At 42.2% G+C, this 1,069,871-nt stretch overlaps 12 protein-coding genes, 2 long non-coding RNA genes and 1 pseudogene across 32 annotated transcripts; 9 read left to right on the top strand and 6 right to left on the bottom strand.

Moving 5' to 3' along the window:
* Positions 1 to 15,974: 15,974 nt before the first annotated feature.
* TXK (TXK tyrosine kinase) lies at positions 15,975 to 48,913 on the bottom strand (the record flags this gene model as incomplete). Its single annotated transcript, XM_084625759.1, has 15 exons — positions 15,975 to 16,043; positions 17,732 to 17,889; positions 19,071 to 19,189; positions 21,174 to 21,238; positions 22,653 to 22,869; positions 23,499 to 23,670; positions 24,607 to 24,681; positions 25,384 to 25,511; positions 31,543 to 31,622; positions 33,847 to 33,901; positions 35,222 to 35,287; positions 37,514 to 37,725; positions 39,194 to 39,293; positions 39,509 to 39,560; positions 48,886 to 48,913. The coding sequence occupies 15 exons, from the start codon at positions 48,911 to 48,913 to the stop codon at positions 15,975 to 15,977; spliced, it is 1,596 nt and encodes a 531-aa protein (XP_084481885.1).
* Positions 48,914 to 55,037: 6,124 nt separating this feature from the next.
* Positions 55,038 to 148,267, bottom strand: TEC (tec protein tyrosine kinase). Its single transcript, XM_084626413.1, has 18 exons — positions 148,187 to 148,267; positions 132,151 to 132,333; positions 94,350 to 94,454; positions 92,980 to 93,061; positions 85,377 to 85,505; positions 83,373 to 83,413; positions 81,673 to 81,854; positions 80,693 to 80,758; positions 78,739 to 78,793; positions 78,480 to 78,559; positions 77,538 to 77,671; positions 75,328 to 75,402; positions 71,859 to 72,030; positions 71,485 to 71,701; positions 67,818 to 67,882; positions 62,855 to 62,973; positions 62,318 to 62,475; positions 55,038 to 56,697 (listed from the first exon to the last, which is right to left on the bottom strand). The coding sequence occupies exons 2-18, from the start codon at positions 132,286 to 132,288 to the stop codon at positions 56,620 to 56,622; spliced, it is 1,896 nt and encodes a 631-aa protein (XP_084482539.1). The 5' UTR covers positions 132,289 to 132,333; positions 148,187 to 148,267; the 3' UTR covers positions 55,038 to 56,619.
* A 61,584-nt stretch (positions 148,268 to 209,851) lies between these two features.
* Positions 209,852 to 270,624, top strand: SLAIN2 (SLAIN motif family member 2). Of its 2 annotated transcripts, XM_084626422.1 has the most exons (9): positions 209,852 to 210,523; positions 226,425 to 226,573; positions 240,722 to 240,886; positions 242,090 to 242,251; positions 243,499 to 243,855; positions 246,943 to 247,080; positions 252,981 to 253,058; positions 265,666 to 265,987; positions 267,834 to 270,624. In XM_084626422.1, the coding sequence occupies exons 1-9, from the start codon at positions 210,159 to 210,161 to the stop codon at positions 267,898 to 267,900; spliced, it is 1,803 nt and encodes a 600-aa protein (XP_084482548.1). In that variant the 5' UTR covers positions 209,852 to 210,158; the 3' UTR covers positions 267,901 to 270,624. The 2 variants fall into 2 exon arrangements, with proteins under 2 accessions (XP_084482548.1, XP_084482549.1); XM_084626423.1 differs by lacking the exon at positions 252,981 to 253,058 and having other exon boundaries at positions 209,860 to 210,523.
* LOC311519675 lies at positions 245,950 to 313,931 on the bottom strand. The gene is made up of 6 exons (XR_014711341.1): positions 313,822 to 313,931; positions 258,988 to 259,179; positions 258,089 to 258,269; positions 256,815 to 257,557; positions 248,190 to 248,307; positions 245,950 to 246,999 (listed from the first exon to the last, which is right to left on the bottom strand). It is a non-coding gene; the product is annotated as an uncharacterized lncRNA (long non-coding RNA).
* Positions 306,251 to 312,394, top strand: SLC10A4 (solute carrier family 10 member 4). The gene is made up of 3 exons (XM_084626424.1): positions 306,251 to 306,802; positions 308,824 to 309,034; positions 311,380 to 312,394. The coding sequence occupies exons 1-3, from the start codon at positions 306,357 to 306,359 to the stop codon at positions 311,893 to 311,895; spliced, it is 1,173 nt and encodes a 390-aa protein (XP_084482550.1). The 5' UTR covers positions 306,251 to 306,356; the 3' UTR covers positions 311,896 to 312,394.
* On the top strand, positions 313,068 to 316,097 carry ZAR1 (zygote arrest 1). The gene is made up of 4 exons (XM_084626425.1): positions 313,068 to 314,164; positions 314,341 to 314,433; positions 314,513 to 314,587; positions 314,905 to 316,097. The coding sequence occupies exons 1-4, from the start codon at positions 313,355 to 313,357 to the stop codon at positions 315,046 to 315,048; spliced, it is 1,122 nt and encodes a 373-aa protein (XP_084482551.1). The 5' UTR covers positions 313,068 to 313,354; the 3' UTR covers positions 315,049 to 316,097.
* Positions 316,098 to 323,532: 7,435 nt separating this feature from the next.
* FRYL (FRY like transcription coactivator) lies at positions 323,533 to 740,220 on the bottom strand. Its single transcript, XM_084625954.1, has 64 exons — positions 739,950 to 740,220; positions 715,537 to 715,750; positions 590,695 to 590,894; positions 537,473 to 537,526; positions 534,004 to 534,143; positions 533,332 to 533,428; positions 529,455 to 529,534; positions 528,788 to 528,868; positions 527,517 to 527,685; positions 521,301 to 521,393; positions 518,820 to 518,918; positions 517,452 to 517,553; positions 514,878 to 514,922; positions 505,346 to 505,449; positions 505,086 to 505,194; positions 504,298 to 504,384; positions 503,039 to 503,210; positions 501,507 to 501,639; positions 501,104 to 501,211; positions 499,263 to 499,500; positions 497,363 to 497,548; positions 497,170 to 497,256; positions 488,886 to 489,154; positions 488,225 to 488,420; positions 483,408 to 483,532; positions 478,149 to 478,206; positions 476,140 to 476,231; positions 473,051 to 473,223; positions 472,417 to 472,577; positions 471,681 to 471,791; positions 469,603 to 469,757; positions 468,722 to 468,821; positions 467,401 to 467,569; positions 456,217 to 456,476; positions 452,129 to 452,269; positions 449,153 to 449,321; positions 445,465 to 445,549; positions 437,350 to 437,462; positions 423,138 to 423,288; positions 422,674 to 422,777; positions 420,161 to 420,346; positions 417,375 to 417,579; positions 416,013 to 416,134; positions 415,278 to 415,468; positions 414,292 to 414,386; positions 411,563 to 412,170; positions 410,926 to 411,023; positions 407,302 to 407,472; positions 405,959 to 406,099; positions 399,518 to 399,715; positions 397,879 to 398,040; positions 397,482 to 397,556; positions 390,958 to 391,134; positions 387,116 to 387,319; positions 381,454 to 381,624; positions 359,820 to 360,073; positions 352,262 to 352,469; positions 348,763 to 348,912; positions 347,362 to 347,460; positions 335,719 to 335,787; positions 329,932 to 329,949; positions 328,864 to 328,974; positions 325,879 to 326,075; positions 323,533 to 325,435 (listed from the first exon to the last, which is right to left on the bottom strand). Exons 3-64 carry the CDS (start codon positions 590,812 to 590,814, stop codon positions 325,177 to 325,179), a joined length of 9,105 nt encoding a protein of 3,034 aa, XP_084482080.1. The 5' UTR covers positions 590,815 to 590,894; positions 715,537 to 715,750; positions 739,950 to 740,220; the 3' UTR covers positions 323,533 to 325,176.
* Positions 665,254 to 665,682, top strand: LOC311519456 (small ribosomal subunit protein uS19 pseudogene; annotated as a pseudogene). Its single transcript has one exon. The product of its transcript is annotated as a small ribosomal subunit protein uS19 pseudogene (transcript).
* Positions 740,221 to 754,363: 14,143 nt separating the features above from the next.
* OCIAD1 (OCIA domain containing 1) lies at positions 754,364 to 780,530 on the top strand. 6 transcript variants are annotated; one of them, XM_084626402.1, is made up of 8 exons: positions 754,365 to 754,570; positions 756,562 to 756,646; positions 760,083 to 760,136; positions 763,031 to 763,078; positions 770,297 to 770,426; positions 772,694 to 772,899; positions 776,166 to 776,318; positions 780,352 to 780,530. In XM_084626402.1, exons 1-8 carry the CDS (start codon positions 754,508 to 754,510, stop codon positions 780,387 to 780,389), a joined length of 777 nt encoding a protein of 258 aa, XP_084482528.1. In that variant the 5' UTR covers positions 754,365 to 754,507; the 3' UTR covers positions 780,390 to 780,530. The 6 variants fall into 6 exon arrangements, with proteins under 6 accessions (XP_084482531.1, XP_084482528.1, XP_084482530.1 ...); XM_084626404.1 differs by having other exon boundaries at positions 754,366 to 754,525; XM_084626405.1 differs by lacking the exon at positions 760,083 to 760,136 and having other exon boundaries at positions 754,364 to 754,570.
* Positions 780,531 to 783,659: 3,129 nt separating this feature from the next.
* OCIAD2 (OCIA domain containing 2) lies at positions 783,660 to 807,108 on the bottom strand. Of its 2 annotated transcripts, none has more exons than XM_084626409.1 (8): positions 806,570 to 807,108; positions 802,237 to 802,385; positions 795,231 to 795,327; positions 794,320 to 794,373; positions 791,525 to 791,572; positions 789,140 to 789,245; positions 787,468 to 787,555; positions 783,660 to 785,713 (listed from the first exon to the last, which is right to left on the bottom strand). In XM_084626409.1, the coding sequence occupies exons 2-7, from the start codon at positions 802,294 to 802,296 to the stop codon at positions 787,474 to 787,476; spliced, it is 447 nt and encodes a 148-aa protein (XP_084482535.1). In that variant the 5' UTR covers positions 802,297 to 802,385; positions 806,570 to 807,108; the 3' UTR covers positions 783,660 to 785,713; positions 787,468 to 787,473. The 2 variants fall into 2 exon arrangements, with proteins under 2 accessions (XP_084482535.1, XP_084482534.1); XM_084626408.1 differs by having other exon boundaries at positions 806,685 to 807,107.
* A 21,518-nt stretch (positions 807,109 to 828,626) lies between these two features.
* On the top strand, positions 828,627 to 851,379 carry CWH43 (cell wall biogenesis 43 C-terminal homolog; the record flags this gene model as incomplete). Its single annotated transcript, XM_084625758.1, is given in 13 exon segments — positions 828,627 to 828,677; positions 828,730 to 828,842; positions 830,677 to 830,832; positions 832,171 to 832,280; positions 832,494 to 832,537; positions 832,541 to 832,573; positions 835,276 to 835,305; positions 835,309 to 835,381; positions 838,906 to 839,041; positions 844,290 to 844,434; positions 845,086 to 845,147; positions 846,298 to 846,453; positions 849,249 to 851,379. Coding segments are annotated over 13 exon segments (1,206 nt in total). The 3' UTR covers positions 849,346 to 851,379.
* A 33,278-nt stretch (positions 851,380 to 884,657) lies between these two features.
* On the top strand, positions 884,658 to 958,243 carry DCUN1D4 (defective in cullin neddylation 1 domain containing 4). 6 transcript variants are annotated; one of them, XM_084626297.1, is made up of 11 exons: positions 884,658 to 884,768; positions 900,876 to 900,946; positions 912,749 to 912,788; positions 923,341 to 923,455; positions 937,660 to 937,751; positions 943,305 to 943,375; positions 948,338 to 948,429; positions 951,139 to 951,247; positions 953,406 to 953,510; positions 953,834 to 953,936; positions 954,030 to 958,243. In XM_084626297.1, the coding sequence occupies exons 1-11, from the start codon at positions 884,744 to 884,746 to the stop codon at positions 954,083 to 954,085; spliced, it is 879 nt and encodes a 292-aa protein (XP_084482423.1). In that variant the 5' UTR covers positions 884,658 to 884,743; the 3' UTR covers positions 954,086 to 958,243. The 6 variants fall into 6 exon arrangements, with proteins under 6 accessions (XP_084482423.1, XP_084482424.1, XP_084482422.1 ...); XM_084626296.1 differs by lacking the exon at positions 900,876 to 900,946 and having other exon boundaries at positions 884,666 to 884,768; XM_084626299.1 differs by lacking the exon at positions 912,749 to 912,788 and having other exon boundaries at positions 884,737 to 884,768.
* Positions 885,416 to 892,585, top strand: LOC311519624. The gene is made up of 2 exons (XR_014711328.1): positions 885,416 to 885,621; positions 891,987 to 892,585. It is a non-coding gene; the product is annotated as an uncharacterized lncRNA (long non-coding RNA).
* Positions 958,244 to 991,293: 33,050 nt separating the features above from the next.
* On the bottom strand, positions 991,294 to 1,001,773 carry SGCB (sarcoglycan beta). Its single transcript, XM_084626401.1, has 6 exons — positions 1,001,548 to 1,001,773; positions 997,577 to 997,786; positions 996,119 to 996,304; positions 995,797 to 995,988; positions 993,813 to 993,944; positions 991,294 to 993,136 (listed from the first exon to the last, which is right to left on the bottom strand). The coding sequence occupies exons 1-6, from the start codon at positions 1,001,584 to 1,001,586 to the stop codon at positions 992,936 to 992,938; spliced, it is 960 nt and encodes a 319-aa protein (XP_084482527.1). The 5' UTR covers positions 1,001,587 to 1,001,773; the 3' UTR covers positions 991,294 to 992,935.
* A 23,425-nt stretch (positions 1,001,774 to 1,025,198) lies between these two features.
* SPATA18 (spermatogenesis associated 18) lies at positions 1,025,199 to 1,069,222 on the top strand. 6 transcript variants are annotated; one of them, XM_084626396.1, is made up of 14 exons: positions 1,025,199 to 1,025,625; positions 1,033,832 to 1,033,937; positions 1,034,056 to 1,034,171; positions 1,035,919 to 1,036,037; positions 1,045,029 to 1,045,124; positions 1,055,989 to 1,056,123; positions 1,056,876 to 1,057,113; positions 1,058,261 to 1,058,419; positions 1,058,999 to 1,059,174; positions 1,061,579 to 1,061,702; positions 1,062,060 to 1,062,149; positions 1,064,546 to 1,064,591; positions 1,066,830 to 1,066,871; positions 1,068,700 to 1,069,222. In XM_084626396.1, the coding sequence occupies exons 1-14, from the start codon at positions 1,025,539 to 1,025,541 to the stop codon at positions 1,068,753 to 1,068,755; spliced, it is 1,590 nt and encodes a 529-aa protein (XP_084482522.1). In that variant the 5' UTR covers positions 1,025,199 to 1,025,538; the 3' UTR covers positions 1,068,756 to 1,069,222. The 6 variants fall into 6 exon arrangements, with proteins under 6 accessions (XP_084482522.1, XP_084482521.1, XP_084482524.1 ...); XM_084626395.1 differs by having other exon boundaries at positions 1,066,830 to 1,069,222; XM_084626398.1 differs by lacking the exons at positions 1,066,830 to 1,066,871; positions 1,068,700 to 1,069,222 and adding an exon at positions 1,065,097 to 1,066,058.
* The last annotated feature ends 649 nt before the right edge of the window (positions 1,069,223 to 1,069,871 follow it).

Raw genomic sequence — 1,069,871 nt, 5'->3', positions numbered from 1 at the left:
CTACTGCTTCAGGGAAGAAGAAGACGACTAGAACTTGGAGGTGTGTTTTGAAAAATCAGAGAACCGGAAAAACCAGGGAGACCCTGCCCCAGCAGGGAAGGGAGACTCCCTTCCTCAGTGTCTAAGGACTGAAGGTACCCCACCCAAGGGGGAAGAGGGTAAGAACCCACAGAGGCTGGGGCTCAGAGTGAGGAGCAAACCCAGAACCCTCCCCTACTTCCCTCCTCTACCACCTTCCCGGGCCACTAGCGGGGCCCTTGGTGCCCCAAAGAGCAGGGGGAAAGGGGTGGCATCTTAGCCCCTGCCAAGAAAAGCACAGGACCGACCATACTAGCACTGGCTATCTTGTCACAGAACACAGACACCAAGAGTGGAATGGACAAGAACAAATGGATACCAGTAAATTTAGGTTTGAAATTAAATGGTGGTTTCTAACCATCAGAGGAATGAAGCTCTAGAACAGCCTTCGAAGGGGAGTTGTGGGGGCAAAAACCCTAATATGTTTTAAAACTGAGCTTGATAATTTTATTGGAGGGGATGGTGCGATGAGACTGCCTACAATGGCATATGGCCCATCGATGACAGCTATTAGCAAATATCTCCAATGGCCAGAGATGGGACACTAGATGGATAAGGCTCCAAGTTACTACAGAGAATTATTTTCTAGGTATCTGGCTGGGGGGTCTCGCCCACATGCTCAGAGTCTAACTGATCACCATGTTTAGAGGCAGGAAGGATTGCAGATTGGCAGAGACACCGGAACTTTTTCACCTTCTTCTGTAACATGGAACCCATGTCACTTGCTGGTTTGCACTGGAGAAAACGGTGGATTCTCTGTAACTTGAAGTCTTTAAATTAAGATTTGAGGGCTTGAGTAACTTAGCTAGAGGTTATGGGCCTACTTCAGGAGTGGTTGAGTAGATTCTGTGGCCTGCAATGTGTAGGATATCAGACTAAATGATCATGGTAGTCCCTTGTGGCCTTAAAGTCTATGAGTCTATGCACAACACTTCTTTAAGAACAACAGTTATGGAACAGGTTACTAACAGGTTTTTTTCCTAGCCTGTTGCTATGACCCTATCACTCCTCTCTTTGAATCCTTCCACTGGCTCCCCCTTCTCTAGTGCATCATACATAAGCTGCTTGTATTTAGCTTCAAGTTCCTTCACAGTCAATTCTCATGCTACCTATCCTCTCTCATTTGCTATCAGGCTGCCAATGCTTGCCTCTGATTGGGCCATAATGCCAGTCTCTACTGCCCCCTTGTTAAATTTTCAAACAAGCACCTCAGTGCTTTATCCCAGGCTGCCTCACACTCTTGTAAACATCCAAAAAACTACCTCATTATCCACCTTCAAATCCCTCCTCAAAACTCTCCTTTGGTGTGACAGATACAAATACAAACTTGACAACAGTTAGGTTGCTGGTATGCTAAGATCACAGCTCATCATTCTGACTAGTATTGTCTCATTGTTTCCTTGTACTCCCCCATATGTCTATATCCAACTTTTGTCTCTTGTCTTATTCTTAGATTGTAAATCCCTTGGGACAGGGAAGGTTGTTTTGTTCTGTTTGTACAGTGCCTAACACAGTTGGTTCCTGATCAATGACTAAGGCTCCTAGGCAGTATGGTAATAAAAATAATAATAAATAATTATAATACTTGGTCCAAAGCACATTTTTATATAACTATGTTGAACTGTAACTGAGTTTAAGAAAATTGTTGTTTTGTAGATAGAGGAGGCAAAGCTCCCTTGAGTTCCATTATAATCTTCTTTATTACTACCTCACCTTAATGTACATACTCCTTATGGCTAAGAGGACCTTTCCACAAGAAACCCAAGATAACAGTAGTATATCATTGGAAGAGAGTAGCTGTAACTAATAGATTGGTAAAGTTCAGCATCAGGGCAAACACTGTAGAATTATGATTTCTTAGCTTGTAGTGCACCCATGAATAAGCCATGGGTGATCAGCTTGTCCCATGAGTCATCCTGTATGTCTCCATTCCATGAGTAATTTTTGTGTCTGGACACAGGGCGTCAGAACAAAGGGGGCTAGGAGGCCATGCCCCCCCCTTTTTATTTGCCGTAAGGGTGAGCGACGGGGGTGAAAGGGTGGAGAGGAGTGAGCAGGGGATGGGGTCATGGGGAGAAGAGCTGGCGTGGGAGCAGGGGCCTAGGGGGAAGAGGCAGTGCGGGAGCAGGGGCCTAGGGGGAAGGGGCAGCATGAGGGCAAGGCCTCAGGGGAAAGGGATGGTGTGAGGGCGGGGCCTTGGGGAAAAGGGGTGGTGCAGGGGACGAGTCCATGGTTTGGGCGCCCAGGGCCCCCCCACTTTTAGAGAGCTTCTGCTGCTCCTGTCTGGACATTTTTATTCTCCCTCACCCCCCATGTCTTATCTTTTCTTCAACTGCTGCCCTATTAAAATCTGAAATCATTGTTAAGTGAAGGCATTGACAACAGAAGTAAGGACACACTACGTATTTTAAGGGTATGTGTTGATCAGGTTGTGGTTAGGTCAGGGTTGCCTAATCCCAATTTAAAATCAACCTCTCTTCCAAATCTACAGTGAGTAGAGAGGATGCATAGGCATACTATGTTTTTTCTGTATATTGTCTTATTTAGAATCAGAATTCAGAAGAATTCACTGAAAACTTGGTTTCATATTGGAATCTAAAAGAATGTTGAAGAAATTGTGCCATTTCTACGGAAATCAAAATGATTCATTCCCCTATGAAGCAATAATCATCCATGTATTTATTTCAAGTCTATATTTACTGCATGTTCTGTGTAAATGACAACCTGGATGAATAAGTCATTTTCCACCTCCCCCAGTAGAGCTTTTACTATCGAATTAAGTTGCTGTTGTGTGATATCACCAAAGGCAGGTCTTGGATGTTTAAACATCTGCATCTCTCACAGTAACTAGAGTTCCATTCCAGCCTTTCAGACAGGGTAGGAGATCTTATTTTCAAAGAAAAAGGGGAAAACACGTTTCTGATAAATATAGAGCCGACTGAATTTTCTTTCCTTTAAGACATCTCAGTATAACTGGAAATCGTCAGCCCAGGAGGAAAAGGCGGACATTTACAACAAGGAAATTTCAAAGGTATGAGAGAATATATATGTTTTTCATTTTAACTTTTTTCCATCCTGCTTTTTCTTGATCCTTACTGGCTGATCAGTGATTTTGCTTCCCAGGTTGCTCTGAAACCATGAGCCATAAGAGAAATTAAATTGCTAAATAATTTACCTTAATGAACCATATAGAAAAGATATTCTGTCAGAGTAGAAAGAAAAGGAGTACTTGTGGCACCTTAGAGACTAACAAATTTATTTGAGCATAAGCTTTCGTGAGCTACAGCTCACTTCATCGGATGCATCAAATATATGTTTATGCTCAAATAAATTTTTTAGTCTCTAAGGTGCCACAAGTACTCCTTTTTCTTTTTGCGAATACAGACTAACATGGCTGCTAGAGTATATTTTCCCATGTTAGTTTCTATCATCTATGCTTGTCTGATTCACCTTAAGTGGTGAAATATGAATAAATTTCTTAGGGCAATAAAAGCCATAAAATGCAAAAGTAAATCACTGACTTCCACTGTTGCGAACAGCCTGTGAGAAATCTCTGATGGCCCTTCTTTGTATTAAAGTGGTATTCCTGCTTGTAATCTTTAACTCATTTTTGACAACTCTTCTCAGGACACCAAGAACTGTAAGCCACTGTGTTACCCCTCTGCCTCAGCAAGGGAGAGCTTTGCTGGGGCTTGACTGTCATCTCCCTGACACACCAGTCTGTCTTCATTGCCAACAAACTGCTCGAGACTCTCCCAGTCTAAACCTTGCCTTGCAGGTAACAGTCAGTGAACCCAAGTTCTAGTCAGAGAGTTCCCCAGAGATGTCTGACTGCAGCATCCAGTTCCTCTCACTAGACACTCACAGAAATTGTTTTCTGCCTCCGGAGTAAGAGAGCACGCACCAGTCTGCCAGTTTAGCTGAGAACTCACTCCATTCTTCAATATAGCAGCATTGAGATGGTACATAGTAAAACTAAGAATAAGTTTATTAATAAAGAAAAGAGATTTAAGATACTAACCAAGAGAAAAAGAGGGGTATGTTTACAAACAAAACATAATATGCTTTCTGGTGACTAAAACTTAATCTTAGCAAGTTATAATCTTTGCCTATGCAGTTTTTTCACTTACACCAGGATACCAGCATCTCTAGCCCTCCAGGGCAGAAGATCCAAGTTTCACAAACTCAGAGGGTGCTGTCCCCTTTGTTTCCTAAGCAATGGATAATCAGAATGTCTTTTTGTTCCCCTTATATTTCCCAAAGTCCATTGCCTTTACCTCAAGAGCCAGGAAGACCTCCTGGAGATTCAGACTTCAGTTTGTCCCCTGGTGTGATCACCAAGCTGCCACTAGTTAGCTTGATTGCTTTGTTTCAGAGTAGCAGCCCTGTTAGTCTGTATTCGCAAAAAGAAAAGGAGGACTCCTCTAAGGTGCCACAAGTCCTCCTTTTCTTGATTGCTTTGTTACCTTATATGTGAATGTATTTTCATTGTCCTCTGGCTTACAAAGCTTGACCCCAACAAGTACATCCACATTCCTTTGTCTGAGGCAGGCTTGTTTATCAACTCCACAACATATTTTAGAAACATATTTGCAGCAAACATACATAACCATTTATACGCTACCTGTACATACCCCAGGCAATGATATTCATGACCAGCATTTCATCAGTTTTCATAAAAGACCTTACTCAATACACATTTGTAGTACAATATTATTGTATTGTGATCAGTTGATTCAAGTGCCCGTTTTTTCTCCTAGGGTGTCTGGACCCTGATTGTCCACTCATCCATATCCATTTCACTACCATTAACCAATTACATTTGTAGCTTTATATTATGTACTCTGGACTCACATTATTTGGCAATTGCAACCCTCCTGTAACAAGATGTTTTTCCAAAACATTTCTTTTATAATGAATCCCCCTCCCTGACAAAGGGGCATTGAACAGACAAATTTAATATACTACACTTAAAGCTTTGTAAAACAGATACTGGAGGAACAGATACAATAGTAGAGTCAAAAGAAGTGATGACCTATCCAGGAACCATTAGTCTGAATATAAATAAAAATAATAAAAGTTATAGCAATCAATAGCCATTCCTTACATAGTTTGGACTCTGAGACAAATAGACCTTTATCAAATGCTGTGATCTGGCTTTGAGTGTACCTATTTCTATTTTGCCTATCCACTTTCATATGTCACCAGCTCCCATTGAAAATAATGACTCTAATCTATGTAAGGCATATGAATTCAAGATCATATCTTTTGGTGTGATATTGCCTTTTGTAACCTTTTGCATTCTGTCATTCATGCATAGGTTTAACTTTGCCCTGGAAGTAAGTTTCAGTCATGTGGTTGGGTTCTCACTCTCTCAGTTGTTGTTTGGTCCCTGATCCAACTCTCATTGAGTTCAGTGGTGTGGCAAATTGCCGGTACGATTATGATGGGTCCCACGCTTCCTCTTCTTTGAGGGCAGGGGGTTCAGGGTGCAGTTTCCTGCCCCTGAACTAGGGTATCTATGGTCCCACTAGTAACCCAGAGAAGGGTAGTGGAGAGGAAGGGACCCAGGCCTGCCCTCTACTCCGGGTCTCTGCCCAGGGTCCCTAGGGATAGTGGTAAACCACTTGAACTAGTGCTTCCTTCCCCCGGGCTACTTCCCTCTCCTGCTCTTCAGCTTGTGGGGCTTCCTGCCCACCTCCCCCTCTCTGCACAACCTGGGTGTCTCTTTACCTAGGGTCTTGGTCTTCTAGCCAGCCACAGCACTTCTCCAAACTCTCCTCTACTTCAACTCCTTCAAACTGCTCTCTGCTTCAACTCCTTCCCCTGGCTGATTGAAGCAGGGGGGTTTTATCAGGTGACAGGCTTCAGGTGCTTTTAATTCATCTATAGAAACCTTTCTTCCCTCTACAGGGAATAAGGCTTCTCCTCATCCTGGGACTTACATATCTCTCCTATATCACTCTCCTGCTGCCTTCTGGCCATGCTGTATCACAGTGGTCACATATGACTTAGAATCATAGAATATCAGGGTTGGAAGGGACCCCAGAAGGTCATCTAGTCCAACCCCCTGCTCGAAGCAGGACCAATTCCCAGTTAAATCATCCCAGCCAGGGCTTTGTCAAGCCTGACCTTAAAAACCTCTAAGGAAGGAGATTCTACCACCTCCCTAGGTAACGCATTCCAGTGTTTCACCACCCTCTTAGTGAAAAAGTTTTTCCTAATATCCAATCTAAACCTCCCCCACTGCAACTTGAGACCATTACTCCTCGTTCTGTCATCTGCTACCATTGAGAACAGTCTAGAGCCATCCTCTTTGGAACCCCCTTTCTGGTAGTTGAAAGCAGCAATCAAATCCCCCCTCATTCTTCTCTTCTGCAGACTAAACAATCCCAGTTCCCTCAGCCTCTCCTCATAAGTCATGTGTTCCAGACCCCTAATCATTTTTGTTGCCCTTCGCTGGACTCTCTCCAATTTATCCACATCCTTCTTGTAGTGTGGGGCCCAAAACTGGACACAGTACTCCCAATGTCGAATAGAGGGGAACGATCACGTCCCTCGATCTGCTCGCTATGCCCCTACTTATACATCCCAAAATGCCATTGGCCTTCTTGGCAACAAGGGCACACTGCTGACTCATATCCAGCTTCTCATCCACTGTCACCCCTAGGTCCTTTTCCGCAGAACTGCTGCCTAGCCATTGGGTCCCTAGTCTGTAGCTGTGCATTGGGTTCTTCCGTCCTAAGTGCAGGACCCTGCACTTATCCTTATTGAACCTCATCAGATTTCTTTTGGCCCAGTCCTCTAATTTGTCTAGGTTCCTCTGTATCCTATCCCTGCCCTCCAGCGTATCTACCACTCCTCCTAGTTTAGTATCATCCACAAATTTGCTGAGAGTGCAATCCGCACCATCCTCCAGATCATTTATGAAGATATTGAACAAAACCGGCCCCAGGACCGACCCCTGGGGCACTCCACTTGACACCGGCTGTCAACTAGACATGGAGCCATTGATCACTACCCGTTGAGCCCGACAATCTAGCCAACTTTCTATCCACCTTATAGTGCATTCATCCAGCCCATACTTCTTTAACTTGCTGACAAGAATACTGTGGGAGACCGTGTCAAAAGCTTTGCTAAAGTCAAGAAACAATACATCCACTGCTTTCACTTCATCCACAGAGGGTGCTGAGAGGGTGCTGCTGGACGCTCAATATTTTTGAAAATTAAGTCACTTATTTAGGTCTCTAAATATGGACTTAGACCAAGACTTAAAAAGAAAAAAGAGAGTACTTAAACAGGGGGTCCTAACACAGCAGTTTTCTCTAGCATATAAGTGTCCATTGCCCTGCAGCTTGTGAAGTCAGCTACAGTGCCAACATCTGCATATGGCAGCTGGTTTTACAATCTGTAGAGTGAGGGATGTCATCTTTTTGAAAGGCAGAACTGAGCCACAAATGTTCAATAACCTAGTTTGTTTTTTGTTTTTTCCTCTCAGGGACGTGAATTCTACCCAGGAAAAAGGAACCTGCTCTTCTGAATTATTCTGTGACACTCACTCTCTCTCTGCTGTATGGAGATAAATATCCTCTTTACGTGGTGCCTGTGTGCCAAGGTAAGTGTGATGCAAACGCCTCCAGTCCAGCTCACTGCACATAAGAATGACCATACTGGGTCAGACCAAAGGTCCATCTTGCCCAGTATCCCGTCTTCCAACAGCGGCCAGTGCCAGGTGCCCCAGAGGGAATGAACAGAATAGGTAATCACCAAGTGATCCATCCCCTGTTGCCCATTCCCAGCTTCTGGCACAATCCATTCCAGAGTTTAGCTTTTTACTGATACGGACTATGTTAGGGCAGAGGGGAGTTTCTAAGACAACAGGAAAGCAATAACAATAGCACCTGTTAGTTCCTAATAAAAACAAACCTTAAACAGTCTTACTGTGGCTCACAACAAAACACTGTAGTAGCGCTTGCTTTAAAGTGTGAATGTGACTGTTGGGGACTTTCCTGCATTAATGCCACAGCTGTGTTTTTCCTGTTTCATAAGTGAAACTACTAATGTATAAATAACTAGCAAAAATAGGTCACCTTTAAAGGTGTTAAATGTATTTTTTAATGTGAAAAGATGCTATGACATAGAACTGCTTACACAAAGGAGACAGCCAGAGATGGATTAGCTAGCTGCTTCTTCCACAAAACATATGTTTTCTTATATAATAGGTAGCATAAAATGAGATTGGTATCAATGTAATACTAAATCTTAACCCAACGTGGCCATTAAATTGTGTCTTTTGTATAACTGGGAAGAACTTTTCATTAGCCAGCTAAGTGTTACAAATAGTCTATGGTATTTCTGTTCCCAGTGTTGAAATACATTTAAGTCTGTATTTAAAATGTATATTAGATAAATTACTTTACTGTATCTGCATAGAAATAAATGTGTATTGTATAACATTTTAAAATACCAAATGTGTGTTTCTTCTTTTCAGGTCTAATATATATGTAAAAGAATTATGATGATAAAATTAACATTAAGAATGTCACCCGTACTTCAGCTTCGGTAATATGGTCACATGACCATTGTACCTGTCCCAACGAGTTTTACAGGGTAATATATTGGCCCAGTTGGAACAGCATCTTGTCTGGTGTTTTGCAACAGAATTTTCACCAGGAGGAACTTATACCTTTTGAGCCATGACTTCTTGACCTTGCAGAGGCAAACACCATCTACAAAGTATATCCTGTGTGTTCCGTTGCCAGGGGATAGAGCCTTCTAGAGGTCAGTGTACCAATTTTCATGCAATGGCCAGAGATGCTGTGTTTCCAGCCAGCAAGATGATTGACCTGGCTATGGTTATTTGGCTCATCAGCAGTGTCCTTTTTATCATACTAGCCATTGTACTGCTCTATGGATGCCTTAGAATGTGGTGCAAGAAGTGTAAGAACACCTCAAATGGTCCTGGGACTTCAGAACATATTAGTGGTCATGCAGAAAATGCCCATTCCTGGAATGGAGTTGACATTGAAACAACCCAAATCAATGAATTTCCTACATTAATTGTAACTGATATGTTTCCAGAGATTAAACCAGAGAGAATTATTCATACACCACTGTTTGGAACAATGGCTCTGCTCTCCCACAGACTGGACTCTCATAAATTAGAAGTCCTGCCCCTAAATGGTTCTGGATAACTATAAATATTTATACTCCATGATTTTGAAACTCAATATCCTTTTAGTATTTTCAGGGACCTGAAAATACCCCTCAACAATAGACCAGCCTTGAAAGGCATATTTTTCAAAGGAGGACACAATGGGTATAGCTGCAAAAATATGGATGCACCCATTCCCCCCTCAAAATCCCATAAATAGACATGCAGATTGGCACTTATACATAACTTCTACCCAAGTATGTTATGGAGGTGATGGATATGACTCCATAGTTAGGATTTCATTCTAAAATGGGATATAAATTAATGTTTTTCTCTAAAAGTAGATAACCTATCTGTGGAATTTCACCCAGGGACAGTTTTTATGCCCTTTGAATTTTCTGAGTAGCTTTTGTTTGGTTTTTCTTTATAGTATTTAATAAGAACTCTTGAAAATTGGGCTCTGGATGAAATTTGTCTGTGGCATTTCTACTTCTCATTGTTGACTGACTTGTTTTAAAAAAAATGTTATCTACACAAAACCTGGTAGAGAAGTGAATCCTGAGCAGAACTGGGGCAACTGGTGAAGTTTTTTTCTTTAACTGGGATTTCAAGTGACTTTCAGCAATTATTAGTTACAGCTGAATATATATATGCTGTGCACCTAAACCTGATTGTTTTGGGCCATGTGCACATAGCTCCTCCTCCGTCAGGAGCTAGAATTTTCCCTACAGCAGAATTACCTAAGCATCATGTGGAACTGCTGATGGATAAAATCTTCCCTGTCAGTAGCTGTATTTCTCCCTCCTCATAGATCCATCCATATCAGGCCCTGCTGATCTCAAACCCCGGGTTTGTGGGGTTCCTGAGAGTCACCATACTCCAATCTTCCGCCCAGCAGCTCAGAGACAGCAGCTGGGAGCCAGGTCCATGAAGCCCAACTGAGGTACAAGCCTCACCTCTAGTCTCTGACTGGGGGAGCTCCAAGGCTCCTGATTGGGTCACAGTCCTATTTATGCCAAAACACTAAGTTGTGCATTCAACTGGACTTCATCCTGCTGTGGACCGCTGGGCTGGTGTTTACTGGTTCCTGCCCTCAGATCCTGACCTCCTGGTATCCTGACTCTTAGTAACTGTCTCCAGGTGCCTGCCCTCTGGTTCTGTCACCCTAACCTGACCTCCTAATATCCTCAATTGGCCTGATTCATGGTAACTGACCCTTGATCTCTGCCCTTCAGGTTTGATTCTCACCTTCTAGCATTCCAGCCCGGCCTGATTCCTGGCAATTAGCTCTTGGCCCCTTACCCTTCAGCCCGTGCCTGATGCTAACCCCTAGGCCAGGCCACCCATGCCCTGGCCCTGATGGTCCACCTCTTGCTCAGCTTCTCTTCCGCCCTCAATTTTTTTAAAACAAACAAATAATACACACACAAAAATTGGTTGGTTGTGAAGCACTTAGAGTTCCTATACACATAATGTATCTGACACAAAAGCAAGGACATGAAAAGTTATGCTACCTTGACAGTAATAATTTCTACCCCTTCAATTACAAGCACACATTTACTACAACTACTATGCAGCACAGGCACACATTGCATCCTTAACTCTGGCCCCCCAAAGGAATGCCATTCTTCCATCACCCCCTTTAACTGCCCTTCTGCACACATCCCTTTACAAAACAACCCTCTCCTTCCACAACCAGCTGCTGCACCAAACATCTCCAACTCCTAGTTTTTTTTGCGGGGGCAGGAAATAATCTGGTAAAGGAGTGTGTACAGAAGAGCAGGCTGAGGGGGGAGCCTGGAGGGTGTGGTACTTGGAGCATGGTGAGCAGCAGTTGCAGAATTGATAGTGTGGAGGAAATGAGATGAAAGTGTGTACAGTTAGGTGGTTTTACTTCGCATTTACTTGTTTTTGTGGGTTTCTGTCAAGTAGAATGAGTGTGGCAACCTTAGCTGCTTCCAAATTAAAGTTTTTGTATATTGAGATGGTTTCTGAGACACAAGTTAATGGTCAGAGGAAGATACTGACAGCAAAAACTCTAGCACTTGTACTGTCACTTAACTGTGATAAACTAGGTAAGAGGGATTTGTGTACATGACTTATGAGGAGAGGCTGAGGGAGCTGGGGTTGTTTAGCCTGCAGAAGAGAAGAATGAGGGGGGATTTGATAGCTGCTTTCAACTACCTGAAAGGGGGTTCCAAAGAGGATGGCTCTAGACTGTTCTCAATGGTAGCAGATGACAGAACGAGGAGTAATGGTCTCAAGTTGCAGTGGGGGAGGTTTAGATTGGATATTAGGAAAACCTTTTTCACTAAGAGGGTAGTGAAACACTGGAATGCGTTACCTAGGGAGGTGGTAGAATCTCCTTCCTTAGAGGTTTTTAAGGTCAGGCTTGACAAAGCCCTGGCTGGGATGATTTAACTGGGAATTGGTCCTGCTTCGAGCAGGGGGTTGGACTAGATGACCTTCTGGAGTCCCTTCCAACCCTGATATTCTATGATATTTCAGTAGCTTTTAGGAGATCCTGTCATGGACCAGGACCCCATTGTGGTGGGCGCTGTACAAACTCAGAACACAGACTGTCCCTGTCCCAAGGATCTTAAAATCTAAGAAGATATGAGACAACAGATCGGTGCAGGCAAACTGGGTAGCACAAGACAATACTGGTCAGCATGATCGGCAATGGTCTTGCTATATCAGCTGTCTACCCATTGGGTTTTTTTGGGGGTGGGAGGTTGGTAGGCATCACCGCAAAGGGGAGTTTTAAGTAAAACAATAAGTTCTGTGGATGTTTACAGGGAACTCTTCCCATGCAAGAGGAGAAACATGGGAGAAACCAGGACGGTGCCTATCTGAAAATTTTAACAAGAGGACAATGAAAGCTGGTGTCAGTTGGTATTTGCCAAAGGGAGGCTGGAACTGACATATTAATAGCATATGATAGATGGTGGGGGAAGGGGCTGACAAGTGAAGATGAGTAGTTGCTAAAATCACACACTGTAATTTGGTTATATTTATCTAAACAACTACTTTCTCCCCTCCAAAGTTTCAGGATGGGTGTGCCCTGATCAGCTCTCACACAGAAAATGATTGCAAGTTCATTGAGTTGTGAATATGGGAGCCTCTCATAAAGTTAGCTTGGACTTGTTCTCCAATTTAACTGCTTCTAGTCCCTTGCAGTCCAGTCACCTGGTTTTGACCTTCCACACCATCTGTGGGCAAAGCTCAATTGCTTCAGATGTAGTGACGAGTTATGCTGCAAATGACAATAAGTGGGGCCTTTGTTGACTCTTTCCTTTGTGGTCATTTAGAAGATGTAGATCAGTAGCTTTCAACGCGTGGTCCACGGACACCTGGGGGTCCGCAGACCATGTCTAAGATTTCCAAAGGGGATTTCCAAACTTCACATGGCTTTCCAATACATCCTTAAAGTTATATTGCTAGCATTTTCAAAACTCACTTTACCCATTTTCATGAGCTAAACATAAATACAAAATTAAAGTAAAACAGAATAAATAAAGGGACAGATAGTTGTAGTCAGTTATTAGCTGCATATGTGTGTTCTTCCTGTTTGCTGTGCTGGCTCTGTCCAGATAGCAAACCTAGCTGACCTCAATTGAACTGCCCCAAAAGACCACAGTCTCAGTTCTGTAGTGAAAGCACTCAGACAGGTTTATTGCCGACGAAGCACAGTACTAGCTCCTTGGATCAATGTCTAACATTACACTAACACATGTATGCCCATGACAATGGACTCAGCTCAGAGAATGACAGGACTTTCCATTTCCCCCCTCGGCTGGACAAAGACCCCTCTTTTATACACTGATACAAACATGTTACATATTGCCCCTCCACCATGGTTAATTACCACCCTTTACCTTGTACCAGTGGGTTCAATCAAAACGTCTCTATCCATCACCCTGTCATCCTGACCTTTTCTTTAAGAGGGGTCAGTGTGTCCTTGTAGAGTGCGTTTGGTGAGTGTGTTTACACCATAAACCTGTATCGGGGTGTTCTGGCACTACCCTTCTGGAATGTATTTACAGGAATACTTAGTGCGTAGGAGTTCTTGTGTTTTTGCAACGCCAGCCCTGTTCTTGCCAAGTTCATGTATTGGATAGTGAACCTGCAAGCAAGCATCTGCTTTGTAACTGGGCAGGGCCTGAGTTGGCCTGACTCTTGCTAACTGTGCTTTGTATTAGCAGGGCTTGGCTCTGTTTGGGCCTTAGGCCTTACACTAGGCCTTTTATACCAGGCCCCACGGCTCAGGCTCTCTCTTTCTGCAACAATAGTCACCTTTTACATTACTTTCCAATACTGAAAGGGTCTAAGGACCACTAAGCAAACTATAGTTCAGCATAACAGAGAAACATGCTTGGAAACGTTTGAGCAATTTGTATGTATTCACTGTGGAGCAATCACAGGCTCAGCTTTCAGCTCACAGCCCTCCCACTGCTTATCTTCTTTGCTTTCATAGTTGAGTGATGTCTCCTAGCTACATATTGGCATGCAGTAACAAACACATAGCAAAACCACTTCAATACAATCTCTTAGAGAACTTCTCATGCAATTTGCAACATATTCGTATACTTTGCACTATGGATATCATTTATTTGTTGTGTTTATACAGCAACACCTGCTGAAAAGAGTAGCACATCACTGGAGTGGGCAGAAGGGTTGCAATAATTAAATGGAAAACTTGCACCCAGTGTGCTCTTACAGGCACACTACTCTTTTCTCCTGACTGTAGTGTATTGTACCAATCTGTATTCAGACATACTTTTGATATGGAATGAAATATGTACTATGAGTCAATTCTAAGAGCAAACAGTGGTATAACTTGGTTAAAATTCTTTTAAAAGGTTATATAAAGGAACAAGGAAATCTAGTTTCTCTTGAAACTGAGATGCTTTCACAATGCAGCCAAAAGAGCTGGCAACTTTCCACAGGCGTACACGAAGTAATTAAACATTTCCTCTTCCTCGTTGATGTTTACATTCTTCAAATAACTGCAGGTAATTACGTTGCTTAAAAATATCTCACACTATTATCATAAGTGGGAGTTACCCAGGCTTACGTCAGGTCTGAATTTAGTCCAGGATTCTATCATTGGGCATAATTCCAAAAATTGTGACAGTTTGTTTATATTTAGAATAAAAAGGTAAAACTGTAGGAGTCATGCAGAATCTTCTTCAATCAATAGGTTTTAAATATTTTGTCTCCCTACAAGTTGCTGTAAAATACAAATATATACATGCATCTATGTATAAATAATACATATGATTATGTATGCAGTATGTGAGTTATTTAGTTTTCCTTTTCTTTAGTGCTCTGCTATTTCTCTTCCATATTATAAATTTAACAGATGGTACAGCTACAAACAATAACCTTTTCTCACACTAACAGTGGTCACCACAAATATACGACGAACAAGGAAAAGTTAAGTTACCTATGCAATTGTTGTTCACAGCAGGGTTCCAATTATAACAGGTATTAGTTACACAAATTGGATAACTTATTTTTGCCATGATTTTGCAAAAAACTACTTATGGCACACATATAGAAAAAGGTGCCATTTTCCATCTCTTCAGCTTGTCTATTGGCACACCACAGGAGGGGGCTCAGTATAGCTGACTGAAGGAGGGCATTAGTTAAGTATGCGGCAACAAGAGGCAGAAGGGCAGCATGGGAAACACTGCTTGGAGAAAGCAGGCACAGGCTTGCCGGAGATGGTGGTTGATTTCTCGTGCTCCTAAGGAACACAGGCAGGCACCTTCACCAGCTATGCAGTTCCTAAATTGTTATAGAGTGGCATTCCATTCAGATGGGATTTAAGAGCCTGTAGGGTACCTTCCTCTTCCTGCATGCCTTCCCACCCCTCCTCTAAGAGGAATGTATAGCACACAGGCAAAGTAGGTTGTGTCTCCCTTTAATGGCTGGTCTGCTAGATGACAAAAGCTTACTATTTCTACAGTCTTAAGTTGCTCTTTTAGCTCAAATGACAGAAGTCTGTGTTGCAGTGCTTAAGGTCCTGTTTTCAAATGTGTCTGACGACCTATATAGTGACCTGAGGAAGAGCTCTCTGTAGCTCAAAACCTTGTCTCTTTCACCAGCAGAAGTTGGTCCAATAAAAGATATTACCTCACTCACCTTGTCTTTCTAATACCCATATAGAAGTCCATTATGGGTGCTTAAGTCTCTTTTGCTGCCACCTGTCCCCATTCCCCAATCTATGAGCCAGACCATTATCAAATGATTTCTTAATCAATGGCATTGTTGCAGAATTTAAATCTGCCACATAGAATCATAGAATATCAGGGTTGGAAGGGACCTCAGGAGGTCATCTAGTCCAACCCCCTGCTCGAAGCAGGCCCAATCCCCAACTAAAGCAGAAGCATCTGTTGTGCAGTTTAGACCTATGTGCCATGTACTAGAAGGAACCTCGCTTATTCCTCTCCAGCATAGACTTGATCATCATGAACCTGGTCTTGATTTGAACTAGCAACCTTGAGGCAAAAAGGTTAAGAGCCTATCACCAGTCCCCTGAACTATCCATTTCCCCAAAAACACTAAAAATGTGATGAACCCTGAAAATGAAAACAGACTAAACCGCACGGATTCCTCAATATTTACAGTGCTGCTGATTGATGTAACTAGCTAAGACTGTAAAAGACTGAGAATTACCACATGAGGGACTTCATACGATCTCTGCAATGAGAATACATATGTATGGAAAGTCTGATTATCCAGTCTCGGCTATATCTGTGAGGGTCTGGAGTAACTCAGCAAAAGCAGGGCGACCTGCAGGTTTCTGAAAAACAAAGCAGAGGGCACCTCTGTAGTACAGGCTGATCTAACATAAGAATAGACTTTTAGAAGCAGACTACCCAGAACACTGTTACACATGTACGTTTGCAGAAAGAAAAGTTGTATGTTTGTCATTTTAAGAAAAATCCTGGCTTCATCATGTCAGTATGTTAGCTGATGGGGGTGCTTTCTGAACAACAGCATCATGAGCATAAACACCTTTAAATGTAAATCTAAGGGCAAGTCTACACTCAAGTCCTACATCAGCGCTACTACACCGTGAGAGGTGGAAGCTATGTTGGCGGGAGAATGTCTCCCACCAACATAGCATCAGTGTGGACACTGCTTAGGTCAATGTAACTTATGTCACTCCGGGGGGGTGTATTTTTCACACCCCTGAGCTACTTGACTTAAGCACTAGAGTAGACCAGCCCTAATGCCTGTTTAGGTGATATTCATTTCAGCCCTGCATTGGGGGTTGTCTATAGCCACACCATTCCAATAGGGCTCTGAGAAGCAGTGTGCCTCGGAATCACAGTGTCTACCAGCGCTCTCTGGAATACTGTGCTCCCACACTCAGAGCTACACCATTGCAAGGGATGCAGTGTATGTTTCCCAGCACAGTCAGCCAGCAAGCTCCAATGGCTGATATAGGGAAGGTAAGGATGGCATGTGGCTAGCATCCCAGGAGGCATCCTAGAAGAGAGCAAACTATGCATTTTCTGTCTAAATCCCTTAAGATATAGTAGCTTTAACTTAGAAGTACTGTAGCTATCAAACACCTAGAGCAGATATTTTATAAGCTGTTAGATACACATTAGAGAGGAGATGTGGGAAGGAAGGACAGAGTTATAGCAATAAGATCACACTGTTACTCACTTTAGGCATATGCCTATTTAGATGGAATAGTAAAAAGTACACCTGCAAAAGATTTTATATATTTAAAATGATAGACTTCTGTGGGCACCATGGGGGAAGTGGGTCTTACAGAGGGATTCAAATTACGAGAGGTTAGTGGCTTAGTGGGCCATATTAGGAGGGAATTCCACATAAAGAAGCAAGTCTAGAAAAAGGCACAGACAATTGTGGGAGAAGCAGATAAACATAGCCTCAAATCAGGAAACATTAGCAGAATAGAGGGGATGGAATAAGAGAGTAGAGCCAGGTTCTTTGCTTCCCTGTACCTTGTACAGTCATTAACAACTGTGCAAAGTGGATGTAAAACACTACTAAATCAGAATGGTAGTTGTCTGTGCACACTTTGCACATGTTTTGTACTCACATAAATGACTGTACAATGCACTGGACAACAGAGAACCATGCCCCAGGTTCAACATATAAGCAGAGAAATAGTTATATAAAGCCTTGATGCTATGGAATAGGGAGAAGGGGATGGAGAAGGGAAAGATCATGGAGGGATTCAGACAGAGGGTCAGGCAATCAGATTGACTGGTGAATGATGTGTTGCAAGTCATTATTTATATTTATTGGTTTTAATGGTTAAAAGAAACAGAAGCTTCTAATCTTAGCCGGGATATATGAAAAACACATTAAAGATTCTGAGGCTATCACAAATGTAAAGTAGGTATTTAATTTCCCTGCTTTCAATGATTGTCTTTAACTCCACATTTAGAATGAGGATCCTGGCGATGGAATATCAATATACAGAACAGGAAAATAAGAGAAACACACCTCATGCCAGCAGCTGTACATGATTTTGTACACAGTGAGCGATGCCAGATATGGTTGATAAAGTCTGTAACCTTCGGAAATCTCATGGACAACTTCAGAATTTGACTTATTTTCAAAAGGCATTTTGCCCTCTGTAAAAACTTCCCACATTAAAACTCCTAGGAATAATCCAGAAAATGTAATGTTCACAAAATTATTCCATAATATTAAGAATCATGAACACTAGAGATTTTGTGTCCTGGATAATACAGGAGACAACTGTACATCTGAACTGTATTGAGAGAGAGGACCAGGTCGATCCTCAGATGATGTAAATAAGAATAACTACATTGCCTTAAATGTAGCGGCACCAATTTATAGCAGCTGTGGCACGGTCCCAGTGACATGTTGATAAATTGGAGAGGGTTCAGCACAAGAATGACTAAAGAATTAGAAAGCAGGACTTATAGTGATAGACTCAAAAAGCTCCATCTATTTAGTTTAACAAAGAGAAGGTTAAGAGGAGACTTGATTACAGTCTATAAGATCTACCTGGGTAACAAATATTTAATAACGGGCTCTTCAGTCTAGCAGAGAAAGGTATAACATGATCTAATGGCTGGACATTGAAACAAGACAAAAACGGGAAATAAAGCATACATTTTAAAAAGTGAAAGTAATTAATAATTGGAACCATTTACCAAGGGTTATGGTGGATTATTCATCACTGACAATTTTTAAATCAAGATTGGATGTTTTTCTAAAAAATATGCTCTACGAATTATTTTGGGAAAGATCTATGGCCTGAGTTACACAGGAGTTCAGACTAGATGATCAAAATGGCCCCTTCTGGCCTGGGAATCTATGGATTTATGAGATGAATGTGGATTTTGATAAGTGGAGACTTCTGACTGTAAAAAATGCACATTGCAGTCATAAGCTAAATTCAAGTAACAAGAGGTTAAGATAAAGCATTGTGGTCTGGTAGACAATAACAACGGAACTGTAGAACCATGGATCCTGTATAAAGGAGTGGAAACATCAAATTTCAGCTCATGGAATTTCTTGGGAATCCTTCCATTGGGAGTCCTCAGTTTCCAACTCGTGGAAAAGGCTGGTTATTCCATCCTCTCAATTTTTGGATCATGGCCTCCTGCCTCCCTATCCCAACCAAGAAGCACTGCTTTATTCAAAATGGACAGACTCTTGCAATTTAGACAAGATTGATAGTATGAAACGGACTCATTAAAACTCATGATAGTTGTAACTGTGTAACAAATAATTTACTATAAAAGTTATGTGTTGCAGTTTTTATGAGCAAAGTGATGTGTGGCGAATTAGTTTAAACTGACCCACTCACCAAATGACCAGACATCAGACTTGCTGCTGTACTTGTTGAAATGAAAAACTTCAGGAGATGACCATTTGACTGGAAATTTGGTACCTGAAGAGCTGATATATTCATCATCTAGAACATATCTAAAGAAACCAGTTAACAAATATATTTAATCTAAAGTATTGGGTAAATGTTTTAGGTGACATATCCTTAGATTTATGATTATGTAAAAAACACTTTCAGAAATATTGTGTCCATATGGAAATACCTGTTTCTTCCAAGAATTCCAGAGTGGATTAAAGACACAGATTATGCACGACCAATAATCACAAAGATGTTCTGGAAATTTTTTTTAGATATTGCACTTCCCGGATCTCATTGATACCAGCTGCCATACCAGTGAGACACATAGTATGATTCTCCTTACACTTTATATATTGTAATTGTTATTACAATATATAAAATATTATAATTGTTTTATTATAATAACTCCATTGTCTTTAATGGAGTTACATGTGATTTATACTTGTGTAAATGAATGAAGAATCGGGTTCGTAATCTGTGATTTCCTGGTGTCAGAACTCTGGATTAATTCAAACAAGATTCACTATTAGCCATCTGTGCTTAATTTTTCTGTGAGCAGAATTGTGCATGTTTACCGCCACAGCTAACTAAGCTTACAGATACCACAGAGATAAGTACGATGTAAATTCCCAGATAGATTAGTTAGAACTACAGTAGCACTTTTTTGGTCAATGACTCGAAATAAAATGGTGAAAATCCCTTAGAAAATAATGTATACCAAATCATATCATACATGATATACACATAAATCATGTGAGTAAAAAGCTTTATATTAAATGTGTGAATTGAATTGCACATGGACACATGTCCAAATAAGTGCCAATACAGCCTATGAGATTCACCAGGAAAGGTGTAATTCAATCCCCCTGATTATGCAATACTAGAAGTAGTCCCTGTACTCTTGGCAAGCAAGTCAATAATAAATTAATTATTCTGTCTCTTTTTAAATAGACTTTGTTGTACCTAACAAGGGGTGGCAGGAGACCATGACATAAACAACTTGTTAGTGAAATCCTCTACCTAGTTTCATAGTTAGCTGTAAGGTATGTGAGTTCTGTATATTATTGCAGATGCGGTTTGGGGGGAGGGCCCAGAGCAAAATCTGAAACTCAGGCCTGCCACCCTTCCAGAAAATGACCTTGGCGATGAAAGAGTTTAAGAAGAATACTCACAAATCATTAAACCAAGTATGCAAAAACACTGAGAGGAGGCCCCAGGGTGGTCGGGTTGGAAAGCGAGCCTGCCCCACATTCACCCTGCAGCAGTGGCTTCTGTCCCATGGGGCTGGGCCCAGCTCCCCACTCTGGTCATTGCAACCTGGCACAGGGCAGCACAGCTCCGCTTAGCTTTGGACTGGCCACCCCTCCATCATAACAAAGGTGTGGCCAGGTTGCAATGTCACTAGTTTTGGGACCCCCTCAAATATGGGGCCCAGAGCAAATTGCCCCTTTTGCTCCTCATTACCTGCCCTCCCCTCACCCCACAGACAGCCCTGCAAATTAGACTTGAATGGGAACCTTTATGGTGTGCATGCAACAGCCCTGCCAGGTGAGCTGGAAGGGTGATTCCCTGTAGACAAGCCCACAGGAGCTGTGCTAAGATTGTCTTAGCTAGAAGCTTTTAGTATCTGACACTTATGATAAAACCAAATTTTAAAAGGGCCCTCAACCCAGCTTTTGTGTGTGCACAAATTTGTGTGCGAATACCATTGCATTAACTTTTCCAACACTAAACTACATGAGCAGCTGAAAGATTATAATACCTGTGAGCAAAATATTAACGCTTGAAGAATGCACATGCACGGATCTATGTATGCACAAACAGAGGTAACTTTTAGAAAATGTGCTCCTTAGTGTGTGCACCAAAGTACAAGGGAATCAAAGAGATGAGAGGTAATTCCATTGGCAGTATCTACATGCAAAATAACTGGTACTGGCAGTTTTGTAAACTAGGAGGTTAATTCAAGGCCTCATTATTGCTAGTTGAAAATATTTCCAATGTAGTTAAGATTCAACACTGTTGTTATACACAATTGCTGCATACCTTGTCATTCCAAAGTCAGATATTTTAACTATATTCTTGGCATTGACTAAACAGTTCCTTGCAGCCTGCAGGAAAATGAGAAAAACATATCTGAAATCTAACTAAAGCATCCTGATAAAAATGCAACTGCTCACTAGTACTTTACTCATACAGTTTGCCTTGTTATTTTAGCCATGTTGGTCCCAGGATATCAGAGAGACTAAATTTTGTGTTGAATACCCCCCACAACATGCCTTTCAATATCCATGGGTCCCACACATGCCTATCACATGTGGTATCTCTCATCCAGTGCACTAAATGCCCCAATAACAACTATGTGGGTGAAACCAGACAATCACTATGCTCTCAAACAAACTCACACAGAAAAATGATCAAAGACAAAAACTTCATATCACCTGTGGGTGAACACTTTTCACAAAATGATCACTCCATATCTGACCTCTTTAGTCCACGTCCTTAAAGGAAACCTGCACAACACCTTCAAAAGATGAGCCTGGGAGCATAAATTCATAACTTTGCTAGATATTAAAAATCATGGTCTTAATACAGACACTGGATTTATGGCTTATTACAGCAACCTGTAACTCACTAATCCCACATTTTTGTCCTATGATTGTAAAGGTGTTAAGGGACCACTTCACTATGAATGGTCTCTTACAATACATGTTAACCATTTTTGCTAAATAATCTGTTCTATCTTGTATTTAGCTGTGATACTTAGAGTACCTTTCCAAGACCTGAAGAAGAGCTCTGTATACTCAAAATCTTGTCTCTTTTCACCAACAGAAGTTGGTCCAATTAAAAATATTACATCGCCTCCTTATCGTTCTTATTCATACAGTGTTTATCTGCTTAAATGTTCCTCTAGATGTCTCACATCAAACATAGCCCAAACTAAAGCAAAGCTAAAACTGAGCCAAAATAGTTTTGGCAGGATGTTCTGATGTTGCACTAAGATGTCTTCTGTTATAGCACAAGATCAGTTGATGATAAGGAGGTGTTAAGACAACACAATATTTGGACATCACTTTCAGATAACATGGTTACTTTCTCTGACTCCATTCAGTCACTAAGTGTTCTCTAACTCTTCATGCATGAATATCTTTTGTTTAAAGGGAGTTGTAATACAGTAAATAGTGTGTAAATTTTCAGCAGCAGCAATTGCCTACAGAACTTAAGAACATTTATAGTAAACAGTTCAAATACATTAATTTATGCAGCACATCACACACATATGCACATTTTAAGGGTTAATACCTTAAATAGAGTGTTACAAAATCCACAAACCACAATAAAAATGAGTGAGCATCAGAAATGTTTCCCTGTCAGAATACAACCTTCATCAAAATAACACACTGTTGGTCCATCGGATCCTGCAGTAGTTAAACCACACTTACAAAATACATTAGTGCCCATAAGGTATAATGACATGTATTTTGTTACTGTCACTACAAATTACAGAGGACCTGCTGTACTTACTAAATCACGGTGAATAAATCTATTTCTTTCTAGATACTCCATCCCTTCGCAGACATCCTGGCACATGCTTAGTAGCATTTCTTTCTTAAGCCTCCCCTGTCTTTGCCGAAGATAATTGAGCAGGCAGCTATTTTCCATGAACTCAGTCACTATGTAGAGAGGCTTGTTCTGTATGCACACTCCATAAAGCTGTACCAACTTTGGGTGGGATAATTTCCTGTTAACAAGGTGCATGTCAGTAACTAGACATTTGCCACTGACAAACAGTTAAAGAAGTTTTGATTATTAGGATGATTTTAGAAAGTATTTTGTGAAATGTTAATATGATATTTAAGTGTATGATATTCAACTGCAATGGACATAGGACCTGTTATGTCATCTACTACCATTTCTTAATTCAAATCCTTCCTTAAATCACCTGTCTGTATGAATTCTTTTAGTGATAGTCCACTGAGAAATTAAATATAATAGGCACTGTATCAAGATTGGACCTTTCAATTCCTTGTCTTCCCAAACTAGATTATGCCTGGCTTTGTGCAGTTGAATAGATAGAAAGGAGCAGCTATCAGTGTACTTTCCCTACTCAGCCTTCAATTAAAAATGGAAGTGACCTAACGATACAGTGTTGCACCCAGTGTACAATGTGTGTGTACTATGAAGTTAGTACAGTTTTAATTGTAAACTCATGGAGCATGGTCTATGTTGTCTTCTGTGCATTGTACAGTGTCAAGCACAATCATAATACCCATCAAATAAACCTTATGAAAACATCTTTGACTATATTTGTTTCTTATTACATCTCAGTTTAACCCTTTCCACCAGGCATGAAACAGCTATAGTACTTACATCATGACTTTGGCTTCCTCAATGAAATCATCTTCAGACATTGCACCTTCATTGATCGCCTTAATGGCAACTTTGACAAGTGCTCTCCATTTACCCAGATGAACTATTCCAAACTGGCCACGCCCAACTTCTTTCATGAAAGTCAGCTCAGATGGGTTTATCTTCCACTTCTCTGTGAAAGTGAGCTCAACATGTTATAATAGCATGGTACATGCCAGCTGCCCTAACCCCTATTTATGGTGCAGGAAAAATGCCCCATTCTCTGTAGTATATACACAGAACAGATAATCGTTTGTTAATTTTATCCATCGCCTGTTATTTGCTATGAAAATTTTCATCACCCCTATTATTTGAGATATGGGATAATCATCTAACACAGGAATGTTTGGGGCTTGAAGGTAGGACAGATATTTAATTATCCACTACATCTGAGAACATCATGGGAACACTTCAATATGCGTTGTCCATCACTCTCATCCACCTCCAGACAGCGATGTGATATTATTGATTAGCTGGCTCTATTGTGACATCCACAATGATTTTTGCCTTTCACAAGTAGTAGTTCTAGGAAATATATTAAATATATTAATTCTCAGCATACACTTTTGGAGGGACTCATTCTAGATGTGTATTCGCCAGCCAGGTGAACTTCATTTACTATCATATATAAACCAAAATTATTTGTATTGCTCTTTTATGCACTGTTAAATGCCACTCTTATTTCTAATAGTTGCATGATTGGCAAGAACAGTCTTGATCTCAATTGATGTTAACATTAATTGAGATATACATTCAAATAGGCTTCAATGGCCCTTAAAAGGCTATGGAGTCTTAGGTCTTTGTTCACAAAATGTGAGAAAATTTAGAAGCAATGTTAGTAATGTGAATGAGACCATTCTTCTAAATGATACATGCCCAGTCAGGTATTTCACTGAGTTTTGGATCCTGAATAAGAAATGGATAATTCCTATTGATGGACATGTGTTTTCATATATTAATTATTACAGGGATAATTTCTTAACATACCTCAGATACCAAGATGATAAGCATGGTATAAAAACCTAGGAAGATGTCTAAAACTCTACCAAAACAATACCTCAAACTTTACCATAACTAAATCCTGCCGTTGCTGGTAAACAACTTCCCATTGATCCAATTGGATGTCGGAGGCGAGTGATGAGACCTATGGGTGACAAAGTGATAATATTCTTTAGAACAATTATCCTGTTATCCTATGCATCCATCTTAGCTTCCTAAAACAAAACCTATTTTGTTTTCCTCATTCTTACTCACTGAAGTTACTTTTTTCTATATTATTTATGACTTGTTCAGATGTAGCCCTGGTGAAAAGGAGTAACTGAGGGAAAAGCATACTCAGTCCTTGGATAGATAGGGTGAGAACACTGGCATTTTGCAGCTTGCCAGATAAGTTAATAGGTCGGAGGACAAATATATTACACAGTTTCCAAAGGCCCACAGGATTCAGCTTGTTTATTAGTAGTAGTAGTAATTATTTATTATTTGTATTACTGTAGCACTTTAGAGCTCTAGTGATGAATCAGGACCGCATTGTGCTAAGAGTTCTTCAAACGCAGAACAAAAAGATCATCCCTGCTCCCAGGAACTTACACTCTAAATAAAAGACAAAAGGCAACAGATGGATATAGACTCAACCCCAGTTTTTGCACCGTACAAAACTACTGATCTGGCACAAGGGATGGCTAAGAAATTGAACTTTTCTCTTCAACATTTTGCAAACCTGTCTCTTTTTAAAAAGACAGAACTTGATTCCAGGAAGGGTTATTCCTGAGCTCTCAAAGTCGTATCTGCAATGAGCTTCCAATCATCATCAGGATTAAATCCGTATTTGGTTAGCTGCTGTTACCTGCTGCATTATGCTGGTGATACTGGATGAGTTCAGGAATGGATGGAAAGAGGTGCTTTTCTGCTACATAATACTGTTCTGAATGATTTTGCTTAATTTGATAATGTCGGATATTTCCACTGTGGCTTCTGAAATCAACAAAACATCAGTTACTTGAAAATAACCATATTTTGATAATATAAAGCTGCCTGATTTAAATAATATTTTGGACAAGAATTACTATTACACAATAAGATCTATGGGGAGGAAATACAATTTTCCTGTTTAAAATTGCTTGGTAGAATTATGATTGGGATAATGTTTCAGGTGGAAAAAACAGAGCTTATCTGAATACTTCTCTGACCTCTGGGGATGAGATCTATGGGCTCAGAGTTAAAGAAATCTATAAAATAAAGAAATAGGAATAGCCAGGGATGCGAACCAAAAGCTCCTCTGCTCCCTTTCCTCCCTACAGCAGACATCCCTTTTGTAACCATTCTGCAGTCATTTACTAAAACCAGTGGAGGGCAACCTGTGGCCCATGGGCCACACGTGGCCCGTCAAGGTAATCCACTGGTGGGCCACCAGACAGTTTGTTTACATTTGCACAGCTGCTTGTAGCTCCCAGTGGCTGCGGTTCGCTGTTCCTGGCCAATGGGAGCTGCGAGAAGCAGCTTGGGCTGCAGGGACCTGCTGGCCGCCATGTCCCGCAGCTCCCATTGGCTGGGAACGGCGAACCGTGGCCATTGGGAGTTGCTAACAGCCATGCAAATGTAAACAAGCTGTCTGGCAGCTGGCCAGCGGATTACCCCGATGGGCCACAGGTTGCCCACCACTAACTAAAACATTTTGACATCCTAGATGTCTCTGATGGCCAAATCGTGGTAACTTGTAGACAAGAGTGATTTTTACTATTGACTCCAACAGGATTAGAATTTGGAACCTATATGAAAAATCAGCTACTATTCTATCTTATTTTAGTCTCTCAATCAATATGTATCCTCTGAGATTGTACCTCTTCTTGCATTATGGGAGTAATAGATATAGGGAACACTTCCATAAATTCAGGTGCCACTGCCCATACCTAGGCAAGAGTGCAAATAGATACAAATGCCCTATGTTTGCTGAAATCTTTATTCATTCTTTAATAAATTCCTTTCTGAACAACTCCTGTCCCTCCCCCCCCCGTACCTCAACTCCTGTAATTTCTTCTTCTGTGTTTTTCCTAAACCCCAAATTTCAGGGGGTCCAAATGGCATGGCCACCCATACTATTCTGTCACTTCAGGAGAACATGTGATAGCATCAGCCCCATTCACTGTCACTGGTGTCCTTGCATGATCCTTCCAGTTTCTCTGTGGCCTAAGCACTTCCCATAAAACCTGTATCTAGTATACCACTTCTTATCACTGTATCTATAGAAATTACCTGAATGATATACTAGGTAAACTATGTAATGCTCTAGTTTCCTTGCATCTATCTAGGCTTTTCTAATGATACCTATCACCAGGTATTTGAGCACCTCCCAAAGAATTAAAAAACTAATCCATAAAAAATGGTCCAAGTCCCAAATTTCCTCTCTATTTCCCCAAAGGCAGTCAAGAGACTTTTTTCATTTGAGTTTTTATTCTTTCATTTCTTCTACCCACCCCTCTTTTTTCTTCACTGCTTTTTCTCCTGTTCCACCTCCTCTCGTCTGTACTGTTTTTGTTTTTTAAATTATTAATTTTACCAAATACAACCACTATACCAAAATTTCAGATTCATCATAATACACAAAGGAATTAAAGGGGTTTAGGACAAAAGTGGGGGCTGGGAAGTGTCATATCTATCTTCAGGGTTTACTTTAATCATAGACCCCTAAAAAGGCAGTCCAAATTGCTTTGAATTTTTTGGGCATTCCATTTCTGTGGAATGCCAGTCATTTATTAGCTGTATCATCCATATTACAGAGACAGACATCAATATTTGGTGGGGATCAACCTTTGCATTTTTCAAGGATTAATTTTTTAGGGACCAAAGCTGCACATTGGAACCATGCTGCCTTGTTACCAGGTAATCTCCAGGTATCAGGAATATATCTGAGAATGAAATCCATTTTAGCATCCAATATCAAACTGATCTTTGACCCACCTCATACCAGAAATTCTTAATACAGGGACACTCCTAAAACATATGAGCTAATGTAGCACCAAAGGACTGCCAACAGCAGTCAACATTTATGAGGTCTATTACTATTAGCTTATGTGGGGAAAAAGTGTCTTTTGGTGAATAAGCTGTAGTGTCATGTCTATAGTTGCTTTTTAAATATTAGATACAATTGTATTCCATTGGGTCAGAAATCGTTGTATAACGTCATATATCTATTCCAAGCAGCTCTCAAATTATCATTCTTTAGCACAGTTTTTGGGGCCAGAAAATTGTAACAGGATACCGCTGGCCAAGTATATCCAGAATGTTTCCTCCAAAATAATAAACGTTCTGGAGGTTCTGTAACTTCCAGTGCATCCAGTCCAAATAAATTTATAAGTCAATGCTTTAGCTGGAGATATTTCCATGCTATGTACCAGGGCGAGCCAAATTGTTGCTGAAGAGCTACAAAGTGTTTAAATTTATCATCAATTAGATTCAATACAGTCATAATTCCGCTGTCCATCCAATCCATCCACACTGATTTGCCACCAATTTTAAGGGTAGTATTGCTCCAGTAGGACTGGTCTCTACTGATTTTAGTTGTGGTTGTGAGAGAGCCAAGTTGGACAAATGAGGTTTACACTTTGTTTTAGAAATGGTGAAGCTAATGAGGATTCTGAACTTTGGCAATACACTCCAAGTGTTAGTATAGGTCTAGTTATAGGGAGGGAGAGGAGGCATCTCCCCAACCCCAACTTTCAGATGGAATGGGGTGGCTAATAACTAGGGTTGCCAGGTGTCCGGTTTTCAACTGCAACGCCTGGTTGAAAAGGGACCCTGGTGACTCCGGTCAGCACCGCTGACCGGGCCATTAAAAGTCTGGTCGGCTGCGCAGCATGGCTAGGCAGGCTCCCTGCCTGCCATGACTCTGTGAGCCTCCCAGAAGCAGTGGCATGTCCCCCCTCCAGCTCCTACGCATAGGGGCAACCAGGGGGCTCCACATGCTGCCCCCACCCCAAGCACCAGCTCTGCAGCTCCCATTGGCTGGGAACCACAGCCAATGGGATCTGTGGGGGTGGCACCTATGAATGGGGCAGAGCATAGAGATCTCTGGCTGCACCTCCACATAGGAGCCAGAGAGGGGACATGCCACTGCTTCCGGGAGCTGCTTGAGGTAAGCGCTGCCCGGAACCTGCACCCCTGATCCCCTCCCATGCCCCAACCCCCTGTCCTAGCCCTGATTCCCCTCCCACCCTCTGAACTCCTCAGTCCCGAGTACTCTCCTGTACCCCAGACCTCTCTTCCCCAGCCCCATCCCAGAGCCCACACCCCCAGCCAGAGCCCTCACCCCTCACGCCCCAGCCCTGATCCCCCTTCTACCCTCTGAACCCCTCGGTCTGAGCCCAGAGGATCCTCCTGCCCCCCAAACCTCTCATCCCCAGCCCCACCCCAGAGCCTGCATAGACCCCTCACCTCCCCCCACCTGGGCCCCAACCCCTGCCCCAGTCCTGATGCCTCTTCTGGCCCCCAAGCCCCTTGGTCCCAGACCGGAGCACCCTCCAGCACCCCAAAACCCTCATCCTTAGCCCCACCCCAGAGCTCGCACTCCCAGCCGGAGCTGTCACCCCCCAGTGCCCCAACCCCCTGTCCCAGCCCAGAACCCCCTCCTGCATTCCAAACCCCTCAGCCCAAGCCCTGAGCCCCCTCCTGCACCCCAAATCCCTCATCCCCAGCCCCACACCAGAGCCTGAACCCCCAGCTGGAGCCCTCACCCCCTCCTGCATCCCAACCCCCTGAGCTAGCCCAGTGAAAATGAGTGAGAGAGTGAGGGTGGGGAGAGCAAGCAACGGGGGGAGGGGATGGAGTGAGCAGGAGGTGGGGCCTCGGAGAAGAAGTGGGGCGGGGTAGGGCGAGGGTGTTCCGTTTTGTCCAAATAGAAAGTTGGCAACCCTACCAATAACAACAACAAATTCTGGTTGGCTGTGAAGAGGAAAGAGGGGTGGCAGCTGAGGAAGTGGAGAAGAAAGTTTGAGGCTGCTTTGTCAGCAGCCATCCTCACTCCTCCAGGGCTGTCTAAAGCAGCGGTTCTCAAACTTCATTCCATCGCGACCCCCTTCTGACAACAAAAATTACTACATGACCCCAGGAGGGGGCACCGAAGCCTGAGCCCTGCTATTCTGGGAGATGGGGTGGAGCCAAAGCTCGAGCCCCACCACCCGGGGTGGGGGGTCCGAAGCTGAAGCCCAAAGGCTTCAGCCCCAAGAAGGGGGCCTGTTACCTGAGCCCCGCCACCCAGGGCTGAAGCCGAAGTCTGAGCCCCACTGCCCAGGGCCGAAGTCCTCAGGCTTTGGCTTTGGCCCTGGGTGGTGGGGCTTGGGCTTTGGCCCTAGGTCCCAGCAAGTCTAGCACCAGCCCTGACAACCCCATTAAAAAGGGTGGTGACCCCATTAAAATGAGGTTGCGACCCACTCTGAGGTCCCTACCCACAGTTTGAGAACCCCTGGTCTATAGGGTTGCCACCTGTCTCAGTTTTCCTGGAATCATCCCTTTTTTAGGTAGCTGTCCCAGGAAATCTGTAAGCCTTCCCAGGACATTAAAAGTCCTGGTTTTTATTAGTCACACACCCTCTGATTCCCCAGTCCCTAGTGGCTGTAGTGGGGGGAGCTGGGGTACAGCGAGGCCTGTGTAGAAGGAGCTATCACTCCAGAGTGTCTGGGAGCTCCAGGAATCAGTGGCTCGGAATCATCAAGTGGGACAGGGGGAGTTTGGGGCTGGCAGTGCCCAGTCACCACCATGCAAGTAACTGCTGCGGGGTTTGCCATAGGGCAAGAGCAGGGTAGATCCAGCCTCTTTCACGAGATTGGTGCCCCCAGGAACAGGAGCTCCACAGGGGCTGGTGCCCTCTCCCATGGTGGGATGGGAAGGCAGTGCCCAGGATTATATGTGATGAGGTATAGGGGGCAGGTGAATGTGCCATTGTTTTGAACCTCAGAGAACTGCAATTACATCCTCCTGGCAGCAGGGGAGCCCTATGTCCTCCCTGCTGCTATTGCTATGGCTACTGTGCACAGCCACTTTCTCTCCTTCCTTGCCTGGGCCCTGCGCTTGCTGGCTCTGAGGGTTTGCCCAGCTGGTGGGGGCTTGAGGGAGCAGCAGGACTGGAGCAGCAGCGTCTGTCTCCCCTTCCTCCCCACAGGGTGGCAGGGACAAGCAAGGGGATACCTCTGTGGGGAACAGGCACAAATTGGAGTCACAGCTATAGATGGGGCAGACACAAAGGGGAGGGCAGGGTTATGGAGGAAACAGGCCCTAGGGAGCAGCTATGAGGGGAATCTATCTAAAGAGACAAGATGGCATGGTTGAGGGGATGGGTAAGAGAGGCAGCGTGGGGAGGGGGTGAAGGAGAGATTTGGGGTGAGGGAGGGAATGAGGCAAGTTTGGGGAAAGGAGAGATTGGGAGGTTCTTGGAGAGGAGAGGCTTGTGAGAGAGGGAGGAGGCTATAGAGGTGTTTTTGGGTAGCAGGAGAGGCTGGGTGGGGGCTTCCCGTGAAGGGGAAGGAGGAGTGGTTGGAGATGTAGCAGGAGGTCAGTGCGCTGGCTACAGCATTGCATGGGAGCCAGCCAGTCAAGGACTGCACCATAGGACGAGAGGCAAGAGGATGCTACAGTAAGTCTTGTTTGCTTATTATTTTAATTGGATGGATGAAAGGGACTTATGCTGGAACCTTTTGGGTTTCAGGAAAATGCAGGTGATCTTGTCGTGCTGCATGGGAACGTTTGCATCTGCCGTCCCCACCCCACAACTTTTGGGGCAAAATTACTCCATTGAGCATTAGTATTGGTATGTACCTTTTAATTAACTGGAAGGATTGTAATTTGCAACAAGGTTTTCAGTATTCCCTATACACAGTATGGACAATGCTGTACAATATTGTACTGTACATGTATATTGTGCAGCAAGCAAGCCACTTTCACAAAGAATTGTAATTAAGATATGTTTTCATCTGTTTATTTAAATTCTTAACCATTCAGAGCAGCAATTACTTACCCACTAGATCGTGAATACACAGACATTGTGAGGGCTCCCTTTTGACTTGAATCTCTGACCATAAATGCCCCTTCTTTGGACTGAAAAGCAATTCAGATTTAGTTTATCCTTTCTTTTGTGTTTGACAGAAAATTCACATGTGATAAGACATTCAGCTGATTACAAAATACTGTTCAATGTTTTATAAAGGAACCAAAGAAAGCTAAAGGTCAGGAGGTCAGAGCAGATGATGTGGTGGTTCCTTGTGGCCTTTAACTGTATGACTAAAAGAACAGTAACTTCTAAAAGGAGGTAATGTACTTAACACTTGTAGTGTATTGTACAATGCAGGTGATATCTCTTTTTTACAGCAGGAAGCTAAGTACTTTTCTGAGAACATCTTAGAGTAAATATGAATATATAAATGCTGAGTCATTCACCTGTGTGTGGATCACTGTTGGGTGATTCCAAGGATATTACTTAATGCAAGAGAAGCATTGATGCCTTTTGACTGTTGGATACTGATGTTCAAACTGTTCAAACTTTACTAGCATGGTTTATGATATTAGAACACAAGACTTATATAGTAACATAATACTCTAATGATCTCTACCTAACCTCCTAATTTCTACAGCCATAGAGCTATTTACTATTTCTAGTTATTGGGGTCTTTTTCCTATATGGAGCTATTTCATTGCTTTATATCATTGAACTAAGTACACAAGCCTGGTGATATTATATGTTATGTTTGTAACACTGTGTTTGGAGACTACTTGTGCTGTACTGTACATTTTCTTATACACTCAGTACACCAGATGAATGGCACAACACCATGGATATAATTCACTGTTATTCATTAAAATACAGGTGACTATCAGTGGTAAGTTGAAGATAACTCATATTTAACATCTTAAATATATTGAACATTTACATTTAACCCAGTCCACTGTTTCTGTGAATGTTTATACTTCACTATGCTCTAATGCGATACAGACCCTTGAAACAATTAAAGAATAAAGAGCTAAAACTTCATGGCTATTTGGCATCTGTGGAAGGCCCAAAATGTAGTGGAACCACTGTGGTGCTTCGTGCTTCTGTTCAGGGGACCAGGAGGAGAAAGGCCATAAACCCTGGCAGTTCATCTTCATATTAATGTGGAAGGGGAATTGTGAGTGGGACATCTGCATGATAGACCTCTGGCTAGCTGGAGTGTGACCTGTGTAAATCCTGTAGTCACAACCCTGTGTAGCAGGTTGCAGTAAGCTTTAGCTGTACAGTGTAGTTTAAGTGCTGTAGTCATAGCCATGCCATTGGCTGGAGGAGCAGAGTTAAATATCTGACTTGGTTAACCCAAAACTAAAGATAGGACATACAAATCTATAAATATTTGAAGGGTGATAATGCCATGGTGACTAGGAATCATTTACAGTGATTCATGGGATTATAACTAATAGTAATGGAATGAAATTGAGAAATGGAAATGGAAAAATTAGACTGAATATCAGAAGAGTTCTCAGAGTTAAATATATTTGAATACTCTCCCATGGGAAGTGCTGGAAGCTCCATGTTTGGAGCACTGAAAAATAGACCACACAAATCACTAGAAAATATACTGTAAAGCAGGGTGGTAGACTGGATTATATAAGAGCTGTTATTTTTCCTCTTTAACACCTATAATTCTGTATGTTTCTGTGCACTCCCTCTGGCTGAGCTGTATTTTATCCAATCCCTGTGTTGGCCCCTGAGCAAAACTCTGTTATTCTCTCTAAAATAGTAACAATTTGAAGTCATAGATACAGTTGTATTTTATATTGACATGCACTTTTCTTCCCAAGGGTTCCACATTGCTTCACACAAAATATATAAAATAGCACCAATAAAACACAATTGCCTATGGGCAGGACTAAGTGGGCCACAACATGCTGCATGACAATAAGAGGAGTAGAAATTTTAGTTAAGGATACTGGGGCAAACCTCTATGTTAACTAAGAGACTGTGAGATTTTTAATGTTCATACAGAGCAGACAGATTTCAGTTTTTAAAGTCTCACTCAAAAGACACGCACAGTAAACTGCATAGAACTCAGTTTATCTAATATGGAAGTTAGAGACCTAAACAGAACAAGTTCTACGGAGTCTAAGTATTCCATACCTGATGTTTAGACCACCAAGACATCCCTTCATTTTAAAGTACTCTATCTTATTGTACAGTTAGCTCTGGATTTAATGGCTGAACTCTTCATGATGCGTCTTGTAATACTGACAGAATAATTTAGATTGTGGGTAACTTTACAAACAATGAAAGTTTATAAACCAACTGAATTACCTCCTGCCTTAGTAGAAGTTCTGCCTGATTTCTGGTTATGTTTTTACAGTACCACCTACAATAAATGACCAAGAAAAGACAGCTAAATTATGTTCTGATTTCAAGCTGTTTTAATAAAAATACTTATCGACTCTATTGTAAAGAGCAACACTTCTTAACCATTATACTATTCCCAAACCAAAAACGTGGTTAATATAAAGCTATGGTTGTAAACAAACAGCTATTAATTTTAAACCACTTTATAAGACCATCTCCGCTATAATAATAACACAAACAAAAACAAGATATTTGTGAATGAGAAAATTCAGAGCTAAGGTTAAAAAAACAATGTTGAAAAGTGAAAATGTTAAAGTCATAGTTTAAAAAATCAAAATGTCAGAAAGTCTGGAAATATTTAAAGTTCCACTACCAGTTTTAACTTTGCCCCTTACTATCACTCAGCTCGCCCTAACTAGTGAAAGAACCCCATTAGCTTCCTCATAAAGTAAGTGTTTCCTGTTTCATAGTTATATTTTTAAAATGTGCCTATCCAGCATTCTGGGTCTCACTCGCTAATTTATTTTAAAAACTCCTACACAGTAACAATGTGAAGTGTGGTGGTTTCTTGCACATGCCATAAGAGTTGTTAGAGGGTCCAGTCTTCTGCCTTTGATAAATTGGCGGGTTTACAGTCCAATGTGTAGAATTTTTGCTCATATAGTGTCTCATAATTGAATATGTGATGGGATTGTGGTTGGGAAAAGAGGGCAGCTTTACTGGTGTCAAGTCTAGCCTGATGATTTTCAATATTTTTTCCCATTTGTTGTGTTTAAAGTTGAGACTAAGTAAAATCCTGGATATAAACACCCAGAAGTTTGGGAAATTTTGCATTTACACTTGGTGTCTCAGGCCCATCTCTGGCTAGAATATTTGAGAATTTTACTCTTCCTCACCAGTCAATGAACCTTAAATATGTTGAAGTGAGTACTGGCTATTCATTGAAATGTACAAAACAGGAAAAGATCAGAGTATAATAGTATCTGGCTGTGAGTGCTAGCAAATAGGAAACATCCAGATTGTGACATCTTGACTTATGCAAACAGATGCAGTTATACTATTTATTGTTTATGAGCTACCAGTGTTTATGACATTCTAGTCTCATAGCAAACAGCCATTGATTTGAATAGAGCAGAATCATGAAAACTGGAAGACAAATGGTGAATTCATTTTTAGGATGATGATTTATAAGAAAAAATAAGGGACTTAGTCCTGCAGTCGTTACTCAGGCAAATTCCTGTTGACTTCCAGTAAGGACTGAAAGATCAGGACCTAAAAATGTACAGTCCTAACCAATTCTCAGGGAGGAGACACAATAATCATTTTCAAGTGTACTTACTCATATGCTTCTAAATTATTTCGCTCGTTCTCAGTTACATAATTGCTGGGAATTAGGCCTTCATTACTAAAATAAATACAAATGAAAGATATAACACAATGTAAAGTATTACTGGGATTAAAATGTGAATATTCCTTTCACTTAAGAAGAAGGCAACTAACGCTTTGGCCACATATTAAGTATGAGTTATGCTTCTGTGAATTCAGACAGTCATTGAAGGAAGACCCCAAGATTCTTCTTATCAACCTGGTGATTTTTCAAAGGGCAGATGATGGGCAAATACTGACTGTATGAATTGTTCAGTATGGGACTGTTCTCTGGAAAACCAGAAAATGGGTGAATTTGTGTTGCCAGCTCTGCATAAGACCCACCAGGTGGGACTGAAGCCTAGATTCTACCTTTGAACGCATACGCATGGCCAGTGCACACATTAGAAAGTAGATTGAGTTGTATTATATATATATATATAAAACCTACATTTTACATAATTGCCAATTATTTTAAATCCCACCTTCAAAAACAACCAGTGCGTTCAAGGTTATTATGTATTTCAGCAAGCTTGTCACTGTACAGTTCCTAATTTGGACATACACTGCGGTTCAGATGCACAGTACACCAGATAACTGTCTAATCTCTGAACAAGGCAAATTCTTTTTATGTATCTGGTGGAGTATCACTGAGCCTCTAGGAAGAAGTGTGTTTAGAGGTGGGATTTGAATTAGGAGGGGATGGTTATTTGGCACATAAAAAAAAAAGCAGCTATTCCAAACATAAGGGGAGGAGGTGTGGATGAAGACATTAAGCTGAGAGAAGGGGGACACAATGAAAGCATTACTGTAGGAAGAGGACCATAAGTGAAGTTCAGATCCAGACTTTTTTTAAAGTTCAGGGGTATTTGGATCTAGGATTTTGGTTCAGGCAGACCTAACTCCAAAAACAATATTTTACTGAATTACATACCCTTTCTACAATTCTGCTCTCAGCCACAATGGTGCAACCCTAGTAACTTCAATATATCACTGTATGAAACTAGATGGGAAGATAGGCACAAGTGTGACTGAGAGCAGAAATTTGCTTAATTGTCGTTCATCTCTCTAGCTCAGAGGTGGGCAAACTACGGCTCACAGGACTGTCCTGCCTGGCCCCTGAACTCCTGGCCCGGGAGGCTGTCCCTCCTCCCCTGCAGCCACGCCGCTGTGCGGTGCAATGCTCTGTGCTGCGTGGCGCGGCTGCCTCTCTTGGTGCAGCCGCACTGCCAGCCACCGATTCTCCAGGCAGTGCGGTAAGGGGGCAGGGAGTAGGGATGGGGTTGGATAGAGGGCAGGAGAGTTCAGGGGGTGTCAGGGGCATGGATAGGGGTCAGTGTGGTCAGAGGGTGGGGAATGGGGGTTGAATGGGGGCAGGGGTCCCAGGGGGGCAGTCAGGAAGGAGAGGAGGGGTTGGATGGGGCAGCAGGGGGCAGTCAGGGGACAAGGAGCGGGGGGGTGGGTGGGGCAGGTGTTCCACGGGGCTGGCAGTCAGGAAGGAGAGGGGGTTTGGATGGGGTGGCAGTTGGGGCAGGGGGTCCTGGGGCTGTCAGGAGACCGAGAGCAGGGGGGGTGGGGCAGGGGTCCTCGGGGGGCCGTCAGGGAACGGGGGGTTGGATGGGGCAGGAGTCCTGGGGGGGCTGTCAGGTGGCAAGAAGCAGGGGGGTCAGATAGGGGGCAGGGGCCGGCCATATCTGGCTGTTTGAGGAGGCACAGCCTCCCCTAACCAACCCTCCATATAATTTCAGAAAACCGATGCGGCCCTCAGGCCAAAAAGTTTGCCCACCCCTGATCTAGCTACCTATATGACTGTAGTTGCTATTTTATCTGAATGCCATTCCGTCACACTCACATAAACTTTCTTCTGATTCACTGTATTGTAAAATACTTTACAAATTAAGTATGAAGCACCAGATTTTCAAAAGAGCTCGGCACCCAACAGGTCCTAAATGAAGTTGCCAGGTTTCCAGAACTGCTCAGCAGCCAGCAACTCACTCTCTTCTCAAATTCCCAAATACTGTTCTTGTTTAGCCTGGTGTGTGTCTGTCTAGATTCTAGATTCCCATTATTCTCAATGGGAGATGCTGTGTGCTGAATGTTTTTCAAAATCTGGCTGCTTCATATAGATGCCTAACTGGGAGCTGAACACTTTAAAATCGGGCCCTAAAATATATTTATGCCTCTAATTTTTGTATTTTTGTTTTTTGGGGTTTTTTTTAGGAAGATAAATAGAAACAAATGGGTCCAAACATGCCTCCTCTCTTACCCGTACTGGTCTCTTGCCTTCCACCAGTGGGGGTCATACTTCTCAAGGATAATGTATTCTTCTGATTTCCTGAGTGTTAAGTCACAGGGTCCTTTGGCAAAAAAATCATAGAGTGCAATGACTCTGATTTTCTCTTCATACTCTCCAGGGATCTGTGGGGGTAACGCTGGTGGTGGCTTCCTTTTTGATTGCTGAACAAATTGCCTGTCATGCTGTTGAGAGAAAAAAGTATCATAATTGGTTTGCATTTCTTTCCCTGCTTATTATTAGTATTATTATTAGTAGTAGTATTTTATTTTATTTTTATGTTGTCTCTGTTCCTGAAAGAAACTGATAACGATTCCTTCCTCCCTACGCCTTATCGTCCGGTCAGTTGCACTTGCAAGAAGGCAACAGAGTACTGTTGATTGCACTTGGATAACTGTTACTCAAGCCAAAGTTACACTGACAAATAAATAAATAATATGCATGTAGTGTTACTGTAGCCAAAGTAGAGCATTTCCCCCACCAAAGTGCTTGCAGTTACATTAATGCGGTATGAATTCTGGGACAGCTCCTCAGCTGATGTAAATCAGAATAGCTCCATTGAATTACACCAGCTGGGTTTGGAGAACACTGCATACATGCTTAACATATCAGCAGGAATACAAACATTTTGTTTTGCATGAACATAGGGCCTGGTTTTGCGCTCAGTTACACTGTTGTAAAGTTGGGAGGAACTCATTGAAGTCCGTAGAGTTAGGCCAAATGAAAGTAAGACCATACTCAGGTCTTTCGTGTCTGGAAAAAATACATAACAATGTAAATCTTCTAAATCTTTGCACTCTTATTAAAATACTCTTTACAATATTTATATGAAGTATGTATTACTGCAACTTTAAAGATTTGGCAGGGAGTTAGTTACACTAGTGCAGTGGTTCTCAAACTTTTTTTTCACGGACCACTTGAAGGTGATCTCAGTGGAGGGTCTCAGTGGACCACTTAATGATCTTTCCAAATGTTATTTGTACCGTTAGCTAACTATTGTAAAGCACTTTGGATAAAAGGACTATATAAAAAAACCCTTAATAATAATTAACTTTTTTTGTTCTACAAATAAAAGCACACAACTCATATTTTAATATCAGTAGTCTTACCTTTCTGTTGCAATAGATGTGCCTTCTCTCCCCAGCCATGGCAGCCCCTGAGCTGGGGCTGGGAAGAAGGGGGGTCTCTCCCCCACCACAGCAGCCACACAGCTGAGGCTGGGAAGGAGGGCCGTCTCTTTCCGGCAGCTGGAACCCTGGAGCTGAGGAAAGTCGCCTCTTTCTCTGGCCGCCGCAGCCCTGCACGTCCCAAATTCCCCCCACCCCTTCTATTCACCCCACTGCCCCCTCCCACTTACCCCCATTTCCTCCAAGGCCACCACCTCACCTTACATGTGTGTCTTCTCCAGGGTCCAGGCACCTACTAATTTGGTGGGTGGCCCTTCATTTTCTTGTGTGCAGCCACCCAGGCATGCACCTTAGAAGGAACTATCCATGGACCACCTAAATGGAGTTCATGGACCACTATCCATGGACCACAGTTTGAGAACCTCTGCACTCGTGCCTGCTCTGGCATATATTCAGTGTCTGGACTTGGATACGTCATTTAACCTCTTTGTCCTTCAGTTTCCTGAATCTGTATGATTTTACTTACTCTGTGCTTTTGGGTAGACACATAGGAGAGCTGTTGTGACATTGAGTATCCAGCCATCAAGTCTTCATCATTGTCCAGGCTCAACTTTGTCCTCACTGCTCTAATTTTGGAGAATAAAAACAGTGCTTATGAGAATATATATCACCAAACAGATTAGCTGTGGGAGAGGGAAAAGGTCTGTAAATGTTTAAAATTTCAGCAGATTTACTGAAAACTGACGGGTTTTAGAAGCTTTTATATGTGACTAGTTTGAAAGCAAATGACTTATTCTGATTAGCTTAATTACTGGCGAGTTGAAGCTAAACTTTGAGTTACCTTTTCTGCACCGAACAGCAGCAGCAGCAAAAAGCAGACTGGATGGTGTGATCTGAAAAGAAGAACATTTCTGTATTTTTAGTACTGTTTTTGGTTTACTGCACTGAAGTGTGTAATAGGTTCTCTGCTGTGGACTTGCTGTGAGACTCTGGGCTAGTCACTTTGGACCAGATTGTGGAACATTTACTCATGGGAATAGTCCAACTGAAACCAGTGGAACTACTTGAGTGCTTGCCAGTGTAAGGAAGGACTCCACAATCGAACCCCTAATCTCTCTGTGCCTCAGTTTCCTCATCTGTTAAAATTGAAGTTATCAGTGCTTTCCCACTTCTGTAAAGCACTTTGAGATCTACAGATGAAAAACACTATACAGGTGCTAAGTATTATTCCTATTTACAGATGGATAAATTATTAACCACAGTGAGCAGTACAATAATAAAATACTGATTAGGATATTTTTTCTTAATGAATACATAGCACCAGAAGAGCCTCTGATGTTACAAATGTCCTCTTGTGAGGTGTGAAAAATCTGAAGAACCAACCTGGCATCCCTACACATTTTTTATGTTGAGCTCCCTATTCATGTTTTGCCATGTTTTGCTTGTAGTGTAGTCACCGTTCTTGGCTAAGATTTAAGAGAAACCCTGTGTGATGATACTCGATTGTTTTAATCAGTGTGGTAGCTAGATATCCAAGGAGTGCTACAGGTTCCTTCTGTATGCAGCAGCAACCTTTATATCCTTCACAAGTGAGTCCTGTCTCTTCTTTTCCACAGTGAACACTACATTCTTGTCATTAGAAGATTCTCTAAAGACACATATTAGGTAGTGTCCCTCCCTTAGGACTGAGTATTTTTCCAAGTTTATTTTTCATGCGTGTTCTTTTCAAAGTCACACTAACGTGTTCAGTTTTTTTATTCCCTCTTCACCATTTTTGGTTTGTTTATACCCCCTATCTGGGATGATGACCCAGTTTCATTTAATTAACATGTGAGGGATTTGGATGAAATATTTCGGTGTAAGTAATAAGAACATCCATTCTCTATGTAGTCTAAGTCTAGATAAGAGAGGAAGTATAGTATAATGGTTAGCACATAGGCCTCTGAGTTAGAGCTCTTAAGTGTTAGTCCTAGCTCTACCATGTTTTCACTGTGTGAGCATGAGCAAGTTACTTATAAGTTAACCTCTCTCTGCTTCATTTTTTCCATCTCTAAAATGGAAATAGGACATTGTAAGAATTAAGTAATGTTTGTAAAAGAGCTTTGGCATCTTTTGCTGTATAATCTCAGTGCAAATCATTATTATAAGTCTTTCAGGTATAGAAAAACAAAACAAAGAGCTTTACAAAAACAAGAGCTCAAATCTGATCTCAAGAGTTAGTCATGCATTCCTATTTATCTTGTATCACAGTTGCTGTGTTTATGCAATTCCTCATATGCTGCTTGCAAATGAACAAGTGGAGAGAAGACACCTAATGGGGTCAGCTGCAGCAAGACAACTGACCTTTACTCTGACCTAATTTCTGGATGGATGACACCTGGGGTGGGAAAGGGGCTTTAGCTGGGTTTCTTGGGTGGAGGTTGCATGACCTTTAGGCAGCTGAAAGAGAAGAAAAAGTTAGGCAGCTGAGATATGGCTGGGATGTTCCCATAACCACAAGGTTGTGGGTGGGTTAGGCAGCTGTTTTGGAACTGGAGGGAGCTGCTTGAGTTGGAGTCATTTTAAAGATGAGTATATGTTAGCATAGCACCGCAACAAAGTTTACTAAGAATCTGTGTAGCATAGCATTCAAAAGGTTAAGTGGCCTTATTACACCTGGTGAAACTTGAATTATTTGACCAATAAAGAAAGATACAGTATTTAACAAATCTCACACTATAAAAAGGGAAAGAGAAGGGCAAACTTCAGGGAGATAAGATCAAAATTAGTTCTTAGTCAGAAGAGGAAGAAACCTGTGGCTTATGCTTGTTTTGCTTTGAAAAGTTACCAGTGAAGCTTGTGGGGGCAATTTGCCATCGACCATGACATCCTGTGAAGAGCCTATGGTGTGGGACTTTGACAAGCCCATTTTAAATCACAAGATATCATAAACCGCTTGATAAAAGTTTCCAGTGACGGCTATGGAAAATATGAGGATTGGAAATGCCCAAGCCAGCTGACATTAACAATTTTTTTAAAGAAGCCAGACTAAAAAAGGTACGTGCAGTGTGATCAGTTTGCTGCATTACTTTCCATTGTACATGAAGCTATCACCTCGCCATATAAAATTGTTACTGTTTAGCTTTGCCAGAATGTGCTTTCTCCTACTGGTGCTTGCTGTAATTTCTAGTCCATTTACTGTATTTTCCAGACAAGGAGCTATAAACAAGAAAAAAGAAAAGTGTTTTCAACTTTCAGTATCTTAATATCACTGGTCTATGTTTACCTGCAAAAGAAGAAATTCAGAGGGAAAGTCTGAAATAGTACTGAATTGATTACTGGAATGGCATTAGATGGCAGTTGAAATTGCAGGTGCTGACTTTTGAATGAGGTGAACTGACATTTGGCTATTAGCGATCTCATGGTCTCTTTCATTAGAGGAAGGATGTTTAAATTCCAACTTGGGTAATTACATACTACTTACCAAAACTACCCGAGGTGTTTCAGCTGGGAGCAGTGTTTGCCCCTGACTTAGATAGTGTATTGCAACCATGCACTGTTAAAGAGCTTCTGCGTTCCACTACAAAGGTGTCTACATTTCAGTGATGGGTCACATAATCCCTGTATATCTTGCCTTAGTGCTGTGAGCCTCAATGAACATTTGTTAAGTACTTACCAGAGATATTTAGATCAGGTGCTGTAGAACTTCACGTATTATTAAAACAACATTCTTAAGTACACTGAAAATCTGACTATAACCACAAATGCAAATGAATTCAGAGTTCAGGCTGGTTTGAATAAAGGTGGAATGTCAACCCAGGAATTTTCTGCCTTCACTGAATTTCAAACTCTTTCTGTAAAGTATAGGCACTTTCCACACTTGAATCTACTTTGCTAGGTTAAAAGAAACCAGCAGTAAATGAAATGTCTGTAATGCATTTTACATATATCCTAATCATATATTTACCAGCTAGTTTCTTATAGTGCCTAAGGAATCATAACAAACTTTGGGCTGAATCAGTAATTAGGGTGTTTCATGGTATGCAGTGTAGGTCCCTGTTCTGCACTCCTTACTTGAGCAACACTTTCACTGAGTTCAGTGTTTTGACTGTAAAAGAGTGCAGAATATGACCCATAATCCAATAACTGTGACCTAGAAGATTACCATCTCTTGCAGAGAAATGAGTGTGAAAGACTCTGAGATGCAGGGTGTTTCTGTGAGGTTTGCTGCCCTTCTTTTTTCTTCCTACCCTACCATGTTCTCCTCTGGTTCTGTGGAGTTCACAGGGCGTGAGGTCCTAGGAAAGGGACATCCCCAGCTTTGTAGAGGCAGATCTGTTTGCATGCATAGTTCCTGATTTGGCTGGCTGTCTCTCCCTTGCAGCACAGCTTCTGAAGGAGTTATTTTGTCCTTGCATTGATTCCCGCTTTGGCTGCTCAGTAGCAGCTGTAGAAAGACTCAATGGGAGTTAAAGCTCTGAAATGTATTATTGAAACACCATATTTCTGTGTGGAAATCTGACAAATCAGCAGGGGACAGCATCATGAAATAAGAAGTACTGTGAGAGCTCTTCAGAGACTACTGAGAGTTGCAGGTTTTAGGATTTGATTCCATGGGGCCTATTCAGGTGGTCTGTAGGCTGTCACATCTTGTGAATTTACTTGTGAGCCTGCTATTTATACAATACATGTGACACTACTTTCTCATTCTGATGTCCTTGATTAGAGAATCACAGACCACTAAAGTGACAGAATAACTCATAGTGACTCTGCAGCCTCTATCAGGAAGAGAAGATGACCCATACCTGTACATCTAAAGTACCCACCACAAATGTCAAATTGCTTGGCTCTCCGTGTGAATAACTCAATTAGACTTGCTCACATCATAATCTTGTACTAGCAAGACAGGAAGTTATATACACACAGAGCTGACTCCAAGTATTGTAGCAATGATTATTAAAGTGGTACAGGAAGCCTGCACTTCCTGACAGAAGCTCATGCAGCATATTGCCTCACATAAACATCTCCACACTCTTTATTACTTAATTTTCTTTCTTTTGAATGGAGGGATTTTAAAAAAAATAACTTCATTTGGATACAAAAAGCCAAATTCGGTTTTCTTTAATGTACATGAGATACTTGCGAGATAAAGAAGAATTGATCACAGAACTAAACATTTAATGGTAACTGTGATGCTTGCAGACCAGATGCCAGCCTATGTCAAGGCCTCTTGGCATGGGCGGCAGGTGAACCTGACTATAACCACAAATGCATACCGCTTTGGGGAGGCTAGCCTGCCAGCCCCACCCCTTCCACCCAAGGCCCCGCCCCCTCACGCCAGACCCCTGAAATCCCCCTTCTACTGTGTAAAAGGAGAAGCCCTGACTCTGAGGGGCTCCCGCGACCAGAGGAGCCCTCGCCCGTCTGCCCAAGCCATAAATTGGGCTGAGCCGCTGCTGCCGGCCCTCCTGACCCCCCGCCCCCCGAAAGCGCTAGGCCGAGCCATCTTCCCTCCTCCCCTTCCCCCCACCCCCACTGCCGGCCCCAGGTGTGGGCTGAGCCACCAGTCTCCCTGAGTGCCAGGCCAGCCATGGCGCTGGGCAGAGCTACCGCCTCCCCCCCTCCGCGCCCCCCCAGCCCGCAAGTGTCTGACAAGCCAAGTCGCCATCCCCTTTCCAGAATCAGGCCAGGCTGAGCCACCATCCCCCTAGAGCCAGTTCCTCCTGCCCCTGAAGACCCTGCCCCCCATCGAGCTGCTGGCCCCAGTGCTCAGCAGAGCCTCACCAGTCTGCCGGCTCTCTGTATCCCTCCTCACTCTCCTGTTCCGAGGAGGAGGGGGGACATGGCAAGCAGCAGGGACCTGGTGGGGGGGACGTGTGGAGTGGAGGAGGCAGTAAGGGTCCCGGGGAAGGGCTGGGGCCAGGTGTCTGGTGGCAGGTCGGTGTCATCATCAGGGAAGGCAGAGCTTTCCCTGGCGTATTATACCTACTGCCCATGCCTCTTGGCCTCAATTGACAAATGCATAGCTGGAATTCAGTCTGGCTCTCATGAGTGTTAGTAATGCTAAAATATATATTAGATTCATAAAAATGTGTTTCAAATTTATGAAATGCTAGTAGGTTGCTACATACATTAATCTCACTTTTATAATTAAGGCTGTGAGTCTGTCATGGAGGTTGTGGAAGTCACAGATTCCATTACTTTCCCATGACCTCCATGACTTCTGCAGTGGCCAGTGTGGCTGACCCCAGGGCTGCCAGAACAGCGAAGATTTAATCAGGGGTATTTATAGTAGGGTTGTCTCTGCTCAGCTGCAGAAAGGTGGGGTGGGCAAATTTCAACAAGATAAAGACGTCTCAAATGGATGATGAACTGCCCGTGAAGGAAAGGAAAGAACTGTTTAACTCCACTGTTCTGCTAGCAATGATATACAGAGCAGAAAGCTGGTCAACGACGAACACAGAGGAAGAAAAATTTGCTGTCACCCAGAGAGCAATGGAAAGGTGAATGTGCAAGATATCACTCCATGATCACATACCGAATGATGCGATCAGAAGGCGTACAGAGGTTACCGATGTAGTGCAGGCAATGTACGACGCAAAACAAAGATGGGCAGGTCATTTAGTGCACAGGCAAGACAATAGGTGGACAACCGCACCAGTGACTGGATCTCCAGAGACCACAAGTGACCACTGGACAGACCAAAAATGCGCTGTGCCAATCCCATGACAAAACTCTTTGGCCAGAAATGGAAAGAACATGCCTCGCAATTAAATAGAATGATGTGGCATCGACTTGCGTTTGTGGAGGGATGGACAAGGACAAGCCAGACAAAGGTGACAAAAGTGATTTATAGTAGAAGCCATGGACAGGTCAGGGGCTGTGAATTTTTGTTTATTGCCCATGACTTGTCCATGACTTTTTCTAAAAATACCCATGACTAAATCATAGGCTTACTTTATAATATCTGTATCCCATTTATAAGGTAATATTTAAGTATTTGCTCTGTGACTGCAAAAGTGTGCGTTTGTTCTGAAACCACCAGTCGGGAGAGAAGCATGTCCAAGTGTGAAATACTAGTTTTCCACAGAGGGTGTTATGTCTTCCCCACTAAGAAGGGTCATTGGAACCAAATGAACCATTGTGAAACATCAAAGAACAAAGACTTTGTTGATTGCTCTTCCCACCGCACACACCCATGAAGAGGAGATATGCAGGTGGACTCATCCCATCAGTTTGAACTCTGGGGGAGAACTGTATGTCTATGTTGCTTGTACTTGGAGAGAGCAAGATTTCTAAGCATAAACAAGGGATCCCCAGTGCCTGGCCTGGGTGAACCTTAGGAGTACTTATGGAGTTTGCATATTATAGCAGCTTCTATTCTTTTTTGGGACCTAAGACTGTAACTCATTTGTGTGTGTGTTTATCTGCTTTAACCTTGTAAATAACTCATATTTCTTGGATAATAAATAATTAGTTAATTTATTACAGAATTGGCTAGAAGCGTTGTTTTTGGTGTAGGATCTAAAGTGCAAGTGATCTGGGATAAGTGACTGGTCCTTTGGAACTGGGAATAACGTGAACATTGTTGTGATTTTTGATGTAAGGGACCATCTATCAGAAAGGCAAGCTTTACCTGGGTGGCAAGATAGGTTGGAATACCCAAGAGGACTGTCTGTGACACCATGTTAAGGAAGCTATAGTGCCTGAGGTGTTCACACTTGAAACTTGGTTGAGGAAATTTAAGTATAGAACTCACAAGCAATTTGCGGTGAGTGCCCTGTTTCTCAATAGTGTGCACTGGGGTTGGTACTCACACTCCTGAGCCACTACAGACATCTTGACAGTAACTTAGGTACAGGTGATCATGACTTGATCACATTTATAATGTGCAAACAGAATCAAGTCCACACCTGCGATATATATATCCTTCATGCTTTATGAGGGCCACTTTCACAAGGCTGAAAACAATTATGAGCCAAATCATCTGGGAGGAAGAATTTAATCATAAAAATATGAATGATAATTGGGAATTGTTTAGGAATATTTTCCTAGATGCCCAAAAAGCCATAATCCCACAATCGAGGAAGAAGCCCCTATTGATTAAAAACAGACATGGTTTAGAAGGAAAGTAAAGGTAATATATTACAAATGGAAGAAAGGGGAAGTTCATAGTAATGAATATAAATCAGAAAGTAAGAACTGTAGAAAATTGATAAGGGAAGCAAGGAGACACAGGGAGAAATCTATGGTCAACAGAGTTAGGGATAATATGAAGGAGTTTTTCAAGTATATGTGGAACAAAAAGAATCCTAACAATGGTCTTGGTCCATTACTAGATAGATATGGTAGAATTATTAATAATAATGCAGAAAAGGAAGTGTTCGATAAATATTTCTGTTCTATATTTGAAAAAAACAGATGATGTAGTCATATCATATGATAACACTCTTTCCATTCCACTAATATCTCAGGAGGATGTTACACAGCAGCTACCGAAGTTAGACATTTTAAAATTAGTGGGTCCAGATAACTTGCATCCAAGAGTTTTAGACGAGCTAATGAGTAGATCATTGGAATATTAAAGTTGATTTTCAATAAGTTTTGGAACACTGGAGAAGATCCAAAAGACTGGGAGAAAGCTAATGTTGTGCCAATATTTTAAAAGGGTAAACAGGGTGACCCAGGTAATTATAGGCCTGTCCTTCTGCCATGGATCCCAGGCAAGATAATGGAGCAGCTAATACAGGACTTGATTAATAAAGAATGAAAGGAGGGTAATATAATTAATGTCAATCTCAACATAGTTTTATGGAAAATAGATCCTGTCAAACTAACTTCATATATTTTTTTTGATGAGATTACAGGTTTGGTTGTACAAGGTAATAGTACTGATGTAATATACTTAGACTTCTGTAAGGCATTTGACTTGGTACCATGACATTTTCATTAAAAAAAACTAGAATGAAATAAAATTAACATGGCACACATTAAATGGATTAAAAACTGGCTAACTGACAGGTCTTAGAATGCCATTCTAAAGGAGGAATCCTCATCGAACTGGTGTATTTCTAGTGGGGTCCTACTGGGATTGGTTCTTGGCCCTACACTAGTTAACATTTTTATTAATGATCTGGAAGAAAACAAATTCATTACTGATAAAGTTTGCATCTGACACAAAAATTCGGGCTGTGATAAATAATGACAAGGATTGGTCACTGATACAGAGCAATCTGGATCGCTTGGTATACTGTGCACAAACAAACATGCATTTTAGTATGGTTAAAGGTAAATGTATGTATCTGGTAGCAAAGATTGTAGGCCATAATTAAGGCTAAGTTTTTGCCACTGATATTTTTAGTAAAAGTCATGGACAGGTCACAGGCAAAAACAAAAATTCACAGAAGCCTGTGACCTGTCTCCAGCTTTCACTAAAAATATCCCTGACAAAAGGGGTAGGCTGGTTCAGCGCTCACTGCTGCAGGGGCTCCCAGGTCCCCCACTGCTGTGGTGCCTGGGAACTCTGGGGCCCCCCTACCTGTGGGGCTGGGCTGCTGTGAGGGTCTGCCGTCTGCCTGCGGCAGCTGAGCAACTGCAAAATCCCCCCACACCAACCCAGGGGATGGGAGATGCATGGGCGGGGCTGGCTTGGAGCTGCAGCTCCAGGGCAGAAAAAGTCATGGAGGTCAATGTGACTTCTGTGACATAATCATAGCCGTAGCCATAATTACATGATGGGGGACTCTATCCTGGGAAGCAGTAACTCTAAAAAAGATTTGAGGGCCATGGTGGCTAATCAACTATACATGAGCTCCCAGTATGACATTGTGGCCAAAAGGTCTGATACAATCTCGAGTAGGAGTAAAGAGGTTATTTTACCTCTGTATTTGGCCCTGGTGTGACCACTGGAATACTGTGTCCAATTCTGGTGTCAACAAGTCAAGGATGTTGATAAAATTGTAGGGTTCCAAGAAGATCCATAAGAATGATTAAAGGATTAGAAAACATCCCTTATCATGATTGAAGGAGCTCACTCTTTTTAGCTTAACAAAGAGAACGTAAGTGGTGACTTGATTACAGTCAATAAGTACCTACAGGGGGAACAAATATTTAATAATGCTCTCTTCAGTCTAGCAGAGAAAGGTATAATGTGATCCAAAGGCTGGAAGTTGAAGCTAGACAAAATTGGAAATAAGGTGTACATTTTTAACAGAGTAATTAACCACTGGAACAACTTACCAAGTGTCATGGCAGATTTCTTCTCCATCAGTGACACTTTTAAAATTGGGATTGGATGTTTTTCTAAAAGAGATGCTTTAGGAATTATTTTGGGGGAGTTCTATGGCCTGTGTTATACAGGAGGTCAGACTAGATCAGAACAGTTCCTTCTGGCCTTGGAATCTGTGGATCTCTGAAATTGAATTTTGCCCATTGACTCTTATAGTTTAAACATTGTTTTTACACATTTTCTTCCTGAATTCATGTTGTGCTAGGGCATGAGCCAAACCCACTGAAGTCAATGCAAAGATTTTGGATCAGGCCCCTAATGGAGTAGCTTGCCCTTTGGAAAAACCCTTTGCATACACCAGAGGAGGTTGCTGAACAGTAATGAGCGATACTCACATACATGCTGCCTGCCTGCCTCTACCCTAGTTATGTGGTTCCAAGATTTCACAGTTTTTATCACTAATTTTTGTTGATTTCAGTGGGAGTCTTGCCTCCGTAAGGAATCCAAGAGTTGGTCCTAAATGCATTTTCCAAAGGGAACGTGTAGTAGCTGTTGAGATTTGAAATATTGTAGCTCACACACAAAATGGGACAGGGCACTGGAAAGAAAATGCCCTTTGCTCCTTTTGCTGTTAATACGAAGATGTATTTTGCGTGTGACTTGTTTTCAGTAAGTAGTTGTTTGGGAATATGTCTGCATAAAGCAGCTGTGGTGACAGCACACTTTTCAATCCTTACTTCTCTGAATGCTGGGCTTTCACTTAAGCTACCAAAACATAGTCAATGATTTAAAATTTATGCCAGCTGAGGATCCAGCCCTTTGGCTTTACATCTTGTCATGCATTTTGTCTTTGGTGGTAATGTTAAGAATCTCATTTCTCCAGCCATGATGTAGTTGGTAGTCTGAAACAAAGCTCCGTGTTGCTCCCAGATAAAAATAATCACAAGGGGAAAGTCAACCAGTCTTATAGCTTACCCTCTCCTCCCCAAAAGTGGCTGGAAGGAAAACACCTGTCATTAAAACAGTGACTAGTTATATGTATGTTCTATATATTATATGAAAATACCTGAAGAGAGATAGGTGCAGGAGATGTAATAATGGGAAATGAGTAACCGTACCCTAAGGCATAGTTAGTTGACATGCTGAGCAGCTGCCATCAGAGTAAACAATCTAGGAAAGGACCTGCAACTGGCTCTAGCTATGCACAGCAGAAGAGTGGTGTGCTGGGTGCCAGAGGAAGGGAGAGGGAAGAAAAAGATGTCTGTGGGGAGGAGGAGAGGCAGGTTGCTTGAGGAGATGCTAGAGAGACAGTTCTGTGAAAATTAAAGGTGGCATAATGAAAGTGCAGGAACCCTTTGATCTTTGATATGTTCCCATTGCTGCTAAATTCTACACTGGAACCACAAGCTAAGATTATAGGTGCTGCACAAAATTTTAGGACCCATGGGTGCTCTTTAAATTGATATAGCTGCCCACATATGTGGCCGATGTACGCATAAGAATGTGTACCACTTCCTTCCTATCTCCTAATAAAAATTGCTCTAATTAGAATGGAATCTGTTAGCTAGACAAAACCAACAGCCAAGTCAGAAATTTGTTTTTCTTGTCACTTGTCTTTTATAATCTAATACTCCGATTTTTTTTATTTTGTTTTGCTATTTCTGATAGATTGATGCTAAATGTTGATAATTAGTCTGATTCTAAGCAATTGTGTTCTTGTACCAAATTCTGAACAACACTTTGTTTTTCAAGCAGATTGAGTTACTTGTGTACATTGGCACATTGAGGGGTAGTCCGCCCACCTAACCTATCTTTGCTCATCAAAAACATCTCATTTGTGACATATAGAATGCCTGACAATTGATTAGAAATTGCTTGCCTTTCATCCAGACTGAAAAAAATTATAAAATCATGTCCTGTTGGAAATCAACAGTATAGTTTGCTCCTAAAACTACATACTTTTTTCCAAACCAAATGTTGTTTTTCCACTAATAGAAAAATATTGAAATTCCTGAAGTTTTATCACTTAGCTCTTTATTGAGCTGAACTCTTCATAATCAGAAAGTTTGCCTATAATTCTGTTAAATTTCCCTGTCATGTCTATGCATGACACACTCTTAAGGACAGTCCTTTGGTTCCTGATCCTCTTGGGTTCCCCATTTGTTGTGTTCGCTAGTCCGTATGTTGGTAACAATAGTAGCTTTGCTGAAGCCATCATAGCAATTTTGTGAAGTAATTTGGAAAGTTAAAACTAACAATTTTAACATGCGTATTAGTATGACAATTTAAGAGCAGAATAATTGGAAAATATGGTGATATTTATGCAGCTCATTACTAACTAGTGTACAAAACAGAACATAAAGCATAAAATATGTGGCCCACATTACTTACAGGTAGAAAGAATCATAGTTGATTGTCTGCTTGTATTCAAATAAAAATTTGATCCTTTCTTCTTCAGTTGTGTCGGTAACAGTAAAATCTCTCTAACTGAAATCCTAGCTCAGAAGAGGTATGGTTTAGCACAGGCAAAATTTAACCCCACCTACTTTCCTGTTTTTAAAAAAAAATTCAGAGGCTTGATACTAACCTCACACCAGAAGTATTTCCACTGAAGCCTTGTTCTTGTATCACATTTTGCTCTACAACAGAATAACTCAACTGAAATCTAGATATCTAGTCTACTTTAAAAAAAGTCTGAAACTAGAAAGAAGAGCAGACATATACCAGAGGATTCAGTGCAATTCAGGCAGATTTTCTGTGCCTATTGTTCTATTAAACTAAGTTTTAACAATAAAAAGAATAAGAAAGGAGTTTCTGAGGGTGATTAAACTTGTCCAGGGAAAATTACAAGACATCATTTACAGATTTCCTTTCAGAGTACTAAAAAGTTGAACAAAGCAACGGACTATAATGACAAGCTGACCCAATCCAAAATTAACAATTTGGAGCCCAGACTATATTTAAATCAAGTGTTTTGACGGAGGACAGCACTGGGAATTAAATCTTTACTTTTTAGATAAACTTCAGTAAAAATACATATTTTAAAGTACGTTAAAATAACATAACTTTGATTGCAAAGTCACAAATCAAAAGTTAGGAAATGCCAGATCTACAGTTTCCTATGAAACCTTAAGTCTACTCCTTTGTGTCCATCCTTTGCCCTGAATTTGGCAGGGATCCTGTGGGGAAAATAGTATGGGATCATGTAATTAAAGACTATCAAAACAAAAGCTAATCAAAATACAGAATTTCTGATTTGCGGGAAATTTCAACATTTAAAAATTTCCTGACAAATGGAAATTCCATACAATTTTCATTTAGAAAACTGACACATGGTGTTTCTGAATTGAATCACAGAAATATAGGGCTGGAAGGGACCTCGAGAGGTCATCTAGTCCAGCCCCTTGCAATGAGGCGGGACCAAATATACATAGAGCATCCCTGGCAGGTGTTTATCCACCCTTTTCTTAAACATCCCCAAAGATGGAGATTCCGCAACCTCCCTTGGTAGCCTAGTCCAGTGCTTAACTATCCTTATAGTTAAAGTTTTTCCTAATAGCCAACCTAAATCTGCCTTGCTGCAAATTAAGCAAAATACTTCTTGACCTATCTTCAGTGGAGAGCAATTGATCACTGTTCTTTTAATATATTTGAAGACTATCAGATTTCCCCCTCATCCTTCTTTTCTCAAAACTAAACATGCCCAGTTTTTGTAACCTTTTCTTATAGGTCAGGTTTTTTAAAACTTTTATCATTTTTGTTGCTCTCCTGTGGCCTCTTGTCAGTTTGTCCACAATTTTGGCTGTCGTCTGGATTCTCTTCAATTTGTCCAATTGTTTCTTTAATTGTGGCATCCAGAACCGGACACTTTACTCCGGTTGAGGCCTCACCAGTGCCAAGTAGCGCAGGACAACTACCTCTCATTTCTTACATAGGACACTCCTGTTAATATACCCCAGAATGATATGAAATATTCTCCCAGGATCATGGCAGGTGCTAAATGAAATTGTCATGATTCCGGTGGGGTAGCCCAGAAGTTGCAGACCCTGGAAGTCCTGGGGCTCCCTCGCCTAGAGACTGTCCATATGGCAGGGCTACCTCAGAGCTGTGGCTCCTAGAGGCCCTGCAGTTCATCAAAAGTGAATTGAACCCAATATGTTTTCACAAAACATTTCAGGTTCAACGATTTGATATTGTCTGACAAATCCCTATTTTGCTGGAAATTCCCCAACAACTCTAATTCTGCACTAACTAAATATAGCATTTTCCAACTTTCATATGCTTGACTTTGCAACCAAATAACTTTCTTTTAACTTGGTATTTTGTATGTAATTTCCTGGGTTTTTTATTTTTAAAAAAGGAAAACTCCCCTATCATGCATCATCTGAAGGGTCTGAGCCCTGTAACAGAGTGATTTGCCTCTATGGGCTGGCGGTTTACAGGATGAGCTGCCTGAGAGGAATCAGGTGATTGCAGTTTGAAAGGAGTAGGACACTGCAGTGAAGAATGGGGGGTGGGCAGTTTAGGAAGCTGTGGCAGAGTCTGAAAGCTCTCTGTGTAGGGAAGGGGACTGCAGAGCTCCCCAGGCAGGGAGGCCTGGGAGAACCCCAAATCAAGCAGGAGGTTAACTACAAAGGCCCCAGGCAGGAATGCTCGGCTTGGGAGAAGGAAGAGAAACATTGGATTGTGTGGATTTATAAACTGACTTTCATATGAGAGTTTTGAGTTTTATTTACAGTTTATTTTATATTAATAAACACAGTCCCCAAGGAGGGCTATTGTAGACCAAGAAAAAGCTTGTATTTAAGTTTATTTGAACAGTCCAAGAGGGGAAACTGAGACAAGTTGCCTGTAGCATGACTGTTGGCCACAAGGGAGCGCATGAGATACAGTTAGCCGAGTTACAAGCTCCAAACCTTCAACACAGACTACTGTCACTTAGCAAGCAGCACCCAAAGGATGTTATCCCAGGGAGGAGATGGCAACTGACACTATGTACTGGGTCTGGGACATTTACAAGGGCCTACTGAATGCCCTGTCTTTCTCTTCTGCCCTGAGAGTTGGAGGCGCTCCTGTCCCATGTGATGCCTTCATCACATAGGATGGAAGGGGTGGGATTTGGGATATGGGGGCCATGTGCTGGGGGTGGTTGCAGGGCAGGGTAAGCCCAGCTGCTACAGATGCTCTGGCAGCTCCCAGGCTTTCACAGTATAGTATGTGCTGTTGCTCCTATTTTGGTGGCTGTTTGGGGCTGGGTCTTTAGAATATTTGTGTTTGCTTATTATTTTTTCATGCGGCCATAATTTTTCTGAGCAATGGTAACAAGAGAAGTTTTTCAACAGTTCACAACTCTGTTAAACCTGAATGGAATTTCATGGGATAAAGAAAAGCCTCCTCTCTAGTCCAAAGACTTTCTCCCTAACAAATGTAAAGGCCCTCAGCAAACAACAGGGGGGGCTAGACTTAAAAAAAAAAAACACAAGAAACCCATTGCAAGAATCTTTTTATAAGGTAAGTGTGAGGCAACCTAAGTACGGGGTTCACTACCAACTTCCCCTGTAACGACTTGGTTTGAAATGTAATTGACCATACTGTTGTTCTACATGGAAAACTCTCAGTAACTTCAATAGGAAGGACTGCTGCATTAGGCCTTAATTAATAATCCCCACCAATTTATCACCTTGTATGCATATTACATATAATTTGCATATGGGGACCTTTGGTGAGGGTTAAAGGAGCTCAACCCTATATAGCAGCCCTCAGCATTTTGCATGATCAGACGCATCATGCTTTTGTAAACCATGTCCCACAAACCATATCAGCTGTACATCTGCTGTAATCCTTACTTTTATTCAAATAAAATGTCTAAATATGTAATATTTCATAATGTGGCTCTGGGCTGTATGTACCATCTGTATATATCCTCTGATACTGAGTCTTGCTGTAAGTAAATTAACATACATATCTCAATATGTTCAGTCCTGTACATCCCTGACGTAACTTCATGGATGTCAACAGTTATACCAGCAATATGTTTGGCCAGAAATCATTATCCTACAACAAATCAATGACAAACTGTTGTTCAAGTTTCCAAACAATTAACATTTGGTTTATTATATACATACTGTAGTATAACATTTGCTATTAAGACTATAAAGCTTATTTCACAAATAACCAAGGACAGAATGATAGAAAATCTAATTCATAGTATGTTTTCTTTCATCCACAGATGCCATATGTCACATTGTATGTGTAACATATAATATAGAGCAACTTGTTATTCTTTAACATTTTCAGGAACAAAACACTTACATTTCATAAATAAATGTGTACAGTATACAATTATAGTACATTTAGTATATAAATTACTTAACAGTTAATCAAATTCAATGTGCTATAGTCCACTGAAAGTCAGCTGTGATGTATTGTGCATGTTGTTTATCGCTATGATTGGCCTCAGGACTGGCCCCAGATGCTCTCTGGGTGAAAAATTCCCAAGAAACACTTCCTGGCATAAAATAAATTAGGGCTCAATCCTACAGTGAGGGCTTTGAGTGCTGCACTTGAGCCACTGGTCTAGGCTGATGACCATGGTGCTTTGTTACACACAGATGAGAGAAGTAAGATGAGGGGAGTGGGTAAAACAGATTAATGACATAGCAAGAATACTGGCCCCAGTATATGGCCTAAAGCAGTGGTGGGAAACTTGCAGCCTATGGGCTGCATGCGGCCCATCAGAATAATCTGCTGGCGGACCGCCAGACTGTTTGTTTGTTTACAGTTGCACAGCTGTCCGCAGCTCCCAGTGGCCGCAGTTCGCCATTCCCAGCCAATGGGAGCTGCGGGAAATGGCGGCCAGCATGTGCCTGCAGGTTGCTCATCACTGGCATAAAGCATTAATCAACAGGCTGTGACAAATAAATATTTCAGGAGAACCTTTGGAAGCATTCCTATGGGAGTAGGTGGCCCTCACCAAATGACTTTGCTTTTAGTTTTTAAGCAAAACTCTTACGTACACAAGCAGCTCCTACTACTGTCTGGCAGCAAGAATAAATGAAACTCATAAACATAGAAACTACATACATCATTTGCATTTACTGGATTGCACTTAAGTGTCTGCACTTTTGCTGTGTCCTATAATTTGCTCCATGCATTAATCCCAATTTTTTACTAACCCCAGGGTAACTCTTCAGAGAGGGCACAGGCATGGGCAGTGTGTCACGGAGGCTAAGCTGCCCCAATCCTCTGCTAATGCTCCCTGCCGCAGCCCTGGGACTGGGCTGTGGTGGGGCTCAGAGCTCCTCTGGGAGGCCCGGGCTCAGGGCTCGGCCCCGACCAGCCAGCCAGGGTTCAGGGCTCCTCCAGACTGCTCCAGGTGCCAGCAGGCCAGCCCAGGCACAGGACTGTTCTGGGCACTAGCCAGGTCGACCAGCCGGTCGGTGAGAACAAGGCATTGGGTGGGGGCAGGGCCTTGAGCAGAAAGCGCAGGCGGGGGGGGCTTCTCTGAATGGGGCTGCACGCACAGCTCATGTTGGTGAATATATTGTGCATGTTTCTTTATATTACGTGGAACTTACTCCGCATGACTGCTGAGAAAATGGTAAGTGTTAATGCTTAGGCTCTCCACACTTCATTCAGCAACACTCAGAAGTTTGCAGGATCATGCTCTTAAAGAACAATGCTATGTCTCTTGAATGTTGATTCTTTGCTGTACTATAGCATTCTTGTGCCTCTGTTCCTCTTCTTCAGAAAGCATCTTCACTCTCCACTATCTCATCAATTATATGCAGCAAATCTTCAAATGTAGGGCGTCCCTCAGGTTTCTAGGAATTAAAATGCTTTGTTGTACTGTCAGTTACTAAAGTCACATCAGAAAGATTTTATTTTGCTGAAGCTATAATGTTTACAAAATAAAATAGCAGGAAAACTTTATGTGCAAAAAGATAAAAATGCCGTTAAATTTAAGCAGATGAGAGGTAGCAGAAAGAAACGTGACAGGTAAATTTCTATTAACCTAAAGTATTGCTAGGACATCTCAGACCCGGTAAAGCCATAAAATGATGTTGTATACTATTCTATTTCTTATTAATCTAAAAGCACTAGATGCTTCAGAGGAAGGTGCCAGAAGCCTCTCATTAGGCAGAAGTGAGAATTTGCCCCTCCTTCTAAATCCTTTAGAGATTGGCCTAAACTCTGCAGTGTGAAATTTAACATCCCTTCTAATATTTGTTAGCCTTAGCTATTGTAACTCTTGTTATCACTATAAATATCCAATCCATTTTTGAATGGAAAAATTCTTGGCCTCAACAACGTCATGTGTCAATGAGTTCCACGTTTAATTATATATTGTGTGAAAAAGTATTTCCTTATATCGGTTTTGAATTTACCACCTTTTATTTTCATTGAGGGTCCCCTTGTTCTAGTGTTATTAGACAGCAAAAACAGAAGATCTTGATCTACCTTTTTTATACCATGCATTATTTTATACCCAGCAAATCGACTGATTCTCTATCAGGCTTCCTGACTCTGATATGCTTAAAGAATGTCTTGTCATTTTTTAAAATACCTTTTGGCTAGTTGTTATTCAAAAGCATTTTGTTCGATGTTGCTGCCTCTGATCTCTTTCAATGTTATGCACTCAATATCCCTTTCTTGATCTGGAGATTGTTAGTATAGGCATACTAATATATTTATATTCTTACAGCTTGGGATTTGTATCCATAGATTCAACTGCATGGTCCTCTCATTGGATTCTATGGAATATTTTGGATTCAGCACTACACCCTCACCACTTCAACGTTGCTTGTCTGTCTATATAGTTTATAGCTAAGGCTATGTTTTAGTCATGGGTATTTTTAGTAAAAGTCATGGACAGGTCACGGGCCATAAACAAAAATTCAGGTGCCTGTGACCTGTCCATGACTTTTACTAAAAATGCCGCCCTGACTAAAACTTGGGCAGGGGGCAGCAGGTGCTCTGGCAGGGATGGTCCAGGACGCCTGCTAGTACTGGGGGAGGAGGAAGCCAGGCCGTGGCACGCAGCCCAGGACCCCTCCTGGTGCTGTGGGAGATTATGGGGGGCTGGCTGGGGCTTCCTACCTGGTTCCCCATCCCTGCAGCTCCTAGCTGGTGGAGGCAGGGGCCAGGACAGGGAATCCACTGCTCCCGCCACAAGCGCCAGCTGCCGCAGATCCCATTGGCCGGGAACTGAAGCCAATGCGAGCAGCGGGGGCAGGGCCTGTGGGTGTGGGCAGTGCATGGTGTGGAGACCCCCACCCCCCACCCCTCTGCTGCCTAGGAGCTGCAGGGGGGCCATGCCAGTGGGAGCTGGGGAGTTCCCCACCCCAGTTAAGCGCCCCCCATGCACTCCCCAACCCCCTACCCTAGCCCTGAACCCCCTCCCACACACCCAAACTGCTGCTGCTGGGACAGGGACTGCCTGGCTTGAGCAGCCCTGAGCCAGCACCAGCTGCTGCAGAAGTCATGGCGGTCATGAAAAGTCACAGAATCTATGACTTCCGTGACCTCCTTGACAGACTTGCAGCCTTATTTATAGCCAGGTATTACAGTATCCCATTGATTTTTGTCATTTGACCATGTTTCTGTAATGCCTGATACATCAAGGTCCTCCTCTTCTGTGAGGCATTCTAGTTCAACTATTTTTGCTTTTATGCTTTTTGCATTTGTGTATGGATTTTGTAACTTTTACCAGCTGCCTGTTTTTATTTAATTCCTGACACTGACGCTCTGCTGATTTCACAGATGTTTCCCCTTTGGTCTTTTCCTGTCGCTGCTCTCGATCAATTATAAAGCAAAAGAGATCTTTTCCCCTAAGAAATAAACATGAAAAGTTGAGTGAGACAAACTGTGTCAGAAAGTCATTGGAATAATACTAAAAGTTACCAAGTCACAGGGCCCAGTCCTGGTTTCAGTGAAATCAATGGCAAAATTCATATGGATTTCAGTGGGAGCAGGATGGGGCCCATAGTCAATGAAAGAAAGTTTTCAGTTTGCATGGGTGGGGCGATTTCAGGAATGTGTGTGATCAGTTGATGCAGAAAATCCCAACATATGGCTTTAGTGCCTTCAACCGCTCTTTGTGGAACATCATATCTTTTGAACTACAACATTTAATTTTGCTGCTGTTTGTCATTTCTTCCTACTTTTCTCTCTATTCTCATTGGTACCCTTATTGACCTGTTTTCACCTTTTAGTAGTTCTGCTCTCTGTTAATAACTGTATGTTAATGTTTTTTCTCATCACTTTTTTCTTTTTATTTCCCTACCTGTGTAACAACCTCTGGGCATCTAACCACCTTCTTTATTTCAAAGTGCTCCTATGTGGTCACTCCAATACCCATCTCTCCATCCTCCATGTAACTCATGGCCACTAAAACCATCTTATTCTTATTCCCTATTTGATCTCTCCCTGTCTTAGTCTTCTTCCATTGGCTCCTCCTTTGACACTCTTCAAATTTTAAGACTCACCTTCAAGAATAAACAAAGTTCCAACCTGGCCTAGATTTCTCATCTCATTTCTTATTACGTTCTGCCCCTGCTGATCCATCAACAATAGCAAAAAGAAAAGGAGTACTTGTGGCACCTTAGAGACTAACCAATTTATTTGAGCATGAGCTTTCGTGAGCTACAGCTCACTTCATCGGATGCATACCGTGGAAACTGCAGTAGACATTATATACACACAGAGACCATGAAACAATACCCCCTCCCACCCCACTGTCCTGCTGGTAATAGCTTATCTAAAGTGATCATTAAGTTGGGCCATTTCCAGCACAAATCCAGGTTTTCTCACCCTCCGCCCCCCCACCACACACAAACTCACTCTCCTGCTGGTAATAGCCCATCCAAAGTGACCACTCTCTTCACAATGTGTATGATAATCAAGGTGGGCCATTTCCTGCACAAATCCAGGTTCTCTCACCCCCTCACCCCCCTCCAAAAACCACACACACAAACTCACTCTCCTGCTGGTAATAGCTCATCCAAAGTGACCACTCTCCCTAAAATATGCATGGTAATCAAGGTGGGTCATTTCCAGCACAGATCCAGGCTTTCTCACCCCCCCCGCCCCCCCCAGAACACACACACACATAAACTCACTCTCCTGCTGGCAATAGCTCATCCAAACTGACCACTATCCAAGTTTAACCAGAACGTCTGGGGGGCGGGGAGGTAGGAAAAAGCAAGGGGAAATAGGCTACCTTGCATAATGACTTAGCCACTCCCAGTCTCTATTTAAGCCTAAATTAATAGTATCCAATTTGCAAATGAATTCCAATTCAGCAGTTTCTAGAACAACGCTTCCTCAGCTCTCGTCCCCTAAAGCCCCTACTCTACTTGTGCTATATTAATGACATCTTCATCATCTGGACCCATGGAAAACAAGCCCTTGAGGAATTCCACTATGATTTCAACAATTTCCATCCCACCATCAACCTCAGCCTGGTCCAATCCACACGAGATCCACTTCCTGGACACTACAGTGCTAATAAACAATGGTCACATAAACACCACCCTATACCGGAAACCTACTGACCGCTATTCCTACCTACATGCCTCCAGCTTTCACCCTGACCACACCACACGATCCATCGTCTACAGCCAAGCTCTGCGATACAACCGCATTTGCTCCAACCCCTCAGACAGAGACAAACACCTACAAGATCTCTGTCAAGCTTTCTTACAACTACAATACCCACCTGCGGAAGTGAAGAAACAGATTGATAGAGCCAGAAGAGTTCCCAGAAGTCACCTACTACAGGACAGGCCTAACAAAGAAAATAACAGAACGCCACTGGCCGTCACCTTCAGCCCCCAACTAAAACCCCTCCAACGCATTATTAAGGATCTACAACCTATCCTGAAGGATGACCCAACACTCTCTCAAATCTTGGGAGACAGGCCAGTCCTTGCCTACAGACAGCCCCGCAACCTGAAGCAAATACTCACCAACAACCACATACCACACAACAGAACCACTAGCCCAGGAACCTATCCTTGCAACAAAGCCTGTTGCCAACTGTGCCCACATATCTATTCAGGGGACACCATCACAGGGCCTAATAACATCAGCCACACTATCAGAGGCTCGTTCACCTGCACATCCACCAATGTGATATATGCCATCATGTGCCAGCAATGCCCCTCTGCCATTTACATTGGTCAAACTGGACAGTCTCTACGTAAAAGAATAAATGGACACAAATCAGATGTCAAGAATTATAACATTCATAAACCAGTCGGAGAACACTTCAATCTCTCTGGTCACGCAATCACTGACATGAAGGTCACTATCTTACAACAAAAAAAACTTCAAATCCAGACTCCAGCGAGAAACTGCTGAATTGGAATTCATTTGCAAATTGGATACTATTAATTTAGGCTTAAATAGCCACTCCCAGTCTCTAAGTCATTATGCAACGTAGCCTATTTCCCCTTGCTTTTTCCTCCCCCGCCAGACATTCTGGTTAAATTTGGATTTAAACTTGGAGAGGGGTCAGTTTGGATGAGCTATTGCCAGCAGGAGAGTGAGTTTATGTGTGTGTGTGTTCCGGGGAGGTGCGGGGGGGGGGGGGGGGTGAGAGAGCCTGGATCTGTGCTGGAAATGACCCACCTTGATTACCATGCATATTTTAGGGAGAGTGGTCACTTTGGATGAGCTATTACCAGCAGGAGAGTGAGTTTGTGTGTGTGGTTTTTGGAGGGGGTGAGGGGGTGAGAGAACCTGGATTTGTGCAGGAAATGGCCCACCTTGATTATCATACACATTGTGAAGAGAGTGGTCACTTTGGATGGGCTATTACCAGCAGGAGAGTGAGTTTGTGTGTGGTGGGGGGGCGGAGGGTGAGAAAACCTGGATTTGTGCTGGAAATGGCCCAACTTGATGATCACTTTAGATAAGCTATTACCAGCAGGACAGTGGGGTGGGAGGGGGTATTGTTTCATGGTCTCTGTGTGTATATAATGTCTACTGCAGTTTCCACGGTATGCATCTGATGAAGTGAGCTGTAGCTCACGAAAGCTCATGCTCAAATAAATTGGTTAGTCTCTAAGGTGCCACAAGTACTCCTTTTCTTTTTGCAAAGACAGACTAACATGGCTGTTACTCTGAAACCTATCAACAATAGCAGCTTCCCTGCCTTGTTCATTTTCCCCCCCACACACACACACACCTTTCTCCGTGTTTCTTTCCATAGTGCCTGTATGCACAGAATGCCCTGCCTATTCTGATTCACCAAGACACTACTCTCTCCACTTTGAGTTCCTCTGGAGGAAAGAATACAAGGAGGGATCCTCAAGGCTAATTCATGGTTAAGCAGGGTGGTTTTGAATAAAATGCAATCAGAATTTTACACTGGTAATTAGGTTTGGTAACAAAACTCAGCTTTTGGGTGGTAAAGAAAGGACAGAAAAAGAAATGTACCTCATGCCAGCACATCACCATCACTTCATACACATTCTTGGTAGCTAATTTTGGCCGATAAAGACGCTGTCCTTGGCTAACCATAGTTACTACTTCATAATTTGTGTTTTTCTCAAAGGGCATTTTACCTTCAGTAAATACTTCCCACATTAGAACACCTGGAAAATGAAAGGCATGAATAGATTGTCAAGTAAATTAACAAATACTACTTTGAAATACATGTATGCCACTAACTGTGGATTTGTTTTTTGAATGGTAAGTGTGGTCAGTAAGGGCCCTATCCTGAAAAAGCTCAGTCCCCTAACTACCCAATGGGCCTAATTCACCTAACATCTGTGTAAATAAGAAGTAACTCCACAGACTTCAATGGAATTACATCAGTGGAAAACTGGGGCAAATGAGAGAAGGATCAGGACCAATGACTTCACTGAGCATCTCCTAGGAGGTTTAGATTCTCCTTGAACAACTGGACACTAATTGCTTATTGGTGAATTGAAAAAAATAATTTTCTTATTTAATTGCTAAAGAGTGTCTTACCAAATGACCAGACATCTGATTTGCTGCTGAATCGGCTATAATTAAAAACCTCTGGGGGACACCACTTTACAGGAAATTTAGCACCTGAAGAGCTTGTGTACTGGTCATCAAGGACATACCTAAGAAACAAAAGCATGTGATATTTCCAGTCTGATTCCGTTTCTGAAATCACCATTTATTTAATAAAAAAACAAGGAGTATTTGTGGCACCTTGGAGATTAACAAATTTATTTGGGCATAAGCTTTTGTGGGCTAAAACCCACTTCACTGGATGCATGCAGTGGAACATACAGTAGGAAAATATATACACAGAAAACACACAGAGATATAAATACACAGAGAACATGAAAAAATGGGCGTTGCCATACCAACTGTAACGAGACCAATTAATTAAGGTGGGCTGTTATCAGCAGGAGGGAAAAAAAACCTTTTGTAGTAATAATCAGGATGGCCCATGTCAAACAGTTCACAAGAAGGTGTGAGTAACAGTAGGAGGGGGAAAATTAGCATGGGGAAATAGTTTTTACTTGGTGTAATGACCCATCCACGCCCAGCCTTTATTCAAGCCTAATTTAATGGTGTTCAGTTTGCAAATTAATTCCAATTCTTCAGTTTCTCGTTGGAGTCTGTTTTTGAAGTTTTTTTTGTTGGAGAATTGTGACTTTTAGGTGTGAAATTGAGTGACCAGGGAGGTTGAAGTGTTCTCCGACTGGTTTTTGAATGTTATAATTCTTGATGTCTGATTTACGTCCATTTATTCTTTTGAGTAGAGATTGTCCAGTTTGGCCAATGTACATGGCAGAGGGGCATTGCTGGCACATGATGGCATATATCACATTGGTAGATGTTCAGGTGAACGAGCCTCTTAGGTGTGGCTGATGTACCATAGCAGTGCTGCTATATACACCTTCAAGTCAGTGGCACTGCTATGGTACCCACATGGCCCCACAGTATGCCAACATTTTTTGGCTGACTTAGAACAATGCTTCCTCAGCTCTCGTCCCCTAAAGCCCCTACTCTACTTGCGCTACATTGATGACATCTTCATCATCTGGACCCATGGAAAAGAAGCCCTTGAGGAATTCCACCATGATTTCAACAATTTCCATCCCACCATCAACCTCAGCGTGGACCAGTCCACACAAGAGATCCACCTCCTGGACACTACAGTGCTAATAAGTGATGGCCACATAAACATCATCCTATGCCGGAAACCTACTGACCACTATACTTACCTACATGCCTTCAGCTTTCATCCAGACCACATCACATGATCCATTGTCTACAGCCAAGCTCTAAGATACAACCGCATTTGCTCCAACCCCTCAGACAGACAAATACCTACAAGATCTCTATCAAGCATTCTTAAAACTACACTACCCACCTGCTGAAGTGAAGAAACCGATTGGCAGGGCCAGAAGAATACCCAGAAGTCACCTACTCCAGGACAGGCCCAACAAAAAGTAACAGAACGCAACTAGCCGTCACCTTCAGCCCCCAACTTAAACCTCTCCAGCGCATCATCAAGGATCTACAACCTATCCTGAAGGACAATCTCTCACTCTCATAGATCTTGGGAGAAAGGCCAGTCCTCACTTACAGACAGCCCCCCAACCTGAAGCAAATACTCACCAGCAACCACATACCACACAACAAAAACATTAACCCAGGAACCTACCCTTGCAACAAAGCCCGTTGCCAACTCTGTCCACATATCTATTCAAGGGACACCATCATAGGACCTAATCACATCAGCCACACCATAAGAGGCTCGTTCACCTGAACATCTACCAATGTGATATATGCCATCATGTGCCAACATTGCCCCTCTGCCATGTACATTGGCCAAACTGGACAATCTCTACACAAAAGAATAAATGGACGTAAATCAGACATCAAGAATTATAACATTCAAAAACCAGTCAGAGAACACTTCAACCTCCCTGGTCACTCAATTTCAGACCTAAAAGTCACAATTCTCCAACAAAAAAAAACTTCAAAAACAGACTCCAATGAGAAACTGAAGAATTGGAATTAACTTGCAAACTGGACACCACTAAATTAGGCTTGAATAAAGGCTGGGAGTGGATGGGTCATTACACAAAGTAAAAACTATTTCCCCATGCTAATTTCCCCCCCTATTGTTATTCACACCTTCTTGTCAACCGTTTGAAATAGGCCATCCTGATTATCACTACAAAAGGTTTGTTTTTTTTTTCTTCTGCTGATAAGAGCCCACCTTAATTAATTGGTGTTAGGGGGCTTATTCCTTCACCCACTTACTTTCCTGGTCCTTCTCGCATGAACAGAGAGCAACAATACCTGAAGTCCAAAGGTGCAAACAATTCAATGTTTATTGGGATGAACTTCCAGCGAGCATGATTCCAGCTTCCCTCCTTAGTGTCCCCCTTCCCAGTTCTGACACTACAGAGCCTTACACCTGTGTCCCTGTTCCCATTCCTGCCCTTAGTCAAACATGATTCCAATTTCCCCACCCCCATTCACTGTTCTCATTTCACCCACCCACCCACACTTCCTGATTGACTGCAGACTATATAATAAAACTTGAGTTCTGCTTTGCTATACCTTAACCAATCATTTTACTGAAATTTAACTAACCAATCCTAACATATTGTAACATGATTATGTAACCAATTACATCCCACCACCTTAATTAGTTTACACCCAGCAAAATTAATTATACAGCAGCCAGGAACAATCACAGAACCAGACAGAGATTATACAGACAAACAATAGCAAAGTGGGAACTATAATGACAAATACAGAAGTGAGGATTTCACATCCAGCTATTGATAAGTGAGTTCTTGCCAGACAGGATGCTATCAAACTAAGTTGCCTCTTACATTTTCTAGGCACTTCCCTTTCTCTGGAGGCAATGAACATTATCAGGACAGGATTTGCAAAAATAAAAGGAGTACTTGTGGCACCTTAGAGACTAACCAATTTATTTGAGCATAACCTTTCGTGAGCTACAGCTCACAGAATTGTATTCCTAACAGCCCAATAGCACCTTATTTCAATGTGACTAGTTTGGAATGTGAGGAGGTGACCAGTCGCTTCCCAGCTTATGGCTGCCTCTGTTACTTAGCCAAAGGCCTTAGCCTAAGAACAGGGCCTCAGACTGTCACAGTAAGAGAAGGACCTTACACTGGCAGACAGTGATTTTGATTCTTTCTTTCATACCTCTAACTAGCCAAGTAATAAGAATACACCTAAATTCTTAGAGTTTGGCCTTTATGGACAGGCCTGAATATCTATATCCTAACAATTGGTCTCGTTACAGTTGGTATGGCAACACCCAGTTTTTCATGTGTATATATATCTTCCTACTGTATTTCCCACTGCATGCATCTGATGAAGTGGGTTTTAGCCCACGAAAGCTTATGCCCAAATAAAATTGTTCGTCTCTAAGGTGCCACAAGTACTCGGTTTTTTTGCTGATACAGACTAACATGGCTACCACTCTGAAACCATTTATTTCAAGGAGCTCACGTTGCCACCTAGTGGTTAGTGATTGTTATTATCATAAAGTATATTTGAAAATAACTTCAGTAATAGTGCTAAGGTTTTATTTATGCCTCTGTTAACTTTTCTCATTGTTGCATAGTCTTCCCTTGTAGTTATTAGTTTCATACTGTAGGTCAGGGGTTCTCAAACTGGGGGTCAGGACCCCTCAGGGGGTCGTGAGGTTATGACCTGGGGGGTCGCAAGCTGTCAGCCTCCACCCCAAACCCCACTTCACCTCCAGCATTTATAATAGTGTTTAAATATTTTTAAAGTGTTTTTTAATTTGTAAGGGGGGTTGCACTCAGAGGCTTGCTGTGTGAAAGGGGTCACCACTACAAAAGTTTGAGAACCACTGCTGTAAAATGCCAATTTCTTACTCAACAGAGATCTGGTGCTCATGGGACAGTTTGTGTTCAGATATCATGTGGGTGCACAGGTTGAGTAGATGGGAAGGGTGAAAGGAGCCAGGCACACTGAGAGTGCCAGTTGTTGTCAAACTGCAAAGTCCCTGTTCTCAGATTGCTTCCTCATAGTGCCCCCACAGGGACCCGTCAGTGGAGCTGGCAAGAAGTGTAAAGAAACTCCAAGAGAAATTGTACCACCCTGTGGCACTGTGCCTCCCAGCATTCCTGCGTCACTGTTTACTCAGATCCAGGCTATCTGGGGCCAGTGTGTCCTGTTTTCTTTATTTGCAAAAATAAGGTGTTACAACTGCTAACCCTCCAGTCTGACTACATCTACTGAAGACTAGATTCTATTGTGCTTTGTGCATCATCAACATAATTTTCAGATTCTGTTTAGAGAATCTTCTATCATAAGAAGATTTGGAAAATGGCAGGAGCCAGAAATGTGAAGGTTTTCTTTTTTTTTTCTGTTTTTTTTTTTTCATGAACAAATTTTGTCCAACTTTATTCCTTGAGATAGTGCAAGAAGAGAGAGCCTAATTGTCCAAATGTGTCTGAGTTCTCATAATAACAATACTTCAAGAATTTCAAAACACTTTACAACCAATTATGTCCCATTATACCCATTGTTAAGAAGCCCAGTCTCCATAAGTGATGCACAACAAAGGGTTGAGCCTAGTCTGTATATTCTGTTCAGAGCAGGGTGGAAGCTACAACTCCTTCCTCCATCTATATGTAAGATGTGCTAAACTGCATGTCACAATAATGCACCATAAAACAAGTTGCATCATAGTGCTGTTCCTATTTTTTTAAAAAGTAAGAAAATATCACACTGCAACCACAAAATAAGTAAGTTTTTGAGAGGGAGAAATTTACAAACCACTGGAAATAAGAGAAGTTAGTTACCTGGAGAAAGAAATGTCACTTTTGTCTGTAATTTTAAAGTGATGTAATGTCTCAAGTGCAAGAACACATGTTATGCCAAATCCATTCAAAAACCATTGCAAATAAGTATGTCAACTTGGCTATACCTTGTCATTCCAAAATCAGACACTTTCACCACTGCTGACTCATTCACTAAACAGTTTCTGGCAGCCTGCAAAGGGAATAATTATGTATATTAATGATGAGGAAAAATCAAAATAAGAACATGATTAGATGAAATTCTGTTTATTGTATATTGGGATAAATTCTGCAATCACTATTCAGAGAAAACTCACATTGAATTTGATAGCAATTCTGCATGAATAATAACTGTACAATTGGGTCTGTTGTTGTGAAGCCCAATCATAATTTATAGTGAGAAAATAAACACAATGCTTGCATTATTTGCATGTTCATTTTCTCTATGTAGTGCCTGATCCTCTTTTCACTTATGCTAGCATAAATCAAAGTCGAAGTCAGTGGAGTTACACCAGTATAAATAATCAGAATTTGCTCAGAAATTAGACACCTACTGGGTGACATGATTTATCTGCTTATATTCTTTATTATTTTATTACTTCATTTAACTAAAACTATGGGGGCTGAGTCTATTAGATTAGAAATTAGACGAAGGTTTCTAACCATCAGAGGAGTGAAGTTTTGGAATAGCCTTCCGAGGGAAGTAGTGGGGGCAAAAGATCTATCTTGCTTTAAGATTAAACTCGATAAGTTTATGGAGGAGATGGTATGATGGGATAACATGGTTTTGGTAATTAAATATTCATGGTAAATAGGCCCAATGGCCTGTGATGGGTTTTTAGATGGGGTAAGATCTAAGTTACCCGGGAAAGAATTTTCTGTAGTATCTGGCTGATGAATCTTGCCCATATGCTCAGGGTTTAGCTGATCGCCATATTTGGGGTCGGGAAGGAATTTTCCTCCAGGGCAGATTGGAAGGCCCTGGAGGTTTTTCGCCTTCCTCTGTAGCATGGGGCACAGGTCACTTGCTGGAGGATTCTCTGCTCCTTGAGGTCTTCAAACTACAATTTGAGGACTTCAATAGCACAGATATAGGTGTGAGGTCTTTTTTAGGAGTGGTGGGTGAAATTCTGTGGCCTGCATTGTGCAGGAGGTCAGACTAGATGATCATAATGGTCCCTTCTGACCTAAATATCTATGAATCTATTCTCCCTTACACCAGTGTAAAGCAGGAATAGTTCCTCTGAAGCAATGGAATTACATAGGTATAAACTCAGTGTGATGATCACAATCAGGACCCCTGCTGTTTAGCATTTTGTTCATTTCTAGTGCATCAGAATCTTTTCAGGCCCTAGTCTCTTTTGCCACATGTTCTAACTCATTTCAGTGGTGTTGCACCTGATTTATGGGTATAAGTGAGAAGAGAATCAGACCCTAATATCTTAATGATATAGCAAAGTTCATCATTCTGAGAAACACATAATTTTGTTGCCTCCAGTGAAAATTACCATTAGTATAGCTGTCATTCATATTCATACAGTATACAACAAAGGAAGACCAACTCTAATGATCTGATTCTCCCTTTTATTAAAGCAAGCAGTGTTTCAAATGCAACAGTTTTTTAGAGCAGTGGTTCTCAACCAGGGGTACATGTGTAAGCAGAGTCAGGATGAGCTCTTCCTGACATCTGGTGGCGAGTTGTGGAAAAGAACTTCAGGGGCTGATCTCATTTGCATAGGCACACCCACCCTGCCTAGATGGTCACTTTGGCTGCTGTAGGAGTCCCAGTTTCTCTGTTATAGAGGCAGAAAGAATAAACTGTTATTATCCTGATTATGTGAATCAAGGACAGTGGAACTGTACTTGGCCTTTTGTTATGATGGAGGGACTCGCCATCAACTAAGCAGCACTTGCTAGGCAACAGTCATGGGTTCAAATTCCCAGTGAATGGAAAGAGGCTGGGGACAGGCATTAGTACCTGGTGGTATGAGCCCCTGGTAAGGGCCTGAAACACCAATTGCACCTTCTCCTCTCTCCATGGTGGAATATCAGAGCTAATTTTGATTCTATTAGGAGTCTTGTTACAGGATGCTGAGCTGAATTCACTTTGGGCTAATGGTGCACCAGCACTGAAGCTCCCCTACTACAAGCTGAAATCACTAAAGAGCTAAAATTACTAAGAGCTGAAGTTACTGAGTGCTGTGTTAAGTTGGGGGGGGGTCTGAAGATATATTACAGGATAGGTGGAGTGGCTCACGGGATGGCTCATGGAGCAGAGCGGCTAGCGGAGCAGAGCAACTTGTGGGACGGCTGGCGGAGCGGAGCCCCACGGAGAGGCAGGGCAGTTGGCTTTGGATCACATAAGGTACTCTTTAACACACACACCCCCATTTCCACCCAGGCTGGGAGGTAAAACTCTGCAGATAAACTTTCAAACTCTGGGGCTGCACTTACCAGGGACTTTTGGGTTGTTGGACTTTTGGGACTTTGGGTGACTTTTGGGTTGCTGGACTCAAGAACCAAAGGGAAAGGACATGGCGCAATTTGTTTGGGGTGGGTTTTTGCTCATGGTTTGTGTGATGAGTCCTGTTGGTGGTGTTTCCCCAACATAATGCCACATTGTTTCTCTCTCTGTTATTAAAAGGCTTTTGCTACACTCGGACTCTGTGCTTGTGAGAGGCGCCCCGGTTGGGTGGTATATATTTGTCCCAGGTCACTGGGTGGGGGCTTGAGCCGGTTTTGCATTGCGTTATTGGAACGGAACCCCTAGATACTGAACCCGGCCCTTGTTGCTGCCAACTCTGACAGGCAGATGGGTTACACGTGTAACCCTGGGGATATGCCGAGGTTTTTCAGGGGGCACATCAACTCATCTAGATATTTGCGTAGTTTTACAACAGGCTACATAAAAAGCACTAGCAAAGTCAGTACAAACTAAAGTTTCATACAGACAACTTTGTATATACAGTTCTATATACTATGCACTGAAATGCAAGTACAATATTTATATTCCAATTGATTAATTTTATAATGATATGGTAAAAATTAGAAAGTAAGCAATTTTTCAGTAATAATGTGGTGACACTTCTGTATTTTTATGTCTGATTTTGTAAGCAAGTAGTTTTAAGTGAGGTGTAACTTGGGGGTACGCAAGACAAATCAGACTCCTGAAAGGGGTACAGTAGTCTGGAAAGGCTGAGAGCCACTGTTTTAGAGGAACAGTAGTATATTACTTATCTTAGACTCCTACATGTTATCTAAATCTGTGTCCTATTAGAACCACTGTGTAAGATACACTAATATAGAGAGCTTTCCAGACCTCATCCCATTGCTCACCAAGGTACATGTTTCATTAAGATCAGTCACGAGGTCAATGATGAAACAGAAAAGATGTAAATAAATTCTTTAAGTGCAAATATATTTGCTTACTGAGACAGACATATTATAAAATGAGCAGGAGAAATTACTTTGTGGTTAGTAAGAATTCTGAATAATGAAATTAATATACTAGAAAGCATAATTTTCTGTGCAGAATTGACAATAATAATTTTATTAAAACACTTAGGAGGTTTTTAATACACTGCCCATGCAGATTCAATCATTCCTCCCTGTCCCAGATGGGTCAATTTTGTGGATTTTGCTTAATATTAACACAACCAGTTAAACAATAGCATATATTTTTGAGAAAGTTATGAGTAACTGAAACAGAGATATGTTTAGAATAGAAACAGTTTCTTACCCTTAACTATTAATGCCTAAATCAGAAATGTAGTAAAGAGGCTGATATGATATTACCAGATCTCTGTGGATAAAGCTGTTTCTCTCCAAGTACTCCATCCCTTCACATACATCCTGGCACATTGTCAGCAGGGTATCTTTATTAAAGTGTCCACGTTTTTGTCGAAGGTAATTCAGTAGGCACCCATGTTCCATGAACTCTGTCACTATGTAAATAGGCTTCTGCTGTGTACAGACCCCATAGAGCTGGACTAATTTAGGATGGGTTAGCTTCCTGAAAAGATTTAAAACATATCATTATTGTAGCTTTCATCCCTCCAAGAAGTTATACAAATCTCACCTGGCTAGAATTTTTTATTTATAAAGAAGTGCATATGTACCAGAAACCTGGGCCCTGTGGTATAAGTGCTAAGTACTATATAGCAACTCACATCATTACTTTAGCTTCTTCTATGAAGTCCTCCTCATACATTGCACCTTCTCGGATTGCTTTGATGGCCACTTTATATTGCGCCCTCCATTTGCCAAGGCGCACCACTCCGAAGAGACCACTCCCCAATTCTCTCATGAAGGTCAACTCTGATGGATTAATTTCCCATTTCTCTATAAGAAAGAAAAGACAATGACTGTTAAAATATAATAGGGAACATATTAGATCTAAAGTGACAGAGGAGTGTGTGAAAATACTACTAGTAAATTTTGAGAGTTAGGTGTACTTTAAAACCACTTTAAAAATCTTTGTATCTCATAAATTGTGAAACAGCCACAGCCTACAACAAATTTTAACCAAAACAGAGGTCAAAATCAGACTCTGTTTTTTAAACCATTAATTAAATACTAGTCACCGAAAGTTCATGCTCTTGCATGGGTGTCATTCATAAAGTTGTGTGCTTAAAAAAGCCAAGAACTTACAAATTGGACGGTAACAGACTGTGAATCCCAGTGATGATTAAACCTGGTCATATTCTTTCATAGATTTTAAGGCCAGAATGGATCACGGTGATCATTTATCCTGACCTCCTGTATAGCACAGGCCATAGAACATCCCCAAAATAATCCCTAGAGAGTATCTCATCTTGACTTTAAAATGGTCAGTGATAGAGAATCCACTGTGACCCTTGATAAATGGTTCCAATGGTTAATTACTCTCACCATTAAAAATGTACACCTTATTTCCAGTCTCAATTTGTCTAGCTTCAACTTCCAGCCATTGGATCATGTTATGTCTTTTTCTACTAGATCAAAGAGCCCATTATTAAATATTGTAGATACTTATATTTCTATATAGATACATATCCCCAGGGAGATACTTATAGACTATAATCAAGTCACTCCTTAATCTTAACTTCGTAAAACTAAATAGATTGAACCTCTTGAGTCTGTCACTATAAGGTACATTTTTCTAATCCTCTAACCATTCCTGTGGCACTTCTCTGAACCCTCTACAATTTATCAACATCCTTCTTGAATTGTGGGCATCAGACCGGGACACAGTGTTCCAGCATCAGTGCCAAACCCAGAGGTAAAATAACCTCTCTACTCCTATTTGAGATTCCCCTTTTTATGCATCCCAGGATTGCACTAGCTCTTCTGGCCATAGCATCATACTGGGAGCTTATATTCACCTGATTATCTACCACAACTCATGCATTTTTTTCAAAGTCACTGTCCTCTATCCTGTAAACCTGGCCTATGCTCTTTGTTCCTAGAGGTATACAGTTACATTTAGCACTTTTAAAATGCATACTGTTTGCTTGCATCCAGTTTAGCAAGCAATGTAGTTCATTCTGAATCAGTGTCCTCTTCATTATTTACCACTTGCTCAATTTTTGTGTCATCTGAAAACTTTATCAGTGATGATTTTGTGTTTTCTTCCAGGTTATAGATAAAGATGTTAATTAGCCAAGAATTGATCCAAGTTGGACCCCATTGGGAACCAAGCAGCTTGATGATGATTCCCTATTTAAAGTTACATTTTCAGACCTATCAGACAGTTTTTAATCCATTTAATGTGTGCCATGTTAATTGTATACTGTTCTAGTTTATTAATCAAAATGTCATGTGGTACCAAGTCAAACACCTTACAGAAGTCTAAGTATATTATGTCAACACTATTACCTTGTACAACCAAACTTGTAATCTCATCAAAAAAAGATCACGTTAGCTTGACAGGGTTTATTTTTCATAAATCCGTTCTAAACAAAAAGAACTCTCAACCATGCTTGTAGCTGTTTCCATCACTTCACACTGACTCAAACAGACATTCTAGGCTTCAGGGTGGTGTCTGAGGTTATTGTGTGTAGTGGTTGTGTTGCTGTGTGGGTGGCTGCATTGATTTGTGTGGGGGTTGTGTTACATTGGGAGAGTTGTGTGGATTTGTGGCGAATGAGGGGTATGTGCTGAAGAGAGGGGCTGTGTGTGTTTGGGTTTATCGTGTATGCTGGTTGTGTTGTGTGGATGCTTGTTTTGATTTCTTGGGTGGTGCTGGGCGATGTGTTGATTTGTGCAGGTGGCAGTTAGGTACACAGCTGTGGCAGTTGGACCAAGTAATCCACATAGTTTAGTCTCTTGAGGGCTGTAATATCTTGTTCTAATTTCAGGGATTATTGTGTGGGTGCTGGGCGGTGTGGTGACCTGTGATATACAGGAGGTCGGAGTAGGTGATCTGGTGATCCCTTCTGGCCTTAAATTCTATGACCTTAATCCACCATTTGTGCAATCTCCCTCATACAACCAATGAAACTGAGGCATGCAAATTAGTTGTAGAGTAAGGATGGTGGTCTATTGAGTTACCTCTGACATCACAATGGTCTAAGAGGGTTGGCATGGGATAGATGCAGGGCCATACCTAGGGGGGTGCAGGGCCCAGGACAGCCCCGCCACCCTCTGGCCCAAACCCCGCCCCCACTCCATCCCTTTCCCCAAGCCTCCGGCCCGCCTCTTTCCAGCTTCCACCCCCTCCCACAAGCGATGCCGAGAGCAGGCAGGGTGGAGCAGGCTGGGGCTGGGTTGCTCACTGCTGCTGGTGCCATGCCCCCCTCTATCCCCCTATGCCACCCTGGACCCTGCATCCCAAAGTGTGAGGGCCCCCCAAAGTGTGGGATCCGAGCCAATTGTCCCGGTCCGTCCTATGGACGGGATGGCTCTGCATAGATGTACTGGTGGAATTCATAAAGTTAAAGTGACTGAGAACTTAAAAATTGGATGGTAGCAGACTGCAAAATCCAGTGATGATTGAACCTGATGGTTTTCTGAACAAAAAGAACCCTCAACCATGCTTGTAGCTGCTTCCATTGTTTCAGACTGACTCTCTAAGACATAACAGGCTTCAGAGTGATACAGAGTGCCAATCCTGGACTCCTATTATATAGATTGACATTGAATTATCACTTGTATTAGACTTGAATCAGCAAACTGCTCTAAACTAAAATTTTGTCAATTCATCTAAGCATCATAAACTAGAGATGCACAATGTCTGATGTGCTAAGTATGAGCCAGATCATTCTACTCCATCCCACCCCATGGAAAGCTAAAACAAAATATGGGATGGCCAAATTTAAGTAGTAGAAAGAGTTTGAGGGCCTGCAAAGGAGGAAAGGGCATGACCCTCTAACCATGCAGATCTCCAGGCATCCCTAGGGGCAATAGAGGGGGGCAATGAATTCTTGTGGAGGAACAGACCCTCCTACCACTTTCTTCAGGAGCACTGTAGTCCTTGCATTTACTGACACACCTGGATTCCATATCTACTCTTCCTGTGAGGCTTTAAAACATTAATGCAGGCAGTCACAATATAAAATTAGAGATTTCCATCATTTTTAGTATATATTTTGTCAATTTAGATTTACACAATGTCACTTTCTAGGAAATTAGTGTATATTTATGAAGGTGTGTTATTACCGTAGCTGAACCCAGCAGTAGTTGGTGCAGGCTTCTTCTTTGGAGTCACTGGGTATCGCAACCGTGTAACAAGACCTAAAATTTGGAGAAAATTTATAAATGGAACATAGTCTACCCCAAAATAGTGTTAGGCAGCAAGTCACTCATATTTTTATTGTGCATTATAATACTGGATAACCATGAGAATATAGTAGTTGTAGTCATGTTGGTCCCAGGATTAGTGAGACAAGGTGGGTGAGATAATATCTTTTATTAATCCAACTTGTGTTGGTGAAAGAGACAAGCTTTTGAGCATACACAGAGCTCTTCTTCAAGTCTAGAAAAGGTACTTTGTGTCACAGGTCAATGCAAGTGGGTGGATAGAATATATAAATAAATAAAAGTGAGAATATAGTGACAGTACTTTCTTCTAGAAAAAAAAAGAATTGAACTTATTCTTGATGTATTGTATACATCTTCGCTTTGTCTTGATCACTTGATGATTACCTGTTCTGTTCATTCCCTCCGAGGCACCTGGCATTGGCCACTGTCGGAAGACAGGATACTGGGCTAGGACCTTTGGTGTGACCTATTATGGCCGTTCTTATGTTCTTAAAAATTGAATCTGTCAGCATTCATCCCCTCTGAAAATAAGAACTCTTAAATGTGGCCTACAAGTTCTCTGTATTTTTTATTGCTAAAATAATGTACATTTAGCATCTAGCATGTGGACACTCTTAAATCAATTTGAATGTTTAATATTAGCTTAATAAATTGAACACCACTGGCTATTGAGGAGGGACTGCACCTACTGTAGCTTAAGTTGGAAAGGTATAGTCTCATCAGTATGTTTGGTGAGTAGTGCATGCAGCTCCCATTTATAACAACAGGAATCACTCACATAAAATCCCTTTTATTCAAACTCCGTTTTGACTAAATATTCTCCTAACACCTGGTTAGGAAAAGATAATGACATTAAATGAATAAAGGATAAAATAGAGGGAACAATAACCAAGTCAATTTTTTTAAAATGAACTAAAATTATGATGATAAATAAGAATCATTTTTATGTTTTGGAGGAGAGGAATTTGCACTTATCTTGCTTCCAGATTTATTATTTTAGAATTATTTATATTCAAATAATATAACCAAACTTCCTCAGATAATTCTCAGGGGATCCCAGGTCCCTTCAAATTTCATGTAAGCATCTTGCATCCTTTGCCAGATGTAAGCATCCTTTGAGATGGGATCAACCACTGTCTGGACTTGAGGGAAAATCACTGTATTGTTTTAATTTCTGTACACTGGTCAAGATTCTGGAGTGTGCGCTAAATGGCCAGTGGATTCTGTCTGCTAGCATAACCAGCTACAGGATCACCACAGTGCCAGCAGGATCATCTGGTGCCATATGGCTGGTGTACAGGTTCCTAAACCACCCCTTCCTGAGTGCTGGCATAGACAGTGTTGCTGGGATATGTATATACCAATTCCCAGCTGCCTATTCAGACCCTTGAATCTGTTAGTACCTTGTGTTGGCTGAAGCCCTCAGGTTACTCTGGGGTACTAATATTGCACAGAGCAGCGTCAGGATCAGGGGAGTGCAAAGGTGAGCTTTACAACACATTTGGAGCCCCTCCATTGTCTTATCGGTCTGTTCCTAAACCTTAGCCAGGGATCTAGTCCACTGTGTAGTAAGTTAATGAAAGATATTGGATGGATTCAAAATTTAATGAAAAGAGAGTACAGTAAAAAGAAACAACTATATAGTTCTGAACACTCCCTAATTATGAGGAGTTTATTCAATGTGTAAAATTTAGAGGTTATTCATGAACTGGAAAGAATAATTTTTTTAACAAACATTTTCGAGTGACACGATAAACAGAAAATTTTGTAAAAGGCAGTGTCCCATAGTCCCTTTAAAGGGCATTTATGGTCTGAAGAGAAACTATGTTAAGATGAAAAGGAGTACTTGTGGCACCTTAGAGACTAACCAATTTATTAGAGCATAAGCTTTCGTGAGCTACAGCTCACTTCCTCAGATGAGGTGAGCTGTAGCTCACGAAAGCTTATGCTCTAATAAATTGGTTAGTCTCTAAGGTGCCACAAGTACTCCTTTTCTTTTTGCGAATACAGACTAACACGGCTGTTACTCTGAAACCTATGTTAAGATCGCATCATCTTCCTATTCAATTTGCTTCTATTTACTTGACAGAAAAATCAGATGCATTTACCTGCTGCATTATGTTTATGATACTCAATTATCTCTGGAATGGTGTTAAAAAGATGTTTTTCTGCTAGATAGTACTGCTTTGGTGATGTCATTGTTTCTTTTATATGGTAGTGTCTTATTCCTGATGAACCTTCTCTAAAAAACAAGAATTAAAATATGATGGCATTTTTAGGAATGAATCCTGAAGAGAAGTACATGGTAAATAGGAAATAAAATCACCTATACATATAAAACTGTATCTATCCCTGCCAGATGGATAAGAGAGAACAAATGGCCACCTGCTTTGTCCCCCCATACAGCAGCCGGAAACAATCACTTTGGTCATGGAGCTCAAAGACTGTGTAAAGTTAGCACCCACAGTGGCAGTACTGTGTCCAGAAGAAGCAGTGATGAGTGGGCTCACCCCTATGTATTGCTCAGTATCACTGGTTCCTTGGGATTAAAGCACGTGTACCCACTTCAAAGGTATCACTGGCTGTGCTCTCCTTGCCCTCCCTGAAGCTCCTGGAGGCACTGCAGTGCTTTTAAGCACAATGTGTCTCAGAGACCCTTCTGGCGCAGTAGGAATTTGCACCACTCCCAAAGTGGGGCTTTGTCTTAAAGGCACTATCAAGGCTATAAAATTTAGGCCAAAACTTCCAAGTTGGATACCTAAAGTTAGCCACTTCAACAAATGGTCCAATTTTAAGAGGTGCTGAGCACTTTCAACTTGCACTGATCTCAATAACAGTTGTGGGTGCTCAGCACCTCTGAAAATCAGGTTACACAATTAGATGCCTAACTGTGGATTCAGGGGGCTAATTTTAGGCATTCACCCTTTAAAATATTGGTCTTATTTCTTTGTTGAACAAATTAATCTCCTTTTTGTAACTTATGAGCCCGTGTATCTATGCAAATCAAATTCAAACAACAGAAACTGTAATTAGTGGCAACAGTAACTTACCCTCCATATTTTGTATAAAGGGATACCGTATACAGACCCGGCTGACTAGAATCTCTCACCACAAAACCACCTTCTTTATCCTGAAATCCAAGCACAATGACAATTTTGGCTCCAAGCCTTTCTTTTTACTTGTGCTCCCTGATATTTGCATGAGTCAGAATTAACTGATCATTTCATTTTTAATAAGAGGAGCCAGCTTAAGAGAATTCCACTTGTTAACAACTTTGTGCTGGATTGATACAATAATACAAATACTTACCTCATCTCTGAGAAGTTGCTCTGCCTTACTTCTGTTCAGATTTCTGCAATACCATCTGAAAAAAAATTCTAAACTCTTAAAGATATTAGCAATTAAAAAAAAACTTACAAAAAACAAAGTGTTATGAAGTTACTAAGACAGGAAGTCAGAGTCAACATATTTTGCAGTACTTGAGAACAAGAACTGAATCTATTGAACGATAGTGAATTTACAAGAAGGTTCAGTCATCATTACATTATGTAGTTTATAGACAGAACAGTTCTGAAATAAACCCAATAGGCTCTCACAAAAGCATGGAGCGCAATAACGTTCAGTTAATATAACTCACTTTGCAACCAGAATACCTGTCAAATATGTGTATTAACAGCTGTCATTTCAGTAACATACCGTAAGCAACTGAAAATCTTAACTAAATCTTGAACAGGCTGTTTACACACCAATCATCTAGTTACTAAGTGGGCTTATTAAGTTTTTTTTTAATTCAACAACTGTATGAGTCTGTTGGTTAGATTTTGGAGGGTGACTGATCTATTCAAAGTGCAAGTCAGGAGTGAATCAAAGTTTACCTTTGCATACCTTGATCTTGGTGTTAGCTCCGTGCACAGCCAATCCTATGTGCTAGGTTAGAACAGCCAAAGGGCTGTTCAAATTTATGCCAGTAACTGATGGTCCACAGCAGTCAAAAACACAGCTGGGGATTGGCATGGTATGGCGTGTCCCGACTATGCCCCCTTTCTTCTGCTACACTGGGAATAGGTTGGGGAAAAAGTAGCAAACAAGCCTGGCCCCTACATCAGCTCTGCAAAACTAGAAAGTAATACTACAAGGCCAAATCTCTAACAGCTCTATCTTTTGCACCAGAGTAATGCTCCCTGAACTGGTTAGAACCAGACTACAGCATGCAGGTGACGAGGTGCAAAGTCGTTGCACCAGAGAATTCAGCATGATTTCTTCCTATCTCTCCTTATTAATTTCATAGCACAGAGCAAGGCAAGACTCTCAATAAAAGTCTCAAAGATCAGGAAGTAACATTGGAAAAGAATGAGTAACATCTAATAAAGATGAGAAAATGAATCCCTAAAGAATATCTATCTTTGGCCAAAAAATAGAAATGTGAGTCATAAATAATTTTTACCAAAGTTTTGGAATTAATAATGTGGTTTTATAAACTGCTTTACATATCTTTTCTTGCAGTTTGATTTTATTTAGTATAAGTTCATATGAAACTTTAGTAAGTTTTTAATAGATCAGCACAGTAGTTTATGCCTGCTCTTGTTCATAACCTGATATTTTAAAACAAAACTTTAATTTGAAGAAACAGGCTTACAGAAGAGCTTCATAACTTCCATCCTCTCAAGTCTCTCATAAGTAGTTCATAATCACCCATATTGTTAGTAAAATGCTTGTTGTATTTCAAGTTGTTTATAGTTGATGAGCTGATTGAATGCACTAATGTTTAAACTGCACACGGATATCTCTTGTTCAAATTTGGACTTATTGGTCCAGATTCTCTGGTCATCTACATTCATTGTGCTGCTTATGTTCATTGCTTGGGTACAGTGGAGAATAAAGGACTCTACTTTATTCTTTTACAGTCAAGATTCCTTTCAGATGACCATACCACTTCACATTAAAAATTCAACACAGACTTATAACAGATGAAGTTCCTTAAATGTTTCCCTTGATCTAGCAATACTTCTTTGCTGTTGCTCAAATTTGGACTCAAAAGTACAAGCCTGAATCTCCTCTCATTTCTATCATTGTAAATCAGGATATTCACCACTGTGAAACAGTGACAGAGAAAGAAGAAATCAGAAAAAAAAATGTATTTCGAATCTTTTAAATTTATTTCTATAAATTTATACAGATTTATTTTTAAAATATATTCTTGCAATTGCTAAAGCTTAAGGTTTATTTTATCCTATTCCCCATTTTTATGCTACTATTCACTTACTCATACTGATCAAGGTTGTTGGACTTCTTTCCTGTTACATAATTGCTTGGAATATATCCTGTACTTCTAGAAAGAATAAGAGAAACATTGCGCCATAAACTTTAATCACGATACAATCTGGGTAACAAAATACAGAATGCATGCTTAAAACACAGTTCTTCACACTGCTAATTAGTAAAGGTCACCAGCACTCTTTTACCTTATCATTGACCAGTTCCGATTCTCATTATATAGAGGGTTGTGGGTTTTTTTATTCTGACTCATCTTCCCTGCATCTAATGAGGGTACACTGAATGCAGAAGGGTCAAAGTTAAAATACTGAGCCAAGCCACTCTTCCTGTAGAAAAAGCAGCAGGAGGGGACAAAATGAGAAGCCCTATGCTTCCATGCCAGCTTTGTGCTTTGGTGGTCCTAGCTCCAACCCTGGGGATATACTCTGACTGAGATTGTCAGGAGAATTGAGATGCCTGCTGTTCCCCAAAATATATCACCACAACAACCCTGCTGTCTTTCACTAACTCAAAATTACCCTGAACAATTTGCAATATTGAAGCGGTGAATGTTGGAGCATGAAGAGTATCATTAAGACAATGTGAGATGTCTAAAACACCTTTAAAATAAAGGGAAAAGGTGTGGGGGGGGTGTTTGTTTTTCTATAAACATTAAAATTGAGTACATTTTAGTTTAAAAATTCTGACATATCGCAGGAAATTTACTCATAAAAGCCCCCCGCTCTGCAAACTGGTTTGTGCAGAGCCCCACTGGGTTTAAAGGGATTCCGTGTGGGCATAAAGGTCGATGAACATGGATCAGACTGTAGGATTGTGGCTCAAAATCAGATATGGGCAGCTAAACACATCTAGTTTTTAGGTACATTATTCTTGTTATTTAGTAGGAATAATCAACATAAATTACTGCAACAAGGGAATAGTCTTGCTCAATAGTGCAGTGGGTGCAAAAAGGATGGAAATGCATCTCACCCATATTTATCTCTTGCTTTCCACCAATGAATGTCATTTTTTTCAATTATTGTATATTCTTCACCTCTCTCTAGTCTCAAATCATGAGACTCTGTGGGTTGAAAATCATACATTGCTACTACTATTTCCTCATCTTCATCTTCATCTTCCTCAGCTGGGGGAACAGGTGGTGGAGGCCTTCGCTGAAAATGAGATAAAATTACTGGTATTCCATTCAAGCAAAGCAAAACACTCATTAAGACATTGAAGATGAAGGTCGGGTCAGTTCTGAGCTCGTTCAATAACTAGTTAGCTGAGCTGCAAGGCCCTACACTCAACTTGAAGGCATTTGGGTGCAACATCATAACTTCTGAATGCCAGAGGTGATCAATTCCAAAATGTGAGGGAAATGCTGTAGACGTCGATGAGCAGAGCCCTGCTGATTTGGGGGAAAATTGAAAAATTTGAAGGGGGAAAATGGGAAACGTAGCCCCTGCCATCTGTTCAGCACAGCCAAAGCTTCAAGCACCTCTGCAACTCTCTAGAGAGCAAAAAACTGGTTGATGTCACCCATTAAACATCTCTAAGCATAACAATACTCTAATCTCAGTTCTGCTTATCCTCCCATTAGAGTTTAACCTGTTGCCATCCCAGGTCCCCCAGTGACTTATCTTCCACATAGAAAGAAGAGAAAAAATAATGGTGGGGAAAGAAGAATTAGGGGAGATCCTGGCATTGGGTGAGGGGGAAATGGGGGGCACCCAACCACTATCATGATGGGAATGCAGGAGCATGAGGAAAGAGGGAGCATACAGAGCTCCTGGCATGAGAGGAAAGAAAGATGGGGGCAAGGGTAGAAGGGGGAAATAGGGGACCCTGGTATAAGGAGAGGAGGGATACTGAGCCCTTGGCAGGGGAAGACTGAAGGACTCTGGCAGGCAGAGAAAGGGATGCACATCAAGCCTGTGGCATGGGGTGGGAGGAGAATGGAGGACCCTGGTATAGGGGGAATGGGGTACACACAGAACTCCTGGCATGGGGGAAAAGGGAATGGATGGCACATAGAAGCTGTGGCATGGGGAGAAAGGAGGAATGCAGGGTGTAATGCGGAGTCCCTGGCATAAGAGAAGGGGTGGAGCTTGCAGCAAGCCCCTGAAATAGAGGGGGATGAGTGGGTGGCACACTGGAAGCTTATGGAGAGAATAGAGTGATGCAAGGAGCCCCTGGTATGTGCAATAAACTCGGCCTAAAGAAACAACAAAGTGCACAACTCTCTATTTATTAACAGACAGCTGAATATTTAGGTGTCCTGTTATAGAAGAGGGTTCTCTTTACATGTATGGTATTGAACAGTTTAGGCAAATTTGTTTAGCATTTTACATACTGGCTTATTTTTTTTAAATAATAGATGAACTATAAAAGGGCCCAATCTTATAAACATTTATCCCCAACCATAATGGCTACTATGGTGAGTACTCTAATTCAAGTCAATAGGGCTATTCAAAGTAATAATCACTATGGGCCAATCCAAATCCCACTGTAATTAATAGAAAGTCCATTGATGTCAGTTTGAGCTGGATCAGGCTCTATGCCTGGCAGTGCTTGCAAGATTGGACCCTAATCCTTGAAAGAAACATATTATAGTGAGCCTAAGTACTGTATACAAAACCCTTCTCAGTCAATTGCAGTGAACTACTCAGTGTTCTGAAGATTCCACCTACCTTATTTGTATCTGGTAATGAAGAGGGTGATTTCCTTATGCCTAAAAGCAATGCAGTAGAAGTAACTATGTTACATTTATAAATATACTGATAATAATATAAAAGATTTTAAAATTCAGACAAGATTTTTAACATCTTAACCAGCCCTCCAATTAGTACAAACTTTTAACTCCTAGAAAACAAAAACAGCTCTGACAAAAAGCTCTGTAAACCCATACTTAGTATGACAAAATGTAAATTGAACTTAGTGGAAAAGTGCATGCCTGGCAGACCTAAAGACTGAAGTCTACATCTATCCACAGAAAATGTAAAGTCCATCTCAGGAAAAAAATCATTGACATTAAAAAAAAAGTTGACATTAAAATTGTGAGTATACAGCAGTAATTTGAAGATAAAAACTAAAAGGAATTTCTTTTTAAAAGCCTAAAACCCACCAAAAGAATATTCAAAATTAAATTTAAAAGAAACTTCCTGCCTGCACAGTTTAGGTGGTGAATAGGAGATGATCTCCCTCCTGAAGACCTCAGGAGATACTCAGAGGCATTGGAAGAACTCGGTACTTGAGCCCTTTTTTAGTGTCTTTATGATATATAGAGAAGGCTTGAAAAGATTTATGTCTGTTCACCGCCACTGCTCCTTCACCCAAAAAGAGGCATTTTTTTCTTTGTTTTTTTTACATTAAAAACTCAGTCCTGTTTAGCCTGGAGGACACCACTGTACATATGTCAAGGCAGGGATTATTATCTTCCTGTTTGTATAGTGCCTAGCAGAATCAGGCTGACCATGATCCTGACTGGGGCCTTTTGGTGCTACAGTATAAATAATAATAATTTATTAATCAGGCCTTACACATTTCTAAATATGCTAGACCACACTGTTGCCATTTAAGGCCCTAATAAGTCCACTGACTTCAGCTGGACTTAAGCACGTGCTTAAGTGCTTTCCTTAATATGGATGCTTTCCTGAATCAGGGTCTAACTTAATTCTATACATACAGATGTAGTATTTACTATAGTTGGGGCCAGTTTGCACGCCAGATTGCATCTATACTGTTGTGCAATCACAACCTATGATTTACATGTGCAAACAGCAACATGTATATGGAAATCAGAGTTCAGCTAGGTTTGGGCACACAAAGTCTGGTGTACACATTTATGGAAATTTTGTCCTATTTCCCTACATCTATTGGTCCTGATTCTCTTCTTCTATCATTTTTACACTGGTGTAATTATACTGACTCCAACATAGTTATTCTTAATTTCCACTGGTTTAAGTGATAAAAATATCAGGTTCATAGAATCATAGGACTCGAAGGGACCTCAAGAGGTCATCTAGTCCGGTTCCCTGCACTCATGGCAGGACTAAGTATTATCTAGACCATCCCTGGCAGGTGTTTGTCTAACCTGCTCTTAAAAATCTCTGATGGAGATTCCAGTGCTTAACCACCCCGACAGCTAGGAAGTTTTTCCTGATGTCCAACCTAAACCACCCTTGCTGCAATTTAAGTCCATTGCTTCTTGTCCTATCCTCAGAAGTTAAGGAGAACAATTTTTCTCCCTCCTCCTTGTTACAACATTTTATGTTCTTGAAAACTGTTATCATGTTTACCTTCAGTCTTCTCCAGATTAAACAAATCCAATTTTTTCAATCTTCCCTCACAGGTCACGTTTTCTAGACTTTTAATAATTTTTGTTGCTCTTCTCTGGACTTTCTCCAATTAAAGGGACTTTGTCCACATCTTTCCTGAAATGTGGCCACCAGAACTGGGCACGATACTCCAGTTGAGGCCTAATCAGCCAGAAGTCTTGTGTCTTTCTTACAACACTTCTGCTAATACATCCCAGAATGATTGCTTTTTTTGCAACAGTGTTACACTGTTCACTCATGATTTATTAGATTTGTTTAATAAGGAAGGCGCTCAGATACTATGATAATAAGGGTCATATAAGTAGATAGATGAAAATCAAGCTAAAATGATAATATAGGAAAAACATATGTACTTACTGTTTTCAAAAAGATTGTATTTTTCACAGCCAGGTGCTAACTTTTCTGTTTGTCTGCAACATTGATAAATTCCTTCTGTCCAGAATTTAGGATGGTACTTTATCATTATATTACTATTTTTCTTTATTTCTATAAAAGGTAAATAGTAAATAGTTTAAGGCACGAAAAAGCTCTAATAATAATTTCATGTTATTAATTCATAAATACTACAACACTGAACATAAGGGCATAATCAATACTACTTCTGGTACTTATTGCAATGTTACTACTCTTGAGAGATTCATTACAAGTTAATGTGGATGTCATACAGTCATTATGTAGGTGATAATTTCATCAAGCTACAGGATGACTTCTCCACAAGAATGCTTTTGGGGGCCCAGACTATTGTTTAAGAATTCACTTTAATGGAGCTAGGTGAAGCATTCCAGCATTTTAGGATAGCTTTATTATGAAGAGCATCAAAGTAACAACATTGCCTATCTCAAGATTTTCTGATATGTGACACAGTGAATGCCGCTGAGTGCATTATCTAATCAGCAAAGTATTGCTGCCACCAGTTTTTCTGAAGCTCTGAATCTGAGGGGTTCAGTTTCAGAAATGTACAGCTAGCAAATAGCCCAGAAGAAAGGCCAAACATGATGTAATGTGAGCGGCTCTCACAGGAACCTACTTTATCGACCTAAGTCTGAACGTAGTTAACCTGTACCATCAATAGCTCTGCTTACCTTTAAAAAAATAGCAAGACATAATATTACAACTCATATCTGCATTGACAGGGACACAGGGTAATTGGTGGCCCCTCTGACAACATTCTGCAGAAGCTGATTTTTTCATCAGGCCTTTTACACAAACCTCTAGATAGTCATATGTTTTACTGCACCTACAGTAATTGTGATTATAGTGCATGGAATGACATAGACCTGAAAGCACAAAAGAAGTTAGGTACCTAATTCACTATTTTAAGTGCCTAAGACCTGGTTTTGGCACCAGTTCGATGCACAAAACTACCTGCCAAACCCTGTAGGCACCCAAACTCAGTTGCTGCCTAAGTTTTTGCAGTAAAAGTTCCCTAGGCACCTATGTTTCTGTCTCTGGGCATACACACTGCTGCCTCCCACTAGGTATTCAGGCACCTATCTCCCTGCCTGTGTCCAAGAGTAATTTAAAAAAAAGGGGAAGATAGGCTTTTCGTTTGGCCACCCAAGTCACATATGGGGTCCAAGCCGGTATATGTTTGAGAAGCCACCTGCTGGATTGGGCCCCTCAGGTGAGTTCACACAAAACAGCTGTGGGAGGGGAAGACCTCTTGATATCTTTTAGCCCAGTGGTTAGGGTTCTCACCTGGGATATGGAGGATCCATGGTTCAGGTCCATGCTCCACCTGAGGGGGGTGGGTGGGAAGAAAAGGATTTGCCAACTCTCAGGGGAGTGTTTTAACCATTTGGCTACAGGATATTCTGATGAGAGGCTTCATTATTTCTCCAGTTGAAGCTGTTGCACTCTGGATAAATAATTAGAATGTCTAGAGCAGAAAGACTGGATCCCAGGTCTCACACCTCCTGGTTGAGTGCGCTAACCACCAGACTGTGGAGTCATTCTCATCCCTGTGCTCATGGGTTGGTTGGTTTTTCCTCTCTCTCTCTCTCTCTCTCTCTCATGTCATTTGGGCCAGAGCGTGAGAGAATGCACAAGCATTAGACACAGCTGGTATAGCTCAAATGCTTGGAAGCTGGGGCAAAGAATCATCTTGTTTACAGCCCCCACTGTTCCTCCAACACATGCACATACTGCTGCAGTGCATAGTTTAAGCTGCACACTAAAGCAAATCAGCCCCAGCGTGTCCAGCTTACAGGGATATATCTGCTTTTTAGTACTTTACTGCTCTACTGAAATATTTCCAGCAGTAGATTTGTAGAGAAAAACTATTTGAACTTGAAGTAGCAAAGTCAAGAAAGCAGTAGCACTGCAGTAATTAATTTACAAAGTGATTTGCTCGTTAAAGGTCTCAAAGCGCCTTAGCAATTTAAATTGATATCCAAACTACTCGTATGGATCATATCACCTATCACCAAAATTGTCTGCTGCTGGATGAAAGCAGCAACTCTTACACAGTACACAGAAAAGCTAAACAAAATTTAGGACAGGAAATTATACATAATATCAATGACACTGCAAGGAGAAATTTAGATAGGCAAGACGTAACTGCCAAAGATAGAATGTGGGCCAACCCACCAACGTTACCAAATCCTTTTCTTGCAAAAAAGTAGCTTTGAGGTCTTTAATGATCACAAGTGGTCAAAACTTTAGTTTTACACATCATCCAAAAGATAGCACCTACAGCAGCACAGTGCTTCCTAATATCTTATTGAAGAATTGGTTCAGTGTGATTCAGAGATAAGCATAGGTTTCAGAGTAGCAGTCATGTTAGTCTGTATTCGCAAAAAGAAAAGGAGTACTTGTGGCCGATAAAGTGAGCTGTAGCTCACGAAAGCTTATGCTCAGATAAATTTGTTAGTCTCTAAGGTGCCAAAAGTACTCCTCTTCTTTTTAGAGATAAGCATGCTATACATTGAATAACAAATAGCACTTCCTACAGTAGCTGTTTATTATAAGATTTCCATGTTCTGACCCTTCTTATCTTGTGATAAATGACAGGATTGTAGCATAAGGTATTCTTAATTTCTGCCCCCAGGGACTTTACAAGCTATCTTTTTGTTCTGTGTTTGTACAGAATGTAGCATAACAAGGTCCTGATCTGTCCTGGGCTCCCGGGTGCTACCTCAATACAAATAATTATGGCCCTACCAAATTCATGGCCATGAAAAATGTGTAACGATCATGAAACCTGATCTCCTTCGTGCTAGAACTAGAGCTACTGGTGGAGGAAGTGAAACGAGATATTATAGGGATAACAGAAACATGGTGGAATAGTCGTCATGACTGGACAACAGGTATTGAAGGGTATGTGCTGTTTAGGAAAGACCAAAATAAGGTAAAGGTGGTGGAGTAGCATTGTATATCAATGATGAGGTAGAATGTAAAGAAATAAGAAGCGATGAAATGGATAAGATAGAGTCCGTCTGGGCAAAAATTACATTGGGGAAGAAAACTATTAGAGCCTCCCCTGGGATAGTGCTTGGGGTGTGCTATAGACTGCCAGGATCTAATTTGGATATGGATAGAGTCCTTTTTAATGTTTTTAATAAAGTAAATACTAATGGAAACTATGTGATCATGGGAGACTTTAACTTCCCAGATATAGACTGGAGGACGAGTGCTAGTAATAATAATAGGGCTCAGATTTTCCTAGATGCGATAGCTGATGGATTCCTTCATCAAGTAGTTGCTGAACCGACTAGAGGGGATGCCATTTTAGATTTGGTTTTGGTGAGTAGTGAGGACCTCATAGAAGAAATGGTTGTAGGGGATAATCTTGGCTCAAGTGATCATGAGCTAATTCAGTTCAAACTGAACGGAAGAATTAACAAAAATAAATCTGCGACTAGGGTTTTTGATTTCAAAAGGGTTGACTTTCAAAAATTAAGGAAATTAGTTAGGGAAGTGGATTGGACTGAAGAACGTATGGATCTAAAGGCAGAGGAGGCCTGGGATTATTTTAAATCAAAGCTGCAGAAGCTATCAGAAGCCTGCAACCCAAGAAAGGGGAAAAAATTCATAGACAGGAGTTGTAGACCAAGCTGGATGAGCAAGCATCTCAGAGAGGTGATTAAGAAAAAGCAGAAAGCATACAGGGAGTGGAAGAAGGGAGGGATCAGCAAGGAAAGCTACCTTATTGAGGTCAGAACATGTAGGGATAAAGTGAGACAAGCTAAAAATCAAGTAGAGTTGGACCTTGCAAAGGGAATTAAAACCAACAGTAGAAGGTTCTACAGCCATATAAATAAGAAGAAAACAAAGAAAGAAGAAGTGGGACCGCTAAACACTGAGGATGGAGTGGAGGTCAAGGATAATCTCGGCATGGCCCAATATCTAAACAAATACTTTGCCTCAGTCTTTAATAAGACTAAAGAGGATCTTATGGATAACGGTAGCATGACAAATGGGAATGAGGATATGGAGGTAGATATTACCATATCTGAGGTACAAGAGAAACTCAAACAGTTTAATGGGACTAAATCGGGGGGCTGAGATAATCTTCATCCAAGAATATTAAAGGAATTGGCACATGAAATTGCAAGCCCATTAACAAGAATTTTTAATGAATCTGTAAACTCAGGGGTTGTACCGTATGATTGGAGAATTGCTAACATAGTTCCTATTTTTAAGAAAGGGGAAAAAAGTGATCCGGGTAAGTATAGGCCTGTTAGTTTGACATCTGTAGTATGCAAGGTCTTGGAAAAAATTCTGAAGGAGAAGGTAGTTAAGGACATTGAAGTCAATGGTAAATGGGACAAAATACAACATGGTTTTACAAAAGGTAGATCGTGCCAAACCAACCTGATCTCCTTCTTTGAGAAAGTAACAGATTTTTTAGACAAAGGAAACGCAGTGGATCTAATTTACCTAGATTTCAGTAAGGCGTTTGATACTGTGCCACATGGGGAATTATTAGTTAAATTGGATAAGATGGTGATCAATAGGAAAATTGAAAGGTGGATAAGGAATTGGTTAAAGGGGAGACTACAATGGGTCCTACTGAAAGGTGAACTGTTAGGCTGGAGGGAGGTTATCAGTGGAGTTCCTCAAGGATCGGTTTTGGAACCAATCTTATTTAATCTTTTTATTACTGACCTCGGCACAAAAAGTGGGAGTGTGCTAATAAAGTTTGCGGATGCTACAAAGCTGGGAGGTGTTGCCAATTTAAAGAAGGACAGGGATATCCTGCAGGAGGATCTGGATGACCTTGTAAACTGGAGTAATAGTAATAGGATGAAATTTAATAGTGAGAAGTGTAAGGTTATGCATTTAGGGATTAATAACAAGAATTTTAGTTATAAGCTGGGGACACATCAATTAGAAGTAACGGAGGAGGAGAAGGATCTTGGAGTATTGGTTGATCATAGGGAGCCGCCAATGTGATATGGCTGTGAAAAAAGCTAATGCAGTCTTGAGATGCATCAGGAGAGGTATTCCCAGGAGGGATAAGGAGGTTTTAGTACCGTTATACAAGGCACTGGTGAGACCTCACCTGGAATACTGTGTGCAGTTCTGGTCTCCCATGTTTAAGAAGGATGAATTCAAACTGGAACAGGTACAGAGAAGGGCTACTAGGATGATCCGGGGAATGGAAAACCTGTCTTATGAAAGGAGACTCAAGGAGCTTGGCTTGTTTAGCCTAACTAAAAGAAGGTTGAGGGGAGATATGATTGCTCTCTATAAATATATCAGAAGGATAAATACCGGAGAGGGAGAGGAATTATTTAAGCTCAGTACCAGTGTGGACACAAGAACAAATGGTTATAAACTGGCCACCAGGAAATTGAGACTAGAAATTAGACGAAGGTTTCTAACCAACAGAGGAGTGAAGTTTTGGAACAGCCTTCCAAGGGAAGCAGTGGGGGCAAAAGATCTATCTGGCTTTAAGATTAAACTTGATAAGTTTATGGAGGAGATGGTATGATGGGATAACATGGTTTTGGTAATTAAATATTCACGGTAAATAGACCCAATGGCCTGTGATGGGATATTAGATGGGGTGGGATCTGAGTTACCCAGGAAAGAATTTTCTGTAGTATCTGGCTGATGAATCTTGCCCATATGCTCAGGGTTTAGCTGATTGCCATATTTGGGGTCGGGAAGGAATTTTCCTCCAGGGCAGATTGGAAAAGGCCCTGGAGGTTTTTCGCCTTCCTCTGTAGCATGGGGCACAGGTCACTTGCTGGAGGATTCTCTCTTCCTTGAAGTCTTTAAACCACGATTTGAGGACTTCAATAGCACAGACATAGGTGAGAGGTTTTTTGCAGGAGCGGTGGGTGAAATTCTGTGGCCTGCATTGTGCAGAAGGTCAGACTAGATGATTATAATGGTCCCTTCTGACCTAAATATCTATGAATCTATGAATCTGGCTACTGTAGGGGAGGAGCAAGTCTGAATGTGCCCCAACTGGGGGCTTCTACCATGGGACGAGCTACAGCTGCTAGTCCCAGCCGGGCTGGGGAGGGACTAGACTTCCTGTTCCCCTGCAGGGGTCGCTCCTGGAGCCAGGCCAGACCCATCTCTGGGAACCTCCCCCGGCTGCAGGAAGCTCCACAGCTGCTAGATGGGAGCCCAGCTTTGAAGGCAGCACAGAAGTGAGGGTGGTTGTTAGTCCCAACCTGGGCGGGAGGCTGTGACTCCATCTGTCAGCCCCTGACCCAGGTGGAGACGCTGCTGGGAAAACCTGGGCATATGGTAACCCCTCCCCCCATACCCGGTGAGTTACCCTCACTTTTGCACTGCTGCTGGCAGTGGCACTGGCATCAGAGCTTGGCACCTGGCCAGCAGCTGCTGCTGTCCAGCTGCCCAGCTCTGATGGCAGCGCCCCTGCCAGCAGCAGCAGCACAGAGGTAAGTAAGGGTGGCAATCCCACGACCCCCCCTACAATAGCCTTGCACCACATATACCCACGATCCCCTTTTGGGTTGGGACCCACACAGTTCTAACACTGTGAAATTTCAGATGTAAACATCTGAAATCATGAAACTGATTATTTTTACAATCTTATGACCACGAAATTGACCAAAACGGACCGTGAATTTGGTAAGGTCCTACAGATAATAGACTGTAATCCTACTAAGGGGGTACATCTGAAAATCTTAGTCCAGGGTTTCTCAAATGAACTGGGGTTTCTCTTGATCCAAATTTAGGTTGCCAGAATGTGTCAAAGGGTCATATGGGAAGCCCGGGGTGGGAGGGATCCTGCCAAAGAGGATGGAAGGTCCTGGAAGCATGTAGGGGAGGTGATTGCAGAACCCACACTACACTCACCATTCCTGTGGATCCACTCCTGCAGGGCTGGCTGGGTTCAGCTCCCCACTCCAGGCATTGGGACCTGGTGCACAGAGTTGCAGGTCCTCTCAGGTTTATTCTAGCTGCCCCTTGTCATGATGATGAGAGATCATCTGGGCCAAATTTCAGTGAGTGGTGTTGTGACCCCATGCGCCAGGTTGCACTGCCACTCACATTTACCGGGATGGCCCCCCATTGGGGCTGGGCCAAACCTGAGCTATGCCGCAACCCTGGAGGTCAGAACACCCAGAGCAGGGAGCCAAACCCAGCCAGCCCCACAGAATATGAGTCACAGGAGTTACCACGGTGTGCTTGTTTGGTATTAAATTATGTTAGTACTAGTATTATGTTGATGTACACTGATGTTGTGGCTAAGAAATATTTAATAAATCAGATATTTTTACACGTTGTTCAATTACAACGGTGCAAATCAAGAATAATTTCAGTGACGTCATTGAGGTTACTTCATATTTACAGAGGCATGATTGAAGCAGAATGTTGTAGTGTATGATATAAACCAATGCAGAATTTGTCCCAATACATATATAAGCCATTAAACAAACAGCATACAAGTTTGTGCTTCATATTTTCTAGTTCAAGCAATTGCCTTGCCTCTTAAAGGCTTCACATATTAACCTTAAGAAGTTGTCTTTACCTTCCTTAAGATTCCTCACCCACTGATCCCTGCTGTGCGCATTGGGCGCAAAAATATAAAGTGTATTAGCATCATATACAATCTGAAAATAAATCAAATGAAATATAAATAATGTTTATATGGCAATAATTTTAAACTTGGTTCTTAGTAAATACCATCTAGTATAAAACATATATTTCTTGGCTAACAGGCTCAGCAAAACTAACAAATCTGTATTCATCAGCCAAAATGAGTGAAAAACAAAAAAAAAAGCAAAAAACATAAATGGTGAAAAATTAGACTTAAAAATTCTTTCACTTTTAATAATCTAAATTGCTTTTAGGACAAATAAGGAATTTTAAATTATGTGTTATAGTCACAGTGTTCCTTTAACCATTTGCTTGGCAATTTCTTTTGTTTATTCTTCACCCTGGGGTTTTCTTTAAAAAAAAATTACCTAGTGTCATTTTGTAATTAAACGTCCCTCTGTACATGTCACTTTACAACTTCTTATGATTCCATATTGCCCTATATAACTTCTTGCACTGTCTCCTTCATCTGCATTGGCATTTTTAATTTTTCTTGCTTTCATTGGTAAAAAGTAGGTATTACTGTTAGGCAGAAGAGGCCAGATTCTCAGTTATACTAGTTAAAATCCAGAGTAATCCGGCTAGGATTAAAACTACGAGAAGTCCGGTGGCACCTTAAAGGCTTCACATATTAACCTTAAGAAGTTGTCTTTACCTTCCTTAAGATTCCTCACCCACTGATCCCTGCTGTGCGCATTGGGTGCAAAAATATAAAGTGTATTAGCATCATATACAATCTGAAAATAAATCAAATGAAATATAAATAACGTTTATTTATTTATTTATTTTACCAGATGTGAAGAAGATGTGAAGAAGTGGGTTTTTTACCCATGAAAGCTTATGCCCAAATAAATCTGTTAGTTTTAAAGTGCCACTTGACTCCTTGTTGTTTTTGTGGATACAGACTAATGCAGCTACCCCTCTGATACTTCACTAGGATTTACACTGTTGCAAATGAGAGAGAATCTGACCCAAAATAATTTGTTTAAACTTTTCCCTTCTGAGCCCTTTCCTTCCATTGTGAAATTAAATGAAGTAAACAAATTTTCTGAATTATTCCAAAACATATGTTGAATTTAAAAACCTAAATGGACCTGATTCTCCCTGACACTAGTGTCAATTGGGTTAGCTACAATGAAATTATTTAAAACAGGTGTAAGTGAGAGAGAAATCAGGCCCGGTATCTGAAGACAGTTCATTAAAATCATCAGAAGCAAACTACAAGATAAATAACAAATACAAAATAACTGAGCTATGTTGAAAAACAGAGTATTACATTTTAAATAAACCAAATTAACTTACCTGAAATGGATATTTATTTTGACAGGGAATAATGGCACCATCGTTCTTCACAATTTCAACACACTTGATTTTAGCAATATCAACAGATCCCTTTCTGTATTTTTTCTGTTTTAAAAAAAACCAAGCCATATGTGATCCATTGTGAAGCAAAAAAGAAATGTGCTGTAGGGTTGCACCACCAGAGATTATGAACCTGTTGCAGGAGTGACTGAGGTTCTGTGGCTTGTGATGCATAGGAGGTCAGACTATATGACCATGGTGATCCCTGGTGGTCCTAAAGTCTATGAGTCTGTAATCATGTACTCTTTGGATCACATGACCTTTTCCATAGCCAGCTGTGTTGAAGAATATAAAATTTAAGGTTCTTCGCTTTAAATAATTTGATTCAAACTACTATAAAGAAAGCAAAGATTCACAGAGCAATTACAGTCCAGGCAGTGTCCTTCTGAATATTTTTACAATCAGTGAACAGAACAGATGCAAAACTCTGTAGGTTAAACACCTGTAGTTTTATGATACTGTAATCTAAGGGCTTGTCTACTTGAAAATACTGTTCACAGCAAATTGAAATCTACCATGCTTTGAAACGTGAACAGACTGAAGTACACTACGGAACTTTTAGTGTGTGGCAGCAGGGGTCACAGGGACACTTTGTGTGGGGCAGGTTAGTGCAGAATAGATTTACATCCCAGTTTGCCATGAACTAAGAGTTGGTGTAGACAAGCCCGTAGTGAAAAAAAATTTCAAAGTTTTACTTTACTCTATAGCATTCTGTAAGACATTTGTTCAATAAACTCAAAGACACTACTTTCCAAGAGTTCAACTCTCCAAAGCAAGAATATATATTTATGCTTTTTTTTGAAGTTGTCTCCTTACAGAAGAACTATATACCAGCAGGGTCACTCTAGAAGAAAAGAGTCTCCGGGCTTAATTCTGCTACTATAGTAAATTGTGAGTAGTTAACAGAGTTACACAAGTGTAAAACTGATGTAAAAGTAAGAGTAGCATCTAGCCTCAGTACAAGTAGTTTAAGAAATATCTCTTATAGACCTTAGAGTATACACATATAAACCTGCTGTATCCTCAACCCTAGTATGAACTGAAGGGAAAGGATTGGGCCACATGTCATTCTGGGAGAGGCAGAGACTTGGTTCTGTGTTTAGCTCGTAGAGTACTATAGCCTATAGGATCTAGCAGCTGAAGAGCTTTCAGCACTTCCCACTACATCATGATGTGCATGTGTCATTCATTACCGTGTATCTGAGCAGGCTTGGTTTATCCAGCTCACTAATTAAAATGCTTTAAACCAGGAACTATTTTAATATGTATCTGTGCAGTACCCACCAAAGTGGGGGTACCTGATCTATTTGGAGTCTCTGGGTGTTATAGTCATCAAAATAATACAAAGTTTTTGTGATGTAACTTTGTTAAAAGAATTTTAAGGTTGCAAAGTCAAACATTCAAAAGTTATGAAATGCTAAGGGTGCCTGTGCAGTCTTAATTCACCCCGCATAGTATTTTCTCTGCAGAACCCTTGCCTCGTTCAATGAATAAGTAGTTATTCAAAATATTTTTATCCTCCTCATTCAGTGTGTGGCTCCAGGCATTATTTACCACACACCATTCAAACCCTGAACCAAATGGAATATTTTTAATAAAAAGCTGCAGAAAACTGCTTTTCCTGACTCAGAAGTCACCAGGAAATATGCCTAGGTGTGCACAAAGATGACAGCAATTATCAAAGAGATGGCAAATGACAGTATGAACTGCCTAGCAGAAAGCATGCATCAGTCCTCATTTATTCTAGCCACCAATGGCAGCAATGAAGCAGGCATCAGCAAACTGCTCCCACTCATTATTCAACATTTTGATGACAGCAAAGATAAAATGATCATCTTGTTGCTGTACAGGTTGGGAATTAAAGCTTTTGAATTAAAATATGGAGGCCAGGAAAATCCCTTTGTTAAACAGTTTGACTTTTGGAAGTGACAATGCTTCTGTCATGATGGTCTTGCACAAGGGTATTGTAGCATTTATTTGAGAGCAACATTATCTGCTTTTCTTGTGGGTTGCCCATGTCACATGGTACACATCACGGCTGAGAGAAGTGTGAAGTCCTCACCTGCCACCACAGATGAACTCCTGATTGATATCTACTGTTATATTGACAAGAACACCAAGCATCACTCGGAGCTCATTTTGTCAGAAGCTGTCCTACATAGAGGTCTATAAGATACTGAAGCACACACTGGCTGTCACTTTGCCTATGTCTGACTCGGCTCATCCAGCAGTGGGAACTACTGACCACATTCTCCGGCTGAAGCAGCTAAGTCCAAAGGAGTTCATTCATGCAGCACCAAGTGCAAATCTAAGCTTGTCAGTCTTCACCATCCTCCTTTGCAGCAATATAAAACTGACACAGGTGCCAATAAGTCGTGTGCTAAGGTGACAAGCCAACAAAACCAGACTATAAGTGACAACCTATTGAAAATCACACAGAGCAGAGATCTGCAACACCAGCCAAACCAATCAGGTGTAGCCATCATCAACTGCCAGTCATCAATGTCAAAACCATCACTGCAAAACATGGATCATCCAAAAAGATCATCACGACAGCAAGCCTACAGAGCAGGCTGCTGATGCCAAACATGACAAATTAATGAAACTGACACTGGATGCCATCACTGTGCTGAAACAAACTGCAGAACTTGGCACTGAAATTTTTTGTGGTAATATAAGACACTTACTGATTTTTTCACAAACAAACTTTATTGCCTATTTTTTGACTACATGATCCTGATCTCTGACAAATTCATAGAATCATAGAATCTCAGGGTTGGAAGGGACCCCTGAAGGTCATCTAGTCCAACCCCCTGCTCGAAGCAGGACCAATTCCCAGTTAAATCATCCCAGCCAGGGCTTTGTCAAGCCTGACCTTAAAAACCTCTAAGGAAGGAGATTCTACCACCTCCCTAGGTAACGCATTCCAGTGTTTCACCACCCTCTTAGTGAAAAAGTTTTTCCTAATATCCCATTAAACACATCAAATGCAAAAAAGAGAAATCTCTGATTCAGATACCAAGACAACAGCTGATCAGTCTTCTGAACGAACTTCTTGTCAGATTACCAAGCCATTAGTGATTGTAGAAGCAAAGTGAAGTAGAGTACAACCTCACTTCTAATCAGAAGGCTGGCAAGGATATTATGACACATGATTTTTATCAGAGACAACTCAGACACCCAACAGTCATCAAGTCCTACTTCTCTTTCAGAGAACACTGTGAGGCTGATAGACATAGACTTGGAGCCATTCTTCTATTCAGTTCATTGGTACCACCGAGAGGTGGACACATACATAGCGCAGAAACTGCTTCTGCTTGATCCTATACTACAACATGCAGAAGTAGCTAACATTGCATTCAGAATGATGGCTACATACAATGATACTGCATTTTTCGTGCAGCACCTTCCATCTCTGCTGAAGGATCAATTTCAGCAAGACACAAAGCAGGAGCTCGGTACCAGGTTGATAACATGCCATCATCTGTTCTGACATGCATCAGTTGTGATAAACAGCAGCATATCATATTGTAGATAATGGACACTATGATGTTCTGGCCTGGATAATGAAAGTAACCCTTCCAATACCTAACAGGAACTCTGACTCGGAAAGAGTATTTTCCCTCGTGTGCAAGAACAAACTGAGTTCAGACCAAATCTTGGTGATAAAGGTTTGGAATCACTTATGATCACCAAAGCGGACATACTCGGTCAACCCTGCCACTTGAGAAATCCAGACAAGATAATGCTGTGAAAGGCCAAGCAAGCAACCTGTATGGTGCTTGCAAAGGAGTTGCCAATATCATGGTTGGAACTGGTCATGGCTATTGATGTTACTAAGTAAAAAGTTACTTCAGCTTGTATCACTTTTGTTATTACTGCAATATGCACAGAAATGCACTGCAACCTTTCAAGCACCTACCCCAGACAACTATCTGTATTTGGCTTCGCACCTTTGGCACTTGCACTGGTCCAAAAAACTTCCCTAATTTTTTTCATAAACATCTCTAAAAGTCTCAGAGCAAGGCTGGCATTTCTGGATTCTCAAGTGTCCACTAATTTTGCTTGCCCAACATGAAACAACTAGACATTAATTTACATAGTGCTTAACATTTTTATAACACATATATTCAAAGGACAGTGTCTACAGACTCCAGGTGCAGTTATGAGTGCTCAGCATTTCTCACATTTGGCACCCAGAAAATGAGGAACACACAATTAGTGGCCAACTGTAAACGTTCTGATTTAAGTGGCTTGTCCAGCATAGAAACTTTGTGGCAGAGGCAGGGACAGAATCCAGTTCTCCATGATCTAATTAAATTTCCTTAACCATCAAACTATCCATCTCTTCCTGCTGTTCCCTGCCTCATTCACTACACACCTTCCAACTTCTACAAAAAAATGATGGAGGGCTCATACCAAGTCTCATTTGTTGCACAACCCTGATTCATTCCCAGAGTATGATGCATCCTGTGCCCTGACAGGCAGGTGTTCAGTAAAAAAATAATATTTTTATCATATAATTAAATATTATGTTATGCGTATGCACAAGGGGACCAATTTAAGGTTGCATGGGCAACCTTAGGTATGAATTTCCTAACTTTTGTGTGGTTGACTACCAACCTTAATGTAGTTTATTGCATGCAATTTCCTAATTTCAAACAAACAAACAAACAAACAAAAGAAAAACTGAAATTCTGTCATATAGAACAATTCTGATCCCCCTCTTGGATCATCAGCAGGTTTAGCTCTTTGTAATTAGTATCAAAGGTTTGGATCTTTAAGTTCACTGCACAGATCTCTACCACTTGAGCTAACACAGCAACTGGTAGTAGTAGTAGGCAGTTATCCTATGTGTCTGTGGTCCCCAAACTTTTTATGTGGTGCATCCCTGACCTGTAATGTAATCTGTCTGCACACACACCCCGGGAGCAGGGCTGAGGCAGCAGACAGGAGCAGGGTCAAGGCCGGGGCTGGGGCCAGAGCTGCAGCTGGGGTCGTGGAGCTGGGGCTGGGGCTGCGGCCAGAGCTGCAGCCAGGGCCATGGAATCATGGCCAGGGCTGAGACTGTGGCCAGGAGAGGAGTCGGGGCTGGGAGCGGGGCTTATGGCCGGGGCAGGAGCCAGGAGCCGGGGGGGGGGGGGGAGTCGTGGCTGAGAATGGAGCCAGAGCCAGGAGCAGGGGCCATGGCTGAGGGCCAAGGCTGGGTCCAAGCCACAGTCGGGAGACAAAGCTGGGGCCTTGATTGGGGTCAAGGCTGGGGCCGGGGCCAGAGCCAGAGCAGAGCTGGGGGCAGATTGGGGCTGGGTGGTGCTCCCTCCCTGCCCCCCGTTGGGGCTGGCCCATGCCCCCCCAAATGTTCCTCTTCACCCCCGTCCACAGTTTGGGGACCACTGCTCTATGTGGATCAGGCAATAATAGGGATGAGACACACACTGTTGCCAGAGGGTTTCACAGCTATTTGTTAACAGCAAAGGAAGATAGGGACTCAGGACTCCTGGGTTCAATTCCAGGTTCTGGAGAGGGATGTGATCTGGTAGTTACAGACACCTCTGTCTTTCTATCCACCACTAATGCCCCCTGATTCTTGCCCCCTTCCCTTCTGTTCCTGCCGTCTTCCCCACACTCACTGTCTGTATACACCCCAGACTCCTCCCCACCCTCCCCTTTTGCTCCTGTCCAACCCCACCAGCTCCTGTCCCCAACTTTCTCCTGTCTCCTACTGCTCCTCCTTGCTTACGGTTTCTGCCACCCCTCCCCTCTGCTTCTTCCCATTGTCTAACTTCTGGAGGCCTCTTTCCTCATGTCCACATCCGCCCATTCTTCACCTCTCTGCATTCTAAATCAGGCTGATTCTTCCTCACTGCTTGGGTGACAACAATGAAGGCACTGAAAGGACAGGAGAGACAATTTCCCTGCTCTCAGTTCTGGTGCCTAGCACCACATTGATCCAGAGAACCATTGCAGGAAAAGTCCTGCTTAGCCCCTGCAGCCTTAGGCTGACCATTGAAGCATGCTAAGTTGGTCTGTGGGGATGGTCTGCAAATAGGAGCTGTGAGGGGCTGGAGCATGCTCAGTGCACACAGAATCTTCTCAGAATTTAGCAGCAAAACCCTAAGTCTCTGCTGAGTATGTGCGAACTGAATTTTTTCAGGGGTCCATATCTTGGCCAAATTTGGATGGTTTTTCATGGGAACAGAAAAAGGCACATCCCTAGCAGAGAGTCCACACCTACAGCTAAATTTCAAATCCCTGTTCCATAGCATGGAGGGGTTACAGCATCTAAAAAAATAATTCAGTTCATTTGTTAACATGGGCAAAACAACATATTGTCCCTAATTTCATTATCAGAAATGGCTGGAACACTTTTGCTAAAACTTTCACAACAAATTCAGCCTGAGGCAGACACCTGGCATGGAAAATTTGATCCTGAATCATTAAAGTTTGGCAAAATTATAAGCAACTGAAAACAGTCTCTTAATGGGAAGTGTAATAGAGGCGTCACTACCTGTACCACATACAATAAATGATAACTGTAACAGTTATGTAGTCATGGAAAACCTGAAGGCCTAAGACACCCTTTTAATACCCTGTTACTTTTAGTCTGCTAACAGTTACAAAGAAAGCAGGCATAGAAATTGTGTCTCAAAAGCTTATGCTTCAGTGGCCAGGCATCAGGAAGAATGACAGGATGTTTAAGTCCAGATAAATCTATAAATATTCTACAACAAAGACAAACAAGTTTTTTTCTCAACATTAAAAAAACAGAATTAGGCACATTAGTAATCTCAACTTTCAGTACAGAAAGACAGATAGTGACACTATTACATTTTTTACTACAAAGCTGCCGAACTCCAGTGTCCTTTACAGTATTAAGAAATACTTTGCACTTAGCAAAACCTGGGATTTTTTTTTTACCAGGAAGTTGATTTTAACAATTCTTTATTATTTATATCAGCATCCCACCTGCCCTCTCTGTCACTGAACTGTACTGTCCATATGAACACGTTTATTAGTGTGAATGACAAAAAATAATTTGTTGAATCATGTAACACCTGGTACAGAAACAATCTCTGATAGATACTTTGTAATGGTCCTTTTTGCAGGTTTTAACTGTACTACCACTATTTCAGCTTGACAACTGACAGACCAGTCAAATTAGAATGTTAGGGCCTGAATCTACAAACACTATAAGTCATAGTGATCAAAATGTTATGTAATTCTGGTGAAACAAATGGGCTAGGTTGCCCCTCTAGATCTGTGTGTGCATAACAAGGACTCTTTGCATACACGTCTCTTCACTTTGAAAGAGAAGCTTACCCATGGCCCCGGTACCATACACCTATTCTTCTGTACCCTGCAGAGGCCTCTCTGCCCTGTTTGGGTTCTCGCTAGGGGTGTTTGGGTGATCTGGGTGAGAGGCTAGAACAGAGGTGGGCAAACTATGGCCCGCGGGCCACATCCAGCCCGCAGGACTGTCCTGCCTGGCCCCTGAGCTCCCGGCCCCTCCCCCACTGTCCCTCCTCCCCCGCAGCCTCAGTGCACTGCGCTGCCAGTGCTCTGGCCCGCCGCTCTTGCTGGGCAGCATGGCAGCATGGCTGGCTCCGTCATGGTAAAGGGGCGGGGAGCAGGGAGTCCCGGGGGGGGGGGCAGTCAGGGGACAGGAAACAGGGGGGTTGGATGAGTTGGGGGTTCTGGGGGGGGCAGTCAAGGGACAGGGAGCGGTTTGATGGGGTGGAGGTTTGGGGGTGGTGGTCAGGGGACGGGGAACGGGGATTTGGATAGGCGTGGGAGTCCCAGGGGGCCTGTCAGGGGTCTGGGGTGTGGATAGGGGTTGGGGCAGTTGGGTTGGATAGGGGGTGGGGTCCCGGGGGGGCAGTTAGGGGCGGGGGTCCCAGGAGGGGGCGGTCAGGGGACAAGGAGCTGGGGGGTTGGATGGGTCAGGAATTCTGAGGGGGCAGTCAGGGGGTGGAAAATGGGAGGGGACAGATGGGGGCGGGAGCCAGGCCATTTGGGGAGGCACAGCCTTCCGTACCCGGCCCTCCATATAGTTTTGCAACCCCGATGTGGCCCTCAGGCCAAAAAGTTTGCCCAGCCCTGGGCTAGAAGGATATATACTGTTTTTCTTCTTTGGCCTCATGGAAATTCCTTGAAGAAGATGATACAGCCTGAGACTGTATTATCTTTTCCGGGAGAACTGTCCCTCCCTTCTGTGAACTCCTTCACACCAATCTGGCACTCAATGGATGTGCAAAAGGAGTGTAAATGATATGTCAACGCAACTGCAGCAGGATAAGTATCTAACCTCACGGGGTAAGAGAAAACTGCCTCTGCAGATAAACGCCTTATGTCACTACCTGTGCCACCTATAATAAATGGTTGCATTTCCTCATTTACCACATTTTACCATTTCAGCATCTAGGTTACTCAGTTTGCACATCCACTGTGTGCCAAATCAATCCAAGTAATTTGCACTGCTTTATCACTTGACCACAATTTAATGTTTTGGAAATGATAAAAACACTGGAAAAAAATTAAATGTGGGGAATTAAATCTGAATTCCCTCCTCTCTGGCTCAAAATATTCCTTCAACAACAAGACTTATTAATTAGTGGCCACCAACTTCCAAAGTGCAAGTTTGCTACTCTATTTCCCCTCAGCTTCGCAGACCACTAAACCCCTTTGCGGTAAAGTAGAAGAGAGTGACTTAATACAAATGCAGTAATTGCCTACTACATTTTATACCTGTCCCCACTTACGAAGCTCTCCTTTATAATGCTATACTTCAGACACAGTCTCCTTGGCTCCTAGCCATGAGAACCCACTCATGAACATTCTTTTCATATGTGACCCTCTATTACAAAAGAAATGAAATTGTTCTTTTAATTAGTTTTCTAATTAGAGAGTTGCACTATTTGAATAAAATCCTTTTAGAGATTGGCACAATTAATCCTGTGTCCATTGAACTTTAATATTAAAACAGTAGCTTTACTTAAAAAAATTAAAGCTGGTTGCTAAATGTAGAGAGTGCAATCTGTCTCCAGTTATAGCCAATGGGAAATCTCTCACTGAAGTCAGAGACAGCGTGAGTAACCCCACAGTATAAGTCCCTTATAAATCATTGTTCGTCTAGATCTAAATGGGAAACTTACTCTTAAAACACTGCAGAGTTAAAGACAATATTAGACACCTTTTCCTTCCCTCCTGATAAGATAATGGACTTTCTGAAAAAGAGACCTATTGTTCCATTAGTTTTTATGCAGAAGTTCCCATTAGCTTCAGGTGGGAGTTTTGATTAATTAATACCTTGATAAGGCCTCAGGACATGTTCTTATGCATTTCCTGAGACTCTCACACTGTAGCCGCAGGTTATAACCACATTGGATGAAATCTTGATCCCTCTGAAATCAATGGCAAAACTCCTGTTGACTTCAGTGGGGCCAGAATTTAGCCCCCCTATAAGTTAAACTGGGAGCATTACCTCATGGCACCTTTGATCTCCCATTTTCTTCTGCAGTATACTATCATGCTTCCAGCCAAAATTTTTAAATCTTGACTAAACTTTGAAAGCATTTATGAGGCTAAAGAAACTAACTGCTTTGACCACGGCATAAAACAAGAGAACAAGAATTCTAGGTCACATTGGTAATTTTCTCTCACCACAAAACTCAACAACCTTCACCACAAAAATATCCTCCACCAGAATTCAGTCAGATCTTTTGACCTGCCTCTCACTAGTAGAGAGAACTCAAAGCATTCATGATTTTGTTGTTTTCCTGCTTACTTTCAATTCCTGAAAAAAACATTAATTTAATTAAAAACTTAATTTTAAAATAACCAAAACATCTACTTTCTAATAAAATCAGAAATTCAAAGTAATATTTTTAGATTGTCAAGTCAAATCCAGCCTATCATGGAAGTGAGTGAAAAGTCACTACTGCCAAATGCTTGTTCATAGACCTAAGAATAATGAGTTTATTTTTCTCAGTACTGGCAACCTAATCATGGACACAAGTGGGTCCAATTCATCTAGTTTTAATTCTCTCATCTTCTATACACAATAATTTCCACTTTATATTTTATCTGTATTGTTATGTTGGGGTGAGGGAAGTAAGCATTGCTGGTTACTGTTAGTCTGAGGAACTCAGCTGGGACAAACCATGCATTAAGCTAGTCACAAAGTTTGTCTCAGAGGTATGAGAGAATCATTAGGAATATTAATTCAAGACATAAGGTGGACTCAAAGTAACTACCATTAGTGTGATAGTGGTGAACTTTGTATTTTAGAGAACCCATTTGTAAATGGATAATTGCAGGGACCACTTAATATTCATTTTAGAGTTTGGTACAAGTAATGAGCTGACTGGAATTTATGTTAGATTTGTAATAATTAGCAGAGCACTCAGATTGCGTATGGGCACTTTTTATGGTTCTAAATAAAAAGAAAATACAAATAAATATTACTCATGCATGTTAAAACATAGATTTTCAAAGAATAGTTTTGAATAGCTAATGTGTTTTGTAACTTGAACTTAAAAAGTCAAACAGCCATAAGGGACAGATGCTTTCTGGGACACGTGATCAGGACACACTGAACTGATTATGTGAGAGAGGGGGCTTTTTATTGCCAGGCTTTAGGCTGGACATTATTCCATGGTTATCTAACCAAGTTTGGTGCCAGTCTAATGATGCTCTTCCTGGTCTAACATTTGCTCTATATATTACATCATTATAAGACTGTTGTACTATTGTACATATACAGTATCTCTGTCCAGTAAGATATAATGAGCTAAGATAATTATGGAGTAAAATATTATCTGCCAACATAGGTGACAGTAGTGAAACAAATATCTCTCAGTTTTCAAGACCTCTACCTCCATCATTGGGCCAACTTCCATCACATATGGTGGAATGATTGCTATTTGACTTGGCAAAGAGACTACTACAGTTTCACCTAACTTCCTTTATGAAGAAGGATGAGAGTTCCTCCTAGTATGAGGTCCAAAGGTCTGCAGCTGGCTAAGAACACTCAGGGTTTGTTAGACTGTCAACTATCCAGAATAGTTCCACAGGTCAAGATTTAGCAGTTTCAATCAATGATTCCTTAACTCCAACCCCACCTCCAGGGGAGAGCTTGGGAGTCACCTGATTGAAATCAGTGTGAACAAGCACTCGGGTTACTCACCTTCTTGTAACTGCTTTTCTTCGAGATGTGTTGTTCACATCCATTCCAATACCCACCCTACTTCCCCTTTTTTGGAGTAGCCAGCAAGAAGGAACTGAACGGGGATTGGGTCGGCAGGGTCATATATTGAGTGCCATGAAGGCGTCACCCCAGGGAGCTCCCTAGTCGACCCGATGTGAGTTGCTAAGGGAAAAAGTTTCTGACGACCGTGCACACAACACGCGCACACCTGATTGGAACGGATGTGAACAACACATCTCAAAGAACAAGTTACAAGAAAGTGAGTAAACGTTTTTTACAATATCCCTGATGTCTTCCTCTGTCCTCTGGTGTCCATGCCTTGTCGTGGCAGGACAGCTTGCACACTCTAACAATCCCCAAAGTCTGTGTCGGTGGGGGCTTTCTGCTCCTGGTAGGCTCAACCATGCCGGATTGGTCTGTCGGGGAGGGGACTGACAAAACAGACACTCTGGTCCTCCAGGTTGGGGGTTAGGCACAGGGCTAACAACCCTGTCCCGTAAAAAACAAAATATGTTACGGAAACAGCGACAGAGAAATGAACCATTACTGTGTGTGATGGCCTTTAGGAGTCTATGACCTGTATGACTGCCAGTGGTGAAAGCCAAAAGGAAGCCACTGGCATGAAGACTGAAGTGCTCAACACCAAGATAAAAATCAGACTTGGTTTTTGGAACGTACGGACAATGTATGAAGCAGGGAAGCTAGCTCAGGTCACAGCAGAGATGAGATGCTACAGCTTAAACATCCTGGGTGTCAGCGAGAGCAGATGGACAGGATCAGGCAAATTCAGCCTCAGGAGAAACTTTGCTGTTTTCTGGATGGGATGATGGACAACACCATGAGGGTGTTGCCATCCTTTTGAAGAAGGGAGTGCAGCATTCCCTGCTTCAATGAAAATCCATCAGCGGCAGACTTATGAGAGCCAGACTGAAGGGGAAACATAATATCACCCTGATTCAGTGTTATGCTCCGACAAATGACAGTGATGAAGTAGTAAAGGACAAACGCTACTTTGCACTATAGGTGGAGTTAGAGAGAGTACCATGCCACAACCTAACTATTGTCATGGGAAACCTGATAAGGACAAAACAAACAACGGCAGAGCAATGGGAAAACATGGGTGTGGCACTATGAATGAAAACAGAAAGGTTTCTTGATTTCTGTAATATGAATGACTTGGTCATCAGCAGAACCCTATTTGAACATCGTGAAATTCACAAGCTGACATGATGTTCTCCAAAGGGCAGAGATAAGAACCAGATTGACCATATCGTGATCAATGGCAAATGGCAACGCTCACTGACAGATGTGAAAGTGAGAAGGGGTGCAGATGTTGGCAGCAAGACAGTCTCCATCAAGCTAAAACTGAGATGTGTGAGTCCACCAAACAAGGGACATAGACATTATGATATTGACAAGCTAAAGTCGCTTGAAATACAGAAAGCCTTTGTTCTGCAGTTAAAGAACAGGTTTCAAGCACTTGAAGACCATGATGAAGAGGAGGGGAATGCAGATGAGGAGATCAACAAGAAGTGGGACAAAGTAACAGCAATTTATAAACAGAGCAGTGAAGCCTGTCTAGGCTACAGGCAGAAGAGAAGGAAAGAGTGGATTACACCCAGCACATGGAATGCCATAGAAACCAGATGAGCCCTGAAGAAAAAAGTTTTAGACAAAATCCCAGAAGCTAAAGGATAAATACCATTAGCAGAATAGCAAGGCACACCAGGAGGTCAAACGGCTTGTGAGAGCGGACAAATGGCGTTATATTGATAATCTGGCAACACAAGCAGATGAATCAGCTGCTTGTGGTGAACAAGGAACTGTCTACAAAATGATGCGGCTTATCAGTGGTAAACAGCAGACACCAGCAAACACTCTCATCAGGAACAAACAAGGACCACCTACTAACAACCCAAAAAGAACAACAAATGCACTGGATAGAGCATTTCAAAGAATTGCTGAACAAGGAGCCACCTAAAGAGGAAGCAAACATCCAGGAGGCAGAAGAAGATCTTGATATCAACACAGACACCCCAACAAAGGAAGAGATCATTCAAGCCATCAAATCCTTTAAAAAATGGGAAAGCTCCCGGCAAGAATAACTTGAATGCAGAATTGTTCAAGGTAAATCCTAAATTAGCAGCATCTATCCTGGCCCCTCTATTTACATCAGTCTGGGAAAGGGAAAAAGTGCCAGATGAGTGGACCAATGGGGTTATAGTGAAGATATCAAAGAAAGGACCTCTCAGTGATTGTAATAACTGGCATGGTGTCACACTTTTTATCTATGCCAAGCAAAGTATTCTGTAAAATCATAGTCCAGCATATATCAGAGACAGTTGATAGCATTATCAGAAAAGAGCAATCTGGTTTTTGGAAAGGGTGTGGATGCACAGACCGGATCATCACTCTATGAAACATAATAGAACAGTGCTTAGAATGGCAATGGCAACTCTACATAAGTTTCATACACTTTGAGAAGGCTTTTGATAGCATTCACAGGACCAGCCTATGGCGCATTCTGCGGGCATATGGAATTCCTTTCCATATAATCAATGTCTTCAAAAGCTTCTATTTCAACTTTACATGTAGTGTTGATCACAGTGAGCTCAGTTTTGAAATCAAAACAGGAGTACGTCAAGGGTGTGTCATGTCTGCAGTCCTCTTCAACATTGCCATCAACTGCGTAATGCGGCATACAACAGAAGACATGCCAAGAGGCATTAAATGGACACTCTTCTCTTCCCTTGAAGACCTGGACTTCGCAGATGATGTCACTCTCCTATCACATACCCTACACCATATACAAGAAAAAACAACTCAACTCAATGCATTCAGCCAGCAAATTTGACTGAAAATCAACCATAATAAGACAGATATCATGACATTTAATATTGTCTCACCATCACCAGTATGGATAGAGGATTATGGTCTCACCAATGTAAAAACACTCACATACTTGGGCAGCACCATCAGCCAGGACAGTGGAACAAGCCAGGACATCCAGAACAAAATCAATAAAGCCAGAAACACCCTCAGGAGCTTAAATACAGTTTGGAAGTCATCAAAATACAACATCAAGACCAAACTCAAGATTTATCAGAGCTGCGTACTTTCAATACTATTTATGGTGTGGAATGCTGGGGACTGAAACAGTATGACATGTCCAAACTGTCTTCATTCCATACAACCTGTCTCAGAAAAATCCTCTGTATCTTTTGGCCCAGAACAATCTCAAACCTAGATCTATTGACACAGTGCAGCCAAGAGGATCTGAGCACCATCATTGCCAGGAGGCGTTGGAGATGTATCAATCATGTGCTTAGGATAGAAACTGATTCCATCACCAGAGTAGCAATAAGATGGACACCTGAAGGCAAGCAAAAATGTGGCCGCCCAAAAACAACATGGTGAAGAGCTCTGGAAGCCAAGCTGAAAAACCTGGGACACAGCTGGGGAACCATTGAAAGACTTGCCAGAAACAGACAGGAGTGGAGGAACCTTTGTCACTACCCTAAATGACAGAGGCGTAATAGGAACATCATGATGGTTTTCCTCAAGAATGACAGAACTAAATTTTAAAAGCAGATTATGTCCAGTTAACACAGGAGTGAACTTGCCATGTAGAACTACTATAAAAAGCTCCCCAGAATGCAAAATGTCCAACATAGTTCGTATTTCCCCATACACCATGAGTTTGGTTTACTGTCTTGCTCCCTGCACTGCTGGGGAATAGAGAAGATATCCAATTTAGGTGACTAATTCAATTTCCATACACTGAATGTGAGTAACATTTAGAGGCTACAGTCAGGATTGGGGCTATACAAATTCATATAAAGACACAATTCCTACCCTGGAAATCTAAGATGACAAGAAATGTACACAGGGTTGAGGAAGAGGGATACAATCAAACAAATACAGTTTTATAAACATGAAATTGTCTCGTGAGTGAATAGTAGCAGATTTGGAACTTTTCACTAGGTCATTTCCCGGTTGGAACAGAAACTCATGATTCAGCAAATTTTCTTGTGCTATTTATTAACTTACAAAATGTACAAAAGTTCAGCTTATCTTAAAAAGTATCAAAAAAAACTGCACACAAGCCACTCCAGTTGCAAAAACCTCAGCTAAACCTCCGTGAGTCCCTGTTGCCAGGAAGTAGCTCCATTCTCCTTCATCCTTGGTCTCTATCCCTTTGCTTTTAGTATTGTCTGTTCTCTCCTGCCTGTGCCCTGTACTTTACACCTGGGAAATCTCATGTCACCAGCCTGTTTCCATATGGAGCTTGTGTTCCAAAAACTAAGCATGAACCTAGATCAAACTAACCTTTCTTTTATACAGCTGGTCTGCAACATTCAGGAACCTCAGACAAGTTTGGCTATCCCCAGTATCTCCTGGAGCCAGCTTCTTTATTAGGGTGTGATCCAAACCCATTAAAATCAGCAAGAGTCTTTTCATTGGATTTCAGATGAGGCATTGGAAAAGGCTGTGAAGCCCAGATTCTCAAAGGCATTTAGGCTCCTAACTACCCATTTTAAATATCTTTGAGGTTTTGGTCCTAAATCCCTAACCAGATGAGTGCTTAAACTGTGCAATCTCTATAACAATCATCCAGGTGTAGCCAGCCTGTGATGTGGCCTCATTTTCCTTTCCTTGCTTGTCAGTTTCTGTTAGTTATGCTGAATGTCTAGAAACCCTAAATGCTTCCAAGTAAAAATTTTTATGTGTTATTATAAATAGAGCAAAGGCCAACTAATCTCAATTTTCCCCTTCCGTCTGAAATGGCTGACAAAAATGAGAGTTTAAGATAAAAGATGACTAACAAAAAGTGACAGGATTTGCTAGTAGAACTCTATGGGGTAAATAGCAAGAAAAAAACTGAGTGAAAGAAAGTGTTTAGGTTTCATCCTGTCCAACATAAAAGTGAGCATTCATTACCAGAGACAGAGCACAGTTGAATGAGAATGAAGGAGGCCAACTGCCAAGGTAAGAGAAAGGAAAAAAGCATATCCACCCTATTTTCAAAGCAGCAATGGCTGATGCAATTTTCTAACCATTGCTGCAGCATGATATCTGTAATTTATTCTTCCTGTAACTGAGAGGCAGTCAGTCAAATGTAAACAGTCATACTCTGCATACATTGTTGCAATCATATAAGGCATTTAAATAGGGCTCTGTTTATTCTGTGTCATGCATGACCTAACTTTTAGATGCACCTTTACCTCTTGATTTTTCCAGCACATTTGTGCTAAATTCTGCAACAATTTGAAATGGATGCAGCTGCATGAAATAAACAGCAACAAGGAAAACCCCAAGGATGTTTTAAATATATAAAATTACAATATGAATTTTTAGGAGGATTTCCATAGTTTTCTTTTTGACTCTTTTTCCAAATCATGCACAGCCAACAGTGGGAGGTTTTGCTGTAGAATGTATTTTTCCTCACTTAGGGTCAAACTCATCCCTGTGAAGACGTGCATGTCAAGGCAAATATGTACCACTCTATGTCCCACTTAAGCCATTTTGAGTTCTTAAGTAGTCCCTTGTGCAGGCCATTTGCACAGGGATGAAATGTGCCTCATTCCCCATCTGTAAAATACTTACTTCCTCCCTCACATCCTTTGACCTTTTAAGAATACAGCATTTTGAGGCATAGACTCTCTTGCTATGTGTTTGTTCTGCACATAGCACAATGGGTGTGTCTAGGCACTATTGTATAAAAGAAGAAAAGAGAAAAAAGAAGGAATAATTATATAAACTCCATTTTGGCTAACATTCTAGTTCAGTTATTCTTTATATTTCTTCTCCCCATCTTGGGCAGTGGCTCTAGCAAGTTGAGTTAGCTTTTTAGGTTCACTATTTTTTATTAAAGCAACTATGCCAAGGTGTTATAAATGTTGTGACAGGGTTGGGCCAGGTGGCTACAGGAGAGTGATAGAAGACAGATATATTAGCCCCAGATTAAGCAGATCCCTTTCCCTTGGGTAAGGTAACAGGGGCGGTTCCAGAACAATCAAACAGGAACTTGCTGGAATCAATTAAGACAGGCAGGCTAATCAGGGCACCTGGTTTAAAAAGGACCTCATTTCAGTCAGTGAGGGCGCGCAAGGAGCTGAGAGTGAGAGGGCATGCTGCTGGAGGACTGAGGAGTACAAACACTATCTGGCATCAGGAGGAAAGTCCTGTGGTGAGAATCCAGAAGGTGTTGGGAGGAGGCCATGGGGAAGTAGCCCAGAGAGTTGTAGCTATCACACAGGTGTTACACGAAACACTGTGGACAGCTGTGATCCACAGGGCCCTGGGCTGGAACCTGGAGTAGAGGGTGGGCCCAGGTTCCCCCTATTCTCCCAACTCCCTATTGGATACAGGAGGAGTTGACCTGGAATGTGGGTCCCACCAGAGGGGAAGGTCTCTGGCCTGTTCCCCGACCCACTGGGTGGACCAACAGAGACTGCGGGGTTTGTTCTCTTTCCTTTTCCCCATGCTCGCCAGTGATGAGGTTAGCTGAGTGAACGACAGGTTTGAGCCACTAACAAAAGTGGCCAAACTGAGGGCTGCCATGAATCTCTGAGGCAAGCAGATCCGCCAATAAGCGCAGGACGCACCAAGGCAGAGGAACTTTGTCACAACTGGTGTCAGGGGTGGGATTTGTTGTGCACAGCACGGCAGAAGAAGGAGGGTGTTATTATTTTTTAAAAAAAAGGAAGAGGGTTTATTTTTTTTCACCACAATGGATGATGTAGTGCAGGCACTGATACAAGCCATGGCTGCCCAGCAGGAGGCTACCCGTGTCCAGGCAACTTCCCAACAGGAGGCAGTGTGGCTGCAGCAAGAGACCAATCGCCTCTTGATGGACCATGCTGCTCAAGACTGTGCTATATTGTGGGAACTGGTAAACCAGGTAAAGGCCCTTACAGAGCTGAACCGCGGCCATGATGGGACGCATATCATACGGGCCAGCAATTGGCTGCAGAAAATGACACGGGAGGATGACGTAGAGGCGTACCTCCTGGGCTTTGAGAGGACAGCCATGCGGGAGGCTTGGCCCTGAGAACAGTGGTCTGGCATCCTCGCCCCATTCCTGTGTGGGGAAGCCCAGAAGGCCTACTATGATCTGTCTGAAGAGGTTGCGGCAGACTACCCCCAGCTGAAAGCAGAGATCCTGGCCAGATCTGGGGTAATGACTGCAGTGCAGGCCCAGCGATATCATGAGTGGAGGTACCAGGAAAATGAAACCCTGCGGTCCCAATTATATGATCTCATCCATCTCATACGAAAGTGGTTACCAACTGAGTCCCGGAGTCCGGAAGACATACCAGAGGTTCTGGTCATCGACCGATACATGAGGGGACTACTGCCAGACCTTCATGCCTGGGTAAGCCAGAACAAACCCTCCACCTACGACGAGGTTGTCGCGCTGGTAGAGAGGTGAAGGATGGCGAGGGAGCTGACCCGACCACTTAAGGAAGAGACACCCTGGGTTAAACTAGCAGCATCAAGCCCCAAAGCTCAGGCGACTGGGCCCCTAGGAGGGCCCAGGTGGAAAAAGAGAGAGGCTGAAGGCCCATTGGAGGCCACAAAGAGTTGGAGCACTGAGGGGAAAGAGGATAGTGTCATTAGACTGCCCAAACCGAGAGACCAGGGAATGCCTAGGGCCCCATACAGATGCTACGCCTGCGGGGAGTGGGGACACATAGACACACAGTCCCAATGCCAAGGAGCTTATGCAGTGCAACCTGGCGAACTGGGCAGACCCATGTTCCCTGATTCACCTGGTGGGGGTCGTACTAACCCCGCATATGTACACCAGACCAATAAAACTAAATAGGGCAGAAACCACGGCATTGGTTGATTCGGGGAGTGCTATCACGCTTATTTCAGGGAAGCTTGTGAAGCGTAGTCAGCTGCTGCAGGCAAAGTGCACAGGGGTAACATGAGTCCATGGGACAGTTTAGTTATTACCCCACCATCCCGGTAAAAACTGAAATCCAGGGGAATACTACTGAGATGTAATCCCTAAACTCCCATATCCGGTGCTCATAAGGAGGGACTTTCCAGGTTTTGGAGACTCACTCCCGGGAGGGGGATTGGAGAAAGGGGGAAACCCTGAAGTTAGTGAGACATCCACAGCAGACTATCAATCCCCAATCTTCTCTGAAATATCCCCAGATTTGTTCTCCACTCCCAGGCAGGGTAGAAAGACGAAAAGGGAAAGAAGGGTAGTTAAGGCCTTGGGAACCCGAATACTGACCCAAAGCCAGAGGGTAGCTCTCGTAGGTAGGCGGACCCGAGCAGCTGAAAAGGAGGCCGCCCAGGAGGGAGAAGCACCCGAGCCTGACCCCCACCCGAATGCCTCTGAACCAGTAGAGGCGACAGAGACTGGGCCCCTAGATCTTGGGCAGATTACCCCCAGGAAAGAAAATTTTGGATGGGACCAGGCTGAAGACCCAATGTACGACAATATTAGGAAGGAGGTGACTGAAATAGATGGGGTCCTTGTGGAAGGGAAAATGCAGGGACCAGGACCCTACTTCATAATGAAGAAGGATCTCCTGTACCGGGTTGCACCAGTACAGGGGCAGAAGGTACAGCAGATCCTAGTACCTCAAAAACACCAGAATGCTGTATTAAGTCTTGCCCATAGTCATCTTTTTGGGGGGCAGAGAAGACCCTGGCACGGGTCCTACTACAGTTCTTCTGGCCCGGAGTACATGAAGAAGTGTGGAGATACTGTGTGTCCTGCCCAGAGCGTCAGCTGCACAGTCCCCGTCCCCACTTGAGGGCACCTTTAGTACCCCTTCCCATCACAGAGGTCCCCTTCAAGCGAATAGCCATGGACCTAGTGGGACCCCTGGAGAAGATGGCTCGGGGCCACCAACAACTTGTTGTTTTGGACTATGCTACTCGCTACCCAGAAGCCGTCCCCCTGCGGAACACAGCCTCTAAAACGATAGCCAAAGAGCTAGTGGGAATCTTTGCCCGAGTGGAGCTACCAAAAGAGATATTAACAGACCAAGGAACCCCATTTATGTCGAAGCTAACGAAGGACTTCTGTATCCTGCTCCATATACATACCTTGAGAACTTCAGTCTATCATCCGCAGACTGACGGGCTGGTAGAAAGGTTCAACTGAACCCTCAAAGCTATGATAAAGAAGGTGACGGGAAGGATTGGGACACCCTACTACCTTACCTTATGTTCGCCATCCGGGAGGTACCTCAGGCCTCAGCCGGGTTTCCCCTCTTTGAGTTATTATACGGGCACCACCCCCGTGGCATACTAGATATCGCCATAGAGATTTGAGAAGAGGAACCCAATGAGGGGAGAAATATAACTGAACATGTGTTGCAGATGTGAGATCGGATAGCCCGGGTCACCCCTATTGTACAGGAACATTTGGAAAAGGCGCAGGAGGCCCAGCAAATCCATTACACTCGCCAGGCAAAAGTCCGACAGTTCCAACCAGGGGATAGGGTGATAGTATTAGTACTCACAGCAGAAAGCAAGCTTTTGGCTCAATGGCAGGGACCCTATGAGGTGGTTGAACCTGGGGGGGCGGGGGGGAAGTAACCTACAAGGTGCGGCAGCCCGGACACTGGAAACAAGAACAGCTTTATCACATTAACCTCTTAAAACTTTGGAACCCCTGACAGGCGTGTGTAGTGGCCCAAGAGGCCCCGAATCAGGGAAATAACCTGCAGGAGCAGATCAGGATATCCCCTGATCTGACACCAAACCAGAAAAAGTTGGTTTTGGAGATGATCAGCCGGTACCAAGATGTGTTTTCAACTAAACCAGGCCAGACCACTGAAACATATCATCCCATTATCACAAACCCTGGGGCAAAGATAACACAAAGGCCCTACCGCGTCCCAGCGGCAAAAAGAGAGGCGATCAAGGCTGAGGTAAAAAGGATGTTGGACTTGGGAGTCATTGAAGAGTCCCATAGTCAATGGTCAAGCCCGACTGTGTTGGTGCCCAAACCCGATGGCACCACTAGGTTTTGTAATGACTTTCGCCGGCTGAATGAGATATCCAAATTTGATGCATACCCCACATCCCGCATCGATGAGTTAGTTGACTGCCTGGGCAATGCCCGATTTTTGTCCACCCTTGATTTAACAAAGGGATATTGGCAGATCCCCTTGGTGGAGGACACAAAAGAAAAAACTGCATTCTCTATACCCAAAGGACTGTTTCAATATACTGTTCTCCCTTTTGGACTGCCTGGGGCACCTGCCACTTTCCAGCGTCTTATGGACTAGCTCCTGCGGCCCCATACCAGTTATGCAGCTGCGTACCTGGATGATGTGATTATTCACACCCCCAATTGGGAGACCCACTTGGAAAAGGTGGAAGCGGTGCTGGACACCGCTAAGACGGACCTGCCTCACAGCCAACCCAGCCAAGTGTGCTATAGGCTAGCGGAGGCTAAATACCTTGGCTACATTGTAGGAAGGGGCATGGTCAAGCCCCCACTAAACAAACTGGAGGCTATCCAAAATTGGCCCCAGCCAAATCGGAAAAAGCAAGTCTGGGCATTCATGGGTGTGGTGGGGTACTACTGGCAATTTATTCCCCATTTCCCCACCAGAGCAAGTCCACTGACAGACCTGATAAAAGACCGGGGTCCAGACATAGTGAAGTGGACAGATGCCTCAGAGAAAGCATTTACGGATCTGTGGACAGCCCTCTGCAGTAACCCCGGGCTTATAGCCCCAGACTTCAACAGAGAGTTCATTTTACAGACGGATGCATCTGAAGTAGGATTGGGAGCTGTCCTATCACAGATGGTTGGAGACGAAGAACACTCAATCCTCTACCTCAGCAGGAAATTCCTCCCGAGAGAGCAGAAGTATGCAGTGGTTGAGAGAGAGTGCCTTGCTGTGAAATGGGCCATGGAAACACTACGTTATTACCTGCTGGGATGACGGTTTACCCTTGTGACCGACCATGCACCCCTCCAGTGGATGCAGAGAAATAAAGAGAAGAATGCAAGGGTGACCAGATGGTTCCTGTTCCTACAACCTTTTCAATTCACCATACAACACCGGGCTGGAAGCCACCATGGCAATGCAGATGGCTTGTCACGGATACACTGCCTGACATCCCAAGTTGCCCAACCCCGTGGTGTTGAGCAGAGAGGAGGGATATGTGATAGGGTCAGGCCAGATGGCTACAGAAGAGTGATAAAAGGCAGATATATTAGCCCCAGATTAAGCAGGTCCCTTTCCCCTGGGTAAGGTAACAGGGGCGGTTCCAGAACAATCAGGAACTTGCTAGAATCAATTAAAACAGGCAGGCTAATCAGGGCACCTGGTTTAAAAAGGACCTCACTTCAGTCAGTGAGGGCGCGCAAGGAGCTGAGAGTGAGAGGGCGTGCTGCTGGAGGACTGAGGAGTACAAACGCTATCTGGCATCAGGAGGAAGGTCCTGTAGTGAGGGTCCAGAAGGTGTTGGGAGGAGGCCATGGGGAAGTAGCCCAGGGAGTTGTAGCTATCACACAGGTGTTACACGAAACATTGTGGACAGCTGTGATCCACAGGGCCCTGGGCTGGAACCTGGAGTAGAGGGCGGGCCTGGGTTCCCCCTATCCCCCAACTCCCTATTGGATACAGGAGGAGTTGACCTGGAATGTGGGTCCCACCAGAGGGGAAGGTCTCTGGCCTGTTCCCCGACCCACTAGGTGGACCAGCAGAGACTGCGGGGTTTGTTCTCCTTTTCCCCATGCTCGCCAGTGATGAGGTTAGCTGAGTGAACAGCAGCTTTGAGCCACAAACAAAAGTGGCCAAACCGAGGGCTTCCGTGAATCTCTGAGGCGAGCAAATCCGCCAATAAGCGCAGGACCCACCAAGGCAGAGGAACTTTGTCACAATGTGTATAAAGATTTTTAGGTGATGTCTACACTAGCAAGCTTACAGCAGCACAGCTGTACTGATGCAGCTGCACCCCTGTAAGATTGTTCTGTAGCCGCTCTATGCTGACGGCAGAGAGCTCTCCCATCGACATAATAAAACCACATCTACGAGCAGCGGTAGCTATGTTGGCGGGAGAAGCTCTCAAGCCAACATAGCGCAGTCCACACCGGCGCTTCTGACAGTGTAACTTATGTTGCTTGGGGGATTTTTTTTCACACCCCAGAGCGACATACGTTATATCAACAAAAGTGGTAGTGTACACATGGCCTTAGTTTAGAAAACTTTTTAGAAGGATTAGCTTCCGCACATTCTTTTAGTTGATGGTTACTGAGATAGAACATACAAACCCCAAAACTTGACAGGAAGGGGCTATGAGCTCAGACATCCTGACCCCACCCATAAGGCATTCCACACTTGGTGGAAGAGCTTTAAGAGGCAGAAGCCCAGCTCCAATAGGGGCAACCCTGGTGGGGTGGGCAGATGATTTCTCCCAGAGGGGCACAGTAGAGAACAAAGCTGTCTGAGATCTCCTGTGAACATGGCGTGATAGTACAAATGGCTGGAGGCCTCTTGCAAGACAAAAGGCATATTAGAGAGACAAGGTGGGTGAGGTAATCTCTTTTATTGGACAAACTTCTGTTGGTGAGAGAAACAAGCATTCAAGCTACACAGAACCCTTCTTCAGATCTGGGAAATGTACTCAGAGTGTCACAACTAAATACAAAATGGAACAGATTGTTTAGCAAGGTAGTTAACTCATATTTCAAGGAACTATTCAAGGTGAAGTGGCCTGTTAATACCCCTCCAGTGATAGGGCAAAAAAGGCAGATGGGATGGGGGGTTGTTAGTGGGTTATAGATTGTTATAATAAGCCATAAATCCAGTGTCTCTCTTCAGTCCATGATTTTTAGTGTCTACCAGTTATAAATTTCCCAGACTCTTTTGCAAAATCTTTTGCGAGTGTTAAGCAGGTTTTCTTTGAGTATGAGGACTGAGAGGTCAGACATAGAATGATCACTTTGTAAACAGTGTTTACCCACAAGTGATAGGGTGCTTTTGTCTTTTATCATTTTCCTGTGTGAATTCATTCATGAGCACAGTGATTGTCTGGTTTCACCCACATAGTTGTTATTGGGGCATTTAGCGCACTGGATCAGTACACCACATGTTGTGACATGGATGTGTAAGACCCAGGGATACCGAAAGGGGTGTTGATCATTGTAGCAGTGGAAATATGTCTACAGATTTTGCATCTGTTGTTCTCCAGGGTCTGCTGCTGCTGCTTTGAGTTGGTGTATCCTGGGGTGTGGGGAGCTCGCTTCTGATGATGAACTTGGAGAGGCTGGGGGGTTGTTTGAAGGCCAGAAAGTAGGGGTTGGGGGGTGGTTCAGGAAAGATTTATTTCAGAATAGGGTCCTCATTGCATATGGGTTGTAATTGTTTGATACGCCATATGGGTTCCAGCATGAGATGATGGTAGGTGACAACGAGGCATGTGCAGTCAGAGGGGGGTTTATTTCTGTACTGAAGCAAGTTCTCTTGGGGTATTTAGGTGATAGGCCTTGCCCATCTGCTCAGGGTCTAACTGATCACCACATTTGGGTTGAGAAGGAATTTTCCCCTGGGTCAGACTGGCAGAGACCCTGGCGGGGTGGGACAGGAAGGTTGCCTTCCTCCGCAGCACAGGGCACACATCACTTGCAGGTTTAAACTACTTTAAACGGTTGATTCCCTGTAACTTGAAGTCTTTAAATCATGATTTGAGAACTTCAATAACTTACCCAGAGGTTAGGGGTCTATGACAGGAGTGGGCAGGTAAGGTCCTATGGCCTGCAATGTGCAGGACATCAAACTAGATCAGGGTTTCTCAAACTTCATTGCACTGGGACTCCCTTCTGATAACAAAAATTACTACATGACCTCAGGATGGGGACTGAGCTTGCCCAAGCCCTGCTCACCCGGGTAAGTGGGTGGGCAAAGCCCAAGCCCCACCACTCAAGGCAGGGGTGAGAGGGCAAAGCCGAAACCCAAGGGCTGAAGCCCCAGGCAGGGGGCCTGTAACCTGGGCCCCACTGCCCAGGGCTGAAGCCCCACTGCCCCAGGCCCCAGCAAGTCTAAGCCAGACCCAGTGACCCCATTAAAACAGGGTCCCAACCCACTTTGTGGTCCCAACCCACAGTTTGAAAACTGCTGGACTAGATGATCATGGTGGTCCCGTCTGACCTTAAAGTCTATGATGCGATCTACTTCTCTGGTGGAGTGTCCTCCTTTGGTAAAGGCAGTTTTGAATGTGTTACAGTATATATCCTGGACTGGTCTCTGAGCTGTGTGAATAAAGAGGTTTGACAGGGTGCTGAATGGGGAGCACAGGGGGAATCAATGAAAGGACAGAAACTAATTGTCTTTGCTTTTAAGGCTCTTCAAATAATTCCTATCCTGCCTATCATTTCTTATATGCTGTTCAGATGTAAATTCCTACCCTCACACCAGTAATGCCAGCCTTCATCACCCATTTGTTAAATATTTAAATAAGCACCTTTGTGCTTTCTCCTATGCTGTCTCTCATTCATGGAAGGAGCTCCCTGTAAACAAATGTCAAGCCTTGTTTCCCTCCTTCAAATCTCTCCTTAAAACTCTCCTCTTCCTTGATGCCTACTGTTTGATGCCCTTTTGACCTGAGTAGCTATCCAATATTTGGGGTTTTGCAGGTTATTCCTGTTAAAAGGAGAAACTGACAATGGAGTCAGGTATTTCTTTGATGCAGTGCTGTTTATTTACACAAATATACACAATGTTTTGTTTCTCTGAACACAGTAGGAATCAGACAATAGGAGAATTTCTTTGCTCACAATTCAAAGCCTCTTTCTCACCAGCAATCAGCCCAAAAGCTCTCTCTCTTTCTCTTAGCTTTTCCTCCACATCTTGCTACAAGTGCTTCTGTGGCTGTCTCTGGGGCTTTCTTATTGCCTCCTTTCTCTGCTTCTGTTGTGTCTGTGCTACTTTTCTCTCACGTCCACACAGCTCCATCAAATAATACCCTACCTCCTGCTTTTACATTTAGTCCCCAGCCAAACCCCTCTGTCCACACAGCTCAGAAAGCAGCCTTGGATATATCCTATGTTTTGGGTAGATAGTGTGACACTGGCAGACCAGGTGCCAGCTCATGTCAAGGCCTCAGGCTTTACTGACAGATGCATAGCTGGAAACCAGTCTGACTTACCTGTGGGTTAGTACAGTTAAAATAGAAATTAGTGTTATAAGAATTTGTTTAGACTTTATGGAAAGCTTGTAAATTGCTACAGGAATTAATCTCACTTATAACTTCTATATCCCATGCTATAAAGTAGTGCTTAAGTGTTTGCTCTCTAACTGTAAAATGTTTGTTCTGAAACTATGTAATTAATCAAATGAAAAACCCTTCACCAACTGCAAAATGCTGGATTCCTACAGAAAGCGTTATCTCCTGCCCATCAGGCAAGACTATTGAATACAAATGGATCATTGTGGAATGAAGGTTTTGTGGAACGATTACTTCCCTTACAGCCCAGAAGAGGGTAAGTGTCCAAGCCCTCCTCCCATCACAGCTTGAATGCTGGGGTAAGGGAATAAAAGTGCCTGTTAACGAGAATTTATTATTCTTTTGTTGTTTGAACTCTGAGGGGCGAGGATTTCTAAACATATGCCAGAAGTCCCCAACTGTTTTGCCTGAGTTAGCCCCTAAAGCATATACAGACTTTGCTTACTGTAGAAATTTCTATTACCTTTTGAAACCTGACTATAACTCATTTGTGCGTGTTATGCTTACCTGTTTTGACCTTGTAAATAACTATATCTTTTTCTTAGTTAAGAAGGTCTGGTCTATACTACAGAGTTAGGTTGACATAAGGCAGCTTACGTTAACCTAACTATGGAAGTGTCTACAATTAAAATTTCGCTTCCAGCGATGTAACTGCCCTGCTACGCCAACTTAATAACTCCACCTCCATGAGCAGCGTAGAGTCAAGGTTGATGTAGTTAGGTCAACACCGTGTCAGTGCAGACACTGCGTTGCATATGTTGACTGTTACTGGCTTTCGGGAGCCATCCCACAGTGCCCCACACTGACAGTACAATCAATACAAGTGCTCCTGATGAGGACGGGCACCGCTGACAGAAGGGACAAAGTGTAGACATGCAAGAGACATATAATTTCTGTGGCGGCTGTATACCAACATAAGTTAGGTCAAAATAATTTTGTAGTGTAGACATGACCTAAATCCTGAGTTAGTTTATTATAGGATTGGCTACAATTCACTGGGAAAGAATTCATAGTGCTGCTGATCTTACTGCAGCACAAAAGAGTCATAGAATGGGCCCCCAGGACTCCGTGTCACACATGGGGCAATGCAGAACCAGTGTGCACACAGCAGCATGAGTGTTATTCCAGTGTGGTTGCTTTAACTATCTTGAGAAGAGTAATGCAAGTGCAGCCTGCAAAGAAGGGTTAACAGCTGCTTTGCGTCACCAGAGTGATGCAAAGCAGCTGCAGTGTACTGGTGAATTTGATCCTTTACGGTAATTATTCCTCTAAAATTAAACTGTTGGATCAAAATTTTCAAAAGTGGCTTCTGAGTTGGGGATGTTTGTTTCTGGGAGTTGAACCTGAGACATCTTAGGGCCTGATTCAGTAGAATTACTGAAAATAGTGCCTCTGAAAATCACATCCAGAATATCTCAAGATGTATATGCAAAATTGGAGACTCCCACAATCAATGGCCACTTTTGAAAAATTCTGGGGCTATACACATGTGAAGCTATTCCCATAGCTTCGTCTTGGGACATCAACCATCCACTCTCCTCAAAATTAACTATATTGTTTGGAAAAGGACTTATTAAAACAACATTTAATTAAATAGTTGTCAGCAATAAAAAACATTGGTAATGTTTGTGTTTTATTAAATATTTTAATTCTTGCCACCTTTGATTATCTGGGAGTAGCAGGATTATTTCAGAAGAGCCTAACTAACTCATAATATTAATCTTTGATTGATTAAAAAAATTGGCTTACCTTAATAAACAAGACCATACATGAAATATTTTATTAAGTATTTTGAGTTTCAGTCCTCTGTGGATTGTGAATATATATGAGACTATTTAACTATTTTCATCATAGAAGCATCTTAGTTGCTCTTGTTTTTTTCCTCATCAAAACACATAAAAACGGCCATACTGGGTCAGACCAAAGATCCATCTATCTCAGTATCCTGTCTTCTGACAGTGGCCAATGCCAGGTGCCCCAGAGGGAATGAACATAACCAGTAATCATCAAGTGATCCATCCCCTGTTGCCCATTCCCATCTTCTGGCAAATAGAGGCTAGGGACACCATCCCTGTCCATCCTGGCTAATAACCATTGATGGACTTATCCTCCATGAACTTATCTAGTTCTTTTTTGAACCATGTTATAGTACAAATGCTATACTGTATTTTCAGGTCATCTGAAGACGATATATAGCAGTCAGTGATTCCAGCTGCAGTCTATAAAACATAATATAGTAACTGTCTAGACCAGTGTTTCTCAAATGCAGCCACCATGGCCACATGCAGCTACCAGGAGCTTTTCTTGTGGCCACATCCTCCTGGGCAATTACTGGGAAGTGGCAAAGCAGTGGACCTTCCCCCAGAGGGGTTGGACCCTGCTCCCCTCTGGAGCCACAAACTCTGGAGGAGCAGGCCACCAGTGAGTTCCCCACCTTCCCAGAGGTGGTGAGGCTCGGCCTTTAGCCCAGGGGTCGCAGGCTCTGCTCATGGGGCTTCTGGCTCTGGATCCCAGCTTTGCCGCACGGGGTGGCAGCCCTCAGCTAACCCTCCCCACCCCACCCCCGCCTCAGTGGCTCCCCATCGCCCCTTGCCCCCACTGTCTTCCTACCCACCTTCCCATTCAGGGCTTAGTTTGTCCCCTGGCATGCAATGGTTGACTAAGTCTGCTGTGAAAATTGGTATTTGTATGTTTGTTAATAGCACTTTTCACAGCTTCCCAGCTAGCTAGTAAGTCTTGTGAAAAGTGATATTAGCAAACATACAAATATTACTTTTTACAGCAGCAGACTTACTAGTTAGCAAGTCTTTTTTAAAAAAGCAACCTAAAAGCAAAAGAAACAAGAACAAAAAAAACCAAGAATGTGCAAAGTACCTTATTTGTGTTTCTAGTCTGTGTAGGTCCAGTAAAGAATAGACAACTGTACATTATTTTTATTATTGAGTCTTCAAAAAAACCTCTACATGAATAAATTACAATGATCTGGTCATGTACAGGTGCATATTTATTTGTTTTTCCCTAAAGGTAATTGAGTATTTTAGGAAAAATTGTCAAAGCGGTGAGCAGCAAGAATTGGTGGCCGCACTCTGAGGCCACCAAAAATTTTGCTGTGGGAACCCTGACCTAGATTAAAACTTCAGCTCATGCAGAAAAGTGTACCTTCCCGTGAAATGAGGTATTAAAACTGAAAAATGCCCAATTTGGCCTTGACATCACTAAGTCCAGCTCCATTGAAGCAAAGTTCCTTCACTTATGCCAGGGCTGAATTTACCCAAGAGTATTTAATTCAATGTTAGCTGAGCCTCCACATTAATAAGATGCTCAAGAACAAGATTTGCTTTTACCCTGTTGTTCTATTACACTCAGGAGCCCTGATTCAAAGGAAGGGAGTGTCCAGCTACCACAAGCCAAATTATTTTGCACTTAAATAAAAACTGGTCTGAGAATTTCATGATTTGCTATTACTAACTGTCATAAATATAAAGGGAAGGGTAAACCCCTTTGAAATCCCTCCTGGCCAGGGGAAAGCTCCTCTCACCTGTAAAGGGTTAAGAAGCTAAAGGTAACCTCGCTGGCACCTGACCAAAATGACCAATGAGGAGACAAGATACTTTCAAAAGCTGGGAGGAGGGAGAGAAACAGAGGGTCTGTGTCTGTCTGTATGCTGCTCTTGCCAGGGACAGAACAGGAATGGAGTCTTAGAACTTTTAGTAAATAATCTAGCTAGGTATGTGTTAGATTATGATTTCTTTAAATGGCTGAGAAAAGAATTGTGCTGAATAGAATAACTATTTGTCTGTGTATCTTTTTTGTAACTTAAGGTTTTGCCTAGAGGGGTTCTCTATGTTTTTGAATCTAATTACCCGGTAAGAGATCTACCATCCTGATTTTACAGGGGGGATTTCTTTATTTCTATTTACTTCTATATTTTTTATTAAAAGTCTTCTTGTAAAAAACTGAATGCTTTTTCATTGTCTCAGATCCAAGGGTTTGGGTCTGTGGTCACCTATGCAAATTGGTGAGGCTTTTTATCCAACATTTCCCAGGAAAGGGGGGTGCAAGTGTTGGGAGGATTGTTCATTGTTCTTAAGATCCAAGGGTCTGGGTCTGTAGTCACCTAGGCAAATTGGTGAGGCTTTTTACCAAACCTTGCCCAGGAAGTGGGGTGCAAGGTTTTGGGAAGTATTTTGGGAGGAAGGACGCATCCAAACAGCTCTTCCCCAGTAACCAGTATTATTTTGGTGGTGGTAGCGGCCAGTCCAAGGACAACGGGTGTAATATTTTGTACCTTGGGGAAGTTTTGACCTAAGCTGGTAAAGATAAGTTTAGCAGGTTTTTCATGCAGGTCCCCACATCTGTACCCTAGAGTTCAGAGTGGGGGAGGAACCTTGACACTAACATATTTATTTAAATAAAATAACAGCAAACATTTAAGTAGAAAGGACTTCTCCCTACAGAAAGTTTTACTGAATTCTTCACTGTATTTTACTGTATTACACTGATATGTCTAGGAGATCTATTCCTCCTCTCTGTTATAAGGGTAGTTAACAGAGTGCTGTTAATATCCTCTCTCCTCCCAGGCAGAAGGGGGGGGAATTGAAACTGGAAATTGAACTGGGCTAAAAAGTTATAAAGTAGGCAGTGCTGTCTCTGCCACTACTACCACCTACTAGTTTTGCATGGAGAGAGGGGTGTCTCCCTTATTCTCACAGCAAACAATTTAGGCCCCTAAGCTACCTGAGTCAGAGTGGGGAGTTGTGGATGACAAGCAGAGATAGGCAAAACCTAGAATGTGGCTGTTTCTGTAAGAAGGGCACAGATTGTGACACACCCCTCTCCTGTGCATTCCCCATTAGCTAGCTTTCGTGGCTCCCTGCCTGCATGCTGGCTTTCGTGGATTGCATTTTTTTATGCATCTAACTCTCCCCAAAAAGAAAAGGAGGACTTGTGGCACCTTAGAGACTAACAAATTTATTTGAGCATAAGCTTTCGTGAGAGTGAGCTGTAGCTCACAAAAGCTTATGCTCAAATATATTTGTTAGTCTCTCAGGTGCCACAAATACTCCTTTTCTTTTTGTGGATACAGACTAACACGGCTGCTACTCTGATAACTCTCCCCAGGCCTTGTATTGGGATCCTAGATTTGTGGATCCTAGCATAGTTACTATGATTTTTGAGGTGTCTGGAAGTTAAGCATTGCAAAAGTCAGCCCTGCAATGTTTAAATCCCATTTTGAATCCTGGCCAAACAGCTTTTCAGATTTTATGCCATGCCTGTGGTGGAGGCAAAGGCAGCACTTTTTCCTTCATTCTTGTATCTGCAAAGTCATGATCAGCCCTGGGGTCCAGAAGGATAGCAAAAGGGGGGGGGAGGGGGGAAGCACGGAAGAGGAGGAAGCAACCAAAATATCTCAAAAATTCCTCCCCCAACACACCCCAGACCTTTCCACAGCCCTCAAGGAAGTCCCCACCATCAGTCCAACCCCTTACAGAGCTCCGGTTCCCCCCCCCCCACACACACACACACACAACCATTCCTTCCCTTCCCTGCCCTGCTGGAGGGCCCCTGACCGTTGGGTGACAGGTCTGCTTCCTAGACCAGGCTGGTCTCCAGTGCCAAGAGGAACCACCACCATGGTTTCCTCAGCTGGCAGGTGAAGGCCCAATATGTGGCACAATGCAGGTCCTGGCTGGCATACTGCAGAGCAGGCCCTGAGTGCCAGCTGGGCTGTGTTGCTCTCCTTCCCAGCCATGAAATGGTCTGCCATTTCACATTTGAATAGGAGAGGGCAACTTTCAGCAGGGGCTCCTGCTGAAAAAAGATTTTTTGAAGGTTAAGCTGTAAAAATTTGTCTGTTTCAGGAGCATTTTTTGTGATTATTTCCTGTATCACTCAGCTGTGCCTCCCACCTCCATACAAATCACCTGCAAGTGCCCCCCACCCCAAAGTGCCCTCACCCCATACTCACCTCAAATCACCTGGCAGTGCCCCCCACCAAGCAATGCCCCTGTGCTCACCCCCAGATCACCTAGCAATGCCTCCCACCGCTATACTCTACCTCAATCACCAGGCAGTGCCCCCATCAGATAGCTTCCCTCAATCACACATCCATAGAGAGAGCAAGGGATGAAGGGGGGTCCTCATTCCACCCCCTCTTCCAAGCAGTCTGACTCACCAGCTACAAGTACACAGGGTGCACTGATTTACTTGTGCCTTGTCCCACCCAGAGCGGCAGTGCCTGACAGCGCTGTGGGTCAATCACAGCTCTTCTGTGAGAACAGGGCTCTGAAGCAACCCTGGGGTCCACTCAGAGCACCAGCAGGCTGCCTTCATGCTCAGGTGAGCCAGTAGACAGTTCATTTGCAACCCAGGACTGCTCCTCAGGGGAGCAGCTGCCCGCCCCCTCTGCACTGCCTATCTGGTATCCCTGGCTGTGAACATACTCAGGTTTTTAAAATGAGGGCAACAGCCATTTCCCTACCTCCATCTCCTGCACCTGTTTGATGAGCAGATCTCTGGAAAGTTTTTTATCTTTACAGATTAGATCAATCATCTTCAGCTCTGACTGGCCACTTTTGCAATGTAAAAATTGACTGTAAGGATTCTTTCCACAACAACTTAGTGAGGTTTTGGGGATTTTAATCCATCACTGATTCACTTGTGCATCTTCTTGTTAGTACAATCCTGTAAGGCAGTCACGCGATCTTTCCAGCACCCACACAACAGTTTCACAGTATCTGAGCCAAAAATGGAAGTCATCTTTAACCATAACCTCCTTCTTCTCTCACTAGTTCTTAAATTTCTCACCACAACATATTGAGCTAAAGTTATCCTTGGTATCTACCTCCACTGTTGAGATTTTTTGGTGTCCTTCTTTTTCCCTTGTTATCTTTTATAAAGCTCTTTGTTCTCCTTGTTTTCTGTAAAAGCAGGATATTTTGAAGAAATTAAACCTTTAAAGATCCTATCTGTTTACCAGGAACACTAAAATTCCCTGGGTACTATTCCTAAGTCTGAGGCTTTGCCCCAATGTACTTGGCCCAAATTTTCCCTCCCCAAAGTTTCGTGCAGTGTACTGTATGTGGTTTCCCTTTTTAAAACCTGGCTGCTGCAACTAAACTGCAAAACACTCCCTCTTTCCTGGTGATACAGATTTGTTTTACTGATAAAGCACTCATTTTATGATTAGTGTATGAGTGAAGTGGGGGAGGGCTCTCTGGGAGCAGGAGCAGCTTTGGTAAGACAGTGCTTTGAGTATGCTCTTCAGTGACCATCTCAATATTTTATTTATTTATTTATGGCAGGTCTGTGGACCCCCCCCCCACACACACACACTTTAAGCACTGCATATCATCTCTGTTTCAACAATATTTCACAGTGTAAGCTTCTTCATTACTAGTTTTACATTGTTAAGAGGACAGCAGAATCCAGATTCACCATGAATACCACCTTCCTGATATGTCTGTTGTGACTAAGTTGCTTAAGGATGGATATAAAGAGACAATTAGCAGGTTAAGAACAAATTATTAAATAAAAAAAGTGTTTTAATGTATTGTTCAATCACAGCTATTAGACAGCTTTTATTATTTAAATAGCATTGTGACACATTATCATAGGTAGGACATGTCAAACCAAGAACAGAATCTGTGTTCTGCACAGCTTATGGTGAAAAGGATCAGTCCTACTCCAATTGATGATTGCATACAGTACAGTTCATTAGAATACACACTTGCATTACAAGAATAACATTTCTCTATGTTTGGCTCCCTTTTGTTGTTATAAATATATATAATATTCCACTTCTGTTACCAGACATACTCTGTATCTAATTTTGTTTCTTTACTTACAGTCATGAACCACCCACCATTTCTCTTGTGCATATTAACTAATTGAGTCCATTTTAATGGATTGGCCCAGTTATTGAACTAAGGTCAAGTCCCGGGCTCCTCATTCATTTTTTACTCAGTTATTCCTCAGGCAAACACTGCGTCAGAATTTCAGGCCTCAGCTTCATTGGCTACATGGGGAGTTGTGCATGTGCATCCAACAGCAGAAGATGGCCCAGTGTTCTTAAATATGTCACATTTGACGGAGACTGGTACCACTGCAACTGAGCGTATAAGGAGATACCCTGGTATCCTCTTGATAATTTCCCAGTCTTACTCATCAACCTTAACTGTAAACATCAGCCCTAACCTGCAGTTTAGCTCTATGCCATATCCATATCTATCCTTTATTAACAATGCCCAAAAACTCAACCACTGTACTTCAACCAGATAACTGATTGAGCAGAAACCCTTCAACTGTTCTACTATAATACAGTAAAGATATAAGAACCAGAGGCACTGTGACTACTTTAGTATTGAATCATCAGGTTTGTCTACATGATCTAGTTCATAGATATACCATCAACTAACTTACTGCAGATAAAAATCTACAACCTCTGCCAGAAATCTAAAAAACAGACTCTCTTCCATTTCACTTATTCAGTGACACAAAGGACCACTAACATCAGTGTTTCAGAGAGGCCTTCATGTGTCAATCCTTTCTATTTACTATACAGCAGAAATATTGTTAAAATGAAGTTATTGAAAAATATATACCCTGTCTCACCAAACTTAGTACCCAGAGAGAGAGAGAATGCAAAATTGCTTCAGATAATACTCTGAGTCAAATCAATGGAAGCCCAATTAGCATCCAAAAGAATTTCAGTCAAAAAAGAGAGATTCCTCAGGGTGGCAGTGAAAAGGTGTTAGTTAACTTCACCTTTATTTTGAGCCATTAGTTAACTGAGACAAGACATGCATGGTTAGGTAACTGTTCCAAGAAGCTTTTGAAACCAAAGCCATGTGCACAGAAAATTGAGGGATTAATTCATGTCCCAAGACAAGTACACCTGTGAACTCTGTAGTCAATATAGTAATACAAGTATACATCTGGGCCTTGATCCTCCACTATGTCTAAGCTCTGCTCTCTAGTGGAGAGTGGTGGCTACTGGGATCCACTTGCATCTCTCTGATCTTTGGCTGCATGCCCCAGCGGAAGTTAGAGCAGCAAGGGGCCTACTCTAAATTCTACAACTGGTATAAACTTTGTAATACACTATTATCCAGTAGAGAATCAGGCACAGTGGCACTCTGCTCCACCATGCCCTGTTGTGCCCCTCCTTCCCCTTATGCCCTGGATGGGGCATCTGACATAGGAGGCAAGAGAGCCACCTCCACCAACTTTCTGCAGGTGGAAGCACAGAAGGAATTCTCCACTGGCTATCTCCAGCCATTTAAGGCTAGTTTCTGCTGCTTAAACTGCACAAAGTGGTCTTAGTGGAGCAGAGAATCCAGCCTTTGATTTTGAGGATATTTTTGTCCATATCAGGTGTAGGTTGTCTGATAAAAATGATTCCAGAGCTCACTTGAGGGTGAGAGAATTTGTCTATGCTACAAAAATTACTTATTGCTGACCATAGCTGAATTGGTGCTCACAATGATTCAGCTACCAGTGTAGCAAAGAACAAGCTTGTGTTCTGCTTCATTTCAGTAACCACAGTTAAATGAGTAGACCAGTGTAAAGGAGAGAAAAATTTGGCTTATCTTGAGTTATTCACATCAAATACTGTTTCTCCTGTGATACAGCAGGGTCAGGGAGTACTAGCAGAGAGGTGACATATAAACCCTAGGATAACCAAAGCGTAGTTCCCTATAGCCTAGGAAAGGTTACTACGGTTAATTGGAGCACCTGTAGTCAATTAAAGCAGTCAGGGGTTGTAAGGAAGGAGAGAGGACTGGAGTTTGGAGGTTTGTTGCTTAGAGGTGAGAGGTTAGAGTCAGAGGAAGGGAGACTTCTGAGGACTAGATGATCTCCTGAGGTCCCTTCCAACCTTGATATTCTATGACTCTGCCCCAGCAGGACAGAGAGACTCCCTCCCCCAGTGTCAAGGACTGAGGGTAACTCTACTGAAGAGGGTAAGAAACCTGCAGGGATTGAGAGGGACTGAAGCTCAGAGTGAGGGGCAAACCAGACCCCTTCCCTCCTCTACCACCTTCCTGGGCCACTAACAGGGTCCTTGGTACCCCAAGAGCAGCAGCAAGGGGTAGTGTCCTAACCCCCCCCCCCACCACACACACACACACACACCAAGAAAAGCTTGGGTCCCAATATTGGCCATTTAGCCACATTCCTTACATTTACATGAACTAAATTCAAAGGGAAGTAAAGTCTGCAGATAAGGGGGAAAAGGTCTACATGGGGTTGTACAGTCGACAAGGCTACAAGCAATTTTAATCCTGGCCTTTCTTAACTTTTGCAAAATGCTAGATTTTTGCAATCTCAATGTTCTTGTAATGTAGTCTCTTGTATCTAATAATGTATGAAGCAAACACAATATTGTTGCTGTAATGTAGCCTGACTGTGTTCTCTGTCTTAGTGTATGCTACTGGTTCCTGTCTCTTTGGGTGTGTCTTTGCTGCAGAGTTAGCCTGGGTGTGAGCAGTTATACTGCAAAGTCATACCCAAGTTACTATGTCCTCACTAGTGCTGTGCTCGACAGTGTGTGTTGCTAAGATTCTGGGGGCATAATCCATGGTTCTTTGTGCTGAACTCTATAGTTCTTTCACAGTGATCTCTGAGAACTTGTCAGTCCTTCTGGGCACAAAGTGGAAATTGTGGGAAGGCACTGGAGGAATATCAGCCCTTGAGTGATTTAGCTAGCGTGCTCAGTGAAAAGTGGGCAGGTTACCAGCCTGATCAAAGGCAGAAGCCAGGCTCTAACCCTTATCCTGAGGAGTGTCTGCTAGCCCAGGTTGAAAACACCACCTAACTCAGGTGGGAGATATTAATGTGTGCACGGGGGGTTGGAGGGAGTACTTGCATGAGTGCCTATACTAACATGTGGGAGTCTTAGGCTCAACAGGGGTTGTAGTACTCAACAGCCCTGTAGGAAATGGTACCTTTAAACTTCCTGCTGTAGCTCAAGCCTTTCTAACACAGTACTCAGGAGGCTGAGATTATCATCCTGGCTTAAATACTTCTCAGAAAGTGGTATTAAAATCATTTTATGGATTAATAGTTGACAGAGACTTTGGTTAGATCCTTGTTTACACTTGTTTTTGAATGGATTGATCATTTAAGTCTCCATAAATCTGTGCTATCCATCAGGGAAGTGATGGATAATACCCATTCAGTAGCACCCACAGCTATCACACCTCCCAGAACAGAAAAGATTCAATATATTACAGGAAGAAAACCATTAATACAAAAAAGCAAGTCTTTTTCTCAAGAAAGAACAAAGGCAATGGAATATAAAACCTTATCTCCTACCTCTGCTCGACCTTCATAGTATGTCAACATTGATTCTGTAAGCACGAAAAGCCTTTCTTTGTAATTTAAGGGAGAAGTTCTTTTCTTCTGTTGTGATCTTTTAATCAGAACCTCCTCTAAGATAGGGTTCACATTCATTTTGGCCACTTGATATCTCTGTTTCCAGCCATTGAATATCAAATCCTGTAAAGGGGGAGGGGGGAGAGAAGAGAGCTTTACTATACTATATTAGACTTTTGGGTGAAAAAGAGGCCTATAGATTAATATAGACTGTTTGTATTGTTGCATTGAAAAGGGATGGTGGTAGCAAGTGAAGCTACCTGAAAACTTTGGAAAATATAACTCTGATCCAACATCCTGGAAATTAACAAAAGTTAACTATTAGACAGGAATGTTCAAACACTGTTCAACTGAGGGCTACATTGGCACATTGCCAGGAGCCTGAGGGCTGTACCTGACTGACAAAAAATTAAGTTAATTGCAGCACCCCATATCTTGTGTATGGATACCATATGGATCAAAATGGAATATCACATGCTTAGATCTACAGTCTCCATGAGCTACAATTCTGTATTCACTCTTAAGGCTAGGCATGAATTTTATTTAAAATTTGGACTGTACATCAGAGACTGTTAATCAGCCAAGGCTGGTGTAAGAGATCATATGCAGAGGATTGGTGTGTACTAGAGGCTTTACTGAGATGTTATCTCTAAATAACTCCCCATAAACCTTGAGAAATACTTCAGATAAATAACCATTTAAAACTGTTGCACAATAAGAAGTCTATATGAATAACAGTTCCTTCCTACTGTTCCTATGACAGTTTCAGCAGTTGGGGAAAAAAAATTTCATGCTCATTATTTTTATAACTCTCTCACGGTTCATATTTTTTAATAGACATCATAAATTCAACAGGAAACTATTGTTCAGAGGCAGGAATTCAAGATAGGGATACAAGGCAAAAGAAAAGTGGCACAATCGGTACCAATTTGTTCTGACATTTATTTTAGATACACTGGGCCACATTTTCAAAATGGCCTCCATTTGTGCACATGTAATTTTGCATATTATTTGTATGCATAAATGGTAATATACAAAAAGTGAATATGTAATAGAGATCATGTTTTGAAAATTCACCTCAAATTATATTGGACAAGATTTCAGAAATGATTAGTGATTTGGGGTACATCAATTTTTGGGTGTCCAATTTCAGAAAGTGCCTAGTACCTGGTTCTCATAATCAGGCCCCTTTAAAAAGTGTCTCAAATTGGGCACCTAACAATTGGGGCACTCAGAATTGCTAGTCACCTTTAAAAATCCTTATCAGTGAACTCACACAGTCTTTATGTAGATATCAGACCTGTTTAATAGTCTTCCCACTGTAATTGGTACCAGTCAGATGGAGTTGTGGGTGTTCAATGTCTCTGGAAGTTGGGTCTTCAATATCTCAAGTTGAGCGCCCCAAAACTAAAGCACCCAATATTAGTGGACGTGTTTGAAAATTTGGGCCAAAATGTCTTGTGAGGTCTAAGATTAAAAATGAGCTCTCACATGAGGCACTAGTGACTGGAAATGTCAAAGTTTGGAAAAAAAAAAAAAAAAAAAAGCTCTAGGCAAATACTGAAAGTTCCCCAAATCAACAAGTGAGAATTTTTCCCTTCCACCTATAAACAGGTGTCTTCAGCTTTCTAAAGGTTCTAATTTATGGCTGTTATTTATCATGTGCCTGGAGGCAAAGGCCTTCCCATTAATGAGAAAGGGAGTTCAGTGTCCAAGTCCATTAGCACATCATTGCACAACTGAATGTTTCAAAATTCATTCAGGAAATATATGTAAGTTTGTCCTTATAAATTCTTGGTGAACTATACAGATATAGAATGGATAAAATGACCAATCTCTCAATACTGTGCTAAAAATATTCAAAAAGCTACAAACCCTCTCAAATATTACATTATAATAATTTTAAACAAAATTTGGGTGCCTTCTATGTCACTGCCCAGTCCACCTTTTGCTTTAGTCTCCATCTAGACCCAAATAGTTAATAAATTTTAAAAATTGTTTAATGTTACATCATTTATGGTGACAGCATGTGAAATTATAACCTTCACCTCTTCTCCTAGTCTGGTCCTGTCACTGAGTGTCCCTTGTTGTTTGTTCTACCAGCTCTCTTACCCCCCTCCCCATACATCTCTACCTGCTCACCTGCACAGATATAGATTCACTCACAGCAGCTATTCCATCCTCTCAAAGTACTGTATATTTGTGCATCTACTATAAAATGAGTCCAGGGTTTACATGTAAATTTAAAAACTATGAAAACAGATCAGAAATTTACATCTAAACGGTGATAAAAGTTGAAGTGGTACTTTTTTATATTCTTATAAATATATAGCTGGCTAAAGAGTAACAAGAACTTTCTCCCTCTCTCACTCATGCATGCACAGGCATATATATGAAAAGTGTGTGTGTGTGTGTCATATATATGTGTGTGTGTGTATATATATATATATATGACACACACACACACACACTTCATTTTGCTGATCATTTGATAAAACTGCTTTCCTGTGGTGAAGAAAGATTATTATAGCTAGCACTCGTCTTATCTGCTCACATCACTTACTCAAGCATCAAATTTGGGGATCAGTTTGACACTCCTTTTTAAAAAAGAAAAGATCAGACACAGAGTTGATAGGAGAAGGATAGGTAAGAAAATACAAATTCTTCAATGACTTAAAAAATATTCAGTGCTGACTGCAGTCCATCTTAAAATATTCCTGTCTACAATTTCTTCCTCCCTTTCCCAATTTCGGTGTGTCTCTCTCTCTCTCTCGCCTCCATTGTGTTCTGTTAAACTAATTGCTGTTCCAGATGGCAGGTGAAAGTGATACCAATCAATATTTGCCTCAGTTTGTAATCCCATAATTCTATTCTATTTTAAGCATTTAAAACCTACAGAGGCATGTAAGACAAAAGCAAAATTAACTGGGATTTCAAAACTGCATTGCCAGCCACCACTAAATCAGAACAGTCCTAAACCACAAAAAATACTTTAAACAAAGACAATGCATTTTTTCTAAAAAAGATCAGTCACTGTCAACCCTGTGGAAACACAATCCTGTTTGCTACTGGTGATTATTTACACAAACATTGTTTAATGCACACCCCTATAATTGGGAACCAACTCCCTATTATTCTAACAATATATTACTATTTGAGGAGCTTAGCAGGATCTATTGTAGAATCTGTAGCTGATTACATAACTGTACATTTTTCAGGCAGCGGGGGCTTTTTATCCACAACTTCCACTCCTAAAAATGAGTCAGCATAACTAAACCCTCACACGTTATTTTTAAACTTTCCTTTTCAGAATAGTAATAGTTCTTAGAAGAGTCCACACAATCTAACTTACTTGTAAGGCACCAAAATATCAATACCTGTGCTTCATCACTGCAGGTTTTGATTCTTCCTTCTGCAACTTCGTTCAAGCATTCTACTACTTATTAAATCATTATTTAGAAACTGAAACTGCCCTCCGATGACACATCACTCATCTTGTTCCAGCCAGTTGTGAGTTTCAGGTTGCCACCCTTCCCGATTTTCACAATACCTGTTGTCAAGGATCTGCCCCAGTTCTTGCAGGCCTATCTCACGTGGTAGCAATTATAATCTAATTTGCAGAGTTTGTGAGTACCCACAACTACCATAGAAATCAGTGGCAGTTGCAATGCTCAGCACCTCTGAAAAATCAAGCCATTAATACCTTCCAACTTTATTTTAGGTGTCAAAACTTTGTGTCAATATGCAATGAGTCAACTTTACATGAGGCAGACATGCAAGTGTACTGGCATGCCATCACAACATGCTTATTTGGTTCCTCATAACAAATACCAATAGGTGAGAACCTTACTCCTAAATCTGTCAATATACATGTTAAATACTATTATACAGCTCTTGTCATCTGTAGAGATCAAAGCTCTTTACAAAGATGCATATCAGCATTCCCCTTTTCCAGATGGGGAAAAGACATGGAGAGAGTGAGAAATCTGACTAGTGTCATGTTACGAGTCAGAAGTAGAGCTGGTCCTGGAACCCAGATCTCCTACTCCCATTCCCAAACATTGAATTGTAGTCTCTCATTGAAACAATTATTCACTGTGAGCTTGGTGATGAAACTTAAAGCATTTATACCAGCTGAAGAAATGTTTTCAAAGTTTAATGTTAAGCTTCATAGGGATGATAAGCATTTCAGAGTGGATGTTCCAATAAATAGCAAGGGGATAAGGCAGCCAAATCTGGCCTGCACCTTTTTACATCTAAATAATGTCCTACTGGATTTTCACTTTTTGATGAACCATACAGACATTTGTGCAAGATGAAATCTGACAGAATGGTTCAGAAAAACAGTGGAAATAAACCTTCCACCAACAATCTCAAATGTTACCGGAAATATGTTTGACACAAATCTGAATGTCATTAGCCAGAATAGCAAAACCAAAAATAAAACCCAACTGAACTCTCTATATTTTTTCCAAGTTTTGACCCCACCTTAGGTATGATAACATTTATCTGGTAGGTTTTGTGTTAGTCTGTATCAGCAAAAACAACGAGGGGTACTTGTGGCACCTTAGAGACTGACATGTATTTGGGCATAAGCTTTTATGGGCTAAAACCTACTTCCTCAGATGCATGGAGTGGAAAATACAGAAGGCAGGTATATATACACAGTACATGAAAAGATGGGAGTTGCCTTACCAAGTGGGGGGTCAGTGCTAACGAGACAATTCAATTAAAGTGGAAGTGGGCTACTCTCAACAGGAGGAAAAATCACTTTTGTAGTGGTAATGAGGCCAATGTAATCAGGGTGGCCCATTTCAAACAGTTGACAAAAAGGTGTGAATAACAGTAGGGGGAAATTAGCATGGGGAAATTAGTTTTTGTAGTGACCCATCCACTCCCAGTCTTTATTCGGGCCTAATTTGATGGTGTCCATGAAACTTCAAATTTTCAAATTAATTCCAGTTCTGCAGTTTCTCGCTGAAGTCTGGTTTGGAAAGTTTTTGGGTTTTTTTGTTGAGAAATTGTCACTTTTAAGTCTGAGTCTCCAGGGAGATTGAAGTGTTCTCCGACTGGTTTTTGAATGTTTGAATTCTTGATATCTGATTTGTGTCCATTTACACTTTTGCATAGAGACTGTCCGGTTTGGCCAATGTACATGGCAGAGGGGTACTGCTGGCACATGATGACATATATCACATTTGTAGATGTGCAGGTGAACAAGCCCCTGATGGTGTGGCTCATGTGGCTAGGTCCTATGATGGTGTCCCTTGACTAGATATGTGGACAGAGTTGGCAACGGGGTTTGTTGTAGGGATAGGTTCCTGGGTTAGTGTTTTTTGTTGTGTGGTGTGTAGCTGCAGGTGAGCATTGGCTTCAGGTTGGGGGCTGACTGTAAGTGTGGACTGGTCTGTCTCCCAAGGTCTGTGAGAGTGAGGGATTGTCCTTTAGGATAGGCTGTAGCTCCTTAATGATGTGCTAGAGAGGTTTTAGTTGGGGGCTCTAGGTGATGGCTAGTGGCGTTCTGTTACTTTCTTTGTTGGACCTGTTCTGTAGTAGGTGACTTCTGGGTACCCTTCTGGTTCTGCCAATCTGTTTCTTCACTTCACCAGGTGGGTATTGTAGTTTTAAGAACGCTTAATAGAGATCCTGTAGGTATTTGTCCCTGTCTGAGGGGTTGGAGCAAATGCGGTTGTATCTTAGAGCTTGGCTGTAGATAATGGATCGTGTGATGTGGTCTGGATGAAAGCTGGAGACATGTAGGTAAGTGTAGCAGTCAGTAAGTTTCCGGTATAGGGTGGTGCTTATGTGACCATCACTTATTTGCACTGTAGTGTCCATGAAGTGGATCTCTTGTATGGACTGGTCCAGGCTGCGGTTAATGGTGGGGATTTAGAGACTAAATTTGGTAGACTCTAAGGTGCCACAAGTACTGCTCATTATTTATCTGGTAATTCATGTTCTGTGGAGCAAAGCCACTATGCTTAACTGATGAGCTCCCATCCAGAAACTGGTTTTTAAATCTCTCCTCCTCCTATCCTGCACAACTGTTCTTCTCCAAGCTTTGTTTTGCCAGTCAGACAAATGAATTGCTTGAAAGTACCAGCAGTCTGGGACTGCTGTTTACATAATAGGCTAAATATTATGTTTATCATGTTAACTTTCCTGCTTCAATTTAAAGAATTGATTTTGTAGAAAGTTGGGATGGGTACAGTTTCATAGCACGTACAGATATCTCAATTCTGATCCCAAATCTGCAGCCCTTACTCAACTGAGTAGTAGTTACTCATGAGTAGCCAGTGTGGGATTAGTCCTGTGAGTAACTACCACTCATTATGAGTAAGGATTGCAGAACTGGGTCCTATGTTAGTTAAGAGGTGAAAAGCAGTAAGCCTTCTACCTCTGTACTCAGTCTGCTAGTATATTGTATGAAACCGATAAACAAATTTTAAAAAATCTATTAAAGGTAAATTTCATATAAATATAACAAACTGGTTGTTACCGAAGTCTGTCATATGATTTCAAAAGTGGAAACAGGAAAAAAAAATGCACAAAGGGAGATTTTAAGTGTATTAATGCTACCAGAAAGGAGAAGTCGAAACACGTTGGTTTGCTTTTGATGAAAGCAGAGACTCTCAAACTCCCACTCCTCTCTGACACGTGCTAGTTTTATTTTAAACAGCAAAAATGTGACTCAGTCAAATTTTAAGACAGACTTCAAAACTGTACCCAAAGATGTGCAAAATCTCAATCTGTGTGAAAATGGGCCTGTGTGTAAATTGGATTACTAGATATAATTGTCCATAGTACACATGAAATGCATTATTTGCAAGGGCAACTTTGCCTCTAGCAGATTCTCTCAGATGAGTGGGATTTCAGGGTGAAAACCACACTGTTCTTTGTGATGGCAAAACGCAAACACACATTCCCAGGGAGTGGGGCACTATGTTTTTCACAACTACACTTTTTTTGTTTTTTAAGCTTGTGGTATGCTATATACAGACTTGAGGAGATAAACACATGCCTTTGAACGCCATTGAAGTACACGGGACACAGAGCCCTGGTTCTTTTCTCATTTAATTCAGTGTAAATCAGGAGTAACTCCATTCAAGACAATAGTCACAATCGAGTAAAAATAGCTCAAGATCCGATCCAGGCCAAAGAGCTTTTTCAATTATCAGAGGGGATAAATAGCCAATGCAATTCTGAAAATTAGAGGTAGTCTCTCTTAAAGAGTCAGGCTGCATGGATGTGTTTCACCTTATCAGACTGGACCAGTGATTCATCATATCCAGTATCCTGCCTCTAACAGTGGTTTACATTACTTGCCTCCATAAAAGGTGAAATATATCCACACTTAAGTGGGAAAAGCAATATGGAGGTTCCCTCTTGATCCCTGAAATTAAGAGTTTACACTTGATAGCATGAAATGTGATTCCTCTTATCTTAGCATGTTTAATTACAAATGGTCATAAATTTATCCAGACTCTTTGTTGTTAAAGCCACAACTCTTGACTATGACCTCCTGCAATAGGTAATAGGATTTCCCCAGGCTGACTACAAGTTATTCTTTCCTCTCAGCTCCCTAGGGTGCCTTCTTCATTTTGCCTCATGGATGGAAAATACTTTGGGCTGAGAACTGAGTGTCTTATTTTGTGCCTTCTGCAGCACCACTCTCATTGCCACACTTGAAAATAAAGAGAAAATAATCATCATGTATGAAGTTTTTCTTTTTGTTTTAAATATGCCTGCTATTAACTTGGAGCAACCCTTGTTTTCATATTATGGAATAATGGAAAAAGGAGGGACTGATCAGATTTTATTATCTCAATCTTTTTTTAAAAAAGAGTTCTTACTCATTCTCTTTGGGCTAAACAATCCTAGTTTTGGCTTTCTTCTCACAGGTAAAAGCCCTGTAATATGTATAAAGTTACTCGGACTATTTTGCCTTTAACTGCTACGTTCAAATCAGATCCCCTTTTGTATTTGTGATATTCTTTACCTACTTGGTGCAAAAAATTAAAAACCAAACAAAACAGTCAGGTACATAGAAAAGTAGAAGCATGAAAAATATTCCCCGAGAGCTATACTATTAGCAACATTTTTCTCATCATATTGTTCTTTATGGTTGCTAGAATCAGCTGATCTATTTCAAGAAGATGAGTTTGTGAATGAGTCTAGTGCTTATGAAAGAGAGGGAATCATGGCTCTTTAACAGTAGTGTCAGGAGTAGTAAATACTGCTGGTATACAACTCTTGCATCATACTCTAGTCCTGATTAACCATAAATCCCCTTGTTGTTCCAGTCTTTCTCAAGCAGAGACCATTATTCACAGTATATTGTGTAGTGGTCATGTGGCATGCACAAGGGAAAACTAGGAACAGATTATGTGAGATTTGGAATCAATATAACCCCTGACCCCAATAGCTCTGTTTTTTGTACCTGAACTGTTCCTCTAATGTAGCATTTCTCACACTGGGGGTCCCGACCCAAAAGGGGGTTGCCAACCAATTGTAGGAGGGAGGGGGTCATGGTACTGCTACTTTACTTCTGCACTGCCTTCTGAGCTGGGTGGCTGCAGAGTGGCAGCTGCTCGCCTGGTGCCCAGCACTGAAGGCTGCGCTGCTGCCAGCAGAAGTAAGAATGGTATGGGGGAAGGGGTCATCACTACTTTTTTTTTTTTTCGTTTGGTGGGGGGTCATCAGAGCCTGAAATATTTTCAACGGGGGTTCCAGAAAATAGTTTGAGAGCCCCTGTTCTAAAGTATGTTTACAATAACTTTCAATAAGTTCCTGCTTTTAGACTAGTTCCTGGTGAGTGAGCAATTCACCTTAGAGAACTGGAAAGAACTTAGAACTGAAGCTCTGCCACTTAAAAGGTGTCATGAATACCTTGGTATGGCTGTGAGCACAAAAGTGAAGAAAGAAAACAGTTGTTGACTATCAATTTAAATATTAATCATACACATTGAAACATTTAGACGCATACCATACATCTGAGGAAGTGAGCTGTAGCTCACGAAAGCTTATGCTCAAATAAATTTGTTAGTCTCTAAGGTGCCACAAGTACTCCTTTTCTTTATACCATACATGGTGTGTGTAATCTTTAAAATAGCTTAAGAAATATTTTATATTTATTGTTCATGTCATTGCCACACCTCTTCTGCAAATAGAGAATCTTACTTCATTCACAAGAGTTATTTCAGTCCACGTCTCTATCTAGAAACTAATTTTTAAGATCCTGTTAAAGTAACTTAGTGTCAGCAGTAAATAGTCTACTACGTAATATAGGATTAGCAGGGCAGTATAGATATATAGAGAGATATAATAAAAAAAAATTTTAACTCTCACAAATAACATTTTGCACTAGATTGTAACTTTTCATGGAAGGACTGTCTCTTACTCTTTGTTTATATAATGCCTAGCACAATGCGGCCCTAATCTCACTGATGTCTTCTAGAGAAATCTCCTTCATCAGTGGCCAGAATTATGTTACTCACTATAAATTTGAGAGAGTTGTCAATACTAATTGTCTCTCTCACATTTGAAGTGGGCAGGGGAGCTCAAAAATCAGGAGGTAGTAAAAAAAAAATTGTCTAAATTTTTTAGGCACACTTATGATTTTTTTTTTTAACTTTTGGGGTTGGCTTTATTCCTACAGTAGCTATGCGTTCACTTTGTCATATTGGATTTTGCCAGATCCAAACCCTCCCAAAGTATGGAAAAGCTTCAATCTGAACTTTGCAGCTTAGACCCATTTCTAATTAATACACAAAGTATAGTACAAACTCAACACCTTTTTTATTTGTCTACTAACAAACGTTAACTTTGTGTGATGGGAAAATGCTCATCTGGGACGCAGAAAACCCTGGACAGCTGGACAGGGACTATCCAAGTAGAACCAAGACCAAAAGCAGGTTTTCCATTTCAGGCCTGCAGGGTTAAGGAATCTGGGCAGGAAGAGTTAAATTGCTGTGAGAATAAATGGGGCTGAGGCTCATTCCTTTTATATCTGTCAGCAGGACCCAATAAATGAAAGACGCATTTGAACTAGTAAGAAGATTTTGTTGCATTTGTGGGTAAATTTTATTTGTTCATTCACAATCAAGGGGAGACTATATTTATTTTGTTCTAGGACCTATTTTCATTGGTAAAAGAGGAGAATGACTGTTAGCACTAGCATGCATATGGACGTGAGCTCACCCAGTAATGGCACTTTATTGAGCTAGAGAAACGTAAGATGGTAGGGAGCAGAGTCCATTGATTCTACTGAGCGTAGAGCAGCCAGAATTTATCAGCTCTGCAATTCTGACCATACAATTTAATCAAAGACAGAATTGCTACCTCAGGGTTTCTTCTACTACAAGTTTCTCTTGATCGGGAGAGCAGCACTCCACAGGCTTAAAAAGTAGGTAATGTTGAAATTTGGGAGGAGAACCTGGTGATCTTTGTAGCAAGTTCCTTTTTCTTGTATGCTGCTCTGGTGATCAAGAGCTAGAAAAATGTCTACTCTGATAAACTAGAGTCTGCAGTTTTGTTCCTTTTGGGAATTCTAAAGGCTGTTTGCACAGTAGCAATTGGCCTACTGTTCAATATTAATTCTTGTTGCACGCTTGGAAGGTAGGGAAGTTATTTCCTGTAACAGCTCCACAGCTGGTTTTCTCACTAATTTTATATTGACAAAGAACAAAGGGCCAATTTAAATCTTTCTGACACTTTGGGGAACATCAAACAAATGTCATACCAGAAGCAACATTTGGGGCAAGATGTAAATCTTCAGAAAAACCACTATCTCAAATCGACATGGGGATGGCACTCCCTATTTGTAAACACTTTTTTAAAAATTATTTCTACCAAAGGTAGATTGTTTGAATCATCTGTTTACTCAAGCCCTACTTCCTTCTCTTCACTTAACTATTTCTGTAGACCAGCACTTTAAACAGCATAATCACTGATCTTTCTACTCTTATACAGAAATCAGACCACATCCCCAAATATTTTTAAAAACTCATACCACATGCAATATCAAACTAGCAAGAGTGCCAGCGATACGCACATTTTACCACGGTGTTTCTTTATACAGTTTTCGGTATGACATAGGCTTTTTCCTCTGTACCATCTGTTCACTCCTCTAAATTGTTCACATAGTTTGAGAGAGCCAAATTGTGTCTCTAGCAGCTACCTGGATACAGTCTTGTCTTTCCAGTGCAAATCTGTGACTAAAAGAGCTAATGCAAGACTTGGATGTATAAACAGGGGGAATCTCAAGTAGGAATCAAGAGGTTATTTTACCTCTCTATTTGGCACCGGTGTAAAACCAGTTCTGCTATCTACAATTCAAGAAGGATGATGATAAATTGGAGCGGTTCAGAGAAGAGCCACAAGAATGATTAAAGGATTGGAAAATATACCCGATAATGACAGACTCCAGGGTCCAGATCCACAAAGGGCCTTAAGCTGATCATTGCACTGCCTAACTTGTAGGTGCCTAGAAAACTACTGGAACAATGGGATCCACAAAGCCTGAGTTGGGCACCTAGGCTCCCTACACAATGAAGGGGACAGGAGAAATAGGCGCCTGAGAATGCAATCTTCAAAAGCCGGTATCCAAGGTGGGGATCTGCCTAAGCTAGTCCCTGGGGAGATACCTACAAGAGGGGTGTGTCCTAAACCCTACCTGTCTCACAAAGATAGTCAGGACTGCAGGCAGGTGCCCATCTCTGCTAGTGATCCACAACCAGAAACCCTTCTCTGAGTCAGACAGGTGCCTAAGCTGTTTCTAGTGAGAATGAGTTAGGTACCAACCTCATTCTACACAAAATGGCCAGAGGAGGAGTAGGTTGTGGTGCCCACCTTATAACATTTAGCCTGGTGGTTAGAGCACTCACTATGAGATTAGGCCAGAGAGAGTGATTCTACGGCCTGATGGCTAGGGGACCCACTTAGTAGGTGGGAGACCAGGGTCCAATTCCCCTTCTCTATTTATCCAAAGTGGAACAGCCTCAACAGAAGAGAGACCCACATGAAAATATCCCATAGTTCAGTAGTTAGAGCATTCTCCTAGGAAGTGGGAGATCCCTGTTAAAATCCATCAGACACAGGGCTGTATTGAATCTGGGTCTCTCACATCCCAGGTGAGTGTGCTAAACCATGAGCTAAAAGTAATAAGGTGGGTGGTGCCGTGGTGCCTCCTCCAGAGAGTTTTAAATGGGACCCAATTTGGTAGGCATACTCAGAGGCTACCTACCAGATCAAGCTCTACGGGTCAGATAGATGTTCCTCTGCTTATCTGGTTTGAGGATCACATGGGGCCTTAGGTGGGAAGTGGGCATCTGGATGCCTAGAGTGAGGCAGCAGTGCACATTTCCAGAGGCAGAAACTTGGGTACCTAGGGAACTTTCACAGCAAAAACTCAGGCAGCAAATAAATTTTTGGTGCTTACAGGGGTAGGCAGCAGCCAAGGGTTTTGTGGATTGCACAATAGTACTTAAAACTGGGACTTAGGCACCTAAGTACCTTTGTGGATCTAAGCCTAGGAGTTCAATCTATTTAACTTAATAAAGAATATTATGGGGTAATTTCGTCATAGTTTATAAGTACCTGAACGGGGGACAAAAATTCCATAATAAAGGGTTCCTCAATCTAGCAGACAAAGGACTGATTAGATCCAACAGCTGGAAGTTGAAGCTAAATTAATTCAGACAAAAAATAAGGTGCAAATTTTTAACAAGGATAAATAACAACTGGAATAAACTACAAAAGGTTGTGGTAGATTTTTTTTTCCATCACTGGCAATTTTTTTTAAATCTAGATTGGATTTTCTTCCAGAAGATAATGCTCTAGTTCAAAAAGGAATTAATTCAAGACAGTCTTATGGCCTGTGTTATGCAGGAAGTCATGTCAGATAATCACAATGGTTCCTTCTAGCCTTATAATGAATAAATTATTTAAAATAGCTGGATCTCCCATGCAAAATTATAATCTACAGTTATTCAGAGTCTAAACAATCTATCCAATTTTCAGTTGTTCCAACCATTTACTAATGAAATATCATGCAGATGCATGGATGAAAAACAAGATAATGCCAGGAACTTCCTCTATACACACAACTTAGTATAAATGTGTAAGAAGCAAGAAATGCAAAAGGACATTAAATTTCTCTCTGTCATTTTTGAGGATTAATTCTGATGAAGATAAATATTTCTCTCCCCCTTAACCAGAAAATATTTTATTAGATAAAACTGATATTGCCTCAATCTGATGTTCAGGAGCTAGATAGTTTATTGACCTTGGCCCTAAAAGGATCTCTGATGGGGGTCATCTATGCCAACCAGAGTACCCTTTTTCCCCTCTAAAGATTCATCTTTTCTCCCCAAGTACCTAGGTAGTTGGGTGGTACAATACGATTACCAAGAGCAACCTCAGTAAGGATGTAGACCCTCTCTACATTCAGGAATTCCTCTCTAGGCCTCATTTCAGTAGACCTCTCACTTTTTAGGGATTCTGCCATCATGCTTTAGCAGGCTCTTTGCTGTATTGGCCTCTACAGCGAGGAACTATAATCTTCCTTGATACCCATCTCAGTCCATCCCACCCTACTTTCAAGAAACACCTGAAATTGTTTTTCTTTTTCAAATGCATGTTTTATTCTGACTACTGTCACCCCTTGTGTGTAGAACCTCCTCTTTTCCTCTAGTCCTGTTGTAAAACCAACCCTTATTATTTGTCATCGTTTTAGTTCTGGGTAAAGCTTTATATGGCATGGTGTTTTTTCTGCTTTTATTATCCTTACTGTAAATAATTGTCTGACAGGCTTAGTCTGAGGCAGAGGGTGACTTATAATTCCCAGCATGAAAGGGTGATAATCAAATAAATAACCAATCACTGCTATTTGGTTCCTGTTTTATCAAAAAAGACAGAAATGACATACACATTCCAGCTGACTCTCCGCGTTCCCACTCTGCCAAATATAATTTTTTACTTTTTTATATTTCTAGTCTAAAATGTGTATAAAAATCGAGTGGGGGGGGACGGGGGACGACAGGCTATGAGAAGGATACTCTGAGGTGGAAATGCCTATTTATTGAACAATAGGTTTTATATGAAGTTTTGAGGCCAAATTCAGCATTGGTAAAACAGGTGCAATTCTGTTGACTTCCAGAGGGTTGTCCAGTTACACAACCAATTAATTTGGCCCCAAATGTATACAGGGCCCATTGGGATGAAGAGAAGAGGGCCAAATTTTGGTCCCTTTATTGTCAGTGGCAGCTCTGTCACTTACTTCAGTGGGATAAGGATCTGGTCTCTTGTATTACATAAAATACTACATGTAGCAGCATGCCATGGTTGTTGACAGCTTATACAACGTGACTCTATTGGACCACTTTGTCCATAGGTTTTTAAGAAAAGTATATACTAGAACTAAACTCTAGGATATAAACACCCCATATTTTGGGACTACTTGAATCAACAGTTATTGTTTGTGCCCTTCTACATAGTAATGAAAATATTTATGCCACAGATGCAAACCACACAGCAGCTCTTAGTAAAGTCATTTGCATTCCTCAAAATGTTCAGACAGGAAAATCAGGCCTTTTTCATCACAACAGCCGTTAATATACTATTGTCTTGATATTTCTTCCATGTTATCTGGTTATCTCATTTCTGCAGCAGAGCTAATTTTTTTGTGTGTTTACATGCTAATGTTAACTTTTGTTACAAACAAAAGCATGCTCTAGCATTTTTAAACTAAGGCTTAAATTTCAGCAGTGAGAAAAGAAGGGGGACCAAAGAAAATAAAGGCAAATGAAAACAGCAAACAAGTAAGACCTCACTGGCTAATAGAAGTTAGGAATCTTATCACAATCGCTGACTAGACAGCATGAAGTACAAAGTTGCATTGTCTTACACAAGACATTTTCTTTTTAGATTTGAAGATATAAACATCTGCATAAAAAGTAAAACATTTTACAGCTTATTGTGTTTACATGGTTTAATTTTATAAACAATGTACATTGACCAATCCTAAAACTACACACTTTAGTAATTTTAATCACTTTTTATATAGATTTTTTAAAAAATAGTGTGTCCAAAAGGTTCTGCAATGATGTTGGTTCTTTTCTTAGTTACTTGATAAAAATCACAAGATAAAATAATATCATGACATCCCACCCACTGACTACAATGTTGTTGCAGAGCAAGACTGTTAATCAGTTCTATCTTATTTCCATTTTTAGCCATTGTAAACAACCATCCAAGTCTGATTTCTTAAATTAAAAATACACTGTATTTGTTGGGTATATTTTAGGTAATATAAGAGACAATACACACCGCTGTGATTGCTGAGGGTGTTGCAGTGAGACAAATTTAAAAATGCATAGATAAAACCTTTCATCTACATTATCCCAATTTGTGAAACTAGTGTTACCCTTATCAGAAGCAGAAAACTCTCTTGATATTGCTCGCTTATGAAATGATCATGAAAGTCTATCAGGCCAGGCAGATAATTTACCTGTCTGCCTTTTTCCACTGACTGGTGGGATATATCACTTATTGTACTTATTTGTTTACTCCCTTGTCTTCGCAGACAACGGGGGGGGGGCACATTAACAGCTAAAATGAACTATTATTTCAGATGAATCTATCACTGCAGAATCTAGGCGCATTCTACACGATATGAATTAGGGCCAATTACCCCTTCCTTAGCTCTCCTGGATATGGCTCAGCCATCAATCAGCCTTGGTGTCACAGGTGCCCCAAGCCGGAAAGAGAGAAACCTCTAGGTAAGAGAAGCACACACCCTGGGAGTTGCCTCGGCAGAACTATTTCTTCCTTGTTAGAGCAGCTCCCCCACGTTTGCCAGGGGATGCAAACTGTCCGCTTCCTCCACCTAAGCCCCTCACCTCACCACCTCGCTGCCACCCCCTGTACCAGCAGGTGGGAAAAGAGGAGCCGCCCAACCCAGCAGCGCTGCCCGTACCTGCGATCGCGGCTTGAGCCGAGCGCTGCTGCTGCTGCAAGAAGCTGAGCCCTGGAACTGGCGATGCAGAGCGAGACTGCCTTGAAGCCTAGCCCTCCCGGAGGGGGGGGGGGGGGGGAGAGGGGGAAGGTGACCAATTAGATGCCCCCCCCCCTTCTCTTCCTCCTCCCACTGCCCCGCCGGAGAGCGGAACCCGGCAGCCCAGCCCCCTGGTGGGGCTTATGTACTTTCATTTTACAAGGCGGCTACGCTGAGGGAAAGGAAGCTGCAAGTTTTTCCTATATCCTGTGCGCGGTGCAGCCTCCTCGGCCAAGTTTTCTGCTCTGCCCTTTGGATTTACTCACGAACCACCTGCTTCTTGAGGCTTGTGCAGCGAAATCTTACTGCACAGTGACAGGAGGGAAAACAGGGTTTAATGATTTGGGGGGCACCTAGTGACCCTGCATTTTCCCAAACCGTTTATCATTTCCCTCCCCTCTCGCAGTCTGTCACCCATAAAACCAGACTCTCCAATTACCGTGGAGTTTAGAACTGTCCTTGCTCAGAGATCTCCAGTGCTGGCACGTGGAGGATGTTAGAGACTGTGTTTTGAAATGACACATTGGCCCAAATCAGGAGGTGTGGAAGTAAAAGCAAACCCAGATCTGAACTTCCCCAACATTGAGTTCGGTTTTGGGTTTCAAGTCATTATAAACAGGGGTGTGAGCCACAAAATTCAGAGCTGGATCCATACTCTTTCCCCGATCCCCAGTCACTGGTTTTTGGATCTGGTAGACAATTTAGGATCATCTCTGTTTAAAATGTGAGCTGTTTCGCCTTGTGAGCAGGCACACCTTTTGTCTCCTAAGGAGAAGGCTAGCAAGCTCCTCTGGGAGCAGACAGCACTAACCAGATATCTATAGGCTTGTTCTGCCTGGAGGGGGAAGTTTAAAAGGGGGGGGGGGGACCCTTCCCCAGGAAGATGTGGTGACTACTAGGGAGATGGCTGATTACAAAGATTGACCAATAAGGAGAAAGTCTCACACCTTACATAAGATTAGGCATACTGGGTCAGACCAAAGGTCCATCTAGCTCTGTATCCTGTCTTCTGACAGTGGCCAGTGCCAGGTGCCCCAGAGGCAATGAACAGAACGGGTAATATAAAGTGATCTATCCCCATTGCCCATTCCCAGCTTCTGGCAAACAGAAGCTAGGGACACCTTTCTGTCCCTGAGACTGCGTGGATCAGGTATGAATTTAGGATAAATAAAAGGAGAGGCTGGAGACAGACTTTAACCTTGATTTAAACCTAGAAATAAGCCAAACCCCAAAAGGGTGATGAAAAGACTGGCCACTTTTGTCTTTTTCTCTGATTCTATATCAAGGGAAGGAGTGGGGAAAGGACCTTTTCATTTTTATTTTGTTTGGAGAATCCCTTGTGTGCCACAAATGGGAAGGATTATGTAAATAGCTCAGATTGTGCTATCTTGGGGATTCAGAGGAGCCATTCACCATATGCCCCCAATTGTGTTTTTTCAAGATCATGTTATAGATTTGGGTGGGAGGCGAGGGAAGGAGGAGTGAGGGTGTTGTACCAGACAGGACCTGTATGCAAGTGGTGAGTCTGTGTCATTGGTCTGCTCCAAAAGTCTATTTATACACTCTAAAGCCACTTCTGCAGCTGCTGTTGAATTTCACCTCCTGGGTTACTGCTTGTAAATCCAAAGGAGTACTTGTGGCACCTTAGAGACTAACCAATTTATTTGAGCATAAGCTTTCGTGAGCTACAGCTCAGTTCATCGGATGCAGTGAAGCTGTAGCTCACGAAAGCTTATGCTCAAATAAATTGGTTAGTCTCTAAGGTGCCACAAGTACTCCTTTTCTTTTTGCGAATACAGACTAACACGGCTGTTACTCTGAAACCTGTACTGAATTAGAAGCAGTTTTGGGTCCACAATTCAATTGCAGGGTTACTCTTCCTGCCTTTTTTGCCTTCATTTTAAAAAAACAATTCCATATGAGAGAGGTTTGGTGTGTATTTAAAAAAAAAAAAAACCCAACACACACATACTCTAGGATTTTAAGAAACTCTTCCCTCTCTGTATCATCTAAAAAAAGGTATTTTTTCCTTGAACTGACTTTTAGGTGTTCCTTCTTCCCGTGGTTGGTCTGTGTGACCTGGGAGTGGTGAGTCACCATGGAAACCATCATTTACAAGCAGGTTTCAGAGTAACAGCCATGTTAGTCTGTATTCCCAAAAAGAAAAGGAGGACTTGTGGCACCTTAGAGACTAACCAATTTATTAGCGCATGAGCTTTCGTGAGCTACAGCTTCACTGCATCCGATGAAGTGAGCTGTAGCTCACGAAGGCTTATGCTCAAATAAATTGGTTAGTCTCTAAGGTGCCACAAGTACTCCTTTTCTTTTTGCAAATTCAGTACAATTTGTGCTCACATGCAATGACATAACATAAAGCTCAAAGTTAGCGGAGTAAGAAAGGGACAGAAAAGAATGATGGAGAGTAAATGGAGAAAGAGGAAAAATGTGAGTGGCTATACTGGGACAGACCAATAATCCATCTAGCCCAGTATCCTGTCTTCTGACCGTGGCTGGTGCCAGATGCTTCAGAGGGAATGAACAGGGCAATTATCAAGTGATCCACCCCTTGTCATCCAGTCCCAGCTTCTGGCAATCAGAGGTTTAAAGACACCCAGAGCATGGGATTGTGTCCCTGACCATTTTAGCTAAAGCCATGGATGGACTTATCCTCTATGAACTCCTGTGATTCTTTTTTGATACCAGTTATACTTCTGCCCTTCAGAATGTCCCATGGCAATGAGTGCCACGGGTTGCCTGTGCATTGTGTGAAGTGCTTCCTAGTGTATATTTTAAACCTGCTGCCTGTTAATTTCACTGGGTGAGCCTGGGTTCTTGTGTTATGTGAAGGGGTAAATGACACTAGCCTAGTCACCATCTCCACACCATTCATGATTTTATAGATCAGTGGTTCCCAACCTTTTTTCATTTGTGAACCTCTTAAAAATTCTGAATGAGGATGAGGACCCCTTTAGAAACATTAGACATAGTCTGTGGACCTCCAGGGGTCAGCAGACCACCACTTGAAAACCACTGGTATAGACCTCTACCATAGCCCCCATAGCAGGGGTGGATTTACCATGAAACACACATTGCCCTGGCACAGGGCCCCCCAACAACAGGGGATCCCAGGGCCAGTCACTCAGGCAGCTCAGCACTGGCACACCCCCTGCAGGGGGGCTGCTCCACAGGAGGGTGGCTGTGGGGGTAGAAGCTATGGGAGCAGGGAGAGAGGCTCACCTGCAGCCTCAGGGGAGCAGGCTCCATGAACCCCCAGAAGTTCTAATGTCAGGAGGAGGATGCATATTAGAAGAATTTTGAATGGCCACAACTCCTCTCCCTCACTACCATTTATGAAATAGAGTTCAGTGAAGGAAATTAAGAGGAGTGCATTAACTCTCTTTTTTTATGGCAATTTGGGGTGAGGAAGAGATCGAGTTCTCTGTCAGATTAATGCCTTTTCTGTAAAACATGCACACCCCCTCCAGACTGGGCACTGGGGAGGTGCCTAACATCAGTAGATCTGCAGATGGAGGATTGCTTTGCTCTTTAGACTATGAACCAGGGAGCTCATTCACATGATGTTCCAACCCCCACACAGTTCTGCAACTGTCTGGTGGAAAGTCTATGACTGGCTCTTAGGAGATTAGCCCTAGGAACAATACTTTCCACATTTATTGTTAAAATGTCAGTATTTCATTACACTTCTCTTCATTAAATGCATGTGCTTTTGACATCAGATGCAGGATACACGTCCTGTGGTATCAACTATTTTGTCTGAAGCAAGGTACATTTTACAAGGCCCTGATAAGATCTCCTCTGAAATACTGTGAACAATTCTGGTCACTTATGTTCAAGAGAGACTACTTTGAAACTGGAACAGGTGCAGGGAAGAGGAATGGAGAACACGGTAAGAGAGCCTGGCTTCTTTAGACTAGTAAGGGTATGTCTACACTACGAAATTAGGTCTAATTTATAGAAGTTGGTTTTGTAGAAAGCGTTTTTATACAGTTGATTGTGTGTGTCCCCATACAAATGCTCTAGGTGCATGTAGTCGGCGGAATGTGTCCACATTACCAAGGCAACCATCGACTTCCGGAGCGTTGCATTGTGGGTGGCTATCCCACAGTTCCTGCAGTCTCCGCCGCCCATTGGAATTCTGGGTTGAGATCCCAATGCCTGATGGGGCTAAAACATTGTCGCAGGTGGTTCTGGGTACATATCGTCAGGCCCCCGTTCCCTCCCTCCCTCCGTGAAAGCAAGGGCAGACAATCGTTTCGTGCCTTTTTTCCTGAGTTACCTGTGCAGACGCCATACCACAGCAAGCATGGAGCCCACTCAGCTAACCGTCACCGTATGTCTCCTGGGTGCTGGCAGATGTGGTACTGCATTGCTACACAGCAGCAGTTTATTGCCTTTTGGCAGCAGACAGTGCAGTATGATTGGTAGCCGTCGTTGACGTAGTCCTGGGCGCTCTTTTAACCGGGCGCCTGGGCAAACATGGGAGTGACTCAGCCAGGTCATTTCCCTTGTTTCGTCTCATGGCGATTGAGTCCTACCGGCAGTGCACTGTCCTTTAACCTGCAGCTAGTAGAAGATGATGGCTAGTCGTCACACTGCACCGTCTTCTGCCGAGCACCCAGGTGTTGACGATGGCTAGCAGTCGTACTGCACAGTCTGTTGCCAGCAAGATATATAAAGATAGATGAAGTGGCTCAAAACAAGAAATAGACCAGATTTGTTTTGTATTCCTTTTCTCCTCCCTCCCTCCCTCTGTGAAATCAACGGCCTGCTAAACCCAGTTTTGAGTTCTATCCTTGAGGGGGCCATTCAGTTTCTCGCAAAGCCACCCCCTTTGTTGATTTTAATTCCCTGTAAGCCAGGTCATCAGTCGACCCTCTCTCAATCAGGGCAACGGCAAACAATCGTTCCGCGCCTTTTTTCTGTGCAGAAGCCATACCACAGCAAGCGTGGAGCCCACTCAGATCACTTTGGCAATTAGGAGCACATTAAACACCACACGCATTATCCAGCAGTATATGCAGCACCAGAACCTGGCAAAGTGATACCGGGTGAGTAGGCGACGTCAGCGTGGTGACGTGAGTGATGAGGACATGGACACAGACTTCTCTTAAAGCACGGGCCCTGGCAATGTGGGCATCATGGTGCTAATGGGGCAGGTTCATGCGGTGGAACGCTGATTCTGGGCTCGGGGAAACAAGCACAGACTGGTGGGACTGCATAGTGTTGCAGGTCTGGGATGATTCCCAGTGGTTACGAAACTTTCGCATGCATAAGGGCACTTTCATGGAACTTTGTGACTTGCTTTCCCCTGCCCTGAAGCGCAAGAATACAAAGATGAGAGCAGCCCTCACAGCTGAGAAGCGAGTGGCAATAGCCCTGTGGAAGCTTGCAACGCCAGACAGCTACCGGTCAGTCGGGAATCAATTTGGAGTGGGCAAATCTACTGTGGGGGCTGCTGTGATGCAAAAGTAGCCAACGCCATCAAAGATTTGCTGATATCAAGGGTAGTGACCCTGGGAAATGTGCAGGTCATAGTGGATGGCTTTGCTGCAATGGGATTCCCTAACTGTGGTGGGGCCATAGACGGAACCAATATCCCTATCTTGGCACCGGAGCACCAAGCCGGTGAGTACATAAACGTAAGGGGTACTTTTCAATAGTGCTGCAAGCTCTGGTGGATCACAAGGGACGTTGCCCCAACGTCAACGTGGGATGGCCGGGAAAGGTACATGACACCCGCATCTTCAGGAACTCTGGTCTGTTTCAAAAGCTGCAAGAAGGGACTTTATTCTCAGACCAGAAAAACCATTGGAGATGTTGAAATGCCTATAGTTATCCTTGGGGACCCAGCCTTCCCCTTAATGCCATGGCTCATGAAGCCATACACAGGCAGCCTGGACAGTAGTCAGGAGCTGTTCAACTACAGGGTGAGCAAGTGCAGAATGGTGGTGGAATGTGCATTTGGACGTTTAAGCGCGCTGGTGCAGTTTACTGACTCAGTTAGACCTCAGCGAAACCAATATTCCCACTGTTATTACTGCTTGCTGTGCGCTCCACAATATCTGTGAAAGCAAGGGGGAGACGTTTATGGCGGGGTGGGAGTTGAGGCAAATTGCCTGGCTGCTGGTTACTCACAGCCAGACACCAGGGCGGTTAGAAGAGCACAGGAGGGCGCGGTGCACATCAGAGAAGCTTTGAAAACCAGTTTCATGACTGGACAGGCTACGGTGTGAAAGTTCTGTTTTTCTCCTTGATGAAACCCCCCACTCGTTGGTTCACTCTACTTCCCTGTAAGTAACCCTCCCTCCTCCCTTCGATCACCACTTGCAGAGGCAATAAAGTCATTGTTGCTTCACATTCATGCATTCTTTATTCATTCATCACACAAATACGGGGATAACTACCAAGGTAGCCCAGGAGGGGTGGTGTAGGAGAGAAGCACCAGGAGGGGTGGTGGAGCAGGGAAGGACAAGGCCACACAGCACTTTAAAACTTATTGAATGCCAGCCTTGGGCAATCCTCTGGGGTGGAGTGGCTGGGTGATCGGAGGCCCCCCCACCACGTTCTTGGGCATCTGGGTGAGGAGGCTATGGAACTTGGGGAGGAGGGCGGTTGGTTACACAGGAGCTGTAGCGGCAGTCTGTGCTCCTGCTGCCTTTCCTGCAACTCAACCATACACTGGAGCATATTGGTTTGATTCTCCAGCAGCCTCAGCATTGAATCCTGCCTCCTCTTATCATGCTGCTGCTACCTTTCAGCTTCAGCCCTCTCTTCAGCCTGCCACCTCTCCTCCCAGTCATGTTGTGCTTTCCTGCACTCTGACATTGTCTGCCTCCACGCATTTGTCTATGCTCTGTCAGTGTGGGAGGACAGCATGAGCTCAGAGAACATTTCATCACGAGTGCTTTTTTTTCGCCTTCTAATCTTCACTAGCCTCTGGGAAGGAGAAGATCCTGTGATACTTGAAACACATGTAGCTGGTGGAGATGAAAAAAAGAGACAGTGGTATTTAAAAAGACACATTTTCTAGAACAATGGGTACACTCTTTCACGGTAAACCTTGCTGTTAACATTACATACACAGCACATGTGCTTTCATTCCAAGGTCGCATTTTGCCTCCCGCCACCACGTGGCTAGCCCCTCCCCCACCCCATGGCTAACAGCGGGGGACATTTCTGTTCAGCCACAGGCAAACAGCCCAGCAGGAACGGGCACCTCTGAATGTCCCCTTAAGAAAAGCACCCTATTTCAACCAGGTGACCATGAATGATATCACTCTCCTGAGGATAACACAGAAAGATAAAGAACGGATGTTGTTTGAATGCCAGCAAACATACACTGCAATACTTTGTTCTACAATGATTCCTGAGTACGTGCTACTGGCCTGGTGTGGTAAAATGTCCTACCATGGTGGATAGAATAAAGCTGCCCTCCCCAGAAACCTTTTGCAAAGGCTTTGGGAGTACAGCCAGGAGAGCCGCAAATGCCAGGGCAAATTAATCATTAAACATGCTTGCTTTTAAACCATGTATAGTATTTTAAAAGGTACACTCACCAGAGGTCCCTTTTCCACCTGGCGGGTCCGGGAGGCAGCCTTGGGTGGGTTCGGAGGGTACTGGCTCCAGGTCCAGGGTGAGAAACAGTTCCTGGCTGTCGGGGAAAACTGGTTTCTCCGCTTGCTTGCTGTGAGCTATCTACAACTTCATAATCATCATCTTCCTCATCCCCAAAACCTGCTTCTGTGTTGCCTCCATCTCCATTGAAGGAGTCAAACAACACGGCTGGGGTAGTGGTGGCTGAACCCCCTAAAATGGCATGCAGTTCATCATAGAAACGGCATGTCTGGGGCTCTGACCCGGAGTGGCCGTTTGCCTCTCTGGTTTTCTGGTAGGCTTGCCTCAGCTCCTTAAGTTTCATGTGGCATTGCTTCGGGTCCCTGTTATGGCTTCTGTCCTTCATACCCTGGGAGACTTTGACAAATGTTTTGGCATTTTGAAAACTGGAACGGAGTTCTGATACCACGGATTCCTCTCCCCATACAGCGATCAGATCCCGTACCTCCCGTTCGGTCCATGCTGGAGCTCTTTTGCGATTCTGGGACTCCATCATGTTCACCTCTGCTGATGAGCTCTGGCCGGCGTGGCAAGCTGCAGGTGACCATGCAAACAGGAAATTGAAATTCAAAAGTTTGTGGGCCTTTTCCTGTCTACCTGGCCAGTGCATCTGAGTTGAGAGTGCTGTCCAGAGCGATCACAATAGAGCACTCTGGGATAGCTCCCGGAGGCCAATACCGTCTAGTTGTGTCCACAGTACCCCAAATTCGACCTGACAAGGCCAATTTAAGTGCTAATCCCCTTGTTGAGGGTGGAGTAAGGAAATCGATTTTAAGAGCCCTTTAAGTCAAAAAAAAAAGGGCTTCATTGTGTGGACGGGTGCAGGGTTAAATCGATTTAACGCTGCTAAATTCGACCTCAACTCCTAGTGTAGTCCAGGGCTAAGATGAAGGCTGAGAGGATATAAATACTCTGTATAAATAAATCATGGGACGGGGCATCAACACCAGCGAGAGAGAAGAGGTACTTAAGCTAAAGGACAATGGTAGGATAAGAACAAATGGGTATGGACTGGCCATGAATAAATTTAGGTAGGAAATTAGAAAGTTTTTAACCATCAAAGGAGTGTGACTCTCTGGAGCAGCCTTCCACTAGGAGCAGCAGGGGCAAACAATTTAGCTGTTTTTCAGGTGAACCTTGATAAGTTTATAAGCACTGATATAGAATGGTAGGGGACTGGACTCAATGACCCAGGTGGTCCCTTCCAGTACTACATTCCTATGTACATTAAAGCATATAAATTAATTTATTAAATATTAGTAATTCATCTTGAGTTCATTTTAGAGAGGATCAGAGATTATTGACAAAAAGGCTACAAACAAGTGTTTAGCTAGTTCATCGTAACACAAAAAATGTTTTTATTCCCAATGTTGGTTTTACATGCTCTAGACTAGCAGGGTGTAAGTGTGCTCTGGAGTTAGTATTGTTAGCAGCAAGGGGAGAATAGTGTCTGGCATCACACTTCATATGTAGCCTGTTCAGAAGTTGTGGTGACTGGTTCCAGAAGGAATCTCATCTAGTCCTCCTCCACGAAAGAGTTGTCATTTGCCAAATAGGAAGTTTATGAGGGATCTGAAGACGGGCTGGGCTTAGCCAGAGTAGCAGACAAGGATGCCTTGCATTGTGCCCAAGGTATTTCTGGGTGTGTTAGCCTTGAAAGAAATGGGTTGGTAAAAACCAAGTGGAGAAGTACCAGTAGTTACAGCACAACCTTGATTTGTTGTGATTGTTGATGGGAAGAGGCACATGGGGCTGAACATTGGACTTCCTGCGGATGATGAAGCAGAGCAGATCTGTTAAGAGGCCATTTGTTGTGGACCCCCATCTACAGTGTGTGTCTGATCTCTAGCACTAATGGGGAGGCACTTTGTTCAGCCAGCACGAAGATAAACTTCAGCCACTACCAAAAGGAAGTGGGTCCTGAGTGACTTGATCCCAAGGATGTCTCTCTGCGGAATGAGTTGTGCACACTCCTCTCAAAGATCCAGCAGCTACTAGAGATCCAGCTTTAGTGCAGCATCAGTGGGCCAGAGCTGCAGAGACACTAAGCTCAAGGTAAGAATAGCAGCCATCCAATAATCCAACAAAAAATCCTGAGAACCTGCTGCTAGAGTAGGAGAGGCATCTCTTTAGCAGAGATGGCTAAACAGAACAGTCAGTTGGAACCACAGGACCTTGGAAGATGTTTTTCATATCAGGAGGGTTTGAATTGTGCCAAAGATTTTTCTGATTTGCCAGAAATAATTTATGAAAAACAGAACCCTGCTCCTTGCTGTTGAAGGTGGGAAAGGAGCTGTCACTAAGAAGCAAGATGATAGTTCTCCTCTTCCTTCTCTGAACTATCAGGTATTCTCCTCCTCTCAGATTTCAGGCCTCTCCATTTTCCAGCTGGCTGACTTTTCAGCCTTTCAGCAATAACTGTTAACCCTCAGACAACTATGGGCCAAATTCTCTGCTGGTATGTAGAGTTGTATCAGCAGAAAATTTGGTCTTGTATATCCAGAGCCTACCTAGGCATAATAAACCAGAGTCTTATTCCAGTACAAGGAAAAGTAACTGAGAATGATGATACACCTACATAACTATATGTTAGGGATAAACTAGCAAGGCTCTGTAAGGGACACTCATGGCCTACTGACCTAAGGATGGAAAGCCAGTGGAAATGTTTTATTTCAGGCCAAATTTGGTCCTCAGATATGCGTGTGGAATTCCCACTAAAGTCAGTGGGATGGGCTCATGTATTTGAGTGCAGAATCTGCCCCTTAAACTTTCAAAGATAAAGTTTCTCACAAAAGGCAGTGGGCTTGATTGTGCCCAGCCTGAGGCATAACTACATGACTATCCCTACCTGTCACTTATCATCCTCTTCCCTCCCCTACTCCCACTGTTTCTTTACTATACCATCTTGTTGCATCTTCTCACAATTTAGATTGTTCATTCTCGGACAGGGACTCTGTCCCAAGTATGGCAGGGCCATGCTCTGACTGGGGCCTCTGTCTGCTACTGTAACTATTTTTATTTGTTGTTTTTGTTAATGTCTATGTGGGCATGGAGCATAGGGAGTGAAAGGAACCTTTATTCACCCATCCATTATTCTTCCTGGGCAGGGACTAGCGCAATCCTATTGGGGAGTGCAGGCAGTCTTTGCTGCCAGCGCTCCTGTAGGTACTAGCTATCAAAAAAGACAGGGCAGGAGAAGTAGGAGGGGACAGGAGAAATAGGATATTGGGTTGCTCTGCACCAGCCAGCATAGCTGACTGGGCTCATGCCACAGCATCTGAAAGGGTCATGGAGCTTCTTCTATAATATGCATGTTACAGGAGTCCCTAGGAAGAATTCTGCCTGAGTCACATTGCAGTGCAGTTTTCAGCACTCCTCTAGCATGGGCTGTGGCTTAGAAGCCACAAGCTTCCCCTCCCCCTCCCCTTCCCCCCCACTTAGGAAACATGGTAGTACATATTTTAAGAGTAAAGGCTTCTCACAGTTTAAAAGCTGGTTTAGTGAGTCAGTCTTCATGCTGATTCATTATCAGCTGGATAAAGATGTCCTTCATGGAATAATAGTGCACAGCTAGGCACATTATAGGGGATAGATTCCAAGCTTAACTAAACCAGTGTAAATCTGGAGTTACACCAGTGACTTTAGTGGAATTAACTACATTTACAACAGTGCAATTGAGAGCAGAATTTGGACCAGGATGTGGTTGGCTTAAAAAGAAAATAAAACTGAAATCAAAGTGGTCAGAGAACAATTTTTGTCTTGTATACAAACTCAAGTGAAACGCTATATAGATTTGGCACACAAAAGAAATGACTGGCACACTGAATGTAACATTTTATTCTCAATAGGCCAAATTCTCTTATTTACATGGGGTGTGTATAAAGGTGTTACCCGGATGTAAATAGGAGAATAATTTGGTTCATTGTAATTAGGAGTGCCAAACCAAAACCCCAGATCTTAATATAAGCACAGAGTCTGATCTAAGCTACACTAGTGTATATCTGAAATAATTTCATTGATGTTGCTCTGAATTTACATTGGTGTAACTGTTCGGAATCTAGCTTTTAAAATCAGCACCTTGTTATGGAACTTCATTATTTTTCGTTCATTTCGGCATAATTCTAAGGCTGTGAATGAAATCTGCATCTAACTTCTGTAAATCCCCTTGATAACATCAGATTTCCTTCCAAAGCCCTTTCAGATGGGACCACCTTCTTTTCTGCACATGTCAGATTCTGATCTCAGTCATATGATGAAAATCCAAAGTAACTGCCCTGTAATTAATGGAGATCAGAATCTGGTGCAGTGTCCTTATTTTGATTCTCTTCTCTCATCCTAATAATTCTGTTTCTACTTTTTTGTTTGCCAGTCATTTTGTTTGTATTTTCAAAGGAGTTTAAATAAATGGCATTTGTTTTTAAAAAATGCTTCATGCCCAAATGCCTTTGTGCACATGTGTGACAGATTTGTTACCAATCTGCCTGGGGTGTCAGGTAATCAGGCTGAGGCTGCAGGATCTTTAAGGAGGTGAGGAAGGAACACATCACATAACTGAGTTTTAAAGCTTATTGATAAAATAATAAAATAACAGAAGAGCATGATGGGTGCTCCCTCCTCACTCAGAGGAAGGAAGGAAGCATTAGTGCCCCAAGCCCTAAACCACATTCATACTCTCACTATGGGCTGGCCAGGCCTGGGTGTAACGTAAGAAGGAGGGAGGGGTGGACGGGAGTTCTGTCCTGTGTGCACAGGTCGTCCAGGATTCGCTGCCAATCTCCTAATTGCTCCAGCTCTCAGGAGGGTTTTAAGTCCTGGGCTCCTTTGAGGGTGTTCCATTCCGTGACCTCTGTCCCTGGTGCTCTTTGTGCCAGTCCAAACCAGCTTTCTGTGGTCGTCTTCGCTTTCCCAAAACACAACGATTCCAGGGACGCAAAGCTCTGCTCCCCCCCCACCCCGTCATCTCGCCTGTGTTTTCTATCTCTGCAGCCCTGGTTTTCTCATGGCTGGCTGTGAGACCTTGGACTGGGGCCAGCATCTTATTGTTGGACTGAGCTTGCTAGCTGCAGTGTTGAGTTAACCCGTTCTCTGCTCTTTCTCCTTCCCCCTTTGGCTTCTTGCAATCTACAAAAGAATCTTCCACTCCCCACTCACACCTTTGACCATCCCCAAAATGCTTTGCGATGCTTGCAACAGCATTAGCAACCTGCAGTGCTGATCTGCCTTTCCCAGGGGAACCCCTGAGGTTGTGACACATGCAGTGTTCACTAATGTCCACTCGGCCTTTTAAATGTTTTAAATAATTAGATGTGGCTGTAGAGCCAGCAGGAGGAACAAACCTACTTTGTAGGCCTAATTCATCCCTGGTGTAATTCCATTGTCTTCAGGGAAATTAAAAGGGATTAATTTTGTACCTCCTATAAAAAGTGGATACAGTCTGTGTTTGCAGGTGTTCTTGATGTAGATATTTTAAAAATTAAAGGCCAGATCCTCAGATCAGGTGTAGTCCTCCTTGTGTACTCAATCATTTTAAAGATGAGGTAAGGGGAAGCTGGGGACTATATTTTTAGAGGACTCCCCTGGTAATATAAAACCAACGTAACTGGTTTTGTGCCACCTGTTCTATCCCCCCTGCTACTCTCCCCTAGTTCAGGGTTCATGAATGTAGGTTAAACTCAAATCAAAGCTATTTTTGGAGTCTTGGGTATTTCAGGTCCAACACTTGGTACAGTTCTAGTCTGGAATAACCAGCATCAATTGGCTTTGATTGTAAATCATCCAGGGCAGAGATTGTCTCTCTTTTCTATGTTTATGCAGTGCCCAGCACAATAGGACCTATGCGCAATTGGGCACTACCATAATACAAATATTTAGAGTAATAATAACAATAAGAGAAATGGTAGCATTGTGCATATGTAGCCTCACCCATTCCAATAATGACTAACCCGGTTGGGGTATATTTTTAGAAGTATTTGGCCTCCAACAAGTATGCCTAATATGTTTATACATCCATATATGTATGTATAAACATGTATTATGTCTCTCCAAAGAAAGAGTTCAAACAGCATCTGCCTCAACACTTCAGATGGCAGCAGCGTTAACAAAATATACAGCTTCTGTTGTGGTCTTCACTCCTAGCAACCATGGCAGTTAAGGCTGCAAAATGGCTTCCATTATAACCCTGAAATTTTCAGAGAACAGAGTTGGTAATACAATAGTAGCAAATGCTATTAAGCTGAAGGGTAGTTTCTATGTTTGATTCTTAGGAAATACAATTGTGATGAGGGTAAAAAGGTGTTTTCTAAAAAATAAAACTCTTTTGGAAAAGACCTAGAGTTTTCCAAAAGCTTTTCTTGCCAAAATGCTTATGAGAAAGGAATAAGACTGCAAGAAATCCCTCATGGTACATGTTTCAATATATAGACCTGTCATTGGTAATGTGACTAGAAATGGGACAGCCCATTACTATCTAGCTTTGCCTTTGACTTGTAAACAATAGTAGGAACCTAGCCCATAGGAAATATCTCACTCTTGCCAGCCTGCCACATTGTTTGAGCTGGGAATTCTTCTAGAAAAATGAACAGCAACATTCTTGGTTAAAATAAGATTGTGTTTCCCCCTCTCCCTCTCTGCTTTGAATTGTCCAGAGAGCAGACTTTTTGTCATTTGGCACATCATTAAGATACATATAACAATACTTAGCTCTAATACCATGCTTTTCATTTTTAAGAGTGCTGTACAACACTGGGACAGATCCAAAAAGACTGGTACTGGTAAGTGCAGTCTCCCACCAGCAGGTACACATCTTCCTCATGTTCCAGTTTGGGGACTTACTGCCAGGGGCAGCTTTAACTTGGTTCAAATTTATCCCTTGTATACCTCTGACAGCAGAGATTACACCAGAGATTATTTGGCTCCTTTCATTTTATATGATACCCCCGCCCCCTTACAAATATTGTTTCTGACCTTCCACCAAGCAGCAGTGTCCTTTTTTTTTTTTTTCTTTTCTTTTAAAAATTGTTGATGTGCTGAAAACAGTGTTTCAAACTGCGTTTGTAAGCGGGACCTGGTTCAGCTGTATATATGCAGAGTACCCTAATAAATCAGTGGGACTGCAGTTAGCATCCGTTGACTACTTCTGTGCTTAAAGTTAAGCATATACTTAAGTGCTTTGCTGGATTAGGGCAAGTAGCTTATAGGACTGAACCCACAGCTTGGACATGTCAGAGAAACATGTTCATACTTCAAATGATCAGAATAAAGCCCTTAGTTTCTAACCAATAATTCATTCCATTTTCAGCAGCATGCCTTGAGTCCTTGCTAAATGTTATTTGTACAGTGCTAGAAATGCACTAGACACTTTACAGGTACCTGTCCAAAGAGCTTACAATTTAAAGAAGAATGTATAGCAAAGGATGATATGCAACAAAAAGAGGGCAAATGAGCAGTGAAGCACAGCATGTTTCTTCTTGTCTCGATTCCATTCTAGGTGTGTAGTTAGCCATTAACTTAAGTATGAGGTTAGTTTGGTAATTACAGTCCCAGATGGGACTTCCCACCCAGAGCGGGGCATGCCCCTTTCCCTCGGCTTCAAACCATGCTCGTCATGCAATAAGCCAATGCCTATTAGTGAACCTCACGACAGCTGTGTGAAGTGCTTGGGGGAGTCCCATAGAAAGGACCAGTGCAGGATCTGTAAGAACGTGTGCCCTAGAACCCAGAAGGAGCGGGATATCCACTTGTGGGCCCTCCTTATGGAGGCTGCGCTTCGTCCTGAGTCAGAGCCCTCCTGCTTGGACTCCACTCCTACCTCGGCATCAGTGCGGAGCGCACCACCAGCACCGGGCCCTGCCCAGCACCATTCCCCCTCACTGGTGCTGAAGAAGTGGCAAAAGAAGAAGGGCTCCCCTGGCATCAGAGGGGAAGGGGGCTTTGGGAAAAGGACCTATGTCAGGCCATGTTCCTGTCCCAGAGCTTCACAGGGGTACTGCTGCAGTCAGAACTCCTAGCCCAGCCAGGCATCTGCCTCCAACTTCCAGGAGCGGCAGGGGACCTCAGCTTCTCCTAGGGCCCTCATTACCTGAAGTGTCCCCAACAGCTAAAGAACAAGTAGGCCGGCCAGCACCACAGACCCTGTGCCAGGCGCCAGACTTGGCTAAGACCCCAACATCCAAGGGAAAACCAGTCATGGGACCTCCCATAGGGCAATGGAGCATCCTTGGTCCCTTGACCAGAGGCGTAGATCCCCATGGCCGCAGCCTAGTACTCCGGCACCGCAACATCAGTCTCCAGTTAAAAGACCCAGGTCCCCAACGCCACACTCTCCCCCTACAAGGCATGGGACACCGGAGTTGAGGCACCAGGCCCCATACCAGTGAGTTTCCTGCCAGAGATCAACACCGCACAGGTCACCATTGCCTACATGGTCTCCCCGGCGTCGGTCCCCACTGGAGTGGGATCACTCCCAGTCGCAGCACTGGTCTCCACCTCCCTGGTACCACTCGTTGGGCAGGCACTGATCCTAGCCCTCTTCGCATTGGTCACCGACAAGAGTCAGTCGGCAGACTCAGTCCTCCATGGCTCTGCTCTGGTCACTAGGAGGGCAATGATCTGAGTCAGTGCAGGAGCTTAGCCCCTCACTGAGGAAGTGTGAATCACTGCCAACCCACAAGAACAGCAAGGCATCCTCAAAGACGGTGTGGCAGCAGGAAGAGTGGCCCACTCAATGGCCTTACTAGAATCCATGGGGCCTGTTCGTGAGGCCGGCCCCATATTCCCACCTGTCTTCCCTGGCAGCTTCAGATAAGCCGCTTCCGGCACCAGAGTCAGAACAATGCTGAATCCAATGCGGGGGCAGCACAGCAGGCTCCAACACATAAGGGGCCATCCCCAGATAGGGAAGGAAAACTTGCCCTCCCCCTGCGGTGCAATTGTTGTCTCTGGACAAAGTAGTGGCGGGCCCCTCCCAAATGGGCAGTCCCCATGATGACTTCAAGGAGCACCTGACCCTCCTTAAAATGGTGGCTACCAATCTGAATTTGAGACTGAGGAGTTGGCAGAGGAGTCAGATGACCTCTTTAACGTTATATCCACTACCACCTGAGCCTGGGTCACCCGGGGTCCTTAAGATTGCAAAGTTGCTGTGGCAGACCCCCTCTTCCATTCTGCCTACTTCTAAGAAGGCAGAAAAGAAGTACTATGTCCCTGCAAAGGGATTTGAATATTTGTACATGCACCCTACAGTGGGGTCATTGGTCATGTCCGCTGTTAATGAAATGGACAGGTGAGTGGCATGCTTTTAAAAAAAAAAAAAAAAAAAGACGCCAAGAGACTGAACTTGTTTGGCAGAAAAATTTATTCAGCAGCCAGCCTGCAATTTTGGGTGTCTAACCACCAGGCCCTGTTCGGCAAGTAAAATTTTAATTTGTGGGACTCCCTTAGCAAATTCAAGGAGGCCCACAAATTAAAATTTTACTTGCCGAACAGGGCCTGGTGGTTAGACCACCGCAGGACCGAGCCCAGTAGTTCACTGCTTTAGTGGAGGAAGGCAAAGCGGTAGTGAAAGGTGCCCTCCAGATGGTCTGGGATGCTACAGACTGGGCGGCCAGGGTTGTCGCCCCTGCAGTGGTAATGAGGCACAGCTCTTGGTTACAGTCCTCCGGGTTATCCCAGGAGATGAGACTATCCTACAGGACCTCCTGTTTGAGGGAGCAGGGTTCTTCTCTGAGTTCATGGATGCAAGGCTCCATGACCTTAAAGACTCCTGGGCCACCTTCTCCTCCTTGGGCCTTCATACCCCTCAGCAGGCTAGGAAGCCATTCTCTCCTCCGCCTCCCCAGTCTAGATCCTGGGGGACTCCCCAGCTGAGCAACTATAGGAAAAAGGACAGAGACAAAGGATTTAAGTGGCAGCAACCTTCGTCTTCCTGTTAGTCTGTTCAGCCTGTCCCTTCCAGAAACCAAGGAAGCCAGAAACAGGCATTTTGAGAGTGCACTCGAGGATGGCACTCCAGTCACATCCCAAGATCCACCCTCCTACTCTTTCCTCACACCCAGAAGTGGCCAACCTGAGCCTGAGAAGGAGCCAGAATTTACCAATGTACATTGCCAAAGAGCCACAGTAATATATCAGCAGCCCCCTCTCCCACCCACCAGCTGCCCCGCCAATCAGTGCCGCCTCCTCCCTCCCCGCACCTCCTGATCAGCTGTTTCGTGGCGTGTAGGAGGCTCTGGGGGGAGAGGGGGAGGAGCAAGGGCACAGCAGGCTCAGCAGAGAGGGCGGGAAGGGGTGGAGTGAAGTCAGGGCCTGTAGCAGAGCCAGGGGTTGAGCAGTGAGCAACCCCGGCACACTGGAAAGTTGGCACCTGTAGCTCCAGCCCCGGAGTTGGTGCCTATAAAAGGAGCTGCATATTAATATCTGAAGAGCCGCATGCGGCTCTGAAGCCAGTTTGGCCACCCCTGCACCTCTTCCTGTTGGCCTGGTCACGGCTGACCTCAGACCTTTGGGTGTGAGATATAATATCTTCAGGTTACACCCTGCAGTTCGTGGCTGACTCTCCCTCCCTCCCACCCTCCTTCCCCGTCCCTCTTCAGGGACTCTTCTCACAAGCAACTCCTTGTTCAAGAGGTTGAGAACTCCTGCACCTGGGGGCGATGGAGGAAGTCCCTCAGGACATGAAAGGAAAGGGGTTCTACTCCTACTACTTCCTAATCCCAAAAGCAAAAGGGTGTCTGTGATAAATGAGAGGAGGGGATAGCTCCCTTTTGTGGATACTCAGCCAGTCAGTTGGCTATGGAATCCCTCTTGGTGGTTGTTCTCTACATATTTTCACTGTAAAGGGTTAACAAGCCCCCAGGTAAAAGGAAAGGAGTGGGCACCTGACCAAAAGAGTCAATGGGAGGGCTAGAACTTTTTTAAATGCGGGGGGACTTCCCCTTTGTGTGTGTGGTTCTCTGGGAAAGAGGGGAACAGGGAGCAGTTATGCTATGAGAAGCTTTACGCCAGGTATGATCATAGATCATACCTAGAACTACTTATTTGGAACCCCCAAATGTGTAAGTAGATCAGGAATGTTGAGAAAGACATGATTAGTTTTATTTCTTATGGGTAGTGGACTCCTCTGTGCTGACCCCAGATGCTTTTGTTTGCTTGTAACCTTTAAGCTGAACCCCCAGGAAAGCTATTTTGGATGCTTAATTTTTGAAATTGCTCTTTTAAAATCTAGGAAAAGCATAAGTTCCAGATGTATTTTTTCTTTTTTGTTTTTAATAAAATTTACCTTTTTAAAGAACAGGATTGGATTTTTGGTGTCCTAAAAAGTTTGCATATATTGTTTAATTAGCTGGTGGCAACAGCTAATTTCCTTTGTTTTCTTTCTCAGCTCTTCCCCGGAGAGAGGGTGGGGATGAAAGGGCTTGAGGGTACCCCACAGGAAGGAATTCCCAAGTGCACCTTCCTGGGTTCCAATAAAAGGGGTTTTGCATTTGGATGGTGGCAGCGTTTACCAAGCCACGGTCAGAAAAAAGCTGTAAGCTTGGGAGTTTAATACAAGCCTGGAGCAGCCAGTATTAATTATTTAAAAATCCTTGCGGGCCCCCACCTTCTGCAGTCGAAGTGCCAGGATGGGGAATCAGCCTTGACAGGGACTCGGGGCCCATTCTGGACGGCATTGCCTCAGCAAGTCTCTCTAGAAGTTGAAGTTTCACATGGTCTCCCTGGCCTCCATCATCCCTTTCCTGGATCCCCAGGAGACTGGTACGCCGCCCTCAACTTGAAGGATGCATATTTCCATTTTCCCAGAACACGGATGCTTCCTCCATTTTTGCGTTGGACCAGCGCCATTTCCAATTCACGGTGTTGCCATTCGGTCTCTCATTAGCTACAAGAGTGTTCACAAAGTGCATAGAGCCAGTGGCCACTTACCTTGTTCCAAGCCATGGCAGATCTGATCTCCTGCATGTAAGCTCATCCTCTCACCACAACTCACATTTGCCTGTGATTATTGGGCCACATGGTAGCCTGCACTTACGTGGTCCGGCACATGCAGCTCCACCTCGGGCCCCTGCAGGCATGGCTAGTGTCCGTCTATGTCCCCAACAGACACAGCATGGATCATGTAGTCAGGTTCAGAGGAGCACATGGCTCGGACAGAGACATATCTTAGGGAAGGATCTATTAATGGAGATTCTCTATGTCCTAGTAAGGAGGAGAGGATAGAAGATGATAAAATATGGAGAGGCTCTGATGAGAAACTGTCAAATGAAAGAGAGGCCCATTCAATTACATCATGTAATGGCAGACAGCTAAAAAGTGACAAGTTTTTAAAGGCATATATACAAATGCTAGAAGTCTAAATAATAAAATGGGTGAACTAGGGTGCCTCATATTAAATGAGGATATTGATATAATTGGCATCATGGAGACTTGGTGGAATGAGGATAGACAATGAGACCCAGTAATACCAGGGTACAGAATATATCGGAAGGATAGAACAGGTTGTACTGGTGGAGGAGTGGCACTATATGTGGAAAACAAGTGTAGAATCCAAATGAAGTAAAAATCTTAAATGAACCAAAGTGCACCATAGAATCTCTATGGATAGTAATTCCATGCTCTAATAACAATATAGCAGTAAGGTTATATTACCGACTACCTAACAAGGATGGTGATAGTGACTGTGAAATATTCAGTGAGATTAGACAGGCTATAAAAATAAAAAACTCAATTTATTATGGGGAATTTAATTATCGCCATATTGACTGGGTACATGTCACCTCAGGACGGGATGCAGAGATAAAGTTTCTTGACACCTTAAATGACTGCTTCTTGGAGTAGTTAGTCCTGGAACCCACAAGAGGAGAGGTAATTCTTGAATTAGTCCTAAGTTGGAGCACAGGATCTGGTCCAAGAGGTGATTATAGCCAGACCGCTTGGTAATAGTGACCATAATATAACTAAATTTAACATCCCTGTGGCAGAGAAAACACCACAGCAGCCCAACACTGTAGCATTTAATTTCAGGAAAGGGGACTACACAAAAATGAGGAAGTTAGTTAAACAGAAATTAAAAGGTAGAATGCCCAAAGTGAAATCCCTGCAAGCTGCCTGTAAACTTTTTCAAGACACCATAATAGAGGCTCAACTTAAATGTATGCCCCAAATTAAAAAAACATAGTAAGAGAACCAAAAAAGTGCCACCATGGCTAAACAACAAAGTAAAAGAAGCAGTGGGAGACAAAAAGGCATCCTTTAAAAAGTGGAAGTTAAACCCTAGGGAGGAAAATAGAAAAGAGCATATACGCTGGCAAATTAAGTGTAAAAATACAACTAGGAAGGCCAAAAAAGAATTTGAAGAACAGCTAGCCAAAGACTCAAAAAGTAATAGCAAAATATTTTTTTAAGTATATCAGAAGCAGGAAGCCTGCTAAACAACCAGTGGGGCTACTGGATGATAGAGATGCTAAAGGAGCACTCAAAGACCATCAGGCCATAGTAGAGAAACTAAATGAATTCTTTGCATCAGTTTTCATAGTTGAGGATTTGAGGGAGATTCCCAAACCTGAGCCATTCTTTTTAGGTGACAAATTTGAAGAAGTATCCCAGATTGAGATGTCATTAGAGGAGATTTTGGGACAAATTGATAAACTAAACAGTAATAAGTCACCTGGACAAGATGGTATTTACCCAAGAGTTCTGAAGGAATTCAAAAGTGAAATTGCAGAACTACTAACTGTGGTTTGTAACCTATCATTTAAATCTGCTTCTGTGCCAAATAACTGGAGGATAGCTAATGTGATGCCAATTTTTAAAAAGGGCTCTAGAGGTGATCCCTGAAGTCAGGTTTACCAGCCTGTAATTGTTGTATGGGGCAAACTGGTTGAAACTACAGTAAAGAACAAAATTGTCAGACATATAGATGAACGTAATTTGCTGGGGAAGAGTCAACATGTTTTTTTAAAGGCAAATCCTGCTGCACCAATCTGCTAGAATTCTTGAGAGGGTCAACAAGCATGTGGACAAGGGGGATCCCGTGGATATATAGTGTACTTAGATTTTCAGAAAGCCTTTGACAAGGTCCCGTACCAAAAGCTCTTAAGCCAAGTAAGATGTCATGGGATAAGAGGAAAGGTCCTCTCATGGGTTGGTAACTGGTTAAAAGATAGGAAACAAAGCGTAGAAATAAATGGTTAGTTTTCAGAATGGAGAGAGGTAAACAGTGGTGTCCCCCAGGGGTCTGTACTGGGACCAGTCCTATTCAACATGTTCATAAATGATCTGGAAAAAGGGGTAAACAGTGAGGTGACAAAATTTGCAGATGGTACAAAACTACTCAAGATAGTTAAGTCCCAGGCAGACTGCAAAGAGCTACATAAGGATCTCTCAAAACTGGGTGACTGGGCAACAAAATGACAGATGAAATTCAGTGTTGATAAATGCAAAGTAATGCACATTGGAAAACGTAATCCCAACTATACATATAAAATGATGGGGTCTAAATTAGCTGTTACCACTCAAGAAAGAGATCTTGGAGTCATTGTGGATAGTTCTCTGAAAACATCCACTCAATGTGCAGTGGCAGTCAAAAAGCAAACAGAATGTTGGGAATAATTAAGAAAGGGCTAGATAATAGAACAGCAAATATCATATTGCCTCTATATAAATCCATGGTATGCCCACATCTTGAATACTGCGTGCAGATGTGGTCGCCCCATCTCAAAAAAGATATATTGGAAAAAGTTCAGAAAAGAGCAACAAAAATGATTAGGGGTATGGAACTGCTACCATATGAGGAGAGATTAATAAGACTGGGACTTTTCAGTTTGGAAAAGAGACAACTAAGGGGGAGGATATGATTGAGTTCTATAAAATAATGACTGGTGTGGAGAAAGTAAATAAGGAAATATTGTTTACTCCTCTCATAACACAAAAACTTGGGGTCACCAAATGAAATTAATAGGCAGCACGTTTAAAACAAACAAAAGGAAGTATTTTTTCACACAGTGCTCAGTCAACGTGTGGAACTCCTTGCCAGAGGATGTTGTGAAGGCCAAGACTGTAACAGGGTTCAAAAAAGAACTAGATAAATTCATGGAGAATAGGTCTATCAATGGGTATTAGCCAGGATGGGCAGGGATGTTGTCCTTAGCTTCTGTTTGCCAGAAGCTGGGAATGGGCAACAGGGGATGGATCACTTGGTGATTACCTGTTCTGTTCATTCCTCTGGGTCACCTGGCATTGACCCTGTTGGAAGATAGGATACTGGGATAGATGGACCATTGGTCTGATCCAGTATGGCTGTTCTTGTGTAGTCAGGGTCCTGGACCACATACTGTCGTCACTCATATGGTGGCAGAATCCTGCATCGGTGTTGGCAGGAATTTCCTTGATGGCTCCATCCCCATCGGTGACCCTCATCTCTGATGCCTCAGACCAGAGGTGGGGAGCCCACCTGGGGAATCTCAGCATGGAAGGTTGTTGGTCGAATCTTGATCGCTCCCTACACATCAATGTCGGGGAGCTCACAACAGTTCGCCTGGCCTGCCAAGCCTTCTGACCCTCACATAAAAAGCAGGGTGGTCAAGGTTCTGATGGATAATACAATGGTTATGTTCTATATCAACAAGCAAGGCGGAGCCAGGTCGTCTTCCCTTTGCCAGGAAGCCTTCAAGCTCTGGGACTTCTGTATACAACACGACATCCACCTTGTAGCTGCAGACCTCCCTAGGGCCAGGAATGCTTTGGCAGATTGCCTCAACGGGTCCTTCTTGTCTCACCACAAGTGATCCCTCCATCCAGAAGTGGTCAGTATCATCTTCCAGATGAGGGGGACTCCCTGGGTGGACCTGTTCACAGCCAGGCAGAACAGGAAGTGCTATGTTTTCTGTTTGATTCAGGGGATTGACAGAAGCTCCCTGTCAGACGCTTTTCTGCTCCTGTGGTTGAGGGCTCTGATGTACACCTTTCCTCCAGTGCCATTAATTCAGAGTCCTCATGAAGATCAAGTAGGACAGGGTGAAGGTGATAGTCATAGCGCCGGGCTGGCCATACCAGCACTGGTTCAGCATGCTGCTGGACCTCTCGGTGGCTGCTCCGTTACAGCTACTGCTCTGGCAGGACCTGCTGTCCCAAAACCATGGCAGTCTTCTGCATCCGAACCTGCCAGCGCTGCACCTGACGACTTGGCTGCTACATGGTTAATGCAGAGGAGCAGGAGTGCTCAGTGAGTGTCCAAGTCCTGTTGGGCAGCAGAAAGCCCTCCACCAGAGTGACCTACCTGGCCAAATGGAAGCGGTTCACTTGTTGGACCACAGATAGAGGCATTTGGCCCAAGCGGGCCTCACTGCAGCTAATCCTGGATTACCTTCTGCATCTCAAGTTCCAAGGCCTATCCCTTTCATCTATTAAGGTCCACTTGGCTATCTCAGCCTTCCATCCGCCACTTGAGGGTAGGTCGGTTTTCCCCCAGGACATGACTGCCAAGTTCTCCAAGGGTCTCGAGCACCTCTACCTGCACGTCAAGGACCCTGTCCCTCCATGGGACCTGAATCTTGTGCTGTCACGGCTCATGGCACCCCCTTCAAGCCTCTGGCTTCCTGCTCTTTCCTTCTCCTTTCCTGGAAGGTCACATTCTTGGTTGCAATAACATCTGCCCATAGAGTCTTTGAGATTAGGGAGCTTACCTCAGAACCATCCTACACGGTCTTTTACAAAGACAAGGTCCAGCTGCGGCTTTCCTGCCCAAGGTGGTCTCACAGTTTCATATGGGTCAGGACATTTACTTACCTGTCTTTCTTTCAAAGCCTCATAAGTTGGAGGAAGAGTGTAGGTTGCATTCCCTATATGTCAAGAGGGTGCTAGCTTTCTACATTGAAAGAACCAAGCCATTCCACAAGTCGATGCAATTGTTTGTCGCGGTGGCTGACAGGATGAAAGGTTGCTCAAAGACTTTCTTCTTGGATCACTGCCTGCATTCGCTGCTACTAGGATGAGGCTAAGGTGCCCCCTCCTGGAATTGTAACTCCCACTCAACCAGGGTGCAAGCCTCTCTGGCAGCTTTCTTAGCCCAAATTCCTATCCAGGACATCTGTAGGGTGGCCACCTGGTCATCCGTCCACACGTTCACGTCTCATTATGCTTTTACATAGCAGTGCCGCAAGATCATGAACTCCTAGCCCACCTCCGAGAATATTGCTTGTGAGTCACCTAGAATGGAATCGACATGACCAAGCACTTGAAGAAAAAACGGTTACCTACCTTTCCGTAACTGTTCTTCGAGATGTGTTGCTCATGTCCATTCCATTACCCATCCTCCTGCCCCTCTGTCGGAGTTGCCGGCAAGAAGGAACTGAGAGGCCGTAGGGACGGCGGCGCCCAATATGCCAGCGTATGAGTGCAGCACTCAAGGGGGTGCCGCAGCTGACCCTATGGATACAGCTAAGGCCAAAATCTCTGATGACTGTGCATGTGGGCTCGCACACATCTAGAATGTTGTGAACGTGAGCAACACATCTTGAAGAACAACTGTTTTGGAAAGGTAGGTAATCGGTTTTTCCTTAGTTAAGTTACTTATTTTGTCTTTTAAACTTTATGAACAGGTGTTGCTGTTTTTTAAATCACTCTTAATAAGCTGAGGTTTTACTGGTGACATAGGTAAAGAAATATGCTTGTTTGCATGTGATTTGAAGCTGATATTGTCCCTTCAGTCATTAAACAAATACAGGGGGTGTTCAATCATCCAATCATGAAGTAGAAACAGTACCACAGGATTTTGGTGAACAGAGTCACCCATTATAAATAATAAATAGGGTATAGGGAATTGTTACTGAACAAGCCATAGTCTGAAGATTATTTGGCTAAGTTATTTGATGGATACTCATAAAACTTGAAGAAAGAGCAAAGAGTTCTCTAACCACAAAATGAGAGAAATTCATAATGAATATTGACTATATCAAATAGTTCAAACCATTACTATATAAGCCATCCAAACCTGCAGTTAGAATCCTGGTCCTCCAGACTAGAGGGAGCTTACTACTGGGGTTTCTCAAGGATCAGTCTTGGGGCCAGTCTCATTCAACATTTTTATGGATGACCTGGGCACAAAGAGTAGGAGTATGCTAGTGAAATTTGCTGATGATACTAAGTTGGGAGGCAGTATCAATACAGAGGAGGATCAGATTATTATATATAAAGATCGGGATGACCTTGAAGACTGGAGTGACAGAAATGAGATAAAATTCATAGTACAAAGTGCAAGGCATACACTTCGGATCTAATAATAATTTCTGCTACAAGCTGAGGCCTCATCAGTTCCAACCAATAGAGAAGGAGAGAGACCTGGATGTGTGGGCTGACCAAACAATGACTCAGCCACCAGTGTGAGGCAGCTTCGAAAAAAGGCAAATGTGATCCCAGGATGTGTAGGCGAGACATTTCCAGTAGAGAGAGAGAAGTATTAATGCCATTGTAAAGGCACTGATAAGATTTCGTTTGGAATACTGTGTACAGGTCTGGTCACCCATGTTCAAGGAAAAGATCATTTAACGGGAGCACGTACAGAGAAGAGCTACTAGGATAGTAAGTGGAATGAAAAGCCTTTCTTTTGAGAGAAGGCTGGAAGACCTTGTCTTGTTTAGCTTAGAAAAAGAAGGCTGAGACATTGTATGATTGCTCTCTGTAAAGACATTAGAGGGGTAAATACCAGGGACAGAGAAGAGCTATTTAAGATAAAGGGCAATGCTGCCACAAGAACAAATGACCTTAAACTGGCCATGAAAAAAGTTCAAGCTGGAAATTAGGTTTTAACCATCAGAGGGGTGAGGTTCGGGAGCAGCCTCCCAATAGGCATTTTTGTGGCAAAGCAATTACTTAGTTTAAAGAGAGGTTTCAGCTTGCTACTGACTGGGGTCTACTGCCATGTCCCCCCTTTCCACTATCTCTGCTCTTCAGCATGTGGAAGGGAACTTTGAGCAATTGCAAAAAACTTGGGGTGGGCAGGGATGGACATTTGCCTGCCCTCCCAGTCTCTCCTCTTTGGCGCCACTGAGGGGGAGACCGATTGACTACAATGGGAGTTCTATCAGGTCCTTATACATTACTGACTGTTAGGAGTTCAGTACAAAAAGCACACAAGTGAGATGCTAGGGCACAGAAGGAAGGAAGGAAAGAATACTGCTAATAACAGTCTGACTGTAATGTGAAAGGGAACAGTCACTGGCACAGCCATCTAGCGGTCAGAGTGGAGTATGGCAGGTTGTCTTCCTCCCAGGTCTTTCCCTTTCTCACTGTATTTCTCACTGCTCTGCTGTCTGTCATTTTTAGTGACTCAGACCTCCAGCTGGGTTGCACTTTCAAGTTCTCCCCTTTTGGGATACACAGAGTGAAGACTTCCACATTACTGGACTCAGAAGTCAGCAAGGGCTTCAGGGCTTTCCCTTTGGGTCAGTCTTGGGATCAGGACACTGGCACCTTCAGGATCTTCCCCAACTAGGTTTCCCCACTGAGTGAAAGACTTCTGTCATTGTTTCCACTTTAGAAGTTAGCAGGAGGGTCCAATGGCAGACACCTGAGAGCTGTAGCTTGGCATGCTATTCAGTTGCCTCCCTGGATCACTTCCTACCAGTGGCCCCTCTTCCCACAGGGTAAAGTGAAGAACTGAACACAAAATTAAAGTTTGACTTTCAAAAGTCAGCATTCCCCCTGTGCAGGCTTGGCCAAGTCAGTATCTCCAAGCCTCAGACAGCAAGAGCACCTGTGGTGCTCCTTTCCAGAGTTCAGAAGTCAGGTCCCCTGTCTGTTTGTGTCTGAGCTACTCTGCTTCCATTTTTTAAGCTCTATCTCCAGCTTGTGCAGGCTTTGCAGATATAGTGGGGTGGGGAGTCCGTGTCGAGAGCAGCTCTTTAATGCTGCCTTCTCTAGTGTGGCATTTGTATACCCCTTCAGAATGACATATCAGATGGAAAACCTTACCTGCCCTGCAGCTAGGAGGTCAGACAAGGAGTAACTTTTCCCAAGGAACAGATTGTCTCCTGTATAGAAATAATGAGTTAAAAATAATGAGGGAACAGAACAGCACATTCTATGAAGTTCCCTCTGTGGAATTTCCTCAGGGGACAGAGATCTCCCCACCATCTATGAAACAAGCAGGCATTGTTCAATATCTTCATCAATGATTTATATAATGGCATAGAGAGTACACTTATAAAGTTTGCAGATGATACCAAGCTGGGAGGTGTTGCAAGTACTTTGGAGGATAGGATTAAAATTCAAAATGCTCTGGACAAACTGGAGAAATGGTCTGAACTAAATAGGATGAAATTCAATAAGGACAAATGCAAAGTACTCCATTTAGGAAGGAATGATCAGTTGCACACATACAAAATGGGAAATGACTGTCTAGGAAGGAGTACTGTGGAAAGGGATCTGGGGGTCATAGTGGACCATAAGGTAAATATGAGTCAACGGTGTAATGCTGTTGGGGGAAAAAAAGCAAACATCATTCTGGGATGTATTAGCAGGAATATTGTAAGCAAGACATGAGAAGTAATTCTTCCTCTCTACTCTGCTCTGATTAGGCCTCAACTGGAGTTCTGGATGCCACATTTCAGGAAGGATTTGGAGAAAGTCCAGAGAAAAGCAACAAAAATGATTAAAGGCCTAGAAAACATGACCTGTGAGGGAAGATTGAAAAAATTGGGTTTGTTTAGTCTAGAAAAGAGAAGACTGAGAGGGGACATAACAGTTTTCAAGTATGTAAAAGGTTGTTACAAGGAGGAGGGAGAAAAATTGTTCTCCTTAACTTCTGAGGATAGGACAAGAAGCAATGGGCTTAAATTGCAGCAAGGGAGGTTTAGGTTGGACATTAGGAAAAACTTCCTAATTGTCAGGGTGGTTAAGCACTGGAAAAAATTGTCTAGGGAGGTTGTGGAATCTTCATTATTGGAGATTTTTAAGAGTAGGTTAGGCAAACAGCTGTCAGGAATGGTTTAATAATTAGCCCTGCCACAAGTCCAGGGGACTGGACTAGATGAGGTCCCTTCCAGCTGTATGATTCTATGGTTGTCCTTCCAAACCACCATATCCCCCAAGATCTCCTCAGGGACCTTGTACCTCCACAGCCATCTGGGCCACCCATAGCTCTAATTCAGTACAGCTCTGTTAGAGCCATGCTGTCAGGAACTATTCGACATTGGTGAGGCCTCATCTGGAGTACTGTGTCCAGTTTTGGGCCCCACACTTCAAGAAGGATGTGGATAAATTGGAGAGAGTCCAGCGAAGGGCAACAAAAATGATTAGGGGACTGGAACACATGAGTTATGAGGAGAGGCTGAGGGAGCTGGGATTGTTTAGCCTGCAGAAGAGAAGAATGAGGGGGGATTTGATAGCTGCTTTCAACTACCTGAAAGGGGGTTCCAAAGAGGATGGCTCTAGACTGTTCTCAATGGTAGCAGATGACAGAACGAGGAGTAATGGTCTCAAGTTGCAGTGGGGGAGGTTTAGATTGGATATTAGGAAAAACTTTTTCACTAAGAGGGTGGTGAAACACTGGAATGCGTTACCTAGGGAGGTGGTAGAATCTCCTTCCTTAGAGGTTTTTAAGGTCAGGCTTGACAAAGCCCTGGCTGGGATGATTTAACTGGGAATTGGTCCTGCTTTGAGCAGGGGGTTGGACTAGATGACCTTCTGGGGTCCCTTCCAACCCTGATATTCTATGATTCTATGATTCTAACTCTTCTGCTGGCTGCTCCCCTGTCCTCTTCCCCTCAAGGCAGGTTCAACAGTCTGGAATCCCTGTGGGCCTGGTGGGAGTGACAATACAGATAATGTCCATCCCCCCACTTTCCCTTCCCAGCCCCACACATGAATCCCTGATGAGTAGGTGTGACAGGTTTGGTCACAGAGACCCCCTTGGGACTGTCACCTGATGTGCTGAATTTACCTCTGAGCCCATTTTCCCTGCCAGCTTGGGACTCCAGAACCCTGCCTTGCTGAGCCAGACATGCTAGCCTGCTGCAACACAGACCCAGGTCTGGTTCACGCCCCCAAAGCTGCAGACTTTAGGTGACCTGCTGAGCAGTTTTTGGTTTATCTCCAGCACCCAGACACCCAGTTCCCAATGGGATCCAAACCCCAAATAAATTTGTTTTACTCTATATAAAGCTTATACAGGGTAAATTCATAAATTGTCTGCCCTTGTAACGATGCTGGTTCTGGCAGGACCCAACTGAGAGTGCCAGTACAGGACAAATTGCTTAAAGCAGGACAATTACAGTCCAAGGCTGGGGTTTTTCCACCTCTAAGGCAAACCAAACCAGACAGACAGAAAGGACTTTGGTTTTACCCCACTGGCTAACCACAAGTCACACAAGCAACTCCCTTAGACACTCCAGTTTCCCAGTATCACCACCAGTGCCACTTGTTATGGGGACATATGGTTATGAAAACCAATACCCAAATAAAAGAAAAAAGGTTCTCTCCATCTCAAAGGATCAAGCCCCAGACCCAGGTAAATATACAAATCAGTTCTTACCCACAAATCATGCTGTTGCCAATCCTTTAGAATCTAAAATTTAAAGATTTATTCATAAAAGGAAAAAAGATATAGATGAGAGCTAGAATTGGTTAAATGGAATCAATTACATACAGTAATGGCAAAGTTCTTGGTTCAGGCTTGTAGCAGAGGTGGAATAAAATGTAGGTTCAAATCAAGTCTCTGGAGTACATCCACAGCTGGGATGGGTCATCAGTCCTTTGTGTAGAGCTTTTGTTTGTAGCAAAGTCCCTCTAGAGGTATGAAGCAGGACTGAAGACAAGATGGAAATAAGGCATCAGCCTTTTATAGTCTTTTCCGGGTGTAAGAACACCTCTTTGTTCTTACTGTGGAAAATTACAGCAAAATGGACTGTGGAGTCACATGGGCAAGTCCCTGCATACTTTCCTGAGTCACAAGGCGTATCTGCCTTCTCTCAATGGGTCAGTTGTATAGCTGATGGTCCTTAATGGGCCATCAAGCAAGCTAGGCAGAGCTGACACCAACTTGTCTGGGGTTTCACCCAGAAGCATAGCATAAGTTTGAAATATGGACAGTATAGAGCCAATATTCATAACTTTAACTACAAAAATGATACACACATATAGACAGCATAATCATAACCAGCAAATCATAACCTTGTCTTAGACACCTTATTTGACCCCCTTTATACAAGATTTGGTGCCAGTACAGGACCTTGGTGGCAACAATGATCTATACGGTCCCAGATTATGTCAATAAGGGCACAGCCCTCTATAACACTGATAGAGAGATATGCACAGCTGATTGCTCCCCCAGGTATTAATCACTTAGTCTGGGTTAATTAATAAACAAAAGTGATTTTATTAAGTATAAAAAGTAGGATTTAAGTGGTTTTAAGTAATAACAGACAAAACAAAGTAAGTCACCAAGCAAAATAAAGCAAAAACATGCAAGTCTAAGCCGAATACATTAAGAAACTGATTACAGGTAAAATCTCACCCTCAGAGATGTTCCAATAAGCTTTTCACAAACTAGACTCCTTCCTAGTCTGGGTCCAATCCTTTCCCCTGGTACAGTCCTTGTTAGTTCCAGCTCAGATGGTAACTAGGACTTTTTTCATGATTGGCAGCCCCCTTTGTTCTGTTCCACCCCCTTTTATAGCTTTGGCACAAGGCAGGAATCTTTTGTCTCTCTGGGTCCCCACCCCTCCTTCTAAATGGAAAAGCACCAGGTTTAAGATGGATTCCAGTATCAGGTGACATGGCCACATGTCCTGTGAGACCTCATTCTTCATTACCCATGTGCTGGCCAGCATATACACCAGAAGGCTTGCAGGTAAATAAACCTATTCACAACCAATTGTCCTAGTCAATGGGAGCCATCAAGATTCTAAGCCACCATTAATGGCCCACGCTTTGCATAATTACAATAGGACCTTAGATTTCAGAGGGGTAGCCGTGTTAGTCTGTATCAGTAAAAACAAGTAGTCCTTGTGGCACCTTAGAGACTAACAAATTTATTTGGCATAAGCTTTCATGGGATACAACCCACTTCATCAGATGCATGGAGTGGAAAATACAGTAAGCAGGTATAAATATACAGCACATGAAAAGATGGGAGTTGCCTTACCAAGTCGGGAGGTCAGTGCTAACAAGGCCAATTCAATTAGGGTGGATGTAGCCCATTCCCAACAGTTGACAAGAAGGGGTGAATATCAACAGAGGGGAAATTACTTTTTGTAGTGCTAACAATGCCAATTCAATCAAAGTGGATGTGTCCCATTCCCAACAGTTGACAAGAAGGTGTGAGTATCAAGAGAGGGAAAATTATTTTTTGTAGTGACCCAGCCACTCCCAGTCTTTATTCAGTCCTAATTTGATGGTGTCAAGTTTGCAAATTAATTCCAGTTCTGCAGTTGCTCATTGAAGTCTGTTTTTGAAGGTTTTTTGTTGAAGAATGGCGACTTTTAAGTCTGTTATTGAGTGTCCAGGGAGATTGAAGTGCTCTTCTACTGGTTTTTGAATGTTAACGATTCTTGATGTCTGATTTGTGTCCATTTATTCTTTTGTGTAGAGACTGTCCGGTTTGGCCAACGTACATGGCAGGGGGTCATAGCTGGCACATGATGGCATATATCACATTGGTAGATGTGCAGGTTAAGGAGCCTTTGATGGTGTGGCTGATGTGGTAGGGTCCTATGATGATGTCCCTTGACTAGATATGTGGACAGAGTTGGCAACGGGCTTTGTTGCAGGGGCTGGTTCCTGGGTTAGTGTTTCTGTTGTGTGGTGTGTAGTTGCTTGTGAGTATTTGCTTCAGGTTGGGGGGCTGTCTGTAAGAGAGGACAGGCTTGTCTCCCAAGGTCTGTGAGAGCGAGGGGTCATATTCTACATATTCCTAGTTTAAAGTACAAGAAGGATACATTCATACAAATAGGAGGAACACACTCAGTAGATTATATCTTGTAATGATACCTTACAAGAGATCTTTTGCATAAAGCATATTCCAATTACATTATATTCACACTCATAAGCATATTTCCACAAAACATTATGGAGTGCAAAGTCACAGTAGGTCCAGGGAGGAACTATCCTACTGGGGTTTATCTCCTCTGCATCTAGGCCAAATAACGACTTGATTAGCCAGCAGAGAGTTCTACCACGCTGATTCACTGCCTCGCATTCTAAAAATGACATAGCGCCAGATTTTTAAGTGGGTGTTACATGCCTGTGAGCTGGTGTGCTAACATGAAAGCATGTCCTCTGGTCAGATGGAGCATTGCACGGAGTCCACTCAGTATGGCAGTCAGTCATCTCCTCTTGCCTGAGTCCCTGTGGTAGTCCCATTCTGAGCAATAAAGGTATTAGTCTCAGTCCCACTGTAGTGTACAGGTTTACCCTTATACTTGGCAGGACTAATTGGTCCTGGTCCTCAACGGGTCTAGAAACCTTTTTGGTTCTTGAGTCTGAGAGATCAGTGGCCTATCCACTCCACTGGGTTCCAGCTCAGGGCCCTTAAACCAGGCAGGCAGAATCAGGCCTTAACAACTCCTCCTGCTGTGCCCTGAGCTCCTTCCTACCTCCCTTGTTTTTGTAGGCTTTTCCAGCCTGTAGATCTGGTCATCCCTTCTCTGGGGGTATGTCTACATTGCAATTAAAAACCATGGCTGGCCTGTGCCCTCTGATGCTGGCTCACAGGGCTTAGGCTGTGGGGCTGTTTAAACGCAGTGTAGACATTCAGGATCGGACTGGAGCCCGAGCTCTAGAACCCTGCAAGGTGGGAGGGTCCCAGAGCTTGGATTGAAGCCCAAGCCAGTAGTTAAATAGCCCCTTAGCCCTGCAAGCCAGAGTCAGCTGGCATAGGCCAATTGCAGGTGTCTAATTGCAGTATACACATACGCTGGATGGCTTTTTGCCAGCTTGCTCATAGGACTTTCTTTCTCCAGCCTGCTTGCTTCTCTGGAAGCCATCCTTCCCCTCTGCTTCCCAGCTCTTTTATTCTCTCAGATGGAATGAGGCTGCCAGTCAGTGCTGACTGGTGGTTGCTGTGTTAACTCCTTGATTGCAAAGCCAGCATGGGGTCTGTACAGTCTAAAGCTGCATTTAAGCTAAAGCACCTAACTGCATCTTTAGGAGGCTAAACACCTTTAAAAATCTGGCCCATAGTTCCTTATTATTTAAGTGGTTTTAAGTAATTATTTTTTGGTAACTGGTAAATGTTGGTAATATGATTAACTTACAGGCTGATATTAATTGCATTTTTTATGTTACTGTTGATTAAATGTTGAATTTACAACAATATTTTCTGTAATTCTCTTCTCTTACACTTTTTAATGGGAGTATTTAGGTGGGAGTGCCTTACTTGAAATCTCCTAATAACAGAAACCCTACTTCAGAAATATATTCAGCCCATCACCAAAACCAATATAATCTAATTTCCAAAACTCACTGATGCCAAGAATATCTCATGCTCAAAATAAATTTTTTTAAAATGAAAGCAAGTTTTATGCTTGTATTAATTTCATGGCCATACAGTCACACAGTATAGTCTGAGCATTGTATTACTGGTATTATGAGATGTAGCCACTAGATGGTGCTTGGTTGCTTTTGCATTCTATTAACTTTTTTCCTGTGGAAACAGCTTATATATGCATCCGATGAAGTGAGCTGTAGCTCAAGAAAGCTTATGCTCAAATAAATTGGTTAGTCTCTAAGGTGCCACAAGTACTCCTTTTCTTTTTGCGAATACAGACTAACACGGCTGTTACTCTGAAGCTTACATAATACAAGTCTATGGAATTTAACGATGAAAAATCAGTAAGGTTGCTTTATAATGAAGTCTGTAATAATATAATCACACACTATTCTCAAATACAACATCATACATTTTTCTACAAATGTAGATACTTGTGGAGCATTTTAGAATATATTTTTAGTTATTTTCTGCTTGCAGTGTGTTCATTGTCATAATTCTCCACTAAATTTTTACCTATAGACTTTTTATGACACCTTCTCTCCTAGGTTACAAATCGTAAGAATTTTGTCAGAATCAATGTACTGTACATTTTCTCGTCATTCAGTAGCATAGCTTTTATTGGGTACAGTTCACGGGAATAGTTAAAAGTATGAAGTTAATTTAGCCGGTGACTTAAAAATATGCTGACATATATATCTTTTAGTCTTCCCTTTTTATATACAAATTTCTCATTAGTTGGAGGGTTTTTAAATGTAATTAACTGGGAATTTTCTTTATCAACATACATGTAAATTCAATATTTGAAACTCCCAGTATGTTGAAAATAGTTCATTTTCAAGTATCGTGTATTTCATACAAGATCTGATGTCGTTTCCTGCTATTAAAGAAAATAAAGGAAACTTATCTTAAGAACCCTAATGAAATCTTTTACTAGAAAATCAACTTCATTAAGAAAATATGGGACAGAACTGTACTTAATATATTTGAAGACTCTTTGGGGTGTTATAAGAGGAGATTGCCTCATAAGGGTGGTGTCTTGTACAGGTTTCCCTGTATATTACAATGCCTGAAATCATTTTTGTACCCTACAAACAAGCCTATAAATCATTATCTTCTTGACAGCTGAACAGTTTTTTCCCAGTGATCTTATTTACTTGACTCCAACCATAACATTTGTCTTACACTGCACTCAGAATGTCAGTAAATGATAATGATAACTCCAAGATAAAACTGAAAAACTTTAATTTGTTGTGTGAATATACTCGTATACATATCAAATAAAAAGGGAATCCTTATACAGGTTACTGAACAGTGAACTTTTTGAAGAATATATCTGAGAACTTTTAACTAGTCTTCTTTGTGTCCAACATACAAGGCTCTGGATCAAAGGAGAATCTGTATCTTAAAAAAATTGTTAATTACAAAGAACAATTCTTAAATTTATTTGAGCATAAGCTTTTGTACAGCTCACGAAAGCTTATGCTCAAATAAATTTGTTAGTCTCTAAAGTGCCACAAGGACTCCTTTTCTTTTTGCGGATACAGACTAACACGGCTGCTACTCTGAAACAATTCTTAAATTGTCCTTGGTAAATTATTTCTCATTCACTAAGGGGCACTAGAATGATTGTTAATGGACTGTAAGTGAAGACTTATAAAATTACTTCTCCTAAGAAGTAAGATTGTAAAGCAAAAATGTGGAAGGTGCTAGATACCACACTTATAAGTTCTGTGCAAATACCTAGAGCGATTAAATAGACATGTTGGAACGAAAAATCGTTAAACTAGTCAGCTTCATACTAATCTTTAAAAAGAACCATAAACCTCAGTGAATTTAATTCTACAATGGATAAAGATTGGATTACTTTAATGTGCATATGAATACTGGCAGTATGATGTGCCGTGAATGCTAGTAGCTATAGAAAAAAGAATGAGTACTTGTGGCACCTTAGAGAATAACAAATTTATTTGAGCATAAGCTTTCATGGGCTAAAGCCCACTTCACCAGATGCTTGCAGTGGAAAATACAGTAGGAAGACATATACAGAGAACATGAAAAAATGGGGGTTCCCATACCAACTCTAACAAGACTAATTGATTAATATCTATAAAAACCTTCATGGGCTCAATAACAATAATATTTAATTACAATACTTTACAGTATGGCTCTATTCTAAACAGCTAGCTTACTTAATTAAAATCATAGTGCCTAGGAGCCCCAATCATGGACCAGGAACTCACTGTGCTAAAACATGCTTTAGCCCAAAGGTCTAGATGCCTTCTACATAATCATATTAGACATGGTGGTGACTGAACTATTAACATAGGATTTGGGTTTTTTTGTTTGTTTGTGTTTTGTCTTTCTTGCTGGAAAAGAAAAAGCACATTAAAAAGAAGTTACAGAATTATATATTAGACTTGATAGCTACCAGAGTTAAAACCTGGGCCAGATTAACACATAGGCAAATTATGCACGTGCCAAGGACCCAAATTTGGGACCCAAAATGTTTTTTGTTGTGTTATTTACATATGTGGATTTGCACACAAACTGTAAACTTCACTTAAATGAGTGGCATTGCTACCTGGCAAATGGGGTCACACTACTACTCAAATTTGGCCTGGACACCTCTTGTCATGATGGAGGGGTGGCTGGGCCAAATTTGATTGGTGTTGTGATGCCACTCACGTAGAGTTGGCCCAGTCACCCCTCCGAGTTGTGACCCCATGTGCCACATTCCAATACTGATTACTCAAGTGAGTGATGTTCTTTCAGTTTGTACACAAATCCGCACCAGTCATGAGTGGGCAAAAATAGACCTCACGCACAGCTGAGCCTTACTTTCCTTGTCTCTGCTGGGAATGGAGGGGAGGGCACTGGATAAAGAAATGCTTTGTTTTTCAATAGCAGTAAGTGAGTAGGCTGGGATGGGAATTTGTTGCAATGGCACATATGGGAGGGAACATCACTGAAGTATCAGAAGGGTAGCCGTGTTAGTCTGGATCTGTAAAACCATCAAAGAGTCCTGTGGCACCTTATAGACTAACAGACATATTGGAGCATAAGCTTTCGTGGGTGAATACCCACTTCGTCAGATGCATGTAGTGGAAATTTCCAGAGGCAGATATAAATATGCAAGCAAGAATCAGGCTAGGGATAACGAGGTTAGTTCAATCAGGGAGGATGAGGCTCTCTTCTAGCAGTTGAGGTGTGAACACCAAGGGAGGAGAAACTGCTTTTGTAGCTGGCTAGCCAGTCACAGTCTTTGTTTGTTTAATCCTGAGCTGATGGTGTCAAATTTGCAAATGAACTGAAGCTCAGCTATTTCTCTTTGAAGTCTGGTCCTGAAGTTTTTTTTGCTGCAGGATGGCTATCTTTAAATCTGCTATTGTGTATCCAGGGAGGTTGAAGTGTTCTCCTACAGGTTTTTGTATATTGCCATTCCTAATATCTGATTTGTGTCCATTTATCCTTTTACATAGGGACTGTGCAGTTTGAAGTCCCTTCTTTCCATTTATTGGCTGTTTGTTGCTATTCATATCAGAAGGTAGGGGCCCAAAGTGTATGTTTGACTAGGGCCCAGTGATGGGTTAATCTAGGCCTGGTTAAAAGACACTTCCATGCTCTAGCTCAGTTATGTTCTATCTACACTACTGATTGCTACCATATTATAATCAGGTAAGAGGACCATAATGTTGAAGCCAGGTCTCCCTCATATGACTGTAGTGTATTACTGTAGTGTAGACAATGCCATAATGTTCCCCTAACAGTTATAAAGGTGTTAAGTCATGAATTATGCATTGAACGCATTCACACTACTACAAGGCCCTCTGCCATTGAAAGGATGAATTTCATGTTAATTAAAGGGCAATCACTGAAAATGAAATTTTTCAGAGTTATCAAAACTCCTAGGCCCAGACTCTCACCAATGAAATTTGGGTTTTTTCCTCATTGAAGAGGTCTGGGTGAGGGCTGAGGAATCTCTTAGGAATGGTCAGCTGACTTGCATTGTTTACTTTTTTTGTTGGAACTAATTTAACAGCTTCAGAGTGGATTTTAGGAGAGAGGTCTCTGTTACTCCACTGTGTGAGCAACATTTGTATGTACTGTATACTGTGGTGACTCGTACTTTCCATTTTGTCAAGGGTTTTGCTGTACACTTGTGCATGTGCAAGAGCACGTATGGACATGTTGAACACCTCTTTCTGGAATGTTGGGAGGCAACAATTTCTTCATCAGAAAACAAAGCTTCTTCTAAATAACTCCAACTTTCTCAGCTTGAAGCTGAAAGCTAGTTAGAAATCTGTTCTACCAGCCTTCATGTTCAACGACTTTCCTAGGAGACATACTGCCACTGTGACTCCCTCACTCTGCCCTCCTGGGTGAGGAACGGAGTTGAAGCTCAGAATCCAGTTACTGCGAGTTCCATCAAAATTACAACTGCACCGAGCTACTGCTGAAATGTGCACACTTCAGCAGGGTGCATACCCTGGAGAGCTGTTGTTCCTCCAGTCAGTGTCCCCCCTGACAGAACCCCAGCCATGCTGTTCTTGTACAGAAGTGCTTCCACAATCTCTGTGGCTGTGTCTACACTACGAAATTAGGTTGAATTTATAGAAATCGTTTTTTTAGAAATCGATTTTATACAGTCGATTGTGTGTGTCCCCACTTAAAACCATTAAGTCAGCAGAGTGCGTCCACAGTACTGAGGCTAGCGTAAACTTCCGGAGTGTTGCACTGTGGGTAGCTATCCCACAGTTCCCGCAGTCTCCGCCGCCCATTGGAATTCTGGGTTGAGATCCCAATGTCTGATGGGGCAAAAACATTGTCGCAGGTGGTTCTGGGTACATATCGTCAGGCCCCCCTCCTTCCTCCCTCTGTGAGAGCAACGGCAGACAATCGTTTCTCGCCTTTTTTCCTGGGTTACCTGTGCAGACGCCATACCACGGCAAGCATGGTGCCTGCTCAGTTCACCATCACAGTACGTCTCCTGGGTGCTGGCAGACGCGAGACTGCATTGCTGCACAGCAGCAGCTCATTGCTTTGTGGCAGCAGATGGTGCATTACGACTGGTAGCCATCCTCGTCATCTCCTGGGTGCTCTTGGCCAGCCTCGGTGAGGTCACTCGGGGCACCTGGGCAGATATGGGTGCTCCTGGCAGACCTCGGAGAGGTCTGTCAGGGGTGCCTGGACAGAAATGGGAGTGACTCAGGTCATTCTCTTCTTTAAGTTTTGTCTAATGGAGATTTGGTCCTGCCTGGAATATTGGCAGAGGGATAGCTCAGTGGTTTGAGCACTGGTCTGCTAAACCCAGGGTTGTGAGTTCCCTCCCTGAGGGGGCCATTCTACCTCAGGCTGCTCTCCCAGCCAGCAGCACCGCGCGCACCCAGGAAACAATGACAGCTAGCAGTCGTACTGTACTGTTTGCTGCCAGCCTACCCCTTGCAACGGCCAACAATCATTTCGTGCCTTTTTCAGTGCGGGCACCATATTGCTGTCAGCATCGTCATCCACCCACCGCTTCCACTGCCACTCTGCTCTCCTGCAGACGCCATACCATGGCAAGATCACCATAGCAGTTATGACCGTTCTAAACACTACGCGTATTATCCAGCAGTATATGCAGAACCAGAACCAGAACCTGCAAAACCAGGCAAGTAGGTGACGGCAGCACGGTGAGGAGAGTGATGAGGACATGGACACAGACTTCTCTCAAAGCACGGTCCCCAGCAATGTGGACATCATGGTGGTAATGGGGCAGGTTCATGCCGTGGAATGCTGATTCTGGGCCCAGGAAACAAGCACAGACTGGTGGGACCGCATAGTGTTGCGGGTCTGGGATGATTCCCAATGGCTGCGAAACTTTCGCATGCATAAGGGCACTTTCATGGAACTTTGTGACTTGCTTTCCCCTGCCCTGAAGCACAAGAATACCAAGATGAGACCAGCCCTCACAGTTCACAAGTGAGTGGCGATAGCCCTCTGGAAGCTTGCAACGCCGGACAGCTACTGGTCAGTCGGGAATCAGTTTGGAGTGGGCAAATCTACTGTGGGGCTGTTGTGATCCAAGTAGCCAACGCAATCACTGAGCTGCTGCTACGAAGGGTTGTAGCGCTGGGAAATGTGCAGGCTGAGCAAGTGCAGAATGGTGGTAGAATGTGCATTTGGACGTTTAAGAGCATGCTGGTGCAGTTTACTGACTCAGTAAACTTGCGAAACCAATATTCCCATTGTTATTACTGCTTGCTGTGCACGCCACAATATCTGTGAGAGAAAGGGGGAGACGTTTATGGTGGGGTGGGAGGTTGAGGCAAATCGCCTGGCTGCTGATTAAACGCAGCCAGACACCAGGGCAGTTAGAACAATACAAGAGGGTGCGGTGCGCATCAGAGAAGCTTTGAAAACCAGTTTCATGACTGGCCAGGGTACGGTGTGACAGTTCTGTTTGTTTCTCCTTGATGAAACCCCCCGCCCCTTGGTTCATTCTACTTCCCTGTAAGCTAACCACCCTCCCCTCCCCACTTCGATTGCTGCTTGCAGAGGCAATAAAATCATTGTTGCTTCAAATTCATGCATTCTTTATTAATTCATCACAAAAATAGGGGAATAACTGCCAAGGTAGCCCGGGAGGGGTGAGGGAGGAGGGAAGGACAAGGCCACACTGCACTTTAAAACTTATTGAATGCCAGCTTTCTGTTGCTTGGGCAGCCTTCTAGGGTGGAGCGGTTGGGTGCCCGGAGGCCCCCCCACCGCATTCTTGGGTGTCTGGGTGAGGAGGCTATGGAACTTGGGGAGGAGGGTGGTTGGTTACACAGGGGATGTAGCGGGGGTCTGTGCTCATGCTGCCTTTCCTGCACCTCAGCCATACGCCGGAGCATATCAGTTTGATCCTCCAGTAGCCTCAGCATTGACTCCTGCCTTCTGTCAGCAAGCTGACACCACCTATCATCTTCAACCCACCACTTATTATCTTCAATCCGCCACCTGTCCTCATGTTCATATTGTGCTTTCCTGGACTCTAACATTGTCTGCTTCCACACATTCTGCTGGGCTCTTTCAGTGCGGGAGGACTGCATGAGCTCAGAGAACATTTCATCTTGAGTGCGTTTTTTTCGCCTTCTAATCTTTGCTAGCCTCTGGGACGGAGATGATAGGGGGAGCGCTGAAACATTTGCAGCTGCGGGAGGGGAAAAAAAAGAGAAAGTAGTAGTTAAAAAGACACATTTTAGAGAACAATGGGTAGACTCATTCAGGGTGAACCTTGCTGTTAACATTACATAGCACATGTGCATTTGGTACAAGGTCACATTTTGCCTCTTATATTGAGGGTCTGCCGGTTTGGTGTGAGAGATCACACACACACACATAGGGCCAGCGGGCAACAGAAATCGGCTTGCAGGCCGCCATGATAAGCCACAGTCTTTTGGTTTCTTTAACCTTCATAACATGTGGGAATGGTTTCAAACAGCAACACCCTCATTTCCCATGCCAAACAGCTGTTGGGTTGGCAATTTAAAAGCAAACAGCCCAGCAGGAACAGCCACCTCTGAATGTCCCCTTAATAAAATTACCCTATTTCAACCAGGTGACCATGAATGATATCACTCTCCTGAGGATAACACAGAGAGATAAAGAACGGATGTTGCTTGAATGCCAGCAAACACCGGGACCATACGCTGCCATGCTTTGTTATGCAATGACTCCAGACTACGTGCTACTGGCCTGGTGTGGTAAAGTGTCCTATCAAGGAGGATGGAATAAGGCTGCCCTCCCCAGAAACCTTTTGCAAAGGCTTTGGGAGTACATCCAGGAGAGCTTTATGGAGATGTCCCTGGAGGATTTCTGCTCCATCCCCAGACACGTTAACAGACTTTTCCAGTAGCTGTACTGGCCGCAAATTAATCATTAAACACGCTTGCTTTTAAACCATATATTATATTTACAAAGGTACACTCACCAGAGGTCCCTTCTCCGGCGGGTCCGGGAGCCCACCTTGGGTGGGTTCGGGGGGTACTGGCTCCAGGTCCAGGGTGAGAAACAGTTCCTGGCTCTCGGGGGAAAATGGTTTCTCCGCTTGCTTGCTGTGCGCTATCTTCAACCTCCTCCTCCTCCTCATCTTCCTCATCCCCAAAATGCGCATCCCTGTTGCGTGATAATTCACTGACCAAGTCAAAGCATAGGGGTGGGGTAGTGGTGGCTGCACCCCCTAGAATGGCATGCAGCTCATCATAGAAGCGGCATGTCTGGGGCTCTGAACCCGAGCAGCCGTTTGCATCTCTGTTTTTTTGGTTGGCTTGCCTGAGCTCCTTAAGTTTCACGCGGCACTGCTGTGGGTCCCTGTTATAGCCTCTGTCCTTCATGCCCTTGGAGATTTTTTCAAATGTTTGGGCATTTCGTCTTTTGGAACAGAGTTCTGATAGCACAGATTCGTCTCCTCATACAGCGATCAGATCCCGTACCTCCCGTTCAGTCCATGCTGGAGCTCTTTTGCAATTCTGGGACTCCATCATGGTCACCTCTGCTGACGAGATCTGCCTTCACCTGCAGCTTGCCACGCTGGCCAAACAAAAAATGAGACTCAAAAGTTCGTGGGCCTTTTCTTGTCTACCTGGCCAGTGCATCTGAGTTGAGAGCGCTGTCAAGAGCGGTCACAATGGAGCACTCTGAGATAGCTCCCGGAGGCCAATACCGTCAAATTGCGACCATACTACCCCAAATTCGACCCGGCAAGGTTGATTTCAGCACTAATCCCCTCGTCGGGAGAGGAGTACAGAAATTGATTTTAAGTGCCCTTTAAGTTGAAGTAAATGGCTTAGTCGTGTGGAAGGGTGCAGGGTTAAATCGATCTAATGCTGCTAAATTTGCCCTAAACTTTGAAAGCACTACTTTCTCACTGCATGTTTGAAGGCTTTTCTGACACATTTTGTTCCTTTCTTACAAGATAGTGGCAGAAAGCATGTACTCAAAATGCAACTGTTCAAAAATATCTGCAGCAGCAGGTTTTCACTTCATGTGAAAATCCACTCTTCCTGCTCTTGTGGCAAAGTGGAAAGGGTGTTTTGGTTATTTGTTGGTTGTTTTTTGTGTGTGTGTGCATATTCAGGATAGATTGATTCTTAAAGGGCAATACTTGAATTTTGTCTGAGTTCAACGTCCTTTATTCACATCAGAAATAGTAAACTATTTAGATCTCAGTAAATGTTAACAGTCCTTAAATTACAACTTTGTGGGTCTGTTCCTGATGTAGTGGTCTTTTACTTTTTTTTTGTTTCATGTTTACCAAAAGTTGACAGTCCTTGCTTTTAACTTTCTATCTCTGAACTCCCTCACCTCTCCACTCACACAAACAGTATTGTAACTATTACTACAATAATCTTAATTGTATATTACATTTCATCCAAGGATCACAAAGCATTTTACAAATATTAATGAACCATCATTCTAATACACTCTAGATTCATACCATAAATATTCTGAATTAGAATAAGGTCTTTAATATAGACTGATACAACATCAACTCCACTAAATTCCCCTTTTTGATTAAGGATGAATCCCAACTTCAATTCTTACACCCTTTATTCTATTGTTCAGATTTCCTTTGGCTTGTGTACAAATAGTGTCCATACAAAGTGTGGTGTTTTGTATTTTGGATTATGAATTTCAACATGCTAAATTCAAAGAAGCTGCCTAATGACACTTTGTTACTCCTGAGCATTTTGAAATATGAGCACTTATTACCACCTCTCTCTTGATTTAGAAGCCAGGTAACGGTGAAACCACTTCCACTGAATTTCAATTATTTTTTAATGAAAACTTCACACCAATATTTTTTTATGGAAAGTAACATATGTACCTCCTCGTTAATTATGTCCATATCAGTGTCTGTATTAGCAGTATACCTTCCCAGTACACCTTCTCCTCCCTCTGAGCTGGGACACAATGCATGTTTTTCTTGTATGCTCAGAGCATCTTCACTTAACAAATTCTTATGTATTCATTCATGAGAATTAATTTTCAAATAGTGGACAATACTGACATTGACAGTTTATAACCAAACACACAGTCAGCTTTGTTTTTCTTATAAGCTTCTCATTGTTCATTTTCTATGCTAGCTATCACTATCAAGCTGCACTTTGTCAAGTCAAGGGTGGCTGCAGAGCCCATGGGCAGAGAAGCCATTAGTAAGAAGCTAGAGCTGTGCATCGATTCCTTAGACCTCCACTAAGCATTGGGGCACTAGTAAACATAATCAGTGATAAAGTGGCACCACCATCAGTCACTTACAATTAGAATTCAACAAATGCAAAAATGTGAGTGTAGCTGGCCAACGGGGTGCCATATCATAACACCAAGGATAGCAGAGGCACTGACTGGGACAAAAGAGCATGACTAGGTTGTTCCAACAAAGGTATTTGGCACTAACCTTACCTGTTGAAGAGTGATAAGCCTACAAGCAAGTTCACAAGGGGTTGATACCAAGAATATTTGGTCACGTGTGTTTGTTCCTGTACCACCATCAGTATTCACTGATCGTGGTAGCATGAGGATTGCTGAGGCCAAGTCTAACCTAAAAAAGCAGCTGCAGACAGTGTCAAGTATACATACTTCACAAGAAGTTACCTGCACAGTCATAGATGGTTCTGCAGTTCTTTGGATAATACATTGGCTGGTAAGTAGTATCATCCAGGAATTTGTGACCAATTTCAGAAACTACACTGAACACATGCTAGCAGCAGGTGATATATACCTTGTCTTTGAGAGGTACAAAAACTTCAGCACAAAGAGTGTCACAAGACAGAACTACAGGAGCAAGCAGAGTGCATCACTTGAGTACAAGTACACAGCTACCTCCAAAGAAAGTTGTCTTGATAGGTACTAGGACTGGCCACCAGGGCCGACTTTAGGGGAAATGGTGCCCTGGGTGAACTTATATTTTGGCACCCTTTGTTTGAGTTTAAATATGTAGTAGTATTAGTGAAGGTAATGGAATCTTTGCTTGAGTAAGAACTGCAACATCAATACCCAGATCGCTATTCAACCCTGTATGAATACAGTCACAAAATAAAATGACAAATTGTATCAAAATGATATTTTTTTACAAAGTGATAGGACCATCAGTGCTTTCCCACTCACTTTCCATGTTCAAGCCAAATACTTAAAAAGCAAAACTAACACATTTCTGTGTGTATGTGTGTTTGTTTTTTCTGAATGGAGGGTAGCTGACAACCCAACTTCTTGTTGAAACATCCCACTGACAGAGGTGATGTTTGGGAGAAGATAGGATTAAAATGCAAATCATTTGCTAGCCAGCATCTTGGCATAAGGGTGTAACCCAGAATACACAATGTCCATCCTTCTCAGAGGGTCTCTAGCCAGGAACAGAAGCTCTTGAGTGAGGCCCTGTACATGTGCCTTTGACAGACGGACACAGGGGATCAAACCCCATAGTATGAAACCCTTTCTTGGGTGGATTGTGGCAGGTTCAGCCAGAGCCCGAAGGACTCAGTCTCTGTTCCCCTTTGGTTATGTTGGTGTAGCTTGTCATGCCAAGACAGAAAGAGTGAGTGGGACTGTGCATGTGTCTACACACATGTGCCTGTGTTTGTGTGTGTCCCTATCTGTGAGGGTGAGAGAAATGTGAAGGGTGTGAGAGGGACTGACCCAGCGACATGTGTGTCTGAGCGTCCACCCATATATATGGCACATCTCACACATGCTGAAGCCAGTTCCCTGGCTCGCTGGCTTTCTCCCCCCACCTGGAGTGGTGGGGGCTCCTGTGGCTGCGGCACGCTGACCATTACCGGGGCTGCCAGTACTGGGGGGGCGCTAACTGGGGGAGAGTCCCAGCTGCTGTCTGCTGCTGCTGTCTGCTGTGACGACCTGAGTGCAGGAGCTGTGGCTGCTCCAGCACCAGGTGCTGCAGCTGCTGGGCTTGATGCCACCATTTTTTTGGTGCTTCCTGGTGCGGTGGCGGATGATGCTCCACTACTACACTGCTACAGGAGGCCAGGCTCAGGAGCCAGCAAACTCATCCTTGCACATGGCAAGGGGGTCTAGCTGTCACTGCCTTCCTCCTGGGGCTGCTGCCCCCACTGTATCTCATAGTGCGAGAGGATGCTGCATGCTGGGCTCCCATTTTCCCACCACACTGCACAGAGACACACCAATGAGGGCTCCACTGGGGCTGCCAACCCACTGGCACCCTGAATTACTGGGGGGCGAAAGGTGGAGGAAGTCAGGGGGAAAGAGGGCTGAAGGCTGGGGCCCATCTTAGTGTATTAAGTTAAATGCACCAAGCCTCGCCCTCTTCACCACGACACCCTGGGCAATTGCACACATCACCCACCAGTAAGGCTGGCCCTGCTGACCACCAGCATCTAGTACTGGCCACTGTCAGAAGACAGGAAACTGGGCTAGATGGATCATTTGTCTGACAGAGTATGGCCATTCTTATGTTCTTATATACTGAAAATAAGAGGCAGCTGATTGACATAATTTGTAGAGAACTCATTCAAGACAAGAAGTTTCACCAACAACACACACAAAAGCATGTCATCCCAGGTGGAGACAACACCCCAGTTGAAATACACCAGAGAGGTGTGGTAATCAACAGAGAAGATATGGCCACCTCGCATGAGGAAACTAACAACATCCTTGCACAACAACTAGTGATGATTGCGAAAGAGAAACTGGTGGGAATATCAGTATTATGAAATGACACTGATATATTTGCCTTTAATCTTTCACCATTACCTTGAACAGGACTTAACATCCTCAGTGATTATGGAACCCAGCCCAAGAGAGAGAACTGTAATAGAAATCTGTGATACTGCAGAGCAACATCAAAACATTGTACCAGGCCTGTTAGCTGCCCATGCACTTTCAGGTTGCGTTACACTAGCTTTCTATTTTGGCCTCAGCAAAGGCTCTGTGTTGAAGATACTGTGAGCTGAATACTTCCTTTCTCTGCTTGGTGACATCAGTGCCTGATGTTACTGAACAGGAAATCAAACTCATGGCTGTGTGCTACGGACAATCAAACTGTGCCACCAGGACGGAAGCATGGCAGAAATCATGGACAATGAAAATGGGTAAAGATTACCACATCAACACCGAAGCTCAGCTCCTTACCACCAACAACTGAAGCATTTATAGAAAATATAAAATGAGCACATCTTCAGGTATGTGTGTGGGAAAAGTGCACTGGCTCTAGATGCACCACCACTTGATCTGCTGCAGTATGGATAGATATGCATGACAGTTCCTTCCAAAACTCTGTTTCCAAAAACTGGACCAGATAATGTCACGCTTGCTCCTCCAGATATTTTAAATTAATCAAGTGCTCTTATGAGAATGATGCACCTTGTAAATCTATGAGCTGTGGGTGTAACGGTGCCAAACTGCCATCTACCATATTTTGTGTGTGCAAGAAGGTGTGACCTGACAAAATCATCTTCAGCATTTGCAGATGAAAATGGCAATGACAAGAAACAACTTCTATTGTGAGGTAAGCCCTCAGCTGGAGTCTGCAATGACTCATCCCTTGGCCAGAGCCTGCAATGACTTATCTTTCAGGCATGCTGCAGCAATCAAACCATGAGCAAGGACTGGGTCAGATGACGCCCGGGAACAATTACTTAATTGCACAGGAAGAGCAGCAGCAAACCAGTCTGTGCAATGTCACCATTCAGCTCTTCTGGTGTTGCAAACTGCCCCAGGCTTACAGCCTGCTCTGACCATTTTGCCCTACACTAATAATCAGCTAGACCTGCCTGAGCTGGCTCTGCCCAGCCTCGGTGAGTCGCCCAGTGACAATTTCCATAAACTGCTACACCTAGCTCTGGGTCCTAGATGGAGCTCCTGGGCACTTCAGCTCTGGAGGCGACAACTCTACTCTAGAGTCTTCATAATCAAGTTGCCCAGCTGCAACTGGAAAATGCCTCCCTCCAAATGCAAGTACAGACCATTTCACACCCTGTGGGATAGGCTGCAGTTGGAACCCTGGAGCATGGTCTGAAAGTTCCATTGCCAGACTGGTTTGGTGACCCACAGAGGTTTTGAGGGTTCATTAACCAATGCCACCTGCTGTTCATAATATGCCAGCCATTTACCCAAACTTCCAGGCAAAGGTGGGGCTCAGCTAACTGACAGGAGAAGCTTTGGACTAGGTGTCACCCCTTCTGGAATGGGCGGACCCAATTCTTGGCCATTTTGAAGAATTCATCCAATCCTTCTCACTCATTTTTGGTTACACTAACAAAGTTCATCGCGTCAAAGCTGCCTTGCAGTTCCTAATGCAGGTTTCATAGTTCGTTTCTGCCTATGCAACCCAATTCCAGAATTTGGCCACTGACACCACCTAGAATGGGGACGGCAGATTTATCACTTTCACTGAAGGCTGAATGATGCAATAAAAGAGGAACTGGCTCCAATTGACCCTTCTCCCCTGCCGAGTTGTTCTCCTACCTGGAGCTCTGTGTCTAAATTGATAACCAGCTGCTCAAGTGACACCCGGAGAAGAGAAGGTCTAACACTGGACCCCAACCTAGTACTGTGACCCCTTGAGCATGCACTCTGCCCAGTCCTGCGCAGAGCCCATTAAAATCAATGCCACTCAAAGACACCTTACAGATTGAAAGAGTGCCGGTACCAGAATGGCCTCTGGTTTTACTGCTGAGGGTGTGGCCCTTTTGTTTCAGGGTGGCCCCACAAGTTCAACCCAGCCACGGTGCCAGGAAATAACCTTGTCCAGCTCCAATATAGGGGTCATGGCGAAATGCAACAAGGGGATCAGGTTCCCCAAATGGACCTTCTCTACTATGTGTGCTCCTGCATCAGTGGTTCCCTTCCAGACCCATCTGCAAATCCAGCTGTGGTGCTAGGCCACAGCCTTACCCAAAGTAAGATGCGCCTCACTCACCTTGATTGACGCCGGGGCATCTAGCAACTTTAGGGACTTGGACTTTGCCTGCCCATACAGAGGAAGCTTGACCCAGATTGGTAAGAACATGACCAAGGACTTCATCCAGCCCTACACATTCCCTGCTGGAGCTCCCATCCTGTTTGTCAAGAAGATTAATGGAACACTGTGCCTCTATGTCAACTATTGGGCCTTGAATAACATTACATCAAAAACCAAGTACCCTCTCCCACTGGTCAATGAACTTCTGGAATGGGTTGATGCAGCTAAATTTTCACCAAGCTTGACCTGCATGGTGCATACAACCTAGTTGCATGCAGGAGAACAATGACTCAAGACAGTTTTCCATACCTGATATGGCTACTCTGAATACCTCATTATGTCCTTTGGCCTCACTACACCCTGACTACATTCCAACACTTCTTGAACAACATCTTCAAGGATGTTCTAGACCAGTTTGTCATAATCTACTTGGACGACATTCTCATCTTGTCTGAAAACCCAATTCTGCAAAACTATCATGTCCTACAGGTACTGGAACACCTCAGGTAAGTAGCTTATATGCAAAACCTGAAAAGTTTGATTTTAAATGAACCTAGGTTATGTCATCTCACCTGATGGGATTAGTATGGAGCCCCAGAAGATCTCTGCCATCATAAACTAGGTCACACGAAAAACCACCCGTGATATCAGTGCTTCCTGGGGTTCGCTAACTTCTATTGATGGTTCATCAAAGCGTTTTCCTGAGTGGTATCCCCGATGATGCAAGGCTCCAAAAGAACTCTGTCTTTGGATGCCAGAGGCCCAACTGGCTTTTGAACAACTGAAGAAGGCCTTCATCTCAGCACCCATATTAATGCACCCAGACCCATCCAAGTCTTTTGTTGCTGAGGTAGATGCATCTGCTTGTGTAAATCTGGGCTGTGCTGTCACACCAGCAGGGCATCTAATATTCTCCATCCTTTAGCTTCCTGTAGTAAATTGTGGACACCCAGAGAACAAAGCTACGAAATCTATGACAAGGAGCTGCTGGCCATCAAGGCTGCTTTTGAGTAGTGGCAACACCATCTGTAAGGCATATGCTTACCTGTTCAAGTGTTCGCTGATCACAAGAACTTGGATTAGCTGCATTCCACAAAAGCCCTTAATCAACACCAGATCCAATGGTCCCTATTTAGTTCCTATTTTTGAGTTTACTCTATACTACTGGCCTGGGGGCTGCAATGGCAAGCCCAACACACACTCCCACAAAGGGGAGTACCTTGACATCAGGAAAAGACCCTCCATTATCTTGAATCCCTGCCATTTTGCTAATGTACAAGTGAACACTGACCTCCAGCTCTTGTGAGATCTTTGCTATGTAATGACACATTCGCAGCAAAGTGGCTCAGTGCCAACATCAATCTAATATTCTCTATTAAAAATGGGGTATTCTTGTTCAGAGACTGTGTTTATGTCCCAGAAGGTCCCTCTTGCATCACAATTCTTCAGCTGTGCCATGACTTACCCCTAGTCAGCCACTTTGGGATGTGGAAGACAATAACATTGATTTTGTTGTATTTCTGGTTGCCAACACTACACGCCTCTGTTAGGTCCTACGTCAACTTTGCGAGGTATGCTGCTGGACAAAGGTCCTCTGCATGAAACCTCTTGGAACCTTGGTCCCACTGCCTAGTCCTTCCCAACCCTGGGAGTCCCTATCAATGGACTTAATTGTAGACCTCCCTAATTCCCAGGATCACACAGCCATACTAATAGTCTTGCTTCATGCCCTGTTGAAAGATGCCCACCATGGAAATGACAGCCCATTTCTTCTTCAATCACTTTTTCAAGCTCCTCCAACTTCAGTTCATCTCTCACTTCTGGCAAGTTATTCCACCTTTTGGATGTTGACTTGTGCCTCTCCACAGCATATTGTCCCCAAACAAATGGACATTCAGAATGGGTGAATCAAATTTTGGAACAGTATCTGTGTTGTTTTATTAATTAGCATCAGGATTACTGGGTCCAACTTCTACCCTTTGCAGAATTCGTTTATAAAAACTCTGATCATGAATCCACTCACCAGAGTCCTTTCTTTTCCAGCTATGGCTTTCACTTCTGATTCCACCCAAACCTGCAACTGATTTTCCACATCCTTGCAGCCTCTGACCTGGTTAAACAGCTCCACCACTTCCAGGAGAAACCGAAATCCTAGTTGGATACTATCAAGAAAGACTAAACACTTCGCTGACTGTCATCATGAAGTTGAACCTCCAGTTACTATTGGGGCAAAAGGTCTGGCTCTCCTCACAACATTTGAACACTTCTTGTGCTTCCCACAAACTCAGCTACCGGTACCTTGTTCCCTTTTTGGTCGTTCAACAAACTAACCTTCCTTCAGCTGCTCCCCATGATGCAAGTGCACCGTATGTTTCATGTCTCCTTTTTGAAGAAGGACATGCCCAACTCGCTCCCTGGGTGAACACAGCCTCTTCCCACTCTAGTCATGGTGCAGGGACAAGAGGAGTACCTCATAAGGCAAATTCTTGATTCCAAGATTCTTTGGGGAAAGCCTCCTATACCTTGTTGAATGGAAGGGGTATGACCCAGAAGAACACTTATGGGAACCAGCTAGTAACATCCATACTACGAATCTGCTACATGAGTTTCACTGATCCCATCCTGACAAGCCCGGTCTGAAGATGCCTGGGAGGTGTTCTTGGGGGGAAAGTACTGTGAGGTAAGCCCTTAGCCAGAGCCTCCGATAACTCATCCTTCAGGTGTGCTGCAGCAGCCAATCCATGAACAAGGACTGGGTCAGATGACCCGAGGGACAGCTACTTATTCCTACAGGAAGAGCAGCGAGCCAGTCTGTGCAGCATCACCATTCAGCTCCCTCTGCTTTGTGGTGTTACAGACTGCCCCAGGCTTCTAGCCTCCCCCTGTCCCTGACCCAGGCTTCCAGCCTGCTCTCACCAGTTGGCCTTACACCAGCATCCACCTGCACCTCCCTGAGCTGGCTCTGCCCTGGCCTCGGTGAGTCACCCAGTGATACCCTGACATGCATTACTCAGATTAGGACACTCAGCTGTAGTTTTGAAGATGAGAGAACACTAGTAACCATTTATAATGATTCCATAGTGCAGTATTTAGTTACAATTATTATTTTATTTATAATTTGTTGAATATTTTTCACATTAAAAAGAATGGTCACTGTATCAAATGAAAATTAAGGTCTGTGCTATACACCTACCCTCCTCATATACCCTTATTATTCATACATGTATTATTGATTGACGTTTCAAATTTTAAATACACATATTTCATGTATTAGAATTCTTCTGCCTTCATTCTGTATACCCCAAATAATGCAAACTCTTACTGATTTGGGGTGGTGAGGGAGGGATGAAATGTCGATATTTCAAAATGCTCAGCAGTGATAATGTCATCAGGCTGATTCTTAAAAGGTATGGTCTTGAGATATAGATTCCACATAAAAAAACCCAACACCCTTGTATGGACCCTAAACCAATGTTGACCAGCGTGGCTGAAGGACTAAGGAGTAACTGGGTATAATTCTATCCCCTGTGTTATACAAAAATTACTACATGACCCCAGGAGGGGGGGAGCCAAAGCTTGAGCCCCCATCACCCTGGGCCAGGGGGGCCAAAGCTGAAGCCCAAAGGCTTCAGCCCCAAGAAGGGGGCTGTAACCTGAGGCCCGCCGCCCAGGGCTGAAGTTGAAGCCTGAGCCCCACTGCCCAGGGCTAAAGCCCTCAGACTTTGGCCCCTGGCGGTGGGGCTAAAGCTTTGGCTTGGCCCTGGGTGGTGGGGCTTGGGTTTGGGCTTTGGCCCCGGGCAGTAGGGCTTGCGTTTTGGCTTTGGCCCTGGGCCCCAGCAAGTCTAACACCAGACCTTGTTACCCCATTATAACAGGGTTGCAATCCACTTTGGAGTCCTGACCCACAGTTTGAGAACCCTTGGACTAGATAATCTAATGGTCCCTTCTGGACTTAAAAACTGAGTCTATTAAAGCAGTGGTTTTCAACTTTTCCAGACTACTGTACCCCTTTCAGGAGTCAGATTTGTCTTATGTACCTCCAAGTTTCATCTCACTTAAAAACTAATTGCATACAAAATCAGACATAAAAATACAAAAGTGTCACAGCACACTATTACTGAAAAGTTGTTTACTTTCTCATTTTGTCTGTATGAAATTTTAGTTTGTACTGACTTTGCTAATCTTTTTTATGTAGATTTTTTTACGTACATGTATCCATGGTTGAGAACTGTATTAAAGTATCCAATGAGAGGGGCTGCTCAGTTGGTGTCACCAAAGATATAGTTTGACCTGCACAAACTTTATTATTGATGATGATGTGCAAGAATGAAAGAACTCATTTTGGCTCCCAGATTCCACGCTGAGTTTGCAGAGCTGATAGTTAGCAAAACTATATGTTTTATTTGTACACAGAACTTTTTATCTGGGAGTCATGAAGAGAAAATAAACATGACACCTTACTTTGTCATTTTTTAGAGAGTTACTTTTTAGAGTAGAATTGCACTTCAAATTCTTTGAAATATGTAGGTAGAGGTAGTGATAAAGGCATGTGTGAGATCTATAATCAGCTGCCCAATCTTTAACTGGTTGCCCAAGTATACCATCCCTACTCAGCCGTAAAGATAACCATAGGTATACCAAATATAAAAAGGGAGCATGTGATCCCTGTGTTTCAACACAACAGTGCATAGAGTTTAATCTACATTTGATTGAAAACAGCCTTTCTTGCTGCATCAAATTACATCATTCCAAGTGACTGTTAAGAGGCTCCGTTCAAGGGTGGGAAAGAGTGTTAGGGACAAACCCAGATCTGTTCTCCATGGCTGTGGTGGGTCCATTTGTGGAACTGGGTGCTGGATGTGGGGGAACTACAGCCAGCGACAAACAATGGGGATTGGAGGATTCACACAATGGTGGATCCTCTTGCCAATGCTTCTCAGTGGGGCGCTGCCTAAGTGCACCATATAGGCAACATCAGCCATTGGACAAGTAGACTGCAGAACAGTTACAGAGCTGCTATGTAGTCTGGGATGGGGGAAGACATTTTGCTCTTGGGCCTCTCCTCTCTGTGTAATAATCTGGTATATTATTAATTTTTTGAAAAGGTAGGGTTGGATGGAGTTCCCTTCAAGGCCACTCCTTCATGTGCTGGAGAGAGATGATTGAGCAACTTGAAACTCTCTGTCCTCTCTTTCCTAAGCATTGATTCCTCTCCTGATATTCTCTTCTCCGTTTTCTGTACCTTTTCCTCATCAGTTTCTTCCTCTTGACTCTTTCTTCTTTTCTAGCTTCTCATTCCTGTGGTCTTCTGTCTCCTACTTACTATTGTTGAAAATATATAATACAAATTAGAAATATGTTATTAATGTTTGTACTGTAGTTTGGTACAGAGTCCTTAGTCAGGCCTGGGTTCTAATTGTACTAGCACTCTAGAAACACACATGGAGACATGGTTCCTGGCTTCAAGAGCCTATAGTCAAAAGCTTCAGTCTCTGTCAATCCACAGGGATCTCTGCTCTTGCAGAGCTCCATTGAAATTAATGGGGCTGTGCATAGGCACAAGGGTCCACCTGTGTAGATCAAATTTCAGGATCAAGACTTTATTGATGAGTTCATTCAAAGGATAGAGGATACAGCTCATGAAAGCTTATGCTCAAATAAATTTGTTAGTCTCTAAGGTGCCACAAGTACTCCTTTTCTTTTTGCGGATACAGACTAACACGGCTGCTACTCTAAAACCTGTCAAGAATGACCTATAACTTTGTACTCTTTAAACTGAACGAGAACCTGAAAATGGGTACTTCTGGTATTCTGCCTTTTCCAATCAGATAGAGAGCAGAGCACTGTGGTAGCTAACCCACTGCACAACTCACCACCTTCTGCAGCTAGGAGTTGTGGGAAGGCGGAGTGGGTTGCAGACCATCATGAGCGTGGGCTCAACATCCCATGATGCAGTTTTTTCTGTCCTATTATTCTAGGGGTTTCTATGTTTCATGCCACTTTTCAATGGCCCTTGTTTACTATGCACCCGCCATCTCTGTCTGAAAGGATGGATCCTGCACTGCTCTCTACTGTTGTGGTCAGTGTTATGAACACAACATGGCTGATCATGCAGTATATCATGAGCTCCAAATCTGAATAGGAATCGCTGGTGTCTGCTCTGCTCCGTGCCATGAAAAGAAACAACACCAGATTACTTCTGGCATTCACGGATCAGCTGCACATGGTGGACCGTTGCTATTGGGCTCAGGAAAAAAGCACTCAGTGGTGGGATTGCATCATTATGCAGGTATCAGATGACGAGCAGTGGCTGCAAAACTTTCAGCTGTGCAAAGCCACCTTCTTGGAACTGTGTGTGGAGCTCGCCCCAGCACTGCAGCACAAGGACACCAAAATGAGAGCTGCCCTCTTGGTGGAGAAGCATGTGAGAACCACTATTTGGAAGCTGGCAACTCCAGACTGCTACCGGACAGTCGCAAATCAGTTTGGAGTCAGGAAATCCACTGTTGAGGTTACATTCATACAAGTGTGCAGGGCCATTAATCGCATCTTGCTACGAAGGAATGTGACTCTTGTAAATGTGCGTGAAATAGCAGATGGCTTTGCAGCACTGAGATTCCCTAACTGCGGTGGGACGATAGATGGAATGCATATCCCAATTTTGGCCGTGGACCATCTTATGATGGAGTACATCAGTAGGAAGGGGGCACTTCTCTATGGTATTGCAAGTGCTTGTGGATCACCAGTAGTATAGCAGGGGCTATGAAAATGATACAAGGAAATATGTCCTTACCACCAGGGTCATTTCACTGATATCAACACAGGGTGATCAGAAAAGGTACATGATGCTGTGACATTTCATTCCATATTCTTTATAAAAATATGCTTATGATATGAATATGACATAACTGAGATGTACTTTATGCAAGATGGGTCCTGTAAGATATTGGAAAGGTTATAATTTACTGAATGTGATTATCCAATTTGTATGCCTGTGTCAAGGTTCCTCCCCCACTCTGAACTCTAGGGTACAGATGTGGGTACCTGCATGAAAACCTCCTAAGCTTACTTTCACCAGCTTAGGTTAAAACTTCCCCAAGGTACAAATTAATTTTATCCTCTGACCCTGGATCTCCACTGCCACCACCAAACTCTAACTGGGTTTACTGGGAAACGTAGTTTGGGCATGTCTTTCCCCCCAAAATCCTCCCAACCCTTGCACCCCACTTCCTGGGGAAGGTTTGGTAAAAATCCTCACCAATTTGCATAGGTGACCACAGACCCAAACCCTTATGGATCTGAGAACAATGAAAAAGCATTCAGTTTTCTTACAAGAAGACTTTTAATAGAAGTAAAGGAATCATCTCTGTAAAATCAGGATGGTAGATACCTTACAGGGTAATTAGATTCAAAACATAGAGAATCCCTCTAGGCAAAACCTTAAGTTACAAAAAAGACACACAGACAGGAATAGTCATTCTATTCAGCACAGTTCTTTTCTCTGCCATTTAAAGAAATCATAATCTAACACATACCTAGCTAGATTACCTACTAAAGTTCTAAGACTCCATTCCTGTTCTATCCCTGGCAAAAGCAGCATACAGACAGACAAAGACCCTTTGTTTCTCTCCCTCCTCCCAGCTTTTGAAAGTATCTTGTCTCCTAATTGGTCATTTTGGTCAGGTGCCAGCGAGGTTACCTTTAGCTTCTTAACTCTTTACAGGTGAGAGGATTTTTCCTCTGGCCAGGACGGATTTTAAAGAGGTTTACCCTTCCCTTTATATTTATGACAGCCTGTATCATTTCTGTATCTGAAGTTAGCAATATTGACTATGTATCTGTATCTCAGCTATGCTACTTTGGGTGATGCCCACTGCTAACACTTCAGGTACAACAATGGAAAAGACAGACAGGGCTGATGGCCCATCAGTGATGACAATGGACTGTGAAAAAGTTGTGTGGATGCTCCATGCTGCCACTGACTCATGGATGTTGTGACTCATGGATGCTACAGAGTCAGGTGGTCTTGTCACCTGATACTAAACATTACCTGGGACTTCTTGTAACTGGATGGGAACGGGGGTCAAGTTTGGGAAACAAAGGATTCCCGCCTTATGGAAATCCTATTTAAGGGTGGGGAGGAAGGCAAACGGGACTCCTCCTCCTCTCCATGGCCTGTCTGCCCAAGAAGAAAGACTGCTAAAGCCACCTGAAGGGAAGGCAAGGCAAGGGAGGAGTCCAGACTGAGACAAGGGTCCAGTCTGAAAAGAAATATAACTGGAACTCTAAACCACAGAAACTTTGCAACCTGCCTAAAATAACGTTTAGGGTAAGAAATTACATTTTGTAACCTTTCTTAAGTATTTCGAGCTTACCTTGCGTACTTTGTTTGATTTGCTCAGTAATCTGCTTTGTTCTGTCTGTTATCTCTTATATTCACTTAAAATTCACCTTTTGTAGTTAATTAACGTATTTCTTGTTTATAATAAAACCCAATTTATGCAATTTCTAACTGAGGGGGCAAGAAGTTGTGCATATCTCCCTCCACATTGAGGGAGAGGGCAAATTTCATAAAATGTTTGGGTTTGTACCCCTTAAAGGGAGTAGGCACCAGAGTATTGGGTCGAGCCCCTAAGGCTGAATCTTTCCAGAGCAGATCTCTGTCTCTCTGTGCAGCTGGGTGTGGCTCTGCCTGTGTGCTTGGCTGGAAGAGGCTTTTGAGCCTAATCCAGCAAGGCCAGGCAAAGGGGTGACCCAGGCTGGCAGAATAGGCTGACTCAGTTAAACGCCAGCACAATAGGTGACACCCCAAAGGGCCCAAACCCATCACAGACACATGGATCTTCAGGAACACTGGCCTGCACAGAAAGCTGCAAATAGGGACTTTCTCTCCAGACTAGAAGATTCCAATGTGGGATGTTGAAATGCCCATACTGATCCTGAGAGACCCAGTGTACCCCTTACTCCCATGGCTCATGAAGTCTTACATGGGAAACCTGGACAGCAGGAAGGAACACTTCAACAATAGGCTGAGCAGGTGCAGAATGACCACTGAATGTGCGTTTGGCAGATTAAAATCTCACTGGCGCTGTCTTTATGGCAGGTTAGACCTAAATGAGGAAAATATTCCCCGGGTCATAGAAGCCTGCTGTGCGCTGCATGATATTTGTGAGGATAAGGGTGAAAAGTTTCCCCAGGTGCAGCATGGAGGTGGATTGCTTGGTGGCTAATTTTGAGCAGTCTGATACAAGGGATATTAGAGGGGCACAATGGGGGGCTATTGAATCAGGAAGGTTTGAGGCACCATTTTGACAATGAGTACCAGTCATGTGTCTTTTTATAAAGCATTCTGCCATGCTTTGTTAACTTGCTACCTTGCATGAAAATTTTTATGACTGCTTTCTGACCGTGAGTTGTAGTCTGCAAATGTGCCAATTGCCACTGTGTATTAATTCCAGCAGCAACCACCACGTGTAGGAGATAAAGATTGATGATCTTTCACCGGGTATTTTTTCATTAAATAGCAACAAACACAAAAAAAATGCTTGGTTGAAAGGGAGATAATACTGAAGGGCGCTCTCCTGACGGAGGCTCTCACAGGTGTGTGTAACTTCAGCTATCATTTGGAAGGTGCGATCAGGGTCTGCAGCATCTCTGTTTGCTCCTCCATCACTTTTATCATCTGCTCCTGGACCACTAAAATTCACTCCTGGCTCTCTTTCCTCTCCTGCCTAGCTATTTTAAAAATTTCATTAGCTACCTCTCTCCAAGACCCGTGTTCTTGTTCTGTGGCGACAGAAGATTGTAGCACCTCCCAAAACATGTCCTCCTTGCTTCTCCTCAGCAGCTTCCTTAGCTGGTGGAGGTGTTCTGCTGGTGTGTAGGGAGTTCCCACATCTGCAGAAGCACAAGAAACAATAAACAGAAGCATGATTGTTAGTGCACTCACCGCATCTAATCGTAAGAGTAAAATACCCCTCTTTCACACTGTCCTTTGGCATGCACACAGCTCAGCAAATGCTCTAAACATGGTAAATTTGACACAGGGGTAGGGTTTCAAGATGGCGCAAAGGGTTACAGTGAATTTTTTTAAGGGGATCGCTGCAAGCAACTAGGGACAATATTGTAAATTCTGCCACCATTTTCCATAGGTGAGGTCATTGAAGCCAGTATCTCATTCCTGAGGGTAAGGTTGAAGGGGTGCATCTCCTGCATGCGTACGGCTTCAAAGCAGGCTCTTACGCTCCTCGCCTGTATGCCGCTTTGGTCCCTGCACAAGTGATTGCTGATTGGTGTGCGAAAGTTTCCTACAATGGGGGAAGGAACAAACCAGCTTTGACAAGGAACCTTCGGCAGAGGATTCATAGATATCAAGGTCAGAAGGGACCACTATGATCATCTAGTCTGACCTCCTGCACAATGCAGGCCACAGAATCTCACCCACCCACTCCTGCGATAAATCTCTCACCTATGTCTGAGCTACTGAAGTCCTCAAATCATGGTTTAAAGACTGATGAGCGAGTACCTCCAGGAAAGTTTCCTAGAGATCTCTCTGGAGGATTCTCATTGTATTAACACAGAGTCCTGGCCCACTGTGTATTGCACAGGGGTATGGGAAGCAGATGCAGACTCAGCTAGTCTTTGTACATTTCTTTCCCTTAACCCAATTCTAGCATATAAAAAGCAAAGGACAGCTCTGCCTCATGTAGAGCAGCATCAACTCAAAATGTTCACTTACCAGAAGTCCCCTTTCCTGCATCATGTGCATCACAGACAGAGCACTAGGACTGGCTCAAACCCTCTACTATTGAGAAGAGACCCTGGCTCATCACAGTAACAGACGAACCAGTTGTCTGTCCCATCTCATCCTCCAACCTACTTCTTCGTCCTTGGGGTTGAGTCTGCTGGCCGCTATCTCCATCCCTGCTGAAGTAGCCATGGGGCTCTTGGTGATAGGGTTGCCGCCAAGGATGGTGTCCAGGTCCTTATAGAAACGGCAGGTCTTCGGCACAGTACCAGAGCAATGGTTTGACTCCTCTGCCTTCTGGTACACCTGCCTAGCTCCTTGATCTTCACACAGCACTGATGCATATCCTGTTTGTAGCCCTTATCCATCACACCACAAGAAATCTGACCATAGGTATCAAAGTTCCTACAGCTGGAGTGAAGCAGGGACTGCACAGTCTCCTCTCCCTACAGACCCAGCAGATCTAATAACTCTGGTGTGCTCCGGGCCAGAGAGCTTTTGCTGCGTGGAGCCGCTATGGTCAGCTGGGAATATGCAATGTTAGCTGTCTACACCGAGCAAACAGAAAGTGGAATTTCAAAAATTGCCAGTCCTTTAAAGAGGGAGGGGCAGATGCCTGTGTACCTGGATGCAGGGCAGCAGAGTTCAAACTGCTGACCAGAGCAGTCAGAATGGGTATTGAGACACCTCCTGTGGGCCATTTATGACAACATCACCAAGCTGAGTGTCTACATTGATACTTTGTCAATCTAAGTTTGCCACAAAATGCTCTATGCCTCTTGTTGAGGTGGTTTTATTCTCAGCAAAACAGGAGTTTTGTTCTAAATAAAGATGAAAGATGGTTTAGGTAGTAGAGCTTCGGGATGGGACGAGGCAGCATTTCCCAAAGCACTGGAAAGGGACCATCGTGCCAGAGTACAGGTCTGGATGATGGGATGATGCTACTCACTGATACCCAATGGTGAGTGTGGTTTACCAGATGGGGGACAGGGAAGCAATGTGTGGTAAAGGGAACATTCAGCCCTTGGGTGTGGAACTGAGTTACACAGACTACTGCCAAAGTTACCTCCACCCAGTAAAAAGAAAAGGAGGACTTGTGGCACCTTAGAGACTAACACATTTATTTGAGCATAAGCTTTCGTAAGCTACAGCTCACTTCGTCGGATGCATGTATTTTACTTACTCATTTAGATACACCCATCCACTTTTCTTTTTCCTCTTTCTCTTAATAAAGATTTGTTTTCTACACAACCTCAATGCTTGGGGACAGGTGGCAAGTACTTGTGTGATCCCAACAGTTTTGGGTGGGGGCTGAAGCCCGTCGCGTTTGTTCGTTTTAAAACGGGCCAGTTGCTCTTTGAACTCGACCCTTACTGCCGCCGCCAGCCCCGGCAGACGGGTCACAGGGGTGGGTAGCAGAGCCGCTGCTCAGGGACGGGATGGGGCACTAACGAGGCGCCGCAGCAGCAGCGGACACTCCTTGGCCCAGGGCGGCTGGCCCCGGCCACAGGGTGATGTAAGCGCCCCCATCGGCTGGCTGGCGGACGCGGGCTCGGGCAGCGGCAGGAACCGAGGCTGATCCGGGCGCCGCTGCCTCGGGATGCCGCCTCCGCTGCCCAAGGCTCCGCAGGCGGCTGTCAGCCCCGCCCGGGGGGCAGCGGGAGCGGCGGCTCCGGGCCGGGCCCCTGCTGTGCGCTCAGCCCCTGCCATTGTGCCGCTGCGCTTCCGGCGGCCCGAGCCTCCGTCCCGGACCGGGCCGCGTGCCGGGCGCGTGCGTGACGCCCGGCTGGGGGCGGGGCGCAGGGCAAGATGGCGCCGCTGGCCGGATGTGTGTATCTCCCTCCCACCCTGGGCCGCCGGCGCAGCTGACGAGGCGGCGGCTCCACTCTAGGCCGGGCCCAGCCCCGGCGCAGTCACAGCGGCGCCGCCTCCTCCAGGCCCGGCCATGTAGAGGCGGGCCCTGGTTGCTTCCCTCCCCCCCCCCATCCCGGAGACGTGACCGGCCCGTGAGGTAGCCAGCCCCGCGCGCCAGCGAGCCGGCGGCCGGGCGGAGGGTCCCGCCGCCGCCGCCGCCATGGAGGACATTAACTCCAACGTGAACGCGGACGCGGAGGTGCGGAAGCTGCAGGAGCTGGTGAAGAAGCTGGAGAAGCAGAACGAGCAGCTCCGCAGCCGCTCCGGGCCCCCCGCCAGCCCCAAGCGCCTCCCCAGCGGCAGCGGCGCCGCCACCCCTTCCCCGCGGGGGGACCTGCCGCTGGGACTGGAGAGCCGCTGCCTTAGCCCCAGGGCCGGGGCCCGCCAGCCGCCCGCCGAGGAGACGCGAGGCGGGCCGGCGGCCGCAGCAGCCGGGGAAGGGGGCAGCTTCCTGGACGAAGTGGAGCCTCTGAGGCCGGACGAGCTGGAGCGCTTGGCCAGCTGCGAGGAGGACGAGACAGGCTGGTGAGCGGGTAGGGGGCGGGCCTGGTCTCTGGTCTCTGGGCTGTGGGCTGTGCCGCCAGGTGCTGGGCATCCGGGGGCCCGGTCTCTCCACCCCCCGGGCCCGGGCCAGGGCCTGGAGCGCGCTGTCGGGAACAGCCCTCCCGGGATCCTGCGCTGCTCAGGGGACAAAATGCGGGGAGCTGAGAGAGGCTATTTGTTTACTAAACAGGGATTAAAGTGAGCGTCGTTCTTCCCCGACGGTTTGAAAGCGGTCTCGCCCTCTGAGGCTGGAGGGGAGAGGCTTACTTCCTTAGAGTCAGTGACACGTAGGAAACTCTCTGCTGTCAGGGGCAGACTTTAAAACTGCCTGGTGAATCCCAGGTGGGGTTGTACGCCTCTACTTAGCCATGAAAAAAGTGGTATAAGGGGTTATCCAGGCTCTCAGTGGAGATGAAGACTATTAATGTCTCTGGGTCAGAGTTGGTAAATCAATGTACCTGTCCAGAAACTTGCTGCAGTGATCCACTAAGGGTATGTCTACACAGCAAAGAAAAACCAGCATCTGGCTTGTGCCCGCTGACTGGGGCTGTGGGGGTGTTTGACTGCTCCGTAGACTTTCAGGCTCCGTGGGATCCTCAAACCTCACAGGATAATAGAGTTCAGCTCCTGTCTGAGCCCAGACGTCCACAAGCAGTGAAACAGCTGCACAGCTGAAGCCCTTCAAGCCCTAGTCAGCTGGAACAGGCAAGCTGTGAGTCTCTAGTTGCTGTGTAGACATACCCAAAACGGGCACACAAGTTCTATCAGTAGTTATGGCAACATTTCAGGAAAGGTAGTTATTTAAATTCCTTGATCTTTGGTATGTCAATCACTTTGATCATGCATCTTTTATCCCATGATGTATTGCCTTGCACATCTTCAGAGTTGTTATTAAATGGCAAAAAAATTTAAGAGTTAAGGTTGCATGGTGATAACTTATGGCCTTCCAGAACATTGAGTTCAGCAAAACTCAGGGGAAAAACAGGAAATACAGAGTTAAGGTAAATGTTCACGTAGCCTTAACTCTGCCCCTGGAGCTGGAAGTAGCAAACAGGAATTACCTGCATGCTCTCCAGTTGCTTTCTGTTTTCGGTGTAGCTGTACTGAGTGGTGGAGGCAATAGGTGCAGCAGGTTGTTAGAAATCTGTTTTGATATGAGATCATCAGGGAATTAGTTTGAAGTGTGTCAAAGCGCTGTGATTGTGATATGAAGAGATCTGGGTCTGAATCCCCGCACAAGTGTGATCAAAGGAAAGAGGTGCATTCATATCTTGGGGTTCTAGTTTGCATCATTTCAGTACAAAATTGTGTAGGGTGTCATAGCAGGGCACTACAGTCATCTTCTCAGGGGTACTGTCAGTAGTGAAATGGGACATGAAAGCAGTCTGCGGATTTAATGATGGGTAGGGAAAAGTATAGGTTTAGGTAGTATCCTATGTGGAAGTGAGAAGGAGCTGTAAAAGGATATGAAGTGGCTGTTAAATTTTATAAGTGTGGTATTCTATTAAGGAAGTAGGCACAGTGTTTGAGTGATGGGGAGGTGCAGGTAATGCAGTGAAAAGGCAGAGTGCGAGAATGTGTAATAGGTGTTTTGGAACATCACTCACAGGGAACCTAGCTAAAGTTGCATGAGCATTTATGTTAACTCTGTATTTTCTAGTTTTCAGAAGTTTGAGGTTTGCTGAACTCAACATTCTGGAAGGGTATAAGCTCACCAGGCAACCTTAACTCTGTGTTACCAGACTTTTTTTTGCCATTTCAGTTTAAAAAACTAGAAAATTAAATAAATGTTTGTTAGTAGGAATTAGTGACCATTTAGGCAATTATAGTTCTCACCAGAGTTTGCAGTTAATATGCTGCTGTAGCTAGGTGGTAATCAAAATACCTAAGTTTTATGTAGTGCTTTTCATCAGTAGATCTCAAAGAACTTCACATCATTATCCCCATTTTACAGGTGGGAAACCAAGGCACAGAGGTGTGGTGACTTACCAGAGGTCACCCAGGAAGCTAGTGGCAGAGCTAGTAATAGTCCCAGTCCAGTGGCCTTTCCGCTAGGCTGCACAGTTGCTATGTGATTACTAAGTGCTCCTCACCCCTCCTATATATTTTGTTATCGAGAAATGGGGTTAAAAGTCATGCTTTGAAATTTTTCCAATGTGCAGTTGCTAACAGGGTCAGTGAGAGAAATCTAATCCATGGTCTGTGTCCCAAAATCTTGACAGTTGTATAACATAGTGGTTGGTTACAGTAATGTCAAGCTTGTGAGAAAAGATTGGTGTCGCTCCCCTCTGGGGGTTGGACCCGGGGAGGGTTGGACCCGGGGAGGGCGGGACCATGCTGTCTGGAAGGGGCGGGGCTGGAGGGCTAGTCTCCCTAAGCCAGGGGTTTCACCCTATGCCCATGAAAGGGGATGAATACAGCCTGAAACAATAGCTTGTGATGTGTGCACTGCTCCATTCCTTTTAATGGGGTTTCCCCCACAACCCAGTGTTGTTAATGTATATGCATCAAGCATGTCTTTTCTCAACTCGTCCCAGTGTCAACAGTGTGCTCTTGATTCTTGCTCTGAGCATGTTTGTTCTAAGTTCCCCACCCAGAGAGGCAGGGGTTTCCCACATCTTGTCTCACAGAGGTGGGGTGCAGAGAGGGGTTCAGACCCCCATAGCAATACAAGAAATCCAGGATCCCAGCTCACATGAGGGGGAGGGAGGGGGGCTTAGACCTGCCCAGAAAGGCCAGGGGGTTAGAGAAGAGGGGGTTAGACGACCCACCCCCCGAGGTCCTGGTGCATGCACACAGGTAGGGGGAGAGGCTCGGACACTTTAGATCCTCGGACATACACACGTGGGGAGAATGTAGGGCAGACAAGTGACCTGCCCTATTCTCCATCAGTCCCTCTTCCACATATGCCTTACCTCCCCGATCATCCATCCCCATTTAGTTCTTTCCTTCAGTCCCCCTCTGCATCCTCGAACCCCTCTGCCTGTTTTCCTTCCTTCACCCTCTAAAATGTCCTGCCAGCAAACATTTACATGTCTAATATTTTTTACAAAAATACTTCAATTGCATTCTGCCAAAATTTAAAAAAACAAAATGAAAAACCCCACCAGATTTTAGCAATCTGCCTTCTGACCTTTTCCAGATTTTTGCCCAGAGTAGAACTCGAACTGATACTGGTTGGGTGTATAAGGTTAAAAGGTACTGCTTAGCCTGTTGAGCCCATCCAGCTGGTGTGGAACATTGAAGGCTAACAATCCTTTTAACTTCTCTGTCTGCACATGCTCAGTGCAATCCAGTTGGCATACCAACCAGCACTTCAAAAGCTACTGCTCCAAACAGATAAAATCTTTGGTTAATAATTAGTCATTTGATTTCCCCCAGTGGTCTGTTGGATTGCATGCAGTCCATCTTGGTAACTCTCAAGTGTTTGAGTTCCAGGTGTGAGGATCTAAGCCCTGCTTTGATCTCTATTTGTGATCAAAAAATTGTTGCCAGAATGTGACTATTAACTTAAACTGTTTTAGGGGGGTTGTTTTTTTGGAGTGGGGGGTGTATTTCAGGAATCCTTTCGGTCAAATGGCCCGAAATTTGGATCACTGACCAAACCTGATCCCTCACGAGGCGCACAAAATTTCAAGGCAGTCTGAGAAACCATATTAATTTTAGAGCTCTTAGAACAGTTGAGCTTTAAACAGAAAGCCATCTTAACCTTAACTTAGCGGAAGTGCCACTCCGGTATAATTTAGAGTGCCACTTTAAGGACCGTAAGAATTAGACATAGCCTTAGAAATCATACCCCTGTAGAGTCATTATCACACCATGTAGAAAAGTCGTATAATGCACTTTGCCAATCTGTAGTCATTTGGATTAAGGCAGGATCTATTTCTAGCAATTCATGTCCAGTCAGTGAAGTTACCCTTTTGATTAGTGAACTAAGTTACTGCTATACTTGAATCTGATATAGAAGACAAATATTCAGATGTCCTCTCTATAATTATGACATTCCAATTTGTATGGCCTGAGCTCCCTTTGGCACTAGCTTTTTATGATTTGGAAATTGTGTCGGAATGAATCATGAGAAGCATGTTGGACAACTTCACTGGGATGTAGAACCCCAGTTTCCTTAGTGATCAAATGGAATCTGAGACATAATACTGTAAACTAGTACAATACCTGATAGTGCTACCCATTCAGTTGCTAAAATCGAATTGTACTGATTCTCTCAGTTTCTGCATTGTGACCTAATAAACAGCAGTTTGTCTTTTAATCAGATAATATGTGGTACAGTAACGGAACGTGAACTTGCCTTAACATAGAAGTATCTATTTCAGAGGGATTTTTTTTTCAAATTCAGATAATGGCTAATCAAACCATAGTTGTAATAAGGTATGAAGAAGTACTTGTGACAGCTGGTCTTAGAGGGGTACAATAGTTGCTTTCAATATTCCAGATTAAAGAAGTAGTACCACCAAGTAACTATATTACATGGGAGTTTGCAGCTTGTTAACTAAATATTATAACTTTGTTAGGAGTAAAATAAATGTGTGGAGACTGTAGCAAGAATCCTGAGTAAAAGCAAGTTCCTGTTTTTCTCTTTAAGTTCTTGTATTGCACCCCTCATAGTATCTAAATGCATCTGATGTTGATATATCATGAAATTATCAATGTGCTGTCCAGTCCATAATGGAATTTTTAAATAGAATTGTTAGCTATTGCCTTAATTATAGAATTCTTAATATGCATTTCACACTGTTAGGTCAGCTTGCATTGGCGCTCATTTTTTTTAGTAGATTTAGAGCTTCCTTTCTAGACCAGTAGTTAAGCAGATGATCTCCTTGAGGAGCCCATACCTGTGTTTAAATAAATTCATGGAAACCTTTCACAGCTTTTTCTTTTCATTTCCATGAAAGTAGTTATAATATCTCCTTAGTTAAGAGGTTAAGCCTACAAGAAGCTGTATACGTTTTATTATGGGAAAAATATTGATTTCACCTGCTTTTCTGCAATAATCAGGTAACTTTTGTGGGGTTCTTCAAACTTTACATTCAAAAGTACTATTGATTTATTAACCTCTACAAAAGACTTCTTAAATATGCAACTCTATTTTTGGTAAACTTTAGCTTCTGCTACAACTTCAATAGACGACATGATGGGTTGCTTCACAGAAACCCCTTTGGGACTGCCAACCGATGAGCCAAGACTACTTCTGCCCCTGCTTTCCCTGCCAGCTTGGGACTGCAGAGCCCTGCCTGGTTGTGCCAGACACGCTTGGCGGCCACAAACAGAGACCCAGGTCTGAACCATGTCCCACAAACTGCAAGCTTAACTGAAAGCAGCTTAAAAAGTGTTCCTGTCTTTAATACTTAGATGCCCAACTCCCAATGGGGTCCAAACTCCAAATAAATCCGTTTTACCCTGTATAAAGCCTATACGGGGTAAACTCAAAAATTCTTCGCCCTCTATAACACTGATAGAAATGCACAGCTGTTCCCCCCCTTCCCCCCCAGGTATTAATGCATACTCTGGGTTAAATAATAAGTAAAAAGTGATTTTATTAAATACAGAAAGTAGGATTTAAGTGGTTCCAAGTAGTAACAGACAGAAAAAAGTGAATTACTAAGAAAAATAAAATAAAACTCGCAAGTCTATGCCTAAAACTAAATGCAGATAAAACCTCACCCTCAGATGTTTCAATAAGCTTCCATCACAGACTGGATGCCTTCCCAGTCTGGGCACAATCCTTTCCCCTGGTACAGCCCTTGTTCCAGCTCAGGTAGTAGCTAGGGGATTTCTCATGATTGCAGCCCCCTTTGTTCTGTTCCACTCCCTTATATGGCTTTGGCACAAGGCGGGAATCTTTTCTCTCTCTGCCGCCCCCCCCCCAGTGGAAAAGCACCAGGTTTAAGATGAAAAAAGAAAAGGAGTACTTGTGGCACCTTAGAGACTAACCAATTTATTTGAGCATGAGCTTTCGTGAGCTACAGCTCACTTCATCGGATGCATACCGTGGAAACTGCAGCAGACTTTATATATACACAGAGAATATGAAACAATACCCCCTCCCACCCCACTGTCCTGCTGGTAATAGTTTATCTAAAGTGATCATCAGGTGGGCCATTTCCAGCACAAATCCAGGTTTTCTCACCCTCCACCCCCCCACACAAAATCAGTGAATTTAAAGGGAAGGATAAACACCTTTAAAATCCCTCCTGGCCAGAGGAAAAACCCTTTCACCTGTAAAGGGTTAAGAAGCTAGGATAACCTCGCTGGCACCTGACCAAAATGACCAATGGGGAGACAAGATACTTTCAAAGCTGGAGGGTGGGGAGGGGAGAAACAAAGGTTCTCTCTGTCTGTGTGATGCTTTTGCTGGGAACAGAAAAGGAATGGAGTCTTAGAACTTAGTAAGTAATCTAGCTAGATATGCGTTAGATTCTGTTTTGTTTAAATGGCTGATAAAATAAGCTGTGCTGAATGGAATGTATATTCCTGTGTTTGTGTCTTTTTGTAACTTAAGGTTTTGCCTAGAGGGATTCTCTATGTTTAGAATCTGATTACCCTGTAAGGTATTTACCATCCTGATTTTACAAAGGTGATTCTTTTACTTTTTCTTCAATTAAAATTCTTCCTTTAAGAACCTGATTGCTTTTTCATTGTTCTTAAGATCCAAGGGTTTGGGTCTGTGTTCACCAATGCAAATTGGTGAGGATTTTTATCAAGCCTTCCCCAGGAAAGGGGGTGTAGGACTTGGGAGGATTTTGGGGGGGAAAGACGTTTCCAAGCGGGTTCTTTCCCGGTTATATATCTGTTAGACGTTTGGTGGTGGCAGTGATAAAGTCCAAGGGCAAAAGGTAAAATAGTTTGTACCTTGGGGAAATTTTAACCTAAGCTGGTAAAAGTAAGCTTAGGAGGTTTTCGTGCAGGTCCCCACATCTGTACCCTGGAGTTCGGAGTGGGGAAGGAACCTTGACAGGCTGGATGGCGCGGCTGCCAGTCCTGGTGCTCTGAGCAGCATGGTAAGGGAGTGGGGAGGGGGGGGAGAGGGAAGGACCGGGAGGCCATCAGGGGATGGGGAACAAGGTGGGTTGGATAGGTGTGGGAGTCCCGGAGGGTCTGTCAGGGGGCGGGGGTGTGGATATGGGACAGGAAGCAGGGGGTGGAGTCCCAAGGGGTTAGTTGGGGTAGGGGGTTCTGGGAGTGGGTAGTCAGGGGACAGGGAGCCGGGGGGGGTGGATTGGGCGGGGATTTTGAGGTGGGCAGTCAGGGGATGGATGGGGGCGGAGGCCAGGCTGTTTGGGGAGGCACAGCCTTCCCTACCCCGCCCTCCATACAGTTTTGGAACGCCGATGTGGCCCTCAGGCCAAAAAGTTTGCTCACCCCTGCTCTATATCCTTTGTGTGGATTATTTTATCTGTTCAGACTGTCAACTGTCAATTTTATTCCAGTGATTTGCAAATCTACCTTCACTCCTGATTTGTGTCTCAATCCAATCCAATGTTTCAGCCTCTCTGACATCTTTTGGATGTTTTGCTATCAGTTTGTTAACATGACTGAACAGAGCTAACTTGACTCCAGGACCATTCTCTTCTCCACCTCCCGTTCTTTGTCCCCTTGTCCCCAACCACCCTCATCCTAAAATTGCTATATTGCCGCCACTACATTTGTGAAGAGCCATCTGGGTCATGGTGGCATATATACAGGTGAGGAGTAATCAGGAATAAATCCATCTTGAAATAAACTCTTCTTTTGTTCCAGTGGGCAGAGATCAACTGGGCGTTGTGTATCCTGGGTATTCTGAACCAACAGCTGATTGACTGAATAGAAAATTGATGAATCCCAATTCAGAACTCTTGATATGCTAATGCAAAAATGCATCTATGAAGCTCACTCCTTAGTCTCCTTTTTGTCCTATGCCCCTGCCAGGTTTTGGGGAGAAAAGAAGAACCAAAAAAGGTTTCATTTTAAAATCAATCATGGCAAGTGATTATTCTATTGTAGTTTAAGTGCCTTTGGCAAATTTTGAGAGAAATAGATAGTTGAACATTTTAAGGTCTTAATCCTAAAGCTGTAATGCTTAGGCAGGGTAACCAGAATGGCATGAGTGTCAAAAGTTGAGATATTCTGTACCTAATAGCACCACGTAGGAGAGAAATACAGTTGTGACAAACACTGCTATATGTCACAATATGCAAGTATGGCATAGGGCAGCGATTCTCAAACTTCATTGCACCATGACACTCTTATGACAATAAAAATTACTACATGACCCCAGGAGGGGGGACCGAAGCTAGGGTTGCCAACTTTCTAATCACACACAACTGAACACCCTCGCCCCACCCCTTCCCCAAGGCCTCACCCCCGTCCCTTCCCTGAGGCCCTGTCCACTACATTCCCCCTCCCTCGATGGCTCACTCTCCCCAACCCTCACTCACTTTCACTGGGCTGGGGCAGGAGCTTGGGGTGCAGGAGGGAGTGAGGGCTCTGGCTGGGGGTGCTGGCTGTGGGGTGGGGCTGGAGATGGGTTTGGGTGCAGGACGGGGCTCCAGATTTGTGGGGGGCTGAGGGCTGGGGCACAGGCTTACCTTGCACGGCTCCCGGTCAGCAGCGCAGCGGGGCTAAGGCAGGCTCCCTGCCTGTCCTGACGCCACGTTGTGTGTGCACTGGAAGCGACCGCCAGGTCCGGCGCTAGTAGGCAGGAGGGGACAGGAGGCTTGGTGCGTGCTGCTCTCGCCCGCAGGCAGCGCCCCCCAGCTTCCATTGGCCGAGAACTGGCTGATGGGAGTGCGGAGCCTGTGCTCGGGGTGAGGGCAGCACACGGAGCTCCGTGGTCTTCCCCCCCACCTAAGAGCCAGACCTGCTGGCCGCTTCTGGGGTGCAGCGCCATGCCCCAGAACAGGTAGGGACTAGCCTGCCTCAGCACCGCAGCACCACCTACCGGACCTATAATGGTCTGGTCGGCAGTGCTGACCGGAGCTTCCAGGGTCCCTTTTCGACCAGGTGTTCCAGTCGAAAACCGGACACCTGGTCACCCTAACCAAAGCCTGAACCTGCCCAAGCCCCACCACTCCAGGCGAGGGGAGGAGGGAAAGCTCGAGCCCCACCACCCTGGGCTGGGGAGCCCAAGTCCAAAGGCTTCAGCTCCAAGAAGGGGGCCTGTAACTTGAGCCCTGCCACCCACTGCTGAAGCTGAAGCCTGCTGCCCAGGGCTGAAGCCCTCAGGCTGCAGCTTTGGCCCTGGGAGGTGGGGCTCAGGCTTTGGCCCCGGGCCACAGTAACTCTAACACCAGCCCTGGCAACCCCATTAAAATGGGGTGGCTACCCACTTTGAGGTCCTGAACCACAGTCTCACACAACTGCTCCCTGTCCTGCAAAAGTTCATGCTAAGTTTTAACCTAACATGAAGCTAGGGAGAGATGACATCAGGCAAGTAGTAGAAATTTTATGTTGCTGCTTGCTTCCCTAAGATGTTAATTCCAGCTTTTGTTTTTTTATTTAGGCCATGTCTACACTACAAGTGCTACAGTGGCACAGCTACAGCTGTCCTCTGCAATGGATAGTGTAGATGCTTTCTACAGTAACAGAAGGTGTTTTCCCATTACTGTAGATATTTGACAGGTCTTCAAAGGCATAGTGCTGAGGCACGCACTTGAACATGTGATTATGGGGTCTTTCATCGTAAACTTTGAGTTAGATCTACAGTAGGCTGTACAACATGAACTTTTGCAGTTGCCATATTTCTCTTGATTGATAATGCCACATCCATTCCTAGAAGTAGCTTCTCCAGAAGTATTTGGGGGAAAAAACAGATCATATAGTTATATCATATGATAATACTCTTTCCATTCCAATGATACTTCAGGAGGAGGATAAACAGCAGCTACTGAAGTTAGACATTTTTAAATCAGCAGGTTCAGATAACTAGCATCCAGGTGTTGTAAAATATGTGGGTAAGCAGCTTGCTGGACTGTTAATGTTGATTTTTCAGTAAGTCTTAGAACACCAGGGAAGTTCCAGATAACTGGAAGAAAGCTAATGTTGTGCCAGTATTTAAAAAAGGTAAATGTGATGACCTGGGTAGTTATAGGCCTGTCAGTCTGACATTGATCCTGAGCAAGATAATGGAAGAGCAACTGATACAGGACTTGATTAATGAAGAATGAAAGGAAGGTAATATAATTAATGCCAATCAACATGGGTTTCTGGAAAATAGATGTTGTCAAACTAACTTGATATGTTTTGATGAGTTTACAAGTTTGGTTGATAAAGGTAATATACTTAGACTTCTGTAGGGCATTTGATTTGGTACTGCCTGACATTTTGAATAAAAAATCTGAAAGATATTAAATGGATTAAAAGCTAGCCAAGTCATGGTTCTCAAAATGTAAATGTAAATGGGGAATCCTCATTGAACAGGTGTGTTTCTAGAGGGGTCCCACAGGAATCCGTTCTTGGCCTTATGCTGTTTATCATTTTTGTTAATGACCTGGAAGAAAATACAAAATCATCACTGGTAGTTTGCAGATGACACAAATTGGAGGAGTGGTAAATAATGAAGAGGATAAGTCACTGCTACAGAGTGATCTGGATTGCTTGGTAAGCTGGACGCATGCAAACTGTATACGTTTTAATATGATTAAATGTATACATCTAGAAACAAGGAATGTAGATCAGACAGGATGTGGGGGATTCTATCCTGGGACTCAGCTACCATGATCCCCAGTTTTTTTTAAGTATCACTATCAGCTGAATATGTGCTTCCAGTGTGACTTTGTGTCCAAAAGGGCTAATGTAATTCTTAGGTGTATGGATTGTGATAGGGCAAGGCCAGATGGCTATAGAAAAGTAGTGGGAGACAGATACATTAGCCCCAGGCTGAACAAATCCCTGTTACCAGGATAAGTAAATGGCAGCTGCTCCAGGTCAATTAAGACACTTGAGGCCAATTAAGATCATGCGTTACCTAGGGAGGTGGTAGAATCTCCTTCCTTAGAAGTTTTTAAGGTCAGGCTTGACAAAGCCCTGGCTGGGATGATTTAATTGGGGATTGGTCCTGCTTTGAGCAGGGGGTTGGACTAGATGACCTCCTGAGGTCCCTTCCAACCCTGATATTCTATGATTCTATGAAGATCTTTCCAGAAGGCAGGGAAGATAGCCAGGTTGATTGGGACACCTGAAGCCAATTAGGGGCTGGCTGAAATGAATTAAAGCCTCTCTGTTAGTCAGCTGGGTGTGCATGTCAGGAGCTGTAGGAGAAAGTCACGCTGTTGGAGGAACTAAGCAGTACAAACCATATCAGGCGCAAGGAAGGAAGCCCTGAAGTAATGGTGAGGGAGATATTGGGTGGGAGCTGCTGTGGGGAAGTGGCTCAGGGAATTGTATACTTCCTATTTCCAAAAAGTCAGCTACCATAGCTGCTACTATTAGAGTCCCTGGGCTGGAGCCCGGAGTAGAGGGCAGACCTGGGCTCCCCCCTCCCCGATTAATCACTGACACTGGGAGACAACAGAGACTGTGCGAGGGAGGATGGCTTCTCCTCACCTCCCTTGCTGGCTTATGATGAAAATGGCTTAGTAGGCTGTGACCCTTGCCTCTAGAGAGAGAAGGGTCACAGTGAGCCTCTGAGGCTAGCAAAATCCTCCAGGAAGCGCTGGACCCACTGAGACAAGGACAGAGCTTTGTCACAGCATGTATAAGCAGGGGACTCTTGGATAGGAGTAAAGGTTGTATTACCTCTCTTTTGGGGACTGGTGCGACTGCTGCTGGAATATTATGTCCAGTTTGGTGTCTACAATTCAAGAAGGATGTTGATAATTTGGAGGGGGTTCAGAGAAGGGCCACAAGAATGATTAAATAATTAGAAAACATGCTTTATAGTGATAGACTTAAGGATCTCAATCTATTTAGCTTAACAAAGAGATGGTTAAGGGGAGACTTGATTACAGTCTATAAGTACCTGCAAGGGGAACATGTATTTAATAATGGGCTCCTCAGTCTAACAGAGAAAGGTATAACACAATCCGATGGCTGGAAGTTGTAGCTAGACAAATTCAGATTTGCAGTCAGGCATAAATGTTTAACAGTGGGTGTAATTAACCATTGGAATAATTTACTAAGAGTCATGGTGGATTCTCTGTCACTGACCATTTTTAAGTCAGGATTGGATGTTTTTCTGAAAGCTGTGCTCTAGGAATTATTTTGGGGAAGTTCTATGACCTGTGTTATACAGAAGTTCAGACTAGATGATCACAATGGTCCCTTCTGTCCTTGGAATTTATGGAAACTGGCTGAAGCATGTTGACAAAGTGGCAAAAAGCTTGTGATATTAATTAAGGCCACAACGTCTTTACATTTACAGTGATTATCCCCAGGGAAGGGATGTATCAGATATTAAACTGAATGGTGGTAGTACACAGTTCATGGCAATCAGAGCTGTGATTAGAGCACAAGAGTCCTTTGTTCTCTGTCCTATGCTATGCTGCTTCAGATGATGTTGAGGTGTCCTTTATGGGCAGAGTGGGTGCTAGCTACTCAGCTGTCTAGCAGAGAATTACAGCAGCTATAGTGCTGCCAGTGGTTCCTGCACCCCTAATAATCACTGATCTGAGGCCCTCAACTCAAAAAAAAAAAAAAAAAAAAAAACCTTTTGCCAATGCCTTTACATTTATAGAACCAGAAGTCCGCTCTAGTGGGTAGTATGAATCCTCTGTAAGTATACCATATAGTCACGGAATTGATGGATTCTGTGACTTCTTCGGCTTCAGCTCCTGCAGCTGGGGCTGTCAGCCCTTGCGGTGGTCAGCCTCCTCAAACCCACCTGCGCCCTGTTATTTTTAATTAAAGTTACGGACAGGTTGCAGGCTTCTGAGAAGTTTTGTTTAATGCCCACGACCTGTTCATGACTTTTTCTAAAAATAACCATGACAGAACCTTAACCTTAATCATCTGTCACCTTTAGGAAGATCAGTGATAAACTCTTAATCCCACCTAGTGTTTAGAAATGCATATTTTAACTCTTACTACTTTCTTTCACAAGGAAAAGGGTTTAGCCTTTTTTTTTTTTTTAAAAAAAAGTCCTTATTTTCTCAGCCCATATCGGCACAGCTTTCAAGTCTCAAATGTTGTCTCTAAACATAGAATCTTTGCTTAGGAATTAATTTGAGACTTACGTTAATGTTTATGTAATAGCTTGTCACTATCGCCTGAATTGTCAGTCTTCACAGCATCAAGTTGTGATGTCGCAAGATTGATATTAGATGGAGAGCAACTTTGATCTCGGTCTTTCCCTTTTGTAATTTAGGATTAATCTACTGACAGTGATTATGCCCAGAGAAGGCATGTATCAGATATTAAACTGAATGGTGCTACACATTCATGGCCATGTGAGAGACTTTCCTTTTTGATCTTTCATCTGGTAGAGAAATATAATGTCTGAGTTCCTTCATTTGTAAGTTTAAACCAGTCCACCAGGATGCAGAACTTTTAGTAAATGAAATGTAAGTTTTGACGTTCAGTATTCAGGGTATTAATTAAAATTAAACACTGAGTATAATCATGAACAAAATCATTCAGGAGACCAAAAGAGCTTGTAAAATAGAATATAAAATGGCCCAAGTAGTACATAGCTACAAAAATAACCCTCTTTTGGTAGTGCCAACTGAGCATTTAGAATCTCGGAAACTAGCAGAACAGTCAAATCAGTTTTTGTATTCTCTCTCTATTTTGCAGTATACCTGTTTTATATAAATGTAGTAAATAACATCACTTCATAGGAAAGGGACCTAGTACTCCTTCCCTTCCCCCCCAAATTATGAACAACTGGTGGATAACACTGATGTTTACCCTATTGTATATGAAAAAACAATTAAAACATTTCTGAGGGAGAAGTGGCTTAAAGCATGCTTTAAAAAAAATTGGTCTGCTCATTCATTAGTGAGGGTCTTTTGTACCCTTCTCTTCCTCCCGAAAATCATGTCCCTTCAGAAGGTCCATATAGGGAATGTCAATTTCAGGATAGTAAACCTTTGTAAAGTTCATCAGCTCTATTCAACCAAGTTTTGAAACCTTGGCTGAGTCAAAATCAGTTAATTTCACTCTTCTTCTAGAGCTATGGAAAGTAATTACTGTGTTGCTGATGTGTTTGGCACAAAGGAAATGGGAATTTTTGACCATCTGTTTTGTATAGAGGAGTGGCTAACTTAGCTTGTCATATGTTCCTAAACTACAATACTTAAGTTGGAATCCTGTTTAGTTGGAATTTAAAGGCTATCATTAGATGAGTAGTTGATGGTAATACAAGCCCTGATTCCATTATTTATTTTTGTGTGCATGTATTTAGAGCTCTTGCAGCATCAAAAGCTAGAGTTAAGGTTGCAAATTGGCTTCTATCGATATTCTGTACTTCAAACTTTCTCTTTTCTTTAGGGCTAAAACTTTCAAACTTTGGTTTTAACCTAAAGATGAGATGAGATGTTGTCTGATTTTAAATCTTCACTATTTGGGGTACATGTCTGGGAAATACCATTTTCCCTTAGGAATTTTTTTGGGGGGGAAAATACTCAGATGGCTGAACTTAAAAAATTCAAACTTGTGGTTAGTCCTCAGTGAGGAATAGTTGTAGCTTCAGTTCAAATAGAGAACGTTAAGGTTTGTTTATATGAAAACATAACTGAACATTATTTTACGTACAAGGGCACTACAATAGTTTATACATTAGCTATTTACCTTTGGTGCCATGGTGCCCAACTTTATAACCTCACTGTTTGGTTATTCTTGTGGTTACCAGTTGCTGCAGCTTAATGTATGGAGATGTATAAAAGCAGCTCCGCAACTCCTTGATGCTCTCTTTCCTTTCTCTTAAAGTTAATGCCACTTTAAGGCCAAAACCATAAATGCATAAATCAGGATTTCCATATCACAATTAATATGCCCACATTACTAAACCTGGTATAAAGATAGATTTTTTTTTTCTTTAAAATAACTGGAAAATGTGTGTTTGGTTTTTAAAAGATTTGGAAATTTGACCTGGTTATAAAATGGCATAATTTGTATGCAATTCCTTGTACACTAAGTTGGTATAAAAAGTAACAATGCCTCTGATTTTCAGATAACGGTAGAAATTGGTGGGAGCTACAAGTGCTTAGCATATCTGAAAATCAAATCCAGTATATCTGTATGTTATCAACTGAGCTTCTATTATGTAATATGAATTTCACTTTCTATACTACAAACCTTTTCTGGCATTGCTTTGTTGATCATGGGTGTGAAGAGGTGTGATCTTGGACTAACACAGCTGTGCTGGCAAATGCCCCTAGAGTAGACACAGCTATACTGGGAAAACTGCACTTCTTTTGTCAGTGTAGCTCATCTTTCTTGGAGGGTGGGAATGGGGTTAGGGGTTGGAAAAAAGCAATAGAAGTACAGTTTTGCTGGTATAAACCATGTCTACACCAGGAGCACTTTGATAATGTAGTTAGCAAAGCACTCCTACTGTAGACCTGGCGAAGGTTTATCGGATACCCCTTTTACACCACTTTAAGGGGTACAGTAAGTACTTACCATATTTTTTGAAAATTCTTCCTGCTTATTTTTTTGTAAGCTGGATAACTTTCCTCGGATTTATTTGTATGTTGGTTGTGATTGTAGTGGCTGTGCTCTTGGGTATTGGATGATTCTCTTTCTTTAGAGTATTTGGAAGAGGGCTGATGAGAAGAACACCACATTGGCTTTACGAATGACCAAAGTAAATGTGCAGTTTGTCTACCAATGTTGACTTTTGCTCCCCTTTTGGTAGCTGAGAACAAAAATTGCATAGTACCTAGTATTTTCTTAAAATGTCCAATCATCTGTCCACTTACCTAACATCATATAATTTTTCCTCTCTTAGGTTATATACATCACCAAAGAAGAAACTGACTCCAGTGCAGAAATCTGTTAGTCCATTAGTTTGGTGCAGGCAGGTACTTGATTATCCAAGTCCTGATATTGAATGTGCTAAAAAATCACTGATCCACAGGCTTGAACAGATAATGTCAGGTGAGTTCATGCATCAGCGCGTGTGTTGACATTGTGTTTTACATTTTAACATAAAACCTTGTTTTAGAATAAATAATACAATATCTCTATTCTGCTAGTGATTTGAGGGTTGGAGGAGTTTCTTCAGTCTTAAGATTTTTTGACGTTTCTCAGATGGCAATTCACTCTCTACTTATGTTTTGGGCCAGGTAAATAGAAGAAAGGAGGAAGCAATAGACCATGTGAATCATGATTATGCCTCCTGAGTAGTGATATTTTGGCCAGTTTCTGCTTCCTCTCAAGCCATAAAACTTTTTTAAAAAGTCCAGCAGCTTAATCTGGAATGTGTCTGCTGCCTTAGTTAGACATTTAAACTCTTGAGGGGAGAACAAACTTATCAGGCTGATAAACTCTGTGCATTTACCCTTAATACATTTAGCTATGTAGTTTGACTGTGCTAAATCAGCTGGGAATTTTTTTTGTTTGGTTGTTGGTTGTTCTTGGCTAAGGAGATGGAGACTGAAGTTAGTTAATAGTTTTGGGACACTGAATGGATTTTTCAGTGGATTTGAGATCTTGGTTATTCCTTTCCAAGATGATAGAGACTAATATCTTAAATGATATAATTGGCCCTGAGATAAAGGAGCCACTTAACACTCAAAACTCTGGCTAATGTCTGAGTGCCTGGTCCTGTGAAATGCTGATGGAGGTCCCCCCTCATGACTCCTGTTGATGTCCTGGTGGAAGTTAGGTACTCAGTGCCTAGAGGGAGGTACTCAGCTGCCTGAGTCTGTCTTTAGTTCTCTCTTCTTTGCCAAATTACACTACTTTTCCATTAGAATACCATAACCCTTGGCACTTATTTGCAACCTTTAACTCTCTCCTAAACTCCTCCTTTCTCTTCTATCTCCATGTGGGATTTTGCTGATTTTAAATAAAATATCAACAAGATCTATAGTTAGAAAGAAAGGTAGGTCACAACAATAGTCTTCCGCCTCCAGGCCCTGCAGAGGCTCCTTTATAGTGCAGGTAGTCCAGCGTGGAGTACCTTGGCGCACGCCTTCTTCCGCCGCCTCAGAGGGCTCCGATATGACCGGCAGCTCTTTTTTCTCCATCTGAGAGGCCTTCCGCGAGACCTCTCCGAGCTGGCGGTCTTCTACCAGGACCTCCTCTGGACCTGGAAGCTTTTTTCGGCGGCCAGGTCATTTGTGGCCACTGAGGGAGCGGACCTCCTCGCGGAGCCCCTGCTACACAACCTCGACCTCCGTGTGCAGGTGGTGGAGTCTCCCGCGGTGTGTCGGAGGTTGGTCCTTGCAGAAACCACCAGAGTCAGAGACCTCCTGGACTACGACAGGGGATTGGGTAGAGCCCCGCGCGCTCGGACAATACATGGGGCTTTCCACCCTTCCCACCCCTGGGCGCGTACTCCGGGAGGTGAAGGCCGCCTTGTCACCCGATTCTCTCGCTTTCCTGCAGCGAGCCCTGCGAGAGGGCGTTCCCCGCCCAACCCTCATACCTGGCCCTCCGGACATATTTCTTGGGCCCCTGTACCGCGAGCCCCCCCCCGGCCTCTCCATTCCCACACTCTGAGCTGGCTGCTTACCCTGCAGCCAGTCTGGTTTCGAACCGCGCCCAGAAACCATCTATACATGCTCATGCTCCATACGTTACATTTCCTCACCCTTGTGTCCCGCTCCGACACCAAATGGTGGGACTATCTTCCACCTAAAGAGGGTGAGGAGCCCTAGTGGGCTAGCCTTTATTCCACCTTGGTCCCACGGCCTGCCGAGGACATTAGTTGGCGGCTCCTTCATGGAGCCATGAGCACGGGCGTGCACCTGCCGTGGTTCACCCCTACATCTGAGGCCTGCCCCTTTTGCGGCGTGAGGGAGAACCTGGCACACGCCTATCTCAAATGCGCCAGGTTGCAGCCCCTATTCCGGCTCCTCCAGAACTTCTTGTTGAGGTTCTGGCTGCACTTTTCCCCACACTTGTTCCTTTTTGCACACCCTATCCGTGGCCCCACGAAGTCGCGAGACCTCCTCGTCAACCTCCTCCTGGATCTGGCCAAAGTCTCCATCTACAGTACCAGGAGGAGGATGTTGGACGAGGGGGTGCTCTGCGACTGCGGGGCCTATTTCTGTTCCTCCCTAGTTTCATGCATCCGGGCAGAGTTCCACTGGGCAGCGTCCACCGGCTCCCTCGACAGCTTTGAGGAGCAGTGGGCGCTGTCCGGGCCGGTTCTCTGCTCGGTGTCTCCATCCGGCATCCTTATTTCGAACCTTTGACCCTCACTCCCGCCCCGTTTTTCATTAGTTGTCCCCCGTAATCAGTTGGTCCCTGCGTCCAGTGGTCCCTCCCGCTAGGCTGGGGGAGGGGCCTTTAGCAATGGGTGGGCTTGCGCCCACCCACTTCCCGGGATTTTCCAAAAAAAAACAAACCAAAACCTTTCCTCCTGCCCCCTCAACCTCATCCCCTCCCACTTACAAAGTTTAAACTCATTCTCCTCCCCTCCCTTTCTTTCCACTGGCGGCTTCAAATTAAAGTTCTTTTCTCTACCAACCTCAAAAAATCCTCATCCTTTATCACACCTGCCTCTCCAATTAGCAGCTCATCTCCTTTTGCCTCTACATCTCCAAGCACACTGAATGTGCCATTCCCTAGTGTTGCCATGTTCCTCTTTTTGAACTCCACCCTGGATCTCTTCTAACCTGATTTCTGCTCTCTTGATTTCATTTTGACTTTCTGGCTAAAATCTCAGGGGCCTGGATTTCATTTTGTCCTCTCTGCTGCATTTTACAATCAGGCACACCCTCCTTCCTGATATCAAGTCCTCTCTGGGCTTTTATGACTCCTTGTTTGCTTCCTACCTTTGATAGTTGATGTCTCTTGGTGGGCCATTGCCCTTGTCTTTCCTGCTTTGAGACCTACAGAGCTTTTTCCTCAGCTACTATCCGTTATCCTTTTATACGCTTTATTTGGGGCAGTCTGATCTGTCTGTTTTTCAGCTACCGTCTTAACACTAACTCACAAATCCACCTTTCCTTTCTGGACAGTCTTCTCTCACTACATCCCACATTTCTTTCTCTCCCTCCCTCCCTCCCTCCATCCATCCATCTCCTTCTGAAGGTGTTGCTGTTAACTTAAACTTTGTGACCCAATATAACTTTCCTCAGTTCTCCGCATTCTGTCACTTTTGACTATACTACCATTATCCCCATTGCTGTCTTTAATATGAAAGTCTTGTTTCACCCCTCCCTCTTTCCTGCCCTTTACAGATGCTATCTTGCTTTTTAGCTAAATATTCATCTTAGCAATTTAGGAAGGCTATTTCTTTTGTTAATTTAGTGCATATCTTGTGGAAGGCCTCCTACACTGAAAGAAAAAGGTTAGACTGAAATTCTGAACACTGAATTGTGCTCAGATATCACTGGGATCTCTGAACTTGTGCTATTGCATATCATGGATCCAAATTGAAGAAGTTTTCAGGAAACTACATATTTCGGTTAAGCTGAATGTAGAGGGCTAAATTCAGCCCTGGAATAAGCAATCACAATTCCATTGTCCAGGCCTTGAAAATTCTCCTTGCCAGTGATAAGCAGTTTTCCTGTGAAAGTACCATCAACTGCTACAGAATTTAAGCTTTCATTAAAATAAATAAAATTCTAGCCCTGCTTGCGTGCATGAACCTTCCCAATATAAAACAAGCATTAAAGCTAGAAGTGTTGTCTTGCCAAGGACACAGCCAGGCAGTTCTGCTGTTAAAGTCTTGCTAAGTTTATGAGAGTGAAAACTAATCAGAACCCTGTGGGTAGCAGTGAAATTCAAAAGAACCATGTCAGTTTCACTTTGGTGTGCGGGGGAACCATGAGCAGCAGCGGGGACTTGCACTAGAGCAGTGGTTTTCAACCTTTTTTCATTTATGGATCCCTAAGAAATTTCCTTTTGCAGACCCCTTTGGAAATTTTAGACATAGTCCGGGGACCCCTGGGTTGAAAACCACTGCACTAGAGCTATTTACTGAAGAGCATTGCTTAAAAATGGAAACTGGAGGAGTTACAGTAATGAAGACACGTACCCTTCAGCTAAGCCAGAAAGTGACTGAGCAGTAGGATAGCAGAAAACTCCATCACAATGTGCAGGAATCTGGGAGAAGAGTAGTATGGCCTCTCCTCCCAGCCCATTTGGAGGTTCTTGAGTGGATGGGGAACACACAATGTTTCTCCCTTAGCAGTCAAATGTGTTTTGGGGAGAATAGGGGTCATAACATTTCAGGCAACTCCTAGCTCAAAAGGCTATAAAAGATGGAGAACTCCCTGAAGTAGGAGTCAAGGAATCCCAGTACCTGCTCTTTTCTTAATAGCTAGGGTGGGCTTCCCTATTCTGGACATCTGTATGACTAATTACACAGCCTCTAAATGCCTTACGATCTTGAATGTATTTATCCTCAAACATCCCTGTGAGGTAGGTAATTACTGTTGTTCTAGTTCTACAAAGGGAACTGAGGCACAGACTAAGTGACTTGCCCATGGTCACACAGGAAGTCTGTTGCAATGCTGGGATTGGATCCTGGATTTCCCAGGTCCCAGGTTAGCATCTTAACCACTGGACCATTGTTGGTGTTGTCCTAGCCTTGAGGTGTTCTTCTTATGTCTGTGGCTATTGGTGTGTTCAGGTCTTGTGTATAGATGTCAACTGCTGTTGGGATAGGCAGAAGAAAGATTAATGTAATTTAGAGAAGTATGGTAAATTTGAGGGGAGAGGAAAGGAAAAACAGGAAATGTGGGGGAAATAAATTTTGTATATGTATCTTAAAAAAGAGAGAGAGAGATGGAAGGAGAGAAGGAAGACGCTGAGGACTCTATAGGAGATACTTATAAGAAAAGTGAATTAAATCAGGAAGGAAAAAGAATGTAAACCTCCCCAAAAGAGGGATGTAATAGTAATATTTAACCTTCCTGATTGCACTCTCATTTCAAATGTATGTGAAATTATAGGCAGGGCTGTTAGTATCACCTATTACTAATATTGCCCAACACTTCCCAAAACTTTAACTTTGCTACACTTTAACAATTTGATCTTAAATTTTCCATTCTGGGTGTCTGCCTCTAGCTAAAATTTTGAAATTGGTGTGGTGGTGGCCTTTGTATCAGGGATGTGGTTTTTTGTCATCCCCATGAAAATATGAGTATTATTTGTTCAAGTTACACACCTTTGACAAATGTCAGTTCACATTTGCTAAATAGAGACTACAATCTCTGCAGATTCTATCCTCACTGAGCATACTTGAGCCCCTCACAGCTCCAAGTGCTTACTGAATTGTGCATATTCCATCCCCACAGAGTAACTGAGCACGCTTCCTCCAGCGCAGGGCTATAGTGGCACAGCTGGACTTTTCCTGTGGTGCCTGTTCACAGCAATTCTGGGCTGGGGTAGGGCCTGGTACTGGTACTGAGAGCAGGAAGCCTGTATCTCCTATGTGCGCAGTGACCCCCTTCTCTTCCCCCACCCCGCTCCCCTTGTTGGCACCTTGGCAGCATGAAGGAGGAAGTTGGATTGAATGCAGAGGGGGACAAAAGCTGAACTAGGGAGACAGAAAGGAATAGATGGGGACAAAGAGTCTAAGACTGGGACTTGACCGAATTGTGGGCAGAGAAACTGAGACTGACTGGACAAAAAGACTGGGAGAGGAGGCTGGGGAGAGGAATTCTGGGAACTGGTGTGGGAGGGAATGGTGACTGGGACTCACTGGACAATGGGACTGGGTTTGGGAGCCAGTGGAAGGGAAGAGACAGGTTTTATAAGGAGCTGGGATTAGGAACCAGTGGGAGAGAGGGAAGACCGATCTGACAAGGAGCTGAGGTGTAGTGGGGGAACTAGGATTGGCTGGGCAAAGTGATTAGGACAAGGAGCTAGGGACTGGAGAGGCTGAGATTGGATCAGTGGCTTGGGGAAGGAGACTAGGACTGAGAAGCAGAGGAGAGATAAGATTGGACAAGAAGCCAGGAGCGGGAACTGGGATTGGCTGAGCAAGGACTGGGGACACAGCGTTGGGACAGAAAGGGAAGCTTGGGACTCAGAGCCCAGAGTGGAAGATCTGGCTTGACTGAGCAGGGAGACTGGGATGAGACATCTGGAGGAGTGGAGTTGGAGACTGGGCAGGGGATTATGTCAATGAGCTCGTTGTGAGGAAGAGACAGGACTGGGTCAGGGACTGGTTGCAGTAATGGAGGAGGAGAGTCTGTGTTCAGTAGAGCACACCCCCCTCCAGACCCTGGAATGGAACCCAAGGTTGCTGAATCTCTCCATGCCTCTGCTGTCAGCAAATACCTGTGAAACTCTCAGGCACTGTGTGTCTCATCTCCTTCTTGTCTAGTAGCAATGTTATATGCGGTGGACCTAAAGGTTCTAATCCTGCTGATGATCCAGGTAGGGGTCAATATGGTGCCACAAAATGGAATTATTAAAAATTCCATTTGCTTTTTAAAAAGCCTAGGAAATTGCACACACAGTATGTTTAAAGAACATTATTATAGAGTTTCAAAATCAAGAACTCCAAAGTTAGGAAATGCTCGAATTAAGGTTGCTTGTGGAACTTTAATGCAGCCCCCTTGGGCAATGTAATTACATGTGATTAAAGACTATCATAATACATGATTACATGTACCGGGCATGGACAACTTCTGCCCCAACAGTTTATTTGATAAAGTTATAAGCAACTGAAAATGGTTGTATAATGGAAAGTGTTAAGCAACCTTAGTAGGCAGTGCTACTAGCCTCACCTATACTCTATAATGTGAAATCATCTATCCCTACATTGTGTATTAAACATATTGTGATTTTTTTAAATTAAAAAATGGCTGGGGAGTCTTTACTGGTGTATGTTTCAAGGGTGTTTCACTGTTGGGTTTCTACATGACTGCACTGCATGAATGTCACCTGCTTGGTCTTCTCTCTTGAAACAGGTTTCAGAGTAGCAGCCATGTTAGTCTGTATCCGCAAAAAGAAAAGGAGGACTTGTGGCACCTTAGAGACTAACCAATTTATTTGAGCATAACCTTTCATGAGCTACAGCTCACGAAAGCTTATGCTCAAATAAATTTGTTAGTCTCTAAGGTGCCACAAGTCCTCCTTTTCTCTTGAAACATGGTTCTGTTTAATGTATTCTATCATTACTTTGCTCATTAAAACGGGTCATGCGGCTAGAGTGGAAAGGCTATCCAGGTGTCCTTGCATCATGTTCATGTAATCCAAAACAGTCCTTGTGGGATTAATTTAAGACTACTAAGTGATTTCCTGAGCCTCTAAAACCAGGAAGTAAAACTGATTCTATTTTTAAAAAAACTTGAGTCATTGCCTGATAATAGAATGTTGGCATCTATTTGCATTTATAAAAACCTGTCACTTTTGCCTCTTTTTTTGGGACATTTTTTCAAACAAAAAAAACAAACAAAAAGGGGCAGGGAAGAGGTGGTATGGCAGTTCGGTGACAAAGGATGCAACTTAAATTGTGTTTTCATTGTGAAATCTTCGGGGCAGTCTGTCAGCTTTGTACAATGCTGGGTATGTTGTCAATGCTTAAATATTTGGCATAAAAAGCATGACTAGTATATAGTTTCTTATATTGCACAAATCACTCTGGATATATGCATAACAAGAACTATTACCATGTCACTGATGGAATGGAAAATCCATTTTTGAGTAAAGCAATGACCTTGTTTGGGGCCAGCTTTACACTTAATGACAGATTTTATTTCTAGTCAGTTTGAATTACTACTGAGGCTGCCAGAATAAGTTTGCCATCTGTGATTTTCATTAAATTAAAAAGTTCTGGATTTCAGAAAGGTTGGCCATGATTCTGAAAACTGATCCATTAAAAAAATTAGCTTAGGCATGAAGTGCTAACGTACTTGGAAAAGTCCTGTTGGGAACCTCATGATTTTTGCCAGAAGAAGGGAGTAGATCAATTTGTTAGTGTTACCTATCAAAAATAGTTACTGTACATTAGATTATGAATGTTTCCAAATGCAGACTTTTCTTTTCCTTGGGGAGACAGGGATGGGGAAAGACTATAGATTGTTCTCTGGAATATTCTGAAAGTTCATGTGGAGCAGTATCATTCATCCTGGATAAATTGTGACATGTATTAAAAAGGAATTATAGGTGGGTCTGGTAGCACTGCTTATTAAGGTGACCAGACACTTCCCATTATAAAAAACTGTTTTCATTGTAACCAGAATATTTAGCATTATATAGCACTTTCTGTGTTCAAACCACAGTTCCCAAGGCTTCAAGTCAGTTGCAGCTTTGAGTGCTCAGCACTTCTGTATATGAGACCTTAGGTCTTCAAGTCGCGCACCAGAACATTGAGGAACACACTGTGAAAAGTTTTAAGTGACTTGCTCAATATTGCCTAGGAACTCTGGCAGAGGTAACATTAGAATCCAGATTCCCATGGTGGCATTCAGCTACTTTAACCATGAGATCATCCTTTATCTTCCTGCAGTTCCCTGTTTTATTCACTGACACCTTTCAGCTTCTATAACCAAAGAAGCAGGGGCCCTACAGACAGGTTTCCTTCACTATCCAACCCTGACATCTCCAGAGTAGGTTCAGCCTGTACACCAGAGTTCCTCAAAGTGTGGGGCGTGCTCTCCCTAAGGGGGCATGGAGGACCATTCAGGTCGGGGGAGACACGGCTGGTGCCCAGTCCAACCCCCACAGGGGTTGTGGGGGTCCACCACACAACTCCACTCCTGGCCCCAGCTGACAGTGCTGCACCCAGAGCGCCCCACCCCCACCCCCCATGAGCTGCGGTCCTGCTCTCAGCCATGGCCTGAGGGTAGGGGGGAGTGCAGAAAGATATAAGCGGGGGCACGACCCTGAAAAGTTTGACCATTGCTGTATACAGAATGAGAGATTCTGTGGAAAGAATAGTATGTGACTGTGTAATTAAAGACTGTATCGTAATGCATATGCGCAGGAAGGCCAAATTAAGATTGTGTAGACACCCTTAATTTTGACATTTCCTAATTTTTGAGCTCTTGATTTTTGCAATCTTAACATTCTTTTAATATATCTTTGTGTGTATACAGTATATATATGTTATACTACAGAGCACGCCTGTTTTTACCATTTTGGCCTTTTACAGATGCACAGGGGGATTGGGTTCACCCTTGTCATAAATATAAAGGGAAGGGTAAACACTTTTAAAATCCCTCCTGGCCAGAGGAAAAACCCTTTCACCTGTAAAGGGTTAAGAAGCTAGGATAACCTTGCTGGCACCTGACCAAAATGACCAATGAGGAGACCAGATATTTTCAAAGCTGGAGGGGGGGAAAAACAAAGGTTCTCTGTCTGTGTGATGCTTTTGCCGGGAACAGAAAAGGAATAGAGTCTTGGAACTTAGTAAATAATCTAGCTAGATATGCGTTAGATTCTGTTTTGTTTAAATGGCTGATAAAATAAGCTGTGCTGAATGGAATGTATATTCCTGTGTTTGTGTCTTTTTGTAACTTAAGGTTTTGCCTAGAGGGATTCTCTGTTTAGAATCTGATTACCCTGTAAGGTATTTACCATCCTGATTTTACAAAGGTGATTCTTTTACTTCAATTAAAATTCTTCCTTTAAGAACCTGATTGCTTTTTCATTGTTCTTAAGATCCAAGGGTTTGGATCTGTGTTCACTGATGCAAATTGGTGAGGATTTTTATCAAGCCTTCCCCAGGAAAGGGGGTGTAGGGTTTGGGAGGATTTTGGGGGGGAAAGACGTTTCCAAGCGGGCTCTTTCCCTGTTATATATTTGTTAGACGCTTGGTGGTGGCAGGGATAAGGTCCAAGGGCAAAAGGTAAAATAGTTTTGTATCTTGGGGAAGTTTTAAGCTAAGCTAGTAAAAATAAGCTTAGGGGGTTTTTCATGCAGGTCCCCACATCTGTACTGTAGAGTTCAGAGTTGGGAAGGAACCTTGACAACCCTTGTTTAAAAAAATAAAAAAAATAAATAAGTGATGTGGTCTGTGCTACATCCTTTTGGCATGAGGATCAAGGTTTAGTTGGAACATAAGGGAGATCAGTTTTTACACTTGGACCAGAGTAGATTCAGTACCAAGAGAACTCTGGTCCAATGTTATCAGAAGATAATCTTAGAATTCCAGATGCTGTTCTAAATTAGATGCTTTTTGTAATACAACTGCATTTGTTCTGTTCTAAACATTATATTCTGTGAACTTGTATACATAGACTGGAAATATTTTAAAGATAGATATAAAAATATATTTAAAGATATATTGGCCTCATAATTCTGTAATCTCCAAGTGATATTTGGCACTATTGTGATGTGAACTTTTAAGAATACGAACCTTGTGTCCTCGCACTTATTCTGAATACAACTGACAGTTTATGCATTTTAAAGACTTGAATGCTATTTTAATCCTGTGACACCAGGTATGGGAAAATCCTTACTGAGTCACTTGTAGCGCCTCCTAACTTAAACAAGACATTGAGTAAAAGGAAGTAAACAAGTCTGAATCAAGCAGTTCAGTGCATTACAGCAGAGAGTCAACCCTTTGCCCAAGTCCTTCATCACCACTGCCATATTAGTATATTGATCACAACTGCCTTTCTGCCTTTCACAGTTTCAGCAGCAGCAGAATGGTATGGTTAGATCTTTGAGGGACATGAGGACTTTTACCCATGCCTTTTAAAAGATCCTATATTTTTCAAGATTTTAATGTCTGTATAACTGTACTAGGATCTCACAAGTCAGCACATTGCTTGCTGGGGCCATCTGCTTGGCTGTTTTGCAGTGTATATATATATAGATTTTTTTTTCTTTTAATTAATTGATTGTAACCTTTCTTTGGCAAGGGTGCATAACTCCAAGTAGCCAGCTCAGTTGCAGTTAAACTTAATTTAAAACTATGCATGATGAGATGCTCTTCACCTGCTATACTACGCAAAATGAACAGTTTTCTTTAGGAAAGTTGATAATTCCGTTGTACTTTGACATAAAATACCTTCAGTAGTCAAGGAGCTAGCTTTAATAAGGGAAGTCAAATTTGCTTTTTTTCCCTTAGAGTTTTCATTCATAGTGTAGTAAGATGAGTTAGGTTAGAAGATTAATTTCCTAATCAAGGTATAATGCATGTATTAAACTACAAATAGACTATCCTTTTGAAGCAGACACACTTGAACAGTTATTATAGATCAGTCTGAAGTAATCATAGCTCTGGGATGTTTACATCCTGTTTTTCAGTGACCTGAGATGTAGTGCTATCAAAGTAGTTAAGTATACTGTGAACTTAATATAACCTTGGAGCCACTTAAGATCAAAACTGAAAAAATTAGGCTAAAAAGCAGGGACATAAGAAATGTCCTAATAAGAACTTCTAGGTTGTGGAATAACCTTGCAACAATAGAGGTGGAGCCCTATTGACTGGACAAAATATTAAAAACAATAGAAAATACACAGTAGTGAACAATCCTGGACTACTGGGAGAAAAATTTTATCATACTCGTCTAAAATATTGCTGTAGCGCTATAAGCTACAATATGTTCAGCAGCTAATGTAGGCTAACTATAGTGTGATAACTTTGATATGTTAAACGTTTACTTGCCCTCATAAGCAGAGAAACTTTCTGAAACAAGAATAATAGCTTATACAATTTTGCTATTTAAACTAATATTGATCACAGGTAAACAACCATTTGACCTCTCTGAATGAAGCATTTCACCCCAAAGTATTACAGGCTTTCACTCATTCCTCTTAATATTTTAGCTCCACCAGCATACAAAGGAAGTAACGCTGGCAGCAAGGAGGACTGTTCACTCTAATTAAACAATATGTTTCAATGTAAATTTTGCTGCTGTAGCAGTGCACTTCAGTTATTTCCACAAAGAATCTGTCTCTTACCCCTGGTTATATTGTTTCTGATACTGAGGTATAATAGTAGAATATCTTCATCATTCAGCTTTATCCAAACATTTGTCTTTTGTGCAAAATAAATCAATAAATATTCAGATAGACTTGAGCAATACTAAGAACAGTGTTTTGTTTTGTTTTTTTGTTTTTACAGTAAAACATCTGGGAGTTAACATGTTAGTTTTTTAGATATACATGGTGCCACAAAACTCTGGAGACCTCATTTGAATAATTGTGAATCATCTTGCTTTTCAGCCAAACTATTTGCAGTTTTATGGTCTCTCCAGATTTGAGTGACACTTGTGTCACCACAGCCTTATTTTGTCACTTCTATAACACAAAGATACTTTAAGCCTCAGGTAGGGTAGAGATCTTCATGGATGACAATTTAATGGCAGTTCTGTAGTGTGGGTCATGCAAATACTACTTTTTAAAATATTCTGTGTACGCTTCTGAAGCGTTTTGAATTGTAGTCAAGTCACTTTGCATCCTAGACAAAAGTAGACTTGATTGAAGAATTTTCCCTTTAGATCAGATGATGATGCTATCGTGTTTAAGACGATGATATTGTGTTTAAGAAGTAATATGTCATCACTAGGGGAGACAAAGAGCTGTGTTGTCTCAATGTGCATATAGTTTGCAACTGTACATCTTTTATCATACCCAGATGGCTTCATTAATATACTATCCGAGTGACTAGCTAAGGCAGGCATGGGCAAACTACAGCCTAGGGGGCCACATCCAGTCCTCCAGATGTTTTAACCTGGCCCTTGAGCTACTGCAAGGGAGCAAGGAGTGGGGCTTGCCCTGCTCCAGTGCTCCAGCAGAGGAGTGGGGTCAGGGGCTTGCCCTGCTCTGTGCAGCTCCTGGAAGCAGCGACATATCCCCCCTCCGGCTCCTGTACATTAGGGTTAGCCAGGAGGCTCTGCACACTGCCCCTGCCCCAAGCGCCGCCCCCACAGCTCCCATTGGCCGGGAACTGCAGCCAATGGGAGCTACAGGGGTGGCGCTTGCGGGCGGGGCAGTGTGTAGAGCCTCCTGGCTGCCCCAACACATAGGAGCCGGAGGAGGGACATGTTGCTGCTTCTGGGAGCTGCTTGAGGTAAGTGCCATCCGGAGCCTGCACCCCTGCCCCCTTCCCGCGTGCCAACACCTTGCCCCAGCCCTGATTCCCCTCCTGCCCTTGAACCCCTCGGTCCAAGCCCAGAGTACCCTCCTGCACCCCAAACCCCCAATTTTGTGAGCGTTCATGGCTTGCCATACAATTTCCACACCCAGATGTGACCCTCAGGCCAAAAAGTTTGCCCACCCCTGAGCTAAGGACTTGTATAAGAGTTAGCTGGATGAGGCTCAACTAGAATGAAAATAGAAGGTTATTCTGGTAGGCTGTCATTGACTCCTTCAGCTGAGGTATCCTATTACTCACTTTGCTTCTGAAGGTCTTATTATATACGTGCAACTGGGTTTTTGTAGAGCTGTAGAGTAATGACCAAGAGGACTTTTTCTTTCCGAAGTACAAACAGGAAAAAGGTCACACTCTTCTTGTCAATGGGAGCATGTTTTGGCAGTCATAACTTTGTTCCTTCCCAAGTGCATCATAAATTGTGTATGGTTGCTTCAGAAGCCTGCTCAGCTAGTACCAAATGCAGTTGGCCTCTTGCTTAGCAGCCCTCTTTGTGTGGGTATCTGCAGTGGCTTCCATTGTGCTTATGTGTAATTCAAGTTGGTTCACCTTAATGTTTTCTGTCCTGAATGCCTTAGAGACTGCTTTTATGTTTGATACTATGGCAGTTAACAAAAGCCAAGGTGCTTGAGCCTGTCCTTTAAAAGGGGGAAGCCTAGAGTTTGGTATTTTATGGAGGAGTTTGCTTCGCTTTTCCTTTCCACCCCCACAGTCTGAGCTATAGGGCACTCTACAAGGCGTATCTACTACTCTTTTTGAAGTGGGGGTGGGGTGGGGGGTGAGTTAAGTGGTGTTAAGTGGACTAAGTGAATTTAGTCCTATTGAGTTGGGTGAGGAAAACTTGTGGTGGTCTCTTATTTTTTGTGTGTACTTTTTGATTGTATGTGTCTGGAACTTAAGATAGGCACTTCTTGTAAATGTAAAAACACAAATGTTTTTCTGGTGACTGAATTGTTTTACTTGAATTGTCTAGTAACTTAATCATGTTGAATTACTTTAAATACTACTGTATGTATGTTGAACTTCACCAATTCCTTCAATGTAGCTTTTTTCCCCTTTTCATACAGTCCTCAAGAGACCAAGTTTGTACAGTAACCCTTTCAGTGCGGTCAGTTACACAAGCCCTTATAGTCCAAATGCTAGTAGCCCCTACAGCAGTGGTTTCAACTCGCCTTCCTCAACACCAGTGAAACCTCCTTTAGTGAAACAGCTCGTATTTCCTGGTAGCTCAGGTAAGTGTCTGTTCTAAAAACACGGTGTGCTCTTGAGTTGTAGGATGGACTGGCAAGGAATTGAAGCTTATGTGGATAAGAAGATATTATACTAACAACTTGAGTTTCAGTAGGAAGCCTGCATCATATGTGAGATACTAACTTTGTAGGAAAAGCATTTGGCCAGCTTATTTTGGCATGAGTTATGCTGTTTCCCTCTGGGTCTTTTCTGTATTAGTCAAGTAATGTTACATGGACAAATAATGCATGTAACTTACTTGTATGGATATGAGTCATATTGCGTTTATTAAAAGGTTTGGTACAGCTTTTTGTAATATACGTTCATAATGGTTATCTGCACTAGTATGGCTGCAAAGCCTACAATTCTCTTATGCAATGAGGCAGTATAGCCAGCATCCGTGCAGGTGGTATAGAATCTTGTGGTACCAACAACCATATAACCTTGGTGTGAAAAGTGTGTGTATGAAAGGTGTGTCTTGAAACTTCACAGTCTGACACACATACAATAACCTTCGGCAGTGTTTTTTGCCTTTATCTTTGGCTTTTTGACTCCGTTTCTCTGGGACATCAGCAGACCTGTTGGGGAATGGGGAAGGCATCAGAAATGTGAAAGACTTTCTAGCAGCTTGTATAATTCTGCAAATGTTGATTAATAAAACCACTTTAAACAAATAGTATGGGTTACTGGATATATAAAAAAGATTTTTTTTACCTAAGTTACATAAGTATTAAATTCCAGTTACATATTTAAGATTGTAACTTAACACGTATATGCAGTTATCCAATGGATCAACAAGTCTCTTGAAGTTTATAAATTCATAGATTCTAAGGCCAGCAAGGATCCCTGTAATAATGTAGTGTGCTGTCCTGTATAACACAAGCCATAGGACTTCCCCAAAATAATTCTGGTTTAAACTAGAAGGCATCTTTTAGAAAAACATCCAGTTTTGTGGAGAATCCACCACAATGCTTGAAAATGCTTTAAATGGTTAATTACCCTCTGTGTGTGTTTGTTTTTTAAAAGCCTTATTTCCTGTCTGAATTTGTCTAGTGAATTAGCTGTTTTGATAGATAGTGGGACACCCAGCCTTTCATCCACTAGTAGCCACTGAACTACTATGATACACTAGTAGCTACTGAGCTATTAAAATACAGTGCAGTGTATTTTGTGGGTTTTACTTTAATTTCTTTATTCTTGTACAGGTCATTTTAAGAGTTCAGCAGATAGAAATCCTTCACTAAGCCCACAGTCCTCTATAGACAGTGAATTAAGTGCTTCAGAAATGGATGAAGATTCTATTGGATCAAATTACAAGCTAACTAATGTCACAGATGTGCAAATTCTAGCTCGGATGCAGGAGGAAAGTAAGTACTTTGCATACTGAAAGGCAACTCTTCTTTGATTACATAATTCCTTTAAAGTTCAGCTGCAGACATTTTTAACTTTCTTATGCAGCAACTGGGGAAAGAATGGTAGAGGAGCGAGCAGGAGTTGCTGACTTATCAAATAGATGGCCCTAGTAGTAAAGTTAGAGCATTTAGAGCAATGAACTACTACATGGGAAAACCAGGGGTTTGAAATGGTCACCCAAACTTGTACTTTGGGGCAGAAGTCCTTAAAAAGGTGGGTGAGGCATTGTACTCTAAGTTGTTGGAGGGGATGGGGATGGAAAATAGGTACAGGTTATATGCAGTTCTGCAAACTTCGGCACTTTCTGTAACATGACTGACTGACCCTTTTGCCCTCTGGTTAGAGGAGGATAAGGTTACTGTAAGGAGTTGGATTTAGAGGTAAGGAGCAGAAGAAGTACTGGCGGACAGGAGAGGCAAATTGATGGCCCACAGTGGATTTTTTTTTAAAATGCTAGTTGGACTCACCTAATATCCTAAGTCCCTTCTTCAGGGAACAAGTAATTCTTTAGCATACATCTGTCTTGGTGAGCTCAGTGCTCAAAGCCTGGAGAATAAACTTTTGCATTTGTCCACAGAACAGGTACAGATGAGAAAAGCAGCCATGCACACTTTCTCAGTTTTGATGTAGCCTTTGTTCAGCCATTTGTCTATTTTGTTTTTTAGCTTCTGCGGAGATTGCCAAAGGTGCTAATTATCATGGTTACTAATCTACCAGAACAGTTCTCAAACTGGCTTGTGGACCACTTGCTGGTGGTCTATGTGTAGAGCAAGCTGACCATACAGTTCTTCTTACTTCCAGTTGCTTAATGGTGCTGCTAGTAAGAGACATTTAATATTCTTCCTAATATTATTTTTCTAGGTAAGTAATTGCTGTAGTTGTCACAGTGTTATGGTGCAGATGTGAGGGGGAGGTGAGCAACCAAAAATGTAAGATGTGGTCTACACTATGGAAAAAACAAGATTGAGAAACCCGTCACAGGAAAGGGCCTGAGATCAGCTCCTTATTTCACATAGGCTACCAACCATCAGATAACTTTGTTGGTACAGATCTGGGATGAAATGGAATCCTCAAATAAGAGGGACTAGGATTTGCTAAATATGACTTTGAACTTGGGGTAGGTATTTGTATACACTATCTATATAGTATTAGCCATGTCTAGTCTAAGATAATCTGTAAACAATGTTTTTACTGTTGTCAGGTCTCCGGCAGGAGTATGCAGCCACTACTTCTCGACGTAGTTCTGGTTCCTCTTGCAATTCTACAAGACGGGGTACGTTTAGTGATCAGGAACTTGATGCACAGAGTTTAGAGGATGAAGAAGAGAGTACACATCATGCAGTGCATCCAGCTGTTAAGTTCTCACCATCGCCACGCAACTCGCCGTGGCCTTCACCAAAGCAATCTCCCAGGAATTCTCCTCGTTCTCGATCACCTGCTAGGGGCCTGGAATATAGCAGAGTGTCACCCCAGCCTATGATTAGCCGCTTACAGCAACCTCGTCTTTCGCTTCAAGGCCATCCTACGGATTTACAGACTAGCAATGTCAAAAGTGAAGGTAAAGAGCTCTGTCTCAAATGTGTGCACTGAGCACTAATGCAGTAGTATAGTGTTGTAAATAAATGTAGTGATCAGTTTGCAATGTGAGTGATCAATAACTTGTGGCAAACCTGGTATACCTAAGCTATCCAAAGAAAATATAAAGGCTCTTAATGGATACCAATGAGACCCTAAGAGCTCTCACACTTGTAAGTTTTTTTACTTCAATCCAGTAGACATGAGGGATTATATACCTATTTCCTGCATCTGACTAACTGTATTTCTTCTAAATCAGGATGGCCCAGTGAACAGCCACTCATCCTGATAAAACAGTTGTCCCCCGACTCCCATCTAAAGCTATTCTCACTTGGATGAACTCCCAGCATTACTTGGGAGCAGCTACTGAGTTCTGTCCTAATCTCTGCAGAGTATAGAACAGGGGTGGGCAAACTTTTTGGCCTGAGGGCCACATCGGGTTTCCAAAATTGTATGGAGGGCTGGTTAGAGGAGGCTGTGTCTCCCCAACAGCCAGGCAGCCCGGCCCCCGCCTCCTATCTGACACCCCCCCACACTTCTCGCCCCCGTCCCCTGACGGACCACCCGGGACTCCTATCCCATCCACCACCACCTGCTCCCTGTCCCCTGACCACCCCCAGACCTCCCCCCCGCCGCCCCATCCAACCCCCCCTCTCATTCCTGACTTGCCCCCCGGGACCCCTGCCCCATCCAGCCCCCCTGTTGCCTGCCCTCTGACTGCCCCGACTCCTATCCACACCCCTGCCCTCTATCCAACCCCCCTGCTTCCTGCCCCCTTACCGTGCTGCCTGGAGCACCGGTGGCTGGCGGTGCTGCAGCCACGCCACCCAGAGCACTGGGTCAGGCCGCGGCTCTGCAACTGCGCTGCCCAGCCACCCAGAGCGTTGCGCTGGTGGTGAGATGCGCTGAGGCTGCGGGGAAGGGGGGAACAGTAGGGGAGGGGCCAGGAGCTCAGGGGCTGGGCAGGAGGGTCCTGCGGGTTAGATGTGGCCCGCAGGCCGTAGTTTGCCCACCTCTGGTACAGAAGCTCCACAGGGACAAATAACCAAGGTGCTGTGATACTTAAGTAATGGATGCGGTATTTAAAACCTAGCTAGAATCCCCAGAACAGGGAAATGCCATGTGTTGGGAAGGGAAGGTCTTTCCCAAATAAGCAGCAATCCTTCTATTCAACAAGTTGGCGGCGGTGTGAGTATGGGCATTCCCTGGAAGAAGACGGTCTTAAACTATGGCCCTGTTAAATTGAGTCTGATGTACAGACAATAAACACTCACTTAGGCTGTGTCTACACTGTGCATCTTACAATGGCGCAGCTGTGCCGCTGCAGCCACACTGCTGTAAGGTGCCCAGTGTAGCCACTCTTTGTTGCCACGAAAGAGCTCTCCCAGCTACAAAATAAAACCACCCCCAGTAACAGGCAGTAGCTTTGTCGACAGGAGAGTGGCTCCTGCTGACGAAGCGTTGTCCACACTGGTGCTTTTCGTTGTCAAAATTTTTGTTATTCAGGGGTGTGTATGTGTTGGTTTTTTCACATCCCTGAGCGACAGAAGTTTTAACGATGAAAGTGCCAGTGTAGATGTGACCTTAGAAAGCTGTCAATTGTTTAAAATGCAGATTGGAAGCCTGTGTAAGAATATGCACTTTTGTGTAACGTGTTTAATGGTTTGGACTTTCGTTTTTTTAATTTTAAAGATTCCATGGTGCTCTTTGCAAAAACACAAGTGCTCACCATGGCATATGGGCACAAATTCCATTCTGGATAATTGTGCCTACCTAAAACTATTTTCAGTTAGGTACAGTGAGTCTTGTCAAAATAAACTGTACTGTTTCATCTCAGATGATTGCATGTCAGTAGTAGTGGAATGAATTTTTTTTTTTAATTTATATATCGAGAGATTGAAAACTGTGTAATTATATAATACTTTTTCAAAGACTGTTACTTAAGCTAAATTGATGGAAAAATTATTATGGTCAAACATCATGTAATATGTAGTACAAAAAATGCAGATAATCTTTCACAATGCAGTTCACAATGCAGATAATCTTTGAGAGTTTCAAAATTGGCTATATTTCTGACTTTCCATAGCATACAGCAAAATGGCAAAGTAGTTATTTGGGAAAAAAATACATGCAGAATATTTCATATGCAAGGCATAAGAAAATAATTATGTAATCTGTAGAACAGTAGAATGATCTAAATCAGTGGTTCCCAAACTGGGGTTCACGGGAAAAAATTCCCTAATGGCAGACAGAGCTGTCCCTAGGGATGCCAGGCAGCACAGGGCCAGCAGCCCAGAGCCGCTGGACTTCCAAGAGCTAAGCAGATCAAAGCAAGCATATCTATCACACTGAGGAGATATAAACTTCAAGACTCCTTATAAGAAATGGAAAGGGAGGTGGATATTTTTGCTGTTTTTAAAATTAAATAGGCAGCTAGTATTGTTTTTAAAATTTTTATGAAGAACAAGTTTAAGCTTTGTTGTAACATGCATTGTTTGCCTGGACTGCTCAAGACCTGATTGCTTGTGTAGGAGGAACTCTTTGAGTTGGCTTCTTAAATACCTTCATGCTGTTCCACATCAGATACTCCTTGATGAAACCTAGGAGTCTTGTCTTATAACAGGCTTATTCAAAGTGATTCAGTCTATGAAAGTGAGATCTTGGAAGCGTGTTGCCGTTTTCATAATGTAATAAAAATACTGTAATGATGAATAATAAATAATAAGTAATGTGTAATAAGCATGTCATAAAAACAAATTTTATATTTCCAAGAACACTGTTTCTATAATTTATACTTGAGTAAAGGAGAAAATCTCTGGAAATACTCATTTTTAGGAGGGGGTTCGCGAAACCTGACATTTTAGTGAAAGGGGTTCACAGGTTGTTAAAGTTTGGGAACCACTGGTCTAAATAGTATTTAGTTTTGCCACCGCATGCTTTTGAATTGCAGTGCAGTTTTGTACAGCAAAATTAATTTTCATGTCAGTTTTTGAAGACCATGAGACCATCAGTTATGTTGTCAGTCTTCTGCATCAGATTGTACGTTGTCTTTGTATTGTTTTTTATACAGAAAAACTAAGGCGTAGTCTTCCAAACTTGTCCAGGACATCTAACATCCATGCTGAGTCTGTGAAAAACAGCAGAAGTGATTCAAATTTTCAAGTGCCAAATGGAGGAATACCTCGCATTCAACCTCAGGCCTCAGCCAGTAAGTGTCTTTATGGTGATATTGTAAACACGTATTTTGGAATTAGATTGAAAGCAGTAGCATGTGTTTACAGTTTCATGGTAAAGAGAACCATTTCATAAAGAACTACACATCATATTAGCCTTGATGTTTAGTCAAGTCTGAGATCAGGTTATATATAAATGCCAAATCTGACAGGAAAAAAACCAACAGATTGTTTCCAAGTTTAGCACTTCTCTTCCATTAAAATTATGTATGTGCCTACTATTGTCCAAGTTATCTTTCATAACTTCTTAATATTTTCCCTCACCCTCTTGAAGTTTCCACAGAGTTTTCCCCTCTTTTTCCCTTAATTGTGTGTGAGATTGCTTGTAATTGTTGAAATGCAGTATTAGTGCTGTATTTTCCTCTGTAAAATAAAATGAATACTGGCGAAGAATTACATGAACTTTGAACTGATGAGAAAACATCAGTTGTTACTTGTATACAAAATATGACCAACCCTTTTTTTAAAATGATATATTTAATATTTTGGTATATTCTGGTATAAGTGTTTAGTATACATACACTTCAGGCTAGAGTATTGTGGAAACCATTTTTATTTACTATAATTAGAGAACTTGTACAGTGCTACTTTGTACTGTTGCATTTTCTTTTCAAGAGTTTATGAAAACTAACTTTCTGGTTTTCTTCACCCTTTAATTATATTGCAGTACACAAAAATGAGGTAAATATGGTTTTTAAAGGATGCTGAAAGCTGATCTGAAATTATATATATTTGTCTTGTTTTGGCTCAGTCATTTATCTCTCTTCCTCTGCCCTATCAGATGGGTCTCTTCTTTGTAAGCCAGTGAAGTAATGAAATGCAGGATATCAAAAACGTAAAAATCCATGCTCAAATGCAGGATTCTTGCAAGTTTCAATACCTTTCAAGTAAAGGATGAAATGACTTTCAAATCCCTATTATGTGCACATACATTACTGTCAAGCAAAACCAACTTAATGCTCTGAGTTAAACTGCAAGATTAGATTTGTATTCATATTGCAGGCCTCTCCTTAAAGGACTCACCATGTTAAAAAACAAAACAAAAGCAAATGTATTTTAAGGTGGATGTCTAGGAGTTCTGTACCTGTATCTTTTTAGTCTTCAAATATTCATTCACAATTGGATTCTTCTAGGATAATGTGATGACCATCTTTGTCTAAGCATTAAAGGTTTTAATGTGTAGATTTTTAGTGTGTGAAATTCTAAAGGAAGCAAAACATGATCAAATGGTTAAGGAAGAAAACATGAATTATTATTTCAAGTTGTTAGGCAATAAAAGCACACTATTAGATACAAGCTTCTAAAATATGTGGTGTATATCCTTACTGGATATTAATAGTTTGACTTAACTGAGTTTCTTGCTTTAATAGTTTTAAGAACTACTTCCACTGTCAGACAAACTATATATAAAATCCCATTAAAGTATGTATTATCATATTGGTCTACAGTAAGTTAAAAAACCAATTTGGTAGCAGCTCTCCTAATGGAATATTTCAAGGTAGTTTTAATTGCTTAAGAATGTTGCATATTCGTAATAATTTAAAACAAAAGCAGGGTTTTAGCAAACCCGTATCGGTTACTTGGGGGCAAATGTTTTAATATTGTGCAAACTTGAAGGAAAGACTAAACAAAACTTACTTGGCCAGAACACTTTCTGTTGTTTACTATACAAAAGTTAAACTTTTCACAGCCTAGCTTGTACTGCTTAATCCTGCCATGAAGTCATAATATTGTGACTTCAAGTTTAGCATGGTAATTAGACTGCAGGATCCAAAGTAGGTGGATGCCCCTGTTTAAACAGTGTAATTAACAGACAGATAAGAATAATGGAAATCATTAGGTGAATTTGATTATATCCAATACTTGAATATTTTTTCAAAGCACGAAAGTTCCTGTAGATAAATAGGATTTCATGAATAAAGCCCAGACTTTTACCCCTTAACAGTTTCCTTGCTCTTGTTGATGTCAGATCCTTGCTATTGAATATACAAACCAATGTTTTTTTTTTTTTAAGATTTAGATTAGAACATGAAGTAAATCTATTTCGGATGGTTTTATGTATGTGTACATACAAACAGCCAGTGTTAAGCATTGAGTTCCTGGAATTCTGACCATTCCTGTATTTGAACCTCCATTTTTTCCCATTGACTTTGTATTTAACTGTTTCACTTTGGACAAATGCCATTGTTAAATTGTTGCGAAGTTTGTCATATTTTCCTGTGGCAAGGACTTCTTGGGTTTTGAGATCCAAATCTTTCACCTGCTGGTCTTGCATGAGCTTAACCTTGCAAGGTTGCTACATTTCTATCTAAGGTTGTTGCTTTTTCCTTGTCAAAGGCTGCTGTTCACTAGCTAATGAACATGCTTATTTGCTATGGCTGCATTACTAATGTGCTGTGGATGCTGGCAATTGAAAATTAGTTGGGAATGCAGTAAGACCTCTAAGTTGGCAACTGCTCGGATGTGTGATTTGTTGAACAGGCAACTTTAGAGATGTCTAGTCTAAGTGTAAGTGGAAGAAATGTACTTCCAGACATGATCTTCAGTGTGTGTAGTGTATAGGGTATAAAGACAGTTACTGTGATAATTTTTCAGTTGGATTACAGTTAAGAACTTATTTTCAGTCTGATGCAGTCTAGTGTAAAGTCACTGCTCAATCAGTCCATCTATAAGTAGTGGATTACAGTTTCTGTTTAAAACTGGCTAACTTACATGCTCCTATTTGTAGCGATTTGAAACTCCTGAGTGATATGTAAAAAATCACTTTGAATGTAGATAAACTATTGAACTCTTGAGTCTCTTCTTACTAGATCTTAACTATCCATATTGTAATACTTAAGTTCCATATATCAAAGAACAAGCTCTTACAAATACCTTTGTTACATTGGATTTTCAAATATTATATAAGTGTATGGACAGTGTCACACATTCCTTTAGAGTTTGTCTCCCAAGCCATGCAAATCTCTGAAAAGCTATTGGGAAAACTTTTAGGGGGACCTTCCAGATGGAAGACAGATACTTCTATTAAATCAAGTACATAATACATATCCTTTCACTTATATCAGTGTATTAAAATTCAGATGTACTAGGTGAAATCCTAAAAGTGGAGTTAAACACACTTGGCTGTTATTAATTCAGTTGGCAGCATTTACGGCCTAGTTGCCTACTTATCTTTTGATAAAGTGGCTGAAATCATTAATGGCCAAGGTGAAGCTCTGTAGCACGGAAAGAGGATAAAAACAAAAATCAAACATTCTGATGCAAATAATGGCCTACATTGCTATAGTTTTTGTTGATTTGAAATATTGCTTTAAAAATATTTGTTATAAATCTGCATTGCACTTCAAGAGTGTGCCCTGTATGGCAGAGTAAGTTTAATAGTATTCGTAGCATTTTACAAGTAGCATAATTGTAGGTGTTATTGTTAAAGTTCAACTTTATGTAACCAAAACTGATAGAAGTAGATAAAATATCTTAAAACATTTGCATTGGATATTATATCCTATTACATTCTGCATATCCACCAAAGGGAAACTAGTTGTTTCCTCAGCTTTGCTCCCCTCTAATGCCCAAAATTCTTTTCAGTGATATTAGTGCAAATAATTATGTAGTTAGAGAATCTTCATGAAGTATAGCAGAGAATTTGATCTGTAAATGGGACATCTGTTTTAAAATCTTACATATTGATCCACTAACTTCACTTGCAAATGAAATGTAAGTGTCATGATAGAAAAATCACTTAAAAACTTCAATTCTAGTACCAGATCTTCATTCAAATCAGTTAAGCAATATCCGAGAATCAGCTAAATATGCTGGAGCAAAATTAATGGGTGGCTTCCTTACCCAAATATAAATAGGTTGAATAGTATATTGGGACATGGGTTTGAGAAATAAATCTGCCTTTTAAATTCATTCTTGAGAAACTTTCTTCTGGAGCATACAAGAAGCCTCTCTTGTCTTTGAGTGGTATTATTACAGCACAGTGAGACTAGAAGTAAACGTTACTGAATCAATAAGAAACCAGTAGGCAGAGGCACAGGTAGGCATGTTGGACTAGTGGTCTGTTACTGTGTAATTCCTAGATATGATCATTTGGAAGCTTTTGTTCATTTCTACAATTAAAACCATTGTGTGCTTTGATATCTTTTCACTTTTCTTGTTTGTGTTTAATAGGCTGTAAGTGGGGGTACATTGTACAAAAATGCTTTACAACTTAGAAATTAAGTTCAGCAAAGGATTCTCAGTGAGTTTGTACATCAGAAGTGGTGATGAAACTGTGTAGAGGGTGTGTGTGGGTGTGTGAAGCTACACACTTCTATCAAAGAATGGTGTTCAGACTTGTTAGGCTCTATCTGGTACAAAGTATCACCACTGTTCTTTGTATTTATAAATTACAGAGCTAGCTAGTGTTATATTTATGAGCACTTCATTATTTTTTACTATTTTATGAAAGAATAACAATTCGGAGTAAACACTTTTTATTATAGCATTTAAGACCAAGACAAGCAGACATGCCAGCCAGCCATAAATTGAGATGAGGAAAATTGTGCAATTTTCTGTTCTCTCCCTCCCTGCTCCTCAAAGCGCTATTGTACCTTTTGAAGTGGAAGAGGGCCCATGGAGATAATCTTACATTATGATTGAATATGAATGATTGTAAAGTTGGTGAAGTTAAAAGTATTTTTAAAATGTTACTAAGGTGCTAATTTCCCCCCCCCCCCCCCCCAATCAAAGTGCCTCCAATTCTAGTGTTCGACTTGATGTAGAATGCTGTGGGGCTTGGTGTGCAGGACAGGCCTTGTATTCATAACTGTCCTCCCTCAGGGGTTATGCTGAGGATAGTAACTGAGGTCTATACCATTTTAGTACTGGTATAACTGTCAGGTGGGTATGTGTTTTCTCCCCTACCCCCCACAATAGTTACTTATACAATTCCTAGTGTGGATGCAGTTACACCAATGTAAAATTGCCATGTACTGGTACAGCTTATTCCCATTCCTATATAACTTATACTGATATAAGAACTTTGGTATAACTGCCGGACACAGTGTACCACTTCATACCAGTACAGTGAAAATGGTGCAATTTTTGTGTGTAGACAAGGCCTTAGGCTCCAGTAGAGGCTACTCCCAGCTAGTGAAGATTGCTTTGAGAGTATATTGAATCTGTCAGTTCCTGGCATGTTCCTTCCTGCCAAGCATCTGGTGCTCCTAGAACTTTGCTGGCTGGTTGTTGGCAAATGGTGGGTTACAGGGACCCTTTAAGGCACTAACAGGACTAGTTTTTTTGCTGAGATCTATTCTTGCAGAGCCAGCAAAGCCCAATAATTCTGGAACATATCTAAATTTGATAGTTGGCAGTCTTGAATTTGATTTTGATAATTAGCTTGCATACGTTTGTGTAAGTTTCAAGGGAAAGTCACCTTTTCTGAAAGTTGCTCTTTGCTTTAAAAGGAAAATTAACCTTGTTTTATCAAGTTAAATCTGACAGTCTTAGTTTCTATCTTTACTTTATATCTAATCTTGCACTGAGATTGCTGTGGCATGTTTGCTGGTGGCTTGTTCTCCCTTTGGTGTGTTTGTTTTGCCTTTCTGGGTTTTTAGCCCTGTAAGAAACTTCTTTACTATTAAGAAATATATGCATTTTGCACTACAAGGTTTTTGACACTTTCCCTTTGCAACCTTTTAATGCAGCAAGCACCACTTTAAAACAAAACACTTCACTTTTTATAGAGCCATAACAGCTTTTGAAAACTGTTGCTCACTTTGCTAGCTGCTTGTTCCCTGATGCTTCACAAGCAGATGTGGTTCTATATCCCAAGTGAATTGAGTTGTTGTCTTTCTAGACAAATATAACACTTCTTATCTTTCAACAGCTATGCAAAGGCAGAAAAAATTGCCTCGTGCTGCCTTCAAAACCAAACAGTTTCTTCAAACTCCATCTACAAAAGGAGGTAACTAACTTCCAGCCTCTTACCAAGTGCCAGCAAAACTCCGAAAACTGTTCACCTGTGTTAAATCTTGTACCTTTAACAAATATGAACAATTGCATGTAGAGATTAACAGTAAATTGAGTTTAATATATCAATATAGCACAATCATGTCTTATCTGCTGTGGGCAGAAAGGTTTCTTGAGGGATGGATATTAACTTTTGAGATATGATCCAAGGACTTTTGACTTCAAGCATAAGAAATAAATGAATAAAAAATCAGTTCTGGATTAGCAAAGCTGATTTCTAAAGCCATATTAATTAAGGCTGCATTTGTGAGATTAATTTTTAATCACTGCATTGTGTTTTTTTTAAACATCTCTTCTCCCTTTGCAATGGAAAATGTCAACAATCATGCATGAAAAATTGTTACCTTACACGTCAATGTTAGAAATAGATGCTAGCAAGTTAGTTAGTTCTGAAAAGTTCAAGTATAGCAGCAATTCTAGATGTGTTGCAAAAATAACAATAATTATACATTTTTAGTTAGGAAAATAGTCTAGAAAATTAGTATAGGGTGTCTGGTTGTTTATGCTATTAATGGCTCATGTACATTCTTGCCAGAAGAGAATCAAAATTTAAACTTTAATCCAACTGGACCAAACTTAATATCTGAGCCCTAATCAGTTGTTTTAAATTCTGGTGGGCTTGTACAAGACACTATCATCTCACTGTGAAGGTATAAACAAAACATACAATTGTATGAGTCTTCACCTTAAAATTAAGTACATTAGAGAAGTCTCTCTTGCAAAGTCACTTATTTTATATCCATGACTGGAATTTTTTCATACCAAATACTCAGATTGATCTTAAAACATATCTCTGATAATTAATAGTCAATGCACAACTTAAAGCCACTATCAAGTTACTTCATTGTATACAGGAAATTTTACTGTCTTCTGCCTTCCCCTTATTAAGAGCACTTTCATCAACCTAATAAAATAAAATTTGGTCCAGATTCTTGTGGTTAATCATAAATATGTCTGTAACTGATCTGTTCAGAACACTTCCTAGCAATATCAGGAATTTCACTCAGTCTTTTGGATAACTAAAGAATTGAACTCTTTTTGCGAGACCTATTTAGTCAGTCACCTGAATTGGAATAAAACTACCAACATCTCCTGAACAAAAAATTTTAATGCAGTCTTTCTGGCTAGCCATTTCCTTTTAGTCCTAATTCTGGATACTTCCCAGATTTTCTAGGGAGAAGTGGACAGAATACTTATCAATCTGGAAATGTTGGAACCTGTAGAGGAATTTAATAGCTTCTCTTGCTTGGGTTTGAAGTGGTTTCTTTTCATTAGACTCTCAAAAATAAAATTCTAAAGCCCTAGAAAAAAGAAAAGGAGTACTTGTGGCATCTTAGAGACTAACCAATTTATTAGAGCATAAGCTTTCGTGAGCTACTCAGCAGGGAGGGGGGAGTGTTGACCTGGGAATGTGCCCTGGGGATGGGAGACCTGAGAGCCTGTCACCTGAGCCGGGAGGGGGAGGTAACATCTCTGCCCAGGAATGTGAACAGAGGCTGCAGCAGGGAACCTGCTGGGTGAGTTTAGTTTCAGTTTGGGGCTGGGTGGAGGAACACAGGGAACCCCAGGGCTGGGGTCTAAGCTCCCTGCTCCCCCAGAAGGACGTGATTGAGGGGTCCTGGTTGTACCCACAAGCTCTGTTTTGGACTGTGTTCCTGTTGTCCAATAAACCTGTTTTACTGGCTGGCTGAGAGTCTCAGTGGATCCCAGGAAGAGGGGTGCAGGGCCTGAAGTGAGCTGTAGCTCACGAAAGCTTATGCTCTAATAAATTGGTTAGTCTCTAAGGTGCCACAAGTACTCCTTTTCTTTTTGCGAATACAGACTAACACGGCTGTTACTCTAAAGCCCTAGAGTGTTTTAAACTTCAAGTTATTTATGCAGTCTGTTAGTTTTGATCTCTTTGCATAAAGATCCTAAAATGCTATCTTCAGTTTTGGAATATAGATTTTTTTTTTTCCAAGTAGTGTCCCTATGGGTACTCCACTGTAGATGTATCTTCACCCCTACGCCTCTGATCGGAGATTTTAGGTAGCAGTGTCCATTCAACCCACATGTGCGCTGTCTCTCTCCCTTGTGGTCTGCCTCAAGGCTGTCTAGTGCAGTGCGAGGGAACCCCCCTCAGTTCCTTCCTTTGACCTCAAACTGAACGAGCAGTTGTCCCTTCTTTATCTGCCTCATTAGCATAAGTAGTAGTTGTTTTAGGTTCTTTTGTTCTTAATAGTTAGTGTTTCATTACCCTGTTGGGTAAAAAAAAAAAGGAGAGAGGTTTAGTTTACATTTTCCCCCTTTTTTTTTGAGGATCCGCCTCTTTCTTCTCTCAGGGTATTTAGAAGACATTCTAACTTCTTTCAAGTTAAAAAAAAAAAAAAAAAAAGGAAGGAAGAGGAAGAAGAGGAAAGAACATCTTTCTTCTGTATTTTTCACTGTTAGAGAAAATGCTCAGCTCTCCTAGCTTGAAGAGGTGCCTTTCCTGCAAGGAGTTGATTCCAGTAATGGACGGACAGACTCTCTCACTGTGTCTGAGGTAGTCCCATTTCCCTCAGAAGCGCTCCCTCTGCCAGCAGCTAAAGGCAAGGTTTCGTAAAAACCGGGAGCTGAAGTTAAAACTCCTCCTTATGAAAAAGGCACTTAAGCCAAGAGGAGACTCTGGTGCCAACCCTGGATCATCCCCTGAGCCTTCTACTTCAAAAGGGGTAGAGTCGCGAAAAAACCCACAGACTCCTCCTCCTCTCCCCTTGAGCTCAACAAAAAGGGCTCCCAGGTCTCAAACCAAGCTGTGGACCAGCTAGAGGGGTTCCCCAGCACGATTGGCCATTATGGCACCAGCAGCTCCAAAGTGTAGTACCCAGAAGGGGGCCTCAGCTATGAGCTCAGCTGCACTGTGTAGAGACCCCAAGGGCTCAGGTTCTGAGGCAGCAGTCCTGCCCCTAAGGAGGAGAACAATTACTGTACCGTCTCTAAAAGAGCAGCACCGAGTAAACCTTCAGTACCGGGTATGACAAAGCTCCTGTGTGTGGAAAGCTCCGTGCATTTACAGCAATCGGTACCAACAATATGCCACAGACAGTCCACTGCGGAGGAAGACCTAGTGAGCCAACAGTACTGCAAGAGTTCTGGTACCCTAGAAACCTGAAGGTCAGGGAAGAACCACAATCTTCATTACTTGGTACTGCGGCCTTGGTTCCAATTGCATCCTGGCTCCTGGAATCGCCCTCAGCACTGGGCTGTGTACTGCCAATATCCCAGTCAGTGCCAGCCTTATCCTGTGCTGAGTTGGAAAGTGACCAGGAGGATGTCATTTTCCTGGCCTCTTACCGTGGCCTGCTGTCACTATACAAGGGGCCTCCCCATTTCCTTTGAGCTGAACTGCAATCATGGTATGCGCTTCCTTGGGCACCCCCACTACCCATGTCCTTTCCTTCCTAGTGGCCTTATTCGGATCTTTGGGTGATGTACACAACCCACAAGCTGAGTGCATACAGTGTGTCTCAGAGAGAGTTCACCAAATGGTCCCCTACAGCCTCACTGTCCAGAGCTCCTGAGCCAGAGGTGGAGGAAACTTTTGAAGACCAGGAGAAAAGGCTCAAAGGGGAAGCTACCCTACAGCAAACTTCTCATCTTTCCCAGATGAGTCTGTAATGCCTCCCCCTCCATCACTAGGTGATGATTATAAGAACTTTCAGGATCTTACCAAGAGAGTGGCAGATGAGCTGCAAATTCCCCTGCAGGAGATAACAGACATGCATCACAAGCTGGTGGATATTCTCCATGCTGCTTTCTTGTCCAAAAGTGCCTTCCCAATTAATGAGGTGATTCTAGATCCTGCCAAAGTCATCTGGCCAGACACCAGCCTCCATCGCATCAACCTGCAAGAGAGCCAACAAGAAGTACTACATCCCTCCCAAAAAGGCAGGCTTTGTTTCAACATTCGCAACCCAACTCGATTGTAGTGGATGCGGTTAATGCATGGCAAACATCATGCCAAGTCGACCCCATTCAATTGGGATTGGAAGAAGCTCGATCTCTTTGGGAGGAAGGCATATTCGTTGGCGACATTGCAGCTTAGAGTCATGAACTACCAAGCTCTCAAGGCCAAATATGGTTTTATTAATTATGGAAAACACAATGAGTTTGTGGAACATCTGCCTGAGGCACAAAAGGATCAGTTTCAGGCCTTTGTCAGAGAGGGCCATTTAGTAACTAGAACTACCCTATGGATACTGGATGTGGCCGATACAGCAGCCTGCTTGGTCTCTAAGGTAGTGAAAATGAGGTCGGCTTCCTGGTTACACCTTTCAGGGTTGTCCAAAGAACTGCAGACAATGATGGAAGATCTCCTGTTTGAAGGGCCCAAGCTCTTGGCGGATAAGACAGACTCCACTCTCCGCACCCTGAAGGATTCCTGGGCCACATTATGCTTCCTGGGAATCTACACTGCGGGACAAAAGAGAAGATATAGCTCTCAACCTCATCACAGGTCACAACTTCTTCAGAACCCACCCTCAGTGCTATTATGAATCTTATCGCAAAACGTCCAGAGTACAAAAGTGGAAGCAGTCAGCACTCCAATCTGCGTCCCTTCACCTCTCCTCCACTGAGCACTTTTGACAGTTTGGTTGAGGGCCCGAACAGTTATTCCTTGCAATATCAGCTGCTTTCTATGCACCTGTCATGTCCCTTCAGAAGTCACTTGGCCCTCTTTCACAACAGTTGGAAGAATATCACCTCTGACAGATGGGTCTCGGAGATTATTTTTAAGTGTTACGCCATTCAATTCACATTCCTCCCTCGCTTCCATCTCCCTTCCCCGTCCCTCTTCAGGGACCCTTCTCACAGGAATCTACTTCATCAGTAAATAGATTTGTTATCCTTTAGGGCCACTGAATCCAGTCACTGTCTGGGGTCAGTACCGATTTTCTGTATGTTGAGTTGCAGGCCCAGCTGCCCAAATGTGCACATGCTCACCTGGATGGCTTGTACTGCGTCCTCGAATGAAGGAGCCCTGAGGAAGCACTTGTCCAGATACAGGTAGATAACAATATCCAGTGTTCGCAGGTGTGCTGCTATGACAGAGAGAACCCTGGAAAATATCCTGGGTGCAGACGAGAGGCTGAATGGGAGCACTCTGTACTGATGATAGTCCTACCTAAAAGTTAAACCATAGGAATCTTCTGTGCGATGGTTGTATTGAGATGTGGAAGAAGATATCTTGTAGGTCAAGAGCGGAAAACCAACCTCCTTGCTCTAGAGCTGGAATAATGGCTGCAGGAGTGACCATATTGAACTTCTGCGCCTTCACATATTTGTTTAGTGCCCTTAGGTCTAGAATAGCCTGCCAATCTCCCTTCATTCTCAAAAGTGAAGGGAGATTGGAAATAATGGGACAGACAGTACAATCTTTGTTTTACATAAATTGCCAGGGGGTGCCAGATCTCCCTCTCTCTGCATAGAGGCACTCAGCTGGTGCTTTGGAACTGGTGCATCCATCACAACGTGCTCATATCAGCCTTCTACTTACTAGAGATGCAGAATGTGACAGCTGACAATCTCAGGCAGAACTTTTCTGAAGACGACGAATGGGAACTGAACTTAGAGGTGCTTCGCAACATATTTGCCCTTTGGGAAACCCCAACTACAGATCTCTTTGCTACTTTGCTGGCACAAGAAATGTCCTCATTAATGCCGGAGCCATCAGGGGGAAACATTCACTGGAAGAAGCCCTCATCCTCCCATGAGACATTGACCTCTTGTATGCCTTTCCCCTGTTTCCTCTTGTATCCAAAGTCTTGTTGAAAATGCAACAAGATAAAGTGAGAATTATTCTGATTGTCCCCTCTTGGCCAAGACAAGTCTGGTTCTCTTACCTGGCACAGATGGCAGTACGTCCTATGGTTCCTCTTCAGCTCATTCCTCACCTTTTCTCTCAGAGCATCAGGCGGATCCGCCATCTCCATGCTTTTCTCCTTCTTGGTTCCAAGACTTAAAGGTCGAATGCTCTGATGAGGTGAAAGATTGTGTTGCTACACAGCCGAAAGTCAACCACTTGACATACTTACCTATAAAAATGGAAATGATTCAAAATTTGGTGTCATTCTAAGCACATAGACCTGGCCTCTTCCTCCCTCTGTTTTTATATTACATTTTAGACTTCAAAAGGTCAAAACTTTTGCTCAGCTCCCTTAAGGTACACCTCGCAGCCATAATGGCCTTCCATCATCAAGTAGACAGATACTCTGAGTTCATACCTGCTGATACATAGATTCCTTAAGGGCATTGGGAATATCTTCCTGCATGTGAGACCACTTGCTCCAACCTGGAATCTTAACCTAGTTCTCAGACCTCTGACTAGATCTCCCTTAGAGCATGTCGCCATGGACTCATTCTTACACCTGTCCATGAAGACAGCATTTCTAATTACTATTGCCTCAGTTAGGTGCACAGGAGAAATAGCAGCCCTGATGACACATGCACCATTCAAGAACTTTTTTAAAGATAAAGTAACTGAGGCCATATCTCAAGTTTCTACCTAAAGTTGCCTCCACTTTCCATATGAATCAACAGATCCATCTCCCTGTTCGTTTTTCTCAAATCACATTGTGACAACAGGGAGGCGATTCTGCATATACTAGATGTTAGAGCACTAGCGTTCTACTTGGACAGGACTAAGGACTTTAGGAAATCCCCTAAGCTCTTCCTTTTGTTTGTGGTAAGAGCCAAAGGTTCTGCAATATTGCCTCAAAGACTATCCAAATGGGTCTCTGGTGGCATTCATCTCTGTTATCAAGGGCACAACCTGTTGTCTCTGTCTGGAGTCCATATGGACTCCATGAGGTCAGTTTCTACCTCAGTTGCATTCCTTAAAGATGTCCCTAACTCAGAATCTATAGAGCAGCAACTTGGGCCTCTACCCACACTTTCACAGAACATTATGCAATTGCTGGAGATTCGGCCTCTGATGCCATCTTCAGCTCATCGGTTCTCTCTGTAGTAACAGACTTCACTCTGACATCCTAGCCCTCCAGGAGGGATACTGCTGTGAAGTCACCTAGAGTGGAGCACTCATAGGGATACTACTCGAAGAAGAGGAGGCAGTTACTTGTCTTGTACAATAATTATGGTCCTTCGAGATGTCTCCCCCTATGGGTGCTCCACTACTTGCCCTCTTTACTTCGGAGTTCTCAATATGGGGCTCTGCAGTAGAGAAGGAACTGAGGGGTTTTTCCTGCATGTGAGACTAGATAGCTTCGAGACAGACCACAAGGGAGGGACAGTACATGTGCAGGCTGAACTGCTACCTAAAATCTCCGATTAGAGGTGGCAGGGGCACAGATGCACCTACAGTGGAGCACCAATAGGGAAACACATCTCAAAGAACCATCATTACTGCACAAGGTGAGTAGCTTTCTCCTCCCAGAATGTCACTTATTTTAATAACTATTTAGGAAGTTTTAACAGGTGTATAAATCATTGTCATGTAAATATCAGAACCAGAACAATCATTACAACCGTGAGCTTATTTTTTGTTTAGAGAAACATTTACTGACAATGGCACTTTTTTTAAATCACTTTTCTGATTGTCTGTACTTCAGAGGTCTTAAAAGGACAGTCTGTTATTTCAAAGTGCATAACATAACTATAATACCTCTTTGTGCAAGGATGATCTCAGTGCATTATAGAGAATAAAATCAACACCCCTGTGAAATAGCCAAGAAATTGTATTTAACAGTTAAACTGAAGTAGTTTATACAACTTGTTCAAGATCCCATAGCAAGCCAGTGACTGTCAGAACCCAGGTTCCTGACTGTTCCTATTCTAACTAGGTGACACACTGTTCTTTCATGCTGATCAGAATCTCTTCCCATCAGATTCTTATGATATATTGATCTTTACCTTTATGGACTAGATTCAATTTTCTGGAGTGTATATAACACTGAGTGTCTTTCATTTGACTTCAGCATGACTTAAACAATTTTAGCCTCACAATATCCCGGTGAGATAGGTAATTATCCCCATTTTATGGAAGGAGAAACTGAATCCCAAACTAAGTGACTTGTCTAATGTCATACAAAAAGCCTCTGGCAGAGCTGGAATTAAAAGTATGTCTCCTTACTCCCAGACTGGAGTGGCTTCATCCTTGTGCTGTAGTTAGAAGTTCTAATCATATTTTTTTAGAGGAATGAAGTTACTTATTTGTAAGTAGAGTTCTCAAACACTTTCTTCTTTTGTTCAATTTAACTGCTTGTGTTAGTGGTGTGTGTGTGTGTGTATATATAGCACTTGAATTGTATATGCCCCACCATTGTAGAACAAGCAAGTCTTATTCATTAATCCAAGAGTTTATTCCTTTGTTCTTCAGCGAACTCTGCTTACAGGTAAGTCTCCTTTCTATTCTAAAGATGCCAAACTGACCTTTTTTGAACAATGTTCAAAAGTGTTCTCTAGGCAAAGTACTTTTGCTACATGGAACAGAATTATTAGGCCATCTGCCAATAATTACCAGTATGTCATGCTGGCTGTGGTTTGGAGTTAATCAAAGAATGAATTATTTAAACCAAGTGCTTTGCCTTGTTAAGAACTTCTGTCTCTCAAAACAAATACAACTGTTAAAAATAAGTGGACAGTGTAGTGTTGTGGTGACTGAAGTATTTTATGAATTCATAGCTCAGACTGGAAGCCTATTCATAATATTGTAGTTCAGAAGAAAACTGTCTTTGGAGAATTGGGAGGTTTACATTATTTTATTGGCTACATATCTCTACTGGAAACTTGCAAACTATCTCTAATTATGTCGTATTCTTAAGAATGTTACTACTTTACAAGTCCCATAGTTTGCCTAGAAACCCTCTTCCTTTTGTGCCTGCAAGAGAGTACCTCAAACATCATAACAAACCAAAACTAAAGGCCATTTAGTGTGATGTAAGAGCAATGATCCTTGGCTGGTTTAAAACGGTGTAGTCAAGGTGATGAATGTGATGTCATATATGTGTTCTACAACTGGATGAGATCTATCAAAGACTGTAGGAACATTTTATGTTTAAACTATTGCATGACTTAGACCTTTTGCAATTTCAGTAAACACCCTTAAGTTACTAGCAGTATTGCATCTTTAAAAAATAGAAATCTTTATTAGTTAAAACCCAGTCCTGCAGATTTGTGCCCCTTCTTGGGTCCATGCAGACTGTTGCTGCTAAAATAATCTTCCTGTCAAGTCATTCTGGCCACAGCACTCTTTTTTTTTTTTTTTCCCCTTTGAATCCCTCTTCTGGTTTCTTCTTCTCCACTGATCAGTTATAATCTGTTCCTTGCCTTTAAGGCTGTACATGATGATGTAGCACCTCCTCTGTTTATCTGCTCTTGTAGCTTATTGCATTGTCCATGTCTAATGATGCTAGGCTCCGCCACTTATTTGTCAGTTTCTTGCATAAGCAGCTTCATGCTTTATTCCTCGCTACCCCTTCCTTATTGAGAGAGCCACTATCCACTGCTTCAGATCCCTCCTCAAGACCCACTTCTGCTATGATGTCTATGGAAAATGGCCAATCTGGAGGCTGGTGGAAATATGGAGATCATATTTTTGTGTGCATATAATATTGTATTAAATATAGTTCATAAGCAGCAACTTGCAACCTACTGATTGTGTATCTAACTAATTTGCAACCATATGCCCCTATTATTATTTTAGTTGTTCCCTCCCTCTGCTTTACCTCCTTTGTTTGAATTGTCAAGTGTTGCCTAAAAGAGAGATTAATAAGCTCTGTGGGGTAGGAACTATCTCCTTCAAGTTTGTACTGCATCTATATCACAATGCGGATCCAACCCTGATTGTGACCTCCAGCAGATACAAATGATGACAAATTGGTATAGTATATTCACTTGTGGAACACCAAATTCACAACAGCTACATTCACTTCTTGAACACTCATTTTACTGTTGTATTTTTCTGAATAAATTTAATCTGTTAATTTCCTATGTCTACTTTATCACTGAATCCACCTAACAAGGTGATGATAAGCTACTTTTAAGGCTAGTGGAATTCTATTAAGATCACAAGAAAATAGATTTGGTTCAAATATTCTGTTTTACTTTTTTAAACAGTATTAAGGCTTAATAAAAACTAGACTGTATTATTAATAGCTTCTAATATTTTATTTGGAGACTAAAGTTTAAGATGTATTGTACAGGTGGTACACTAACGCACTACTAAGAATGATTTACATGCATTGGTGACACTGGTAATTTAAATATCCTTTAGTCAGTATCTTTCTATCAATAAGGCAGATGACAAAAATGTATTGCTAAATGTCAGCAACATGCTATTTAGTGTCATATGATGCACAAGGGAACTCTTGTTAGGGTAACTCCCATTATACTAGAAGTTTCAGGGAGAATGCTCCCTTTTTAACCCATATCAGAAAAGCAAGTTAACAGATGTTAATACTGTCTACACTATGCTGGCATAGCCACTTAGTATAGACTACTGACAGAAGGGACACCATCTCCCAACGTTGTTAGCTATGTTAACAGAAGCACTCTTCTGCTGGCATAGCTGTTCCTGCACTGGGGGTTTTCATACCCCTCACCAACGTAACTATGCCAACATGAGTTTGTTTAGACCAAGCCACTGTGTGTAAACTTTATGTAGCTTCTTGAACACCAAGAGAAGTAAGGCATAAAAGTATTGCTTGTCTAAATGATTAAGTGAAACAAACTGCAAATGGGGCTTCCTTGGCTTGCAGATTTTCCCAGGAAAAGTTTGATAAATATCTTGTTGGGAGGAAGGCTGTTAATCATAGTTTTCTATCTGTACTTTACTAAATACTCTAGTATATTTGCTTTTAGGCTCACGTTCTTATGTTTATGGTAGCTCAGACTTTAACATTATCAAATCAGTATGCTTGGTCTTTACCTGTGGTTAACGGACTAAGTTAAGAGGCAAGGCTTAAGAGTAACCTTTAGGATCCTTAGATTTTTCCTTAGCAAAGTCTCATTGCATCAAAATCAGTATACAGAATTAGAAATGCATGTGTAACTAACCTTCAGCAATAGTACAGCAACCTAGTATCTTCAGAACTTCCATTTAGCAATGTGCTTTTTTAAAATTTTCTCACTGAGGAGTGCAACACTTCCATTTAAACAAATCTGAAGCAACTGAGAGTTGTCATAAATTTATTCTTAACAGATACTTCTATTTTAGATATTGTTTTGAACAGAATACTCTTGCAAAACTAACATAACTCAGGTACAAAATCTTTCTTGGCGTTTACCGTGATTGATAAAGAGAACAGTCTTGTTCATGAATCCAAAATAAAAATTGTTCACATAAGGTGAGTGGAGTTACAGGCCTGAGATGTCAAGATCTTTAAGTACTACACTTTGGAAGGAAAAATCAAATGCAAATAAAGAACTGAAATAACTGACTAGGCAGCAGTATTGCAGAAAAGGATAGTGGATCACAAATTGAATAAGTCAACCATATGATGTTACCAAAAAAAAAAGGAAGTATCATTCTGGAATGTGTTAACAAAAGTGTCATTTGTAAGACATAGGTGGTGATTGTTCTGCTTTACTTGGCAATCTCTGTCCACTTTTGGGCACCACACTTTAAGAAAGATATGAACTAATTAGAGGAGACTCTGGAGGACAGCAACAAAAATTGAGGTTTGGAAAACCTAACCAATGAGGACAGCTTAAAAGAATTGGTCCTGTTTAGTCTAGAGAAGAGAAGACTGAGGGCGGACCTTAATAGAAGGTATTAAGGTAGAAGTATTAATTGGCTTAGGTTGCAGGAAGGAAAATGTAGGTTGGATATTAGAAAAAATTACCAAAGTATAAGGATAGTAAAGCACTGGAACAGTTACCTAGGGGAAGGCTTGGAATGCCTATCTGTGTAGCAGCTTCAGAACAAGTTAGACAAGCATCTGTCGTGGATGGTCTATATATACTTAATGCTGCCTCAGCATGAGGAGATGAACTAGAGCCAGGAATTCTCAACCCTTTTCTTTGAGGCCCCCCCCCACATGCTATAAAAATTCCACATCCTGTCTGTGCCATGACAACTGTGTTTCTCCATATAAAAGCCAGGGCCAGTGTTAGGGGATAGCAAGCAGGGCAATTGCCTGGGGTCCCATGCCACAGGGGGCCCTGTGAAGCTAAGTAACTCAGGCTTCAGCTTTCTGCCCTGGGCCCCAGCAAGTCTAATGCCGGCCCTGCTTGGCGGACCCCCTGAAACTTGCTCGTGGGCACTGGACCCCTGGTTAAGAACCACCGAACTAGATGACCTCTTGAGGCCCTGTCCAAGTCTACATTGCTATAATTCTACAATTTCTAAAAATTGCAGCAATTACTTGATACTAGCAGGTTATCTGACCTCCCCTTCTCCATGCTGTTTTATTGGCTACATTCCAATACATGTACTATTTTGTTGTATCTACCTTTTCCACGTGAAAATTTGCATTCCCTTTTATTAAACTGTCACTCATAGCCATAACTCAAGATTACTTCTAGTGAAAGTGATAGATTGTTTTGTGTATGTCATTTTCCAGTACCATCTCCAAGTAAATTCCGCTCCCCTGCGGCACCATCACCTCTGGCTCTCCGACAGCCAGTGAAAGCATTTAGTAACCATGGACCTGGTTCTGCTGCTGCTCCTCCAGAAGCTACACAACTGACACACAGCAGTTCTTCACCAGGGCCTCTTGCAGCTCAGAATTCAGGCTCTCCAAGCCCTGCCAGCAGTATCAATAGTACTACTCTTACCAGACCAGCAGGGACAACAGGGGTGAGGAGTGGCTTGCCTAGACCAAGTGCCCCTTCTGCTGGGGGCATACCAGTGCCTCGCAGCAAACTTGCACAGCCTGTTCGCAGGTGAGTAATCTGAGGGAGGATTTTAAGTTCTGTATTCAGAAACTAACACTTTCCTTAACTCTATTTTTGTATCTTGTACATTACTACAGAAGGCTAGAGTAACTATTAACTTTAAAAAAGAATGGGAACATATAAAGATAACCCAGGCCTACTGTACTAAATTCTGCATAGTCCATTCTCCTGTCATAATAAATGATACTCCCTTCCACCCCTGCAAAAAGAGCTTGTATCAGATGTAAAGCTGATAGTATACTTGGATTGTATTACTGAATGTAGTTTAGAACTGAAGTTCTTTAATTTTAAAAGTGAGTATTTATCCACACAGACAGACCCACATATTAAAGGTACTTCCACTAGACAGTTACTTTCAGAAATGAGTAAAGAAGTAAAAGGTAAATTCAAAAGCAGTGTTCAAGTTTAGAAGATAGATCTTTTGGTGCATTCTGCTAAACAAAAAATTTTCATCTGCTAAACAATTCAAATAAATCATGTGAAATACATTAAGATGTCCATAATGATGCTCGTAAAGTAGTTCAGTTCTTAAACCTGTTTTTTATTCTGCAGTGAATGTGCAGTTCTGTTTACTATTATGTAAGTTCAGATGCCAATCGTAGTTAATTATTTGAATAGAAACAATGTGTTCAGAGACTTGTATTCAGTTCCAAGTTATCAACTATTGAGCCCTTAAAAGGAATGGGCAATCTATGCAGATTTTATTAATACTTGGCTCTTTTATGGAGCTTTTCTTAAATCATCTCAAAGTGCTATACAAACAGAGGAAACCTCACGTACAAAGAGGAAGTAATTGCCCAAGTTTTCACAAAGGTCAGTGGCAGAATTGGAACCAAGAACTGAGATCTCGACTTGTAAGTCCATTGTCCTCCCCAACAGGCCACACTGCCTTAAGTGAAATACTGTAGTGATTTAGATATTTAGGAAGAGGAACACACCTCAGCTGTTTTTGCTTATTTCTAAAATCTGTGGTCAGGGTGCACAGGTCTCCTCACATGTGTGTTAGAAAATAATTTAATTACCTGTCTTGCTGAAAATACATTTCTGCTACTGGGTACAATGGAAGTGAAGTGTCAGACTGTGTTAGTCTGTCTTCAGTATTTATTTAACAATCTTAAAACGTAATAAAAGGCTGCCTTATTTCTGACTGCAAACTCTTAATACTAGTCTTAACAGTCTCTTCTTAATGGCTCAGTCACTACTGCATAACTGATCTCACTTTACAGCAAGATGTCCATCCCCCTTACCTAATCAAATGTTTATTGTATCTACACTTTAAAATTATTTTAGTGTTTTTATGGTGAGAAGGTGATTTTCTTTTTGAAATTTTGTATTACTGGGCTGAACAAAATGGATGGAGTTGTCCTTTCATCAATAAGGTTTTGCCTGCTTTACTGTAAAACAGATGCATGTCATCAGATCAGATTCAAAGTTCCACAGTGTGTAGTTTTATGAAGTTCTCTACATTTAACCATTTACAGATGACTAAACACTGTATTAAAAACAAAAGGAGGACTTGTGGCACCTTAGTCTCTAAGGTGCCACAAGTCCTCCTTTTCTTTTTGCAAATACAGACTAACACGGCTGCTACTCTGAAACCTATATTAAAAATGTAAGTTGTCAAAATATAAAATGTTAAGCCTTGAACTTAGTATTTATTTTTTTAAGTGCAATGTAATACAATGATGCTTCTGAAACAAAATGATTAAAGCACGTAGTTTAGTTTTCAAGAAAAGAGAATTCTACTCTTATGTTAAGTTCATGTATGTTAATGATTTGAAGCTTGAACAAATGAAGTACAAACCAAACTGAAATAAATCTCATTTTATTTTAGATCGTTACCGGCTCCTAAAAGCTATGGCAACATGAAAGACGAGAGTTGGAAAGATGGCTGCTACTGAACTGCAAAGCTTAAAAATGCAAAGTTCAATAGTTAATGGACACTCCTTCACCAAGCTAAAAGACAGCTTGATATGCAGACTGTTCAGATGTGACTTTCAGGATTTGTAAAATCCCAGACCTCTGTCTTTAATTAGCACAAACTGGCAGAGATTTTAAAGCAGCACTTTAATGACATTTAACATCATATATTTGGTGATCATACAATCACTTTTACATGGAATCACTATCATTTCTAGGGTTTTTTGGTTTTTTTTCTTGCTCGCTAAAAATTGTCAATTTGAGCATTTATGACAATGGCCAATGTTTGGACAAAAAACCTAACAAATGCCAAAGAAATGCCCATCTTGAAAAACAGCAAGTAAAATAGAAAACTCCAATTGTTCAAAACTTCATATTGAGGCATTTAATTCGGCAGAATGATTCATTGATGAATATGTACTATTTAAACATTAGCATGTTAATCAGAGCCAACATTCTGATTGCGGATCACTATAGTGCTAATGAAACACCTGCTTAAAACAATTGTAGAAGGTTCTGGTTGGAAAAAGTGGTACATATATCCTTCAGAAAGAATCCAGCAGTTCTCTCTGGAGGTATCCTAGAGTTGGTAAATAGTAGTAATGGCATTGTTTTATCATTAAAGGTTTGGATGTAGCAGACATACACACATTCAGATACTGTAGGTTGCATCCTTTTTGTTTGTTTGACATATCGGTTTTATGTGCTCTTATATTTTGATTGCCAAAAGGGCTTAGTATCAGTTGTACAATCTTTCTAAACCTTATAGTTCCTGGCTCAGGAAAGATGGCCTTTGCTATAGTACCACACTTTTAGCACACTGCTCACTATTTAGGGAAACCTTTTTTATAGCAGGTTTCCTTAAAAAGGAAAGAGCAGCTAGTAGTATCCATTTGTTCTGATATCATCACACCACAATGCTTATAGCCTGGAACACAACTGTATATGCTAATAGTTAATGAGAAGGAAAGACAACTATGCACTTGTAACATACAAATTGTAAGGAAATGAGTTGTATTGTTGATGCCAAATGATATTCATTTAAGTAATATTTCATGGTATGAGGAAGATTTCTGTATCCTACTTTTTACTTTTATCCATTTCTTAAATTGGTTTATTTTAAATTGTAAATATTTTTGCAGATGATATTGCCCATGTTAGTGTTTTAACTATGTACTTTGCCTTACATATCTGTATCTTACCTTGTTTGGTGACAGAGTATGAAATCTGCTACATATGTTTACAAACTATTAAATTCCTCTAGTGGCTCTCAGACTTACCTATTGACATTTATATTGTTTTCACCTATTAGCAATCTTGCTAACATTTTACTCAGTGGAAAAATTCTTTCTTACAATTAACATACAGACTGCTTTTTCTGTTCTATTTTCGAAGATTTGTAATATAAAGGTTTAAAACTAAAAATGTGTTGGGAGGGTCAGTTAAACAGGGAGTACTGTTTTTTGCGTGTAGAATTTTTCAGTACAAGATTTCTGGATGTGTAGTTTGCAGCAATGGCTAACATGATGGTATCTTTTGTACAATGACTGGAGAACACTAAAAGCTTTACATTGGATTGGATGGTAGGTAGCTTTTAACCCCATTAGTACCAGCACTTTGAAGTGTAAGTGCATTTTGACTCCCACCACTAAGAGGATAATTGATCCTGGAATTCCAGAGAACTCTGGACTTTGGAGCCAGTGTTAACATTACTGGATGAAAAGCCATGCAACACTACTTGAGATGGGAAAAGCCAAACAGAAAATTTTAGGGACTAGACTGTAACTGTAACTACTCAAGCAGCTGCAAGCACAACTTGTATCAATAATGAAAAGACTTCATACCATGGTGACTAAGATCTCTCAAGTGTGACTACCCTCTGAAGTCAGGGCATCAAATATACTGTAATTCAGCAGGAAAACTGCAGCAGGGGTTATAAAAGAGCTACCTTGCACTATTCGACCAGTACATGCTACTGATCTAGCCTTCAGTCATTTGCTGGCATAGAAAACGTATTCCGTTAGTGGTATCTCATGTAACTAGTATGACGAACAGAAGATTGGATCAAAACTAACCAGCCTCACTAACAAAGCCCAAACATTTGTTTAAAATGTTACAAAGCAATGCTGCAGTCTTCAATAAAAGAGAAGGAATTTTAATTGGTGATTTTTATTATGAAAATATTGAATTGACTTTTTTTAGTTTTGAAAATCAGAAAATTCAGATGAAGATATTCAGGTTAATTTTTTAAATAAAGGCTGCATCAGAGTATTGTTCATTGTTTATTTTTTTAAATTCCAGCAATTACCTTCATCACTTATTGAAGGTATGTTGTGCTTAAGTTACATAAGCATCCTTTTATCTGCTGTTCTACTCCCACAGAAATATAGCTAATAATTTCCTGAAAAGAGACAGTCTGTTTACTAGGAAGCCTTTGTGCAGTACCAGTTTCTCAATATCAGGAAATCCTAGATCTTTCTGTGTTTAGAGATTCAGATATATTGCGGAAGTGTGGAAATATGGATTTGATAAACTAGTGCCTATGATTTACTTAATTTATGTTTGATATAGTAGTAAGGGTTTTATGAATGTGGATTTTTTTTGTGCCAACAGCTTGGAATTGTATATGTATGTAGGCAGAAAGACTTGAATTCTGCTTCCAAAGTTATTTAATTTTTCTGTGTTTGTGTTAATAAAAATGTAAAAATGGGAAAAATATAAATAATTCTTACCACAAAGCACTTTTCTTGTGGATCGTTTTTCTATAAAACCTATTTGTTTGAAAGTTTCAACTCTCTCGAGAGCATTCTAGAAGTGTATGAAGTTGCCAAACTCTGGAAATCAGGTTGTAAAATTGGGGATTAGTAGTTTACTTTCTTAAAAATTAACTTTAGATTTCAGTGGCTCAGTAACTAGTCCTATTGCTTATTGGCTCTCTTAATTAATGTACTGAGTCTAATTAGTTATATATTTGGCCCCAGTCCTGTTCATCTGTCATTTTAGTACAGAAGATTGAAATTAGACTTCTATTAAATGTGAAGGCCTCTGTTTTTGACCTTATGCATTGTCCTTTCAGATCACATGAAACTGGATTCAGATATTTATCCAGCCTGAATTGTGCACGTGCAGGTCCAGATAAATGATCTGGAAAAAGGGGTAAACAGTGAGGTGGCAAAATTTGCAGATGATACAAAATTACTAAGGATAGTTAAGACCTCAGCAGACAGCAAAGAGCTACAAAAGGATCTCTCAAAATTAACGGGGCGACGGGGCAACAAAATGGCAGATGAAATTAAATGTTGATAAATGCAAAGTAATGCACATTGGAAAGCATAATCCCAACTATACATATAAAATGATGGGGTCTAAAATTAGCTGTTACTACTCAAGAAAAAGATCTTGGAGTCATTGTAGATAGTTCTCTGAAAAGATCCACTAAATGTATAGCGGCAGTCAAAAAACCGAACAGAATGCTGGGAATAATTAAGAAAGGGCTAGATAATAGGACAGAAAATATCATGTTGCCTCCATATAAATCCATGGTATGCCCACATCTTGAATACTGTGTGCAGATGTGGCCGCCCCATCTCAAAAAAGATATACTGGAATTTGAAAAGGTTCAAAAAAGGGCAACAAAAATGATTAGGGGTATGGAACAGCTTCTGTATGAGGAGAAATTAATAAGACTGGGACTTTTCAGCTTGGAAAAGAGATGGATAAGGGGAGATATGATTGAGGTCTATAAAACCATGACTGGTGTAGAGAAAGTAAATAAGGAAGTGTTTACTACTATGCATAACACAAGAACTAGGGGTCACCAAATGAAATTAATAGGCAGTAGGTTTAAAAGAAACAACAGGAAATATTTCTTCACACAATGTATGGTCAACCTGTGGAACTCCTTGCCAGAGGATGTTGTGAAGGCCAAGACCATAAGAGTTCAAAAAAGAGCTAGATAAACTAATGGAGGATAGGTCCATCAATGGCTATTAGCCAGGATGGGCAGGGATGGTGACCCCCCCAGCCGCTGTTTGCCAGAAGCTGGGAATGAGTGATGGGATGGATCACTTGGTGATTACCTGTTCTGTTCATTCCCTCGTGGGCACTTGGCACTGGCCACTGTTAAAAGACAGGATACTGGGCTAGATGGACCTTTGGTCTGACCCAGTAGGGCCATTCTTATGTTCTTCAATACATAGTGTGCCCTTAATTTTCACTGTTGAATTGGCAGTAAAACTTGTAGCTAGTGAACTTCCTTGAATAGTCCAGGTTGGCAAAAGATGTATCCAATTTCCACGCTGTGGAAGCCAATATCTTTTTAGTTAACCAGGTCCAAATTACATTAGAATTCTAAACATATGGAACCTTATGCACCAGGAGATGACTAGCCAGGAGCTAACATTTATAAACCCAGGAAGTACATTGATTTGTATCTTTGCTGCTTGTTCCAAACAATCCTTTTTAATGTATTAACCACTTTATTCTGTTCTGCTCCACCTATTTGTGACTCCCTCTTCAACATACAGTTAAGGCTTCTTTCTGAGTTTGGGAATTTTCTCCATGTTATACATTCTGGTGCAGGTGAGCATACGTAAAACCCCATGTACAGTACAAGACCAAACTCTGCAGCAAAGTTAATTTACTGATATACTGTTAATATCCTTCATTTGCATCTCACCCACAATTAAACATACTCACAATGATGGCTCATTTGAAAATACTCATTCTGGAGCAAAAATACTGAATTGGGTGGTATCTGGTGAAAAATGCCAAATTCCATCGCAGCACAGCCACCATAGCCAGAGCGCCCTGAGTATCATGACTGGAGCAATTTACATCTCAGAGCTGTTTCAGGCTCGTTGCAGATGCAGGGAATAAATCCAGTCAACAGTTCAGAGATTTGCAACCATCAAACTAGAAACTTAATTTTAAAAAATGAAAGTGGGTGTTCTGGATCACAATTCTGCTGCGCTCTGGGTATATTTTGTTACAAATTCTGCAGTTATGCAATACAGGAACCCCAGGGTATATGCAAGTTCCCCTTATAATGCCATCTTTTTACCTTGTTTCTGGCATCAGTATATGAAAAATCCTATATATTCCATCTTTTCTCCAGCACTGTACAAAAGTGTGATAAATCATTCATAATTTCTGCATCACACCAAAAACTCAGCTCATTTAGGTTGCCCTCAACACTTTTCTAGTTGTGTTTAAAATGGTGACTTAGAACTGTTGTACTGTCTTCCAACTATTGGAAGGGTTTATGATGCTGGACTCTACCTTCTATATGTTACACTCCTAATATCTGATTTATAGCCCACAGTTTGTTACTAAACTGCACAAACTCTTTATAGCCCTTCGGAATACTCTAGCCCCATTCCACTGAATAATTTTCCTATCCCTCTAATTGTGTCCCCTCAACTCATTTAGTCGCTTGATGTTGGATCTTCCTTCTTAGTGTTATATGAGGATTGTAAAGAAGTGATGATAACTCATACAGCATTCCCCACTTGCTAATTTTAACTCAGCATCCTACAAACTGGGTAGTTTGGGGGGTGGGGATTTTTATCTGTAGAATCAGGCTGGTTTAACACCTACCAGCTTCCAAAAATCTTAACATGCTGTCAAAAAAACAACCACCCACCTTATACTTAGTGGGGTACAATGCTAGATTTAAGAAACTGAAAGATAAAAATCAAGGACTTTGTTAAAACTGGACAGGTAATTGAATACCTCTCCCACTTTTATCTGGTCTGTGTTCTGTAACTTATGTATATAAACTAGCCATGGGTACCTTAATCTAGTATTTACATACTGCATGGTGAAATACAAAAACACAGCAAAAACTACAGAAACAAGTTAATCTCTTATTTGAGGGGAATCATGGTAATTCTGTGCTTCCAGTAAAAACACTGGCCATTTATTTACACTTATCTCCAAAACTGAGTACTGCTATTTAGTTGAACAGCAAGGAGGAGGATGTATCCCATCCCTGTGATCGCGCCTCTGCCTCCTCGTCAGTAAAGGCATTCTAAAATGTTTACTGTCCCTTTCTCATTTTTTACAATGAAAGTAGGTGTCTGTCTAGCTTTCCATAGAGTTGACCTGTTCCTGCATCTTACCATGGGTATGTCTACACTATGAAATTAGGTTGAATTTATAGAAGACGTTTTTTTAGAAATCAGTTTTATATATTCGAGTGTGCGTGTCCCCACAGAAAATGCTCTAAGTGCATTAACTCGGCGGAGTGCTTCCACAGTACCAAGGCAAGCGTTGACTTCCGGAGTGTTGCACTGTGGGTAGCTATCCCACAGTTCCTGCAGTCTCCGCTGCCCATTGGAATTCTGGGTTGAGATCCCAATGCCTGATGGGGCTAAAACATTGTCGCAGGTGGTTCTGGGTACATATCGTCAGGCCCCCGTTCCCTCCCTCCCTCCCTCTCTCCGTGAAAGCAAGGGCAGACAATCGTTTTGCGCCTTTTTTCTGGAGTTACCTGTGCAGACGCCATACCACGGCAAGCATGGAGCCCGCTCAGGTAACCGTCACCATATCTCTCTTGGGTGCTGGCAAATGTGGTACTGCATTGCTACAAACCAGCAGCAACCCCTTGCCTTATGGCAGCAGATGGTACAGTAGGACTGGTAGCCGTCATTGCCATGTCCAAGGTGCTCCTGGTCGCCTCTGTGAGGTCAATCAGGAGCGCCTGGGCAGACATAGTCGCAGGGACTAAATTTGGAGTGACTTGATCAAGTCATTCTCTTTAGTCCTGCAGTCAGTCCTATTGAACCATCTTCCGGTAAGCAGGCAGGCGATATGGATTGCTAGCAGTCCTCTTGTACCATCTTCAAACTGCTGAATTGGAATTCATTTGCAAATTGGATACTATTAATTTAGGCTTAAATAGAGACTTGGAGTGGCTAAGTCATTATGCAAGGTAGCCTGTTTCCTCTTGTTTTTTCCTACCCCCCCCCCAGATGTTCTGGTTTAACTTGGATTTTAACTTGAAGAGTGGTCAGTTTGGATGAGCTATTACCAGCAGGAGAGTGAGTTTGTGTGTGTATGGCGGTGGGGGGGATGTGAGAACCTGGATTTATGCAGGAAATAGCCCAGCTTGATTGTCATGCACATTGTGTAAAGAGTTGTCACTTTGGATGGGCTATCACCAGCAGGAGAGTGAATTTGTGTGGGGGGGTGGAGGGTGAGAAAACCTGGATTTGTGCTGGAAATCACTTTAGATAAGCTATTACCAGCAGGACAGTGGGGTGGGAATAGGTATTGTTTCATATTCTCTGTGTATATATAAAGCCTGCTGCAGTTTCCACGATATGCATCTGAGGAAGTGAGCTGTAGCTCACGAAAGCTTATGCTCTAATAAATTGGTTAGTCTCTAAGGTGCCACAAGTCCTCCTTTTCTTTTTACCTTCCAAGTTGACGCTGATTATTTTTTTTTTTTCCTTCAGCAAACTACAATGTGTGCTTGGACCACATTCGAAGTGTTTAAGTTGAGTGATCACTTCTTAAGGAAATAGACACTTGATACCTTCTTTTCTGGCAAGTATGTTGCAATAGGAGTCTATATTCTTCATTTTTGTTTTTCCTTCAGTGGGAGTTTCTGTTGGTCAAGCTGGATGGTCATACAGAGACAAGGTGGAGGAGGGAAGTGATGGGTTTGTTTTTTTCTAATTCTACATTAGTTTTCCTAATCTATCAGTTTATATTTCCTAAAACAATGTTCCTTCCTGTGTTTTATAATTTAGATATATAAACTACTTCATGGTTAGCCTTGATTCTAAAGGAAGTTTCTGTACTAGGTATTGAAACACTGACAACAATTCAACTTTATGGCCAACAGTCAGGTGTGACTGAAGTATGGGTTAATTCCAAAAGATGGAAACATTGGACCTATTTATACATTTATTTTTGAATATATTAAAATTTAAATGTTAAAAATAGGATGTTGACACTTCTTCCACTATATCAGGTTGCTTTCATTTAAAGTTAGAGGGCAAAGAATTTTCAGGTACTCTCAGTTGAGCACCTACTGCACACTTCGTGCTTTATACCTGTGTAATATTTAACATGCTCCTATACAAAAAGCTCGTCCAATGCTAGAGTGACATCTACGGGCAGTTTAGCTGTAATCTCTTTTCAAGAGGACACGTGTCTAGTTCAGTTGTGTCTAGATCAGGGGTTGTGACCCTCTCGGGGGGTCATGAAGTTATTGCATGGGGGGCGGGGGTCATGAGCTGTCAGCCTCCACCCCAAACCCTGCTTCGCTTCCAGCATTTATAATAGTGGTACTCTGAAAACTACTTTTTAAAGTGGTTTTAATTTCTAAGGGGGGGTCGCATGCAGAGGCTTGCTCTGTGAAAGGGGGCACCAGTACAAAAGTTTGAGAACCACTGGTCTAGATGGAATAGGTTTAAGGTCTACATCACTGTGACCCAAAAAAGCTATTCATTCATCCCTCAATCTTGCTGAATTCAGTATTTTCCCTATCTGTCCTCAACCTGTATTTAATGGCATTTTCAAACCCAAAGGAAGTTTCAGTACTGAATTTGAAGGCTTAGTTCAAGTTGCTCCACTACAGTGTATTTATCAAATACTAAAATTTCATAATCAAATTCTAACATCATCTTTTCTCTTCTCCTCTCCCCACAAAAACTTTGTGAAAAGAAACTACCATCACACGACAATGCTACAATTTAGGGTGCAGCAGAGAAAAACATACTCCCCTTTCTTCCCACTTCACTATTCCAGGCTGGTGAAGCATATCTATTGGATGAGCTTTACAGGTTGGATGTCCAAGCCATCAAGTGACACCTTTGGTGTGAAATCAGTTTTCCTTTTCCTGATGAACCCCACCAAGACTTATTTTAAGGTGTTTTTTATTCGCTTTGACATCTTTGTCATGGGGCCTATGTAGCAGCGCCACCAGCTACTCCACCATCCACTGTTGACATGGGGGTTGATCTGACATTGCTTATTGAACATTTGCAGCTGTTCTACAGGATTATTATCTACCGGATGTTCCCCTATCCACCACCTACGGATGTGCCTCATGGGAGCTGATTGCTCCTTCACAGGCAGAGAAAAACATACCAGTATCTTTTTCTTCCTGGTATGTTCAAATGAGAAATGCCTAGTGTAGGTTGCATACCACTCCTATCTGGAGACAATTATACCACTGAAATTTAGCTCAGGCCCATCAACTATCTGCACAGGTTCAGTGTGTGGAATTCACAAAGGGGACTTAGGCAGTCTGTGGCCTAGTGTAATTTACAACCCTAAGTTAGGTGCCTAAGTACAATATATGGAAAGTTAGGTGCCTAATGGAACTCTTACAAGCCAGCCAGCAGCTGCCTAATCTAGCTAATAAGAAGTGCCAAGGAGCATGGTGTGGCCTAAGCCCGACCCCTCTAAGGCACCTAGCCACCTGTGTCTACTCAGGATCCAGAGGCATGAACACTCCAAGTGCCTCAGCAATTCCGTCCTCTTTCAAGCAAAACCAAGGAGGTGCTGGTACCACCCTTTTAGCCTTTATCCCAGTCATCAGAGCACTTCCCCAGGATGTGGGAGACTGGGGTTCACTTCTCCCCGCTGATGTGGAGAAGGTCTCCCAGCTCCCAAGTGGTTGCCCTCATCCTCCTAATACAGGGATGTCCCAACCCTGCTCACTTGGCCTGCTATGGCACTTGGGGGAGGGGGATAAACAGCATGGTTAGGGCCCTACCAAATTCATGGACATGAAAAACATGTCACGAACTGTGAAATCTGGTCTTTTGTGTGCTTTTACCCTATACTATACAGATTTCCTGAGGGAGACCAATGTTTCTCAAATGGGGGGGGGGGAAGGCTGACCCAAAAGGGAGTTGCAGCAAGGGTAGCATGGTTATTTTAGGGGGTTTGCAGTATTGCCACCCTTACTTCTGCGCTGCTGCCTTCAGAGCTGGGCGCCTAGCCAACAGCCACCACTCTCCGGTCACCCAGCTCTGAAGGCAGCGCAGAAATAAGGGTGCAATAGTATGGTATTGCCACTCTTCTGCACTGCTGCCTTCAGAGCTGGGTGGCTAGAGAGTGGTGGCTGCTGACTGAGGGCCCAGCTCTGCAGGCAGCAGCGCAGAAGTAAGGGGGGCAATCCCATACCGTGCCCTCCTTAGCTCTGTGCTGCTGCTGGCGGTGGCTCTGCCTTCAGAGCTGGGCTCCCGGCTCTCAGTTGCCGCTCTCCAGCTGCCCAGCTCTGAAGGCAGCGCAGCCGCCAGCAGCAGTGCAGAAGTAAGGGTAGCAGTATCACAATCCCACCTACAATAACTTGCGAGCCCCCACAACTCCTTTTTCAGTCAAGATCCCTACAGTTACAATATCGTAAAATTTCAGATTTAAATAGCTGAAATCTTGAAATTTATGATTTTTAAAATCCTATGACCGTGAAATTGACCAAAACAGACCGTGAATTTGGTAGGGCCTTAAGCATGGTGCAACAAACCCTATCTCAGCCTCATCCAAAGGGAGAATCAGCCTCATACTTACCCTCACTGAGCTGCTCAAACCAGCTTTAGAGCCAAAGGTGTGGCCCAAATCAGATACACCCCAACAGAGATTCTGGCTCTGTATACACAGAGTTATGTGTTTCCATTCACTGGCACCTACTCCAGCATCTCTGAAAATGTGAACAAGGGCAGAAAGTATATTTAAATAAGGCAGATTACGTTCTCCTCTTCTCGCTTCCATAGTTCACGAATGATAAATTCTTTGTCCTTGATGCAACACTGAAATATTTGTACTGGCAAGGAAAAGTGTCCAGGCCACTGTAGGGGCCTCCAACAAGGCCCTTGATTGTGGTGATCTCTATGCTCATATCCGTATTTCCTTTTCTTAGAACAAGAGTCACCTCTGCACCTCTTCCTGATTTCCTTCACTCCCCCTGCACTATTTTGGTTGTTTCCTAATCATTCCCTATAAGCAACTTGAAGGCTTAGGCTCAGCATTGCAGCACCTAATTTTTAGGGCCCCTGCCACTCAGTGGAATTCACACCCATGAATTAGGGTTCCAGGTTCCCTTTATGGTGCAAGGGGAGGACTAAGTACCTATGGCTATTTCTACACTACAAGTGCTAGAGCAGCACAGCTGTAGCTATGCCACTGTGGTGTGAAGACTGCCCGCACTGATGGAAGGGGTTTCTCCACTGATGTAGTTAAGCCACCTCTCTGAGACGCCGTAACTAGGTGGACAGAAGAATTCTTCCAGGTGCATCTGTACTAGGGATTAGGTCAACCTAACTACAGAGTTCAGGCACGTGACATTTTTCACAGCTCTGAGCAAGCGTGCTAGGTCAATCTAATTTTTAGGCGTAGATCACATCTAAGACTGGGATTCACAGAAGCCAGCAAGCTAAGCAGGGAGCTGCCTAAACTAGCCAGTAGCAAATGCTGAGGAGAGGAGTGGGCCTTAAACCCAAGTAAATGCACTAGCCACACTAGGCTATTGACTCATTTTTTCTCTCTCTGCCCCAGTGGGTGGTGATAGTATGGTGAGGGCCACTGGGAAAGAGGCTTCTAGTGGACTGAGGCTGCTTAAATGTTTAGCTAGTTTAGGTGTACACAATACAAACACATTCTTCTGTAGTTTTGTCCTACTTGGCTTTATGCAGATGGGAGAGAAAGTTAGCTCTAAGGGTTCCTTGTTTATTTTTACTACTTAAACACTTTTACTACTTCCCATTTCCTCACTCCCACCCCTTTTCTTCACTTGTCTCTTTTGAAAGATGAAATCTTATTAAGCATGGGTAAACCTGTTCGTAAAAGAAAAGGAGGAATCAGATCAAACCTCAGCTCTTTACCCACTCAAATCCTAACCTCTCAGCCTCAAGACCTTTTGGTAGACCATTTCCCTCTGAGGTAATTCACTCAAAACCTCAGCTTATAGCCAATGCGTTCCGTTGGGTTTGTTTACGCCTTGAGGTATGCATGTACATTACAGTCACACGTAGCGAACATGGCCAATATCACACACTGTTGTTGTTGCCACCATTATGAACTGAATAGTTTTAAAAAAAATTAAGATGACCTTGAGTCTCTCTTGCTTTTTTGGCAGACACCTTGATATCAATGTTCGTACTATGGCAGCACACATATGACATGTTCCTCTACAGAAGAAAAGAAGGCCAAGGATGCAACCTGACACCTAGCGGCACCAGCAACTAGCCACAGTTTAAGCCCACACCTACCATGTCCTTCCTCTGCAGCAAACACTTGGATGTGGACTAAGAGCTATCCGGGATTGCTGATAACATACAAGAAAAATCACTAATGCATAAGCTGCACTAATGACTCAGTATACAGGGAATACTGCAGAAACAATGGGAAGGAAATATAGTCCAGTGGTTAGGACCACTAGATTGGGTGACCTAGATTTAATTCACTGCTCTGCCACAGTTGTCCTGTGTGAGCTTGGGCAAATCAGTTAGTGTCTCTCTGCCTCAGTTCTCCATCTGTAAACTGGGTATAACCGCACTTCCTACCTGACAAGGGTGTTGTGAAGCTAAATGCATTCAAGATTGTGAGGTGCGCAGATTAAAAAAAAAATCTAGAAAATAAAATAAGAATACTATTACCAATGGAAAAACTGTTACGGTATCAAAATGTTATGAATGGCTAGCGGTAATTGCCACTGATTAGTGCAGAAGCTGCAGGAAGAGACTTTGAGCCGCCTCTCTTGCATGAGACAAGGTATTACATCATATGTATGAGTATAATGGAAACAGAAACAGATACAATGAAGCTCCATGAGATTATAGTTGCTAGTCTCAATTTGGCTGTATACTTCTTGGGAGCTAACATGCTGTGTGATAACCAAACACCTGTCTGGAACTGCTATATAATTTTGTCTTCCAGGTGGATGGCAATATTGGTCTCATCTTGCAAAGAGATTTACACATGTAGCTTTGCAGCGTCCCATTGAGGTCCGCAGGAATAAGGGCCCTTGTGGCCAAACCTTTATGGAGGCCCTCGATTGTAAATTATTAGTATAACTATATCAGTAATGTTTATTATTAAGATGCTCAGATACCATGGTGAGGCGTGTGATATTAAAAAAAACAAAAACAAAATCACTTGGGGCTAGATACACAATGCGTAGGAGTGGCAATGCTCAGTATCATCATGCCTAACGTTTAGGCTCCTGGAAAGTCATCGGAGTTCACAGAGGCTGAGTTAGGCTTGCTGTACAATGACTGGAGGAAGCTAGGTACCTCAGAATGGGCTTCACAAAAACCAGCACGCTAGGTGACACCTTGCCTAAACTAGCCAGTGCAGGACGCCAAGCTGAAGTGACAGGTGCCTAAGTCCAAGCTGCTGGGAGGTGCCTCCCACCACTTGGGAGTCCCAGCTGCAAACCCGCTCCTGGCAGTAGGCACTTATGCTGTTTTATAACAAGAAGCCAGGGTGCTGAAACTGTTCCACTGTGACTAAATAATGTCACATTATGCCACAGCGAGAAAAACCTGAGCATAAGAATGACTTGGTTGGGGGGAAGACCATGAGACAGTGCCCCTTTGCCCCATTACTTTAAAAAATTATTTATCCGAAGTGGAACAACTGTAACAGGAGACTGAGGGAGCCCCACAACAAAGGGAGGTGGCGGATTACAGTTCAAATCCCTTCCCTTCTCCCCCTCACACCTCAGGTGGAGGGGTATTTGAATTGCAGTGTGGTGAGTACACTGACCCCTGGTTCTCCTCCTCCTCTGGCATTCTGTGTAAACTCACCTATAGGGGCCCGATCCAGTAAGCGAGGGCTGAGCCCGCTTACAATATCAGGCCCTGCTGCTGAGTTAGATGGAGCAATGCCTATATTTCCCTGGTTCATGCAGTGCTCTGGGGCTTAGTTGTCTGGATGCCAGCTGTGCTGCTGCAGAGTGCATGTTCAGAGGCAGAAATATTTGTGGCAAGGGAAGTTTTATGGAAAAAAATTAGGCACTGAGAGAGTTTAGGTGCCTACAGTATTCAAGGGCAGCTGATTCTGGGATCCAGGTGCTTAAAGTGGCAGTTAGGCACCTAAGTCCTTTAGTGAAGCTAGGCCTTAGATAAGATGTATTGAACTTCCTTGTCCTCCAATTACAGTCCTATATACTAGTTTCTCCCATCTCCTTAACGTTATCTTTTTTGATCTCCTATATTTTAATGTGTTCTTTCTCACCATTGTTCTCTTTAGTTTAGCTTTTGTATCATGAATGTGCACATGCCTGGGGAAAAAATGGTTACTAACCTTCATAACTGTTGTTCTTTGAGGTGTGTTGCTCATGTCCATTCCATGTTAGGTGTGTGCGCACCATGGCACTGTTGCTGGAGATCTTCCCTGCAGTGGTAGCTGTAGAGTCGGCTCTAGTGCCCCCTTGAGCCCCGTGCCCAGGCACCAGTATAAGGGCCACCACCAGCCCCGCGCCCTTCCAGTTCCCTCTTGCTGTTAACTCTGATGGCGGGGTAGGAGGATAGGTCATGGAATGGACATGAGCAACACATCTCGAAGAACAACAGTTACGGAAGGTTAGTAATGTTTTTTTCTTCTTCGAGTGCTTGCTCATGTCCATTCCATGTTAGGTGACTCCCCAGGAGTGCCCTTGGAGGTGGGCTAGGAGTTCACAGATGTGCTGATTGCAACACAACTCTCCCACAACTGGCATCATCTTCAGCCTGTTGGGTGATGACATAGTGGGAAGTGAAGGTGTGGATTGATGACCACATTGCTGCCCTGCAGATGCCCTGGATTGGTATCTGCACCAGGAATGCTGCTGAGGACACTTGCGCTCCTGTAGAATGGGCTTTTGTGATAGCGGGGGTGGGACCTTCGCCTGTTCATAGCATGCCTGGATGCAGGCTGTGAGCCAGGACAAGATCCTCTGGGATGACACCGGGAGTTCTTTCACTCTATCCGCTACAGTGATGAAAAGCTGTGTCGACTTGTGGAAGGGCCTAGTACTCTCAATACAGAAGGCCAGGGCCCTTCTAACATCTAAAGAATGTGAATGCTTTTCCTCATATGCGCTGTGAGGCTTCGGAAAGAAGACAGGCAGAAAGATGTGTTGGTTAATATGAAACTGTGACACCACCTTTGGTAGGAAGGCTGGGTAGGGGCACAACTGGACCTTATCTTTAAAGAACACAGTATATGGAGGCTCTGATGTCAGTGCTTGAAGTTCTGAAACTCTCCTGGCAGAAGTAATTGCCACCCTGAATGCAACCTTCCATGAGAGGAGCCTGGAGAAAACGAGGTTTAAGTCCCAAGGAGGATTGGGTTGTGAACCTGCAGGTAAAGTCTTTCCAACCCTCTGATGAACTTACTTGTCATTTCATAGGCAAAGAGTGGTCTGCCCAGGACCGGAGGATGGAAGGCTGAGATGGCAACCAAGTGGACCTTGACTGATGACAGCACCAGACCTTGGAATGTCAGATGAAGTAAATATTCTAAGATGGACTGCAGGGAAACTTGAGCCAGGCCAAGGTTCTGTTCGGCTGCCCAGCAAGTGAAGTTCTTCCACTTAGCCAGTTAGGTAGCCCTACTAGAGGATTTTCTGCTACTTAGCAAAACCTGTTGGACCTGCTCCAAACAGGCCCACTCCTCAGGATTAGACATGCAGCAGCCATGCTGTCAGGTGCAGGCAGGCGAGATTCGGATGAAGCAGTCATCCATGATCCTGCAAGATCAGGTTTGGCTTGAGCGGGAGTGCCAACAGGGCTGGAACTGCAAGATCCAGAAGCATGCCAAACCAGTGTTGACAAGGCCAAGTTGGAGCAATCATGATAACCTCTGCCCTATCCCTCTTGATCTTCAGGAAGACCTTTTGAATTGGTGAACTGGAGGGAAAGCGTACAGCAGGTCGTTGGTCCACGACAGCAAGAAGGCATTGGATACGGAGCCTTTGTCTTGACCATGCCTAGAACAAAACTGAGGACATTTCCCATTCTGTGCAATGGCAAACAGGACCACCTGGGGAATTTCCCACCTCTGGAAGGTGAAACTGGCAACCTCTGGGTGGAGAGACCACTCATGGCAAGAGGAAAAGGACCTGCTGAATTGATCCACCAGCACATTCTGATCCCCGAGGAAATGTGATTCTTCCAGGTGAATGCAATGCTTCACACAGAAGACCCAGAGCCCAAGGGCTTCCTGGCAGAGGGCCACAGAGTGAGCCCCTCTTTGCTTGTTGACATAGAACATTGACTCCGTGTTGTCCATCAAGACCTGCATGAATTTGCCTGAGAGTCGGGAAAGGAACACCTTGCAGGCCAAGTGTATTGCCCTGAGTTCCTTTACATTTATATGCAGGGATAGTTCTTCCTGTGACCAGAGATCTTGGGTCCTGAAGTTGCTGAGGTGGGCACCCCATCCCAGGTTCCATGCATCTGATACTAAAGTCACCGTGGGCTGTGGGGTCACAAAAGGTACCCCAGCCAGTACTGAGTCTGGGTCTAACCACCCTGTCAGGGATGCCAGAACTGGCAATGTAATGGTGAGAACAGAGTCCAAGTTGTGTCTGCTCAGGCAATAGACCAATGTGAGCCACATCTGAAGTGGCCTGAGGTGCAGCTGCGCATACTGTACCACACAGGTACATGCCACCATGTGACCCGGCAGCTGTAGACAGACATGGGCGGTTGTCAATAGGTGAGCTATAACCCGGGTGATTAGGTCCACCATAGCTTTGAACCTAGTCCTCGGGAAGAAGGCCTAGGCCTGAGAGGCATCAAGTACTACCCCTATAAATTCTAATCTTTGCACCGGGATCAACACTGATTTCTGCTAATTTATTAAGAGGCCCAGTGCCCAACAGGTGGCTCATACTACACTGACGCTGTCCTGAACTTGAGTTCACAAGTAGCACTTGATCAGCCAATCGTCGAGGTACGGGTAAATCTGTAGGCTTCAGCACCTGAGGTGGGCTGCAACTACTGCCATGCACTTTGTGAAAATTCACGGAGCCACCAACAGGCCTAAGGGAACCTCTGTAAATTGATAGTGGTTCTGGCTCACCACGAACCTTAGGAATCTCCTGTGTCCACGGAAGATGAAGATATGGAAATATGTGTCCTTTAAATCGAGGGTGGCATACTGGTCTCCTGGATCTAAGGAGGGGATTATGGAGGCCAGGGAGATCATGCGGAACCTCAGATTTTTGAGATACTTGTTGAGGTGTGGGAGGAGGTATTTTTTCATATTCTCTGTGTATATATAAAGTCTGCTGCAGTTTCCACGGCATGCATCCGATGAAGTGAGCTGTAGCTCACGAAAGCTCATGCTCAAATAAATTGGTTAGTCTCTAAGGTGCCACAAGTACTCCTTTTCTTTTTGTGAATACAGACTAACACGGCTCTTACTCTGAAGTCTAGGAAGGGCTGTAGGTCCTCTTTTGCCTTGGGGATCAGGAAATAACAAGAGTAGAATCGCTTCCCTCTCCATTCTGAGGGAACTACCTCCACAGCCCCCACCTGCAGGAGGGTTTGCACCTCCTGGATGAGAAGTTGCTCGTAAGAAGGGCCCCTGAAGAGGGACAGGGAAGGGGGGTAAGGTGTAGGGATAGACAAAAGTTGAAGCATGTGCCCCTCTGCTATGGTACTGAGTACCCAAAGGTCTGATGTGATTGATGACCATGCAGGGAGGTAGGGCGAAAGGTGGTTCGAAACCAAAGGGGGGCATGGATCTGGGAGCGAGACTGGTAGGTCATCCCCAAGCGTGCTTTCAAAAGGACTGCCTGTTTCTGCTCAGGAACTGACTTGTGCCCTGCTGAGGTGTGGAAGAGGAAGGCTGGCCCTGATGGTGTTTATAACCTTTCCCTTTTCTTCTACAGGGCTCATATCTGGGATGCCCTGAGAATCTGGGTGGCTGTTGCAGTCTAAAGTGTTTCCTCAAGGCCGACGGTGTGTAGAGACCTAAAGATTGCACCATAGCCCTGGAATCCATGAGGCCATGCAGCCTGGTGCCTGCCTGTTCAGAGAACAGATCTTCAAGGGGAGATCTTGTACCAACTGCTGAACCTTGTGGGAGGGTCCCAATGATTGGAGCCACAAACTATGTCTCATGGTGACTGCCGATGCCATTGTCACAGCCACCGAGTCTGCCGCATCCAAGGCGGCCTGGACTGAGATTTTGGCCGCTGCTTTCCCTTCCGCCATGATGGCCAGGAATTCCTGCTTTGACTCTTGACATACGGAGTCCTTAAACTTAGCCATTGAGTTCCAGACATTAAAATGTCTGCTGGTTGGAGATACGAAGTTGTTAAATAAACCTTCCTACCAAATAAATTGATCCGTTTAGCATCCTTATTTTTTGGTGTGGCACTTGCCTGTCCCTGTCTGTCTGATCATTAGTAGCAGAAACCACCAGGGACCCCAGGGGAGGGTGGGAATACATGTATACAAACCCTTTGGCTGGAACATAGGACTTGGATATTGAAGGCAGAGATGATGGGGTCTGGCACAGTGCTGTAACCAACTTCACCACCCCATCATGTACTGGCAAGGCCACTTTGCAGGGGGCTGCTGCAGCCAAAATATCGAATATGCTGTTTGTGGGCTCCTTTAGCTCCTCCACCTCTAAACCCAGGTTCATAGCGACTTGTTTAAGGAGCTCTTGGTGAAACCTGAAGTCGTCCGGCAGCAACAAATTAGTGGGACCTGTGACCATCTCATCTGGGGATGAAGAGGAGGAGGCCACCACTACCAGAGGGTTCCTCCAATTTCACCAGGGCTTCCTTTTCCAGGGGTGGCGATGGAGTCTTGGCACCGGTGTCGGAATCCAAGCCAGGATCCGGAACTGGTTTGGGTGGGGCTGCAGCCCGCCTCTCGGAGACCGCTGAAGATGGGGGCTGAGAATATGGCCTAGATACCAGCAGGAATCCCTATGGTTTCAGTACTGCCATTGTACCGGCCACTGCCCGAGGCCATGTGCTCACAGATGGCCCGGCACCAAAATCTGGTGCATAGGCTGGATGATGGTGCCTCCTCAGCAGAGGGATGAAGTCCAATGAAGATTTCCCACCTGAAGGCCAAGGCTATGGCGGGAGGCCGGAGAGCAGTGCCTGGATGGGAGATGCATGTCGTGGCGACTGATGCTTTGGCACTGGAGACCGGTGCTGGAGATCGGTGCTGGGCAGCCGGAGACTGGCATGGTGTTGGAGACCAGTTCTGGGTCAGGACCACTGTGGAGGGCCCATGGCAGGCTTCCCTCTGGAGGGGGTCACCTTTGAGGGCTCCGAGGGAGCAGGCGGGTGGTCCCATGGGGTCGGCGGCATCGGAAGGGCCATGAGGGCCCTTCCTGCCTGAAACACCTCCAGTGCGGAGGGGACTCTCAAATGTGAAGTGCCCTGGCCACTCCCAGGAGTGGGTGGTGGGTCCCAAATCGGGTTCGCACTACGGGTGGACTCATCGCCACCCTGAATGCAGCCCTGGGGAGGACAAGTGGCCTGGCATGGGTCTTGCCTCATCAGCCCCTCCCCTCTTGTCCCTCTTCAGCAGCGGGGAGCACCCTTTCAGTGCACTGCTTCTTGTGCCACTTTCTCAGCACTGAGAACGGAGAATGGTGCCGGGGGGGGGGCACAGTGCCAGAGGAGCACTGCACACTGAGGCCGACGTTCTCGGTGCCGAATCTGAGCAGCTCAGCTCCAAATGCAGCTTCCATTAGCAGGGCCTTCAAACAAATGTCCTTGTCCTCTTGGGTTCATTGCCTGAAGCTCCAGCAGATTTTACACTTGTCCTTGATGTGAGCTTCCCCAAGGCTCTTTAGGCAGCTTGAATGAGGGTTGCTCACTGGCATGGGCTTATTGCAGGCAGCACATGGTTTGAATCCCGGGGACCGGAGCATGCCCTGTCCCTGGGACGCGTCCCCTGATGGGACCATTATCTAACTTCACCAACTATATCTAACGCTAAGATTAACTAAGTACAAAAAAACAGTCAAATTCAACCACTGGAGAAGGCTTGCAAATGCGAGAAAGTTGTTCCAGCAACTGTCACAGCAGCAAGAAGGAACTGGCAGTGTGTGAGACCAGCAGTGCCCCTTACACGGGCGCATGGATGTGGGGCACCAGGGAGAGCTAGAGCCGGCCCTACGGACAAAACTTGGGGGGGAGAGGAATCTCTGGCAACAGTGCCCACAGTGTACACACACCTAACATGGAAAGGACAAGAGAAAGCACTCGAAGTTAAAATACAATGCCCTGTTCCAAACACTGGAAGCAGCCCTTGCGTCCTCTGGTTTTACTCTATTTTATAATTCAGTTACATGTTGTTCTGCTTCATTTCACATTTTCAAATAATTAGATGGTATTGTCTGGAATGTACACAACATTTTATATATTCATCAGAATAATATGATGATTTAACATCTGTATTAACGTTAGGCATGCTCCATTATAAAGGTTTGATTCTGATCTTGGATGAGTGAGGGAACATGCAGCAGTACACAGCACCACAGAAAAAAAAATCACCTATTACACTCGCACATATAATGCATGACTTCATTCCATGCAAGTGAGAGGATCAAAGGTCTTAATATTTCTTCCTGCAGCTAAAGGACTAATCATTAATGTTGACTCATAGCCATTCATAACATTTTGATATATTTACAGCTTAACTTCCACTGCTGATGGCATCCTTATTTGATTTTCTAGATTTTAGTTAAGGTCTGGGACAGGGACTGTCTCTTTTTTATGAATGGGGAAAGTGCCATGCAGACTTGTGGAGCTATATTTGTAATACCACCATCACATGTCAGGATTAAATGTTTTGTTAGCTTACTGAGCTCAGTATCAGTTTGATTCAAACCATCCAAAACATGAAATTCAATATTTGAGAAAGAATTCTGAATAATTTTTTTTTAAAATGCTCAGCATAATAAAGAATCACAGGAGTGAAAGAACTACAGTATTAGGTCAGTCCAAGGGACAAATCTCCCCCATCCCCCAAGCAGGTCATCTTGAAGAGAGCCTACGTGAGGGGGAGTGATCAGGATCTGGAGATGCTGCATGAGTGCTTCTGTAGAGTCTAGTTCAATGGGCGGGGGGGGGGGGGAGCGGGAATTGAGAGTGAGCCACTAGGTGAGCTCTGTCAGTCGTGTGTGTGTGTGGGTAGGGTAGGAGCACAAGTAGTACAGAAATTGGTTCAGCTCTGAGGCAGGAGCAACAGCTGCAGAGTGACACTATTTCTGCTCTCCAGCTTGAGCGGGAGGACTGTTCCCCTTGAAGGCACAGCTTGGCCTCATGAGCTTTTCACCTGAGAAAGGATTTGGGCCTAAGAACAAATTGCTCTTAATTAAGAAGATACACTAAATTGGTCTGGAGAGGCTTAATTTGTGATGTGCACTGTCATGTAACTACCTTGTGTCACTCCACAGCAATCCCATGATAGAAATGAAGTACTTGGAGTGGGAACCCTGCCCAATCCTCTTCAAACTGGGGGATGAAGAAAGCTGTATGTAACAGGAGGCCATGAGGAGAGGCAAAGTGAAAGGTCCTTGAGGGCTCCAATAGAAATGCAGAGCTTTCTTCTCCCTAGGAAACCTTATTATTATTTGCATTAAAGTGGTGCCAAAAAAACCCAACCCCGCATCAAGATCAGGACCCCAATGTAGTAGGTGCTGGATAAACCCCCAGTAAGAGACAAATAGCTTACAAACCCCAAACAGCTTACAAGGTAATCAGACACACAATGAGAGAGAGAATTATTATCATCCCCATTTTAAAGCTGAGTCACAGATTAGCTGACTTGCCCACAGTCACACAAGAAGTCTGTGGCAGAGCTATACAGATATCCTGAGTTCTAGCCCAAAACCTTAACCACAAGTTCATCTTTATTTGGCCCTATGTGGATTATAAGTGGCCACCCCTAAAAGTCATTCTTTAGGTCAACACTCTATCATTGGGATCCCTTAATCACAAAAATTGGACCAGTCCTGAGCATTGTTTCCACTACTACACAACAGCCCTAGAGTCAATTCCCAGATCTGGTCTCTGTCTCTTGCTTTTTGAGCCAGAAGCACCAAAACAGTGCTGAAATTCTAGTGGGAACAAATGCCTTAAATCTCCAAAAAAAAGCATGAGTCCTACTTAAGCAGAGCATTCAAGATGAAGAAGACTTTTCTCACTTACAGCAAAATAACAATGTTTAGGTGGAAATGTATATTACACTCTTCACCATGGCGTCTAAGCATTTAATTCCCTAGCTGGCGAGTTCTTTATCTAAATTCTTGCAACTCTTCCCCACCCCCCATCCCCCACACACATGGTGGGGGGACGGACCCTAATCTGTTCCCTTATAATTCATTGGAAGTTTTGCCACTGACTTTAGTGGGAGCAAGACTGAACCTCTTTAAAATCCATAAGATTTTTAAAAAACAAAAAACATTGAGTTATTTTTCTCTTTTGTTTTTTGAGCTTTTAAATACACTTGGGCCATGTTTTCAAGCTTTTCTCCACAACCTTAGGGCTAGAAACTTACCTGTGTTTTTAAATGAAAGCTGAGATTCCCATATCATCACAGGATTCCTGGAGATGGGGCTTTATGAAAAACACCAAATATTGCAAGACTTGTGATAAATATCACAAGAGTTGGCAAATTGAGTCTTATTTTCTATATCTTAAAGCAGCTATAAATGAATCATTTTAGACATTTTCTAGGGTTATATCCAACACCCAGCCCATCAAGTAATCAGAGCTCAGATCCAAATTATTGAATTATAATATCCTAGATGAAATCTTATGAACAAGTTATAGTTCTGGTCATTTTCTGAGGAAAACAGACAGCCTAGCTTCAACCACCCTTATTGAGGTCCTGAGATAATTCTGCCCTAACCCCAGACAGAGGAACCTCTTGGATCAAAGCCTAGAAGCAAGAACTTGTCTTCCCCTTAATGAGCTAGTCCTACTCCTCCTTCTTTCTTCCAGGCACACTAGCGTTCTCAGGGCAGGTCTACACTACTAATTTACATTGGCACAGCTGCATCGATGCTCTAAGCTGATGGGAGAGAGCCCTTTTGGCTTAATAACTCCACCTCCGTGAGAAGTGGTACCTATGTCAGAAGAAGAAGCTCTCCGGCCAACATAACGCTGTTTACATGAGGGAGGAGGGTAAAGGTCAGTATAACTATGTCACTCACGGGTGTGGATTTTTCACAAGCACATCTAGGGTTGCCAATTCTAGTTGGACTTATTTCTGGAGGTTTCATCACATGACATAATATTTAATTAAAGATTAATCTTTAATTCCTGGAGACGCCAGGACAATGCTGGAGGGTTGGCAACCCTACCTGAGCAATGCAGATATACAAGTTTAGACCAAGCCTCAGACCCAAGGCATCCAGTTCCTTCCAGGCTTAAAACAGAGCAACACTCCCTATCCTAGTACAGTCAACCCTCTGTAACCTGCTTCATCCCTTTTATCTCCTTTTTCCTACCTACTTATTTCTTACAGCTGTAGTATCCTCCCTCCAGGCTTGACAGTCATAGCAGACACTGCAAGGGAGAACTGATTGTAATACCTATCTGCAAGCCAGATATTTAAATAATTTCTGTGCTGACCCAGAGTGGGAGGTTGGCATATCCTATCACATGCATCAAACATCCATATATGGGGTACTTCTTCAGTATCCAAAGGGAACAAATAGTTGATACTGTTATTCTGTTATTAAACCCTGAAAGATTTTAATCTTTCCTGTCACGAATCCAAAATGTTTAAAATATCTAGTGAATTGGTAATATCTAAAATAGATACATTAGATCCCTGTCCTGCAATAAACTCCACAGGAGTGTGTACCCCCATTGACTTCAGTGAGGGTTCTTGCAGGGTCAGGGACCATTCATGTGGATCCCTTTATAGGATCAAGGCTTTAGCTTCTTTCTCTGTCACTGTGATTGTTCTAGTCACATCACCCTTCAACTGGGAAATGTGTGATGCACATGATGCTGCATGATTCAAAGATTTTAAGGCCAGAAGAGAGCACTATGATCATCTAGTCTGACCTCCTACTTAATACAGGCCACTGGATTTCACCCAGTAATTCCTGCGTCAAGTCCAAAAACTTCTGGCTGAGCTAGAACATATCTATTAGAATGACATCCAAACTTGATTTGAAGACTTCAATAATGGAGAATCCACCACATCCCTTGGCAAGTTGTTCCAATGGTTAATTACCCTTATGCGCCTTATTTATAGTCTGAATTTGTCTAGTTTCAGCTTCCACCCATTGGATTTCATTATGCCTTTCACTGCTAGATTAAAAAGCCCCCTATTACTAGAAATCTTCTCCCCATTTAGGTACTTATAGACCATGACCAAGTCTCCTCTTAACCTCGTCTTGAATAAACCAAACAGATTGATCATCTTTATTCTCACTCTGTAAGGCAGCTTTTCCAGACCTCAGACTATTCTTCAAGATTTTTTATGAACATATTACTATGTTTGTCAACATTCTTTTTTAAAGTGTGGGAACCAGAACTAGCCACAGTGTGCCAGTCATGGACTTATTAATGCCATGTACAGTGGTCATATCGCCTCCCTACTCCTAAGTAACATTCCTCAACTTATACATCCAAAAGGAAAGGAAATGTTTTGTTTAATAATAGGAAAATTCTTATATTCCCAGATATATTAAGGGACACCCATGACACTATTCACCAGGCTTCATCTTTGTTGCCTACAAGCCTGGCTTCTCTCCGTCTACTCATCAGAGCTGGGCAACATCAACTACAGGTTGACAACTCCGGCTAAGGTTTTGGACTCTCTCATCTGGAGGACAAAACTGGAGAAAGTTTGGGTGGGGATTCCTTTCCTCACAAGGCAAACCACGAAACATATAACAACTCAATGCCTGATTCACAAATACGAAGGAGGCATCACATCAATACTCTCTGCTATTCAAGACACAATTATCTGGCTTAACCATCTGTATGTAAAATTATGGTTGTTACTCTACATTTACAACAGCCATACAAAGAAGAAGAAAACCATCAGAACCAATGTCAGAACCATCAGACCTATACCCTTGCATGTCACCTTCTCGTGCTGAGAAGATTTATTCGGTTCCTAAGTTCTCAGTGCCCATGTCTGCAGGCTCCTCTAACTTTGATGGGGGTGGGAAGGGAGCCTTTCTCTTTAGGGCAGTTTTTGATGGAGTTGTCCTTATGTCTATGAGAGTGCCCCTTACTCTTACGGGAAGCCCTCTCCTTGGACTTAGCAGTCTTAGCTTCTGTTTCTGAGCTCGTGCTTGGGGGGGCACTGCCTGCTTGCTGAGAGTGATGTACATGAGGTCCCTGGCCCAGATCTGATTGGGGTCTCATTGCCTTCTCCATCAGATATTTTCTAAGTCTCAGTTCCCAACCCTCATGTGTTCTGGGGGGAAAGGAGCAGCAGATGCTCTACTTGGCAGACATGTGAGCCTCACCCAGGTAGTAAAGGCAGCACTGATATTTGTCCCTCACAGAAAAGGAGTAAGGGCAGGACACATAGTTTTTAACCTAGGACCCTGGGCATAATCCCAGACATCTTGCGGAGGGGGGGGGGGGAATTTCCCTGAGTGGAAAAGAAAAGGGGGAAAACACTATCTAACTATACTATGATAGACTATACTGTAAAATATTAAAAACTACTAAAAACTAACACATACAATATATTTACAGCAATAATGCAGTAGAAAGGAGCTGAGGACAATGAAGATTCTGATTCAGACCATGTGGCAGTAAGAAGGAACTGGAGAGGCGTCGGCCCACACCACACTTTATACTCCCGGTTCAGAGCATAAGGAGAGCAACAGTACATTTGTGGGCCAATGGACACTGCTTGTGAAATAATTCTGGACTCAGGTGCATGATGCACATATGTACCCACGTGTGGAATACACCTAGGGACCATCACCTGAAGAAGAATGGATATTGCTGCTTCAGTCCTCTAGTAAAACTAAGTGTATACAAACTCAGAAACAATATGTTCTCCTTGACTCTGGTGATGGGAAAGCTTTTCTGCTCTTAGATTCAAAATCAAGAGGATTGTTTAGGCAACTTGGAAATATCCTGGTTTATCACATTTTAATAGGTCTATATAAAACATACAAGTGTCTATTAAGACTATGTCATTAAGATAATACCTTCTAAAGCATTCACTATATATCTATTTAAGATGTTCAAGTTCCATATTTACTTCTTCTCATCTACGGTAGATTTTTTGAAAACTTTTTTCCTAGCAAAACATTTACAATACGTACTGACATGACTATTTTGAAGGGTTTTTTAAAATTTTGTTAATTCATTAATTGATTTGATGTTATCTGATTTTTAATTAGATTTTAAGGTCATTGGGACAGGGACTATATTTTTGCACTGTGTCCGTACAGCACCTACACAATGTGGTCCTGGACCATGACTGGGATTCCTAGATGTTATCAAAATACAAATAAATAACAACAAAATATATTTTAAATAGCCTAATTAATGAGGCTCTATAAAATATAGATTGGATTCACAGACAAATGTTATATTTACTTATTTTCGTGATGAGGGAACACCATTAGCAATCATCTCCTTTAATGCAGAAAAAGCCTCTCGTTGAAGGGGATGGTGTTACTTTCTGTAGGGGGCTTCTTTCATTTCCTGGGTTAAATTATTATACCATATCATGAAACAGATTCAGCTACAACTACTACTAAATCTACTTCTACATATTTTAAATTTAAGCTGGGCCACTGGACAAAATAACCCTTGCCTCACTTACTCTGATTTGGCACTTTTCTGGCAGTACAACAAACACAGATTTTAAAGGTATGAAAGTAAGCCAGTATGAGACCAAAGAACTTCTCAAGGACCATCACCTGTTCAAATTTATCACTGAGTTTTCTGTACTGTCAGTCCATAATGTATTGCAGTTAACACATTAATTTGGTTTACTATCAGCCGATAATTATATAAATGGGATTTGGTCAGAACTAGTACCCATGTCCTGGTATATGTTAAAGCTTTATTTACCTCAATGTAATTTGAAATAGTTTCCTAAAGGATTACAACATCCATGAATGTGTCTATCCTCTAAACTGCCATTAATTTCAATTTAGGCCCTTTCAGTTCACTCATTTACTTGTATTTAGATAGATGGATTCTTCCCCTCTCCCTATGGGGTACAATTAATACCTTAGAAAGAAAGAAATGGCCCACCTTGATTATCACTACAAAGGGTTTTCTCCACTCCCCTCCACCACCCCCCCACTCTCCTGCTGGTAATAGCTCATCTTAAGTGATCACTCTCCTTACAGTGTGCATGATAAACACCCGTTTTTTCATGTTCTGTGTGTATATAAATCTCCTCACTGTATTCTCCACTGAATGCATCTGATGAAGTGAGCTGTAGCTCACGAAAGCTTATGCTCAAATAAATTGGTTAGTCTCTAAGGTGCCACAAGTCCTCCTTTTCTTTTTGCAAATACAGACTAACACGGCTGCTACTCTGAAACCTTAGAAAGAAATATTGTTCCTTGGGTCCTTTCACTTATTTCCCATTCTTTTTCTTCTTTTATTCCTGGACTGCCTTATGTATTTACAACAGTTCTTCAGAGAAATAGCAACCTTCCCCCCATCACACACATACACTTCTGTCTCTCAACAATTTTCCTCCTTTTCAGTCAAAGGAAAGAGTTTCAATTTCCCAGTCTTCTCTATTCACATGCCATTTCCTTTTTCTGGGCCCATCCTTGATTCCTGGTGTACCCAAATGTCTCCTCAATTTCAACAGAAATTTAGTATGGTGGAGGAATGAAGGAGTCAACCCTTCCACCTTACTGCATACTTTGGACTGATACCTCTCCTAAAGAGACAGTGGTGTTCAGTCTGTTGGAAAAAAGGTTGCCTCAGTCAAGTCCCTCTTTCATTTGCATGTAACACTCATTATGAAGAGAATTATGCCAAATATTTATACTGTATTGGATAACAGACTGACTTTTAAAACTGAGTGTATTTCTTCAGAAGAAAGAAAAGGAATACTAGTGGCACCTTAGAGACTAACCAATTTATTTGAGCATAAGCTTTCGTGAGCTACAGCTCACTTCATCGGATGCATAAGGTGCAAAATACAGTGGGAAGATTTATATACACAGAGAACATGAAACAATGGGTGTCACCATACACACTGTAAGGAGAGTGATCAGGGAAGATAAGCTATTACCAGCAGGAGAGCCGGGAGGGGGGGAACCTTTTGTAGTGATGATCAAGGTGGGCCATTTCCAGCAGTTGACAAGAACGTCAGAGGAACAGCGGGGGGTCGGGGGTCGGGGGGGGGAATAAACATGGGGAAATAGTTTTACTTTGTGTAATGACCCATCCACTCCCAGTCTTTATTCAAGCCTAAGTTAATTGTATCCAGTTTGCAAATTAATTCCAATTCAGCAGTCTCTCGTTGCAGTCTGCACATCTACCAATGTGATATATGCCATCATGTGCCAGCAATGCTGCGCTGCCATGTAAATTGGCCAAACTGGACAGTCTCTATGTAAAAGAATAAATGGACACAAATCAGACGTTAAGAATTATAACATTCAAAAACCAGTCAGAGAACACTTCAATCTCTTTGGTGACTCGATTACAGACCTAAAAGTGGCAATTCTTCAACAAAAAAACTTAAAAAACAGACTCCAACGAGAGACTGCTGAATTGGAATTAATTTGCAGACTGGATATAATTAACTTAGGCCTGAATAAAGACTGCGAGTGGATGGGTCAAAGTAAAATTATTTCCTCATGTTTATTCCCCCCTCACCCCCCACTGTTCCTCAGAAGTTCTTGTCAACTGCTGGAAACGGTCCACCTTGATTATCACTACAAAAGGTTCCCCCCCCCCGCCCCCGCTCTCCTGCTGGTAATACTCACCTTACCTGATCACTCTCCTTACAGTGTGTATGGTGACACCCACTGTTTCATGTTCTCTGTGTATATAAATCTCCCCACTGTATTTTGCACCTTATGCATCCGATGAAGTGAGCTGTAGCTCACGAAAGCTTATGCTCAAATAAATTGGTTAGTCTCTAAGGTGCCACAAGTCCTCCTTTTCTTTTTGCGGATACAGACTAACACGGCTACTACTCTGAAACATTTCTTCAGAAGCAGGCAGTGATGTGAAGAGAGATGAGGCTGACTGAATGTAACTCTATTTTTTTTGGTTCTCCTGGACTGAGAGAGGCATTGCTCATTACCTCATTTATTTTATGAAGAATTTTCATCCTTATCCGGTTGATAACTCGGCTCTAGATTATGGATTAGATCAAAAGCTATCAGAGAAGATAGTTTTAAAGCTGATGTTATTTCTATTAAAGTTGATTTAAACAGCTCCAACATCAAACATCTGAGATTTTATTTAAAGGGCAACATGAATTCCTAACTCCCTCAAGCTACTTCTTAATTTCTGAAAAATATCCTTGATGTAGCCTTTGAGTACATATTACTAATAACAGTTAATACAATGCTAAAGGTACAACTGTCTCAACATTTGTCATCTAGCAACTAAAGTGTAGGAGTATTCTATATCCCACCCTGAAGCCAGATAGATTCACTTCCTGGAGCAGAGGCTTTTTCACCCTGTGCTGATTCCTGACATACTTCTTTATTTCATTTTTTAAAGTTGTGGAAACATAAGGCATTAAAATCCTACAGGCTCAATGCTGCTCCCAATTAATTCAATGGGAATTTGGCTATAGACTTGGAAGGAGGATTATGCAGTTCTAAGCATCTGAGGCTAAATTATAACATGTTGGAACACTGGCACTTGGATCACAATGTTCTCATTTGTTGATTAATGGTCTTCATCATAAAGAAAAACACTGAGCAGTGGATGTGCATTAATTATTATTTCTACTGTTTATTACTTGTATAGCACCAGCAGAATACTAGGTGCTGTATAGCAAGGCAGGACAGCAAGATCCCTGCCATAAAGAGTTTACAGTCTAAATAGACAATGTACAAACAAAGGAAGGGACAATGTGGCTAAGCAGAGACGTTAAAACCCTTTTTAGTTATACAAGTTGTGTCTCAAGTTTTCCCCTTCTCCCACAACCTTTATAATTAAATTGTATCTAAAGCTTATGAACATCAGGACATTTCTCTGTAGGGGGAAATAAGGACAGACCAGAGTCAGATAGGTCTGTTGGAAGAGGTGCAGTTTGTGAGAGGAAATTGAAGGAGAAGAGGACAGAGGCATGGTGGATTGGGTAAGAGATGAGAGTTTCAGGAAAAGAGATGATGTTGAAGTGAGCCTGGGAGAGGAGAGAGGGGGAAGAATGTGAAGGGATGGTTATTCTTGCCACCTGGACACAGTGAGAGAGGGAAGGGAAGAGGAGAAGGAGTTTTGGGAAAGCCAGATTGCGTGAGTTTGAAAGAGAGGACAAGGAGCTTGAGTTTGAGGATGGAGGCAAGGGGAAGTCAACAAAGGGATTTGAGGATGAGCTAGGGTTGGTTGGGAAAACAAGCTAAGTGGATGATTTCTGTAGCAGCAGCATTTTGGATGAATTGAAGAAGGGCGAGATGGGACTCCAGAAAGGAGAAGGTCGCAGTTCTGGAGACAATCAGGCAGCAGTGCAACTATTAAAAGGGTTGCAGGTAGCAAGAATGTATATTTTGAAGCTGTGTTGCAGAAATGTTAACAGTAAAATACTGGGATAGTGTACTGGTGTCCTGCTTTCCCCCTCCAGTGGTTGTATGTGCAATTAGGTCTCTGGATTAGGGTATTATTGGTGGTGGGATAAAAAAAACAGACAGATTTTTTAGATTTATATAGGAAGAGCCAGCAGGATTAAACTGCAGACTCAATATAAGGGGAGAAGAAAGAGGACTAAAAAAAATACGCATAGGTTGGAAGCCTTTGGGCTCAGAGAACTATGGAATTGACAGTAGTAATGGAGACGGGCAAGAAGAGAAGTTTGGGGGGAGAGAGGAATTAAGATGTAGCCAGTTTGCTTAGTGGTGGACAGTTGCGGATACGTTATTTAAGGAGAAAAGGCATGGAATTAACCAAGAATGTGTCTCTTATCACCCTGATCACTTTGCTTCTCTGTTGTATCTCTTTCCCCAACTCTCTGTCTGTTTTTGCCTTTTAGAGTGTACACTCTTTGGGGCAGGGGCCATGTCTTCCTATGTATTTGAGCAGCACCTGTTTTATGTGAGCAATAGGAGGCTATTTTAGGAATAATTTGTGCTATTTAATGGCACAGCTCCAGGTTTTAGCACCTCAGCCTGTCTCAAGTACAGATTCTTATTCTGTCTTATTCTGGGCTACATTCTGATTTTAATTACATCAGTGTAAATCCAGATTAACGTATTTGACTTCAGTATTGCTAACCCTCTGTAAGTACCTAAGGGTCAGAATATGCTCCGTTACATCAAAAATAACAAATTAAAACTCTAGCTGTTTGAGTCTGATGCACAAGTTGTAAAGTGTCAAATTGATAATAACTGACACTTTGTGTTCACCATTCATTGTCAGTTTGGGCTAGATCGGGGTTCTCAAACTGGGGGTAGTGACCTCTCAGGGGGTCACAAGGTTATTACATGGGGGGTTGCGAGCTGTCAGCCTCCACCCCCAAATCCTGCTTTGCCTCCAGCATTTATAAGCGTTAAATAAAAAAAAAGTGTTTTTAATTTAGGGGGGGGCGCACTCATAGGTTTGCTGTATGAAAGGGGTCACCAATACAAAAGTTTGAGAAACACTGGGCTAGATGGCAATGCAAAGTAAAGTCACTTCTCACACTGCTGTCTGTGAGAGAGGGGCATGAATCAAATAGATTTATAATTCATGAAAGGAAAGCACCACCAGCTACAGAGGCAATCATGAAAGAATACCCAAAACAGTTTTCCTTCAGCAACATGTGTTCTGCTACACTGTATTCTGCCTTCCGGTAAACCAGAAGAGTAATCTCATACTCAAAAAGATAATATAGGCTAAAGCCACAAATAATAATGGGACACATGCTATCTCTACACAGGTTCTACCATGTAGGGGACTGGAAACTGTAGGTTTCTACTCATGGAGTTTTGTCCCAATATGTTTATTCCCCTAACAATGAAGATTTCAGTATATCTACAGGAGGCCGGGCCTCTGCATAGCACACTGGGCTTCCTCTTTCCTATGGCAGCACAGCTCACTTTCTAGATAAAGCAAAACTCTACCTCAGGTGTGGCTTGCAACTGTGTACAGAGATTTACTGCTAGTCTGGCAACCAGCATCATGTGGACAAGTTTTCACAGCAAACAGAATTCTGCCCAGACAACAGGGAAGCATGTGATAGGGAACAGTGGTTCTACGGCTCATCTCCCTCCCCACCACTGGGCTCCAGGTCCCTTAAACTCTCAGAGCCCAACCCCCAATTTTGGTGCATTTTGGTACTCTCCACATAGCAGAGAATAGCATATGTCCCAACAAAACAGAGTAAGCGAACAAGAGATGTTTACATACAAAAGAGGGTTTATTGGTTGATAAGGGCAATTAGCAGAAACCCAATTTAAGTGTATGAGATTATATTTCCCATGTAGGATCTTTAATGAGTGTGATGCCCACTTATGGAATATGTTTGTTTAAGAGTCCTACCAAAGTTTTTGGATAGAATGAAAAATAGTTTTTCAGGGTGCAAGACTTCCAATTCTATTTCTTACATTGTCTTGATTTTGAATTTTATTTCTATTTAGAACTAAATAGAAATTAACTTAAAATATCTGAAGACTGACCATGTGTGGCTGAAAACTGGGAATGACTGTTTTCATAGCCCTTGTGATGTCAGCCTGACAACTGTGTTTTGTCCCAGTGTTTGTAAAGAACACCACCTCCTGAAGAAGTCATCCCCAGCAGAACAGGTAAAAGTGACAACAAGCTAACAGAATGCAGATGTCTCTCAAGGACTCATCCCCCACAGGCCTGTCACCTGTCAAGACCTTCTCTCCCAACCTCCAGCATGAGACTATAAACCAGCCCACTCTAACATGTCACATCAGATCCACATGGAGTCAGAGAATTACTGAGTGGTCAATGCTGACAGCCTATAGCAGCTCAGCTTCCCCACCACCTGCAGATTCTGGCAGAAAATACAATAAAGAGGTTAGATAGTTGGAGGAAACTGAAAAGGGACTAGAGAGTTAGGAAAGTACAGTTTTCTCTCACCTACATGCTCTTTAACATGTCCTAGTTTTCAAGCTGAAATAGCAGAAAGGTGGTAAGGGGAAAGTGGGCATCCTTTGCTTTCTCATCCCCTCTCCAGCTATCTATTTTAGGGTTTTCTATAGTTTTTGTCATCATAGTAACTAAGTGTTTAGATACTATGGTGATGTAAGAAACCCTAAGAACCCCTCTTGCCAACACTCTCCTGTGTACACCTCACTGACGGCCACCACAACCAAGCCCTGCCACAACCATGTGACAGGTGTTGAACAAAAGTTAAGTCCAAAAACTCAGGGGTAAAACCCAATTTCCAAGAATGTCCATATTTAAATGTAAAGTGGAAACCTGGTGGCATATGCGCAACAACCAAAATTTTGTGTTGTTCCTGGAACACATAAGATGCTTTCACAGTCCAGTGTGAGAATCAAGTGACCCAAAGTCCCTTTCACCCAGGTCTCTCACTTGTTAATACAATATGCTAATATCTGAGTAACTGGCAAAGCTTGTTTAGCATGTTTCTGGTGGTATACTCAGCCTTCATTAAAAGGCTCTCCTTTCTCTGGTATCAAGGCTCTGTATCTTTGTTTCAAGTTACATTAAGAAAAGACACACACTTCCTAATGCCTGAAAAATTTCAATACCATGGATGGTGTTATAAAGTGGATTTATGTCATTTACATTCTGCAATAGAATTCAAACCTCACTAAAGAAAAATGCAGTCAGTACCATGGCTGACAGGTATCATAGGCCAGGGGAGGCTGTGCCTCCCCAAACAGCCTGGCATAGCCCTGTCAATGCTCTACCCCCGAACCCCTCCTGCAGTTCCTCTGTGGTCCAGGTTGGCTGCCGCTTGCGGTGCTGGAACCACCCCACTCGGCTCTCCGGTGCTCCAGGGCTGGAGGTTGCTCAGGGGCTGGGGGCGCTGCAGCTGTGCCACCCACCCACCCACCCGGTGCTCAGGGGCTGAGGTCTGGGGCACTGGGACCGCACTGCTGCCCAGTGCTCCAGGGCTGGGGGCGCTCGGGTGGCTCGGGGTAGGGCCAGGGCCACAGGAGGGAGTGCTCTGGGCTCCTGCAGGTGAGGGGGGCAGAAGTGGAGGGGGAGCAGAAGGGCCTCGGGCAGAAGGGAAGGGGCCAGGGCTAACCTCCCACAACGGCCGGTTCACCAGCTGCCCATGGTCAGTGCCACTTATAAAAAACTGCACCTACTTTATAACACTAAATTTACAAGAAAGTATTTCCAGGGCACCATTTTGCCCCACAATTTTCAAATTGGATTTTTTCCAGTTTATAAGAATTGGTTTAAAAACCACATATCCATTTAGAAAACATTTACTAATGTTTTTTAGGGTCGGATGACCAATTTGTCACTCCCTGTAAAAGAGGTCAGTCAGTGTCATTTTCTCCCTTGAAAGAAAATGGATAATTCATGTATCTAGCTTACATACTAATACAGTTGTTGTGGTAACATAATATGAAACCCTGAAGCAATTTAAAGAGACTACGCCAAACAGAAAGTACAAAGGCTGGATAGGCCTTACTGTACCTTCTAGGTATAAGAATACTTTTCATTTGCTACATACGGTGCCAATGCTGACTGTATAGGGAATTAATAAAACACAAGAAGTTAAATTCAGATCTGGCCTAAGTAACTCGGTTTATCTACATGGAAGTCAATGGTACTGCTCCTGTTTAAACCAGAATTCAATTTGAATCTTAGTTCTTAAGTAGCTCGTATAAATTTTAAGAAATATCTTGTGTTTATTTGTTACAATACACCAGAACCCTCTTACAGCTACATCATGTTTTTTCCATAAGCTGAAGTTCTCAGTAACTGGAATCAACACAATGTAAGGCACTGAAACAATTTGAGATTTTCATTCTTCTTCGCTGTTAACAGAGTCGTCATTATATCCAAGTTCACTGTAAGTGGATTGCACTATAATTGATGCAAAAATATCTTTCTGTGAACATGCCTGGTTTTAGGAGTCATGTTCATAGATAAGAAGGGCAGTTCTCTTCTGCTCTCTTCACTGCCTACTTGATAACCAGCCTGCTTTTGCTCTTTGTGTAACTTATATTCTGTTCATAGGTGCCAGAAGAGAAACTATATAATGGGTTACTAAAAAAATAGAGGTATAATAAGTGAGGAAAGAATGTGGTGTGAGTATATAAGGGTAAAAATGAGAAAGACACAGTATATACTAAATTTGTGAGCAATCTAAACACACTGTAAAAATTTTTCAGTACAAGTAGATTTGCAAATTATTTAGTTTCAAACAATTCTGTTGGCTCTCAAGGCCAACCAAACACTGCACTTCAGTGTTGTCCCACCTAAAAGCATATATTGCCTTGTTTTACCAACAAATTAAATCACTGTCTGGACTAGGTTGTAGCTGTCTGTTTAACACCTATGATACAACTCATCCTCTCTCCCTATCCTATCTTCAACTAAATGACCAGGAAAAGAAAATAGAATAAAACCATTCACAATGGTATTACTACACTGTAGTACTACACTGTATCCATTACTTTGTCCCCTGGTGGTATACCAAATCTTATCCCATAATTTGGTAATTATGGATTTAACAAATGGATGGTACTCTATTGCTTCTATTGGGTCACTAATAGTGTCTGCTGGAATATTAGGGGTTTGTTGTAGGCCTAGCTGTGTGCTTCTTTAAGAGCAGTGAATGTCTCCACTGAGACAAGTAGTGCAATCTGAAATTTTGGAATGTAAGGCTCAGTTAGACTCCCATTTTACTTTGGGTTTTCAATTTTTGTGGAGGTACTCTTTTAACAGTTTTGGACTGGCAGACAGAACTCTAAGGAAATTTCACAGGAGGCTCCAGGACTTGGATGTCCTGGAAGACTCATTCAATGACAGACTAGGGACAGATTCCAACTAGCTGTGGAACAATATCCGGGGTGGAAAGGGGCCCAGGGCCCAAGAGAATTTAAGATGCACAGACTTGGGGTGGGTGGAGGTGAAGACTATTGCTGGAGAAGCTTAGGACCAGATGGCACAGGCAGTGGGGATTTAAGTAGCTTGGGACCTGGCTCTAGCTGCCCTCTATCCATTCTTGTGTTGGAATTTTGTGCCCCACCATGTTATGCATTATGAGGTTTGATCTGAGACACCCCATAGTGCACAGCACAGTAGTGCACTAAATTTAAAAACAAAAGGCAACAAAGGAGAGGGCACCTCATGTGATAGGCCAAACTCGGAGGCAGCTGGTCCCACCAGAGAACCACAACATGAAGCATGGACAGTGGCACGTCCAAGCCTTTTGTGTAGCGGAAGAATCCTTATCCCTGAGGCCCTGCGTGGCACTCGACAAAGCATGAAGCACCACAGCCCAGACCACCCACAGAGGCTCCTCTTCTCTCCTTTCCTGCATGTCCTTGTCTCCCAAGTCCTATTTGTCTTTTAATATGGCATTCTGTTTTTTAAAGAAACAGACAACATAAAATAATGAATAAATATTAAAAAATAAGATATGAGAAAGGTGGCAATTTTTAAACACCATTTTAAAACCCATCTGACGCCAGTAAATTAGAACAACTTTGGAAAATTAGGTTTTTCCTGTATACATTGCTTGAGTGATGGGTAAGAGAGATCCTCACATACTGATGAAATCCTGGCCCCACTGGGTTTGTCTACACAGCAATTAAAGACCTGCAACTGGCCTGAACCAGCTGACGCGGGCCAGCCATGGCTGTGCCATGGGTCTTCTATTACAGTATAGACATACCCATCGAGATCGATGCCAAAACTCCCATTGATTTCAGTGGGCCCAGAATTTCACCCACTACATTTAGAAACCTTCATCCACTTAAATGGAATGGACAGGATAGGCCTCTGTCACCTTCTGGCTGGTGCGCTGTCACTTGCATATCATATAGACCACTTTTACTAACAGATTTTTTGGAGTGTCTAGCAAGGGTCTCTCCTCTAGGCAAATCAAGAATAACATCATAAAATCTGTATAGTATTCATCTCTACTCTATAGATTCCAGGGTTATTCTGAAAATTACATTGTGAGGCTCCAGTTTGGAAAGCAAGAGGGGGAGTGATCACCCCTATCTAGATCCATGCAGCAGTAGAAAACCATGTGATTTATTGCTATTAATTAATTCACATAGTTTCTTGGTTAAACACAGTTTGTTCTTTGCTCATTATTGAAGCCCAGCATCAGCAGAAAGTGGCTCTAATTTGACCTGGCTAAAGAGCTTTTCATCATTCCTCACCCATGCCACAGCTTTTACTCAAGTACACTCTTTCCATTAGTGGGAATGACCTTGGACCTTCCTTGAATGTATCAAAGGTAAAGCTGACGTTGCTCACTTAGGAGGACACTGTGATGATCAGCTCATTTTGCTTTAGGATGCTGAGCCAGATTAACCACCAAAAATCAGAAAATAATATTAATATTAATATTTAACGGTAGACTGTTGTTGTTTTTGTCATGAGCATGCTTGGAGTGAAACTGAAATGTGTCTGCTCATAGTCCATCCCTCCAAAAGTCTCCTGTCAAGCCTTTATCAGTTGAAAATATTTGTTCGACTTCTTTGGGTGGGGGGGGGAAATAGTGGACAAAGGTGACCCAGTGGATACCACTTGCTTCTCTTTTCAAGCATTATGGTCTTTCACAAGAGACTACCAGACAAAATAATCATAGCACAGGGTTTGTGTTTGTTTTTCCACTAGACCTGCAATAAAACATTTTTTATTATTGGTTGACTGCTGACATGGAGCATGGCACCATGACAGACACAAAGGAAGACATGGGCCCTGCCTGGAGTAGCTTCTTAAGAGGATGTCTGTCTATGCCTGTGGGTTAAGTGTGTGACTGAATGCACCCTATATAAAGCAGACACAAGACACACTGGATACAAAAAAGCAAGCATTCTTGTGTAAGAGACAGAGGGAACCTAATGTAGTGTGCGTATACTGGATGCAGTGTGTCTAGCTGTAGGTGCTCTATTGTGTAGGGCAGATTAATTCAGTGTGTGTGAATGAGGGCTGTTGTGCTTGGCTGTAAGTGGAGGTGTTTAGGGGGTGGGGAGGAAGGGTCTGAGGAGGGCTAAGACGTGCCCGTGCTTCAGCCCAGTGACTGACTGACTGACTGTCTCCTCAGCCTCTTCACTGCCTATCAGTCCCCACCTTGTGGGGCCTCCCGGCTCCTCCAGTGCTTGGGCAGGCGATAGGGACCTGGCAGCTTCTGACTAGATGCTCAGCTGCTGACTGCCAGGCGCGCACACACAGTGCACAGCCATGGACAGCTCCTGGGTGGAGAACGGGACTCTTTCCCCCTTCGCTTCGCTCTCCCCGGAGCCCGAGAACAGCAGCAGCGGCAGCCCCAGCCCCTCCAGCCGGGTGCCGCAGGCAGGCAGGGGGCCGGGGGGCAGCCCCCCGTTCTGGGACACCCCTCTGAACCAGGGTTTGAGCGTGTTCGTGGGGCTGGCGCTGTGCACCACCATGCTGGGCTTGGGCTGCACCGTGGAGCTGAGCCAGCTCGGGGGGCAGCTGCGGCGGCCGGTGGGGGTGCTGCTGGCGCTGCTCTGCCAGTTTCTGCTCATGCCCCTGCTGGCCTTCCTGCTGGCGCTGCTCTTCGCCCTGGACGAGGTGGCAGCAGTGGCCGTGCTGCTGTGCGGCTGCTGCCCCGGGGGGAACCTCTCCAACATCATGTCCCTGCTGGTCGACGGAGACATGAACCTCAGGTACCCAGCCGGCCGGGGCCGCTGCCGCCGCGGCGCGCCCGGCTCATCTCCCTCCCCGGCGGGGCAGGCGTCGCTCCTTGGCGGAGGAAAGGACCCGCAGAACGCGGTCCGAACCCCGCTGTGAGAGGGCGGCAGCCGGGGGCCTCGGTGTGCCGGGGGGGGTGGGGTGGGAGGAAGGGGCAATGTGGATGGGCCGGGGTCACTAGCAGTGCGGGGGGGTGGATGTGCCGGGGAGGGGGGGTGGGAGGAAGGGGCAATGTGGATGGGCCGGGGGTCACTAGCAGTGCGGGGGGGTGGATGTGCCGGGGAGGGGGTGGGGTGGGAGGAAGGGGCAATGTGGATGGGCCGGGGGTCACTAGCAGTGCGGGGGGGTGGATGTGCCGGGGAGGGGGGGTGGGAGGAAGGGGCAATGTGGATGGGCCGGGGGTCACTAGCAGTGCGGGGGGGTGGATGTGCCGGGGAGGGGGTGGGGTGGGAGGAAGGGGCAATGTGGATGGGCCGGGGGTCACTAGCAGTGCGGGGGGGGTGGATGTGCCGGGGAGGGGGGGGTAGGAGGAAGGGGCAATGTGGATGGGCCGGGGGTCACTAGCAGTGCGGGGGGGTGGATGTGCCGGGGAGGGGGGGGTAGGAGGAAGGGGCAATGTGGATGGGCCGGGGGTCACTAGCAGTGCGGGGGGGTGGATGTGCCGGGGAGGGGGTGGGGTGGGTGGAAGGGGCAATGTGGATGGGTCGGGGGTCACTAGCAGTGCGGGGGGGTGGCTGTGCCGGGGAGGGGGGGTGGGAGGAAGGGGCAATGTGGATGTGCTGGGGGGTCACTAGCAGTGCGGGGGGGTGGATGTGCCGGGGAGGAGGGGGTGGGAGGAAGGGGCAATGTGGATGGGCCGGGGGTCACTAGCAGTGCGGGGGGGTGGATGTGCCGGGGAGGGGGGGGGTAGGAGGAAGGGGCAATGTGGATGGGCCGGGGGTCACTAGCAGTGCGGGGGGGTGGATGTGCCGGGGAGGGGGTGGGGTGGGTGGAAGGGGCAATGTGGATGGGCCGGGGGTCACTAGCAGTGCGGGGGGGTGGCTGTGCCGGGGAGGGGGGGTGGGAGGAAGGGGCAATGTGGATGTGCTGGGGGGTCACTAGCAGTGCGGGGGGGTGGATGTGCCGGGGAGGGGGGGGTGGGAGGAAGGGGCAATGTGGATGGGCCGGGGGTCACTAGCAGTGCGGTGGGGTGGATGTGCCGGGGAGGGGGTGGGGTGGGAGGAAGGGGCAATGTGGATGTGCTGGGGGGGTCACTAGCAGTGCGGGGGGGTGGCTGTGCCGGGGAGGGGGGGTGGGAGGAAGGGGCAATGTGGATGGGCCGGGGGTCACTAGCAGTGCGGGGGGGGGTGGCTGTGCCGGGGTGCGGGTGGGTGTGGACGGTGAGTGTTGCGGGAGGACTCTCCGTTTTACGGCTGTTTGAAATATTTGCTATTTTATAATCAGGTCTGTGCCAGCCTTTTGGTGCCCCTGTTCCGGGGCGCAGCCTGTGGGTACCGGGACAGAGGAGCCGGTTTCAGGATCTCATCAGGGGAATTTTGGGGGGGACAAAAAGAAGTTGAGCTCTTGCGCTGTCTCCCGCGCTGGCTTTGGGAGATGGGGGGAGCCCAACCCATGCTGATTATTATCGGTTTGTGCTCCAAGACACGCCACGGCATGCAGGTTTTACATGCAAAAATATAATTTTCTTTTCACAAAAAACACAGCTGGCAATACCCCTCCCCTTCCTAAAAACCATATTCTGGCCAATATCCAATCTGCTCGGTAACTGAAGGGAAATTCTTGCAATCAGACAGCTACTTGCGCCCTGGGCGACTCTTGTCCGAGCTCCTAGAGAAGGGTTTTGTACAATAGGTTTGTGGCTCGTTACACGAAATGGATTTGTACCGCCAGCTCTTACTGGAGCCCGAGGAGGTACTGTTCCCCCCACCCCAGCAGCTGATGGAAGAGCGGCTCAAGCTGACCCGCCGCCTGTTGTTCTGTCCCCTCCCTCCTGCAGTATTATCATGACCGCCTCATCCACCCTGCTGGCCCTGCTGCTGATGCCTCTGTGCCTGTGGATATACAGCCGCGCCTGGATCAACACGCCTCTGGTGCAGCTGTTGCCCCTGGGGGCCGTGAGTCTGACCCTATGCAGCACTTTGCTCCCCATCGGCGCAGGAGTTTTCATCCGCTACAAGTACACAAGGGTCGCCGACCTCTTGCTCAAGGTAACAACAGCTGCGCCGGGTCCCGCTTCTACATACACAGAGGCGCTGAGCACCACTCGAGAGCAGGCCTCTGGGAGCTCCTTCTCGCTAGGGTGGTCATAGGGGTGTGGGGAAGGGCTTTGCTTCTGGGAGCCGCACCATAGGCGCTGCTGCTTTAGGATACAGAGTGCACATGGTCTAGTTAAAGGATAAGAAAAGATGCCCATGGGGGAAGATTTAACAGATCTACAATAAAGAGACGGGTCAAGCTTGCCAACCCATATAAATATTGCCCTACGTCGTGAGTACTCCAAAGAGTAGAGGAGCCAGCATTAAGAGCAGCGTGCATGGTACCTGTTTTCATCAGGACAGCATGTCAGTGTAGAAACTGAGCACTTCCCTGTATTGTACTGATATCACTCAAATCATAGGATTAAGGCTCATCACATAAACGCCTGTAAACCCTCAGGACTTGTTCTGAATTCTAAACATAATCTCTCTCTCTGTTTTCCAAAGAGGAAGTATAAGCGCCCATTGTGGTCAACTAGTAATAAAATACTGCCGGTGGGTGACTGATTTCTGTAAAACAGTTATAGGCAGGATTAGAGTTGACTACAAGTAACGTTTTGTTAAAAAACAAAATTGCTCCCTCACAAAGACCAAAGGATGAAACACTATTTCCCTACAGTAACATTAAATAAAAGGTAAGGTAGACAATGCCATTTCTTCGATGCAACAAGAGCAGATCAAATCACAAAAGAAATGCTCAGTATATTTCTAATTATCAGATAACATTGCTAAGCATGTGCTTTAAATAAATAATGTTATAAATATAATCAGGTACTATATCCACATTAAAACTAGTAGCTTCAGTCCCACATGCAATAAAATCAGTAAATTCCTCACAAAAATAGTAACAGGAACAACTACCTTAATTTGGAAAAATTAAAACAAAAAGATAACAACAGTTATTGTTTTCTAAGTTATTTCTTTGTTTGGAAATATACAAATTTTCAATAAGCATTTTTCATCAATTGTGGCACCACCAATTTCTATATTTCTAACTAAACCTTCAGCATACAAGCAATTTGTATGGCAGTCAATAAGAAAAATAACATTAAAGTACATTTATGTGCATGTTATTTGAAAATAATTTCGAAGGTTCAACAAAATAAACAAAGGTACCAGGATTTTACCCAGTGTTTTAGGGAAGGATGAGGACAACTAAAAAAAAAAAAAGGTCTCACTGAACAACAGAAATGTACAATCCTATTATCTTTAGCTAACATTACCTGCAAGGAAGGGGAAGAGAAAGGTTTCAGGAAAGGGAATTCATGGGGATAGAAAAGTGAAACTACTAAACATAATTACCTGACTGAAGTACTATCACAAAAGTCTTTAAACATATATTTATGTTGAAAGCAATAATTGTGAAATGAATATTTCTGTTAAACAAAATATGGAAGTTAAAACTTAAGGTAAACTTTCAAGCAAAACATGCTCAAAGGTAAAGCAAAGGCACTCAGCACACACAATACTGCAAAAATCAAACAATGGCTGCAGCATGCACAGAATACACTAAACTAAAAAGACCCAAACTCTAGGCCCAATCTTGCATCAATTAAAGTAAATTATATCACTGCCATTTAATTCAATGGGATCAGACCTTATCTCAGAACTGGTACCATCCTTTTTAACTGTCAGTTTGGATGGTTTATATCTCCTTTAGGTTTAAACTTGACATACACATTGTTAGGCAAGATGAAATTTCTTTAAATAGTTTATCCAATTTACCCTTTTAAGGTAATATTTTAAAGTATTATAGCAAAAATAAGACTTAGCTTCATTTTCTTTTTTAAATGAAAATTTACACACATTAATACAGATTGTTACTATCTTTCTGAGAAAGTATCTCAGTTATACTGTTAAAAACTAATTAAGAAACAGATTTCTTCCACCCTTATTCACCTTGGGCCTGATTCAAAGCCCACTGAAATTTTGGATCAGGTCCAAGGTAAGAAAGGGTAGCAGAATCTGTCCATCAGTGGATAGTTTAAAAGAAGCTCTATGTTAGAAATGCTAAAGGTATGACAAACTCAAGAGCATTTGGGATTAAGCAGAGTGGTCTTTTCAATGTCCTTCAATCACATTTTGTCTGTTCACTATTCATATAAGGAAAAGCTTCCGCTGTAACAGCTGCAATAAAATGTGCTGATTTTTAAAACAAATATATAGTTTAAATTCTTTCCTTGTTATACTATTTTAATATTTGTGTATGTAATTAATTTGCTTTTAAACAACTCTAATGTAAGTTTTCCCTTCTTTTTTCTCTGACATATCTGATTGTGATTATTCATTATTGCTAGGTTTCCTTGTGGTCCCTTTTAGTGACTTTGGTGCTTCTTTTCATTCTGACTGGCACTATGTTGGGACCTGAGCTGCTGGCAAGTATCCCTGCCTCCGTCTACATAGTAGCACTCTTGATGCCCTTAGCAGGCTATGCCTCAGGATATGGCTTAGCTACTTTATTTCACCTGCCACCTCATTGCAAGAGGACAGTGTCTTTGGAAACAGGATGTCAAAATGTCCAGCTCTGCACGGCTATACTAAAACTAACCTTTCCACCACATCTCATAGGAAGTATGTATATGTTTCCCTTGCTTTATGCACTTTTCCAGGCTGCAGAAGCAGGACTTTTTGTGTTAGTGTACAAGATGTACGGAAGAGATACCTATAAACAAGATCCCCTAAATGAAGATGAAGACACAGATATTTCTTACAAGAAACTGAAAGAGGAGGAAATGGCAGACACCTCATACGGCACGGTGACTACAGAGGAACACAATTCTATTCTGATGGAGACTGCACAAACTGCACTGTAGATGGACAACAGTCAGAGCAACAGAAGGGGACGCTTGAATTACTAATAGTATATGGTATTTGCAATATGTTTTCAGAGCGAGTAAAACAGGCAGCTGGGGTACTGACCAGCCTCGATAATCAACCGAACTACTCCCAGTGTATAAGATGACCATACCTTTATTATTGTGCCAGTTGCGAATATTTCCTCAAACATATAGCCTTATATGTACAAAAATCAATGTGATGCAACGAGATACATTTACATCTTCATAGGAAGACACTCTTTGGTGAATTAAGTAAGGCAGGGACCGATACCAGAAACCAAGGAAGCATTTTGTAGGAAAGGGTTAATTTGTGTATCAATGGTGTGAACAAAGGAGCAAATTAGATAATATTTGTAAAGTGTCGTTCAATTTCATGCATCCTATTAGTTGTAAAAAAATCCTGTTGATTGTTCTGATTATAAATGTGTGGAAAAGATGAATTAACGCTGTATTAGTCACCAATTAAAATCCCTCCAAAGATAACTAAAAATTAAAAGGAAGTGCAAGTAACGGTCTAGTTTATCTGGAGATGTATCTAGCAGCGATTTATCTGCAGGGAAGGTAAATCCTCCCTTCTTAAACTACCTGGTCCCTGGCTCTTATGTTTAGTAGCAGCCTAGGCATTCACGCGTTCCTTCCTCCTCTACAGATTCAGCCATAGGTGCTGGAACTGGGGGTGCTCCCGCAGGGTTGGGCTTGAAGTGGTTTCCATCATACGCAGGGTTTACAGTTTGGTTCAAGGCTGTCAGCACCCCCACCATACAAATGGTTCCAGCGCCCCTGAATTCATCCGCCTGTTGTTTCTCTCACAGACACCCCGCTATGACTCTTTGTTTGCGGCGTACAGCCTCTTGCGTGCTCCCGGGGGAATATCACCGATCAATCAAATGTACCGGGTCTGCTCAAGAGAAAACGCTCCACAGCCTCCGGCTGAACCCCTCAGCTCAGGTGAACGCTGCACAGACTCCAGGGTCCCCACAGGGCGGTGATACGGGGGGCAGATACAAGAGTTGTCAACCAAGTGAAAGAGGAAGGGAGACTCAGGACATTTAATAGACAGAGAGAACCCAGGAGGTTGTACCAATAAGGGGTTTACTTGCTTCAAAGACCTGCCTGAAGCTCTGCGTCCCCGCCGCCTTGGTTGCCTTGTCACCTGAGGCTCCCCGCTGGCTCCCCTCCCTGGCTCTCACCTCTGCTACGTTCCTTGGACCCCGGGCTTAGCCGGCTCTTCCCATCCACCTGCTTTCCCCGCGGGCTTCCGGGGCAGCGATCCCCGCCAGGGAATCCGCGGCGAGGCGGTTCATTGCCCCTCCGCCAATGGAAACAGCCCCGCTCAGGTGGCGGTGGGGGGACGGGACGTGCAGCTGAGCCTGCCCCTCCCCAGCGCGGGGTATTTAAAGCGGCCCCCGCGAGCCCAGCTGCCGGGGCAGACGCCATGGCGGACGAGGCCATGGATAGTTACCTGTACTCAGCCTACACCCCCTACTCCTATCGCTACCAGCCGCCCAAGGGCAAAGGGCCCCCGGGCGCCTGGCGGCAGCGGGGCACCTACTTCTCGGGCTATGGGGACACGGCGGCGGCGGCCGCGGCCGAGTACTTCGATAACTACCAGCGGGCGCAGCTGAAGGCGATCCTGTCCCAGGTGAACCCCAGCCTGACGCCGCGGCTCCGCAAGGCCAACACCAAGGAGGTGGGGGTGCAGGTGAACCCGCGGCAGGACGCCTCGGTGCAGTGCTCGCTGGGGCCCCGCACCCTGCTGCTGCGGCGGCGGCTGGCTCCCGGGCTGCCCCCGCTGCGGCCCCGCGAGCAGGAGCAGGGCAGCTCCGCCACCACCAGCGGCCGGCCCGTCCGCTTCCCCAGGACCATCGCCGTCTACTCGCCCATGGCGTCCCGCAGACTCACCACCTTCCTGGAGGAGCCCGAGGAAGCGGGGCAGGAGGCGGCCGAGGAGGAGCCGGAGGAGGCGGCGGCGGCGGCGGCGGCCGAGGAAGAGGAGCAGCAGCGCACTGAGGCGGCCGCCGTGCGGGCCAGCTGGGAGCAGCCCCCGGGGAGCAGCGCGGAGCCGCAGGAGCCGCGGCCGCCCCAGCAGCAGCCTCCGCAGCAGGAGGTAGCGGAGGAGGGGGCGGCGGCGGCAGCTGCCCCGCCGCAGGAAGGCCAGCAGGAGGCCCCCGAGCGCCCGGCGGGGCAGCCCCAGGCCGCAGCCCCTCAGGAGCCGGAGCAGGGCAAGACCCGCCTGCGCTTCCAGGTGAGGGCCGGCGGGTCGGGTCACCGCGGGTGGCGGGAAGCCCGGGGGCGGGGCCTCAGGTGACTGGCCCTGCGGCGGGGTCGCACTGCGGCCAGCAGGGTGCGGGAGCTGGGCTGGCCTGGCCGGGCTGGGAGCTGGCTCCCTGCCCGTGGCTGAGTCGCCCTTGTTCCCCCTAGTTTCTGGAGCAGAAGTACGGCTACTACCACTGCAAGGACTGCAACATCCGCTGGGAGAGCGCCTACGTGTGGTGTGTGCAGGGCACCAACAAGGTAGGCCTGGTGCCCCCGGGGCTGCCCCTCTGCCCCCCGGGCTCTGACCGCCACTGACCCGCCTTTCCCCTTCCTCCAGGTCTACTTCCGGCAGTTCTGCCGGACGTGTCAGAAATCCTACAACCCCTACCGCGTGGAGGACATCACTTGCCAGGTGAGCACAGCCCCCTCAGGGCCTCGCTACAGCTAGCGCACTGGGGAGCCCTGTAACCTGGCTTCCCTCAGGGAGGGCGTTTGGCGGGGCCTTCCCCACTGTTCTTTCCAGTAAGCCTGGGAACTCCAGCTGTGCTCTAGCACCCCAAGTGTGCTGGAGCTTTGTCAGCAGCCTCACTCCTCCCTGCACTGAGCAGCCTATAATCTAAACTACTGCCGTTAATACCGTGTCCTCCCCTAAGCTTGCAGATCTCCTGCCTCCCCTGTATCACTGCAGTTCAGGTATTTTCTCCTCCAACATCCTTGCTTCTTTTCTAGAGCTGTAAGCAGACCAGATGCACCTGCCCCGTGAAAGTGCGCCATGTGGACCCCAAGAGACCCCATCGTCAAGATCTCTGTGGGAGATGCAAAGGCAAACGTCTTTCCTGTGATAGTACATTTAGTTTCAAATATATTATTTGACTGGGATACTAGTTTAAAGGATCCTGGTGTAAAATTGCAATCAAAGCAGTTTTTCTTTTGAAAGAATATATAATATGGTGGGGTGTACCTGGGCAAACCTACAAATAAAGGTATGGCGAAGCACTGTTATAACTGATAAGGCATGCTCATGTCTACCTTATTTATGAGTAGGGAAGCTGCAACATTCCCCATTAGGAATGGGGGAGAAGGCACTATCATTCTGTCAGCCACAGAACTACTCTTCCTTGTATGACTTATTGTTATGATGACACACCTAGCAGTGTCTGCTTCTGGAGGAGGTAGACATGCTTTCCTAGTGACCTCCTATGCTTCAGGAAGACTTCTCTGGGGAGCAACTCAAGCAGTTGAGTCTCAAACAGATTACTGGTAAACTCTACCTCTATCGCTCTATGTAGAGCATCCACCTCATTTAACACAAGAGTGAAAATCCAATAGCATCCTTCCACAATACAGGCAAACACTTAATGTCTGATCGCAATTTAACTAAATGTTCTACAGTCACTAACTAGTATAAGAGTACATAAACAGGAAGAAAGTTGCATATCTACCAATCACTTCTAATACCTGAAAGTTAGTAATTCTTAAATAGGCAGAGGGCTAGTCAGATCAGCTCAAGCCTAGAATTATGTTTCATGAAGACAAGTAGCCATTTTTACAATTAAACTAGCTACTACTAATCTGGGGCTGTTATAGCACTATCGTTAAGGAAACCCCCCAACCTAAAAGGGGCATGTATTCCAGGTGTGCATAGCTATGAAGGGGAGAAGGTCAAATTAAATGGCTGTTGCTAATAGATCAGGTAAAGATTTTCAGTGTCTTTTTTTTAATGTGTATAGATCACTTCTAATTGATACAGATCAGTGTAGCTATTGATAACTGTAATGGCTGCATTTCTCACTTTGGAGCCTACAGTGAAATAGCTTGCTTCTGTTCTAGCTGCTTTATTAGCTAATCTGATAGTGACTGTTAATTTTCTCTATCTGTGTATTTTTCAAATTGTGTAGACAAAAGCTTGTTACCAAGAGTCAGTAATGTGTAAATTTTCTGTGAAACTCTCCTTTAAAGATAACACATTGCTAATAACCAGCCTTCTTTGTGAATTGATAAATAAAATGGGGGGGGGGTGTATATTGTAGCAATTTCAGAAGGAAGTTGCTCTAAGAGGAAACTGTTACATCATTTTAAACAAATCTTTCTTATTGACCCACAGCCACTATCCTAAGATGGAAAACGTAAAGTAGGGCTGTGTAACTTCCAGAGGTGCCTATTAAACTCTACCAGATAGCCACAGTACTTGGCTTATGCCTGCTTGCATGTGAGCCTCCCCTTCTAACTGTGAAGAAAGTCCTTAAGGTATGAGTTGTGGCATTTTTGTCACAATGGCACAGCCATGAACTGGAACCACAGTATAACAGTAGGAGTAAGTAGAACCAGGGAATTGCTGTCTTCCTAACCCCACAATAGCACAGTACTGGCCTGAGGCCATTGCTGCTATAAGCTATGTTGACCGTCTTGTTGGAACCAGCACTTACTGGGGAAAGTTACTCATTTATTAGTGAACACCAATTTCTTATCAAAGGTGGTGTCTACTTAAAGGACTACTCTCAATATTTACCTCTAATGACAGTTTGATGTCTGGAATGTAGCTTATAAGCAATTGGGTGAAAACTATAGTATGTATCTTCTCCACTACTTCCTTCCACTGTGTTCATCAAGCTTCTCAGATTCCTAGAGCAACAGTGGTACTATATACTGAAGACTTGAAAAACCTCCAATTTTTTTTTTAAAAAGCACTGACACTTTTGGAAAGACAGAAGACCTTCCTTAAATAAGTGTTCTTTTTATTTTTATTTATTATGAATCAAACTTAGTATGTCTATACCTAATAATGTATGGCCTTCTGCAGGCAGTTACTATGAGGTTTTTCACATATTTTTAGTGAAAATCCATTAAATCTGTCACTCTGGCTTTTCTCAGTGAAGATGGGAAAGGGCATACTACATAAGGATGCAAACCTTTTTTTTACAGTAAAGATAGACAGGAGATAAGAATTTCTTCTAAAGTTATGGACAGAATTCTAGTCTACATCTATTAATGCAAACCTTTATTAAACGTTTGCCATATAAAATACCATTTAAAGCAGTTGGATAGAAACACAACCTTTAACAGAAGTAAGGATAATCAGTTTGTAAAACCAGACATGGATTGTCTAATTTCAAAAGATAAATGTACACACATTCCTCCTTGCTATTTTGTTTGCAGAATGTTCATCCTTTTAATAAGTTTGTATTCTGCAGCTTGTAGGATTACATTCTACATCCACCCTTTTTTTTTTTTCTTTCCCCCCTTCACAAACTTGTTTCTAGGTGTGCAGATAAATGTTACAGCTAGAGTCACAGTGGTGACCAACTAGCTTTTAATATGCCCTTCTGACCTAGTTGCAGTAATCCAGATTCAGTACTTTAACACAGATTTGTTCCTAGCATAAATGTAACTTGTTTTGCCTCTTCCTATTATCCATTTCTGCCCAACTGTGTAATTTTGGAAAAATGTAGGCAACTTTACTGCCTGTGAGTATGTGGGGTATTTTCCACATATGAGTTCTGGGATTTTTAATATTTAATCCTGGAGTCTATCACAGAACACAAGGGCCACTTTTTGTGGAAACCTATTTATAAATTTAGGATGTTGAATTATTTTGCTGGGTCCTAATGCACAAAACCAAAACAGACCAGCAATCCTAATCCTGGAGCAATCTGAAGTGGTATCTGAAAAATGACAGATTGAGTTGTTGAGGTTCATAGACCTATACATTGCCAAATTGATTCCTCTGATGGGATGGATGGAGCTGAAGCCCCAACTCTATGCTTGGGGCTTGATACTATTGGATTAGTGTAGATAAGGAATGGCTGATCAAGCCCATTTTCTGGGGGGGTGGGGTTGAAGCTTGTCTTGTCAGAGCATCAGTCACTCTGGCTAAGAAAACTACTAAAGCTTTGTGAAAGTTGGCTACTATTAGGGATTATTGGTCCAAGACTCCCAAATACAGTATTGGAAGCGTACCTATCCATCTCCCACATCCAACTGCTGGGTGTGGTTAGAAACACTCCTAGAAGAGAGCTGAATAGCAACAGCTAAGGTAAACAAGGCTAGAACTTTTCAAGACCTGGACCCTGTAGGGGGGGGGGGGGGAGAGAGTATTTTTGTTTGCCATACAAGGAGGAATTCACTAAGAGAGCCCCAGCCAGCAGAGCAATCTTACCCTGCCTGATCCTTGCTGGTGAAGCAGCACAAAGTGATTTGAAAAGGACCAGACTGCTCCTGGAGTATGTTCTTGGAGACTGAAGGAGGTGGAGATGTCTGGCTCAACAGGTAACCTTTAACAGACCTCCAAGCTGACTTATTGGATTTTTTTTTGTGTGTGTGTGTGACTTCTGTGAAAGTGATGGAAAATGCTAGATCAGAGTTTGGACTAAAGCAGCCACATTTCCATTGTACCAGCTTAAGACTCCCAGTGAGGAAGTATGCAATAGCAGCTAGTATGTGAAACATATCCCAGATAAGGGATACATATTACCAATATTTTGGTAATAGGAAAGAGGAAGAGTGACTTGTCCTTTGTCCAATTCATATTAAATAAATGCAGGGGATAACTTACAATTGTAGGGAAATGACTAATACCGGTGATAAATTCTACTTTCTCCCTTAAGCAATCTAGACACCTGTCCATTATCCATGAAAGTTATAGCTCATCTTCCCGCCTACCAGTTTAACAAATTGTAATTGTGCTGAAAAAGACTAAGAACTGAACCAAACAGCACAGGAAAAAAATGTAAATAGCCTTCCCCTTCAAAACTTGAAAGTCCAGCTGTGACATGAAGTGTAAATGTAGAACACAGGTGGACTGCTTATGCATGTGAATAATGTTGGCTTGCATCTCTGGGTATCCAGAGAGGTCATAACTCTCAAGGTGGAGACTGACAGAGGGAAAGAGCTGAGTCGCTGTATTGGGGGAAGAATGCAGCAGTAGTGGTGTTGGTATGCAAGGACAGAAATGACATGAAGTGAGCTGTAGCTCACAAAAGCTTATGCTCAAATAAATTGGTTAGGCTCTAAGGTGCCACAAGTCCTCCTTTTTCTTTTTGCCATGGTGGAGACAGTGAGCTTGTGTGGTTGTCCAGCTACTGCTTTCTCTTTTCTACCACATTTCCCTCTTGCTCTGGTTTTGGTGCCCTCTTCTTGTCTTCTCTCCTACTCTTCCCTTCCCAATACTATTTCAAATTCTTGGAAGGACATCCTGGTTCATCTTTCCTCTCAGTACAGTCAGCCTGAGATTTTCCTTCTGGGTTCTCCTTTTTCTCCCCCCCCCCCCCCCCCGTGTGTGTTTTTGTTTCCCCCCATTCCCCTTCCTAGAAGTGATCCGAGTAGCAGCTGACTACTGGCTTCTATGTAGCTATAATACTGGCCACCTATTTCTAAAGTGAGGGTGTAGAGTGCCAGTGTGAGAAGATGAGTCTTTAAATGTGTTTGCTGTACACCAGAATCTGGCTTAATCACATCTGTGGAATGATGGAAAATTTTACTTAATTTCTTTCCCCAATCCATTACTACTGAGCTGTGCTTTCTCTGCACAGATTGGAGAGGCAGTCCACATTTCCATCTGCCTATCAAACATATGGCCAAACCTTTAGAAATACTTATTACTAACAACTTCTTCAATTCATAATCTCAGTTTTGACCCAGGTAGTTATAGGCCTGGCAGCTCAACATTGATCCCAGGTAAGATAAGGGAGTGGCTGACAGGGGACTTGATAAGGAATTAAAGGAGGGTTACATAATTTAATGCAAATCGACATGGGTTTATGGAAAATAGATCTTTTCAAACTTTTTTTGAGGTTACAAGTATGGTTGATAAAGGTAATAGTGTAAACATACTTAAACTTTAAGGTGTTTGATTTTGTATAATATGACACTGATTAAAATACTAGATATAAAATTAACATGACACATTAAATGTATTAAACTGCCTAACTGATAGGTCTCAATGTAATGGGGAATTGTCAGCGAGTGGGGTTTCCATTTGGGGTCTCACAGGGATTGATCTTGAGCCTTGCAATAACATTTTTATCAATGACCTATAAGAAAACACAAAGTATACAGATGACACAAAATGGAGTGGTGAATAATGAAAGATCATGGATTCAGAGCAATCTAGATCACTTGATAAACTGGGCATAAGTCAATACTATGCATTTTAATATGGCTAAATGTATACAGCTAGGAACAAAATGTAGGCTATACTTACAGGTTGGGGGAACTCTATCCTCCACAACCCATAAATCTTTCTCCTGAGAAACAAACTGGAATCAGCTGAATATGAGCTTCCAAGTGATGCTGTGGCCAAAAGAGCTAACATGATCCTTGGATGCATAAACAGGAATCTTGAGTAGGAGTAGAGAGATGAGCCTGCTGTTGGAATATTACATTCAGTTCTAGTAGCCACAATTCAAGAAGAATGTTGATAAATGGGAGAAGGCTCAGAGAAGAGCCATGAGACTGGCTAACGGATGAGAAAACATACCTTCTAGTGATAGATGAAAAGCTGATTAAGGGGTGATTTGATTAGTTTGTAAGTATCCACATAAGGAACAAATATTTAATAATGGGCTCCTCAGCCTATCAGAGAAAGGTATAACATGATCCAAGGGCTGGAAGTTGAAGCAAGACAAACTAAAAATGGAAATGAAGGCAAATAACCATTGGAACAACTTATCAAGGGTCTTGGTGGAGTCTCCATCACTGCCAATTTTTAAATCAAGATCAGATGTCGTTCTAGAAGATATTTTCTAAGAATTATTTTGGGGAAGTTCTATGGCCTGTCTTAGAAAAGACGTTGGACTAGATGATCACAATGGTCCCTTCTGGACTTGGAATCTGTCTTTTGTATGAGATTAAAGAACTGTTTGACATATCCAAAAGGATGTGTTAGACTGAGGGAAAAGATCAGTTCTAGAAAGGAAATGATCAGCTAACATTTTCCCTTCTAGCTCCTGACTTTGCTGCTACCTTGCATCTCTAATACGATGAAGAGTACTATGGAAAATAGTGGGAAGGGAGATCAAAGAGACGAATCAGAAGTCAGCCAAGTATTTCCACAGTCCCTGTCAGGGAAGGGGGAAAAAAATCTTTATAGACTTCTCAATAGAATATCTTTCTTCCAAAGGAGACCTATCTGGAAGAGAACAAGCCACTCTTGGACTGCTTAATGAAAATACTAGAGGATAATATAGCCAACTTCTTAATTTATTGTAAGGTGACTGATACCCCTTCAACCCAGAGAGCTACACTAGAATGCATTAAATGAACCTTGGAACCTGTGCACCCAAGGCAGTGTATGCATTTCTAACACATCTTATCTATCTGCCTATGGATAAGTTATCTTGGCTGAGACATTTTGGATGGAAAGATAAGTATGCTGATTTTTCAAAAGCAGTCCATGTGTTTGAGGTATATCTTCATTGCTCTGTGGACATCAGAAAACTTTTCCTTCCTGGAACAGTAGACTTGATCAGGAGGTGAAGACTACGGCCTGCAGGATATGAAAAAGTACATTTCCCTCAGTTACCTAAGAATCAGATGTTTGTAAGACTACTTTGTTATTGAAGATGCAATAGTGTAGGTCAGTGTTACACTCCTCAGAATGATAAAATTCCGTGACAATCATAGAACTATAACACACAGAAAGACACAGTTGTGTGCTGCTTCTAATTTTCTTCTCTGAAAGGTTACTTTATATATAGACTTCAAAGTTTACCTGCATGCAATTCATATTTTCATTACATAAAAGTTTAAACTATTGCCATAACAAAGGCAGAGAGCTGTAGTATTTCCTACAGTTATCACCACGCTTCTTTTGAAAACAGTAGCTACTTCCACCACATCCTCCTACATCACTGCAGGTACTGCATCATTGATGAGGCAAGAGCCTGGATCTTAATATAGCTTGAGAAGTGGGCTTGCTGGATGTTGCCTCACTACAGTGGCCGGTATTAGTCAGGTCAATGCTACAACTAGGAGCAGTAGGATGGGGATAACAGCTGGTTTCCACCCTCCCTGGCTACTGTTTCTTCCAGCACAATAACAATGGTACAGTCTGAAGTCTCACTTTTGGCAGTTGGAGGATTGAGTGTTTTTGATAATGGCAGTAAAAAATGAATCCTGTGGGGTGTCCATCCTCTGTAGTTCTACACTCTAGTACGTTTTAAACACGTGGTAGGCAGTCCCACTTCATGTCAAATGCAAGAACTCCCTGTCTCCATCTCAGGCCTATGCTAAATGCAAACTTCTGTTCTCATAGCACACAGCACCTGTTGTGGACACTGGATTGTGTAATTTCAAATGGGGTTGCAGGGACTCCTACAAAGCTCTTGAGTATGTGAAATAGGATTGAGCTTGGTTTGTTGTTAAAAATCTGGACCAGTTCTTCAAAGAAAATAGAAGTTAATGGGGCCTTGCTTGCTGGATCCCAGGTTGCAATCTTGCACTCAGTCCTTTATTGCTTTTTTCCCCATTTGCATTAGTTGATACTCCAGGCACCAGCATATTCAGCAAATCTCATGATTTCACTTGGCTAAACCGTAACCGTCTTAAGTACACCCCTTGCTTCAGAAGGTAAACAGGTCATTGACCCCAGTATCAGATCAGGTGCTTGTTCATCTAGGATAGCAGCTAGCACAAGAATCCAGCTAGTTATAAGAAATGGATGTGTAAATGCTTGCTCCTGTTAGCAAAATAAAGTACACTTAAATTGGCATACCACTTCCTTGTTATGTGGTTGCATGGAGGGCTGGTGTGGGAGAAAAGAGTGCAAGGAAGACACTGTGTAGTGCATTTTGAGATGATGTTCCTTCAGATGCTTGGGAGGAAGGTGGATTGGGAGAACACCCAGATTAGGCTAAACTATAAAGTAAGAGAATATTGCTGGGACCCAGGTTAGTCTTGTAATTGTAAGAACAGAAAGTTCCAAAAACTGTACACATTAATGGTTAGGAATTGTGCACTGGAATTTATAATTAGATGTGGATGTGAGACATATGTAGTATAAGCCATATTACAATCTGATTTGATGCACACTAAAATGCTGTAGCATAGACAGGACGTATGAGAAGAAAACATGGAAATTATTTGCCAATTCATTGCTGAAATTGTACAGTATGTTAACTGCTAAGAGATATTTCCACTTCAGTGTTTACAAACTTCTAAAAATGATACTTATGTATCCTTCTAGCTTGCACAGAATACACATGATGACAGATACAATGTTTTTATTTTACAAAAAAAAAGGGGGGGAGCTGGTAAAAGATGATGTAAATAAAAGTGTAATGCGCCACTAAATAAAACTACATATCCCCAGTAAATACTTATTAAATAATTAAGAACACCAGCTACAGTACCACAGAAACATCAAAATAATTCAATTTTATCAGATCAAAAAATACAGTGATTATGAATGTGCCTTGACCAGTTACAGAGCTTGTTAAGGTATCAACTACTGTCAGCAGTCCAACAGGGTGCACAGTGCCTTCAGTTAATGCATTTCAGCATAATTACATTTCTAGTGGGGTCCACTTCCCCAAGAAAAGGCAAAGCTAAGAATTTCATTTGTACATTCTAAACTCTGGAATTACAGAGCCCAGTTTAAAAAAAAAAAATCATCACAGTGGGTAAGAGAGATGCATATAAAAATACTGGGTGTTCCTTTCAAATCACAGGAATCATGGGACTACATTCACGTATTTCTTTTACAAAATGCTATTTTCAACAGAATCCAGTTCATTTTATGCTACAGTGAACAATGACTATGAACTATAAGTATATAGAAGTATATTGCAGGTTTTGATAGTCAGTTTCCTCTTCCTTTCATTTTTTTCCCCTGTAGTCCCAGTTCGTGAGTTATGAAGATACGTGTAAATGCATTCACACCTCTTTTCTTGAACTCAGCATATGCCGACTGCAAATCATGTATTTTACTACTAATAGCCACTGTTCCCCTTCCCCCATTAGCTTTGTACATCTATTCTCATATAACAGTGCATTGCATGAATGTACAAGAAAAATACTGGTTTTGCACTATACACTTTCTAGAATATATACAGAATAAAATAAGTTAACTTTCTTCTAATGAGAATTGCTGATGGGCAGCATATATCTTTAATATACATTTTAAAGTCTCTGCAGGCAGCTACTTTTTGGTTAGTTATCAATATTTGTAACATAAGCACTGATCAGAGAACTGAGCAGCATTCCAATAGTTTAACAGATATATTATTTCTTTTAGAAACACTGGGGAATCCCAGTTTAAAATATTATTAAATGTCCTAACATTTACACACTATGAGGATTAGAGCTAATAAAATAAAATTTCTCCAAAAATAATCTTGCATTGCTCTTTTAGGCATGCTCTGAGACCTCATCAACAAACATCCATACCTTCAAAATGCAACGGTCATATATCCATACATTTCAACTCTCACACATAATTCCTCATTACAGACAAAACAAAAAGCAAACAAAACATTGAGAAATCAATGGTTTTTGCAAAGTCTTTACAAGTCCTTTTTCTGCTCATATATGACTGCACATTCTTCATGACATTGCAAAATGTGTCATCAGGCAATTAGTTGATGATTACATGTACTGCTGTAAAACCAGGAAATCTTGCAGGTCTTCAGCCAAAATAAATCAGCCTTGATTTTAGCCTCATCCCACCTGCTTTACTTGTCTCAACATCTGGAGGCCATTACTGCAACAGCACTTACAATTCTGTTTCTACAGAAAATAATGCATGTATATGCATTGCTTTTAGCCCTTTTCCTTTAATGTAGTTTATATCTATATAATTAAAAAATCATTACCGCCCACACAACTGTTGTGTGTAGAAACAGCAGTCAGTAAGATGTTAACTCCATTGGTTTTTAGATCTTTGTTTTTTGATGAAATGTCTTGCTATGTTAAAATTCTGTATTGGTCATCAGTTTTTTTAATGAAAGGTGCTTGATAATGTTCTGAGGCATCCTTCGCTTTGTTTCTCTACTAAATGAAAGCTGTTCAGAATCCAGTGCTCACCATATTTCCTACAGGTTTGGCTTTTGCTAGAAGCTGATAGGACTGAACCATGCGTAGAGACTCTCGAATTTCTAGATTAAGTTCCATCAGTTTTGAGCTGGCTTCTGACATGTCTTGGTTAGAGCCTACTACTGCAAAGCTACCAGTCTGGCCCAATGTCTGATGACGAAAATATATATGCAACAGTGTCTGGACTGGGTTATCTTCAGAACTGCCAAATATGTCATTGGGCCAAACAGACCTGTGAACATATAATTTAAATATTTAATATCTTCTTTCAAAAGAAAACAAAGCAATTAATTATTCAACATGACTTTCGTTTTTGTTTTAAAGAATATGTATTTATAAATTAAAAGAATGTGAGAAGAGAAAGAAAGAGAAAGTTCTAAGGTGCTATTCCTATACTTATTAATAAGACGTCATTTTCTTACAGGATAATATTACAATAAATTTATTTTTCAAAGGATACAAACAGTTGTTAAAGATCAGAACTACCCTTCTTAAATGGTGAACATGCACAGGAGAAAAACACATAAAAACAACCAATTTTGTCCTTTTCAACAAGGACATCCAGCAAGAGTTGGAAAAAAACTGGAATCAAGCCTATGTTTAAATTTAAAAAGTCCATTAGGAAACTGAGTGCTGCTCTAAAAGCATAATAATTTAAATCATTTCACATTTTACCTGAAAACCTTGACCTGTGCTACTGCTGATATAAACTCCTTGCTTCTCAAGGTTTCAATGAGAGAATGAATGGCAGTTTCTGTGCTAGCTTGGGAAGCCTCTTGTATTTCAATTTCTTCAATACCACTGTCTGAAGCAGATTCAGCCTCTTTCAAACAGCTCTCCAGCTGGGCAAGTTCTTCTGACATGTTTATAACCTAAAAGAAATATGGAGAGTTGAGCTTTTCTGGATCAAAAACTCTTTTCAGCCAAATTAAGCGTTGCAGGAAGATAGGGATGTGCACTTTCTCTCCCTCGGAACTGTGCATGAGGACACACAGACAGGGGCACCAGTGTGGCCACTTGGCCCAAACATTGATGCATGTGGATGATTACATGAGTCAAGTACTTGTAATGAGCATTTGGGCTTTCCCATAGTCTGTCCTTAGTCAGTTCTTTAGAATTCCTTGCAGGAATTCTCACCTCGCAACCACACTGTCATTGGTGGGCCATGAACCCTTCCACCTGTAGCCATGTATAAAATCAACCTAAAGAAGTAGCCTCTTTTGGAAGAATGAAATAAAGCTGAAGTGATTCTATTACAAATAAAGAAAATCTGAATGTACAGAAAGAAAGAAAAAGTCCAGTAGACGTATATAGCAGTGGTGACCCAAACACAGTAGTGTGGTCCAGCCAATGCACATACTGCAGCGCTGTTCCTGAGCTTGCTCTCAATCTACCATGGTCTACACAGAAAGCAAAACCAACATCATAATTCCCCAGACAGGACAGGTGGGAAAAAAAACTCCTTAGCCAAAGAGCATGAGTAAGACACGAGACCTATACTCTGAAGTGCTTCTATGACTGACATGCTGATTGAGCAGCCAGTGGGGATAAAAATGCATGACCAGTTGCCATAGCACCCGCTGACTGGGAGACAACTTCTTTCATCAGCATTACCCACGGTTATCAACAAATGTGCATACTGGGATCTCAAGAATGAAAACATCCAGGGGCCCATTATGGGGGATGGAGGTGGGTGTGTTGGAATTGGAGAGAGAGGTAGGGATGTGTGTGACTGATAAGGAGTGTGGGAAGGGTTTGACGAGAAAGAGGGTAAGTCTACACAGCAAAAGCTGTGCACAGGCTAACCTACCTGAGCTAGCTTGAGTCACCTAGCGAGGGTAAAAGGAGCACTGAAGACAGCGTAGCATGGGCTTCAGAGCAGGCTAGTGAGCTGAATACATACCCAGGGTCTGTGCTGAACTTGTACTAACTGCATCGAAGTCTGCCCTGTGCTGTCTTCACTGTTGTTGTTACCTGTGGTAGTTGGAGTCAAGCTAGCTCGAGAAGGCTTGCCAGTGCAACTTTTGAGTGATAGCTTGAAAACTGCTTCCTCTTCATTAAGTGCCCAGCTGCCCTTTCAATGCAGCTGTAAAGGTTCCTCCCCCACTCTGAACTCTAGGGTACAGATGTGGGGACCTGCATGAAAAACCTCCTAAGCTTATCTTTACCAGCTTAGGTCAAAACTTCCCCAAGGCACAAAATATTCCACCCATTGTCCTTGGATTGGCCGCTACCACCACCAAACTAATACTGGTTACTGGGGAAGGGCTGTTTGGACGCGTCTTTCCCCCCAAAATACTTCCCAAAACCTTGCACCCCACTTCCTGGACAAGGTTTGGTAAAAAGCCTCACCAATTTGCCTAGGTGACTACAGACCCAGACCCTTGGATCTTAAGAACAATGAACAATCCTCCCAACACTTGCACCCCCCCTTTCCTGGGAAATGTTGGATAAAAAGCCTCACCAATTTGCATAGGTGACCACAGACCCAAACCCTTGGATCTGAGAACAATGAAAAAGCATTCAGTTTTCTTACAAGAACACTTTTAATAAAAATAGAAGTAAATAGAAATAAAGAAATCCCCCCTGTAAAATCAGGATGGTAGATATCTTACAGGGTAATTAGTTTCAAAAACAAAGAGAACCCCTCTAGGCAAAACCTTAAGTTACAAAAAAGATACACAGACAGAAATAGTTATTCTATTCAGCACAATTCTTTTCTCAGCCATTTAAAGAAATCATAATCTAACACATACCTAGCTAGATTACTTACTAAAAGTTCTAAGACTCCATTCCTGGTCTATCCCCGGCAGAAACCAGCATATAGACAGACACACAGAACCTTTGTTTCTCTCCCTCCTCCCAGCTTTTGAAAGTATCTTGTCTCCTAATTGGTCATTTTGGTCAGGCCAGCGAGGTTACCTTTAGCTTCTTAACCCTTTACAGGTGAGAGGAGCTTTCCCCTGGCCAGGAGGGATTTCAAAGGGGTTTACCCTTCCCTTTATATTTATGGCCCTCCAGCCTCTTTTAATCAACCTTCTGTTCTAAAAACCTCTAATAGCTAATTTTTTAGAAATATCACTAATTTTGGGTGCTTCTTTTTTGTTTCCAACATGAGACACCGTCTCCCTGATTTTTAGTTGTGCTGAAGACATACTACTTCTTGTACAGATATGCAGAGATAGGTTATAGTCACCTGAAACTTGAATATGGCTTTAAAGCTGTAACATTAATTGCAAACTGACTATACAACTATGTACAGATGATGAGACTCAGTGGAGGCAGAAAGGGTCTTCATAACAGAATCTTCTTGATTCGAGTTAATGTACCTCATTTACAGTTTGATTGGTATACACCAACAGTGACAGAAACATTTTAAATCCTTGCTTTTTTTAAGATCATTGGGCTCCCTGCATCACATTGTATTAAAGAGCTTTCAAGTGGTCCAAGGATCAACACAGATATAATACAATGACTGAGAAAATAATTGCAAGTTCTAATTAAACCTTTTATCTCTTGGCTACAAAACAGCTGCTATACACACCTCCATTTTCAAAAGAGATGACCCACTGAAAAGAAAAAATTATAAAAAGGTAATTTTTAATGGGTATTGCTTTTGAACACCAATAACAGATAGCTAAATAATATTATTTCCTTTACCTCTGCCTCTTTTTTGATTGTATCTACTTTGCTGATAAGTTTGCAATAGGCTTGGAACAGAAGCAGCAACTGGAAATGCAACTTGTATAACCTCCGACACAACTCCAGCTCCTAAAAATGTAAACGGCAACATTATCTTAAATTCAGGGAGTGCTAATCAACTAACATATGACACAATCAGACAATAAAATCATAGCCAGTTTGTCCAGCACAGAATTTACAATATTAAAAATATTTATTTGCTTACTGCAGAAAAGGAAATGTCAAGAAGATTTACAAGCTAATGTAGTGAGAAGCTGATGAAAGCAGATGAAAGCTGCATTCAGGACTAGACTGGTAATTAAAAATAAAGTAGCATTACTCTGGCAGGTTAAAAGTTTATCTTTTAAGAAAGGCAATCACATTTCCAACAAGAAAAAAGGGGATTCAAATGACATTTCAAAATGTCATGCTCCAGCAGGAAATATATAGATCGCTTTTAGTTCTTTTGGCTGTTTTGTCAGTTTAAACAGTAGATCTGATACCAAACAAACAATTGTGATTTATGAGTATGGCCTCTTTTCCCAATGATAATAAAACAGGTAAGTATGCTATTAACCCTAGACTTACAGTTACAATTGCATGATAGAGCAAGAGGAAACTAATTCAATTCTTAGACATAAGAATGTTTCCTTATGAAAGCTCGCTATGATTTTATTTTAAGAAATATCAGATGGTATATTCTTATTGGAATGGAGCAGCAATATTAACTTATGCATCACTTTGTTTGCATATTTTTATCTAAAACATGAATTAATGAGGAGGCAACGTTAATATTGCTTTAGATTTAGACAGAGAAGCTACTGCTAATGGAGTCATCTACTATTAACTTCTATTAACTACAGGATCATATTATTTACAAAGGACCACTAGTTCATGGGTTAGGACTATACAAAATTGAAGCACGCAGTACTTTTATAATAGTCTATGACAAGACATTACTATGTCACAAATGGACAAGAAACAGATGGAGACCAGTTTGACGACTGTCATGGGTAAGTATTCAATAAATCAAGAACCATCACTTACTGCTAGAATTTCCATTTGCTAAGCAAGAAGGTGAGCGGGTCACAAAAATACAAAGGAAGAAAAAGATCAAGAATTAGTGTAGGAAATTATTTTAATTAGGGTCATAGATGCCCCAGGCAAACTAGAGGAAGAAATATATCTACCGTTCTCAACAGGTTCATTGAGTGGGAAAAATATCAGGCTGAATTCAAAGTGAAATTACTAAACACTTGTTGATATAACTGACAAAGAGTAACTTTTTTTCTTGCTGTCCTACCCATTAACAAAAATATACTTCAGCAACAACACTGCTATAGGAGGGGTCTGCAGTTATATATGTGTAAATATTTATATAAACCATCAGAAACAAGAACAATTGGGGTTTATTATCTGTACAATCCATTTTCCTTAATCCATGTAATCATATTTGAACATAGGGGGAGAAAAACAACAAAAATGACCCCCCCCCATTACTTTCCCCATGAATTTAGGGTGTTATGTCAATCTGGATTTTGAGTCAACTCAAGAAGTCTTTGTTTTTGAGTTTTTAATTAAGACCTTTACAATACTTCAAGGCAAGATTTTCACAGTCGAATTTCCCTCTAGGATTGTGCATACAGTATTTTAGAAGAAGAATGGGCGTGTGTGTGTGGTAAATGTCAGGAAAGCCTTTTTTGGCTATATCTACACTTACAGTAGCATGTGGAGTACATACACACTGCATGCACCCCTAGAATGGGTATAAATAACAGTGTAGACAGTGAGGCACTACTTCGGTGAGCAGAGTAAGGACACACCAGAACCTTAGAGTACATATCCTACACAGCTCTCTTCACACTCACTGTCTTCGCCATCTACACCGCTGTCTTTAGTAGTGTAATGTCCCACTACCTTCCTGCTGCTGTGGCAGGGAAAGGCTCTGGCGGGAGAGGCACTGGGGAAAGGCTCTGGAAGCTCCCTGCAGCAGAGAAACGCTCCCAGTAGCTACACTTGGCAGGGTGGAAACAGCTTGCTTTTCACTGTGGCGTGTACTACACATATCCTACATGCTGACACCAGTGTATACCAGGCCTTAGAGTGTAAGTTATTTGGGCCACGGAAGGTCTTTACTTTTGTGTTTTGTACAGTGCCAAGCACGTTGGTGGCACTTAACACATACATTAATAAGCATATGAGAGATGATGCAATCAAAGTGACTCTTCCACACAGGAGCAGTTTATGCTTCAGTACTATGTAAATACACAGAATATATACAATGCCTATATTTTATTCTGTAGTTTGTACTCACTAACACCTAATAGTAGAGTAATTAGGCAAGCAGCAACTACTGGGCACAGTGCAATTTCAGGAGATTAAACCCTGATCCCGAACCGTTAAAATCTATGGGAATTTTGCTATTGACTTCAATAAGCACAGGATCAAAGCCCTTAGGGTACGTCTACACAGCAAAAAACTAGTCCCATGGCAGTGAGTCTCAGTCATGGGGCACGTGCTGTGGAACTAACAGTTTAGACATTCAGGCTGGAGCTTGTGCTCTGAGACCTTCCACCCTTGTTGAGTTTCAGAGCTTGGGCTCCATCCTGAGCCCGAACATTTACACTGCTATTTTTAGCCTTGCAGTGGGAGCCCCATGAGCCTGAGTCAATTGACCTGCACTCAGACCTGCTGCTGTACTTTTTTTTTTTTTTTCCTTCCACGTAGACATACCCTTAGTGACCGGCAGAGAAGAGCTGATTTCATAAACTTCAGCCAGTTATTAAGTCCCAGTACATGCCAGGCATGGTCTATTATTACTATTATAAACCAAAAATGAAAAAAAAGACATGGATTTCTACAGGGAATGTAAGCATAAACAGAGCTATTCTATAAGTTGAAGTGAAGTTCTACTCTGAAAAATGGTATTGTGTGGTTTTATATTTATTCTCTCGCCATTACTTTTACATCAAATTTACTCAGTTTACAGATCACATAATTTTCTAACTGCCAGTCCTGAAAACTCAGATGGGGATCTGACAGTCAAGATGCTTTCTTTCTGGCTCACTTGCCATCACTACTGGTAAAGATTCTGTAACTGGATTTAGTTAACAATTCTGTTGATGATGCATGTGCCAGAAGAGAATTCAGCTTTGTTCCCTAGCTGTATTGTCGGCAGTGCTAAAAAGTAGTCGGAGAATCTTATTTATGTCAATGAACTAAGCGTTTCTGTTGAATGAGATGCCATTTTTCTGACCATAGCAGAATGGTCAGTACATTAGTCTGAACCCATTAGTCTGAACCTGTAATGGTCTGTACATTAGTTGATTACTTTAATAATCTATCAACATTCCATTCCACTTACAAGGATTTCTGAAACAAGTACCACATTCAGTAATCCACAATAGTTCCTTCAAGTCATTTCTAAATGTATTTAGAAAGTCTATAGAAGGTGTATTTTTTGAAAACTCCTTAACTGCACTTTCCTGTCTTTGTGTGAGTGAGCACATACTATATTTTTAATTTTTTAAAAAATTTAAATAAATGTATGATCCAGTGAAAGGGTCACATTACTAGGAGCCAGCTTTGCCATTAACTCAATGTGTGGGCTCAGGCAAGGCATCTAGGCTGCATGTCTTCAAAGGTGTCTAAGGGAGTTGGATGCCCAACTTCCACTGAAGGTCAATGTGAGCTGGGCATCTAACTCCCTTGAGCCCCTTTGACAATCTCATCTTTAACCTTTTTGGAAAAACTCTGCCTTTCTTCAATCCTGTGCACCATTCACTGGTTCTAACAGGTCTGTACAGGTTTGAAGTAAACAGGGGCGCTGGAATAATTTGTATAGTGGGCGTGCTGAGAGCCACTGAACCAAACGGCAAACCCATATGATGGAAAACACTTCAAGCTAGTGGGTGCGGCAACAACCCCAGCACCCATATTTCCAGCACCTATGGAAGTAAGGACTGAATTTGGCCCTTCCTCCATTTCTCCATCTATAAAGCAGAAATACTAATACTCACTGCCTTCATGAGTATATTGGGAGAGTTAATTAGTGTTTATATAGCATTTTGAAAATGTAAGATGATATATAAATACAGAGTACTATTTTATTATTATATAGGTAAAGTATGTAATAAATCTTTAGGACACTGTAGGGAAAGTGTGCATGCCTACATATGTCTATTATACAATGGAACACATGTCAAGCAAGATATTAGGGTGCAAACAATTTTTAATATGCATTAAATATCCTATGAACAGTATTTAGCTTGTGTGCTTAGCCATTTTTCTGAGTTTAAAATATTGGCCATTTTAAATTGTTTTTCAGAATTCTTAACACACAGCTATACATAATAATCTCGTGCTCTAATATTGTTTTAATCTAAAAACATAACCAAAAACATCTGAATTGGGATTTTTTTTTTAAAGAGACTTGTATAGTTTAAATAGGTCCAAATAAAATTTTGTGAAAAATGGAGAGAAAATTCCTTTCTAGGCTGAAACTGTGTGTGCAAAGTGGAAATTTTTACTGCTGAAAATAAGATTTCTTTTAAATAAAAATTAATGACAGACATAAGTATAGCATCACCAACAGTGCTACTGTACGGATTTTGTTTAAAAAAAATCACATTCTTATAAACAGATTTCATAGTAGAGTAAAAAGAAGAAAATGCTTCCCATTTCTTGGGTTGCCAACTTTCTAATCGCACAAAACCGAATACCATTGCCTAGCCCCTGCTCCTTCACCGAGGCCCCCTCCCCACTCATTACATCCCCCTTCCCTCCATCATTTGCTCTCCCCCACTCTCACTCGCTCATTTTCACTAGGCTGGGGTAGGGGTGCGTGCTGGGGTGAGGGCTCTGCCTGGGTGTGCAGGCTCTGAGGTGGGGCCAGAAATGAGGGATTCAGGTGTGGGAGGGGGCTCCGGGCTGGTGCAGGGGGTGAGGACTCTCATGTGGGGCCAGGGATGAGGGGTTTGGGGTGCAGGAGGGGGCTCTGGGCTGAAGCCGAGGGCTTTGGAGCGCAGGAGGGAGCTCACGTCTGGGGAAGAGGGTTGGGGTGTGGGAGGGGGTGTTGGTTCCAGGAGGGAGTTTGGGTGTGGGAGGGAGTTTGGGGTGTGGGATCTGGGCAGCGCTTCCCTCAGACAGCTCCCAGGAAGCTGTCAGCATGTCCCTCTGGCCCTTACGTTCCCAGCCAATAGGGGCTGCAGAACTGGCGCTTGTGGCGGGGGCAGGGCGCAGAGCCCCCATGGCCTCCCCTATGTCTAGGATTTGGAGGGACATGATGGCAGCTTCCTGGGATCTGCGTGGAGCCAAGTAGGGAGCCTGCCAGCCTCGCGCCAACTGGACTTTTAATGGCCCTGTCAGCGGTGCTTGACTGGAGTTGCCAGGGTCCCTTTTTGGCTGGGTGTTCCGGTCGAAATCCGAACACCTGGCAACCTTACCCCTTTCACCTGACTTGGGTTCAGAATATAGACATCCAATAATTCTTACTGCTTAGGTCTGACCTCTGACATATAATGCCCCTCACTTCAGATATTGAAAAAACGGATTCTCCACACACTTATTTTTCAAGATACATAATTATGAGTGATTCATAAGACTGGGCAGGATCAAAGTCCATGGCTTTTTCTACACTGTGAGCTAGGGTTGTGATTCCCCTGCATACACATGCTTGCACTAGCCCTCTTTGAGCTAGCATGAGTATAAATAGCAGTAGCACAGGTAACAGCAGCAGAGGCGTGCTGAGTTTGTATTTGTCTAAACCAGTGGGTATTCATCTAAGCTGTGCTTCTGCTATCGATGCTCCTGAAGCTACACTGCTATACAAGCCTGAGGAGAGCTAGCACAAGTATGCACACATGAGGAAATCACACCCCTAGCTCACAGCGTAGGCATAGCCCAAGAAGTTTTTGTGTATGCATTCTGAATTACCCAAAGGTGGGGGGAATCGTATTCTTCCTTTTTACCTTCCCTGTCAAATCTGCCTATGAAAGTGATTTTAAACAAATCTATTCTAATTCTGTCTTTCATCAATTTTATTACACAATCCTAGAGGGCAGAATCAAACCCATGTACCCAACAGTAGCAAAACAATGTATATGCTTGGATTCCCACCCCCACCCCCCTGCCATTTTACAGTACATTTAGTGAGAATATTATGCATATATTGTTTAAGAAACAAACCTTGTCTCAAGTAGACAAGGCTATTACAACAATTAGTAGTGTTAAAGACACGGGTGATCCTCATGCAATGTATGCATGCACGTTTTTTACAAATAAGTACAACATTCAACTAATAACAATGGGTTGTTTCATATTAGATAGTAATTAGCAAAATAACGTTTGACAAAGTTTCTGTCATGCTTCTACTTTAAGAATAAAACACAACAATAAAGCAAAATATTGTTCCAGACAGGTCATACATATGTATATGGTACTAATTATATTAGATTCAGTACAGCTTTTTGGTCAGACAATAATCTATCTGACAAGCACAGAAACAGAATACTAATCCTTTTTCTTCTAGAAACATCTGCATAAAAGGCAGACTTGCTTTGGTACACAGACAGTATCTACCCTGCTTATCTAACTCAATGTTATTAAGCCCTGAACTGAGACTGGTTGCTCACTTTCATAAAAGACAGCCCTTTATTATTAGGCCAATACTTCATAAGAATCTAAGTTTCCAAAAGATGGTTTGATAACTGAAATGAAAAGCTTTACCAACATACTTTAATCTTTAAGAAGATCAAAAAAGGGCTTTTGTGCAGAACACAAGTTTTTTACTTTAATAAACTATATAAAAAGAATCCACAAGAGACAGTCACCTACCTGAGCATCTGTATTGGTTCTGTGTATGCCATCATCAGCACCAAATGTCCTTTTGCAGTCATCTAGCCACTACAAAATAAATATAAGTAATTAAAACTACTCTGCAACACAGAGCAAACCAAAGACTGTGATAAAAATGACAAAGACATGTATTGCTATGAATACCTTCCATACACCCAGATCACCATCAGTGAAATTATTTAATTCATACATTTTGATATTCTCATTTTGTTTAATTCTAGTTAAAGCTGTCTTTCACATGCCTGATACTTGGCACTTAATTTCTTACCAGCACTGACCTTGCCAATGAATGTCACTCTTTGTTCTGCTAAGAAAAAATGCTATGTAGCAGTTACCCTGTTCCCTCCACTGGAAATTTCACATAAGCTTCATTATCCCACAGTATGGAGTACATGCTACCTTTAGTGCTTTCATTAAATTTGGTGATTGGGGATGGATGGCAGGTGGGGGAGGAAATAGAAAATTCCTTAATTATATATGCTAAAATAATTTTCATTCAACCTGCTTTTGGAAAGATTCATTATATTATCTCTCAATACCTTTAATGCTAAAAAGATGTGTGTCTAAAGAACACTTTGAATAAAAAGTTGATTCAGTTTAGATAAATGAAAGGATAAAACCTGTTACATTTATTGGGAAATAGTATGATCAGAAAATGTAATTCTCCGGTATAGCCACATGTACAACAAATGTATTCTATTGATTTCAATGAATGTTTTGTGTAAGAGACAATCACTATCTTGTAGGACGTAAAAAGTGAATATAAAACATACATAAAAACAAGTTAACAGTCTTGATGTACAGTGCATCCTTTTAGCCTACACAGCACCAGGCACATTTTGGGCATTACTGTAACACAAATATCATCAATAATGCTGAAGTAGAGTATTACTGGAATAGCAAAGCACCATGCTGAGATAAAAGTGAAAATTATCCCCTGTAACACAGAACAGGCTCAACACAATCCATGGAAGTAAATTTAGCAGAATGTGTGCTGTATATCATGAGTCTTATTGGAAATTTTAGTGACCTTTTCCTAACCTTTGTCTGATGCAAGAAAGGGAAGAAAAAAATGTGATTTCCCATCTGCTCAATTTAATAAAGGCTACTTAGTGAATTAACTAGGCCTGTGTGCTTATCAGAAGGAGAAGTGGAATTCTCTAAACACTGTGGTGTCAGTTTCAATTAGTGACATGGATCCCACTGTACATTTTAAATCTTGTTTTTCTTTTCATCTGACAGCATCCATCAATAATAATGATATAGTTTGCATCAGAAAAAATGACATCAGAAATTGGGAACCTAATATCTAGTTTTCACACTCTGTCTGATGTCTTCTTACACATTTTACATTTTTGAAATCTTAAAGAGAAAAAACAATATTTTTAAATATTAGAGATCCCTGCAGTTTTTACATGATACTTGAAGTGCTCTATTTTCTTATATTCTCCTTTGATTCAATGTTTTAGTCTGTAATACAGATATGAGCACAATGAAAGCCTTAGTACAAGGGAACAGAACAGTAGTTTGGAAAAGCAAAATTGGACAACATGAACGATCCTGGCCCAGCACTACAAAAGGGACATTGGCTTTTTGTCACTTGCTCCCTTTATGCGCGTGCCATAAAGCGGCATGCTGGGGACCATTCCTACTAGTGTAAGTTAGAGAAGCCCTGTGGATGTTTTGACTTGCACTGGTAGGTGGTTTGGCTCCCTGCTAATACCAGGACCAGTGGAAGCAAAAAGAGGTGGTTACTCACCTTGTGCAGTAACTGAGGTTCTTCAAAATGGTTGTCCCTGTGGGTGCTCCACTTTCGGCACACTGTGCTTGTAATCAGAGATTTATAGTAGCAGTGCCCCGGTTGGCTGCGCACGTGCGGCAGCCATCTCACACCGCTCCGAGCGCTTACCTACTGTGCACAGGCAACCGTCCCCAATTTCCTTCTCCACACCAGAGAATCGACGTGAAACTCTGAAGTAGAGGGATGGGGGGTAGTGGAGCACGCACAGGGACAACCATCTTGAAGAACCTTAGTTCCTGCACAAGGTGAGTAATCATCTTCTTTTTCTTCTTCTTTGAGGAGTGTGCCTGTGGGTGCACCACTTTAGGTGACTGTTGAGCAATGCCCCTCAGTGGAGGGGAGGGGCTTCAGAGTTGGTTTAGTGACCGTAGATAGCACTGAGAGTCCACACTGAGCATCTGCAGCTGATTGCTGTTCTAATGTGTAATGTTTAGTAAAAGTATGGGCAAATGCCCAAGTAGCTGCTTTGCAAATGTCCGTGATGGGTACATTATTGAGAAAGGCCACCAATATTAATAATGGTCTGGTGGAGTGAGTGCAAACTCCTGGCGGAGCTGGTAGATTGTTGTTTTGGTAACACAAATGGATACAACTTGATATCCATTTAGACAATCTCTGTTTCGAAATAGTTTGACCCTTGGAACATTCTGTTATAGAGAGAAATAGTCTAGATGACTTCCTGAATGTTTTTGTCCTTTCTAGGTAGAAAGCTAGCGCTCTGCAAACATCTAGCGTGTGAAGTGATGCCTCCCTGCGGTCGGCATGCGGTTTCAGAAAAAACACAGGTAAGCATATGGGTTGATTTAGGCGAAATGGGGAGGCCACCTTGGGTATAAATTTGGGATGTGGCCGTAAGATCACTTTATCTTTGAAAAATGTGGTATAAGGTGGGTGTGCCATTAGGACACCTAATTCCCCCATCCGCCTTGCTGACATGATGGCAATGGGGAAGGCCATCTTCATGGATAAGTGTAACAGAGAACAAGTTGCTAGGGGGTTCAAACGGTTTCCCCATTAGACTGCGGAGAACAAGGTTAAGAAAGATCCCATGGCGGCAGGGTCTTTTAGGGTGGGATAAGTGTTTTCTATGCCCTTTAGGAAGTGTTTAGTAGTTGGGTAAGCAAAGATAATGACTCCGTCCACCTTGTTGTGGAATGAAGTGATGGCGGCCAGGTGTACTCTGAGGGAGCTGTTAGATAACCCCGATTTCTTAAGGCCCAGTATATAGTCCAGTATCCTGGGTAGTGGGGTCGACTGTTGAGCAATATGGTTGTCCTGTCACCAAATGCAGAACTGGGACCACTGCTGTGTGTATATTTTTCGTGTGGTTAATCTTCGACTGTTCAGTAGGACGTCTTTCACTTCCTCAGAATAGTTTTTGTAAATCCCCATTAGCCATGGAGTAACCCGGCCTTGAGAAAGAGAAGGGATTCGTTGGGGTGATTGACGTGTCCTGAGTCCTGCGTCAGAAGGTGAGGTATTATTAGAAGGGTTTGAGGTGGCTTCACTGCCATCTGTCTCAGGTATGGGAACCAGGTTTGTCTGGGCCCTGTGGGTGCGATGAGAATGATCCTGGATTTGTCCTGCCTGATCTTGTGAATGACCCGACTCAGGAGTGGGATTGGAGGGAATGCATACAATAGTGGTGTTTCCCACTTTATTAGGAGAGCGTCGCCCAAGGAGTGGTGTTCCAGTCCGGCTCGGGAGCAGTATTGAGGGCACTTTGCGTTCTGAGTTGTTGTGGCTAGATCTATAATGGGGAACCCCCATAGGTTGAATATGGCTGAGAGAGTTGAATGATCCAGCTCCCACTCATGGGTTTGTGAGAAGTCTCTGCTCAGTTGGTCCACTGTCGTGTTTGGACATCCTCGCAGATAAGATGCCAAAATGTCTACGTTGTTGGTGATGCACCAGTTCCAGAGGCATATTGCCTCTGTGCACAGAGAGTATGATTGCGCTCCCCCTTGGCGATTTATATAGAACATGCATGCAATATTGTCTGTAAGGATCTTGACAGTCATGTTTTGGATCAAGGGCAGGAAGTGCTCACATGCATTTCTGACAGCCCTTAGTTCCAGTATGTTTATGTTTAGGTTGGATTCTACTGGAGGCCAGCGACCCTGGATGGCGTTGTTGCGTAAATGAGCTCCCCATCCCACAAGGGAGGGGTCCATAGCGATCGTTGTAATAGGAGCTTTCTGTTGGAAGGAAACACCTGTGCAGATGTTCTGTGCTTGTGTTCACCATGTGAGCAAGTCCTACGGAGCATAGTGAGACGTCTGTTGAGAGAATGTTTATGTGGTATGTAGATGGTGCAAAACCAGGCCTGTAAGCATCTCATGTGTAGCCTGGCATGCTTTATGACAAATGTCATTTCAGCCATGTGCCCCAAAAGCTGTAAGCACATTCTGGCGGACGTTTGTGGACTGTCTATGATCGTTGTAATCAAATTGGTTAAGGTGAGGAAGCACTGTTGGGGTAAACTTGCTGTTGTGGTGAGGCAATCGAGGGAGTTTCCAGTTGTTGGACAGGAACCATGGTGGACTTCTCCACTTTTATCTGTAGTCTGAGATCTGTAAAGAGGATTATCGTGGTTTGTGTGGCGTTTAGTGCTGCACGTTCTGTCGACGCCCTTAAAAGACAGTCGTCCAGGTATGGAAAAATCATCACCCCCAGTTTTCGGAGGTGAGCTGCAATGACCGTGAGGGCCTTGGAAAAGACCCTTGGGGCATATGACAGGTCGAAGGGGAGCACTCTGTATTGGAAATGTTGATGTCCCAGGGTGAATTTCAGGAATCGTCTGTGCGCCGGGTGAATGGTAACATGAAAGTAAGCATCTTGTAGGTTGAGGGCTGAGAGCCAGTCTTCTTTCTCTAATGCCAGAATTATCATGGAAAAAGTCACCATTTTGAAAAGTTGCTTTCTCACAAATTTGTTGAGCTGTCCTAAATTAATGATGGGTCTCCATCCACCGGTCTTTTTCTGAGTGAGAAAATAATGGGAATAAAACCCTCTTCCCCTGTATTGATCTGGTACTGGTTCCACGGCCCCTGATTGTAGGAGGTGGTTTATTTCCTGTTGTAACTGGGGCTCATGAAAGGGGTCCCTGAAGATGGACAGAGAAGGGGGGTGGGTAGGTGAAAGAGAGATGAAGGGGATGGAGTAACCCTTCTGGATAATTTCCAGAACCCATTTGTCTGTAGTGACAGTGTTCCAGACTGGGTATTACGGTGACAGTCTCCAAAAAGGGCTAGAGATTGGGTCTAGTTCTGGGATCAAAGAACGTGGAGGTCTCATGCCCTCAACCAAATCTTCAAAATGATTGTCTGGAAGTAGATGAGTAGAAGTAGTTGAGACATGGAAGGCTGATCTTGGTTCTGCCTGCATCTTGTCTGTTTATGGCATTGGTCACACTGTCTTTGCAGCTGGGTGTTTGGGGTAGTTCAGAATCACTGGTTATAAAATCTGCCCTGTTTCTTTTTGTTCACAGGTACACAGATACCCAGGGATTTTAAGGTGGCCCTGGAGTCCCTCAGGATATGTAAAGACACATTTGTGTGTTCCACAAAGTTTCTGACCCTCAAAGGGTAAATCCTTGACTGTGGCCTGGACCTCCCTAGGGAACCCGGAAAGGTGAAGACAGGATGCCCAAAGCAGGACCACAGAGGTAGCAATGGAGCATGCTGCCGTATCTGCGGAGTCGAGAGAGGCCTGTTTTGGCAACGAGACCCCCTTCAGAAATGTTAGCCTTGTATTGTTCTTTTTTGTCATCAGGCAAATGTTCAATAAAAGTTGACATTTTAGAGAACAGGTTGTGCATGTATTTAGCTAGTAAGACTGAATAATTAGCTATGCGAAATTGGAGCATGGCTGAGGAATAGGCTCTCTGTCCATAGGTCTAGCCTTTCCCAGTCCTTATCGTAAGGGTTCGTTCTAGATGGTGTTGTTTTCCCCTTTGATTAACAGCCTCAACCACCAAAGAATTTGGTGCAGGGTGAGTGAACAGAAGCTCGGCCCCTTTAGCTGGCACATAACACTTGTCAGATCTCTTACAAGAAGGCGGGGGTGTGGCAGGTGTCTGCCTGATTATTTTTGCAGGATCCATTATGGCAGCATTGATAGGCAGTGCAATTTTTACTGATGGAGATGCCTGGAGGATGTCTGTAAGCCTGTGTTGGGTTTCTGGTAGCTCTGCTAAGGAAATGTCCAGGGATTCAGCTACCTTCTTGAAAAGATCCTGGAATGATTTGAAATCGTCCCGATGTGTGTGTGGGGGGTGGTATTACTGTTTCATCCAGTGATGAAGATGAAATGTGGGTGGGCGGCAGGGTATCACCCTCGGGCTCCTCTATCTCCTCCTCCCATGTCTCTGAGGGAGCTGGGGCAGGTGGTGAAGGGGATCGTGTTGCTCTAGACCTTGGTGGAATGGGGAGAGGAGGGGGAGGCTGAGGTCCTGAGGCCTATATAATGCCCATGGATCCCAGTATGCCCAGTTGGGTGGAAAAGTCATTGGAGGTGGCACTCACAGTTGAGCCTGCCAGCCTCATACGTCAGCAGATGTGTAATGCTGAGACGGTCCTGGCTGAGGGACGGAGTGGTGAGGGGTGCATGTCCCTGCCTCATCCTCTTCTTCCTCATCGCTGGAGATGGCTGAGCCAACGGGAGTAGCCACCAGGTTTGGTCCCGGTCTCGCTGGGGTACCGTCGGTACTGAACAGGAGCGTGCCAGACTTTGAAGTAATCATGAGGTTCGCCTGTTGCATAAATTGCTGTGGTACTGGAAGTCTCGGTGCCAGGGACGTCAGAATGCTGTGGCATGGGAGCAGAGTGAGAGCTGTTGGTACTGATGGCTTACTGTATTGCGTAGGTACATCAGGGGGCGCCATTACAGTACTCGGTGCCGAGGTTTTCTTCAGCTCCGTTGGTGCCAACCTGGGAGGTTTGGTTTTCGTGCACGTACCTCCATGAGAGCTTGCCCACACCAGGTCCTTAGCTCCTTGGGAAGTCTTGGTACCGGACGTTCCTGGTGCCTCGTGGTCCGATGCTTTTGGTGCCATTGGTACTGCGGCAAATTTTCCACTGGGAGATTGCTTTCTTTTGTGCAAATTTCACTGTGGGGAAGAGCAAGACCGCTTTTTAGCAGCCTTTTTGGAAGCAGGCTCCTTACCAGCCATTTTTGAGGTAGATCCCCTGTCAGATGCTGCTGCTGGTGACTGCTGGCCAGGAGGCATTCTCGACTCGGGGTTGGAGGCTGGCCTGAGAGATTTCTCCATCTGGAGGTCCCTAGCCTTCCTTGTCCTAGCAGACAATTTTTTGCAATGTCGACACTTCTGAGTAATGTGGGTCTCACCAAGGCAGCGGACACAGTGTGCGTGGCCGTCTGCTACCAGTATCGAAAGTCTGCAAGTCAGGCAGCGTTTAAAGCCGGGAGAGCCAGACATGCCTGAGAGGATACTCGTTTTGAGAAAGAAGGAGAATAAGTCCATATTTGGGTCTCTGTTCTTGTTGTTGAAGCCGGCGACCCACCTAGGAGGTGGGGGGAGGGGGGAAGAGGGATTGAGGGGAACAGCTAACCAAAAAAAATTTTTGGAAAGATTTTAAGTAAAATATAAACTAGAGGATAAATAATGAAATTAAAGTCTAATACATCTGGGAAAACAGAAAACTGCTGAGGTATGTAAGATTAAGAGAGGCACTGCTGTCGCTCCAACTCAAGACAAAGGCAGTACAAAAGGAACTGGGAGACGATTGGCTGCACATGCTAAGTAACCACTCGGAGCGGTGTGAGACGGCTGCTGGGTGTGCACAGCAAGCTGGGGCACTGCTACTACAAAACTCTGATTACAAACATAGGGTGCCAAAACACCTAACGTGGAACACCCACAGGGACACTCCTCGAAAAAGAAAGGTGGCTTACAAACCCCTTTGTCTCCCCCACTTCAGCTCTGCTGGGTGTGAGTTCCATGCAGCTACAACTAACACTCCTATTTTTTACATGTGCAATTCAAAGTCTAAGGAGGTTAAGACAACATACAAATATCACATACAATACACTTTTTCAGGATAAAGTTTGTAAAAGAGGTTTACAGTTTGGCTCATAATTCTTGGTTTGATTCTAGAGACCAGTAGTTTAATATACCACACAGATTGCTTTTATACAATTATTACCTATTAGAATATAGCCAACCAATTTTACTTCAATCACTTCCTGTATGTCTCATTAGCTTTTGTTAGCCAATACATATATGTTAGGCATAGTATGCACCATGTTAAAAGTTATTATGTGCATGGTATTAATATAAGAAGTGTAGGGAAGTTATTTTAACGGAATGTAATATGCTTTTCCTACAATTCTGTTCACCCACATAATGTATCCCACAACACTTTGAAAACCTGAAGTCAGCTTTGGTATTACAAAACAGGAAACTTGCCAAAGCAAAGATGCAAGAATACTTTGTACCAAGTATGGTTAGGGGAAACTTTCATGGCTCATCAGTACTTGGAATGGAATATTCAGATGAGTACAGGGAGGTACCTTTATGGACCAGTACCAGGAATGCTAGTAGCCAAACTAAAAATAAGGAAGGTACAGAACAACAAACTAAAGAACTGGTATGAACTGGTGAACTGGATTTTAGTGATGTGTAAGGAGTTTTGTAACTTGTAAAATCATCCAATAAATACTGCTAGCTGAAATGCACATCTCTGAAGCACGCAATCTGTATATGGTGAACACTCTGTGAGAATTTGTATGTCTGTCTCCCTTTTGTCTTGTACTGCTTTGTTTTTAGACAATAAATTTGGCTAAGTTAGGTTAATTGGTCTTTTGAACATTTTAAAGAATGAACAGCAACTGCAGTCAAACAATTGGCTACACCTTTGGATCAATATTTTCTTGTGCCTTGTTTATTTAACTTCACTGTGCGTTCGCTCAACCCTTCTGAAGACTCCCAATTCTCCATTCCTTGTACAATACACAAACGGTGGTGAACAAAGAATGACCATTGAAGAAATGAAAAGAATATGTTTTAAAACTGTAGAACAAGAACATTTTTTGGAGAAAATTAGCCACTGATTTCTAAATTAAATTATATTATGCTAACTAAAACTGATAAAAGTTTTACCATCTTTTTCTTTCTTGATGCAAATTAAAAAAATAATAACCAAATCTGCCTTAGGCTCTCAGTTGTTTCAGAACAATTTCTTTGACCCAATGAAACCTTTGCCCTGCCCTAGTCACTCACAAATATTGCAGTAGAAGACAGGCTGAACACAGAAACAGTCCTTGGGCAGTCTTTTGACAGCATCACTACAGAAAACATGTGTGCTCCACTGTGATATATTGACAGAGGCCATCATTAACTTCCATACACCAGATTCCTTTATATAAACAAAATGCAGACAACTCAAAGAGATTCTGCATTATCTTTATGCATAGAATAATCTATAATAAAAAATGAAAATATAAAAATATAGTTGAAAATTTAAAGTGCATTTATGGTTAGAAAGGTGACTAAGATTGCTACTTTCTTATTCACCAATTAGAAAAAAAAAATCACATGTGTATAATGGGCAATTAACTCACTGAGAAACAATCCACATGGAGAGAATCTCACAATGCCATTTTGCATAGTCACTTTTCAGAGTATAAACACATACCTAGGTTCAAGTCCCTACTCTGCCTCAGACTTCATGAGTGACCTTGGGCAAGTCACTTAGCCTCTCTGTGCCTCAGTTCCCCATCTGTAAAATGGGGAAAATAGTATTTGCCTATTTCACAGGGATGTAAGAATATATAAATTACAGATAGTGTGGCACTCTGATACTGTGCTAATGGGGGCATCCCTAAAATTAGATGAGATTTAAACTTAATCAGAAATATAGTTAGTGCAAGACACTTATACTTGTGCTTCTCATAATCCAATTATTGTTTAGGATTTTTCAGGTTTTTAAAAAATGGAAGTAGTGATAAGAGTAAGGGTAACAAACTAATACTAACACACAAGCAGACCTTTTTTATTTGAGCCATCTACTAAACACAAAGTCAATTCTCTTGATTTTGGCTGCCCTGGTAACTTTGAAAAGACTAAGATGAAACCATGTGTTTCATTTATGTTTTGATTTAGTCTCATCTCAAACGAGAAAAGTGTCGTGGCTGAGAATACAGTAGCCTAATAAACCTAATTGAAATTTCTGTCCCTAAGTGTGTATTTAAAAGGACAATGCCAACTAGAAAAATCACCTCTGTGTGAAAATTTAGGATCTATTATGGTGTGACTTCTAATATTGCTGTAACTGGAGGAGATTATGGTGAAAATAATGTCTCTTTTTTACAGTTTGTTTACTTTGTGCATTTGATAGAACTTTGGATCTGATCCAACTCCCACTGAACTCAGTGGCAGTCTTCAATTAAAGTTAGATCAGGTTCTCTTGAGCATAGTCAGTTTCACTGTTTCCTCTGTATAATCAATTTTTTCTCCAGCTAAAAAAAAGACCTTATTAACATCAGAAACAGGACAAGAAAAGTCCTTATTAAAAATGTTAAAAAAGACTTTTTAATAAAATTCAGGAAACATAATTTAAAGACTCTAATAAAAACTAGAGTTTTCAAAAATGTTTCTCCAAGAAGTTCAGACTGATGGAGTCTCATTAAGTATGGAGATACTTTACCCAGGAAACTGGATACGTCTTGAGATTCCTTCTAACAAAAATGTGGCAGCATGTCTGAACCATTTGATAGGTGATTGCAAGTGTGATGTGTTTATGGTCATTACATACTTTGAGTGGTGCAAGATTGATGTTTACCACACAACCCGATGCCTACATGAATCTATTAGGGAAATATCAAAAGAGACCATTTATATTTTCAAAACAGAAGAGCCAGAAAGACTGAATTCAGAGCCAATGTCCCAGGCTCACATCTTTGGATATACCAATGGATGCAAGCCCTTAGGGTAAGCCTGCATGGAACTGATTCAGCACATTTCCTGAGCATCTTCTGACAGACTTCTGTAGATCACCAGCAACATTTGCAAAATGTCCTCTCCTAATGGTACCCCAAGGGGTCAGTGACAACAGTACCAGCACTGCCCTTCCCAGAGACTGATCCCTTTTCTCGACAACTACTCCTATACAGGTGTGTACAAATTGCATCTCTTCCTGTGACTGCAGAGGTGAATCTGGTTCCATATTTTCTTTTAGTTGGTGAAAGGGTAATCTGTTTGAATTTTCTGAAGTTAGTATCCTTCTAAAGTCAGTTTCAATACATTGGTTCATAAAAACAAGCACACATGCTTTGCTGAAAGTTCAATTTTTAAACCTACTGCCCTTTGCACAGAGGATAGGCATTAAATATACCTTCAGGGTCTAAACTATTTCATCATATTGTCTAAATGTCAACTTTATTTTAAATCTCAGCATCACAGACCCTCTCTACCCCATAGTACTTATATGAAGGAGTAAAAAGCCTACAATGAGTTCAGCATTGATGCTAAAATTCTCTTTTACCTTTTGAACATCTAACAATTACCCATACACACAGTAAAAAGTAATAGTGTGTAGGTAGGTGCAACAAGCATCAACTACCCATAGCACAAACAACTCTTTCAAACTATACACAACAGAGAATGCTAGTAACAAAAGGAAGCAAGCTATTCCACCAGTATGCCACAGCAATTTCTTTTTTAACTTTAAGTCTACTATTTTGTTTGAGATACAAGACAGACATGTAGCTTTTTAAAATCTCCTTGATAATCTTTTGAAATTCTAGTATTTTTTAAAATTCTGAAACAGGTATCAGCCTATGGAATAATGCAGACTCACCTGCTCTGCTGCCTCTCTTTTGGCATTATAGGTATCTAGATGTTCTTGAAGCTCTAGAACGCTGAACTTCAACATTTCTAGTAAGCCACAGGACATCAGCTAGAATATAAAAATATTTTTTTTCTACTAACAAATTAAACACTTAAATTGTTAGACCACATTTGGGATATCACATAAAACTAGCTGTTCTGCACATCACAGTAAAACCTCTGTTTTTAGCTTTAAGCAAACATTTGCAGCCACACCACCCCAAGCTGAGATCTAAGCAGATCTTGTAAGGTAAGCAGGGTTGTGCCTAGTAGAACTTGGATGAGAGATCTCAAAGGAACTCCTAAGTGCTGAAGGAAATAACACTTGTGATTCAACTTGTGGTACATTTCCATCTAAGAGCTAAATCATGAGTTTGCAATCTCACTTACAGGGAAGGACAATGTGTTGTGTTGTCCCAGAGCAGCTTAGGAGGGAGACTGTGACATTGTGACACCCTATGTCCCTACCAGTCTCCATGCTACTCAAGGAAGGGAATAAACTGTGCTGGGTCTACAGCTGTTACAGCTTATACTATTTGGAGCACTGAGGTAACTAAGCTGCCAGGCATGTTGGTGTGGGGGGGATGAAATCATGGTCTGTCAACTCTCCTCCCTTTCCTGCTCACCTGTGCAAGGGACAAGCAGTGGCTCTGTGGAGTCTGCTTCCATCCTGCATGCAGCCCAACAATGCAAGGGAGTAAGTGGGCTCCTTGTGCCCCTTGTACTTCCTTATGCCAGTGTGCAGAACAGGCCACAATCTAGCCCCAAGTCAATATGGAACCAGGATATTGTCAGAGGTACTGTTCTGCTGGAAATACTATGATTTGGATTTCCCTGTGTAGATAAGCCCTATGGCAGACTCAAAGTCAGTAAGGAAGGATAGCAGAATCTGACCAGGATATTGAATGCCTCCCCCCGCACCATTTAGTTTGACAAATGAAACCTTGTAAAGAACAGTGAGTGAAATTAATTGATATCTACTATCTAAATCCACTGTTTGTCCTTACCATATAGAAGTTATTTGGGAGAAATAATTATATTTAACAATTTTTGTATAATTAGAAAGGGCTATATTTCACAACTGAACTTACAGCTATAAACTATTGTTTTAATACTATTCTGTTTCATTTATACAAATTAATCTTTTTATTTTTAAATACAAGTACTATCTATGCTGCTGCAATCACTGACAATGGGAGAGATTTTCAAAGGCACTACTATCAGTTGGCTGTCTGCCTGGAATTTTGAAAAAAATTCCCTCAATATTATTTTGCAAAGGTTGAACCATAAAACATTCTGTGTGCCTGCAGGAAGATTACTAAATACATAGATATTTTAATCTAACCGTGTATTGCTGCACATGAGATTTTACCGTTTCAGCATCAACAAAGACTGTTGGGCATTCCGAACACATCATCATCACCTCCAGCGAACTTTTAAATTTTGTTCCAATACGCTGTAGACCTTCACCAAGAAAACTGATTGCATCATTTGTTATAGTCCCAAACTTTCTTTGAATGGTCTAGAATAATAAAAAATAGAAAGAAATATTTACTTTGCATTACTTCCTTTTTTCTTTTCTTTTTCCTGATAAAGGAAAGCTTTTTTCTATTATGACAAAGAATTTCTATGTAAACTACTGTCATTTATGACAACGCACTTTTTTTTGTCATTATTAAATTATACACACACTCACAAAATATGGACTGTTTGCATAATAAAAGCAGTAAAACACTATAAGAAGGGAAATAGTTCCCAAAATTATGGTACTATATATTGCCTTGAGTCAGGGATGAATGCATTATTTAGGAGTAGTAAAGCCACAACTTAGATTGTAAGCTCTTTTGGGGCAGGGATTCTTTTTGTACAGTGCCTACTACAACAGGATCCTTGTCCATGACTGGAGCTGGTAGGTGCTACGATAATACAAATAAATAGGACCCTAGCAAATTCATGGTCCATTTTGGTCAATTTCACAGCCAGGGTTTTTTTTAAAATTAGTCAATTTCACGTTTAAAGATAGTTACATCTGAAATTTCACAGTGTTGTAACTGTGGGGGTTCCAACCCAAAAGGTGGTCAGGGTGGAAGGGCTGCAAGGCGATTGTAGTGGGGCATGGGACTGCCACCCTTACTTCTGCTCTGCTGCTGGCAGGGGTGCTACCTTTAGAGTTAGGCAGCCAGAGATGAAGGCTGCTGCCTGGGAGCCCAGCTCTAAAGCCAGTGGCAGCACAGAAGTGAGGGTGGTAGGGTACTGGGGGATGGGTGGGGGACAGAAGGCGACAGCTGGAGCTGCGGCTTCCCCACATGGGGGTGGGAGGGGGAGTGACAGCTGGAGCCACAGAGCTTCCTGCTGCTGGGGAAGATCCCAGAGGTGGGTATGACCCACCCTAGGAGTGGCCCCTGCAGGGGAAGAGAAAGTCTCGTCCCTCCCCATTTCCGGTTGACTAGCAGCTGGAGCCCTGTGCAGGGTAGAAGACCCCATGAAATCTGGCACCTGGCTAGGGAAGATTAGATTTCACGGTCCATGACATGTTTTTCAGAGCTGTGAATTTGGTAGGGTCCTACAAATAAATGATAAGTAGCGATTTATGCAGGTCACTGTCAACAAGTGCCAATTAAAAAATTATGCCTGCAAACACCATTATATATTTGATACAACATAGTTAGAAAATAATATTTCAGAAAACTTTTTGAATTATGTTTATTCATTTTTTTAAAATTAAATAGGTTTATAAGTCTATGGTTCTGACCCAGTATGCTCCTATAAATTCTTTTTATAATACCTGAAAAATTACAAATACATACAAAAGATCTACATTCAAATAATGTTAGTAAGATTGCAAAGTCAAGCACTCTGTAGCTAGGAAATGCCAGGATTAAGTTTGTCTGTTCAACCTTCATTCTGCTACTTGCACTTATGCGTTATGATCACGGCCCCCTATACTCTGAACCACAATGGACAAATTGTATGCCAGGTACTCCTTAGTTCAGTAGCAGGAAACTCTCAATTCCACAGCAGTACTAATTAGTTCAATTTGTTGATTTTTCATAATATGCTGCTGAATTCTCTAAATTTTATGGAGCCTCTGGGTAACAGAGAACAGTTATTCCCAACATAGCTAGATGCTCAGGGACACTGTGAAAAGAGCACTCAGCTTTTCTCTGTCATTGCTACTCCAAGTGGGGGTTTGGGGCTATGGTGCAGGAGTGGGGTATGGTCACAAAAGGCCCCTTACCTTCTTGTGGTACGCCTATGGCCCCCAATTGCCTTAATCCAGTCCTGCACATGTCAGAGCCTGGGTGAGATGGAAATCTCCCCATCGCCTGCAACCCAATGACTTGGCCTTGGTTTGCAACATTCCCCCCAGGGCACACACCTTCACAGCTAGTCAAGGGTTAGTCCTCATGAGCCAGGGAGAGCTGTTGCTCTGCTTTCTGGCTCCTCCTTTTATGAACAGCAGGGAAAGAGAAAGTGCTGTTTACGTAATGCATTTCCGCTTGTGGTAAAAGCAGCACAGAGAGAGGAAGCTAAAGCCAGGTCAAGGTGGAGCAGGGAGGACTAAAATGGCAGGTATCTGGCTGAAGCAAAATGGCTGATTCTGTAGCCAAAGCGCGAAATTCCATAGCATATGACAAAATGACAAATTCAGCAGAGAATCAGAGTACATGGGATACTAATTGTGATACAGTCTTTAATTTCAAAATCACATACTTTTTTCCCCACTTGACCCCTGCCTCATTCAGTGCACAGGATGGATGGTGATCAGGGAATGAATGAGGGTTATGTAGTGAATGAACCTGTTGTTTGAACCATCCTTTCTTCATTTGTTGCAGAATTTGGAATAGTGAATGAGGCAGGGGACTGCAGCAAGAGAAATTATGGTTTCCTGGTCAAGGCAGTTGAATGCCACCCAGTAGGACTGTGTTGTATCATAACCTCTGTCACAGACTTCCTGTGTGATGCTGAACAAATCACTTAAATCAACATTTTCACAAGGGGATACTAATAGTTTGTTTCTCTTCTTCTGGGCGCCCAACTTCAGACAGCTGTGGTCTGATTTTCAGAGAAGCTGAGCACTTGTAACGACAGCTGAATTAACTGGGAGATGATGCTCAAGCCTCTGGCAGTAAGGCAGTGTTGTCTGGAGGAATGAGCACAGAATTGGGGTCAGGAGGTCTTGAATTTTAATATTTGTTCTGCCACTCACTCACTGTGTGGCCTTGATCAAGTCACTTTGTCTTTCTGTGTCAGTTTCACTGAGGTAATACTTATCCACCTCCTCACAGGATAGTGAGAGGATTAATTAATTAATGCCTAATTTGCAGTGTTTAGAACATATTAAGTGCTATAAAAATGCTAAGTACTCTGAAAAAATCAGGCCCTAGCTGGGTTCCCAATCACTGAAGCAACCTAAATTAACAGAAATTTTTTAACTTAATCTCCTAGTATATCAATTCCCTTTCTGTGAAAAACCTCCTTACCTCATGGGGTTTTGTGAAGACAAACTCACTAATATTTGTTAGGCTGGCATACTTTGGTGATGAGTGCCACAGAAAAGCTCATGAAGAAATCAATAATTCTGCAAAGGGTTTGGATGATATTCAGTAAAAAACAAAGTGTGTGTGGGATGGGACACACAAATGATGAGGATAAAAAGAAATACTGAACAGATGCCTTATTTCCTGCACAATATCCATCCTTTGAATTAAATGAGGCAGGGTCCTGTGGAAAAAATACTTCATGATCATATAACTACATTATTTTAATATATTTGAATTTTTTATGGTAGTGTCAGGCCTTGGAAAATTAATTAGAAAAATGAACGGTTTGGAAAAGGGTCAGAAACTAATTAATAATGAGTCACTGACCTGAAATAACCTGGAGAACACATGAAAAGTATAGACTGCACAAGATCCATCAGTGTCTGACAGCATCTGATTGACGTGGCAGCGCCAGGCCTCCTCTTCATCATCATATGCCACTGGTTGAAAAGCTGCCAATATGTCAGAAAGAAATGGTGAAGGTGGTGGGGAAGTCTGTACTTCTGGAAAACCATCCTGTTCTTCCTCATCTTGGCTGTAAATAAAGTAAATGATGTAAGCTTGTCAGTAAATACTATGAGGAAAAAAAAGAAACAGTTTTCACTAATTTAATTTATTTTGAAAATTTTAATTAGAACATGCAATACAAGTGAGTCACTAAAATTAAAAATCTAGAGAGAATTCTGTTTTGTTTCGAACAAAATGCAATCTGCAGTGAAACTATAAACAATGAAGCAGGAGAAGATTAAAAGGCTTTTGTAAGTAAGGCGTTTGCTGCTATAATATAAATGTTGATACAAACAGCCCCAAATATCCAATAACAAAGTAAACATATATTATGCTGTTTCTGTTTAACATTTTTATCTATAGAACATTTAAGAAAGGGACATATTTTCTTGCCAAAAATAATATAATTGAATCCTTGACTATCTGATCATCTGCAATGTAGCAAAGCTCTAGCTTGTCTTGGGAGCAACCCAAAAGCTCTTGCTGCAGTATACCAATTTTTAAAATTATCTTAAGTAATATCTATATGTGGATAGAAATAGATTGGAACAGGTCCACTTTTATGGACAATTTAACAAGCTGTTGTTCAAAGAATGTCCTACAGATGGACTTTTCATCATGTATCAATGCTCTGATAATGCTGTTACTTATGAGACAGATTAATCAATGCTGATACTCAAAGTCACTAACAATTTTAAAAAAACTTCTGTATTAGAAGAAATTATATTTTTACACAATTATTTTTCTTGATGCTTTATTACACAACGAGCTTACTATTTTATTTGCAATTAGCAATGTTTATAAAAAACTTTATAAAATTTACATGATTTTTTCCCCCACAGTACCAGCCTCCCTTTCAAGAGGCACTTAAAGCACATTTTAAATAAAACTTATCCATTTAACACAATAACATGCCCACAAATTTACTTTCTTCTTGATGCTAACAATTCTAGTAGTAGATTGTAGCAGCTAAACCATGCTTGGTAGACCAAATTCCCCCTGCTTATTTTCCCAGTCCTTGACCAGAGAAAATCTTTTGAAAAACAATATTGTTTAGACTACTCATCACAGCAATCATTTACAACATGACACTGGAAAATAAGTTGGTTTTGTAATATTTGCATGTGTTCAGTTCAGTAGTGCAATGCCCATAAAAGCTACAAGTAAAGCAAGCCTTTGTGAGCAGGCTAGAGGCAGGCAGTTTCTCCCATAATCTACAAACAAAGTCTGCAGCATTTACCAGACACCTATTAGTCAGAGGACTAACCCTAAAAGGTTATCTTCATCACTGTTCAGGCTAGAACTAATTTTTTTTTAATGTAAACACATTGCAAGAACAGGTGAATTTTAATTAGTACATGGGAAATCAAACTGCTACTGACTGGCATCAGCCTTTAATTTTTGCAAGGCATATTACAGTGACCCAATATAAAAATCTACAATGTTCAGCTTCTTCTGTTCCTCTCTCATTGTGATTTATTCATCTTCAAACTCGGTCTGTGCTTTCTTGCTCTCCCTGAACTGCTAAAGCTTACCTTCTGTGGTCCCCAACCTTCCCCTGCCCCCATGCTGATGGGTTTGAGCCAACTGAGGATTCTTGTGTGACGCTGCTCCTCTAGGGCAGCTTTTTATGTGCTATGCATTGTTCAGAAGTGCAAAGGAGATAGAGCTGGGCCCAGGACTGACCCAACAGTTCCATTTCCTGAACGGAATAAAACTGTGAGGTTACTTTCCTCACAGTAAGAGTGGTTCTTCAAGATGTTTTGCACTTACAGGTATCTATGTACCCCAGCACAGGCGTTTGGAACATTTTCACTAGTCATGTCCATCAGGGGTCACACGTGGCCTATATGCCCTCATGCCCCTGTTCCCAAGGGCTTAAGGGCATAGCGACCACACTGCAACTTTGTCGCTCAGGATCCACACTCCTAGTTGCAGGGACAGAGGGTGTTTGTGAGATGCACATGTGCAGAACATCTCAAAGGACCACAGTTACTGTGAATTAAGCAACTGTTCTTTCTTCTCTGAGTTAGTGCACTTGTGGATCCCACTTATGGTGATTAGCCAGAAGTCACCATTTGAGGAGGTGAGGGGCATGAGTTATTTGAAAAGAAATGGCAAAACTGTCTTTCCAAAATGGACATCGGATATTGAAGCAATCACTAATGAATAATGTTCATAAACATATGCACTAATGGCCAGGCAGCCGCTCTGCAGATTTTGGACACTGCTATTTGAAAAGGAGTACTTGTGGCACCTTAGAGATTAACAAATTTATTTGAGCATAAGCTTTCGTGAGCTACAGGTCAAAGCTTATGCTCAAATAAATTTGTTAGTCTCTAAGGTGCCACAAGTACTCCTTTTCTTTTTGAGAATACAGACTAACATGGCTGCTACTCTGAAAACTGCTATTTGACTTAGGCATATTGTCCACATGGCTTGTGCTCTGGTAGAGTGAGTCCAAATATTTGAAGGAAGATTCTTTTTATTAATGTTGTAAGCAGTCGTAATACCATCCAATATTCATTTTGAGAGTCTTTGTGACAAAATAACCATCCCTTTGGATTTATTACCATAAGCAATGAAAAGTCTTGGAGTGCTACAAACAGATTTTACTTCTACCTAGGTAACATCATAATGATCTTCTGACATCTACAGTATGTAATTTAGGTTAAACCAATGTGAATGAGGTTTCAGAAAAAAGTCTGGTAAGTGAATAAGTTGATTGATATGAAAGTCTGACCATACTTTCGGATGTGGTCTCCTAGTTACACTCTCCATATGAAAAACTGTGTAGGGAGAATTTATCATTAAAGCTTGCAATTCATTTAATTTTACAAGTTAATATAAATGCCACCAAAATTGACAATAAATGAATTGGACAATTTGATAGAGGTTCAAAAGGAGGGTCCATAAGTGAAGAAAATACTAGATTTAAATCCCATGTTGGAGTGATCTTTCTCGCAAGAGGAAAACACGAACACCTCTCATAAATCCGTACACTGATTGATGAGAGAAAACAGAACCTCCTTCTACTGGAGGATGGAATGTGGAAATAAATGCCAATGACCTGCAATTGAAACAGTAAACAAATAATTGGAATAGAACACTGACATGGAACATAACCCTTAGATATTGCAGATAATGAAAATAATTTCCATTTTGCAGTATATGTAATCCTAGTAGATAATTTCCTGCCCGGAAGAACATTTTGTACCTCCAAAGAGCACTGACTACTTAGGACATCCTGATATCATCCAAACTGTGAGACACAATGAAGCTGCGTTTGGGTGAAGGACTAGACTGTGATACCATGTCCTTCTGAACTGGGAGTGTGATAAATTAGTGATTTGACAAAGCAGTATGTCCAAGAACCAAGACTGACGAGGCCAAGCAAGATCCATCAATATAATGCGAGTTTTTTTCTCACTTTACATTCTGTAACACCCTTGGAATTAGCGGAAATGGAGGGAAAGCATACATTGAACTGTGTGACCAACAAATGAAGAAGGTGTCTGCTAGAGACCTGGGATACTGTCCTGCTTGAGAACAAAATATTGGACATTTACTCTTTTGATCTGAAGCAAATAAACCTATTTGGGGAAACCCCCACTCTTGGAAAAGTCAGTCTAGTAAATGATTTTTTAATTCCCATTCATGGGATGAGGTCGCTTTCCTGCTTAGGGGGTCTGCCAGCCCATTACTCTCTCCCAGGAGATGAAGAGCTGTCAGACTGTACAATTCTGAATACACCATTCCCAGAGTCTTATGGCTTCTTGAGAACAAAGAAGGTCTGACCTTGCACCTCCTTGCCTGTTTACATAATAGGCTTCTGTGAAATTGTCCATGAGAGCTTGGATTAAAGAGTCCTCCATCATAGGTAGAAACATTGTGCAAGTTAGTCTAACTGCACTGAATTTTAGGATGTTTACATGCATTGTGGATTGTAAATGAGACCAAAAGCCAAGAGTTGAATGTGATCTATATGTGCTCCCTAACCCATCTGGGATACGTCTGTTATCAGAGCTTTGGATGCTATGGGAGAAACAAACTGAACTTCCATATATACTTTTCTTTTATCCTCTGTCAGTCCAGAGAAACTAGAATCTGGTCCAGAATCACCACCTTTAATGACATGTCATGAAGCTTTGGGTTGTAAACTGACTTGAATCCAAGTATGAAATAGTATCGGACATAATCTGGCAAACAGAGTTACAACTGTAAATGAAGCCCTATGGCCTAGAAGATTCAGACACATCCTGACTGTTTTGGAGGATCAGATTCTTCATTATCTGAAATTTGTCTGGGGGGAAGAATGCTCTTGCTGCCACCAAATCTAGGAGAGCTGCAACAAACTCTATAGCAGCGGTCGGCAACCTTTGAAAAGTGGCAGGGGCCAGCGGACAGAACCCCAGACGGGCAGTGCAGGAGGCAGACGGAACCCCAGACCGGCATACATTTTGCCATACATTCTAATATTTCTTGAAAGGTTTTAAAATCATCAAAGGGTAAAACATGTAAAATGCCTTCATCAGGCAAGGAAGAACAATGTAGATGATCAGAAGGATCTTCCTGATGAATAGGTATTTCCTCATCATTAGTATCTTGTTGTTCCTCTGTCTCTTGAACTTAATGAGGACAGTGATAAGATTCACAAAAATTTGCAACAGGCTACTTACATGTAGACCACATATATTGTGGGGAAACTTGTCCTTGAAAATGTGGATATTATGGCCCAGGATGTCTGATATGACCATGGTTGCTGATCATATGGAAAAGAAAAATTTGACCAATTTTGGGGAAGCCAAGGAGTATACTGAGGATTTAAATCCTTAGGTTACAGGAGGTTCTTTCCTATATCCCTCCCTGACGTTATTTTCCTTTTGTCTATATACTTTCCTCTTTGGAAGGGATCTCTTGTCAGAGTCTGAGGAGGAATTAAGAATCTTTGGATGCAGAAACATCTAATATTGGAGTCATATAATAGGTGACTGCAGGATCTGAATGGAGTTCACATTCTTAATCATACTGCCATGTTTTCTCAGATACATTTTCATCATAGGAACCTTGTTTCTTTCTAGGAAGGAGATCTGGCTAGTACCAAAATTGGGGAAAACTCTCAGGATTGGGGAGTCAGGTGTTAGAATTACCCTGAGATTTGGCGAGGACCTAAAAGAACCTCTCAGAGATGAGAAATTGTTTGGAAGAGAAACCTGTGCTGAGGATGCTGTCGCTGTCTCCCTCTGCAATGAGGAATCCTCAGAGGCTGGGACCAGTGCAAGTAGCAAGCAGGATTTAATTAATAATGATGGTTGTTACAGGGTGTACCTACAGCACACTGGTTCAACACGGGATAACCACACTCTGTAGGGTGAGGAAGCCACGCCCCCTCACCCCTGCTGGGCATGCTCCAGCTGGACCCAGCATATAAAAAGGAGTAGCTAAGTTCAGTCTGAGCTGGCCACCGACAAGAGCAAATGTGTGTTACAGGTTCCTCCAGGGACACTGCCAGAGCTCCAGGACCCAGAAACCAGCTAGGCTGAGGCTCCAGTGGACCCCCAGCCGACTGTCACCAAAGGAGGAAAGACAGCAGAGGCCACAAGATTACCAGCTTTGGATGGAAGTGTAGGAAGTGCCGCAGGGATCTGGACTGAGCTACTGGGTGAGCTAGACTGATTGTGGAAACACTGGTTCCCTAGGGCCACACAGCAGGACTGCCCCATTGACCTTAACCATTGGGTCACGCTGCCATGTACCCAAGGGCAACTGTACTGACTCTGGCCACTGGGCTGTGGTTACACAGAAGGCTAGGCCACTTGGACTGCTAAATTTCTACTTTGATTCCCCCAAGACCTGACGCCCCACAATGGGGTACACTTGTGACAATGGTACCAATAAAGGCAGTGCGGAGTAGACAATGCTGAGTGTTGCGGTGTTGTGACGGATAGTGCTGATAAATCTGATGCCTTGGTGGGGTATAATAAACACAACTTTGCATTCCTGTGTCTTTAAGCCCTTGTTATCAAAGAAGATCTCTGTGCTGGCTCTTCATTATGGTGCAGCAGTGAGGGTTCTGGTCCCACTTTTTCCCAACCCAGCAGAAAATGATTCCTTTGAGGAGCCCATCCTCTTACTTTGTCAACTTGGCATTTAAGATGTCAGTCCTTGGACAACAGAGGTTCTTGACGACTATGATGAATTTTTTTTTACTCTCTTTCAGTTTCTTTACCGCTCCTGTGCTCAGTGTCACATTTCTAGGGACAGGAGCACTGGAAGGATGAGTTGGGAACAAGAAGTCTCTGTGCTCAGTCTCTACTTCAAGGCCAGTATAATGCTCATGGATTTTTCCATAAGAAAAAAAAAAAAAGAGGAGAACCCTTCCCCCCCCACCCACACACAGGAAGGATGTGATTTGAAGCTGGGAGATCTAGGCTCTGACATAACTAACCCTGCTCCAATCTGCTCTCTCTCTCCCTCTTCTGCCAATGGCTAAATGAAACAGTAACAACTACACCTCCACCCTGATATAATGCGGTCCTCGGGAACCAAAAAATCTTACCATCTTATAGGTGAGACCGTGTTATATCGGGGTAGGGAGAAGAATCGCTCCCTGCCCCAGCTCACCTCCGCTCTGCCTCCGCCTCCTCCCCTGAGCATGCCGCCGCCACTCCGCTTCTCCCTCCCTCCCAGCCTTGCCACGCCAATCAGCTGTTTGGCGCAGGAAGCTGGGAGGGATGGGGGAGAAGAGCGGCGGTGCGCTCGTGGGAGGAGGCGGAAGGGAGGTGAGCTGAGGCGGGGGGGGGGGGGCGCAGCAAGTAAGTGGGGGAGCAGAGGAACTGCTTGAGCTAACACGAATTCAGATATAACGAGGTAAAGCAGCCCCGCTCCCCGGAGCGCTGTTTTACCGCATTATATTTGAATTTGCATAATATCAGACCACATTATATCGGGGTCGAGGTGTACAACTAACTATAAACAAATTAATTATAAACTTCTACTCTAACAAGTAACAAAATCTACAAAAAGGACACAGTTTTGTTCTGACTCACTGCCTAAAGTGGTTAGAAAGAACTGAGTGGAATTTGGGCATACAGGGTGCATGCACAACCCTTGCCAGACACTACTAGTGAAAATGCTCCAAACTCCTGTTCTGGGGTACACCGACACCCGTAAGTGGGATCCACGTTGGGAGTAACTTGAAGAATGAATCAAACATTTATTTGATGTGCTTATTTTAAAAGTTTGTACTGTTAGTAGATTTCTGATAATAAGTATGAGAAATTCAACCAGAAAAAGGGTTGCTTTACTTGACTAATGTGAAAGCTAGAATATACAAGTGGTACATTATTTCTGAAGTTAAAATAAAGTGTACTCTTACCTAGATAACCCAGAGAAGTCAGCTTCTTCTTCTTCACATCTCTCATCTAGCTCTTTCAAAGCAAGGGTGACATCCTCTTCACATATAGATTCAGAATAGCTCTCAGGAGCTGGCAGTTCTGGCATTTCAGGAATTTCTTCCAACTCTAGAGGTTCCTGACAGATTAGAGATTCTTGTTGTTCTTGTAATACATATGATCCAGTGTCTTCACTAGCAATGCTAACCTGTTCATCCTTGACAGCTGAACTGCCATCCTGCAAAGCAAGTATATTTTTCATTGCTCTTACAGAAGGGACAGATATATATCAACTTCTTTTAAGCTACAGGAATCAATGCTTAAAACCAAAAGTATGTTTACATAACCCAGTTTTATTTTAAGTATTCAGATATCTGGATTCTTCATATACAGAATTATACACCTTTAGTTATGCTTCAGTCATAAAGAATCTTTCTTTTTAATGTTTTCCAACTTCTGGTTAGAATACTCCTCAATTTTTCTTTCTAAAATGCGATTTGTCATGTATAGCAAATGTAATTTTCCCATTAATGTCAACTAATGATGTTACAAGAAAGCCCTCTCATGAAAATGTGTGCAAATACTTTAAATATTTTTCTAGACAAAACTAATATGATCAAAACCTTCAAAGCTTAACTTTTGAGTGAACAGATCAAAAATTATTGGCTCATGATTGCCTATAGCATCAAACTCCTACTTCCAGAATGACTATGAAAAAACTTTTCCCTTTCCATTCTCCTTCTTCACACAGTTTCCCACCACAAACAACTGGCAGAATGGAAGTAATCACCCTGGGAAACAGATTTTGCATAATTTGTCTTAATAAACTGGAGTTATTGTTAGAACTCTCATTTTTAACTCTGACCAATTAAAACTATATACTACGTCATAGACTATCATGAGTAAATCGTTCTGATATATAATGTTAGACTGTCCTGTACATTTTTCCATTGTAAAACGCTACAACATTAACATCACTATACTAAACAGATGATGGGTTTTGGACTTATCTAATATATGAATGAACCCAAACACCTGAAATATTTATTAGATTTTATTTCCACAATAAAAATCAACTTCCTTATAATTGTTGTTCTCAGAAAGCAATTTCCTATATAGATTAGCACTCTTATGGTGATGTTATGTCTCCTACACTGGGACACACAGGATTGCTCTCAAACTATTTCAGAGAATTTCTACCGTGTGTGCGTGTCTTTCTTTTCAATATAAACTAACTGAACGCGTATTAAAGACTGGACAATCCCTGAATAGCAGTACATCATTTACTCTCCCATTGGTCCTGAAGCTATTAGACCTTCACAGTGATACGACAGGCTGTGAGTACCCAGTTCCTTATAACAACTGGCTAATGACATCACTCCTGAAGTACCTCTTTTAGATATTAAATCTCAGGTTCTGTCACATAAAATAGCCATTTTGTCCCACAGACCAGTTAATGCGCATGGGCATGCCAGACATTTTTAAAATAGGTGTAGAAAAAACAATTTAGGTCTAAATAGTGGCCCATTTCTAGTACAGATTTTTTCAAATCAAGGTCAATGGATGAGTCCAGATCTACAACGAACATAACGGAGAGAGATCATTAATAAGATAAAGTATTCTCTAGATATTCTTCCAGATAAAAAAGGAACAGTCAAATGTGTGCAATTGTTCTTCTGAATATTGTTGTCTGTGTTAATATGTGCTAAATGTGTCTTCTCGTTGAAATTTTCTAGACTCCTTAATAGAGAAGTGCTTTCAGTTAAACTGTATGTAGTAGAAGAGCATAAGGAACACATGGGAAATGGCATAATTTTTCAGAAATCTTAATGAATCTGCAATGCCAGTAGTGATGCAGACTGATGTTGTATCCTTCCTTAAGAACGTGCTTGATTGTTGGGTATTCATTTTCGTAAGGAAGGCATGTCTACACTGCAGTTGGGAGGTGTGACTGCAGCATACATAGACATAACAGAACTACTGTTAACCTAGCTAGATCAAAGCTAGCTCAGGTATGTCTACATGTGCTCCCTATTGCAGTGTAGACATTCTCTGATGCAAAGGAAAACTTAGCATATTATTTCTACGCTCTATCTGCTTTTAGGAAGAAGGGATTGACAGCTGGAGGCTTTGACACAGAATACTACACAGAGTCCCTTTTGAAACTTGCAATTTATAATTTGGGGTGGGTATTTCTGGAAACTGCTGGAATCTTTTACTTTCACTTCAGCATCCACATAAGAGAACAAAGAATGTTTAACCAGGTACAATAAACTTTTTTCTTTAGAGTACAAATATTTTCTACAAGAATGTATTATTCCCTTAATTCCATATGTATAGTTTTGCTCATATTTTATATTAATATAATCTATAAGCAAACACAGTTTGCAGATAACTGTCAAGGTAAGTAAAGAAAAAATCTTCATTAACAATGCAGTCACTTTTCCATAATGCCTCATCTTTAGAGCACAGATTTAGAGACTAGGTTGTGCTGCAATGTTATAAAACTAGGATCCTGTGACAGAATGGGAGTAGCTTAAGGCCAACTCACCACTCTATAAGCTTCCCAAAGGGGCCAAATTTGGGAGATAATTAAGGACTGGGTCATTAACCAGTTAACAAGGTGATTCAGCTTGTCAGCTGGGGACAGTTAAAAGGGAGACAGGAAAGGAGGAGGCAACGGCTGGAAGGAAGAGCAGACACCCAGGGTCTCAGAGAGATGAGATCTCTCTCCCCATCGCACCCTGTGCCTATGGATTAGGTAGAGCTTGGGGGAAGTCTTATGCTGTGGGGACACAAACCCGTATAAGACACTGTAAATAAAGCATGCTGTGTTGAACCTACAGGGGACTATGTGAGGACTGTTTGCAAAGCAAAATGCATGGGGAAGGGGAGCCCAGTTCCTTATACAAAGTAGTCTCATCTTCAAAGGGTTTTCAGGATGGTGGCCCTGAACTGTAAGCAAATTCAGAATATGGAAATTAGGTTAAACTTCTACATTTAGAGACAATTAATAATCAGATACTCGAATCTTAGAGAAAAAAATGTTTGTATGACTGAACTGAGCTACAGGAGAAGAGTTGGAACAGTCTTTTAACAGATTATATTAATATTCCGTTTTTTACCACCTAGTGCCCCAATCCCACAACTGGATCTGTGCAGGTGGACCCTTGCATCCATGTAGAGCAGGGGTCTTAAACACGCGGCCCACGGAGTTATTTCCTGTGGCCCGCCATAGGCACCGACTCCGTGGGTGCTCTGGGGCTCGAGCACCCACTGGCAGCCAAATTCCTCCCCTGCAAGCATGCCGCACCCCTGCTCCTATGCCTACCTCCCAGTGCTTCCTGCCGCCAAACAGTTGTTTGGCGGCACTTAGGACTTTCCAGGAGGGAGGGGGGAGCAGCAGGGATGCAGCGTGCTCAGGGGAGGAGGAGGAGGAGAAGAGGCAGGGCTGGGGCAGGGATTTGGCGAAGGGGTTGGAATAGAGACAGGGAGGGGGCGGGGACTTTGGGGAAGGGGTTGGAATGGGGGCAGGGAAGGGGAAGAGTGGTAAAATATGAATTAACGGATCCTTGCAGCACAACTACATTTAGCGTTTCTTCAGCAGTAATTTAACAGGGGATGTAAAGAATATAATTTGCACTGATGTCTTTGAACTACTCATTGGGGGAGCAGATTCTTGGGGCAGCGGTATGAAGGAGGTAAATGGATTCATTCTTGTGAATGATGTTAGTTACTTTAAATCTGTCTGTTCTGTGGAACAGGACAGGAGCTTTCTTCTTTATGTATGACTCAATTCTTTTCTTCCCCCATATCAGTGAGTTTCCCTCATTCTGTCTCTTCCCATTCTCCCAGTCACTTTCACTCTGCATTTTGATTACTCTTCCAGTCACTTACTTTTCAAATCCCATGGTCTGATTCTCAGGGCCATTTCCAACAAGGCCTCAAGTGAGAAAGAGATGCAATTTTAGACCTTAGGGCTAAACATGAACACTGCATACAGCTGGGCACATCATCGGCTGGTATAAATTGCCAGAGTTCAGTGGAAGTCAGTGGAGCTATGGCAATTTACACCAGCTGAGGATCTGCCCCAGTATTTCTATTCTGTAGGGCTATTATAACATATCTAAGGTTTCAGTGATGTGGCTCTCGGGCCAATGTACTAGGCCTCATGTGGACCTCGTGGTGATTTGAGTATGAGATCCCTGATGTAGAGCTTCACTGATTTTATTAGAGTTCTGTGCAGGTGCAAGGATCCATCTGAGCAGTCAGTTTCAGAATTTGAGACTATGTCCTTATATGGACATTGTAAACTCATGTAGGTTTAAAGAACAAATTCAAAATGGCAGATCAGAATTTCTCACCCTTGCAAAACGTAGCATTTTATTTTATATAAATGAGACAAAATTAAACATTTTAATAATCCAAAGAGAAAGACACTTTGGATTCTAATTATTATGGTTGTGACTACTAACTTTTAAAATCCATAAATCTGTCCCTGGAATAAAACAAACAAGAACTTGCAGCACAAGAAGATCAGCAAAACAGAACCTTTGCTAAAGGAAAAATGCTGTATTAAAGAGAAGTTACTTACCTTGCACAGTAACTGGACTTCTTCCAGATGTGTGATCCCTATGTGTATTCTACTGTGGGCACACATGTGCTCCATGTGCCTGAGACTGGAAGATTTTTGGTAACACTGTCTGTTGGTCCACACATGTATCCTTCCTCTCCTCACTCTCCAAACAGAGTACAAGAGGTGGTGTGGACCAACCATTTCTCCAGTTCCTTCTCTACTGCAAATTGTAAGAGAAAGATCTGAAGCAGAGGGGAAGTAATGTGGGTACTAAAATACAACAGGGACCACTCATCTTGAAGAATGCCAGTTACTATACAAGGTAAGTAACTTCTTTCTTTGAGTTCTGATCCCAATGTATTTTCCACACGGGTGACTGACAAGCAGTAGTCATTGAAGAGGGTGGCAAGGACCTCTGCTATATCAATGACAGGTGTACTGCTGTACTGATAGATGCATCAGCTGCTGAAGCCTGCACTAGGACATAGAGTCTCATGAAGGTACAGATCAAACCCCACACATAGTTGCATTACAAATTTTGATGACAGGAATGCCACAAAGAGGGTAAGTCTACACTGCAATTAAAAACCCATAGCTGGCCCATGCCAGCTGACTTGGGCTCACCAGGCTTGTGGCTCTTTTTACTGCAGTGTAGACTTCTGAGCTCTGGCTGGAGCCCAGGTTCTAGGACCCTGGGAGGTGGGAGGATCCCAGAGCTCAGGATACAACCTGAGCCCAGAAGTCTACACTCCAATTAAACAGCCCCTTAGCCTGAGCCTGTGTCCACTGGCACAGGCCATCCGTGGGTTTTTAATTACAGTGAAGACATACCCAAAGAGGCTACAGAAGTGGCCTGAGCTCCAGTGGAGCGAGTGCTCACTCCCTGTAAGAGAAGAGCAACCCATAACACAGGACAATGCATGCCAAAATCGACGTGGAAAGTCTTTGGGAAGAGGTTGCTTCCCCTCTCTGTTCTGTGAATGATATACATAATCTAGGCAGTTTCCAAAAGGATTTTGTTCTTTGCAGGGAGAACACCATGGCCCAACAGATGTCCAATGAATGAAGTCTACTGTCTTCACTGGCGGCGTGTGGCTTTGGGGAAAAAGGTAGGCGGAGTGTCTGATGAAAACCCAAGACCACCTTGGTGGTAAATTAAGGATGTAGTCTGAGAGAAATGTTATCCTTATGGATTGTATACGGTGGGTCTACCATAAGGGCCCTCAGTTCACCTACTCTTTTGGCTGAGGTGACGGCTGCCTAAAAGGCCACCTTCATATCAAGTAGACTAAAGAGCATGAAGCCATGAGTTTGAATGGCGCACTTGTTAACAACGAGAGGACCAAACTGAGATCCCATGTTGGGATAGGTTTGATCATGGGAGGAAAGGTTCTGACCAGATCCTTCAGAAAATATACTGTCACAGGATGGGTGAAGATTGAATGGTTATCAATCAGAGGATGACAGGGCTGATAGCTGTAAGTGGACACTTAGGGAACTAAGGGAAAGACTTGTTGTCTTTAAGGATAGGAGATATTTAAATATAGGAGGGACATTGGATTCCTCTGGAGTTATCTGGTGACACTGTAACCAGATCGAGAACTTTTTCCGCTTAGCTACATAGCATTTCCTCATGGAGTCTTTCCTAATATTGTTAAAGATGGTCTGGCCTGTCTGTGAACATGACCTCTTTAAGTTCGACACCCTTCCAAATATTAGACTGTCAGGTGGAGGGAGCTGGACTGGGATGTCTGACCCTGCCCTTGTCTTGGGTCAAAAGGTCTGGGAAGATCTAGATGCTGATATATGGGCGTACTGACATCTGAGGAAGTCTGTCATCTGAAGAATTGTCTTGGCCATCTGGGAGCAGGCAGAATGATCATTGCCCCATTTTGTGCAATCTTCCTGAGAATCTGAAGTAAGAGGAGGATGGGTGGGAAGGAGTACCTTAGTTGTCCTGACCAAGTAACTAGAAATGCATCACTGCTGGAGTCCTGACTTACGGCTACTCTGGAGCAGTAAACTGTGCATTCATTGTCTGTTCTGCTGTGACACAAACAGTTCCAATAGAGACCCCCTATTGATGGAATATATTCTGTATCATGGAATCATGCAATTCCCATTTGTGGTCTGGTGACAAATATCTGCCACAGCGTTGTGTATCCAAGGGAGATGTACTGCTGACAGGGTTATCTGGTGTCGAATACACCAGTTCCACAGATTGACTGTCTCCATGTAGAGGGAGATGGATCTCACTTTCTCGTTTGTTGACGTCGAAATCTGTTGTTATGTTATCTGACATCACTTGACTATGCATTGACTGAATGACTGGGAGAAACTGCTTGCAGGTTTCTTGGACTGCCTGCAGTTTTAATATGTCTATGGGAGCAGCAAAGTATCCACTGATTGTTCTGCTCATGGGGACAAATGATACTGCTAGATTCTTGCTAGGATGCATCAAGGAAGACTATGCCAAGCTGGGGAAGATGCTTAAAGGAATGGAGGCTCAAGTGATCTTCAGTGGGATTCTACCTGTTCCTAGAAAAGGAGAGTGAAGAAAAGACAAGATCATGATGCTCAACAGATGGCACAGGCATTGGAGGGCTTTGGGATGTTGGACCACTGGGAGGCATTCATGGACAGAGGACTGTTCTCATGAGATGGACTCCACCTAAGTAGGGAGGGAAATAAGACTTATGGGATGAAGACTGGCAAAACTGGTTAAAAAAAACTTTACATTACTAATTCAGGGAAGTCGGTTGGGGGAATGCTCATGTAATTTCTACACCTGATACTAATTCTGAGTGGGAGGAGATTCAAGTAAAAAGAGGATACAGCAATGAAGAAAGGAACAACAGAAGGCAGGAGAATGGACAAGAGGAAATAAAGTACCAACGGCAGTAACAGACCAGTTAGACATATACACAGTGAAGTAACTGTACTTAATCAAGTGAAGAATCTGGGTGCAGTCAATCAGAAACAAATTAGATGTCTGTACACCAGTGCAAGGAGCCTGGATAACAAAACGGAGGAACTAGAACTATTGGTTCAGGAAGTGGAACTAGATATTACAGGGTGTGACAGGGTCAGACCAGATGGCTACAGGAGAGTGCTGAAAGGCAGGTATATTAGCCCCAGGATAAGTAGGTCCTTTTTCCCTTGGTAACTGAACAGAGGTTACTCTAGGTAAATTAGAACACCTGGGGCCAATCAAGGGCCTGCCAGTACCTGTTAAAAGCCTCCCCTCCAGCCAGATAGGCACGCGATAGGAGTTGTAGGAGGAAAGCGCGCTACTGGGGAGCTGGGCGATGCAGATGCTGACAAGCACCAGGAGGAAAAACTGCACACGTACAGAGGTGAAGGGCAGGGAAAACCCTATCTAACAGGGTGAACAGTCCTTCTGGGCCCTGGAGGTCCGAGGGAAGAGATCTTGCCAGAGAGGAGAGACTGAACTGGGTGCCTGGTTTGTTGCCACCACGCCTGGAGAGACTACCACAGACTAAGAGGCTCCCTTCCCCCTCCCTGTCCCCCATCAGGGAGGCCGGGAGGAACCCAGCTCAGGCAAGGTATGGACAGCAAGCCCAGGGGCGTGGGGAAATTCTGAGGTAGAGAGGAATGCCCCAGCCCACCACTAAGTGGAAGCGCGGAACCCACTGTGGCAGAGAAGGAGCTCTATCACAACGGATAATGAAAACATGACGGAATAGTACTCATAATTGGAACACCAGTATTGAATTCTCTGTGCTGTTCAGGAAAGACAGAAATAAAAATAAAGGTGGTCAAGTAGCATTGTATATTAATGATGAGGTAGACTGTAAAGAAATTAGAAGTGATGGATTGGTAAAACAGAATCTGTTGGGGTTAAAATTAAGGCTGTCGATTAATTGCAGCTAACTTACGCCATTAACTCAAAAAAGTTATTCGCGATTAAAAAAATTAATCGTGATTAATTGCAGTTTTAAATCACATGTTAAACAATAGAATACCAACTGAAATTTATGAAATATCTTGGAAGTTTTTCTACATGTTCATATATCTTGTATTCTGTGTTGTAACTGAAATCAAAACGTATATTATTTTTATTACAAATATTTGCACTGTAAAAATGATAAACAAAAGACATAGTTTTCAGAGTCGTAGCCATCTTAGTCTGTATCAGCAAAAACAACGAGGAGTCCTTGTGGCACCTTAGAGACTAACAAATTTATTTGGGCATAAGCAAGTGGGTTCTAGCCCACGAAAGCTTATGCCCAAATCATAGAATCATAGAATATCAGGATTGGAAGGGACCTCAGGAGGTCATCTAGTCCAACCCCCTGCTCAAAGCAGGACCAATCCCCAACTAAATCATCCCAGCCAGGGCTTTGTAAAATAAATTTGTTAGTTTCTAAGGTGCCACAAGGACTCCTTGTTTTTTAAAAGAAACAGTATTTTTCAATTCATCACATACAAGTACTGTAGTGAAATCTTTGTTGTGAAAGTGCAACTTACAAATGTAGATTATTTTTTTACATAACTGCACTCAAAACCAAAACAATGTAAAACTTCAGAGCCTACAAGTCCACTCAGTCCTACTTCTTGTTCAGCCAATCGCTCAGACAAACAAATTTGTTTACATTTACAGGAGATAATGCTGCCCTCTTCTTATTTACAATGTCACCAGAAAGTGAGAAGAGGCATTTGCATGGCAATTTTGTAGCCGGCATTGCAAGTTATTTACGTGCCAGATATGCTAAACATTCGTATGCTCCTTCATGCTTCGGCCACCATTCCAGAGGACATGCTTCCATGCTGATGATGCTAGTTAAAAAAATAATGCATTAATTAAATTTGTGACTGAACTCCTTGGAGGAGAATTGTATGTCCCATGCTCTGTTTTACCTGCATTCTGCCATGTATTTCATGTTATAGCAGTCTCGGATGATGACCCAGTTCATTTAAAGAACACTTTTACTGCAGATTTCACAAAACGCAAAGAACGTACCAATGTGAGATTTCTAAAGCACTCGACTCAAGGTTTAAGACTCTGAAGTGTCTTCCAAAATCTGAGAGGGACGAGGTGTTTTGTTTCAGAAGTCTTAAAAGAGCAACACTTTGATATGGAAACAGAACCCGAACAACCAAAAACGAAAATCAATCTTCTGCTGATGGCATCTGACTCAGATAATGAAAATGAACATGTGTCGGACCGCACTGGTTTGGACTTTTATTGAGCAGAACCCGTCATCAGCATGATGCTTGGAATTATGGTTGAAGCATGAAGGGACGTATGAATCTTTAGCGCATCTGGCACATAAATATCTTGCGACGCCTGTGCCATGTGAATGTCTGTTCTCACTTTCAGGTGACATTATAAACATGAAGTGGCCAGCATTATCTCCTGCAAATGTAAAGAAACTTGTTTGTCTGAGCAATTGGCTAAACGAGAAGTAGGACTGAGTGGACTTGCAGGCTCTAAAGTTTTACATTCTTATTTTTTAAAAGCAGGTTTTTTTGTACATAATTCTACATTTGTAAGTTCAACTTTCATGATAAAGAGATTGCACTACAGTACTTGTATTAGGTGAATTGAAAAATACTATCTTTTTTTTTTACAGTTCAATTACTTGTAATTTAAAAATAAATATAAAGTGAGCATTGTACACTTTGTATTCTGTGTTGTAATTGAAATCAATATATTTGAAAATGTAGAAAACATGAAAAAATATTTAAATAAATGGTATTCTATTAAAGTTTAACAGAGGATTAATTGCAATTAATTTTTTTAATCGCTTTACACCCCTAGTCAAAATCACTTTGAAGAAGAAAAGTAACAGAGGCTCAACTGCGATACTGCACCTGGTTTGCCCAGACCCCTATGATCTCATTTGGATATAGATAGCGACCTCTTTAATATTTTTAATGAAAATAAATACTACTGGGTATTGTGTGATTATGGGAGACTAATTTCCCAGCTACAGATTGGAGGGCAGGTGCTACTAATAATGGTAGCGCCCACATATCTTTGGATGCAGTAGCCAACAAATTTCTTCACCAAACAGTCACCGAACCAAGAAGAGGTGATGCCCTTTTAGATTTAGTATTGGTAAGTAGCAAGGACCTCATAGAAGAACTGGTTGTAGAGGACAACCTTGATTCAAGTAATCATGAGTTAATTCAGTTTAAATTGGAAGGATAAACAAAAACAGGCCTGCAGCTAGGGTCCTTGATTTCAAAAGGGCAAAAACTTTTTAAAAAATGTAAGGAATTAGTTAGGGAAGTGGACTGGACTGAAGAAGAACTCAAGGATCTGAATGTGAGTCTTGAAAGTAAAAGTCAAAGTTGCAGAAACTATCTGAAGCCTACGTTCCAAGCAAGGGGAAAAAAATCATAGGGAAGGGTTGCAGACCAAAGTGGATGGAGAAGCATCTCAAAACAGGTTATTAAGAGAAAGCCTATTAGGAATGGAACAAGGGATGGATCAGCAAGGAAAACTACCTCTTTGAGGTCAAAAAGTGTAGAGAAAAAGTGAGAACTGCGAAAAGCCAGGCAGAGTTAGACCTTGCAAAGGAAAGTAAAACCTATTCTAAAAGATTCTTTAGCCATATAAATAAAAAGAAAACCAGGAAAGAAGAAGAGAGACCACTAAACACTGAAGAGGGGTGCAGATTAAAGACACTCTAGGTATGGCCAAACACCTAAATGTATACATTGCCATAAATGAATACAGGCCCATTAGTTTGACCTCAGTTATATGCAAGGTTTTAGAACAAATTTTGAAAGACAGTAGTTAAGGACATAGAGGTAAATGGTAATTAGGATAAAATGCAACATGGTTTTACAAAAAGTAGATCATGCCAGACCAACTTGATCTCTTTCTTTGACAAGATAACCGATTTTCTAGATAAACGAAATGTAGATCTAATCTACGTGGATTTCAGCATTTCACCTGGATTAAAGCATTTGATAAAGATCCACATGGGAAATTATTAAATTGATGAAGATGGATGACAAAATCATTAAAGAGGAGACTGAAACAGGTTATGCAGAAAGGTGAACTGCCAGGTGGAGGGAGGTTACTAGTGGAATTCCTCAAGAACTAGTGTTGGGCCCAATTTTATTTAACATTTTCATTCGTGCCCTGGGCATAAAAAATGGAAGTGTGCTAACAAACTTTGCAGATGACACAAAGTTGGGAGGCATTGCCAATATGTAGGAGGACTAGAATGTCATACGAGAAGATTTGGATGACCTGGAAAATCGGTGTAACAGAAATAGGATGAAATTTAATAGTGCAAAGTGCAAGGTCATGCCCTTAGAGACTTACAACAAGAATTTTTGCTATAAGCTGGGGACGTATCAGTTGGAAGTGACAGAGTACGAGAAAGACCTGGGTATACTGGTCAATCACAGGATGACTATGAAATGCCAATGTGATGCAGCCATGAAAAAGACTAATGCAATCCTAGGATGCATATCAGGTGAGGTATTGCCAGTAGAGATAGGGAAGTGTTATCATCATTATACAAGGCACTGGTGAGATTTCATTTGGAATACTGTGTACAATTCTCATTCCCTATGTTTAAGAAAGATGAATTCAAACTGGAACAGGTGCAGAGAAGGGCTACTAGTATGATCAGAGGAACGGAGAACCTAACTTAGAAGAGGAGACTTAAGGATCTTGTCTTGCTTAGCCGAACAAAATGAAGGCTCAGGGGAGATATGATTGTTCTCTAGAAATACATCAGAGGGATGAACACTAAGGAGGGAGACGAGTTATCTAGGTTAAGGGCCAATCTTGGCACAAGAACAAATGGATATAAACTGGCCATAAGTAAGTTTAGGCATGACATTAAATTAACCATCAGAGGAGTGAAGTTCTGGAACAGCTTTCCATGGGGAGTAGTGGGGCAAAAATACCTACCGTATATACTCGATCATAAGCCAAATATTTTTGGTAAAAAAGTGATGCATCAAAGAGCGGGGGTCGGCTTATAAACGGGTCTACACCAAAATTTGATGATTTTAAACTCTATGAAATCATTGAATTGAATATCTAATGCATTGTCATTTTGTTTATCTGGAGTGTCTGCAGGCATGGAGCCCCTCAATTCCCTGTGGCCGCAGTTCGCCGTTCCTAGCCAATGGGAGCTGCGGGAAGTGGTGTGCCACTTCCCGCAGCTCCCATTGGCTGGGAACGGCGAACTACAGCCAAAGGGAATTAAAGGGCTCCATGCCTATGAATGCTCCAGGTAAACAAAACATCCCGACTCGCCAGCAACCCCTGACGAGTCGGGATGTTTTGTTTACCTGGAGCATTCCCGACTCGCCAGCAACCCCTGACGAGTCGGGAGCCAAAGTTTGCCAACCCCTGAAATATAAGGTCGGCTTATGAAAGGATCATACAGTTTTTACTATTTTTACCTATCCATCTTGGGGGGTCGACTTATAAATGAACAGGGTGATGTGACTGGAATAACGGAGACTTGGTGGGATAACTCGCGTAACTGGAGTACTGTCATGGATGGGTATAAACTGTTCAGGAAGGACAGGGAGGCCAGAAAAGGTGGGGGAGTTGCACTGTATGTAAGGGAGCAGTATGACTGCTCAGAGCTCAAGAATGAAACTGCAGAAAAACCTGAGAGTCTCTGGATTAAGTTTAGAAGCCTGAGTATCAAGGGTGATGTCGTGGTGGGAGTCTGCTATAGACCACCGGACCAGGGGGATGAGGTGGACGAGGCTTTCTTCCAGCAAGTCGCAGAAGCTACTAGATCGCACGCCCTGGTTCTCATGGGCGACTTCAACCATCCTGATATCTGCAGGGAGAGCAATACAGCGATGCACAGATAATCCAGGAAGTTTTTGGAAATTGTAGGGGACAATTTCCTGGTGCAAGTGCCGGAGGAATCAACGAGGGGTGGAGCTCTTCTTGACCTCCTGCTCACAAACCGGGAAGAATTAGTAGGGGAAGCAAAAGTGGATGGGAACCTGGGAGGCAGTGACCATGAGATGGTTGAGTTCAGGATCCTGACACAAGGAAGAAAGGAAAGCAGCAGAATATGGACCCTGAACTTCAGAAAAGCAGACTTTGACTCCCTCAGGGAACTGATAGGCAAGATCCCCTGGGAGAATAACATGAGGGGGAAAGGAGTCCAGGAGAGCTGGCTGTATTTTAAAGCATCCTTATTGAAGTTACAGGGACAAACCATCCTGATGTGTAGAAAGAATAGTAAATATGGCAGGCGACCAGCTTGGCTTAACAGTGAAATCCTTGCTGATCTTAAACACAAAAAAGAGGCTTACAAGAAGTGGAAGATTGGACAAATGACCAGGGATGAGTATATAAATATTGCTTGGGCATGTAGGAATGGAATCAGGAAGGCTAAATCACACCTGGAGTTGCAGCTAGCGAGGGATGTTAAGAGTAACAAGAAGGGTTTCTTCAGGCATGTTGGCAATAAGAAGAAAGCCAAGGAAAGTGTGGGCCCCTTACTAAATGAGGGAGGCAACCTGGTGACAGAGGATGTGGAAAAAGCTAACGTACTCAATGCTTTTTTTTTGCCTCTGTCTTCACGAACAAGGTCAGCTCCCAGACTACTGCACTGGGCAGCACAGCATGGGGAGGAGGTGGCCAGCCCCCTGTGAAGGAAGAAGTGGTTCAGGACTATTTAGAAAAACTGGATGTGCACAAGTCCATGGGGCCGGATGCGTTGCATCCGAGAGTGCTAAAGGAATTGGCAGATGTGATTGCAGAGCCATTGACCATTATCTTTGAAAATTCATGGCGATCGGGGGAAGTCCCGGAAGATTGGAAAAAGGCTAATGTAGTGCCCATCTTTAAAAAAGGGAAGAAGGATGATCCTGGGAACTACAGGCCAGTCAGCCTCACCTCAGTCTCCGGAAAAATCATGGAGCATGTCCTCAAGGAATCAATTCTGAAGCACTTAGACGAGAGAAAAGTGATCAGGAACAGTCAGCATGGATTCACCAAGGGCAAGTCATGCCTGACTAATCTAATTGCCTTCTATGATGAGGTAACTGGTTCTGTGGATGAAGGGAAAACAGTGGACGTGTTATTCCTCAACTTGAGCAAAGCTTTTGACACAGTCTCCCACAGTATTCTTGTCAGCAAGTTAAAGAAGTATGGGCTGGATGGATGCACAACAAGGTGGGTAGAAAGTTGGCTAGATTGTCGGGCTCAACGAGTAGTGATCAATGGCTCCATGTCTAGTTGGCAGCCGGTATCTAGCGGAGTGCCTCAAGGGTCGGTCCTGGGGCCGGTTTTGTTCAATATCTTCATTAATGATCTGGAGGATGGTGTGGATTGCACCCTCAGCAAGTTTGCAGATGACACTAAACTGGGAGGAGTGGTAGATACGCTGGACGGTAGGGATAGGATACAGAGGGACCTAGACAAATTGGAGGATTGGGCCAAAAGAAATCTGATGAGGTTCAACAAGGACAAGTGCAGAGTCCTGCTCTTAGGATGGAAGAATCCAATGCACCGCTACAGACTAGGGACAGAATGGCTAGGCAGCAGTTCTGCAGAGAAGGACCTAGGGGTGACAGTGGACGAGAAGCTGGATATGAGTCAACAGTGTGCCCTTGTTGCCAAGAAGGCCAATGGCATTTTGGGATGTATAAGTAGGGGCATTGCCAGCAGATCGAGGGACGTGATCATTCCCCTCTAGTCGACATTGGTGAGGCCTCATCTGGAGTACTGTGTCCAGTTTTGGACCCCACACTACAAGAAGGATGTGGATAAATTGGAGAGAGTCCAGCGAAGGGCAACAAAAATGATTAGGGGACTGGAACACATGAGTTATGAGGAGAGGCTGAGGGAACTGGGATTGTTTAGTCTACGGAAGAGAAGAATGAGGGGGGATTTGATAGCTGCTTTTAACTACCTGAAAGGTGGATCCAAAGAGGATGGATCTAGACTATTCTCAGTGATAGCAGATGACAGGACAAGGAGTAATGGTCTCAAGTTGCAGTGGGGGAGGTTTAGGTTGGATATTAGGAAAAACTTTTTCAGTAGGAGAGTGGTGAAACACTGGAATGCGTTACCTAGGGAGGTGGTGGAATCCTCTTCCTTAGAAGTTTTTAAGGTCAGGCTTGACAAAGCCCTGGCTGGGATGATTTAGTTGGGATTGGTCCTGCTCTGGGCAGGGGGTTGGACTAGATGGCCTCCAGAGGTCCCTTCCACCTCTGTTATTCTATGATTCTATGAGGGTAATGAATGACTATATATGGTAATTTGTTTCAAGACTGAGTTTGATAAGTTTATGGAGGGGATGGTATGCTGACATTGTCACAATGGCCCATCCACTACTAGAAACAAATATTTCTAAGGGCTGGAGATGGGAAACTAGATGGAGAGGGCTCTGAGTTATTACCGAGAATTTTTTCCCAGGTGTCTAAGCTGTTGGACTGAGCCCACATTCTCAGGGTCTAAGGACTGCCATATTTGGGGTTGGGAAGGAATCTTCCTGGGTTTTTTTTGGCCTTCCTCTGCACCACAGGGCACAGGTCACTTGCTGGTTTGAACTACAGTAAATGGTGGATTCTCTGTAATTTGAAGTCTTTAAATCAAGATTTGAGGCAGAGGGTATGGGCCTATTACAGGAGTGGGTGGGTGAATGTTCTGTGGCCTGCAATGTGCAGGAGGTCAGATTAAATGATCATGATGGTCCCTTCTGGCCTTAAAGTCTATGAGTCTTTGTGCATCCCGGACTCCTGGGGAGTCCACGTGTCTTGCACTGTATGTTCATCCAGGCAGGCACCCCATCTTAACAAGGAGGCATCTGTGATAATTGGTGGAGGAGTAAAGGGCACTCCCCCACACACTTCATCCCTATCCTCCCACCAAGCTAGAGAAGCTAGCTGTGTGGGAGTGAGACAAGCTTATCCATACCTTGTTTGTCTGCCTGCTACGTATACTAATCGAATCCAAGCCTGTCAGGCAATGGAGACAAGTCTCATGAAGGGGATCACATATGTACAGGACACCATGTGATCTAAAAGGATGATACATGAATGAACTGATGTCTGCGGGATCAGCCAGAGCTGACTGACAAGTTCCTCTATGGACTGGAATCTGTCCTTTGGCAGGTACACTTTGGTCCTGACAGAGTCCAGAGTCACTCTGATAAATTCTATAGTTTGTGCTGGAACTAAAATGGAGACTTTTCTATGTTTACGCAGAGTCCCAGTGATAGAAGACTGAGCAGGAAAGTGGTTGCTGTCAATACCTCCTGCTGAGATTTCCCACATAAGTAGTGAGATGTCGAGGTAGGGAAAAACTGATATCTGAAGTAGGCTGCCACTACTGGGTGTATTTTTGTGAATACCCTTGTGCTGTAGCAAGGCCAAATGGGAGCACCTTATATTGATAATGGTTCAGGCCCACCGCAAACCTTAGAAACCTTATGTGTGGGGTGGATGTCTATATGGAAGTAGGCATATTGAGAGCTGCAAACCAGCAGCCTTTATTTCACTGGGGACAGGTTGACCATCCTTAAATTTGATTTGTGGATGAAGACATTTAGTTTTGAGGGTTCCAAGATGGGTCTCAATCCTTCCTTTTTCTTGGGGATGAGGAAATACTTTGGAGTAAAACCCTTTCCATAGATGTGGGGTAGGTATGCATTCCATAGCCCCCTGTCAAAGGAGAGTGCCCACCTCTTGAATGAGTATCCTCTAATGACAGTGGTCCCTGAAGAGAGATGGATAAGCAGCTTTTGGAGCAGATAGGGGGAGAAATTCTATAGTATAGCTTGCATGGATGATGTTAAGCACCCATCTGTCTGTTATCTGCCAACAGATCTGTTAAATTACCTGTTTTCTCACTAAACAGATTGTTCCTTTCAAAAGGCAAATCTTCCACTGTAGATTGGATTTCTTTGGGGAATCCAGAGGAGCAAAGCCACCATGCTCGATGCATGACAACAGCTGTCGCCATAGACAGCGAGGCCATGTCTCATGCATTGAATGCAGCTTGGAGGGATGACCTAGTGATCAATTTTCCTTCCTCAATGAAAACTTGAAACTGAGTTCTATCTTCCTGTGGAAGTTTGTAAATTCTGCAATCACGGAACAGTTAACGAAGTTGTATTTGGAGATCAATGCATGGCAGTTGGCTATACGGAATTGTAGGGTGGTTGAAATGAAGACATTTCTGTCCAGTAAGTCTAAACGTTTAGCATCCTTGTCAGATGGAGTGGATTGGGTTTGATGTTGTTTGCTCTTCTCCAAGGCAGCCTGGATGACTGATGAGTTTGGGACAGGGTGTGTAAATAAATATTCTGCTCCCTTGGATGTTACATAGTATTTCTTCTCTGTCCTCTTTAGAGTGGGAACACACATTGCTGGTTTATTCCAGACAACAGTAGCAGGCTCCAGGCTAGGCCCCATAGCTCTGTAAGATGTCTAAAAGTTTGTGAAGTCTTCTATACTGTCTCTCTACTGAGATTTGGAGTGTCTCTGCAAACCTCCTTAATAGATTCTAAAATTGCCTGTGATCTCCAGATGGAGAAGATGAGGCCAGCACAATTGCCTCATCTGGGGAAGATGATGACGTTCTTGTTGGAGCCAGTGGTTCCATCGGTTCCAGTTGCTCTTCCCTCTTCTATCAGTTTCTGAGGAAGTTCAGGTTCCTCTCTGTGAGGGGAGGGATGGCGTGATTTCTGATGGGAACATACAGATTCTGGGTAATGCACATATAGATCCCATTGTCCCCAGTAGGGCCAGTGAAATGAGTCGAATGTTTGTTGGGATAGCATAGGGTACCACCAGTTCTGAGTTGGGGACCCTGATTTATGAGAGCAGGAGAGCAAGAGTCTGGATCCTCTATCTGGGCTAACCTCCTGCCTTTTGGGGGGGGGGGAGGGATGGACTCCCTCACATTGTCATCTGATTTGCCAGAAGAGGCAAAAGTAAGTTCCAGTGCAGACGGTACCATGGATCTTGGGATCCGCCTGCTGGTAGAAGGCATGAAAGAGTGGATTTCTCTCTCATGCCAATCCTGGACCAATGGTGTCAAGATCTCTCTTGAAAGGACTGGGTACAACAAGATGGGGGGGCGGTCTCTGGATCTGGGTGGGCAACAATGTCCTCACAGGCTGTATATTTATCTGCTGACTGAGGAGATGTCGTGTCTGCCTGGACCAGTGGAGTCAGTCTGGTGAGAAGTTTAACCATCAGTGAAGGGGGTGCTTTGTGTTTATCCAACAACAGTGTTTTTCCGAGGATGGCCCCACTGCTGCTGTGGCAGGTGCTGGTCTGGAGGCACTTTTATTCTTTGGAACTCAGGGGTCAATACCATGTCCCTTTTGAACACCTGAACTTCCTGTAATGGGGATCACTCAACTTGCATAGTGCAGGGGAAGAAGTTTTCCTCTTAGAAGAGGATCTGCAAGGGGCTCTCTTTCCTTTGAAGAGTGTGCTTTTCACTCTCTTGTCCATGCAAGGAAGAGGAGTACTGGTTTCTATTCTTTTCAGTCCATGAGTCCAAGGTCCCTGTGCTAGGAACCATGCCTCTTGGCACCTCTGACCACTGTACAGGTGGCTCTGCCCAGTCTGGGTCAGATTGGGGCCTCATGGACCAATCTGTTGACTAATGTATACTGTTGTTTGTGTATATATATTTATAGTTAATAATATGTACTATTTGCATCATATGTTTATATATTTAGGCTATATAACTGCTATAATACTTAGTATGTATTAAGTATAAATATTATAGCAATTATATATCCTAAATTGGCCTGTTCCTTTTCTATAATCCTGTTCTCTTATGCTAAGTATCCAATAAACCAAAATTTACTTCAGCAAATGCAAAGAGTTAAGTAAATAGGGAAACTGTCAGGATTAGGACAGATCATTGTTTTACCATAACAGGTAGGGAGTTATTCTCACAGACCAGTATCTGGAATGTCTCAAAGGAAAAAGAGTACTAACTACTTTAATTATCAGAACTAAGAACTGGCTTGGTATTTAAAACTAACAATATATTTAAAATATTTACAGAAAGAGTGGAAGAGAGACACTCCATGAACACTGAGGAAGTTCCATCTCAGACTACACAGTGGTAGAAAGGAACTACAGGGGTGGTTAGTCTGCACCACACCTTATGCCCTCAGTTTGAAGCATGAGGAGAGGAAGGGCACAGGCACGGACCAACAGACACTGCTAGCAAAAATCTTCCTGTCTCAGAAGCATAGCGCGCATGCATGCCCACAGTGGAATACAGGTATGAACCAGCATTCAAAGAAGAATTTCAAGTTTTCTTACAGGGTAATGCAAACAATGGAGCAGTTGACAGGTTTCATTTAGATGAATTTGTATGACTTTGAAACACAAATGTAGCATTTTAAGTTGTGTCTTACTAGTATCAAATCACTGGCTGCTGAGAGGGGCCCTTACGTATAAAATTCCAGTGTTTCCATTTTATTTTCTATCAGGACTAGCACAAACGATATAAATTAAACAAGTTGTGATAAAGTTTTAGGGTCCAGACCTACAACTGGCTCATCATGGGTGGACTTTTGTACTCCCAAGGAGCCCCGCTGGCCTCAATGGGGCTCATGTGGGTAAGCATTTACCTGCCTGGATCCACTTGAAAAACAGGGGCATTAATATGCTGGACGGGGAATTAGTCATACACCTTCAACTATAACAGCAATACAAGCTGTTCACCTAACTGATCTCTCCACCAATGAAGGGAAAGCTCATCCAGCCAAGCAGCTGTGATGTCATGCTTTCCACTGGGCAGTGCAAGGTTGCTGAAGTTGTCTTACAACTCAGTTTACACTCCGTGTATCCATTCAGGGTTTTAATAAGAAATAGTTTTAGACTTGAATAAAAGGATATTTCTTTTGGTAGGGGTTTTCAAATGATTACAATATACGTCTTTTAACCAAGTGTTGGGGGTGGTGAGAAGAACACAGTAAACAAAAGTAAGGGGGATAGGAAGGGCTAAAGAAAGAAGTAAGAAAAAGAAAAATAAGCTGCGTCTGAGACTGGACCAGAAATGGAGAGCAAGGAAGCAGAGGACCCTGCTCTGGTGAATCTTGTTCCAGGAAGATGCAGATCCACTGAGCCAGGATTTACTTTCCTTCACTATAGTGCCCCTCTGTCCCACATCTAGCTTGGTATGGTGGAGAGATTAGTACTGCTCCAAGAATATATAGTCCCCTCATTCCCCGTTAACCAAATACTATATTGGGAGAGTTTACTTTTCCATAAGAGCTGACAGAATTTGTTTTTGTTTTTTAGACAAGCAATAAATAATCCAGTGCTTTTCCAATTATAATGGAATTGAAAATTACCCTGGTAATCTTTACTAGACCTAGAAATTACAAAAGGCAGCCTAAAACAAGTCAAGTTCACTTTCCAGTCAAATAAAACCTCCATATATGAAGTTTTCATCTAAAGATATTAGGTACTGTAGAAACAGTAGCAAGTGAACTAGTTTTGTTTTAAAATTAATTTTGTTATCTTAAATCAACCAAGAAACTAAAATACTCACAGATTTCTGGGCGGCTATTAGCTGGAATCTGGCTTACTCCACACAGGGCTTTCCAAAAAAATACACCACTAGAATTCTGAGATCCTTTTTAAAGGCTTATTTGATTGAATCAACTACTAACACAGCTGACCTGAGGTTTTAATCCCAATCCATAGCACCAAATCACATAAACCCAAAGAAAGCAAAAAAGCAAAACGTTTTTAAAAGAAAATATTGCCACAGAAAGATTTTCACCATACCCAGGAAAAGCATCTCTCACACAAGCCTATTGTTATTCTTCACCACAAAATGCTCATTAATAGTACGTCAAGAATATTTTTAATCTGTGGTAAATTTCCTGAGTCCATCATAAGAGATTTTCATTCCCAGGAGAAATTTTCTATTCAATAAGAAAGGCCAACAGGTTAAAAATATTGAAGATAAATCAAATAATCAGTTTAACAGATGAAAATTCTGTTGAAAAGAAAGCAAAAGCTGCTATGCAGTGCTAGAAAGAGCCCAAATCAGTCATGCACCAGCCCACATTTCTCCCCACCTCAGGCAGCTGGTTGCTAGAGTTATCTAGAGGCGAAGCCTCCAAACTTGGGGTCTCAGCTCTTATTTGAAGCACCTCTTCTGTTCCCATACTGCTAGTGGAGTCTTGAGACTGCAATAATGAACTTGCACGATCTGATATTGTTTCATCTATGGCAGAATCACTGTTTAACTAAGAGAGAAAAAAAACAAATGTGAAATATTTCAGTGGATGACTGGAACCGTATAAGCTAAAGACAACAAGAAATTAACTGAAGTTTGTTTGAAAATAGTTTGCTTCAACCAAATAAGTATTATTGTTTATCTGCACATCACAGAAAAACCCCCATATATTAATAAAGTACTCTACATCGCCACTCAAAACATTATGTGCATGTCTCCAACATTTAACTTTCCTTCAAAGGGAGTTTAAAGGTCATTTTTGGTACACAGAAAATGTTCTCTATTTTGTTAATAAAGATTTTTTTGTGCTTCTGAAAGATGCTAGATTGAAATTCTTTGGCCTGGGCAGTGATAGTGCAAGCTTTTGCATAAATGTGCCTCACCTATGACTACCTCCAAGGATTTGTTTCTTTTTTGAGTCTATAATTTCTAATTTCCATTTTTGTACGGTAACAAGGTGTCTTTATTTCCTCTTTTTGAATAGGTGTCCTAAAAGGAGGAAGATAATTAAGGAGGATGGTAGTAGAGAAGATTTTTTCCAGCCAATGTCACTGTAACACCAAAGTGATGTAAAGAGTAGGTTCCCTCTCTCTTCCCAACCAGCATTACTGCTTTTGAGGCAGTTCAACTAGCTAGACACAGACTGCTAATACAATTCTAATAGTTACACTAAGAGCAATTTTTGCAGCAATCCAAATTATCTGAATTTTATTAATATAAAGTTGGATTTGGTTTCATTGGTGATATTAATATAAGGGCATCACATATTCCAGAATCTTTATTAAAGGGTCAAGTTATTTGACAAGTATAATTCGTATTGAATTTCTTGGCCAAATTTGTTCCCCACTATACGGTCTAAATATATTTCATATACCTCTTATATATCCTTCAGATATATCACTTCATCTGTGTCAAACAGAAAGGTCACAGGCAACACCATAGGACCTAGAATATACTATGCATACCGTGGTTATGCCTACAATTAAACACCCATGGCTGGACTGTGTCAGCTGACTTGGGTTGTGTGGCTCAGGTTGTGAGGCTGTAAAATTGTGGTGTAGACATTTGGGCTCAGGCTGGTGCCGCGGCGCTAGGTCCCAGGTCCCAGATCTCAGGCTCCAGCGCATGCCTGAATGTCTACACCACAATTTTATAGCCCTGCAGCCTGAACCATCTGACACGAGCCAGCTGACACGAGCCAGCTGCAGGTGTTTAAGTGCAGTGTAGACATACTCTATATGAAGAATATAGGGTAATATACTGTTTTAAAATAAAAGTTTTAATTTTTCCTGGTATCTGAAGAACCCATAATCATATTAGAAAAATACTGACATTATCTCCTAAATTCTTTTAATTATCTAAGCTTTTATGTTGTTTCTTGTGAAACAGAAATTTTCTGAAGATCAAAAAAACCAAAAATGTTTCTTTTACCTCAGCTATAGTGATGATAGAGTCTTCCTATTGACATAATGACGCCAAAAAAAGCTAATTTAAATGGGGTGCTAATCAGGATAATTTAAATAGTTCTTTGCTACCTATGAATAGCTATGTTTGATTTCTGGCTCTCTTTACAGCTTTTTTTTAAAAAAAGTATAGTTGATGGTAAAGTGATTATTTCTGTGCTATCATTTTATGTATACATGATCAATTTAGTGAGGTTTTTTTTATTTGGGATGGGGTAGAGTAGACAATTTCTTGTAATAATGAGAAATCTTGTAATACTTAAATGTTTACCTGGATTAAAATTATTGTAATTTTATTAAAAGAATAAATAAAAATAAAAAGTTGTTTTGATTCCACATCCACTCAATCCTTTGTTTCTCTGCTAAGGATGAAAATTTAGTGCCAATTATGATTGTGGTTTTTGTGATGTGGATACCTGTTCCCAGAACTGTACCAAGACCTTGGAATTTGCACTACCGAACAAGACAGAGAAGGCTTTATAACCCATTACAAAGTCCCTAAGTTATCCTATCTCCAAAGGTATAGTTTATATCTTAACCTATTTTCAAAATTTAAAAATGGAAGATGATCTTAGGTGGTATATCAACACCTAACTGTAAGGGAAGAAGACCATAACAGGAAGATCATTCTTTTCCTACAAGAAAAACTACTACTGACAACCAATATTTGTTTTCACATTACAAAATCATCTAGAATATCATCACAGATTTCTCTAGTATGAATATTTAGACCTGCAAATAGCTGCACTGGAGAAAATTTAATTTAATCCTGTGATAATTTATACAAATGAGACATACATAGGAAGTAGTATTGCATTAGTCTATTTTATATAGTACATAATGAATGAGAATGGAACAGATTAGCAATTTTAAAGGTGGAACGCTAATAGAAGTCCCATAAGATCTGTGGCTGTTATTTATTTTTGCACTTCAATTATTTCAGCTTGCAAATGAGGAATCCAAGCTTTCTTTTGTCAAAAACTACAAAAACATAGATTTCAGAGTAACAGCCATGTTAGTCTGTATTCGCAAAAAGAAAAGGAGTACTTGTGGCACCTTAGAGACTAACCAATTTATTTGAGCATAAACCTTCTTCAGCTAGAACCTACTTCATCAGATGCATGGAGTGGAAAATACAGGAGCAGGTATAAATGCATGAAAAGATGGGAGTTGCCTTATCAAATGTGAGGTCAGTCTAATGAGACAATTCAATTAACAGTAGGATACCAAGGCAGGAAAAATAACTTTTGTAGTGGTAATGAGAGTGGCCCATTTCAAACAGTTGACAAGAAGGTGTGAGTAACAATAGGGAGAAATCAGATCAGCGGCACTGCTATGGGTACCTGCATGGCCCCTCAGTATGCCAACATTTTTATGGCTGATTTAGAACAACGCTTCCTCAGCTCTCGTCCCCTAAAGCCCCTACTCTACTTGTGCTATATTGATGACATCTTCATCATCTGGACCCATGGAAAACAAGCCCTTGAGGAATTCCACCATGATTTCAACAATTTCCATCCCACCATCAACCTCAGCCTGGTCCAGTCCACACAAAAGATCCACTTCCTGGACACTACAGTGCTAATAAACAATGGTCACATAAACACCACCCTATACCGGAAACCTACTGACCGCTATTCCTACCTACATGCCTCCAGCTTTCACCCTGACCACACCACACGATCCATCGTCTACAGCCAAGCTCTGCGATACAACCGCATTTGCTCCAACCCCTCAGACAGAGACAAACACGTACAAGATCTCTGTCAAGCTTTCTTACAACTACAATACCCACCTGCGGAAGTGAAGAAACAGATTGATAGAGCCAGAAGAGTTCCCAGAAGTCACCTACTACAGAACAGGCCTAACAAAGAAAATAACAGAACGCCACTAGCCGTCACCTTCAGCCCCCAACTAAAACCCCTCCAACGCATTATTAAGGATCTACAACCTATCCTGAAGGATGACCCAACACTCTCACAAATCTTGGGAGAGAGGCCAGTCCTTGCCTACAGACAGCCCCCCAACCTGAAGCAAATACTCACCAACAACCACATACCACACAACAGAACCACTAACCCAGGAACCTATCCTTGCAACAAAGCCTGTTGCCAAATGTGCCCACATATCTATTCAGGGGACACCATCACAGGGCCTAATAACATCAGCCACACTATCAGAGGCTCGTTCACCTGCATATCCACCAATGGGATATATGCCATCATGTGCCAGCAATGCCCCTCTGCCATGTACATTGGTCAAACTGGACAGTCTCTACGTAAAAGAATAAATGGACACAAATCAGATGTCAAGAATTATAACATTCATAAACCAGTCGGAGAACACGTCAATCTCTCTGGTCACGCAATCACAGACATGAAGGTCACTATCTTACAACAAAAAAACTTAAAATCCAGACTCCAGCGAGAAACTGCTGAATTGGAATTCATTTGCAAATTGGATACTATTAATTTAGGCTTAAACAGAGACTAGGAGTGGCTAAGTCATTATGCAAGGCTTCCATTCTTTGTTTCCTAGGAAGGATTCTCTATGCACTCAGTGATCCCTCATTCCCATTCCTTTTAGCTGAAGACTTTCTAGGACTCATGTTCAAGCCCATCAACGGTACTCCTTAGACAGCTGGATGCCAGAAGTCACCTAATACAGGACAGGCCCAACAAATAAAGTAACAGAACGCCACTAGCCGTCACCTACAGCCCCCAACTAAAACCTCTCCAGTGCATCATCAGGAATCTACAACCTATGCTGAAGGATGATCCCTCACTCACAGACCTTGGGAGACAGGCCAGTCCTCACTCACAGACAGCCCCCCAACCTGAAGCAAATACTCACAGGCAACTACACACCACACAACAAAAACACCAACCCAGAAACCAAACTTCGCAACAAACCCCAGTGCCAACTCTGTCCACATATCTATTCAAGGGACACCACAACAGCCACACTATCAGGGGCTTGTTCACCTGCACGTCTATCAATATGATATATGCCATCAGCCAGCAATGCCCCTCTGCCATGTACATTGGCCAAAATGGACGGTTTCTATGAAAAAGAATAAATGGACAAATCTGACATCAGGATTGATAACATTCAAAAACCATTAGGAGAACACATCATTTTCCCTAGTCACTCAATAACAGACCTAAAAATGGCAATTCGTCAACAAAAAAAACTTCAAAAACAGACTCCAACGTGAAACTGCAGAATTGGAATTAATTTGCAAACTGGACACCATCACATTAGGCCTGAACAAAGACTGGGAGTGGTTGGGTCATTACAAAACCTAAACCTAATTTCTCCCTATTGTTACTCACACCTTCTTGTCAACTGTTTGAAATGGGCCACTCTCATTACCACTACAAAAGTTATTTTTCCTGCCTTGGTATCCTACTGTTAATTGAATTGTCTCATTAGACTTACCTCACATTTGATAAGGCAACTCCCATCTTTTCATGCATTTATACCTGCTCCTGTATTTTCTACTCCATGCATCTGATGAAGTAGGTTCTAGCCCACGAAAGCTTATGCTCAAATAAATTGGTTAGTCTCTAAGGTGCCACAAGTACTCCTTTTCTTTTTGCGAAAAACATAGATCTTATATTTAAACAAGAATAATCTTTATAATGTTTTTTAAAAATTGTACTACATATTTAATGAGCATTGATGGAAGAAAGAACACTGCACTGGAACCTCAACAGTAATGTATCTACTGCTGATAGAAGAGTTCTTTTGCTGAGTTGAGATTGTGAACTCACTTCATAGGCTTCAGAAATGCCTCCCCAAAAGCTGAACTGCACTAGTGCAGCTGCATCCAAGGCTTTCTGCGACTACGGGTGGAAGGTTTGAGCAGTATTTGCCTCTAAAAGATGCAGGTGAAGATTTAAGTTTGCAGCTGTCAGTTTTTATAACAATGGCACGAAAAATGTTCTCTGAAGAGATCCGTTGATAGACTCATTTAACTAAAGCTTAAATAAACTTGGGTTATAAACTGATTCTTTTCACAGAAGAATGACTTACCATCTGTGATCGGGATAATATCTGACTTGCAGTCAGGGCTGCTTCCTCTTCTGAGGACTCATCAGTATCCTCCTGATTGGTCAAGTTCAAGCTGGGTGTGCTACCAGAATACTGACATTCTTGAAGGGATGGTGTGTCTCCCTTGTCAATACTGTCGAGTGAACGCCTACGGACTCCCCAGTTGAAGTTGTCCATACTTTCACCCTGTAAAATAAAATAAAATCAAAAGGAAGTTTATGCTAAATATCTCAAATATATAATAATGAAATGATCACACCAAGACAACACAGAAGACACAGGAATACTGAATGCACTGTGAACAGAGTTTCAATCAGCCCTTCAATTTTATTGTAATTTTAAATATATTAAGTGATGTTTTTACTTTAAAAGATTAAGATATATGGCAAATGATCTGCAATTCGCATAAAATGAAGTACGATTCTCAAATTTCTCTCGAATATCTTGTATTGGGGTCTCACTAAATATGTTGTCTACAATCACATCTGTACCAATATTACATGTATCTGACTACAAAGCACAGACTAACACACCACAGACAACAACAGATTAAACAAGCCACTGCACCAGGCTGCAACTTACCTGCAGCTCCTGGTTAGCAAAAAGGAAAACACACATAATTAGAAAGAACGAGGACAAACACTTAAGATACACTATAACCAGGGGAAAAGGTTCTATTATGTATGATTTGCCAACTGTAGAAGACTGATTCAAGCTCTGGAAAAAGCTTTTGTCAAAAAAGCTAAAAAAATTTTAACTTCTCTTTTCATGTAAAATTGGTTATGAGACAAAACACTTAAAACAACATGTCTATGGTACATTTTCCTTGGTGTAACATGTAAAACAACTGTTTAAACAAGCAGTGAATGAAATCCTTGAACTTCAACACAGATGGAATCTTAAATTGACTTTAACTGTCCACATCCAGTTGACAAAACATATGAAGTCATAATTATACTCATATTGGAGGAAAACTTTGACATATTTTTAACTAGACATTCTGAAAGATATTAAGTACTTTTCAACATCAATATTTATGAAGAGGACCCTAAACACAAATGTATGGATCCTCCCTTTTCTCATTTTCCAATTGAGATATGAAGGATGGTGTGTGGTTTTGAGTGAAATCTATATTTTAGTCACTATTTTTCCATTCTAAGTGGACAGGTAAGATCTTTGGCTTCTTCTGGGGACTTTATCAATCCTTCAATGATATAGCCAATAAGATTCCTTAAGAATGGTTCTCTCAACCAGCCCACAGGTCTAGTCTCCTCAAACTTGACAATACCAATTCCAAAGTTACTCCAGCAACTGGTTGTCTCTCATGGAGATTCAAAATGTTATCAGTATGCAAGCATGCATATTTTCCAACTTTTTCTCAGTGACTTTGTTTGCTCCAGAGAAGCGGACAGAGTATTTGCATGCAAACGTAAATGAAGAGCTAGGGATTAAAGCACTGAAAACATCCTTAAACTAATCTATTTTTTCCTCAGACTGTTAATATTACTAACATTTAAGTATTAGCAAAAAAGCATGCAGGATATTTTAATATAAATTCTAATATAAATTACTATATTTCCATTATGTCACATATAAAAGTGATGTCCTACACTTAAAAATTTTGTGTTTTTGTTGGTTAACTCTCCATATCATATATTGGTAACAGGCAGTGCACAATTTTGACATAGGGCTGGGTGAACTGGTTGAGCTAGCATAAGAACTGGCTGTACCTCAGCCTGATCTATTAAAATTGACATTGAACCACATTTTGAAGTTCAAGAAAAGCAATACGTATGCGGCCCACAAACCCGTCTGTTTTTTAGATGTTAAAATTGTAGGGCCTGCAGTTGTGGCCACTTTTCTATTGGGTCTTAATGCTTTTGAATCTACCTCTTCTCAACTGTTCACTTATTCTCAGTTAATTTAGGGGGATCAGATATAGGACAAAAGGGAAGGCCACAGAATACCAGACACCTCGTTGGTGTGTGTGGGCATACGCGTACTGGACAAGTAATTTGCCCCGGGGACACGAGAATCAGCAGAAGGGAGAGATGTAAGGCGCTGGAGGCCTCCGGGGAAGGGAGAAGAAATCAGGAAAAAAGAGATCAGGAGCCTGCAAAGAGGGATAGAGAAACCAGGGATGCAAAGAGAGAGCATCTCAAAGTTCAGATGAATATCTAGGCTTTTTTGAACTCATCTGAATCTAAAAACCTTCCAAGGTTCTTAATTAATTTAATATTTTGTAGGTACTATAATAACCAGATGTAACAAGGGTGAATTACAGACAGTACTGATTTCTTTTTTCACTCTCACTCCCTTCTTCACACTCCTTCTTTTGGGGGTCAGTTTAAGACCTTTAAATTATGTTGTGTGCATACAATGCCTAACACAAAGGGACCATGATCCACAGTTGGGGTCTGGAGGCTCTACCACAATACAAAAAATAAACAAATATGAATTATTATTATTACTGTTAACTTTTAAACCTTTTATTACCTAATTTCATTACTTTAACAGAATGAAAAATGTGAAAAAAGAAAACAAATGCACAAAATCAGATACAATATGAATGGCAAAGGTAAGGGCAGCTTTATAAACGTATAAATATATATAAATATAAAACTTGTGTGATAGGGTGTGTGACGGGGCAAGGCCAGATGGCTATAGAAAAGTAGTGGGAGACAGATATATTAGCTCCAGGCTAAACAAATCCCTGGTTCCAGGTTAAGTGAAATGGAAGCTGCTCCAGGTCAATTAAGACACCTGGGGCCAATTAAGAACTTTCCAGAAGGCAGGGAGAATGCTAGGTTGATTGGGACACCTGAAGCCAATCAGGGGCTGGCTGAAACTAATTAAAAGCCTCCCAGTCAGTCAGGTGGGGATGCATGTCAGGAGCTGTGGAAGGAAGTTGCGCTGTTGGAGAGGCTGAGTAGTACACACTATATCAGGCACAAGGAAGGAGGCCCTGAAGTAAGGGTGAAGTGGAGCTTGAGGAAATGAGGGCTGCTGTGGGGGAAGTAGCCCAGAGAATTGTACATGTCATGTTTCTAAAAGGTCAGCTACCATAGCAGTTACTATTAGGGTCCCTGGGCTGGAGCCCGGAGTAGAGGGTGGGCCCAGGCTTCTCCCCCCCACCTTTGCCCCCTGATTAATCACTGAGACTGGGAGACAACAGAGACTGTGCAAGGAAGGATAATTTCTCCTCACCTCCCTTGCTGGCTTATGATGAAAATGGTTCAGTAGACTGTGACCCTTGTCTCTAGAGAAAGAAGGGTTACGTGGAGGGTCACGGTGAGCCTCTGAGGCTAGCGAAATCCGCCAGGAAACGCAGGACCCACGGAGGCAAGGACAGAGCTTTGTCACAGGTGGGATAGTCTGACAATTCATTGAGATAGTATTCCATTTCAGTATATACTATTGCTATCTTACTACTTGAAATTCTGGAAATGTAGAAACGCATGAGTACCTAACATTGCGTGCATTCTTAATATGCTATTCCATCGCACCAGACAGCATTCTTACACAGTGGGCAAAGCTTCACAGTCTTAATAACAAAATCTTATGCTGTCAAAATTATTATTTCCCTGGCTACAAAACATATTCTTACAGAATAAGTGGGGAGTTAAACCCAACTTCATAAAGACAACTGGGACCTGCATCGGACATTGCAAAATTTGTAGTCAAGGTTTTGTTTTGATGGAAATCAAAATCAGTGAAGTTTTGGGACTGCTGTCCAATCCTTAATATTGTACCAACATAACCCAGCTTTTAAAACATTCTAAAATAGAAACCCCAATTCTAAAAAAGAAAGTCCAGGGTCTCACCTCTGCATCTTCCAGCTCAACATCTAAAAAGTCAAAATCTTTAAAAACTCCAAACTGTTGTTCACTGCTGTTATCTTCCACAGCCACTTCCTCCTCTTGAATTACTTCTTCTGTTGTTGAAATAAGGCTTGTTTGTTGATCCCCAACTTCCAAGTCTTCATTAGAAGAAAACACAACCTACAGAAATAGATAATAATGGAAATAAACATGGCTTAAATAACGTTAATAGATAACATACAGGGAAGCCTATGAGATGGAAGATACAGTGTTACTAGAAGCCTTTACTCTTAAACTATACAATATGTAATTCTCCTGGCAATGCATATAATTAACTGGGAATTTGAAAGATGCAATAAGGGGAGAAGAAATCTCCAGGATTTAATTTCTGGAACCATGAGATAAACAGATATTTAAGGCCAGAAGATTCTACTATGACGATCTAATTTGACCTGCATAACACAGGCTACAGTGTTTCACTCATTAATTCCTGTAGTAAGCTCAATAACTTCCGCTGATCTTTTAGAAAGATACCATATTTTGATTTAAGTGATGAAGAATCCATAAAAGATGGTTACTTATGTGCATTGCAACTGTTATTCTTCACAATGTGAGTGCAGACACGTATTTCTCTCAGGTGTGCACATGCCTAGTGCACTGAAGCCAGAGAACTTTGCTTAGCAGTACCTGTCATGGTGGCACTTGCAACTTGTGGCCCTTGTAGCCCCTCCTGTGGCTACGTAAGGGTGGTGCCACCCTGACCCCCTCTCAGCTCCTTCTAAGACTGGAGATTCCAATGCAGAGGGGACCGAGTGCAGGACGTGGAATACACATCCGCACCGACATCTCAAAGAGCAACAGTTACAATACAGGTAACAGTCTTTTCTTCTTTGAGCGGTTGCAGATGTGTTTTCCACTCAGGCAACTCACAAGCAAGTTCTGATAGGTACTGCAGTTTGGAGTCTGCATAAACAGTGACTGCACAACTGTTCTCCCAAAGCTTGCACCTGACCTAGATGTTGCAGTAATAGCATAATGTTTGGTAAAAGTATGCACAGAAGACAATGTAGTAGTCCTGCAAATGTCCAATACTAAAACATCTCTGAGAAATGCGACCAACATTGCTTGGGCTCTTGTTGAATAAGCCCATAATGTTTGTGGGGACATAGTCTGAGCTACTCCATAAACTGTGATAATACAGGAAGTTATCCACTTGGAAATTGTCTGTATGGAAACCAACAGATCTTTTATGAAATTCTATTAGGAGACAAAAAGTTGAGGTGATGAATGAAATGGTTGAGTCCTTTCCAGACAGAACACCAAGCACTGCCTTACGTCTAACGTATGGAAATGCTCCTTATCTACATATGAGTGCAGCTTAGGAAAGAATATAGACAAGTAAATACCTTGGACAAAAACTCTGGATGTTGACTTAAGGACATTGTGTCTTTGAACTAAGTATATGAAGGTTCTGCCTTTAAGATTTGTAATTTGCGGACTCTTCTCCGAAAGTCGATGTTAGCCACGGTACTGTGGACGCACTCCACCGACTTAATGCACTTAGTGTGGACATACGCAATCGACTGTACAAAATCCATTTCTAAAAATTGACTTCTATAAGATAGATTTAATTTCGTAGTGTAGACATACCCTTAGATGTGCTCCTCAACCTAGTGTGGAGGCATCAGTCACCAAAGTGGACGATGGGCAAAGGGAACACTCTAGCATACATTATTCTGTTCTGCCCGCCACTGTAGAAAATCCAGAATCTCTGGAGGCAATTGGACAAGCCTATGACTTGCAGCTAGGGGGACAGACCAACTTCAACCATGCCTGAAGAGGATGATGATGCAATCTTTCATGCTGAATCACATAAATGCATTCAGCCACATGTCCTAGTATCTTTATGCATACACAGACCATGGTCAAAGAATGAGACTGGAGATCCAGATAAAGGCACCAAATTGTCTGGAATTGCTTGTGTGAGAGAAAGACCTTTGAATTCATAGACGCGAGAAGGGGGGACAAAGAACTTGATTTTTTTAGATGGAGTCAATATCGACTTTATTTTTTTTGAAAAATCACCCCCAGTTGATCAAAGCGGTCCAGTGTGAACTGGACATGACTAAGGACTTGTTCTTTAGATCTGCTTCTCACCAGCCAATCATATAGGTACAAGACGACATGAATTCCCCTCCTTCTGACATGGGCTGCTACCGCCTTCGTGCATTTGGTAAAGACCTGTGGGGCTGATGACAGGCCAAAGGGAAGAAACATGTACTGACAGTGTTGACTGACAACAAGGAATCTCAAGAACTTCCCATAGCCTGGGAAAATCACCACAGGGAAACAGGCATCCTGAAGATTGAGAACAACAAACCAGTCATTGTAATTTCAGGCAGGAAGAATAGTAACCATGAGAAATTTGCTGAGACTGCAGAGATTGAGGATCCATCTCACCCTCTACCTTGGACTTAGGGATCGGGAAGTACCAAGAGTAGAATCCCTCTCCCTGATGAAGAGGAGGAGCCTCCTCTATAGCTCCTAGAGCACACAAAGGCCAAACCTGCTGAAGAACCTCCATCCTCCTCCTCTTCAGGCATGGTTGAAGTTGGTCTGTCCTCCTACCTGCAAGTCACAGGCTTGTCCAATTGCCTCCAGAGATTCTGGACGTTCTACAATGGTGGGCAGAACAGAAGGCTCATGAGAGGAGTCCTTGAAAAGGGATAGGTAGGGAAGTAGAATTGGGGGGATAGACAGAAATTGTATGGTGTAACCTAATCAGACAGTGCTTGGACCATCTGTCCATAGTTATTGTTTCCCAAGAACTGTAGAAGTGAGACAATCTATCTCCAGACTGATGAGACAGGTTTGAAACGTTCACAAGTGGTATGCTGTTCTTGATATAAAAGTCAAATAGGTTGCTCCTCCCTGAAGATGGAGGAGAGGCTGACTGAGTAAAAGTAGAGCCAGAAGATTTTTGCCTCTTTAATTTATGTCCATTTCCAGATAAACTTTGCTACCTAGCAGGGTAGGACAACTGATGAAAGTATCGCTTAGAGAAATATTGCTGGTGATGTTGTTGACCTGCAAAATGACATTCTTATGGCCTGGGCGTAAACACTGAAAGACCATAAAGTAGATCTGTAGTCCTTAAACGAATGTGAAGTCTAGACAGTTTTCTCAGAAAACAAAAACTGACTGAACGATAAGTTCTCTATGGCCTGTTGAACTTCAAGAACTATGCTAGAGTTCTATAGCCTCGAGGCCCTTCTCATCGTCACAGCTAAAACCACAGATTTACATGAAACATCTGCCATATCCAGTGCTAACTTTAAAGACATCCTGGCCACCAAATGTCCCTCTGTAATAAATGACTCAAACTCTTCCCTGGAGATTCACGGAACTTATCCATAAATTTGGACATGGAGTCCTAATTTACAAAGTCTTATTTAGACAATAATGCTTGCTGGTTGGCAATGTGGATTTGCAATGATCAGGTTGAATACACTTTTCTCCCCATCAAATCTAACCGTTTAGACTCTGTCTTTAGTAGATTTATACCTCCCCGCCAGACTCTCTTAGTTTCTGCAGTCACAACCAGGGAATTAGGAGGTGAATGCAAGAAAAAACACTCAAAAAAACACTCTCTTGCATGAGGACGTTGTCAGGATGGGTCGTGGGCAGACTGTGTGCACTGGTTAGCTACTAAGTTGCAATCAGGAGTGAAGTAGCAGGGCTGAGGGGGAGCAGGGTCACAATGTCAGGAAGTCTGGGTCAGGCACCAAGTTGCAGGCGAATAGCAGAGTTGGGGTGAACTGGGTCAGGATATCAGGAAGTCAGGATCAGGTGCCAGGTTATAGACAGCAAGCAAATAGTTGAGAACCAACCGGAGTCAGAAGCCAGAGTCTAGGGTCGACAGCAACAAGGTCTGGAATGGAGGCAGGCAGGCAGTGCTGTTGCTCAGACAGATCCCCATGATGGGTTTCTGGTTTAAATACTAGCATCAGCCTATCAGTGGGATGTTAGTGGAAGCCATTCAGGCCCTGCTGGGCAGTACTTTCTGCAAAGCCTAGCTCAACAGCGTCTTCCAGTGGAAATCCTAGTGTAAACTTCCAGTGGCAATGTGGAAGTGTCAGTAGCCCAGAACCCGCATGGTCCCAGGTCAGAACACATACCTACAGGTGCTATAGATGCTGGCATATTCCACAGAGATTTGGCAGGTTTCAATATCACTTTATGTTTAGGGAGAAAGACTCTCCCAAGAGTTGAGAATTGAAGAACAGCCATTAAATTATGGGTGTTCTGAACAAACAGCCCGAATACCCAGTGACGATGTCATTCATCTCCTCTGGTACTGGAGATGAGGACTCAGGCACCATAGCATTATCTGATGAAGAGGAAAAAGAGGAAAGCAGAATCACTGGAATCTCATGTGGTCACATATGTAACTGTATCAAAGGTTCAGGCTGTACCAGGTCAGAGGGAGCTCCCTCAGACTGTAGCTCTAGAACAGGTGGTCCAGGTGGAGAGACCCCTGTAGGAACAGATGATCTGGCCCTGGACTGAGTCGATGACTGGGACCTTGCCAAATGAGAAACTTCTTAGGGATTCCAAGGAGGTCACTAGGGATAGGGATATGAGATTGGTGGCTAGTAGGAGCTAAGCCAGGATGCTTTTTCCCTACTGCGGGAGCAGTAGCGATATGCAGGAGGTCTTGACAAATCTCTAAGAGCAGTATCGCGAAGGAGATGGAGAGATTTCCACATTTGATCCATAAGACCCTTCCAAGTAGTCTGGCAGTAATGAAGGAGCCACTCCAGATGGAGCCAATAAATGGCCCACATCATCTTCAGTCCACTATGCCAGCCTCATTGGCACCGATGACGGTACAGTCGAAGGCACTTTGAGTACTGGTACACACTACTGAAATAGGCATTGGAACTGAAGAAGTTGGTATCAGACCCGCAGATACAGAGTGCTCTAAAATTGTTGTCAGTACCAAAAATAGCATTTGCACTGTCAGTCCTCTCAGTACTGAACAGGAAGTCAGCAGTAACCCATGAATGATGGGTATGACGTGATGCAGACAACAGTGCCATCAACAATAAGTCAGCCACCAATCCAGGAAGTGCCAAGGACACCGAAGACAAAGCCACCACAGTCAAATGTTCTTGAAGTGGTGATTCACGAACAGACAAGCGCAGCAAGTCCTCTGCTGTCTGATACTTCCCCATTTCTGCTCAGTATTCGGCTGTTTATATATTCATGTTAACCTGAGCCACAGCCAACTCACTGGGAGGTTGTGTTCAGTTGGGTAGCCATGTTAGTACTATGACAGAGGTTTTCAAACTTTTTTTCTGGGGACCCAGTTGAAGAAAATTGTTGATGCCCGTGACCCAACGGAGCTGGGGATGAGGGGTTTAGGGTGTGGGAGGGGCTCAGGGCTGGGGCAGACGGTTGGGGTGTGGGAGGGGGTCAGGGCTCTGGCCTGCGGGGTGCAAGCTCTGGGGTGGGGCCAGGGATGAGGGTTTGGGGGGGGGTTAGGGCTGGGCGTTGGGGTGCAGGAGAGGGTTAGGGCTCTGGGCTAGGGGTGCAGGCTCTGGGCTGGGCTGGGAGATGAGGAGTTTGGGGTGCAGGAAGGGGTTCTAGGTTTGGGGGGCTTAGGGCTGGGGCAGGGGGTTGGGGCACAGATTTACCTCTGGTGGCTCCTGGTCAGCGGTGCAGCCAAGATACAGAGGCAGGCTTCCCACCTGTCCTAGCACCATGGACCGTGCTGCGCCTGAAGTGGCCAGCAGCAAGTCCGGCTCCTAGACGGAGGCACGCAAGTGGCTTTGCGTGACTCTCGCCCGCGGGCACCTCCCACCCTCCCCCCAGTTCCCATTGGCTGGAGTGCGGAGCCAGTGCTTGGGGTGGGGGCAGCAGACGGAGCCCCATAGCCCCCTGCTTAAAAGCTGGACCCGCTGCTGGCTGCTTCCGGGGCACAGCGAGGTGTCAAAACAGGTAGGGACTAGCCTGCCTTAGCTGGGCGGCACCGCCGACAGGACTTTTAACGTCCCAGTCAGTGGTGCTGACCAGAGAGACTTAGTGCCTGACATGCCGTGCGACCCAGTACTGGGTTGCGACCCGAAGTTTGAAAAACACTGTACCATGACAACTAAGTCCCTCTCAGAGTTGCTGCTTTCCAGGGTATAGTCTACATTCTTTGTTCCTAGATGGGATGACCTTTCATTTAGCAAGCAACCCAATCTTTGTGTCATCTGCAAACTTTATCAGCAATGATTTTATATCTTCCTACAGGTAATTGGTAAAAATACTGAATAGCACTGGACCAAGAATGGACTCCTGCTGTACTTAACTGGAAGCACCTTTGATGATTCCTCATTAATAATTACAATTTGAAATTTATTAGCCAGTTTTGTGAATTTCTGAACTGCAATTATGACAAAATATTTTTTGTTTTCTTATTAATACTATCAGACCTGAACATGCACTAGTATTTGCTACTGGAATTTAGAAATACTTACTGATGGATTTTTGGGGAGACCAGATTCTGGACCACACAGTGAGAGCACATTCATTAGCTTCTCTCTCGTTCTTCTCTGAAAATAAATAAATAAATAAATAAATCACATAGCATAATACTTATTAGAAATACAAAATCTTCCAGGCAGATTACAAGTGTAAAACATCTGATACTTATAAGCAGATATCTCAGATGTTGAGGTCTTAAGAAATATCTTTAAAGAAAAAAGATTTTCATTATGCCAATACAGTTATCATTGCAAAATAGTTAACTAATATTCAGTAACTGTTAAGACATACTGTTGATTCCAAATTATATTTCAAACACACACACTATATACATTACACTGTACTTTTTATTGAGACACATGGATTTTGCTGTATTTTCATATAATGTACCTGTGACAGCTGCGGCCTTTTCCAGCTGACAGGGACCAAGGCATTGGAATTGGACCCAGATGAAGTTGAAGAAGTGCTCCGAGTGACAGCAATGACTTTTGGCTTCCCATTTCTGCCAGCTGCACTGTGCTGATCACCATATTTATTCCCAATAATTGGGGTCTGCCAGATGAAAAATAAAATAAAATCAAAGAATCAGAAATACAGGGCTGGCAGTGACCACAAAAGGTCATCTAGTTCATCCCCCCTGAACTAAGGCAGGATTAAGTATACCTATTCCATCCCTGACATGTGTTTGTCTAACTTGTCTAAATGTTAGTTTCAAATTCAAATATTTATTAGTAAGACATTATTATCAATTTCAGAACTACTAGTAGTATTACACTAAAACTCAGTTTACTAATTTAATTTCGTAAGCAACAGCAGAACCTCATATGTGATTATACTAAGCACCCACACACCATAGGTGCAGCATGAGCCAGAATACGAAGAACATACCCATATTTTGCATGAAGTTGTATCTTGCATATTTGCTGCCCCCCACTCCTGTTTAAAAATATGTAAGCTTGACACAGGAAAGCCAATCTTTTTTCAAATCTCATCTTAAAATATATCTGGGCCAACACCAGAACACAGGATCTGAACTCTCTCAAGCTTTGGGAAGTTGGTTATGGCCTGTTAATGTACTCTTTTTTGCCCCCTTTTTTTAAACTGGCCCCAAACTCTACTATTGGCTTTATGACTAAATGAAGGATTTTGTGAAACAGTTTGTTTGAAATGCAAAATATGTAACAAGGTGTGTTTATAAAGTATAAAAACACATTTGGTCTAGTTTGACAACCTAGTGACTTCAGTGAGAAATGTACATGTAAAACTTGCACTCTACTCGTTAAACAGTCAGAGAAAATACATCAAATTCCACAAAAAAAAAAATCTGAGCTTGTTTAATGCAAAAATTACTGCCCATTTTACTGTTGATAACCACAGCCCAAAATGAAAATTCTAATGCACTAAAATTTGTGACCCGAACTCTGTCCCAGTTGGAATGTAATCTGAATCACAAAATAATTTATGTACAGCTGACATTTTTGGTTTGTATATATGCACCATATTATTTTCCACAGATAGCTGAAGCCCTTTTAGGTCAAAGTTGATGCTACTGGTAAGAAAGATGCAATCTTGACTGAAGTTTAGATAGGCTGCTTTATGACAAGACTGGAATACACTGGATAGGATTAAATTATTTTTGAGATAAAAATGGAATATACAATTCTTGGCAAATTATGATGATTAAGGGCTTGGCAGTGCAACCCTTATATTGGTGACCACTTTCTCATGTGAGTAGTCCCATTGACTTTAATGAGGCTACTCCAATGAGGAAGTGCTCAAAGAGGAAGGATTACACAAATTGAGCCCAAACAGGACCCAAAGTTCACTTTTCAGTAGTAGTCTAATTTAATTAAGTCTGACAAATAAACTACTTAGGAGTTTAATATTATTAAATCTTAAAAACTGGTTTGTATTTATTTTTTTTCTAATTACATCTTTCAAAACTCTTGCATTATAAACATGAGTAATAAGAGAATCTCAGATTGTAATATGATGTCATTATTACATTCCAATTATAGATAAGAATTACCTCTGATATATCAAAATGAAAATCTAAGGTCTTCCCAGGTAGTTCCTTGGAGACATTATTAAACATTTTTGTGAATGAGATTTCAGGAGAACCTATATCACCTCCATAAGATTTTGGAATATCATTAGGTACAACGAGACTTGCTGATCGAGACACCACCAGTTTCAAAATATTAAGGGCCTCCTTCCAGTATGGACTCTACCAGAAAATAAAATGTACACACATTACAAAATAGTTACTTCCAGTAAATGTAGCAATCTATAGCACACAGCAGACTTTGTTCATGATACTTTAGGTGGACAGGTGTTAATCACAGATTTTTCCGTTTTAAAACACGTACAGAAAAGCTCACCTCTTTCAATATCAATGTGTACCCTTTGTATATATAAGTCTGGAAGGCACAAAGCAAAATATGGCAAAATTTCAGCTGCCATGTTCACTCCAGGCAATGAATAGCATAAAACTGTCATTATACAGTGCATTAAGACATTACATGAAGGAATGTGCCTTGAAAGTGTCTGATGTATGTATGCATTGTGATAAACACAATTGTTAGAATGTGTTAGTCAGATATAAAAAAAAAAATTTGTGATAAAGAAATGAACTTTATATAGTGAAATAATACTTCCTAACATTTCTACAAACAACTTGTCCCAGTGTTCTGTATTCTAGATTAAGGCCTTATGGTCTGTAAGGGGCAGAGGATAGTAGGGATGGGGATATACCCTGCATTCTGCTTCCTCCTCAAGGAGAGAGACAATAAAGTGGAGATAACAGAGCATACAGGAAAGCAGGTAGTAGAGCAAGGAAAGTGAGAAAAGGAGACTTTGGAAGTAGCAGAAGGGGAGGCATTGGAGAAAAGGTGCATAAGGAGGGAATGGTAGCAGCATGAGGGTGTTCCACGGCTCTGCACATCCCATGAGGCTCGCTGCCTTCTCTCCTGATTAGCCTTGGAAAGGGTCATCTGGGCATCACCCAACTGCAAGCCTTAGGAGACGTGTTGGGGACCGTTATTAGACTGCAGATTAGAACAAACCCAAATAGAGTAGTTGGCCTCCTTTCAAGCCAAAATAGTATAATTGGGAAACTGACAATCTTATTTAGACTTCTCATTTGGTTGATGATCCAATTTTAGCTCACAAGGCTTGTGCATGTTTTGGGGAGTAGGACTTTGGTTGACACCTGAGGAATATTCTAAGACACCTGAGGGTGATGATTGAGGGCCCCAATGAGGATCCTAATGCCTATAGGATAGTGGTCTCCAACCTTTTTACACATAAGATCACTTTTTGAATTTAAGTGCAACTCAGAATCTACCCTGCCCTTTCCCCAAAGCCCCACCCTGCTCACTCCATCCCTCCCTCTCCCCAACCCTCACTCATTTTCACCGGGCTGGGGCTGTGGGTTGGGGTCCATGAGGGGGTATGGGCTCTAAGAGGGAGTTTGGGTGCAGGAAGGGATATGGGGGTGCTGAATGGGCTCCACGAATGGGCTCAGGGCTGGGGTGCAGGCTCCTGCCAGGCAGCACTTACCTCAGACAGCACCCAGTCAGTGATGCAGCGGGGCTAAGGCAGGCTCCCTGCCTACCCTTGCCCCATGCTGCTCCCGGAAGGGGCCAATGTGCCCCTGCGGGGGTATGTGGCTCCACACACTGCCCCTCTCTGCAGGCACCACTCCCGTAGCTCCCATTGGCCACAGCTCCCCGTTCCCAGCCAATGGGAGCTACAGAGGTCGTGCTTGCAGGCAGGAGTGCACAGAAACCCCTGCTCCTCCGTCCCACGGGGCTGCAAGGGCATGCTGGCTGTTTCCAGGAGCAGCGTGGTGCCAAGGCAGACAGGGAGCCTGCCTTACGGCAGCCCCGCTACACTACCAGACTTTTAGTGGCCTGAGATTGTGATCAACAGGGAGAGTCTCCAAGATCGACCAGTCAATCACAATCAACCGGTTGGTGACCAATAGGGGGTGGGGTTTGAGTACATCTCAGTAAACATCCTATTTACCCAGTTGGCGCTCTAACTCCTGTGTTCCTCTTAAAGTCTGCAGTAGTGGGTCTCACCCTCCTGGGGACCTCAGGAGATTTACAGGAAAGAAAGGAGCAAAGCTGCAATACATTGAAGGGGCTGATTTTTTTTTTTTTTGGTTCATTCTCCCACTTCCTGCAGACTCCACGAGGTTCCCAGGAAGAGATATCCTTGCTTCTACTTCTTAGATTGTATGCACGAGTAGGGTTCTCTTCCTGCGGACTTCAAAGTCAGAACAAGAAGAATGTCTCTACAAACTCACTGCTTTCCAAAATTTCATATTAGGTGTACTTTAAAACTAAGGAAATGCCACAGACAAAATCTTTATTAAGATGGAGACAAAGCTGCAGACAGATATCAGTTATTTAAATATATATCACCTTTCAAGAATGTATGAATTAGAAAACATTAGAAAGCAAGCAAATTAGGTGTTAAAGTTAGTGCTCTCATTAAGAAGTGCATCTCTTATTCAAACAACCACCACTGTTGTGTCTTTTTTAAGAATGACTTAATGCGGATATATTTAGATAAGGTTTAAGAGAGAAAAAGTAATTAATGTAAGGGTTATGACACTTGCCACAAATAATAGTTGCACCATAAAAGTATCCTTAAGGTATTTAATTAAAAAATTGTTTCTACGTGAATTTTTAGGTTAAAGCTGACATAATTATTTACTGGACAACTGATGTATTAGGTAGTTAGCTTTGTATGTTTGCAAATCTTGCAGACTGAAAACAGATGTAAGGGTGAAAAAGAACTCCAAAAAATATTATTTTACAACGGGGGTATCTATATGCAGAATGGGGATTATAATATTTGAATATCAATTTGCTTTTGTTTTCTCTGTACTTAAATCACAGCTATATTTACCAGCAATTTTAAGTACATACTGAAAGATTTTGTCAAGAAATTGTATTTTTTATTTTATAAAAAATTATTAATAGAGCAATATTGCAATTAACATGATAAAATATTTTTTAAAAACCTAAAAAAAATAGGTAATTCTGGATATTGGATAATACCCCTTTAAAAGAGACTACTGTCTAGGAAAGAGATTACAGAAGCTTTCTATATATTTAGTATGTGTGTGAATTTGAGAGTGAAGTTGGCCCTCTTCTATTATTTTTATTTATTTGTATTACTGTACCACATAGGAGCCCCTCTCATGGACCAGAACTCCGCCCGATTAGGCCGGGGCATAGCCACGAGTGGGCCTGGGTGGGCAATGGCCCACCCACTTAGCATCCAAGACAACCACCATCCTGCCAGGCTCTGTTCCGGCCCCAGTGCTTGCCCCGCTCTGCGTTGCAGTGGGCAATGGACACACTGGCCAGAGGGCCCCCAGGGGCCAAGGCGCACATCTGGGGAGTGAGTTCAGGGCGCAGGGGCTTGCCCCACTTAGCCTGCCCGGCACTGCAGCCGGGGAGCGTGGTTAGGGTACGGGGGCTTGCCCGCCCACAAGCCCCCGCATCCCAACTTCTCTTCCTGGCTGGAGCGCCTTACAAGTGGACAGAGTGGGACAAGCCCCACACCCCAACCCCGCTCCCCGGCTGGAGCACCGAGCATATAGGTGGAGCGGGACAAGCCACCGCACCCCAACCCACCTCCCCGGATGGAGTGCTGGGCAGGCAGGCTAAGCAGGGAAGCCCCTGCACCCTGACCCCACTCCCCAGATGCACGCATGGGCCCCCAGGGACCCCTGGCCAGCATGTCCATCGCCACTGCAAGGCCGGCTGGAGAGGGTGAGGGGAAGCAGCTCCGATCCCTCCTGCCCCTCCCTTGCCCCCCTCAATGCCCACCCACCCACCCAAAGTCAGGGCCCACCCAGGTGTCCCATCCTAGCTATGCCACTGTATTAGGCTCTGTACAAACCCAGAACAAAAAGATCATCCCTGTGCCAAGAAGTTTACAATCTAAATATAAGACAAGAGACTAGCTGGACACGGACAGATGGGGGGAGTACAAGGAAACAATGAGACAATATTAACCTGCATGTAAGGCAGTGGTCTCTGCCCATGAGTGAAATTACCCATTGTGAAAATTTGTGTAGGCATCAGAGTTTTGAGGAGGGATTTGAAGGTGACTAATGATGTGGCTGTGTAGAAGCACTTACCAAGTGTGTGGGGGCAGCATGGAAGAAAGCATGAAGGTATTTGTGCTTCTATATGAAAAGTAACCAAAACCACTGAAGCAGTTTCTATTGGAACAAACATTTTAAAATTATGTACTAAGGTAATATTGCCTTAGTCGTCCAAAGGATTGTATTGTGAATTGGTACTTGAAGTAAGGAAGCAGTTTGCTCAAATTTAAAAGTGCTCCAGGAAAGTGGCTCTATTTTCCTCTTCTTCCTTCTGCCATTTCAGAATTCAAGCAGCTTTACTGAAGTCTTTTTTCAAATCATCCAAAATTGTTAATTTCATTTTAAACAGCAAGTTCACAACCAAACAGCTGAACTAGATGGATTTTTGCCAAGATTGTTGCTTTATTTGTTCTAATGCTATTTTAAAAGCGATTCAGCAAAATTTTGAATAGATGATATATCTTCCTGCAGCTTTACTTTAACTATTTAGACTTCAGTGCAGGTTAAATTTAACAATATATACATAAAAAAGGTTTTATTCTTTAAATCAGTTTCAGACACCCCCCACATAAACAAAGCAGAAGCATCTACAAGCATTTTATATGGGGTCAGGCTGAAGCAGCCTTTGAAGTAATCAGGACAAGAGTACGAGAACACAACAGGAAGCATATGGGCTAAGTGCACTCTCTTTAATTGAATACTGATGGCCTTCAAAATAGTGAGCAGTTCCAGCTGGGAAGATGGTGGGGGGAGGAGAGGAGAGAAAGCGAAAACACATCAGAAGAAGCATATCAGCAGGGTGAGCTTTTATGTTGCTCAAAGTTTTAGGATTCTCCCTGACTGAAAAAGCTTCAGTCTTTGAAAATATATACACAGTTGCTAAACAACATTTAAAAATATGGCAATCTCTTTATCAACAGTATGTTTCACACCTTTGTAAAAATGATTTTTTCTTAAATAAAATAATAAATAAAAGTTACTTTTTAAAAGTTACTATTTTATAAGATAAACAATCACTCTCCAAATTGTAGTAATAACTGAACCTTTACTGGTAATGGATATCTGTTGGCCTTCAGTCTTATGGTGTGCCCAATGCTTGTGTACATCTCACTACAAATGTACGCAGTCTTGGGTAGTTCTTTACTAAATTTAATTATTAACAGTAGATTCTCACTGTAGAGTCCTGAGAAACTAGCCAATCCTACCATATCTAAAGCATCATAAAAATGTTTCTTTTCTTTTCCTTTTTCACTTCGTGTTATTGAAAAGAACAAATTCTACTCTGCCAAAGCATCCAGCTACGACTATGTACTTTTCTTTCATTACCACCAGCATTCCAACAGCTAATTTCTTCTTCACATAAATTACTAATTAAGATTATATTCAACAGAGATAAAAAAAAGTGTTCCTAAAGAAGTTAAAGGTGAAGAGAGCAGATGTCAGGCCAGCAAACTATGGTTACATTGATCATCCAGTTATGCCTAATGTCTCCTGACAAGAGGACAATAACTAAAGTGCATATCTATCATAACAAAATTTCCAGAGAATACTACTCTTCCTGGTTAATTACGATTAAGCCATTTTGTGGAACTACATTTCACAATAAAGTTGAGGGATAAAGAAAAAAAATCAGAACTTTGTAGATTGAAATGATTATACACTTCAGGCATTTTTGTGAAGTTTTTCTATAAAAAGCCAAAATTTCTTCCAGGGATTACATTTTCTATAAACTGTGTTGCAAATGTGAAACAATGAATTACCAGAGGCATAATTTTGTCATGGTTGCTATCATCTAAAGAAATGTACTTGAATTTCATGAAGCTGTACTTTAATGTGTCTGTGTCTGTGTCCAGCTGAGGAACATTAATATTGGTGCAAGTAGTTCAAATAAGCATTTAACTGTGAAGCTTCTCTTTGAAAACAAATATGCCTAAAGAAGGAATTTCTGCAGTATTTGGATGTAAACATATTCCCTTATTCACAAAATTGCACTCTAATAGCTGAAAGCTCATATTTTGTTATCACTATATACATAGAGGCCCAAACCTGTAAATAGATATTTGTGTAAATTTACTCTTGTAAGTAGTTCCATTAAAGTCAGTAAGTCTACTAATGTGAGTACAGTTAAATACATAGGCAAGTGTATACAGGTTTGGGTCCACTACTTATAAAACAAACACTACTGGATTTCACTTAGCGCTGTCATCTTAGTAAAGTCAAGTGACTATATTTTTCAATAATCTGCATTCAAAAATAGTGCTAAGTGCATCTGCATGAAATTTTTCTTGACTTCATAAATATACAATGTTTTCTGGTTATTTACATTTTCAGAATACATACCTGAACATATTTACCAATAACCTTTATGATCTCCAGATTAAACTGCTTCACTGGTGCTGCAGACAGGTCAATATGACTCAGAAGACTGTAAATGATTTGCAATAAAGATTGCTGCATACTGGATAACCCTTTCTCTAACAGCTAAAAATAAAATTGAAAAAGTTCATTTTAATCAGGTTGCTTGATGGCAGCACACAGTACAAAGGTCATAATATAATAATAAATGCTAGCTAACTTTGATACAGATTTCCTTTTTCCCTTTTATATTTATGTGGTAAATTAAAGATTTATTTCAAAACTTCAAGATCTGGCTTGGAAAAGAGAATACAGCAGAGTACAATAGAACAGTATGTTCTAATCCAGTATTTTTCTTCTGTATTCACATCTTTCATTCATTAAGTAATATAATTTTGGTGATACTTTAAATGTTAGCACAGGCCTAAAGGACCTACAAGCAAAATATTTCAGACTAAATAAAACAACTCTTCTAAATCCCAAAGCTCCCTGAATTTATATGTATGTTTCTTTAACAATACTGTACAAGAACAGGAAAAACTGCAAATAATGTTATATACAGGACTTTTGATCTATAAGGCTTACAGAAGTTTGATCCATACAATTGCTATGGTCTTTATCAATAAAATATTCACAAAAACTCAAAGATTCATACAGGGGAAAATAAAAATCAAGAGATACTGGGGTTGTCAGTTTTAAGCAATGCATTTTAAGGGCCAGTTCTGGTAAGCTCTCCATGCAGAGCACTTACATTAGAGGCAGTTCTGCACATGGAGGGCTTGCAGAACTATTCACTAAATTTTGTGTGCTCAAAACAATTAGAAAAATATGCCACACAATATTTACTTCTTTACTCTCTTATTAAAATTTATTTTCTACTGAGAGCAACTTTAAATTACAGCTTAATGTGGATCAGAAAATTTCTTTTAATATATATTCTAAATATATTTCTTTAAAACCGAAATATATGTACTTTATCGAGACTTTGATAGGAATGAAAAAGAAGCAAAAGCAGCTCTGTGCCAGTAACTGATGTAAAGGGACAGAACTTAAGATTTATTGCAAAATATTACTGCCATAAAAAAATGGACCTGCCATTGGCGGGACGACCATTTCAATTTAAAAATTCAGATTCACTACTCAAAAATGGTTTTAGCCACCCTCTCCCCTCCAAATCCTACTATCTTTTAATATCACTTTTATTCCATAGAAGACTTTCTAAATATATTTTAAAAATTTTCAGGTGTGAAAAATAAAAAATGTGTCATCAATAAAGGCATGGTTTAAATCAGGCTGTCGAAATGAAATACATTTTCAGTAAAATTTACCTCTGCAAGATAAGTTACAAGGTTAAATGTGGTATCTGAGAAGGAGTCATGCAAATATCTACACACTACGTTAATCCAGTTAGAACAGTCTCTGGAATAACTGTGTGTACTGTATAAACTCATCATATGCGCCAAATTGGCAAGGGTTGGTGACTTCTCCTCTGTACAAACCTACAAAACAAAAAAAGACATTAATTTCCTTCACCCACTAAATTATTGAGTATATGGAATGTGTAATACTCTTCTCAAGTTTTAGGATTTATTTTTCAGTAACAGCGAGGACAAAGTAACCACAAGAACATCTATATTTTACAAAGTCAGGCTCAAGAATTTGAATTTACTGTAAAAATAATATAGAAAACTGATGAAGATTTAAAATTACTATTCAATATAAAAAAATGTGCAGAGTATTTACACTGTTAAAATAACATAACCACCTAGGGCTAGAGTCATGCCTTTGGGGGTAGCTGTACTGGAGGGGGTTTCACTAAGAGAGGGCAGCTGTAAAATCTGATCAATGAAGGCTGACTGGGAGGGGGTACATCTCCTGGCAGGCCTGGCTCTGTCCCCGCCTAGGCTGCACCTACTTTTCCACTCCACGCCATCCATACTTCTGGAGCTCTACAGCTTAGTTACAGGTTCCCTAGCAATGTGACAGGCACTCTGAGTGGCTTGCACCACGGCATCCATGCTTCAAGTTAAGTCTGTTTTAAACCAGGGAAGTCCGGACAGAAAAACTGGCACATGATGTTCCTACCGGTAACCGTTAAACTTTTTTACTGGTGGATAGTTCTCTGAAAACATCCACTCAATGTGCAGCTGCAGTCAAAAAAGCGAACAGACTGTCGGGAATCATTAAGAAAGGGATAGATAATGAGACAGAAAATATCATATTGCCTCTATATAAATCTATGGTACGCCCACATCTTAAATATTGCGTGCAGATGTGGTCACCCCATCTCAAAAAAAGATATATTGGACTTGGAAAAGGTTCAGAAAAGGGCAACAAAAATGATTAGGGGTATGGAACGGCTGCCATATGAGGAGAGATTAATAAGACTGGGACTTGTCAGCTTGGAAAAGATGACTAAGGGGGGAGTATCATAGAGGTCTATAAAATCATGACTGGTGTGGAGAAAGTAAATAAGGAAGTGTTATTTACTTCTTCTCATAACACAAGAGCTACGGGCCACCAAATGAAATTAATAGGCAGCAGGTTTAAAACAAACAAAAAAGTATTTTTTCACACAACGCACAGTCAACCATGCTGATGATGCTCGTTAAAAAAATAATGCATTAATTAAATTTGTGACTGAACTCCTTGGGGGAGAATTGTATGTCTCCTACTCCGTTTTACTTGCATTCTGCCATATATTTCATGTTATAGCAGTCTCGGATGATGACCCAGCACATGTTGTTCGTTTTAAGAACACTTTCACTGCAGATTTGACGAAACACAAAGAAGGTACCAATATGAGATTTCTAAAGATAGCTACATCACTCGACCCAAGGTTTTAGAATCCAAAGTGCCTTCCAAAATCTGAGAGGAACAATGTATAGAGCATGCTTTCAGAAGTCTTAAAAGAGCAACACTCCGATGTGGAAACTACAGAACCTGAACCAACAAAAAAGAAAATCAACCTTTCTGCTGGTGGCATCTGACTCGGATAATGAAAATGAACATTCTTTGGTCCGCACTGCTTTGGATGGTTATCAAGCAGAACCTGTTATCAACATGGACACATGTTGTCTGGAACAGCAGCCGAAGCATGAAGGGGCATACAAAATGTTTAGCATAACTGGTATGTAAATACATGGCAATGCCGGCTACAAAAGTGCCGTGTGAACGTCTGTTTTCACTTTCAGGTGACGTTGTAAATAAGAAGCGGGCAGCATTATCTCCCGTAAATGTAAATGGACTTGTTTGTCTTTGCGATTGGCTGAAGAAGTAGTACTGAGTGGACTTGTACACTCTGAAGTTTTACATTTTTTTGTTGTTGCTACATAACTGCATTCAAAAACAAAATCTACATTTGTAAGTTGGACTTACATGATAAAGAGATTGCACTACAGTACTTGTATAAGGTGAATTGAAAAATACTATTTATTTTGTTTGCCATTTTTACAGGGCAAATATTTATAATAAAAATAATATAAAGTGAGCACTGTACACTTTGTATACTGTGTTGTAATTAAAAATCAATATTTTTTAAAATGGAGAAAAAATCCAAAAATATTTAATACATTTCAATTGGTATTCTATTGTATAACAGTGCGATAAAAAGTGCGATTAATCATGATTAATTTTTTTAACAATTAATTTTTTGAGTTAATTGCGTGAGTTAACTGCAATTAATCAACAGCCCTACTAATAAAAGTTCATATGTATTTTAACTGCCTTAAATGAAATAAGCGTTTGTCCTTTTTGAAAAAAAGTTAATTACATTGCTCACTGCTGATCTTCATTTAATCTTCCCCTCCCATCAGTTCTCTTTCTCTATCCTCCTGCTCTTCTGCATATACTTTGCTGTTGCCTGCACCCTTCTCCTCCTCTCCCTTGAACATGCCCTAACACCTAGTCCTTTATTCTATCTGTTCCCCTGGACATATATCTAGCTGTCTTGTTCCCTTCTTCTCGGGACATTCCCCTCCCTCTGGTAACTGGCAGCTCCATTCACACTATGGATCCTGTGCCTGAGGGCAGTTTTGTTCCTCTCCTGCTCTTATAACAATACCACTACCTAGCTCTTACATAGCACTTTACAAAATGAGGTCAGTATGATTATCCCCATTTTACAGATGGGGTAACTGAGACAGATTCTGGAATAGAACTCAAGTCTCAATCCAGTGTTCTATTCAGTAGGTCACACTGCCTGCCCTATTGTATAGCTGCCATCTTATTTCCATTTCCATGCTCTTCTTTCCAATGAAGTGCTCTGGGGACCACCAATAGACCATGGATTCATTTGGGAACTGCTGGTGCATATTTTACCCCACTTTCATAAAGAATACAATTTAAAAAGTCATTTAAATCAATTTTCCACAAGATAATCATTGTTTTCAAGTAACAAAAACTGTACATTACTTGTTTTTCCAAAACACACCAGTCTCAAAGGTAAGGACCATTTCCTTACTAGAATTAAACTGTGAAATACACTTGAAAATTAAAAATTATAAATGTGATTTAAAGAAATTAAGTTCACTAGCTGTGACAACCATCTCTTTTTTTTTAATTTAAAAAAAAAAAAAAAAAGAGTCTTTTGCAACACTAGCAACAGGAAGAATTGCTTCTTACCTTCCCAATTTATAGGTTGAGCCTAATGGCTACTCTGATCCTATAGAGGAGTACTTAGAGCCTGATCCAAAGACCACTGATTTCAGTGTAGATACTCCCCCTGACTTCACAGAACTTTAGATAAGGCCCTTAGAGAACAATTACTTCTCATTAACACAATTATTATAGATAGGTCTTAGACATGGAAGAAGAAAATTTACTGGAAAAGCAGCATTGTACTACTTTAGAGAGATAATTGGTATGAAAGGTACATCTCTATTTTGGCTGTAAAAGTGAAAGTCTAAGTTGTGAATAATTCCCTGAATGTTATTTTAAAAATATTTACATACCTTCGCTATCCTGTCTGCTGTTTCTTTACAGAACTGAGTTGGGTTATCAAAATGTTGGATTAGATGAGGCAGTAAGCACAAGATGTTAAGAGGAAATCCTGCAGACAAACAAATGGTGCTGAAGTTATGTGAGCACACAACGAACTTTTAGTATTTTAAAAATAAGATCTCTGTAACCAAAACTGCTTTATTATTTAAGATGGAAGTAGAATGATCACCTAATCAGTTAAACAAAATTACTAAGTAACCTGCTCTTATTCAGCACAATGGCAAGCTCTTAAGAGAATATGCAAAGGTTTAGAACAGCACTAAACCAAGGCCACTATGACTAAATGGTTTCAGAAGGAAAAAACTGATATATGTTCTTACTTACTTTGGAAACAAATTTACTATAATGTAATATACAATTCCAATCTTCCAGTAGGTTTCCTCAAAGAAACTCTTTGCACCGGGTCTCTAGACAAATGATCATAATCTACACTGTACCTAGTGTAACAATGCTGAGGCCCACGGGATTTACTTTTGCTCTTCACTGACAATGTATATCACTACTGATTTTAATACCAAAGATTAATTTATTTTTCAGTTAACCTACTACCAAATTCAATATGGTTACATATAACTTCATTAAAGATACCTGCTAATTGGGAGGGATCAACCAATGTATGTTTGGAGACCGTGATGAGTTTACTGAGGAGGTGAACAGTCATTTCCTGTGTAGACACTGAGGTAAAGCCCTTAAGGAAGAGCTGCTGAAGACCTGGAAAGTTATTCCATTTCAGTTTACTCTGCACCTTTTCTATCTTCTCCCGACTCTCTGATTTATCAAGAGACAAGTGAATAAGCAGTTTGTTGAGCAGCCTGAGAGCCAGGAGGTATTCATATTCATAATCCGATTCTAGCAAGGATGCTGCAATCCAAAATATGGTGGCCATCAGGTTGATGGGATCAGTAGTGGGCTGCACATCATGCATTCCTCCCTCTCTCAGAGAGGAGAGGCTTCTAGTCCTTGCTAAGCTTCCACCATGGTTTATTCTTCCATCCATTATATCCAGTGTGTTGCTCCGTCGACGGTCACCTCTCCGGTCACCAATTAAACTCAGTCTCAAAGAGTTACTCCTTGCATTGCTGTAATATCCCAAACAATTGCCACTACTAATAGGACTTGTGCTTAGATTTATCTGTCCAGTGCTTTTTCTGTTAGCTGCGTACTTGTTTCCCATTACAGGATCATAATATGAGGTTCTAAAATAAAAGCAATGAAATATATTATTGCATGTAAAACATCAGACCTTCAATAATGTGCATCCTAAAAAATAAGGGCTCCAAAAAATCAATCCTCCAGCACACGCAGAGTATATTTTATTATCAGTGAGTAGGTCTCCGGAAACACTTATATCATAATGAAGTTCTTGGAGAGAGGGAGACTGCCTTATTACTTCAACACCATAGCTAGGGAAGAAATGTTTTCCAGACATAAGAAATTACCAAGATAAGAGAGCCAACCAGGGATCTAGTACAATTAGACATATTGGTCAAAACTTGAAAAATGTCAGCTAGGAATGAAGATTTGGAATTCTCATCTATTTTCTTACAGATGAGGAAAGGGAGGGAATTAAGAAATGAGGTTATTTACATGTCCTTATATTTCTCTTAAGGTAGCATCCTAGACAGATCCATATCTTCAATGCCTTTCATACTGAGACTCAGGAGCATTTACGAAAGATATCAACATTTTCTGGAACCCATTTTATGTGGATATACAGTATAAATGCCACATTGTAATCAATAACCTTCGAACTAAGCCTAAATTTATACAGAGGAACCCCAATAACCTATTTAATCTTTTGAGTAATAGAGGGGCATGTGAGTATGGATTATTTTTTCAGTTTATAAAACACATCTCTCAACACTAGTAGGCATATATATTAGATCCTAGAATACATCTCATTGCTCAAAAACACCTCCTTATACCACCCCAGAAATTCAACCCCTTGTAGTACAGGCCTTAAGTCCAAAACCCGAGTGAAAAGACATGGGTAGCAAATGCCCCAAAATTGAATAAACTTTTGAGCTTCGCCAGACCAGTGGGGAAAGCAAATTCCAGTCGGGGCCCTCCAAGGACAATGCCTTACCATCAGCTCCTAAAGTCTGGGACTTCGAGCCTGAACCTGTGAAGTACTGAACACCCTCAACTCCCATTATGGCCAGTGTTCAATGGTGAGAAATACTGTATATTTGCCAGGATTAAACACAAACAGAAGCAGTTTCTAAGCCTTTATCCAAGACCCTGACTACCTAGGGCTAACTCTTTGAATTGTACCCAGAAGCCAAATGGAAGTTAACACTGGCTACAGATCATATTTCATGCATCAAGTATCTCAAAGTATATCGGTAGCTGCATTCTGCACTAGATGAAGTTTCCAAGTTCTATTCAAGTGTACACATTTCAGTAATCCAATCTTGATATGAAAAAAAGCATGAATAACTGGCAAGAGCCTTATGTGAAAGTAACATTTGTAGCATAATATATAATTATGCTTGGCCAGGCTCATTTTCCTTTTAATACAGCAAGTCCTTGGGGGCAAAGGGAACCATAATATTTACAATGTAATTTTTCAAGTCTGCTCTCAGACACAAGATGAGAACATTTTGAAAGTTTGACACAGAATGGGGAAGAAAAATTACAGACCTTTATTTACACTTTATAATAAAAAGCAACAAATTTGGAATGCCGAGTAGGCAGCTCTAAATGTGGTCTAGTATCTGCTGCAGTTGAAGGAATTTGGTTTACAAATTATTGTAATCCTAATTAATATAAATAATAACTACCATGATATAGCAATTTTCATCCAGAGATCTTATAGCACTTAAAAAAATTTAGTATCACTACTTACATTTTACAGATGGGGAAACTGAGGCACAGAGTGCTTATGTGACAACCACAGTCAGATAGGGTCTGATCCTAAAAGATGGTGAGTGCGCTCATTTCCACGAAAGTTAATCAGAACTGAAGGCACTCAATGGTTCACAGAATTGAGGTCCAATAGTTCAGCAGCACGGATGTGAACAAAACCCAGATCTAACAAATTTGATTTACAAATTCTCCCCTTCTTAATTGAGAAAAACACACTGATTTAGAAGTGCCTAATTTGCTCTATCACCTAGCAATAGAAAAAGTAATGAGTAACTGACATCAGTTTCAGGAAATTTGACTAAGAGCCCAAAGATATGAACATTTGAAAACAGCATGCTGTCCTTGTATTAAGTCTAAATTGAAATGATGGCAGAAACGTTTTTGATTATGAGTAATAAACAACTAATAGTTCCCATGAATACTGTACTTTGACTAGTATAAGTACTTACTGAGAAAGTGCAGATATAAGATCATAATGCTTCATGGTTTCAGCCAATGTATCAATGGCAGATTCTAGAGTCAGAAGTAGCTCTATGACAAAACCCTGAAAAAGGTCCAAGGTTATTATATGTTATAGTATGTACAACAGTGCAGATTGCGTAGGACCTCTTGATTGTGATATACAAATAGAACAAACAATGTTAGGGACTGATTCATAACTTTCTGATCTAATTTCATCATGATCCTAATGAGGCACGACTCAAATTAATGGTGCAAATTCAATATAAAACAAAGAACAGTATACAATTTAATTTTAAACTAGTTAATGACACAATCAAAATTTATTTGTGTTATATTCTCTGGTCCAATACTTCTCACAAGATAACTATCAAGTTCCATTATTCCACTGGGTGTATTTATACTTTATGACTTAGTCCCTCTTTTTGTGGTTTGAATAGGATAGTCAATTTCTTTTGCAAGGAGTGACATAGGATAAACTGTAAAGATACAATATATTGCTGATAAATCTAAATATCGGTACACACTAAAATTGTTGTTTCTTCTTTAATATTATATTGTTTTATTTTAAAATACTTGAGGCATATTTTGAATTATAAAAAGTATGGGTGCTGCCAGGAAGCCGATTACTTCACCTCAGACATCTAGTTCAGAGTGCAGAGTCTCTGAAAGTAAATGTTTGGAAACTACAGGGTTGCTTTTGAAAACAAAGTGCTCAGCATAACCACGAATTATTTTTGTTTTGTTCTTCAAAAGTGAAAATTCAAAGTGTTACAGAAGTTAAATCCGATTCCAGTCACATCACTTTTAATACCCCTTTCTTCTTCATTTAAGGAGAAAATGCAGCTAAGCCCATCATACTGCTTTTATCTTTTATTATGGTATTAAAAATACAATTAAAATATTGTTTAATAAAATGGGAAAATTGTAAGTGAGATGGCTGCAGGGGAGAGAAAATAAGAAAATATGCGAATACCTGTGCTTCTTCTCCTGCATCTCCTACAGTTTCTACAAGCCTGGAGAGAATGTCAGAAAGCGTAGATGCAGAAAGAGGCTGCTTCAGAGCCCTGAAAATCTGAAACGATCTCCCAGCATAGTGTCGAGAGGAGCAAGAAAGTGCAGTTTGCAAAGCAACTTCACTAAGATGGTGCTCCAACTGAAATCCTGCTACGAAAGCAAATGTATGTCCAAGTAACACAGCAGATTTAAAAAAAGAAAAGAAAGTTGTAATTATTACATACATTACCAGTGTTATTGCACACTTCTTTTTTCTACTGACAAGATTATTATAGCCACCTCTGTGTTGGCTTCTAAGTTAGTTTTATCTACTACTTCTTCTCCCTCACCCCCTTTGCTAAATTGGAATCCCTCATAAAGATCCATCCAATCACGTAACAGCTTTCCCAAAAACTTAAACAGAAGTATTAAATATTAAATTAGACAGATGGAAAGAAAGACACAAGATTTAAACAATAAATATCTGCAGTAAGCTTGTAATATACATTTTCTCTCTCTCCAAGCACACGTTATGTTGACATATCCAAGTCTGAACACAGTTATGAACTGTGTCACATAAAAGTGCAACACCTACTGGGTGAAAGCAGAAGCCTGGAAATCTATGTATATTTTCTTAAAGAGACGTTCTTATTTATTTCACAAAGATTTTTATCTTATTAAAATTCTACAATGTATTAACTCTTTTCTAACATACCTGAACTTGACTGCTTAAACACAGACACCACATGTTTTAGAAACACAGTTAACTGCTCAGCACTCTTTATACTAGGGTTCTTGGCTGAAACATCCTCATGATTCCAAAGTGGCCCTCTTTTCCTAGAAATATAAAACCCAACATATAACATAGCATAGCATAAAAGTATAAAACATTTTTATATTTATCTATTTTATATTGATCTCTATTATCATTATCTATTTATACAGTGCTTTTCACCTAGAAGAATTCCAGAAGACTTTATCAACTACATACAGTATACTGAAACAGATTTCTCAGGAATGAAATATGGCAGCTGTTAAAAAACGTGCAGCAATATTATATAGCAATTAAAACAAAAAACAAAGCAACATATTCAATCCAATTGAAACTGCAGGAGGAATTTAGGGAGGGGGGAATGTGTAGTTACCCTAATGGCAAGTGATTCTAACTTACGCTACACATTTGCAAAAATACCACAACCCAACACCACATTATTGTAAAGTTCTAGGGCTGTGTAAAAACTCTTTTTTAGTTTCCACAGTTTCTGCAAACCAAAATCTAGTTTTTGACCACTAAGTTCTATTTAGAGTTTCAGGTTTATATGTTCAGCCCTGCAAATCTGTGGATATCTGCTTTATACCCATGGATCATTTTTGCAGATTGCAGATCGGATGCGGATACAAATTTTGTATCCTCTCGGCTCTATTTATATGACTCTGAAAGCACTAAACAAATTATCATATGAAAATAGGAACCCTTTGAAAGTTGCCAGTTTTAGAACTAAACTTTGCCACCAATTCCTACTTCCCCAGTCAACACACAAGCCCTCTCTTTCTCCAGGCCACCTTGAAGATCCATACAAACCCAGGTCCCACAACAGCCTTCAAGACCCTCTCTGATCAGACCTTTAAGTATCTTCTACAGGGAAGGATATGGGACTCTATTAAGCATGTAGCATATTCTGCAGCCCACCAAATCCCAGAATGTGATTCAATTGTCTTTAAAGGAAGCAGTTGTGAGACTGGAGTTGCTGAAGAGAGGAAAGGGTTTGAAACCCTGAAAAGCTTTCCCTGGGGAAGGGGATCCCCAGATCAGTGGGGAATTCACCAATCAATAGCCTTTTGAAGTCTCAGGAGGAGAGATGGCCAATCAACTGCCCTTAGGATGTAGAGAAAGTAGAATGGTTTGAAGGCTATTATATATACAAATAACACGCACATAACAAGAGAGTATTTAAGATCAAATTTAAGATCTTATTGATGATAAACAGAAGAGAAAAATAGTCAACTTCATGCCAAATAATATGCCATTTTGCCATATTTCCATACACCTTGACCATGGTTGATCTTGAAGTGTTACCTCGAGGTAATAAATTCCATGAGTGTTTTCACTTTTTCATCCTGCTCTACTGGAATGTCAACTTCATTGAGGATGGTGGTGTGCAGATGAGAAATGGCAGCGCTGGTATTTCCTAAACTGATGCTAGAAGAGGTAGAACTTGAACTAAGCCCTGAGTCTGTCATTGGGGAGGGCTGGTAATCAGGTATAAAATCATTAACACCTGCTGAAAGAAAAACAACTATGATTATATTATAGTTTGGCATTTTCACATCAGACTTCAAAAAATGTATTAGTATGATACACTGGTTCTCAAAAGATGCACTTTGATTAGGATAATTAAAATATTTTCAAACTGAATATACAGGATGCTCCTTTTCACCTTCTAGGCCATCAAAATAGTATCTGTTTGCAATGCCAACACTGAAAACATAAATTTTAAAACAATGTCATATGAATTACCCATTTTATGAGATAGGTTTCAAAAGAGTTTTCAGTATTTTACCAGTAAAGCCCTGATCTTGCAAACACATATATGCTAACTTTATGCATGCAAGGAGACTCAGTGAAGTCAACAGGCATGCCTAAGGTTAAGCACATGTATAAATTCTTGCATAATTGGGGCCTAAATAAATAATAACGAATAACCCATCCATAACTACAATCATAGTAATGACTTCATTTTTATATTAGTATTCTGGTGAAGTGACAACCCATCAGTCCCTGTACTTGTAGGCATCACATCCTTAACAAGTTGATTCAGTAGTTGAACTTGAAAGCATTACAACACACATGCTTGTAGAGTAGAAGTCAAGAGGACAAGCTGTTTCCTGATAATGCAGTTTGGCTTTTTGATTGAAATGTAATCTGATCACAAATGAATTTAATTATTAAACACTAATATGTAAGGCTGATTCACCAATAAGTTAGAGATGTTTTATGCCACTCTAGATGCATAAAGCTGCTCTAAAATCAGCTTAATCTGGCTACTGGCACATTCCCTCTTCACATGGGAACCATCTGCAAAATACAACCTGTATAGCTTCTATACCACCATTCTCCCAAGTACTGTAACAGGTAATGGAGCCAAGGAAAATGAAGGCACGACCAGAGTTTGTCTGTGTCTGACTAGCTGATGTCTGCAGTTGGAGTGCTGAGGGCCACTAGCACCCGATGTAGATCATTAGCCTTTGCTGTGTTCTGGACTGATGCATGCACAGCTGCAGGATTGGACTGTGGCGGGGGCAAAAGTGGCTTAAAGAAAACTTTGCAGCCAACCCCTGCATCAGTCCCCCAGCTTATGCTGAGCACTGTTCAGATGGAAGGAGAATTGGGTCATATATGGATAGTATTTCTCCAGTCACTGTTACTTTTATAGTATCTGTGTCCCTTAACTACATATTTAGGATCTGACCCCGCAAGTATCTCTGTGTGAATAGCCCCTGTATTCACATGGAGTCCTATTTAGACCAACTGGGTTCCACAAAGAGGTCTATCCGCACTTAGTATCTTGTCAGATGAGGGCCTTTGTCTCATCAAAAAGATGCAATCTATTAAAATTGTATAACTTGCCATTTTAATCAATTATTTAACCAGCATTTACTAGATCTGCTTGCAGGATTTAGTCTTAATATAGTTTTTAAATTATATAATGTTCTACTGCAAAATTCAAAAAGTATCAGTGATTCATGAAATAAAGCTGATATAGGATATTTTATTAAATTAATCACCTAATTTTAAGTTAAAAACATCACTATTATAATATTTTGCTTACTCCCCCATGTGGGGCTAATCTCTTGAACAATACTGTTTCAATCCTCAATGTAGACAGAACCTAAAAAAAAGTTTGCTGGCCTTCTCATCCTGATCTCTAGTGAATGTTTTTTCATGCTACAAACCCAACTTACATAACGTGTCTCTGGCCAGCTCTACTCAAGAGCCCAAGAACTAGAACAAGAGTGGTTTTATAGATCAGAACTGAATTGCATTTGGTAAAGTTCTATGGGTAAGTTTATACAAAATACGCCTGCAATATGCCTGGCTCTACCCAGTCCTCATATTCTCGACAACCAAATTTACATAAGAATTTACAAACTATTTTTTCTTCACGTAACACAAAACTACTTCCCAGATACAACAACATTGAAATAATATGTTGCATGGCAGGTGCTGCCATCTGCTGAAGAGAATATGAAATATCACGAGTCAACAAAATTAATCCTTGTTCACATTTTCCACAAATCTATGATACAATCAAAAGTGAAGTTTCATAAAAAATGTTTCCAGTGAAATTTACAGATCTCTCCTACTATATGATCATTTCAGATGATATATGTTTTCTCATATTCTTTGCACAACAATAAAAGCAAAGATCATGCTAAAATCTTGTAATATTTTTAAGGTATTCTATTAAATCATACAATGTCAAATGGCTTATGTCCAAAATTGAAAGTTTCTATAATGCATAGAGGAAATATCTCCCTATTTCTCCTTTAAAATCACAAAAAAGTAGTTGCTATTTTATATGACCAGCTGACAGTTTCCTCTGCAGTTTCCACAGCAGCAGCAAACCAGCAATTAACATTCAGCTGTGCCGCTACTGCTGATGACTGCGCACAAAATGTTAACATTTATACTAATTTTAGGTTAATGAAAAATTCAAGGAAGAGAGAAATTTTATCCAACTGGACAAAACTGGAAGTGAAATAAATTACAAACAATGGAGATTTTAATATTTAAATCCAATCAAAAAGTGACCTTCTGTGTTGTTTTAATTAATGAAACATGAACAATGTTGCTGTGGTTACCTGTGAAAGTATAATCTAAATGTGCAGTTTGCTTGACAGTAAGCACCCTGGGTTCATTAAATTCCCTGTTCCTGAGAAGGACAGAAGCAACAGACTGGACATTACTGTTGGAGCCCATCACTATCAACAAATGCAAAAGCAGGCGTTTACAATGCTCATACACTTCAGGGTGGTAGTGGTCAAACCCTAAAATTAAAGAGGAAAATAGAAAGGTTAATCAATTAAATATGCAGTTAACTAAAATCAGCAACAGTCCTAGTGGTCTATATCAATCTCTACAAATGATATCTATTTTTGGTAAAGAAACATTCACCAACAACAAATGAAAATGATTTAGATTTTGGCTATTTGGAGAAACAGAGGATATGCTCCCTTCCATCTCCCCTTTTATTTTTTCTATAATAACTTCAATATATTAAAACTTTCTCTGGCTTTACTGTTTTAAAAAACATTACCAAGCTGAGCAAGAGGGTGTTTATATATTATGTTTATTTCATATAATAAACCAACTAGGCCAGGGGTGGGCAAACTTTTTGGTTCGAGCGCCACATCGGGGTTCCGAAACTGTATGGAGGGCGGGGTAGGGAAGGCTGTGCCTCCCCAAACAGCCTGGACACTGCCCCCTATCCGCCCCCTCCTACTTCCTGCCCCGACTGCCCCCCTCAGAACCCCCGACCCATCCAACCCCCCTGCTCCTTGTCCCCTGGCCACCCCCTCCTGGGACCCACCCCTTGAACCGTGCCCCTCCCCCCCGGGATCCCACCCCCTATCCAACCCCCCCACTCCCTGTCCCCTGACTGCCCGACCCCTATCCACACCCCCGCCCGGCCCCCCGGGACTCCCACCCCCTATCCAATCCCCCCACTCCCTGTCCCCTGACTGCCCGACCCCTATCCACACCCCCGCCCCCGACAGGCCCCCCCGGACTCCCACGCCTATCCAAATCCCCCTGCTCCCTGTCTCCTAACTGCACCGCCCCCTATCCACACTCCCGCCTAACTGTCCCCCAGGATCCTACTCCCTAGCCAACCTTCCCTGCTCCCTGTCCCCTGACTGCCCCGATCCCTATTCACCCCCCCTTGACAGTCGTCCCCCCCCAGACTGCCACGCCGATCCACCCCCCCGTCCCCTGACCGCCCCCACGCCCCAGAACCTCCGCCCCACCCAACCGCCCCCTGCTCCCTGTCCCCTGACTGCCCCCCAGGACCCTCTGCCCCTTATCCAATCTCCCCGCTCCCTTACCATGCCGCTCACAGCAGCAGGAACTCGCAGCCCCGCCACTCGGCCGGAGCCAGCCACACCGCCACATTGCCCGGCAGAAGCGGTGGGCCAGGGCACTGGTGGCGCAACGAGCTGAGGCTGCGGGGGAGGGGCCAGGGGCTAGCCTCCCCAGCTGGGAGCTCAAGGGCTGGGCAGGATGGTCCCGCGGGCTGTAGTTTGCCCACCTGTGCACTAGGCCATATTGTGGATGATTCCTGCCATTGCACAGGTACTAAAAAAAACCCACCATTTTTATTCAAACAAATTGAAAGACTCACCACACTGAAATATATGGAGCTGAAAACACAGGGAAGAACAACAAGAGAAGCACTGAGGACATTAAGTGTATTCCAGGCTAATTGCACGTTCTATACAAGAGGAGAAGGACAAGTGGCCCCAATGGACAGTGCTTTGTAAAGGAGTCCAAACTCTCATGCCCACTTGTATTTCCTACCTACATGTTTGTCTCAAGAAATAAGCAACATTAGGAACATGAAAAGATTCTCTGGTCCAGCACACTTGTCTGATTAATTGTACATGCTCAGAAGAAGAAAAAGCCAAATCAAGTGGGGATACAAATTCACGGCAGATGTATGCTGCCCAAGAGAGGCTGGGGGTGAAGGGCAGCAATGGACTATAATAAGGTGGAAATATGGCCAAAAGAGTACAAGAGAAAGGAGAAAAAGAGATGCACTAGTTTGTTTCCTATCACACAACAGACCAAATTTAGCTCTGGTGCAAATATGTGTAACTTCACTGAAGTAAATGCAGTTGCACTTGCTTACATCATGGCTGCATTTAGCCCAAAATGTTCTGCTTACAGGCATTTAGTATGTTTTAGCTTTTATATATTATCCACAGTGTTAATTTTAAAGAAGACACTTATTAGTATTGTATTTATATAAACCAAAATGACTGGGAAATGTTTTTTTTAAAAGTGGATTTTTTTCAACTTGAAAAAGTATTCTTCCTTTATGTTATAGGAAGACAGTTTTTAAAGTCAGATTGTCACAACAATATAGAAGACAGTAATATTTCGTACACCAGAGACCCTTTCTGTACTTTCTGCAAAGATTTTATTGATAAATAAAGAATAAGAAATATTAAATCTCATTCAGCCTTGGAAAAAAAGACTAGTTATGTCAAAAAAGGCTGTTATTTTTAATTACTATAATCTTCAAAGCCAAGATTACAAGCTGCTGTTTTCCTCGATTTAAAAAAAAACCATGATATTTCAGTAATAGTTTAGTTACCTATAAAAATTGCATGAAGTAAAAGATGGAGGTAGCCTCCCCATTCCACCTTCACACTGTAGTCAATTATCAAATCAGTCAAAAGGATCACTGCTATGTTACACCTAAAGAAACAAAAAAATTGTTAAGAGATCAGAATACAACTGTTTACATTTTGAAGATCTGTAGGAGTTTTAAAGATACTCTTAACTAATATCCCCTTTTAAGACTATGAAAGTCTTAAAGGCAAGAAAGAAAAAACATAAAAATCACAATAAGCCACACAGCAGATGAGAAAAGCTTTAGTCCTCAAAATCAAAAGGTAGCTAAGACATCATAACTTCTTGAATTCTGAGCAACCCAGGAAATGTAACAAATAAGGAAAGGCTATTCTTATTTTACACAGCACATGCATGAAGACAGTAGTTTGATTTAAACTAATATGAATTGAATTGCTGTCCCTTTCATGTAATGTTAGTATTTACCTGTGAAGAGACATGCCTGGAGATGAAGTTTCAGGTAAATAATCCACCAGTGGTGACCAACAACCCCCAGTAGGTGGAAAGGGTAGAGGCTCTCCTTGATTATGCTCCATCACTTTCAGTCGCCAGTTAGAATACAGCGGCATTGAATCACCTATCAAAATACATTTATTTTTACTTTTCTTTTTGATTTGTCAATCCAAGCAAAATGTACAATTTACTAACAGTAATCTTCCACCTAATATTCTACATAGTAATAATTTAAAAAATGCCCCAGGATTTGAAGCTGTAGGTCCTGGGAAACAGAAGTGTCCAGAAGAGAAAAGCCATTCAGACAAAAGTTAAAACAAAGAGTAGTTTCTTACCCTATAGTCAATGTGGATCCCACTGTAAGTGCACAAGCAGCACATATGCAAGATTGGAATCTTTTGAATAAGGGTGTCTGTCAGGGTCATGTACACTTCCTGTGTCTCCTTATCCTCCCATGCAAACCCATAAAAGGCAGAACAACTCTAACCCCTGCTCAGTTCCCTTACAATTCAAAGTCCAGGGAAGCACAGAACTCCAAAAATGGGGATGGAGGGTGGGTTATGGGATCCATACTAACAAGACCTCAAAGAACCACAGTTATTGTAGGTAACTTCTTTCTTTGAGCATTTGTCAGTGTGGATTTCACTGTAGGTGACTAGCAACAGTACCCCTTCTGGACACTTAGATTAGGAGTATCAACTGCATCAGTCCAACAGGTTTGTAGAATTGCTCTCCCAAACTTGGCACTTGCTCTGGCAGCTCAGTACAATGCATAGTGCTCGATAAAAATCAGTGGGTTACTCCCTTGCAGATCTCTGAAACTAGCACATTTCTGAAGCAGGCAGAGGATACTGCTTGAGCTCTGGTGGGGTGAGGCTTGGCATTTGGTGGGAGAGCTACACCAGCTAACTGAAAAGACAGTGAGATACATTATGTTATCCACCTTAGATATTCTTTGTAATGAGATGGCCTGGCCTTTGGAATGGCCAGTTATAGCCAGAAATAAACAGAAAGACAGTCTGAACAGTTTGGTTCTGTTGATGTAGTAAAAAAAGGCTCTGGAAATGCCCAGTGTGTGCTGCTGCTTCTTTCCCAATGAAGAGGAGTTTTACTGCAAAGAAGAGAGGCATGTTAAATGATTAATTCAGATGGAATTCTGAGACCACCTTAGGAATTAATTTAGGGTGAAGTTTCAGGATCACATTAACCCTATGAAATACAATGTGGGGAGGGGATCAGCCACAAGTATTTGGCACTTACTCACTCTTCTGACTAAAGTCAACTAGGGAGACTGTCTTCAGAGCCAGATGAAGTACAAAGCATTCTGAAAGGGGACTCCATGAGTCTCAAGAAGATGACATTGAGGTGCCAGGCAGGAGCAAGTTCCCTGACCAGTATAATGTAGGTAACAGGCCCTTCAGGAACTCTGATACCATTGGGTGAGAGAAGACCAAGCATGACTATCCATCGATGGCAAGCTGAAACTGCTGCAGCTTGGACCTTAGTGGTGCTAAACAAAAGCTGTTTCGGATGCAGGAAGTAGTTGGGAGCCTTTGGTACCAAAGCCTGCATAAGGTCCAGCCCATGGTGGGTCACCCCTATTGAGAACCTCTTCCATTTTGATGAAAAGGTCCTTCTGGTAGATATCTTCCTGTTCTGTATCAGGATGTCCTGGACTTGTCTAAAGCAAACGCTATCCACGGTACTTAACCAGACAACATCCTGGTTGTCATCCAGGTGGGTCTGGATGGTGAATCTTCCTATGGTGCTGTGAAAACTGGTCCAGGCAGTCTGGGAGCTGAACTGGTGGTTGAATGAACAGCTGTAGCATTTTCGTCAACCAAAATTGCATTGGCCAGTGCAGAGCTATGAGAACAATAATGGCTGTCCCTTTTGAATTTTGAAAATCAGCATGAAGACCAAGAGAATGGGTGCAATAGCACAGAAGAGACATAGATTCCACTGCAGAGGGAAGGCCCCAGGCTCATATCCTCTCTGCAACAAAATTTCTGGCACCTGGTGTTGTCTTTGGGGGCAAACAGGTCTATCACAGGAAACCCCCCCCCCCCCCCCGCCCGATTAGTTCTATGATAGAACTCTGCAGGGATCACTTGTGAGTGGTAACATATCTGCTCTGGGGGGTTATCAGGTTGTTGCTGACTCTTGGGAGGTGATGAGCCATCAGGGTTAATTTGTATCTGTGGCACCATGTCCAGAGCTTGTGCCTCCTTGCTTTTTTTTGTGGTGCTTTGCTGACATGATGTTCATCAAGACCTGCATTGTGGAACTGTGAAGAACAGGAAGGAAGGACATGCGGGCTAGCCTTGTGGCTCTGACCTCCATGACATGGATGTGGAGCACCATGTCTTCCAGGGACCCTATTCCTTGCATTTGTAGATGGTCCAAGTGGATTCCCCAACCTATCTCTGAGGTGTCTGTGACTAAAGTCATTGTTGGGGAGGGGGCAGAGAACAGTACCTAGCCACGCATATTCTCAGTTTCCTTCCACCATTTCAGATCTGTGAGGTATGAGTAGAACCATGATCTTTTTGCTCATTTGGTGTTTCACTGGGGAACAGAGCAACCTGAACCAGTGCTTGAGTGGTCACAGGTGAAGTGTGGCAAGCAGCATCATGTACATCTTTCTGTGATGGTACTCTGGCTGACAGTCCCAGAAGTTGGATAATGTCCTCTGTGCCTCTGCTGGGGCTGGTTTCCTATAAGGGGCCAGTGTGTAAATTGCCAAGGACCATACGGTGGCGCAAGTCCTTGAGGGAATGGAGCGCTCCGTCTGTACTCTGGCGGAAGAGCTCCATTTCCTCAAAGGGCAGGTTCCCTATAACATCCTCTGTCTTGCATGGTATGCCAGACATCTAGAACCATAAAGTCTGCCTCATTGTGATAACTATGGTCATCGACCTTGTGGCTGTATCAGATGTATCTGTGGCCAACCTGACCTTTCCCTTAACATTCTGACCCTTTGATTGTTTATTTCAACTCATCCCTGTACTCCTGCAGGATTTTAGCTAGGAAAGGAGTGACCACCTCCCACGTGAGAAAATTGTACTTGACAAAGAGAACACAGTAATTTGAAGGTCCTCTGGGTAGCCAGGACTGTGAATCACTTTGTAACCCCCCTGCCTCCACTGAGAGGAAGACTGACTTTAGCTTAACTGGGTGCCAGCTTCCTGACACCACCAGCCTATTAGCCACCCAAACAATGTCCTCTGGGCTATGCAAGCCCTTACTTTGCCTTGCAGGTTAAGAATAGGTGCACCACAATCACCAAGCCCCTGTGAAGTGTTCCCCTGAAGTGTCCAGCTCCTTATCCACTGAATGCTCACAGGTTTCACAGTGCAGCTGTGTTAGTCTGTATCAGCAAAAAGAACGGGGAGTAGCTGTGGCACCTTGGAGACTAACAAATTTATTTGAGCATAAGCTTTCATGGGCTAAATGCTCACAGTAATACCAGGTGTGCAGTCCCCAAGGGAACAATGTACACACCAGCTTCAATGATTCAACTCAGAATCAACTGCTTGTATAATACATCAGCACTGAGATAGATTTATAGTGAAACCAAGAAGTTTAGTATCAAAGGTTCAAGATTCAAGAGATAGTGAGAAAGTATAATAGAAACCAAAAGGGTTACATATTTTTCAAAAAATCAATTTCTAGATACTTAACAGGCTAACTTCCATCCTAAAGTGTATCTCACCCCAAATATCCTTGGCAGCATTTCAACGAAGCCTGCTTGAGATCCTGTCTTCATGAATGTAATCACACCACCCAATTACTTCCTAGGTAAGGGATTAATGGGTGTTTTCCTTTCCTTGCCTTCTCATTACCTTCCCCAAAGTTCACTGTCTGTACTGTATCAGAGGGGTAGCCATGTTAGTCTGGATCTGTAAAAGCGGCAAAAAGTCCTGTGGCACCTTATAGACTAACAGACGTATTGGAGCATAAGCTTTCGTGGGTGAATACCCACTTCTTCAGATGCATGTAGGGGAAATTTCCAGAAGCAGGTATAAATATGCAAGCAAGAATCAGGCTAGGGATAACGAGGTTAGTTCAATCAGGGAGGATTGCCGCCGTCTGTACTGCAGAGTTAGGATAACACTCCTTCCCCTTATAACTTATTCTCTGGTGAGCTACTTCCCTTTTGATTTCACATCCCACCATTGACTTCAAATAGGGCTTCCACCGGGTTGGCTTACATGCTTAATTTACACATGGACCAAGGGACAGATGAATAAACACCTTTTGTTGGGCAGAAACCTGTTTGTCAACTCTGCCTTGACACAGACTTTAGGAACATATTTTTAGTGTACATACATAATACTGTGTACAGTACCTATACATACATTTTACAACAATATTAATGACCAGTGATACCTTGGCTTTCATATAAGACCTCACTCAATATTCTTTGCTGAAGCAGAATGTATATATTAGGATCAGGACATTCGTGTAACTCCCCTAGCAGTTGGCATTGAGAGGTTCTTAGGTCACAGGTAGTTGGCCACCCAAAGTTGCACTGAGGTTGATGAATATGACTTGCATCCAGAGAGGTCCAACTTTTTTTAATCTTTGTTCTTAAGTGCACCTTTTGTGGACTTTGCTTTTTCCTGAGCTGCTCAACAACTCAGGGACCCTGGGTTTGGATGGGTGTAGAAGCATTCAAAGCCCTTTGGGGGCACACCTGATATCTCTTCTCCACTCATTTATAAATGGGAGGAAGAGTGATTGGGGCTTCTCACTATCCTTTGGTGGGTTCCAGGATCTTCTCAATGGGGAGGGAAATTCTGACAGGTGGGGCACTCAAAATATCAAAAAGAGTTTATGAGCCTTCTCTGGTATAAATGTAGTATCAGCATCCGTGGATTCCACAATATGAGACCAGAGGTCCTGAAAAGTTTTGAAGTTATCAATTGCCAGCATGGCAGCTGGTGTCACTACTTTGTCTGTTGATGAGGATGACTCTTTTGGGGGAGATGAAGGTTGCTGTAGTCCCTTTGCCTTTTCTTGCTCCTGGTGGATCACGTTCAGTTCAAGTGTAAACAGCCTGGCTAATGATGCCACCAGGGCATGGGATCTCCTTTTTTCTGGAAGCATGAGAGGGGATCTGCTTCTGGACAGGTGAGATGACAGTCCCCCTGTAAGGCCAATTTGACTAAGGTAGTGTGTCATATGGGTATTGGCTTGGTTGGGGCTGGCCTAGTGCCACTCATATTCCCCATCTGGGATGGAGGGCTGAATAAGAGCTCCCTAATAACTTTCTTGGGGTCAATTTTTAAAGGTAGAGGAGAGGGATCTCTGCTTGATGCTGGAGAGAAAAGTACACAGGTGACAGTGAGGAGTATTTCTCCCTCTTCAAATGGTGGTGCTGTAGGGTGATATGGTTCCAGGGCCAGTTCCAGGAGACACAGGAAAAATGTCTCCAGAAATGATCCAGATTCCTCCCAGATGTAGCTTGGGCTCTTGCTAGACTCCATTGTGGATACCTCCAGGAAGACAGCACCAAGATTAGCACTGGGTCTCTCATTCTCTGTGCCATTCTTGATCTGATTGAGGACTTGGAGGATCTGTTCTTTGAGAAGTGTTGTTTCGTTACATCCTTCTAGGACTTCCCTTCATATTTGGAGCTATATGTGGGCTCTGTTCAGCTCAATGACTGAGCATCACACTGAACATCACTGTGTGGACACAGATCCTGATCTGCAGGTATGATGTGTGGTCAAGGGAGTGCTGGCTGATGCTGGCTTTCCAGCCTTGCTCTGCTAGTGACTGTCACCTTTGGGTATGAACAGACTTGCATGGACTTCTCTAGCAGATATGCCTCAAGCCAAGAGATCTGGGATTATTTGCAGGTCCTGAAGGAGAAGAACTTGAACACAGAGGACCTATCCAGGGCACAGCTCTCCCCTGGGCAAAAGAATCATCATCTGTGTCCATCCTAGATGGGAATCAGTGTGTCACAGGACAGCCAGGGTCCGAACCCTGAAAGTTTAGTTTGCCAAAAGTACAGCACTTCACCCCACTGTACAGGGGAAACACAGGTAGTTTTTCTTTTTCTTTTTTTTCTTCTTCTTTTCTCTTTTGAATGTCCAATTCAATGGGAATGTGAAGATGAAACTTTCTTTTTAACATTTTAAAGTCTCTAAGAAAAATAGTGGTTGGATGCTCGCTAGGTTTTGTCCTCTTGTCAAAAGCATAAGAGGGAACTAAGGAAGGGTCATGACCGCTCTGGATGCATGCATGGCCCCAACAGACAATGCTATTTAAAAGAATCTAATCTTGCATGCATGAGGTGCATGCATATTTACAGTGGGATCCACTTTGACACATACTTGAGGAACAGTAAATTAGATTCTGTCTCCGGGAGACCTAAAAGCTGGAAGGAAAATGATAGTGGTGAAGGCAGCATATCACTAAATCACACTAAAATAACTGTCCTAATAGTAAGGCTGATATAAGCAGGAAAAATCATGTCCCTAAGTGAAGCCTGAGGACTTGGGTTTGATGGAACTCTGTATCTTAACTGTAGGTGAGGTGGAGGTAGCTCCATCATTTCCGCTGCTACAACAGTCCACTAGCTATAAGTGGCAGATCCAGCCTTCTGAGCACCCTGTACTAACCCAGTGAATACACGTTTTACTGTTCTACTAGCCATTTTCCTACCACTCCACGAACCACATGCAAATACTCTCTTCTCTTCTATGGCAGGCAGGGCAGTGCGGTTCTACATGGTCTGTGTCCCAGCCCACGTTTGCAGTGGGAACCTACCATTTCTATGGTATTTGGGAACTTGTGCACCTGTGGTGGGGTATACTGAATTTCCCCCTTGCTTCCAAGAGTCTCAGTTGTTTTCGCAACTGATGCAGCGAATGTGGGTAGGTTACTTTTTAGTTTAAAAAAAAAAAAATGAAAATAAGGTATGGCTATGAGCAAAGCACTCCTGAAATTTTACAGTTAAAATACTGTTTTTTCTTCATTGCTTTCAACTTCTAATTCACATTCCATCAACAAAATAATAATTGCACATTAAATATCCCTTGGTTTACCATTCATAATGAGATATGTAGGTTAAAAGTGGTATAGCCACAGATGAAATCAAATTGAAACCTACAAACATTAAAACGCTGCTCTATCATTTGTACACAGTACCAAGAAGCATCTGTTTTTGGTAGATGATCAATTTGCATTTAGGATCTGGCAGATAAATGACAAAGTAGATGAACATTACGATTTGCAAGGATAGGCAGGGTACAGAGAAGTCACAAAATAGCCAGGATTGGTGTTTGCAGGGAGGATGAGGAAAGGGGGTTCTTGTTGACGGAGGATGGGAGATTGTGGCTTAAAGTATACAGTGCGTAGGCAGGGACTTCAGACAAAAATTAAAGAGTCTAATAAAATAATGCATAAACTTTAAACCAATAGGCAAATTAGTAAGGATTGAAGAGGCCATAGGTTCAGTATTCAAACAGAAAATTATCCCACAGACAGGTTCAGTAATGCTGGTGAACAGAAAAACACTCTTTAATACACGTAGGAACCAAAGATATTATTCCCCCCCCCCCAAAAATAAAAGTATGCAGTACCCCTAAAATAGCTTAGGATTTTGAATTTGTGACTCTTGTTCACATCGTACCCATCTCCTGCCTGTTTGGTCTTCCCTAATGTTGTCATAATTATTTAAATTAATAAGCACTTCAGGGCAGAAAACATTACTTTTGGGGAAGTATAAAACCAGTCACAGTTGGTGTGCCCATACTCCAGAGCAAGCACCCAAACCAGGCTGGGGTTGGAGAAGGGATTTTCACCCCTTTCCTGCTTTTTAAACAGGAAAGAGCCAAACTATCATAAATCTAAATTAATGATTAAAACAGCCTGTCATAAATATAAAGGGAAGGTAAACCCCTTTAAAATCCCTCCTGGCCAGAGGAAAACTCCTCTCACCTGTAAAGGGTTAAGAAGCTAAAGGTAACCTTGCTGGCACCTGACCAAAATGACCAATTAGGAGACAAGATACTTTCAAAAGCTGGGAGGAGGGAGAGAAACAAAGGGTCTCTGTCTGTCTATATGCTGCTTTTGCCGGGGATAGACCAGGAATGGAGTCTTAGAACTTTTAGTAAGTAATCTAGCTAGGTATGTGTTAGATTATGATTTCTTTAAATGGCTGAGAAAAGAATTGTGCTGAATAGAATAACTATTTCTGTCTGTGTATCTTTTTTGTAACTTAAGGTTTTGCCTAGAGAGATTCTCTATGTTTTGAATCTAATTACCCTGTAAGGTATCTACCATCCTGATTTTACAGAGGGGATTTCTTTACTTCTATTTATTCCTATTTCTATTAAAAAAGTCTTCTTGTAAGAAAACTGAATGCTTTTTCATTGTTCTCAGATCCAAGGGTTTGGGTCTGTGGTCACCTATGCAAATTGGTGAGGCTTTTTATCCAACATTTCCCAGGAAAGGGGGGGGGTTGCAAGTGTTGGGAGGATTGTTCATTGTTCTTAAGATCCAAGGGTCTGGGTCTCTAGTCACCTAGGCAAATTGGTGAGGCTTTTTACCAAACCTTGTCCAGGAAGTGGGGTGCAAGGTTTTGGGAAGTATTTTGGGGGGAAAGAAGTTTCCAAACAGCTCTTCCCCAATAACCAGTATTTGTTTGGTGGTGGTAGCGGCCAATCCAAGGATAAAGGGTGGAATATTTTGTACCGTGGGGAAGTTTTTGACCTAAGCTGGTAAAGATAAGCTTAGGAGGTTTTCATGCAGGTCCCCACATCTGTACCCTAGCGTTCAGAGTGGGGGAGGAACCTTGACACAGCCTTTTAAAATAAATAAATAAATACATATATACATAAATGAACAATGCTAGGTCCCTAATGTTTTTTTTTCTTCTATCATTCCTTAACTTTTATGTTCACATTTTTTCATGCCTTTGTTTTTCCTCAGTCTAAATTTTCTACAATTTTCAATTAATGTTTCCATCTACTTTTCTTTGAAACCTGCTCTCTCTGTATTCAATACACCTTTTCCCCTTTCCTTTTTATTTTCACTTTTTTTTTTTTACTTCTATTCATCCTCTTCCCCCCCCAACTCATCCCATGTTCCCTCTTTTTTCTCTCCAATAGCAATCTGCCCCAGATTTTTACACTGCTCCCCAGTTTGGCTTCTTGTCTCTATTAAGTCCCTTCTGTAGTATTTGAGAATGGCTGTTTATGAGGTGTGGCTCCTTTAAGAAACCAGGAAGTGGAGCCAAGAATAGGAACATGGGTTTATGGAGCGGATTTCATACCTACACTTGCGGGAGCACCTCCTTATGGAAACAGATTCCCTGACACTTCACAAGGCGGTAGAGACTGGCTATCAATTTGAACTTGCAATTCAAGAGGCTTATTCTGTTTCCCAGACCCACATCCCTCCAGGTTCTTCTTCTTTGGGGGCATCTACCACTGTAGCCATCCTAGTACAGCATATTGACAGGGGTTCAAGTAACTGGGTAACTGGGAGTGTCCAGTTCAGGGACAAAGGGGTCGACAATGTGGAAAACTTAACCATTTTGGTTGTTGTTCTGCCCCAGCCATCACATATATGGATGACCAGGGAGGGAGGAAGATTCCATCCCTTAGGGGATCATGGAACCGGGACAGTTTTAAAAGCTACCTCTGCCATTTAGTGGATGTGAATATACTGCTGAGCATGAGCACTGGAGCATGAGTCTCACTCATAAACTATACCATATATCATAGATATTTTGCATATTTCACCTTGCAGCCAGTACAGTCCTCACTATATGGATATGGCAATGTGAAAATCACTTTGCAGAGGATGGTGGATCTCCCCATGACGTATTGTCAGCAAGAAGTGGGAGCGTTCCCATTTTACGGCCAACTTTCTCGGGCTGGATCTGTTCTGGACACTGGGCTTTAAAGTATTAGATTAAAAAAACACAGAAATCTGCCTTGTGGAGAATGACTGAAGAGATGTACTCCCCAAGGTCTCTTCTGGACTTGGATGTTGTCATAGGTATGAGCATCGTCCATGAGTGGATCTACTGGCCACCCCAATTATACAGCCATTCTGCCACACCTCCCTGGGTGTTAAAGCCTGTCTTAGCCAGAGATTTCTCGCTTGCTCAAGGAGGACATTATAGAAGTGACTGACTTTTCGCTGTGGTTGTTAAACCTTTTCGTAGCAAAAAAGAAGGAAGGGAGACTACTTACATGTGGACCACTGCCAAGTGAACAAGGTAGTCATACCTGACTGCTATCCTTTACTGATCATGGTTCAACTGTGCTCACTAAATTGGATCTACACTAGGGATATCTCCAAATAATGTTTGCCTCTTACTCATGGAACCTCAAAGCTTTTCTCACCCATATGGACTTTTTTCAATTTAAAAGGATGCCTTTTGGTTATCTTCGACCCCTAGAACATCAGGCTTCAGTGTTAGCAGACATTCCTGAGGTGGTCATCTATGAAGATGACATCCTGGATCGTCTCATTCTGACCATGATGCTTCCCTACATGTAGTACTTCCCTGATTTAAGGACCATCATCTGATCCTGAACATGGAGAAGTGTGTTATTCATTGGGATCAACTGGATTTTGTGGGTCATCATCTGTCGGCACGTGGAAACTCTCCATTGCAGTCCAAAATATGGATGTACAAGTCGGAATTTCTATCATTTCTTGGGATAACTATTATCTTTATTTTGTGCAAGATTATGGACCCTGTTACGCAGCAATGTGGTCTGACACTGGACTCCAGTGTGTTCACAGCCAGTATGCCAGCTCAAACGACATATTATATCAGCTTCTGCACTGGCACACTGTGCCTTACGAGCCCCTGCTGTTGTCACATATGATGCCTCAGCTGTAGCTCTTGGTGCTGTTCTCTCCCAGATCCATTGCGGGGGGAACAACCAGTGGCATTCACCTCCTGAGCGCTCTCCTCAGCTGAACATAAATACTTGGCAGGAGTGCAGGAGGAGGCCCTAGCATGCATATGGGTATGAGAAAGGTGGCATTATTATTTGTATGGCTGCACTTTCACATCACGCACCAACCACCAGGTGTTAACTACACTGTTAATGCCATCCAGCCCAGGGCACTAACACCTTCATATTCACAGACGGCCTGATCGTCTGCATCAGTGCAATTCCTCAGTACTGAACCACCCAGGTAAACGCAATCAAGGGGCTGATCACCTGTCCTGGGCTTCACCTGACAAATCCACAGAAAGGGGGATTATGAGCCAGGAAGAGGATAATAATGCCTTGACTGATCTCTATTGCCACTCCCAAATCATTGTTAGAGACACTGCCCCAGGATGTACTGTTACAAGCAGGGCCATCCCTAGGGTGGTGCGTGGCCCAGGACAAAGGCGCTGAGTTTCTAATCTGCTGAGGGGTGCTCCCCCTGGTTCCGCCCAGCCCGTGCCCCCACTCCGCCCCTTCCCACAAACTCCACCCTGCTTCTTCCCACCCCCACTCTGCCCCTGCCCCGCCTCTTCCTGCCCAGTTCTGCCCCCTCCCCTAAGCACGCTGCGCCCTCGCTCCTCTCCTCTCCCCCCCAGCGCCTCCTGACACAGCAAAACATCTGATCTGCCACAGGCGGTAGGGGCTGAGAGGGACGGGGAGGTGCTGATTGGTGCGGGCTGCCAGCAGGCAAGAGACAGTGGGGAGAGGGGGAGGTTCTAGCAGAGGGGCTCCTCCTCGCCCATCCCCGCCCGCCACTCACCTCCCTGTTCACCTCCTCACCCTGCTCACCTGCCCACCTCCTGCCTCACCTCCCCGCCTGCCTTTTGGGGATTTTATCTTAGAGCGGGACCCCCCAAAGCGTGGCGTCTGGGGAGGTCTCCCCGATTCGCCATACCCAAGGGATGGCTCTGGTTACCAGAAAGTTCTCAAATATGTTTGTCAGGATTGGCCAGAAACTATTATCTGGGGGCTTATTTTCATGTGAGACATGAATTGTCAGCATGGGGTGATCAAGGTCTACTTTGGGACTCATAGGTGGAATTTCCAGAGGCCATGCAGACAGAGGTGCTGGCCATTGCCCACAAAAGGCACCTTGGGATGGTACATATTAGGTAGAGGTGTCACATGGCGGTATAGTGGTCAGGAATTGATAGTCACATTGAAGAGATGTTCAGAAATAGTGAACCACATTTACTTAGTTGTAAATCCTATAAGCAAGCCAGTGTACCCCTGATTCCTACCCTGCTGCCACCTTGGCTGTGACAGTCCACACAGCTAGCCTTATGTGGAGAAATGATTCCCACCCCGCAGCATCAGTGATTTCTATAAGTAGCTTAGAATCTTTTTACAAATGGTCAGAGGTAACAGCTAGCAGCCTAGTACCATTACAAATTGTCTGTGATCAGCTGGAGGAGTGGTTCTTTAGGTGGGATTATACCTTAATGATAATTACTGATAACAGACTGCAGTTTGTTTCTGCTTGTTTCACTCAATTCCTAGCAGATAAAGAGATCTGGCGTGTCTGTAGTCCCAGCTACCATCCTCAGGCGAATGGGGGTGAAGAGAGATTTAATCTCAGATTGAAGAACAAACTTTGGGCTCATCTAACCCAGGGTTTGGCCTTTCTGCAAGCTCTCCACCCATTATTACAGCATTACTGGGCTGTTCCCCAGAGATCAATAGGTCAGTCCCCAGCTTTCCTGATGATGGGGCAAGAGTTGTGCTTATCGTTACGTATTAAACCCCATTTTAAAGATCCACAGCATATAGGTGTTATACATCAGGTTCACAACCACATACGGAAGCAGCAGGCATGATACAAAGGTTACACAGATGACACAGAGGGCTAGGGTGAAGACCCTGGTGGTGGGGCAATGGGTACTTGTACACAGACTATGCAAGGGGGTCCAAGTTTGGATCACAGCTTTCATTTCCAATGCAGATGTCTAGGAGTGGTAACATACGAATTGCAAGACGGGTCCCATTGACATACCAGTAATTTAGTGCATATACTGGAAACCATCATAGGGGAAAGGGGGAGTGGAAATGCCCACTGCACCATCTGCTGCTGAAGGGGTACTGCCTGCTCCAACACAGGCCAGGTCTACATTAGACTTATATCATTATAACTGTGTCACACAAAGATGTGAAAAATCCACACCCCTGAGAAATGTAGTTATACTGAACTAACCCCCAGAGTAGACAGACCTATGTCAACAGGAGAGCTTCTCCCTTCAACATAGCTATCTCCTCTCAGGGAGGTGAATTAACTATGCCAACAGGAGAAGCTCTCCCATTAGCATAGTAGCATCTTCACTAAAGCACTACAGTGAAGCAGTTACACCAGTGCAGCTGTGCTGCTGCAATGCTGTATGTGAAGACAAACCCAGAGTCTCCACTGTTACTTCCAACCCCGCATCTGCCAGCTGTTGGTGTCCCAAGGGTGATGCATAGACCTTTACGCTCCTGTGGGCCCCCATGTTGGCTGAAGGACTTTGTGGTGTAACAACCAAATGAATTACTGGCATTTTGAAGGTTTAAATTGTATAATTTGTTACTGTATGGTTGTACAAAAAAAACCTGTTTGGAGGTGGAAAATGTACTATTTGGAAACGGCTGTTTATGGAGCATGGCTCCTTTAAGACACCAGGAAGAGGAGCCAGGAAAAGGAACGGGCAAGGCTCCAGTGAGCACCATGAGGAAGAGAAACCTTGAGGGGGTGCAGCCCTGGAATAAAGTTTGTTCTTGTTTGCATTTAAACCTGAGTGGCCTTCAAGTTATTGGGATATCACACTTTCCTTTGCTGATTGGTGGCTATTTGAGAAGGAGGTGGAGAGGAATTGGGAAGATGAGAAACCAAAAACTGCTGCTCACACCCCACTTTGGAGAGTAAGAGGAGGAGAAAGCACTACAACATATGGTTCCCCATCCTGTCCTGCATCCTGCTGTGGAAACTGAGTATCTGTTTTATTAGTTGCAATTTCAGCAGCAAAATTAGGACTGGGAGATTAGGGCTAAAGGATGGGGGAAAGCTCTTTTGGGCTGGATGCATGAGAAAGCAGCCTGCCTCATCTCTTGTTCCCTGCAGTCCGTGGTCATGCTCTTTGAATGCATGTGAATTTGTCCTATAATCTTTACCCAACAGTTTTTAATATTTGTGAAAATTTTAGGCTATATTCACTCAAATATTTTTAAAAATATATTACTTTTTTCCTCTTCGTATGATCCTCCAGAGCTGCTGCTGTAGCGAGATTCTAGCCTGTGGTGCTGGCGGTTCAAATTACTATTCAACCCACTGTAGATGTCTAGATGAACATAGCTGAACAAATGAATACATGAATGTTAATATCAGGCGTGTTTCGTGGTAAAATGATATAGCAATTCAGTGCTTTACACAAGGGTTTCTTTTAAATGTAACTATCTGAGACAATCTGTTGCAGTAGTATATTTCTTTAAAACACCTGCATTAATATCTAGCTGAATACAATGTTTATGTACATATTAAATAACACATTCATAATACATAAAACATGATAGAGAAGTAAATATTGAAACTGATAATAGTTATCTCAAAGGGGAACAGAATAATTATTAAGAGCTTGAGTGTTAGGCACCTATATAAGAAAAAGTCCGAATAAACAGGACTGTCCCTATAAAAACGGACATCTGATCACCCTAGTTATGTTTGTAAAATGCCTATTACCCCCCACCCCCATCTTGGTTTTTCACAATTGCTATCTGGTCACCCTAAACATAACAAGAGTGGTTCTCACCCCAAAGGAGCTTACACTCAAGTTGATCTTATCATTCACCAAAACTTAAAGTCAATATATGAATTGACACAGATATTCACAGGATGAGATCCTCACGCCCCACTCTGGCCCCTTTTTGCCATAGAAAATGGTCAGAGCAGAGTAAATGAGCCTTAAAAGCAGAGTAAATGAGCCTTAAAAGCCTCTTTTCCAGCCAGTACAGGATTTCCCTAGCACAAGAACTGTGGAAGACAGCCAGATGGCTGCTTCCTAAAGACCCCCCAGCCCACTTGCAAGCCTGGGTGTAAGGTACATATTTTGAATGTGGTGGCAGCGTGCACACCTGCAGAGGTTCTGGATAGGGCTGAAGCTCAGAAGTCAGCCCAGGGGGACTGCTGTAACCCAGATAGGCCTCTAGCACTGTCTATTTTAGCTGGAGTCTTCTCCAGCCCCAAGAATAGCTGAAGACTGGGAAGGTGCAAAGGTGGCTAAAAGCTACCTGAGCTGCCCAACCTCCTGGGCTCCAAGTTCTGTGTTATATCTCTTAGAAAAGACAGTTACCTTTTCCTGGTGTTCTTCGAGATGTGTTGCTCATGTCTATTCCACAATCAGTGTATGTGCTCGCCACATGCACTAGTGCCGGAAGTTCTTCCCCTAGCTGTACCCGTAGGGGGGAGTGCCCCAGCGACCCCTGGAGTGGTACCTCTATGGTACGGTATAAGGGGAGCTGAGCGCTCCCCCCACCCTCAGTTCTTTCTTGCCAGACAACTCCGACAGAGGGGAAAGAGGGTGGGATGTGGAATACACTTGAGCAACACATCTTGAAGAACACCAGTTACGGAAAAGGTAACTGTCTTTTCCTCTTCAAGTGATTGCTCATGTGTATTCCACAATAGTTGATTCCAAGCTATATCTGTTGGAGGTGGGTAGGAGTTCACAAATTATTGGGACGGAGTACAGCCCTGCCGAACCCGGTGTCATCCCTGGTTTGGGAGACAATCGCATAGTGTGAGGTGAACATATGAACCAAAGACCAGGTGGTAGCTCTACAAATGTCCTGGATGGGGACATGGGACAAGAAGGAAGCAGACGAGGCTTGCGCTCGACTTGAGTGCGCCTTCACAATCGGTGGCGGGGGGATACCCGCCAGATCATAACAGGTACGGATGCACGAAGTGATCCGGTTGGAGAGCTGCTCAGTGGAGATTGACCGACCCCTCATGCACTCAGCTGAGGCGATGAACAGTTGAAAGGACTTTCTGAACGGCTTGGTCTGCTTGAGGTAGAAAGCCAGAGCCCGTCACACATTGAGCGTGTGGATACGGCGCACCTCACTGGATGCTTGGGGCAGAGGACCAGTAGAAAAATGTCCTGACCCATGTGATAGGCAGGAACCACCTTCGGGAAGAACTCAGGGTGTGGACGGAGCCGGACCTTGTCGTTATGGAAAGCCATGTATGGAAGCTTGGATGTCAGGGCCCTGAGCTCCGAGACCCACCTGGCCAACATGATTGCGACCAGGAAGGCCACTTTCCATGAGAACTTGGACCAGGAGCGCGTGGCTAGTGGCTCAAACGGGAGTCCCGTGAAACAGGCCCACACCAGGTTTAGGTCCCACTGTGGGACCGGGAGCCTAGCATACAGGAAGAGTCGGTCCAACCCCTGGAGGAACCGGCCAGTCATAGCATGGGAGAATTCTGTGTGACTCTGCACTGGTGGATGGAAGGCTGATATGGCCACCAAGTGGACCTTGACTGACGAGGATGCCAGGCCCTGGGCTCTAAGGTGGAGAAGGTAGTCCAGGATAAGCTGGAATGGGGCAGACACCGGGGAAATGTCCCGCTCATTCGCCCATCTGGACAACCGGGACCACTTTGCTGAGTAGGTGCGGCACGGCGCGTGGAGGGCTGCCTGCTTTCTAGGAGGACGCGTTGAACCCCTTCTGAGCATGTCCTTTCCTCCCTACCTAACCACTGAGGTGGAGAAAGCAGCCCGGTCCTGGGAGAGCAGGTCCAGGCGGAGTGGCAATGGCCCTGGCAGAGCAACCGCCAGGTCCATGAGGGTCCCGTACCAATGTTGCCTGGGCCATGCTGGAACAATCAGAAGGACCTGGGCCCTTTCCCTCTTTAATTTTTCCAGGACCTTGCTGATCAGTGGAAACGGAGGAAAGGCATAGAGAAACTGGTCTGAGCAGGACAGGAGGAAGGCATCAGAGATAGCGCCCCATCCCAGCCCTGCCCTGGAGCAGAACCAGGAACAGTGCCAGTTCTGTCGACTTGCGAACAGGTCCACCTGGGGGGTCCCCCACAGTCAGAAAAGCCTGTGGGCCAACTCCAGGTGGAGAGACCACTCGTGCTGAGAGGAGAAGTCCCTGCTCAAGCAATCTGCCCACACATTCCAGGTGCCCAGTAGATGGAAGGCCTTCAGGTAGATGTCATGGGCTATACAGAAATCCCACAAGGGTTTCATGGCAGAGGGGAGAGGATCAGGACCAGCCTTGCCTGTTGATATAGGACATCGAGGCCATGTTGTCCAGGAGGACCCTGACCACCCTGCCCTCCAGGTGCGAGTGGAAGGCCACGCACGCCAGCCATACTGCCCTGAGCTCCTTGACATTTATTTGAAGGGTCAGATCCTGAGCCGACCATAGACCTTGGGTCTGAATGTTCCCCATGTGGGCCCCCAACCCAGGTCTGACGCATGGGACACCAGTTCCAGCGGTGGGGCCCTATCCCTGAATGGGACCCCTTGGAGCATGTTGCTCGGGGCGGACCACCACCACAGGGAAGTAATCACAGAGTAGGGTATGGTGAAGACTTTGTCTATCCTGTCCCTGGCCTGGGAGAACTCTGAGGCCAACCAGAGCTGCAGGAGCCTCACCCTGAGTCCAACATGACAGACCACGTACATGCACGCCGACATGTGACCCAAGAGCTGGAGGCACCCTCTGTCTGTTGTCACCAGGAACCTTGTGACCGCATTGATGAGCCTCTTCAGAGTCTTGAACCTGTCCGGTGGGAGGGAGGCTCTGGCCAACGAGGCATCCAGGAGCACCCCGATAAACTCTCTGCGTTGAACCAGGACTAACGTGGACTTGGTGTTGTTTACCAACTGGCCCAAAGCGGTGCACGTGGACAGGAGGAGCATCACATGATCCCTCACCTGTTACCGGGAGCTGCCCTTGACCAGCCAATCGTCCAGATAGGGAAAGATCTGGAGTCCCCCGTCACCTGAGGTCGGCCGCTACCACCGACATACATTTTGTAAATACCCTGGGGGCAGTGGACAGGCCAAATGGGAGGACCGTAAATTGGTAGCGATTCTGCCCCACCGCAAAACAGAGGAAGTATCTGTGCCACTCGAATATACGAATGTGGAAGTACACGTCCTGCAGATCGAGGGCAGCGTACCAGTCCCCGGGATCCAGGGAGGGGATGATGGAGGCCAGGGAGACCATGCGGAATTTGAACTTCACCATGTACCAGTTCAGACCTCGCAGGTCCAGGATGGGCCTGAGTCCGCCTTTGGGATAAGGAAATAGCGGGAGTAGTACCCCTTGCCTTTGAACTCCCCGGGCACTACTTCCACTGCTCCTAGGCCCAGGAGCCGCCCCACCTCCTTCTTGAGCAAAGCTTCGTGCGAAGGGTCCCCCAGGAGGGATGGGGGATGGTTGGGCGGGGAGGAAGTAAATTGGAGGGTGTAGCCCCGGGAGATGGTGTGGAGGACCCAGCAGTCTGAGGTCAGCCGCGCCCACTCCAGGGGGAAAGCACACAACTGATTGGAGAAGGAAGCTTTATTGAGGGTGGATCCCTGATGAGAACTGGTAGGGCACCCCCGAGCATCCCATCAAAACCTCCTTTTCCCTGCCTGCTTGCCCTGGAGGGCACAGAGTGGGGGGCAGGCCGAGACTGTCTCTGAGGGCACCTCTTGTAGTCCCGCGACTTCTTATAGGCGGCCTCATATTTTGGGTCAGTGGCCTGAGCGGGAGTCTGCTGAGGCTTGAATTTAGATTTAGCCGGAGCCGGAACTTAGAGACCCAGAGTCTGGAGGGTCATTTGGGAGTCTTTCATGCCATGCAGCCTTGTATCCGTTTCAAATGGGAGATCCTGCATGGAGGTCTGCACCTCGCTGGACAGCCCAGAAAGCAGGAGCCACGACGTCCTTCTCAAGGACACCACGACGGACCACCATGTCCGTCGCATCCAAAGTTGCCTGCAGGGTTGTTCTGGCAGCCACTGTACCCTCCTCCACCAGTGCTTTGAACTCCTTCCTATCATGCTCCTGGAGGGAGTCCTTGAACTTGGGCAGGGAGCCCCACAGATTGAACTCATACCAGCCCAGGAGAGCCTCGTGGTTAACTGAAAGCTCGAGGACAAATAAATTTTTCTCCCAAAAGAGTCCAGCCTCCACGAATCTTTATTTTTGGGGTAGGAGCTGGCTGGCCCTGCCGTTCCCTGTGGTTGTCTAACTCGACCACCAGGGAGTTGGGCGCCAGGTGGGTGTATAAGTACTTGTGTCCCTTGGCAGGTACAAAGTACTTGCGTTCCACCTTCTTGGAGACGGGGGCCAACGAGGCCAGTGTTTGCCACAGGGCATTTGAAATTTTTGCCACTCCTTCATGGAGAGGCAAGGCTACCCTGCCCGGTTCCGAAGAGGACAGCACATTAAACAGGGAGTCCACCTCTTTCTGGAGGTGGAAGTTTGATGCCACCCTTTTTAAGAGTTCTTGGTGGGCCCTAAAGTCCTCCTGTGGAACGGAGGGGGGCGGAGCCATAACTGCCTCATCTGGGGAGGACGAGGAGGCCAGTGTGGTACTCTGGGTGTCCGCGAGCACGGAAGCGTCCACCACCTGGTCGGTCTCCAGGCATGGTGCCGAGGATGTATGTCCCATCGACTCCTTCCTCAGAGGTCTGGAGAGGGAGGCCAACGGTGCTTCAGAGGCCAGGGTGCCCACTGGTACCATTGGGCCAGCCACAGGGCCCAGTGCCACTGCATCTGCTGCAGCACCGGCGGAGCCGGTTGTTCGGCCTGGCTGGTCTGGCTTATCGATGGACGACTACGAATGGAGGCTGGGCTGACATACGACCTGCCGCTGTCCCTGGACCGGGAGTGATGCCCACATTGGGATCGCGGTCCCATGGTTGAGGACCAGTACTGTCGGTAACGGCTGCTCTGCGATCGGCTCCAATGGTCGGACGTGCAACGGCGAGACACTGGTGATCAACGCCTGGGGCTGTGGAGGCAATGCCTTGGCAGGGTCTTGGAGCGGGATTCTGAGCAGGAACGGCGTCAACACCCACGCTGTGACCGGCTGCGATAACCCCTCCGAGACACGGACCTTGGGCGATGTCTGCCTCGGTCCTGTCAGTATTCACTCCTCGAGGTGGAGCGGTGCTGAGAGTCTCGGTCAGATGGAACCCAACCAGCCTGGTGGGAGTCGAGGGCGATCCACATGGACTTTGCCCTGAATGGTTGCTGGGCAGCGAACGGCATCGGGAACGTTCCCTCGACCGAGACTGGTACCGAGCCAGGGGCGACTGCGGAGATCCCCGCGGTGGCTTGCCTCTGGAGCATGGAGCCAACGTCGGTGGTGCTCCTGGTACCAGCATGGACATAACGTCCCGGGCATCTGGCACGGAGGGCATCTGGACATCCGGGGAGGCCTGCTCCAAATGGGCCGGGCTACTCCGCTCGACCTGAGTCAGAGGCCTAGAAGCCGGTGGGGATCGAGGACTGCCCGACATGGGTCTAGCCTCTGTCCCGGGTTTACTTCAGTGCTGCTGCAAAGAAGAAAAGGAGTACTTGTGGCACCTTAGAGACTAACCAATTTATTAGAGCATAAGCTTTCGTGAGCTACAGCTCACTTCCTCAGATGCATATCGTGGAACTGCAAAGAAGGTGTCTTTGTAGCCCTCTTGGCATGCCCCGTGGATGGGGAGCAGCTCACTGGTTGATGGCACCGGGGGTTGCCGCACCGCTGACCCCGACTCCATCAGAATAGCCTGGAGCCTAATATCCCTTTCTCTGTTGGTCTGAGGCTTAAACGACTTGCAAATTTTGCAACGATCGCTGATATGGGTTTCTCCCAAACAGCGCAGACAGTCCGCGTGTGGGTCACTCCTTGGCACAGACTGCCAACAAGTGTCGCACAACTTAAAACCCGGGGTGTGAGGCATGCCCCGGCCTGGGCACTCTAACTAACTGAACTAACTGATCAGCTAACTAACTACAGGTACTAATACTGAACGAACAAGCAGTTCTGGGGACAAGCTACAGCAAAGCTGGAGCAGAGTAATTCTGATGCACCTTCACTGGCTGCAAGAAGGAACTGAAGGTGGCGGGAGAGCACAGCTCCCCTTATACTGCGCCATGGAGGCGCCACTCCAGGGGTCACTGGGGCGCTCCCCCTATGGGTACTGCCAGGGGAAAAACTTCCAGCACCAGTGCAAGAGATGAGCATGCACACCTATTGTGGAATACACATGAGCAATCACTCAAAGAAGTGAAGTTCAGAATGTTGCACAGAATGCCTTCAACAAAAATATCTGGAGAACTCTCCTTTAGCAGAGCCACACAGAGAGGATCCAGGGCAAAATCTGAAACTGTTTTTGTACTCGGGGGGGGGGGCCCTCAAACACTGAGGGGAGGGCTGGGGGACGGTTGGAGAATGAGCCTGTTCCACATTCACCCTGCAACAACAGCTCCTGTCTCAGAGGGCTTGGCCCAGCTCCCTGCTCTGGTTGTTGTGATCTGATGGGATCACAGTGCCACTCAGGTGTGGCCCTCTTGCCCCTCTGTCATGACTGGGGACAAGGGGTCGGTGGGCAAAACTTCAATGAATAGCACTGTGACCTGGAGTGTGGTGTCGTAGCACCACTCTGTCTGGGGTCCCTCTCAAACAGGGGGCCTAAGGCAAACTGCCCTCCAGACAGCCCTTTCCATTAGACGTAAAATTTTTTGTTTTGTTTTGTTATAACATGGGACTTGTCTGCTTCGGGAAGTTTATCAGCATAATTATGCCACAATTATTATAAGAATGTAGCAATACCAGTATAAAACTCTGTGTGGACACTCTTATTCCAGAGTAAGAACACCTTTTGCCACTTTAGCTTATGCTGTTTTCAAAATGACAAAAACTAAATCAGAAAAAGGCACTTTTATAGCGGAACAAGAGTGTCAACATGGGGAGTTATACCAGAGAAATTATACAGATATAGTTCTGCTGGTAAATTTCCCCAGGTAGGAAAACCTTCAAAAACAAACAAAAAAAGCCCCACAAATCCTATGGGGCTGATACTGTAGCAGCTCTGTTTTTATATCTCAGATAGCTTTAAATAGGAGGGCCACATAGGGAGCATCCACAAATCTGGAAGAGTAAATTAGAGGTCAAGAAATATATGCATTGTTGGTTCCTAATAAATCAATCAGGAAACAGAGATTTGAATATGTAATCTGATTGGCTGCAACAATAATATAGTGTAAACTGAGAAATCGATCAGGCTGCAGTTATTTGCACTAGTTATCAATAGTCAAGAACTCAGTACTGTTGGTCTTTGAGGAGATACTTACTTCTCTTCAATACTATCTTTTGTATGCTTATTGTCAAGATTGCCATCTGTGGGAGCAACCATTGTATTGCTACTGGAAGTGGTACCTGTAAATTAAGGACAAAGAGAAAAATAGCTTAGGATAGGTAAATATATTGAAAAGTTTATGCAATGTATGAATTTATCTGAAAATCCTGGATCTATATTTTCTTTGTACTAAAGCAATACTGTATAAGATCTGCAGGGATATGTTTATACTGCAATAAAACACCTGCGGCTGGCCTGGGTCAGCTGACTCGAGCTTGGGGGGAATGGGGGTCTAGCTGTGTGGCTATAACATAACAGTGTAGATGTCTGTGCTACGGCTGGAGCTCTGGGAATCCTTGGGGGTCTTAGGGCTCCAGTCCAAGCCTGAACATCTGCACCGTAATTTTATAGCCCCACAATCATAGCCCCATAAGCCCAAGTCAGCTGACCCAGGCCCACCTCATGTGTTATATTGCGGTGTAGATACTACCTAAGTGTTCATCACACTTTGTCGCAATATGTTCAAATAGAAATTGAGGACTATTTATTCCAATTTAAAAAACAATAATTATAATTTAGATTTAAAAATATGGGCTGCTATAAACAAACATTTTCACTTGATAGAGATCTTGAACGTTTTTGATAGTAAGGTCACTAATGCTTATGAAATAGTGTTTACTAATATGTTTAGTTTGTTTGTGTATATAAAGGATTTGTGTTCAAGTCTTTATGATGTGCATTTAGTAGAAAGTTAATTTTTTGTAAAAGGTTTTAAATATGTATTTCTTCCTTTCCTATATGCTGCATGCCACACATCTCTAAGGGTATGTCTACACTTACGGCGGTGTTTAGAGTACAGACACTGCACACCTGGTTGGCATGAAGAGCAGTGTAGATGGTGAGGCACAGCTTATACGAGTAGAGTGACCTAGATGCCTGAAACCTAGGGTATATACCCCACACAGCTCCCTACACTGCCCCATGTCTACACTACTATTTTTAATTGTGTAGTGTCCACTGTCCCCCTGATGCCGGAGCCTTTCACTGTGGCAGGAGAAGACTCAGGCAGCTCCCCTCTGCCAGAGCCTTTCCTTGCTACAGCAAAAAGAAAAGGAGTACTTGTGGCTCACGAAAGCTTATGCTCAAATAAATTGGTTAGTCTCTAAGGTGCCACAAGTACTCCTTTTCTTTTTGCGAATACAGACTAACACGGCTGTTACTCTGAAACCTTGCTACAGCAAAATGTTCTAGCAGGATGGAGGCAGGGAGACGAAAAGCTCAAGCAGCAGGGAGCTGCCAGAGCCTTTCCCTGCTGCCTCTCTCATCAGAGCCTTTTCTTGCTTCAATGAAAGGCTCTGGCAGTGAGAAGCTGCTCCCCACTGCTGCCCCCCTCCGGAGCCTTTCACTGCAGCGTGTAGCTACATATGCCAGTGAATGTAGACACAGCCTGTCTTTCAGTGCAGCGTGTAGCTATATGTAGCCTCCACAAGTGCAGAAATTGTCTAAAATGTAGGTTTTAGGGGGTCTGACATACGTTAATTCACAAGGTAAACAAATGAGAAATTAGAGTGCAAAAATACTATCTTTGTACTGTAGCTAGTATTAGCTATTTCTTTTTAAGACAAACTTGCGAGCAATATATAAAATAGTGGGCGGAAAGTGTTAGGCAACTTTAATATAAGTGCTTCTGCCACTCCACCTAAAATGAAGTATATCAGCACTTCGGATTTTTGTAGTTTGTTTCTTCCCCCTGCACGTCACATTTTTATAGTTTGCTACACAAATGCTTATAGTTTATTATTGTTTAATGCTAATGTAAGTGGGATGCTTTATAGATGGACATGAAGACAAGGGTAGATTCTGTGCTGCAACTCGAAGAGGCACAGCACAGAACTTGCAGCCCAAAGGGAGGGAACCAAAGGTGGCTGGCCTGGGCATTTCAGGGCCTGGACAGGCCCCAGGCATAATTTGTGGGGGCCTGCTTGTGTTATAGCAGACCCCCTGGCTGCCAACTAGCCACAGTGATGTCTAGAAACTGCCTAGAAACTTAAGCCTATGCCATGCAATAGCGCTGGCAAGGGGATTTTCAGAAAGAAGCCTTATGGCTGTCTTCCACACTTCCAGAGCCAGGGGAATCTGCCACAGATCCATGGGTAGGGTTGCCAACTTTCTGACTGCAGAAAACCCAACATCCTTGTCCTGCCCCTTCTCCGAGGCCCCACTCCCACTCACTCCATCCATCGCTTGCTCTCTGCCCCCCCTTCACTTACTCGCTCATTTTCACCGAGTTGGGGCAGGAGGTTGGGGTGTGGCAGGGAGTGAGGGCTCCAGCTGGGGGTGCAGGCTCTAGGGGGGGTTGCGGATGAGGGGTTTGGGGTACAGGAGGGGGCTGGGGCTGAGGAGTTCGAAGTATGGGAGGAGTCTCCTGGCTGGGGCAGGGGGTTGGGATGTGGGAAGGGGTGAGGGCTCTGGGGTGGGGCCAGGGATGAGGGACTTGGGGTACAGGAGTGGGTTCCAGGCTGGGGCCGAGGGGTTTGGAGTGCGAGAGGGTATGCGGGGTGTGGGCTCTGGGAGGGAGTGTGTGTGTGGGCGGGGGCTCAGGGCTGGCGCTTACCTCAGGCATCTCCCGGAAGGAGCTGGCATGTCCCTCTGGCTCCTAGCCAGAGGGGTGGCCAGGGGGCTCTCCACACTGCCCCCGTCTGCAAGCGCCGCCCCCACACCTTCCACTGGTCACAGTTCCTGGCCAATGGGAGCTGCAGAGACTGTGCTTGGGATAGCACCTACGCTGCGGACAGGGGCAACATGTGGAGCCTTCCTGGCTGCTGCTGCGCCTAGGATTCAGAGGGACATGCCAGCCACTTCTGGGAGCCATATGGAGCAGGCCATTGTGACTAACCAGACTTTTAGTGGCCCAGTAAGCTGTGCTGACTGTACTCCATGGGTTCAGTCCTACAAGGTTCTTAACTTAGAGTATGTGAAGTCATTGAGACTATTTATTTGTTTAAAATTAAGATGCTTAGGTGTTCTGCTGGATCAGAACTTGAGTGCTCAGCAAGCTGCAGGACTGGGGCACATGGAAAATACAGTGTCCTTTTAAGTCTTCAGGTTTGCTTGGTTTTTTAATTTGTAGAAACCAAGGCCTTTGTCTACACACAAAATTTGCACCAGTTTAATGAATATTGTTTTTAATGGCAAAGAGTCCTATGGCACCTTATAGACTAACAGACATATTGGAGCATAAGTTTTCGTGGGTGAATACCCATTTCGTCGGATGCATGTCAGTACAAATTCCCATCTTGAAACTCTTAAATAAGTTTACACTTTCATATATAGATTTTGCTTATGTCAGTAAGCTACAAATTTACACTACAGCAGTATAAACCTGTGTTAGTAGATTTAAAAATTCCCATCAGTTTAACTAACTTGATTTAAAAACTCACTTTAGTTAAACCAGTGCAAGTTTTGAGTGCAGACAAGGCTTAACATACACATAGTTTCACGCAATCTGACATTTAATGGTATCAATAAGTCTGGTTATTTTTAAAAAAAAATTTAAAAAAAAAGTTTTATTTGTTTATATTAAATCTATTGTGCCTGCACTGCATTTAGATTTTCCAATTAACTCATAACAATAGAAAATAACAACTGAAACACAGTAATAGCCTAGTCAAACGAATTCTCACCTGAAGTGACAGAAGGAATTTTGTAACTGGAAGTGATGCGGTAATATGGTGGATTATCCATGTGAGTGACTCCAGAGCTGACTGGATCTGTAAGCTGTAGTTCATTCACCAGTTCTTCCAATAGTTGCATTGTTTTATCTCTACCCAAGTAAACAATAACCTTCTTCACCTGCCATTAAAAACAGAAATATAAATAAGAGATTGAATCTGTTTTTTAAAGATGAGGAAAAAACAGAAGGTGAACTGTACATCACAATCCTTTGCCTTTAGATACAGACCATTTACTATTCATTGCATGTGAAGATTTATGTAATCTATTCTAGTTCTAAGAGAAATCATAATGTCTTAAGTATCTGTCACTAGGAGTAAACATCAGAAATATAAACAAAGATAGTATTCCTTACTGAGATATCACGAAGATAAAAAAATTCCTTAGCATTGTTATAAAAAACCCGTTAGATTATTATTAAAATGCAAATATTTAAAAATTGTACAGACTTTGATATTCACCATTTATTGTGATTGTTTACTTTTTGTATTTAATTTAAGTTGGACAACGAAAATGCAAACTTATAAAGTTTCACTTTTGTTTTTATCCAGTTTCACTTTCTGATTCTCATACATTACTATAGCTGCATGTTTGTTGTGTACGCTGCCATCACACATTTAAAAAAATAATGATTTCATTGAAACACCTTTTAAAAAACAATGAAACACATTTCAATTAGGTTTTGTAAAATCACGTTATAATAAACCTACACTTTTGCCCTATACAGCGTCCTTTTAATGCTGATACAGTATGAACTTTATTTTACTTATATTATTTGTACCACTTTTCTTGTTCAAGTGCTAATATTGCAACATAGCATATGTTTAAATCTCAAGACGATGGAGTCCTTCATATGTTTTAACAGGATCTTAAACAACTAATTAAAAGAAATATTTTACTATTAACTGCATATTAAGTCTATGTGGGATCTATATGAGGTCTTATTTCAGTAAGTTATATTCTTAAAGAAATAAAGGAAGAAAAAAAGTACTTCGAACTCAATGCTGAGAAACAGAAGATTGTCAATGGTTATCCTGGTTAGGAATAAAATGACTGCTCATTCTTTTACTACTCAGCAGCCTCTGATAACATAAGAGATGCCAGGTGTCTGGTTTTCAGCTGAAACGAAAAAGGACCCTGGTGGTTTCAGGCATTACCGCTGACCAGGCCATTAAAAGTCCGGTTAGCGCGGAGTAGGGAGGCTTCCTATCCGGCTCCACGCAGCTCCCGGGAAGTGGCCAGCATGTCCCTCCGGCTCCTAAGCGTAGGGACAGCCACAGGGGCTCTGGACACTGCCCCCGCCCCGAGCACCAGCTCCACAGCTCCGATTGGCCTGGAACCATGGCCAATGGGAGCTGCGGGGGTGGCGCCTATGGACCAGAGCAGCGTACAGAGCCCTTCCCCCCCGCCCCACCTGGGAGCTGGAGGGAGATGCCAGCCGCTTCCCTGGAGCTGCCTGAGCCCAGAGCCTGCATCCCTCCCACCCTCCCACACCCCAACTCCCTGCCCCAGCCCTCAGCCCCCTCCCACATCCAAATTCCCTCCTGCAGCCCGCAGCACCCTACCCCAACCCTGAGCCCCCTCAGGCAACAAACTCCCTCTCGGAGCCTGCACCCCGTATCATCTCCTGCACCCCAACCCCCTGCCTCAGCCCTGAGCCCATTCCTGCACTCCGAACCTCTCAGCCCCAGCCCAGAGGCCCCTCATCCAACCAAAACCCCTCATCCCGGCCCCACCCCAGAGTCCGCACCCCCAGCCGGAGCCCTCGCCCTCACCCCTTCCTGCACCCCAACCCCCTGCCCAAGTCCTGTGAAAATGAGTGAGTGAGGGTGCGGGAGAGTGAGTGACGGAGGGAGGGGGGATGGAGTGAGTCGGGAACAGGGCCTCAGAGAAGGGGTGGGGTAGGGGTGTTCGGTTTTCTGCTATTAGAAAGTCGGCAACCCTAAATAACATTGATCTTGAATTTATCTTGGGGCATCTAGAGATCCTGGAAACTGGATGGAGTCACTCATCAGTGTCTCCATTATGATTTTTCTGTGTGAACTCAGAAGTTAGTGGCAAACAGTTGCTCTGTGGGCTCTCTAATGCAGAGTACCATAGAGGGTTATTTTGTCATTGCTTTGGTTCAACATGTATATGAGATTATACTGGGTTGTGATGTGAGGTGGTTGAGCTGGAATTCCCTCATTAAAAGTTGGAAAGAATTATTGGCACCATGTTCCTTGTTATTAATTACTCCACAAAATTCTGAACAGTGCTGCTCTTCTCTCAGAACCCATTGGTAAAACGGGCCTGCTCACCCTGTAACCCCTTGTTTCTACCCACAAATAATTCCTATGCCCCTCCATTCTTGGAAGGTTTCCACAATTCTACAGGTCTGTAGGTAGCCCTTGCAGTATTCCATCATTCATTTATTAATTTATCAGTCATGAAAAATACTTATCTTTTTAATCCCTAGTCAAAATAGAGTTTTCTTTTAAAGATACAGTACTATATGGTGGTGCAAGAAGAAAGAATACGGTAACACGATATGAGAAGAAAGAGGGAGTGAAACATAATATTAAAAATCATCATGCATTTCTGAACAGAGGAATTCATTTCTAAAAATACAACCATGCCAAAAAGGGGAAGTCTTCTCACTGGGAGAACATTTGCATTTTGGAAGATAATTTGAAATAGAAAATACTTGTTACCATCAGAGACTGCAAAGTAGGAGACATTGAATTTGAACTGGTCACAGCATTGAGTTGTTACATTGTGACACAATGGGATGGCATTGGCCTCATGCTGTATTAGAATGAGATATCATGACCCTTTATGTTACTATTCATCTATTTAGTGGTCTTCGATAAGGAGTTGCTAAACACATAAAATACAATTTTAAAGAAATAAGGATGTGAGGGAAGACTGTAGCATCAAGTACTTACATAAGGCAAGAGGCTGGGTTCGCTATTCACTCCACAAATGCTGATCAAGAAGTGCAAAATTATTTTCAGATTCTTTGGCCAGCTGTCTGCTAGAGTAGTCCAGACATTCTCTATCTCTGACCATGCCACTTCATCACCATACTAGAAAACAAAATTAAGATATCCCTTTTGTAAAGTTCAATAATATAAATAACTTCAAGCAAGGATTTTCTATTGAATAAGTTTAAGAGGCTTGAGAAAAAGGAAACCTAAACCTTATGAGCAGCTGCTATGTTTTATCCATTTCTATACACTGAAGCTTTTATGAATGCTCATCCTCTTTAATATATTCCCCAAATACAAGTAATTATCTCAGGGTCACTACAGTGAGCAAAGACTAACAATTTATAGTAAAAGCTGTGTTATCCAGCACTTTATCAACCAGAAAGCTCTATCATCCGGCATTTCTAATATCTCCCAAAACAAATCTTTAATCTAGTAACAGGGACTGGTATACTGTCCAGGAGGTTATGCAATTGCACATTCTACACTCTACTTTTATGCAAAAGAGGCAGAAGACAAGTAAACAAGTGGATACCATGGATTTATTCAAAAAAGCAGGTTCCAGGGTGTGTCATAGGGTCATTACAGATTCAGCCCAATCTCCTACACCTTCTACATCTACAATGATAACTGACTTTGATAATGATGACCCTGAGGCACTGCAAGAGCCTGAAGTGCCTTTTGAATCAAAGAAAGATTAAATTATTAAATTATCAGTATAGTTTTACTGTTAAGTGTATTTTTAGTGATCTTGGTGTACGCCATGAACTGCCCATGGTGATATGTAGTGTCATAAGATAACCTACTGTATAGAAAACTTTACCTGTATACACTTAAGTGCTTCAAGAAACCAACCACTCTGCAATGCAGTACTACTGGATTGGTGAGTACCTGTAAACTTTATTCATTTTATTGTATTCTAATTCTTTGAAAATTGGTATTCAATTGGTAAGTATAACTCTTAGTTAACTGGAATTTGAGACTAACCAGCACTCCTCATTCCCCCAATGTGCTGGATAAGCTTGTACTGTAGTTTGGAATGCATACTTGTCAGCTATGCAGATTTAGCTGCCACTGCTGAGGTTTTACTAATGCATCCCAGCTACTGACAGTCCTACACAATGTCCTAGAAACCATTTACTACTGGAATTTTTTAATTTAAAAAGCTAGCCTTTCACCACTAGGAGCCACTGGGCAGAGGACCAGGCACTCTTACCCTCCCTTTTTCTCTGCTGTCATACAGAAAATAAATGAGACAAGGAAAGCAGACAGCCTTCAGTCAGCTACCAGCAACAGGATTAGCCCACACCACTACCATCTCTCTCATATCCCACCCTTCCACATCACTCTCAGAACTTCCGTGTCTAAGGAGATAAAAGGTTAAGGATAATCTAGGCATGGGCCAATATTTAAACAAATACTTTGCCTCAGTCTTTAATGAGGAGCTTTGGGATAAATGGTAGGACGACAAATGGGAATGAGGATATGGAGGTAGATATTACCACATCCGAGGTAGAAGCCAAACTTGAACAGCTTAATGGGACTAAATCGGGAGGCCCAGATAATCTTCATCCAAGAATACTAAAGGAATTGGCACATGAAAGTGCAAGCCCATTAGCAAGAATTTTTAATGAATCTGTAAACTCAGGGGTTGTACCATATGACTGGAGAATTTCTAACATAATTCACTTTCCCCCCCCCCCCTTCTTAAAAATAGGATCTGGGTAACTACAGGCTAGTTAGTTTGACATCTGTAGTATGCAAGGTCTTGGAAAAAATTCTGAAGGAGAAAGTAGTTAAGGACATTGAGGTCAATGGTGATTAGGACAAAAGACAACACGGTTTTACAAAAGGTAGATCGTGTCAAACCAACCTGAACTCCTTCTTTGAGAAGGTAACAGATTTTTTAGACAAAGGAAATGCAGTGGATCTAATTTACCTCGATTTCAGTAAGGCATTTGATATGGTTTCACATGGGGAATTATTAGCTAAATTGGAAAAGATGGGGATCTGTATGAAAATTGAAAGTTGGATAAGGAATTGGTTAAAGGGGAGACTACAACAGGTCACAATGAAAGGTGAACTGTCAGGCTGGAAGGAGATTACTAGTGGAGTTCCTCAGGGCTCGGTTTTGGGACCAATCTTATTTAATCATTTTATTACTGACCTTGGCTCAAAAAGTGGGAATGTGCTAATAAAGTTTGCGGATGACACAAAGCTGGGAGGTATTGCCAATACAGAGAAGGACCGGGATATCATACAGGAAGATCTGGATGACCTTGTAAACTGGAGTAATAGTAATAGGATGAAATTTAATAGTGAAAAGTGCAAGGTCATGCATTTAGGGATTAATAACAAGAATTTTTGTTATAAACTGGGGACGCATCACTTGGAAGTAACAGAGGAAGAGAAGGACCTCTGAGTATTGGTTGATCACAGGATGACTGTAAGACGCCAATGTGATATGGCCATGCAAAAAGCTAATGTGGTCTTGGGATGCATCAGGCAAGGTATTTCCAGTAGAGATAAGGAGGTGTTAGTAGCGTTATGCAAGGCACTGGTGAGACCTCATCTGGAATATTGTGTGCAGCTCTGGTCTCCCATGTTTAAGAAAGATGAATTCAAACTGCAACAGGTACAGAGAAGGGCTACTGGGATGATCAGAGGACTAGAAAACCTGTCTTATGAAAGGAGACTCAAGGAGCTTGGCTTGTTTAGCCTAACTAAAAGAAGGCTGAGAGGAGATATGATTGCTCTCTATAAATATATCAGAGAGATAAATACCACGGAGGGAGAAAAATTATTTAAGCTCAGTACCAAAGCGGACACAAGAACAAACAGATATAAACTGGCCATCAGGAAGTTTAGACTTGAAATTAGACGAAGGTTTCTAACTATCAGAGGAGTGAAGTTCTGGAACAGCCTTCCAAAGGAAGCAGTGGGGGCAAAGGACATATCTGACTTCAAGACTAAGCTTGATAAGTTTATGGAGGGGATGGTATGATGGGATAGCCTAATTTTGGCAATTAATTGATCTTTAGCTATTAGCGGTAGATATGCCCAATGGCCTGTGATGGGATGTTAGATAGGATGGGATCTGAGTTACGACAGAGAATTCTTTCCCGGGTGTCTGGCTGGTGAGTCTTGCCCACACGCTCAGGGTCTAGCTGATCGCTATATTTGGGATCAGGAAGGAATTTTCCTCCAGGGGAGATTGGCAGAGGACCAGGGGGGGTTTCGCCTTCCTAATCAGCGTGGGGCACGGGTCACTTGTTGGAGGATTTTCTGCACCTTGAAGTCTTTAAACCACGATTTGAGGACTTCAATAACTCAGACATAGGTTAGGGGTTTATTACAGGAGCGGGTGGGTGAGATACTGTGGCTTGCGTTGTGCAGGACATCAGACTAGACGATCATAATGGTCCCTTCAGACCTTAAAATCTATGATTCTATGACAAGAAGGGAGGGAGAAAGATGTAATTTACTAAATGGAGAGGGAACAAAGAAAACCTATTGTTTACCTGGAGGCAGGAAGAAACAGAATGACAAACAAATCATCCAGGGAGAATGAAGAAACAGAGAAGACAAACACAATCTGAGCAATCCCTTTGAGGTTCTCTCACCACTAGTTTTTAGGTAGGCTTGTTGGGTTGTTTTTTAAGTTACACAAGGAAGTTATCTATCTAGATATCTAAATTATGGGACAGCAATTTTAAGCCTGTGATCATTAAGACATTCTTATTGAAAATAACCTGTTATTATTTTATAGACTCAATAGCATGCCATGTGCTTCTCCTAAAATTGCCCAGAATGTTCATTAAACTATTTGGTAGCTCCCAGACCCACAAGTAATTTGGAGAACTGGCTTTTGAAAATTTTTGCATAAGTTGACAACCATGCTAATGAAGAATTTCATACTGCCTAAATCAGCTTGCTAATAAAAGCTCACTAACTGGTATCAGTAGCCCTACACTTCCCCTCTTCCCCTTCTGGATTTAACAATTCTCTGAATCAAACAACAAGAAACATCAAAAGACTGGTTTTACCTGTGCTGTCATATACATCAGATTGTTTAAAACCATAGCAGTAGCCTGTGGTGATCCCCAGCCTTCTCCTCGTAGCCAGCGTCTGCTGTTTACCATCATTTCTCTGTCTTTTAAAGAATCCTCTTCATCTTCATCTTGATGCCGTATTGTTGGCAAAGGTTTCAAATCTACCAACTCAATATTATTCATCCACGGTAGCAAATAGTGCAGCATCACCTGTCTCCCAGCAGGGCGTGCTGTTTGAATTCTCTGGCTTACCTCTGTTTTTCAAAAATAAATACATACATAAAATTCAAATTCATAAATATTACTAGAAAAGTTTCTGTAGTAGTATATTTATAGTTTTAGTATTTCATACAGGAATAAATTAATACTATTATTAGGGCTGTCAATCACAGTTAACTCACGCAATTAACTCAAAAAATTAATCGTGATTAAAAAACGAATCACGATTAATCACATTTTAATCACGCTGTTAAACAATAGAATTCCAATTGAAATGTATTAAATATTTTTGATGTTTTCTACATTTTCAAATATATTGATATCAATTACAACACAGAATACCAAGTGTACAGTGCTAACTTCATATTATTTTTATTACAAATATTTGCACTGTAAAAACGATAAAATAAATATTTTTCAATTCACCTCATACAAGTACTGTAGTGCAATCTTTTTATGGTGAAAGTGGAACTTACAAATGTAGAATTTTTTTTGTTACATAACTGCACTCAAAAAACCAAAACAATGTAAAACTTTAGAGCCTACAAGTCCACTCAATCCTACTTCTTGTTCAGCCAATCACTAAGACAAACAAGTTTGTTTCCATTTATGGGACATAACGCTGCCCACTTCTTTTTTTACAATGTCACCCTGAAAGTGAGAATAGGCGTTTGCATGGCACTTTTATAGCTGGCATTGCAAGGTATTTATGTGCCAGCTATGCTAAACATTCGTATGCCCCTTCAAGCTTCGGCCACCGTTCCAGAGGACGTGCTTCCATACTGATGATGCTCATTTAAAAAAAAAAAAAAAGTGTTAATTCTCCCGTGAGGGAGAACTGTATGTTTCCTGTTCTGTTTTACCCGCATTCTGCCATATATTTCATGTTATAGCAATCTCGGATGATGACCAAGCACGTTATTCATTTTAAGAACACTCACTGCAGATTTGACAAAATGCGAAGATGGTACCAATGTGAGATTTCTAAAGATAGCTACAGCACTCGACCCAAGATTTAAGAATCTGAAGTGTCCTCCAAAATCTGAGAGGGATTAGGTGTGGAGCATGCTTTCAGAAGCCTTAAAAGAGCAACACTCCGATGCAGAAACTACAGAACTGAATCACCAAAAAAGCTAGTTGCATCTGACTCAGATGATGAAAATGACTATGCATCAGGCCGCACTGCTTTGGAATGTTGTCAAGCATAACCTGTCATCGGCATGGACGCATGTCCTCTGGAATGGTGGCTGAAGCATGAAGAGACATATGAACCTTTAGAGCATCTGGCATGTAAATATCTTGCGACATCTGCTACAACAATGCCATGCAAACACCTGTTGTCACTTTCAGGTGACACTGTAAACAAGAACTGGGGAGCATTATCTCCAGCAAATGGAAACAAACTTGTTTGTCTTAGCAATTGGCTGAACAAGAAATAGGACTGAGCGGACGTGTAGGCTCTGAAGTTTTACATTTTTTTTATTTTTGCGTGCAGTTATTTCTTGGTACACAATTCTACATTTGTAAGTTCAACTTTCATGATAAAGAGATTGCGCTACACTATTTGTATTAGATGAATTGAAAAATACTACTGCTTTTGTTTTTTACTGTGCAAATATTCGTAATAAAAAATAATATAAAGTGAGCACCGTACACTGTATTCTGTGTGGTAACTAACTGAAATCAATATATTTGAAAATGTAGAAAACATCAAAAATATTTAAATAAATGGTATCCTATTATTCTTTAAAAGTGTGATTAATCACACGATTAATTTTTTTAATCACTTGACATCCTTATTATTGAAGATATTTCTTATTTAACTGAGAACAAATTTGTCCTCACAATCCAAATGAAGGATACAGATTTCAACTGAATAAGCCTTTTGCTGAACAAAATTATATTGCAGAATTGGAATGCTGATAGTGCAGGTAGTATCAACTGATACATTCATATTTAACATTAAGTAAAACTTAAATTGTCAACTTATAAGAAGGAAGCCCATACTTGGAAACTCTCTTTATTAAAAACAGTTAACTATGTATCCATTTCAAAAACAATTTAAACTGAAAACCAAATGTATTAGGGTTAAATATTTCATATTCACTAATCTAACAGACAAGATAGTCAGTTATAATACAAAAGGATCATGTCAGAAGTTGTCTGGTTAAAAGAAACTACTTAAAGTGTCTTTAAAGTTGTCTGAGGCACTGATCCTGCAAAGACCTATGCATGTCCTTGAAGTCTCAGGGTGACATTCTGGCCCCAACAGAAGTCAATGGCAAAATTCCAATTGACTTCAGCATGACAAGGATTTAATCCAGCGTGTAAAGTCAAGCAAGGGTTAAATCTTTGCAGGACAGGGTTCTACTGAGTAGGTTATGACTTCAGCCATTAAAAGAAGAACTACCCCTTCTCTACATGGCTGAAGAGCACACAATACCATTTTTTAACATAATGAGCGACTGAAGGAATACCAGATCATTGCAAGACTAACATATCCAAAAAGTCAAACCACTACATGCTCGGGATTTGGCACTGACAGGACATAGGGAATGCCTCTAGCTGTTCCAAGTCTGCCTGTAAGAGTCCAGTTTCTGACCCATTTAGCAATACAGGGAGCACACAGGTTTGACAGATCTTGAACTCTGTCTCAGCACAAAGATGTTTTTGCATCCGTACCTGAGACATGGACTTCATTCAGGAGCTGACATCCATCAGCTGAAGAAGAAACAGTTACTAATCTGCTCTGTAACTACTTTGCTTCAAATGTGTTGCACATATCCATTCTACCTCAGGTGTGGGCACTCTCAGGGCATAGTTGTCGGAGATTTTTCCCTCAGCAGTACCTGGTCAGGGTGGCTCATGTGCCCTCTGCTGCCTCATGCTGCTGCATGATGGTGCTGCGCCACCCCTGACCCGCTTTCTCACTGCTCATGACAATTGTTGGAATGTGTGCCCTTGCTAGTGAAAGTTTTTCCTCTTATTTGTATATAGCGTGAACCTGTTTCAGTAGTTTGTTTTTGGTTAGTTTTAGATATAAGTTTTCTTTTGAAGCGTTTTCAAACACTTCAGTTCCTGTTCCTGGGTACTGGTACTGTTGCATTCCTCAGTCACCAGGGTTTAAACCCTGCCAATTTTGCAAGCTGCCAATACCAGTGAATGAGCCACACTCCAGCTGGCTGAAGTGTCTTGGGGAGACTCATATCAGGGTTCAGTGTCAAATCTGCAGACTTTAAACCTAGAATCAAGAAACACAGTGAGGTCAGGCTTAAGTTTCTGCTGATAGAGGCAAAGCTGAGCCCACATTGGAGTCTATTTGTTGAAGAAGAGGAAGTTACTCACCTTGTGCAGTAACAAGGGTTCTTTGACAGGTGTCCCCCAGTGGGTGCTCCACTTTAGGTGTCGGTGTGTCCACTTTTTGGTGGCAGTGCTTGGTCGGGGTGCGCGTGCACAGTAGTCATCTCAGAGTACCATTGGCACCTCATTTAGCGTGCGTACGACCTGACCTGTTCAGTTCCTTCTCTATCGCAGAGCTCAAGGCATGAACTCCGAAGTAGAGGGGAGGAGGGTGGGTAGTGGAGCATCCACAGAGACACACATCTCGAAGAACTCTCGTTACTGCACAAGATGAGTAACTTTCTTTTCTTCTTTGAGTAGTGTCCCTGTGGGTGCTCCACTTCAGGTGTCTGAAGAACAGTGCCCTGCTGCGGACGGTAGGGGCTTTGGAGTCGTGTGTTGTTGCAGAGAGCACAGTAAGGCCTAATATAGGACTTGTCTACACTGGCAATTTACAGCGCTGCAACTTGCTCATTCATACTGCCAGGCGCAACAGATAAGGGAACCAAGTCTGTCTGGACCACACTGGAACAATTAGTAAGATATGGGCCTAGTCAGTCCGTATCTCGTGAACGACTCATGAGATTAGAGGTATTGGTGGGAATGCGTACATGAGTGATGTATCCCCTAGTGACTTGGGTGCTAGTCCCACCCTAGAGCAGAAAAGTGGGCACTTGTGGTTTGTTACTGATGCGAACAGGTATACAAATGGATAGCCCCATTTTTGGAATACCAATTGGAGGACACTGTCGTGTATTTCCCACTTGTGTTCCTCAGAGAAGTGTATCTGCTTAGTGTGTTCACCATCATATTCTGACACCCCAGGAGATAAGATGCTGAGATGGGTACGTTGTGGTGAATGCACCAGTTCCACAATTTCAGGGCCTGGTGCAGAGTGAATGAGAGAAAGCTCCTGTTTGACAATTGATATCGAACATGCATACTATATTGTCCGTCAGTATGTGGATTGATTCGTTCCATATGATTGGGAGGAAGTGCCTACGTGCACTGCATACTGCTTGGACCTCCAGGAAATTGATGTGGAGCTGAGTTTCCATTGGTGACCACTAGCCTTACATGGTGTACTGGTCTAAGTGAGCTCCCCAGCTTATGAGTGATGCATCGGTCATGATTATTAGTGATAGAGGATCCTGTTGGAAAGAAATCCCTGTGCAGGTGTTTTCTGGTTTCAGCCACTACTTGAGTGATGCAATGACCTTTGAGGGTATTGTCACTCTTTTGTTTAGACTGTTTGCAGGGAGTGCACACAGTGCTCAGCCAGCCCTGTAGGCACCGCATATGCAGTCTCGCATGTCTCACCATGAACATCATGGCTGACATGTGACCCAATATCTGTAGGCAGGTTCTGGAGGACATTTTAGGGCTGCCAGTGACTGTCGAGATGAGGTTGGCATTGTCATGAATCTGTGATGGGGCAACAGTGCCCTGGCCTTTGTGGAGTCGAGGTAGGCCCTAGTGAATTCCAGTTGTTGCACTGGGTTCAGTGTAGATTTCTGTATATTTATCTGCAACCCTAGTGTCTGGAACAGCTTGATGGTTGTCTTCTACACCAGTGGTCTCCAAAGTGGGATGCGTGCACCCCAGTGTGTCCGCAAGACCATCCCTGGGGGTGCGCAGTGGGAGGAGCGCCGCCGAAGGAGCGCTGCTGGCACACCGACAGCAGCTCAGCTCTCCCCGACCTTCGATTCTTCGGTGGCACGCCAGTGGCAGCATGGCTCTCCCTGCTCTGTCTTTGGCTGTACGCCGGCAGCAGCTTTTTTTTTTTTTTTTTTTTTGTGCTTCCCTAGAGCTGGCCCTGGCGGTGCATGATCCAGAAAGTTTGGAGACTGCTGTTCTACACCATGTGTGTCATTTCTTCCCGAGTTGTGCCTTTCAGTAGACAATCATCTAGGTACGGGAAGATCATCACTCCTCTCCTTTGTAAATGGACTGCCACTATGGTGAGGGTTTTTAAAAAAACTCAAGGGGCAGTGGAAAGGCCAGAAGGTAGTATTCTGTCTTGGTAATGGTTGACCCCTACCAAGGATCTTAAAAATGGTCTCTGCACTGGGTGTATGGTAATATGAAAGTAAGCATCTTGGAGGTCAAGGGCTGAAAAGCAGTCCCCCTTGTCTAGAGCTGGAATAATTGTGGCCAGTGTGACCACTTTGAATCTATGATTCCGCACAAATTTGCTGAGCTTCCAAAGACCTAAGATGGGCCTCCATCCACCGTTTTTCTTTTTGGTGAGAAAATAATGGGAGTAAAAACCTTTCCCTTTGTATTGAGCTGGAATTTGATCCACGGCACCCAATTGTATGAGATGGTTCACTTTCTGTTGTAAGAGGTGCTCGTGAGAAGAGTCCCTGAAGAGGGACGGGAAAAGAGGTAGGGTAGTGGGAAGAGCGAGGAAGGGGATGGCATTACCCGATATTATAATCTGCAGTACCCATTGGTCCGGTTTCATTGCTGCCCAGGCATGGTAGAATGGGCACAGGTGGTGGCCAAAAGGTTGGGTAGGAGTATCTTATAGAGCTGTATCGCGGGGGAGATCGTTCAGACCCTCGACCAAGACTTCAAAACTGTGGGTTGGTGGTAGATGGTTGTGAAGAGGAGGACTGAGTTTGAGTAGCCCTACATCTTTGTGAACATTGTTTATTTCTGTTCTGGTCAAACTGCCATTGTTGTGGATGGTGGAAAGAGGTGTCTCTACCCTTTTGGTACAGTTTTGTTAGGAGACGTGTCTATGGCTAAGGTGCGCAGATTGGCACTAGAGTCCTTCATAGAGTGAAGAACTTTGTCCATTTTTACGGAGAAGAGTTTCTCCCGGTTGAAGGGGAGATCTTCTACCTTGAGTTGGAGCTCTTTGGTGATCCCGGACGACTGCAACCACAAAGCCCTATGCATTATGACTGCCATGGCCATTGTTCTCGCTGCAGTGTCCGTTACATCCATTGAGGCCTGTAGGGCTGTCCAGGCAATTAGCTGTTCCTCCTTCATGATAGCATTGAACTAAGGATGTTTTTCCTCCGGTAAGGCATCAAGAAATTCTTGCAATTCACTATAGTTGTCGTAGTTGTACTTGGCTAAAAGGGCCAAATAATTGGCTATCTGCAAGTGGAGTGTAACTGATGAGCATACTTTTCTGCCTAAGAGGTCTAATCGTTTATGTTCTTCGTCCTGTGGAGTGGACAGGAATTGGGGTTGTTAGCTGTGATAGTTAGCAGCTTCTACCACTAGAGAATTGGGTTATGGATGAGAGAACAAAAAGTCCACCCTTTTAGCCGGGACGAAGTACTTTCTGTTGGCAGGTGGTATGATTGCGGGGGTCTGCCAAATATTCTCTGCCAGTTCCATTACGGCATCATTTATTGGTAGTGCAATTTTGGATGTAGTGGATGTCTGTAAAATTTGCAGTAGCTTGTACTGGTTTTCTTGCACCTCTTCTAGGGAGATGTCTTGTCTGGCAGATACTCAGTTCCTGAAATTGTTTCAGGTCATTAACTGTGTTTGGAGGTGGTGGTAAGACTGCCTCGTCATGGGAAGACAATGGGTTGCGGGCTGGGGAAATGTCTGCATGGTCCAAACCTTCTTCCTCCTCATCTACCATGTACTCTGGTGCTTCTGACGTCTCTCTGATTGGGGAAGTTGGAGAACGAATTTCCCTTCAGGCTGGGGTTGAGGGCCTTGTGTAGTGAGCCTTATATACCACCCATGGGTCCCAAGGGTGGCCACTGCATGGGAAAGGACATCAGAGGACACATCCAGGGTTGCCTGTACTATTGCTGTACCTCGCGAGGTTGGCGAGATTTGGTTCTAACAGATTCACATGGTGGTCTTCGCCGCATGGGTGAAGAGTGCTGGGAGGAGAAGTAGCTCCAATGTACTTCCTCCTCTTCATCACTGGAGATGGGCTGGGGAGCTGCAGAAGTGGACTACTGCTCAGTTATTTGTTCCAGAGATCCCTCGGTACCGCGCAAGGGTGACTGCAGCACCGAGGAGACCGCTATGTTCTTGTGCTGTAGAAACTGCTGCATAATCGCTTGTTTCTGTGGCGGCGGTGCTGCTGGTGCAGATGCAGTTGGTGCTTTTGTGGAGACGGTCGGTGCCGTTCTCAGCCTGTCTGTCAGTGCCGATGACTGAGCTGGTGCTGGGCAGCATTGCCTGTCTCAGTGCCCACTCCCACACCAGAGTGGTTGTTGCGGGGGAGGAGGAGGATATCAACTCCATTCCAGAGTGGCGGGGCTCGGCAGAGGTCCACGGAGGGAGAGAGATGGAGGTGCCCGGAGCCTCAATGGTGCTCACTCTACTTGAGCTCGGCACTGTGGATAGCGACCTTGCCAGGGACCTCTTCTTTCTCTGAGTGTCCCTATTAGGGGAGGTTGTGGCTTGCTTCCTAGACAATTTGGAAGACTGAACACTCCCATTAGCAGAGCTTTTGCTCAGGGAACTATCTGCTGATGTCAATTTTGCTCCCTGAGGAGGAGGCTGAAGGAACTTTTCCATCAAAATCACTGTGAGGCAGAGAGCTCGACCACACATTGCCCTGACTTTAAGACTGCTGCAAATGGCACATTTCTGAGGGATATGGGTTTCCTCCAAATAATGGACACAAAATGAGTGGCCGTCTGAGACTGTCATTGCCTCACAACAAGAGTCACATCATTTAAACCTGGGTGAGCCGGGCATCGTGGTCATTAAAGTTTCCCAATGGGAAACAGTGGGAAAAATAAAAAATATATCTATAAAAAAAATTTGGGGGTTGGGAGTAGGGGGGAAGAACAATAAACTAGACTTACTAAACTACAGCTAATCTAACTATTTCTATAAAGAGAAAAATGAAGAGGCAGCACTGCCACTGAGCTTCGTCTGCAGCTGAGGATGGTTGAGAAGGAACTGAACTGGACAGATTGTGCATGCTACATGAGGCACCAATGGCACTACGAGACGACTACTGTGCACTCGTGCCCCAACCGAGCACCACCACTGAAAATCTGTGATCTGTGGCACAGGGACACACCAACACCTAAAGTGGAGCACTTCTTCAAGGGACACTACTTGAAGAAGAACATTTGGTTTACTGTGACTGTTTGAACTCTGCTTGCAGCCTAGGTAGATGAATTCATCAGCACTCTCCATGGTACTCAACCCCACCTGAACTGGGGATTCTGGTGTCCAAGCTACAAGACTCAGGACATTGGTTTTCTGCCATGAGAGATCTGACCCCATCTTGTGGATGGCATCTTGGAGACCTAGGAGTGCAAGGCTGAAATTCTCCCACTTCTCTATAAACAAGGCAGTATCGTCAGCCTTGATTATTTGACTTGAAAACACTTCTTGACGAACCTTGATTTTGATGCATGGAGTGGAAAGTCCTAATATACAGCTAATAGCTCAACAGAACAGTGCCAGGGCAAGAATGTATCCCTGCCACATACCTGAGGATGTGTAGAAATGCAGCAAAAACTGTGCCCCAAAGCATACTCTTGCACAAGTTTCAGTGTGAAGATCATGCACCAGATATAACAGAACATTTGGAACACCAACTCCTTTCAGTGCGACCCAAAGTGCTAATCTGTCAACCGAATCAAAAGTTTCTTTGATATGGAGGTGTGCCACATGAAGCAGGTGGTTAAATTCTCCATGCAACTCAACCAGAAGCTGGAGGGTAAGGACAGTGTCCATTGTTGACCATCTGCAGTGAAACATGATTGCTGACAATATTGTTATGAAATAGCTGCATCCTACCAGCCAGAATGTGAGCGAAAATCTTTCCAGGGACCAATAAGAATGAGATTAGCCTGTAGTTCCATACTCGGTGCAAGATCCTCTGCCCTGATTTATGGACATATAATGCCCTCTTTGCACTCTGCTGGTACTTTGCCTGATGTCCACCTTTCTAAGAACAGGTTATGTAGGCCCATGCGCACTGGTTCCAAGGCACCTTTGAGTAGCTTGGTTAGAATAGCATCAGGTCCAGCAGCATGCCCATCCTGTAACTTTTGGATGTCCTTTCATGCTTTCTTGAATGACGGAGGATCGGTGTTCATCCCTGGATGAACAGCTGTGTAGTTTGCCAGGTCATGTAGCTCTAAACAATCATCAGCAGGACCATGGTTCAGCATGCTTTCATAATGTGTTTTCCATCTGTCCAGGACATCATCCATCAATGAGCAGGGAGAGCTGTCTGGTTTCATAATGAGGATTTTAGAAGGCTGCCAGCCAAGGAGGTGATGGCACTGTATTCAGGACACAGATTGTTGTTCATTGGCAGCCTTATATCTCTGCAGAGCTCTGTTAAAGTTAAAGGGTCTCCTTAAAGATGTTCACAGATGGATTCTTTTGAGGGATTTGAGTTTAATATAGAAATAGTCTTCATGCATTAATCTATTCATATTGATGCAAACTGAAAATCAAGATTCTTTCCATCTCACTTCAGACTTTTATAAAATATTTCACTTGATTATGGAGCCAAGAATTGCAGGATAAAAAAGGATTCCAATTTTGACTTTCAATTATTATTGTACTTATTTTGGTGTTTAATTTTGACTGCTGGTAGATTAGCACATATAACTCTCTAAAACAATTATTTTATTAATTTGTTAATTCTGATTGCATAAATTCAAGCAACATTGGTTGTTTCAATGAAACAAGTTTTAAAAAATATGCAGAAGTTTAAAAAAAGGTTTGTTTATGATATGCATGATTTATTCATAAACTAAGTGGAAGCTTGTACATTAAGCAATTTACCACACTGCTGCTATACACTACCAAAGAGTGAACCACAGAATGTGAGAACAGGAAGTTACATGGGCTATATCTTACAGTGAACAGAATGTGTCGGCATGTGAATTTTCTTGTCAGTCTCTTTCAAGTAAATCTGTCATTTCATGTTTTTTTGGTGTTTATTTTTTAAAACTGATTCTTGTACAATTATAGTCAGTGTTTTTATCAGCTATTTTGAAGTACAAACTGAAAAACGAGATCTTTAAGTGTAGAAAAACTTTAACCAGATTATTAAGTTTAATCAACATGCTAGTGTCCCTTTAATTAATCACTTGAAAGTGAATTGAAAACCTAAATTCAATTTTTTTTTAATTTTAGAAAAATGCATTAATTGACTCTACTAACTAGACCAATAAGAGTTAAAATGATTTTTGTGTTGAATAACAAATGGTTTAAAATTCTGTCACTTACCAATATTCTCCAAATATATCTTTGTTTTCTTAGATATCCGAGAGTAAGTCATTCTGTGAACTGTAGTACCAAGAATATCACTACAATCTATTCAAGCCACTGTATCTAAACTGTCACAAATTGATGTGTTCTAGGATTTCTACAGCAAATAAGGAAATTATAAGATGAGGAAAGGGCAGGGAATAGAGAGAATTTTTAAAAACATAGTTAAAACTTATGTCTGTGATGAGTGATCCCTCACAGGATGTTCAATGGGGCAGTCAGAATAATTTTCAGGGTTTCACTCCATTGTTTCAAATCTGAACAAAACATAACAAAAACTCAACACAAAAACTTATTGACCTACCTGTAATTAGATTACTTAAAAGAAGGATTCAAAATTTCTACGGACTACTACCAGCCTGGTTAAGTGCTCTACTGTACCTGAGAAGACAGCAAGAGTTAGCTCAGGGTACGTCCTTGCTAATTCCTCCGACAGTTGATAATATGACACAGAATACAGGTGGGGCAAAGGAGAAGGCTGACCCAGTACCCCATCACCTCTCTGAATCTCCAATTTGTGAGCATAGCGAAACATCTTAGGTTCCAAGATCTGCAGCAATAAAATTCAGATATTTGAAGCTAAATACAGAGCTGGGATAACATGGTTATCTTCTGAGGAAACATAATATATATTGTGCCATCATTTAAAGTGTTGCAGCTTAGTAGAGTCATAAATTCTTGGCCATCTGGGACTCATTCCATTTGAGAGCCAGTCAAAGCTGTCAATTTCAAAGTTCTATTTTCACATCCTATTGCATTAATTATAAGCTTCCATAGTGAAAGCTGAAGTAATTCAGATCAATATTACCTTAAAATTATTCCATGAATAATATAATTCCTGCTCAGAAATGACCTAGGACTGGACTATCGGGGCAGTGCAGGTCAGGTTTGAGGTGGCAAAGCTGTGCAAAGCTAGTACAGCAGCTGTTGGTACGGTTTTATTTTAGTTTGATTGATCTTAAGCACTGACATTCACATAGGAACAGAGGGGAGAATCTCAGAAGTGCTCAGCATTGGCCTAACTCTGCTCACACTGATGTCAACAATAAAGTTCCCATTGAATTCAATAGGAATAGTGTTTAGGCAACAGTGAGACCTCTTAAAAATCCCACCCATTTGTGGGCTAGGCCAGGTGGCCACACAGAGGCATAAGATAAAGTAAGGCACCTTGCCTCCAATGCATTGCCTCCCCAGATCTTGGGACTGGAAGCATAGGGGTAAGTAGATGTTGCTATTGTCCACACTATTCCTTCCTCCAAGTAGATGAGTGGGGAGTAAGCAAAACCTTGGCCTGACGCTAAAAACTTGAGGCAAATTACTAGCCTACTGGCAAAAGTGGGGTGCAGGGAAAGAATTGTGCTTTCCCTGTGATAATCCTGGAATGGCACTGCTACACACTATCCCTTTCACAGGGCCAACTTGAAAACCTTAATCTAGCTTTTATATTTTAAAAAGATGCTATGAAACAATACGGCCCAGATCCTCAGCTAGAGTAAATGGCCAGATAGCTCCATCAAAGTCAATTTACCTGTGCAGATTCACAAAAGAAAATGATCTGTCCCTAAATCTTTACTAAAAATGCAACAAAAATAAAAATAAAAAAAAATGTACTCTGCATTTCATTGATGAAGATAAAGCTGCATGATACCAGAAAAATCTTTTTTAAACATACAATATATTAAAATGAAATTTTCTCACAAACCTGTAATAGTTGCATAGCAACTTCATAGATAGCCCTAGCAGAATCAGCGGCTTTAAACATTATCAGATTTAGGATGATCACTGTATCACATTGGTAATCCCTAGAGAAGAATCGTAAATATCAGTTAAAATAACATTTTTTAAAATATAGTTAAATCTGTTTTATCTGGCATGTTGGGGAATTGGGGGGGTTCAGGTAAGTGAATAATGCCAGTTAACTAAGATGGAGAGAGTTTGGGTGCGGGTGGGGGTGTGGGGCTGGAGCATTGGCGGGCGTGTGGGATGCGGGCTCTGGGAGGGAGTTTGGGTGCAGGAGGGGACTCGGGGTGCCAGATCTGGGGAGCAATCACCTTGGGCTGCTCCCCGCGTCGACCAGTTCCGCTCAATGTGAGCGCCCCCCAGATCCAGCACTCCAAGCCCCCTCCCGCACCCCACCCCCCTTCCCCGAGCCCTCTCCAGCACCCCAACCTCCTTCCCCACACCAAACCCCTCGTGGCCAACCCTCCACCTAGGACATGTTGCTGTTTCCTGGGAGCCATGTGGCACCAGGTAGGGAGCCTGCCGGCCCCACGCCAACCGGACTATAAATGGGACTTTCTCCAAAGATTAGAAATGCCCGTTTATAAAGCTTCTGGTTCGTACAGAGCCAGATAACAAAGCTTTCACTGTATATTTAGCTATTTTAACCATGAATTAGCTAAGCAAAGGTAAATTCATTTAGTTTAAGTATTGTATAGGATAATATAGTTCGATGCTTTGAAATGTTTAACATTGAAAACAATATGGAAAACATGTTCCATTTAAGAGAAAACAAAACATTAATTCTATTTAAAATTGCAATTTGGGAATCTGAATTGTAAATTTAAAAATTCTCTTTTGTACCTGTTCTGAAACACACTGGCTATGGCTTTAAAACAACCAGCGGCAACCCGCTTGGAACCTGTGTAACACCGATCCACAGCCCAATACAGGAGGTTACTCTGGTCAGGGTTGAGCTCCAACAGCAGCATAACTGCCTCACAGCCTAACTGATGCACCTATAGACCAGACAACAGTTTAAACAATTTAAAAAAACAGTAAAAGGCAATGGTTTACAAAATAATTTTCACAAGAACAGCTGACATTTAAAACTAACGAGTTGCAATAAGCAAGATTTAATTTTTAAAAAATAAAAACAGTAAACCTTAAAAATATCTATTTAACAGTTTTGTAGAATTAAGTTGCGAACTTTATTGGACCATATGACTGCATAATATCATGCATTTTATCAGGTTTCAGAGTAGCAGCCATGTTAGTCTGTATCCGCAAAAAGAAAAGGAGTACTTGTGGCACCTTAGAGACTAACAAATTTATTTGAGCATAAGCTTTCGTGAGCTACAGCTCACTTCATCGGATGCATGCAGTAGAAAATACAGTGGGGAGATTTCATATACACAAAGAACATGAAACAATGGGTGTTACCATACACACTGTAACGAGAGTGATCAGGTAAGGTGAGCTATTACCAGCAGGAGGGAGGGAGGGAGGGTGGGGAAACCTTTTGTAGTGATAATCAAGGTGGGCCATTTCCAGCAGTTGACAAGAACATGTGAGGAACAGTAGGGGGGCGGAAATAAACATGGGGAAATAGCTTTACTTTGTGTAATGACACATCCACTCCCAGTCTTTATTCAAGCCTAAGTTAATTGTGTCCAGTTTGCAAATTAATTCCAATTCAGCAGTCTCTTGTTGGAGTCTGTTTTTGAAGTTTTTTGTTGAAGAATTGCCACTTTTAGGTCTGTAATCGAGTGACCAAAGAGATTGAAGTGTTCGCCGACTGCTGAACTGGAATTAATTTGCAAACTGGACACAGTTAACTTAGGCGTGAATAAAGACTGGGAGTGGATGTGTCATTACACAAAGTAAAGCTATTTCCCCATGTTTATTTCCGCCCCCCTACTGTTCCTCACATGTTCTTGTCAACTGCTGGAAATGGCCCACCTTGATTATCACTACAAAAGGTTTGGGTATTTTTACCCGCCCCCGCTGGTAATAGCTCACCTTACCTGATCACTCTCGTTACAGTGGGTACGGTAACACCCATTGTTTCATGTTCTCTGTGTATATAAAATCTCCCCACTGTATTTTCTACTGCATGCATCCGATGAAGTGAGCTGTAGCTCATGAAAGCTTATGCTCAAATAAATTTGTTAGTCTCTAAGGTGCCACAAGTACTCCATTAATTTTATCCTCATTCTCCCAAACCCTACCCTCCTATTGTTTGTTATTCTCACTTGTTTTATGTCTTGACCTGGGCCATGTCCTGAAAGCACAGGATGCAGGACAGCAGTTAAGCACATGCTTAATTCCACTGATTTCAGTGGGACTTAAGTGATGGACTTTCCTTAAGCGCTTTCCTGAATCAGAGCTCTAGATTGTAAATTCTTTGGGATAAGACTCAAGTCTTTCTATATGTTCACATATTATCTAGCACAATAGGCCACCTAGGAGCTACTGTAATACAGAGAAATAAAACCAACAATAATTTCCCTTTAGATTTGAGAAGCTTTGTCTTCATAATTCCCTATGCATGATACAATCTCACTGAGCTGATGCATAAAGTCCCTACCCCAGCCATCTTTAATTCTCTCAGAGACCCACTACTGCTGTGCTGCTGCTTACAGTGAATCAACTGATTTGTATATAATTTGTCAGTTGTTGTTCCTGTTCCCTTTCACCTGACTTCTGTCTACTTGTCTGCCTGCTCTTAGACTGCGAGCTGCTTGGGAGCAGGGACCATCTTTCTTGAGTGATCAGATAGTGCCTAGTGAGCACCACTGTAACTAAATGCATTAATAAGTAATAATAATAAAGATGTATAAGGCGCAAGCTGATCTAGAACATTTGTGCCAATTTGACCTCAAGATTCTTAAATCACACACTGATGGTTAACAAACATTTACTGATTCTGCCTACTTTACCTTTTTGTCTTGTGAATCCAAAACATTATCCAGCCATTTGTACAAATAACCATCTGATGAGAGTCCTACGTTATCTGCAACAGGGCCACAACACAGTACAGCAGACATAGCCTTTAGAAAGTAATTGAAAAAACAACACGTTTGAATAATCAGATTGGGCTACAGCAGTTATAGCTAATCCTTTAAAATACTATCAGAGGACTCTAACATCTATTCAGACCACTGCCAGGAGCAAGGCCACCAGGAACTCTGTTTAACATTTTGTTCAAGGAATCACAGAACCAACCCTACAGCTCTGAATTCCCAGACAGGAGAAGCTATCTGTTCTGAAAAGTTTACCTTTGTTCCATAAGAGATAATACATTAGTTTGGCTGGTGCTATACTGTAATGCACTCTGATTCAGAAGATCGTTGATCTGAACAATACTAAAATTCTATCTGGCTGAGCAATTAGGGGATGAGGGCATGGGAAGCTTAGCACTAATATCAACTTGTACTTGCTGCAGGACCATGCTGAAATTACAGCAGTGGGAAGGGGGCAGGAGAAGTTCTGATTAGAATGTAAAAATAATTAATCCAGGAGTAATTTTGGGCTGAGATAACATTTGCCTACATCAGCCAGGACAAGGAAAATTCCATGTTTGGACTAATGGCAAAGAAGTGCAAACTGGCAAAAATGTTTAAGTAAGGACAATACAGGGAAATAATTTCTCAAGTTCAGAAAGTGTTAAAATACCTTCAAAGCACAGTACTGGTGTCTGTTTATCTGCATATTCCTATCACTGTATCTATCCAGGGGGGTAAACATGATGCTAAATGGACCTGCCCAGTGACTGAACAACATAAAGAGACTGTGACGTAGGCTCTGCTGAGGAAAGACACTTCTTCTCTGGTGCACTGTAAGAAAAGCACAAACAGTGTTTGACCAATTTTTCACTACAGAATTTGTACACTAAACTTATAAGACAAAAAACAAACAAAAAAAATTATCCAAATGCCTCCCCAAATGAATTAGAAACAAGCACGGTACTATACAGGCAAAGTTCAACAGCATAACGGCTTTTTAAAAAATAAGTTATTATATCATCGAATGAATGTCACTGATATGAAAGAACAGAAGCAGTACACAAGGAGTTTAGCAATTATTAGCCCGGAAAGAAATATGTTCAAACTTGGTAACCAAGTCTTTTAGTAACAAGAATTTAATTTTTAGATTTAAAAATACTATCAGTGATCACTTCTGAAAAGTTCATATTGTCAGTTTTAAATACCATTTTTAGCATGGTAAATTTCTATAACTTCAGGAACAATGTGTATTTCTGCTGTACTAAAATAAGTCATCAAAACCTATTAAAGTGTATTGAGCATACCTGGAACATTTTGAATGATATTTGCCACTAAGGCACTAAAATGGCATCGGATATCTTTCAATGTGTCAGAGTCCTTTTCATTTTCTGCCTCCAGGAGTTGTCTAGTGAGATCGACATACTCCAATAAAGTGTTGTTGAGGGAATGTGTTTCATTATCAAGGCCACCACTTGCACTTAAAAATAAAAATGAAATGTTCAGAGTATTATGATAAGTAGAGACATACTATATATTTCTTTAAAAAGCTTCAAAGGATATGCAAAATTCAAGAACTTTCTTTTAAAAGACTTTTTACTAAACCAAGTCATTTTACCGGTATTTGGTTCGAGGCCCTTTCTTACCACATTTTTGTTGTCTTAGCAAGAAAAGCTCTAATGAAACCGGACCCAATAACCAGCCCTTGTAAATCAGGAGCATCTCTAATACTAAAACAGAATCATAATTTTTTGTTCAGGGTTATGGTTTAACACCCCCTACCCCCTGAAAATGCTTGCACATTATAAACGAACAAGGTACACACCTAAAATAAATGGATAATTTCAATGTGCTTGGTCAAAAAGTAAATACTTTATTTTCTGAGCCAGAGACAAAGGTCCTCAGTATTTTATGCTATACTGCAGAGTACTAACTGGAAACAGCAGCTATATACTCTATTCCAAATAAAAAGAAAAGGAGTACTTGTGGCACCTTAGAGACTAACAAATTTATTAAGGTGCCACAAGTACTCCTTTTCTTTTCATGGATACAGACTAACACGGCTGCTACTCTGAAACCTATTCTTAATAGGTTCTTATATCAGCCTCATTACTATGGCATCTGAGTGCTTTCTAGTAGTGCTTTAAGTAACGTGAGTAACATCTGTCACATGTGGTTGATGCTCTCTCATCTTGTCCTCTGGAAGAGAACTGTGCATGCAATGGAATGTTTTGTACTGGTAGGATTTTTTTTCTTTAAATGTACACAGTGATATGTTTATATTAGAGAAGGCAGGTCAAAGAAGTGTGCCTTGCCCTTGGAGCAGAAAATGGTGAAGTTTGCAGTAGTCCTCAGTTCCTGTAAGAGTTTGTTCCACAGACTCAGACTGGCAACAGAGAAAGTTCTGTCTCCTGCACAGTCAAGCAGCAGAGTTGTCAACAACAATCCTCATCCTGGAGCTCTAGCCTACTTTTTGATATGTTGAGCGCAGGCCAGTGAGTACCTTGAAGACAAGGACTAAGACCTGAATATTACTCATATTCGATGGCAAGCCAGTGTATAGAGTGGAGGACAGATTTGATGTGCTGGCAGTAGCCTATGTTGCTGAGGAGATCCTCTACTAGCTGGAGTTTAAGGGCTGATGGCTTCATACGCAGGTATACTGCATAGTCCAGCTGGGAGGTGACAAAAAAAACAACAACTTATTACTGAGGGCAGGTCATTGTCCACCAGGATGGGACAAAGTCTCCTAGTCACTCAGAGATGGTAGAAGGTGTTACTCATAGACGCTGCTGCTATATAAGAGCTTAGTGTTACCAAGAAATCCTAAACTTCTAAACTACAAACTGAATTCACCAATTGTGGGTATATATCTTCATCAAAGGAGACTGCTCTGCGGCTGCAAACTGCTTTCCCCTCTACCCACAAACATAACTTTGGTCTTGATCCGCTTCAACTTCAACCAGTTGCTCTTAATCAGTATAGCCAGCTAACAGTTATGCATGATAATATGACAAACACTCGTCACTATCATAAATTTGTAAAATAAAGATACTTTCCCCTTGAATTGAAGCTGTTGAAATGTTTAGTACCTATCACTTTTGCATATCTACTTTAATGATCCGCATATAATTGTATATGTTAACCGGCACTATAAAACTTTCTATTATAATATGGTGGCGACATCAGCTCAGACAACAGAGCTGCCAGGGTTTATACTGTGCAGAAGCTAGAACATACAATAGTGTAGTGTACAAAAGTTTAAGTCCATTCTCAATTTAGCTGTTTAGCAAGAGAATTTTCGAAGGCCATGATTCTGCAAAGGCTTCCACGCACGTGGTACTTTATGCCTGTGCACAGTCTGATTAGCCTCAGTGAGAATCTTGAGGGAATAAGGTGCTATATAGATTTTTTGCAGGACTGAAATCAAAATGTCCCTCATTTTACATAATATTTTACTGGATTTTTTTCCTCTTTTAACCTTTAGAATCAAAAGTCAAATTATTTGGCACAAAGTTACACAATAACAATGGCAGATACATTCACCCTTTCACTTTTTTACCCTCCCAATACTCAAAATTTACAAGAGACTATCATCAAAATTATGCTTGATTTATAAAAGTGAATTATAAAAGTGATACCTTACATTTTAGAATACATTAACAAACGTTTATATTCCTACCTCCCCTGCCACCCCATGTTTTATTTTAAATATCTCCAGGGGGTTCAATATTAATAAATCACATTTTCTTCTTTTCACAGGACTCATTGTATAACATCAGGATGTTACTGCAGGAAGAGCCCAGTTAGAATATCTGTCTCCAGCTTGGGATCTCAACTATAAAAGTAGCTCAAGGGCTTTATACTTGATCCTGTAACTTAACTCATTCACTACTGACAAGGTCATATACAAAAAGAACACACATGCAAACACAAACCTGTGTGTCACACTTACGCATCTCATTGAAAACGTGAGATGTTCCATGGCATTTCAGATAAAATAGAGTGGTCAGAAACTTAACAGATGTAAATGTATAGATATTGATCAGCATATCTTTTTGTTTTTAAAATTAGTATTTACAAACTCCTTATGGATTTTTGTTTGTTTGCTTTATTTGGTCTTTAAAGAAAACATGGGAACAAGGCAAAATATTGATTATTCCAGTATGCTATTATAATAGTGAAATGTTATTGTCATTGAAATCCTCCTACAAGACTAATGGGGAATAATCCCTTACGGGGATTATTGTGTATTATGCTGCTCTAAATTAATTTTAAGTGATTGTTCAGTTGTACCATAAGGTGAAACAGACAAATGTATACAGAAACTATTGTCTCTTAATTCAGAAGTTTGTTAGGGAAATAAACAATGCCTTCTCATCAACTCCACACCTACCTGTGACTAATAACACCAGCATCTGCCAGCAGTTCAAATATTCGTACTAGCTGTACTCGTAAAATATCTCGACGCCTGCGTCGTTTCATATTCTGTTCAGTGGAAAAATACAAAATTACATGGAGCAGTGGAATAAATAAGGATAATATCAGTTGGGCCATAGGGACACAAAGAGAGTCATGACTCCACTCATGTCGGTACCACTACAGCTTTCAGTAGTGAGTCACAGACTTTTTTTATTTAAACAGTTAACAGATTTACTGTACAATTTTAATGGACTAGATAACGGGTCACATTCATTCCTTGTGTAACCTCTCAGACTTCCATGAAGAACACTATTATTTACTTCTTCAACTGGGTACAATGGAAAAGTATTGCTCCATGATTTAGATTGTTAAGAGAGAGTGATTCAGTTATGGGCTTCTGTAATAACATGTCGTAAATCATCAGAGCACACATTAAAATAAAAAAGAATGAAAATAGGAGAGTTTTGGTCTGATTTACTTTATAATGCTTTTTGAATATCTCAGTTTCTACAGGGCTTGAACTGAGCAGGGACTAGCTGGAGTAAGAGGGACAGGTGGAAACTGTTACCCTAACTAAAATAGGTTGTTTAGAGTCAGATTTTGCCCCCACACCAATCCCTGGGACTACTTGTGGAATAAGGAAAAGGGTCAGATGTTGGCCTTCAACAAAGCTAACAATCTTTTAGAACCAAGCTCTGCCTCCCTTACTCACATGAGTAGCACCATACTCTGCCAGAAGTCCCATTTAAATCAATGGGACAACTCAGCCTGAGTAGCAATGGCAGAATCCAGGTCTCAGATTGTAAACTCTTCAAGGGGGGCAGTTATATTAAAATTTGTGTCTTATATAGCAAACACGTTGTGAAGAAAAGAAGGAAAACCATTACTCTCATTGTTTACCATTTGATCCCAATGGTAACTTTTAGTTCTAAATATAGTACAGTCTACTTATTCCAATGATGTGCCAATTGAACTCAAACCACTAAGTTATACATGAATAACACCACATGAATAAAGTTCTCTGAAATTAAATTTGACATGATCTTCTGTAATAGCATATTGCATCTTTACATTTCACCCCACCATACTGTAAAGTACAGACGTGTAAAGACTGGCATTTGTATGACTAGCATAGGTAAATGTAGGACTTTGAAAAAAATGCATTATGGCACACAGTTGTGTGACTGGATGTTCCTATCAGCTATACTTAAAATATAAAATTCAGAGCAAATGATCAAAAATAAAACAGTTATTATCTAGGATACCTATCAATTGTCTTTTACTCTGTGTTCATACAGCACCTACCACACTGGGGTCTTGATGCTTATTAAGGACTTTCAGCACTATCATAGAACAAATAATGCACTGTTTTGTGTCATCTTTTTGTTTTCCTTTGAATATACTGACATCCAGGCTCACTGCAGGTTAAAAGCACTTGTTTGGTTCCACACTTCAATATGTACCATACATACTGGTGATATGCTATCCATCAGAGAAGCCTTGTTCATAGGGCTGGAAGAGGTCAGGTAAGTTCATGTTTTCTCCAAAAATTGTCCTAGTTAGAGAAACCATATTTTTCTCACTCCTATGTGCAGTGCACACTGAGCCTCTCTGACTGATGGGATCTCACCAACACAACATTCTGAGCAAAAGCAAACAGACTGCATTTGACTTGGATACCGGGACATAAAAAATAAGGTGGAAAAAATATTTTAAACTATTGTCTATTACTAACAAAATTACTGTGGCAAGTACTTCAGTACATAGTTCTAAAGTTAAGGATTTGATTTAAAAAAATAATTAATATATATGCAAGTTACCTTGAAAGGAATAAAAAAAGTTTTGACAATTTTAGTTATTTATTTAAGCTACATTATTTTATGTTAGCCATCACCATTAGAGAACAGATAGTAATATTTTTCTACGATGTTTGTGGAAAAATAGTTATATGATCCTGAGCACAAATAAAAATATCCTTATTACCTCTGGTCTTCTTTCAAGTGCTTCCTTAATTATAGGATGTAATTCTTCTATTAGTTCCCTGGATAAAAATGATAGACCAATCACTGAATTAGTAGTGAAGAAGCAAAATGTCTTACAGAAACAAATGTTGTAAAACTCATATTAAAAATGAAAATATTTCTAGTTTTGCTTTCATTGACAGTGACATTATGAAACAAATTAATATTTAAAAGACAGGACACAGACTTTGCTAATAAGGAAGACAGAACATCCATCTGACATTTCTCAAACTAATAATAACCGAAAAGGAATTTACCATCTATTACAACACCAGTATCTGAGACAGCACAGTATAACAAGCAGCCCCCAGACTTCAGATTTGGTGGCATGTGGCCCGACACTTGTTATTAATAGAATCCCCGCTAGTTCATAGCACTGAGAATATGGACAGTCTGATACCCTTGATGAGTCCTTGAATAGAAAATGACTGATCTGTATTCTGCTACAATCTAAGAAGATGTTTGAAAGAATGGCTTTATCTTGGTCAGATGGTAGCATAGCACTTTCTTATATCTAGACTATAGGCCAATCATCCCTGGTAGTGAAAGGGGTTTGGGCAAGCTGACTGATTCTGGAAGAAGTCAGGGACCAATTTAGATAAGAATTTGGGGTGATGACAAATTATGGCCTTATTTTTATGGAATATAGTAAACAATGCCCCAGCCATTAATGCCTGGATCTTTCAAACTCTCCAGGCTCCCAAAGAAGAATAAATATGTAAAATAGAGTCTTTAGAAAAATCTTGTCACTATAAGATGAAAGAATTCAGGAGAGACCTGTCATTGTGAAGAAAATGCCAAAATCACAAACTGGCGCACACACACACGGAGTTGAAAGAGAGACCAGGTCATTCAAGGTGAAACTGGTAGTTCAGAACAAAGGGAACAGATGACTGGAAGAAGAAGATATTTACTGTCTTGCCCAGATGGAGAACCATTTCCATTTCAAACAGTAGGAGTTTCTGGTGGAAGGTTTCCTGTTCTCCAGCAGAAGTTTCTGGACTTACCCAATGCAATCATGTCCAAAATGCTCAACAGCCAGTTTCTGAGCCTCAGCTCAGGAATCAATGTACAGAATCTGGCTCTACTCCTAGTGCAGATCTACTGAGCTGTGTGGAACTAAAGATTAAAGGATCAAAAACCAAGTGAAGTAAGTCAGAGTGCCATAACTGAAGGGGCCATGCTCAGGTTACAAGAAACACCATGATGCTTTCTCATCTGCTTTTCTGCAGCAATTTGTAATAAGAAATATTGGAGGGAAAGCACAGATAAACATATGACTGGAGCAATGCATCTATTAAAGATTTCAGACGTCTCCCTCCTGAAGCAGAATTGCTTGCACTTAATATTGCGTTCTGTGGCAAACAAGTCCATTCCATAGTCCATCATGCAAGCAGAGTACTGGTCATCGTCAGTTTGAGGGAATCTCTCCTTCTGGGTGCTTAACTTCCTGTGGTGGCTGTTTTCTTCTTCTGGAAGATGGAGAATTGCAAGGGTGACATGGTGATTGACATGAGTTCAAAAATTTCATGGCTTCCTGATCCAGAAGCATTGAGCCCACTTTCCACTGCAAATTGATATAATACAGAATGGTTGTATAGTCTGTTAAAATCTGAAGAGAGGTGACCTTTGGTTGCAGAATTTCTTGCACGATGGCTAGACGAGTCTTAATTCCATAAGAATAGCTATACTGAATCAGACCATCCAGTCCAGTATCCTGTCTTCTGACCATGGCCAGAAGGAATAAGCAGGTCACAGCAATTATTGAGGGATCCATCCCCTGTCATCCAGTTCCAGTTTCATGCATTCATAGGTTAGGGACACCTAGAGTATGGGGTTGCGTCCCTGACCATCTTGACTTATAGCCACTGATATACCTATTCTCCATGAACTTATCTAATTTTTTTAAAAACCCAATTATACTTTTGGCCTTCACAACATCCCATGACAAAGAGTTCCACAGTTGGACTTGGTGTTATGTGAAGAAGTATTCCTTATAATTGTTTTAAACCTGCAACCTATTAATTTCATTGGGTGACATCTGGTTCTTGTATTATGTAAAGGCATAAATAACACTTCCTTAATTCACTTTCTCCACACCATTCACAGTTTTATAGACCTCTATAATATCCTCCCTTAATCATCTCTTTTGTAAGCTGAAAAGTCTAAGTCTTTTTAATCCTCCTCGTATAGAAGTTGTTTCATATCCTAATCATTCATTAGGATATGAAACAAAGTGCCACAAAGTGATTGTTTATTCCTATTGCCTCCTCTTCTTCATTCTCTGTACCTTTTCCAATTCTAAAACATCTTTTTTGAGATGGGGTGACCGGAACTAAACTCAGTATTCAAGGTGCGGGCATACCATAAAGTACTATGGATTTATATAGTGGTATAATATTTTCTGTATTATCTATCCCTTTCCTAATGGTTCTGTTAGCTTAGATGCCCTTAGCTTACCACTTAGATGGTACAAAATGTTTCTTTGTCTTCTACAGAGCAGGGGGTGCAAGTGGCTGGTGTATGCCAGACCATCTCAGCTGGCTCTAAATATAGCCTCATTGATAAGAAGTGCCACCGTGCTAGTGCCAGCACTCTGGATGATATCTAGCAAATTGTGAGTGGAGTCCTGGATTTCCTCTAGAGGGACTGGAGTGCATCCACAATTCTTCTCAGAATCCATCCACAATCCTTCCTCTAGAGGGACTGGAGTGCATCCACAATCCACTCTGGTGGTGATGGTGAGGCTGGTGCAACTGCCTCCTCAGGAGATGAGGATAGTGCCACAAAGTGATTGTTTATTCCTATTGCTCCTCTTCTTCATATTGCTCCTGAAATAACTATGGTTTATCTCAACGAGGCAATCTCTCTCTGAACTCTTGCTCTGATCCCCTGAACTCAGGGGTCTCAAATATAGGTCCAGGAATCCTAATAGGACAAGTAGAAGAAAGGATGTGGCCCCATGGAGAGTTTACCTAATTGTCCTGCACTAGATATGTCATGTGGAAGGAAAGAGGGAGGAGTCTTGCAGAACCTGAAACCCCTATATGGGCTACTCTTGTGCCTCAGTGCAGACAAGGGAGTCAGAGTCTTTATCTGGAGTTCATCCAAGGAATGTGTATCCTCATATACCATAATTGGAGCTAATGGTACTGGATGCCTGGTAGAGCAGTGGTTCTCAATCAGGGGTCTGGGGCTGCCTGGGGGGCCATAAGTAGGTTTCAGGGGGTCTGCCAAGAGGGCTGGCATTAGACTTGCTGGGGCCCAGGGCAGAAAGCTGAAAGCAGAAAGACTTCAGCACCAGGGCTCCAAGCTCCACCACCCAGGGCTAAAGCCAAAGCCTGAGCAACTTAGCTTCACGGGGTCCCCTGTGGTTTGGGGCACCGAGCAACTGCCCTGCTTGCTACCCCCTAACCCTGGACCTGGCTTTTATATGCAGAAAAAACAGTTGTTGTGGCACACGTGGGCCGTGGAGTTTTTACAGCATGCTGTTGGGGGGGTGGGGGGGGAAGCGTGGCGTGCACCACTCAAAAAGAAAAAGGTTGAGAACCCTATGGTAGAGTCGTAGCTGGTTGACAGTATCGGTGAATGCTGCACCAAAGGAGTGGGTACGTGTCTCGTGATCACTGGTTATGACGATATCAGTGATGTCCAGGTCATATAGAATGTAGTACCCAGCGTTAGAAGATAGGGAGTCGGAAGGGCTTCTGCTTCTTGGTGGATCCGATGGTGTCTATTTAGGTTAGATCGGGGGAGCTGATACTGCAGAATCCTCCTTTTACCATGAGATGGTATTGCTGGTATAGTCAGCAGTCATTGCCTTCCTCATCTTGCTGGGGCCACTCACTTCAGAGCACTCTTGGCTCTCAGTGCTAACAGTGCAGATTCATGCTCCCTGTCTGCTCCTGACACACCTGTACCAGAGCATGGAGTCTCACCACATCTGAATGTAGGGGATTAAGTCCTCTTCTTAGATGAGGACTTGGGAGCTGTTTTTTGCTTGTTTTTTATGCAAGTGTTTGCTCACACTCTCCTTCCATCTGCGCTGTCTGCTGGGGTCTTCAGTTGTGACCTCCAATGATCCAGAGTCAGGGAGTAGTGTACTCAGAAGGGCACGTCTTAATGCCTCCAGCCAATGTACGGGGGGGTCTGATAGCTCAGGGTTGCTGGACTGGGGTCTCAAAGAGGACTACATCAAGAAAATTCAGAGCAAGAATACTCAAATGTCAAGTCCGAGAGAGAAAGGCATGACAAATATTGCACTTGGAGGGAATATGTGACTCCCAAAACCAACATAAACAAGTATTGTGGAACTTACTAACCAGGAAGACCAGGGACAGGCCATGCATGACTTAATGCCAAGGATCTTGGGCATGCTTCATATCCCAGGAACCTCCAGACCTCTGCTAAGACTAACTGACTGACAAAGAGTAAAACTAAATTAACTATAAGACAAAGGAGAACTATTTACAACAAACCTGAACTGGAAGCAGGAATGCTAGCAAAGCTGCAGACATTGGAAGAATTCTGTCTCAGAGCACGAACAGTAGAAAGGAACTGAACAGGTGGTCAGTCCACACCACTCCTTATGCCTTCAGTTTGGAGCACAAAGGTGCAGGTGCAGACAAAAGGATGCTCCTAGTAAAAAATCTTCCAGCCTCAGGTGCATGGAGCAGATACACACATCGAATAAAATACATATAGAGGAGCATCACTCGAAGAAGGAGGGCCCATTTTGCTGCTTTGATTTATTGGCTTAGTCAATTCTCTATGAGTATTTTTTGCTGCTGGAGGCTCATAATTTATGAATGTAAATTTAATTAACAGTTAGGGTGCTGAGAGCTTTTTGTATTGATGGTTTTTATTGTTATTTAAATATAAAAAACAAACGTCAAATATCACAGGAGGCACAGTGAGCTGTAGGACCATGTAACTGAGATGAGGAAATGTACTGTTCTAACCCAAAACTACAGCAACAACTACTGACTGACCTTGAGAGCTAGTGTGATTTGGGCTTCAAGTGCAGTCTGTGTATCTATTATTTCAATATCTAGCAACCTTTGTCACATGTCTAACGGCTAACAAACAGGATCTATTCATTGGAGTTTTCAAGCCTGTTGGATATTTCTTTGTGTGTGGTTTTTAAAAGTTAAACTGAAATCAGAGTTCAGAACACTTTCATGATCAATTAGCAATAAAATGGTTAGAGCACAAAAATTACCTAAAAGCTCCTGGATTGGTCCTGCCAAGTCCCAGCACAAGGGATTCTGTAATTTCCATGCTCTCAGAGCGCATCATTGGAACTATGTGCTTAAACAAGGATGAAGGGGACGGACTGCCAATAATCTGAAGGAGAAAACAGAATATTTTTTCTAGAAAGTAGTTATACAGTATCCAGCTGGTAGCATTAAAAAAAGTTTAATTTTATTTTAAATTATTTCCAAACTGAGAAGTTACTTGAAATAGTTATTATGAAAGGGAAACTTTTGCTCTAAACCAGTAACAAGAGTCTCTCTGCATCATATTTTCATATCTTTATTAGGATGTTTTGTCCTTCCCTCACTTGTACAAATCTCATTTTCATTTGTAGACTGATACTTCTGGTTTTATATCAGGGTTTCTTTCTTGAGAGGATTAGCATAGAAACAAACATCTCCTCTACTTCTTTGGAATACAGGATCTCTCATATTGCATAAGGCTCCAGACCAAGTGCACAGGTTTCAGTGACCTCCATAATATTGACATTATCTTCTTCCAGGCTGTACCTTTCGCCTGGAAAGCACCTCAAAAACCTGTCAAGCTGATACCTTTCCCTCATTCAAATCCCTCCTAAAAACTCACTGTGACACAGAAATCTCTTGTTGCCATCTGACAGAGGACCCAGGATGCATAAGGATTACAGGGATTCCCGGGTGTTTGGTATCTACATACTAGATCACCAAAGTATGTCATGTAAGGTCTCTACTGAAAGCCCATGTCACGTCAGCCCTCATAATCATTGTGAAATGTTATGTAAAGATAATAGGTAAGGAGCTATGTATAGATACTGAAAATTATGTTCTTAAGGTCTGTGATTTGGGGCTGGTCACCATAAGGTGAGAAGCATGATTCTTTCAGGCATGAAACGTTTATGTGTCTGTCTACAAGTAAATTGCGTATTGTATGGTTCACAATGGAGACCCATTTACAGTCGAGTCAAATGCTAACCAAGGGATTGTGAAATCTTTCAATGAGGAAATCTACAGGAAGAAATAAACCAGCAGGAGGGAGTCCTATTTACAAGTGATTTTTGTATTATAACTGTAGGTACAGAGCCGGTCTGCATCCTGTACTGAGGGGACCAGCTGAGAGTGTGGCTTGTTTTGTGAAAATGGGATCACAGTATAGCTGGCTGAAAAATGCTGGTAAGTAATACTAGGTTCTAGAATGCATGTTATGATCTTATTTTATATGTAACCCTTTGTTTAATATTTCCATCTACTTGCTATTACCAGAATCTCTCTTTTTTTTGGTTAAATAAAGTCCTTATTTTCACTATAAACATATCAAAGTGCTGTGTGTTTAGCGGAGTGGTGATCCTGAGGTAAAACAGGTAAACTGGCATGTACTATTCCTTTGGGAGTACTGAATCTGTGAATTCTGTGAGTGCCCAGTGAAACAGAAGCTGGACACTCCAGGGGGATGTCCGTAGGACTTGGGGTTGGAGTGTACACCTGTAAAAAGAAAGTGGGGCCTGAGGACACCTAGAAGGCAGTGCTTGTGTGGCCAAAGGCTGGAGGTGTTGGGGAACTGACCCACAGCAAGCACAGACAAGGCTTCTTCACACTAAAGACAGGTGATAGTTAGGTGTCTCACTATTCTGAATACTCCCAGCAAGGATCGCTCTCACTTCAACTGTAAAGTCTATAAAAAATTAACTTATTAATTTTCATTATCATCAAATGTAAAGATTTTATTCACAACAAAGAGGACATGCAGTAACCACATCAGAGCATAATCTTTTTTATGTAACTTTCCTTTTCCCTTCCTGTCCCCATCATGTTTATTCTTTTTCTCACTGGCTGTATCATATCTAGGTTCTAGGTTCTAAACTCTTTGTTGCAGGGAAATACACCTATTTGCTTTGTGACGGACCAGGCACATCAGTAGCGAGCAAGAAGGGCGGACTATAGAATATACATTGACAACACATCTTGAAGAACCACCATTAGTACAAGGTAAGCAACCATTTCTTCTTTTCCAAGTGTGTGTCCATATATATTCCACTGTCTGTGACTCACAAGCAGTGACCTAGATCACTGTAGGTGAGTTCAAGAGTCTACCTGAACGGTAATTGCAAGACAGCCTTCCCAATGTGGGCATCAGATCTTGATGCTGTCTCTATAGACCACTGTTGGGTAAATGCTCTATGTATCTCTATTATTGAAACATTTCTCAAGAAGGTTGTAGAAGCTGCTTGAGCTCTCACACTGTGGACAGTAATCCTCAATGGTGGGTCTAACTTGGCTATTTCATAGCATAACTTAATACACATAGAAATCCAATTAAAAAATCTCTGCTTTATATAGCCTGACCTTTCATCCTATCTTGAGATAAGCTATAAACAATCTAGGGGACACCCTAACTAGCTTAGTCCTGTCAAGGTAGACGGAGAGTGCCCTAAGTAAATGTACGGTGTAAAGCTAGCTCCTTCTTTGTTGAATGTGGACTGAGAAAGACTACAGACAGATAAATTAGCTGGTAGAGATGAAAGTCAGTCAGAGACTATCTTTGGTAATAATGGCAGATAAAATCTCAAAGTCATTCTGCCTTTAAAAAATATAGTGTACTGAGGTCTTATCATGAGTGCTTGTTTTTCTGCCACCCTTCCAGCAGATGTTATTGATACTAGAAAGTTGAATAGATGAAAGAAGGAATATGTTTCTTAGGGCCCAAGAGGTGGCCCCATCAAACCCATCAGAACAATGTTAGATCCCAAGGAAGCGGAGGTCTCCTGACTGAGGGATACATCAGCATAAGGCTTTTCAGCAAGCTCTGAGAGGGAGTTTGGGTGCAGAAGCGGGCTCTGGGCTGGATCAGAGTGTTGGGGTGCAGGGTGTGGGCTCTGAGAGGGAGTTTGGGTGCAGGAGGAGGTACAGGATGCTGGCTCTGGGGGGGGTCAGGGCTGCAGCTTGGGGTGCAGGAGGGAGCTCAGGGCTGGGGTGCAGCCTCCTGCTGAGGAGCACTTACCTCCGGCGACTCCCAGTCGGCAGTGCAGCATGGCTGTCGCTACGGCAGGCTCCCCTACCCCAGCTCCACACTGCTCCCAGAAGGGGCCAACATGTCCCTGCAGCTCCGGGAGGGTGTGGGAGGCACATGGCTCCACGCGCTGCCCCTCTGTAAGCACCACCCCCACAGCTCCTATTCGCCACAGCTCCCCGTTTCCAACCAATGGGAGCTGCGGAGGCAGTGCTTGCAGGCAGGAGCAGAGCATGGAGGAAGACCCCGCCCCATGGGCCACGTGGCTGTTTCCGGGAGCAGTGTGGGGCTGAGGCACGCAGGGAGCCTGCCTTAGCAGCAGCCCCACCACACCACCAGAGTTTGCAATCGACTGGGAGATCCTCTAGGATCAACCAGTTGATCATGATCGACAAGTTGGTGACCACTGCCCTATAGCAACCTACTCACCACAGATACCAATTGAAATTTCTATAGCAAACCACAAGTCTCTTCTGCTCACTATGTTAGTGGTAAAGAAAGTTGAAGAGAACGTTCAAGCATTAAAGAAAATTAGAGGCTAGCATTACGATTTCCAGTTTTTTCCTGGTGATTCAGAAACTTTTAGGGAGAGCCTTCTTCAGATCTGCCAGCCAGGTACTGAGCTCTCAATACAAAGTACCAGATGAAATAAACTTAGTTAACAAGTCAATCTTTCTCAAAATTGTACTCTAGCATTTTTTTTAAATGGAATTTTTACAGCCACTGTCCATCCATTGTAATGGATTTCTTTTTAACAACTCAGGTTATGGCAGAGGCCACTAGCAGTCAAATAATTCCTTTGACTACACCTACACAGCCTGTGGATAGGGAATAGTTGGTCTGTAATGCAGCTGTATTCAGGGCTCTTACCTAATGTTCTCCAAGTCATTACAGGTAGAGAGCATTTTTTTCTACCTTTTCCCTTAGGAGGGAAAATGCACTATGGGAGTTTTGCTGACTATCTAAATCACATTTTTATATTGGGTTAAGTAAAGTACCTTAAACTTCTATGATGAGAAATTCCCAATTCTGCAAGGCAAACTCCTTGGATTAAGAGGGCCTTGGATGTTTTACTGTATTTGCCATTTTTAGAGGAAGAAGGTAAACCTTCTGGGGACCTATGCTCTGGCTCCATGTGGAGTCTCAAAGAACTTTAAGTTCCTGTCAATGGGTGCCCTCCTCCCAACTAGGGAAGAGGTCCTGGTAACAGAAGGAACAAAATAAGAAGCTCCCTGCCAGGGAAGAAATGTGCTCTACAATCCAAAAACTGCCTTCCTCTTCTCTTTAGGGGAAGCCACCATGTTGAAAAACTTTTAAGAACAAAAAGATCCATATCTGATGCAAAACAAAGCAAAAAGATGACGGGCGTCTCTGGTTGGGGAAAACACTGAAAAGTGTCAAAATCCTGAAAAGTAGATTGATTCAATCACTGGAATGAGATTAGTTTATTAGCCTAAAACTGCAGAATTCTACCTGCCCATTTGCTTGAAGACATAACTCTTTAAAGATAAATAAAGTATCAACTTTTTTCATCATCATCAGAGCAGACTTTATGCCTTGACAATTTTGGCAAGATTTAGCTTTAGATTAAGGGAGGTTAAGCAGAAAAAAATAGGTATAATTTGCTGATATGTCCCATTTCATTGTTTTTTATTTGACAAAAGCAAGGTGGTAGTAGCATAACAATGTTTTTTCATAAATCAGAAAAGCATTTTGAAATAGGGGATGTGCTATAAGTCTTAAACATTTTTATGTTACTGAAATATTCAGAGCCACTCAGAAAATGTCGGAAGAACCTACTTTTGAATCAATGCTATAACCACTGTCAGGAGTGGACGCCAGCGTCTCAGGAGGGGAACATCTCACAGAACCTGCAGATGTGGAAGAGGATGTGGAAGTTGCTGCACTGCAGCAAAGAATCAGGTAATTTCTCCAGAGCCCAATATATGAATCACTACTTGTAGTAGTATTTACTTTCTTGGCATTGATAGGGCTGCTATAAAAAGAAAAAAATAGGTGGAAAAATAACACAAATTTAGAAAATGCAATTTACACACTTCATTTTATTCTCCGCTGAATTTTATTTTTTAAATTGTGTATATGCCCTTACGTGTGATCCTTAACATTATATTCTCTACTCTGATTTAATTAGTGAAGGCTGGTGCTATACAGCAAATTGAACTATAAAAAATATGCATTATTGCTAATATACATCACTGCTAAAGTACAATATAGTCAAAAGGCATGAATTAATCTTTACAGAATACTATTTCTCCTCTAAACCCAATCATTTCATTTAATTTTCTGTTGTTAATATTAAAGCAAGATTAAACCATAGGAAATAATAGTGCTGTATATCTACATAATATTGAAATTTAATGGGTATTGTAATTTCAATAAATGTTAAAAAAGAGGTTTAATATACTGTGGTATATTCAATTAACTTAAGAAGTGAACTTACTTAATGTCAACCTGTGGAGACAACAGTTGGAGTCTTGTGTAAGCAAACATCCAAGCATAGCTTACAGCTGTTGGGCAGTGTTTTGGAAGATTTTCCTGTTTCATAAAACTGGAGAGGCTTACAATCCATGGATCTTGGCCCTGGGTCACATGTGCAAATATCCATATATGTGATGGACTCACCACATCAAACTGGTGGCTGATTGGGGAGGAGCTCCAGTCAGCTAATGTTTGTAAATCTATTGAACTGCGGCAATACAGTAAAGTAGTCTGTGTACATAAACAGAGCAAACAGACATTTAATATACGTATCCGTTTTTTTATTTGCATAACTGAATATCTAAAAAAGCTTTAAGTCATAAAATGAGCACACACAGTGAGTAGACTGATAGATTATTAAGGCTGCAATTCAGTCCTGGTAATCACGGAATCCGTGATTTCCAAAGACCTCCATGACTTCTGCCAGCACCAGCTGGGAGCTGCAGGGCCCCCAGCTACCTATGGAGGCAGGGAGTTGGGGGGTACTCCTGCAGCTCCCGGCCACCATAGAGGACAGGGGGATCTGCCTCTCCCAGCTGCCATGGGCAGCCAGGGGGACCCCCGCCACTCCCGGCCGCCATGAGGGGCAGGGGGCATCCCCGGAGCTCCCAGCCATGAGGGGGAGTAGGGAGAATCCCCACCGCTACAAGCGGCAAAAGGGACCCTGGCAGCTCCCAGCCACGTCTGGGAGGATCCCCAAAGCTCCGAGCCACCGCCGGAGGCAGGGGGGACCCCTGCAGCTTGGAGCCACCAGTGTAGGGGGACCCTGTAAGCTTCCTCCCCCCTGCTAGCTGCCCAGACTACCCATTTTGTCATGGCTATTTTTAGTAAAAATGAAGGACAGGTGATGGGCTTCTGTGAATTTTTCATTATTGCCCATGACCTGTCCTTGATTTTTACTAGAAGTATCTGTGACAAAAACTTAGCCTTAATTATTATTAATTTTGTCTTACAAAAAAACTGCTAGAGGGCACCAATACATAGCTAAGCTGTTTTCTCTTTCTCCGAAGAAAAGGAATTGGCCATTAGACGCGATCCAGTTTTATATTCAGCCTTTGGCTCATTAATGACCTACTTTTTTGGATGATATTAAATTCTGAAATCTTTAGTAGTGATCTCCAAGTCACACACCAGAAGCTTCTAAACTGAAGAGGAGAGAAATCTATCCTTGATAAATCATTTTTTAAAGAAACAGAAATCTATCACATTCCCTTCGTAGAAGGGGATCAGAGGATTCCCCAACAGTGCCAGAAGAGCAGACAACATCTTGCAAAGAAAAGGGAACTAATCTGAGACTTTTTACTTTTTCAGACACCTACACAAACTGTATTGTTTGTTTATAGGGGATATATCTTGCACAAAAAGAAAGCAGTTTTTTACCACGGAACATAAAGATAAGCACATTTGGATTCCAGACGTGGGTGTGCATGTGCGCAATACACCAGAGCTGTTTCTAGTAGTGTTCGTTGACCTGCACATGTGTCACCTGAGGCTTTAAGAGGCTGTGTGGGTCGACACTGCTCCAGGTCCCTCTCGCCAGCAAGTGAGAGAGCCCACAGCAGAGGAGATGGAGGGCGGGTATTGGAATCCAAATAGGGACCACGCATCTCCAAGAACCTCCAGTTACAGTAACCCCCTTTTCTTCTATGAGTGATGGTCCGTATATGGATTCCAGACATGGGTGCAGAGCAAGCAGTGCTCAGTGCGGAGGTGGGTGTGAAGACTTGCAGGAAGTTTCAGTCTGCAGGACGGCATGGCCAACTGCCGCATCTGCTGCCACTGGTGGGGTGATGGCGTAGTGAACGTAAAGATATGGACAGAAGACCACATGGCCATCCTACAAATGTCCTGCATGAACATCTGTAAGGAAAACCAATGAGGTGGTATGCACCAATGTGGAGTGAGTTTTATTCCAGGGGGTGAAGGAACATGAGAGAGGGCGTAGCTTTCCTCGATGCAATGGGAGATCCATTTGGAGAGACATTATGAGGAGAGGGTGTGCTCTCAACAGCACTCAACAATGGCGAGAAATTGTTTGGGCAAGGCCTGGAAGGCGCAGGTGTGTTGGAGATAAAAGGCCAGTGCATAGTGGACATTATGAGAATGCAACATGCGCGCCCTAGGAGAGGTGTGCAGTTTGGGGTAGAATATTGAGAGATGGACAGATCCTTTGAGGTGAAACGGAACTGCCACCTTGGCAAGAAACTTGGGGTGCAGTTGCAGGGGGACTTTATCTTTGTTGAAGACGATAAAGGGGCGGGTCAGTCATCCTGGCCGCCAGCTCACTAACCCGACTTGCCGATGTGGTGACCATCAAGATCACCTTTAGAGAGAGGTGGGCAAGAGATCAGGTTGTGAAGGATTCAAAGGACAGCCTTGTGAGGGCAAAGACAAGACTGAGGTCCCAAGAGGGAGCTGACTTCTGCACTGATGGGAAGACATCAAGTAGATTGCAGAGAAAGGAGGCAATGGTCGGGTGGAGTGAAGGTAAAGAACCCATCCACAGGAGGGAGGAAGGCGCTGAGCGCTGACAGATGGACGCAGACGGAGGAGTGGGCAAGGCCTGACCGCCTAAAATGGAGAAGGTAATTGAAGAGATGGAGATGAAATGGAGATGGAGTCCAGAGGTTAGTGTTGGCAGTGTGGCCAAGCGCCGCCATTTTGCTTGATAGCAGACCCTGGCAGATGGTCGTCTGCAGCACATGAGGACGTCGCATACTCACATGGAGCATGCCTTGTCTACACATGAACCCTATTAAAATATCAAGCTGTCAAATGGAGCAGGCATGGATTAGGGTGCTGCAGATAGACATGTGACTGTGTGCGGAGGTCTGGGAAGTGAGGAACTGGATCGGGGGGCAGGCAGAGAAGTGGAAGAGATTGGTGAACTAATATTGGTGGAAGCAAAAGGGGGCTACGAGGATGAGCCACGTTCAATCTCGCTGAACCTTCTGCAGGATTTGCAGCAGCAGGGGATGGGCGGGAAAGTATAACGGAATTTGGTGGTCGATGGCAGAAGTGCATTGCCCTGGGAACACACCCTGAGGACTCCTCTGGAGCAGAAGAGAGGAAGCTTGTGGTTTGCAGTGGTCATGAAGAGGTCCCAGTGCAGCATGCCCCACTGGCAAAAGACCGAGCAGAGCATGGGGTTGTGTAGCTCCTGCCATAGGCGCCAATTTTTCCCAGCGCCAGTGGGTGCTCGCCCCCGCGCCGCCCCCACCCTGCCCCGTCTAGCCCCTGCCCAGTTCCCATTCCAACCCCTTCCCCAAATCCCCGCCCCAACTCTGCCTCTTCCTAGAGTGAGCCACATTCCTCCTCCTCCCCCCCCCCCCCTCCCAGCACTTGTCGCCATGAAACAGCTATTTCGCGGCTGCAAGCACTGGGAGGAGAAATGGGGACACGGCACGCTCTGGGAGGCGGCGGAGCAGAAGTGAGCGGGGGTGGAGAGCTGCCAGTGGGTGCAGAGCACCCACCAATTATTCCCCGTGGTGCTCCAGGGCTGGAGTGCTCCATGGAGTCGGCGCCTTTGGCTCCTGCTTATGACTGGTGTAGAAGGACCTGCTGAACATGTCCTCAAGGGAGTTGCTGTTACCCGGGAGATTCATGGCATGAATGGTGACTCCATACCTGAGCCACCAGTTCCAGAGGTGAATTGCCTCTGGGCAGATGGAGGGGGACCTGGCACCATCCTTCCTGTTGATATACACATATGTTGTTGGATAGCAGTTGAACATGCCAGAATCTGATCGGGGCAGGAATGCCCGAAAGGCAAGGTGGGTAGCCTGCAGCTCCAGGATTTGATCTGCATCTGAGCTTCTCTGGACTGTATGAGCACTCCACCCGATGAGCGAGGCATCTGTGGTGACAGTGATGCGGGGAGTGGGACAGGTATAAGGGATGCTGGCCAGGACTTTGCATGGGTTGGTCCACCACATGAGGGAAGCCAGGATGGAGGGTGGGAGCAGGACTGCCTTGCCAGGTGATCCATCTGCAGTTTGCAGACTGACCGGAGCCAACGCATATGCAGATGGACATATGGAGTCACAGAGGTGCAGGTCGCCATGTGGCCAAGGAGGAAGAGACACTGGCAAATACACATATGTGGATTGCAATGCAGCTGTGAGATAAGCGAGATGAGGGCAGGAAAACCATCTGTGGGAGAAAACCTTGGACCGTGAGAGAGTCCAGGCATGCCCCGAGGAAGGTGAGCATACAGGTAGGGATGAGAATTTACTTGTCCTCATTGATGCAGATACCCAGGCAAGCAAGGAGGGTCTGGATCATGGAGAGGAAACAATTGCGGGATGGCACAACAAGGAGCCAGTCATCCAGGTAAGGAAACATGGAGTGGCCAAGACAAAGCATTTGGGTCGCAATGACAGCGAAGATCTTTATGAACACATGAGCGGCAGTGGCGATACTGAAGAGGAGGACCCGGGGGAGGACTAATCTGACAGTGAGAATGTCCCATCGTGAAACAGAGGAACTTTTGATGAGCTGGATGGATGTCTATATGAAAGTATGAATCCTTCATACTGAAAGCCATAAACCATACCCCCTGGCGGAGGGATGGGATATTGAGAGGGAGCGTGACCATCCGGAACCAGAATTTGTGTATGAATTTGTTCAGGGACTGGAGATCCAGAATGGGGTGGCAGCCATCCCCCTTCTTTGGCATAAGGAATTAAGGGGAGTAGAACCCACAGCCACAGTAGTACTGCGGGACGCATTCTATGGTGCCCTTCCAAAGGAGGGTGTCCACTTCCTCTCAGAGGAGATCACATTGGGAAGGATCCCCATGACCATCATGAGATGGGCAACAAAGGGGGAACGAGAGGAACTCTATCAGATACCCCTTGTGAACAATGTCCAGCACCCATCAATTGGTAATAATCTTGCTCCAATTGCGGCAAAACAGGGGAAGATGACCTGGGGCAAAGTGGGAAAGGTGGAGGAAGGTTTGCGGGTCTTGGGGAGAGCCAAAATGGCTGCTTTGAGGGATGTTGCGAGAAGGCCGAGGTAGCAGAGGTGGCAGTGGCGGAGTAACAGGGTTGTTAGGTGCACAGGCGATGACGAGACTGCTCCTGTGGGTGTTGCGAATAGGGCTGGTAGACAATGCGGGGATGGGGGGGCAAAGACTGCCTCTGTTGCCTGCTGGTATATGGGTCACTGGGCATCAGCGTGCTTCGGAGCTAGTGGAACCAGCCTCAGCAGAAGGGCCATACGGCCATTCAGCAGAAGGGCCATACAGCAGAAGGGCTGTTGGTGGTAGGGCAGTTGTTGCCAGCAATCCAGGCTATAGGATCACACAGAGGAGAATAAAGGGGCTGGCTCAGAGGACCATTCAGATTCCGAGAACAGATCTGGCAGTATGAGGCAGAGCGGAGCAGGGCGCTATGCAAGCAAGAGATGTTCATCCACCCAAGATGGGAACCCCAAGATGACTGGGGAGCCAGGGCACCAAGGAGAGCTAGTGTACGGCGCATCAGTTCGGCTGTGGGCATCAGTGGAGACAGGGGTCCCAGCGTGCGCAGGATCGTGCGTGAGAGTCTCGGTGGGGGAGGGGAGCGGGAGGCATCAACAGTGCCAGAGGTGAAGGTAGTGTACTGTTGGCCATGACTGGAGGTAGTGCCGGCGGGTCACAGCACTTCTTGGACTTATGCTCCGTGCAAGGCTTCTTAGGAGGCAAAGCAGCTGGGTCGACGTGAAACTTCTAACCCAACCTGGGAGCCAATGCTGTGTTTAGAGGCAGTCCATGTCAAGAAGCCGCCCTTATATCCATGCCCATACTTCTCATGCTCACGGTGCGGCTTCGGCAGTTGCGGCAGTACTGTGGGTGCCAGCACACGAGCAGGGATCAGGGGAGTGCTCACCGGTGGTGACAGGTGTTGCTCCAGCAGATCCACTCGTTCTGGATCCAATTGAGCATGTGTGTGCATAGCCTCCTCCATCAGATGTTTGCAGAGGCAAAGTTCCTTAGCTTCTCAAGTCCGAGATGGGAACAAGCGGCAGCTGGAGCAATACAGACAACCTGGGTGTTCGTCGCTCACAGAGAAGGAGCATGTGCACGAAGCACAGCTTTTGAAGCCAGCTTGCCGGGGCACATCATAGCTGCTAGTTCACAGACCTGTCTGGCTGAAGTAATGGCTACCAGGAGTATCATTTTCATCAAAAGGTGGGAAAGGGAGCATGTTGCCAGTGGCTTAAGGGTGGCTTCATGAGGATAGAAACAATGAGATTAAGGTCCCACTTCAGTACTGGTGGAAAGGCATTGAGTAAGCCCTCCATGCACTACAAGGTGGGTAGAAAGCTGGCTAGATTGTCGGGCTCAACGGGTAGTGATCAATGGCTCCATATCTAGTTGGCAGCCGGTATCAAGTGGAGTACCCCAAGGGTCGGTCCTGGGGCCGGTTTTGTTCAATATCTTCATAAATGATCTGGAGGATGGTGTGGTTTGCACTCTCAGCAAATTTGCGGATGATACTAAACTGGGAGGAGCGGTAGATACGCTGGAGGGGAGGGATAGGATACAGAAAGACCTAGACAAATTGGAGGATTGGGCCAAAAGAAATCTGATGAGGTTCAATAAGGATAAGTGCAGGGTCCTGCACTTAGGACGGAAGAACCCAATGCACAGCTACAGACTAGGGACCGAATAGCTAGGCAGCAGTTCTGCGGAAAAGGACCTAGGGGTGACAGTGGACGAGAAGCTGGATATGAGTCAGCAGTGTGCCCTTGTTGCCAGGAAGGCCAATGGCATTTTGGGATGTATAAGTAGGGGCATAGCGAGCAGATCGAGGGACGTGATCGTTCCCCTCTATTCGACATTGGTGAGGCCTCATCTGGAGTACTGTGTCCAGTTTTGGGCCCCACACTTCAAGAAGGATGTGGATAAATTGGAGAGAGTCCAGCGAAGGGCAACAAAAATGATTAGGGGACTGGAACACATGAGTTATGAGGAGAGGCTGAGGGAGCTGGGATTGTTTAGCCTGCAGAAGAGAAGAATGAGGGGGGATTTGATAGCTGCTTTCAACTACCTGAAAGGGGGTTCCAAAGAGGATGGCTCTAGACTGTTCTCAATGGTAGCAGATGACAGAATGAGGAGTAATGGTCTCAAGTTGCAGTGGGGGAGGTTTAGATTGGATATTAGGAAAAACTTTTTCACTAAGAGGGTGGTGAAACACTGGAATGCGTTACCTAGGGAGGTGGTAGAATCTCCTTCCTTAGAGGTTTTTAAGGTCAGGCTTGACAAAGCCCTGGCTGGGATGATTTAACTGAGAATTGGTCCTGCTTTGAGCAGGGGGTTGGACTAGATGACCTTCTGGGGTCCCTTCCAACTCTGATATTCTATGATTCTATGAAACAGATGGTGGTAGGGTGCATAACACTAAGGTGCCATCCATCAAACGGGATGACCCAAAATTAGTAGTGTTGGTGTCCACCCCAAAAACAGAGAAACTTGCAGTGGGCTGGGTGAATATCAACATGGAAGTACACATCCTTCATGTTGAGAGCCGCAAACCAGGCTCCCTGGGGAAGGGAGGGAATACTCAATGCCAGCATTACTATGCAGAACTTGGACTTTCTGATAAAAGTGTTCAGCACCTGAAGATCTAGAATCAAGTTCTTTTGGAGGTGGAGCTCTCAAGCTTCCCAGGTTCCAGGCAGGAAGGACTTGAAAATGGAGCAGCAAGTCATAATATGTGCCTCGCTGAGGCAGTAAAGGCAACTCTGGTGCTGTGTGCTCACAGAGAATGAGTGCTGGCAAGAGATGCAGTTTTTAAATCCCAAAATCCGGAGCATAGTACCCCGGAAGGGGAGGGACCCGACACGGGGAAATAACTACACTAACTTATCTATCTACACTAAAACAACCACGACTATTTACAACTATATACACTGAATGAAGAATAGCCAGTCTCTTAGCAAAAACTAAGAGCACGAAGGAACAGGGGTTCTGACTCAGGCCATGCAGTGGTAAGAGGGAACTGGAGAGGCACTGACCTGCACTACTTATTATACATCGCCTGGGAGCATGAGGGGATGCCCTACATATATGCGGGTCAACAGACACTGCCAACAAACACTTTCAGACTCAGGCACATGGTGCTCATGCACACCCCACATATGGAATACACATAGGGACCATCACTTGAAGAACAAAATTTAGATAAAGATACTCATGATTAAGTTGAGTCCAAACTAATTTCCAGAATAATTTTATATTCTCCACAAAATATTCTCACCTGATCTGCCCCAGTGAGATGTATGAAACTCTCAAGAATAGATGAACTCAGTCTGTCCATCACATCTATTGCCAGCTCATCATCACCCTAAAAAAGGACAAATACAATGCATGAGAATCTCAAAGTTCAAGAAAGGACACCAAGCAGTACCCTCTCAGTGAACAGTTATATATGACTACCTCTTAGCTCTTACCTTGGAAATTTCTAAAAGGGTGAACAAAGCCCGCATTTCTCGAAGAATGCTGACAGCTAATCTTCTGGTTGCAGGCCTCGTGCTACAAAGAATGACCAATGCAAAGCCTTCCACAATATGAAATACGTTGGAGTAAAGGGTCCTCTCCAGGGGAAGAGTATGGGCAGTTCCATTAGAGGCACCACGCTTAAAAAAATTATACAGGTGTCATTTAAATTAACAGCAAAGAAAACACTATTGAGCTATATCGGTTCAATTATTAGTGATAGGAGATAAACATTTCATGACATTGACTCTCACAAGATTTCTAGCATTTTCTGGTTTCGGCCAAAACAAAAATATCATAGGAACAACCTTTCCTGTTCACTTTTGAAAATTCCACTTTTTGCTGAGACCAGTGGAGAGGCATGCAATTTTTTTTAAAACAATTTACCAAGCTTTTTCAACCTCAACAAGAAGCATTTGACAGGTTTCAGAGTAACAGCCGTGTTAGTCTGTATTCGCAAAAAGAAAAGGAGAACTTGTGGCACCTTAGAAACTAACAAATTTATTTGAGCGTAAGCTTTCGTGAGCTACAGCTCACTTCATCAGATCAAGTGAGCTGTAGCTCACGAAAGCTTATGTGCAAATAAATGTGTTAGTACTCCTTTTCTTCAAGAAGCATTTGGTTCACTTTAAAACTTCTGAGTGAAGGATAAGGTAAATTCTTGCTAGTTCAAACCAGCTCATTCATTCCTATTAATTATATTTCCAACTACACCATGAGACCTTCACATAAAAAAGAAGCAGTAGATGACTTCTTTGTATGGAACATTGAGTACTATTTTACCACTGACTTTTTGGTTCATAATTATTTTAAAATAAACACAAAATGCAGCAACAAATACACGGACACACGTGTATATACAAAAATATCTCTCTATAACATAAACAGAATAAGCATATTCCAGGGTGACACTGGCACTCTAAGAGAGAGCAGGGCCAGTGCACCAGCTCTACCCAACTGGATTGACAAGAAGGCACCTGGGCACAGGTAAGAGAACCAACAGAGACCTTGTGAGTCAGAACTACTTGAGAGTCAGGAAAGGGCAGGTAAGAGTTGTGTGGGAGTCAGAGGGACTGTGGAAGGTCCTAGGAGGAAGCTGCAGTTGGTTCCTATGAACAGGCTGAAGACAAGAGAGCACCAAGAGTGGCTTGCTGGCTGACCTACCCAAGCCAGAGAGCCATGGCCACAGAGAGGGCTAAGACTACGGAGAAGCAGAGTCTCGCCTGCTGATGTCTAAGCCGGAAGGCCAGAGCAGACTTAAGGCAGGGGAGCAATGGAGGAGCATACTCACTGATATCTCTCAGGCCAGACAGATGAACCCAGGGGAATAATGAAAGGACCATGGAGAGTGAGGGATGCTCTCCTGGTAAGGATGATCTCCCAGCAGAGGGGCCGGGGGCATTCCCTCTGGGAAGAGCAGGGTTGCACACCAGCTGGAAGGGATGGGGTGTCAGACCAGGCAGAGGTACAGAAGGGAACCAAGAAAGAGTCTGCATGTGGTGGAAAATGCCGGAATGTGACACATTACGTCAATAGGCGAGCTGTCTTGGGAATTTAAATACTTGCACTGGGGTGATAAATGGGCAGTTTTAGGACTTCTAGTTTGGACTATCTGCACATTTTGTAATAAGCCAGGCTTAAGGAGGGGTATTCTATTGAGGTAAGCGAGCCACAGCAGGGGCTGCCCTATGACAGCATAGATTACAATAAAAAAAAAAAAAGCTATGAATCAGATGAGGAAAGCAAATTGCTAAAAACTAATTTTAAGAGAGAAAAAGTGTTTTAATTTCACAGTAGAATTTGTTCAGTTACATGGAATTGGTAATGTAAGAATTTCATGCAGCATTACAATACCTGAGAATCTTGGGTTTTATTGTGCATTTGGGCTGCTTGTTTCCATTGATTTATTAGCTGCACTAACATCTTTACTGCACTGTCAAGAAGGGTTGGATGGACATCAGTCACTTCACGCACAATAAAATAAACAAATCCTGAAAGAACATCTTCCCGCCAGTCCGGAAAATCAAGCATTAATGCCTGTAGAGTATTGAAAGCGAGGGCACGGAGTTCTTCATCCATGTGAATTGTCAGCCTGTTAAGAGAATGTACAATATTGTTAAAAAACTTCACCATCCCTTCAAATCCTCACATTCTCAACTGGACAAAGGCCTTTTACCAGTTATAAAGTGAAGTCAATTTATATCGTTGACTATACAACATGAAGCATCTATGTGCTGGAAGGCTGAGCTAGCTATGCTCCCAGCCTGAAGATATGACTCGTACCTGAACCATTAGTTCTAAATCCATTTGAAGCTACAACTGGATTATTAACAGCAGGTTGTACGGCTACAGCAGTTCAAAGCAGTAGGCTTTAACTAATTAAGAGGGTAATCAAATAATTTGAAGAGAATGGGCCATACTTTCAGGTATGCAGTTTTGCACATACCTGAACAACGTCTGCAAATATTTCGAAGTTCTGGATGGACATCCTTTGGTATGGAGTGCTTCCCCCCCCCACATAGACTGAACTCTAAATAAATAGCTATGTTTATGTGCAAACCGGAGCTCATCTCAGGGATGTGCAAAAACAAGTGTACAATTTAGTATGCACTTTTGAAAATATGGCTCAGCTTTTTAGACTAGGAGGCACTTATCAAACATACTATCAAATACATCCATGATATGGTTATTTTAATGACATTTTTGATCATTAGAAAAAATACTTGTGTTTTTAAAAGATTTTACTGTCTCACAACACCATCTTCTGTTCCTATTTGACTCCAAAACCACAGGAACAAACATCAGCCATAGACTATACTGTAGTCCTGCCATTAAAGCAGACGTGACCTGTGTTTAAAACTCTACTGGTTCCCACCAGACACTGTCCTTCCCACTCTTCTGCCCCTAAATCTCCTGCTAGTTCCACCTGTCCAATACTACTTGCTCAGGCCATTTCAACTAACTTGTTCTTCTCCCCTTTCTTCATAAAACATGGAAGGAAAGCATTAGAGGGATTTATTTTCTTTCATGTTAATACATGAAAACTCCTCGGCTCATAGCTCAGCTCCCTTTCCTGACTTTGTGTGCTCTAACAGACTTGCAAATGCTGATAATTCCACTGACTGAAGGAGAGGAGGGGGCCATGTGTGTTAAGGTGGGCAGCACTCACATTCTGCATGCAGGAACAGGGAGATCATAATGAGAGGAATATGGACAGGGTTGGAGGGAACTAAGAAGAAAGGGTCAGAAAAAGCAATATAGAAGAAACAAAATCCAAATCTCCCTCAAAATTTTGGCTGACATTTGGCAAATTTAATTATGTCAAACAACAATGCCTTCACAGTATGGTCAGCAAAAGAAGATGGAGCTATGAGTGAAAGAAGAGTCCTGTACAAATTGCAAATTAACTAAAATATGAACTTTTAAAGAGAGGCCCTATATGAAAAAGTATAAGTCTGGTCTTGTGTGCAAGATTCTCTCTTTTAGAATCTACTCTGCTACTTTTCTGGGTCTGCTGACAACTATACATGTCACAGTGTAAAAAAAAAAAAAAATCAGACTCTGTGCAAATGGAATATTAGTATCTAATAATATATTTCCAATAGTTTTTGGCCTCGGGTTTCTGAAATACTACTTGAAGCTTTTTTTGTTTTTTTTTAGGACCTTCATTAAAACTAGGATTTAATTTTCCTTACCTTGCTAGTAATTCAATAAGGTCAGTCCTGCTCATGCCATCTGGAATCAGTCTTGGGATAGCAGCAATACAAGTTCTGAACAAATCAATCTTAGGTTTTCTCTCTCCCCTACAAAATCAATTTACACAAAACAGAATCACAGGGAAGCCTATTTTATGGTATTTTCAGTATTAAATACACATAAGTTTTCAAAGAGCCATTCAACTCAAATCTTCATAATTAATCTATGAATCAGTACAATCATCATATCCTTTGTGGACAAATTTTAAGTATCCTAGCATTAAATTAAACCTAAACACATTTAAATGGATTAATAAATTGATCTCTGAATTACTTTTAGGTACAAAAAATCAATTACAAGGATATGACAGTAAGAATGATTAAACTATAATTTGCTACATACGTGATCATGTCCTCAGGTTCCTTATTTGACATCTGTACACTAGTCATGCACATTGGTCTCCCAACTTCTTTGTCCAGATGCCTAAGAATGCTGTCTAGTGCTTTTCTTACTTGAGGGTAGTATATTGACATTCCTGAAGAAGTGAAGCACTCAAAGTCACCTCTTTCACAACTCAGTATTTTTAAATTTTATTTTCACCTTAGTTGTCTCTTATTTGATCACTGGTTTAGGACCAGTATCTTCTTGTACAAAAGATAAGAAATCATATACTAAATTAATTTTAACGGAACCATATTTTAACTGACAAAATTTTCCTTTTTTAAAATTAAACAGGATGTGTTATATAAAAGTATACAATTCTTTTTGGAGGAAAAAGAGGAAATAAATGGAAGGAAGTGACTAAGCACTTTTTCTATTTCCTTGACCCTCAGGCAATTTTGGTCCCCAGCATATTTAAGAGTAGCCTATAGTCTACAGCAGGGGTGGGCGACCTTTTTGGCCCGAGGGCCACATCTAGGTATGGAAATTGTATGGCGGGCCATGAATGCTCATGAAATTGGGGGTTAGGGTGAGGGAGGGGGTGAGGGCACCAGCTAGGGGTGCAGGCTCTGGGGTGGGGCTGAGGGGTTTGGGGTACAGGAGGGTGCTCTGGGCTGGGACTGAGAGGTTCAGAGGGGGCAGGAGGGGGATCGGGCTGGGGCAGAGGGTTGGTGGGCAGGAGGAAAGCAGGGGTGGAGGCTCTGGGCGGCACTTACCTCAAGCAGCTCCCAGAAGCAGCAGCCTGTCCCCACTCTGGCTCCTATGTGTAGGCACAGCCAGGCGGCTCTGCGCGCTGCCCTATCCGCAGGCACCGCCCCTGCAGCTCCCATTGTCCGTGGTTTCTGGCCAATGGGAGCTGCAGGGGTGGTGCTTGGGGCGGGGGCAGAGTGTGGAGCTCCCTGGTTGCCCCTACGCAAAGGAGCCAGAGGAAGGACATGCCACTACTTCTGGGAGCCACAGAGAATGGGGCAAGCCCCGTACCCCGCTCCCCGGCTGGAGCACCAGAGTGTGGAAAGCCCCAAACCCAGCTCCCCGGTGGGAGCTTGAGGGCCAGATTAAAATGTCTGGAGGGCTGGATGCGGCCCCCAAGCCATAGTTTGCCCACCCTGGTCTACAGCCTATCCTTCCATCAGCCAGGAATCAGTGGAGCACTATGGTCGTGGCCTCAGTCACCTTGCCTTCTTCTAGGACTGCCCTAGAATGCTCCCTACACCAGGGGAATGCCTGGGTGACTCATTGGGACAGTTTTCAGGCTGCTTTGCACTGCTAGATGGAGGGGCAAAGATCTGGTTTTATGTGCCAAATTTCACATTGCTACTGTAAATAAGTGGGAACATTTAAAAAAAAACTTCACAAGTACTAGACACTTTATAAAAAAAAATTTTAATTACAATATAAAATCAAAACCCACATAAAAATACTGCTTCAGTATCAAAGTATGAATGTGTATATTTAACCTGTTAAGGTTCTTGCAAAAGAATACCTATACTCACCTATAACTTTTGCTTCTTCATCTGTCAGAGTTTTATTGAGAAAAATTTTCTTGACACGCAGAGTGTTTCCTGAGGGAAGAACAACTCCTGTTGTTGGCATTGGTGGTTCACCATCTTTCTGCTGCAAACTGTCAGCTATCACAAGGAAGACTCTGAGGCCTATATTCATGCGCTTCAATGGTAACGGGAAGGGGAAACAAAAGAATTAGAAACCAGGAGGAATTGCAAACTTGCAACGTTATATAGGTGGTGCAAAATAAACACTAATATATATTTCGTTATCCTTTCTTTAGGGACAGATCAAAAGAGCCCTACTATGGTAGACATATTTAAATGTTACATTTTAGAATACTTCTAATAGTAAGATAAAACGGTTTGATCCAGGGATGCAGCTCCTCACCTGATTCAGTCAATGGGATTTGGGAGCAGCTCATCACCGTCCAAGAGGGAGTCAATAACTTGAAGGACAGAGCTCTAAATGATTATTATTACTGACATGAATCTTCACAGAGTAACATGCTGCCAGCAGATATCAAAGTATATAGAAAGTTACCTGTTAAGGCTCTAATTTCGCAATTCATTGCTTGTGCACAGGCTGCTGAACTCAAAGAACTGCAAGATTGGGGCTTTCCTACATACTAAACTGAAAAGGGCTGAGAAGGACTTCTCTGAGAAAAGGATGCTAATTATAGTAAACACCTGCACACACACTTCCCGGTTTGTTTAATTTTTTGTTGAAACTAGTGAAATGTTACCTTGTTCCTGCCCCAGCTACTACTGGCCAGAATTGAAAAAAACACTACTCCACATCTACAGCTGTTTCTTTGGTTTGATCCACACTGCACTCTTTCGATATATGGACCAACCCATCCTCACATGCTTCCCTAATAGTTCATTCTTTGCATACTTATTCATTGTAATTTTCTCATAATTTCCCATTATTCCTCTTGGAGGAAGCCACAATTGTTAAATCTTTGTGCTGGACTACCTCTACCCTCTCTTCCTCTAAAACATGGCAATAGTCATATGAAAATAATGATTTGTTTTGAATGCCTTGGATGGTATAGATGTTGTGCGGAGGCTTAGTGTATGTGTGAACATTTCTACTTCAGTTGGGAGAAACAGCAGCACTGCAAGGCCCACAGGTGGGCCACTTTGCCTCAACATGTTGAACAGCTGTTTTCTACTCTTTAACATTCTTTGCTATGTATAAATCTGTACACTGTTTCACAAACAAACAGCTCTTCAGGTGACTTTACCTCTGGATTAATAGTGAAGGTTTTAGGTGATTTTCCAACACTGAGAAGATCAAATATTATTTCTTTCATTGCAAAATCCAAGCGTTCCTATGAAGAAAAAACATGCCTACATAAGACTCACTTTGTATTAGCACATACACAAAGCCAAGAAACTGAATATCATGTCTAACTATCTTATAATTAACAGTCATAAAAAAATATTCCTCTTTGCTAATGATTCCTATGGAGTAATTGTCTCAGTTACTTTACTGAAGCATTCTTTGCATTATTCTACAGTACATACTACTGTAAACTACACTAACATTAGGAAATGCCATTAGGCATTAATTACCTGTACTAGATTACCTGTACATTAATTACCTGTACATTAATTACCTGTACTAGAGTTAAGGTAGATTAATTCCTAATTAATTCCTAATTAATTAATTATGCCTTAATTCTGCCATTAGGAAATGCCAGAATTAAGGTTACCTTTGCAACCATAATTCAGCCCCCTTGTGCATATGCAATATAATGCAGTCTTTAATTACATAATCACACATCATAAGACCCTTGCTTCAGTGACTGCACATGATGTTCTGTGAATGAATCAGGGTTGTGTAGTGAATTTAAATTTGGTTACTTTCTTATAAGTTTATGGTCTAATGTCATTCCTAATGTGTACCTCTACAGGTTTCAGTGAAAGTATGTCAGGGATGGACTTGGTAGTTTATCTTTAATTTTTTTCCACAAATTATTTAGTGTACTCTCAGACCTCCATCTAAAACATATTATAGTAGGGAGCTTACCTGAGCAATGAACTGAATAATCTTCACAAATATATTTAGAGGTGTGTCTCGAGGGACCACACTACGTGAGCCTTTGGGGAAAAGTGCTGATACAATGCTCATGAGACGGCTACAAAAATTTAGAAAAACATGTGTTAGGAACAAATCCACACAACTTTACAGAAAGGATTTCCACAGAGAGAATTTTTTTAATTAAAATGTGTTTGTCTTAAATTAATTAAAACAGCCTCACAATAGTTTTAATTACATAAGGAACTTACCTTTGTGTTACAGTGTTGCTTTCACATTTTATTCTAATAACATAAACCCAGAGTAATCTATAGAGAGATTCCAGTGCAACTCGGGACATTTTAGGATCTTTATTCTGTTAAAAAAAATTAAAATGCAGTTACTATCACCTGTGAAACTATCCCTAATTTACTTGTTTCCTTTCCTTATAAAAACCTGTAATATTTCAAGTTTATGTTTGATTGCTTTAACCCAGAAGGCTGATCTATTTAATACCCTGAATATAAGTTTAATTAAAAACAAAAAACCTCAATACAAAAACCTCTCGATTACATATGTACAGTATGTATTTAACTGCATATTATCGATTATTTTGTATGCTTTTGTCAGTTTGAAAGCAAAGTACTTTCTAACAAGCAGATATTTCTCTTGAGGTGAACATCAAGATTTTATTGTTTTACTGTATATATTTAATTTATTCCTACAGTGCCACTGGAAATGGGCAGAGTCCTCAAAGTGCTGTCGGAATACAGCCCAAACAAATATATATGATTAATGTCCAAACCCACTCCTGCAGTTAGCCTTTTGTATTAACTTAAACAACAGAATTAACCTTAGCCAAAGTTTTCTCCTGAGCTTGGCTTCTTCCTAGGATTTCTCCCTGCACTTCTGCCTAGGGTGACCAGACAGCAAATGTGAAAAATCAGGACAAGAAGTGCGGGGGTAATAAGAACCTATATAAGAAAAAGACCCAAAAATTGGAATGGTCCCGATAAAATGGGGATATCTGATCACCCTACTTCTACCCTTCCCTTAGTTCTCTCCTCCTACTCAGAGGGGCATGTAATCTGTCTTGGAGCTGAAGAATTCTACCTAGTCTGGCTTCCACCATAAGCCAATATGAGACAGAAGAATTGTCCTGTCTCTCCCCAAAGAAACGCTGACATCCTGTCACAGCCATAAATGCCATGGCATTGAACAGACAAACAACATCTTGGCTCCCCATCGGATAACGATGGAGGGAAAGAAGAAGTAGAGAAGACAACAATGGTTACCTGCAGTAAGATTGCATGGCTTTGCTGATTAATAACGCTCACTTATTTGAAGTTCAGGAATTATTTTTGTGTGTTTCTTTGAAGTGAGGACTAGAATTTATAGGCTTCATAAAGAAGTGTGTTTTAAAGAAGAACTTGAAGAAAGCTTGAGGTACATGGACTGGGCTACTACAAATCATACTTTTCACTTTTATCAACATTTCTCTCAAGAGACAACAGATCTTTATGTTCACAAAAATAAGTCAGTACATACATTCTGAAAGTCTTTAGCAGAAATACAATACTGAACATTCTCTGTGAGCATTTCTAAATGTCTTTAGTATAATATATATTGTGACAAAATGGCCAATGTTGGTGTGGTGGGTCCCGCATTTTCCTTGGTGGGCGGGGCTAGGATGCCACCCCTAACTCCTGCTCTTGGGGTGCCCAGGGCCCCACTAGTGGCCTGGGAAGGTGGTAGAGGAGGGAACCAGGGAAGGGGTCTAGGTTTGCTCCTCACTCTGAGCCCCAGTCATTCTCAGTCCCTGCGGGTTTCTTACCATCTTCCTCTGGGTAGGGTTACCCTAGATCCTTGATGCTGGGGGAGGGAACCTTCCTGTTCTGCTGAGGCAGGGTCTCCCTTCCTCCGGTTCTCTAGTCTTTCAATTCTCAGCAACACCTCCAAACGCCAGTCCTCTCTCCTTTGTCGCTCCACCCTGTCTGCCTGAAGCAGGGTTTTTTTATTGGGTTCCTGACAGGGCCTTAATTGACTACCGGTGCTCCAATTAATCTGTAGTAACCTTCCCTAGTCTACAGGGAACCAGGCCTTAATTAGCCTAGGGCTTATATATCTCCCCTCTACCACTCTCCCACTGCTCCCTGGACCTGATGTATCACAATATTTAAAAAACCCTAATATTCTATGGAGAAAATGAAGTAGGAGGTCCAGAAAAATCTATTATTGGCCTCCAATAAGCCAGTCAGGAAACAGCGTTTCAGAAAGCAGAGATTAGTAAAAGTTGGTTAATGTTCCAAATCTTACTATTGTTGATATGGTGAACCATAAATTTCTTCAGCTGAGGAAGTTACTCAACTAGTGCAGTAACGATGGTTCTTTGAGATGTATGTATCTATGGGTGATTCACTGTAGATGTGTCTGCGTCCCTGCACTTCTGATCAGAAATTTTTGGTAACAATGTCTATTTGGCTCACACATGCTCTTTCCCTCCCTTATGTTGTGCCTCGAGGCTAATTAGCACTGTGAAGGGGAACCACCCTCAATTCCTTCTCCACCATGAAGCCTCCATTGAGAACTCCTGTCATAAATATAAAGGGAAGGGTAACCACCTTTCTGTATACAGTGCCATAAAATCCCTCCTGGCCAGAGGCAAAATCTTTTCACCTGTAAAGGCTTAAGAAGCTAAAGTAACCCCGTTGGCACCTGACCCCAAAATGGCCAATGAGGGGACAAGATTCTTTCAAATCTGGAGGGGGGAGAACAAAGGGTTTGCTCTGTCTGTGTGATGCTTTTGCTGGGAACAGATCAGGAATGCAGCCTTACAACTCCTGTAAAGTTAGTAAGTAATCTAACTATAAAATGCATTAAATTTTCTTTTGTTTAATGGTTTGTAAAATAAGCTGTGCTGGAGGGAATGTGTATTCCTGTTTTTGAGTCTTTTTGTAACTTAAGGTTTTGCCTAGAGGGATTCTCTATGTTTTGAATCTGATTACCCTGTAAGGTATTTACCATCCTGATTTTACAGAGATAATTCTTTTATATCTTTTCTTTAATTAAAATTCTTCTTTTAAGAACCTGAATGATTTTTCATTGTTCTTAAGATCCAAGGGTTTGGGTCTTTGTTCACCTGTACAAATTGGTGAGGATTCTTATCAAGCCTTCCCCAAGAAAGGGGGTGTAGGGCTTGGGGGGAATATTTTGGGGGAAGACGTCTCCAAGTGGGCTCTTTCCCTGTTCTTTGTTTTAAAAGCTTGGTGGTGGCAGCATACTGTTCAAGGACAAGGAAAAGTTTGTACTTTGGGGAAGTTTTTAACCTAAGCTGGTAAGAATAAGCTTAGGGGGGGTCTTTCATGCAGGTCCCCACATCTGTACCCTAGAGTTCAGAGTGGGGAAGGAACCTTGACAACTCCAAAGTAGAGGGGAGAAGGGTAGGTTGTGGAGCACTCATAGGGGGACACATATCAAAGAACCATCGTTACTGCGCAGGTGAGTAACTTCCTCTTCTTCTTCTTCTTCTTCTTCTTCGAGTAATGCCCTAGGTAGGTGACTCCCGAGCAGTATCCCCAATGGGAGGTTGGGGCTTCAGAGTCAAGTCTGTTATGGATGATAACACTGCAGAGCTGAAGATAGCATTGGAAGCAGAGTCTCCAGTAATGGCACAGTGTTCTGCAAAGGTCTGAACAGATACCCAAATCACTGCCCTACAGATTTCCGAGATAGGAACATTCCTGAGGAAAGCGACAGAAGTGGAAACCAACCTCGTTGAGCGTGTGCGGATTCTGGATGGAGGTAACACATTGCGAGCATGATAGCAATGGTTAATACAGTTCAAGACCCATTTGGAGAGACTTTGGGCAGCTATTGCTGCACCTTTTGACCTTTCTGCGATGGAGAGGAAAAGCTTAGGAGATTTCCTAAAGGCCTTCATCCTGTCCAGATAAACGGCTACGGCTCTCCTAACGTCAACCATATGCAGTATAGCCTCCCTGTTATCACAGTGAGATTTAAGAAAAAAGGTCAGGTTTGTTTATGGGAAAAGAAGAGGTCACTCTGGGGGTTAACTTTGGATATGGCATAAGAGTAACCTTTTCTTTAAAGAATACTGAGAAGAGGGGAGGGGTGCCATTAGTGCCGCTATCTCCCCTATTCTCCCTGCTGACATGATAGCCATCAGAAATGCCGTTTTCATTGACTGGTATGTAAGTGAACCAGTGACCATAGTTTCAACTGGTGATCTAGTTGGGCTCTGTAAAACTAGATTTAGGTCCCAAGTTGGAGTTGGGTGTCTGGACTGGGGATAAAGGTTCACTATGCCCTTGAGGAATCTCTTTGTAGTTGGGTGGCAAAAACAGACTATCCCTCTATTTGCTGATGGAAAGCTATTATGGCCACAAGGTGTATTTTGAAAGAACTGAGGGATATCTCTGACCTCTTGAGATCCAGTATGTAGTCCAACATCACGGGGAGGGTGGAAGATGCCAGGGTAATTCTTCTGAAATTGCATCAAACCTGAAACCTAATAACTTTTGTAGGTAAGTGTGTCAGGTAGCTGATTTTCTACTGTGTAGTGCACTTCCTGCACCTCACTGGAGCAGTATCTCACTATGTTTTGGAACCATGAAGGAGCCAAGCCTTAAGCCAGAGGATCTGCAGGTTGGGATGGAGAGTTTGTCCCTCGTTCTGTGAGAGGAGATAAGGGATGGGTTGAAGTGGGATTTGTGGACGCATCGCCTCCTTCATCAGGTATGGGTACCATGTCTGTCTCGGCCAGGTGGGAGCAATCAGTAGGATGTTTGCTTTTTCTTTTTTTGTCAGGACCTTCAGCAGCAGAGGGAACTGGGGAAAGGTGTATAGGAGGGTCTTCTCCCCAAGGAGAAGGAGAGCGTCCCTAAATGGATGTTTCCCGAGGTCAGCTCTGCAGCAATAGAATGGGCATTTCCTGTGCAGGTAAGTAGCGAACAAGTCTATCACTGGAGTCCCCCACTGATAGAATATGCTGTGAAGCACTGTTGGATTCATTTCCCACTCATGGTCATGTGAGAACTTGTGACTGAGACTATCTGCTGTTATCTTCTGCCCTCATGGTAGGTAGGCGGCTGATATTAAAACATTGTGGTGAAGGCACAAATTTCATAGCTTTAGCGCTTCCATGCATTGGGAAGATAAATTAGCAAGGGGGTGCCAAATAATGTAATACATGTATACTATGTTGTCTGTCATAATTTTCATGAGTGTTTTACTGATCAGTGGAAGAAAGTGAGCACAAACATTTCTGACCGCTCTGAGTTTGAGGAGGTTACTGTGAAGCGTCATCTCCATGGGCGATCACCTGCCCTGAGTCTTGAGGTTGCTGAGATGGACTCCCAAGCCAATTAGGGATGCATCCATAATTAGAAGCCACGTTGGAGGGAGGGGTGTGAATTTGTTGGTTCTTTCCACCAATCCAGGGAGCATTTGACCCTGGAGGGCATCGAGAGAGGTTTGTCTACCCTGTCTTTGTTTGGTCTGTAAACACATCTGAACCATGCCTATAGACACCTAATGTGCAGTCTAGCATGAGATATTAAAAACATGCCTGTCGCCATGCGTCCCAGAAGTTGGAGGCAATGTCTGGCCAATGTTTGTGGGCTGGCTTGAATTGTCTCTGAGTGTGGTCAGCTGTGAAATCTCTCTTGTGGGAGGCATGCTCTCACTTGCAGTGAGCTGAGATAGGACCCTGTAAACACAAGTGCTGTACTAGAGTTAAGGTAGATTTTTGGATGTTGAATTGGAGACCCAGCTTTGTGAATATGTCCGCAGCTCCTGAACAGACAGTCACCCTTTTGTAGGTTGGTATGACCAAGGCTGATGTTTGCCATGCAACTTCAGCCAGAACCAAAAGCAACTTGTTAATCAGGAGAGTGATCCTCCCTCCATCAATAGTAGTTTCAACTTTAGTTCCCAGGTCTTTTGGGATCTGGCTTTTAGCTGCTGGCAAAAAGTACACTTTTCATAGAATCATAGAATATCAGGGTTGGAAGGGACCCCAGAAGGTCATCTAGTCCAACCCCCTGCTCGAAGCAGGACCAATTCCCAGTTAAATCATCCCAGCCAGGGCTTTGTCAAGCCTGACCTTAAAAACCTCTAAGGAAGGAGATTCTACCACCTTCCTAGGTAACGCATTCCAGTGTTTCACCACCCTCTTAGTGAAAAAGTTTTTCCTAATATCCAATCTAAACCTCCCCCACTGCAACTTGAGACCATTACTCCTCGTTCTGTCATCTGCTACCATTGAGAACAGTCTAGAGCCATCCTCTTTGGAACCCCCTTTCAGGTAGTTGAAAGCAGCTATCAAATCCCCCCTCATTCTTCTCTTCTGCAGGCTAAACAATCCCAGCTCCCTCAGCCTCTCCTCATAACTCATGTGTTCCAATCCCCTAATCATTTTTGTTGCCCTTCGCTGGACTCTCTCCAATTTATCCACATCCTTCTTGAAGTGTGGGGCCCAAAACTGGACACAGTACTCCAGATGAGGCCTCACCAATGTCGAATAGAGGGGAACGATCACATCCCTCGATCTGCTCGCTATGCCCCTACTTATACATCCCATTTTATACATTTTGTGCAAGGTGGGCCTCTCTGAGGCACTGACACAGCGAGAATGTCGTCTGTAACCGGTATGGCTTCCCTGCAGGTGAGGCACCTCTTAAAACTGGGGGAGCCAGGCATGTCCCTTACAGAGGGCAATCCCCAGGGGGCGGGGAAAAAGGGAATAAAGTAAAAACTAGACTTTTATTGTATTTTATTTTTAAACAGGGAAGAAAAAACTAAAGGAAACCCCATAAAAGTAAGAAGAATAGGCAAATAAAAACACTAAGAATATCTAAGAAAACAATTCTAAAGACCTAAAGTATCCGTGAATGGACTGCTAATCGCTCTGTCTCTAGCCTGGGATAGTTGAGGAAAGAACTGAGGATGGTTCGCCTGGGCAATGCTGATTAGCCTTGAGGCACAACACAAGGGAGGGAAAGAGCATGCCTGAACCCAATAGACACCGCTACCAAAGACCTCTGATCAGAAGCACAGGGACGCAGACAAACTGACTGTAGAGCAGCCATAGGGACACTACTTGAAGAAGAATTGCTATTTTCAACTAATTAGGAGGAAGATTTTCTGTTTGCTTGTATGAACCACAGACAAATCATAAATCTACCATCACTGCAAATGTAGAATCAGGGGCTGCTCTAGGGGGAGCTTGTAGAAGCTATAGCCACCCCAAAATTTGCCTTACCCCCTTGTAGCCACCGCTGCTCTCTGGCCACCCAGCTCTGAAGAGCTGAGAGAGTGGGGACTGGACTTCTTTTCCCCCCTGCTCACAGGACAGTACATGCTTCCCAGAGCTGTGTCCTTAAAAGCACAGGGCATCCCAACGCCTAGACACACCCGCCCGCTCTTCCCTATCCGATATAATGAACTGAAGTGCTAAAGGAGAATTGATTCAATGAAGTATTTTACATACACCAGCAAAAACCGCGCGTCACACATTGAATATTTAAAGGAATCCCTTATCAGTTTATGTGTGTGCATAAAGTCTCCTAGCAGATCACAAATTTGTCTTATCTGCCGCTGTGATTCCCTGAATTGCATTCCCTTTCTTGTAATCCATTTTAAATACATATAGTTTAGCTCCTTATAATTCTTTACTTTTTAAAATGTTATTTTATTATTCTTAGCACTTCATCATTTACCTTTGTTAATATTATGCAGATGGATGACATTGTGCTATTTAACTTATAATTTAATAGCAAATAATCATTGAAAATATTTATAAGTAAATAGTTGCTAGTAGTTTTAACAATGATATCTGTGTTTCTAGTATAGCACTTCCAAATGAAAAATTACAGTGAAAACATAGGAATTTTTAAATCTAAATTTTTCTTTTTCTTTTTATAGCACAAGTTTATTCTGTTGATTGATGCCCTGTCACAATTTCCTACCTGAGGACCAGAGGATGGGAAAGGTGAAATGAAATTAATAGGCAACAGGTCTAAAACAAACAAAAGGAAGTATTTCTTCACACAACACACAGACAACCCGTGGAACTCCTTGCCAGCAGATGTTGTGAAGGCCAAGACTATAAAAGGGTTCAAAAAAGAACTAGATAAATTCATGGAGGATAGGTCTACCAATGGCTATTAGCCAGGATGGGCAGGGATGTTGTCCCTAACCTCTGTTTCCCAGAAGCTGGGAATGGGCAACAGGGGATGGATCACTTGGTGATTACCTGTTCTGTTCATTCTCTTTGGGGCACCTAGCATTGGCCACTGTCAGAAGACAGGATACTGGGCTAGACGGACCTTTGGTCTGACCCTGTATGACTGTATGGCTGACGCAGTATAGCTGTTCTTATGTGAGAGGTAGCAAATTGTGATGGGCAGCATCTGTAACTGCTACTGGTAGCAAAATCCATTGGTAGTGGTTTTTGACATTACTCCTGGCACTCAGCTCCAGCAGCAGCAGAGAAGTAAGCTGTCTTGTACTGCTAGGCATTTGTACTTTCATTCCGTCCTATAACTAGATGTTAAGTTAGACAAATGTGCTTAAAGGAAATGGCTTTTTTATTCTATTTTATAAAAATTATGACATATTTAATGTCAAAAAGGTTTACATAGTAAAAGGCTTTTCTCTTTTCTCTGAAACGGGTATTTACAGTATGCTACAAATAAAAATCTGTTTAACTAAACATATTGACATATTCCAGTCTTTTGGCTAATATATGTCAGGTCTTATTTGACGCATTTTGATCGTGTATTTTGTTTCAAATATAGCTCTGTTTTAATTCCTAAAATTTTCCAATATGGAAGAATCTGTATGGATTAAATATATCAGCAGAGTATAATATAAACTGTTAAAAATCTAACTGGATATATAAAGGGTTACAAAAGCAACAACAACAAAAAAAGACAATGAATCTATGCTGATCTAATGGGACACATTAAAATGATTTAATGAAACAAATATCTTGATGAAGGCAAGAAACAAAACAGCATTTTTTCCATGTTAGTCAAATGTAATCACTTAGTGAAGACAGTACTTTTTAATATTGTTAAACTTTTCTTCTGTTCTGAACTAAAACAATTTCTATTTTCTAAAACCTGTAAAACCAACAATGTAAATGTCTTTCAAGTTACAGTAAAACCTGCCCTAGATATCACCTCTGAAGAGAGACTACTTGTAATGAGTGACTACTTGCAGAGGCCACGGAAGACCACCGCTCTCTGGTGGCAAACCTTTGAAAAGAAAGACCACCTCTTATAAGCAACCACTTTTGCTAACTCCCATGCGTGGTCACTCTTGGCAGGTTTTACTGTAGTTCACTGCAAGTTATCACAATAAACCAGCTTCATCTTTTTTATTGTGAAAATGTTTCCAAGTTAGCTAACATGCAAGACAATTTTGTATGAAATAAATGTAACAGAAATAACCAAATATTTGATGTAGATATTTTAGCTCCTACTGTAAACATGCAATGCTGTTTAATGAACTGGGCTGTTCAATTGTTGCTCAGTCTCACAAATCTACCTTTCCTCAAGCAAATTGGTATCAGATGATTTACAGTACTCCCTCCTTTAGCAAACCTTTCAAATGTTTTTTCAAAGATGCTTCTTTGTGCTGTTGCTTCTTGATGATGCCAATAGCAATTTTATAGAACCACACAAGACACAAAATGCAACAACACACACCGAAAACAAAATACGCAGTTACAGAAGACCAAGCGACCTTTCACCATGTTATTACAACATATTAACTCACCTGGAGTGTTTCTATTTGTTTTCTGATACTGTTGTTAGATGGCATCTAAATAAAGCAATGTGAGACAGCAAAACATAACAAACATGAGAATGGAAGGCACATGCATGTTAGATGAAAAAAAGCACAAAACAACAGGTAGCCATATACTAAGGACTCTATTCACAGAAATAAGGTTTTTCCTGGTTACGGCTTTGAATGCTCCACTAGCTTCAATGGTTTAGTGGCAATGGACACTAATTAATTTCCTAAGGCAAAAAATTATCTTTTCCCAAGAAATACCTCGTCTTCTACTCTACACTTCCCTTCCCACTTGTGCAGACTCTTTAAACCTTTTTCCTCCTTGTCCTTAAGAAGCAGAAGTAGGATCAGAGACCTCATCCTCAGACTCAGGGAAGCTGATAATCTCCTGACCAAGCCATTGAAAATTAACTGTACAGTATCCAAAATAATGGTTTAAAATATTAGCCAAAAACTTGAAAATACTGATACAGTTACATGCTACTGAATCAATTCACGGAAATATTTGTTAAGTGGAATATATTACTCCTGTGCGTCGTAATCTCCAATGAATTTCTATTGGTTTCTAGGTGAAATTTAGAGCTAATGCTATGACCAATAAAGCCCTATACATTATACCAAGAGACCACTTCTTTCTCCATAACATACTGCCACAGCTGTGATCAGCAATGTTACAAAGCCCATCTTTCTCCCTAGCCTTTGGAGGAGGGAGGGGAGTTATAAGAGTAATTAGTAGTATGAGAATGTTATTGTTTCAATTTTTAATTTTTGCCTGATTTTTGCTAGTGGAGGTCAGATGAAACCTGCTGATATTCTAATTAAATAATTTTGATAATTATATTTTAAAGGATGTCAGAGACATTTAGAGTGAATAGGTACTTAATCTTTATTATGCTGCATATAGCTAAATAATTCAAGCAAATGCATAAAAATAAAATATTATGGTGAGACCAAGTAAAAAATGAGGGAGGAGGCGAAAAAATAAATCTAGAAAAGCACCTGCTGGGCAATTAACTACTCATTTAGTTAGCGCCAACATGCACAGAGAAACAAGCTTAGCTGAAGCAAAATAAAAAGATAACTGGGATGGAATTTGAAAGATTCACTTCACCCAAGTCTCAATCCATGGCTAGATAACCACAGAAAACAATAGTGAAACTGCAGTCCAAATGACTTAGTGGTCTACCAAATACCCTGCTAAGTCCCTCATCAATGTACAGTACCAAAACTTCTATGTTCTGCATTGCAGAAGCTCAAATATAAAATTTCTGCTGAATAGAGCCCTAAGGTAAATGTGTGAAGTTGTTAATGGGCAAGAAAAATATTCGAAGTAAACAATGCATGCTGCGCAGTTACTGCTTAAACTCGTTGGCATTGATAGTTTTAATGCATCAATTGCCAGCTATGGACGGTATGCCAGGAATATCTGACTTCAGGATGCAAAAGAAATTCAGCTTTTTTTTTTTTTTTTTTTAAAGGAAAGCTTCAATTGCAAAACAAAAAACAAAGCAGACATTGAAAAAATTTGAAGAATGTTAGATGAAAAAATATACAAAAAACCCAACAAGCAACAGAAACATACAAAAGATGTCATGAAGACAAAAGAACCTTCAAAAACATCAAAATCTGTGTTTTGCTTTAGCAGCTTTCACCGTGGTTTACATAATTTAAATCATAAGCATGTAGACAAGATTTGGAAATTGTTACACATAGCTAGCCAGAAACAATGCTAACAATAAGGTGAATCCATTACTTTGAAAATATCAAAACCAAGATGTTAAACAAAACAAACATTACTAATAAACCACATTAATAAAAATTTATGAAAGAGTATATTACAGTAAATAATTTAAGCTTTAAATTAGGACAAAACCCCATAATTTCAAAATATCAATGATCTGTGTCATTTATTAATCCAGTAATATTGACGATGCTATCGAATTCAGTCAAGAGTTAAAAGGGACACTAAGTTTTATATTCAAAATTTACACAACTTTAAAATTTGTATAGGATGTAGAGATCATTTCCCCTCCAGACTACATATTTAGTTTCTTTTTTAATCAACTAATTTATCAAACAGGAAGATATATTTTGAAATTACTATTTATATTACTTAAGTGTGAGAGCACGCACACATACACAGACCTCCCAGCAATAATTTTTATGTGATCAAAAGAGTTATTGTTTGTGCTCTCTGCTGGCTGTAGAACAACAGCTGAGTAACAAACACTGCTCCTAGAGCTACGCAAACATGAACCAATGAAGCTGATGCACAAAGATAGCATCAAATGGACCTAAATGAGTTAAAACAGCTACCTTTTGCATTTAAAAAAAAAAAGTGCCATGCCAATTCCAGCACCACATAAAACACAGGAAACACATTACTAAACAATGGAGAATTAAAACATTCAAAAGGTTTTTAGAATAATTATTTGACAGTGTTCTTTTAAACAGCTAATTATTTATTTTGCTTTAGTTGGTATTAAAATGCTTAAAGTTCATAAGACTGAATGCTACTGATTTGTGACAGGTTTCTGAACTAAGAATGTTTCTTACCTTTAAATGTGACAAACAGTTCTGCAGGAAAATGTGCCAGTTATTTAAAAAAAACTGTTTCTGACTGACACACAACAGGCAGGTGATCAATGGATACAGAGCCTACAAGGAGGGAAAAAAGAAGAACTGATCAAATTGCTCTGTGAGAAATACATTCAGGAACAACACAATCACCCCAGTAAAACCTGAGTAAGGCTTTGGGTGCTCAGGAGCACTGCCTTTTCCCCTGTTCTACCTTCACAGATTTAATACAGTTTGTAAGTACTTGAGCCATGGTGCCTTCTTCTGCTGGAGACAAAGTGCTGTAAGATTTGTTAAGGTGTTAAAAGTTTTTCAACAGAAAGTATACTGGTCCTTAATACAAAATTGGTCTCATTCACAGTCATTTTGGTATAGGATGAAAGTTAGGGAAGAGAAATACAACCTAGTTAAATAATAAGAATAATGCAACAATGTTTCTGACTTTAAAAATATAAAACTAAATGTCCTCTCAGCACCAAGTTTGACAATGATATCATTACATTCTTGTTACAAACTAGTGTTTAAAGGTCTATAGTGACAGCCATTCCTTAATTCTTGGAATCCTAAAATAGGATAGCAATGGAATCTCTATTGTACTCAAAGCCCTCCATATGTGAATGTAAGAGATTATTTTAAAGTAATTTTAAAGTCAATTTAATAAAAGTACAAACCACAGACACAAAAATTAGCCTTGTGCCAGATGCAAAGTGAGACGAATTCACTTGCATTATAGGAATGTGAATAAAGGGAGTGACAAATACTACACCAAAAAAAATTTTAAAAATAAAGAAAAGTATAGTTAAATCCTTGAAAGGAAACACACTTTTAAAAAAATCCATGAGCTAAGCTTGGGGAGATAAACAGATGCTGGGAAAAGCTGAAACATGTGGGCAGAAGAGCTAATAGATAAGAGCAGAGTAGTAAACAGGCAGCTGGTCTGCTGCAAAAAATATATGGTCTGCCACTTCTGCCCTTTAATTAAATCCACATTGAGATTCTGACTGAACAGAATTTATACTATCAGAGGAGATATCAGGGAACAACAACTCCACATCACAAACCACTGAAATAATTAAAAAAAACTGTCAGTTTCAGGAAAGGCTCGGGAATGAGAACAGAGGTAGAATTACTTTTCATTCACAGGGAGAACAAATCCTGCACAACAACACCGACATCAAAGATCAAGCAGAAGCAGTATAAAAAAGCATAAATTTAATCCTTGCGCTGCCTTTAGGAGTTAAGACTTTATATTAAAGAACTCCCTTAACTTTCCTTGGGTAAATCATTCATCTAAAAATATAATATATATCAGTAAATATGTGAAGAACTGAAATATTTCTTTAATACCAGTGAGTGCTTCTTTCTTGAGCTCAATTCAAAGGTAGTCTGGTAGAGCATCTCCACAAAATTTTTCAAACATGGCACATTCACTTCATTTTTAACAGCCTAGTGAAAATAAATATAAATAATTGAGTATAGAGATCTAGGCAGAAAGAAAGAAGTTAAAATATATTAAAAGCGGAACTATACAGGCATATGAAAATTCAACATTTAGATTATCTTTAAGGTTAGTGAAGTATCAAGTCTTTCTGTATAAGATGTAATGGGCAGCACATGAAATCAATGTGTCATATAGCACAAACATCTAGTAAAACAATGAAAATGTTGCGACTAACAAAGTGCAGAAACATCTGTTCTGAATTTGCATGCTTTAACTAAGGAAAAAGAGTCTTATTTTTAAACACATGCTAAGTGCGTAAACTATTTTACTATAGACAACACCAAATTCTTAGACAGAAGTTTCTTTTAAACTGTGTGTATTTTTTTGTTAAAAGAGGTCACTCAACTTTTCTCACTGTTACCCTTTTTCCTTAATGCACAATAAATCTGAGAGCTGGGACTCAATAAGAATGGGGCTTATTACTGTGTACCCTATCATAAATGCAGTGTCTTCATTTGGTTTCACAATTCAGGCGCAAAATCACCATGGATTTGTTTCGATGCATGAATGTGCGCACACACTCACACACTCTAAGGGCTTTCCCACTCTGTTCTACAAACCCAGAAATGCTGCCTTCCCATGCACCCACCCTCTCCCCATCAATACATCTCTCCTAGTCCATATTTAGGCTTCCATTGCTGACCAACTTCACTGTGTGTTCTCTCACCTTCACACTTCATCCTTTAATGTTAGTATTTGTCCAATTAATATTGTAAGCGCTTCAGGGGAGGGACCTGTCTAAACTATGTGCTTTGTAAAGAAACAAACACATCAAAGGTGTTACAGAAGTAGTCCTAATTAGTTTGATTTTACACTGGACAGACGCACTGAACTTCACATTTGTAGCAACTGCAAGTTAATAATTTCTCTCTAGTCCTTCTATATAAAAGGTAACTGAATTTCTTAACTTTTATTATTTCGTTCATAAAGCAGTCATCAAAAAATGGCAACCCCATTTTGCTCAGTGCAATAGTCTGAATGTTTACGTGATGAGAAGCAGACAAATTGTGAAATGCATTTGAAAAGTATTTGAGCCAACAAAGTGGCTCTCTTGATATAAAAAAATAACCTTTAGGGTATCATCAATGTATTAAAGTGGTTCAAAGAGGCATAATTGGCTCCATTTTACATTTAAATCCAAGTTGGGTTACTGTCTGTGATACAATGAAAGCAGTATAACACAAATTGGAACGAACAACACTGTCTTCTCTGATTGTAACAAAGTGAAGGGTCCTGAGCGTAATGACAGAAGTCCTTTCAGTCACTTGATGAATGGACTCAGGACCCACCATTCTTTGGGAGGGTACTTTGTTTACCAGCAACGTATTGTGGTCTGGCATTTGCTAATGAAACTATCATTTGACATAACCATCTCACCAACTTCTACAAAGTTTCTAAACTCATTTTGTGGAAGTTTATTGAGAAAGTGATGGCTGGCCAACATCAGACACACAATTTCCTTTAATCTTTAGGATACCTATCATCCAGGCTTCAGGCTTGGATGGCACAGAGTCTTCTTGACTTACAACCTCCTCAGGGAAGGAGAAGTGTTATGGGCTGCTGTGTTTTCAACATGCTGATGATACTCAGCCCTGTTTCCTATTCCTTTAGCCTAGGCAATGCAGTTTTCCTTTGTCACTGTCTGTTGGAGGAATGAACTCAGATGAAAGCTGTTTAGCTCAAATTCAACTGCGTAAGATGCAAATGATACTTACTGGCAAGAGAAATCATTCTAAGAAAATGGCAGAGGCTGTGACTTCTCCCTCAAATGAGGGGTTATGCCCACCAAACATCAAGGTTGTTCACAAATTCAGAGTCTTATTGGACTCACTTAGCCAAAGGACTGCATCCTTTTCTTTTGCACAGAAAATCATTTTTGAGGTCTGCGTACATTTCAGTCACCTACAGGCTATAACAGGCAGTAACATGCTACACTTGGGGCTACATCTGAAGGCTGCTCAGAGGCTTCAGCTGGTGAAGAGCAAGCCAGTGAGAGCTTTGCTTGAGTAAAGACTAAATAAGAACTGCAGAATTCAGCCTATCACAATAAATATGAGAGATAACAGTTATGGTGAAAGAGCAATTACTCTAGGCCTAAAGACAAGTGGGAAACCAGATAATAAGTAGGAAGTACTGATATGCTTGCTTTCATAGGAGCACTTAGGTACTGATAGGTAAATTCTTGCCTCATTGCATTTGCCCAACAGCTTTTATGGGTCTGCACAAATTCAACCCAGTGAGGATTTATTGAAAGAATTGCAGGAAGAAAAACTAATCAAACTCACGCGCCGGGGAGGGTGGGGGTGTGGGGTGTGGAGACTACTTACAGCAGCCACAGGGATGAGAATCTCCACAAACAAACCAGCAAGTGCATGTTTTATATCTTTATCTTTTACTTCCAGGAAGTACTGAGCACATTCCTTTACAATCAAGTGTTAAAAAGACAGCAACAACAAACAAAAACAAAAGACAAAAATAAAGACATTTTAAGTTTTAATTTGTTGTATAAGAACATCACCAACTGTCCTACACTGGCAGCTACTTAAAATTAATAATTTTAAAAATAAAAGTTAGCCCATTCCTCAGCAGCATCTGAGACTCATTCATACCATTATCAAAGGTAAGGTTTCAAATTCTATGCCTCTACTCCCAGCAATTTTTTTGAAAACTAAAAACAGTTGCAACCGCAGTTGTCTTTCTGTTATGTCTTTTCCCCATAAATAGAATTATAAGGTAAATCTTCCTGCTCAGATTGTTTTAAAATATCTGAAAACATGCGGTACTCTTATGGTCATTACTAGAAAATTTTTAGGCATTAAGAATACTTAACATTTATAAATGTTACTATGTACTATCATAACTTATATACAAAACATAATTTTAGAGAAAATATTTACAGTAAGGGCTTGATCCTGCAAGACTATGAGCACTATAGTCTCAATCCAGCAAGGTATTTAAGCATGTGTGTAAGTCTTTGCAGAATCAGGACCTAAACTGGTAACTGACTGCCAAAAATATTTAGCTTAGTTTGGAAGAAGCTCTAAGTCACTGATTAATATAATGTTTAAAATATATAGAAATAAGATGTCTCAAGAGAAGAGTAAAAAATACCAAGTTGTTTTTGTACTGGGCAACTTTGTTAGATTAAAATAGTTATTTAATGTTCTTGCAATTATTGTTCTTTGAGACGTGTTGCAGATGTGCATTATACTGTAGGTATGTGAACACTTTGTGCTCTGGTACTGGAGAATTTTTCCCTACTGGTACCCACAGGAGCAGCCCAGCCCACAGCCGAGTTCCTTGTTTCTCAAGTGAGTGTATAAAGGGCAAAGGTGCCCCACCTATCCTCCAGTTCCTTCACACCGGAACCCAGTGGTAGACTCTCATGCATCAGGGAAGGAGGATGGGTCATGGAATGGACATATGCCTCAAATCCTGAAGAACAAACCATTACAAGAAGGTTAAGTAACCATTTTTTCTTCTTCAGGTGCTTGCATATGTCTATTACACTGTAGATGACTCCACGGCCCACGTCCTGAGGTAACAGCTTGGGAATCTCTTCTGAAGAGGGACTTCCTCACCTACATTTGCTTCTTCCCTTGAAGTGGGCAGACAGTGTGTAATGTATGGTGGAAATATAGACCAAGGACCCATTGCTGCTCTACAAATGCCTAGATTGGGGACGTGCACCAGAAACGCAGCTGATGTTGAATGTGCTCTGAAGCACACACTGAGACTATCAGGAGATGTTACTCTCTTAGCAGTATAAACCATTGCAATGCAGTTGGTGATCCATTTGGAGGGTGTCTAAGGCTACATCTACACTAGCAACTATAAACAGTTCCATGCACATGGTTGTGCCATAACCCCCTTATTATCCACATCTAAACCTCAGAAGCACTTTTGTCAGACGGCATGAATACAGGGCAAATAAGCTACCTGCTTGAGGGGTGTGAGTAAGTACATGCCTCAGGCTGTGGCACAGCCTCATACCCATGCAAGATTTGCTGTGTGGACAGGGGTAAGGGGCATGTACCACATTTTGAGTTTCAATAGTCCTCTGCACCCAATTACACAATGCACTCAACCCCTTTGTTCCTGTCCCTTACCCAATCCATAAAGATCAGTCTTCCCATTTTCACTACTAGTAGTAAGCTGCACTTGTCACACCAGAACAGCTTTCTGCTACACTCTTTTGATCAATATAGGTGAACCTGGATCCTGCTTTGCAAAGAGCTAATCTGGCCTGCTAGGTGCTGGTCAATGTGTGGTTGGAGTACACAGTCTTTAAAACTTCTCCTGGAGTGGCAGGAACATACACCTACACCCAGAAATTTCACTGAGGCTGGAGCAGGAGGGTACTGAGCTCAGTGCCAGGAATGCATCAAGCTCTTGAGGCTTCTGTACAGGAGGGCAAAAGACTCCAACAATCTCTCATCGTACATGTCCCTTCTATGATGAATGGGACCAGGTGGTGTCAAGAGCTCCCAGTACACAGCCTAAAGTTGCTCAAAACTCCCTCCTCAACCCCACCTCACTGTCCAATGGGATGTCAATGAGGGCCAGGGCAAAGAGGCAGCAGTGAGCATGGAGGATACCCTGGAAGACCTGGAGGACAAGAAGCATGTTTCTACACCTCTATCTGGAGAAGCAAGTTGAGGAAGCAACCCTTTTACAAACCGGAGGAGGGCACTGAGCCATGACAGGAACAGGAACCCAAGGCTGGTAAGTTAAAATGGAGACCCATCCTCCCCGCCAATATCCCCTCTTGCACTGTGCTACATTCCTGATTTTAAGCACAGCCCATGCTCTGCTTCAAATCTTAAACAGTCCCTGAGAAAGACAAGGGCATAAGTCAATGATTTTATAGATTTCTGATGAACCACTTGTGACGGTGCCCCCCATAAGGCTCTATGGAAATATGTTTATGAATGTATATATGACATAACTGGAATATGTTTTATGCTACATATGCCATGTAACATATTTATGTAAAGGTTATGATCTACTGAATCTATTCATCCTATTTGTATGCATGTGTCATCATTGTATTTGAAGTTATGAATATTGGCTGTATACTGGTTTGATTTTAAATAACCTTAGTAAGGCATTTGGTCAGCTTCTTTAGAATGGACACTTAACTTGCAAATTCCTATCAAGAAGCACTTAACGCACAATGGATCTTGAAAGGCTCCAATCCACATAAGTCTACATGAGGACATTCAAGGTAGCATGTGGACAATGGCTGCTGCCTGTAAAAACTGAGTCATGCATGGACATGTGACTTGCCCACGTGACTCCAAAATTCCATCTTGGAGCTGGACTTTGCATAGGAGAGAGGAGGGGGTCTCCACCCACAAGAAAACGTTTATTTAAACCCTTGAGAAACCCCTCCATTTTGTCTTCAGCTGGCTCAAGAGATAGCCTCTCGACCCCCCAAGAATACCTGAAAGAAACTGGAAAACAGGACAGTAACTAAAGGGGGTGTGAGTGACTGCTGGACCCAGACTAGAAGGAGACTAGTCTGTAAAAGGAAGCTTACTTGGAATTCCTCTGAGGGTGAGGTTTTATCCGTATTCAGTTTTATTAGACATAGACTTGAGTGTTCTATTTTATTCTGCTTGGTAATTCACTTTGTTCTGTCTGTTACTACTTGGAACCACTTAAATCCTACTTTCTGTATTTAATAAAATCACTTTTTACTTATTAATTAACCCAGAGTATGTATTAATACCTGGGGGCGGAGAGGCAAACAGCTGTGCATACCTCTCAATCAGTGTTGTAGAGGGCGAACAATTTATGAGTTTACCCTGTGTACGCTTTATACAGGGTAAAACGGATTTATTTGGGGTTTGGACCCCACTGGGCATCTGAGTGTTAAAGACAGAAACACTTCTTAAGCTGCTTTCAGTTTAAGCCTACAGCTGTAAGGAGAAGTGGTTCAGACCTGGGTCTGGGTTTGCAGCAGGCTAGTGGGTCTGGCTCAAACCAGGCAGGGCACTGAAGTCCCAAGCTGAGAGGACAGGGAAAGCAGGGGCAGAAGTAGTCTTGGCACATCAGTTGGCAGCCCCCAAAGGGGTTTCTGTGATCCAACCCATCACACCACTATTATGCTTTTGGCAGAAGCTATAGAACAGATTATCAATGAACAGTCACTATGCCCATGTCTGTGCATTTCTCAGCTAGCACACCGGAAGTGATGGGCCCAGGAGAGTTTGGACCAAGGGAAGGGAGGAGACATGTTTAGAAAGTTCCCAGCTGGGAATGGGACAGTTGTAGAAAACTTACAGTAGTTTGTCTAAAGTTATTAACAGCTGGTTTTTGTCCCATTGAAGATTATAGTTTCAGTGCTTCTCCTACCCACACCAATCTTACTATCCCCTTACAAATGGGAGCCATGCACAACTGTGGGGGATAGAGGGAAAGAGTTGAGGTGGAGTTAGGTCCAGAAAGGGAACACTTTGGTTAACTGTGGAAAAGTTGTTGTTGTAACTGTGTCAGTCCCAGGATATTATAGAGTCAAGGTAGGTGAGATAATATTGTGACATTGTACTCCATATTCTTTATGGAACTATGCTTATGATATGGATATGACATAACTGAGATGTACTTTATGCAAGATGGGTCTTGTAAGATATCATTGGAAAGGTTATAATTTACTGAATATGATTATCCAATTTGTATGCAAATATAATTTTTGTATCTAAAGTTAGGAATATGGACTATGTAACCATTACAACTGGGTGTCTATTGGGAAGACACCCACCAGATGACAGGCCATCGAATTTGATGAGCCATCAGGCGGGCACACCAAACCATGAAGACACTAATCTCTCTCCCTCCTGGGAGGCATCCAGGACATAACTGTGACACTACTAGGTCAGGTGGTCTTGTCACCTGATACTAAACATTACCTACGACTTCTTGTAACTTTCCACTGGAAGGGAAGGGGGAGTCAAGTTTGGGAAACAAAGGCCTTATGTAAATCCTATTTAAGGGTAGGGAGCAAGGCAAACAGGATGACTCCTCTCCATGGCCTGTTTGCCCAAGAAGAAAGACTGCTAAATCCACCTGAAGAGAAGGCAGGGAGGGAGTTCAGACTGAGACAGGGGTCCAGTCTGAAAAGAAATATAACTGGAACTTTGAACCACAGAAACTTTGCAACCTGCCTAAAATAACATTTAGGGTAAGAAAGTACATTTTGTAACCTGTTTCTTAAGTATTTTGAGCTTAGCTTGCGTGTTTTGTTTTATTTGTTTAGTAATCTGCTTTGTTCTATTATCTCTTATATTCAGTTAAAATCCACCTTTTGTAGTTAATAAACGTATTTTGTTTATTATTGAACCCAGTTTATGTAATTTCTAACTGAGGGAGGGGGGCAACCCATTACAAACATCTTTTATTGGACCAACTTCTGTTGGTGACAGAGACAAGCTTTCAAGCTTACACAGAGCTCTTCTTCGGGTCTGGGAAACTAAATCAAAGTGTCACTGCTAAATACAGGACTTGAACATGATTATTTAGCATAAATATTTAACACACATTTCAAAGGACCATTCAAGGTAAAGTGGCCTATTAACACCCCTCCGGTCATATGGGGGGAAGGGGAAAGATGGGGGGGGGTTGTTAGTGGGTTATAAATTGTTGTAATAAGCAATATTAGTGTCTCTATTCAGTCCATGATTTTTAGTGTCTATGAATTTAAGCTCCCAGGCTCATCTTTTGAAAGCATTGTGCAGGTTTCTTTTGAGGATGAGGACCGATATGTCTGAAGGATCGTCTGTTGAAGAGTCCCTCACTCTAAGCTTTGAGGCAATGGATGCAGACTTCTGCTTGTGCTTCTGGGGCCTGAGCTTCCCTTAGATGACTGAGAGGGCTCCAAAGCTGATCTAAAGATATACCAGAGGCACTCCTCCAGCAGCTTTTTCCTAGTCTTGAAGCTGTGACAGATAGAGCAACTATCTCTGATGTGGCCCTCACCCAAAACACTTGAGGCAGCAGGAGCAAGGGTCACTAACAGGCATAGGCTTTTTGCAGCCTGCATAAGATTTGAACCCCAGGAGACTTTGACATATACTCCCCACCCCCGTAGGCTGGATCCAGAGACCTGACAGACTGAAAACAGGACAAAAGGAGGACTAAATCAAAAGAAACAAACTTAAACTTATAACACTAAAAGAAAAGAAAATGAATAGTCAGAACTTTTTGAGTACCACTAGGTAGATCAAATAGTTGTTCACATGGAACACCAATGTGCTGATCATGGATGGTAAGAAGGAACTGGAAGAGGGACAGGGTGTCTCCACCCTTTATACCCTTATTCACAGCACAAGGGGCTCAGCGGTAGGCAAGGCCACTCCTTAAATTTCTGCTAGGGAAAAAGTCTCCAGCACTGATGCACAAGAAGCTCACACACCACACCTACAGTGCAGTGTACATATGCAAGCCATCAAAGAAGACAGAACCTTGCTAACGAAGACACACAGAAGATAAATCTAGTTTCAAAATGATGTCTGCTTTATTTCCAGGTGGTGCACATTTACCTGCATGAACTGAAATGATGCTTCAAAGTCTTCTACAGGATACATTTTTACTCTGAAAAACTTCATCCCCATAATTAAGCTGATGATACTTTGTACTACGTGAGGACTCTGTTCCTTCTGCCGCAGTTCCTTTAATTCAGTGACAAACTTCTTCCTAACAGCCTGAAACCTGGATAATTTACACACATAGCAAACATTGATATTGCTTAATTCAGTTTAATTTATTTCTATTTTAAACATATTTTTCAAGTAACTTTATCTGACAATGATATTGTAGCTACAGTTAAAGAGACACAGTTAAGGTAGACAGATTTTATTTCTTGTATTTGATGTCTAGATACTGTGGTGATTAGCATATTAGAAAACATATGTAGGCAGAGCAAATAACATTTGAGGGATGTCAGCTTTCTATTTACTCCATCTATATACCTAAAAAATGGCAGCATCTTCTTAAAAATCTTCCTGATGCATAGTTTTGTTGAATAAATGAGCACTTAGCTATTTTAAAATTACAATTACACTCACCGGCCTTTACACAAAAATATCTGAGGCATGTCTCTGTAACTGCATATAGACAGCATTTTTCTCATTTGAGTTGTATCTGTTCCATTCTTTGAAGGAGGAAATACAATGTAATTTACAAAAAGCTGCTCAGAGAGAGAGGATACCTATGCATTTCAATACCTTACAGGTGCAAACATGGAGCAGATAGGCAAACCAGAGAATAAACCCTGAATACACAAGTACATAAAATGTACCTATAATGCAAGATACACTAGGTCTTATTTTTAAATTAAACTCATTAGCTTTGAAAATATTTCTTAAATGTCTAATCTGTAAAATCGTATTAAATGATAGAAATACACAATATGCATCTCATGAAGTTATGAGCCATTAACACTCCCATTTTATTCCAACCCTCATTGGACAGACTTGGAATTGTACTCAAGCTAATGAGAGAGACTAGTAATGAGAGAGAGGAAAGTGCCATACTGAAGGAAGCACTGTGCAATAGAAAGATGTATAATTTATGTTTCAAAGAAAGGACAGCATTTCTTACTTTGTTAGACTATGGGAATGATGCACAACAATATGTCTGCTATGCCAAATGTTTGATTAGTAGCTGACTTCCTTATGTACAACTATGGAAAAGCTTCCAGTTTGCTAACATTATTAATAAATGTGCTGTAAGTAGTAGTCAGGGAGGATAGTTTTACCTTTTGGAGGAAAAAAAAAAGACGGAAAAGGAAGAAGTGAAATATCGAGCTTACTTTGATTGAGCAAGAACCCCTATCACTTCTGCATATAAATCTGCAATAATATGCACATTCCCAGTGTTGGTTCCTGAATACCTATGGGGAGAAGAAAAGAACAAGGATGTGCTTTTAGAAAATATTATTTGAACATATCAACAGTGTGCTCAGCGATATACAAAACATAAAAGGTGCTCCATGCAATGAGGAATTCCAATCTGAATAGAAAGACCACACTTCACTGGGAACTCTTTCAGACCTACATTCTGTTTTTAAGTTTAAAAATGGATAACATCTGAACTGGTGTAGGTTAATTTTGGTAGGCTTACTGGATGCAATACATTTTAAGGTAGAACTGTATATAGCACTCTACATGGGAAGAGTTTATTTATGTAACCTGACAATGAACTTCTATTTTTCTTGCCCTTATTGTGCAAATTAAGCTGTATATTTTAAGACAAACAAAATAAGCCTTCTATTGCACACAGCTGTCTTTTTTAAACAGTCATGATTTTTAGCTTCAAAAATCAGTATTAACTACATTTTTTGTGTATTATCGCCAAATCTATTAGGTGTGAGGCAATCAGAACAGAAAACCTATGCAGTCAGTCTGAAAACAGCCGGATGATAAAGCACTGTGAATTAAAACAAAAAATATTATGTGCATGAATTAAACTTGACTTACCCTTCCTTGTGTTTAAAGTGCTTAAAAGCCAAATTCAGAACTTCATGTACTAAAGGATCTGGCACTGGATGAACAGGTATCTGAAATATAGATACAATTTCACTTTATTATATCAGTACATAAATACCACTGTACTACGCCCCTTAGAAATATTCAAGAATAGATTAGGAGGCAGATCCTGAGATGGCGTAACTGTCACAGTTCCACTGACTTCAGTGGAGCTGTGACAATTGAAACCAGGTGAGGTTCTGTGCCTAGATATTCAAGCACTATGACTCCACATCAGTGATGTGTGGCATTCTGTTAAATAATTTGACTACTGAGTTTAAGTAATCAAAAATGGCACTCAAAAATTAAGTGATCACATCATTATGTGCATATCATGAATAGCTATGAGTCTAGATTAACTGTTTCATTTCAGACCTCACTAACTGATGTGGTCTGACCATTCCAGATTTAACCTCAAATGTAGGGTAAAGATATTCATGTCAGGGAAAGGAGGCCAAAGGCATCAGTTTAAAAGCTCATCCATCTGGTTAAGAGCAAAGAGAAAAAGCAAGAACAGAGAAGAGGAGTTTATGCCCAGTTTGTATCACATCAAAGGAGGTGACAAATGTGTAAGGAAATGGTTGAACACTGGCCCCAAATGCACAGCCCACCTTTGCCCAGTGTGTATGTGTGTTTTTTTTTAAACTGTCAGAAATCATGTTTCTGAAGCTTTTTGATTATTAAAGTATTTTATAAGTACTATATATCAGAGTGGCCACGCACACATCAATTTCTTCCTAAGAATAAAGTAGATTTGGTGTAGAGATCAGGTACAAACACATCTAAGTGGGCCAATCTCACAGTGGCTCTGTTTAGTATCACATAAAAGGTGTAGAGGTTTTATATTTTGGATTCAATGGAAGAGCTTTCCTTTTTAGCCTTTCAGCTATGTTTTCATTTTGCCTCCTAAGAGTCAGCACCTAAAAAGAGCCAAATATATTCTTTAAAAGGTCATTTTTGTTCTGGATGTACACCCACTTTTTACTATTTATTTAACTAATCAAATCACATTACACTACTTTAAATGTTTAAACAGGCTAGCTTTGTCAAATAATTAAATTTTCAAAGACTACTAAAAGTTATTTTTATTTCAGAAGTATCCTCCAACCCCCACACAACCCCCCCAAAAAGAATTTTATGATTCAAGTACAGAGAATGCAATACACCTCTCTGTCCTGGGACTTTCCTCCTGTAAAATTTTCTATTATTATATTTTATACATGAATAAATGTGAAGTTCAATCTAATGCAAATAATGTCGAGTGTTAGCATGCAGCCAACTCTCTTCTGCGAAGTAGTAAGTTGATGATTGCTGATATTGATGCTACTGAGAATGGACAAAAATGAAGAATCTGTAACTGGGGTTCTTTGAGATGGACAGTGCATATTCAGAGTTGGGTTGCACCAGCCGGTGGAACCTTCTAATAGCAGTACCCGTTTAAGCGCTCACACTCCCTCCTACCCCTTCTGATAGCATTCCCGAACACTCGGAGGGTGAGGCTATAGAAGGGGGTCAGATGCCCTCTGCTGTCTCAATTCCTTCTACTTCTCCACGGCCTAGAGTCAAGTTCTATTAAGACTCCGTGGAGTATGAATACTGAAGCTCTCTACCCACTTTCCCCTCTTCTTCTGAGTCCTAAAAATCTTGACTTTAAGAAGAATGTTACTTTTTGGGTACTTTGTTGATTTAGCGTACTTACAGCAAATTGAATCCTGAGGAGCCTCTTGCATGGCAGAAAAGCCCTACCTTCCTATGTGTCAAGAACTGCTCGTATGAAGGGAATTCTCTGTGCAGGACAGATGTGGGACTTTTTCATATTGATCAAAAGTCCTAATCTCTCATAGCTTGAGAAAGCTCTTTTGAAATGTGAGTTTGAGGAGCCCCATCATCTAGATAAGGGTAAACAAAAATACCTTGCCTTCTCAAAGGGGCTTCTACAGCAGAAAGGTATTTTGTAAAACTCAAGGGGCAGGAGACAGGCCAGAAGGAAGGTCCTTATACTGGAAATGCATTAGCACCATAAAAGCAGAGATATTTGTGGTGATTTGGTCTGATACGGTATCTACACAGGGATAAAAGACCCGCCGCCTGGCTGTGGCTGGCCTGGGTCAGCTGACTTGGGCTCATGGGGCTCGGGTTCTGGGGCTAAAAATCGCTGCGTAGGGAATCTGGCTCTAGCCTGAGCCCAAATGTCTACACAGCGATTTTTTCAGCCCTGGAGCCCAAGCCCTGCAACTCTGAGTCAGCTGACCCAGGCCAGATACAGGTTTTTTATCCTTGTGTAGATATACTCAGAGATACAGAAATAAGCTACCACAATAACTGATGTAAATATGTGAATCTGTGAAGAAGAAACTTGTTGATTCCATAACTAACTTTGGATCTGTTAGATGAAATTTATGAAGGAATTTACCCTAATGAGCACTCTTCGCTTTCAGTTTAGGATCCAATGCTGACAGATCTGGAGCCAATGAATCTCCTCAGTGTAACGTCACACCACTAACAGGTGCTTTTTTGTCTTTTGCCATCTTTTTTGGAACACAGATGGACAATCTAATGGCTTTTCTCTCACCACTCGCTTCTTGCCTCAGAGGACAGTGACAAGGGAGTCTCTGGAGCTTTCATTGTTGGCTCAAAGTTTGAGAACAGAATGTGCGGCAGTCATGGAACTCTATCCCAGAGCCAAAAATCAGACCTTCCATCATAGTACTCTTTTTCTTCGAGTTAGCTGTACGAGGTGATGACACCCATCTTTTTAACTTGTGCTTGAATCCCTTAGAGTTATCAATTCCAAGCAGCTTTGCCAGAAAAGCTTCTTGAAGCAAAAGGGCTTGCTGTCTGTTCAGATGCTCCTTACGTGCTCTCTGAGTGAACATACTGTAGATAGAGCAAGTCAAATAAGAGTGGTAGTCACCAAGACATGCCAAGCATCTGACATGGGTGTCCAGTTCCAGGAAGACTACCAGGCAAGATGCACACCTCTTAAAACTGGATTGCTTTGCCTTTGGATCTGCCATTTAGCCAGTAGATGAAACTGATTTTAACAACTATTTAGCTACACTAAAAACAACAACTGACCTAAATAACTAATTATTCTTATCCTAATTATACTAACTATACTAAAAGTAAAAGGCTATCCAGGTCACTAAAAAGTCTTGAGAGAAGGCTCTGGATCCAAGAGATCTGGAGACATCCACATCTGTCTGCTGCTGTAGTTGGAAGGAACAGAGATGGCAGAGGGCAACACATCCCCTTATCCTCAGATGTTTGGGAACATTGAGGGGAAGGATAGGATGGACATGCAAGTACTGTAATGGGTGCTGCTATGAGAACATTCCAACATCTCAGCTGCACCAGCCACCATCAGTTGGAATATGTGGAGAACACTCAAAGAAGAATTATGTTTCCTCATTCTGACTTTTCTTCGCATTAACATAGTCCACTTCAAACAGGATTACCTCAATGTGAAACAGGAACCTTTTTGTACACCCCACAATGTCTACATAGGGGATTTTCAATACAGAACTTTGGTGTGTACTGCTAGTCACATCCCCATAGTCCAAACTGTGCGGCAGAGTAGACATGCCCTCTAAGAGATTTCAATAGAGAAGGTATAAAGAAGGGATGGAGAGCTGAGGAGAGAGCAAGTAGGAGAGGCGGAAAGCTTTGTGCAGCTGAAAGAATTATTGTAACATCACATGTACTCATCCTGTACTGGCCTGAGTCTTATATAAAAAAACTTGAAGTAGATGACAAACATTTGGATGTTAACAATTACAAACAAAAGATTAACAGCAAGCACACACCTTGTAGAAGCTAAAGAGCTTACCTGCTTTAGAACTTCTACTAAAACTAAACAAAAAATGAAATCTACAGCTAAGTCCCTCCTTTCAAGTAGATAATCTCTCTCACGCTGTTGCTCATCCCTAAAGGAAGAAATTAAGAACAAATATTGTATGTAGGACTTAATTCAGATACATAGTATAAGAGTTACATATTAGTGCTTGGTTGGTTGTTTTAAAGTAAAAATAATCAGATACATATCCAATACAGTACATGGTTAGGAAAGAATTATAAGTTTGGAGGGCAGCAGGATTTTTGGGGGGGGGGGGGATTGTTTCAGGAGGCCAGAAAATCTTTCTGATTTTTTTCTTACTGCTTCCATGCCTCGTTTCCCCCCCCCAAAGGTAGCCAAACCCTCTTCCCCCCCCAAACAACCCAACCCCCACTCTCAAGAGGACATGAACTAGTTAGGAATCACTTCAGAGTGCATCAACACTGCTCCATAAATTAGCCCGAGGAATCATTAAGTTATTCAAGGTGTTACTTCTCCCCAGGTTAAGGGCAAAATCTGAGAAACTTTAGCCTCTTCTGACCCAGGAAATAAGACCCCAAAATATTAAATGTTTTGTTATCCAAAAAGTACAACTACACTTTTATAGCAATAAACATATGAACCAAATGCTGATTTGCTGAGGGGAAAAAATCCAATGGCACTTACCCCTTTGATTTTGTGCTAGATCGAGGTCTGTATTCATAAGATTCATCTTCAGTTCCATTTTGACGCCTGTACCAGTCAAACAAGGTGCGTAGTAAGGAGGGGAGACAGTGCTCTGCTACTGAGCTCATAGAGCTTATCAACTGGAAAGATAAAAAAGGTATATTGGTTAATGTAAGATTTATAATTTAGTTACTTCAAATCATCCTCTCTTCTAGATTAATACTGTCTGAATAGTTCTATGTTATGTTAGAGTAATTTTTGTACAAAATAATCTTTATGTTCATTCAAGGGAATTTTTGTAATCACAACATTCTAAATCAAACATAATGAAAAACGTATGATAAAGAAACAAGCAAATATTGTAAAGTTAATCTGGAGGTTTGAAATACTCTATATAGGCAACCATGCTAAAATTAACTAGAAGATGCTAGATATTTTAAAATAATGTACCTGAATGCTGTCACAAAGCAAATTCACATTTAAAGCACACGATTATTTCACAATATAAATTATGGAAAAGTGATATTCTTCCCAATGTGTTTATGCACGCACTTCTCTTCACAAGTCTTATGAGGTTGTGTCAGGGGTTTGTGGCTCCAGATAAAGTGGCTACTGGAGTGCTCCTAGATGAGGCATAGTCAGACGAACTAGCTCCAAGCAGACTAAGATCAGAGGCCTGGCACAGTGATCTTTCAGTTGGGAACATTTTAAGTTTAACTTGAGGTTTCCTAGATCTCTGGGTTTATTTGCAAAATGACTTCCAAATAGCACACTCCTCAGTGATGTGCCCCTCATCTAGGCAAATTAAGCACTTACCCTAACCATCATTTAAGAGCATTTCTGTCTCTCATACTGGGCAGTTTTTGCAACCTAGGGATGAGTTCACTTTTGACTGAACCAGTACTGAGAGTACTTCCCCAGTAAATAAACAAGAATAGTTTCTTCAAAAAGAAATAAAAGGAAACACTGTAAAATTCCAACATTAACCTAACTAGCTAGCTAGTACTTAACTGCTAATTACATAAAATTTAGAGGCAGCCACTGAGACGTTCAATTCGTAGCCATGAGCAGTGAGAAGGAACAGAGGGAAAGTTGGAACACACTTGCCCTTTTTGCCCTCAGCTGGAGACACAAGGACACTAAGGGTATATGAGTCATCCCATCGGGTACTGCTGATCATAAGTCTCTAGCTTGAGTGCACAGGACACACGCGTACCAACATATATGTGGAGATGCATTCAAAGAAGAAAGAAGTTTTCCACTGCCACACTTTCTTCCTTTTCCTTTCTGATCACTGGTCAATGCCAGTGATTGGAAAGTTGTTTTTAAAACAGGGGTGGGCAAACTTTTTGGCCCGAGGGCCACATCGGGGTTGCGAAACTGTATGGAGTGCCAGCTAGGGAAGGCTGTGCCTCCCCAAACAGCCTGGCCCCACCCCCTATCCACCCCCACCCACTGACTGCCCCTCTCAGAACCTCCGACCCATCCAACCCTCCCCTCCCCACTCCTCCCCCCGGCTCCTTGTCCCCTGGCCGCCCCCTCCTGGCACCCCCCCGCCCCTAACCTCCCCACCGGAACCCCACCCCCTACCCAACCCCCTCCGCTCCCTGCCCCCTGACCGCCCCCCAGCTCCCCTACCCAACCTCCTTCACTGCCGCCCCCTTACCATGCTGCTCAGAGCGGCAGGAGCTCGCAGCCCCGCTGCCTGGATGGAGCCAGCCGCGCTGCCTGTGCAGCGGTGTAACTGCGGGGAAGGAGGGGCAGTGGGGTAGGGGCCGGGGCTAGCTCCCCAGCCAGGAGCTCAAGGGCTGGGCAGGACGGTCCTGCAGGCTGGATGTGGCCCGCGGGCCATAGTTTGCCCACCTCTGCCTTAAGGTGTGCTAGGACATTCACACTTTAAGATTTAGAAAGAAAATAATGCATTAAAGCAATCAAGATGGCAACATAATGTAACATTTTTTAAAAACTAGGCAAAATACTATATTTTTTTATTATTTTTCAAATATTGTGGTTAACAATCTATCCTATAAAACATACTTCACTATTTATAGTTTTTAAACATGATCAATTTTGCAATCCTGTACTTTGTAAAGACAAACTACTCACTCTTCATAATTATCTTTTTGACCCAAGGACAAGAAGTCATCTTTAACAGGAGTAGTTAGACTTTATCAGGAGGAGGAAGAAAGGAGGAGGATAACCTAAGAAAGGAAACTCTAAGACCCCTTCAATTTGCAACCTACTTTCCCTCTCTCCAGACTGCCTTTTAGTGTTTTTAGCCCCACTCAATATCCTACTTTATTTACTATTCCCCTTCGTCATCTGTTCTATAGCCTCCTTCTATATTCTCTTTCCTCATGCTGAGTTCAGCTTCTCACTCCAACATAGTGCTGTTCTGACTGGAAAAGGTTTAGAAAGGTAGCCTCCATGGTTCTTCTTCCCCCACACTCCTACTCAGAGTCTCCCTTCTCTCTCCACCTGGGCTGTCTACTCTGCTTCCCCTTTGGGTCTCTCCTTACTTTCTTCTCTTCTGCTGCAACAGAGCCAGAGCTCTGACAATGCTGCTGCAGGAGCTGCTGCAATGCTGAAAACCACTTACGTTGCAAAACAGCTCCCTCTGCATATTGGCTTTCAGAGACACTTACTTCTAAATAACATGTTCTCTCCAACTCTGGACATCACATCAAATAGCAGAATCAGAGATGGGGACACAAAAAACACAACCACATGCCATACATTGAGTAGCAAGGCTGTAAATTCAATTATGATCAAATATGTCTGAACATCCATCATTAACTATTGTCTCCTTCTTAGTCTTTCAGCTTCCCACCTTGGGTTTGCCTAGGATCGTCTGCACCTCACCTCATGGAATTTTCTTATTTGAGGACACCTGCATGAAATTTCCTAAACAAAAGTAATCTCAACAAAAGCAAGATTAATAATAGGAAATAGAATTAAAACAACAGAAATGGTTTGCTTAACATATCTCAAGTGAAAACAGACCAGGTACTTTCACCTTAGTTACCGAAGAAAAAAAGAAAAAAGTGATTGGTTTACATCCCCTGAAAGCAATCCCATCTCAGACTATTCTAGTCCACTTGTCAGTACTGCAGTGATGTCTTAATACCAACTCCTTTTCTGTGTCCCCTGTCAAGTTGCTTATTAAATCCTAGTTTTCTGAAGTCAAAGAGATTCAAAAACTGTTCATGAAACAGTATCATTCTCCACCTTCTAGGCAATGGTCCTTGAGAAAATAAAACCCTTTAATGATTACATTTTAGAGTAGGTAACAAAAATCGGACTTATTATCTCTGGTAATTATTTAACATAAACCAGTACACTAACATTCTAAGTTAATCATCTGAACAGTAGAACTGTGATCCTCTGCTTGAATGGAACACCTTAATTCCATAAAACCTGAAAAAACAAAAACAGACAATGCAGTATCTTAAATGAAAGTGTTTCCTACCTGATCAAATTGAAGATCTTCACCTCTTTGAAGAGATCTTGACAAGAGCTTTTCCTAGAAACAGAATAAAAATCATTAGAGAGTATGAAGCATGCAATTAACTAAAAGCAAAGCATTGCAACAAGCAAAACAAGCAAATGTGATATAACACAGGTGTAAAAAGCAGGAATCAACATACTTTATGAAAATGTAAAGAGGCATAGATCAGTCTCAACTCCAGCTATATTTTCCAGCTGGAAAAAATTTTTAAGATGTGAACTGAATACAGAAAAGATCAGAGATGAACAAGCTAGTTTGGTGGCTTAGTTGTCGCACTATACGCTGTCAATCACAAAACCTGGAATTTCTGAATTCCAGAAGCTGTCTAGGTCTCATTCCTCAGCAGGGGCTTAAAAAGATCATCATGCTGCTCCACCTGGATAGCTGGTGATGAGTGACAAACTGACTTCTTACGGAAATCCTATCTGGCCCTCCTACACACAGCATATTCATGATCATGGGAGACAGATATAGGGAGAAAGGAAGTTGTAAGAGGGGTAACAATAAGGCCTTCATGAAAGTAGAACCTCAATCCAATCCCCATCTATTTTTTTGCCCCTCACTTTCCCTACTGTAAAGGAGAGAGAAAGTGATGTATAATAACATTAAGATACCAGTTATAAGTACACTTACATTTGAGATAGCCATGCAGAGGAAAAATGCAATATTAATATCAGACAAAAGTTACAAGTTTGTATCAGTTCCTCATGACTATTAATCATTGTAAAATATACTGGATTGAGCAAATATATTCATGATAAAATGATGAAATAAATATTAAAATATTAAAAGAAAAAATGTTCAGAAACTTGAACAAAAGTACCCATTTAATATACTTCTGAGTATTACACTATTGTGTTTGATTTATGATCTTCAAGATTACCCAAACTCATTTTATCAAAAATACAATTTTAAGGCTCTTCCCATGAGACCAAGCCAAGAAAGAAACAGACACAAATTCCTTAGTCCCACATTATTCTGTGGGCCATGATCTACTAGTTAATTAGGGCTGCCAACCATCTAATCACAAAAACCCAAACACCCTTGCCTGCCCCTACTTCACCCCTGCCCCGCTCATTCCATCCCCCTTCCCTCCATTGCTCACTCTCCCCCACCCTCATTCACTTCCACCGGGCTGGGGCATGGGGTTGGGGTGTGGAAGGGGGTGCGAGCTCTGGGCTACAAGGTGGGACTGACGGGTTTGGAGTGTGGGAGGGGGCTCCGGGCTGAGCCTGGGGCAGGCAGTTGGGGTGCAGGAAGAGGTTTGGGGTGCAGGCTCTGGGAGGGAGTTTGTGTGTGGTAGAGGGCTCAGGGCTGGAGCAGAGGGTTGGGGTGCCAGAAGGGATGAGGGATGTGCAGGCTTACCTCAGGCGGCTCCCAGAAGCGGCCGGCATGTCTGGCTCCTAGGCTTAGGAGCAGCCAGGCAGCGATGTGTGCTGCCCCTGCCTGCAGGCACTGCCCCTGCAGCTCCCATTGGCCATAGTTCCCAGCCAAGGAACTCGGGGGCGGGGGGGGGGCAGCACGCTTGGAGCAAGGCAGCTGTGCCTTGGAGCCAAAGGGATGTGTCAATTGCTTCCGGGAGCCATGCGGAGCCAGGGCAGGTAGGGAAACTGCCTTAGCCCCACTATATCGCTGAGTGGACTTTTAGCGGCCTATTAAAATCTCCCAGATTGGTTTCAGTAGCCACCAAGAGATCCAGAAGACTCCCAGCCAATCCGGGAGGGTTGGCAACCCTATAGTTAATACTCTAAACCAAAGCAAGGTTCCACAGTAATGGACATAAGTGGGAAGTAAGAGTCATAAATAAAGTGTGTTGACAAATTTTCAGTAATTAGAGAGGAACTTTAAGGTTAATTCGCTTTTTATTTTTAAATAAACAGAATCAGCAAGTAGGTCACTGATTTTTATGAACAATTTAAACTTCAACCACTTAAAGGTTATTATTTAACAAAAAAGAAAATGCTCTTGAAAAAATATTTTTATAGTTCAATTAGTAGTCTTTCCGCCTTAGCTAAAGATTTGAGATCTGAAAAAATGAAAACAAATCAGACTAAACCACACCACACCCTTCAGAAATGGTAAGTGACTAATTGCACAGGTCAACAGAAAGGTAACACTGGTAGCCTGATGGAAAATGGATTACAGCTACACTAATTACATGTAAGAATGCATAACTTAAAACAAAAAAAAGAGAGAGAGAGAGAAAACATTTAATCAAGAAAAATACAACCTCCAAATTTTACTGGCAGAGAATAATAAGAAAACAAATCCCAACCACTTCTTACATGGTAATTCCTAGAAAAAATAAAATGCACGTATGCCATTCTAGCATGTGCGCACAGCTCTATTTGTACAAGACAACACTGAATATTTTAAAATTATCTCTGCAGTGATCAATCTGGATTAAAAAACTAGGATGTGGAATCACGAGGCTCAATGCATGGGTATATGGAAAATAAACCCTACCCTGTCAAACTAACTGGATATTTTTTTTGATGAGATTACAAATTTTGTTGATAAAGGAAATAGTGTTGATGTAATATATTTAGACTTCTGTAAGGTGTTGACTTGGTACTACATGAGATTTCGATTAAAAAAATATTAGACATAAAATTAACACAGCACAAATTAAGTGGACAAAATATTAACTAACTGACAGATCTCAAAATGTAAGTGTAAACGGGAAATTATCATTGAGCAGATATATTTCCTGTGGGGTCCTATAGGGAGCGGTTCTTGGCCCTATACTATTTAACATTTTTATTAATGACCCAGAAGAAAACAAAATCATCACTGATAAAGCTTAAAAATGTCACAAAAATTGGGTTGGTGGTAAATAATTAAGAGGACAGGTCACCTATACAGAGCGATCTGGATTGCTTGGTGAGTAGGATGCAAGCAAACAATGTGCGTTTTAATATGGCTAAATGTAAATGTATACATCTAGGAACAAAGAATGTAGGCCAGATTGACAGGATAGGGAATTCTATCCTGGAAAGCAATGACTGAAAAAGACTTGAGGGCCATGGTGGGTAATCAGCTGAATATGTGCTCCTACTGTGAAGCTGTGGCCATAACAGCTAATGTGATCCTCAGATGCGAAAAGAGGGAAATCCCGAATAGGAATAGAGAGGTTATTTTACCTTGTGTATTTGGCAGTGATGTGAATGCTGCTGGAATACTGTGTCCAGTTCTAGTGTCCACAATTCAAGAAGGACGTTGGTAAATTAGAGAGGGTTTAGAAAAGAGCCATGACAATGACTAAAGGATTAGAAAACATCCCTTCTAGTGAAAGACTCAATGAGCTCAATCTATTTAGTTTAACAAAGAGAAGATGAAGGGGTGACAATCACAGTTGATAAAAACCTACATGGGGAACAAATATTTGATAAATGGGCTCTTCAGTCTAGCAGAGAAAGGTATAACACAATCCAATAGCTGGAATATGAACCTAGACAAATTCAGAGTGGAAATAAGGTATACATTTTTAAGAGTGAAAGTAATTAACTATTGGAACAATTTACCAAGGGTTTTCATGAATTCTCCATCACTGACAATTTTGACACTTTTCTTGCAATAGCCTTAGTGCAAAGACCATGTTGATAGTTGATGTACTGGCATGGAAGCTGCACTGACTCTGGATATACACGTTCAGCAAGAATTTTCAGTCTATTGAGAATAACCCATGCAAATGCCTTGCCAGCAACACAAAAAAAGAGATTCCTCTGTAGTTGTTGCAATCTCTCATCTCCTTCGTTTGTATACAGTTATGATGTTGCAACCTTCGTGTCTTTTGGTGTCTCTCCTTCCCTTTAGCAGGCAAGCAAGACATTGTGCAGATGTTTAAGTACAACCTGTCCTCCTTATTTCAGTACTTCAGCCGTTAAGAGAACTTCTTTCTGCCGATCATGCAGTATTTTTCGCACACAGCGACAAGGAGCTCCAGCAACTTTGCAATCGCTTTGCACTAGCCTGTGATGAATCTGGAGTAACCATCAGTCTAAAGACAACAATGATTTTGATACTAGATGTTTTGATGGCACCAGAAGTTTCAATAGTTAGTACCATGCTAGAAGTTGTGCATAAATTCTGCTATCTGGAATCAACTGTATCGGAAAACAGCAGCAGGAACTATGAACATAGATACCAGAGGAGTAATTCGGATCCAAAGACAGTAGGGGGTGATGATGGACAGTTAGCTCGCTGAGCAGGCAAGTTCAGCCTCTTCCCCTCTCCTTTTCCAAACATGTCATCAGTGCCCTATTACATACCGTTTATACCACACATTTACATCCACTAAACCAGCGGTCGGCAACCTGCAGCACATGTGACAAAGGTGGCACGCGAGCTGATTTTTACTGGCACGCTGCTGCCAGCTGGGATCCTGGCCGCCACCCCTGCTCAGCTTGTTGCCGGTCTGGGTGAACGGAACCCCAGAGCAGCGGCAGGCTGACCGGTGTACTGTATTAAATTTCTCCCCGTAGGAATGTGCTACTTGCGGAGCACCAGGACTGGCAGCCGTAAGTAGTACACCATAAGTAGCACATTCCTAAGGGGAGAAATTTAATACACTACACCGGTGTAGGGAAGGCTGTGCCTCCCCAAACAGCCGGCCCACTTCCCGCCCCCTGACTGCCCCCCCTCATAACCCCTGATTCATCCAACCCCACCCACCCCCGGCTCCTTGTCCCCTGACCACCCCCTCCCAGGACCCCCTGCCCCCTGACTGCTCCCCTCAGAACCCTCCACCCATCCAACCCCCCCTGCTCCTTGTTTGCTGATCGCCTCCTCTTGGGAACCCCCACCCCTATCCGCCCCCCCGACCCTACCCAAGCCCCCTTGCTCGCTGATGGCTCCGACCCCTATCAGGCCCCCCGGGACTCCCATGCCTATCCAACCACTCCTGTTCCCCGTTCCCTTACCATGCTGCTCAGAGCATCAGGACTGGCAGCCGTAAGTAGCACACCGTAAGTAGCACATTCCTAGGGGGAGCAATTTAATACACTACACCCGTCCATGCTCAGCCCGCTGATGGTCTGGAATTCTCAAAATATGTTCTCTCACCCCTTATCAAAAATTACACTACAATTAGATTAAAAACTTGAAAACTTAAAAACTCTGTATATTACAATGATTGTTAAAAAATGTATAATGTTAATAAATACATAGGTTTGATTAAACAAAGTAGTTGTACTTATGTGCCTGTGCTTAATTTGTGTTTTCGATGATTTACCTTCTACAAAAATCTCACGTCTCGCACCCCTAGAAAGGGCATCTCGCACCCCCAGGGGGTGCGTGCAACGGCCAGGTTAGGAACCACTGCACTAAACTGATAAGATCTGCATTTTAATTTAATTTTAAATGAAGCTTCTTAAACATTTTAAAAACCTTGTTTACTTTACATACAACAATAGTTTAGTTACATAACATAGACTTACAGAGAGAGAGACCTTCTAAAAATGTTAAAATGTATTACTGGCATGCAAAACCCTAAATTAGAGTGAATAAATGAAGACTCGGCACACCACTTCTAAAAGGTTGCCGACCCCTGCATTAAACAATACTAGGATAATGTAAAACAAAATTATATGCAACAACGTATTTATGTCCTCCTTGCATGCCAGGGGCTGTATGTTCCCCCTTGCATCCTCCCCATTCCAGGGACTCAATATCCCCTTGTCCATACTAGCCCTCCCACCCCAGAACCTACTGCCCTCTCTTCCACCTAATGCTAGAAGTCCTACATCTCTTCAAACCCCCTTCAAATGTTCCCCCCTCCCATATTTCTCCGAGTCTGGAACTTATGTCCCCTTCACCCCTCCCAATACCAGAGGCTCTTTATCTCCCCAGTGGGGGAAGGGAATGACACTGTCTATTCACAGTACTCTTCCCCCTTCATTCGGAATGGTACCAGCACGCATATGTGTTTATAGGCTTGTGTGGTGGCACCATGTTGGAAGAAGGAAGCTCTCCTTGGCCTTCTGGCTCCCCCTTCTGGAACACTTCTCTCCATTCACCAGTTATTTGGTATTTCCCCTCAGGGGAGGCAGGAGTGTTTAAAGTGCTCCCGCTGTTGCGGATATCACTTCCACCTCTGAAGCGGAGTTCACCTCACCTCTCTTCCTTCCCCTCCAAACCAGCCTGAAAGTTTGGTGGGGAGTAAGGGAAGGAATTGCATCCTTCCATCTCTAAAATTCTGCTTGTGATAGTCTTAGCCTTAGCTTTACCTTTATGGTCCACCACTATTGTGCTTCATCTGAATATCTAACAATATAGAACTTTTATTTTTAAAAGAGAGAAAGAATCAGAACAGAAGACTGGCCTACTGCCACTACTTGAAAAGAATTTGATTATGCTAAATAAACTAAATACTTCCTACATGAATTTTCATGAATTTCAGAAAGTATAATTATCATAGTAATTGCAATATCAAGTATTTAGCTTTCCTGTCATCTGTATTATTGTGTTTATTGAATGGAATAGCTGCATGCTATACACCCACTCTTACATGGATTATTGTCAATTTTAGAATAAAAATAGTGAAAATGCCTCTAAGGGCTTGTCTGGGTTTAAGCTGCAGCTTTTTTTGATGCATGTCAAGTAATGCACAACACACAAGCCTAACTAATAGTGTGCACATAGGATGGTGCACCCTCTTTCAATGTGCATCAGTGTGTAAGTAGGGCAGTAGCTTGCTGCTTACTAACAGCTTGGCATTCTCAAAGGGTAGACCATGATCCTTTGCTTTGCTGCTGAATAGTGTGCATTATGGGATTTTTCTCAGTGTGCATTGTGGGATGCATAGCAGAAGCCAGGTAAGTTCAAGTTTTTAAAAAATCCTCCGTTTCCTCATCTCTGCCCCATGCTTCTCCTTTCTTGGCAGGTCAGTGTCATTTTTTTAATTGCTGTCAGACAGCATGAACCCAACAGTGATCTATAGTACTAGCTGGCAACCTAAAATATTCAAGGGTTGCTTGGGCTGTATTTTGGCATTCAAAGCCAGGTGAATTTGGCTTTGGACTTCACTCACCACTATCAAGCAGACGATTTGGTGGAAGCAGCAGCAGGAGCTTCAGTGGCGGAGGAAGCGGGATGAGGACAAGGAAGAAGAGGAGGACATCAAGCAGCTGACAGGTAGAGGACAGATGAGAGAAGGGGAAAGGAAAACAGGTAAATGGGCATGTGCTCTCTGTGGTGTGGGCCTAAAACCAATCAATAACCAGGACTTCAGCATGAGACAGAAACTGACTGCCCAGCCAGAGCAGCCATCATTTTGGAAACATGTACAGGGGCAGGCGAGGGCTGAACAAACACCATAGCCTAAAGGAGGCAGGGGAGGCAGGGGAGCCTCAGATTCAGACAGGCTCCTAACTCACACCCACCTACAACAGCTGTGACCATGGGGCACCCAGAATAGAAGGCAGCACAACAGAATAGCACAATAATAAATTGTATAAAAAAAACAAAACAAAACAAAATGGTTACTCACTATCTCGTAACTTGTTCTTCGAGATGTGTTGCTCATATCTATTCCAATTAGGTGTGTGTGCGTCGTATGCACAGTCGTCGGAAAGTTTTTCCCTTAGTAGCACCTGTCAGGTCAGCTGCAGAGCCCCCTGGAGTGGCACCTTCATGGCACTCAATATATAACCATGCTGAGCTGGAGCCTCCTCAGTTCCTTCTTGACTGTTACTTCAACAGAGGGGAAGGCGGATGGGTTTGGAATGAATATAAGCAAAACATCTCGAAGAACAACAGTTACGAGAATGTGAGTAATTGTTTTTTCTTCAAGTGATTGCTCATGTTGATTCCAATTAGGTGACTCCCAAGCCTTACCTAGGTTGTGGGATCAAAAGCTGCATCATCTCTGGCATGCTGGATGATAGCGTAACAAGAGGTAAACGTATGCACCGAGGGCCAAGTTACCGCCCTGCAGACTTCTTGGATTGGGATCTGGGCCAGGAATGCCACCGATGATGCCTGTGCCCTTGTGAAGTGTGCCGTAAGTGCTGGGGCTGATGTCTCAGCCAGCTCGTAGCACGTGTGAATGCAGGATGTGATCCAGGAAGATATTCTTTGAGATCAGTCTAGTAGGCCTTTCATGCAGTCTGCCACCACTATAAAAAACGGGTTCAATTTCCTGAATGGCTTGGTGTATTCGATATAGAAGGCTAACTCTCGCCCAACATCCAAGGAGTGCAGCCTCTGCTCATGGCTTCTGGTATGAGGCTTTGGATAAAAAACAGGCAGGAAAATGTGTTGGCTGGTATGGAAATGTGATTCCATCATAGGCAAAAAAGCCGGGAGGTCTGAGCTGCACCTTGTCCTTGGGGAAAACTGTATAAGGTGGGGTGGAGTTAAGGGCCTTTAACTCTGACACCCTTCTTGCTGATGTGATGGCAATTAGGAAGGCTACCTTCCATGATAGATAGAGAAGGGAGCAAGTGGCCAGCAGCTTGAATGGGGGCCCCATTAATTTGGAAAGGACCAAATTAAGGCCCCTTGCAGGAACAGGCTGTCTAATCTGGGGATGTAGCCATCCAGACCCTTGAGGAACCGTCCAACCATGGGGTTAGTGAAGATGGAGCATCCAGAGACTCCGGGGTGGAAAGCCGAGATAGCCGCTAAGTGTATCTTTACGGATGACACTGCCAGGCCTTGCTGTTTCAGGTGAAGAAGGTACTCCAGAATAAGAGGTAATGGCACCTGAAGTGGGGGCGAATGACGCTGGTCACACCTGCAAGTGAACCTCTTCCACGTCGCCAGATATGTGGCTCTCAAGGAGGGCTTTCTGCTGCTGAGTAAGACCTCCCTTACCTGCTCTGAGCACAGGAGTGCCATAGGGTTCAGCCATGAAGTTTCCAAGCCGTAAGGTGGAGGGACCAGAGGTCTAGGTGATGAAGACGACCGTGGTACTGAGTGATCAAGTTGGGGAGGAGCAGAAACTTGCTCAGACTGTCGACTGACAGATCCAGAAGCGTGGTGTATCAATGTTGTCATGGCCACACTGGCGCCACCGGAATTATCTCTGCCCCGTCTCTGCAGACCTTGAGTAGTACCTTGGGCATGAGAGGTATCGGGGGAAAGGCATAGAGCAGACGGCCTCCCAGGGTAGCAGGAATGCATCCAGGATTGAGACTGTGCTGCTTTTCTGGAAGGAGCAAAACACTGGGCACTTCCAGTTCCTCCAAGTGGTGTATAGGTCAACCTGGGAAAACCCCCACCTCTGTAAGATGGAATGGATGTCCAGCCGGATGGACCACTCATGGCTGTGGAAGGACCTGCTGAGGTGGTCTGCCAGTACGTTCTGGACTCCGGGCAGATATGATCCTTCCGGGGGAAAGGAGTGGGCTATACAGAATTCCCAGAGCCTGAGAGCCTCCTGACGGAGGGGTGAAGACCAGGTTCCATCCTGCTTGTTGATGTAAAACATTGCAGTGGTGTTGGCCATCATGATTGCCATGTGCTGACCTTGCAGACGAGACTGAAAGGCCTGGCATGTGAGTTGAACCGCTCTGAGTTCCTTGATATTGATATGGAGAGAGAACTCATCCTGTGATCAGAGGCCCTGCGTTCGGAGATCTCCCAGATGTGCGCCCCAACCTAGAGCTGATGTGTCCGTAACTGGAGACAAGGACAGCGGATGGCTGTTGAAGGGGACTCCTTCGCAGACTATTCAAGCATCAAGCCACCACTGGAGTGACTCTAGCACCTGCTGTGGCACCGTGACCACTAGTCCCAGGCTGTCGCACCCCGGGCAATATGTCGAAGAGAGCCACGTCTATAGAGGCCTGAGTCTCTCAGTCTGGTGTGTCAGACCACGTACGTGCAGGCCGTCATGTGACCAAGGAGACCGAGGCAATTTCTTGCTGTAGTGGTCAGATACTGTCTCATGCATCAAATGATGCTTGCCATGGCTTGGAATAGGGACTCCGTAGGGCTTCCTCGTGCCTGGACGGAGTCCAACACTGTTCCAATAAACTCTATCTTCTGAGTCAGAGACAAGGTGGACTTGTTCACGTTGAGGAGGAGACCCAGTCTCTTGAATGTGGATGTGACTAGATGGACCTGCAACTCCACCTTTTCTCTGGTATGCCCCCTGAGCAGCCAATCATTGAGGTAAAGGTATACCACCACCTACCTCCTTCTGAGGAAGGCTGCTATCACTGACATGCACTTGGTGAACACTCGTGGGGCTGTCAACAGGCTAAAGGGAAGGACCATGAACTGATAATGTTTTTGGTCGATCATGAACCTTAAGAAGCGTCTGTGTGCAGGGCAAATCGCTATGTGAAAGCGTGCATCTTTCATGTCGAGGATGGCGAACTAGTCTCCTGGATCCAGAGAAGGGATAATTGTAATGAGAGAAACGATGCGGAACTTCAACTTCACCATGAACTTGTTGAGTCCTCACATGTCTAGAATGGGTCTGAGACACCTTCTGGCTTTGGGGGATTAGGAAGTAGTGGGAATAGAGCTGTGGAGGGCAGAAACCCAGAGCCCAGTTCTGGGGCTGCTGCAGCACGGAAAAGAGGGTGGTACAACCTCACTTCTGCGCTGCCTGTGGAGGTGGGCCTGATGCAGGTTGCAGTCTAAGTGCTGCCTGCATAAGGAGCTGCTTCAATCTAAAGTCCTGCTCCTTCTTGGTATGGGGGCAAAAGCAGTTACAAATCCTGCACTTTTCTGACTGATGTGTTTCCTTCAAACACTTTAAACAAGTGTCATGAGAGTCGCACATTGGCATGGGCTTTGTTGCAGGACATGCAGGGCTTGAACCCCTGGGACTTACTCATGTAAGTCCCGCAAGGAGAACGCAGTCAGGGTGGAGGGTAAACCCCATAACACAACAGCTAACTAACTACTAGCTAGAACTACAATAATTAAGAACTAAACAAACAGTCCGAAAGAGAAGCTTGGGAAACATGAAGAGCTTGCAGAGCAAGACACCACAATTCCAAAGACTGTCACTGGCGGTAAGAAGGAACTGAGGAGGCTCTGGGTCGGCAGGGTCCTATATTGAGCGCCATGAAGGCGCCACTCCAGGGGGCTCCATAGCCGACCCGACAGGTGCTGCTAAGGGAAAAACTTTCCGATAACTGTGCACACAGCATGCACACACCTAATTGGAATCAATATGAGCAATCACTCAAAGAAGAATAGATATATCCTGGCTTTCCGGGGAGTTCTCTTCATTGGCATCCTCATGCTCATGCTCCAGTGAGTCTTTCTGGTTGTCTTTGTAGTGGGGGAAAGAGATCAGGTAGCAGGTTCCACAACCTTTCTGGGTTTGGTGATCATGTAGTTCTGCAAAATCCTGTCCAGCACTTCCAAAACCGAACAAGTTACATGTCCCCTGTTTACTCTTTATTCAACACCGGTTGGCATTCTAGATCATGACCTCTGACTAGCAACGTCCACAAAAAGAGCTCTATCCCAAAAATGAGTACTTGTGGCACCTTAGAGACTCACCAATTTATTTGAGCATAAGCTTTCGTGAGCTACAGCTCACTTCATCGGATGCATACTGTGGAAAGTGTAGAAGATCTTTTATACACACAAAGCATGAAAAAATACTTCCCCCCACCCCACTCTCCTGCTGGCAATAGCTTATCTAAAGTGATCACTCTCCTCACAATGTGTATGATAATCAAGTTAGGCCATTTCCAGCACAAATCCAGGTTTTCTCAACACCCCCCACCCCCAACACACACACAAACCCATTCTCCTGCTGGTAATAGCTTATCTAAAGTGACCACTCTCCTTACAATGTGTATGATAATCAAGGTGGGCCATTTCCAGCACAAATCCAGGGTTTAACAAGAACGTCTTGGGGGGGGGGGGGGGAGATGGTTAGGAAAAAACAAGGGGAAATAGGTTACCTTGCATAATGACTTAGCCACTCCCAGTCTCTATTCAAGCCTAAGTTAATTGTATCCAATTTGCAAATGAATTCCAATTCAACAGTTTCTCGCTGGAGTCTGGATTTGAAGTTTTTTTGTTGTAAGATAGCGACCTTCATATCTGTGATTGCGTGACCAGAGAGATTGAAGTGTTCTCCGACTGGGTTATGAATGTTATAATTCTTGACATCTGATTTGTGTCCATTTATTCTTTTATGTAGAGACTGTCCAGTTTGACCAATGTAAATGGCAGAGGGGCACTGCTGGCACATGATGGCATATATCACATTGGTGGATGTGCAGGTGAACGAGCCTCTGATAGTGTGGCTGATGTTATTAGGCCCTGTGATGGTGTCCCCTGAATAGATATGTGGGCACAGTTGGCAACGGGCTTTGTTGCAAGGATAGGTTCCTGGGTTGGTGGTTCTGTTGTGTGGTATGTGGTTGCTGGTGAGTATTTGCTTCAGGTTGGGGGGCTGTCTGTAGGCAAGGACTGGCCTGTCTCCCAGGATTTGTGAGAGTGTTGGGTCACCCTTCAGGATAGGTTGTAGATCCTTAATAATGCGTTGGAGGGGTTTTACTTGGGGACTGAAGGTGACGGCTAGTGGCGTTCTGTTATTTTCTTTGTTAGGCCTGTCCTGTAGTAGGTGACTTCTGGGAACTCTTCTGGCTCTATCAATCTGTTTCTTCACTTCCGCAGGTGGGTATTGTAGTTGTAAGAATGCATGATAGAGATCTTGTAGGTGTTTGTCTCTGTCTGAGGGGTTGGAGCAAATGCGGTTGTATCGCAGAGCTTGGCTGTAGACAATGGATCGTGTGGTGTGGTCAGGGTGAAAGCTGGAGGCATGTAGGTAGGAATAGCGGTCAGTAGGTTTCTGGTATAGGGTGGTGTTTATGTGACCATCATTTATTAGCACTGTAGTGTCCAGGAAGTGGATCTCTTGTGTGGACTGGACCAGGCTGAGGTTCATGGTGGGATGGAAATTGTTGAAATCATGGTGGAATTCCTCAAGGGCTTCTTTTCCATGGGTCCAGATGATGAAGATGTCATCAATATAGCGCAAGTAGAGTAGGGGCGTTAGGGGACGAGAGCTGAGGCAGCGTTGTTCTAAGTCAGCCATAAAAATGTTGGCATACTGTGGGGCCATGCGGGTACCCATAGCAGTGCCGCTGATCTGAAGGTATACATTGTCCCCAAATGTAAAATAGTTACGGGTAAGGACAAAGTCACAAAGTTCAGCCACCAGGTTAGCCGTGACATTATTGGGACGGTGTTCTTGACGGCTTGTAGTCCATCGTTGTGTGGAATGTTGGTGTAGAGGGCTTCTACATCCATAGTGGCCAGGATGGTGTTATCAGGAAGATCACCGATAGATTGTAGTTTCCTCAGGAAGTCAGTGGTGTCTAGAAGGTAGCTGGGAGTGCTGGTAGCGTAGGGCCTGAGGAGGGAGCCTACATAGCCAGACAATCCTGCTGTCAGGGTGCCAATGCCTGAGATGATGGGGTGCCCAGGATTTCTAGGTTTATGGATCTTGGGTAGTAGACAGAATATCCCAGGTCAGGGTTCCAGGGGTGTGTCTGTGCGGATTTGATCTTGTGCTTTTTCAGGGAGTTTCTTGAGCAAATGCTGTAGTTTCTTTTGGTAACTTGCAGTGGGATCAGAGGGTAATGGCTTGTAGAAAGTGGTGTTGGAGAGCTGCCGAGCAGCCTCTTGTTCATATTCCGACCTATTCAGGATGACAACAGCACCTTCTTTGTCAGCCTTTTTGATTATGATGTCAGAGTTGTTTCTGAGGCTGTGGATGGCATTGTGTTCCGCACGGCTGAGGTTATGGGGTAAGTGATGCCGCTTTTCCACAATTTCAGCCTGTGCACGTCGGCGGAAGCACTCTATGTAGAAGTCCAGTCTGCTGTTTAGTCCACCTAGAATCCTTCTTTTTGTAGTGTTGGTAGGGAGGTGTCTGTGGATTAGTATGTTGTTCAGAGGTATGTTGGAAATATTCCTTGAGTCGGAGACGTCGAAAATAGGATTCTAGGTCACCACAGAACTGTATCATGTTAGTGGGGGTGGAGGGGCAGAAGGAGAGGCCCCGAGATAGGACAGCTGCTTCTGCTGGGCTAAGAGTATAGTTGGATAGGTTAACAATATTGCTGGGTGGGTTGAGGGAACCATTGCTGTGGCCCCTTCTGGCATGCAGTAGTTTAGAAAGTTTAGTGTCCTTTTTCTTTTGTAGAGAAGCAAAGTGTGTGTTGTAAATGGCTTGTCTAGTTTTAGTAAAGTCCAGCCACGAGGAAGTTTGTGTGGAAGGTTGGTTTTTTATGAGAGTATCCATTTTTGAGAGCTCATTCTTAATCTTTCCCTGTTTGCTGTAGAGGATGTTGATCAGGTGATTCCACAGTTTCTTTGAGAGCGTGTGGCACAAGCTGTCAGCATAGTCTGTGTGGTATGTAGATTGTAATGGATTTTTTACCTTCAGTGGTTAGTCTCTAAGGTTCCACAAGTACTCCTTTTCTTTTTGTGAATACAGACTAACACGGCTGTTACTCTGAAACTTATCTAAAGTGAAAAGAAAAGGAGGACTTGTGGCACCTTAGAGACTAACCAATTTATTTGAGCATAAGCTTTCGTGAGCTACAGCTCACTTCATCGGATGTATACCTGTCATTATCTAAAGTGATCACTCTCCTTACAATGTGTATGATAATCAAGGTGGGCCATTTCCAGCAGGAGGGTGGGGAGAAAACCTGGGTTTGTGGTGGAAATGGCCCACCTTGATTATCATACACATTGTAAGGAGAGTGATCACTTTAGATAAGCTATTACCAGCAGGAGAGTGGGGTGGGGGAGAGAAAACCTTTTGCAGTGATAAACACCCATTTGTTCATGGTTTGTGCGTATAAAAACAAACATCTTCTGTATTTTCCACAGTATGCATCTGTGATGAAGGTATGATGAAGTGAGCTGTAGCTCACGAAAGCTTATGCTCAAATAAATTGGTTAGTCTCTAAGGTTCCACAAGTACTCCTTTTCTTTTTGCGAATACATACTAACACGGCTGTTACTCTGAAACCTATCCCAAAAATATCTCTCTGGCCACAAGAGCTTCCTGCACCGATGCTTCTCAACAGATAGCAATAAGATCCAGGGTCCCAGTACTGCTCCAAGCAGCTGCATGAGGTATGTCATAGGACTTTGGAGTATTATTGCAGCAATTGCAGTGTACTCAAATCCAGGAGCAAACAGGCAAAATCTGGCCCCACGCCAGCTTTCAACAGGGGACAGTACATCCAGTAAACTTGACACCAGACAGTAGACCGGCAAAGCAATATGAGACCACCTAATGGAGGACTAACAAGCAGCAGCACTGCATGCAAATGAAGAATACACTGAACTAACCTGATTCACTGCAAAATCAGTTCACTTTGAAAGCGAACTCCAGAATTTGCAACAAACTGGAGTTAGTGTGCTATTAGGGATCGTGCCATGTTTGCACAAGCATTTTCAAACCAAATTATCTTGATTTACTCTGTTTTAACCGCCACTTATAGACAAGCCCTTAGTTTCCTCTAATTAACAATACATTCCAAAGTATTAAACCCTCAGCATCAAAATGCATCTCAAGATAAACCAGTTCTCTTGAAAACTTCAGAAACAGACTTCAAAGAAAAACTGCAGAGCTACAATTCATTTGCAAATTTAACACTATCAATTTGGGCTTGAATAGGGACTGGGAGTGGATGGCTCACTACAAAAGCAATTTTCCCTCTCCTTCCTCCTCAGTTACTGGGATTGGACCACATCCACCCTGACTGAATGGCCTTTAACATAGGTTCTCCACTTGTAAAGTAACTCCCTTCTCTTCATGTGCCAATAAATATTTATGCCTGTATCTGTAATTTTCACTCCATTCATCTGAAGAAGTGGGGTTTTTTACCCACAAAAGCTTATGCCCAAATAAATCTGTTAGTTTTTAAGGTGCCACCGGACTCCTCATCAGTTCTCTTGGTTCAGGATTTAGCTTTGCCTTAAGTCAGAGCAAAAACTATAGGACTTAAGAATGTTTAGCTCCATGGGCTTCCTTGACAACATAACACAAAACATGTATCCCTAGTTAAGCAGATCATCCATCCCAAATGAATGGCAAGTCAAATGCAAAGAACTTTCTTAATGAGGAGTTAATACTGAGTCATATAAGTAGGGCCCTACCAAATTCGCGGTTCACTTTGGTCAATTTCACGGCCACCAGTGTCTTAAAATTGGTCAATTTCACAATTTTGGCTGCAGGAGCCCATGGTGGGAGGAAGAGAGACAGCAGCCCTGGAGCTCGGGTAGGAGCCAGGAGTTGGGGGATGGAGGTCAGCCCTAAGCAGGGAAGAAATTGTGGGGGATGGAGCCCATGGGAGATGGCAGCCCGCAGCCCAGGTCGCTAAGCCCAGGCATGAGCCACAGGGGGTAGAAGCCCAGATGGAGCTTGGAAGGCCCCAGCCCCCGCAGAAGCCGTGGCAGAGAGAGCAGTAGTCCCGAGCCTGGGCAGAAGCGATGGCAGGCAGCAGCTCCCAGCCCCAGCCAGAGCCACAGGGGGCAGAAGCACAGAAGTGAGGGTGGTACATCCTCATTTCTGTGCTGCCTGTGGAGGTGGGCCTGATCTCCCTCCAATAACAGCCATGTGGAGGAAGGACAAGTCCGGCTGACTTCGTGGAGATCAGATTTCATGGGAAAGGGCTTATTTCACGGTCTGTGATATGTTTTTCACAGCCGTGAAACTGGTAGGGCCCTACACATAAGGGCAATGTGTGTGCAATCACCAGCTGACACTTGCTCTCAACAAACCCCTCCCGTTTGCCAGACAAGCTGCAGGGACAAACCTGAAGGATTACAAAAGGAGGGAGGACAGAAAGGAGCAAGGCAAGGAGGGGAGGGGGATCTTGTGAAGCCATCATCATTGTCAGCTGTGGATGCAAGGGCAAACCTTACACTGACTGAGGGTGGCTAGTGTGGACACACTCAGTTATCTGTGATTCTATCAATGAACTTTGTTTAGTACTTTCTGGTTCAATATTTTTTTTTCCTACCAGAGTCTTAAAATTTGCCCCCAAAATCACTGTCTTACAAATGCAGAATATTTCCCCCCTCAGTTAGAACGGCTTTTAAAAGTACATTTGCAATCATAATAAAGTGATAAGAACATGAAATATTGTAATTATCTCTTTAGTATAAAATCTCTTTTTACTGCTTATCACAGAAAGGTTACAACACTATATGTTTATTTACTCTTTTCTCCTCCTTTGCTCAAAAATAAAATACTTTTACAGAACCCAAAAGCAAGATAAGACACTTTACAGAACAAGACACCTGAAGAATTTTGCCCTTTAATTTTAGATGAGACTCTGAGGGCATGGTACATAACAGGAAATTGGGGTAAATATGGACAAGAGCTATAGTAATAAGCTCCGATGGTTACTCAGTTTTAACATGTGAGCATCTTGGAAGCTCTTACTGAGGGAACTGAATGAAGTCAGGGTAGTGGCCTGGCACTAAGAAAGTATTCTATGTATGGGGCAGTGTGATTCCCTTTTAAAAATGAAAAAGCAAAAACAACCTGACTTAAGTTACACTAGAAGTCCAAATACGAATATTAATAATAGTCGGTCAAATCCTGGAGTCTTATGTTGCTCTTACTCAGAAAAAATTCTCAGTGAAGTAATCAGAAGTTTCTAATGAGTCAGGAGTTATTAGAGGACTGCAGGATTAAGTCCACTAGTCCATTTTTCATTATTGATGCTAGTCTTACTTGTATCTTATTAAAAGCACCTTAAAAAGTGTTAAGACAGAAGGTTCACACAACTTCAGTTTATGTAGCAGCCATTAAGGTTTCACCTGTGCAAGTGAATGCATACTACATTTTATAGGCAAATAGGAGAAAATCAATATACTTACTGCATAGTTAACATCAGTTGTTTATAAGCATGAAGGTCAGCAAAAACAGTCATTAATCTGGGACTCCAGGAATCAAACATTAAATACTTTTAATACAAGAGATGATGAAACACTTACTGCATATCTATTACAAAAGGCAGCATCTGATGAGCAAGCAAATCTTCCAATCTTTGTTCAAATATCCCATATAAACTGCACAGGTTGGGATTCATTCAATATACCTTTTCTCAAATCAAAGTTGAAACGAGAGACTGTAATAAGCTCTCCTAAAATTTGTAGATACTTTTTTGAAAAATGACATTTGTATAGCCCAACTTACAGTCTCATCTAAAATGTACAAATTCTAACAATTCTGCAGAAAAGTGCAGACAACTTTTTTAGTTCCCAAGTAAAGAGAAGTCAGAGCCTGGGGGCAGCAGAGGGGAAGGGAGAGAAAGAATCCTTAAAATATTCAGTTTCAGAATTAAAATGGAGATTACTACAAAGCATCTTGTCTAGGGAAAGTAACTTTTGTTCTTTGAGGCTTGCCCTGTTCATTCCCACTGTGGGACTGGCACTACAGACATTCAGCGTGCATAAACTCCATCTAAACCATGTCCATTACAGCTGCATCTGCATTCCTTAGGGCTTGTCTTCACAAGCTGCTGCAATCAATGCAGCAGGTGTCGATTTAGCGGGTCTAGTGAAGACCCGCTAAATCAACAGCAGAGTGCTTTCCAGTCGATCCTGGTATTCCACCTTTCCAAGAGGAGTAAAGTAAGTCGACCGGAGACAATCTTTCGTCTACACAGTGCAGCGAAGACGCCAGGGTAAGGCGACCTAAACTACATCGACTCCAGCTATGTGAATAACGTAGCTGGAGTCAACGTTGCTTAGGTCAACTTACCCCAGTAGCGAAGACAAGCCCTTAGTGAGGTCAGCCTAAGGGAATGCAGTTCCAACCACCAACATTCTTTCTGAGCTGCAGAGTCCCATGTTTTAAGAGAACTGTGAGGAAGAAGAGAAAGTGGACAGGAAACATGATTGCACAGCCAACTCTCAAAGAGCAGCAGTTACTAGTAAGTAAACCATCTTTCTTCATCAAAGGCACTCTTAATCTGCCCCAAACAGAAGGTGACCAAAGGAATTCTTAACTGAATAAGGACTGAAGTGTTTCCCTCCCAAACCCACTATCCAACTGGGACACTAACTCTAAGGAGCAGTGCTTGACAAAGATATGACTCAAACTGCAAATGGCTGCTCTGCAAATTTTCTTGATGGCACCCTCCTAAGACATGCCATAGAAGTATCAGTAACTCCAGTGAATCAGGCCCAAATGCCTTCTGATATAGAGATTTTGGCAAAATTGGATCACAAGTCAATCCAGGGAGTGCACTTCCCCAAGCACACCACGCGGCAAAGATGAATGTCTCACTCTAAATAAACTACTGGACAAGTGGAAGACTCTTTTAATCCACTGATTCAGGCTATCAGTGGAGAACCAAGACAAATCTTCTAAGTTCTGGTGAGGGTACTGGCAATTTAAAAACAAAAAACTCACTAACACTAGCTAAAACAACTATAGGATTAAATGAGCTACCTAAAATAAGGGGGTTCACCCAGATTCTCAGAGGCAGACATATCACAGCTTCCTAATGCTCCTTGTGGTGGTGGTAAAGGAATTGATGCAATCAGGGCCTCCACTCCCTTAGATAGGCTCACAATCTGAACAAAGGTGTCAGTAGGATGCATCATATAGCCTCAAAGGGGACAGTTTTGATGGAGGTTCCATGAGCTCAACACCAAAGCCCAAAAATCCCACACGTGGGAATGCGCATAGGCCCTCAAAGAAGACCATCTGTTTGTGTGGAAAAAAAAGGAAAAGCAATCAGCACCTGGGTTGTTACAACTCTTGTAAAATTCACTGTTTGCAATGATATAGTAGTGTATGGGCTAAATCTCACAGCCCTTACCCAGATGCAAAAAACAAAAACAAACAAAAACCACAACCAGACAGCTGCAGCAGCACAGAAGCCAACAAACAGAGCTGTAAACAGGGGAGCTTGAGTGGAAGTTTGCAAGAGGAGTTTGGGGAGAAGACAGCCAGGCAGAGAAACAGACAGGCTAGTGAAGGAAGTGTGTGGTTTTCTGGCAGTGTTTTGGTGCTCTTTTGGGGGTTTATTTTGCTGTGGGTGGTGGTGGTTTGGTTTGGTTTGTGTTTCCCGGACTAACAGGACTTAAGTGAGAAGGCTATGACAGATACAGAGGCAGCAGTGGTAGTGACCCAAGCAGTGGAGGATACAATGAAGATGACTGGATGTGGAAGCTGTGGCATGTACATGATCCTTGAGGGGTTACCTGAAAAGAGTTTTGTCTACATGAAGTGCCGCCTGATAGAGCTGATGGAAGAAAAGATCCGAGGATTGGAGATGCAGGTGGAAACTCTGGTTGAGTTTAGAAGGGGGTTTGGGCAGATGATGGAGCAAAGACATGAGGAGGCTGAAGTGAAAAGCTCAGACTTGCAGATGGAAGTAGGACCAAAGAACTCTGAGGGGAGACTGCTGGGTGAGGAAAGTGGACAGTGGAAGCATGTGACTAAGAGAACCAGGCAGAGGAAAAGATGGGCTAATGAAGGAGAAACAGAGCTCAGGAACAGGTTTGCGGAGTTGGAAAATGAAGAAGGGGCACAGCAGGTGGTCACTGAAGGTGAGAGGGCAAGGAAGAAGAGAAGAGCAGATAGTCCTATAGGAAGAGGGCAAGAGTCAATGGAGATAACACCACCAAATATGAGCCCCAGGAGGATACAAGATGGGTTGCAGAGGATTGCAAGGGACAATAGGAATCGAGAGGACTTGTAGCCAGAGGGAACAGGGGATAGACCGGAGAATCGCACCATCACCAGGAAGAGGCAGGTCTACCCGATTGGAGACTCCTTACTAAGAAGGATAGACAGGCCTGTAACCAGAGCTGATCCAGAGAACAGAAGGGTGTGCTGTCTGCTGGGTGCTAAGAGACAGGAAGTGGATCTGAGGATGAAGAGGATCCTAATGGGAGAGGCAAAGAATCCACTGATTGTCCTTCATGTGGGAACAAACGATACGGCTAGATTCTCACTGGAATGTATCAAGGGAAACTATGCCAGGCTGGGGAAGACACTTAAGGAAATCGAGGCTTAGGTGATCTTCAGTGGGATTCTGGCTTTTCCTAGAGAGGGGCAACAAAGGTGTGACAAGATTATGTTGATCAACAGATGGCTCAGGCAATGGTGCTATAAGGAGAGCTTTGGGATGTATGGCCACTGGGAAGCATTCATGGACAGAGGACTGTTCTCTTGGGATGGACTTCACCTGAGTAGGGAGGGAAATAGACTTCTAGCATGGAGGCTGGCACAACTGATTAAGAGCTTTAAACTAGGAATTTGGGGGAGATGGTTGGGAGATGTACACGTAATCGCCACGCCGGATTTTAACATTGAAAGGGAAGAAAACAAAGTAAGAAAGGATACAGGTGTGGGTAGGAGAATGGACATAAGGAGGAAGGGTAGCGTAGATACCAGTCTAATAGGTGATACTGGTGGTAGAATGTGTGTGTCTAATTGGGTAAAGAATGTGAGCGAAGCCAAACAGCAAAAATTAACATGTTTGTACACTAATATGAGGAGCCTAGATAACAAAATGGAGGAACTAGAGCTACTGGTGCAGGAAGTGAAACCAGATATTATAGGGATAACAGAAACATGATGGAATAGTCGTCATGACTGGAGTACAGATATTGAAGGGTATGTGCTGTTTAGGAAAGAGAGAAATAAAGGCAAAGGTGGTGGACTAGCATTGTATATCAATGATGAGGTAGACTGTAAACAAATAAGAAGTGATGGAATGGATAAGACAGAGTGTCTGGGCAAAAATCACATTGGGGAAGAAAGCTACTAGAGCCTCCCATGGGATAGTGCTTGGGGTGTGCAATAGACCACCAGGATCCGATCTGGATATGGATAGAGCCCTCTTTAATGTTTTTAATGAAGTAAATAACCTAATGGGAATTGTGTGATCATGGGAGACTAACTTCCCAGACATAGATTGTAGGACAAGTGCTAGTAATAATAATAGGGCTCAGATTTTCCTGGATGCGATAACTGATGGATTCCTTCACCAAGTAGTTGCTGAACCAACAAGATGGGATGCCATTTTAGATTTGGTTTTGGTGAGTAGTGAGGACCTCATAGAAGAAATGGTTGTAGGGGACAACCTTGGTTCGAGCGATCATGAGCTAATTCAATTAAAACTAAATGGAAGGATAAACAAAAATAGATCTGTGACTAGGGTTTTTGATTTCAAAATAGGCTAACTTAAAAAAATTAAGGAAATTAGTTAGGGAAATGGATTGGACTGAAGAACTTGTAGATCTAAAGGCGGAGGAGGCCTGGAATTACTTCAAGTCAAAGTTGCAGAAACTATCAGAAGGCTGCATCCCAAGAAAGGGGGAAAAATACATAGGCAGAGTGGTAGACCAAGCATCTCAGAGAGGTGATTAGGAAAAGCAGAAAGTCTACAAGACGTGGAACATGGGAGGGCTCAGCAAGGAAAGCTACTTTATTGAAGTCAGAACATGTACGGATAAAGTGAGAAAGGCCAAAAGCCATGGAGAGTTGGACCTTGCAAAGGGAATTAAAACCAATTGTAAAAGGTTCTCTAGCCATATAAATAAGAAGAAAACAAGGAAAGAAGAAGTGGGACCGCTAAACACTGAGGATGGAGTGAAGGTTAAGGATAATCTAGGCCTGGCCCAATATCTAAACAAATACTTTGCCTCAGTCTTTAATGAGGCTAATGAGGAGCTTAGGGATAATGGTAGGATGACGAATGGGAATCAGGATATGGAGGTAGATATTAACACATCTGAGGTAGAAGCCAAACTCAAACAGCTTAATGGGACTAAATCGGGGGGCCCAGATAATCTTCATCCAAGAATATTAAAGGGACTGGCACATGAAATTGCAAGCCCATTAGCAAGAATTTTTAATGAATCTGTAAACTCAGGGGTTGTACCAAGTGACTGGAGAATTGCTAACATAGTTCATATTTTTAAGAAAGGGGGGAAAAAAAGTGATACAGGCCTGTTAGTTTGACATCTGTAGTATGCAAGGTCTTGGAAAAAATTTTGAAGGAGAAAGTAGTTAAGGACATTGAGGTCAATGGTAAATGGGACAAAATACAACATGGCTTTACAAAAGGTAGATCATGTCAAACCAACCTGATCTCCTTCTTTGAGAGGGTAACAGATTTTTTTAGACAAAAGGAAACGCGGTGGATCTAATTTACCGCGATTTCAGTAAGGCATTTGATACGGTTCCACATGGGGAATTATTAGCTAAATTGGAAAAGATGGGGATCAATATGAAAATTGAAAGGTGGATAAGGAACTGGTTAAAGGGGAGACTACAACAGGTCACAATGAAAGGTGAACTGTCAGGCTGGAAGGAGGTTACTAGTAGAGTTCCTCAGGGATTGGTTTTGGGACCAATCTTTTTATTATTGACCTTGGCACAAAAAGTGGGAATGTGCTAATAAAGTTTGCAGATTACACAAAGCTAGGAGGTATTGCCAATACAGAGAAGGAACAGGATATCATACAGGAAGATCTGGATGATCTTGTAAACAGGAGTAATAGTAATAGGATGAAATTTAATAGTGAAAAGTGCAAGGTCATGCATTTAGGGATTAATAACAAGAATTTTTGTTATAAACTGGGGAAGCATCACTTGGAACTAACAGAGGAGGAGAAGGACCTCAAAGTATTGGTTGATCACAGGATGACTATGAGCCGCTAATGTGATATGGCCGTGAAAAAAGCTAATGCGGTCTTGGGATGCATCAGGTGAGGTATTTCCAGTCGAGATGAGGAAGTGTTAGTACAGTTATACAAGGCACTGGTGAGACCTCATCTGGAATATTGTGTGCAGTTCTGATCTCCCATGTTTAAGAAGGATAAATTCAAACTGCAACAGGTACAGAGAAGGGCTACTAGGATGATCCGAGGACTGGAAAACCTGTCTTATGAAAGGAGACTCAAAGAGCTTGACTTGTTTAGCCTAACCAAAAAAAGGCTGAGAGGAGATATGATTGCTCTCTATAAACATATCAGAAGGATAAATACCAGGGAGGGAGAGGAATTATTTAAGCTCAGTACCAATGTGGACACAAGAACAAATGGATATAAACTGGCCATAAGGAAGTTTAGACTTGAAATTAGATGAAGGTTTCTAACCATCAGAGGAGTGAAGTTCTGGAACAACCTTCCAAGGGGACCAGTGAGGGCAAAAGACATATCTGGTTCAAGACTAAGCTTGATAAGTTTATGGAGGGGATGGTATGATGGGATAGCCTAATTTTGGCAATTAATTGATCTCTGACTATTAGCGGTAAATATGCCCAATGGCCTGTGATGGGATGGGATCTGAGTTACTACAGAGAATTCTTTCCTGGGTGTCTGGCTGGAGAGTCTTGCCCACATGCTCAGGGTTTAGATGATCGGCATATTTGGGGTCAGGAAGGAATTTTCCTCTAGGGCAGATTGGCAGAAGCCCTGGGGGGTTTTCACCTTCCTCTGCAGCGTGGGGCATGGGTCACTTGCTGGAGGATTCTCTGCACCTTGAAGTCATTAAACCATGATTTGAGGACTTCAATGGCTCAGACATAGGTTAGGGGTTTGTTACAGGAGTGGGTGGGTGAGATTCTGTGGCCTGCCTTGTGCAGGAGGTCAGACTAGACAATCATAATGGTGCCTTCTGACCTTAAAGTCTATGATTCTATGAAACTCACTGGGCCTGAGTGGTTAGCTTCAGTTGATTGAATTTAGTTTGAGATTACCGGAGAACTTTACTTGACAAATTGGAATAACATTTAATTCTATTTATTTGTATTTATCTATTAATTTGTTTTATAAAATGAATTAAAATGGTGCCTATCAAACTCTAGGTGCATATCACAAATATTTAAAACTACAAAAGGATAAATAATCTCAATCATATACAATAGTTGATTCAGTCTTCTAAGAACAGAACAATATAACCTTTCCTCAAAATTATGCCTAAAGGATCATCCCCCTATTCAAAACCCCTCTAGCCCTGTAAGAAGTTGAGTATTGTAACATGCCATTACACAACAATAACAACACCTTGGATGATGTAGTGAAGAATATGATTACAAAATTTGTGGATAACACCAAGATGGGAGGGGTTGCAAGCACTTTGGAGGACAAGATTAGAATTCAAAGTGATCTTGATAAATCAGAGAACTGGTCTGAAATCAATAAGATGAAACTCAGAGCAGCACTCCACTTAAGGAAAAAAATCAAATGCATAAATACAAAATGGGGAATAACTGGCCAGGCAGTAATTCTACAGAAGAGGATCTGGGGGTTATAATGGATCACAAAACTAAAGGAGTCAAAAGCATGAGACTGTTGTGAAAAAGGCAAATGACATTCCGAGTTGTATTTAAGACAAGAAGTAAGTGTTCAGTTCTACTCAGCACTGGTGAGGCCTCAGCTGGAGTATTGTGTCTGGTTTTGGACACCACACTTTAAGATGCGGATAAATTGAGAGCCCAGAGGAGGGCAACAAAAACGATAAGACGTTTAGGAAACCTGACCTACGAGGAAAGGTTGAAGGAACTGGGGAATGTTCAGTTGAAAGAAAAGAAGGCTGAGGGAGGTGGGGCATGATAACTGTCTTCAAATATGGAAAAGATTGTTATAAAGAGGACAATGATCAATAGTTTTTCAAGTCCACCAAGGGAGGGCAGAAAGTAATCAGTTTAGTTTGCAGAAAAGAAAATTTAAGTTAGATATTAGGAAAAGCTTTCCAACTATAAATATAGTTAAAACACTGAACAGGTTACCTAGTAAGGTTGTGGAATCCCCATCACTGGAGGTTTTTAAGGACAGATTAGGCAAACACCTGTCAGGGATGATATCGGTATTCTTAATCTGCCTCAGTACAGGGGGATGGACAAGAACTCTTGAAGTCCCTTCCAGCCTTATATTGCTATGAATTTTATACCAAAAGGCAAAAAAAGTTGGTCTATTTAGGACCACAAGTATGAAAATGAGAGGAATACATTTAAGGATACATAAATGTTTCATTTCCTGAGAGGTCATCTGGTAGAGGTGCCCCCTAAATATTATAAAAATCAAGAAAATGTGTTCAATATGCCAGAAGGCTATATTTATTTCTGCTGGCGAATCAGCCATCATATATCCATTGTGTATTCGAAAGCTAAAACAGGAAACGTTTCAATTACTGGTAAACCAGAAAGATTTTTTAGAATTTAAGTTGTATGCATCTTAAGTTTATTAGATTTAGAATATCAAACTATTGTTATGAAAGTTATCCACCTTCCCCAAGAGAGGATTTTATATTTTAACTACCACTTGGCTGTTTGAATTATGCCTATTTTTTGGTGTAACCGCTCTACAGTATGTGAATTAATTTTATTATCAGCGATATGGTTCATGATCTAACGTACAGCAAACAAAGAGCTATAAGCTTACCTGTAAAATGAGAAACATGGTGAAGTACTCCACCCTAAGTAAACACCATAAATGACTGAATAACTGCAAGAAAAGTCAGTTGGAAAATCATTTCCCAGAAGGGACACAGGTGACTTTCCCATGAAACAAAGGTTAAAAGGTAGGTTATATAAATATGCTTACATGTATATGCATACATTTAACATTTTTACTGCAGTATTGCTAAACACCAGTGTTAAGCAGGTGAACAAATAGGGGTTTTATTGTATCTACTGATTTTGCACAAAACAGAAGCAGACGGGCAATGGAAACGTCATTATTGTCACTGAAAATCCTGTCAAAATTCAGCGTCTTTCAAAATGCAAAGTCTCCACAACCTGTTTTTATCACTAAGATAAAGAGTGAAGTCTTGATTCTAGAATCTTTATACAATAAATTGACATGGATTTCAATGAAAGTTAAGTGTGCAAAGGACTTCAGGATAAGATTTATAGTTTCTTACATTTGTTTAATAATATTCTATACCAGTCCAGATACTTTCATATAGAAGCTAATTCCATATATATGTATATTTTTTTCTCATTGCAATCACTGTAACTATACTAAAATACTAAATAAGTTAAATGAACAATGCATTATTCTAGATACAGGAATTACTCACACCTGATAGAATGCTATTTTTTTCTATTTTTAAATTTATTTATTTGAAATATGTTTCCCTAATGCTTCTTTGTCACTTTCTCCACTCTGTCTCACATGGGATACCAAAATACTGTTCTTCCTCACTAATGTACCCCATAAAAGGGCAGGCTAAAGTTCTAGAAGAATTTCCTTTTAAGGATTAATCTAGGGTTTCACTCAAACCTAAAAAAATTGATTCATTTTCCTGGCATTCTAAAGTTTAGGGTACAGAGATGGAAGTACTATGCCTTTGCCCCTTATGCTAATATTTGCATTTGTACAAAGTGAATGAAAACACTATCAAATTAGACAAGTAGCATTTTACATCCACTCTATACAAGCACCAGCAAAGCAGTGGGGAATTGGGCACACCACCATTGTTTTTTATGAAAATATTAACTTGTAACCCCGATCTGATCTTAGAGTATAAAATTAAATTATATATCATGTGGTAAGGCTTATTAAAGTTCTTTAAGATGGTAAAGCTATCAGAGATGTAATAAAAGTAATAGGAAACAGGAAAACATAAGAATCTGTATAACAACTAAGGAAGGCTTAGCAACAAACTGAGGCCTACTGGGATAGTTAGTAGTTTTAATAGTTAGCCTAAGTAGCAAAGGAGTTAACATGACTGATTAACATAAGGTTCTAAGATTTAGCAATATTTTAGCAATAAGTACTTTATTAAAAAAAACACAAACAGTTTATGCTTGAAATACTGGATTTCTAGGGAATTTTTAGTGTGTGTAACCACAAGAGGTTGACCCCACTAACATATTAGAAACATTGGTAAATATATTAACAGAGTATAGATTAAAATAGCTTATGTCAGCAATTGAAACCCCCAACTGTGGGTACCTAAATCAACCCAAAGCTACAAAGGATAGAGTTGGCAGAAACACTGGCCTGATCCCACAAGGTGCCAAACTTTCTCAGCTTGAACTCAGGTGGACTAATGGATAGAATGCAAGTGAGCTGGTCATAGGTACATGATAAAAAGAATTTATCACATGGCTATCACCACCACATGTAAGACACTGATAAGTTTTTACCATTGCTATTCAGGCAGCAGTGCAATTGACATGTCCATTTCACACTGCTGTTGATTGGAAGAGCTATGAGCTGCAGAAGCAAAGCCACACAGTGAAGCTATTCATAGCCCCCAAAAACAGAGGCTGGAGGAAGAGCAGCGCCCTCACTCCACCCGTGTTGCTTCTTTCCTCCTAGCCAGCGGCTGATGTGAGATTGGTAATGTTTTCAAGCCTGGAGTTAATTAAAATGATGCTCTGTTTATTATATTCATGGATTTTATAGCAGCTTTTAAACCATGCTGGGTGGGATTTTCATATCCATTCAGTACCAGCTTTCTCTTTTGCCATTAAAATCAATTGGAAGTATATCCCAACAATGAGTGTGCTTTTTAAAATCTCACCCCTTGTTTCTAAATACAGCTCAGTTCCAACATACACTTTTTAGAAGTGTATAAAAACTATTTTATGCTAAGACTGGATTTTTCAAGTCAGGACACCTTTCCTAATCAGTTACTGATATTACCCATTGCCCCAGCAAGTTGTGAGCCGGGTATGACTAGGTGTCATCCCCCTCCAGTCTCTTTTCTTGCCAAAAACTGCCTGGAAACCTTCTTCTGGTGAAACACCTTCTATAGTTTATTTACAACACACTTGTGCAGCTCTGTATTTACAAGGTTACAATCCTTCACTCACTCAGCCATAGAGGGTGGAGACAGAAGGTTTCTTCCCCCGAGAGATCTCTCCTGGCTCTCAAAAGCCTGCCAGTCTCTCTCTTCCCTCCCACAAGACTTTTCTATTTTCTAGTCTACCAAGCTAATTAGCTTGTGGGGCTTTCCTGGGCCCATCCAATCTTTCAATTAGGCCCAGCTTTGCCCCTCAGGTTTATTCTGGGACAATTTCATTGGTGATCCAGTCATCTGACTGCTGATACACTTGCTGTTGCCAAGCACTCTGTCACACAGAGTAAATCTGCTAGTCCTGGAAAAGACAACTTGGGTCAGGTCTACACTACAAACCTACACTGGTATAATTACATTGCTTAAGGGTGTGAAAAATCCACACCCAAGTAACATAGTTACACCAACCTAAAGCCCACTGTAGACAGTGCTATGTCAATGGGAAGGCTTCTCCCATGGACATAGCTACTGCCTCTCATGGAGGTGAATTAACTGCACCAATAGGAGAAGCTCTCCTATTGGTGTAGTAGCATCTTCACTGAAGATGGCAGTGTTTAAAGTGAAGATTTGTCCTCAGATACTCGTATCTCTTTTGAGTACCAATGGTGGTACTTTCTCTCTAAAAAGATGTATTGTTGTAATAGGATAAGAACATTTGGTTCAAAAGTTTCAAAAGCATTTGTATCTTTAGTTTGTAATTTCTGACATATTTAACATTTTGGTTTTTTGGAAACAAGAAGCTTTTTTGGCATTCATTCCAATTCTTACTGTAGGTATTTGAATTCAGTATTAGAAATTATTACATTCTGATAAACTTAATACAATTAATTTCAGAGACCTCAAGATGTGCAAGATTTTAATACATTCAAACAAGGAATTACAAAATTGCTTCACTGAATCAGTCCAATGAGAACCAATGCCTCCTTGTTGCTCAAAGGAAAAAGGAAAAAAACCCATAAAAATCTCAAGTAATAAAAAGAAATCCCCCTTCCAAACTCAGTTGCTCAAGGGAATGGATTGGAAACCCCCTTTACAAAAGAAATGCAGACAAGACACAAAGGTAATCCAGAAATGCCTTCTACCATACCTGGAAGTGTCTTCCTCCTCTTGTCTTTTAGTCAATCACACCATCTTAATTCAAATCCCTCCTCCAGCAAAACCACAGACAATTCTTCCATAAGGCCTTTCAAGAGCAATCCACTGAAGAATAAAACTTACTGGCATAACCATGGTACAAACAAAACTAACCTGAAAGCCAGTCAGTGGTATCTGCCTGACTCTCATTAACTTGATTTTGTAGGTAGGTGATATTTTGTCTCTCAGTATTGAATCAGAGGAGTAATGGAGGTGGGGAAAATTCTCTAGTGCTGAAACTAAGCAGGTGAGGAGAGGAATAAACTAGAGTTAAGAAAGCTGAATATAGGTAGGCAGGCAAAGAAAGATCCTTTCAACAAACTAGGGGATACCCAAACTCTGTTCCCCTAACTTTAGAATAACCTTGTTTTCTTTCTTGGACATGCCTTACAGTTATAGGGAGGGAGGGAGGGAGGGAGGGAAAGAAAGAAAGAACTTGATATGAAGAAAACCTCCATCTGCATTAGAACCACACTTCAGAGAAAATATACACTGAATGTCAACTGCCAAATATATTATTTAGGGTTAATGGAATTTCACATGCCAGTGTTGTTATTAAATAAGATCATCTTAAGTATTTGCACATGCCCTACAAAATAATCAAAACTGAACAAAAATCCCAACATATAGGTTTCTTAAAAATTACATAAAATTCTGATTCTAGTATAAGAACACCAAACAGATGAGACTTTATTTGAAATACATGATAGGTCTACAAAGAGAGCTCCTCATTCAGTGACTCAAGAAAAAAAAAAGCAAAGATATGCTGGCTACATGCTTAGTAAAAATCTATACTGTACTCAATAGTCTTGCATGAAGAGCCTATTTAAAAATCTGGTGTAATCACCTGTAGCACATATTTGCAGTACTGCTCTTAGGATTCCTAAAAAAATATTGCAAATGATTTCCCCTTGATTTGCTATTTTCATTCTCTCCCCGAGACATCAAAAACCTGACAGTATTTTTAATATCCCCAACGAAATATTAAGAAACCAAATCAGAAAATTATCTCTCTTCTCCATTAATAGGATTGCAAGTCCCTAAAATCAGCAGTTTTGGAACTAATATGTGAGTGGGGAAAATCATTTGCAAACTTTTTGTAGTTCAAATGTAAGCTAAACACTGCTGCATGCAATTTAAAATCACCACATGATAGCTTCTTTGTGTAATATAAGGCTCTAGTGTGAAAATAAAAAGGTGTGTAGTACTTAAGGAAATTAATTTGTAATCAATTTCACTTACCAAAATATGCTTAACTCACTGAACAACTTAAGTACACAGTGAACAGCTTATGACTTTCCCCCACCCTTTAGATTTATACTTGTATAATCAAGAGCAACCACCAGTATCTTGTTACCCAACATTTATAGCTCACCATTTCTTTAGGTGAACTTCCTTGTTCACATGGCTTCAATTATCATCTACGTGGATCACTCACAAATCTCCACTCCTGACATGCCTCTCTTCATCCAAGACCATGTTGTACTGGGTCTCACCAACATCTTCTCCTAAGATGTCTTGTCATCAACTTAAACCTAAGATGGCTAAAACTGAAATCCTCATTTTATTACCTGATTCCTACTCACTCAACCATTCCTGTTACTGGTGATAACCAGGGCTTAAAGTCTCAGAGTATTTCCTGCTCCTCTCCCCCCACCCAAATGCTATAAAAATTCCATGGGGGTTGAAAATATTTACCGGAGTGCTGCTCTGGACAGCTCTGGCTGAATTTAAGCCCTGGGGATAATACCACTAATTTTTCAGTCACCCAGGTCTTCAACTTGGTAGCCATCTCCAACTCCGCTGTCACTTAGCTCATACATTCAGGCAGAGACCAAATATTGCAACTCCTGCCACCATAACATTACTAAGTTTGGACCTTTACTTTCTATCCTTACAGCTAAAACTCTTGCCCACGGCCTTGTCACTTCCTGTCATGGTAACTGTAACCTCCTTCTACTCCTATATCCCCCTCCCTCCCCACACACCTCTCCATTCAAAATGAAACCATTAATCTCTTTGTTGCCTGTCATTCTGACAATATGTTCTCTCTCCACTTCGGATCCCTCCACTGGTTCCTACTTTTCCACTCCATAACATTAAAGCTTCTTGTCCTTACCTTCAAGGCACATCAAACTATGCTCCCCACACTTCTCTGCCCTTTCTTCTATTGCTTCTATACCCCCAAGAACTTCCACCTCCTCTGCCCATCAAAGACCATCCACGTGCCCCATTTCTCCCACAAACATTTCTGAGTTTTCTGATCCAATCCTTCCCAAAGACCTACTTTTTTCATAATGTCTACAAGAAAATAACCAATTAATATATAGGTTGAAGAGCTTACAGGTACACATGATGAATATTATATTTTTCTTGTAATAAATCATGTATATTAAATAGGTATATTTTATTAATTAACATATTACAATTATATATATTTTAATTATTTACCTTCCCCTCATCCTCCATATGTTCCTTATCTTGTTGAGGGAAGGTGCCAATGAGTCTGACCCTGTTACTTACATGTATCCTTATCTCCTTCCATTTCTTTTTGTCTTTTTACACTGCCTTTTACTTCATGTTTGAACCGTACCTAGGACACTGGTGCCCCAAGCCTTTTGGCTTCCATGGAATTGCTTATACAAATAAGGACTTTTTATGCAAGCGACAGTTGCAGGCATAGGGCCCATTAGTTTACTTGCCTTTCAGCCATTTCAAGAATGAAAGAAAAGTTAGAAAATAGATTTCAGAGTAGCAGCCATGTTATTAGTCTGTATTCGCAAAAAGAAAAGGAGTACTAGTGGCACCTTAGAGACTAACCAATTTATCTGAGCATAAGCTTTCGTGACTACAGCTCACTTCATTGGATGCAGTGAGCTGTAGCTCACGAAAGCTTATGCTCAAATAAATTGGTTAGTCTCTAAGGTGCCACTCGTACTCCTTTTCTTTCTAGAAAATAGATTTTCTCCTCAGCAGTTGCTTCCTCTCACAGTTTTTGTGAGAGGCAGAACAACTGACCACAGGATGTCACAAACAACAGGATTTACAGAGCATCAAAATAATTACTGCTATAGCTGAAAAAAACATGAATATAATGTTTTTGTCTCTTTCCCACCAGTTTCGTTCTCATTATGGTGTAGGGTACACAACCAGGATTGTGGCAACAGGAAACAAATGCCAAAAAATTCATGAAAATTAATTCCTGGATAATTACTCAACTATTCAAGACATCCAATATGTGCCAAAAATGCACCAGAATACCACAAAAAGTATTGTCCTGAAGTTATCTGTGATAGTACTAGATTTCTGACATGAATCTGTAGCCTTTTCCACTATTTTTCTTTGTAAGGGTACATGGATCAAATCAGAATACAAAAATAAGTTGTTAGCCCTTATTTTTCCCCCACTTATTTTTTCTACAATACTGTGGTTCCCTTTTTGATCTTTTTAGCCCCTTCAAGTTCTATCTCCCTATTACATGTTATTTCTCCTTTCCTTATTGTTCCTTTTTTGTCCCCTTTACCTATTATATAGCACTTCCCAGTTGATTTTCTGCCTTACTTCCAAAAGGAAGGATTCAAAATTCTCTTTTAAATGGGGTTATAGGTTTTAAAAAAATTAAGCTATAAGGCTACACACCCTGAAAATACCACTGTATCACTGCCAACCATCTACTTCCTCTGTGTCTCAAGAGTAAGATATAGTTAGATTACGGCTAAAGTATGCAAGGGTAGATATGACAAGATTTAAGCAGAATACAATAAAATACATAGGCCTATTTTGAGACAAAAGTTTATGTAAACAGACCCTGTTGCACCCAAAAAGCTGTTATAAATTATGTGTTGATCCAATAAAGAAGTATCCTATTCACTGCTAATATATTGTTCATTAATAATTAAAACAATTATAAACATTCTGCACAATTTATTAATAAAACCTCTGTTCTCTTCTGGTTTTCTTTCTACCATGTTCTTTAGAAATTACACAGAACAGAGGGGAGGGAAGGAAAAGAAAGGCCCAAAGATTCTGCCCTTTTCTTCTCCTCTTTTCCCTCTGCTCCTTCAAGGGAATGACTTTCAGTGGCAGTTAGGTGCCTAGATAATTTTTGCAAATCCCACTGTACACCTATCTGCATCTTTATTTTCGACGTCTCCGACTCAAGGAATATTTCCAAAATACCTCTGAACAGCATACTAATCCACAGAGTTCTCCCTACCAACACTACAGAAAGAAGGATTCTAGGTGGACTCCTCCTGAGGGTCGAAACAGCAGACTGGACTTCTACATAGAGTGCTTCCGCCGACGTGCACGGGCTGAAATTGTGGAAAAGCAGCATCACTTGCCCCATAACCTCAGCCATGCGGAACGCAATGCCATCCACAGCCTCAGAAACAACTCTGACATCATAATCAAAAAGGCTGATAAAGGAGGTGCTGTTGTCATCATGAATAGGTCGGAATATGAACAAGAGGCTGCTCGGCAGCTCTCCAACACCACTTTCTACAAGCCATTACCCTCTGATCCCACTGAGAGTTACCAAAAGCAACTACAGCATTTGCTCAAGAAACTTCCTGAAAAAGCACAAGATCAAATCCGCACAGACACACCCCTGGAACCCCGACCTGGGATATTCTATCTACTACCCAAGATCCATAAACCTGGAAATCCTGGGCACCCCATCATCTCAGGCATTGGCACCCTGACAGCAGGATTGTCTGGCTATGTAGACTCCCTCCTCAGGCCCTACGCTACCAGCACTCCCAGCTACCTTCGAGACACCACTGACTTCCTGAGGAAACTTCAATCCATCGGTGATCTTCCTGATAACACCATCCTGGCCACTATGGATGTAGAAGCCCTCTACACCAACATTCCACACAAAGATGGACTACAAGCCGTCAAGAACACTATCCCCGATACTGTCACGGCTAACCTGGTAGCTGAACTTTGTGACTTTGTCCTTACCCATAACTACTTCACATTTGGGGACAATGTATACCTTCAGATCAGCGGCACTGCTATGGGTACCCGCATGGCCCCACAGTATGCCAACATTTTTATGGCTGATTTAGAACAATGCTTCCTCAGCTCTCGTCCCCTAAAGCCCCTACTCTACTTGCGCTATATTGATGACATCTTCATCATCTGGACCCATGGAAAAGAAGCCCTTGAGGAATTCCACCATGATTTCAACAATTTCCATCCCACCACCAACCTCAGCCTGGTCCACTCCACACAAGAGATCCACTTCCTGGACACTACAGTGCTAATAAACAATGGTCACATAAACACCACCCTATACCGGAAACCTACTGACCGCTATTCCTACCTGCATGCCTCCAGCTTTCACCCTGACCACACCACACGATCCATCGTCTACAGCCAAGCTCTGCGATACAACCGCATTTGCTCCAACCCCTCAGACAGAGACAAACACCTACAAGATCTCTGTCAAGCTTTCTTACAACTACAATACCCACCTGCAGAAGTAAAGAAACAGATTGATAGAGCCAGAAGAGTTCCCAGAAGTTACCTACTACAGGACAGGCCTAACAAAGAAAATAACAGAACGCCGCTAGCCGTCACCTTCAGCCCCCAAGTAAAACCCCTCCAACGCATTATTAAGGATCTACAACCTATCCTAAAGGATGACCCAACACTCTCACAAATCTTGGGAGACAGGCCAGTCCTTGCCTACAGACAGCCCCGCAACCTGAAGCAAATACTCACCAACAACCACATACCACACAACAGAACCACTAACTCAGGAACTTATCCTTGCAACAAAGCCCGTTGCCAATTGTGCCCACATATCTATTCAGGGGACACCATCACAGGGCCTAATAACATCAGCCACACTATCAGAGGCTCGTTCACCTGCTCATCCACCAATGTGATATATGCCATCATGTGCCAGCAATGCCCCTCTGCCATATACATTGGTCAAACTGGACAGTCTCTACGTAAAAGAATAAATGGACACAAATCAGATGTCAAGAATTATAACATTCATAAACCAGTCGGAGAACACTTCAATCTCTCTGGTCACACAATCACAGACATGAAGGTCGCTATCTTAAAACAAAAAAACTTCAAATCCAGACTCCAGCGAGAAACTGCTGAATTGGAATTCATTTGCAAATTGGATACTATTAATTTAGGCTTAAATAGAGACTGGGAGTGGCTAAGTCATTATGCAAGGTAGCCTGTTTCCTCTTGTTTTTTCCTACCCCCCCCCCCCCAGATGTTCTGGTTTAACTTGGATTTAAACTTGGAGAGAGTGGTCAGTTTGGATGAGCTATTACCAGCAGGAGAGTGAGTTTGTGTGTGTATGGGGGTGGGGGGATGTGAGAAAACCTGGATTTGTGCAGGAAATAGCCCAACTTGATTGTCATGCACATTGTGTAAAGAGTTGTCACTTTGGATGGGCTATCACCAGCAGGAGAGTGAATTTGTGTGGGGGGGTGGAGGGTGAGAAAACCTGGATTTGTGCTGGAAATGGCCCACCTGATGATCACTTTAGATAAGCTATTACCAGTAAGACAGTGGGGTGGGAGTAGGTATTGTTTCATATTCTCTGTGTATATATAAAGCCTGCTGCAGTTTCCACGATATGCATCTGAGGAAGTGAGCTGTAGCTCACGAAAGCTTATGCTCTAATAAATTGGTTAGTCTCTAAGGTGCCACAAGTACTCCTTTTCTTTTTCCAAATACCTTTGTAAATCTTAGCCCATATCATCGTATAGCTACCCAAGGTGGGGAGTGAGGTGGGTGGAGAAGGGAACAGACAAAATGCCCATGGTGCTACAGCTGAAATTTATGAGACTGTATCACAGGGGTGGGCAAACTTTTTGGCTTGAGGGCCGCATTGGGTTTAGAAAATTATATGGAGGGCTGGTATGGGGAGGGGGTGTGTGGTCCACCCCCCCCCAACTGCTCTCCCCCCTGCTTCTCGCCCCAACAGCCCCTTCCCCCACCCCCAGACCCCTGCCCTAACCAACCATCCCTTCTCCCTGTCCCCTGACTGCCCCTGGTACCCCTGCCTTCCCCCCGCTGCCCCATCCAACAGCCCCCTCTCCTTCCTGACTGCCCCCCCCGGAACGCCTGCCCCCATTCAACCCCCCTGTTCCCCGCCCTCAGACCACCCTGACCCCTATCCACTCTCCCACCCCCTGACCACCACCCCGAACTCCCTTGCCCTCTCTCCAACCTGCCCTGCTCCCTACCCTCTTACCGCGCAGCACAGAGCACTGGATCAGGCCGAGTTCTGCAGCTGCATTGCCCCAGGAGCTCGCAGCCCTGCCACACTGCCCAGAGCATTGTGCCGGTGGTGCAGTGAGCTGAGGCTAAGGGGGAGGGGCCGGGGGCTAGCCTCCCTGGCCAGAGGCTCAGGGGCTGGCCAAGAGGGTCCCGCAGACCGTAGTTTTCCCAGCTCTGCTGTAGCATGTCATCCAATTCTATTCAAAATGCAAACAACCATATGTTTTTCTCTCTTTAGAATTCCTATTGAAATGCATGAGAGTTTACAGAAAAACAAAAAAATTGTGGTCAAGCTCTGCCATTACTGTACTACCTTCCTGAAAAATGACAGAATGCTTGTTTTAAAATTGAAAACAATCTCTATAGAAAAGGTTCGTCAAAAGACAGGCACACATTTATCAAAGAAACCATCTTGGTCACTGTTCAAAGGAAGTATCAGAAACAAGTGAAAATGCAGCACCACTTTAAAACATTTTTTCAGCTTTAATGCGAGCTCAGTAAGTATTGAACCATTCCTGAGCAGAAGGCAAACTAAGTTGTTCTAAATGTAAAGGCTTTTTCCCCCCCCCTCCTGAGGGTGCAATTCCAGTCCTCCAATGTGCAGCTTCTCTGCCTTGAGAGAATAGTGTGGCAATTATTATACTTCTGACAAAAAAACTGAGCTAAGGAAACAGTAGCCTTGATAAGCATACAGTAGTTGCTGTTGAGTGACACAAGACTCTTCCTTCTCGAAGAAGAACGGTCCTATACTGTGAAGAACTAAAATCAAAGGGATTTGGATGTATTCATAACCTATTAGGATCAGGCTCCATACACTGCTTCCACAGTACACACACACTGAAAATCAAAAAGAAAAGGAGTACTTGTGGCACCTTAGAGACTAACCAATTTATTTGAGCATGAGCTTTCGTGAGCTACAGCTCACTTCATCGGATGCATACCGTGGAAACTGCAGCAGACTTTATATACACACAGAGAATATGAAACAATACCTCCTCCCACCCCACTGTCCTGCTGGTAATAGCTTATCTAAAGTGATCTGCTGGTAATAGCTTATCTAAAGTGATCACTTTAGATAAGCTATTACCAGCAGGACAGTGGGGTGGGAGGAGGTATTGTTTCATATTCTCTGTGTGTATATAAAGTCTGCTGCAGTTTCCACGGTATGCATCCGATGAAGTGAGCTGTAGCTCACGAAAGCTCATGCTCAAATAAATTGGTTAGTCTCTAAGGTGCCACAAGTACTCCTTTTCTTTTTGCGAATACAGACTAACACGGCTGTTACTCTGAAAACTGAAAATCAAGTCACTCATCTCCCATATGATATAAGTAGTAAAGGAGTGGGGAGGAAATATTACATGCATGTTTATCTAGATGTACATATATTTATATAACATAAATACATGTGTGAAAGTAGAATGAATTATATTGAAATTATAATTCATTAAAGAAATGCTACTTGAAGGGTTTGTTGAAATATAGTTGTCAGGAAGAGAAACATTAAGGAGTGGGAGACAATGGGTCCTCAAACTAATTAACTTAGAGCTCCTACTGAGCTAGGAGATTGGTAAACGTTAGTATGCAAATAAGATATGTATGTATATTTGTCAGTTTCTGCTTTCTTTTGTCTCTTATGTTAAATTGGCTTTGGCTTAGCTGTATAAATAAGTTATCTTGAGCCTCAGAGAGGGGCTCACATCTCGGTGCATTAGCAAAGAGCTTTGCTAATAAACAGAGTGGTCTGACAAATTATGTGAGTCCTGAATCTGACTTTGACACATGCTTGACCTAACGTTACTAAGCCCTGGTCTACACTAGGACTTTAGGTCGAATTTAGCAGCATTAAATCGATGTAAACCTGCACCCATCCACACGATGAAGCCCTTTATTTCGACTTAAAGGGCTCTTAAAATCGATTTCCTTACTCCACCCCTGACAAGTGGATTAGCGCTTAAATCGGCCTTGCTGGCTCGAATTTGGGGTACTGTGGACACAATTCGATGGTATTGGCCTCCGGGAGCTATCCCAGAGTACTCCATTGTGACCGCTCTGGACACCACTCTCAACTCAGATGCATGGCCAGGTAGACAGGAAAAGAACCGCGAACTTTTAAATCTTATTTCCTGTTTGGCCAGCGTGTCAAGCTGCAGGTGACCATGATGGAGTCCCAGAATCACAAAAGAGCTCCAGCATGGACCGAACGGGAGGTACGGGATCTGATCGCTGTTTGAGGAGAGGAATCCGTGCTATCAGAACTCCGTTCCAGTTTTCGAAATGCCAAAACCTTTGTCAAAATCTCCCAGGGCATGAAGGACAGAAGCCATAACAGGGACCCGAAGCAGTGCCGCGTGAAACTGAAGGAGCTGAGGCAAGCCTACAAGAAAACCAGAGAGGCGAACAGCCGCTCCGGGTCAGAGCCCCAAACATGCCGCTTCTATGATGAGCTGCATGCCATTTTAGGGGGTTCAGCCACCACTACCCCAGCCGTGTTGTTTGACTCCTTCAATGGAGATGGAGGCAACACGGGAGCAGGTTTCAGGGACGAAGATGATGAGGAGGAGGAGGAGGTTGTAGATAGCTCACAGCAAGCAAGCGGAGAAACCGGTTTTCCCGACAGCCAGGAACTGTTTCTCACCCTGGACCTGGAGCCAGTACCCCCCGAACCCACCCAAGGCTGCCTCCTGGACCCAGCGGGCGGAGAAGGGACCTCTGGTGAGTGTACCTTTTAAAATACTGTACATGGTTTAAAAGCAAGCATGTGAAAGGATTACTTTGCCCTGGCATTTGCGGCTCTCCTAGATGTACTCCCAAAGCCTTTGCAAAAGGTTTCTGGGGAGGGCAGCCTTATTCCGTCCACCATGGTAGGACACTTTACCACACCAGGCCAGTAGCACGTAGTCGGGAATCATTGTAGAACAAAGCATTGCACTGTATGTTTGCTGGCATTCAAACAACATCCGTTCTTTATCTCTCTGTGTTATCCTCAGGAGAGTGAGATATAATTCATGGTCACCTGGTTGAAATAGAGTGCTTTTCTTCAGGGGACAGTGAGAGGAGCCCATTCCTGCTGGGCTGTTTGCCTGCGGCTGAACAGAAATGTTCCCCGCTGTTCGTCACGGGGAGGGAGGAGGGTTGAGGGGGTAGCCATGCGGTGGGGGGAGGCAAAATGCGACCTTGTAACGAAAGCACATGTGCTATGTATGTAATGTTAACAGCAAGGTTTACCCTGAAAGAGCGTAGCCACTGTTTTATAAAATATGTCTTTTTAAATACCGCTGTCCCTTTTTTTTCTCCACCAGCTGCATGTGTTTCAATGATCACAGGATCTTCTCCTTCCCAGAGGCTAGTGAAGCTTAGAAAGAAAAAAAAAACGCACTCGCGATGAAATGTTCTCCGAGCTCATGCTGTCCTCCCACACTGACAGAGCACAGACGAATGCGTGGAGGCAAATAATGTCAGAGTGCAGGAAAGCACAAAATGACCGGGAGGAGAGGTGGCGGGCTGAAGCTCAAATGTGGCGGCAGCGTGATGAGAGGAGGAAGGATTCAATGCTGAGGCTGCTGGAGGACCAAACCAGTATGCTCCAGTGTATGGTTGAGCTGCAGCAAAGGCAGCTGGAGCACAGACTGCCACTGCTGCCCCTCTGTAACCAACCGCCCTCCTCCCCAAGTTCCATAGCCTCCACACCCAGACGCCCAAGAACACGGTGGGGGGCCTCCGGCCAACCAGCCACTCCGCCACAGAGGATTGCCCAAAAAAAAGAAGGCTGTCATTCAATAAATTTTAAAGTTGTAAACTTTTAAAGTGCTGTGCTTAAAGTGCTGTGTGGCATTTTCCTTCCCTCCTCCACCATCCCTCCTGGGCTACCTTGGTAGTCATCCCCCTATTTGTGTGATGAATGAATAAAGAACGCATGAATGTGAAGCAACAATGACTTTATTGCCTCTGCAAGCGGTGACTGAAGGGAGGAGGGGCGGGTGGTTAGCTTATAGGGAAGTAGAGTGAACCAAGGGGCTGGGAGTTTCATCAAGGAGAAACAAACAGAACTTTCACACCGTAGCCTGGCCAGTCATGAAACTGGTTTTCAAAGCTTCTCTGATGCGTACCGCGCCCTCCTGTGCTCTTCTAACCGCCCTGGTGTCTGGCTGCGCGTAACCAGCAGCCAGGAGATTTGCCTCAACCTCCCACCCTGCCATAAACGTCTCCCCCTTACTCTCACAGATATTGTGGAGCACACAGCAAGCAGTAATAACAGTGGGAATATTGGTTTCGCTGAGGTCTAAGCGAGTCAGTAAACTGCGCCAGCGCGCCTTTAAACGTCCAAATGCACATTCTACCACCATTCTGCACTTGCTCAGCCTGTAGTTGAACAGCTCCTGACTGCTGTCCAGGCTGCCTGTGTACGGCTTCATGAGCCATGGCATTAAGGGGTAGGCTGGGTCCCCAAGGATACATATAGGCATTTCAACATCCCCAACAGTTATTTTCTGGTCTGGGAATAAAGTCCCTTCCTGCAGCTTTTGAAACAGACCAGAGTTCCTGAAGATGCGAGCGTCATGTACCTTTCCCGGCCATCCCACGTTGATGTTGGTGAAACGTCCCTTGTGATCCACCAGAGCTTGCAGCACTATCGAAAAGTACCCCTTGCGGTTTATGTACTCGGCGGCTTGGTGCTCCGGTGCCAAGATAGGGATATGGGTTCCGTCTATGGCCCCACCACAGTTAGGGAATCCCATTGCAGCAAAGCCATCCACTATGACCTGCACATTTCCCAGGGTCACTACCCTTGGTATCAGATGATCTTTGATTGCGTGGGCTACTTGCATCACAGCAGCCCCAACAGTAGATTTGCCCACTCCAAATTGATTCCCAACTGACCGGTAGCTGTCTGGCGTTGCAAGCTTCCACAGGGCTATCGCCACTCGCTTCTCAACTGTGAGGGCTGCTCTCATCTTGGTATTCATGCGCCTCAGGGCAGGGGAAAGCAAGTCACAAAGTTCCATGAAAGTGCCCTTACGCATGCGAAAGTTTCGCAGCCACTGTGAACACTATGCGGTCCCACCAGTCTGTGCTTGTTTCCCGAGCCCAGAATCGGCGTTCCACAGCATGAACCTGCCCCATTAGCACCATGATGCATGCATTGGCAGGGCCCATGCTTTCAGAGAAATCTGTGTCCATGTCCTGATCACTCACGTGACTGTGCTGACGTCGCCTCCTCGCCCGGTATCGCTTTGCCCGGTTCTGGTGCTGCATATACTGCTGGATAATGCGTGTGGTGTTTAATGTGCTCCTAATTGCCAAAGTGAGCTGAGTGGCCTCCATGCTTGCCTTGGTATGGCGTCCGCACAGAAAAAAGGCGCGGAACAATTGTCTGTCGTTGCTCTGACGGAGGGAGGGGCGACTGACAACACGGCTTACAGGGTTGGCTTCAGGGAGCTAAAATCAACAAAGGGGGTGTCTTTACATCAAGGAGTATGTCAGGCAGGACTTCACGGAGGGTTCCAATAAGAAATGGTGCACCTAAGTTATTGTTCTTATTGGAACAAGGAGGTTAGCCTGGCCTCTGATTGATACATGGCTAGATTTACCTCGCTGCACCTTCTCTGAGAGTGACTGCAGTGTGACCTAGAGGAATGAGTCCCCTAGACAGGGGAGGAGGTAAATGAATACAAAACAAATCTGGTCTATTTCTTGTTTTGATCCACTCCATCTATCTTTTACATCTTTGGCTGGCAGCAGACGGTGCAGAAGGACTGCATGCCATCCACATCTCATGGCTGCTCGGCAGAAGATGGTACAGTACGACTGCTAGCCATCCTCATCTCTTGCCTGCCCGGCAGAAGATGGTACAGTACGAATGCTAGCAATCCGTATCGCCTGTCTGCTCACCATAAGACAGTTCAATAGGACTGACTGCAGGACTAAAGAGAATGACCTGGTCAAGTCACTCCAAATTTAGTCCCTGCGACCATGTCTGCCCAGGCGCTCCCAGCCGACGTGGCCAGGAGCACCTCGGACACGACAAGGACGGCTACCAGTCGTATTGTACAGTCTGCTGCCAGAAGGCAATGGGTTGCTGCTACTGTGTAGCAAAGCCGTACCGCGTTTGCCAGCACCCAGGAGACATACGGTGACGGTTACCTGAGTGGGCTCCATGCTTGCCATGGTATGGCGTCTGCACAGGTAACTCAGGAAAAAAGGCGCGAAACGATTGTCTGCCCTTGCTTTCATGGAGGAAGGGAGGGAACGGGGGCCTGATGATATGTACCCAGAACCACCCGCGACAATGTTTTAGCCCCATCAGGCATTGGGATCTCAACCCAGAATTCCAATGGGCAGCGGAGACTGCGGGAACTGTGGGATAGCTATCCACAGTGCAATGCTCCGGAAGTCGACTCTAGCCTCGGTACTGTGGAAGCACTCCGCCGAGTTAATGCACTTAATGCACTTAGAGCATTTTCTGTGGGGACACACACACTCGAATATATAAAACCTATTTCTAAAAAACCGACTTCTATAAATTCGACCTTATTCCGTAGTGTAGACATACCCTTAGTTGGAGACTCTGCATTCAGGAGTAAGGGTATGCCTTACACTAGCACTTCTATTGGTATAACTTATGTAGCTCAGGTGTTTTTTAAAAAAAACAAAAACAAACACACACACACACCAAAAAAAACCACCACCCCTCTGAGCAACGTAAGTTATACTGACAGAAGAACCGGTGTAGACAGCACTATGTCAGCAGGAGACGCTCTCCCACTGACATAGCTACCGCCACTTGTTGGAGGTGGTTTAATTATGTCTCCAGTCAGCATAAAGCAGCTACACAAGCACTCTTATCGACTCCGCTGTGTGGCTGTATCACTGTGCCGCTGTAAGCTCGCAAGCATAGACATGGTCTAAGCTGCTTCAGATACTTCTTCCATGTAGCCTTTCAGAAGTGACCTTTATAAGATTCCTACAGTACCTCAAAACTCTTTGCATGCCCAATATACTTTCTCTGCCTAACTATTTTGTCTGAGAGCTCAGTGGGACAGAGACTCTCTCTCCTTACATGTCTATAAAGCAATGAGGCACACAATCTACACCAAAATTAGTACGTGACGTATCCACATTTGCAAGAAAGGAAGATCAGTGTGGTGCTAGAGAGGATACTCTTGGTCTGGAAGATGACTGGATTGTATTCAGTCTTATTTCGAACATTTACAAGATATGGGAACAGAGGACAAAAGATAACCCCAGAGTACAAGATTATATTCATTTGGGACTGTTGCTAATGTCATAACAGCAGCAGATGCCTGAAAGTAAATTTCAGTAAAAGGAGAAAATTAAAGATTGAGATTTTAATTGTCACTTTTCATTTACTGACATCCACGAAAGGCTGTAAAAGATCATTCACAATAAGGGTATTGTAACAGTCCTCTACTGACGTCAATAAGCTGTTATACTCTTTCACTGACTTCAATAAAAGATTGTAATCCACAATGAATAAACCAGTAACTAACATATTACATAATGATAATCCCATGTGTTGAGTGTTCCATCAGCAAATAACAGTTGCTTACCCCACAGTAATTGTGGTTCTGCAAGATGAAGTTAACAGTGTGGATCCCACTGTAAGTGTGCATGGATCTCATGCATGCAAGGTCAGAATCTCTCCAATAGCAGTGTCCAATGGGGCCATGCATGTGCCCTGTGCCTCCTCCTGTGCAAGAGCATAAAGGATGGAGCAGTTACGTTGCAACTCAGAAATGAATGTTAGCTGAGGACTCCTAAAGTGGGGATAGAGGCTAGGTTGTGGGATTTATACTTGAAAAAAAACAAAAATAGTAAGTGTGGGGCAAATACCCATCCTCTCTTCATCAAATAGATATTAATGTTGATCCTACTGTAAGTGACTGACAAGCAGTATCTTATTCAGGAGGGTGAGCATCAGCTGCAACAGTCAAACAAAGACTGGAGTACAGCTTTTCTAAACTTTGCATACCAGTTAGCAGCCATTTCACAACATAATGCTTTACGAATGTTAGCAGATTGTTCCATGTAGCAGCCTTGCAGATTTGGGTTATTGGCAAGTTGCAGAGACATGCTCAAAATGCTGCTTGACCTCCGGTGGAATAAGCCCTAACTATCAGAGGGACATCAGCCACCTAGTAGCACAGAGAGATATACATTATCCATTTTGAAAGTCTTTGGGATAAAATGGCTTGACCCTTTGGAGTGGCCAGCCATAGCTAAAAATAGATGTTAAGACTGACAATGATTTGGTCGTGTCTATGTAATATCGGAGAGCTCTGGATAAATTGTAGGTGTAGAGCTTTTTCTCCACTCACACAGAACAGGGTTTTGGGAGGAACACAAGCAAGTTGATTGATCCAAATAGAATTCCACAATCACCTTGGGGAGGAATTTTGCATAAATGTCTCAGTACCACTTTATAGCTATGAAATGAATTACATGGAGGTTCTGCCATGTGCACCTGCAGCTCACTAACTGTGAATCTGTGAAAGAGGATACTGAGGTCCCACACTGGAGCAGGATCTTTAACCAGTGGGTAGGCATGCATAAGGCCATTAAGAAATTCAGATACCACTGGATAAGAGAAGATTGAAAAGGACTACCAGTGAATGATATGAAAATATTGCCGTCAGATGGACTTTAACTGAACTGAGAATCCAGAGTGTTTTAATTGCAGCAAATAGCCCAAAATCCTTGGTATCGGGATTGGTATTTTGCACCACTTCTAGGCCATGTTGGGCTGTCCATATCAAGAACCTGTTCCGTTTCAAGGAATAAGTTTTCCTCACAGATAATGCCGTGCTCTGTGCCAGGATCTATGAAACATGTGAGGGGCAGTCCACTTCCATGGCACTCAACCAGACAACATCCAGGCCATCAGCTGCAGAACTTTGGGTCTAGATGGAATACTGGACCCAGATCTTGCAATGTCAGGTCTGGCCAATCCAGGAGCCTTATCTGTGATTGTACAGACATCTGCAGTGAATCCATCAGCCAGAATGGTCTCAGCCATAGGGAGCTATGAGGCAGAGTTTCACCTAACCTCATCTAGCTTTGGCAACCATCCTGAGGATTAATGTGATCAGTGGGAAGCTGTAAAGAAGGCCCTAATTCCATGTCAAAAGGAAGGCATCTGGTAGAGATCTCTGGATCATGCCTCCACTGGAACAGAAGTTTGGACATTTAGCATTGTCCCAGGTGCCAAACACCAGATTTTCCCATTGGTGGAATATCAAGCTGATGATGGATTCAGCAGTGACCACTCATAGTTGGTGACAGATTGCCTGCTTAGGAGGTCTGCCAGGTCACAGTTGTCTCCCAGGGCTGTTGGAGATATACAGTGTGGGGAGCATGAGTGTGACAGCATGATCGCATCATTGCAAGAGGAGGCAGAGCACAGTCACCCTTCTTGTTTAGGTAGTGCATTGTGGATGTACTATCTGTCAGTATTTGCACTACTGACTGTCTCAGGACTAGGAGGAATGTCATGCATGCCAGTGTGATGGTTTTGAGCTCTAAGTTGTTTATGTATTTTTTAATTTCTTCCAAGAACCAAGCCTCTGGTATTTGCAGATGATCCATGTGGGCTCCCCAACTTGTACCAGAAGGGTCCATAACTAATGCTCTGGACAATAACACACTAATGCTCTGGATAATAATAGTGACACAATGGCACCCCCTTTCTAAATGTTTTTTGGGAAGCAACCACCAGATCAATTTTGCATGTGCACATGCAATGGAACCACAACTGACTTGCTAATCTGATGCATTGAAGGAAAGTACATCAAATATGAGCCAGAACTGTAGGGGCCCCAGCGAAGGCTAGAAAGCAGTACGTACACACAGATATATGGCCCAATAATGTAAGATAGGTCTGTACCATCACTACTGGATGTGAAATCACAGTCTTCATGAATGATCAGAGAGCAAGAACTCTGTCTTGAGGTAACTAAGCCCTTGCTATGGTAGACTCGATTCTGGGTCCTATGAACTCCATCATCTGGGATGCAATAAAAGAGGAATTCTTGTTGTTCACAAGAAGGCCTAACGGGATGAACAGAAAGAGGGCACAGCTAAGGCTTGTCAAAACTTCCAGCTGTGATATGCCTCTGATCAGCCAGTCATCCAGATAAGACAGACAAATGGATGCCCTTCTTCTTTATGTGCACCAGCACCACAGCTAGGCACTTCATAAAGAATCAATGCTATAAAGAGCCCAAAGAGTAGTACCTTGTACTGATAGTGATTCCGTCTCATTGTAAATCTCAGGTACTTCCTATGGGCTGGGAGGATGCTGATGTGGAAGTAAATTGAAAGCAACAAACCAGTCCTAAGGTTGAGGGGATGGAATAGAGGAGGCAAGTATTATCATCCCATATCTGAGTTGGAGTATGTATTTCTTGAGTATCCAGCATAGGATGAAGACCCCCCTTTTTCCTCTGGAATGAGGAAACATCAGGAACAGAAAACTTTCCCCTATAATCCTGCATAACCTCTTCTACACCTCTTGACAAAGTAACAAGGCCACTTCTGTTTCCAAAAGGCTTTCATGAGAAGGGACAGGGAAGAGAGGCAAGAGAATGAACTGGATGAGTAGCCATGGGCAATAGAGAGAAAAGGTGTGGCCTCCCTCTGAAACTGATGGGGAAAGCCGCCACCCATCCCCTGGTGCATGGAGCCAGGACTGCCAAGCAGAGGGGCGGGACAGGAAGTATATAAGGCAGGCCCTGCAGCTCAATTGGGCTGAAGTCGTTGAGGGAGACAGACGCCTCCCACCCGCTGCTAGAGCGGGAGCCTGAAGAGGACCTCTACAGCACTGAGGACTCACCAGGATTACCAGAGCTGCCAGCCAAGGACGCCAAGATGCTGAGATTGCCACTGGCGACATAACCCAGGGAGACTGAGGACAATCCCGAGGCACAGGTACACAATGAGGTGAGTGTAGGAAGTAGACCAGGGACACCCAACTATAGTCTAGTTGTGTTGTTGCCTGAATCCAGGTCAGCGTGTTTCGGCTGCATCTCCACTGAAAGAGTGGTGGGACCATCTGCCACTGTTGGGCCCTGGGTTGGGACCCGGTGTAGTATGGTGGGACTGGGCTCCCCTACCCCTGCTACCAACTCACCCCTGTGGTGGCAGCCTCCCTACCTTTGGCCAAGAGAACTGTGCTTGTCTGCTGCCTCCCTGAGCTAAGACGTTAGGTGATAGACTGTTTGGTGCTCTGCCATGCCTGAGGGCCTGAGACCCCTAGACTATTTGGTGCTGTGCCCTGCCTGCATGCCTGAGCCCTAGACTGCTTGTTGCTTCACCATGCATGAGGGCCTGAGCTTGTTAGACCATTTGTTGCTCAGTCCTGCCTGAGGCCAGATCCCTGCCTGGACCACTTGCTGCCTGGCCCTGTTTAGAGGGCCAGGTCCACAGAGATTGCTAATCCCCCAGTAACCCTTGTCTTGCCAGGGGCCCAAGAGGGAGGGGGCTTGGTCTTCCTCCGAGGCTGATGGGGAAGTACGGCCACACACTCCTACAGGCAACAATGTCCAATACCCATTTGTCATCTGTGATGTCTATCCATGCCCAGTGGAAGAAGTCAAGGCAGTGTCTGAAGGTCAACTTTGGACTGGTTTTGGCATAGCTCTCACTCATCTTGTCAAACCTGCTACCTCTGGGAGGGAGGTTGTGTGCAACAGAGCATGATGATGGGCACCTCCATGAACAGCAGAGTTGCTTTCTGGGTGGATATTCATGGTGGTAACTGTGAGAGAAAGATGGCGTTCTCTGTTCCTGAGATGGTTGGTACTAGAAGGGTTTGCGGTAAAGTGATAGGGTACAAATGCCCAATGATCTGAGCGGTGCCCTAGAGTCACAGAAGGAATGGAGTACCTCCTCCATTAGTGAACTAAATAAATTCATACTCTGAAAAAGTAAGTCCTCAATTCTCACCGGGACTTCCTTTGGTATTCTGGATTCCTGAAGCCAGGAGGCCCAGCACAATGTAACTGCTGTGGCCATAAAACATGTAGTTGTATTAGATTCATCCATTGCCACTTGTAGCGCTATCTTGGATACCATCTGCCACTCTTCCATCATGCCTTTTACTACTTCACAACTTTCCTGCAGTAGTCAAAATAGGAAAGGAGTCACCTCTCCCCAAATCAGAAAGTTTTCTTTCATGAACAGCACTTGATAATTCACAATGTGGAAATGGGGGGATGCTGAAGAGTAGAAGTTCTGGCCAAAATGGTACATCTCCTAAGGTTCCTTATCTTGACGCCCTTGGTGGATCTGGTCTCCTCCTAGACCAGAGATGACAAGTGACCCCCAGTGTCAGATGAGCATAAAAGTGAAAGCAGCTCTTGGGCAAGAGCTGGTAGGGGGTTTTTTTTCATCCATTTGAGGTCTGGGAGGATGTCTCTACTGGAGCTGAAGCTGCCTTCATGGATGCTCTAAGAGGTGCTACTTGAGCTTTGCATCTCCAGATTTCCACATGCGGAAAGAAAAGGAGTGGCAGATGGGATGTTCGTCAGAGGATGTTGTCATGTTTTCCTGGGATCTGTGCTATGCCCCAGCTTTTAAACAGCCCCTTGGAGAAAACCTTTCAGTGGGCAAGACCGCCCTCCCCACCCCAAGTGTCCCACTCTACCTTCCGTGTAGGACCCACAGCCTCACTGCCTCAGATACTGAGCACCTGGGCTCCTGCATTTCTGTTTCATACTGTGAACTCTGCCCAGTCAGTCCAACTGAGATAATCTCCTACTGAGATTTTTATACTCTTCAGGGATCAATGCTCCTCAGCAAGTATTTGCAGTGACACCAGGAAGCGTTTTCAAAACAGAGTAGAGTTTATTAGTCAACTAGACGTGATAAATCAACCCCCGCTGGATCGATCGCTCCAGAGGTAAGTGTAGACATGCCCTAAGTCATCAGAGGGAGAACAGGGTTTAAATCCAGTGGGTTTTGAGTCTGCCATAGCTAAAGGTAGGTGTGAAGCACCTCACTCTGCTGTACTGGGGGGGGACCTCCTCCATCCATTCTCACTGCTTTCTTCTTCTCCCCGCAACTTTTCTTTTTGGAACACCCAAAAGCTAAAATGAAGCAACTAATAAAAAGGAGAAAAGAAGAAGCATTTCTTCACTGAAATGAGTGCTGAAAAATCAGATGCAGGTCAGACACAACCCAGTTCCATCTTGCTGCACATGGAAAGAGGGAACTGAAGGAGGGTCAAGCCACTCTACCCCTTTATGCTCTCTCACAAGTGCACTAATAGGTACAAGGTGCATGCTAGATGCTGCTATTCAAAAGATTCCGATCTCACGCACACATGGCATATGCATAGCTACAATGGGATCCACATTAACATGTACTCAAAGAGGAATTAACTGTAGTTACCCTTTCCTTGTAACCTTAGGAAAAAAACAAATATTCATTTAAGACAAATATTTTATCAAGGACTTTGGTGAGGAATGTAGGAAATACTAAGTGCAAGTCTTGTAAAAAAAAAAAGTCAAAAAGTTATTATACATCAGGAAAAAAAAGCTATTTTCTCTTACATGCTGTTTCCTTAACTTTTCTGTCACCAGTACATGCAAGATATGAATTTACATCATACCCATCACCACTGATGAGCTGCCAAAATCTTAACAACCACTTCCCTCCCCGCCCCCCAGGACTCCTGCCCCATCCACCCCCCTCCCCTGACTGCCCCTGGAACCAGGCAGGAGGGTCTCGCGGGCCATCGTAGTGGGTGCCCACCCCGCCCTGCCCCTAAGAGCCAGAGGGACCTGCTGGGGAGTCCCGGTGGTGCTTACCTGGGGCAGCTCTCGGGAAGCATCCGGCAGGTCCCTCTGGCTCCGAGGGGCGGGGTAGCGTAGCTGGGGGGGGTGGGGGAAGCAGATCACTGATCACATCAAAAGTGGCACCTTACGCGCCGACTCTGTGGGTGCTCTGGGGCTGGAGCACCCACGGGGAAAATTTGGTTGGTGCAGAGCACCCACCGGCAGCTCCTCTCCACTCTGCCTCCGCCCGAGTTACGCTCCGCCCCACTCTGCTTCTCCGCCCCTCCCCCTGGCTTCCCGCGAATCAGCTGTTCGCCTGGAAGGGCTGAGAAGCAGCTCAGACCCAGGGAGGCAGAGGTGGAGGTGAGCTGGGGCGGGGAGCGGTTCCCCGCGCGCCCCCCCGGTTACCTACTGCAGCGCGGGCGGCCCTCCTCGCGCCCCTGCCAGCCCAGCTCACCTCCGCTCCGCCTCCTTGGGCCTGAGCGCGAAGCCACTGCTTGCTTCTCAGCCCTCCCAGGCTTCCTGTGCAAACAGCTGATTTGTGGGAAGCCCGGGGGGTTGGAGAAGCAGAGAGGGGTGGAGCGTAACTCCGGGGCGGAAGCGGAGCAGAGGTGAGCTAGGGCCGGGGGCAGGGCGGGAAGCTGCCAGTGGGTGCTCTGCACCCACCAAATTTTCCCTGTGGGTGTTCCAGCCCTGGAGCACCCATGGACTCGGCGCCTAAGGCGCACTTTTGATGTGATCAGGGGGGGGAGTGGCTGCTCCCCACCAGCTACGCTACCCTGGTTCTAAAAGGGCTTCTAAATTTAACAACCGGTTCCAGTGAACCGGTGTGAACCAGCTTCAGCTCACCACTGCCCATCACTTTGGTACCTTGACAAAATCATAAATACTAACAAAAGGTCTTTCTTTATTGCTCATAAAAAACAGAAATAATTCAGTCTAAGAATGGAGGTAAAAGAATCATAGTAGGAGCCTTAAGACATTCAGTGTGGGCAATTCTTCTCAGTTCCCCACCTGTGCAACCTTGATTCAGCCCCCTGCAGCCTTTGTAGTATGTTGCAATCTTTAATTACATAATTACATACTAATTTCTTCACAGAACCCCTGCCTCCTTCAGTGCACAGGATGACTGTGCACAATAGTAAGAACTGTAAATGATGCCACAGGAACTTTGTTGTAAATGTTGTCTGTAGGACCCCAGCCTCAATCGTTGCAGAAGCTGGAAGGTGCATAGCGAATGAGGTAGGGGACTGCAAGAAGAGGGACTCTTATAGTTATGTCAACTGAATGCTACCCAGGAGAACTGGATTTCCAGAACAAAGCCAGGTTCCCTGACCGAGACATGAGGCCACCTTAGTAAATATTAGGACAATAAGTAAGAGGTAACAACACAGGGTCAAAAGAGTTAAGGAGTTGAATGAAGGCAAGAACATTAAAAAATTACACAATCATATGGTAGGCTAGCATATATATGCTGGTGGCTACATTTTTTTTTTTTAAACAGCAGTATTATTTTTGATTTAATGCAAGCCTCCAATTAAGTCCATGTAACCAAAGAACAGATGCACTACACATTTATCTGTCATGCTCACAGAGATTGCCACCACAGTTTGGTGTGTTTCTATCTCCCGTTCAGTTTTAAGAAAGCAAGTCACTCAACCAGCTACACAGTTTTCATTGGACAATTAGTTTTCAAACAGACAGGAATTAAGTAATTCCAGATACCCCAGGTTAAATGTTCTGTTTGTTTATTTCAGCATCCGCACATCTGAATCTTTAAACAGGTTTTCAGGTTTAATTCATTTGCAATATACATTGGTCACCCACTCTCTTGTCCAGCTGCCAGAGCCACTGCTACTCAGAAAAAAAACAAAACTCAGCTTTAACATACATTTTCAAAACATTCTTCAAAAGGAATTTCAGGAAGAAAAATGTTAGGCAGTGTTAATGTAAGATTGCTTTTTTGTTCCATTCTGCACTTTTACAGGACTTATAAATACTAAGGGGTTTTGTGTCAATATGTATTCTGGATCCTTAGCAACAGTTTTAGTGAAATGCAGTTAAAAAAAATCCAGTTAGCAACCCTGTTGGCACAGGGCTTTTCAAACCTACCCTCCAAATGACAACCACTATGAAAATTCTTCAACTACAGTATCAGTTCCAGTTCTACATTCATCATTTTTTTTTATAAATTTCTAGTAAGATATTAAATTTCAGACAAACGAGCAATTTAATTGCTACTAAAACAAATGACTCACCAAGGGTTCAGCCATTACAACTTCAATTTTCTTTTCAGCTTGAACAGCAAACTCGGCAAAGAGGCTCTTGATGACATACTCGCCAGGTTTGACATCCGGGTCAATAGTAATGTTAGACATGATGATGCTTCTCTTTTCCAATGCGGAACTGATGTTGGGAGAAACTCTACGTTTACTTACACTGCTGGTGGGTGCTGAGGCTATAGAGAAAAGAAACAAAACCCAAAATTAGTAATAAAGCAATAGACTATCAAGATTTTAAGCACACCATACTACACACAGCACTTCAGGAAACTAGAAATAGAAAAATATTACCTCTATCCTCCACTAAGATTTTCAATTTGTATAATATTAATTTGATTCAAATAAGGGAGTACGGAAAATATAACTTCTCATTTTTACCACTGAAGTGTAAAATCACTCAAAAGGGACACTCAGAATGGTTGAGGGTTACTTGCCTGGATGACTCAGGTGACCAATAAAGGATACCAAGTAAAACTTTGAATATCTCCAGTGAAAGCAATTCCCTAGTATTATTGTATATACTCATTCCTAAGCGGTCACTTTTAATCATACATGTGACTTGCCAAATTTATTATTTCCCTCCCCAAACTCTCCTAAATGTAAGTTTGTTTGTGTTTATATGAGGTATCTAAAATTAAATAGAATATTTCAAATGGGGTCATACTAACACAGATTTTTATTGTTATTTAACACTTATATGCCAAATAGAGCAGATACCTACATTGCTTGTTTTGCACAAAATCAGCCAAATTTATTTCTGAAGAGTCCCTTGAAGTTAGACTTTCACTAGGGAAAAAAACTGGCCCAATACTTCTATTAGTATATGCCAAGACAGCAGCTGTCTTTTTTTTTTTTTTTTTTTGGCAACATAGTTTCAGTGATGACCAGAAACTTTTGTCTGCTATTATTTCACAAGCTGTATATCCTTATTTTGTATTTGTGCATCTGATTAAGAACAGCAATTCTGGGTCAGACCAATGGTCCATCTAACCCAGTATCCTGTCTTCTGACAGTGGCCAATGCCAAGTGTTTCAGAGAGAATGAACACAACAGGCAATCATTAAGTGAACTTCACCTGTCATCCACGGCCAGCTAGGGACACACAGAACATAAGGTTGCATCCCTGACCATCTTGGCTAATAGCCACTGATGGACTTCTCCTCCATGAACTTCTTTTTTGAACCCAGTTGTACTTTTGGCCTTCACAACATCCCATAGCAATGAGTTCCACAGGTTGACTCTGCGTTGTATGAAGAAGAACTTCCTTCTTTTTGTTTTTCAACATACTGCCTATTAATTTCATTGGGTGACCCCGGTTCTTGTGTTATATGACAGAACACACACACACAATTCATGATTTTATAGACTTCTGTCACATTACTCCTTAGCCATGTCTTGTCCAAGCTGAAAAGTCCCAGTCTTTTTAATCTCTCCTCACACAGAACCTGTTCCATACCCTTAATCATTTTTGTTGGTTTCTTCTGTACCTTTTCCAATTCTAATATATCTTTTTTGAGATGGGGCAACCAGAACTGTACACAGTATTCAAGGTATGGGCATACCATGGACTTATATAGTGGCATTATAATATTTTCTGTCTTATTATCTATTCTTTTCCTAATGGTTCCTAACACCCTGTTAGCTTTTTTGATTGCCACTGCACACTGAGCAGATGTTTTCAGAGAACTATCTACAGTGACTCCAAGATCTCTTTCTTGAATGGTAACAGTTAATTTAGACCTCATAATTTTATATGTGTAGTTGGGATAATATTTTCCAATGTGCATTACTTTGCATTTATCAATATTGAATTTCATCTGCCACTTTATTGCCTAGTCACCCAGTTTTATGAGATCCCTTTGTAACTCTTCAGAGTCTGCTTTGGGTTTAACTATCTTGAGTAATTTTGTATTGTCTGCAAATTTTGCCACCTCACTGTTTACCCCTTTTTCCAGATCATTTATGAGTATGTTGGAAATCACTGGTCCCAGTGAAGATCCCTGGGGGGAACACTATTTACCTCTCTCCTTTCCAAAAAATAACCATGTACTCCTAACCCTTTGTTTCCTGTCTTTTAACCAGTTACTGGATTAATGTGAATTTCTCCCTATGCAAGTTTCTCTAAATTATTCTTTATTTAAACTAATTCTAAATATTTCAGACCAGTTTGTTTCTTTTGCAAAGTTTTAATTTTGATTTTAAACACTTGCTTACAAGTTAACTAATTCTATGAGCTTTTTATCATCCACATCTTTAACTAGAGTGTATTCTTTTTCTTCTTTGAAGCCATTAATGAAAATACTGATTACTACTGGGGCTAGACTTTTTGGTAACCCACTTAATAGCTTCTTTCTATGTGACTCAACAACTAGTAACTACGGTACTCTGTCCAATTTCAGTAAATTACATTTCTATGTAATCCACACTTCTGATCACTTCAGCATGCTACTATTATCAGATAATGAATTCATTTCACACAGCCTGGTGTAAAGCTATCTCAGGCAATTTCCTATTCAACTAGTATTCATATTACAATACATCAACAAAACTTACATTAATTAGCAAACTTTTTGATAAATTCAATATTCGGCACACATACAAACATACTTCTTCAATACATACAACTACATCTCTCTTATTAGCAAGATTTTAAAAGCGCTCCTGAAAGCCATAATTATTTAGTAATTCTTAAAAAATATATGACAACCATGTTCTGTGTCTGAAGTGACTGGTTTTATAACTGTGTCTGAAGTGACTGGTTTTATAACGAATACTGCTAGTGCATAAATGAGAAAGTAAACAAAAATAACCACAGTACGTTTCAGCTCTCTTAGAAATAGAGAGGAAAAAATAAGCCAAGTGGGGAAAAAAAGGATGACATTGTTAGGAAAGAAGTGTTATTTTCAAGTATTTAAGTGCGTTCCAAACAATGACCAGATGGAAAAAAAACCTTTAAATAAACTGTGACAATAATGCTCTTTTAGGCTTATATGGTTATCAGGGAGGGTTTTTCCCTCTTTAAAAAATTAGAGCTTAAAGTATGGAAAATAATACTGTATGACCTTCAAAATAAAAACTACAGAAGTTGCAACAGCTATACTTTTTAGTGAGATTCAATATTCAACATCCCAAAGAAAAAAAGCATTCATGAGAAATTTAATTTATAATCTTCATTTTAAGGGTCTTGGTCATTTTACATAAATTCTTATCAGACTAAACTATTAAGTTAAAGACTAAAGAAGAAATGTGGTGTTAACTTTATACTGTAAGTCAAAGAACCTATTCATATGAGTTTTTTCTTAATTCAGTGCAGGTGAAAGGTACAAGGTTGACACCAATAAAAAATAAGAATCTGTGAGAATGCCAATATCACAAGCAAAATTACTTCAGCAAACTCTAAGGAATCTTTTCAACAAATGCCATCGTTCTAAGGTAGTGGTCCCCAAACTGTGGGGCATGCCCCCTAGGGCGGTGCAGAGGAAAGTTCGGGGAGCACGGTGGGGGCGGGGAGGGAGCGCCACCCAGTCCTGCTCTTCCCCCAGCTCTGCTCCAGCCCTTCCCCCGGTCCCAGCCCCCAACCACAGTTGTGGTCCCAATATCAGTGTTCCAACATCAGTTCCAGGAAGCAAAAAACTAAAACAGCAAAGCCCAAGCCAGAGTTATCAATGACATCTTGGTTGTCAATGTGAATGATCAGAGGGAAAATACAGAAGTATAAACCAACTCTCCCTCAGAATATAAATCAGAGACTATTTTGCACTCTCTTTGAGGAAAAGCTTTAGCTAGGGTTTACCCCACTTGAAGAACAGACGATGAAAGACAGAGTGCTTGAGAGACGGCTTATGCCATTGACTGAAAATCCTATTCTGTTTTCTCCCGTAGGTGAAGAGCTCTTGGAGTGATCTGATGGTGGATGCTGTACTCCAACAAAACAGTTTCCTAACATAGCGGGCTGCACTGAGCATCACGTTAGGAGTTGGTATAATACATAATCTTAGTCTGTCAGGATTAGGACATGTTTCGATTTCATTAATGGGAAAAAGCTATACAGGTTACATAAATAAATCTCAACTGCAGAACACTGATGTGGAGCTTCATCTCCAGTAGAGTCCACAAACTTTAAATAGTGCAGTGAGCTAGATAAGCTTCCAGCCCACTGCAGATAGTGTCGCAGAAGGCAAATGACATAAGAAGAGAACTCCTGACAGCCAAATTCCTGCTTCACCTCATTCCCACCCCCAGCATTCTTGAATATTCTGTATCATTGTAGCTCAGATACCCCTAGCAACAAGACTTCTGGGCACCAAAGCTTTGGCTCTTCCAGGAGAGGAGAAACAATTGAAAGATCCCTACTAGGCTGAAGCCACCAATACTAACAGATGCACAGCTGGAACTGGTTCCTGACTCCTCATGATGTTGAAGGGAGAATCTGCAGGGGCCATTGCTGGAACCTCTACACACCTCTGTGACGATGACAGAGACGTCAAGGAACATCTCACCTAAGTACCTTTATTGTAGGAAGAAAGTGTGTCTTAAAGCTTTGGTACTCTCACTATGAAGGAAGAGGAAGGACCTATCAGAACTGTACCTTCATTTCTCCTTCTAGCCAGAAAACAAATCTGGATGGTGAGACACCCATGTCAAGTTCGAACCTTGAGACCTCTTAGCATAGTTCAGTACTGTAGGGCTCCAAACAACTACTTTCATACCCCTGTTCAACCAGGACCAGATTAGCCTCAGCAAAGAATTGCTGAATCTACATTTTATGACAGGTTTCAGAGTAGCAGCCGTGTTAGTCTGTATTCGCAAAAAGAAAAGGAGTACTTGTGGCACCTTAGAGACTAACCAATTTATTTGAGCATAAGCTTTCGTGAGCTACAGCTCACCACAAGTACTCCTTTTCTTTTTACATTTTATGAGTGGATCTTCAGAGTTCAGATGGCCATCAAGGGTGCTAGACACTCAGTACTGAACTGTCAAGTTAGACAAGAGTGAGGATTGGGACTGTTAGGCCTAAAGTCACTTTGGCAAACAGACCTCAACAGTCCAGTTGCTTCTTGAAGTCAATGATGTCTGAAGAGACATCGCCATAAGTAGACATAGCTCTCCCAATACTTCAGCTGGAGAAGACTATCAGATCTAACACGTCAGCACTGCAACTTTCTCCCTAATACTAGGGGAACCAAACATGGGTGTCTAATGGACATCACAACATTAAGTGGAAGGACTCCAAAGACTCAAGATACAAAGAGTAACTTTTCAATGGGGCCGGGGGGGAAGGGGAATCAGCCTAATGGCACCAACATTAGGGAAAAGGGAAGCAACTAAAGAGGCCCGGGCCTCCAACAATGCATGGTATGGCATGGACACTAACATTTATTGTGGTTTTTTAAAAGAAAAAAACTAAATAAAAAAAAAGCACCCACCCCCTTAAAAAAACAACAATATGAGAATCATCAGGGATACCAAGTGTGCTCTGAACTCAATGCACCTTCAATGGTCAAAAAGAAATTAGGGGCAATTAGGGCCACTCTCCCCTCATTTCATACACTCAGAACTCTGCATCATGTAAGGATAAGTGGCCCTAACAGGCATTCTCTAGAAAATTCAAAGTACCACGGGCATTTTTCCCCTAAAAACTGGCAATTCTCAAAGGAGAATATAATCATTTGTTGGAAGTGTTCAGTTCGATTTTTCTTAGTTTATATAATCAAGCTATTATTTCTTGGAACCTTTTTTTCCTTGCAACTGTTTAAAAAATAAACTTCCAAGCTCCTAATGATTCCATCTGCTACAGGAACTAAATGCAAAGATAGAATGCAGATCCTTTCCCTTTGAAATATGTTGTAAATGAAAGGCACATTAAAGGACCAAATCCTTGCTTTGAAATGTACGAGACTATATTTTGAAAACGATTCTCAAAATACATATTAATTTCAAAAGAACTAACAGAAACAGAACTGAAAAATTCCTTTGGCCTCAAAAGTTTAAAACCTGATTAGTTTTGAAACTTGAGGCATGGAGCTTGTTGTTACCTTTCAGTCAGTTCTCTAACTGCCAGAACAGCTGCACAGGAACTGACTTGTAAAAGGTATACATGTTTTGTACACTGTGAAATGAGAGGTGTAGAGAAGAAACTGAGTTCTGATGTGCATATGTATCAAAAGCATTATTATATTTTATATTAATATAGTGACTTTTGAGACAATTTTAAAGTTGCTTTCAACACTCCTGGAAAGTATTTAATATTACAATCATTTAAAATGGAAGCACAGGCAGGTTAAGTGACTTTCAGTCACACAGCAAGTTAATGTCAGAGCCCGGAATAGAATCTCGAAGTCCTGACTCCAAGATTATCTCTAATTATTGATCTATTGGTTCAAATAAAATGACAGAATACACCCTTTTCCTGTTCAATGTGCAATCTGGGTGGTGTACAGAGAATGAAGCACTGCTAAGTATAATTCTCCTGGTTTAATATAGGCTCCCATGCCCTATTCATTGCATGCCATGCAATATAAACAAGGGAGTAATGATAGCAGTAAGGAGGTGATTTTACCTCTGCAGACAGCATTGGTAAGACAGATACTGGAATACTGCATATTGTTCTGATGTCCACCAGTTCTGGTGGCATTGCTCAATTAGATTATCCTGAATAAGGGGAATATCTCTTATTGATTTAACATATAAAATATCAAAAGGAGCCTGGGTCAAAGATATTACCTGAACGCGTGTGTCAATTTGGAATTTTTGGTGACTTTGGCTGTTCAGCTTGGGGAACCCAAACAAATGTGAGAAGAAAAATGGACATTTCAGAATGCAACATTTTTAAATGTTTGCCTACAGATGACAGTAACATCTTTCTTTTAAGATTACACTGAGAATGTAACTATCTTATCTTCAGTAAAAATCCCAATGCAACTTACAGTCACTACTGATGATCCCAAAATGTATGACATTGTTAATGGTTCATATTGCTGGTTCTCATCTCATATATAGTAATGTTTATGTTCTATGTGTTATGAAAAATTAATAAATAAGTTTTTAAAATTTCTGGGAAGGAGAGGAGGCAGGAGTCTGTGTGTCTGCTTATTTTTAATAAATACAACAGATTCTAAGGCTAATTTATAATCTATTACTAGATTTCTTAACTGTGTTAAGCAGCATGATTATTTCAGATATTTATATTAAATGATATCCATTTAGTATTGAATAAAAGTCATGAATTTAAATTTTGATATGTCTGCAAAAAATATGGATTTTAAACTGCATATTCAAAGGCATCTCATTATAAAAGAAGTAATATATCTCTCTCTCTGTAGCTCTGCTGCCACCAAATTAGAAAAACTGTATGCCATTCTGGGTAACTCATTATCTAAGAAAAAAGAAAAGGAGGACTTGTGGCACCTTAGAGACTAACCAATTTATTTGAGCATAAGCTTTCGTGAGCTACAGCTCACTTCATCGGATGCACTGAGCTGTAGCTCATGAAAGCTTATGCTCAAATAAATTGGTTAGTCTCCAAGGTGCCGCAAGTCCTCCTTTTCTTTTTGCAGATACAGATTAACACAGCTGCTTCTCTGAAACCTGTCATTATCTAAGATATATTAAACTACTTCATACGAAAGGTCAAGTATGCAACAGACTACACGATGATAAAATATTGGCTACAATTTTGTTCCAATTCCAAATTTGTCATTCTTTGTCCTACTAGCAAAAGTACATCTCTTGTCCTAGCAAGAATTACTGCTTGTGCTACTACACTGATCAGATTCTACCAATGATACCTACAAAATTTTTCTGATACTCTTAAAATAAGGAGAAAAGTTATGTCAAGTACCAAATGTGTTTAAAAGTATTACATTACTACAGAATGAAATCTGGAATTAAAACCATATCACTCACAATAGTACAAAAAACAAAATACTACATTCACAGTTCTTTGAACACACTGAACATTATTCATTTAAACAATGTCCTGTTTGTTTATTCTGTTTTCATGATCTAACATTGTGAGCTGCTATGTGGGAAATCTGTGAGCAAGTGCCCCTATCGTGCTGTAGAAAGTATCTGTAAAACAGCTTGTTTGGTTGCTAGGGTCACTCCAAATTGTTTAGATAATTTCAGGGAACAGTAAAAATATAAAAGATAACTAAACATACATATATTGTATGTTTCGGTTTCAGAGTAGCAGGTTCAAGGACAAGGCAAAGTTTGTACCTTGGGGAAGAGGTTTTTCATAGAATCATAGAATCATAGAATATCAGGGTTGGAAGGGACCCCAGAAGGTCATCTAGTCCAACCCCCTGCTCAAAGCAGGACCAATTCCCAGTTAAATCATCCCAGCCAGGGCTTTGTCAAGCCTGACCTTAAAAACCTCTAAGGAAGGAGATTCTACCACCTCCCTAGGTAACGCATTCCAGTGTTTCACCACCCTCTTAGTGAAAAAGTTTTTCCTAATATCCAATCTAAACCTTCCCCACTGCAACTTGAGACCATTACTCCTCGTTCTGTCATCTGCTACCATTGAGAACAGTCTAGAGCCATCCTCTTTGGAACCCCCTTTCAGGTAGTTGAAAGCAGCTATCAAATCCCCCCTCATTCTTCTCTTCTGCAGGCTAAACAATCCCAGCTCCCTCAGCCTCTCCTCATAACTCATGTGTTCCAGTCCCCTAATCATTTTTGTTGCCCTTCGCTGGACTCTCTCCAATTTATCCACATCCTTCTTGAAGTGTGGGGCCCAAAACTGGACACAGTACTCCAGATGAGGCCTCACCAATGTCAAATAGAGGGGAACGATCACATCCCTCGATCTGCTCGCTATGCCCCTACTTATACATCCCAAAATGCCATTGGCCTTCTTGGCAACAAGGGCACACTGCTGACTCATATCCAGCTTCTCGTCCACTGTCACCCCTAGGTCCTTTTCCGCAGAACTGCTGCCTAGCCATTCGGTCCCTAGTCTGTAGCTGTGCATTGGGTTCTTCCGTCCTAAGTGCAGGACCCTGCACTTATCCTTATTGAACCTCATCAGATTTCTTTTGGCCCAATCCTCCAATTTGTCTAGGTCTTTCTGTATCCTATCCCTCCCCTCCAGCGTATCTACCACTCCTCCCAGTTTAGTATCATCCGCAAATTTGCTGAGAGTGCAATCCACACCATCCTCCAGATCATTTATGAAGATATTGAACAAAACCGGCCCAGGACCGACCCTTGGGGTACTCCACTTGATATCGGCTGCCAACTAGATATGGAGCCATTGATCACTACCCGTTGAGCCCGACAATCTAGCCAGCTTTCTACCCACCTTGTAGTGCATTCATCCAGCCCATACTTCCTTAACTTGCTGACAAGAATACTGTGGGAGACCGTGTCAAAAGCTTTGCTAAAGTCAAGAAACAATACATCCACTGCTTTCCCTTCATCCACAGAACCAGTAATCTCATCATAAAAGGCAATTAGATTAGTCAGGCATGACCTTCCCTTGGTGAATCCATGCTGGCTGTTCCTGATCACTTTCCTCTCATGCAAGTGCTTCAGGAAACCTAAAGAATAAGCTTAGGGGTCTTTCATGCAGGTCCCCACATCTGTACCCTAGAGTTCAGAATGGGGAAGGAACCTTGACATGGTACAATATATGGTACACTAAAGACCCCCTAAGCTTATTCTTACAAGCTTAGGTTAAAAACTTCCCCAAGGTACAAACTTTGCCTTGTCCTTGAACCTGCTACTCTGAAACCGAAACATACAATATATCCTTAAGATCAAAAGGCAAGGCAGGCTATTAGTAAGTTAAAACTTAAAGCTAAATTGTATTATTTTAAACTTAAGAAATACACCATTAACATTTTAGTGTTTGCTATCAGTTTATATTTTAATCAAGATCTTGTAAGACCAAAATGAGGCAATACCTTTAATATGAAGATTTGTGAGCATGCTTATCTACTTTGCAGTCTCCATCTACCATGTACAGCATCAATTCAGTAATATATTTGAGCGCAAGATTAATCCCACCAATTTCAATGGAACTACTACATGCTTAAAGATAGGAATGAGCTTGAGTACCTTGCTGAATCAGGACCTATGCCTGCTCAGTTCTTATGACCAGGCAGGCAGAAATATAAATAACCCATTAATGGGAGCAATCCTCTTGGCTATTGCTATGTATAATAGCCAGTATTGCTAACCTCTAAAGATCAAAAATCTTGAATCAGAGCGCAGAAAATCATGCGATTAGTTAGGCCAATCATGAGTTTTTATATACATCATCAAACCATGTTTTCTAGTCTGCCTTTTGACTTTTTAACTCCCTCTACTCTTCTAGCTATGTGTGAGAGATAATTTCAGGTTGAAAAGTCAACCTTTAATGCATACAAAAACTTATCTCCTTGGCTGCTCAGATGGAGACTCCACCTACCTTCTCCTCACTTCTAAGTTAGGGAAACTGCCAAATATTTCCTATTACTGTCTCTTCCTATCCACTCCTCCCCTGCCTCACTGCCATCCAGGGCTTCTACTTGACCTGGATCCCAAGTACATGAGCCCCTTGAACTACAGAGTGGCAGCCATTTTGCCTGTGGGCATGGCTTCAATCTCACTGAAAACGGGGGGAAGTTGCAACCAGTTTTATTAAGGGACAGCTTTCTTTCCACATGCAGATAGACTGTAGAGAAATGGCAGCCATTTTTCTGTCTTTATCCCATTTGACAGCATTTTGAAGAAGAGAAAATGTGTAAGTTGGCAGCCTTTCATTATGTTTTCATGAGAGGGGGGGCAAAAAAGAAAAAAAAATCTAAAACCAGTTGGCAATAGCGAATACCTAACTGATCACAAGAAGAGGTCACATCGAGCTGTTCATGAAAAAATGTTTACCTTTCCCCAGATAGATCTGTGGCAGGAAATTTGAGAATTTCAGGAACTCTGATGTTAACCTTTTGGAGGTGCCTTCCGACCTTTCGCTAGAGAGGGCAGAGCTTCAAGGCTTATAATACAAAACACTGTCTAGAAAAGTAAGTTCTCCTTGTCAGCCTATGCTCATTGGCAGCTCAGAATCCTACTTCCAGGACTCCGAAATTTAACCATGTTCTCAGCCTCACATGTACTTAGTCAGCACATTATATCCAGTGTTTACTGCATTAACTTAACTTTTGTTTATATAAAATGTATGTATATGCATTTGACCCTTCTAGCATGTTGAATGAATTTTTGTTCATCTGTAGCAATTGTAATCTATAGTCATTTTAAATTAAGATAAAATGTAATAAAGTAAGCTTAAATAAAAATGTACAGATCCAGCACAATGTAGCCCCAATCATGACTGCTTCCTCTACATACTACTATAATATAAAGGTATAACAACAACAAAATTAAACAAATCCCTGACCAGGTAAAACAAAATGACATGGAGTTCTTATTGAGGCCCTTTGTATATGCAGAGAAATGTTTTAATTAGTGTTAAGCTAGTTTTTATGAAGTACTTCAAATATAAAAGGCATTATAAAATACATCATCCCCACCAAAGCAGACCTCCATCAGCAGGACACCCCTTACATTGTAAGTGTTGCTCTCAACACGACACCTACACATCGTCCCCAAGGAAGCTGGACTACTGATATCTCAGCCCATTCCAGGTCCTCCAACAGATTAATCTGGTGGCCTTCAAACTCCAGCTATCCAATATGCTGAAGGTGCATCCAGTGTTCCATGTTTCCATACTGAAGAAGTACAATGACTCTTCCCCTGGACAGATACAGCCATCTCCTTCTCCCTTCATGGTCCAAGGACAAGAAGAATACCTGGTGAGGCAGATCTTGGACTCCAAGGGAAGCCCACGAACCTCGTTAACTAGGAAGATTCTGGTCCAGATGATCATTCGTGGGAGCCAGTCGGCAACATACATACACCCGACCACCTACTTCAGGAACTCCATTGGTCATAACCCGACAAACTGGGCCCAAAGACATCTAATAGGCATCTTTTGAAGGGGAGTGGGGGGAGGATGAGATGAGTTATCTGAGCCTGAACCCGCTTAAACCTGGTAAGTCATCCCTGAGTCAGAGAGTGTGATGAGTCATCAGAAGCAATTATCTGTAGGTCTTCTCCATGTAAGTCTACCAGAGTTCAACCAATCCACAGGCAAGGCTCCACCTAGATGATCCCAAAGCCAGTATATAGGCTCCTAAGGGAAGGAGCCTCTCCAGCCTGCTCAGCGTCACTACCTAGCCAGGAACAGTATTGCCAGCAATTTCAATAGACTGCCCTTGCTCCTGCTCCAGCCTCTCCAGCTCCATCCTGTGCCTATTTCCATGCTAGCCAGACCCTGTTCCAGCCTGCATGTGCTCCTGCCTCAACGAACCACCTGTTGATTCTGATAACTTGCCATTTATTATACTATGACTGTCTGGGAAGGGAGTAGTTTTCGATAGCATGCATAGGTAGCCTACTTTCTTGGTGGCAAAAGAGGATAACATGAAATCACAAACAATTCAAATTTGGGGAATTCTACCAATTATGACTGGGTGTACTGACTAAATCAACCTGCCTGTCACCTTTACAACCTGCATGCTATGCTTACCTTCAAAATAACGTGAAGCATTGGAGACAATGAATTCTAAACATCAGACCCCATAAATGCTTAGTAAAATATAATACTTGAATATTGTGTAACACCATATATTTTGGAAAAGTATCTAATGCTCAGGCTCATTATTATTCACATACCATATGTACTCGTTCGTTTATAAGCCGACCCCTGCCCCGCAAGATGGATAGGTAAAAATAATAAAAACAGTCTGACCCTTTCATAAGCCGATCCTATATTTCAGGGGTTGGCAAACTTTGGCTCCCGGCCTGTCAGGGTAAGCCGCTGGCGGGTCGGGATGTTTTGTTTACCTGGAGCGTCTGCAGGCATGGAGCCCCTTCCCGCAGCTCCCATTGGCTGGGAACGGCGAACCGCAGCCACAGGTTGCTGAGGGGATCCATGCCTGCAGATGCTCCAGGTAAACAAAACAACAATGTATTAGATATTGAATTCAATGATTTCACAGAGCTTAAAATCATCACATTTTGGTGTAGACCCGTTTATAAGCCGACCCCCACTCATTGATGAGTCACTTTTTTTACCAAAAATATTCGGCTGATGAACGAGTACATACAGTATAAATATTTTTCCCTGTGTTTTGTTTTAAAGCCAGAAGGAAACACCCCTTATAGAGCAGCATGAGCCTATTGGCCTGATTGGTGCTGCCTCCTCAAATATAGAAGTCAAACTATGCCTATGGTGCCACTACAAAAAATGAAATCAAGAAGAGGAAAGAAGCAGACAAATGCATACCACTGTGTCGTAACTTTGAAAAAACAAATATCCCATTAACCAAAAACGAAACAAAAAAACATTTCACAGCAATAGCAAGCAGCAACATGAGTCATACCTCACAGGCAACAGCACACTGAGCTGTCAACAAAGGAAATGCCATCAAAATGAACAGTATAGTGAATAAATAAAACAAAATTCTGTAACTTAACAGTGGGCACTTGATTCTGCTCTGTTTGGGGAAAAGCGCTTAACTCCACGATAGCTGGAACATGAATAGGGCCTTACCAAATTCATGGTCCATTTTGGTCAATTTCATGGTCATAGGATTTTAAAAGTCGCAAATTTATGATTTCAGCGATTTAAATTTGAAATGTCACTGTGTTGTAATGGTAGGGGTCCTGACTCAAAAAGGAGTTAGAGGTGGGGAGGATTGCAAGGTTATTGTGAGGAGGTTGTAGTACTGCTACGCTTACTTCTGCATTGCTGCTGGCGGTGGCACTGCCTTCAGAGCTGGGTAGCTGGAGAGCAGCGGCTGCTGGCCAGGATCCCAGCTCTGAAGACAGAGCTGCCACCAGCAGCAGCACAGAAGTAAGGATGGCATGGTATGGTATTGTCACCCTTACTTCTGCACTGCTGCCTACAGAGCTGGGCCCTTAGTCAGCAGTTACCACTTCCAGCTGCCCAGCTCTGAAGACAGCAGCGCAGAAATAAGGGTGGCATTGTATGGTATTGCCATCCTTAATTCTGCACTGTTGCTGGCGGGGTGCTGCCTTCAGAGCTGGACATCCAGCCAACAGCCACCGCTCTCTGGCTCCCCAGCGCTGAAGGCAGTGCAGAAGTAAGGGTGGCAATGTCGTCCCAAAATAACCTTGTGAACCCCCAGCAACTCCCTTTTGGGTCAGGACCCCCAATTCGAGAAACACTGGTCTCCTCTGTGAAATCTGTATAGTATAGTGTAAAACACGGGTCAGCAAACTACGGCCTGCGGGCCAGATCCGGGTTTTGGATCTGGCCTGCAGGATTGCCACCCCCATGGCGCCCTGGGCCGCCCCGCTGCTCCCAGAAGTAGCTGGCACCATGTCCCTGTGGCCCCTAGGGGATAGGGGGCAGAGGGCTCAGAGGGCTCAGAGTGCTACCCTTGCCTGTGTGTACATCCCCCGAAGCTCCCATTGGCCAGGAACAGGGTAAGCGGCGCCGGGTTGGAGCCCAAACACCTCCTGCACCCCGCCCCCCAACTCCCTGCCCTGAGCCCCCTGCCAGGACCCCAACCCCCTGCCACACCCTGCACCCCAACCCCCTGCCCTGAGCCCCCTCCGGCACTCCTCCCTGCACCACTGCTCTGAACCCCCTCCAGCACTGTGCACCCCCTCCTGCACCTCAACCCCATTCCCTGAGCCCCCTCGTACACCCCGCACCCCTCTTCTGCCCCAACCCCTTGCACTGAGCCCCTTCCTGCACACCACACCCCCTCCCACACCCTGCCCCAGCCCTACATGTATGGGCCTGCATGCACTTTCCCCACCCTGATGTGGTCCTCAGGCCAAAAAGTTTGCCCAGCCCGGTGTAAAAGCACACCAAAAAGCAGATTTTATGAGAGAAGACCAGATTTCACGATCCGTGACGTGTTTTTCATGGCCATGAATTTGGTAGGGCCTTAATCATGAAGCACTATAAACCAGTGAAAATTATATCATATATTGCCCTTTTCTTTTGAATCTTTGACAGACTCACTGAAGTGTATATAATAAAATGAAAATAAATGCCTTACTCTGGCCATTCAATCCAGAAACATCTTATTTCAGCATTTCTGTACTTCAACAGAAGGTGCGATTGCAGCTCAGATAGGCATACCCATGCTAGTTTTAATCTAGCGAGCACAGCTAAAAATAGCAATGAAAACGCAGCAGCATGGGCTTCAGCGAGGGATGTACAAGCCTGCCTGGTTCTTCTTGGTACATACTCGCATTGCTAGCCCGTGCAATTGTGCATTCACTGCTATTTTTAGTCATGCTAGGTAGATTAAAGTTAGCATAGGTATGCCTATGCGAGCAGCAATCACACCTTAAATTACAGTGTAGATATACCCAGAGAGTCAGAACTGCAGAGTTCTATTCCCCACTCTCCTGCTAACTTCAACTACCTTGATCAAAAAGAATAAATAAGGACAGTACAGAGCACTTACATAGCACTTTCCATTTATTTATTAATTAAGCCTAAACATTTTTGTGAGGTAAATTATTTAATCTCTCTATGCCCTATTTAACCTATTTGTAAAATGGAAACAGGAGGATTTGTCTATTTCAGGGTGGTGTTGTGAAGTTTAATGTTTGTAAAGTCCCACTGTGGATGGTTCTTTGATTACTTGCACATTGAGAAGAAGCTGTCAAAACAGCTAACCGGATGTAAGGAACCCATTAGGAAAGGGATAGATAATAAAGACAGAAAATATCATAATGCCACTACATAAAGCCATGGTATCCCCACATCTTAAATACTGCATGCAGTTCTGGTCATCTCAAAAAAGATATATTAGAACTGGAAAAAATAGAAGTGGAAAAAACAGAAGGGCAACCAAAATGATTAGGGGTATGGAACAGCTTCCATATGAGGAGAGATCAGACTTTTTCTCTTAGAAAAGAGATAACAAAGGGGTGACATGATCGAGGTCTATAAATTTATTCACTTATACACACCATTCATAAGTGTTTATTTAGCCCTTTACATAAACACACAAACCAGGTGTCATCTAATGAAATTAATAGCAGCAGGTTTAAAACAAACATAAGGAAGTACTTCTTCACATAACGCACAGTCAACCTCTGGAACTCGTTGCCAGAGGATGCTGTGGAGGCCAAAAATATAACAGTTCAAAAAAGAATTAGATAAGTTCATGGAGTATAGGTCCATCAATGGCCATTTGTCAACATGCTAAGGGACGTAAGGCCATGCTCTGGGTGTCCATAAACCTCTTTGTGCATGAAACTGGATGACAGGGGATGGATCACTCGATAATCGCCATGATCTGTTCATTCCCTCAGAAGCATCTGGCACTGGCCATTGTCGTAATACAGAATGCTGGGTTAGATGGAGATCTGCCCTGGTACGGACATTGTTATGTTCTTAAGGAGTTTCATGTGTGTTTATAGTCTAGCCAAGGTCTGGAATAAATTACAGTAATATAAACAAAAATAAATGAGTATGGTATCAATGTACTGCAGATATGCTTATTTCAGATGAAAGCGCATGAATGCCTAGAGTACATTTCCCAGTGAGTCAAATCTTGAGGATGACTATATTAAATCAAAAATATCTCAAACACATTTTGGAAGCCATTATGATGCTAGCACAACAGATTATCCAGGGGCAGCTATTAGCCTCCCCTCAAAATACAGACTATTCTACTGTTCAGTGACATAATGCTTGTGTATATTCGAGGAAAGTTTTAAAATCTATTGTATGTCTGTTTTTATTTGCCATTTCAAGTGCCCCATATTTTCTCTCTTCCAACCTTTCTCTCATTTCTTCTTTCTCCCTCCCCTATTTTCTACTGCTCTCTTTCTCTGAAAAATAGGTACTCCTATCTCCTCTTATTTTGTTTAAGACAGGAAGAGTCTCTTGTTCTCTACAAAAAGAAAAGGAGGACTTGTGGCACCAAGTGAGCTGTAGCTCATGAAAGCTTATGCTCAAATTAATTTGTTAGTCTCTGAGGTGCCACAAGTCCTCTTTTTCTTTTTGCGGATACAGACTAACATGGCTGCTACTCTGAATCTTGTTCTCTGCTTTCTCTCTATTCTTCTGCATTCCACAACCAAAGTGAGTGGCTGTAATCCTTGTGCACAATACCATGAGTCAGCCACAATCCAACTCATTTCCCACGAATTACCCAAAATTCAAGTAAAAGGATTGTTAATGTAAACCTCAGTATTTATTATTTCATAATGTAAATAATTACATCATTTTGTTGTGTGTATGCCTTAAATAATAGTGAGGTATACTTATATTTGACTAGACTGATCAATATAACTGTATGATAAATGCCTATTTAAATTACAGACTTTGTCCAGACCCACTAAAGGGCATAGTGGTAATTCTAAGCTATCTAATACCATAAAGAACTAGACCAGATAACAGTCTTGGAATAAATAAGTGAGCTGTTGCAATTTATTTTTTGTATATTGTAAGCGGGGGAACAGTCCCGCTATTGTGAGGAACTTTCCTGGCTTCTGCACTACCCCAGTGAAGTGGGCTAGCAAAAGGATCCGAGTCCTCGCTCCCACTTCCTTTACCCAGTGGCCTCCCTGCCCTTGAGGACTCCCCTTCCACTCTTCTGTCTGGCAGAGTCCTTGTAACCCCAATAAGGCTGGGCCCAGGATTCCTGGGGGGCTCGATCCCCAACCCTGCTGTGGTCACCTAGAACAGGGGCTAGGGTGTCCCCACTCCGGAGCAGTCTCTCTGCACTGGGCACTTCTCTGACCATTACATACAAGTTAAAGCAAATGCAAGTTATTTAATCAACAATTAATTTTAAAAAGAATAAGGAAAAATGGGAAAGGTTAAAGGAAACACATCAACCCGCTCTGTGGCAGGGAACATCACAAACAGTGTCTCTGGAAAGTCAGGGCAGTTCAGTCTGTTCCTTGTAAGTCCCAGGCCTTCTTCTCAGGCCCTGGCTATGCTGCAGGGATGCTGTGGATTGGACACTTGCTCTGGTGGTGGTCACACGCTCTCAGGCTCTAAGTGGTAGGACCCTTCTTCCCAGTGTTGCCCCCGCCCTGTCGGGGTTATGATCCACACCTGGCCTGCAGAGCCCCTTGGCTGAGGTGTCTCCCTCTGCTGGGCCTGCTGCCCAGGGTCCCCCTCGGCCTCCCCAGCTGCTCACCGCACCCAGCTCCAGACTCAGCTCCACCACTCTGTCTCAGCACTGCTGCTGCTGCTGCTCTGCCTCCAGCTCCCTGGGCTGCTTCTTTGGCCCCTCTGCCTCTGGTTGCTACAGCTCTGCTCCCAGGACAGGTCTGCTCTGCAGGCTGCTTCTGTGACTCTGCTCCCAGCACTGACCTGCTTCCTGGGCTGCTTTTCTGGCCCCTCTGGCTCTGGTTGCTGCAGCTCAGCTCCCAGGCAAGTCTGCTCTCTCGGGGCTGTGCCTCTGGCTTTGGGGCTGCAGCTCTGCTCCCAGGACAGGGTCTGCTCTCACTGGATCTGGCACAGCTCAGCTTGGGCCCCGGCTTTCTCCTTAGCTCGGCCCCACTCTGTCTGACTCACGGAAATCCGGCTCACACAGAAGACGGGACCTCCCTGGCATCCTGACTTCCTGATTAGCCTGCCTGCCCTGTCATTCAGGCTGACCTGGAGCATTGGCCTCTCCCCATTGTTCCTGGGAACTGTCGGTCTCAGGGTCCTGATTTCCCATAGATCCTCCCCCTTTTAGTACTGGGAGCTAGCCAACCAAAACACCCCCACTGACTGTTAGGAGGCAACAGTCCCCTTACATATTCATAGTACCTAGGAGCCCTCGTCATGGACCCCATTGTACTAAGTGTACAAACAAACAAACAAACGAGTCTCTGCCCTTACAATTTAAGTAGAAGACATGAGAAAACAGACTGATATAGACAAACTAATACAGACAAACTGATAAGAAAGAATTAGACTATGTCTACACTACAGAGCTTACAGCAGCACAGCTGTACTGATGCAACTGCACCACTGTAAGATCTCGTGTAGCCACTCTATGCCAACAGGAGGGCTCCTGTTGACATAATTAAACCATCCTCAACAAGCAGCAGTAGCTATGTTGAGGGGAGAAGCTCTCCTGATGACATAGCACTGTGCTTTTCTCATACCCCTGCGTGACATAAATTTTGCCAACATAAGTGATAGCGTAGACAAACTGTTTGACAATATTTATCAGCATGATAGGCAGTGGTCTTAGCACAACAGCAGCCTAGCCATTGTGAAGCTTTTTTTGTAGGCCTCGCAGTGAAGGACAGTCTAACGTAGAGATTTGAAGGAAAATAATGAAGTGACTTTGCAGATGTTTACAGAAGGTCCTCCTATATGTGAGGGGCAGCACAGGAGAAAGAATGAAAGTAGTCATATAAAAAAAGTGCCAGTGGATGCTGACATAATGAACCAATAGGAAGTGGGAGTCAAACTCTCAATACTGAATGAGAGATCACAGGTAGGGTAGGGATAGGCTTGAATGGCTCTGGAAGCAAAGACAAGTAGATTATCTTTGATGCTACAGAAAAGAGCAGTGGTGCCCAAACTTTCCCTGTCCAACACACCCCCAGTAATGGGATCTGTCCGCACCCCCTCCCTTACTGCACAGTTGGCTCAGCAGAAGAGCTTGGGCTGAAGGCAGAGCGGGGGGCAGAACTGGGGATGAGGGAGGAGCTGGGGCTAGAGGCAGAACTGGCCTGGTGGCAGAGAGGGAACAAGGGCAAAGCTAGGCTGGGGAAAGCCGAATCTGGGGCTGGAGCTGGAAGCAGAGCTAGAACCGGGGCCATAGCTGGGGGGTGAGGCTGGGGCTGGGAGTGGAGTCATGGCCAGTAGCCAGGGCCAGGGCTGCAGCTGAAGCTACAGCTATAGGCGGAGCTGGGGCTGGAGCGGAGCTGAAGCCAGGGCTGGAGAGGAGCTGGGTGCAGTTCCCTCCCCGCCCCCTATGGGGGCTGGCCTGGGCCCCATCATGCTCCCCTGAACTTTTCTCCACACACCCCTAGGGGGGAACGCCCCATAGTTTGGGGACCACTGGAGAAGTGGGAGCCAGGGAGGGATGCAAAGAGAGAGGTGACATGGTCAAAGTGATGGGCTAAGAAAATGATCTTTCCATCAGCATTTTGAATGGATATGAGTGGGACAAGACTGCATTTGTCAAGGCCGGAAAACAGCATGATGAAGTAATCAAGACACAAAATGATGAGAACCTGGACAAGAGCTTTTAGCTGTGTGGATGGATAAGAAAGAGTGTGTCGTAGAAATGTTATTCAAAAAGAATATACAAGACTTAAACATAGCCTCGGTGTAAGGACCTAGAGAGAGGTCTGACTCAAAGATGATGCTCAAGTTATAGGCCTGAGTGACAGGCAAGGTGATGGTGGTGTCCACATTGATCAAGGAGATAGCGAGAATGGCTTGTCAGGGGAAGGGGAAAGTAAGTGTTGCGTTTTACCCATGTTGAGTTTCAGCTGACAGCGAGGCATCCACAAGGAGATCTAAATAGCAAGCAATCCATCCCTGCATTGGAAATTCGTCCTCAGAGCAACCCAAGGTAGATTTTGCCTCCAAAAGACAGAGTAGCCTTTTTCTGAAGTACTCTAGTTTGACAAAGACTCTAGCATCAGAGCGTTTTTGGTTTTGTTTTTTGTAATTTGAACTGTTATTAAATAGATTGAAGAACAACATCCTAAGGAATGAAGGGCTAGAGGCAATGTTAATTTACTTATTTTGTCTTCTCTGACTGAAAATCTGCTGATTCAGACCTGCAATTGCTTTCTCCCTCCACACCCAACTTTTTCTAGTTTCAGAGCAGATATGTTCCTCTTTCCCCCGCTCCCAGTACATGCTCTAATCTAAATTACCTTGAATGTGTACAGTCTTCTGCCTCTATGCTCAGGGTCAAGGTTTTCTCAGCAGCTCTCCTGCAGGAGTCTTTTCTTGACATCTTTTTTTGCCATCTTCTCCCTCCCTCTTCAGGGTGGTCTCCAATTTACAGAGACAGAGCCTTTGAGGGAGCACTTAGAACACTGCAGACTCTCCTATCCTCGCAATACATTCCCAGCAGCTTTAGTGGTTGAGCAGAGCCCAGCTAACAAATGTTCTAATTTCCACACTTAGTAGCCCCCTCCACACTTCAGTTTTATAACTTTCATTTTGAAGTCTCAAAACAAAACTATCCATCTGTCATTTTCCCCAGAAGTTCTAAGCCTGACATAACATTCTATTTCCATGATAAAGAAGAAAATTTCACTAGCTGTAATTCAGATCCCAAATATACAACAGGAAGATTATTTTAATACCCCTCCTTCCAAAACTAGCACCAGGAGAAAGAGGAAGTGGGCTAGGAATTTCACTAAGTCAGCTCAGCTCTGGCTGTATTTAAGAAGCAAAGTTACAGTAGTTCTTGGCCTACCTTTTTAGATAAGGGAGTGAGAAACCTCAGAATTCAATAACACAGCCCTGGCCTCTCTCCCTGAACACCCCTCAAAGATGTGGGAAGAAAGAGGAATAATGGCATTACTGATGAGTTAAGAAACATCAATGGAATGGTTATCACTTGACAAGATTCTCTTTTGAGTTCAGAAAAAAACACAGTGATCCACTAGAAACAGCTAGCAAAATGACTGGTATGTAAACCCCTTAAATCAATAAGAGAAAAAGTTCCCTATTTGTAAATTGTGCTTCAGCTGGAAGATAGATTGCCAATTTATCTAACTTACAGGCACTCAAGCCAGATGCGTTATCCATTTTCCAAATCTCCAGAAACAACTTGACAAGTACTAGCCCTAAGAAACTGTAATGGTTGAAAAAAAGTCAAGACTGAGATATACCAGGCTAGGTCCGCCACCCAAAATAGCAATCTCTACCTATCAGGCTGTCAATGAACCAACAAAGGCTCAGACTCTGTCCACTAACCAATAGGCTACAAGTCTAGAAAGGATTTCCACAATCTAGTGCACTGAAGTATGGGAACTGATGCTGAATGCTCATCTGACTTCCCAAGAAAAATGCTTCCAATCTATTTAGTATAGGAGGTTCAGAGGACAGGACACGCTACCTATAGGTGGGCTGCTACCTTTAGAATCCAGAAGTTGAAAATGAAACAAGAGAGACAAAGACCTCACTAAAATTTAGGACCAAATAGGCCTTTTTTATTCTTAATTAGGTAGTAAAAGCAGTTGCTTCTACCTTCCAGGGACTGGAAATCGAGCAATTTCAGCCAGCAAGCCCTTATATAAAAGAATCACATCTCATATTAGTTTCTTTGTCTGAAGGTACCAAAAAGCAAACTCATGAATGTGAACTAGTATTTGTTGAAGCTGGAGAAATGCATGAATATCTACATTGGACTGCATGAGGAAAAGACAAGAGAACAAGGCCTGCACATAAATCTGAAAAGTGAAATGATGAATCAGGGAGGGAGGATTGAAAAAACTTGAAAGGGGTAGGTTTCTTGGGCCAATCAGTTTTGAGTCCTGATCAGCAATTCCTGATTATGGCGTGACACCAGGAAATCTTGACCACTAAATGACAAACCATTAAAACCTTGTTTGACATAATTAGCTTCCTGCAACAATAGCCAACACAAATCACACTAACGCCTTATGTAAGCAACTTTTATGAAGAGAACACTATTTCCTACGGACTTGGAATGATATCAAAATTATTGTCAAGAGCGCTTCAGGTTACAAATATAATTTGGCATTGTCGACTTTACCATTAGCAAACTATGCTCATGCATTATTATGCACAATAATGGGGGGGAATGATCTTCTCAAAAGAACTCAGAGGATAAATTACCATATATACTCATTCATAAGCCGAATATTTTTGGCAAAAAAGTGATGGGGTCGGCTTATACATGGGTCTACATCAAAATTTGATGATTTTAAACTCTAAGAATCATTGAATTGAATATCTAAAACATTGTTGTTTTGTTTACCTGGAGCATCTTCAGCCATGGAGCCCCGTCCCGCAGCTCCCATTGGTTGGGAAAGGAAAACCACGGCCACAGGGAGCTGAGGGGCTCCATGCCTGCAGACACTCCAGGTAAACAAAATGTCCTGACCCGCCAGCAGCTTACCCTCACGGGCCGGGAGCCAAAGTTTGCCAACCCCTGAAATATAGGGTCCGCTTATGAAAGGGTCATACAGTTTTTACTATTTTTACCTATCCATCTTGGAGCGTCGGCTTATAAACGAACGGGCTAATGAACGAGTATATACAGTATTTATCCTTCCTCCCCCACAACCCATCCATAATACGAGTCAGATAGCATGTTCTAGAGAAACTCTAAGACCATAGCTAAGCATAAATGGAGAATTTTCACTCTCAATGCTATTAGCAAAATTCCCAATACTAGTCCTCAGAACAGTAAATGCATTTTGAGAAAGTTACAGAACTACTGTAAATTTCAAGCTCAGCCTACAACTATGTTTACAGCACATGAGATTTAAATAAATATAGTTAAACCATGCTACCCAGTATCTTTGTAATTAACATTTTGGTTTTCTTGGGTTGGCAGACTGAGTTCAGATCTGCTATCTAGCTGTTCATTTCACAGTGAGTTTCTTGCCAAGATTTAACATGGTCTGCTGTCATACACATTCAATAAAACCAGCAAACATAGCTACTTGTACAACAAGAAATTCAGCAATTCAGTCTCTGCAATACTGAACTATAATATCTTAGCAGTACATATCCTGATGACTCAGTTGTTTCCTCTAAAAATTTAAGCAATAATAGCTGAATATATTAGTGAATATTGAAACTTTCAACCAATTAACAAGACATTTCTTTTAACTATACTCAAAGCTATTAACAAAAAAAATTACACATTTGCAAAGAAGTTTACATTACCCAAAAATAGTTTTGTGAATACAAATAAAGTATATGACCTACTTTACATAAATAAAAGACAAAAATGTATATACAAAGGCTGTTTCTGTATCTCATATTTATCTCAATATTTAGATATGACAATGAGTGGTGCTATGAAAATACCAAAGATAGAGAGATTCAAGTAGGGAAATAATACAATTCTTGCTTGATTGAACATCTTCAAAAATGTATTCTGTTTATATGAGGGAATGGGACTGAGGCGTTGTAGTGCTTTAATGCCAGAAATACTCATCTGTGTAAGATACAACTTGCAATTTTGAGAAAGTGGGGAAAAGAGACTTAGTTTTAAATATTGAAATTAAGATTTGAAGTCTTTCACAGGGGAAGACCCCTGTGAAAATAACTGTGTTAATATTGTGGTGTCTTAACATTCTCATTGCTTTTTGCAGTAGTTGGGGGGGGAAAAAACCCAACAACGACCACCTCAGTCCAGCCTGATCTATATAGGACTAGAAATGTTGGCAAAGTGACCTGGCTTCTTCCCCCTCACCACCCTACTGGGTTTGTTGTTTGTGGGTTGTTGTTGTTGTTCTGAGGCAGCCATCTTTTTCTCCAGAATCTCACTTTTCATTTAAAAAGAAAAAAGGGTAAGTCTCTAGTGTTTATGGCTGCAATGAAAAGTTTCAAAATGTGACTCAAATGTAACCAGCACAAAGATGTTAACTAATGCCTGAATCAATAGCTCTGAGGCCACGTCTACACTATCCGCCAGATCAGCGAGTAGTGATCAATCTATCGGGGATCAATTTATCGCGTCTAATGTAGACATGCTAAATTGATCCCTGATCACTCTGCTTTCGACTCCGGAACTCCACCATGGCGAGAGGCGGAAGCGAAGTCAACGGGGGAGTGGCCGCCGTCGATCCCGCGCCGCGAGGACACGAAGTAAGCGATTCTAAGTCTATCTAAGATACGTCAACTTCAGCTACGCTATTCTCGTAGCTGAAGTTGCAGATCTTAGATCGATCCCCCGCCCCCTAGTGTAGACCAGGCCTAAGAAACATGTACTGCCCCTGTATATCTCTATGAGGTGTTAACTCAGATCCCCAAAGATGATAATTAGGGCTGTCGATTAATTGCAGTTGATGCATGCGATTAACTCAAAAAATTATAATTATGATTAACAAAATTAATCGCAGTTTTAATCACACTGTTAAACAATAGAATACCAATTAAAATTTATTAAATATTTTGGATGTTTTTCTACATTTTCATATACATTGTATTCTGTGTTGTAATTGAAATCAAAGCGTATATTATTTTTATTACAAATATTTGTACTGTAAAACAATAAAAAAAAGAAATAGTATTATTAAGTTCACCTCATATAAGTTCTGTAATACAATCTCTTTGTTGTGAAAGTGCAACTTACAAATGTAGATTTTTTTTTCCATAACCGCACTCAAAAACAAACAATGTACTACTTCTTATTCAGCCTACTTCTTGTTCAACCAATCGCTAGGACAAACAAGTTTGTTTACATTTACAGAAGATAATGCTGCCTTCTTATTTATAATGTCACTAGAAAGTAAGAACAGGCATTTGCATGGCACTTTTGTCGAGGCATTGCAAGGTATTTATGTGCCAGACATGCTAAACATTCGTATGCTCCTTCATGCTTCGGTCACCATTTCAGAAGACATGCTTCCATGTTGATGACGGTCGTTAAAAAATAATGCATTAATTAAATCTGTGACTGAAATCCTTGGGGGAGAATTATATGTCTCTTGCTCTGTTTTACCTGCATTCTGTCATATATTTCATGTTATACCAGTCTTGGATGATGACCCAGAACACGTTGTTCATTTCAAGAACACTTTAATTGCAGATTTCACAAAAGGCAAAGAAGGTACCAATGTGAGATTTCTAAAGACAGCTACAGCACTCAACCCAAGGTTTAAGAATCTGAAGTGCCTTCTAAAATCTGAGAGGACAAGGTGTGGAGCATGCTTTCAGAAGTCTTAAAAGAGCAACACTCTGATGCGGAAACTACAAAACCTGAACCACCAAAAAAGAAAAATCAACCGTCTACTGGTGGCATCTGACTCAGATAATGAAAATGAACATGCGTCGGTCCGCACTGCTTTGGAATTTTATCGAGCAGAACCCATCATCAGCATTGACGCATGTCCACTGGACTGGTGGTTGAAGCATGAAGGGACATATGAATCTTTAGCGCATCTGGCACGTAAATATCTTGTGACTCCAGCTACAACAGTGCCATGCGAATACATGTTCGCACTTTCGGGTGACATTGTAAACAAGAAGTGAGCAAGTACTACCTCCTGCAAATGTAAACAGACTTGTCTGTCTGAGCGATTGGCTGAACAAGAAGTAGGACTGAGTGGACTTGCAGGCTCTAAAATTTTACGTTGTTTTATTTTTGAATGCAGTTTTTTTGTACATAATTTTACATTTGTAGGTTCAACTTTCATGATAAAGAGATTGAACTGCAGTACTTGTATGAGGTGAATTGAAAAATACTATTTCTTTTGTTTTTTTACAGTGCAAATACTTGTAATTAAAAATAAATATAAAGTGAGCACTGTACATTTTGTATTCTGTGTTGTAACTGAAATCAATATATTTGAAAATGTAGAAAATATCCAAAAATATTTAAGTAAATGGTATTCTATTATTGTTTAACAGTGTGATTTATTGCGATTAATTTTTTTAATTGCTTGACAGCCCTAATGATAATATAAAATATCAACATTGCTAACTATTTCATTGCTGATCAAAAGAATATGAGAGGAATGTGCTGCAGTAATACAAAATATAATAAACAATTAATAATAATCCTATTATGGATTTTGCATAATCTGTGGTAAGTAACTTCTCATTCTAGTGCCATGAGTGATGCTTTCACAAGCACTAGTCACCCTTTCCCTCTCCTCCCCTTAATCTAATCCCTGGAGCCAAAAAGGCGAAGGGGTTAATGGAGCTCAAGTGGGCATCTATGCTGCACCAAGAGGAAGCAAATCCTGCAAATAAGGGACAGATAAGCTCCATCCCCACCCCAGAGCATTAAGGGCCTAGTCTGTTCTGCTGATGGTACCAGGGGCTCCCTGCACTGGACACGGTCAGCAAACTCAGGCAGACATCACTGCACAATCTATACATAGGTTATGTTATCAAGCATTTCTTTGCTAACGTAAGGGCTGGAAACTTTTTTTTTCTTTTAAATGAAAATTGCCAGCAAGTTAAAGAAGTATGGGCTGGATGAATGGACTACAAGATGGATAGAAAGCTGGCTAGATCATCGAACTCAATGGATAGTGATCAACGGCTCCATGTGTAGTTGGCAGCGGGTATCAAGCGGAGTGCCCCAAGGGTTGGTCCTGGGGCCGGTTTTGTTCAATATCTTCATTAAAGGATCTGCAGGATGGCATGGATTGCACCCTCAGAAGTTTGCAGAGGACACTAAACTGGGAGGAGTGGTAGGTACGCTGGAGGGTAGGGATAGGATACAGAGAGATCTAGACAAATTAGAGGATTGGGCCAAAAGAAATCTAATGAGGTTCAACAAGGACAAGTACAGAGTCCTGCACTTAGGATGGAAGAATCCCATGCACTCCTACAGACTAGGGACCAAGTGGCTAGGCAGCAGTTCTGCAGAAAAGGACCTTGGGGTTACAGAGGACGAGAAGCTGGATATGAGTCAACAGCGTGCCCTTGTTGCCAAGAAGGCTAACAGCATTTTGGTCTGCATAAGTAGGAGCATTGCCAGCAGATCCAGGGATGTGATCATTCCCCTCTATTCAGCATTGGTGAGGCCTCATCTGGAGTACTGTGTCCAGCTTGGGGCCCCACATGACAAGAAGGATGTGGAAAAATTGGAAAGAATCCAGCGGAGGGCAACAAAAATGATTAGGGGTCTGCAGTATATGACTTATGAAGAGAGGTTAAGGGAACTGAGATTATTTAGTCTGCAGAAGAGAAGAATGAGGGGGAGATTTGATAGCTGCTTTCAACTACCTGAAAGGGGGGTTCCAAAGAGGATGGATCTAGACTGTTCTCAGCGGTAGCTGATGACAGAACAAGGAGTAATGGTCTCAAGTTGCAGTGGGGGAGGTTTAGGTTGGATATTAGGAAAAACTTTTTAACTAGGAGAGTGGTGAAGTACTGGAATTGGTTACCTACGGAGGTGGTGGAATCTCCTTCCTTAGAGGTTTTTAAGGTCAGGCTTGACAAAGCCCTGGCAGCGATGATTTAGTTGGGGATTGGTCCTGCTTTGAGCAGGCAATTGGACTAGATGACCTCTTGAGGTCCCTCCCAACCCTGATATTCTATGATTCCATGAAGAGGACAATATGATTATGCACTGACATAGGGTTGGGCATTTCACTGGTCCAAAAATAATTGGCCAATTGCCTGTCAAACATTAGTCAAATGTCAAAAATCGTCAAATATTTTAAAGCTATAATTTATTACAACAGTAATAATAATAATAAAATAATAAAATTTTATGGTCTCCAGTAGGATTATCCTTAGAGAGATACTTAAGCCTATCTACAAAAAACAAGTTACTTACTGAGTTATTTTAAGTAAAAAATTAGAAATGCAATAAAATTAAGCTCTTAAAAATGAAAAAAACATTACTTTTTAGTAATGTTATCATTTAAATGTGATTATTAAAGACTGAAAAGTTACAAAAGAAAAGAGAAATGAAAAAAAGAACTATAAATGAAAAAAGCCATTTTAAATGCATTTATGCTAAGTCGGTAGCAGGCCAACTCTTCAAGCATCTTCCTTTTTTCCATCTTTCACTTTATCAGCTTCAACTGTTTCATATACATCAGGGGTTCCAACCTTTTACTTTCTGAGCCCCCCACAACATGCTATAAGAACTCTACTGCCCACCTGTGCCACAATAACTGGTTTTCTGCATATAAAAGCCAGGGCAGGCATTAGGGGGTAGCAATCAGGGCAACTGCCTGGGGCCCCATGCCACAGGGGCCCCCACAAAGCTACATAGCTTAGGCTTTGGCTTCGGCCCCTGGCTGGGCTCAGGGGCCTGGACTTCAGCCCCATTTGCTAGGACTTCAGCATTGTGCCCTGGGCCCCAGAGAGTCTAATGCTGGCCTTGCTTGGCAGCCCCCCTGAGACCTGCTTGCAGCCCCCGCACAGGGGGGCCCGGGCCTCTGGTTGAGAACCGCTGATCTACATCTCTGTATCATCATCAAATTCATCAATACCTTCATCTGAAGAGTACTAAGTCAACTCTTGATCTATCATTTTCTTCTTTAATGTTAAATTGTGATACACAGTCATCAGCTTCCCAGAAGTGGAAGTCTTGAGTCTATTTCTGGTTTTCAAATGGATGCTTCCCCAAACTAAACAATTTCATTCCATGTATGCAATGTAGTTATAGCCATGTTGGTCCCAGGATATTAGAGAGACAAGACAGTTGATAAAAAGAAAAGGAGTACTTGTGGCACCTTAGAGACTAACCAATTTATTTGAACATAAGCTTTTTTGCGAATACAGACTAACACGGCTGTTACTCTGAAGACAGTTGATGTAATCTCTTGTCTTGGACCAATGCACCAAGAAACAAATGATATACCATCGATGAGATTTTCATCCTCTTGACAGACAGCTTAAACTCCCTCATAGATCTCCATCACAAATTCAACAGCCACCATCCATCTATTAACCTCTCTCTGGAACACTCCCACACTAACATCAACTTCCTGAACACCACAATCAGTTTCAACAATGGAGCCCTACAGACAACCATGTACAAGAAGCCCATGGATCACCACACATACCTTCATAGATCCAGTAACTGCCCCCTCTCCCAAGCATGCCAAGAAATCTGTTATGTACAGCCAGACACTAAGATACCACGGAAGATGCACTGAGGAGAAAGTCTGGGATACACACCTTAACACTCTTAAAACCACCTTCACCAAACAAGGATACTCTACCAGAGAAGTAGATCATGGAGCAGGCCACCCAAATACCCCAAGAGAACCTATTCAATACAAAAATAAAACCCCTTCCAAATGCACACCCCTAGCTGTCACCTACCACACCACACTGGAACCCATATGGAGTATCGTGAAACTACAACTCAAACTCGATGAGGACCCAATCCAGAAAGAAATCTTTCCCAAATCCCCTTTTCTGGCCTTCAAACAACCCCCCAGCCTCTTCAAGCTCATCAACAGAAGCAAGCTCCCCACAGAGCTGGACACACCAACTCAAAGCGGTACCAGACCCTGCCAGATCAGCAGATGCAAAATCTGCAGACATATCTCAACTGCTACAATGATCAACACTCCCCACAACACACCTTTCAAGACAGATGGATCCTACACATGCCTATCATAACATGTGGTATACCTCTTCCAGTGCACCAAATGCTCCAACCACAACTATTTGGGTGAAACCAAAAAATCATTAAGCTCTTGAATGAACTCTCACAGGAAAATGATAAAAGACAAAAACACCCTATCACCTCTGGGTGAACACTTTTCACACAGCGATCACTCTATATCTGACCTCTTTGTCTCATCTTCAAAGGAAACCTGCACAATATTTCCAAAAGACAAGCCTGGGAGCTTAAATTCTTAACTCCTAGACAATAAAGATCATGGACTGAACAGAGAAACTGGATTTATGGCTTATTACAACAATCTATAACCCACTAACCTCCTCCCCCCACCCCCAACCACTACAGAGGTGTTAAGGGCCACTCTACCTTGAAGGGTCCCTTAAAATACATGCTATTTATGCTAAACAATCTGTTCCACCTTGTATTTATCTGCGACACTCAAGAGTACATTTCCCAGACCCAAAGAAGTGCTCTGTGTGGCTTGAAAAAGCTTGTCACTCTCACCAACGGAAGTTGGTCCAATAAAAATATTACTTCAACCACCACCAGAAAGCCTGAGTGCCCTTCTCCACACAGGAAGAAATATCAGATGTAAGTAAGTTCGCTGTTTTTTCAGAGAGTTTTCACTGTTTTGATAGCGGGCACAATTATTAAAACCAAAAAACACTAACTCCCTACCCCCAGGTTATGTTTGGAGAGTGGACTTTGAAGGGACATAGAGGGAAGGTAGTTAAAATGGAGGACATTGCCAAGTGTGGATATCATGAGAAATGTGTGGGTTAGGAGGGTTGGAGGGTGACCGTGGATTTTTGTTTTGTTGCAGTTTGTTTAAAATATATTAAAAGAACATTAAGATTGTAAAGTCAGACACTTAAAAGTTAGGAAATATTAGATTTAAGATTGTCCATGTAGCTAGTCATCGCCATGACATTTTTTTTATATTTTGTACAGTTTCTCTAACCTTTTACTGGTCTTTGTGTTTTAGACTCTTTGGGAGTGGGGGGGGGGGGAGGATCATGCTTTGCTATATGTTTACACTGTGCTTAGCACATCTTGCACACTATGGTACTATAAATAAATATTTACTTACTCAAATTAAGGCTCTAGCTTCACTCATCATTGCTATCTTTAGGTCCCCTTTTAATCTACAGGAAATCATTTTCGCTCTAAGTCTGTATGAGTTACGACACATATTTATAGAAACAAACAAAAAAAAGCTGTGAGCTTTCTCCTCTTCCCATTTCCTCCTTGCCTAACTGAATGCCTAGCAGTCTATCTTCTGTATGCAACCTCTGTCGCCTTCATCTCTTTATTAACATCCCATGTCCTAACTTGTTTTCTCTTTTTACACGAAGCATGATGTTTTACTTTGTTAGATCATGCTTACTCTAGGATTTTTTGCATAGTTTCCTGTGATTTCTTTAAAGTGACATAGCATCCATGCTGCTGATCCAGGGGCATTTCCAAATCCCGGTAATGTTCACTGTGATGGCTCGGGAAGGGTGTTTGTGGGGAACAGGGGGATTCTCCCAGAGCAACAAATATTCTTTTACTGCTAAGTGGTGGCAGTGAGTATTGTGAGGGATCAGAATTGTTCTTGGAACAGTACTGTTGGCTGCTGTGTTATCTCCTTGGAAGTGCAGCAGCAGTCAGTGGAGCAGATCACAGATGACTTCTGAGCCTGAAAGGCATATGCTGGTTGCCACAGCTGAAGAAAATTTACTTCCAAGTACAAGATAAGTGAGCAATTCTGGTATGAGGAGCAGAATTAAAGAATGTTAAGAAGAAAACCTCCTGAAGGGAGGCACAAAGGAAAATTTAGGTAAAACTACAATCTTGATGGTTGAGGCAAGGTCACATAGTAGAAGAGGTTATGACACTACCAATTTTGTCATCTAAAAGTCCTGAAGAGCAATAGTGTCATACTTCTATTTAGTAACCACTAAGCAAAAATACTGTGTCATCTAGTCTAGATGACACAACTTGATTGTGTGTTGGTGAGATGAAAGGGGGCATTAAGCACATATCTTCAATGGCTGGTGATGGGACACTAAATGGGGAGGGCTCTGAGAATTCTCTCTCAGGTGTCTAGCTTGTGGGTCTTGTCTACATGATCAGGGTCTAATTCATCGCCATATCTGAGGTCGGGAAGGAATTTTTCCCCAGCTCAGACTGGCAGAGACCAATGTTCCCTCTAATTTTTGACAGGCAGTGTGTGCAAAAAATTTCTTCTGTGCAAATTATTGTGCTTCTGTGCAAATTTTTGTGTGCACGGTGTTTCACTGTGTGAGCAGGGTTTAGGATCTGTGTGCACATGCGCACAGCTTACAGGGAACAGTGGCAGAGACCCTGGGGGGAGGGGTTTGCCTTCCTCAGCAGCACGGGGCACATGTAACCTATAGGTTTAAACAAGTGTAAATGGTGGATTCTCTGTACCTTGAAGTCTTTAATTCAAGATTTGAGGACTTCAGTAGCTCAGCCAGAAGTTATGGGTCTATTATAGGAGTGGGTGGGTGAGGTTCCATGGCCTGCAATGTGCAGGAGGTCAAACTATATTATCATGATTGCTTCTGGCCTTAAAGTCTATGAGAGCATCAATGCCCAAAAATATTCTGAATGGTGCGAAGGTTCTCAGACCTTAAACATTGAAGTCATTGCTTTATGTCTTTTATCAGTGGTTAATTCAATGTAGATCTATTTCCTTTGCACAGAATTAACATGCAAAGAACTAAAAAATAATAAACTTTATACTTTCAAAGACACTTGTATTAACCTTCCAAGTGTGACAGTCTTGGCAAACCACTCATTTGATCACTGAATTGAATGCCCATTATTTGACCATAGTCAAATATTGTCAAATATTCCAACAAGAATGTCTTGCTGTAGGAGACGGCCTTTTTGATTTCCCTCATTGTGCCATCTGATAGCAAACCTTCTTAAATGTAAAATGACATTTGCCCCATCCTTCATCTTTTAAATGTCAAATGACAAGCTTTATTTGAACATGTCAGGGTTCAACTTTCCCTATTAAGTACTCCCAGATAAGGTGTATTTTGAGAAAGGCATTTTTCCTTCCCTTTTTAAGTACCCGCCTGGAGGAACACTCAAAAGTAAGTTATCGGCATTTCTGGTCCCTGAATACAGAAACAAAAACTAGGAAATGAGAGGAGGTACCAAGGGAAAAGGTAGAGAAGTAAAAAGGAAAAAGGAAAACAAAGAAAACAAGAGAAGACATAAGATACAGCATTTAGACATGCACTAGCCTACATTTCAGATTTAATACAATGGAGAACAGTTCTCGTAGCGAGCTAAGAGCATTGAGGAACAGGGGTTCCAACTCTGGCCATGCGGTGATAAGAAGGAACTGGAGTGGCGTCGACCCACACAGCCTATTAAAGCCTCGGATGCACCATGCAGTTCACGCACGACACACAGGGTCAACAGACACTGCTATGAATAGTTCTAGCTCTGGCTTATGGTACGCATGCACACCCATGTCTGGAATCCACTTAGGGACCATCACTCCAAGAAAAACTAATGTTTTTGGTATCAGTTTTATAGGGGAGTGAATGATCTGTGCTCTGATTTTGATTGTTCTGTCTTGCAATCCTCCTCATGACCACGTGAACTGAACAGGGAAATAGGCCTCAGAAAAGGTTAACTCAATCTGTAACACAATTAGCACAGACATACTTAAGGTGCATAACAAAAAATACACAGAGGGCCAAAATTTTCAGAAGTGAGATTTTAAAATTAGCCTCTTAAGGCTATGTCTATGCTAGATTCCTGTTAGTTAACACTTTTGTAAAGACTAATGTGGACATTCCCTAAACATTTGTTCTAGAATACCAATACTTGCTTTTTAACCTAGACAGAAATGTTCATCATCTCTGAAAATTCTGATCTGAAGCTTAAGTTTTACAGTACAACACCAAGTATCTGAGACCTGGTTTACACAGAAGTTTTTCAGTATATATTTAGTTTTTTCGCCATAAATTGCCTTGCAATCACACACTCAAATTATTATTTTTTTGCTTTCACTTTCATCTTACTCTTGTATTATTAATTCACTTCGAAGCAACACAACTATTTCAGAATGTAAGGTTTGTGCGGCCACATCTGTTAGGATATAGATATTCAGGCCTGTCTGTAAAGGCCTATACTCTAAGAATTTAGGTATATTCTTATCACTTGGCTAGTTATAGAGGTACAAAAGAGAATCAAAATCACTGTCTGCTGGTGTAAGGGCCTTTTCTTACTGTGACAGTCTGAGGCCCTGTTCTTAGGCTAAGGCCTTTGGCTAAGCAACAGAGGCAGCCATAAGCTGGGAAGTGAACGGTCACATCCTCACATTCCAAACTGGTCACATTGAAATAAGGTGCTATTGGGCTGTTAGGAATACAATCCTGTCCTGATAGTGCCCAGAGAAAGGGAAGTGCCTAGAAAATGTAAAAGGAAACTTAGTTTGATAGCATCCTGTCTGGCAAGAACTCACTTATCAATAGCTGGGATGTGAAATCCTCACTTCTGTATTGTTTTGTCATTATAGTTCCCACTTTGCTATTGTTTGTCTGTATAATCTCTGTCTGGTTCTGTGATTGTTTGTCTGCTGTATAACTAATTTTGCGGGGTGTAAACTAATTAAGGTGGTGGGATATAATTGGATACATAATCATGTTACAATATGTTAGGATTGGTTAGTTAAATTTCAGGAACATGATTGGTTAAGGTATAACAAAGCAGAAGTCAAGTTTTATTATATAGTCTGCAGTCAATCAGGAAGTAGGGGGGTGGGGGTGGGCATGCGGGTGGGGGAAATGGGAACAGGGAATGGGGGTAAGGAAATTGGAATCATGTTTGGCTAAGGGCAGGAATGGGAACAGGGACACAGGTGTAAGGCTCTGTGGTGTCAGAGCTGGGAAGGAGAATACTAAGGAAGGAAACTGGAATCATGCTTGCTGGAAGTTCACCCCAATAAACATTGAATTGTTTGCACCTTTGGACTTCGGGTATTGTTGCTCTCTGTTCATGCGAGAAGGACCAGGGAAGCGAGTGGATGAAGGAATAAGCCCCCTAACAACATCCACTTTTCAAATTAGCTTCATCATGTCAGTACTCCCACTGCTAACTCACAATACATTGCTTCATATCTGGATTGACTCATCCAGTTATTTGTGCACTCTCCACTGCTCTAGGTGTCATCTTGATCAAATTCCTCACCTCTGTTTAAATGTTTACATATATTTAAGCACATCTATTTGCATTTCCAGCTCATAGCAAGTTCACAGACACCAAATCCATTATAGCCATCATGGCCTGTGCCCTCATGTGGTCTCATCAACAGATCCTGGACTTCCTTGCTCTCTGAGAAGAGAAACACATTGTCTCATTTTCCCAGCAGTCACTGGAACTCCAAGATCTCTGGAGACATCCTAAACCTTCTGACACAAATAAGCAGAGGAGCCAGCCCAGAAGGCCATAAGGTGCAAAATGTTAACAGTGAAGGTAACTAACCATTGGAACAACATACCAAAGTTTGTGGTGGATTTTCCACCAATGGCAATTTTTAAATCAAGAATGGGTGCTTTTCTAAAAGACATGCTCTAGTTCAAACAGGTATGAATTCAGGTGAGTACTCTGGCCTGTGTTATAGAGATTGGATTGGATGATCGCAGTGGTGTCTGAGAGCTTTATAATATACATTAATCTAAATTTTTGCTCAACATTAGACAGAAATCAGCAGATACTTCAAAAACCTGCTGGACTAGCTCTCCTTATTAGAGATACCCATCCATCTTCTATATTTATGTCAGATTTTGTAAGTTTTTTAAGTGAGGTTAAACTTGGGGATATACAAGTCAAATCAGACCCTTGAAGGGGGTACAGCAGTCTGGCACAGTTAGATGACATAGCCAGAGGACTAAATGACCTCATACAAGAAGTTGTTGGAGGTTGGGCGGAGAAGTGGAAGACCAGGAGGGAAACAAAGGCAGAGCCACAGCTGCACTGTGTTACATCATAGGAGGGTGCAGTCACAACAGCAGTTAATTATTCCATTGATTGTTTTTGCTGAACACTTCAGTTAATCCCACAATCCCATACCAACTCCCACTCCTTCACAGGTGCCAAAAGACTCAAATACCTTTAACTATGTTGCCAAGACCTCTTGAGGCACTCCCTATAGCTGTTATGACTCTATGTTGTTGGTAAAAATACTTCGGCATATCAAAATCTGAAAGTGAGAGGAAGGTATAAAATATACTGTATTTTAAAACTACCACAGAGGCTACTGTACCAATTTTACTATTCACTTTCATATTTAATTCATTAAAAAAAATCTATATTTTAAATTTCAATAAAGCTGCCACAGAATTTCCAGTTTGCCAAAGAAGCCAAGAAACCTGCTGTATAATTTAATTCCAGCCTTCCCAGATTATAGGAAGCTCTTTCAAATTTACAGATATACAGTTTAAAAGTGAATAAATGCCCAGAAAACTAAGAAATTTTCTTTTAACCATAAAATGCAGTTGGGAATTACTTTATTTCCCTTTGTTATTATTAAGGCAACCAATCTGTGATTAGAAATTGTATATTTTATCCACTTAAAATTGAAGTGTTTTTCATTTATATCTTTTAAAAATTATTCCCTCCCCACCCCCACTCTATGTGAAAGCCTCTCTATGGAGGAAGGGGACCAAAGGGGGCCATCCAACTATTTGGGCCACTTGCATTTAAAAGGAGTTTAAACATTTAAACTAGCAATGATTTACAACATAAGCTTTGTGAGATCTGTCAAAAATATAGCCTGGAAATATGGTTGAGCTACTTGTCATCCTGCATAATGCTGCAAATAAAATAAGGCAAGTCAAAAACAATCATATCCTTTCATGAAATAAACAGAAATGCCTGTGTCACAACTCAGAAATGCTGATGACATTTTGAACACGTGACTTAAAAACATAGTTTTGCCATATTGTAGGTTAGTTGTTAGTAGGTTTTATTTAATGCTGTATTTGGATACTTTCTGGCACCATTATATTACAGTTATATGGGAAACTATGAACATCTAAAATCTATAATAGAAAGTTTTTGGTTGGTTATAAAAACCTATCGTTTTAGATATGGGCTCAAATGTTCAAATATTGTTTGCACTAGAGTCCATGTTTTCAGAAGCAACCACTAATTCTGAGGATTTCCTTTTTCGGTATCCACAGGGGCTTGAGTATTAGAATTGTTGAGTACCCGGAGGCCCCCCTGAAGTCAACTGATGCTATGAGTGCTCAGAACATCTGATATTAAGATCCAAGCAGTCTAAGAGGCTGGACATCCGAAAACTGAAGAACCCAAAATCAGAGTCCACTTCTGGAAATTCTAACTTAAGTTCTGACACATATCTGGTTTAGCATGCAAACCTAAAAAGAGAAGGGGGTAGCACATACACATATGCTTATACGTATGCACAATTCCAATACACATGTCTACATTGGTCACTGAAGTCTGAGTCATACTGTCTACTAGAATTAAAGAAAAATAACATTCTGCTTAGCTTTCCTTACTTTCATCTTTATTTGCTAGAAAAAGCTAAGGTCAAATAGAAAAAAAGTCTTTTCCTACATTTCCTTGAGATCTTTTGGATAGAGTAGTTTCTCTTACCTTTTGAACAAATATACCCTTGTGAAGTATAATGGGCATTCTAGTTTGGTTTTCTGATATAAATTGTTTTATATTAAATATTCATATTGAGTCTCACAGAAAATAAATATATAAAAAGGAATACTGACTCATGTACACTATCTTCCTTCTACCAAAATATATCTTAAAATGGCCTGTACACAAAGCAGGGTAAGAAAAATGGAGATAACAGTCTGACTGAGCTACATAAGGATATATACAGTACAATCTGTTTTGAAATCCCTACAAATTGATAAACATGACCAAAATCTGTAATGATAGACAGATGATGTTAATTCTCCTAAAAGCCATTAATTAAATCCAGAATTCAAATATGCAGCAAAGAAAGGGAGGTTCTGAGTCTTGGTAAGAACATAGAGGTCTGACCCTGCACTGTTGAAGTTGATGGGAGTTTTGACATTCACTTGAATTGGAAAATGACAGAGGCTTATGCAAAGATATCTAACAGGTTACCTTAAAAAAATAAACCTGGGAGGAAATCTTTTGAGATGAGAGGAACTAATTTTGCAACTTTAAATTTAGGGCAACATCTTGCCCTATTCAGCAAAGATTCTCTGAGGGAGAAAAGACTACAGTCCCAGCAGCGAATCAGGAGACCATCTTCCCCCAGAGGGCAGGATGTCTCAAGGATGCCTGTGGCAACTCTATGCTCCACAGTACTCCAGAGAACTAGTACAGGAGGCAGGGGACCTGACCATGCCCCTAAGCTGACACACACTCACCACCACAGTGCAGTGCATCCTGGCTCATTCTTGCTCAGCTTTACCGCTAGGAAAGTAGTTTTTTTATACTGTGCAGACACACCCACTGAAGGTACTAGATTTTGATCTTGATTTTGCCAAATTAAAAAAAGTGAATCATTTTTAGACTCATGCAAAAAGTTACAAACACACTAAATCCCTATGTATTGTGCAAATATCTGATTATTATTCTATGAGAAGATAAGTTTATTATTTTAAGGGAATTTAAGGTTAATAAAAAGGCACCATATTAACAGTCCTAGAAAAACAAGTGTTCTATTTATCCTCAGAACAGGAACAGCACAGCAAACAGAGAAACAAGGTCTCCCACGATGCCTGCCAATGTTATTTATTTGCCTTCCAGTAGAGCCTAAAGACACCACTCGGATATCAGAGCCCCAAGATGTTTAGCAGGGAGAAGTAACAAATGGATTCTCTCATGTGGATACCTGGAATAAGACAAACACCAAACCATGAAATGATAACTCTTGGCTTCTATTAAACTGAGTTACGCTCAAGTCAGTAACCTACAAATAAACAGGGCTTTGGAGCGGAGCCCGGAGCTGGAGTGCGGAGCTGCAGGTTTTTGCCCAGAGCTGGAGCAGAGCCGGAGCACAGAATCTTGACTGCTCCACTGCTCCAGGTTTTTTTTCATTTTCAATCCAAAATGAATGATATTTAGCAAGAAAGTCCTAAAGGTGCCAAAAAGTTTCAGATTGTATAACAATTGATATTAACAACTACTTTACCACTTTACATAACATGTCACAGTTATTCTCACTTCGGCCAAAATCAAGATTTAATGTACAGATACAAAATTACAAAGTTTTTTGGAGATATGTTTTGTTAAAGAATCAGATAATTATCAGACATCCAGCAACACTGCAGACTGCTCCCACCCTTGTGCCAGGGTTAGCTGAGTACATACTTGTGTAGATTTGTTAGATAGTTAGATTAGTATGTGTTGATACTTCTTTTGTAAGGGTTGATCAATGAGACGCGCTGAGTGCTGCGATTACGGAAAAGTGTGACGCAAGACGCAACATTTGAAATATCACAAACAGGTATATTGCAAAAAAAATAATGTTTTTGTTTATTGATATATTAAGATATCACAAGCGATATTAACCACTTAAGCTCATTTCTCACACGAGCTCCCATTACCGGTACATTTGTACGTGCTCCTGTTGAAAAATAAGTAAAATTGTTGTACCATTCTAAGCATCTAAGCAGATTAAAATTTTTAAACAATTTTCTCGGAAACAGTTAATTATATAAAATAAATTAAGAGTACCATTTTAATGCATGTTTTAGCATTAAATCATATTCCAGAGTCGTATCTGTTAAATAAGCAAAGATTTTAGAATATTAAATAAAATTGGCCTAGTCCCCCCCAGTTCACAATGCCTGTAGTTTAAATAATTTCATTTGAATGATGTTGTATGATAGAATGTTGGAAATAAACTTTAACAGGAAAGCGGATTCAAATTGCAAGCACAGTCCTTTTAGTAAAGAGAGCAAGTTTTCGGAAATATGTTTTTCCTTCATCAGGATGGAAACATTATACAAGATAGAACCTGTTATTTGTTCTATCTTGTATAATCTATTCAGGCTGATGAAGCAAAAACATATTTCCGAAAACTTGCTCTCTTTACTAAAAGGACTGTGCTTGCAATTTGAATCTGCTTTCCTGTTAAAGTTTATTTTCAACCTTGTAACGTGTAGCCTCGTTACTTCCCAACAACTAATGTTGTAGAATAGCGATAGCACATACTAATGCTACGGCACATACCAAATTTCATTGATATATCTATATTAAAGCGTTTTTGAGATATTAATTAAAAACTTGGAAAATATTTTGAATATTTTACCACAATATTTCATAAGAAAAACTAACTTGCAATTTATAAATAAACATTTATATTAATGTATATTAAAATACTTCTTACTTCATTAAAACTGCAAGAAACATGTTAAAATATTAAAATATACTTTAATAATAACTGTGTAAAAAGAAAATGCAAACATTTTTGTACAGAAAATCCAAAATAAATTCAAAGTACCTTAAGTGGTTAAGATACCACAAGCAGGCACATTATAAAAAATGTAATGCTTTTGTTCATTGCTTTTCGAAGATCATAAGAAACATTTGGATTCGGTAGCAGCACAAGAACATTTGGCCATGGCTTCAACAAAAAAATCAAATCTCCCACCCATGAGTGACAGCCAATTTATGGAAAAGGATCTCAATTACTTTTGAATTTGAAAAGCCCAAATTTGGGCTTTTGGGAAAAGCAAAGAAGAAACTGGCAACATGCAAGGTGGAAAAGGAAGTGAAAGGCAAGCTCAAACCATGTAACTTCAAGACAAGTGAAGCAAGTGCCGTGAAAAGTTTCAACCTTTGGTGGCATGTAAAACGTAACCATCCTGAAAACTATGTGGCTCTGGTTACAAAAAAGGACCAGGAAGATGAGGCAAAACAGAAAGCTGACGCAGCTAAACGACGTTCATCTGGCGCTTTGAAAACTCCTGGAGAAAAGATTTTTTGCAGCACTTCATCTGAAAAGAAACCCAAAATTGATCAAACCAAAATTGACTCATATTTGACGTCCTCAAAGGTTACAGTCACCATGGATGCCAATACTTTCCATGATGGGCTGATGGAAATGGTTTGCTTGAGTTCAACATTGCTCACTACCTTTAGGCTAAAGAACAAAGGATTCCAAAAAATTGCAGGTGAAATGGGTCGGCAGCTTGGCGTTTTGACGGGGCACAATGCGGTTCGTCATTTAGTTGTCGGCACAGCTGAGTCTGGTCACGAAGAGCTCAAGAAAGCTTTGGAGCAAAAATTGTGCTACCTGAAAATAGATGCAGCAACCCGTGGAAACAGAAATTTCCTTACAATCAATGCTCAGTACGACGAAGAAGATAAAGTTGTGGTAAAAACCTTGGACATAAATCGACACTGAAGGGCGTCACAATTCTTCATACATGAAAAGTCAAGTAAAAGCTATTTTAGAAAAATTTGCGATCAGTGAAATGCAAGTGCTGGGCATCTGCGTTGACAATGCAGCAAACATGACATGTGCCATCAAAAATTTCATTAAGGACAATGAAACCATTTCTACCTCTGAGAACAGGGATGTGGACAGATCTGAAGCTATTTTGCCTGATGAAGGAACTAAAGGAATGGATGAAATCAAACTCAACATGGATGCTGCTGCGCAATGGGTTAATGACCCTAGCCTCATGCTTCGAGCATGGCTTCATAAGGACAACTCAAAAGTCCAACTGATGAGGTGTGGTATTCACACACTTCAGTTGGCAATCTGGGATGGACTGAACAAAGAACATGAAGAAATTTCTGGCAAAAATTCGACAAGTCGTCAAACTACGAACCCCAAGTATTTGAAGTGTTCTGCTTGATCTACATGGGGTAACTCCATCATTGGATACTGTGACTCGCTGGGGTTCAACGTTTGCGATGATTGATCGGCTTCTCGTTTTTCAATCTTACTGTGAACAAGTGGCTGCTGCTGGAACAAGAGAACACAAGTTAACAAAAGCTGAATGGGATGAAGTGAAGAACCTGCGAGACCTCTTGGCAAAGCCAAACCCAACAACCCTGAATCTTCAAGCTGTCAATGTAACCCCGGGAGTTTTAATGAAGGAATGGCGAAAACTGTCAAAATTCTTGCAAGAAAATGGTGGACAAATTGCAGAAGGAATTCTATCCTCCACGCAGAAATGCAAAGAGAAGATTTTGACAATTTTCATTTCCTTGCTGGAGTTTATGTTGACCCACGGTATTGGATTCTTCTTACCTCCAGGGAAATACCAAAGGCAAAGGAAGGGCTCCTTGATATTGCTCGACGACTCGAAAAACAAAACATATTACTACATTTGAACTCAGCGAAAGAGGTTGAACGAAACACAACAAAAGTAGTCATCAACAATCAAATTTGCAGTTTCAGAAAATTCACAGTCTTCGGAAACAGCAGGCTGCTGTCAAACTTCTGTCTCCACTCTGAACTTGTTTGAGCGTCCATTCCTGAGATGTCTTCAACCATCTCACGGAAATGTAGATAATTCAAGCACCAATTCTTCAGAAGATGACGCCTTCAAAAAGGAATTGGATAAACAAGAAAAATGCCGACGAGTTTCTGCGATTCATAATTGTAATGAAGCATTATTCGAGAGAAACTCTTGGGAAGATTGTGAGGCGATGGAGTCTATTGGTAGGCTAAAAATTAAGTCTGTTTTTGAGGCCGTTCACAGCTACCCACACAGCATTCAGGCTGCCTGTAGAATTTCTTCGAGCATGCAACCAACTCAAGCTAATGTAGAGCGACTGTTTTCGGCTTTAAAGTTAATTTTAAATTATTTGCAGCAGGCTATGAAATATGATTTGATTGCTGCAATAGTTTTTTACAGAATGAATTATGAATTATTCTAGTTTGTATCATTGTTGATGACATTTAAATTGTTTTAAAAAAGTCTGAATAAAAATAATGTTTTTTCATAATTACAGTATGCACTTTTTTATTTAGTTAAAAATTAATTTGAGGCAGAGCGCGGAGCGGAGCTGGAACAGTCACTATTGGTGCCAGAGTGGAACAGGAGCAGAGCAATTCAAAAATTTGATTACTCCAAATCCCTGCAAATAAATTCTTCATCCAGATCTCATCACCAATGTTACCGTAAGTAGTTACCAGAAAAAAAGAAAATAAAAACACAAGCACATTTTGTTAATACCCCAAAATAAAGCAGTTTTTAGTCATTTTATAAAATCTAGTTCACCACTGAAGCGTGCCACTCAGCAGATTCACTATACTCACAAGAGACAACGTTTAAAGTTTTCTTGACATTGGAAAAGAGAAAGTGATTCAATAAGGACATAGGGTTATGCACTCTTATGCTCCAATTGTACAAATATATCGAACAGTTCTTCCCTTAATTTATCAATGCTCTGCTATTAGGATCTGCATCTGTTTGATAAAATGTATAGAGGAGAAAATTAAGGCAACTTCAGACAGAAATCAGTGGAACAGGCAAAATTAACTTCTTTCACATTCTTTGTTCAGCTGTCTTCAAAGACATGCATATTTACCATTAGTTCAAATTATTCCCATTCAAACTGGTTCCTAAATATGGAAGCTTATGAAATCTTCTGGCACTTTACTAATGCTCTATGCTATACTATGGGTACACTATACAAGTGGCACATGAGCAAGCATTTCTGATGTTGCCAAAAAAGAAAATTAAATAAATAAATAAATAAATGTGTGGGTGGCTCAGAGGGCGTGCAAATAGACTCAGAAAAGAAAGTTCTATTGGTTAATATAAGGTATATTGGTTAATGTGTGAAACAGCAATATGCGATGCAGTCTCATTAATTAATTACCTACAACGTCAGGCCCAATATGCCACTTGCCTCATGATGCCACTCCAATGGGTCATAAAACAAACTTAATTAGACTCTTGAGAATTGCTGATGTTGCAGATCCAACACAACTCTAGCACACTTCTGGGTCCCCCAGCATAGGGAGTTTGGTCAGAACGCTTAAATCCATCTTACATTTACACTCACATTATGTCATCAAGCATAGCTTGGCCTGATCAGATGAGTCAGCCCTTCATCTTGATAAAAGTAAAGTAAAATAAGATCAAGGGCCTGATTCTCATTTTTACTAAGTCCCTCTTTATACTGCGAGAGCAGCAGTACAAAAAGGCCTTAACGAAAGAAAGAATCAAGCACAAAGCATGTAAACAAAATGAAAATTTTAGTCAGACTTGAAAATGGAAGGGGTTTTGTTTGTTATATACCCAGAATGAAAGTAATTGTTAATCATCAACAAAAATCCATATTTCCTCACAATGTATTAAGAATTAGCAGCACATTTTCTCTGTCCTGAAAATTTGCGTAAGTATTGCCACAGCCTGTTCCAGTCCCACTCTCTGGACAAACACCAGTCTGTTGTGACTGAATCCAACTGTTGCAACCCACATGATTCTAAGCCCCATAGGTCTGGATAGTGACTAATTACTAGTCCTAGCTCTGGGTCTCTTGAGCAATCCCAGATGCAGACACTAATACCCTTCTTAGGCAGTGGGACCCTGCACTCCAATCACCTAGACCAGAGAACCAGTGACTCAGCACTCCTGAGCCCCGAAGTTGCTTAGACATGCTCTCCCCCACCCCTTTTCATCATCATCCCCAATGTCTACCTGGCTCTGGGAGCTCTAGTTTTCTGGTTACATGTTTCAGAGAGACACTGTGGCAGTACAGCAAGATAACAAGTTAGCAAAGGAATTTCTTAAACCACACACACTTTTACTCTTAAAAAGCACTTGAGTTCTAGATCTTAGGAAAATGACAAACTACTGACCAAAATTTCCCTCAGTCTGACTTCACCACATTTGCAGTGTTGGTCCCAGGATATGAGAGAGACAAGGTAGGTGAGGTGATATATTTTATTAGACCAACATTTGTCTAAGCTTCCGAGCTTCACAGAGCTCCTCCTCAGGTCTGGAGAAGGTAACCTTGAATACTCTATTACAGATTCCCAGACACAGTTTCTCCACTACGTGTCAAGTTCCTTCTACAAAACGGATGTTGAAAGCCACATTGAAGGCTTTATTCAAAATGGAAGCTGAAATACAGCATAACATTCACAAAATCATAGGATGGCATAGGCATATATCTCCCAAATTGACAGTTATATACAGACTCACAATGGTGGGGTGAGTCAATCTATTTATAGCTATTCTTACTCTTTAAAGAACTATATTTCTTTGTAGACCGAATACCCAGTGAAGATTCTTTTCTTGTAATGAAACATTGGACTAGTGCAGGATATGACTTTGCAAAAGGCAATCTATTTACAGTCATAAAATGAGAAGGCATGTTAAGACACCTGTATCACACAGGAGAAGAACAGAAGCTAATTAATATTCAATATGCTAATTCTTGACCAAAAGTAAACAAGAGTTTTCTATACAGACGGGAAAAAAAAATTAATCAAGAACCATTATTCTGATTATTGGAGCAAAATCAGTGCTGGAGAAGATGATTATTTTGCATAAGTAGCTCTTAAAAGAAAAATGGAGCCAACAAAATCTTGACAAGAGGGTAGGTTTCTATCTGAACCACTATGAGAACATGTCAATAATCTTGAAACAAATTTCCATCAAGCACTGACAACAGAAAAAACATTTTGATGGAAAAATCTTTAGGCATGAAAACATGGCGATCTTCAGCCTTCCTTACTCTCACTTACCCATCTATCCAGTATTCAACATCTAAAATAATCTTCCTCTGCTACCATTTTGGCCACATACAACTAATCACACAAGTCCCTTCACTGTCTCTTTCTGTAAAAAGAAGTCAAACTAAACTGCTTGCCCTCACTTTTAAGTGCACAATTCTGCTCAATCCAACTCATTTTAATCTTTCACCATTTTCCACCTTGTCCGATGCACTCCATCCATTCTTAGTGCCAAGTTTTCCTTTTACCCACTGCTCCAACCAACTTTCACCTACCAGCCATTTGTCATGCTGCTATCTAAAACCTTCAACATCCTAAATCTACCCCTTCAAAACTCCTCAAAGTCCACTTCTTTCAATACTAACCTCTCCTCCTATGCAGTCTACTCCTCCCTTCATCTTACTCCATTTGCTATTTAAATTGCAATTTATGGTTTACTCACTATATAAATTACTCATTTTTATTTAACTCTGTTTGAGGTTTTCCCTACACAGTTTATCATCTTCATGTTCTAGGCTATATTATAAATTCTTCAAAGGATGGACCTTTCTTTTTTTAATTTATATCAACTGCTATGCAAAATTATGGACTAAGAAGTAACGATTTTTTCATAACAAACACTACCCTTTTAAAACAGTCAGAGTGAACGTGTAGTTCAATCTTAGTCTTCGGGGTTTGTTTGTTTTTTAAACTATTTCAATTTTATATCCAGTTGGATCCCCAGTCTTTTCTTCTGGGTTATAGGAAAAGACCTTCCAATCTATAGCGGAGCAACCTTTACTGCTGAATAAAGAAGAGCTTCTGTAGCTTGACAAACACTGGAGCTGAAAGGTCAAGATTCACCAACTTGTAGACACCAGGAACCAGATGGAAACTTGGGCAGGAAATCAAGGAGAATATAAACAAAGAAAGCAAATAGGTGAGAGGGATGACGGAACCAGAGAAAGAAATACATATAATAAGCGATAGGGTTGTGCATTTTTTGTTAAATGATTACTTTAAAATCCACAAATTTAATATTAAACTGTCCTTCTAGTCCAGCCTTCTGTTCCTTGGCAGCAGCCTATGTAGGAGGCTTCAAATGTTAAGTGAAAAAAATCCCCTACACGTACATGCTAAATCAGGCTAGATAGGGAGAAGCAGGGGAACAAGACATTACTTCCTCCTCTCCATGTTTTTCTATGATCTCTTTATGAGAGTTGAATTACTCAAATACCATAAAATATCTTCAGTTTATGCCCTGAAGCAAGAGAACTGATCTTATGTAGTTATTTGAGCAAGATAACATAGCTGTAAATATTATTCTAGTTCATACAAATATCTGTTCCTTTCTGGAATCATATTGAAGTCTTTACTTCAATATTTGTCTACAGCAGTGAATTCCACAGGTGTACATGAACATTCTTGTGTTAAGAACAGGGTGAGGAACTATTCATGATTTTACACAGCTGTCATATTTCCTTTTATTCTTCTACTTTGCAAGATAAATAATATTGAATTATAAACTCTCCTCACGTGTAAATTAGGGCTGTCAATTAATTACAGTTAACTCAAGCGATTAACTCAAAACAAATTAACTGGACTAAAAAAATTAATAGAGATTAATCGCAGTTTTAATCACACTGTTAAACAATAACAGAATACCAATTTAAACGTATTATAAAATATTTTGGATGTTTTTCTACATTTTCAAATATACTGATCTCAATTACAACACAGAATACAAAGTGCACAATGCTCACTTTATATTATTTTTACAGTGCGTGCAAATATTTGTAATAAAAAGAAAGAAAAATATTATTTTTAATTCACCTCACACAAGTACTGTGGTACAATCTCTATCATGCAAGTGTAACTTACAAATGTAGATTTTTTTTTGGTTACATAACTGCCCTCAAGAGCAAAAAAGAGTGTAAAACTTTAGAGCCTACAAGTCCACTCAGTCCTATTTCTTATTCAGCCAATCACTAAGACAAACAAGTGTATTTACATTTATGGGAGATAATGCTGCCCAATTCTTATTTATGTCACCTGAAAGTGAGAACAGGCATTCACATGGCACTTTTGTAGCCAGTGTTGCCAGGTATTTACTTGCCAGAAGTGCTAAACATTCATGTGCCCCTTCATGCTTTGGCCACCATTCCAGAGGACATGCTTCCATGCTGATGACACTCGTTAAAAAAATAATGCATTAATTAAATCTGTGACTGAACTCTTAGGGGGAGAATTGTATGTCTCCAGCTCTGTGGTTTTACTCACATTCTGCCATATATTTCAAGTTACCGCCGTCTCGGATGACGACCCCGCATATGTTGCTCAATTTAAGGACACTTTCATTGCAGATTTTTCAAAACACAAAGAAGATACCAATATTAAATTTCTAAAGATAGCTATACCATGTTAGAGAGCTTATTCCCTCACTCTCCCACTTCCCTGGTAGTTCTCGCATGAACAGAGAGCAACAATACCCGAAGTCCGAAGGTGCATACAATTCAATGTTTATTGGGGTAAACTTCCAGCAAGCTTAAATCCAAGTTCCTTTGTCCTTATTTTTGAATCCTAACTTACTTCCTGTTTGCCCCTAATATATATAGTAATATTCTTAGCTATACCTTAACCAATCATTCTACTGAAATTTACCTAACCAATCCTAATATATTGTAACATGATTAGCTAACCAATTATATCCCACCACCTTAATCAGTTTACACCCAGCAAAATTAATTATACAGCAGACAGAAACAATCACAGAACCAGACAGAGACCATGCAAATAAACATAGCAAAGTGGGAACTATAATGATAAAACAATACTGAAGTGAGGATTTCACATCTATAAAGACATACGGGTTTCCCAGCTGTGTCTATTGATAAGTGAGTTCTTACCAGACAGAAAACTATCAAACTAAATTTCCTTTTCCATCTTCTAGATTCTTCCCTTTCTCTGGAGGTAATCGACCGGATCACCTTCCTAACAGCCCCAGATTGCCTTATTTCAATATGACTAGTTTGGAATGTGAGGATGTGACCTTTGGCTTCCCAGCTTATGGCTGCCTCTGCTGCTTGGTCAAAGGCATTAGCCTAAGAACAAGGCCTCAGACTGTCATAGTGAAAGAAGGCCCTTACACAGATTCTTTCTTTTATACCTCTATAACTAGCTAAATGATAAACATATACCTAAATTCTTAAAGTATAGGCCTTTACAGATAGGCTTGAATATCTATATCCTAACACACCACTCGACCCAAGGTTTAAGAATCTGAAATGCCTTTCAAAATCAGAGGGACAAGGTGTGGAACGTGCTGTCAGAAGTCTGAAAAGAGCAACGCTCTGATTCAGAATCTACAGAAGCTGAACCACCAAAAAAGAAGATCAATCTTCCGCTGGTAGCATCTGACTCAGATGATGAAAATGGACATGCGTCAGTCCACACTGCTTTGGATCGTTATCGAGCAGAACCCATCATCACCATGGAAGCACGTCCTCCGGAATCGTGGTCAAAGCATACAAATGTTTAGCGTATCTGGCAAGTAAATGTTGCAAAGTCGGCTACAACAGTGCCATGTGAACGCCTGTTCTCACTTTCAGGTGATACCGTAAATTAGTGATTGGCTGAACAAGTAGCACTGAGTGGACTTGTAAGCTCTAAAGTTTTACATTGTTTTATTTTTCAGTGCAGTTATGTAAAAAAAAAAAATAATAATTCGACATTTGTAAGTTGTATTTTCAGGATAAAAAGACTGCACTATAGTTAGGACCCTATCAAATCATGGCCATGAAAAAAAGTCTCACGGACCATGAAATCTGGTCTTTTGTGTGCTTTTATCCTATACAGATTTCAAGGTGGCTGAGAGTGCCAGCTGTTGACCAGGTACCCAGCTCTGAAGGTGGCGCCCTGCCAGCAGCAGTGCAGAAGTAAGGGTGGCAATACCATACTATTCCACCCTTTCTTCTGCGCTGCTGTGCTCCTGGCCAGCAGTCACCACTCTCCAGCTGCCCAGCTCTGAAAGCAACGCCACCACCAGTAGTGCAGAAGTAAGGGTAGCAGTACCACCATCACCCACCCCCCCCCACACACACAATAACCTTGTGACCCTCCCACAACTCCTTTTTGGGTCAGAACCCCTACAATTACAACACCATGAAATTTCAGATGTAAATAACTGAAATTATGACATTTACAAATTTTAAAATCTTATGACTGAAATTGACCAAAATGGACCATAAATTTTGTGGCCCTAACTATAGTACTTGTATGAGGTGAACTGAAAAATACTATTTATTTTATCTTTTTACAGTGCAAATATTTGTAATAAAAAATACAAAGTGAGCACTGTACACTTTGTATTCTGTGTTGTAATTGAAATCAAAATATTTGAAAATGTAGCAAACATCAAAAAATATTTAAATAAATGGTATTCTACTATTAACAGTGTGATTAACACAGATTAATCATGATTTTTTTTTAATCTTGCGACTAATCAGTTTAATCGCTTGACAGCCCTAGTATAAACCCAACTCTCTAGCTAGTCTATGTGCAGGTCTCTGGATCTTTTCTGTGTCAGCTATGTCCTTTTGAAAGGTCAAATACCAAAATCTGATTAAACTGTTAAAGATGGCAAAAAACTGACTGATCACTTTCATGTCATTTGCTGTCCCCTCATTAATAAGTCTAGGTACATCTCTAGGTTTTTTGACCGTAACTGTTCTGTAATAAATAAATAATATCTAGTTCTTACATAATGCTTTTCATCAATAGCTCTCAAAGCGTTTCACAATCTTTAATGCATTTATCCTCACAACATGCTTGTGAGGTAAGGAAGTACTAATGTTAAGCAGACATGCTCATTAATCTGCCCATAATGACTCCTAGATCTTTTTCCAGCAAGACTCCAACTAATTCTGAATCTAATTAGAGTAAAAAGTTTACATCTTCCAATAGGTATTACTTTTCTACTTTAGCAAGGTAAATTTTAGATTTCCAGGCTATTGCCTGCTCACCCTGTTTCATTAAATCTTTCTGGAATTCCTCATAACTAGATACTTTCTTACTAACCTAGGTAATTTATCATCAGCAAAATTTTATCAGTTCAGCTATGCACTTCATCCTCCAAGTAACTAAATATACAAAATATATACACTAGGCATGGGCTACTAAAGTTTAAATTAGCAGTACATCTAAAGTACTTAAAGATTTTGTCTAATTTGTTCTTCATTTTTTCTCCTTGTCCTCTTTATCTCTACCTTGCCTAACAGTTTAACTCCATTTTGTTAGCATCCTCATTCTCCTTAGGGAAAGATGAAAAATGCTCAAAGCTTGTCTCCATGGAAAAAACAATGCAGCTCCTGGCAAAGACAGACTATTTCTAATATACAACAACAACTTGATTCATAAATGGTTACCTCAGTTCTAAAAAGTCCTCTTGAGTTAGTGATCTCTTACACATTATTGAACATCTAGTGTCTAAATCTTTCCCCTTCAAATGCAAAGACACTATAACTGGAGTGAAAGACAGTCAGCAGAAGGAGGCCATTTGATATGTGCTCACTGCAATTGGTTTGATCTGGCGCTTTCCTGAAGTCCACACAGAGTATGCAGTTTATTCTAGTAACAGTAGCTGACAAAGTAGTTTGCATTCTGACACTCTTTTCTGTAATTTGTATCACGGCTGGAATCTAATAGTTATGAGCTTAGTGGAAAGGATACTGCTGTAACAGTCACCAAGGCAAAGCTCTATCTGGTATAGGTGTGGGTCTCATGAAAAAAATGGATAAACTTACAACTAAACATACATTGTACACACAAATACAGTTTGTCTATTTAGTTTTAAAAACATATTGGAGCTATGGGAGACTCAGAAAGGACAAATGGATATCTTCTATATTAATACATAACAAAGATTTAACATCCAAATCTTCATAAATCCATATTTACTTGTTACATGCAAACCGTAGTCAAACAAATTCCCCAATGTGCATCCATACACATATTTATAGCTAGGATGCATAAAAAACAAACTGTTCACAAACACTGAATCTTTACCCAAGTCATGCCTCTGTCTTCAGATAAATATTACCTTTGCAATAATGACTAGGTTGGTTGACATCAGAGCTACCTTTTAACATCAACAAAAGACATCTGACCAGAGATGGACTAAAATATAAAAGAGCTTGGATCAAACAAAAACATGGAGTTTTTGAACAAATTGAAAGTTGAGCCCTTTTTCAACAATATACCTTAATCTTCAGTCACATGGGGAAGGAGAAGGACTCAGGAAGGGTCTAGCAGTTGATATGTTCAGTGAAAGATGTGGGAGATTGAATTGAGGATGAGGGATTATTTTGCAATTTTTGGACTGTATCTGATTTGGTAGCTTTTGAGGGTCTACTGGTGACTTGAGCCTCCACGCCACATTCCACTCACTAGCCTCCTTGCCTTTCCAACTCTCCCATACAATAAATCCCTCTTACCCTTAAAAAGGAACAGCTATATCTATGCTGAACCCTCAAACTGGCAACTCCATTGAGCTGGGCACATGCTAGGGGCTAGTGAGTCTGGGACATAGTATAATCTGAGTGCTCCAGGATTTGACATGCCCCAAATTGTACTGTGCTTCAGAATGTAAGTAAGTGTGTCATTAAAAGAGAACAACAGTATTTATGCATGACTACCCAAGAGTAAGTACAATAATTTCTTACTCTAAATACAGGAGGAAATTGTGGTAGCCCCAATGTCACTGGGGGTAAATGTTGCCTTATAGCAACCAGTGTTTATCAGTGAGGACATGAGATGTCAGTGGAACCACCACATTTCTAGAAAACAAGGTCCAGATTGATCTGTGAGCTGTGTCCCTCAAAAGTGCACGGCCCAGATCCACAGTTAATTTGCCACCACAGAACATATTAATTCCTGGTAGATTTCTTTGATGTAGTAACATTTTCAACTTTGAGTCAGTTTCCTGGAATGCTGAACACTTAAAAAAAAAATGAATTCTGGTGGAAAACGAAGTGCATCAACAAGCAGAACAGTCTCAGCAAACAGACTATACACATTAGATAGAGACTTCATGAAGTAGGTTCCTAGAGTAGCCAAGCAAAAAAAAAAAAAAAAAAAAAGCCACACGCACACACTTCCCACCTCAAAATCACTTTAAGACTGAAAGAAGACAGTTACAAGCTAGACTAGATCTAAAGCATTCAAAACAACTAAAAAGTTACAAGTCATCCAACTTCTTTACATTAACTACAATGTGCATGTTCTGAGAATTCAGTCACATTAGTTATGTATCTTACTTCTGTAAACTCCGGTTTACAAAGTGGTTGTGTAACAGCCATGACATGCATTTGCTTAGTTAATTTTAATTTCAAACTTCTTAAAAAGAAACTAACATGATTTACAGTGCAGAGTGCTTAACTTTTGAAGAAGTGGACACTTAATTCTGCTGTATTGTCTGTGTGTTCAGATAATTTGTGTGTATCTGTTGTGATATAGCTTCCTGTCACTATTTTTTGTGAGAAAAGGCAAAAAGAAAGCAACTTATCCAGGATGCCATTGAAAGAAAATAGTCTATTTCTGTTGATCACTCAGTGGATTTCTTGATTAAGACAGCAAAATATTACTAAAGCTGTGACAGTGGCACATAGAAGCAGAAAGTTTCACCATAAACAAATTGAAAATCAGCTTATGTCATCACATCAACACCGGTGATCATTATTCATATAGGACACTTCATTCTGCGGTGAGAAAGTATCAATTAGCATCATACACTAATGTTTTCCAGATAAGATGACTGGGTTTGCAGAGAAGAACATAAAATGATGAGAGAAGTAGTTATATATCAAAGTCATGATTCCTAAACTTTTATACAAATGTACTTTTATCAAGGATTTCTAGTAACAATAAAAACTACAAACGCGAAGTTCAAACACTGGCACATTTCACCAGAAATTTAAGATTAAAATATTGCTATATATATATTGCACTGTTCTATATATATAGAACTATACATTGCTATTTAACAACCTGGGGACCAACAAAAACCCAGATGTGTTAACTCCACAGTTGTTCATAGGTACAGTTTTAGTATATGGCACTCCTGGAGCTTTGCGTAAAGAAGGTCAATTTGTTTTGTTTAAATCAGATTATTTCATCACTGTTCTTACATTTGAAATCACAGCATGGAAAAATTCATCTATACATGTTCGACACTAGTGATTTTGTTAAATATTATATTATCAGAGCAGAACCCTGCAGAAGACCAATATTTCATTTTTAGTTTTGGTGGAAGAGGAAGCAAATTCATCAGGTCAGTTAATCCTACAAAAAGGCAGAAAAGTCTCTTCTAGAGCAGTGGTTCTCAAAGCCAGTCCACCGCTTATTCAGGGAAAGCCCCTGGCCTGCCGGACCGGTTTGTTTACCTGCCGCGTCCGCAGGTTCGGTTGATAGCAGCTCCCACTGGTTGCGGTTTGCCGCTCCAGGCCAATGGGGGCTGCGGGAAGCAGCGTGGGACAAGGGACGTGCTGGCCGCCCTTCCCACAGCCCCCATTGGCTGGAGAGGTGAACCATGGGCAGTGGGAGCCACGATCAGCCGAACCTGCGGAAGTAGCAGGTAAACAAACCGGTCCAGCACGCCAGGGGCTTTCCCTGAACAAGCGGCGGACCGGCTTTGAGAACCACTGTTCTAGAGGGTATTCAAGAATAACCCAAGTGAATCAAAAAGAAAAGGAGTACTTGTGGCACCTTAGAGACTAACCAATTTATTTAAGCATGAGCTTTCTCATGCTCAAATAAATTGGTTAGTCTCTAAGGTGCCACAAGTACTCCTTTTCTTTTTGAGAATACAGACTAACACGGCTGTTACTCTGAAACCAAGTGAATCAGTTTCTTAAGAAAAGCTGCAAAGCAGCTACCAGGATTTCATATTCCCATAGTATCTTGGAGGCTACCACCAATAATTTGTTTCCTTCTTAGTAATATCCTGTTCCTTTCCTCCTTTTATGTGCAGCTTCCTAAAATATTACTGTATAGCTATTGTATGGATAGCTCATTTTCTTAATTATATATTTGTTTATTCACAGATTCACAAGTTAGCCATTTACTATCTGCTTTGGAAATTCATCTGAAAACTTTCACTACAGAAAGATTAAAGACAGAGGCCTCAATTTAGTATGATACTCAGGAAAATGCCTAACTTTCAGCATGTGAGTAGGCCCATTATCTCCAAGATCATGAGTTGTGCCACTGAAGTCGAGCACATGCTTAAGAACCTTGTTGAATCAAGCCAAGAATCAAGGGGGAAAAAGTGCTTCCTCATACAGTGAAAAACATGAAGTAATCAAAACATTTATTCAAGTAGCAAGAGGTGTAATTCTATTTGTGAGTTGCTGCATTATACTGAAGATTATATTTTGTGGACAGGAATATAACACTTCTGGTAAACAGGTGTGCCATTCATTATTATCTTCTGTGCTTCTAGTATTTAGTGTATTGATCACTCTGTCAGAGTACTTTACTCAGAAATAAAAGGAAGGAAACCTAAAGCAAAAGGAATAATGCAGCTGTATTTCCCCACAGTGTTTCCTATTAGAATATGTATATTAGGTGTAAATTAGAGGTATATTTAGAATAATATTTGTTTCTTAAAATCACCAATCAGTAGCACAGAATCAACACACAAGTCTCCCAATCATTCTATGGTTTGTGTGTGTTTGTGTGTGTGTGTATTTGGTAAATAAAACAATATGACTGTCCATTTGTAGTTTTATTTCGTTTTATGGTTGAGATATCTACCAGTCTATAGGCTATTAAGGTATATTTGTGCCCATCCACAATATTAGAGGCAATTCATTAGACTCCTCAGTACAGGTTTCCCTTGATTCAACAAGTTTCTTAAACATGTGCATGACTTCAGTGGGACAACTCACGTTCTTGAAGATAATGGGACTACTCACATGCTGAAAGTCAGGCATTTGCCTGAGTATCATACTAAATTGAGGCCTCTGTCCTCAACCTTTCTGTAGTGAAAGTCGTCAGATGAATTTCCAAAGCAGATAGAAAATGGCTAACTTGTGAATCTGTGAATAAACAAATATATAGTGAAGAAAATTAGCTATCCATACAATAACTGTACAGTAATCATTTTAGCAAGCTGTATATAAAAGTAGGAAAGGAACAGAATACTACCAAGAAAGAAACAAATGATTGGTGATAGCCTCCAAGATACTATGGGCATACTACATCCTGGTAGCCACTTTGTAGCTTTTCTTAAACTCATTCACCTGGTTATACTTGAATAAATGTTTTGATTACTTCATGTTTTTCACTGTATGAGGAAGCACTTTTTTGTGCAATACATTATGTATATGACTGTTATTTCATCTATAGCCAATGAAAGATTTAAACAATAATTGAATGAAAAAGGCAGCTCTAGCCCAACACAAGCTAGTGCACTTCATAAAACTGACATTTTTGCTACAAAAACTATTATACAAAAAGTCAAACAGAAAAATTAAGTTGACTGCACAGCATAAATCATGCATAACTAAGTTAACATAAAGCAAATTAATATGTAACTTTAAGGGTGTGTTACTTAGAGTTGCTAGAGATCATACATATCTGAGGTTTCTTAGTGTTCTGTGCAGCTAGAAAGAAACCAGTTGGATGCCTGTATTTTGTTTACAATTTTAGTAAAGTAAACCAATCTTTTAAATGACAACATCCTGACTACACAGCTGGTTTAACAGAATGTTCCTGATTCAATTTAAAAAGGAGTAATGCCTAAAACTGCTGGCACAGAGACAGCTTCCTGAATCTAGGCCATACGAATGTCACTTCATTGTTGTTAGTGAAAAAAAAAGCTCAGCTATAATCAGACCTTAGCCAGCACTGCAACATTTTGCCAGCTAAGCAAGCCATTAAAACCCCAGTGATGGAGTTCAGCTGGGTTTCTACTATATATTCATCACCAACAAATATTTACAATTGATGTATTGCACATATCTGAGATTTTTAATATACTGAAGCCTTCCGAAGAGAAATTAGGAGTTTCCCTAATGTAAACTTTGTACTAAAAAAAAAACAAAAAAACTCATTTGTAAAAATGTTTTAAGAGAAATATTTATCTGAAAACCACATTTTGATATACTGTATTGCATATATACTCATCCTATATGTGTGTGTGTGTGTGTGCGCGATGTTCTGTACATATTGCATCACCTAAATGGAATATTTTTGACAACAAAAATAACTTAGTTTTCCCGTTCAGCTCAAGTCACTGGGCTATCAATATGAATTACAGTACCTAACACAGAAAGCACTACAGCCTTCCTTTAAGGTCTGCTCACAGCCATTATGCACAATAGATGATGATAGAATGTGACTAGCAAGCACTGAGAACATCCTGAAAAATGTCTACTATGCACACAGTTATATCATAGTGTCAATTTTCACAAAATCTGGTGAGAAGGACTATTATGATTATTAAAAGCCAGCTGAATACTGGAAATTCATGGTTAACCAGAAGATCCCCTAATACCTAGGTACAACGTGGTGAAGAAAGAGTCAGTAAGGTGTTTCACTGTCATGCTTACGTAATAGAGGACATAATGGAAATACTGTAATACCATACAGAACCCTCGCTCATATGACAATTACTTTTATTATATCTGTGTGTCACAACTAATTTTAATAACCTAGAATGTACCTTCATTTCCTTTTTTTAATATTTTACAGCAGTCTTTTTGTGATCAAATCCTAGACTATTTCAGTTTCCAAGCAATATACAGTAGTCAAATAATTTTAAGCATTTTTAAAGCTACCATTTTTGTATTACACCCTGGATTTATACTCTGAATGGGAAAAAGTCCATTTTCTGTCATATATTTACAAACTAAAATATAGTTAAATCAAGAGCACTGACAACTGTAAAGATTTCTTTTCAAGCTCTAATTTGGAACATTTTCAGCCCAACTTTTTAAATACAAAATATAAACACACACAGTTTTTGCTTTGCAGCTAAACAAGTATGCAGGGTCTAATTTCAAGAGCTTTATTTGCTACTTTTAAAAAATTATGGTTAAAAGTTGAAATTTTAGAAATGGTTAGTCCATAATATGGACTGAAGCCTTTGATACTAACACCATGTATGTCTTGTAAGCTATTCCAAGACATGTTCAATGTCCCCTTATGAGTATTTCTCCTGGGTATTTCTAACCTGTTTAATAATGCCTCTAAGACACAGATATACATGATGCACCATAAAGATGATGATCTTTCAGGTCAAAGATCTAAGCAGCAGTGTTTTGAGGTTATACCTTGGTGGGTGGAGGCTCAACACATTTCAGCATGCCTCAAAACAATCCTTAAATTACCCAAATATTGCTTAAAATGGAGATGTCAGAGATCACTCTTAAAATCCCCTATGGGCCTTTTAAACAATTACAGGTACATAAGGAAATTAAGCACACAGAATATAAAATATTTAGGTCAAAATTTAAAAACACTTCACATTTTTCAGTTTAGTCCATTCTGCCATTCTGAATTTATCTGGCTGTGACTATGGTATTACAGCCTATGTACCACAGGACACAAAAACTCCCTGACTTGAGATCCCTGCATTAACTATGAGAAATTGGAAGTGAGTTGAGGACAGAGTGGAAATCTTAACACAGATCATCCTTGTTTTTGTTGGCTCCGTTCAGACATGAAAGCTCCATAAAAATGCAGGTTGGGGCATTTAGAGCAAAAATAGTTTGAGATCTAGTTTCCTGAAAATAAAAAAATATTAGTTTCCCATCTCAAACATAAGCATATTAATGAACAGAAAAAGTTATGCCCACTATATTATTCACAATCTGCACAGTTGATTTTGCTTCAAAAGAACATTATGTGCTGACAGAACTATGGAATAGTACTGGTGTCAGATAAATAACAAATAGACCCTGGTCTCTGCAGTTTTCTTAGCCAGCAAAGGTAGCAAAGAACTTAGAATGAAACCAATATTATCCAGGAAATTAAAGAATGACTTCTCCTTACTTGAGAACTGGGAAGCAGATAGAGCAGTTTTCTGGTCACTGAATGTATATACCAGGTTTTAAATCACACTGTATTAATCTACTGGTTCATGCAAAAAATACTATTTTTAACTAGCTTAAAATTTTACAGATCAGCATGCAAAATGAAAACTATCAAGATCTTATTCTCTCAGTGAAGAAAATATACTTACTGCTACTGCTCCAGGACTTTAAAAGGGACTTTATGTTAATTTCAAAAAACACAGAATCCTGTAAACTCAACATTATGCCTCAGGCAGCTGCTGCAGCAGCAGCAGCTGCTATGGTTTTGTTGTCAAACTATTGTCCCTTCTTTGCTCACAGGCAGCAGAGTTTTGGCCCACAGTGTCGCTATTTCATTGCCATGCAGTCTCTGAGTGACGCACAACTAGAGTAGAAACGCTGCTGAATGCAGATGAACTCTCTGGTATGGAAAAAAGCTTACAAATTTGTCATAAGAATGCACTGAAGGGCATCTTCACCTTTCTTTATGCAGTAATACATTACTTCCACAGTCTAGAAACAAAATAGTAAACACAGAAGACAGTCTGATCTGTAGCCTTTTGTTAGTCATTTTGTTTTTAGTAAACACAACGGGCTAGAGCTCTGAACCACAGGCTTCAACTTATTCCAATAGCTTTAATTGCTACTAGAATAAAAACGGATTAACAACTGCAACAAGATCGTCACGTCTCCTCCTCCTCAAACAGCCGACAGTTACACTTTAGTCTATACAGCTCCCAGCATTAGAAAAGCTTTTCTCCTTCTAGACTTCAGAGCAAACACATTCTTTCCAGAGCTCCATTCAGTCAGTCAATAAGCGGTGACTTCTCAGCATTCTTGTGAAGATGCACAGTACAACTTCCCACTTAATCCACTGGAGATAATGCTGGCTAATGGATCGGGAGGATGATGTAATGAATACTGTGGCTCTAAGCCTACATCAGCTCTCTAAAATTGCTCAGCTCAACTAATGTTTCTTCCTGCCTCTTAAACCCAGATGTCTAATATCTCATTTCCTAACTGCAGAGAAAGGTAACTGCATTATAATTAAATGATAACTTTAAAATATAAACAGAGTCAGATATTCTTACTTTAAGGATACGTGATTCCTTTTGTACACTGCCATAATATTCACACTAGAAATCAAAATGATGCTGACAAAGAAAGATCCATTTATCTTTAAAACAAAACAAAAAACCTTCACTCCACAGCAGTCATGGAAGATTGACAAAATGATAAACTAGAGCTCCTTTGACATACAGGCATTTTTATAACATACAGCTCTCAAATTCAGTAGGAGCACATTACATGCTAAAAATATCAATAGACAATTTTAAAGAAAAATGTATTATATTTAGCATAATTATGAGTATTTCCTTCAAGTGCTGCTATCAGTGTGCAAGTACAATTTTCCCACTTTCCTCACCCCAAATTTTAAATTTTTAATCATTTACTTGTGACATATATATTTACAAAGAGAATAGAAAAATCTGTGATGTTTAATTCCAGACTTGAAATATTACTTGAGACAGATCAAAAACGAAGGGACATGCACAATTTTGCGCTTGAAACATTTGTGATATTAAAGACAAAGAAGAGGTTGATTACATTAAATGTTTTTGACCATATTACTTTGCCATTAAAGATGTGGAAGAGGCCTTTGAAAAAAGATTTCACAAGCACTTGGAAAACTATATTCAAAAATAAAACAGAAATTAAAGACAAGATCCCTGCCCTGAGGAGCTTTCAGTTAATATTAGAGGGGAGAACTGAAGTAACAAATTGTACTGAAATGGAAGGCAAATAAGGGCTACAGTGATAAAAAACCATGAAGTCACTCAGTTTAGATATGTGCATATACTTGCAGTTCAAATTAAAAGTTTATTTTTTTAAAATTTTCTCAACAATTTAAACAAAAATATTATGAGTAAATAAATAAATAGTTTGCCCTGAAACCACACTGAAATTTCTATTTGAGTCAGTGTTTGCCGGGAATATTTCCTGACATCTCAGACAGCTATGGAAAATACTAGTTTTCCTATGATAAATTAATGTAGCGTTACTCATGCATTTAAGGAAAGATAATCAGGCTATTGATGTGGCCTTAACAGACTCAAATACAAGAGGTGAAGAAGCTGCTCAGCTGCACAGCTCGAAACCCCGGTGGAGCTTCACTAATAATAGTCAGAAACCTAGGCCTGGCCTCCGCTACAAACTTAGGTCAACGGAAGCCACCTTAAGTCAACCTAATAATGTATGCATCTACACTACCAGATCCCTTCCACCAACCTAACTTGCCTGTAACATCAACTTAATTACTCCACATCTGCAAAAGGCTAGGGCTTAATTTGATGTTGATGGATCGACAGAGAGGTAGTGCAGATGCAGCATTGTGTAAGTCAACTGAATTGCCTCCAGCAGATATCCCATAATGCTCCGCTGTGACTGCTCTGGAGATCATTTTCAACTCCACTGCACAGCAGCCAGGTACACAAGAAACAGCCCCTGCCCTTGTAAAGCTCTGGGAACTTTTGTATTCCGATTTCCTGTTTCATCAGCATGGAGAGTTCGCCAGCCCAGCTGATCATGGCAACTCAACACTCCAAACATGCTCCAGTCTGAAATACACAGGAGGTGCTGGATCTTACTGGTCTGTGCAGAGAAGAGTCTGTGCAGGCACAGCTCCAATCCAGTTGAAGAAACAGACATCTACACAAAGATCACGCAGGGCATGGTGGAGAAGAGGGACACGCAGCAGAAGACAAGGGACGCAAACAATCATTCTGGTTCTGCACCACAGACATGCCGGTTCTACAATGAGCTGAATGTGATTCTCGGTGGCAACCACCACTACCCCGAAACGCAGCATGGATACCTCCCAGGAGTCTGCGTCCCAGTCTACCTCAGGCAACAACGAGGAAGACATTCTGGACAAGGAAGAGGAGTAGGAGGAGAATGGGAGACGAGAGAAGTGGATCCATTCTCCCAGAGTGCCAGGAGCTATTTTTAACCCCCGGAGCCCAGCCAGTTGCAGGACAGCATGGTGGCTGAGTATCATGCCAGAGAAGGCACTCTGGAGTGAGTATGCAATTCCAAACAAACTGTAGGGGTTACATTTTTTTGTATTATTTTATGTTCAATATGAAGAAAAACTGAGGTGCAGTGGGCATCTGCTTCCCAGTGGCCACTCCAGCTACGCAGAGGGTTCCCCCATCCCGAAAAGACTGTTTATGTGCACTGGGATGGCCTGGGAGTTCTCCATGGAGATACTCTGCAATCCTTTGCAGAAGGTTTCTGTGGAGGGTTGCCTTATTTCTTTCACCACAGGAGGACACTTTCCCACACCACTACAGTATTAACTCTGATGGCATCATTGCAGTACACCACATAGCAGCATAAGGACCAGGTCTGTACCCAAACGTTTGCAGCATCTGCTCCCTTACCACCTCTGTTACCCTCAGGAGACTGATATCACTTAGGGTCACCTAGAGGAGATGATGGAAGTTTTCACTAAAAGTGCTTATACCACAAACAATAGAACATGTGATTCCCCCATCCATGGTGATTTACAGGTCCCTCAACCATGGTTTCCCTAACATGCCAGTGGTTTGGATGGCAGGGATCGGCGTTGACCTCAGAATCCACAAGCCGAGGGCGACTGCTACTGGCAGTGTTAAGGAAATAGATGGGAGCTTCCTGTATCAGTTCTGGCCACAAACCCCCACCCAGGAGCTGCCTTAGATGAAGACCACAATTTGGGAAGCTTAATGCTGGTTCCTTGTCTCAAAAGACACATCCATGATACTAAGAGTATGGGGAATTGTCCACCTGTACTCCCAACATGGGTTCCCCATAAGTTGCAGCACAAGGCCCTTCACCCATGCTGCTGGACCATACTCGCCATGGCTGATATAGCAAACTAGTTTATTGAATAGCTAAGGATTCTCATTAAAATAAAAGCTGAGATATTTATGGGATTGCATGACTTCTAGAACTGGGGGGCAATAAGGGCAAGTCTACACTACAGTGCTACATTAGTGCGGCTGCAGTGCTGTAGCACGTCAGGTGAAGACATGCTATGCCAACAGGAGAGCGTGCTCCTGTCAGCATAAGTACTCCACCTCCACAAGTGGCTGAAGCTATGGTCTTCCGCCAACACAGCACCAGTGTGGACAGCACTTATGTCAATGCAACTTGTGTTGTTCAAGGGGTTGTCTTTTTCACACTCCTGAGTGACGTAAGTTACATCGACTTAAGTAGTAGTGTAGATGCGCCCTCAGAAAAACAGCCAATATCATGCAGCACTACTGTTAACTCCTACATCAGCTTACAGTTTTCAACGTGATCGGGGACAATACTGACAAAAACAGAATTTCGCCTGCTGACACCAACTGTGAGTTTGGCCGAATGAGTCTTGGGGTAGTTTCAATTGTTTTCCCCATCATACCAAAAGATTGTTTCATTGTTATTTCTATGCAGTCATAGTTACTAATTACTTTCTTTGGTAGACTTCTTAAGAGGAAATACAGACTTCTTTTAGATGTGACTGATGTATTAGAAAGCCAGTTGCAAGTTGTGAGCCCTGACCCCTGCGCCGGGCTGTGAGCCCCGACCGTGATGCATGGCTGCGCACCCTGACCCTGCGTTATATCGGGGTAGAGATGTACATTTTAGAATTCCCAATAATTCAAACCATTTGATTGTTCCCCCTCCCACATTAAAATTTAAATGTGTCAATATGTTAATATTTATCAAGTTACAGGTTTTGCACGTGTAACTAACATGCTTTATACTGCAGCATTTGATTTTTAAGTCCAAAGAAAAGGAGAGAAGCAGTAGGAAGGACTCATGGATTTTAGTTTGAATACTCAGTTTCTCTATATGTGTACAAAGAGCAGAACAGTGCAACTCAGCTCAAAAGACCCAGAAACATCCAGAAGTAAGCTGTGCGGATACCAGATATGTTCAGTAGTTGTTTCTGAAACTGTAGAGGCAGTTGTCATTAAGGGAAAGAAGTCTTGCAATTTCCATGCATTCATCATCTGAAACCTGTGCCAAACCAGAGCTCAGGGGAATAAAGATAATAAATATAGGCATTAACAGCCCTGTAAGACTCAAGTGGCTGATCGACCAGAACCACAAGATGTGTCTGCTGCCAGTGCTGGGTCCCAATTCCTATACCACTCTGAATACAGAGGAGTGTTAATCCACCTTTATTTACTAGGGAAATCCTCCATTAGGATAATGTTTAGACCACTGCAGTGTGTTTTATGGATCAAGAGGGAGAGCATTTGAGTCACTCCCTAGAGGCTACAGAGCTTGTGGAACTTACATATAGCTATTAACTAACTGGCTTGAATTGGTATTTTGTCTCAGCGAGAGAGAGACAGCATGCACACAGTAAGGTGAGGGTTTGTACAGTCTTATTGACTGAGCTAGATTTATGGGGGAAAGATAGCACCAGAAAGAGTGAGAGCCTTATACAAATCCAGGGAATCGATATTTTATATGCCGATAGCACTGTAAGTTAATATTATTTTGATCAAACTGTGAAGCTGATCCCAATGCCTGTACTACTTTGGAACTAGTGAGAAGACCAGTCAGCTATTATCCCAAGCAATGTTGCTAACTCTAAGGATCCCAAGACTTTTGTTTGTTGAAAAGGCTCTGAAGTTTTGGGAAAGAACTGAGGTTCTGCCATACTTCTCAAACTCTGAAGAATCCAGATAACATACTACATATTATAACCATGCTATAGACCAAGAAATCATCTTGGAAAGAAGATCAGGAGGTAAATGTGTTTAGAAGTATAGAAGTATAAATGTTATGTTGAAACTCTGAGTTTAAACTAAATAGGGAAGTCTGTATGAGGACCAGTAGACTTACTACCTAAAAGTATTTTTCAGTTATTCATAAGTATTCCAAATACTATTTACAGTGTGTGTGTGTGAGAGTGAGCGAGAGAGAGAAATGTTTGTTTATTAAGAAATTATGTACTACTCTTTGAAGTTGACTGAGAACTGGTCCTCAATCTCATGGCTGTTGTTTATAAAATCCTTGAATGTAAGAGTTAACTCTGTATAATGCTCACTGAAAGTCCTGAAAAGACAGAACTCTGGCATGTGCTTTAGCAAAGTGTGATAAAATTATACACAATACTGCATCAGCATCCCTCCCTACCTGTTACATAGGTACCTAGAGCCAAACTTTTAAAGATGTCAATAAGCACCTGATTGGATTTTCAAGAGTGCCCATGCTCCTTACTCTGACATCAATTGGTGTTAGATGCCTAGGAACATTCATGAATCCCATTAGGTAACTGTCTGCATTACTGGATACTTGCCATGTTATTTACATTTTGAAGACTACTTCTAAATATAAACAGTATCTACTATATCATTCTCTTATTTAAAATTTCTAATAAGTATGTAGATTGAACAGGTCCAATAGTTATGGACAAGAGAATAATCTTAAAAAAAGAATTTATTTATTTTACATTTTCATTAATATATTGGTCAAAGTTCGTTTTTAAAATCATTTTACTCCTGTTGAACTACATTTTACCATTTTAACTCATAATTCATGCATTTTACCTATTTTCCCCTCCAACACAAGTTTGTGTGTGTGTGGTGAGAGAGAGACTGTCTCCCATCTCTCCCCCTCCTCAAAAAGTACCATCATATTCATCATTCTGAATGTCTTCTCTATCCCATCATAAAAATAATTTTAACTAAATCCCAGCATAAACACTACATGAAAAATCACCACTAAAAACATTCTGATAAACTACATAATATACCCAAGTCACACTGTTCCAAAAAGCTCCTTAGCTACATTCACCTTCAAGATGATAGACCGTTACTGAAATGCAATTTCAGTAACAGAATGACATCTAACATAAAATATACAATTTATGATGTTCGATTATGGCTATGAATTTTCCATAAAGTGTTGGAGAAGCTATATTGTGAACAGACAGATTTTATCTTGTATATGGTTAAAGTTCTTTAAGATCATTAAAGTAGCAGCTGTTAAATACAGTAACTCCCCACTTAACGTCCTCTTGCTTAATGTTTTCGATCTTATATCCCTGCTCAATTACAGAACATGATCCATTTAAAGTTGTGCAATGCTTCACTATAATGTCGTTTGGCTGTCTACTTTGTCCACAGCTGGCATCCCTCCTATGCCTCCCCCACAGCACTTCCCGCCCGCCAGCAGACCCTGCCGATCAGCACCTTCCCCCTCTACCCCCTGCCCGCGCGAATCAGCTGGCTTGCTGTGTTCAGGAGGGAGGAGCAAGGACTCGGCGCCCAGGCTCCCCCTGCCTCCTGAACTCCGCAAACCAGCTGATTGCCACAGGCAGGAAGGAGCGGGGGAGACTGCACGCCCAGTCCTCGCTCCTCCCCCCTCCCTCCGAATGACGCAAACCAGCTGATTGCCGCGGACAGGAGGGAGGGGGGAAGAGTGAGGACGCAGCGCGCAGAGTAAAGGGGGAGGTGGGGGAAGAAGAGGTGGGTTAAGGGTGGGGCTTGGGGTGGAGTGGACGGGCCGAGGGTTGAGCCCCCCGCCCCTTGTGCTTGCAGAGTAGGGGAAGCTGTCACTGCTGCTGTGCAACGTGCTTCTCCTAGCCTACAGCACCTTCAGCCTCCTTGCCTGCCTCGCTGTCTCCAGTGCCAGTGGGCTGTGCCTGTGTGGGGTAAGGCAGGGGCACCTCCCAACTATAGTACTGTACTGTATGGCAAAAAAAATTCCCTGGAACCTAACCCCCCCATTTACATTCATTTTTATGGAGAAACTGGATTCACTTAACATTGTTTCACTTAAAGTCGCATTTTTCAGGAACATAAATGCACGTTAAGTGAGGAGTTACTGTAATAGTTAACAGAAATTATTAGACTACCTACCTCTTACATAGCACTCAAAGTTAAAATTATTTTGATCAAACTGTGAAATGTTGCGCGCGCGCGCACACACACACACACACACACACACACACAAAAGGATAATTTAGTTTTAGGTAAATGCAATTTCTAGTGACTTTTTTTTTTTTTTACACTGACTAGACTGCCTTTGAAATATCTACTTACATTATTTTTCTGGGAATAAACAGTTTGACACTGAAATAAGTTCACTTGTACAATCCAGGCGCATCTTAACAGCAATCATAGCCCAAGACTTATGTTGATTTACAAACCTTAAAAATTCTAAGACTAAGGAAAAAAAATTGAAAGAACTACCTGATTCAAATGGAAGAACAGGTTACTACGAGTGGAAAAAGAAAAGGAGTACATGTGGCACCTTAGAGACTAACAAATTTAGTTGAGCATAAGCTTTCGTGAGCTATAGCTCACTTAATCGAATGCATCCAATGAAGTGAGCTGTAGCTCACGAAAGCTTATGCTCAAATAAATCTGTTAGTCTCTAAGGTGCCACAAGTACTCCTTTTCTTTTTGCAAATACAGACTAACACGGCTGCTACTCTGAAACCTGTTACTAGTGGAAAGAATGTGAAATAATACTAGTAAGTACCTACCATAAATCTGCACACACAGCCTTTTCTGGAAGGCCTAAAAGTTCTCAGCTTTCCAGACAAACAAGCAGCATCTCAAAAACAAGTTCTCCATAACAAACATGTGAAACTTACCCTCCTAATGTCCTGGAGCCTATGCGACCTCAACACAAAACTTAAATGAAAAATTTCATGACAAACTTGTTTCTCTTCATACAGTAAGTATTATTAGAATAGGATGAAGTCAATCTTTCTCCACTGGTTTTATCATCCTACTTATTGTGGTTTTGTGTTGCAAAAAGAAAAAATTACTAAAAAGGTAATGGGGTAATTTAGAACATTCAATGTTAAATCCATTGGAAAAATAAAAATACTACACATCGAAGGTCTTTGGGACCGTCTTGGACCCGTGTTTCTCTGCTAAATTTATAAACACCTTCTCACATACGCAGTCCCAGAAGGGTGACCACCCATTGTGAATTGGGTGGGTTAATCCCAAAATGCACAGTTCAAGTCCCAGTCCTGGGCTGAATGACTCCAGGACAGCATTTGTCTGAGATTCCCTGTGGTGACACTCGGCGCCTGTCCAAGGCTCAGGGGCAGTGCCAACCTCTTCCATGAGGGGAAAGGGGGGGAGGAGGTGCTGAGGTGGTCTTCAGTGCTGGATCCTCCACTCCCCTTTTTGTCACAGTTATTTTTAGTAAAAGTAACCTTGACAAAAATCTTAGCTTTACTTATTACAACAATCTGTAGCCCAACAACACCCCCCCCCCTTTTTCCCCCTATGACTGCAGGTTGTTAATGGGCCACTTCACCTTGAATGGGGTCCCTTAGAATGTGTGTTAACTACTTATGCTAAACAATCTGTTCCACCTTGTATTTAACTGTGACACTCTGAGTACCTTTCCGGAGACTTAAGGAAGAGCACTGTGTAGCTCGAAAGCCTGTCTTATTGGACCAACTTCTGTTGGTGAAAGAAAAATAATACCTCACCCACTTTGTCTCTTTGATCATGGGATCAGTTAGATACCAACACAAGTATTCTGTAGTATGCTCTTGAATCTAAGAAAGTTTTAACTTGTAACCAGTGAACTATAAAACTGTGAACAACAGTCAGTCAGTTTTAAATGCATCTCATGTGCTTTCTTCCAATTTTGACATACTAGGAGTCTCCAAGATCTTATTACAGAAATAGTTGGGTGATTTGGAGTCCAACTCGAGGGTTTGTCTCAGCAGGCAGTTCTAGGAAGGTAGTAATCCCGGCCAACTTGATGACTTTTGATTTTTGATTATCTTGATTTTTGCAGCCACCCTGACAATCTCAGCCTGCAGAATTTAAGTTTTTGGTTTTGGAGGGGGAGGGTTTTTTTGGGGGGGCGCGGGGGGACTGGGGGGGACGGGTCATTCGGTTTGGTTTGATACAGAGTCTCACTGAAGTGTTAATGCTAAAGCCCAACAATTATACTAATTGTTTCAGGGAGCTCAATTCCCAGTGGTTCTATATTAAAGAGCAACCTGAATGAAAAAGAAAGCTAGTTTTCCCTCTCTGCTGCTTCAGATCCACTTAGTATTTCCCAGAAGGAATACAGGAGGTAAACTTCATTGTGTACCTAGTTTCTGAGTGGTAGCCATGTTAGTCTGTACCAGCAAAAACAACGAGGAGTCCTTGTGGCACCTTAGAGACTAACAAATTTATTTGGGCATAAGCTTTCATGGGCTAAAACCCACTTCATCAGATGCATGGAGTGAAAAACATAGTAAGCTATAAATATTATAGCACATGAAAAGATGGGAGTTGCCTTACCAAGTGGGGAGCTAACAAGGCCAATTCAATTAAGGGGAGGTGGCCTATTCTCAACAGTTGACAAGAAGGGGTGAATATCAAGAAAGGGAAAATTACTTTTGTAGTTTTGTAGTGCTAAAGCTATATAACTATATAAACCCATTAGAAGCATAAGCTTCTCTAACCCTTGGAGCACAATTAAAAAATGAATTCATCCCTCTCCTCAGAATAAGTTTGGTATCTCTATTTTAGATACATACCTTACCTACAAACAACATTTATTTTACGTGGACTGTAATGCAAGCTAGCATGCACCAGCGTTTGGACATTTTTTCTGTTCCTCAGCTTATTGGCAATACTGCAAGTCAAAGCATTTCATTATCCCCCCTATAAATACTAATTGAAAAGGAAGAGTGACAAGACAGAACTCACATGTGACATCCCTTGGAAAGGAAGAGAAAATACTCATTACCACCTCGTGGTGTCTCAAAGGAAGAAAAATGGAATTACTGAAGGGCCTCCTATCATTCTCTCAAAATGGATTACTCATTTAGAACTCATATTTACCACCTTTAAACACAGAACTTGGGTAGCCACCTTAGCACTGTAAGGGTAACCAGAACTCTATTAACTAATACTTTACTACCAAGAAACATATTAATCTCATCCTAGCAGAACTGCTTGTTGAGAAATGGGATTTATGTTCATAAAAGGAAACAACATTAATATACAAAACTAATGTGGACACACTTGAGTAATGAGAGTTCTGTATGAATTATATATTTGATTTATACAGATCTCAATTTTTTTAAAAACTGTCCCATTACATGAATTCCCCTGCCTCATAATGTAACTGAAGGATAGGTCTGCTGATATAACTGCACGTTTTGCACGCTATAAGTCCGATGGTCTATGCCATCGTTACACTGGGCAAGCTGGCCTGCATTAATATTATGGAAAAAGAGGAAAGGAAGATCCAGAGAAAGGAGAGGAAAATTAAAGGATTCATCTATAAAGATACAGGTGATTAATCAAAGGTAAATTTTCCCACTGGGTTTCTCAGTGCATCTCATCTTTCTGTATCTACCTTCTACACTGTAATCTCTTTGAGAAAGGGACTGTCTTGTACAGCCCTGAGCACACAGCTCTTAAATAAATTATAAATTTAACTGAACTGTATTCATTAACATCTGTAAAAGCTTTATGCCTCACACAGTTCATCACATTAAGTATTTCAGAAAATTAAGTATCTTCATTTTTTATTTTATTTATTTATTTTAAAAACTACAGTCATCCTACTAGCTTTATAAATCTAAAACAGGTATACAAGACTATTTCTAGTGTATACTCAGGGAAAATACCCATTAAGCACAACATCCACTTTATCTATAAAGCATTCTTCTGTAAGGCTTTGGCTTCTGCCTTAAATCAAGCAGGAAAAGGTTACTTTTATTAATTTAAGGGAAATGTATAGTTGCTGTATTTTAATCCTAAAAATAAAAAGTTAGCATTTTACTCTATTAATTCCACATAAAGCAAATATTTTAGGTTCACATAATTCTTCTCTTCCATCTTTAGCGTTACTGTCAGAAAACTACTGTTATTGAATTATACAACTTTTAACAGTTAAACTTGACAAACTCAGTGTTTCACCTGAATTTACATTCATTTATAAGCTACGCTTCTTAAAACATCAACTATATTCTTTAAATAGGAACAACAACAACAACTGGAAACTTTTATTTTGAATCACATACAATTCAGCCAGTCATGTAAGATAGGCAACCTCACTGTTTGAACATTTTTTTTTAAATTTTGAACAGCTTTATTACATTTATTCTGATATTGCTCAATATCTGCTGACATTAATAAACACTTTCCTAAAGCTTATGTGTCTATTTTATTGATTGCTTTAATTACCTGTTTTGACAACACCTGCCTTCTACTGTATTCCTCATTGGTAATGCTGTAGTACATTGCTCTGTTCCATAAGAGCACCTCATTCCATTACCAGGATACAAAAATAGAAATAAGCAGATAATTTAAATAGGATTCAGCTACTATCCGCTATGGTTAAAAGAATGATCCCAGAACAGACTGCAAATCTGCATTTTGTAAATGATGACATCACACTTTTCTATTAGAATAGTCATGTAACACTGATTTGAGGAAATTACTTCTAATGACAGCCAGTTGGCAGGCATTTAATGAGTCAGAATAGAGAATTAATCTTCAACGGCAGGATTAGAGTTTTGTATGCTTTGTTTTCCTCAATTGCTCAACCACCGATAGTACATCAAATACAAGATTAAACAAAGGCCTCTCCATTTTTGCTACAGTAGATGTGTACCTGCAGGATTTCCTTTCCAGCTGGTTCAACAGTAGTGTTTTTCCATTCTAGAACCAGTGTCGTCCTTTTTTTACTAAGATTCACAACAAGATGTTGATTTGAAGCTTATTTTAAGACATAAGATAAAATTAACATTTTGATTAACTTTATACTAATAAGGTTCTAAAGACAGAAGGGACCATTGTGAACATCTAGTCTGACCTCCTGTAGAGCACAGGCCATAGACCTTGCCCAAAATAATTCCTACAGCATATCTTCTAGAAGAACATGCCACCTTGATTTAAAAATAGTTAGTGATGGAGAATCTACTCTGCCCCCTTGTAAATTGTTCCAATGGTAAATCAGTCTCACTATTAAAAATTTACGCTTTATTTCCAGTCTGAATTTGTCTAGCTTCATCTTCCAGCCACTGGATCTTGTTCTACCTTTCTCAGCTATATCAAAGAACCCATTATTAAATATTTGTTACCCAGGTATGTATTTATAGACTACAATCAAGTCACATCTTAACCTTCTCTTTGTTAAACTAAACAGATTAAGCTCTTGAGTCTACCACTATAAGGGACGTTTTCTAATCCTTTAATCATTCTCGTGGCTTTTCTCTGAAACTTCTCCAATTTATCAACATCCTTCTTGAACTGGGAGCACCAGAACTGGACATAGTATTCCAGCAGTGGTTGCAGCAGTGCAAAATACAGAGGTAAAATAACCTCTCTACTCCTACTTGAGATTCCCCTGTTTATTCATCCCAGGATTGTATTAGCTTTTTTGGCTATAGCATCACATTGGGAGTTCACATTCAGCTAACTGTCCCCCACAATCCCCAAATCTTTTTTCAGAGTCACTGCTTCCCAGGATAGAGTCCTCCATCCTGCAAGTCTGACATTCATTCTTTGTTTCCAGATGTATACATTTACATTTAGCTGTATTAAAATGCATATTGTTTGCTTTGTAAACTGGGTGCAAGCAATCCAGATCGTTCTGAATCAGTAACCACTCTTTCATTATTTACCACTCCCTCAATTTTTGTGTCATCTGCCAACCTTATCAGTGACGATTTTGTGTTTTCTTCCAGGTCATTGATAAAGCACAGGGCGAAAAACCGATCCCAGCGGGATTCCACTGGAAACAGAGCCACTCAATGACAATTCATTGAGTATCATTACAGTTTGAGACTTATCAGTTAGCCAGTTTTTAATCTATTTAATGTGTCCTGTGTTAAAATAAATAAATAAATTAGAACCATATAAAATTTAACAAAATGTCATGTGGTACCAAGTCAAGTGCCTTATATAAGTCTATATGTATTATATCAACACTCTTAACTTTATCAACCAAACTTGTAATCTCATCAGAAAAGATATCCAGTTAGTTTGACAGAATTTATCTTCCATAAAACCATATGGATTTGCATTAATTACATTACTCTCCTTTAGGTTCTTTATTAATTGATTCCCCTGGCAGCCACTCTATTGTCTTGCCCAGGATTAATGTCAGGCTGACAGGCCTATAATTACCTGGGTTGCTGGTTTACCCATTTTAAAAATTAGCACAGCATTAGCTTTCTTTCAGGCTTCTGGGACTTCCCCAGTGCTCCAAGACTTATTGAAAATCAATATTAAGGGTGCAGCAAGCTCCTCAGATGGCTCTTTTAAAACTCTTGGCTGCAAGTTATATGGACCTGCCGATTTAAAAATGTTTAAGTTTAGTGCCTTCTTTTTAACATTCTCCAGGAAAAGGAAAGCAGTAGATTTAATCTACCCGCATTTCAGTAAAACATTTAATACAGTTCTACCTGGGAAGTTATTAAATTGAAAAAGATGGGGAATAATATGAGAACTGAAAGGTGGATAAGGAACTGGTTAATGGGGAGACTACAATGGGTCATACTGAAAGGTGAACTGTCAGGCTGCAGGAGGTTACTAATCGAGTTCCTCAGGGATCGGTTTTGGGATCAATCTTATTTAACATTTTTATTACTGGCCTTGGCACAAAAATTGGGGGTGTGCTAACAAAATCTGTGGATGACACAAAGTTGGGAGGTATTGCCAATACGGAGAAGGCCCGGAATATCATACAAGAAGATCTGGGATGACCTTGTAAACTGGAGTTATAGAAATAGGATGAAATATAGTAGTTCAAAGTGCAAGGTCATGTATTTAGGAACTAACAACAAGATATTTTTTTATAAACTGGGGACGTATCAGTTGGAAGTGACAGAGGAGGAAAAAGACTTAGGTGTCTTTGGTTGATTACAGGATGACTATGAGCCACCAATGTGATGCAGCTGTGAAAAAGGCTAATTCAATCCTAGGATGCATCAGGCAAGGTATTTCCAGTAGAGAGGGGGGAAGTGTCAGTACCATTACACAATGAACTGGTGACACCTCATCCGGAATACTGTGTGCAATTCTGGTCTCCCATGTTTAAGAAAGATTAATTCAAACTGAAACAGGTGCAGAGAAGAGCTATTAGAATGGTCAGAGAAACAGCAAACCTACCTTATGAGAGGTGATCCAAAGAGCTTGGCTTCTTTAGCCTAACCAAAAGAAGGCTGAGGGGAAGATATGATTGATCTCTATAAATACATTAGAGGAATAAATACCAGAGAGGGAGAAGAGTGATTTAAGTTAAGTGCCAACGTGGACACAAGAACAGATGGATAATAAACTGGCCATCAACAAATTTAGGCTTGAAATTAGGCAAAGATTTCTAATCATCAGATGAGTAAAGTTCTGGAACAGCCTTCCAAGGGAAGCAGTAGGAGGCAAAAAACCTAACTGGCTTCAAGACTGAGCTTGATAAAATTTATGGAGGGGATGGTCTGATGAGTCTGCCTGCCATCTGAAGAGACACTGCCAAGATGACGGAAGTTGAACAGAAGAAGAAACGGAGCTTTAGGAAATTCTCTTACAGAGGTGTTGATCTGGATCAGCTCCTCGATATGTCCTACGAGCAGCTGATGCAGCTGTACAGTGCTCGCCAGCACAGGCGTCTGAACCGCAGCCTGCGTCGTAAGAAGCATTCCCTCCTGAAGCGTCTTCGCAAGGCCAAGAAGGAGGCCCCTCCCATGGAGAAGCCAGAGGCAGTCAAAACTCACCTGCGTGACATGATCATCCTCCCCAAGATGGTGGGCAGCATGGTTGGCATATACAACGGCAAAACCTTCAATCAGGTGGAAATCAAGCCAGAGACGATTGGCCACTACCTGGGCAAGTTTTCCATCACTTACAAGCTAGTGAAACCTGGTATCGGTGCTACCAACCCATCTAGGTTCACTCCTCTGAAGTAAATGATGCTTTGGGAAAATTTTTACTATATGTAAATAAAGAAAATGCTCCTGCTCCGGGGGGGGGGGGGGGGGGCGATGGGAGGGAGGCATGTAGCCTATCTGCGACTGCTAGCAGCAAATATCTCCAAAAGCCAGTGATGGGACACTAAATGAGGAGGGCTCTGAGTTACTACAGAGAATTCTTTCCCAGGTGTCTGGCTGATGGGTCTTGCCCACATGCCCACAGGGTCTAACTGATCATCATATTTGGGGTTGGGAAGGAATTTTCCCCCAGCTCAGATTGACAGAGATCCTGGGGGGTTTTCACCATCCTCTGTAGCATGGGGCACGGGTCACTTGAAAGTTTTAAACTAGTGTAAATGGTGGATTCTCTGTGACTTGAAGTCTTTAAACCATGATTTGGAGGACTTCAGTAACTCAGCCCAGGATTATGGGTGGAGGATAGGGGTGGATGGGTGAGGTTCTGTGGCCTGCAATGTGCAGGAGGTCAAACTAGATGATCATAATGGTCTCTTCTGATTTTAAAGTCTATAATACAAGTGGAATAGAAGGAGTGCTATCACTATATGAAGCGATTGCATCACCTGTTTTTTCCCCAAATACAGAACACAAATATTTATTGAACACTTCTGCTTTTTCTATATTATTATTGATAATTCTACCATTTCCATCTAGCAATGGACCACTACCATTGTCAGGATTCTTTTTTAAAAAAAACTTTCTTACAGTTCTTAACTCTGCTAGTCATAGATTTCTCCTTGTGTCCCTTGGCTTCCCTTATCAAATTTACTATAATTCTTAATTTCTGATTTATATTCATTACTATCAACTTCCCCTGTATTCCATTTGTTATATATATATATATTTTTTTTTACTGCTGCCCTCACTTCCCCTATAAACCAGGCTGTTGTTTTTAAACCAGCATAGCCTTCTTCCTCAATTGTTGGATTGTGGCTTTTTGGTGTCTAGTAAGGTGTTCCTAAATATTTCCCAATTATCATACACATTTTTCTGATTAAATTCTTCCTCGCAGCTGATTTGGTCATAATTGTTTTTAGCTTTGTGAAATTAGCTCTGCTAAAGTAGCCATAGCTGTAAAGGAGGTATCAGTGGCATCAGCTGCAGACTGGAGAGTGGTCTTGACTATCAATTTGCCTTTGTCTATCAGACACTGTAAATGAGCTCTGTCCTGCTGCAGAAGGCTGTCAGTAAATTCCACAAACTTGGAGTAGTTCAGGAAATCTTATTTAGCCATTTGGGCCTGGTAATTGGCTATCTGCAGAGGAGACTAGATGATGAAAAGGACCTTTCTCCCTAACAGATCCAGGTGTTTGCCCTCTTTTTCCATAGGAGTAGACCAGGGATGTTGCTGTCTAGCCCTTTCAGATGCAGCCTGGACCCACCAATGAGAAAGCCTTAGTGGATGGTTTCAGAACACTGGAACTCCTGCTACAGTCAGTGCCAGTCTGAGTTCCCCATGAGCTCTGGACACAACACTCCAGGGCATGGAGTCTCAGATGCTACCACAGGAGGGGAATGGACAATCTTTTTCTTTGATATCTTAAAAAGTAAGCTGACTCTCACTTTTTAGGAGGGTGTTTCTCCTTACCCTCTTCATATCTCCATTTCATGGACTTTTGGATCTAGACGATACCAAGCTGGAAGATGTTGATGCTGCATGGGCACTACCATGAGGCTCCAGACAATGAGGGAGAGAGTGGGAGGGTCCAAGGTCAGACAGGGACCTCATGGAGAGTTCCATCAGGTGCCTGTGGAGTCTGAAGTTTATGAGACTGCTTAGTGCAAGGAGGAAAGGAGTGGCAGATCTCTCACTTTGATGGAATCTGTTATTCCCCAAGGTAATACAGGCAGCTCTTGTGCTGATCACTCACCAGGAAGACCAGAAGGCAGGCCAGGCAGTGCTAGAAGCTTTGGGCATACTAAGCGCTCCAAACAGTGGGGGAACCCTTGATCCCTACTAATCACAAACTCACTACTATCAATATAGCTAATAAAAAACTATACACAAAATACATACAGGTAAAAGCTAGAAGGCTAGACACAGAAGGATACCATCCCAGACTACAAGCGGTAGAAAGGAACTGGAGAGGCGATCAGTCCGTGCCACCCTTTATGCCTTCAGTTGATAGCTCCAAGAAATGAAGGGCCCAGACATGGACTAATAAATGCTGCTATAATTTCTAGTCCTAGGCACATGGAGCACACAAACACCCACAGCGAATACCCACAGGATCAGCATTCAAAGTAGAACTTAACTAATAGCGAGCCATCCTTTCACAGAAGCTACATGATGAAGTTTGGCTAGAACTTTGAGCACGCTGGCAACAGGAGTCCTAGAGAGATTTTTACTGTGCAACGAGCTATCAATGGCTGATGAGGTTACGTGTACAGCAAGCAGTATATTCAAATGTATTATACACTTTAACAATTTGGCCAACAAAATTGCTTCCTGGTTTCCATCCACCAACACAAGATAACCTGACTTTAAAAAAAGCCAAACCAGCATTTTACAGTATGTCAAAAAGGCTCTGGGGATGAATTTCAGAGCTGAGGACCCTCCAATCAGAGGGTACTGCGCCACCCCTGGAAGACAAACGGCAGAGAGCACTCCAGCTGATTGAAACGGCCATGACAGAGCCTGGGGGAGAAGCTGCATCAGTGATAAACAGCAGGGTTCTAGACCATTTGGGCTTTAGAGAGTGTCATCAAGCCCCTAAATTTCCACCCAACGCAAAACCACATAACTTTTTCAAACAGTTTCAGAAGGGTAAGTAAATTGAACCTCTTTTTAAAAAAGCATAATAAATAAAATAATTTAAACACTGATCAACATGTCGCATGTGTGATGTGGAAAATCTTTTTAGCTTTATGAAAGTAATTTGTTCAGCTTTTTAAAGGATGTAAAAGAAATATTATTGAACTCTACAGTATAACAATTAAATACCCTCATTCTATCCACAACAGGAAAATCAGTACGCTGTAAATTATGTTTAAGAAATTTGGAATACTCCATACTCTATTCATGTAAGCACATTTAAAAAAGAAAGATTTTTAAAAAGGAGTGCCTTGGGAGAGACTTCTGGCTCTTTTGTTTTCATGCTACTGAAGTTTCCAAAGGTGGTATAAGAACAGAAGCCCCGATCCTGCACCCATACAGAGCCCCACTGAAGTCCATGGAAGCCTGTGCATCTTCCAGTGCAGAATCAGGGACACATTTTATGATCCAAAACCTTATTTTGAAAATGGATGTTCATCTTAAATTAAAAATCATGTGCATATATGCACATGTAATATACACATACAACATACCCTTAATTATGAGATTGCTTAAAATAATTTCACAAAATATTAACAAATGGTTCAAACACTTTTTAAATTTTAGATTACTTTAAAACTGAAGAAAAATCCATAATCATAATTGCTTTCTGAAGAAACCCTTTTCTAATACTCAAAAACAATTCAGATCAGAGAAAAAGTTTACAATAGTTACTGAAGTTTTACTTTACCGAGTTGATGATGTGGATACATGCTGTAATTTGAATGTGAGAAATTTGCCTGATCTTCTTCATCTATGGTCTGTCCTAATGAAAGCAGGCTGACACGTCTCATCTTCAGTAGCCTTGGGGAGCTTTCAATAGTACTTCCAATATCCAGCACCACATCTCCAGAAATGACAGCAGGAACAACTTTTTTAAAAAACTCCATTTTTTGTTCCGTCTACTTTCCCAACACTGATGAAACTAGCTGCACAAAACACACCCAGGTGCCTGTACAAACTTCCTTGAAGAATCAGTAAGATGGACTACTCAAGCTACATTACATAATGAAGTCATGCTAAACCTGGGTGGTGCCAAACACCAGCAGGTCAGCTGCCAGCTGTTGGGAGGCTGATTTCAAAGATGTTTACTGTACTGACTGATAACAAAACCAAATAAGCCATTCAGTTACTGGAATATGAGCTGATCAACTGCCACAAAACAAGTAATAAATTTAGCACTATGATTATTTTAAACAAAAGTGTGATAAAATGTATATATATAAATGCAAATTTATTTTTGACAGTTAATTGGCTCTTCATTTCAATTAAGTGCACAGTGAGGAATATACATCTGCATTCACAGATAACACTTATCATTCAGAAAGTCCATTCCCCAGCTTTACAAACAGAGTTACTAACAGCTCCAATATTCCATGTTTTGAACCATTACATTCTTGTACAGCTACTTTCTGCACATTAACATTTTATTATGCTAATGCACAGAAAAATCTGTCTTTCTTCCACACTTTTTACATTTGGGAATAAAATCAGCAAATATGATTAAAGACATAAATAAATCAACCATTTAAAACTAAAATTAGAGATCTATAAATACACTAGTGAAGTAGTTTCTTACCCCATCTGAGACTATGAAGAAAATATCACAGTAGTCAGGAATTATTTGTACATTACCCCTTGTTTTGAATGTCTACTAATGATCAGACTAGACAAAGGTAGAAGCTTATTTTCCTAACAGCAGCAGCTCAGGATCTAAGTTATATTTTCAAAGCGTGATTAACAAAATTATCCAGCCCATGAAAGTTCTATTTTTAAGTACACAAAGCTATTTTATAATATATCTTCTTTTAAAAAACATTTCTGCCAAATTCATCTTCAAATCTAGTTCTTACATAAATTCATACATAATAAAACATACAGAATAGTCTACATAAAATATTGAGTTCTGGGTTTCACAATATAATGACTGATTATACGGATGTTATTAAGTGACTAAAACTAGGTAGGAGCTTACCTACACTTGGAATCTGTTGCAGGTTACATTAAATTGCATTGTGTCCACAAAAGTTTTTTTTTTTTTTTTAAATAAAATCTGGTGTTTTAGTGCGCTTTATTAAAGCCACTTGAAAAAGTGAGTTTACAGAGACATGGGAATTTACCTACAGCAAAGTAAACGTGCATGCACCCCACCCCACCCCTCTCAAAACAACTGATGTGCATTTGCCATCTCTGTCTACTAGTATCCCACATTCCTTTGCTAGCTTGGGTCATCCTGTTTACTTGCACGCCCTATACTGCTCTGGGGTCATCCCAACTGGATGTAACCTCCCCCATTTAAATGCTGGCATACATCCAGGTTCTGCCTTTTGGGATTCCAGCTCATGTGGAGTTCCTAAATCTGTGTCATACTCCCAATTATAGATCATGCCTCATTCTTCCCTGTGGTCTCATGCGGAGATGCTGGACTTCAATGCTCTCTGGGGAGAGGAGTGTGATCAGGCACCTCTGAACGGTAGTCACTTAGCACAGGTATACAAGCAGCTATCACAACAAATGCCGGCTAGGAGCACAACCAGGACACTCCAGTACCGCAGTAAGGCAAAGAAGCTCCAGCTGGGGTATAGGACTACTAAATACTACAAGACCTGTGTGAAACCAAGCACAGTACCAGCAGACAATATGTTTGCTGGGAAGCATATCATTCCACCTCAGCATGTTGTGGACTCTATGATTGATCCTCCAAACCAGAATCTCATCAACCTGGTGAACCCCAGGGCAGACACAATCATGGTGATCCCTGAAACTCAGCCAGATGATCAACCTGAACCATAGGCAGAGACCCAAACTCTTGAGGGGACCAGTTCCAGTAACTATGGAATGTTGTATTACAACAGAAATGTACTCTAGGAGGGCTCAGGGAGGTCATTGAACAACTTTGTTGCAGGTTTCATAAGGATGCTGCCACACTGGTGTACCTTCTCTCTGTCTCCCACCCACCATCAAGTGACAGCCACACCAGAGACTACAAAATCTCCAGACCTTTACTTCTACAGATATGTGAACAGAAACAGCACTGAAGCTTGCGGTGTACCATCCCATACCCCCCTTACCTATCACAGCACTTAATGGTCTCTCACCTGCCTGGTCACTCACCTACCCTCCCCAATGGTAGCACCATGTGGGCTAACAACATGACTGTTTGAAGAAAGGCATTTTTATTATAGCAGTATATACAGAAAAGAAGAAAAAGTCTTGTTTCTGGATCACAGTTTCATTAATGCCCTTAGATTTGAATGAGCATGAATTTCACTACCCAAATTGTGCTACACAGACATTTCCATAAAGAAAGAAATGTTAAGACTCTTCAACTTCAGGAAAAAGCAATACAGTAGAACCTCAAAGTTATGAACACCTCAGGAATGGAAGTTATAACTCTGAAACCTTCATAACTCTGAACAAAACTTTATAGTTGTTCTTTCAAAAATTTACAACTGAACATTGACTTAATACAGCTTTGAGGCTTTACTATGCAGAAGAAAAATGCTGCTTTCCTTTTTTAGTACTTTATGTTTAACACAGTACTGTATTTACACACACGCACGCGTGCATGTGTGGCGGGGGAGGTGGAGGGGGGTCTCTGCTGCTGCCTGATTGAATACTTCCAGTTCTAAATGAGGCGCATGGTTGACTGGTCAGTTCATAACTGAGGTTCTACTGTATTTTACAAGCGTTGGAATAGAGACTGCAAATTGGACAATAACTTGTTTTGCTCTTTTTCCCCATAGCTCTGGCATGAGGGGGCTGGGGGTGGGAAAGGAGGATGGACTACAAGGACAAGGAAATGGCTAGCAAATCACAGACTGCTGCTGGGGGTGACTGAGAGGCTAACAACCCTCCTGGAGCACATGGCTTTGAAGCCTTCAAAAACTGAACAGCTTTATGAATTCTGAATACAGTTTTTACCACTCAAGCTCAGAACATTCAACTTGGTGTATTAACTCATGCTAAAGTTTTGTAAATATGTTTACGTTCATGGTTCTGAGTCTTGCCCCATTCACTGAATTGTGCAGCATCTCAGTCACAACATCCACAGATGCACAACATAAAGAAAGTTACAAGCATTATATGACAATTCACACATACCACCCTAAAAACTCAACAAATGCATGATCACATAACACAGGTACACTTGCATCAGAACATGTACACAAGACAACATGTTCAGTAATGGTCATAAAATGCCTTATACTCTTTACTAGTGACACCTACACAAAGTATGAGTGCAATGCACCCTCATTCTGTGCTCCTATGTAGCTGCATCATTTCATAGGGGCTTCCAATCCAGCTGTTCAAAATGTCCACCAAGTCTGTTGACCCACTGTCTCCATCCATTTGGGTCTCTCCCTTGCTTTCACAAAAGGCTGCGCAAAACACAACAAGCAGCTATCACAACAGGAAGATGTTTTTCATCAGCCTCCACCCTCAACATCAGGATCCTCCCTCTAACCTTTCAATCTTCCAAATACACATTCCTCAGTCGTTCTACAAATACTCAGTATAGTTAAACTGTTCCCATCTCCTACCCATATGTCTCTTAAAGGGCTTGATAAGCCAAGGATGCAGAGGGTAAGCTACGTCTCCCAGAATGAGTGGTAGAATGGGAGTGCCACCGGTGTCCATTGATACCATAGGTACCGAAGTTTCATTTGCATAAAATAGTCTAGAGATTTCTGGAGTTGTGGACCTTTCCAGACTCTCTCATATAAAATACATTCCACAGTATTCAACTAGCCCTTGGAGCACCATAGAGAAATAAACCTGTTGATCAACTCTGAGGTCTGTTGTTGGGAGCAAAGAATAGGCACAAGGGTCCCATCAATGGCCCCATCAATGGCCCCAATACAATTTGGAACCCCAACAGTACAAACCAGTTAATAACTGTGTATGCACTGCCTAGTCTTATGACCCAGGGGAAAATAATTTTCTTGATAGCAGCACATACCATCATAACAGCCCCAACTATTGAACTACCAACACCAACTTTATTAGCTACTGACCGGTAGCAATCAGGGATGGTAAGCATTCAAGTAGCGACAGTCACAAACTTCTCCACGCTGATGGCAGCTCTCATGTAAGCATTCCACCACTGCAACTCTAGCATGAACTCTACACAGATTTGTAAGAAAGTGGCTTTTTTTTTTTTTTAAATATATTGAAGTTCTGACATGACTAAGGGTCATCTCAGGTCTGCAGCACTATCTTACTAGTGAATGGTAGTGGGCCAAGCACAAAAAGCAGTGCTCCATCAAGTAAAGCTACTTGAGGGAAAGATGTAGAAGTGTCTGCCTGATTTCAGCCTCCTCTTTCTCAGAGGTCCTTACCACCCTCGTTTGTAAGTCACTGCATGACTTCAGATATGCTATCAGCAGTCTGTTTATATTCATCACCAGGAGGATTGTACTTATCAGAAATGTTTTCTCCATGATGCCTGACAGCACTTTGAAAATGGTGCTGGCTGGCTTGCAAAACCCAGATAGGATGAAGCAAGAATTATCATAGGAATTACTCAGTTTGACCCCACATCCCAGAATTCCATTGCCTTTGAGTAGGTATTCCACAATGTACAGTGAAAAAAAATCCCAGCATGCAAACAGCACAGCAACATGGTAATGGACCATGGAATGTCTGTCCAGAATGCTTAGCACGGATTCTGAAAACAATACAGTGCAGTGTGACTGCAATGATATGAGGTAAAAAATACCTTAATTGTGTGATAATGTGGTGTGTATGTGCTGCTCGACTAACACTTGCTGCAGATCACTTAATACAGGTACACAAAACCCGCAGCAAGTCTACACATGCCCTAAGATAATTGCCATAATGTATTTCACACTTCATAAGTGTTGGGGACACTGGGCACTACACTAGGTAACTCGGGAGGTTGGAAGACCACAGGTGTCGATGAAGCCCTCCTGCTCTAGGGCCGGATAAACCAAGGCCCCTTTGCTTCTTGAACCCTCCGTGATCCTGCATAACACTGAGGAAGCTAGCACACAAACAAACAGGTTTGCACACGGCTTGCCAGCCAAGGCCAGCTTCAGCCTGGGAAACAGATAGATAAGGCAGAAATGTTTAGCAAAATCTAGTAACAAATAGGACCAAATAAGGCAAGGCTCGGGCAATGCTACTGAGGAAAAACACAACTGGCTGCTTTAGCTGATTGGCTACGGTATTGTACGGGGCAACAGGTAATTGGTTGCATAAGCTTGTGTAGTGAAGTAGGAAAAGGTATAAAATGTATACTGGAATCTGCTGTACTGGGGCAGGATTTGAGACAGCTCAGTCTCCCTGCGCCCTATTTGGAGCTCCAAATAAATCTCTCTGCTTCTCCACCCCGTTGTGGTCATTGGCGCGACGCACACGGGGCAACGAACCCAGCTGCTGCTTGCCTCGGGCACTCTGCCAGCAACAGAAGTATTAACCTAATAAACAAGGCCAGATCTGAAAGAGAGCACATTAATTTATTAAGACATTTTTTCTACCTGCAATATTCAGATGAAACCTTTAGGACCAAATTTTACTAAATTAACAATTCAAGTTAGCATAAACCTAGGCTGTTTTTCCTACATGTATGAAATCTAACTTTTGATAGGCCTCTCTTTATCATATTTACCAAGACAGACAGACAGATAAAGTGTATTACCTGAAGGGAAGGATTTGTGAAATTCTGCAAGTAATCAGAAGTTGTCTTTACAATATACTGTGGTCAGCAGGTTCCTGCCTAGAAAAAATTGCATAGAACACAAATCCACACAGAAAAACAATGGAGTTTTCAGATGTTCCCACCATAGGTATGTAGAATTAAATAAATTAGTTAATGCATCAACAAATCGTAATTATAGACCTACAGTTCTACCAAGGGTTTCTTAAAACATAGTTAACTGTGATTACCTACATTTACATGTGTTTAGTTTATTAATCCTGAACACTTTTCCCTGATGACTAATGGAAGTATGGCCCTCTACAAGTTGGATGTAAGCAGCCCCAGGTACTACATGAAGACCTCACATCTCATTGTATTTGTTACTCTAAGGCATGTTTGGCAAGCAGGAGGAAACCTTTACTTCCTCCACTTATAGATACATAGCTTGTTTCATAAAGTCCCAGACGTACTGTAAACTAGTGTAGAATAAGTCTGAATGCATTTGTGGGTCTAGCTGCCTTTCCTTCTTCAGATGACACGCTGCCAGGAATTACTACATAAATAATAATTGATAAGGAATTACATTTCTTTCTAAAGTTTAGGTAATGACATGACTACTATACTATTAAAATGTGCACTTTTGTATAGACCCATTTAACACACACATACACACACGGCATAAATATCTGTTAGAATTTACCACACATTCAAAGTCAGTGCATCTGTCTTGATTTCGTGAATCCTGGGCTGTCTAACCATCAGAACCAAATGAACTACTTTAGCTGAGAAAACACACACACACACACAGAGCGTGCTTCTGCAGTTAAATAGTTACACTGACCAGCCACAGACATAAAGCTAGACATTCCCATTTTTGCATACACATTGCATGGTTAAAATCTGGCATTTAGATTTGAAAGTCTATATGTCAGCACCCAAACAAAGATTTAAACATGTAAGGAACTTTCAGAAAGAATGTATCAATGTACTTAGCCTCCTGCAATCAGATCAGCACCTTGCAAACACACATGAAGATCATGCAGGGCTATGGGTTGAGCAAAAGTCAGATCTTCAAGTAAAATGAGTGCAGGTAATTCTACATGACTGAAATCCATAACTAAAGTTAGGTTGCCTTCAAAAATATTAAAATATATTGACATTCGACGTAGCTGAAATTCTCTCTTGGGGGGGACAGACACATTAGCAAGAGCATTTCAGGATCAAGAGTCATGATTCTCCTGGGACTAAATTTATCCATCGATATCATCTGTTCACAAGAGGTAAGTTTGCTTGGGTAAAAAGAGGAGCCCATAACCTTACTGTTTACAGAATGTAAGTTTCATGTTCCAGCTTCCTGGGACAAAAGTAGAACCCAGCTGCTTGTCCTGGGCTCTGTGTACAATTACTAACATTTGAAGAGTCATGAAAGGGACAATTGTCTAAATAAGAGGGGAACTAGGGGCCCCTATTGCCCCAGCCACTTCGCTGAATATGCATTCCAGTAAATGTTAGGATTTACAGAGCATTTATATTTAATAGTCACAGCTTCTTTATGAGGGTTGGCAAGTAGTATCTACATTTTACAGATGAGGGAATTTACACAGAAAACTTATCTGACCATAGCTAGAGGCATGACACATACAGACTACTGAACTAAACACCGGACTGAGTGCAAGGATTTGTACCATGTGACATATCACTGAACTGTCCCTCCTTTTGGCCAGAGGTCAGATTGACTGCTTAACAGAGGAGCCAGCTCAAATGCAGTTACCTTGGGGACAGTTTATAGTACAAGTACCATCAACATTCCCCCACACCACAAACTGATCTTGTTTTCTCCTCAAAACAGAGGGACATGTGCCCATGGTTTTCTGCAAATAACCAGAGACCTTTAAGGGAAAAAAATCTAGTGACAAGCTTTTAAGTCTCTTTCTTTCTTCAACCTCCTGCACCCTCACTTACAAAAGATGTTCACCAGTTTCCACAGTTTATTTCAATCTTGTAGTGCTCTGTTAAGGCTTCTGAGTATCATGCTGTCGGATTTGGTTTCTTTCTCTATTATTCTGGATCATGTTTCTCTAGATCTTTCCAGGTGGTATCCATATTATCACTTGATGTGGAAGTCATGTTGGTGGCATCCTTGAAGTGTGTCCTAAATATGTCCACTGTCTAGTGGACATTTTAAGTTTAGTGATTGGTTAATATATTTGTTAAGGCTCTCTCACCTTTGCAATGAAACACATTATAAACTTACTTTAAAAATAACAACACACAATGTTGAGGTTCTCTTTTACATTTCTAGATCCCCAAATTTGCGGTGAGCCTCAAAGACCAGTTCTGGCAGCATCTGGAGCTTGTGGGCTTCCCACACCTAGAGGGAGCCAGGAGAGGACAGGGGGGTGGGGGGTGGGGCAAAAATTTAAATTACTTACTAGCCAGAAGCAAATATGAAAGATAGTCCACACCTTTCTCAAAAGTGGATACCAGGGGAGGAAGAAGACAGACAGTGGGAGGAAGGTTTCTCACTAAGTTTTCATCCCTGAATCTTGTGAGTGGGCCTTCCGTAATAACTTACTTATTAAAAGCTCTTTAGTGATTTAGTCTACTTATTAAGTGTATGTAACCTGTACAACACAAAGAACTATTTGGGATCTTAATGAGAAGTTAAGGAGGTCAAATGTACATTTAGTTAAAATTACAACATGCAACCTTCAGTCAAGAGGCTTACTGAATGTAACATGAACCTATCCAAATAAATCACTACAATTCACAATGATAATCCTGTCCTGACTTGTTTATTTCTTTCCTCAAGAATTAGAACTAAATTCAGACCTCTGGTATACATATGCAAAACCATCAGTTGGAGCACTATGCCTTCCCAGCCCAGTACAGGTTTTCACCCTTAAATGAGAGTCCAGAAAGTCACAAGTGAAGTACATTAATAGTAATCCAGCCATCATCCACAATAAACTGCAACTGTTTTATTCTATACTATATAACATATAGGCACTATTTATCTGTCAAATTCATTTTTGAAAGATGAAAAATAGATATAGGAGTTCTACGACATTTTTCTAATGAGCTCAATCACACACTGAATGCTGTTTCATATTTTGAGTTATTTTGTAAATAACATATTGAGCACACACTTAAAACGTACAATCAAGAAGCATTTCTAAGACATAATAATGACCTCTCTCTCTGAAGGGCACAAATAAGGTAAGAGGAAGTACAATGAAAACTGTCTGCCAGAAATCTTTGAAGATTTTCATTTAAAAAAAAAAAAAAAAAAACCTAGGCAAAAAGGAAATGCCTGGTACATAATGTAACTGGTTGCTCAAACTTGTTCAGGAAGATTTTCTACTTGCTTCACATGAGATACAGCACATTTTTCCTCATGCAGCTGAACACTCATGAAATGTACTAGGCTGGCAAAATGACTGTTGTTTCACTAATCTAGCCCAATAAGTATATTGGGAGTCTAACAAATGTGAATATCCAACAGTCTACTACTGTTTTTAAAAAGATGACCCTGCAAAGTTTTCTTTGTAAATTAACTAATTGCAGAGAGAAAGGTCAGGAGAACATTCCGCACAATTTTTTTAAAAAGTTATCTTTTGTTATACATCCCAGAATTATAGCTGACTAGCTCCTGCTCCACTGTGATCCTAATATGTACCATTCAATGACTACATAGCTACCAAAGAACCCTTTTAGAGCACGGAGCCAGGTGGTGAGAGGGAGGAAGGAAATCAAGTAAGTAGCATTTTTAAAACTATGTGACAGTTTTGCTTCAAATAAAGTAAGGTCAGTTGCACACTGAATGCTTTTTTTTTTTTTTTTTTTTGCGCTGATGCTGTTTAGGGCATTCAGTAAAGAATCATACATTGATTAAAACATGCACATTAGCAGATCACTTTTACACAAAACAGTACTATTTTCCCCATTCCTTCTGCAAAGTATAAGGGAGTCAAAGCTAAGAGAGCACCAACTTTATGACATCCTCTAGGTAAACCTTCCTTTGACTGAGTACCACCAATATTAGTACCGAGGATGTTACCGGCCAGAGACTGCCATCTGGATGGTGATTGTGGAACTGGTTGTGGAACCATGCCTGGATGGCAAATCTTGTGACAACATCAGTACTGACCATGATATCAGATGGAGAACGGCACCTAGATGATGATCTTGAAATCTGGTGCTGTGAAGTTGCTTTTGAATCTAGGCAAACTGCCTAAGGGTGCCAGAAGGGTAAATGCAACATCTGGTATGGGATTAGGGACCTATTCCATGGAAGTGTTCGCACAGATCTGCATGTGTAGGTGTCTTAGCCCTGAGACCTCGATCTGTGCATCAAGGATTGACAGTTGAGCTCTTGTAGAGAAGGTTTCTGATCTGTAGGAACTCTCCTCCGAATCAGGTGACAAATCCATGTTAGAATGCCAGGGTGGGGCAATACCCAGCAGAGAAACATGTGAACAGGACCATTGCTGGCAAAATAAGGTCAACACTCAAAAGATTTGAGGATTCCCGATCAGCAGCACTGAGCTCCTACCATGGTGGGCAAACACCAGAACCGGATGGCACCGACAGGATCCACCACTGACAGCACCTCTCTAGAAAGTACAGAGGCTGTTGTCAGAGCTGGTACTTGTGTAATTGAGAGAGAAGCAGGAAACTAGTTATCCTGCCTGAGTAGTGAATCTCGTAACGTCAAGTATAAGAAGTCCCTGGCTGCTGCATATGCCTCAGGTATTTTTGGTACTACCAAAGTTGTTTGCGAAGTCGGTACTTCAGACTAAAAACGGTTCTGCAGACAAAGCCAGCAATGGACTTGGTCTCAATAGCACCTCTTGAGGTCCCAGTCGACAACTCAATACTACCAGAGAGTGGTCCTGGGGACCATCCTGCCAAAGATGCCCTAAGCTAGGTACTTGTCCTCTTCTTATGGGAATCTCATAACCCCTGAAGAAGATGACTTCTTGAAAACAGGGGTACCAGACTTCTTCTGATGCTTGTAGGGCACCAGACAGGGAGAGTGATTTCTTCTATCCAGCTCATTTCTGTGCAGGACTCTGCCATGTCTGGCAGTGCACTGCAGAAGCGTGTGGAGCTTGAGTCCTCATGCACAGAGAGGCTTGGTACCAAATGGAGGCACAAAGCCACTGCCATCAGAATGTCCCTGAAACAAACCTCTCATCTCTTTTGGTTCAGGGTTTGAACCCCTTACAGATGGGGTACTTAAGCCTAATATGACCCTCACTCAGGCACTTTAAGCACTTGGAGTGTGAAATGCTGATTGGCATTGACTTATTGCAACCAGAATGGCACCTCAAACCCAGAGGCTTTGGCATGCCCTGGTACAGAGCAAAAGGTTGATGAAAACAAACAAAAAAAAATTCACAAATATAATTAAAAACACAAAACTATGAACAAGTACCACTAAATTAACTATAAACTTTTAAACAAACTATTTATAAATAAACCTTTAGAAATTCACTAAATAGGGAAAGTGAGAGGAGCTAGCTCACACTCTATCCACCATTCAGAAGCAGTGAGAAGAAACCGAGGGGGCTCAGAGCAGCACAAGCACATGGAGGGGGCACATGCTGCCCCAAGGGGTACTACTCTGAGAAAGAGTTTTCCAGCTCTGATGTACAGGCACTCAGACACCTAAAGTGGAATAGATGTGTACAAGCACTCCCAGAAGAACTACCACACCCAACAAACTGGGAACAGGGGGAGGGAATCAAGAAATGTCACACAGGTTTGAACTGCTGGGTTTCCAACTGACTACATAGGAAAAACACTATATAAAGGAAGACTATGACCCCAATTAAGGAGAAGAGCTTCATAAGTTATTAGTTACAGACACAATTTCAAACACAGATTTAAGATCACAAAAGGAATTCACGTAATAAATACTCCCATAGTAATTATTTCCTGCAATGAGTTTAATTGTTGGCTTCAAATTTCAGCTTATTTGCCTTAAGCACTGAAACAGGTATATTACAATATGTACATAAAACAGAACCATAATGGTGACTCTTCAATTCTAACTAATTTGATTCATAAAAACCAAATACAATGTAAGCAATCTTCTTGTATATAAACATCTTGATTTTGCTTGTGTTTTGGTTTTTGCAATTGGCAACATCTGTAGTTAATTAGAAATAATATGATTTGTTTTAAGACAGAAATGTGAAATTGGTTTGCACACAGCATTGAAAAAAGTAACAGTTGTGTCTTCTGTAATTCTCTACCCATCTGTTTACAAAATCAGAAAAATTTATACTTTCTCCTTTTCTTTCGTATTTTAATTTGAAACACTCTACAGAAATTAGAGAGAAAACTTGGAAGTCTCTTTACAAAAATACATTTTAAAATTTTGCTTCCTTCCAGTACGTCTGAATATATTAAACATGGACACAAGAACACACCTGGGCACTTATAGGCACAAGAACACAGCGAATAACATCCTAAGTAATCATATCATGTGTTGTGCCCACAGAGTTCCTATCAACTATGCATTATAAAGAAATCTTTAGTTTGTACCATGGCTGCCAACATAATCTCTCTGGCTAACACTGTCCCACCAAGGTTTGGCAAATTAATTCCAAGTGATTTCAGTCCTAACTACTGTCCTAGGCATTGTGCAATTTCTCCTGCATTGGTGGCCTCCCACCACAAGATGTGTAAATCCAGACAGGGCATTACACTTCGCTGTTCTCCAGCCCTCTGAAGACTTTCCCTTCATTTCTCCAGCATACCTCTGTTTTTCTAGCAGATGTTTTGTTCATTTTTAAGACTTCTGGCTCTTGGGACTGGGTAGGGTTATTGCACAGTCAGCTGGAGGACAGCTATGGTGAGGTTATAGGAGGCAGGCAAGAAATTTAGTTGCAGAGCATATAAAGCAGCTGCTCAATTGCTGTACATCATTCCTACCTAAAAACAGACCTGTTATTACACCAAATAAGTGTTGAAGATTTGGGGGGTGGGAGGAGAAAGAGCAAAGCAAGCTTGGGAGGAAACCCTAATGTGTGTGTCTATATGGATGTTCAGAGGAAAATGATATTTAGAGAATAAGATAATTAAATTTTGAGCGGAAGTCATCAGGGCTCAAATTAAACTAGATTACAAATCACACCAGGTCAGCAACCTAGTACCCAGGCTGCCATCTTGTGCTCCAGAACAGGAAAATTTATACTTGATTACCTGAAAGTTCCCTTTATTCTAGTACAAAAGTCTAATGACCCCCTTTTGGATCTTTAGCCCCTTTGCAGTTTAGGAGGGAAAAATCAGAGCTATCAGTCACTGGCAGGGAGGGAATGGCCCAGACCCAAAAGACACAGCCAGTTTGAGATAACTGTTGCCAGTTACCCCTATGCAGTCAGGAAACTCTGCCTGCAACTGAGGGGGGGGGGGGGGGAGACAAAAACAAAACTCCACTCCACTAGCTCAGTCCCTTAATCCTTGTTAATAATGGTCTGGTCCTGCCTTCTGAGTTATGAAAGGATTGGCTGCCCAAATGAGAGATCTGTGAGTCTCCTTGTGAAGAAAAATCCTAATTACACATTTTTTTTTTTTTTTTAAAAGCCTCTAGTTCAGGGGTGGGCCCGAGGGCCACATCTGGGAATAGAAATTGTATAGCGGGCCATGAATGCTCACAAAATTGGTGTTGGGGTGTGGGAGGGGGTAAGGCCTCTGGTTGGGGGTGCGGGCTCTAGGGTGGGGTCAGAAATGAGGAGTTCAGGGTGCTTGAGGAGGCTCCAGGCTGGGAGGGGGACATGGGGGGGGATGAGAGCTCCAGCTGGGGGTGCAGGCTCTGGGACTGAGGAGTTTGGGGGGGGGGGAAATCAGGGCTGGGGCAGTGGGACGGGGAGCAGGGGGAGGCTCAGGTATGCAGGCTCTGGGTGGCACTTACCTCAAGCGGCAACTGGAAGAAATGGCATGTCCCTTCTCTGGCTCCTAAGCAAAGGCGCAGCCAGGCAGCTCTGCATGCTGCCCCATCTGCAGGCACCAACTCTGCAGCTCCCATTGGCCACGGTTCCCAAGCAATGGGAGCTGTGGGGGCGGAGCTTGGGGCATGAGCAGAGCTGAGTGCCCTGGCTGCCCCTACGTGTTGGAGACGGAGGGGGGCTATGCGGCTGCTTCCGGGAGCTGTGTGGAGTGGCCCCCGACCCTGCTCCCCGGCTGGAGCACCAGAGCAGGGCAAGCCGCAGACCCGGCTCCACAGCGGGAGCTCAGGGGTTGGATTAAAACAGCTGGCAGGCCGGATCCAGCCCACAAGCCGTAGTTTGCCCACCCCTGCTCTAGTTGATGGGGCTGTAAAACAAATTTATAATCTACAATTGCATCTGCCTCAGTCTGCAGCGTCTGAGAGGTTTGAATCGTCCCCATCCATCTCCATGAAAGGTATAGTTAAAACTTCCAGCCTGCAGGTATCTCTGCACTGCCAAAAGAAATGTGTTCTTAACTGTAGTCAGCTAAACTAGGTTAAAATATCATTGAAGATTTGGCTTTTAACTCACATTAGCAGCTCCAGTTAAAGAGGAACCTGGGGTTTAAATGAAGCTACTATCCTGAGTTAAAAGCGGCAGCAAAAGTTACTCACCTTGTGCAGTAATGATGGTTCTTCAAGATGTGTCTCCCTATACTCCACTATAGGTGTGCTTGCATCTCTGTGCTGCTGATTGGAGAACTTCAATACCAGTGTCCGTTAGGCTTGCACATAACCCGTCTTTCATCAAGTCCTGTCACAAGGATAGTCAGGGTGTACAGGATAACCCTGCTCACTTCCTTCTCTATAAAGTCATTGACAAGCATGCCGAAGTAGAGGGGAAGCGGGTGGGTTGTGGAGCACCCATAGGGACATACACCTCAAAGAACCATCATTACTGGACCAGGTGGATAACTTCTTCTTCTAGTAGTGTCCCTAAGGGTGCTCCACTACAGGTGACTCCCGAGCAGTATCCCCTCTGGAGGGCTGGGACTTCAGAGTCAGGTCAGCCCTGTGGAGCCAAAGATGGCATCAGAGGCGGAGTCCCCAGTGATCACATAACGTTCGGCGAAGGTGAGGACTGACGTCCATGTCGCCGTTCTACAGATCTCTGAGATAGGGACATAGGGACATTCTTGAAGAAGGCAACAGATGAGGAGATGGACCTTGTGGAACGTGTACAAACAGCATGTGGAGGGGTCATACAGTTTAAGACTCACTTGGAAAGTTTTGGGGCTGATATTGCCGAGCCCTTGGATCTTTCCGCAATGGAGAGGAAAAGTCTGGGGGGCTTCCTCAAGGCCTTCGTCCTGCCCAGGTAGAAGGCTAGGGACATTCTTGAAGAAGGCAACAGATGAGGAGATGGACCTTGTGGAACGTGTACAAACAGCATGTGGAGGGGTCATACAGTGAATTTGATAACGTTGTCTGATACAGTTTAAGACTCACTTGGAAAGTTTTGGGGCTGATATTGCCGAGCCCTTGGATCTTTCCACAATGGAGAGGAAAAGTCTGGGGGGCTTCCTCAAAGCCTTCGTCCTGCCCAGGTAGAAGGCTAGGACTCTTCTGACACCTAGAGTATGAAATATAGCCTCTCTGTTGTCTCAGTAAGGCTTGCAATAGAAGGTTGGAAGATGAATCAACTGGTTCATGTGAAATGGGGAGGTTACCTCGGGAACAAATTTTGGAGGTGGCCCAAGTCTAACCTAGTCCCAAAAGAATACCGTATGGGGGATATGTGCCATCAGAGCCATTATTTCCCCTATTATCCTGGACGAAGTAAACGCTGTCAGAAAGGCAGTTTTCATCAAGAGGTAAGCGAGTGAACACGTGGCCACGGGTTCGAAGGGAGGCTTAGTCAGTCCCTTCAGTACCAGGTTTAAGTCCCATGTGGGAATAGGAAGCCGAGGTTGTGGACAGAAGTTTACAACACCCTTTAGGAACCTTTTGGTGGTCCAGGATGACAGCACTTAGTACCCCTCCACGGGATGACAGAAGGCTGTTATAGACACTAGGTGGACTTTAAGAGAGCTTATGGACAGCCCCGATCTTTTTAGTGCCAGTGCATAGTCTAATATGTTTGGAGGAATGGTGGATGTCAGGGAGATTTGTTGAGATGCACACGAAATCTGAAGCCTGGATAATTTTGGCAGGTAAGTACATAGTGTCAAGGATTTTCTGCTGTATGATCATAACCTCTTGCGTCTCCGTTGATCAGGTGTTGGAACCAAGGAGCAATGCCTTGAGGCAGAGAATCATCAAAACTGGATTTAAGGTATGCCCTCTATTCTCTGAAGAGATGCAGAGTGGCCAGGAGCGAGATTGGTGGGCACGTCGAGAGTTGTAACAGATAAGGGTACCAGTCTGTCTCGGCCACATTGGGGCAATCAGAATGATGTGTGCTCCATCACTTTTCCCCCCTACTATTGAAGGTCCTACTGAAGATAAAAGGAGTAAAAAAGTTCCTGTCTCATAGGAGGAGGAGAACATTGCCTAGAGAGTGATGTCCTATGCCTGCTCTGGAGCAATATCATGTTGTACAGGCATTTAGATGTGCACCCCACCCCATGAATGATGTGTCAGTGGTGAGAAGTAACGACAGAGGACTTTTTGCATGAAAGGGATCCCTTTGCAAATGTTGGCTGGGTTTTTACATCAATCTAGGGAAGTTTTTACCCCTAGTGGGTAGTGACGGGGCTTTGTCTAGTTTGTCCCTATCTGGTAGGTAAACCATGCTGAACCACATCTGAAGGCACCACTTGTGGAGTCTGGTATGTGGTATTACCACTGTGCCTGCTGCAAAATGCCCTAAGAGTTGTAGGCAGTGTCTGGCGGATATGTGTGGGCTGTTTTGTATGGTGTCTGTGAATGTGGCCAGAGAGAGAAATCGGTGCTGTGGCAGGAGATATCAATAAACTACAGGGACTGTACTGGAATGAGGGTTGATTTGTGGGTGTTGATCTGTGGGCCAACCTCTGTAAACAAGTTCATTACAGCTTTGGTGACTCATTGAACATCTTGGAGAGACTGGGCTCTGAGGAGGTAACCGTCCAATTAAGGGTAAATCATGATCCCTTGGGAGCATAAGTGGGCAGCCACTACTGAGAGAATTTCAGAAAATACTCTTGAGGCCAAAGATAACCCAAAGGGGAATACCCTCTACTGGTAGTGATCTTGTTCCAGTGAGAATCTGAGAAATTGTGTGAGCGTTAGTAAGACTGAGATGTGAAAATATGCATCCTGGAACTTGAGGGCCGAAAACCAGTCTCCCTGTTTCAACACTAGAATGATCATTGCTAAAGTGACTGACTGACTCCCTCCCTCAGTCCCCCTTCCTCTTGGGTATTAGGAAATACCGAGAGTAAAACCCTTTGCCTTGTAGATGTTACAGTACTGGTTCTGTGGCTCCTAACTGGAGGAGGCAGTCTACCTCTTGTTGTAGTCTTTCGTGAGGAGGGACAGGGATGGTTGTAGAGGAGGAGGCAGGGAGGCAAAATGGATACAGTACCCATGACGAACAATCTCTAGGGCCCTTTGGAATACTGCAAGATGGTGGCCAAATGGTTGGGTAGCAATGGTCAATTGTAGCAGTTGTGGGGAGTGCTCTGTCGGCACCTCAACCAACACATCAAAATTGGTGCTTAGACGTGGAAGGCTGGGACAAGGAGGATTGCTGGCCAGATGGTTTACATCTAGAGAATTTAGTTTTCTTCCTCTGTGGCTTGTATTGTTGAGCCAGGTATTGGGAAGTGTGTGGCCTATGCTGGGGCTGCAGACTAAATTTTCTCTTTTGTCCCGGCACGTACATGCCTGGTGAACTGAGAGTGGTCCAAGAATCCTTTGAAGTGCAAAGAGAGGCATTGGTTTTCTCCGCAAAGAGCTTAGTGCCCATCTTGGATAGTTGCCTGCACCTCCTTTGGGAAACCCGACAGGTGGAGCCAAGAGACACATTACATCACCACTGCCATGGAGATAGATCTGGTTGTAGTACTGGCCAAGTCAATGGCAGACTCCAGTGTGGTTTTTGCTACTAGCTGCCCTTCTCGGATGATGGCCTTAAATTGTTCGTGATGCAACCTGGGCAAGGCAGCTGCTCAATAAAACTGTTCAGTTTCAAGTAATTCATATAATCGTATTTCACCATAAGTGCTTGATAGTTGACTATTCAAAACTGAAGCGTGGCCAAATGTATCTTCCTGACAAATAGGTCCAGACACTTCCAGACCCTATCATGGGGAGTGGTCCTCATGGCCACAAGAATTGACCACCAGGATGGAGTTGGGTGAAGAGGTGGGAGAAGAGGAACTCTGTTTCTCTCACTAGAATGCAGTACTTTTTGTCCACTCACTTGCAAGTCGGTGCGAGCAATGCTGGGGTCTGCCAGATGATTCTCGCGAGGTCGAGAAGAGCTTTAATTGACAGGGAGGGCCATTTTTGAGGAAAATGAATGGAGGATGTCCAGGAGCTTGTGGTGCATATCCTTGACTTCCTCCAGAGGTATCGGGAGAGAGTCAGCCTCTCTCTTCACGAGGTCCTGGAATAAGCAAAAATCATCCACCAGGAATGGGGATGGGGGGGAGGGTGCGGTATGACAGTCTCTTATGGAGAAGGAGGAGAATATAGTTTTTGGAGTCACCACCTCCTCAGCATTGCCCTCACACTCCTCAGAGATTCCCTCGGAGGGCTCTGAACCCCTGGATGCCATAGCTGAGGAAGCATGTCTCAAAGACTCATGGGTGGGACCAGAAGCTCCACAGGCATGGTGGTAGTATGCAGTCCAGGGGTCCCAGTATCACCACTGGGGTGGCAGTGGCATGGAGCCCAGTGGTGGTGCTCATCGATGGCTGTACCAGGACCATGGCTGTACTCAGATGGAGCCATCTGAGAATATGCCCGGGGGCCGTGCTGGTATCAAGTACCATAGGGTGCTTGGGAGGAGTACTGAGATATCCCCTCCTCCAGTTCACTGAGTCCGCACTCGAGAGTGAGGGAACATGGCAAGGCAGCGGGGAAAACTCCCATTCTGGGTGGAGACTCAGATCCTGGCGCCGAGGAGAGGAGAGACTGGTACATCAGTTACATGGAAGTCCCTCAAATGCCAGAATTCCAGCAGTGCCAACCATCTCAGTTCCACGGGGAGGGGCGGGGGGAGGGAGTGTTGAGATCTTATCCACACTAGCCATTCAGGTACCAGATGAGGCATTGGCACCGATGGGACACTGCATACCAGTAATTCTTGGAGTGTTTGCTCCTATCCTTCACCATAGTTGTTGTTGAATTGGTGCCCGTGCCCATTGGGTCTGTGGGTGTGCCAGTGGCACCTGCTGCCTTGAGCCATGGGTAGCGGGCTTGGCCTGTCTCAGTGCTGATGAGGATACCGAGGATACCAAACATGCTGGAAATGGTTTGCAGCTAGCTCATGGCTCAGGGACTTCGTGCTCTCTTTTTCGACTTGTGGGGTCTACAGCTGATTTCCTCACCCATGGCCTTTGGATGTTGAGGGTTATGGGGAAGACTCATGTTTTCATGGAGACTCTTGGCACAGGTCCAGAGGAGGTCTGAGAGCTACCACCATGCATATAGTCTTCTGCCTCAGCTCTCTGTCCTTGAGAGACGAAGGTCTAAGCTGCTGGCAGAGAGCGCACTTTTGAGGAACATGTCCTTGCCCTAGGCAAGAAATGCACTGTGAGTGTGTGTCTGTGATGGGGCTAGCCTCATTGGGCGGGAAAGGGTCCCCAATGAGAACGAACACAAACACACGCGCATGCACTTACTTTAGAATATTAGGACAAAAATAAAAGACACTAGAGTAATTACTACTAAAAACTAGGCTCTAGGCTAAAAAGAAATGATGAGATAATAATCAATAATGACTGCTTATAGCTCTGTTTCTAGCCAGGGCAGTTGAGAAGAAACTGAGGGAGGTTAGCCCTCATGCACTAAACTAGCTATGTGGCAAGGTATGAGGAGAGATGGCACGTGTCTGGGATTAATGGACATTGCTACCAAAGTTCTCTGATCAGCAGTGCAGAGATGCAAGCACACTTACAGTGGAGCACCAACAGGGACACAACTGGAAGAATTGCAGAGTCTTGACTGCTATTTTAACCATAGTTAAGAATACCTTTGTTAGTGGGAGGTGAGGGGTTAGAAGACAAAGTGAATGACAAAACCAGGGATACCAAAAAGAATGCAGAATTCATTTTGTAGTTAAATAAACTTTCTATAACCTTAGTTCCATGATTCTTTATTTTAGTTCTGAAGTTACCCAGCTGGAACCCAAATATATTGTTCCTTCATATTTATTGTTTAAAGTTATTCAAATCAGACAGAGTGACATACCTTGAAATGAGGGGTATTTGAGAGGTATGGCATTAACTTAGATAGCCAGTCAGGATGATTTAAAATGTCAACACTGAAGCAAATTCACTACTAAAAAAGCATGTAAGGAGTGGGACAATCATAATACAAGATTATTTGTACAATATACCATGAGTGATATTTCGTTTTAGTGCTGTGAGAGGGCAACACCTGGGAAAGTACCTCATTTAACTCCACCCAGCAAAACAGATCCATGGAGCCAAAAGGCCAGTGGGAAAGAGTGGAGCATCTGAGACCAATCCCACACAGACAGTGGGGATTAAATACAAGCACAACTCTCCAACTAGACCACCCTTTCCACTCAACAGCAGAAGGGGTATGATCTGCTCTAGAGATGGGTGTGGTGTTAGGAGGATACTTCCTTGGCTCTAATAGTTAATGATCTTCTTTGTGCTAGACATTGGCTGCAGATTTCTATTTGTACATCACTGCATCAGTTACACATGGTTCAAGTTTTTCTTCATAAACTTGAGGGTTAAAAAAAGTTTAAGATTCTGATATCAGAAAACAAGAAAATAGGGCCCCAGGCATATACCTGTTATGCATATAGGTCTTAATCAATTATTTTTATGGGTGTATCTGAACCCATCGAGAAGGGCAAAGCCTCTGGAGCACAGCAGATCATGTCTGCAGTTCTATAAAATAATCCCATTTTATAGAACTGCACATTGCATTATGAATAGCATCTCATTTTGGCATCTCCAGTAGGCAGAGCTTAGTCTGAGTACAGTTCAGGTTGTGAGCACTATCAGTTTCAGGGTAACTGCACCTGTATTTCCCTCACTGTGGTACACTAACGGCACCCACTTTAGGCTCCCAGCCATCACCCCTCTTGGGTGTCTCACTTACTTCTAATGAGAGGTTCTTTAAGGTTGCCCGCTCCCTACCTACATAGTGATATTCCCAGTAAGACAGACTGCCCTAAAAGGTCAACATCTGCACATTGTTTTCTCTCCAGTGGCTATGACCAGCATATTCCTGCAGTTATAAAAGTTATGACACAGCTCTTTCTAAGATGGCACATTTATTAAGCTGAAAGCATTACAGAGAAAACATTAAAAACCACAGAAGAACCTACCCACACGCTAAAAAGCTTACCAGAGATCATTCATCTGTTTTATGGGGCCCTAGTAGATTAAGTCTTCCAATCCCTCTACAAGGATTGGGGGCCCCTCTGGGACAGAAGGTTCTATTTACTGGATCAGAATCAGTTTAAACTCAGGCTATTTATTCAACAGCCTTTTCTTTTTCTGTTGAGCTCTGGCGTATCCAGTTTGTATTAGTATATGCAAGCATCTCTAGGTAGTGGTATTTCTCTGAAGATATTACAACCTGAATGAATTTGCCTAATCACCAGACTGTTCTCTCCCTTGAAATTACAGACAATCCCTGGCCCACAATGATACACACACTTAATACAGTAAGATCTCCCAAAAGATATTGCAGGAAATTGCACTGATACAAGTGGAGCTTGGGAGAGTACCACTACTTTCCCTCCCTCCCCAATTTGAGCCCTGGTTTCACTATTTGGGAGAAGAGAATTGACTTCTAAAGGATGAGGGATACTAGGGTATAGGCAAAGAACATACAAGATTATAATTGGGGAAGGGGTGGAGGGAATCAAAAGTAGGACAAAAAACAGGAAGTCTGGAGGCCCCACTGATGTACAGAGGTGGAGGAGCTCAACACTGCTACCTTTCTAGTGGAGAAAGTGTGTAGATGCCCTCTGAAAACACAAGGAGGAGGGACTGGGGGTAGGGGGAGGGGGAAACAGGCCTACTTCTGCTCACTGAAGACAGTGGAGAAAAGGAAGAGGGAAGGGTCTGCAGGTGTTGGGCCTTCCCATAAGAAAGGAAGGCATTTCTTAGGGGAGGAGTGTTTGTTTGAGGAGGGAGGGGCTCTCCCTGGCTTCCAGCTGCTTAGCTGTACACCCAACCTGCGAATTTACATTCATATTTAAACTGCTTAAGAATTCCTCTGGATGCATAGTAACCTAAACCTACCTCACTGCCACACATCACGAGCTACTTGTCACTCTAGAGCAGTGGCTCTCAACCTTTCCAGACTACTGTACCCTTTCAGGAATCTGATTAGTCTTGCATACTCCGAAGTTACACCTCACTTAAAAACTACTTGCTTACAAAATCAGACATAAAAATACAAAAAAAAAAAAAAGTGTCACAGTACACTATTACTGAAAAATTGCGTACTTTCTCATTTTTACCATATAATTATAAAATAAATCAATTGGGATATAAATACTGTACTTACATTTCAGTGTATAGTACATAGAGTAGCATAAACAAGTCACTGTCTACATGAAATTTTTGTTTGTGCTGACTTCACTAGTGCTTTTTACGTAGTCTGTTGTAAAACTAGGCAAATATGTAGATGAGTTGATGTACTGCCTGGAAGACCTCTGTGTACCCCAAGAGTTCACAAACCCCTGGTTGAGAACCACTGCTCTAGAGCCTGGGCTTCTTTGTAGACTTGTCCCAGGAAACATTTGAAATATTAACTTTTAAGCTGTACCTATATACCTCAGAAGAAAAAAAGCACCTAGGATTTCCCTAGCTATATATTTACAATTATTGAATGATTGAAAATAATAACAGCTGAACCAGAAAACAGAACCATCTCAACATCCATATTCCTTTTTCAAATGGTCAGTGTTACCCGCATTTAACAAATATAAATCTCTCTGAATCTTCTGATAAGGAGAGAGACATAAATGTGAAGTCCACAGGACCTTTCGTCATTATACTTTCTCTGATCCATCTTTGGGGAAAAGTTTATATATAATCAGAGATAAATAGGCTTCCTTGAAAAAAAAACTGAAGCTATGTTTATGAAATATTTTGTGTATGGATTTTCTCTTAATAAAAGTTTTCATAGATTCATAGATATTTAGGTCAGAAGGGACCATTATGATCATCTAGTCTGACCTCCTGCACAATGCAGGCCACAGAATTTCATCCACCACTCCTAAAAAAGACCTCACACCTATATCTGTGCTATTGAAGTCCTCAAATTGTAGTTTGAAGACCTCAAGGAGCAGAGAATCCTCCAGCAAGTGACCCGTGCCCCATGCTACAGAGGAAGGCGAAAAACCTCCAGGGCCTTCCAATCTGCCCTGGAGGAAAATTCCTTCCCGACCCCAAATATGGCGATCAGCTAAACCCGAGCATATGGGCAAGATTCATCAGCCAGATACTACAGAAAATTCTTTCCCGGGTAACTTGGATCTTCCCCATCTAAAAACCCTTGTTTACTTGTAACTGGTCATGAAAATCCTAATTTGTAAATTTGTCTAATCCCAATTAAATCATATCTTTTCTCATCAGGAATTTGTAGATCAAAATTGATTAAGCAGTAACAAAATGTATGGCAGGAAACCGAATAAAGCAGCGGATTAAAAAGTGCACCTTAAATTCTTTGAATCAGAACACAGTGAAGTTCATCTTGAAAGCATCACTAGTAAATCTGCTTTCAAGTCACATGATCCATCAGTGTACATTAGTATTTTAAGATTTTCTTTTGGTCCTTATCCTGTTTATTTACTTCATTCCATCATCACTGGCACAACACTGACTTTTTTCCTTTTCCCTTTTGTTTCTCTTTCTATATCTGTTGCAATTTAAAAAAAGTATAAGCCAATTTAGTTTATAACTAGCTCCTCCTTAAAACACACACCTAGATTTGTCAACTAAACACACACACACACACGCACAGTAACTCCTCACTTAACGTCCTCCCGCTTAACATTGTTTCAAAGTTACGTCGCTGCTCAATTAGGGAACATGCTCATTTAAAGTTGTGCAATGCTCCCTTATAATGTTGTTTGGCTGCCTGCTCTGTCCACTGCCTGTAAGATTTTGTGGAACAGCAGCGACTTTACGAAGGAGCATTGCACATGTTCCTCTTCTCTGCCTCCTCCCCCTCCCTCCCAGCACTTCCCCCACCACCAAACTGCACTTAGAACTTTCTGTGGGGGAAGGAGCAGGGATGTGGCATGCTCCGGAGAGGAGGTGGAGTGGGGATGGGAAGAGGCGGGCCTGGAGCATCCACTGGCAAAGTCGGGGCCTGTTCTTCTCCGGGTAAACTGCCACTGCTGCTGCAGGGAAGGTGTGTCCTAGCGTCCTTGCCTTTAGTGGGCTGTGCCTTTGTTGGGAAGCCAGGAGCACTTCCCAACCACAGCACAGCACATAATGCTTTTTGTCTGCCCCCAAAAAATTTCTTTGGAACCTAACCTCCCACATTTACATTAAATATTATGGGAAAATTGGATTCGTTTATCATCATTTCACATAACTACAATGTTAAGTGAGGAGTTACTGTATATATAAACCTAATGAAATGCACTCAAAGAAAGTAAATCTATTTCTGTAGTATGATGTTATTTTGAGCCATTTATCCAGTTGACATAGTGAGATACTTAAAGGAACTAACATTGTGTAAAAAAGTTTTCCCAAGCATTAAATTACTTTAAAAGATCTTAACATGGTGTGCATCCTGAGTTACTTAAATTATAGTTCATTATTAGTTTCCAAAATATTAAATCCTGACTATTGTCTGTCTGTTCCGATTAACAGTATCAGGCAATTGATCTAAGTACATTATGTAAAGGTAAAAATGTACAGTAAACATTTCCAACAGTCTTTAATATACTATAGTAAGGTTGAGCTTCTACTACAATGAATAATCCACATAGCCACCTTTTGACTTGTCAGTTTTTTTATATATATAAAAACTCTATCTGTGGAAATAGAGGTGGTTAGGGACTATTTAGAAAAGCTGGACGTGCACAAGTCCATGGGGCCGGATGCGTTGCATCCGAGAGTGCTGAAGGAATTGGCGGCTGTGATTGCAGAGCCATTGGCCATTATCTTTGAAAACTCGTGGCGAACCGGGGAAGTCCCGGATGACTGGAAAAAGGCTAATGTAGTGCCAATCTTTAAAAAAGGGAAGAAGGAGGATCCTGGGAACTACAGGCCAGTCAGCCTCACCTCAGTCCCTGGAAAAATCATGGAGCAGGTCCTCAAAGAATCAATCCTGATGCACTTGCATGAGAGGAAAGCGATCAGGAACAGCCAGCATGGATTCACCAAGGGAAGGTCATGCCTGACTAATCTAATCGCCTTTTATGATGAGATTACTGGTTCTGTGGATGAAGGGAAAGCAGTGGATGTATTGTTTCTTGACTTTAGCAAAGCTTTTGACACGGTCTCCCACAGTATTCTTGTCAGCAAGTTAAGGAAGTATGGGCTGGATGAATGCACTATAAGGTGGGTAGAAAGCTAGCCAGATTGTCGGGCTCAACGGGTAGTGATCAATGGCTCCATGTCTAGTTGGCAGCCGGTATCAAGTGGAGTGCCCCAAGGGTCGGTCCTGGGGCCGGTTTTGTTCAATATCTTCATAAATGATCTGGAGGATGGTGTGGATTGCACTCTCAGCAAATTTGCGGATGATACTAAACTGGGAGGAGTGGTAGATACGCTGGAGGGGAGGGATAGGATACAGAAGGACCTAGACAGATTGGAGGATTGGGCCAAAAGAAATCTGATGAGGTTCAATAAAGATAAGTGCAGGGTCCTGCACTTAGGATGGAAGAATCCAATGCACCGCTACAGACTAGGGACCGAATGGCTAGGCAGCAGTTCTGCGGAAAAGGACCTAGGGGTGACAGTGGACGAGAAGCTGGATATGAGTCAGCAGTGTGCCCTTGTTGCCAAGAAGGCCAATGGCATTTTGGGATGTACAAGTAGGGGCATAGTGAGCAGATCGAGGGACGTGATCGTTCCCTTCTATTCGACATTGGTGAGGCCTCATCTGGAGTACTGTGTCCAGTTTTGGGCCCCACACTACAAGAAGGATGTGGATAAATTGGAGAGAGTCCAGCGAAGGGCAACAAAAATGATTAGGGGTCTAGAACACATGACTTATGAGGAGAGGCTGAGGGAGCTGGGATTGTTTAGCCTGCAGAAGAGAAGAATGAGGGGGGATTTGATAGCTGCTTTCAACTACCTGAAAGGGGGTTCCAAAGAGGATGGCTCTAGACTGTTCTCAATGGTAGCAGTTGACAGAACGAGGAGTAATGGTCTCAAGTTGCAGTGGGGGAGGTTTAGATTGGATACTAGGAAAAACTTGTTCACTAGGAGGGTGGTGAAACACTGGAATGCGTTACCTAGGGAGGTGGTAGAATCTCCTTCCTTAGAGGTTTTTAAGGTCAGGCTTGACAAAGCCCTGGCTGGGATGATTTAACTGGGAATTGGTCCTGCTTCGAGCAGGGGGTTGGACTAGATGACCTTCAGGGGTCCCTTCCAACCCTGATATTCCATGATTGTATGATTCAATACACTTTTGACTGATACTATTCAAAACAAGTAACATTTTCCCCAAAGTTTTACGTACATTTAAAAAGTTATTTGAATGACCTAAGGTTTAGCTCAACATAAAATCTCTGAAAGAAGTTATATCTGCATTTTCAGTGAGCTGTATAACAGGTCCATTAAAAATGCAGGCAGGCAGTCTGTCTAGTGGGAAAAATCTCAATTTCTGCAAAACACATGCATCAGTTACTTACACTTTACTCACTTACCTGTGTCTTTCATTTTAGAAGTGTTTGCATTATTATTTAATATCAGAAGGAATGGATACACAAGAGCAAACATAAAATAAACTGTAAGACATTTGAGAAGTTGGTTAAAAGAGTAAGAGCTATATCATATTTATTATTTAATAAAATGCATCCAGTTCAATACAGTGTAAGCCAAGAATAATTAAAATTTTTTATGTTTCAAGTGCCTGAGAAATAACAGTTCTTATCTTGAGGTTAAATATAGGAGTACAATGCTTTCCTATATCCAGTACAAGTTCTTGAGAAGTTCAAGGTGTCCCTCTCCATTTTGTAGCTTTCAAAACTCTTATTTGGCTGGTGCTCTAGTCATCCTTCCACCAGACCTCCGTTTCTCTCAACAGCATCCCCAACAATCTCTAGGCCTTTCACACAAGGTCTTCTAAACATCTTCTCCCCAAGCCACTTTCCTTGAATTTTTTTTTTTAAGCCTGTCCACTGAGATGCAGGCAGGAAACCTAACTTTAGCCACAAACATTAAACAAACAGTTGTAAGATGCTAAAGCATCAAACAAACAGTTGTAAGAGGTTATCAACATTCATTGTACGTCAGAGATGACATGATCTTTGCTAATAGTACTACATCCTCATCAAACTGAAATAACAAAGCAGTAGGAGAATTTAGCTGAAATCCCAACCCTATGATTCATGATGGATGCTATCAAAATACATAAAACACTGGCACTGCCATACAAACTCAGACTGGAAGAAACATATTTAATAAAAAAAAAAAATCAATTGAGGCTCCATGGAGAAACTACCAACAGTCCAGGATCCAATTTTAATTGTGGTCCTATGAAACATAAGAATATAAACATGGCCATGCTGCGTCAGACCAAATGACGCATCTAGACCAATATCCTGTTTTCTAGGAGTGGCCAGTGCCAAATGTTTCAGAGGGAATGAGCAGGTCTTCAAAGAATTTATAAAGACAAGGATTTATTGATAACTATGAGCTACCTCCCACTCACTGCTTGGAATCATACTTGTGTGCACTATTTAGTTTAAGAAAGCAAGTTTGTTCATTCAGTTGGACTGAAATCAAAACATTTCAGTACTAAGCATTCAGTATCATCCTGCTTCATTAAAAGTAACTCTTTTCACAGAGTATTCTGCATATAAAAAGGCATTTATCGCAATCTCTTACCTCTGAATAGCAGATATGCCCAACTTGCAAAATATAAGGGCTACTGTACATTTTGGGCATGATCCTGAAATTACCACACACACACAATCCCACTGGAGCTCAGCAGACGAGGTTTTGTAGGCTTGAGCCCTTGAAATTTGACTTCCCCCACCTCATTTTTGTCATGGCTTGCTCCATCTAGCAGAAATGGACTGCAATAAATGATTGGAGTACTTGCAAGTGAAAAAAGTTAAGTATGTTTACATTGCCATCGATCCACTTATTTAATACACACACACCCCAACCATACTAGATGTTATAAAATAGTATGTCATCAAGAGTCTAATAAGTATCAGGCCAAGTAATTCCTCCTGCTTATAATCCTATAAAGTACAGTATATTCAAAAATCACAATCGCAGTTAAAAGTTGTCTGCATCTTTCTGTTTTCCCTTAGAACATTTGTTACTATGGATAATGAAACAGATTTGTATAATAAACTTAACAGATTAACAGCATATGCTCTTATTACAGAAAAGTCAACTATTTTTATTTTTGGATAGTAATTCAGGACAGGGACTTCTTTTCATACGCGTTTATACACCATGTAGCAGTTTTGGGGACCCAAAACTGAACTGAACTCTCTGGGCACTGCAACAGTACAGACTATATATATATAATTTCATACAATTCTTCATTCTCTGTCTTGCAAGTGACCACTTGTTCTTATCTAAAAACTACCCACAGTAACATTTTTATTTTAAGCCTACAACTGCTCAGCCAGAGTAAGTAGCTGGTCATTTTTTCAGATGCATTAAGTCAGTTACGATCCAGCCTTCAGATCCTCAACTGATGAAGTAAGAAAATACATATATTGCCAAAAAAAATACAACCAGAAGTGGTGAGGAGGGAGGTTGTCACGCGGTTAATCACAGTAAATATTTGACAGGTTTCAGAGTAGCAGCCGTGTTAGTCTGTATTCGCAAAAAGAAAAGGAGTACTTGTGGCACCTTAGAGACTAATCAATTTATTTGAGCATAAGCTTTCGTGAGCTACAGCTCACTTCAATCGGATGCATTTTTTTTAGTAAATATTTGGCAACTGGATGGGGAGGGATAAGACACTCATCGGGTGGGTGGTCATTACAATCTTCCTTTGGCGTGCTCAGTGGCAAGATCTACCCTCTCATAACCCTCTTTCCTTGCCACAGGCAAGAGAAACCAATGGCCACATTCACTCCTGACAATAAGGAAAAAGAAGCAAGAGAAGGCAGAGAGAAGGAGGGAGAATGCATGCCCCTGCATGTGTGAAAGCCCATCTAGCTATCTCAGAACTTCTTTGCCAAAAAAGTGCTAGTCTTAATTAAAATGGGACATTTTTGGTAAAATAAATTTTTAAACAAACATTCTTAATAAGGAGATAATTAGTTTTTCTGAAAGAAGTCTGGAGATTGCCACTGATCTACTCTGGAGGCCTTGGTTATCCTTCTGTAGCAGAAAAGGTCTTGACTGCCTCCAGTTAATGACAAGAAGACGGAAAGCCCACAGTTTGTAATAATTTAAAAGAACTTACTCCAGACCAGTGGTTCTCAACCTGTGGCCCGTGGGCAGCTTGAGCACAGTCAGCACAGAGCTGCAGCCCATGTGACATCCTCAGGGCCATTGAGGTAGAATTGGATGCAGCCCACATAACACATTATGGGTCGCATATGTGGCCCACAATGGTAATTAGGTTGAGAACCACTCCTCCAGTTGGTATAATTTTGATAATCTACCTATATTGTTTCTTAATCACACTAAAAGCTCTCATCACAAAAAGCATTAGTAGCAAGGGCACAGCCAATGCTAGATCTTCCTTCAGAATATTTTTTGTGACTGCATTCATGATCTCAAAATGTTTACCTTCATAAAAAGCTATCATAGAATAAGTTTTTGTATACAACTTGTATATAAAGCAGCTAAACCAAATGTTTGTGTGTCTTCCATCCAAATAATGTAATTGCAGTCATTTTTTCTTGTCACAGAGCCCACGTTATGTACTGAAGCAGCACTCAAGAGGCCTCAAATGAAGATCAGGACTATAGAATGCTAAGCAATATACAAATACATGAGAAGAAAGTCCCCATTCCATTTCTCTTTATCAGGAAAGATTTATCCTTAAATATTGGTGCTTGCCTCTTCATTCAAAATCTCAAATATAATTAAAAACATTCTTAGAAGGTTTATTTGAACCTTTCATTTGAAAAGACTGAATATTTATTTAGCTTTTTTGACAGACTGTCCCCAATTTTAATTACTTCCCATAATTCTTTTTAACCTTGTCCTTAATTTCAAATGTAGAGAGCTGGGAGAGGAGACGTATGCTGACAACTGTAATTACAGATTACAGTATACCATCTGCTAAAAAAGTGCTTTATAAATGGTACTGAGCTGTAACAATGTTCTCAATCAAGCCTCACCTGTGTAAAATCTAGATTTTTGTGCTGATAAGGCAATGTTTTCTATGTGTAGTCAAATTTATCAACACTGTGCTGATTTCACATTTTTAGCAGGAACTGCAGCTACAGTCAGGATGCTAGACCAACTGAAAGAAATATGCAAGTTTCCCACTCAGGAATTTAAGGGGGGAAATTTTAGTTTCATTTATCCTAGGTTAATACTCATTACTAGAATAAAGGCATATGTGGTCAAAAAAAAAAAAGGCAATCTTATGTCTTACTACTCAGAGAAATTGATCTTAAATATATCTGGTGATCAATGAAATGTGTTACTAATTAATATAGTGAAAAACTAAAACAATGTCAAGTTCACATTTTATTAAGATAATGTTGAAGTAAAAAGAAAACGGTACAGAGTTTAAGCATAGAAGTTTCTGGTGATCAGGGAATAAGGTACAGATTATCAAGGGGTGCGAAATTCGGTTTAGGAACAGGTGGCGTAAGGAATACATAATCTGCAATCTCCCCGATTGGGGGTAAAAGTTTAACGGGTCAAAGTACAGACATTGAGATATGGGGGTATGTTGTCCATATAATGGCTATGTTCAGGTGTGGAGTAAAATGAGTGGATACGATGATGAGGATGGATCAACCCTCATTTGGTGGGATTTAGTGTTCAGTGAGTTTATGGTTCCAGTTCATATGGCCCAATGGAAAAAGTCTCTCAGCCCCTTTCCCATAGTTGACGCATTATGTCGTACCGGCTCACACCTCCTGGTACTGTCGGTGGCTGGTGATGTGTTCGATGTAGATGTCCCTGGACCATCGGATGGTGTCTGAGACCATGAGGCGCCGCATGAGCCATACGTAGCGTCGACCGATCCCATAGGTCCGCAGCACACGCTCGTTGCAGGGGTCCCAAGCGCCGACCATCAGGGCATCCATCTGCACCTCGTAGCCCTTCGTTCTCAGGGTGTCGGCCAGGGGAGCGTATTTTTCCAGCTTACGAGCTCGGGTTTCACGGAAGGCCGGGGTCCTGTTCTCGAAGGAGACTGTGATGTCGACGAGGATGATCTTTTTCTGGGTCTCGTCAGGTCGCAATCGGCTGTCAGTACCGGGGATGGCACTACAGTCAATAGCAGTTTCCTCAATCTCCCCATTTTACCTCTACCAGCAGTATAGTGTTCATAACCAAATCACTAATTTTATTATGACATTCTATTTTTAGCTTTTTATATTTTTTTTTATATTATGGTATCATTCATAGCATACTAGAGGCTCTTCGCACAATCCCTGTCCTAAAAATTTACATCCTATAATATCACACAATAGAATTTACACTACAACCTCTGTTGCAACCTTTATCTTTAAGTAAGTATTGTCATTACACTTCACAGATTATGGTTTAAATAGTAATGAATCTATTTGGAAAAAATACACTAGATGTATTTATTTAGTACCTTTTTAAAAGGTATCATGTGTTTTTGTTAAGATGTTAGTTTTGTTCTGCTTAAGAAAAAAGTATATTCAGAGCTGTAAAAAGTAGCGTGTAACACAAGAATACCAGTGTTTCCCTTTCCCTAGGAGTAGGTGGCAAAGGGAATATTTAGAATGTCTCAGTCTATAAAACAGTGTATTCCATCTACAGTAAACGGCTAAACCTGAATAATAACTGTTTTACTCTTTAATATGTTTTAGTGAAATAACAGGGCAGCAGGGAGAAAACCAAGATATGACCCTAATGGATGAAATCATCGGAAGGGAGAACACCTACAGTTCTTCCACATGGCCTAATGGGGACACTGATCTGTGGAGGAGCAGCAGCATCATAAGTTACAAAAGGAAGATAGTCACTAGTTCTCCAGTTATGAAGCAAATCTTTACATTAAAGCAGTCAGTGAGGAAGAAGAAATTACAGTAAAATGGAAAGAAGAAAAAAGTTGAGGAAATATTAGGTTAAAACTAAGTAAATATGTTGGGATCAGGAAGCTTCTTAGCATAAACCATTCTGGAAAGCTTCAGAGCAAAGGAATCTTTCAACTTATGAAAGCTAACCAAAAAAAATACGTTTCATTATGACATGAAACCAACAAAGCCACATTAATACTAATTTTTAAGATATATAGGAAAAAGCAGCAGCACATACATTTGTGCCATAAAGTAAACTACTTTAGATGAAAAACAGTAACAAAAGCTGTACATGTGCAATGTATATCTCCCCTACATAAAAAGTTTCAGAGGCTGACCTCTACTGGTCAATTAAGCACAGTGCTTAAAAGACACAGTTAAAAACAGAAACAAAACAAAAAACAAAACAAAAACCACCAAAACCCTGGATCTTTGGGTCAGGAAACAGATTATTTTGAGATTGCATTTACAAGAGAATGTTATAGGACTTTAAACAAAATTCTTAGTTACTTTCAGTGCTGACTGAAGTGAGGCATCTAAATGAAATTTCTCATAGATCAAACAGATTATAGGCAAGGCTAAGATTTAGATATAGGTATTTCTGGTAAAAGTCATAGACAGGTCACGGGCAACAAATAAAAATTCATAGCCCGTGACCTAGCCATGACGTTTACCAAAAATATGCATGACAAAATCTCTACTTCTGGGGCCCTGCTGCGAAGGGTGGTTTTCAACCTTTTTTCATTTGCAGACCCCTAAAAATTTTGAATCGAGGTGTGGACTTCTTTGGAAATCTTAGACATAGTCTATGGACCGCTAGGGGTCCATGGACCATGGGTTGAAAACCACTGTTCAAGCTGATCAAACACAAAGACTGAGTTCTATTCCTGATTGCCACAGGGCCTGTGGCAGCCTCAGCAAGACATGTAATTTCTCTGTACCTCAGTTTTTCCCCATCTGGAAGAGGATGATAATTATGAAAAAGTTTTCCAACTATGTTAAGATCTTCAGGTGAAAAAGGTACAATATAAACATGAAAAGTATGAAAAAAACCCACCTACAAAGCAAGAACATTTTGAAGTTAATTTGTTTGTTTACACAGAATATCTTCTCATCTGAATCCCAAAAGCAAACTTTTTTTACCTTGCTCCTTCCCTAACTCACTTTAATCAGTGCCCAACCAACCAGGGGAGTAAGGGACAAGGACCAGTTATAACTGCAGGGCTACTACAGGGTGGTTCAGTGTAGTACCAGGTAATCCAGTTTAGAGAACTTTTAAAAATATTATACCTGGGTTAGGGACTTTGGGCTCAACTCTCCACTGACTTGCACCTTCTGTAGAAATGTATACCTGTGCTAAGTGAATATAGAAACAAATGTTACTATTCTGAACAAGAAGCCTCTTGTGCACACCTTGCACAGGTATAAGAGACTGCATGAAGTTCAAGGCTCTAGAAAAAGTAAAATGTGGCGAGGCTACTTATCTGGAACATGTTATACCATTTATAGGACTGTACACATTAACTGCATCAACCATGTTATTAAATTACTAACTCTCAGTAGAATTATACATAAAACTGCAAAATTATGGCATGTATAAGGGTGGGGTTTGAAATATATATGTATTGAGAACACGCAATAGCAATATTTTTTTTCTTTAACTACAGATATTTGGCTTACAGAGTTACAGTCTTCACCAGTAGCACATGTAAAATTGTTGGCAGATAATGTAAGCTCTGCAACCCGAAGTCAAGAGTACACGGAACTCATACATTCAAATTTTAATTTTATAATAATTCAAAAGTTATCCAGGCAACCTTAGTATAAGTCCTATGGAGTTCTAAGCAATTTTTCAGCAGAAAAAAAATTGGTTCAAAGGAATTTGTTGTAATAAAATCCTTCCAATTCAACAAGCATGAGATATTGTTGGAATCCTGATTACATGATTCAGCAAACCAACAATACTGTATTGTCATTAAAAATTCAAAATGTCTTCCTTACCCGCCTTGTGTCTCTAATTGGTCCAATAAAAAAGATATTACCTAAACAACTTCTGTATATGAGAGAGACAAGCACAACTAAGATTTTTTGTTCGATGCACTGTTTTTTGCAATCCAGAAAGCCAACAACCAAATAGCCACAACTAAGCCACTGGCAATTTATAGGTATAGGTATCAAAAAGATGGATCCACCACATAAATTAGAATCTGTATTAGCCTGTGATATAGCCCTGAGATACAGTGAAAAGAATGGATACTTATCTTACTGTAGTTGTGGTTCTTAGAGTGTCCTCATGGATTCCACCAGAGGTGCATGTGCCACACATAAAATTAAATTATTCTGGCCAGCAGTGTTTGTTGGGGCCATGTCTGTGCCTTAGATGTCCTTATGCCCCCACCAGGGAGCATTAAAGGCAGAGTGGGCCCAACCAGTCAGATCGCAGAGTGGGCCCAAACAGTCAGACAGATCCGTTGCAAATACAGAATCCCAGAGGATTAGGACTAGTAGTAGGAAAGGAGGGCAGATAGTGGAACCCATGTGGAAAATACATCTCAAATAACCACAGTTACTGTAAGGTAAATTCTTTCTTTCAGAGATTGTCCACATTGATTCCATGGATTTCCTTCATTTAAATATGCAACTGAGACTTCCATCTATTTTCAGGATCAGAAAGTACCTGGAATAAAAACTTTTACCTCCAGTTCCCTTGGTACCACTTGTATACCCTTCCACGTCCAGGAGTGAGTAAACCTCTGATTTCAGTAGGTTTTCCTGAGCAGGATCCTTAATAGGAATGGAGGGCAGGTTGGAAAGATGGAAGGATTCAAATTGCAGAGAATAACCCCTTTGAACTAATTTCCAGAATCTATTTGTCTGGGGTGATGCTACTTCAGGTACTGAATGAGGGGCAAAGTGTTTCCAAAAAAAGGAGGGATTCAAAGTTGGTCAGAAGCACTTGAGCCACCCATCAAAACTTGAGGTTTAAGGCAGAAAACAAAGAAGGTGTTTGTTTGCCCTTTATAATGGGTTTAAAGTTCTTCATCCATTGTTGCTGCACAAGATGAGGTTGTGATGCTGGCACTGGCATCACTGTGAGAAATACAAAGATGAGGACAAGCACTGTTATCTATACTGTCTAAAACCAGACACCCAAGGCCTTCTTGCGGGTTGGTAGACCACTAGGGATCTGTCTGTTCACCTGGTGGTCACATTTTTCCCCCCTAGGACCTCTTCATTTCTCACACTAAACAAATAATCACCCTTGAAAGGTACCACCTCCATCCTAGTTTCTGGCAGAAGACCAAATGATCTGAGTCATGTGTGCTGTCTCAAGGTTATGGCTGATGGTACAACAGCAGAGGAGTCAAATGATAATCTCAGATTATGCTTGGCCACTAAACAGTCCTTCTGCTATCAGAACCTAGTTAACTTTCTTCGGTCATCAGTGAGGGCCACAGCGAATATAGCCATTTTCTCCCATAGATGGTACTGATACCTGGACATTACAGACTTAGAGTTACTGATGCTTAGTGATACAGAAGAGAAACCTCCTACTGCCTAAAGTATGCACCTTATGGCTTCCTTGTCACATGCAGTGAACTTGGCCTGTTTTTGAACTCAATACTGCTACGACCACCACCAGCAAACTGGGAGCATGAGAACTGTGGAAGAATGAAAATCCTTCATGAGGCAGCCAGTACAGTTTGTCTTGACAGTTTCTTTTGACGTAGACTGGCTGAATTGAGGAGTAGCACAAGCTGTCTTTGCACATTGTAACAGCACTTCCAAAGGAGGGAGGGTCATAATGTTTGTAGAAGAACCCACAATGTCAGATTTCTTCCACTGAAACAGAAAGCATTTTTAAAGTCTGTCATTCTGTCCCCAAGCTCATGGAATTTAAACTGATGGGGAAAAAGAAGAGGCAACTCTCACATTGTTGTCAGGAGAGCAGTGGTGGAATAAGCCTTTCAGCTGTATAAATCTAGCCTCTTTAATTCCTTATCCCTGTAACAGGCTTTAGGACAGGATGGATGAGACCACTCATTAGTGGTTATGACCACTAAGGAATCAGGCACAGGATGCATTTAAAAATAAAATGGTTAATCTTATTGAGCAACACGATTTCACCTATCCATTCTCTTGGCCATAGGACGTATAGAGGCAGAGGTCTGCCAGAGATTTTTTGCTGGCTCCAGAAAGACTTCATTGATAGAAATGGCAACTCTTCTTGGGGCAGTAAAATAATCAAGGAGGGTGTGGGGATTCTTTGGCACAAGCTCTGCCTGCACTTCTAGAGAAGTAGTTACTCTCCTCATGAGATCCTGAAAATTTTTGAAATCCTCTGGAGGATGTCAGCATCTGGTGAAGATGAAGAAATATGGAGAACATCCAAGGGTTCTTCTATTAATTCTCCTCTCCTCCATGGGGTCCAGGGTCCTGAGCAGAGGTTTCCTGCGCTGGATGAGACTTCCTCCTATTGAGACTTCCTCCTAGAGAGTGACCATGGTGGAGATTCAGGGTCTCTCAGAGTACCCCAAGATCAGTAAAATCAGAGGAAGCAACATAGTCTGAGCAATCTATGGCAGGAGACACCATGATGGAGCTTCCCGATAGGAAAACCATTTCTGGCCTTTAGGTTTCCTAGTTGTAGAAGCCATACAAGGTGGTCTAAAAGATCTCAAAGGTGAAACAAGTTCATCCCTTTCAGAGTCTGAAGAAGAAATACAAGTCTCTTCAAAATAGGAAGGAGCAGTCCCCAGTGGGGATGTAGGTGCTCTAGGTACAGAAGACACATTGGGCTTCAAGGAAAGAGAAGATTGGGGTGATTGGAACCCATGCAAGTGACTGGTGCCAGAATAATAGGTCAAAGAGAATTCTGAGATGGAACTGACAGCGCCGATGCCAGAGTGCATCGACAGTGCCCAGATGTATCAGTGGAGCAGAGAACACTGGTGTTGGTTGCAGCAAAGGAGAGTCCATTAGAGAAAGGCAAAGAAGATCCTTTATTGACAAGAAGCCCTGTGGGAGAAGGGGCACCACAGGTATGTGTAACAATGCCAACAGTCCAGAGGTAGACTGAATCAGATGAAAGGAGGAGGAAGGACAGGTGAAGACACCAATCTGAACGGCCCTGAATGAACCAGAGTCAATGGTGCGATCTCAGATGAGACTGATAGTACTAGAGGGCTTACCATAAGACTTCCAGGGAGAATACCTATACTTCATGCTCATGTCAGCACAGAATATCTGCATCGACAAGGCTGACAGTGAAGCACGACATTTGTCAACAAACTTGTGCTTCGAATCAAAGCAGTTAGAGGGGCGCTCCTTGTTGTTTCTAAGTCCCTTGCCTCACAGTTGGGGCTCAGCTCCAATGCCGGACACATCACCTCTTTCCTGAGGTGAACTTAAAGACAAAAATCCCTCTGTCTTCTAGTCCTGGTGGGGCAAGAGGTACAGGTCGGGCATTTGTCCCTTACCATGAGAAATCAAGCAGCTCTTGTTCCTATCTGTGATGGCGAGAGCAGCCCTGCACATAGCACACTGCTTAGCTCTTGGAGGATTTTAATATGGAAAAATTCCCAAGTAACTACTAAACCATAACTAACAACTATAAATGCTCAAAGCTAAAAGATGCTGGCTAACCGAAGCAAATGCTACAGGGAGCTTCAACTCTAGCCACAACCAGTGAGAAGGAACTGAGAGTGAGGGGGAGGACACGCCCCTTTCATGCCCCCATCTGAGAGCACAAGGAGAGTATGGGCACCTGTGCTGCCTAGTAGTACTACTGGCAAAAGTGTCTGACCAGAGTGGACTGGGAGCTCATACATCTGTAGTGGAATATATATATGTGCACAATCACCCAAAGGAGAACTAACCTAAATGTTTTGCTGTTGCCATTTTAAGTGATTTTTTTTTTTCATTGAGACAATGTGTGTTACCAGTTCTCTCTCCTCAGGAATATACAGAATCAGATAAATAGACGTGCTGCCTATGAAAAGATAAATATCTAAAGTCAGATCTATTTCTTACCTAAATATTTCATACAACAGCTAGCCTATTCTGCTTTTTATTAACATGCATATTTTTTTAATCAGTACACCCCAGTGTTCCTGTATACATGTGTCTAAAGTTATTTTTAAACATGGTTTTAGTGCTCAAAACAGAAAACTTGATGCTCCACCAGTTCACTGCCTGCAGAATTTGCTTGTGTTGCCAACAGTGTTGCAGCACTGTCACACTATAGAAAATCTGATATCCTTAACTCTGAGCAAATCCTTTGATGGGGAACTACATTATCTAATCCACTCTACCACTCATTTGTATGATTTTCTTTCATTGGTGCAATTAGTAGCAAAACAAGTTAGAGATCTCAGATTTGGCAGTTTAATAAAGACTAAACTTTAGCCACTAAAGCAACATGCTTCTTAGCTCTGTACAGTGATCTTTGCGCATATGTTTGGAGAAGGTTTCTACCCAGCTATGATATGTCAGACATTTATCATCTTGGTATCTATGTGGCTTCAAAAAGAAAGGGATCTGAAACTTTCATTCCCATGCTAGAAGTGCTAAAGGAGAAGTACAACAGAGGTACCCATGCTTGAGAGAATTTTTGGATACAATCCTGTTAAAAATGTGTTTATTTAGTCTAGAGAATATATGACTGGAAGGGGATTTGATAACAGTCTGCAAGTACATAAAAGGTTGCTAGAAAGAGGAGGGTGATAAATTGTTCTCCTTATCCACTGAGAACAAGACAAGAGGTTAGACATTGCGGGCGGGGGGGGGGGGGGGGGAGGAGCCTTCCAAACTGGAAGGGTAATTAAATACTGGAATAAGTTACCTAGGGAGGTTGTAGAATCTCAGTCATTGGAAGTTTTTAAGAACAGGTAAGACGAACACCTGTCAGGGATGGTCTAGAATCTAGACAATATATAGTTCTCCCCCAATACATAGGACTGAACTAGATGACCTATCAAGGTCCTTTCTAGTCCTACATTTCTATGATTCTAGACAAGAGGTAGCAAGTTCTACCATCATATTTTGTACCTCTGAAATCACTACTCTGAAAATGAGTCAGTTATCCAGCAGGTAGCAGGTCTGAGAGGGAAGATACAAGGGTCAAAACTTCATCACCAGACGAGGAATGTAGACCAGTGTCCAAAGCAAGTTTTGGGAGTAAAGTACACTGAGGCATTATTTACTATCAGTACCAATAATACAGATTAGAATGAATTCCATATGGTTGTATACTTCTCCTGTTTAAAAAACAAAAATTGCACTGCAATATAATGTACTGAAGTAACAGAGTAGGCAATGGGATCCAGCTCTAAGCACGATTTTCTGACATCATAGGATGTTTAAGTCACTGAAGACAGAAAGTGTAGGTTATTCACCTATAACTGGATGGTCTTTGGAGGCGTGTGGTTCCTATCCGTATTCCACAAATGAGATACGCATGTGCAGCATGCGTATGAGTCAAGTTTGTTTGTTTTTTTAAGAAAGCAGTGTCCATTGGTCTGCATATGTGCCGTAACTCTATTCATGCTCCAAACCGAGGAGATAAAGGGCAGTGTGGATTGACACCTCTCGAGTTCCTATTCTTACCACAAATCCAGTTGATACGCAGCACAAGGGACAGAGGGTGGGTAGCTGAATATGGATATGGACCACACATCTCAAAGAGCCTCCAGTGACAGGTAAGTAACCTCCACTTCTTTTTAGAGCGATGGTTCCAAAGTGTGTTCCACATATGGGAGTTTACCAAACAGTGGTCAAAACAGGAGGTATGTGTGAGGACGCAGAAGTGATAGCTGACTGTAATACTGCTGTCTCCACAGCTGTATCTGCAGTAGAAGATTGAACCAAGGCGTAATGTCTTGTGAAGGTGTGCATGGAGCTCCAAGTAGCTGCCCTACAAATTTCTAGTAGAGGTACATGTCTCAGAGATGTACCAAAGGTTGCTTGTGCTCTCGTAGAATGAGCTCTCACTCGCTCCAGCAAGTAGGGCAGGGGGGGAGAGAGGGGCACACAGATGGGACCTAGGCGACAGCAAAGGATAATACAACCAGATACTCATTTTCGAAGTCTGCACAGATATGGCTTGACCCCTTAATCTCACTGCTATAGAAACAAATATATGGAGGTGTCTTTCTAACAAATTCTGTTCTTTGTAGAAAAGAGGCCAGTTCCCTTTAAACATCCAGAGAATGAATTCTCCTCTCTTCAGCTGAGGCATGAGGTTTAGGGAAAAATTTCACCAAGTGGATGGTTTGACTCATATGAAACACAAACTACTTTAGGGATGAATCTTGGGTGGGGGCATAGCAAGACCTTTTCTTTATGGAAGATAGTATATGGAGAGTCAGCCATAAGTGCCCCCAACTCACTGCCTCTTCAGGCTGATGTTACAGTGATTAGAAAAGCCACTTTCATAGATAGATGGGGCCATAGATCATGTGGCTAGAGGTTCAAAGGGAGATCTGGTCAGAGACAAAAGAACAAAATTGAGCTTCCACTGGGGCACAATCTTCACCAATGGTGATGAAGAGGATTAAGGCGGCCTTTTAAAAGTTTAGTTGTAAAAGGATGAGCGAAGATTGTGCAGTTATTCACTGGAGGCTGAAAAGCACTGATGGCTATTAAATGAACCAGAGAACAGAGACACCGTAAGACATAAGGGTAAGCCAATATTTCCAGGATAGAAGGGATCCTAGCAAATTCTGGAGATAACTGGAGCTCAAGAGGAGAAATGCCTCCATCTTGCTGAATAAGAACTCCTAGGAGGGTGTCTTTCTTGCTTTGGTTGAGGATGGATTGAACAATTCTGGAACTTGGGCATTCTTCATCCAATACCCATCCAAATTCCAGGCTTTCAGCTGCAGTGGTTCCAGATTGGGATGCATTAAAGTGCCCTTATGTTTTGTTAAAAGGTCCAGAAATGGGATTATGTTTATGGGCAGTTGAGCTGAGAGTTTCAGCATATCTGTAAACCAGAACTGTCTCAGCCAGCTGGGAGCAATAAGGATGACTTGAGCTCTGTCCAGATAGATTTTCCTTAGGACCTGTGTTATTAATGAAATAGGCGGGAAAGCATACCTCAGCCATGATAGGAGGAGGGCATCTCCCATCAAGCCCCTGCCCAGAGCTGCTCTGAAGCAGTATAGTGGAAATTTCTTGTTCATCTCTGAGGCATGCCCTATTGGTTCTCTTCACCCAAATTGTGAATTTCCCATTTGTGGTTTGCAAAAAAAAAATGTCTGCAGAGACTGTCCACTAGGGAGCTCTGCATCCAAGTAAGTATGCTGCTGAAAGAGTTATGTGATGGCTGATGCACCAGCTCCAGAGGATGACTGATTTCATACAGACAGGAAGGGTTCTTGTTCCCCTCTACTTGCTTATATAGAAGACAGCTTTCATCTTGTCAGATATTATTTCAGACATGTTGGGATTAGAGGAGTGGGAGGGAAGACACTGCAGGCTTGATGGACCACCCTGAGTTCTAGTAAACACATGAATTTGAGACTCCTGAGGGATCCATATGCTTTGTGCTGTATGATCTCCTATATGAGTGCCCCAACCTAAGAGAGAGGCATCTATAATGATAGTTGCATTGGAAGTTGGTGTGAGGAAAGCGATCCCTCCCAAACTTTCTCCAGCTTTGTCAGCCAGACAAAAGTGTCCAAGACCTTGGACAGACTTGCCATCTTGTCATTGATTCTGGGCCCACAGAAAGAAACCAGGCTTGCAGACAACAAAGATAGAGCCTGGCAAATGGCGTCATATATGCATAAGACTACGTGGCCAAGGAGGGAAAGACAAGTTCAAACTGAAGTCACATGTCTGAGAATGACCTGGTTTATAAAAGCGGCACAGTGTCCTGTGGCACCTTATAGTTTTATAAGAGCACCCTGGAACCTCCAAAGGTAGATACGCTCTTGCTGTGGGTTGAGTCTAATGTTAGTCCTATGAAGTTTGTAGACCTCATGAACAGGTCACTGTGCATTTCTCGTAGTTGATGCAAACACCTAGGGAAGGCAGCAGATGGAGTAGGAATCAGGTTGCCCGCTAGACTCCATCAGAGGAGCTGCTTGCCAGAAGCCAATCATCAAGATTGGGATTCGCTGCCTTCCCATTTCTCCTCCTCCAAGCTGCCACTACTGAAAAAAACCTCTGTAAAGACCCTGGGTACTGTGGCTAGTCCCAACGGAAGGACTGTGAATTGGTAATGGCCTTGACTGAAGAGGAACCTCATGTGGGATAGGTGAATGTCTATGAGAAAGAATGTATCTGTCATGTCAAGAGCAGTGAACTGTACGCCCTCCTCTAGGGAGGGAATTATTGGTGCCAAAGATCATGAGGAATTTGTTTTCAGATCCATATATTCAGTCATCATGGGTCAAAAATCAGAATCCATCCCCCATTCTTTTTGGCTATCAAGTAGTAAGAAGAGTAGAATCCCTTCCCCTAATAGGGAGGTGGAACCTTTAGGAAGGCTCTGCAAAAGTGAAGGGAATCCACTTCCTGGGGTGGAAATCTCCTCATGAGGGTGGTCACTGAAAAGGAACCCGGAAAGTGGTTTGGGAGTTGGAGTTGCCAGAAACTCAAGATCGGATAGCCCCCACAAGTAACTTCCAGTACCCATCTGTTGGTAGTTAGGGCCCCCCAGTTGCAGGCAAATTGTGTAAGAGGACTACCAAAAACCTGGAGAAGGGGAATAATATGGCATCAATAAAAGGATATGGATCTTTACAGTCTCAAAAGGAACTCCCTATCTGGGGGTTAGAGTGAGATTTGGGGGGATGTTGCAGAAGTTGCATTTCTGAGCCTACAAACTCTGACTTTGATGTGGTGTTTACTGAGGACACTTATAATAAAAAGGCAGGCAGCTAAGGAGGCAGTCTCATCCTATACCTGTCTGTGATGTCTTCTCGTGGGGAAAGGGGTATAGATGACTGGAGAGTAAAGAATTACTTTTGAGGATTTGGAGAGATTTATCTGGCTTCTCATGGAAGAGATTGATCATATCAAAGGGCAGATCCTGGATGGCATGACACTTTTCTAGAAAACTTGAGGACTGTAATCATGAGTCTCTCCTCACAACAGTGGCTATAACCATTTATCTGGATGCAGCATCTGCAGCAGCCTTGAGGGAAATTCTGGCATCTATTTGCCCTCGTCAATTGAGGCCTAGAAAAGGGCTCTATCCTCTTCCAGGTGCTTGTCCTTAAAAAAAAAAACTTTGCATAATTGGTAAAATATTTAGCCAGAAGGGCCTGATAGTTTACGATCCTGAACTGGAGGGAGGGGGAAGAGAAGACTTCTCTTTCCAAAAGATCCAGTCACTTGGCAGCAACATCCAAAGAAGTAACTTTAGGTGTTGCTACCGAGATTTTTCTGTGGCTGCTTGTTCTACCAAGAATAAAAACTCTTCTCAAACAACACTTCTCAACCATCTTTGGGGTGAGAATACAAGAAACGGAAGTATGTCACACAGTCTTTGCTGGGTCTATGATGGCCTCATTGATAGGGAGAGCCACCAGACTGGGACTGGAAGGCTGCAAAACTGTCCAGCAATCTGTGTTGAGGCTCCTGAACTTCCTCAAACTGAATATGCAGCTTGGATGCCACCATGTGCATGTGATCCTTATAGTGCCAAAGTCATCAGGTGGAGACAGATAAGATGGAGTAACCACCTCATCCAGTGAAGTTCATGTAATCACCACTGGAACCAATCAGATACAGTTTGTCTTCTTCCTCTGAATACTCCAACTGGGCCAGCTGACGTTGGCCAAACGATGGTAAGTAGGGTTCATGTATGGAACCCGGGTATCTAGGGTAGGGATCCATGGCCCACAGTAGAACCAGCAGAAGGGATCAATCAGAGGGAGAAGACCCTATGGCACAGGGTACCACCTGTCTCTTGGCCAATCACATGTGGCTAGAGGCCAAAACCCTGATCTTCTAGGGTTTTTGGTCCAGGATGGGCTCTGTCTGGTATTGCAAAGACTCTTGGGGAGTTTCTGATTCAGCAGAAGAAAAAGGCGAGATCCTAGATTACTACCAAAACTGACGGTACCAATGGCCACATACCAAGCCTGGCAGGTGGGAGGGAAGAACAACTCTGCATCCTCAAAATAGCTGCCTCTTCCTCCTCCAGAACAGCAGCATCCTGGAATAGAGACTGACCTCACAGAAGGGCTGAAAGAGGATGAGGAATGCAAAAACGGGTCCTCTGGGGAGACACAGGTTTGACTGCCTTTGGGTGCGGAGAAAGTCCATTGGTGGAGCTATTGGATCCAGAGCTTCCCTGGTCACAGTGGAAGTTGGATCCACCTGGGGCTGTGTCATTACAAGCATCATGTCCACTCTAGCAGTGGAAGTGATATTTGTCCTTTGCCTTAAACACTGAAACTGGTAGCAGAACCAGCAAATCCATACCCTTTCGTGCCACTTTCTCTTGCCAAGAAGATTTACTTGGGCCTAAATCTTTTGTGCCCATCTGTGCAGGCTCTTCTGACTTTGACGGGATCAGGGAGGATCCCCTCTTCAGGGCAGTCTGACAAAAACAGTTTGTCTCTATGACTATGAGAGTGCCCCTTACTCTCACAGGAAGCTGCCTCTTTTTAGAAATCTTAGCCTCTATTCCCAAGCTCATGCTTGAATGGGTGCCGCCTGCTTGATGAGACTGATGGGGGTAGGGGAAAGGGGCAGCCCACATCTGATTGGGGTCTCATGGTCTTCATCAGATATTTTCTAAATCTCAGTTCCTGACAGCCAGGTACAGAACTTGTGGGGGAGATGTGAGCCTCACCCAGGCAGTAGAGGGAGTATTGATGTTCATCGCTCACAGAAAAACAGCGAGGGCAGGAAACAGTTTTTGAATCCAGAAACCCTGGGCAGAATACCAGCTTTCTTGGAGGTGGGGTAGATAGACCTATTTACATTATACTAAACACTAAAAACCAAAATTATTTACAATATGTTTACAGAAGTGACATAGTAGAAGAGGAGCCAAAGACACCAAAGATTCCAACTGAGACCATACAGTAATAAGAAGGAACTGGAAGGGCATCAATCTGCATCCTCCTTTATAACCTCAGTTTAGAGCACAAAGAGATATATGGCACATGCACAACCAACGGAGACTGCTTGCTAAGAAAATTCCAGACTCATGAGTGTGGTGCACATGCATATCCAATGCGTGGAATACACATAGGGACCAGCACTGAAAAAATAATCCTGTTTCCGTTGATAAACACTATAGCAGAGGCAACAGAACTGCTAGATTTCCTAATTGTGGTCCAACAACATTTCTCAACCCTGTTCTCAAAGGCCACCAGTAAAAGCAACATAGCCTATCAGTATTGCAGAGTCATTAAATGAATGACTCACAACATCCAAAAAGGATGATTTAGAACTAGTTTAGACACTGATTTAGTTATATTAATGCAACCCCCTTCTGTAGACAAATATTTTGGATTAAGAGTGCCTTATTAGTAACAATAAGGATGCCTTGTGACACATCAGTAGCAGTAAGGAATCAACTTGAGCTAAAATTTGTATAAGGCACTCTTCCAAAAACAGGTGTCTACACAAGAGGATTGCACTGATTTACTTAAACTGGTACCCTTGCATACATGAAAAAAGTAACAAGAGATGGGACAGTCCCTTTCAGTGTTTTATCTACACTAATTTCTTAATGCCAGGTAAGTAGCAGCCGATATCTGAAGTATTAGTTGAAGCTCTTGCATGAAGTTACACGTACAATAGCACAGGTAGCAGGGACATGAGTAGGGAAAAGTATTCAGACAATCCATCTAAAAGTATTTTTTGTTCTGTAATATGATAATTTTTGAATATGGTCTTACCACTTGGAAGGCATTGTTGATCAACAATATAAATTGTTAGTGCACCACACTTAAGACGGATCCATCATGACATTTCTTTCCAGGAGTCCAACTTGTGCTTTGAGGATGTGAAAGTAGATACAAAAAGACGTATACAGCTATGAGTCACTTGGTATGCAGCTGAACAAGGACAAAAGGTCTCCAGGTACAGTACCAAGAAATTAAGTTTAAATGTCTGAAAGAAAAAAAGGGGGAGAGGGGAAATAGCTTAGTCAATTCTCATAGCAGTTTGCAATTAAGAGACAGTTAATCACTGAAAGTGGCCAACAATATCCAGAATTTTTCACAAAGCACCTTAAAAACACAACTTTTTAAAAATGAAAAGCCACAATAAAACAAACAGATCTTAGATTTCAAAATTAGAAATCTTTATTCAGAAATTAGTTAGTAAATTCTCTTTTGTAGAACAGAAAATTAGACACTGATCTTTCCAGATCCCAACTGCTTAAAAGGATCAGATCTCAGAGTCAGATTCTGTTTCATATTTTATGGAAATGTGTACATACATGAAGCAAACATACTTTTTTATATTAAGAGAGTTTACCTATTGAGTTTTATATATATTTAAACTTGATAACTTTTTCTGTTTCAAACACATGTATATGAACTCTCACTATTGAGAGAAATTCCATTCAGAAATATTTATACTGTCTCTGTGGAACCAATCACTTTATAAGAATGACAAATTCACCATTTTAACTGCAGCTGTGCCTCCTTAATGAGGCACCACAAAAATCATGAGCTTAAACAAGAGATTCCCCTACTGTGGAAGTTTGCTTGTAAGTTACACTCATGTTGTAACTTGCCTACCCTGCAGGGTTTGCTTTTTTTGTTCTCCTTACATACTACCGAAATATAGCAAACACTTTAATATTTAGGAGAATTATTAATTTTCCCCTGGAGGCAGATCAAGCAATTTTAACTACTTTCAACAATTCAAGTCTCAACATGCAACAGCAGTCTACATCTCCTGTTCATTTAGTTCTCATAAGCAGAATTTCTTTTGCTCATTCTATGAAAAAAAAGACTCCAGACATATAAACAGAGCTATACTGAAAGAACCATTTTATCAGAGTTCTGATGCAACAAGCATTTACTGGTTTCCTCTTAGAGGTAAACAATGGGAAACCAGTTTGCCAGGGGGGAAACACTCCCAATGACACATGATCTACATATATATATATATATATATATATATATATATATATATATATATATATATATATTATATACACACACATATACACATATACATATACATACACACACAAAATTGGTTCTGCTTCCTAATTAGAATTTTCCAGGAGCACAAGATAAAAATCTAGTTAAGATGCACAGAATTAAAAATGAAAGAGCCAACTACACCCAGAAGAGTTAGGTTTCAAAAAGATTGGAAGCAGGCTGCCCAGAGGAAAGCTAAGGTTTTGCAACATTAGAAGCAAGTTATATAAACTAAGATACAATGTAATGCTTTAACAAAACAAGTCAAGTTGTTACTAGTACATATTTCTTTTTAAAAAAAAGTTTTGAACATCTTCATAAAACATTAAAGTGACACTGTCTTAAATCTGACTTCTGTCCACTTTTTACCTACTAACATTGTGCCTAAAGTTATTGTAACTGCTCTTTCAGATAAAATATAAGTTTCCCCATTTTTCAGTTTATTTTGTACATTTGATAGCACTTAATGTAGAATTAGCTTCACTGTTTTCCTTCCAGTCAGAACCAGATCCTAAAGCCACTGAAAACAACTGGAAAATTCTACTCCAGTGGCAGCCGGAACAGATCCTTACATCTTGTCTACATAGCAAAACTGCACTGGTTTAACTTAAATTGTTGGTTTGTTTTTTAAAAGACAAAGTTAAAGTGGTGCAAAGCTCTGAGTGGACGCTTATCTCCACCGTGGGAGTGGATTTTTTTCAGTTTTGTTTAAGTTGATATGGAAACCCCACTCCCTCCCCCCGCACACACATAAAATAGAAATAAGAGGTCCGCAAAGGGGTTTACAATAGTTTAAATTCACAAGTTCAGTGGCTCTAAGGTGCTCAGCTAACAAGTGTGAAAAATCTAGATGGGGGGGGTGGAGAGGGATAGGCACCTATATAAGATAAAGCCCCAAATATAGGAACTGTCCCTATAAAATTTGGATATCTGGTCACCCTAGGTGGCTTCTCATGCAGGTCATCTTTTTACGTGGACAAGCCCTAAGTTCCCACTATTTGTGAGTTTCTTCTGTACAGCATAATCAAAATATCCTATCAAGACAGATGTACTTCTCCTGGACTACATCCAGAACAAAGTTAGTAAGAGTCAGAGAGGAGGTACTCTTGGTTGGGAGCCCCTAATGTTGAACAACTTAGTGGAGGAAATAAGATTAAACCTAATATTGACTTTTTTCAGAGCATTTTACAAGACTTGTCCTATTGTGAAAGCCTTCCTGCAATAATAGATACTAATTTCACTCAAGTGTTAAGAATTGTGCTTGTGATGCTGACAGTTCCATGGACAAACTACAGTCCGTTACACAGTTTCTGGGAGGGTGCAAAATGAGAGCACAGGGAAGGGAAAGAAGTAAAATACAGGCTTTTAAAGACTGCATCAAGAAAATGCAGGCAACAATCCAGAGCCAGTTTAGTTGTGAACACTGATTCAATGGTTAAATAAAAGTGACTCACTAGGAATCAACACATCTTGCCAGAACGTGTGACTGACTTATGCAAGTCCATGCAAGAGCAGCCTCTCTTTACAGTGTTCACTAAAGTTTCTTCCCATTTTAGAGCTTAATCCTGCTCTCTTTGAAGTCAACAGTAAAACTCCAGTTAACTTCAGTAGAGCAGGAACAAACCCACATAATAATTTTGCAGAAATTTCTCACACGACAAGTTGGAATGAAAGGCAGAGGGTCAAAAGGGAGGTCTGGAGGCCAGACTTTATACCAAAGTAATTCAAAGATACAACAGTGTACATATATTGCAATTCTTCTCAACCCAGTCAGGAAAAAGGAGATCCAACATGACGAAACTCCACCACCACCCATTATCTTTTCAACTGCCAAGCCCAGAAGCTTCAGTCTGTTCATTAAGTTTGGGGGACCACGTAAGATTCATAAAATGTGAACATGAAGTTAGCAAAATTCAGTCACACAAGACCCCCCCCACTACACTAGTTTCACCTCCACTTAGGTCATTATGGAGAGAGTGTTTATCTTTTGAAATTTTAACTGTTAAAAGGATACTCAGTGAATTTTGCACATCTTTCTTAAGTGTACAACAGACAAATTTTGACTCTCACTTGCCCTGGAAACTTTGCCAAAGCCACCTGAAATCTCTAATGTCTTTATTTTATTCCAAAGGAAAACATCTGGAGTGACTTTTGAGAGGGGGGAGGGGGCTTAAGGTCTTCACCTTTCAAGGATTTTTTTTTTTTTTTTTTTTTAAGATGAGAAGTGATGAGTGATATAGTTCAATCTAGGAACTTGTTTTAGTCATCTTTTTCGTGTAGAAGTAAAATTTAGAGGTCCCCTCTCTAGACACTACAAGCCCATAATAAGACAATCCTTGCCCTAAAGAGCTTACAATCTAAAACTGACAAGTACTGTTACAATTTTTCAGACAAGGAATTGGGGCAAAGAACTTAAAATAACCTGTGCAAGGAAGAGTGGGAATTGAAACAGGAGTGGAAGTACTATTTGTTATTTTTCCATGCAACACCTAGCATGACAGGGCCTTTATCCTTGACCAGGGTTCTTAGATGCTACAAATTGTACTTGTCTGTCTATTCATAAAATAAGTGCCTTTCAGGTCCCAGACCAGTGCCTTAGCCACAAGACTTTCCTACCTCAATAAGAAACAGTGCTATTAAATGTTTTCAGAAGGCTAGATGCTTAAGCCTGAAGTCACTGAAACATAGAGGCCTGGAGGGTTCTAAAAACCATAGGGGAACGTCTAGGAACTAATAAGCAGAATGAGCCAGAGCCAAACAAAAGTAGCATAAGGCAATACTGAACCTAGAGCTCTTTAGGAATAATGGGTAAGGTTTACTTTTGCTAGGATTCCATTTATTAAAAAACCAGATAGCAAGGCCCCAAACCTGTAAGTGGATCTGCACAAGTCTAAAGTCTAAGTGTAAGTCTGCTTTGGAGCTGGAAAGCTGGAAGGTGACATTTTCAGCTCAATCAGACATACCCACTCTAGCTCTGATTGAGCTTGCCTGCTGAAAGTACAAGGGCAGCTAAGGTGTCACAGGCTTGCAGCCCCAAGTATAATCCTGTCCAAGATCTTAGGTATGTACTCAGGGACCTATTCCATACACCAATCATGCCATCATGGCTACACTGTTTTTAGAATGCTAGCTCAATCACAGCTAAGTCTCAGGGCATTAAGGCTTGAGTCTTCAACTGCCACTATACAATTAGAGTTCCCTTCTGTTGGGAAGAATGAAAGTAGGTAAATCACAGACTAATAAGAATTACTCAACATCCCCACCCCTGCAACCAAAAGGATGGTGATGCAAGGTCAGAATTAAGACTGTTCAGGTGATCCTTCTTCCCAAAGTGTGAGGGTTGGTTTGTTTTTTAAACTTAAGATACAAATATGACTCAAGAGAAATAATTAAAACATTAAGTCCAGTTGAACATTCATCATCTGGAGACAATGATTTTCTTAATATTTCCTGTCAAACAAAGAAGTGTTACTATACATTAGGGAGACCAAAATAGAGCATCGCTGATCCTCTCTCCCCTGCAAGCAGCATTACCTACTACTCCTGGCAGAATTCTGCACCAAAAAAATTAAAAATTCTGCACACCAAGTTTTAAAATTCTGCAAAATTCTGCACATTTTTGTCAAAACAACACAGTATTATCACTCCAGTTTCCATTATATTGGTAATTTATTTCAAAATACCTGTCAACAAGTAGGTCTGTAACAATACAGACAACAAAAAAGATTCAGGAAGTGTCGCTCTGCTGGGGCTCCAGCCGACAGGCCCAGTCACGCACAGAGCTGAAATTTGTCATTTCCACCAAAAGAAAGCATTTTTGTGGAAATCACAAATGCTGCAGGAAAAAGTAAAATTCTTCAGGGAACATTAATTCTGCACAAATTCTGCATTGTGCAGTGGCATAGAATTCCCACAGGAGTAACCTACTTGGTAGACTAATGCACTACATCTAGGTATTAGGCAGCACTCTCTCATACTAGTGTTCTAAAACACCTTATCACTGTCTAAACATACAGCAGTTGTGCATAACCTGGCGATCAAAATGCCAGCAACCACCAGGTCTACAACAGCATTCCTACCATTGGAGCTCTACTGCTAAGAATTTTAAGAAGTAAATAAGATGTCTAGTCTAATTAAGGCCTAGTACCACCGCTGCTGCTAGAACCCATGAAGCTGCACCCCATCATTAGAGCAATGGCAGAACTACTTCAGAAAATTCCAGCTGCAGATACAGTTCTAGAGTCTAAACTCAGTTTCTAGTCCTTTAGGAATATAGATGTGCTTATAGAAAATTAAGGAGTTAATCAGCACGCACGTTGTGTATTAAAACATGTTATGAAACAACTTAAGGGGATTGAAAATATATATTCAGGATTTTAAACCAATACTGCATCATCCAGGAACTTGTGAAATGGAAAATTAAATTTTAAAAAGTTACATTTGACAACTTCCTACTTTTAAGAGACTGATTCAAGTACACGTTTGCATAAAGGATATATTTTTTGTCCAGCAATGCAGATTTCAATTTTACAACTTCACATTCTTTCATCTCTGAAACAATCCTGGAGTTACTGAAAGTATTCTCATTGAAGTTAGTAGGATTAGACATTTCAACATCTTTAACAGTTTTCTGAATAAGAATGCCAGTGTCCAAAACATAAAGCTACTGGTATAAAACAAAAACAAACAAAAAGACACATGCACTTCTTTTATCCTCATCCTCCTTTAGAAGATTCTAGATTCTGTGACTGATAAGTCAAAAGACAACAAAATACATTTCCATTTAATGTCCAAAAATGACCAGGTCATCTGTCATCCAGAATGTTAGCCCTGAATAAAGAGGAAAAGATATTTAATGGAAATGTTATCAATTTTTTTCAGCTCATAACACCACCAGTAGGAACCAACAGAAAACTACACATAGTAATTTCCCTAGATGTAAAATGTACTCATTTAATATCAAAACGCTGCAAGATACAACCAAAACCACAAGCCGAGTCCTGCTCCCACTGAAGTCAATAGGAGTTTGTTTTTTTTTCCCCAAACCCAATAAATAAAACAAACAATTGTTGTTGACAAGATACACTTTGCCATTCTGGCCTGGAGTACATCAATAGACAAACTTCCTCCATGCGCAGTAGTTCTAGAGAGCAAATACTATAATTAAGGTACTTTGAGAACTTTACGTGAGAGATACTATTTAGAGGCAAAATATAATTTTCAGTGAGGAAAAAAAATCTAAGCATAGTGAACATTGGAGAAAAAACAAATCTTAGCATTGGACTGGAAAATATCAGTATACACTGCAGTGGTATCTGCAGGCCTCAGTCATAATCAGGGCTCCACTGTGTTAGATGCTGTACAAATAAGCAGGGAGACATGGTCCTTAAAATGAGGAGTTTTTACAGTCTATTGTGCCATTTTCTGCTTGGACTCCATGTTCACAATCTTAGGTCAAACTGTAATATGATGATTTACTGGTTCATCTTAACAGAATTCCAGAAAATAAGTTATTCTGTGTTTTTAGAATGCAAAAGTAACAGTTTTCTGAGAAGCTGTTTGAAATTCTCCAAATTTTCATACATCACTGTTGAAGGCAAGGTAAGAAGTCCTATTCCGAATCATTCACTCCTCCCCCGACACACACCCAATACCTCTAATCACAAATCCACATTAGCCTCCACTTTATTCCAACAAAGGCACTGCAAAAATTATAAATATGCTTGAGAATGTTTAGCCAGATCAGAAAAATGTGCCAGTAGAGTTCTGATTCGTAAAAATTTAAAGACCCTCATGTTCATTTAGACTTGAAACAGGTGAAGATTTTAAAAATCTCAAATGACACAAACTTTGGTAACATTTTATAATGATAATATAACAAAAAAAGAAAGTCTATAAAACTAACAACCACAAAATCCTTGTAAGATTGCTACAATTATTTAATTATGACAGCAAAGCAGATGCTAAGGGGAAAAAAAATCAAGTGCAGAACTGCACAAAAGTTATCAGCCTGCAACACATGATATGCAATGATGTAAAGTCTCCTTTGAAGACAGACTGCATAGTGGATTTTGCCTTTAAGTGCTTCATTGTGCTTTTGAGTACAATAATTTACACTTCTCAATTAGAAAAGGAGTACTTGTGGCACCTTAGAGACTAAAAATTTATTTGAGCATAAGCTTTCGTGAGCTACAGCTCACTTCATCGGATGCATGACATGACAAATTTGTTAGTCTCTAAGGTGCCACGAGTACTCTTTTTCTTTTTGTGGCTACAAACTAACACGGCTGCTACTCTGAAATACTTCTCAATTGATACTCAATGCCAGTTTGATGGCCTGTTTAGAGATCTGAAATAATTAGCTGTTTATTGCAAGTACAGAAGTGAGGATAAGCTACAGTTTGCTTGGCTATAATCCTGAACTGATGGAAGGGGAGAGGGAACTGATACTACTGTGGCTTAACATACAAAGGTAGAAACCCAATTATGCTTTTTAGAAAACATTCTTTAGTTTAAAAAAAAAAAAAAAGGAGGAGTACTTGTGGCACCTTAGAGACTAACAAATTTATTTGGGCATAAGCTTTCATGGGCTAAAACCCACTTCATTGGATGCATGCAGTGGAAAATACAGTAGGAAGATATACACACACACACACACTGAAAAAATGGGTGTTGCCATACCAACTGTAACAAGACTAATCAATTAAGGTGGGCTATCATCAGCAGGAGGAAAAAAAACTTTTGTAGTGATAATCAGCATGGCCCACTTCAAATAGTTGACAAGAAGGTGAGAGTAGCAGTAGAGGAAAAAATCAGCAGGGGAAATAGTTTTTACTTTCATATGCGTATGCTATGCGTCAATGCATTTAGCAATATCCCAAAATGTTCAACTACAGACAAAGAATCAATAGTTTTTCCTGAATTTTAGGACAGTATGTGTAGTCCTGTTTTCCTCTTCCAATTCACATGTCAAATTATTTATTTGTCCTACTTAATTATTCTTTGGTACTTTTAAATTAGCGTTTTCAATTTTTTCTAACAATATTTTTATTTTACTGGATAATTTTGTATCAGACTATTCAGAGCTAGGCTGTGTGAGCAGACCATGCATAAGCTTTTCCTCCTTCTACAGACCTGCTCTTAATTACAGTCCTAACCTGAAAGTCCCCACGATGCCCACTTCTGGTCTTTTCTAAGCAGAGACTGTCAATGCTATCAAATGCTATAACATAATAGTCATGCAGCAATTCTCCAAAAAGGCTCTTTTTTTTTTGAGTTTAAAGTACCCACTCTACACACATCCACATATGTTATTTGAAAGTTTATTTTATGTACCTTTAGACAAGGTATGATGCGCAGCTGTAAGCCCATAGGTACCAAAAATGAGGAAGTGTCATTTTTTGCAATTCCAGAAATAGTGCAATATAACTAGGACTACAATTTAAGTTAATTGCAACACCTTACTTTGGTGTTTATTGGCCAAAGCTACCAAAGGACAATGTATTAAGAAGATTTGTATTGGTTTTGCATGGGCAAGGGTTTTTTTTCCCAGAAATAATCAATCTGTTTAGCATGTGGAAAAAATGGCATATATCAACATTTTGCAATATACGAATATGAAAAGTTTTTGCATTGCATACTCTTGTCAAACTCTCTCACAAGTGATTATAATAGTTTTCATATTTTCAATTGAAATTTTTTGGCCATATCAGTCTGACCCTGAAGGCGGTGCACCAATAATAGTAGATTGCATGCTTATAGTTTGTACTGCATAATGGGTAAATAGAAATGTATGGGAATTCCTAATGTAATGTTTCTCCATATAATGTAGTATTTAGTGTGCCTGGTAGATGGTTTTAATTTGCAATTGCCCATGCATGCAGCACTAGCCTCTGAAATATTCTAGAAAATAGCTTTTTAGTTCAGTGACACCTATACACAGGCCAGTATTAGTGTTACAGAGAACAACCACCAATCAATCTCATATTGGACTTCAAAGTGCTCACTAAATAAAAACGGCAATTTTGATGCTACAGTAGAGCTAGTTTAGCACAAGTCTGTACAAGGGCACAAAATGAAAGATGGTGATGGTAGACAACAACATGCTAACAATACATGCTGCAAGTTTTACCTCTGCAGGGAAGTTACAGTGTATGAAGACATGGAGGATACTAGCCCCTTGAAGCTCACATTAACAAGAAAGAGATTCTTCAAACTTTGAAAAAAAATATGCTGTCAAAAGAAGAAATCAAAAAAATGCAAAAAATGTCAAAAGCCACCAGTGCTGGACAGAATTCTGTGATGCTGCTAAACCAGGACAGATTAATTGTATTGGCAGTCCCTGGATGAGTTTTCTAGTTTAGATGATGTGTCACCAGTACTCTGTCACAGGGATTGCTTTCAGAAATACACAAGCATGTCAGAGTAGTACTTGTGACACTGGCAGACCAGGTGCCAGCTCATGTCAAATCCCCAGGCCAATTCACTTGTGTATTAATATAGATCAAAATGATTGGTGTTTCAACTTCATGAAAACTAGTGGGATGTTACTTGCAGTGTTTTCCACTTATCTTTATGCCATTATAATGTAGTAGCATACATTTACATTGTGTATACCTCTGTAACTAGATAATCTATCAAATAAGAAAGAAGCCTTGTTGAATGCAAATGAAGAACTTTAACAGAAAAGTGCTCATTTCAAAGCAAGTAGTAGTGTGTGATGATCTGAAGTCAAAATGCATTCTTCACTCTCCATTAACAAAGGAAAAGCCTATGTGGATAGTGACTGTCAGCTTGTTTTCTGTGAGAAGCAGCTGTAAGTATGGATTCAAGGAAAGATCCTGCATCTCTGGACTGTTTGGACTCTTACAGGGAAGTGTATCAGATGCAAAGTGGAGATCCTCAGAGACAATCTGGGTACCCTGAAAAGATTTTTGGGAAACTGGCAGTTTATTACATCACTACAACCATTTGGAATTACAAACTGTGACTTACCTGTGCAAATAATTTTACCTGCTTTAACCTCTCAATAACTCTCATTTCTTTTTCTTAGCTAATAAACCTTTAGTTAATTATAGAGTTGGCTACCTGTGTTGTCTTTTGTGTAAGAGCTAGAGAACCAGTTGATCTGAGGTAAGTGACTAGTCTCTTGAGACTGGAAGCAACCTAAATGTTATGTGATTTTTGGTGTAAGTAACCATTTTATCACAAAGTCCAGTTTGTCTGGGTGGCAAAATAGACTGGAGAGTCTAAGGGGACTGTTTGTGGTCCAGGAGTTCACTTTTGTCACTGGCTTGGTGAAATCTAAGTTTGGGGTGTCTGCCCTCTTTACTGACAGTCTGTCCTGAAGAAGGCACTCACAAACCTGAGCCACTCCAGGCAGCGTGACAACAACCCAGGAAAGTCGACAGACTCAATCTAAGCAGAAAGCATCACATTTACCTGCTTCCTTATAAACCAACTAGAGCGACCATGTCCTCCAGCAACTGGTCCTTTTGCACTTTTTGCTTGAGAACACACACAAGAAACTTTATAAAATAGAAACATTTGAGACCAACCAATGTAAGGGAGGCAGCACTTCAAAGAGGAGATGAGATGTTGAGCAGAATATCTATGGAAGACTTGACTGCTAAGGATGTAGATCATCACTGCCTTTGTTCTTACCTGAAATAAATCTTAAAGCAAAACTATCTAATTATACTGCAACAACACAGTCACCTTGTAACACTGTGTTTTATCAGCGGATTGTCTTTGTAGCAGCTTGGACAGGAGAAGAGCATTCTTATTGTACAAAGCCCTATTCCCTTCAGTTAAAAAAACTGCAAGATATTCCAGTAGCAAGTTACAGGCAAAATTAGAAAAACAACTCTGCAATTTTATTCCATGCACAGCAAGTCAACCACTGTTTTATGCAGCACAACATTAGCTGATGCTATCCAAGCTGCTATAAATCTGAAGCAGGAACTTAAAATTATCCAAATGTTTTGTGACTGTTCTTCTGACAAGTGAGCCTGAAGAACAGCTTTCAAATGAATAAGTGGGTTCATATAATGCCACTTTAATCCTTCAGTGTGAAACAGCCAAAACTAAAGCCTGAGAATATTATCCAAAGCCTGAGTGATTGTAGTTTAGAGGTCAGCTACTTTTGTGCCCCAACCAGTGCAGGAATCTGTCCATTGGTTGATAAAGAGGAATATACTTCAGCAAGCAATGAGTATCATCCTTCAGAAGACATTCAAAGAAGGTGCCTTTCAACTGCAGAGTGCATAGTATTTAACAGTTCCAAAATCATCAAGCCACTGCACATAACCCTTGCTGCACAGCTACACGAGTTTGGTTCCAGCAATTTAATTAACATACTACATCTTCATGGATTCTGCATTAATTATGATGAATTGAGGCGGTTCATCACTAGCGCTGCAAAAACTGAAGTAAAAAAAAAAAAAAAAAGACTCCAGGGAAGTGTGTTAATTCCAAATGGAATTGTACCACTTCATACTGATGGAAATGTCACCCATGAAGAAGATTATAGCATAGACATCAACACAGGCCATTGATGAAAAGAATACCTTCCAGTCAATGGCTAGAGCATGGTATTTCAAGAACATTCTGCAGATATTTCTTGTAATGCTGGACTATCACTGAAGCATGGGAGAGAAAAGTCACTTACTCTCTCCCCCTGGCAATCAGAGTCTCCTATGTAGCATGCAGCATTTGAAAAACCTTGAACACGTCCAGAACCAACTCATCATGAAAGAGTGCTTGAGTACATGTGTCCGATGAAGTGAGCTGCAGCTCACAAAAGCTTATGCTCAAACAAATTTGTTAGTCTCTAGGGTGCCACAAGTCCTCCTTTTCTTTTTACTTGAGAAAAAACTCTTGTCACCTACAAGTATACACTGTCAGAGATCTCTCGTGATGTCTTTTAAGACTACTACCCTGTGATGTTCTACCAATACCAAATGATATCAATAATGTTTCCACTCAAGTGATTCCATTTTGGACTGGTTTCAATCACAAGCTTGCAACAAAGAAGAGAACCTACACAGCATTTGCATATGTACCTATTATGAATGCCAAACCACCTAACATGGCCACAGTCTCTGCTACAATGCTGAAATGTAAGGAAATGTCAGCAGCTTTAGGACAGCAGCATATCTTCAGCCATGAATCAGCAGCAGTATGCTGTTGCTCAGCAAATGAAATGAACTCTCTCCCAATGTGATCAGCCTGGGTAATTTTCACACCCTATCCTGGTTTACTCAATGTATTCAGAAATTCTGGGGAGATGCAGGACTGCTAGACCCTGTTGTTGTTTCTAATGTTATTGCAGCTTGTAGCGTAGATCAAATGCTTGAGGATAAGCAATTCAACTGTGCTCTGTGGCTTGAGTCTAGCATCTGAGGTCCTGAGTGCTCTGAAACTTTATTCATTTGTTAAATAGTGTGAGCAGGAAGGAGGTATCATGTAGTTCCATCATTTGTCTGGCAAAGTTCAGCTGACACTCTAAAGATGTTGGAATCTGAAGACAATGAGTCCTTACAACTTGTCATTAAAGTGCTTGATGGTGCTGTAACCCAGTATATTCTATTACTACTGGAGAAATTTCAGTCTTGGAAGTATGCCCAGTCTCCAATATTCATGTTCTGGGATCACCTTCTCTAGGTTATGCAGATACTTCTTCCAGATGTCAATGCAGAACAAGAGGGTCATTCGAAACTTTACTGACACACAGTGCACCATGCTTCCATATTGCTCTACTGTAAAGAAGCTCAATTATTCCACTCTTTGTTCTTGACATGTTAAAATCACCCTGAAGTAGTACACAGTGCCTTTGAATCTAGGGAATTTGCTGTGCATCAGATTCCTCTGATTCTTTCAATGAAATTGGAATGACAGGGAAACAGAGAAAACTGCCAAAGAGACTCAAAGAGCAGAAGTGGGAGTATGGGACTGACAAGAAAGAAGCCAGCACTGATCAGATGGACTCTCACAAGTCAGATCCTGAGTGAATATGCAAAAGCTATGAGAGAAAGAAGTGGCCTATCTAGAAATATCAAAGGGAAAATGTACGCAATACCTTACCTCTGTACTGAAGAGGGATGAAGAGTATATTACAGCTCTTACCAACCACGTCCTCAACATGACAAACCCGTCTGACCTTGAATCACATCCAGAGGTACTTAACATCAGATGTACAAGAGTCTCTACTGAAAATAGCAGATGCTGGTGAAGAACAAATGGAGAGATTTGTAAGAGGTGAACTTGATTCTGCTGGGACATCTAGCTTCTTCTGCCCAGTTAAGAAATCTAGCATCATAACATTTGCTGACATAGCCAAGACGACCAAATTTAACTCTGACAAGAGAGGGACAAATCACAGTAGCTATCACTCCAGAGATCATTTTCTGCACAGAGCTGTCCAGAGCAAGAAGATGTTTCAATAGCAACCGTTCTTAGTCACCCAATAGAACCTCTGCCTATGTCCCTCTTCAAGGCTGATGGAACAATGAGAAGAATGGACAAAAGATGAATTAGGGCATTAGCTGGAAGGTCAAGCTGAAAAAACCCATGAGCTAAGAGTATGCAACAAAGAAACTACAGTGTACATCAGAGATGCCATGCAAATAATGGCTGGGGACAAATTCCACACATCCAATAAATTGGCTGCTGAGTATTTGAGGAAGGTCCTAAAAGGATTTGACAAAGCTAATTCTGTAATCAGAGTCTTTAACAGATATGACAACAACTGAAATTGTGGAAAGACAGTGCCAGACCAGATTTAATGTTGGATGCACTGGTGATTGGTAAATGCCCTGCTACTCCATGGTGAAAAAAAAAAAAAAATTCAAAACGTTGCATCCAACAAGAAGTTACTAGTAAAATTCCTGTGTGAATGTATGGTTCAAAATGTACCCAACAATGTAGGAGCACACAAAACACAAACATTCCTTCCTGCTGGAGGCCTTTCTAATAGAGAAGTAGCAAAGTCCATCACCAGTAGAAGTGTTGAAGAAGCCCAAAACTTGCACTGTACTCAAGAGGAACATAAGAACAGCCATGCTGGGTCAAAACAAAGGTCCATCTAGCCAATTTCTTTTCTTCCGACAGTGGTCAATGCTGGGTGCCCCAGAGGGAATGAACAGGTAATCATCAAATGATCCACCTCTGTCACCCATTCCCAGTTTCTGGCAAACAGGCTAGGGACACCATCCCTGCCCATCCTGGCTAATAGACACTGATTGACCTATACTCCATGAACTTATCTAGGAAGCAGACACAAGGATGCTTCTGCATTCTGTATGTCCCAATATGACTTTTGGATATCTTGGTGCCAAAGGAACCATAGTAATTAGATCACCTGATACAGATGTTTTGGACCTCGCTGTTCATTACTTTGCAAAAAATGGAACACATTGATAACACGCGGATTGAAACAGGTAGTTTCACCATCACAACTGATGAGCATTGTTTCATACCTGTCCATGCAATCTGTGATACACTCACTCCTGCAACATATTTCCTGCTGTACATACTGTAACAAGATGTATACCAGGTGTGTGTGTGGGGGGGGGGGATTAATGTTGAGACAAAGGGAGCTTACAACTCCAAATATCTTCTCGAATTGGAAGAGAGTGATATACAAGCCACAATTTCTGCAGCAAGGAAGTTAGCAGCAGTGCAGTATGACCAGAGCAAGAAAGAAAAGGAGGCCCACAAAGACTTGAATTGCATGCACCTCCATTTAGCCACCAAAAAGGACAAGTCACTGGCCAAGCTCCCACCACATGAGGACAGTTTTGAAGAGCATGTCAAAAAAGCATCTTCGCATACAAAGCCTTGGATGTCTTTGCATACAGGTAAACCCCAGATATGGGATCACCATTGCAACATGGATGAAAAAATGTGGATGACAAACTACTTCCTGTATTCTTCAAAAACCCAATGGCATCTGAGTTTTTATAAAACCTTATTTGTGCGTGTACTAGTAGGGTTGCTGCACAATTAACTATGTCTGTACTCAGAACCATCTTCTCTACACAGAATTGTGTATATGCAAGACAATGAAGATTGTGGTAACCCATGCACTCAGAGATCATAATGAAAAATAAGATGATCATGATGTTGACTCGAAATGTCACCAGCACTGTTACCTCTACAAAATTTATCACAGGATTGTTGTTTTTACCCTTTAGACTGTTGTTGTGATACTCTGAGGTCAAGGAAACCCAACTGTATGTTTTGAAATACACAGTCATTAAACTAATGCAAATATTTCAAAGTGGTCATTTTAACAAGTTGATGGAGTCATTGTTTATCCCTATTTCCTGGCCACCTGACAGTTCCAATCATAAAGCAGACATAAACGTTGTGTGTGTGTGTATTAAGTTGACCAAATCAGTTGTGTCTGCCGCTTGCGTGTGTGTGTGTGTGTATTAAGTTGACCAAATCAGTTGTGTCTGCCGCTTGCCTATAAAGAAATAGCCCTGCAGAACTAAACATTAAATTTACCTTGTCAACTTTAAAACATGAAATCCGGTCCCTAGAGGATAGTGCATTAAATCACTATCCTGCTGTCTAGCTCTCCACATCTCCTCCCACTCTTCTCTCCCCATCCAACCCCACACCTTTTTAGTCCATTAATCAGAAAAATATAGGGATGGAAGGGACCCTCAGGTGTCATTTAGGCCAGCCCCCTGCACTGAGGAAGGGCCAAGTAAACCTACAGTGTCCCTGACAAGTGTTCGTCCAACCTGTTTTTAAAAACTTCCAATGATGAGGATTCCACAACCTCCCTTGGAAGTCTATTCCAGAGCTTAACTATCCTTATAGTTAGAAAGATTTTCCTAATATCTAACCTAAATTTTCCTTGCTGCAGATTAAGTAATCATTATCTTAATTACTAATTAGATGCGTTTTCCCTGGCTACAGACCTGCCTGTGGGCAGAGCAGTAGAAAAAGGGGGGGGGGGGGGGGGGCAGGGAAGGCGGCTACAGCCTGGACCTTGGGGCTTTCTATGGGAGTGTGGACACTGGGAGCCCACAGAGCTGCACAGGACTTCTCGCATTCTCCAGTGCTCGGCACATCCCAGCACAAGGAACCCTGGGTGTAGCCCCCCGTCAGGGAGCAGCCTGGATAGCACAGGGAGAAGTACTATACAGCTCCAGCACCCAGGCTGCAGCCTCCCCTCCCAGACCACAGGCCCTTACCTCGGATGCAGTGTCTGCATGCAGGCAGGTTTGCAGGGCTGCAGCCAGAGAATGCACATCTCAGCACCTTGCCTGCTGCTGGGACCTTTCTTCCAAAAAACATTCTCAATAAGTGCCATGCTGTTGCCATTTTCCAAATTCCATTAATATTAAAGTCCATGGGATGGGATTGGTTTGGTTCCTGGCAAAATGTTGCTATTAACCAGAAGTTATTATCCAGTTTGCTATTAAGCAGATTCTACTGCACTTAGAAGCACTGTAGTCCCAATCAAAAAAATGTACAGAGAAAAAACCACCACCAATGAAGGTCAAAAACAAACTAGTTCATCTGCAAGATGAAGCCAAGCCAAGAAGTGATTCACACAAGCTCACTATATTGTTTCAGAATTGCTGAAAGTTGATGGAGAAGCGGCATTATTTTCCAAGATTTATTAAATTGTAGGGATTTCTACCTCCATTCCCCAACGTTTGCTAATATCTGCTAGAGTTTTATAAATTGAACATATACTTTGACTGAAGCAGACTGGTATAAAATACTACCATAATATCCAGTATAGAGAGACATAAGAAAAGTAATTCCATTGCTTTTTGGAACTGTTAAATAATACTTTTCTAAGGCCATTGGTATTATCTAGACAGCTGAAGGGGTGGCAGGTGGGGGAATACTACTAGGTTACTTTTGGAACCCAGAGAGATACAGGACTGCCTTTTTGAAAAGTCATGTCAGGTCTGTGCTTGCAAGATACATGCACAGACAATAATTCTGCCTTATTAGCCATTTTGACATGATTGGCTAGTCCAGGGGTGACCAACCTGTGGCTCCAGAGCCACATGCGGCTCCTCAGAAGTTAATATACGGCTCCTTGTAGAGGCACCGACTCCGGGGCTGGAGCTACAGGCGCCAACTTTCCAATGTGCCGGGGGGTGCTCATTGCTCAACTTCTGGCTCTGCCATAGGCCCTGCCCCCACTCCACCCCTTCCCACCCCCTCCTCTGAACCTGTCATGCCCTCGCTCCCCCGCCACCCAGAGCCTCCTGCATACCATGAAACAGCTGATCGGGAGTTGTGGAGATGGAGGGGGGAGGCGCTGACTGGTGGGGCTGCCAGTGGATGGGAGGTGCTGGGAGGGAGCTGATGGGGGGCTGCTGACTTATTACTGTGGCTCTTTGGCAATGTACACTGGTAAATACTGGCTCCTTCTCAGGCTCAGGTTGGCCACCCCGGGCTAGTCTATGCATAAACCTCTTGTTGATGCAAAAGTCAAGAATAAGAGGTAGTTTCTGTGACTAACTGTGTCTCACAACTTGAGCCCCTTATATTCAGGGCAGTATGGAACAGCCTGCAATTTGGCTGTTGGTGTTCTTCCCATCTTATTAACAGATTATGAATTTCAGAATTCAGCTCTTGACATGGTTTGGGAGTGGTTGGTTAGTTTGTTTTAAAAAGAAAAAACTTCATGAGCAGATTTGGTTTACTGACATTCCTATGGAACTCATGCTAAAAATGAGTACCTCATTCAGCTTTTTTGTTGCTGTTACAAAGTTATAAATACGTTCTATAAGGCACTGTGCTTTCTTATACATCACTGCCAAGATTTTCAAAAACAGGCACTTAAAGTTGCTTTTCAAAATCAATGAGCAACCAACAGCTCCCACTGAAGTCAGTAAAAGCTACTGGGCATTTGACACTAAATCAGGCCACTTATTCAGGCACCAGAGTATGGACTTAAAACTGCATGACTAAGTTGGGTTTCTAATAGTCTCGAACCTTATGCATTTAATCTTTGATTATAAAAAGACAAATCTGTCACAAAAAATGCTGAGATATGTATGAGTCTTTTTTTTTTTTTTTAAATTAAAGGTATTGTTGGCGTGACGGCAGACCACAGTAGAGTAAACAGAATTGCTTGAGTGGTTCTGCTCCTTTTTTTGAGGGATTCCAGTGAGAAGTACTGAGCAACTGCTATTTGTTCTCTCACGCAAGGCTCTACCGCAGTGGTGGGCAACCTGCGGCCCATCTGGGTAATCCACTGGTGGGCCGCCAGACAGTTTGTTTACATCTGCACAGCTGTCCACAGCTCCCAGTGACCATGGTTCACCGTTCCTAGCCAATGGGAGCTGTGGGAAGTGGTGTGGGCCGCAGGAGCATGCTGTCCGCCGCTTCCCACAGCTCCCATTGGCCGAGAACGGCGAACTGCAGGCAGCCGTGCAAATGTAAACAAACTGTCTGGTGGACCACCAGCAGATTACCCTGATGGGCTGTGTGCGGGCCGCAGGTCGCCCACCACTTCTCTACTGGGTTCTATTCTGTCACCCCTCCTATCCAATCTCTTTTTAAGTCATTAGGGGAATTACGGATTGCAGTATAGGAAAGATACCCATATTCATGTGTCCATCTATTCCAACCCAGCTGGTGCAGCAAAAAGACCAGATACGGTTGAGATAACGCTTACAGAATGGGGAAACAATCTAAAGAAATGGCAGAAACATAAGCATCCCAGCTGAGGAAATCTGACTACCATTTATTGCTTCCCCTTACAACTTTGGAAATGCAGTGGAGTAGGGAGTGTCATGTTCAATATCAGCTGCCTCTGAACACTCAACAGCGCTCTGTGTAATTCAGCTGCACTCCATGCAACTAAATTATTGATTTATTTTTCAAAATAATCATATGTGCTTGGAAAGATTATGATCTTCTGGATGCAGATCTCAGCATAAATATCCATGCTTCTGTCATCTCAATACTGGATTACTGCAATGTGCTTTAAATGGAGCTACACCTTAAAACTAATATTGGATACTAATACCTCTGCCTAGTTTCTTCCCACAGGGAGCATGTTATACCCATGAGCCATGATCTGCACTGTCTACCAGTTGACTGCTGAATGAAATGTAAAGGTGCTGGTTTTGATCTATAAACCCATAAATGGTTTAATGGTTAACTGACAGACTATTGTTTCTCCCCATGTAATACTACAGGAGCTGTAGTCAGTTCTATTTAACACAGGGGGTTATTAAAAAGAATACAAACAGTTTCCCTAAGTGAGGGGTACACTGCTTTATAACTTGCTTTCCTTGAAGATCTGCCAAAGCAAAGATCTAATAAGTAAAAAGTAGGGCTGTCAAGCGATTAAAAAAAAGCAATAATGATTAATGGCGCAATTAATCGCACTGTTAAACAATAGAATACCATTTATTTGAATCTTTTTGGATGTTTTCTACATTTTCAAATATATTAATTTCAATTACAACACAGAATACAAAGTGTACAGTGCTCAATTTATATTTTTAATTACAAGTATTTGAACTGTAAAAAAAACAAAAGAAATAGTATTTTTCAGTTCACCTAGTACAAGTACTGTAGTGCAATCTCTATCACGAAAGTTGAAATTACAAATGTAGAATTACGTACAAAAAAAACTGCATTCAAAAATAAAACAATGTAAAATTTTAGAGCCTGCAAGTCCACTCAGTCCTACTTCTTGTTCAGCCAATCACTAAGACAAACAAGTCTGTTTACATTTGCAGGAGATAATGCTTACCTGCTTCTTGTTTACAAGGTCACCTGAAAGTGAGAACAGGTGTTCGCATGGTACTGTTGTAGCCAGTGTCGCAAGGTATTTACGTGCCAGATGTGCTAAAGATTCATACGTCCCTTCGTACTTCAACCACCATTCCAGTGGACATGCGTCCATGCTGATGACAGGTTCTGCTCAACAACAATCCAAAGCAGTGCGGACCGACGGATGTTCATTTTCATCATCCGATCATTTTCATCATGTTCATCATTTCATCATCATTTTCAGATCCCACCAGCAGAAGGTTGATTTTCTGTTTTGGTGGTTCAGGTTCTGTAGTTTTGCATCAGAGTGTTGCTCTTTTAAGACTTCTGAAAGTATGCTCCACACCCTGTACCCCTCATACTTTGGAAGGCACTTCAGATTCTTCAATCTTGAGTCGGTTAGAAATATCACATTCATTCCTTGTTTGAGTTTTGTGAAATCTACAGAGAAAGTGTTCTTAAAATGAACATGTGCTGGGTCATCATTCGAGACTGCTATAACATGAAATATATGGCAGAATGCAGGTAAAACAATGCAGGAGACATACAATTCTCCCTCAAGGAGTTCAGTCACAAATGTAATTAATGCATTATTTTTTTAACGAGCATCAGCAGCATGGAAGCACGTCATCTGGAATGATGGCTAAAGCATGAAGGGCCATAAGATTTTTTTAGTGTATCTGGCCCGTAAATATCTTGCAATGCTAGCTACTGAAGTGCCATGCAAATGCCCGCTCTCACTTTCTGGTGACATTGTAAATAAGAAGAGAGCAGCATTATCTCCTGTAAATGTAAACAAACTTGTTTGTTCAGCCAGTCGCTGAGATAAGAAGTAGGACTAAGAGGACTTGTAGGCTCAGAAGGGCTACATAACTGTTTTGGTTTTTTAGTGTAATGTAACAAACAATCTACATTTGTAAGTTGTACTTTCACAACAAAGATTGCACTACTGTACTTGTATGAGGTGAATTGAAAAATATTATTTCTTTTATCATTTTACAGTGCAAATATTTGTAATTAAAAATATACACTTTGATTTCAATTACAATACAGAATATATATGAAAATGTAGAAAAACATCCAAAATATTTAATAAATTTTAATTGGTATTCTATTGTTTAACAGTGCAATTAAAATTGCGATTGATAGTGATTAATTTTTTTTAATCGCAATTAATTTTTTGAGTTAATCGCAATTTATCGACAGCCTTAGTAAAAAGACTACACCTACACAGAACATCTTATCCAGCGTATTAGGAAAGTCTAAATACTGATAGCTGCACATGGGCCATAATAGCAACTGCCTTGAGAATATTAATGAACATACGCAGAAAAGTAAATTTAACACGAGCACACACAACTGTACCTATGTGTATGCTCATACTAAATTCAAGTTAAGAAAAGCTATCAAGATGCTCAGGCCCAACATTGGGTATTGCAATAAGTGTTATACCTCAATCAAAACAAGAGCTTTTGAGTGGAGGCAATTTTATCATCATCCTGCACTGCTAGAAATGAATACACAACTGTGTTTTGCTACTGCAGGGAGACTCAGATTGATCTAATTTAGCTGTCCAAGATGACCAGAAACACAATGTTAGTCACCATAAGCAGTGCATAAAACTAGTTTCTCACAATAATTTCAAATTTTAAATCGCTAGGCAAGAACCGGGGGGGACGGGACACCAAGGGGGGAGAAAACAACTCTTAAAAGGTTTTTTTTAAAAAAATAAACACCTGCAGCATGGGGAGTGCCAATACACCTATCCACTATATCACCAAAGCAGTGTGCCTCCACCCTGCTCTCTGAGAGACCACTTCCAGAAGTAAGGAAATTAGTATTTACCCCTAAGAGACCTTGTCCTCACTTGCTTAGGCTACTAAACTGAAAGCCACTTAGTGGCAACTATGATAGTGGTTTGTGTGATGAGGACCACGCATCCACTGGCAAGCTGACTCACACTAGACGTCAAATGCCAATAACTTTTTATCACTATAAAGTGGTGTTCAATTAAACTCAAGCCTTCTCAGAGGGGAGGGGAAATTTGTTTCTGCCCTAAAATACCTTGCTTACTAACCAGCCGTGTAAGTTTTATCAAAATATTCTGTTTCCTTCCTGTAACAGCATGACAAGATAAGAATCAGTATGTGGTTTTCCAGCACTTGCTTTGTAGTTTTCCACAGAGATTTTAAAGTATTAAAGTTACACTATCAGTGGGAGTGTAAACTGTAACACTGTAGCAAAAGTACTGAAAGAAGAATATATCGGGGAAATAATTCTTAAGAAGAATTGCAGCATAATTCCATTGCTTTAATCAATTTACAATAACTGCTAGTTTATTGTTTAATTCAGTACTCTGTATTCCTCTATTCCTCACTCTCTCCCAGAACTGAATGGCTCTTCATTCTACCACCTCAAGAGCATTATGTACAGGACACCTACAGTAAACATTTCTATCTATCAATTAACTACTTTTTCAGTGTTTAGATAACTGCGTCCATAAACATCTTATGAAAAATCATTTCCATTACACAACAGTAGAGTTTTGAAGAAGCACAGTACATCTAAGATGATAATTTGGTCCTGTTTTAGTTACCACTGATTAGACTCAACTTTCAGAATTCTAACATGCTTGCTGCTATGGTTTACATTTTTTCTAGATGTCAGATACTGAATAGGCTCACAGTCAGTTGATGCTCTTGCTGTCTGGTCTCGAGATTGATTTTTCAGTCCTTAGAACTGAATAAATAGATAGATTGTTGAGGAGAACAGTTTCCAGAAGCAACAGCTATCAGAAGCCAGTTTCGGTGGTCATCACAGTATTGTGGAAGGCCTACTAAGTTTGTTTTATTAGGTCTTGACCATGCTGCTGAGTCTATGGGCATTTTAGCTGAATATGTATTGCTGCTCTAGCAGTATCATTTTGGGTAGCAGTGTGTTTTAGATTTAATTTTTTTTAATAATTAAGAGAAGGAAATATGCATGTCCTGGATGATTGATTATTATTTTGTTTGTTCTGAATTCTGTGTTTTTAAAAATGTTACATTTGTCTAGGAGAGGCACTATAACAGAGAAATCTCCAAAAAATAAATAGATGAGCTGTCACAGGTTCACCTGCACCACTGCAATTTCGACAACCTCTTTGAAAGAGTAACAGATACAAATAAAAAAAATGCATGCATACTAATACAAGTTTAGAATCTTGACTATCAAATTGAAAAGCTTTCATTAAATGGGACCTCCTACTACAGTTAAATGTGCAGAGGGAGTCTGAACTGGGCTTTGAAAGTGTCTCTCCCGCCCCAGAAGTCTGCCAAAACAAGCCATTTCTCGCAGTCCCGGTTTCACACTGGAAGTTGCACGCAGCCCCAGGCTAGAGCCAGCGGCCTCTCACACACCGCACCGAACGGAGGTAATTAACTTTGTTACCAAACCCTAGAGAGCGACCAGGAAACAATGTTTCACTCCCAGCGCACGGGCCTCCTCCTAGGTGGCCCTGAGGGGCTGGCACTGGCCGAGCGGGAGCCAGCCTGGCGTGGGAATGAGGGCGTTCCGGGGGGGTCCCAATAGCAGTTTCTCTCCGCTTTGCCCCACCTCTGCTGGGAACAGGCCCCGCCAGTGTGAGGAGCCTGCAAGGCGCTGAACCGCCGTCCGCTCATGCGGGGCCAGGCGGAGGCCAGCAGCCCCGAACACACGCCGCTCTGTGGGGGGCTCCTACCGTGCCAGCGATACCAGCCAGCGAGCTCCCGCGCCGCCGCCGCCAGGGACCACTGTCGCCTCTGGCTGCTCGCAGCCCAGACACAGAACCTGCTGATGTGCGAGGCAGCGATGCTCTGGGGAGCGCCCTGCTTGGGGGAGGCCGCGAGGGCAGCCGCTTCTAGAGGCCGACGCTCACGGCTCTGCTAGGACTACTAAGGGACGAGCGAGCGCAGAGCCCCACCCCGGCAGAGAACACCGGGGCCCCTCGCACCAGAGACGAGCTTCGGGCCGGGGGAGAGGATCAGCCCCAAGGGGCGCCCCGCAACCCAGACTCCAAGCAGCGCTCGCCCGTTACAGACACAGACGGACCCACCGGGCGCAAGACGGGTTCAGGCTGCCCTGTTCCGGGGAGCGGGAGCGGGCGCGGCGCCCAGCCCGAAGGCACCGTTGGGTAACTCTTCCAACGCCGCCGCCCCCAAGCTGTAAACAAAGCAGCGCGAGCCAGGGGCCGGGCCAGCTACAGAGACGCCGCGCGCGCGCCACCGTCGCTTGCGCTGCCTGGTTTACAGCGCGACGGCGGTTCCCCGACCCCTACCGTTCCATTTCCGTTGGGAGCAGGCGGCCTCCACGCTCCAATAATGAATGAGTCCCATATACCCACACCCCGGCGCCGAGTTACCTACCCCACCAATTAAAATGTTTCTCTCACCGCTACCTCCGCCACCGCTGAGAACTCCCGCACTCCACAGCACCACCGCCCCAACCAGCTACTACGGCCCCTTTAAGGGCTAGTCCGATGGGAACCGCTTAGTGAATTAAATCTCCATCGGCGTCTCCCCGGCTTTATCCCGATCGCTCATTCCCCCCTCGATAACTCGACGGTCCGGCTCCTTCTTCCCGCCTCCTCTCCCTCCCCATTGGCAAGCGGCTCTCAAACAGGAACAAACACTAATTGGTGAAGATGGACGACATTCATCTGTCTCCGCCCTTATTGTTCATTTTGATTGGTTCATAGGTGTCAATCCCTCCCTGAGGCGGCCAATCGTCTCAACCAATCACTTCGCCATGTGGCGACTGTGCTCTTCCTATTGGCTACGTAGACCAGCTTCCTGTAGAGCTGAATGGCCAAGACGGAAGTCTGTCCTAGATTCTGGACGGCTCATCATGGGAAGCTTTCCGACAGCTCAGAGACCGCCCAGTCTTTGTGCATGGTGGGAAGAGGCTGGGAAATTAGCTTCAAAACTAAAATGAGTGCCTAGCCCTTTAAATGTCTTCCACAGTGTTAGGGACGCCGTAAAAAGTCTTTACACTTCCATTGCGCGAAGGGACTGTGGTACAATTCCCATATGCGAAAAACGCGCAAGAACTATTCTGACCGCGAAACGGGTGGACAGAGTCCTCCCTTGAAAAAAGGCGGGCCTGTTCTGTATCCCCCAGGTATCAGCTGTAATCACTTATCCCTCTCCAGGTATCTGGAGCCTATTTACCCCCAAGTTTTAGAGGAGTGGGGGTTCTGGATTGCTTACTCCGTCTCTCTCCTCGTTTCTCGTCCCGGATCCCGTTGATCCGCAGCTCTCTCTCAGGCGTGCAGACTGAATCTAAGCTGAGGGATGCAGCAGTCCCAGGGCACCACTAGACCAAAAGTTCCAAAACCCGCTTGGCCATCTGGGATCAGTTTGAAATTGGATTCCATCTGGGGTTCAGACCTTTCAACCACCAGACACACTCTGGGAACCATATACATGAATAAGAATAATATGAGAAAAAGAATAACAATAATGAAAATGTCTAGATCTCTGAGATTCAAACTAAAACACTGCATTCTGGATGTTCACTGTCATGCGGAGTTTTGAGGAGGGGCATCAGAGTTGCTGCACTGAGTTTAAAAAGACCAAGATCATTTAGAAGTTTCAGTGCAACTAATGAGTTATATTGGTAGTCAAATATGTCATTTTACCTGAAGAAACTTGTTTCATAATTAGATTTTCTTTCCCTCTCCATAAATTTGGATTAAAAAAAATTGGGATTAGCAGAACCATTGCTTGAAATCTCAATTTTGCCCATAGAAAAATTAATAACATATTTCCTCTCCCTAAAATAAAATGAGCAAATATTTGCCTCTTGTCTAGTTTCATGTCAAATGTGCAGATACTTTTTGCCAGAAATTATTCACCTTTTCTTACCACAGCAAACCACTGAATTTCACTCAACATAACTACTGAAGCTCTGAATTTTGGGAGACATCATAGTGAGGGACACAAGACCCATTTTAAACTGTTTATCTTTACTTTTTCCATGAAGGCTTTCACAACACAGGGAAAGGGAAAGAATTTTGCTGTTGTTACCGCTTTATTACAACTTTGATACTTTTCATGACCCTTACAAAAACCAATTCTAAGATCTCTTTGTAATGAAGATGTGACACACACAGAGAGAAAGACTAGACAGACACTGAATTTTATATCCTGGCAGCAGTAGACGCAGGCATTGTTAGGTCTAAGGGGGTCAGGATTTCAAAAATTTAATACGTCTGTTACATTAATATATCAATATAGAGTTACAGGCCTTTGGGAAGATGAGGATAGTAAAAAACAGAACAAAAATTAAGAATATAAATCTTAGTTGCAGGGAAATTTACTGCCAAAATAATAAAAATCTTCTCATTGTGTGGAAGTGCAGCAATTTTACTGGAAATAAAAAGAGCCGAAAGGAAAAAATATGCTAGATACCAGACAAAATAAAGAGGATTGTAAAAAAGCCTCAGGAGGAAGAGTCCCAGATTCATTGACTTTCTCATTGTCATTCAATTATATAGACACTGATTGTGCAAACACTTATGCAGGAATAGATTTATTTTACCACAGTGAGCCATGCCATTGGAATCAATACATTGTATAGGCACCATCCATATTGTAGACAGCAATTGTCCACCTTTATCAAGATGATGATAGGAAGCCCCAGTTATCTTATATTTACATTTTACAACAAAGTTTGCTACACCATTTGATGCTCATTGTTTGGTCTGTAAGTGTTCTAGAATCCATACACTCTTTCGGTAAAAAATACTTACATAGTCTTCCAGAAGCTGTGACAGAAAGGAAAACAGGAAGGGATCAGATACCTGATGTGCCAGTGGCTGTGAAGCATTCAAGTGAACTGTTTCCAATAAGATGTTGGGACTTTTTAGGTGGAAGAAAAGATGTTAATCTGTTGTATTACTCCTTCTATTTTCAAATGTTGTATTGCACCCTAAGTGTTTTGGTAGTAGGACACCTAACAAATATTTATTATCCTGAGGCAACATAATCTACTGAATTAAACATTGGACTGGGAGTCAGTAAACTAGGGTTCACTGCTACTGATATGCTGTATGGTCTTGAGGAAGTTGCTTAGGCTAATTTTTTCTAATGTGACTTCTGATCTTGAGAGCCCAATTTGAGACACCTTGAAGTTGGTTTTCACAACTGAATGACGTCAAAGAAACTGATGGGGCTCATCACCAATGAAAATCAAGCCCTAGGTATTTCAAGTTGAATACTCACACTAATTTTTTTTTAAGTACATCAGAATCAGGAAGCCTGCCAAATAATTAGTGGGGGCCCCTGGATTATTGAGGTGCTAAGGAGCACCCAAGGAAGACAAAGCCATTGCAGAGGAGCTAAATGAATTCTTTGCATCAGTCTTCACCGCAGAGGACATGAGGGAGATTCCCACACCTAAACATTTCTTTTTAGGTGACAAATCTGAGGAACTGTCCCAGATTGATTTTGGGTTTCAGAGTAGCAGCCATGTTAGTCTGTATCCTCAAAAAGAAAAGGCGTACTCGTGGCACCTTACAACTACTCCTTTTCTTTGTCCCAGATTGAGGTATCAATAGAGAAGGTTTTGGCACAAATTGATAAATTAAACAGTAGTAAGTCATCAAGACTCAATGGTATTCACCCAAGAGATCTGAAGGAACTCAAATATGGAATTGCAGAACTACTAACTGTGGTATGTAACATATCACTTAAATCACCCCCTGTGCCAAATGACTGGCAGATAGCTAATGTCATACCAATTTTTTTAAAAGGTTCCAGAGGCAATCCTGCTCAATTACAGGACAGTAAGCCTCACTTCAGTACCAGGCAAATTGGTTGACACTATAGTAAAGAACAAAATTATCAGACACATAGATGAACATGATTTGTTGGGGAAGAGTCAATATGGCTTTTTTAAAGGGAAATCATGCCTCACCAATCTATTAAAATTCGGGTCAACAAACACGTGGACAAGTATGATCCAGTGAATGTAGTGTATTTGGACTTTCGAAACCCTTTGACAAGATCCCACACCAAAGGCTCTTAAGCAAATTAAGGAGTCATGGGATGAGATGAGGGAAGGTCCTCTCATGCATCAGTAACTACTTAAAAGATAGGAAACAAAGGGTAGAAATAAACAGTCAGTTTTCACAGTGAAAGAGGTAAAGAGTGCGGTCCTCCAAGGATCTGTAGTGGGAGATGTGCTGTTCATCATATTCATAAAAGATCTGGAAAAAGGAGTAAACAGTGAGGTGGCAAAGTTTGCAGACAATACTACATTATTCAAGATAGTTCAAAGCAGACTGCAGAGAGTTACAAAGGGATCTCACAAAACTGGGTGACTTGGTAACAAAATGGCAGATGACATTCAGTGTTGATAAATGCAAAGTAATGCCTATGGGAAAATATAATCCCAACTATACATACAAAATGAAGGGGTCTAAACTAGCTGTTACCACTCAAGAAAGATCTTGGAGTCATCATAATTCTCTGAAAACATCTGCTTAGTGTACAATGGCAGTCAAAAAAAGCTAACAGGATATTAAGAACTATTAGGAAAGGAATAGATAATAAGATAGAAAATATCTTAACACCACTATATAAAGCCATTGTACACTCACACCTTGAGCACTTGTGCAGTTCTGGTTGCCCCATCTCAAAAAAAGATATATTAGAATTGGGAAAGGTACAGAGAAGGGCAACAAAAATGATTAGGGGTATGGAACAGGTTCCATACAAGGAGAGATTAAAAAGACTGGGACTGTTCAGCTTGGAAAAGAGACCACTGAGGGGAGATAAGATAGAGGTCTATACAATCACAAATGCTGTGGAGAAAATGAATAAGGAAGTGTTATTTATCCCTTCACATAACACAAGAACCAGGGATCACCAAATTAAATTAATAGGCAGCAGGCCCAAAATAAAATAATAAGGAAATACTTTTTCACAAAATGCAGTCAACCTGTGGAATTTGTTGCCGGGGGATGTTGTGAACTCCAAAAGTATAACTGAGTTCACAAAAGAATTAGATACATTCATGGAGGATAGGGTTAGGGATAGGATGATGGTTAATTAGTTAAATTGTAGAGTACTTTGAACATGTAAAGTATATAAAAGTAATAACTATTAAGAAGTTATTAATGTGAGTGACCAAGTCCTTACTAATTGAGGCTTTGAGCAACAACTAAGGCTGCCTCTCTGGCTTCTTACTGATGTGCCATACTTCCTTAGGGCAATGATTGATTCTTTGCTTGCCTGCCTATTGTAGTAGTTATAATATAGATTCATAGATTTGAAGGCCAGACGGGACACTTTGATCATTTAGCCTACCCTCCTGTATAACACAGACCACAGAACTTCCCCCAAAATAATTCCTAGAGCATATCTTTTAGAAAAAAAACATTCTTGATTTTAAAATATCCAGTGATAGAGAATCCACCATGACCCTTGGTAAATTGTTCCAATGGTTAATTACCCTTGCTGTTAAAAATTTACACCTTATTTCCAGTCTGAATTTTGTCTAGCTTTGACTTCCCGCCATTGGATGATGCTATACCTTACTTTCTTTCGTAGGCTGAAGAGCTTTTTTTATGTACAAAGCAATGTGTTTTTTCCACTTTAGGGATGGACTCATCATTCAACTGCATTCCTGTTAACCCATTAAGTATTATTAATAATAATTGTTAGCATTATTAGGACACCATTTTGCTAGGCATTGTATAAACAGAACAAAAAGTTGGTCCCTACCTGTGACAGGGTAGTCTGCCCCCTTAAGACTATATGGCACTTAGAGGTCCCTGTATAGTAATGTAATGTAGAGTGATCCTTTAAGATTTTGGGAAGTCTGACATATACAAGGACCTAGGAGATGTTGGTAGGGAGGAAGCAGTCCCAGAAATAAGTAATGTTTGAAAGAAACCTTGTTACTGTTTCTTAAAGGGACCAGGAGACTTGCAAGGCTGTCCTCTCTCCCACCCAGTTGGGATGAGCTTTACAAAATGGTCCAGGCATCATACATGCTGCTTCATCATTCATAGCAGAAGGCTTGCCTGGTAGATTCTCTGAGTTTGTGGATTAATTGAGAAAAAGGGATCAGCTGGAAGGAGAACCTGGTTAAGGCCCTACAACTGGCCTAAATTAAAACCTACGTGCCAGGAGGAGACCTTCACATCTGTGAAGAATTATTCGATTGCACTAATTTTTTTTAAACAAAGAACATCATATCAGAGAGATGATGAGTCTGAAAGTCTATCTTGCATCTTATGGAATTTCCACATTTTCCTGTCCATTTGTCAGTACTGTACTAGCTGATCTTGCTACTATTTTTATTAATAGGTTGCAAATTCTGACACAGATAAACTATTTCAGCACAGTGAGCCAAGAGTGAGTTATTTATAAAATTAATAACCTGTCTGTTCATTCCCTTTGGGCACCTGCCATTGGCCACTGTCAGAGGACAGGATACTGTGCTTGGTGGACCTTTGGTCTGACCCAGTATGGCCATTCTTATTGTCTGATAAAAGAACGCTTTAAATGGTGATTGCAAAGACTAAAGGATAATCAGCATACCACAAAGTTAAGGCTGGGTAGGTAGCACAAGTCCTGGAGGGCAAGGTGGTGGGGGAGACTAGTGAAAGAAGGATTATATGGTAGGAGTGAACTGGTTCTCCTTAAGCGTTCACTTCAAGACATTCTAACACTTGGGTTTTAAGTGCAGAATTCAGGTACAGTAAGTGTAATAATTTGGTGGTTAGGTGGATTCCAATGAAACACTTCTATTGTAAACTATTTGTTAATTATGAGTTTAGTTCATGAAATTTCCAGTTTTTTTTTTCAAATGCATACCAAAGGTTTAAACAGGGTTGGCATATAAAACCCACGGGAGGGGCGTCATGCTCCAAAATATCTTATGAGGCTTATAATATGTTTCCTCTTGCAGACTTTAGGAAGTCTGTAGGAGGCTGGGATGGGGGAAACATCTCAGTGAGATTGTCACATTCCCCTTGTGTTATCTGGACTGGTGATCTGCTAGGTCACGCCAATCCTTGACTCTGGAAGCCAGCCTTACCCTGCTCTGCTGTGAGAACCCCCACTCCTGGGCTGTTCACACACAGCCTCTGGCATGTAAGCTGCTTGGATTGTGCAACCGAATGACACTAGCCAATATCTCCAGTCCCAAACACAACCCTAGGAGCCTCCATCTTGCAGCATCCAGATATGCCTGCTGGATGCTGCAAACTTATATGAGTTTGTCAATTTAACAAAGAAATGGATATGCACCAGGCTTGTTATCCCAAAGGAAGTCTCTGACATGCTTCAAATCAAACACACTGCTTCAGGTAGAATAAAAAAACAAATTTATTAACTACAAAGATAGATTTTAAGTGATTATAAGTCAAAGCACAACAAGTCAGATTTGGTCAAATGAAATAAAAGCAAAACACATTCTAAGCTGATCTTACAAACTTAGATGCTTTTCACCACAGGCTGGCTGGTTGCCCTTCAGCCAGGCTCTCCCCTTTGATCAGCGCTTCAATCCCTTGGTGGTGATGTCTGTAGATGGAGGTGGAAGAGAGAGGAAGAGCATGGCAAACGTCTCTCCCTTTTAACATGTTCTTTCTTCCCTCTTGGCTTTGCCCCCCCCCCACTTCAGAGTCAGGTGAGCATTACCTCATCGTAGTCCCAAAGTGACCAAAGGAAGGGGGGTGACTCACTCGAGAGTCCAACAGATCCTTTGTTGCTGCCTAGGCCAGTGTCCTTTGTTTCTGTGAGACTAGGCTGGGTTTGCCCCATACATGCCCTGATAAAGTGTGAACTGCCCCTCTGCTCTTGGAAAGTTTTTGCCTGGGCTTGTTTTAAGTGATGATGACACATTTTCAGCCTCATAACTATATGCATGAAATTACAACCCATAACATTACTATAACAATGCTCAGTGCATCATGAGCCTTCTGAAGACACTGGACATGACAAACTTTGCATTGGATGCCACACAATCATATTATGAGGATGAACATGGGGGTGCAGGGTATTCCCCCGAGGTACAGAACGTCACACCTCTCCTCTTAGTTTACTGCAAGAGGGTTAGTCACTGACTAGTTCAAAGGCAGTTTGTGTTATAGTTCTTTTGGCATCCAGCCATCAAAGTCATGAGGTGGTGTGCCTCAATTTCCCCATTCACAGCAAATCAGGTTTCTCTGCTGTGGTAAGCTTTAAACCAGTTTACAGGTTTTAATTGAAAAGTAGCATTTTCATAAGGTTTAACATCCATGTCAAAATTCTTAACCCAAAAACTTAACATTGATACCAAAATTTTTATCTCAGACGTGCGTTTACAAATATCTTTAAGATACCACACCCTCTGTTCAGATACTCTAGTTTGAGGTTAGTTTGTTCATTACCCATGGTGTCCTTTGACTCTCTCCCATGTAATCAGTCACTGGCTTTTCTTTCCCTCCAGTGTTCTGCTCTGTGTGGGCTCTTAATTTAATCATGTTTCTGGAATTTTGGTGCCTCAGGGTCTGGCAAGATAGGTGTTCAGGGGGATCCTGCACATTGGCTGGCCCTTTGGGGAGCGATCTCCCAACCCTGGGGCTACACATATGTAGAAAATCCAGCTCCCCTTTTGGGGTTACCCTGTGTTTCCCCCTCCCAGCACTGAGTCCTTCCCTGCCCCCTAGAGGGCTGTGATCCGTGCTCTCCGGGCTAGGTGTGTTTTCCCTTTGATCAGATTCACCTTTTCCCAGCAGCTTTTCCATAACAGCTCCCTGTCTCTTACTAGCCTGGTGGAAAACAGCCCCTTCTCTGTCAGTTGGGTCATTTGTGTTCTCACAAACTACCACATGGCAATTTCCTGGTCTCAACTCCTCTGTTGTCACAGGTGTTGGAGCTGCATCTTGATGTAAAGAGACACAGTTACTTGCCAAAAACTTGTCAGAAATAGCAACCTGAAAAACTGGGACCTGGATTGGGATACCCTCCGCCACCCCTTTCTCTGTGCCTGAAAAGTCAGCTATGTGACTCCTCCCCTCCTGGAGGTCAATTACATGGTTCCTTCTCAAAACCTGAGTCACAGGCTGAGCACTTGGGTGCACAGATGCTGACTCAGCCATCCTCCAAGTGTCCTGGGCATCCTGCCCCAAGTGACTAGTGAGGAGACATTCCTGTACCCCCACTATTCCTTCCCCAGTTTCCTCCTCTAGGCCCCCTCCTAAGACACATTTCTCTGTGCTCCCTAGGAAGGGTTCTGTCCCTTGTTCATCTGCAAAACTCTGCCAGCTAACAACTGGGACAGTTTCCTTAATCACTGACAACACCACTCCTGCCCCTGCGCCTGAGGGCATATTGCCTTCTGCTGGAAAGGAGCTAGTCTCAGGTCCTCCCATACTTGGAAGCACACTGCTTCCCTGTGTTACAGAGTTGCAGGAATCCTCACCCACCTCAGTGGTTTCTGAAATCCCCTGCCCCTTTTCTGGGCTCTCCACTGGGACACATTTCTCTATGCTCCCTAGAGCTGAGTTTATCTCTGGTTCACCAGCAACCTGCTGTCGCTAAAAACCTGGACAGTTCTCTCCCTGGCAGGCATTATACCCCCATTGCTTCCTGATGTGGTGTTGCCTCCAGCTGCAGTGCAGGAGTTGGTCTCAACCGCACTCCCACCTGGAAGCATGTGGCTTCCACCTGCTGCAGAAGAATCAAGGAGACTCTCTCCCATTTTCTCAGCAGTTCCTGAGACCTTACCCTTTCCCTCAGGGGTCCCAGCATAAAACTCCCTCCTGCTGCAGGCAAATACTTTAACCTGAGCTACATGGAAAAAATCATTACCAAGGAGCAGGTCAACTAGGTGGTGTTTTATTACCCACACAGTCAAAACACTTTCCAAACCACATGGATTTTAGCTAGTGGTACCAGGAATCTGCTTTCACCCACCCCCATAATCTCTGTTAATATGGGCTGGGTGATGTGGGACTGACAGGGCCAGGATTAATTGATGGGGCCTGGGAGGAAGAACACTGATGTTAAGATACTACAAAATGCAAAATTAATTGATGTGGGGCTGGAGGGGCACAATTAATTAGCCAGAGGTTTGGAAGAAACTGGAGCCTTTTGTATCACTAGGCAGTACTCTGTGCCAATTTGTGTAACTATGCAAATTAACAATCTATTTCTTTGTCACAAGATGTTGACACTTATGAATTCTTGCCCCTAGATGCTCCCTTCCCTATTCCATCCTCCCTGCTCATTTCAGGAGTCCCAAGTACTCCAGAATCTCTCTCTTCTCCTGATTTCCCTGCATACCTCTCCACTCACCTGATGAAACCAAATGTACCCTTCCACCACCATCCATCTCATTTTAGTGACCCTGCCACACTAACATTTCCAAAACAAATTTCCCACACTGTTTATTTAATGGACCTCCACTCTACAGATTTCAGGGCTCCCTGATCTCTGCCATTTCCCTCCTCCACGCAGAGGCTTAAAAGTCTCCTCACCTAAATTTGAGGTGCCAAAGAAACAATGATTTGCCCCCTCCAGCAACGGTATGAGGGAGTAGTGCATTCCAGGTGAGTGGCAACAGCTCAGCAGTATATGGTGAATTAAACCAGTAGCATTGTCTTCAATGTGGAAGCTATTACAGCAAGCACCATTCTAGCAAATAAAACCATAAAGTGTCCTTTTTAAAGTTATTCCTGTTCATTGATAAACTGCTTTCACCTATAATAGTTAGTTCTTTGAGGTTCCTGTTTTACTGTTAGCAAAATGCAAACCTAGCATGCCCATCATAATCCTCCTTCTCCAACACAGCCCCCTAACTTCCAAATTCTCCTTACTCAAATTATCCCAGTGGTGCTGCTCTGAGTCCCCACCTGGACTCTTGTGTGTAACTAACTAACAAAACTTGAGCCTAATTTAGTGGCATCCTTTCCTTTTAGCCAGCTCTTGCAAACAATCTTTTACCTAACAGATGTGTTTATTGGTAACCTGCCTCATGCCTGGAGTTTCTAAAGCTAAATACAGTACACAGGACATGTTACTGTATATTTAAAATGTTTGGCATATGGCTCATACAGTAACACCTGACAGACAATGAGTCAGTTACAATACCAAAAATATATTACCATTTAAAAAAATAAATGGTGTAAGAATTACCTCTTGAGAATTCTGTAGCTATGAATACTCCTGAATTTATTAGAGAATGCAATTTTCCTGTAAGCAAGCAGGCAGATAAAGCACAGGAAGGAAACACATTGTGCATTGAAAGGAATGACTGGGACCTTGAATGTCAATTTTAGTAATTCCCCTTGTTAACACTCCATCCATAGAAATGACCAATTCCCACCTTGGAGGGCTATAATTTCTATTTGTCTGCAGATAGACCATGACCCATTTAAGTTTGGAAGTTTTTCTTTGCAGCCAGAGTGCCACAACAGGCTTTCTTTTTAGGTCATTTGTTCCCAAACTGGGGGGTGTGCCCCCCTGGGGGGGGGCATGAGGCTGCCTGGCCCTTGAGCTCCCAGCCAGGGAGGTTAGGCCCCAGCCCCTCCCCTCCCCTGCAGGTACACTGCCACGCGGGCAGCGCGGCTTGCGACTGCCCACCTCCCAGACTTTCCAATAAGCCAGTCCTGCCGCTCTGAGCAGTAAGGGGGTGGGGAGCAGGGTGGGCTGTATAAGGAGCAGGAGGTCCCGGGGGCGGGACAGTCAGGGGATAGGGAGCGGTTGGATGGGGCGGAGGTTCTGGGGGGGCAGTCAGGAGACAGGGAGCAGGGGAGGATTGGATAGGCGTGGGAATCCCAGGGGGACCTGTCAGGGGGTGTGGGTGTGGATAGGGATCAGGGCAGTCAGGAGACAGGGAGCAGGGGGAATTGGATAGGGGTTGGGGTCCTGGGAGGGGGCGGTCAGGGGACAAGGAGCAAGGGGGTTGGATGATGGTAAAGGAGAGATGGGGGCGTGAGGGTTTATTGAAAATTAAAAAGGGGGCACGATGCCAAAAAGTTTGGGAACCACTGTTTTAGGTGAAAGGCAATCAGTTTCTGTAGAAACTGACAAGTCGATGAGAAAAGCATTGGTACAGCGTACAAGCCACTACTGTCACAGCCCAGCACCAGCTCGATCTTGGACGCAGATGTTCCACAAGCACAACTGGTTAAGTAAGACGTAGACACAGCGAGTTATGCGAGCATACATCACATGTACGGGCGTGCGTTGTTCCTCTCTTCATTGTTTCCAGGGCTGGATTACCCAATAGGCAGTCTAAGCATGTGCTTAGGGCACCAGCAAAGCAGGGGGCTCAAAAAAATATTTTAAAAAAATTGATATTTGATATTTCAAAAAAAGCATCTAAGTAGTCATCATGGGAAAAATCAGAACTTTGTTAGACTTCCTTACACTCCACTACACACTCTTCCCCTGTTTTTCTCTTCTCTTTTTATTACTTATCCCCAACTAAACCAGGGGGGCGTCCTACTAACGTAGATTGAAATAATGCGAGGAAATCAGATCCTGTCATGTATTGTGGCTCAGTTTGACCCATTTTTAGCAGGCCATATCTCAAAATATGGGAATGCTGGCAAAAGTAACCCATCATACTTATCCAAGACAATATGTGATGCACTCATTGGTTTAATGAGTGACAAAGTTCGTTCAGCTATTGTGGATGAAATAAGTACTGCTGGGTACTTCAGTTTATCTGTCGACTCTACACCTGATCTTTCACATATTGATCAATTGAGTATTGTACTAAGATATGTGTCTCCCACAGATGGAAAACCAGTTGAATGATTTATAACATTCCTCAATTTGAAAAGCCACACTGCTGAAGAAATGGCAAATCAAGTACTGCATTATCTGTGCCAAGTTTGCAAAATAGATGTCTCAAAGTGCAGAGGTCAATCTTATGACAACGCTGCCAACATATCAGGGCATTATCGAGGAATGCAGAAGAAGCTTTTAGAACAGAACAAATATGCCATATTCATACCTTGTGCTGCACACTCTCAATCTTGTTGGCCGCAGTGCTGTTGATTGTTGTCCAATGGCAGTAAGTTTTTTCTCAACAGTCCAGTTACTTTATACATTTTTCTCGGCCTCAACACACCGATGGGCAGTTCTTAAAACATATTTGTGCAGTGATCGTGTGTTGAAATCTCTTTCTAATACTTGCTGGGAGGCACATGCAGTGGCAACAAGTGCAATTCTGGAGTCCTACTCAAAGATTGTGGATGCATTAGAAAGTAGAGCTGAAGACCAATCACAAAAGGGAGAAACTATACGAGAGGCAGAAAACATTGCAAACAAGATGCAAGAACTAGAGTTTGTATTCACGTGGACCATGTGGAATGAAATTTTACAACACTTTTACTACACAAGTCAAGCTCTCCAAGAAAAAGAATTGGATCTGAAAACATGTGCAGACCTCTGTCAAATCATTAGCAGACCACTTATACACTTTGAGGAATGATTTCGAAAGATTTGAAGACATATAAAAAGATATCTTGCGCAGTCCCGCAAGCGAATCAGGAAAAAACAAGCAAATGATAGCAGTGCAACAGAAACAGCATTGAATCCTAGAAACAAATTTTGCGTAACTACTTACTACACTATAATTGATACACTTGAAGCTCATACGAAGAGGAGAGGTGAAGTGTACAAAGAAGTATCAAGTAGATTTTATTTTCTAAACTATATGGACTTATCTGATGAACAATATTCACAAGGTTCCCAAAAGCTAGTTGAACTATACCCTGTTGACTTTAACATGAACCTCTGTGGAGAAGTACGGCAGTTCCACTGTCATATGCGCACAAAGTTTAATGAAACAGGAAAAATGAAATTCAGTCACATTGAATTTCATGTCACAATATTGAAAGATGGACTACAATGTGTATTTCCAAATGTAGAGATCACACTATGTATTTTTCTAACATTGATTATTACTAACTGCTCTGCAGAACGCTCTTTTTCTCAGCTGAAAAGAATAAAAAACCGTCAGAGAACAATGTGTCAGGACAGACTTGATTCACTTTCCCTATTGTGTATGGAAGCGGACATGCTTTGTCAAGTCAGCTTCGATGAACTTATCCAGAATCTTGCAATCAGAAAATCTAGAAAGAAGCTATTTTAATTTCAGCATACATGTAAGTTTTGTGTCATTTTGAAAAATAAATTTTATTTTAGGATATAGTATTGTTTTTATTTTGAATTACACGCAGGGTGGGGGCACCATAATCTTTTCAGTGCTTAGGGCCTTTAAAGGTCCTAATCTGGCCCGGATTGTTTCATGAGTGAATCCTGCTCAAGTATCAGAGGAGTAGCCATGTTAGTTTGTGACTGTATCCACAAAAACATTGAGGAGTCCGGTGGCACCTTAAAGACTAACAGATTTATTTGGGCATAAGCTTTTGTGGGTAAAAATCCACTTCTTTAGAGATGCAGGGAAATCCCACCCTCACTCACTCACAGCGGCTGCCCAGGGGGACGCACCGAACCCTTACATCCACTCATCATTCAGCCACTGGCTCGTGAGGAAAGAGCCCGACTCGCCCGCTTCTCGCGCACACCCGCAGTAGCTGGGCAGGGTCGGAGAGGCGGGGTCCGCACGTCCCAGTGACGAGCCACTGCACCCCAGCCACGCCCCCAGCAGCAGAGCGAAGGGGGCGGGGCGGGGCGGGGCGAGGCGAGCGGAACCAGCCTCCAAGACGCATGCGCATTAAGCGAGTTCACGGAGGGGTGCCTTCCTGTTGCTCCTGCCTGTCGGTATCCGTATCCGGGTCATTCTGGTGAAATTGCCCCTGGTCCCGTTCCCGCGGGGTCATTGTGTCGCTGCGGGTTTCCGGTCCCCCTCCCCCTCCCAGGGAGGTTTGTGTGTCGGTGCGGTTGCGGCACCGCCGTTGAGCCGTTTTTTTTTTTGCTTTCTTCTAGTCCCCCTCCCCGTGCTTGCCCTCATGGAGCCGCCCGGGCAGGTAGGGCGGGGCCCCCGAGAAAGGGAGCACGGCGGACCGGGCCAGGTACGGAGGAGCTGCCGCCCCTGGCTTGGGGCTGAGCAGCTGCGGGGAGCCCGTTGCCCAGGCGCCCCCGGGGTGCCTGGGGCCGGGCAGGCGCGAGGGGAGCTGTTGTGAAGCCGGGGAGGCCGCTGCGAGCGATGCGGGGTCCCCTTCCCCCGTGTGTCTGCAGGGCACGAGGGGTCCTAGGGCTCGACTGCGCCTGGTGTCACTCAGCGACTGCCCCTTCGCCGCCCGCCCCCGGGGGCAGCTGTTGTGTGTGAGAGACGCCGACCGCCCCCGGCCGGGCTGTGCTTGCGGTTCGCGTAGAGGGGAAGTAGCCTGATCCCTTGGCCTGCCTGTGTCCGCGCTGGCAGTCTCTGGCCTGGTGGCAGCCGCAGTTTGGGGCGACGGAGATTGTTGTAGCAAAACGTCTCTGCTATGTTTTCAGAGCTGGCCTCTCAGGCTGGGATCATTTAAATCAGGACGATTGACTAAAATATCTGAAAATGTTATCTGAGTGCGCCACTGAGGTGTCATTGAAACACACGTAGCAACCCCTTTTTGTTCAGTAAAGGGTGCATTAAACACCTCCTTAAAATTACTTGCAATGGAGATTTGTTGTGTATATATTCCCTCTGTCCCCACGTGCTATTGGTACTCAGGCTTCTCTTTTGGAGGCATAAGTAATAAACTAGCCTAGCCTAAAATACAAAGTGATGTCAAATAAATGGAATATGCTATGGGCTAACTCTTTATATGTAGCATTTCCATATATTGTGTCATGGAGATCACAACATTCATGACTTCCTTTCACCTCTGTGACATTTTCTGCCTGGGGCTCCTAGCCCCCACCATGGTGGGGGACCCTCCAAAGCTACCCAGCCACAGCAGGCAGTGGGGGGATCATGAAGCAGCCCGGCCATGGTGGGCACTGGGGGAGACCCTCCAGCTGCCCAGCTGGGGATCCTGCAGCTCCCAGCCATGGTGGGGGACCCCCCCGCTGAGCTCCCAGCCACCCCGATGGGGGGATGACAAGTGGATCCTACAGCAGCCCAGCCCCTGTGGGCAGGGGGACCCCAGAGCTCCCACTCCCCACAGCAGTGGGGGATCTGGAAGCCCCAGCAAGAATGGGTGCTGAACCCACCTCACTGTTTTGTCACAGATATTTTTAGTGAAAGTCATGGACAGGTCACGGGCTTCAGTGAATTTTTGTTTATTGCCTGTGACCTGTCCATGACTTTTAATAAAAATATCTGTGACAAAAACTCATCCTTAATTATGGATGTTCCTTTGTAATTTGAAGTTTTGCTCTTCCAATGCTGTGAGGTCCAGTTAATGAGAGAAATGTATCATGAATTGATAATGTAGACTGACTTTTCTCTAAAAATGTCATCTTTTATTCATAGTATTAGATGCTCACCACAGCCTAACATCACTTGGCTCTCTCACAATAATGGTGATGATCAGGCACTCCAAGTTCATGTGGGGAGTAGTGGAGGAATTGGCCAGCCTTCACCTTATAACATCTTATAGATAACTGAAATGTTTTATGTGGTTAGGACTTTTTTACTGTGTTAAGTTATAGTGACTAACACCAATATGATCCTTGTGCTCTGTGAATAGTTAGACTCTGTTTACCTTCAAGATCTGTCTTTTTACCCAGGCTTTTGTGATGGGAGGAATACAATAAGGGTTGGTATTTAAGTGTGTGGCAGGGTTTTTGGTTATTTTCTCATGTCTGGATAAGCTGCTGTGTATTTGCTTTTCAATGTTATTGTATCTTTAAAATTATATCTAAGGCAGCAAGAGGCCTGTATAGTTATAAATCTAACTAAATTAAATAGCTAATATTGCTAGCCTGATGAGGCATTCACAGGTGAATAAAGACCCCAATTTATTAAATTACAGCTATTTCAAGTGACAGTGTAGAGATTAGGAAAAGTATTTTTAAAAAGCTTCTTTCTGTGAATATTTTCATATACATATCTTTTAATGTTCAATTTTCATAATGAAAGAATCCTGTAGGTATGGCTTACGTACCAACAGAGGATGAAAGAAGAATTTTCAGGGAATGCAACGAAGAGAGCTTCTGGTATAGATGTGAGTCAAGTTTGCTGATAAACTACCTTTGTCTCCATTTTAATCTCCTCTTTCTTCTTTGTAGTGTTGTTTTTGCCATTATCACAGCTATTTAAGAATGAGAGCCAAAACCTACAAATCCTTACTCATGAGTAAGGACCATTTGTATGAGAAGCTTCACTGAAATCAAATTATACACTAAGATAAGTAATATTATGGAAGGAAAATGCTTGTCACATCTCCCTGAATACTTGATCCATTAGCATTTACACTAACTGTTTTTAAGATCCAGTCATAGGGCCCGTTTTGCCTCTCATAGTTACACAGGCTTGTAAAGCACCTCCCCACAATCTACTGTTAGTGTGAGGGAGCCTCTGTGCTTGTTGGGGTCAGCTCCCTGACTCCACCACCACGGGGCAACACATACACTCCCTCCTCAGCCTACACAGACTCTGCTGTCCCTCTGCAGGTTAGCGATAGACACACTACAACCTCTGAGCATTTCATTGTGGTGCTCAGCTCCTGTTCCACAGTATTGACAGATACTGTTCCCAAAGGAACAGTACACCTCAGCTTACCAGTTATATCTTAGGTCATAGCTCCACTTTACACACAGCATTTAGAAATGTTTATAGTGAAAACAAGTAATGTATGTTTATTTAACAAGAATAGAGATTTGAGAAGTAGCAAGGAAAAGTATTGGCAACAAATGGTTACATGTAAAATAAAATCATAATACACATTTTAGAGCCTAGACTTAACTAGATACTTTCCTGTCTAATGAAGTTTAGCTCACCCAAAGTCTTTGCAGCATTTTCCAGTGAGGTTGACTGTGACCCTCCTTTCATAAGACAGACCATGATGATTGTTCATCTCCTACATGAAGGATCCTGGGTGTATATCAGTACACCGTTGTACCCCCAGAATCCATTATTTTTACTTGTAAACAGGATATTCCCCTGTTGTTTTAGGTGTTGGTTTTTTTAAAGCTTTCCTCTCTTCTGATTTCAAAGTCTCTTGATTAGCATCAGGATCAATAATGCAAATAGGTCTCCATTGTGATGCATACAATGAACGATACATAAGTGATCAGACAGAGAGAGATAAGCATCTGCTGTCCTTTCCCTGAAGAGAACCTCTCCATGGCACATCACATCCTTGTGACCTGACTTTAACTTCAAGGCTTTAAGAACATAATTTTTGGTATAGATACTTCTTAAATATTATCCATCATTTGCAGTGTTGTTTTAGCTGTGTTGGTCACAGGATATTAGAGAGATAAGGTGGGTGAAGGAATATCTTTTATTAGACCAACTTCTGTTGGTGAAAGAGAAAAGTTTTGAGCTACAATGAGCTGAAGATCTCTCTGAAGCTTGTAAGTTTGTCTCTAAATACTATCCATACACCTGTTTCTCAGTGATGTTGATGATCTGTAAGCTACTGGCTCTTGGTAGAGACCTTACATGCCACGCTTTGATGAACTAGTGTTCATATGCTTGACCTCAGAGATCCCTGTAAATGCCTATGCCCCTGCCCCACCCTTGTCCTCTGTCAGTTCACGTCAAGAGTTCCCTGGATCACAGCCTCATCCTGCAAACCTTTATACAAGTTGGCCCTCAAAATTAGTCTGACTGTTCATGCGAGTAAGGGTTTGTAGGATTTGGATGGCTTTCTAAACCATGTAAATACTAGTGAAACATGCAAAAGACTGAGATAAGGCATTTCTATATTTTTGAATTTCTGCAGCAGCTTCATGCATTTTTTTAAATTGAGGTTTTTATTGAATTGAATATGAAAATGAAAAATTCAGTGCAATGGCTCCTGTTTTGATATTCAATTCAGTTTATTTTACACTGTCCTCATATTTTCAGTTCTGAGTTATGCAGATTATCTTTCATAGGTCATTAAGGTAAATGGGACAGTTCACACCTCTTAGAACCATTGTTTGAGTCTCTCTGCAACTTCAGTAAGAGAACAAACATCAATAAACATATTTTACATTCAATTTGCCTCTCAGGGTATGTCTACATAGCAACTAGACACGTACCAGGCTGGCTCCTGCCAGCCAACTCCAACTTATGGGGCTGTTGCATTGCAGCGTAGACTTCCAAGCTTGGGATGGAGCCCAGGCTCTGGGACCCTCCCACCCTGCAGTATCCTAGAGCTTGGGGTTCTCCCTGCAGCCTGAGCCCCACCAGCCTGAGTTAGCTGACATGGGTCAGACATGGATATCTAGTTGCTATGTAGACATACCATCAGAGGAAATCTCTGCAGCCATGAGCACTAGAAATATTTTATTTAATGAAGGCTGAGACTGGAGCATGACTCTACAGCAAACTGAATTGTGCAAATCATAATACATGGGGCCTGTGATCATGCATTGTCTTAACAGAATGATGCTTGCCCAATATACAATGTGATTTGTTTCAATTATCAAAACAATGTTTTTCACAAAATACTGAAGAATTATTGACCAAAATGGATTGCATTATTACTTTACATTTTTCCCCCCATCCAAAAGGCCAGCACTGCTTCTTCATTTAGGAATGGCCTGGAGATTATGAAATTATCTTTTCGGATATGAGTCTTCTGTCTGTCATCTGTGCTTTTGTCATCTAAAGAGTAGATTGCTGCACTATGGTTTTTAGGTGGCTGCATCTTAATTCTTTGTGGAAACTGAAGCTAATGTAGCATTTAGCAGTCTGTTTGTTGAACAGTATGTTTTTATGTGAACATAGTGCACTGGGACGCTGTGAGTTGAACTAACTGTCTGGTTTGGGGTAGATTCCTATCTCTCTGGAAAAACCTCACTTCCCCTCAATTTTGGGATTCTCTCCCAGCATGGTTTGAAATAGCTGGAATCTTGAATTTCCAGTCATACAGCAAGAATCCTCTTTGGTCCCTAGCTTTTGGGAAAGGGAGGTAATGATGAGGGTTGTAAGTGATGGGAAGATTGTGGGTTCAGTTAGCGATCATCTGATTTTTATTTTTTTTAACTAGGACATTGCTGGTGATTGGGGTGATGGTTGACATTTTAAAAAGAGCAGAGTAGTTGCTATCTTATTTTTATATATACATTGAAAGAAGTGAAATTGTTGAAACTCTAAATTAGTTTCCAAAATATTTCCACTCAGTTACTCAATTTTAGGAGGATACCTTCCACCAGATTTTTCAAATTTAAGTGTAGTGTTATCTTATTCATAGAGTTTAAGGCCAGAAGGGACCATTAGATCAGCTGGTCTGACCGCCTTTATATTACAGGCCATTAAACTTCAGCCAGTACCCCTGTATTGAGCCAATAACTTATGATTGTGTTTGGCTAACACATCTTCCAGAAGGGAATGCATCTTGATTTGAAGATATCAGGAGAGAGAGAGAATCCGCCACTTTGAAAAGATTGCAAATTATAATTCTTCTTTTTTTCTCTCTATTGATAAGCTACTTTTTCCCCCCACAGCTGTTCCTATTTCTGCAGTAAGCATGATTGTCACTCAGGGCTTAATTAAGAAAGGTAAACTTTAAAACATCTTTTGGTTTAACTTCAGATAAGTTTTACTTGTGCTCTCAACAAGGTTGTCATGCATAAATTTGATTTTAAATCAGATGTAAGTAGATTAGAAATATGTATAGGAAATATTGCAAAAACTTGAAGAGTGGAGAAATGCAAGCTTTTGTACATGTGGGGAAGAAAAAATATTCAGTAAAAGAAATATTCAGTGGTAGGGAGAAACCTCCAAAGCAGTAACTCTGAAAGAAATCTAGGGATGATAGTAGATTTTGGAATTGGATTGGAATGGAAAATACTTTAATATTAAAATATCATGATATAAATGAGGGTTTCCCCTCATCTAGAATATTGTATTCATTTGTGGTCATGTCTAAGGCTACGATTTAGTCACAGGTCATGGGCAATAAACAAAAATTCATGGCCCGTGTCCTGTCCATGACTTATACTAAAAATGCCTGTGATTAAATCTTGGGAGTGAGGCTCTGTGGGGAGACACTGGGGGCCATGACTGCGGGGGGCGCTGGGGACCGTGGCTGGCAGGCCACTGCTGTGGACCACAGCTGTTCCGGCCGGCCGGGAACCGCTGCCCGGGGCCACGGACCGTGGCTGTTCCGGCCGGCCGGGAACCGCTGCTGGGGGCTGCCGGAGCAGTTGTTGGTGTGGCTGTCCCCAGGGCCACTCCAGCAGTGGCCGGTGTGGTTGTCCCAGGAGCCACCTGAGCAGCTGGCCCTGGAGTCAGCCACTCTGGCCCCTGCAGAAGTCACGGAGGTTGCAGAAAGTCACGGAATCCATGATTTCTGCGATCTTTGTGACAGACACGGAGCCCTAGTCATGCCATATCAAAAAAGGATATTGTGTAACTAGAAGAGGTTCAGATATGGGCTATGAGAATGCAAAAAAGCATAGAAAAAACTTGCTTATGGAAACTGAAAAGACTGGGATTGTTTATCTCAGAGAAGAAGCAAATAAGAGGGGATATAAGTCTACAAAATTAATTGTTATAAATGAGGTAGAATGGGAACGTCTTTTTTTCCATGCCTAAGTAAAAACAAGGGAACCATCAATGAAATGGTGCCACATTCAAAACTCATACTTGGAAGTACATATTCATGCGATGTGTAATTAAACTGGATGCCATAGGATGTTGCTGAGACCAAGACCGTGGCAAGATTCAAAACGTATTTGACATTTCTATGGATTTCAAGAATATTTAGACATAAAATATCAAGTATTTAAAAAAATAAGTGGGAAGGGCTGTAAAACTTTACGCATCAGGGTTTAAACCAGTGGTCACCAACCGGTTGATTGCGGGGGTGGAGAGGCAGGGTTCTCCCTCTGTGCACTGCTCCTGCCTGCAAGCACTGCCCTCGTAGCTCCCATTGGCTGGAACGGGGAGCTGTGGCCAATGGGAGCTGCAGGGGCGGTGCTTGCAGAGAGGGGCAGTGTGTGGAGCCATGTGCTGCCCGCCTCCTCCCAGGGGCTGCAGGAGCATGTTGGCCCCTTCCAGGAGTGGTGTGGGGCCGGGGTAGGCAGGGAGCCTGCCTTAGCCTTGCTGTGCCACTGGAGCCACTGGAGGTAAGTGTTGCCTGGCGGGAGGCTGCACCCCAGCCCTGAGCCTCCTCCCGGAGCCAGCACCCAGAACCCTCTCCTCCACCTTAAGTCCTAGCCCTGACCCCCGTCCCAGAGCCAATACCCCACCCCCTCCTGCACCCCAACCCTCTGCCCCAGCCCTGACCGCCCTCCCAGAGCCAGCACCCTGTACCTCCTCCTGTACCCCAACACTCTGCCCCAGCCCGGAGCCCCCTCCTGCTCCCAAACTCCCTCTCAGGGCCCCCACCACGCATCCCCTCTGCACCCCAACACTCTGCCCCAGCCTGGAGCCCCATCCTGCACCCAAACTCCCTCCTAGAGCTTGCACCCCTCACCCCCCCACACTCCAACCCCCTGCCCCGGGCTCAGCCCAGAGCCCCCTCGCACACTGCAATCCCCTTGGTCCCAGCCCAGAGCATGCACCCTTCCTAAATCCCAACCACCTACTCCAGCACAGTGAAAGTGAGTGGGAAGGGGGGAGGGAGGAGATGGAGTGAGCGGTGTGGGGCTTTGGGGAAGGGGCTGGGTAGATCCTGGGTTGCCCTTAAATTCAAAAAGTGATCTTTGGCATAAAAAGGTTGGAGACCGCTGGTTTAAACCATTCTCTAGCTGTTAGGGGTTAGAAGGTGACTTCCCTGGGAAGGTAGATTACCTTGCATCTGTGTGGGGTTTCTTGGACCTTCCCTGAGGCATGTGTTAACCTCAGTAGGAGACAGGAACTGGACTAGGTAGACCAAGATCTGCTCCAGTATGATGATTCTTATGTTCCTATGATAGTTTCTCTATGAGAGCTTGTAAGACCACAACTGGAAATAGTGCAGTCTGTACTGAGTAACCCAATTCCAGAAAGGTGTAACAAAATGAAGGGAGTTAAGAGAAGAATAACAAAATGATTAAGAAAAATTCAAATTCCTAGTCACATAGCTTCAGCAGCACTTGAAACTGCAGAAAGAGGGGAACTTAGAATTGACTGAAATTGCCTCATTCACCTTGTGTTGGGGTATTGCGTTCTCCAGAGAGCGATTATACATCCCATATATACTGCAATACCTAGTTGCACAAGGTGGGATAAAGCCGGAATTTTAACTCTTGAATTTTCTAGTTTTGTGGCTATAAGTCAGAAATGTTTGTTGGGATTTTTCTTCTTAAAAAGTTAAAACAGCTCATGTAGTGCAGAGGATTAACTACTATGGCATGGTCACATGAAAAATTAAATGTTAATCTGGTTATTTAAGTTCATCTTTGTGATCTTACTAAAATAATTATTTTACTTATAGTAAGTAATTACTTACTTTGCTTATTTTCAGGGATTCTCACCACTCATTCAAGGTTTGGCTCTCTTCCCAAAGTTGCATGTAAGTATAAACCACATGTTAGTTCAACTTACCAGAATCTAGTTCATGAAGTGCATCAGTTACCCTGCCAAAAAGCCAAAGCAACTCAACTGTAGCCAGCTGAGTCATTTCAGATGTATCTCAGTGAACTTTCTCTGGATTTATATTGGTGTAATTTGAGATCAGAAGACTTCCCTATATGGCAATCTAATATTCACAAATTCATTATTTCTCTATCATAAATAGCAAGACTTTCAAATTCATTTTTAGTCAGTAACTTCCTTTCATTTGTCCTTCCCAACAGCACAGCTAGAACTATAATAGATAATTACTAAACATCTCTTTCAATATTATTTCTATCAGAAATAATTAAAACTTATTCAGGCTGAGTGGTGAAGTCATCTCCAATTTAAATAAAGTGGCTATTCTGAGAAGTGGGATTGTTTAATGTACTGTATCCTTTCACCCACAAATTGGGTAGACTGTTATCAGGTGAAAAGTATCATTCCTCTGCACTCTGAATTCGCATGACAGGGTCTGCAAAATTTCTGTGTATAGCATTCATGTAAAACCCTGCAAGATTGCAGAAGTTCTTGATAATTATCCTCTGAGACTCTAGTAGTCCAAGATGGTAAAACAATGCATAACTTTTAAGAAATGAGAGGAGATTGGTTTTAACTTGCAGTAATGGCCTTCCAGCAGTAATTCTTTGTATGTGGTGAAAGTCATTGTAAAAGGACACTCTCAATTTAAAATCACACTACGGTATGAATTTTTTACTTGATGTTATTAAAAGTAATACTTAAGAGTGCTGTAACTGAAAGATTAAAGAAATACAAATTTTCTGTATTTTCAGTTTGCCTTCTGCAGTTAACAGTTTGTATATAGGCAGCTTCTCCTATTGTGCGGGGTCTTTCATGCTGCAACAGGGAAGAAAGAAACATTTATAATCACATTTCCTTTATTTTCTTTTTTAAATCACAAACATTTGCAGGAGACTTGGTCAGGTTTGTACCTGAAATTACTTCTCTCTTTTGACAATGACTATATTTCCAGCTGATAGTGCCAATTTAAATTTCTGATGACTCTTTGGCTTATGTAACTTTTCAGCATTATTGAAGTTTACAGGTCCAACTGTCTAATATATCATTTTAATCACATATTCCTGTTGCAGTGAAATCTGCCTTAAGAACTTTGCCAAAGCATACCCATCCCACGCTTCCTGATTTGAAGGTCATAATTCATGTCTCATTTGTTTCTTTCATGCTATCTTTTTTTCCTGGTCTCTGTGTATGCACAATTAAAGGAAACCTGCAATTTTATGTGAAGGATTTTGAAATCTGTGTAATCAGAAATATAAATCACTGTTTTAAAAAAGTCAGTAAAATAAAAATGAATAAATAGCAGTAAAACAGGAAGTTGTCATCGCTCCGCTCTGCCCACATAGATTCAGATCCTACTCACATTGACTTTAATAGCAATAGGAACAGGATCAGGCCTACAATTTGTGATAAGGGAAGTGCTGCTTCAAACATATAAATGAATGAGACAAAACTATCAGTCATTTAAGGCAAGTTCTGTTTTATTTTTTGTGCCTTGAACAATACTACTACACACATTTTTCTAATAAATAATAATTGCTACTTTGAAGGGACCGCCACATATTTCTAGTTCTGAGATGTATCCCTCCTGACCTGGTGCAATTGAACTTTGGGAATCTTCAAGAAACATAGGGCTAATTGGGACTACACAAGCATCACGTTAGAGCACAGAATTCTAGAAGTCAAGGTTATAAACAGTGAAGTTCCCAGCTACCTCATTTGTTGCTTTCTATGATTGGTTGTGGGTATACAGACTTTCACTTTGTACTGAGAAAACTTTCCACCAAGAATATTTGGTTGTAGTTTTGGTTGTTTTTTGGATTGGTAATTTCATGTAGTTTTTGCAAAGTTATAATCTATGGCTGTCTGTGGCTTGGTTCTGGGACATCATGTCAAGGTCAGAGCCTAAAAGACCAGAGTTAAGTGATGTATTTAAAGTCCCCCTCTCAGGTTAAACGCACAGACTTGCAGCCTGATGTGCTTTGATGATAGCCTGAATCGTAGTTTAGCTTGCTGGTCTTTTATGTGTTAGTTCTAAAAGAACAGATACATTCTGCTCCATGCCTTCCTCTTGACAGAGGCCCATGAACCATACTCTGGTCAGGGAGAGGGTGGTTACTTACTTGAAGTTCCCCTAAAGTTTTCAGACAGAAGCCTTTGGTCCTAGGCTTTGCATCTTGATCCTGCTTCAGATTGGCAAAATATTGTGTATCTGGTCTTGTGGCTGTTTCAATGCCAAAAGGCTTACATTGGGCTTGTCTATGCTACAGGGGCACAGCTGTGGCTGTAGACATTTTCTACAGTAATGGAACAGTTTTTTCCCTTGCTGCAGTTAGTCCACCTTCTGAAAGGTAGTAGCTATGTCGAGGAAGAATTCTTACGTTGACCGTGCTGCATCTATACTGGGGGTTAAGTCAATCCAACTATGCCATGTATGTCTCAGGACATTAGAGACATGGTGGGTGAGGTAATATCTTTTATTGGACCAACTTCTGTTGGTGAGAGAGACAAGTTTTCAAGCCACACAGAGGCCAGGTCTACGCCACAGATCTATATTGGTATAACTACGTCACTCAAAGCGTATGTCGTTATAGTCACTTAATCCCCCATTAGACAGTGTTATGTCAGTTGGAGAGTTTCTTTTGTTGACATAGCTACCACCTCTTTGGGAGGTCGATTAACCATGCTGTTCGGAGGAGCTCTCCTGTCGGCATAGGAGTGTCTTCACTAAAACACTACACCGGCGCAGCTGCACCAGTGCAGCACTGTATGCGAAGACAAACCCAGAGATCTTCCTCAGGTCTGGGAAGGAAACTTCCAACATCACAGCAAAATGCAAGGTGGAACAGATTATTTAGCATAAGTAGCGAGCACATATTATAGGGGACCATTCAAGATAGAGTGGTCCATTAACACCTCTGGAGTCATAGGACAAAAAGATGGGGTTAGTGAATTACAGATTGTTGTAATAAGCCATAAATCCAGTGTCTCTGTTTACTCCATGATTTTTAAATATCTAGCAGAGTAATGAGCTTAAGCTCCCAGGCTCATCTTTTGAAAGTGTTGTACAGGTTTCCTTTGAGGATGAGGACTGAGAGGTCAGATATAAAGCAATTACTTTGTGAAAAGTGTTCATTCACAGGTGATAAGGTATTTTGTCTTTTATCATTTTCCTGTGTGAGTTCATCTGAGAGTGTAGTAACTATGTGGGTGAAACCAGACAGTCGTTACTGGGGTATTTAGTGCACTGGATGAGGTATAACACCTTGTGATAGGCATGTATAGGATCCGTGAATCTTGAAAGGTGTGTTGTAGCAGTGGAGATGTGTCTGCAGGTCTTGCATCTGTTTGTCTGGTGTTCCTTTTGAGTTTGCATATGCTGGTCTGTGGGGAGCTTGCTTCTGGTGAGCTTGGAGACATTGGGGGGTTGTTTGAAGGCTAGAAGAAAGGGTTCAGGAAAGATTTCTTTCAGGGTGGTGTCTTTCAGGATGGGTTGTAATTGTTTGATGATAATCCCATATGAATTCTAGTATGGGGTGGTAGGTGAACCAGCTGGTTTGACCAGCAGAGTTCCCTCAGTGCTGAAGACAGTCTCAGTACAAGGGAAGCCTCAGGCTAAGCTCCTGATGGGGCAATCTCCCCTCAGATCTAGGGTTTGTTGGGCTTGACGTTGTGGAAGCATCTGTTCTGTTTTCCTTTGCCATGAAGCAAAGGGGTAATGTGAAGCAGAGCTCAGTGAGAGCTTCCATGATAGAGAGCTCAGTGCTGTCACATGAAGCATGAGAGCATAGTAGAGATCTGACTTTTAAGGCAATTCTTGGTCTTCCAGTATCACTGATCTCTTGGACTTTGATTCTTTCCTTTGGAGATCGTGCAGGTCCCTTGGTTTCAGCACACTTCTGTGTTCTGCACAGTGCATGTTCTTTGTTGCAGAGATCTGGTGGAGTCCTCTTTTGAATCCAGAGGATGTAACTAAATCTTCTGTTCCAGAGCCTTAATTCTGGGTCTTTCCATCTCTCTCTCGGTACTATTTGGGAGAGGATAGGAGGATCACTGTAATGGTTCCCTGCATAATGGCATTTTGGATTCTGGTGAGTTCAGTCTCTTCTTCAGGTGTTACTAATTTTTTTCCTTAGTGACCTGGTTGGTGGTGTGTGATAGTGTTTATGTAGATTCCTTTCTTTTGTCCCCAGTTAATCCCTGGATAATCTTTCCATATTGGCAGGGACCTCCTTTAACTTCTTAATAGTCAAGCAACTGTAGAAGGCCAGTCTGAGATGTCTCTTCCTCTCAATCTCTCTCCAAAGAAGGGTAAGATGCAGTCACTACTTTACAAAAGCAGTTTCTAAAAACTATTTCCCTTTATCAATTATGGTCTGTAAAGTCTATGGAACTAGGCAAAAGAAACACTTGCATGTAAACCCCTGCCTTGCTTTCCCCATTATTCAAGCATTCTGGTCAGTGTCCTTTCAGTGTTACAGGTCCCCTTTGCTTGGCCTCACTTCTCCAGTTTGTCGTCTCCTCCAAATCCTGGAAAATCTCACCTCTGCAGTCAGTTTTCTTCAACTTGGACTAGTTCTGCAGTCAACAGGTACCCAGTCCCTTTTGTTCCTTTCCTCTCTGAGTCTATCTTTGTTTTTAAAGGCAGTATCAACACCTTCTTTGTCCCCTGTCCTGGGGAAATTCCATTCCTTCAAACCCTAGCCCTTTGAAGGGAAGTTAGAGAAAACTGCTTTTCAGTAGGATGCAGTTACTCCTTTTTTCTGCCCAGGCAAGATCTTTTCAGATGCTGATGGTTTTTAACAACCAACCCATTCCTAGGCAAATGCCCTAGTGCCAACCCCCTGTCCCATAGCACAGTAAAAGGCAGCTGTAAGACATAAGGATACACACAGTTCATAAATCAAACTGGAATTTCTAAGTTGTACATTGATTCCCCGGATCATCAAAGCATATCTTCCAGAAAGGCATCCAGTCTTGATTGAACACCTCAAGAGATAGAGAATCCATCACTTCCTTTGCTAGCTTGTTCTAGTGATTAATCACTCTAACTGTTAAAAATGTGTCTAATTTCTAATTTGAATTTGTTGGGCTTCAACTTCCAGCCATTGGTTCTTGCTATGTTTTTCTCTTAGATTGCAAAGCCCTTTGATACCTGTTAGTGTCTCCCTATGAAAGTATTTATACGCTGGAATTCAGTCCACACTCAGTCTTCTTCTTGATAAACTAAACAGATTGAACTCTTAGACCCTTACTGTAAGGTATTTTTTCTAATCCTTGAATAATATGTGTGTCTTTTCTTCACCCTCTACAATTTTTCAACATCCTTTAAAAAATGTGGGCACCAGAACTTTATCTTTATCATTATCAGTCAAACTTGTAATCTCATTTAAAAAATGAAATCCAATTTGTTTGATAAGATCAATTGTCCATAAAACAGTGTTGATTGGCATTTAATTTTATTGCTAACCTTTAATTATGTATTGATTGAATCCCGGATCACCTTTTGCCATTATTTTGCTTCCCTTCCCACCCTCTGAACCCCTCGGTCCCAGCCCGGAGCCCCATCCCATACCCTGAACTCCTCATTTCTGGCCCCACCCCGGGGCCCACACTCCCAACCAGAGCCCTCACCCCTTTCCGCACCCCAACCCCAATGTTGCGAGCATTCATGGCTTGCCATACAATTTCTATTCCCAGATGTGGCCCTTGGGCCAAAAAGTTTACTCACCCCTGGAATGAGGGGGTGTGTTGAGCATGTTTGGTGGTTGTCTTGGGCATGCCCAAAAGAGCCTTCTGAACATCAGCAGAGGAGTGAAAAAACCTGTAATTATTTGAAAAGAATTTTTAATCAATACAGGGCATATTATTTAAAGGATGCTCTATGAAAAACTGATTTTTTTAAGTCCGTTTAAAAATGATGTAAGTTGTCTCTTTAATATATTGAGAGCTGTTTTGGAGGGTCACTTGTAATATATATTGAAATATGAAAATGTGTCTTATTTTGTTACTGTTCTTAAAACTCAAGTTAGGTAATGAAAACTAAAGGCTCTGATGTTAACCAACTCATCCATGTTCCACATAGATTGTATTTTATTGTATACGCTTAAAATTGATATTCAACACTTTAAAAGTGGGCAAGGGATAAAAAGAAATTTAGTTTATTTATGGATTTTGTGTGTTAAATGTTAACTTCGTATATATTCTGATTTACCTAGTTTTCTTTTAAAAGGGGTTATGGAGAAAGAAATATAAATGGATATTCTTGACTATATATGAAGTGTTTGAAGAAACAGTTCCTTAAACACTGGTTTTGCTAGGCAAGTTACTGGGTCATTGATGTAAGACTTTCCCTTTAATAAACCATAGACTGTCCCCTTTTTTTTAAAAAAAAAAACAAAACAAAACATTAAATGAAATGACTAGACAGATACCTTCTCTGCCTTAATGACTTATTGCCAGTCAGAATCTTTTATTAAATTCAAAAAGTGACATTCTTGACCTGTGAAGTAGGGCTGTTCACGACTTGAAATTACTTTTCTGTGAGTTTTTGTTCAAATATGGAACAACTTTATTCTTTTTTTAATTTTAGAATTTTCTACAATTTCCAGATTTCCTATTGAGTCTAAATTTTGTTTTGAAAAATAAAGTCTGTTTCTACAGACTCTGAATGAAATTGATGAGGCTCTCTGAGCTGCTCAGCTGGAAACGTTAAAGCCCTAGCTCTAGTCAGTTTCCAGGGCTGCCAGGCCTACTGTTGTGCAACAGGGAACCCAAAGTGTTGAGAATCCTAGCTTGAGACCCTTGGGAGTCTTGGTCCAGAGATCTTTATGATTGTCATCCTTCTCTCCTCTCAACTGCCACATCTGATGGCTGCCTGCTTGTCTCAGGTACTTCATTATGACTTTGTTCAGCTGTCACCTTACTCTTTTTAGTACCTTCTCTGGAAAAGGAGTACCAAAGAAATGTTAAAGATGCTGCCTTTTTTGTTCTTTAAATCAAAACTGAAGACTAACTTATTTTCATTTGACACTATGGCACCGTGTACTACATTTTTAAATGATTCTACTTTTATTGTAAAGTGTATTGATGTTATGGTGCAGAGTATGTCAGAGTTGCTCTTTTCTTTACATATAAGTTGCCGGTATATGTGGATATATTGCTGGAAAGATTTCTTACATGTCGGCCTGCCAGGAGAAATTCAAGAGACTGGAGAATTCCCCAATAGGAGAAAGTATACGACAAGGGCGCAGACCTCTTCCACATGAGTAAGACTTCAATTCTTTCACTTTCTTTAAGTTCTTAATTTTTTTTTTCTTTCTTGTAAGAAGTTCATAGAAAGATCAGGGCTGCGTTTGCAACTTGCAATGATCTTGAGAGCTGAATTTTTCCTTCCCTTCCAGCAACTTGTTACCTCCAGGAAACTCATTCTTTGTGAATTCACAAAGCAGCGGCATCAACTGAAAATTATAGTTTGAGCTCTGTTAGGTACAACAGAGTATTTTGTCGAGTCAAGCAAAGAGTGCTTTTGTAAGCAAAAATGTACTAGAGTGTACACTCAGACTTTGGTTTCCTGTGGGATTTACTCATGATAATATGACCTTACACAAGTTTTCTCTTGATAGTTTAGAAGACAACTGAAATAAAATAGCTTCACTTGTTGGAAGTGTTCCAGTAGTTTAGTTTGACTGAGGGTGAAATAGAAAGAGGGTGGAAATAATAATAAAAGGAAAGAGATCAGTAAGCAATACTAGCTAAGGAAGCCATATGGTGGACAAACTTATTACTTTCCTTTGTTCACAACTTTAAAATCTATAATAGTGGAGAAGCATGACGCCATTATGCTCTATTTGGGAAAAACTCATCAAGTTCTTTAAAATATTTCCTGTTTTGTTTCAGAAATGTTTTCCTACTTGATATGGTTTTTAATAACATTAGTTTTGTAACCTCTGACCTATATAAATCTTTATATAATTCACTGCTCAGAAAATGTTATTTGGATAGCAGTGAGCAGTAGTCTAGTTTATGTAATGGTTACTGTTACATAGACAGACGTACTTTTTAAAACCTTTTAACAAGGACTTGATTGATCTCTTAACTGCTTTCCAAACTGGCTCTCATCAAGCTCTAGTGCACTAAAAATAGATCATAGCCAGGGCAGCACAAGGGGGCGGGGTGGGGGGAGGCGGTGTGAGCTGCTGCCTCCAGTAAGTTCCTAGCATCTGATGGGCATGCACTCAGCAGCTGTCCCCTTTTGCTGCTCACACTGCCGTGCTTCATTCTATTAGTGTGCTAACTCAAGTATATCTCGTCAAACTGGGAATCCCACTCCCAGCTTAAAGTGTAGACTTGCCTATAAACGTGGTAATCTTATACCTATAGGACAGTCAAGAAAAATATATACACAGGATAACTGAATTACATCCCCGCCACTTTTTGCTTTCCTTTTTCTAGCCTCCTGAGACTCTTCCGTGCCCCCTTATAAAACGTTCAGCTTCCCTTCTACCCCACCACCCCCAAAAGTGAATATGAATGCTTAAATATATATATACACGCCATGTTAAGGTGGTGTTTTAAATAATTGTTGCGGGAAAAGGGAAAGGTTAAAATAACAATATATGGTCAATATAAAAGGTGTTGCTTTTATATTGTTAATTCTGTAATAAGATATATGTATCTATATGTGTAAAGACAATGTAACTGTAATGTCATATTGTAAGTGATCGAAAATATGAACAAATAAAATCTCCTTCTCTCCCTTCTCCTCCAAAAAACGTAAGAGATGAATCAGGCCTAAATTACTACAATAGACCATTTTTTTTGCATGTAACCAATTGATGTCCTCTTCTTTTAAAAAAATTGTTTCTAATCATCATTCCCCGTGTTAATTTTGTGCCAGAAAACTAATTCAGCAAGTCCATATAAGAGGGAGGAACATAAGACTTTTGTTTCCTCAAGATAATTCTTTTGTCCCCAGGATAGCTACTGTGACTTTTTTTTTTGGTATTGATAAGTCATAGCAGCTTCTAATGAAGGGTTTTAAGTTGCATCTTGGCTTCTCAAACCACACTTCTTCCCCCAAACTTTCAAAAATAGCAGCTACTGCTAGATTCTTATGCCACCACTAGCTCATGCAGGCACACCCTGTTCTATCTGTCTGATGTGTTTTGTCTGTGTCTGAACTGTCTTTGGGGGCAGGGATTGTGTCTTACAGTATTTATCTTGTAAAGTTCCAAGTCCATGACTGGTACTCTGTCTATATTCTGTATTTTTTTTTTCAGATAGGACTCAAGTTTCTTATGTATGCTCCTTTTTTAAAGTGTATATGTGTTAAGGAGGGGGACATACAGATCTTTTTGGACAGTTTAAGCAGAATCAATTACCTTTTTCTTTTAAAATCTGTTAATACTTAGTTTTAAAAATTAATTGTATTAAAACCTTTAATCAAGGACATTTTATTCCTCAACCCATCGTGTGTCATGTGCTTTAATTAAATATTTCCAATCTTAATATCCAATTGTGGTGTTTTTTCCAGATATGCTGCTCAAAAATCAGAGTTTGCAAATTTGCCTTCTCAGTCACCTTTTGGATCTTCTCCAGCAGCTGAAGCCCCACTTTCTTCCAGCTATTCACATGAATATAGTTCAACAGATCAGTCCGGCTCTAATTATGCACCAGTTCCATTCAGTTCTTCTCTGAATGAATCCTCTCCTACTGGAGTTACTGAACATAATGCCCCAGGTATGGCTTGTCTTAATAAAGTTTATAACTTCATAGTACATTAATTCTTGTCTCTGTCCTGGATGTCTCTTATCTTCAGAGGTGAGAAGAATGTGAAAGTAAAGCTTCTTTTGTCATGATGATAAATATGGTATATCCCCTTAATTTGCTTGGATGTATACATTCTGTATATTCAAATTGCCTTGTTTCAGCACCTGTACAAATATACAGTATTTTTTAGATTGCAGTGGTTTTTGATACTTTTCTTTTTGGAACTTCAGCACATTCCTGTATGTTGACACAAAGCACATCGATCTACAGTATGTTTCTGTTTTAACATTTGTCTTTTTAAAACCAACTTAACTTATATTTTTTTTAAAAAGATAACTGCAAGTAAAAATTTTAATTTACAATATAGGGTTCTGTTTTCTCTTGCAACAACTGAGGACATCACTGAGCCTAAAATTTCCTGCATCCTTCATGCTGCTTTAGGTGTTAATGATGTCCTGGACTGTTGCAGGGGAAACACAAGATCGTGAACTCAGGTCTTGGATGCTACCTAAATAAATATGATTATTTTCTGTGTGTGTGTGTGTGTGTGTGTGTGTGTAATTTTAATGTACTTTAGATTTTTAAATTTAATTTTTGTGAAAAATCTTTTCATTATTTGACTCTAAAAGCCCCTTCACACAACTAATTTTTGCAAACAGATTTAGGGGCTGACATTTTAGACACATTCATAATCTTTATGGCTCCTTACACTGAAGCACTTGAAAACTGCGATTTTAACAGAATCCAGGAGTTGCTCTCTCCATGTGTGCTGAATTTATACAATAATTGATAAAATATGAAGGGGAAAAAAATCCAAAATAAAGTATAGAAGTGATATTCAGAGGAGGAAATGTGTGCAGAAATGAATGCTTGCAGAAGTGAACTTGGAGCTGGCAATGCACACATTAACATTATGCATAGGTTGATTTTGATTTTTAACTGTTTTTAATTAACTGGGTTTATAAAACTGGACAGTAAGGAATAGCATGAAAGAATAATGAAATAAATATGTAATTAATCCAATATGGAGTTTTTCCAAATACAGTTATCCCAATAAGTCTAAGAAACAACCCACCTATTGATAACAGCAGCATTTTAATGTATAAAACATCATATTCTATCAAAAATCCTGATAACTGTTACCATTTAATGCAGACTGATGGTTTCTCCAGAAATGATTGCCTTTAATATACAGATAGACTGATATCTTGCTCTATTGAAGGACCTGCTGTACATGCTTTTGCTATTTCTGGAAGGACCGCAAGCCTGTATGCAAATCATAAACTTATCTGGATTTCTGAAAAGTCTAATTTATAAACTTAAATTTATTCCAAAATTATTTAGTTTTGTTATGCTTTTGTCAAGTGACCAAAACTTTCTCATCCACCAAGTGTTAAACAGCTTAAATCTTTCTGGTAATTTAGCAATATCAGAATGAGAAAACATAAATTAGTTAGTATCTTCCAGTTCTCACGTGTGCACAGAGACTGACAGTTTGTCTATCTCAAGCATAAATAAGAAAAAATCAATGAAGTAAGCTCAAAAATCAATCTTGATCTTCAAAAAAAAAAAAAAAAAAAAAAAAAGTAAAACTCTTGTTTGTTTCCATTTCTGTTTGTGATCCGATTTATAAATTTAGCTACTTTCTTGGGATTTACAAAGCTGACCATGTGTCATTCAAAATTAATAATAGTTCAGCCAAAAAAACTGGAAGAACAAAAAGAAAATGTAATCAGGCCCTAGAAGAGTCGTCATACCCTGAAATAGCGTTCTCCCCCTTCCCTTATTAATTGTAACTCATAGTCCCAGATATGTTGATCATTCACATAACCCATGATAGTGTTTACTGCTCAGTTTCTTGGATGGGAGAAATCTTGCAGATTGTAACATCATTAATGGTGTATACCAAAATCAACAGTTTGTCATTTTGCCTAGACATCTTGCTCCTCCTCTTAGGTCATGAGTTGAAATCCTAGCCCAATTGAAGTCAATAGGAGTTTGCCATTGAAGTCAGTGGAGCCAGAACTTGACCCAAGGAATAAGTGAGCCCAAGTATTTGCATTAACTCATATGAAATTTGAGTCTTATTTCACAGAGTTCAACCTATTTATCATTTTTTTTTTGTTTGATAATCTCCATAATAATTAAACTGAGGTACTTCACTAGCCAACCAAGCAAAGTGACTCTAATAGTTGTAGAACAACTGAAGATGTAAAACAGCTCAAATTTCTGGTTCTTCCACCCCCCACCCCCCCCCCACGATGCATCTGATTTTCTGTTCACCAAAGGTTTTGTTTATTAATCACCACTATATATTATTTGAAATGCTCTGTCAGTAGTAGTAGCACAAAATCATGGTGCTTAAATAGATGAATATGTTCTTATTTCCTAAACATGACTGGACTAGACATTCTTACTTTTATTCAGGGTCCCTCAAAGATATGACATTTTTAATATTATTGGGGGATGGTTAGGTTTTTTTTCTTATTTTATCCAAGAAAAAGCCTAAAGAGCAATAACATTTTTGACAGATTTAAAATGGGGGGGGGGAGGGGGTGAATGAAATCAAACCCACAAGCGTAATAGTGCTTAGATGCCATGGAGTTTGGGCACTTTATAAATACTTAGGTGGCTGATGCATAACATCCTTTTCTCTTCAGACCAGTCTGATTTTCCCTTCTCCAAAGTCTTCATTTTTTAAAAAAAAGTTTTGCTGTGCTTGGAATGCACAGAATTCTCTTTATTCTTTAGAGTCTGAAAATATGGAAAACTCTTGCTTTGGGTTGCGCTATCTGCTCAGACTATGACTGCTGTACCATACTGATGTACTCCCAACAGAGCAAAACATGTCTCTGCTGTCAGTCATGATCTAGGTGAACTGCTATCTGCTTGAAAAGCTGTTTGTGGCAGTGCTATACATAGAAATTCTGCTTTATGTTCTTATTTGTGTGTCACTACTCAGTTTTCCCAGCCCACAACTACTTCATAACATTGGTGGCATCTGAGAATAAAATGAAAAGTTTCAGAATGTATAGAGTGCTTTTACAATAGTTTTAAAAAACTGAATTGCAGTTTAGGATTGTGGCTGTAATGTGTCCCATTTCAGTCTCAATTGAGCTACAATTGATTGGCATGCTAAAAAAAAATGTTGAGTTAATTGCAGCTGTAATCAAGTGTAGTTGGGTGTTGCTAAATCTTCTCACTGCATATATGTATATATATATTTTTTTTTAAAGAACCTGTTCCATTCCTAGAAGAAAGTCCTAAGAGAAAAAGTGTCTCATACGAGGAGTTAAGGAATAGAAACAGAGAGACATATGAAGGAACATTAACACAAAAGGCAGAGACTCCAGTCAAGTCTTCACAGGAGAGACCATTTAAAAAAGAAGGTAATCTGATGCTGAATTGCTGCAGTACATAGTGAACATGGATGCCAAAGTAGCGTTGAAAAGGGTTAGAGTCTTGTGCTTTCCTTTAAGAAATCCCTAAAGGATAAACAAACAGTATCTTGAGGTGCAAATGACAGAATTGTGTTTCTGACTTAGCTCACATTTGAACTGATTTCCTTTCTATGTATGGCTTATGTACAGCATATTATATAGTTTCGTATTTCAAATTACTTCTTGTGTTGGAAAAAACATTGAAGCTTCAGTAGAAGATTATAATGATGGTACTACAATGATCAGGTTATCCATTTAGAGACAAATTGTGAAAAGCTTGATTAGTGCTTGGCTGCCTAGGCCTTTAGGCATATGGCTACGCAGCAAAGAAAAATCTGCAGGGTGTGCCAGCTGAATTAGGTTTGCAGGGCTTGGGCTGTGGGGCTGTTTCATTGCTGTGTAGATTTCGGGGCCTGGGCTCTAGGATTCTGAGAGGTGGGAGGGTCTCTGAGTCCATCAGTCTACACAGCAATGAAACAGCCCTGCAGTCTGAGCCCACGAGCCTAAGTCAGCAGGCATTGGCCAGCCATGGATGTCTAGTTGCTGCATAGACATATCCAAATAAATAATTTACTGCATCACCGCTCTTTAGCAAAGGGTTTGATAACTAAGGTTTCTGACTGAGTTTTTTAGCTCTTGAAAGGGTGTATGTTAAGTTAGTATTCTCTCAAAACAGACCACATACCTGTTTTTTAAAACATATTTTATGAATTTGGGGATTTGTGTAGTGTAGAATTTTGAGGGACGTGTCATTGTTTGCAGATGTTTACTGTTCTATGTTAAAATTTAAAGGAAGGAACTAGTACTTGGCACCAGTGTTGAGATTTTTGTTTTCACGCTGGAAAACAGAACTTTAGACAGTAAAGAATGAAGTGACCTTCAAAATGAAATGCCATTCAATCAGTATAAAGCTATCTTTGGGAACCACACTTCTTATTTTGAATAAAAAAATTATTTTGCTGTTTAATGCACTGCAGGATCTGTCACTTTGAATCTTCAGGCATTATATTCAGGCCCCCATATACTCTGCATCACAATGGAACCAAATTCTGCAGCAACAACCCTTTAATTTTGTGGCAATGTTAATTTATTCTATCACTGTGAAATACTCTACATTTCTACACCGCCCACCCGCATACGAACATATGCAGTTTTAGCCCATAGCTGAAAATATCAATTGACATAAAATTCTTGGGTGAACATTTGAAACACTGGTTATTTTCAAAGATAGGAGTTTTTTCACTCTATTTTCCATGGGGCCTGTAATACAATTAACTCCCCCTTGTGGGAAAAGCTGTAGAGCAAATGTAGCTGCAGGCTGGTCCTAGCAGGGCAAGGAGATAAAATATTGAGCACCTGCCTGGATCAAAATGATTATTTTTGTGGCAGACCCTCTGAATTACATGGATTCCTGGGGTAAAATGCCAACTCCTGTGGCTGTGGAATTCATGATGCCATGATTAAGATGAATGAGGAAGTTCACACCTCTTAGCTATTGTTCCAGGTTGTCTGTAGATTCAGGCAACTGACATTTCATCTGTGTGCATAGTTTCCTATTCAAGGTTTTCTCCACAGCCATAGAGACTAGAATCATATTTTCTTTAAATGAAAGCTCAAGTTCTGGAGCAGCACTTTGTGGCAAGGAGTAAACTCCACCGCAAAGTCTATGGCTATGGGATTGCAGAATACAAAGGTTCACAATTTTATTTATACTTTTTAATTTAGGATTTTTTTCACTATGGAACAATGTTTAAACATAACATAGGATCACAATAGATAGAATGTTATGTTACTTATCATCAGCTTTTGAAAATGGCACATGAGTAGTTCACTGAGCTTTCTACAAATAACTTGTAAATGTGGTTGCTTGCACTGTTTAGGAAAGTGAAGTAAAAGCAAAACTAAAATAAATGTAAATATTTGCTGGATAATAAATGACAGAAGTGCATGAAAGTCTGAAATTAATTTCAGGGAACTTACTGATGTCACTAACGGAGATGGTTCAATAGTAGAGCTCAGTGATTTTTTCAGCCTGTTTACTACTTTTTTTTTGAAATGTTAGATAGCTTTATAATAATGAGTAAAAACAGGAACTAAAGTTTAGGGTTTGCCTGCTTTGGGTTTAACCTCTGTGCTCTTAGTGTGCCTGCATAATTCCTGCTAAATTGCTGAGGAGTGGATGCTCTTCAGCAGCAGTCAAATGATAAGCACTGGGGCTCCCTTACAGCAGTTTTTTGGGGTTGGGAGCAGAAATCTGCACAAATCGTCAAAATTGAAACTATATTGGGAGGGTAGGGGGAACATCTACAACACCCTTCTCCTGTCCATGCCATTCTCAGACACCTCCAGTAGAGTCCTTTATCACTCTGTGCACGCACACATAACCCTGAGGCAAGCCCCAGTGCCCACGAGAGCCTTTTTCCTTGGAGATGCATCTCCCTTTTTTCTGGCCTTTATGTAAGAAAAGTGCACTGGTTTAACTAAAAGTGTAGTTGTAAACTGATGGGGTTAAACCAGTGCAAAGAGCTCTGTGGACCCTCTTCCTTTGGTTTTAAGCCATGCATATTTCAGTTTGGCTTGTCAATTAGAAATCAACTCAAGCTAAACTGAAATAAACCTGGCTTAAACTAAAATAAGAGTCCACACAACATGCATGGATTTAACCAAATCCATTTAAAATTGCACTTTAAGATGAAGTCAGTGCAACTTCCTCATGTAGATGTTAACAATGACAGATGGCACAATACTACCATCCTTGTAGTCACTTAAGCCCGTTACTTGGGTATCATCTTTGAATCCACCCTCTCTCTAACTCCAAACATTCAGGCTGAAGCCAAAGCTTGCTTCTTCCTTCTATGTAAGGTCCAGTTCTCCGTGTGCACCACGTAAACTCTCATCCTGTCTTGTCCTCTCTGACCACCTCCTTTCTGGCCTCCTGATATTCCCCTCTCCTTTAGAATCTTTGGCTGGTCTGACCATATTGTGCTCTTACACACAATTCCTGACAGCCCAGATCCTCCTACTGGCTCACTTCTCTCATGCATTTAATTCAAGCTTCCCCTCCCTTTAAGAACCAGCACAACTCAGCACCTACTGTCTATCTTAGGTACTTGTATACTACAGTAATGGGGGGGCCTCACAATCATTAATGTACTTACCCTCTCAACACCCTTGTGAGGTAGAAAAGTACTATTATCCTCATTTTACAAAGGGGGATCTGAGACACAGACCAAGTGACTGGTCCAAGGTCCCACAAAACATAGGTGGCAGAGCAGGGAACCCAGCTCTCCAGAGTCATAACCATTGGTCCATCTTTCCTCTTTCTCTTTATATTTATTCTTGTATCTTATTGTAACCTAACTCTATATCCTGTTTGTCCATATCTCTCCCAAACAAGCACCTTTTCATTTTCTTCCACACTGCCTTCACTGGACTAATCCATAAAACCATTACCTTCCCCTCCTTCAAGTCTGTCTCCAAGACCCACTTCTACATTGTAGGCAGTTGCCAACTGTTAAAGGCTAGGTAGTTGGCCAGTGGGGATTACAAATCTCTCCTTTTTGTTTTAAAACAAATATAAATTAAATATATAACTAATTACCTTGTAGCCACATAACTGTGCATATAACAAGACTATGCAATATTTGTATCTGTTATTCTTTCCCTGTTTCTTCCAATTGTTTGGTACACCCACTTGTTGCATCTTGTTTTAAATTAATTATAAACTCTGCAGGGTAGGGATTAATGTAATTGGTCCCTAACCTGACTGGGGCCTTTGAATACTGCTATAATAAAAACTAATAATGCCATCTTTACCCTTTCCCTCATTTTAAAAAGTACTAGACACTCACTAAAGTGTAACTGTCCCTAATCCTCACACTTCGAAAACACAACACATTTACCACAGTTTCAAATCACTATGTAAATTAAACTTATGTATTTAAACTATTTAGTTGTATATGATATTTTTTCTTTTTTCTAGTTAAAGTAAACAAGTATGGAGATGCTTGGGAAGAGTGAGAACTGAATCTTTGCATGTACTGAAGGAAGTTATCTTCAATCAGCTAACTTCAGCTCCATCTGTGTTGGTCATGAATATCTACACACTTTGGTGTATTCTGCCAAACTGAAATATGTTCTAATAAAGGAGACTAGATTTTATTTTTGACTTTCCAGAAGAGTGAAAAATTATGGATTTTAGGCTTAACATTGTGTAGCTTTGCACCATTGGGGAACTAGACTATTTATGAGAACAGTGATTTTAAACAGTTTGATACTGTTTAGAAATAATGAAAAAGGGATAGCTTGCACTAATTTTATAAATTTGTAGTGAGAGATAAGGCACTAGCATATGTAAACAGACTAAGTCAGATGTACTGGTGTTGAGAGGGGAAAAAAACAATCTTTTCAGATTATTCAGGACTCCCATTAAAAGTCACTCAGTAAAGCCTACCCTCATTTTTTTGTTTGTTCTGAAAGTAATGTGACATAAAATCCCAGTGGTATTTACACCCATCTAATTAGTAAGGTATTAAAATAGATTTTCATTTCTCCCATATTTTTGGGACTTCAAAGTCGGATCTTATTAACCCGCAATAAATCTTTACAACTAAACAGTAAAAAAAAGGCAGTGATGAGGAACTTTTAGGTACCAGAATAAATGTATACCTTTCATGCTCTTCAAAAACGTTTCAGAATAACATGCACATTTTTAGTGAGTTATTCTGACTCATCCACTACTGAGTAATTGTTCTGACAAGATCCAAGTTACCAGAAGCACAGAAAATGATTAAATGAAAGAAAAAGGAAACATTAAAAAACATCTGTATTTAGGCATAGTGGGGTAAGTGTATTAGTCACTTTAATTTTGGTGACTTGGGTTCAAATTCTGGCCTGGATTGAAAAATAATTTTGTGGTCTTATTCTTATTCCCATGTCACGAAACCACCGCCGTTTGTCAACACTTTCTGTCTCTTGAGAAGAGATCCCCTTGAATAGAATATAGCATTAGTATTTCTATTCAGGACTGAAATACATTGGCAGAGCTGTTCTGACACATTTTCCTAGTATCTGCTTTACCTCCCACATATCTGGATCAAAACAGTGCCACCATTCATTCTTTCATGAGCACTAGAATCTCATCTTCAAGCTGTGACCTTCAGCTGCTCTACTTGTATTCTTAGCCTGTCAGCACTGTCCCTGTCTGGTTTGGGGTCTTTTGGTTAAAGGTCTGCTGAAACTGATCAATATCAACCCTAACTTCATGAGAGAGGAGAGAGAATTCTATTACCATCCAAGAAAAATGCTCTTGAGGACCTCATTGATTCAATGGACCAACAACAGAGCAACATGGACAGAAAGATTCACCAGGGTGGTGCAGAGTAAGCTGAAATGACGATGAAAAATGAATGTAGAGAGGATGAGTTCTTAAAGAACCAAACCATGTTTAAGAACATCTGAATAACAGGTCTGTTTGCAGAGAAAGGAAACTACTTCGGAACCGTAAGTGGATGACTAGCATCAGGTTATCTTGAAGCTAACTGTATAAAAAAAAAAAAAAAAGACCCCAATTTACGTTGAGAGGCGGCTTTCAGGTCTGAAATGAGAGGTCCATGAAAGTACTAGAAGTCAGCAGGATTTGTACTGTTGTTGAATGATGGGGACATTTTAGAATACTGAAAGTGGTCAGATTTATCATGGGAGAAATGCATACAAAATTGTCTTGATTTCTCCTTGTTATACCCACCATTACAAAAAAGGAGAGAAAAAGGGCTTGTCTACACTACTGCGTGGGGTTGATCTAAGATACGCAACTTCAGTGACGTACTTAGATCTACTTACCATGGTGACTTCACTGCGGTAACTCAACAGCTGATGCTCTGCCATCGACTCTGCACTCCTCGTTCTGGTGGAGTACCAGAGTCAACAGGAGAGCACTCAGCGGTTCGATTTATTGCAGCTTAAAAATTGGAAAGATTAATATAGATGCAAGGCCAAATTATTAAAAAATAATGGTAGTGGCCTGAAACTGGGGGCTGTTGACATGTATTGTGAGCATTTGGCCCAGCTCCTTCACATTTGTTTACAGTCTCATTAAAAGTCAGTTGCTTCTCTATTGCAGATATGTGGAGAATTGAGTTTACAATGCTGTCTTCCAAAATCAACAGCAAGATTCATAATCCAAAGTAAGGAAACAGTCTAATTCTTCAGCAACTGCTTTCAGCAAATGTTCATTCATATTACATAGATCTGTTTGGAACCCAGTTAAACAACAGATAATCCCAAAAGAAAATAACTCCTGGTGCTCATTCAAAGAAAGCCCAGGCAGAGGCTGAATTGTTGGGGAATGGAGTTGTGGGTACTATTCCAAGTTGCACCCATAAATCACACTGCCTACTTGAGATTCAAAAATAAGATGTCACAGTATATTGTGCAGTGTTCAAAGTATGATCCTGTGTGATCATTGTCTTTGCTTTCCCTCAGTGGGGCTCAGATACCCTTCTGGATGCTGGATTTCTCAGGGTTGGTACTCTCTTCATAGAGTTCACCTACCTGCTGGGCTTTGCAAGCTTGGCTTACCCTCTGTGAGGCTCAGATAGCCCCATGGTTTGTTTGGCTCTAGGAATCCAATGTGGGGACTGCTAGTGTACTCAAGCTTTTCTTAATACCCAGGCTTCACCCACTTTTGGCACCAAGGTAAGATTTCATGCTCAACAGATTAGACAGATTTTCATATTATGAGTGTCCATTTCCTGTATTGTGTGCTTTGGTCAGCCATGAATGAAATAGTTAATGTGGACATTTAAATTATTATTGGATATGAATACTCATAAATCTTCTCAGTTTATCCCATTACTTACAAATATCTATCTTGTTTTCGATGCCCACTACGTGCTTTTCCTATTTCTGTAAATTTGTTCAAACACATTTGCAAAATGGAACAAAATTTCTAAATTTGTGTTTTAAATTTGCACCATTTTTACATGCACCATACCCTGGAAAGTATGTTAAAATCCACAAACAAATCATTACCTCCTGTTGAATGACAGTTTTCTAAAACATAAAAACAACAAAGCCCTTGCTTGGATGATTTCCCTAATCCTGCACTGCAGTAAATGAAAGATATTTTTAAATATATTCCCTGCATTGTACAGTATACATATCCTCCTCACTCATGCTTTTTTCAGTAGATCAGTGTACTTGCAGTGCATTTTCTAAAAAAAACCTGTAGATGGAGCTAAAAAATCAGCTCTGCAAAAATATTATGCAATAATGACCCAAACTTGGAAATACAGTGTGTTGTATTGTTTAATTATTTTCTGCGTTTGAAACAGAATGCACACACTAATTTCAATCTCATTAGATTACAGGTCTTTTTATTTTAAAAAAATGTAATTCACACTAAAACACACACCAGTGGTGAACTTGGTGTCCCTGCTGTTCGTATTAGATTGACATCAATGCACTCCAGGTATTAATACTTCATTGACAGCAAGAGACATTCCTTTATGCATGTTCTAACTAGGCTGGGAGAAGTACAAGACAATCCTTTTGGTACAATACAGTTCGTTTTTTGCTTCAGTTTATATAGCAATGGTTCTGCTCTTGTGTACCACAGAGGGTATTTAGGGCTTGCCCTACACTTTATGGAGCCTTCCTTAGGTTCATTCCTCTTCATAGGTCCCTTGGACCTCTGCATACCAGACATTCCACTGGCTGCCAACTGAGTTTGGAGACTGTTGTCTAGACAAAGCCATTGCCATACTAGGAGTGCAGCAAGTGAAGCAGAAGGAACTCCTCAAAGGATGCCTTAGGCAGCAATTATGCTAAGCAAGCCTAGGCTACAGATAGGGAAGCAATAGATGCTAAGCAAGAAAAAAAATAGACTGCTGAGAGAGCAAGCTGTCAATTGACAGGTGTCTTTCTAGACGTGGCAACTGTTTAGCAGGGGTTGTGTGAAGTCTCTTGCTGGACAGGGCCATGTGCAGCTTCGTGCATAGTATAGGCATAAGGCAGTTACAGAAGATATTACAATTGACTTGATTTTAGAGAATTAATAAATGACATGGGAGTGGTTAAGCCACAAGCATTTGCCTCAGGATAAGGTTTATGATCCACATGCATGTATGATGATTCAGCATTTAACATTAGACAAGTTAGGGATTGTATCAGTTTAGTCATAGACTATGCTGAGACCTAACATCCAGCTTTACTTCATCCAGTAAATGAAGTAGTATTACTGAAATTTGCATATAGAAAAACCATTTGTTACTTACTAGGAGATACGTGAAGTTGCCCATGTGCTAACCTGCATAGCTGCCTACTGATACCTCAGTGGACACATCTGATGAATAGTAACATGAAACACACTACAGGCCTGGATTGTCCTGTGGGATCTGTACACAGAGGGTCCTCTGAGTGAGAGTGATCATGGAGGAGGGGGTATCAGGGAGAAGCACAACACTTTTGAACTTAAATTCTAAAAGAACAAAGTATTAAAGCATTTTTATTAATATGCAAACAGTAATTAACTGGGCTTTTCTGTAATTCATTATTTTTTATCTTTTCTAATGTCACGGTCAGATTAGAGCAAACCTAAAAAACATAGGTTTCTGAGCTCACTGTCAGTTCTTTCCCCAGTGTTCATGTTTTGAGAAAAAAAACTTTTTATTAAGTTGTCTATTTAGTAATAATGTTCAGAACTCCTTCCAAAGAGATTTGAATAGACGGGCATAAATAAAATGTCACTCTCCTCTCAAGTCCAGATTCAAAGCCCACTGAAGTCAATGGGATTCTTTCTAATAGTACCCAGAGGATACCTATTGTCAAGAACAGTGATACATGGAGTCCTTGCCCAGTACAAGGAGTTATGCAAAACTGATCACAGTATCGGGGGCTTGGTGGGTTGCTTAGTAGTGCAACATCGTTTAAATACTCTTGAATTCTTTTTCTTTCATGCAGGAGACAAATGCTTCCAATTATGGCCTTTTGCAGGTTGCACTGAGATCAGGTCATTGCCATTTACAAGAGTTGCAATATCTAAGTTTTCAGTGCCAAGAGCTAAAATGCATCTAAGGAAAAAGAAACATACTGGGGTGTGATATCAACAGAAAAAAAACAAACTGCAGTTCTAGGAATTAGCATTTATTATATAGACAAACTTTTTAAAAATCAACCCAATCCTCACAGTGTACTGATTTACACGGGACTGTAGGCTCAATTTCTTCTGTCCAGAATAAGCTATTGAAGGAAGAGACTTTTTCTGCAGGATTTTGTCATTTTTGTCAGTTCTACAATTCAGATACCAAGATATGAAGTAACTTCTTAAAAAGAAGAGGCATGATCTGAAACAAACAAAAATCACATTTTATAAATACTGAGTTCTGAGAGCCAAGTTCTACTCAGATGTACATGTGCATCTGGTGACTTCAGAGGGAGTTCTGCACAAATCTCTGAGGTAAGAATTTGGTCCTGAATGTGTGTGCAGCACAATTTTAATTAGATGTAATCTGAGAAGAAAGTTTGAGCATGATGCACATATTTTTAGCATGAGAAATGATGGAAAAGCAATATCCACCATGTGTCACACTTTTAGCTCATTGATTGTACATATTTTAAAAAGGAAAAAAGTGATCAAACAATACTATTTTGTGTATTCTAATTGAAATATTCAGTCAGTCTCTAATCTCAGTTTTTAATGTTGAATTGTATTAAAAAAACCTGCTTAACATTTTTCCTAAATTTCAAAATTCTTCCATCAGAACTGACTCTGGGTACATGTAAAACGTAGTTTTCAAAGCTAGCCAGTACTTGTATATTAAATAACACTGCTCACAATAATCCCTTTGTCAAAAGCTTGAGAAAGGAGATGGTCTTTGCATTTGGATCCAGGGGTTAACATACTCAGTCTTTGTCAGACCAGTAGAGTAAGCAAACTAAAATATGCACCAACTCCTGCTCTCAACTAGACTCAAACAACTTGTCAGTGAACAAATGGCAATCTTTAATTAAACATACTATGGCATCTTTATTTTAAGTCAATGGAAATAATCATATGTGAGTGAGGCAAGCAAGATTTGGGGAAAAATTCTCAAAACACTTAATGACTTAGGCACCTAAGTCCCATTGGTTTTCAAGTTGGTTTGGTGCTTTTGAGAATCTTACTGCGTCCCTATATTACTGCAGATATTGAGTGCAATAATCATGTAGGCTAGGTTCAAATGAGGCCTCACTGTTTGTTTACTTCACTGGCTAACTCCTATAGCCGCTAAAAAAGGCCACAGGTGTAACAAAATTCCTCCAGACTATTAAAGACCAGTGGGGGACACTAATCTAATAATGCCACACTTCAGCCTAATGGTTTCTTCAATGATAATACAACATTACATCAACATGTTTCATTGTGAATACCATGCACTGACAAAATCCATCAAAATCACACAGTTTTGGGTCAATGAACAGGATCTGCTAAAATATCCCTCTCCTTGTCATTCTCAGAGATTTTAAAGCGAGAGGGAACCCTTTATGATCATCGAGCCTGACTTCCTGTATAACACAGGCCAAAGAGCCTCACCCAGTAATTTCCGCATCAAACCCATACTTTCTGTTTGAGCTAGCATGTAGTATTACATGCAGATAATAAGGACATTATTTACTGGTCACGTTCTTAAAACATCATATTTCAGCTGTATTTTTGACATACCAAAAATGACCAGTCCATAAATGTTCAAGTTAAAAAAAAAAATATTGGGAACAGAAAACGGCATTCAAACTAGTAGAGAAATATTTATTTCTTTTCTTCTAACTTACAACTAGCCAGAGAATCCCGCTGGATTAAAAAAAAAAGTAGTGCTGTTTGCATGAGAATTTTGGAGCTAAATTAGGAGTTCCTCGGAAGTGGGAATTTAAAATTGTGAAATGTATGTAAAGAGAAAATGAAGAATCAAGGTTAACTTCAGAATCAAACAGAATTCCTGATTCTCAGGCTTTCATCTCATGAAGTTTGTTTATACTGTATTGTGGCAAGTGTTTTAAACTAGAATACTGTTCAAAATAAAGAATAAAATCAAAAGCTTCCTTAAGCTTCAAATGTGTGTACCTGGGATTATGAAGCTGAAGGCTTTGAGTTTTCCTTTCCATTAGATCCAAAATTTGCTTCGCATTCCTTGCAGGTATGATGACAGTGCCTAAAATCAGGAGGAAAATAGAGCATTCAAAATTTTTGCTCAAATTTCTCTAACACAGCTGTCATCTTTGTGACGCATATTTGTATGTGTTCTTTTAGAAGGAATTTGTTGAACAGGCTTTATAGAAGGAATCTCTTGTTTTTCCATTCATCTGGTTTATGTTCTTACCATAGAATATCAGGGTTGGAGGGGACCTCATGAGGTCGTCTAGTCCAGCCCCCTGCTCAAAGCAGGACTAATCCCCAATTTTTGCCTAAATAGCCCCCTCAAGGATTGAGCTCACAACCCTGGGTTTAGCAGGCCAATTCTCAAACCACTGAGCTATCCCTCCCCCGAGTTCTTCAGTCCTTCCAGATGTCTTACGGTATGGGATGATGTCTGAATGCCCCAGCAAAACAACCTTATTATTATTATGTATTGTTTATTTTATTTTCAGTAGTGCCCAAAAATATAGTAGAGCTTTCCAAGCAGGAAAAGGAAGCATGATCCCTGACAAAAGGAACTCACAATCTAGACAAGACCACTGGGTAAAGGCAAGGGTTACCAAGATATAGATGGCCAATTGGCCACATCTTTGTAATATAGTGTTGTGTTAATACAACAGGGTTTGGGAGGGTGGAGGTGGGGGGGTTAAGTGGGGGAGGGAAGATTTTATTTTAAAAAAAATTTTGGTTTAGGATATTTAAATTATTTCAAAATACCCTTCCAATTTCCCATTATCAGTCAGCTAATTTACATAGGCATCACAGCACAAGTGGGCCTTCAGAAGGGATTTTAAAACAGAGAGGTGGCCTTGTGGATGAGCTTTTGGAAATGCATTTCCTATGCGGGGAGCAGTGTAGTAGACGTGGACAAAGTGAGGGAGATTATCATAGGCTCAGGGAAGGAGGTGGGAGTTAATGCAAAATGAGATGTGGGTGGGAGCAGCATTTGTATAGGGCTTTGAAGGCAGTGACAAAAAACTTGAACTTGATGTGTTGGACAGGGAGCAAGTAGAGAGATTCAAAAGGGGATGACATGGTCTGAGGTAAGGAAAATGATCTTAGCAGCTGCATTTTGTATGGACTGGAGATAGGATTGGCCAGAGAAAAGGAGGCTGCATTAATTATGGCAGAGAATGATTAACTGAGGGATATGAAGATGTGGTGGAGGAAAAAGATGTAGGATTTGGATACATACATCTTGGACATATGGAGCAAAGGAGAATTCAAAGGTGAACCTCAAGTTACAGGCCAGATAGATGGTGTGATATTTAATGGCACCAGACAGAAGGTAAATTGCTAACTGTTGATCTTTTATAATTAGTATATGGAGAGGCTGGGGATTTAATCCTTTAAATTATAGGATTATTTATGTCTTCCAAACAATGCAGATTATATTGTATTTAATTTGTATCTTTCTAATAATTACTACATAATCTGGAACTGCATAACTGCAATATATATCCTTAGGTATAGCATTCAAGAGTGCCCTGTGAACTAAAGCAAAAGGTTTAAATGTACTCTGTAGTTGCCTCTCTCCTTCATTCTATTGTCAATAACTATGTTTTGATCTAAAATTGAGCGATCTATATTCAAGACAAACCTTTTATGTTCTGGACCAAATGGCTGAACTCCTATACTTTGGAACTTTCTTTGGCATGCTCGTATGTATGACATTGTCCCAATGGCAAGACCAAAGGCACCAGCAACTGTACAAACAGATCACAAAATATTGTTAGTATCTTGAGTTAGACTCTTGAACTATCATTTGTCCTTTTTACAGTAAATTGCACTTATGTGGGACTTTTTAATCAAAGTGCTTTATAAACACAAAGATTATACTGTAATAGTGTAAGTTCTCTTGTCACTGAAAGACTGCAGCTGGTTAATACACAGCAACACTGCACAACAGTTTAGATGTGAAAAAGAATACTGTGTACACTTGGAATTTCAGGGGGAATTTAGATGTGTAACAATAGCGCAAAGTGAAATCTGACAAAGACATAAGAGCTGACTCCCCCTGCCTTTGCAAAATGGCCCATGGTATTTTTGATGACTACCACTAGCTAGGGCCTCAGTTTAAGTCTTGTCTTCCTATGTCACAGCCTTCCTTAATACCACTAGGCTCTGGTTCAGTACTCATTCAAAAAGAAAAGCTACTTCTAGCAACACGTTGAATTTTCTGTGGAGGTCTCAAATCCAAGTCTACACCAAATGCAACCTGCTTGGCTTTTGAAAACACACGAGCTTATGTCATTTAAATGGCATCGTTGCATTATGTAAATGCAATACAAAACAATTTCTGTGCAAACAATTTTTTTAACAAAATGTTCCAAAGTTAGACACGTAGGATAAACTGAATTTGTATTATATATCTTTATTTGAGTAGTTATTTTCCTATAATACTTAAAGAACTTAACCATGTTGAGAACTCATTCTGGTAGTCATATGGTATTGCCAGGGCCTTACTGCTGTACGTTATGTAACAAACGACAGTACCTGCCCCACAAAAGCTTATACTCTAAAAGACTAGACATAAGAGGCAGATAAAATAAGCAAGGTTGTAAGAGCAGGGAGAGAACATGAGAATAAAACTGTAGGATAGTGTATCACAGATTAGCTATGTGCACAATCAGCAGCCCAAATTCTTCATTAGCCTATCTATGATCAGATGACAGAATTCTGTGTGCATTATGTCAGGGTAGGGATAGGATACAGAGGGACCTAGACAAATTGGAAGACTGGGCCAAAAGAAATCTGATGAGGTTCAACAAGGATAAGTGCAGGGTCCTGCACTTAGGACAGAAGAATCCAATGCACCGCTACAGACTAAGGACCAAATGGCTAGGCAGCAGTTCTGCGGAAAAGGACCTAGGGGTGACAGTGGACGAGAAGTTGGATATGAGTCAACAGTGTGCCCTTGTTGCCAAGAAGGCCAATGGTATTTTGGGATGTATAAGTAGGGGCATAGCCAGCAGATCGAGGGACGTGATCGTTCCCCTCTATTCGACATTGGTGAGGCCTCATCTGGAGTACTGTGTCCAGTTTTGGGCCCCACACTACAAGAAGGATGTGGAAAAATTGGAGAGAGTCCAGCGAAGGGCAACAAAAATTATTAGGGGTCTGGAACACATGACTTATGAGGAGAGGCTGAGGGAACTGGGATTGTTTAGTCTGCAGAAGAGAAGAATGAGGGGGGATTTGATAGCTGCTTTCAACTACCTGTGAGGTGGTTCCAAAGAGGATGGTTCTAGACTATTCTCAGTGGTAGAAGATGACAGGACAAGGAGTAATGGTCTCAAGTTGCAGTGGGGGAGGTTTAGGTTGGATATTAGGAAAAACATTTTCACTAGGAGGGTGGTGGTAGAATCTCCTTTCTTAGAAGTTTTTAAGGTCAGGCTTGACAAAGCCCTGGCTGGGATGATTTAATTGGGGATTGGTCCTGCTTTGAGCAGGGGGTTGGACTAGATGACCTCCTGAGTTCCCTTCCAACCCTGATATTCTATGATTCAAGGTGAGAGTTAATGAGGCAAAGGTGGGGAGGTACAGATTTTGATTGGAAGTTTTCCCCACAAGAAAGAGGTAGTATGGGAGAGGTGCTTGTGGAAGAAGCAGACAAACAGACCATTGAGAATAGTGTTATTGACAGAACCATGGTGAGGGCTGACCTTGCAATAATATAATAGTGCAGATAGGGCAATTAAAAATTGAATATACACTCTTACTGAAAAAGTCTTAATTAAAAAAGCTTTACTTAATAAATTAGTTTGTAAACTTAGTAGAATCCTATTTACCTAAACTGCTATGCTGACACCTTATAGATTCAGATAAACAGAAGTTTGGATAATTGACGTTCTCTAGAACAGGGAGACACACAGTTAGCACACAAAGGAAGTCTGGATAGTGGAGGTTTGGAAAGTGCAGATTCTACTGTTAATAAAGATCCCCCAAGCTTTTATTTCCTTTTAAAATAAAAGTACTGACTTACATGCAATTTTAGGTAATGATCCAAATCTTGGGTTTGATGAGAGAAAGCCTAAAATAAAACACAATAGTTAAGAATGTCTATCTACTTGAGAAACTCATCAACATCTAACAACAAAAGGGGTCTTTTTCTAATAAGCCTTTCTCATTTCTCAGAGCAAGGCCTATACCTGCAAGTATGGTAGCTTTGATTTAGGAAAATACACAATTTCCAAAGCATTCTGGTAATTCCCAATGCATTTATTTGTGCAGCAGCACACAAGCTTCGGGGGAAAATACTTTGTGCTGTCATGTGGGGGATTGAAGTCCAGGTCTCTCATTCAATTTCTTGCTCTTTGGGTCAGCATAAACTGGGAGATAGCTCCTAGGACCTTTTTTGCCAATAATCAGCCCAGTGTTAATTGTCACCAGATAGAGTCATGTTTATCCTCTTTAATAGGAATGGAGGAGTCACTCTGACATTTGGGCTTTTGAGGAGAGAAGATGTAGTTCATGAACAGAGGAGAAAATGGAAAGATTCTCATCCTTCTCCACCAAAATTCCCCCTCCCCTCAAATGGACTAATATGACAATAGTGGCTTGTTTCTAATCTCAATTTTGTAGCATCATGTATTGGTATCTGTGGATGCTCAGCTGATGCCATGAGACAGCAAATCAAAATGCAGCATAAGGATTTTTCCATATAATCCTCCAAATGCCTGTGGATCCCTCCAATTTTCCTGTTTACATCCCCTTCACCCATAAGCTCACAAGTTGCAACCACCATTCTGGACATTGTATAGAACCTGTTCAAAATACCCAGACAGGATGACTGATCACAACTGTGTGATGTGACTGCCATATCTAATCTCAGCCAATCAAAGGAGCAGGAGTCAGAATGAGCCAGTCCATTGAATTTTGTACCAGCACTTGTCTGGTGACTCATCCATTTCTGCAGAATTTAAAGAGAGTGTGACAGTAGCTCTAAGAGCTACATAATGACCCCGTTCAATGAGACGGAAGACCCTAAACAGTGGAACCACTGTATTTCTGGGGTGGGATGTCAGTGGGAGGCAGGGTATGGAAGGGAAGTAGGGGTGACAGTGCTAGGCTACGCAGGCGAATTCCACACAGAAGAGTTTGGTGGCAGAGGGAGCATAGAGTGGCAGCCAGTAGACTACCACTGTAGAGTCACATAATATAGGAGATGCACAGAAGTCCCAGCTTCTTCTAAAGCCAATGAGCTGTAGTATACACAGTGGAGTGGTTATGCAACCACTCTATTCCAAGTGTTAGATTGTGGGGAGGAGGATTTCTTTTCCCCTAGCCCCTATTAGGTCCTCCGTGCAAAGCCCATTTATTTTCACTTTGTCCAGGTGTTCAGCAGTTGTTTCAAAAGAGGTACAAGATGCCCCATTCATCTCAAATAAGTCAAGGCACAATAATGGCCATTTAAAATTGGCATTCTTAATTACTTCACCGCTGATCATTTTAGCATAAATATCCAGCTACTGCAGAAATGTGGGGAGAGTTATCTGCTAAGGGGTGAGAAACCCAGAAAGTAGTCTGCATCTCCTCCACAGGCATGCAGAGTGCAACCAGGCTGATTCACTACAGAAATGTAACGTGATACTCTGTGCAGATTACACAGCAGCTGTCTAAGATGTCCCTGTCCTCCCATTTAGCCAGTACTCTTTGCATTGAGCCACTATGTATGTTGGCATACAGTCATAGAAACACTGCCAATGCTTTCTAGAAGCCAGAATTTAGAGCTACAATGCCAGATTCTGATACCCTGACTTACATGGACTTGTATCCTATTCCACAAGTAGTCCCAATGAAGTCAGTGATGATTCTTGATTACAGAATGTAATCGTGACATATTCAGGCCGCTAGTATTTGCAAAGGTCTGAATTCAAAAGGAAATACAGTAAAAGCTTTGTTATCCAGCATGTTGGGGGAATGGTGGGTGCCGGTTAATCAAATATTCCAGTTAACTGAGAGTTATACTTTACCAATGGAATATCAATTTGCAAAGAAATTGGAATACAATAAAATGAATAAAATATAAAATACAGTAATACAGTATACAGGTATTCACCAATGTACTGCACTGCAGAGTGGCTGGTTTCTTGAAGCACTTAGGTGTATACAGGTAACCTACTGTATAGAAAACTTTATCTTTTGACACTACGTATCACTATGGGCAGCACATGGCATACACCCAGATCACTAAAAATACACTTAAACTGTACTGAACATAAGTTGATCTTTCTTTGATGATTCAGAAGACACTTCAGGCTCTTGCAGTGCCTCACGGTCATCATTATCAACATCAATTATCATTGTAGATGTAGAAGGTGTAGTAGATTGGGCTGAATCTGTAATGACCCTATGACACACCCTGGAAGCTGCTTTTTTGAATAAATTCATATCATCAGCTTGCTTACTTGTCTTCTGCCTCTTTTGCATAAAAGTAGAGGGCAGAATGTGCAATTGCATAACCTCCTAGGCAGTATACCAGTCCTGGTTACTAGACTGAAGATTTGTATTGGGAGATATCAGAAATGCTGGATAATAAAGCTTTCTGGTTGATAAAGTGCCAGATAACACAGCTTTTACTGTATTCAGAATGAGTTGTGGCAATGCATAGTTAATCATCAAATCATTATAACAGTGATGGCACTGAGTGGGAAGAACATTCAAATATGAAAAGCAGCAAGCTCTGGAGGAATTCTCATTTAGTGCTGATTCCAGATCAGCATGACTTAGGTTCAGTTTTAATATAAATAAAATGATACATGTATATCTTCCATTTACCATTGTAAATTAGTCCCTGAGTGATGAGCATGCTTCCTAGAGACAATGGAAGACCTGAAAAAAACAAGCAAACAAAAAAATTCAGCACTTTGCTCACTACTGCTGACTGGCTGAGAATTATGTGCATCTTTTTTGTATTTGTTATCCTGTCTTCTCCATCCCAGCTTGCTTGTCTCATTCACCTATTATGCCTGCTCTTAGACGGAAAGCTCTTTGGGGCAATGACGGTCATTCATTATGTTTGTACAGCACCTATCACAGTGGAGCCCAACCTGGTTGTGACTTTTTTGTGCTACTGCAGTATAAACAACAACAAAAACTTGCATGACCATAGTAGTATGTCCCCTCAAGACAGCAAAACTAAAATGTATCTGACCTTGATAGCAGTTTGATTAAATGATGAAACCCTTAGAAGCTTTTCAAATCTTTTCCTTTCAGAATGTCCACATTTAGAGTTGCCATCTGGCCAACTTTACACTCACTCTGCAATGACTTTTGTTTTTGTTGTTGAAACTAAATAGAAATTTTGTTATTTCTTGAAAAAATTCAAAATCAAGATCACATGAAAGAAAATGAAAAGTGTCTCTTGGGTGAGAGTAATAATAGATTTAAAAAATAGTGACATCAACTAATAATAATAGTTAACTATTAACAATTAAGGGAACAATTCTGCCACTTTTACTTACATTAAGTGTACCTTATTATGTAAGTAGTCCCACTGATTTCATAGTAAGTACTACTCAGCATAAGTAAGGATGACAGAATTAGGCCCTAATAACAATCCTCTCTCAAATAAATTTAAATGTTAAAGTAACTGGCAAGACATGCAGTAGAATTTAAAGCAGTAGTTCAGCTAAAAATACATCAGGTGCTGATTCTCACTGGGATAAGAATTAACATGAGTTACCTACCTCTGTACCAGAAACTTTCATTTCTACATTCTCGACTGATCCTTTCTACTTCTTTTCTATTGATGTGAGCATCTGAGATAGGACAGTAGAGACCAGACTGAAAAGAGCAATCTTCTGTTAGCTTACTGATTTTTATCTTATAAGATCATTTTTAGACCATTTAAGATTAAAAATAGTTACTAATACATGTAAAGTGAAGAGAAAATACTTCCTTTCATAAGTAATGCAACCCTCCCTCAAGTCTCAAAACAAACACACACACGCACAAACCCCATCTCTAGTTAGTGAAGCAATCAAATATTTGATAATTCAAGAGCAGAAATGTGAAGCACTGTTCAGGTTTTAAAGTGAAAAAATGTCATGCTATTTGGAACATCTTGCCTGCAATAGTTTAGGTATTAATTTTAGACAGGCAGTAAATTGGTGTTTCTTCTCTTAATTCTTTTTTTCTGATCAGCCACATTCCTTTAGCTGATGTTCAGGGATTGAACTGATAGGAAAAAAAGGCAATGCTACTCTCAGGTCCTCCCACAAAATAAACCCCAACCACTTGAAATGCCAAATGAGAAATTACTCTTGGTAGGTTGTGCAGATATTCAAATTATAATCTCTCACACCCTCCAAGGCACTGCAGTCTTAACTCCGACTCGTGCAATTCAAATACACCTATGGGCTCCGTTGGGCTCCTCTGGCTGGGTTTCTCCTCAGAAGGATTCAGTTGTCCTACTGGATTCTGTTGATGCCCACCCAGTAATGGCAGTAAAATGTCACTCACAATAGATTGTGTATGTCCCTCTCTTTTCTTTGTTGAGCAGTGAAATAGTTAATAATATTGATATTTTAGTACCATCTCTGGGCATCTGAGTTAACATCTCTCCAAGGCTGGCTCTAGCTGGGGTCCATGGTTGAACTGCACCCACAGAAATCAGGTCTGGATGTGCATGGTTGGGAGTGCAGCTGGCACTCAGGTCTGTCTGCCAAAAACCACAACAACTTCTCTTGGCAATGGGGACCAGTGGGAAGCCTCAAGCCAGCATGGAGGGGAAAGGATTTAGGTAGGGTGGAGGGGCAAGCTAGTCTGTTCTCCTTGTCCAGCCAGGTAGGGAGCAGCAGTGCAGGGGATGGGGTAGGGCAGCAATAGGGGGGCCTATGGTGTTGCTGGGACAGGGGTGGCGCTCCAGGTTATGATGCAACTCCCTTTTGGGGATCCTGGGGAGAGGGAGAAGGGCTGGATATGGGGCACGGAGGGGAAGACCCTAAAATTCCTTCTCCCAAGGAAGCCTTGAGCCAGCCAAGAGGGGTAAGAAGCAGGGTGGGGGCAGGCAGGGCTCCTCGAAGGGACAGTAGGGGGGTTTCCTTTGAGGGCAGAGGCTACTGGGAGGGGGTGGGTATAGGAGTCATGTGGAGAGGGAAGGTAGGGGCTTCTGCTTTCCTGGATTTCTAACCATTGTAATAATCATCATTAAGGCTAGGAGTCTTTCACAGAGGTCACGAAAGTCATGACTCCGGAACCTCTGTGACTTCTGCAGCTGCAGCGGCTGACCCCAGGGCTGCCCGAACAGCTGAGGCAGCCCCAGGGCTAGCCACACTGGTCACTCCCTGGGTGCCCCAGACTGCTCCCCGCCCAGAGGAGCAGCAGCAGTGGCAAGGCCATTGGCCGCTCCCTGGCCAGAGCAGCGGTGGTGGCAGAGCCCCAGGCCACCCCCTCCCACCCCCCGGAATAGCAGCATCTGCTGGAATGCCCCCTCATCCCCAGCACCTAACATTTAGTAAGGGGTATTTTTAGTACAAGTCATGGACAGGGTCACGGTCCATGACTTTTACTAAAAATATCCATGACTAAATCGTAACCTTACTTATCAATAAGTTTTCTTACACTGAACTAACTCACCACTATGCTGCTACAGCTGTACACATGCACTGTACAAGAGTTTGGCATAATCAGTCTCCTGTACAGTGCATGTATACAGTTGTAGCAACATGGCAGGGACTTAGTTCTGTTTAAGAAGACAATTATAAATTGTTATTTTATTATGTTTCTATCTGGCTGCCCAGGAAAGGTTTCATAGCTGCTTTAAGTGCCTAGTAATAATGTGAAATACCTGGTGTAAATATCCTGGGGATACTATCAAGGGCCCTCTCTGACCCCCCAACTCCTCCCTCTTTATTCCTCATTACAAAAACAGACCTACAATATGGTATCTAGATGTCATTATAAATATGTGATCTGTAAAAAGTTCCTGAAGTTACTGTGAAGTGATGTATACTAAGTAACAGGAAATGGAAAAACTCTTTGCTCATGAAAGCAAATCCTCTTCATTACTAAATAAAATTGGTACATATACTGGGGAGGGTATGTTGGCTTCATCTGTGCTGGATTAGCAGTCACCAGGTAATAGCATTCATACCTAGACTTCAAAGGAACTGAGTATAAGTGAAGAGGGGATTGGAATAGACTCTGACTGGCAATTATGACCTCAGGCACTGGGATGGTGAGATAAAGGCAGAGCCCATGATAGCTGGAGGGACAGACACATAGAATGCTAGGAAGGTAGTCTTCAATTTACTAGGACTATAACTCTAAGGTTTAACCTACCAAGATAGGCTGTGGCCTACCCTGTACTCTAGATATGATTTTATTACATTTATCTTTGCTTTTATTCCATTTACCAATAAACTTCAACACTTCCAAACCTGAATGGTGCTGCGACTCCATGTGCCAGGTCACAACGCACGGAGCAGGGAGTCGGAGCCAGCCCCAGCACAACCCCAGTCCCGGGGGACAGGAGCTGCTGCTGTGGGGTGAGTCAAAGCTGGGCTTGGTCTCCAGGCCAACCCCTCTTCCCCTAGGCCTTCCCGCCACACCGAGCTGGGATTAGGATTGTGGTGCTGGAGAGGAGTGTACTGCTGCAGGTGGTCGGTGCCCCCTCAGTGGGACAAGGAGGAGGCTGAGTGCACCTACTGACTTAGAAGGCTATTTCTGCCACTGCATCTCACTGAGACGAATGGGGCAGTTTAGACTTCATAGTTATTGTTGAAAGCTCTGTGCAGACTCAGGCAGATGTCATTGTTTCAATTACACGCAGTTCACATTTCCAAGGCTTTATTTACAATCACAAAAACTGAAAATGTACTTTTTAAAAAAATGAAAGCTCAGATTTTGTAGCACAAGTGCCACCTCAGTAGAGATGTTGGTATGCCATAGGGTATGTCTGCACTTGGAGCTAGAGATGTGATTTCCAGGTCAAGGACACATACCCAAGCTAGCTCTGCGCTAAAAATAGTGTTGCCATGGCAGCATGAGGAATGGGTGGGCTAGCTGCCCTGAGTACGTGCCTACAATATCTTGGGAGGGTACATAATTGGAGTGGCTAGCCAATCCTGCCAGCCCTGTTGTCATGGCTATGCTCTACTTTTAATATGCTAACTCAATCACTGCTGACATGGGTATGTTTCCTCAGTGGAAAATTGCACCCCCAGCTCCAGCTGGAGATATACCTATGCTGACATGTACCACCTCAATGTGAGCCCTGTTAGTTTTGTAATCCTGGTGATGAAATAGGTTTATTGGCTGCAGTCATTATTACATTTTCAGATAGTGAATGCCCCAGTCCTCATTCAAACACAACTCCTACTAAAGTTAGTGGGAGTGTTGCTTGAGGAAGGCCTTCAAATTGATCACAAACCAAGTTTCATAGCACTGTGTGATGGGGTGTGCTCCCCACACTGGCCCTGCAAGAGCTGGGTTGGGCCAGGTGGGCCCAATCAGCTAATTAGGCTCCAAACAGGGGAGAGCTATAGGCAATTAATTAGAGAGAAGCTCATGTGTGAAGGACAGGTGGGGCTTCTACAAAAGATAGGAAATTGGAAGCAGAAGGGGCTGCAGAAAGGTAGTCTATGGTCACTCCCTGGGAGAGTGTTTGGCAGTTATAGAGGGAAGTAGCCCACGGTTGTTCCTGGGAGGAGGGAGTAGAGTGGCTGGCAAACCCCAGAGAGTGGGGGAGTGCTGCGGTAAGAAGCAGCCCAGGGAATAAGCAGCAAGGTTGGGGACTGAGCAGACCTTGGCTGCATGTTGTAGGGTCCGTGGGCTGGAAACTGGAATAGAGGGTGGGCCTGGGTTTCCCTACCCACCAGTGGGGCAGTGACACTGGTGGAGCAGTGAAATGAAAGACCATTGGGGTCACTGTGGGAGTGACAGAGAATTTGAAGGACTGCACCCAGGAAGAGGGGAATGCTGAGTGACCCAGCCAGAGGGATGCTGTGGCTCCTGAGAGCAAGAGAGGCTGCAGGGGAGAAACTAATGGGGTATACCTGCTGAAAGGGGTGTTAACCAGACTAAGCTAATCCCCAGAACCACCAACAGGTGGTGCCATCCAGCAGTGAGTAGAGCAAACCTGTCACATAAGGTCATAGTATAGTATATGAAACTTGTACTGCTCATAAACTATGTCAAATATAATAAAACCTCTACAATAGTACAAACAACAGATAAGAAGTAAATGATTATGAACAGGGTTATTTCATATCAAAATTACTCTTAGTTAAATGTTCACCTATGGCACAAAAGTGGTGGAATTTGGCCTTAACAGGCCTGTTGAGATTTCTTCAGCGTAGGGGAGCTTGCAGCGGGTGTAAAGCAGTGTAACCAAATCCTATGCCAACTGGCCCCCCCACTCCACCTGAGTTGGATGTTGAGGATGAGCCAGAGAGCACCTGTGCTCTATTGGCTCTTAAAAGAGGTCTGGTCCTTTGGAAGCCATAGCCAGCTGGCATAAACTACAGCAGATTAGCTGGGACTGGGACCAGGACCAAGACAGCTTGACTAGAATTAGCAGATGGTGGTTACCGGCTTTCTGACTGCCCTCTGCTTTCTGTCTTCTCTGTACTGAGCAGAATTTGGCACAGAGTCTGGGTCATAACACAAAAGAAGGCTGGATTTTCCAGAAATTGTGAACATGAACATTCTGAAACCTTGTACAGAGCTTAGAGAAGTATAATACAGTAACTCCTCACTTAACATCGTCCTGATTAACGTTGTTCCATTGTTACATCACTGATCTATTAGAGAAGATAATAGTTTAAAGTTGCACAATGCTCCCTTATAAAGTTGTTTGGCAGCCGCCTGCTTTGTCCACTGCTTGCAGGAAGAGCAGCCCATTGGAGCTAGGGATGGGGGCCTGGAACCAGGGTGGGCTGGCAGCCCCGCTATCAGCTCCCCGAAGTTCCCTGTGTGGCAGCTGCCGGGCAGTTCAGGTGTCCCTTCCCGCACTGCTGTGTGCTGCTCCTGCCCTCTGCCTTGGAAGTGCTCCCAGGAGCCTCCTGCTTGCTGTGCAGGGGGTGGGGGGAAGAGGGGTGCTGATGTCAGGGTGTCCCCCTGCTCCTGAACCCCCATCTCCACAGAGCGCGGTGGGGAGGGACATGACAGGGTGCAGGGGTGAGGGAGCTTGCTGGCAGCAGCAGCTGCTGTCTCAACTTGCTGATCTACTTAAAAAGGCAGTCTACTTAGAGTGGGGTCAGCGTACTTAAAGGAGCAATGTGCATGTCTCACAAACACACACTTTGGAAAGTGGGATAGCGTGGGTTCATCATCACGGTCAGTTTCCGCAGGGAATGTTTGCAACCACTTTCATGCTGTGTCTCCTCCCTCCATTCGTGTTGCCTTGGAGAGTCTGAGGCTACGTTAACACCAATGTGTTAACCCTTGAGGGCTCAGCCGAGTGCTAGTTCATCATGTACCAGCAAGGCATTCCCTTGGAAATATCCCACCCTCTGATTCCACCATGACTTATACGGGTTGTGTGTGTGAAGGAAAAAAAAAAACACCCCCCCCCCCATTACATTAATTCTTATGGGGAAATTGGATTTGCTTAACATCATTTTGCTTAAAGTAGCATTTTTCAGGAACATAACTACAATGTTAAGCAAGGAGTTACTGTGTGTATATATAGAAAATTGTGCAAGAACTTATGATTCTAAAACCAAATGTGCTCTATTTTTAATATTGTATGGTATACTATAAACTATATTTAAACTACCTACAGTTATATAGCATCAATACACTTTATTATAAACTTAGTTCTTTTAGAAATTTCTAACTCAGGTGTAAAAATTTACTTTGGATTGAAATATGAAAAGCAAAATCTCAGCACAGCAGAAGGGGTAGAAGTCCTGAAACATACTTAATGACATGGACTAGATCTGTTATTAACATTATGAGACATTTTAACAGAATGCAGGCTTTATTTTTTCAAATTTTATATATTTAATTCTGTAGAAAAATATCATGCTAAAAATTAAGAGCTATTCAAGGAAGTACAAAGTGAAAGCTGCAATGCTGTAATTAACCTATCTGTGGTCTACAGGACTGGACATTGTCATTTAATATTTTACACCATAAATGCTGCATATTCCAGGTATACAAGGGAAGCATGGGCCAACCTGTAGCTATTTTAGGGTGGAGTTTAAGCCATAAGATTTATTGTTTTTGTCAGTTTGTATTAAACTAAACTTAAACATAAGACCAAAGGCTGCCCTCAATTATACCTGTGCAACCCCACTTACTTTGTAAAATACTGTATTACTGCCTTTTGCATTTTCATTTGGTTATGAAAAAATGCCTCCCAGAATCTTGGTTATATCATAAAGAAAATATCTCAAATGACGCCATCTTTCTTGGGAAAATGTAAAAGCTTTATATATGACAAGTAACTCCTGAAGAGCTGAAACCTTGCCCCAAACAACCAGATACCCCTGAGAAAGCTGCCATGAGTATAGTGGACGCAGACACCTGACCTGGAGACCAGCAATCTCTTAATAATTTGCAAATGAATCAGCAGGAACTCCACAGAGGAATACTGGCAAGCCACCCCTCCTCCTCGTTTATATGTATAAGTCCCTGTATTCAGACAGCTGTTCACCTGGATTCCATTTGATAGTAAGAATACAAAAATGCCAGTCATGGGCTAAAGATAGCATTCAACAGAAAGGGGAAGCAACTCCAATTTACCTGTTTGTTTTGTTGCTGTGAAGATGCCTGAACTTTACTTTGGGCTGTTTCTGAAGACATGTCTGTCTGTCCTTCCCCCTCTCCTCCTAACAATCTTGGTAAGCAGCAAAGTCAGCAATGCCGTCTTTTACAGCTGGCTCCTCCTCTCACTGTTTGGTACAAAGGTAAAAAGAGTAAAAGTATTATATTGTTATAACCAACTGTTTACCCAGAGACAACACCATTTTGAAAGAAGCATTGTTTTTATTGCAGATACTATTTGAATAACCTGATATTAAATGTAACTAAAAAAGATAAAATGGCTGAACTCTAAGTGAATTATATTAGGCCACACAATGCATTATCCCCTTTCAGTTATCAGAAATATTGGGTTTGTACTGAGTCAAGCAGGCATGTGTACAGGGAAGGATTATGTGCTGGGGCTTGTGGAGTGCAGCACAAAACTCTCAGTGCTGGAGAGGAGTGAGGACAAATGTGGTTTCAAGCCACCTTGCACCTTCCTGATTCCTGACTGCACTGGAAGCCAAAATGGCCCCTGGCATGAATGAGATGGCTCAGAGAGTTGGTCTAATTTATAGCAGCCTGTTCTGAGTGGTGGCCAGAATTCCCACAGTCAGAGGGCTACCCCCTCCTAGCCATGCCCGGCCTTTAACCCCTGACGCACATTTCTTATTTTTCCACCACAGGACCTAACCATCAAGCCTAATATGAACGAAGTCTGTATTTCAGACCAAGGTCCATCATGACCTAGTTATTTTTCTGATTTTATTTTTTAAAAAATCATATTTCAGAGGTACCCACAAAGGGATTTAGTTACTTAAGCCCCAAATTTAGGTGCCACTGCAATCCACAAACCCCCCACTGGGCTGCTGCATAAACCTGTAGGCTTGTAAACTCTCTGCACCTAAATTTTTTTTGTTATAAAGTGTCCTAAGTTTCTGCCTTTGGTCATGAACACACCACCTCCCTCTCGGCCTCGGGATACCTCTTTCATGCCTAAGCCTCAGTGGGATCTCAGATGTTCCCCTACCCTTTTTGCCTGCAAGGCCTGGTTAAGTGTTGGGGTCCATTCAAAAGTGATGACGGGGTGCTTCCCTTATAACTTTTAGCCCACTGGTTAGAGCATCACCCGGGATGTGGGAGACCCAGGTTCAATTTCCTCCTCTGCCTGATGGGGAGAGAGGATTTGAACAGTTGTTTCCCACCTCTCAGGAGACTGCCATAACAAATGGGCTCTGGGATATTCCTGTATAGGTGCCCCTCAGTCTCTCCTGTTGAAGCTGTTCCACTTTTTGGATAAATAATTAGTCATTGGAGCAGGGGGACTGGACCTTGGGTCTCCCACCTCTCAGATTAGTGCTCTAACCCCCAGGCTCCAGAGCCATTCTCTCTAGCCCAATTTCTATTTATGTATTTATACAAACTGAACAGCTTCAAAAGTCTGTTCTCCTAAGTGGTTGCTGGTACTCAAAGTGTGAACTGTTCCAACTCTTCTCTGTACTGTGCTTTAGTTCTGAGACAGTTACAAAGTTATAACACTCACGAGAAGCCCTGTATTTTTATTTAGCATTGGGAATTCAAATAACCTTTTTTTGTTTGGTTTTTAATGGCAGGGCTGAAGAACTGACCTTTCTCCTTGCTAAAAAGACTTAGGTAAAGCACTGTGTTGATACAAATCTGTAGTAAGGTAAGTCTTCCTGTGCTCAGTTTTACCACATTCAAACTGTATATTGATACTGTTTCTCTGAAAAATGTAATTTTGAAGCTCTGTGGAAGGTGGGGCAAACTGTAAACTCTTCACTGTTTGTCTCACTCTGTCAGTCTCTTGTCACTTAGAAAAGATCTAGGGAAAGGGGAGGGAACTTTAGAGCAGTTTGCCAATCACAGGCACTAAATCTTGGAATTCATACTCTGTTCAATAAACCTAGCTGTGTAGGAACTTGTATTTAAAAGAAGATCATCACAGGAGATTGCTGTAGAATCTGACCTGGCTCCTTTACCACTGCAGCAGAATTTAAGCTCTGCATCACTTTTTCATCATTGTTTTCCAGATTCAGAAAAGTAAATAAGAAGAGAGGCAGGCTTTTTTAGGACTCTGTAATGTGTTCTAGTAACGTGTAGCTTGTAATTAATCTTTTATTACACCCATAAAATCTTGGAAGTATTTCCTATGTTACTAAGCTAAATTTCAGTTTCAACATAATGAAGAATCCCAGAAATGGATGAAGATGACCGAGTTAGCTGCAGAAGCCAATAAGTTTCTCATGTTGACATGGCTGACAGTCTATTTAATTTTTGGTTTTTTCAAAATATTTCATTTAACTATTTTTTACTTTAACAAAAACAAACCTGATTTTTAAAAACATGAATGTTTAATTCAAAAATTCATATGCTTGTATGTTTTGCTGTTGAAGGAAAAAAATGCAGAATACATAATGTTGTTGTTTTAGTTAAATAAAACAATTTAAATGTCTGGTGGTGGTCTCCTCTTAATACAGCATGGCAAGAAAATCCTCCAAATATTAATGATTAACCTGTTGAATTGGAGATAGATATTTATGAAATCATTGGGAGGTGAACTACTTCAATTACCTTTCGTAAATGAAATAACCAACCAGCCAATCATTCATTTTCTGATATAGCTGAAAAACTAATCTGAAAAGTTTTCAAAATCACTTAGAAATGCGTATAGTGCGTACCTTATAAAAATGAAACCTACATCTATCTCTGAGCTGTGAAGAATATGTATTAAGGTTATAACAACCAACAAGAATGCAGTTTTATGTAGAAATCCATGATTAAACTGAGTCTTCCTGACCAGTGATTTAAATCAAATCCACCCTGAGAAGGCTTGATTCAGTGGTTGATAGTGACCACACCACTCTGTGAGATTACTGTGAGAAACAGATGAGAAAAAACAGATTTTTGAGAGTGGGGAAAAATTTAATTGCCAGAGACTTTGTCTTATTGTGTGGGTGTTTCGGGAATAAAGTACTAATTAATCATAGTGACATTTAGCCCAGCGCTTATAGTAACACTTCAGATGTTTGACATCCAGTGGGGTACAAGGGGAAATACTTGCCAGGAGATATTATAAGATCCCTCTAAATTAGAATCTTTATTTTAATTATGGGACTCTTATTTTGGTGCAGGGTACATAGTTTAGTTTTAGGCAATGTCACTAGAAGCGTAACAGGATTAAAATGAAGCAGTGACTGGACACTATTGTTAAAGGTGTGGGCTCAGATGTTTGACATCCATTTCCAAAGTTTACAGAGGAATACTCTGGGAGGCACTGTTACTTTATTTTCTTGGTTGTTTTTGAAGGGATTATGAGAATATTTGGGGAAAAAAGTAGATCACTCTCTTTTTCTTAGGAAGGATGGCATGGGGTTTAGGCACAGGCAATCTGGATTCTGTTCCTGGCCTTGCAGCAGACTTCACCTGTGAGGCTGGGTGAGTCACCCAATCTTGTTAAATCTCAATTTCCTCCTAAGTAAAATACCCTCCTTGCAGCTGGGTTGTGAGGCTTAATTAATGCCTAGGAAGTCACATACTTTGAGACTGTTAAATAGAAAAATCTATACAGAGCAAGACCTAAAACTTTTATTACTTGTTGTTGTTATTTTCACTATACACTAGCATGACTGAGGGCAAAATTTGGCTCATGGGGGTTCTATTTTTCCCAACAAGCTGAATTTTGCCGTCCACCAGGAAAAGCCCTAGATCTTTTCCTGGTTATGTGGAAGATTTTTAGCACCTCCCAGGAGCAGTGAAGACGGGTGGGGAATGCTAGCCCATCAGCAGAGCAAAAAAGAGACCAACCCCATGAGCAATGCACTGCCCCCTACAAATTGGCACCCAGGGTGACTGCCCTGATTGCCTACCCCTAAAGCTGATCCTGCCCTCAGTTCTAGTGTAACCTCATTAAGACATTTGTGTATTTTTGATTGCAGAACTTTGGTCCAGTGTCTTGTTACTTTCTGGTATGTAATTAACCCTCCATATTTAGTTCCATTTATTTTATGTGCATTTTATAGTATTTCGCTCAATATAAAACCTAGGTGGGGTTTTTAAACATGCCTTCCACAAAGGATATACAAGCTCTCATTAAAACCAGCTGCTACAAAATCTGCAATTTGTGATATACGTGCAAGAACTTGGTCACTAGCAAACAGATCTTGGGGAAAAAATGCTGTCAAATTTGGACCTTACAGGGGGTATTAGAACAAAAAAAAATCCTTTTGTGTTTGCAATGATGAGGAAATTGCCTCAGCACAGCACGTACTCCCTGCCCGCTAACGCCCAAACCCACATCAGTGCAGAGGCTTACCGGAGCCCTCTTTGCGCAGCTCTTGCGTTTGAAAACCCAGGAGATCAGACTAAAGAAAATCAGCGGAGCGAAGGGCAACTTTGCAGAGACAAAGAGGAGAAAAAAAAAATCTTACGATCTTTCCGGACTCTAGTTGGGAAGTTACTGATTTTGCATTAGTTCGAAAACTGGGCCCAGTTCGTACTTCCACCGCGCAGACTCCTGCTGGCTGTACCGCGCTCTCTGGCGCGGAGACGCGGCACCCGCAGGCTGTATTCAATTCCTGTTTCGCTGCGGGGGCGGCCGCCCGCCCAGGAAGAGGCAGAGATCAGCTGCAAGAAGCACCGATTCAGCCTCGCTCCCGGAAGCTGCCTGTGTCTGTGGGGCCCTTAGCGAGCTCCGGGCTGCCAGTGTTTTCTCCCCAGTGTAATGTAACTCCCTGGAAAGGGCAAGGGGCCTGTACTGCTGCTGCCCTTTCCTGGGCTGAGACCTCTGGACGCGTCACATACCAGAATTTAGTTTTTGTCCACTGCGGGATATTGTCTCTTCTCTCTCAGACAGTTTACACAGCTATAATTTAGGTGAGTAACTCACACCAGGGCAGGTACTAAATACCCATCCCCATGTACAAAGGAACCTGATTCTTTTGGGGCTGTCGTGTACCTAAAACGGCGTTTACCCTTTGTATTCGTTGTGTAATAAACCCCACCCTTCGTAGGTGCTGGAGCTGGGGGTCTGGCCGCGGCCCCTGGCTTGGAGTTGTCTCCATCATATACAGGGGTTTACCGTTTGGTTCAGTGGCTCTCAGCACCCCCACTACACAGATTGTTCCAGCACCCCTTGCCACCCTTGTTTTAGGGTTGCCTATGATAGGCTGCTAAAATCATAGCTGTCTGCTATGGCAAACCTAGAGTTGGATTGCAACTTCCCCAAAGGTTGGGGTGGGAGAGGAATGAGTGGGTGTGTGGATTTTTATTTACACTAAAGCACCCCCCACTCAAAGCACCAGCTCACTGTATAATAATTTTCTAGTAAATTATAGACAGTTTAAAAAAAAGCCACACTGCCTTGTCTACAGACAAACAAAAAGCAGACTAGAAGAGGGCTCTGCATAGGGGAAAGGGAAGAGAGAAGGTTCTAAATATGGCAGTCAAAATAGTTACAATAAACAAATTTATGCCATTGACAGAGGATTTTAGCTGCTTAAAAGTGGAGCTAGTGGTACTGAGATGGGTATCAAGGCAAAGGGGGAGAAAATGGGTGAGATTCTTGTAAGAATCCCCTCTAGCTTTCATAAAATGAATTTATTTGAAATTAGTTAAAACATTGCACCATGGCAGTACAACAAGAGCCTGATCCTGTGTCCACTGAACTCAATGCCAAAGCTCCCATGGACTTCAGTGGTGCAAGATCAGGCCCCATGATAGGCAAATTCCAACTATTTCATTTAGAATCTACCTTGAACAGAAGCTAAATGTAGTGTCAAATAGCTCTAGCAATGTGTGCAATGACCAAGAAATGATTAACAGCTATGTCTGTGGGGCAATTAAACTGAGCATCTGCCTTCTGTCAATATTGAGATAACTCCCACTGTAACTTACATAAAATATATACTTTACAAGTATAAGTTTGGAGCTAGAATTTCAACTTTGGACAAAATTAACTGAGATTTCTTTTTCTTTCTGAGACAAGGTTCAGGTCTGTCACTTCAGAAAAATGGGAGTGGGCAGGCAAAGTTGTCAGCATAAAGAACCTTGCATTTGATTATGATATCCTGCAAAGTCAGGGGGTGGGACAAAACGTGGAAGACCTAATGGAGCATATAGACCTACGAAAAGGGGGGCACAAACTAAGGTTGGGGGGGAGGGAGGGTTGTAACTGCCTCCTTTTCCCTGTAGCAAATGATACCTCTGAAAAGATGTGGGAAGACTATCCAGGACCTGTACATTTTTGCTCCTTAAATGCACTGAGTCATGGCAACACTGTGACAGGCTCCCATTTCAAAGTGGTCAGAGCCATAGTCAGGCCGCATTGAAACCAAGGTAGGGGACCAGCTATGGATCAAAACCAAGGTCAGAGTCCACAGACAAGCCAAATTAGGATAGTAGTTAGAGTCTAGAGTGGGCCAAAGGTCAATGCCAGGTGGGAGTCAGTCCGAGGGTTTGGAGGCAGATGCAAGGCTGGAGTGGTTCAGTAACAGGGCTGGAGTATGGTCTGAGTGGGGCTTGGGCAAGACTGAAGATAGCTGCAACAAGCCTGGGGCTGAGCAGGACCAGGAACTGGATCAAGGGCAGGCTGAAAGCCTAGGGAGTCTGTAACACTGTGAAGCAGCAGGAGGGTTCCTAGCCAAGTAGTGCTGTTGTACAGTGTAAGGACTTGTCTATGCTTAAAACACTGCAGTGACAAAAATGAAGTGCTTCAGCGAAGATGCTGCCTACACCAATGGGAGGGGTTCTCCCATCAACATGGGTATTCACCTCCCCAAGAGGTGGTAGAGAATTCTCCCGTCGACCTAGCTGTGTCTACATAGGGTGACCAGATGTCCCGATTTTATAGGGACAGTCCTGATACTTGGGGCTTTTTCTTACGTAGGCTCCTATTACCACCCCCATCCCAATTTTTCACACTTGCTATCTGGTCAGCCTATATCTACACTAGGGATTAGGTCAATTTAAAAACATCATTTGGTGTGTGGATATTTCCCACACCTGAGCAATATAGTTATAATAATTTAATTTCCTAGCATAGACCAGGTCTAACTTACAGGTCTGGCAGACTCAGTAAAATACCTGTGCCTAGGGTCATCTGACCCAGGTTCTGTCCAGGGATAAGCTGCTGCAGCATATCTGAGCATTCAGGCTCTGCTTATGGGATGAGTTGGTGCAGCATGATTTAGTAATTAATAGGTATCCTGGAAATGCATTTGCCATGTAAAAATATTGAATGTATGTGTGGTGGGTTTTTTTTGTTTTTTGTTGTTGTTTTTTAAATAAAGAATCTGGCAGGGCATGGGTTTTGGGCTGTCAGCACTGGGTGGTGGGGCTCCAGGCTGTCAGATTTCATTTTTATCACAGAAAAATGTGGATTTTTATGTTTGGGGTTTTTTATTGGAAAACTTTGCGGGGGAGGTGGGGGCAGTTATCACAGAAAACTAGGATCCCTGGTGATAAGTCACTGCAGGTTCTGCTGAAGTGGTGAGTCATGGCAGCTGAATGGGCACCCCTGGTCTGGCTTCAGGTTTGCCTTACATACTGTGAACCTTCTGGCTGAAAAAGGGGGGGGGCGGGGAACAGTTCCCACCTACCTACTCTTTAATAAAAGGACAGACTCATTTATACTAGAGGTGGGTAGGTGAGCCTGAACCTACACTGTCCTCTGGAGCATGTACTAATGTCTGTTGCTAAACTGAGCCAACCCCCAAACCCTTGAATCATAGAATATTAGGGTTGGAAGGGACCTCAGGAGGTCATCTAGTCCAACCCCCTGCTCAAAGCAGGACCAATCCCCAATTAAATCATCCCAGCCAGGGCTTTGTCAAGCCTGACCTTAAAAACTTCTAAGGAAGGAGATTCTACCACCTCCCTAGGTAACGCATTCCAGTGTTTCACCACCCTCCTAGTGAAAAAGTTTTTCCTAATATCCAACCTAAACCTCCCCCACTGCAACTTGAGACCATTACTCCTCGTTCTGTCATCTGCTACCACTGAGAATAGTCTAGAACCATCCTCTTTGGAACCACCTCTCAGATAGTTGAAAGCAGCTATCAAATCCCCTCTCATTCTTCTCTTCTGCAGACTAAACCCAGTTCCCTCAGCCTCTCCTCATAAGTCATGTGTTCCAGACCCCTGATCATTTTTGTTGCCCTTCGCTGGACTCTCTCCAATTTATCCACATCCTTCTTGTAGTGTGGGGCCCAAAACTGGACACAGTACTCCAGATGAGGCCTCACCAATGTCGAATAGAGGGGAACGATCACGTCCCTCGATCTGCTGGCTATGCCCCTACTTATACATCCCAAAATGCCATTGGCCTTCTTGGCAACAAGGACACACTGTTGATTCATATCCAGCTTCTCGTCCACTGTCACCCCTAGGTCCTTTTCCGCAGAACTGCTGCCTAGCCATTCGGTCCCTAGTCTGTAGCTGTGCATTGGGTTCTTCCGTCCTAAGTGCAGGACCCTGCACTTATCCTTATTGAACCTCATCAGATTTCTTTTGGCCCAATCCTCCAATTTGTCTAGGTCCCTCTGTATCCTATCCCTGCCCTCCAGCGAATCAACCACTCCTCCCAGTTTAGTATCATCCGGAAATTTGCTGAGAGTGCAATCCACACCATTCTCCAGATCATTTATGAAGATATTGAACAAAACTGGCCCCAGGACCGACCTCTGGGGCACTCCACTTGACACCGGCTGCCAACTAGACATGGAGCCATTGATCACTACCCGTTGAGCCCGACAATCTAGCCAACTTTCTACCCACCTTATAGTGCATTCATCCAGCCCGTACTTCTTTAACTTGCTGACAAGAATACTGTGGGAGACAGTGTCAAAAGCTTTGCTAAAGTCAAGAAACAAGGGCCTTAAGGCTGCTCTAGGAGAACAGCAAATACCAAGTTTGCTAGTCAGACTCCTCCTTACAGGTTTTTCACTTTCTAAATAAAATTTAGAACATTTATTTTGATAATTACACTTGCCAGCAGGAAGTTAGTAATAGCTTAGGGAAGGAATGTACAGTATATTGGGTCTGGTATAGGGGATTAAAGGTGATTGCTTTAAAAAAACAAAGCAAACAAACTAGTCATAGAGTTTAAGGCCAGAAGAGCGCACAAGATCATCTAGTTCAGTGATCCTCAAACTGTGGGGTGCCTGCACCTAGGAAGCATGGAGGAATGGAGGATTATTCAAGGGTGCACGCAGCAGGGGATGTGGGAGGGAGCACCATGTTTTCAACCCAGCTCCGTCCCCAGTCTCAGTCCTCCCCCAGCCCTGTTCAGCCCCCAGTCCTGCTCTGCCTCTAGGCCCAGGCCAACCGCCCAGTGAGGACAGGAAGGGAGCATCATTCCCCCATCCTCAGCTCCGTCAAGCTCCACTGCTGAGGAAGCCTTGGCTGTGCAGTAATGGAGGGGGGACATGGACAGATTCTTTTAATGGTGAAGGGGGGTGTGACTCAAAAAGTTTGCACACTGCTGATCTAGTCTGACCTGCTGTATATCGCAGGCCACCAACACCATTCAGCACCTGCACACCAAACCAAACCCAGCAACCAAAATTAGACCAAAGTATTACAGCCCATCATAGACTAAGCTGTTATGTGCCATGGGCAGAGAATAGGAGGGACCAAGGTGCCCAACAAATGAGGGCCCTGCAAAGGCAGGGTAATAAGTGAGATATACCCAGATGATCCGTGCAAATGATACCCTGTGGATATACCCATATGCTTTAGAGGAAGGCAAAAATCCCTCCAGGTCACTGCCAATTTGACCGGGGTGTGTGTGTGTGTGATTCTTTCCCAACCCCACATGTGATGGACAGTTAGACGCTGAGGATGTGAGCAAGAACCAGCCAGCTAAGCATCTCAGAAAGAGAAAGTTGGGTGCTATCCCAGAGTACAAACCCTTCCTGTCCAAAGCCCAGCTCCAGCTGTGGTCATCTCTGATCCTTTGGAAGAAGGAGGAAAAAAAGAAACCCACTGTAACTCTGGCAAACCCAGTGCCAGCTCATGCCAAAGCCTTGGGCCTCATTGAACACTGACAGATGCATAGCCGGAAACCAGGCTGGCTTACCTGTGAGTTCATATCTATTTTACAGTAGTAGAGTTATAAGAATGTTTTTAGATTTTGTGGAATGCTTGTAGGATGCTGCATGTATTAATCCTACTTATAATATCTGTATCCCATGTTCTAAGGTAGTGTTTGCTCTGTAACTATAAACATGTCTTCTCAGGCCTTTTCTACATTATACAGTTTTGTCAACAAAAGTCAGGTTTTGTTGACAAAACAGTGGAGGTGTATACACAACAATGCTCCTCCCACTGATTTAAAACTCCTGCTATGCTGGCATAATACAGTCACCTCGATGAGTGGCATAGAGCTTTTTGCAACAAAGTTTGAGCTTTGCAGTGTCAGTGTAGATGGTGTGCTTGCTCATGTCACCCAAAGTGGCCTCCAGGAGGTGTCCCACAATGGCTCTCATGACCACTCTGGTAAGCAGTTTCTACTCCACTGCCCTGCAGCTGGGTACACAGGCATACACCCCTCCACCTTGAAAGCCCCAGGAATTTTTTTGAAATTGCACTTCCTGTTTGTTTGGTCTGGACAGCTCACATCACATCTTCCCAACTGACTATGCTGTCTTTCCAGGGCTGCCCGGTGGGGGGTGGGGTGGGGCAAGTGGAGCAATTTGCCCCGGGCCCTGCAGGGGCACCCACAAGAGTTTTCAGGGGCCCCCTTCAGTGCCGTCGAACACACCTGGAATGAAGGATCCGCCGCTGCTTCTTCCGCTCTGGGTCTTCGGCGGCAATTCGGCAGTGGGGGTCCTTCCACTCCATGTCTTCAGCGAAGTGCCCTGAAGACCCAGAGCAGAAGGACCCTCACCACCGAGGATCCCAGGGCCCCTAAATCCTCTGTGCGGCCCTGTCTCTTTCTGCAGCAAACTCCCACCTGGAGTACATCGGAGTTGCTGGATTTTTTGGGGAGAGGCAGCTGTGGGGAGAGGCAGCTGTGCAGTTGCCATAGGAACTTTGACACCTACGAGCAGTAACATGGATGAGAAGGGGCACAAAAGGGACATGCAGCTGTGCCATTCTACAATCAAGAGCTGAGGCAGGTGTACCAGAAGACAAGGGAGGCTAACCGTCACTCTGGTGTGGCACCAAAAATATGCTCCTTCTACAAAGCGCTGTACGCTATCCTTTGCAGCGATCCCACCTCCACTGCTAGGAGGCCTGTGGATATTTTGGGTGTGTGTGCGGGGACAGGAGGCAGTGGCCAGCAGAGTCAACCCCGAGAACCAAGTGGTGGACGAGGAGATCAAGTTGGAGGAGGATGTGGGACAGATGGCAGGATTGTCTGGTTGTGTGGCAAGCCAGGGACTCTCTTTTGACTCCAGAGGGGTCTAGCAGTCCCGCTCTGGTGTGCCTGAAGCAGGAGAAGGGAGCATGTGTTAATACTCCATTTTGCTTTGATATTACACAATTACATGAGGTAGAGGTGTCCTTTATTTTGTTGCATGATGCACATGGGAGAAGGAATCAAAATTAACAACACTAGGTACTGTTTGCATCTGCTTCTCATTCCCTTGTGTTGCTATGCAATGGGGGCCCTGTGGAAAAGTCTGTTAATGCACACGGAAATCTCTTGGGAATCCTCCATAGCGATCTCTAGGAAACTTCCTGCAGATACTCTGCAATCCTCTGCCAAATGTTCCTGGTATTTATACCTCTGATGTATTTATAGAGAGCAATCATATCTCCCTTTATCTTTCATTTTGTTAGGATAAACAAGCTAAACTCCATAAGTCTCTTCTTGTAAGGCAGGTTCTCCATTCCTCTCATCATCCTAGTAGCCCTTCTCTGCACCTGTTCCAGTTTGAATTCATCTTTCTTAAACATGGGAGACCGGAACTGCACAGAGTATTCCAGATGAGGTCCCACTAGTTGCTTGTACAAAGGTAATAACACTTCCCTGTCTACTGGAAGTACCTCATCTAATGCATCCTAGGATTGCACTAGCCTTTTTCACGACCACATTCCATTGGTGGCTCATAGTCATCCTGTCGACCAATACGCCTGGGTCTTTCTACTCCTCTGTCAGTTCTAGCTGGTAAATCCCCAAACTTATAACAAAAATTTTTGTTGTTAGTCCCTAAGTGCATGACTTTGCACTATTAAATTTTATCCTATTTTTATTACTCCAGTTCTCAAGATTGTCAAAATCTGCTTGTGTGATACTCCAGTCCTCCTCAGTATTGGCAGTAACTCCCAACTTTGTCTCATCCGCAAATTTTAATAGCACACTCCCGCTTTTTGTGCCTAGGTCATTAATGAAAATGTTAAATAAGATTGGTTCCAAGACTCGACTAGTAACTTCCCTTCAGCCTGACAGTTTACCTTTCAGCATGACCCCACTGTTGTCTCCTCTTTAACCAGTTTCCTATCCACCTTTAAATTCTTATATTAATCCCCATTTTATCCAAATTAACTAATTGCCCTTGTGGAACTGTATCAGATGCTTTACTGAAATCTAGGTCGATAAGATCAACTGCATTTCCTTTGTCTAGAAAATTAGTTATCTTCTCAAAGATAAGAGATCAGTTTGGTCTGACACAATGTATTGTTTTGTAAAACTGTTGTATTTTATCCCAATTTTCATTTACCTCTTTGTCCTTAACTACTGTCTCTTTCAAAATTTGTTCTAAGATCTTGCATTCAGTTGAGGTCAAACTAATGGGCCTGTAGTTTCACAAATCACTTTTTTTCCCTTTCTTAAATATAGGTACTACACACTTGCGTTGTTATGCTGGAAATTGGGAATTCACACCTATTCTAGATCAATTCTCCAATCAAGATAATTTTGAATTCTAATCCTTTCCTCCAAAGTACTTGCAATCCCACCTAGGTTGGTGTCATCTGCAGATGTTGTAAGTGTATTCTTTCCTCTGTCATCCAACAAAATGTATGTGCTTAAAGCACTAAAATGAAATAACTAAAAACATGGGTGATAAAAAGCAGGAAATTACACTTCAAACAGCAATTTGATCAACTTTTGCTGTTAATAGTACTGAGTTGCTTCTGCCATTGCCTGATACTGCTAGTATTTCTGAGATCCCTCATCAACTACAAGATAAGTCGTTCTTTCTCTGTGTGAACTTTGGAAAAAGAGACAGTTTTTCTGCTCATCCTGGTTGGTGATTTTTTTTTCAATAGCTCCACTCTGAAGATAGTTAAAGCATACTTTGTTTCTTCATACTTTGTTACTGTTGGTTAGCACCAGCTGGAGCTGGCTGATGTAGCTTATGCACTTTAAACAGATTAGTATGTGAAGGGTCATTTAGTGCCATAGGGAAAAACAAGATCCCACTAGGACAGCCAGGAAAATCTAAATCTGGCTGACTATTGTTATCCCTTTGGAGTTTCTCTGAAGACAAATATCAATGGAACTAAAAATGAATGAGGAAGTAGTCAAACTAGAGTGGACTTTGACTTCATCAACTGAAATGAATACATTGTCTTACAGTTCTGTTTCTCTCTCTCTCTCTCTCCACCCTTTTGCTGTTTGCATGTCCTATATGGTGTTATGTACATGATAACTTGACTCTTTTAACTAGTTGAGGTAAAATAATCACTCACTCATAAAATAAACCAGCACCTGAATTGGAAGCTTCCAGTAAAGGTAGTGTTAATGTTGGAGTGGTTGTTACTAGAATTTTTATGCTTCCCTGTTCAGGAGGGCCTATTGAAAATCAACTTGGATTTCTTTTTTTCTTTGAAGTTCCTTGGGAAAGTAGGTTACCACACTTGACTTAATAGGCTCTTCAAAGATTCTGTTCTCAGTATTTACCTGAAAGTACTTCAGAGCCATGAAAGTGGGCATATGCCAATTCACAGGAGCAAGATGCAGTGCTTCAAAATAATAAATCAAAGCCAGAATATAGAACACCCCCCGTCCCCTGAAAAGGAAAAAAATCCAACCCCTTTCCCTCACACCCCACCAAAGAGCAGGGTAAATTATTGAAAAGAAACAACCCCAAAGGAGGAGTTTACTACTGCCATTGTGGGGAAGGAAGGATCAACTCTCTGAAACTTTACTTCGTAAAGCAAGGACTATTGCAGAGGATCTGCTGGAGAGTGTTTTGGGAGTCTCTGTAGAGCACCTTGTTAAAAATACTGCTGTGTTACATAGGTCCAAAGTCACACCATTGTAAATGACAGCAGAATTCCTCTCCTTTCCCATATGTGTAAATAGCTGAAACACTCAAAGTGTGAGTGAACTGAAGTAAAAAAAGAGGAAATGCTACAAAAGTGAGAGAAACTGAAGTGATTCACTTATTAAAAGAATACAAAGAAACAATAACTAAAATAAAAATTCCACAGAAACTAACAGAAGGAGTAACGCAGACACAGCATGGTACAAATAAGTGATCAACACAGAAGCAATTCGGGTATCAAAAAAAAGCAGTAAAACAGTGCATGATAACAGTAGCTTAACCAATTCAGTGATAAGACAGCCAAAAGGAATAGCAGCGATACTACCAATTTATTCAATAAATCTCTGAATAAAATATTAAATACTAAAGTCAACTTTAGTTGACTGAGAAATTTCTGAGAAATCAGAGAGCAGCTATTCTACATATGGGGGTATTCTCTGTTTCCTGGGTATGTTTTTATTTCTCTTTGGTACCTGCACTATCCTTCATTAGAGATTAACGTCTACTAACTAACAGGCATTCAGGTTTTGGGATTTTCAGTTCTCCATATTTAAGAACAAAGAGAAGCAGACAATCTTCTATTCTTTGATCAAGCTTTACAGTACCTAATTCTTCTCTTGCATATATTAGTGTAAATCAGGAGCTACTGCACTGAAGTTCATGGAATTATGCTGATGTAACTGAAAAGAATCAGTCTCATGCTACATTTTATTGAATGAGGCCTTCAGTGAATCTCTCAGTATTTTACTAATCCTGTTTCTGATGGCTGTTTGCCAGTAGTTTTATGTATCAACTGCAGTGTAGCAAATACAGAATTTCTTTGCAGGTAATAGTCAATAACCCTAGCAAAATGACAGTCCAAATCCAGTAAGTATTTGTTTGTGTTGTGATAAGTGGTGAGGTTAGAGACTAAGGAGATGAATGCTGTTGCATAAACAGAACAGGCACAAAATTACCTAAGTGTTCTTGATTATGTTTCCCTTACGGTTATGACAGGCCCCTAAATGGAAGACATTAGGGCAAGGAAAGCTTCCTTTCCCTGGGGCATCCTTACAGCAACCAAGCACAATCTGGTCCAGGATTTACATCGTCATAACCATGAATTTCATTAGTGGCTAGCAGTTTTAGTAAAACTAAAGTGGTAAAAATGGGGTGAGTCTAGAGGTCCTAGAAGAATGATTAATCACCTTTGAATCAATCAAGGAGCAGATCTAAATATATTCTACTGCAACTAGCTGATCTTGATATGGATCATAGTAATTTTTGGCTAGAAGGAAGTAGAGAAGCCAAACTTGCTGACCTATCCTCAGCCAATTAATTATAAGTCAGGATTATCTTCTTCCATTTAACAATGTGTAAGGTTGAGAAAATAGACATGCCCAATGTCTTGGTGGAAATGTTGATAGAATTAAATAATAGGTTTGAAATATCTCATGATGAAATATAGTCTTCATGTCTTCACAATATCTGCATATGTAACATTGAGCTCAGAAGCACAAGCATTATGTAATCAGAACAAACTCTTATTGTCTGGCTGTGTCCTGAGAGCAATTCACTGTTGCTTGTAGTTTATAGAAGTAGTCACTTTATAGAAATGATGATGATGCACTGATTTACACCAGTTGAGGATTTGGCCCTATTTCTTTCATTTGTATCATGCCACAGGTGTATAGAAAGCTGGCTAGATCATCGGGCTCAATGGATAGTGAACAATGGCTCCATGACTAGTTGGCAGCCGGTATCAAACAGAGTGCCCCAAGGGTCGGTCCTGGGGCTGGTTTTGTTCAATATCTTCATTAATGATCTGGAGGATGGCGTGGATTGCACTCTCAGCAAGTTTGCAGATGATGCTAAACTGGGAGGAGTGGTAGATACGCTGGAGGGTAGGGATAGGATACAGAGGGATCTAAAGAAATTAGAGGATTGGGCCAAAAGAAATCTGATGAGGTTCAACAAGGACAAGTGCGGAGTCCTGCACTTAGGATGGAAGAATCCCATGCACTCCTACAGACTAGGGACTGAATGGCTAGGCAGCAGTTCTGCAGAAAACGACCTAGAGGTTATGGTGGACGAGAAGCTGGATATGAGTCAACAGTGTGCCTTTGTTGCCAAGAAGGCTAATGGCATTTTGGGCTGTATAAGTAGGAGCATTGGCAGCAGATCGAGGGACATGATCATTCCCCTTTATTTGGCATTGGTGAGGCCTCATCTGGAGTACTGTGTCCAGTTTGTGGCCCCACACTACAAGAAAGATGTGGAAAAATTGGAAAGAATCCAGCGGAGGGCAACAGAAATGATTAGGGGTCTGGAGCACATGACTTATGAGGAGAGGCTGAGGGAACTGGGATTATTTAGTCTGCAGAAGAGAAGAATGAGGCGGGATTTGATAGCCTTTCAACTACCTGAAAGGGGGTTCCAAAGCAGATGGATGTAGACTGTTCTCAGTGGTACCAGATGATAGAACAAGGAGTAATGGTCTCAAGTTGCAGTGGGGGAGGTTAAGGTTGGATATTAGGAAAAGCTTTTTCACTGGGAGAGTGGTGAAGTACTGGAATGGGTTACCTAGGGAGGTGGTGGAATCTCCTTCCTTAGAGGTTTTTAAGGTCAGGCTTGACAAAGCCCTGGCTGGGATGATTTAGTTCGTGCTGGTCCTGCTTTGAGCAGGGGGTTGGACTAGATGACCTCCTGAGGTCCCTTCCAACCCTGATATTCTATGATAGGGTGATTGGTTTGAGGTTATGCAAGTGAAAACAAGGAACCTCAACTGGTTCTTCTGGGGTCTCTAACCAAGTCTAATCGGAATAATTTTCAGGATCAGGACAAAGAAGGTCTAGGGTCCCAGGAGATGGTGGAGGTGGCAGCCATGATGGTGATGCTCACTCCTTCCCTTTCTTTCAGTCATCCAGCTCCATGCTTCCCTTTGCCTTTTCAAAGCTTCTTGGGCCTAAACTTCCGACATGACAAGTTTAGTTCGTTAACTTCTGATTCCAGTCTTTCTTTATTTACCAAGTATGGTCTCAACACAGTCCTTGAGTTGTATTAGTAAAGCCCCTGTGTTTAGACTCAGTCTTTGTCTCCTTTCTGCACATTTTCCCATCAATATTTGTTATTAAAGTTTATTGTGACATTTTATGAACTTTCACTCACTCCTCACAGTTGAACTCACAATTAGAGTAAATTTTTTGGCCCAATCATTGCAACAGGTTCTACTGGTAGCTTCATAAACAGCGCTCCCTCTCTCTGCCCCCGTCTCACGTGTCCACTATGCAAGTATAACCTATTCACATCTTCACAGGAGATGCTTGTCAGTGAAAAGTTATCATTTATCAACAGATACTGCAAAATTTTTTCTGAGATACTGCACTGTTTGCAAATACGTAGAGTAGAAAACAGTTGTGGTATCTCAAATACCAGTGGTAACTGTCTGTAAATTTTAGACAGCAACCACTTTCTCTTTGTATAGAACCAGGTATTATAATTATAATATAAAAATTTCCATTTTAAAATGTTAGAAATTTAAACTCTGTGATTCTCCCACTCAGAGATACATCATAACCCACAGAGTTTGCAAAACACTGCTTTAGATAATTTGTTCTTTCCTTTTAACATGCTACAGGATATTTCCATAATACTATGGACCAATTAATCTTGTCCACAAATTGATTATAGAATCATAGAACCATAGGGTTAGAAGGAACCACAAGGGTCATCTAGTCTAACCCTGTGCCAAGATGCAGGATTTGTTGTGTCTAAACCATCCAAGACAGATGGCTATCCAGATGCCTTTTGAAAACCTCCTATGAAGGGGATTTCATTACTTCCCTAGGCAGTTTTATTCCATTGTCCTACTGTTCTTACAGTTAGGAAGTTTTTCCTGAGATTTAATCAAAATCTGCTACGCTGTTGTTTGAACCCATTACCTCTTGTCCTGCCCTCTGTGGCAAGAGAGCACAATTTTTCTCTATCTTTATGACAGCCTTTCAGGTATTTGAAGACTGTTATCATGTCCCCCCATTAATCTCCTCTTTTCCAACCAGTTCTTTCTGTCTCTGCTTAGATAGCTTGCATTCCATCCCTTTGATTAGGGTGACCAGACAGCAAATGTGAAAAATTGGGACGGGGGTGAGGTGTAATAGGAGCCTATATAAGAAAAAGACCCCAAAATTGGGACTGTCCCTGTAAAATTGGGACATCTGGTCACCCTACCTTTGATCATCCTTGTCACTCACCTGTGGATCCTTTCCAGTTTCTCTACATCCTTTCTATGCAGTGTTAACCAAAATTGGACACACTACTCCAGCTGAGACTGAGTAGAGTGGTAATATCACCTTCCATGACTTGCATGCTATGCCTCTGTTAATGCTACCCAAAATTCCATTTGCTTTTTTTGCAACAGCATCACACTGTTGACTCACGTTGAGATTGTGATCTACCACAGTCCCCAGATTCTTCTCAGCAGTGCGGCTGCCAAGCCAGTTGTCTCCCATTCTGTATTTGTGCATTTGGTTTTTCTTCCCTAAGTGTATCCCCTTACATTTGTCTTTGTTGAACTTCATTTTATTGCCTAACCCAGTTCTCCAGTTTATCAAGATGCCTTTGAATTTTAGTTCTATCCTCTAAAGTATTTGCAATTTCTTATCCCCCCAGCTTAGTGTCATCTGTAGATTTGATCAGTGTGCTCTCTATTCCTACATCTAGGTCACTGAAAGATGTTAAAGAACACTGGACCCAGAACAGATCCCTGTTATGGAACACTTGATTGTGAGACTAGTATTTTACCTGTATGGAACAAACTTATCCATAGTATTGTGGCCACAAAACTGATTTAATATGCACTTTCTGCTGATAATATCTCATTTTCAAGATGTTTCAGGTGTTTTTAATCTATTTCTCTAAATATGAAGGTTTTGCCTTGTCTTAGAAATGTATATTGTAAAGGCACTTAGAATGAGATTTTTTTTACCCCAAATGAGAGGTTAAAACTGACAGATTATATGGCGGATTATATACAGATTAATACTACTGAAGTAAACTATATATTTCAATCGTAAAAATTTCTGGTGCACATAGTTGCAACTCTTTCTCTGTGCCAAAATGTAATTAAAAACTCAGGGTTTTGAGTATAAATGCACACGAGGTTTTCCTTTTGTAACCTATTTTTTTTCCATTGCAACATAACTCAAAATTGGCTGGACCAGTTATTTTTAGCCTTCCCAAAATACAAATTTGGAATGAATGGAAATAAGAGACATTTCAATCCACAAAGGATTGTTTTGTGGAGAGCAGAAGAGGATGGAAACAGGAGCTGAGAAAGATTGCTCTCACATCCAAACTGTGGTGCCATTACTGCATCTCCGTAGTAGCAAAAATCAGAGAAAAGGTATTAGTATCAGTGAAATATACCAGCTTTGCGAGAATCATATGGCATGGATAATAAGAACATTAGTAACATATTAGGACCTGATTTTCGGAAGTGTGGAGCACTCACAACTCCTGTTGAAGTTAGTTGGAGCTGTGGGGGCTCAGTGCCTCGGACAACCTATAAAGCTTCCTTATTGATTCCTCAGTCGAAAACCACAGGGATAAAAATAATCTACCTGCACTCTTTGAATGTTAACTAATGTAAAAGATAAAAAAAAGTAAGAATGAGGACAGAGGAAAAAAGGAATAAGTCAAATGTCATAGTCATAAAATAACTGAATATTTGAGTTGAAGATATATTCACAAAAGCCTTATCAAGATGAGATACCAATTTTTTCTAAAATTATGAATCACCACAAAATAATAGTTTTACAACCAAGTGTTAATCATATCTCATTTCCTCCTCTGGGAAAGTGACCTTGTTGTTGTAATGAAACTGTGGAACCTTTCATTTTGTGATTAATTAGTGCCAGTTACAAATGGTAAATGAGTTAAAGATTCACTCTGAAGTTAAACTCACTACCAACAGATCAAAATTCTGAGCCTGATCCTAAAAGATGCAGCTCCTATTGACTTCAATGGTATTAGTGTGTGCTTAGAGCCTTTCAAGAGCAGGTCCTATATTTCCAGGTTTTTGGTTGCTGTTGACACCTTCCTGAATACATGCGCATGATGATCTGCACATCTATTTACACCATGTTCTTCACTGTGGTATCTGTGTCCTGCTATGCCCAAGAGCTAGTAACACTTCACCCTTGGGAGAACTAGCAACTTTTCATACTAAGGCAATCTTGCAAGCCTATCCATGTAATTTGACCCTCAAGTCCCGACCGATCATCTTGAAGTCAGTGTGACTCTATATGGCTACAGAGGCTCACAACCACACAGGTCATCTTGCAATATTGGGGCCTTTATGATTTAAAACTATTTTCCTGTGTTTTTAATGAAAGCTACTAATGTACAGTAGGCCTTACCACAGGTAACTTGTGAATAACCTTAGTTTTCTAAGGACCAGATCTCCCCTTCTACAGAAAAAAGCTACAGGAGGTGGCTGAATGGGGAGTAAAACTGTGAGTTGAGGGAAGTGTGTGAAGCCAAGTTATTAAAAATGGGTGAAATGTCGGTGTGATGGGTTTGATCATAGAAACTCCCTTGGGACAGTCACCTGACATGCTGAGATTACCTCTGAGCCTGTTTTCCCTGCCAGCTTAGGACTCCAGAACCCTGCCTTGCTGAGCCAGACACGCTTGCCTGCTGCAACACAGACCCAGGGTCTGAGCCATACCCGCAAAGCTGCAGACTTTAACCAAAAACTGTTCAGCAGGTCACCTATCTCCAGTTCCCAATAGGATCCAAACACCAAATAAATCCGTTTTCATCTGTATAAAGCGTATACAGGGTAAACTCATAAAGTGTCCACCTTCTATAACGCTGATAGAGAGATATGCACAGCTGTTTGCTCTCCCAGGTATTAATCACTTACTCTGGGTTCATTAATAAACAAAAGTGATTTTATTAAGTATAAAAAGTAGGATTTAAGTGGTTTCAAGTAATAACAGACAGAACAAAATAAGTCACCAAGCAAAATAAAGCAAAAACACGCAAGTTTAAGCCTAATACATTAAGAAACTATTTACAAGTAAAATCTCACCCTCAGAGATGTTCCAATAAGCTTCTTTAACAGACTAGACTCCTTCCTAGTCTGGGCCCAATCCTTTCCCTGGCACAGTCCTTGTTAGTTCCAGCAGACATCTTAGGTGGAATTCAGGGGTGTTCTCATGACTGGCAGTTCCATTTGTTCTGTTCCACCCCCTTTTATAGCTTTGGCACAAGGTTGGAATCTTTTGTCTCTCTGGGTCCCCACCCCTCCTTCTAAATGGAAAAGTACCAAATTTAAGATGGATTCCAGTATCAGGTGACGTGATCAGATGTCGTGTGAGACTCCAGCCTCCATTCGTTCTGGGCTGGCACACATGTACACCGGAAGGTTTGTAAGTAAACAGAGCCATTTACAACCAATTGTCCTAGTCAATGGGAGCCATCAAGATTTTAAACCACCATAGTGATCCACACTTTGCATAATTACAATAGGACCTCGGAGTTATAATTCATATTTCTAGCTTCAGATACAAGAATGATACATACATACAAATAAGAGGAATATATTCAGTAGGATATAACCTTTGTTATGATACCTTACAAGAGACCTTTTGCATAAAGCGTATTCCAGATACATCATATTCACATTCATAAGCATATTTCCATAAAACATATGGAGTGCAACATCACAGTAAGGACCCAGAGTGTAGAGACATATAAAAACAATAGGAGAGGAGGGTACCTGTGAGGTTGGGGTTCAAGAGATAAAGTTATTTTTTAAGAGATTAGAAATGTTCAGGGGAGCTAAATTGAGGAGAGGAAGGAGAAAATGAATGTGCAGAGAAGCCAGGAAAGGTGCTGGAGTGGAGAAAATATTGATAAATATTAGTGTAATCCTGGGACCTGATCCTGCAAAGAGAACAGCAGGGGCAAAGACTAGCACTTTCCCAGTTGATGTCAACCCAGGCCCCAAACACATGGTTCTCTTGGTAGGAGCAAGGCTTTACGTTAAAGAAGGAAAGGAGTGGGGAGAGCACTGGAGTAGGACCTGGGTTCTATTCCTGGCTCTACCACTGGCCTATTGAGTGACTTTGGGCAAGTCACTTCACTTCTCTGTGCTCCAGTTTCCTCATCTATAAAATGGAGCTAATGATACTGGCCTCCTTTTCATTAGTAGATCTCCAAGAGCAATCTAGGAGCTAGATATTATTATTAATTCCTCACAGACAGTCACAGCAGGAATTATAGGTGAGGGTGAACTGGATGAGCCCATAAGTAAATCAGTGGGTTTGGCTGTGACTATAACACCACCTCCTTGGCCCAAGTGCTTGGACTTGTCAAACCGAGTGTTGTAACAAATCTATTGCCACCTAAGATTTCATGGTTGTCACTTTGCTGCACACCATGAAGTGAGAACTTTCCAGTGAAAGCAGAGATAGAACTCAGATCCTCCTACTCCAAAAGCAGAGGTCCTGGCCAGTAGAGCTAAGGGAGAATCCCCATTTGCTTTTATCACAGTATTGGGCCTATAACATACAGTAGTATGTGGACAAGGGCACATACACACACTTTACATGATATTGTAAAACAACCATAATTATTTCTTAAATTACATTGATGCTGTCAGCGCTTTGGGCCTCAAGAGCTCACAAGCTGCCTCTCTATCGTGTAGGAAGAAAGGAAAGGAGAGGCCACTTGTAATCCATAATTCTTTTTCCTGTCACCTTGGGGTCATCCCATAAATTGTAAAACAATTTCTGAAGACTCCTTAGGAATCTTGCATTTGTAATTTTTCTGCCAGGTGGAGTCAGCAGCAACCAGGACTAGGTTCAATATCTAGGGGTTCCTTTTCAACAATACAACACAGAACTGTCTTGAGCTACTACTCAGTAATTTGGGAAAATTACACACCACCCCTTTGGCTCCTGTAAGAGGAAATACTTCCCCACTCGCAAGCACAGAGTCTGAGTGTAGAAAAGAAACTTCTAATGAAAGGAGGAAAGTCCCCCAGCATTAATTTGGGAAAACACTGCAAACAGGATTCATAAACATAAAACACCCACCCCAGTGTACGTTGGACAGTGTCTTTTGCCTCAGGTTCTTGAGTTCAACAACCAATGGGTCCCTCTCTTCTCCCTCCACCACAGCCCACTCTCAGGGGTTGTCCTTGGTCAGTGAAGACCCAGAGGTCAGAGGTGCATCTGTGTGAGTTCACAACTCACCTGGGGACAGGGGAGAAGGCACCTGGCTCACTCTGCCATCTGAGTGCTTCTCTGGAGTTGCCACCCTACTGGCTGCTTGTCATTCTGCTCCATCAGCTGCCCTGCCAGCTGTCACTGATGCACACCATCACCTGCTGCTGCCACCTACTTCTCTATTGTGACCTCTGTGAGTCAGTCTCTTGAGGTTCCATGCAACTCTCACTGATTTTCAGCTCTTAGTGGAGGAACTTCATTGCTGAAGCAGTTTGCGCAGAAACCCTGTCCCACAACAGGTGATTTCAGCTGTAGTGATCACTTAACAAAACAAAAGACTCCTAAGGGAGCCTTAATTAGTTCCATCTTTGAACAGTGGGGATGGGCAGGTTAGATCATCCCAAGAACTCTTGGGCAGAGCCTACACCTCTAGGCAGGGACTCCTGTCTCCACCCCCTCTTTCTTTCACAGGAATCTGGCATCCGAGCCCCCTGCTTAGTGAGTTCAGTTCAATTGAGGATGACCCCCTCAATCAGAACAGGTAAAGCACAGTTCTGCTGCCCTTTACTCATACAATAAGGATAACATTTCATTACCCCTGCAGTCAAATTTAATTTTTTTTTTATTAAGCCAAATGTTAAAATGATCTAATACACAAGGAAAGAGTGTCTGTGCATCTAGATGTAATGCTTAAAATATCCAAAAGTACAGAGTTTGGTTTAAAAAGTCATAAAATACATATAGTACATAATCTGCTATATCCCAAATTAAGGTTAACAGATTCAACAATACAGTTTAAATATTAGCATCCAAATATTCAGGTACATCACTCATAAAAAGTTATACTAAAAGTATCAGAGGAGTAGCCATGTTAGTCTGTATCCACAAAAACAACGAGGAGTCTGGTGGCACCTTAAAGACTAACAGATTTATTTGGCATAAGCTTTCATGGGTAAAAATCCCACCTCTTCAGCTGCATGGAGTGAAAATTACAGATACAGGCATAAATATATATTGGCACATGAATAGAAGGGAGTTGCCTTACAAGTGGAGAACCACTGTTGAAGGCCAGTTCAGTCAGGGTGGATGTGGTCCACTCCCAATAATTGATGAGGAGGTGTCAATACCAAGAGAGGCAAAGTTGCTTTTGTAGTGAGGCAGCCACTCCCAGTCCCTACTCAAGCCCGAATTGATGGTGTTAAAATTATTGGGAGTGGACCACATCCCTGACTGAATTGGCCTTCAACATTGGTTCTCCACTTGTAAGGTAAGTCCCTTCTCTTCATGTGCCAATATATATTTATGCCTGTATCTGTAATTTTCACTCCATGCATCTGAAGAAGTGGGGTTTTTTACCCACGAAAGCTTATGCCCAAATAAATCTGTTAGTTTTTAAGGTGCCACTGGTCTCCTTGTTGTTTTTATACTAAAAGAAGCTTGTGGAAAGCAAATATAACAATAAGTGAAGATTGTCCCTCAGTAATTGAGAATTTAGGATAGGTTGTCTGTCCCTCAGTAAATACAAGTAAATACAAGTGATTTGATAGTGAAATTTAACTGTTTGAAGAAAATTGCGTTTGCAGTGCTTTCAGCATTTGGATCCACATACCTGTGTGAACAGGTATTTTCACACTTGAAATCAGTCTTCTGTCCCTCTCGGGAGCCGGTTAACAAGTGATCACTCAGAAGCCTGTGTGCAGCTTAAAGTATCCAAATACATGCCAGACATTGGAAAACTCAGCAAGGAAAAGCAAGGGCAAGGATCACACTAAACTGATAAGATCTGCATTTTAATTTAATTTTAAATGAAGCTTCTTAAACATTTTAAAAACCTTATTTACTTGACATGCAACAATAGCTTAGTTATATAATGTAGACTTATCGAGAGAGACCTTCTAAAAACGTTAAAATATATTACTGGCACACGAAACCTTAAATTACAGTGAATAAATGAAGACTTGGCACACCACTTCTGAAAGGTTCCTGACCCCTGATCTAGAGCAATGCTTCCTTTCTACATCTTTGCTTGGTCAATATTTATCTCCTTCATTCAATAAATTTTAATAGTCAAATCTACAGAAATCCATATCTGTTTGATTTGTATAATATCAGAAGTCTCATTTTGCTATACTGCAAATAGTTGGGGTGGGCGTAGGGAGCATATTTATCAAATCCAACTTTTTTTCTTTCTTTAAGATATGGTTTATACGTGCAATATTCCTGTCAGATAAACAGTTTTTCCTCCCTCATTTCAACAATGCAATCACGTTTAAGGGTGACTTAAAAACATTATGGTAAATTAACAAAGACGCATTGTCCAATGCAGGCAGATATATGTAACTTTTTGAAAGCTCTCTAAGAAATTATTTATTTCACTCTACATATAGAGTAGATTTGAAAAATAATTAAAATCCTAAGACTGTGGTGGTTCAGTAGGTGATGTATGAGCATTAGCAGGGAGTATTATGCAGGGTGCTATGGAAATTTGCCAGATGTGTAGGATTATACTATTCCATTACGTGTTTCCTTTAGTGTTCCCAGATTTCAAATGCTCATACATCACCTACTGAACCACCAATTGGGAACACTAAAGGAAACTGTTGGGCTAGCTAGAATGTGTTTCAGAGTCAGAATCTGTATTATGGTATCCATACATCTACCTACATCTGTATTGCTTTTCATGGACAAGAGGAGCTAATTAATTCTCCCAGATAAAACAGATCCCTCCATAGCAGGTGTGGGAGCCTGCTCTGTTGAGCAATTTTTGCCAATTAGGGCAAGCTTTCACTGTGGTGGAAGACATCTGCAGAGCCATTAGAGGGAGCTGGGCAAGGTAAATAATTCTAGATGGAGAGGAACTGAGGCAGGGTTGGAGGCTGGAGGAGGTAATCCTGGAATAGGGATGGTGCCAGGGGACTCTTAGCCCATTGGGGAGGAAATGAATAGGCGTTGCCGGCTGGGAAAGAGGAATGGGCTGATCCCAGAGAAGGTGAGTGGATATGTCAGCCCTGTCACAGGGAATGTTCAGTTTTCTTTCATAGGAAAGCTGTCCTGTGAAGAAGCTTCCTGACCTTGGAGAGCTGTTAGAAGGACAGGAAGAGATTAAGTTGCCTTTCTGTGAGAAAGGGGAAGAGCAGACCAAGAGTGGATTTAGGTGAGTCTAGGGAGGATTTGCCTGGGAGGGTAGTTATAATAGGGAGGAGGAACAAACCAGCCTCCTATGAATAAATAAGCTAGGTGCAGCCAGCCTTGGTGTTGAAAGGAGCTCGACAATCAAAAGGGCTTCACTGTCGCCAAGCCAGTCTCACAAAATAAATGACTGAACTGCATGGAAATGTGTGCAGCCCTAACTGGGTGAAACCCTGTGTCCAGCTCAGCTATGGAGTAACCCCTTTCAGAGAAAGCCCTAAATGTGCCGTTTTAGAGTTTACTAGCTCAAGATTTAATTATTTTTAGAATGTGTAGCTTATGGAGCAGATGGCAGAACAGATAAGCACCAAATCAAATTGGCAAACCAGTATGATAAAATCCATGTCTGTTAGACTGTTAATGAAGAGCTGACTAAACAAAAAATTTATTTTGTGTACTGAAGTTCCAAACCAAGCTATCCTTGCTATTTACATAATAACTAAGTCTCTTGGAGGTACTTGGTAGCAATTTTGTATTTGGTCATGTGACAGGCTGTAATAATGGGGTTGTCACGGCCAATTTGGTGTTGGTATAGCTCAATACTGCAGATGCCTCTTCCTTTATTATTTTCATGGGGAAAGATGTAATTCGAAGTTTTACGTACGTTCAAGTGTAATAATATATCGGCCTTTTTAAAAACATGTATTTTAGGGGCATCTTTATTTCAGTTGCAGTACAGCATGAATTATATAAAGGAACATTATACAGTAGAAGAATTTCCCGGTTCCTCTAAATGTGTGAAAGCTATCTTTTTATGTATACCAGTGTCATGTCCCTACTGCCATATACCCTTGTGCAATATACTGTCAGTCCCTGTTGTATCGTTGTATTATGGAATTACAGTGAATTGGCTTTCCTGGCTCTCTTGTGACTGCTCTTTCTGATTCCATTCCTCCAATGCCTCTTCTTAAATCCAGTTCACAATCTGATTGCACCAACATTTTTCTCCATCTTGTAAACTATGGTGAATAAGGAAATGTTTGGCATCTAGTTAACTTTTCTGTGTATGCTTACACTTGAGAATTTACTTGAGAAATTTTTGAGCTTCATAATCCAAATGTTCAGGAATAGTTGCATGCTCAGTTAACTGGCTCCAAATATTTGCATTTTACAGATGTAAATTAAGCACCTACTTTTGAATATTTAGTCCTATATTTCTGCAGTATGACCCGCCTAGTTTCAGGTATTGTTTGCAGTCTAAGAAAATACATGTGATTTCTTCATTTTTTTTTCCCCCACTGTAAACAATAGTTCTGATAAGTTGGTGGAAACAAATGTACCTATTTTCTATCAACGTGCATTTCTGTTGGTGGTTTAAACGTGTATTGTGCACATCTGTATGTTCAGTTGAACAAATGCATAGGAAATCATTATTACTTGATCTCTTTTGAAAATACAGCCCTTTAAAATCAGTGCGTGTGTTTGTTTGCAGGAAGCGTAGGTTCATACCAAGCTCCAAATGCTACACTCTGAATACTGACCTTGGCTCCAGGTGTTTGTTCCTCTCTCGTGGGTCAAACAGTAACATGGTGGTCAGGAAACAGTTTACAAAGGTATTGTCCATATTTATAAAAATTACATGACTGTAAATGGCTTCTCTTTATTCACAAATTCATGAACTAAATATCAGTTGAAAAATGCTTAAAATCGAATGTAGCATTTGTGCAATAACTAAGGCCTGATATTCACTATAACACTTGTTACAAAATGCGCCAGGTACTCGAGAATTGATTCTGTATTTACAGAATTGATTCTGTACTTACTCTACATATAGAGTAGATTTGAAAAATAATTAAAAGGATCTGGGGATTCATACTAGGGAAGATTCTTCTACTGGTGCTCCGAATCTGGTATACCTCACTAAACCCAATCTGGAGCTGTCAGACTGCCAACACCATCATACTGATGTTGGGTTTCATAGCAGCTCACAAAATAACATGGTTCTATGAGCTGAGGCTTTAAGTAAAAATAATACCAAATATCATGAGACTTTCAATAAAATTGTGTGTTGGCTACCCTGTTCACCCCAGTGGCACAACTGGACATATTAGCCTCACTGCTGTAACTTCTGTTGGTGAGGATCAATGAGCTGCAGCCAGCTCCCTGTGGCTGCCATTCTCCACTACAACTAAGCACATCTGAGATGTAGTTGAGAATTGGGGTCACATAGTCCAATAATAGCTTTTCAGTTACAGTGAGAATTAGAGAGAGAAGTTGTCTAGAGGTTAGGGCATTAGGTCAGGATGTAGGAGGCCTGTCTTCAAGTCCCTGCTTTCCTATCACTACCTGCATGGCCTTGGGCAAATCCCGTAGCTTCTCTGTGCCTCACGTCACCATCTGCAAAACAGAGATGATGGTACTTCCCTACCCCTCATGGGTGTTGTGAATATTATTAAAGATTGTGACTCAGAAACTGTGGTAGTGGGGCCATATAAGTATATAAAATATATTTATAGTCAAATTGAGAAGTTTTAACACCCCCAAAACAAAGCTATTAGCATTGTTATAACTTCAGAAGAGTGGAACAGTAAAATACCCTGTCTACTGGCTTCTAGCCTTGTCCTACCAAGCTGATATTATAACTTAATGCAACACTGACCTCTGGCTTTACTTCCCCAAACTTTACTGCTCTTCGGTCAGTTTCTCCCTCAAACACCTTTGTGTTTTATAAGGCATGTAAATATGTGTCTTTTTTTTTTCCTGCCACTGTTCATGGTAAAGTTTGCTTAAATGTGCCGTAAAGTTGTTTTACAAAAGTTTGATATTAATGTAAAATTAATTATATGTCAATTTATCATTGTTTATTTAAGGATTTGATGAATGAATTGACTAGAGTTACCTGAGTTTTTTGGTAGGCCTAATGTGCCTTTGTATATGTGAAATAATCACAAAGTGATTTAATCACCAACGAGTTATGAGTGCCAAACCCTGAGAGTCCTTACCTGTCCACTGTTGTGATTTGGCAGACTTCGGAAGCAACAGAAAAGCCATGATTTGCGTTCTATAAGGTTTTAGTGCTTCTTCAACAATCTGCCAATTTGTACATTTAGAAAAGTGCTTCTATGGAGGTTTGGTAGGGACTGCATCTTTCTGAGGTCTGGGATTTTTTAAAGTAAACTATAGCTATTTGCTTGGCAAGATAATATTAACAAATTAATATTTCCATACTTCAAAAGGATTTTTGGAACAGAGCCAGGAAAAACAGAGCATTTTTCTTTTTGCCTTTATGAATTTCTGTAACAGGTTCTTCAGAAGAGATAATTTTAGCTATACAAAGCCTTTGCTATACAAAGGAAAGTGCTACATGAAGCCTGCTGTTTCTGCTTTGTTTTGGAGGACATGAATGAAAGGCAGATAGATTCTTCTTCTAAAAATATCCGCATGTATACTGATGGGCAGTACAGTACTTTCTAAATACTTACACTTATTGTTGAAGACTTATTGACACTTATTGTGGAGATTTAACTATAACCGGACAGTATCTCCCATTCCTTAAATATTAATCCCAAGGAAGAGAATATACCCTTCCATGTTTAACTGAGAGCATGAAATTAACTCTGCACACTTTCCCTTTTTCTCTCTCACAACTAATTTCCTGTGTTTTTTCTGTTTCAAGTCTTGTGGCTGTTTGTTGGTGTGGGTTTGCTAGGATTAGGACTGTAATATAAAGCTTATGAGAAGAAATTAGGCCAACGGGTGAGTAATATTTATTTTTTTAAACAAAAAAATATATTTTCAAACACACTGTAACATCTGCAAATGATCCCTTAGAAATCTTTCCAGCAATACACAGCAACCATAAGTCACTCAGTATATGAATATGTATAGAACAGAGGAAAATGGTCATGTGGCTGAGTCACTGGACTGGGTTTTGGGAGATCTGGTCTCAGGTTCTGACTTTGATGCAGACTTCTTGTATGGCATTCGGTAAATCACTTAATCTCTGTGCCTTACTTCCCCGTCTGTTTTTAAAAAAATGCGGGATAATACTTCCTTTCTCCCACCCTTTGTCTGCCTTGTCTCTTTGAATTGCAGTTGTTTTGGTGCAGCAACTGTCTCTTGCTATGAATACATTTGACAGCTGTCACAATGGGGCTCTGATCTTGCTTGGGACTGGTAAGTGCTTCTGTAATACAAATAAAAAATAATGGGTGGGGAAAAATGAAGACTAAAATTAAGTTAGAATTGCCTCCAAAGTGCTTGTCAGAGACTAATGAATAGTGACACTATTAGTATGGTGTAAAACTGAGGAGGGGGGAAAGACAAGTAGGAAAAAGAGAATGGTGCAAAGAAAATGTAGGGCAAAAGAAAGGAAAATTAGACACAGCAAGAGGAGGATGTGGGAAGAGAGAACAAGTGAGAACACGATGGACTGTGAAGTGTGGATTTACAATATAATGTAAACCCAAGGGCTTTTATGGTGTAAAGATGTTTTGGGGCATCTCCAGGATTGGGAAAAGATGTTCAAATGGCCTCTTCTTGAGAGAGTGTCTTTCTACTCTTTCCACCCTCCTTCCATGATGATGAATGTGGATGGTTGTTCTGACTTCCACACTCTGATTGGGGGAATGATAGTGATCTTTCCAGTGCCGCAGTAAAACTTGTATTATATAAGTGTGAGTACACTTTTTTTTTTTTCAAGTAGGCTGATGCAGAGGTACTTTAATCAGGACAGAATTTATTTCAAGGGGTAATGAGGGAGTTCACCTGCTTCACTGATGTTGATGCAAATATTTGCCCATGTGTTCATGACCTAAGAACTTGTGATAGTGATGCATGCAAGTGGTTTTGTACCCAGCAGGTTGGAGACTCTAAACTCAGTGCCTGTAACTTGGCTGAGTCAAATTTTGTTGAGTTGAGCAGTGTTGAAGTGTGTATGACGTTGCATCAGATTCATTTCCAAGCTTCATACATCCCCCTTCGTGAGCAGTACCAAATTTTTATTCCACTTGGTCCTGAATAAGGGTTACCGTCTTCAGTTCAGAAATGGAGTGCTTTGATTAGACTATAGGATTTACCCACCTAACAAGCATTTTGTTTAAAACTGGAACAGGTGAGTTGGTATTAAGTTCTTTATTAGCTGGAATTAAATCCTTGATCTGAAAAGCAGTCACATGCTTCTTGTTTGAAATGCTGTCTTAATCATGACTTGTCACTGGGCTGATGTTGCAATGAGGAATGCTCCATTGATAGTATGTGTAGCAGTATAGGGTAACTACAGTGAAAATCTAAGCTGAAGCTGGTACAGTGACAGGCCTGTTGCGCTGCCATGAAGGAGAACCAGCTTTTGAAAAGACCATGGGACTCTTACCCCACAAATTCACTGATACGTGACAACAGGTTGGTCACTGTAGGGCTGCTGTGTTGTCTCCCCAGCCCAGGAAGGACTAATGCTGCATTGAACTCTATTCAGAACACAGGAGCCACCCTGCTTCCTGCAGCCCCCCCTTAAGCTCTTATAGGAATCACCTGATCCCTTCCCAGCTGCGTCTGATAACTGAACAGGACTTGCTGGCCCCAGGTCCTCTGACTCTTAATGGGACAAACCACCTTGTTACTATGTCACTCTGAATGGAGCCTTTCTGACAAGCTATTCTGAATTAGAAGCATCCCTTCTCGATTCATTGAGGAGATTTGATTTTTTTTTTTAAAAGGGGGTGGGTGGGTGGGATCCGAGCTTCCTATCTGGCCAAAGAGCTGGGTGTTGCGATGACAGCTTCAGGTGAGAGAGATTGTTTTATGCTAACATATTTCAGCATGCAGTTTACTTACAAATGTTAGTTTTGCTTTGAGTATTCAATAGGTTCAGTTTTAAATTAGAGCTGTTTTGATTGAACACATTACATGACATGTTTTTGTTCCATGATTGGATGAATGTTATAAAATCAAGTTTCTGGTGTGAATAATTGCAATTATGAATTAGAAATTAACTTTCTATGACTATTCTGAAATATTACTCAAAACTTGCTTTTATGACAACTATTCTTACTAGTTTTCATTAGAATATTTACAGATGGCAAATACAAAAAAGGGTGTGAATAAAGGTTATGCAAATACACTAAAATGTGAGTGAATGTCTGTCGGTAACTTTTTTTGCGGTATTTATCCAGGTTTACGACACATCATGAATTGGGAGAGAGTAACCCCTCCCCCCTTCTTATTCATTTGCCTACCTTATTTGTGTGGGTACATTTTAAATGTCATGACTTCCTGATTTTCTCTATTTGTGGAAATAATATGCTATTAATAATACCTACAGACCTCTGTGATCTACTTATCTGTGTTAGGAGCATGTACTAATTAAAACGTGTAATCTTAGGTCTTTTTTATTGCACCTTAGATTAAAAGACATAATAGAATTTACCAGGTTTTTAATTCTTCATTCTCTTTTCTTCCAGCCTTCAACGAGAGACTTCTCTGCTGCAATCTGACCTTTCAGGTTTGGATATGACAATGAGGGATGGCCAAACCTGGAAGATGCAGCATTTCTGCTTAATCAAACAGGTACCTTTTTGTGTCAGCCTTATTTTTTCTCCTTTACACCTTGTAGGATATAACTGAAATCATAGGAGCTAGAAAGAAGAGAACCTACTGGGTCATTGAATCCATCCTCCTGTTAGCACAAGACTGTTCCTCACAGCATTGGGATGAAATAGTTTCATTTAAACTTTTGTGTTTATAGCTGTTCCATTATGATCATGTCAGTGATACACTTAAAAATCCACTTGCTTCAAATAAGTAAGAGGAAGTGATATCCCCTCTGGTTTTAAGTGGAATTCCTGGCTGGAGAGAACTTTTTAATAATCAACCTCAGATTTTTTCTTTCTTGTAATAGAGAGGAGTGACTAAACATATTTCTGTAAGCAAAATATTGAAGGTGAAGTGGGCAGTTAACACCTCTGCTGTTGTAGGACAAAGGAGGGTTAGTGGGTGATAGGTTTGTTATAATGAGCCATAAATCCAGTGTCTTTACTGAATCAATTTTTTTTTAATATCTAGCAAAGTTATGAATTTAAGCTCCTATCTGGCTTTAAGATTAAACTCGATAAGTTTATGTAGGAGATGGTATGATGGTATAATATGATTTTGGCAATTAATTGATCTTTAAATATTCATGGTAAATAGGCCCAATGGCCTGTGATGGGATGTTCGATGGGGTGGGATCTGAGTTACTACAGAGAATTCTTTCCTGGGTATCTGGCTGGTGAATCTTGCCCATATGCTCAGGGTTCAGCTGATCGCCATATTTGGGGTCGGGAAGGAATTTTCCTCCAGGGCAAATTGGAAGAGGCCCTGTGGGTTTTTCGCCTTCCTCTGTAGCATAGGGCACGGGTCACTTGCTGGAGGATTCTCTGCACCTTGAAGTCTTTAAACCATGATTTGAGGACTTAATAGCTCAGACATAGGTGAGAGGTTCATCGCAGGATTGGGTGGGTGAGATTCTGTGGCCTGCATTGTGCAGGAGGTCAGACTAGATGATCATAATGGTCCCTTCTGACCTTAATATCTATGAATCTATGTGCAGGTTTCCTTTGAGGATGAGGACTAAGAGGCCACTTTTCACAAGTCAGTCACTCCATATCTGACCTGCACAAAGGAAGCCTGCACAATTCTTCCAAAAGATGAGCCTGAGAGCTTAAATTCATCACTGTGTTAATCACTAAAAAAAATAGTTGTAATGAACTGTAAATCGATTGTCTTTATTGAATGACTCTGTAACCCACTAGCTCTTCTTGTCCTACGACTGCAGAGGTGTTAACTGTGCACTTCACTTTGAATGGCCTCTTGCAACACGTGGAGCTCCTTATGCTTAACAATCTGTTCCACCTTGTATGTAGCTGTGATATTCTATGTACCTTTCCCAGACCTGAAGTAGAGCTCTTTGTAACCTCAAAAGCTTGTCTCTTTCCCCGACAAAGGTTGGTCCAATTAAAGATATTACCTCACCCGCTTTGTCTCTCTGATATCCTGTGACCAACATGGCTACAACAACACTGCAAAGCAAAATATTTGGTACATTTACTGAAAGAAAGTTTAAGTTTAAAGACTGTTTCGGATAAACTTGGCTCCATATTTAGTTTGTTTTTTTAACTTCTCCATTGTTTTTAATTCCAATGGAAACCATTTTAAAATAAACATTCCCTTACAATGTCTGCAAGCAAAATATTTCAGCATTGTGGATTTCTTGAGCACCTGAAAATGAAATGGCTAGCTATGAATTATAAACTTGAAAAATGAACTCGTCTATTTGCATTGTAAAAGCTGAGAAATGTATAACGTTAACATGATAAATAGTGGTATGAGAGAGAAATTCTTATTAAAATATACTTGATTTTGTACTCTCAGGTGTTGTTTTTAACATATATGAGCAAGGAAATTTGCTTTTCTAGCACTATGTATGTGTCTGGATTGTCCCTACTGCTCTCATGAATGGAAGGGGCCAAAATCAGGTGGCACTGGAGTGTGGTGGGAGGCTTTGTAACATTATTCTCAGACAAGCTCCTCTGCAGGTGCACAAAGGGCATTAGGAAGGAGTGATATTGGGGTTAACATTATGGTTTGTGTGTTCCCCTTCTACTAAGGGAACCAGTTGAGCAGGGGTTGTCTCCATGTCAATGAGCAGTTTTTGCAGGCACTGACGCAGCATGTCATGCTGACGTATGACATGGGGGTTAGGAAGCAACGAGAGGCACTGGACTACTGCACAGACGGCTCTGACCTCCTCAAGTGCCCTGATGGTTTCGTGTTTAGGGAGCTGACACCTTGGCCCATTCAGTAGGCAACCCCCACCCTCTAAAAAAACCAATTCAGAACTCCAGGAGTTGAAAGTTGGGCTACTCTCTGTCCTCTTAGTGTTTTTTTCCCTTCAGATAGAACAGTGTAGCCCATGTTTTTAGCCTGAAAGTATCTATATAAGAAATATATTGAAAGTATTTATTTATCATGCACATTAAAACCCATCAACTGAAGCCTTCATGAACCAAAAGCACAAATGACAGGATCAGTAATTTACTTATTTTCCTTTGAAAGTTTCTTTGTGCTAATGAAATGTTTATTTCCAAAAGAAGCAATTCAGAAGTCAAAAACTGTAGTAAGAAATTTCAAGACAAACCTTAGATTAAGAAATCTACATCTCTATCTACTGGTGACATAGGTTTAATATAAAATTACAGAATTCTATGTTTTATACAAATATTGCATGGCTTACTAAGAAATTCATAAATTTACTAATAATTGAGGTGTAGCAATTTGAGATTTGAGAAAGGAGCAAGCATTGCTTTGTTTCTGATTAAAATGACCTGATTTTTATGAGAATCATAGAATAAAAACATCATGTCTAGGGAAGAGAAAACTTCTCCCACATTGTCAGCTATCAACATGCCTCAACCTTGACCTTAAGGGGACATTTCTAATGGTGAGTGAGCAGCTCATTTGCTGTGCTCATTCATTTCTTGTCTCTGATGAGACAGCCAATAAAAGTGCCGAACATGAAGGTGAGTTTTTGTGAAGTGAACACTTGCCTGTTCTGAACGGGACCCAGACTAGCTTACTTTACGTAGATCAACAGTCATCAAATAATATCCATTTCAATCATTACCTGTGTGAGCTGCATTTGAGCTGATCCCTAGAAAGGAAGAGTTCTGTGTCCCATTCAAATCCTCTGAGCCACCAAGTCCTTCATTGGTATTTTTATTATACTAAATAAATCGCTCTAAAAGTGTTCTTGAAGTAAGGCTGCAATTCTATCTTGTGGGGGTGCAGGAGAGACTTCAGGTACACTATTAACAAACACTTTTGTGGAATGGGCTGAATTATTGGTGTAAGGGGTCCATACTGAGGGGTCTTAGGTTAGGAAGGGCTGGGAGCACTTCAGAAACAGCATACATAACCAGTGGATGGACCAATCTCTGGTCAATGTAGAATTGGCACTGACTGGTGCTAGAGGGAGCTGCATCCATTCTGTGTGATCAGAAGAATAACTTTCGGTCTTTTTGATAGTTATAGTTTTTCAAAAATTTGTCTCCCAGGTGCAGATTTTATTACCATTCTGGAGAGTGATACCTCTAAGCCATTCATTGGGAACATTGATCCAACCATGTGGTTAGGAGAAAAACTGGTTTTTTACACCAATTTTGGTCCAAGCACAAGGGATCACGTGTCGGGGTGAGTTATCTCTGGAAACAGATGGTGCGGAAAGACACGGATTTTTAAAAATATTAATTAAAATGTGACAAGCTTTAATTATAAAAGTTCTTAGCAACTTAATGTACAATACAGCCCTTATTTTTCCAAAGGTGGATGAGGGACACTCAAAACCTTGGTAAAATCAGGGAAGCTGGACAGCAGACTTTGAGAACAGTGTATGCCAAGTTCCTAGCTACAGAATGCAGCAAAGAAGATGCCAGTTTAGAAAAGGCCAATTTTCAAAGTCTGCCCTCCAGATTCTTCTACCCTGCAGCAGAATGAAGGGAATTACTACTGGTTTGTAGTCTGGCTAGACTGAGAAGAGCCGTGCTCCAAACACTATAGCTAGCTGGTGTTTCTCTTCAGTACGTTCTGTCCTTGGGGAGTTTGGGATTCAGGCGTAAGTACAATATAAATTGTTTCAGAGTAGCAGCCGTGTTATTCTGCAAAAAGAAAAGGAGTACTTGTGGCACCTTAGAGACTAACAAGTTTATTTGAGCATAAGCTTTTGTGAGCTACAGCTCACTTCATCAGATGCATGCAGTGGAAAATACAGTGGGGAGATTTTATATACACAGAGAACATGAAACAATGGGTGTTACCATACACACTGTAACAAGAGTGATCAGGTAAGGTGAGCTATTACCAGCAGGAGAGAAAAAAACCTTTGGTAGTAATAATCAAGGGTGGGCCATTTCCAGCAGTTGACAAGAACATGTGAGGAACGGTAGGGGAGGAAAATAAACATGGGGAAATAGTTTTACTTTGTGTAATGACACATCCACTCACAGTCTTTATTCAAGCCTAATGTAATGGTGTCCAGTTTGCAAATTAATTCCAATTCAGCGGTCTCTCGTTGGAGTCTGTTTCTGAAGTTTTTTTGTTGAAGAATTGTGACTTTTATGTCTGTAATCGAGTGGCCAGAGAGATTGAAGTGTTCTCCGACTGGTTTTTGAATGTTATAATTCTTGATGTCTGATTTGTGTCCATTTATTCTTTTACGTAGAGACTGTCTGGTTTGGCCAATGTACATGGCAGAGGGGCATTGCTGGCACATGATGCCAACTGTGTCCACATATCTATTCAGGGGACACCATCATAGAGCCTAATCACATCAGCCACACTATCAGAGGCTCGTTCACCTGCACATCCACCAATGTGATATATGCCATCAAGTGCCAGCAATGCTCCTCTGCCATGTACATTGGCCAAACCGGACAATCTCTATGTAAAAGAATAAATCCAACCGCCCTCTGCTCCTCGTCCCTGACCGCCACGTCCCAGGACCCACCGCCCCTAACTGCCCCCCGGGATCCCACCCCCTTATTCAACCCCCCTGCTCCCTGTCCCCTGACTGCTCCTCCCAATCCCTAGCCACACCCCTGCCCCCTGACAGGCCCCCCGGGACTGCCACTCCTAACCCTCCCTGTTCCCCATCCCCTGACCGCCCCCCCAGAACCTCTGCCCCATCCAACAGCCCGTGCTCTCTGACTGTCCCCCAGGACTCCTTGCTCCCCGCCCCCTTACCAGCAGCAGGAGCTTGAAGCTGCACAACCCAGCCAGAGGCAGCTGCACTCTCCATGCTGCCCAGTAGGAGTGGCAGGCCAGAGCACTGCCCACGCGGCGGCATGGCTGTTGGGGAGAGGGGCTAGCCTCCCCGGCTGGGAGCTCAAGGGCTGGGCAGGATGATCCTGCCGGTCGGATGTGGCCCACAGGCCGTAGTTTGCCCACCTCTCGTCTACAGAGTCAAGATTGGCTTTGAAACTATATCGGATTCCTCCCCCTCACCTCAGCCTCCTCCCTCTCAGTAGAGTTCCATTATGTTCCATCAGGGAGGGTAGACTGGCATATTTTGTGGCAGGTAGATGGCATAAATTGTGGCTTGGTAAGAAGTTATAGGGCCTAAGTGTAGGGTGTTCTTTTTTTCCCCTCTGCACCGAAAGAGAGCAATTCTGAGACTTCTAAGACACGTTGCATAAACAGCAAGAAAAAAACAAGTTCAGTACCTTTACTGGACAGCTAAAACTGGAGGTGTGAAATGTGACTTCCCGCTTCTGAAATGAAGAACTGCGCTGATAAATCAAAAGCTTGAGGGGATTAACAAATATATTGCCTTTCTCAATCTTTCCTGGAATGTCTTGGTTATGGCTGTGTAATGTATGTTAATAGTTGGGCAGGTTTTGTGAATCTTTTAAGTCGCTATAACTCATTTTGCTTTATTCTCCACAGTATCTAATATTAAGATCCCAATTATTAGATTTAGGGATTTATCTTTTAATTACTGTAGCTTATGCAGAGATAACTATACATTCAGTTAAGGAATATAATATGCAAAAAAGCTTCTGAAAACAGCTGGAGTTTGTTAGTGAGGTCAGGGCCAGGAGCAGAGCTAGGTGGTGCTCCCTCCCTGCCCCCCATGGGAGCTGTCCCAGGTCCCAGCTGTTCTCCCCCCGCCCAAGTTTTTCCAGTTTGGGGGCCTTTGGCATAAAACCTAGAAGAAACAGCTAAGCAGCTTCCAGTTTACTCTGTGTTTAGACGTTATTCATAGTGCTGTAAGGTGTACTTGGCACTTTAAACTAATGAACGGGCCATGCTTAAAACAGGATTCTGTCCTGAGGAGATCACAGGATAAGAGCACAGAAAATGTGAGTTGTACTGGAGCAGCAAGCAATTACTGGTGGCAGTTCCATAAACTCCCTAATTATTATAATCATGTTAGAAAGCAAGTTGAAAGTGTCTGGCCATAACCACCTGTTTAAAGAATGGCCAGGATCCAGAGGCATGTGGGAGGTAGTTTAAAATGATCGGTTTGCTTCCTTCTGCCCACCCATTAAGTTCTCCCTCACCCCTTTCCCACCTCAAAAGCTTCATTCCCAGTTAGCTGTATTTCTTGGAAACTGTCTTACTAATTAAACTGAATTGGTCTGAAACGGCTCCCAATTTGGCCTCTAAAAGACAGCTTAAAGCAGGCAACCCAGTCACTTCCATTTTTCTATCCAACTTTGTGTCCTCACCCCCAAAGAATCTGGCTGTCAGGGTAGCAGAGAAGGGAGGAGAAGCACATCCCAACAAGAAGGGAGTGGGAGGAGCTGGCCATGGAGAGGGGGAAGCACCTGTGTTTCTCTCAGTCCATGACTACACTAGAAAGCTAAGGCAACATCGAGCCTCCGATTTAAGCAAATTGATCTTGCATGTCCACACTACGCTCATTGTGTCGGCAGAGTGCATCCTCAGTAGCAGGGCTTGTATTGACTCACTGAGCACTGCACGGTGGGTAGCCATCCCACAGTGCACATAGCTGAGTGGAATTTTGGCTTGGGCTTACAATGCCTTATGGAACCAAACGCTGACACGGGTGGTTATGGGAACATGGCATTAGCCTCCCATGATGCGCTTACCTCCTCCCTATGCGGACACCATAGCACGATAAGCATGGACCCCGCTCAGCTGTACACTGTTGTGAGCATTACAAGCACCTCATGCCTTATCCTGCAGTATTTACACAGCCGATACAGGAGTTGCTGTGCAGAACATTGCCATGCAAGCAGCCCTGATGGAAGACATAGAGTGGAGCAATTTGCAATTGCTGGCAACTGTCATCATCACCTTGACATGGTTGAGCGCTGTTTCTGGGCCCGGGAAACACCTCCTGGAGGCCGGTTCATTTGAATTGAAAAAGAATAGAAACAAGCAGCCCACCTGGTAGCTGTGCATGGGGAATGGAAGGAGCTCAGTGCTTAGTGCCAGCATTCCTACCTACTGACCAGCCTACAGTTCCCTCCAGCAGTGTTCCTCCCTGGCCATTCTGCCCTGCCCTTCAGCAGTGTTCCTCTAGTGACCTAAAGCCTCCAGCCCAGCTTTCCATGTATTTAGGGGAGAATACTAGTGTTACCAATTCTTGCAAATTGCTCAAGTCTTGTGATAGTTGATGGATTTTTTTCTTAAAAGCCCTAGCTCCAGGAGTCAAGTGATTATTGGGATCTCAGCTTTCACTTAAGGAAAAAAAATTCTAGCCTTCATGGATACAAAGAAAGGTTTGAAAACATGACCTGAGTGCAACTAAAAGTCTCGGAAGCCAAAAGCCTCCTTTGAGGGAGGAACTTGCTTTTTCAACCCACCCAAGCACCAGATCCTTTGGAGAAGGGGCACAAGATCATCCCATATCAAGCATTGCTCTGTTTATCAGTTTATAGTGCTATTGTCAGCTTGCTAAGGAAGCAGGTGCAAAGTAAATTGTGTTTTGAGACTAATTATGAGAATTCATATTCATAATGGAGGCTTTATAATCGGTTAATTAAAAATATAATTTTATTGCTGCTTTTGAAAGTGGGGAACAGTAATCAGAAACCATAACTTTTAAATTAATAAAGGATTATTTTTAAAAAATTGGGATTATATCAGTGGAGGTCTTTTTTGTTTGGCTTGTGTTAAGTGCGTATTAGCTGTAGGAGGAAGCAAACCAACTACACTACTTGGATCAGTGATACTTTTATTGGAGTCATTTAGAAACCCAGTAAATACAGTAAGAGAACTGGGAAGGTATATTCTGGCATAAAGCCTTTTGACCTGCATCTGTCCGGCAGTACCAATGCAAGGCTCTACAATACAAGCATACAGGAAAATAATGATTTTCTGGTGTTGTCTATGCACACAACCTGCATTGGTTAAATTAAAATCAGTCTTTAAATCAATTTTGTTAAATCAGTACATGTTCCAGCACCATTTTTGTTGGTAGTATTTGTGGGACACCGTTTTTGAATGGTGTTAGAGAAATTGTTACATTATCTAGGCTTTAGCATGATTCTGTAATGCAATGCTAGGATCTGGTTGTCCCGTCCATAGTACAATTAAAAGGTCAAGTTAGAATGTGGACGTTCCAAAATGTGCCACACAGTTATATGCTGGCACAGTTAAACTTATAATTTAGACAGACCCAAAGTCTTAACTGCAGAAGATACTCAGATGAGAAATTCATGGTGATTAGAGCTCAGTATAAAAATGTAGAACAAGCTATTCATGGAGTGTGTTGAGGAGAAAGAAGCTCTTATTTGCAGCTAATTTGCACCAGAGGTCAAACATTTCAAAAGTTTAAAAAGCATCCTATTTTTGTAAACTTTCACACACTGTTTTCCACTGCATAACCCATGGTTTTCTGTGTTTGTATCAGTGAGAATCTTTTCTGATCCTTTAAAAAAATGTTTTTGTAATTGTTTCCCACTGCTTTCAGAGATGACTTGGACAGGAAGCTCCAGGCTATTGCTATTTCAAACCTCTTGAAGAATAGCTCGCGACAGCTTGTGTTTCTAGGATATATCACTTCAGCTCCTGGATCCAGAGATTACATAGAAGTAATTGAAAATGGTAATGTTAAGGTAATATAGAACTACTACTAACTATAACAATTAACTAATTTAGAAAAGATGAATTTAATATTCCAAATGAGTAACCTACATAGATTATAGGGTTAAAAATACACATACCTTTTAAAAAACAACTTGTTTTAAAATCTGTCCCATTTTTCAATTACCTGTTACGAACTATTATTTTAGAAATAAAATACCTTTAAAAAAATCAGTCTTCCTTTACTTACCTGCCTGGATCTAACATCAGGATTCTGTTTCCTTTGCAACTTTTGACTACATCTCAAGCAAATCATTTCCTTGTTCTGTGTCCACATGCAGATTCTGTTACTGAGGCCTGGTCTACATTTAAAATTTCGATCAACCTAGCTATGTTGCTCAGGGGTGTGAAAAATTTATACCCTTGAGCACTGTAATTAAGTCTACCTAACCCCCGGTGTAGACGCAGGTAGATTGATGGAAGAATTCTTCTGTCGACCTAGCTAGTGCTGCTCAGGATCTTGGACTACCTACATTGATGGAAAAAACACCTTCTGTCAATGTAGGAAGCATCTGCACTGTCAGTGTAGGAAGCAGCTGTAGTGCCCCTAGTGTAGACATGCCCTGACTTGAGGTCCATCTTTGAAGAAACCTTGTCATGTTTGCTTTATTTTTCCCCCATAGGATATTGACAGTAAGGATAATGACAGGTGGTGTGATTATATCATGTATCATGGACTAATACGGTATGTCAAAATGGATAATTTACTCGTTTTAGATATGTTACCATTATCACTTTTAGATCTCATGACAGAAGCCTGTATAACTCCTCTGAATGGAAGAGCTTAGTTCTTGTCTTTAATTTACATCAAACTTTCTGACTGGCTGAAGGCAGACTACTAAATTACATGCAGGCAGTCAGGTATAACATGAAGTAATATGGAACCTGATAAGTGGATGTCAGACTTAGTGTGATTCTACTTTGTAAAGTTACTCTGTAAAAATGACATCATGGGGCTCCATCTTTGTGTTTCTAAGACTTCAGGTCAAATCTGCTTGGTTAATACATAAAGACTATTTTCCTAAATCCCAGCTTGGCAATCTCATCCTGGAATTCTTGCTCACTCATCACCACCAGTGATACAAATTCTGAAATATCATCCTGGGGCTTGATCTTGTGAGGTGTAGGGCACTCTGGCCCCTGTCCAGCAAAGCTTTGCACTGACATCAGTGAAAATACTCGTGCTTAAAGTTAACCACATGCTAAGTGCTTTGCTGGACCAGGGCTGGATGCTTAGCACCTTGCAGGATTGAGCCTCTAGTAAATAATTCTGTTGGTGATTCATGAGCCAGAATAGACTCCAGCTCACTCTAACATAGCAGTGTAGAGTCTGCAGTGTTAACAGGAATAAAAAGTAGTAAACTATATTGTCCATAAGGAGACTGAATACACACAGAGAAAAGCTGTATTGAGTGAGATGCCATTTATAACACAACTTTTATTATTACGCCTGTATTTTAAGTTCAGTCATTTTCCCTGAATGTTTATTGGAAACTTTCAAAATGATTTAATTGAAAAAAGTTGTTGAGACATACCAATATATTCTAATGATTGTAAACTACAACATAATGCTTTCTAAATAATATTCCTGGTCCTACATCTGATTTGCTGTGTGATCTCAGGCACTTACACTGTTTCTCAGTTTTTCCATGTGCAAAATTGTGTTTTGAGGCTTATGTTGTAGAGTGCTTTGAGATCTTTGGATGAAAGGTTCTATAGAATTGAAAAGAATTATATTAGTGGGTTAAAATAACTATTAAAGACACTGATTTAAAAATGTGATGATCTGACTTTGAGCTATTTCTTCAAAGTAATTTTGTGTTTGGATGTGATAGGTTGGGTTATGTCCGCATTTCTCATGCTGGCCTGAGTGATTCAGAAGTTCAGATGGCCAAATTTAGGATCCCAGATGACTTGGATAGTTACGTTGACAATGACAAAATCATCATTGACCCCAGCCAAGTTCCTGAGGACATCCATTTCAACCCAAGGTCAGCGTATAAGAAAAATATTTGAAGATGATCATTATTTATTTATTTGTATTACCAAAAACGGAAAACTTGAGGAACTGTCACATTCCAGGGTGTATTCCAGACCAGTGAGGGGTTTCACCGCCTGTTCTGCAACCTTGGGTGCCTGACAGTGCTTTACTGTTGTAGCTCCCAACCAGGGCCACTCACAAACAGCCTAACAGCATGTTACACCCTGAGTGTCTGATTGTAGCTGCAACCCTGGTTCAGCAGCTCGGACCCCAGCAGCCTGTCGGCAATGTTCCAGTCACTCTCTGGCTTCCACCAGCCTTTCAGGATGACCCTAACACACTCCCCATCCCAAACTTCCATAAAATCTGTATTCTGCATTGTCCTACTCTCTCCTAGACAATTAAGTTATTAAAGGTCTGTTCCCCCTGTATTCAACAGTTTGCTACTTTAACTGGAGTTACCAAACAGTTCAGTTTAAACATAACATTGGATTAGATTAAAAATACAAGAAGTTTATTTAACTACAAAGAGAGGTGTTAAGTGAGTATAAGTATAAGGTATTAAAGTTAGAAATGGTTTAAAGATAAAACCCTTTCTAGTAGCTAAAACTTAAACACGCTAGACTTGGTTCAAGGTAAAATCCTTACCATATGTTTCCAGGCATGCGGCTGACCAAATTCTCTGGTCAGGGTCACCCCGCAAAGTCAAAGGGCTGGTTCCTTTGTCTTCTTAGGGGAGAGAGAGAGACGGATCCCTTGGGTTTTCTTCCCTCTTTCTTTTATATTTCAGTTAACCCTTGAAGTGGATTCTTCTGAGAGTTACCCCTCAAAGAATGGTTTATTCAAAGAGTAAAGAAATGATCTGGAGTCTGGTGAAGGAGACTCCATGTTCTTTCTTCTCACCTGCGTTTTCTGAAACATAAGTTTACTCTGTCTCCTGCCATCTCCTCCCCCTACTGTCTCAAGGACGCTGTTTACTATTTATATGTAAATTGAGGTAAATACACATTTCATCCAGGATACTTCTGTCTGGGTAGGTCTGTGTGATTTTGAACATGTGCTAAGAACATCATGCAGGGGGATTTCAAAACTTTGCATTTAATGTTGCTGCACACATTTTACCATGATATTATTGACCAGCAAGTTATTAGTTTTCAAATTATATCTAACAAGGCATATTTTATACAAAGATTATTACAGTAGTGTATGGGGGGAATACAGGGGGGTTTTCGGGCACAGGAACAAAACTGGGCTTTATAAATATAACAGGGGAGGCAACATGGCCTGCTGGACTGAGCACAAGATTAGGAGGCCAGACCTCCTTATTTCTAATTAATTTCTTCCACTGATTTGCCATATGCCTTGAGTTATTTAGCCTTTCTGTACCCCAGTGTACAGCTCTGTGAAGTGAAGATACCTACCTCACATTGGTGACGTGTGGATTAATTCGTGACTCCTTTTAAAGTCAATGTGAGTTGCATGTTCCTCCGCACCTCTCAGGGCGACATTTTATATAGTGCTTTATAAAATACAATATAAATGTGAAACAGGCACTACATACAGATTTCTAAATGTTTCATCTGTCAAAAATAGTATGTAGTCATAACAGAACAAGTTACAGAAAACGAGTTTTTGGAGCAGATGGTGCCGTTTTCCTGCTAATACACAGGAAGTAAGAGAAATAAGGATAAAAAGGAAATTTGTTCTGCGCTGAAATCAGTGGGAGAAGTTCTTAAGTTTCATGAGGTAAATTTCAGTATTTGTTTTTTAGGTATTGATGTCAGTTGGATTATGCATGTGATTGAAGATTTCCGCAATCTGTCCCATATGTTGAAACTTACCTAAAATCCATATTCAAAGTCCTGATCTTTGTCCATTTATTTCAATGCAGATGAGTTTCTTCCTGTTCTAATTTCTTTTACTCCTGCCTGAAAGCAGGAAAATGACAGCTCCCAAGAACAAGCTTTATCTTTTAGCTATAATTTTTAAAAGGAAATTTTCTGTTGTTTTTATATGTCTAGCTAATGCTGGCATTGTTAATAAACAATGCTGATGTTTTTGTAAAAGAAAACCTCAATAATAGTCAAGCAGTAATTAAAAGCTACATGTTTAAGTGTGATGTGCAATATACTTCTCTCCATTCATCTAGGGCTTACAGCTTTTTGGCATAATTTTAAGAGTAGGGAGTCTGGACAAACAGTGTGTCTGAGCCTTCAGGCACTACACAGGTGAAATCCTGTCTTCATTAAAGTCAACGGCAAAACTCCCATTGATTTCAGTGGGGCCAGGATTTCACTGCATCTGTGCAACTCTTATTCAACTGAAGTTCCATTTATGAAATATCCATCGCATTGGGCCGTCATATAATCATTTATGCTGCATATTTAAATGTGTTTGTTATACTCACTCCTTCATAACTAGAGCATATAGGTAATTATTATTTACTTTACCAGGTTGTAGCTGCTGATTCTGATACAAATAGACTTTTGTCTATTTTGTCTATTTTGCTACATATTGCTGTAATAGACTAAACTTTTTATTTTCCTAAATAGAACTTTCTATTTTTGCTTCAGACCTGTCATTATGTGTAATTTGCCTTTCAGACATTCTTGCTTTTTTTCTCCCATCTTTACTTTACAAAAAAAAAGTATTCTCAACAAGTCTACTTTAAAATGAAGCCTAGTTTAAAAACAATTGTTCAGATTAAATGTTAATTACACTATAAAATTTTGTGATTTAATTGCATGGGTTAATTCATTGTTGTTACATTGTAATGATTTTGCTTTGTTAATTATTTTTTCTTAGGTTTGGATCCTACAAAGATGGACACAACTATGAACATATTCATCATTTCCATATGAGTACCCCCAAGTATTTTAAACAGACTAGAATGAGGAAATAACACATCAGTGTGACCAGAAAGAGAGGTCTGTAGATTTAAATCAAACTGCCAAGCAACCAAAACTACACCTTTTAGAGACTGAGCATCTTCCAGGCTACATAATATTGTTGATGTCTTGCAATATGTGATGACTAATAACTTATGAAATTGTAAAACTTTTTCTTTACGGTTCACTCTCTTAATTTTTTAAAGAAAGAAATTACCAATCAAAATAGTCAGTAATGTGGGAGGGAGGGAAGGTTTTGTTAGATTTTATAATGACAAGTTTGTCCATTAAGTGGATAACATGTAGGCCAGATTCTCTGCTTTACGCTCATCAAAGCAGAACATGGTGGCTGTCAGGGAACTGGTTATGGGTCCTTCATTTCCCCCATGCGTTTTTTTCTTGCACTAGCTGGTAATGGTTCTCAAGAGACTAATTGCCAGTTGAATATATCCCCCTGTCCTGACATGCCCCCTGCAGTGGGGGATTCAGGGAGGGTGGGTATGCCAGCTCTGTACCTCCTAATGACTTTCCTGCGCTGAGAGAATCATGAGCGAGAGGGATGCAGCTAGTTTATGCTTCTTTTTCACCAACTGAGCATCTCAAAGAACCTCCAGTTACAGGTGTGTAACGTCCTCCTCTTCTTAGAGTGGTGGTTCCTACATGTATTCCAAACGTGGGTGAGCAGTGAGCAGCATGGAAGTGGGTCCAAGGATGTGAGAGGAATGAAATGTGTAGCCTGACATGGTCTGCTGTTGTTGCCTGGGCGATGGCATAGTGCGACGTGAACGTGTGTATGGAGTGCCACATTGCTGCATGACAGATGTCTTGCCATGAGATGTCCACTAGGCAGGTCGATGTGGCTGCTTGGTCTTGTGTAGAGTGTGCTGTGACCCTATCAGGCAACAGTATGCTGGATAAGGTGTAGCATTTGTGGATGCATCTGGAGACCTATTTGGAAATTTATTGAGAGGGGAAGGCTTGGCAAAGATGCTGGAACCTTTGTAAAAGTGGGGGAGGGGACAAGGCCAAAGTGGTGGGGGAATTTTCCCCCCACCCCGCATTTCCCTGGGATCTCACTGCCTCCCTCTGCATTGCCGTGAGCTCCCTTCTGTGGCCTCATACCCTAAGTCCACCCCACTCCTTGCCTCTTGACCACAGTGCCCACCCGTAAGGCTGGCCCTGTGTTCACCTTATTTCCAAATTCCACTGTCTTCATGGTTTGGCATCATGATACACATGCCAAAATTAAAACTCCCAGGCTCAGAGTGGAGTAAGATCTAAATAGCAGGCTACTAGCATCAAGATTTACATACCGCTTCTAGTGGCCAAGATTCATACTCTCAGTATATTAGGATGCACCCAACAGGGCCATAATGACAGGATTCACATTAGAGAGATAAGGTGGGTGAGGTAATATCTTTTATTGGACCAGCTTCTGTTGGTGATAGAGACAAGCCTTTAAGCTTACAGATCTGAAGAAGAGCTCTGCGTAAGCTCGGAAGCTTGTCTCTCTCACCAACAGAAGTAAGAAGAACTCTGTGTGGCTTGAAAGCTTGTAACTTTCACCAACAGAAGTTGGTCTAATAAAGATACTACCTCATCCACCTTGTCTCTCTAATATCCTGGGACCAACAGGGCTACAAGAACACTGCAAACAAAAATGGAGGATTCACATTAACAGCCCAGAGTGACCATCACAGCAGGACACTATTTTCAGGATTCATATTCCTAGCATAATGTCGTCATTACATCAGGGAACTAGCACTACCAGCACAATGAGATAAATATAGCTGTGTATGTGCACTCCAAAAATTCACAGTACAAGCACCCAGGGATCCATACATCAGGATAGCAGTGTCAGAATTTCTACTTTTGGGGGAATTCTGCACCAAGAAAAATAAAAAATTCTGTGCCAAAATTTTTAAAATTCTGCGCACAATACTTCTAAATTCTGCAAAATTCTGCATATTTTATTTGTCAAAATAACACAATATAATCATACTAGTTTCAATTATTTTGGTAATTTATTTCAAAATACCTGTCAGCAAGTATGTCTGTAACAAAACAGACAAAAGAAAAGATTCTGGTAATTTTTTTTGACAAATATATTCCTTACTAGGCATATTAATACAGAACTTTGAGTAATTCATTTAAACTACAATACAGAAACATATTTCCTGCACCCGACAGAAGTAGTCCAAAGGCTTGGGGGAGTCAGAGATAATGGAGGAGCTGAGTGAGAGGGAAGGAGCCTGCAGTGAACCTGGTGGATTGTTGGGTATGGTTTGGAGAAGTATGGAACAGGGTTTTTTGGGTGGGGAGGGGGGAGCGGAGGAATTGTTAGGGAGTTGGGTAGCCTCCCCCATGCTAACCCTGGCTGACCCCAAGTCTTTCCCATTCAGTCAGGCACATCTGTCCCTGTCCCCACTCGTCCCATTCCCATGTGGCCCTGCACCCCACTCCTATTCAGCCCCTGGCTCAGTGCTGTCACCCCACTAGCTCCTGAGCCAACACCCTAATCTATTCCCCTTACTAACCATTCTGAACCCCAGTCTGTGACCTCTACAGCATCCCTGTTTGTCCCACTCTATCTGTCCTAACCTGGCTTCGCAGGCAGGGTGCTGTGATGAACTTCTACTCCTGGGGGAATTCTGCGCCACTGCGGATGGCACTATCCATGTGTTTACACATCCTACCACTGTCCATTTCATGAAAGGTCTCCTCAGTACCTTCCCAACAGTACTCAAGCTCACACCCCTGTGGGACAGAATACACTCTGCCCAAGAAGTGCTGCAGTTCTGCCTTTTACCCACCAGAGGCTGCTGTGGTGCCAGAACAGCCACTCAGCTGGCTGCATTCCTCTGCATGGAAGGGGCCCTCTGTGGAGCCAGCCTGGGAGCCTGCCCATGAGATGCAGATAGGAGGCGGGGTGGCCCCAGGTGAACAGGGGCTGGTGCTGCTGATGACGTGGCACCTCTCTGAAGCAGAGCGAGCCTGGTGCTCCCCACCCTCGCCCACTCTAAGGTGTTTTCTTTTATAAAAAGTGGGAGGGATTAGTCCTCCCACTTTTAAAAGTGAGGGGGGCATGGCCTCCTTGAGCCCTCCGTTCCAGTGCCACTGGATCGGTTGGCAGTGGCTACAAAGAGTTTTGGCAATGCACAAAAGGCATGGGTCCTATGGAGGCAGAATGCCAGTTCATGGCAGACGTTGAAGGAATTCAGGATCCTGTCTACGTGGGAGGCATGTGGTTTTGGACAGGAGACATGTAAGTGGATGCATTGATTTAGGTGGAACTCTGACATTTTTCTGGAGGAATTTAGGATGTAGCTGTAAGGAAACTGTCCACCAGTTCACTGACCTGTCTGGCTGAGGTAATGCTGCTAAGGACTGCACCTTTATGGAGAGATGGGAGAGGAAGCCCATTGCCAGTGGCTTTGAGGGTGGTTTCATGAGGGTGGAGAGAATGAGATTAAGGTCTCACGGGGACATGGGTTTGAGTACTGGTGGGAAGGTACTGAGGAGACCTTTCATGAAATGGATGGAAATTGGCCAGGGCTGCTGGGTATGGGCCCCGTCGGCCCAGTAACTAATCTGCCACTGGAGGGAGGCCAGAACCATCCAGGAAATTATAACTTTGGCCTCCAAATGGTCCATGTGGGGTCTGTAGCTGGAGAGGAGCTACTGCTAGAGGCAATGCATGTGCGTGCAGTGTCACTGAGGTACAGGCTGCTATATGTCCAAGGAGGGAGGGACAGCGATGGACAATGGTTCGTGGGTTGTGGCATAGGTCTGCAATTATGGTCATCAGTGTTACGAAGTGGTCCACTGGTGGAAGGCTTGTGCCATGCTGGAGTCGAGCCACGTTCTAATAAAGTCAATCATCTGCATAGGTACAAGCACTGATTTCTCCTCATTGATGCAAATACCTAGAGACATGAAGAAAGTGTGAAGGGTGAGGATGGTGGAGGTTAGGTCTTGTTGGAATAGGACAAGGAGCCAGTCATCCAGGTAGGGGTACACTGAATACTCCTGGGAGAATTCAGTACAAAAAAATTAAAAATTCTGCACACAATATTTTAAAGTTCTGCAAAAGTCTGCATATTTTATTTGTCAAAATAACACTATAATCACACCAGTTTTCAATTATTTTGGTAATTTATTTCAAAATACCTGTCAGCATCTGTAACAATAGAGACAAAAAAAAAGTTTCCCCCAGGAGTAGAGAATTAAAGAAACCTTTACAGCAATGCAGCTCTTGTTTCTCTGTTATGCTTTGTTGGGCATCTCAGTCTGGATATGTCACATGTGCCAGCTGGGCACATCTTTGGGGGAAAACTCTCTGCCTCTCTGGTCTCAGATACCCACACCCCTCCCCTGCCACCGAGCCCACCCACACCCCATATCCCTTAGAGTCAAAGTGTGGGGTGCCCGCCAGCCCAGACACGAGCACCTCCTACTGCCCAGGGATCCAGAGAGAGAAGCAGCCTGATGCTGGGTCCTGGGCTTGTATGGAATTTCCTGCATGCTGCCTCCTTTCTTCAGGATGTGGTGGGAACCACAGCTGCCCGCAACCATCCGGCTCCCTCTTCCCCTCCGCAGTGTCCTATATTTGCGAGCAGGAGAGCTGGGCTCTGCTAAGTCCATTGGCCCCTAGTGGTGGCCAGCAGCTCTACAGCACCAATTCTGTGGGGAAAAATGAAATTCTGCTCAGAACATTAATTCTGCATTGCACAGTGGTGCAGAATTCCTCGTGGAGTACGTACAGAAATGTAATTGCCGCACCTCTCAGAAGCAGTGCAAAGGTTTGGGGGAGTCAGGGGTAATGGAGGAGGTGAGGGAGAGGGAATTAATTGCTGGGAAGGAGCCTGGGAGTGAACCTGGTGAGCTGGGTTGTGGCATAGGTCTGCAATTATGGTCATCAGTGTTATGAAGTGGTCCACTGGTGGAAGGCTTGTGTCATGATGGAGTTGAGCTGCGCTCGGGGTGTGGGTGGAAGAAGTATGGGACCGTTTGGGTTTTTTGATGGGGGAGGGATTGTTAGGGAGTTGGGGAGCCTCCCCCGTCCAGACCCTGGCTGACCCCTAGCTTCCCCCATTCAGTCAGACACATCTGCCCCTGTCCCGATGTTTCCATGCACCCACCCCATTCCCATATGGCACTGCGTCCCGACTCCCATTCAGCCCCTGGCTCAATGTTGTCCCCCCACTAGCTTCTATGCTCCTGCTCCAGTCTGTCCTCCCCACTCACCCTTCTGAACCCACCTGTGTGCCCTGCTCTGTCTGTTTCTCCCGCCCCCATATCCTGTGCCTCCTCCCGTGGCCCCTCAGGCAGGACGCTGTGAGGAAGGCAGACTCTGCCCCCTCCCTTTCCGTGGCTGGCTGCTCCAGCTGCCCTCTCCTCTGGTGCCACATCAGCCCCGGTGGGTAAAAGATGCAATTGCAGTGTGACCATAGGCACTGACTCTGTGGGTGCTCCGGGGCTGGAGCACCCACAGGGAAAAATTGGTGGGTGCTGTGCACCCACCAGCAGCTCCCCACCCCGCCCCCCCCACCCCAGCTCACCTGCGTCTCTGCTCCGCCTCCGCCTCCTCCACAAGTGCACTGCATGCCCACTTTTCCCCCCTCCCTCCCAGTGCTTGCCTCTGTGAAACAGCTGTTTCACGTGGCAAGAGCTGGGAGGGAGGTGGGAGGACGGGGAACGCGGTGCGCTCAGGGGAGGAGGCGGGGATTTGGGGAGGGGTCCAATAGGGGCAGGGAGGGGGTGGAGTTGGGGTGGGGACTTTGGGGGGGGGCACAAGCACCCACCGGCGCCATGAGAAGTTGGTTCCTATGTGACCCCTCTTGTGGTTTCCCTTTGCCCCCGTCAGAATCAATTATTCTCGGGGAGGGCAGAGGTGAAAGTAAGCCGGTCTGGTCCGGTCCGGAGTACCAGCAAGAGCTGTTACACAGCCGACAGTACCAGCAGGGGGCAGCTTTCCCAGGCCAGCAATTTAAAAGGGCCCGGCAGCAGTAGCCGGAGCCCCAGGCCCTTTAAATCACTCCCAGAGCCCCGCTGCCGGAGCCCTGGGGTTCTGGCAGCGGCTGGGAGCCCCTGGCCCTTTAAATTGCTGCCAGAGCCCTGGGGCTCTCAGCCACCAGTGCAGCTATCACAACCATGGGGCTCTGGTGGTGATTTAAAGGGCCTGGGGCTCCCAGTCCCTGCCTCTTCTGATTGAGTCCCCACTCCCTTCTGGTTGAGGCCCCACCCCGCTGTTCAGGACCCCAGCCTGCGTACTGGTAAGTCCTTTAAGTTACTTTCACCCTTGGGGGAGGGGGAAAATCTCCGGAGGGCATTGCTTCTACACTTTTTCAGTGGCGCAGAATTCCCCCAGTACTGCGTAAGCTGAGATGTAGCATTAGTGCTGCAACAACTGTGAAGACTCGCAGAGTCGTCACTATGCTGAAAGGGAGGACTCAGAATTGGTACTGGTGGCATCCTGCCCAGAAGTGGAGAAATTTCCAATGGACTGGATGAATTTTAACGTGGAAGAAGGTATCTTTCGTGTTGAGAGTCATGAACCAGGCTCCACAGGTAAGGAAGGGGATAAACGATGCCAGCATTATCCTACAGAATTTGGATTTTCTGATAAAGGTGTTAGGCACCTAAAGGTCTGGAATGGGCTCTGCCCTCTGCTCTTCTTCAGGATGTGGAAGTATGGTGAGTAAAAGCCCGATCCCCCTGTATTGAGGTGGGACAGGCTCTATGGTATCCTTGTGGAGCAAAGTGTCCACTTCTTGTTGGAGGATGTATTGATGGGACAAGTCTCTGGGGGAAATCTGGGGTCGGGGCGATGAGACAGAAAGGATAGGAATTCTGTGGAGTATCCATGATGAATGATCTCCAGTACCCAAAAGTCCATTGTCCAATTGTGGGCAAATAGGGTAACACAGCCCCCAAAAATGATATGGGGTGCCGCGGGAAGCATCAGGTGAAGTTCACGGTTCTCAACCTCCACATCAAAACTGCTGTTTTGACTGTTGCTGGGATAGGGTTGAGGAGGTGGTTGTGAGCAGTGCCATCTACGTAGCGCCTCCTGCTGGCACTGGTAGTAGGCTGGGTAGGGCGCATGCGGTCGGGGATGGAACGGTTGCCCCTGCTGCCTGCATCTCTGGGCCGGAGTGTAAATACCCAGGGAGCTGAGTGTGGCCCAACAGTCTCTCAGGGAATGGAAGGATTAATCCATCTTTTCATGGAATAACTTGTGCTTATCAAAGGGGAGGTCCTTGATAGTAGTTTGGACTTCCCTGGGAAATCCGGATGATTGTAGCCATGAGTCTTTGCACATCATGATCCCGGTTGCCAGAGAGTGCGAGGATGTGTCATCTGTGTCCGTAGCGGCCTGGAGGACCACCTTGGCCACCAGTTGCCCCTAGTCCACCAGCGCCTAGAATTGCTGCTGTTGGTCCGGAGGCAGCTTGTCCCTGAACTCTGCTAGCCTTCATAGCTGTTAAAGTCATATTTGGCTAGCAAAGACTGATAATTGTCAAATTTGGTACTGCAGCCCTGCTGAGAAGTAGACTTTCCTGCCTAGCAGGTCCATCCATTTCGCCGCTCTGTCCGGGGGAGTAGATTTCTGTGGGTGTTAGTGTTCCTCTTCTGCTGCTGCATGGATTGCAAGAGAGTTGCAGAGCGGAGTGGGTAAAAAAGGAAGTCTGCCTCTTTCGCTGTTGTTAGGGGGCTTATTCCTTCACCCGCTTACTTCCCTGGTCCTTCTTGTATGAACAGAGAGCAACAATACCCGAAGTCCAAAGGTGCAAACAATTCAATGTTTATTGGAGTGGACTTCCAGCAAGCATGATTCCAGTTTCCTTCCTTAGTGTCCCCCTTCCCAGTTCTGACACCACAGAGCCTTGCCTGTGTCCCTGTTCCCATTCTCCCCCTTAGCAAAACATGATTCCAGTTTCCCCACCCGCATTCCCTGTTCCTATTCCCCCCCCCCCCCGCCGCCCCCGGCTTCCTGATTGACTGCAGACTATATAGTAAAACTTGAGTTCTGCTTAGCTATACCTTAACCAATCATTTTACTGAAATTTAACTAACCAATCCTAACATATTGTAACATGATTATTTAACCAGTTATATCCCACCACCTTAATTAGTTTAACCCAGCAGACAGAAACAATCACAGAACCAGACAGAGATTATACAGGCAAACAATAGAGAAATGGGGACTATAATGATAGAACAACACAGAAATGAGGATTTCACATCCCAGCTGTTGATAAGTGAGTTCTTGCCAGACAGGATGCTATCAAACTAAGTTTCCTTTTACATTTTCTAGGCACTTCCCTTTCTCTGGAGGTGATAGGCACTATCAGGACAGGATTGTATTCCTAACAGCCCAATAGCACCTTATTTCAATGTGACTAGTTTGGGTATGTCTACACTACGAAATTAGGTCGAATTTATAGAAGTTGTTTTTTTAAAAATCATTTTTATATAGTCAATTGTGTGTGACCCCACACAAAATGCTCTAAGTGCATTAAGTGCATTAACTCGGCGGAGTGCTTCCACAGTACTGAGGCTAGCGTTGACTTCCAGAGTGTTGCACTGTGGGTAGCTATCCCACAGTTCCCGCAGTCTCCGCCGCCCATTGGAATTCTGGGTCAAGATCCCAATGCCTAATGGGGCAAAAACATTGTCGCGGGTGGTTCTGGGTACATGTCGTCAGGCCCTCCCTCCATGAAAGCAACCGCAGACAATCGTTTCGCGTCTTTTTTCCTGAGTTACCCGTGCAGGTGCCATACCACGGCAAGCATGGAGCCCGCTCAGCTCACTGTCACCGTGTGTCTCCTGGGTGCTGGCAGATGTGGTACTGCATTGCTACACAGCAGCAACCCATTGCCTTGTGGCAGCAGACGGTGCAATAGGCCTGATAGCCATCGTTGTCATGTCCAAGGTGCTCCTGGCCGCCTCGGTAAGGTCAGTCAGGAGCGCCTGGGCAGACATGGGCACAGGGCCTGAAATAGAAGTGACTCGACCAGGTCATTCTCTTTAGTCCTGCCAGCAGTCCTATTGTACCGTCTTATGGCAAGCAGGCAGGAGATGAGGATGGCTAGCAGTCCTATTGCACCATCTTCTGATGAGCAGCCAGGAGATGAGGATAGCTAGCAGTCCTACTGCACCGTCTGCTGCCAGCCAAAGATGTAAAAGACAGATGGAGTGGATCAAAACAAGAAATACACCAGATTTGTTTTGTATTCATTTGCTCCCCCCTCCCTCCCTTCGTGAAATCAACGGCCAACAATCATTTTGGTGAGGTCTGTCAGGGGCATCTTGAAAAGTTTAATGGAGATTCAGTCCTGCCTGAAATACCATGGGGGAGGTATCGCTCAGTGGGTTGAGTATTGGCCTGCTAAACCCAGGGTTTTGAGTTCAATCCTTGATGGGGTCATTCTGTGTGACAGTTGTTTTTGTTTCTCCTTGATGTAAAGCCACCCCCTTTGTTGATTTTAATTCTCTGTAAGCCAACCCTGTAAGCCATGTTGTCAGTTGCCCCTCCCTCCTTCAGAGCAATGGCAGACAATTGTTCCGCGCCTTTTTTCTGTGCATACCATACCACGGCAAGCATGGAGCCCATTCAGATCACTTTGGCAATTAGGAGCACATTAAACACCACACGCATTATCCAGCAGTATATGCAGCACCAGAACCTGGCAAAGCGAAACCGGGCGAGTAGGCGACGTCAGCGCGGTGATGAAGACATGGACACAGACTTCTCTCAAAGCACAGGCCCTGGCAATGTGGGCATCATGGTGCTAATGGGGCAGGTTCATGCCATGGAACGCCGATTCTGGGCACAGGAAACAAGCGCAGACTGGTGGGACTGCATAACATTGCAGGTCTGGGAGGATTCCCAGTGGCTGCGAAACTTTCGCATGCGTAAGGGCACTTTCATGGAACTTTGTGACTTGCTTTCACCTGCCCTGAGGCGCAAGAATACCAAGATGAGAGCAGCCCTCACAGTTGAGAAGTGAATGGCAATAGTCCCATGGAAGCTTGCAACGCCAGACAGCTACCGGTCAGTCAGGAATCAATTTGGAGTGGGTAAATCTACTGTGGGGGCTGCTGTGATGCAAGTAGCCAATGCAATCAAAAGATCTGCTGATATCCAGGGTAGTGACCCTAGGAATGTGCAGGTCATAGTGGATGGCTTTGCTGCAATGGGATTCCCTAACTGTGGTGGGGCCATAGACGGAACCCATATCCCTGTCTTGGCACTGGAGCACCAAGCTGGCAAGTTCATAAACCACAAGGGGTACTTTTCAATAGTGCTGTAAGCACTGGTGGATCACAAGGGACGTTTCACCAACATCAACGTGGGATGGCCGGGAAAGGTGCATGATGCTCGCATCTTCAGGAACTCTGGTCTGTTTCAAAAGCTGCAGGAAGGGACTTTATTCCCAGACCAGAAAATAACAGTTGGGGATGTTGAAATGCCAATAGTTATCCTTGGGGACCCAGCCTACCCCTTAATGCCATGGTTCATAAAGCCCTACACAGGCAGCCTGGACAGTAGTCAGGAGCTGTTCAACTACAAGCTGAGCAAGTGCAGAATGGTGGTAGAATGTGCATTTGGATGTTTAAAAGTGTGCTGGCGCAGTTTACTGACTCGGTTAGACCTCAGCGAAACCAATATTCCCATTGTTATTGCGGCTTGCTGTGTGCACCACAATATCTGTGGGAGTAAGGGGAAGACGTTTATGGCAGGGTGGGAGGTTGAGGCAAATCGCCTGGCCGCTGGTTACGCGCAGCCAGACAGCAGGGCGGTTAGAAGAGTACAGGAGGGCGCGGTGCACATCAGAGAAGCTTTGAAAACCAGTTTCATGACTGGCCAGGCTACGGTGTGAAAGTTCTGTTTGTTTCTCCTTGATGAACTCCCCTTCCCCCGCCCTTGGTTCACTCTACTTCCCTATAAGCTAACCACACTCCCCTCCTCTCTTCGATCACCATCACCGCTTGCAGAGGCAATAAAGTCATTGTTGCTTCACATTCATGCATTCTTTATTAATTCGTCATACAAATAGGGGGATAACTGCCAAGGTAGCCCAGGAGGGGTGGTGGAGGAGGGAAGGACAAGGCCACACAGCACTTTAAAAGTTTAAAACTTTAAAACTTATTGAATGCCAGCCTTCTGTTGCTTGGGCAATCCTCTGGGGTGGAATGGCTGGGTGGCCGGAGGCCCCCCCTCCGCATTCTTGGGCGTCTGGGTGAGGAGGCTATGGAACGTGGAGAGGAGAGCGGTTGGTTACACAGGGGCTGTAGCAGCGGTCTGTGCTCCTGCTGCCTTTCCTGCAGCTCAACCATACGCTGGAGCATATTAGTTTGATCCTCCAGCAGCCTCAGCATTGAATCCTGCCTCCTCTTATCATGCTGCTGCTACCTTTCAGCTTCAGCCCGCTCTTCAGCCCGCCACCTCTCCTCCCGGTCATATTGTGCTTTCCTAATCTCTGACATTGTCTGCCTCCACGCATTCGTCTGTGTTCTGTCAGTGTGGGAAGACAGCATGAGGTCAGAGAACATTTCATTGCAAGTGCATTTTTTTCGCCTTCTAATCTTCACTAGCCTCTGGGAAGGAGAAGCTCCTGTGATCCTTGAAACGCATGCAGCTGGTGGAGGAAAAAAAAAGGGACAGTGGTATTTAAAAAGACACATTTTATAGAACAGTGGCTACACTCTTTCAGGGTAAACCTTGCTGTTAACATTACATACATAGCACATGTGCTTTCGTTCCAAGGTCGTATTTTGCCTCCCCGCACCAAGTGGCTAGCCCCTCCCCTCTCCCCGCTGCCCATGGCTAACAGTGGGGAACATTTCTGTTCAGCCACAGGCAAACAGCCCAGCAGGAACGGCCACCTCTGAATGTCCCCTTAAGAAAAGCACCCTATTTCAACCAGGTGACCATGAATGATATCACTCTCCTGAGGATAACACAGAGAGAAAAAGAACGGATGTTGTTTGAACGCCAGCAAACATACACTGCAATGCTTTGTTCTGCAATGATTCCTGAGTACGTGCTACTGGCCTGGCTTGGTAAAGTGTCCTACCATGGTGGACGGAATAAGGCTGCCCTCCCCAGAAACCTTTTGCAAAGGCTTTGGGAGTACATCCAGGAGAGCTTCATGGAGATGTCCCTGGAGGATTTCCGCTTCATCCCCAGACACGTTAACAGACTTTTCCAGTAGCTGTACTGGCCACGAATGCCAGGGCAAATTAATCATTAAACATGCTTGCTTTTAAACCATGTATACTATTTAAAAAGGTACACCCACCAGAGGTCCCTTCTCTGCCTGGCGGGTCCGGGAGGCAGCCTTGGGTGGGTTCGGGGGGTACTGGCTCCAGGTCCAGGGTGAGAAACAGTTCCTGGCTGTTGGGAAAACCGGTTTCTCCACTTGCTTGCTGTGAGCTATCTACAACCTCATCATCATCAACTTTCTTGTCCCCAAAACCTGCTTCCGTGTTGCCTCCATCTCCATTGAAGGAGTCAAACAACACGGCTGGGGTAGTGGTGGCTGAACCCCCTAAAATGTCATACAGCTCATCATAGAAACGGCATGTCTGGGGCTGTGACCCGGAGCGGCCGTTTGCCTCTCTGGTTTTCTGGTAGGCTTGCCTCAGCTCCTTACGTTTCACGTGGCATTGCTTCAGGTCCCTGTTATGGCCTCTGTCCTTCATGCCCTGGGAGATTTTGACAAAGGTTTTGGCATTTCGAAAACTGGAACGGAGTTCTGATAGCACAGATTCCTCTCCCCATACAGTGATTAGATCCCGTACCTCCCGTTCGGTCCATGCTGGAGCTCTTTTGCGATTCTGGACTCCATCATGGTCACCTCTCCTGATGAGCTCTGTATGGTCACCTCTGGTGATGAGCTCTGCACTCACCTGCAGTTTGCCATGCTGTCCAAACAGGAAATGAGATTCAAAAGTTCGCAGGCCTTTTCCTGTCTACTCGGCCAGTGCATCTGAGTTGAGACCGCTGTCCAGAGCGGTCACAATGGAGCACTCTGGGATAGCTCCTGGAGGCCAATACCGTCTACTTGCATCCACAGTACCCCAAATTCGACCCAGTAAAGCTGATTTCAGCGCTAATCCCCTCGTCGGGGGTGGATTAAGGAAATCGATTTTAAGAGCCTTTTAAGTCAAAAAAGGGCTTCATTTTGTGGGTGGGTGCAGGGTTAAATCGATTTAACCCTGCTAAATTCGACCTCAACTCCTAGTGTAGACCAGGGCTAAGGATGTGACCATTTGCTTCCCAGTTTATGGCTGCCTCTGCTGCTTAGCCAAAGGCCTTAGCCTAAGAACAGGGCCTCAGACTGTCACAGTAAGAGAAGGCCCTTACACCGGCAGATAGTGATTTTGATTCTTTCTTTTATACCTTTATAACTAGCTAAGTGATAAGAATACACCTAAATTCTTAGAGTACAGACCTTTACAGACAGGCCTGAATATCTATATCCAAAGAGCTGTGATAAAATATCTTCTCTCTGCTCTCTTTGGTGTGTGGGCACAGGAGGCAGGAGTGTGCCAAACTGTCCTTGCTGGTTTCAGAATAGCCTCATTGATGGTGAGAGCTGCTCGAGAGGGCCCCTGGGGTTGGGGGATGTCCAGGAACTGATGTTGCATGTCCTGAACCTACTGCAATAGGATCCCCAAGTCCACTGCCATCCTCTGGAGCAAGTCCTGGTACTTGCAGTGGTCATCCGGCAGGGGGAGAGTGAGGGAGGAATAAGTTCTTCATCCAGTGATGACTCTTTGTCCAGTGTTACCGATCCCACATTATCTTCCTCCTCATATACTGACATCACCGCATGAATGGGACAGTTGATAGGAGGCCACCAATAGTTCCTGGCGTCCTTGGTAGGGATCCCAGGGTGCCAGTACGGCCAAAAAGAAGAGTCCCTGGGCCTGGTGTGTAGGAGCCTCCACAGTGGGATTGTAAGATGTGGGGGTATGCAGAGGTGAAAGTAAGCCGGTATGCCCCAGTACTGCATACCGGTAAGAGCCGGTGCGCCGTACCGGGACCGGCTTTCTCAGAGGGCAATTTAAAGCCCTGGAGTAGCAGCAGCGGGGCTCTGGCAGGCATTTAAAGGGCCCCAGAGCTCCAGCCTCAGCTACCGCCCCAGCCCTTTAAATCCCCGCCTGAGCTCTGCTGCCCGAGCCCTGGGGTAGCGGCGGCGGGCCTCAGGAGTGGATTTAAAGGGCTGGGGCGGTAGCGGCGGCTGGAGCCCCGGGGCCCTTTAAATTCCTGATGGAGCCCGGCTGTCGCTACCCCAGGGCTCGGGCAGCAGGGCTCAGGTGGGGATTTAAAGGGCTAGGGGCTCCGGCAGTCACTACCACAGCGGAGCCCCAGGCCCTTTAAAGCTCTGCCAGAGCCCAGATCCCCGAGGTAGCAGTGGCAGCCGGGAGCCCCCAGGGCACCTCAGTGATTTAAAGGGCCCGGGGCTCTGCTGCGGTAGCGGCAGCTGGAGCCCTGGGCCCTTTAAATTGCCCCTGAGCCCCGGGGTTCCCAGCCGCCTCTGCAGCTGGTAGCTCGGGGGTGATTTAAAGGGCCCCGGGCTCCAAGCCACCACTACCGCAGCTGGAGCCCTGGCCCTTTAAATCAAGATTTAAAGGGCCCAGGGATTTCACAGAATCATAGAATATCAGGGTTGGAAGGGACCTCAGGAGGTCATCTAGTCCAACCCCCTGCTCAAAGCAGGACCAATCCCCAAATAAATCAATTTAAGGCCTTGCCTCTTCAGGTTAAAGCCACGCCTCTTCTGGTTGAGGCCACGCCCCCTGCTCAGGAGTCCGGCGTACCGGTAAGTCCTCTAACTTACTTGCACCCCTGGGGGTACGGCAATCTGGGTTGCGAGTCTGGACTCAGACGGCGTATGGGAGAAAATGAGGGCTCCCACTCTGAGAGGCCCTCAGACTCCGAAGATGGTTCCAGCAATGGGGGAACTGTTGGTACCAGAGGGCTGCGATGCAGCAATGGCATGTGCTTCTCCAGTAGCAGCAGCACAGGTTCGTCTGCTGGAGAGGGGTGGTGAGTGGGGATCTGGAGAGGAGCAGAGAATGCGGGTATGGGAGGAACAGTTTCTCTGTCGGTAAGAGAGGCTCCAACTGCCCAGGAATGTGTCTCGTCTCTCAGGACATGCAAGAGGGCCCACGCAGTGTTAGCAATGCCAGCTGCTCCAAGGGGCACAGAGGTGCCAGCAGGACGGGTGGTGCACTCACTCCTGAGGGTGCCAGCCTGGGTACCAGGGCGGTCATCGGTTCTGCCGGATCCCGCTTGTGCTTTGCCTTTTCCTCAACATGGGGCAGCCTGGGTGCTAGGCTGGCTGGATCAGTGCATGACCTCTCACCCGACCTGTCTCGGCTCGGAGAGGAAACACTGTGCTTATGAGTGGTTCAGGATAGGGATTTGCTCTTATACCCGTGGCCATTTGTTTTTACCCTCATGACAGGGCTTGTCTGTTGCCTTCGGTAATGGAGGAGCTGAAGGAGAGAGCAGTAGTGGCTGGGAAGGAGCCTGTGAGTGAAGCTGGTGGATTGTTGGGTGTCGGTGGGAGAAGTATGGACCAGTTGTTTTTTGGGGGGGAGGGACTGTTCGGGAGTTGGGGTCCCATTCAGTCACACACATCTGCCCCTGTTCCCATGTTTCCCTGCACCCCCATTGCCATCCAGACCCTGGCTCAATGCTGTCACCCCACTAGCTCCTGAGCTTGCACGCCAGTCTGTTCCCCTCACTAGCCCTTCTGAATCACAGCAGTCTGTGTGCCCCACTCTGTCTGTCCTAACCTGGCTCCACAGGCAGGGTGCGGTGATGAACACAGTGGGCTGCTGGCTGTTCTGGTGCCACAGCAGCCTCTGGTGGGTGAAAGGCAGAACTGCTGCACTTCTTGGGCAGAATGTATTTTGTGTGGGAAATTTTTTCTGCACCAGACGTGAATTCTGCACATGCACAGTGGCACAGAATTCCCACAGAAGCATTGCAGAGGAACATTTGGAGGTGGGAGCAGTGATGCCAGGAGCCCTGTGCGTGTAGGGCAGTTTCCCCCACATGGTATGCATAATGGGAGGGCAGGAGAGGCGCACCTGATGACTCACCGCACAGCCCACATGGGGTAAGTGACCTGCAGGCACAGAGCACCTGGGGTTGCAGCCCCCCCCCCCCAGCACTCTTGGGAGATATGGAAGAACATTCGGGGGAGGCAAAGTGGTGATGCCCCAGGTGCTCTCTGCTAGTAGGTCAGTTTCCCCATATGGGCTGAGTAAAGGGAGGGCAGGAGAGCAGACCCTCGCAGAGCTCTAGCTTTGGGGCCATTTTCAGGGAGGGGAGCCAGGTGGCTGAGCTGCTTCCCAAGCTTCTGTGCAGTCGTGTCAAGCCCAGAGTGAATTACTCCTGGGGGAATTGTGCACCTGGCTCAGCTTCTAGTCCTGGCAGGGCAGGGGTGGGGAGTGGGGACAGGACATCCTCTTCTCTGCATGGAGTGGCCAGGGCTGGGGCTGGACTAGTAAGGAATCATAAAGAATCTATTTGTCAAAAAACATTTCCATAATCTTTTTTGTCTGTATTACAGTCACACTTACCAACAGGTATTTTGAAATAAATTACCAAAATAATTGAAAATGGCGTGATTATATTGTATTATTTTGACAAATTAAATATGCAGAATTTTGGAGAATTTTAAAATATTGTGTTCAGAATTTTTAAGTAAATAGGGAAGGTTAAATGTGAGTGGAATGTGCTTAGGCAGATGGGCAAAGGGGACAGGCTTTAGCAATGGATTTGTTTGATGTACGCATTGCATGTGCTGAAGAAAATCATAATTACTGGACAGGTTGTCTTTTGGACTGAGAAAACAGTTTAGACTTGTTTTATTGAACAACAACAAAAGATAGTAGCCACCCCAGGAGAACAGGGTATATTTCTTTCTAAAAAGGTGACATAGGGAAAGAAAAAATCTGATTTACCGGTCTTTCTGAAAGACATATATTTTGACATATGTCATGTAAGGATTTCATTTCAGTTTAGTAAGGTTAATAAAATACAAAGTGGTTATTACATGTCTGTTCTTATGATTAACTTTGTTACCTTTACAAGTTTTAACTGGAGTAAAGAGCTTAGTTGTGTTCATTAAAGAATTTGTTTTATGCTAATGTTGGTTTTTAAGTGGTAGCTGGTAAACATGGCAAATAATTAAGGGCGATTAAATAATGAATGTAAACTATATTTGGGATTTCAAGTATACTGTAATTTAAGTACCACTAACAATCAGTAAATCCAGAAGTTAGATCTATGCCTATTATTAATAGTATTAAGCCTTTTGCTCCCTCCCCGAATATAGAAGTCATACTACACTTATCAACGCACGTGCGGGTCAATGGACACTGCTAAAGAAAACCTTCTGGCACATGGCGCGCATGTGCAACCATGTTTAGAATACATATAGGGACGGACCATTACGCGCAGAAAAACTACATATTACACTTGCAGTCCTGCTATTACAACAAAAAATATACATATTGGCTGCAGTCTTTTCCAATGAGAAGTTGTAGTGCACTTTTTTCATGGGGGGCAGGGGAGTAGGACAATAAAATAGGGTCTAAACCCTACAGCATGCATTTGCAGCTATTTTAAATTGTATTTTAAGAAGTATTTTAATTAAGCAGTATTTTAATTGATACATTTTGACATGCACAGTATATTTAGAAAAGGATGTGATTTTTTTAAAGCGTAATTATGTTTCCACGTGTTTTTAACAAATTGCTAGACGCTGAAATGTTGTAATGAAAAGTAAATGAGGATGTTACCAAATTGCTGCTGTTATGACTATCAAATACTTAGGGCCATATTCTGTGCCTTATGTGAGTACAAAATTCCTATTGACAAAAATAGGGCTTCTGTGCATGGTCAAAAGGCAGATTATGGTTTTGTCTCAATGTGCTGTTTTTTAAAAAAAAGCACATTCCTTTGTTAGCATTTCCTTTTTAGCATATCATGCAATGAAATATTTGTTTACATAAATTGTATACAGCGTGTGTGTTTTTTTTGGCATTACAGCAAATTCCCCACCATGTCACCATAAACATGTTTCTCAAAAGCACTTGGCAGACTTTAAATTCTGACCCTAGTGTTGCCAGCTCTTACACTGATCTAATGATATATCCTCTAGGTCAGTCGTTCTCAAACTTTTTTTCTGCGGACCACTTGAAAATTTCTGAGGGTCTCAGCAGACTACTTAATGATCTTTCCAAATGTTGTTTGTACCATTAGCTAACTATTGTAAAGCATGTTTCAGAGTAGCAGCCGTCTTAGTCTGTATCCGCAAAAAAAAAAAAGGAGGACTTGTGGCACCTTAAAGACTAACCAATTTATTTGAGCATAAGCTTTCGTGGGCTACAGCTCACTTCATCAGATGCATTGAATGGAACATATAGTAAGAAGATATATATATACACACGCATACAGAGAAGGTGGAAGTTGCCATACAAACTGTAAGAGGCTAATTAACTAAGATGAGCTATTATCAGCAGGAGAAAAAAACTTTTGTAGTGATAATCAAGATGGCCCATTTAGAGAGTTGACAAGAAGGTGTGAGGATACTTCATATAGGGAAATAGATTCAATATGTGTAATGACCCAGCCACTCCCAGTCTCTGTTCAAACTCAAGTTAATGGTATCTAGTTTGCATATTAATTCAAGCTCAGCAGTTTCTCATTGGAGTCTGTTTTTGAAGCTTTTCTGTTGCAAAATTGCCACCCTTAAGTCTTTTACTGAGTGACCAAAGAGGTTGACGTGTTCTTCTACTGGTTTTTGAATCTTATGATTCCTGATGTCAGATGTGTCCATTTATTCTTTTGCGTAGAGACTGTCCGGTTTGGCCAATGTACATTGCAGAGGGGCATTGCTGGCACATGATGGCATATATCACACTGGTAGATGTGCAGGTGAACGAGCCCCGGATGGTGTGGCTAATGTGATTAGGTCCTGTGATGGTGTCACTTGAATAAATATGTGGACAGAGTTGACATTGGGCTTTGTTGCAAGGATAGGTTCCTGGGTTAGTGTTTTTGTTGTGTGGTGTGTGGTTGCTGGAGAGTATTTGCTTCAGGTTGTGGGGCTGTCTGTAAGCACCACCCGGAGCCCACAGCCCGAACCTCTTCCTGTGCCCCAACCCCCTGCCCCAGTTCGTAACCCCCTTCCGCACCCAGACTCCCTCCCAGAGCCCGCACCCTACACCCTCTCCCACTCTCCAACCCCCTGCTCCTGCCCTGAGCCTCCCACACCTCAAACCCCTCAGCTCCAGCCTGGAGCCCCCTCCTACACTCCAAAACCCTCAGCCTCGTCCCCCAGCCCAGCACTCCCTCCTGCACCCCAAACCTCTCATCCCAGTCCCACCCCATAGCCTGCATCCCCAGACGGAGACCTCGCCCCCTCCTGCACCCCAACCATCTGCCCAGCCTGGAGCTCCCTCCCACATTCTGAACCCCTCAACCTCACTCCCCAGCCTGGAGCCCCTTCCTGGCCCCACCCCAGAGCCCGCACCCCCTCCCACACCTCAACCCCCTGCCCGAGACCAGAGCCCCCATTCCACACTTCGAATGCCTTGTCCCCTCTCCCCAGCCTGGATCCCCCTCCTGCATCCCAAACCCCTCATCCCTGGCCCCACCCCAGTCTCGGATTGAGAATACAGTAAGGTGGAGTCTCCATCTGAGGAATCTCCATCTGCGTTTTTGTGTAGAATAAATGCTGATTTTTCAACTAGAAATTATCACATGCACAATGGCAGAGAAATAGAGGGGTGGTTAAAAAGTCAAACAGACGAAAATTATGATTTGAGGGGTTTTTTAAATGATTTTTTGTGGCAATCTTGTGATTTTTGAGAGTCCAGCTCATGATTTTTCATCTCTTGAGGTTGGCAATACTGTGGTGCTGCAACTGTGTCATTCATGCAGAGCTGCCATTGAAGAATATGGATATCTTAAATACAGGTCAATTTCAGTGTCAGATAAAACCTTGCATGTCTTGCAGTATGTTGTTGAGTAGTTTATTAAAAGGACACTGCCAACTTGGAAATCAGAACTGTCTGAAAACTTGGTATCTACTGTCCTTCCAATAACACCTGAAATTACTGTAACAAAAGAAATTAGTGGAGGGGAAATTTCTTTTTTTCCCCAATTTTGTTTGCTTTGTGCATTTGACAGGACTTTGTGCATACTCAGTTTCCCTGTGTAATCAGTTAGAGGCTGACTCTGCAAATACTTAGTAGTTTTATTCATGTGAACTTTGCAGGAAAAGACCTTCCTAAACATCAAAATCAGACCAGAAAATGCCTTATAAAGAATTTTTAAAAATAATTTAAAAAATAAAGAAAACCAGGACATTCCATTTAAAAGCAGAATTTTCTTTGTGCTTTCTCAATGTAAAATAAAAAATTCAAGTTGATTTGTCCTTTTAAAGCAGGAAATTATTCTAATCTTTTCAAAACTCAGTTACCTTATCTAAATGGACAACTTTATTAAGTTAATATTAATATTAAGATAATAAACTGGTTCTGAAGTCAGCCATCAAGTTCTAATTTATGGTATAGATTATACACGATGCTGTTTGCTCTATAAATGTCATCCTGGGGGCTTAGTATGCATGTTCAGACATGGCTTTTGTTCTCTGTGTATTATATGCAAAATTTCCATTAAAAATGTTCTCCAAAATCTCTACAAAACATGAAGGAGTTTGAACATCATCCTTTTAAAAATAAACTATGTACCTGAATGTGATTTGATATAAATGATGTATAGGTATATGTATTCAATGCTGCAGATAATAACATACATGTATAAACTACTATTTTATCAGAAAAAGACAGTGTGCAAATGTAAATATACTGAGAAATAGAGGTATTACACATTCACAGTTATATTAACACAGGATGGGGTTCCAAACAGTCTAGGGCAGAGGTGGGCAAACTACGGCCTGCGGGCCACATCCTGACTGCGGGACTGTCCTGCCTGGCCCCTGAACTCCCCGCCGGGGAGGCTCTCCCCAAGCCCCTCCCCTGCTGTTCCCCATCCTCCACAGCTACGCCGCCGTGTGGGCAGTGCTCTGGGCAGCAGGGCTGCGCGCTCATGCAGGGCAGTGTGGCAGCGTGTCTGGCTCCAGCTGGGCGGCGCAGCTCCAGACATGCTGCTCTGAGTGGCATGGTAAGGGGGCCGGGGCAAGGGGGTTGGATATGGGGCAGGGAGGCAGTCAGGGGACAGGGAGCAGGGGGCAGTTGGATGGGGCGGAGATTCGGGGGGGCTGTCAGGGGACGGGGAACGGGGGGGTTGGATAGGCAGAGGTTTGGAGGGGGCAGGGGATGAGGAATGGGGGGGGGTTGGATAGCGGGTGGGGTCCTGGGGGGCAGTTAGGGGCGGGAGTCCCAGGAGGGGGTGGTCAGGGAACAAGGAGCGGGGGGGGGGTTGGCTGGGTGGGGGGTTCTGAGGGGGGCAGTCAGGGAGCAGGAAGTAGGAGGGGTCGGATAGGGGATGGGGAGGCACAGCCTTCACTGCCCGGCCCTCCATACAGTTTCGCACCCTGATGTGGCCCTCGGGCCAAAAAGTTTGCCCACCCCGGTCTAGGGGATGGTAGAGAATACTAGTAAATGTATCTACTACAACCACTAGAGCTGGAAAAATAATATTACTGCATGTCTTTCTGAATCTGCACATCAAGCCTAATCAGCTATCTGTGAGATCCTTCATGCTTTTTTCAGCAGGTAGGATAACTTGATTTATAACTGCCACCAACAAACTCACTGCTTTAAAAACCAATACACACCCAGAGATTTTCAAGATATGAAAGAGTTGTGCCAGTACAAGTCCTGGGCATAATTAAGAACAATGCCTTTCCAACTACTGTGGTACATGACTGATCTTGCTATTTTTGATCAGTAACATATTTTCTCATGTCACAAGTAGAATGCCATGTGAAATTGAAAGTTTGTGTGTCTGCTTAATTGTACATTGAGACAGTATAAAAGTAGGAATTACAAGCTGTATACTGAGAAGTGATGACATTGTGGCAAGGTTAATCTCTCTTCACCTCCCTTCTCTCCCTCATTCCATGCCGAATTTAGGACCGTCACCAGTGCCTTCCATTTTTGCAGGAGTCCTGCTGCAGTCTTAGCTTCTTCCCAGGTCATTTAACAGTTATTATGGGTTAATAGGGTTAACTTATTCTTTCCAGGATACATAGATACAATTTAGGTTAGAAATGTATTGTATTCATGTGTATCTCAGTTAACAGAGACCATATTACAATACATCTTTTTATTACCAAATTACTGTTTATCCTGAAAATATTAATTGTGTTGGACTGTTCCAATTCTATTGGCCCTTAGTTCACTCCATTCTGATTCTTGAGATATTGAGGAGGATTTTAGATTTTTTAGATTAGAAGGCTTTAAATTTTTCTAACATTAATAGATCTGGATTTTATGAAGGTGCATAATTCCAACACTATGTGTATTCTGTGTCTGATTTCCTAATATGGGGCCAAATACTGCCCTCCCTTAAACTCATGCAACCCCATTAAAGACCTAGGAATACATGGAATTACAGGAAGGCACAAACTTAACCCATGATTTATTTATTTGTCTCTCTCCGCGTGGTTTTACTGTGTTGCATTTCCAGTTCACATAGAAGAATGCATGCCCTCCTCTGCTCTGGATGTGCAGTACTTATTCATGGCTGGGATTCCAGTGGTCCCCCATCATTCTGGTATCCAATATTTCTGCAACTAATTCAACAAAAATCCTGTTTTTGTTCTGAGGTCATTACTTTTTATTAAATATTAAAGTAGATTTTAGTGTTTGTTTGGAGTGTATGGATCTAAATTCAATGGGTGAAATCCTAGCCTTATTGAAGCCAATGGAAGTTTTGCCATTGATTTGCAAGGGACAGGATTTCTCTCCATATGTTTTGTGGGGATGAAAAATAGATGGATTAACTCTGGCTATAATGTACAAATATTTGCTTTTCTCTTACTTTGTTTTCCCTTCAACTTATTAAACATATTCTCTCTGCTGTATGACCAAACATGTTCTTGATTAAAAAGTTTAAACCAAAGTAAATCATTAATAATAATAATAATTAATAAAAAACAATACAACATAAATGATGATATTGGAGAGAAAGTGTTCATTCTACTAGCTCATTATAATTGGAGGATAATGCTTTCATGTCTGGAAACCCTTTGATTATAACCAAAGGTCTCTGCTGAAAAACTGGGTAGCCCACTGATCCAGATGTTGGAGAGAAGGATGAGGCGTATGGGGAGCCAGGAGAAATTAAAAGCAAAGCTGTACAAAATCAGGGAAAACTCAAACCATAGCTTGGCCTTGGCTTACAATAGGAATGGATAATTCTATAAAGCTTACTCTTTTCTATGTAACACAGTGCAAGTGATTTCTTAATATAAAGTATTAATTTGGTTTGTCCCTAAAACTATTTGATTCAAAGGTTTGGTGGTAAGGTTTGAATAAACCACTGAACATGGGGGTAGGGTGCCCATTATTGTAAAAGTCTAGGTAGGTGCTCTTATGTGATATGTGTGTGTGTTATATTTCTTCCTAAGGTGAAAAAGGACATTCTGCTATATGGGATCACTAACTCTCAATTACTTGTTTTTTTGTAATTTCAGAATTTTACCATGTACATTCAGTCCATACATTCATATGAAATTAACATAATTGGGGGCTGTTTTTTCTCTTTATTGTGTCTGTTTTTGCTTTTGCCTGTTACATTGTGTGCTTTGTTAAACTCTTATTGGTTCCTTTTTAAATGTGATGGGATTTTTTTTGTAAATGGGTAAGGTTTATTCCATTACATCTTACTCTACCTCATGGATTATCAACAGTATAGCCAGCTAAATTTTGATTGTATTGACCAGCAATAAAGATTATGCAAAGCAGTAGGAATACAGCTTGATTTTTTTACATGTCAGATTAAGCATGCGCTGGGCTGATGAGAAAAAAATCTTAATTTGTAAACTTGATGTGGAAGTCACTGATAGAAAATAATTATGGTACAGCAAGAGATCATCGTTACAAAGTCATTTTATTGTGGTGGCCTCATTTTAAGACTGACCTTGCTGAAGTCATGATCAATTTTCACCCAGCTAACTTTATAAATGTGGGTTAATACAGATCCTGAAACTCATTCAGTCCTTACGTGCGTGTTTTAAATATTAGGATGGCAAGTTCTCAAATAAGTATCAGCGATACATATTGTGTTACATCTGCACAACCTATTAAGGCCATTTAAAGACACAATTCTGAAGCAATTTTTAGGAGATGATATCGTAGGTTGGTGGTGAAATTCCTTATGTCTCAGTAACTGGGTAAAAAACCCTCAAACCTTCTCTCCCTTCAGAGGACTGGGTTAGATTGCTGACTCAAATAATGTATTCTGGTTTATGGAAATGTGATGGTATCTCTTTATACAGCTCAATTTGAGAAACTCTTGTTTTGATATTTATACATTATTTGAGCAACACATTCAGTTTAAAAAAATGGGTAACTTTCTGAATCAGAAATACATAAAAACAGAGGGCCAAATCCCGATATTCTTCTAGTATGTGTTAATGTGGATCCCCTTGTATGTGTGCATGCACCTTGTGCCCATGGGATCAGAATATTTTGAATAGCGCTGTCTATCAGGGCTGCACATGCATCCTGTGCCTCTTTGTGCTTCTCTATGAGGTCATAAATGGTGGGATGGCCCCAACCCTCCCTCAGTTCCCTCTTATCACTTGTGGTAGCAACATGGAACCTGGCAAGTGTCCAACATACTAATCCTCTCAAATTCTTAACAAAAGTTTCAAACTCTTTTGATGCACTGATATGACTGCCATGAACACTACTCACCTAGCTGAACTGAATATTGACAGCCAGACTTCCCCATATAGCTCCTCAACATGGCAGATTCAAAACCTGTGGGCTACAAACCTGGCCCATCCTGCAACAGACTAATTCTATGGAAAGATGGGCAAAGCAGGTGCCCCTCCTTTAGGAGAGTCTCATATACTGTGTAGCTGCTCAGTATGCCTAGCATTCTCCTTATATAACCTACAAGTCAAGAGCTGCATGGTTGAAGCATCATCTGAAGAAATCTGTGAAGGTTTCTTTAGACCCCAAGGAGATGAGCATCAGAGTCCCACCAGCTTCATTCAGCATCTCAACAAGCACACAAGTGACACACAAGACCAGCACAGAGAAGAATGCCAAGAAAAGACCTGGTACTGACACACACACTCCTTGCCACAGAAGCCAACTCCATTAGTGCCATAGACACCATTGTCACTAAAGCTGATGCCGACACTGAGAGGGACAGTTCTGAACACAGAGGCAGAGCCCCAGGCAGAGCTCAATGACTTCCTACTGCAAGGACAGGATATTTATCAGGACATAAAACCATCAAGCCTCGCTCACGGGCTGGTGACAAGAAGCAACCTGCAGCACAGTGTGAGACTTCTTTGGCACCCACCTCAGCTCCACTGATGTATTCTTCAGCATTGACGCCTACAGCTGAAGATGTGCCTCTGGAAGAACTAGGACCATCATTGGTACAGAGGCACCTACCTTTAGACCCAAATACCAAGAATACCTTGGCATTGCCCCAGATGAAGTTTATTCTTTCTGTCACTGGAGCAACTTTGAGTACAGAACCCTCTCCTCGGACATCCATGGTGACACCATAGAAAGTCCTGTTTGCTTTTGCTACAAGACCCAGCTGCCCTCTCACTAGAAATGGCACTGGACTGCTCAATATCAAACAAGCCAGTCCCATTCCTCCAGCATGCTAATATGGCACTACTGGGCTTACTCAGGTCTGCCACTGCATGCCTCTAGGAGCTAGTGTCCACTGCACTTAAGGAGTTGCACATCCCTCCATGGCACTCTCCCAGTTTGCTTCTCCCGCAGAACAGACAGGACACAGGGAGGACTACCAGGAAGAACCAGACCTGGGGGTAGGGCAACAATAGCGTCCTTTGTCACCACCAAGACACCTTTCATTTTCATCATCCGATGAAGCAGTGTCCTCAAGGTGGGATGACTTCAAGGCATTCTAAGAGTTCCTTGTGAGAATTGCAGAGACTCCAGAGATATCAGTCATATCAAAGAAATCTCACTAGCTTTTCAATATTCTGATAACTCCTGATCCAGCCAAAATCATCCTCTCCACAAATAAGGGGTTGCTTGACCTAGCTAAGACCCTCTAGGATCTTAGGATAACCCTCTAGGATCTTAGGATAACTAGGATGACTAGGATAACCCTCTAGGATCTTAGGATAACTAGGATGACTAGAATAACACCCACTGCAAAACTAGTAGAGAAGCAGTACCAGCTCCCTCAAAAAGGGGGTGAGTACTTTTATGCTCACACCAACCAGGGCTTGTTTAGTTGTCTCGATAGTACATGAAAAATCTAAATCAAACAAGAATACCGTAAGACAAGGACCCCAAAAGTCTCAATCTGTTTGGGAGAAAATCTTACTCCTTGACCTCCCTGTAACTGTGAGTGGCAAATTGCCAGGCTTGACTTTGACTTTCTGTCCCAGGCCAGAGTGACACCTTTTCTATCTTTCAAAATTCCCTAAAAGAAAAGGAAGAAAACTCTAGAAAATAATCAAGGAAGGCCAATTGGTGGCTAAGATGGCCTTACAGATGGCAATGGATGTCTCTGATACCACAGCCAGATCTATGGCCATGGTGATGACAACGCATAGAGCTTCACGGCTCACACATTGGGCATCCCTAGGTAGATACTGGCCATGTCTTCCTATACCTGAATACTTTGCTGATCAGAGGAAGATGCCAACAGGAGACTGCTGCAACCACAGAGTACATCCCTTCCCTGTTCCCCCAACTTGGACTCCTTGTGAATTATGAGAAATCCTTTCTCACACCAACACAGATGATAGAGTTGATGGAAGTCATGACAGACTCCCGACTGGCAAGAGCTTACCTTCCAGAGGACAGGTTCTGGTCTCCAGTTGATAAAAAATGACCTACAATCAAGTCCAACAATGACAGTGTGTACATGTTTGAGGCTATTAGACCATATGCTGGTGTGTATGTGTGTGATGCTGCTTGCCAGACTTCATCTACAGCCCTAACAACTATGGCTGAGGTTGGTATATTCACGTGACCAGGAAAATCACAGACCTGCCCTCAAGTCTTATGAGAACTCACGTGGTGGCTGGACCCAAAGAACATACAAAAATGGCTGTCATTCTTTGCCCCCTCCTCAAAAATGATTTTTAGACATCTCAGGGACAGGTTGGGGTGCCCACCTGAATCAGGACTAGATGATCTCCTGAGGTCCCTTCCAACCTTGATATTCTATGATTCATCTGCAGATGCAAGGGACCTGGTTCTAGGTGGACCTCAAACTATGTATGAGTGTCCTGGAACTCAGGACCATCAGATTGGACTGCATGGTGTTTGTGCTCTTCTGCAGAACTCCACAGTGCACATTTTGACACACATCCAATGCACAATATAAAGAAACAAGGAGGAGCTTGGTCATCCCTACTTTGACAATCAGAGTATAGGCATCCTAAGGGGAGAACAGAAGGTTTAAGCACCCCAAAACAAGCAATCAAACCAACCGACTGCATACTGTCATTTTACTATAAAAATATCAAGGTCTTTTATGAAAGCTTGTTATGTTCTGAATTTGATGATCATTATGAGATATGTATAGAGACCATGGTTATGAATGTATGTACGTTTATGTATGTATGTATGTGTATATATAGAAAATAGTAAATTGTAACTGTGGTGCAACTTTAGCATCATCTCATAATAGGGTAGTGAAACAACGAGGCAGAGAGGGTCTACTAGGCAAGCCAGTTTAAAAAAAAAAACGTCAAGTACCCATGCATCCATTATCCAACTTGGGAAAAGGCAATGGAGAACCATTAAAGTTAATAGGAAGGCATTGAGACATCCTGGGTATCAACTCAAGAGGGAATTTCTGCCACTCTGAATAACCATGAGTCACCCTGCCAGAAGAGGGTGGGGGGTGAGTGGGAATCCTTTTAAAAAAGAGGCCTGAAGATGAAGTTTTCATTCAGAACTTGAAGGACAGTCTCAAAGGTGGAAGGCTGTCTGTGAATGCTGGAACCCCCCACCCTCCAAGCTAGGGGGTATGCTGGAAAACTGTTTAAAAGCAATAAGTAACTTGTGTTAGAAAAGGGATTTTATCTACTATAGATGTGTAAAGCCTGAAGTTGCATCTTTATGTTCATTTACTGAATAACTTGTATGTGTTTGCTCTCCCCTACTATTTCATCTTTGAATCTACGGTTTTTCTATTAAATAAACCTTTTGTTTATTTTTACCCAGGTCTCTTGTGCAAACTGTATGGAGTATTCAGAGTAGCAGCTGTATTAGTCTGTATCCACAAAAAGAAAAAGAGGACTTGTGGTACCTTAGAGACTAACAAATTTATTTGAGCATAAGCTTTCGTGAGCTACAGCTCACTTCATCAGATGCATTCCTGACTGGTTTCAGAGTAGCAGCTGTGTTAGTCTGTATTCGCAAAAAGAAAAGGAGGACTTGTGGCACCTCAGAGACTAACAAATTTATTTGAGCATAAGCTTTCGTGAGCTACAGTTCACTTCATCAAATGCATTCAGTGACTGCAGGAATCTTGATTCAGTGACTGAATGCATCCGATGAAGTGAGCTGTAGCTCACGAAAGCTTATACTCAAATAAATTTGTTAGTCTCTAAGGTGCCACAAGTCCTCCTTTTCTTTTTGTATGGAGTATTTGTCCAAAAGTAAGCTGGTGTCTTGGGGACTAGTGTCATGCCTGCAGGGGTGATGAACTAGAGGGGAAAAATCAGACTGTCTGGTGCTTAAGAACCTGTGAAGGATGGAATTGGAGAGACTCAAGACTGGAAGGACTGTTAGTGTCATCTTGCAAGGAGGAAGTAGGCTGGTTGGAGTCAGGGTGAGATCTTGTGCTTGTGGGCAGGCTGCTGGTGTCAGGGATCTGAGCCAAAGCAGCACAGCATTAAGGAACCCAAAAGTTACAGGGCAGGCAGTGACAGAACCCTTTCCTGGTCTTGTGTGATCCCCAAAACATCACACCTACATCTGCCAGGAAGCCATCAGGCTTTGGACACGGTGTCATTAACAAGGGGTAACCCTGTTGGCTCGACACCTTTCAGGAGTCAGCAATGACCTAGCAGGCTTCTTAAGCAGACATGTGGCAACAAACTACAAGTGATCACTGCAAAAGTCTATCACAAAGCCGATATTTCATCAGTGGGGGACCCACACAATAGACTTGTGTGTCACAGACAATAACACCAAATACTTGATCTTCTGCTCCAGAGGAGACTTGAACCTGGGATCACTACCAGATGCTTCTTGCCTTTGGTGGTCTCAAGTTCTCCTATATGCCTTTCCATTGATTTCCCTGATCCCCAGGATAATATCCAAGATCAGACAGGACAAGGCTATAGTGATCCTGAGAGCACCCTACAGGGCAAGACAGTTTTGGCTGTCATATCTATTGTAGATGTTCAGGCAGCCTCCCATACACCCTCCAAACTGTCTGGACATAAAATCTCAGCACCATGGTCACAGACTGCATCTGGACCCACAGTTGTTGCACTTGATGGCTTGCATTTTGGCTGGCTGAGCATGCCTGAAAGAGACTGCTCCCTGCAGATTCACTAAACTGTTTTACAATCCTTCCACTAGGAAGACCTACTCCTCAAAATGGAAAAGTTTCTCCTGATGGGAAACCTAACACCAATCTAGACCCAGTAGAGGCTTTGATACCAAAGATCCTTGACTACATACTACACCTGAAACATGCAAGGCTAGCATTTAGATCTCTCAAGGTCCATCTTGCAGCAATGTCAGCATGTCATGCTCCAGTACAGTCGTACTTTGCCTTCTCACATCTGATAGTATTAAAATTCCTCAAGGGCCTCTTTCATACTTACTCACAGATTAGAGATCTGACTCCAGATGGGAACTCACTGTCATCCTAAAATTCAGAGAGCCTCCTTTTGTGCAGCTGTCAGATTGTTTGGTACACCACCTTACCCTCAAGACAGTCGTTCTGGGTACCATTGCCTTGGCACAGAGAGTCAGCAAACTCTGACAGACACTGCTATTCAAAAGAATGCCACCTTGTGCACATGAGATGCATGCACATCTACAGTGGGATCCGCACTGACCACGACATCCCAAAAATCCAGTTACCATAGGGTGAGTAACTGTTCTTTTTCACTCAGTCCATATTAAGTCAAAACTTTCATTGACCTAAAGAGTTTTGCTTGAGGAAGAACTGTGGAAGGACTTCAGGTTTGCTCACAGTGCACAAGATACAGAAGACTTAGATATGTAAATTCAAGTATTTAAACATAAACCACCACCTTTTAAAAAAAGCAATAATGCTTTTCTAATGAAAGAGTACTACATTGTGGTCAGTTCTATAAACGGAGAGCTCAAGCTCAGAACAGATAATAATCCAGAACTCCTATGCCAGTACTGGGAAATCAAAGCAACTAAATAAATGAATTTAGTTGCTCCCTGAGTGGGGAGCACGAAGTCGGGCAGGGAGCAAGGAGGATTAAGATGGGCTGGAATTATTTAGCTGAGTGATTTGGAATCAATTACATAAATTCAGTTGCCCCTTTCAACCACATGCGGTCTCTTTTATCCCTATTTCAGTAATAGAGCTATGATATTGTACATGAACAGAGCTCACTCTTGTGGAGCTCTGTTGTATTTCCTAAATTAAATCTTTTCAGCAGCATTATGTAAAACTGTTTCGTTTGTTTTTACCAGGGATTCATATCTATAAATGAATGAGATCTGTGATTATTAGATTTTTCTGAATGTATTGTTTCTCAAATCTCTGATCCACCCCTTTGTTCTGTTTCTGTGATAAGGGTGCTGTTCCCTAGACAGTTCTTTTCATATTCTTAATTTAAAAGTTGTAGTGGTTTGTAGCCATATGGATTATGTTTCTGGCAGTCAAAATTATTTTTCAAGACTGTCCTTTAGCAAAGCAAGATAAGCAAGTACTTTGGAGCCATGTGGTGGCCTTAACAATTCACAGCCTGATTCCCTTGGTCTTGAATGGTTGACACTACTAGGACCCCTCCACCCCCAAGAACTTGTGCCTCAGTTTTCTACTCCACATTTCTGGTAGCTGGAGGGAAGGTGAAGACAACTTGCAATGTGACTTCTGTCACTAACTGCAATTTGGCCAAGTACATTGCACAATATGCATTTTCCTTTATGTGCTTGTCATTTTAACTGTCAATAAAAAAATAAAAGCAGCATGAACCAAAAAGGACAAAAGTCCTCTTTACATCTGGAGTAAATTCCATGTGGAGGGGGAAAGGGGTAAGAACAGGACGGGAAAATGTATATAATTTTGCCACATTTTTCCAGAAAATCGAAGAATTTCCCAATTTCTGTCCTGCTTTTGTTTGCCCTACATGGTGAAGCTAATTCACACATTGTGTGATCGATTTCCCATGCAGTTATGCTAGACACTTTTTGCTTTTAATTTATGTAGAGCTAGCAGAATCTGCAGAGAAATGTCAGAATCCACTAAGCTCTCAGTTAATTCACATTATAAAATATAAGGGATGGTCTCAAAGACTTGTAATGCCACAAGAGCCTTATATCTAAAATATAGTATTTATGCAATAACAGCCTTAGCAACGTAGAAGACCAAAGCTCTTGTCAGACTCAACAACTCCCACTCCTCAGCACGCAAAGAAGCTGGGAACCACAAAGATGTCTGCTGAGTCTCTAAAAACAAAATGTAGGCTGGATCAAACCACAGCACCTCTGCCTGGTGATTTATACAGCACTTTACAGCTACAGTTAAAGGGGACATATGCACATTCTCCAGGCTGGAATTAAGGTGCACATTATAATAATGGCCCTTGCTCACAGGGGGTGGACTGTGAAAATTAAAGCAAGTTTTGACACACAGGAGGCAACAGAAAATGAAGTCATTTCAGTGTTTATCTATGGGTTTCTTTTGCATTGGTAGCTCAAATTTTAGGGCCAGTACCTGGAGGGGAAGAGAGAGAGAGAATGTATGTGTGTGTTTGTACACCAACTTCTTTAAACCATCTTGGATCATTGGGTACAGTGTCTGGAACATTTCAGGTGGTTTTTTTTTGTTGATTTACAATATTATTTGCTTTATAATTATAGAAAGGTCTAAGCAGCAACATTTCAATCTGAATTTCTCCAGTGTTCAAGGATATTCAGATCTGGGTATTATGATTCTGTCCCTCCCCTCTTTATAATGAAGTCAGCTTACATCTAAGTAAGATATAAAAACGAAGAGGTTGCTGTTTTTTCTGCTACTTTTTCTTTATCATTTGGTTTTTGTGTCAAGGTGGTGATGTAGCATTAATGCCAACTAGTAAGAGGAAAGGAAAATAGTGAAAAAAGGAAAAATACTAAAGATGAAGGGGAAGAAAAATTCTAGTTTTGCAAGACTTGGCAATATGGCAGAAAATTCTTGCTTGTACAAGTTTCAGAGTAGGAGCTGTGTTAGTCTGTATTCGCAAAAAGAAAAGGAGTACGAGTGGCACCTTAGAGACTAACCAATTTATTTGAGCTTAAGCTTTCTTGAGAGCTGTAGCTCACAAAAGCTTATGCTCAAATAAATTGGTTAGTCTCTAAGGTGCCACTAGTACTCCTTTTCTTTTTGCTTGTACAAAGACTTTTATCCATGGATATGTGGACTGTGCTCTGATTTCAGAATTAGTGTATAACATTGCCTAACAAACATTAGGAATCCATATTCTGAAATGAAGTTTGTCTTGTGGTTAGTACAAGAAACTAGGAGTCACAAGCAATGAGTTGTATTCCGAGCTCTGTTACCTTCTTTGTATGACTGTTGATGAAGTTACTCAGCCTCTCGGTGCCTCAATTTCCCTTTCATTAAAAGGGAATTAAACTTAATCTGTGTTGCCTGTGCAACCTTATCTACCCTTTTGTGAGTCCAACCTATGCACCTAATGAGGCAAGGATCTTGTGAGAAATCTAGTATGTGATCATGTCATTAAAGGTTGTATCATAATGCATATGCACAAGGGAGCAAAATTAAGGTTGCATAGGCAACCATAAATCTGGTGTTTTCTACCTTTTGAGTCTGACTTTGTAAACTAAATTTTCTTTAACATAGTTTTTTTCTTAATTCCCTAAGATTCCCCACTCCCCACCGTGGTAAAAACAACTTCTATGGTAGGTACATCTCCCCCCCACTCCCCTTATATATCACTACCGGGCTTAAATCCAGAACTTTCAGCATTGTGGTTGCCTTCTTCCACTTGAGCTACAGGTCTATGTTAGCTGGGAGCAGAAGGCTGTTATGCCACTGAGGATGTGGGCCACTGGCACCATGTACTGGTCTAGAAGGATGGGTGGCAGGCATTTGGACTGCTGTCTGTCTTTCTCTCCCCTCATCCATGCCCAGAAATGGGGAGCTCCTTCCCTAGGTGTTCCCCCAGGGTTGAGGGGAATGGAACACTAGGTCTCTGCATTGGAGTTTAGTTAGGGGAAAGGAGGAGTAACTATTGCTGTTTTGTTGGTCTTCAGGTGTTCCCGGTACACTACTTAGTACTGCTTTGCAATATGCCTGACTCATTAGCATATTTGGGAGCTGCAGGTGGGGGTGTTATTTTGGTAGGCTGCCAGAATTTTACCACAGAACACAACAGGAAAAGGAAAATAGAGATTTTGAACAGCTTTTTAGTCAACTCAACCTGAATGATGTTTTGTGAGACAAATGAATGGCACTCCTCTGTGCCAAGGACTTTCTTCCCTGCCACATTTCAAATGCCTACTGTGTTAGATTTTTTCTCAAAAAAACAAAAACAAAAAAAAAACCCAGACCAAAACAAACCACCACCAACCAAAAAGCTACACTAATATTTTATAAGGGAAAATTTTATTCAACCTAAATACATGAGGTTCTTGAAGCAGGAATGGCCCCAAATAGTTTTTGGCCTCCTGTGGAGAAGCCAAGCCAACCAAAAAAAAAACAAACCCTGAGCAGAATAGCAGTATGGCACCCCCTAGAGATAACACCCAGGGCAACCACCCTGCTCAACTGCCCCTAGAATTGGTCCTGTCTAAAAGCTCTCATGTTATACTAAGGGAGTGTCTACACATAGACAGGTTTCAGAGTAGCAGCCATGTTAGTCTGTATCCGCAAAAAGAAAAGGAGTACTTGTGGCACCTTAGAGACTAACCAATTTATTTGAGCATAAGCTTTCGTGAGCTACAGCTCACTTCATCGGATGCATTCAGTGGAGAAAATGGGACAGCCCCAGCCATTCTCCCAAAGCCCCCACACCACAAGGCGGTAGCCCTTTGCTGGAACCTTACCAGGCCCCCTCAGGAGCCTATCACCCTTTGATGGAATTCTGCCATGCCCCCCCCCCAAATGCTGCAATGCTGCCTCCCTGCTTGCCTCCCCCCTGCAGGGGGGCTGGCATCTGTGCTCACTTTTCCCTCCACATGTTCCTCTGCACCCCACCTTTTTGACAAAAGTGGGCATTTGTCCTGCTTGCTCTTGCCAGCTGATCAAGTCAGCAAGAGAAAACGGGACAAATGCCTCCTTTTGAAAAAGAAGTAGCAACAGCTGGGACAGGACTTAAAAAAGAGACTACCCCGACTCCCAGCCAAAACGGAACATGTGGTCACCCTGGCTAGTTCTGCTGCCCCAGCCCAACCTCTGCAGCTGTGGTGGAAGTCTGTTCTTCCCCTCGCGGGCTGCAGGGAAGTCACCGCTCAACAGCTTCTCGCAGGGCATCTCTGCGCAGCTCCCGGCTGGACCAGCCTAGGCGTGAACTCGGCGCGCTCCACACCCCCTGCGCTACCTCGCTCAGCTTCGCTGCCGCTACCCCACCCCCTGCGAGCCGCTGGTCTGGACTCTGCTCTCTTTAACCAATCACAACAGCCTGTGGGCGTGGTCCATAGCCTCCAAGACCAATCAGATTCACGGGAGAAACAAAGTAGTGTTCTTTGCACGCGCTTTCCGAGCCAGAAATAATTGACGTAGGCAAAGGCCAATCAGTATGGCGGGGAGGCGGTACTCCTTGAGAACTATAACCAATAGGAGTGTGGAAGTAGGCGTAACGGGTAGTGTGAGCCAGGCAGAGGGGGAATGACAGGTGTGTGGCCTAATTGCGCAGTGAGGCAGGCGTTTGCGCACGCCAGCCCGAGCCAATGGCGTGCGTGTATGGGCGGGGCAGGAGGCCCAGTGCCTGGGCTCTGTGATTGGGAGAGAGAGACAGAGAGAGCCCGGTCGGGCAGTGTGTGCGCTGCACGAAAATGCACTCGGATGCCGCCGCTGTCAGTGAGTAGCGGCCGGGCCGGGCATCCTACTGCGGGGCGCAGGCTGAGGGAGTCTCTGCCCGAGGGTCGCGCGGCTCGGGGGGGGGGCGGCCTCTCGCAGCCCGTCCTGGGGGCGCTGTGCAGGGCCCGAGGGGGGAAGCCCGCGGGACGGGGGCAGCGTGGGGCCTGCTGGGGGGGCATTTGCGGGGCATCTGACGACGGGAGCCCCGTGAGGGCGCCCCCCACCTGAGAGCTGCGGCGGGGCCGGCTGGGCCGATGGGGAGGTGAGTGGGGTTCCCGCAAATGCCGGGGGCGGCAGGTAGCCCGGTGCCGGCTCTGCGGCATCAGAAATTCTGCCAGGGAGCAGTTTGTGCCACTACACCGGGCGCTGGCAGAGACTGTGACGCAGTTTCTCCAGCCTCGCCCCGGAGCCCCGTGTCCGGGCCCGGCCCCGCAGGGTCCCTCTCTGGGGCCGGGCGTGCTGAGGGGCGGGTGTTCCGCTGAGGCGCCGCCTTGCGGCTTGTTCCACCCGGGGGTAATTTAACGGGTTCAGTGTCAGTCCGGTGCGGGAGAAACGGGCTGTGAAGGGGAACGAGCCCGGTGCATTGTGGGAGCGGGAGTCTATCCTGCTGCAAAGCGCGGTTGGGGTCAGCGCCGAGGAGGACTACAACTCCCAGCGTGCACCGCGCCCCAAGTCTCCCCTGCTTGGGTAACTGCAAGTTACAGCCTGATGCTCTGTGGCCAGCCCGGGTGCCCCGCAGTGGGGGTCGGCTTAGGCACCTTGCGGGGGCAGCGCAGGCAGGGACATGCTCCCCACACCGGCGTAGGAGTCTGGGAGACGAGGCTAGAGCTGTCCCAGGAATAGCTCTCTTGAGGTGGGGAGCAGGAGGGAAGGCTGGGCAGCGTGCTGCCCTTTGCGGGGTGGGGGTGGGAGCACCGATTGGGCTTTGTCTCTGGGGTACGATGCCCTCCGGGGTAGGGTGCAGGGGTCCTGAGCACGGGCAAGGCTTTGTTTTAGGAACAGGTTGCCTGCTGAGGTGGGGGGAGGCAGGGATGCTGAGCACAGATAAGAACGTGCTTCAGGAACTTGTTCCACCCCTAAAGGGTGGGAAGGAGGCTACAGTCCCAAGCACAAGACTCAGTAACATGAATTTGTTGCCTGACTCTGATGCGTGAAGAGGCAGAGCACTGAATAAGCACTTATTTATCTCATGGCAAAGACTGATCTCGAACATTGCTATTTCTTCATATGTTCTTTCTTATTTTCGGTCATCTCCAAAAGTCTGAAAATAGCTTTTAGAAGAGAAATAGTGTACATCTTGGGTTTTCTTGAACCCATCTTCTACCTTTGAGAATTAGAGGTTGGAGAAAAAGAGCCAGGCATAGGAACATAGTGTATATTTAAACATATAGGGTTGGGTCATTGCTCCAGCAAGCCTGATTATTATTAATTTGTATTGCCATAGCTACTGGGAGCTGGTAACTAGCACTTGTTGCTTCAAAGGAATGTAGAAATGTATCATCCCAAAATTTACATAGCTAATGGCATAGTGAAATGTACATTGGTAAATAAAATTCTCTTGAGCCCTGCGGTGCAGAGTTTATACCTTGGAGTTTGAGGTTACACTAACCCTGTTTTAACATAAATAATGCCATATATTTAACATAATGTAAACAAATGGGATAATTATCCTGCAAACACGTTCTCTACAATACAGTTATGGGCACATCAGCATATGTTTTATGTTCAATTCAGTCTTTTCAGAAGTTATTACTAAGAAAAAAATAAAGGTTCACACCCTTATTCTGAAGATGTGTTAGCTGGAGTTGATGGACACTTCCCTCTGCTCCCTCATTTGGGATGTTTTAGGTTATCTAATGCCCACTTAATGTCTTTTTTTAATTTCTCAGTAGGAAACTGAGAGTACTGTTTATGGTTTTCCAGCTGTCACTGTCTTCTTTTTTTAACCCACTTTCATAAAATCTTTTGGGTATAAGATATTTCTATGCCAACTAATCAAGCTTTGCAAAACTTTGCTCCTCAAGTTTGAGTAAGTCATTTTCAGTATAGATTTAAAAAAATTTTTTTTTTATCATTAGTATTATGGTTTGAGTAAGTAGATGTCCTCGGCTGGTAAGCTTTTTTGGTAATTTTGCAAGACCTACTTAATCCTTTTATTTTTCTTCCCTCTTCCACCTAATCAGGAAGGACTTAATTATTTCTTAAGCATCTCTGATAGTTTAATATCTTCTGCAGTCTTGAAAATCTGTAGTGATGGCCATTGTTTAATTCCTTGGCAATTTATAACATTGTATGTCTACTTACATATAAATATTTTCCTAAATTAACACTTTTTTTGTCTCTAGTTTATTCTGTTCTCGTTGATTAATGTGGATGATTGAGATAAGAATTAACTGTTCTCTTAATAGCATAGCTGTCCATATATTGAGTCTAGAACAAGACTAAGATGAGACAGGAACAATCCTCATTCTTTTAATCTTTCCTCAGAGATTTGATCTTGCTAAACCTCCGTTGTTGCTCTCCTATGATATGAACTCTGTCAATCCAATTTCTAACTCTTCTCAATTTTTTTTCAATCCTTCTTTGAGGATGACTACTTGCTTTGAAACATTCCCTAAAAGATGTGAGGTATGCTTGCCCATCTCATCCCCAAAACAAACATGTCATCTCAAGATTTCTTGCCAGTTCAGTGAGTATAATTGGAAATCACTTCTGTCTTCTGTATTATAAGGCCACATAATGAGTTTCATTAATGGTAAGTGGAGTGGCTTTTTCTCCTCATGATCTGTCTCCATTCTTTCAAACTGGGGAGTGTTGGATGTATGTGATTCTAACACTTTAGTGTGGTTTTGTTCTTGTGTGTGATCTACTCTGACGTTTTCATCTAGAGGTACCAATTCTCTATTTCCCTCCCTTTTTTGTCCCTCTGTGGCTTTGGGACACTGAAAGAAAATTTTTTTTCTTGTTCTTCCTCTTTGATCCTGTTTGAATTCTTATTTCGCTGTCTTAGGGGAAAACTCCCTTAGATACTATGTCTCCTATGGTTTTCTAAAAGCACTGGGCTACTGTTGGCTATAAGGCTGGTGATTTTGCGTGAGTTTTGTGCTTGAGAAAGAAAGAAAGAAATACTGGAGGACCCATGACAATATGCAACTCCTATACCCATTGTAAATACTTGAGCACTCAACACTACCACTGGTTCAGTCGGCCTATACAGTGATAACTAAAACTAACAAAAACTGCAAACAAAATGCATCTTGTGGGGTGAAAAATCTTTTTTTGTGGTTATACATTTTTTTGAGGGGCGGAGGCTTATGTATTTTACTCTTCTGTTTACATTTCTATATCATTCTTTATAATTTGAACCTGAAATTATATTTTAAATGCTAAATAAAGAAAGGGAATTTTGTGACATAGTAAGATCGGAAGATAATTTTCAAATTATGCACTCTTGTTTAAGACCAGTTTTCCAGTGGAGATGGTATCTGCCACTTGCATTCTATATTGCTTTATCATTAATGAGTCAAAACTGCTAATCCTTCTTCAGTCTAGGAAGGAGTCTCTGAATATTCAGCTAAATAACATGTCACACACAACCAACTGGAACATTGTTTGAGCCAAATTAGGTGGTAGAAATAGACCTTATTTTTTTCCCCAGGTGCCCATTGTTGGCACTGATTTTTACTGAACCATGGCCCATCACATCACTACTCTTTACATTTTGTTAAGATTCTCTCAGTTAGGAATGTATACAACCATTTTCATATTTAATGGGTGTGCAAGTCATGGCATCTTGCAGAGACAAAAACTCATGCAGTATTAGGCCCTGCCTACACATACATTTGCACTGGTTTAGTTAATCTATTTTAATTAAACCAGTGAACCCCTGTGGGGACCCTCTTATTTTGATTTAAGAGTGAATTATTTTGGGTTAGCTCAAACATGTTCTTAATTAATTTAAGGTAAACTGAAAAGTTTGGTTTAAACTAAATAACTGTCCATACAGCCTTTTGTATTGGTTTAATTAAGGTGTGATGTCAACATTAATTTTATGTTTAAAGCAGTGCAATGCTGTAGGTAGGCCAGCTGTTACTGTTAACATTTGTCAGATACCTAGTGGAATAAGGATTTTCTCCATAGAAAAAAGTGACTTTTTTTTTTAACCTTGCCCTTACATGCAACATGCAGATTGAAATAAGTAATCTTGGAATCCTGAGTTGCAGGTGACCTATGAAACTGATTAGCAACACTTCACACTATAGCTGAGTTTAAAAATAAGATATTATGCTTTGAGTCAGATGTAAATTAGTGCATCAAATGACTCGCCTCCCTGAATCAAATTTTGTTTCTTTTCTCTGTTTTTTAATGTTAAAATTTATGGCTATATCTTTAAAATGTACCAGAACAAAGTTCAGTAGGAATCTTCATAAAAAAGAAACCCGAATCTTCAGCTTTTTGTTTTCTGCCTTTAGTTATGAATATAGGGGTTTCAAAGCTATGCATTTTGGTAAAAAAGAAACCCGAATCTTCAGCTTTTTGTTTTCTGCCTTTAGTTATGAATATAGGGGTTTCAAAGCTATGCATTTTGGAAATTGTGGGGTTTAGGTCTTGATTGAAAATCTTGGTGCATTTCAGATCTGGGTTTTCATTTTAAAGTTTCTTTACAAGGTAAACTGAGACACTGCTATGAATCTCTCTGGTCACTCAATTACAGACCTAAAAGTTGCAATTCTTCAACAAAAAAACTTCAGAAACAGACTCCAACGAGAGACTGCTGAATTGGAATTAATTTGTGAACTGGATACAATTAATTTAGGCTTGAATAGAGACTGGGAGTGGATGGGTCATTACACAAAGTAAAACTATTTCCCCATGTTTATTCCCTCCCTCCACCCCCCACTGTTCCTCAAACGTTCTTGTCAACTGCTGGAAATGGCCCACCTTGATTATCACTACAAAAGGTGTGTCCCTCCCTCCCCCCTGCTCTCCTGCTAGTAATAGGTCACCTTAAGTGATCACTCTCTTTACAGTGTGTATGGTAACACCCATTGTTTCATGTTCTCTATGTATATAAATCTCCCCACTGTATTTTCCACTGAATGCATCCGATGAAGTGAGCTGTAGCTCACGAAAGCTTATGCTCAAATAAATTTGTTAGACTCTAAGGTGCCACAAGTACTCCTTTTCTTGTTATGAATCTGTAAGCAGACCTAGGTCTTGTCAATTCTGAAACTTAACTGTTTTAAAAACTGATTCCAGTTAATGTGGTTTGCCTGAGTGAGGAGAGGTAATATTTTTCAAGTGACTTTGTAGCTAGGCTGGCATGAAATGTTGTTTGGAATTTTTGTAAATAATTCTGTTTCTCCATTGTGTAGTCATACCCTTTTTAAACTAGGTTCAGGGAATACAATTTTGAGCATATTTCCTCTCTTCCCTACTTCCTCTTTTTCTCTTTCCCAGGAGATGTTGGCTTCAAAGTCAAATTATTATAATCTAACTGCTGAACAATGGACTGGGTACATCCAGCAATTGGATTTTCTTGCTGTGTCCCAGTGTTTCATAGTACACTGTGGCCAATACATCTGTGTTTTAGGTCTGGTCTACACTACAGAGTTAGGTCGATGCAAGGCAGCTTACATCAACCTAACTGTAAGCATCTACACTAAAATGTTGCTCCTGCCGATGTAACTATGCTGTGCTATGCTGACTTAGGACGATGCAGTGTCAGTATAGGCACTGCATTACGTACGTTGACTTTAGTAGCCTTTAGGAGGTGTCCCAGAATGCCTGACTATGACCACTCTGGTCACCATTTTGAACTCCGCTGGCTGGCTGCTAGGTACACAGGTACATGCTCGTCTCCTTTTAAAGCCCCTCAGTTTTTTGAAATTCTGTTTCCTGGGTGTGGAGTGCTCACCTAACAACTACCTAGCTGACCATGCTGGCTCCATGCTGCTGATGCACTGCTGCCTGGTGTACACAGGAAATAATGGATCTCTTGGGTCTGTAGGGCTAAGAGGCAGTGCAGGCACAGCTCTGCTCCAACCATAGAAACGTCAGTATCTATGAGCAGATTGCTTGAGGTATGAGGGAGAAGGGCTACAAAAGGGACCTGCATCACCTGCAGCAATGCTGTGTGAAATCTAAGGAGCTGCGGCAGGCGTTACAGAAGGCAAGAGAGGCTAACCGTCACTTTGGTGCGGAGCCGCAGACATGCCATTTTTACAAAGAGCTGCATGCCATCCTCGGAGACCCCATTACGACCCCCAAGAGCCCTGTGGATACTTCGGGGGAGATGGAATCACAGCCCTTGGAGTGAACAGCAAGGAGGAAGTGTTGGGTGAGAAGGGGTAGGATTATGGGGGACAGGTGTCAGGGGGATCCAGTGGTGCAGCGAGCCCGGCCTTTTTTTTTTTGACTCCAGAGCAGTCGAGCCAGTCCCTACAGTCCAATATGGTGAACTTGATGCAGGGGAAGGAACCTCTGGTAAGTATGCAGTTTGCTTTGATATTACAGAGGCACATCTGTTCATTTACTCTTTTTTTTTAATCATGTTAGAAGAGGTAGTGAAATAACCCATAGAGACAGAGTCACTATTTGCTTCACATTTTCATGTAGAATAAGGCAGAAGGGGCCCTGCAGAACAGTTTGTTTTTGTGTACCAGGATGTCCCGTGAATCCTCCAAAGAGATCTTGAGGAAACTTTCCTGAAGGTAGTCCTCAATCCTCTAGGGATGGCTGCCTTATTTCTTCGGCAGCTGTAAGACACTTTCCCACACCACTTTGCAATTACTTCAGCAGGCACCATTGCAGCACACAGGGCTAGCAGCATACAGACCCAGTCTGCAGCCGGACACATGCAGGAGCTGTTCCTTTTCACCCTCCGTTACCCTCAGGAGTGAGATATCCGCTAAAATCACTACTGCCTGTGGAAAATGGTGTCAGTATTCAGTTCATTTTCCCTGTCCACATATACTGATTCCTGTATATTTCCTTCCCCCATCTCCCCACCCTGTATTGTCCCAAATTGCTCCCTCCCCTCTGGGCTGTACTCAATATGGCTGGGACTGCCGCCGTGCTCTGTGAATCCCAAAGAGAAGTGAGAATGTAGTGTTTGTAACTTGTGTGGATCAAGGGGAGTGAGTTCAGTATACCAAGTTTGCATTTATCTTGTGAATACACTCACAGGAGTACCTCTGTGCATTGTATCTTTTGCAGCTGGAAATGTGGCCTTGCAGTCTTTCCATCCACAGTAGTGGAGTGGCTCAGCCAGATGAGGAGGAGAAAGAAGAGGACACAGGATGTCACGTTCCAAGAGATCTTGCAAGCCTCTGGTGCTTCAGATATCGAGCACAAGGCTTGTAAAATCCCCTAGCAGAATGAATGGACAGGGATAGTACGAAGAAGAGAAAAGCACAGGAAAGGGAGGGAGATATCCAGCAGGAGATGCTAGCACTTCTCAAGTAGCAAACAAACATGCTGGAGGCTCTTGTTGACCTTCAGGTTCGACAGACCCATGCTCTCCTCCCTCTGCAGCCCATAGAGAACTGCATTCTGGGACATCCCTGTGCACCCCCACATTCCACATGGTGTCTTGGGCTGCTTCAGCTACCCTTACCGCTCCACCCTGCGGGAGAGTACAGGCAATCACAGCCACCCATACACTGACCTGTGAGAGAGATGGTTGATGTATGTGTTGTGAAATGGAAATGACTGTTCTTTCCCCTTCAAAGGTTCTTTTCCCTGTATTTATAAAGTTTTGTTCAGTTATAAATGTCTGTTTGCGTGAGTTTGGAATAAAAGTCCATTTATGGAAACTTAATTCATCTTTATTAGTTCACAACATATGCTGGCTGGAGCTGATATCGTTCACAGATAATAGCAATAGGTGCATTTGCAATGTTATAGTACTACACACGCAACACTCCTTACAAGGTTCATACCGAGGTGCAAAAAAAAAAAAAAAAAAAAAAAAGCCAGGCAGGGCACACTACAACAACACACGTTACTGTGGCTCACTATGACAAAGGTCTTTCAAAGCCTCCCTGAGCCGCATAGCTCCCTATTGAGTTCTTCTTATAGCCCTGGAGAAAGGGATAGGCAGAGTCTCCTAAGATCACTATTGGCATTTCAACATCCCTAATGGTAATTCTCTGGTCTGTAAAGAAAGTTCCTGCTTGCAGCTTTCTGAACAGGCCTGTGTTCTTAAACATGCGTGTGTCATGCACCTTCTCTGACTAGACCATGTTGATGTCAGTAGAACGTGCCCAGTGATCCTCCTACGCTTGCAGTACCACAGAAAAGTAGCCCCTTCTATTTATGTACTCTGTGGAAAGGTGGTCTGGTGCCAAAATAAGGATATGTGTGACATCTATTGCCTCACTGCAGTTGGGGAATTTCATTGCTGCAGAAGCATTCACTATGTCCAGCACATTGCTCAGAGTCACAGTCCTTCATAGTAGGATGAAATTAATAGCCCTGCACACTTGCATGATAGCAACTCCCATGGTGGATTTCCCAACTCCAAATTGATCCCTGACTGATTAGTAACAAACTGGTGTGGCAAGTCTTCGAGACACTGATCACCACTTGCTTTTGCATTGTCAGTGCAGATCTCATTTTGGTGTCACTGCTCCAGAGGACTGGGGCAAACTCCACACACACTTCCAGGAATGTGGCCTTGCACATCCGAAAGTTCTGCAGCTACTGCTCATCATCCCATACCCGCATAATGATGCGATTCCCACCAGTCAGTGCTTGTTTCTCGGGCTCAGAACTGGCACTTCACCATCTGCAGCTGCTCCATGAATGCCAACAACAACCGTGAATTGTTTCTTTCTATATCCCACAGCAAGCTAGCCACGAAGGAATTTGTCATGTTTCCCACAGCTCCTCTGGTGGCTCTGCAGATACTGCAGGATAAGGCGCATTGTGCTCGCAGTGCTCATCACAGTAGAGCAGAGCTGTGCAGGATCCATGTTTCTCACAGAGATGGTGGATGTGTGGGTCTGCTGGGCTTTTGAAAAAAGATGCGACACATTATGGGATGCAGATAAAATTATGGGATGGAGAAAACTGAATCATGGCACGTTGAAATCATGTTCCCAGTAACCCCTTTGCAACTTGTTTGCTCCATGAAGCACTGCAAACCGTTCCCCAAACACCCAGCACTGGATGGTTGCAAGTTGCACAGTGGGATAGATACCCACGGTGCACTGTTCTCTGCATTGATGCAAATGCTAGTAGTGAGGACATGCACCACTGACAAGAGCATAGTATGGATGTGCAAAAGCGATTTAATTACTGTGGTGGCTGTATGTCGACTTAACTTAGGTCGACTTAATTTTGTAGAGTAGACTTGCCCTCAGTAATAGAAAACAATGAGAGCTGGCTCTGATCTAGATTTTAAATAAGAGTACACATGGAGGGGAAAATAAAGAACAAAATAACCACATAAGGGGATATTTGCTGGATACTTAATTTTTCAATATAAACAGTAGATATGGCAGTTAATCTGCATATCCATTTTATGAAATACTTTAGAATCAATGGGTATGAATAAAAGAGAGAGAGTTCATGTAGATTCTTCCACACACTCAGCAAAGCATTCCAAAATTTTAAGGGAGGTCCTTTTTTGTTTTTCAGTTACTAATCTCTTTAAATAGCAGTGTTAATTGATAGTGAATCAACACTGTGCAATAGTTATGGTTCTATTTTAGCTTCAATTAGAGATTTCTTAGTTAGTCAATTTTGCAAACTGATTAGTTTAGCCTTCAATTTTCTACTGTGTTCAAACTTGGAGGTGACCTTTTTTTGAAAACCCAGGCGAAATAAATCAGTTTGTAGTTCATGCAAGTACATATGGGTAATACTCTTGGCTGTATGTTCTGATCAAGTTTGAACTCAGGTAGCTCGACAACAACCAAAGGTAGATTAGATTTCCAACGAGAACACAAACCAGGTTTGAAGAAAATTGGTTCAGTTTTAAACTTGAACACTTAAAGTTCAAAATTTCACAAATGCACAGTAGAATTTTAGTATGTTTTTAAATCCATTCAGCGTTTTGGGTTGGTTTTTACGCAATGAGTTGCTGCTTATGCAGATCTTCCTGTGGGATCTGTAGTCTTAAACTGACTCTCACCTTGACTGTAATCTGTTTCTTCTTGAAACATGCCAAATATATTGCAGGTTCTTTTGCTTTGGCCGTGATTTTCAGATAGTTGATGAAGGGCATTTTGCAAACACTATGTAGTTTCTTTTCTATCTTTGTTCTGTAGTTTTTTTTGGTTTTGGTCACATCATGATTGATCATGACAACTTGACCTGGCTAAGCCAACTTTGTCAATACTTGTTCTTAATTCAGGCAGCATTTTCTACTGAACTTCATACCAAAAAGGTTTGAAACTCGTAGGCTTGGAACGCTACTCAACTCTTTTTCTCTTCTTACAGTGTTGGGATTGGAAAATGTTAACAGTATTTCCCTCTTCATCTGTATTACATAGTTCATTTTGAAGCATCACAAAGTATTTTAGGAAATCTGGAGTTAGCAATTGCTTTACTCAGCAGTGCAACACAGTTAGCATTAGGGTGGAAACCAGTGGACAGATATACACAATACATCAGTTTTGGCAAAAGACACTGAAGCAAGCCTCATATCTTATTGAAAGTGCCATAAACTAGTCTTTTTAGTGGCCACAGAGCAAGCAGACTCTCTGGTCGGCTACTTGCATTTAGGTCTCATGCATTTGACCCCAACACAATAAATTGCATGGAATTCAGCTGCCATAGACTACCTTGTTTTCCTGCAGGAAAAAACTGAGTAGTGTCTGACAAATCGGTGTTCTCTCTATCCTTCCCTCAGTAATTTTGGCTGCAAGATATTGGTCTTGAGAAGGGGGAGGTGATAATAGTTGTGAAAATGTTTCCATCTCTGTTCATGTAGAGCTGTAGTGTGAAATAAAATCATTCTATATCTTGTCTTGCTTTCACTTCTCCAAGATGTGGGATCAGTTTGAAAAGTGGTGTATAAAATCAATCAGTATTGATAAAACCAGGCCCCATCCTAAAACTACAACACTGCTTTTGTGACTGGTTAGAGGCATGTTCATCTTAACAGGTTACATGATTCAGAGTGTTGATACAGCAAGTCTTCTGCCATCACAGTCAGAGTTGCACATCCACACACAACCTTTTACATTTTTGTATGTTGCAGTCTGAGAAAATCTGGGCAGCTATCCCTAAATGCCTCTTCAAGAAATGAAGTACCCAGAGTTCGTTGTCACAAAGTAGAACCATTTATCTTATGGGATAATGCACTTTGGGATGTCCCTCCCTATGTAGCTAGGAAAGAGGAAAATTGGCTAACTTGGTAACACAGGCATGCTTAGGGTATCCTGTTAACACTCCGAAGAAAGTTTACTGAGCTAGCTAGGCTAACTTATAGCTAGCAAAACATGAGTTGCCATGATTATTATTAACAGTGTTTAAGTCAAAGGGTGTGCGGGGCCCATGTATAAAGCCAGCAGTATTATTAATTGAAAAACTCAGTTAAATTTGTAGTATGGACAGGACCTTAGTCTTTCAAGACCTACTTCATTTCCAGATTTGGAAAATTAGTCAATGTTGACTTAATTCCTTTTCTTAAGATGTTTTCAAATGCTTTTAGATCCCTAACTCTACTCTTACCACCAGTTTCAAAGATACCAACTTATGGCAAACTGGGAAAATGGTATATAGGAGAACTTGAAACCACCAAAGGAGAGAAGCATCTGATTGTGATCCCAGGCTCAAGTTTCTTCTGGAGCAGAAGTGCAGGCATTTGGTATTATTTTCCATGACAAGTCTATGGCTTGAGTCCCGCACTGATGAAATATTGGCTCTGTGATGGACTTCTGCAGTGATCACTTATAGTTGGTTACTGCATGTTGTTAACACGATGTCCAAAGCCTGATGGCTTCCTGGCAGATGTAGGTATGATATTTTGAGGATCACCCAGACCGGGGTTCTGTCACTGCCTGCCCTGTAAGCTTGGGGTTCCTTAATGCTCTGCTGCAAGCTCAGAAGGAGCTTTGAGCGCCTTAACTTGGTTCCCTATCCTGCTGCTAGCCTTTACTTTTCATAATTAAATCCCCCCAAACTTTCTATTGTTTTGGTTTTAAATGTATAACACCACTTTACCAATTAGGAAAAGATGTGATTTTTTTTAAATCTTTTCCCTTTTGATTGGAGTTAGAATTAAAATGTCATCTGTTTTCACATTATCATTAATAGTGTTCACATGGATACGGTCAACTTGGGATGGACTAGGGTTTAACTGCTGCTGTAAATAAATGTAGAAAATGTTTTTTGTAGGTCCTATCAAATGTGATAAACATCTTTAATTCTTGAATTTTTTAAAAACATTCATTTAAAATTTGAAGACATTTCCATCAGACTATAGCTATGAGAAAGTATATTAGATATTAAGATAAATTAAGTGTCTTTGAAACCCCTAATATAATATATTCTTTTAATGGGCACCAATTTAAATAATATTTTAGATTGAAAATATTTTGCCTAGTATTGTTACAAGTACCACCCACAATTACTGTAACTGTTAGTTTAGAATAAAACAATTGTTCAACTTTTTCAGCTCATTTACTCTGTACGTTCTGTTACTCTTGTCAAGGTTCCCTCTCCACTCTGAACTCTAGGGTACGGATGTGGGGACCCGCATGAAAGACCCCCCTAAGCTTCTTTCTACCAGCTTAGGTTAAAAACTTCCCCAAGGCACAAATCCTTTCTTGTCCTTGGATGGGTACTGCTGCCACCACCAAGTGTGTTAGACAAAGATTCAGGAAAAGGACCACGTGGAGTTCCTTTTTCCCTAAAATATCCCCCCAAGCCCCTTCACCCCCTTTCCTGGGGAGGCTTGAGAATAATCTACCAACCAAATAGGTAAACCAGATTCTTAAAAACCAGAACTTTGTTATAAAGAAAAAAAAGTAAAAGAAGCACCTCTGTATAATCAGGATGGAAGGTAACTTTACAGGATAATCAGATTCAAAACACAGAGGATTCCCCTCTAGGCAAAACTTTAAAGTTACAAAAAACCAGGGCTAAACCTCCCTGTAAGCATAGGGAAAATTCACAAGCTAAAAACAAAAGATAATCTAACGCACCTTGCCTTATTTACTTATAATTTATATATTACTTATATTTACATATTTTGCAATATTGAGACTCATTTTAGGATGATCTTTGGAGAAGGAGTTTTCTGACCTGATGCTTCTCTGCTTCCCCAGAGAACACACAACACAGAGCACAAACAAAGACTTCTCCGCCCCCCCCCGCCCCCCATTTGAAAGTATCTTCTTTCCCCATTCTTCCTTTTGGTCAGGTGCCAGCTAGGTTATTTGAGCTTCTTAACCCCTTAAAGGTAAGGAGGAATTCTAGGCTACCCTTAGCTGTATGTTTATGACAACTCTAGATACTCAATTTAACTCTGTGTAGAAATTTCACCTAGCAACGGAGAAAAGAAAAATATTTAGATTGTGAAATCCTCAGGGTAGGGATTGTGTCTCACTATATTTGGACAGTGCCTTGCACATTATGGCTGCTACTGTAATACAAATGATCAGATTTTTTTAGTAGGAAAACTGAGTATAAAAGGACAAATTGTAAGGAGGGCTCAAGAAGAAATTTAGTACCTGAAACTATTTTTTACTCATTTTGATTGAGGTGTCCAGATCCTCCTTGAATTGACTTGCATTACTACTATTTCACATCTTTGGAAAGAAGATATATAGGTGTTACTGCATGCACCTTGTGATGTACCGAAGGTTCTCCATCGCCATCTCACAGTTGCAACAGTTGTCATTTCAGCAAATGATAAAGGAAGTGGTTCTTTTGAGACCATCAGCAACATTGCTTTCATTCTCATGGTAGCAGTGGTTCCAGTCCGTAAAGGTTTTTGGATTGAGACTACTTTTTAAACAAGAAGTCAAGGCCAAGTCTGCTTTGTGGCAGTAAGTGTACTTACCACCATGTCTCAAAAAGATCCATAAATGTTTGTTTTTTATTGAGTTTGGCTGTTGATATTTCAGCTAGTCTCTTTTAAAGAAATTTCTTCTGATTTTGCTGTTCTGTCCCTTTGTTTTTAGAATTACTATATTAAATAGAAAAGGATTACTTGTGGCACCTTAGAGACTAACAAATTTATCTGAGCATAAGCTTTCGTGAGCTACAGCTCACTTCGTCGGATGCATCCGATGAAGTGAGCTGTAGCTCACGAAAGCTTATGATCAGATAAATTTGTTAGTCTCTGAGGTGCCACAAGTCCTCCTTTTCTTTTTGCGAGTAGGCTGCTACTTTGAAACCTATATAGAGTAGCTCAGTTTTTGGCTTTCACCATGCAATTTTTTTGATCAGTCTTGTTTGGCTGGAAAAAAATCAGGGTAAATCAAACAATGCGAGAGAGAATCTAGCCACTGTTGTTAATAGAGCATAGTAATAAGATGTGGTCTGCCCTTGAATTAAGCTATACTAGGTATGGTGAGGAACAGAATTATAGATCAGCAAAATTATTCCTTCCTGTCAAAGTACTGAATTAAAAACTATGACTTTGTGTTTCTGAAATGTTAAAACCCCTATTTTATCCACTATTATGAGATAATTCCAAATCCATGCATAATGTAGATTCTTAAAAAGTTGGGACTTCCCTCAACTACACCTTTTCACTTACAGCAGTGTTCCTCTTATGAGAATAATCAGAATTGTCCTGTACTTTTATATAGACTTAGTTTGTAATGTCTCACATACCTTACCTATGTACTCTGGTTTCCATAGAGTGTGTATTTTGAAGACTATTTTAGAATATTAAAGATGGAGATGTGGAAATTATATTTTTTTGCTATTTTCTGTGACCGTTTTATTTGTTCAGAAGCTGGAGAGAGACAAATGAAATGTTCCTATGCAGAAATGCTTTAATATAATGACTGGTAGTAGTAGTGTGACCATATGTCCTGATATTAGGAGCTTTGTCTTATAAAGGCAACTGTGCTCCCCCCTCTCCCCTAAAAAAGTCCTGATTTTTCACACTTGCTCTCTGGTCACCCTAGGTATTAGTGGATCCTCCAGGTAAAATTCTTTTATACAGGAGGGTTATGCAGGTTATATGGTTGATATCTCTTTGGCTGTTCTGAGAGGGCTGTTCAGATAGTGTTGTACAAATGTTCACTACCATTTTTGGTCTCATTTAAGTTCATAGAGCTACTTATTACTACATTTGGTAATGTTTGCATAATTAGTCCCAAATAGGATGCTTCTCAGGTTATGCACTTTGGCCCTGGACTGTGCTTCACTACTGACAAAGGTTAACTTTTGCTAGCTTTGGATCTTGGCATACTTTTATTGTTAGCAAGAATATTACGCTTTGAATACATGGAAGAATTCCATTGACTTAGTGTTAGACATGAAGGAGCCTTAGGTATGGGGAGGAGTTTTAAAAACAAATATAAACTCAGGTTAAGAATCTTGCATGAGACATCAAAAGTAAGGAAATACAAAATTAATGTTTTCATTCCTTAGCTAGGTATTGCTGCTTTGTGCCTCTTGTATCTGTAGGCAAAAGTCGGCATAGGTCTTGTATAAATGTTTCCCATTGCTTTCATTGGAGAATATGTACTTGCATTTATAGTAATCTAACTAACTTAAAAATGTAATGTTTGTGATAGTTAATCAAATTTTCCTAGAAGGAATGTGCTTTGGCTATTGACTTACCATAGGGATGGATGAGAAAGTGAGAGGATAGGTAGAGTGAATTTAATTTTGCCTATGGTGGAGGAGATCTGTGTGTGATAAAAATACATAGAATTTCTTTTAATGAGTTGCATTTACTAATTCCCATGCTGTGGCGAAAATTGTAGAGTCTCTTTCCCCAAAGAGATGGGGAGAGCTTTTTATTGATGTTACGAAGCCTGAGTGAATACTTGTCATCAGAGCCTGGTAGTGGGTTTTTTTAAAAAAGAAGAGAATGCATAAAATCTTGTTTCTAGCAGTAAAAACTATATTCCATAGTGTAATTTAAACCAGGATAAGAGACAAAACTAAATTTTATTTTTCCTCTAGATTTTCAGCTGAACTCTCATCTATCAACACTGGCAAATATTCACAAGATTTACCACACCCTCAATAGGCTGGTAATGACTTGCAATCTTCTCTATATTTAATAGCTAGTTATTTACTCTTGAATGCATTTATTTGTGCTATGAAATATTATTATACTTAAAAGATTTTTTTTCTTTTCTTGGGGGAGGGCAATGGGTTTGGGGGAATCCACATTAAGGTTTCACAGTGAACTGTCACTTCTTGTGCTTTGATTGCTTTAGGTTGCATGTGTATGCACAAGAGGTCAAAATTAAGATATGGCTGTGTCCAGTGGAGCCCTCGTCTCAGTATATGTACATTACGGTATGCATGGAAGCATGTGTGAAAACTGCATTGTTCCTTTTGTTTACAGTTTTCATCAGAGTCAGGCTCCTTACAGTAAATGTGGGCAAACACACTGTAATCACTTCCGTCCATTTAGAGCAATACAAAGAATGAGGCATGGGCTGATGATGATCCTTGCCTCCTTCACTGAACAGTCTCAGTATTTTCCACAGCATAGCTAGCCGTCCATACTCTTACAGTTTAGGGCAGCTGCACCTGTATTTCCCGCAGTGGTCCACGCACTGTCAGGCTTTCAGTTATCCAGTTTTTTCTCCTGGATGGAGACACATGTCTCTCCCCCTTCTGACTAGGGTATTTTTAGGCTGTACAGATGCCTGTCTTCACTGTGCATGTCCCAGCACAGATAGGTTGCTCGAGAACACCTGCTTGCTTTTCTTTAGGGATGGTTACCACTTTTAATTGCTGCAGTTGTAAGGTGCCACACAGCACTTTCTGTGCAAGCCTACTTTATTTGTAAGGTAAAAAGCATTATAGAGAAAACATTTAAAACAGTAAAAGAACCCAAATGGGTGCTAATAGGCTTACCAGAATTAACCACAGCCCTAACATGGATTCTGACAGGAGCTGTTCTTTAATCTCCTCACCTAAGGAGATTTCTTATGGTTACCAATTTATTACAGCTTCAGTTCAGAACAAGCACCCACTCTTATGTGACCTCAGTAGGCCAACTCCTTCCAAACCTATTTTAAGGATTGGGGCTTTCTGTAAATCAAGGGCCCTGTCCATTTTCTGGATCAGGAAGAAGGCCATGAGCCAGTTTAATACCAAACTATTTTATTTAAAAACCTTTTTTGGTCTGTTGGTTTCTGGAGAAAGCAGTTTGAACTAGTATATATAAACTTTTCTGGGGAGGTAGTTTCTCTGGAAATGTTACAATCTTGGTGAATTTGCCAAATTATCCCCTGGTGTTCTCCTATTTACCTTTCCCATGGCAATACACACAATTCCACATACATAATTGATTTTTAATGAAACAATGAACTCCAAAGATGTTAAAATGAATTCATTAAGGTTTAATTTAATACAATATGTTTATTTAAGGTATTGAAGGAAATTTAGAGCATTATATCTTCCTCCTACAGAAGTGGGTGTAACTAGAGGGCTGGCTGATACCCTAGTGGAACCCACTAATTGAATCAGGGCCGACGCATTCTTCCTGAAAGTGGGGTGGAGGGGGCATGAAGCCCCACCCCCTCTGTGGCTCCTCCCTTGTCTCCCTATTTCCACTGAGACGCTGGCCAAGCTAGAAGCCGGAGCTGGGCTTGGGAGCCTCCACATGCCCAGGGTGGGGAGGAACCTGAGAGCAGCCCCCAGCCTGTGTCCTTGCCCCCCAGACTCTTCACCCAGGGCAGGTGGAAGGTCTGTGGCTCCCCACAGCAGCCCAGGCTCCCCAAGCTGCTCTTATCTGGGCCAGGCTCCAGCTTCTGGCCTGGCCAGAGGCAGGGCCTCAGGGACTGAAGACCTGCAGCCGGGCTGTGGTAAGAACCGCCCTGGCAGATGTGGGAAGCCATGGACCCTCCATCTGCCCTGTCTGGGGAGAGGGGCATAGACTGAGGGCTGCTCTCGGCCCACCCTGTCCTGGGCAAGTGGAGAGTCCCTAGCTTGGGGGGGAGGGGGTGGAGAGGAGGTGCAGGGGGCCAAGCCCATGGCGAAAAGTGGACGGGCCAGGCCCATCTACTTTGAAAAGTGGGAGGGCCATGGCCCCTTGGCCCCCCACAGCAAGTCCTGGCACCCCTGGACTGAATGCTTGGACAGATTTATTTCCTGGATGGCGGTTTTGTTAGTACCTTTTGTAATTTCATGTTTAATTTGTTTAGGTAACAAACATTTTGCTAGCACGCCAGCATATTTTCTTTAAAAATTTGTACAGCATCGTTGCATAACCGTTCTGCACAATATCTTTTTTTAGAATCTATGAGGGTGATCTGTTACACTCCCCTTCTTACTCTTGTTGCTCCACAACTTTTGGGTGTAAACTTGAGACCTAATGTTTCCCACTTACATCTCCCATATCTCTTTGTTGTACAAGTGGTCAGCCGCCTCAGTTCTGGATTGAGGTTCCCCAGCTCCCATGGGAATATTACAAGCAGCCATTCTTTGGCTCAAAGGGAAAAATAGAATCATAGAATATCAGGGTTGGAAGGGACCTCAGGAGGTCATCTCGTCAAACCCCCTGCTCAAAGCAGGGCCAATCCCCAACTAAATCATTCCAGCCAGAGCTTTGTCAAGCTAGGCCTTAAAAATCTCTAAGGAAGGAGATTCCACCACCTCCCTAGGTAACCCATTCCTGTGCTTCACCACCCTCCTAGTGAAAACATTTTTCCTAATATCCAACCTAAACCTCCCCCACTGCAACTTGAGACCATTACTCCTTGTTCTGTCATATGGTACCACTGAGAACAGTCTAGAGCCATCCTCTTTGGAACCCCCCTTTCACGTAGTTGAAAGCAGCTATCAAATCCCGCCCCTCATTCTTCTCTTCTGCAGACTAAATAATCCCAGTTCCCTCAGCCTCTCCTCATAAGTCATGTGTTCCAGACCCCTAATCATTTTTGTTGCCCTCCACTGGATTCTTTCCAATTTTTCCACATCCTTCTTGTAATGTGGGGCCCCAAACTGGACACAGTACTCCAGATAGGGCCTCACCAATGACGAATAGAGGGGAATGAACACGTCCCTCGATCTGCTGGCAATGCTCCTACTTATACAGCCCAAAATGCAGTTAGCCTTCTTGGCAACAAGGGCACACTGTTGACTCCTATCCAGCTTCTTGTCCACCATAGCCCCTAGTCCTTTTCTGCACAACTTCTGCCTAGCCATTCGGTCCCTAGTCTGTAGCAGTGCATGGGATTCTTCCTTCCTAAGTGCAGTACTCTGCACTTGTCCTTGCTGAACCTAATCAGATTTCTTTTGGCCCAGTCCTCTAATTTGTCGAGGTTTCTCTGTATCCTATCCCTACCCTCCAGCATATCTACCACTCCTCCCACTTTAGCGTCATCAGCAAACTTGCTGAGGGTGCAATCCACGCCATCCTCCAGATCATTAATGAAGATATTCAACAAAACCAGCCCCAGGACCGACCCTTGGGGCACTCTGCTTGATACCGGCTGCCAACTAGACATGGAGCTATTGATCACTACCCTTTGAGCCCGATGAGCTATCCACCTTATAGTCCGTTCATCCAGCCCATACTTCTTTAACTTGCAAGCAAGAATACTGAGGGAGATCGTATCAAAAGCTTTGCTAAAGTCAAGGAATAACACATCCACTGCTTTCCCCTCATCCACAGAGCCAATTATCTCATCATAGAAGGCAATTAGGTTAGTCAGGCATGACTTGCCCTTGGTGAATCCATGCTGACTGTTCGTGATCACTTTCCTCTCCTTGAAGTGCTTCAGAATTGATTTCTTAAGGACCTGCTCCATGATTTTTCCAGGGACTGAGGTGAGGCTGACTGGCCTGTAGTTCCCAGGATCCTCCTCCTTCCCTTTTTTAAAGATGGGCACTACGTTAGCCTTTTTCCAGTCGTCCTGGAGCTCCCCCGATCACCATGAGTTTTCAAAGATAATGGCCAATGGCTCTGCAATCACATCCGCCAACTCCTTTAGCACTCTTGGATGTAGTGCATGGACTTGTGCTCGTTCAGCTTTTCTAAATAGTCCCGAACCACTTCTTTCTCCACAGAGGGCTGGTCACCTTCTCCCCATGCTGTGCTGCCCAGTGCAGTAGTCTGGGAGCTGACCTTGTTTGTGAAGACAGAGGCAAAAAAAGCATTGAGTATATTAGCTTTTCCCACATTCTCTGTCACTAGGTTGCCTCCCTCATTCAGTAAGGAGCCCACACTTTCCCTGACCTTCTTCTTGTTGCTAACATACCTGTAGAAACCCTTCTTGTTACTGTTAACATCCCTAGCTAGTTGCAACTCCAGTTGTGATTTGGCCTTCCTGATTTCACTCCTGCATGCCTGAGCAATATTTTTATACTCCTCCCTGGTCATTTGTCCAAGCTTCCACTTCTTGTAAACTTCTTTTTTTGTGTTTAAGATCAGCAAGGATTTCACTGTTAAGCCAAGCTGGTCGCCTGCCATATTTACTATTCTTTCTACATATCAGGGTGGTTTGTTCCTGCAACTTCAGTAAAGATTCTTTAAAATACAGCCTGCTCTCCTGGACTCCTTTCCCCCTCATGCTATTCTCCCAGGGGATCCTGCCCATCAGTTCCCTGAGAAAGTCAAAGTCTGCTTTATTGAAGTACAGTATCCATATTCTGCTGCTCTCCTTTCTTCCTTTTGTCAGGATTCTGAACTCGACCATCTCATGGTCACTGCCTCCCAGGTTTCCATCCACTTTTGCTTCCCCTACTAATTCTTCCCTGTTTGTGAGCATGAGGGAATATGTCAGGGCTGCCTCCTTGTGCAGTGGCTCTCAAACAAGCACTGCTTTTAACAGCAGAAGTGTTGGGCCAGGGAGTGTCTTCAAACCTTTCCCATAGCCAAATTCCTTTCTTTGTCCCACATTCCCTGAGGTTGCAACCCAGAGACTCTGCTGGGCTCACCTTAGCTCTTCTGGGGGTAGGGGAAGGAGTATTGATCCCCCACTGGGGTGGCTTTTTGTTCCCCACACTCTGAGTCAAGGTGAGCAGAATTTCCTCTCTCACCTGGGGGAGACCATGGAGCAGTCAGATGCTGTGGGAAGATGTTCCTTTTCTTTCTTGGCTGTAGTTACCTTTGTAATTTCCCAAGTAGCTGTCTTAACCTTGCTTGGGCATTTCCCACCCTGTGGTATTATATAATTGGCAGCATGCTGCAGTTGCCTCAGTCTCCCTACTTTTGGCTGGAGACACCGCCATATTTTGCTCCATATTGCTCCGGGTCCTTTTGAACGGTTGGCAGAGAGCTTAATTCCTTTATTTGGGGCCCAGTGAATTTTCTTTCAAGTCAGTAGTGTTGTCCTTTCTTTGAAGCAGCAGGCAATCTCATCCCCTTCCTCCTAAGGTGTTTGTAGATGCTGGGGTTGCAGTCTGATTCTGTTTGGACACTAACGGGGAATGTGACTCCCTCTTCCCCTTGTAAGCTATTCTATTTGCATTTTTGCTTACATACTCTCATCTGAATTAGGCTAAGTGAGAGAGTCGTTTACTTTTTCTGTTTTCAATGCTATAACATCATTTTCTAAAAGCAAAGAATATGGAATATCTGAAAATACCTTACACTTTCTAGGTCTGTATAGAAATTTGTGCTGTAAGTAGAATGAAGGCATTCACACCAGGAACCTTAACTCACATTTCACACTATGGCAGCATTTGATGGGGCTTCACTATATGGGACTAAACTATAATCCTGGCTGTCCCCATATCTCTGCATACAGTGAATTTATCTCCATTAACCACCATCGTCTGCTCCCACTGTCGCTGGGATGGATGTGCACCTCTGAAGGTGCAGCAAGACATGTTTGCAATGGTTTAGCATGAACATTATATGCTATTGACAAACTGGCTGTGTTACTTTCTCCCTCTGGAGGTTCAGTCACACACCTAACTCTGTGAGGTTGAGGTGCAGCTGGCTTTCCCAGCACTGCAGTGGCACTCAGTGGGTGTTGTGAGCATTCTTGGAGAAAGTGACCCTGCTGGCCACCTATGGCACACCATTTCTCCTCCTGATCCAGGGCTTTTGAAAATTGGTTTCCCTCCCTGTTGCGGGGCAACAACTCACTAGTGCAGCGCCTCCTGTCAGTTTTCCTGGGAATGAGCTCTTCCGGCCAGGAGCGCCCTCTGCAGGCAAATGTCTCGCCTGCCGCTGGCCCCTGTGTCCCTCCCAGACCCCTGTGCCCTCCTCATCAGGGTTCGGCCCCAGCAGTAACCCACAGTCCGCGTCTCCCCACCCAGGGGATCCCCCAGCCTCCACCTTGCCTCAGTGGCCACTGCCAGTCAGCAGCTAGCCCCCGCTCCCTGGATCAGATTGCAGTCTATGAACCGCTGATCATCAGCGAGGGGGATTGGACCAGCTGCCTCTGGGCTGCCCCAGTATCCTTTCATAGGCCTTTCACTAGGCCTGCAGCCTGGGGCTTTGCTAGGCTGGAGCTCCCCAGCTCCCTCTGCCCTTCCCCAGCACAGCTCTACTTCAGGTACCCTGCTAGTACCTTTTGTGTGTCCTTAATTAGGCTTGCAGCCTGGGGGTTTGCTCGGCTGGAGCTCTCTCTTCCCTTCCCCAGCACTGCTCCACCCTAGGTATTCTTCTTAGCTTCCCAGGCAGCTAAGTCCTCCTCTCTCTAGGAAGCTAGAGAGAATGTCTGTCTGCACTTCTGGCCCACAGTCCTCTTATAAGGGCCAGCTGGACCCTGATTAAGCTGGCCACAGCTGTTGCTGCTTTCCCAATCAGCCTGCTTTTCCCATTCACAGCCCTCTCCTGGGCTGCTTTAACCCCCTCAGGGCAGGAGCGGGGTAGTCACTCTGCTACACACCCCCTTGGGTGCAGGTCTTCGCTTGGGCCCGATTTCTGTCCTTTGATCCAGTTCTCTTCCTGTTAGTCAACCTAGATTTAATAGAAAACTTATCTGCATATTGGTCAGCCTATTTCCCAGGTATGGTTAGATTTCTGGAATTTTGTCTGTTAACCATGATTTCAGGCTAGGGTGCCAGAATTTATAGAATTGTTGTTCTATACCTATTATTCATAGGCCTCATTGATAGTGGTACTCCTCCCATATACTTCCCCATGTCCTTATATAACCATTATTTGATTTGAAACATCAGCATAAGTCATGTCTTTATTTCTGAATTCCCTGTACTCTTGTAACAAAGCTTGTTTCCAGCTTTCATAATCTTTATAGTCTGCCCTTCCAATTAGGATAAAAATGTCCAAGACCTTTGTCCCAGACAGTAGTGGAGCCAGGTACCTTACCATGTGCTCCTTTCCCACCTTATTCAATTTACATCCTATTTCAAAAATGTGTAGGGACACATCCATTTAATCCCCCTCCCTAAAACAAGGAAATAGATTGGAGTCTACACCACTCACCAATACAGGTACCTGGGGGGACTGGCTCCACCTGTTAGACTCTGGTTCTGCTAGCATGGTCTTTCCATTTTACAGTAATGTTGGTGCTCCCTATTCTCTCTTTCTCTCCTCCAGCTGTTGCTGGTGCTTCTCTTACTGGTGCTGGTTCTCCTTCTGTTTTTTCTTGTACTGACACTGCCTTCTCTGGTCTGCGAGCTACTGGGTTTCCAGATACGTTCTGTCCCTCTTGTGCTCCAGCTGTTGAGCTGTCCATCACTCCTGTTGCAGTGGTGTAGATGGAGCACAGTTGCTGTCATTGCCAGCTTCGTCCCTCTTTTGGGCGTTGGCTCCAAGACTCACCCCGTCTGCTGGACCCTCTGTCAACAGGCTGGAGGTTCTTTGTGAATCTGGACCATCATTCCTCAACTGATCATTAGAATACAGCAAATTTATTGGCTGTGATTTTGTCTGGTCCTCAGTATTGATCTGCCTTTTTTTGCCTAACTCAACCAGCTGATTTTTCTTCAGCTATTTATAATTCACTTTCCCTATTTTTTTCTCTATTATTCCTTTCCTGAAAAGACTATTGAGACCTTTGTGCTTTTTTTCCCTGCAGTACTTGCTTTTACTGTTGTTGGTACTGATGCAGTTTACATTGTTGCAGCATTCCACAACTAACCATATACATCATAGTTCAGGGTAACTACATCTGTATTTCCCTTCAGTGGTCCAGTAAGGGCACCCACTCTCAGGCTTCAGCTCCCCAGCTTTTGCCTGTTTTGAAAGGTGACATGCAGCCCTCTCCCTTTTGACTGGGGTGTTTTTAGGCTGCACAGTTTTCTGCCTTCACTGTGTGTTTCTCCATGCAAACGGTTTGCTCAAGGATGCCTGCTTGCTTTCTCTTCAGAGACGGTTAACAGGTGTAATTGCTACAATTATAGGGTACTGCACAGCACTTACCATGCAAGCATACTTATTTTTAAGCTAAAAAATTACTGTATAGAGAAGACATATGTCATAAATATAAAGGGAAGGGTAAACCCCTTTGAAATCCCTCCTGGCCAGGGGAAAGCTCCTCTCACCTGTAAAGGGTTAAGAAGCTAAAGGTAACCTCGCTGGCACCTGACCAAAATGACCAATGAGGAGACAAGATACTTTCAAAAGCTGGGAGGAGGGAGAGAAACAAAGGGTCTGGGTCTGTCTATATGCTGGTCTTTGCCGGGGATAGACCAGGAATGGAGTCTTAGAACTTTTAGTAAGTAATCTAGCTAGGTATGTGTTAGATTATGATTTCTTTAAATGGCTGAGAAAAGAATTGTGCTGAATAGAATAACTATTTCTGTCTGTGTATCTTTTTTGTAACTTAAGGTTTTGCCTAGAGGGGTTCTCTATGTTTTTGAATCTAATTACCCTGTAAGATATCTACCATCCTGATTTTACAGGGGGGATTTCTTTATTTCTATTTACTTCTATTTTTTATTAAAAGTCTTCTTGTAAAAAACTGAATGCTTTTTCATTGTTCTCAGATCCAAGGGTTTGGGTCTGTGGTCACCTATGCAAATTGGTGAGGCTTTTTATCCAACATTTCCCAGGAAAGTGGGGGTGCAAGTGTTGGGAGGATTGTTCATTGTTCTTAAGATCCAAGGGTCTGGGTCTGTAGTCACCTAGGCAAATTGGTGAGGCTTTTTACCAAACCTTGTCCAGGAAGTGGGGTGCAAGGTTTTGGGAAGTATTTTGGGGGGAAGGATGCGTCCAAACAGCTCTTCCCCAGTAACCAGTATTAGTTTGGTGTTGGTAGCGGCCAGTCCAAGGATAACGGGTGTAATATTTTGTACCTTGGGGAAGTTTTGACCTAAGCTGGTAAAGATAAGCTTAGGAGGTTTTTCATGCAGGTCCCCACATCTGTACCCTAGAGTTCAGAGTGGGGGAGGAACCTTGACAACATATTAAAAATAGTAAAAGAACCTACATGCATGCTAATAGTAAGCTTACCAGAATCAGCATGGATTCTGACAGGAAATGTCCTTCAATCCTTCACCCAGTGAGATTCCTTATAGTCAGAGGTGAAAGTAAGCCAGTATGCCCCGGTATGGCGTACTGGTAAGAGCCGGTGTGCCATACCGGGACCAGCTTTCCTAGGCGGCAATTTAAAGCCCTGGGGTAGAGGCGGAGGGGCTGCGGTGGGGATTTAAAGGGCCCCAGAGCTCCAGCCCCAGCTACCGCCCCGGCCCTTTAAATTCCTGCTGCTGCTACCCCAGGGCTCGGGCAGCAGGGCTCAGGCGGGGATTTAAAGGGCGCCGGAGCTCCAGCCGCTGCTACCCCCTTCCTCCCCCCTCGGGCCCTTTAAATCCCCACCTGAGCCCTGCTGCCAAAGCCCTAGGGTAGCAGCGGCGCGGCTCTGGAGGGGATTTAAAGGGCCAGGGCGGTAGCGGCTGCTGGAGCCCCAAGCCCTTTAAATCTCCGCCTGAGCCCTGCTGCCCAAGCCCTGGGGTAGCGGTGGCGGGGCTCTGGCGGGGATTTAAAGGGCCCTGGAGCTCCAGCTGCCGCTATTGCCCAGGCCTTTAAAGTGGATTTAAAGGGCTGGGGCGGTAGCAGCGGCTGGAGCCCCGGGGCCCTTTAAATCCCTGATGGAGCCTGGTTGCCGCTACCCCAGGGCTCTGGCAGCAGGGCTCAGGCGGGGATTTAAAGGGCTCGGGGCTCCGGCAGCCGCTACCACAGCGGAGCCCCAGGCCCTTTAAAGCTCTGCCAGAGCCCGGAGTCCCAGGGTAGTGGTGGCAGCCGGGAGCCCCCATGACTCCTCAGTGATTTAAAGGGCCCAGGGCTCCGCTGCAGTAGCGGTAACTTGCCCCCTGAGCCCTAGGGTTCCCAGCCGCCTCTGCAGCTGGTAGCTCGGGGGTGATTTAAAGGGCCCCGGGCTCCCAGCCGCCACTACTGCAGCTGGAGCCCTGGCTCTTTAAATCAAGATTTAAAGAGCCCAGGGATTTAAGGCCTTGCTTCTTCTGGTTGAGGCCATGCCCCCTGCTCAGGACTCCGGCGTACCGGTAAATCCTCTAACTTACTTTCACCCCTGCTTATAGTTACTAGTTTATTACAGCTTCAGCTCAGAACAAGCACCCAGTCTTATGTGACCTCAGTAGGCCAAGTTCTTCCAATCCTATCCTAAGGATTAGGGCCTTCCATGGAAAAAGGGGCCCTGTCCATTTGCTAGATCAGGAAGACGGCCATGAGCCAGTTTAAAACCAGGCTATTTATTTAAAAAACTTTTTTTTTTGGTCTGTTGATTTCTGGAGAAACCAGTTTGAACTAGTATATGTGGACCTTTCTGTGGAGGTGGCTTCTCGGGAGAGGTTACAACCTGAGTAAATTTGGCTAATTATCCCCTGCTTTCTCCTATTTAACTTTTCCATGGAAACACAGTTCCACAGTAACACATTCATAATTGCATTTTTAATGAAACAATGAACTGTAAAGATGTTAAAACTAAGTTAGTAAGGTTTAATTTCATTAAATTAAGTTTATTTAGGGTACTTCAGGAAGTTTAGTCTATTCTATCTTTCTCGTACATAAGTGGGTATAAATAGTGTGTTGGCTAGCACCTTAGGAGAACCTATTGACTTTTTGTTTGGGCAAGTTTATTTCCTGGATGGCAGTTTTGCTATTTTATACTTCCACATTTTCCTGTTTAGGTAGCAACCATTTTGCAAGGAAGCCAGCATATTTTCTTTAAAAATGTGTACAGAGTTGTTTGATCATTCTGCATAATATCTTTTTTTAGAACCTATGAGGCTGATCTTTTACATTTTTAATCCAATGAACTCCAAAATATTTAAAGTAATTCATTAAGGTTTAACTTTATTTAATAAACTTTATTTAGGACATTGTATGCAACTGTTAGTCTGAGACACATACCCACCCAAATCCCTCCCCCCCCCCCCATTAGCTGCACACTTCATGAGCTTAGTGGAAAATGTATTGTGTGTTCAGAGTATGATTTTTCAAAAGTTCATAACGCAGTCAAATCTCAACTAGTTTTCCTGGGAACATATAACGGTACTTTTCCTCAAGACCATTTCCATGCCAAATTTCAAATTTTTGCTGCCAGCTGCTTCAACACTAAAGCTGTTCAAAATAACATTGCCAATTTTTTTCCCCCTACAGTGAGCACATTTGTGTTTCACTATCTTTTTTTCTCAAAATAGCTGACCAGTTTTTTCTCAAGCTTTCAAATATTTTAAAAAGAGCACTCTTGGGTAGATTCCTCACCTGGAAAATTTCAACTCATAAGGGTAATGCTTCAGAAAATTAAGAACTGAAAACTGGGTTAGAATGGAAACCATTGTGCAGCCTCAGCTGTTGCAGTTGCTAGTGCTTCTGTGATAAAGAAAATTATTTGGAGTACTATATCAAGTGATAGTTGAAAACACTGTTATAGAGCTTTATATTATAAAGGATACCATATCCCTTAACTGCATTGATGAAAATGTCTTACTTACAGAATCTGACAGAAGACGTTGGTCAAGACGATCACCAGACAGGTACTTGATAATTACTTAATTGAAATATACTGTAGGAATTTAAGCATGCATTCTAAAAGAAAACTAACTAAAATGATTAGTTCTAATATGTTAAATGGCTAAAAGGGGGATATCTACTAGAAAATAATAAAAACAGTTTGTTTTCAAAAGCAGTGTGTGGAAAAACAGCTGTGTTTCTAATTTCTCCAACTGTGAATGGTTGCTGTATGTCTCAATGACATCTGCCATTTTACTGCAACTTCATAACAGGAATTTGCTAGACCAGTATTGCTCAAATGCGCCCACCGTGGCTGCATGTGGTCCCCAGGGGTTTTTCTTGCGGCCACGGCCTCCTGGGTGATGATTGCGGGGGTGGTGGGGCGAGCAGCAGTCCCTCCCTTGGGGCAGCTAGCAGGGTTTGAGCCTTGTCCCCTCTGGAGACACAAACACTGAAGGGTCAAGCAGCAAGTGAGTTCCTCACCTTCCTGGGGGTGGTGGAGTCAGGCTTCGGTCCTGGGATGGCGGGAGGCAGGCTCCAGCTACAGGGCTTCAGACTCCATCTCCAGGCTCTGGGATCTGTCTCTGGGCTCAAGGCTTCAGGCTCTGTCTGCCAGCTGCACAGTGGTGGGCTCCAGCCCTGGCCATGTGGCAGTGGGCTCTGGCCCCAGGCTCACCCCCTGCCATCACCCCAGCCCCTGCTATTATACCAATAAAATAAAAACCAGCAGGATCTTATTAAAGGGAAAAAGGCAAAATACCACATTTATTGTGAATACAGAAAGAATCATAGTAAGCAGTTAGTTATAGCTATAACATTCCATTCAATCTCATATTTATTCACACATTCATACAAACACACACACACCCACACCCACACACACAGGTTCTGCAAGGTTGTTATCATAGTTACCAGCCTTAGAGTTGCTCATGCCAAGCCACTGGCCGGGTGGCCTGGACATGAGGAGGGAGCAGGGCCTTGTCAGATGCTCATCTGATGCTCCTGGAAGTTGGTTTGCAGAATCAGACCCCAAAGTTCTCACTTTTTAGAGTCTATTTTTATAGGAATTTCTTCCTATGGCAGTCTATGGGAATTGCTTCATCATGCTGTTGCTGAATCAATCAGCAGATAGCACATTCCTGATGGCTCCGTGCTCCAAGATGTTATCTTGTTCTTTGGTTCTCCCATTCTTGAGGCTTTTGGGTGGATTCCAATCTGCCCTCTGGGGGTCCTCTGGTTATTTCCACTGGACGCCTTCTTCAGCCAATGGACACTGGATTCTTAGGCTGGCACCTCCCTGATCATTCAGTTATTATCCACACCAAGCATCCATCCACATAAATCCTCTGTCTCTATTTTAATCACAATTGTTAATACAACAAAAGGGCGGGGAGTCTCTGAGTGCTGTTTCTGTTGTTAGAGTATTGCTTTGAGTCTCTCTCTCTGTGAATTGCTTTGAGAACAGACTCTGTCTTAGAATGTACTAACACAATTAGCAGCTTGCAAGTTTCACACATAGAGGGAGAGAAACAGTACCAAAAACCAAGAGACCTCTTAATTAGTAATACCCTGGAATTTAAACTATGGGGAATCAAACTCATTTGTGATTTTAATACAGAACTTCTTTAATATGATCCAACACTGCTGCCTCCCCCAGGTCTTCATTCATTCCCTCTAACACCTTTGGCCCCTCTGCCTCCCTACCCACCTCACCATTCAGGGCTTAATTTGTATCCTGGCATGCCAGGACTGGGTAAGTCTGCTGTGAAAAGTGATATTTGTATGTTTGTTAATATCACTTTTCACAGCAGACTAAGGCTATGTCTACACTAGCACTTTCATCAGTCGGTGTGAACAAAACACCCCCGACCAACAAAAGTTTCACAGACAGAAGCACTGGTGTGGACAGCGGTATGTTGGCGGGAGACGCTCTCCTGCCAGCATAGCTACCACCACTCATTGAGGGTGGTTTAATTATGCCACTAGGAGAGCTTCTCACACTGGCATAGAGCAGCTACACAGGAGACCTTACAGCGGCACAGCTGCAGCAGTACAACTGTAAGGCCTTTAGTGTAGACTTAGCCTTAGTAGCTAGTTGGGAAGCTGTGAAAAGTGATATTAACATACAAGTATCACTTTTCACAGCAGCAGACTTACTACCCAGCAAGTCTTAAAAAAAAAAAAAAAGGCAACCAAAAAAGCAAAAGAAAAAACAACAAAAAAGACAAGAAGAAAAGGAGTATTTGTGGCAACTTAGAGACTAACCAATTTATTTGAGCATGAGCTTTCGTGAGCTACAGCTCACTTCATCGATGAAAGCTCATGCTCAGATAAATTGGTTAGTCTCTAAGGTGCCACAAGTACTCCTTTTCTTTTTGCGAATACAGACTAACACGGCTGTTACTCTGAAAAAAGACAAGAACATGCAAAGCACCTTATTTGTATTTCTAGTCTGTTTAGGTCCAGTAAAGAATAGAAACAACTGTACATTATTTTATTATTGCAAAAAACCCTACATAAATCAATTACAATGATTTGGACATGTATATGTGCATATTTATTCGTTTTTCCTAAAGTTAATTAAGTATTTTAGGAAAAATTGTCAGAGCTGCCACCAGCAAGAGTTGGTGGCTGCACTCTGAAGCTGCTAAAAATTTTGTTGTGAGCACCCCTGTGCTAGTCTCTATCTGTACACGACTCTCGCTTCTGGGATATAGGTTCTGAGCACAAGACTAGCAGAATCCCCCTTGCTGTTAAGGTGTTTGGACTCTTGTGAGCTGTAGTGGGAATAGAGCACAACTCAGGCCCCCGCTGGCCATTATGTGGTACCCCTTACTGCACTTCAGACACTCCATAAGCTTTTTCTTGACTGGGAATGAGGAAGGAATCTTGCTTACAGAGACCTGAACCTCTCTCTTTGTTATTTGAGTTCTTTTCCATATTCCAGTGATATTTGATGGGTACCATTTTTTGGTTCTAACCCTGTCTTCTAACTGGGTCCAGCAGAGTTCTTTGAATTCATGAGCCCTTTGTTTTGAAGGCCTGGTATAGTTGTGACGTTGTTCTCTGTTAACTAGCACCAACGTTTTCTTACGTGGCTTGATGTCTTACAGTTTTTGGTGCCTGCATTAGTGCTTGTTTCTATTGAGCTGGTGCTGTCTTTGATACACAGTCCCTTTCTCTTTAATTTTAGGTATGGTATCTAAAGAGGATCATTTAGTGGCCTCACACGTTGATCATGTAGTAGAACAGTGCCTTAAGACTGACCATGTTTGTTATGTTATCTGCTTCAGAAGTGTTAGTTCTGTTTGCAGATGTCATCTTGAGCACTGAAGAAAAGTAGGGAGTGCCTGTAAATTCTCGAGACACCCCAGGAAGATTCTTGTAAGTCCAGTGTATGGTCAACATTGAGCAATTAAAAAGGGAAACTCTTGAAGCTCAGGGCTGAGTTGGCCAGGTCTGCTGAGTGCTAAGATTCAGAGCAGACCTGTCTTCCACCCTCTCTGGTAAGCCTAGTGGGATCGCTTCACCACTGAAGTGCCTTGTACCATCAGCAGAGAAGGGCTTCACAAGATGTTGTCTCCTGAATGCATTCAGGGCCTTGGCATTTGAAGTTGTTGATACCTAGCTGTGGTTCATCAGATTAAATGAAGCCTCTGTACGAGAGGCTGAGGCAGGTGATGTTGAGGAATCAGAAGCTTCCCAGTGTGCATATGACAAAACCCATAACTCCATCTCCACATTGAGGTCTCAGGATTTCCTCCTCCTGTATCCATTTGCTGGAAGTGGAAATGGGTAGGTTGATTTCAGGTATTGGAGTATGCTCTGTAATTTGGCCTGGTCGCTCCTGGTCCTTTATATGGCTGGTGAGAAGTCCACAGTACCTATTTTGAGGTAATTATCTTGCTCTGCATCATCAAGGGTAGGAACTCTGCATGCATTTGGAACTTTTCTTCCTCCCAGGCTAGCACTTGTATCTCGAGAGTCAGTATAGTAAACTCAAGCCTCAATGCTACTGCTGCTTTTGTGGTGGGGATTTGTGCGCAGCCAGGGTTAGTCCTGCCAGTGTCACTTATGACACTCCAGGTTTCCTTGTCGCCTACATAGTTCCAGCCATTTGAGTTGGGGCAGGCTGAGAATTAAAGTGGTGAGAGCTGTTATTTGAACCCATGTTAGCTAGAGGAGTCTTCTGCTTCAAAATACACATCCACTATGAGGAACATGATAATAGAGAAATCCTACCTTTATCGTTTCTCACAGAAACTGTCCAAAACAGCTGATTTTGAGTTAAAATCAGGCTAGAAGTCTACAAGGGTTACTTCTGTGTGGTAGATGGGCCAGTAATTTCTATCCAATAGATTTGCTGTGCTTTTGCATCCTGTTCTGGGTGTGTTGGTGGAAAAAGGTTAGGTAGATCCCTTGCTTTAAAGACTGGGAAGGATATGCAATTGAGAGAGTGTTTGTTCTCTGGAGATGAAGTGTACATGTAAGGAGCTATTTTGGCCTTTCAGGAGCTAGTTAAAGGTTACCAGTGTATGTGGCCCCATGTTGTCAGATTCTTAGGGTTTTAGGCACTTCTGAAACATCCTGTTTAAAGAGGCTTCTAAAAATCTAGTGAAAACTCTTTTTGAACTACTCTGTTCCTGTGAGTGTAAGTTTGGATGGAAAGTCACTTTCCTGGTGGCAGTGACTGCAGCTGAGAGAGTTTCAGGGCGTAATGACTTGATTTACCTTATCCCAAATTGCATAAGGCTATAATTGGTGCTGTGAACTCCTCTGACATACCACTCTTAGGTGAAGTTTGAGGTGACCTTAATGAGTTTCACCCATCAAAATTCTCCCATGCTGGCATGCCCATTCTGGAGAGAAGATCCTTCTTTACAATATGCTTAATTAACCCAAGAATCTTTTGACTCTTTGGAGTAAACAAAGCCCTTAAGTCCATTCAACTTTTGGTTTCTTTTGAGACCAGTCTACTGGGCATTGCTTTTACTAAGTGGACCCTGTCCTTAGGATGGAGTGATTTAAAATCCCTTGATTTATTTTTTGCAACCATTGGTTGTGGCTTTGTAAAACTATTTGGAAATCTTTCACTGTAGTAGTTTTAGATTAACATTTGTAATGAACCAAGTACTTTTCTTAATGCCACTGCAGATGGGAAGTTTTTTATTTGAAATTTACAAATCTGATATAGACAAAAACCAAAATACTGAAAATTAATATTTGCAGGATCAGGGCCGTAAGCAGGTACGTAACTCTACTCACATGAATAACTTCAGAGAGACTACATTGTGCTTAAAGTTAAGCATGTGCACAACTGTGTGCAGCCTCAGGGGTTAAAATTGGATTTTTATTAGGAACTTTTCTCTTAGTGGCATAACACCATTGTTGCTGCAAAACTAAATTACTTCAGTGTTAACAATGAAAAGTTATTTAGAGGTTCAGTATATTAACAAAGTTATTGTGAATTATTTTATATACACAAATTGTTCAAATTTTTCAAAAGTAGGAGCCTAAAGTTATACGCCTAAGGATGGAATTTGCAAAAGCACCAGAATGATTTGGGGCCCTAAGTCCCATTGAATTTAAACTGCAAACCCTAACTAGGAGAGTGTGACCTGACTGAAGCATTTTAGCTTTCATGATATATACAATTGGAAGATAGTATTGATTGCAAAGATAGCATAGGCTTTTTGCTTATCAATTTCATGAGTTTGTGGTGGTTTTCATAGTAAGGACATTAATGAGATCCCGGACTTGTCTCTTTCAGCATAGATGAATATTAACTGTGAAAGTACTTTAGTTGAATAAGTCTGTAAAATCTGAAATTATACTGGTAATTAAGTTGAAGTACATAATCACTTTAGCAATTTAGGACTCCAAGATGCAAAGAAAGTAAACTAGCAGTGTGTTGTTTTAATTTAAGCTATGTTTTAAAATCAAGATTTTTATCCACTCTCTCTAAATGAATGTGAGTGTACATTTTGTATTATGATTTCGCTCTCCTAAAACTAGATGACAAATGCACAAAGTTTCCTTGATCAAAGGCAAAGCTATATCACTCCCCATATTAGCAATGGGTCTGTTGCAGGCACCTGTAAAACAACAATATTATTTTGTCCCCACACACTCTTATTGCTTGAATTTGACCTCCTGAAATGAATCTGCAGGGGTCTGAAACTTTTCTGGAGCGTGGAATCCAATGTAGGGAAGTCCAAACTCTCTCCTTCCAAAACATAACACACCTTGCTTGTTATCAGCATTGGCATTAGTTTTGTTATTATTGCTCACTGGAGCTTTGCATTTATTTTATTTTTGAACATCCCTCAAGTTGCTTGATCTCCATGAGTGTAGGGATTTGCCCAGATGTTATCTCTGGAGAAAGTAAAAATTATATATCTGTAATTCTGCTTTTCTGAAGACATCCTTTGCAGATTCTCCTTTGCTTGCCCACTTTCGCTTGGTTCAAAGGTTTACCACTCTCATTTTTTTATCTCATATCTTGTTTTTCATTGTTTACTGGGGTGTGTTTTAGATGCGAGGTTGATCATCTTTAGTTGGCTTTTTTTTCCCCTGGGAACTTTTATCTCCTGCACAGGTGAAGGAACTGAAGGAAATATTTGGCAAGCAACATTAATAGTTGGCTGTTCTTGGGTGGTGATGGTACATGACAGACATTTGTGGTATCTTCCTTGCAAATGTTACCTTTAAGTGTCAAAAGCCATTAAGAACTGCCAGCCTTGATCAGTTTTTAACTCTCAGGGAAAGTTTTTCTGGGACAGCCTTCTAATGGTGGGGAGGAAAGAGGCAAACAACCTAACTAGTGTTAAAATGGAGCTGGATATGTTTATGAACAGAATCATATGATGGGGTTGCCTGTGATAGCAAGGACTCAGACTCGATGACCTAGGAGGTCTTTTCCTATGTTCAAGATGATATTTGCAGAGAAGCAGTTATATGTAACAAAATTTTCTGTCAATCTCAAGCAACTCCTATTGAAGACAGTGGGAGTTATGTGTACACATTTGTAGGTGATCAGACCTGTAACTGATTATTAGTCAGGAAAAGTTGGAGATAGAAATTACCTTAAAATAAAATAATCTCCTAGAAAAATCTGTACAAAAAATATTCATATTAAATCAATACTGAGCTAACAAGCCTGTTAGAACTTGCCTTTAAAGAACTGACAAGCTTTACATTCAGATGGGCACACAACATAGCTATATCTTGTTTCCTTGTGAATTTTCATTACAAAGAAGTATTTAATAACAGCTGTGTAAATGTATCATTTTTAAAATAAATGATACTTCTGTATTGTGGTTTGTTAGTTTGTAGGTCATCATTTGGCAATTAAAAGTGCAACAAAAGATTTAATTAGAATGGAAACAGTAAGATCATAAATAAACAACATACGCAGTATGTGAAGACTTAAACTTCTTGGAACAATATTTGAAAATATATTCCTCTTTCAGGTATCTGTCGGTCTTACTTGCTTTCTTTTTTTAAAAAATAGTTACTTTATAACTTCTGTGCCCTCTACTGTTCTTCCCTTTCACTCAGTGGCTATAAATCTGAATATAGACAAATTCAAAATAGGAATAAGGTGCTAAATTTTAAGTTAGGGTAATAAGCTATTGGAACAGTTTATCTGGGATATGATAGTTATGGACTTGATGCAGGAATTCTTGAGTTAAATTCTTTGGTCTCTTTTATTCAGGAGGTCTGACAAGATGACCATAATGGTCCATTCAGGCCTAGAAACCTATGAATTATAACAATACATAGTATTCTCCCCTCCTTCCATTGCAGGACCAGTATTATCTCGCTTCTCCTGCCCCAAGCATCCACATTCTGAAAAGTAACTTATTGAATTTTGGCAAAGAGTCCTGTGGCACCTTGTAGACTAACAGATGTATTGGAGCATAAGCTTTCATGGGTGAATACTCACTTTGTCAGATGCATGTAATGGAAGTTTCCAGAGGCAGGTATAAATATGCAAGCAAGAATCAGGCTAGGGATAACGAGGTTAGTTCAATCAGGGAGGATGAGGCCCTCTTCTAGCAGTTGAAGTGTGAACACCAAGGGAGGAGAAACTGCTTTTGTAGTTGGCTAGCCAGTCACAGTCTTTGTTTAATCCTGATTATTGAATTTTGCAATCTCTACAGTTGCTTTGGCAATTTACTAGGAACCCACAGCCCCTCCCTGTGTTTCATATAAATGTATATATTTTATATCAAACCCAAATGCCTTTAGTCATATTTCTATGTTTATTTTTATATATAGTAATTGTTGCCTGAGTGACCTAGAAATGAAAAATCCACAATTGATCACCTTTGCCTTTAAGCTACAGTTAGAGGGGAAGGAATGGCCATGGGCTGTATTTAGTACTAGCATGTATTTTGGGCAGTCACATTAAAATTTAGGGGTACCCTAGAACCCATACTCCATTTACTAAGTTGTTTTGTACTGCTCTAGTGTGTGAGTGGTGGAGTCCGTAAATCTGCGCCTCTTGTCCTTCTCTAAACAGCTGGTCAGTCCTGCTATCACCTTAAGACTTTCAGTTTGTGCAAGTCTTTATCTGTCTATTGACTTGCTGACAAAATCTCTAGAAACTTGACTTAAAAGGCCATAAAAAAATTATAGCCACTATAATTTGTAGGCATTTCAAGATTGTGTACATGAAATTCAGCAGATATCTTTATATGGACCTATCACTAATAAGATGACATAGTTTCTTTAATCCATTTTGTATTATGCATACTGAAGTATATTTTGGAGCATTTGACTCAGTTTAAAGGTATGTTGCTCTTCTCAAATAGCTGTTACTAGGGCTCTTATCTTTTGCCTCACAACACCAGCAATGTACGGCTTGGAGTTCTTATGGCTTAACTAGCTCCTTAATGTATATTTTAAGTCTGAGACAGTAATTTTACAGTATTTTAGAGCTCTTTTTAAAAAAAAAGAGTAAAGTAATTTATTATTTTGGAAGCCTTCCTGAGAGCATGTTTAATATTTGCAGCATACCTTCTCTTGTCCCTTTCTTTCAATATTACCTTCTATTTTTCTTGTCTTTTGTGTGGTTTTCTTTCTTGTTTTTTCCTAACCCATTACCTGTATATATTTCCATAGATGAGATTTTTTGTTTTTACCTCTTCCCACTTTGCACTCCTCTCCAGCATAGGCTTGACCAGTCAGTACTTTCCTGAATAAAAAAGATACATGAATGCTGGGGGTTTGAAGAAGACTTGAACATCACAGGTAGGTAGTGTTAGGGAGAATTCCTGAAATGGAGAGAACTACCTTGTTCCTCTCTAAAACAATGTGGATGGGAGGGCAAGACCAAAAATGGATAATAGGTACGAGAGTACTATCAGCTAAACCAAAATTAGTTTGAACACCATACTCTGTACTTAATAGCACAAAAAATTATACATCTGAAGCTATCATGTGTAAGAATGTATGTGCAAAATCTAATAACTTCATAGGATTTATTGTTTGTATCTCAGTTGTGCATCTGAACTTCCTTACTTATATTGCTTTCAGAACACTTGGGAGAGATTTTCAATGGCACAGAAGGCAGTTAAGCACCAAACTCCATTGCCGTTTAATGAGAGTTGAGCAACTACCTTCAACCTGTGCCATTGTAATATCTAAAAATGTAAAGTTTTATGGTTGGATTTTCTGAAGCCTCAAGCAGTGAAACATATTTAGAGGATTATATGGGGTTTTAATATATTAAGAATTATCTTGGATGCTATAGGAGCTACACAGAAGGTGAATTAAAGACTAACTATGAAGACTACCCTGTTCTGTAGTTCTTTGCAATTACCTTAACTTGGCTTCTTTGCCTTTTCTTACCCTTAGCCTTCTCTCCATTTCCTTTTTAAGTTATCTGCATACTATTCAGAGCTGTGCTGACTCTTCCAGCTGGTCTTCATCCTGTGTTTTATACACAACTTCTTTAGGGTTCTGTGCTGTGGTCGTTATTTCTAATTAAGGAGGGTTGGATAAAACTCTGTCTCTGGGATCAGTCGTCTTTGCTCCCAAGAGAGTCAAAGCAAAGTGACAAAGGTGCTCCCTCCCAATAGCTGTTGAGTATGCCTCTCCCTGTAGAGCACTTCCTGTTCTTCTTGGGCCAAGAAATTGGGTTAAGAAATCAAACAAGGGTGTCTATTAGAAGTATTGTGCTCTAATCACTGGGCCAGCCCTTTATTTTGACAAGTGATGGGCAAACCTCAAAAGTTCTGGTTTGGATAAGTAAGTAAAAGGTAGGATGCTTCCTGAGACTCTAAAGCAGATTGTAGCCCTTATTTATACTAGACAGATTGAAAATAGTACAAGAGACTGGTCTTTGCTCCTGTAGTATTTTTCAGTGCTTTCAGTCTTCACAGAAACCAGGAAGTAGAGTGGCACATAAAAATGGGTGGTGTTTTATTTTGAAAGGAGATGGGGGAATTTTGTTTAACTTCGAAATTTCAGTTCTTTTATTTGAGTCAATTCACCAGTCTCTAATTTTTGAGGAAAATGCACTGTCCTGAAACTATTTTTATTCCTTGTTTTTAATACCCTCCATAGGAAGTCTCCGATCTTGCAGTTCATCGGACTGCTTTAGCAAAGTGATGCCTCCAAGGAAAAAGAGGAGACCTGCAGCCGGAGATGATTTATCTGCTAAGAAAAGTAGACATGATGGGTATGTCATCTTAATGTGAGCTAAGAATGATGAAATAACATTATTGATGAATAGTTAGGGTGATCATCCACTTATGAAATGGTAAAAATGGCACTAACTGTGGAATTCTGTGCCTCAATGAGGAAGGATGGCTTTGTGATTATGACACTAGATTGGGACTCAAGATCTGAGTTCAATTCCTGGTTTTGCTATAGACTTCTTGTGTGACCTTGGGAAAGGTAGGTTAATTTCTGTGCTCCAGTTTCCCAAATGTAAAAATGGGCAGAATACTTCCGTTGTCTTGCCTGTTTAAACTAAGAACTTTTGAGGGTGTGTGTGCATAGTAGCTAGACAATGGGGCTTGTGCTATGAAGCTCTACTGTATAATAAGTGGCTCAAAAAGCAAATGCACCCATAATAAGTGTCCTCAAATGTAAAAATTATTTTAGCAACAATAATTCCATCTCTGGACCAGGGAGACTGGTTCTTGGCTCTTGACCTACAAGATGCTAACTTTCATATCATAATTCCACCATCCCACAGGAAGTTTCTGAGATTCACCTTGGGTCAAGACCATTTTCAATACAAGGTGCTTTCCATTTGGCCTATCGTCCACACCCGGAGTGTTCTCAAAGGTCCTATCTATGGTAGCAGCCCATCTTTGCAAATCAGGGATCGTGATACATCCATATCTAGACAGCTGTCTACTCAGGGCAGAATCCTTTGATGATGCCCTGTTAGCTGCGCAAAAGACTATAGATCAGTGGTCCCCAAACTTTTGAGGGTCATGTCCTCCCTTGCCACTGTCTGTGCCTCCTCCGGGGCCAGGAGCAGGACCGCAACTTGGGGTGGGGGTGGAGACAGAGGTAAGGGGGCTAGGGCTGGAGCAGAGTTTGGAGCGGGGCTGGATGGCATTCTCTCCCTGCCCCCAGTGGGGGCTGGCCTGGGTCCAGCTGTGGCCCCAGAATGTTCTTCTGTGCCCCCCAGGGGACTGCACAGTTTGGGGACCTCTGCTATAAATGTATTCATGCAGTTGAGACTACAACTGAATGCTCAAAAATAGACTGACTCTAGTGTAACAGCTAGAATTCATAGGAGCCTCTCTCAGTGTGGTAAAGACCAATGTTTTCCTCCTATTACACAGATTCAACACCCTAACCATCTTAATCAACCATTCAGATCAGTCCCCAGACCTTGGCCAGAAATTGCCTCAAATACTCGGTCACAGGGCAGCAGACCTTTGTGATAAGTCACATAAGGCTCCACATGCGTTGCTTTCTGGCATGGCTCAAAATGGTACACACACCAAACAGACAGATTGAACAAACTACTGTCAATGCCCTTGATAGCCAGAGACTCTCAAAAGGTGGAAAGATCTGCAGAAGGGGTCTGCATAGGGGTCCCCTTCACGCAGCCACCTCCAGTGTTGATACAGACAGACACATCTTTACTGGACTGAGGAATTTACCAAGACAATCACATGGTTCAAGGCAAATGGTCCCCCTTAGAATCAACACTACATATCAACCTATTAGAGCTCAGAGCAGTCAGAAATGCTTGCCTACCATTTGATGAAGGCAAACATGAAAGTCACGGCAGGCTACATAGCATGTATATTCTACTTAAACTGCCAGGGAGGAGCGAGATCACCATCCGTTTGCGCAGAAGCAGAGACACTATGGAACTGGTGCATTCGGCAGAGCATCATATCATCGGCCTACCTGCTGGGTGTGGAGAATACCACTGTGGACACCCTCAGCAGAACATTCTCGCAGAAACATGAATGGGAAATGGACCCTGTTCTCTACAATTAATTTTGGCATTGTGGAGTCCCAAAAATTTACTTATTTGCCATGTCCCAAAACAAAAAATGCTTTCAGTACTGCTCCAAACCTCGTCTGGGATACCATTCACTAAGAGATGCCTTTTTCTTTCACTGGGACACAGGTCTCCTTTATGGCTTTTCTCCCCATTCCTCTCGTATCGAAGGTCCTGCTCAAGATAAGAAAGAGTAAAAGTAATTCTCATAGTTCCCACGTGACCAAGACAAACATGGTTCTCCTACCTTACTCAGTTAGTGGTGTGCCTACCAATCATTCTTCACCTCCTCTCTCAGAACGCCGGACAGATCCGCCATCCAAACTTACAGGTTCTCCAATTCTAGGCATGGCTCCTTGATGGTTCATAGAGATGACCTGTTCAGAAAATGTGAAAGAGGTGCTATTACATAGTAGAATAATAACTCCTCAACATATATGCAGAAATAGAAAAGATTCCAAACTTGGTGTAACTCAAAACACATTACCTCCACATCCTCTCCCCTCCCACTAGTACTAGACTAAATCCTGATCTAAAAAAAGTCAGAATTATCTCTAAGTTCAGTAAAGATACAGCTCACAGCCATAACCGCCTTTCATTATAAGAGACTGCTTTTCCATTTTCACTCATCCTGCAATCAAAAGATTCCTCAAGGGTATGGGTAACCTCTTCCCACAAATCAGACATCCTACACCAACATGGGACCTTAACCTGGTCTCAAGTTCCTCACAACGCCTCTTTTTGAACCCATGGCTACATGCTGACTTATACATCTGTCTATGAAAACAGCATACCTCGTAGCCATCACCTCGGCTCGGGGAAATAGGGGCTGTAATGGCACACTCACCCCCTCTCAATTTTTTGTTGTTTTAGGGATAAGGTCACACTGAGAGCACATCTCAAACTTTCTCTCGAAAGTATCCTCTGACTTCCATATAAACCAACTTACTCTCCTCCCAACCTTCTTCCCAAAACTACACTGTGACAGAGAAGCAATGTTATATATTTGCTATCAGGATTGCTTTGGCATTCTATTTGGACAGAACAAAAACTTAAGAAAATCTCCTAAACTATTCCTTTTGATTGTAGAGAAGTCTAAAGGAACCTCACTCTCAAAACAAAGATGGGTATCGAACTGCATTACCTACTGCTATCGTACCTGCAATCTTCAGCCTCCATCTGAAGTTTGAACTCATACCATGAGATCTGTTTCCACTTCTGTAGTCTTCATCAAAAATGTTCCCATCACAGAAATAGGCATAGCAGCACCTTGGGCATCTGGTCATACTTTTGCGGAACGTTATGCGATCACCCATGACTCAGCATCCGATGCCATATTTTGCTCCACAGTATTATCATCAGTACTAGACTTGACTCTGAAGTCCAACTCCTCCATCGGGGTACTGCTCTAGAGTCACCTACAGTGGAGCACCCATAGGCATTAGGGATATAAATATTGTTTTAAAAAGTACCCATTAAAACTATTAAAATTATATTGGTTAACCATTTAATTGTTAAAGTTCACAATCTACCTCGTATATATTATCTTTGTCAAGTGTCTTTACTAACAAAAACAGACAGTCTTATGTGTAAACCCACTTTTTCCAATGTCCTGCAACTTCATTAAGTTGAAAATGCTGATACATTCTTTTCAGCTTTATAAATAGTTCACTCAACAAAGATAAAAACAATGTGTAAATTTGCAGGAACTAACTGTAGCAACTTCTTACATAATATCCTCAAATATTAGTAATGCCTTTAAAAATTATTGGAAAAAGTCACTTTTCAGAGGCCGCTTTGTTTAACTTTTTACATAATATCCCGGAGCCATCCAAAAAACACAAAGTCTGATTAGGAAAAAAAAGGTTTCATAGTCTGTTCACATGAATCAAATTTAAAAAATGCTACATTTCAACTTTATATATAAATCATGTTATAGTGTGCTTCAGTCTTTTCAGTTGGTAATTAGCCCTCCCCCTAAGGATTGCTGTGTTGCTAATTTCTGATGCTGGTAATTTGTTAAGTGTGAAAGATAAATAATTTAGCAATAGCTGGAATTCAATAAACTTGCTGCTGATAAATTTCTATGTAGATCCATTACTTTCCTGGAGACTTTAAAACAGACTTCGTAGAAGCAGTGAGAAATTGAAGGCTCATAGGTAGCAGGTTATTTATAACTTTATTTTGGACAGTTCAATTCTCTGGTTGAGGAATATGTGCCTCTAATGCTTTCACTGTTTCTAATGGCTGAAAACAGTGGCAGAAAACTTCCTATAGTGCAGTGGTCCCCAAACTGTGGGGTGCACCTGGGCCAACCCCCACGGGGGTGGGGAGGGAGCACCGCCCAGCTCAGCTTTGGCTCCAGCTCTTCCTTCCCAGTTGCAGCTCTACTCTGCCCCCTGCTCCTCGCCCAGCCCAGCTCTGCCCTTATTCCTTCTCTGCCCCCGGCCAGCTCCACTTCTAGCCCCAGCTCCTCCCCCACCCCCAGTTTCACCCCCCAGCTCTGCCTTGAGCCCAAGCTCTTCTGCTGAGGAAGCCTTGGCTGTGCAGTAATGGAGGGAGGGGTGCGGACACATTCCATTAGAGGTAAGTGGGAGCACGACAGGAAAAGTTTGGGCACCACTGCTATAGCGTGACTCTGCAGAAGCAATATTTTTGTAGCACTACAGTTAAGTCACCTTACTTTCTTCAGATGTGCGTCTATGGATTGTACTGCAAGTTGTGTGCAAGTGGATATTTTTGACTAGCTGTGTCCATCAAAATTACACGTGCATCCTGGGCCGCCTCATGCTCCCATATGAGGGCAGAAAGGGTTCCATGGCTGTAACCCTCACTCAGTTCCTTCTTGCTGCAAGTAGCAGTGAGACGGAACCTGGCAAGTATTCATGCCATTAGTTTTTAGCTCAGGCTACATGTTTTTGAAATCTTCAGAACCATTTCTTATCTCCTGTTTGGACCGCTGTGAACTGATCGCCAGTCACCTGTACAGGGCTTTTCAAATGGCAGATTCAAAACCTGCCGTTTTCAAGCCCTGTCATCCTGTGATGGGCAAAGCCCCATGAAGGATGGGCAGAGTACAGGTGTCTCTTGTGCCTGGGGGAAGCATTCCAAGATGAGTCTTGGAATGCTTTATTCCTCATGTGGACTTGCAAGTAATAAGATGCAAAGCTGAAACTCTACCTTTTGGAACAATCCATGAAGGTCTCATGAGAGTCAGAGGAAACAAAGTCCAGAATCCTATTAATGGACAAACCAACATCATCTCGTGTCCCACTGAGCAGACAGGCAACACCTAAGGTTTCTGTGAAGATGGTGCTGAGGAAAGACCCAGCACCAGCATTGACTCTGGCACCAGCATGTTAGGTGTCTAAGGCAAGCTCGGAAAGGGTGGCACCGAGCACTGAGGAAGAAGATCAAGAAGGAGTTCCATGTCCTCCCACAGGAAGAGACATACTGAAAAGTCTCTGGAGAAAAGTCCTCCAAGCCCACCCCGCCCCCGCCCAGTGTTGAGGGATGGAGAGAGAGAGGGGACAGATTGTGATGCAGCAGACTCTACCAGCACTTTCCTGGCACCACCAGTGCTCCCCTCATTATTGTTCATGAGGATGAGGGTCAGGCAGGACGGTCATCAAGACATCTTCTGGCACTAGTACAGACTCTGATACGGAATGCACTTTGTATATTGGTGCTCCCCCTGTAGGGGGTCTACTCCTCACTGTCGCAGGGGTGTACATATTCCCTGTCACTGAGCAGAGAATCTTCCCCTCTGAGGTCTGATCAGCACCACCAAGATACCTATGGGCTTCTGCTTAATGGCCCCATCCATCCCTGGCCCATCTACACTGGCATTGGTCCAGCCAGCAATCTGCAAGTTATCTGTACTCATGTTATGTCACCATGGCCCTATGGGCAGTACTGAGGCCTTCTTTCACACGTATTGAAGAGCTGGTCTCAAGCAGTGGGGAAGAAAAAGGTCTCCTTCCCCAGTGGCATCTGTGGCCAGACCCAGGATCCCATAATATCAAGAGGTGTTGGATCCAGGGGCTGAGCAACATCAGTCTTGCCTCCAAAGGATCTCTTCTTGTCATCCCAGATGAAGTGTCTTCTGGAATGGTACTGACACTCGCACTGGATGACTCAAAAGCGTTCAGGAGCTCCTTATGAAGATTGCCGAGATTGAGACTTGGGTCATTTCAGATAAGTTCCACAAGCTGTTTGACCTCCTGTCAGTTTCTGGTTGAGCGAGGATCTCCCTCCCCATTAATGAGGGACTACTAGACTAGAGCTAAAGCCCCGTGGCAGATGCCAGCCATTATAAACACCAATGATTAAACAAGTTGAATAGGGCTACCACCATAGTTCTGTCTAAGGTACATGCCTGGGTGGCTGTGCACAAGAGACTGAAGGGCCATGCACTTAATTAGTGGTGTCGCACAGGCATTCCTCCACTAATTAGGTTCCTCCTGGACAGGATATGGAAGGTTAGGTGGTGGGGAAGTAGGGGGTGAGGAGTTTGGGGCATCTCGACTCCCAGCTGGGCTTTGGTGGCCAGGAGAGCAGAGTCAGACTCTCTCAGCAGCCCCAGCTGGGCTGCAGCTGCTGGGGAGAAACAGTACTTTCTCCCAGCCCCAGGCTGGGCTGTGGGGAGTAGGCTGCACGGGGATAGATGGGGAGTGTAGCGAGACGATGTTCACTGGTGCAGCACTTCCTGCTGGTTGTCTCAGGAATTAGCTCTTCCAGCCTGGAGCGCCCTCTGCAGGCCAGTGTCTCGCCTGCCACTAGGACCCATGTCCCTGCCGGACACCGATGCCCCTTTACCTTGGGGTACTACCCCCTGGCAGTACCTCCACACTCTGGGTCTCCCCTCCACAGGGAACCCCCAACCCTCTATCCCCTCCTTGCCTCAGTGGCTACTGCCAGTCACCCTCTAGCCTCCACTCACTGGAGCAGACTGCAGTCTGTAAACCACTCATCATCGGCAAGGGGGTTGGACCAGCTGCCTCTGCCTATTCCCAGGCTACACCTCTGTAGCCCCAGTACCTTTCCTGGCCTTTAGCAAGGCTTGCAGCCTGGGGGTTTTCCTAGGCTAGAACTCCATAGCTCCTCTGGCCTTCCCCCAACCCTACCCTATTCCAGACACCCTTTCCTCCCAGGCAGCTAATCCTTCTCTCTCAGAAGCTAGAGAGAGAGTCTGCTTGAGCTCCTGGCTCACAGCCCTTTTATAGGGCCTGCTGTGGCCTGATTGGGGCATGGCCCCAGCTGTGGCTGCCTCCCCAATCAGCCTAGCCTTTTCTGTCAGCCCCAGCCCTCTCCAAGCTCTGGCTTTAACCCTTTCTGAGCTGGAGTGGGGTGACTACCCCGCTACAGGGAGAATAGAGGGTGGAGAATTTGGGGTGTCCCCTCCCAGCCCCAGCTGCGCTGCAGCTGCCAGGGAGAGACAGGACTTTTTCCCAGCCCCAGGCTGGGCTGGCAGGAGCAGGCTGCATGAGGTGGTGGTGGAGGGGCTGGGGGGTCGGAGGGGAAAGCAGGCTGCATGGGGGGCAGGGTGCCAAGATTTCAAGCGGATTGCTGGCATTTTGGGGATGTGGCTACATGGCAGGTGGGGTGCTGGGGAGACTCCATTGTCTGATTAATGCATCAGAGCACAGTCAGTCCAAGCACATCTTTCCTTTTCTTGTTGTTACTATGAGACTGGGGTGAGGACGGAAATGTATTAATTACCAACTAATTATTGATATAATTGCAAGATCTGAAATATGCCAGGAATAATGTGGCTTCACCCCTGCTATTTTCCACTGTTAGAATTATAGAGCAAACACAAAACAGTGAATCCTCTGCAGTTCCAGACCAAAATATTTTTCACCTAGTATCAGCAGGGAGAGATGAAGAGCTTACTTTTGGCCATGTTGAGTTTCAGTTGACAGCTGGTGGACATCTGCTGTGAGATGTTAGAAAGACTGGGCTAAGATTTAGTTTGATTGGAGGGAGACAGATCCCCTTGGGCTTGAGTAGTTGTGGCGACAGCTCCCAGCGCTCTAAAAAAACCACTTTCACAAGGGGAGTAGCTGGGAGCACTGTCTATACTGGCATGTTACAGTGCTGAAATTTGCTGCGCTCAGGGGGTATTTTTTCACACTCTTGAGCAAGAAAGTTGCAGCGCTGTAAAGTGCCAGTGTAGACAAGCCCTTAGATACTGATCCTGCAAACAATTATGAATGTGGAGAGCTCCCATGTATAGGCATTCACAGGATTGGGGCTTTAGTGAATGAATACTGGAGCAAAAACATGCGGAAAGGCCTAGCTCATGACATTTGCATGGTTACATTTCAAACAGAGTTTACATAGGTGTTAATGGCTTAAGGTAAAAAAGAAAAACATTCTTTTAACAACAGTTCTTTTGGAGTGTTGTAAATATCTGAAAACTGATCTTAATGATTTTTTTAAGAATATCCTGTGTTACTAATTAATACACAGTAAATTGTTAAAACTGGAAGAACTTTACTATGAATGCTGTTTATTAGTTTGGCCTTTCAGTTAGAGTTGGATTTCAGATAGGTGATTTCCATTAAGTTTTAGAATTTGTTTGGGGAGAGGTATTGGAAACCATGAAGGCCAGATCTTCGCTATCTAGTATAGTTCTGGCTCTTCAGAGTACTCCCTTTGACTCATAAGTAGCAAGCACTAGGTGTGGTGCTAGGTGTTTTGTAGGATGAAGACCTTATTTGCAAGATCTTTGAAGCAGGGATCTGTCTGTGAACTCTGAAGCCGCGTGTTAATGTGCTCCATGGCTTCTACTCTTGAGTTTTTGAGTTGGTCTCACACACACACACAAAATGTGAAACCATGAGAACTTTGCCTGTTTCTACAGGGCTCTGTTGCACTTGCACAGCGTGGGTCGTAAACACTACTTTAAAATACCCATAACCAACCACTTGATGTTTTACTTCCCTTCATAGTTTCAATGTTGTCACTTGTTTGTTTGTGGTTTTGCTTGCTGTCTGTGTTGCTTTATTACTTATTTTTACTGTTCTATGTATGTGCAGTATTAATCAAATTAAGAGTATAAGCCTAAGTGAATGCCTTTTACTCTCCTTTCCAGTATCAAAAAATATTGTATTAATATTTGTGATGAGAGCATGACTGTTTCTAGTTGACTCATAGATTTGTTTAGCATCTTAAAGCTGAGCTATGTGTGCAGATAATATGCATGCAAGAGGGATAGTTTTGTGTACTACAAAAGTCCGTAGCATGCTAGTGTTTTGGTAGATGCTTCATTTTTTGAGAGCAGCTTTCCCTGAAGATTTAGTGGTCTATGGTAGGAGTAGGTTATTAAATTGGGCTCTGGTGCATATTTTTTATCATCATCATCACTCCCATAACCGCATTGGTCATTGGGACACCATCATTGATGAGCAATCAACCAATTGTCTCCACCCCTGATGATTGCGTGTCAGTGCTTGAGTCTCCGTGAAGTCCATTTCTGTCTACTCTTTTATGTTGTCAATCCATCTTTTCTTCTGTCTACCTCTTCTTCTCTTCCCCTGTACTGTCACCATATGATGAGCATATTTTTTATGCTTTACGTAATACCCATGCCTTTGTTTTATTTATATAGCTGTTTTCAGTATACCACATTTTGGTGTGTTTACTAGCTTGAGTTGTTAGAAAGGATGATAAAATACATGTACTCGAAGGGCAGTGTTAATTTTATTTTTATTTGATTTCATATTAAATAAACATCTTAAGCAGTACACCTTGTTAATTATTCTTTGTTTTAATATTCTTGCTTCTTCTTCCATACCTATGAACTGTTTAAAAATATATATTATATCTGTTTTTTGTTTGTGGTGGACATCTGCACATTACCTCAATATTAGTGCTGCACATAACAAAATCCATTCCTCATGTGGATGGAAAAAATTAGCAGGAACGTTGGATACCACTTCCCCATATGGGGTTTGAGTACTTAACACTCACCGCAACCTAGGCGCTTTAGTTGTATCAGCCAAACAAGAAAATTTGAGATTGAACAAAAGTACCCAGAAGGACAAAGACCCCAAATGCCTCAGCCTGTTTGGGAGGAAATTGTATTCCTTAGCTTTGCTACAAATAATGGTGGGTAATTGCCAGGCACTGCTGGCCAAATATGACTGGTTGACACTCTTCTTTGCAAAGCTGCTTCATGACAGCAGAGAGTAGCTTAAGGCTATAATTAAGACATTTTAGACAGGTCTACGGCCACCACAGTAACCATGCACAATGCATTGTGACTTCAAGTTTTGGACATCCTGAGAGCGGTGTAGGTCATGATTGAGGACTCAGAGCTGTTTAGGGAGAAGACAGTGGTATGCACATGCTGAAGGACTCCAGAGATACTCTAGGGTATCTACATGCTCTAGGGACTTACACACTTTCTCTGTAATTCAAACAGTATCATCCACAGCTACAGCCCAGACACAGTGCACACTGTCTTACCACCACTGTGATGGAATATCATGACAAAAAGAGCCCAAGATATGAGATTACCAGTGTTTCTCTTCCTCGGCAATGACACTGCATCTTCAACACATCAACAGAGTTGATGAGGTGGTTGAGAGCTGCAGCAGACTCAATCCAGAGAGCACACCCTTCAGAAGCCCCTTCACTCCTTTATGCCGAGCACGTGTTGTCTTGATATCAGACAGACAGGTGTTTAGGCCTGGTCTGCATGCAAAGGTTTGCCAGCATAGATGTGTTGGCTAGGCGTGTGGAGAAAAAATCACACCCCTTCTGGCATAGCTATGTCAGCTAAATCTGTGGTGTAGCTGCAACTATGCTAACAGGAGAATGCTTCTGTCGGTTTAGCTAATGTCATTAAGGGATGTGGTGTAGCTATGCCAGCAGAATTTCTCCTTCTGCTGGTTTATGCAGCATCTACAGTAGGGGGACTCTGCAAGCATAGCTATACTGGCCAGTGCTCTGTAGCAGTGGTTCTCAACCTTATTTACCTTCATGGGTTGCATATGCAGCTCTCTGTGTGTTATGTGGGCCTCATCTACACAATATATATATTACCTGTATGGCCCTGAGGATATCACATGGGCTGCAGCTGTGTGCTGATTGGGCTGCAAATGGCCCGTGGGCCGCAGATTGAGAACCACTGCCCAAAGCTCTAGGACCAAGCTGCCTTACCCAGTCTTTTACAGAGAAAAGGTGGTGATGAAGCTACATACCAGTCATCCCAAAGATGGCTTTGGAAATCTACATGAACCAATCCATCACCATACCTGTCTTCTCTCTTGGCGTTGAATGCAGCTTTGTGAAGAAGAAGCTGCATACTTTCAACGTCTCCAGAGTCTTGCTCTATTACCTCAACAGGACTGCCTTTCTGTCCCTGCCTCCTTGTGGCCATATTTAACGCCTTGAAAGGCCAAGCTATCTTTTTGCAGAGAATCTCGAAGTGGATCATACTGCATCATTGGCTGGTGAGTCTCTTCCTCCAAATCTCAAGGCACATTCCACCAGGGCACAGGCAGCACTGTCGGCCTGCTTCAGAAATGTCCCAGACTCTGAGATCTGCAAGGCAGCTACATGGAGTCACCTCCTGACTTTTGTTAAATGTTATGCACTTGACATGGCAGCTAGGTCAGATTGCAAGTTTGGGAGAGCAGTCCTTCGGTGTGTTTTATATAGTTGGAACTCCTGACTCCCACCGTCTAGGGGGATACTGATTGCCAGTTACCTACAGTGGGATTCATATTGACACAGGCTGAAAGGTAGAGTGGTTGTTTACCTTACAGTAACGGTAGTTCTTTGAGATGTTGTACTCGTGGATCCCATGACCTGCCCTCCATCCCCACTTTTCGGAGCCCTCAGCAACACGGGCTTTGAATTGCAAGGAAACTGTGGGAGCATGATGTTCCCTCCATTCCTCCCCCCATTTTGCTCTTGTGTGGGAGCATGAGGAGGCATAGGGTGCATGTGTTTCCCTAACGGACACTTTTAATCAAACAAAAAAAGTACTTGCACCTACAGTGGGATACACACTGACAACAACATCTCCCAAACTCCTTATCTCCCTCCCATAAAAACCCTAGTTACCCTAGTGTAACTAACTGTTCTATTTTAGCACTTGTGATGGCTTTCCTGTGTTACCAGTAATAGAAATTCATGATACTCTTGTTTTGCTGCTGAACAAATACAGTAAAGGTAGAGACACTTCAAATGTTTCTATATTTCTCTACTCAAAGGCCTCAGCCCTCTTCTAGAGAGTTTCTGTTTAGGAGGCAACAAAGTTAGTTGTGTCCTTGGCTGTGGGCTTTCTGCAGAAATTGCCATTATTGTAGGTATTGTTACAAGGGCAGTTCAGGAACTTAACTGAGACCACCAGCTCTGTTAGGAGTGCTAGTGATAATGTAGGATTCAGGCCTGTATATTCACATGAGATAAAATTTTGGGTCTTGTTTGCCTGTTTGATTTTTGATACACCTATATCCTTACTAATATGTGTGAACAAAGACACTGTGTGTTGCTTCTGCCTAAGCCAGGTGGGTTTGTTACTATAATGGAAACAGATAAGAACAGTTAAAGTGTTATTGTGGATGGTGGGAGTGTATTAGGTGAGCATACACAGGAAGGCTGGCTTGCTGGCTCCTCTCTCAAGCCAAGGTCAAGCCACCAGTTAAGAGGGGCAAGGAGGCTTGGTGGGGAGGCATAAGACACACTAAGAGCCAAAGAAAAGCCTGGCTTGGCCAGTATACAACCTCACTCCATATCCTTCCCATGGGATACAAAAGAGGTGGGATGAAGACCCCAGACTCATGATCCTCCAAAATGGAACATGACCATAAGTTGTAAGAGGTGGGACCAGGGGTGTGCATTGCAGGTATATATGGGGCTGCTGAGGAGGAGGAGGGGGGAATAGGAAACAGGGACACAGGCAAAGGCTCTGCGGTGTCAGAGCTGGGAACAGGGACATGGGTAAAAGCTCTGTGGCATCAGAGCTGGGAATGTAACACTGGGAAACAGACTCTGCCAGTGTGTAGAGCTATGGGTATGCTTGCTTGAAACTAACCCCAATAAATATTGTGTTGCTTGCAATTCGGACTTCTGGTTTTCTGCTTTCTGTCTGTGTGACAAGAACCAGGGGTGGGCATAGGCTCTGTTTCCTTCAGGCCCAGAGGGTGCTGAACCCCCATCTCTGCCCCAGGTCCCGCCTCTACCCGCCCTCTTTCCCCCAAGCCTCCACCCACATCTTCCTGCCCTTGCTCTGCCCCAGGCACCATTCCACCCCTTCTCCCATCTCCCTGCCCCATCTCTTCCTGCCCAGTTCCCCCTCACTCCTGAGCGTGCCCCATCACCGCTCCTCCCCCCCTTCCTCCCAGAACCTCCTTCATGCCCCACTAATTGCGGGAGACGGTAAGCGTTGGGGGAGAGGGGGAGGAGTTGATCTGTGGGGGCTGCTGGCGGGCAGAGCTGGCTGCCAGTGGGTTCTAAAGCACCCACTAATTTCTGTTGGTGGGTGCTCCAGCCCTGGAGCTCCCATGGAGTCGGCGTCTGTGGGTGTGAAGGGAAAGTCCTCTAACAAACTCTCATATCATTTGGTCACCCTGCAGGTTTTTTGGTGACCACTGTCAGCCTGAGCTGGATTTTAAACCAATGATCTGTAGATGAAGGTCTGAAGAACTCATTACAGTTCCTTGAGCCATCTAGTCAATGTTGCTGAAAAAGTTCCAAACTTTGAAAAAGCGAGCTTTATTTATGCATTCAATATTTCTAATATTTAGTTTTATGGTACTTATTCTGTTAAGCAGTTGTGTAAATAAGTGGATATATGAGGGCAAGATGTTGAGTAAAATGCTAAAGATTAAGTAGGGCTTCTGATTTTAACTGGTAAACACCAATAAAACACTGCTGATGCTGGAAAAGAAAAGCAAACAAACTGGTGTTTATGCAGTAAACCTGGAAATGGTTACTTGTATTTAAGGGCTTGTCTACATGGATCAGTAAGGCACACTGTGGGCATGTGATTTCTAAAGCACACTCATATGTTGCGCATTAACTGGTCTGTGTAGCCCCTGCTGATGTGCATTAAAACTTCCCTAGTGTGCTGGTTGAAACAGTATTATGTTAGTGTGCTAAATAACATTACAGGGAGATTACTCATGACAGTATATACTATTATAATGAGTAATGTGTATAATATACATTACTCATTGCAGTATATACAAATTTTTGGACAGCTACATAAAGCTCAAAAATAGACTCCCCCCAAATGAAATTAATAAACCCTAAAAAACAGAAGCCCTAAGTTTAAACTATCCATATTAGGAAAATGATATTGCCATTTGTATTGGCTAACTGTATCTTGACTACAAAGCTCTTTTTTAAAATGTAAATTACTTATTAATTATGTTCTCCATTTTTAGCATGTATAGAAAATATGATTCAACTAGAATAAAGACAGAGGAAGAAGTCTTTTCAAGTAAAAGATGCTTAGAATGGTTCTATGAGTATGCAGGTAAGCTGATATGTACCAATGCCTAACCCTGACAACTGTCTAAACTTGTATTGAAATTTAAAGACATTATTAAATGAGATTTTTCCTAGAAATTTCAATCTAATACAGAGATTTCTTGGTAAAGCAAAGAGTTTTAAAAATAATCCTTGAATAAAAAAGACTCCTGTTTATAGACAGATACCAAAGAACTCAAGATGTGCCAGTGTCTGAAAGAATAATTACCACACTGAAGACAATATTTTCCCCAAACAAGAAACGTTTCAAATGCAGATAATGTATCACTATTTTGGTTTTAAGTTACAGAGAATTAAAAATAAATTAGTAACTGTACATTAAACAAAATAAAGCTTTAATTGTGGTTTATTGCTAAATTCTATACCAGAATTTATTGCTAATATCTGTACATTAAATTATGTTTCCAACTGAAGTTTGTTGAACTCATTGATTTAGAGTTCTGGCCCCTTACAATTGAGAAGTGTAGACATCTGGTGACATGGGCCCCATTTTAAAAGGGTTAGGAGGTTAGCCATATTTAATTTTCACTTTAAATTTGGTTCCAGTTCTAAGCAGAAAATGGAACTGATTCCTGAGATCACATTTCCCCAAGGAGTCTTTCCTTAGAATTATTGTTCAACATTAAGCACGAGGGTATATTTTTGTCTCGTTCTCACTATTGTATATTGAACAGGACTTGACTTGGCAATTTCTTCTAGGACCACCTATTATGATATACTTCATCTTCTGACAACATACAGGCAGTGACCTGCTAATTTTGCAGAATAGTACACAAAACTCTCCTAAAGGAAGCTATTTGCAAAGGGAGAAAATAATTCTATAGTACAGTACTGTAAAGAACACTGAAGGGGAAACTGAATAGCTGGTAGATAGAGAAATGGGGACCTTGGGTAGTTTCTCTGAAAGCATACCTAGAACTTTAGGGAGTAAATGACGTAGTCTTCTTTTTGCAGCGGCTGGTTTGGATGCATGATATTAAATGCTCTCATCTCCATTCCTTTTTGGCATCTGTACAGCTAATAAATTATCACTTAATTTTTGGTGGTGATGCTATTAAAGCAAAACATGATTTATATGAACCAAACTAGTCTGAGGTCTTTGTGTCTGGCAGGTTCGGAGAAGAGAGACAGACAAGGGATAGAGAGAGAGAAAAAGGCGGGCACCCTATTGCCAGATTCTGTGCCTTTCTTGATGGCTGTGTGGATTTTCTATTCTTGTTCTGACTACTGGAATAACTCATTCTTGGCAAGAGTTCAGTAGAAAGAAGGATGAGCGGATAGCAGTGTGTGAAACTACTTTGGTTTTCCAGTTGCTGCATCTGCAAAGGTGCTAAGAAGAAGGCAGAGAGGAGTGGGTATAGTTTTGTTCATAGTGGTGTTATAACACTCCGAGATAACAAATTTTCAAATGAGGCTCTTGTATGTTTACTTCATAGGTTTTTCTCTTTTACACAAACCCACTGTTGATACTGCCCTTTTCCTAATGTGACTTTCCCTTATAAAATCACAGAAATCTTTTTTAACCGTTGTATATTTTAAGGTGGCTGAATCTGGGGGCGGAGGGGATAATGGGAAGATAGGAAAATAAAGATGGGAAATGTGTATAATTAAATACATTTAATTATACACAAGGCTGAATATTTAAGACTGATATAAGATTGACTTTAACACAATAGTGAAGGGTCAACTGCTGTTCTCATTATAAAATCTTGGTTTTTTCAAGGCTGTTTGACTATTATTTGTATATACCTCTAGCAGTTTTCATACAGTGTATTGCAGAGATTGTGAAGTAGGAGTCTTGATTTGATTGCTGCTCTTCTTGCTGTTATATTTTCTGAAGCCTTTTTACATAGCAATTACTTTGCAGAGTTTTGCGGGCAGGGGGTTGTGTATGTGAAGTCTCCATTATGTGGTGTGATATGGTGGTGTTGCATTGTGAATAAAAATGGCATGATAATCTTATTTCAGATTTTTTTTTTAATGACTCAAAGAAGATAGTTACAGTTAATATAAACAAGTAAATTGTGCATTCGGTTCTGGGGGTGTCAATCCCATACTAGTATAATATATATTTGTTAGTCAGCTATATTCTCTCCCTTTAAAAAAAAACTTATTGTATTCTAATACAACTAAAGATTTCTTGTCTGTTTACTATTAAGATAACTTTAAAACAAATTTCTTTCCTGGCTTGAGCCTTTAGTAAGTTCCAGTAACCACTGTGTTCAGTTCACCCAGTATAGCAGCACTTCGGTACTGAGCCAGTTTCAAAAGTCTTTGTCCTGCAGTACCTTCCTTATTGATGGAATGGATAAGACAGAGTTGGTCTGGGCAAAAATCACATTGGGGAAGAAAACTACTAGAGCCTCCCCTGTGATAGTGCTTAGAGTGTGCTATAGACTCTCGCGATCTAATTTGGATATGGATAGAGCCCTCTTTAATGTTTTTAATGAAGTAAATACTAATGGGAATTGTGTGATCACAGGAGACTTTAACTTCCTAGATATAGACTGGAGGACAAGTGCTAGTAATAATAATAGGGCTCAGATTTTCCTAGATGTAATAGCTGATGGATTCCTTCACCAAGTAGTTGCTGAACCAACAAGAGGGGATGCCATTTTAGATTTGGTTTTGGTGAGCAGTGAGACACTCATAGAAGAAATGGTTGTAGGGGATAATCTTGGTTCAAGTGATCATGAGCTAGTTCAGTTCAAACTGAACGGAAGGATAAACAAAAATAAATCTGCGACTAGGGTTTTTGATTTCAAAAGGGCTGACTTTCAAAAATTAAGGTAATTAATTAGGGAAGTGGATTGGACTGAAGAATTTATGGATCTAAAGGCAGAGGAGGCCTGGGATTACTTCAAGTCAAAGCTGCAGAAGCTATCAGAAGCCTGCATCCCAAGAAAGGGGAAAAAATTCAAAGGCAGGAGTTGTAGACCAAGCTGGATGAGCAAGCGTCTCAGAGAGGTGATTAAGAAAAAACAGAAAGCATACAGGGTGTGGAAGATGGGAGGGATTAGCAAGGAAAGTTACCTTACTGAAGTCAGAACATGTAGGGATAAAGTGAGAGAGGCTAAAAGTCAAGTAGAGTTGGACCTTGCAAAGGGAATTAAAACCAATTGTAAAAGGTTCTATAGCCATATAAATGAGAAGAAAACAAAGAAAAAGAAGTGGGACCGCTAAACACTGAGGGTGGAGTGGAGGTTAAGGATAATCTAGGCATGGCCCAATATCTAAACAAATACTTTGCCTCAGTCTTTAATGAGGCTAATGAGGAGCTTAGGGATAATGGTAGGATATGGAGGTAGATATTACCATATCTGAGGTAGAAGTGAACTTGAACAGCTTAATGGGACTAAATCGGGGGGGCCCAGATAATCTTCATCCAAGAATATTAAAGGAATTGGCACATGAAATTGCAAGCCCATTAGCAAGAATTTTTAATGAATCTGTAAACTCAGGGGTTGTACCAAGTGACTGGAGAATTGCTAACATAGTTCCTATTTTTAAGAAAGGGAAAAAAAGTGATCCGGGTAACTACAGGCCTGTTAGTTTGACATCTGTAGTATGCAAGGTCTTGGAAAAAATTTTGAAGGAGAAAGTAGTTAAGGACATTGAGGTCAATGGTAAATGGGACAAAATACAACATGTTTTTACAAAAGGTAGACCATGCCAAACCAACCTGATCTCCTTCTTTGAGAGGGTAACAGATTTTTTAGACAAAGGAAATGCAGTGGATCTAATTTACCTAGATTTCAGTAAGGCGTTTGATACGGTGCGACATGGGGAATTATTAGTTAAATTGGATAAGATGGGGATCGCTATGAAAAATGAAAGGTAGATAAGGAATTGGTTAAAGGGGAGACTACAGCGGGTCATACTAAAAGGTGAACTGTCAGGCTGGAGGGAGGTTACCAGTGGAGTTCCTCAGGGATCGGTTTTGGGACCAATCTTATTTAATCTTTTTATTACTGACCTCGGCACAACAAGTGGGAGTGTGCTAATAAAGTTTGCGGATGATACAAAGCTGGGAGGTATTGCCAATTTAGAGAAAGACCGGGATATCATACAGGAGGATCTGGATGACCTTGTAAACTGGAGTAATAGTAATAGTGAGAAGTGTAAGGTCATGCATTTAGGGATTAATAACAAGAATTTTAGTTATAAGCTGGGGATGCATCAATTAGAAGTAACGGAGGAGGAGAAGGACCTTGGAGTATTGGTTGACCACAGGATGACTATGAGCAGCCAATGTGATATAGCCGTGAAATAAGCTAATGCAGTCTTGCGATGCATCAGGTGAGGTATTTCCGGTAGGGATAAGGATTAGTACTGTTATACAAGGCAGTGGTGAGACCTCATCTGGAATACTGTGTGCAGGTCTGGTCTCCCATGTTTAAGAAGGATGAATTCAAACTGGAACAGGTACAGAGAAGGGCTACTAGGATGATCGGAGGAATGGAAAACCTGTCTTATGAAAGGAGACTGAAGGAGCATGGCTTGTTTAGCCTAACCAAAAGAAGGCTGAAGGGAGAAATGATCGCTCTCTATAAATATATTTATCAGAGGGATAAATACCAGAGAGGGAGAAGAATTATTTAAGCTCAGTACCAGTGTGGACACAAGAACAAATGTATATAAACTGGCCATCGGGAAGTTTAGACTTGAAATTAGACGAAGGTTTCTAACCATCAGAGGAGTGAAGTTCTGGAACAGCCTTCCTAGGGAAGCAGTGGGGGCAAAAGACCTATCTGGCTTCAAGATTAAACTCGATAAGTTTATGGAGGAGATGGTATGATGGGATAACATGATTTTGGCAATTAATTGATCTTTAAATATTCATGGTAAATAGGCCCAATGGCCTGTGATGGGATGTTCAATGGGGTGGGATCTGAGTTACTACAGAGAATTCTTTCCTGGGTATCTGGCTGATGAATCTTGCCCACATGCTCAGGGTTCAGCTGATCTCCATAATTGGGGTCAGGAAGGAATTTTTCTCCAGGGCAGATTGGCAGAGGCCCTGGGGGTTTTTCACCTTCTTCTGTAGCATGGGACATGGGTCACTTGTTGGAGGATTCTCTGCACCTTGAAGTCTTTAAACCATGATTTGAGGACTTCAGTAGCTCAGACATAGGTGAGAGGTTTATTGCAGGAGTGGGTGGCTGAAATTCTGTGGCCTGCATTGTGCAGGATGTCAGGCTAGATGATCATAATGGTCCCTTCTGACCTTAATATCTATGAATCTATTCACTTTTCACAGTTGCTGTAATTACTGGGTACCGTGGTACAAGTTAAAAAAGAAATGAAGGATAGTGCTCATATTTTCTTTCTCTCTTCTTATGCCTTACCAGAGGTGTAAACTTTTATCATAGTTTAATATCTTCTTGTAAAGGGTAAATATTTGTATGCATCAAAAAGAAAACTGAATCCTACGGAAGTTCAGCTTACGTTGCATGAATACTTCTCTTTTACAGCAGTGGTGTGCTTGCAGTGAATTTTAATTTAAACAACAACATTGTGAAATGTCATTTGATTGCAGGAACTGATGATGTTGTAGGTCCTGAAGGCATGGAGAAATTTTGTGAAGATATCGGAGTTGAACCAGAAAATGTAAGTTTATGATTTTCCCAAAATATCCTTAAGCCACCAAAGTGAACACGAACCTGGCTTGTATCTCTTAGTCTTTTATCATCCAAGTTTGAAAAATTTTGAAATGGAAAATTGAAGAAACCGTAGTTAAATGGAGAAGCAAAAACCAGGCAGGTTTATTTTGTTGCTTTGGCACACCTTAAAATCACTTGCCTTCACTGAAAACGGGTAAATTAAACTCTGAAAGCCCAAACCTTCCAAAAAGTTAGTGTTCATTTTAATTGAAACAATCCTAGAGTTTTAATTTAGAAATGAAGTGGGTATGCACATTATTGGGCTCATATGTTTGTTTCATATTTCTGAGGGGGAAAATATTGTCCTGTTTGAAAATTTGCTAATCTCATCCACCTGATTTTGAAACACAAGAGATACAGAAAACATGTGTCTCTTACAGTCAGGAATGTCTTGTGAATTAGAAAAGACCTTTTAAAATTCATACATAATACACCTGTCATGTACAAGAAAACAGGAAAGGCTGGTTTCTTGACTTGTCTTTCATGGGATTTTTAAAGTATTAAATCTGGCTAGATAAAATTAGTACAAAATTATAAGAGATTTGTGTGAAATACAAGACACAACTCAATTTTGTAGTGTAGTGTTAGACTGCCAAATTAAGTGTAAAAATGTAATAAGAAAAGCCAACGAGGAGTTTGAAGAACAGCTCGCCAAAAACTCAAAAGGTAATAACAAAATGCTTTCTAAGTACATCAGAAACAGGAAGCCTGCTAAACAGCCAGTGAGGCCCCTGGATGATTGAGATACAAAAGGAGCACTTAAAGATGATAAAGTCATTGTGGAGAAACTAAATGAATTCTTTGCTTCAATCTTCACGGCTGAGGATGTTAGGGAGATTCCCAAACCTGAGCTGTCTTTTGTAGGCGACAAATCTGAGGAATTGTCACAGTTTGAAGTATCACTAGAGGAGGTTTTGGAATTAATTGAGAAACTTAACAGTATCAAGTCACTGGGAGCAGATGGCATTCACCCAAGAGTTCTGAAAGAACTAAAATGTGAAATTGCGGAACTGTTAATTACGGTTTGTAACCTGTCCTTTAAATCAGCTTCTGTACCCAATGACTGGAAGATAGCTAATGTAACACCAATATTTAAAAAGGGCTCTAGAGGCGATCCCGGCAATTACAGACCAGTAAGTCTAACGTCGGTACCAGGCAAATTAGTTGAAACAATAGTAAAGAATAGAATTGTCAGACAAATAGAACAACATAAATTGTTGGGTGAAAGTCAACATGGTTTCTGTAAAGGGAAATCATGTCTTACTAATCTACTAGAGTTCTTTGAAGGGGTCAACAAACATGTGGACAAGGGGGATCCAGTGGACATTGTGTACTTAGATTTCCAGAAAGCCTTTGACAAGGTCCCTCATCAAAGGCTCTTATATAAATTAAGTTGTCATGGGATAAGAGGGAAGATCATTTCATGGATTGAGAACTGGTTAAAAGACAGAGAACAAAGGGTAGGAATAAATGGTAAATTTTCAGAATGGAGAGGGGTCACTAGTGGTGTTCCCCAAAGGTCACTCCTAGGACCTATCCTGTTCAGCTTATTAATAAATGATCTGGAGAAAGGGGTAAACAGTGAGGTGGCAAAGTTTGCAGATGATACTAAGCTGCTCAAGATAGTTAAGACCAAAGCAGACTATGAAGAACTTCGAAAAGATCTCACAAAACTAAGTGATTGGGCAACAAAATGGCAAATGAAATTTAATGTGGATGAAATTTAATGTGGATAAATGTAAAGTCATGCACATTGGAAAAAATAATCCCAACTATACATACAATATGATGGGGGCTAATTTAGCTGCAGCTAATCAGGAAAAAGATCTTGGAGTCATCGTGGATAGTTCTCTGAAGACGTCCACGCAGTGTGCAGCGGCAGTCAAAAAAGCAAACCGGATGTTAGGAATCATTAAAAAAAGGGACAGAGAATAAGATGGAGAGTATCTTACTGCCCTTATATAAATCCATGGTATGCCCACATCTTGAATACTGCGTACAGATGTGGTCTCATCTCAAAAAGGATATACTGGCATTAGAAAAGGGCAACTAAAATGTTTAGGCATTTGGAATGGGTCCCATATGAGGAGAAATTAAAGAAGCTAGGACTTCTCATCTTGGAAAAGAGGAGACTAAGGGGGGATATGATAGAGGTATGTAAAATCATGAGTGGTGTGGAGAAAGTGAATTAGGAAAGGTTATTTACTTGTTCCCATAATATAAGAACTAGGGTCCACCAAATGAAATTAATGGCAGCAGATTTAAAATAAATAAAAGGAAGTTCTTCTTCACACAGCGCACAGTCAACCTGTGTAACTCTTTGCCTGAGGATGTTGTGAAGGCTAAGACTAAAACAGGGTTTAAAAGAGAACTGGATAAATTCATGGAGGTTAAGTCCATTAATGGCTATTAGCCAGGATGGGTAAGGAATGGTGTCCCTAGCCTCTGTTTGTCAGAGGGTGGAGCTGGATGGCAGGAGAGAGATCACTTGATCATTACCTGTAAGGTTCACTCCCTCTGGGGCACCTGGCATTGGCCACTGTTGGTAGACAGAATACTGGGCTGGATGGACCTTTGATCTGACCGAGTATGGCCATTCTTATGTTCTTAATAACTCACTAAACCCTTGTGGTTCATGGTGAGACTCAACTTTTGAGCTCTTGGGAAAATTATTATTGTAATTGTAATTAGCAACAGAGTTTTTAACTGCATTAATAGCTGCAAGATAAGTGATTGACTAGGTTGCAGGCTTTAATGGCTGATCTTCCTTTCACTCTGTTTCCCAGGGACAGTTGTCCTGCACTTTATCCCAAATGTATCTCAAAAGTGGTGTCTGAGTTCCTGAATTAAATCTCCTGGTATTTTTTCCCCCAAACCTTCTTTCTCACCTGGGGGAATCTAAGCTTCATACCAGAGATCTCAAAAAGGTCTTGAGTTTTTGTTTGGATAGGACTAAGCTATTTAGAATTAGTCTATGTTTTTTGGATCTTTTGACATTTATTCTAGAGAGTTTCATTTTCACTCGGCATCTATGGGTATGCCTACGCTTCAGGCTGGAAGGTCTCAATTTCAGCTCAAAGAGACATACCTGTGTTAGTTCTGATAGAGCTTGTGTACTAAAATTAGAATGTAGCTGGGTCCTGCAGGCGGCAGGAGGGGCTAAATACCTTAGCTCAAAGGACAGGCATATCCTAAACAGATTAGACTGTGTACTCAGATTTGTTATATGCTACTTAGGGTGACCGTACCTGAAGTTCTTAGTGCTAAGGCAGCAGCAGCTGCAGCCTTGAAATATTTCCATTTTGAAAATCTGTAGGACTGCAAGCTGGCTTTTCATTTAGACATTTACTTGACACTTCTCTCTAGATTTGATTTCTAGATTTCATGCAGGTTGTAGAAGAACAATTCTGCAATCTTTGTTTAATTAGAATTTACCAGCCCATGTTCCTGTGGACTGTGCTGCATGTTATACTCCCCCAAGTGGGAGTAAGCAGTGACCACCTTAAAGAAAAATAGTAGATTAGCAGTAACTATGGTTTTTGAGGATGTTGGCTCTGCATAGTTGTGCTACCAGCACACTATCCCCTGTTCCTCAGAGCTCTTCCCTCATGGGACCCTCGGATTAAGTGGAAGGAATTGAGGCAGTTGGGGCCACGTGGCCCTTTTATAGCCTTTAGCTCCAAATGTTTCATGTGTGAGGCCATTGGGTTGAGCCAACAGCTGTAGTGTTTAATAAGCTTTCTGAAGTTTTGCAACACTTGGGAGGCACAATCCACAAGTGAGATATACAGAGGCAGTGCTCTCTTGAAGAACCATAGTAACTGACAAACTTTATATTCACAGGAGAGCCTTTATGCTGTAATAAATCCTACCTACAGCTAGGTAAAGGAGGGTTTCAATCACCTTAAATTACTTTAAAGTTGGAGTCAAGAGTTGGACCACTCTTTATGTAAATAGTCATTGCTGTTTGTATTACAGCAGAATTTTAGGATATGTCTGCACTACGATAAAAGACCTGTGACACTGCCTCGGCCGGCCCAGATCAGCTGGCTCGGGATGCCGGGCTATAAAGTTGCAGTATAGACTTTGGGGATCGGGCTGGAGACTGAGCTCTGAGACCTCACTAGATGGGAGGATCATAGAGCCTGGGCTGCCTAAGCCTGAACATTTACACTGCAGTTTTATAGCCCCGCAGCCCAAGCCAGCTGACCTGGGCTCTGAGACTCAGCATTTCTTGTTTTTTATAGCAGTGTTGTCGTACCCTTTAGGGCCCAGTCATGCTACATGCTGTTCAGGCAGTTCCTGCTCCAAAGTTTAAAGATATAGTTCAGTGGTCCTCAACCTTTCTGTGGAAATAGCACATTCCTATTCCCAAAAGACTGTGGCGGGCGCCAAACACCCCGCTGCCGAAATGCCACCAAGAAGCGGCAGCAGAAAGAAACTTCGCCACCAAAATGCCGCTGAGAAACGGCAACGCTTCTCGGCGGCATTTCGTCGGGCGGTTCTCCTGTGGCCGCGCTTGGCGGTAGCATTTTGGCGGCGCAGTGTCCTGTGGGCAAGAACAGCTGCCCCAGTGGGTGCCATTGCGCCCGTGGGCACTGTGTTGGGCACCCTGATGTAGTTTGATGGGCTTTATACATAGACTTAACAAATTGTAAGGTAGGATAGAAAGAGTAATTTAATACAGAAGTGTTTCTGAATAAATGAGCAGTGTACTCAATTTGTAGAACTTAAAAAAACATTATTTTAATTTTTCAGTAGTAGGAGTTTCAACATCCTGCCTGTTTCACTCATATTTGAATGGTTCTTCCTCTAAACTGAATAAAAAGATTTGGCAAGCGGTCTAGTAATAACTGTTCAAGAAATCTGTTGTCCCCCTTCATCTTAATATTGTCTCCTTTTTAAATAGGTAGTTATGCTTGTTCTAGCTTGGAAATTGGATGCACAAAACATGGGTTATTTCACATTGCAAGAATGGTTAAAAGGAATGACATCGCTGCAGTAAGTGCCTTTTAAAAGGTTATAAGTCCTAATTTGCTGTGGTAAATGTAATAATGTCAAATAATTTTTTGTCCAAAAAGACGTGTTGGATTAGTGCAGAAAGTCAAAGACTCTGCTCTGGAGAGCTAGACATAAATGTTTATTCTCGACTGTCTACAGCAAGTATGGCTCAACTGCAGACATCTTTAAACCAATGTGTTCTTGCAGTTATGCTGTGCATACTTTGCTGACTAAATACTCATGGCTTAAAATGTCTGCACATTGGGCAAAATGCTCATGTGAAGAAGGGGGGTTAATATGTTCCAGACTGAAGGAACAAGTCATCTATAATCAGGTGCTCTTTTGCCTCACCCCACTCCAGATCAGACTTCAAACTTTTCAAGTCTTAACCAAAATCACCTCTCCTTGAAGTTGCTTTATTCATACAACGCCGTATCTCAAACATAGTGACTGTTCTGGATTCTAGTCTGTTCGCACAAATTATTCCCACATGCAGTTTAATTGCAAGGATTCTCAGTCACTCCTTGGCATTCTTGGTTCCTTACAATACCTACTTCCAAACGCACTTCTGTAGGAAACCCTCCAGCCAAGCTTCCTCCCCAGGCTTTTTTCCTCTTGGGGCTCCTCTTGGCAAGTCTGGTCTATCCCACACCCCAGATATGTCTCTGTCATTTTAGAGTAGACTAGTCTGTTCAAGCCCCAAAGTTTCAGAATCAATGTGGATTTGTTAGGCCACATTGCCAGGCTTTTTATAGCATGCAGGGTTTAACACATCAGTAGCAATAGGCTTCTTCAGTCTCATGAGACCATGCATATGTGCCCCAGGGAGGTAAAGAATTTACTCAATTGGTTTTATGGCAGCAGTGGCTGAAGAGACCCACTTGAGAGACAATCACTGATGCATCTGTCACATTTAAAGGTGATATTTTGATCCTTTGGGCTCTGCCTTCTGCGAGCTCTTTTCTCCTTTGCTAAGCCGGACTGCTTCATCTCGTAACTGTGAGACCTTTGTTAAGATCTTGTTTCCAAAAGCTGCAGTCCTTAGTGTGATCTTCCCAGGTATCCACATCAGTGTCCATTTCTTTGAGGTCTTGCTTGCACACATCCTTGAAACACAATTGTGGGCGTCCTTTGGGTCTTTTTCCAGATGCCAGTTCACCTTAGAGGATGACGTTTGGGATGTGCTCATCATTCATTTAGCACACATGCCCAAGCCAGTGGAGGTGTCTGTATGTGAGGAGTGTTTGCATGCTGGATATGCTGGTTTGTTTGAGTACCTCAGTGTTGGTGACTCTGTCCCTCCAGGAGATTCCAAAGATTCAATGAAGGCAATTCACATGAAAACTTTTGAGCCTCTTTTCCTGATGAGAATGTAAGGTCCATGCCTCACTCCCATACAATAGTGTGCTGATAACACATGCGCAATACACACAGATATGTCTCTGTCTTTGTGTATTCTGTCAGTTTACTGTCTTGCTCAAGTCTAGATGTTGTTGTGGTGGCTTTTCCAATGCGGATGATGTTGAGTTCCGTTTCAAGTGAACTGTTGACTGCAATAGTGGACCCCAGGTACATGAACTTGTTCATCGCTTCAAGTTCATAGTTGTTGATCTTGATGGAGTGTGCTTCTTCAACTCCTTGGCACATTATGTTATTCTTTTTAGGCTTATGGTAAGCCCAAAGTCTTGGCAGCTTTGGAAAAACTGTTCATGAGGTTTTGGAGATAGGCTTCTGGGTGGGTGGTCATTGCTGCATCGTCAGCGAAGAGGAGGTGTTGGATGAGGACCTCCAGAGTCTTGGTTTTTGATCTGAGTCTTTCAAGATTAAACAGCTTTCCATCAGATCTTGTGTGCAAGTAGATTCCCTCAGTTGGGAAGCCCAAAGCTTGTTTCAGTAGCAAGGAGAAGATGATTCCCAAACAGAGTTTGGGCAAATACACAACCTTGCTTGACCCCACTATGAATTTGGAAAGTCTCGGAGAATAAGCCATCGTATTGGACTGTGCCATACATGTTTTCATGGAAGAAGTGAATCATGGTTAAGAGCTTGGGGGTGGGGACATCCAACCTTTTCTAGAAGCACAAATAGTCTGCTTCTACTGACAAAGTCAAAAGCCTTTGTGAGATTGATGAAGGCTTTGTAAAGGGGCCTTTTTTTCCCTCTGCATTTCTCTTGTAGTTGTTTCAGTGAGAAGATCATATCAATAATAGACTTTTCGGCTCTCAAGCCACACTGTGTTTCAGGATAGATTTTGTCTATAAATAACTGTCAAATAACTGCAATGTTGTGATAGTAGTCAAAGCCTTGTAAGGAGAGGAAAATTGCAGTGGTGTAACTTAAATCAGTTTTTATATTGGTGCAAATCCTGTGTAGATGCTTTTACTTCAATTTGAGTGGCTTACTTAGGTTTAACTTAAACCTGCTCCCAATCAAATTAAACTTAAAAAAACTCCTACTCTTAAACCAAAATAAGAATGTCCATACAGGGGTTTGCACCAGTTTAAATAAATCAGTTTCCATTCACACCTTAGGTTAAACTCGTGCAATGTTCTTGTGTAGATAAGCCCACTGATGTGTATTTAACTTTCATGGAGGATGCATATAGAGGTGGGGGAATGAAAACAAAGCTAAGTATATTTGGGATATCTTTTTCTAAAAGTTCAGATGAAAATCTAGTGTTGGATTATAAATAGCTTCTCTTTTTTGTAGATGTGATGCAACAGAGAAACTGAGAAATTCCTTGGATTACTTGAGATCCTTATTAAATGAGCCTACAAATTTTAAGCTAATTTATAGATATGCATTTGATTTTGCACGGGTGAGTAGTCCAGGACTCAGTCTGACTTTTATTATTGTTGCTTTCTGTGGGTTCACTTTCACATACAACAGCTACAAGTTTGGGACTAGTTGTTCTCAGGATGCCAGTTAAGACTGCTTCCAACGCACACAAATGTTCACTTTTTAAAATTGATTTTGTGTGTTTCCAGATACTGTGTATGCCAAATATCAACATTGCAGAGGGGGAAAAAAGGGGGGAGGAAGGATAGTCCAGTGGCTAGTGTTCATTTTGGATGCAGTAGATCACAGGTTCAATCCCCTGCTTCACTAAAGGCTTCCTGTATGATCTTGGACAAGTCGGTTGGGCCCTGATTCTATGCCTATTGAAGTAAATGGCAGTTTCCATTGACTTCAATCACACAGGATCAGTGTCTTGGTCTCTATGCCTTAGTTCCCCATCTGTAAAATAGGAATAGTACAGTAGAACCCCATTTAACTGAGCCTCTATTATCTGGCTTTCCATATTAATCGAACCACCAGCTGCCTGGGGCTGACAGTGGGTCTCAGGCTGTCAGCTTAGATTTCACCAACCAGTTATCAGGTGAACTCCTCAGACACTATAACAGCCTTAACAAGGAGTCTCAGACAGTCCCTTTGGAAACTCTGATCTAGCTCAACATCTAGGGGGGCATACCTTTGTGATAGATGTTCCCTTACACCAAGAATCACAGCAATATTCAGGTTACTCCCAGTCCCAAAGGACCAGGCACTTACACCAGGTCAATTGCACCTTAGATATCACACCAAAGACAGTGCTTGTAACCAATCCTATAATGACTATATAAAAATTTCTGAAATAGGAAAAGGAAACAAGAGAGTTATTTACAAGTTAAAGCAGGTAAACATATATACACAAATGAGTTACAGTCTTAAGTTTTAAAAAGTAATAGAAGCTTCTATAATAAGCAGGCTCTATATGTCCTTTAGGGCTAACCCAGGCTCAGCAGCTGAGGATCTCTTGCTTATACCTGGAAACACTTGGCCATCCCAGAGTCCAAGCAGCATATAGATAATCAGTTACTTCTTGTTAGGGGTTTTATTCTCTTCTTCTCATATCCTCTGAGCTGCAAACTCAGCTGATGGAAGGAGTCCACTTGCATTACTCATCTTCACAGGGAGGACAGCAGGACAACAAAAGTCTTTTGTCCTCTTGTTGATGGTATGTAGGGAAATTCCAGTTGCAGTGTCCCACAATAGATTGTATGATATTGAGGGAACTTTCCTTTTGGGGAGGTGTAACATCTTCTCTTGAAGATCAGCCCTTCATGCTAATTAATGTCTCTCTCCTGTCTGGTGATTTACAGAGTCACAGGAGCTCACAATGTAACTGTTCAAATTTTGCTTTACAGTATGGGATACAGATGTTATAAGTGAGATTAATGCATGTAGAACTCAGAAGCATCCAATAAAATCTAAACACTAAATACATTCTTAGAGAATTCTAATACTTGTTTTAATAATACTAAGAAACAGGTGAGCCAGACTTATTCCAGCTATGTATTTGTCAGTGTTCAGTTGAGACATGGGGACCATGAGGAAGTACAGGCGAAGACCAGGTCTTCCAGAAAATGTTGAAAACTTGCAATAATGACCACTCATAGAATTACCCAACTTGTCAACATTATAAATATCAAAGAGAGGTGACCTAAGCAACTGCAATAACAGGAAAGGTGTTAACCTTGTTTGTCACTGAAAGAAGTGTTTCTGCAATATCCTCTTAAGCAGTATAAAGGAGGTGAATGAAGCAAAGCTAAGGCAACAGCAGGCTGAATTTCCACCCAGAAGACCATGTGTCGACCAGATTTTCACTCTTTAAGTGGCTGCTGCTTCCAGAAAGTTCTGAAATTGTACCCCAAGAGTGGCTGCTTCATCTACAGTAGGGATCCTTGAACTACAGTTAGTATGAAAAGTAACTGGTCTTTCTATAGCATGGCCAATTGCTGTAAAGAAACATAAAGTTTTCATTGGGAAGTCTTACTTTGTTGTATATGTTAAAACAATACAGCGCTTAATATACAGGTTGCCTGCAATTTAGCAGTAGTTTTCATGATGTGCCAAGAGTGAACAGTGATTTAACTACTGGTGCAAATGAGAAATATTGAGATACCATTTTAACTTTGTTTCTTCCCTTCCAACAGGAAAAGGACCAGCGCAGCCTAGACATAAATACTGCCAAGTGTATGTTAGGACTTCTCTTGGGAAAAACATGGCCTCTTTTTCCAGTATTCCACCAGTTCCTAGAGGTACACAACAAAGTTTCAGTTTGAAACAGATTTATGTTTTACTTGTTTTTTCTCTGAAATATTAATATTTGAATGATGATAGTACTAGTAGACGACTGAATTATGACTCGGTGCTTATTTTCAAAGTTGTCATTTTGTAAATTCATAACACTTAAAATGCAGCGTCCAAGCCCTAAAACTACACTTTCCATTGGTTTAGAGCTTCAGTCATTATCCTTTGTTGCATTTGAGTTCTATTAAAAACCTGCAAATTTGAAGTGATTTTTTTTCACATTGTAAACCCCAACATTGTTTTAGTAACTTACACTTCTTATCTTAAGCAGCAATCAAAATACAAAGTTATCAACAAGGACCAATGGTGTAATGTGCTAGAATTCAGCAGAACAATTAACCTTGACCTCAGTAATTATGATGAAGATGGAGCATGTAAGTATTTCTTCGGTTTTCTCCATATGCCCCAACTCCTGCAGCCCCTCTTCCAAGATTTATGTAAAATACAATTATTTAATCTCTCTACAGGGCCAGTGTTGTTGGATGAATTTGTGGAGTGGTATAAGGGGAAACAGATGACATAGGAGTTTACTATGCACAGCCGCTCAAGAGTCACTGTTACCACAGTTGTCAACCATTAGCCATAAACTGCTGTTTGTATCAAAGCGCATGCTGCTTTTCTTGCACTGTATCCCTTTTGCAGGGAACTTTTGGTGTTTGCTATTTAACAGGCCAGCTATGCTTGCTGTGTAGCATTGTTCTCTTTGAAGGCTGCTTTGCATTTTGTATTTACACTACAGATTGGTGAGCTTGCCAGCATCCTCACTGTGATTATGTGTATATTGCTGTCTAAATTTTGTATATGTGTATAAAAAAGCTTCACCTAGGGATTATTTCTGGAGAAATGTATTGTAAAAATAATGTTGTGGCATATTTCTAGTCATCTTCAATGAACATGTAACTTCTAGTTTTTGTTTTTCATTTGGTCTCAAATGTAGCATTTCAGAAAACAAAATTAAGACTGTTTGAACATAGTTATCATGAGGAGGAACTGTTGGCAGTTCTAATTTTACTGTTTAAGATGCCAATTTTTGAGACAAGGAGAGGTGCATTATGATTTTCTTCACAGGCATATGTCAAACATCACTTTTGTTTAGTAAGAAGTATTGATGTCTTTTTTATTATTAATATTATTAAAATTGTAATAGTTGTACATGCCACAGATGATTTCCACTTGGAGAAGAAAGTACTGGCTTTTTAATGTCAAAACTGCAGTAGTTTGAATATAGGTACAAGTGAACAAATTAAAGTACCTTTTAAAAATGGGTTTTAGACTTTTGTAAATTGCCTTTGGCATATTCCTTTTATTTTTGGTGTACCAAGACTGTTCAAACTATGTTGCTACAAAGTAAAATTTAAACTTTTTATCTAAAATTAGTGTTTAGTTGGGGAATTAAGGCTCATTATTCTCAGCCAACAGTTAAACCTATGTTTAGTTTTTGTTTGTAACTTTAGTTAGTCTTTCCCATGCTATAATTTTGTGTTTTTAAGTAAAAAATATATCGAATAGTGAAAGCTTAAGTACTTTCATGCTAGGGATTGGATTTTCCTGGCCAAATGTCCATTGCAGGCAATGGGCATATTAAACACCAGCATTAAAAATTTAAATATACAATACCGTTAGTAAGGGCCACTTCTTAATTTCATGAATTTGATTATTTGTATAGGAAAGTTTTAGCCATTTATTTGAGGAAAATGAGTGACTGGGATGTGTTTTAAGTTCTGTATTTTGTCATGTCATCTTTGACTTCCGTTTCCTAAAATAACATCAGTATTAATTTTTTTTAAATAGATTGTCATAGTTTCTGGTGCTATTAAACTTATTTTGGTCCCAAAGATTTGTGAAAATGGTCCCAAAATGGTATATTTTAACAAAATCAGCCACTGAATATTTTGGAATAAAGCAGTAACATTACTTTGCTGCAGAAATATTTTTAAAGGTATTAGCAGTTTTGAAACCTTTCTAGATTGTGATCCAAAAAAAGTACCTTACGTTGAATGTGAAATTTTCAGCTGTACTGAAAGCCCTATTCTGCTCTTACTAAAGTCACTGATACAACTCCTGTTTACTTCAGTGTGTGCAGAATTAAGCCTAGTTGACCAAAAGCATACTAATCTTGCAGCTCTGGACCAGAGTCATAGTTGCTTTGCTATTAGTGGTCATTTTGTGTTTTAAACTTGTTTTTTCCCTAATTCAGCCACCTGAGACAAAAGTTACATATGTATATCCAGTATATGCACATATACTGCCTTCCCCCACCATGTTTTGTCATGGGATTAAAAACAAACAGAAATCTTAAATTTCATAGGGACAAAGCATACATAATTGTTGCCTGTTTGTATGCTGTTACGTTATAACATGACTTACATGTTTGATGCCAGTTTGCACAAGTCAGTAATTAAATGGTGTGTGGTATTTAATGTTTACAATAAGTCTCTTATTAAAACACATGTGTTTTAATAAGACTTCTAATGTAAATGTATATATTGCAGTGAGTATAGCCATAGGGAAAATATCTGTGGAGCTACTGGTTTAGTTCTTTTAAAAAGTAAACTTGGAAGCAATATAGCTTGTAAAATTAGGCTAAATAGTGGTTGCTAAAAAACTAGGTAAAATACTATAAGTGTTCTTACATGTTAGGCTAGTTACAATTCCAGACAAGTTTTTAGCACAGTGGCACAGTTAAAATACAAGATTTGTTGCATAATGAATTTTATATGTCATGAATAATCTGGCTTCCAATAATGGAGGCAGAAGCCAAAGAAACTTGTAATCATTATTATAGATATAACTGTCATAATCAGGGTCAACAGAAATCTGTTCAGATCACTCAGATGTTTTTTTGCAGATTTTACTGTGTTTAACAGAATCTAAAATTTAATTACCCCCCCCCACACACACACACATGCACTTTTTATGGATACTTGTGCTGGGTAAATTGATAATATACTGCTCTTATTTGCTTTGCATACAGTCCATGGGGAGCAGGGCCCAAGGAACTGGTTATTGTGAAACAGGTTAATAGTGACTGAAAATACATACTTTTTCATCTGCTTCCAGTTGCCTGTACGAGTCTCTTAAATCAAACCACTAACATAGCTGCAGATAATTTTCACTTTTGTTGGCATTTACAGTGTAGAGGCCAAAAAAAGGAATGGACCCAAGACTGAACTAAGCCTATCCATGTTGACTAGTTAATGTATGGAAACTTGCACTCCTGTTGCTTGAGCTGTATTTGGTCTGTGGGTAAACAGAGGACTTAATTCTTCATGCCTTTTGGTGATAAATCTCAAAAGCACTACCTTTTTTTTTTTTTAAACAGTGGGAACTCCCTAAACAGTTCACTTTGCTTTTTGTTCTGTACACTTTTCTTTAAATGTAATGAAATGACTGGCACTTCAGTTTATTCCTTTTTTGGCAGGAGAAGATGCACAAAATTCACCAACTTCTTGGCCTTGAAGCTAAATCTGAGACATAGGTCATTATGGCAAAGTATTGCAAGTTCTGTACATGTTTTTCTGATGTAAAATAATTGTGTAGTTGCGGTTTAATGATTTGTGTGTTAACTTTGTTTGGTATTAAAGAGAAATGAGGCAGTGAGTTGGTTAGTGAGGAAATTAGTACCCAGATGCTACAGTGCTTGGCACCCTATAAATACTTAAGATTGGTAGATGATGGGCTTTGTGAGAGTTCCTTATTTAATAGATTTTAAGGATAATATTAATTACAGAAAAACTTAACAATATCAGATTTACACATATGATTCCTTCTATCGCCAAATAGACTAAAACAATCTAATACTAACAGTTGGGAACTTGCTCCATTTAATCCTATGTATTACCTTTATTGCCTAGTCTAGATCAACCTACCCTTTTCTTTCTTTAAGGAAGTCTATTCAAAAAAGTGGCAGCTCCAGTTTTCAGTCTAAACAACCTATTTTAATGTTTTTTAAACTACAGTACAAATTTGGAATGAATGCATGTAGTGTATTTTAACCCTTTAATCATTAAGTTTTTGACTTCTTTTTATAGAGAACTGTAGTTTCCTGTTACATCACATACTCATTGTTTCATTATTTCATCACAAGATGTGCCTAGTGCAATCAATTAGTGAGACCTGGCATGGGGTACTGACTTAATGTTCTGCAGCCTTGTTTTTGGAGGGGTAGAAGTATACCTCAATTTTGCTAGGATTTTTCCAGATTTCTGTTGGCCCTTGGTCACAAGCCTAACCAATTGTTAAATACTCTTTGAAGTTTATACAGACAGCTTTAAAAGTTAGCTTGTGCCCCTCATTTTAATTATAACTGCTAAAATACCTCTTATAAGCCTTATACTTTCTCCTTTCATATTGTTGTATAAGTGTATAGAATCTATCCACCAACTAAACTGTAGGTTATCTGTAAATGAGACCAAAATGTGGGTTGATTTTGTGTTATCACAAAATAGTTTTTACTGATATTGCTGTTACAGGAACAGCAGTTAACCTATAACTGTGAATGCTTTTATGTCTTAGGTATTTGCATCTTATATGAGGTGTGCTAAAGTCCTGTGATTCACAACCTGACTAAAGAACTGTTATGCCACCTTACCTGAGTTCAGCTGATTGGTTTTTAGGTTTTGCTGGAGTTAATGTAAAATGATATCCCACAAATAAACGGTATTTGTGTTGGTTTCAGAAACTGACTTCAGATTTTTCTGTGGCTCATATTTCAAATATTCGCTCATCTGAACTTGCCACACAAGGTGTTGGTCTAGAACTGCTTTTACTATTGAAGTGCAGTTGCAAATCTGTTTTTGAGTTAGTGACCAAAAAAATGCAGAGAAAAATGACTAAGGTTGAGGCAGATTTGAGAGCTCTATTCTTCCTTGACTGGATCTTTAGCAGCTTTTTAAGGTATGGTTCCCAAGCCTCAACACTTTTCAAACTTATTTTAAAAGTGATGAAACTTGTTCCAGAGAAGCAATGCCTCAGATATATTTGAACTAATAACCAAGGGTGGGCTTGTTTTCTACAGTTTAAGAATGTAGGCTACTGCTTGTATTTACTCGCTAACTTGAGCCTTGGTCCTCTGTAGCAACAGTATCTTCATGCTACTTCCCAAATAGGCTTGGGGGAGCAATTATTTATTACAAGCATTTATTTTACAAATATATACAAACTCCTGTCAGGGATAGTCTAGATAATACTTTGTCCTTCTTCCATGCATAGGATGGAAGTAGGTGACCTATCAAAGTCCCTTCTAGTCCTGCATTTCTATGATGCTGTGGATACTGTCTTCATAATATCTGGATTCACTGTGTATAGCTTAATTTAAGGCAAAAAACCCTTTCATATGTAAGTGACTACAATGATACACCATATTGCTTGTCAAGCTCCATGACTTTAAAGAGATTGATCAGAGAGACCTTGTACGTAAATCAAATTATCAGGGAAACCTAGCTGGCAGTTATCAAAAACCTAGGGCAAATAGGTGAGTGTTCAGAATGTGGCCAGGTTATGGTGTATGCGTACTGATGGCTGTTTGTATTCTGGAGCAAACCTACCCTCAAACTCAAAACTCCAGTACTGTTCATAATGAACAAATGCATGACAGGGAGAGCAATGACACCTTGTCCCTTCCACCCGCTTACCTGAGCGCAGAGAATCCTTGTCCGGCTGCATCACTGGAAAAGGGTAGGTCTGGAATAATAGTCTAAAATAGAACTGCAGATGCATCTAATAAAGTGAGATCTCCTCTATGCCCCCAGTGGATAAGACTTCTGTCTTCAAGCAAGAGTTCAGACAGTTAATGCTCATGCTGCTCTTAATGGAGCCTCTTTGTGGACAATCTATTTATTCAGTATCAACAGTGTATGCAGTGACTTACAGCTTGCTAAATATAAATGTACAGCATTAATTATGCCAGTATAGTTGACAGTTAAAGCGGTATAGCTCCCTTACTGTGGATGCAGTTATACGGATATAAAGGTGCCTTATTCTGGTATAGCCTATTACTGTACAGGGACAGGAATAAGCTATACCAGTATAACTGTAGCCAGGCGGGGGCTTACTGGTATAATTTCTGGTAAATCGTCTCTAACTGAAAGTTATACCAATACAGTCTTCAAGGTAGATCAAGCTTTACTGGGCAAGCAAGGCTTGAATTCTCATTTGGCAGGTTTAATATAAGAAGAAGAGTTTCAGTTCACAAAGGGATTCAGTTCTGAGCAGAAGGGGAGTATAGAAGAAAATGAGTGGAAGGAAATAGATGGAATAAACATTGAGAGGGTTAGGCTAAATGAAATGGTGGGGGGAGGAGTAAGAGCTATAGGAAAGGACAGAGCTCAGGACCTTGAAGAGGGGGAAAGTAGCTTGAACCTGATATGGAAGGCAAGAGAATGTCAGTGAAAGGACTCTAAGGGAGCCTCATGTTAATATGGTTAGAGCAGCTAAGGAAGAAAATGATGTTAGTGGCAGTATTTTAAATTGATTGATAAGGAAAGAGGAGAGGCAAATAAGGCTGTTGCAGTAATTGAGGGCAATGCATAAACAAAGGTTTTAGTAGTAGGGATGGAGAGGAAAAAACTCTTAGAGATGTAGAAGACTCAGCAGGATTTGGCAACTACCTGGATTGGTTTGGAGGAGGAGGGGAGTGTGTAGTTTGCAAAATAAGATGATGGGAGGGTAGTGTATTTTTATAGTGAGGGACAAAGATTCAGGCAGAAAATTTCAGTTTGTGGTAAACTGAGCTTGACTTGGGGATGGAGTCCAGAAAGGAAACCTGTATTTGAATCATCGGCATAGAGATATGATTGAAGCTCTGGGAGTGCATGAGATTACTTAGATAAAATGTAAAGGGGGAGAAAGACAACCAAGGGCAGAATCCTGAGGGATGCTAAAGTGGAAGAAGGGAGAGCCTAGGAATCACTAGAAATACTAAAGGATGACGGGAGAGAGATAAGAGAGCACAGCATCATGGAGTATGGAGAGGTCAGCTGTTAGAAGTGGCAGAGTGAGAATAGATGAGAAGCCTTCATATGAGGGAGATCACTGGTGTCCTTGATAAAAACAATTTCAGTGGTGTGGAAGGAAAATAAATTGAATTTCAGGGGATTCAAGAGAGTATTAGAGAGGAAAGTAAGCAGTGAGAGTAGATTAGTGCTCAAGATGGATGGTGCTAAAAGTTAGCTGGACTTTTTGTTTATAATTTTAAGTTTTTTGTTTTGATTTAGACCTTGTTTTGGGGACTTGCCAGCATGGTGGGTGTCTGGACCCTTCCCACTACCAGGGACATATAAGCCAAAGTCCCCAGGGATCAAACCTTGTGCAAGTAGCAGGAAGCCTTTAGTTGATAGTGACGCTCATCCCTGCTGCCTCAAGTGTTTGGGTGAGGGCCGCGTTAGAGGTAGGTGTTCTGTTGTGGCTTCAAGAGTATGACTATCTTCAAGGCCACCTCAGTCATCTAAGGGAGGCTCTTCCACGAAACTTTTCTTAAATGCTTCACCAGATATGTCAGCTGAAAGAGGTCACAGAGGATCCCCTGTCTCCAAGACTTGCCTGTGAGGTCTAGGGAATTGGAGCCCCAGCCTCAGAAGCACAAGCAAAAGTCTGCATCTGGCTCCTTAAAGCTTGGGATGTGGGATTCTTCCTATAGTGGTTCCTTCAGATAGTAAAAGTAGAACACGCACTTCGGCTTACCACTCCCCAGTATCAACTCGCTCAGAGAGACCTGGGCTGTTGACTCTGGTGTCCACTCAGTTACTATTAAGACCTAGTTACTTCTACAGTGGTAAAAGATCAGGCTTCTCTGATCACTGCAGGTCAGCAGCCCAAGTTAGTACAGACTATGCCAGAGGCTTACACCACAGACAGAGTGTTGTTATGTCTGTCAGTATGCCACTGTCTTTGGTCCAGGGTGAGGACCCTTGCGCTTCACCAATGCAACCTTCTAGATTGTTGGCACTGATCACTTATCCATAGCTCCACCTGCCTCAAGCTCAGTATTGCCACCTTCCCTGGGGCCAGGTCAGGATCCCTTGCACTGAATATTACTGGCAGCCAGGAAGTCGCCCATGCTGCCTCCAGTACTGTACTCCAGACATAGGTCCCAAACAAGACCACAGAGGACTCTCTCCTGGCACTGTGTGATCTAGTTTTCTGGGTACTCCAGGTCATCGTTGGATGCTGAAGTTGACTCTCAGGTTTCCCAGTACTGAGAGTCTGAGAGTCAAGATCCCACTGTCATCACTGTTCTCATTGCCAGGGCTTGGAGAAGGGTCCACTCAGGCCTTTAGGAGACTTGGGCTGGGCAAGCCTGAAGCCTGGTACTATACCAGCCCTCCCCCCGTCTCCAGTGTCTCTATTGGTTGCTTTGGGGGAAGCATCTAGATATACAGCAATATGGTATATAGATCAAGCATTTTCTCATTCAGTTCTTGTCTAAGCAGACCTTATAGAGAACAATTTTCACTACAAAGCTTCCAACTGTGTTGCTGTCCTGTTTTTTTCAAAAATACCAAAAGCAGCTATGGTAGCAAAGTTAGTTTGTCAACTTATCTAAAAAAAAATGTTTCATCAGAGGAAGACTGCATCTGATTCAGTGGCATGGTGCCCGTGACTCGTTGGCTAGGAATTGTAGCAGTGGGAGTGGAATCAGTTACTGCATTCCTAACAACTTTTTAGCTACCAGCTTCCCACTTCCAAACCTAACAGTGGAGAGAGAATGGGTTCTGATTATTGATCTGTTCTAATACAAATGTAAATGAACAATGAAAAAAAGGATTTCCCACTACTCAAGCCTAAGTAAACACAAGGCTTGTGAATACAATTGAAAGAAAGGCAAAAGAAACTAACAGTACAGTGAGATGGGAAAACACCTCAGTTGAAGCTAAGAACTGATAACAGCTGGTGGAAGCCACCAAGAGTGATTACTTCCAGCTCAGCCACAATCATATGCTGTGAAAATAGAGGCACCAGAGAAACTCAGAATACCTGAGACAACCCAGGTATTGGTGGATACAGTACAGAAAAGTTAAAACTCAATTCTTCATTGGCCACATAGGGGTGCAAGAGGATCTGTATGAATGCCTGTAGAATCATTGTTCACAGTGCCATCGGAGAGGTCATTAAGAGCACAGTTATTTGTGGACAACTTAATTGCCAAAGTCAAATTCAAATAATACTTGGCTGAAACTGCTACGTAACCAGTCTCAGGAATAAATCATGATAGTGGTCATGGCTGAGAGAACCAGCCAGGTAAATACATGAATGAAATAAAGTATGACTGAGAGAAAAAATCAGATGAAGTAATATCTTTTACTGGACCAACAGAAGTTCGTTGAATAAAAGAGATTACCTCACCCACCTTGTCTCTCTAATATCCTTGGACCACCACAGCTACTACAATACTGTGTGTATGACTGAATAATTTACTTTGAAAAAGCACCTCAATTTATTGATCAGTTAGATTAGAAGTACTATAGTGGAATAAAAGCAGAGACAAAGGGAGTATTTTCCAAAAATTTATTTTGGAGACCTAACCTTTTCCCTCATTCAGCTCAGGTGTCTTCACATTTACTGGATTCAGTGATACGTTTTATAATACTGATACAGTTCAAGTTGGGCAAAAATATCTGCTAGGCCTCTTCTGCAGCTGTTGGTTTTCTCCAAACTCTTCATAGAATCATAGAATATCAGGGTTGGAAGGGACCCCTGAAGGTCATCTAGTCCAACCCCCTGCTCGAAGCAGGACCAATTCCCAGTTAAATCATTCCAGCCAGGGCTTTGTCAAGCCTGACCTTAAAAACCTCTAAGGAAGGAGATTCTACCACCTCCCTAGGTAACGCATTCCAGTGTTTCACCACCCTCTTAGTGAAAATGTTTTTCCTAATATCCAATCTAAACCTCCCCCACTGCAACTTGAACTACTTTAAATAAACCTACAAAACCTTGTCAGTTTTCTGTGCTAGCAGTCTCGTTTCACTTTTGATTAAGGTGAAGCGTTTCCCATCTGCATCTCACACACACACACACACACACACACACACACGTAAATCCCTTCTCCTTTTTAACCATCTTCTCATCAAAGCATTGAGAATTTGATGTTCTCCCTAGATAGCTGTCCCAACTTGTGCAACTGGAAGCATTTTGGAGACAGCTACCCACAGAGGTCCTGAACCTTCTCTTTCCCCTCCCCCCATTTACATTTAATTTCAAGGCCTTCTCTCATACACCTCCCTACATGAATGACACCAATGTGGAATGACATTAGGTCCTCTTCAGTACTCACTAAAGTTTATCTAGATGTCTCATGAGATCTATTGCCTTTGTACTTGGAAGGAATCACTGTGCACCGAGCTATCAGTATGCTATTGATTGAATCTCTGTTTTACACAAATTGTCTCACATCTGTGATCACATCTGCTGGAATGATACCTAGGTCTGAGGACTGATCTGCTGTCCTCTTCCTTTAGGGGTATGTGGGTCCCAAGTAAGTGAGTTTGTTCCTTCATTCCATGTTGAATGCTTCTAAAATGAATACCATGTATAGTTTTCTTTCAATCTTCCAGAGTTCTCAGTGACACTTCAAAGAGTGGTTTAGTAAGATCATTAGCTATTTTTTTAATACTATAGGATGAATGTCATCTGAACCTGCTGATTTCTATACGGGTAAGTGCATATTTCCAAGCATACCCTTTTCTTAATCACTATTTTTACAAGGGCTATGTTTTTATTGTACAAGCTTAGTTAACAAAAAACAAACCAGATTTTATGTATAAATAAATAAAAATAAAGATCTCTGTACTAAAAAGGAGGACAGCAACCAAACAATGCTTTAAACTTTGAGATTCTTGAATGAAACATACTAAGTGCTTTACCAGCCATTCATTAATCCTAATAGCAACCTGTAAGGTAGGAAAGTATCCTTTATAAAACAGTCAATTAAAGATACCATGGAAAAGATAAGAGCTGAAAAAAAGTCATCTAAATTTGTCTGAACTTATTTTTATCTACTGTCGTTACCAGTAAAATTTAAAATTGCTATATCTAGAAAGGATTAAAGGGGAAAAAAATACTTTCCCCAGTGTTTCCTTTGTTCATTTGACAGCATAGCCACTTCCACTGTTTTTCTGTTGGTTTGTTGCACTTCTTTCATGAACTAGAATAATATAACTTTCATGCAGTGCTGTGACCAGACCTCACTCTTGTGCTCTTCCCCAGGCCCTTCAATAAATAGTGTGTTCACTAGTAGCAGCAGCAGCAAAGCTGTAAATGAAAAAGTAAGTACCGAGGGAGGGAGGGATGGGCCTGAATATGCCTGAGCTGTTGCTTTCAAGCCTGCACACCCACGTCCCCCCTCCCCAAATCCACCCAAAACCTACCACCCTAAGCATTAACCAGGAAGCAGAAAAACCCATGGTTGCTGTGACGTTGCACTCTCTATGATTTTATGAAAGTATACTGATGAGTGTGAATATAATGTAATTAAAATATGCTTCATGCTAAAGATCTCTTGCAAGGTATCATTACAAAGCTTATAATCTACTGAGTGTGGTAATCCTATTTGTATAAATGTATCAGTCTTGTATCTGAAACTAGAAATATGAAATATAACTCTGAGGGCCTACTGTAATTATGCAAAGTGTGGGCCATTAATGGTGGTTTGGAATCTTGATGGCTCCCATCAACTAGGACAATTGACTGTGGATGGCTCTGTTTGCAGGCACGCCTTCCTGTGAGTCAGGCTGGGAGGAATGAAGGCTTGGGGTCTTACAGTGACATGTCATCATGTCATGAATATGAACTGGAATCCATCTTTAACTTGGTGTTTTTCCATTGAGAAGGACGGGTGGGAACCCAGAGGGACAAAGGATTCCTGCGTTATGCAAAAGATATATAAGTGGGTGGAACAGAACAAGAAGGAGCCATCATGAGAAATCCCCTAGCTACCACCTGAGCTGGAACAAGATCTGTACCAGGGGAAAGGATTGTACCCAGACTAGAAAGGTGTCTGGTCTGTGAAATAAACTTATTGAAACATCTTTAAGGGTGAGATTTTGTCTGTATTCAGTTTTTATTACTGCACTAGACTTAGACTTGTGTGTTTTATTTTATTTTGCTTGGTAATTCACTTTGTTCTGTCTGTTACTACTTGGAACCACTTAAATCCTACTTTCTGTATTTAATAAAATCACTTTTTACTTATTAATTAACCCAGAGTATGCATTAAAAACTGGGGGAGTAGAGGGGGGGAAGCAAACAGCTGTGCAGATCTCTCTGTCAGTGTTATAGAGGGTGAACAATTTATGAGTTTACCTTGTATAAACTTTATACAGGGTAAAACAGATTTATTTAGGGCTTGGACCCCATTGGGAGTTGGGCATCTGAGTGTTAAAGACAGGAACACTTCTGTAAGCTGCTTTCAGTTAAGCCTACAGCTGTTAGGGGACGTGGTTCAGACCTGGGTCTGGGTTTGCAGCAGGCTAGTGCGTCTGGCTCAAACCAGGCAGGGCACTGAAGTTCTAAGCTGACAGGGCAGGAAAGTAGGGGCAGAAGTAGTCTTGGCACATCAATTGGCAGCTCCCAGGGGGTTTCTGTGATCCAGTCTATCACAGTTGCAGCCCTAGCTGAGCTCCCTCTTGAGAGTCCTCAACACGCTGCTGTACTAGACCTAAACCTTTGGATCTCATGGGCTTTTAAGTTTACGGAGTCTGAGCAGTGTTTATACATTCTCTCCCGTCTGGTTTTAGGCACTCCCTGTATACAGACTCTGTCATACTCCTGAGGGAATTCTGTGCCAAAAAATAAAAAATTCTGTGTACAATATTTTAAATTTCTGCAAATTGTATTTGTCAATAAATAAGTGTGGAGGCTCCAGCATGGCAGTGGGGAGCACAGGCCACTGGCGGCATGAATGTGAGAGATCACCCTGCAGCCCTCCCTCTCTTCCTGGGACATGGACTCAGCGGTGAGACTGCACCCAACCCTGACACAGTGCAAGGACCGGGCCTACCCCAGAAACAGCCTGGGGCCCTGCCCGTCCATGCCAGGTGCACCAGGTGTGGGTAGGAAGGTTCAGACCAGGAGAATCCAAGTGTGGAGGTGCTCAGTGTGGGAAAGATCCAGGTGTGGGGTAAGAGGGTTCTGTATGGAGAAATGTGGGTGCAGGCAGCTCAGTGCAGGGACCAGTAGCGGAGGGATCTGGATGCAAAGGGGCTTATTGGGGGGTTCTTGGTGCAGGGGCAATAGGACTCTGTAGGGGGGTTCAGGTGAAAATAGTTGGGGCTCAGCAGAGTGGGCTAGATATGGGGGCCCAGGAGGGGGGGCTGAGTGCTGGGGGAGTTGGGGTTGGGGGTCTAGGTGCAGCTGAATGGTGCTCAGTGGGGGTGGGGGTCTGGGTGCAGGGAGCTCATTTGAGTGGTCCAAGTGTAGGGGGGGGTCTCATCGGGTGGAGATTTGAGTGTGGAGGGAGCAGCAGGGGATGGTCTGGGTGCAGGAATGGGGATCTGGATGCAGGGGGTGAGACTTGGCGGTGTGCAGGCCTTGGAGGGAGGTCTAGGTATGGGGGGATCCATATGCACAGGAGTTGGGTGGATGGGGGAGCAGCTCCCCATAAAGTAATCTCTCCCCTTCAGCTGAGGAGTGATGGGGGCAAGAAGTGAGAGGTGTGTGTGTGTGTGTGTGTGGTGCTTCCTGCAGCCAGGGGAAGTTTCTGGAGGTGGGTCTGATCCAGCCCTGGGTTACTCCTTGCAGGTGAAGAGGAAGTCCTGCCTACCCCCAGCTCAGCCACAATTAGCAGCTGATGCTGGCGCAGAGTAGGAGCCACTGGCTGGGCTATCCCTAGCCCTGCTCTCCCCCCAACGCTGATTTACCTCTCTGCTGACTGCTCCAGGTTCCCAAAACGACATGCCTGCGCTGCTTGGGAGGGGTGCGTGACTGCTCTTGTGGTTCCCTTTGCTTCCCCGTCAGAAAGTCATTTTTTTGAGGGGAAGCAAAGAAATCTATGGGGACATGACCATGATCCAGGTAACTATCAGCCAGTTAGCCTGAAATCAATCTCAGGCAAAATAATATAAAAACTGATATGGGGTTCACTTGATAAAGAATAGGAATATAATTAATGCCTGTCCACGTGGTTTTATAGAAAATAGGTCTTGTCAAACAATCCTGATTTCATTCTTTGAGGAGATTATAAGATTGGTTGATAAAGGTAACTGCATAGATATATTTAGACTTTTGTAAGGAGTTTGGCTTAATACTTCACAACATCCCAATTTAAAAAATTAGCACTATGCAACAGAGCACACATTTAAATGGATTAAGGACAGGCTAACTGACAGAACTCAAAGTAGTTAGTTAATGGGGAATCATGATTGAACGGGGGAATTTCCAGTGGGGTACCTCAGAGGTTGATACTAGGTTTCATCAACATTTTCTCTAAAAGGGATTTAAGAGGCATAGTGGACAAGCAACTGAACATGAGCTCTGTACGATGCTCTGGCAAATAGGGTTAATGTGATCCCTGTCTGCATAAATGGGAGTAGTGTGTAGGAGTAAAGGATGTGATTTTACTTCGTATGCAGCATTGGTGAAACTGATACTGTAATACTGCATACAGTTCTGGCGTCCACATTTTTAAAAGGAGGTTGAAAAATTAGGGTGCAGAAAAGATGAGCTACAAAAATGATTTTAGGGCTGTAGAAAATGCTTTTGAGTGAGAGACATAAACAGCTCAATCTGCTTAGTTTATCAGTAAGAAAATATGAGAGGTGACTCGATTAGTATATAAATATCTTCATGGGGAGAAAATACAGAATCCTAAAGAGCCCTGTAATATAGCAGAGGAATGTGTAATAAGGAACAGTGTCTGGAAGTTGATGGTAGACAAATTCATATTTAAAAATCAAGCACAATTTTTTAACAGTGAGGGTAATTAACCATTGGAACAAAGTACCAATGAACGTGGTGGATTCTACTCTGTCTCTTGATGTCTTCAAATTTAGACTGGATGCTTTTCTGAAACAAACCAATGTTATGCTTTAATCAAACACAAGTTAATGGATAGGGGTAACTGGATTAAATGTAGTAGCCTATGATATACAGGTCAGACTAATCTAATGATCCCCTGGTGGCCTTAAACTATGAAGAACCTGCCTCACTTTCTTCACTCTCCTGAAGTTTAATGAGTGTTCTTCCAGGGAATCCAGAGACTCCCTCTGCCTCATTCACCTTCTGGCCAGTCCTGTCTTCTGCTTTGGGTCTGCTGATGCCTGGCTGGTGACAGAGAGCCAGCTCAGAGCAGAACTTGTTCTTCTACAAAGTTCCAGTCCCTTTTGTCAGATGACACCTCACCCTGCCCCTCTCCCTAAGTGGCTTCATGGCTCTCATCAAGTGATGTGTTGCTTAGTTCCAGCCAACCTGAAATCCAGACTGGCAAAACTGGTTTCCCTGAACTGCACCCAGCTAGTGGAAGACCATCCACACTGATGACTCTTGATTGCTCTGTGTTGTTAGCCATTGCTACGTGAAGGATCGCTCCTGACACCTCTTGGATGTTCCAGCTCAAGTTAGAGGCGGGAGTGCCAAAAGTCACAAAAGGGTTTTACAATCAAAATGACATTCACAGAACGTATTGGGGTTTGCAGATTTATATTGAAATATACTATATTAAATGTGTCTTTAAAATTCTGTAATTGCTATTGAATTGGTCCTCTATTAGGAACATGCTTTAAAACAGCTTAAAAAATGTAGTTGACAATGTTCATTTGTCAGGCAAAGGGGAATAAAGGATATTTTACAAGGAGACGATTTCCAGGGGAAAATGTCTTTTAAGGTGCCTTAGTGTCTATGCACCAATACTAAATACTAAAGAGGAAAATAGACCTATTAAAAATGAAGCAAAGAGAAAATTAATCTAATTTTGAACTTCATTGCATAGTTGCAGCTACTGAGTGGCTTACATGTTTGAGAAGGTACAGTATATTATTCCACTAAAACCATTTTGCTTACTAAAGCTAACTCTAGTTCTACTTGTTCTGAATGAGAATTTTTCTAAAAACACACTATTTTTGTCAAAACACTTGGCTCTTTGGAGATTTGTGATTTTGAATGGACATAGCGGAATACTGGCAAATCAAAAGTGAAGTATGGCTGCTTGTGATGTTCTGCTCAGGACCCACAGAACTGTAAGCCACTGTGTTACCTCACAGCTTCAGCAAGAATCAGTTGTGCTGGAGATTAGACTGTGTGTCAGCTCCCTGCCATCTATCTACTTCACCAGCAAACTCCTCAAGCCTCTGCCAGTCTAAACTTCCCTTTGCAAGTAACAAGCAGTGAATGTCAGCTCTCAAGTTCCACTCAAGATATCTGTCTGTAGTGTCCAGTCCCTCTCACTAGACATTCACAAAAATTAAGTTTGCTGCCTCCAAAGAGACAATATACACACCACCTTCTTTGGTTAGCTGAAGACACACTTCACTTTAATACACAGCACTGAGATGGCTTTGTAATAAAACAAGAATAAGTTTATTAATAAAGAACAGAGATTTAAATGATACAAGGCAAATGAAAAAGAAACAGGTTTGGTTACAAACAAAACAAAATTTGATGACTGTAAAATTTAATTTTAGCACCTTCTAATCTTTGCCTGAGAGGCTTTCTCGCTTATATCCAGCTACCAGTATCTCTAGCCCTCCTGGCCAGGGGACCCAATGTTCACAGACTCAGAGGGTGCTGTAACCTATGTCCCCTAAGTGATGGATAATTAACACGTCTTTTTGGTCTTTCTATGTTTCCCAAAGTCCATTTTCTCTGCCGTAAGAGCCGGGAAGACTTCATGGGAGTGTGGACTCTGTCCCTCTGTGTGCTTACTAAGCTGCTGCTTGTTAGGTTGGTTGCTTTGTTTACCTTATACGTAAATGTACTTTCATTTTCCTCTGCTTATAATCAAGCCAGTCAGACAGGGGAATACATATTCCTTTGCTAGGGCAGGCTCAATGTATGCACTGCCTCCCAAACACATTTTAAAGAACATACTTCCAGCACACACATAACTCTTGTACACAATTCATGCATGTATCAGATAGTGATTTTGGGGCCCAATTTACCTGTTTACATATGATACCTTACATGATACCTTTTAGATACATATTATGACAACAATGTGTTGGGGATAGTGAGTGTGTCAGTCCTGATATGAGTTACAATATAGCAGACTCTTAGGGTCATACTACTGTCATCCCCCTTCATTTTTAAAATAGTTTTACAGCATGGGTTTCTGAAATAATTCAGGGCAGATAATTATGCTGAGAAAACTGGGCACAATGGATGGGGTTGTTTTAAGTTTAATATTCAATATTTATCAGTATATATATAATTCAGGAACCATACTCCATTTTAAACTAAGCACGTTTTGACATTTACTTGGGTACGGTGTAAGATTGTGTATCCGTAATAAATGTTGCAGAGAGTCTAAATACAGTCATTTAATATCCTACATCTTATTTTGTGGAGTCCATTGTTCTGCTTTGTAGAACACTTGCAAAACCATCAAAGGCTTTTTTCTTTTTAACAAAAAAGCTGCCCTCTGTTAAAAGCCGTCCTCTTGTGGCTTCATTTTTTGTATCAGGTTTTTCGCTTGAATTCTGTAGGATTGCATCTGCCTTAGAACTGTTTTCTAATTCTGCCAATGAAATTTCATTCTTAGTCTCACTGGAATTGGTTCTGTTGGCGATTGTATTTCCTTGAGCATTCTTTGACACCTTATATAAACTATGTTGCACATTTTCATTAAAAAAGCTCTGGGAATATGTTGAGAAACGTACATTCTCTTCACTCTCATGATCAGGTTGTAAGTATTTTTCTTCATTGAAAACTGATTGCATTGTCTCAGAAGAGGTAACGCAGCTTGAATCTGTCATAATATTGTGAAACTGTATTTCTTCTGTACACAAGCTAGAATTGCTTTTATCTATTCCGGACAAAACTTCTTGTTCTGTGTATTTATCACATTCCCTTTCATTAAAACCCCTGTGCATTCTTTGTGCACAAGTCCCAGACATGTTCATATGCTGTTGCTCTTGCACTGATGAGCCCTGTCTCTCAGTAACGTTTGCAACTGATTTTTCATCTGTGCTTTCCGAATGAGATTGAAGAAATGGTTCATCAGTGGTTATATTGGAATGCAGAAGTGATGCTTTATTAGCAACACAGTTCCAACCAGAATCAATAGACGTGAATATAAAATTATTATTCATATGAGGAGTGTTAATATTTGCTGTAATGCCATCTTCCCCATAATTCTTCAGGGGAGAATGCTGAGCTCTATGATTTTCTTCTGTATTGATCTCAGTAACATTTTCTTTTTGATCAGTCGGGGTGGATCTGTCAAAATGCTGAGTTAGAGTAGAAAATTCACAAAGCTGCAAATAAGTGTTTTTAGAAATAATGTTCTCTTTATCTGGAAGAGCTCTGGGAGAATACTTTAATGGTGGTAATGTTACGTAATTCAAATTTATATTTTGTTTGCAGATAGGATTAGAAATTATATTCTGGGCTGGTGAATTTGGGCTGGTAACATACTCAGATATACCAGGAACTTCACAACATGGAGGATTATTTATATTTGAATCTGACAGAGTTACATGATCATCAACCTGATCAATATGAGATGTGTCCGATATATCACTGTGAGATGAATCTATATGAAGAACAGATGAATATGTTTCAGACATGCCAGTACCTGATCCAGAAATAATAGCTGTTTCAGAATATGTTTCATTCTTATTTTCATGTTTTTCCATAATATCTTGAAATCCAGTAGAAATTATAGGACTCTGTAGCAATGTGGTAAACTTGCCAGTACCATTGTTTAAGCTAATCACCTGCTCTGTTACTGAGGGGTTGGTCAGATGATCATCACCAGCATTAGAGTGCCCCAGTTCACTTTCTGTTAAAGAACTAGAATCGCTCAGTGTGAATGCAGACCCTTCATCTGTGGAACTGCTGTCATTAAACATGTCCACTAGATTGTCTTTATTTCTAGTATTTTCTTCTTTACAATCATACTCTTGAATACTAGCAGAATTTTTCTGTGTTTGGTTGGTGTTTGAATTCTCAATATTTATATCACTTTCACAGCTAGGAGGTAAAATAAAATTCTCACTGTTACTGAGCATATCTATGTTGTCATTTAAATCAAGCTCTTTATCACAGTTATGCCTTTTGAGCATAAATTGTTGAGTATTCAGTGACTGAGTGTGGGAAGTCATTTGTCTCGTGTTCTCCTGCAGAGACTCTGCAATTTCAGACTGCGACAGATTAGATCTGTTGTTTACATCATTGTATTCAGAACTCTGTGCATTTGTTTGTATTTGTGCTTCAGAAAATGGAAAGTTAGTTTCCCTTGCAAATGGTGAATCTAAATCTGAAGATTCAATGTGGAGTGAGTAAGAGTCCATGTTAAATCTATTCACTATAGGAGAGAACCTGCTTTTTCCTGAATCTTCATTAAAAAGGTATTTTGAATCATCACGTGATGAAGTGTCATTATTTGATGATTCTCTTTGAAACGCTTTATTGCTACACTGGTGATCTGACATTGCAGAAAAATTTTCATTATTATCAATGTCTATATCTGCTTCACCAGCAGAATTAGTTGCTTGGCTGTTCTGAGACATCTTTTCTTTCTTTACTTTGATATAGCTGCTGCTGCTTTGATCTTGGTTTGCTTCTTCTGTATTTAGTGCAAGTACTTTGTTATGAAGGGCAACTTTATGCAAGCTAGTAGCTTCCACAATGTAAGAGCCTACATTTCTTGAAGAGTTTCCACTACAAAAAGACAAATTTTGCTGTACGCTTGTTTGTGTGTTTGTAGTGTTCTCTCTTGTCAGGGTTTCAGCTGAAAATCCTTGATTAGAAAATGTATTTTCTGAAGCTGAGCTTTTCTTTCTGCATATTTGTCTCCAGATTCTGCCAATGTAAGGTCTAGTGAAAGCACCAAGACAAAAAGCACAAACGAACGTAATGAGCACTGAGAGACAGACTGCCAACGTGAAGTCTCCTTCTGTTCTTCCTTGTCTAATAACAGTATTGGTGTCTCTGGCATTTCTAACCAAGAACGGTGAATATTTTTGCTTCACATATATGTCATAGATGAGATATTTTGTCTTCATTCTGTTACAAATACATGCATATAGCCCTTCTGCAGTTTTCCCAATATTATAAATTATTAAGTTTTTCATATCATCCTGTCTAATATGAGGAAGCCAGTTATCCTTGGAAATTCTGCCACTGGGTGTCCACCAATAGATTTCTTCATTCTCTGAAATGAAAAAAGACAATGAAATACATATTTAAAAATGTAAATCTGTTCCTTCTTAAGGCTAAATAGTCTTCAGTGTGGTAGCCATTTCTATACAGACACTATGTCTGATATATCTTTAACAATTTTAGATGTCATTAATTCTTAAATAATAAATAACACCCATTTTCTACTTATCCCCCAACAGTACCCTAATACCCTGCCACCTTACTGTTAAACCACCATACCTCCTCATCCACACTTCCAATTTGGACCATAGTCTTTCAAACTTCCATACAGTAAATACTATAAAAGTAGAGAGGGAAATTACTGGAGTTACATCAATATGCTTTTGGTTCATATTGGAAATACTTTACTATTGAACTATAGCAGTATCTTCCTGACAACCACTTGAAACTTCAACTGGTGCAGAATGTGGCTGCTTGTTAATTACTAGCATACCTTTCTGGGGACCTACTTATGCATCTGTTCCAGAACCTGTGTGAGCTTCCACTTTTATCTTTGGGATAAAGCCAAAGCAAAGCTTTATCTTTGGAATAAAGCAAGCCAGTGTATTGATTTTGATCTATATACCCTTTATGGTTTGGGTCCTGCACATTTTAGAGATGGCCTTTCTCTTTGTATCCAACCCTGAAAGTAGATATTGGCTGGCATACCTGACAGTTCCTATCCGTATTTCAAAAGGAGGGTCCAAAAGCCTTCAATTTACTTTCCCATTAGTCTGTTAGAGCTCATCTTTGTTGAACCTTCAGGACCATTGCAAAACTTGTTTGTGTATCGGGCCCTATTTTAGAGAGATTGCTAAATGGGAAAAGTCTTAGCCCTTATGGATGTAGTTAATACTGAGAGGGGTTAGTGTTGATTAATGGGTCAAGAAGAATTTGTTTACAAAGTGAATTATGTGTTAAAGCCTTGGGTAGCCACACTTATAAAATAAATAAAAACTTCCCTTTCCCCTTCACACACGTTACCGACCCAAATAAAAACCTTCTTTCACTTACCCAGTGAGAAGAAAAAATACTGCAGTGTTACCTCTCATTTCTCTACAAACAGTCCTGAAACACTGTCCCATAGTCATCACTCTGGTAAGGATAGCAAAGCTTATTCTGCCACCACCATCCTCCAGAATATGTACTGATTTATAATACACCACCTGTTCTTAACTTCCTGATATGACTGAGTCTGCACCATAAATTTGTTGGATGAAGAGGTGGAATATGACATCAATATTTTAAAATAACTATTCAAATGTTTGAAAGTCAAGTTCCCAAAAACTTTTAAAATCACACATTCTAACATTTTTAATGTATCTGAAATCTATTTATTGTACAACTATTCTTAATGAAGATTTTATCTGAGGAATTGTTCCCTTTATTGTGAATTAAGCTTGATTATCATCCTACGTGTATTTTACAGGAACTTAAAATGTTGGATCGATATAGTAATTGTTACACATACCCCAGGTTTTATCCAAGTCACAGTCTAGCACAGCTGTTTCTCCTATTGGGATAGCAATTTTCTTAAATGAAACATTGTTGTCTTTAGACATTTCACAGTTTAAATGAAACCTTTTAAGAGACAACAGAGATTGTTCTGAGTTGCTGGCCGGTTCACTGCAGAAGATACTCCACTTTTTCCTCAAGGTTTCAGAAAGAAAACTAATAAAATGTTTGAAAGCAATGAACCTGCAGTCACATATCCAGGGATTGTTTGATAAATCCACTTCAGATTGAAGTATGTTCAAGTCAATGAATATCGCTGGTAGAAGGGTTGTCATAGCATTGTTGCTGAGGTTCACAACCTATTTGAAAATAAGTTACTCAAAATTAATTTATAAAGAGCTGTATAGAGCAGAAGTTCTCAAACTGTGGTGCGTGGACCACCAGTGGTCTGCGAGCTCCATTCAGTTGGTCACCGGATAGTTCCCTCTAAGGTGCATGCCTGGACAGCCGCACACAAGAGAATGAAGGGTCACCCACCTAATTAGTGGAGCCACGCCTGTGCAGCCCCACTAATTAAGTGCCTGGACCCTGGAAAAGATGCACATATAAGGTGAGATGGTGGCCTTGGTGGGAAGAGAGGGTAGGTGGGAAGGGGCAGTGGGGTGAGAAGAGGGGGTGGGGGTAATATGGGGTGTGCAGGGCTGCAGCTGCCAGAGAAAGAGGTTACTTTCCCCAGCTCCAGGGTTGCAGTTGCTGTGGCGAGACCCCCCTCCTTCCCAGCCCCAGCTCAGGGGCTGCTGCGGTCAGGGAGGGAGGGAGAGATCCCCCTCCTTCCCAGACCCAACTCAGGGGTTGCCACAGCAGGGAAGACCCCCCCTCCTTCCCAGCCCCAGCTCAGGGGCTGCTTTGGTGGGGGAGAGGGCACATCCATCGCATTAGAAAGGTAAGACTACTGTTCATGAAGCAGACACTGACAGGAGAAAAATCCTGAGACATATGCACTGAACTGAGGGCTTAATTCTGGAAATACATGGGTTGGCCACTTAGATGGGTTTGCGTGTACATATGCTGTAAAAGCAGTGTTAAAATACATCCATATAAAATACATCCATATTTTGCTCAATAGTAGGCCCATGCACATTGCTTGTGCTTTTAATCTTTGTGTGTGTGTGTGTACAGGCCATTGCCATGGTTCATGTAGCCTAAGCAATGCCCAAAGCACTTTGCCTCCTGTTAAATTTGGTCCAAATTGCAAGTGACCCCATAAAGGGCTCTGTTCTGTTTTCCACTTAATTTAAAAAGAGCTGTGTAACATGCACACTCACTTAAATTATGCAGTTATTGATATTCTATCACCTTGAAATTGGTATGTAAGCACATGTCCTAATAATGGTTAGGATTAGGAAATATATAAAGAGTGGAGTTAGCCCAAAAGAGAAGATGAAAGGTTTGCCCTTGATAACTGGAACACTTATGGAGGTTTACAAGAAAAAATAATCTGCATATTTTATGACTTCCCCCAGATAGCTATGGGTTAAAGCTGTTGTCACAAGACTGTTTGAGTATTTTTTCAGATATACCCCATTTTCTTTAGATTAAGTTTTACACTTGTAGACTGATGATTGTGAATTAATTTCTTATTGCTTAAGAATTATGGCACTTAATGTCCTTAAATATTCTATGCACACCATTTTCATTTGGAAAATTATAATGCCACATTTATAACCTGCAAGTTTTTGAGATTCTTGAAGGCACCAGGATGAATTTTGCTTATCTTGTTGGTCTGTAAGTAGATGTTCCTTAGCTGGGAACAGTCTTGAAAATCACTCTGATCAATCTGTGATATCTCATTGGATGACAGATGCAGACTTTGTAAAGATTGCAGCTTCCCTAGTCCTGAAAATACAAAAAAAATTGTCTAACAGACACATAAAGCCCAAAGTGCTTTCCCAATGTTTCACCAATTTCATCTGATGATAATGGTTTTCGGTTTTCTTAACAACTATAGCAACCATTTGTAATATCCAGTAATTAAAACAAACTCTTTTAATTACTGGATATTACAAATGGTTGCTATAGTTTTTGGTTTATAATGCATATTCTATTCAGCATTATTGTCTTATTTTTAAAAGGGTACAGATTATCAATACCATCTTTTAGGAAATCAATAACATCTGAAATGTTCTTTCCAATGTGCGAGTTCATTAAACTAGTAACATTCCTTAGTGTTGTCAAAAATGTGCATATTTCCCATCTGCTGCCTGCTGTAGCTTCATGCAATTTATAATTTTTAATTTGCCTAGTGAAACATAACTAGTTGTGGACCACCTGAGCTCCAGAAAAAACCAAAACAAACTGTTGTGATATCCGTCTTAAATTTGTGTGAGTGTGAATAGGTTATATGAGTATCTCTGGCTTCAAAGCATATGCACTAAGTGGCTTCAAAGGGATGCTTAAGTTAAGATGTGCTTCCCTGCTTGGGGCACAGAAGGGATTTAGCTCAGGGGTAAAACTTTTCAAAACGCCAAGTCCAATTCTCAAAAGTGACTCAAACACTTAAAAGCCTAAGGCAAAGTCTACACTGGAGCTGGAGGTGTAATTTCTAGCTCAGATATACATACCTGCTCTAGCTCTGATCCTACCATGCTAAAACTAGAAGTATCGCAGCCCTGGCACCAGTGGCAGGACAAGTTAGTGGCTCGAGCACGAACCTGAGGTTTCAGAGAGGATTGTACTTGAGGCAGCTCTACTCTATTTCTAGTGCGCTAGCTACATCAGAGCTAGATGGGTATGTCTACCTGAGCTAGAAATTGCACCTCCAGTTGCAGTGTAGAGACACCCTAAGTCTCACTGAAAGTCACTGGGACTCAGGCATGTAGGAGAGCCTAAGTAACTTTTGAAAATGTTACCCCAGAGCTCATACAGCTCATTAGATCCCTACATGAGAAAACCCTTCAGCTGAATGAACAGTTGCTCAATCCCACCCTCTGGAACCATTGTGAAAAGTAATTCCATTCCTACCCAGGTGCTGACTTGTCCATTCCTACACTTGTCATTGGTATCAAAGCTCTGTCTTATTTATAATAATTAACATGAACATTTGAACCTTTGTCCTTTTGATAAGAGGAGATTGTGACTTTGCACTCCATATGCTTTATGAAAATATGCTTGGAATGTGAATATAATGAAACTGGAATATGCTTTATGCAAGAGGTCTCTTGTAAGGTATCATTACAAAGCTTATAATCTACTGAGTGTGTTCATCCTATTTGTATGCATGTATCATTCTTGTATCTAAAACGAGAAATATGAAGTTAACTCTGAGGTCCTGTTGTAATTATGCAAAGTGTGGGCCATTAATGGTGGCTTAGGAGCTTGATGGCTCCCATTAACTAGAACAATTGGTTGTAAATGGCTCTGTTTACTTGTAAGACTTCCTGTGTTTGTGTGAGTCAGGCCAGAAAGAATGGAGTCTTTGGGTCTCACAGTACATGTGACCGTGTCCCCTGGTACTGGAATCCATCTTAAACCTGGTGCTTTTCCATTTAGAAGGAGGGGTGGGGACCCAGAGAGACAAAGGATTCCCGCCTTGTGCCAAAGATATAAAAAGGGGTGGAACAGAACAAAGGGGGCTGCCAGTCATGAGAAATCCCCTAGTTACCACCTGAGCTGGGACTAACAAGAACTATACCAGGGGAAAGGATTGGGCCAGACTAAGAAGGAGTCTAGTCTGTGAAAGAAGCTTATTGGAACATCTCTGAGGGTGAGATTTACCTGAATTCAGTTTCTTAATGTATTAGGCTTAGACTTGCGTGTTTTGTTTTATTTTGCTTGGTAACTTACTTTGTTCTGTTATTACTTAAAACCACTTAAATCCTACTCTTTATACTTAATTAATAAACAAAAGTGATTTTATTAACCCAGAGTAAGTGATTAATACCTGGGGGAGTAAACAGCTGTGCATATTTCTCTATCAGTGTTATAGAGGGCGGACAATTTATGAGTTTACCCTGTATAAGCTTTATACAGAGTAAAACAGATTTATTTGGGGTTTGGATCCCACTGGGAGCTAGGTGTCTGGGTGCTAGAGATAGGTGACTTGTTGAGCAGTTTTTAATTAAAGTCTGCAGCTTTGGGGGCATGGACCAGAGATGGGTCTGTGTTGCAGCAGGCTAGCGTGTCTGGCTCAGCAAGGCAGGGTTCTGGAGTCCCAAGCTGGCAGGGAAAATGGGCTCAGAGGCAATTCCAGCATGTCAGGTGACAGCCTCAAGGGGTTCTCTGTGACCGAACCCGTCACAGAGATCTTCAAACAGAGAAACGTACATAGTCTCCTTTCTGTACTCAGGTCAGAAATGCCAGGCTTCCAGAAATGCTGCTTCACTGTCACTTTAAGTAATGTCCCTACAGGGCAGGTTAGAATCAGGGCAATAACTTAGGTGTTTTCTTGAACAATAGATAGCAGGAGGTTTTCCTGAACAGGGCCTAACAGCTTTTAATAAAGATGGCACCCTGCCTTCCTTAACAGAAGCATTAATGATGTCTTAGCAGTAGACACGATATATCCTTGCTCATGTCCACTAGCCATGAGGGACATGTGTCTGACTTACAGGACGTGGCCTCTAAAGGGATATTCAGCAGTGCTTAGGATTGGCCTAACTCTGCTCCCAGTGAATTTAATGGAAATTTTACCATTCACTTTATCATTGACTTCAATGAAAACACAGTTAGGCCAACCCTAAGCACTATTGAAAATCCCTCCCTGAAGCTGTCCTACCACTTCTAGCACCTTGTTAGATGAAACTGGCCAAAACTCAACCAGAGAGAAGTTGGACATGGCATTTGTCCCCACCAGATATGGGGGGTGCCTCAACTGAAATGGCCAAATCAGGCTGATTCTTATTTTAACTGGGAAGATAGAAACCTGTTCAGAGTAAGAAATGTTCACAATATGCTTCACGGCAAAAGCAGCTTTGCTATATCAGAATGTGCATTATGTGATCTAGTTCGGTTGAGCAAGATCCTCTGGATGATATATTGAAGGAGAAGAAAACTTTTTTTGCCTCTGTGACAGTAACAGCACAGAATTTAAAATATCCATTCAAAAATTATTTATCCTCTGAACCACAAACTCTAATGACACTTGGGTTCTGAATTCCACCTGCTACATTGTTGTTACTATGCCGAATTGTAATGTCACTGCATATTCAGTGAAAAGGGTGTCAACCTCAGCCAACTCTGATCAGTTTCCATTCAGAAGATCTGTAGGACAGTCACTTGGAATTCTCTGTACAACTTTATGAAGAACTTTATTGGTTGGCTACCCCCTTGAGGATATGGCTACCTAGAAACTTTTCCCAGTATAGCAAATGTCAGTTAGGGGTGTGATCTTTGTGTGTGTCTGTGACATTGATGTGCCTACAAAAGCCCTACTGTAGATGCAGATATACTGGCATAAAAGGGCATTTGCTGATAAATGCACTTTTTTTTTTGCCAATATAAGCTGCTTCTAAACTAGGGAGGCTTTGGCAAAGCTTTTCTAGTGTAGACCAAACCTCTAACAAGAATTAATGCTTAGCCTCTCCTACTACAAAACCTACTTATGAGGTGAGAGATCCCTAGGTCTACCCTCCCCCATTCAGCAATTTTATTTTATTTTTAGGATACCTTTATTTTGTTTTCTATGTTTATTGAGGAGTTCCTTGGTCTTCTCTATAATTAAAAATCAATTTTAAATGGTTGTCTTTTAAAAAAAGTTTTCTGTTTATGGTATATTTACTTTGTATCCCCTGCTACTTCCAGTGATATTTGAATGTTCCAATATTGCTATTGTTTGGATTTTTATATTCACAGAGAAAGATAGTGGAGCAATTCAGGCTTCAGGCTAGTCAAGGCTCTTAAAGTATTTCTCTTTGGAGAAACAATGCCTGTAATTGGTTCACTGATCACCATATGCCCACCTACCTCTCCTTCAAGCTGAAGGTTCCATACCCACTTTTTGTTGCATCTCGTTAAACAAAGATTTATTTAGTTTGTATCCACCATTTAGTTTGAAAGGAACTGATGACAGAATGCAGTGTCCCTGGCTGAAGCTACTAGCGCAGAGCTGAGATCTGGGAGTTCCCTATCCAGTCTGTGGCACACTGGCCAAATAGCAATCTGCTGCAGTTAGGTATTTTTGGAAAATGACTAATAAAGGCAAGTAATTATTTCGTCTTGATGTCTTAAATATCAAACTTTAATGCAATGTTGTTACTGCACATTTATTATTTAATTATTTGAATTGCAGGAGCACATAGAGGCCCTCTTGTGCATGTACTTTGCACATACACAATGAAGACAATTGCTGCACCAAAGAGTTTACAATCTGTGTACATTCATATTTATGCATTTATTCTTGTGGAAAGACTTGTAGCCTCCATTTGCTTATCTGAAGGACTTGGGCACAATTCCCCTTCAAATCACATGATTCAAGCAAGAGCCATGTGTGACAAACTACCATATAGCCACATTCTTCCAGGGAGTGTAATGTTAAGTATTCTATTCAGGTAGAAGGCACCATCACTCTACTCCTTAAGTAAGTGTGTGCTAGCAGCCATTCACTGATGCTGTCTCATTGTTAGGACTGGAGGGTTCGGAAAGGGGAGAGGAACTGCCGATAAAGTGTGAGTTACTTGTTGCAAAAGTTGCAGAAAAGAGGTCCATTTGTCCATAAACGAATAATGATGAGTACTAAATTTGTAGTAGGACAGGTCTAGTAGCAGATCAGAAATATAAAACTATAGTTGTGAAGCCCTCTTGCTAGTGGTTATGTATGACAGGGGGCTATTTTATCACAGGGTAGGAATAATTTATGACCCTAAAAAGGATTTTCAGACAATAGAATAGAAACAAGTACATTGTACCCATATGTTTTGGTTAGCGCATATGCTAAACTTTGGTGCTCTACCATCAGTAATGTACAAGGCATGTGGCCAAATTTTACTCTCAGGTTCGCATGCATAACTTCTACTGAAGTCAAGGGTAGCTGCATGCATATATCTAAGGGTATAATTTAGTCAACAGTTAACTAGCTTTAACTTCCAGCCACTAATAAATTGCACGATCCTGTCCTTATGTAGGTATCATTAATTTCAATAGTTTTTGCAAATATCCCAGAAGTGCAAGACTACATTATATTCATGTAAATCATGACAAAGTTCCTCTCTCTGGTGTTTGCATTTACCATACACTAAGAACCCAGTATGAGCTAATTCACCGGGTCTTAACCTGTGGGTCGGGACCCCAAAGTGGGTCATGACCCTGTTTCAATGGGGTCACCAGGGCTGGTGTTAGACTTGCTGGGGCCAGGAGACGAAGCCACAGCCCGAGGGCTTCAGCCCTGGTGGCAGAGCTCAGATAACAGGCCCCCCACTTGGGGATGAAGCTTTTGGGCTTCGGCCCTACGGCCCAGGATGATGGGGCTTGGGCTTCAGTCCCCCTCCCTGGAGTCATGTAGTGATTTTTGTTGTCAGAAGGGGGTTGCGGTGCAATGAAGTTTGAAAACCCCGATCTAATTTATGTATGTTAGTAAGTTTTCGTCCTGTATGCCAATATTTTCATCAAACAGTGTTCCTGTGTGATAGAGACAGCCAGATCCTCTCTCCCATTTATGACAGCTTATCAAGCATAAGGTTATGTTTATCTAGCAAAACAATCAGTAAAGAAACTCAACAATGCATGTTCTAACACAAGCTGTGGCTACAGCCTTCACAGAAAAGCATGATTGGTTCAACAAGATAACAATGCAAAACATCTTACCACGTGCTATAGAACTATTTGGAGATAAAATGGCAGAATACTGGGGTGAAAGTTAACACACTTGCTGCTGAGTAGTTGCTTCTTCATGTGCTGAAGGATTTGTATGACTTTAGGCTTGTTTAGCCTGCTGTACAGGAACTTTTCCGTATGCACGTAAATCTTTTTCTCTGCAGACCATACACTTATTGTGTCTAAACTGCATGCTTCTTTCAGCAGCTGTAGTGTACATACCTGGGTAGGCCCCTCCCCTTGCATGGGTGTGATTAGCAGTGTAGACTGAGGCATGACTGAGGCAGTGAGTACCTGAAGGGTATGGGTATGTATTTGAGTACATGCTGTATGCAGCTCTCTATTAGCCCAGCCATGCCTCCCTGTCTACAGTATTTTTAGTAGTGTAGTGTCCTACTGTCTCCTCACTGCTGGAGCCTTTCCCTGGAAAGGCTGGCAGTGGGGAGGCATCAGGAAAAGGCTTCAATAGCTCCTCATGTTTGGAGCCCTTCCCTGCTGCAGGGACTAGGCTCTAGTCTAGCAGGAAAAGGCTCTAGCAGCAGGGAAAGGTTCTGGTGGAGGGTAGGGGGAAGGGTGGGAAGAGCTGCTGAAGCCTTTCCCTACTTCCTAGCCTCTGCCAGAGCGTTTCACTGAAATAAGTAGCTACGCACCACAGCATGGACGCAGTGCACTTTTCACGGCGGTGTGTAGCTACCTGTAACCTATATTCTGCCAAAAGGGTTGTGAAATGTAGACATAGTCTTAGACACTAAAGTTTGTGAATCTGATCAAAAAATTCTGTCCAAAAGACAAGCAAATGAATTTTCCCTTTTCTTCAACACGCCAGGAGCATCATGAACAACTATATATATATGTTCTTCTTAGTTACTTGCTCTTGGCTTAAATTTAAATTGTAGGCTCTTTAGGGTAGGGGTTATTTTTGTGTCTGTGTGGTGCCTAGCATACTTAAGTGCTCGGTGAATAAATATAGCTGCAGTAAGTATCTGAGCCTTAAATCCTTCCCCTCCTAGCCACAGTTGCTAGTTTGGTTGAACTTTTTATTGAACTGAATTAATATACAGCTAAGTGTTAGGCAAAATATTTGTTTTGAAAAAAATTCTCACAATTTGCCTGTTTTTAAATTTGTGAAACTTTGAAATTACTGAACTATTTCATGCAAAATTTTCTCCATCTCTTAAAGTAGTGTATTATAAAATTCCTCACCTTTCTCCACTGAGTTCTTGTGAATAAGGTACTGGACTGGGGCTCAGGAGACCTGCATATTGTTCCCAACTTTCACAAAAGCTTGCCTCAGTTCCCTATCAATAAAATGGGGGACAATAATTCTTATAAAAACGAGGAGTACTTGTGGCATCTTAGAGACTAACAGATTTATTTGGGCATAAGCTTTCGTGGGCTAAAACCCACTTCATCAGATTCATGGAGTGGAAAAATACAGTAGGAAGATACATATACACAGTACATGAAAAGATGGGAGTTGTCTTACCAAGTGGGGGGGGGGGGTGTCAGTGCTAATGAGACAATTCAATTAAAGTGCGGGAACAGGAGGAAAAATCACTTTTGTAGTGGTAATCAGGGTGGCCCATTTCAAACAGTTGACAAGAAGGTGTGAGTAACAGCATGGGGAAATCTCATAAAAAATCAACCTTCCACACAAACTTCCTCATGGCTGGACTTTACAAAAACTAGACAAGCCATTGACAACACACACTTTGCTTCTCTACAGAGGAAAAAGGACACTAAACTATCTAAACTCCTACATGCCACAAGGGACCACAACAGTGGTTCCCTTAACCCACCCAACAATATTGTTAATCTATCCAGCTATACTTTTAGACGGGCAGAAGAGTCTGTTCTATCTCTGGGCCTCTCCTTCTGCCCCACCACCCCCATGAACATGATACAGTTCTGCGGTAACCTAGAATCCTACTTTCGATGTCTCCGACTCAAGGAATATTTCCAACACACCATTAACAGCACGCTAACCCATAGAAACCTTCCTACCAATGCTACAAAAAGAAGGATTCTGTGAGGACTCCTCCTGAAGGTCGAAACAACAGACTGTACTTCTACATGGAGTGCTTCCGCTGACATGCACAGGCTGAAATTGTGGAAAAGCAGCATCACTTGCCCCATAATCTCAGCCATGCAGAACACAACACCATCCACAGCCTCAGAAACAACTCTGACATCATAATCAAAAAGGTTGACAAAGGAGGTGCTGTCATCATCATGAATTGGTCGGAATATGAACGAGAGGCTGCTAGGCAACTCTCTGATACCACATTCTACATGCCATTACCCTCTGATCCCTAAAAAGGCACAGGAACAAATCTACACAGACACACCCATAGAATCCCGACCAGGGGTATTCTGTCTGCTACCCAAGATCCATAAACCTGGGAATCCTGGATGCCCCATCATCACAGGCATTGGCACCCTGACAGCAGAATTGTCTGGCTATGTAGACTCTCTCCTCAGGCCTTACGCTACCAGCGCTTCCAGCTTTTTTTGAGACACCACCGACTTCCTGAGGAAACTACAATCTATTGGTCTTCCATAAAACACCATCCTGGCCACTATGGATGTAGAAGCCCTCTACACCAACATTCCATACAAAGATGGACTATAAGCCATCGGGAACAGTATCCCCGATAATGTCACGGCAAACCTGGTGGCTGAACTTTGTGACTTTGTCCTCACCCATAACTATTTCACATTTGGGGACAATGTATACCTTCAAGTCAGCGGCACTGCTATGGGTACCCGCATGGCCCCACAGTATGCCAAAATTTTTATGGCTGACTTAGAACAACGCTTCCTCAGCTTTCATTCCCTAACACCCCTACTCTACTTGTGCTACATTGATGACATCTTCATCATCTGGACCCCTTGGAAGGAGGCCCTTGAGGAATTCCACCAGGATTTCAACAATTTCCACCCCATCATCATCTTCAGCCTGGACCAGTCCCCACAAGAGATCCACTTCCTGGACACTACAGTGCAAATAAGTGATGGTCACATAAACACCACTCTATACCGGAAACCTACTGATGACTCTACTTACGTACATGTCTCCAGCTTTCATCCAGACCACATCACACGATCCATTGTCTACAGCCAAGCTCTAAAATACAACCACATTTGCTCCAATCCTTCAGACAGAGACCTACAGGATCTCTATCAAGTCTTCTTAAAACTACAGTACCCACCTGCTGAAGTGAAGATACAGATTGACAGAGCCAGAAGGGTACCCAGAAGTCACCTACTACAGGACAGGCTCAACAAAGAAAGTAACAGAACGCCACTAGCCATCACCTTCAGCCCCCAATTAAAACCTCTCCAGCGCATCATCAAGGATCTACAACCTATCCTGAATGAGGATCCCTCACTCTCACAGACCTTGGGAGACAGACCAGTCCTCGCTTACAGACAGCACCCCCAACCTGAGGCAAATACTGACCAGCAACTACACACCACACAACAAAAACACTAACCCAGGAACCTAGCCCTGCAGCAAACCCCGTTGCCAACTCTGTCCACATATCTATTCAAGGGACACCATCATAGGACCTAACCACATCAGCCACACCATCAGGTGCTCGTTTACCTGCACATCTACCAATGTGATATATGCCATCATGTTCCAGCAATGCCCCTCTGCCATGTACGTTGGCCAAACCAGACAGTCTCTACGTAAAAGAATAAATGGACACAAATCAGATGTCAAGAATTATAACATTCAAAAACCAGTCGGAGAACACTTCAACCTCCCTGGACACTCAATAACAGATTTTAAAGTGGCAATTCTTCAACAAGAAAACTTCAAAAACAGACTCCAATGATAAACTGCAGAACTGGAATTAATTTACAAACTGGACATCATCAAATTAGGCCTAAAGAAAGACTGGGAGTGGATGGATCACTACAAAAACTAAAAACTAATTTCCCCCTACTGTTACTCACACCTTCTTGTCAACTGTTTGAAATGGGCCATCCTGATTATCACTACAAAAGTGATTTTTCCTCCTGTTGATAATAGCCCACTTTAATTGAATTGTCTCATTAGAATTGACCCCCCCCCCACTTGGTAAGGCAACTCCCATCTTTTCATATACTGTGTATATCTATCTTCCTACTGTATTTTCCACTTCATGCATCTGATGAAGTGGGTTTTAGCCCATGAAAGCTTATGCCCAAATAAATTTGTTTGTCTCTAAGGTGCCACAAGTACTCATCATTGTTTTTGCTGATACAGACTAACATGGCTACCACTCTGAAAATAATACTTCTGTACCTCACAGGGTATTGAGGATAAATTCATTAATGTTTGAGTCATTCAGCTACTACAGTGACTAGGACCATAGAAAAGCATGTAAATCTTGTTCTGATCTCTTTATGGATGAATATTTCATGTCCACTACATGTAACACAGAATTAAATGAGATTCAGATTTACATAACACAATCAACTAATTAAAACAATCTATAAAATTATATATTTGAAGTCAATTCTCTTAGGTACTACTCACCTCTTGGAATTGCAGTAAGATTATTTCTCTCAATGGACAAGACTTTTAAAGAAGGAAGTAGATTGTAAGTATGAACTTTTCTGTGTTTATCAGTCCAGTGTGCTGGTTTATGTATATCCAGTGTGACATAGTGGATGGTATTACCACTGAGATTTAGAGTTTCCAAAAATGGTAAATTTCTAAAGCTATTTAAAGATAGCTCAGAAATCAGGTTATTACTAAGATTCAGATATTTGATATTCCATTTTTCATCTCTCCAGTTAGACCACAGCAAGATAGTAATATTATTATAACTTAAATCAACAATTGTTACTGTTTGTGATATGTCTGTGGGGATAGTCGATTTTCCAGTGAAAGAACAATTCATCAAGAACTTCCCATCCCACAAGCAGTCAGAATTGTAATAGATACCAACACCAGTCTTCTGTGATTTGGTCTCTGACAATCCGGTAAAATTCAGGCAAAGGACCACAATTATGACCTTCATATAAGGATTTGCCATAATATCTAGAAATAAATATTCAAAATTATAATAATTAAGGACCAAAGAAATCAGAAAAACCTTAAATGTATTTCTTTAAAGTAAAGAAAAAAAACCTCACTGCCAGTTCATATTAAACATTTAGTTTCATTAAGAGAGTCACAATTACTTTGAAAAATGCATTTAGTCTGAAGTTGCTAAAAACTTATTTTCAAATTTTCTTACTTTTCTCACAGATGATCAGTCCGTAGCGCAGCCATTCAGAAACTTGTGAACTACTAACATCAGGGACTTTTGAACTTCAATTTCCTCTACTGTATATACTTATCAGGGAGCAAAGTCTACCAGTCATAATCTGACACATAGATATGGAATAATTCTCATGTTTTTAGTTAATAAAATACTTGTATCATCATTAAACCAACAACATATTTTAAACTAAATTTAGTACATACTGTACTTCCAAAAAATTTTAAAGCAGAGTCTAGATTTTTAGAATTTATTTGTTTCACTTCAAAAACATATGGATTAAAAACTCAACATTCTGTTTTACATATTGAAACAACAATAATTACAAATGCTGAGAATAACTTTCTTCAAGAACAAGAGGTTTTGGAAGTACATAACACTATTTTACACAGAGGCATGTAGTCTGTACTTCAATATTCCTAGAATCTCAAATGTATCTAGTTGTTAAATAAATACAGGAGCACACAAGAAATCTTCGACTTAAACAAAAACATCCAGAAAATATAAAGGGATGCAGTTAGAAGTTAAATCACAATTAAATGCACAACACAGGGTGTATATCGCATCCATATTTTTTTCAATCTGTGTAAAGTTTATGGAAGGCAACCAAATATAGTAAGAAAATTTACAAATAATTAGCAAGCACCATACATATCAATCCTTAAAGGAATGAAGATTATTTTTGCTAACTTTAAATTACAAATGGACATTTTAAACAAATCCAAAGACATAATTTAACACTATTACAGGTTTTTGAGATAAGTTCTTTCAAACAGGTTTGCATTTAGTACCTCAGTGAGAAGAACTCTAAATCCAGGTACTGTATGCAGTCATGTGGTCATGCACATAATTAGCCAAAGTTATCAATATTAACCATATAATGACCACAATGTGTCCATACAGATTTTATATATACCTTTGACAGAAAGTGCTGCTGAAAACTTTTTAAAATGAAACTTCTATAAATTGAAGCCCATAAAGTATCAGTCTGCCATTAGTAATATGGGGTGAAAATACTAAGCGCTTTTCATTTTGTTTCTTTGCCATGTTGAGCTATAACACACAAGTTCTATATACCAATACTTAAAATAGCTAAGGAATTTGTATGTTTCAGGTAAATTTATATTTTAAAGAATATTAATAGGGATAACAAATATCCTCTTCTGTAAAGCAGTTTAAGCTCCATGAATGAAATGTGCTGTGTCTGTGCAAAATGTTATCAACATTTATTCCGTGTCTAAAGTGAGCGAGACAATTACTTTCACTGTTGTTTTTTTAAAAGTAAACCACTGGAGTAAAAATCATTTTGTTGTTGCCATCATTCAACCTAATACCACCTCCTCTCTCCTGTTTGACATACTCAGTTGTTGCATCATGTCTAAACTAAGGTCCCAATCCTGCAATTAGCTCCATATGTGTACACTCCCGCATTCATGCAGAGACCCACTGACATCACCAGGGCCCAGCGTAGGACTGGGACTGTCTTTTGTGACATGCCTACCACACCTTCGTGTAGTGTCAGCCAATAAAATTAGATTAGACCTTACTTATCTTTTCATAAGTACCACATTCAGTGGGGAAGTTAATATGTAACATTTGTATACCTATTAGTACTAGAAATTTCTAGTACTAGTACAGCCTGTTAATAACCATTCACAGGAAATCACTTACATGGCCTCCATTATTAAGATCACTAGTGGCTAACAGAAAGCAACACTATTTCTAACTAATGGTAACGAGTATCAGAGGGGAAGCCGTGTTAGTCTGTATCAGTAAAAACAACAAGGAGCCGTTGTGGCACCTTAGAGACTAACAAATTAATCTGGGCATAAGCTTTCATGGGATATAACCCACTTCATCAGATGCATGGAGTGGAAAAATACAGCAGGAAGATACATATACACAGTACATGAAAAGATGGGAGTTGCCTTACCAAGTTGGGGGTCAGTGCTAACGAGGTCAACTCAGTTAGGGTGGAAGTGGCCCATTCCCAACAGTTGACAAGGTGTGAGTATCAACAGAGGGAAAATTATTTTTTGTAGTGACCCAGCCACTCCCAGTCTTTAATTTGAGGGTGTCAAGTTTGCAAATTAATTCCAGTTCCGCAGTTTCTCGTTAAAGTCTGTTTTTGAAGTTTTTTTCTTGAAGAATGGCCACTTTTAAGTCTGTTATTGAGTGTCCAGAGAGCCTGAAGTGCTCCCCTACTGGTTTTTGAATGTTACAATTCTTGACTTCTGATTTGTGTCCATTTATTATTTTGCGTAGAGACTGTCCGGTTTGGCTAAAGTACATGGCAGTGGAGCATTGCTGGCACATGATGGCATATATCACATTGGCAGATGTGCAGGTGAATGAGCCCTTGATGGTGTGGCTGATGTTTTTAGGTCCTATGATGGTGTCCCTTGAATAGATATGCAGACAGATTTGGCAACAGGGTTTGTTGTAGGGCTAGGTTCCTGGGTTAGTGTTTTTGTTGTGTGGTGTACAGTTGCTGGTGAGTATTTGCTTCAGGTTGGGGGTGCTGTCTGTAAGCGAGGACTGGCCTGTCTCCCAAGGTCTGCGAGAGTGAGGGATCCTCATTCAGGATAGGTTGTAGATCCTTGATGATGCACTGGAGAGGTTTCCCTTTGTTGATATTCACCCCTTCTTGTCAACTGTTGGGAATGGGCCACTTCTACCCTAATTGAATTGGCCTCATTAGCACTGATCCCCCACTTGGTAAGGCAACTCCCATCTTTTCATGTGGTGTATATTTATATCTGCTTACTGTATTTTCCACTCCACGCATCTGATGAAGTGGGTTATATCCCACAAAAGCTTATGTCCAAATAAATTTGTTAGTCTCTAAGGTAACAAGTATAAAAGCCTTATAATTAGCAAGTTTATTTTTTACACTGGAATACATGATTCTCTCTCCAAAAACAGTTAAGAGGGTTTTAATAAAAGCTGCCATCATTCTCAAAGTGCAAAGGTTTCATTAAGACCCCAATTCATCACAATACGTAAGAACTTGCATTAACTTTTAAGCATGTATTCTCATAATGTAAAATTTAGGCAGATGCTTCCATACAATGCAGAATTGGGACCTAGATTACGGTCACAATTATAACTACAGAACATCTGCTCAATTTCGAATTTAAATACCAGTTTACTTAGTAACAAATTTATTATATTTCTAGTCATTATAAATAGCTACACTTTTTTTTTTATTTAGAAAAGTAATGGTCTCAATCACTATGGCCTACAATAGTGTTATTACAGTGTTTTGAATCCTCACCTGTAGAATACCATAGAATATTTTTTATTAAGGTACCCAAGAAAAAACTGTGTAAATAAAAATAAAAAATGGGTTTTCAAAGTAGAAGACAAGCTTCTAAATCTCAAAGCAGATACAATACAATAGTTGACTGTCCCAGTTCCACCTAAAATGTTGGGCACAGATTTTTCTTAATGTCTTCTTAAAGATCAAATAAGTCAACATATGCTTTTCTCTAATTAATTGAAAATAATCAAAAGAAAATTGTCAAGAGTTCATATTAATATTCCAACAGTCAATATTTATCAACTGCAAAAAAAAACTGAAGCAATTTGAATAAAGATTTCACTGCATTTACAGGGCTATAGTTTTGAAAGCTAGCCTCTGTTTTTGCATCCAAATAGTGAGTATGGCTATTTGGAGATGGAGAAAAGGTTACTTGGATGTCAGGTACAGATTGTCTCTACAAAGCAGTTACTTAGATGACGGACCTTTATTGCACTCTAAGTAATTACTGGTGCAAAAATGAAGGTCTGGTTGAGGGTGGGCTGAAAATCAGCATATAACACATATATATAAAAGAAGCTAGTTTGCCTTTTGGCCCCTTCCGGTAGGGTTTATCTCTAACGAACTGGAAAGATCCTTCCCAATTGTTCCTTTGTGGTTGGTTTCCTGTTACTGCCACAAAGCACGGCTCCAATGAAGCCTATGCTGCCAGCGCCTCCCTCTTACCAGTTACCGCAAAGTCCGCTTCTTACAGAATGATCTGCGCAACCAAAAAGAGGCTCTGTGGAACAAGTAACAGAGCTGCAAACTGTATTGCTTTATCCAAGGAATCTCTGCAGAGCCCAAGGTGGAACAATGTGCATCCTCCCAACTCTACACCTCACTCCATGCAGATTCCAGCAACTTCTCAGAGTTCTGAGGTGAGAGGAAGTAAAACAGCACTTCAGAGGCAAGGAGTTGAGGACTCTTTGCAGGAGGTGCTCAGCATCTTGTAGGATCAATCCCCCAGTAAATCTCTCTTACTGGCCTCAATTCAGCAAGGTACTTGATCAAGTGTGTATGTTGAAGCATGTGCTTAAGTATCTTGCTAAATCAGACCCATTATTATGGTAAATACTCTATTGTAAATACTGAAATTATGCAACAGACATAATACTGCTGTGCTAAAAATGTTAGTAATAAATATTATAATAAACTGTTGTGTAAACAGAAATAATTGGCATGCAATTGTTTTATACACACAAATGTAAAAACGTAAATGAACTCTCTTCATGACTGCTCTTGTCCCAGTACTTTGCGTTTAGTGTATGGTTCCACAAGGGTTGACTGAGGTTTGACAACCCATGTTGCGGGTCTTCACTTCAACTCGGAATAGAGTTCCATCTGCACACATACAGAGCTTGTAGCGCAGCCAGTCAACGTTATTAAACTTTTCCCCATAAGAACTTGGAAGTCGAGATGTGCTGACCATCACAGTTCCATTTAAGATAATGCTGTTTTCCTAATAAAAGAATAATTATACAATTTATCACTGAATAGAAGTAGGATATTTATTTCCAAAAGAATGTAAATGAATAGCTTATTTTCAAAGCTACCCTAAAGATAATAAAAGAAAGGTTATTAGTTTTGTTTATATTTTAAGTCTTTGCATAAGAACTTTATTTAAAAAAAATTACGAGTGAACGTAGTGCTCATACATCTCAGTTCTGACCCGCAGCATACCTTGCTATTCCACTCATAGGCCAATACCGAGCACACTACTCATTTTGTGGTAGTTAGATGTGTGATGCACAATACAATGAGCCCACCAAGCTTATCTTCACTTGTGAACCAGAACAAACCAGACTTTAAACATCAATCTTCTAAAACCTAATATTTTTCCCTTTAACCTCTTCTCCACTTCAGATTGTGCACATCATTAACATAACATCAAAAAGCATACAGTATGAAATAATTACTAACTCAAAGTTTTTCAGTCACTATTTCAAAAGATGAATAATTAAATTATTACATTTGCTTTTATAATGCTACAATTAATTGAACTGCTACTAAACTATATTTTTATCCTGAATTTACAGATTTGAATCCATCCAAAAAAATGAGAGAGCCTAATTTTTCTTCTTCTTCGTTTTAACATGGAGCTATTAGAAATAATTTTGTCAATATAAAATACTTACTGCCTTTAGTTCCATATCACCATGCATACGAAACTCAATGGTTTTGCCCATGATGAAAACACCTTCATTTCCACGAACAATGGCACGTCCGTCAACCTTTATATTTAGGTCACTGGTAGCATTGCTGGTAATCTTAAAGGGAAAAAATATGCAAGAAGAATGAAATAATGGTAAACAGAGTTTTAAAAGTTCCATTTTTGCTTGTCTTTAAGTAATTTTGTTAAATTAGTTCCCTAAATAATAGCCACACTGCTAAAAATTTGAATATAACACAGTCAATGCATGTTGCATATCCCTTTCCCTATGCCTTTAAAGTTTCTACAATTTTTTACTGCTCTGAACAATGAGTCATGACTAGAAACAAGGATTACCTATCTTGGAAAATTTCTGTGTCACAGTAAAAAGTTTAATTATCTAGACTGTCAGCTAACTTACACTTGCATATCACTTGGCTAGGATTAAGTACAGCCATACCTGCAGATGCTCTGGCAAACAAAGCATCTTGCAGCCCGCCAGAGGCTTACCCTGAACAAGCTGTGAACCAAGTTTGGGAACTGCTGTGCTAGAGAATTTAGAGGAACATATAAGTTGTTTAGGTGCCAAATTTAACCTACCTTATAAGTCTCTCTTATTCTGAAAAGTAATTATATGAAAATGATTCCTCCTTACCCATCAGATTTGTTCCTTGTGTGTATTCAGAGTTAAATCTGTTTACTTAGGTACAAAAATAAGTTTACTTTTTATTCCTGTTAGTTCTGCAGCGTAAACATCACTGAGAGAGTAAGCTGGATTCTATTCCTTCTTGTACGTCATCAACAGAATTGTTCACTAAATTCTAAGTACACAGCCAGTTACCTGTGTAAACCTACTGAAGGCAATGGTGTTGTATAGTTGTGACTAAGGGCTTGGCTACACTTACATTTTATAGCACTCTAACTTGCTTGCTCAGGGGGGTGAAAAATCACCCCCCTGAGCGCAAGTCAGAGCGCTTTAAAGTGCTAGTGTAAACAGGCTCTGAGCGCTGGGAGCTGCACTTCCAGCACTCGGAGCTAATCCCCTCGTGGAGGTGGATTACCAGGAGAGCTGGGAGAGCGCTCCCCCAGTGCTTGCGCGCAACCATGCTCGCACTTCAAAGTGCTGCCATGGGAGTGCTCCCGCAACAGCGCTTTGAAGTTTCCAGTGTAGCCAGGCCCTAAGGTCTTAATGTGGCCTGAAGAATCTTTATTACAGATGGTGATGTGGAAGAAAAACCTCAGAGCTTGATTTTCAGATCCCATGTTGAATTTGTAATGCTGGCAGCTGGAAAACATCATCTTTTTTACTAATAAATGGGGCACATTTGATCTGGAAGTCAATCTGACAAACATGGAACCCTGCAATGCCATTCACTTTTCAGTTTAACTGCACATAAAAAATTGTTATCATGTGCTGGATAATGTCATCTGATTATTACAAATCTATTGCCAAGGAAAAGAAAGCAATAGGCACAGGTTGTGTGTACTCACGTGTGCGTGTGGTATTTTTAAAGAATTGAGTTTTTTTTTAAAAAATCTGAATTCTCCACAACCTCTGAACAGTAATAATTATACAACAAGCTATTTCTGGACCAGTTAGCTGTAAAAATCAATAATGCTGGTGCATGATCAAACAGGAAAACTCCAATGGCAAACAGAAAAATAAATTTGGGTATTCTGGTCCTGATATGTTAGGATGGTTAGTTAAAGCATTTTATTTTATTTTAACTTATTCTCTTACTTGCAACAGTGTACCACAAAAAGAACATAACTTTATTACAACTTTTCTTCAGGATTTTACTGTTTACATTTTGCAACAGTTACTTCATGTCAAAATACTTTTTTGGTTATACTTCTGTATTTACTTGAATATGTCACAACACAAACTGCATTCCTACTTTGCAATAACAAACAATTCCATAATTAGCCTTTATATAAAAGAAAAAGTGAGCTATTAAAATAGCTCATACCCTCTCCGTAGATGCCTTCTGTACATTCAAAATTTTCACTCCATTTGGCAAATGAAACTCATGAGTCTCATAGTCTGTGCTGAACAAAGTATTGTGTGTCCTTGGGTCAATAAATTCCATACCAATATCACTGGTAATGGAGGTTTTGTCCTTTTCCACACTAAGTTTTGTTGTTCCTTGCTGAAATACAATCTGCGGAAACAAATCATTAAAATTATTTTAAAACATGACAAAAACATTTTTACTATAGTTATGATTAATAATAATAATGCAATTCCCCCATATTGTTTACCATATATGTTCAGCTCATGATGTAACTTACAGGCTGGTTATTTCCAGTGATAACCAAATCTTCATTACGCCTGCCTCCTACTGTACTTTTATATAATGGATGTATAACTCCCATGTCGGATACTTGTTTAAATCGCAGTAAGCCACTCTCATGAAACTCCATGCTGTCACAACCATTGGGCCCAATACGAATCACAGCCCAGATGACAAGTGTGATCTAAAACAGTAACACAAGCATAGTTTCATATTTATTTTAATACTACAGATGCAGGAAAACAGAGTGGTCAAAATACTTTTTTTAAAAGGAGCGTTTAATTAGTTATTACATTTAAAATAACCACAAGCATACAAATGATTTAAGTACTAGAGATTTTTACAATGGGTGTGTGAAAGGAAGTTTGTTTTAAAGAAACTATTTTCCTTTGCTTTACTATGTTTATGCTTTCTTTCCACTGAAAACACAGAAATGCAGTTAATCACAATATATGGTTATTTTTAACCCATCTCAAATATGATCTAAAATAGTTTGTAAAATATTATAAAAACCTACATTCTCCCTACACTTGAACACTCTGAAATTAAGTAATGTGGATGATGGCTTGAGACATCTTCCTGTTTGAGATACTGGCTGTATTCTAAGCTAAATAAACTCAGCGTGAAAGGTGTTTGTTAACCCAGTCTTGAGTTAAAAAAAAGGACCCTTCAGTGTTGATGGTATACTGAAATGCCTAACTATGAGGAGATGAGACGCAAAGGTGGGTATTAAAATAGTGAATTGCAGTAGCAAATCAGAGTGCAAATTGTACAGGATGAATTCTGAAAACTAATATACAGTTCAGTTAGTAACTATACAACATTCCTGTGATCTGATGGGTTGAGAGCACTTCATTGCATACATTAATTCAGAATAATTGTATTGAACGTTGCACTGGTAATAATTTGCATTGTTTGTCATGTACAGCTCTGGGAGTGGAAATAATCAGAAGATTCCTGTTCCTGATTAATATTAGGGGCATAGGCTTGGTTGTGGTCTTGATACATGTGGCCTCTGAGATGAGAGAATGTAAAAATAAGATTTAGCGTTTAAGCTCTTCGTGGAAGGAACTGTCTTTTTAATCTCTGTAGAACATCTTGCAATGTTATAATGCTATTTTTAATAACAACAGAGAACTTTGGGAAGGAATGGAGGAAAAAATCATTGGTCTGATTAGTCATACTAAGGAAAAGACAAGGGAAAAAAAAAAGATTGGGGACTTCTTGCTAATAAAAACCCCACAATAAAACACCTTGAAATAATCTTTTTGAGACTAAAAATAAGCAGGAAATGTAGGGAAAAAATTAAAGTAATCCCCCTTAATACACTTTAAGATTGTGCTTTCCAAAGTATTCTGATCTATGCTGGAGAAAGTTTATATTTATTTAGTAAATACTCAATAAAAAGTAAAACAAGCATGCCCAAACTCACTTGCAGCCTAAGTATTATACTCACAATCAAATTGATGACAGCCAAAATAAAAAGGAGAACAATCACACAAATAGCCAAGTTGCCTTTCCTGCCCCGTAAGCCTGTTTTATGGAGACGGTCTTCATCAATTGGGATATATCCAGCCTTAAAGTTACTGTTGTGTTCTTTATTAATGTTTCTCCGCTCCACAGCCTTCTCACGCATAGACTTCTTCACAGGGCCATTAGAACTTTGCTACAGCATGACACAAAGCATGGGTAAATGGTTATTTTACAGGTAATCAAAATTTATAACAAAAGTAAGAGTTTGAACCAGTGGAATATTTGTCTGCTATCCCAACGTTTAGTTTATCTATTTTTAAGTAACACCACTACAGAGGCACTTTAAAACCAATTAAATTAAATTTAAAACCATTTTGTGCATAGTCAGTTTTCTCTGTTTCTGGGGGTCTTTCGCTTCAGGAAAAGGGAAGAGAAAAAACATTGTAAAACCACAAAAAACTAGTAGGGAAACTCGTGGGCATGTATAACTAAAAATAGTTTTAACTTACTGTTTTGAACTGACTAGATCTCAAGGTGACAGTATCACTTTCATTGATATTACTGGAGGGCAAATTAACAGGTAGGGAATACTTTCATATAAAGTATTCTCAGGGATAGAAAGTGGAAGGGTTATAAGACTCCCATATTTTTAGAGCTTTGTACAAAACCTTATGGTACCTTGTTCTTTCTCCCTATTTTTCTTCTCTTTCAATACAGCAAGATGCTATTTTGAGGTCTAATCCTGCAAACATTCTGCAGATCAATTTTACTCACATGCAAGTCTAACTTAAACATAATAAATGTTTTACTCCCAGGGGCATTCTGCACCAAAAATATAAAAATTCCGCACACAATATTTTAAAATTCTACAAATTTTATTTGGCATAATAAAACTACATAATCACACCAGTTTCAATTATTTTGGTAATTTATTTCAAAATACTTGTCTGCAAATATGTCTGTAACACTACAGACACACACACAGAAATTCCCCCAGGAGTAGAGAGTTAGAGAAACCCCTATGACAACCCTATTCCTGTTCTCTGCCTCCCTCCTCACCCCCCTCCAGAGCCCAGCTGGAGGTGAGGGGGGGGGGGGGAAATCAGATGCTCACAACCCCTCCCCCCCCCCCGAGCCCAGCCACAGTGCCCCCAGCCAATACACCCACACCCTCTCCCCTCCAGAGCCCAGTCATGGGAACCCCCAGCCCAGTTACCCGCAGAGCCCAGTCGTGGGCCTCCCCCTTGCCCAGATACCCACACCTCTACCCCCCAGAGCCCAGCCATGCCCACTCCCCCCCAGCCCAGACACCTGTCCCCCTCCGCCCCAGAGTCCAGGGATCCAGAGGGAGAAACAGCTTGATGCTTGGTCCCAGGTTTGCATGGAGTTTCCTGCAAGCCACTGTCTCCTTCTCTCAGAGCGTTCTGGGAACTGCAGCTGCTAGGAACCCTCTAGCTCCCTCTCCCTCCCTCCAGCAGTGTCTTCTATGTGTGAGCTGAGCTCTGCTGGGTCCAGCGCATTTCTGTGGGGGAAAGGAAATTCTGCATGCACAATGTTAATTTCTGCAAAATTCTGCATTGCGCAGTGGCACAAAATTCTCCCAAGAATAATGTTGCAAGACTGGGCACATAGTGACTCCTTTCTCTCTTCAGGCCACATCTAATGTTACTTCCATGGATGATGAACTATGAGAGTATATCTCTCCCCCCCCCCTCCCCTTTTCCTCTCAGAGACAGATGATGACACTCCTTTGATCATTTTAGCCTCCACTACTCTGAGCGAGAATTCAGATAACTAGACTGAAAACCCAGCCTAAGTCATATTTAAACACTGTCAACAAACCATCACACTAGAACAAATTAAATAAAATGAAGCATATGATCACAATTCTATTTACAATAAACTACACAGCTGTATACTGATTTATCAAGTGAGAGATTGAAAAAGACATTTACTCCTATGTTGAGATGTTACAACAAATGTACATTTTATTAACAAAATTCAGACTATGTGAATAGGAAAACCGCTTTTTCCTATTATATAAATATACAGACACTGTTCCTATACGTGAATCTGTATTCCAATGTACATTTTTAATGAAAGCGGCGAAGAGTCCTGTGGCACCTTATAGACTAACAGATGTATTGGAGCATAAGATTTTGTGGGTGAATACCCACTTCAGATGTATGAAGAGTATTTCAATATTTTTAATGAGTATCTAAATTTCTGTCAAAAGAAAAGGAGTACTTGTGGCACCTTAGAGACTAACCAATTTATTTGAGCATGAGCTTTCGTGAGCTCATGCTCAAATAAATTGGTTAGTCTCTAAGGTGCCACAAGTACTCCTTTTCTTTTTGCGAATACAGACTAACACGGCTGTTACTCTGAAACCTAAATTTCTGTCATTTACCCCTACCAACAGCTAGCACTATATATAACAAAGTTCTATTATAGCATAGCAAAAAGCGATGTTTTTTCTTGGCTGCACATATTGTGACTGGTCATCCTTAATTTTTCAAACAAATGTAATGTGAGAGGCTTGATACAAAATGTAGTTCTTTCACTACACTTTTAATCAGTCTTGCCCGTGCAAGTAGATGCGGGGCCTTAGAAAACACAGTAATACAGCTTGCACAATGATAATTAAAACTTTTCAGAGAATCAAGATCAATTAAAAATAGAAATTAAAAATTAGTAGTCCTTTGAAGAATATCTGATTACAAACTGGAGTCCCTTTATAATAAATCTTGTATCTCTAATATTTTTAGATGTATTTAAACAAGCAGGTGCGGGGGGAGTGTTCAAAAACCTTCCAGGCCTTTACACATAATAAAGAAGCAAAAATACCATTTAAAAAAACAAAACACTGTTGCCAACTGCAAGCACTCAAAAGAATCAGGTCCTGTAAAATCATGACATTTAAAAAATCTAATGATTTTTAAGCCAATCATTTTTCATTTCATTATTTTGTCTTCTGAGTTCAGGTTTCCAAACTATTCTCTGAAACCATAAGGACTAGAAATTTAGTTTAAAAAGAAAAAAAGCTGAGATGCTCAAGAAATCATTGGACTCCAGAAGCTTGGGCTTTTAATGAAAACCCCAGATATGGCAAGTTTGCTCCTGTTATAACCCTCCTGATCCCAGGATATGAGAGAGAGGTCGCGGTTTTCAAGGTTGAAAGGCAAACTTGTCCCTTCCATCAACAGGAAGATGGTCCAGAAAAAGATTTTACCTCACCCACCCTCACAACTCTGAAACATTTTCAGATCATCTTGAAAGGAAAAGGCAACTGTGAAAGGGTTTGCTTGCAATGAAATTCAGCATAAATCAGGCACTATGCATTTTTGTTTGATTTTACTACTTGAGTAACAGAAAATCAATGTGCAAAGAAAAACAACCCCCCCCCCACACACCCACTCACAAAACACAATCTCGCCACCACCCATTCATCAAACGCCACGGGCAGCAACTTTAAATACAGACAACTGTCTCGGCTCTAATTAGCTTCTCCCCCCAGCAGGGAAGAGCAGGTTTTCGTGAGCCCAGCCCTGGGGGAGGGGAGAGCACGGTGCAGACGGGTTTCGGCGCAGAGCGGGGCCACAGGCTCTTCGGAACGCTGCGGGGCTCTCGCGGCCCGCGGGCAGAGGAGGGGCTGGCTGGAGTCCGGCCTGGGGCAGGCTCGGGGCCGGGCGCTCCTCTGCGGGCCACGGAGCAGGCTCCCCTGGGGGTGTTTATGCCGCTGGTGTCCCCGCCGGTTCGCACGGCCGGGCTGAGAGCTCGGGTCCCTAAGGAGCCACGGCTGGGGGCGGTGCCGGCACAGCGGCCTGGGAGGGGCTCGTCCGCGGCCGCTTTCCCTGGGGCCCGGGCGCCGCTGGGGCTGTTCCGCCTATGGCGAGGGAGCCCTGGGGGCGGCTGCCCCCCGCGCGCCCCGCCGTGTGGGGAGCGGGCACAGACCTGCTCCGAGGCGGCAGCTCCCGCCGCCGCCGCCGCCATCTTCTTCTCCTGCCGCTGTTCTGTTGCTGTCCCGCCCAGGCGGGGGGAGACTAGCGCCGCGCCAGCCGCCTGTCGCCGCTCCCTGTCCTGGGCTCGGCGCCTCCCGCCGGGCTGGGCACCCCGCGCTGCTCATGTCCGGCCTGAACTCTAGGGGGCAGGGTCGGGAATTCACCCTGCGGCTCCCCTGGGACTCTCAGAAGAGCCCCGCTCGGCGTGACCCTGGCCCAGAGCAGCCTCAGCCTGGCGGCGAGTGTGTGGATGAGTCTGGCACACACCCGGGCACCCTGAAATGCAGGCCCCGGGCCAGTGACAGGGAAGACGCATGAGCTTGTGGGGAAGGTCTTGTGGCAATTGGGAGTCAGGAAGTCTGGGCCTAGTTCCTTGGTCTGCTACAGACATTGGGCCACTTTCCCTCTTTGAGGCTCAGTTTCTCAGGAGTAACCTGAAGAGAATGATATTTCTTGAAGTAGTGTCCACCTCAGGTGCCCGTGCGTCCCTGCACTGCAGATGGGAGATTTGCTGTGGCAGTGCTGGCTTGGGGCCTGCCTGCGCAGCGGGTATCTCGCTGTTGGTGCCTCATGCTGCACGACCCGTGCACGACTCGACCCATTGAGTTCCTTCCCCACCGTCCTCGGCTGTAGATGGAGCTCAGTGGCAGTGCTGCCTCTTTGTTTTTTTCTCTCTGTAGCAATATTTAGATTTGTTGTAGTTTAGTAAGTCTAGTTTACTTACTTGGATACTGTTCTTTCAAAAAAAATTAATTGCTATCATTCCCACTCTTTCTCTGTTGGGAAACTTTTAATGGCCACGATGCCTGGCTCGCCCGGGTTTATATGCTGGGACTTGTGCTGTGAGGCGATGCCTGTCTCAGAGAGCCACTCGTGTGTCTGTTGTTTGGGGGAGACTCATCCCTCAACATTGTGTGTGCTGTACAACCTTGTAAGCCAGGGCATGGCATGACAGAGATCATAGAATCATAGGACTGGAAGTTGATCTCGAGAGGTCATCTAGTCCAGTCCCCTGCACTTATGGCAGGACTATATTATCTAGACCATTCCTGGCAGGTGTTTTGTCTAACCGGCTCTTAAAAATCTCCAATGATGGAGATTCCACCACCTCCCTAGGCAATTTATTCCAGTGCTTAACCACCCTGACAGGAAGTTTTCCCTAATCTCCAACCTAAACCACCCTTGCTGCAATTTAAGCCCATTGCTTCTTGTCCTATCCTCAGAGGTTAAGAACAACAATTTTTCTTTCTCCTCCTTGTAATAATCTATTATGTACAGTAACTCCTCGCTTAACATTGTAGTTATGTTGTTGAAAAATGCTACTTTAAGCAAAACGATGCTAAGCGAACCCAATTTCCCCATAAAAACTAATGTAAATAGGGAGGGTTAGGTTCCAGGGAATTTTTTTTCACCAGACAAAAGACACTCTCTCTCTCTCTCTCTATATATATATATATATATACACACACACACACAGAGTATAAGTTTTAAACAATTTAATACTGTACACAGCAATGATGATTGTGAAGTTTGGTTGAGGTGGTGGAGTCAGAGGGTGGGATATTTCCCAGGGAATGCCTTACTGCTAGATAATGAAGTAGCACTGGGCTGAGCCCTCAAGGGTTAACACGTTGTTAATGTAGCCTCACACTCTACAAGGCAGCAGGAATGGAGGGAGGAGACACAGCATAGCAGTGGCTGCAAACATTCCCTGTGGAAACTGAACATGATGAACCCACGCTATCCCACTGGAGCACAACACTCCCTCCACTTTCCAAGGTGTGCGGATGGCAGGATGCATGTGTGTGTGTGAGAGAGAGAGAGAGAGAATGAGACAGAGAGACACTGTGTGTGTGTGTGAGAGAGAGAGAGAGAGAGGAAGAGATGCGCATTGCCCCTTTAAGTACCCTGACCCCACTCTAAGTACACTGCCTTTTTAAGTAGATCAGCAAGTTGAGACAGCAGCTGTTGCCAGCAAGCTCCCTCTGTCCTGAACCCTGTCCTGCCCCTCTCTCCCCACTCTGTGGAGATGGGGTGCAGGGGGAGTGGGACACCCTGACATCAGAACCCCTCTTCCCCCCCACCCTCTGCACAGCAAGCAGGAGGCTCCTGGGAGCAGCTCCAAGGCAGAGGGAAGAAGAAGCACATGGCAGTGCGGGGAGGGATACCTGAACTGCCTGGCAATTGATAGCTTGCTGGGAGGCTGCCCCACAGGGAACTTAGGGGAGCTGATGGGGGGCTGCCAGTTGACCCTGGTTCCAAGCCCCAGCAGCTAGCTCCAACGGGCTGCTCTTTCTGCAAGCAGTGGACAAAGCAGGCGGCTGCCAAACAACATTATAAGGAAGCATTGTGCAACTTTAAATGAGCATGTTCTCTAACTGATCAGCGACATAACAACAAAACAGTTAACTGGGACAACGTTAAGTGAGGAGTTACTGTACTTGAAAACTGTTATCATGTCCCCTCTCAGTCTTCTCTTTTCCAGACTAAACAAACCCAGTGTTTTCAATCTTCCCTCATAGGTCACGTTTTCTATACCTTTAATTATTTTTGTTGCTCTTCTCTGGACTTTCTCCATTTTGTCCATATCTTTCCTGAAATGTGGTGCCCAGAACTGGACACAATACTCCAGTTGAGGCCTAATCAGTGCAGAGTAGAGCGGAAGAATTACTTCTCGTGTCTTGCTTACAATACTCCTGCTAATACATCCCAGAATGGTGTTCGCTTTTTTTGCAATAGTGTTACACTGTTAACTCATATTTAGCTTATGGTCCGCTATGATGCCCAGGTCCCTTTCAGCAGTACTCCTTCCTAGGCAGTCATTTCCCATTTTGTATGTGTGTGCAACTGATTGTTCCTTCCTAAATGGAGTACTTTGCATTTGTCTCCGCCTCAAGGTGATTTTGATGGAAAAGTCCCTTCAGCTTTCTCCTCAGGGACCAAAACCAATATCAGATGGTTCCCCAAACAAGACCTCTGCTCATGTGCGTGCTCAGTCTTCCAAATCGTCCAGGAAGCAAGCCATGACCTTCCCTCATAAGGATACTCAGAAAAAGAAGAGGTCCCTGGGGAGGTTGCTATCCTCAATGCCGAGCTCAACTAAAGTGTGCATCTTTGAGGCTCCAGGTTCCTCTGGCACCGTCCCTCCTCTGCCACGCCCCCCCGCACCGGCACAGACTCGAAACACCACTCCTTCACGGCATCGACCACCCTGGTGTGGGGCTCGGCACCGAGACCTGTGCCACTAGCAATGCTAGCACCAACTCAATCATTGGCACCGACTGACAGGCTGAAAATGGCACTGACAGTCTCAACCAAGGCTGGCAGCAAAGCAGACCACATCTGCACCAACAACACTGCCGCCACAGAAACAAGCTGCTCTGCAACAGTTTCTACACCACAAAGACATAGAGGTCTCTTTAGTGCCGCAGTTGCCGTTGCTCGGCACTGAGGGATCTCCGTAGCGCAACAGCTACCCACTCCACCTGCTCCCCAGCCCATCTCCAGTGATGAAGGAGGACTTACATGGGAGCCATTTCTCTTCCCAGCACTCTTCACCCACAGAGCAGAAACCTCCATGGGATGCCATTAAGACCAAGTCCTGCTAACCTCGTGAGATGCAGCACTGGTATGGGCAACCCTGGATTTGTTCTCCAATGCCCTTTCCTATGCAGTGGCCCCCCTGGGACCCCGGGCGGCATATAGGGCTCACTACACTAGACCCTTGACTCCAGCCCAAGGGGAAATTTGCTCTTCTCCACCTTCCCTGAGAGCAAGGACACTTCGGAGGCACCCGAGAGCCTGGCAGATGAGAAGGAAGAAGACTCAGATCATGAAGGCATTTTGCCAGCCCACAACTCATCTTCCTCTTCTAACGACGCAGTCATACCACTGCCTCCAACCATAGTAGATGACCTGAGACAATTTTAGGAACTTTTAAAAAGAGTAGCTGCCTGGCAAGACATTCCACTCGAGGAGGTGCAAGAAAACCAGCACAAGCTGCTACAAATCTTAGACATCCATTTCATCCAAAATTGTACTGACCATCATCAATGCCATAATGGAGCCAGCGGAGAATATTTGGCAGAACCCCACAACCATACCACCTTTAAAAGAGCTGACAAACTACTTCATCCCAGCTAAAGGGATGGACTTTTCCTTCTCTCACCCACAATCCAACTCTCCGGTTGTGGAAGCTGCCAACCATTGCAGCAAACAACCCCAATTCCGGTTCACCCCACAAGAAAAAGAACACAAACAATTAGACCTTTTTGGTCGAAAGGTGTACTTGTTGGCAACACTCCAGTTCCAGGCTGCCAATTACTCAGCCCTTCTTGCAAAGTACAACTTTGACAACTACAGTAAACTGCAAGAATTCCTTAAGGCTCTACTGGAGGAAAAACATCCCCAGTTCACTGCCATCATGAATGAGGGACAACTAATTACCCATGCAGCCCTACAGGCCTCAATGAATGTAGCAGACACTGCTGCAAAACGACAGTGACAGCTGTCATAATGTGCAGGGCCTCGTGGTTGCAGTCATCCGGTATCCCAAAAGATCTCCAACTCCAGGTGGAGGATCTCCCCCTCGATCAGGAAAGTTCTTTTCCACAAAAACAGACAACATTTTTCACACTGTGAAGAACTCTCAGGCCGCCTTGCGCACTTTAGGCATTTATACGCCACCTAACAAAAGGCATCAGTACCAACCATACCAAAAGGGCAAAGACACCTCTTTGCACTGCTCACAACAACAGCATTTTGACCACAACAGAAATAAACAACAATCACAGAGATACAGGGCTCCTCAATCACAGTCCTCGTTTTCACAACCATCTACCACCAAGCAGGGCCGGTGCACGGACGTGTCATGCCCTAGGCGAAACTTCCACCTTGCGCTCGTCCCCCTCCAGCCCTGTGGCAGCTCCCCGCCCCCCCTTGCCCTGAGGCAGCTCCCCACCGCCCCCTCCCTTGGCCTGGGGAGGCGGGTGTGGCAAATCCCCGCCCCAGCTTACCTCTGCTCTGCCTCCTCCCCGAGCATGCCACTGCTTCTCCCACCTTCCAGGCTTGCAGCGCCAATCAACTGTTTGGCGGGCAAGCCTGGGAGGGAGAGAAGCAGAGCGGGGAGGTGTGCTCAGGGGAGGAGGTGGAGCAGTGGTGAGCTGGGGCGGGGAGTGGTTCTCCTGTGCGCCGCCCCCCCCCATTACTTGCTGCAGGCGGCCCTCCCTGCGCCCCCCTGCCCTAGCTCACCTCCGCTCCACCGCTTCCCCAGAGCGCGCTTTTGGCCGTCCCCAACCACGTGGCACCCTAGGCGACCACCTAGTTTGCTTAGTGGTTGCACCGGCCCTACCACCACTAAACAACCTCCCCTGCAATACAGTGCTTTCACATACTGCTACCCAACCTTTTGGCCACTGCCTGTGCCCATTCTATCATGCCTGGGCAGCAATAACAACAGATTAATGGGTACTGGAGATTTGGAGATTATAAAATCTGCATAAACTGTCCCCTTCTTCTCCCTCCCCTTTCCCCATCCCTTTTCAGGGACCCTTCTCACGAGTACCTTTTACAACAGGAAGTAAACCACTTCCTACAATTGGGTGCCATGAAGCAAGTTATAACTCAATACAAGATAAAGGGGTTTTATTCACATTATGTTCTCACCAAAAAGAAAAATGGCAGATGGAGACCCATCTTACACCTTCAGAAGCTCAACAAATAATTGTGTGGAATTGCGTGTTCAAAATGGTCACACTGGCCACAATTATACCAGTGCTAGACAAGTAGGACTGGTTTTCAGCCCTTGACCTCTAAGATGCTTATTCTCCTATTACCATACACCCAGCGCACAGACGATTCCTACAATTCATGGTGGGGCTCAATCATTACCAGTACAGAGTACTATCCTTTGGCCTTTCCACTGCCCCTTGAGTTTTTTCCAAAACCCTCACAGTAGTGGCAGCTCACTTGCGAAAAGAGGAGTGATGATCTTTCTGTACCTAGATGACTGTCTCCTGAAAAGTACAACTGAGGAAGAAGCGACAGGCATGGTGCAGACCACCATCACTTTGTTCCAGACTGGGATTGTGAACAAATGTACTGAAATCCACACTGACCCCCAGTGCAACAACTGGAATTCATGGGGGCCTACCTCGATTCCTCACAGGCCAGAGCATTGTTGCCCAGCCACAGATTCATAACACTAACCAACTTCATCTCGACAGTCTCCAGCAGTCCTCAAACGTCCATCAGAACTTGTCTGCAACCATTAGGTCATATGGTGGCTATGACATTTGTCATGTGACACGTGAGACTGCATATGCGTTTTCTACAGAGCTGGCTGAGCACAGCGTACATTCCCCTCAAACACAGTCTAAACAAAAGAGTGAGGGTATCTCCAAAGGGCATTACATCACTACATTGGTCGATGAAGCCAGAAAACATATGCACATGGATCCCTTTCCAACACAACCCATCGTCATTGATAATCACGACCAATGGGTCACTGATTGTGCTGGTCCAAGTGAGCGCCCCAGCCTGTGTACAAGGCAGATGGTCAGCGATGGAAACCCAGCTTCACATCAATCTTCTGGAGCTCCGTGTGGTATACAATATGTGCAGACACTTCCTTCCAATCATATGAAACAAGTCAATCTGCATACTGACTGACAACATAGCATGCATGTTCTATATCAATTGCCAAGGAAGAGCTCGCTCCCATTCACTCTGCACTGAGGCCATGAAACTATGGAACTGGTGCATCCAGAACATAACCATCTCAGTATCTTACCTCCTGGGGTGCCAGAACATGATGGCAGACACACTAAGCAGACATTTTTCCCAGGAGCATGAATTGGAAAACACTGTTGTGTATTTCCTATCAATATTCCAGGAATGGGGCTTTCCATCAGTGGATCTGTTTGCATCAGCAACAAACCACATATGCCCACTCTTTTGCTTCAGGGCGGGTCTAGCACCCATGCCTTAGGGCAGTGGTTCTCAACCAGGGATCCAGAGTAGGTTTCAGTGGGGCTGCCAAGACTTGCTGGAGCCCAGGACAGGAAGCTGAAATCCCACCGCATGGGGCTGAAGCCCAGGGCCCTGAGCCATGCCACCTGGGGCTGAAGGCGAAGCCTGAGCAGCTTAGTTTAATGGGGCCTCCTGTGGTGTGTGGCCCCATGCCATTGCCCTGCTTGCTACCCCCTAACACCGGCTCTGGCTTTTATATGCAGAAACCTAGTTGTTGTGGCATAGGAGAGTCATGGAGTTTTATAGCATGTTGCGGGTTGGGGGAGGGGGTATACAGAATATGTACCCAGGAATCCATCAACCTACACCTCCATGGGACTTGAACCTTGTACTTAAATGCCTCACCAGAATGTCCTTTGAACCTTTAGCGACCTACTCACCCCTTCATCTGTCTATGAAAGTAGCATTCTTGGTCGCGATCACCTCTGCTAGTCGAGTCAGCGAAATCGGGGCATTCATGGTCGAGACCCCTTTCACTGTGTTCACTAAAGACAAGGTCACATTGCTGCCACACCCAAAATTTTTCCCTAAAGTGTCGACATCCTTCCATATAAACCAACCTATACACCTTCCCATGTTTTACCCAAAACTGCCTGGGAACCTACAAAAGGCCATTCTACATGCACTCATTGTCAAACTAGCCATAACATTTTATTTAAACAGAACCAAACCCTTCCAGAAGTCCCCAAGACTGTTTATTTCCACAGGTGAGTCTCTAAGGGATGTGTAATATCAACCCAGAGACTATCTAAATGGATTTCGACATGTATCCAACTTTGCTACTGACTGCATAACAAGGAACCTCCACAAGGGATCCGATCCCACTCTACGTGTGCCATGGCTATGTCTATAGCCTTCCTGAACAATGTCCCTCTAAACATATGTAGGACTGCCACAAGGGCCTTAGAGCACACCTTTGCAAAACACTACGCCATCACCCAAAGCTCTATGTCAGACGCTATATTAAGTCTTACCGAGCTCTTTCTAACAACACACACAACTCCAAAGCCCCTACTGTCCACAGTGGGGCACACACAGGGACACTACTTGAAGAAGAAGAGAAAGTTACTCCTCACCTAGTTCAGTAACAACGGTTCTTTGAGATGTGTGTCCCTGTGGATGCTCCACTACCCACCCTCCTCACCTCTACTTTGGAGTTTGTGCCTCAAGCTTTGCTGTAAAGAAGGAAATGAACAGGTCAGGTCGTGCACATGCTATATGAGGTGCCAACGGCATCATGAGACCACTACTGTGCATGCACGCCCCTACTGATCAGTGCTACCGAAAATCTCTGATCTGCGGCACAGGGACACACATCTTGAAGAACCCTCGTTACTGCACAAGATGAGTAACTTCCTTTCCCCTACATCTCAGGGCTGTTCTGAGGATAAATTCATCATTAATGTTTGTGAAGTTCTTAGATAGCTCCCAGAGAGAGTGCATACATACGAGGGTGAGGCTGAGCCATAGCTCCCACCTGCAGCAGCCATGGTGAGTATGACATGCAAACTACCTTTCTTCCCCAGTCATCTCCCCATGGTGAGTGGGACACTCAACTAGTCCGCCTCTATGACACACAACAAATGAGTTTGACACCATCCATTTCAAACCTGCACCCCTAATGAGTCTGACATGTAAATTTACTTAAAATTCTGCACTGGCTCCTGTGGTGAGTCTTCCATGTGAATCTCTACTGGCATGAGGGGTCTGACACAAATCTTCCTATCTCAGTGCTCTGCTCCCAGGTGAATCTGACACACAGATTCCCCTTCAACCCTCTTTACTGTCTTGACAAACTATACAGGTGTTGCTAACGTGCAGAAGAGACAAACGCTTCAGGCATCTGCCAGAGGTAGGTGTGATTTTCACCTGAATGGGGCCAATGCACAAATTCCACAGACCCCACAACACCCAGCTGAGTCTAAATTCTGCACAACGCTCCACCCTGCTGAGTTTGACCTGTAATTCTGTGCAGACAAGGGTATCATCACTTTTATAAATTGTAAAAGGTTTTCTGTATTTTAAAAGTTAAATTACTGCTCATTAAAATTACTGGGATTGATAGTTATATACCACAATAAAAAGTAAATTATGAATTCCTATGGAGAGAACCTTTGCCATTTCACAAAAGACTGCATCTATGGATTTGAGGAATGTAAGGGGGAATCTCAGCTGCCTTTCTTTCTTTGTAAATTTTAGCCCTTTTCCTGGTGAAACTAGTTTTGAAAATCATAAACCAATGGAAGCCAATCATGAGGGCTGAAAATTTATAATTTATCCTTCCTAAAATTCACAGATACCTCAGCCCACCCAGGGCTCAGTTTTGGGGTCCAGAAAATAACATAGGTATAGGTTTTTGGGGTTTTTTTTTTTTTAGAAGATCTCAGATCAACTTAAAGTTCCAGTCAGAGTTACTTTTCTTGTCCTGAGTTAGCCTAGCTTGAGTGAGAATGGTCATGCTGAGGAATAACACATGAGTTGCTGCATTCAGTTGTGTGTGGCATTAAGACTTTGGTGCGCACATCCCATGATTCTTAGCATGGCACTGAAATGAGCAGCACCATGAATTCTTTCCCTGTGAATTGTGTGAGAACTTTTCTGTTTTATGGGCATACAGGGGAATTTTGGGAAAGGGTTGGAGGATTAGTAGCACTCAAGAGGTTGTGTTAGCGGCTGACAAGTTGCACTCACTGAGATTTAGTCCATACCCCCTTAAACCAGCCAGCTTTAGTTAAAAACACCACCACGCTGGAGTTAAGGATTCTTGTGTGTGAATGCGATTCAAGATAGGGACAACACTCAAGTGATAACTCTAACTAACTTTGCAACTTGGAGGCAAGTTTCTGTAGTACTTTGAAGAACAAGAAAGGGAGCTTGGATTTGATTTGTAAGGGCTTGTTTATATGGGGAATTGACTTGCATAACCACAGTGCAAGATTTCTATATGGACACTTTATTCTGGAATAATTACTCCTCTCTCGAAACGGGGCATATAATTTTTCCACTGTAACTATGTGTTAGCCGATGGCCAAGGATGTTTGGTGAGGTGCCAGCTATGCCCGTTTATACCATCTGTGACTTTAACCGCTAGGATGCACTGTCCCTTTGCGGCGGGCAGCCCGGGCTAGGCTGACGGATGCCCCAAGGTCCTAAACACCCGTGACTTTAACTGCTAGAGCTCAGAGCTCCTTCGCAGTGGGCAGTCAGGATTGACTGACAGGCGCCCCAAGAGTTTGCCCCGTGGAGGCGGCACAACTCAACGCTAGGCTCTTAGTACTCTCACCTAATGGCCAGGCTTTATAGCCAAAATGGCTGAGGTTCTTTAATTGTGTCGGCTGCTTTACAGTAAACCAGAGAAACAAGTCAGGCTTATGCACAAATGGTTACCAAAATTTATTAAACTAGATTCTAATCATGTGGTTACAAAATTGCTAGTGCCTACTTATTTAAATGTAGAGATGTTACACACACAAACAAGTTACAAAACTGAAGCCACAATCCCAAAGAAAGAAAACAAAGTATAGAGCTCTATTTCAAAATATGTGTACACTAAAGATAGGAGATCAGGTGTGGGTGCTTCTTACCCTCCTTGCATCTCTCGATTCCAGCGGTGCCAAGCCAGGATCGGTCACTCAATTCTGCGGAAAGACGAATAAGGGACAAGGCTTAGGGACCCTCTTAGCTGCAGAAGCCTTGGGAGGCTGTCACTTATCTGACCAGCAGATAGATAGTGAAAAGCACTCAAAAATCATGGTGCTGTAGGTCCCATACTTATACCTCTGTACTCCTTTATTCTTTTTCTCCTTTCTTATGCCAAATTGGGGCTGGTCTGTCAGTAGTTTACACTTGCAAGGGAGAGAAACAATAAGTTTCGACTACTGGACATTCCTTTTATTAGGGTAAATATTTTCCCACCTAGGATGTTGGGGTGTGTGCATCACGCTATTTAGTAGGGGCTAAGAGCCATGTCTGTCACAGCTTCTCTAGGCTCACAGCAGACAATCCTTGTATATGTTCCCAGAGGCACATTGTAGCAGCACACCTGTGCTTCTCACAGCTTCAAAGGCTGTGCTGGAATTGATGTTAAGTGCCCTGTTGTTTTGGCTCCCTTGTGTTCCCAGCAATGCTGGTCTGAGAGGGGGGGCTGGCTGTCTGGCTACACTATGTTGGTCAATTTCCCCATCTAGACAAATCCTACAAGATGGGAAACCAGTGAAGAGGTTCAAGGAAGGGTACAATGTGGTTGGAGTACCAGGAAAGGAAGTTCTCTTTGACAATAGTATTTTGCATAGACTGAAAGGAGGAGAAGTGAGGAACATAGGAATTACCATGCTGTGTCCAACCTGTGGTCCGTCTAATCCAGTATCCTCTTTCCGACAATGGCACCGGATGCTTGAGAGGAAGGTCAAAGAAGCCCATAATAGGCAGTTGTGGGATAATCGGCTTCCCATGAAAGTCTCATCCTAATCCCTAATAGGTAGAAATTGTCTTACGTGAAGCATGAGGGTTTATATCCCTTTCAATACTCTCTTTTAATGTTAATTAACTATTATAAAACTGGTTATTCTTGTTATTCATCTAAATGTCCAATCCATTTTTGAACTTTGCTAAATCTTTGGCAGCAAGGACCACAGTCTAATTATGTGTTGCGTAAAAAAGGTTTGAATTTTCAACTTTTCAGTTTCATTGAATGTCCCCTTATTCCTGTATTGTGAGATAAGGGGAATATAAGCTCCCATCTACCTTCTTTATATCATTCATCACTTTATATACTTTTACAATGTCTCCATTTACTTGTCTCCTTTCTAAAGTAAATAATCTCAACCTTTTTCATATGAGAGTTTTTCCTTGCCTCTAACCATTCTTGTTACCACTCTTAACTCCCTCTAATACTACAATCTCTTTTTTTCAGATGGAGTGACCAGTACTGCACAGTATTCCAAATGAAGGGATACCAATGATTTATATAACGTTATATTTTTCCCATATTATTCTCCATCCTGTTCTTTATGTATCCTAACATCTTTTTAGATCACAGCTGTACACTAAGTAGTGGTAGAATCCTGAAAGGTGTATGAGGACTAGACGTTTACAGTAATCAATGTGCAAGAAGACTAAGCTTGTCTATATGAGGAAATGTATTGACATAATTATACCTGTATACCTCCCTATGTAGATGCTTTTATTCTAGAATAAAAGTGCCATTCCCTGGTTTTGCTAATGTTGCTTTGCAAGCAGTATAAGATAAACCAGAAAAAGGCACTCTTATTCCAGAATAAGTTTTGTTTTATTTAAGTGAAAGAAGCAGATAGTTTTAGGGCAAAACTAGAGATGGGTAGTGAAGGAACAAGTAAAGTAAACATTGACATTAAAATGGCAAGCCAGAGAGACAAGAAGGATAGTGTAGTTCTTAATAGTGAGAGATTCAATACAACACTCAACATCAAGTCAGACCCACATTTCTCTGCTCAGATGGTCCACAAGTTGTCAGTTATGATGATGATTTTGTGATATGACATATGTCCTGCTAGGAAGTCATTACGGTACTTTAATCACACTGCAACTGACAGGGAAAATTAAGGGTATCTTTAGGGCATTGTTATGGGCATGTATGGTTTTTTACCTCTGGGCACAGACATAATTCCATTTAAACAATAGTACTTGACAAGAAATTTTCTAGCACTTCCGCTGTGAAGTCTATATGAAATTAGCCAACTGAACCACTCATTAGGAAAATAAAATAAATTTTAAAAGCTTCATTACTACATTAGGCTGTGCATTAGCTCTCAGTGAACTGAGCAACCATAATAATCATATTGATGTTACCCCCTCCTGCTCTCATCCCCACTCCTCTCTGCTATATTGCTTTCCTTTTGTTACTTCATGTTTAATTTATGTTCCAGTCTTGCAAACATGTATGCATATGTTTTCATTTTAAAAATGTGAGTAGTCCCATTCACTTTACTGAGGCTACTCATATGAGTAAAGTTAAGCATGTATATAAGTGTTTGCAGGATCAGAGCCTTAGCTGATAAGCACCTTGAAGCAGGGGTCATACGTTCTGTCTGATTTGAAGACATCTAGCATACCAGTAAAATTAAATAATACCGTGTAAAATGGTCAGTCACTACTAGAATGTTCCCAACATTCCTCTTGTCTACTTCTACAGACAAGAAATCAATGCATACCAACTCCAAAGGTTTGTTGCTGGTGATGTTCTTGAGATATGCAGCCCTCGTGGGCAGAGTTTTCCTTTGAACACATCGAGCGCAAGTCTCACATTTCCTGCGAACATCTTCAGCCATTCAGGGCCAATAGAACCTACTACGAATAAGTTCCAGGGTCCTCTCCGTCCCTAAATGCCCAAAGTCATCATGCAGGGCCCTCATGGCCAGGGCTCTGTACTTTTTTGGCAGTACTAGTTGTGCTCGTTGTTTTTGTAAAGGGTCAGTGGTCATTCGGTGTAGCACTCCCTGAATCAGTTTTAGTTTGGTCCATTCTCTCAATAGTAGTTTACCCTCCGGGTTAGGTGGGACAACCGCAGCTGGGCTTCGCCCCTCCCTTTTGGCAAGTAGTGTATCACAAATGTCAATATCTTGCCGCTGGGCTTCTTGCCAGTCAGCCGCATTGAGCATGGGCAAAGGAGATTCGTCCAATGCAATATAGTTCACTGAAGCAGAAGGCATGCATTCAGGGGGCAGGCCCAAAGCTTCTGCAACACATCCCTGAAGGCTCTCACGGGCCTCTGGCTCTCGGCGACTCACACTGCAAATAGCTCTCACTCCATCTGTGGGTATCACAGCAACTTCTGGAGCCTGCGGACGCCTGGACAATGCATCTGCATTGCTTCTCCCTGATCGGTACTGAATGCTGAACTCATAGCTAGCCAAGGCGGCCACCCATCTCTGCCCTGTAGCATCCAGCTTAGCACTTGTTAACACATACGTCAGTGGATTGTTGTCTGTCCACACCTGGAACTGAGCACCGTACAAGTAGTCTCGAAATTTCTCAGTGATGGCCCATTTCAAGGCCAAAAATTCCAGCTTGTGGGTGGGATAGCGAGTTTCACTATCAGACAATCCTCGGCTGGCAAAGGCTACAGGTTTACATTTGCCTTCCACTTCCTGGTACAGGACTGCTCCCAGACCCTCCAAACTGGCATCAGTATGCAGGATAAATGGTTTGCTTGGGTCAGCAAAAACTAGGACTGGAGCATGAGTTAGGCAAGTAATGATTTCTCGAAAAGCCCTTTCACATCTCTCATCCCACCGTGGCCCAAATGGTGCAAAGGGGCCATAGTGTCTCTGCACAGGAGGCTTTGGGGACCTCCCCTTATTCTTGGACTTAGATTTGTTCTTGCTGGACTGATGTCCCCTGGTAAGATCATTCAGAGGCTTTACAATCGTAGCATAGTTTTTCACAAATCTGCGGTAGTAGCCACTAAATCCAAGAAAGGTCTTGAGTTCTCTGTAGTTACTTGGACGTGGCCATGTAGTGAGTGCTTCTATTTTATCAGGATCAGTACTCACACCCTCTTGGGACACAATGTGACCCACATACTTCACTGAGGTTCTGCAGAACTGGCATTTGTCAATTGAAAGCTTCAGACCATGATCCTCCAACCTATCAAGCACTTTAAGAAGTCTTTCTTCATGCTCCTCTAAGGTTCTTCCAAACACAATCAGGTCGTCCAAATAAACTAACACTTGCAGTAAATTCATGTCTCCCACAACTTTCTCCATGAGACGTTGAAAGGTGGCAGGTGCTCCAGAAATCCCTTGGGGCATGCGTTCGAACTGATAAAACCCTAATGGGCAGATGAAGGCTGTCTTCTCCTTATCTTCTTCTCCCAGAGGGATCTGGTAGTATCCACTTCGAAGATCCAACACAGAGAACCACTGGCTTCCCAGCAAACAGTCTAAGGCATCTTGCACTCGAGGCATAGTGTACTGGTCGACCACAGTACGGCTGTTTAGGGTGCGGTAGTCAATACACATCCGGATTTTCCCATTCTTTTTACGGACTACCACAATGGGTGATGCGTATGGGCTGCGGGACTCTGTAATGATGCCATTCGCAGCCAGCTCCTAAAGATGATGTCACACATCTTCCATCTCAGAGAGAGCAATCTTCCTAGATCTCTCCCTGAAAGGTCGAGAGTCATGTAGTCTAATATTGTGCTTTACTCCTTTTGCACATCCCACATCCCACTCATGCAGTGAGAACACCTTGGATCTTTCACAAAGTTTCTTCCTCAGGCGATCTTTCCAGTCCTCGGACACTGGTGAATCTCCAAAGTCAAACTTTGCTGGGTCTATTGTCGGAACTTGAGTTTCACACTGGGGTTTTACAATCGACTCAGGCTCAAAGAGGTCTGCTATCTTTTGTCCTTGCTTCACAACAACATCACGACTCGTTTCATTAGCAATCAGTATAGTCACCCTTTCCTGGGCTTCAGCAGGTAGGGTTATGACTCCACTAGGGACCAGCACTCCTTCAGGGAGCTCTCCTCCCATCGGCTGCTCTATCATTGCTAACGTCTGTTTACTGCCTTTCAGACAGGTACTCATGACAAGCACTTCTTGCTCCGTCCTTGCAGGCACTACTAAGGGGGTCGTGCCTGCGTACTTCAGTGCCCCAAGCGGTAGCTCAGATGTGTCCCTTTTAGCGCTCTCAATTTTCCTATAGGCTTCAGCACAAAGCGTATGGATCATCAGGGTATTCAGGTATTGGTCCCCAGCCCGCCTTCTGCAGTAATCCGCGAGTACCTTGAAGAGACTGGAGTTGGTCCCTATCAGCACAGACACATCAGAAGTCCCTTTAGGGTCAGGGCCTATTAAGGCAGCTGTGTCTACCTCTTCTCTTACCCCAGCAACCTCCTCTGGGAATTCCAGGTGCACTATGACATACCCTTGGTAGGGGTATTCATCCATGCTGAGGCCACACAGGCCAAGGCCAGTCAGTGGCTGTACAGGCAGGTGACTAAGCATCTGTTGGTAGAATGACTGAAATATAATAGTCACTTGAGATCCAGTGTCAAGCACTCTTTACACTCCACCCCTTCGATCCTCACCGTGACCTCTGCTCGAGGCCCTATCAGTCCTGCGGGGATCCCAGCTGGACAGTCTTTTCTGGGGGAATCTTCAAATCCTACAGACCTGGGGGGTCCCCGTCCCCAGACCCTCTGGCAGCTACCGGATCTCTCCCAACTGATCCTCAGCTTTCCATACACTAAGGAGGGGTTTTCTTCATTACGGCACTTGGCAGCACTGTGTCCATCCTGACCACATCGGTAGCAGAAGAATTGACCTTTCCCCCTTCGCCTGGGGGGATGGTGGCTCTAAGTGCGGGCTTCTCAATCGCCACAGTTTGAGGCTTCTTATTCCTGGAAGTCTTAACTCGGTCAACGGTACTTTGCAGCTCAGCTATCCGTTCCGTCAGGACCTGCATTTGTTGGGCAAGTTCCTCTCTGGTGCTCACCATCAGTACACTGGCCATTTGCAGTGGTGTTGTGCTGGCTGGCTCCGATGTTTGGACTTCCCAAAACTCACTGGCAGCCTGCCTTTCTTCCTCCTCTCTGACCTCTTTTATCAGCTGGGAGTAACTTGGGGGATGTTCCCGTCGTTCTCTTAGCTGGAGATGAAGTAGAATCGGGTTCTGATACTGAGTTCCTCTTACAATTTGAGCCAGTCTGGTCTGATCCATCTGCTCAGCAGTCACTGCTCCCCTCATGACAGCTCTCTGAAGCAGTCTCTCCAGTCTCCGTATGTAGGCTAAAGCCTTCTCGCCCTTTTGTTGTCGGGAATTAAGGAACTTACAGTAGCTGTCTTCAGGGCCCTCTACGCTCCAAAAGTTGTGTTCAAGGGCCTCTAGGCAGTCCTTCACACTGACCCCAGGGTCAATGAGCTTCAGGGTGCGAATCACATCTAATGCTGGGCCGCCAAGGCTCTCTATAAGGCATCTTTGCTTTTCTGCATCTGGTACGGCCCACTCTTGCAGCATTTCAGTGGTATGCTCTAACCAGGGTTCAAACTCCTCCTCCCCAGCAAATAATCTTAACTTACAACAAGAGTCTGACTCAGTATGGGGCAGCACAACCTTTTCCAATGTTTGCCCCAGAGCTTTTGTCCAATCATCAGCCGAGGCTGCAGCCTCTGAGCTAGAAGCTGCTGAGCCAGGGCCCAACAAACCTGACATATTAGCCATTATACAAACAGTAATTTCCTCAAAATATAAGCACAAACAAAAAAATATATAAATTGTTTCCCAATGTAGTGGATCACTCAACAGGTGCTTGCGAGGGGTACTGACCCAGGCGATCCCGGACGAGCCCCCAAAAATGTAACCCTTCTGCCCGTCAGAGTTGGCAGCAACAAGGGCCGGGTTCAATATCTAGGGGATCCATTCCAATAACACAATGCAAACCGGCTCGAGCCCCCACCCAGTGACCTGGGACAAATATATACCACCCCCGCTGGGCGCCTCCAAGAGGCAATACTTCCCCTCTCCCAAGCACAGAGTCTGAGTGTAGCAAAAGCCTTTTAATAACAGAGAGAAACAATGTGGCATTATGTTGGGGAAACACCACCAACAGGATTCATAACACAACCCATAAGCAAAAAAAACCCCACCCCAAGCAAATTGGGGCATGCCCTTTTCCCTTTGGTTCTTGAGTCCAGCAACCCCAAATCACCCAAAGTCCCAAAAGTCCAATGACCCAAAAGTCTCTATCCCTGGTCAGGGCAGCCTCAGAGTTCAAAAGTTTATCTGCGGAGCTTTACCTCCCAACCTGGGTGGAGATGGGATGGGGGTAAGAGGCACCTTACGTGATCTGAAGCTGACCGCTCCATAGCTGTGCTCCGCTCCGCCAGCCGCCCCATGAACTCCTTCGCTTAGCTGCACTCCGCTCCGCCAGACGCCCAACGAACTCCTTCGCTCAGCTCCACGGCCCACAAGCAGCTCCTGCCATCCACAAACTGCTCCGCGTCGAACTGCTTCACCAGCCAGTCCACAAGGCGCTCCAGCCGTCCCACAAACTGCTCCACAATATATCTTCAGGCTCCCCCACTACAAGCTGAAATCACTGATTGTTGTGTTAAGTAGTGGGGGAGCCTCAGTGCTGGTGCACTGTTAACCCAAAGTGAGCTCAGCAGCCTATAACTAGACTTCTAATGAAATCAAAATTAGCTCTGATATTCTACAGTGGAGAGAGAAGGAAGTGCAATTAGCATGTAAGGCCCTCACCAAGGGGCCCATGCCACCAAGTATTAATACTTGTCCCCAGCCCCTCTCTCTTCACAGAGTTTTGGAACCCATGACCCTTGCCTAGCGAGTGCTACTTAGTTGATGGTGAATCCCTCCATCATAACAAAAGGCCACGTACAGTTCCAAGCACAGTTCCCATAATCAGGGTAATAACAATTTATTCTTCCTGTCCCAATAACAGAGACATTGGGGATCCCACAGCAGCCAAAGTGACCATTTGGGCAGCTATGGTCTCATTCTAGGCGGGGTGGGTGTGCCTATGCAAATGAGATTGGCCCCTGAAGTTCTTTTCCACAACTTGCCACACCTCACCACCAGATGTCAGGGTGGAGCTCATCCTGACACTGCTTACATCTACAATTTCATAACTTGCTGGAGATCTCTTATGTCTTGGTCTTTTAACCCAGCTAATCATTAACTGCTAGAAAATATCTAACATCGAAGTAATGTTATGTTATAAATGATTTATATTGAAAAGGGGCATAGGTTAAAAATCATATATTTTAAAAAAAAATCAAATGCCCTTTTCCATGTAACTAATATTTTGGATGATTAAAAGTGAAATAATTTTAAACAATCTAAATTGCTATTCCCAGTCAATACTGGTCGCTCAGTTTTTGTACTTCACTTTGAAGAATGAAAATTAGTCAACCCTTCTAACAGCTCACTGATGGATGGATGACTTGGGACATCAGAGGTATATCTTCTGCTTCAATTCCATGAATATCTCATTGGACAGTGGGATTGTGACATCAGAGGTAAGTCAGCAAACCATCACTCTTCTCTCCTTTTGTCTAACTCTCCCCAGTGAGATTGTGATATCAGAGATAACAAGACAACATCTTCCTTTCTCTTCTCTTTTCCATATTCTTTATCCTTCTCTAGCTCTTCCCTTAATACAGTTGCACTGTGATGTCCAGCCTGCCTCATTTGCCTGCTTCTTCCACAACCATCTCAGGGCTTTCTTCCATAGACCTCTCTTGGCATGGATTTCCCTTCCTGAGGTTAAGCCAAGCCACTTTTCCTAATTTAGATCTAGTCTTCCTCATTCTGTCAGAAAAAAAAAATTGTTCCAGCATGCTGTGCAATAGTTTTACTGAGCAACTGCATAATCATACTGATGATGTCCCCAATCACCAAGTCAGTGCATAATGGTCACCAAAGAGTAAATATTAAGTTTTGGTCTTTACCAACTTGGATCTGATTTTAAATAGTTGCCTAGAGATGCCATTCTGCCCTTTTTGAAAAAAGAAGTGTATAAGGTTAAACTGTTGTCTGTCTGCATGTGCTCTGCTGGCAGTTGGGTTCAGAAACTTTGGGTCATAGAATCATAGACTTTAAGGTCAGAAGGAACCATTATGATCATCTAGTCTGACCTCCTGTACAATGCAAGCCAGAGAATCTCACCCATCCACTCCTGTAACAAACCCCTAACCTATGTCTGAGCTATTGAAGTCCTCAAATCATGGTTTAAAGACTTTGAGGTGCAGAGAATCCTCCAACAAGTGACCAGTGTCCCATGCTGCAGAGGAAGGTGAAAAAAACCCAGGGCCTCTTCCAGTCTGCCCTAGAGGAAAATTCCTTCCCGATCCCAAATATGGCAATCAGCTAGACCCTGAACACGTGGGCAAGACTCACCAGCCAGACACCCAGGAAAGAATTCTCTGTAATAACTCAGATCCCACCCCATCTAACATCCCATCACAGGCCATTGGGCATATCTACCGCTAATAGTTGAAGATCAATTAATTGCCAAAATTAGGCTATCCCATCATATCATCCCTTCCATAAACTTATCAAGCTTAGTCTTGAAGCCAGATATGTATTTTGCCCCCACTGCTTCCCTTGGAAGGCTGTTCCAGAACTTCACATGCTGTCCTCTTGGAATAAGTCCATGGGAGCGTAAAACATGCCCCAAACTCTGATTTAGCACCCACAGAATTAAAGGGACAATTTAGCCTTTGGGGAAGGATTTGGGTCAGGGCAAGGGAAAATGGGTGCCTGTAAAATCAATAGATCCATTAGAATGGTGATACTCAGACTGAGGCTCCAGAGCTGCAAGTGGATCTTTTGTGTGTCTCTTTGCTCCTTGCAGCACATGATATTAAAACACTGTGTGATTGGCTAATAATTAAATCAGGATGCTTTTACTATGTTTTAACCAATTGTAGTTGATAAAATAATAATACTTGGTCAGTCATTTTGCTGTGAGAATTGTATATATAAATAGTAAATGAAACAATGAATTCACTCCACTATGACTCTTTTGGTTGATTGCTAATTTGGCTCCTGAACCACTGAGATCTGACAGGTTTCAGAGTAGCAGCCATGTTAGTCTGTATCCGCAAAAAGAAAAGGAGTACTTTTGGCACCTTAGAGACTAACAAATTTATCTGAGCATAAGCCATATTAGAACTACTGAGAAATCTATGCAGACCCACCAGGATCTTAGCCCATCCCTGTAGTAGGCCACGTAGGGCCAGAATTCCCTTCCCTCTAGCAGTAAATAGCTGTTAAACTGTAAAAAGAAAAGGAGTACTTGTGGCACCTTAGAGACTAACCAATTTATTTGAGCATAAGCTTTCGTGAGCTACAGCTTACTTCCGATGAAGTGAGCTGTAGCTCACGAAAGCTTATGCTCAAATAAATTGGTTAGTCTCTAAGGTGCCACAAGTCCTCCTTTTCTTTTTGCGAATACAAACTAACACGGCTGTTACTCTGACACCTGTTAAACTGTGTTCTCGTTGGCTGACTCCTGCACTCTACTCTCTTCTTAGAGAGTGGTTTCGGACAAAGAAGAGAATCACACAGAGACAATTCCTATGTACATTTCTGCTGGAAAATCCATGTCCTACAAAAGGCAGCACGTTATGTCCATTCCCTTTTAGACCTCATAGATCTTGTGCAAACCAGTTTAGGACGCAGGGGGCACATGTTTTGGATAGACAGATTACACTCTTTTTACACCATGAAGGCTTTTCTCTCCCTTTTCACTCCCTTCCACATCCCGTAACAGCAAGAATCATATGGCTCTTTATTTTAATATACATTACATTTTACTACTGCTCATAAGTGCTTACCTTTTTTAACTTTCTTGGGGCTGAGAAAAATGGATATAGTGTTTTAAGTAATATGAAATCTAGTGGAACAACATTGTGTGTCACAGATTAAAACCAAGTAATATTTATCTCTATTTTTAATCCCATTCATTGCTGTTTGTATCCAAATTCTCCAGTAAATGTCCCAAATCTGTATGATACAGTATATCTGTCCTATCTCTGTTACCATTTGCATTTGAATAGCTGAATTAGTTGAAAGATAAGTAAAATCACCTGCCAATTGACTACACATCTATAGAGACCTGAGAATGCTAGTAATTACCTCTACAATGTGGGATAAATTACGCTTAAATAGTGTGCTCTAGATATTTTGCAGGTGAAAAAATAGATATAAGTTTTTGTAAATGCAGTGCCAAAATCTCCCACACCCTGTTTTTAAGCTATTCCATTGCAAGGGCAGAACACATAGTTCTGTGTTAGCACACTTTTTGAAGGATAACAGGATTCTGGCAGAACAATCCTTTAATGCAGAGGCTTCTCTCAGTTATAATAATAATTAATAATAAATATAAATATAATTAGTAAAGCACACATTCTTCCATTTCTTGGGTCTTTAATGTGAAGATCTCAAAACAGAATCTGGCTCAATAGACTAGCATTCAACTTGATTCAAATGGACAATTGATTTGTTTCTTTTGTTACTGTGCTCTCCCAAACACACACACGCACTCGTTCTTTGGTGAAGGCACACCGATTGTGGAACTCTGCCATCCTAAGTGAAAATCTACTCTTTATCGTTCGTGAACCGGAAAATGCTGTCTGATGTAAGGCCATAAAACACATTTGATTCTTCCAAATGTTGAAGATTTCAGTGTGGTTCTCAGGGATTAATTTGGTTCTTGAAATAGACTTATTATTTTGTTTCATTTAAACCTGTACATGTATAAAATGAATGGAGAAGATGGAAATTTACATGAGCCCTTGTTCTCTAGCCCGTTCATAACAGAAGTCTTTCATTTACGAGTGCTGACTCAAAGACTATGGGCTTTCAAACTTTTTCACATTGTGGACCACAATTTAGAGAGATTGTTACATGGAGGATATCCATATACATTTGCAATTGAGGATCATCTTCTGTCTCATTCAGGCTCCTGTGACTTTCCAATGGCAACTACAATAATTATTTATATAGGGAAGTAATTTTAAGAAAATAATTAGCTATTTTAGCTGTCTTTAAGTGCAGTAGGATCTTGTCCTTTCTGAAGAAAGTTAATCACAGGTTTACTTTTGCTCTTCATTTCATTTCCCCATCCCATCTGCTCTGTTTTTTTCTGGTGGAAATAGGGAGGAGAGCCATTAACACTGTGACCAGAAGTGCTTTGTAGACCACTAGTGGCCCAGTGACTAGTTTTTTGTGGGGTGGGGTTCTATTATATCTTGTCTGCTTAATCTGCGATCCATTTCCTGTGGGTCTGAACTCAGCTTTAAGCATCAAAGGCACAAGGGAGGAAAGCTTTGCAGAATTTTTTCTTTGCTATGAGAGGCAATTTCACAGTGTTCAGAAAGCCAACAGCAAGGAGTTCCGATACTTTTCAGACAGCAAATCAGTCAAGTCCTGTCTGGAACACTTTTTGAATGAGCTGATCCCTTTACTCTCAGTCTCAGGAGATCACACTTTAGGTTAGGGAGAGAAATCCTGAAATCCTTTGGCCAAATTAGAGCGACTTCAGGGCATTTGAAGTGCCAGGCAGCTGGAGCAAAGGCAGCAGCTGCCGCTCGCTTATTCGGTCCCGCGGACCTACACATAATTGACCAGAATTCATCCTTTGGGAAATGTTCTTGCCGGATCATCCAGGCTGGGTGTGAATGGGAGATCTGCTAGCGGAACAAGGGGAGAATACTCCCTTAAAAAAACAAAAGTCCCAATAGGTGTTTGTTTATCCAAATTAAATTGCATCTCTTATGCGTAATAAAGGCTACTTTGTTGTCTTGCTGTGCCTTAAAGGCGCCTTGAACTGAACCAAGCGAGAGTGTCTCTACGGGGGAAAAGAGGCGAGGAGACAGGCTGGGGAGGGAATGGCGGTATCGGATGGGTCCTGAGGAAACTCCTCACCTACACGTCTTTGACCTGCCCCTTCCCCAGTTGAAAACATCCTCCTCCTCCCGGCGCGGAGTCAGGGATTAGCTGGAGGCCTCCCGAGTTAAAGCTTCTCCGTGGGAGGGGCGAGGGCTGGGCAGAGGGAGGCGGGTTTACCGCGTTGCTACAACTAAAAAGTGCCCCCTTCGCGCAGTCGTGAGCACAGCAAACGTCAGTTTGTTTAACAATCGTGGAGTATAAATGCTCAGATTAGCGGGGCGGCTGCAGGAGGAAGCAGCGCTGAGCCTCGGCCGGAGGCGGTGGCACCAGCAGCCGCGGCGAACCCCTCGCTGACCTCTCCCGGTCAGTGCCCTGGGGCTGCTGATGTAGAGTACCCAGGGGGAGGATCCATCTATGCTGTTAGTCCCGTAGGAAAAGAAACAACAGCTTCCCCTTCCCCTCGCTAACCCAGCCCCAGCCTCGGTCAACCTCGGCTCTCGGTCGGTGCGTGACCATGGCCGACAGCTTGCGGAGATTAATCAACAACGAGAGCTGCAGGATTTTGCAGGAGAAGCTGGAGAACTGGTATAAAGATTACCACGTGAGTATGTGTGTGGTTCATCGCAAACGTCTCCTCTTCGTTCGCCGCCGCGAGCCTGTAAAGCGATTCGATTCACTGGGGTTTGTTTTGGGAGTCTGAAGATGCTGCTCTAGCCTTAGATCATTTACTCGCCTAATGTTCTACCAAAGGTGTTTTGCCATGAAAAAAAAAATCTTCCACCCACCCCATACAGTGGGGTGAAAACGTGCTGCTTCTTGTCTCTACTTTTGTGTTTTCAAAGGGATTTTGTAGAGTGAGCCAGATCAGGAATTAACATTTCTACTTTGTTAAATTAATGGGGGAAGAATACACAGTATAATGGTGACTGTTTCAGATTGTAAATTTAGGCTACTGGAGAAAGGCTATCATGCGGGACTAATCTGTGTGAAGCGGCTCCGCTAAGTGTTGGATACCTCGAGTGATTTCCCGGGAAAGCAGTAACCAAGGACGCTGATTTTCAGACATTGTTGTGGTTGCTATAGTTACTGACACCCATTGACACTATAAATGCATCGTATCAGGCCAGAAACAACTTGCAGCAGAGACTGCTGATTTCCCCCTCATCTCCTCTTGGTGCTCTGATACACACATCTGATCAGATTAAAGTAAAAATCAGTTGCCAAAATGCAAATTTACATCTCTTTGCAAACTCATCAGGACCACTTACACTCTTTCACAGTGAATAATACTCCATCAAAAATATATTTTCCCAGAAAGGATAACAGTGGCCTCCATTTGATTTTATAACTTCTTGTATGTGCAAATATTTTTGAAAACACTTTGTGTTAGATATCCAAGCACAATAGCTGCACTGGAAACTGTTGAATATCATAAACATCAAGGAATATAAGAAGACCTTTAAATACAGAGAAAAGTTAAACAAGAAATATTTTATTGCTTGCAACCATACTGTGCATCAAGATAATATAGCTTGTTCTGCTAAGGTTCTCAAAGGCCTCTGGTAAGAATCTCCCCATCTCCAGTTGCTGCTGTGGAAATGGAATATGATTTTTTTTGGTTAGTTTTTAAAATTTCTAGATATTTTTAACTGTACCTGGTGACAGTGTCACACATTTGAGGCATATCAGTTTGAGAACTATGAATTCCCATTAAAAAAAATCAGACCCATTAATAATGGTTAGAAATTCAAAACCAGAACAAATGACTTGTTTTCTGAGAGCAAATTCAGTTTACAGCTATTTCATGTTTGAAACATTTTTGTTAAACTGCTTTTGTTGTATAACTGAAAAGATACTGCAATTATAACTGAGTACCAAAATGAAGTTATACCTTGCAGATAACATAACTGTTGAACATGGTACTGAATGTTCTTTGTAGCTGTTCTATTAAATGTTACCTGTGGTACTGTGCCAAGTTTTGTGTGTGGGTAAATAAGACAAACCACAAGAAACAGTTGTTTTGTTGACTTGGATGGCTTTTTCTCTTTTCTTCCTAAAACTTCTTTTTATTTTTGTCTTGAATGAAGCCATAATATATGTGTTTTATTTTATTTCAGTATTGTGCATTCTATTTTATTATAGTACTGTCTGTTCAGTGCTCTGCCTGCCTTGTCTGTCTGAGAATGGAGTGACTTACAGAGTTCCTTTATTTTATTTTATTTTTTATTAGTACAGAATTGTTATTACTCCATAGTGTTTGAAAGCTGACTCTGTAAAATAAACACAGCTGACCTGAAGTAGCTTATTGAGGGGGAGAAAGGATTTGACTTGGTCTCCGGTCATGTAAAATGTGTGCAATTTCTTTTATCAAATAGAAACAATTAACCTAAAATGCGTTTCACAGCAGAAGAGCAAAGAAACCACTAATCAATCTCAGATATTTAAATACAGAAGTTTTTGCCCTAAATGTACTGCAATATCTGATCTTGCAACATTACCAGATACTCTAATTGTAAAGTTACATATATTACCCAAACTAAGAGGAATATGTGTGATTCTTGGCTGAGTAAGGGTGGTGTGACATAGTAGATTTATACAATTGCTCTCTTAACTGGCTTAAATCCCAGACTATTGACTGGCTGGCTGGCTTGTCATTGGCAGAGATGGGGCAATTATAACTGTGATATAAACTCCAGAAACCTGAGCAGATGGTAACTGCTGTTTGTAGCACATTTGAGATAAAAATGCATTTTCAAGGAAATAGCCAAATATAGGGTAAAATACATTCTCCTTGCTGCTAGTGTTCTATAGTCTAATCTCTGGTCTGTTTGTTTGAAAATGATTTATTTATAATTTGTTTGGGGGAGGTAATATTTATACATACCATAATTTAGTGCTTACGTACCAAAGTGATATATAGGAGCTTAAAACAGATATTAAAAAGGCAAATTAGACAAACATAGAACATGAAAGTAAGACAAAGGAAGTGGACAGAGAAAGTAGGGCTGAGAGCTAAAACAAATACAAATAACATGAATTATATAGACTTTTTGTAAGGTCTGATATTTTAAAATATAGACTGAGAAAAGAGGGAAGAAGCAGATAGGTCATGAGTTAACAGTGAGAAAGCAAGGTCAAAGAGAGAGATTTGAAGAAGGAGAGTGAGGCTACTTGGTGCACATTGAGTAGGATGACATTCCAGGTGCTGGAAATTGTTTATTATGACTGAGCCCAGACAATGTGCTCGATACACAACATAAAAATGAAGACAACCCCTGCCCCAAGAATGTGCAAATCTAAGACAGATGCAGAGAAGTAATGTTGCTTTGGGAAACCCAAAGAAGAGGGTGGATTTCCCCCCCTTCCCCCATTTAATTAATAACTTGCTTTTTGTGGGCATCATTGAAGGAAGTGAGTTTTTAGGAGTTTGGGGAAATGCTACAGGGTAGTAGATTGGTGAATTGTGATTGGGAAGACATTCAATGTATAGGGGGCTGTGTGAAAAAAGGCATGGAAATAGTGGCAGGAGACAAATGAGGCATGGAGGCTGGTGTGGTTGGCAGAACAGACAGGACGAGTGGGCATGTTTTAAGAGACGAGGCTGAGATGTATATTGCAATAGATTTGAAGGGAAGAATGAGAAATTCAAACTGAAGGTGGTGGACAAGTTGAGGACACTGAGGAAGAGGAAGGCTGCTGAGGGAATCAAAATCAAAGAAGGAGGAGGGAGGATTTGGGTAGGGGACAATAACATCCACACAGAGGAAGAGGGGTGAATAGAGTCTGTGTTAAGAAGGCAGTGAAGTTGGAAGGCAGGGAGGGACGGCTGGAAGTAGGAGGAATATGAAAATAGGATGACAGTGCATTAGAACTTCTCTAAATGGTATGCCAAACAATCTTTCTAGGTCATCTCTGAGTGGGATGTTTTAGAGAAAGAGAGACCACCATGAGGGAGTGCAGTTTTGGAGGGAAGTTTAGAAGGAGAGATCCAGGTTTCAATAAGAACAGAGAGGTCTTTAGAAATGGAGCAGGAGAAGAGTGGAGGGGGGCAGTGTGAGAAGACAGATAGAGGAGATAATGGGAGGAGGAAGAGAGAATGGATAGGGAGAGAGGAGTGGGTAAAGAACAGTCAAGGTGGGGAGCAAAGGGGAGATGAGATTTAAATAAAAGGCAGAGCTATGAAGAGCCTTAAAAGTGAGGACAGTGTGTTTGAACTTTCCCTAAAGATGCTGTCATTGCAAGATTCTTATTCCTGGGCCTTAGCTTCTTAACATGGGACTTGCAGAGCTCCCAGGCATCTAAGGATTTTTAGCCCTTGAGGGGAGTGATAGTGGGGTAGATAATGATTAAGTACCATCTGAGCTGAGAAGAAATGCAGCCCTTTGAACACTAGCCAGTTCCTTTTTGACCTTGGTCACTGAAGGAGCTCCCTACAGAAGATTACACCTCATTAGCCATTGCACCAGCTCCTTTGAAATCCCAACAGTCTCCAGGGATCTTTTACCATCCCTTCTCTGACTTCCAGTCAGGTCTTGTTCATCAGTGCTATGTACTGAGGCTCTTGCCTTGACCACCTCAACACACATATGTTGATCGTCTGCTCCCACTTTTTGTGTCTGTTTTTTCTCAGCTTTTGGCACTTGCCTCTGTGCATAGGTGCAGAGAAGGTTTTGATGCTCGCCATTTTTTTGCTTTGATGTTCTCAGTGCCTCAGCACTTTCTAAACAACACCTGGGTTCCTTTTTCCTTGGTACCTCAGTGTCAGCACTGTTCTTTGCGCACCAACGCTTCAGTTAGGGTGCCACAGTTTTTTATTAGGGTACCTAGCAACTTTCATAGTGCTTGTTTTTCCACTTGTTCTGGCACTTCCTTCAACACACACCCATGCTGGCAACTGTGGCATCTAAAATGGGAGGAAACTGTTGGTGATTTCAAACTCTTGTCAGCACAACAGTGTCAAAGACTGACAATTTGTATATCTGTGATGTTGACAATGATGTGCAGGGGTACCAGACTGCCTACATGTGTCACTACATGCCCTGATGTGGAGAGTGTCTCTAAGTCTTCCTGGAGGTACCCAATAGAGCAGAGGTGGGCAAACTATGGCCCGCGGGCCACATCCGGCCCATGGGACCGTCCTGCCTAGCCCTTGAGCTCCTGGCTGGGGAGGCTAACCCCTGGATCCTCCCCCACAGCCTCACCTTGCCGTGCCACCAGCGCTCTGGGCAGCGGGGCTGTGAGCTCCTGCAGGGCAGCAGGGCTGCGAGAGCCGCTGGGTATAGTGTATTAAATTGCTCCCCATAGAAATGTGCTACTTACGGAGCACCAGGACTGGCAGCGGTAAGTAGCACATTCCTATGGGGAACAATTTAACACACTACACCTGGGTAGGGAAGGCTGTGCCTCCCCAAACAGCCTGGCCCCCACTCCCTATCTGCCCCCTCCCACTTCCCATCCCCTGGCTGCCCCTCTCAGAATCCCTGACCCATCCAACCCCCACTGCTCCTTGTCCCCTGACTGCTCCCTCCTGGGACACTCTACCCCTAACTGCCCCCCCCGGGACCCTCAGCCCCTATCCAACCCCCCGCCCCGCTCCCTGTCCCCTGACTGCCCTGACCCCTATCCACACCCCCATCCCCTGACAGGCCCCCTGGGACTCCCATGCCTATCCAACTGCCCCCTGTTCCATGACTGCACCTGCCCTCCATATAGTTTTGGAACCCTGATGTGGCCCTCAGACCAAAAAGTTTGCCCACCCCTGCAATAGAGACTCCTATAAGTCTGGCATGACACTGGCTAGGACGGAGTGATTCAAAGGGTGAATCCTTGAAGCTAAAGCTGAGTTTTTCTACAACTGCTCAACACTGGAACACCATGCCAGGGGCAGCCGGGTTTGCTCAGACCTGCTCCTCACTCCAGTAATCCCAGTCAGACTGTTTCAACTCAAAAGTCTCCTGCAGCATCATCACCAGTGTAGCCCAAGGATGAGGTGGTCCTGAGTTCAGGCTAATGGAATGGGGCAGAACCTCTATGCAGGAGTCTGAGACGGGGGCACCACAACAGTTAGCAGTTCCCTGACATGCCTTTGCCAAAGCCTCTGACTCCTGGTTGCTCTATATCAAGGCCTCTGTATTTTTTCACTTCTGCATTCAGATGCTTGAAGAGGAGAAGGAGGTGGTGAGTCCAGGTATCCATGTATGCTTGGAAATCTGGTCTGATCACTTCTGGCTTCAAAGCATTCCTTTTCTTGGTTATTGGGTGCAAGAAATCTCAGTGCAGTTGGAACTCTGTTTGAACCAAAATCTACTCTTGCATCCCAAGAGTCAGTACTCCTTGGGCAAGTAGCTCTGGCCTTTACACTGACACCTCTTGCATTGGCCACCAGTGTCCATGCTTCCCAGAACCCTGATGATACTCCAGGCTCCCCGATTACCTGTACAGTTCCAGCTATTGGAGCAGAATCAAGCTGAGGATCACGGTGATGGGGGATGGTCTTTGCATTTAGATTAGCCAGAGGACTCTCCTGATGCCAAATACATCTCCACTATGAGAATACCAAGACAGTGACTTTGTGGCAGAGGATCCTACTTCTCCTCAATTTTTACAGAAGTTTTCCATGACCACTGATTATTTTTTTCCGTTAAAACCAGGTCAGAAATATACAAAGATCACAGTTAGGAGGTAACTGGACTGGAAACCACATCCATCCAATAGCGTTGCTGTACCCTTGCACCCTATTTTTGACAAGTTGGTGATAAAGCTATGGCAGACCCCTTACAGAGCTGTCCCAGGCTTGAACAAAGTTCAGTAAACAGTACACCCTTTCCTCAGACTGCCCCATGCTATGTCTTCCCCACTCCCACCCCCACGCCTCTTGGAGCTTGGTGATAGAGGCTGGACACACTTATGGTACTGTACCCAAAATCCTCAGCTGCAGTGCTGGGATTCATTTAGAGAGAAGGTTTATCACTGTGTGACTGCAATCCTCTAAGTCATTTACCACCAGTCCTTCGTGACCAAGAGTCAGGTGGAATAATGGAAGAAGCCTCTATTTTGGTTGATTTTCTTCCTCAGTAGAAATGCCAGAAGCTTAAGAAGCTGGTAATAAGAACATCAGGTATGGGTAACTTTTGATGCAGATGATACAATGGTGGGGGCCACTGCCTTCAATAGTGGATGCCTGGAAATCCAGAGAACTTAAGGACCTGTCTTACTTTATAGACAACTTGTTTGGGAGCAGATAGTGGCTTCTATACAGAAGGCAAAGGAGACAAAAGCCACACTGCATTATCTTGGGCCTTTGTCTTGTTCCTTGGGCCCTCTTTCGAGGGAGGCAACAGAAAGGCTCCATTTCAAAGGCTGGCTTTCATGTCAAGAGCTAGCTTTAAGGGAGCTCAGTATCCACCATGCACTTGGTGTTTGGCCTCAGCACCCTAAGAACTAATGGTCCTAAGCTCCCTTTCAGCAAACACCAAAAATTGAAGGATTTGAAAGGTTAATTAAAATCAAGAACATTTCCGTTATCATAAAAATCCATATAATCAATTTTGGTAATTAATTCAGCTGATTGGTGTCCAACTTTTCATTTTGGTTCACAGGCCCATACCCCAATCTCCTACCTCCATGCTAATTGCCATGGAGATGGGGATATGAACATGGAGAATTTTAGGCAACATTCATATCTACAGTCATACCACCCCAAGGCAACATCTTATCAGATCTGAAAATATAGGTTGGATCAGTCAAGGTAATTAATTGGTTGGGGAAACCTCTGGAGAAAGCCCTTGCACTATAAAAAGTGATGATTCTCCTTTGAATGATTGTGCTCACATACATTCTACTGCAGGTGTAGGTTGCAGCTTGCATGCATTAGGGCATGCATACACCTGCAGAGGAATTATATATGTGCAATACATCTCAAAGAACAACAGTTAATACATAGGTAAGTAACCATTTTTGCTAGTACATTGTGGTCGCCTTGCTGAGGCAGTACTGTACCACTACACCAGTATAGTGTTAGGGGCACTGTACTCCTGGAGGTAAAGTTATTTTAGATGTGATATGTAAACAGAAATTCTGACCACTTGTCATTGCTGGCAGCTTTAGAGCTCTTCCTGACAGATGTAGCATTAGCAGTAATATCCTGGACCAATTCCAGCTCCAGTAATTCCATGAGATAGTTTATAGCTTTCCGTAATTTTTTTTCCTGCTTTTTGTATCAAGGACATAATGCTAGTTTCTTCCTGTTCTTGAACACTCTTTGTTTCAATATGTATTAAAAACAGATAAAATCACATGAAAGCTATGTGTGCCTATTGACGGTGCAACAAAGTAACCTTATAAGCGTGGTTTATTTTAGTCTGTAGAAATATATTTTGCATTTATATAGGACTTTTCATCCAATGATTTTATATCACCTTTTAAACATTAATGAAGTTTCATGACACTTCCATGAGGTAGGTAAGTGTTATTGTATCTATTTTAGTAATGGGGAAAGCTGAGGCATAGAGAGGGTGAATGATTTCTTTAACCTAGTAAGTCATTGATAGAGTTGAAAATCAGACCTTGAATTCCTGACTCCCAGCACTTTGCTGTAACTATTAACATCATGTGTTATTTTCCCGGCCCCTGGAAATATCTGAATGCTCTAATGGTGGTTTAGGAAGCTGTAGTGAAGTCATAGACAAAGTTATAGAAAAAGCTCTTATATCATGTTCAATGTATATCATAAACATAATTATTTAGAAAAGTCAAAACAAAATAAAACAAAACCCCCAAACATATGTTTTAATTCTTCTGATTTACAGATTAACTCATGTGATCAGAATCTGAACAGATGTTGTGAAATCATAGAAATGAACTCCATGATTCAGGGGCAACTCTTCACAATCCTCAATCAAACAGCTCGAGAAGGTGAGAATTTTCCATGTCTCTATGGTTTGTACGTATCACCTCCATTTTCTTTTTAAGTGCAGACTAAGGATTTAGCTCTGCATTTTCTCACATATACCTGGTTTATGTGTTCTCTTAGGTGGGCATTATGCAGGTGTAGAGACAATAAAATCTCGTCTCCTGCCATGGCTGGGGACTTGTTTTTCCAGTACTACTTCGGGAAGGCCCTTTGAAACCAGTCTTTCTCTCATTCAGGTATGCTGAATGTTTATTTTTAAGATGATAAAAATATATAAATCAAAGACTTTCTGCAATTAAAAATCAATGTTGGGCTTGTTTTACTAACTAAAACAGTGTTTTCACACAGTTTGCCTTCTGAACTATTGCCATCATTGTTAACTGTGAGAATTATGTCATTAAAAAAAAAAAAAGCTTTAAAAGCGGAATAAAATAAGTCATTGAAGTTAATTTGACTAAATTAGCTTAGCAAGCCTTAAGCTCTTTTGTCTTGTCCAAGAAACTAGTTTCTTATATATCAAGGTAAAGAAATATGCTAATTATAAGTTTGCTGTGACATCACCCTAAGACTTTACACCAGACCTGTATTGGAAGCAACTTAGTGTTTTGTGAAACTCTTCATGAGAACTGAGGGGCGCGCATAAGGTCCCATGCCCTCTGAACTGTTAGTTTTTGTTCTTCTGAAGCTTGGGCTCTATTACATGTGTTGTGAGAAATTTTTTTAAAGGAAAGAAATATAAATCATGATACCACCATGCACCTAGCTTTGAGGACTAGGATAGCAGGGGTGTGTGTTCCCTTTCTCTTCCCCTGCATGATTCATAAGATTTGCAGAAGGTGCTGTTTACAATATTTCAGCTGGAGATGCAGACCTTCTGTGGCACTCTTGTGTGTTTTGGAAGAAAACAGTAGTGTTAGCTAGTGGGGAGATGAGAGCAAATGTCTTCATGCTCTCCCTGATTTCTCATTTTAATTTTTTTTCCAAACAAAAATCACTGTTTACAGTTTGAATAAGCTGTTTCCCCTGGGTAAAGTGACATCCAACCATATGGACTAGGATTAATCTGGCTAGGGTCTGTACTTGGTACAGAGAATAGAGCAGTTTTCTCTTAATTTGTTTTTACAAATGACAACATTTAAAAAGCTGTAGTGAAAGAAATAATCTATGTGATAATTTATGGGTTTTCAACTGCATGTGCAAATGAAAGGAAAGCCTTTCAAAACAGAATTGAAACCCAGTGCACAATTACTAGTTTATTTACAGTTTTATTAGGGTATGCAATGTGGTATTAAAAGCAGAGTTGCATGTGCAAGGGTGTAGCCTTATCAGTTATATTAGTTGCTTAATTTGCTCTTATGATTTTTCCCCATTATTTTGCATTCCCAGTAATGTGTAAAAAGTTAATTAATGCAGGCATAGAAAGAATTGTTGGCATATTTAGTTCTAAGAGTTTACTTTTTGTCCATATTTTTTCTTTCTAGTAGTGTGTGTATTTGTGTGCATATCCATATGTATATCTATCTATCTTACAATGAAATAGTAAACCACTACTATATGTAACTTTTCCCCCAGTGTGATTTAATCTCTCTGTGGCTGTTTTATGCTATCTCTCTATTTGAACAAGTACAATGTTTTCTTTGTTTAAGATCAATTTAGATTTATTCTTTCCTGCATCAGTTCAGAAATGCACAGCTTGTCATGAGACATTCTAAGGCAGTGGTTTTCAACCTTTTTTCATTTGTGGACCCCTAAAAATTTTGAATGGCAGTGCAGACCCCTTTGGAAATCTTAGACTTAGTCTGTGGACCCCAAGTTGAAAACTACCATTTTATGGTAACGACAACCTTGCGCAGGCTCCTTAGAAATAGTCTGTGCATGCCCAGGGGTTTGCAGACCATGGGTTGAAAACCACTGTTCTAAAGAAATGCTGTATAACTTTTGGGCATAACATTCAAACAGTGTGCTATTTGTATTTCACTGTAGGAGTCAATTGAGAAAGAAAGACAGCTGAGGGAATTTGCCAGCACTCGGAAACACGAAATACAACAGTTGGAGAAAGAACTGAACTCAACTCATTTACAACTCAACTTAGTGCAACAAGAGTAGGAGAATTAACTGTGTATTTTTCAACAACAAATTTATTTTTCTTCTCACACCTCACTTCTAATAGAGATCTGCAAAATGTTTCATTTCTGCTTTGAAATAAGAATTTAAAATCTATCTAGACTCTGGATTTTCTGAATTTGAATGATGTGGGACTGTATACCCAAGGCATTAAAAGTCTTCTAGTAAGTAAGTTAAACATTGGTTGGTTTGTTTGTAATTAAAATAATTAAAAAAATTGTATTGGCTGCCTGAAAGACAACAGGCCTGGCAGAAATTAAACATTTTGCCCTGAAAACTTTTGGTCATAATACCGGTAGCTTATTTAATACAGATTCTGTACTGCAAGTTGCACAGAAGGAAATTTTCATGCCACATATGACACATTTTGGATATAGCCAGATATATGTATTTTTTTTTATTTGCAGTGTTGTTGTAGTTGTGTTGGTCCCAGGATATGCGAGACACAAGGTAAGTATGGTAATATCTTTTATTGGACCAACTTCTGTTGGTGGAAGTAAACTTTTGAACTACACAGAGTTCTCCAGATCTGGAGAAGCCTGAGCTAAATATAAGTTGGGACAGATAATTAAGCAGATACACAAGATCTCTGCTGTGTCCCAGCTTTTAAATAGTCTTCTGGAGGAGCCACTCTGGTGTGACAGGCCTCCAGGGAACCCTTCTTTTTAGCTTCAGGGTAGGCCACCCAGCCTCACCTCCTTCTAATCTGAACCTCTGGGCTCCAGCACTCCTGCTTCATATTATGAGATCTGTCTAGTGAGTCCAGTGAAGATAGTAGAGACCTGTACACTCTTCAGGGACTAATGCACCTCAGCAAGTATTTGCAGTGACTTCAAAGTGCAGTAGGATTTATTACACAGCATTGGAAGTCCTTAGGCTAGCATAGTGAAATAAAGGTTCAAGCATAGTCCATTCTGGTCAAGCCAGAGTAAACCACTAGCCAAACTGTAGTGGATTCATCTTAGGGTCTGTTTCTTTCTGACTCCTTAAGAGAGCTTAGGTATCTGTACCCACTTGTATTTAGTTCAGACATTCTGATTTCTTTCCCCAGACCTGAAGAACTTGGTATAGAGTGAAAGCTTGTACCGTCCACCAATTATAACGGGGTTAAAAAAGAACTAGATAAGTTCATGGAGGATAGATCCATCAGTGACTATTAGCTAAGATGGTCAGGGATGCAACCCCATGCTCTGAGTGTTCCTAGCCTCTGTTTGCCAGAAGCTGGGAGTGGATGACAGGCGACGGATCACTCGCTGATTGCCTGTTCTGTTCATTCTCTCTGAAGCATCTGACATTGGCCACCGTCAAAAGAGAAGATACTTGGCTAGATGGACCATTGGCCTGATCCAGTATGGCCGTGCTTATGTTCTAACAGAAGTTGGTCCAATAAAAGATATCATCTTACCTACCTTGTCTCTCTCATATCCAAAATATGACATTTCATAGAAAAGGTATGGTTGAAAAGAATGCTCAATATTCTTATCCTGGCCAAATATGCTTCTCATCAGCTAGGAACAGGTAGGTCTACCTAGCAATCAGAGGTATGATTGCAGCATGTGTAGATGTACCAGAGCTAGTTTTGATCTAGCTAGCTTGAATAACAACTGTAGTGAAGCACAGTTTATACAAACCTGTCTGGAACCCTGGATCTCTACTAGAGTGAGCAGCTAGCTTGTGCTTCTGCTCATGGTGCTACAACTTCATTGCTATCATTATTAGAGGTATCCAGATCAAAGCTAGCTCAGGTACATCTACACATGCTGTAATCACACCTCTGAATGCAGTGTCTCCCAAAGAAAGAGAGAAAAACCTTGCATAATTGTGATCCTTATCTATTAAAAAGATTTCTGTCTTTCTTAAGTAGAGAATGAGGCTGCTCCTGTGCATCCAGTGATCCATAGCATGCAAGCACTCTTCTAGGGTAGATGCTGAGATCACAGGTTCTGCAGGGCAAGAGATGTATAGTTACATATCATCAGCACACTAATACTCTAGTGTTCAGAAATTATGACTGCAATCCTGCTCCCATTGAAGTCAGTTCCAAAACTTCCATTGATTTCAATGGGACCAGGATATGGCCCCGTCTCACCCAGGGCCTTCTTGTATATATCAAGCAACATATGGGTAGCAAAATAGGTGCTTAGGGGACACCATATTTTAGTTCCCTTAGAAATGACATGTAACAGTCTATTACCTCCAGTTGTCTCCTGCCTTTTAAGTGTGAGTGGGGGACAGTCATAACAGTAACATCTTTGGATATTTAAATTAAGCAAATAAATAAAGGTAGTAAATGAAGATTAATACCTTAGTGTTAGCTAAAATTAAGCTATTATATTTGCTAAATATAGCAACATATTATTTAAAAATAAAACAGCAATGAGATGTGTGCAGGAACAGCGAGATATTTCCTGTAATGTTTTCATTGTTGTCATAGGCAACTAAAACTTTTGAAATGGCTGCTAGGAGTGAAACTCTCTGCACATTTATGTTTTAACTGCTTAAAAGTTTTTGCTCCCTTTAACTTGAAAGTCTGTATTTCACCATAAGCTGTGCTCAAATAGCCATTTTCAAGAAGAAAACCCTCAATATTAAAAGCAGCTGGTTCTTGAATTGGTGGGAGGGGTGTAGATAGTTGGTTATACTAACCCCAATTTCTTGCCACTGCTTGTTGGGAAAAAAGGAAGAGGGACTTTGGGGAAAAAATTCAGGGATATCATCATGTTTTTCCTCAATTCAAGCTATGTATCTGGCCACAACTGTTGCTTTCTGTCAGCTTTATAAAAAGTCTGAAGTCAATACATCATCAGAAATGTAAGTATTCCTTCATGTGTAAGGTCAGGTCTACCTTACAGTCTTCTGCTGGCATAGATTTGTGAGTTCGGAGTGTGAAGAGGTGTGATCTCTGACCCACAGAGCTGTTTAGAAGATGTCCCTAGTGCAGGTGCAATTTTGCACAGTTACCAATTAGGCTTTAGACACCTGCGTTTTAGACACTCAGCTTATATCTTAGCAGGGTTCTTCCTTAGGTCATCATGGTAAACCACAAAATTTAAGCTTGTCTGGTTTGTGATGTCATCAAACTACTGAGGTTATGTATGTATAAAATCTTATTCATAGTTTGCTTTGTGTTTTATGCATTTTAAGGACACCACATGGAAACCACATTTTAATAACAAAAATGTTGTTTATAGAAAATGTATGCAAAATGTTTCTCTGCTCTAGAGTTGATGAAAATATAATGGTTCTTTGTGTTAAAGTAAAATAACTTTTTTTTTAGATTTTGCTTAAAACTTAGTTTGCTTTCAAGACAGATATGCATAGTTTATTGCTTGAGGGGCCTGTGAAGTCAGCAATTATTCAGCTAATTATCTTAGAGATTATTTATGAAGGTGTACATCATCCCTGCACTTGGATATGGAGCTCCCATGGACAAGTTTAATTTGAAACAAAAGGTCAGATATGAGAAACTTTCCATGAAAGGGTCATTTACAAAAAAACAAACAAACAAAAAACCCAAAAACCTGTTTTGGGAGAACTGAAAGGGAATTTTTTTGAAAATTTCTGGTCCTGGCTCCCCATTAGCTCAGCAGATGGGCTGCCCAGGAGCTGTAAGCCTGGAAGCCCAGAGAACCCCAGTTTAGCATGCTGCCAAGGATCCTGGGAGGCTAGTAAGCTGGAAGGAAATAAGGAAGTTTTCCATCTAAATTTCATCAAAATCGACACCTTCCTGTTGAACATTTCAATTTTGACAAATTGGTATTTTCTGGAAAAATGTTCTGTTGGGACATAATGGACCAGCTCTGTTTGCATATATTTCATTAATTTAAAAAAACACAACACTTACAAAAATAGGTCTTTCCAAACCACTATATAAAATCTTTCTTGCTGTGCTCGATGTGATCCTATTATCAATTAGAGGCTTGGTGACCAAGGCCTATCAGGTAAATCTTTTATATTTATTCCAGGAGTGTGCCAGAGTCTCATGGATCACTAGATGGAGCAAAGTTCAAAGATATATAGCCACTATTGAGAGTGCCCTGCTGCCAGGAACCAGTGGCGGATTAAGGTTTCATGGGGCTCTGGGCCAGAGCAAATGGGGGATCCCTTCCACCTGTGGTCCCGCCCCCCCTTCTTCCTCTTCTGTTTGCAGCCATGCCCACAGCCCAACCCCATTCTGTCCCTTCCTCCACGACCCCACGCCTGTTCCACCCACAGTCCTGCCCCATTTCGGCCCCCCACTACAGCCCCACTACCTGTTTGCTCCTTTTTGCCCCCCCTACCGTGGCACGACCAGAGAAGCTCTGTTCCCCCTGCCATGGACCTGGGGCCACAGCAGAGAGTGAGAGTACTCCTGCCCTGAAGCTGTGGCAGGGAGTGAGAGCTCCTTCAGTCCCGGGGTTGCAGGAGTGGTCCAGATGCTGGGGCTTTCCCTGTGCTTCTGCCAGGGAGTGGGGTCGGGTATGGGGGCTTCCCGCACTCCACCCACCTGGGCACTTCTGTGGCAGATTTCTGCTGGGGGCAGGGCGCCTATTTTTCCAGGGCCCCCAATTGGCCGGGCCCCTGGGGACAGGCCCCATCGGCTCATTGGATAATCTGACACTGATAGGAACCAATAATATGAGCATCTCAGCAGATCATAGTCACTGTAACAGGACAGAGGAAGAGATACAGTCTCTCAAATAACTAGTTAGGACTGAAGAGCTGGCAACCAACACTTTGAACTGCATACAATAGCCTGTGTGGAGCATGGAGCGCCGGTGTTATCAGATCAAAATGACTTACACTGTTCGATAAGCAAATCACAGCACACTGCACTTGTTGAAACTTCCACGTGCTTTTCAATGGTAGCCCCAGTGAAAGTATGTTGCACTGTTCTGGACTGTTTAGAAAGATATTGCTAACTGTGGCAAGGATCATAATAGCAAGAAATGGTCTCAGTCTTTGAGCCAAAGCATTATATATAATTGCTTTCATCTGGAATTCCAAGAATGGGAATAAACTCAAGATGGTAAGCCATATTGGTGAAAATCAGACATGACATAGCTTCAATAAATGGCATAGTCACAATTATGGCCCATACCACTGAATGTTTTCTATCTTCATATCAGCATCATTCTGTCTCATCTTGGTTGAACATAAACTAGTTTGATCCTGTCTGCATCTCCTCTATCAAACTCTGAGTAAGCAAAGACTATGGTATCCATGTTGGATGAAAAAAGATGTAGATCTGAGTGTCTTCTGCATGTTGATGACACTATAGGACAAAACATCTCACAATCTCCTCGTGCTGCCAAATAGCTACATTGAACCTGAGAGGAGATAAGATGGAATGCTGGAGGACTCCATATGAGAGCCCCTTGGGAAAGAAAATGTGTCTTTGCTACCTTTTGGGATCTTTCAGAGGAAAGAACAAATTGTCTGTACAGATCTATCTAAACCTTTGGTCAATACAATCAAAGGTTGATGAAAAGCCTAACTAAATCACCCCTCTTCATTGTTTGAAGGAGATAGATGGTATTGTTATCCTTGGGTGACTATCAAAAACTAGAGTTAAAGGGACTGAAGAAAGAGGGAGATTATTGATTTATGGTAACCACTAAAGCTGTTAACATCAAAACAGTCTCTTGAGTGTGAGGCACTTAGTACTGGATGTTAAAGGTGGCTGGCAACCTTTAATCTTGAAAGGAGGCATTAGCAAGTGTCACTAATAATGGGTTTTCAAGCTCCTTGTTGATGCTGGAATACATCTCCCCTAAGATCTCACTTAGACCATGTCCACACTAGAGACCTTACGGTGGCACAGCTGTACCAATGCAGCTGTGCCACAGTAAGATCTCCCGTGTAGCCAATCCATACCAATGGGAGAGCATCTTCTGCAGACATAGTGCTGTCCACACCGGCACTTCTGTTGGTGTAACTTATGTCACTTGGGGGATGTTTTTTTCACACCCCATAGTAACATAAGTTATACCAACAAAACTGCTAGTGTAGACATAGCCTTAGTAAAATTGTTGACTGTAGTTTGCTTGCATAATGCAAACATAAACTCTCCTGAAATGAAAATGAATCTTCACAGTAGTGGCTGGGGGACTTGTATTTAATCAGTGCTAAATCTACATCATACAGCTGATATTAGTTAAATAGGAAGAATGTTTGGGCATGCAAGGGAGGGAAAGAGTGGCTTGCATTGCTTTCCAGTGATGATGCCTTCCAATTCATTTGTGGCACTGAGGGCTTCTGGGACTATCTATAACTGGTCTTCCTCATCTGGAAGGGTGGTCTGCCAGAGTGGGGTTAAAGATAAAGTTGTTAAGGCTGTACTCAGCAGACCAAATGAAGAGAAGTAAATCATGTATGTTTTTTGTTCTTTTTTTCATAACTTCAGAACTTCTCTTGAAAGTTACATGTTCAGCTTTTCAAGTTGCTTATGACATTTCATGACTCATGAGTATCTCATTACTGGAGCAAAGTAAAATAATATGTGAAAGACAAAACAGTGTTCTCCTCAGTCAGGACTTCGGGGGTTTGTCTTCTAAGCAACACCGAGCGAGTACTGCCATGTACATTGGCCAGACTGGACAGTCTCTAAGCAAAAGAATAAATGGACACAAATCTGACATCAGGAAACATAACATTCAAAAACGAGTAGGAGAACACTTCAACCTCTGTGGCCACTCAGTAAAAGATCTAAGGGTGGCAATTCTTGTTAAACCCTGGATTTGTGCTGGAAATGGCCCATCTTGATTATTATACACATTGTAAGGAGAGTGATCACTTTAGATAAGCTATTACCAACAGGAGAGTGGGTTTGTTGGGGTGGTGGGGGGAGAAAACCTGGATTTGTGCTGGAAATGGCCCAACTTGATTATCATACACATTGTAAGGACAGTGATCACTTTAGGTAAGCTGTTACCAGCAGGAGAGTGGGGTGGGGGGAGAGAAAACCTTTTGTAGTGGTAAACACCCATTTTTTCATGGTTTGTATGTATAAGAACATCTTCTGTATTTTCCACAGTATGCATCCGATGAAGTCTAAGGTGCCACAAGTACTCCTTTTCTTTTTGCGAATACAAACTAACACGGCTGTTACTCTGAAACCTGTAATTTTGCAACAGAAAAGCTTCAAAAACAGACTCCAAGGAGAAACTGCTGAGCTTGAATTAATATGCAAACTAGATACCATTAACTTGGGTTTGAAAGAGACTGGGAGTGGCTGGGTCATTACACATACTGAATCTATTTCCTTAAGTTAAGTATCCTCACACCTTCTTGTCAACTCTCTAAATGGGCCATCTTGATTATCACTACAAAAGTTTTTTTCTCCTGCTGATAATAGCTCATCTTAACTAATTAGCCTCTCACAGTTTGTATGGTAACTTCTAACTTATCTGTGTATATATATATATATCTATATACTACTATATGTTCCATTCAATGCATCCGATGAAGTGAGCTGTAGCTCATGAAAGCTTATGCTCTAATAAATTTGTTAGTCTGTAAGGTGCCACAAGTACTCCTGTTCTTTTTGCGGATACAGAATAACACTGCTGCTACTCTGAAACCTGTCAAGAGAGTACTGAATATTTAGAAGTCTTCTAAACATCATAGGGTGTATCATCCCCAGGTACAGGAAAACCCCAAGAATATGAACCTTCAGAGTTTACCTCATAGAGTTTCTTTCTCATCGCCCCTACAGTATATCAGAAATGTTTCATAGGCCTGCCAAGACCAAGTGGCAGGAGGAGATGAAACTATACATATTTTCTTAGAATTATGTGGTTGTGAGACCCCTTTGTGTTATACCTAATGCCCCCTTTCACTTCCGGCAGTACAGCTCACTAAAGAGTTGTGCTGACTGCCTGTGGGCTGACCCCAGCACTGAATAACACAGGGAATTAATGCTGAAACTGTCAGCATTGATTCTTGTGGGTTTGCAGGGGGATGATGCCAAGTAGAGTAGTTATTCTGCATTTTTGCGCCATCAATCCTCAAGCTTATATGCCCACCCATATCACACTAATGAGCACAGTGATTAGAGATGGTCAAAATTTTTCATCCAGAACTTTTTCTCCCCCAAAAAGGCAGATTTGAATCAACCAAAACATTTAGAGAAATTGTGGAGATTTTGGAGAATTGTTTTAGTCAAAACAAACAAAGAAAAAAAGTTGGAAATGTTGAAACAAACTACTTTTCAACCAATTTTCAATTCTGATAGACAGTGAGGCATAGACATAGGAAGGCCACATAACAGGCATTTCAGCAAAGGCTTCTGTATGAACAGGAAGAGATTATTTAATGGGACTAAGAGGAGGAAGTGCTAGATGAGAAGGGAGTGAAGTACAAAGAAAGGTCTATTATGTAGGCAGGAGCAAATCTGCAGAAGATTTTAACACAAAATAAGGCAATTTTGAGCTGGATCCTGTAATGAATGGCGAATCATTGGTAATGATACAGGATGATGGTGGCGTAGTTGCATTTCTTTGTACAATACATGTATGAAAGTGGGCAGCAATATTTTGAACATGTAGGAGTCTAGAGAGCGGGGACTTGGGGACAGACGTGCTAGTTAAGTCAAGAAGAAAAATTAAGGAAGATTTTGGTGGTGATGCTATGAAGGCAGTAGAAAACAGGCAGTGTTGTGGAGCTGGAGATAGGCAGGTTTGCAGATGGAGCGCTCGTGTTCAGAGATTATGCCAGATTATGGTTAATGGAGACAAATTGGGGCATCTAAATTAGGGAGGGAGATAGAGGAACTGGAGCTGTATAAGATGAATAGTAATGGGTTACAGAGCAGTAATTCTGCTGGTATAGTTTAGTCAGATATGACTTTTGCAGATTATGCATGCAGGTGACCTGCAAAAAAAACCCAAAAAAACCCCTAAAATATTTGCTTTGTCATGCAAAATTCAATGTGAGAATCTGTACCTTTAATTTAAAGGTATATTTCTGGTTATTAATTTCTCTTGCAGTCTGACAGAAGCCCAGATGGCTCTTGAAGACACAAAGACCAAATCAGCCACTACCCTTTTGGCCGCAGAGGATGAAATTGTTCATCTAAAAGCAGCGTAAGAAAAATGTGATGTACTGTAGGGCTATTTGTGGTGGCAGTAAGGCAGCAAGCAAAGACACAGTTTGTGATTTGTTTGTGTTTTGTTTACATTTTTATAATGCTCAATTCCCCATTGTCCTATGCTACTTCAAAAAAAGGGGAATAATTCCTCCTACTAACACATGAGACCAGGAAAAGGCAAAGCTTTTATGATGTGTCTTTCCCCTTTATAAAGTTGACTGGCTGATCCTGATCAGTTGTCTTCTAGACTCTAGCAGTTGGATACAGCTCTTTTGGCTGGATAGGCTTTGAGGGTTATTTTTCCCTCTGTGTTCCTCTCTCCAGTTGTCTGGGTTTAGTTACAGTTATTTATGCACGGGTACTTCACTAATAATCTCTTTTTTATTTTTCACCTCACTTTTCTTTGGAGCATTTAGAGATATAGCCCATTAGTTGCAGTAGGTTTCATTATCTCTCTTGGCCAGAGAATACCCAACAATAAGCATGGTTTGGACACATCTGGCTTTCTCTTAACAGCCAGTTGGTTAGAGCTTTGGCTCTGTGTATAGAGAGGCCCTGTAACTTAGTGGAAGTAGATCCATGGTGTGAGGTCCCATGTTGGTTGTATGTCCAGTGTGAGTAAATCATGTGTCAGAGTTCCCAGGAGTGTCATATGCAAAACCTGAGGTGTATTACCAGGAGTGTTGTATGTAAGACTTGGTAGATAATTGTCCCCCTCTACTTGCCATGGGTGAGGTCTCAGTTGGAATACTGTGTGCAGTTCTGGGCATCACAAACTAAGAAATATGTGAACAAATTGGAGAGAGCGTCCAGAGGAGAGCAGTAAAAATTATAAGATGTTTAGAAAGCATGACCTCTGAGAGAAGGTTGAAAAAATAGGACCTCTTTAGAGAAAAGAAGGGGCATAGAATCACAGAATATATGGAAGGGAAGCTTCAGAGGTCATATCTATTCCTGTGCACTGAGGCAGGCCAAGTATATTTAGACCATCCTGACAGGTGTTTATCTAACTTGTTCCTAAAAACCTACAATGAAGGGGATTTCACAGCCTCCCTTGGTAACCTATTCTTATACTCATCTATCCTAATAGTTAGAAAGATTTTTCTAATGTCTGACCTAAGTCTCCCTGGATATGGATTAAGCCAATTACTTCTTGGCTTGTGAACACAGAGAACAATTGATCACCATCCTCTTTATAACAGTCCTTAACATATTTGAAGACCATTAACAGGTCCCCCCTTGATTTTCTTTTCTTAAGACTAAACATTCACAGAGTTTTTTTAAAAAACTTTTCCTCATAGGTCAGGTTTTCTAAACCTTTTATCATTTTTATTGCTCTCCTCTGGACTCTCTCCAATTTGTCCACATCTTTCTTAAAGTGTGGCTCCCAAAAGTAGACACAGACTCCAGATGAGGCCTCAGTAGTGCCAAGCAGAGCAGAACAATTACCTTCCACATCTTCCATATGACACTCTTGTTAATACACTCCAGAATGATATTAGCCTTTTTCACAATTGCATCACATTGTTGACTTATATTCAATTTGTGATCCACTATAACCCCCAGATACTTTTCTGCAATACTACTGCCTAGCCAATATTTCCCCTTTTTGTGTTTGATTTTTTCCTTCATAGGCATAGTAACTTTGCACTTGCCTTTACTGAATTTCATACTGTTTTGATTTCAGATCAGTTCCCCAATTTGTTAAGGTAATTTTGAATTCCAATCCTGTCCACCAAAGTGCTTGTAACCCCTCCCAGCTTGCTGTCGTCCACAGATTTTATAGGCATACTCTAGTCCAGAGGTGGGCAAACTATGGCCCGCGGGACTGTCCTGCCCAGCCCCTGAGCTCCTGGCCCAGGAGGCTAGCTCCCAGCCCCTCCCCTACTGTCCACCCTCCCTTGCAGCCTCACCTTGCCGCGCCGCCGGTGCAATGCTCTGGGCGGCGGGGCTGCAGAGTCTGGTCTCACCCGGTGCTCTGTGCTGCGCGGCACGGCTGCCTGTCCTGATGCAGCTGCGCTGGCAGCCACTGGTGCTCCAGGCAGTGCGGTAAGGAGGCAGGGAGTGTGCGGGGGGTTGGATAGAGGGCAGGGGAGTTTGAGGGGTGGTCAGGGGTGTGGATGGGGTCAAGGCGGTTAGAGGGTGGGGAACAGGGGGGTTGAATGCGGGCAGGAGTTCCGGGGGGGGCAGTCAGGAAGGAGAGGAGGGGTTGGATGGGGTGGCTCGGGGCAGTTAGGGGGGCTGTCAGGGGACCAAGAGCAGGGGGGGTAGATGGGGCAGGGGTCCCCAAGGGGCCGTCAGGGGGCGAGACCTGGGGGGTCTCAGGCGGGGGAGGACCATGCCTGGCTGTTTGGGGAGGCACAGCCTCCACTAACTGACCCTCCATATTATTTCAGAAACCTGATGCAGCCCTCAGGCCAAAAAGTTTGCCCGCCCCTGCTCTAGTCATTAACAAAAATGTTGAAATGTACTAGACCCAGAACAGACACCTGTGGGATCCCACTAGATACCTCATCCTAGTTTGACAGCAGAGCACTGATAATTACTCTGAGTTTGGTTTTTCAACCAGTTGTGCACCTATAGTAATTTCATCCAGATCACATTTCCTTAGCGGTGACAGCTTAGTTGACTAGTTAATTCATCCTTCTTATCTCCAGGTCAATGCTATCTTTTAACTAGCAGAAAAGAAGTTTTGATCTAACAGGATGTAAGATTCTTCTGATATTTGGCTTTTCAAAAGAGGTGATTTAGTCATGCTTGTTAAGCAAGATGCCTGCACTCTAAATGTAAATGGCAGTGCTCCACTGCTTGAAAATAATGGGGACCTTATATGCCTAATAACATTGTAGGAAATAGTATAACTTTTCTTCAGTTCACCTTTTCATTCAGGACATTTAAGATAAAGAGTGGACAGTTCCTGACAAGAAACCAGACCATAAAAACTTTTAAATCACGTCCTGCTCCCTCAGAAGAAAAGCCTGGTGGGGTTTCTTGCAGCCCAAAGAATTGACCCCAGTATTTCAGGTTGATTAAGAAGTCCATTCTTTCAGTTAGCTGGTTGTTGTACAACTGATGTACTGGAAAGAAAAGGAGAGTTCTTGATTTTAGGAACATTCCAAAATTTCCATGCTTGGGTAGGTAAGGTTTAGCCATATATCTTTATAAGACACCTATCAGCATGGTATGTAAGTACCAAGATGGACTAAGGTGTTCTTTCCTAATCAATGGATTGTGAGGCTGAGAATCATGTTTCTGCCTTAATCCAGTTGGCTCTGGTTACACCTTAGGTGTGCCTGCCAGTCTGGAATCCATGACAACATGTCTGGATATTGTGTTCTGAATGCATTTTCCTAAGTGTCTCTCTAACTATGGTTGCTTAGTCATTGATCACCTCAGTTTCAGCTCTGTCTGGCTGTTCTTGTCCCTGGATCTAATACATAATCTCACCTGATGCTTGCAGGATAACAGTAATTGGCAGAACTCAGCGATGATTCCCAAATAGGTGCTGGGAATAGATTCTCAGATACTAGCCTTTTGAATGGAGTGCCAACTTGGGGCACAAAGGGACCCATGCTTATGGCCTTTCCTAAAGATGGGCTCCCTTCATCTATTGGGTAGAGATGAGATCATGCAACTCATTGCTTCAACCTGGAGCTTAAAGGCCAGGTAGTAGGGATCCAGATAAACATACCAGCATAAATTGAGGTTTGGGGACAGAAAGCATAAAGATAAATGCGTGAGGCCCCAGCCCACCAAATCTTCTTGCAGCAAGAGAGAAATTTTCTACCATTCTCAGTCATTCATGGGTATAGTAGCCCTGAATTTCATGGCAGTCTGGCCCAGTGAGTCAGATCTAGCTAGAGGAATTGAAACTGCATGAGTCCTTATTCTTAATATGTTTTAAATTACCTTATAGGTTCCTAAATAAAGTGCAAAGTAGCGAGAGTTCTGTTTTTCATATTCTGAGAATCATTGCCTCTGAGGCTGAATACTTCCATCTGTAGATACTTCCCTCACCTATGAAAGGATAGCCTATTCAGCAGTCATCTCGGTTGGTTACATGTATACACTATGAGGCAGATCCTCTGATTCATAGACCTGATGGTCAGGAGGCTCCTGGTCACTTCTGATTATCAGCCCGGTTCTTGAGCAGGTGCACATGAAGTTTTTTAGAATGGGTTATCTTGCTCTTCCTGTGTGTAAGCAGGTTATATGTTCCACATCTTAGGTTCTGTGGCTCTTTGATCAAGGCTTACTCCACACAAAAATTTAACCTCATGATCTCTAACAGGTGATACTTGTATACCTTTCAGATCATTACAGATTTGAGCATTCCTCCTTTGAAAGACAGGTCCTGTATGCTGTAGTTCATCCATTTTCTCCATTTTTCTTAGCTATACCCGCTGTTCTGATACTGGGTACCTGAAGTTCCCATTTGCCTAGGAGGACATAGAAGGATCTTGGAGACTGGTAATTTCTGATCTGTTAATTTGATTTCTCCAAATCCTGTACATAGAAACCCAGACATCCATTTGCTGTTGTTGTTGTGTCTGGATGTCAGATAGTTGTCCTGGATTTTTTCTGAATTTTCCCTGTAGATTTTTTTAAGCTGAAGAAGATCCAAACTGATCAGAGCCAGGCAGCCCACTTTTAGAGAGAGTGATGTCATAAAACTTTGCCTTTTTTCTTTCTCTATCTGCTGGAAGGAAGTAGCTATATCTATGTATCTGGTTTGGTATAGTGGAACTTAAACAGAATAGAACCCCAACTGAAATCAATGGGAGTTTTTCCACTGACTTCAGTGGGAGCTGTATCAGGCCCTGAGACAAATACATGATTTCCTCCTTTCTTTCCTGCCTTCACTGCACTGTGGTTTTTGTTTGTTTGTTTTGTTTTTGTTCTGTTTTGTTTTCCAATGATACTGAGAAATTATGCATAAATGAACAAGAGAAATTTGTTCTTTGGTTTCATGGCCCAGAACAGCTGAACACATTCAGCAACTGAACATTTTATAATAATTCATGTATGGTATATTACTCTACGTGTCTGGTTTTTTCTTTAAATGAAAAATGCCAGGGTATTTCTGAAAGGACTTAATTTTTAATGTATATTTTAACCCTATGAAAGAACTGAAACTGCTCTGATCTCAGCATGCTTTCATCAACATTTTTCTCCAAAGACGCTCTTATTATCACTGTGCTTCTATGTCAGTAGAGCAATAATTAATCTGGATTCTGGCATTGTGTGTCTGTTTTTTGGGGGCATCTAAAACTGTATTTTAATCCTATTCAGTCTGTTATTCTTTTCTTGAAATTTTATTGCTCGGTTATTTATTATTTTGTTCAATTGATCATAGTTAAGGAAGGCTACTGACTGTTTAATTTGGCTTCCTTTCTAATTGTATTCCTTTTTTATTTTAAAAAAATCTGATTATTTCATAGTGCAACTTTTAGTTTTTAATGACCACTCATTCTCACACTCTAGAATTACCTCTCATACTGTAATCAGCCAAGCACCATTAGTATGAGGGTTAAAAACTCTCTCACTCACTGATGCGCTTCTGGAAATGACAGAATTTGAATGGGTCATTTGAGGAGAGTGGAACATCAATACAGAAAAAGTAAAAATCTTACAAATGAAGATGAAATGGTCAGCTAGAACAATTTACAATAAGCAGAACAAACAAAGGAGCAGAGGACGTGCATCCATTAGTTCAAGGTAGAGGCTACTTAGTCTGCTCCATCTAAATAGAGGGGAATCAATGTTGGTTAAAAGATTAATGAGTTTACCTTAACAGGCTTGAATAAAACAGAATGAAGGAACAAAGTGCCAGCCTTTATAATATTCTGTATTTTTATATAATAATTAATAACTTATTTAAATAGTTAATTGGTAAGATTTTTAACTTTTTCTGTATTGATTCTCCACAATTGACCATTCAAATTCAGTCATTTCCAGAAATGCATTGGTGAGTGATGGAGTTTTTATGACTCATATTGATGGTACCTGGCTGATTACAGTATGAGAGGTATTCCTGGAGTGTGAGAAAAGAAAATTCACAACATTCTTTACAAACTAATTTATGTGAAAACTTAAAGCCTGAAGAAAGCTAAATACCAAGGGGCCAAAAAACTGATGAGGTATTATGAGTGATTAAACCATGATTATGATGAAGATGAACTATTTGTAATGTGGAAGCATCAAGAGGCCTCATCCTGATGGTGCTAGGGGCTGTATAAACATATAAAGAAAAGATGGTTGCACCCAGTTACACCAGTGCTGAATTTGGGCTATTGATACTACAATGGAGCATGTTTGAGTTGCTGAAATTGACATTCTGTGGCCCTTTTGATTAAACACTAGTTTTCTTGGTCTTATAGCTCTGGTGTTGTAATTTGTGTTAGCTTTAGACACTTCACACAGAATTTCTTAGGCCATACAATTTTTTAAAAATTAACTTCCAGCAGTTTAAGTTGTCCATTTTATTTTTAAATAACATATAGAAAAGTTTAAGAATCTACTCTAATTTTTTCACCCTTTAACTGAAAAGTTCTTAAAAACTGCAAATTAATCAGCAAGTAAGCATGAATGTGTGGTAAACTGGTACCTTTTTTAAACAACAGATGAGTTTTTAAGGAATGCACATGGATGTCCATAGCTGCTTTTCAGAATGTTGTTGTGATTTTTCACAGAACACCGTATTTACCACCATTTGTTCCTATTAATGATTTAGGAACACCCACAGACCTAATATCTCCTACAATACCCATAATGTTCAGACCTTTTTAGTGTAAGTGGGAAACCTGATAATGTTCTACTGATTTTAGATCAATAGTTTTATAGAGACTGTATAATATTTATTAAATAGAAAATTTAAAACTTAACTCCCACTCACGCTAGACTAGCATTGAAAGGGGATAATGTCAAGGTTTTCAAAGCCTAGAGCTTGGTCTACTGTATATGTCCCATAAAGTGGGTCTTTTCTTCTAGTGCTTTGTTTTTCTTTTCTATATCTTTAAAAAATTAATCCAATATGTGGTGGCTGCTCTTTTAAATTTGTGACTTAGTGTGGGATTAGCAGTGAACATAGCAGGGTACACGTACTCTAAATGGCTTTAATCTATAACACGTGGCACTGTTTTTCTTATGAGTAAGGCAGGCACCTTTTTAAGAAGGTCTCTGAAGGTGCAATAATTATTTGCAATTATTATCTGCAGTTGCAATAGTTATTTCAGACAAAAAAAGATCGAAACTCTTCAGATGACCTATATAGAACTACAGATGAAGATCATCACATTTTGTACTTAAGCATCTTGACGGGTGTGCTTGTGACTAGTGTTCATTGACAAATTGAATTAAGACCGCTACTTTTTCCTTGTCTGATTTTCTTGTGTTGTTATTGCAGACACCCTGTCCTTCTGACACCCTGCGTTGCCTAGTCATGATAATTGTTAAGGACACTGTGGCACATGAACTGCATGGCACTGTTTTTCCTTTTTACTACTTTCTTATGAGAACATAAAAATGGCCTTACTGGGTCAGACCAATGGTTCACCTAGCCCAATATCCTGTCTTCCAACAGTGGCGAGTGCCACATGGTTCAGAGGGAATGAACAGAACAGGGCAATTATTGGGGGATCCATCACCTGTCGTCCACTCTCAGTTTCTGGAGTCAGAGGGTTAGGAACACCTGGAGCATGGGGCTGCGTCCTTGACAGTCCTGATGAATGGCTATTGATGGACTATCCTCCACGAATTTATCTAATTCTTTTTTGAACCCAGTTATACTTCTGGCCTTCACAATATCCCCTGGCAACAAGTTCCCCAAGTTGACTGTGCTTTGTGCGAAGAAATACTTCCTTATGTTTAAAACAAACATTCTGCCTATTCATTTCATTGGCTGGCCCCTGGTCCTTGGGTTACGTGAAGGGGTAAATAACACTTTCCTATTGGCTTTCTCCACACCAATCATGATTTTACAGACATCTACTGTACCTCTCCTTAGTCATCTCTTTTCTAAGCTGAATAGTCCCAATCTTTTTACTTTCTCCTCATGTGGAAGCTGTTCCATACCCCAGTTCCTAATGCACCTAAATCTTCCCTCCCAGAATCATTGTCTCATTCATGCAATGATACCCTGCAGTTCTAACTGGCCCTGCATGTGGAACTGGGTGCATTTCAGAGAATGCTACCATGAAGGTCCTGGACTTTAGTCTCTTACCTAGTAGCCTAAATTTGGCCTCCAGGACCCCTCTCCTACCTTTCTCAATGTCATTGGGACCTACATGTACCATGACTAGGATTCTGTGACTTTCTGTGACCTTTGTGACTTCTGCAATGGTCAGTGTGGCTGACCCCAGGGCCGCCCATGCAGCTGGCTCCGGGGACAGCTGCTTAGGTGGCCCTCAGGACAGCCACACTAGCTTCTGCTGCAGCGCTGCCCCTGGGTAGCTGTCCCCAGGCGGCCATCCAGAGCAGCTGCAGTCCACGGTCCTGGACGGCCATCCAGAGCAGCCATGGTCCGCGGCCCCCAGCAGCAGTCCCCAGACGTCATCCCCTAGCAACCGCCCTCCTCCCAGCAGCAGCCCCCCCCCACCCCCCAAGATTTAGTCACAGGTATTTTTAGTACCTGTGACTAAATATAAGTCATGGACAGGTCATGGCTGTGAATTTTTGTTTATGGCCCATGACATGTCCATGACTTTTTACTAAAAATACCTGTGACTAAAACATAGCCTTAACCATGACCCACCAGCTCCTCCCTGGCACTGCACATATGTCTATCTAGATGTCTTGAGAGGTCTGTATCTTTGCACCCAGCAGGCAATTCACCATGTGGTTGTTCCAGGCATCACAAACCCAACATTATATATTTCTAATAATTGAATCCCCCATCACTATTATCTGTCTTTTCCTAGTAACTGGGGTCCCCTCCTCTGGAGGGGTATCCTCCATGTGAGAGGATACCCTGATGTCATCTGAAAGGAACTTCCCAACTAGGAGATTGTTTCCCTCCACTCCAGCTTGATGTTCTCCTTCCCTAAGTCAGGTGGGGTAGAGGGGGGGATGAGCACTCTCCTATATTCCTAAAAATCACATCTATGTACTTCTCCCTTAGCTCCTCCAGTTCAGCTGCTTTGCTCTTCACAGCCCAGTTTTGGTCTTTGATGCCCATGAGTTGCTTGCACCAAATGCACACATACATCACCTGCCCACAAGGCAGGTAATCATACATGCTGCATTTAGTGCAATAAACTGCATAGCCCCCTCTCTGCCGCAGGACTCCTGCCTGCATTATTTTTACTCTTCCAAGGTTTATTTATTCTGTTTCTTTTTTGTTTGTGTGTGTGGGGGTGTTATTGGCCTAAGTTAGGAGCATGTTTGTTTGGCATATCTGCCTCTCGCATGCCCTTGCTAAACTCCCTTGCAAAACTGCCTGGTTTGCTGCTCCTGTTAGTTTGCTCCTCTCGTCAGTTATTAGCTAGCTTTTTAAACCCCTTTTCCCTCTGAGTTAGTCATTCCCCCTTGTCAAGGGATTATGATGCATAAAAGTTTTCCTTCCCCCACCCATCTCTAGAAAAAAACCTACTAGTTTTCTTTCCTGATTATTTATTTCATTAGAAATATCTGCTCCGCTCTTGCCCTCTTTGCTGGAATTCCTTGTTGAAGGAATTGGAGGACTTGACTAGTGATGTCACAGGAAACGAACACTATGGGCAACTTGTCCCCCTCATGTGAGGCAGGAAATTCCCTTGCCCTTGCCACAGTGGCTGTTCTTACATTACATGTAGATCTTCCCTCCCTGCATTAGAGGGAAAAAGATCTGCAGTTCGGGTGGCAGCCTCATTTGGTATCGCTAGTCAAGTCCTCCAAAGATCTCACCAGTAAAGAAAGGGAAGGAAGGACATAGAAAACATTCAGAGTTTTGTTTGGTTTTTGGAGTAGGGAGAAGCAAAGGGGAAAACTTCGAGACATCTGTTATACATAGTAAAGGGCAATATAAAAATGTATAAAATTGCTTTGCAGGGCTTATAACAATGTTTAAGAATCATCATTATCTCTCCCTCTTTTGGGGTGAGGGAGAGCTTCAAGTTACAGTCTCATGTGACATCATTATTCAGGGCCTCCAAAAATCTTGCCAAGGTACTCCTGCAGAGAGAGGAAAAGGAGGACCTGATGTAAAAAAACAAACAAACAAACAAAAAACCCAAACACCTTTTTAAAAAAGTTTGAGACTGTGAGCTGTAGCTCACGAAAGCTCATGCTCAAATAAATTGGTTAGTCTCTAAGGTGCCACAAGTACTCCTTTTCTTTTTGCGAATACAGACTAACACGGCTGTTACTCTGAAACCTGTAATTAATTTGTGACACACAGGAAAGAGACTGACCTTGTTCACCTGACATGGTCCTAGAATACATAAGGGTAATTAATATCCCCTGTCACATGACAAAAACAACAAGGAGTCCGGTGGCACCTTAAAGACTAACAGCTTTATTTAGGCATAAGCTTTCATGGATAAAATGTTATAGAATGTCCAGGAAGACTGAAGTGTTCTCCTACTGCATCTGAAGAGGTGGGTTTTTTACCCATGAAAGCTTATGCCCAAATAAATCTGTTAGTCTTTAAAGTGGCACCGGACTTGACAAGAGTCTGTATACACAGAGTAGCAGTTAAGGGGGAAAAAACAATTTTGGGTTGGTTTTGCAGTTCATTGCTAACTATGGGGTTCCCTGTGTTTCTCTCTAGAAGTTAACGTCCCTATTATTTTTACAAAGCTTTTTGTATTTAATGTGGATTAATAAATAGGGCATTTAGATTGGTAGAAGGGCCCCCTGTGACCAGTTTTATGTTGTTTAAGTCTGAAGGCTTCCCAAGCACAGGAGGAGAGCGCTCTGAGGAATCTGGATCGTCTGAATGATTATGAGCAACAGGTTCAAATACTAAAGGATGAGATTACCATCCTGGGTGCCCAAAAATCTGTTCTTCACAGCAGGTATGGACCCTAATTTGACAAATCTTTAAAACATAAACAGGAAGAAAACCAAAAACTGAATTTATACTCTCCCAAGCTAGGATAACATAAGTTGAGCTGCTACTGAAGAGGAAGAGAAATTGCAAATACATAGTTTTAGACTGAAAAGAAAACATAAATTAAATTTCCCCATCCTATAATGAAGCAACATAAACTTTTCCACCAAATGTATTTTGAAGGAAGAAAGCGGGGAAATGCACAAATATTTTCATTTCAGCCTGTTATGTTGAGCTTCAGGAAATGTACCGAAAGGACAGCCTTGCAGAAGCCACGAAACTTCTTATGGGCAGAAGCAATGCGTTATTTCTTGCTATAAGGCTTTTGGTGCACCATGCCATTCCAGTACAAGACTGTTTGCTAACTGTGTCTTTTAGTCACTGTAAATTGGTAATGGAAGAGGAACAAATTCCTGAAGTTTTACTTTTTAAAATTCTGTTTCTCTGGTACAAAGTGCTTACCTCCACACGCTTTTGGAACTGCTTTAACTATATTGATTTAGAAACCAGTTTATGGGAATAAGCTATACTGGGATACACACCTTTATCTGGTATAACAGCATCCATACTAGGCCTTGTACATCTTTAACAATATCAGTATAAAACCACACCCTTAAGCAAAATAGTTAAATTAGTATAAAAACTATGTGTAGACCAGACCAAAACATTCTAAAGGTAATGATGTGACCTTAAAACTACTTTTCATCACTCTTTTAGACTTGCACGGAGTCGCTCTCCTTCTCCAAGGCCCTGCCGAAGTAGATCACCTAGTCCTCTACCACTCAGGAGCTGCTCACCTGGCCGAGCCAGGCTTACAAATGCTGCACGTCATGCCCACCTGGTGGCTCGCTTTAGTGATATTTATGCTCAAGAACGCTTGGATGCACAGACCCTTCTGAGGACTTATATCGATGATCTGGAGATAGTGCAGAGGATAATATATGTTGCAGCTGTGGTATGAAATGTTTATAGCTTTTTCCATTACAGTTTGTGCACGTGACAAATACTTTATGTAAAAATAATATGACCTGGCTGGATTACGACTTGCTTCACTTGATACTTTTTGTTGTTGTTGTTGCTATTTTTCATTTCAATTCCCTCAATTTAGTATCCTTTTTATCTTTTCCCTAAAACATGGCATCTCCTGGCTGCCGGGCCCATTGTTATTACTCTGAATCACACCACTTCATTTAAACTAGTTTCAAAAATGAATATTTATGAGTGACTAAGACCTATCCATAGGATGCTTCACATTAAGTCACGTGAGATAGCTAGATGCATGTTTTCTGATTGTTCTGGGTATCATATAAGAACCCAGGTAGGTAGATAGAGCAGGAGACTGGGAGTCAAGAGGAGTTCTTAATTCTATTCATGGCTTTGCCACAGCTCACTTTATGGCCTGTGGCAGGTTGTTTTACTTTTCTGTGCTTCATTTTCTCCCTCTGTAAAATTTATGTAGTATTTAGCCATAGCAGAAAGATATTGTGAATCTTAGTGGATATGGTCCTGAGAGGGATTGAGCACCTGCAGCTCCCATGGATGTCCCTGGGATTTGTGAGTGCTCAGCACCAAGCCTTGATGGCAAGCATTGCTGTGTAAATGCAAAGTGTTATTTTCCCCCAAACTAGCAATTTTCAACCAAATTACACAATCAAACTACAAATCCTCTTACTAACAGACAATGTGTACTGCTGTAGACATGTTATGCTATAGAGCTTAAGATTCTAAGTACAACATCCTGTCCACTGACATCTTTGAATGTGTTAAACTGCAGTACTTGATTTTGCAAGTGATGGAATCTTATGGAAAAATAGAAAGTTCTAGCTGGAAAGTCTAAAGCATTCTAAAATGATTTGTCATCTGGAATTTAAAAATAAGTGTGATGTATCTGAGAATACCTTCCCTAAGGTGTATTGTTTCTAAACACCACCATTTTAATATGAGAATTTTTCTCCCCAGGAAACTATAAAGACATTTGGCAAATTTATCCCTTGATATCAGTGAGGTTACTCTGGGAATATGTCTGAGCCATTGTTTGAAAATCAAACCTATTTTCTTTCTCACAGAGTTCTAACTATAAATGGCTGTTCTAACATTTGCAGGAGTCTTTCCATGCAGCGAAGATGGCCTTCAGACAATTCAAAATGCGTGTGAGAAAGACTCTGTCTCTGACTCACTCAGGGCCTGAATCACTTGAAGACACTGTCCTGGATTATATAGTTCGCCATGAGGATCTATATGATGTTCAAGCCAGTGTCAATGTAAGTCAGAGGCAATGTGAAGCCTGACTATTAATATTTTGTACAAACCTGCAATCCATCTTACTTTGAAGTAGTTTTACTAGGGAGAAGATAACAGCATTAATTTCATTTTGTTATAGCAATAAGTTTTCTCATACAGTAATATAACATGCTAGTGTTTGTATCTGTTTGATATATTTTTATCTGTGACTGTTGTGTCTGTTTTTGCAAAAGTAATGCCATTTGGAAAATAAAATCTAATTACAGTAAATAAAACAATTGTATGATGCTTTCAGTGGTAGTCTAGAGAGCATTGTACTGCACTCGAAATCAGTATACCAGTCATAGGACTGATGTCATCATTAGTGCTGACACTGTGATGTCATTTTAGAAATACATCTTTTAGAGGTAATAGTCCATGAAATAACATAAGACAGCATCTTTGGTGTTCTGTGTACCTTTTATTAAATGGGGTTTTGTGGTAGTGAAAGTTAGGAGGGTCAAGTGTTTCAGTATCGGCCAGTCTGTAATTAGAAAGCTTTGGTAAGCTCAAATTCATCATCACTAGTGAGTTACTAGATATGTTATGTTTATTTTCAGGAAGTAATTCGTGCCATGAATATCAATCCTAAGATTTCATTCCCACCAGAAGTTGACTTCATCATGATCAGCAGTTTGGTTCGGGAGTTGTGCCGGGTAGCTTTTTCAATGCAGACCTTGGTTCCTCCCCTCGATATTGCATTTGGTGCAGATGGAGAACTTTTTAATGAGAGCAAGTAAGAACTCTGAAATATTCAGTAATAGACTCCTACCATAGAAATTAGAGATGGAAATGACCTATCACGCCACATAGCCCATCCTTCAGCCAGTTCAGCCTATTTACATTAAGGTTTAAGATTGCTGGTAAACTTTACTTGTTTAGTTTGAGTCCTGTTTCCCTACTATGTAGCAAATTTGGTAGATAATTCAAGGGTTGTAGAGGAATATAATTTCCAAAGTATGCAAACTTTGGGCAATATATTTCACTTATTAGTCACTTTTTCCACCAACAGGGCAACAATTTTATCTATAAACTCCAGTCTCATGTGTATATTTGATTATAAAACCTTTACTAAAAATATAAGAACTACCTTTCTCTCACTGCCAAATTCCCCTCTGCCTCCAGTGTTTTAAAAATATTTTTCTTGCTACTTCCTCCATTGTTACTTGGCCAATTAATTAGAAGCAAATTTCCAGTGAGCTCTGACAGATGGTGCCTGCCTTCAAGGGTCTCACAAATCTCAGGATTCTCTGCACATCCTTTCTGGCAGCTGTTCTGTGGATTCTTAGCTCTCTTGTGCCCCATCATTACTTGCTGCCACAGCTCAGTATGGAAGGAGAAGCCACTTCTTAGAGAAGTGAAAATCCTTTGTAGAAATGGGATTTTCTTTAACATTTTGTGAACTAGGGTTTAAGGGCTCTTTCAAGGCTCACAGTTGGCTGCTGTGTGAACTGATAGAGAATCCCAGAGCACTTCTGAGGCCTTCCAAGCAGGCACCAGAGGCCACAGCTCAAAGGAAATTTACTTTCAAGGAGAAAGAAGTTAAGTAAGGGGGAGAAAAGGAAGGCAACAACAGCAAGAAGGTTTAAAATAATTACTTTAGAACTGGAGGGAGGCAGAGGGGAACAGGTGAAGTAGTCAGGGAGAGAGAGGAGGAATGAGAAGAAGGTGAAGCTTCAACGGGACAAAAGCAGAATCAGACATGATCAGAAGACATGGGGTTAGCCAGCTGCTGACCAGCCAGCTGTTTTGGCTATATTAGAAGGGCAATGGCCCCTAACTATTTTTAGTGTTATCACCCTTTCTCAGTCAACTATATGTGTTTGGCCTTCAAAAGACCAGGGAGGGAGACAGAATATAGAACCAATACATTTAAAAAACCCCTAACAATTTCAAAAATAGTTTTTCTAGACTTAAAAATGTCACTGGTTTATAGGTCATTATCTCAGGATCTTTAAGGGCAGGGAAGAAGTCATGTGTCCCACTGGAAAGGTGGAACTCTCCAGTGCCTATGGGTAGATAGTGCCTGTTTCTAGCCCTCATTGATCATTAGATACCAGACCTTAAATATGTTTTTAGTCAGGATTGACCATTGCCCATCCGGCACCTAAGACCAGGGTAACTTTGGGAGTGGAAATGTTAAATTTTAAATTATTTAAAAAGAAAGCATTGCAGCAGTTTGAAAGTACTCAGAGGTTTTAAGGTACATGAAAAGTGCAATTTATAACATTGATATCACCATTAGACATATGATGTAGATAGCTTTGTGTATATGTGTTTATATAATATGCAAGTATCAATAAACAAGTGTGCTGACAGAACCGTTTTAACACAATGATACATTTTCTCTTGTGGCATAGAATGAACAGCTTATTGTTGCCATCTGTGGCTTCTGACAAAACTAAATATGGAGGGTAACTTTATGATGCTACCGTGATAGACCTACTGAAACCTGTGACGTTGGGGAGACTTTTGGTCTACAAGGCCTCAGATTGAGGGAAAGTCCTATGTTTAACATGGAACTGTGGGGAACTGACTGTGGGCAGGGAGGGAGAAAAAAGATAAACAGAAGGGATTTGTTGGGAGTGTGCAAAAGTGCAGCAATTACTGGGAGGAGGAGAGATTGAAAGGATTGGTGTCTCCCAAGGTAACTTTGCTGGGGCCCCCAGAATCCTAAATCTGGCCTTGCTAACTAGTGTGCCCAAAATCCGTTAAACTGATTTCTTTGAAGGAAACTGATATTGTCCATTTAATATTTATTCCTAATTCATTTTTATTGTTGTATCTTTAATGATAAGCAGTCCCAGGATGATGTAATATACTTCGATTATCGAAAACTGCACTTCATGTTGCCTGTCAGTAATGAAAGGGCTTGCACCTGGGCTAAGCAGGTGTGCATCTGATGTGAGAGATTATTGTAACAAAACTTCTGTTGGCACTGGCAGGCCACATATACCTACGTTAGATGAGTTTCACACAAGTACATTCCTTTTTATACTTTATTTTTACATGTACCACTGAAATATTGTTAAGAAACATATTTACAAGCTATAATAAATATTCTGGCCTTATCAAGCGTAGCCATCACTGGTTTCTTTTAGCATTGACATGGTAATATCCTCTTTGCTGTGTTTGAACAGATACCGTCGCAGCTATGATTCTGATTTTACGGCTCCCTTGGTGGTCTATCATGTGTGGCCTGCTCTGATGGAAAATGATTCTATTATTGTGAAGGGAGAGGCAGTCTCAAAGAGAGGTGCTCTGGTATGTACCCTTGGACTTGCTAAGGAAAGTCATCCTATTTAAATTCTCATGCAACTCTACTATAGGCAGAATTATTGTGTATCAAATCTTGATATTTATTTAGGGCCTGATCTTGTCAACACTTACCATGCATTTAATTTTGTGCATATGAGTAGTCTCATTGGCTTCAACATGCTGCTCACGTGCTTAAAGGTTAGCATGTGAAATGTTTGCAGGATCAGGGCCTTAGTTAGGGAAATATTCTTCTATTCATATACTTAAGCCTTGACTTCAGCAAAGTAAGGCTGTTCCCAAATTTAGTTTGAATGAATGTACTTTTCTTAATATAGATCTGTGTCATACTGTGTTTTGTTGTAGTGGTCTCGCAGGAGCAGGAGTAAAAGCAGAAGCAGAAGCCGCAGCATGAGTCCTATTCTGTCTCATTCTGCAAGCCCCAGCCGCACCTTGGTACAGTATAACACATCAATCATTTTACACTCAATATAATTAACAGAATCTAGGCATTCTGTAACATTACAAGCCATACGCACATGTTGAACCTGGGAAATAAACATTCATATTGACAATCTTGCGTGGAGTAAGATGAAGCATTATACTTACAAATAGGTACTTACATACATCTGTTTCTGCGTGGTGCAAAATAGGTGTTGAGTGTTACCATTTTAGTCAAATATGTAAAATTTGTTGATAAATAATGTGGTCAATTGCTTGACCACACTTTGGTTTGTTATGAAATATATTCAAGTGGCCAAAATAATTGTCAGTCAGGTGTATTGCTCTAAGCCAATAATGACCGAGTAAAGGAAAATGGTTCTCCGTGATACCATTCTCCGTGAAGTCGTCTTGTGCAGCAATGTTACGTTCACCTTATGCAGAAGGTGAGCTCCCAAAATTCCATGTTTCTGCTGGCATTATTTCTATGATGATTTTACAAGTTACACATCTCTTGATATATCACTGAAATCCAACCCATATGTTCCAGTTCCTTCACTTTTTGTTCTGTTCCTTCCTTATCTTTGTTTTGGATACTAGCATTTAAGGTACAGGTCCATGAAGGTACTTCCCTGGCTTGTATTAAGACACACAATAAATGTATCTTCATTTTGACAAATTTCCTATTTGCTTATGCCAAATGCTTACTTTAGCAAATTGCAAGGAATTATGGGATACTTACCATAATCCTGTTCACTTATGCTATAGGCAAGTTTAGGCTACCTCACTATTACAATATTTGTGCATAATATTATTGGTGCTTAATACATACTTATATGGTGTGGTGTGTGTGTGTGTGTGTGTGTGTGTATTAGGGGCTCACCTGCATAAGGTGAATGTAAAATTGCTGCACAAAATGACTTCCCAGAGAATGGTATTATGTAGAACCATTTTCCTTTACTATGTTTATCAGTACCGTACACGGCTAGCGTGTGTGTGTGTGAGAATGAAAAACTATATGGTAAACTATCCTTATTGCAGATCAAGTGTAGACTAATGAAAGTATTGATAGATTGTTGGTCTTATGTATATTATTTGCTGTCCTCCCTGTCCAGTTCTTAGGGTGACGAGATAGAAAGTGTGAAAAATCAGGACGGGGGTGGGGGGTAATAGGTGCTAATATAAGACAAAGCCCTGAATATCAGGACTGCCCCTATAAAATCAGGACATCTGGTCACCCTACAGTTCTACAAGTCTCCACCTTCTCTGACTTCCAGTCTCTCCTAAATTATCAAGTACAACCACCCAGAAGAATTTTAGGGCCCTCACACTACATATAAACAGCACATTGTCCCTTCTTCTTAGAACTAGCAGTCTAAATTTATCCTCTAATGGAAGGCAGGAGCAACAAATCAGTGAGGTGGGGATAGGGAAGAAAGGACTGAGCTCCCAAAAATAAGATTATGGGAGTGTGCAGCAAGATTTATGCAATTTTTGAATGATATTTGATATATTTGAATGATATTTGACTAGTTACAGATATATATAATTTTAAAATTGTTGAATCATATTTATTGTGTGTCTATCTATCTATCATTAAGGTATTTATTTAATAAATATTATATAGATGGAGTGTGTGGGGAGGTGATTTATTTTTATATATAAATATACATATACATACTGTGTGTGTGTGTGTATAAAAATATGTGTGGGTGCATATAAGAAATAAATGCCTTATCATTAACAATGCCTTGGTAGACTCACTTCTTGTGGGTGTCATGAAAGAAGAATGAGAGGAGGTAATTTGCTGAATTAAGCTTGAAGGTGGTATAGAGAACCCTTCTCCTAGTTGCCTGGCTGTTGGGTCTTGCCCACATGCTCAGGGTCCCACTGATCACCGGATTTTGGTGGGGAAGGGATTTTCCCCTAAGCCAGATTGGCAGAGACTTGGTGGTTTGTTGCCTTCCTCTGCAGCATAAGGCACAAGTCACGTGATAGAATCATCTGGGTTTATCCTACTTAATCAATTCCATACCATTGAGGGGCTGCAGGCATTGGTAGCTCCTCAGTCTCCCATGTTCTCTGCCTGGGGCACACAACCATCTAGTCTTCTGAGGACTGAAATGCTTTAGTCTTACCCAAGTTACTGGGCTCAGTACAGGGTACCAGGGTGAAATTTAATGACTTGTGACATACAGGAGATCAGACTAGATGATTTAGTGCTCCTTTCTGGCCTTAGACTCAATGAAATCTCTGAAATCCACCCCAGTATAAGCTCTACTTTGCATCATTCGTGTAGTAATATCAGTGCAAATTTTCTGACTGTAGACAGACCCTGAGATGCTTGTCTGGAGTGTAATGCCTTTTTTGAACCTGGTCTGCTGACTTGCTCTTTGCTGTTTGCCTTGCAGTTACCTCGAAGTCGCAGCCCTTCCCCAATAAGGAGCGGAAGCCCAAGTAAGTGGGCGTATTCAGTACACAATGCCTCCTGGTTTTCACATTAAGTGCTTGAAAGATTGAGTAAAGAGATCAAATAACACTGTGCACGTCTTTGTCTCTGACACACTTGTGTTGTTTTTAAAATGAGTGGCCCTTCACTTTTTCGTTTTGTGAAAAGGCCGATGTTTCTGACTTTTGTAGAGCACCTTCTTTCTCATCCCTTCCAAACTGTTATCACAATGTCTCTGACTGCTAGTTGCCTTTATTCTATGGCCAGCCAAGTATCCCCACAGCTTCCTACAGAACTGTCATATAGTAAGTACAATTTGGCCCCTCTTCGATGAGAGAAGCAGGCAACTCTATGACTACTGGCTCTATACCTACAAATTCCAAATGGACTGGCTATCTGACCAGGATGAAATGAGGAATTTTTCAAAATTTCAAATGAAGTCCCTTCTTGAATCCACTCAGTGTAGTTATTTAGAAAACTAGTCATACTGAAATGTGTATTTTTCTCCAATAGGACTTTAAATTAACTGGATGTGTTTCTGTGATTCTGTACATCCGGATCAGTCAACTTCAGTGGTGCCTCCTCCTGTTCCAAGAGTACCTCAAACCTCACTTAAGATAATGTGAATGGCAGTTTTGTGTTACTCCAAAGGGAGGGTTAAATGTTGTTTTCGCTTAGCATGTTTTTATAAGTTTAGTAGGTTTTTTATCATTATAGAAATTAATTGAACCAATTTGATAAAAAAAATTGCATAGACATTTAGGATCATACTCATATGGTATAGAGTTTACACAGCTCTTAGCAATCCTTGCAGAAAATAGAGCAGCAGATCTAAGGATCACATCTAGAACATTTTTACCTGAAACGATATGATGCCATTTATTTTGATGGCATATTTAACATCACATGAACATTACAACTTGTTGAGATTAGCTGTTACTTGAAAACAATGTCACTGGATGGTGCTTATTTACATTTCGAGAAGGCAGCCCTAATCTCAGGATGGGAAACTCTTAATTACTTGGGTAGCATTGTTTTGTCGTTGATGTATCAACTGAAGGTGGTCTCTGTTGCCTGACTGATGAAATACCAGTAGTTTATGACTGGCACATGTGACTACGGCATTTCAGTCTCCATGTCTTCAGTTACATTGATTTATGAAAGCACATAGCTAATAGTTTGTATGAAGTGTGCTGGTTTTGGCCATGGAATTCACTATGCTTGTTAAATTCAGCCTGTTACTGAAGAAAGGAATCTCACTAGTGGTTGCAATTTGGACCTTATTGATATTTCAAAAGTGTGTCACTGAACATTTTGAGGTTTGAAATACTTGCTTGGGATGCATTAACTATTCAGTATCTCTTCCAAATACATACAGAACACAATTAGAGCCTCCATTTGAACACAATCACAAAAACGTGGCTATTAAAGACAGTCACTTGCTGCATTCTGAATTAAATAATTGATTATTTTGATCTCAGAAGTATCTTGGTTCTTCTGCCATTTTAAAGGATTTCTTGTCCATTTGTAAAAACTTCATGTTAATATCAGAATATTTGTTTCTAAGAGAACTGATTTTCTTTTTTCTCTCCTGAACCTCATCTGTAGGGCCAGCCTTAAGTACAAGCAACACAAGTGACTGCTTGGGGCCTTGCTCTTTTACATAGGAACCTAGGATGTGTAATAATAGATCTGACCATTAGTTCATCAAGTCCAGTATCTTGTTTCAGTCCAATACCTGATGCTTCAGAGGAAAGTGGAAATTTCCCATAACTCAGCTTCACTGTTGTGGAATGTAAATGGATGCAGGCAGGAGGAATTCCTTCCTGTCCCCTGTTGCAATCAGCTTATGCCCCAAAACATGAGATTTCATTACTTTCATTGTAACAAAATTCACAATTGTACACGCTGTTAGTCATGAATGTATTTAACTCTTTAAAAATTCACCTACATTCATTAATTCCATGACCTCTCATAGGGGGGCTTGTGCAGACTTCGTACACTCCCTTCTTCCTCCCCACAACTGTGGGGCTGTTTGAGGCTTTACAAACTTTAAGACCGGCCCAGCCCAACTTCACTATACACTACTGTAACTATAATGTCACAGTTGGTGCCTGGATACACAAACTGTGGGCCTGATTTAGCTCTGACCCTGGTTTTATACATATGTAATGTAAGAGTTATTCCTGATTTACACGAGGGTGAGAGCTCTATGGGGGCTGGTATATGCAAAATCATTTCCACAGGTCCTGAGAATGAACTGAGAGACACACCGAAAAGGCGCTCAGGTAAGTGGTGGGCTCTCTTGTTGTCTGTTAAAATCAATGCACATATAGCCTCTGAAATGAACATTTAAAGTAGTTTGTTCCTTCTTATAGGTTCTTATATTGTTAGTTACAGCCAGGGAGCTGAGGTTAGTATTATCCTGTACACTTACACATCAATCCCTTGATTAGTATCGCTACATAAATGTCTTGATTTTGAGCACTTGCAGCACTGAAGTCAGTGATCATAAGAATGGCCATACTGGGTCAGACCAAAGGTCCATCTAGCTCAGTATTCTGTCTTCTGACAGTGGCCAATGCCGGGTGCTTCAGAGGGAATGAACAGAACAAGTAATCATTGAGTGAGCCATCTTCTGTGGCCTGATATAATCAGACCCCTTCTTCAGGTGTCTAAATATGGATTTAGGTGCCTAACAGGGCAAGATGTTCAAAACGGGATGCCTAAGTAATCAATATTACAGAATCTAATAATTGTTTCAGGCCAAAGAGAGAGGTTTTTGTACTATTACTGTTCAGGTTTTATATATTATTTGACTTCCACATGTTCACTACAAAGACACACTAGATCACAATCTCTGTCATTTGACACATATTGTTCTGACAGAGAAGCAGAGTTTCATAACCTAGTATTAGAAAATTAAATGTCATACAAAAGAGACACAAACATATTTAATGGCCTGGGATCCATGATTGACCTAGAGACACACCTCAGCAATACCTTTAGATGAAGTATCCCACAAAGAACTAAAAATGCAAGTTCAGAAACAAAGATTTAAAACACTTGAGGACCACATCATATACAGAATTCACCAAATGAGCTGACTGAGCACTCTGGTCACTTGTCTCAAAGTAACAGAAAAGTTTAAAAGAATTAAAGTGAGTGCACACTAGGTTTTGCAGGGAGAAAGTGGCTTCAGAAATACCTTGCAAAATGTAAAAGTTAAATAAAAAATAAGCTTGATAAACAGTTCTCACTCTCTACCGCATTGATCTGTGGAGCCAATAGCATTTAGCAAGGTGCATGATGCCATTAAGAGAATGATGTTTTTTTATTGGGCTTCATTTCAGGTCATTTATAGTCATTTAAATTAGTGAGTAGGTCAGACAAGGGATTTTTTTTTTAGTGATGAGTCAGACATTAACAGGCTATATACTGCCCTTTATCTACATGCACAACTCCTCCTGACAACAGTGCAATTTGTACATGCTGATCAATGTCTGTGTATGATCCTCTATGATTGACTTACATGTGCAATAAAGCACAGTGGCCTTATAAAAAGGGAGCTCTGTAATTTCTCTCAAGTGCTAAGTGGAAGAATCACCGTACAGGAATTGTATAGCACACATACATGTTAATAAAGGATTAAAAACCTCCAAGGAGAGCAAATGTCTTATAACAAATCAGTGTAAATGCCACACCGGTAGTCGTAACAAAATAATACAGGTGGCATAAATACAGAAATGTTTGCTGACATGATTTTTGTAAGCTGCAAAATGAATGTGATCAGTGGGGTTTATGCTACACGATTGTTCCAATACAGTGTTATTCATGATGTCAGTGATAATCCTGAAGTGTTGGGCCAAATTCAGAGCTGATCCAAGCCCTATATAATCCCACTCAGATAAATGAGATTGCCTGGGATGTAAATCAGCACTTAATATGGACCAGTGCATTTGTGTGGACATAATGTATGTTTTATATAAACGTTGTAATAGCTGAAGAGTTTCCCCTGTATATCAGCGCTGTCAAAGCTGATTTTGAATGGCTGAAGAAAAGATCACCCCACAGTCCAATCTAAATCTGATATCTTTTTTTATTACCTATTTTGAGGAGATACTGTGGCATCAACATATGGATTCTCCTTCACTTTCCCTTCTTCTCTATGAGCAAATGATTTTAATATATCCCAGAATATCACTATATACAATCAAGAATTACCAAGATGGATGGCTCAGTTTACTATCATGCAGTGGGAGATCCAAGTTCAGAAGCAATCTTGTGCTGCTTTTCCACCTATCTTGGGGTGGGAGTTTGCGATGGTGATGCTGGGCCAGGGTAGTATACATCACTCTAGGAGGACCTGGAGAGGAAGTACTTTGCAGAGGAGGCAAAAGCTATCCAATTACCCAAAGTGGTAAACACCCTTCCATCTTCCTGGACCAGCTGGTGCCCTTTAATCCTTCTTTTGCATTTTTGCCAGTCTGTTTTAAATGTATTGCAAAGAATGTCTTTATATACAAGTGCCATCAGCAATTAATTCTCTTCTTTAGCCTTAGATAATATAACTTTGTCATAACTTACTCATCTTTGATTGCAGTTGTCAAGAGAATTATGTTCTTAGTTTGATTTGAAATAGCCTGGCTTTACATTAAAGAAACTTGAAAAAGGAATTTATTTTGTGTGCAAGTGTTTTAGCATATGGTATTGTGACAAAGTTCCTGCTCTGCCTTGGTGGGTCTTGCGCTTATTGGCAGATTTGCTCGCCTTGGAGCTTCACAGCAGCCCTCAGCTTGGCCGTTTTTCTGAATTCACAGTCCAGGTCGACTCCTCCTGTGTCTGACCAGGAGTTGGGAGGTTTTGGGGGGAACCCGGGCCCGCCCTCTACTCCGGGTTCCAGCCCAGGGCCCTGTGGAATGCAGCTGTCTAGAGTGCCTCCTGGAACAGCTGTGCAACAGCTCCAACTCCCTGGGCTACTTCCCCGTGGCCTCCTCCTAACACCTTCTCTATTCTCACCATAGGACCTTCCTCCTGGTGTCTGATAATGCTTGTACACCTCAGTCCTCCAACAGTCTGCATTCTCACTCTCAGCTCCTAGTGCCTCTTGCTCCCAGCTCCTCACACGCACACCACAAACTGAAGTGAGCGCCTTTTTAAAACCCCCAGGTGTCCTGATTAGCCTGCCTTAATTGATTCTAGCAGCTTCTTGATTGGCTGCAGGTATTCTAATCAGCCTGTCTTAATTATCTCCAGAAGGTTCCTGATTGTTCTGGAACCTTCCCTGT

The sequence above is a fragment of the Lepidochelys olivacea genome (genome assembly GCF_965140295.1).
Source record: "Lepidochelys olivacea isolate rLepOli2 genome assembly, chromosome: 4".
In the NCBI taxonomy this organism is placed as follows: Eukaryota; Metazoa; Chordata; order Testudines; family Cheloniidae; genus Lepidochelys; species Lepidochelys olivacea.
This window is presented reverse-complemented; position numbering and strand designations above follow the sequence as displayed.

Bases quoted from the DNA above. Each gene is read 5' to 3' on its own strand.
- SPATA18 (XM_084626395.1), top strand. From the start codon at position 1,025,539: ATGGCCGACAGCTTGCGGAGATTAATCAACAACGAGAGCTGCAGGATT. The intron at 1,036,038-1,045,028 runs GTAGGAGAATTA...TTTCTCTTGCAG, and splicing joins CTCAACTTAGTGCAACAAGA to TCTGACAGAAGCCCAGATGG. The intron at 1,064,592-1,066,829 runs GTAAGTGGGCGT...TCATTTCCACAG, and splicing joins AATAAGGAGCGGAAGCCCAA to GTCCTGAGAATGAACTGAGA.
- SLAIN2 (XM_084626422.1), top strand. From the start codon at position 210,159: ATGGAGGACATTAACTCCAACGTGAACGCGGACGCGGAGGTGCGGAAG. The intron at 210,524-226,424 runs GTGAGCGGGTAG...TTCCTCTCTTAG, and splicing joins GAGGAGGACGAGACAGGCTG to GTTATATACATCACCAAAGA. The intron at 243,856-246,942 runs GTAAAGAGCTCT...TTTTTTATACAG, and splicing joins TAGCAATGTCAAAAGTGAAG to AAAAACTAAGGCGTAGTCTT.
- FRYL (XM_084625954.1), bottom strand. From the start codon at position 590,814: ATGTCTAACATTACTATTGACCCGGATGTCAAACCTGGCGAGTATGTC. The intron at 529,535-533,331 runs GTAAGCTCTTTA...TCTATATTTCAG, and splicing joins TAGTAGAAGTTCTAAAGCAG to ATACCTGTTCATCCAGTGCC. The intron at 467,570-468,721 runs GTTTGTGAGAAA...TTATTGCTGCAG, and splicing joins TTGCTATGCAACTATTACAG to ATCTTGGAACCTAAGATGTT.
- DCUN1D4 (XM_084626297.1), top strand. From the start codon at position 884,744: ATGCACTCGGATGCCGCCGCTGTCA. The intron at 884,769-900,875 runs GTGAGTAGCGGC...TTTTTCCTCTAG, and splicing joins CTCGGATGCCGCCGCTGTCA to ATTTTCAGCTGAACTCTCAT. The intron at 953,511-953,833 runs GTACACAACAAA...TATCTTAAGCAG, and splicing joins TATTCCACCAGTTCCTAGAG to CAATCAAAATACAAAGTTAT.
- SGCB (XM_084626401.1), bottom strand. From the start codon at position 1,001,586: ATGGCGGCGGCGGCGGCGGGAGCTGCCGCCTCGGAGCAG. The intron at 997,787-1,001,547 runs GTCTGTGCCCGC...GTCATGCTGTAG, and splicing joins GAGCTGCCGCCTCGGAGCAG to CAAAGTTCTAATGGCCCTGT. The intron at 993,945-995,796 runs GTATGAGCTATT...TTTCCCTTTAAG, and splicing joins AGAAGGCATCTACGGAGAGG to ATTACCAGCAATGCTACCAG.
- OCIAD1 (XM_084626402.1), top strand. From the start codon at position 754,508: ATGGAGCCGCCCGGGCAGGTAGGGCGGGGCCCCCGAGAAAGGGAGCAC. The intron at 754,571-756,561 runs GTACGGAGGAGC...TCATAATGAAAG, and splicing joins AGCACGGCGGACCGGGCCAG to AATCCTGTAGGTATGGCTTA. The intron at 772,900-776,165 runs GTATGGCTTGTC...TTTTTTTTAAAG, and splicing joins TACTGAACATAATGCCCCAG to AACCTGTTCCATTCCTAGAA.
- ZAR1 (XM_084626425.1), top strand. From the start codon at position 313,355: ATGGCGGACGAGGCCATGGATAGTTACCTGTACTCAGCCTACACCCCC. The intron at 314,165-314,340 runs GTGAGGGCCGGC...TGTTCCCCCTAG, and splicing joins AGACCCGCCTGCGCTTCCAG to TTTCTGGAGCAGAAGTACGG. The intron at 314,588-314,904 runs GTGAGCACAGCC...CTTCTTTTCTAG, and splicing joins TGGAGGACATCACTTGCCAG to AGCTGTAAGCAGACCAGATG.
- SLC10A4 (XM_084626424.1), top strand. From the start codon at position 306,357: ATGGACAGCTCCTGGGTGGAGAACGGGACTCTTTCCCCCTTCGCTTCG. The intron at 306,803-308,823 runs GTACCCAGCCGG...TCCCTCCTGCAG, and splicing joins GACGGAGACATGAACCTCAG to TATTATCATGACCGCCTCAT. The intron at 309,035-311,379 runs GTAACAACAGCT...CATTATTGCTAG, and splicing joins TCGCCGACCTCTTGCTCAAG to GTTTCCTTGTGGTCCCTTTT.
- TEC (XM_084626413.1), bottom strand. From the start codon at position 132,288: ATGAATGTGAACCCTATCTTAGAGGAGGTTCTGATTAAAAGATCACAA. The intron at 67,883-71,484 runs GTAATATCATAT...TTCCCTTTGCAG, and splicing joins GCTTTATCCACAGAGATCTG to GCTGCCAGAAACTGTTTAGT. The intron at 62,476-62,854 runs GTAAGACACTCT...TTCATTTTCCAG, and splicing joins ATCAGATGTCTGGTCATTTG to GTGTTCTAATGTGGGAAGTA.
- OCIAD2 (XM_084626409.1), bottom strand. From the start codon at position 802,296: ATGTCTTCAGAAACAGCCCAAAGTAAAGTTCAGGCATCTTCACAGCAA. The intron at 794,374-795,230 runs GTAGGTAACTCA...TGTTTTTTTCAG, and splicing joins TGAAAGTTTCTGGTACAGAG to GTCTTCCATTGTCTCTAGGA. The intron at 789,246-791,524 runs GTAAGTCAGTAC...CTGTTTGTACAG, and splicing joins ATCATTACCTAAAATTGCAT to TTGCTGGTGCCTTTGGTCTT.